This window comes from Mesocricetus auratus, unplaced genomic scaffold (assembly GCF_017639785.1).
Source record: "Mesocricetus auratus isolate SY011 unplaced genomic scaffold, BCM_Maur_2.0 Super-Scaffold_100011, whole genome shotgun sequence".
NCBI lineage: Eukaryota > Metazoa > Chordata > Mammalia > Rodentia > Cricetidae > Mesocricetus > Mesocricetus auratus.
The window spans coordinates 53,886,192-54,898,691 of NW_024429195.1; the positions used below are offsets into that span (position 1 = coordinate 53,886,192).

Consider the following 1,012,500-nt stretch of genomic DNA (forward strand, 5'->3'; position numbering starts at 1 on the left):
CCCGCGGCGCCGGCGATGTTGAAGAGTTCCCGGGTTTCGGCACCAGATGTCCCGCGCTACCATCTCGCCAGCAAGAACGACGCAGAACACTCGGATCCTTCTGCAGTAAAGCTTTAATGCATCTTGAGAGATAGATGATCAGCTTCTTAGAGGGAGACCCCAAGCTAAGAAACCCAGCCCCTTATATAAGCCTAGGAGCTCCGAGTGAGACGTGTAGAGCCGGGATTGGTGGTTTGCACATCACCCCAGATGACGCCACGGGAGAGGCACAGCTTAAACGGTTAACTCCAACTGACAGCAGATGTCAGCGCCATCTTCTAACGGTTAACTCCAACTGACAGCAGATGTCAGCGCCATCTTCTAACGGCAATAGCGATAGCGAGGGCGGCTCCTCACAAATACACAGATGAATAGAAAATATAAAATCTGAGATTGGGGAGAAGTGGGGAACTTGGGGAGAGGCCAGAGCCGTAGGATTCTTTGAATCCTTTGGCTTCTGGCTTCTCCTCCTTGGTCTTCTTCAGTGACTTCTTTTTTCTCTTCTGGATCTTTGTCTTTTTCATCCTCTGTTTTGACTCTTTTGGCTTTTTTGAAGTTAGAAGAGTTCTTGCGACCACCTTCTCCCTCCTCATCCGATTCGGAGAATTCTTCCTCACAGACAATTCGTTTGTCAGAAGAGCAGATGGAGATGCGTTTGTCAGGGTCTTCTTCGTCCTCATCACCACTCTCCTCTGGGATGGCATCCTCAGGTATTGCCTGCATTTGGACACCAGACGCATGGGGCAGCATTCTCAAGTTCTCAAAGAGCCTCTGCTTGATTTTCTCCAGGTATTCGTTAGTGTTCTGGTTGGTCATATTGAAAGGGCTGATGTGAAGCTTGAAGTCCGGTCCAAAGTATGCAAAGTAGTCATTGTATGGTAGCTTGTTAGGGATCTCTGTGTCCAGGGCCGCAGCTGTTTCATAAGTCCAGCACCGAGCAACAATACAGATTGTATATCCACCTCTTCCCAGCATTAGCATAGGCAAGTTGAAACTCTTGACAAACTCCACACACTTGGCATGCCCTTTGATGGTCAGATTGAAACAACCTAACCGGTCTCCAGATAGGGAATCTGAGCCATACTGTAAGACTACTGCACTAGGCTGGAACATCTCCATTACTTTGGACATGACTGGCTTGAAAATGGCTTCACAGGACTCGTCATCAATCCCATCTCAGAGAGGGTAGTTAACAGCATAGTACTTGCATTTGCCAGCCCCAATATCCCGTAGGTCCCCAGTTCCTGGGAAGTAATCTCCATATTTATGAAAGGACACAGTCATGGCCCGGTCTGTGGTATAGAAAGCCTCTTCCACACCATCGCCATGGTGAATATCAATGTCAACATACAGCACCCTCTGGTGATACTTTAGCAGTTCCAGGATGGCCAAGACGATATCACTGACGTAACAGAAACCGGATGCTTCGGATTTCTTTGCGTGATGTAGACCCCAGCCCAGTTCACAGCGATGCCTGTCTGCTGCTTTAAGTTTCACAGCACTTGCCACAGAGCCACCAGTAGACAGCTGACAGAACTCAAACAAGCCATCAAATACCGGACAGTCCTCACCAACGTTGAATCTCTGCATCTGCTTGCTGTACTCAGACATGTTATCTGGGCGAATGGAACACAAGAATTTAATGTCATCACTGTGGTACTTGGTCATCTCCTCAGCATTGGCTTTGTGAGGATGATAGATTCCCATTTTTCGGTAGAGACCATAGTTGAGCAGCAAATTGTGAGTCATGCGGATTCAGTGAGGCTTCATTGGGTGGCCTTGTCCATAATAGTAATTTCCAACATCACCGTCGTAGTAGTAACAGACTTTCCTCTTGGTGCCCTGAGTCTGTGCCATCTTGCTTACCACCTGGCCCTCCCGTCAGTCTGATTTGCATTTTTCTAATGGTTAAAGATGTTGAACATTTCCTTAAGTGTCTTTTGGCCATTTGAGATTCTTCTGTTGAGATTTCTCTTTTTAGATCTGTACCCCATTTTTTATTGGATTATTTAGTATTTTGATGTCTAGTTTCTTGATTTCTTTATATATTTTGGAGATAAGTCCTCTGTCTGATGTGGGGTTGGTGAAGATCTCTTCCCATTCTGTAGGCTGTCATTTTGTATAATTGACTGTGTCCTTTGCCTTACAGAAGCTTCTCAGTTTCAGAAGGTCCCACTTATTGATTGTAGCTCTCAATGTCTGTGATACTGGTGTTATATTTAGGAAACGGCCTCCTGTGCCAATGCATTCAAGGCTACTTCTCACTTTCTGTTCTATGAGGTTCAGTGTGGTTGGATTTATGCTGAGGTCTTTGATCCATTTGGACTTGAGTTTTGTGCATGTGATAGATATGGATCTATTTGCATTTTCTACCTGTTGACATCCAATTATGCCAGCACCATTTGTTAAAGATGTTTTCCTTTTTCCATATTTCCTATGTGAACCTTGCTTTAGCATCATCTTTGATGATTTTGCTTCCTCAAGTCTTTCATGTATAGCAGTTTTGGAGCTATGACCAACAGTCTATTACTTTATGTGTTCAAATAAGTCAGTCTCATTTCAAATATCTATTTGTTGCCAAATTTGAGTTTAAAGATAACTAAATAAAGCAAAGTACTCTGAAGCTAAAGAAAAATGGAATTCTAGTCATCTGTTCATGGCAGAAGTAGAACATGCTTATTAAACTTTTCACATTGACCAACATAAATCCTAAGGAATGGACATGAACTTAATATAGATAAAATATAATCCTTTAAATATTGCTAAGGCCTTTTAAATAATAATCTCAGTGTTATGAAGTCTTTTTTTCCTTTTTGTTTTTCAAGACAATGTTTCTCTGTGTAGCTCTGGCTGTCCTAGAATTAGTTCTGCAGACCAGGCTGGCCTCGAACTCACAGAAATATGCCTGCCTCTGCCTCCCGAGTACTGGGATTAATGGTGTGCACCACCACTGCCCAGACTGAAGTAATTTTCTGAGTAAGCATGTTGCTATGGTTCATATGGCCCCTACCCATTTTATATACTAATTATACTCACTTTTCCTTGATGGTTCTTAATATTTTCATTATTGTTAAAGTCTAGATACTTTTTTGCTACCAAGTATGAATACTTAACAAAAGCTGTACGCCAGTACCCAATTATTTCCTAGAAACTTCACTAGAGATTCCTTGTATTTCTTCAGTCCCAACTTGACCAAAATTAAACTCATGATTTCTTCCTAAAATCAGTTATCCCTGCTTAATAATTAAATCAATTATTCAAATTACTGACACTCTATCTGTTTCTCCCTTGTTACAGACTCTGCAACTTTTCTGTCCCTTATGTCTATACTCAGTCATCAAATTCTGTCAACATAAACTGTGGGACATTTTAGAAATCATTATCCTACGTGTATTACTTAAGTGCTACTTGAGTGCATGTTCCCATTCTCTCTTGACACAATGGTACCCTAAATGACCTCTCTGCTATCAATTTGTCACCTTATAATTGCCTCCTATGCTGCTATTGGATAATTCTGAAACACTTTCAGTATGTCCTAAAATACATAGCTACTTGTGACATTGATCTTTTTAAAGCTCTCAGTGATCACCCAGAGAGACGGGTGCATTACTTCCTCAGAATTGTTATTCCCAAAGATGATCTTTGATACGTGTTCTCTGGTCAGAAACTGTATAGAATATCCTTGATTGGAAAGGTATAATAAACATAGTATATTTAAGTTTCCAATAGATCGACAGACCATAAACATTGTCTTAATGTAAAATAAATAAATAATAATAACAATAATTAACTTCCATGCTAGAATAAAGTACTGCATAAAAATCTCTCGGGATGGTCATCTAACGCGCTGTATGAGGCTATACATGTCTGACTCTGCCTGCCATTTCCCCTGCAGCACACACCCTGGTGTCCTACCTACTACACTAATACTCCATCTCTTAGCTACTGCCCCCGCTGAAGCCATCTCTTTCTAATATCTTCTTCAAGACTTATTCCAGTGGCCACTTCCTAAAAAACAAACAAAAACAAAACAAAACAAAAAACATCTTTTCCAAACCCCTTGCCTGCTTCCTGTATCACTTCATACTTAACACTTTCATGACTGGCCACACTATTATTGAGTGATCACTATATAGTGTATCTTTTTCCTCTCAACCTCTTAAAAGAAGTGGTTATTATTTTTATTATTCATCTGTGGCTCCAGTATAAATATTCTTTGTTCTCAATAACTGTATCCTGAAAACTTGTATACTGAAACCTAATTGCCAATGTAATGGTACTAAGAAGTGAGCCTCTGAGAGGCAGTTAGGTCAACAGGGAGCTACCTGCAGGAATGTGACTAGTGCCCTTGTAAAATGTCTTGGGAGAGCCTGTTGGCTGCTATGCTATAAGGGGCCTCACTGAGAAGAGCTACACTGAACAAAGAGCTCAAGCCAGACACTAAATTTTCCAGTTCCTTGATGTGAGACTTTCCGGCCTCTAGAGCTGTGATAAATAAATTTCTGCTCTTTATAAATGTCTCATTCTATAATATTTTTGTTGTAGTAGCCCAGATAGACTAAGACTGAAATACACTGGGCTTTTAGTAAGGACTGAAATGAAGCAAATCGTGGTTGGTCACATGGCAGATGTCATAAATAAACCCCATAAATCCTAACTGAATCAGAAATGGGTTTCTCTCAAGCACAACCACTGTATGAAGGTCTTTAACTACAAAACCCACCCTGGTTGCGATGGCTGTGTATCTGCACTCAATGAAATCTTTGTAGTCCCACTGCTCTTGCGCTGACACTGTTCTCTTCCGGCACGTATGATCCTGTTGTCCTGTAAATCTCAACAGTGTGGTATTTCATTGAGTTTCCTTTTGAGTTATATCTTTCAGATGTACAGAATTCAGTAGGCAGCGGGGAAAGGATGTGGTTAAAGAGTCCCTGGTTTGGTTCATAAAAGGACAGAGTGACATAAATTAATGCTGACACAGTGCCCTCTGTCAAAACAGCCTGCTGGTCTACAAAAATTATCACAAGCAGCATATGTGTTGGTTAGAGAAGTGCAGAGGACTCCAGATGGCTGTGTCGCTTGATTTTTAAACAGTCAGACGTTTTAGAAGGGAGAAGGAGAACACTCCGTATCCAGGTCACTCCCAACACTTCTCCTGGGATGTGCTCTAAAGCTACTGCCCTTAAGCTCTTAGGAATTTGTCTGACAAGCACTGACTGCTTCATTGCAAGGCTGAGCATCCCTGAAAACTGGCAGCAAGCTGGATATTTACCAAGAATCATGCTGAAGTAGTTTTTTTACCTATCAGTTGTTTCCTTTTACTGAGCATACACTGTATATTCTATTATACTTTGCAAAGCAATTAACTGCTGATTATCTTTGATCTAGTTAGGGTTGGCATATTTGGATCTTTCAACATTAAATAGCCTTTAGTTTAAATGACTTGAAATTTTGGATGGATTACTATGAAATAGAGATACTTGCTGACAGGGAAAATCCCAATCCCGATATCCACTTGACCAGGGGGTTAGTCTCGTCCAGTGACTTGCAATCTCTGTCACATTTGCTAAATTCCATCATGTCATTACTTACACAGTGAAGAACAACCTCAAAATTGCTAGAAGATAAAAGGGAATTGAACTGGCTCTGGGGACTTGGTATACCAAGAGTGCTTACAGGAGTGCAAAGGGCATCTCAGTTGTCTGGCTGGCTGTGGGTGGTGGCCACAGCATGGACAGGTCTCTAAACTAGCACCTCAGATATTTATATCTTCAACATAACAACAGAGGTGGCAGATTTATGTAAATGTGTAAGTACATACTTGTAACTTTTTATTTGGGAGATTTTTATCCCATTCAGAATGATGATTTTAAAAATATTACAACTCCCTTCTTTTCTTTTGATGTAATATTACCATTTCTAGGATTTTTGAAACCCATTTCCATTTCAAGCTACCCTGTTGCTTTTGAGTGAACTCATGTTGCACCTTGCTGGGGTGAATGTCTACATTTCTGTACTTTTACTTCTGTTTCTAGTCACATTGGCAATGCATCACAATTTAGGTCAGCAGTTGACTTCATTTTCTTTCTTTCTTTCTTTCTTTTTTTTTGTTTTTACGAGACAGGGTTTCTCTGTATTGTTTTGGAGGCTATCGGTCCAGCCTGGCCTCGAACTCACAGAGATCCGCCTGCCTCTGCCTCCCGAGTGCTGGCATTAAAGGCGTGTGCCACCACCGCCCCGCGACTTCATTTTCTTATATCATCTTCTATGCATCTACATAATGAATAAAACATCTAATAAAGGAAACATGACATTATTCTAACTCCTATGGTCATAACCTAGGTATCTTTAGACAAACAGACATATTCTTTGTCTGTAGCTAAAAATATTGTACTAATCAGATGAGTTCAAATTTTAAATCTATTTATCATCTTACAAACAATAATTTCAGGATCCAAACACATACATATCCTTTCACTTTTTTAACAATTTTAGAAAGAAAAATTATTTGGTACAGCTGATGTAACCCATTTTTCTTCAATTATTGTTATATGAATACATATATAAATGCATAAATAAATACAACCTGCTTATTTACTGTTGCTCATATGTATATTTTGGGGCTGACCACTTGGTACTAGATAAACAATTGGGAGGTACATCCCTCTGAGAAATTTGATTCTCCCTTTCTCAACAGTCATTAATTGCTGGTAGTTCTTATACAGGGCAGGGCCTGGTGAGAATTCCCCCCATTCACACTGGCATGTTAAGTGCTATTATCACTGTTGAATTCTTGTTTATGGTACCACATTACCACGATTTCATGCATTCAGCTTCCCTTTGCTACACAGAAGACTGTCTCTCAGTACGTATTCTGGTAATCCTCTGTCACTTAAAATCTTCCTGCCCCCTCTTCCGACTGTGTTTCCAGAGTGCTAGGTGTGGAGACCATGCTGTAGATGTATCATTTGGGGCTGAGCACTGTGTTCCCAGAGTGTTAGGTGTAGGGATCACAGTGTAGATGTATCATTTGGGGCTGAGCACTGTACACTCAATCTTCTCTGCACTTTGGCCAGTTGCAGGTTTCCATAATAGTCTCCATCTCGAAAAGAGACTTCTTTGATGGAAGGCTGAGAGCTACCCTTTTTTGTGGGCAAAAGAATAAGTACTTAGAACACAGTTAGAAATTATACTGTTTTGTCAGGCCTTGGTGACACACACCTTTAATCCCAGCACTCCGGAGGCAGAGGCAGGTAAATCTCTGTGAGTTCAAGGCCAGCCTGGTCTACAGAATGAGTTCCAGGACAACTTCCAAAGCAATACAGAGAAACCCTGTCTTGAAAAACCAAAAGAAAAAAAAAACCACCAAACAAAAAAAAACAAAACCAATTATACTGTTTTAGGAAAGTGATGTCATGGGTAGTTAGCAAAGTTTCTAGCACCAGTAACGATTTTCCTCCTATTGAGCCTATTTCAACTAGGCTAGGCAGCTGTTGGTTTCTCTCCAGATATGCTACTATAGCACATTTGGGGATATTTTGTCCTCCTTGTCACTGTTTCATACATATCACAGCTGGGTAGGGTTATTGGTTGATTTTCGCCCTAGACAGCTTTCACATTGGCCTTGGTACTGAGAGTCAATCCTCAGCAGGAAGTTTCCAGGTCAGTTCCTCCAAGTCCTGTGTCTGAAGTGTGTGGTGTCTCCAGCAATGGGGACTTACCTTCAAATTCTGGGAAACAAGCAAGAGCATTAATATATATTGTTTTGGGGGAGTTCTTTTGAACTTCCCTGATCAATGTCTTTCTGTGGGGGTGGGTTTGAGACAGGGTTTCTCTGTGTACCCCTGACTGTCCTGGAACTCACTATGAAGACCAGGCTTGTCTCCAACTCAGATCCACCTGCCTCTGTCTTCCCAGTGCTGGGATTAAAGGTGTGAGCCACCACCACCTGGCTCTTATCAATGTCTTGAAAGGAAATTTCTCATTCTGATACCAGAGGTTTTTTAGTTAAATATGGCTTTTGCAGGGAGAATTATTACCCCCCCATGGCATAACTTCATTAAATAAAAATATGTACATAATGTTATTTATATAAACAAAGTAACACGATTCCCTCACATCTGTAGTGTTACATAGCCTCCCTCCCTCTCTTCCCTGTCTTGCCCCCCCTTTCCCATTTTCCCCTCCATAGCACTGGTGTCCTGCTAGTCCCCTCCCTAAAGCTCCTTCTGCCTGTCACCCCCAGTTCTTTCTGATTTTCCTAGCCTCTGCAGCTACTCCAGATGATATAACCCATACTTTATGAAAGACAACTGTACTGGCTGGTTTTGTGTATCACCCTGACACAAGCCAGAGTCATCAGAGAGGAAGGAGACTCAGCTGAGAAAATGTCTCCATGAGATCCAGCTCTGAGGCATTTTCTCAATCAGTGATCAATGGAGGAGGGCCCAGCCCACAGTGGGTGGTGCCATCCCTGGGCTGGTGCCATCCCTGGGCTGGTGGTCCTGAGTTCTATAAAAAAGCAGGCTAAGTAAGCTATGAGGAACAAGCCAGTAAGCAGCACCCCTCAATGGCTTCTTCACCAGTTCCCTGTCTCCAGGTTCCTGCCTGGCTTGAGTTTCTATTCTGACTTCCTTCAGTGATCTGGAAGTGTAAGCCAAATAAACCCTTTCCTCCCCAACTTGAGTTTTGGGGTTCTGATGTTTCATTGCAGCAATAAAAACCCTAACTAAGACAGCAATATAACCCACAATTTCATTCTCTCTATATTTCCTGTTGTTTGATGCCAATCTTGACAGGATCAAGCTTATTTGGTTGTTTGCTTTTTTCTTCATATTGAGAGAATACATAGTACTAAATAGTAGCTGGACTTGAACAAACTTACTATTTCCCCATGGAGCGATCTAGTTCTAATTCTAACTCTTCTATTAACTACTTACATTCTTGTTAAGTCTGTCAAATTGTCAAGACTTGAGATTTATCTGTATGACACAGGAGTAAGATTTAATTTATTTCACGTCTGTGAATTCTCACATATTTCCATGTGCCTTTAAGACTTCCTTTTGTACTTCCCCTAGGGAACAGAGGCTACCACCACAAACCAGCTTAAAAGCAACCTGGCTCTGGTCAAGTAACCTGTGCATATGTGTCAATGAGTGTCACTTTCCTAGATAAAATAAAGCACAGGAAGAGGGACAGAAGAGATTTAAATGATTTAAATAAAATGATTTTTTACAGGATTAATACAACCAATATATATGACACATCTTCACCACACATCCACCGACAAACGTATCTATTGATTTCATATATTGGTTTAATATAGATAATGCTGCAATGAACTTAGGAGTGAAAGATCCCTTGACACATGGATTCCATTTATTGTGGATGCATACTACTCTAAATACTTTCTACTGGTTTGATAAAGACCATGGCCAAAAGCAACTTGGAAAGAATGGGCTTAATTTGGCTTACACATCCCAATTGTGGTCCATCACTGAGGGAAGCCAAGGAAAGAAGTAAGCAGGGAAAAACCTGGGGGCAGGAACTAAAACAGAGGGCATGAAAGAATGCTGCTTGCTGACTTGCCCCTTGTGACTCTCTCAGATTGCCTTTTTTACAACTTTTTACTCACTCAGGTACGGAACCACCCAGACAATGTTCCACAGAATTACCTACAGTTCAATGTAATGGAGGCATTTTCTCAATTGAGGTGTATTCTTCCCAGATGACCCTATCTTAAGTCAGGTTGAAAACAACAACAACAACAACAAAAAACTAACCAATATAACAGGACCTTTAGCAATTTGGCTCACAAATATATAATACTTGAAACTATAAACTTTCCTATTGTTAATGCCGTAATATAAAACAGCCCCATAGTCTTTTTGTTAAAAGTGATTCATTTATTTTTATGTGCATTGGTGTTTTGACTGTATGTGTCTGTGTGAAGGTATAGGATCCCTTGGAACTGGGGTTACAGAAAGTTGTGAGCTGCCATGTGGGTGCTGGGAATTGAACCCAGATCTTTTGGAAGAGTAGCCAGTGCCTTAATCATTGGTCCATCACTCTGCCCCCTAAAGTCCCAAGGTCTTAAAAATTCAAACACTTTAAAAGTTTATTCTCTTTAAAATACACTAAGTCTTTTAACTGTGACCTCCTATAAAATAAAAATAAGTTACATAATCTCTTAATCCAAGAGGAAAGAACTAGGGCACACTTATAATTAGATCAAAGAAAAAAAATCTGACAGTACAAATAGCTCAGTGTCCAAAGTCTGGGACTCAATCTTCTGGGCTCCATAAGGCCTTGGCCAGCTCTATTTCTCTGCCTTTGCCATCCACAACAGCACATGTAGTTTGTCTTGTAGGCGTGGGCTGGCTCTACTCCATATCTGCTGCTTTCTTTGGTGATCATCACAAAGTAACCTGTGGGAGAGTCTCACACATTTACAAGTTCAGCTGTCAGCTTGAGGTGTACTTTGGACTCCACTGGACTTCTGTATGCTGGCCCTGAAGAAATACTTCCCAGAAGATTTAACCTTGATGTTGCTGATTTCTTTTTGATCACAGTTGATTTCTTAGCCCTAAGTAACCAATGCTGTTGTCTCAATATAGCAGAAGGGTCACTGCTTTGGTGTTGGTCTTGTTAATCACAGGAGATTCTTCAGCCCCGACTAGCCAGAAACCACAGATTCTTGGTAAAAGATTGCACATGAACAGCCCCAGTAGTCTCTGAGGGACTTTCAAACCTCATTCTGAAACTTTACAGGGTAGGCATCCATTGTCTCCTGTGCTCTAAGCTTTCTTAGTTTCCAAAATCTTGCGTGACAGCTACCCTCGGAGGACTGGTGGTGTTTCCAGCCCACAGTTCCAAACACTTCCACATCCTCTCCCCCAATACCTGGTTAGGTCTGTCAAAGCAACAGCCCACTCTCTAGTATCAATTTCTGTCACCATTTGCTTTTCCTGTCGCCATGATGAAGACCATGACCAAAAGCAATTTGGGGATGAGAGTTTAATTTGGCTCGCTGGTCTTGATCACAGTCCCTCACTGAGGAAAGCCAAGGAAGGAACTCAAGCAGTCAGAAACCTGGAGGCAAGAGTTCAAGTGGAGGGCATGGAGGAATGCTGCTTGTTAGCTGCTCCCCATGGCTTGCTCAGCCTGCATTTTTATACAACTCAGGACTACCTGTCCCAATGTGACACTCCCTACAGTGTGTTGGGCCCTCCAACATTAATCATTAATTAGGAAAATGTCCCACAGACTTGCCTACAGGCCAATGTAATGGAAGCATTTTCTCCGTTGAGGTTCATTCTTCCCAGATGACCCTAGCTGATATCAGGCTGACAAAAAAACTAGCCAGCACACATACCCAGAATTAAAATTGCTAAATAGTATATGTCTTAGGGTTTGTATTGCTGTGACAAAAGCAAGTTGGGGAGGAAAGGGTTTACTTGGCTTACACTTCCACATCACTGTTCATCACTGAACGAAGTCAGGACAGGAACCCAAACAGGGTAGGAACCTGGATTCAGGAACTGATATAGAGGACATAAAGGGGTGCTACTTACAGAACCCAGGACCCCCAGCCCAGGGATGGCACCACCCACAATAGGCTGGGCCCTCCTCCATCAATCACTAATTTAAAAAATGCCTTATAGCTGGACCTTATGAAGGCATTTTTCAAAAGAGGCTCCCTCCTGTCAGATAACTCTAGCTTGTGTCAAATTGGCATAAACTAGCCAGCACAGTATGGCAATTCTATTTTAAGTTTTCTCAGAGAACCTCTATGAGATGTTCCATAATGGCTATCCCAGTCTGAATCCTTCAACAGCTATGCACCAAAGTTTGTACTTTTCTTATTTTCTGGCCAAAAATTTTCTTTCTTCTTGTTGAAAACAGTAATTTTAATATGTGTGAGGAGTTAGCTTTAATTTGCATTTCCCTAACGATTAGTGTTATTTAGCTAGGTTATTTCTTCATATACCTACTGCCCATTTGTAGGTCTCCTTTGGAGAGAAATGTCTGTTTCATTTGTGTGTGTGTGTGTGTGTGTGTGTGTGTGTGTGTGTGTGTGTGTGTGTGTATTTTGGGGACACACAATAACAAACAAACAAAATAACTGATGATCTCTCAATAGACTGGAACCCATTAAGTAGCTGATCAGTTAGTTCGACTTTTAATACATGGGTTTTGGGGTCTTAACCTATGTCCTAAAGCTTGCATTGAAAGCACATGATCTGAGTCATCTTCGCAGCCTTGCTCATCTAAAAAAAATTGTGTGTGTGTATGTGTGTGTGTGTGTGATGCATATATGTGAGCATACACATTATGAAACATGTGTGAAGGTCAGAGGACAACTTTGTGGTTTTCTCCTTTCACATTTATGTAGGTTCTTTATATAGAACTTAGGTCACTGAGCTTGTGTGACAGGTGCCTTTGATCTGACCAGCCCTCATTTTAAAGTTATTATTATTGTTGTTATTGCTGTTGTTATTGAAGTGTTTGAGATTCTGATGTATACTGGATGTTAACCTTTTATCAGATGCATAGTTTGCAAATATTCTCTCTATTTGATAAATTGTCCTTTTATTTCCTTTTTTGTACACAAACTTTCCAATGTGGTTCTTTGGTTGTTTTTTTTTTTCCTCCTTTCCTGTTTTTATTGCCAGTAGTCTTATGATCACATTAAAAAAGAAAACACTGCTTAGGTCAATATTGTAAAAAGTTCTTACCCTTTTTCCTTGTAAATCTATAGTATCAGGGCATGCAAGTGAATCTTTAGTCCATTTTGAGTTAATTTCACATTCGTATGATTGAAAGGTCCAGTTTTATTTATCCACACACAGATGTGAAGTTCTGTATACCCCAAGAGAATTCATTTTTCCACTATGTGATTCTTGGTAACTTTGTCAAAGGAAATTGGCTATAAGTATACGATTTATCTCTGGAATTTCTCTTCTATTCTGTTGCTCTGTGTATATGTACTTGAACTGTGATTTTTTTTAAATGGTTACAGTTTTGTATTGTGAGACCAGTTAATATGATACTTCCAGTTTTGTTTTTGTTCAAGATTGCTTTGGTTGTCTGATGTCATTAGTGGTTCCTTATAAACTTTAGAATTTGTGTTTGTTTCTGCAAAAAAACAACATTGTAACTTGAACAGTGATTGTACTGAATGTGTGCTTTATTATGGGCAATTTAACACTATCAATTCTTTCAATCTTTGAACATGGAATATCTTTTCAGTTATTTGTGTCTTCTTCAGTTTCTTTCATTAATGTTTTTAGCATGCCAATCTTTTCCCTCCTGGTTAGATTTGTACTGGTGCCTTTTATTTTTTAGGCTATTATAAATGAGATTGTTTCCTTAAATCATTTTATCTGTTACTATGCAGAAATACAACTCACCTTTGTGTAACATGTAGTCTTCCCGCTAGGTGCCTGGGTCCCTCAGCACCCTCAGCCCCCAAATGACACATAAAACACTATATTAATTATGAAGCTGTTGGCCGTTCTCTTGGTTTCTTATTGGCTAGCTCTGAATTAATTATTAACCCATAACTGCTAATTTGAGTATTTCCACATGGTCTTCTCTTACCAGAGAAAGGGTCCAGACCTCTTACTCCTCTGGTGTCCTACATCATGACTGACTATGCTTCTGTTTCCCAGAATCCTCCTTGACTCCTAGTCCCACCTATCTTGCTTCTCTATTGGCCAACAGTGCTTTATTTAATCAACCAAATAAGACAACATATACACAGAACGCAGGTAAATGGATAGCACTGGAAGAAACCATCCTGAATGAGGTAACCCAGTCACAAAGCGACAAACATGGTATGTACTCACTCATATATGGATTTTAGACATGGATCAGGATAGTGCCAGTCTGCACTTCCACTGACAGAGAGTCTGGGAAACAGGAAAGAACCTAAGAGATATGCATGGTACCCAAGAAAAGAGGAATGAGGCAAGATCCTCTGAACAGATGGGGAACATGGCAAGGGGTCGGGGGGGAGTGGGAGCTAGGAAGAAGAGAAGGGGAGAAGAGGAAGAGAGAGTAGGTCATGGGGGAACAGGAAGGTTGAGTGGGGGGTAGAATAGGAGGAACAGGGAATCATAGGTTAGAAGACAGATCTGGCACCAATGAGACCTCTAGTGATCTAAAGGAATGACACCAATTGGCAAGCTAAGCAATAGTGGAGAGACCACCTCAAATGACCATTCCTGATAGTGAACTTGATGTCTATAACCATCCTGGAGCCTTCATCCAGTGACTGATGAAAGCAGAGGCAAACACCCACAGTTAAACACTGAACTGAACCCAAGGAACCCAGTGACAGAGAGAGAGGAGCGATGAGCAAACTGGCAAAGAATGGGCTGGCAAAACCAGCAGAGACAGCTGATCTGAACAGGGGAGAGCTCTTGGACCCCAGACCGACAGCTGGGAGGCCAGCATGGGACTGATCCTGACCCCCTGAGTATGAGAGTCAGTGAGGAGGCCTGGGCAACCTATGGGGCCCTGAGCAGTGGATCAGTGTTTATCCCTGGAATACAAACAGACATTGTGCGTCCATAACACAAAGAGGGATGCTCTCTCAGCCTGGACTCTTAGGGGAGTGCCTGGACCCTACCCTGAGTGAAATGACAGACTCTAGATATCCCCTATGTGGATGGAAATGGCAATAGGGTAGGAGGCTGGGGCAGATGGTGGGGGGGGGCGTGGGAGGAGGGGAGGGAGAGGGAACTGGGATTGACATGTAAAACAAGCTATTTAAAATTAAAATAATAAAAAATATTTTAAAAAGAAAAAAAATAAAATGCCACACATAAAAAAAAACACAGAAGGACTTCCTCAATCACCTTTGTATTGTGTGTTCTATTGAGTTTATTGGCTCTGATAGTCTGTTTGAGGGTTGTCATGGGTGTGGAATGTCCCCCACAGGTTTATGTTTTGTGTCCTTGTTGGTGTTATTTAGTAAGAGAGATATAGAGTCTTGGAAAATCTTTAGTCTGAAGGGCTAAAGTAGGAAATAGGGATCCACCTTTGAAGTTACAGCCTAGCCCTGTTCCAATTTAGCTAGTTTCTGCCTACACTATGTGAGCAACTGCTATCACTAACTCCTGTTCACCAGACTAAGCTGCTCCTGCAGCCACACTATCCATTCCATGATGGGCTGAAATCCCTGAAACCATAAGCCAGAATAAATCTTCCCTACCTTATCTTGTGCTGTCATTTTAAAAAAGCAGCTCTAGAGAGAAAGATGCCATGTGACAGTATTCAAGTGGGGCATGGGGCGGGGGAGGCAGGAAGGAACAGACAGAGGAAAAAGAGAGAGAGAGATGGGGGGTGGTCAGGGATCTTTTAAAAGGGAACATAGTGAATGGTGCTCTTAGTGACAGCAGCTTAGGGCATATCCTGTCAGAACTTCAACCTGCAGGCTAGTACAGATGCCTAAATACTAACACCTTGTTCTTTGGGTATTTTATTACAATGATGAGAAAATTAACTAATACAAGAATCTTTATGCATTTCAATAAATAAGGCCATGTCATCTATAATCAAAGTTGGTTTTACTTCATTCTTCCAGTTTGGGTTGTATTTATTTTTCTAGCTGGTCTACTCTGACTTTCAGTACTATGCTGGTTACAAGTTAGAAAAACTGACATTTCTCTTATTGCTGAGGATAAATGTTCATCTTCCCTCCTCTGAGTACATAGCTACCCGTGGACTTGTGACAAATGGCCCTGGTAATGCTGAGGTGTAGTCCTTCTACCTTATTATGTCAAAAGATTTTATCATGAGAGTGGTGGATTTTGTCAAATGTTTGTTCTGCATCTGCTGAGATGAGCATATGTTGTATCCCATTTATTGATTTTATAGTTGAAATAAATTGAGGAATGGAGGTTTAAAAAATTACATCCCTATGCAGAGGATGAAAATGACCCCTTGAACCACCTCATAAAAAAAATCAAGTCAAAATGCATTAAATACTTGAATGTAATTACTAGAAAAATATGGTGCAGCATTCCATAGACAAATCCTGCTGGACCATGGAGTTTGATCTTTTTAATGAACACTTGAATTAATGTTTGCATTGCTAAATATGTTTTAAGACCCCAAAGCTATGTTCATCATACGTATCTTCCTATCCAACAGTATACTCTTAGCCATTGGGTATTAATGACCTTATAAAACTAGCTTTTATGTAGTCTAATATTTTGGAATAGTTAAAAACAATTAGCATGAATTCTTCATTAAATATTGGGTAAAAATCACCTGGGGAATCATCAGATCTTAAATTTTCCTTTTTGGGGGGTGAAGTGGGTAGAGTTGTTATTGAGACTATTGGTCTGTTCAGATTTTCTATTAATTCCTAATTTAATCTTGGTAAATTTCATGTCTATTGGAATTTATTTCTTCTAGATTGTCCAACATCTGGCAAATAATTATAATAATCTCTTATTCTCCTTTGAATTTCTGTGGTATCATTTATAATGTCAGTTTTCACATTTTTTAGTCTTTTCCCCTTAGTTTAGCTAAATTTGTTCATTTTGTTTTTATTTTTGAAAACGAACTCTTACTTCTATTGATCTTTTCTATTTTTTTTCTATTTCACTCAGATTTTATTATTTTCCTGTTTCTGCCCATTTTGGGCTTGGTTCATTCATCCTGTCTCTAGTTCCTTGAGGTGTACAGGTTATTTTTTCTTTGAGATGCTATTTTGTTCTAATGTAGGCATTTTTGTTGTTGTTGTTTATTTGTTTGAAGACAGGGTTTCTCTGTGTAATGGTCCTGGCTGTCCTGGAACTCACTTTCTAGACTTGGTTGGCCTCAAACTCCCTGAGATCCTCCTGCCTTTGCCTCGAAAGTGCTGGGATTAAAGGTGTGCGCCACCACTACGCTTTGTCATGTTTTTCCTTGTTGTTTCTTCTTAGAACTACTGTTGCTGTATCCACTATGTGATTGTATTTTTATTTCCATTTGTCTATGATTTTTAGGTTAATTCCCACACATTTGTGAACTTTTGCAATTTCCCCAGTGTTGATTTCATAGCCTTTCAGAACACGGAATCATTTTGTAACAGTTCGGAGGACTGTGCCTGGAAGATACTCAGCATTGATGCAATGATTTTAAATTGCGTTTTGTTTTGTGACCTCACGTATGCTCCATTCTGGAGAATGTTCCATGTGCACTTGAACAAAATATGTATTCTTGTTGTCACTGAATGAAAATTTTCTTTACATATGTTAGCTCTGTTTGGTTTATATATTTTTTAAGTTCAATGTTTGCATGTCATTTCGTTTTTGTGATCTATCAGTTTTTAATGTGAGATACCAAGGCCCCTTAGTATTATTTTATTGATTTCGAATGTCTATTGAATTCTGTTAATGTTTCTATATTGATTTAGCTACTTCACTGTTGAGTCCTATCTGGTTACAATTATGGCATCCTCCTGATGACCCCTTTATTATAACACTAATATAATGTTTGTTTCTTGTGAGAATTTTTTACCTAAACTGTATTTTGCTGTGTGTTCAGTTACTCCTGCTCTCCTGGTTACTATTTACATGAAATCCTTTTTTCTGTCTTCATGCCAGCCCACATGTTCCCCCAAAGCTATGGTCTTACATTGGCAGCATGTAATTGAATTCTGTGGTTTTCTTTTAAAAATGTATTTAGCTCCTGCCTTTTTGAATTACGTTTACATTTAAAGTAATAATTGTTAGGAGGGATTTAGTGTTTCATTTTTTTGCTGTATTCTGTTTTATATTTCCTTCTTTCCTGCCTTATTAACTTTCTTTGTAGTTTAATGAGTTTTGTAGTAATGTACTTTGATTCCTTTATACTTGGTGCATACAACAAAGGTATTTCCACCTCCACCCTGTTGGAGATACCATGAGGCTTACCTAACCATATTACAGTCTTTATATTCTACTTTAAAATTATAATACTTAATTTTGACCAATACTTTAAAACTTGGAGTGCTAGAGAAATGATTCAGTGACTAAGAGTGCAGATTGTTCTTGCAGAGAACCCAAGTTCGGGTCCCAGCACCTACATCAGGTGGCTCACAACTGTCAGTAACTCTAGCTCCGGGGTATGTGAACATTTTTCTGAACTCCATGGTTACTTGCACTCATAGGCATATACACATATACACAAAATAATTGAAACTAAACAAACCTTCGGTGTGGTGGCACATCCTTTTAATTTCAGTACTCAAGAAGGCAGAGGCAAGTGGAGCTTGTCTCATGAGAATTTGAAGCTAATATGGTCTGTGTAGCTAGTTCCAGATCAGCTAGGGTTACATAATGAGCCCTCGTGTCTCTGTCTCTGCCTCTCTCTCTGTCTCTTCTCCCCGCCACACACCAAAAGAATGCAATCCAAACCTCTGTAGAGATAACAGACGTTATATTGTTAAATTATCATGTGCTGTTTGCACTTACTGAGAACCCATTCTGAGTCCAAGTGGCAGGTCCCCTTGTCTCAGATTCAAGACTCAAGTATGTTTATCTCAAGTGCCTTCCAAGACTCCCTCCCTGTGGCAGGCTGGACTACTCACCAGAGAGGAAGGAGAACAGCAAACAGCTAATGTATTTAAAGCATTGTGCCCTTGGGAATAACTAGACTGTAAATCATTTCCAAGAGGTTACTATTGTTGATCCCATGATATGAAAATACCTGTGGTGGGAATAGAAACCCAGAAGCTCCTCTATGGAAAGAAAGTTCTGTTTGGAACTCCCATTTAGAAAGTCCAGCTGGACTGTTTCCGCAGGGGAAGCCCAGTTTCTGCTGGATGGTATAAGAACCTCATTCCATGGTTTTACTATCTCTCTGCTGCTTGCTATTTGTTCTTATCCTTGAAAGCCTCACCCCAGGGGGAAATACTCTATTTAGATTGAGACTGTCAAACAGGAGTCCCAGCTCACTGACTTACCAGGGTTTCCCCAGTCATTTCTGCCTGATGTCTAAGCTTATAAGTTTATGCTTATCTTTCTGTTACTCTTTATTTGTTGTTTTATTTTGGCTTGCTACATGGTCAATAAGCTTTTATGCAAATCCCAAAGTGTAACTCCTATACATTTCTAGGTCATTTTCTGTATAGAACACTCGTTGGGCCTGGTTCTCAAGTCTGTAACCCCAGCTATTGGACTGAGGCTAGAGAATCATAAATTAAAGGCCTACGTGGCCTTTAGAGTATATTGAAGGTTAACTAGAGAAACTTAGCGAGTCCTGTCTCAAAAGTAAAAAAATAAAAGAAGGGCTGGGGGTATAGCTCAGTGCTAGAGCAGCAGCATAGCATGTTCAAGGCCCTAGGTCCAACCTGTAATACAGAGAAGAAAAAGAAGCCAAACAGAACACTATAATTTCCCTATCATTTTGCATTATTTGTATCATAGTTTATATCTTATATGTATATTTTGTATCTATCAATAAATTATAATTTTGGTTTCTTGTTTCTTTTTGAAGCAAGCTGTCACTATGTAGCATAGACTAGCCTTGCATTTATGGTCCCTCTCCCTCAACTCCTCAAGCACTGAGATAATAGATGTGCACTGATAATAGTTATTTTGACTTCTAAAATTTAAAAAATTATATTTTGCTTCTTTTTTAGACAAAGTCTATGATGTCCAAGATGGTCTTGAACTTGTCAGTTTAACTGGCCCTCTGCCTCAGCCTTCTGTGTAACTGGAACTACAGTCATGAATGAACGCTCCGTTTTAAGTTTTTTACTGAAGTTAAAAATAATTTATACACCACAATAATAGTCTCAGTGTCATGAATCTTATTTAGAAATGAAGATCAAAACTGGTGCCTTATGAATGATAGGCAAGCACTCTACTACTGACCTGTGTCTCCAACATCTGCATTGTATATATTCTTATTTTACAGTAAGTTTCATACTTCCAAATGTTTCCATGTTATTTTTGTCCTTTTGTTTCAACTTGAAGAACTTCCTTTATGGTTCATGTGAGGCAGCTCTAGCAGTGTGGGAACTTCCATGGCTTTTGAGCTTTTGTTTTTCTGAGAGTCTTTATCTCTTTATTTCTGAAAGACAGCTTTGCCAGGCACTGTATCCTTAACTGGCAGATTTTTATTTTCTATTTCAGTACTTGGAATACATCATCGAGCCTACATTTTTCCTGGGTCATCCACGGGTCATCTTTGTGGGTTCCACTGTACATAACAAGCCTTTTTATTGTTATAAAATCTATTTGACTTCTTAGACTTTGACTCTAAGACATTTTGTTGGGGATGTTTCTGCATTTGACTTAGAGATTTTTGGGCTTCCTTCATTGATGAGTGTTGGTTTTCTTCTACAGACTTGGGAATTTTTTGTCACTTGCTATTGGCATTCTTCACTCTTTGAATTTTGATTTTCCTTTGAATAATTTCATATGACTGGCCTTCAACCTCAATGATCCTTTGTGTTGCTTATCAAGTGTGCTATTGAAGCTATTTGTGGATTTTTTTCATGTGTCCTTCAGCGATAGAAAAAATATATAGTTTCTATCATATTGAGCTCATTTTGCTTATATACTGTTTTTCTGATACTGTTTAGTTTTATTTATTTATCTGTCTATCTATCTATTGTTTTTTTTTGAGACAGGGTTTCTGTGTGTAGCTTTGTAGACCAGGCTGACCTTGAACTCACAGACATCCTCCTGCCTCTGCCTCCTAAGTGCTGGGATTAAAAGGCATTTGCCACCACAATCTGGCACTTTTTAGTTTTCTATGTTCTCTTGTTGATCTCAAAGATGGTTGGTTTGGATGTTTTATCAGTAAGTTTATCAGTGTCCATTTTTGCATGGTTTGTTATTGATGATTTCCTTGATTCATGGTTCCATGATTATTAGTGATCTTTGTAACCTTATGTTGGTACCTATCTCATTTAACAGACCGACTCTGGGAGGGCAAATCTTTTACCAATTAGACTGGCCAGAGATTCCGAGGTTATCTTGAAAAATCTGCTTATGGTTTTAGAGTCCTCTGGAAGATTGCCCCAAGAGACTAGGCGTACTTGAATGGATCTGGCATGGGTCTGGTAATTGAGACTGCATGAGGATGCCTTGGGATTCTATCTGTAGGGACCAGTTTGAAGCCTCTGTCTCTTAAGACAAATCCAGCACCATGTTAGGACTATTGTTTAGTGTGTTAGTTCAGGTTACTATTGCTGTGATGAAACACCATGGCCAAAAGCAACCTAGGGAGGAAAGGGTTTATTTTCCTCACAGTTCCATGTAACCATCATCATCATCAAAAACAGTAAGGGCAGGAACTCAAACCTGGAGAGAGAAGCTGATGTGGAGATCATATAATGGTGCTGCTAACTGACTTGCTCAGCCTGTTTGTTTATAGAACCCAGGACCACCAGCCCAGGGATAGCACCACTCACAGAGGGCTGGGCCCACCCCCATCAGTACTTAAGAAAATGCCCTACAAGCTTGCCTACAGCTGGATCTTAAGGAGATACTTTTCTCAACTGGGGTTCCTTCTTTCTTGTGTCAAGTTGACATAAAACTAGCCAGCACATTTAGGTTCATTGGATGAATATTGACCTAATTGCATGAAAGCAGGGCTGTCTGAATCATCAGAGAAAGGTGTTGGTCTTGGGGATATGGGGTCTAACCTGAAGCCTAGATGTGTGTTAATTGGCTCAGTACGAGGTCTACTGGGGCAAGTATGTAGTCTAGGTTGCTGAATTCTAAGTTGGCTGCATTAGGGCAGGCCTGAAACTTGGAAAGGATAACAAAATGTCTGAGACTGAGTATTTTATAAAGAACAAACATTTATTTTCTCACACTTCTAGTGGTTGGCAAACCCACGGTCAAGGCAGAATCAAGCTCAGTTGTCTGGTAACGTTTAGTGTTGTTCTTTGCTTCCAAGGCAGCATGCTATTACTGAACTCACTGGAAACAAGAAAAGGTGTTCATCACATGGAAGAAAGCAGAAGGGCAAACAAGACGAGCATTACATGAGACCTCTAAGAGGCTTACTATCATTCATAAAGAGCTCTTGTGACCTAATCACTTTGTAAATGCCCTTGTGTGTCTATATATGTTCTTGTGTATACACCTATCTGTGGGTGCGCATGCATATGTGTATGCATGCATGTGAAAAGAGCAACCTTAAATGCCATTCTCAGGTTCCACCCACCTTTTGCTTGAGGCAGAGACTCTCACCGACTTGGAACTCACCAAGCAGTTTTGGCTGGCTGGCCAGTGATTTCCAGGTATCTAGCTATGTCTGCCTCCCCAGTGTTGGAATTACAACTGTTCACCACCACACTTGGTATTTTCACATGGGTTCTGGGGCTCAAATTTGGGTCTTCCTTCTTGTAAGAAAAGCATTTTGCTAACTAAGTTGTTGTTCTTTCTTATTTCAGATTCTACCTCTTACTACTATTACACTAGTCAATTAAATTCCAACACTCAACTTTTGTAGGGACATCCAAATCATAGTCCATGAGTGTCCTTCTTATCCTTTCGATACATTTCTTCTTCCTTCTGTGCTGTATTCATTCTTGAACTCTCAGACCTAGATTTTAATTTTGCCTTTGTGAAGGTAGTTTGAAATTCGGATAGTTGTTTAAACTGATGTTTTTTCAAGACAAGAACTATAAACTCAACAATTAGTCCTCAACAATTTAAATATTCTAATCTCTCTCAACATAATTTTTATTTCATTTGTTAAGTATTTGACTTAATTTACCAGTAGGTGACACTTTAAAGTAGAGTTAAGCATTTTATTAGTACCTGCCTTGAACCCCCTTCCACCAGGTTATAGGTTAGTAAGAAACGGTTCAGCTGTTTAGAGTACTTGCTGTTTTCTCAGAGGACCCATGTTTGATTCCCAGCACCCACATGGTGCTCACAACCATCTGTGACTGCAGTTACAGGAGACCCAACACCTTTTTCTGGTCTCAACTACATGAACCTTTATATAAAACACATAAATAACCTTGTTTGATATTTGATCTTGACACTAGCCATGCAAAGTTTTCATTTCTATATTAAGTTGATTCATAAAGCTTGGAGTAATTTGAGTGAAGCTTATTGGCTAACAGGTCTTTGAGACAGTAAATATCAATGCTCATTTTTTTCTCTATCATGCTGATCATTTAAAATTTCAGATTTCCTCTGCAGTATTTTAATTGCATTATATATACAATATTTATAGTATATAAATACTGCTTATGTTTGAATATTGTGTATACTCCAAATTCATGATGAAAATTCTTATTGCCACAGCTTTAACAGAGAAGTATAGAGATGAATAAGTCCCGAGGGGTCTGCCCTTATGAATGGGATTAACACTTGTGAGAGTTCTGTCACAAGTTTAGTTGGATTAAGTAACTCCTGAGGTTAGAAAGCACATCTATGAATGTGTTTGTGAGGATATTTCAAGAGACAATTGGATCATGAGGTCTCTGACCTAAGGAATGGATTAATCTCCTAATGGATGCAAGGTACGATGGTATTATCAAAAGGTAGGACAGGCAGGGAAATGTAGCTAGTTACAAGTATGTCACTAGTGGCATGAAATGAGGCTACACATAAAAAGGGAGATGTTTGGCTAGGGGGTGGTGTGGGGGGATAGAGGCAGTTGGATCTGTGAGTTCAATGCTATCCTGATCTACAGAGGGAATTCCTGAGCAGCTAGGACTACACAAAGAAACCCTGTCTCAAACCCTCTCCCCTAAAAAGGATGTGTGTGTGTTCCATTAATTTCCAAAGAAATCCAAAATATCATTATAAAATACTTGAGTTTTTATATAAAAAGATTGAGAGAATTTAGAAGAAAGGATAGTTTATAGATAGTAAAAAAGAAATAGAAATAGAAATGATACAAATAGGAAAGGAAGAAGTTAAATTATATTTATCTTCAGATGACATAATCCTGTATTTAAAAGGCCTTAATGGACTAGAGAGATGGTTCATCAGTTAAGAGCACTTGCTGCTCTTCCAGAGGACCCAGGTTTGATTTCTAGTCCCCAATGGTGCTTACAATTGTCAGCAACTCCAGTTCTAGAGGATTGACACCCTCTTCTGGCCTCTACGGACCCCAGGAATGCCCATGGTGCACAGACATACGTGCAGGCAAAATGTCTATACATAAGACAAAATATAAAAAAAATACATAGAAGACTTCAGTCTCCACTAGAAAACTTCTTAGAGCTGATAAACACTTTCATCAAAATAGCAAGACTCAAAGTAACATGTAATACACACAGCAGCTTTTTTTAAAATTACTAACCTTTTTTATTATTTTTAATCCTAAATAGCTTGTTTCACATGTCAATCCCAGTTCCCTTTCCCTCCCCTCCTCCCACACTCCCTCCGCCATTCCCCCCAGCCTCCCACCCTATCGCCATTTCCTTCCACATAGGGGATATCCAGAGTCTGTCATTTCACTCAGGGCAGGGTGCAGGCACTCCCCTAAGAGTCCAGACTGAGAGAGCATCCCTCTTTGTGTTATGGACACAAGATGTCTGTTTGTATTCCAGGGATAAACACTGATCCACTGCTCAGGCCCCCATAGGTTGCCCAGGCCTCCTCATTGACTCTCACATTCAGTGGGTCTGGATCAGACCTTTAAAAACTCCCCCATTTTCAATGTAGTTCAGCAGACACAATCAGATGGTTGTACAGTGATACTGCGAAGCTCCCTACTGTAGAAATGCAGCTGACATTACTAAAGTAGCTACACATTACAATGAAGAAGCTGCCCCATGATCATTTCCTGAATGAGTGACATTGGTTGTATATACAGCTGACCATTGGGAGAACTGGCCAAGTGAACTGTTGGTAGCTTTACACACAGCAGCTTTTTATATAACAATAATGAACTTGCTGAGAAAGAAATTAGGAAAAAATCCCACTCTGAACAGCCTAGAAATGAATAATAAAGCACCCAGGAATAAACCACACCAAAGAGGTGAACATTTACAATGAAAACTTTAAGTCACTGAAGAAATAAATGAAGACATTAAAAGATGGAAAGACACCTCATACTCATGTGTTAGCAGGATTAATAGCTAGAATGGCTATATTAGCCTGGTGAGATGCGAAGGTGCTTGACTCAGAAACCTGGCAACCAAGTGTGACCTTAAAGCCCTTGTAAAGATGGAAGGAGAGGAATGACTCCACTAAGTTCTCATCTGGCCTCCATACATGTATGGTGGCACACGTATCCCCCACCAAAAGCTACAGTCCATAAAAATAAAACTGTAAAAAGCAAATGGTGATTTTTTTACTAAAAGTGATCCATAGATTCTAGGCAATCTCCAATCAAAATTCCAATGGCATTATTCACAGAACTACATAATAAAATCCTAAAGATCATATGGAAGCAAAAAATCCCAAATAGACAAGGTAGTTCTAAGCAGAAAGAACAATGCTGGAGGTATCACTACATCTGATTTCAAACTACCACAGAGTCATAGTGACAAAGATAGTATGGTACTGGCACGGAATGAGACGCAATGCAATGGAATAGACAAAAGACCCCAAAATAAACACACGCTGCTACAGCCACCCAGTTTTTGAGAAAGGTACCCAAAAGAAGCATAGAAAACAGACATTTCAACAAATGGTGCAGGGAAAATTGGGTATTCACACATAGAAAAATGAAAATAGATCCATCTCTCTCAACCTGTACGAAAATCATTTGAAAATGAATCAAATACCATCTGAAACCTTGAGACTGGTAGAAGTCATACAGAAGAAAAGCCTGACTTCATAAGATAGACATACACAAGGGCTTCCAACAAAGAAATTTAATTGTGCATGGACTGACACTTAGAATTGATAAATAGAATTATATGATATCAAAGCCTCCTAAGGAAACAATCACCTGAGTGAAGAGAGCCCATAGAATGAAAATATGTCTTTGCCAACTATACACTGGGAAGTTAACATCTGGAATATAAAGAACTGCAAAAATAAATACTCACAGAAATACATCTCCCAATCAATAAGTAAACAGACATTTCTCAAAAGAAGCAACACAAATGACCAGTACTTGAAAAAGTGTTTAACATCCTTAGCCATTACTTTTAACGCAAATTAAAAGTAATCTTGAGATTCTATCTCACTGAAGTCAGAATGGCAAGAGGACGTCTGTGAGTTCAAGATCAGCCTGATCTACATAGGTTCCATCCACAGTGGCCTACGAATAAACCTAACCAACATATCATAGAAATACAATATCTAGTATTTATTCAGAGCAATGGTGGAAGAAAGAGTGGGTAACAGAATTCATGACAGTGACACAGAAAAGAAGATTATTTGGAGAGAGAAACAGAGGAATAAGGAGGAAGTTATTGGAGGGGAATGAATACAGACAAAATATTACTGATGTACTTATGAAAATACCATAAAGAAATTATTTTATGGCAACAAAAATTGAAAAAGGGAATAAAAATCATGTTTAACAATTTATTTTCCTTCCAAAAATAACTGAAGATACTAAAATCAAGGGGTCACCTATTTTTCTAGAGTTCATATAAACTATGAAATACGTTTTTGGGATAAAAAGACCATTTACACACTAATATTTTAGTAAAAATTAGTTTATTTGTATCAGCACAGTTATTTAGTAAAAGGTTGACAGAATAGGACTAAGAGCTTGGCAGTTCTGTTGGAAGAATTATAAGATCACTAATAGTGAGGGCTTTGAAAAGCAACAAAACACCAAGGATACACACTACATGATTCTGTTAGTTCAAAAGTAAGCAAAGACACCCATGGTAGGAGGTGCATGGGGAGGGGGAGTGGATTCCAGACTGGGAGGACATGAGAGAAAACTTTCCACATGAAAATGTTCTGGGTGATTATTACACAGGTGCAAAATGTTTCAGAATCTATTAATCTAGTGTTGTACACTTCACACGTGACTTCCTCATACCAGTACACTTGGGCTACAGAATGAGATTTGTCTCAACAAAACCAAGCCCTCCGCAACAAGAAACAGGAGAAGGTACAGTAGATTTAGAGTGCTGCCTGGAACCTGAGTGTGGATCCCTCCCACTCACTTAGAAAGCCAACTGCCTGTAACTCCAACACTAGGAAGGCTTTGGGGGTGGGGTGACTGGATGTAGTGCTTGCTGGCCTCCAGGAAGCTGGAAAAACTGAGCCCCAGGTTCAGGGAAAGAACATGTCTCAAGGGAACAAGTAAAGAGTGATGGAGTATACCTAACATCCCCTTCTGGTCTCTGCACCAGGAGGCATATGCATGTATGCATGCATGCATGCACGTGCGCGCGCGCGCACACACACACACACACACACACACACACACACACACACGGGAAAGAGAGTGGGAGGGAGAGAGAACTTCTTTAGAAAGTGAAAACTTTTCAAGTCAGACAGATGTGGTCAACTCCATTGCCAACACTTTTTAGTCTTATTATACACTGGAAACCAAATCTCTTCCATGGGGCTGCTGCTTAGATCAAGAGTCTGCACTTGTAGAGCTTGAAACCCAGCAGCAATTACATTATCCATGTTACTGTTGGCATAAAGGAGTGGACATCTAGAGATAAGAGCAATGAGTTATATTTTACACGTAGGACTGGCTTCAGCAGGCTATCAGTAGAGTCACACAGGAAGTCTGTGGGCACTATGAGCCTGTACTGTTCCTGGTCTGGTGGCTAAAAGTTCATGTTCCTAATTGGCATGGCAGCTCACACCCGTCAGCCCAGCACTGGAGAGGCTGAGATGGGAGGATGATGATTTGGAGATAGCCTGAACTTTCCAGTGGAACTGTCTTAAGATGAGAAAAAATTATAGGTTCTTGAAACTAGATTGTCTAAATTTGAATACAGGGTCTGACACTAGGCATGTGACCCTGCTCAATTTCTATAATTTCTGTTTAATATTTACTTCATATAAGATTTGCAAAGGGCTTGGAGAAAGTGAAAATATTGTGACCTTAGAACTAGAGCATTACTTTGCTCTTTCTGTGATGAAACTCCATGACCAAGGCAAAATATAGAAAATTTGTCTGGCTTATGGCTGCAGAGGGCTGGAGTCCTCAACGGCAGGGTGAAGACAGCAGGCAGGCATGTCAACTGGAGCAGGACGCTGAGATCTCATATCTTCTATTATTCTTATGTTTTTGAGACAGGGTCTCACTGTGTATCTGAATGGCCTGGAACCAGCAGAGATTCCCCGTCTTTGCCTCCTGAGTGCTGAGATCAAAGGCTCGCACCATAATGCCCAGAAAGAGTTCACATCTCTATACACAGCAGACCAAAGTGAAAGAGGCAGGAAAGTTTTATTCTCAAAACCCACCCCAGTGACACACACTTCCTCTAGCAAGGCCATACCTCCTAAGCCTCCCCAAACAGCACCAACAATTGGGGAACAAATGTTCAAATGTCCAAGACCCTGGGGATATTTCTAATTCAGATGACCACAACCAGGCAGTTAAAAAGTTTATATAGCATTTACCAAGGGGCTGACATGCCGCCAATGTGTTTGCTCTCTGATGAGATTTTCATCTTAGACAAGTCGTTTTTATTATTCATGTCTTGATTTTAAAGTATAACTAGGGGCAGGGATGAAGCTCAGTGAGAGTACACTCGCTTAGCCCCTACACAAAGCCCTGGGTTATATCCCAGCACTACAAATACAAGTGAGTAAATGAATGACTGAATGATCTGGGGCTGGATGTAGCTAAACTGGCAGGCGCTTGTCCAGCATGCACAATGCTCTGATTTACTCACCAGCACCACATAAGCCAGGCAGGGCATGGTGGTACATGCCTGTCATTTCAACACTAGGGAGTGGGGTGGCAGGAGGACTCCAAGTGCAAGATTCTTCTTGGCTACAAAGAGAATCCATGGGCATCATAAAAACATGAGACTGTCACAACAAACAAACAAACAAAAACCCACCACCTTGGATAGGGACACCTGTTCTTAACCTAAAAAGCAGAAGATCTGTTTCCTGGAGCTGTTGTGACAGTTAACACACCGGTGGTGGTTTAAATCAAATACTCTTTCACAGGTGTGTAGGCCACAACTCAAAAGCAACGTTAGCAGCGTGAGGTCCCTCCAGAAGCTCCAGAGAAGAGTCCTCTACCTCTTCTGGCTTCGGGTGGTTGCTGGCAATGCTTGCTGATCCATGGCTTAGGGGTCATCAATCTAGTTTATACCTCCATTTTCACAGTTCCTTCACTGTGGAACCATGGCTCTCCGTTTTCATAAGGGTACCCGTTACCAAATTAGGACTATATAGCCACTATAACCTGGACTTACTTTATTACACCTACAAAGAACTCCTTTTCAATAAGATGACATTGCAAGGTCTAGATGGACGTGATTTAGGAATAGGGAGGTGTGAGTTTGAGGTCAGTTACAGAAAACCCAAGGCTGTTACACATAGAAACCCCATCTCAAAAAATGGGGAAAAAGAAACTTTTGCCAGTATGTTTAAAGTATTCCTTAAACATGTAATCTTACAATTATTCTAATCAGATATTAAGAAAATAAGTTTTCTTGGTAACACATGGATAATTTTCATTTACTTGATTGTCCCTCCACAAAGGCAGGAAGCAACAGAATCTGCTGTCTACTTGAAGATGTAAAAATATATGAGAGAACCAATTCATTAATTTTGAATGGAAGAAATGTAAAGTGACAAAGGAGGTCAAGGCTCCAGAATGTCTTCCTCCATTTTTAAACCATGTTTTTATTATAACCAACACATGAGCAAAACAAAGCAATTATAATATTTAAACCTCATGTTTCTTTTCTGTTTTCTGATAACCTACTAAACCCAGTTAATGCTGCCCTTATGCACATGGGTGAGGGGCTTTCCACTACAGAATGGCAATCTTCTAGTTTTTGAAGTTTTAAATTTCTACAAACCACTGCATTCACTGTTACAAGTGCCCCAACTTGCCCTAGTGTTTGGATTCCAACTACTTATGTGGTATGGTAGTGTTAAAACAGCATGGGCTTCAAATAATGTTGGCCACTGTGTATATAAGGTACTGGTAAGTGACTTTTCTTATTATTTCTTAGCAAAGGATGGTACAAATTTTATACTACTGTGAGAATTACAAATACAAACTGTGTAAAAGCATTTCATTCTCAGTAGGTGCCAAATGCTACTTTCTCCCCCTCAAATAATGTATTAAATTATTTTCAAGGATGTCTTATGTATAGTATTTTTTTAATTTTAACAGCTTGTTGAACAAATTGACTGTCAGTAAACTTAAGGAGTTTACTAGTATTTTGCTTTCTATACACACTTAAAGAAGTTATTTTAAGTTAACAAAGGTCTTTCTACAAACATAATTCAAAGAAATTACAAAATATATTATTTATACCTCAAAGAATACATATTTCGCATTTTGATTTACATGTGACCTTTGAAATTGGCATAGATCAAAACAATGGGCAAAATGCCTGATGCACAGATGGGTATGAACACTCAGGTGCCCCATGGCCATGAGCGATGCAGAATGTTAAAATAGCAAGGTCTTGCTACTGGTCATCTGTTCCTACTAATACATCTATTAAGAACAGAAAACAAATTCTGAAATATATGATTATTCATTCCTCAACAGGGACTTGAAATGGTCTATGTTTATAGTCTGGGTATCTTTACATTCAATCACTACACACTGGATGCAGAGCATCCCTTTCTACAGTTACAGCTAAGAGGTGTGGACGTAGCTCAGCGACAGAACACTTGCCTAGCATGCACAGGGCCATGAGCATTATCCCTTTACCCCCAGCACTGAAAGAAGAAAAGCTACTGCTGAAAAGTCGCTTTAAGATGTTGGGTTACAGTGGTGGTTCTGTCTTCTAGTTTCTTCTCTCTAGCTCAAATTCAGCACTTAAAACAGGCAGGGATCCTCAAATAATGTCTGTGTGCCAGGTCCCAAGCACACAGGGCTGTTCTTGCATCTTGGAACAGGATACAGGAGTTTCAACAGCTACTCAATGACTCCCACTTCTTTTTCCTTAGGTTTCTAGTCAGTCGTCCTAGCAGAGAGGACTTTCCTCTCATTGTTTTGAAGTATTAAAGAGCATTCTATATTTATAATATAGAGATGTTTGCATTACCTATTTATTAATGAAATCCATTAGTTAATTACATAGCTGGACTAAATATTCAAACCATTAATTTGTCTGTGACTTTCTTCCTCCCCCACATTTTTAAGGTTTATCTGTGCTTTGAAATGTAAAGCCAACCACTGACTTCTCAGGAATCCACTGTGAGCAATGCTGCCTAGGTTCAGCACCCGCTTCTCCTTTGCCTGCTAACAGAGGCTATCTGGATCTTGTAACTGTATTCAGCTTCCTGAACTGTTACAGATTTTTTAAAGAAAGGGCTATTAGTCTGTTACAATAGATTGGATTGAAAGGTTTCTAGTCAAATTCCACTTTCCACATTATAAAAATATGTTAACTATACAAGCTTGGCTAAGCACATTGCAATTTAACTGCTGAACCTATTAGTTCTAAAGTTATAAGCTTGTATGACAAATGTAAATTGTAGTATTACTTTTTTTAGTCACCTAATGATTACTAAGGTTAATAAAGCAATTCTTTGCTATAACACTAGAGTTCCTTCATTAGAACATAATTTTTGTTAATGAGGCCAAAAAATGTTCAATCGAAACCATGACAAGTTCAAACTGATACCCGACTTACAGAAAATAAACCCTTACACCAGCTATTAAAATCTCATTCCTTAAATAGAACTGAAATGACTTTTTCTCCTCAGGAATCCTAAACTTGTATTTGTTGTTTATTAACAATTAGGACTTAACAGATGATGATTTCTGAATTTTTAGCATACCAATAAAAATTTAAGAATACAGGCTAGTAATTTTTGAATTCGAAACCTTAAAACCTCAGTAAGAACTGGAATAACACTTATAAGAGACAAAATGAGCAGCTCTGGAAGTTAAGGTCACAAACCTTTGGGATTATTGTAGCCTTACTCCTCTTAGACAGTGGATCCATCTCATGAACACACAAGCTGTGGAGTAGCATAGGTCTCTCTGTGCCTGCTCACATTGCAGTATCCATTCAACCTGGCGATCTTTTTAAACCAGTGATGATTGACTAGGAAGATCATGTACAGAACCAGTGAGTTTTCATGGAGAGTATACTGAGGGAGTGATAAGCAACACAGCGGCAGACCACTCAGGGAAGCTGGACATTGGTAGGAACGGCTCAATGTCTTCCCATCTACATCTGTAAACCAATGTTCAATGAAGCTTTAGCTCTGCCCAACACTCATGGTTTGATTATGGCTCTAACCAGAAGAGACAGAATGAACACTGTCTACTGCTCAGCAGCTTGACTCTGGTTAATTCTACTCTGACTTTATACAATACTTTGCAAATAGAATCCCCTGGCTTTAGTAACATGTGCAGTGCCCTATTTCTCTAAGATGACCTCTACCCCCCTCCCAACAGTTGGGATTTGTAGTACTATTGCAGGGTAATCATTAGGGATGTGGGGTCTAAGTGGGGAAGTCACCCAAGATTAACTCACAGGTTTATGACTTTTAAGGATATAACGGCTGTAGCTGAATCTTACATGTTTAGTGTCGTTTATGGATTGGGTAGAACCAAGGAAAGTTATGGCATTCAAAATTTAAATCTATCAAATAGTAGTGCTGTTATGGCTGATTTTAAAATACTATAGTAATATTTTAATGTTTCTACTGTTCACCTTACATTGTGTAGACTATAAGGGGAAACTAAGAGGAAGTCTATAAGCTTTTCTTTTGAATCACTAAACTTAGTAGGTATAAAAACAAAACAACTTGGCCTTGAACCTCATTCTTACCTGATCAACTTTGTATCTAAAAACTGGTAGCTGCCACTCAGGGTTCCAAGTAATAGAACCCTAACCACCACAGACAAAGAAAGAAAAATAAAAAGACACATGTTTTCTCCATCAAGAAGGCATACAAAATACAACTCAAACACAAAAATACTTCAGTTTGAGTAGAGCATATCTTTGTATGGTATACTGTGCGTACACACAGACACACACACACACACACACACACACAGAGAGAGAGAGAGAGAGAGAGAGAGAGAGAGAGAGAGAGAGAGAGAGAGAGAGAGAGAGAGAGAGAATTTTACCTATTCTACATGGATTTAAAACTTAGAAAGTCATTAGAAATGGAAAGGGAATAATAGCTATAATTTCTATGTATACAGTTGTGATTTTATGCGTTGTTATTTAAAAGTCATTCTTTTCAATGATTAGTATTTGGGGGGCTGGAGAGATGGCTCAGTGGTTAAGAATACAGGCTGCTCTTGAACAGTTCCTGGCACCCAAACGACAACTCACAACCATCACTCCAGTTCCAAGGTATGCAATGCCTTCTTCTGGCCCCCGTGGTACCCAAGAAGAGGATGCACATACAGATACCCAGGCACTTGCACACATATAAATAAAAATTAACATGTGAAAAATTTATAGAAATTAGAAGACTTTTACTTAACTCCCCAGAGCAACAAATGTGATATGTATATTAGTAAGAGTTGCCTGCATACAAATTTTGATAAAGTTAGCAATATGTGGAAGACATGGAATGAAGCCAAAAACAAGAGAATAACCCTAATTTTGTCAAACTTATAAAAGTTCATTTGAATCAATAAAACACATTTGTAAGCCTTGCAATTTATAACATGAAATAATGTGCTGCTTTCCCCCAACTAATCTCAATTTATTATTTAATGTAACTTTAAGAATAGCATTACTGCCGGGCATAGTGTCTCATGACTATAACTGAGCTCTTAGGGAGCTGAGGCAGAAGACTTGTGTTTTTGAGGAAGCCGGACACATGACCAGTTCCAGGCTAGCCTGAGCAAGAGTAGAGATCTTGACTTAAGCAACAATAATGATAACAATGAGTATCACTTAAAAACTATTTTTATGTGTCTCTGTGCCTGTACTTCCTGCATGCAGGAACCTGGAGGGGCCACACAAGAGTATTAGATCCCTTGAAACAGGTGTTCCAGGCACTTCTGAGCTGCCACATGGGTGCTGGAAACAGATCCCAGGTCCTCTACAGTAAGCAGTAAGCTTACTTAACCCTTGAGGAATCTCTCCAACTCCCATTACTTTATTTTTTAATAAGCATATGTTATGTTGACTGTGTGACTTAAACATTCAAGTATAGCAAACACTGCTCAACAATGTTAAATATGATGCCTTTTAAGATGCATTTATGGTCTCGTGGTAGAAATAATCACTTTAAATTATATATACACCCACTTTGACCTCTGTGGGCTCTTGTACACACATGGTGTATATACATGTACACTAGGGCATGCACGTGTGCACATACACAAATAAACATTTTAAAAATACACCTGTCCACATATCCAATATGCCCGTTTCCTTATGGGAAGCACTAACTTCCTTACTGTTCAGGTGAATGCTCTTAGTAGTAAAAATCTTTTTTGCCTGTGTGCTGGCTAGTTTTTATGTCAATTTGACATAAGCTAGAAGTGGGGACCACAACAGAGAAAATACCTCCATTTAACTGGACTGCAGGCAAGTCTGTAGGGCATTTTCTTGGTTGATATGTGTGGGGTGACATCCCACTGTGGATGATGCTACCCCTGGTCATTTGGTCCTGGATTGTATGAGAAAGCAGGTTGAGCATGCCATGAGCAAAAGCCAGTAAAAAGCATTTCGTGGTGTCCCCTTCTGTTCCTGCCTCCAGGTTCCTTGCCTTGACATACCTTCATGATGGACTACAATTGTAAGCTGAAATAAATCCTTTTTCTCCAAGTAACTTTTGGTTATGGTATTTATCACAGCAAAAGAAACCCAACTAGGACAGTTTTGAAGTTTACTTTTGCCTCTATAAAACAAGTTACAGCATAATACAGTATATATTTTATCATCTCTATTTCCTTGGACTGTAATCTCCTCATGGCCAAGGATTTGTGTATTTTATTCAGTGTTATATGGCAAGAGCCTAGAATAAAGCCTGCAATATAGGAATCTGTTGAATGAATGAGACTACAAATAACCAAAAAGCTTCTATGGAGATATTAATGCATATTATATTTGTGTTATTTTTGTAAAGTCAAAATTGGCTGTGTTAATATTAAGGGACACCAAATTACTCACCTGACATCTAAGCTTTATGTGTATCAGCATGCACTTGATTCTCTTAGATCTTTAGCTAAAATGCTACCTCCTCAGAATTATCCTTCCTGCTGTAATATCTACAAAAGCACCTCCTCGACACTCCCTCGCTCACTTCTCATTTCTTCTTTTTGCTGAATATTGTGTTAAATATTTGTTGATTGTTTATATTCTCCACAAACAAGACTCTTATTCACCTTCCATATAGCCTTATTTTCCTTTGTTTGCATAAGTGCCTGGTACATAGTACAAATTTGTGAGCATGAATGCACTGGGAATTTGTATGCACTCATGTTGTTCATCATACAAAAGAATGGTCCAATTGTTATATCCAGATCTGAAGTTGGAAAGCAATCGCTTGCTTTATTCATTAACCAATAAAACAAACAAAATAGTTCTTTATGCTCCACTTCATGGTAATGTAAGGTTGGTCTGACTTCATATGTGTTAGATATTATCGCACCAAGTCAAATAGAATACTCAGATTAAATCTTAAATTTAATAATTCTTAAATCATTTGTTGTGTCAGCCCCTGCATGTCAGAGGAGGACCTTGAGGAAGTTGACTCTCTCCTTCCACATGTGTTCAGGGGATCGTGTTCAGGTCACTAGGCTTGGTGGCAAGCACCTTTCCCAGCTGAGCCATCTTAGCAGCCCTTACATTACACTGTGACACACGGGATTTGGGCCAGCAAGTTGGCTCAGCTGGTAAATGCACCTCCTGCCACTACCAAGCCTGCTGACCTGAGTTTCATCTCCAGGACCCACAAGTTGCAAAGAGAGAACCAATTCCTAAATGCATACCATGGCACACACCCCTGCACACACACTATAAATCAATGCAATACAACAAAATATAAGTTTTATATTTACATTTCTGAATGAAAATGTATTACATTTTTAAACCCAAGTAAATGATATAAATTCTGTTAGATGCTTCAGCCAATGCTAAAATTATAAAGATAGCAGAGGAAAATTTCAAACTTCACAAATCTGTGTATGTGAACTAAAAACCTGAGCTTTGGAAGCATATTCCAAATGAAATATGCAGTTCTAGTATACATATTTTCTCTTTTTTTTGGGGGGGTGAGCATTAGTTATCTGACTTTTTCCCAGGAAACACTAAAAAAAAACACTTCATGTTACTATGGTGAATTGCTATTCTGTATTTATTATAGCTAATAAGTATTTATTATATATAAAACTGAGGCAGAGGAATATTAAAACATTTATAAGGATCATATAATTCCCACACTCTGACTTTCTCTTGAGAATTAAAATCTGGGATATGGATTTCTCTTTTTTTAATTTAAATTAGAAACAAGCTTGTTTTACACTTCAATTCCAGTTCCCTCTCCCTCTCCTTCCCCCTGCCTCCCATTGATGCCCTATCCCATCCCCTTTCTACTCCCCAGGGAGGGTGAGGCCTTCCATGGGAGATCTTCAAAGTCTGTTATATTATTTGAAGCAGGGCCTAGGACCTCCCCCATGTTGTCTAGGCTGAAAGAGTATCCCTCTGTGTGTAATGCGCTCCCATAGTCCATTCATGTCCAGAGACCCCATAGATTGCCTAGACCTCCAAACTGACATCCATGTTCAGGGGGCCTGGGTCAGTCTATGCTGGTTTCCCAGCTATCAGTGTGGGCTCCATGAGCTCCCCCTTGTTCAGGTCAGCTGTTTCTGTGGGTCTCTCCAGCCTGGTCTTGACCCCTTTGCTCATCACTCCTCCCTCTCTGCAACTGCATTCCAGAGTTCAGCTCAGTGGTTAGCTGTGGGTGTCTGTTTCTGCTTCCATCAGCTACTGAATGAAGGCTCTAGGATGGCATATAAGGTAGTCATCAATCTCATTATTGGAGAAGGGCATTTAAGGCAGCCTCTCCACTATTGCTTAGATTCTTAGTTGGGGTCATCCTTATAGATCTCTGGACATTTCCCTATTTCTCTTTAAACCTATAATGGCTTCTTCTATATGGTTTCTCTTTTCTTGATCTCCTCTGTTCTTCTCCTAACAGTATACATATTTTTAAGTATTTGTCTGTTTTACTAAAAATGTTTTGACCCGTTGAGAATGTAAACAAGAAAATTTTCCTTCCACTTTCCATAATACCAGGATATTATTATACCAAGTATCAATCAAATTGAATATTCACTTTTTCTCTATGACTCTTTTATGGATTTTTATATAGAACCTAAGATTTTCAGTAAATTAACTTCTTGGACACAAGGTCTGTTTTGTTAACTTTGAAGCTTCACTCACAGCTCAATTGGAAGGTCTCCTGACCCTCTACCTCCACCTACTCAGTACAAGAACTTGGAAGCTGTGTGGGAGAAATTTAGCTTTCAGATACCCAATTCTCTAAGCCTAGTGCTCTTTGTTTGTGGGAGAAGGGAGAGAAAACATTTACCCTTCACTAGGTGAGGATGCAGTATTTACTAACTAACTATATATATACTGATACTGAGTGTCAAAAGCTCTCTCTGTCTCTGAGGATGCCTCTTTGATGGAGGCAGCATGGGCTCTGATTAAGTAGTCTCATCCTATTGCTGGGATAATACACCCTGCTGAAAAGCAGCCTGGGGAGGAAGTCTTATTTGGCTTACATTTCCAGAGCTTACTCAGTCCACCACTGAGAAAGTCAGGGCAGGGTCTGAAGCAAAAACCATGACAGAATGTTGCTGGCAGGTGCATGCTTGGTTTTTTTATGCAGCCCAGAAGCACCTGTTTAGGGATAGTTGCCTACAGTGGGCTGGCCCCTCCTTGAAAATTGATAAGATAATCCTCTACAGATACGCACACAGGCCTGTTGGGTTTAGGCAATATTTCAATCAGAGCTTTTCTCTCAGAAGACTCCAGGTGATGTCAAGTTAAGTAGGACAGCTATCTTCCTAATGGTGGGCCTCTGGAAGAAGTTTACCGCTTGCATTCTTTTTGTTGCAACCAGGTTCATACTAACAAAATCATTCAACTTACCACCACCCACGGCACAGAATGACAGTCTCCATTATTGTCAGACTAAATGACGGATGGAGAGGGCACTTTCCTGTTGTCCTGGCCTCTCTAAAATTACTTCTCTTCTACTCAGCTTCAGTTGTGCAACAAGTCCCTTTCCAAGCCAATATCTAACAGAGAAATGTGTCTATGTCTTTCCTTCTTTTAGGAATCCTGATTTTCCAATTCCTTTCAAACACCCTCTCCCATGTCAATTGCATATTGGGAGACTGGCCACCAAGCAGCAATGCTTCTCTCTCCTCTCTATGGTCTGTCACTTTTCACGAAAGTCCATGCTTTCGTGCGGTGCTGTTAGCACCGGTTAACTCTACTTACTAAATTTAGAATGTTAACATGTTTGATACACTTTATACTTGGCATAATGGCACAATCACAACTTTAAGAAAAATTGGAAGCTTTCACAGCATCAATTATTCAGCTGCAACCATGCGAGTAACTCTGGCTTATTGTCTTTCTTGAGGTATTAGAAAAACCTACCCCTTCAAGAATTAGAGAAACATCTAATCCTGTTCAAAATGCCTTGTTATACATTTTGTACCCCATACTATTAATTAACCATAGAAAATCCTTAATCTCCATGTACAGGAACCCAGAATTAAACCTTTCCATATAGTGTCTTCGTCAAATACAGATAGTTTACCGTTTTGATTAACTGAAATTTCAATAAAAAGCTAATACACTAAGGAACACACTTATATATTAATATTAAACAGCTTTGCAAGACTAAACCAGTAACTTATGAACCAATGTACTGAGGGACTGAGGAACTCAGTTTGAGTCCTTTCTTTCCCTTCTCTAGTGTAAGCTGTTTCTAGAAGGAACCATATATTCCCAAGTTCTTCATGTTAGAGTGTAATATGCATGCTATTTGTCTACTGTAAAACAGAACCAATCTCTCCTCTGTACCACACTGTAGCTAAGGAGGCCCGTTTGTTCTTCAAGTTTTTGCTTTTAGCAGGAAGCAAGATTTCACCATGTGGCTGTCTATTAGGTCCTCAGGTTTGGTAGTCCTATGTCTTATGATCTCTACTATGGTTACCAGACATCAGAAACAGCTGCCAAGCTTGTGCTTGATGATCCCCCTGCAAGGGTTCATGTGCTGGAAAACTCATTCTCCATATGGTGTTGTTGGGAGTCAGTAGATCCCTTGGAAGTGGAGCATACTGGAAGGCTGTTGAGGTCACGGGAACGCTGCCCTCTACACTACCATGATGCGATCTGCAATGCTCTTGGACACAGAATTGTGAGCTGAATAAACTTCATTTAAACATTACTCACATCCAAGGCCTTTTTGTCACAGCAACAGAAAATAGACTAGCACATGTATGCTTACAAAGAACCATATCCCAGCTGTAGGCTGCTTTATTAAAAAGAAAATGTTTGAGGATGTTTCTTAAGGACCATCTTTGCCAGTCAACAGTGGTAGCTACAGCAAAATTTGTTAACACTGAAGTTAATAGAAACTACTCCTTTACCAGTATAGTGTTTTGTGAAATACACTGGTTAAAAGTTATTCTGTGAAATATAGTGATTAATTCTATTCTAGGCAGTGCTTTTAAAACACCTTAGTCATGGCTTCAGGTTTTACTTCATATGAAGCTATCATATTGAAGATATAAAGTTATTTGAGTATACTGAAAATACTCTGTAACTGCAGTGTCTTTCAAACTGGATAGGCGTTTTGGGGATGGGAAATGAGCTCAGTAAGAGTGCTTGTCGTGCAAGCTTGAGTAACTGAACTCCAATCCCCTACTGCCTTCCTACATAAAACCCTCTGGTGTGGCCAGATGTGAAAACCTGTAGTCCCTGTACTGGGGCTCACGACCAGAGAGCCTAGTTCAAAGATGGTGAGCTCCAGGTTCAGTGAGACCCTGCCTTAAAAGAATAAGGGAGAGGGTAGAGGCCATTTGACATCCTTGTCTGGCCTCTGAGCTTGCATACACACACACACACACAAAGCCCAAAGATGAAAGTGCACATACACCATTCACCACACAAGTACACCTTCCCCTCCATAATGATAGGTCTTTTAAAACCCTTTTAGTAACTGTGGATGAGATGCCATCTCATCTGAAGATTGGCTTAATACATATATTAAGATACTACAGTAGCAAAATAGCATGATTACTAGCTGACAGTCATTCAAGAATACACTTCACTTTCCTACTTGATTTTTATGTACCAATAGAAAATATAATGCTAGCAAATTTTCACTTAATGACTATTTTTAGGGGGTGTTACTTGTGTTGACCTTTCCGGATGTCTCATTAGTTATTGTTGTTTCTCTATTTAAATTTAAGATTATATGCAGTCTTTTACATTTTGCCGTTTTTACATATTGCCTTTTTAACTATTATTTGCTGAATATTAGATCATTTCCCAATCTATATATGCCATGGAACAACATTTTTACAACTCATAATCAGTCATATTTTTATGTCCCATTTTCACATAGCAAAATGTAAGGATGTTAGGCAATTTGCCCAGGAGTTATGGGTGAGCACATTACAACTCAGGCTTTTAATCTTTGCTTCTTGAATTTCTGGTGACATGCTAATGTATTCTTTAACATCCGGAATTTTCCATGAAACTTTAATTTCTTATCTTTACTTAAAAGCCATTAAAAAGTCAGTTATGGATCACAAGGAAAACAACTAGGTGAGTTAATTTCTCTTGATTGGATGCTCATAGTTCTGTGTTTTGGGTTGGGCAGAGCTGTATAATGAAAGTGATGGCGAGTGACTAGCAATGGGTAAGTACTGTCGCTCCTTGTGTCTGGAACAAAGGCTTAAAAATAGTAACACTGGTGGGAAAACTGAACAATCACAGTAATGTGGATACTCCAAAGTAAACTTTGCTGACTTAATCCCCCCCCTTTTTTTTTGTTTTTTGAGATGGAGATCTCTAGGGAGATCAGGCAGTCCTGGAACCCATAGATCCATATGCCTCTGCCATCTGCATGCTGAGATTAAAGGTGTGTACCACCATGCAGCTGTTGTCATTTTAATGACTAGGGTTCAGAAAATCATAAAAAATATTATGAACTTAAAACATCTTTCCTTCCACTTTGCCAATTCTGACTTAACCAAACGTAACATCGGCACGTGCAGGAAGGGGCTTCATGATGGCATTTTATGCCTCTTCATTGTCTTCTTTTCTGTGCAGCTTTTCATTTCCTGTCATTCAATTTCTCAATTCTTGCTGTTTCCCCGTGACACTGCAGTCCTTTTCAGAAAAACCTTGCCTCTACTTTCAAGTGTTTCCCCTAGGGGTTAAGGTCTTTGATCCATTTTGAAAGTAATTTTTATATTAGGTGAGACAAAGGGATCTTTAACACAAGAACATCCAGTTTTCAGCATTTTTTGAAGGAGTCATATCTTCTCCAATGTGTACTCTTGGTATCTGTTGAAAATCAGGTGGTAGTTTCATTAATATCAGAACCTCAGAAAAACACATTTTTATCTATGTAGCTTATAAACGACACAATGTCATTTATATCTCCATATGCAGCAGATGTAACGGGTACATGTATGTTGTTTGGTGTGGGTCTCTGACCATGGCACAGAGCTTCTTAATTCCTTACAATTTCCTGGGAGATAGGGCAATGCTTTGTTCTAAAGAGGCAACAATTGGTGGGTTTCTCAATAGCTTCAAAACAAATGCTGCTGTTTCCGGGAAGATTGGCTACAGGTTGTGTTGGTTAGTCATCAGTAATGTTATCAATTGTTCCTATTTTGAAGCTTCCACAAAACCCGAAAGGATGGGTTTGGATAGCTGAACACACTTCAGGTGTGCCCTAGAGGGTGGCGCACATGAGCAGAGTATAAACCTGGTCTTTTCTGCATCTCACCCTGTGTATCTCTTCCATCTGGCTATTCATCAACATCCGTTTTAGCATCTGCTTTAAGACATTTGTGAGCACAGGTAAAGAGCTTCCTTCAAGTCTGTGATCAAGTGGAGTAAATTAACTGAGCCTGAGGAAGGGGTTATGGAAACCTGACTTACAGCAGATCAATCAACTAGCCTCTGAAGTGAAGTCTTTGGAAGGAGTCCTGACCCACGGGATGTGACTATCTTCAGGTAAGAAATGTCCAAACTGAACTACAGTTCATCAAATGCAATGTCCTCACCACCCTTTTGGTGCTAACCATGGGAAAGTGGTGATTTATTTAAAACATTTACATTAACTCTTTTGCCTGGCATTTACAGCACTCCAAACTTTCACTGGCTCTGATTCTGGTCACTGGTTCATGGTCATTTCTGCCCTCTTGTGTGTTATGGGTTTAACTGTGCGTGCCGCCCCCCCTCTAATCTCCATTACCTCAGAATATGACTATTGAAAATCAGTTTGTAAAGATGTAATTAAGGTCAAATGAGGTCACATGGTGAACATAATCCCAAGCACCTGGTGTCTTTTTAAGCGTTAGTACACAGTTAAGCAGAGGGAAAACCATGTGTAGACACCAGAAGCATACAACTATTTACCAGCCAAGAGGATGGGTCAGCAGAAACCAACACTGTCAATATCATTTCTAATGGCTGAGTACTTACTGTTCATCATATGGCTGTTAATGCAATACTCTGGCAATTGTACTGTTATACTCACCCTTATTTCCTTATGATGCACTTTTAGAAGAGGAACAGAGCAAGGGTTCAAGGCTTTAATAGAAATGCGTAAGCTGCCCTGCTTATCTGAACTGTCCTTAGTTCTACCATGGGAGTGTTAACAGCTACAGACTGAAGTGCTGCACACTGTGTCACTGAGTTGGGCTTCCTCTTACCCAGTTGTAGTGACCACTCTGGGCTCACGATACTTTTGTATATTTGAGATGAATAAACTAAGTTCAGTAACACAGGAAAATCAAGCAGATAGTAGTTAGAATTTCCGCTTTAAACACACTATGATTTCACACCATTCATCCTGCTCCCCTTCCTTTCTGTAATACAGGTTTCCTGGAGATGGGGGTAGGGAGTCAGATGATCTACCTTCATTACCAAGGTCTGGAAATTCCAGATATCTCATTAGCTTAGTGCTATTTTTTCCTAGCTTGGATTTTACAAATTTGCAATTACTCCTGTCGAAAACAGTCACAGAGAATAAACATAGAGGGAGCTATTGTAGGGAGGGTTGACAGAGATAATGTAACTCAGGCTGCATTTTCTTCCAGTCTAGGTTACCCTCAAACCTGTTGTAATCCTTCTGACTCAATGTCTATCTCCAAATAGTGGTTTTAATAATAAAAGACATAAAGGTAACCAATTTTTCCCCACACCAAAAATTGAAAGGAACGTAGTGCAGATACCATGTTCTGACCCACAAATTCCTAAGGGATTGTAGTTTCTACTACTTTAAAGTTTTCCCAATTCTTAAAATGAAGGAACACATGTATGTCCTAAGCAGGCAAGGAGCGTTCCAGGTTATCAGTATTTCAGAGCACAAAACAGAGATAGGAGCAAAGGAATGATGGGTGTACTTGCTTTTAATTAAAGGGTTGTTCTGGACGAGCACAAGATGAGGGTAACAGATAGAGGAGAGTAACTAACTGGTCAGTGGTGCTATCATGTGGCTACAAAGTAGGCTAGAAAAAGTTTTCATGCCAGGAAGCCATGTGTCCACATTTATTACTCTGAAAACAGGAATTTGGGGGAACAATTAACAGTCTGTGCTGTGGACTGGAAAGAGTGTGGCATATGACAGAAAGAGGAGGCTAAGCAGGCAAAAACAAAATGCCAGAGGAGCTCGGTTACGGCAGTTTGAAAGGCCTTTCAGGTTTTATCCCACAAATATAGGGAAGCTCCAGAAGGTTTTAAAAAACTGAGAGCACAATTGAACAAAAAAGTAAAAATAATGGTTCAGGCTGGTGTACAAGGAAGGCTGACAGAGGGGAGCAGACAGAGTGGGTATTGCTACACTCTAGAAAGAGGCCATTGTAGCTCACAAGGGTGGGAGTGAGTTGATGAATAGTAGGGAAGTCAGAATATATTTGTAAAGAGTTCATGATACATACTGGTAAGGTGACATAGAGTGTGAAGGAATCACAGAGGATTTCTAATTTTCTGCCTAAGTAGATAAACTGTGTTACTATTTATGGAACTTAGGAACACTAAGTCATGAGCAAGCTGGGGGATGAGAGGGAGTCTCACCCATTCCTTTTCAGACAACTACATTTGAGATGTCCTTTTTATTCCTTGTCATAGCAAACATGCCACCATCATATCCACTGCTTTTTTGAAGGAAGGCTTTTCCCTTCTACAAATATATACAAACTTATTCTTTCTTTAATAAGGTATTTCCCCTTAAATCCAAATGAAAAAGTTTTCTGTGAGGTATACAAAAAAATCTACCATATATTTAAAAAACAAAAACATACTCATTAATATGACCTATTTTTCAAGTAAAACTAACAAAATTACTAACCCCCTTCACTACCAAAATTAAGGAAAAAAACAGCAAATGGGTAAATATGATCATTATCAGCAACTGCTATTAATCTTTTTTGTTGTTTTTGAGATAGGTCTTATGAGTATGTTGTCTAGGCTAGCTTCAAACTCAGGCTGACTCTCCTGCCTCAGTCTCCACGGTAACAGGATCGCAGACAAGTGCCATCATGTCTGGTTTTGAAGATGAAGTGGTTTTATTTTTGACAAGGACTCACTATATATGGCCTGGAACTAGTTATATAGACCAGATTGGCCTGGAACTCATTTAGAGATCAGCCTTTCTCTGTTTCTCAAGTGTTAGACATAAAGACCTGTAAAAACCATTCCCAGAGAAGTTTTTGATGCAACAGGATGATTTAAAATTTTTATTGAGTGCTTACATCATCATGTAGAGCCATCAACATAAGCTCTTAACAAATGCTATGGCATTCAATACCCATTAAATTGAGATCTTACCAACTTATCAGAGTCCAAACACGGTACAGAAGTTAAAAACTTGGGCATCAGTCCTAAGCAAATCATGTTCTTAAGAGTAATAGTAACACTGAAATTTTTTTCTAGTATCGCTACTCCTTGCACTTATTAATGCTTTCTTGCTCAGTGTAAAACCAAGCATAATAAAATTCTCAGACCTTCTACACTGGGGAAGGGCTTCCAATGCTGACAAAACTGTGTTTATAAAGTTAATATAGGTAAGAAGAGGAATGAATCAGAACATTTCATGTTACTCAATGTGACAATGATATTATATACATATTAAGGCCTCTAAATAATTAGTAGCCAAGGTGCTCTGTATTGCACGTATTCATACACACTCACTCCCTATACCTCTAGGTATAGTAGGGTCCTGTAACACACTACCTGTGGCAGATGTTAACTTGAGAGGAAGAGAAAGCAGAAGGGAAGGAAGGAACTGTTGGGGGAGGGGCCACATAGGACTGTGTCCATCCTTGAATTTTCCTGAAGTAAAAAACAAAACACAAAACGGTAAAAATGAGTATTTAATGAAATGAACAACCCAGCAAAATACCCCCCTTTCCTGGTAACATCAGTATCTGTTGGCAGTTAAGCAAATTTACTTATCTGCAGATATGCCAAAATACCTTACCTTCAAAACCCTGACAAAGTTAATAGCAACCCACATTCATAAAGTCTGTCACTCAAATAGGAATAACAATACATTATGAAACTAAGAACTTCGAATCACACAGAGGCGTTTAGCACGTTTCAGTAATTATATAAAACACAAAGTTTACGGATGTTCACAGGAGTAGGGTACTATATTGCAAAGAAAGTGAATTTCAGTTTCAGGGACAGAACTGTTTTGGAGAGCAAAACCTTCCTTCCCTGAAGTTTTCACCACAGCCATAGTATTTTCAAACGGTCTGGTGGATGGGCCAGCTGGTCACTGGGGTTTACAAAGGGCGCGCCGGGAGGAGACTAAATAAAGCATCGTAAACATTGTTCTGTTAGATTATGTGCTCCTGGCAGTGTTTTAAAAACACGCTCCCCTTACTTCCTCTCACCAGGTATGGACCAAAAAAAAAAAAAAAAAAAAAAAAAAAGCAAAAAGCAAAGAACAAAACAAAACAAACAAAAAGACACCAAAGGAGGAGGAGGAAAAAAAAACACCAAAAGAAAAAAAAAAAAGAAAACCAAATCAAACCAAAATAAAAAAAACCCCAAACAAAACCCCCAAGCAGCAGAAAAGGAGGGTGGGGGTGGGGGACGACGAGTAGACGTCCAGGTTTCGGCGGAGGGGAACTCACTTCTCGGGAGGTGACGGCGGCGTGCGGAGGGCGCCCCGCAGGTTGCGGGGCGGCGGCGGGCGCGGAGCACGGCAGTCACGGCGCAGGCAGGTAGTAGGGGCCGGGGGACAGACCGCAGGAGGTGCTCGGGGGCGGGGTGTCCGACGAAAACACAAACACAAACACGCCGCGCGTCCCCAGGTGGGCGGACCCACGCCGCCTCACCACTCCCCGCCCCTGCACCCGAGGCCGCGCTCGGACCCCAGGCCGCGGCTCCCGACGGCCAGGCTTCGGGAGACGGTCGAGGCCGCGGAGGCCCCCGCTCTCCGTAACCGCCACCAGGCAGCGCCGCACCCCGGCGGCAGCCGGCGGGACGCACGGCGGAACCCCGGGAAGGCTCCCGGGGAGCGCCGCGCTCCTCACCGTCGACCGGCGTGCCGGGAAGCGCACCGTCCGTCCGGCGAGCATTGCTCGCCGCCTTCTGCCGCCGCCGAGAGCGAAGTCGGAGCGACGGGGGTCACGGCGGGGGTCAGAGGGTAAAGGTCTTGCTCCCAGCAGCCTCCGCGGTGGATACGTCGCCATCTTGGATCCGCGGGACAAGAAAATTCATGCGGTGAGTTTTTGGCAAATTTTCGGAAGTCTGGCAGCGGGGCGCGCGGCGGGGGAGGCGGATTGAGGGCCCCCGCAAGGCGGGGGAATGCCTCGGGGCCAGTCCGGTCGCGCCCGGGGTCCGCGGGTAGCGTCCCGGCCCGCCGCTTCCCGTTGCTTTTGTCTCGGCTCCAATCGAGAGAGGGAGAGCGGAGCGGGCGGGGAGGGGGGTGGCGGCGCTGGAGGAGGGAGGGGGTGTGTGGCGGGGTGGACAGGACGTAAAGCGTCGCCGTGCTCGGGCCGCCGCCGCCGCAGCTCCGGAGCCTAGGCCCGGTCCCGGTGCCCGCGCCGGGGCTTTGCCCGCACTCGGCTCCCCCGGCTCCCGCCGGCGCGGGGCAGTCGCCGCCGGCCCGGCCGCCGTGCTGCTTCCTGGGGGAGACGAGGCAGCGGCGGCGGCGGCCCCCGAGCAGCCCCGGCCGCTTCCGACGGCGCTGCCACGTTCCCAGCAGCTGCCGGCCCCTGGCTCCTCACGCTCTCGCCTTACACGCGCATCATCCGCCGCTTGTGTGTTTTTGTTTGGCAACGATGGGGACCTGGGACTGCCTAACGGGCCCCGGGAGCCTCCAGGCCCTGAGATACTGGAGGCCCCTGCCAGGTGGGGGGAGGAGGAGGAGGAGGAGAGCCACTGCGATGCTGCTGCTTCTGCCACCGTAGTGCCGGGAGAGGGAAGCTTCCCCGGCGGTGTCGATACTCGAGTGTTCGGATGGTCCTGGGGCGGCGGAGGAACCCGAGACCAGCTTCTGTCCGCGAAGTTGCAAGCCCTGGTTTCTACTTCCGCCGGGGGGGCCTCTCTCTACCTTTTGCTGTCCTAGGTCTTAACTTCAAAGTTGCATAGAAGAAATATGTCAGCTTAAAAGAAGCCCGGTAGTTCTTAATTGGGGTGCTGTTTGTCCAGGAGAAAGTTTAGAACTCTTGTTATCTGTAGCCCCCGAGGGAAAGCTAATTGTAATTTTTTTTGTAAAATTATTTCGTCGGAGGTTTTTGTCTTTTGCATTTACTTTAGGCCCTACCAATACGTTATTACCTCCAAAAAAAAAAAAAAAACAACAAAACTTCCATAGTGGGAACCGCTTTCTTGGAAATTCTAGGCAACATCTGCTCTTTTCAACATCTGGAAAACCAAGTGTTAAGAGTGTTTTGCTTCATTTTCATAAAATTCTTGGTCAAGGAATTCTCTTTAATCATCTGGACAGTTCCTAATAAAATGCAGCAATATGATCCTTAGATTCTTGGCAAATAACACAAACTATTATACTGAGTTAACCAATCTGTTCACAAAGGAGGGCATATTTAATATTCAAAATTGAATACATTTTCTGTTATTCTCCATAGTAAGACATTTTAGAAATAAGGAATCATATCCCTAATGATTTCTCTTCCTAAACAAATAAGTGGGGATAATCTTTGTGGAATGGGGTAGAAGTTTAAAAGTGTATACTTTCATAACAAGTTTATGTTTGGGAATGTTTGGTATATTTGACAAGTCTCTTTCCAAACATCAATGGTTTCATCCTTTGCGATTTTGTAAGGTAATTTTACCCCAGGTTGGAAGTGTTCTTTAAAAACCCTGTACCCTGAAATGGCTGTCTGCATTCAAATATTTGCCAGTGTGCAGGTCTTGTGTCTTTGATGTGTTTCTTAATGGTTCAGATCATTATTAAGGACTGTATGCTGCTCTCTCCTATTTAGCTTTTGTTGTTGTTATCTTAAATCTAAAGGAGAAGTTCAAAATGCCCAGAAAGACAGTTTATTTCCACTTTTCACTTTGACTTTGGAAGATCCTTAATTTTAAAGTGGAACCTTTTCACTTTTTTTTTCAAAGTGGTTTTTTGTTTGTTGGTTTGGGTTGGTAAGTAGTTTTTAGTTCTAGATAGAAATAAAAATGTTTCACATTTTTTGTATTCCTGTTAATGTTTTATTAATGCACAGAATTTAGGGTAGTGAGTGTGTTGGCAGTGATAACAGTCTAGAGGTGTCTGTAACCTTATCAAATCCTAGAGACTGCGAGTCATGTGCACATTAACATAGGAGTAAACACAGTCTTTAAAAATCAGTTTCTCAAAATGAGTTTGTATGATGGAAAATGAAGTAAATTGTGCCTGTGTGAGCAGTTTATATAGAACTATCTGATTTTGAAAATGAAATAAAATTCCAAATGATATGCTCCCTAAAAGAGATAATTACCTCTATTTTCCCTATATAAAGGTGGGTGCTTAATTTACTTTTTGGTTTCTCAGAAGTGCCTTACTTTTGTTTAAAATTTCAAAAGTAAATATATCCTATTATTGGTAAATTAGAAATACTGGTAACCCTGTTCTGTATTTCTTAAGTGCTGATATTAGCAATACCTAAACTTTAATGGACCATTATAGATTTTTTTTTCACACTCCATGAGGTAGTACAGTTACTTCCTTTTTTTTTTCGAGACAGGGTTTCTCTGTATTGTTTTGGAGGCTGTCGGTCCAGCCCGGCCTCGAACTCACAGAGATCCACCTGCCTCTGCCTCCCGAGTGCTGGGACTAAAGGCGTGCGCCACCACCGCCCGGCCAGTTACTTCCTTTGTTATTGACAAATTTGCCTTTGCATGTAAATAAACACAGTATAAATAAGTTTATAATTCTGCACTCTTGAAGTGATGTTAAATAGTAGTTTTTTTCCCCTGAGACGGGTTTCTCTGGCTTTGGAAGCTGTCCTGGAACTAGCTTTTGTAGATCAGGCTGACCTCGAACTCAGAGATCCACCTGCCTCTGCCTCCTGAGTGCTGGGACTAAAGGCGTGCACCACCACCACCACCCAGCAAATTAAAAATTTAATCGATTAAAATTTTAATTGTGAAATGAATGATATAGCTCATTGGGTAAAGGCATTTGTCACCAAGTCTGATTACCTGACCTGAGTTTGATACCAGAAATCCACATAGTGGAACAAGAGTAACAACTACATATAATAAAAACCTTCATAAATTCACTGTGGAGAGTTCATCTTGAGAGCACACACTTAAAAGCAGACTAGGTAGGTTCATGTCTTGTTTGAGTAGATATTGAAGGAAAACTTACATGACTAGTGATAGTTTAGGAAGTGATACTCTTAAGTATGATTTTCTTATCTGGACTTCTGGTGTTACTCCAAAAATTGAATTATGAGCCGCTGTGTGAAGTTGCACGTGGACAGTATGTATGTGAGTGCACATGTCTTCGGAGGCTGGAGGCTCAGACCCCTGGAGCTAGTTAGTTATGAACCTCCTGCCATGGAGGCTTGGAACTGAACTCAGGTCCTCTCGAAGAGCAGCAAGTGCTCTTAACTGCTGAGCCGTGTCTCCAGCCCCTCTAGTGGATTTTTTAATACAAAGCACAGTAAGTCAAGGTACCAGGTTGGGCAGTTTTGGAGGCAGAATTAATCGGAGTTGTACTGTTAATTTGAGTGGGACTGCATATAGGAATGAATCAAAAGCTCTGTTGCTATGATGGAAGTAGTTGATTCAGGTGACTGTCCTTCCTGAGCAAGAATGAATTCTACTTTTGATATCTGAAGGAATTGGCTTTCATTGTAACATTTTCAGTATGGGGAAAAGCTGTGCTCAAGTTGATTATCTATTTAGAAAAATTTACATTTGAAAAGGTTTATGAGGAAAATGAGAGTTTAAAGTCATAAAAATATTTTACTTTTACCTTGGATCAGTTTGTTGAACTCTTCAATGGAAGTAGTATTTTTTTTCTTGTATTTCTAGTTATTCTGTGTAGTGTCCTTTGGTTTCTACTTAAAAATTTCAACACTTAGGACAAATCATGCTGATATAGCATATTCATCAATATCAGGGATGTTTGTTTTTGTTTTTTCAAAACAGGGTTTCTCTGTGTAGCCTTGACTGTCCAGGAACTAGCTCTGTAGTTCAGACTGGCCTTGAACTCACAGAGATCTGCATGCCTCACTCCCTATCTTAGAAACAGAATTTGTACTATGTTTTCTGATAGCTTTTTCTCTGAAATGAAGATGCAGATACCTTGGTGTATAACTCATAGGGGAGGAATTCTATATTATGAGTGATAAAATGGTTTATATTCTGTGAACTTTGATATGGGTACATGGCTAATACAATATGCAAATACAAAACTGAGCTCTCTAGAAAAAATAGAGTTTGCCTTTGCTAGACACAAAGTTGGCTATGATCAAATTCAGGGTCTAAGTCCATTTAGATTGTGTTAACTATTTTGAACATATTTGCCCCTTAACTCCAAAAGTTTTGCTTTTCATTCATAAACATGTGTTTGCATGTGTCTGTATGTGTGTTCAAAGAGTTAAGTGTCACTTCTCTGTTGCTTGGTAAACTTTTCAGAACTCAAGTCTGGTCTCATCTTCTTCATGAACTCTTTCTTGACTCCTCCAGTCCTTCTGCCTTACCGTTATTGAGTATGTCACAGTGGCTCTTCAATTTACCCAGCATCCCTCTCTTCCACCATAACCTCTATAGGTCTGAGCGCTAGCAGCATAGGACTTGTCTTGGTTATATTTACCTAGGTGGTACTTTCTGTATGTGGAGTATTTTGTAGATTCTCAAGAAAATATGCGGTTGTCAGTGATCTCTAAGAGCAACAACACATTTGGAAAGATGGTAGGTTCTTCTGTTTCCTCATTTCTTACATCTCTTTTAGAGTGCCCCCTCCCCCCTTAATTTGCTGCTTTACCTATTGGAAAGCGGGTAACTAGCTTCTTGAGAACTGTAGAGTTTGTGTGGAACTTTGGAAAGAATGTTAGTACAATATTGATACCATTTTGCTTCTAATCGGGGTATTTGGATCTTTGTTTCTAGCTATATACAGGCATTAGTGGAAGGTGACATGCAGTACTCAAGGTAATTGTATTTACAGTACTTTTAGCCTTGACCTACTAGATTTAATGGGATTTTTTTTTTTGTTTCCTCTTCACCCACCTTTTCCTCCCTAATACCTGGCCCAGAGTTGCCAACAGAGGCAGCATTTTTCAGTCTGTTTTGTTTTTGATATGCTGAGAATCAAACCCAGGGCCTTGGCACATACTGGACAAGTGTTCTGTTTCTGAACCACACTTGACTATCATTGTTCTTAGGAAAGTTAGGTAAGATGCTTTCATGTGTCTTTAAATCTGATTTTTAAAATACACTTAACAAATTTCAGCTGGAATTGTTCCTCTTGATCACATTACCCCTCATTTGAATTTTTAATATTTTGATGAAGAAATGTTAATATATGATGTATAGGTTATTTTACTTTTCTAAAATCTGTAAAAGTGTTTGTTTTGCATTTTTGATACTGGGTCTCACTATGTAACCCTGGGTGTCCTGGAACTTGCTATGGGATTACAGGTGATACCACTATGCCTTGCTGAGAGACTACAATTTTGAGAACTAATTTAACCTCAGGGTTTAAATGAGAGACCCTTAAAGCTGGGGGCCATCTTGTTTTTTGTTTGTTTGTTTTTGATCGGTTTTAGAGATACAGAAAACAGGCAGGATAAATGATTCCCAGGCTGCATATAGTGGAAATGCTCATGCTTGACTTAGAAATCTTTCTTACATTGTCCTTTCATATGTGACTTCAAGGGACTTGCATCACTTGATATCCAAAGGGTACATATCTGTAAAAGAATTTGATCTAGTGCTCAGGATACCCTCTCTTGTTTTTGCTAGATTGAAGCATATTAATTTGAAAATATTAGCTGGGTGTGGTGGTACATACCTTAAATCCCAGGAGAGGCAGGCAGATTTCTGTATGTTTGAGGCCAACCTGTTTTATGTAACAAGTTCCAGATCAGCCAGGGTTACTCATTAAGACCCTGTCGCGCCGGGCGGTGGTGGCGCACGCCTTTAATCCCAGCACTCGGAAGGCAGAGGCAGGCAGATCCCTGTGAGTTCAAGGCCAGGCTGGGCCGATAGCCTCCAAAACAATACAGAGAAACCCTGTCACGTAAAAACAAACAAACAAACAAACAAACAAAAGACCCTGTCGCAAAGAGGGAGCAGGGGAGTAAGTCTCCACTTAATAAATTTCACTGTGCCAGGGAATGATAAACAAGCTTAGTTGTGTATTTGGGTAGTTTGGATAGCATTAAATAGACTTGCCTATTTTCCTAACCAAACATACTGTTAAACCATTTTCCATTAATATATCAGATGTAGAAATATAACTTCATTGTGTATAAGCATCTGGACAAAAAATGTAATGACTGATTATGTAATAGTGTGTTAGGAAGAGGAACATTTGGTTTTGTGTCATAGCTGCCAGAAATGAGCTTTTATGTCTTTTTACATTGTAAATTATGATTTTCCTGCAAATAGAGTTTTAGTTTTTTACTTGTTTTTCATAGATCAGTGAACCAGTATAAAGTTTACCATGTCATTGAAAAGATCTAACTTGTTTGGCATTACTACCTTCTATGCAATACTTTCACAGTTTGCAGAGTGCTTCCACAGTATTTTAGTTTGGTATGGCTGTCACCTTGATGTTAAAGTTAAAAATGGCTAAAGTTTTAGAGACAAAAGAGTCAGGCTGCTTAGTATTAGAAATGGGGAATTATGATGGTCTTTCTCATTAGTATAGAGTGAGTCTAAGTTTTTCATTTATTTTTATTATTTTAGGAAATGGTCTATCAAATTAAGTAGGTATAAGTGAATGGTTTGTTTAGTTTTATCTGGTCATCTTGTAAATGTAGGGTATTCACTTGGATTGAGAGAGATGTTTAAGAGTGGCAGCAAATGTCTGTTTCAAGCTGGATGCCCTGACAGCGGCTACTCCTGTTCTTAAGAATTATAAACATGCTGTGTTGGTGGTGCACGCCTTTAATCCCAGCACTCAGGAGGCAGAGGCAGGAGGATCTCTGAGTTTGAGGCCAGCCTGGTCTACAGAGTGAGGTCCAGGACAGCCTCCAAAACAATACAGAGAAACCCTGTCTCAAAAAAACAAACAAAAAAAGAATTATAAACATGCGCTGAGAAACACTGAGGACTTATAAGTAATAATATTAAAATGAGAATAGGCAGTGATCAGTCTTTGATGCATTTTGTACATTTCCCTGGTGCATGATTCTGAGAGATGGTCTGCTGAGTAGATGAGCCTTGAGCTTTGCCTTCCTTTTGTAATCACAAGTAGTGCTTTGAGAATGTAGTTTGTATGATTTTTGTATGAGTAAGCATGTCTGGTGAGAAATTAAATAAGCTATAACCATTCTGATTTATTTTGTCTTAAGAGAAGTTCTAGGCATATTCTTAGGCATGCCAGGCAAAACTTTGAGGTCTACAGCAAAACAGGTTAAGCATGAAGTTAGCAGCCTCCAAAGTGTTCAAATTCAGCATGATTGTGTGTGTGTGTGTGTGTGTGTGTGTGTGTGTGTGTGTGTGTGTGTGGTCATCAAATAGATGCATGTATGTGAAGAATGATAATCTATGTTTCAGGGATTTTGTTGTGAAACACTTAGTGTTTGCGTAGTTGAAAACCATTGGACTTCATAATGTCCCGGTTTGCTTCCAATTCATAAATTTTGTTCTGAATGTGGGATTTTTCCTTTGCTTCTGTAAATGTAAAATTTGTAGAATTTCCTTAAAAAAAGTAATTTAGACAGAAATAGTTAAAATTTTATTTTTTTCTGTATTGGTATTCCAGATGTTTTCAACCAATTTTTTTTAAGTGATTTGAGTGTTTGCCTAGTGTTAGATATTATCAATGCTGTGTGTATGTTAGGGTTCTATGTAAGTGTATATCTGTAAGCTAATGTCTTGATTAGTATTAGAAGAAATTAAAGCAAGTCATTTCAGAATGTTAAAACTTGTGACTGGTGTTGGTTGAAATGATATTAAATAGTGTTGAGAGGGTCTGTGTTGTGTGGCGTATCATTTGAACAAAAAGTATAAAAGGAGAAAGCTATGCAGAAATACAGGTGAAAGATGTATAAAGAGGAAAGTAGAATACCTTGAGGTGGGATCAGGTTTTGCATGCTTTGAAGAGTTCAACAGATTTCATGAACAATTAATCCTTTTTGGATAAACGAGGTGCACTCTAACCAGGAAAGAGTGGCTAAGACATGATCCTGTCTCTTAATGTAGGCTTTAATAAGTTTCAGCAGGCCGTGTGGGGATTGGGCATTGTTTTTCATTAAGAGGCCTTGAAAATGTTTTCTAGATCTGACAGAATTGGAGTCTGTATTATAGAGGGTTATGCTGGAGAACAAATGTAAAATGACATGATTTGCATCTCCTTAGAATAAATGGAAGCATTTATAGGTTTTTGGTTTTGTGTTGTTATGTCATTGGCATTCCTTAGAACTTAGTGGTGCTTTCATGGTTAATAAGGCCCTCTTGTGTAGTAAGTAGTTCAGTAACTCTTACTGTGTGTTCCACACTATTATGCTTGCACTGAATAATTTCTCATGATTTAAGTTTTTGTGCTCCATACTATATACGAACATCGGAGGGTAGAGAGAGCAACCTTGTTAAAATTGTTTTCAGGGAAATGATGCTTGCCTAGGTTCGGAAGGGTGAATTGGCCTTCACAAAATGGGGGAGAATGACCAGGTGTCCTCCATAGTGCTTAATGGAATTCTGGGATTACATTCATGTTAGTTGAGGTGATGATGTAGCCACCATATAAGAGGCCTTTTCTTTTTTAAATCTTCAGCGTTGGAGCTTTGGGGTCACTAACCAATTTTTTAACCCTGCCCCAACACTCCGTTTCAGGTAATTTTAGATTCTACATTTGACAATTAAAATGTCAAAATCCATGGTATAATTGTCAGTTTTGAAGGATTATCTCTACTGGACAAATTAAGCATTTTGTGTTAATGTTTTATAAGAACTTTTAAAGTTGGTAGTTTTTATCTTTTGGAGAACTTGCTTGTGATATTTATAAGCCAAGGCCATAATTAAAAAAAATTTTTTTAATATAAATGGAGAGAACATGCTAATATTGGCCTCAAAATTTGAATATTATTATTTGACAACATCTTAAGTGGGTTTTCAGAAATCTCTAGGACTAGTTATCCTGAGCTAGGCACTCTTCTGACTCAACTGTGTGTGACTTACCCTCTCCAAATTTCATTTTTCTAATTTCTTAGGTGAGTAAAGCAACAGTAGTTACCTCTTATACTGAAGCAAGGACTAAAGTTCTTGTGTTGTCTGTTTTTGAAAGTACTTGTTACTTTGGAGATATTCCTGAAGCAGATAAGAACCAGTCACAATTTAGAAGGTAACTCTGTATCGAGTCCTTAAAGTGTAAACAAATAGAATACAGTCTGTCTTTTATGGTTTAGACATGTTTTCTTCCCCTACTGGGCATTTTGTTTAGAGGACACTAGACAAAGTGAGAGATGTAGTATTTGAGGAAACGTACTTTAATTTTAGCATTGCTCTCCCTGAAGCACTTTGCACAATGCAGAATACATAACAGACATGTAAAAATGCCTTTTTGAAGGAGTAATGGAATTGGGTGATAAGTAATACTGAAGGCAGAAGGAAAGGAACCAGGAAGAGCAATGGGGGGAGGCTCTGAATGAAAACAACACTTAGGTATGAAAAGTCCACAGTGAAATCCATTACTTAGTTTGCTAGTCTAAAGAAATAGCAAGAAGTACAACAAAAGAGTATTAGTACACTGAGAAAAAGGTTCCTTAATTATTGTTGATGGAGATAGATCTAATGGGTTAGGAGACAGAATATATACCCATTTTAAATGAAGAAGTAATGTTTGGAAAGATTCTACCCTTAGAATCAGAAGATGGGAATGTAGGTTGGGCCCTGTGAGTTGTTAGCTATGTGCTGGAGCAAATAAGTAGTTAGTATTGAGGAGCCTTAGTTTGTCAGTGGCATGTTGCCTCCTGTGTTGGTGAGAGGAAGGGAATCTTGTTAGCTTTTTTAAAGTAATGTGATAAGGATGAGTTGTACTGGAACTAGTTTTCTTTAAAGATGTGTGAGTGATGTGTCATCACTTATTCTGTGATGCTGGTGTATTCATGTGCAGCTTTGCTGTTTACGAACTTTGTTTATGTAACATCCAGCTGATGGACTTGGGGAGAGTGAATATGAAAACTTGGAGAGGCAAAGCTATTTAGCAGTGTCCATCTTAATAAAGCCACTTAACTATGGTGTGTGTTTTTGCATGCTAAAGTGCTGGTACCTTGTATTTAATGTCGTTGGACACAAGCCTTCTACTTGAGTACACATCCTGAGTATTCTTTGAGTTATTCTAATTCTTTTGTAACCTTATTTGTATACCTTAGTATTGTTGGCCACGAGTATTTTGTTGTGCTTGTTTTTCCTTTAAAAAAAAAAGCCTGTATTGTTTACAGATAGAGCATCTCTGCCGTGGTTTAAAACCATGGTGTACAGTCCTTGCAACTATAATATATCTGAATAAGTTACACTGCTTTTTATTCTTTCTTAAATCTTGAGGATTTCTTTTGGGTGCTGAGAGTTTTGAAGTATTAGAAATAAATACCATATAAGGAAAACAGAATAGTACCAAGTAGCTGTAGTAGCAGAGTGAATCAACAGAATCTGGAAACTGGTGGTTGTGAGTTGGAAGAAAAGGCCTTGCTTTTACGCCATCCTGGTGAAAATTTAGTTTCTTTACGTGCTTGTTAGGCTTTCTGATTTTTTCATATTACACTGTTATAAAAAGAAATATTCTTCAGAAACTGGAATCTCAATTTCTTTTTTTTTTGCTTAAGACAATTCAAAATAAAAGAGCAAATCTAAAAGTTATCTGTAAGATATATTTATAAAACTTAGGAAATCCTGGTCGAGATGGACCTTTTTATAATGTTGATAGTTTTGCTAAGGAGAATCAGGCACAACAGTGGACCCCAGCATCATGTATTTGTTTATGTCTGCCCAGTTTAGTCTAAGATGGTTGAACACATATTTTTTTTAAGTTGAAAAGACTTTTTGTTTAATTCACCAGTATTAACTAGAGAATTCTTCAGATAGTTTATGTCCACAGTATATTAGTAAGGCTTTATTTTTAATTGTATCTGCCAGCCTAGGATAAATAATGTCTATGTTAAAATATCAAGACAATATAAAAAATGTAGTGAATCTACTAGCATTTTTGCTTTTCTGGCAACTTTAAATGCTATTTTAAAAATTGTATCTTTTCTGATAAATTTATTAGATGATTCAGGAAAAGAATACATTTAATAATTTCTAGCTTTCAAGTTAATAATTTGAACCGTTTTTATATACTTGGCGAATGCCAATTTGGGGTTTGGCAGTTTACTTTTAAAGATAAATTTGTAATTTAAGCCAAGTGATTTAAGCTGGGAGGTGATGTTACAGCACTTGGGAGGCAGAGGCAGGAGGATCTCTGTGAGTTTGAGGCCAGCCAGATCTACAGAGCGAGTTCCAGGACAGCTAGAGCTACAGGAAACCCTGTCTTGGGGAAAGAAAATCTGTAATTTATCTCATAAGTTTAGATTTTTGTTGGCATATGTGTATTGTTGCAGCATTATCAATTGATACTATTATGATTTTTAGAATTTTTTACGTGATGTAAATTGAGGTTAATGCTAAAGAACATTGTAAAAAGGGAGTAATGGTAGTATTTCTTACAGAGAAGGCAGAAAGTAAGGACTAGGAAAAGAGGAAAATTAAAATCACTCCCAAGTGTTTGTAACTTACATTAGTGTGTGTTTAGTGGGGTGAGCATGGTTTGTCACCACGAAGTGTGTACAGGCATTTTAGTCTTATTTCTCTTGCCTGATTAAGTAATACAGGCTAATACAGGCAATTTGGAGGCTTAAGGCACATATTTCAAAAGGGGAAACACCATCTTCCAAAGATATCCAATGCTGCACTTTTATTAAAGATACATTTTTTGAAATGATGTTTGAAGTTGCCAGAAAGGTAAAAAAGTATCATTTTTGTAGAGAAATTTGGATGTTTGAAATCTTAATAAGACACAACAAAAACTTTAAGATCATGAGCATCTTCTAATAATGTTACAATAATACTTGTCCCCATCGCCATTCTTACAGCTGGTGAAAATTCAGTTTCACTTTTCCTTGCATATTGGAGCATTTCTTTAGAAAGTTCTGGAATATGTATAGGGACATGAACTGGAGAGTAGAGTAGCTCCAGTTCTCAAGTAAGTTAGTCTACTTACTTTTCAGTCTCTAAATATCCTCACAACTAGAGGAGTAAATCATGTATGTGCGGCATTTGGCTTGCCCTGCAGTGTGTGAGTGTGTGCATACCAGCTAACAGTTTCTTAAAGAAATCTCTTTCCCCCTTAGCACTTACCTGTTTAGTGTGTATCCCTTGTCCAAAGTGCTGGCGTTCCGGAGTGCTTGCTATTTTATATTATGGAATACATAGACTTGAGTAGTTGAACATCTTTTATTGGAAAAACTTAAAATCCAGATATTTCCTAAAATGAAATTTTGTGAGCGTTACACAAGCATTCAAAGATTTTTAGATTTTAGAGAATTTCAGGTTTTAGATTTCTTTTTATTAGAGATGTCTAACACACAAATAGTCAGTGTACCTGTGGATCCTGGGTTTAGGGACCGAGTCAGTCAGTTTGGCTTAGTGTGGGTATTTTCAGTGCTGAGGATCAAATCAAGGGCGTCCCATGTGGTAGGCAGGCAATGTTTGCTTCGGAGCCATACACCACAGCCCCAAATCAGTCTTGTGTACTAATGTATATTTGAAATCTCAGAAGGGCCCAAAGGTAATTTATGGACTGTGTGAAAAATATTTTGACAAAGCTTTTAATATCTTGCTGATGATTTTTCTTTGCATATTTTGTCAATTTATATTATACCAACTATGTATGAATTGTCTACTGAATATGGTTGTGTAAAATTATTCTAAATTTAAAAATAAATAATTTTTAAATTCATTTTTTAACCTTCTGTAAAATGTTTTAAATTTTATAATTTTTTAAGCAAACTATAGTCCCTTTTCTGTTTGTCATTCTCATCGATAAGAATAAAGTCAGAATTATATTAGGTTATAATCCTAGCCCTGGTACACTGCATGAACATCAGTCAGTGTTCCAGGAGAGGGAGTTAAATAATATCTAATAACACACAAATATGTAGTGAAGCAATATACAGAAATACTGTTCCAAAATTGATGTCAAGTGATTTTGGCTGGATAAACTTAACAGTGTAGAAGTTTCAAGAGAAGTTTTGGTAGTTTGCTATATCAACTATTAATGCAAAAATGTTGGGGAGATGCTAGATACTAAAACCAGAATTGGTTTAATTATTAAGTTCAGGTATTTGCAGGGCTTTAAAGTAATTTGGTATCTGGTTGTATTTGAAAAGTCTTGCTTTGTAGGGATAGGTCAAAGCAAGTGAGTTTTAACTGTATTGCGTAGTTTATGTTTCTAGTTCACAAATTCGTTTGATAATATGACTTGAATTCCTTTTAAGTGTTAGGTTCTAAGAGAATGTAACTGTGCATGGCAAGGTTATGAAAAAAAAGAATTTCAAAGGTATATGGAGGATGTATGGGTAACAGAAAGACCAGTTAGCATGTCTCTTTCCTTTGAGCCTGTGGTGAAGAAGTAGTCTTGTATTTGTCCAAAGAAAAGCCTTTTGGGAAGGGGCAGCAGCAGGAATATTGTAGATGTTTTATGATTTAAATAATCCCCAGACTGTTACTGGAGTGTAGTGGGAAAGGAAGACAGTGATTAGATAGTACTAGGAAAAATGGAGGCCTATCAAATGAGGAAAGGACTTGTAAGCCACCGTAAGGACCTTGGTCTCTGGGTAAAGTAATCTTACATTCCACTCTATAGTTGCTCTACCAAGTTAGTTGAATTCTTCTCGCTTTCACAAATAGCTAAAGATTCTACAGGAACCAGTCAGTATAAATGCTCCTCAACTTTAAATGGGGTTAGTTTCAGCAAATCTAAGTTATGCTAGTATATTTTGATTATATGCTACAAGCTTAAAAACAGGAAATGAAAATCTTCCAACTTCCAAATCAAGATTGATTTGATCAGTATATATCCCTTGAGTTTTCATTTGACTCTTAGAAGATTAGCCTGTCTAGTTTTGCCAAGAAGCCAGCTGGAATTTTAATAATGATTTTGTTAAATTTATAGATCATTGAGATATATTGCCACTTTTCTGTTCTTTGAACATGTAGTGACTCTCTGTTTATATAGTTCATTAATACTTTTTCCATAATTTTTTTGCAGCTTTCAGGCTATAACTTTTCTGCATTAAACTTCAGTACTTTAATCTCTTTGAGAAATGGAGTTCTTAATTTCTTTTGGTTTTTCATTGTTGCTGCATGGGAATGTGATTCTTACATATTGATTTATATACCTTGTTCCCTCACTGAACTTCCTCATTTAACCATTTGGTTGGACATGTTAAATTATTAAAATCCAAACTACTGTGAAACTGCTATAAATTCATTAGCCTAGTGACTACCTTAGGATTTTCTATAGATCCAGTAATGTGATGTGTAACTATAGGCAATTATCACCTCCTCTCCAGACTCAACATGTATTATTTCATTTTGTTGTCTAGCAATTCTGTCTAGGATCTTCACTATAGTGTCGAATAAAAATGGCAAGAATGGACGCCTTGTCTTTGTCCTGCTCTTAGGAGGAAACCATCGAGTATTTCACCATTCATTGCTTCTAACTATGTCCTTTTTCAAAACCATAACTTTAAAGACGAGCATTTTGTTTGTTTTTCTGCGTGGGTGCAAATCACCTTGTGGCTCACATGCATATTAGAGGACTGCTTTCAGGAGTCCATTCTTTTACCATGGAGTTCTTAGGGATCCAGTTTTGTATATTGCTGGATTTCATCTCCTGATATTATTAGTTTGTTTTCATGTAATAGTTACAGTTTCATTTCTTGTGATTTTATTTTTATTTTTGGTGGTCTTAACTGGTTAATACTGTCCTGGAATTTTTTCTTGTAAGTGTTTGAGGATTTTATCACTTAAGCCTTCTGATCATGGACCTTTTTTCCCTGTTGAAAATATTCTATTGTTATGGGTCTAGTTTGTATTTTTTATTTCCTCTGTCAATTTTTAGAAATTTGCCCATTTCTTCTCATTTCATAACTCATTAGCATGTACCTGCTATTTCTTTATCCTTCTGTTAATGTAATTATGTTATTACTATGTTCTTTTTGATTATGTCAGTTGTTTCTTGGTTAGTTTAGCTCAAAGTTTGTTAATTTTGGTCACTTTTCCCCATATCCAACCTTAAAATTTCTTTGTTTCTTAGTTCTCCTACCATATTTATTTTTCTCTGTATTTGGTATAATTTGGTCTTCTTTTCCTAATTGAGGTAGAAATTTAGGTAGGTAGTTGATTGGAGATCTATGCCTCCTCTTTTTCTCTCACCTTCCTCTTTCTTTCCCTCTTCCTCCTTTCTCCCTCCCTGTGTCCCCTACCTTTCCTTCCTCTTCCCATGCTCATGCTAGTCAAGTTCTGTACCACTGAACTATCTGTGTATAACCCCAGCCTTCAGATAATTATTAAAAACCAAAAAGTTTTCTGCAAGCACCACTTAATTTCATTTATATCATCTGAATTTTGGTATCCTGTGTTTTTTTGTTATTTCTTCAAAGATATTTTCTGTTTTGTTTTCTGCTATCTTGTCCTTTGTACTAGTTAATATGTTTAAGGGTGTTGTTTAACTTGCACAAACTTGTGAAATTGTTGCAAATTTCCTTTTTTATTTTAATTTCATTCCCTTATACTTGAGTATCCCACATTATGATTTTAGTCTTTTCAATTTAAAATTTATTTGTGATCTAGTCTGCAATTATCCTTAAGAATGCTTATTTTGCTGTTCGTGGCTATTTTATAGAGGTTTGTATTCTCTAGTTCCATATCATTCATTGTTGTTATTGACATGGTAATCTTGTTGTCTAAGTTATTGTAGCTATTCTTTGAAATGAATAATCAAATAGTGCTGTTGAGTTGGCTGTTTCTTGTTTTTCTTTTGGGGGTGTTTGGTCGTGTTTTATTTCATTTATTCTGCCATCTTACACACACACACAGATTATGTTTTTTGAGAGAGGGGTTCTCTGTGTAACTCCTGGCTATACTGGAACTTGCTTGTAAACAAGGTTGGCCTCAAACTCACAGAGATCCACCTGCCTTTACCTCCTGAGTGCTTGGATTAAAGGCGTGCGCCACCACACCTGACAATAATACATAATATTTTTAAAAGTTTGTTTTATCTGCCAGGCATTGGTGGCGCCTTTAATCCCAGCACTTGGGAGGCAGAGGCAGGTGGATCTCTGTGAGTTTGAGGTCAGCCTGGTCTACAAAGTGAGTTCCAGGACAGCCTCCAAAGCCACTGTCTGGGGGGGGGGGAAGCAAAAAGTTTGTTTTATCTGGTAATAAATAGTACAGTCCCATCAACTTTTGTGGTTGCCATTATTGTATGTATTTTTCTTTTCCTTTACTTAGGGTGTAGCATGATGGAATGGGATAGGGTCTTGTTATGTAGGTATACTGTGTCTGTACTGTCTGATTAAATTTTGGGTCCCTGGAGGGGCTTTTTGGCCCCCTTCTAGTCTTTGATTTTTTTTTTTTTGAACACAAGAAGGCTCTTCCTAGCTGCCTTTCCCCCCTTCTTCATTATTTCCCTTTTACTTGTGTTCCATTCATTTTACCCTCTTGGTAGTTGTGGTGGTTGTCTTTTTTTTTTTTTTTTTTTTTTGGTTTTTCGAGACAGTGGCTTTGGAGGCTGTCCTGGAACTCGCTCGGTAGACCAGGCTGGTCTCGAATTCACAGTGATCCGCCTGCCTCTGCCTCCCGAGTGCTGGGATTAAAGGCGTGTGCCACCAACGCCCGGCTAGTGGTTGTCTTGATCTTCTTTTAAATATTACCACTTAAAATTACACATTTCCACTAAGTACTAGTTTACCTGCATTTCACAATCTTTGTGTTTTTCATTCTTGATCTGTTTTTTTTTTCTGCCTTTCATTGTGATTTATTCTGTGTCCCTAAGTTAATTGAAAAGTTTATTTCTTTGGTCTTTGAGAGATTGCTTTAGGAGTGTACACTTCGCTTTTGGAAATGTGTTTGCTGAACTGTAGATTCATCAGAAGATATCCTTCATAGGAATTCAGTTCATTAAAATGTGTCATTTTAAAAAATGAAATATATAATATTTCTGTACCCCTCTCCTCCTGGTTTCCTGGTCCTTGTGACCACCATGGAAAGATTTACAGATGACACATACATACCCAGCCATTGAAAGGTTAAGAATGGACACTGACAAAAGGATCGCTGTCCCGTGTACATTTTAGGTAGCCCACGTACTGTTTCTCAAGTCTTTAGTACAAACAACTTTCCTCAGGAACTTTGTTCAGCCCATGTGATTGACAGGCCTATTTGGATTTGCTTTTATCAGGAAGCCTCCAGCTGTAAGTTATCTTAAAAGGTTTTGATAGATATCTGATGACCTTTAGGAAGTTCAGAATGTCACTTTTCCTCTGGTCAGAGACATGACTCAGTTTGCACTCTTGTGACTAGTCCCTGAGAGTTCGGCAGTTCAGTCCTTGCTTTAACCAGCTGCTACGTTGGAGGTGCAGCCTGTCTATCCCCAGTAGCCAACATCTAACTAGCCACCTGGCATCTGATAAGCTAGTTCTTTTTCTCTTGTAAAGAACGTGTGATCTTGGTAGTTGGTTTAGTTGAGTGGTAACACACACACACACACAAACACACACACACACATACATGGTTTTCTTTTTTGGTAATTATAGTATTCTCTGAATATTAATCTGTCTTGTTTATGGTGGTATTGGGTTTCTTTGTACTATTTCTGGTTTCTGTTCATGAGGCCTGTTGTAACTGAGAGGAGTATTGAAATGATCAGATGTAAAGTTGTATGTGTTAATTCCATTTTCAAGGTTACTGTTTTAGTTAGCTTAAAGCTCTCTTGTTAGTTACATATAAGACTGCATGTCTGTATGTTGGTGAGGTGCTTAAGAACCTGAATTTGGTTAAAACCCACAGTAAGAAATGCCAGGCGTTTTGACGAGGCTTGTAATCTCAGTACTTAGAAGTTGGAGACAGATGTGTTCCTGGGGCTAGTTGGTTAGTCTGCCTCCTGAGTTCTAGGCTCCAGACCCTGTCTGTCCCTCCTAAAGAGGGAGGTGTGTTATCTTGCTTTTTTATAGCCAGGTCACATCAAAGATGATTTAGTCTAGATTTTGAACCAAAACTCTTTGATTCTATTTTTTTACCTGACTGCCACTAATTAGCTGTTATGTGTAAGACTCACAAAGTTCTTTTTTTTTTTTTTTTAAGTCTTTCAAACAAGATGTTTACATGAAATGTGCTCTGAGGGCCTTTTCCCCAGCTCTCTTATTCTAGAGATTTTAAACCTTTTGGTTTCATGAATGTCTCCTGATTGAAACATGTACACTCTCTTTCCCAAAATAGTACTTAATACGTGCAAAATCAATATGCTTCTTTAAAGTGTTGATTGGTTAGAATATCAGTTTTTAAAACAGTGATTGCATATTCAGTGACATGCTTATTAACACAAAGTATAATGCCATGTATTAATGTTTCGACTGATAATGCTATAAATGATAGTTTGAGGCAAATGAAATGCTTGTAGAAATATCTAATAGTATTTATAATAAAAATTCAGTAGTGACAAAAATCATAGGTGTAGATATCTATTAGAACCATGGGCTTGTTACCTATATTATCAATTTAAATACTACATTTCAGTTAGTGGGTTAGTTAAAATGAAGGTATATTAATAAATCAGATACTGACAAGGAGTGTAGGATCACTCAATTACTCTTAAATGATATGGGGAAATTAGACGATGGGGACAACTGTAATATTCCTGAGGTCAAAGAATCTTTGGGGGGTCAACCAGGAAGGCGTGTTATGGTTAGACAACTGTTAGCAGACTCTTTCCAATTTTGTCAATATTCTACTTAATACCTTTAAGATCCTCCTCCTTCAATTGAATTGGATTTGGTGTGATTCATAGAAAGTCTAGTCATCTCCAAAGGTCTGATCGTACTTCAGAATGTTAAGGGGAATAAAAAGACTTGTATTTTAAAACTGTTTTCATCCCATTGAAGCCAGTAAGACATTCAGTGTACTTTGTGGTTCATTAATTCAGTATTTATGTGTCACTGTTTTAGGTACTTGGGATAAGAATGGCAAGCATACTAGATAAAGACCCTCTTTTTAAGGACTTAGATACTAAAGGTTGAGAGACAAATATGAACAAAATTCAGACAGTTGGGTGGTCAGTGAAGGCCTGTGTGAAGACAGACAGTTAAAGAGAAATGTCAGTGTTATGAAGGTGCTTGCCATTAAAACTGAGGCAAGGTCATTGGGAGACAGCAACAAATGCAGTGACCCTAAATTGAAAACTGACTTGAAGAAGGAAGGTCAGCACTAGGATGACCTGCCTGCCTCTGCCTCATCCTGCTCCTCCTCTTCCCTCACCCTTCTTCCCTTCTTCTCTCTGCTTTCTTCTTCCACTTATTATCACTTCTAACCTGTATTCTTAATCCTTTTCCTCTCATGCTCACTACACTCTGACTGTGGTTCAGTCCTGCTGCCTACACTCGCACTGTTCCTTCATGCTTGCAGCTGCCTGTGTCTGAAGGATAGCAGCCTTGGTGACACTTCTGTGTATTGTTTCCTCCTAGTTCTCACACTCAGAACTAGTTTATATCTTCCCTCCGCCTTAACCCTCTGACATCTCTTTCCTACCCATGCTTTGAGCTGATGGCTTTGTTTTGTATCTTAGTAGAAAAACAGAATGCCTGGAGATTTGAGTATACTTACAACAAATGTCTACTTACTTAAATCTACTCCTACTTAATAACTCTTGTAGCAGTATATCCTGTGTCTAAGTCCAGTCTCTTAGACATTCCATCCACATTTACTAAAATTCACCTGGAATCTATCCTCCTATTAGTTTTTTCCATGGTTACTGTTCTGTTGCTGTGATAAATACCATGACCAAGGGGTAAGAATCCATCATGGAGGGGCAGCACGACAAAAGATAGCAGGTGTGGTGGCTCGGGCGGGAAGCTCAAAACTCACATCCTTCATTGTAAGCACAAAGCGAGGTGAACTGAAGTGACACAAGCCTTTAAACTCTCAAAGCTTGGTTCCAGGGACATACTTCCTCCAACAAGGATATACCTCTGAAATTAGCACAAACAGTGAGTGCCATCAACTGGGGACCAAGTGATGACACATTTGAGCCTATGGGTGACCTTCTCATTCAGAATGCCAGTTCATCATTTTTTTGTGTGTCTTATAAACTCCATGTTAGATACTCTTTCAGCCATTCCTATTTTCTCTTGCTTTTATGACACAACTCTTTGTAAAAGATGTCTGTTTTATCTCTAGTTACTCTATTCCTATTACCTTGTGAAATTACTCCATAATCTATCTTATTTCTATTGCTCAGCCAAAGTTGTTGCTATAAAGTAACCTTCAAATGACATGTGTGCTGTTAGAGATTAATATTAATGTTACTTGTTTTTAAACAGTTTTCTTTGAACTGATCACGCCAATTGTAAGAATATCTACAGTTCTAATTCACTTTTGTCTAGGACTGGAGCACATGACTTTTATCTTCCTATATTAGGAGGCAATTGAATAACACCCTGGCTGTGCAGTTTCTTTAAACTTAGAAGCACAGAGGATCCTCACTCATTGCATTTGTAACCACGAGTTTCAGAAACTGTTGACGTTTGCCATTTAAGTTCAGTAGGACCATTTTGTTGTATTTCACTTTATTTGACCATTAGTCACAGACAGTTTGAGTATCTTGCATTGCTGAGTCTGTTAAACACAAATCTGGGTGTTGAGTGACCAAAATTCTTAAAATATTTGTGATAGAATTACGGATAGTCAGATTAAAAGAAGGGTATTGGGAAAACTACCACTACAGAGACACAGAAACTAAAGTTATGGAGCATTAAACATTATGATGACCAGAGAATAAATTGATTTAAAGGGAATATTGTTGGTTAACTGTCAACTGGCAGAAGGACCTCTGAGCACATTTGTGAAGCACCATGTGGGTGCTGGAATCAAACTAGAGTCCTCTGGAAGAGCAACTAATGCTCTTAACCACTGAGCCATCTCCCCACCCTCCTGGGCACACCCAGGACAGATTGTTTTATTATGTTCATTGAGGCAGGAGACCCACCCACTGTGGGTGGCACCCTTCCCTGGGCAGTGATCTTGGAGTGTATAGAGTGGAAAGCATCTGGGCAGTGGTAGCACTTGGGAGGCACAGGCTGGCAGATCTCTGTGCGTTCAGGACAGCCAGGGTTGTTACACAGAGAGGTCCTGTCCCAGGAAAACCCTGAACAACAAAAGCAAACAGTAGAGAAAGAGCTGAGCACTAACATGCCTGTCTTAGTTCTCTCTCAGCTCTTGATTGTGGATGTGATCTGACCAGTTCTCAAGCCTCAGCCACCGTGACTTCCCTGCAAAGATGAACTGCAACCTAGAGTTGTGAGCTAGACAACCCCTTCTCCATTAGGTTGCCTTTGTCAGGTTCTTATCACATAAGGGGATGAAAGCTGACCTTAGAACTCAGTTTGTTGTCCAGCATGGCCTTGGATTCTGTCTTGTCTCATCTTCCTGAGTGCTGGGGTTAGAGGCCTGTGTCACTATGCCTGGCACACAAACGTTTTTGTGCTTGTAGTTTAGTAATTTTGGGGTGTCTATTGAGGAAAAGAGTTATAGTATATAGTACTGTAATTTCACAAACTTTAGGTTTTTAATTGCCTTTATTTATCAATGGGTGGGACTCTGTGCAATTGTCCCCATCCCTGTTAGTATTGCAAGTCAACAGTGGTTCAGTCTTTAGGCAGCCTTATCTTTGAGATTTCAAGCCCAGTCCCTTTACAGTCATAGCTAGAAAATACAAACTTGCAGCTGAATTCCTAGTACTCTGGCTTTTAACAACCTTCTCCTTTCCTTTATGTTTTCCTAGCGTTAGGTGTAGGGGTTGCCCGTTGCCTCTGGGCATCCCACAGTCTGTTGTTTTCAGGTTTTGATCAGTTACAGCTCTCTGTAATGAGTTCTGTCTGGGAGGAAGGGCAACTTGGGTGAAGTATGAGCATTTAGAATACAGTTACCTATGATTTTTTCTTTTCTGGCTAAATGCATTTACTTGGACTTTTATTTGATTTCAGTGAAACTGGCCAGATCTTTTAGATGATTCTCATTAATAGTCAATCTGAAATATATCTTCCCTATATTAAATGAAAAGTGATAAAACCAACCTTAGCCAACTGGTTCAACTATTTAGCCTCGTTAAACGTATACTTTTAGCTTGTGAGTGTGTAGCAATGACTACATTACAGATATCTCTACTCTCAAACTTCAAGATATTTGGACATTATTAGAAATATCACTGAGCACTGTGGCTGGAGAAAAAGTAGTATTGGGAAAGTCATCTATAATTGTCTACGTTTCTGAGTCACTTTATTTAACAGTTTTGTGAATTAAGACCATAGAATAAAAATTGATTTAACTTTACATTTTTTGCTTTTCCTGAATATCATATTATTGGGATAATTGTCTTTTTCAGTTTTGCATCTGTGTTCAGAAGGGAAATTGATCTGTAATGCTCTTTATGTGATTTGGGTATTAGGGTGATTGTGGCCTTGTAAAATGAATTGGGCAGTGGTGCTTCTGTTTGAATTTTGTGGACTAATTTGAGGAGTATTGGTGTTAACACTTCTTAGAAAGTCTGGTTAGAATTCTGTGCCTTATAGTGCTTTTGGTTAGGAAACTTTTAATGCTTGCTTCTATTTGACTAGGAGTTAAAGGTCTGTTTATGTCACTTACCTGATTTTGATCTAACGTTGGTAAGGGCTATATATTGAGACAGTTATCCATTTCGTTTATATTTTCCAATTTGGTGGAGTGCACATTTTTAAAGTATGTTTTCGTGATTCTCTGGATTTCTTTGGTGTCTGATGTTAGGTCCCCCTTTTCATTTCTAATTTTGTTAATTTTGATATGCTTTTCCCCTTTTATTTAATTTGCTATTCTCAAAGAGCCAGCTATGTGTTTTCATTGATTTTTTTCTATATATTGATGCCACCCCCAAGTTTGACTAGTTCCTCCAACTATACCTTTCCAGTGTAATTTCTTCTTTTCTAGAGCTTTCAGGTGTGATATATAGTTAACTAGTATTCTAATAACTATTCTTCTTCCTTCAGTGTTATACATTTGCCCCTTAAAACTGCCTTCATACTGTTCCATAAGCTTGCGTATGCTTGTGTATTCATTTTCATACAATTCTAGAAAGTCTCTTAATTTCTTTCTTAATTTGAGTCAACTCATTGTTCATTTAGTAGTGAGTTGTTTAGTTTCCATGAGTCAGTAAGCTTTCTATTGTTTGTGTTGTTGATTTTTAGTTTTAATTTGTGGTGGCCAAATAGGATGCAGGGTGTTTCAATTTTCCATTATTTGTTGAAATGGTAAATTTTGGAGCCATTCCTCTTCAGCCTGGTGTCATATACTTGCTGTTGGATTATTTTATGCTACTTCATTGATTTGGCTTATGTATTGTTGGGATTGTTTAAAGGTGCAGTTGTGTTACTTAGAACTGGGCTAATCTTTTCTGAGCTTGATTCTAAGCTTTCTTAAAACGCCCTCCTGTCTTTTTCTAAAGCTTATTTGATTTGCTAGCTGAGTTCTACTCTGGTTTCATGACCATGAGCTTTGAGGATTGATTCCTCTTCTCACAAGTTTTCAGAAGACTTTTCTGTATAGTTTTTTTTTTTCAAATTCAGATACAACTCATTACTCAGTCTAAGCTGACATAGGAATTCTCTCTTCATGTCCTTGGAGTTCTTCATTTCTGTCGTCTTCTGTCTATTTACCCTGCAAAATCTGGTTACCTTGTTTCCTTTCTTGCTTGGTTCTTGTTTGTGCTTCTAAGAACCTTGAACTCTGATTGGCTTCCACTTTGCCTTTCCTATCAGCCTCAGAGCCCTCCTAGAGTGATCTGGGAATGCTATAGATAGAGCTCACTTCTCATGTTTGTTTCCTTATATCCTGAAATGACTGGTGCTTATATATTCCAGAGTACTGTTTTCTATATTTTGTCTGGTTTAAAGTGGATGAATAAAGCTAGTCTTTTTTTTTTTTTCCTTTCATGGAAAAAGAATATAAAAAGCGCCTTTATTTTTTTTCCTTTTGTTTTTTAAAAAGAGATGATTCTCCTTTAATATAGAATATTAGTTCCTATCCTGGTTAGAACCTTGAAATACAGAAGAAAGCAAAAAGTGAATAAAATTTCCTTTCATACTAAAAGCTGTCATCTTTCAAAGTAAATATATATATATATTTAATTTACTGGTGAAATGTTAATTTTATGATTAAAGTGTTACTTAGCACATAAAATTTTACTTTTTTGTAAAATTAGGTTGTGCTATTAAAGTTGTGGCATTAAGGTATTAAAAGTTACCTTCTTTTAGATTTTAAATGCTTCTTGATGAAATTTTTATGATGTGAAAGTGTACTATATTGGCACAAAATATATTCAAAGACGAAAGCATTCTTATTCTATAAAATATAGTCACTCAAATTTTAGACTGTTGTCCACTGGATTCAGTTAGCATGAATACATTAAGGTAGGATAGATCTTATCCTAAAACTTTATTAATGTTATTATAAGCTACTATTAAAACAAGATTACCATTTAGGAGCTTATGTAATGTGTTTCTTATTTATTTTGGTGACAGCCAAGTCAAATAAGTGTCACATTATTGTTATGGGACATCCAGTTGACTGGGTACTTTTTCCTTTAAAATACCCTAATTCCAGACTCAGGAATGTAGCATTGTGATAGAGTGCTTTTACCCAGCATTTGCAGGGTTCTGTGCTCAATCTCAAGCATGGCATGACTTAAATAATAAATTCAAAACAGTGTAAATGTTGACTACACTTAGAGCAGTAACTATGTAGTGACTTAAAAAAAACTTATTTCTGAGAGACATACTTTATTCTAAAAACACATAAAAAGTTTCTAATGAGCAGTTGCACATTTGCTTAGAGTTGGGCGTCTTGAAGTATTTCAGTCCAACATATACCATGTATGATGATCAAAACTGAGTAAAAACATAACTTCTGCAACCTTGTAATTTTTTAATGTATGTAGTAGGAGCTAGGTATAGATTTCATTGTATCGATTCTTTGTAGAGTGGTGTTCAATAACGTTAGTTTTTCATTTAAAAATTATTCTATTAACAAATTATGTTTAAGAAGTAATAGATACATTTTTGTATCTGTCCTTTTTAATAATACTGGTTGGGTTCTTTTTTGCTGTTTTTAAATTGTGGGACATGGGAAATGGCTCATTGGTTACAAGTATTACTGCTTTTTCAAAGGACTTAGATTTGCTTCCTAGCATCCATGCCACGTGGCTCCTAACTGCCTGTAACTAACTACAGCTCCTGGGAACCTGACACCCTCTTCTGGCTCTTGGGCACTGTTCCCATGACCACAAACCCTACACAGACATGTATATATGCATGTTTATAATTTACTACTGTATAAAAATTTAAAGAGTTGGTGTATGGTGCTAGTGTGTGTGATATATTTGGTGTGTGGCTATAGAAGCCACATGAAGCATCCTCAATTGGTATTGCTCTCTTACTGAACCTGAAATTCATTGATTGGGATATCCTGGTTGGCAGAACAATGAGTTTCCTCCACCCCAGGCTGCTACATGGGTTCTAAGGATGGAAACCTAGGTCCTCATGCTTGCAAAGCAGGCAGTTTATTCACTGAGCCTTCTCCCTAGTCCTCACCTTATTTATGAATTATAGATTAGATGTTTTTAGTATCTCATCCTAATGTACATTTTATACAATAGTAAATATAAGTTACTTTAAATTTGATCCAGAATTGTAATAGTGACATTAGTTCAGTAGTTATACTACTACTTTGTAAGTGAAAATGGTTTATACTAATAAAGCTATTTGTCCTGAAAAAGTATCATATACATTCTTTGTAGAACTACTTTTGAATCTTTGAACTTTCAGTATCTTTAAATCTGACCTGCAGAGTGTGTATTATTTTGTGCCTATTTACCCAGCTTAAGAAATGAGATTATTAACCCCCTATGCCACGCCAAAAAGTGAATTCTGTTGCAGTGTGCATGAAACTGGAGGGCTGAGAGGCAGGCATGTGTTCTTCATCATTGGAATTGATGTTGATAGAGCATTGGGTTTAATCTAATAATTATCTTAAAAATGTGTTTACAGCTTATAGTATAAAAATAAGTTTTGTGAGTGACATGGATCAATACATAGTTTACATTTCCTGGCATTGAAATATAGGCATTGGGTTAAATGAATCTGAGTTAATTGGGTATTCGGAGAATAACCAGAGAACATTTAAGATACCCCCACCCCCCAAAGTTAGGGGGTATTTTTTTAACGTGTTTATATCAACTTTGTTTTCATTCAGTTTTAAGTTTCTTCTTATATATATGTCTGATCACTGACATAATGGTGGGAGTAAGTGTAAGATGACGTTTTAATCTCTACTTGAGAGTTCCGTGCTCAGCTACTTCTTTGTTTCTCTTTAAATTTTGTGTGTCATGTTGAATATTTTGTAATGTTATGTATATTTACATGTTAGTAATTTTGATGGCTTTTGGATAATTCCACTCTAGAGGGAGAACTGGTGGGCGGTCCTTCCTGTGACACGACCCTTGAGTGACAGTTCTATTTGATTGCCTCCAGTACTGTGAGGAAAGGACACGACTCTATGGTGAGGACTGATGGACATACATTATCTGAGAAAAGAAACTACCAGGTAAGAATTTTTTCCTTCCCCTTTCTCTATTTGTCATATGACTACATCGAACTGTTTTAATGTAATATTTAATTGAAATTAGCACATTATAATGAGTATACCTGAAAATTTTGTTACAAGTTTAAAAATTACATAATGACATTAACAGCTGAAATAGTTGTAACATTTTTCAAAGTGGAATGTGTTTATAATATCTACTTAGTACCAGAACAAATTTTCTGAGACATATGCCAAGTTTAGGGATATTTGATATATAATATATGATTTTGGGGATGAATTCAAAGGCATAAAGTTATTTTTATGCCTATTCCTGGAAGAATGAAATGTAAGTTTGGGGTTATATTTTATATAATAGAGTGTTAGAGAAACATAGACAACATCGAATAAGTTATAGAAGAAATACAAATGAAATCCAGGAATGTATGATGACCCAGATTCTGGTTAATTTGTCACTAATTTGCTGTCCCTATTACATCAGATTCTTGTTTCCTTGGTTTTTTAACACTTCCATCCTTTATATAATTACATGGGGACGCTCAAACAATAGTGGAAATGTAACATTCCTATTTCTTCTTCGCTTTCAAAGAAGGTGAATTTTAAAGATAGGTGTTATTGAGCTGATTTATTAAAAAAAATAGTGTTTTAAGTTTTAAATGGAAACTTACTTGATTTCATTTAATAGTGAATCCAGTATGAAATGTGAGTAATGGTAAAATTCCTGTGGAAATGAGGCTTCCTGTACCAATAGGTATCCAGCTCTTTGATCCCTCTCACCTTAGGAGTTTCCGTCCCTTGAGGCCATAAGGCAGCCAGAAAACCAGCTTTGGGCAGCTCTTCACTCCCGCACTAGTCATTTATTTTAGTGTAATGAATTCTTTGTTTCCCTGCTTTGAGGCAAGTGAACACTGGAGAAAATGTAAAGTGAGTTTTTATAGTATGTGTCAGCAAAGAGTTTTTTATTAGAAGACTTGGGTTCTGGTTTGGAGCACTATCTCCAGTAAATTATGCTCTGTATCTTAACCTATGCCTTCACCTAACTTGAGAGATGAAGTTTTTGGCCAGGTTGTTATATGCAATAAGCAGAGTAAGCTGAGGCTACTCTGAGTTGGTTCTCCCCAGAACCTCTCTTTTCTGACTGGTTCTCATAGACTGGTCTAGCCTTTGTTCATTATTGTATTTGTATATATCTAGCTCTTCCTGTCTCGAAACCACTCCCAGCACCTGGAAGATGTTGACTGGTCACACGTCTTGGACTTTTGCATCTTTTGTTAGGTTTGATCAAATTACTTGAAGACTATTGTGATCCTCAGTTACGTGGCATTGAGGTACTCACAATCCTCTTTGCAAAGTGTGACAATATATAGAACTTTTGTTCGATTTATAGCTAATTTGTGTTATGGAACCATTATTTATATACAAATCCTGAATTTATACTTTTAAAAGGAATAAAGCAGTTATATTTTGCACATAATGAGAGTTCCTGGATTTCTGCTTATGCTACTCTAAAGGTACTTTATTCTACATGATATGTAAACAATACAAGTTTTTGAGCTTTCTGCCCATGTGCCTTTTATTGCTATACAGTTGTGTCCACTGTATATTGAAACGTCTTTGGATATAGAAGTTTAAATCTGAATTGTCAAACTGGTTTGTTTTTGAAGACCCCCTGGAAAGAACCTATGCGTGAAAGCATGGTCTCATATCTAGCATTAGGATGAGTTTATTAAGAGTGGATGGGGCAATCCTAGAATGCTGAATCACCAAGTAAACAATGTAGTTTTTAGTAGCTCTTCGGCATTTGTAGAGCCTAAGATGAAACCACATTAGAGTTTATAAATTTTTACTTTATAGGAATTTTGTTGTTTTCAGGGTTAAAGTAAACTTTTTGTGTCTGTATAACTTTTCATTTGTTTGAGAGCTTTTAGTTTTGGAATTTGAGTCTTTAAGCATCCTGATAATAGCCTAATATTTGAGATTAACAAGACTATTTCTCTAGTTCTCCTTTCCATACAGACCTTCTAATGATTTTCAGTTACACATGCGCTAAAGTACTGATTTTTATAGTAGTATCTACTTTGTATGTTTTGTCAATAAGCTCAGTTAGGTATTTGAATATAGTAGATGAGGTTTGTTTGCATAAATAAATTAGTTTAGGAAAGCAATTTATTTAAGTGGTTCATTGTTCATTCACTTTAGAAGGGTTATCAAATTTTTTATAAAAGGGTGGACATTGTGTCAGTTTTTACTTTTTTCTACAATTTTGCCTTCTGTAATTTACACTAATTTTACCATAGCTATGAACAGGTATAAATCTAAATCATCGTAATCATCACGTTGACAATCACTGTTCTCTCAGTCAGACTCTAAACACGACACCTCGTTGACTTTTCCGCATTTTCCTCCACATGATTTTATTCCCTCATACCTCTTCCCTAACTGCCTTTTGCTTAGTTTAGCTCTCCTGTACCTTGTGTCCCAGGCTTTAATTATTTGGATGTCTCATATATTGGTGGCCTTTATTCATGACTCAATAATTTGATTTACGTTTTTCTAGAACATGTCCCATAATGTTTTTCTATTGCTCTCAAATCTGACGTACTTGTAGATTAGTGTTCACTTTAGCACAGGAAAGTCGCCTGTTTTCCTTCTATTTCCTGTATACGTTTACCGTGGTTCTGTAGACAGTAGCCACAAATGACTGCTTAAAGTCATTTGAATTAAATGGCACTGCAGCCATGCAAGCCACATTTTAAACGTTCAGTGTAAACATCTGCTTAAAGTCATTTGAATTAAATGGCACTGCAGCCATGCAAGCCACATTTTAAACGTTCAGTGTAAACATCTGCTAGTGGCTACTGTACTGAATGCTGCACATTAGATTGTTTCTGTCATTGTATAAAACTGCAAGACAGTGTTTCTGTATATAATATGGTTGTTGAAAACTGGAACCTTATTTATTTTGATACTACTAGTACCTAGTACCTGCTGTATAGAGATGTTTAGTGCATATTGTTTGAGTAAAGTTACAATGAAAAAACTGAAAAGAACAACAGGGAAATATGCTAGATATCAACTAGTGGTATTTCCAAGATTTTTACTGTGAATGGAACCTTCTGTCATTTATCTTTTAGCAATAAAATAATTTGTTCCACATAAAAATGTTAAACCCAAAGTCCATTGTGAGAGCTCACCTTCCTGACTTTTCTCTCAGCGGTTTGCTGTGTGGTCTTTTCTCACAAGTAAAAGTGCAAATGTAAAGACTTGCTGCTTTGGGGTTTGTTGTTGTTTTTAGCAAATGTGTATTTTCAGTTTGCTTATTATACTTACGGAGATACTGCTATATCTTATTTTTTCCAGAAGTAATCATTAATTTGAGTTTGGTGTTTCATTCTTTTTTATATGTATTTCTTATTATGTATGTAGTTTTCCATATATTTTGTCAAATTATGCCTTAAATTGCATTATTTTGTATAGGAATTATGAACTTTCAGCCTACTTAAACCCAGACACTTTCCCAAGTCAACACTTAACAATGTAATATAAAGTGTAAATTACCCTAATTATTAGGTTAGTTCTATTTGGTAAGTGTTAGTTATTACTATATACAGATTAACATTTTATACTGCAACAAAATTTAATTATAAATAAGCAATGAAATACTCCTCTTCCTTTTTTTCCCCCTCCCCTCTTTTGGAATTTTGAGACAGTGTTTCTCTGTGTAGCCCTAGCTGTCCTGGAACTTGCCCTGTAGACCAGATTGTCCTCAGACTCACAGAGATTCACCTGCCTTTGCGTCTGGGATTAAAGGTGCAAGCCACCATGCCCAGTGGAAATACCCCTTTTCAATTTTTATAAGTTAGCATTGAAAAATTTATTTGCAGTCCAAATGCATCAACAGTTAGTTGATGATATCTTAGAGTCATAATTGTTGCTGTTAGCTTGTACGCAGTACCTTCTAATGTGTTTAGAAACATTACCTTCAAATATGTAAAATATGAAAATAGACATTGAGTATCAGAGAACACTTAGTAGCAGAAAGTCTGTTGGAATTGTTTTTAAATGAATACTTAATAGTTGAAATTTGTCAATAGTTATAGTGCCTAGTATAATGATGGAGTTATGTTTTAGTTCTTGTTGCTATTTGATACAGAATGAAGGTGAGCAACAGTAAGCAGATGAAAAAAGGTAATTTAAAAGAGACTAAATCTAGTGAACTATGTCACAGTATTTATTATTCTCTTTGCTCTTGAAAATCTTGACAACAAAGGCTCCTAACTATTGTCCCTAGACAGAGATACAAAGAAAGAGTGGGCTAAAACTCGAACTGATGCCTTTTTATGTTTGGTTCTTTGCCTATTACAGCTGCTAACTGGCGCTGCAGAATAGTAGTAATAATAGTAGTGTTGGTGCTGTTTGTGCCAGTTTCAGCAGTAGCCCTCTCGTGGAATGTTTTTAAAGTAAAGCTTGCTATTTTATTTAGCATTCTGTCTCCTCTTCCCTGTGTTTCCTTGGCCAACTAATATCAGGTTACATGACTTCTCAAGTTCCTCACAGTTTGGCTCACTGTTACATTATGCTAGCCTTCCTTTTTTTTTTTTTTTTTTTTGGTTTTTACAAGACAGGGTTTCTCTGTATTTTTTGGAGGCTGTCGGTCCAGCCTGGCCTCTAACTCACAGAGATCCGCCTGCCTCTGCCTCCTGAGTGCTGGGACTAAAGGCGTGCGCCACCACCGCCCAGCTGCTAGCCTTCCTTTCTGTTACATGCAAGCATATTCTTCTGAAATCATAAAATGACATCATGGTTATTTTTTCTAATTGTTCTTATTATGTTTGTTTCTGTGTGCTTGTTTCATGTGTGCACACACATAACACACGTGGTGTAGGTCAGAGGTCAACTTGCCAGAGTTGGTTCTCCTTCTAACATGTGGGTCCCGGTTATTGAACTTGGACTCTGTGGCAAGTATCTTTACCTACTGAGCCATCTCAACTGCCCCATGGCATTTGCTTTCTAGAAAGCTTGTTTACTTGTAATAAAACTCGGGGTTTACACATTCCCATTACTGTTTTGGGATGTTGTGTGTGTTTGGTTTCTACTAGTTCCCTAGAATCAAAGAATTCTGCTAAGTAAATCTGTTAGGCCAATGTCTTATAGTGGGATATCAGATACTTTCTGGTTTTCTGAAGATTTAAAAGTATCTGGTGGCACACTTTGTATTTATTTTGTGACTGTGGCCTCGTTTTGGGAATTTATGCCCTAGGCTCTACATGAAAAATACTGTTTTCTTCAGAAAAAAAAAAGCAACTGATTTGCCTCACTTGTGAATATGGAATGTATTCGTTATTCAATTTGAAATTACTCATAAAAATATTTCTGTGAGCCAGATAAAATATAGAAGCAAGCAAAGTTGTCTTTGCTGGTATCAATGATTGCAGCATCATTTGTCTTTGGATTTTTCTGAATTCCCATATTAAAATAAAAAATCCAAACCAAAACCCATTGATGTGTTTCTAGTAAAATTGGTGAAATGGTATCCTTGGGAACCTCAGAATGAAAGTAGATGAAAACAAAAAATCCTCTATCAATTTTTTGTAGTTAAAAAGTAGACATGGAAGCGATTGAGTGATGATCAAGTCATAGGAATAGAAACACTCAAGAATATTGAGCAGGTATCCTCTGGTTAGCATGATTAGCTAGTCTGAAATCAGAGTAGGGTTTTTGCCAGATTCATTAGATGACTATAAAAGATTCTGTTAACTACTGTGAGAGGAGTCTACAAGTGCTCCTATCTCTAAAGAATGCAGTCAAAACAGTGCACTGTGGGCCAGCAGACATTGCAAAGAGGGGCTTCCAGATGAAGATGTGAGGGAGAACAGCCAGGGATACCCCAGAAAACAAGCCATGGATTTTCAAATGTTGAATGAAAATAATAAAAGGGGACTGCATGAAGTTAGGGATAAACTAATACTCTAAATTTCTTGAATTGTCACCTTCCAAGTGGTATTTGAGGAGTGTTTTGAGAGTAAACCAATTTTGAGTTTCTTCCATAGGATTAGTATTTGTTGGACATTCAATAATGTCACAATCCATTGAGATAGTACTTGAGACATATTTCCCTATAAAGATCAAAGATATTTTCATATAGTCTTTTAAAGACTTAAAATTGTGCTTTTCTTTTTTATTTGACTTTACATCTATCTGAAATTGACTATATAAGGTATGAGTTACGAGTCCAATATCCTCTCTAACAGGCAGTCATGCCCTAACCAACCAGTGCTAGCCTTCTGTCTGTGTAAGCACTTGCTGTTTCTTCTCTGTACTCTGATAAGCTTGTCTATGGCCGTGCAGTGCTGCCTGTTTTCACACTGTCATAGCTTTATATCTGGTATTTATGTCTGTTAAACTTGGTCTTCATGAGTCTTCTGACACATTTTGAATATTTTCAAGACTCTCTTCCAACTGAGTGGAATTGTATTCACTTTGTTCTTGGTTAGAAAGGATGGTCCTTTTATAGTTTTCTTGCTATCTGTGAATTCGTGTGTTGGGATGTTCTGTAGACCTTTAAATCCACTCACCTTTACACCTGAAGTACTTTGATTTGTGGTTGTAAGTGGTTCATTAAAGGAGTATATTCTATAGGTGTTAACATTAATTCAAAATAACTAATTTCTTTCAAATTGAGTTTTGTCACTGTTGCACAACTTTTATTCTTGTAATTCATTAGTAGTTTGTGTGTTTTCATACCAATAGTCATTTGAAATGATAGTTTTATTTTGTGACTAGCATGTCTAAATTGACTGGTATTTCTGGTAAGGTTTTGAAAAGAAATTGTTGAGTAGTAATCTTTGACTTGTTACTTACCTTACGGGGCAAGCTTTTGGTTGTCGCCATTAAATAGAATGTTGACATGTGATTATTTTATACAGATACATGTTGATGGGGGTAAAGAAATTGCTCCAAAGATAATTCATTCTTTTCCTTACTCCCTTCCCACTCCTTTCTTGTGCAATTCTTTCAAAAGTTGTCTTTGAGTTTTTGATAGAGGTTATCACTATATAGCTCAGCTGACCTCAATTTGAATCAAGCTTTTCTTGTTACTTTCTGTTGATTTCTCCTGAAATCCCTCTGGGACTGCAGAATGTAGTTAGTATAATACGAATTCTTTGTTTATGTGCTCTAAATGTTTTAGGGTGCTGTATTTTCCTACTTCTCTTCCATGTTGAGCAGTACATTTAATTATGGAAACGTTTGTGCTTATCAATCTTTACTGTTTGTTCTTGTATTCCCACCTGAGCATACTGGACGTGTTAGTTAGAGTCTGGCTAGATGGATAGGTACTTCCTGCAGTGTTTCTGTGATTCAGTGGAACACTTTACTTTTTCAGTGATCTGCCATACTGTCATACAACATGTTTGTTTTCTAGGTCTGACTAAACTTTCATTTCCTAAGGAAGAATTTCCCATACATCTATCTCTGTTACATACTTCATTATATATTGCTTGGCGGGGTACTAATTGTGGTTTTTCTGTTTTTTAGTGTCATCCATACTTTGATGACTTTTTTCTTTTTCCATTTTCTACTCTTCCTTTTTTCCTTCCCTATTTTTCCTCCCCATTTCCTTTTCTCTTTTCATTTTCTTCATGTTTTTGTTTGGCTTATCATTTTCTTCTTACTAAAAGGTTTACCAAAGGGTTTTTCTTCTAAATGTGTTTCTGGTGGTGATGAATTCTATTAGGATTCCTGTGTGTGAAAATGTCTATTTTTTTTCTTCATTTTAAAAACTATTTTTGCTCAATAAGAAATTGAAAATTGGTAGTGTCTCTTTTAGAATTAAAAAAATAGTATGCTAGTCAGGTGGGCTGGCACAGACCTGTAATCCCAGTGCAGAACTGAAGCAGGTAGATGGAGAGTGTTGGGTGTGCCTGTGTGGGATGACCTAACCAGTCTGCTAATCAAACAGTATTTAAAGATGGTCCTCCACTGTCTTCTGTCTTGCATCTAGTGAACAATCAGCAGTTATCCTTGGTTGTCTATGTGTATCTTTCTCTCTTTGACTACTACTGAGGATTAAAACCTTTTGTTTTATTATGATAAATTTTTAGTGTGTGGTTTTGATTATGGTATAATTTTCTTCATGACTCTAGTGCTTAGAAGTTGTTGTGTTCATTTGTAGTTTTTATTAAATTGTCTTTTGTTTCTTTGGGGGAGTTTTGGTTCTTCGAATGATTTCTGTGCTTTCTTCCATGGGACTCAATTACATACATACAAAGCTGCCCTGAGGATCTCCCTCCATTTACTGATCACTACCCTGTTTGTTTTCCCTCTGCATATGTTGTTAAATGGATTTGACCCACTGTCCCCCTGTTCTGACTTAGCATGCTGGTTGCTTTTCTGCCTTCTTTTGAACATGGCATTTGATTTGCCATTGTTTACTAATTCTGCCATCTATGTCGTTTTTATTAATAGAACATTTCTGTTGATTATTGGAGTTTTTCCTACACGTTATATATACTCTTACTGCTCCTTTGCATAGTTGTTGTTTTTTTTTTTTGGCTCTTGGTAGTTTTGTTGTGTTGTCTTACATATAATAAATACTAAATAATAGTATTTATGTTCACATTCTTGAGGTTTCCTGGGAGTGGAATTAAATTACTTAGGAACTATGTGATCCTTGTGAGATCTTTCTCTTGTCTCTACCTCTGCCCTTTTTCCTCTAAATTTTTTTTCATTAAAGAGAAACAATAGCTTTTAGGTGGGGCAAGGTTTCTTCATCTACTAAGCTAGAGTTTTTCTGAGTACTTTATTCGTCCCTCTAATTACAGTGTTTTTCTGCTTTGGCTTCTGCAAACAGTAATGATGTGTATTTCAGTTGGAGCCTTTAGGATCGGTTTCTTGGTTCGCAGGTGGTTTTTTCCTGCTGCCCTTGATGGCTCCTTCTCATGCTTGCCGGTCAGTAAGTACTGCACTGAAGACTTGGGGCCCTTCTGCAGTTCTCCTGAGCTGTTTCCCTGTGCAGCCTCTTCCTGTCTAGCTGTCTAGTCTGCTTGCTCTGGGTCCAGTGGACTACCCACCAGGCTCCTTCTTCTGTTACAGCCAGAAAACTCACTTAGTCAGATAGTCAGTTACTGAGTTCCAAACCTGAGAACTGTTGTTAATGCATTTTCCCTCTCATTTTGAGACAGGTCTTCTTCTATGGCTCGAGCAGGCCTTGAACTACCGATCTGTTGCCTATGTATTTTATCCTTTTTAAGTTGTATTAGGAGAAGAAAGTGTGACTACTAGCCCATGTTGGTTGGACCAGAAGTTTTAAGGTGTCATTCTTTGAAATGTTAAGTTAGTTAGTTGAGGAGATAGATGGATCATTCTGAATAGTGAGAAGATTTTGTGTTACTACTTACGTGTGGTGTAGATGCTTTCTGTTGTAAGAGACACTATGTAATATGCAACACAAAGCTATCACACTAGATCTGACCACGTACAAAATATCATTTGGAAAGAACCATAATACAGATCAATAAATAAATTCCAAATTGTCATGCTCTGACCTGTAACCTAAAGCAAAAAATCAAACCATTTCCTTTGAATTCATTCACTCCATTTTTTTCTGGTATCTAATAGACCCATAAGTGGTTATTATTCATTCTTCTACTTGAAGTTATAATTTTTAATGAAAATCTGATATTTTCTCAAAAATGTAAAGGCCATATGTGGGACCAATATTTGGCACTTTAAGTTTTAAAACCTTTCTGCCAGGATAAAAGCACTGTGATAATTCTTTAAATATGCGGTGGGCGAAATAAGAGTCTTGAGTTTGAAGATCCTTAAGTTCTTGTCTTCTGATGTCCTGTTGGACTGATTATGCACAATCATTGACACTGCTCAAATTTAAGAGTGTGATTCTCTGAAGATTTACTTTTGTAGAAGCATCTAACAAATGTAGAAGGAACACAGGAACAGCAAATTACCATAGACCACCACAAGTAATAAGTGCTGCAGCAGTGTCTGAATGCATGCTGCCATTAGTTGCTAATCCTTCTCTACAGTGTCATTGTCATCATTATGTATGTTTTTAATATTTGAAGTTATAATTCAAAGGTAAAAGCTGAAAAACTATGTGAGAGTATCTCTCTTCCTGTCTGCCCCAAATAAAATTACAGTGTACTCTTTAATTACACTTCAAGGTTTGTCTGCTTTCAGTGTAAAGCAGCCATCATATACAAATAGAGCAGTTATTTATCAATGTAATAACTTCCCTGCCTCATCCAGCATGAAAACATCATTATTTTAAAAGGCAGAAGTAGTAATTTACAGTAGGGAAACTGGCAGATGTACCAACTTAAACAAGTTCAAGGCTAGCACCACCTGGAATAAATATAGCATCATACATGCTCATATATTGGAAATACATGAAGTACATGTAGTGAACTTTTTGAAAGGCTTTTGTGGTGATACAGCATTCAAATACATAATTTCAATCTGGTTATAAAAAGTATTCAAACCAAAATTGAGACATTCTCCAGTGTATATGACATTAATGTCATGAAAGACAGAGGATTAGATAAAGTCTGATTAAAAAGATTTAAGTGTAAGTAGGTAGAAATGATAAATTAAATGTAAAATTAAGTGGACAGGAATAATTAAACAACTGAAGTAGGCAAAGCTGGATATATCTAGAGGAGTGCTCTATCTGGAGAACCTAACACGAACCAAGACCTCTAAACTGGATGTCCCTGATGTGTGTGAGGAACAGCAGCAAAGAGACAGTGTCACAGGAACACAGTGTGTAAGAGAGGAGGAAAGCGGTCCCAGAGGAAGTAGAGATAATAAAGGACAGGCGGCAGAGGCAAGGAGCCTGAGTGGTGGTGCAGGAGAGCCTTTCCATTGCTGTTTGCACGTTCCTCTGCTCTCTAGAGAGACTTAGTAAACTGTAGAAAATCCTAGCAGAGTGTGCATCATATAGCACTTGGCATAGTAGACATTGAATAAACATTTGCTAAATTAATTTATGAGATCAAATATTTAGATGCATTTTAAACTGTCTTCCCCCATTGAAAGAATACTGTATGTTTTTAACTGCACTGTACCACATTCAGGATTCTGATATAGTAATATGTATTTTTAAATACGGGAATTTGAAAATATCATAGTCTTCAGTGATACCATTTTACTGAGTATTGTTTTGAAATAGCTTAAGTGTAATGGAGTGTATTTAGCTCTTAAATTATTAACTAAGTACTCACAGTTGTGAATATGAGTAGGGACTGGGAAGCGGGGTATAGTTCAGTGATAAAGCACTTGTCTAGCATGTGCAGGACCCTGAGGTCAGCCTCTAGCACTGCCTTTTCCCCAAAATGAGGAAATTTAATATTTTGACAGTTTCATCTCCCATCATCAGATTGTTTAAATACCTTTTTAAAGGCACATTCCCAGGCTGTTGTCAAACTCACAGTGATCCCCCTACCTAAGCCTCTCAAGTGCTGGAATTACAGGTGTGTGCCACCTCACCCACCCTAGAAAATCTTTAAAAATTCATCATTTGATTTGATTAAAATGAATCTCTGATGGACAGAGCCTTTTTTTCCTTCAAGTTTGCATAGAACACTTGAATTAATTTCTTCCCAAAACTTAAACCAAAAGTTCTCTCATTTTAAAAAGTTCACTGATCCATTTTTAGGAGTGATAGCTGTGTAATTCAGCTTCCCTCCTGTTGATGGATGGTGTCAACATGATGAGAGTGTAGAGTTAAGGTTTGAGTACCCAGGAGAACACAGTGTGTAAGGAGTGGCTAGGCAGCATATTTGAACATGCTTTCCTAACATGTTTTCATGAAGCCCAGGTAAGCCCTGTCTTCACATATTCTGGGAAAGTGTGCAAGATTCTTCAGAGCTTTGCCCTTTTCAATTGTTTTAATTAGTATTTTCAAGCAGTCTGAAAGATGATTCTGGGGTTGGGTAATATGAAGAGATAAACAGGGAGTCATAATGTTGAAACTGGACATTCAGATCTTTATAGCATGATTTCCTTATTTTTCAAAGAGCAGAAGAATCCCATCGTTTATCATGTTCTGGTTGGACTCCTTTCTTATCGTTTGCTGGAGTTTGAACTTCAGAGCTATGGTGTCAACCCTGCTGTAATATCTCAGGGGAGCTCCTAGTGTGGGGCTGGTGCCATGGCTCACCCTCCAACCTTTCCTTCTTCACTTCAGCCTCCAGCTCTGAGCTTTCCAATCCCCAGAGTAGCAAATGTTGAAAGAAGTTGCACAGGTAAGTATATGGTGGGGAAAGCTGGGGTTAACGATGGTATTATCATCAATATTTTGAGGGTGGATGGGGCCATCTTGCCAGTGAGTCATTTTGTTAGTTTAGAAATGTGTGTGTGTGTTTCTTCATAAAGCTTATTGTGTAAATTGTTAGGTAAAAGTTCAGTGTTCAGAAAAGAAAACATGTTCAGAAAAAGAAGCTAAGATAAAAGAAAGGCAGATTCATGGACCACATTTTAACCCTGTGAGTCTGAGGAGGTGGCAGGTTTTAAGCTTCCACTAGCTTTAAGTGTGCTTTCTTCTTTCTTGAGGTGTCAAGCAGGTAATGAGAGAAATTCAGACATGTTTGACAGGGGGGCTGGGACATTCTGCCCTCCCGCATTTGCCCTTAACAGAAACACGTAGGATGCAAAGGCATGTTATCTCCACATTGTTCAGCCAATGCTTTCGAAGACTATCTGTTCCCTGTAATCCATATCATGTGTTGTGTAGGTTATAGAGCCCACAGCAAGATGTTTGAAATTAAACACAGGAAAACATATTCTTGATATGACCTAGTGTAGCTAGCATTTTTCCAGTGTGTCTGTAAGTCTTAGATGACTGGAATACGAAGTATTTTGTTGGCATTACAGATCTTCAAAATGCAAAAATTTTCAGTGGTTTGTCTGTCTCTTCAGTTCTAAAGTTTTAATTTTCTGAGGGCCGTGTAGAAATGCATACCCCTCAATAAAGAATGCATGTAGAAATGCATTCCCCTGATCCTTTTGAGAAATGTCTTCAAATACTTCAGGACATTTCTTGGTTGCTTTGAGCCATGGTTTTGTATCCTGAATGAACTCAGGGGCTTTTCTGCAGTTACCTTGTCCTCCCATGGCTGTTTTCTGTGTTAGTGAGGAAGTGCTGCTCAAGCTTAGGTTCTCCTGTGTGTGCTCCCAATTGAGCTGCTTCCCGTGCTGACTATAGTTGATTTTGCAGTGCGTAGGTGATCCACTAACATACATCTGTCTTTAATAATAATAACTTACTTTGTGGTTTTTAAATTTTTTAAATTCAAAAATACATGTATCTTTAGTGGATACATACTTTCCTCCCATAGATTAGCATTATTAGATGATTAGAGCTTTGCTTTTTACACTGGTATATTTAAAGTGTTTTGTTTGATGAGTTGGATTTGAACCTATATAATGCTTACGGATAACTAGAAAAGAAAAAAATTTAAAACCACAAGATCAGTTTATTCACATGAGCAAGATCAAGATCAGAACCAAATCTGAGAAGGAGGTGCTCTTAGAAGGAGACCCTCAGATAAGTGCTTTCAGAGGCGGCGTGTGCTCGAGCGTGCGAGCACGCACGCGCGCACACACACACACACACACACACACACACACACACACAGTGGGAGGGGCACATTCGGGGCTGTGGCTGTGGCATCACTGCTTGGGAATGTTGCCCAGACAGATGCTTCAGGCCACCAGATTCAGAGTTTGGGACTTGGGACATTGTCTTTCACTTTTGCTTCCAGACTCTGGGCATTCTGTTTTCCTGTATTAATTATTCAAAAATACACAAACTCTTTCTGTAACCCTTGGAAAGAACTGTTAAGTCATGTGTTCCCCAAAGTGTTAAGGCCAGGTGTGTGTCCTGGCCCTGGGTTTTCAGTAGAGCCCATTCTCACCCAATTTCCTGTGCATCTCCCTTGCCATCTGTATTGTTCATTTAGCCCATTGTTGCTTCCTTACTGAACATTTCACATTTACTAAAGCTATGTATGGCATGTCTTGCTTTGATTTCTATGCATCAGAAATTCAAACTCATTTTTGGCTGATATTTGGGGGGGTTCTCAAGAATTAAATAATATTAGAACTATTTGTAATAATGGGGAATCAGAATAGCTGGTTGAGAATCTCAGCATATTACTGAAACAAAAACTCTTAGGTTACAGTATTCTAGCAATGGAATGTATAGAATAGGCAGGCCTGTAGTAAGACTTCATCTAGCAGGCTCCTCATGAATAGTTTCAGATGCTAATTGAGTACTTCTTGGTAAAGTTAGGTAGCCATCACTGACGGTTGTAGTTTCTATTCCTTTTCCCTGCTTTGGCAGGTGAGAGAACTTAAGTGTTTGTGGAGTATATTGAACTGAGAAGGCAACTTAAGGTAAATTCTGTATTAGCAATTGAATAACTTGTCAGCGTGCTCATTAAACACTAATAAAGGGACAGCTTTTACATTGTGTCTGGCGCTGTGTGACTTGCACTTAGCACCCCTTTCTTTGACTAGAGTGTCAGTGCCAATTGCATGGCTGGGAGTGAAACATTGAAACATGCTAATGCAAATCTGGGGTTTGTGTGGTGGTGGTCCTTTCTGTTTGTCTAGGTGTTTGTTTTCTGTTGTTGTTCGTTTTGAGAGAAAGCCTCTCTTTGTTGGTTAGGTGGCCCCAAGCTGTCCTTCCTCGGCCTCTCCTTGCTGGCACTGTAGGAACAAGCCACAGTAGCTGGCCCAGAATCCTTTAATTACTAATTGATTTTATGTTGGGTACCTGCATCAGCACGTTAGCAGGAAAACCCTATACGCCTGCCTGCCTGCCTGCCTGCCTGCCTGCCTGCCTGCCTGCCTGCCTATGTGTCTATCTGTCTGTCTATCAGTCAGATCCACAAGGAAAGGATGCCATAGTGGATTTACCCTACTTTCTGGGTGTGTGTTACAGAGTTGTCATACAGTGTTTGGATTATTAGCTTCATTACGAAATTTAGAGTTTGGCCACAGTAGAATTTACTCTAGAAAGTAGTTTAGTATTTTAGTTCATTTGGGATGTAGAAAATTGGTATATATTAAGTTTTGTATGTATTTCTACTTGAAGTTCTCCTTGGGTAATTTTTTTTCCAATTTCCTTTCCCTCTGCTTATCTCCCCTTTCCTCCTCTTCTTCCTCCCTTCCTCTCCTCAGTCCCAAGTGGTGGGTATCAGTCAGACCAGGGCCTTGCTAATCATCACTCCTACAACTGAATGGCTTTTTAGTCAAAAAAAGGGGGCTTCCTTCTTTTGCCTCCTGAAGTTGGGTGTACATCACTACACCCAGTAGCAGTTTAAAAAATCTCGTTAATGCAGTGATGTTTGTGCAAGAACTTTTATTCTAAAATTAATGTAGATTTCTTTAAAATAGATATGATCAGTGTTGTAGAGACTGTTGTCTCAGTGTATAATCAGCCTGTTGTCTTCTAAAGTTATTTTCTGAAATACTGGTATTTGGTTGTAGTGCACCGTACTTTCTATGTTTATCACAAAGTAACAACCTTCCTTTTTGTTGATGACGATGTTGACTCTTACACCCTTTGTGTTTTATGAAGAAAACACAGTAAAGTAGAAATATTTATGCTTGACTGTGGGTCTACCATGGTGTCTAAAAGCGAAACCTTACTTACTAGCTTAGGATCAGAGCCTGTATCTGTACTTAACAGTTGTATAGCCTTGAACAGGTGACCTGACTTCTGGTCCTGAGTTTTCCAGATACAAAATAGGGGATGCTAATTGTTAGCATCATAGCGGTATAATGATGGCATGGTGTTTGTTTGAGATGAGACCTCACTGTGTAGCCTCAGCTGTCCAGGAACTTGCCACATACACCAGTCTGGCCTCAGATTCAAGGCAAGCTTTGACTACATGAAGGTTGTCTCAAAAACAACAACTCTGGTTTTGTCCTGAGTGCTGGGATTAAAGGCATGGACTATCTGGCTTTGCCAGATACAGGGCTGATAAAAGTGTCATTTTTATAATTATGGTTACAATAAAGTGCTTTCTCTCACTGATTAAGAAGAGCAGGCAACCTAACTTGGCATTAAAATTTCAAAGAAGAGCAAGCAATGAGCATTGCAGAGACAGCAGCTGTATAAACGGCCCTAAACTAGGAATGTGAACACCTGAAGGTGTTTCAGGAGTTTGATGGTAGGAGGGAGGATCTTGTGAGGAGAGCTCAGGAGGATGGGTTACATAGGGTCTTTAAGCCTATTTATCTGGGCAGGCAGGTGAAGAAGTTTGCTCAGCAGATAGGTCCATGAACACAAACGTCACTTAAATTGCTTGGATGGAGGAAAGGAGATTTGAGGAGAGTGAAGAGAGCAGGTTGGTAATCCCCATTTGGATGTTGTTGGAGTGCCTATGCTGGTAATTGACAGTGGAGGTAGAAAGCTATTGATGACGTAGATAGTCTAGTAAGTATTCAGGGCTTAATTAGCTTGCAGTTGAGATCACGCAGGTTATTTACAGTACAGTGGCTTACTTTACACAGCCTGCAGGTTTATACTCTGTTCCTTTGTCTGTACTCTGCCTTGTTAACCTAGCACTTTCCTTCCATAGCCTGCTGTGTTGTTTGGTTAAGGGTTTGGGACTTTGCCGGTGATTTGTGGTGATTGTTGTATTGAGACATCCTTCATTTAGCCAAGGCTGGCCTTGAGGAGTTCCCTTCATTGTTTCTAGGTTTTTCTCACTGTTGAGCCTTTCGCACGCGTGCGTGCGTGCGTGCGTGCGTGCGTGCGTGTGTGTGTGTGTGTGTGTTGTCTTGATCCAAATTTGTTCTCTCACTTTTTTTGTTTGATCAAGGTTTTACCCAAACATTGCATTGATTCACTCTCCCCCCCCCCCCGCAGGATAAATGATCTTGTATTTGATTTTGCAAATTTGTCTTTAGTCAGATTGTCAGCTTGTTCAAAAGTAGAGCTTTTATTCAAGTTTTGTTATTACTCAGGATTCATGTATGTAGCAAAACTTTCTAGACCGCAAAGTAAGGTACATGTAAGAAGGAACAAAAACAGAAAGGCAGCGCTTGCTGGATGTATGGAGCAGATGGGAAAGAACATGAGTTAGCGCATCAGTGTTAAGTTTGTCTTCATTGATGAAATTACACTTTGAGAGTAGACATGCTTGGCAGTGCTTTAAATGTGTTGCTAGAACCTTTGATTATGATATGAGAAAGATTTTGAAATCATTGTGTATTTGTTACCAGGAAAGAATGTTTTAGGGATCAGCTCTACACCCAGTCCAGCATTTGCTAGCATTCTAGGTCTCAGAGAAGATTGGCATCCGGGGATCTTGAATATTACTATTACTATTTGGATATAGACATAGTCTGTCCTACTTTTCCTATTTTCCTGCCCTTGCTTATTGATCTGTGTAAAGCCACATGCATGCTTTCTAGTTAAAGTTACAAAGTATTCCAGTTTTATTTCCCTGATCAATTACAAAAACTTAAAGCCTTGCCCTATTTCTCCATCATAATCCTCCTTAGACATCGTCTATGAAATTGTTGGTTTGATCATCTAAACTGGAGAGTTTTGAAATTTGTTTTGTAATTATTCAGACTTAATGAACTTGGCTTTGAATTGGTGTACTTAAATGCCAAGAATGTTGCAGGATTCGTGTTGGGTATTGTGCTTTCATAATTCATAAACTAGTGCAGTTGGAAATTCAGATCAGATTAGCACTTCCATTCTTCCCCAAGCATAGTTCTCTGTACTACTTACAGAGACAAAATAACTCCTTTTGAAGAATGAGATTGGTAGAGAAGATTTAGTATAAGACAACCTATTTGTGTGCTTTAAAAAATATATAGCTTCTTGTAGAGTCAAAGGAATGATGAAAATGTTATAACTAAATGTTTCCCCATGAGAAATTCTCCTTTTGGTATAGAGCATTGTTCTAGGAGAATGTTTGTGCTTCTTGTTCTTATAATCTGGTATGAGAATCAAGAAGAGTCAGTCAGTTTGCAGCATAAGCCCCTGATCAAAGATTGTAACAGTCCTTGTTTCTAATTTAAAGAGGAAATTTTACTTAATTTAAACTTTAAAATTTTAAACTTTTAAAATTTATTTACAAGATTGACTTTCATTTATATGAGGTAGCCCGGAATTTTCAATATAATACTGGTATATGTACTTTCTTGTTGATAGAATGTGATTTCTAGATTCCCTTTATTCTTTGCAGGAAAAAAAAATGTAAATAGCTCTTTTAATGCCATACCCACCCGCCCATATCTGCTCTTGTTCAGAGTGTATCCTTTATCTGTCACTTTACTCACCAGATCTGCTGCCTTGTAGTCTTAAACCATCATCCTTTGTTGCCACCTTCCTAACTTTTTTCCCTGCTTCTAACCTTTTTTTATAGTATAACTTAGGATCATTTATAAACATACATGGTAAATTAATGTCACTCTCTGAACTTTCCCCAATACCACTAGCTCTTGATTTTTTCATCTCAAATGGATAACACTGAAAGGCTTGCATGCCTACCTACAAAGTTGTATTTGATATCTTTGGCTTAAATCCTCACACTCACCACTGAATGCAAACTATGATCCCTCAGTTATACCACTGAGGGATTTGTCTCTCTCTCAATTGAGGGCTCTTCCCGCAACTGTTAGCCAGTTACTTCTCTTATTTTCCTTCCTTGTTTTCTTTCCATTTTTACTATCCTTACTCATTTTATGCATCTTATTCTGGTCCCTCATTATTTATAGAACAAAGACCCATTGTTTAAAGTTAATCTAGCTTTAAGGAAAAGTAGTAACATCTTTCCCCTTTCTATTTTGCTGTGGATCAGAAATATGTTGTCTCTTACGTAACCCTGTCAGGGTTCACCATTGGGAACAGTGACTGTTATTATTTTTCTGTTACTGAAGTTATGTCAGAATGATTAGTATTCTCACTAATGTGTGATTTCCCGCCTCTTGCCTTCTCTCTTGCCTCACTTCTCTCTGGCTATGCCCAACCCCCACACTCAGTGAGGAAATACAGTAGAGGACAAGCATTTCTGTGTTTTATGAGAGGCATTTCATTTGCATGGTATTAAACAAGGTGATTTATTCCATATAATTAATTTCAATTTCTGAATTTTAGGAATCCAGAACTGGTTTCAATGATCTATTGTGTAAATATTTTTAAAGAAAAGTTTATTTTGTGTCATTTTGAGTTCATTCATGTGTGTTAAATGTAATGGGAGATGCCTGGATATTGAACTATGTATGGTACATGTTTTTACCCACGTTATTCTTTCTTAGAATTAGAACTCATTGCATAGGTCCTGTAAAGAAAATTAAGTATATTCTTAATGTTTGCAAGACAAAATTAAAATCTCAAATGTACTGGATCTAAATTTTTTTCTGTTTATTTTCTGAAATTAAACCCAGAAAAGGGTGTGGTTTTTTTTGTTTTGTTTTGTTTTTTTGCCCCTCCTATATTGGAGAGTACTTAAAAAGTACTTAGGAACCTGGTAGATAGACATGTGTGGTCCTTCTCTGAAATTACTTAGTTTTTTTTTTGAAGAGAATAACCTTAATTATAGTAAGATATTATATTTGATTTGAGTATACTCAGAAAAATGTAGTATGTCATTCAAGTCTCTATAATATAATCTCTGATGTCATTGGCATTTCAGCTTACTCTAAACTCCAGAGTATTGGCAGGATTGAGAAGACATAATGGCCTTAAATGACTCTTTGTCAGATTAAGTGATACCTTGTAATACCAGAGCTCTGAGGTAAAAAGATTGGGAATTCAAGGCCAGTCAGACTACATAGTAAGAGCCTATTTAAAAATGAAAAAACTTCATGTTGACTAGCTGGTAGTTTTGGAAACTTAAATGTTAGGATAGAGATTTTACTAATTTAGATGTAAGGTTATAAATGTTAAAGTTTTTATAAAAACTTTAGAAGCAAAAGAATAAGCAGTCAGCAAAATATCACAAATTTATACCAACATGATGTTTATCCTGTTATATATGTAGGTAGTTGTGACTTGACATAAAATTCCAGACTGCCTTTCCATAAAGAATAAAAAAATGCTGTGCCACCATAAGCCTTCCTGCTCTTAAACAGTTTTAAAAGTAGATATGTATTGACAGACACTAATGTTGCAATGTAAGTGAAGATTAAAACTTTAAAGAAACCTGTTTTTGGGATAGTTATATTTGGAGCTATAGTATTTTCAAGAATAAGTGATTTAGTTCCATAAAAGTTAGCATAATTCTTTCCTTCTTACTTTTGGGTGGGAAATGATACCATATAGTCAGATTTGTATCTCCATCATGAGTTCCATCACTCTTAGTTAAGCTGTTTCAGGATAATAGCAGTACTCATTTTGTTTCCATAGGGGTAAAATAAAGCCGGACTTTTCTAAAATACTATTCTTGATAAAAGTAATGTTTTTGTTTAGGTGACAAACAGCATGTTTGGTGCTTCAAGAAAGAAGTTTGTAGAGGGGGTGGACAGCGACTACCATGATGAAAATATGTACTACAGCCAGTCTTCTGTGTTCCCACATCGGTCAGAGAAAGATGTAAGTTTATCAGCTACACTGTGTTTCCTCAGCAGCGTGTGCCTGTGTCTAGATCCCTGAAGAGATGCACGTGAATGCCAGGGACTGTCTGTGCTAAGCATAGGTGTAGGCCCTGGGGACACAGATAAAAGACCTGCTTTGTAATGGGAAACATTAGTGTCCTGTGATGGTTACACTGAGATATGATAATGTTGTTATAGTAAATCTCAGGCATGGTGTAAATGATGCTACTTTGAGGAAATTTGGGGGTTTTGGTTCATGGGCAGTATTCTTTATAATAAAGCAAGTGGAACTACAAAGTTAAGCAAGCACATTTGTACAGATACGTAAACTAGCAAGTTTTGGTAAACTCTTTCCTTATTGTGTAGTTCTGACTGTAATGCTAGCCTGCAAGTACAGAACCCTCTCCTCTCCTCAACTTCAGACACTACAGTGGAAAGTCTTTGCTGCTGTGTAGACTATATAGTATAGAGAAGGCTAGTAGACCAGTAATCCCATTCCACAGGAAAGGCGACACATTGACAGGATATTTCAAAATAAGTTCATCTGTTCAGATCATTTTAATTTAGTTTATTATTCCTATTAGTCAAAGCAGTTATACTCTGATCCTGTGTGTCAATTCAGTTTCTTTTTTCCTTTCCCTAACTTCCTTAGCAGTACTCTCAGTTCTGTTTTGAGTATTTAAAAGTATATAAACATGTCTGTTTTTATTTAAAGCTGATTATTACCAGTCATTTCTGATTTTTAGGTCACAAATTCACTCAGCCTATGTTCACAATAGGATTTTGGTTATCCCATTTCCCCAGTCTCAGCCTTTCTCCATTATTTTTATTTGAAAATTTTGTTGTTTTAAAAATCAATCATCAACTTTCCCTCCAGGTTATGTGTGGTGGCTGTGTTTTTTGTCACTGTGCCCTTTAATACCCTATGGAATGTCACCTAGTTTTTAAAGTTTCTTGACTATCAAGCTATTTGCTATTCCATGTGAATTATATTGAATTACTATTCACACATGTGTCTGATTTAAATGTTGATTTTGTAGATTAAAAATTTAGGATTGTAATTCAGTGGTAAAGCAGTTGCCTAATATGAGCAAAGCCTTGGGTTCGGTCACTAGTATTGCAAAAGGTTTGGGTGTAACATTTAATGTTTTCATCACAGAAGCTTTAAAACTATGACTTGGCGATATGCAAAGCCAAGTTTGGTAGGAAAATGCTGAGGAAATGTGCTGATGAAGGATTTAATTGAGAACGTGTGAAGATTTAGACGGACATCTGAAATTGAGTTTATATAGACAGTGAATTAACAAAGAAATGTCTGCCGGGGCCAGAGAATTGCTTGAGTTAGTTAAAGCACAGAGAGAGGACTCCTAGCAGTCACATGCAGCTCACAACAGTCTTAACTCCTGTTCCAGGCAATCCAGTGCCCTCTTTTAACCTCCTTGGCACTGCATGCTGGAGGTGGGCAGACATATATGCAATCAAACTCCTATACCCATAAAAATAAGAATCTTTTCCTTCTTGAAACTTTGGGTGCTAAATTAAGAAGTAGTAAAATAGGCAGAGGAAGAACTTGAACTTTGAGGCAATGCAATATATACTTGTGCCCTGGCTGTTAACAAGAATGTCTCAAAGCCGTCGTTTCCTCACCTGTAAAGTGGTGATAACAGTGTAATAGGTGCCAAAGATTGCTATTACTGTTACTTTATTCTTATTGCACATAATACAGGCAGACTATGTAAATTCTAAAAGTATAGATGTACATCAGAAAAACTCAAATCTTGTTAGGACTAATTTACTGCTAGAACTTTAATTTTATACTTTAGATATTTTCATCAAAATTCTTGCAGTGATTTAAGTTTCTGAAGCATGGTGACATCTTCCATCAGACGTAAGAACTTTTAGTATCATTAGTGTTCCTCATGCCTTTAAGAATACCAGCTCTAGCCGGGCGGTGGTGACGCACGCCTTTAATCCCAGCACTCGGGAGGCAGAGGCAGGCGGATCTCTGTGAGCTCGAGGCCAGGCTGGACCGACAGCCTCCAAAACAATACAGAGAAACCCTGTCTCGTAAAACCAAAAAAAAAAAAAAAAAAGGAATACCAGCTCATAAGTCTTGGCAAATAGTCCAATGAAGTTTATTGTTTATTGTCACTGCTGTGACAGAAAAGCCCAAGGAGAAGTGATGTAAAGGAGGTTTTATTGTGAATCAAAGTTTAAGGGGATGCATTCTGTCTTGGCAGGGAGGGTATAGCAGCAGGAGCCAGTGGGGTGAGGGTAGGGGTTGGCAGCTGATCACAGCAATCCACAGTCAGGAAGTAAGCAGAGTGAACAGGAAGTGGGACTTGGCTATAAGACCTCAAGGCCTGCTCCCAGTGACTCACTTCCTCTAGCAAGGTTCCCACACAGTGCCATCAGTTGAGGACCAAGGGCTCAAATACATGGGCCTGTGGCAAAACAATGTACATATATTAAAGCGTCTCTAAATGTAAAACACATAGACTTAAACAAACTATTAACAGTTTGTGGTTTTGTATTACTTATGTTTGTGCTTTCTCATATAAAAGGATGCTACATAACTATAATGTAAAAATCACTTTAGTCATGCATCCTACAAAATAAGCAGTGTGCTGGATTTTGCTCATAGATGGTAATTTCCTTATCTCTGAGTTTTAGATTATTTACTAATGGCTTAGTGAACTGGTCCCCTTAGTGCACAAAAGTTTCCAACACTCTCGGGCGTGTTTTTAAAATCATACTGAGTCTCTCAAGACTACAGCAGTTTGAGTTGCTTTGGCTTTATAGAGCGTTTTAACTAGCATCTTGGGTAAAGTCTTCTGCATCCTTTCTCATAAACCATATGTCTTTATTTAGTGCACAGCAGTACTCATCCGAACACCAATATTGACTTCCTTTCAGAAGGATGGCTGGAAACTAGAATGTTGCTCATTTCAGGGTTCTGGGGCGTGTTCCGGTGGGAGTGTGTTTATGTGTTTACTTGTAGAGACCAGAGGTCAACCCCAGTTACTCTTCCTCGGGAGCCATTACCTTGTGTTTTGAGAAAGTGTCTCTCACTGGGACCTGGGTTACAGATTAGGCAGGGCTGGCTGGCCAGCAAGCCTCACGGATCCTCCCCTACCCACCAGAGCACTGGGATTACAAGGGTGCTCACCATACCCTGCTTTTCACATGTGTGCTGGGACGTTTGTGCAGCAAGCATTTTACCACCTGACTATCTCCAGTACTAAAGGGCTTTATCATTGACATTTTCCACACAGGTTTAAGTTACTCTTCACTGTTACATATATTGTGAGTTTGTTAATAATCACCTGCTTTTTATAAAGTGTTTTTAATCGCCTTGGTTACTGAATGTGAGCTGTAGAAACCCTAATAATGAGTTTAAACTTCAGCTACGTGGTTTACGAGCTGTGTCCTGGGGCAGAGTAAGCCATCTGTGTGCACCTGTTTCTCATCTGGAATATAGGAACAGTAATATGTAACTATTCCCACTGTCTCCTAAATTCTCTGGATTTTAAAACTCCATAGTATTTGGGCCATAGAAATGACTCAGCTGAGTTTGAACACACGTGGTGGACAGAGAAAATGGACTTCCCACAAATTGTCCCTAGGCCTCCATCTGGGAGCTGTGGGGTATATACAGATAGCCACACACATTACATGTACACATAAAATAAATAATAAAGACAAAATTTTAAAACTATTAGAAAAAATGCATAGCATTTATCACTGCCTGTAAGTACCTGGTTATTGTTTAATCCACTAGAATTTAAACTTAACAGGGGCAAGGATTTTATCTGTCTAGTTAGAGCCATGCTTAGACTCAGCAGTAGTTAGGAAATAGTATACTCTGTGTTCATTAAAGAGAAGGGGAGTAGATACTTTTGAAAATTACATTTATTGGCAAATAGAGTGTAAATCAGGTTTTTTTGGTTTCTTTGTTTTTAAAGATAGGGTCATTGTGTACCTCTAACTGGCTTAGAACTCAGTGTGTAAGTGTAAATAAAGCAGAATATATTCAAAAGTAGTTGGAATTAATTGTCATTTCTAAAATTAAAAAAATCATTAGCAGTTGCATTATCTTCAGTGTTTTAATGCTAAAATGTAAAATGGAGAGAAACTGATACATCTATGAAGCACCCAGTTTCATTATCTACAAAATAATTATAAATTGTTTCATCATCTAATTAGCATGTGGGCTAAGTATTTCTTAATCCCAAACACTCCAGACTAGAAGTACCTAAAGCCCCAAATACCCCACCCAGTTCTAAAACTTACACATCATGACTGTGGATTTTTCACATTTTCAAGTTTTGGGATTTGTGTGTGTGTGTGTGTGTGTGTGTGTGTGTGGTGGGGAGGAGCTTGGATTGGGAATTTTGCATTACTGAAAGATGGTTAATCTGTATGAACAAGGTTGGTGTGTGTATACACACACGTATGTATGTGGTTTTAAAAGTATGTTTGAGGTTAAAAAAAAAAAACAGTGTTTTGAGAGATTATTTAGGTGACTATGTGTAAGTGTCCTTGCTACAGACTGGTGCCTATGAAGAGCCCTTTGAGTGTAAACATTGCTAAAATCAGTCCCTGTCTTTCTGTAATTTTGCACATTAGCACTATTCAGGGATTCAGATATATATGGCATCCTTTTTTTCTTTTTAGTAAAAGCATTTTAATCTTAGGTGTGTAGTATTGAGATTCATTATTTTTGAAAGTTTTTTTAAAACTTATTTTGAAAGTTATTTTACATAAACTGTCGGGTGTTGTGATTTGTTAACAGTTTTATTTTTGTGTCTTCTACTTTATCCTGTTCTCTTCCTCTTTAATTCCTCATAGTCTTTGTTTATGCCCTTTGCTTCTATTCATTAGATTTCATTTGTATCAATTTTTTAAACCATTGATTTTTAATTTTTTCCCTTGAGTCTGTGTGTACACACGCATGAATATGCTTTCTTCCTTGGTCTCTCATTTTTGTGTAGATTAGACACAGTCAAAATCTAATAAATTTTTCCCAAAATAAATAAGTAGAGAAATTATCATCATCCATTTAATTAGATAAACTTTACAGGGTAATTTTTAACTTATTTCTTTTTCATATTTGTTAGAGATATTTTATTTTAGAAATTTAATTCCATCACCAAGCTGTGTTTAATATTTTGTAAGTTAGGTTTAATGATAGATGTATTTATTGGAAAAGGTAAGCACAAGAAGTCATCACCATTAGGAAGCATATAGGGAGATGGAAGAGTTAATGCTTTAGATTGTTACTGGTCACAAGTGTCACTTGTATCTGCTGTTAATGAAGATGACGTTTACGATTTAGTTCTGGAGCTTCCACTTTGGGAGATGTTGAAAGAAGAACTCGCGTCTGGGGTCAGCCTGGTTTGCATAGTGGCACCCTGTTTCAAACCAACAACCATGTTCTAATGTGTTGATGATATATCTATTAGGAAGAGGTAAAGGGGCCATTTGACAACTTTGGAAAATAAGTAACTAAGGCCACATTATTATTTCTTCTGGTTGCTTCTACAGCTTTATTGTGTCGTTTGGCTTCAGTGTAGAGTCCTTGAGAGATAAAGACATTGCATTGTATAATTTAAACTGGGAACACGATAAGCTACTTGGTAGTTTTATCATTCTACAGATAACACAACATTTTGTCTTTTTGCACCTTTCCCCCTCTTTGAGACTGAAACTCAAAGATTGCATTCTCCAGTGTAGTCTGTTTCTTGGGCTAAGATCTTAGTTTTTCTGAGAAATTCATTTTTTAAAAAGATTTATTTATTATGAATACAGTGTTTTCTGCTACCATGTGACTGTTGGGAATTGAACTAAGGACCTCTGAGCTATCTCTCCAGCCTGAGAAATTCATTTTTTAAGATTAACTTTTAGCACTTCAATGTATAAATTTCTTGTGGTCTTTTAGTGGTAGTTGATGCTTTGCCAAGGTCCATTTCTGATTTTTCGTAGGCTGTTAATGTTGTTGAGATGAGTGCAGAGAGTGAGAGTCACAGCATCTGTACCTTTGTTTTGTGATCTTCACACTTACTTCCTCCTCAGTGCTCAGGGCCCAGCACACATGGAAGTCAGTTGTGTGTTTCTGGCCTTTGTGAGAAAGCACTGAAATGTCTCTTCTTCCATATTCAGTTTTCAGGCATCACAAATTTTTAGAAGAATATTATTCTAAGGTGTACATTAAGTTGTGTAGTTATTGGTCAATGTCTTACATGGAAAACCTTCAAAAGTTCCTCTACTCTCCTTTGTATAGCTAATAATGGTAACAAAGTCATGATTTTTAACTATTTTGTCACCAACTACAGGTTTATTTAAAAAATTACACATCTCATTCAATTAATCTTTCATGCTGCTTAGAAATGAACGTTTAATAAATATTTATTATGTATATAAAATATTTATGGTTAATATGGTAACAGTGATGTCTATAGTCCCTAAGAAAAGAATTTGACCGTGTTTTAACCTATTTGATTGATTGATATAGGTTATATAGTTATAGTGTTAATATAATTGTCTAGAATATACACCTTGGATGTATGAAATAGTATGTCTACACACACACACACTCTCGAGTTGAAGCTTTAGGGAATAACTGGATGATTTTAGAGTGGTATACAATCCACCCCTCTCTCTGCAGGGCCTAGTATGCAGCAGTTTTATTAAAATACCCATCATATGTAGTTTGTAAACTTAGGAGTAAGTGTACCATGTCCCTGCCTAATTGTTGTTAAGTTTTCCTCCTGGATCCACAGAGCTTCTTTGTCTTCTGTGACTCTCCACTCAGCAAGCCCTTTTCTTTATGCTCCAGCTACACCAAGATACAAGAGTGGCTCCTGTAACTAGAATGCCTTGTTTATTCTACCTTGCCATCTTTCCAGTTCCATCCATTGCTTTAGTAATCACCTTCCTAAAGCACATACTTTATTCTTGCCGTTTCCTTGCTTAACACTCTTTTTTCTTATTGTTAGAGTTGGCAGCCATCTTTGTTTGACCCTAGAGAAGACGTTTTGGAATCTTGCTCCCAACACTATTTTATGTCTGTTTTTTATATTCTTAATAGGACTAAGCTTTATCTCTTTTCCTATTCATTATTATCTTGTCACCACTGTTTCTTACCATGCTTTTTGATTATGACATTAACTTTACATTAACTGAATATTGTGTACCTAAGAGATGCCTCTTGTGGCTTCCTTCGTGTTACACACTGCAGAAATGGACTGACTTCCTCATCTTTGGGCAGAGTGGTCTTTTCCCAGTGATGTTGTGCTTTTGCTATAGCATTTGCTGCACCACCTTGGAATGTAACTGCATGATTTTCTCTCATTTCCTACTAGGTTATACGCCTCTTGCTGCATGGCCCATGTTTTCTTTAAGTAAAATGCTCAGTGGTTGCATAAGATGGAATATTGAAACGAAGGCTTGCATGTCTTCATTTATTCACCTTAAATATCTGTCTTGTAAATGGCACTCCTGCATTTCTGTCTGTTAAGAAATACAAAAAGAAGCTGGGTGTTCTGTGACTGTAACATGCCTTTAAATTCATATTCTTTTGGACGTGGTGGAATGCGCCTTTAATCCCAGCACTTGGGAGGCAGAGATAGATGGATCTCTGTGAGTTTGAGGCCAGCCTGATCTACAAAGCAGGTGCCAGGACTGTCATACAGAGAAACCCTGTCTCAAAAAACCACACCACAAAAGAAAAAAGGAAAAAAGTTTACATTTTATTGGGAAAATAAGACGTTGCTTTAGTAAATTCAAAGGCATTGTACAGTATGGAATCTGCATCATTCACTCAGAAACCATAAATCAGTTATCATGTCTGTGGTTTTGTTTTTTACTTGTCTTTTCCTGATGTTTTCTCTACTTACATAGCTGTGTGAATATAAAAAAAAGAACACATATTTTTACAAAGTATATAACTTTTCTATTTTGTTTATAGGTTGAATTTAAAATTTGTTTAAATGTATAGTCTAAACTCAGTGTCACACAGAAATTTACAAAGTTGACTGAGATTTTAGTTTTGTGTTTTCATTAGTAGCCTAAATTTTTTTTGGATGAAGTAATGGTGGTGTTATGCGTTAGGTATAATTTAGAACCTCATAACATTAACTATTTCTATTTGCACAGTTTGGTTTCATCTGGTTATGGTAGTCTTTATAAGAAATGTGGCGCGTGGGTTGTCTTACATTTATGATATGAAGTATAGACTTGTAACTACAATGCTCTGTCTTCCTTTATGCTCTAATGTAATTAATTTGTTTCTAGATGCTGGCATCACCATCTACATCAGGTCAGCTGTCTCAATTTGGGGCAAGTTTATACGGGCAACAAAGTAAGACTTTTGTACTTATTTTGGGATACTTTAATTCTACCATTGTGGGTTTACTATAGGGCTTAACAGATAGTAAATTTTCAAAGTTATATTTTACTTGTAATCATCATTATGTTGGGCCTTACTAATTCTAAATCTGTTATTTCTTGAATACAGCATATGTTGTAATTTACTTTGACATCATGTATATCTATATGTTCTTTTGCAGTTTCTTGAAAATTTTCTAAACAAAGGTAGTCACTGTGTTTTCAGTTAGAGAAAGTTACAGGGTTTTTTCCCCTTTGGTTGTTTTGGTATAATTAATTTGTTTAGATTTGAACCTACTTATTACTGTAAGCTGATTTAGCAAGAATTTGTAAAATAGTTTTCATTTAATAGAAAGTAATTATTTACTTTGCTTTGGTTCTTCATGATTATAACACCTAAACTTTTACTCATTTTCAGGTTTTTTTCATTATTTAAGGTTTTGTTTTATAAAGTAGTATAATACTTTTAAAGCGCTTAGCACAGTGCCTGGCGCATAGTAAGCGCTCAATAAATGTTAGATATTACCATCACATAAAATTTTATAAAAGTAAAGTATAAAATATTTTTGTTTTTTTTTTCAAATTAAATTTTCAAAGTGATACATATTAATAAGATTTTATACCTGTTAGTATTTTAAAAATCTGATTTCTCATTGCTGTTATAAATGGGGGCTGGGATAAAGTGCTATAAGTTACCATGAAACAATAGAGGACAGTATCTATTCACTGTCTTGATCAGCTTCAAGTAAAATCAATTTGGTTTGGATCTGCCCTGTATGAGGAGAAACAAAGTCGCAATAAATGTCAGAGCAGTGTGTCTTTCCACTTCACCCTGGGCACCAATTCCAGAGTTTATGTGGGGAGTTGTTTTGTATAGAACAATATTCTTTCCATCTCTCTTATTGTTGTTGTTGTTTATGATTTTCCTCTTTTGCTATGAAACAGTTTGCAAACACAATTAGTAAATACTAATTTCATACTTAAACAACAACATATTTTAAAGCCTTTTATTAAGAACTGTTGTTGTTTATGATTTTCTTTTGTTATGAAACAGTTTGCAAACACGATTAGTAAATACTAATTTCATACTTAAACAACAACATATTTTAAAGCCTTTTATTAAAAATAGAGTTCCTTATTTATCTGCAGATGTCTACTCTACCTGTTGATGCAGTATTATAGCTAGTAATGTGTTCTTGTTAGCTTATGTATGTATGGTTTTGACCCTGTTGGGAAGCCTTCCTGGCTGTTTAAAGCTCTCTTCTATTTCATTACTTCATAGGGCTATTTGCTTTTTAAAACCCACAGTTTATCATAGCAGAAAGAAGATATAAAATGGATAAAATATGTTTGAGAAAGTGAAGTTAATTCGTGTTGATGATTAAAACCAGTTCTCTAGACTTAAGTTTTTAACCTGCAGATGTGACATTGCTTTGGGGATGGGCTGGTTTGGAAGGTGATAATGTCTTTGGCATGACAGATATTGACTGATTCCAGCTTTCTTTTAACTTGCTTTGTGTAGTGCGAAGGATATACAAAGATTGATGATTGAACAGATGTATTTTTCTTAGGAAAAATCTTTAAAGATACTAGTTTTTAAAGAAGCCATGTATGACAAACACATTTTGTTAAAATATCTATATTTCGTAAAGTTGGTGAAGCAGCATTTTGCATGCATGGCTTACTATTTTAAACTGATGTTTTAGAAAACAGCCTGCTGAAAAATGAATACTAGGATAACTGTTTCAGCTCAGCATGGAGCTGTTTTCCATGGTACACATTTGGAATTTACAGTTAGTGACAAAAGACAGCCTAGTTGCCAATTCCTTTTATGAGAGACCCCAATGGGCCAAATACATCATTTAAGTAGTGGGTAGTCTGAACAAACACAATATGAAACAAGAGAACACAAGCCACATTGTAAGACTTGAGGGGGGGGTCACAGTTTTATTTGTGTATGTTAATATGTGAGGAGTTGACTTCAGGGAAGGATAGATATATAAAGAATTAATAAAGGACTGGATTAGAAATACTAGTCTTATGGCATTTATTATAATTATACACTGAGACTGATAGAACTTAAAAGTTCTTTTACTATTCAAATGTAAGCTCTATCTGGGGTTTTGTTGTTTGTCTATGTATCTGTGGCTTTGAGACAATGTCTTATATAGCCATTTTTGTCAGGACCTCAGACCTGCCTCTGCCTTCCATGGGCTGTGATTTCTGAGGCTTGGTTTTAGCTTTTGGTGCTAGATACTGAGTCTAAGCCTTGTATATGCTAGACAAGCACTTTAACCTTGAGCTGTATACTCCCAACTTTTTGCTTATTCCTTTTTTTTTAAAGTTAGAGAAAGAGGAAATGAAGGAATATTTTCTGTCCCAGAGATAAAACTTGGTGAAATTAAACAGCGGGGTGAATGGAATGGACACAGGAGTGCCTGAAGATTTTGCCAATTTGGGGTAGAAGCAATTATGTGTTACACATATGAAGTATACAGAAAATACTGGATTAGAAGATTGTATGGTTTTGGGCCATAGAGTAATCTGATTATATCTAAATATATGACTTGATTCTGTTTCTGAAAGGTCTCAGGCACTAGTTGAGAAAAAAAATAAATCTTCCTAGGATTTAGACTCCTGGTTTGTGGGCTTGTGAGTGGTGGCGTATTCTATCAATTCTTCTAACTGATACTCATCTATGAACATAGTTTTCTTCATAGAACAAGAGAGCATAGTTGATAGGGTTTAAAAGGGATGATATTGACATTATTAAATACAGAATGGTTACTTACGGTTGCCTTAAGAATTGAGTTTACCATTCTAGATAGCAGGGGTGTGTGTGGATAAGACCATTCTCCTGCAGCAGCTCTGTATTGTGTTTAATTGTCTTTGTGTTATAAATTCTTCGTTTATGATAAGCACTCAGGAAATAGTTACTGAATTTATAACGAGGAATACATAAACTAATAGTATAAGATAGCTTTAGTAGGGAATGGGAAACTTTCTTGTTAATTGGTTTCAGCTAATAAGTATAATTTCCTCTTCAGTGTGGAATATGCCTCAAAAGTTCTTACAACTTTCCAAATTATAGATCAAAGTTGTATCACAAATTTTCCCCCATAAAATATCTGTTTTGTAGTGGAAACTGTCATTTCATTAGACTGCCTTCACTTTTTTCCGCCATTAAGATTGTTGGCTCCTTCAGTTGTCATGGGCACATTAAAAATATGGGGGAAAAAAGCTAGTATTTCATTACTATGCATGAATCTTCACAACTCCATTAGATGTTAAAGAATTTGTAAGGTCATGTAGATGACAAGTGATGGAGCCAGAATTAAGTTACTTTGTAAGAGTGGTGTTCTGAATATGAGCTAAGAACAGAGTTTCTGAAGCCTGAAAGCTGAAGTCATGACCCTAGTGAGTCATTTGCATAAAAATTACCAGTGTTGAATCTGCAGATGCCAAGAATCTACTGAGCTGTCTACTGAAGACATTGTCATAGGATTTATTCATTCATCATTTATTTATTGAGCACTACCTTGGATGTGGTTATATTCCAAGACTATAGCAAATAACTAAGTTCCTACCTTTCCCGGTGCTTGCTTTTAATGGGAGGAAACAGAATAAATATGCAGGTAAAGGAAATACTACAGTCCTAGTAACGAGTAGAAGAAAACTCAGGCAAGCTAATGAGATGAGTTGAAGAGTTCATGTTTTACATGATTGAAGCAAAAAGACTCCACTGTCTCTTGGGAATTTTAAGTTGGAAACCTGAATGTGAGGACGAAAATCCCTAGAATGATCTTGAGGGGAATTTTCGGGGGCCAGGAAGCATGGAAATCTAGTAAGTCACGTAGTGACAAAAAAGCACCAGGAAAGTCAGCAGTAAAAGAGCGAGTGTCTCTGTCATAGAAAATCCTATAAATTTCTTCTGAGAGTTCAAATAGGGCTGAGCCATGGCTCAGAGATGAAGAGTACCCTCCAGGCTTGCTTCCCAGGTCCCAGGTAGCACATTAAAACCATCTGTATCTGTGGTTCCAGAGGATCCCACATCTTCTGGCTTCCTTGGGAACCAGACACACACATGGTACACAGACATATGAGCAGCAAAACATCCATACGTATGAAAAATAAAGTAAAATTGAAGAAATGAAGAATTCAGCCCATGGGGCGGCAGCTGCTACCAAGCCTGATGACCGAGTGCTACCCTAGAGCTCACTTGTTCAAGAGGAAAGCATTACAAGTTGCCCTTTGACGTCTACATACATGTGTTTACACTTGCACACAAACCAAGTAAATGTGAGATACAAATAGTAATTTAGATATGTTCCAAACGTACTAGCAAAGGTTTTATGGTGCCATTTCATTTTTAACTAGGACTTTGCTTTGTAGAAAGTGAACTGAATGGGGAAGGAATAAGAGGCAAGACTTGCTAGTTTCAGCAAGAAAATCGGAATTGGGCCAGTGAATGAGAAGTTAGGCAGATTGGGGGTATTTTGGAAATACAGTTTATACAAGTTACTGTGTGCATTTTAGGAAGGAAAAATTACCATGTTTATAAGGTTGAGATCTGTATCTTTTTGTGAATGGGTACCAGTAATCACTGGGAATTTAGGTTGAGGAAGAATAACAGAGTTTACCTTGGGAAATGTATGGTGTTGCTCCAGGGGAAATGGTTGAGGAGTTCCTGCAGTCTGCTCTTCTTGGATTCATAACAGCTTCATGTAGCTAGTTTCTAAACCAGTTCGTTCCATCCATATTTCTCATCTGCTGTATCCTTGTCTTGGTAAGGCAAGTTTTCCTTCGGGTTTGGAGTGTTTCCTCTTTATTTTTCTCCCCTGTGTTTTGAGATCTTGTTTGCTAGGCATCCTAATATCAGAGATTACAGGAGCACTGTTTACCTTGCTCACCCGTCGTCATTTTTGTACAGCTTGTCTTCTCAGACGTCATTGTCATGCCATCTGTAGCTCCTGATGTTGCAACACTACTGCCATCATCTTGTCTACCTACTTAAATCATGATCATTGTTGCAGTCACATTCATACAGACTCCAGGGGACCTTCTCTAATTCCAAGCCTACTAAGTTATTGTGCATGACTTAATCCTTAGATTTGTATGTGTTACATATCCCTGTAGTGCAAGAGAAGGGAAGGCATCTTATGAGTAAGTGATATGAAGAGTGAACTCAGATTTGAAGACAGATTTGAAGACAAGAGGGGGGAACGAAGGAAGATTGTTAATCATACATAGAGTAAGCAATGAAATGTTATTGTTAACTTTCCACTTTGGGGTGCTGGCAGAATTCTAAAGACTAAGTTGTGGTTGTACTTAATACTGTAGAATAGTGGTTCCCAAAACCCTGACTATCCCTTCTAAAAACACTGGGATGGTTTAGGGTAGAAATTCTACCACCCCCAAATCCCCCAAAGTCAAAGTAAGTCACAGTTTCTAAAGAAGAAACAACCAAGTTAGTAACTACCTTAAAAAAACAAACAACAACAACAAAAAACAAGTAACACTAATTACAAGGGAACTTTGAAGTAGGAACCAGAAACTGGATTGATGTTTTCCTCATTTGTTGCTTGTTATTTTTTAAACATTTGTTTAGTTTTATTTATGTATATGTTTGTGTGTCTAAAAGTTTATGTGAACCCATATGTATGAGCCCATGGAGGCCAGAGAGCATCATACTTAGGAATTGGAGTTCCAGGTGGTTGTAAGCCTCCTGATTGTGGGTGCTAAGAACCCAGCTTAGGTCCTGCAACTGTGATGCTACAAAGTCAGTTTAATGGCTGGTTTTAGTTCTTAATGTATAACTTGGTTGATCTCAGAAGGGGTTTTTTTTTTTCCTGTAAATTCTTTGGATTTAATGGAGGAAATAGAATGAAATTATTTTATCTGGAAACTTAATTATCTGCAAAGTAGGTTGTCAGTAAAGAAGTCCTGGAGATCAAGCTCCTCCTGGGACTGGGACTGTCCATAGATTGGGCGTGGTACTGAACTTCTCCAGAAGTCTAAGAGTAAGCAGTCTGGGTATAGTGAAAGGGAACTGTTGAAGGTTTCACTCAGGTGCTGTAACTAAACTTTTCTCTAGATTATTAGTACTGTTTATCTCTAACAAAGAGGCTTCTGTAGATGGAACAACTTATTATAAACATTTAAGGTGCTGGTTGTGAAGCTGCTCTTTGAACAGAAATAATTCATGGAATACTTACATTTTTTATTAATTAAAAGTACTTTGTACATTTTTGTATTAGGGCACGTGTATGCCATGACACACATAGTGGGGGGCAACTTGCAAAAGTCAGTTCTCTCTTTTTTTTTTTTTTTTTAACCACTTGGATCCTAGAGATAGAACCTAGGTTCAGGCTTGGGGACACCTTTACCCAATGGGCCTGTCACCAATGCCGTGGGATGCTTAAATCACTTTTTCTTAGGATTTTCTGAAAAGGGATCCATGAAGAATTTAATTCATTATTTGTTTAGCATCTCTTGTCAAATAAGAGATAGGAATCTATTTAAAATATGTACATGGAGTTCTGAAAGAATGAGCTGATCCAGAACTATAACCTTTTAAATTGATTCTGGTCCTTTCATTCTTGGTATGTAAAAATTGGGATTGAAGAATAAAAAACAGTGATGCTTGTTAGATCATTGACTTGGTTGTCACCCTGACATCATTCACAAGCTCATGCACACTTAGTTGTGTTTTTACCTTGTGTAGCTCTTCTGGTCCACCACCAGCAGTCACTTGAGCTTTTCCGCTGTGTACTCTATTCTTGCCCTGATGTTTTGGAGATGACTTTGTTATTATTTATAATTAGAAGATTACATTTTCTTCCCTCCCCTTTGATTCAAAGACCTCAAATATAATAACGTAGTATATTTTGTTTCCTAAAAATAAATCTCTGTATGTTTTTACTCAGTGTTATTCTGCTTTAAAGAACCTCCATTTTTAAGATAAGCTTCAAATAATCCTTAAATATTTAAGAATTGGTAATTCAGCTTGTATTATGTATTCTTTTCTCTTCATCTTTCATAAATATTGCAACAAAATGGATGAAATGTGGTAGATTTATTGACTGTGTTTAGCCAACGTGAATGTGGAGGCTAAAATTCAAGTATGTTTTCTTCAGGTTGTCTTCCTCCACAACTCATAAATTAATTAGAATTGGCCAGTGTTTAATTGAATAAAAACCATTACCCATTCCTATTTTTCTTGGCCAGATTTTTGCCAATATTCAAATTACATATAATATAAAAAATAGTTTTGAAACTAGAAATTTTCTTATACAGAACAGACAGAAAAATATACACATGGAAAGTTACTGTAGAAAAAAGTCTTTTGTATCATTTGTAGAGCCTACTGATTTCTTTAAAGAGGCCAAAAAGATAGTAAATTTTCGAGGATGTGTAACTTCCAGTGAGTGGTGAGTGTAAGAAAATGGAAAGGAAAGGTGAAACTAAAGAGAAAATGGACAAGCATTAAAGAGTGAGAATAGGATGGTAGAGGTGGGAGGAGATAGAAAATTTAGGATGGATGGATGAGTGGATGCATAGATGATTGATAGATATCCACAGGTAGAAACACATCCAAAAGGAGGCTGGAAGGAAAATGGATGGAAGGTGTTATTGGGCACTCACATTGTGAACATGGTTGTTTCTGCCTTGCATAGTACTGCCATTCAAGAACACTAGGAGTTAAAGAGATCCAAATTCTAGCCCTGGTTCTTTGTGTTGCCTTGGAGAAGTCAGTTAACTTAACTGGGGATCAGATTTCTTATCTGTAAAATGTAGACAGAGCAGGTGGTCTTTAAGATCTAAAAGTATAACTTTGGAGATGAATAACTGGCAAATACACTCTTACTGGATATTTTCACCTAGAGCTGACTTTAAGACACTTTAGGCAGAGATTAAGAACCTGAGGTTAGGAGCCTTTCTGTCTTACCCACTGACGTTTCCCAAGCAGTTTATGTGCTATTTGACACACAGTAGGCACCCAGGCATTGTATGTTAGGAAAATTACCATTTTAATGGTTTATTATGGGAGCCACTCACAGGACCTGTAGGAAAACCATATGATTGAGGGAAGGGAAAAAAAAGTTTCTTCTGGAAGAATCTTGAGTAGGCTGGGTTTTAATCTCTGTTCTTCCTTATTTTGTCCTGGACTTAGAAAAAATAACAGGGTGTAGTATTATTAAGGTCACACAACATTGACTGTCTAGACACAAATAAAATAGAGTAAAGCCAATATGCCTTCTAGTTACTTCCCAATATCTTAGAGAAAGTCTGAGGTGGTCAGCTTTCAGGTAGCTGTTGGTGGAGTCTCTGTGAACACTTTGCTACAAAGGTGTTGGAGAGAGTACTGTATATGTAGTACTCTGTGTGAAAGGGACAGACTATGTAGTGCTCTATTTATGGGAAAGGCGTAGACTCACACTCTTCTTTGAAATGCTTAGACCCAAAACTGAGACAGTAAGGAAAAATATCTTAAAGCCCTAGCACTAAAGTCATTATTTTCTGATCAGTTATGCCCTTTTGCTTTTTTATTTAGCTTCCGGTTTAAAACATGTTGGATTGACCAGCATATCCATATTCACCAGACTGAAACAAAACATTAAATAAAACACATGGGTCAGAAAGGTGGAGGAAAGAGGAGGCATTCCTAGATAGGATAGCAACATAAACCATCCAGCACACCTTTGACAGACAAAAGGGAGGAAGATAGACATGTGTACACTCTTTAAGTCTCCATTCTGAATCTCAAAATAATTTATTTTATACCAGCTGAAAATAGTTAATGTGTCACACATTTAAAAATAAATGTGATTAGTAGTTTTGAATTTTATATCTGAATGGCAAACCTCAGTAGTCTTAAAAAAGTATACCTGTGTAACACGCCTATTCCTCTGTTGGGCCCCAGATGTGCTAGAGAAAAATAGGATCCATATACTCTGAATGATTTTTAAATCACTTCAGTTTTTTTAATCATACCTATATAACACTTGCAAAATATTGTGTTGGGTTTGTAAAATTGTAATGTTAAGAAATATGTATTAATACTAGACTTTCTCTAAAATGAATTTACAAAGAATACTGTAAAATATAAGATACTATGACAAAGTGGGAATGATTGTTTTTTCTGTATACATTAATTGTAAATTAAAACACACAAGATTGCACAATTTCTTAAAGGCATATTTGTATGTGCCAGTTTCACAAATATGCCCTTAATGAATTTGACAACAATTTGTATTATGGAACATCTCATTTGCTATAATTATTAATATAGTTTACTGTAAACTAGTAATATGAAAAAATACAAAAAGATAATCAAAATATTACATTTTAGACTAGAACTTTTGTTGAAAATCAGGAGTCCATTTGCAGTGAGTTGATTATTAGGTCATTTTAAAATGTTTTAGATTGCCAACTCCAGAAGATGGATACCAATGTCATTCCTGATGGCAATGAATTTCCTTCTTCTGAATTTTCTTATTAGGTGCACTAGGCCTTCCAATGAGGGGGATGAGCAACAATACCCCTCAGTTAAATCGCAGCTTATCACAAGGCACTCAGTTACCGAGCCACGTCACGCCAACAACAGGGGTACCAACAATGTCACTTCACACGCCTCCATCTCCAAGCAGGTATTTATTAATGGACCAGAATATTTTCAGAATGTATTTTTGTAGAGTAAGCGAGCTTTAATTTTTTAATATGGTAATTAATTACTTGATTTTTCTGGCTCAGTGCCTTGCACTAAGAAAACAGTTCCTATGCTCATTTTATTTATTCCATTGCCAAGTGATAGTATAGTGTAGTGTTTTGATCTTGAAGCTATGCACTAGTTGTCATCTGAATGGATCAAGGTTTAATCACCTCCTGGGGAGCTTTTACAAAAGATACATATATATCTTCCTCAATGATGTTCAATTAAAAATGACTCCCCAGATTACTGTATTCTTTGCTTGCTCCCTCACCACACATCTATTGCTTAGAGTAAAATAAAACAGATAACAAATTATATATATTATTAATATCAAGAGAATAGAATGGTATGAAATTATTTTAGATATATATGTAGAAAACATTTATATTTTAGATCATAGTTGTCCCAATAGTTCTCGTCTATGATGGCATCTTTTTAGTTTCACTATAAAATTAGGAATACAACTGAAATGTGTATTTGGAATTGTAGGGGTTAGAGCAACTGATTATTTATAGAGAATTTTAATGAGTGATTGTAGAGAGCTTATTTAGTATAATGGACTTCTTTTTCAGGGGTATTTTGCCTATGAATCCTAGGAATATGATGAACCACTCCCAGGTTGGTCAGGGCATTGGAATTCCTAGCAGGACAAATAGCATGAGCAGTTCAGGGTTAGGTAGCCCCAACAGAAGCTCGCCAAGCATAATATGTATGCCAAAGCAGCAGCCTTCTCGACAGCCTTTTACTGTGAACAGGTAAGATGTTTATTGATACTGCATATAATTGTCTTTGCGGGTATCCTCAGGTTTGCCTTTTCATATCCAACCCTCAGTTTCTGAGTTGTGACTTCTGTGTCACCTGTGTGTTTATCATATATTTGTGAGCTAAGATCATTACCCATCACAATCCTTAACCTCCCTGACTCAGAAAGATGTTGTTATTTTACAAAGCAGGTTAAATCTTTTGTTGATGGTAGTATCAGAAAGGGAATGTTCTTGGGTTGTCACCAGACAAAACTTTACTGTTTTGCCCTTCCATTCATTATTAAGTAAAGTGTATCTACTTGAGTGCTAAGAGTTTTGGGTTTATGAACATGACCAGAGGAAGGCATGCTTGATTGCTACTGCCGTGTTTGAGTTATACATTGCTTAGATTCCTTCTGAGCTGAAATACTTCGGGTATTTACTAAGGAAAAACTTCACAATTATATTTAGACTATTTCAAAACAGTACTCTTTTAAATTTTGTGTCTAGAGTTTCAAAACAAAACAAAAAGCTGATGTGTTTTTCCCCCTTCCATTTTGTGCTCTCCATTGCATATACTGTACAAATAAGAACAATGATTCATTTTACTAGTATATTGAAGTGGTTTGGGTAACATGAGAGTTATATCTGAAATGTAAGGCTTTCTTGTAAAACAGCATAGTAAGTTTGAGTCACATGTCATATTGTGTTTATACCTAATTTTTATGAAAAACTATACAGTTGTTGATCCCCCAGTCATCTTAATCAGTTTCTTCTCTCCATTGTCAATCTGTTCAACTGTTCAACCTTTATCCCATGAACTCCATTATTCTGTCTTTTTTTTTTTTCCCCCTTGAGACAGGGTTTCTCTGTGGCTTTGGAGGCTGTCCTAGAACTAGCTCTAACTCACAGATACCCACCTGCCTCTTCCATTATTCTACATAGGTTCTACATACCTAAGTTTTTAAGAAATTGTTTACAGTGTGTTGTTCTTACCTTTTTTTTTTTTTTAAATAGCTTCCTAACTGTATTACCTGGGCTTTATTGCTTCTTTCTACATTCTTGTCATTGAATATATTTTTAAATTTAAAGTTTTGCTTTTATTTTTCACATTTTAATTATTCAGAAAATACTTTTCCCAAAAAGTGTCACTATAATAAAACTTTTAATCCCTGCTTGTGTGTGCTGCTGGTATATGGCATGGCTTCATTTGAGTGCTGAATCCATGTTTGAGGTACCCATACAAGCAACAGCTCTAGTGTGATAGGAAAAAAGTTTACTTAAACTCACCTCATGTGCCCCGACATGTTGGTTCACTAGCTGCATAGCTTATCAAAAGATGGCTAGTTCTGTAGACTTAGACAGAGAGTTACGTCTTTCACCTTCAGATGCTTGGCCCTGCTCCCCACCGGCATGCTGACCTCTAAGGAGACTACTGAGTGATAGAGATGATGCATAGTTTCTTTGTAGAATCGTCATTAATAATCCTTATTTGCATCCTTAATTATTTGGCCTTTTCTAAGTGCAGTTTCTTTCTTTCTTTGTTTTGTCCTGATTAGGTTTGTACAAAAAGAAAAAAGGGGGTTAAATGTAATTATTTGCAGAAATTGAGTTGTACATTAATTCAAAATTAGGAGTACTATACAAAGATTTTTTTTTCTGTTAAGTAGATGAAAACTAAGCTCGCTCTGTCTGTCTCTCTATCTATCTTTCTGAAATGATATTTTAGAACACTGAATTCAGTTTTCTTTTTTAAAAATACCCGGTCAGTTTAACTCAGGCCAAATGCAGAGTGAATAAGACATGGATTCATGGGAACGAGTAGTTGGGAAAGTAAGAGGCTGTAAAGAGAAGACTTAACACTGGAAAGCAAGCTTGACCAGTCAGGGAAAAAGCAAGTGTTGGTGCAGCGGTGTGGGTAATCTTAAATCTGCCTGCATTCTGAAGGAGGTGCACTTACCCAGCAAGGTAGTAGCACATTGAGGACATAAAATGGTACCCTTCACCTCTGTTCTTCAACATTCATAAATTTGTTTCTTTTTTGTTTTTAAAATTAATTTATTTAAACTTTGGTACTTTCTTATTCATTGAAGAATTTTAGAGAAGTTTTAAAATAAAAATGAAGATTATACTCTCAAATTAGCATTGGTTTTGAAGCATACTGTTATTTTATGTGAGGAGACCAAAAGTATATACTTTTGTTTTTCTTCATCTCTAAGTTAGTGTTCTTACTGTATATCTAAAATTATTTTCTATGTACCCAGTATGTCTGGATTTGGAATGAACAGGAATCAGGCATTTGGAATGAATAACTCCTTATCAAGTAACATTTTTAATGGAACAGGTAAGCTAATTCTGGAGCTAGTACCCTACTAAAGTACAGTAGAGTTCTGAAATACAAGCAGTTTAACATACTGGTCTCTAAACATTAACAGGTTTGACTGTTTTAAATAGTAGAATTTAATATAGTGAAAAACTGCCAGGGATAGGACTAAGCTAAGCAGTAGAGAACAATTTAAATGTGCGCCCCCTACCCCCGTAATGTAGTATTTTGTGTTGTAACATTAATTACTTTCTTTTAATATCTAAAGAGATAAATACTAATTCAGTCTATTTCTGCCTCAGAATCTTGTTTGTTTTGTTTTGTTTTGTTTTGTTTTTTTCTTCAAAACTTTTCCTGTCCTTGGTCTTGTCACTGAGAACAAGAATATAGACTAAGTTGGTAACAAGACATTTCTGATTATAGAGACTCAGATTGAAGAGAATCTGCCATAGGGAGCACTTGCCATTTTCAAAATAGCTTTAAGAAAAGCTTTCACATTTAACCTGTACAAATTTTGATCCAGTATTATTTATTAGATTAAGCTACTGGAAACAAACTTGATTTTTGGCAAAAACTAAAGTCTGTTGATTTCTTTTCCCACCTGCTCAGACAGAAGCAAACAGGGAGTGGCGGTGTTGGTTGCTTTACCTCTGTCCTCTGGATTAAAAGAAGGGATGTTGTCATATTGAAGGGGCAGATCAGCAGGGCTATTGGGTGGCATATAGGTGAAGGTGGCAGGTGAAAGGACAGTCTGTGCAGTAGAACATGCATCAGACATGACAGGAAGCATTGGTAGCAATAGGCTTTTGACTTCTCAGTGTTGAGGCGGTTTGTATAGAACCATTGAAGTGGATCAGCCAAGACTAAAACACTGAAAGAAATCGAAGATTTCAAGCATTTAAATATTACAGTTTTCTGGGTGTGATTTTTTTTAAAAAAACATACCAACTTTGTAGTTTTTATAACAAAGTTGTATACTTCATTTCTTTTAAGGTACACTTTTTCATACTTAAAATGTAAAATCATTGTGACAGGCTACTCATATTTCAACTGAATGATGTTTTTATACTGGTGTGAAGTTTCAGAATTTTTAAATTCTTAGGCTTTATACTGGAGATATTATTTTCAAGACTCCTTAAGTTTATATTTGGGAAATTTAAATTACTGGTTAAATTATATTCTCACCTAATACATGAAAATTTTTTAAATTGGACATTGAAAGAATTAAGGATGAGTATTAAAAGTTAATTTTTACTTGGAGAAAATTATAATTAATAATCATAATTTGAGAGATTACTTTATAAATCAAAACAGTAAAAATTTTCATCTCTTTTACTTTATCTACATTGCTTTTTGATGGAAAAATTCACAAATGTTTTTAAAATAATGTGTATGAAATGGTTTACTTTTACCCCTGTAGTTTTAAATTATTACCTTCCTTGGTGTGTTAATAAAGTCTTTTTATTAGCCAAGTTAATATTAGGGTAGATAATAGTTGATATTCTTTTAATTGAAATTTTTTGAGAAAAATCAGAATTAATTGGAAAGTGACCCCAAAACTATAATGTTTATAAAACAAGGAGAAACATAGATTAAAGAAAAGCTATAGTATAGGGCAAATTTCAGGTAGACAAATTAAGTGATTCAAAATTAGAATTAAAGGTTAAGGACACTAAAAGTTGAGAGAAAAATGATTAAAATAGGCAAAATATGGAAGTTTAGGTTAAATGTTTGTTTCTAATGGTGGCAATCTAATTCAAAATGCATAAAATCTTTATTGAGCGCCTACTGTGTAACAGGTAATATAAACTTCTAGGTTTTGGTCATTCCTATATTCTCCACCTGCTCCAAACATAGGAGGAGTTTGTCCTTGCATATAGCTAACATACACATACATGTGTACACATTTTTATCTGAAACTAATAGTGTAAAAAAGACAGAAGTCCTCAAGGATTCTCTGTGCACTGTTTGCCTCAGAGTCTTTCTGGACATTTGTAAGAGTGATGTCATCATACCTTACTGTTGAAGCTCTAGGTAATTTAGATCTAGCCCCATCTATCCAGTTTTAATGAAAAAAAAAAGCAGTTATATCTAAACAGTCTACTTCTTGTTTCCTAGCAAATTGTAATTTTTTTATTTATTCCCTTCTATTGGGGGAAATAATGTATAGCGCATTCTTTATTCAGTATCTTAAATCTCTAGAATTGGGTATGTTAAGGTGCTGGCTGCATATTGCTTTCCTTAGTTATTAAGAAATTCCATGACACAAAATCAGTTCGTAGTATCTTACCACTGTCATATACCTATTACACCATTCTACATTATTAAGGAAGAAGACACTGTTGTTTTAAATTATAATTTAATTTTTGTAACCTCAATTTTAGTGTTTGTGGAATCAGTAATGATTATTATTTCTTATCGTTTAGATGGCAGTGAAAATGTGACAGGATTGGACCTTTCAGATTTCCCAGCGTTAGCAGACCGAAATAGAAGGGAAGGAAGTGGTAACCCAACCCCGTTAATAAACCCCTTGGCTGGAAGAGCACCTTACGGTAATTAAGATTTTTAGTGATGGCCAATTCAAGATTACAGTCATGTGTATACACCCATATGTTTCTCTGTGTGTGTTTATGTTGTCAAATCAGGGTAGTGTTTCTTTGTCAAGAATTCATATTTGAAAACTTTTCCGCCATATATTCGTGGTAACAAAGTTCAGTAGCGATATTTTGTATAAATACTTGACTTCATTGATATTCAGAAATTATTTCTTCTGTTCTCCATGCTTTCGTTTGCTATTTTTGTGGTTTGCCTTTTCTTAGTTGACCCCACATTTTTCAAGTGACTAGTGCATTGGGGTCTTTCTCTAACTGACAATTCACTAACTTTAGATTCACACCGCTGACAATGGACCTGGATAATTCTTTTCAGAAAGCATGTGGTGTGAAGATATCTTGTTCATAACAGAATATTTAGTACATTTCTAGCTTTAGCCTACTACATACTAGCACCATACATTGTGACACACATTTCTAGACATTAGCCAGTGTTCTCTTGTAAAGATTGTCCCTTTTGAGAACCAGTGCTTATGATTTTGTATTTTTATGGATTCTTGACCATCATTAATATCCCTAATTGTTTTTTTTTTTTTTTTTGTAGTCTCTAGTAAGCTATTTAACTAGTAGAACTGAATAAAAAGGCTAGGGGAGAACCATACACAGTAACAGTTTCGACATAAAAATTTAGATATACAAAATTTGTGCTATCACATCATTATTTCTTGGGGGTGAGATCTGATAGAAACCAGTATTAAGGTAGTAATTAGATGAGTTAATTCAGCCATTACTTTAAAATAGAACTTCCATTTTCCCCAATATCAATCAAGGGTTTTGACTTCTGTACTTCCTGGATCTGAATAAAAAAGAATGTGTGGAGGAAAACTTGATTGATCATATTTTAAAGCTTCTAAAATAACAAAATGTGACCTGCCCTGGAAGTTGAGTGCCTAGCTACTTGATTCTCAGTTCAGATGCTAATATTTTTAACCTTTCCTCATAGGTCCTTTTTTTCATCCCTTTAAACATTCCCGTTGCTCTTCTCCTTGGACCATCTCTAGTTTCTCCATTTCGTTCTTGAATTGTGGAGCCCCAAACTGGATTTTGTTCTCCAATAAGGGCCCGACTAATGACAAGTATAGTGGGAAGATTATTTCCCAGTTCTTGCATGTTTTACATCTGTAACATGGAGTCCAAGAAAATGAAAAATAAAGTGGAATTGTTTTATAATTGGTTGCAATTTGCTCACTCTGTAAGTCACTTTTAAGTAGAATACTGACATTTTAAAATTTTACTGTGTTCATTTTCATTTGACAGCTAATGTGTTTATGGCATCTAGTCTGATATTTAAAGTTAGCCTGTAAGCCAACATTTTGGATACTATTACCAATATCAAATCCTACTTTAAGCACTTATATAACATTAGATTAGAATTGCAGGATAACCACTTGTTTCCCTTGTATTGCTTTATATGTGTTTTTTTTTCAGGAGTAAATCAAAGTTTCATTCTTTATCATTTTCCTGAATATTAATTTTTGAATTATTGTTTTACGTGCTTTAAAAATCCTTGATATATTATCATGAGCAAAATTGTCTTTTTGTATAATGTGTACATCAATATTAAAGATCCAATTAATGTTTTCTGGATTATTTTCATTACATAGTTGGAATGGTAACAAAACCTGCAAATGAGCAATCCCAGGACTTCTCAATACACAATGAAGACTTTCCAGCATTACCTGGTTCCAGCTATAAAGACCCAACGTCAAGTAATGATGACAGCAAATCTGTAAGTAGCTGAGAATCATGTATTTGTGTAGTTTCCCCCCCTTTAGATTTGTCTCACATTAACAGTTACTTACTAGATACTACTACGGAGCTATTTATTTTGAACACTGTAATAATCTAACTTCTGAAGAATGTGGAAAGCTTTGTAACTAGAAGATAGTCTATTTTTTTCCTATTTCATATAGATTTGTAAATCTCTGTTGAACTTGTCAGTTAATTTAGACTTTTATTGTAGTCCCTGTCAGCTGGATCCCATGAAGGTTGATAATATAGACTTCTAAGGAGCTGTGTTTTTCTTGAGTAAGTTTTCTCCTTGAAGAATCTTTATACACATTTTTATACCTGTGTTGATTCAGCCAACTCAGCTTCTTCCTGATTTAACAAGGGTGTTGATTTCTTCTACCATTCACTGCAAGTAGCTTTTTTTTTGTACGTGTGATGGGGTATTAATAAGCGAAATAGTAAAGAAGATTGTTGGGTAAGAATGGAAATCTGTGACTTTTAAAAGTTCATACATTCCTAATTTATCTCTGAGGTTGTTTTGGTAATATTTAAAGTGTGGTAGTATATGTTGTTCCCCTTTTATATAGACGTGTTGAAGGTGTTAGCTGAAGTGTTGGTCCCCAAAGCATAAAAACCCTGAGAAAGAAAAAGATATTTTTTATGTTGCCTGCTCCCTGTGAGATTTAGAAAAAAAAGGACTCATTTTCTCTAGATTGCTTGTCCTTTAAATACTTGACACAGTATTTATTTGGTTACCATGAGGCAGTTGTGGGAACAGAATTTTTGAGTTGAAAACAGGTAATTTACTACCATTTTGATACAATAGTGAATGATCAGCATGATATTGATACATTTAAACTTAGGTATTTAACACATTTTAATGTCACGCTTTTCTTTTTTTCATGCTAGAATTTGAATACATCGGGGAAGACAACTTCAAGTACAGATGGGCCCAAATTCCCTGGAGATAAAAGTTCAACGACACAAAACAATAATCAGCAGAAAAAGGGGATCCAGGTGTTACCTGATGGTGGGACTCCATAAATATGTCAGAGATATTTTAAAGTACATTTTCTCTACTTTCCCTAATATAAAATAGAAGTAACTATGTTTTTCTTAACCAGGCCGAGTTACTAACATTCCTCAAGGGATGGTGACGGACCAATTTGGAATGATTGGACTGTTAACATTTATCAGGGCAGCAGAGACAGACCCAGGAATGGTACATCTCGCTTTAGGAAGTGACTTAACAACATTAGGCCTCAATCTGAACTCTCCTGAGTAAGTTTTTTCTTCCATGTTTGTATATAATAAACAACTAGCATTTAATAGATTGGCATACTGTTACTGTTCTTTTTGAAGACAGAATAATCCAGGCAGGCATTGTGGATATTATAATATATCCTTTGCCACTCTGCACAGCCTCAGACTTGTAGTTAATCTCACCATCACACGCTAATATCTGCTACCACTTACTGTTGCCTTCTTAACTCTTGGGTCATTCCTTCTATTATCAGCCCATAGATCACTATTCTATAAGGAATTTGCATCCATCCCTAAGCCACATGTTTATCCATCCCATTGATCTTCTCATTATTAGGAACTATTTCCTCTTCCTAAATTTAACTTTTTGCCCTTCTTTCTAGCCACACATACCCATTTTTTCTCTTGTACTACTGTGACTTCTATAATCACTTTACTCTATTAGGACTTTTCATCCATTAATTCTTCTACCTTGCTCCTTATTCTTATGTCTTCTACTTCTTTCCAGTAAAATTTATGGTCAGTCATAATTGCTAATTTATGTGACTTTGGCTATTGTCTCACTTCTCATCATACTTGTATCTTAAAGTCTGTATTCATGGTTATATCTGCTCATTTCATTCTTGGTCCGTCTGCTTGATGGACCGTGGAAAAGCACAGTATTACCATCTGGTCTTGCTTTATACTCCTGCTCAGGAAATTAAAAGTGAGTCCTTAATTTTGCAGGTATTCTCATACCTTATATGCACAGTGCATTTGCTTTTGAGTGTTTTGTTTGTTTGTTCTGGTTTTTGCAGCTGTTATCCTATGTGACTATATTGTGTTTCATCAAGCACCTATTATCTTAACTCTCAAATAATGACCTGGCTTTTATTTCTGCTTTACAAAGAAAAATGGAAACAAATAGAAGAGGACATCCACCCGGTCCTGCCACCAAATATAATGACCTGCCACTGATCTGAACCTGACATCTGTGCCAGAATATTTGATCCCTGCATCCTACTTAAAACTTTCTGAAAACTCAAGAGTGTAAATTTTAACTTTCTCCTCTCTCTGGCACTAGCATCCAAACTAGTGCTATACACATGTAAGGCAAGCACTTTACCCCTGAACTACATCCTCAGCCCCCAGGTCTTGGTGGTGTAACCCAGGGTAGCTCTTAGTAACTAAGTCCTCCTACTTCTGCCTAAGTGGTATCACAGGCATGTGTATTTCTATCCAATTTACAACACTTCAGTTTTGCCATTTCTAGTCACATGGAGATAAACTTATTTTTCCATTAGTATCAACATACTTTTATCTTGATTTAACCTCCTGAGTTACTGTCACATTTTTAATTCATTTTTTGAAACAAAACATTTCAAATGAATCATCGTAATTTCTCTAATTTGTCTTTTCTCATTCTATTATCCATTTTAATTAGGATTCTGCTCCTGCCACTCCACTAGCTAGGTTACCAAATGATCTAAATTGAGTGGACCACAATATGCTCTTTCTCCTGGTGCATATTCTTCACTTGCTCTTGACGATGTCATTCTTACTGATCACCTTGGCTCGTCCTTCTCAGTTTGCCTTGGTGTTTATTCCCTTGATGATCTTGTCTAGTCTCGTGTTTTGAAAGGACCATGTATATTGAAGATTCCAGACTTTTCTCCTGAACTTGAGATTTTGGATACCATTACCAATTAAATACCTCTTAAGTGATCTGATTCCAGTCTACACTGTCTGTGCTTTTTAGTCTCAGTTAATACTTTCACAAACTTAACACCCTTCTTACTTCTCTGTTTCCTTCTTCCTTAGATACAGAATCCAATCACATTTTCACTAAATTGCTGCCCCTTTGGTTTGTTGCCTGAATATTCTGTCAGCGGATCACTAAGCAGGAAATCTTGGTTTTCCTTCTCCCCTTTCTGTATAGCACTCAAGATAATTCTTTTTGAGTAGGTATTTCTATGTTCAATACCAAGTGCAGATTTGTTGTCCCATTCTAATTAAACCCTCGGATGTTCACACCCTTCTCTCTTTCTCCTAACTCAACCTCAGCAACTGTTTCCTTTGTTCCTTGTTGTGTTTACACTGGCCACCTTCTGCTTCTCATGTCAAGATGTCTCTGCCTTAGCTTTTCTAGTATTTCTCTCGACTATCACAGTGTTTTACCAGATAATTAACTGTGGTTATGTCTCTCATAGCCTTGAATATTTGTTGAAATCTAAACCTGTCAAATAGTTAAATTATGTCCCTGAGTATAGTTTAATTTGCTGTGCTATCTCTTCTATTGGTGGAATCCTGAAGGAAGCAGTTCTGTTTATGTTTCTCCTATAAAGTTGTGGTAAACTCATAGGGAACCAGGAATGGTGTTCTTTTTTTATTTGAAGTCTGTTTTTCCTTGTTTTCTTGAAATTAAGGTATGCATTTTACTTCTTTGTTCATTAAAGTTGCTTCTTTTTTTTTATTTAACCTCTTGTTCAGAAATCTCTATCCCAAATTTGCATCACCCTGGGCATCTTCACCTTGTCGACCTCAGGACATAGGTAGGAGAATCCATTTGTGTTTAGAATCTTTTAAAAACTGTTTTCTAAGAATCAGTTAATAAGAATTTTTTTTTAATTATGCAGACTTCCATGTTCCATCTGAATATTTAACGAACATTCACATTAGGGATAAGGTGAGTGTAGCATATACTATTCTTAGTCATCATGGACTTGTCTACTTTATTGGTGCTGTTTTCAGTTCAGACAGCAATGTGCTAGTAGCAATCTTTGGGATTGCTTTTGTTTGCCAATTCAGTTATGTGTCACAATTTTGTTTCTACTTTTGTTAAGAATATACATGTTTTGGGTCATGTTTTTAAACTCAACAATGTTAGTTTACAATATTTCCTGTAATTATTAATTGTAACCATAGTTAATGACAATAAATTGACTTGGGAAGTTTGGTCATTCTCCTGACATTCTCATTTTATGCCCTTACCCATAAGGAATCTTTGGCTTCTTTACAAACTTATCCAGGTAAAGTATTTCTAATGGGACAACACACAAACCCTTTTGAAATTAGCCTTGACACATTGTGATGCACAGTGCTGTAGACCTGAGGCTGCTGCCGCCTTAGTGTTCCAGACTCTTTTCTTAGAGCAGTTTGAGATGCTGGAGAATGTCTGCTTCCACAACTACCACCTGAACAGAAGATAATGGGGAGAGAACCTACACTGGGCTTATCAGAGAAGTCAAGTGACTAGGGGGATACTTTGTGTTCAGGTGTTTGATGTTAAATGTGAGTTTTAGCTTATGGGACTTTTATGTAGTTCACAGTTTTGTAAGGCTGTTTTCTACCTTGTGTAGGGAAATGTGGAAAAGTTCTCTTTTAGGCATCCACTTAAACAATAGACCATTGTCTCTGATTTTTTATACTTCTCATCTATGATGTGCTGGAAATCGCAGAATGACTTGTAAATCACTGTGCATATAGATTCAGCTAGCACTTACAAACCTGGGTAGCTGGCCATGGGATGGATACTTCTACTCTCATTCTTTTAATTTAGGATTAGGGTTCAATAAATAACCTTACTCATTTAGATGAAGAAGTGCTTGAAAACTCTTTCCTCCCTTATTACACAATTATGATTAGATGATGCTTGTTTGTGCTAAGTGAAGATTTCTGTTATTCTTCCACTTTTCCTTTTGTGGGAGCAATTGTGTTTTGAAAATTTCGCATGTTGTTTTACTATTCAGAACAATCTATTTGTCTTTCATAGCTGGCTGCAATCAAGCTTGGCCGATATGGAGAAGACCTCCTCTTCTATCTCTATTACATGAATGGAGGAGATGTATTACAACTCTTAGCTGCAGTAGAGCTGTATGTTCAGAATATCTTACCACTTTCTCTCCTAGCATACCTTGGATGTTCTGAAGTTTTCTTTAATGATGATGGTTATAGTCTTTTGTTTTTATTGCAAATTGTCCTTCCCACGAAATTTAAGTTGCTGAGTGGTGAAGTGCTTGCATAGCATTCCCTGACTTTAGTCATTTCACTGATCATCACAACAACAACCAAAGTATAAAGGAAAAATTGAGTTATTTTTATATTTAGTGAAATGAATTTCATTTATATTGGAAACTTATTAAAGCAGTATAATCACTGTAACATAGTAAGAATTTTAAACTTAGGCTAACTATGAAGTGACATGCTTGGTGGATTGGAATTTTTGAAAGTGTGATATTTGAGAACTACAGATGTTTATGATGAATAGACACAAAATCTCATTATTTAATATACATCAGTTAATTATTATATAGACAGGACCCTGCCTATTTGTGCCTTTATGTTGATACTGAATTGTCAGGTTTTAAAATTTCTCAATTGAGAGAATTTACTTTTTGCTTATTTTCCCTCTCATTTTTGTGAAATGAGAATTGATACCTTTTCCTTTTGCTCTAGTCATAAATAAATAGATGTGTCAAACCATTCATCCATCTGTAATTGGCTTTTGTGTCATGTGCCTTATGTCTGTGAACTACCAAACTGTAGCATGTATTTATGTGGACATCTGTTCCTTCGGATGTTGCTACCCCAGCTTATAAGTGCTGTAGATCATCTGCCTGGGTTCTCATGATATCCTCTTAGGGGTTTTGATGGCTTATGATTTAAATTTAAAATTATATTTTACCAAATAGATATTCTATTGTCACCATAGCTGTAAAATTTATGTGTGTGAATTTAAGTAGTCTATTCAGATTGGCTTTTTGCCTAGTAACTTACCTAGTAATACAAATCATGATTGTTGTTTTAGTGTGCTTCAGTTTGATTTTCTATCATTTGCTCCGTGTATTTTATCTTTCTTCAGTTTGCCCAAGTTTTATTATTTCACTCATGTAACTTTTTAAGTATTGTGTCTACATCAAGTTTATTTAACTTAATAAAAGCTTGTGTACTAAAGACTGTGCTTTTGGGACGAGAGAAATTATCTTACTGCATTTGAGTAAGCCTGTACTTAATAGCAGAGCCAGATAAAGATGCTTCCATTGTATATATTCTATATATAATTTTTCTGAGAAAAGGCTTACCACATGTCTAAAGTGTCTAGCATGGGTCATAGGAAAAATTAACTATCTCTCTCTTTTTCAAAAAGTTTTAACCGTGATTGGAGATACCACAAAGAAGAACGGGTGTGGATTACCAGAGCGCCAGGAATGGAGCCAACGATGAAAACCAACACATACGAGAGGGGAACATACTACTTCTTTGACTGTCTTAACTGGAGGAAAGTAGCTAAGGTATATTTTTTTCCATGTGCACAATGTATGAATATTTATAGTTGTTTAAAAAGTCCTTTGCGTATAATATATAACAATATGTCTGGTCCAGTAATGTGGCTATTGCCAAGCCTCCTAGAAGTGTCCAATAACAGTTCAATTCACTAATAGGAAATTTATTACATTTGGTAAGGGTTTTATGATATGGAGTAAGATTTGTTAACATTTGAAATATTTTCATGACTGCTAAATTACTAAAGTTACTTTTAGAATCCCAGTCACATATTTTCATATTCTTGTTACTTTACACAGGATGAGACATTTTTATCCAGAAGGAGTTTGAAGAGATTCTGTACACTTTTCAGAGTATTCTCTTGAGTATTTACAGGTCATCTAATGCAGGAGAATTGCAGATGCTCACCATTGCTTGTTCCTATGAGTACACATTGAGGGTGAATAGGCTGTAAGGAATGGTGAATTATTTTGTTCTATTTTGATTTTGTAACTTGGCTTTTCAAAATCATCTTGTCAAAGAACATGTCCCCTTGTGCATTGTGTCAGTTCCCTTGTCAATAGATATTTTACAGTGGTGTATAGTAGTAGTAGTTAGTGTTTTACTCAGTCAGCTTGATGCTAAATATAACCCACATTTATTTTCAGACAGCTCCAACTCCATTTCTCTGAATATAATTTCCATCGGTGATTCTTAGTACTACAAAAGCATGAGATAGTTTTTGCAATAAATTTAAGGAGATGAAAAGTATTTCAGACAAGTTTAGTTGTTAGGACAGATTTTAGTTGTTGCTTTCTGGTGATTTTTTTTTCCAATGTACTAAAATGTTTTACATTTTAAGATAGTATGAAGTGTTATCAGATATAAACCACAGAAAAGTTTGGCCTTCTAGAAATTCTTATAAAACTTAGAGAAATTGAAAGGGGTTAATCCAGTAGAAAATACAGAAGAGGTAAAAATTATTTGGTTTTGGTTTGTTTGTTTTTCAGTTTCTCTGTGGTAAATGTGATTAGTGGTTAGTCCTTAGACTGTGTCAGTCATTTCCACAGCTACAATTTATGGAACTGTTTTAATTTCAAAGACTATGTTCTTTATTTACCATTTTTGTTAAATAGAAGCAATTAAATTAATTTAGTTTTTTTCTTTTTGCTCCTTAGTTTAACAGAAACATAGAATTTGACTTCTGTTTCTGCATTGAATTTGTGCAAGTTTCCTTTCTATGTCTCTGTCCTTTTTTTCAAAATGGATATTATACCTCCTGCTGTGTGTGATGTAGTCAAATCTGTGGGTAGTATCTGAGAATTAGTACTTCTAACAAACTCCCAAGTTATTCTAGAGAGAGTGCTGTATGAGGTCCAAGGCCATTCTTGTAAATGAGATGATGCTGTGGGGGAGACAAGGGAGAACTGTAACTTTCTACATTTATATTGAAGCTTTATGCTCAATATTTGAATTCTAAATGCATATGCAAAAATGAATGCACTTAAGCAATACATAGCTATATAATTGTAGCTAAAATTTCTTTAGATTATGTGTTACGAAATAAATGTAAACAAAAAAAGATTTTTGAGAATTAGCTTCCCTCTATAATGTGAGATACTCAGAAACATTAATATTAGAGCTTTATACTTTCCTCAGAAACAATTCCTCATTCAGATCAATGTTTTTGTTTTTTTGGTTTGTTTTGTTTTGTTTGTTTTTGTTGTTTTGTTTTTCAAGATAGAGTTTCTCCGTATTGTTTTGGAGGTTGTCCTGGAACTAGCTGTGTAAACCAGGCTGGCCTCGAACTCACAGAGATCCACCTGCTTCTGCCTCCTGAGTGCTGGGATTAAAGGCAGGTGCCACCAACGCCCAGCTGTCAATGTTATTTTAAAGAAAATGTTCCTATATAAAAATAGGGCTATATATGGCATGGTGCTTATTAAATAATTTTGCTAAATTATACCTATCTCCTAATACAGTTGAGGACCAACTGTCTTCACTGCTTGAGAAAATTAGTGGTGAAGTAGGAAGATAACCTTGAGGAGTAGAATCTCCAAGGTATTCTCTAAGTGATGTCTCTAAACAATATGTAGCTGCTGTATTGATACTCTTAAAAAGTCTTCTATAGTGATGGAAACAATGGAATTGTTGGTTTCAGTCTATGAATTGGTTGTAGTGAAATACCGTTTTTATAATAGTTTGCAGAATAGTAAATACCAAGTAACTTCATCTTGTTTGTGATGTGAATAGTGTGATAAATAAGGATGTGGTGCAGTGTTTTTAATAGTGCTGAACAAATGGAAACTGTAAATCATAGTATGTTCTGTGAGCCTCCTCAGTCAGTTAACATTGTCAGAGAAGGGTAATAGAACAATTACTCAATAAGTTATTTAAATCAGAATCATTTATCCACTAAACACGTATGACCTTCAGTTCTAGGGTCCAGTCCATCATTTATTTTCAGAATTTCAGTTAACAATGTAGCTGGGCATGGTGGCACTTGACTATAATACCAGCACTGTTCAGAAACAGGCAGATTTCTGAGTTCAAGGCTCCTTGAGTCTACATTAAGTAAGACCCTGTCTCCAAAAAATAGCAATAATAATAATAATAGTAGTAATGTACATAAAATTGTGACATTTTATTTGCTCATTCTAAATAATTAGCAAGACATGGAATCCTCTCTAATTCTGTTATAGTATCATACGTCACTAACTAAAAAATTATAACAGATTGCATATATAATTTACTAAGTAAAATTTTTAGTTATTTCTTTTCCTGTTCATTTGAGATAATGAAGCTTCCTTATTATCTATAGCTTTCTGAAAGACTTCAACTGCAGGCTTCTTAGTGCTTAACTTAACCTTATAGATACTGCAGTGTATGTTTCATGCTTGATATAAATGATTGTTTCCATTAATTTTAGAAGTACATATCATTACATCTTTATTAACTATGCATTTCTTCACAAACTAGTTCTAGAAATCATCTTTAACATACTTTGTTGCTTCTAAACTTTAAATATTAGCTTACTATAGTTAGGAGAAAAACCAATACTTTCTGAAATTAGAACTATGATGGGCATTTCTGTTGTAATGCTTGTTTTGAGACCAGTGTGTAAATTCAGTTCTAGTTAAGTAATCTTGTGAGGAAAAAAAAAAAACAACTTCTATTTTTGTTCATAAGAAAAACTGAGTCATGAAAAAAGTTGTTTTCCAGTATCTAGAATTCTTTTTAGGATTTGAAAATCATTTTCCTGTAACAATATTTTCCACTAAAACAAATTCATGGACCCTTTGACTCTTTAATGTACAATGTTAAAGTAGAACTTGGAAATTAAGTATTCTATTTATAAAGTACATAAAGGTGGCTTAGTTGCTGCTCTATTGCTGTTCCGAGACACCATGACCAAGGCAATTCTTATAAAAGAAAGCATTTAATTGAGGCCATCCTTACGATTTCAGTGGCTTAGTCCACTACCGTCGTGGCAGGAGCATGGTGGCACACAGGCAGATGCAGTGCTGGAGAAGTAGCTCAGACTCCCCACATCCCGATCCCTAGGCAGCAGAGAGAGCGGGCTGACATGGGGCTTTGAAACCTCAGAGCTCCCTCCCAGCAACACACTTCCTCCAATAAGGCCATCTCTACTAATTCTTCTAATCCAACCAATAGTTCCACTCCTGATGACTGAACATTCAAATTTATGAGCCTGTGCCGGCCGTTCTTATTCAAGCCATCCCAGAATGCTTGTTGGCATTAGTTCATAAGCTGTAAATTGCACTTTCCCAAGGGCCTCACACTATTCCAAGCATTGAATGTGGTAGACAAAGCAGTTTCCTTCTCCATCCTTTTGAAGAGTATATGCATAGCATGCACATGTGCATGTAAGAGATGATGTAGGCAGTCAAGTCAGGTGCAGTTAGAGAGCAAAGAGTGGTGCAAGGTTCACGGACTGAAGAATAAAATATGTGGGAGACAGAAGACAGGAGTATCAGTGGAAGACAAGATTTCACCCATATGATTTCTGGGTATCTTTAATATTTTACATATTAAAGTATTTATGCTTCCTTGGTTTAGACTGGTTGCATTTTTATAAAATGTAGTGGGGAAATAACACTGGTGAGGTTAATCTATTTAAGCAGTGTATCTTGCCAGTGTGGATAAAATATAACTTAGAGCTTGTCATTTGTTAAAATTGCAGGTAAGCTTTTATACTATGTAGTTTTAGAAACCAAGATGCATTTTCATTTCAAAGAATGGGTTAGCTGGGAGAATTTTGCTAATGTGAGTACAGATACTCCGCTTCAGCCAGGGCCTGGGCAGGGGCAGCCCTGCCACTTGTCAGGGAGCTTAAGGATGGTGGCTGCCATTTGCTCCTCATCGCTGGTCAGCAAGCAGCCCTGTGCCTTTCTCAGTCATAGGGGCAGTATCTTTTGAAAGGGTAAAGTCACACAGTATACCTTTTAAACATTTGTGAAGGCACTTAATGTTTTCAAAGTTATTTGGGGTGTTTAATGAAATAAATTTGTTCTCTATCTTGGATTAAAAGTATTAAATAAAAGCACATAAAACCCTCATGTGTAGCACTAGCAAAAGCAGACCCTGCCAAGTTTGGATCCTAGTCTTCAGTATAATAAAATACCTACTTACCCCTGATGCATACAAATATTAGAAAAAAATTAGCTTTGTCTTTAGTTTTAGTTCATATTAGGCTGTCAAGTTACATGTTTGTTAATGTGGTGTCTTCCAAATTGGTGTCTAACACCTTGATTACTGTGGCCTAAGGTTTCATTTTAACTAAATAATAGGAATTTTCATTTAACAGTAGAAGCATCCATTATGGAGTCAGGTTTGATACCAGACATAGTAAAATAAGATGTTAACTACGGTTGTTAATGGTATTTGTTTAATCATAAATAGATAATGTGTGTCGAGGCTTAACTTGGGTGAGATTTTTAAGTAATGTGTGCCAGTTAGATTCAGGCTATAGAATGAATAATTTTAGTGCGTGTCTTACCCCGCACCCATTGTGATTACAGAGGTATTTGGATTTGCTTTCTTACGTATATACAGTTATATTTGCATCTCTGTGCTGGTCATAAAAACTAGCATTCTTAAATTTTAAACGTTTTGAAACTAGATGGTAGCACAAACTTGTAGCTCCAGTATTCAGGAGACTGGTATGGGATTGTGAGTATGTCGTTTGGGCTATGTAGGGAGTTTCAAAGCCATCCTGAACTATCTAGCAAGACCTTGTTTCAAAACAGAGTCGAGGGGTAACAAGATGGCTCTGTTGGTATAAATACTTGCCAACAAACCAGAGGACCTGAGTCGACCTACACAGTGGAAGCTGAAAATCAACTTCTGCACCTTGTCCTCTGTATGCACTATGGTCTGAGTTTACCCACAAATAAATCCTTAAAATATTTTTAATGGAATATATTTGTATTGTTTGATTAAAATCAGTAACCCAGTTAGCTTTTAGATAGTCATACACCAAAACTATCTGGTTTTATATGGCCATTAAATTATCTTTTATGTCACTTATGAAATGGGAGTTCTAGACATGTGTGTTTTCACCGCATTGTTTTCCTGAGATTTTAATGAGATTAAAGAATAGCTTTGCTTAAAGAAAAATTGTCATCAAGGTTAATTGGAAAGTGTCTCATTTTAAGCATGAACAAAATGTCAGGGTGTTTTGTTTTGTACTTCGTTGAAATAGGCTTTATGTAAACATCCTGTAATCTTTAGTCTTTTGCATTAGAATTGCACTAATTCCCCTTTTATTTTTAAGTAAAACCTTACACAGATTTTTTTTTTTGGTTTTTTTTTTTTTTTTTTTTTTTTGGTTTTTCGAGACAGGGTTTCTCTGTGGCTTTGGAGGCTGTCCTGGAACTCGCTCTGTAGACCAGGCTGGCCTCGAACTCACAGAGATCCGCCTGCCTCTGCCTCCCGAGTGCTGGGATTAAAGGCGTGCGCCACCAACGCCCGGCCCTTACACAGATTTTTATAAATCCACATTCCTGAGTCATTGATTTTTATATTCAGAAAGTCTGTACTTGTGTACTTACTAGATAGTAGGCACAACTATTCTTGTAGGCACAACTATTCTTGTTCAGGCTGTCTTAAGAGGGTAAAAGGCTAGTGTGTGTGTGCCTGTGTTTACTCTTAGGTGGAATTATGTTCATTGTTCTTATAGTAAATATAGTTTGAACAAATCCAAAAATGAAATAAAAGAGTCACTTAGACTAGTGAAATGGTTCAGCAAGTATAGGTTCTTGCCAAGGAGACTGGTGGCCTGCCCGAGTTGGATTCCCAGAGAAAGAGCTATGAAATAATAATTCTCAATTTTTGGTGTTCTTTTATAGGAGTTCCATCTGGAATATGACAAATTAGAAGAACGGCCTCACCTGCCATCCACCTTCAACTACAACCCTGCTCAGCAAGCCTTCTAAAAGACTTCCCTTTTCTTGGGGTATGGCTGTCTCAGCACAGTACTTGACAGATCCGCAGAACTGATGTGGCTCAGGCACCCTGGTTTTAATTCCTTGAGGATCTGGCAATTGGCTTACGTAAAGGGTCACCATTTGAGGTCCTGCCTTACCAATTATGTGCTGCCCAACAACTAAATTTGTAATTTGTTTTCTCTAGTTTGAGCAGGGTCTGGATTTTTTCATTTATTTTCTTTTTGCCAGCAGACAGACTTGGGTCTATAAAGACAAGCAAGTACACTGACAGAAGTTACCATTTAGTTTCTTAAATGTAAAAAAGAAAACCCACAAAAGACTCAACAAAATTAGACCACAAAATTTGCATTGTTCATTGTAGCACTATTGGTAATAAAATAACAAATGTTTGTGCATTTTTATGTGAAGATCCTTCTCGTATTTCATGTGGAAAGATGAGCAAGGTCTGCTTCTTTCATTTTACTTCCCCTTCTGTTTCTGAAAGGCAGTTTCGCCAGGCTTAATGCAAGAATCTGACTGTAGAAGACAGAGATTGCCACAGTCTCTGGATGGTTTCCAGGGCTGTGCTGTTACTGAGCTTCATCTTCCCAGAATGAGCAAAACACTGTCCAGTCTTTGTTACGATTTTGTAATAAATGTGTACATTTTTTTTAAATTTTGGACATCACATGAATAAAGGTATGTATGTACGAATGTGTATATATTATATATATGACATCTATTTTGGAAAATGTTTGCCCTGCTGTACCTCATTTTTAGGAGGTGTGCATGGATGCAATATATGAAAATGGGACATTCTGGAACTGCTGGTCAGGGGACTTTGTCGCCCTGTGCACTAAAGGGCCAGATTTTCAGCAGCCAAGGACATCCATACCCAAGTGAATGTGATGGGACTTCAAGACGTGAACTAAGACAATTCACTCTGGCTGTTTGAACAGCAGCGTTTCATAGGAAGAGAAAAAAGATCAATCTTGTATTTTCTGACCACATAAAGGCTTCTTCTCTTTGTAATAAAGTAGAAAAGCTCTCCTCACTGCAGTGTTGTTGACTTTGATTTGAAATTGTCAGATTTCTTCTTCAACATGAAAAACACAGATAAAAACCTGAAGCTTTACAAATACACTGAATGGTATGATGAAATTAAAAAAAAATTTTTTCCCAGCTGTCAACAAATAAGTTAATGGATCCACACAGGCCCTTTTACTTGTAGTTTAAAAATGCATCCTCAGGATTAACTATAGGAAAAAGTTAAATGGGTTGTAGCTACATTACAAGCAAATGGCCCCAGCACTCCTGGGACCCAACCAAATAGTTTGTTCTCTGAGAAATTGATGAGGGATCTGATGATGGAACTTTTAGATGTCTTTATGAAGTTTACCTTCAGCTTGCTGACCTGGATAGTTCTTGTGTGTAGGTTACTGAATTCTTTTTCCTTTTACATCTAAATGAAAATACGGTGTTTAAAGTATCTGAAGGCTGAAGCTGCCAGTGGAACTAGAGAGTAGAAAGAAGGCTCTGAGATTTAATTTTTTAGTTTTTATTTTTAACCTATTTTTCCATATGAATGAAAACATCTTGACATTTCATGTTTGAAAAGTAAATGTTTATAAAAATGCTGTGTTTGTGTTGATATACAAGAATGTACAAGAACATAAAATTCACCTTTCTCTACTTTGAGATAGTCAAAATGGGTAAAAATATCAGAATTTTTAATAATATTTCAGAATTCAACCAAAAAACTATGACACTTCATAATTAGTTTTGCGGTGTCCAAAACCTATCAGGCAGTACACTGTCATCTACCAGATTCAGATCCTTAATATCCGCTTCTTTCAACAATGAAGAATTCATCTTACAGTAATTTATAAAATAGGAATTTTCCGTCATAACCACCAGCAACTGGTGGACAAGAAAACAGTGGAAAGGGATCTTCAGCTGAAGCATGATTGTGTGACTGGCTAACGGATCGAGATAGGTAAATCAGGCTAGGGAGATGGCTCAGCAGTTAAGAGCACTGGCCACTCTTCCAAAGGACCTGGGTTCAATTCCCAGTACCCACATGGCAGTGACTGGCTAACGGATCGAGATAGGTAAATGAGGCTAGGGAGATGGCTCAGCAGTTAAGAGCACTGGCCACTCTTCCAAAGGACCTGGGTTCAATTCCCAGTACCCACATGGCAGTTCATAGCTGTGACTCCAGTTCTAGGGGATGTGGCATCCTCACACAGGCATACATGCAGGCAAAAACCCAAATGTACATTTTTTTAAAAAGATAGGTCATATCAAGTTTACATTGCTAGATCTAATTATTAAGAGCCATTGACAAGAATTTTAAGGAACACCAGTTTTCTGAGTTCTTATCCAGAATCATCAAAATTAAAGGAAGCAGACTTTTAACCAGCTTTTGGTTTTTATAATTTGGTGATGCTAGCTGTCAACTACAAATGCAAGTTAAAAAATTCAATTGAAATTCCGTCCTTCAAAGAAGATGACCTTAACTATAGATACATTTCCTGTTTTCCCCTTAGTTTTATTGCGGTCCCTTTCTCCCCGTGTAGCTATGTAGTTTATTCCCTCCTGGTGTAGCAGACAGGTACACTCTGGCACACAGACATCACTCATGGAACTGGCTTTGCGGAACAGAAGCTAGTCACTTGCAAAAGGGAGTCTTAACTAACTTGAATAAAAAGATCTGTACTGTAACACACATGATAAAACTTTCTGGAGTTTTTTGCCGACATTTTCCTTCAGTGTAACGTTAAGAACTGAAGGTTTAATTAAATCCTTACACTACCTACAAAAGCCAACCGTTTGTCCACAGATACAGATACTTACTAGTACTTGTTGATGAGTTGGTATATTTTATCTTTTTGGTTTGGAAATAAAATGTACAAATTAAATCATTTGCGCTTTGAAATAATTATCCTTTGCCATAAAATCCTATTTCATGGCGCATTTTCACACTTAGCTTTCAGAATTCAGTCGTGTCCCGTCCTGTCACCCCTGTCACCCCCGTCACCCCCCCCCCCGCCAACCATCTAGTTGATACCCTTGAGTCCTTCCATTCACAAACATAGATCTGATATGTTATGCCAGTTGCCCATAAACCATGAGACATCTGAGCATGGCCTTGAACTCACTTTTGCATTCATAGCATTTGTTTTGCACAGAGTTGCTGAAAACATGTACAAATGTGGAAACAGAAACGCCTACATGTTCTCAACTATAGTTTGTCTATGTAGTTTATAAAGACTTAGAAATACCTAGAGAATCCTTAAGACCTGGAGCTGTATAGCTTCATTGATAGGATGTTTGTAAGTTAGAATCCCTGACACTGTACACACTAAAGAGAAAAAAAACAGCCTAAGATAAAACAGACATTGAGATGCCTTTACTTTCAAAAAGTTAGATTTTACTGGCCTATCACTGGACTCCTTTTGCCAGTGGCATTTAACAATGATTCGGGTCTTACCATGAACAGATGGGGCAGTGAAGCACCTAAGTCCACTGAAAGATGACCCAGTAGTTTCACATGTTGGATCAAATTAAGTAGTGTAATTAGACCAGAATCATTAGTTTGCCGTTTAGATGGTAAAATTAAAAACAAATGCATATAGCATGGCTTAAGAGTGGTTTATATGTAGACCAATATAATATAATACATTATTATATATAATATATTGTTTTATTATTATATATAATATATATTTCGATTGTCAAAAATGCTAATGTAGCTACAGTAAAAAGTATGCTGTGCACAGGACACAGTAAGGATCACTCTTTGAAAGTCATTATACATCTGAGGTGTCAAGCCCTGTCTAAATGATCTTTTGCTACTGACTGCCATCTGACTGCCAAGCCACTTAGAGATTTTACATACATTATTGTTTTCTGTTTAAAAAATAGCATCATGGGATAGGTCCATTTTACAGGAATTTTCAGATGTCATCACTGCAAAAGGAAGTAAGGGTACAGCATTAGAGAAAAAGACGTTAGAAACATTTCCCTTCAAGAATCAAATTCTAGGGCTGTCAATGAGCAGTTTCGTGTGTGTGGCAAAAGAGCTAAACATGGGCAAAAATGAAAAAGGGGGGGGGGGGGGGGATAAGTGTGACACTAAGGAGCCAGAGAGACTGCATCTTGTTTTGTGGAGGTTGGCCTTGAGCGTGGGGCCTCAGTAAGGCTAGTAAGCGAGCATGCGGTACCTCTGAGCAGGAATTCAGAGCCTGAGACTGCTTGCTTCTGAAGGCTTCGCAGAACACAGTGGAAGAGGGTCCCGTTGGAGAGTGCTCTGGGCATAAGGTAAGGGACTGGATTGTTAATCTCCTGTCGTTAACTGAAAAGGTGGTAAAAAGAAATTGGGCTAACTAGTGTGTTTCTGAAAATCTGCCCCAAACTGTCACATCACAAGTCTCTGATGAAGACAGCCAATTACAAAGTGCCTCCCATTAAAAAAAAAAACAAAACAAAAACAGTGCTGGCTGTTTGATGGAGATCTAAAGTGCCTCTGTAGATGTGGTCAGGCAGAAACTGAGTGTATCAAAATCAACATTGACAACACTGCCTTTTTTTTTTTTTTTTTTTTTGGTAGTAAAATGATGGTCTTAATAGCTTCCAGGCCTCGTTTTGGCAATTTGAGGTGTCAATACCCTTGATCAAAAGTTAGGGATTGAAGTCATGTTAGCTGAAAAGTACAACCTTAAAGAATATACTGTCCTCTGACTAGGGACATGGTACTTAAACTAGTAGGGGTTACATCTGATTGCAAGATGCAAATTTTATTAAATTTACTATTTTTCTTTTCCTGCCTTTAGTTGACAGGAGCAGGCATATGAAACAGTGAAGGGTAACAAATATTAAAAATTTTAACTGGGTTATGTATTAATTTGATTTAGTTACATATTCGAGGGAAGGAGGAGTCAACAGTTTGTTTCTGTTTTGAAGTAAATATTTATACTGAAACTGATAGTACATGGCATTCATGTTCAAGTTCCTGTTTTCTACCATAGTAGAAACCACATGAATTAGAGTGAGTGATACTTCTATTATTTAAAAATAATTAATCATTCAGTTTGATGTATAAATGTCTTTGAATTGAGGTAACTATAGGGATATACTAAAGTCTAGCAATGGGGTTCTAAGCTAATAGACCTGAGGACAGCTTGTAGGTGTTTGTGTCCATGGGAGGAGATAGGGAATAGCTGCACATCACATCTGAAGTCGCTGCCATCAGCACACTTCAAGCTTCATTTAATGTATTAATATTAACTAGACTGAGGTGATGGTGAACTGTCACCAAGTGAACATTAGACACTAGAATAAGTCTTATTGCCAGAGGTACTCAAGTGGTTTGTTTCTATTTTTTCTCCCTGTAACATCCAGTGTCCTTGCTGGGAGATCTAATCTTTACTACTACTCATCAACAGAACAGGAAGCAAGCCAGCTAGTTTCCAAGCATAAAACAGCAATGTTCTTGCTAGATGTTAGTTTTATGCATTAAAAATGACTAAAAAAATTGCATACATCACCAATGTATTGATCAATAGAAAATGGAAAATCCAGTCATCCAGGTTTGACTTTCTCTTAATGCTGTATGCTTTTCACAACTTGGTATCCATGGACCCATGAAATAACTCCTGTGTATTTATCATAAGATTTTCTGCCACTCATATGCATTGTAATTGTAAAATTTGCATAACTTCGTATTTATTGCAAATCCAAATTCTTGCTTAAATAGTATACAGGCACTGGCTGACACATCTTAATTGTCTATACAAATCGATTTTGCATTCATTTTTCATTTCTGTAGCCTGGTAGGCACCTACCACATGGCTACATTCTGCCATCTTGCTGGTAAGAACCAGCATTAACTCCTTCAAGCACCATAGGGCACCAGCTGAGGAAGACGAGTCTTAATTTTCAGGGTTATGTGTATGAGTGTGTCATATACATGTATGCATGTGCACTGACCCTAGAATCCAACAGAGAGTTTTGGATTATGAATGTGAGCCACCCTGGCTGCTGGGAACCAAACCTAGGTCCTCCACAAGTGCTCTTTACTACTAAGCTAACTCTCCGGCCTTAGGAGGTAGCCTCTCAATTTGTATAAACGTCTCATGAAATGTTTTTATGATTTGCCTTGTCTTTGACCTAACGGTCATCTTGGCCACATATTTCCCTTAATTTATAGCAAAGGAAGTTGGTTTCTACTGCTTAATGGAGATAATCTGGATAATACTTGGGTTCTTCAAACATCTGGGGAGAAATGCCACAGATTTCCAGAGTGATACAATTTCCACAAGTGGGTTGATATGTTAAGACTCTGACCTCTTGCTAATTTATAATAGAAAAACTTAGGTGAAAGCTTCAAAATTATATACTTCAATAAGAAAACATTATAGGAGGGCATGACATAAATAGTTCCATCTTCTTATGTATAAAAATAAAGATTTGGGGCAGCCACAATGTTTCAAAGCTACCTTGAAATCTGTTACATACTGAACATTTATTTTAAGATGTAGCTTTAATTACCATATGTAGCAGCACATTCATTTGGTCTGCCTTTGAGTTGTTAAATATTTTCTCCTCCTAAGAGAAACATCATTTGAATGTTTCAGTGTCTTTGAACAATTAATATTCCTCAACTATACTATTACATAAAGCATACCTTTATTTAAATGCCATTTATGTTACTGTGCTCAAAAATTACTTCTACATGTACATTATCTAAAGCTTTGGGTTATTTTTGGTTCATTCTAAATGTAGGTCTGAAATTTGAATATTGAATTAGTTGACTTGCAAAATACTATTCAGAATATGACTTGTCTAATGAAGATGAACCAGTCATTTCTCTGGCTTCTCTGCATGAACAGTGACATTTCTCAACAAGGTCCATTCTCCTTGGAATGTTTGTAAATTACGTGGTGTGGAACAGGAAGGTGCAGACTCTTTCATAGAACATTAAAGTGGGGTTTCCTTTCCAGTTTTGAATAATTCTTCTTCTTAGCCTTTAAGGTAGGGCTGTAAAATGTTAGTGTGCTAAACCCCATCAAAAAAAAAATGGAAGTACCTAGAAAATGTGCACTGAAAAGAAACCCTTGGAGGGACAAAATGGCTTCACATCTGAATAGGAATTGTTTATTTCTGAGGCTTTATTCTTAACTATCTTTTCCCTAAGTAATACCAGCTAATATAATGTTATGGCAAGGCGCAAATATTAATTTATGGTAAGGAAGTTATTCATACTTCTTTAAATGGTCCAAAACAGTGGTAGGTAGATGGTAGAGGTCAATGTGTTTTCCATTAGTCGGTATATCCAGGCAAAGACAAGAAAAAATTACTGCAGTTATCAACTAATTTCCTGCATAAATGAGATAGGATTTCCTTTCACTCTAGAATAATTTAGTGACTTTTATCAACACTTGTTTATCCTGTGTGTGTGTGTGTGTGTGTGTGTGTGTGTGTGTGTGTGTGTGTATTTTGTAGTTTGAATCTAACCTAAATAGTAACAATCTCTCACATACAACAGTACTTTGATCTGGAATGTGTCTCAACAACAACACTGTTAAACATGAATGTGATTCAGAATAAATGGGAGCTAGAGTAAGTCATCAGCTGCAACATTCCTCTACAGATTGTCCCCTTCATAGGGTTCATAGTGGGTTGCTGAGCAACCATTGGATATAACATATTTGAAATTCATTTGCAATGTATCCCTGGAAAAAAGTAATCTTTGGATTTGTTTCTCCTCACAAGAATATTAATTTGGGGCATCTGTGAGTTGAGTAACCTAGTTCATACAGTTATTCAATAAATGTATGCCCATGATCTCTGGTATAAAGATTATTTGAAATACCTTTAGTAGATATTCCAAATAATATGCTTATAACATAGCAATACAAGTTTATTTTTAATTTGGAAACAACAAAATAAACTTATAATTTAATCCTAGAATGTTAAAACAATTGCAGTCCAACTATTTCATTTGAAGAGAAATAGTGTTGATTACATCAGATGATTTACTGCTAGAGCTGGGGCCAAAACATCTTGTTTTCTATCGCCCCCGTTCCAAAGTTGATACTTCCTTTTCTACATAGCTATGTATCTCACATAAAAGTTCATTGATGGTGAATGGTAAGAATGTAAAGAGTCTACTGCTCTTCATGAGGAGCTATGCCAGTTTATGGCTGGTGGATAGGGGAGATTGCTCTTCAGCTTCAAGACTTCAGACTTGAATTGATTGTTCATTTTCCAGTGGATGGCCTGAGCACACAGCAGTATTTAATAGACTCAGCATACGAAGTTGGGGGGGAGGGAATGGGGGGTTATGGGGAAAGGTAGAGGGAATCGGGGGGCATGGGCTTGATCAAAACATATGCATGTATGAAATTCTCAATTTTTAATTTAAAAAGTATTAGTACAGTGATTACATTTTCTACTTTTGGCATTTTGCTTATCTGTTCTTTGCTTTATGCAAACATAAGCCTGTGTACAAACTGGAACTTTTAAAAATAAGTTAGTTTTAAAGTATTTGCTATTTCAATGAAACGCAAAGTCACGTAGCACTTCTTGGTTAATTTTGAACTAATATGTTCTACAAATTAGAAGTGGTAGTGTTCTCAGTAATTAATGTGCTCAGTAAAATAGGTAACATTTATGCCTCTGTCGGTGCTGGGAACCAAACCCTGGTCCTCTGGTTCCCTGCAAACCTTTCTTAGAGATTTATTATTTTTAATGATATGTATGGGTGGGTGTGTTTGTAAGCATGGGAGAGCTGGTGCCTGCAGAGGACAGCCGTGTCAGATCACCTGGAGCTGGGATTGGAGGTGATTGTGCACTGCCACTGTGGATGCTGGGAAGAGAACTCGAGTGCCTGCTCTCAACTGCTGAGTCGTCTCTCCAGCCCCAAACTAAGTATTTTAAGTTAAGATTAAATAAAAGGAAAACTCACTTTTGTAGTCGTATCTGAATTGAGAAAATAAGATTTCTATATTTGGGGGGGTTGGATCTTTAGTTTCTTCTTAACTAATAACAGTCGCTTACAAAGGCTTAAGACTTATCCAGAAAGTGAATTTTATTGGGAAAAAGATCAATTATGACTTTTCTTATCGGTGTAGTTTAGCTATACAAGTGTTTAGTTTGTTATAGAAAGACTTCAATGTGCGGATTCTGTAATAACAAACGTTTCCCAAGAGGCTCCATTCTTACAATATTAATAGTCCTCCTTGCATGCACACCAGATTGAATATCTTTTTGTAGAGTGTTGCTCCCCCAAAGCAAACTGATTGTAGCAAAGCTTTAATGTTGTTCTTTAGGAAGGTCTTGTTTTCCCTCTAATTGAGAGCTCATTGTGCCTTACTCTGGCTATTATCGGAGAACTGTGGAAACAACAGTGCTCTATAAAGGACTGAAAATCGGAGGTTCTGAACATTGGACTGTTAGATTCTGTTAATGGGAATTATTCATAGGAAGGACTAGCCCCGTCCTGTGATGTTCCCCCTCTCTTCTGGGAGCAGAAGGTGCTAAACTACCCTTATGAGGTCCCTGGAGTTCTTGCTGCCTTTCTGACTTAGTCTGTGATTACTTGTTTTCTGGAACAAGTCTATCCAGCCTTTCTTGGGAATGCTACAAGGCTGCCCTGCCAGAAGTACAAGAAACGAACACAGATTTCTAGTGCATCCTTCAGAATAAAAAGAGAGTTGATTTAATTTGTGGAGCTTTAGATATGTTTCACTTAAGACAGAAGACAAGTCAACTTAGAAACAGGAAATTTAGAAAACTAAATATTTGAGTAACACGAAGTCAGAGGGCAACAGCTTCTTCTATCACCTTGAGAATAATAACCAGGAAGAAAGAAACTGAACAAGCGTTTGTGTTAAGACAGAACTCCTTGACATGGTTTCCTGGGTCTTAGGCAGTTGTGAGGAAGGCTTCATTCACAACACTTGAGCTGTAGAGGGATTGAAATGTGAAGTTTTCGTTAGGTTGCCCTGGGGCCTGTGTCCTGGGCTTTCTGAGCGCCGTATGAATTATTTTGCCTCAGGATTCAGTCCATCAGACTAAGTGGTCTTGTGACATGTTCATTCATCCCGTCTCTCATCCTAGAAGAGGCTGCCTTCTGGAAATGAGGATTGGAATCTGTCCTAGGAAAACACTCAGCGAAAATTTTCGATCTCAGGTTAAGACACTTCAACTGCTGAGCTCACTTTTCTTCTTTTTTTTTAAATTTTTAAATTTTTTTCATGTATTTTACATAGTGACCACAGTTCCCCCTCCCTCTCCTCCCATTCTCTCCGCTCACCTCCCATTTTACCCGCCCCCATCCACCCCTCCGTCTCCATTCGGAAAGGGTAAGGCCTCCCAGGAAGTTAACAAAGCACTGCACTTCAAGTCTGAGGCAGGACCAAGCTCCTCCCCCTGCATCAAGTCCCCAGATCACTTTTTTAATAGGCAGCCTGTCCCTAACAAATGTCTTTACACCAACAGATAGAAAAGAAAATCCCAGGCAGAAATATAAACTAAAATGAAGGGTCTGCCCCAGAATTTAGAAGGTATTGCATCAAAACATCTTTGTGATTTTTAAATTTTCCAAATCTTGCAGCCTTTTTATTAAGAAAACCAGATACTGAAGGCTCCTTTCCCATTACTTGGAAACACATGTCAGCATAATCTATCAGGACTCCATCGGGAGATGTTCAGTCAACACCAGCTAAGAATTTTATGTCTGGTAGAATGGGTTTGATATTTCCATGATTCTGCATTTGGTATTCATCAGAAACATGAGTTCATTCATCTGGGACTTGGCAAGCCAAGAAAAAGAGATTTATGTATTTTTAAAAATTTTATTCTTCCGAACATAGCTTGAAACAGTTCTCAAGTTTGATTTTTATGATTAAAAGAAACATTTTAGGTAAAAAAGTAGTTTTAACTTACAAAGTAAAGTTAGGAGAATAGAGGTTTACATCGACAGGGTAGACATGGAAGCAGCAAAGACAAAGTAAGTAGCGCAACTCTAGAAGCTGGACCAGTTGTTCTATGGTGTCTGAATGCCGCGGTCGCCTTGCACAGCGCTGCAGAAAAAGCTCACCTGCAAATAACCTGTGCGGGCTAAGAGTGGCAAGATTCCTAAAGAGGCCAACAGGCTCGGCTCTCTACAGCTCCAAAGCCAAGGAAAGAAAGTGGCGTGGCCTTCCCGGCTGCAAGCCTCGGCCACCTGTTTGCGTCCGACCCCTAGGGGTCGTTTCCGCTGCCTGAGACCTATGTTTTCCACCAATGCCCACGGAGGTTCGCGTCTCCGATCCAGTCGGCCTGCGTGGTCCCACGGTCTCCGCCAGGACTGGCCCGGCGGTCGGCCACGTGCATCCCCCTGCGTCCGCGCTGGTGCCCTCTGTCCCTCGCCGCCACCGGAGCTCGTTTTCCCGGTGCGCCTGCCGCCTGGCAGCTCCCGGTGGCTGCACAACCCGGATTCGGAGTTTAAGATTTCCCGCCTTGCACGCTCACGCCACGCTCCCCGACTTAATTTTTTTTTCTTTCCTCTTTTAACTTTCTCCCCAGCTGCGCTGTTGGTGCTAAGCGTTCGCCGCGGCCCTCTCCGCCATCAATCCAGGTTGCATCTGGCGAGGAACCCGCGAACAGCTCGCGGCGGCACCGGGGGTGCTCGCCCACGGGAGAGCTGCGGGGCGCGGCGCGGGGCGGGGCGGGGCTCGGGGCGGCGGCGCCCAGGGCGGGGAGGAGCAGCTTCCCGCACGGCGGAGCCCGGGCTCGGCAGCCCAGCCGCTCCCAGCGTCGGGGCGGCGGGCGAGCGGCCCAGGCGATGGCAGGCGGGCGGCGCGCGCTGGGGTACCGGCGCGGGGCGCGGGGGCGGGGGCCGGCTCGGGGAGCCCCGGGGTGCCGGACGATCTGAGGCGATCGTGGCACCCGGGAGCCGGGCCCCGGGCAGCGCCGCCGCCGGGGGCGTCGCCGGCCTCGGCCCCTTTGTTCTCTCGCGCGCCCCCTCGCCGCCCACTCCCCTGCTGTCGCGCGGCGGCGGCGGCGGCGGCGGCGGCGGCTCCTCCCGCCCGAGGCAGTCGAGCTCCGCGCCGGGGGCGGGAGGGGGCGGGGAGCGCGCCAGCCGCGGAGAGTGGGGGGCGATGGCGAAGCTCAGGGTGGCTTACGAGTACACGGAAGCCGAAGACAAGAGCATCCGGCTTGGCTTGTTCCTCATCATCTCCGGCGTCGTGTCGCTCTTCATCTTCGGCTTCTGCTGGCTCAGCCCCGCCTTGCAGGATCTGCAAGCCACGGCGGCCAACTGCACGGTGCTGTCGGTGCAGCAGATCGGCGAGGTGTTCGAGTGCACCTTCACCTGTGGCACCGACTGCAGGGGCACCTCGCAGTACCCCTGCGTCCAGGTATACGTGAACAACTCCGAGTCCAACTCCAGGGCGCTGCTACACAGCGACCAGCACCAGCTCCTGACCAACCCCAAGGTAAGGACTTGGGAGCTCCCGCCTAACGATGCAGGTTCGAGGCCGCCGTCCTGGTTAGACCCCAGGGGAAGATCCGGAATGTACTAATCTCTCTAGAAGGAGATAGGAGGCACCGGGTGCATGCACACATCTGTGGAGCTGCAGGGCTCCAGTCCTCAGGGTGTGTTTGCCCGCAGGGCGGTGGTACCCAGAGTCTCTCTGCAAACACTGATCTTTAGCTGGTCTCAGGTTTTTGAACTCCCTTCAATCCCAGGTGCAGCACCCACAGGACGGGTTTGCCTAAACTCAGGGGGTAAAGAAAGTTAACTTTTTTTTTTTTTTAACGTAGCCATGGGTTAGCGGGGACCCAGCTACTCCAGCATAAGGCCAACCAGCGCCTGAGCTTCAACTGACCTCAAGAACTCCCAATGACATGACATTTGAGAGGTTAAAGGGATCTCATCGCTCCTGGAAAATCCTTAGGCTTTTGCCTTTTAGTTCTAAACAGAGGTTTTTAACTTGAGGTCTAAAGATGGACTTTTGGGGGGTAGGAGTGGGGTTGGAAATCAACAGCAATCAGGAATCCAGCGAGAAATTAGGTTGAGTTTGTTTGTTCAGTGGGGGGCTTCGAGTGGTCCTCGCCACTCTCTGGGTGTTTGGGAACAATCTGGAGCAGTTGGAGAACAGTAAAAGTTACCAGAAATAGAAAGCCCTCAGTGAAATATACCAAGCAGCCCTTTCCTCACAACTTCTCTTGTTGTCACAGGCAGGGGGAAAAAAATGAAAAAAGGAGGAAAAAAAATAGATAAAACCTGGTTAGGACTTGCGAGCTTCTGGAGAGCAGAAAGGGAGACTCAGAAAAGTTCCCGGGGAGGGGGGGGCACTTTTAAAAAGCAGTGTCCTCTGTCCGTGAACTAATTGAGCTTTGTAGCGCGCCTGCTTCTGCAGGAGGGTAGGGTACTTTGATGCCTTTGGGCTTCTCTGACGCCAACTAAAGGTTTTGTGTGTGTGTGTGTGTGTGTGTGTGTGTGTGTGTGTGTGTGTGTGTGTGTTTATTTAAGGCACTGACTCTTTATTAGGTAAGGGCTACGCTCGAAGACGAGCAGGAAATCATGTTAAAAAAAATAGATCCTGTGCACCCAGGAACACGTTCTGTTAAATGTGACAAGATAAATTAATCTGAAACAGAATTAAGATTTCAAAGTAGCCCACCATTGCTCTGCGGAAAAACTCAAGAGTAACTCATTAATTTGGAAAGTTAGAAGTAATTACTCTTTAAAAAATATGATTGACTCCTCGTTGGAAGAGTCTCCTGGTAATGCATGAAGATTCATTTGCTTTAAATCTGAAGATAATACAGGAACAATTAATGTAGAAATAAACATTTCTAATACAGAATCTAATGTCCGGACAAGCTCCTGAACAAGTGGTATGGCCTCAGAGACAGATGTGAGTTAATCTGCTTAGTGCTTAGTAATCTAAAAAGAACTCTTGTGGTTTTAAAAAAAACTTTTTTTAAAAAAATCGAATTAAATAAAAATACCTAAGAAAGGTGTCAAGAAGTAATTTAATGATTTATAAGATACTCTGTAGTTTGTCATTTAGGAGTGGGCATAGTTGTTGAAACACCACTAATTATTCTTGAGATAGATTATTATTGGTAGCGTTAATCAATGAGTTATACATACATATATACCTACATATTAATCGATGGTTAATATCTAATTTTGACATAGACTAATTAGAATTTACCACAGAAGACAACTTCTCAATTCCCAGGCAGGAACTGGCAGCAGAAATACATTGGAATCATTAGGACATTAATTCTCAATTCACTTGGAAGTAATTACAATGTTTTATGTAATACTAAAGTTCTCTCTCTGTCTCTCTACTTGTAAATAATCTCATTTTTCCTTCAGTGCCAGTTAAGAACTTGGCAATAATTGCTTTGAAGAGGTACCAAACAAAATCATAAGGAAGACTATTCACAAAATTGTCAGAACAAGAAAAAACGACATACTTTATGGTTCAGAAAGTGATGAATGACCTCTCCATCATTTTAGGCAATGTTTCCTCTGCCAAATATACATCTTTGTCCAAATTATGATGTATTGTACTATTTATAAAACAAACATCACTTTTTTGTCAATTAAGTGTTCAATTTGGAAATTTTTGTAAGCATTGGGTAATGGAAAATTCAGTGTAACCAAAATATCATGTCAGAGTCAGGTGCATGATGAGATTTTGTTTCTATGGTCTCCTTGCAACTAGACAGTCCCCATTGCCTGTTCTCATTGCATATTGGCTACATAGAGCTGTGTCCTACCTACCTTTTAATCTTCCAACCTATTCCTTTAGTGTCCCATCCACTTCCCACATTCTCTACAAAGCCAACCATCACAAGAAACTGTTAGGACGCCCTGTCTCATGTAAATAGAGCAAGTACGTTTTCCTGGAGTCTCCTGAAAGTATTACAGCAAAGGACGGGGAGGGGACAGATATTACAGGTATATAACTTGTTGAGCTGTGGACCTCTGAGGAAATGCTGACCTTCCACTAACAGTTCTTTAGAGTGTCTTTATTTGTGCTTTTCATCAGATCCTTATTTTTCGAGGGAATTACCGTGTCTAGTCATGTAGTATTCAAGTCGGCTAAGGACTTGGTTAGGGACATGACCCACTATGTGGCTTAACCATAGCGCATCACTCCAGTTTTGGAGTTAGCTTCCCCTGGCTGCTGCTCCCAACCTTGCGCTGGCTCCTTGTGACTCACAGGTGTGTGTGCACGAAGCCCTCTGGTCCTCAGCCTGGGAACTTTAGAAATAAATTCTTGTGCTTGGGTCCAGGTTTCAGGAGCATGGATTCGGTGTTGGATGGGGCCTGAGTATTGTAGCTTCCAGAGTTGTGCAAGTGATGGTAATATGGATCCAAGAGATGAAAATCGTGTCTTGGGAAATGCACTCATCTGCTCTGCAGGAAAAGCACTGGACCTCAAAATGAATTCACTGTGATTCATGTTCGTGTTTTCAACATAAAAGATGTGGATTATCTATTTTGGACGGCAAAGAAAAGATGAGTTTAGGATTTACCCTCTGCTGTGTGGCATGAGAGTGGGTGATTGGAGACATGCTCTGTGTTTAAGTTTGTTTTGAAGGTCCCTCCCCTGCCTCCTTTAATAATAAAAAATGCTAAAAGCAAAGAAGTGAAGAGCAGAAAACCTTAACAGGGATGGAGAAAGGCTTTTGGCTTGAAGAGCATCCAGGAGATCAGAAGCACAGATCAAGGCACTGTGGTTGCCAGTCTCCTTAGCAAGGACCTTCATACCCACACTCGTGTGCCCCGTCTCTGCACATGGGAGGGTAGCACGGCTCCTGAGGGAGTTCCTGGGCATTGGCCTGTGTGTTCAGCTTGATGCGCTTATACTCTAAGGTGAAATCTGGCAGACCAGAGCTGCATAAAGACAAGAAAAGTGGCGTTGTGCCAATACCTGTAGTCTTTATTTGTCCAAAAAGAAATGACTTTCTTTGGATTTTTTACTTTGATGATATTGTTAAATAATATATTAATTATATGTAATTATATATCGGTAAATGACAGATACATCTAGAGAAAGAGAGACATAGAAAGAAAGAAGGAAAGATGGATGGATGATAAATAAATTGATAGACTGATTGATTCAATTGAACTTCTGGTCCCTCAAAATCTATTGTGGCCAAGGACAGTGCAAAAAAAAACCCTTCAAAATATAAAGATAAGCATTGTTCATTAACAGTTAGTCTGTGCTGTGTATACCGCCCAGTTCCAGACCAGAACAGAGATCAAAGTTCCTGCATTCACAGAACTTGCATTTTGGTGCAGGAAACAGGCGTAAGTAAATTTATAATGGAATTTCATGTAGTGATAGATTTTTAAAGGCTCTGACGGGACGAGAACATGGCTAGTGACAGAAATGACATGGAACTGGCCTTGTTATGTACAAGATGCTCATAGCAAATGTGTCTGATGACATGCCCATTGCAGAGGCCAGAAGCTTTCCAGGGTCCCCAGAGACTAGAAGGACAGAGAGAAACAAGGCCTACAGCTCTTTGGAGAAAGACATTTATTTCCACATGTGGAACAGACAGCAGATGCAGAGACCCTGGGACAAGTGGCCACTGGGTCTGTTTGATGAACAGTGGGTCCATCAATGGGTGGGACTGGGCTGCAGAGAGCCGGACACTGAGCAGAGGGAGGTGGTATGGAGTCCTGGAGAGCAAGAGCTTTGGTTTGTTATACACATGGTGGTAAAGTCATTACTTGACACTGAGCAAAGCTGGATATAATCTAATGACTTTTAAAGATCTGACCCATTCATCCCGCTGCTAGAAATAATGTGTGCATGTGCCTGCATGTGTGCACATGCACACACGTGCACACGCACGCTCACTTGTGCAGAGTGAAGCCAGTTTGGACACAGGGAGCTAGAGGAGCAAGAATGGGCAGGAGAGACTGGTGGCCTGGGTCAGTGGGCACCTGTGGTAAGATTTGTTGTTGAACTGAAAATGACTAATGAAGGCAGGACGTTGAAGATGGCCTCAAAGTGTTGGGCAAGCAGAGCTGGACCAATGGGGGGCCTTTGCCAAAGAGGGAGACTTCAGATAGGTGGGTGTAGGTGGGAATGAAGGGCTCCATTTCACACGTGCCTAACAGGCGAACAAACGAAAGAGGATCTTTGAGTTTCTGCCCCCAAGATGATGGCCTCAGACAATGGTTATCAACCTTCTTCATAATGCTGCGACCCTTTAATACAGTTCCTCAAGTTGTGGTGATTCCAAGTCATAATTTTGCTACTGTTAGGCTAATATGTTATGTAGATCATAGTGTAAGTATGCAATATTTTGCCTCAGAGGGGTTGAGACCCACAGGTTGAGAACCAGTGGCCTAGCAGAAGACCCATAGAACCATCAAGAAAGGCAAAATGTCAAGTTCTGTAGGGAGGTACAGATAGATGAGAGGGACATTCGCAGGGGAAAGTTCGGTAGAAAGCTTCACACAGAAGGGGACACTTGCCACGACAAGAGAGCTTTCTTCTTGGTGAGGAAAAGAAGAATGAAAAGATGATCATAGGAGAAAAAAAGTACTGCAAACAAAGCTTTGGACTGTGTGAGGGTGTGTGGGCCGGGGATGGAAGTAGGGGTGGAATGGGGATGAGGGGATCTTCAGGTTGGCTGTTATGGGGGGAAGGTGGGAAGGGACATTGTGGCCAATAGTGTAGTGACCTTGACTTCCAGGAAGTGCTGCATGGTCCCTGGGTAGGTCTCATCAGTCTTAACAATTTGTGTTTGTGTGTGTCTTTGTTTGCCAGCAGGGGGCAATTACAATAGGCAATCAACCCCTGTTCAACCAGGCAGTGTAGGGGTAGGAAAGATAGCCTGTCAGTTAACATTGTTGACTGCTCTTCCAAAGGACCTGGATTTGATTCCTAGCACCCTCGTGGCAGCTCACAATTATCTGTAACTCCAGTTCTAGGGGATTCAACACCCTCTTCTGGTCTGTCTGTACACCAGGCATAAATACAGGCAAGAGACCCATATACATAAAATAATAGTAACTTTAAGGGGAGATTATCTTGAAGTCCATATGTAGTCCTGGTGTAAATGCTAGGGTCTTTCAAAGTGGAACACAGGTTAAATCAGAGTAATGTAGTTTAAGAAAGACACAACTAGCATTCGCTAGTAGTTTTGAATCTGGCTGTGCCATGAGCTTTCTGAATGCAGATGATTTCCAAGGCAATGGAAAAAGGCGAGGGAATGGATTCTCCTGAACCCCAGAAAAGAATAAGGCTTGGCTATAGTGTAGATGTCATCCCAGTAGACCTTCCGATGTTCAGAGTCTTTTTCAAAACATTATTATTATTTTATGTGTATAGGTGCCTTTCCTGTATGCATGTCTGTGTGCCTTTATGTGTGCCTGGTGCCTACTGAGGCAGAGGAGGGCATCAGATCTCCTGGTACTGGAGTTACAGACAGTTGTGAGTCATTGTGTGTGTTCTGGGAACTGAACCCAGGTCCTCTGGAACAGTGGTCAAATTCTAGAATCTAGAACCTTAGTGTTGGTAAATGTATATATTGTTTTGTTGGTGTTGTTTTGTTTGTTTGTTTTAACACTAAGTTTGTGTCTCAGAAGCAAAACTCATTCAGAAACCGAGGGATGTTTCTGAGCAGGTGAGTAATATGGTCAGGCATTCCAGAATACACCAGACATGGTGGTGAGCCCTTGTGATTCTTTTTTTTTTTTTGGCTTTTCGAGACAGGGTTTCTCTGTGGCTTTGAAGGCTGTCCTGGAACTCGCTCTGTAGACCAGGCTGGCCTCGAACTCACAGAGATCCACCTGCCTCTGCCTCCCGAGTGCTGGGATTAAAGGCGTGCGCCACCAATGCCCGGCGAGCCCTTGTGATTCTAACACTGAGGTTACTGAGGCTGAGGCAGGAGGATGACAGGGTTGAGGCCAGCCTGGGAACCATAATAAGACATTGTCTCAGATGAAAGAATATATTGATTGCTCTCTTCAAGGTTTCAATCGTGTAACTCTGTCTGACTTAGAATGTGCTGTGCCAACCAAACTGGTTTCAAATTAGAGATCCTCCAGCTTCCACCTTCCAAGTGATAGATTAAAGGCATGCCATGCACCGCCACACACTTCTAATCTATGCATCCGAGATTTTTTTCCATCCACTTTCAGATACCATTTGTGGAAATCTCAATTTGTAAGGTTCTCCCAAAATCATACATTTAAAAAAAACACTAAAATCCAGGAAATTTGTGATGTTAAATTTTATTTGCAATTTGAAGGAAATGAATTTATTTATTTTTTGTTACAAACACCTCAGAACTGTAAAACTTTTTGTGAGATCTTGATTGACACATTTTTCTATTTCAAGTGGTTTTTTTGCTCTCATTTGTGAATGAAGATGTCAAGATTTGTTTCCCCAGGGTTTTAGGTTTTTCAGCCTTTAGCAGAATTGCATAACCAGCTGAGTTCCTAGATCAATATCACATTTATATTACAATTAACATAATTACTCACAGGAAAACCCTGAACAGAATGGTGTTTCCTGTTACGTATGTTTCCACCCGTTTCTCCTGCTGTGCTTTAGTTGTCATCTAGAACATGAACCAGTGTGCAAAAAAAATTGCAATTTTGATTTGTAGTAGTACCCTTCAATTCTTTAAAAATAACCTATGTTATAAATGTAAATCATTACATTTGTTGTTTTATTACTATTTTGTCAGTTAATGAATTCAAATTAGTTTATATGTTTGCAGAATCCAGCCCACATTAGGTCACCACAAATAGATCTGTTACCGAGTCGCATGCAAAGAGTGTCTGAATTCTTCTCACTACTGCAGTGGGGCGCATGGGCTGTGAAACCTTTATCCAGTATCCTCTGAGGAAACGGGGCTCTCTTAACGGCTGAGCTGTCTCCAGCCCCAGACACAGTTCTCTTTTGCTTCAGTTTTTGAATACCTCTTCACCAATCTCCACATGGACAGTCTGTTTCATCTTCCAAACTGCTGGTTTTCAAACTGTGATCAGCATTATAGAATGCAGCATCAGCGCCATCTGTGAACTTCATAGAAGTGCTCATTCTCTGGTCTCAGCCTAGAGTCCATCCAAGTGTTCAAGTTCAAGATTTGTATAGTAAAAAGATTTAAGACCTACTATCTAGCTCAGTGCTTGCTGCCTGCTCAGCATGAACGAGTCCCAGGATTCAACGTACTATAACACACACACACACACACACACACACACACACACACACACACACACACACACTGAGAGAGAGTCAATGTATAACAGATAGTTCAAACGAGAGAAAAAATGATGTAAATCTGTAGAACAGAAGTTCTAAATAGGTATTTAACTAACATTTGTGTGTGTGTGTGTGTGTGTGTGTGTGTGTGTGTGTGTAAGAACATCTATTAAATGTAAATGGACCATTTACCCCAATTAAAAGACAGGGATTGTTAGTCCAGAAGTGTTAAAATCAAATATAGTCAGGTTTTAAGAGCAACACATTAAAAAACAAACAAACAAACAAAACAGCACATGGATATTGAAAGGAAAATGGGGAACAGCAACTAAAAGCATAATTCATAACAGCAACAAAATAGGAACTACCAAATATTCATCCACTGATGAATGTGCTGTATTTATACAATGGGAAATGATATGACTATAAATAAGAATTAAGTGAACCACAAAAATATGACAAGTTTAAAAAACCAACCGAGCCAGGTGGTGGTGGCAATACCTTTAATCCCAGCACTTGGGAGGCTGAGGCAGGTGGATCTCTGTGAGTTCAAGGCCAGCCTGGTCTACAAGAGCTAGTTCCAGGACAGCCTCCAAAGCCACAGAAAAACCCTGTCTCGAATCGCCCCCCCCCAAAGAAGCTAACTGAAATTCTTTGCCACGATTTGCCCTCATCTCTGGCTTCAGCAGTGCTTGGACAGAGCCTGGCACTGGACCTACTACCCTAGCTTGCCACTCAAAACCAGCAGCTCGTTGCCACCTCCAAGCAGTGGCCTCAGACAACACCACAGCCTCTGCAGCATTTCTCTTAGCCTCTGCCATGGGCAGGCAGATCAGAGCTACCAACAGGACTGGGAGGATGCCACCACCCACCAGATTAGCTTGGAGCCCCCCCATCTCTATCTGTGTCTTACTAATTGTACCAGGATGGACTTTGCCAAATCCTTCCTTTCAGAAGCCACGAAGAGACAGAACTAATGAAGTTGCAGAACCATTGAGGCAGCCGTGTCTTCCTGCAGTGTACCAAGAAACCAGGCCATGACAACCATGAGGGTGACCTGAACACCAGGAAGTGTTTGTTACCCTTGGGGAAAGTATGAGCCAGTCACTACTGGAACTGCGGAACAGCCACAGACAGAAATGCTCCCACTTCTGAGACTTTACCTGAGTGAGAGGTGAAATCCATCAAAGAATTCAGTGGCCACAGAACCAATTTGTGCACAGTGGGAGCCCCCGAAGCTGGCATGGAATGAATATCTCCACGACAAGCTCACAGTGGGAGACAGTAATGAGGAGGGTCAAGCTTCAGGGTGTGGAGCGCCCTCTCTGGTCACCATGGCAACACATGCATATTGGAATCACATTTACCCTTTCTGTAAGTTGTATTGGAACATCCACTGAAATTCTTGAATTTGTATCATTTTTTAAAAAAGAAGTATTGTGCCTAAAACTAACAAAAACCCCAACAGACAAACAAACAACAACCACAAATAAATAAATAAATAATAAATAAATAAATAAAACCAACTACCAAACCACTAAAGGCTGTATATTAATGTTTCCAAAATTGAATTCTATGCTTTGAAGACTGAAGGTGAGTTAGCAGAGACATAAAAGATTTGATTATGATAGTTAATGGGTACAGGTATCTTTTTGATATAGTAAAAATGTTCCTAAATTGATTATGGTGAGATTATTGTGATAGTTGCCTCGCCAAAGCTACCAAAAGTCATTACGTTAAACACATTGAATGGGGGAATTAAATGTAAGGTGAGTTGCATTTTTAATGAAGCCATTACCCACAAAGGAATCACTGTTTTGTTTCACATAATTTGTGAGGATGTTTTATTCAGTAGATGATTTTAAAATTGTCCTATTGTTTTGGCATAAAAAGATTTAAAACAGCAAGTTTCTAACTAAAACTACTGGGGGCTTGTGAGATGGCTCAGTAGGTGAAAGGGCTTGCGTCACAAACCTGAGGACCCAAGTTCAGTCCTTGGGTCCTTCAGTAGAAGACAAAAACCGGCCCCCAGAAGCTGCCCTCTGGCCTCTGTATGTGCCCTCCAGCATGTACACGTCCCCACACACATCATAGATACACACAATGACAATAAGCTATAAAGCATAATTTACTTGGAAATTTTGTGTAAGTAAACCCAAACATTAAATTTAAATTACAGTCTTATTGGGATATAGTTTTAAAGTTACAGAATGACATAAGGAAATCATTAAGTAAATATAAACATTTAGATAACTTTGCAGGGGAGTGAAGCCTTTCTAAACTCAGAATCAGAGTCAGAAGTCCCAAAAGAATATGCTGTTGTTTTATGATTACGTAATAGGGAAAGACACACACTTTAAAAACAGGCTAAAGTTTAAAGAAAGATGACAACTTTCAGAGAATATTTGCACGACGGTAGGAAAATGATTCAAAAGTCAGTGAGAGCTCTTGGCAATGATCTTTTCAACAGAGATAGAATGTGGGCGTGGGCATAGATAATTCAATGAGGATTGCTTGTAGTCAGACAAGTGAAAATTCTGCATGATTGTCCGGAGGTGCTAATCAATACGTGGGGATCACGGAAGTATTTGGAGCTTTGGGCTGGAAGAATGTTTACTGTTTAAAGCTTAATGGACTGTTCTATTGAAGCATGGAAGACTAAGATCTAAGAGCCATGGAGGCAACGGAGGGCCAGCTTGTGAGGTCTCCTAGGGAAGTTTGAGAGTCCCTCCAAGACTCTGAGTTCTCTTAGGGAACATAACTGATAGAATGGATGTATAGAAAAGGTGGTTTATTAGCATGATTCACAGGCTGTGGTCCAGATAGTCCAACAGCGGCTGTCTCCTGACAGAAAGACCAAGGGTCCACTGGTTGTTCAGTCCACAAGGGTGGTTGTCTCCACAGTCCCAGTCTGGTGCTGGAATCTGGGAGGATTCCTGGATTGCTGCTGGGTTTTAGGCTACGTTGGAATCCGGCTGCAGTAACAGGAGAGATGAACTTGCCAGTGAAGAACGGAAAGAAAGCCAAGTCTCCTGTCTCCCATGTGCTTTTATGTGGGCTGTCATTAGAAGGTGTAGCCAACCTCAGAGTGGGCTTCCCCACCACGAGAGGTCTTAAGAAAACCACTTGCGGGGGCTGGAGAGATGGCTGAGGTTAAGAGCATCGATTGCTCTTCCAGGGGTCCTGAGTTCAATTCTCAGCAACCACATGGTGGCTGACAACCATCTACAACTCAATCTGGTGCCCTCTTCTGGCATGTAGGCAGAACACTGTATATGTAATAAGTAAATCTTTTTTTTTTTTTAAAGAAAACCCCTTGCAGCTCTGCCGAGCAGATTTGGATTTAGTGGATTCCAGATGCACTGTGTTGGCAACCAAGGGGGGCTGTCACCCATGATCCTGGAGAGATGGGTCAGTAGTGAAGAGCACTGGCTTCCCTTCCACATGACTTAGCATTAATATGGGAAGTCCAACTCCAGCAGACCCGATGTCTCTTTGGATGCCAAGCACACACACATGTGGTGCACATACATGCATGCAGGCAACATACCCCCACACATAAAACAAATATATATATGTATGTATGTATATAGTATGTATAGTATATATTTATATATACTATATATAATGCTATAGATATAAATGTACACATGCTTTAACAGACTCACACTTGTATGGTAAAATATTATGCATTGAATTTATTGGAGAAATGTTTTTCCACAAAATTATGTTTATGATAGAGTATTCCCAAAAGTAGGTTACAAAACAATATGTTTCCTACTTGTAAAATGTAACACGTAAGCTTGTGGTTTTGTATATTCATGCCTACACCACTAATCTTCTAGCTATTTAAAACTCCTTCCATTATACGTGGTTTTCATTGTACCTTGTTCTTTTAGCTATTAATGTACATTATTTGCTGATAAACAACGGGGGTGTAACTTCAGCTGAAAAAATATGCAAGAGGATATGAGACTTGACTTAGAGTGTTCATGTACATTTAAAGTAACATGGAGGAAGAATCTTTTTCATGCATCCAAACTGGCTATAGACTTCATGTAGCCCTGATAGGTTCTATATCTCAGTACTAGAAAACCAGGCTTAAATGAATTGCACTTTAAGATGAGTTGAGGAGGGTAGGAGTGCATGTGCACTGGGAGAAGGAACCATGTGGTTTTGAAACCTGCCTGCATGAGACACCTGCTTTAATTTTGTAAATTTCTGTTTTATGTATTAGTAAGCTAGCCTGCTTACTAACCAGCGGGTAACACTGTGTCTTAAAGACCCATATTGAAGCATATAAACCTTACTGAGACCCAGCAACAAACCAGTGGTATCTCAGAAGGAGACTGGTCATTTGCCAAAGGAAGAATGGTTCGCTGCATCCCACCAGAACCTATGGAGGCTGCGTATGCTTCTGATGCCACCTCTTCTACACTATTGGAGGTTCAGGACCATACAGGAAAGAGGAGGTCACTTCCTGCCCTGTGGCCTGGAGCAGGTTTTTCTGCTCTGCTGCCACTAAAGCTGGCAGGGTTGTGGGTTCCTCAGTAAACGGGTCAGAGTAGCAATCCAAAGTGCTTATACGGGTTTTATCATTCATTTAAAGGAGCTCAGTAAGCTTTATGCTTATGTCTTTGAGTGAACAGCATAGCAATTAGCCCTCATTTGGGAGACATACCCAGAAACTATTTAGTCCAGTAGAGCCCAGCTCACCACTGATGTGACAGGCCCGTGGATTTCTACTCTCGTGACACATTTTCACTTTCCTCAGGAATCTAGGACACTCGGTGCTTCCTGCTTTCTAAGGCCCAGGCAGCACAGCATCATGACCACACAGACAGTGTGAGGTTGTGTGGGCTTGAGAGGCTCAGGTTCCTGTAGACTAGATCATAGCAGAACGGATGCGCTCCTGATCAAGACAGTAAGATTTCCCTCTCCGTGGACTCTCAGTTCACAAAGATGGAGAAAGATTTGCCTGATAAACAGCCACAGAATAGTCAGAGGTAAGTTGATTTTGATCTAGTATGATTTGATCTAGTAGACTGTGTCCAAAGCAGCAGATGAAAGTAGAGTCACCTCAGGCTGACTTAACCATACAATGGTTCTCCAAAATTTGGCCTTCAGGAACCAGACAGACAAATTGAATATAGACACTCCAGAACATCCATCCACCCCTTTAGTTTCTGTAATTTCCTAAGGGATGCAGAAGTAGTTTGTTCTTTTCCTGTTTGGGCAAGAGCTGCCTTCTTAGAGAGCCATCGACCACAATGTCCTTAACGTCCATGGATAAGGAGATCAAAGACTGGAACAGGGCAGCAGTGGGCTGTGAGTCCTCATTCTGCACATCAACATGTGGGTAGCAACCATAGTTTCAAGGTGTTAGGAAACAAATATAGAAACATTCATGGACTCTCTGGCTTATCATGACACCAACCCACACTGTAACCATTCCTTCACTCGATGAACTCTCATGCTGAGTGTAGTCTTGGTTAAAGGATCAGCACAGAACCCGGTCCAGCAGTATTGTAAGAACTTCATTCCCTGCTGTGATGGTGGTTCTGGTCAATGTCTGCATGGGCCACTGGGGGAAAGTCAGCATATGTTCAGCTGGTGGTACTTGAAGTTCTTCTCAAAGATAAGCGTCCCACCCCCATCCATTCAAGCAGTTTTCTGTCTGGGATAATATGAGGGGGTGTGCCTTCCATTGCACTGGTGCATAAGGCTTCATTTTACCCAAACTTTGGGGATATAGATAAAAAATAAAGCAAAATAAAAAACACAACACCCCTCCCGAAATCTGACCATCTATTTTGCCTTTATTGAGTTCTGCAATCCATTAATTATCGTCGAACACCCCTGAAGTTGGTTTTACTTCGTTCACAAAATCTGTGGATCAGGAAATCAGACAGCCCAAGAAAATGGTGACCTGCTTTCCATAGGAAATTCTCCATGGAGAGACTCAAAGCCTGGATGTGGGAGCCCTCTGAAGTCTCATTTGTTCACCTGCCAGGCAGGCGCTGCTCAGTGTTGACTGGAGACCCCAGCCCCTCCCCCACGGGGACCTTGCAGTGGCCACTGTGCTGTGTTAATTTGAGTCTCTGTACAGACCGTGTTTTGATATCAAGGACAAGGGCTCTGAAGAGATGCAAGCAGAGAAAAGTCACACCTTAGCATTTCTGTCGTTGTCACCGTCACAGCCACAGTCTAGGAAGATGAGACAGGCACTCCACCCCTGTGTCTTTCAGTAGGGGAGTGCCAGCTGAACGCTTCAAATGTGTGGATGAGATGGGATATATAGAGAACATGCGTTCTGCCACAAATAGGAGCAAAACATGTTTCATCATCATCGCCATCTATCCTCATACTAGGGGACTGATCGAGGACTTGCTAGTCTCCTTGGTGCAGACGCAGTGGTCATAACGTTTCATGGAATAGGCACCCACCCATGCATGCCCTGAATCGGGTGCCTTTCAGTATTCAGTAATCCCCTCTGCCCTTGGTGAGACTGTCTGAATGTGTGCTTGAGCATTAGAAATTTTGTATTTCTTTTCCCTGTTCAATATAGTCATAAGACTGTTGGTTGTCTCCCAGAGAAACTTATTCCAGGGCTGAACCCAGGGACTTGTGCATGTTGAGTTCACCCTGTGCCACTGAGACACACCTGAGGCCTTCCTCAAGGAGTTGGCCTTGTGACCATAAGCCTCTGAACAATTATTACCTGTCCTAGCATGATTGCTAGTATTAAGACCTATTGAACACCACCCAGATTGAAGTCTCTTGTTCTGGTCTAGCTACCATTTAGATTCAGCGTCTATTTTTAGCAAAGACAGGGTGTTTTTATTTTCTAACACTAAGGCTAACTGAACTGTTTTCTCTTGAAGTGGAATGTCATTCTGAACTTTCCTGAATTTTAATAACCACCAGTGTTAGCAGTTTACACCAGTCTAAAAGTTAAATGGGTATTATTCCAAGTTCCCGAGAAGCATCCACAGTCACAGCATCCCAGGTGGGTGAATGGAAGTCTTCCCGGCAGGAGTGAGAGCCCTTCTTGGCATCTCCTTGGTAGATACCAGGAAAATGTGGGCATTTCCCGTGCCATCTCCCATGGCCCTCTCCATCAAGCCCATTAGGTGACTCATTCTTTCTGGAATATCCAGATGCAGTTTTGGCACATTGCGTTTCTTCTTGAAATGTCACCTTCCCAACCCATTTTTTGACAAGCAAATTCCCATTGAACCTTGGGAACACAAATCCAAAGTCACCTCTCTTGGGAAACCCTCTCCTACACCTCACCATGGCCCAAATGTTCCCATCCATTTTTGAAGTCATAAATGCTTTGGTGAATATTCTCTGGTCACTCTATACTGCCTGCTCCTGGGAGGAGGGGAGGAAGGGTCTCTGTATCCTATCCAGTACTCAGTGACCAGGGAAATCACTGAGTGTCAGTTTTGCAAATTACCTGTTTTAAAACTGTTATTCAAAAAAAAAAAAAAAAAACAGCCGGGCATTGGTGACGCACGCCTTAATCCCACTACTTGGCACTTGGGAGGCAGAGTCATTTGGATCTCTGTGAGTTCAAGGCCAGCCTGATTTATTTACAAAGTGAGTTCCAGGACAGTCTGTTACACAGAAAAATCCTGTGTCAGATAAAACAAAACACAAACAAACCCTCTGTCATTCCAACATGGAAGAACGGTTAAAGCTGATAATTCCTAGCCTTCCTGAGGCAGGCACAACAGGGGAGGCCGATCTTTTTGGTGGGCAATTCCAGTTTTCTGTTGAACACGCTTTGGCAAGTCCTAAGCTGAACACCACCCTTGCTTTTGCCCAGCCTGCAGTCACCTGAGTTCCATTACAGCTTCAGTTCTTATTCTGTCTTGTCCTGCACATTTTCTAGGCCATTTATTCAACCTCCAGAATCTTGCCCTAAAATTTAACTTTTAGCTGTCATATAATTTCATTTGTGTTTCTTCTATGAACCTACAGCCTTAAGGGTGGTGTGTGCACATGTGTGCATGCGCACAGCATTGGAAACATCGTGGAGTTTACAGGTTACTTGGTTTTGCTTTATGGTCCACAGATGTTTCCTAATTATATCAACTTACAGATCAGAGGGCCAGGATGATGGCTCAGTGAGTAAGGGATTTTCAAGTCTGATGACATAAGCTTCATTCTCAGGACCCACTGATGGAAGGAGAGAACTAATTCTAGCATGTTGCTCTCTGACGTTGATGTGTGTGCCTTGGCAGTTGCACACCTTTATATAAACGCACACCACACACACACACACACACACACACCTAATTTTTTTAAGTTGCAAATCAGAGTAGACATGTCTGGTGGTTTGAATGAGAATAGCCCTTATAGGCTCACATATTTGAATTTGTGGTTCCCAGGTGGTGGAACTGTTCAGGAAGGATCAGGAGGTGTGGCCTTGCAGGAGGAGGTGTGTCACTGGGGGTGGGCTCTGAGGTTTCCCCACCTCCTGCTTGTGGATTGTGAGCTCTCAGCTGCCACTCCACTCGTGCTTGTCTGCCTGCTGCCACACTTCACTAGGATCCACTCGTGCTTGTCTGCCTGCTGCCACACTTCACTAGGATGTCCGTAGATTAGCCCTCTGAAACTGAGCAAGCCTCTCATTAAAAGTTTCCTTTTGCAAGCTGCCTTTGTCACGGTGTCTTCACAGCAAGAAAAGTAATTAGGGCAACACACAATTTCAAAAAATAAGATGATGTACTAATAACTTGTTTTCTAGCCAAATGTATTTGGAAAATACTTAATCCTTGTATTGTCTTCCAGGGCTGATCAAGTGAAATCATGGAGGAAACTAGAGGAAAATTTTTTCTCTGCTTTTCTTATTTTAATATAGATATAAAATGCTTCACAGAGAACACAGTCCCTGATATTTGGCTAAATAGACTCCATGTTTTATGCAACAATTTTTTTAAATGACTCAGTGAAGAAAGACACTGAATTCTGCCTACTCTGCCTGTATGATTGAAATACACTCCTCAAGACTATGACAAAGAACCTACTCAAGAACGTTTCTATTAAAGTGCAGATTCTTTGTGGCAGGCTGAAAAAGAATGCTATTATAAACCTGGGTAAACCCTAAAATAGGACAATGGAATTTACGAAATAAGTACAAAATCAAACATTCTGTGTCAAAGGTGACAATTATGTCTTTTCTTAATAAATTCACTGGAAACCTTTGTGTTGTGTTTCTCATAATAGCTCCTTCAATCCATCAGCTTTGTTCATGAATGTAAAAGTCAAACCTATTTTTCTAAGCCACAGGCATTAGAGCCTAGGATGTGAATGGATGCTTATAATCTCAGCACTAGAAAGGTACCAGCCCAAGGATTACAAGTTCAAGGTCATCCTCAGCTACATAGAGTTTGAGGTCAGTCTAAGCTGCAGAAAACCAAAACATAAACATAAAGATGAACATTAAACACGTGCATTTACTGTATGCTTCATTTCTCCCCAGACTTCTGTTTTGCATCTTATAAGAACTCTTCTTTTCAAGTTAGCATACAGAGTGATGGGTTTCATTATGGCATTTTAATACGTGTGTGTCACTGTGTTCTCATTTCTTCCCCTCTGCACTGCCATTCCCCATCTCCCTCAACCCTCTTCCCGGCCCCCACCCCAAGTCAGCTCATGTTTTCATTTCACATTGTATGCTCTCTGTTACTCCCCCTTCAGCCCTTAAGACCTTTACTTCCCCTCTCACTGAACACACACACACACACACACACACACACTAAGAAAAATGTATGACATTCATCTTTCGCAGTGACTTATTTCACTTAACACAACGATCTTCAGTTCTAGCCATTGTCCTTCATAAAGATGAATACAGCTCTATTATTTGTATCTCCCACAATCACCCATCTTTTGATGGACATCCAAGCTTGCTTTCTGGCGTGCACACCGTGAGAAGTACAACAATAAGCAACCTTGAGTTATGGTAACTCGGGTGTACACCCAGGACTTGTGTAGCTGCATTATAAAGTGGTTCTATTTGGGATGGACATAATTTTTCCATGTATTTATTATTAATATGTGGGTGTGCATGCCACAGAGACTGTGGGAAGGTCAGAGGACAAGTTTGGGAAGTCAAGTCTCTCTTTCCTTCTTTCTGTGGGTTCTGGGGGTCAGAGTCGGGTCACTAGACTTGCCCAGTATCTTTCCTCACTGAGCTGCCACACTACATGTACTATTTTGAGAAAGCAGCACACACACACTTAGCAGCTGTAGTACTCCCCATTCCTACGGGCACTGGGTAAGTGCTATTGGAACCCTCTTTACTTCCCTATATCCTTGCCAGCATTTGTTTGTTTTCTTGGTAATAGCTATTCTGACTGGGGTGAGATGGAATCTCAAATAATTTTAACTTGCAATCTCCCTGATGGCTAAGGATGCTGAACATTTTTTTTCAAATATTTATTGGTCATTTATGTTTCCTCTTTTAGGATCTGCCCATTAAGTTCACTAGGCCAGTTTTCGACTTGGGAATTTGGTCTTTAGTGTTCAACATTTGCAGTTCTTTGTATTTTAGATATTAATCCCTTGGGGGAAGCATAGTTGGAAAATATTTTTCCCCATTCTGTAGGCTGTCGCTCTACTTTGGTGATTGCTTCCTTTGCTGTGAAGATGCATTTTGCATTGTGTTTTCTTCTAGTACTTTCAAGGTTTCAGATCTTGCATTCATGTCTTTGATCCTGGATGAGAGATGATGATCTAGTCTCACTCTTCTGCAGGTGCACAGCCAGTACTCTGCTGTCTTGCTGAAGGTACTTAGCAGGTGGAAGGGTTTCCTGGTGGAGGCGCTAGGTTCCTTTAAGTACAGGATCATATCATCTGCAGATGGGGACACCTGGATTTCTTCCTTTCTTGTCTGTCTGTCTGTCTGCTTTTTCTTTGTTATCTCATTGCTCTATTTCAAGCACTGTATTGAGGAAGAGTGAGGAAGACACACACTTTCTGTCACTGGACATAAATCAATCAAGCTAGAAGCATCTTCCTTGCTGGCTATTCTCTCAGAGTGCTGAAGGGAGCAATGCAGGCCAATGGGTGAGAAGTCATCATGGACTTTCCCAGCAACAGGCACCGCTCGATATGATACAGACCTGCCAGACACGATATGCTTATCGGTGAGGTAGTGAATGACTGTGTATGAGAGTTAGCAGTTGCTTTTTTTTAAATGGCAATCTGAAGCCCGATCCATAGGTGAGAATGATACAGTAAACCTGGTCAAAATCTAGGAAGGTCATATGCCCTAGGAAGGAGTCTGCTACTGATGTTTTGCTAAATGTACATGTTGTCGAACTGCCCCTTGAATGTTCATATTTACAACCATAGACTTAGTGTTATTTCCAATCTGGGTCAGAGAAACTTCAATTTGCCATTGGCAGAAATCAGTGCAGAGACACTCAGCTGGTCAGAGTGCTGAGAGTAAGTGACTGTCGAGTGCTCAGTCTTAAAGGATACATCTAACTCAGTTGACCAGATGGCTCAGTTCCTCAGCGGCTCAGAGAACTGTGGAAGAGGAGACAGAAATTATATAAAAGCTAGAAGATGGGGTGGGGTGCTGTGAAATGCCGTCTCCTGTGCATGAGGTCATTGCACTCAGGAACTCACAGTGGCTACGGTTATCTGCATAAGACAGGCACAAGATCAAACCAGTCATCATTCTCTTGTGGATGGGGGGGGGGGGCTTGTGGTGCTCCAACCCTAACTGAAGAGATATTGGTAATTGGTGGCTTCTGGGAGAAGATCATTTTTCTTTGGGAGTATGGCTACTGGTAGGTTGTCCATGGTCCTGTGGATGGCCCCGTAGCCATGTGTAATCAGGCAGCCCTAACTGGACTCAGTTGTTATTTAAATAAAGAGGAGAAGGTTATAGGTTCCCAGCACTAACTGGACTCGGTTGTTATTTAAATAAAGAGAAGGTTATTGGTTCCCAGCACTAACTGGACTCGGTTGTTATTTAAATAAAGAGGAGAAGGTTATTGGTCCTGTAGAGGACTAAGGTTTGGTTCCCAGCACACACATTGAGCAGCTCACAACCACCTGTAGTCCCAGCTCCAGCAGATCCAGTGCCCTCTTCTGGTTGCCATGGGCACCTGCACTCACATGGACATGCCCACATATAGACACACACTCAGAAAAGAACCTGAAGCTGGGAAGGGGAGGTGGGAAGGTTGGGAAGGGGGGTTGTGTTCCAAGATACACTGTATACAAGTATGAGATCTTCAGGGAGTAAGCTTTTAATTCTAAAATATTAAAACGTGGCATATTTTTAAAAACAAGCTAACAAAAATTACTTTAAAATATGGAGGAATGAGTGTGGAGTAAAAAGAGAATACCTTATAATGAAAAAATATGCAAAAATGTAAATGCTTGAAGGGGAATGAAAAAGGATATTTTAATATGAGGAAGTAAAAATACAAGTGAAACTATAATAAAAATAAAGATGGGGTGTAGCAAGTATGAAGCTGTTGGCCTTGCTTGTTTCTTCCTGGCTAGCTCTGACTTAAGTAATTACCCCATAATTGTTAATCTATGTATTTCTCTTACCGGAGACGTTTCCGGGCTTCCTACCCCATGGCATTACTTCTCAACTCTCCTGTGTTTCTCCTTCCCAGAGTCCTCCTGGACTCCTAGTCCCTCCTACCTTGGTTCCCTATTGGCTCAACAGTGCTTTACTGACATAGGACTTCCCCAACAGATCTACTCCTAAGATGGCAGAGCTGGGCTACCTTTCCCTAAGCACTTTACTATACCAGCCCAGCCAGCTTGATCTGTCCCCTCTCCCCACGGGTGCCCATTCTCCACGGCTACCTCCCAGGGATGTCTTCCACTGTGGAACTATAGTAGTCAGTTCAGGCTCCCTTCTTGTGGTTGTTACCACTCTTAAAGCCCCAAGGCAGCTCTTCAAGCATACAGTTTCTCTTTCAACGTACTGGCAGGCTGCTCACTGCCCTGCAAGTCACACAGAGTGAGTGACTTTCCCTCTGAGGAGGAAACCCAAGGCCTGTGAAGGTTGTAGACTTGTCCGGAAGATAGGGCTCCCTGTGCCTTCTGCACCGCACCCCATCAGCACATACTGGGAGCCCTGGGATGAGTTGTGTTCCGTTCATCTTGGCTTCTTTTGCAGGTGTCACTGTTTTCCTTACACTCTCTGGTTACAATATCTCTGCCTTTGGGAACTTCTGATGGCTCCCTCTCTTCCCCTCTTGGGAGTAGTTTTCCACCTTTTTTTAAAGAAAGGAGTCTTGTCCCATTTCAGGCACCAGGAACAAGGATCCGAGGGTGGGTTCCTTGGGTGGTAATGATATTAGAAGTTGGAAAATGCTGCCTTGGCAAAATGAGAAACCAAATAGGTGAAGACCACAGGGAGAAGTTTCTCTAAGGGAATACTTACTGTCTGCTGCGATGAAAGGCATTGTGTCTAACACATGGGAAAGTATAGCCCTGTCACCAAAAGTTAATCATGAGCCAAATGCGGCGGAGGCAGCAGCCTACCTCATCACTAGTTCAGAAATGCAGCATTGGTTTTCCAAAACATGGTGCATGAATCGGGGCATCTCCTTAGTCCCAAACCAGGAAGCTCTAAAGAGGGAGCTGGGAGGCTAAACAGGTAGGAAAAGGAGGAAGTGTGGAGTGGGGTTAATACACCGTAAACTAGGTGTAGTGACATACTCCTGTCATCCCAGCATTTGGGAGGCAGAGAGCAAAATGCAGGAGCATAGGAAGGTCAAGGGTATCTTCATTTCCATGGTAAGTTTGAGACTAGTCATAGCTACTTAGGAATCCAATCCAGAGGGAGACCTGATCTGAAAAACAAAACAACAAAATAACTACACTTTGTACACAAAATGCCCTGTTTGCCACTGTGACCTTGAACAAGCTATTTTAGATCTGTCTAACATTCCTGTCTTTCTCATATTTAAAACATTATTTATGTTGGGCTGGGTGGGAGTAGGCATGGGCATGCATGTGTGATGGCCTGTTTTGTGGTCAGAGGACAGCATTTGGAGTTGGTTCTTCTGTTCCACCTTTACGTGGGTTTTGGGGATCGAACTCTGGTCATCAGGCTTCACAGCAAGCCCTTTTATCTGCTGAGCCATTTCACTGTCCTTCCATTTGTATACTGGGGATGAGATGATCACACTTGCTCATTTGGGCTAATCAGATCCTGACATTTGCCAGTGGCATTATCTCTGATGATGACAATGGTAACTGTGGGTTTGTGTACTTACGGTCTCTCCCCAAAGAGATGTTCAAGTCTGAGCTCTGAAGTGTTGAGTGACTGAGAGAAGAAGTTTGTATGACATCTTTTCTCAAATCCTCGTTGAGAACACTGCTAAGACTTGGATTTTAATGGAGTTTAAAATTCTATCCATCTATAATTATCTTCACATAGAACTGAAAAGGACTCTGGGAATGATCCGAGATAGGATTCACAAAACATTTAGAGATAAATGACCTGGACAGTCGAAATTTAAGAAAATGGAAAAGTAATGACTATTAAGAACCTAGGTTTATCCTTTAGGCGTTTTCATTCCTTTCATAACGATATTGACTTCACGAAGTTGCTAGAACATTAAAGACTCATTATTTAACCTATGGAAAGAACGGAGTCCATGGGGAAGAATCTCGTGGTTATTTTTCCTGATATGAAAAGAAAGTAGTTTTCTTTCAGAATTCACCCCTGTGCTGAAAATTCCCCACAGCCAAGCACTTCTCTCATGTCAAGTGAGATCACAGTTTACCTAATGGGAAACTTGATGAATGTTTTCCTCTGATGTTTCCAGAAACATGGATGTGAATCCCCTGATCAAATCCCAGACTTGCCATCTGGTAGAAAGATATGTCTTTTAAACCCATTTTGCTCCAGAAACTGAATGGTAAAGAAGTCAAGCTCAGGGAAGTTAGAAATGTCTTCGGTACGTTTTGACCACATTTGGTTATTCCCTGAAAAGTTCAGTGTGGCTGTGTCAATGACGCCCATTGCAGAAAGGGTCCTGATGAGTTCTTAGATGTTCACACCTCACAGATTCTGCCTCCAAGACTGGAACTTTCTCCTTCCTTGAAAGAGCACAGTAAATTGGCATATCGTCCCGCTTTGACCATGGGTAGAAAGAAGATGTGTTAATGGAAGAGAAGGAAGTGTCTAACACATTGTATGAAATTGTCGCTGGTCATCCTGCAGATTTTTGCTAATGTAAAATAAGCGTCAGTCCCAGAGCTGTGCTCACCCACCCCTCTGGTACTCTTTGCCAGCAGCAATGGTAGCTCAACCAAGATTCCCCACCATCACCCCCATGGCAGGATCACTTCTGGGGGAAAATGCTGTGACAGTGTCTGTAGTCTGATTCTGGCTGGATTGTTTCTTGATGTGCCTCCAAGAAAAGAGTCAGAAGCAGAGCTAAAAATTATTTTGGAGGTTGTACAGACTAGAAAAAAAGTAGGAGCCCAGAAAAAGGTAATTTACCCAAGACCAAACGCCAAACAGATCATAAGACTGAAGCCCCACGTACTGTTCCTGTGGCTTCGCAGCTCAACTGAAGCTTTAGAAAAAGTCAGAATCCAGACTGTTCTATGAAACTGTACACATTCCCTTAGAAACAGCCGGGAAGCTATGTGTACATGGGGTCAGTACCCAGAGATTCAGCCATTAAAATCCTATTTATGTAACACGAATTTGTTATATATGATGAGGAATAATGAAATTTATCACAATTTGAAGTGTATTTGCATTCATATAACTTTAAAATGTCTAACTTAGGAAAGTGGCTTCATTATCTCGAGTAAAACATGTTATAGACTCATTTTGAAATCATTGTTGAGATCAGGGTGAACATACAGAAAAGACAAAACAAAAACAAAAATCACTTCTCACTCTCAACTCACCAGCCAGAGACAGAGCCTGGCCTCAGTAGACTAAGTGTGCTTCTGCGGGATTTTAGCTGTTGAGGTCATGGGTTTGATTCCTGGGTCAGCATAGGGAGGGACATTTGGTTTGGAACAAGAACAGGAAGATTCCTACAGATGGGGAACACTAGAGCTGACTCTCAAAATAAGGTGACTAAGGACAGAGAGCACTAACAGGAGGTGACAGTCTGTGCTGGGTAGATAATGTGACAGGATGTGGCAGATTTGAGGACCAAGTGCTTCTATTTGGCCATCTCCCAGGATTCCATGATGATGGGCAGGCAGGGTTAGACCGAGGAGCTGTGCACATCATGATCACAGTTTTGAATTTTAACAAAAGTGATGGGAAGGAAGACTTTCTCTTGTGAAATTGCATGCAGCAAACGAAGAGTCAAGCCAGGTTTGGTGGCACCTACCTGTCATCCTAGCTCTCAGCGAATTGGCGTGAGTTCAGTGCCAGCCTAATTTGTGGGATGAGTTCCATGCCAACCAGAGCTACATAATGAGATCCTGTCTCAGAAAGACAATGGGTGGGATAGTCTGGGAAGATGGTTCGTTCAGTAAAGTACCTGCCCTGCAAGTGTGAGGCCATGAGTTTGGATCTCCAGAGCCCATGTAAAAATCTGGATCTGGTGGTACAGTTTTGTAATTACAGTGGTAGTGAAGTAGGAGGTGGAGAGAGCTGGATCCCTGGGACTTACTGGCCAGCTGCTCTATTTTGCTAAGTTCCAAGCCAGAAAGAAATGCTCTCAAAAGTGGGTGCCCAATGAAGGACACTGGAGTTGTCCTCTGACTGTCACACACAAACACGTACATGAACAAAAACAATAAACAGATAAGAGAATGAATGAGTAGGTCAGTGCAAGTCACATCAGACTGTAAAACTTGAGTTCTGTTCTGCTGCTCCTTAATGCCAGAAACCTTAGTGAACACCTCATAGGAGACTGATGGGATCACTGGAGTCTAGTTGCAGAGCTGAGAGGAGTCTTAATGTTCTTATCTGTAAATAGAGATCATGAGACAGCTATAAGAAGCACGCAGGCTCACGCTTACTATTAACAGTGGGTAGAACCCGGCATATTCGTCATCATAAAGACCGGTGTGGAAGAAGGTGGCTCCGAATGCTCACAGTTCACTTTAACATCTGCAGCTAAGAGGAGTTTCTAGTGTTGGCTGAATCTGTATCTCTTCATCCAGTCTTCTCATGTGAACAACTTGGTCAGCAACTGGCTAGGAAAGCTATCAGTTAGCAAAGTACATTGATTGCATTCTCGAGAGGAATCTCTGCTGTCTAGGAGAATGCGGGAAGTGAAAACTTGAGTAGGCAAAGTGGCACCTCAAAAGTGGCCGTGAGCTATTGGTTAGTCCAAAGTAGAAGAAAATACAAAGACTCACAGATAAGAATTGGAAATACTAATTATTATCCCTCCCCCTTGCCTCCTTCTGTTGACTGACAGATCCCTGCAAAACCTGAGAAAGTATATTTCACTTTTAATTGCTTCACCATCATAATTCATCGCTCATAAAATTTCCTCATTTCTTAGTGATTGAAGGTATTTTGCCCTTGGATTTTTTTTTGCCATTGTGCCAAATCAGAAATTTGAAATGCAGTTAAGCAGTGTCAATTTGGTTGTATTTAAAGATTATGTCAAAATTAGATTTATCTCTAAAATTTCCATTTCTATAGAAAAAAATAACTGTGGGTCCCCATGGACCATCCTAGTCAAGGTGCTTCAGCCACTTTGAGATGGTTAGTGATCACTTGCTCATGAATGTGATGTCTTCATCACTGCTCAGCACCTTTTCCTGTCTTGAGATGAAAATGGTAGGTCAAGAATGATGGGGGGAGCCCAGCGGTGGTGGTGCACGCCTTTAAACCCAGCACTCTGGAGGCAGAGGCAGGCGGATCTCTGTGAGTTCGAGGCCAGGCTGAACCGACAGCCTCCAAAACAATACAGAGAAACCCTGTCTCGTAAAACCAAAAAAAAAAAAAAAAAAAGAATGCTGGGGGAAACCACGATGCTTAGTTGTGACACTGGCACATTCATGGCCACTGGGATGGGTATCCCATGCTAACCCAGGCAATGGCTGCCACTACATCTATACCTTCTCATCAGTCCCAAGCCATAGACTACAATAAAGCAAAGCATCTGAGAACCGAAAGGGCCCCGTTGAATACCCTGTAGACTAATAGGCTTACTCTCTGTGTTCTGTTCCTTTAGTGCTCCTATATTCCGCCCTGTAAGAGAGAAAACCAGAAGAACTTGGAAAGTGTCATGAACTGGCAACAGTATTGGAAAGATGAGATCGGTTCCCAGCCATTTACTTGCTATTTTAATCAACATCAAAGGTAAATCAGTGTTTGTGTGTGCCTGTTAAAGTTAGTTGCTCGTGTGATTAGTCACATGGGTCAATCGGAGTTTGTGCCCAACTGGAGATAACCTCAAGCCCTTTGTAGCCTGTGGTCTCCAGTCTCTCTACCATTAAGAGGTCACGTCCTGATCTGCTGGATGTGGGGGGGAGGGTGTAAAGAGCATACAGGGCAAAATAAAGAGAGGGGAGAGGAAGGCAGGGAAGGGGGAGAGGGTGGTGGGGACCTAGATATGTCCTGGATACACTACCAGTGGCAGTGACTTTGCTAAGGAACATTTTGCACTGTCAGTATGCTGTAAGACTTAACAACCAATTATGCGTATTGGGCAGTGTTTGGACTACAACAGTTCTTAATCCTTTTTGGTCCTTTCCATTCTGATGAAGTATCAAAATGGGTTCACACCATCCAAACTCTGCCTGCCTCGGAAGCTCTTGCTGTAACATACTTACTATGTCAAGATGACCCTTTGGATCAGAACACTTGCCTGCCCACCTAGAATGGTTATACTAATTGTCAACATAATCTCTTTCTTAGTGAATGGCACTTCATTCATTTGTTCACCTAGCCCAGAACCATCCAAATGGCCCTTCATTAGTTTCCTCCTTTCCTCTCCCTTCCTGCATTCATCATCCTGTGGATGTCCCTGTGTGGTGACTCTTAGATCAGATTTGGATTCTTTTTCTTAGCTCTATTGATGTGGTGGTCTGATATGTCCTGTAGCCTCTGCATTGTGCCACACCAAGCCATTCTCCATGATGCTGCCTAGGCCAGCTCTCTAGCACAGGAGTCTAATCAGGTCACAGGTAGTTCTCAGAATAAAGTCTTGCCTGTCTTGCATGGTCCCTATGTCAGGTACCTGTGGCTGCATAGCAGCATACCTTAAACCTCATGGCTCACTGCAGCAGTGGTGTCTTATGCTTAGGTGGGTTGGCAGGGCTCATGTGCTGCTAATTAGGTGCAGGCTAGGATAGGTGTGTGGTCCACAATGGATATTGGTTATTGATAAAGATCATCAGTTCTCCTTTACCTCAGTGTTCACAAAGCTACATTATCTTCCTTACAGCATGGCTGTATGGCAGCTGCATTCAAGGAAGGAAGACCTCAGCTCTAGAATTAGAAAACATATCACCTTTGACATGGTCTGTTGGTTAAAACAAGTAACAAAGCCAGCTCGCACCCCCCCCCACCGTAAGCACTCCAGAAGATTTGTGGCCATGTTTGTGGATAGGGTGTAGTTTCCACAGTTCCAAATGTTGAGGATCCGAGTGTCCACCTGCAGAGCGTGTCTTTCTAGGAATTAGCAAACATCACATGATCAGTTCCTTTTTCTAGACCTAAACAAAGCATATCAGAACATACCCTTGAGTTACAGTAAGGTAGTGTGTCACCCAAGTGACACGAGGATAAACATGTTGTCTGAGCACATTCAAGAAGGGAGACGCTACAGAACAAACAAAAGTGCCAGCTGCCATGTTTGTCCCACGTGGCCCATGGATAACTATACACAATGTTGTCCCAGAGACTTGAAACCCTTGCTTCACCTAACGTGCCAATGAGCTTTTAAAAATGCATCGTTGGGGCAGGAGAGATGGCTCGGTGGGCAGGAAAGAGAACCCTGGAATGAAGGTTGTATTTTTGAATGACTGTTATGTGCCAAGAAAGTGATATTTTATTGAGATCACCTAATTTCTTACAGTAGTTATGAGTTACAAGTCGCATGTAGCTCACAGGGAAGAAACTGAGTCTTAAAGATTTATCTAGTTAATAGCCAGGGCATATAGCCAGGCAATAAGTAAAAAGAACTTCAGTTAGTCTGCTTCCCGGAGCTCCTTCTCTTAGCCATCTGATAAAGGTCTTTGGGGGTCTAAATGGTGATAGTGGTGGTAATGATAATGGTGGTGGTGGTGGTTATGGTGTTGGGGCTGGTGGTTGTGAGCGTGATGGTGGTGGTGGTTGTGGTAGTGGTTGTGGTAGTGGTGGTGTGGTGGGGTGGGGGTGGGGGTGGGGAGTGATGTAGTAAACAGGGACACTATATCCAAAAGGTGTATTAGAGCGAGGACCAGCCAACCTTCATGGCAGTGTATGTGATGAGGGAAAGGAAGGTGTTAAATTTGATTGCATGCGAGACAACTGTGGTCTAGCTGTGACTGTGTTGAACAAGAGACACTTACTCCTAAGACATCCCTAGGGGGCTTCAAAAGAGTTAGAAGCTGGAACTAAAAGTCTAGGAACAGGAGATGGGGAGCAGTGTTAAGCAGACCCGGAACTCCTGGACACATAAGCTGTAGTTTCCACAAAGAGAAAGAATGTGTCCTGGGAACACAATGAGAAGAGAAATGATGATTGACTATATTTCAGTCATAAGCAAGGAGACAGAGGCCAAGAGGAAAGTCAAAAGAACAGCACCCTGAAAGGGAACACTGTCCTGAAAGGCCTCTTGGACGAGAAGGAGGCCAGCCAGAACTGTTCTCAGAAGCGTTAGACCAAGTTGACACTGTGAGGGCAATTAGTGAGTGTGCCCAACTGTAAAGCTCTCTGTGTTGGAGAAAACTCAGGCTGAAGAGGCACTCGAGAGTGAAGAGAAAATATTTGGCAATCACATATCTAGTAAAGAGGTCATCTCCCAAGTGTGAAAAGAGATCCCTCAACTTGAGAGCAAAAACAATAGTGATACAATTTAAAAATGGTCTAATGACTTGAAACGTTTCTCCAGGATACACAGAAAAACTGAAGGTTTGTAAACCACTATTTATATTGTTTATCATCTGAGAAATGCGGTTCAAAACCACAGTGAGTCACCTCTTTACCCTTCCAGGATAGCCATTCCTATTTAAAGAATAAAACTTGAAAAGCAGCTGTTGGTGATGGTGTGGAGGAATAGGAGGCCCAGTACTCCGAGTAGGGAATACAGTGGTGCAGCCATGGAGCAAGGCAGTGTGGCAATTCCTCCAAAACACTAAAAGTGCCACACCACCAAGTAATTCCACTTCTGAATATTAATTTCAGAAGCAATGCTTGAAGTTCGGAGATCAAAAGGTTCATAGTACTTTTGTGTCTGTTCCTATAACATTCACAATAGCCAAGATACAGAAACACTCTGAATATCCACGGGCAGATGATGAATGAAGAAAACATGGTACTGTGGCAAGTACCTGGGCACATGCCTGCAGTCTCAGCTACTTGGGAGGCCAAAGCAGGAGGATGGATGGAGTCCAAGAATCTAAGACCAACCTGCGCAACACAGTAAGACTGTCCGTCCCATGCCATCTTAAAACAAGAAATACAAAACGAAAGACAAAAGAAACTGTGGGTATATCCATGGAATGGACTACCTTTAGAGAGGATGGGATGGTTCAGCCGTGAATGTGTTTACTGCCTGGCCTGTTGGCTTGAGTTTAATGTCTGGAAATTTCGTGGCAGAGGGAGAGAAAATTGCCCTTTGACTTCCACTGGCGTGCCATGGTGAGCAAACCCACACACGTGCATGTGCGTGCACACACAATAAATAGTAACTGTTAAAACTTTGGGAGGAGGAAATTCTGAAATATAGCAGGATGGATGAATTGCGGGGATATTGTGCTGAGTGAAGTAAGCCAGTCACAGGAAAGCAAATACTCTGTGATACTAAGCATTTGAAACAGTCAAATTCAGAGATGAGACAGTGGAATGGTGGTGGTTACTAGTGACTGGGAAGAGAGAAAGGGGGCTTCCGAATCTATAGGTGTGACATTTCCCTCAGGTAGGGTGAAACCTCTCGAGAGCTGTGTATGACATTGTACCACTATTCAAACTCCAGGGTGGTTTATGTTTAGAAGTTTGTCGAGCTTCAGGATGGTTTATACTTAAAAGTTTGTCTATGAGTGCATGTGTGCACTCATAGAAGCTGTGACAGCATGCATGGGGTCCACACAGTTCAACCGCACAACACCCAGCACTGAGAAGGGGAGGTGGATCCTAAGTCCCAAGAAGCTATTTGCTCTTGATACCTACTGGGAAAGGGAGAATCTGTTTTCTTCAGTGGAGTGACAGTGCAGTGACACATTCCAAGGTAGTTTCCATGTTCAGGAGTCGTTGGCTGTATAAGCCACATTCCAGGGTAGTTGTTCAGGAGTAGTTGGATATATAACATACTCCAGGGTAGGTTCCATGTTCAGGGGTATGGATATATAAGCCCCACTCCAGGGTAGTTTCCACGTTCAGGAGTAGTTGGCCACCACAGAACACACTTCAGACTTCATCTATTTGTGTTTTTTTTTGACTTGCTGTTTTGTTTTAGAGACAGAGACACAGAGAGACAGAGACACATACAGAGAGAACATGAGCTTGGGTGGGTAGGGAAGTGGGCAGAATTTAGAAGTTGGGAGAGGGGACAGAATATGATCTAAGTATATTGTGTGAAAATATTTTTAAAGCCAATTAAAAAAAGTTTGTTGAGCAGTTGGCTCCCATGTTAAAATTCTCACCACAATGAACTGAAAGTTTGGGGAGGAGCAATTGGAAGGGGCAGCAAGAGTACAAGTAGAACAATGAGCCCACTACAGAGTTAAACTGACCAGAGAACGAAAAGAAAAGAAATGTATAAAGTGAATACAGTAAAATTGGAACACTGCCTGAGGAACATTAGACAGGAAGAAAGGAAGGATTTAATAAGTAGGAAGCCAGGCCAGGGAATAGGCCCCGGTGGTCAGCACACTTTTGTACTGAGCCATTCTTAGAATCAGGTTTCTCCTGAAGCACCTGCCGTGGGCCAGGCACTGAGTTCAGAATACAGGTGGAGACAAACCACCCTCCCCTGCTTGCTGCCCTGCCGCCCCAGCTGAGGACCATCCAGATGACGCTTCCCTGTTCTGTTTTGTAAAGGGTGGCCTCTCATGCAGGCTTGAGTCCTGAATCTCCCCAGCACCAGTCCAAAAGGACTGTCCCTCCACAGAAGTGACAGCTGTTGCATAGGAACGAGCCCTGTACCATATACTCAATGGAAAACACTGCTGGTCTACAGAGGGAGTTCCAGGACAGGCTCCAAAGCTACACAGAGAAACCCTGTCTTGAAAAAAACAAAACAAAACGACAACAAAACCCAAACACTGCTCTCACTATACTTCATGTATCAAATTTGCAGGGTTTGTAGCCTAAGCAGTGTCTTAGTTCACTTCCAGGACCATAGTGTCCTGCAGTTCAATCCAGTTGGGTGACTACCTACCTGGATTTAGCATCAAATCCCACATGTTAAAGCATGCTGTCCATCTCACCACACTCCTTCACTGCTGATACCAACCGGCTGTCCCAAGATGCCACCTTCACACTTGACCAATGTACACAAAGTTGGGGTTCCTCATAGTCCTCCATGAGCTCAGTTACGTGCTTGAAGGAACAGCTACCAGAAGTCAGGGAACACTCATTGTGCCAGGTTATTACAAAGGACCCAGCTCAGAAACTGCCATATGGAATGTAGATGGGACAATTAGACACTCTGTCCTGCATGCCACCCTTCAGGCACACGGTTGTGCTTCCTGGATCTCCCCTTTTGTAGGCATAACTGGTGACTAAGTCAACTTGTGGTCCCCATTCCTTCCTGGAGGTCAGAGGGCAGTGCTGAACTTTTGAGCTCTTTGATCACAATCTGGTTCCTCTGTAAACAATGTCCCCACACTCCCAGAGCTACCTCATTAGCATTAGCGGAAACTCCAGTATGATAGCAAGGGGCTTCTTGTGAACAAGGGGTGTTCCTGTCACCCCTACAATCAGGAGGAACTGTGCCCAGAATCCAGGACAGAGACCAAATAAGCATTTCTGATTACATCACATATGCCTTTTGTGTTAGCCTTCATTCAGTAGTTTAAGCCCATCATACCTCCGTCAGAATGGATGCACATCTCTACTCTTCGTGTCAAGTAGAGATAGAAGTGAGGGTGTTTATCACAGCCTGGCGACAAGACACTATTCTCCCGTGACTCTGGGAAAGCAGGGTTTCAGTTTGGTTCTTCCATCTGACATATGTGAGAGGAAACAGTGTTGCTGCGGTGTGACATGGCAGCTCCCTGGCGACACCTACTCTGGTGTGTTTCTTACTACTGCCACACAAGAAGTTAAAATAGACTCACAGAATCCTCTCCCAGATGCTCTTGATGAGGTGAACTTTAGATTTCAAGCAACCTTTAGATTTCACACAGTCGCGGGAAATTAAGAGGAAACGTTACCAGGAACCTCCGTTTTCAAGAAACGGGTGTTATTTTTAGAACTCTAAGATAGAGCATAGTGGAGGCCTGCTGTTTAGGACTTACTGAGGTGAGTCTGCAGGACCAGACAGCCACCAGCAGGGGAAGGTCAGTCCTCATGTCCTTTGGACACCTTCATGCCAGGGCCACAGCCATTCCTGGTCTCTGATTACCTCACAGCGGTTTGCTTCCCTCGCCCTTGGTGCCCACAATCTTTCTAACATGTAGATTTTGCATGTGTAGTTTTTGTTCAGGCAGGATGACTACATGTTTTCCTCATCATTCCTCAGGCTTTTCCTTTTTTGGTAAAATCCACCCTAGGCCCCTTAACAAGCATATTCTAATAGTAGAGTGGGGGTTCTACTGCCAGAACATCGTCTTAAGCAGGTGCATAGAGGCCCTCATCTTTGCCTTCCCTGGTTAGCACGGCACAGTGAGAATTTCCTTGGGAAGGGTTATTCATTCCTCTGTTATGCCTGAATAATTGGGAGTTCACAACTCACATCTCAGGCCTATGCTCCCAAAGCCTTGTCAAACGAATGAATGCAGCTCCAGCCCTTGTAGCATCGCTTGAATTCTACTTCTGCTGCTGCTTTGGTTCAGATGTCTACATGGTTGAAATGACCCTGGTTGGTCTTCTTAGCTTTGTTCTTTCTCTCTACTGTCTTCCCTTGATGGGGTTGGGTCTTGCTTTTAAGACTCTATTTGATGTTATCATCATCATCATCATCATCATCATCATCTTTGATTAATTTTTTTTCCTGCTTCCAATCCAGCTTCAAATTCTGTTACTGAGCTATGTGTCAGTCATGAGACCAATAAATAAATAAAGACAAAACAACAACAAAGCAGACATGTGCTCTGCCTTCCTGGAGCATATAGCCTACAGTGACAATGTTGGATAATTGAAACATCGGGTGACGCAACGAAGGAAGGACTTACAGGTGCTGCTCTGAGATGCCGTGATACAATGGGGGCTGCAGACTGGAGGGAATCATGTTGGCAGCAACAGATGTGGTTCGGGAACTCCTAACTAGGAAGGCAAAAGCAGGAAAGAGGAAGACTTTTAGAGCCAGGCACTGTAGAGTACCCAGGCGAGGAAGCTTTGTGGGGGTTGATAGCTGTAAAGCCAATGTGGTATGACTGCAGAGAGAGGGGGGGGGGGGGAAGGAGGGGGAGAGGGAGGGAGAGAGGGAGAGGGAGAGAGAGAGATGGGGAAGGAGGGGGAGAGGGAGGGAAAGGGAGGGAGCGAGGGAGGGAGAGGGAGAGAGGGAGAGAGAGCTCTTGACACTGGAGAAAAGTAGGGAGTGGGAGTGTTTCAGCTTTCTCACTGCCAGCCCTGGTCCACTCCAGTTACTCTTTCCCATAATGCCTTTGTTTCTTTCACCCCATTCCTTCCTCTGGGGACACCTTCATTTTTTTCACTACTAGATACTGGCACAGCACAGTGGTTCTAGGATGGACCTGGGCCCATCCGCGTCCTCATACTGCGATTCTGGGGGTATTATTTTATCTGTGACTCAGTTCTCTTTGTGTCACCTGGCACCTTGGCTGGTGTCATTACTTGCTTCTGTTCTGCATCCTTACATCTCCATGATTGCTTTTCTCATGCTTCCCACAGTTAAATAAGTATCCGAGCTCACCCTTTACAGATTAAGAATTGCTTACAAGCTTCAGCCATGTGATATCAAGTATCAGGGTTTACAATTCTCTACCCTGGATTTGCTGTATAACTAGGGTCGTTGACTCAACTCCGTCTTGGTTCTAACCTGTGAAATGAGAGTGATGTTGTCTGTCCTGAGGAGTCTTGCTTTATTTGGGTTAGGATAAAGAGTGCACATGCACACCAGTATATCCTAAGTGATTATATATTTTTGTCTCCTTTCATTTTATCCATTTGTAGCAAGTAAGGAACAGTAGCAAGTACCCTGGTTATTCTCTGATTAGAGGCTTGGGCATTGGTAGATTAAACAAATGGGGTTTTATTAATAGAGAAAGAGAGAGAGAGAGAGAGAGAGAGAGAGAGAGAGAGAGAGAGAGTCTATTGCTCAAAAAAGTAAATATGCTATACTTATGCCACTGAATGGATATATTCTAATTCTGGGATGTGTATTTTTACCCTTAGTATTTTAAAGACAGATGAACATAACAGCCTGAGTTCAAATGAGTAGAGAGCTCTGTAGAAAACAATTTGAAAGCCATTAAAATAGAGAATTAAAAGCAATTGGTCAGAAAAGTACTGCTCGCTTACATGGAGCTTGGGTTTCTCACCTATAAAATTTGATAGACTGACAACTTACTGATCTCCACAACTCCTGTGCACTCCCAAGCAAGCTGTGGGATTTTATGACTCTGATGCCGAGTCTTGTACATTCAGATGCTTAAGATGCTTTGTAAAATCCTAATGGTGCAAGAGAGAGAAAGTCAGGAGAGAACCAAATGGTCCACAGTTAGTGGAGGAGCAGGTAGTGCCACCGCTCACAGTAAGTAGGTTTTGTAAGGCTGACGCTATACGTAGGTATATGCTTCTGAGTGCATTTACAACCAACAGAGTAGAAATGCTTGGTCATTTGTAATTTGTTTTTTACCGTGTCTTTGCATTCCAGAAACAGATTTGTTCTAATAAACACCTTTATTTTAATATATTTATAGATTGAACTTAAGTATATAGTTGGCTATGAAAATTCCCTCCCTCCCTCTTTTCTTTCTTTCTATTATTTTCTGGGACAAATTTCTAAAGAAAAAGACTTCTCACTTGTGGACTTCTTAGGATTAATTTGCACACAAAAATGGGACTTGGGTTTTTAATCTATTTAGTTATTTTTATTGGCAGCAGGGTGGTGGTGGTGGTGGTGTAGGTTCATACCATGGCCCACATGGGAAGGTCAGAGGACATCTTTCAGGGACGTGTTTTCCTTCCTGCTTGTTGTGGCAGGACCACCTTGTTTCTGCTGCTGCACTGTGTACCCCAGGCTAGCTGGCCTGTGAGTTCCACCTCACCTTAGCAAAGGAGTCCTGGGATTACCGATCCAGCTTTCTCATGTAGGTTCTGGGGATGGAGCTCAGGTCCTCAGGCATGCACAGCTGGCCGCTCTACCTGCTGAGCCATCTCTCTGGCTCAGATCTGAATTTTGAATAAACCATCGAATTACTTAACTGCTGTGTTTTATGTTAAAATTTTCACTACTGATCTTGTTTTCTATTGTCGGTGAGAGATATTTCATTATCTTTGGTTGGAGAAGGACTTGATTCCATAGTTCTTTCTAAAAATTATTTGTTTTTTATCTCATATACATTGATGTTTTGACTACATTCATGGTCTATATTGACGGTGTCAGATCCCCTAGAGTTACAGACCGTTGTGAGCCGCCAATTGGTGCTGGGAATTGAACCTGGGTCCTTTTGAAGAGCAGTCAGTGCTCTCAACCACTGACCCATCTCTCCAGTGCCCCCTCCCCTGTTCCTTTTTCAAATGAGCATATTAGCTTTTGCTTTATACATTGAGTTCAGTGATAGATGAACTTAAAGAACAAAACAGAGAATCTGGAATCTTAACCAAAGTGAGTCTTTCCCATGTACATTTGTGTCTAGTTCCATATTGAGAGATTACATCAGAATTGAAGGCTCTGTTTAGTCTCCAAATCTGTACTTTTAAAAAAGTAGTGTTTGCTGTCTCCAGCAAGCTGTAGGATATGTATGGAATTCATTCCAGCATCCCTTCTCAGTCTGACATCTAAGCACCATGCATTATTTAAAATGTGAAATTGTGAGTCTATTTTCTGATGGTTAATCAGAATGTCTTTACACCGGGAGTTCGTCTCCTAACGGCTTTTATCATCACGGCAATAAAATCACAAATGTGATGTTATCAAATCACTTTTCATTTGAGATGTTTTATGCAGCCTTCAAAGAGAGCCCTGGGGGAATTTGGGAGGAAAAATACAAGTACCATAGGACAAGTAGGTCACAGAGTGCAGCATCATCGGCTGGTGGAATGCAGGGCAGGGCTGTGCGTCAGGAGACTTCAGTTCTATGCATAGCTCTGTTCTTGGCTCAGTGAGTGACCTTGGACCACTTACTGAAGAGCTGTTACCTCAGTTTCATATTAGATACAATGGGGCCAAAGGCGCTTGTGGCATACAGAGAGTGTATGTGAAACTCACAGACTCACAGAGTGACATCTGTCCAGTCCTTTACTCCAGTCCTTTGTTAAATTAAAAAAATGTCTGTGTGGTGGGGGTGCTGTTGAGCAGCAAGCATCTTAAGGGTTTATTCTGGTTTATAGTTTGAGGAGGTGCAATCTATCACACCAGGGAAGCCGTTGTCAGTTGGCCTGTCAGTCACGAATCAGAGACTGCTGGCTACTTGGATTCTTTTGGAAGTGCAGAAGCAGAAACAGACAGGAAGTGGGGTCAGACTGTGAGACCTCAAGGCCCTCCCGTAGTGACCTTCTTCCTTAACAAAACCTCTATAGCACTGCCAAAACAACCAGAAGGGCAGGTATGGTGGAGCACGCCTTTATTTCCAGCACTTGGGAGGCAGATGCAGAGTTTGAGGCCAGCCTGCTCTATGTAACATTCAAGCCATCCTTGGCTACATGGTGATACTCTGTCTTCCAAAAATGGAAAGAATGCCGGGCAGGCCGGGCAGTGGTGGAGCGCTTCTTTAATCCCAGCCCTTGGGAGGCAGAGGCAGGTGGATCTCTGTGAGTTTGAGGCCAGCCTGGTCTACAAGAGCTAGTTCCAGGACAGCCTCCAAAGCCACAGAGAAACCCTGTCTCCAAAAACAAAACAAAACAAAAGAAAAAAAAGGAAAGAAGTTTATACACCCCGATAAACCTCTCCACTGATGCAACAATTCAAATCAAACTGAATTAGGAGAAGCCCATATTTAATGGCCTTCCAGTCGGGAAAGGGAGACTGGAAAAACCATGAGTCTGTTCTCTGGGGGACAGTTTAAATACCCTGTAGGAGTGGTCTTGAGTATCTCTGGGGGAGGGGCCATCATTTGGCAGGCTTTCTGAGATGCAAGGGGGGGTGGGGAGTGGAGGGTGGGAGGGGTAGAGGGAGATGGGAGAGGGGGCTTGGGTGAAACCTCCACCATAACATCCCAGACTCTTCGGGGATATGGCTGCCAGGGGCCGGGGTGAAGCTTCCACTGTAACAGGCATCACCAGATGGCACCAGTTGTTCAAACACATGAGCCCATGGGGGACGGTTCATATTCAAAGCAAGACAAATCCCAAATAAACAAGTGCTGCCACATCATTTTCTGTATTGGAACAGCTCTGATGGCCATGGCCCTCTCCTCTTCCTTCTCCCTAGCACGCCTGTCCATCGTCAGGCATTGTTACTTATCAAGAACTTAGCTTTTGCTTTTTATTTCATTAGTTCTTTGAGAATTTCCATGTCTCCACTAAGCAAATGTGAGGTCACTGGGGACCAGGGAGGGGGCCATGGGGAGTCGCTGGCAGCAGAGTGTCTTTGTGGCAAAGCTTCTGGCATAAGCCCATGCTGGCACAGCACTGAGGCCCTCGTTGCCATCTTGAGAGCATGCACTTGAGCTGGCAAACTTTACATTGCCCTTCACCGCAGTCCTGGCTAGTGCTGTGGCCTCACTCTGGAGGCAGACTGTGTTGTCTGAGCTTTGTGGCAGACATCACACCTTTCATGTTCTAGGCCAGGGAGCAGCATGCTAGAGCAAACACCTCCCCCTTGTTCTGCTGCTTTGCCTTTGCTCCTCCTCCAGTCCTCCCCCAGCTCCCCTGCTCCTCCCCCAGCTCCCCTGCTCCTCCCCCAGCTCCCCTGCTCCTCCCCAGCTCCCCTGCTCCTCCCCCAGCTCCCCTGCTCCTCCCCCAGCTCCCCTGCTCCTCCCCCAGCTCCCCTGCTCCTCCCCTAGCTCCCCTGCTCCTCCCCCAGCTCCCCTGCTCCTCCTCCTGCTCCTCCTGCTCCTTTTGTTATTTCTCCTCCTTTCTCTCCTTCCTTCCTTCCTTCCTTCCTTCCTTCCTTCCTCCCTCCCTCCCACTTCCTTCCTTCCCCCTTCCTTCCTCCCTCCCTTCCCCTTCCTTCCTTCCTTCCTTCCTCCCTCCCTCCCTCCCTCTATCCTCCTTCCTCCCTCTCTTTCTTTCTGTTTTCTGAAACATACCCTTGCTATTTAGACCTGGCTGGTTTTAAACTATGGCAATTCTCCTGCCTCTGCCTCCTGAGTATTGGGATTGCAGGAATGCACCATGCCTGGCTACAATGCCCTTCTTTCTGCAACCTGAGTTGGCCTGTTCACCATGAATTAGAAACCATCACCACTGTTGAGTCTAGACACTAAAACGGAGTCCAGGACAGGGCACTTTGTAGGGCATTAGCTTTGAGTAGCTGTGACAAGTGTCAACCCACACACAGCTGGTAAGGAGGCCTCTTCCACTCACATCTGCATTATACATGCTGCCCTGCCCTTCACTCTCAGTGCTAAAGATGAAAGCGGGGACTCGGCATGTGAGAGGCATGCTCCCTCCACTCTTGAGCTGCATCCTAGCCCTAGTGCTTCTCTGAAAGCAACTTTCCTGCTTGTGAGTTTTTCTATAAATATTATTGATGTCAGTTGATCATTTTAGTCTCCTATGATTATTTTGAATCTTGATTCTACCGCCTGTTATTCTGGTTACTTCCTCGGAATAAACACGTGTTTGTGTGTGTGTGTGTGTGTGTGTGTGTGTGTGTGTGTGTGTGTGTCTGTCTGTGTGTGTGTGTGTGTGTGTGTGTCTGTGTGTCTGTGTTGGTATACTTGAATGCATGTGTGTTCATTCACGTGGAAGCCAGAGGACAGTCTTAGGTGTTGTTTCTCAGGTACCATTCATTGTTTTTGAAACGTGACCTCTCACTGGCTAGGAAACCCGGCGATCTCTCTGTCTCCACCTCCCCAAAACTGAGGTTACAAGTGAGTGCCACCACGTCTGTCTGTGTAAGTGTAGGTTTTGGGGATCAAACTCGTGTGTTTGTGCTTCCAAAGCACTTTACTGACTGAGCCCTTAGATACTCTCCACCCTTAAATACCACTGTTTAATTGTAAGTCAGAATAGCTTCTATGTTCTTACCCTAGTCATTGATAAAGATGCTAAAAACTGCTGGGACTTGGAGAGCTATTTTATACTGCCTCAGCCAGCAGTAGCTAACTTCTATCCATCCTGCTACGTCTGTGTCAAAAGTTGTTCATATATGTTAACTCCCTGATTCCGAGAAGTTGTGACACAGGTATTCCATCCATTCTACACATGGTAGAACTGAAACCCGGAGAGGTTAAGTACCTATCCAAACCAGTGTCTGGCAAATAGTAGCCAGGATCGGTGAATAATAAATGTCCACATCTAGAGGACAGTGGCACGATTCAACACATTCCTACAGAGGACACCAATCAAATCAAGCAATGCCAACCCCACCTCCTCAAACATTTATTGTTTCCTTAAAGCCTGTGAACTTCTCAGTTCTTCATACAATATAGTAGGTTATTGTAAGTTATACTTGTCCTATTGAGCTGTAGAATACACAACTCATTCCTTCTATCTAACTTTATTGTGGTAGCTGTCACCCATCTCCATCTTTTTTCCTTCCTTCCTTCCTTCCTTTCTTCCTTTCCTCCTTCCTTTGGTTTTTCGAGACAGGTTTTCTCTGTGAAGCTTTGTAGACCAGGCTGGCCTTGAACTCACAGAGATCAGCCTGCCTCTGCCTCCCGAGTGCTGGGATTAAAGGTGTGCGCTACCACTGCCCAGCCATTTATATTTCTTTATCAGCCTCTAGAACCCACTGTTCTTCTCTTCTCATCTGTGAGATCAGATCCAAACCTCTGTGCTCTGTTTCCTGAGTCTGTACTGTTAACCTCCCCGATGAAGAGTTACTAACAGTGACCAGGATGCTAGCCCACGTTGGAACATGACAACACAAGAGTCACTGTTAATTCCGACCAGTGAATCCTTACGGTAAACACTTTTTTCCTGGTTACTACTGATGGCAAAGTAACCGGAAATGCCAGCCTGATGTAGTTGAGCCTTTGCACGTGGGCGCCCTCTCCCAATAAATTCTTTGTGCATTTGTCCCCCAAAGCCTGTATTACTGTCATCTGCTCACAAGATATTTCCTCCCCCCATGCCCCACCTCTCACCCCCCCAGACACACTTAATCACTCCTTTTCTATTATGTCTGCACTGTGGGGAAATGTTCATTGCATCTCAAAATGGATCTTAGCCATATGGAACGGCGAGCATCCAAAGAACACCTCAGACATGCATGTGCCAGTGTCCTGTTGGGTGATGGGAGTGTGACAGAATTGTGTAGACAGAAGAGTGGTCCCACCCTCACGTCACCGCTCATGGGCTAGCCCTGATGCCTGCCAGTCGTAGGTGTGAAGGCAATGTCGAGCGGCTGAATGGAAGAGAACCAAATCCCAAGAGACTCTTTCTAGATGCCCAAGTGTATGTCTGGGAACTGTGCTTTAGATTAGAGGCCCATGGCAAGGAAAGGATAGATGTCTGGCTTGGCTATGTGCACCTTTAAGGCCTCATGCTGCTGTCATTGCACTACTATGGGCAAAGAAGTAGCCCCACCTGGAATGTTAATTAATGGTGGTCAGATGGCAAAAGAAAAGAAAACAGATCTCCCTAGGAATACACTCTGCTAACCATATAGAAGTTTTCCGTGATTTCAAACAGTTTTTTCAGATGACCAGTCTGCTGTTGATTATTCACACATTATTTTATTGAACATTGGATATCATAGGCTACAGGGATACAGTTAAGCAGCTAGCACACAGGTGCTTTATTCAGTCATTAGTCACTGCTTTAATTGTTGTGCATGTTTCTCAGTAGTGCGTTCTTTGTGGAAACTTATTAAAGAGAGACTTATCCTGTAGGAATAGAGCTCCAAATGAATTCTGCTAGTTTTATAGTTCAGGAGCAATTTAGTATCTACTTAATGCATTTTAACTAAGAGACACAATCACACAACAGACGATAACAAAACTGAGTGTAGAGCTATTATTTGTGTATCTTGTAGTATGTAATTTAGCAGTCCAGACGTGTGAGTCATTGGTAGCCTGGCTGGAAATGCTAGGTCTGTTTCTCTTTTCTTATATGCAGTAGCAAAGCATATATATATATATATATATATATATATATATATATATATATGTATATACACACACATACACATACTCTTCTAATTATTTAATTTAAAATAGCTGCTTGGGGTATTGTACACTGTAATGAAACAGATGTCTAGCAGTTGGGAACCTTGTAGAGTGACAGAGTTATAGTAGGAGGCAGGCCTTCCTTCAAACTTCCATGGTAAAAGATGCTCTGCTGGCCTTTTCCAACCCAAGGCACATTTTAAAGTCTTTTTTCCACAGCTGCCAGAATAATCGTGTGGTACCAATGTGCGAGGTGTATAAAAGTGAGGAAGTGGGCACATGAGTGGGTTTTCTTCACTGAGGAGCTAATCATGGGGAATTGGGCTTACCCTAGTCAGACAATAGTGGTGACCGACTGAGTAAATTATCCAGTAAGCTGCTATGTGGTGAGTCTGGATAGCCATGGGCCTGCTGGGATCCTTTCCCATGTGTCCCGCCCCATGCTGGATGCATTTCACAGCATGTGAGGCCAGAATGGGGATGTACCATGAAGAGCAGGTTTGGGGGTAGAGAATTTGGCAGGATGACCTCGGAAAACAGAAACCGTCACACAGAGGGAGAGGCTGGGCTAGACAGGCTCTGCTAAACAGGCAGAGAGGCGCAGAGGCAGATAGTGCAGAGGCAGATAGCTCAGTCAGTACCTTCTTTTGATTCCCAGGAGGCACTCCCGTCAGGGAGAGAAAGCCAGTGTGATGACAGATGCTTTTAGTGCTAGCACTAGGGGAGGCAGAGAAGACAGGGAGATCCCTGGCATCTCTAGCCAGCCACCCTCAGCTTCTTTACAAGTTCCATGCCAATGAGAGACCCAGTGTCTTAACTATATTAACTGGTGCTGTGATGAAGCACAATAACTGAAGCAACTTGGGGAGGAAAGGGTTTATTCAGCTCACACTTGCACATCACTGTTCAGCACTGAAGGAAGTCAGGACAGGAACCTAGAGGTAGGAGCTGATGCAGAGCTCATGGAAGGGGTCTGCTTAGTGGCTTGCTCAACCTGCTTTCTTATAGAACCCAGGACCACTAGCCCAGGGATGGACACTACCCACAGTGGGTTGTGCCTGCCTCATGAATCACAAATTAGGAAAATGCCCTACAGGCTTGCCCACAGCTTGAGCTTAGAGCATTTTCTTAATTGATGCTCCCTCCTCTCAGATGACTTTAGCTTATGTCAAGTTGACATAAAACTACCTAGCACACTCTGTCTCAAAAAATGTAGCTAGTATCTGAGTACCTGAGGGATGGCCCTTGAGGTTGACTTCTGGCTTACACACACACACACACACACACACGCACACGCACACGCATGCACACGCACACGCACACGCGCACACACACACACTCCTACATGTACCCCCACACACATGAACATACATACAAATACCCACTCATAAAAAAAACAAAAAAAAAGGCAGAGAGGAAGGCAGAAGAGTAAATATGATCACTTGTTTTGGAAATTATCTGAAAATAGTTGGCACAGTCTGTAAAAACACAAGTAAATACGCATGACTGTTTAGGCAAATACAGCTATGGCATTTGCAGTTCCAAACAAATAGATGTGGCCTTTGAAAAGATTCCCCTGGAAGTCTTGGCTCTTGCTTCCCCTCCAGATTTGCTCAGCTGCAGTTCAGTGGCATAGATTTTCACTCCATTCTTTGAAGCCCTTTGACATCCCAGTAACATTTGTTGAGCTCACATTTTGAGCTTAGCAAGGTGCACTGCTCTTCTAGATCCGGGAACCCCAGGGAGACCATTCAAGTGGAGTGGAGCAGATGCTGAATATGTTGCTTTGTGAGGACCCCCCAGCCCCCACCCGGGTGTGACTGAGCCTGCAGTCTTCTGCAGACATTTGGTTCTCACTACTTAAAAGCCCTTGCCATCTTGATTTTTCTCTCGGGAATCATGGGGAAGAAAGTGTTTCTTGACATCCTTTAAAATGGCACCTTTGACCTGTACGAGGTATGTCCAGTTGTATTCAGACAGGAGCGAGATACAGCAATGTTTGAGGGGATTCCTCGCTCTGCTCCTTTCCTTGAGAACCGAAATGCTGAAGCTCTTGCCAGCCTTCCAAGCACCCAATGGAATCCCAGCTCGTGTGCTTATTTTGGGTTCATCGGTGTGTTTGTCATCTTCTCCCTAGGAATGGTTTCTCACACCCACGTTGCAAGTGTGCAATCTGCGATTATTCTGTGTCCTCTTTGCCTGGAGCGAGGGCTGAGAACATGATTCAGTTTAGGGAAATGACACAAAATGTGGCTGGTAATGAGTGATCTTCAAAAAAAAAATGGTCTGGTTCTATGCATGCAGGTGAGCCCCTGGAAACAATGGGATTTGAACACCAAGCTCCTAGGATCACAGTGTCGGAGGGACCTAAAAGGAGTTGTTACTTTCTTGTTGCTATGAGAAAACACCTGACAAAAGCAGCTTAAAGGAGGAAGGGTTTATTTAGCTCACAGTTTGAGGGTTCATGCCATTATGGTGGGGAAGCTTCAGTGGCGACAGTGGCTGTGACTGTGTGACTGTGTGGCAGGAGCCAGAGGCAGCTGGCCACATTGCATCTGCAGTCAGGAAGCAGAGAGATGAAAGTTAGTGTTGTTTTGTTGCTGTTGTTTTGTTTTTTCCTTAAGTCAAAAGTTCATACTTCCTGCTTGCAAATCTTGACAGTGACGCCTGCTTTCAGGAGCCTTCACCGACAGGGCTCACACATAACAAGTGTCTGGTGCCAGAGCTTTAGGAGTCAGGTTGAGAAGACAGACAGGAAGTGTAAAAAACAGTGAGCCCTTAGCAGGAATGGAACCAGAAGATGCACGTTGCCATGGGAGCCCAGAGCCACAGCAGCTCCCTCAGGCTTCTCAGAAAACCTGTTGAGGCAGTCACTCATATGGGCCACATCTGTAGCTGCGGACGGTCCTTGGTGTAATCCAGTTCTGTTAAGTGTTTGTAGGATGTGTTTAGTGCATAACTTCTGTTTATGTTCCTAATGGGGGGTCTGACATTGCTAGGAGCTTTTTCCTTGCCTCTGCTGGACACATGTGTGATAGGATTGGAAGACATCGTTTGCTTATTGAGCCTGTCCTGCTTGTCATCTTTGCCCCTGTAAGCCCACCTTGTAGATTGAATGTTCACTGTTTGTGGCATAGGGGGTTGAGGAGCAACAGAGGCCTCTCTACCCAAAGGAATTTTAATGTGATCAAAGAGACGCCTGTGAAGACCTCCTTGCAATATTCAGGTGAAAAAGTTACCTGGAGAAGACACACTGCAACCACCATCCAGAACTGGTTTTTAACCGAGTGGTGACAATCATTATCACTACTACCTCTGCTGATGCGCTCCCCATCAGGAAGCTACTGAAGCGCTCCCCATCAGGAAGCTACTGAAGGCTCCCCATCAGGAAGCTACTGAAGGCTCCCCATCAGGAAGCTACTGAAGGCTCCCCATCAGGAAGCTACTGAAGGCTCCCCATCAGGAAGCTACTGAAGGCTCCCCATCAGGAAGCTACTGAAGGCTCCCCATCAGGAAGCTACTGAAGGCTCCCCATCAGGAAGCTACTGAAGCGCTCCCCATCAGGAAGCTACTGAAGGCTCCCCATCAGGAAGCTACTGAAGTGCTCCCCATCAGGAAGCTACTGAAGCGCTCCCCATCAGGAAGCTACTGAAGGCTCCCCATCAGGAAGCTACTGAAGGCTCCCCATCAGGAAGCTACTGAAGGCTCCCCATCAGGAAGCTACTGAAGCGCTCCCCATCAGGAAGCTACTGAAGGCTCCCCATCAGGAAGCTACTGAAGCGCTCCCCATCAGGAAGCTACTGAAGGCTCCCCATCAGGAAGCTACTGATGCGCTCCCCATCAGGAAGCTACTGAAGGCTCCCCATCAGGAAGCTACTGAAGGCTCCCCATCAGGAAGCTACTGAAGGCTCCCCATCAGGAAGCTACTGAAGCGCTCCCCATCAGGAAGCTACTGAAGGCTCCCCATCAGGAAGCTACTGAAGCGCTCCCCATCAGGAAGCTACTGAAGGCTCCCCATCAGGAAGCTACTGATGCGCTCCCCATCAGGAAGCTACTGAAGGCTCCCCATCAGGAAGCTACTGAAGCGCTCCCCATCAGGAAGCTACTGAAGCGCTCCCCATCAGGAAGCTACTGAAGCACCTCACTTCCATATCTCATTTAGTTCTTGGGAGTAAGGCAGATTTTTATCATCCCACTGTGGTTTGAATAGGAAATTCCTCCCCGCTGCATACAAACACACAAGCTCATGTGTTTGAACACTCCATTTCCAACTGATGTCACTGTTTTAGAAGGTTGAGGCTGTGGCATCTCAGTAGAAGAAGCGGGCTTCAGAGCCTGCCTCTACTTCCTGCCTGCACTCTGTTTCCTGTGTAGAACACAAAGTGATCAGCAGCCACCAGTCTTCCCCACCGTGACAAATTGTGTCGCTTCAACTATGAGGCAAAATAAATCCAGTCTTTCTTGTATTGATTTTTATCAGGTATTTTCTTATGAGAAAAGTAAGAACACATATTATACAGATGAGAAAACTAAGAGGTGAAGAACAGATTAAACATTTACCTCAAGCTAAGTCAAGTGCATGTTCTCAAATACTGTCCTGCACTTCCGGATTATTCAGGCCTTTCCTTCAACACGGACCTATTATACGCTTTCAGATTTATAATTAATTCAACTCTTTGTTGCTCCAAAATAACATGCCTGCTACTTTACTACATCTGCTGCCACAGTCAAGTGAAAATTTTTCTCTGCACACCATGTAGATTTGGATTTGACTTAACTTTTCCCACTGGGTAGGTAACCCCTGTGCAATTACATATCGCCACTCTTAGTCAGCCTGGGAAAGACAGCAGAGGATGACTAAGAGGGTGCGACTAACATTTATAGATGTGTGGTGAGCATGCTATCCATAGACAGGAACCCTCTGGAGCAAAACCACGCTCCTGAGATAACTGCCATGCAGGCTTTTTAAAGTCCCTACAATAACATCATTGCTAAGCCCGAGTGAGTCAAAAAGAGCTCATAATTGTATAGGGGAGGAAAAACCCTCTACTCCTCCAGATTTAATGGCTGGAGACTGAAATGAAATTGACAAATAATACATTAACAGGAGAAAGTGCAAACAAACTTGATATGTGCTATTAAATACGTTTTATGCACAGACCCTCAAATAAAAGAAGAAATGATTAGACTTGGGGCTTGCATACTTAGTGGGGGAGGGGCAAAGAACAGTGACAGACAAATTGGCTTCTAGGAGGAGAAGCTTGTGAGAATGTTTGCCTCTGCAAGCGTGAGTGATCTTCTGTGAAGACTGGAACTATCAGAAAAACATTTATGGTAGCCTCATGTCCCAGAAGTTGCGTGGTTATGCAGATGAGGGAAATTTCTAGAAGGAGTTTGCCTTGTCTGTTTAATCTTATATATCTTCAGCCTGAGCTAACTTTATACTACCCCAGGGTTCCAAGTGTGTCCCCACAGTAGAGAATCTTGATGCAAAGAGCTCTCACTGTAAAGCACCGTGTGGCTTGTCACTGTTGTAAAGTGAGCTGTGCAAGTGCCCTCCTGCAGCCATCATGGAAGACAAGTGTACTGTTTCTGTTTCTGCCTTCTTGGCAAGGTCTTATGATTGCTTCCCCAGCAACTGGACATATCGGCTAATTACTCTCAACAAGGATGGGTCGGTTATACCAAAATCAAATGCAACTTCTTTCTTATGTGCTAGAGAGCAAACCCATGGCCTTGTGCGTCTTAAGTATGCACTCTACAACTATGTACCTCTGGTTCCCAGCGTTTCTGTTGGCCAATCCTTAGTATCTTTAAGTAGAAAATGACTTCAATTTTTTAAATTGTTAATTAGTAGGCCAAATTTGGTATTTTCATATAGTACATTTTAGTCAGGTCTCGGGGCCACAGAATATGGTATTGCTAAAAGCCAAGTTATTCAATAACACTCTGTTATTGTTTGGGTTCTGAACAACTCAGGTGGCTCCTGTATCAAAAGGTATTATTTTTTGAAGAATGGAACATTATCGGGTAGTGTACCAGATGTTTTCTTTTATGCCACCAATCAGCTCCTTAATCACGACACAGAGACTTATTATTTTTGAATGCTCAGCCCTAGTTAGCTCTTATTTTAATCTGTTTCTCTTTATCTATGTTTTTGCCTTGGACTTTTTTACCAGTCTCTCTCTCTCTCTCTCTCTCTCTCTCTCTCTCTCTCTCTCTCTCTCTCTCTCTCTCTCTCTCTCTCCCCCCCTCTGTGTTTCTCTCTGTATATCTTAGTTTCCTGCTGTCTCCATGTCTGCCTGGCTTCTACTCCTGGGTATGTCTCTTTCTCCCTCATTCTCTTCTCCTTCTCTGTAACCTAGGTTTGTCCTCCTATTTATTCTCTCTGCCTGCCAGCCCTGCCAATCCCTCTCCTACCCATCTATTGACTGTTCGGCTTTTTATTAGACCAATCAGATAGCGTAGGCAGGCAAGGTGAAACAGCAGCACATCTTTACATAATTAAATAAAGGCAGCAGAAACAAATGTAACACATCTTTGCATAGTTAAACTAATATTCTACAACAAGGTGGTTTTGAGGTCACTGGGGCCATGGTGTAGAAGAGGATTGTGGGACCCTTGTCTGTCTTTCCCTTCATTTTCTGTTAGTGGAGAGGGCTTCCCCTGTCTCACGCTGCCAGGATGATGTGGCAGAAGAAGAAATCTTTCTTCTCCATAAATGACTTGTCTCAAGTGTTGTAATTTCAGAAAAGCAGCATGTGCAAGAGAAAGACGCCATGCAACAGGGTTTGAGCAGAGGGATTTTTTATTAGGGAAAGTGATCATAAAAAGGGAAAAGGTAGCAAGGAGACCAGGGACAGGAGCATAGAGAGAGAGAAAGAGAAAGGGAGGGAGGGTGAGAGAGAGGGGGAGGGAGAGAGAGAGAAGAAAGAGAGAGAGAGGGAGAGAGAGACGGAGAGGGAGAGAGAAAAAGAGAGAAGGAGGTGGGCAGGGCGCTTTAAAAGGGAGCACAGTGAATATGCACAGATGGTGCTCTTAGAGGCTTCAGTTGAGGGCTTTTGTCAAAACCCCAAGGGCAGGCCAGTACAGATGCCTGAATACTAACATCAGGTACTTTATTGTAGTTGTTAAATGTGTTTTATGCATAGGACCTCAAATAAATAAGGAAGTGGTTAGATTTGGGGCATGTGTACTTGGTGGTGGCAAAGAAAAGGCTCCAGGGACAGCCAAATTGACTTTTAGGAAGGAAAGTTTGTGATGATCTTCTGTGAAGACTGGAACTCTCAGAGAAGAGATGTATAGTAGTCTCATGTCCCAGAATTTTTGTGGCTATGCAGAGAAGGGAAATTTCTAGAAGGCATTCGTCTTGTCTGTTTGACCTCAAATGTCTTCAGCCTAAGCTAACGTTCTACCACCTCCAGAGTTCCAAGTTCCTCACACCCAACCACAGTAATGCTTTTTGCATATGTGTGCATGTTCTCATGTATGTATGTGTGGAGGTCAAAGGACAACCTCAGGCATCATTCTTCAGGAGCCATCAGTCCTTGAGACAGCTCTCTCATTGGCCTGGGCCTTAGCAATAGACTAGACTGGCTGACCAGCGAGCCCCAGGGATCTGCCTGTTTTTGCCTCCCCAGTGCTGGGATTCCAAGTGCAGGCCACCATGGCCAACATTTTTTTCACACAGATTCAGAGAATCAAACCCAGGTCATTAGGCCCACTGGTGGTATTTCATTTAAATTCTTGTTCACACGTTTAAGACTTAGGTAGCAAACTTTGTAAGACCGTCTAAAACCCACCTTCACACAGATTCAGTCAAGCTGTCAAAGAACACATAAGAAGCTTTCCTGGTGGATTTTTATTTTGTTACCTCCATGGCAAGAGCAGAGTCCATACTTCGGCTTCCTCGGGGTTTCAGTCTGGAGCAGCCCCTGTCAGAAGCCATGCTGATGCTGACCCAGTGTCGTGTAAGCATTGTTTGGCTCAGTTTGTTCTCAGGTGTGATGGATACACCATACACTGAAAATGCTGTTCCATCCTGCAGACCTGAGACTTTGGACTCAGTGTGGTAAGAAGTCCCACAGAGACTTCATCGTTAGCTTTGAGGAAACTGCTATCCTGGGCCTTCAGAATGCAACACATTAGCTCATTTAAGTAAATGTACACACAAAATAGTTTTTCTTCTAGGTTAGTCTTCATAAAATGCCAAATCTCTTGTTTCCTTTTCTTATGTAATAGCCATTAGGTAACTAGTGTTTCCTTCCCCACCACTGTTGAGTACCAGGGGGCTCAGAGATAAGTTTTATTTCACTAAGCATGGTGTAAAGCTTTTACCTTTTCCCCACTCTAATTACATTGCTCTTGGTTTCTACTGTCCAATTAAGGATTTTATTTTATTCAAATCTTCTGTTTATATTATTCATTTTGTGTTCCTTTTGAAACTAGGTCATGTCATAAATAATAAATAAGATTTGAAGCAGGCCTAGATGGCACCTGTTCTGAAAGGCTCAAGTGATGAAATCTTCACATTTTTTTGGTGTCCTTTGGCCGTGCAACCAAGTCACTGCCCTGGCATGTGGGGCTTATGTCATGCTTGTGGAATTATTTTGATCAAAGTAATGACGAAACATTTTAGGCTTTACAATTTCCCCCTAAAGTGTGAAAATGTTTCTAATGATACGGTATGCTATGAGTAAGGCTTGCTAGTAATATGTAATGTGTAAAATGTTGAACATCTCCACAGGACCCTGATTTAATTCCCAGCACCCACATCACACACACACACACACACACACACACACACACACACACACACACACACACACGAAACGTGTTTCTATAGTACCTGGCAGGCACCATATGATGGGGAATGTCCTTCTATATATATGTTGCTCTTATTAGTTGATGAATAAAACACTGTTGTTCAATAAGGCAGGAAGATAGGTGGGATTACAGGATGAGGAGAATTCTGGGAAAGGTAGGCAGAGAGAGGGCCCACTAGAACAGTCACCATGTGAGTCGCCAAAGGAGTTAAAGGTCCGGATCCTTCTCCAGTAACATAAGACCAGGAAGAAATAGATTAATGGAAATGGGTTAATGATTAAGACAGAGTTAGTGTGTTCATTTGGGGCTCAAGGGCTGCAGGACCATCTGGGAAAAGAGAAAAAGAACCTCTCATTACAACCATGTGCTTAGTAGCTTAGTGAACACCGAATGTAAGAAAACACTGAGCCAGCAAAGGTGTCCTCATCACTCCAGCTGTGCCCTTTCACAGCTGCAGGCCATCCTTTCCCACGGTTCCTCATTATGCTCATTCATCTTCCTCACTCGGTTTCCACTGCAGTTCCTACACCCTCCACAAGAACCCCAGGTAGAGAGTAACCATGTTTGGCTTTTATTGTCTATATTTAATGAAGCTCCTCTTCATTTTCATCACATAACCATGGGAAAAAGTGAATTCTAAGCCAAATGGTTTTTGGTCAACCAACCCAGAGGAAATAGGTAACTGAGGCAGGAAAGGCCTTCCAATGACGGTACTATAATCCCAGCTGAAACGAGAGAAACTTAGTCTGGAAGAAGTAATTTTAAGGTGATCTCATTTAACCGAGTGACTTGCAACCTGAGAAATGAGTTTTCCCTATCCAAGGAGAACGTGGGGCATCTTCAAGCTGTCTGAAGTAGAAACAGACATGCATGGTTTTTAAGGAAATGTGTATGATAATTTTTTTCTACCACTAAAGAAGGATTTGTTAAAGCAGTTGAAATTCAGCTCAAAGGAGTCATTTTATTTTGTCGCTCAGAGCTTTAAAATGTTAAGGTTGCCCAGGAACAAGGAGATAGAATTCTAGAAAGTTTCTAAGGCAGACAAGCTTCCGGGACCAGCCGTTTTTGTTTGCTTCCTTCTCTCTTGTCCTTTTCCTTCACATTTTCCCCATCATGTGCTCTTCAAACTGTGTTTCAATGGTCTGGATGGCATGTATGGCTGTTCCGGCGTCCCTTGTAGGAGCTGTTTCACTGGCTCATTTGTTTGATATTGTGATAAAGGAATTCACTAATATCCTGAATAATGAGTGGAGAAAGAATACCAAAGAGTATCTACACACAAGCATTTTACTGGAAAGTTAGTTACAAAATCACAATACTCTTGCAAATGACATATGTAGTTACTACAGAAATAAAAGTCCCAATCCCCTTCTTCTCATTTTCTTTGGTTTTCCTTGGTATCAAGTGTATGCATGTTCTATGTATCTGACCCCTTTGATGAAGAGTCTACAACTCCTCTTGGTATCAATAGTTTGGATCAATAGTTTTAAAGGCATAGGATAGTATGTTCCAGAAAGAGCATCCTGGGAGACAGGTTGGGCCTTCTCTTGCACACTTAGGTGTTGTGTGAAATGGTTTTCACTCTTTTGGCTTTTTGAGAATCCCACCACACATGGAGTTATGAATGCCATGCCTTAGCTTGCTTCTAACTGGCTTTTATTTTTTTCTTCTCTTTTTAAATTAATTTATTTTTTACATTCCAATCCCAGTTCCCCCTCCCTCCTCTCCTCCCACTCCCTCCATTTCCCGCTACCTCTTATCTGCTCCTCAGAGAGGGTAAGGCCTCCACTAGGAAGTCTAAGTCTGTCCCATCATCTTGTTGGGGCAGGACCAAGGCACCTCTCCACCCTCACCCCAGTGTCTAGGCTCTCATCAGCTTTTCTTAACTTTAATTAACCCATATACCTTTTCCCTCTGGGCTTTTTTTTTTTTTTTTTGGTTTTATGAGACAGGGTTTCTCTGTATTGTTTTGGAGGCTGTCGGTCCAGCCCGGCCTCTAACTCACAGAGATCCGCCTGCCTCTGCCTCCCAAGTGCTGGGATTAAAGGCGTGCGCCACCACCGCTCGGCGCCCCTCTGGGCTTTTTTATCTCTCTTCTGTACATCTTACTTTCCTCCTTACTGGTGGCTGGGTGGTTGGGTGGATGGCTCCTGACATCCTCTCTCCTTGTTTTCTTGCTCTCTTCTTTCCTCATTTCTCCTTCTGTTTATTCTCTCTGCCCTCCAATCCCACCTATCCTTGCTCCTGCTTTGCTATTGACCGTTCAGCTTTTTATTAGACCATCAGGTGTTTTAGACAGGCAAAGAATCACATCTTCACAGAGTTAAACAAATACAGCATAAACAAACGTCACACACCTTAAAATAATATTCTACCACACTGAGGTAGGGTTGTCTACCAGCTGTGGCACCCATAGCTGGGAAGAGAGCCAAAGGAGTGCTGGCAATGTAAGACTCCAAAGACTCTAAAAGTGACTCAGATTGCCTTGAACCTCGGCTGCTCTGGGGCCTTGGCCTCTCCTCCTTTAGATTCAGGCATACATTCTTTAATGTTTACATGGATAATAAGGCTGCAACACAGGCAGGCTCTTTGGTAGCAGCAAAAAGTTAATAACAAATGCCTATAGAATGACAGGATCCAAATTTAAATGAATGATAGCTCAGGCCTTGAAGACAGTGGGTTGCAATAGGAGTAACTGAAGTGATTTCTGCAAGCTGAGGGTTATTTGGGCCTCATTGCTACAATGATTATGCATTATTTGGTATAAATTGTTGTAGAAATGTCAACTAGAATCTCACTTTAGGCACAAAATTTTAAATTATGCACCAAAGAAGAAAGGCACAAGAATTCAATCAACTCAAAGCCAGCCTACACAGCTGTTTCTGCTGATGCTGGATGGCAACTTCACTATACAAAAAAGAACTACCCAGTGTCCTTTATTAACCTTCTGGGAAATAAGAGCTTGGAGTAATGGTAGCTCCCAGGGGTATATTTCCCCGTTAAAGGCACTGCCCTTGGGCTCTGAGGCCTTTGATGTTCTTGAGGATAGTGGGACAAATTACTTTGCAACTTTCTTCTGGAGGAAATATAGGTAAATATCCTACAGTAGTAGGATAATAGAGTAAACTTTCCTGTGGGTGGCATGCAAATATTTCATAAAATATATGCCACTTGTATGAAAACTCCCAGACATCTGTCTAATTGCCAAGGCGGTTGAACATGGCTTGTGGAGAGTGTCTCATCACAGATAGATGTAGACATTCACCCTGACAAGATAGAAATCTACTACTGCCACTTTGCAAGAGCTGCTAAGAAAGTAGGCAGTGGCACGAATAGATAAGTTTCATGCAGAATCATAGACTATGACTGTTCACTCATTGCCTGCTTTTTTGTTGTTGTTGTTTTCTTAATAAAGGTTTTTATTAAGAAAGTCTTTGATTCACATTGCAAAGCTCAGTTGACCTAAGAACTACTAGGGGTGCCCAATTTGATGCTATGATATGATGTATTGGTATTTCAGTGTGGTGGTCTGCACTCATGGTTGTCTTGGGATGCACGTGGCCAGCACTGCAGGTTAGACATGCCTTTGGGCTATATATCTTCTGTCACCCTAGCTTGAACAATGACATTAGTCCTCCCCTCCCAGTTAAAATCACTTGGGATCCATCCAAATGCCAAGATGGAGTTTAGGTTTTTTGAAGAAGGCCTGCCCATCAGTAACATTTCGCCTCATCCAAGCCCATTAGCCAGTGAGTTTAAAGGAGAGGAGGAAAAAGGAAACAATTTAGGGTGGAGGAAAAAAATAGCAAAATGATGTTATACCTTTGACATTTTGCAGCATGCAAATGATATAAGAAGTGATATGCAAATTTGCACCAATTGCTTGATTCAAGAGCTCACAGCTTTTGGAAATTGGTTTGAAGCAGAAAGTAAGGTGTCTGTAATCAGAGCCTTCACATTCAAGGGTGATTATCCCCTTGGGCTGGAACCAGAGCGTGTTTGCAGGTTGCAGAGTTTTTGGTGCTGTACAAGTCTGACTGCTCTTCCTTCCCTGTCCCCCACTCTCTTGCAGGCCGGAGGATGTTCTCCTGCATCGCACACATGATGAGATTGTCCTCCTGCACTGCTTCCTCTGGCCAGTGGTGACATTTGTGGTGGGCGTCCTCATTGTGGTCCTGACCATCTGTGCCAAGAGCCTGGCCGTCAAGGCAGAAGCCATGAAGAAGCGCAAGTTCTCGTAACAGGGAGGAGGATTGTGGGAAGCCAAGCACAGAGGCTGCCCTGTCAGTGCTCGCCTGCCCTGCAGAGCCCACATTTGGTGGCGCAGGAGATGGAAGGAGCCACAACAGGCCTCCAAGAGGCACCTGCTTCAGTGGCAGCAGAAACAGACACAGTTGGAAGACTCTGGGACTCATCACCTGTTTTCCACGTGCTGTAGCAATGGATAAAGGGTCAAGCTTTTAGCTATATGGAGCTGTTTGGAAAGCCCTCTAAGAAGTTGGTTTTCTTTGGAAAGCAACAGTATCTTATTTGTATAGTGTAGTATACAAAACATTATGATTTATGCTACTTACAAATATTAAAATACAGTGCTCTGTGTTCTTTTCTATTTTCTTTTTTTATGCTTGGATCACCAGGGTATTTAATAGGGGTCTAACGGTTTTTACTTGACTCCGCTAGATTAAACTTAACATTTGAATCTGCAGAACTGTTAACCTTACTGCATAACCACCATTTTCCATGAGTAAATAGTATCTTGACTACTACTTGAAAAAGGGATTCTACAGTGGTAACTCAGCCTCCAGCCACTCTGTTTTTTTCCCTTTGAAGCCTGAAAGCATCCTCCATTGGCTGATTAGTGTGGCCATTGTTTCTGGCCAGATGACTTTGTGAGAGAGGGACATGATTCTGAAGGTCTGTCCAAACTCTGGGCACACAGAGTTCTTATTTATCTGTTTATGCTATTTATTCATTTATTTGAAGTGCTAGGAATCAAAACAAGGGCATCCCACATGCTAGACAAGCTCTGGACCATTGAGCCATGTACCCAGACTCACTGTTCAGTTTTTTTTTTGTTTCTTTTTGGAAGGTTTTTTTTTTCTGTGCAGTAGGATATACATGACATGAAGAACACTCTTCACTTTATAGTTAAATGCTGTTTTCCTTTTTTTCTTTTAGAACTGAAAACAAAGTCTGTTCAAGCATTTCGTTTTCCCTGCCTTGATGTTCTGATGTTAAAACGGGGTGACTGGCGCACTTGATCAGTTTGCTCAGACAGGACTGCCCATGCAGCCTGGCTCACCGCACTGCCCCTGGGCTTTCTGTACCTTCAAAAGTGCATCGAAACCAGGCATGGTGGCACAGGTGGATCTCTCTCTATCCAAGGCCAGCCTGGTGTTCATAGTGACTTTCAGGACAGCCAGAGATACATGTTGACACCCTCTCTCATTAAAAAAAAAAAGCATCGGAAACAATCCCCTTTGCATCTGTTCATAGGCTCAAAGTCCAAACACCAACCATGAGTCCCAGCAGCTATGAGACCCACCCCGTTCACCACCCAGAATGGAGCCTTCATTCACATGAGATGGCACACATTTTCAGTGGAAGAGCAACTGACGGCATAGCGTTGACCTTGGCTTTCTTCTCGCTCTGCAGACATGCTGCCCTTAGAATAAAATTGGAATGGAAGGGCAGGCTTGCCTCAGTTGTTTCCACGGGGTTTTGAACACTAAGTGAAGTGATGGCTCCCTCCTTCACAGCCCATATGTCACTGTCCTCTTGCTGTCAGAGTGGAAGCTGTCAGAGTGCCCTGGTCCTCTGGAAGAGAATAGTCATTCTTTTTTCTAAATCAGGTGTTAACAGGTTTCACTGTGAATAAGGCCTGGCATACACTATTCATGACATCCTTTGAGGCTGCTTCCGTGCCTTGACTTCAATCCCAGTTTTCTGTTGCAAGTGTCCCTGTTGTCTTAGCAACACAGAACTATTCTGAAGCACCGGGTAACATGAAACCAAGAATCAGAGAAAATCATCGTCTTGGCATCACACGGAGGGAGATGAAGTCTGTTTTATCCTCATCCAATTATCTATGATTAACTGATTATAGCGAACACATAAACCTTAAGAGCCCATGGACATATGTCTGTGTTGGAATAAAAGAGAACATGTTAATCAACCTGAGTTTTCATTTGTCAATTCGATACTCATAATTTATATTAGCTACATGTATCCATTTAGGCCCAAAGAATATACATGCAACTGTATGCTGTAGGTTGGTTCTTGGAAGAGAGGGTAAGCACATTGAATCTGTGAAAGTCAAATGTAGTTTTTAGGTCTTGTTTATGCCAGTTCCATTTGAAGCTTCTTGGTTATACTTGTTAAAAGTAAAAGCCAAAGGTTCAGCAGGGAGGGGGTTCATAAAAGATATGCTTGAGTTCTTAATATTTTCATTCTCTTTGTTTTGTGTAAGTTGGAGAAAGGATCAGCTGCTATAACACAAGCCCCCAAATGGGATGGTTTATGTAAGATGCTAGTTATGTCTTCTGTAGCAATCCAGAAATAGCAGCTGATACAGAGGGTGTTAGGCAAGCTCTTTAAGCATTGTCTATCTGTGTTTCTCTTATGGCTGATGCTGTCTCGTGTCCATTCCAGCCTGGAAAAGAAAGGATGTTGGGATAAAGCTGTCTCCCTTATAGACATTTTACCATCACTTGTCCCCATAGTCAATCCCTCAGTATCGACTGCACAGCTTTCAGGACCCCTTCAGCCTGTTATCTGCATGCAGATAGACACAAACCCTGCAAAGGCTCTAGGGGGCGGGGCAGCTTCTATTTGTAAAATGAAGAGGGGAGATAGTATTAAAGGAAAAGTGAAAAGAGATGGACCAATGGACCTCTAGAGCAGGCCTGACTGGAGGCAAGGTCTTCCTGGTTACATCACGGATCCCTCTGGGAGATATGCTCTAGTTTATTGTTTCTGTGACCCCTATTTTGAACCCTAGGAAATTCTTGCCAGCAAACCATGCAACTCTGAAAATTTAAGGGACATACCAGTTTATCTTCCACCTGTCCTCTGGTACAGAACTATAAAATAGTTTGCCTTTGGAATTAAGGAGGCTTTTTATAGGCCAAGCATATAGTTCACCTCACTGTCACAACTCAAACTCAACTCCTGATGTGAAGTCACTAAGTCCCTTCAAGCTTCACTTTACCCTCGACTACATATTTGTGTAACAAGTTCTTGGAGGGCCAGTGGCTCTTCCTTTGGCCCCAGTAGGAAACGGAAATCACATATAATCCTGGTCTGCCTGTAATAATTCTCACCCAAGCCTAACTTCATGAACAATAAAAGCTAAGCCATTGAAACCATTTCTAAACCTATGTTGGTGTGTGTGTGTGTGTGTGTGTGTGTGATTATCAATACCTGAACTAAATTCACAGCACCTGTTGCATTTTGGGTAGTAGTGGTGGTGACATTTTGGGGTGATTACAGCATTAAAGACATGATTTCATTAAAACCATAGTAGAGCTGGAGATGGCTCAGCAGACTAAGGCACTTGCTGGCAAGCCCGACAGTCTGAGATTGATCCTTAGGGCCACGTGGTGAACAAGAGAATCTGCCACCATAAATTGCCTACCCTCCTCCACACACATACTGTAACACATGCATGACCCTCACTAAACGTATAAATGTGATAGATTTTTTAAAAGAATATAAGTACATATCCTTTCATTTGTTGCATTTGAAAGTAATTAAGGCATAGAGTGCTCTTAATTCTTCAGCTGACAGTCACGGTATGTGGCCTGTGTTTCTGAACTTCTGTTTAATGGCAGCCACCTTGAAAAATGAATTCAAGTTGGAATGCAGCACCCTTCCTGTGACTCCCATTGTCTGATCAATAATGCTGAATGAGGAGTTGGGGAAGACTGAATCATAGCCACATCTTGTGCCATTGGAATACAGAAGCAGTTGAACTTGAGGCATAGACAGAGACTCAACCAAAGCTGTGTCATCTGCAGCTATCTTTGTTTATTTTATTTTCTCTCATGCACCAGTTTTCATAGTGCCTGCTAGGGTTCAGATATGATTTGGCCATCAGAGGTTCTTTCCATTATTTCATTTTCCTAAAATTAAAGTTAATTAAACAACCTTGCTTGAGTTAATTTAGTGATTAAAATTGATTTAATCAGTATTTCTTAAAAGCTGAGTGGATGAAGGGGATAAAAAGAGAAACTTTACTCTTCTGGTAAAGTAAGATACTTAGGGTGAGGGATGAGGGTTCTCCTGGCAGATTGGCATTAGGGACAGCCAGAAGAGTTGGGGATACATAAAGAATGTATAGATGTGATCTATAGGGCATTAAAAAAGTGTCTATATCCAGAGTCCTCCATAACTTGTCACTTGCTACTATATTTATGAGCAAGAAAATGGTACTAACCTAGATGACCATCAACAGATGAGTGCATAATTAAAATATAGTGCATTTACACAGTGGAGTTTCACTCATCTGAAGAGAAAAAATGTAAATCATGAAGCATTCAGGAAAATGGATAGATCTGGAAAGCATAATATTCAGTGACATGAACCAAACTCAGAAAGACAAACTCATGTATGCTTTCCCATACGCAGACTCTGACCTGTAAGGTATATATTATATGTACGTGGGAGCACAGGTAGAGAAAGCCTAAAAACCTAGGAGATGAGGAGGGTAAAAATTGATGATAAGGAATAATGGGGTAGTGGTCAAAAGACATAAGGAAGACAAAGGAGGAAAGGAAAGAATTTAGTAGGGTAGGGGTGAGGCAAGAGGGGAAGAGGATCTACTAAACCACACTTTGATTCAAAATGTCACAGTGGTATCTAGTGTCTTCTATGCTAATTAAATGTACTGAAAAAATAATGCACAGACATAAAAACAAACAAATTGCCATCAGAATATATTCTAACTATAAGAAAATAACATGTATCCTAGAATGTGGGGCAATTCATTGGTTTGGGTTTGTATATTTGTTTAGTGTTGTTTTTTAATTTTGTTTTGATGTTGGGTATCTTGTGTAGCTCAGGCTAGCCTCATAATTGCTGTGTAGCTGAGACTGGCTTCAAAATTGTAATGCTCTTGGCCCTGCCTCCCGGGTGCTAGGATTACAGGCATGTACTGCCACACCCAACTTTGGGACATGGAGATTTATAGTATTTTAGGAAATAAGAAGGGACTCAGAAAGGTGCTGTTTCAGAAAAGAACAAGGGTCCAGTTGCTTATCAGGACAATGCCACCTCTTTGGAGTCATTCTCTAAGAGGCTAGCCAGGAGAGAGGATTCTGGAATTGGCATCTGGTTTCTTCCTGTTGCTGGTGTGTGCTCTTGGACAAGTTAGCCTGTTTCTACAGACATCTCAATTATGAAATGGTGCTGATGCTGAGGTACTGATACTGGGTCATTAGTGATGATTAAATGAGAGCATAAGATGTAGTACACAGCCTTGTGAATAAACACTAACAATAACGGTGATAATGGTTGCTGTTCATGGAGGGTGGTGGTACAGCATGATTTCAATAAAAATGAAAAAATGGTCTCAAAACAGATTTTTTTTTTGGTCATAAAATCCTGTGCTTTGGTTCTTTGATTCTACTTCCTTAGTCCCTACCAATGTAAAAGACCAGTACTGACTTTGGTTCTTTTTTGAAGTTCTATCATTAGCTTGTTTTATTTCTAGAACTCCAACTTTAAAAAATATCACCTCTGATATCTATTTTAAAAAGAGCAGATACTCTTGAATTCCCAACTTTGTTCAGTTATTAATCCATTGATGTTATTGAAAAGTTCTGCCTTACCACACTTAGCAATTTCCAGAATTATTAAGAGGTAAGATGTCTCTTTGATGAAGAGCAATTACTGAGATTCTTTCTTTTCTTAGAGTGCCATCCTCTTAGTTCATTCTTCATAGAACATTGCAAATGAAGAGGTTCTTTTGGGTGATCAATGCATCCTCTAAAAGAGGCAACATTTCTGCCTAAGTCCAAAATGTTTGGAATATGTAAGACTTATCTGTGTCTCATTAGCAAGTCTCCAAGCTAAGATAATTCTTACAAAGAATTTTTCCTCTATCTCCCAAATCACTGCCAATATGTTTGATGACTGCCATTCCCCAAGCACCACCTGACAGTTAGAAAAGATTCAATTAGGATCTGAACTTCTAAACCGCATTTAGACATGACAAATTCAAACAAGACCACCCCGAGTCTATGGGAGAACTGGAGGTGTTTGAAGTTTGAGAGAAATGGTTTTCTTCTCATAAAAGTCAATGGTAGTTAAAGGTCAGAAATATAATAGCGTCCCAGACTTCTAGCATTCATGGTCATTGAGAGGCATTGAGAGTTAATGAGATGAAGTCAAAGCAAGGAAGACACCTGTTGATGTCACAGAACGGGCCTGATTAAATGCCAGTTCTTGCTCATAGCAAGTCCAGGTATCCAGTGTTTCAAAGTCACTGCCTAGGGCATGACACACAATTCTCTGCATCTGAAGCCAAACATTGTTTCCATTTTGCCCAGGTCTACACAGTCTGAGTCACAGTACAGGACATGAGTCACCTATGGAATATGATGTCTGAGACTAGCATGGGGAGCTGAGTTTATTTGCAGTCTCACAGACTGAAGCACCCAAGCAGATTTCCTGTAGCAATAACACCTTGTGCTGGTTAATGTTGACTGTCAACTTCATAGGATTTACAGTCATCTAGGAGAGAAATCTCTGAATGTATCCGTGAAAGGATTTCTAGATTAGGTTGACTGAAATGGGAGTGTTGATCTTAAATGTGGTCAGTATCTTTCCAGGGGCCAGGGTCTCAGACCTAATAAAAGGGTTGAGTGAGTTGAACATCAGCATTCATCTCCCCCTACGTACTTCCTGACTGTTGCTGCAATGTGACCAGCTGCCCCAGGCGCCTTCTCCGCCACAGGGGACTGTATCCCCTAGAACTGTGAGCCAAAGTAAACCCACCCTTCCTCAAATTTCTTTGCCGAGTATTTTTTCTCAGAGAAATGAGAAAAGTAAGACACATATATAATTCCTCCATTTATAAGATCTGTGGCTGAAATAATACTTGAGTAACCATGACAGTACAGTGGGAGGAAGTCTAGGCCAGATGGACCATAAGAAAGTGAGAATCATGTCTATTATCAGGATGATTTGATAGGTTCTTGAGGAAGTTTTTTTGGACAAACTAACTTGTCCTTGTCATAGTGGGCTGTAGAGTATAACCAAACAAACATTTGATGACTTACTATAGGATGCATGTATACATAGACTATTAGATACATATTGTCTCTACAGTCTCTCTGGTCTTATCCTGGCTTTAGTTATGATCTCATCCATGATTTGCAGCCTACTATTTCTTGCTTTTACCTATTGCTGCTCTATGCTGTCTGGCCTTTACTTACTCCAAGATCTTCCTATATGGCAACATCTCTGATATATGCTGAGGTTTCTGTTTCTAGTTTTTATACAAAAAGACGTTGACAGAAAAAAAAGTGTGACAAACATTACCAGGCAAATTGAGGGACAATCATCTGTCTTGGATAATTTGTCCTGAACTATATCAGAGCACATTACAACCTTTTCCTGGTACCCCAACATTGTAGTGTATGCCCTAGAGTACAAGTACACCCTGTCTTCTCAGGGCCTGTGGTTCCATCCCATGATTTGGACCTGATTTCTCTTTGTATTTGTATATCTGCTTCTCCTCACCCATCAGTTATAGCTAAAATATTGACTCCTCCCGGAAGCATTTTGTAGCCATCCATGCAGGTAGGACTCTCCATCTGGCTTCCCTTTGTTCTGTATTCTTCCTTACAGTCGCTACTGGTGTTTATCTTTACTTACTATTTGTCTGTCTTGTTTTACCTCACCCAGTTGATTGTAGGATTAAAGAAAGTAGGATGGTGTTGGCGGATTTTCTTTTCATTCATTCTGTCCTTATGAATGGATGGATGAATGGGTGAATGCGTGACAACTCCCCAGACTCATTCTGTCCTTCATACATGTTGCTTTCTATGGTCTTCTCCAACTTGAGAATTTTAATTCTACCTTCAAGACATGCCTATTCCATTATCCTTGCTATCCAGAATTAACCACTTGTTCCTCCTAGATGCCATACAAATTTGTATACATTTCTTTTATTTTAAGAATTTATCATTTCGCTGGGCGGTGGTGGCGCATGCCTTTAATCCCAGCACTCGGGAGGCAGAGGCAGGCGGATCACTGTGAGTTCGAGGCTGGGCTGGACCGACAGCCTCGAAAACAATACAGAGAAACCCTGTCTCGTAAAAACCAAAAAAAAAAAAAAAAAAAAAAAAAGAATTTATCATTTCTCTGTGACTGTTAACTCACTTATTCTTCCTTACACCCTCGCCTCATCTTTTAAGACATAAAATGTATCTCACTGGTCTTCTGACCCATAATTACAATAATGAGAAGTAGCTCCCAGCTAACTCAATATTTTACTTACCTGAGATCTCTTTGTCAAACCCTGTGCTACATTCTTCAGAAGTTAGAGAATTAGTCTCTTAGCACAGCAGAGTCTGGGACAAAGCTAACCCTAGAAATGTAAATTAGTGAATCACAAATAGATACTGATGTTAGCTTTTAAGTGAAAAATTGTAGCCAACTGGCGTGGCACATGCCTTTAATCCCAGTAGAGGCAGGTGGAGCTCTTTGAGTTCCAGGCCAGCGTGGTCTACAGAGCGAGTCCCAGGGCAGCCAGGGCTACACAGAGAAACCCCATCTCAAAAAAACAAAACAAAACAAAACAAAAAAAAGAGAGAGAAAAAGAAAAGTTATAATAAAAAAATAAACAATTTTCTATTTAATATATAGCCCTCTTTAAACAAGGAACAGACAAAAAATAGCCACTATGTTCACCATCAAATTACCCCAGAATTTGGCGATTTAAAACAACACTGACATTTCTTGTCTTTTTCAGCTTCGGAATCAGGAAGGAGCTCAGCTGTAGTTCTAAATTACCCTAAATTGTCCAATCAGTGCATTGGATTACAATGGAATAAACATAGGAAGCAGGGCCTGAAGAAGCGCTCCGGTGGGGGGACTTGCTAAGGACACAGCCATTCATTTGACAGGCATCTCAGGGCAAAAGGCAGGCAAACCCCGGCTGCTGTCCGGCATAAAGAGCTTCGTAAGAGGTGTCACTGCAGACTTGGAGAAGGGGCTTTCTGTACCCCGAGGGCGCTTCTGAGAGCAGAACTGGAGCATGTGTGACCTCCGCTCTTACCTCACTTTCTGTGAACAGTCTGCAGCCAGAAGTAAGAAATCTAACGTGTAAGCGGAGATTGAAATTAGGGTTGGAAATAGCCCTGTTGCTGGATATTTAACACCTCCCTGAAATTTCTGAAAGCGCCCTCAGAATAAACTAACGCTTTTACAGACTGAACTGCCAGAAGCCTCCAAAGAAAGACACTCGGATAAAGGAGCCTGTAAATAATGTAACCGGGAGAGGCAGCAGGAAAAGAATCATGCCAGTTACACACTGCATGGAAAAGAAATGCAAGCGTGCGAAGTGAGTGAACAGCAGAGGTGTTGCGAGAGGCACCCGTGGACCTAGTCGTCCTTGACCCTTTGAATGAAAAAAAAAATAAAAGGAAGTAGAAAAGGAAAAGGCTTGATCCCTCCTAGGTATGGTGGAGAGAAAGTTTATTGTAGATAAAAGGGAGACTGAAAGTAGAGACAGGGACATCTGGGAGAGTCCAGAGTGGACGTGACCAAACCAGACTGAGCTGGACCATGTGAGAAGGGGAGGAAGAGCGAGAAAGAAGCCACCAACTGATAGCACAGGAAGTGAGGGGACAGACAAGGAGTTAAGTTCTCAGGATTGGTAAATTATGGACCTCTTTGGTTTGAGAGAGAATAGAGAGCTAGCTTGTTTGTTGTTCTTCAGTTATATTAAGCTCAAAATAATTCTTATGTCCAATTGGCGTCTCTGGGGGTGGTATGTGCTGATCCCCTTGATTACAAGGGTCATGGTTTAATCTATCTAGATTCATGTTGCCACAATCCCTATTCAATTTTTGCAATTACTTGGAAATGGCAGTAGGCAAAGGACACAAATCAGTAGCTGAAAGCCCAATTGCAAATCAAAAAGTCTCACAATCACATATACCTGTCCTTGTGGGACTTTCTCTTCTCAGTCAAGAAACTCAGTGGACGGAGAAACACAGTTATCACCAGCAAATTGGCCATTCTTTGATTCTGTATGACAGTGAGCTCTGGTGTTATTTCATCCGGGGTGGCATTTTCTACTTGTAAATCTGTGCCATGCTTGGTTTCATTTTTGCTTTCTTAAAAAAAAAAAGACCTTATGACCCTCCCCTCACAGCTTCATCAATTATTATACTATTATGTCATGATTTTTGTTCAGTTCCTACAAATTCTTTGCCTTAAAACACGTGTCTCTCAGCATTTCAGTTCCCATGAATACCTTCCCTCACATCCTTTTTGAAGTTATAAGAAGACTTGGTCAAGGATGTCTTCTTCAATGCCAAAAATAAATAAACTTTGTTTTGACTGGTATCATTTCCTCTGACCTTCAGCAAGATGAGTTGGTTGAAGCTGGGTGTGTTACTTACAGCCTATAATCTTAAAACTTGGAGGCTGAGTACGGGAGACCAGCCTGTGAGAGAGGGTGAGACTGTCTTAAAAAAATCGGTAGAAGTCATAAAGCAAAACTGGATTTTTTTTTTGTTAAAGCTCTTATGTGATTATTTACCAGATTGTCTAAATCTCATTCTTGGAAGTATGTAGAATACTTTGAGAATTCGAATCACTCATCTGGCCCATTTAGCTAGGATAATTGGTGAGATAATGTATGAAAAGATAATGTATGCAAAACACTTAGTGCTTAACATAGTTCCTGGCACAATACAGACATGCAGTGAATGTTAGCACTATTAAATACTTGTCTTCCTACAAACCTGAACTTCAAATTCAGATTCTTAGGCTTGTTGGCTCCATGTTTCACAGGAACCCTCTGTTCTTCCTCCTTTTCCCTTAGCCTGTTTGCGTGTGTGCACATGCATATGTGGTATGTGTACATGTGGTGTGTGTATGTACATGTGGTATGTTTGTACACATGTGTGGTTGTGGATGTAGAGACCAGAGATTGCCATGATGTATCTTCCTCAGTTGCTTTCCATGGTCTTTTTTGAGGCAGGGTCTCTCATTAAGCCTGGAGATCATCAATTTGGCTAGGCTAGCTGACCCATGAGTTTCAGGAACCTGCCCATACCCACTCCCCATCCCAGTGTTGGGGTTATAGAAGTATGGCATGGTGCCTAGCTTTTCCACATGGGATCTGAACTTAGGTCTTGATGCTTACACAGCTGAGCCATCTACCCAGCTTCTCCCCATATTTCCCCCTACATTCCCACCATCAAGCTGAAGAATTCAGCTCTTTATGTTGCCCTCTTTTCCAGCTTTGGACTCCTTTTGAGGCTGATGAACTCTGGAGACTCATTGGTCAGTATGATCTGGGTTTTTCTTAATTTGAGGGATTGGACTCCATGTCTCCCATCATTGGCATCCAATCTACTACTAACCTCCTAGTACAATCAATTCTAACAGTAGAAAACGAGAAACTACATAATTATTAATAATTGAATAAATTTCTCCCTCTACCATTTTACCTTTAAAAAGGAGCAAACCTACAATTTCTCAAAAATATTTTGAATGGGGTTGCTGTTAATCCTCAGAGTCTTGATTAAGTTATGAAGTTAATGAAATTGGGAGTCGAAGAGAAACCCCAGCATATCTTAATTTACAGATTCGAGTATCATGAACACACAAAGATAATTTAGGAAGAGGGCTATCCCAGGAGGTTTATCATACTCCACACATCAGAGGCCAAGACACACCGAAAAGCATCGCCATATTCCCATTAGTTCCTAAAATTCTACTTTCTGAGATAGCATATCCCAAATGCTAAGCCTGTGTTATTATAGAATTCAAATCGACTCTGAAATGAAGAGGGAACAGATGAGCTATAAATGTGTGAATACAGTCTTCCAAGCCCCACAAAAGAATGTTTAAAGAAGAGCTCCAGAAATGTTTACTTTGAGCTTCAGGGTTAGTGGATAAAATGAAGACATAGGTGACATAATTTCTCACCAGGGTAAGTGGGGTGCAGTTTTTGTGTGTGTTCAGGGGTGACAGTGGAAAGACTTTCTTCCCGGAAGTGGTGTGCTGGGAATTGTTTGACAATCAGCCAAGGATCAGAAAGGGATGCCCTCAATTACAGCATTAGCTGATCTCTTGGTATAAATATTCCCACTGGTACTGACATGAATCTATCAGAGTGATGACCCTGAGCTTGGAGTTTGAAAGAGAGATACGGTGATGGCATTCCATAATATTTTAGCCACATACAACAATCATAACCTCAAGAGTAGGGATAGTAGCGAATTTATTAGGAAGTGATGAGTTTGAGTTTTGACTTATCAGCATCTTCAAAGTAACTTAAGTTGTAGGCTTATAAGGTTTAGTTTTTAGGGATGGTTGTGTTTAATGACTGGTTTACTAAATGTAATGTCTGACTCCTGTGTGCTGAATACTATCATTTTTCCTGCCCACAGGGCTTATTTCACACCCAAAACCAAGGCTTCCACTCAGTTTTTACTACACTAATTTGCCGACAGTATTCATCCCTGTAAAAATCATCTCAAATAACTGCTTCTGGGTCTGGTTGGGCAAGGGTAGGCAGGTAAGTCTTCATTATTCCACACTTCCTGCAGGTCTGGGAAGTAGGGAGTGGAGGCAGGAAGGAATCAGAACTATCAGAGCTACATCCAAGCGCTGGGACCTTTTACAGATTATCTGTGTAGAGACTGAATGATGACACTTTTCTTATAGTGACGTCGACCCGGCTGTTCAAATAAATAAGTGTTCCAACTCAAGTGACTCATGTTGTACGAACATTAAGTTCACAGCCAATTTGTCAATAGAAGAAAACTATCACTTCATTTTTTAACTCAAAAGTGATGCTTAGATTTTGAGCTATAATTCTTAACTTTGGCAAAAAGACTGATGGAAGTCCCCCAAAATTATATCAGAGCCACACTGGCATTGCGTTCAGCTTGGGTGCCATATTTTGCAGGAAGCTAGGAGGCTGAAAGCTGTCATCTGAGGACTAGTTTAAGAAACTACTTTCTTGAGAACTCTAAAGGCAGCCATGATATGTGATTGAATTGCTGTCGTGTGGAAAGGGATTAGAGTTTGATTTTGCAAATTAGCATGGTAATAGAAACAGGGGAACTTTGTTTTAGGGGCCTGACTTCCAATTTTGGTTTCATCATTTACTAGTTAGATAAGTGATATAAACGCTCCAAATCTCAGATATCTTATCTGCAAAATGGGGGTGTATTCATTTACTGTTATTAATGTATCACATTACTGTACATTTAGTGACTGAAAGCAGCATAAATGTATTATCTTTTAATTGCAAAGGCTAAGCTCTAAAATAGGTCTCACTGGGATCAATCAAGAAGAAGTTTGAGGGGCTGTGTTCTTCTTGGGGGCTCTAGAAAGAATCCATTTCCTTGTTTTCTCCACCTTCTTCAGGCAGATTGCAGTTTTTGGTTGGTCACCCCTCCCCCAATCTTCAAAGCCATCAAAACTGGGCCAATGCTCACTGTCTTCTATGCCTATGTACAGGATTTCTGTTCTCTTGTGATATTTAGAATATTCTGGATTGTTGCTATGTTTCTCACTGATTGGCAACCCTAATCCCAACCACAAAGTTAATTCCCTCACACATCTACAAGTTGCAAAGATCAAACATCAGGATGTGGACATCTATGTAGGCCCATTACTCTCTCTACTACAGGGAGAGAATATGAGGATTAAAAACAGTACCACATCATACTCCACAAGTGTGCACTCCTCAGTACAGCATAAGAACATGGGAAATACGAGCACCTAACACTTTTGCCTTTAATAGCCTGTGTGAGTTTACAGGGTTTGTAGGGTTACCTCTACAAAGTACCATAAAGTAGGTGACTTATGCAACAGGAGTCTATTGTGTCAGAAGTCCTAAGTGTGAGGACTTGGAGATCAAGACACATTGAGAATGGCTTCTTCTGAGGCCACTGAGGGAAGGGATCTATTCTAGACCTTTCCTCTAGACATTTCCTGAAGTCCCTGGTAGCTTGTTGGCTTGTGGATTTACCAGTCAATTATTTCATTCATATTTCTGCATCTCCTGATTCATGGTTATGTACATTTTTTCTTTTTATAAAGATAACAGACATGATAAATTGGGGCCCTACCCTACTCAAGTGTGACTTTATCTTAACTAATTACAACTACAATAGCTCTGTTGACAAATAAGGTCACATTGTAAGGTGCTAGGGAACCAGGTTTTAATGTGTGAATTTTAGGGAAATAGAACTCTAACCCTAATAGACTTCAAACAGATATGGCTCAGCCAATGGATGGAAGTATGAGCAGACAGAATATTTTCCAGAATAAAAGGATATGTCTCTGTAAGATGTCTGATTATGGAAGGGGTATTGAGTTTCCCAATTGCTAGTCAATGAGGAGGAATTTAGTAGACTCAAGCTCTTGAAGACTAAACTTTTTCAGGAGACAAATGCTGTGCTCTGGATATAAAATGTTCTCTGCAGGCTTGATTACATACCAAAGGCCCAATCCCTAACTGTTGGCACTAATTTTCGAAGGTGGTAGATTGAGCAAGTGGCGCTTAGCTCCAGGAGGTGGGTCAGTGAGGCTGTGTCTTTGAGAGACATCCCTCCCTTGCCTGCTCCGCTTTGCTTCCTAGTATGGGATTAACAATCTTATTCCACAATGCCTTTCCTTTATGACATGTCTGCATAGCTAGGAAAGCCCACAGACAATAGGCTGACGCCTATTAAACTGTGAGCCAACCTCTTTCCCCCTTTTGTAAGCATAGTGTTTTGTCTGATACTGGTTAAAATGACAAGACATACAGAGTAATGGAGAAGATTGGCTTTAAGAAATGGGATTGTTAATGTCGTGGGTTCCTGATGACACTGGTTTGTGAGAGGACCTTGGAAAAGTTTAGAGACAATGGCTACAGGAACCCTAACATGATGCAAGCAGAGATAAATGGGTGGTTGTGGTTCAAGTTCAGAAGAAAGGAATTCTGGCCGGAGTCTGGATAGTTAAGAGTGTGCCCATGAGGCAGCATATGGAAATATAGAGTTCATTAGGATTTAGACTAGAAGTCGTTCATGTTAGAATCTGACAAGACCTTATCTACACTCTGTCCATGTCCTGAGACTCTTCAGCGGAGAGGTTTTTGTTTGCTTGTTTTTTTTGTTGTTGTTGTTGTTTTGTTTTCTTTTTCGTTTTCAAGACAGGGTTTCTCTGTGGCTTTGGAGGCTGTCTTGGAATTAGCTCTTGTAGACCAGCGTCTAAAGATGCTAATAGTAACTAACCAGGTGAAGGAAATGTCTAGACAGGTTACCATCATATGATTGTTTCCAGCTGCTTTTAGTCATTTGCATTGAGACCTGGGAACAAAGCACAGAGAGCAAAGGCCTGGAAACCTGTACTTTGATGAGAAAATCAAGTAGAGAGCCTGGCTTCTGAAGAGATTACCATCTTTAGACATAAGCCAAGGGCTGGGGAGATGGCTTCATTAAGAGCACGGGCTGCTCTTCCAGGATCAATTCCCAGCATCCACATGGAGCCTCTCAACTGCCTGTAACCTGGGTTCCAGGCAATCTGATGCCCTCACCTGACCTTTCCAGGCACCAGGCACGAATGTGGTCTTTGGGAACCAGGCAAAAATGTGATGCACAGACATACATGCTGGCAGAACACCCATATACATAGAAATAAGTAAAATAGTTTTTAATTGAGGAAAAAAGATACCTACTGAGCATTGAAACAATAGGAAAGATACTGTTGAGGGCAACACAGAGATTAGACACTATCCATCCCAGGCTCAGAGGAGGTGTCTTAGTTAGGGTTTCTATTGCTGGGACGAAACACCATGGCCAAAATGCGAGTTGGGGAGGAAAGGGTTTATTTGGCTTACACGTCAGCATTGCTGTTCATCCCTGAAGGAAATCTGGACAGGAGCATGGAGGCAGGAGATGATGCAGAGGCCATGGAGGGGAGCTGCTTATTGACTTGTTCCTTACGGCTTGCTCAGCCTGCTTTCTTTTTTTTTTCCTCAATATATGTTTTATTTAAATTAGAAACATGCATGCTTCACATGTCAATACCAGCTCCCTCTCCCACCCCTCCGCCCTTGTCACTCCACCAACCCCCCACCCAGCCCCCAACCCAGTCCCCACATCATTCCCCAGGGAGGGTGAGGCCCTCCTTGGGGGGATCTCCAGAGTCTGTCATTTCTTCCAGGGCAGGACCTAGGCCCTTCCCCATGTGTCCAGGCTGAGAGAGTATCCCTCCATGTGGAATGGGCTCCCAAAGTTCATTCGTATGCCATGGTCAACACTGATCTACTACCCAAAGGCCCCAGAGATTTCTGAGGCCTCCTCACTGACACTGCATTCATGGAGTCTGGATCAGTTCCCTGTTAGCTTCTCAGCCATCAGTCTGGGGTTCAAGAGCTCCCCCTTGTCCGGTCAGCTGTCTTTGTGGGTTTCACCGGCACGATCTTGACCCCTTTGCTCTTCACTTCTCCATCTTTGCTACAGTGCAGTTCAGTGTTTAGCTGTGGGTATCTGTCTCTGCTTCCATCACTCACTGGATGAAGGTTCTAGGATGGCACATAAGGTAGTCATCAACCTTATCATCAGGAAGGGGCTATTAATGTACTCTCTCTGCTATTGCTTAGTTTGCCAGTTGCTGTTATCCTTATAGATCTCTGGAGATCTCACTAGTGTCAGCTCTCTCCTCAAACCTATAATGACTCCACCTATTATGGTATCTCTCATCCTGCTCTCCTCTATTCTTACCTGGACTCAATCTTCCTGCTCCCTCTTGTTTTCTTCTCCCCTCCTCTTATCCCCTCTGTTTTTCCTGGTTCCCTCTCCCCTTCCCCCATGTTCCCAATCTGCCCAGGAGAGCTGCCTCATTCCACTTTTCTGGGGTATCATGCATATCTCTTGGGAACCTCCCTGTTTCCCAGAATCACTGGCACTGGGATTGTAGTCAGCCTGCTTTCTTATAGAACCCAGGACCATCAGCCCAGGGACAGCGCCATCCACCATGGACTGGGCCCTCCCCCACTGATCACAGAATGAGGAAATGCCTCACAGCTGGATCTCATGGAGGCATTTCCTCAGCTGAGACTCCTTCCTCTGATGACTCTAGCTTGTGTCACGTTGACACACAAAACCAGTCAGTAGAGTGTGAAAGAATAAATTTGATAGACACAGCCCTTAAGAAGAGCTACTCCAGGATTTCCTGCTTGTGCAGTGTTTCCTCAGAGAGGATTTTCCCTCTTTCCATGCCCTTAGGGGCCACTGTAGGCATGACCAAAGGGGATCCCAATACCGTTTAAGGTTCTGGTAGAGCTTGGTGTTGTCATGCAATGGTGAATTTTCAGATATACAGAAGGTAAGACTTATGGGAACAAGGCAACTTCCACTTATTTTTCAGAGAAAAGCTTGGGATGTCAGCCAGTGTGCAGCAGGGTCAGTTTCTGTGAGAACCTCTGTGAGGGCCATGCGAGTAGAGTTGAAGTCATAATGAGCTCTTTAGGAAGTTAAAGGTGCGGGGAATATGTGGCATCCTCCAAAGAAAGCTATGGGCAACGAGGGGAGGGACCTTGTGGCTGCCAATGGAAAGCCACAGGTCCAGAGCTGCCAAGACCTCTGGGACTCACATCTTGCCACGTGTTGGGATGCCAGACACACAGCTACAGGATTTGGTGTTTGGCCTGCTGAGTTTTGGTTTTGCTTTGGTCTCACCAGTCCTGTCTGTGCTCCCATCCCTCCCTTTTGGAATAGGGATATTTACTAGGTCTCATTATATGTTACCATCTGATTTGACTTTTTAAAGAACTTGTGGTAGTTTTCCTTGAGCCTCAGAGGGTTTCAAATTGGGCTTCTGAAGGATGCTGGAGATGTTGAGACCTAGGAGGCTCTGTGACATGGACAGAATGCATTTTTGCTTTATGAGTTGTTCTTGTGCCCTTGGGGACAGGGCAGAACAGGACATTTCAGCCACAGACCCACATGTGAAGCTTGGCCTCCATGGGAAGTACTATTGCTTGTGGAGGTGGTTGAAACTTTGGGAAATGGTGCCGAGTATCCTGTATGGGCCCTCCATTGCTGTCTCTCTCTTTCTTTGTTTTCATCACGATCTGAGATAGGCAGTTTTAACCTACCATCTCTTTCTCCATGCTGTTTCTGCCTTACCATGGGACTAAAGGCAATGGTACCAGCCAACAAAAGACTGGGATTCCTAACCTGAGATGCAAAATAAATCTTTAACCCTTTAAAATGTTTTTCTCTCAAGTATTCACCACAACAAAAAACAAGCTTTAAAAAAATTGGACAACATATAATCTTTAAAATGCTGCCTTAAAATTCTAAAAAAAAACCCTAAAAACAGAACTATCATGTCATCCAGCAGTCCCACGACTGTATATACATCCAGAGTAGGTGAAGTCATTATGGCAAAGAGATACTGACATTCCCATATTTATTGAGGCTACTTACAGTAGCTAAGACTTTGAGTCAAGCTAGGTGTCCATCAGTTTATGTATAGACTAGTTCCAACAAAAAAAATGAATGAGCAGAATGCTGTCATTTACAATAACACATGAACCCGGGGGGTCATTATGTTAAGTGAAATAAGCCAGAAACAAAGACAACGCCTATGCTCATTCATTTTTAGAAAGTGTAAAGCTGATCTTGTAGAACAATCTAGTGAATCAGTGGTCATTTGGGATGGGAAGGTTATTTGAGATTAGGTGGGGGAAGGAAAGAAGCTGGATGAAGGAAACCAAAACACATTTCAACAGGGAGAATGAATTCTGCTACTCTATAGTACGCTATGAGACTTACCAAGTACAACAGTGAATGATATATTTTAAAGTAGCTAAAAACTTCCAACATATAAAAACGACTAATATTTGAAGAAGTAGACGAGCTTATTACCATGATTTAATCACTTATTGTGTACATGTGTCAAATTATCATAGCATACTGTATAAAGACATCCAGTGTGTTTCAATTAAAAATTAATATTATACAACATAAAAGACAAGGTTTTAAAACATAGTCAATGCCAGGGAGCCACACCATTTCTCAGAGGTAGAAATGTCCCCCGGTCTTGTCTGTGCTTTCCTGAGGTTGGGTGCCATCCAGCAGATAGTTACTGAAGCCTTATCTGGAACCTGGGTAGGTAGACTACAGACATACCAGCTAGGTGATTCTTCTGACCAAACAGTTTGAATGCGTGCAGGAAGTTCACACTATTTTATGCATAGTGTAAAATTAAACCCAAGGTTTAATTGAACTATCTGAAAGACTATAAAGCTACAAGACCTTCCAGAAGTGACAGGTTGTTGGCAGAGTTTTATCCCCTTATTGGTTTCTGGTTAATTGTCTGAGGCCTCCCACTCTGTTACCCTCTTCTTCTCGCTCTCTCTAGCTATGTATTGGCCCCTATATGGATTGACTCACTCAGACTACCCAGTTGGCTGCACTGAATTGGATTTGGCAGCTTTGTTGGGGGGAGAGATAGGACCTTGAGGCCAAGCTATTGCCTCTGACTCCTTCTAGGTGCCACTAGCCCCAACCAAACTGTGATGCCCTTTCTGCCATTCAACTTTAGGCCAATGCTGCAACTACTTCTGGATGCTTCTCTGAGGCACTTAACAGTTAAGCCTCCAAGGGCTATATAACTTCATCCTGGCTTTTTATAGTAGAAATGGGTTATATGTATTTTTGATTTTAGTTCATCTCCTAGCTGATTTTAGGGTTACAACTTCAAAGTCAGGAATGTTGCAGTACCAGTGAAGGCCCATTAAGGGAAAGCTTTTTTTTCCTGGCCAAGACAATAGAATCTACCTAAGGTCTGGGTAGAGACCTAACATGCTAAGCTCTCCAAAATATAAGATCTAATCCAGTCAGGTGGTCAACTGGTTAAGGATAACCCATCTGGGAAGGTGAATTTACTCAAGCCATGCAAATGGATTGCCAACTCCTCCATTTCAAGGTCTTCTCTGTATTTGGACATCATCTCACCAAATCCAGAAGTCCCCCACATGTGTCCATTTCTCTGTCTGACACTCCTTACCAGGTTCCATTCTGTTACCAGATACATCACTGACTAAATTTGTTCCTGTATATCCATGGGAGGAATAATTATTCCTTAAATGAGATAATACATGATCCTTCCTATACATCACTGAGCAATAATTCATTCCTGTATATCCATGGGAGGAATAATTATTCCCTAAATGAGATAATACATGTTCCTTCCTAGAATCCCTGCTCTCCATGCAGTTGTTAAGGAGCCTACAGTCCTCGCTCAGAAAAGCATAATTTTTCCTCGGGTACTTTGAACTTTTTCACTGTTTCTCTGAAGTTACCTCCCTTTTGCCATGTGGCTCCCTCCCAAATCTCCATGCCTAGCTTAAATGGCATAATGTTTTTTCTCTTTTCCATCTCCTTTTTCTGGGCAGCTGCCAAGATTTACAGCTAGCCTGCCTTCTGGTTTTTCTTTTAAACTGTGATAAAATCCTCCTCAAACTTCCCTTGACGCTGTTCTTAAATGACTTTATTAATGAGACTAAGGACCCTGAAAGGGTTCTCTCAGTAACACATACACCCAAAGTGGGGTTTCCCAGAATTCCCACTTACAAGGAGAGTGGTTCTCAACCTGTGGGTCAGGACCCCTTTGGGGATTGCAAAATATAGGTATGTACATTACAATTCATCACAGTAGTGAAATTGCTGTTATGAAGTAGCAGTTAAAATAATGTTATGGTGGGGGCCAGCACAACATGGAGAACTTAAAGGATTGCAGCATTAGGAAGGCTGAGAACCACCAGGCCAGGGAAGCACTGGCTTTCCTTGTTTTGCTCCTCTTGACTCCTTTGCCTTCTGGTCTCTAAGATCCATTGAGTTTCCAGTGAGGCTTGTTTATCCGATTTATGGGTTTGTCATGATGGTCATTTCTTTCTCTTTACATCTTCTACTCTAAGTGAACATGCCACCCCACAAAGATGATCACTGCCCCTTTGCCTAAAGCATTTGCTATCCCTAAGAATTGTCCAATCACATTCTTGGACCTTAGAGGAAACAGAGGGGATTGAGTTTAGAGTAAGCAACTTACTCGGGGAGAGATATTATAGGAGAAAAGAAAGACTCTTGCTCCATGAAGACACTGGAGAAAAGGCAATGCACGTGTGTTAACTTGCATAAACATGGAGTCATATGCAATGTGTGAGACACCAGGAAAGGGCCAGACAGCTGAAGTCTAAATAACACCCAGGGGTGCAGAGGGGAACAGATGCTTGAAGGAGAGGGGCTTGGAGTATTCTGCATGGTAGTGATGACAAGTTATTGAAGGAGCAAGGGGAAAATATGATGTGAGTGCAGGCTGTCTCAACAATACTGTCAGCACAGTGATAGTTCCTTTAGGAAGAAACATACTGAAATTATAGATATCGAGCCTGACTTTGGGGTTTGCTAGCTTCTATTCTGAGGAACTAAGTACTTGCTAATTTCTCCAGGGCAGAGCCCCTGCATGGCTCTCTTGCTCTGGCAAAAATCCTGCCAGTTAATTTTCACCCATCTGTTACAAATAAAAATGCCTCCTTTTATAGGCTACGTGAAAACTTTCTTCTGGACTCAGGATGGCTTGATGTACTTAGCACTGATAAAATTTACAATGTATTATGTGTGTGTGTATGTGTGCGTGTATATGTGTATGTGTGTTGTGTATGTGTGGTGTGTGTGTGTGTGTGATGTATGTGGGTACATGTATGTGTGTACATGTATGTGTGTTGTGTGTGTATATATGGGTGTGTGTGCCTATGCATGTATTTGTTTTGGGGGTACACAGGAGTGTCATGGTGCACTCTTGGAGGTCAACTTATAGGAATCGTGTCTCTCCTCATATCACATGGGTTCTGTGGATCAAATGTTAGGTTATCAGCAAGCTCTTTTACTTGTCCAGGTGTCTCTTTGTCATGTCATTTGTTTTAAGAACAAATTAAGAACTAATTACCCTTTAGAGGGCAAAACAAATAATCCTGCTTCAGAAAACAAAGTGTTTCCTACAGTAATCATTACAACCTAGAAACTTCTTAGAAGGATTACTTTAATAGTCTTAAATGCGAATCTGTTGTTATACTTTTCAAAAACCAAAGGTTTTTAGAGTAGGTTGTTATAACCAAAACAAAACAGAAAATGCAACAACTGAATTCAGGACTTGTGAAGGGCACGCTGACCTTTCAACTGAAATGTGAAAGAGGCAAAGGGCAAACTCGTAACTCTAGAGTTCAACACAGCAACTCATTAGTAAATGTCACACTGTCCACTGGTGTACGTGTGGACTCTCCAAAGGACTCCCAGTCACCCCACCCCAGGCCAGCACTTCTGAGGATGCTCCAGCGCTGTTTGTCAAGAATGGTGTCTGTGCTTGCTAATGAACTACAGACGTGAAAACAAGCATTTGGGCAGAGATAGCCAAGCGCAGAGTCCATGTATGTGTTCACAGTGCCCCAGGGAAAGAGTCCCCAGTACAGCTGCAGGAACACAGGCTAAGACACCGCAGTCATCATGATAATGACCTGGAAGGATTTTCCAACTTAGAAACAGCCATTTCTGGGCTTTTTCTTGAGCAGAGGATGATACAAAGTGAGAAGCAAGAAGCAGTCAAGTATAAGACAGGACACTCACTTTCAACACGCAGCAGTTTTATTCCTACATTGGGGAGGGTGTGTGCAAGATTCCATATAGGCTCTTTTAACCACAATTACAAATCTGAAAATATATTAAGCACATACATTATTTAAATAGAAAGACCAGCGCGGTTCTTTGTTCAAACAACGTTGGTTACAAATGCAATAGTGTGGGTAGATGCTATGGTATTGAAAAAAATAGATTTATTGCCATTTTAACTATATTTGCAGAGAACATGTAAATGATTTTAAAACCATGAAAGTGCTCTATTATAGAACATAATAAGTTCAGCTGCTGGATTTATTTACAGTATATATATGTATGCTTCACACAGATGAAGGAGCAGCTAGCTTCACTTCTGTGGACTTTAGGGTTACTAGACATGATCTAACATCCTAAGCACACAGCCAGGAGCAGCTTCCACTCCAAACCATGCATGTACATGTGAACTGTGAACTATTCTCTAGAAGTGGAAGTTGAGAAGACAAACTTGCCCCTTTGTTCTTGGAGAATTTACAAGACCGAGAACTTTTAAGCCTCATAAACACTGGCCAAGATGAAGTGCTTTTTAAGTTGGGGCACTGGTGCCTTCTCTTGGAGTATGGCTGAGATCAGAAAGACTCTAAACTCTGGTTTAGACCTTCCCACTTAACCAGCAGATGGAGGCTGGTCATCTCTACTGGGCTTCTAAAATCAAAGTCACAGGTGTTCCTTTCTCCCTGTAAGGCATACTCACACACATAGCTATTAAAATACATCTCAGACATAATGGAAAAGCTTGCTCTTGGGGCAAGATAGTGTTTCTTAAAAGAAATTACTTGAGGCAGAAAACAGCCCAAACTAATCCTTCTTGTGACTATTCTAAGAAGGGACACATTACATTTGTCTGACAAGATTCACAGTTTTGAAAGACTTACTTTGGCATCTTATGTAAGACCAAGTGCATTGGCATATAGGTTAAAAACCAATCTTTGGTAAATCTTTTAATACATCTTTTATTTCCATGACATAAACTTCTACTTTGGGAGCTTTCACCAATAATTTCCTTATTTGATGAATGTTATCTATATAGATAATCCTTTAAAAAGTAAAATGCATACATTTATTCCAAGGAAGCCTCCATACAAGACAAGTGTTCTTTCAGCCAGAAATGTTTTCACTGCTAGACACATTTTTAGAAGAGAACAGATTTTTTTTTCTGTTATCATGGCAGAATCGAATGTCACCCTGAATCTCAACTGAAATGGCCAAAACACTCCCAAAGTTACCCTATACTGTAAGACACTAAGGTGCTGTGTCTGCAGTGACAGATGCTGTAAACTGAGTCATATATCTGGTTAGTTAAAAAACCAAATGAATCCAATTCAATTGTCCAATAAGCTAAATTGCAAATGGCATAGTCACAGTGAATCCCAGCCACAGTAATACGGGTTCAAGATTCCTTACCTGAAATGATTGTGATCAGAATCTGTTTGACTTTAAAAATAAGTTTGACATATTTGAACGACTATAATATGAATATTGAGGATGGATCCCATGTCTGAGCTTGAAATTCATTTCTGTCTCCCACATTCCCTGTACACAGAGCTGACGGTAAGTTCACTTGGCAGTTTTAATGGTCCTGTGTTCTGACTGACACATCACACAAGGAGGCTAGCTGTAGAACATACTACTGTGTCAGTATGTTCTGACACATTGGACTTTGGAGCATTTTGAGTTTCAGCTTTGGGGACTGGGGGTGGTCAATCCATCTGTCTTAGTAGAAATAAATAAATACTTACATGATGAGATTTTTAAAGAACCTCCCAAAGAAGGAAGACTCGCCCCTCTGTCATCATTTTCCTTCCTCCCTGCGGTCCTGGTCTAACAGTCCTGGTCTAAAGTTCCTTTTGCTAGGAAACATTCATTCAGCACTGGGTGCATTTCTGAGGCTCAGATTAAGAATCTTCCAGATGGGCATTTGAGCAGTTGTAGCATTTCTCTGTTGACACCTCAGAGATTAGGGCTTGCTCACTGGGGCTGCTCAAGCCTTCTTAACCACTCTTGTCTGGTCAATTATATTCATTTTTTTTTCAATGACCTTGTTTTCGAGTTCAACAAAGTTTCAACAGAACTCAGAAAACTTCTGAACTGTGTCTACAAACAAGCAGCTTATTGCTTATTCATCATTGCATGGTCAGATTTGGTCTGGGCAGCTTGTGTGAACAAAAATTCTAGAGGGTTCCATGGCTGGCACACTGAGGCAAATATACAGATCTAGTAGCTTCAAGGATTCAACCTTCCAAAATGCCTATAAACCAACTGAGCAAGAATTTAGTACATGGCAGATCATTTGTTTTTGGTCAAGGGAACAAAAAATGTTTAATAAAAAAGTTAGATCTTTAACACCAAGATAAGAGAAGCAGTATGAGAGCCCTATTTTTGTGTTGCTGGACATCTGTTAAACAATTTCGTATTATTTTTCTCGCATCATTTTTAGGATTTCTTCCAAGAGGTAATAACAAAATTAATTACAGAGCCTCCTAAATATAACTGACCCCAAATTGCTGCCTTGTTACCGTTTTTATGTTGAAAAAATTAAGTCTTGATGGCTCTGCTATAATCCTGAGGGTGTGGAATGTTAGCAATGAAGGAAAGGAGATGAGATGGACGGAAGATAAAATCACACCCCACTGGCACAGGAGCGACCCCATAGGAAATAGGAGCAAACAGTGGAAAAGGGGGCCCTGGGCCCTGAAGGGTGGGAAACTCCTCAGATGAACATCTGCAAGCCCGGAGAGGGAGACGCGTCTTTGAAAAGTCTGACCCAAGAGTGGAAAAGTTGGCAGCTTTCCAGGGAAAAGCAGAATGATAACGTAAAATTGACTTAATGTGAAGAGATTAAAGGAGTTAATTATAAGGAGCCTGGGCAAATGATTACTAAGATGCAAAACAGACTCTCTCAAGGCTGGATAGCCTTGAAGTGCTTTGAAGCCTCCCAGATTGAAGATCAGCGCTCAGGTGCTGACAGGATGCCCGCCAAGGCAGGAAGCGGGTGGGGTGTTTACTAGGCACAGGCACAGCCACAGGACACAGTAAGGCGAGATGCATCCAATGGGGTGGATGGCAGAGAAACCTTTGCTTTTCTCTCCTTGCTTATTTTGTGGTACCTGAGATGAAGCCCTGGGGCTCCCACATGACAGGCAAACACTACCAGTAGCTCCATTTCCAGCCTGGCTGTCTGCTAAATTCAACGTGGATAAACTAGATTTGTATTTCACCTTCCTGAGAGAGAGACTGCATAGCAAAACATTTATTGCTAAGGGGTTTAAAAACTAGCATAGAGAAGGAGAAATCAGTGCTTTCTGGAATAGGCGACAAGAACATATGATTTTCCCTGGTTGTGTGGCTGTGCCCGTCTCTGTGATTCCTTGATTCTCCCGCAGATGTTTTGAGGGTGTGCGAGTGCCATTTATGATGACAGACCTGCAGTATTTTGTGGTTGTAATTTCTGGTTCGTGCAATTTTATTCGCTTTCTCTTCTGTATGTAGTGGCTTGCTAGCAGGTACCTTCAAGAAGGTAACCACTGTGCCCTCATCCCCTGCCTGGGCCCTCTCTTAAGTTCTATTCAAAACAGTTACAATGCTAATTTCACGGTCATTATGCTTTCTCTTTGCCAACAAAGAAACAGGTTTTGGAACAGCGCCTGACAGGTTCCAGGCACTTGCTGCAACTTTTCTCAATGAGCTTCTCTTTCCGGATCACCAATGTGCTCTGCACAAGCAACATCTGTTTACACCCTGTTCTGTTCTCTTGCTTGAGCGCTGGGGGAGTGGGGGCGGGACCTCTGGAGCCAGCCACACAAGCATGCTATGTCACTGCAGCTCTCCCAGCCTAGTTTTCCTTATTCTTCTAAGAAAAATGATTCCTAACAGATACCATACCAAAACCATGTCTGACCATTTCCCCCTTAGTGATGCATCTCCAAGCTTATGCCTCTGCTCCTTCTTTTTCCTGTCCAAAAGGTCCGATGCATTTCTGGATACAGGATCAGAGACTAACAGTGTTGTTTTCACAAGGTCACAGAGCACAGTAAGGACTCTGAATCCTCACTTCTGTTCACTAGCACCCTTAGGAACTGTTCCTCTGTTTCACAAACTTCAAATACCCCATAAGACATTTCCAGGTTGGGTGTGGAGTTACATAATCATGAATATCACAATATATTTATAAACTAAAGTTGCAGTGATTTTAGGTACAGCTAACTATTTTCAATTGTTATGCCAATTATATCCATTTTTGTTACGGGAATTTACGATATGTACCAAAAACACATATGTTTAAGAGAAATGTGACATTTCTGCAAAAGAAGCCCTGAAATTAACAAATGCGACTTCTTTTTCTGGACCTTTCTCAGAAAAGATCTAGGCATTGGGCCTTGATTTGGTCAATGTCCACTTTCTAATGCACTGGCATGTTTATAGGCAACATAAGGCACAGATCTTAAAGATGAAATGGGTAGGGTGTGTGGTGCTAATTATATTAAATGAAGCTTCAGTTAGGTAGTCAACATTGTAACTGCATCAGCTTACTTAAAAAAGATCTTTTGAAAGATTTTAAGACTAAGCACAGCTGGTTTTATTTTTAATTCCTTGTATAATGTAGATATTTCTATAAACTTGTTTGTATATCATGCTTTCTTTGATCAGGGACATGATCTACCACAATAGCTCTTTCCAAAGGAAAACCAAGTCTGAATGTTGAAGAGATGTACCCTACTTTGTACAGGAGGTTACAGTCAGAATAACAGCTGGCATTATTGTCACTAGGGATTTGTCACATCTGTTAGCATTATTCTCCACCAGAACCTTCAACCCGGCAGTCACTGCAAGTCTCAAGGTCCTTAAGCTGACCATGGCTTGTAACCCTGGGAAGACTCAGAAAAAAAGCTTCTAGTTTAGACAAAACACCCAGCTCAGCCTTGGTGCTGTCTACCCTTCAGTTTTTTAATTTATGTTTTAATTTCTTGACATATGCTCTACCACCAAGGTGCAGCCACAACCCTAGTCTTTCTTTGATCATTATCGTCTTTAGATCCCAGGGTTCGTTAATAAAGCAGCAGCTATGCAAAACTAATCTTGTGGCATGCTCTCTCCAACTCTGTTCTTTGCACACCCAGTGGGTATCAAGCTAGGCAAGAAACAGCCCCAGAGAGTGTCCTTGCAACTTTCTCTACACACATTCACCAGTGGTCCTGTCATACAGGCTGACTCAGTTTATGTAGAACAAGCCATGAACACTTTAGTGTGGAAAAATAGTATTATATAAAGCTTAATATTAAACATTATGAAAAATACATATTTACAGGAGAAACTACAAAATACAAGTATATATACAATAATATCTGTTACCTTTAAATTACATAAATTCTTTAACATTCTCCAGATTAATAAATTATACATAGTATCAACAGAAATAGCTGGCACCTCCACAGGGCATGAAGCAAGATCTGGTTTTTAAAAGTCACACAGTGAAAAACTTTTATCCAGGGTATCTTCAGGGGCATCTTTAATGTCTCGAGTAGATGGCATCTGGAAGCAAAAAAATGGTGTGGTTAGAAACTGGAGAGCAGTGGCTCTCAACCTGTGGGTCACAACCCCCCTGGCAAACCTCTGCCACCAAAAATATTTACATTCCAATTCATAACTACAGTTATGCAGTGGCAATGAAAACCATTTTATGGTTGGGGTCACCACGACATGAGGTGTATGAAAGGGTCGCAGTTAGGATGTTGGGAGCCACTGTTCTAGAGGGACATAGCAGGAGTGTCTCTGCTGTTCTGCTTATGAAATTTATACATGAAACACACTGGTGAACATGACTAAACTCCATGTGATTTAGGATAGAACCTTGCTACGGAGCCATCCCACTCCGTTTAGAAGTGCAGATTCCTGAACTTAGAAGGGGATCCTGAAGCCTCCATCCTGCCTCTGAGGTTCAGGGGGAGCCACAAGCCCAGGGGCAGAGTAATTTTGCCAGTTACACAGCTTGTCCACACTAAGCAGTTCTGAATCCTAGTCTTTGGGATGGCGGTTATCTGTTTGGAACCCACAGTTAGCTTCTTTCAGGCACACCCAAGATTCAGTTTAAAACGATTCTCAGACAAGTTAACACAAGACAAAGGAACCCCCACGATCTTACCCCACCAACCTCCACCATCCTGGAGTTTCTTAAAGAAACTGACATGCAAAAGCCTTAATTTGTTTCACTGATAAATTAGGGGGTTATTATTTACAACACAAAAGATTATCTGATTTACAAAGCAGTCCTCTAAATAGCTCTGTGTTTGGTTCTTTTCAGCTCACTAAATAACATGCTGGCTGGGTGGGCAGGAATTGAAGACACTGGGGACAAGTAAACCTTAGGAGATGTCAGCCGAGCTACACTTAGAAACAGAGAAGGCAGGGCCCAAGGCATGTCTGTCAAAGAGACCGCATGAGTAGATCTCAGACCACGGCAAGGAACCAAGGCCTGTAGCATCCCTTCCCATTTAGAACCATACTGTGGTACCTTTGGTCGTTAACTTTGGGCCAGGGCAGGACTGAAAGTGTGCCCAATGAAGTTTGTAAGTTATTTTATTATTGAAGTTTTTATTTGAAAGATGTCACATTCTTGTTCTAGGTGATTTATAAAATAATAGAAAAACATCAGCTGGTTGTCTGTTCTTTAGAGATACTAATTGTTCCTGTTCGTTTTACATTCTGCATTTCTTAACTTGTGCCATGGTTGAGCTATATTTTGCCACTCAGTTTCGTCTCTGGTGTGATGATCCTGGAAAGTTGGGGGGAGACCTGTATGAAATGGAATGGGTGAGAGGAGACCAGAGATATTATAGTTGGTCTCAGAGTGGGTTAAGTTTCCCAGTTGTTATCAAAGAAGAAGCATGGCTTCTTCTTAGTTCCCTGCTTTCTCTCTCACCATATGTTCTCATCTGACACGTATGTGTGTGTGTGCATATGTGTATCATCTGATGTAATATAACTAGCTGATGGGCCCCATCAGAGAACAAATGCACAAAGTTAGTCTACTCACAGACTCCATTTCTTTCTTTGATGTATCTTTGTGGTTCTGCCTACTAAGTGTGAGCTCTATAATGGAGCTACAGCCCTACCCCAAGCCTCTTATCTTGATAAAGTATCTAGTTTCAAGCATTGTTTTTTAATAGCAACCAAGACAAACTTCTTCGTCAGGGTATCCTCACTATGACAATGCTGAAGCCAGGTGTGATGGTATCATGTGTGAAAGGTTCGGGCATTACGCTGGCCTGCTCTGTTACCTGGCTCCTTTCTGAGCCTTTGGCAGGACTCTGGGTCCTTTCTCAGGTAGTTTTTTCTGCCCTGGCTAGACTCAGGCTGATGAGTTCTGAAGAGTTGATCTCACCATTTCTTTTCCTTTAGACCTCGCTCATGGGTAACAAACCGACAAAGGAAATTGACTCATCCTCTCCACTGGGATGCCTCTTAATGCCTTAAGTCATCCAGACTCACTTATCTCAGTATATTTCATGGGACCTCTCTAGTCACTGCCAGCGATCTGGTCGATGGAAGGAGTTACCTTATGTTCAAGCTTTTCTCTATCTCTCTACTAAACATTCTCTTCAGCATTCTTTCTTCCTCTAAATCTCATTCTTCTAACTTTAAAAGCTAAACCTAAAAAAACTCCCGCCAGACACAGAGGCTTCCTGCCACTTCCCATCGTGGCTAAACCTGCCTCAGGGTGGGAACTGTCTTCCACCCGGGAGTGTCCTACTTTGTCTCTCCTGTTTATTCAGCTTGAAATGACAAATTCTTCTTTTCTATCCAGCTTTGCTCCTACCGTATTTCTTCTCCATACAGATGCCAGCAGCTTACAATGGCTTGGCTTGGGTTAGTGTCTGCTCGGGACACTCTAAGAGTTTTTCATTTTTTCCCCACGAATGAAGTTTGAGGTTTCCACACCTTTCTGCCTCACTCATGGAGAAAAAAGACACTTCTGCCAACAGATGGGAATGTGCTTATGGAGGCTGCCATCTCTGATGACATGGCCTAACCTGGGAGACAGACAGACACACCTCAAATGCTCAGTGATCTAGAGACCATGGCATTTAAATGTTTTATTTAAAAGCTTTTTATAACAGGGAGACAGGCCAGCGTAATGCCTGAACCTTTCAATGTGCCTCTAGTCAAAGTAGAAGGAATGCTTGAGCGTAGGACTCCAACGCCAATCTAGGTGGCATAGCCTTCATCTCACACAACAAAATAAAAGATCCCATTCTTAGTGACAGCCCTGTACTATTATAAGTGAATGTGCTCTGGTGTAACTAGTCCCTGTTATGACTTGGATATGACGTTTGTTTCAAGGGTTCATTACAGTCAAATGCTTGGTCTGCAGGGTGACAGTGTTAGAAAAATGACACGTCAAAACCTTTGGAAGATGGCGAGTCCTCAGAAGGAAGCTCTCCAGGGATTACTTGGTTGCACCTCTCCCAGCTCTCTCTTTCCCTGGCCTGGTGATGTGACCATTTGCCCCAGCTGCCCCTCCTGTCATTGCTATCCTCCATTCACCACGAGGTCCTCACCAGAACTGAGCTGACACAAGTGTCATGCCCTTGATCCTCCAAAGGTGTGAGCTAAATGAACTTTCTGCTGTGCATTGTCAGCCACCTCGTGTGTCTTGCTGTGATAATGCCAACCTCCTCAGTTGTATCACTGCTTTTCACCTGTAACTGAAAAGGCTCTGTGCGCAAACCATATTCTATATACTTAAGAAAACAGAAAAAATACCCAGTAGCAGACAGGAATGCGTGAAAGACACTGAAAATCTGACCAACACATTCTTCATTGCATCCATTTTGTTATCCCAGTTATGGTTTGAACAATGGGGGTGTAGCTCATTGTCAGCCCTGGGTATTATGCCAGCACAGAAAAAATTGTTAGGATATGAAGTTTCTGCTTAACTCTGGGACCCTTCCCTATTCTGCCTCTTCCCTCTGTTGCGGCTTTTGGGGGATTTGTTGGGTAGAAAAGGAAATGGGAGGTCCATGCTGGAGGAGCATTGAGATAGTACTAGTTTCCAGACTGAGTGTGTTTTTTGAAAACGGAACTTTAGGACGGGCGAACTGAAAGCCAGCGAGATTTGCTCTTACCTCTGTGATACTCTGGATTCACATTTTCGTAGATTGGAAACAGGGGGTTTTCTTGCTCATTGCGTAGTTTCCTGGCTCTGAGAACATCTCTCACACACTGATGCAGATATATGTACTGACACTGTGGAAAGTCAGAGAACGTGTCAGAGGAAGGTGGCCTCCAGCAGAAGAAAGGTAAGGGACCGTCATGAAATACCCACTGTTGCTAGATGATACAGGACTGTCATAAAATACCCACAGATCCTACTTGGCCTTATGCCATCTTGACCTTTTGAAAACTTACAGATTGTTTTTATGTGTGTGCATACCTGCTTGCATTTATGTGCACCATATATGTACAGGAGGCCTTGGAGGTTAAAAGATGGGGTTGGTTCCCTGGGACTGGAGTTACAGGGTGTTACCACCCATGTGGGGGCTGCGAACCAAACCCAGATCTTCTAAAAGAGCAGTAGGTACACCTAACGGCTGGGCTATCTCTCTCTCCAGATCGACACAACTCCTTTTTGTAATTATATTGCTTGTGGATGGAAGAGATAAGCTGTGAATGAACTCTGTTATACCGGGCCATGACTTAGTAATAAATTTTTTTGACAGTGATCCACCACGGGCTTGAAACTAATTACTCTCTATTAATTTGCCTTGTCTTAAATATCAACTTTTCTTTTCCCCATAGGATGTCCCTTCAAAAATTGATTACTTCTAGAATCATCAAGTACATTGTTACTGTACCCCCACTTAGTTCTTAATGAAAAATGAAAAAAAAGACTAATATAAGCTTCAAGTCACATAAGATTATTTTATCTAATTGGGGAAGCCCTGGCTGAGCACTGACATATTCCATTTCATTGAATTCCCCCAATCTTTGTAGAATTGTATAAGATTTATGATAGTACATGTATAGCCATTTGGTTCATGATTCCTGAGGGCAATGTTTACCAGAAGGGCAGACATGCATCCCTAGAAGACAATAAACTAGAGTTGTTTTATAAAAGGTTTGTGCAGGAGAAGAATCTCTTGAGATCATTTAGAGGAGAAAATATCAAATGAGTAAGAAAAAATGACCTTGAAAGAATCCGAATAAAGTATGACATTCCACATGATAACGATAACATGAAAGTGAGTTGGGTGTTCAGTGTGGCTAAAATACAGGTTGCCTGGGCATAGGAGACCCTCTCGATAGTCTCTTAAATGGGATGGAGACCTGATCCCACAATGAATGCCCCTGTGTTTATTATCATGAGAGCAGTCAGAATGCCCGACTTTTCTCCCTCAACAAGGTTTTGCTGCATCAAAATGTCCCACTGAGTTAGACTGCAAGTCTTCCCCAAGGCAGAAGGATAAACAGAGGAAGACATTCGCAAGCCCCTCTATGACCTCTTTATTTAGAAAGCCTCTCAGTTTGGTGTATTCATCAAAAAATTATCATTACCCGTGTTCCTTGGTATCCCAAGATCTCAAGGTGTATGAAATTTAGGATCACCTGTCCCTATGGTCTCAGACGAACTAAGTAAGGGCTCAGAAATTCCTTGCTCCTTTTCTGAAGTCATCACCCACAGCATTGAATGGTGAGTTATACCCTTCTATACCCATGCCCACACACATAGCCAAGCAAGTCAGGCAGGCCTTTGGTGAGCAAAGAAACAGCCCCCTGGCCTGGGCCAATGTGCGGACGCTGAGGAGACAGCTCAGTGCACCTGTATAGGTAGGAGGACATGGACTTGGGACTCCAGCACTGGAACCAAAAGCCAAATGTGGAAGTGCAGGGCTATAGTGCCAGCGCTGGGGAGGAAGAGACAGTTGCATCCCTGGGATTTACTGGTGAGTCACTTAGACGACCAGTGAGTGGTCAGTGAGAGACCTTGTCTCAAAAAGTAAGGGGAACAGCAACTGAGAAAGACATCCAGTGTTCGCTTCTGGCTTTCATGTGTACACACCCCAACACACATGCGTATGCGCACAGGAAGGAACATGTACACACACACACTATGTGGACACCTCTCAGAAGATAATGAGTTTGGTGTTAAGCATTTTGAGTTGGAGGTGAGTGGAATGTGTAGGCGGCACTGCACAGCAAAGCAGGTACTTAGATAAAAGTTAGGGAAGAAGAATCGGGTTTGGGAAACAGGTGTGTTCCTGGGAGTGGAGGGTGTACATGGACAAGAATGAAGATTCAAATAAATAAAGAAAAAACTTTATCTGGAACCCAGACACTGAAAATGTGAGTAGAGAAACATGGCCACGGAGCCTTCAGAAGAGTGGGAAGAGGAGAAAAGAGGAAACGGAGAGGATGCTCACGGAGGAGGAAGAGCTTTGGTTCATGGCAGCTGCCTCTGCTCTGGAAGCCAGGCAGTGATGGTTCCAACAGAGACCCTGCTTGGAGCCAATGTGCAGCCCAAGAGTTTGGACCAGTTTCTGGAAGTGATGCATAACCCAAGTTGTCTCTGAAACTAGCCAGGAGCCTGAACACACGCACACATGCACACACACACACTCAAGATTACTTACAATGTGTTAGGTACTTCTTCTCCAACTTACAGATCAAGTATAGTCTGAATTTGTGGAAGTGATACTTAAATGAAACACTGCCCTTGAGGAGGAACAGAGTTTGGTCTCCAGCACCCACAATGGTTGGTACACAGCCACCTGTAACCAGCCTCAGCTCCAGGGGAGCTCTCTCTCTCTCTCTCTCTCTCTCTCTCTCTCTCTCTCTCTCTCTCTCTCTCTCTCTCACACACACACACACACACACACAGATAAAGGAAAAAAGAAATGAAGGAAGAAGGAAAATACACACACACACTTCGGGGGGATGATACAACGGGGTAGCAGAACTGGTGAGTAGGTGCTGTCTGCAGGAGAGGCAAGGACACCAGGCTTTTGCCAAATCTGGTACAGAAGGTGAGATCCACAGGATATTAATACACGCTGCACCAGAAATAATAGGGGGCAGGGTAATTTTAGAATTCTGGTTTCAACAGAGCTCAAAGGGAAACTGTAGGATACTGGTTGTGGAACATAGCTGCTTGTGTGGTTTCCATGACTACTGTGGTTGTACATAGAACTTTTCATCCCCAGAAAATCTTTTAGATCTTGCCTTTCCTCTCTGAGTTATTTGAAGAAAAACTTGGGAAAGCCAATGAGAAGAGAATCTGAGCTTTGGAAAGTGTTAATGTAAAAAAAAAATGTCACACTTGGTATACATGAGGTGTATGCAGAGACCTGACTGTGGATCTGTAGGAGAATGACTTATAGTCAAAGGCTAGGATTTTCCAGAACAGGGTCCAAGCTTAGCCAATTCATGGCTATGGGTTTGTGACAACCTTCTAGCCTTAGCTTCCTAGCTTCGAAATGAAAGCAAATAACATGGGAGAGTATCTTCAAGCGATCTGCAAATGTCAAACATTGCCCAAAGGGAAACTTGTAACCTTCCCATTGAATATACAGTTCTTGGTGTATCCAGAGATGAGGATGTACATGGAAGGGGTGGAGCTAGGGGAGAGAAGTGATTAGAAATTTATGGAAGTATCTGTGCTTGTCTACCAGACTGCCTTAAAATGAGTTCTTAACTGGGATGGTCTAGCCAGCCCCCCACCTATAATGCTTTCCCAAAGTATACCTTCTTTCTTCCTACCTATCTAAATGAATTCTTCCCTGAGAAGATACTCAGTAAAGAACATATCATGCACTGAAGGTCATTGAAATTTGCTTCAAAATTTGAGATCCTAGAAAATATGTACGTTCACTTTTCTCTCTTGTTAAGGTGTCCTGGACAGTTTTGGGGCAGAGGTAATGAGTGAGGTGTGGGCAAGGGCACTGGTGTCCTTCAGCTTAGAGTTCTCACCTCAGTCTGGACCATGTGAACCCTGTGAAGTCTTAGGTCATGCACCGCTCCATAAATGTCCACGGAGTCCTTGGAGTCCAGCTGCTGGAGAATCCGGTCCAAGGCAACGAATGTCCCGGTTCTTCCCACACCAGCACTGGAGAGAAGCAAACAGAAGATGGGGTCTCTGATGTAATTTCCCTTCCATGACTACATCAGGAGACTCTGGTCATCTTTCTTCTGTTTCTCAAATTGTGGAAGAACACAGGAATCTTTCTTTCCACGGGCATGCTCTCACCAAAGAAAGATAACCCCATGGTCTACCCAGAGCCTCCATAGTCTACCTAGTGCCCCCATGGTCTACCTAGAGCCCCCATGGTCTACCTAGAGCCCCCATGGTCTACCTAGAGCCCCCATGGTCTACCTAGAGTCCCCATGGTATACCTAGAGTCCCCATGGTCTACCTAGAGTCCCCATGGTCTACCTGGAGCCCCCATGGTCTACCTGGAGCCCCCATGGTCTACCTGGAGCTCCCATGGTATACCTAGAGTCCCTATGGTCTACTTCTTCCCAACCTTCATCCTGCTGATGTAAGCACCACTATGACCTTGGTATATGTCAAGCCCATGCCTATTTTTATAATTTTCCTCTATACCTGTGAATCTATAAAGAACATTTTATACGTTGTGAACATTTACTAAAATGCTTAAGATACTACATTTTTTTGCCAAGTTCTCTACCCAGTACTCTAAGTATGGTTTTGAGATTTATCCATTTGTGATAGAGAACCAATTTCATCTCTTTCCTATATCTCTCATTTGCTCTTCTTTTTGTTCCTTCATTGTTTGCTTGCTTTTGTTTTATTTATTTATTTATTTATTTATTTATTTATTTATTTATTTATTTGAGGAAGAGTCTTGCTATATACTCATGGTCTTCCTGTCTTAGTCTTCCAAGTAGTGTTGGGCTCACAAGAACATGCAACTATGCTTGGCATAATTCCAACTTCTTTTAACTATTCTGAAGAAGCCATAAACAATTGCCAGTCCACTCCATACTGTAGACAATGGGATCATTTTCCGTTTTCTATTAAAAAACCATGCAGCAGTGAAATTCATTGTGCATCTATGTGGCAATTGCTCAGTAGTTGATAGCTAGAAGGGGCATGCTGGGTTGGCTTATAGGGTATGAACAATTTTTAGATGTTGTTAAATTGCTCCTTAACATGGGACTCTTGATGCTGTGCAAATTGCTGATACCTAGACCAGTTTGTTCTTATTCAACCCAGACAAAATTAGAGCCAGGAATACAGAAAAGGGAGAACTCATGCCTGCCTGCCCACTTCAATAAGTACTTTCATAAGGACTTTCTAGAGCCCTCAAGAAATTCCTTTTCATTCTCCATTCATACCGTGCATTGCATGCACTATACACATGCCAAGGTTTCTGCACCAATGTTGTCTTTAGCATTTAGCAATAGCAATCCACATAAAATGCTCACCATATAACACTTGCCAAGCAATGCTGCCTCCACCAGTAAGCAAACACCAACTCCTCCCTCAGGTTATTAAGACCAGTGAAACTTGTGACACAGTGGCATATGTAAATGTCCTCAACTTTGTCTTAAAAACTCAACTTTGAATACTTCCATTATTGACTATGGCACCCATCCCCACTGCACTGTTCTACTATTCATAAGTAAGTGCCAATATTATTTTTTGTTTGTTTTTGTTTTTTGAGACAGGGTTTCTCTGTATAGCCTTGATGTCCTAGAACTCACTCTGTAGACTAGGCTGACCTCAAAATCACAGAGATCTTCCTGCCTCTCCCTCCTGAGTACTGGGACTAAAGGTGTACACCATCACTGCCCAGCTCAATATTCTTTGTAGACACTCCCTCTGGTTATTTTGGCTGGCAATGAACACATTTATAAGCTGCAGAACAATTCTCCAGTGTTTCTGGAAGAAAGTGCCTGCTATTCTTCAGAAAGCAGGAGACCCCTGAGTGTTTCATATCTCATTAAAGCACTGAGGTCCAAAGACATATAAAAGCAGGACTCCAGGGGTGTGTGGCTGTTTGGGAGAAATTAACACACTTGACATTTCTTTTACTGTAGCAATTCTCTGCTCTTTATTTATTAGTGCCATTCAGTTAGGGCTATTAAAGTGTGCTGCAAACATTAATTAGCTAAACACCAGGCTGCCCAGAGAGAGAAAGATGACTTGTTAAACTGATTTTATGGACAGATGAACTGAAGCAAGGAAAAGTCAAGAGAGAAAAAGAAATTTAAGAGCAAAACTTGACTACAGACAGCTGGAAAGAGTTAGCTAAGTCCCGTTGCCTGTTCCCTGCCTTCTTTCCTGCATGTAAGGACATAGATTTCTCTTCTCTGGAGGGCATACACAGTTTCAGAGACAAGGTCCTTAACAGACACCAATCTGTCTGTGGCTCAATCTTGAAGCTTCCAGAATTGTGAAAGATAATTTTTTGTTTATAAATTGCCCAGTAAAGGATCACAAGTATGGAAAACATGATGCTAACAGGGTTTATCTTCCTTCCCCTCACTAAACCATTAGATTACATTCCTAAAGCTAGCCATCAAGGTTTATTCTTGAGGCTGATCACCAAGGTCCAACTGTCAAGACCCCAAGATCCAGGAATCAAAATTCATTATTAAAATACCCAATCAACATTTACCAAAGGCCAGGTATTGGTGGAACACACCTTTAATCCCAGCACTAGGGAGGTAGAGGCAGGGGCGGATCTCTGTGGACCGACAGCCTCCAAAACAATACAGAGAAACCCTATCTTGTAAAACCAAAAAAAAAAAAAAAAAGAAAGAAAGAAAGAAAAAACGAAACAAAACAAAATACAAACAACAACAAAACCACTAACCAATGCCTCCTAGCTCATTCTAACATGGAACTGCCCCTTTCTCTCTTAAAATGAACACTTGCAAAGCTATTTGCTGTCATTTCTGCCCAGTTCAGATTCAACCATCTTGTCTCTCTGCCTTGTTCAATAAAGTATCTCTTTGTGTAGGAAACTGGTGTTTGGGTGTGGTCTGTGCCTAATCTGGGCTCCAGAGGGGAGCACTCCACAGCACTTCATCCCCTCATCCAGCCTGCCGTATTTGGTTATAGCATCATCAGAGGATAAGAGCATGCTATTAGACCTGGAGGAGAGTCTAGGGCAGTGTACTCTGTAGGTGGATAAGGCTTCTTCAGCAAGAGAAGTAAGAAAGCTATCTCAAGGAGACAAAAGTAGCAGGAAACTACAGAGAAACCCTGTCTCGAAAAAAACAAAATATCAGGAATCAAGAATAAGTTTGTGCGCCAGACTCAGAAAGAAAAATCACGTTTTCTCTTTTATTCAGGACCTAAATGAAAAATTATACGAGGTGGTTTGAACGGGTGATATCTCCCACAATTTGGCATTTGAACACTTGGTCCACAGTTAGTGGTGCCCTTTGGGTAGGTTTAGAATGTGTGACCTTACGGGAGGAAGGATGTCACTGTGGGCAGGCTTTGAGTGTTTGTAGCCATGCCCCTCTTCCTGTCTGCTCTCTGCTTCTTGCTTCTAGTTGAGCACGTAAGCTCCCAGCTGCCTCTCCTACCTCCCGCCATGCTCTTGCTGGCTGCCCTGCTGTTCCTGCCATAATGGACTCGAAACCTCTGTGACTATGAGCCCAAAGGAACCCTTTATCCCATAAGGTGCCTTGTTCATGGTGCTTTATCACAGCAACAGAAAAGTAACTAATACATTGTGTGTGTGTGTGTGTGTCTGTGTGTGTGTCTGTGTGTCTGTGTGTGTCTGTGTGTGTGTGTGATAAAACTAGAAAGGGGGCCATGAGAGAGGAGACAGTGATCTCAAGAGGGAAGAAGGTAATGGAATACATGTGATATGAAGGCAGAGAGTAAGGATGGAACCCATGGGAGGAAGGCAGGCTATATGGGGGAGGGCTGTGGGGGAGGAAAACCCACAAAAATAAAGTATGATATAAGGACATACATGTATGAAAATGTGGTAGGGAAACCTAGTGGTCTGTACGATAATCTAAAAGTATTAACTTAAGAATTGAAGAAGCAAAAACAAAAGAATAAACTTATAAAGTCAACCCCTTGGCTGGAATGCAAGAGGAAATGAGGGGACAGACACTGGACCGAAGGTGAGATGGGAACCATGATGGAGGCCGCGGAGGTCACTTAAGGATTCTGTATTCCATGCCCTGGGGAAGACAGCAAGAAGAGAATGAGGGGGAGCACAAAGTGGGAGGTGAAGAAAATGGAAAGGGAGAGGCTGTGAGGAAGAAGAAGACGGAGAAGAGCGTGAGGCACTCCCCGGAGACGAGGCGGCCTGGTTGGCTTGGAGAAACCCAATGCACCATGCGCCTTTGTGTTGCTGCAGACTCTTACTAATGTCGCCTCCACCTTGGCGACTCAGGTTGCTCATACCTGCAGTGCACTATGGTGGGCCCGGCTCCCAGGCTTCTGTTGATGTAGTCCCTGACAGTCCTCACAAACTGGATCAGAGACTGGGTGGTCTCTGGGACTCCATGATCTGGCCATACGGTGTAGTGAAAGTGACGGATGAGTCTGTGTGCATCCAACTGTTCTTCCTGCAGGGATGGAGAACAGATGATAAGAGCAACGACTGAGGGAAAAACTCAAGAACTCTGACAACTGTGTCATTCTGGAGTTTTCGTGGTCTGAAACTACGTGCTATGAACCAGGAAAGACAGGATTCGCAGAGTCTCCTCTATGTAAGCTGGGTAGTTTCTTTTATTCCCTCCCTCCCTCCCTTCTCCCTCCTTTCCTCCCTCTTTTCTTCCTTCCCTCCCTCCCTCTCTCCTTCCTTCTTTCTTTCCTTCCTTCCTACTCTTTTCCTGAGATAGGGTCTTTTGTAGCCCAGGCTTGCCCCAAGTTCTCTATGTATGTGAGGATGACCTTGAACTTCTTTTGCCTCCACCTCCCAAATGCTGGGGTTCCAAATATGTAACCACAGTACCTGGCTTCTAAGTTGGGTTTTAAAATGAAGTCAAGCAAACCAACATACACTGCATATGTTAAATTCTCTGATGGTCCACTCAGGTAGTACTGACTCTGACACCATCTGCAGGATGAGGTCCCCATAGTAGAGTGAGTCCTGGTCTGCTGGCCAGTAATGGTCACACTTTACCTAGAAGAGAACAGACTGGAAAAATAAGCCTGTAAACCTGACAGTGAGTGAATCCCTCCCTCCTTAAAATCCCTTCCTGAGTTAGGGATCCAGGATCAGCTGCTAAAGAAGCTTAATCATCTACTTTCTATTAACCTGCTCATGGCCAGTGACACAGGTGGGCTGCTACTCCAAAGGATAGCAAGAAAATGCTTCCCTGCCCCCGAAGCAGCTCCCAATCCCAACTTTTAGCTTCATCTACTTTTGGGACAACTTAAGGTTTTTTTGGTTCTTCCTTAATGATTTCTTCAGTGTCCTGGTCCCACCAGCCAATATAAACAATGACTTAAAAATCTCTTGTTCTTGGCCTGGGGCCATACCTCAGTGGCAGAGAGGCCTTGCATAGCATGCACAAGTCCTAGGATTCCTTCCCAAGAACTTCAGAGAAAGGGGGAAAATGTTCTTTGTGAAGAAAAACCTAACCAAGCAGAGGAAGGCATTGTCTTCCTGGCCCTGTTTTGTTCCCATTTTTATCACTTTCCTTACTTGGACCACATGCCAAAGAGATCTATGAGAATCTAGAACTTTCAACTAAACTTGTGTTGACACGCACAAAGAGATGAAGATGGAGATTCAAGTATTTTTCTGATAAGTGCTGTGGAACACATTAATTAAAATTGATATATTTCATTAGATGCATATTTATTGACAGCCAATATATATTTGTATCTTTGCGTGTAGACATGAGTATCAAATACAATGAACATGGCTTTTATTTTACTGTGCATGGTGAGGCAAGCTATATAGCTATATATGTATATTGAAATTCTATTTGCATGGATATGTAATATGTTTACATGGATATGTATTCTAGCCATTTTATTGGTATTTATAGTTGCATATATCATATAAATATCATCTAATAAGACTAGTCTTGCAGAGAAAGATGTGGGTCCCATTCTAGCCAGGATGATGGAAGATTGTCTGGAAATCCAACATATAAATATGAAGCTCTTTACATTTAGTCTTTTAATCCTAAAAGTAGCTATATAATGTAAAAGATTATAACTGGGGATTATATATATATATATATGTGAGATAGTTCAGACAGATATCTTACTTCATGTCTGCCAGTACAGCCTAAAATACTTCTGAGAGGCCCCTCAACTCTGGTAGGATCTCTCGCTAGTGATGCTCTGTAGGACAGAGCATACATGGGATCAGGCCTTCTTCCTGCTCATGTTCACTTCCCACTGTCCCAGGCTTCACATGCAAATGTCTTTGGAAGAAATGTCTGACTGAGAATTTACAAAAGGATCCAGGATGTTTTATAATCAAGTGGCTTAATTCCCTAACAGCTTTCTCCCAGGGTCTCCTCTTGGCGTTTGTGGGTGTGGCTCTGGATGGAGGAGGAGGACAGAATCTCATCAGAACAACAGCAGAAAGCAAAGCCAGAGAGGCAGGAAGACTGTTTACTCACTCGGCCTTTCTCAACACACTGGGTCACCATGACGATGTTGTGAACGTTTTGTTCCCACGCCATTTTCCAGAAGTCATCCTTGGTGCCAGGAAGCGGTCCCTGAGTGGCGATATATTCTCTTCTGAAGTTGTTACCCTGTGATGAATTTACAATATGGAGAGTCAGAAACAATGGGCTCTTCAGAACTGTAAACAAAGGGTTGGTTTGCAGATTAGAAGGTATGGAGCTCTCTGCCAGGCCCTCGAGTGGAGAATAAGATACAAACACAAGTGTTGAGGCTTGGGAGTAGGAAGAATAAAGGCATTGGACCACTGTTCAAAGTCACATTGCCCTTTATCAGCTGGGACTGTTGTAAAGACAAATGGAGGATTCCAGTCGCAATATAGAAAACAATTTTACTCTTGTTTGTGTGTCCCTGTGTGCCTCTGTGTATGTTTGTGTGTGTCTATGTGTACCCATGTGTGTCTGTGTATGCCTGTGTGTGTACCTGTGTGTGTGTATATGTCTGTGTGCACCTCTGTGTGTGTTTAGTGTTTGTGTGTTTAAACTGTTCAAAGGACTGATTTTAGTCTTTTTGGATAATTGACATCACAATAATTCAGAAAGAGATATCATGCAAAGGAAGCTTAATGGGGAATGAACCACTGATGCCCTGAGCTTTTATCAGATACTGTGCAGTGGGTCTGGACATTTGCAGATCTGACTTAATCCTAACCATGGTGACCTAGATATTTCCACTAATTCATTCTTCACTTCAGCATTACAGAATTAGTTTCAAGTCTTAGTGGAAGCGCATTTCTCACTGCCTTTGTTCAAGATCTCTATATTACATCAGCTCTGCCATCCACAACCCAGCCACCCACACACTGCTTCTCAGCTGACTACTCTTTATTTATCCTTAGCCCCTTGTCACTTTTCATCTTCCTCTCTATCAGGTGACATTCTCCTCCTCTTCCTCCATGTTCTGTGGTAACCTCTGTTCTCTTCTACTACTCAGTGTGCTCCTCCGGCTGGTAGGGATGGGATTACACGGGGGCTGGTAAGAAATGCAAAATACCAGGATCTTCCTACCTTTGCTAGATAGAACGGATGGTATTCAAGAGTGAATGGTATCGTTTGTTCATTTAGGAGACTCTGCTCTGGCATGGTAAGCATGGCATTGCCCTGTGACTCTTCAAGGTCTTGACTGTTCAATAGTTCTCTTAGAGACATAATCCCTTTCTCAGTGTTTAGATTATAGCTATCACTTAATTGGTTAACATCTATTGAAGGCATAGGCAATAATTTCAGGTATTTTCCTAATTTTTTGGAAAAGGAATTAGGGCCTCAATGAGGTGACAGAACTTGCTGTGTCATGGAATCAGTCAGAGACAGAAGTGAAATGCAGATCTGGGTTTTTTTTTTTTTACCTTTAAAGCCTCTTTCCTTGTGGTGTATGTGGGAGGTTGGCAAGATGTAAGCCAGTATCAGGTCCCAGAAGTTAACACAACTTTGAAGTGTGTTTGTGTGGGGGGGGGGAGGTTTCCAGAAGTCCAAGTAACAAGGGGTTGGCCCTTTTGGCATGGCAGTCTTAGCCATGGGGGCCATCTCTTTTGTTCAACTCTAATCTTACTTATCTCAGGGCCACAGAAAGAAAATAATCTTTGAACATGCATCCTGGGTTCATGAGAATTGCACCTGACCATGGTCATTGTGAAAAACAGGGCTTAACAGTGATTGAAGAAAACAGCTTGTGTTTTATGGCAACCAGACACAGTCTTTTAAATATTGCAAGTGTTTCTAGACAGAACAGTGGGGCAGCTCCAAAGGAGTGACATGTCCTGCATAACTGTCATTCAAGCTTCCTGCTGGACACTGTAGCCTGGGAGTTCACTTACGGGGATGTAGCTGGCATTGATATAGTCAGAGCACGGGTCATCGTCTACGTTGGACAGCTTCACTCTTGATGTATCATCTGGAAGGAGATTTATTGAAAGGTTTGCTGCAGTGTCTACATGGAATGATATCCCCATGTAGGCAAGTGGTATTAGACTGCTTTATCTCTGATCCCCACAGCAGCTCCAAGAGAAGTGTTCCTATATCTGTTTAATAGTTGGGGCTCTGACAGGTAATTTGGGGTGTGTGACACTGGCAACGCATAAACAATAGGTGTAGGAGACAATGGGAAGCCCCATCTAGAGTTTCCTTTGCAGCATTATAACACTTGCTTAATGCAGCAGCCAGCTTTTTCTCTTCTGGAACGAATACTAGCCAGAAGAACCACCTTTGATGGCTTTACCAGACAGGGTAGGCTGCTTTTCCTAAAAATCGCTAACCAGAGACTGTGAGGTGAACCAAAGTGAGTCAATCATCAGAGCCCTGCTCTTCACTTTGGTCATGCTCTGAGCCTCCGAAGAGGAAAAGTAAGAACGGCAAAGGGAGCCGCCAACCAGTCCTCTCAGAACCAGAATGTAAAATGGCCATTATCCTTGTGAGAGAAGCGTGCGAGCATTTGAAACATTCCTTACTAAAGTCATTTAGAGCTAAGAGGGTACATATCCAGCTAATGCACACGCACACACACACACACAAGTGCACACTTACATTCATGCATACTCATGCTTGTGGTTTTTATGTTATAGTACAAGCTCCAACACAAAACTTACAGGGCAGTATGTTGTTGTATCGATTTTTCCCTCTATTCTCAGGCAAGAGAGCAATGTCATATGACTGGTTTCTACCCACATCTTTTAAGTCCTGTTAGGTTTAAAAAAAAGTTTGTAAGTGGAGATTATAAAATAAGGCAACTCATACACCCATGAGATACATAACACCATAAATACAGGTGTACATGAATTACAGTTTACAGAACACCTGGTAGTCCATATGCATGGGTTCTGACTCTTTCCACAGCCCTACACAGGAGATGCTTCTCACACCATCCTACAGAGGGACTTAAGGATGATAAATCCCATGCTCTAGGACACACATATGGCAAAATTGAGAAGCATGTTCAAAGCCTGGGTACTCTTTTCCAAACTATTTCCCAGACAAGTGAATGTCCAGGCTGAGTAACTGACAGCATTGCATCGAAATTTGTTTTCTCTTTCCCATAGGCATCCCAACCATGACTTCACAGTAACATTCAAGAGGGAATTCTACAGGTGGGGTACATAAGCTTCCCTGGGCCTGCATGGTACCTCATATTCCTTGGAGAGAAGGTAGTTGGAGTCAGCCTGCAGCTTCATGAAATGCCCTTCAAACAGATTTATCTTTATGGGGCTGTAATTAAAAACAAGACAAAAGGAAAAACGTTACTGAAGAAACAGGGAAAGTGCTATTACCAGTTTGAGTCGTATTTCAAAAACAGATTAATTAATACGTTTTCTCTTACCAAGAGGTTTTCCGGTTGCTGTGAGACAGACAAAAAGGAAAAGAAAAAAAGAAAAAAAAAAAAGAAAGCGGGGCCTTGTTAGCAAATCTCACAGAATACCATCGTTCAGTAAACAATGTGAAGGAAACTTTGGCACTTACCCTTTCTGGCCTAGATTCAAATGGACAGACAAAGGCCTATCCCTGTGGATGCTCAGGCGGGCAGAAGGCCTTTCCCGACCGTGGCTGAAACACAGGACACAGATTTCTCTATTCTAATTATGTTACAACTTCCCTGTTTATGCTAAGGCTGTGCACACTTGTGCAGATGTGAAACTTTCAGATTCCATGGAGGTCTGCCCTCAGCCGACATCTCTTTGGGGGAGGGAGAGGAGATGGACTGACATAAGGCTTCTTGCCCACTCAGGGACACATCTCTGGGATAACTGGAATGCTTGTCTCCTGATGTTTGGCTACAGGTCATAATCGCTTCTCACACTCAAGAAAACTTCCCTTAAGAAAGTTCCCTAAACCAGAAAACCTCAGTGCCAGGGAGAACACAAAATGAGCAAAATCAGTGACAGAAGAGGGTGTGGTCCTGGAAAGCACATGCTGGCTTTCTCATTCCCTTTAGTTCTTTCTGAAATTAGGGTGGCTGATAAATCCCTAGATGGGCATGCTGGCTGAACTTTCTATGGCATATCAGCGAAGCATGCTGGCACACAGGTTGGAAAAGTCTGTCTTCATGAGGATATGTACCAACTGTTTTGCCTATGCAAAAGGATTTTGTTTCATATTTAAACAGAGCTACTGATGGCCTCTCATTTGTTGGTGAGAGCCCAGGGCACCTGTGGTTTGGAGAAAACCTGGAGAGCTATGAGTCACGGATTCAGAGTTTGACTCTTGTTTTCACTAAGGAAACTCCGGTCATCTAACATGGAGAAATGAAATTATTTTCCCCTTTCAGGCTAATGGGCATTTTTAGTAGCATCTCTACATTTGTGAACCTGATCACTAACATGAACCTTATATTCATACTTACTTAGCTTTCTGTCTGCAGATGAAGAAGGCGACAAGGGCCACCAGCATGCCGATTAGAAACAGGCCAGCGCTCACTCCTTCAATAACTCCAAACAAGGGCTCTGTGACAACCCAGGTGAAAACAACAAACAAAAGGAGAGGAAGTTAGTGGTAAGAAACCAATTTGATAGCTATGAAAGTTGTCTTCTGAAGTAATGTTGTTATTTGTGCCATTCAAGATGAGGTATTGACTATCCTAAGGCCACGGCTAGCAGCTGAGGTGAAAGAGCTGCCTACATCCTGTTATAAGCAGGTTGGTTTCAGAGGAAAAGTTTATCAATTTTGGGAGCTGATGATGTATGTCTTTTTTTTTTAATTGATTCTTTGTGGCTCTCACATCTTGCATCCTGATCCTACTTATCTCTCCATCCCCTCACATCCTCTCTCTGCCCTTGCAACTTCCCCTCTCAAGATAAAACAAAACTTAAAAGAAAAACCAAAAGCAAACAAAGCAACTGAAGAAGGAAGGAGGAGGAAGAAGATGAGGAAGAAGAGGAAGAAGAAGAAGAAGAAGAAGAAGAAGAAGAAGAAGAAGAAGAAGAAGAAGAAGAAGAAGAAGAAGAAGAAGAAGGAGGAGAAAAAGAAGAAGATCTTATCATGGAAGCTATAGTGTGGCCCAGAATGTCACACAGTTTACTCTTTAGTCCACACATCTTTACTTGTAAGTATTCATTGCTGAGTCACTGGTCTGTTTTTTATTTGAAAAGCCTTCTTATTTTGTCTTTCTGGTTTAGTTTTGTGGAGTAGCCCATTTTGTGAGTTCCACTCTAAGACATTGGATCAGTTTATTCTATATTAACTTATATTAATCATCAAATCAACACAGTCATTTTCCTTTTAATGTGTTTATGATTCTGCTTTGAATACTTGCTTAGCATCTTTTTTTATTGAAATACATAAATTTTCTGTTGCATCATAATAGTTCAAATTGAAAAGAATCTTGTTTACAAAGTCTCTACTCAACAATAAGTTACAGTTGGGTACATCCAAATCCTTTTAGCTGGGGCTACCGATCCTTCTCGGACCTGAGATGAAGGAGGTTATCACCATATTTGCCAGAATCAGAGAGGAAGGTCTGTGAGGTTGGACCATCCTTTATCATGCATCAGGAGAGGCCAGCACAACGTCCCCAGACCAAACAAGGAAAGCTGGGATGTGGTGGTGTCAAGGGGTGAGGTGATGAGGGTCATGCAATAATCATCACAGTTGAGAAAATCAGAGTAGAGGCAATTCTGAGACAGCAGGTTTAGACAGAATATGCCTGAACAGTAGCTGAAACAGACTGGGCAAGTTACTTAACCTCAGGTTCTCCCATTTAAAATGGAGGGGACAGTAGCTGCAGAAGCTATTCTCTATAGAATGCAGAACTAGCTCCAAAGGGGTGACCAGCAAGTGTCACTTACCATGACCACCCATGGTATCCCTCAAACTTCTACACAGGCCTCCTCCAAACATTCAGGCAAAGCCTTTCAAATTTATATTTAAATTTAAAAATTATTACTGTTGTTTTGCAGTGCTGGGGATTGGATTTGGGGGTGGGGTGGGGGTGAGGTCCTCCTGTACCAGGCAAGAGCTCTACCACTGGATTACAGGTGAGTGATAGCACACTGTCCTCTACACCAACAGTTTTATTTACTTTTTAATACATTTACTTATGTGTGCGTGGGTGTGCCATGGTGAGAATGTGGAGGTCAGAGGACAACATGCTGGAGTTGGTTCTCTCCTTTCCTATGTAGATTCTTAGAGATCAAACTCTAGCAGTCGGGCTTGGAGGCAAGCAAGTGCCTTTAACCACTGAGCTGGTTCACCAGCCCCAGATTTTAACCAATGTAAAAGAAAACATAACAAACAAAAGGAAGGCAAAAAAGTCGCCTGTAACCTATTTTTGGATATCATAATTAATACTTAGTGTTTTTCCTCCCCTCTTCTTTGACATGTACACTTGTCCCTAGTGTTTAAGGGTGATGGCTTCCATGACCCCAATGCCTATGGCTTCCATGACCCCAATGCCTAAATAGTGGTGTGTCATTTGCATATAAACCCGACCACTCTCTGTTTGATGTAGAACACCTCCAGATTAACTGACAATGCCTACACAATGTAAATGTGGTGTCAGCAGTTGGTTGACTATATTGTTTAGAGAACAATGGCATGAAAAGAAAGTTTGTTCATAATTAGCACAAACATGTATTTGTTCTTGATTTTTTTAAATATATGCAGTATTGAACCCATGGATACACAGAACTAGCTCCAATGCATGGTTGGTGTTAGAGTCCATGAGAAGTCTCTGAAAGACCACAAGCCATGTATGCAGTCAGCAAGAGTGTTCATTAATATTACCAACAAGTTGGGGTCTAACCATCTGACAAAAGCTCACATGCTCCTTTTAAGTAGGGTTAGAGGAATTCCAGGGAGGAGAGATTAGTCTGGAGGCTGATTGGTGGGTCTAAAAAAAAAGTTCATAGGATTGGTAGGTGGCTGTAATGGTTAGGGAGTTTCCAGAGGCAGAGTAGGGAAAGCTACCTTTTGGAAGCGAGAGGCTGTGGCATGCCTGCTGGTTGGTTGCCGCTGAGTGTGATGCTCCTGAGAATTGCTTGCTCAGCTCCAACCACCTCCAGTAAATGGAAACTAAGGCCTGGTCCCTGGCAGGGGCTATCAGAGACCCTAAGTCACTGTCCCTCCTAGTTTTCTGTCCCATCTACAACAGAGAGCCCTTTGTGCCTACTTACATTTTGACCCCTGTAAATTCTTAATATTGGTGTTTTTCATTGACGTAAAATTTAAAGTTTTAGTGGGAAAACATTGTGTACTTCCATTCCACCTTCTTTTAAGAATATTCTCCCTCCAGTCTGTTCTGTAGAACTGGTATAATCCCTCTAATTCACATCAATCCATGACCACGTGGATATTAAAATCCAAGGAACAATAAACGTCCAGCCACCGTCAGGAAAGTTACCATCCCTCCCCACTAATGGTTCCTGTAGATGAAGTGGTGACTGGAGGAGACATGAATAGATGGAATGGAGCCTTACCTGACTCAGTGGTGATAGGCAAAGAGAAAAACGTATCCGAATAGAGGGGCTTTGTGAACTCTTTCAAGTCCTCGTCAAACAGCTGTGTAAAGGCCCGGATGCTGATTCTGCAAGAAAACAATTTATTTAAATGCAAGTCAGTGACTGATCTGAGTAGGATGGACTGGAAATTGAGTTCAAGGGGAGACAGGGTCCACAGATGGGTGAGATGGATTATGGAATTACAGACATAAGTTCAGATAATAAGTTGATGATTTGCTCATCGAATACTTATTGAGGTCCTGCAGTGTACACTTTTTTAGGAGCCAGGGATGATAATAGGAATAAGGCAAAACGCCTACCATCCCAGGAAACACAATCCCATGGAGGAAGTCAGTAAGTCTACGGATACAATGTGTCTGATGATAACGAGTATCACTGATAGGCCAAGAACATGGAATTCTTTTAAAAAAAAAGCAGAAACAGAAGCAGAAAGAGGAGAAGAGATTGAGGAAGAGGAAGAAGGAGGAGGGGGAAGAAGAAGAAGAAAAAGGAGATTGACAACTTCAACTGTCACTATGGTGATTGTCATTAAGACAGGCAGAGTTCTGACTACATAAAGATCCACGAGCTTTTTGAAGTAGAAATCCCTGGGTTTGTTCATGTTTACTCTGGAGGTCATAGTCTTGCCTGAGAGGTAATAGCAAGCTTGTGTGGGGTCCTGGTGGATACCTGGAGTTCTTGCCCAAAGTGAACTATCTGCTTGCTCTTGTGGATAGGTGGGTGGCAAAGAACTCTCTTAGGTGTGATAATACACCACAGTATCCTACTGGCAGAAAAAAATTCTACTTGGTCTCAGAAGTGAGACTCAAAATATGAAAGAGTCAGTGAGACCTTGCTTAACACTGATCAACCAGAATGCACCTGGCTCACAGGGAACCTGACTGGGGGACCATGTTGCCAGGGTTATCAGACTTGCCACAATACCCAGCAGAGGAGGTCCATTCCCGTGAGGAAATAATAAATTTGGATGTCTGTAGCCTTATCATCCAAGACAGGAGCTTAGGTTTCCTTTCTCTTGAGAATGCTGTTTGGGTGACTCTATTTGCTTTTGGAAACACAATGAAGAATAAGAATGCCACAAATTCCTAGGGCAGGAAGGCTCTGCTGGCTGCAGCTAAGCTTTCTGTGGACCAAGAGCAAACATCTGCTCCATTCATCTGTCACCTAGGAGTGAGGAACAGGTGTTTTCCACCCATTCAGGGCCCCCTTCAAGAGCTCTGCCTGGACGGTAGAGCACTTTCATGTTTACACACCTTGCAGAGTAAGTATAACTTCAGTCTCATTAAAAGTGTATAGCAGAGCTTCCTACTGTTTGGGTCTCCCTAAACTCAGTCTCTCTGAAGCTTTCCACAACAGCGAGCATTGTAGATGACTTGACAAATGCTAACGCAGTTGCAGGAGAGAGCATGACCTATTAAAATCCCTCAATGCTTCACACAATGCGTTGGAGTTTTTGCACGATGCTGAAGGCCCTCTTTGCACATTACCTGTGAATGGAGGCAGGAGCTCAACTCTTACAAATTACTCTCTATAATATAATATAGAGTTCTCTTGCGTGCAGGCCGTTAATCTATGGAGTTCATATGCACCGCACTTGTTCAGCTGCCTGAGCACCTTATAAATGTAGCATGCCTCTCTAGCAAATGACGGCAATGCATCTAACCTGTAGGCGGTGTGTGGCTTCAGAGGTCCATCACAGAACTTTTGCTGACTGGGATCACATTTGCCACCAAGGCTGTCCATCTCTGCTCCGAGCTTAATGTTAAAACTCTTAGAACTGCTGTCGGGACTTTCAGCACACTTGCTGGCAAAATAATTGGTCTGGTAGACTCTAACGGAGGCGTTGTGCCTGTATTCCAGGTAGGAAGGGAGAGGGTGTTGCTGTTCTGGCTTCAGCTCATCCGTGCCTGCAGGAGAAAACCCACAGTTAAAGACTTGTATGTGTGTGTATGAAAGAGAAAGAGAGAGAGAGAGAGAGAGAGAGAGAGAGAGAGAGAGAGAGAGAGAGAGAGAGAGAGAGAGAGGAGGGGGGAGTGTATGATAGAGGGGGATGTATGAGAGAGAGAGAGAGAGGGAGAGAGAGAGAGTGTGTTTAGTGTTGCATTTCTAAGGCTACATGTTTATCCATTATCTTTGGTTATCCCATAATACAGATTCAGCAATCTCAAAAGATGCTATTAAAAGATTGTTTCTAAAAGAAGTATAAATCATTTTATAGTTATGCAATACACAATTGGTTTTCTAGAACATCAAATCAATCAATTATATCAAACAATAACACAGCTCCAGATGCTTGGTAATGCCCCATCAAGAGAGAGAAGTCACCCAATGATCTCTCTACTTTGCCAAACTCACTGTAGTTGCAGAAACTCAAATGATCTGGGAGACAGGGAAGAGACAAGAAACATCATGTCTCAAGGCAGAACAGTTGTCCCCCTGAGGACAACATGTAGGTCCAGAGACCTCTTACTCTTCTGTTGTCTTGGGTACAATTTGGTCCTGGCCCAAATTTGTCTACTTACTCTGAATACTTCCCAGAATATTCTTCCTGTCCACCCGACCTGTTTGGACACTGTGAACTAGTTTTGATGTTGCTTGAGAAAAAAGAAAACACATAACTAATAAGGTAAGTATTATAGAGATGGGATTTTATCTCTGACAGCCTTCCAGAAGTGGATTTATCACAGCACCTAGGACTTTGTTTAATAAGATCTGCTCACCGGGAGCATATCTCAGAAATATTTTTTTCTGATTTATTGGTGTTTTATTTATTCTGTTTCTGGGGAAGCAGATTTGTGGTTAGAGAGGAATTGACCAGGAGAGATTAATTTCAGGAACTAAGGTCCTCCTGATATTATATTCTCAGCTCACATTTTAGAAAGGCCCCAGACAGAGACTTAGGGGTCCTTTATTTCTCTCTTCCTCTTCCCAAGGACCCAGCTGAGACCCTCAATCTAGCTTTCAAAAGGTTCTCTAGGTCCCTCCTTTTATACATCCCTTCTACCAGGCCCCCTAGTCAGGAGAGCCACCTTGGACCAGTGTACTTAAGTCCCAGATGAAAGATGACTTCTTGCATTTGACTGGTTGCTTTGTCATTAATTTACCTGTTCTGAAATGGAGATATTATTTTGTTGACAGTAGTTGAAGTAAAAAAGAATATTGCCTTCAGGATGAGTGTACATGGATGGGTTTTTCTCTTTGAGTACCAAGAGGCCATTGCTCAACTCTGTGGACACCAGTGATGGAAATCTACCTATCTGTGGAACAGAAGGTTGGCTGCCCTGCTGCTGGTAAGCTTTTGGTCACTGCCCTAGATTTGTGTGTTGCGGAAACACATTATCTTCATTGCTGCTAAATTAAAGTCTATTCACAGTTCACAAACTGTGAATATCTCCAACTACAGGGTGTGAGGAATTTGGGGATGTATCAGTGACCCTCGAAATTATTTATCAATTATGCATAACCAATTTCATATAAATAAATAGAATGCAAATCCACACAGAATGTTAAATACCCAGTGGAATTAAAATACCACTTAGTCTAGTTATTGTTCCAGTGCTTGTCCTGTTTTAAAACTCCCCCTTTACCATAAATGGCTCAAAGATTGTCAGAGGTGCTTAAGAAAATTCATGTATAATACCTTAAATAATTTTGAGAAAAATTAAAAGATAAAATAGACTAATGCACATTATACATTGGCATCTATTTGGGAAAACTAACACTTAGGCCCTGAACAGTAAATGAATACTTGTACCCCAACACAGCACCCCCACAGGTAATTTGACAGAATTTGTTATATTAAACTCTAAAGATTACAGTTCACTTTGTATCATGGTGTGACAAGTATTGCATAGCATTTGTATAGCCTGTGGAAACTGGGTAGTCCCTGAATATTCTACAAAACTAGATAATTAAATACTGTTAAAAATTAAAAGCTGGGAGTGGTAATAAATGTCTGTAATCCAAGCAGTGGGGAAACAGAGGCAAGAGACTCATGAGTCTGAGGCCAACTTGGACTACAGAGTAAGGGCAAAATCAGACTAGGCTACATTAAAAACAACAAAAAATAATTCTGTCACCAAAAAAGAAGCAACAGTAAGATCAAGCAAACAAAATTTAGTAAAGAAGGTGATACTTCAAGTGAACACCTCTACTCTCCAGCTTCTGGGAATTTTTGTGACTGGATGCATGGCTTGGGAGTTCATGGCTGTCAGAGGCATTTGAGACACACAGAGAGAGAACAAGTTGAGATGTACTGCTACACAATGGCAGAATTGAAAAAAATAGGACAAACAAGGGAATAGTCATGTGTTTCCAACAGTGCTTTGGAAATAGCAAGGCCTCTAAAAATTATCTTTACTGTTTTTGAGACAGGTCCTGTTGCACAGTATAGTATATGTTCCTGAACTCATAGTAGTCCTCCTGTCTCAGCTTCTTGAGGGCTGAGCTTGTAAGTGTAGGCAATTCTGTTTAGCTCAGTGGTTATTGTTATTGTTATCGTGATTGTTCTCCTCTCATTTAATCATTATGCCAAAAGATAGCAGGGTTCATTGACAAAGGAGACTCCCAGCAGCTTTATTTGGATCTCCCTGTATCCAGCAGAGACAGAAGTGAGTATTAAAACTTTAATTTTCTACATTCTTCCAACTTTGCCTTTGAAGGAGCCCTCACATGACCCCTAAGAAGGCACTTCTGTGTCTTTGGCTCATTAATTCATCACGACTTACCATCAGCCTCTCTCACCACCACTGCGAAATATTTTACAGCTCCGTTGGTGTCGCTGAACCAGCTGCAGTTGACAGTAAAGTTGATGGAAGATTTGCTGATCAGTACCTCCTTATCATTCACACGAATATGCGGAGGTGGCGGAGGGGGGCCTGGAAAAACAGGTTGGGGAAGGAGCTAAGAAGGGTCACGGGGCTGCGTTCACCTCCTGAACAGGTCTACAGTCACGTTCAGCCTCTGCACGCTTGAGAGTGTGCGATTACAGACACGTGAGGAAACTCTCCTCCTCTCCTGAACGAAGCAGCCAGAGAAAACAATTAGCCGTGGCGAATTAAGCGTAATGAAAGAGGCGGCTCCGCTGCAGGATTGCCTCCAGGTTGTAGCACCAAATTGCTTAAAAGCCCCACTAGTTACAGACTAACTAGACCAGGCAAGGCGATGCACTCAAATCCCAACTCATTCTGGCACTTTAATATTGACTTGCTTTCTACTGGAGAACTTTACCCAGACAGATGCCTCCATTTGATTCTCCTCTCAAGTAATAAAGACACAGGGCTGCAGGGAGAGGTCTAAGTAACCCCATAGCACTAACCACGCCCATTTGGGTGTGTTCACAGTACATAGAACACTTGGGGAATAAAAAGAGCTAGGGGGAGGAGCCTCTCTCTTTGGGTTCCGGTTTCAGCCTGGAGAGCAGCGTGGGGACCTTTGGTTCTTGGCTCTCTTGGCTTCTCATGTAAGGGACTTCTTCCTCAATAAAATATCATAGGACATCCCTATTTTGGGTATCATAATATTTCCGCATTACAGGGATGTGTACATGTGGACTGTGCGCAAGAGAATGGGAGTGATGGAAAGCCCTGCCCACTGTGTGACAGGAGGGCCCATGCAAGCATCTGGGGACACTTACGGTCTATCATAGTGATGGTGCTGTCTTCAACCACCTCACTGGTCACACCGGCTGACTGCACCTTGATGGACACCAGATACCTCTTATGAGGCACTAGCATCATGATGTTGAGTAGAGATCTCTCTTTCTCCAGCTTTCTGGAAAACTCAATTTCTTGGGTGTCCATCTTTCGGCACTCAACGCTATAACCATCAAAGTCGGAGTCAGGTGGTACCCAAGAACAGGCGATGGCCGTCGAGTTCTGGGGGCGGCAATGCAGGTTTTGTATCTTGTCTGGCTCTGTAGGAGCAAAGAGGAGAAGACACAGCTCAGGAGTGAGGGAGAGGCATTTCCTCAAGCGCCTTTGGAGAAAACTACCTCTGAGATGTATACAAACAGTCCTCATAATTTATTCAGTTGCTTTTTGGGGAGAAATATTTTTAAGGATCTTCAAGGAAAATTTCTGACTGCCAGACTGCACTTTGAAAAACAACATCTAAGCTGGGCGTTGGTGGCGCACGCCTTTAATTCCAGCACTCAGGAGGCAGAGGCAGGAGAATCTGTGAATTGGAGGCCAGCCCTTTCTACAGCCCAAGTTCCAAGACTTCCAGGACTACACAGAGAAACCATCTTAAAAAGCAACAAAATAAAACAAAACAAATGAACAAACAAACAAAAAACATTTAAAGTCAAAATGGGGCAAGTTAGATGGCTCAGCAGGTAAAGGGTATTCTCCTCATCGCTGCAAACCCAAATCGAATCAACACAATAATAAAAACCCCACGGAAAGGGAAAGAATCATCTCTTTAGAAAATCACTAATATGCTTGGGAAGACAAATGCAGTTGACCACATTGAAACTGGCTGGACAGAAGGTAAGGCAGGGTAGCTTGGAGATTAAAAGGGAAACTCCCAGCCTGGATGCAAAGTCTACTTATCAACACTTTTGGATCAATGGCTTTCCATCTCTTCTGCCCACCTATCTATGAGGAAATTAGGAATCTCTACTTCATATAGTTATTATGATGATTTAATGGTGGAAACGTACAGCCACCCAAAACACTGACTGGCAGAGTCATTACTCAATAAATGACTGAAGAGGAGGCTGGGAAATAACTATAGTGACTTGGATCCTCCATGTTCTGACTTCCATAGAACTTCTCTAATTTTACCTACAGAATCCTAGAAGAATTCTATTGATCTGTTCTCTACAGAACAGAAGATAATATGCACTCTCTCTCTGAATCCAAGTCTGGCCATCTCAAATAAGATTATGGATTCAACCCAAGCCCCGATGGAGAAAAATGATCTTCTCATCCCATCTGAAAGCCAAGAGAAGCAAAACAAGTCATACTTGTCCTCACAGATCCAGAAATTGGTTTGCTGTATGTTTTCCAGGAATCTCCACTGATAGTCCTGACACTGAATTGATAGGATCTCCCTGGGCGCAGCCCATATACAATGCGTCCTTCTGATTTTCTGTTGCTGTAGGGGTTGAAGACAGTAAGTGCATCTCTGGGGGACCATTGCAGCTCAAAGTCATTGTAGTCTGTCCAGTCTGGGGGTCCCTTCCAGGTGATGGCCAAGGAAGTGTTTGCAACATCAGCAAATGACAAGAGACTGGGGGGACTTGGGGCTACACATAAAATAAAATGGAAAACCACATAATCAAATTTGTGACATAACACAGATTCAGAGCATTGAGTGACATCAGATCTACTTTCATGTACAGAAAGGTAGCACGATAACAATAGATGCAGAAGCTTTATTTTATAGTGGCTACCATGCATAAGGCACTACTTAGCATTTTATATGTCTTTTCTTTAAATATTCATAACCATAGTTTACTTACCAGGGTGCTACAGGGTATGAATGTACCCTGAGTGGGTTATGTATGTAGGAAAGTGTTCCATCAGATTTGAAAGCAAAGGGTTGGGATTCAGAGACAACTGTGTCCAGTTTTAAATAGTCTTGTAGACTGACTGTGTGGTGGTTTGAAAGAAAGTGGCCTTCAAAGGGAGTGGCACTATCAGGAGATATGGCATTGTTGGAGTAGGTGTGGCCTTGTTGGAGGAAGTATGCCACTGTGGGGGTGGGCTTTGAGGTCTCTTTCACTCAAGCTTCCATTGATGTTACACTGAGACCATTTCCTGCTGCCTGCATGATGTAGAACTTTCAGTTATCTCTCCAGCACCATGTCTACCTGCATGCTGCCATGTCCTATCATGACGATAATGGATTGAACCTCTGCACTGTAAGCGAGCCACCCCAATTAAAAGTTATTTTTGTAAGAGCTGACAAGGTCATGGTGTCTCTTCACAGCAATAGAAACCCCAACTAAGACAGACTCAAAGGTGGGACACAGATATTATCTGTGTGCACCCAAGGCAGAAAAGCATATAGGAGACCATAGTGACACGATGAAGATGTGTATCATTATCCTCATTTTTCAGATTTGAAAACTGATGGCGAGATGCTCAGTGATCTACCTTGCTACATGCAGGTGAGTAACAGCACAATAAGAACCTAGTGCTTTTTAGACAAAGTGGAGATGGGTTTTATCTGCTCATTGTGTGTGTGTATGCCTATGGGTGTGTGTGTGTGTGTGTGTGAGAGAGAGAGAGAGAGAGAGAGAGAGAGAGAGAGAGAGAGAGAGAGAGAGAGAGAGAATGCATACATCCCATAGTGTATGTGTGACGGTCAGAGGACAATGTTGAGTGTTAATCTTTACCTCGATTGAGGCAGGGCATCTTTCTTGTCTGCTCCTGTGTATGCCGGGTGGTCTGGCACACACACTTCCTGTGTCCCCACCTCCCACCTTGCCTTAGGAGGTCCCTAGGGTTACAGACATATGTTTCCATGCTCCACTTGACTTCTGGGTATCCAAACTTCTCTCCTCCTGCATGAGCAGCAAGCGCTTTACTCCGTGTCCCTCCCAGTCATCTTATCATTGAAATCATAGTTAAAATACATCTTTAGAAGTCACTCCTCACCAGCACTTGATTGCGCTTCTTACCTGTCCTGCCCTCCCCTGTGACTTTATTGCTGAGGTCCCCACTGTGAGTCACCACATACAGTGTGTATTTCCTTCCAGGAATGAGGCCTTGAAAGCGCCACTCTGTCAGGCCCTTGTCTCTCCAGTTTTCCTTCTTTGTGCCGTTGGGATTGTACAGAATCAGCTCGTAGAAGTCGAAGTCCCCCAAGGCTGGACTCCAGCTGAACCAAAGGCTATCTGTCATGTTCCGATTGGATCCTTTGAGATGATTGACAGCAGCTGGGACTGAAAGGAGGAGAAACTCACACTGAGAAGAAACCACGGTGCAGAACCAGGTGGATCCTCGGGTGAGAATCTGGGCTGTGCCGGGCACATGGTTCAGTCCCGGGCACACGGTTCAGTCCCGGGCACACGGTTCAGTCCCGGGCACACGGTTCAGTCCCATGCACAGTGGGCTCAGTTCTCACTGATGGGTCAGACTGCTTACACTGAGGCTCGTGTGGGGTAGTAACGGGCACAAATTAAAATGAATCAGAGCAGGTGGCAATTCCTCATGCCACCCGTATAAACAGGTACAACGAAATACTCAGGACTGGTGACCTTCCAAAAGACCCAGGAAACGGTTTCAGTTTCTCCTAGCCCGGCCCACCTCTGTGGCATCTACCATACCATAACCACCCTCTTTACTGTGCCATCTGCATTTAGTTTCTCAGTTACAGTTGTTTTCCTTCTTGTCAAAATCTGTATGGACACACGTCAATTTAGGAAAAGCAGTCAGAGTCATTTCTTCTATTATATGTCTGAATGCTACCTACCTACACTATAGATCTTTTATGAAAGCTGATATTCTTTGGATAATGATGATTTGTTGGAGACACCCCCCCCATGTGGAATCTTATTATGTAGCTCAAATGCTTACACTCACAATGTCCCTCTGCAGCCTCCTGAGTGTTGGGATTGAAGGCATGCACCACTGTGTATATGCACATCTGCTTATTAACACTGCAGGTCCCCCTCACCAAGAATACTGATAACAATGGTAATATCTAGGCAATGCTTTTTGTGGTCTGAGCTAGTCTCTGCTCTCTTTTAGTCCTTTTGGTGGACAAACAGAAGATTTCCATTGAATGCCCTTAGGGTACTGTCTTCACATTTCTCCTCTCAACTGCAGACACAGCTGAAATCCCTGTGTTTAAAGTAGTGTCCTGTTCTACTAAGCCACGGTCTGCACATGCTCATTTCATGGAATTTTTCAAAGTCATCTCCCTTTAGATCTGCTATCTTGACCCTCTTCTCTCCTCTAACATGGGGCTATGTAAGGCCAGGAGCCTATCTTTCTCGGTCATTGTCATTTATTTTTTGGAGTTGGTCATATGCCTGGTACCGCAAAGCACTGAAAGACAGTTGTCAAATGAGGAGGAAGTTGAATAAGATTTAACTTATTTGTAACCCAGAGAGATTTTTGTCTCCCATTTTCCTGGAACTCTTGTTCATTTTAGCTAGGGATCTGTTTCCAGACACACAGTGTGGAAACACACAGTGTGTATGTGTGTATGCATAATTTGTGTGTGTGTATACATTTGTGTGTGTGTGTGTGTGTGTGTGTGTGTGTGTGTGTGACTTATAGTTGACCTTCTGCGGACCTGTTCTGTCTTCCATCTATTCCTTGTAGGAAGTTGCAGGGCATAGCTTGAGAGGGTCATGAGGGATTACAACCCTCCCTCGAAATAGTTTACTGGCAATAGAGGAGCTGGGTTAATTTTTCACAAACTCCATCAGACAAAGAAGAAGAGGCAAAAGAACAGAAGCTATTGGAATAAGTAGACACAATTCATGTCTAGTCTGAGTTAGGGCCAAAAATTTCAAGATCCCATATTCATATAAAGTTCTACTCTGGACAGAACAGGGAAGGAAGAAAGGATGAAGGCTGAGCCAGTGGATACTGTGATATCTCCCTCCCCGTCCATTACTGCTTGGTCTTACCTGTTCTGCCAAATATAAAGGCCTCATTGGACAGCTCCCCGCTGTGAGTAACAATCACCAACTTATACATCCGGCCTTGCAGCAAGTTCTGAAAGGAGAATTTCTGGACTAGCGGGTCAACTTGGGCTCTTTCCTGAAGTGTTTTGTCTGGGTTGTACAGAAAGATGTTATACCAGCTGAGCTCACCCTCCGAGGCCGTCCAGCTGAAGGACAGGTGTCTAGTGGAGTTCTCTGTGATCTTTAGATTGGTGACAGCTGCTGGCACTGGAAGAGTCGAGGAAAAAAGAATGAGTCTGCATTTTGGTATGTCCCTGACACAATCCAGGATCAACACCTTGGTGGACACATTCAACCCCAAACACATCATCTCTGCCTTTAAGATTTGTTGACTTCCATTGGGTGGTGGTGGCACACGCCTTTAATCCCAGAACTTCGGAGGCAGAGGCAGGCGGATGGATCCCTGTGAGTTTGAGGCCAGCCTGGTCTACAGTGTGAGTTCCAGGTACAGCCAAGGCTACAACAGAGAAACCTTGCCTCAAAAACAAACAAACAAACAAAAAACAAAACAGAATGTGTGTTGACTTCTAATAGGTGCAAACTGCAGCTTCCTAGTATGGGTTTCCCTGAGAGATCTTGGTAACAGCCCTTTCCAGCTGATATTTCTGTCTCTGAGTTTGACAGGTCTGTGCTCCACACAAACTCTGAGTTGGGCCACCCAAACATCTCTTCCATCTATGAGCTGCTAGAGAACATGGGGGGCACAGTCCTGCAGATACAAGGCTTCAGGGTCTCCACGACACATGACGATAGCAGGATATCCTCTCTATAGCTTTGTAGTATATTCTAAGGTCAGGCAGTATTATACTTCCATCTTTGTTTTTCCACCCAAGACTGTTGTACCTAGTTTTCTATCTTTTGTGCTTCTGGATTAGTTTTAGAATGTTTTTCTAGTTCTGTGAAACATGCCATTGGTGTTTTGATGGGCACTGAACTGAAGCTGTAAGTCGCATTAGGAGGGTGGAAATTCCAGCCATATTCTTCCTTATAATCCATGAGTGTGAGAGGTTTTTCCAATTTTGTGTTTGTATTTCTTTTTCAATTTCTTTCACCAGAGATTTGTAAGTACCATTGGAGAGATTTTTCACTCCCTTAGGCAAATTCCTTTCTAGGCATTTTGTTTTCTTTGTAACTGTTGTGAATGACATTCTGTCCTTTATTTTTTCTTTAGGAGTTTTTTTTTTTAATGATACCTACAGCCTTTTGATTTTTTCTTTTGTATGCTGACTTTGCATCCTGCAATTTTACTGATTTTTTAAAATCAGTTCTAACAGTCTTCTGTGGACTCCGTAGGGTTTTTTAAATAGATAAAATCATATCCACAAATAGTGATGATTTAACTCTCATACTACTTGTGTGGTTTTTCCTTTCATGTCTTTCTCTTGCTAACTAGTTCTGAGTAAGACTTCTGGTACTGTGTTGTATGAGGGCAGTGAAACTAGACATTTTTGTGTAGGTCTAGATCAGTAGTTCTCAACCTGTGGGTCTTGACCCCTTTTGAATATTGAACCGCCTTTTCACAGGGGTCACCCAAGACCATCAGAAAACACAGATATTTGTATTACAGTTCCTTATAGTAGCAAAATTACAGTTATGAGGTAGTAATGGCAATAATTTTATGGTTGGGGGGTCATCACAGTATGAAGAACTGTATTAAAGGGTTGCAACAGTAAGAAGGTTGAGAACCACTGTTCTAGATCTTCAGGGAAAGTTCAGCTTTCTTCTCATTAAGTATGATGCTGGCCAAATGCTCCTTATATTATGCTCCTAGATCCAATTTGTCTACTTTTTTTTAATCATGAGGGAGGTTGAATGGCACTTAATGCTTTTTCTGAATCACAGAGATCTAATACACAGATTTGCATGTGTTAGCTGTCCTAGCACCCGCAAGGTAAACCCTCTGGTCATGACGAATGGTCTTGTTGGGTTAGAATTGCTAGTGTTCTGCTGAGATGTTTTGTGTCTATGTTCATTAGAGACAGTAGTCTATAATCCTCCCCCTCTTTTGTTGTATCCTTGTCTGGCTTTGGTATCAAGGTCGTACTGCCCTTGTAAAATGCTTTTGGAAGAATTCTCTCTGCTTCTGGTTTTTGGGCTAGTTTGAGAAGAGCTGATTTTACTTCTTCCTGGCTGGTTGAAGGGGCTCCCAAGAGACTGGACACAGATGAGGAAACAGCAGAGAACCGCAGAGGCAGAGGACTTTACCCCTAGCTCCCATTAAGTTGAGGCAGGCCCTCATAGAGCTGGCTGAGGGATGAGGCAGTGGTAGGAATCATGGTCACTGCTCGGAGTGAGAGTCCTCAAAAGTTGGCGGGAGCAGAGGGGGAGAGAAATAGGGACAGGGGTTGATTTCTTCCTTCCTTCCTTCCTTCCTTCCTTCCTTCCTTCCTTCCTTCCTTCCTTCCTTCCTTTCTTTCTTTCCTTTTTCCCCCCCGAGACAGGATGTCTCTGTATTGTTTTGGAGGCTGTCCTGGAACTCGCTCTGTAGACCAGGCAGACCTGGAACTCACACAGATCTGCCTACCTCTGCCTCCTGAGTGCTGGGATTAAAGGCATGCGCCACCAGCATCCGGTCAGGTACAGAGGTTGAAAGGGAAGAATTTCTCTCCCTGAAGAATCTAAAATGTATGTTGTCACCACCTGCCATCTTATTTTAACTCCAGTTTCTGACTTTGAAGTCTATACAATAATACATGTGCACTGTTTTAAACCACCACATCTGTAGCAAAGTGGGCTTCAGCAATAATAAACTAAAAGCATAGGTTTTAATGACAAATCAGAATCCGAGTGTGGTGTGCCAATGCCTATGCGGACTGGCTGATGTGGAAGCGTGAAGTCGGGATGAACGCCAGTACCGTGTCAAGAGCCATGCATCTTCTCCCAGCATGGCCTTGCTCTCTCACCTGCAGCGTCTACACCACAGTAGACATCTACACCTAGGAGATAGCTGGTCCAAGACAGAGCGCTGTGTTAATTACCTGTTCGGCCTTCCGCCTGGGCTTCCTTGCTAAAGAGGCCTCCGCTAACAGTTAGGATATGCATCTTGTATTTCTTGCCTGGCGTTAGATCTTCGAATTTGTGCTGCTTGGCAGTAGCTGGCTCTGATGTGTTGCTGAGGAGAACCCCATTCTCATTTAGAAGCAGGATATCGTATCTCTCTGCCACGCCAATGGCCTTCTGCCAACTTAGTGTTAAAGAGCTACTGCTGTAGGCATTGTCTGCAACAACTCCCTGGACAGGTGCAGGAACTACAGAGAAAAACAGAGAAGCAAGAAAACTCAGACGTGACCACTTAGGGCAAAATACTCAATTGAGGAAAACTTCTCTAGAACCAAAGTGCACAACTCTGCGTTCCTTCCTTAAAAATAATTTTGAAAACAAAATGAAAATTTGAAAAGGGCATAGTTCTGAAGACTTCAATCTGTAAATACAATTTGAAACATCTTTTAGCAAGTGTACATTTTCCCCAATAATGTTTAATTAAAAAAAAAAACTCTGCCGGGCGGTGGTGGTGCACGCCTTAATCCCAGCACTTGGGAGGCAGAGACAGGCGGATCTCTGTGAGTTCGAGGCCAGGCTGGACCGACAGCCTACAAAACAATACAGAGAAACCCTGTCTCATAAAAAAAAAAAAAAAAGCAAAAAGCAAAAAAAAAAAAAAACCCAAAAAACTCTATTAAGACAAAAAATACAAAGTAAAGATAAGAAATGCTCATGAAACTGCCGTGAAATGTTGACACTTGGGTAGTTTTAAATTAGATTTAGTCAGTTTGCTAAGTCTGTTCATTCACTGGTCCACTGTGGAGAACCATGGAGCCCTAGCCTATCTGGGCCTTCACCAGCTATGGGCTCACCTGTCTGTCCGGGCGCGTCTAACTGGTTGCTCAGGGACCCACTGACAGAAGCAATGGAGATCCTGTATTTGGCCCCAGCCTCCAGCCTGTGGAAAGTGTACTCTGAGACATGCTTAGAGACAGTCTGTGACTGAACCTTCTCTTCCTGCCTGAATGCTGATACCACATAGGAGTCAACATCTCCACCACCAGGGGTCCAGGTTACCATCAATCTATCTGTGGCTCCATTGGCAGAAATGTGGATATTTTTGACAGCACTGGGAACTGAAAAAGAAAAGAAAATTTAAAACCATCACTTAAAAAGAAATGAATGGTGGGAGTATTCAACTAAAGTCTTCAAGGTAGACTGGGGATGTGGGTTAGTGCTGTAGTACTTGTTTATCACAAAAGGCCTAGTGCCTCTGCAGGTCACACTTTTCAATAGTTTTCATTTACTGAAAGGATGCACATGGAAAAAAATACTAATGTGACTTTCTCCTCAAGCCCCCTCTCTTCTGCCAGAATAGAAATTAAGGGGAGAAACTTAAGACAGAGATCAAGGCCAATGAAGAGAAATGAAAACACTGTATACTGAAGGATGATTGGACTGTCCCTATCCACGACTTGCTTTCTTATTTACTAGCTATGAGATAATAGGCAAGTTATTTAACCACTATAAATTTCTTCATAAGGAAAATGTCAATGGTGGTAATAGTGATGGGTCATAGGTTTATAAAGACTGGACAGAATATGTTTTTGCTGAGGGGCTATCCCCCAGTAATCTGCCAACTTACATTATTAAGTAAATATGATAGCTCCTAAAAGAATTCTGAATAACTGATACCCCAACAGAGAGTTATTTATTAAATATGTAATATAATCTGTGTGTCCCAGAAGCCCCAGCTATGCATACCCATTCAGTGTTATTTCTCTGAAAGGGTCCTTACCACCTCCACATTACAATGTATTTTTGCTAATCCTGCCTTGGCACTGTCATTACCATCATCAGGACAACTTTATGCTTCTTGCAACCCCTCATTTCTCCAAGTCTTAATCTAAACACTTGCATTATCTAGCATCTCAAATGCATCTCTGTGTCCACTTTGGCTCAAGAACAGTACTTCAAATTACCCGTGAGGCCCTCAATGATGGCTGACTGCTGAACATCGCCACTGATGGTCAGGACAAGGATTTTGTAATGGCGCCCTGGAGTGAGCGCGGTGAACTGATACTCAGTTGCAGTATTCACAAGGTGAATAGGGGGAAAGACCTTCAGATCGTTGAAGAGCAGCTGGACCTCATACTGGTCAACATCCCCATTGGCTAGTGACCAAGTCACATGGAGGTCCTCAGTGCTCCTGTTTCGAAGTGTGAGATCCTTCACAGGCTCTGGGACTGCGGAATGAAATGAGAAGATATTTCAGGAAGAGGGCTGATCAAGTTTACCTACACAATCTGTGAATCACACTCAAGGAACTGCCAAACATCTCTCTTCTACTGAAAAACCTTGAGTTACTTCATGCATAATTAAACAAGAAAAATTGAAAGCAACTACTTAAGTTGTGATTTTTCTCCCCCCTGACATAAATCTCATATGCTACATGTTGGGTAGAATATAATTATAAAATGAGTTATGATCTCAATCAGAAGATAAAACAAGGTGTCTAGAATTGTAATGCCTTGGTGCATGAAGACAGGGAAGAAAAATGAGGCACATGTTTTTCCTCTCCCTCACCGTGTTTTCATCTACCAATAAACATTCTGTAATGACAGACTGCTGCTTGGCTGAATGAGGTAAGCCCGAGGTGAGTTATTGGGACTATAGTTGAGAAGTCGGAGAGCAGAGAAAACTCGGGGTTTCCATGAAGTTACTCAGTGACCTCCTAGTCTGGTCACCCGTGCTTCTGATAACCCCCTCCACTTACTTGTTCTCCCATTCCCTTGTTCACTAGCTTCGTACTGCCCACTTTTGGTACTGACGGTGATGCTGTACAGGCGTCCAGGGATGAGCTGAACAAACACACACTCGTTTTCCGACTTGGGAATGCTTTTGGTTTGAATGAAGCTGTTTTTATTTTTGATGGTGACTTCATAGTGATCGAAGTCTCCAGTGGCATGTACCCAGGACACCTTTAAGTAGTCACTCCTGGCAGAGTTGCTAACACTGACTCCCCGGACCTTGTCAGGAACTGAAAGAGAGAACAAATAAAGTTTTAGGGGTTCTGGGAGAACAGTTGATTGTAGATAACAACCTGAGACAATAAAACAAAGAAGCTAGTTTTTACACGTGCATTTAAAAGAAAAATCTCCAGGTGGTGGTGGTAGTGGTGCAAGTCTTTAATTCCAGCACTCAGGAGGCAGAGGCAGGTGGATCTCTGTGAGTTCAAGGCCAGGCTGGTCTACAGGATGAGTTCCAGGACTGACTCCATAGCTACTGGAAAACCCCCTGTCTCACAAAACATAAACATAAACAAGAAAGACAGAAAGAAATAAATAAAGACAGAAATATCTCAGACCTATCCATCACAAAGGGAGAAATACAGTTATGTAACTTTAAATGATCTTTTAATGACCTGATGAGTGAATTTAATCTAATGACAAACATAATGTCTCTTATAAGATGGAACATTAAAATAATAACTAGTGTCTAATATGAAGGATGAAGCAGATACTGATGACCACGGCATACTTTAGTAAGTCAAGTTACCAAGGATGGAATAAAGGAATTCAACGGAAATATGGAAAAGGAGGAAGCACGTATGAGTATATATATAAAGAGATGTTCTGAGTCTCTAGTCATGAAAGAAACTCAAACCCAGGCTCCAGTGCAATGATATTCTGTATTTCTTTGGCAAATAGAAAACCGGACCCAGACAGCTATGGGAGAAGATGTCTTTCATGTCCTTCCACAGAGGTCACATAATGAACTATTGTGTGTATGAAGTAAGCTGTCATATAGTTCTCGTAATTGATTTCTTATTAATTTGAAACATAGACATTTGAGTCTTTTGCTTTTATTATTAAAATACAAACTGTGAGTGAATTTAAGCAACAAAACTTTGGGAATTCAAGTCCCTGAAAGATTACATACTTCCTATATACATAAAATGTCTTTTTATGTTAAAACAGCTAAGAAATTAAAGCCTTATTAAGCTGGAGCCATACATAAGCAAAGCTTTGCAAGGAAGAGATGAGCACGATGAGTCAATGTTGGCTATCATGGGATGGATTACTCAGGCATGAACCATGTGATTGGACAGAGATTACTGTCCTAGCTAGCTTTTATTTTAGGCAGCAGTTTCTCATGCCATTTTAAATTCATAAAAATTACTAGCTAGATGTCTAGAAAAAAATCAAAAGTGTCTATTGATGTGTGCTTTTTTGAAGCAGGAATTATGACTAATGCTATTTTGTAAACCTGAGGTCCTTTCCAATAGATATATAAACAAATGATTTCATGGGCTGATGTTTTCCTTCTCCATGAATAGGAAAATACATTTTACTAGGAACACTGCAAAATGAAGCAATTCTGATATTAAAGGGTGGTCTAGTTTTCAATTTAGGGCTGAATTTTGATTCAAAAAATAGATTACAAGTTCTCTCTCTCTCTCTGGTGTGTAGGATACATACATATATATATGTGTGTGTGTGTGTGTGTGTGTGAGAGCAGTGTGTGTTTAGTGTGTGTGTGAGCAGTATTGTGTGCAATGTGTAGGTGTGTGTGTGCAGCGTGTGTGTATGTTAGCAGTATGTGTGTGCAGTGTGTATGTGTGTGTTTGTGAGCAGTGTGTGTGTGAGCAGTATGTGTGTGTGCGTGTATGTGTGTGTGTGAGCAGTGTGTGTGTGCGCGCGCGCGTGTGTGTATGTGTGTGAGCAGTGTGTATGTGTGTGTTTGTGAGCAGTGTGTGTGCAGTGTGTGAGCAGTGTGTGTGTGAGCAGTATGTGCGTGTGCGTGTATGTGTGCGTGCAGTGTGTGTGAGCAGTGTGTGTGTGCGCGTGCGCGTGTGTGTATGTGTGTGAGCAGTGTGTGTGTGTGCGCGTGTGTGTATGTGTGTGAGCAGTGTGTATGTGTGTGTTTGTGAGCAGTGTGTGTGAGCAGTGTGTGTGTGTGTGTGTGTGTGTGTGTGTGTATGTGTATGATTGAGCAAATGCAGAGGGTAGAGACTGACATCTCCCTTGATTTCTCTCCACCTTTATTTTGAGAGAGGGTCACTCACTGAATCTGGAGCTTGTCAGTCTGGCTGGGCTGGCCGGCCAGTTAGCTCCTTTCTGCTTGTCTCTGCCTTCCCCAGTCCAGGCCCAAAGTTCTACTGACACAGATGTGTGGCACCGTGCCAGGTTTTTCTGCGGTGCTGGAGCTCCAAACTCAGGTCCTCATGCTCGTGTGGCAGCCATTTTGCTGACTGAGTTATCTCCTCAGCTCCTGTGTCTGCTCGTGTTTGAGCAGGACCAGACATGGATATTCATAGAAAGAGGCCTTGACAAGAGGCCTGTACTTGATCCAGAGCACTGAGTCTCTCTTCCAATTAGCTGTCTTTTTTAGCTCTTTTGAGCACCTCTAGGCCTGTAGGAGTTTGGTTTACGTCACAGGATGTCTGCTCTGGCATATGCCAAGCCCATGTCCTTTTCTTTTACTTTCTCCCAAATCATAAAACAGCCAGAAATTCCATCATTTTGGCACTCAAAGTCTATTTTTCATGATGCTTTTATACAGGCTGTATTGATATCTTCTGTTGGATCGCATTTACCGATAAGCTTTATATTGAAACATTGTACACTACAGGTCTGGAACAAAGACAGGGCTTTACCTGAGGCCAATTACAGTTCTGTCAGCCACAGCAGAGATGAGAGATCAGAGATGAGAGAGATGGATTGCTTAAGATTTGATTAGTATATCTGAACCCATGTTCCAGTAACTAAAGAGCACTTCCTAAACAGAAATATTTGTTGTCCTATTTAAATAGAATATGAATTCTACCTATGAAAGCTAGGGCAGTCTTCCTGTGAGTGTAACATCTGCTCACATATTGAGTTCTTTTCAGTTAAAATGGAAAGACTCCAGAGTAATTTTGTGATGCAAACTGCTTTTTATCCAGGACCACTGCAGGTTCATGATGCTCAGAGCCACACAACCGGCCTTCCTCTGTAGTGCCCTGTACCCTCACAATCCTTACCCGTCCGTTCTTCGACGAAGGAATGGCTTGCATAATTGCCACTCCTGGTGGTTATGGTCACGTTGTAGAGGCGGCCTGGGGTGAGAGAGCTGAAGGAACACTCGCTGACAGACTTGGCAATGATGAGGGACTGAACCACCCTGCCGTCGTGGGAGAGGGTCACCAGGTAGTTATCCATGTCTCCAGGCGCTGGCAGCCAGGAAACACTGAGGTAATCATTCCGGCCAGAATTGTTAACTGTTACTCCACTCACACTGGAAGGGACTGTGAGTTCAAACAAGGAGGAAGAATTGTTAAAGAAAACAGAATCAGAAGTTTGAGATTGTTGGGGAAGTCCTTTGTATATGTTAATAAATTACTGCTGGCCAATAGGAATCTAGATAGGTGGGGCTAGGAGTCCAGGAGGACTCTGGGTAGGAGAAACACGAGGAGTCGAGATGTAACCGCCATTGGGGTAGGAAGCCTGGAACTATTCTCCGGTAAGAGACATACTTAGATTAACAATTATGGGGTAATTACTTAAGGCAGAGCTAGCCAGTAAGAGACAAGCAAGGCCAACAACTTCATAATTAATATAGCCTCCTGTGTGTTTATTTGGGACTGATACGGCTCTAGAACCAGGCTGGCGCGGCAGAGCCCAGGCGACTGGCGAGGGATAAACCAAAGCGGCTAGCAAAAGAAAAAGCTTCTCTTAACATGAGATAACTATTGTGCTCAGTAAATATTGTGGACTGGGAGATCTGAGCTCATCATGAAAGAAGTCAAGGAGGTAACAGGCTCTCTAGGGGCTTTGGGAAGACAAACTGTCTTTCACCAAAAGGCTAATGAAAAACAAAACAAACACCACAAAGAGGCCTTTTAGGCGCATCATAACCCAAGCATGCCGCCACTGTGGCTTTATGGGGCTTCTATGCAGGGAGTGTTTTAGGGGATATTTTATGGGAATATGCCAGGAGGGTCTTGGTAGGAAAGGGAACACAGATTTTAAAAGTTCAAATGAACCACTTTGAACCTAACTCACTGAAAAACAAAACAAAAGCAAACAAACGAAAAACAAAAACCAAAGATGCTTGAGGGTAAAGGAGAAAAAAAATCGTCGTATTTTCTGAAGAACTTAGACTTTGGGTCGCCTCTGACTTTCATGTCAGCAGGGTTTTTATTCTTGGGGAGTTTCACAGAAAACACATCTGCTTTCTTTTGTAAAGCGTTTTCTGCCCTCTAGTGGCCAGAAGCCTAAACGCACACCGTGGAAGCTGGGCAGCGGAATCAAGGGCAGAGAAAAAGCATCTTTCTGAGGTCAGCCATAATTATTGTTCGCTTGTATCAGTTAGAGATCAACGCCACAAACATTTATCAAGAAACTTGCATTTCCCGGTGTGTAAACATGGAACAGACACAGATGCCTGAAGTTATGAGTTAAAAACGAGAGATCAGTAACTGGGTAGTGGATGTGAAGCTCATTCTATATTGGAGGTAAGTATCTACCACACAGTGCTGCCTTTGGTAGAGGCAGACTGAACTCTTACAGTGTGCATAGACTGCACTGATGTTCTCGTCGTGGGATGTTTGTCTTGTAAGTTGGCCATTTTCACATAATTGTCAGGGATACCGCATCGCACGTAAAAGACGGGATTCGACTCAGTGAAACCTGAGAGTCCTTGTTCTATTATGCCCTGATTTTTATTAATTAAGCCCAAAGTCCATCTTGTACGCAATTGAAGAGCTGTGAGGATGTTATTTAGAAAAGACAGACTTATCAGGAGTTTTCCAGAAAGTGTAACTCTCTTGATTAAGGTGAAATAGATACAAAAGTTATTTGATAATTTTCTAGAATGAACATTTCCTCAGGCTGGGATTAGATTGATCAAATATCTGATGCTTTCAATTTTAGTTTCTACCATTTTATATAGGCTGGGAAGGTTTGTTGAGATGTAAGAAGATTTTTCAAAGTTATTTGGATATTGAGAAATATATCAAGTATTTGAAAAAATGTTAATGATTATCATTATGGCTCTAGCCATTGAATTATTTTATTATAATGTGTTGTGTAAAAACTACTAATCTAGAGAGTTTTGAAATCCTTAGTCATTAGGTGTATACGGTAGTGTCCTGTTTTTCCTTTCTTAGGACAACGGTTGAATAACATACGTCTATTCAGAATTTTTGTTCTCAGAATTTTATAATCATCACTCATAGACTTTCTCGTCCACCTTATGAATACTTCTTTTATACAACATGGACTGAATATTGGTATTCTGATTGTACTTAAATACAGGAATAAAAATGATTTATAAAACAAAGTGCCATTTATCCCAAATATTCACCGATTTCAAGTGATATCAGATACTATACTACTTTAGTACGTTGTAATGGGTTGCATAGCCTTTGTGGTATATTTATTAAAATTGTGGTAATTTTTTCTTTTGGTGGCACTGGGATTGAAGCCAAGGTTTGTGTATGTAAAACAAATGCTGTGTGTATCTCGAGGTACCTCCCCAGCCCTTTGTGGTGTTTAAAATTAACCCAGGACCGAGTATGACTCGCTCATCAACTGCTTCCCTTTCCTCTTCAAACCCACCGAGACCGTATTTCTCAGCTTCCCCTAAAGTCAACTGTAACTAGCCAGAGCCATGCAACCGATCTGTCCAGTGGGATGTGGAAGCTACCTCTGCTTCCAGGCCATGTCCAACCTCCACCTTTATTCTCTGGAGAAGTGGAAAGAGCTGTGAGAATCCAGAGGAAGGAAACTCTCAGTTAGTAGGAGCCTGCGTCCCTGCTTTATGCTTGGGGGAGAATCAGTCATTAGAATTGTCTGCTCAGTTGTGTGTGTGACAGGACACAATTCGGTCTAAGCTGCATTCGGACTGATACGGGCTGCAACACATGGGAAGATGGGTGCAAAGCGCCCTCCCAGCTTTTCAGTCCTCACCCCAACTACATTCCACCGAATGGTGGTGCCAGTAACTCTTGCAAGAGAAGAAAGAGGGCATCAGGAAAAACACAGGTGCCTTTCTTATGTCTAGTGCCACAGAAAGGGAGCACTGGCATGCCTCAGTGAATTTCTACGGAGGCCCAGAGACGTGGGTTCAGTTTCTCAGCTACTCTCTGCTCAATAAGCTAACTAAGTAGGTGAGACCGCTGATTTTGGAAAGAGATTTTTACATTTACATGACACCACAGCTGATGCTTACTATCCGAGTGTTGGGTTTATAGATAGAGAACCCTGAATCCAACTTACAATAATTATGTAAAATTAAGAGGTCAAGGTTATTGACTTGATTCTGAGTTTAACTAAAGTTATCAAAGCTTCAACTGGGTTTGTGTATATTTTTCCCTAAGAAACTAGGACACAATGTCACTACTTTTATGGGCTTTCAACGGATTACATAGGAACACTCCACTTCCTTCTTTGGTGCTGAGCTTCTCTGGCACGGTAGCCACAATGATACTTATTTGTTTTCTTTGCTCACAGTTTTATTTGTGGCATTTGATGATGTTGCTTACAAAATACATATGTGACTTCCACAGGAGTGCAGCAATATATTCCTGTAGTGCCAGCTATTGGAGAGGCTGAGGCAGGAGGCTGGTATGAGCCAGAGGGTTCAGAGTCAGCCTGGGCAACATAGCAAGACTCTACACATGGCATTTGAGAATTACATCAGCTCAATTTTGACCATGTAATGTGGACATCATCTTGCTTTTATGTCTTGGAAATAAGAGTATATGCATGGATGATAGTTCACTACTTGTTTATTTGAACTGAAAAACAAAACGATTTTAAAGGAAAACAACCCAAGAATAGGATAAGTTCAGGTAGCATGACTTGAAATGTTTTTCTGGCTTTGATGTGGTTTTTGGAAATATAAAGAAAGTTGAGTATTCTCTCTTGTCCTTATGCATCAGTCAGTTTCCACCCCATGTACCTCTGGGTGGTACGGAAACCTGGCTTTTAGAAAGGAAACAGAGATGCCGGATTTTAGGATGTTTAAAACCTTTCTGTTGGAAGTGGCGTCACCCACTGATGTCTTTGGAAGTTGCAAACATATGTCTGCATTTCTTACCTGTTCTTCCTTCGGCCACCACCTGTCGGGAAGAAATCCCTCCGCTCACTGTGGTCACCACCACTGAGTAGAGGCTGCCGGATTTCAGAGCATGGAAGCTGTATTTGCTGGTCTCACTGGAGACGCTCTCATTTTTGATGACCACATTTTCATGGATCAGTAAAACTTGGTAGGACTCTACATCTCCTAAGGCCTTGGTCCAGTTGGTGAACAGACTACTGGCCATCCCTTGGTTGGTGACATGCAGGTCAGTCACTTGGGCAGGTACTAAAGGATAGTAGATAGAAGGTAAGAGACCATTATGTTTAGTCACCCCGAGGTAGTGTAAGAATGAGGGGTCAAAATGGAGACAGACTAAAGTGCTAATTAACTGTAAAAAACCTGTTTTGCTTGTTTTTGCCATGGGCTTTTCAGTCTGTTTCTTATGGCATATGGATACTTATTCCTCTGTAGGGTTCGAGCACTTTATGCAGCTGTTCATACAACAGTTTTCAATTAATCAAAGCTAGTTAAGGTTTAATACTGAGATGATGATGCTTATTATTGGACTTTGAAGTTTATATAACAAAGACTGCTACTTTAGAGAACCTTTTTATTCATATGATTTTATCCATCATTATTCCACAAGAACACAAAACCATGTAATCTACCAGCACCAATGACTGCTACAGGGTGGCAATGGGAAATTCCTTCAAGCTGGTGGGTAAGTTATAGCCTAGCAAGCTGGTCACTTCCTTATATGTATATTCTCCAAAGGGCTATGGTTTTGTTCACGAAAATGCTATAATAATATAGGCTATGTAACATATAAAATGATAGCAAAGGCAATTATAGTAAGTAGTGAATGCCTACGACCTTTCGGGTAGAGCCTATAGTCGCAGCTACTTAATGAGGTGGCTGAAACAGAAGAGTCTCTTGAACCCAGGAGTTTGAGGCTAGCCTGGGCACCAAAGAGAGACCTCCATCTCAAAACATAAGAAAAGAAACGTTTCAATTGCTGCAGAAGAGACCAACATCCCCTTGCAAAGTTAAACCGATACTATATTCCACTTACTGTATCACCCAACAATATGAGCAATAGGGGTGATGAGAATATTAGGCTATAAAACAAGGTCTTGGGCTTTCATTTCCAGCCGAATGCTAGACTATCACCATGAAAAATTATGCCAATAAATGTGTCCCACATACTGAATGGAAAATAAAAACAAATGAAACAATACGTAGTCAGGAATGTAAGGCATTCTCAAGGCTGATAAGTAACTGGTAGGTCATTAAAGTACAGAAGCAAACCATCGCCTTCCGCATGCATTCCAGACATGAGTTCACATTTTGAATTTACAGTGCTGTGAGATCCTGGAGATGGGAGGTAAAGTGTAAGACTCTCTAGGGCTGAGGAAGCGGATGGCTGAGCCTACATTGAATGGCATCCTGAGAGTCTATTCCTTCTCTACTTCCCGCGCTACTGCAGCCTTCTTAGTATCTAGGAGAAAACCATTTTCTTTGAGTTTTTTTTTTTTTTGTAGACTTTACAACTTTGTATGTGCTGGGAAATGTCTCTGCCACAAATCTAAAACCCAAGCCTTAGTGAGAATTCTCAACCTCCAGATAGTTCCCGTGTATTTACAACTGGAATTCCCCAATGTGGGTGTTCAAAACCCCCAGATCGACTAAGTACGTTAAACTAGGTCTGAATTGTCAGCTGTCCTGGGTACACGGAAGAATCAAGTGAAATTCTTCCTGAAATGTATTTCCAAACAAAGCCTTAGAGAATCCTCACAGAATAAGATTCCAAGGAACATAAGCTTACAAAAAAAAAAAAAGAGAGAGAGAGAGAGAAACATTTAGTGGAAATAAAGCAGCAGGGGAAAAAAGCAGCAAAAATCAAGACAGTCTTCAACTGCTGAAGAGTTTGTATTTCAGTATAATGACTGACAATGCAAGGAAGAGTTTGTATTTCAGTATAATGACTGACAATGCAAGACAAACATTTAAATCTATGTAGTTATGAAAGAGTACTGCTAAAACATATCTAAAGGGATATAGGTCAGTCATAGAACTCTTGTTCAGAGTGTGTGTGTGTGTGTGTGTGTGTGTGTCTGAGACAGAAAGAGGGAGAGACTGTGTGTGAATGTAGTATACATTTAACTAAAGAGCAAAATAACATATAGATAGGAGAAAACCAAAGAGAATTTTTAAAAGTGAAAAAATATAACAGAAATTAGTAGATTAGAGAGAGATGAAAAAAGCATTTGAGAGCTGAAACAAACAATTGAAGAAATCATGCGACCGCAGACCAAGGACATGGGTCTGCAGCTTGTGTGTCTCTGTGTTACAAATGGGGAATGGGAAGAAGGCAGGAGTCATACTGAGAGTCAATAGCTGACAATTTCCAGGATTGAGATAAGGCAGTAATCCGCAGGAACAGAAATCCCAACAAATCTCAGGTACACAAGCAAAAGTTTCTCTGTACCTAGATAGTTCTTCTGAAACAGCAGATCCGCGGAGGTAAACGTGTGTGTGTGTGTGTGTGTGTGTGTGTGTGTGTGTGTGTGTGTGTGTGTGTGTGTTTTAGAGCACTCACATTAAACATACTTCTCATGGGAAAGTAAGAATTAGACTGGAATCCGGCTTTTAACAGAGTCACTAAGTACCAGAGAAACTAGAAAAATACATCCAGTGTCCTGATAGAAAATACCATCCAGCAAAAGACAGGAGCATATGAAACTGCTTTGCAAGACTGAGAGCTACAAAAAGACACACCCAGAAAAAAAGAGTAAAAGTGGAGAGAGTTTGTCCCTAGGATTTTTCAATGAAGAATTTAAAGACCACCCTTCAGGATAAAGGACAACCCTCTGGCTTGGAACTTCTGAAACCCAGGAAAGAAGGGCAAACAGATGGTTGAGTTGGAAGAAAATCAAGTCAGAGCATGACTTTACAAAGTCATTCTTTGGGAGGTACAGTTTACAAGGAGAAATAAAGGGTCTGGGCAGAGGGCTTAGCAGTTAAGGACACTTCCTGTTCTCGGCGAGGACCTGGGTTTGTTCCCTTGCACCCACAGGCTGACTCACAACTCTCTGTACCGCTAGTTCCTGGGGACAGGACATTCTCTTCCAGCCTCTGAAGGTACCGAGCACACACACAGTAGTACCATACATACATGCAGGCAAACACTTATACATACTATAAAAAAGTTGAAGACAGAGGGAAGGGCAGTGCAGAGAACACAGAGCATATATACACACTACTAACACCAGTCTTGGTAAGGATGTTGCTTTCTGCATCACTGAGGAAGTGACAGTAATTCTCAGAGCAGGGCTCCTCATTGCATCTGCACCTGCTGTCATCAGTACTCAAGTCCTTTCTTTCCCCAGAGACACTGAAGTTAAACTATCCATTCTCCTTTCTAAAGCCAATTCTCTCATCATGCTATAGATTCCATATCCCTCACCAGATGGCAACCCTTTCCCCTATCCTGACAATGTCAACACCCCTTTTCCTTTAGCAATTAGAATCAATGTCAAGTGTCCTGCTTCTTTAAGAATTAAAAAGAATAGTTTCTACCATACTTCCTATCCTCAGCAGTGCCCATTTTGCTGTTGTCTTTTTCAACAAAACTTCATGGCAAGGTTATTCTCTTCTGTATTTCAATTAGTAAAACACACCCAAGCAAAAGAAGAAACTTGGTGAACTAGAAAGTACAATAAAAAGGATCTTTTATATCACGTCAAGTACATAACAGGCATAGCAGGCCCTTACTGGATATTTGCAAATTTCAGTGGACAGACCATCTTAAAATGTAGAAATTGTGAATATTATTACCTGTTCTTCCTTTTATTGAGGATGACTGTTTTAAATCTCCACTCATACTGGTGATGGTAGCCTTATAATTTCTTCCGGGGATCAGATCCATAAACGTGAATTCTTTGGCGTCTTTGGAGAGTGATTTGTGGATGACTAAGAGGTCTCTGTCAGTCAGTGAAATGATGTATTTCTCCCATTCGCCTAAGGGGGCCTGCCACGTGATGCCCAGTGATGTTTCATTAGCATGTTTGACACGAAGCTGGAGGACAGCCAGGGGGACTGAGGAAAAATCAATTGAGACTTGGGGTCATTGATCCAGTCCCAGTTGTTAGTAATTTTTTAGAGACCATCGGTCTGCTTGACTCTGTCCAGCCATCTCTCCAGCCCCAAGACCTCCTCTCTTCTTGTGGATCCTTGTTTTGAAAACCATTAAACAAAGTCCTGTGACCACAGAACACTAATGGATAGATTATCCTTGAGTATATAAGTGGAATGAGAAGTATTTGCTACTCTCAAACCTTAGAAAGACCAAGTGCACCTCCTTTTATTTCTGAGGGGACCCTGCTGTGTCATGAAGAAGAAGGCAACTGCAAAGTAATAATAATAATCTTAGCAGGGGTAGCCCTTATCTTAAGAGAATCTCAAGTCCTTCCACTTCTTGAAAAGATGTTATCACTATAATTTCTAGAAGACATCATTAATGACAAGATATTGGTCCCACAAAACAACAGGGAGGTCAAATTTTATAAGTCAATTGCATAAAACTACATACAGTTGGATTTGAAATTTTCTGTCATTTCGTGGTAATGGATCACCACTTCTTTCTTCACCAGTGTAAAGGAACCATTGACGGTTTGTGTCAAGGCCTACCTCAGGTTATTTTAATCATCTGGAAGTGTGGTTTTAAAAAGATCCCTCGACACTCTGTCTCTGTCTCTGTCTCTCTGTCTGTCTGTCTGTCTGTCTGTCTGTGTCTCTCTCTCTCTCTCTCTCTCTCTCTCTCTCTCTCTCTCTCTCTCTCTCTCTCTCTCTTTGTGGTCCAAAGTGGCCTGTGAGAAAGGCTTGCTGCTGTGTGATATTTGATTGCATTTTGGCAATAAAGTTTGCTTTGAATCAGCTATTAACTGACCAAAATTAACCATAGAGGTTTTGGAGGACTGAGGCATAGGCGACAGGAAGTAGTAAGGCGGGATTGAGAGAACATCTTCCATCTTGGATGGAAGAGCAGGAGAGATAGGTGGTCACTGGTGGCTTCCCCACAGCTTCTTTGATCATTCAGATTCATGCACTGATAGCTGACTCCTGATATTTTTTATTGATAAAGAATAATTAGATAAATGTTCCACCTGTTTGCTACTTTAATGAACCAGAAAAATCTTGGAAAAATCACATGAATCAAGGGGTTTAATGTTTTTACATTCACTCTAAGGACATCTGCAAAACTACTCAGGCCACCAAGAGCATGTGTTCCTGAAAAAAAGAAAATCATCAAGTATCTGAAAGATGTCACCTTAAGGAAGCAGTGTGAGCCATTGCAGCTGTATAAGTACATGGGGTCCAGCCAAACAACGGGGCAGGACATTGGGTCAGTGGCCCCAGAAAAGTGTTGAATTGCTTTGAAGCTCATGTTTAGAAATGCAGAGTGAGAGACAGGGGTTTTGCTGTCAATTTCAGCAAGCACTTAGGATGCTCTGCGGCATATGCAGTGCTCAGAGTGTGACTTCAGAGCCCCCCAGCTTCATGGACAGGAATGTTATCGGGAAATAACAAACTGTTTCTATACTAGAAGACACGGTTGCACAGAAGAAACGGAAGAAAGAATATTATAATCTGCAAGCAAGTTGAGCATGAAATAAATAAAGAAATCAAAGTGTGTGTGGGGGGCTCTCCAGAGAATTGTGCCAATGAGGCTGAACTCTACTGTTTATTCATCTTACAACATTTCCAGATTTGCTTGAAGTGATTGGCAAAATATTGAGGGATGACAAAGGCACCCGTCCTGTGAGTAGTTGGAATGTCTTGCTTATGCTGGCTATGTCTTTGATCATTATCTTCCACACATTGGCATTTGGAAAAGGAGAAGATCACTGAAAGATACAGTTGGTGAGTTAAGCGACTGTCACAGTCACCCTGTTTGGTATTCTTCTCATAAGAACACTGAACTGGTGTAGTTATTTCTTTAGCAGGCAAGACTAAGAGAGGGGAATTTTACTCTAAGTGTGGGGGCTCTACATCCCAAGGATCATCATAGGAATGTTGAACTTGGAAGGGTAATGTCACACTTGCAAGTTGGGAAGACAGGTTTTGGGGTGTTTATGATCTGCCAAAGAAACCACAACGTAATGGTGACAATGAAATGACCAAGATTCATGTGTCCTAACCCTCCCTTTCCTGTCATCCTGATGTATCCCTGTCCACGTCAGTCATTCTACCCAGGTGCCCGAAATCCTCGGATCAGTCAATATTACAGCAAAGCAATGGTAACTTAGGTCACAACCACATTTTGAAAGATCGGTCTTTATTCTCAGGTTGTGTCTTTTCTATTGTTTTGGCATTTAAAATGTTTTTTCTTGGGGCTGGAAAGCTGGCTCAGTAATAAGAATGCTTGCAGCTCTTGCACAGGACCTGGGTTCAGTTCCCAGCACTCAGGTTGGGCAGCTCACAAGTTCCTTTAACTCCAGCTCTTTGGGATCCTCTCCCCTCTACTGGGCTCAGGTGCACACACCAACCATCCCCCTCCCGGCTCTGTCTCTTCTGCCAGCACAAAGATCATAAAAACACACCTTTAATTCTTTCACGTAATAATGGAGTTGCCAGTGGAAAGGAGGCTGGATGTCCAAATTTGGCAAAATTACATGTTTTAATCTCTGTTAACCTTATAATACCTCACCATGAGGGAGTACAGAAATATAATGTCTGGTTATGTGAGACAGGGAACGGATTAAATTCTGCCAATCATGAACCCCTTCATGTTTGTTTACCTGCCCTGCCTTGGCAGCGCTCAGAATTCCTCAGGTTTCCACTCTCAACAACGACTTCTACCTCGTACTGTCTTCCTGGTATGAGTTTCACAGCATCCATGACATAGTGTGTTTCCTCCTTTCCCACAGTGGCGTTGAGCAGCACCAAGGATTCGTTAAAGAGCAGGATACGATAATGCTCCCAATCTCCAGCAGGGGGCGTCCAGTTCACTGCGAAGGACTTCATCCAAATCTCATTGTATGAAACCAGATTAATCACCTTTTCTGGAACTAAATGAAGATATGCCAAGAAAGTGTTGAAAACAAAAAAAAAAAATAAGAACATTCGTTTGCCTTTTTGGGAAGCAATATATAAAAAACACATTGTCTGCTGTTGTGCATATTTGTATCCCCTCCAGATATCTGTGTACCTCAGGTGAGTACTTTTTTTTTTTTCATTTGGAAGACATTTCACATTCAGGAAATGCATTCGAAAATCAATTCAGTAACATGGCAGATATGCACTCTCTTGCAACACTATCGGTCTGTCAGCCCTGGAGATCACACTGACGTTGCATCTCATGGTGGTGACCCTGACCAATGTGACATCTTTTGAAAGGATACTGGATGTTGTGGTCATGAAACATTCCTAAATTTTTTCATTCCAACCAGAAATAACAAATGTCTTGTGTTATGGCTGTAGGCATGTTTAGAGCACCAACACTCAGAGTCTCTTCAGAAAATAACCAAACAAAACCCTGGGTCCTTCATTAACACCCATGTCTCTTCAGTTCAGACTTGTTCTCCTCCTAGACCAACCCTTGACTTATCCCTGCAGCCACCCTCTCCCCTTGAGTGTGTTCAGGGGTGTGTGGTCTCCTGAGCTCTCCCACTTCTGAGCCTCTGTTCCTGTCATTCATTCTCACAGATATTCCTTCATTCCTCCTTTATTTACACTTTCTAGGTTCTACTGCAAGGCCCTTTCCACAAGTGTCTACTGTTCTTCTAAAGGGGAATGTAGTTCTTGGTCCCTTTTGTACATACAATTCTTACTTGAGACCTCTAATGGCACTGAGACAGAACTCAAATTGAACCACCTGGTTTAAAGCCAAGCTCCAGAACTTTCTGGGTAGATGACCATGAATGAGTTATTCAGTCATTCCAGTTTGTCTGTACAATGTCTATACTAACATCATAGCTCCTAGTTTACATTTTTCTTGCAATAAATAAATGAAATAGGTGTGAAGTGTTTATGTGAGGTCTGACTTGTGAAATTATTAATGTCATTAGCATTTCTAAAGGGTTCTATTCTTGGTGTGTGTGTGTTTGGTTAAAATGCAACATCTATTAAGCAAAGGTTGGTTTAAAAAACTTTATTGAACTACATAAACGACCCTAGAATGATCCTATTTTAATCTAGGGGAATACAAAACAAGCTACCAAGTGGGTTTATTCACAGGGTGTACTTCTCAGAACCTTGTCTTAAAGTCAATAGTACATCACAACCACCTTAAGAGTCTCTAAGGTTCATAATCCAGTAATTTATTAAAAAACAGAACAAGATAACTGTTCAGTAACATAAATTAATAAAATTATTTATGGGAAAATCATAGTGCTAACTTGGCCTTATTATAAGAATGAACCAGAAATGTTCTCTATACTGACATCAGTGCTCTTGGATTTGTGCTACTTAGGTAATGCTGAGGGAGAAAGCAGAGATCAGGGACAACGTGCAGATCACATGGGAACCCAAGCACATTTGTTTAACTGATGAAACGTATGCAATAACCTTCTAAATTACTTTGCACTGGGCTTCTATTCTATAGGCATTCTTGGCCATAAAGACCTTACTTCCCAAGTGGGAAAGGAAGTTCCCCTCTACATTATTTTGTCCTATTCTGAGATATATCTGAGGATGACTGAGGTAACCAAAGACTACTTTGGAGGCTGACTTACCTGTTCTGCCCACCACCATCTTCTGCACAGATAGTTCACCAGAGATGCAGCTGACGGTAACTTGGTAAAGCCGTCCAGGAACTAAGTCTTTAAATTGAGTTTCAGTAACACGAGGAGCTAATGTTTTGGATTCCTTAAATGTCCCTTGGTGAGACAGGGTAATGTTGTAGGAATCTACATCTCCAAGAGGTTTTTGCCACTTGACTTTTAGAGAGGTTGAACTGCCGTCATTTGTCACCTTCAGATTTGAGACTTCCATGGGAACTAATTAGTAACAAATGGAAAAGAGATATTATTCCTCAACTCTTGACCTCCCGGTGGCTGAATTTTGACCTAAACTCTAATGCCTGCAGGACATCAAGAGACAAAATGGTACTGGAAATCCAAGAAAGACCATGCTCTGGCAAGAGCACCATCTTGCAATCAGGAGCCTGGATTCTGGCTGGGACTTGGCAAGCTGACCACAAGAACACGGGTTAGAGAATTTTCTGGGATTCTTTAGATAGAATTCACAAAGAGGTCTGCCATCTACTTAATTTCTTTGTGAGTGTGTTTGTGTGTTTATATATTTAATAATATCAGGTACTCACTAAATATGTCGATTAGTTGGTAGCTGTAAAATTTTAAGTAGATGTTAAAATTACAGGCAGTTGTGAGCTTCCCAATGTGGGTGCTAGAAGCTGAACTCTGGAAGAGCAGCAAGCCCTCTTAATAGTTGAGCCATCTCTCAAACCCACTAAAATACATCTATGTTAAATCATGATAAAGAGCTGTGCTACTCTTTCATCAAAGGAAAACTCATGACTGGAAATAATCTTTGATGAATATTTTTCCTACATCCTACACATACTGTAACCATGCCTAATGGCATAATATAAATTAATCACTAAAAGAGTGATTATAGAACAGTGATTTTGCACAGTATGCTCAAAAGTATTATTTGTTTATTTTCTCTCTCAAACTGTCTTTGTCTCACTCTATCTCTGCCCCTCTCTCTGTCTGTCTGCCTGTCTCCCTGTCTCTCCTTATCTCTAGCCCAGGGTGGTCTAGAATTTGCTTTATAATCAAGGCAGTCCTCAAATTACTGATCCTTCTGTCTCAGCTTCTTGAGTGCTGGGATTGCAAATGTACATCTGGTTGTATTTTCTCTTGATATTCCAAATAACTCTTAATACATCTTGTGCATTTTTCTTAGGCACATCTACATATTTTTGGAGTGTGTTATAAAAGAATGCAGATATGTAGAAGGGCCCACAGTATCTTGTTCCTCAGTTTCCTATAGTTCTGAATACTCTCCCCACTAGAACAATTTCAAAGACATCCATTTTACAGTTTATTTTAAAATGAGATAATGAGATAATTCACAAAGAGAAGTTTACCAACACATTATACTAATTAGGGCCATTTGAATGTGAGTTTCATGAGAACTCTGACATTGTCTGCCTTGAATAGTACTAACCTGCAATGCTTGACGCATACCTAACACATAGTAAATATTGGCTAAATGAATCAGTGAATGAACACTTCATTAATAAGCAGCACCAATTAGTTTTTTCAGTGTAGGTTGGGGCTGTGTGATCAAGTCCCACATCATATTTTCTTGGGTAGAAGGTTTTGGAAATATGCCATACAAGGACATATCTCTATATGGCACTAGGAAAAGCACCCCCAACTCACTGTGGGTGATTACAAAGATAGCAGATGTTTATCTATGAGTCAGAAGTAGGGAGCCTTATGCATGTATTAAATGGAGAAATTTGAACCATATCAGCAAGTAACTTTGTCTGCTTCAAAATGCTGCCAAGGTATAGCTTCAATGTTAGCATAAAAGAGAATCATTTTTCTTCAATAAAATGGATATATGTTAAAATCTTTCTATAACTCATATGAATTTCATCTTTTCCTACATACCGTTATCTAAATAACAAGCCTGATTCAAACTCAATTTGAGCTTTACTCTTGTTTAGCTAAGAAAGTGACCTACCTGTCCTTGCTAGTTTCCACTTGTAATTTTGTAGTCCCGAGGCCATGGTGACAATAGTGAGATTGTAGAGGTGTCCAGGGGTTAGTCCATGGAAAGTATAAGAAGTGTCATGCTTGTCCGCGTTCCTATCTTGAACTAAAGTCCCTTTATCCATGAGCATCAGCCTGTATTGTTCCACATTCCCAGAGCCACGAGACCAGGAAATTAGGAGAGAATTAGGATTGGGGGAAATGCCAATATCTTTCACTGGAGATGGCACTAGTGGGATAAAACACATATCCACAAGGTCATTCATAATCCCCTTGTATAAAACATAGCCACAGTTCTTTAGTTTACACATTTATACTTCTCTTTATATTTTAACTTGTATCATTGCAATAATTAGTAATGGCCCTATTGAGAGTTTTCTGGAACCTTCAGTAACCACCTTTCTAAAGTCCACAGACTTTAAGGGCTAAAGGGGCATCATACATTGCCTGTTTTATCTCTTCTGCTTTATAGAGATTAAGGTAGGTGTGGCCAATCCAATAAACAGGGGAGATAAAGAAAAGAAACAAACTGTAGGAGATGAAAAATGGAAAGAGATCAAAATAGCCAGAGAAAGTGAGAGGAGAGCAAGTTATGGGAAAGTCATGCACTTTCTGGGAGTAATATCATGACACATGGGACACTAGATGAATTAATTTTCATCATATCTAGGAAACAAGAACATATTTTAAATGCAGGAGTATTTAGAAGACATCATAACTTGATGTTATGAGAATATACAAAAGAGGAAAACTGTGTTTTGTAACACAGTTTGGAAAATGAGGCAAAAAAATCTCATTTTCATGGATTTGAACTAGACATGTAGGGAGTGTCTATTTTAAATAAGAAAAAACTCTGTTTTCAGAGAAACCTCATGAACCTTGTTCAAAATTACCTAGCAGCATACTCACCCCCCCTATGCTCAGTCCAGTCTCCTCTCTGTATCATAACCTCCTTTTAAAAAGTTATTTATTCACTTATGATGGGTGGCATATTCCTGTTTCCTTTGATAACATATCATTCTGAAGGTGCCACACAGGGCTGGGGAGTGTTTGCGTAGCATGCCGGGGTTTTTGGGGTTTCATCCCCAGTGCCATCAAAAAGAAGAAAAGAAAAAACGAGATATCACAGACTATTAACCACAGACAATACAGGTCTTACCTGTTGACCCATTGGTATACACGGGAAATGAACGTTTTTCTCCAGAAACAGCTGTGATGGCGAATTTGTAATTATTGCCAGCAGTGAGATTCAAAAAAGTATATTGGTTCCATGTGGGACTTTCTTGAACTTGGACCTCTTGTATCTTTTGATTGTTATCATCAAACAGTTGCACCTCATACGAGGTGACTTTTCCAGAAGAAGGCAGCCACCTCACCTGCAGAGTGGTTGAAGATGTCTTCTCAGGGCTGACTTCGAACCTAGCAGGAGGCAAGGGATCTGCAAGACAAACACCATCAAAGAGAAGGCAGCATGAGGGCTTTGAAAATAACTGTTTATGCTGCAGTGGCCCAGGTTCATTTTCCGTAAAAATTTAAGGAATCTGCTCCCTGGGGCAGGGGATGGGGGGGGGGGAGGTGGAATCCAGCACGTTGCAATACTTGCAAACCTACTGTTCCATTTTTCAAAGACATGGCTCCCTTACCTATTAGAGACGTGAACTTCTATTTGATAAGACTTTTTGTTAAGGTAGGTCTGACCTTGACATCTCAATCAGTGTTTACTTTGACTTGCAAGTTCAGTATGGTTTTTAGACATTGACAAGCATCCAGCCTGTGCTTGACTGAACACCAATGATCCAACCAGAAAACACAAACTATTGAGAGATAATAGGAGTTGGGAATTCGTACTCAGCTTCTTCCTAGCTTGTGGATTCTTGGTGTCACTCACATACATAAGTTTGGGTAGCTTTTAGCTATTAGATAATCACAAAAGACACAGATTGATATTGATTGTAAAATAGATTTGCTTGGTAAAATCAATACTGCCAATATCTGGGATTACCAATACCCCTAGATTTTTAAAATCTTAGTTCTGAGGCATATTGGAACTTCCAGGAGCCCTAGAGCTAGTGGGATTGACAGTGTTTTGCACCCAACAATTCAGGGGCAGTTTGGGGAGCATGGCTCTGTCTGTGCTGAATCTTCAATGCTGAACTTGAGTCAGGATTGTATCACCAGGTTGGGATGTAGGTCAACAGCCTTTCATTGAGTACAGTGAGGAGTCAAACATATGAAAATAGGCTGTACCTACTTTGCACACAGAGACCAGAACTATTGGGAAGCATCTGCATGAGACAAATTAGCGATCCTGCATAGTTCTTGGCCCCAAAAGCCAGAAGGAGATATTGAAGAGCAATTTATAAACCATTTGTTTGAGTGGCATAGCTATGCAGACCTCAGTTTTACCCACCTCCTGATAGGCTGCAATTTTTTATGACATCAAGAATTATAATAAGATTGCAATTTGAAGAAGATGCCCGTTTGCTATTAGCACAACTCCAGCAAGTAAGCTAACCTCATTCTATACTCCAATGGCATTTGTGGGCTGACAGTTCATAAAGACTATCTATGGGCAAGCAAGATATCATATGTATAATACAGCTTACAAAATTCCATGCCTTCATGTTTTATGCTATTATTTATATGAGTTCAGCATTCAGCAAAAATTAAATATGCCACTAATATATCAGTAATTGTTAAAAAATACAAAGACTAGCTGACAAGAAAATTCAGGCAGTATCTTGGAGAGAGGGCCCAGAGCACAGATGAGCTTTGAAAGCAAGCATACTTCATACCGTGTTTTCAATACTTTTGCTCAGCCAAAGGGTCTATGTTTTAATACTTGGTGATTTTGAGTCTGGTTCTATGGCTGGGACAATTGGTGATACTCAAAGTTAACTGTAATTATGGTTCCTGTTACATGCTGACAATCTGCCACAGAACCAGTGACATAGAGTCATAGAGAACATGGACTTTGGAAGATAGAAATGCATTCAAATCTTGGCTCCATTGCATAGCATCTTTGTGACATAGAAGTAAATGTTTTCTTGCAAATCACTGATAACAAGGAGGCAAAAGTAAGGCAAAAAGTTTTGTGAACTAAACTGATAATATCTTCAATAGCTTCTGTTATTAAAAAAAGTCTTGGTAAGACCTTGGAACTAATTTTCTAACTCAAGTTAAAATAACTTCTCAAAATTATTTTTATTCATAGTTTTTTCATTGAAAACTAGAGTGTGTTTTTTTGGGGGGAAGATGGAGGTAATGTTATTTAAATTTTCTATCTTACACAGTAGTTGCCATATTAAAAGGAAAGAATATAATTTCCACTCAGACAAGGTTTATGGTTGCCTGACAAGAATAAGGTATCCAACATCATGAGATTCTAATAGCCAGAAAGTCTCAAGAACAGCACAGTAGGACCAAACAGAACAGCACAGTAGGTCAAACAGAAGTATTTTTGCTGAAGTGACATTTTAGGGACAAGAGTGAAAAGGACGATGTCACTCAGTGCCCGTTCTAAGGAGATCAATTTTGCCATCGATGCCTACTACCAAGCTAGATAAAGGTTAAACCAGATGCTATGACCAGTATAATCTAAATATACAAAATCTGCAAAGTATGAGCTGTAAAAAAATGAATTTTAAGGTTGCGTGCCTAGAGGTTGAACTTCAGAAATGCAGACTTCATCTAATCTCTGTGAGCCAGAAAACAAAACAGTCAATCCTTTTTACATCCGGCAGAACAAAGAAACAATGAAACTGGGAAGTGCCTGGGCTGCGAGGACCTGCCCTGGAAACAAACACTTAAAACCCCATTTACACTGTGATAAAGCCCAGTGCTGGCAATGGTCCATGGCTGCGCTGCACGCCTTAGAAGCTAGAGTTTGTGGACTTCTTTTTAATCCAAGCCAAATGAAAACTTCACTGTACTAAACACATTTCCATTTCACAGTAGATATAAATAATATGCTATTTGGGGTACAAGCTTCTTTGGTATACATCAGTATGTATGATATGCTCGTATGTGCGTGTGCTAGTGTGTGTGAGTACTGGTACATAGGTGTGCCATGGCATGTATGTGGAGGTCAGATCACAATCTTGGGTACTCTTGTATTCCACCTCAGTGGAGACAGGGTTTCTTTGTGGTTGACACTGTGTACATACACCAAGCTGACTGGCCCATGTGCTTCCTTGGATTATCCTTTCTCTATTTCCCTTCTTACTCTGGGAACATTGGGATTATGGATGAGCATTGCCATGCCCGTGTTCGTGTGGGTTCTGGGGAGTTCAACTCAGGTCCTCATATTTGCCCACTGAGCCATCTTCCAGCCCCAAATTTCACATGTATGTATGTTTGTATGCATGTTGTGTATGTGGGATTTTAACACAGTTTGGCAGTTCAGTTACATAACTGCCAACCTGGTTTTTCTGTTCTCAAAAGAAAAGACAAAGCTTGGCAAAAGTCCTAGGCCAAAATGAACTATGTTTTTCTTTAAAAAAAAAAGAAAAGAAAAAAGAAGCTGCTTATAAAGGAGAAAATTATATTTCTAATGCAAGTAGTATTTAATTCATATAATTCTTACCAGTGAGGTTATTAAAAACATTGGCGTTTATTGATACAAGGATTCCTAGGCTCAGAATTTGAAAGGATCAAATTTATTTTAGAAATGAAGTTAAACCAGAAGAGTGCAGCCAGCCTATGCACTGGTGTCAACAGCTATATGGGACCTAGGGTATATCTGCGTAGGACGTCATGATTTACAATGTGCCTTCTCTACTTACAGAATCGTAGACACAGCAAATTAGGTGCCAGGAAGCACAAACATGTGACACCCTGGTGAAAACTGTGTGTTCTTCCTAGCATGGGAAATGCTGCCCTGAAGTGCATACTTAGTGTGACCACAATCAACCAGACATTTGTGGACATGACAGGCATGTGTATAGAACTCCTCAGTTGATGACATACTCAACATGGGTAACAGCAATGGTGATACCTATGTTCAGTTCTAGGCACATGGAAGCTCCCTTAGCTATGGATTTATTTATCATTTTAACCACAGCGAAGTGGGAGTTTATTAAGAAGTGGTTGTAGCACAAGTTTATTAAGAAGTGGTTGAGCACGAGCTATCAGAGTATGGGAGAGAGACATAAAACAGCAGCTGGAGTCATGCCCTGGAGTGGATGTTGGTTCTCAAGGGAGTAACTCCATTGAGTTTTAAAGACTTTTCTTTATCTGCTCCTTTCCTTAGTCGGTTTAGTGCATCTACTGGAGGTCCTGTCACTTCGTGCTAGGTTACTGCAGAGACATTTAGGTATTTTCCTTATGTCATGTCTTTCCTCACTACTGCCAATTTTTCCTGTGTGTGCCTCTCCTCCCTTCCATCCTTACCCCACTGAAAGGGCAGGAACTTCATTAGCATTCCCTTCAAGGAAGAGTTTCTTCACAGGCACTCAAGTCTTTCCTGGCTCCAGACAGCATGCTTCTTTCTAACTGTATCTTTCTTTACTGTCGTACCCAAGCTCAGGGGACCTTTGTGTACCCACAGCCAAGTTCTGGTAGCTTTAAAGAAACTGGATAGTTATCATTCTTATTTAAAAGCAGGCAGGTAGCAAGATTGGCTGACTGCAAGCTACATTTACTTGCCATTTTATGTAAACTGGAAAATGAACATCAATGATTCAAATATGATTCAAAGAAAATAATCAAGGTTTTTTTTCATGGAAATTATGTGGGGGTGGAATAATAATCTCAAATAATTCCTGCTACATGCTCTTTAAAATGAGAAGAAAAATAGCACAGGAAAGGAATTTCCCAGTCTCCAGCACATTCAATACATTTCTTATGGAAAGAATTTCCTTTGTTGTTATTGCTCTTTGACTACAGTCCAGCAGTTCTCCACCTGTGGGTTACACCCCTTTAGGGGGGATGTTGAACAACCCTTTCACAGGGATCACCTAAGACCATCAGAAAACACAGATATTTACATCATGATTCCTAACAGTAGCAAATTGCAGTTATGAAGTAGCAATGAAATAGTTTTGTGGTTGGGGGAGGTCACCACAATGTGAAGAGCTATATTAAAGGGCCACAGCATTAGGAATGTTGAGAACCACTGCTATAGTCAGTTTTCTTGCTTACTTTAAGGGTGATGCAATATATTATGCTAATGTGGAATAATTATACCACTGAGTCAATACATCAGGATGTTGAACGTTAGATGTAAACTTCAGCCACAAGGTACCTCTAACAACCTTGAAGGAAGTCAGAGCAGTTTTGACAATCATTTGCCACGTCATTAACCACAGTGCAGACTGCCGTATTATTTTGCAGATCATATCAAACCGTACATATTCATTAAGTGTTGGTCAAGGCCTGAAATCTGTGAATCTGAGACATACATGAAAGGAATAAGCAGAAGTGATATCACACTTAGATGGGTGCACCTCAACACTGGCAATTATCACATTGTAAGCAAGGTACGTTGTCCCCTTGCTCCTCAGTTCCTCATCTTAACAGGAACTAGCAGCATGCATTTTTCAGAGTTGCAGTAAGAGGCAATGCAGACGAGGAGCTAAGGGAAGCCTTGGCACACAGGGGCACTTTGTAGAATGTGGTTGGTGTGAGTCTTGCTGTAAATATTGTGTTCCACACAAGGTGATTTTTCCTTACTTGAAATGTTTGCAGCAACGTCTCGTATTTGGGGTTTTTTAAATTTTGAAATATTTCCATATACATAGTAAGTATTGTGAGGATTGAACCCCACTTTAAGCACAATATTCTCATGTTTCATTACATCCTATGCACATAGCATAAAGGTAATTTTATATACTTAAAAACATTCATGCAGAAAACAGAGTTTCATGGTGTGGGATTTTCTGCTTGTGACATCATGTCAGTACTCAGAAAGTTTCAGATTCTGGAGGATTTCAGATTTTTTGGGGGGGCTGTAAAGATGCTTGATCTATGCAGTAATAGAGGAAATTTCAATGCTAAAATTGAAAAGCAATTTAACAAACAGAAATGTACACTTCATGAAGGAGACAGACTCCAGCAAATTTGGAAGGGTGTGTAGGACTTGCAAACCAGAATAAAGACAGCAACGGCAGAGTAAGAAAGTAGTTTAATCAAAAGCACTGAAGAGTTAATTCATGTCTACTGAACCACAGAAACTTGTCAGCCCTGAGAGCATTTCTATAGTCTACAGGGGATGCATTCCATTCCCCAGTGTCCGTCAGTACATAGTGTCCCCAATTCACTGTCACCAACATCATGGTCTCCTCAGTATTAACTAAAGTGCTGTATGAGTACAATATAAAGAGAAGTTCTCCAGCCACAGTTTGGGATGAGATTGTACTTCTTAAGTAGAAATGATTGCTCTAGCATGTGATGTATGCATCTACACCTGGACAGCTAAACAGTCAGGACTTTTTTTTTTTTGCTAATATTGGGTATGATAACTATATTGTTGTTATGTGGTTCTTTTTAATCATACTTATAAAGATGCAAATTGGAATGTTTATAAATTAAATGAGATCATAGTGATTTGTATTGTTCAAAGTGATAAGCTATGGGATCAGGATGTATATGAAACAAGGTTGGACATAAACTGGTAATTTATCAAAGGAGGTACATGTTATTTCATTATACTATTATTTTGACTTTCTTCTTTTTTTAAAAAATGAAATGCATTTAGTTTACACATATGAGCATTTTGCTCACACACACATCTTTGTACTGTGTGTGTGCTTAGTACTATAACGGTCAGAAGAGGGTGCTGGATGCCCTGGACAGTTGTGAGTCACCACATGGGTTCTGGGAATTGAACTCAGGTTCTCTGAAAGAACCTCAAGTGCTCTTAACTGTTGCACAATTTCTTTTATAGTTTATTATGTGTTTGACATGTCCAGTGCTTTCCTCCACATTGAAGGAGGAAAGCAACAAAATTCAAAACAGAAATCCCTGAAAACCAGTTGTGCTCATTTCAGTTTCACACTACATAATCGGGCAGAGCCGCACCCTAATTTCTATATATTCACATACCCGATGAGCTTGGTTTCTCCTACAGGATAAGAAACTTTTCTGTAGGAGTGCTAGCAAATTGCTGTATGAAAAGGAAAGGCAAAACTTTTCTTTCTGTCCTCTTCCATATATTGTTTTCTCCTTAAAAGTTGACTTGTGAGGTTCTAGAACATCATGCAGAAATTTGAAAGAATTAATATCAGCTTAAAAATAATATACATTCTGTAGAACAATGGTAAGAATATCTAGACAGATAAAGCAGAGATCAAGTTCCAGCTATGTCATGAACAAGCGAGGTGGATTTGTGAAAGTTATGTTAATTCCTAGGAAGATGAACACCATATCCAAGTTGGAAGTCATAGTAAATTTACTGGAGGAAGGATGTGACAAATTATCCTAATTTGACCATTAAAATCTCCTAAATAACCCTATGAAGTAGGCATTATCATTTTCCCATCCCCACTATATAGATTAATAAGTGACAAAAGGCAACTTTCTCTAAATACCCTGGCCAGTGAAGAGTGGAGCGGCACTGCCTTCTGAATTCATCTCTGAAGCATTATGGGAACTTTCCTTTGAAATACCCATTCAACAGAACATCCATGAGATAGAGTCAAAGAGTAGAAACCTGAGAGAATGAGGAAGAATTGTCATGAGTTTGAGTGTAGCATAGGAGGAACATAGGAAGCCCTTGCCTCAAAACACAAACAAAAACCAAAACCAAAAATATATAATAACTATATATATAGCAAATATCTATTAAGTTGATATAAATATATAATAATACATACCTTTTATAGTTTGTTATGTGTTTGACATAATATGTACCCTATGTATATTCAACATAATAGCTATTTTATGCCTTCATGTACTAAATATGGAAGGTTTTGTAGCATAAAAACACAAAAAAAATTCTTCCTGGAAATCACACTAAATGGTTCCAGGCATTATAGATTTAACCACACATAAGATGGCGTGGTCCCCAAATGTTACTGCTAATGGGTGACAGACATGCCAATGGCTCCCAGGCTGCGGTGTGCCCTGATGGACTTTGATCCCTTTTGATCTATTAATTCTCAGTTCAGGTTCATTTCACACAGCATTGAAACCAGGGGCGCTTTCACAATGATTTCTGTAAAATTTGTTGATAAGAGAACATTACAGACAGTTTTCAGAAATAATGGCTTTTACTTAAAGTTACAGTTAACTTGTAGGTTGAAGCTGCAAGCCCTCATAATCCCAGTATGAGGCTGCACTTGAGAGAGAGAGGGTCTTAAAGGGAGGGTAAGTTGAACTGGGGTCATTAGGTTGGGCCCTGATCTAATATGACTAGTGCCCTTTCAAGAAAAGGAGGGAAGGACACACAGCCTTGCTTGGATGGACAGATCTGTCATGCTGTGAAAATGATCATGTGACAGATAAGGAGAGAAGCCTATACAGACAGAAAAACTTCAGATTTTTGATCTTGGAATCCTAGCCTCAAGGACTCAGGGAAAATCAATTTTGTTTTTCAGACTATTGAGTTTTGGTATGGCATCCTTAGTCAGTCCAGTGAAATTAACAGTTGAAATGAAAATAATAGCTGACACAGTAACTTGATAATTAAAGTGCCTAAATAGATTTTCATATAGACTGAGAAATTTGGGGCTGGAGAGATGACTCAGTGGTTAAGAGCACTGTCTGTTTTTCGGGACAACCCGGGTTCAATTCTCAGCACCCACATGGCAGCTCACAGCTGTCTACAATTACAGCTCTAGGGGATCCAAACCTTCACACAGACATGCATGCAGGCAAAACACCAGCGCACATAAAAATAAAACACAAATAAAAAGAAATTCGCCATGTTAAGATAGTTACAATCTTCTGAAGTCGGGGATGTTCAAACATTTTTTTTCCCTAGGAAGATTAATAAGTGGCTGAGATTAACAGGAAGTCAAATTCACTCCCCAGGTAAGATTCCCACCTCGAGTTCACTGGGCTCAAGGAGATGAGACAATGAGTCAGAAACTGAACACTACCTCAGACAACTTTTCAGCACCACAAGTGACAGACAGGTCATGTTCACAAGAAGAGCCTCCGCATAGCTGGATGAGAATGGACGTGACCTGTGTGTGTGCGCGCATGCTCTTCCTTCCGAAACCCGAAATCTGGAGCCCTGCGCTAAACCTAAGAAAGGCTTCAGCCTTGGGCTACAGAGAAAGTCATGTGGGGTACTAAATAGTATCCTGGGATGGAGAAGGAAGATGGGTTTAAAAAGAAAAAAAACAAACAAAAACAAGGAAGTGTAAACCCATTATGGGTTAATCATGCTAAAACTGACTCACTCCTCACTCAGTTCAGCAAACATAGTAAGTTAGGGAAATCTGAGGTATCTGTATGCTAGGTCATAACTCTTCTGTAAATCTGAAACTGACCTAAAAACAGCTTTTCTTTTCTTTTTTATTTTATTTTTTAAAAGATAGTGTCTCCCTATGTATCTCTGGCTGGTCTGGAACTCAATATGTAGACCAGGCTGGCTTCAAACTCACAGAGACCCAGATGCCTCTGTTTCCTGAGTATTGGGATTAAAGATGCGCCCAGTGAATTTTGCATTTTTTTTTTTTTTTTTTTACGAGACAGGGTTTCTCTGTATTGTTTTGGAGGCTTTCGGTCCAGCCTAGCCTCGAACTTGAATTTTGCATTTTTAATGCTGCTGAAACGAACTAGAATTTTCACAAGTACTACAGACACCAAACAAGGTCTAGTTATTATTTAAACACCTAGGCATCCTGGAAGCTTCCACTTTGCAAACTCTGTTTTAGAGTCTGAGGTTCCTTACAATCTCTGAAGCATGCCCACTTGTTCTATATTTGGTATGGCTATTGTATTATTTCCTGGTAAACTCACAACCACACAACTTGACATTTACAGCATTCTTGTTGCATTCCAGTTAATGACCAGATAAACTTGAAAATAGCCCTGTGTCTTCTCTGTGATTATAGCAGCCTGGTATTCATGAGGCAGGACAAAGTCCTCATTCAGGAAAAGGGCTGTGTGGCCATTGTCAGCATAACCTCTCATGCCTACTCTAGACTACACATTGCAGAGACAACTTTTTTTTTTGTACTATAATTTTATAAACTCACCAATTTCTCTCTGGCATTGTTCCTTTTGCTATTCCACACAGTAAATATTTGCCAAACTAAATTTGAGTCCACATTTCCTGGAATATGGAATGGATGCTTACTGTTGCTAAAATACTACTAATTTAATTTTTAAAAGTCCCATGTCTACATAAAACAAAATAATTATTTTGTACTATCAGTAAAACCTATCACCAAAAATCACACCTGATCCTGCAAGCAACAGCCTGGTCTCCATTCATGAGTGAGTCTTGCTTTTGTTCTAATTCATCCTAGACCAGTAAGATTGGTGAAAGGCAGCAAAGAAAGAACTCACATTTTGAATGGCATCTTTGGTTTGTTTAAAGCTTTGTCTGAGTTGATATTGTATCAGTCGGCATTGCTTTAGTAGTAGTAAAATATGATTTATGGATCTCATCACTAAGGTTTAGCAATCAATACTGAGGAATAATAGTTGTTTTTCCTTAACAAAATGAAAACTTTACATATGCCTTTAAAATTTTGAAAGCACTACATGCAAATGAATGTATAAATAAACAACTTTAGAAAAACCCTTCCTAAAACAATATTTAAATTTAAATATTGCATTTAAATGGAATCTTCTTTTGACATGGAGAGTTCTGAGAAGGGTTACATCGTCATACCAACAAGGGTGGAAAGATTACCATTACGCCAACAGCATCTGCAATTTTCATCGTCTGTATTTATTCTGAGACTCAGGAAATGTATGGTGAAAACTACATCCTTAAAAAAAATAATGAGTCTGGGGTGTAGCCCAGTGGTACAGTGCTTGCCTAGTGTGGAGGAAATTCTATGGTAAAACAACACATAGAAGCCTTTTATTCAATATCATCCATATAATGTGAATATTTCTCATGTTTCACCAAACATCTCTGGACTTGAAGCATCTCCCTGTGTAACAACTCGAAGCTTGTTTTATGCTACCAACACCTACAGTCAACCTTTTCTCGTCATCCTTATTTTTTTCCACAAAAACTAAATCCTTGGGGTAAATAACTATCTCCAAGTTCCTTAAGGCTTATGTTTTCCTAAAAGTTTCTGAAAATACAGCTACTTAAAAAAATCTCTCTGCCCCACTGAACAAACACACTATTGGTGAGACCTTGAACACACACACTGTTGGTGAGACCCTGAACAAACACACTGTTGATGTGACCCTGAACACACACACTGTTGGTGAGACCCTGAACAAACACACTGTTGGTGTGACCCTGAACACACACACAGTTGATGTGACCCTGAACACACACACTGTTGGTGAGACCCTGAACACACACACTGTTGGTGTGACCCTGAACACACACACTGTTGGTGTGACCCTGAACACACACACTGTTGGTGTGACCCTGAACACACACACTGTTGATGTGACCCTGAACACACACACTGTTGGTGTGACCCTGAACACACACATTGTTGGTGTGACCCTGAACACACACACTGTTGGTGTGACCCTGAACACACACACTGTTGATGTGACCCTGAACACACACACTGTTGGTGTGACCCTGAACACACACACTGTTGGTGTGACCCTGAACACATACACTGTTGGTGTGACCCTGAACACATACACTGTTGGTGTGACCCTGAACACACACACTGTTGGTGTGACCCTGAACACACACACTGTTGGTGTGACCCTGAACACACACACTGTTGGTGAGACCCTGAACACACACACACAGTTGATGTGACCCTGAACACACACACTGTTGGTGTGACCCTGAACACACACACTGTTGGTGAGACCCTGAACACACACATAGTTGATGTGACCCTGAACACACACACTGTTGGTGTGACCCTGAACACACACACTGTTGGTGAGACCCTTTTTGGTGCAACCTGCACACGTAGGTGTTCTAGGTTCAACACTCTACAGCTGCAGTGATGTGAATAGTCACAGAACCATCTACAACTTCCAAGAAATAGTCAATATAATGACTGAAAATCCAGCTTCTTTCACTCCTGTAGTTGATTTTACTCTCTCTCTCTCTCTGATTCTATATAAATACAAGCATATTCTTAACAAGCAGTTTGTCTTTTCAAATTAAGGTTCCTTCAGCCCTCAAGAATCACCTCTATGTCCCATCTGTAGCAAGTGTCAAATGGTGTGAATATTGTGTCTTAAAAAGGAAGAAAAGATTAATATTTTAGGGGCTCAGTGAGATTTCCCAACTCTGCTTGCCCTTCCAGTCAAACTGGTGGCCTCCAAAGAGCTATGGCCAAAGAAATCATCTTTGTTCTGGTGGAAAAGCAAAAGAAACATAAAGGTAATCAACCCATTTCTCAATCTAACTTTCAGAATTTTTTTCCTTGATATAAAAAACTTCTGGTTGAAGGAAGCCTTCGCTGTTGTACGGAACAGAGATGGCAAAGACTCAGGAGTTGGGGGATTTGCAGCACCCTCAAGGCTGAGGCTCCAGTGAGTCAAACACCTGTGGTGGTCCCTGCAGGTGGGAAAAACTTGGGCCTGACAATCATCCAGCCTCTCATTTCACAGATGAGAGAACAGAGACAAGAGAGACAAATCTGGCAGTCACACATAGAAAGAGATACTGGGAAATCATCGGTTCGAAGTTCAGAGTGACCAAAGAACATTCTCTACTGTTAACATAACTCAAGAAACACAAAATCATCTTTGCACCCTCTTTTCAAGGGACTTTTCCAACTTTCCCTGTGAATAGTACTATTTTTTTTCTCTGAAGACAAGATGTTCTGATTCACGTCTTACAAACACAACCAAGTATTATCCTTAATCATCACAACTCCATTATTTATGATCAAAACATTTACTTAAAATGTATGACGATTTAATGTGATGGAAGCTCAAACCACATCGACTTAAAAAAAAAACAACAACTCCCTCTGCCTCCTTCCTCCCCTCACGCGGACTTTTAGTCATCTGCTCTCCTCACCTGCTGTTTTCAGCACCAAAGGGCTCTCTCTCTCTCTCTCTCTCTCTCTCTCTCTCTCTCTCTCTCTCTCTCTCTCTCTCTCTCTCTCTCTCTCTCTCTCTCTCCCTCTCCCTCTCTCTCTCTCTCTCTCCTCTCTCTCTCATGAAAGCCCCAGTATGAAAAGGCAAGGCTCAGTTTGGAGTGGCTTGGCGGTTTGGCCATCATCCCTTCTCTCGTTACCTGTCTGTAAGACCAGAGTTCTCTCTTCTCCATCCAGAGAAACAATCCTGAAGTTATAGGTGGTCCCTGCTTGTAAATCCTTGGGGCTACATCCATAGGTGATGTTGTCTATTCGAATGGGATGGCACCACATGGGCCGTGAGGTATCACTGCTGTAGATGAGGCTAAAGTTACAGGGTGACCCCAAAGTCCTCCACTGGATAGAGGCCGACAAGCTGGAGACCGTGGACTCCAGCAGCGTGAAGTTACATCTCGCTAGCTCTGCCAGTGCAGCCTGCAAAAGAACCAGAGAGCACAGGTTAAGTCCACACTCCGCACTGCCTAGAGACATAGCCACCTCCAGGAGTCATCTGTTCTCACCCCTGGAGCCCAGCCTCAGTTGTCCTCTCATCCTCCAACCCAGGAAAGGGCTCGCAGGGGGTGTGGATGTCATGCAACCTCCACCCGAGTTGCTCCCCCTTCCCCAGGAGCAGCTGGAGACAGAAGTTTGCTTTCTTGACAGCAGCAGGGTGAGCTGTCAGTTTGGTAGATGGCAGGGTTTCAGGAAAAGGATGATTCTCCCACCTAGGGGCCTGGAATTTCTGTTCCTTTGCACATGGCAGCACAGCACAGCCCCAGTGGCTGGGAAGAGGATGGACCTGGTTCTTAGCGGAGAGGGCAGCATCATCATCAACCCTTGCTCTGCCCGCTCACCTGCAGGAGGCTCAGCGCGATCCACAAGGCCAGTGTGACTCCATGGTTCCGCATCTCGCTGGGCGGACAGCCAGGCCACCTCGGGTACCACTTGTTGCGCGCTCAGCGCGCCCAGCGGGCGCAGCGCGCTTCCCTCTGAGCTGGCGATGCGCTAGGGTCGCGGCAGTCGCTGCTTCTGCTGCCGCCCAGGGCGGGCTGCGGACGCGACAGGCGGCGGGGATCCGCGGCGCACGGCCCTTCCCACGCTGCCATTCTGACCTGCACTGCCTCGCCCCCAAGCCCTGTCCGGGACTTCCGCAATCAAAAGGCAATTTCCTTGTCTCCCGGCAAAGGAACAATGCTCCGGAGAGGGAGGGAGCCCCGAGGAGCCAACGCCTGAGGCTGCCAAGGGGGGCCTGAGGCCAGCCAAGCTGTCCTCCCTCCCACCCCCCTCCCGCCTCCACTGCCACCTCCCCAGCCAAGGGTCCCTTCGGGGCTGCAGGGCTCTGCCTTCTCCTCCTCCTGGACTTTCACTTTTTACTTCTCAGTGGTCCTCAACTCTGTTGTCAGAGCACTAAACAGTGCTTGAGCCCTCTCACTTTTCAGCCCCCCCTCTCTCCACACCCAGCGTTCCCCTCCCTATCTTCCTTCCTATCTTTCTCATCTGGTTTCTCCAGGGCCTCTTTTCCCAGGCTTAAACTTGACCTGAGCACATTTCCCTGGGTCACCCACACTCCTTCCTGAAGCCCTTTTATTAGAGGGCTTTAGCCCTTCTCACCTCAAAACACCCATTTGTCACTGTCCACATCCTTTTGACATCAGCCAGAGAAAAGACCCTCAAAGAGCTCGCCCATTACCAACATGACCTTCACACCCCCTCCCCAGTTTCCCAATTCGCTTGCATAGGTCTGTGGGACCCCTAAATCTTAGGAAAATACTGTGAACTGACAACAAAATAATCACAAGCCTCAGCAAGCAATTTCACCACTGATCACGCAGTCGAAGGTTCCGTCATCCCCAACAGACAGAAGGAAGCAATATCAATTCAGTTCAGTGGAAAACACCCCCGCAACTCAAGTTCCTCACATCTTCCAAAGACGTGGGAGCAGTGTTTCCCACACCAGCTGTGAGCACCGTGAGCAACTGTCCTATAACCTGAAGACGTGTATGTCTCAAAGTAGTTCTGAGGAAAAACTCCATGCAAAGACAAAAGGACTTACTGGTACATAGGTGGCAATAGCAAAGCTTTGCAACCACTTTTATAGTTTCACGGTTTTGAGATCCTTAACAAAAGGTAAGACCCCACTGAAATGACTAAGGCAAGGCCAAATGCTGTCCTGATTCCATCTTGGGCTTACTTAAGATAGTTCTTAGCCCCCTACACGCCCTTCCTGCAACCATCAGGTCAGCCTTGGCAAACACATTTGAGATTTCCATACCTTGGCTGTGGTTGTAGATGTATTAGCCAAGATAATTGGCAAGTTACTGTTTAAAATGACTACTATGCTCTGGCAGGAATGAAGCTTTTAAGGTTTTCTGACCTCAATCTAACTTTGGTGTGTCTCTGTGGGTTTTACCTTTAAAAATGCTATATCCCTGAGCTAGGACACCATGAGACTGTCTCACATGAATCATTACACCACATTTCAAATCAGGGAGGGGGATAAGATACCCACTCCTGCACATATAATACAGAGTGGAGAAACTTATGTTCTTGGCTACATATGTCTTCGATACTCACTTTGAAGGAAAGTAGAAAACTTGAAGAAAGTGAAAATTACATCAGTTCTTTTAGAAAATATGCTTGTCAATATTTCTTAATGGACAACCTTAAGAAACTTCTGGGCTTAAATAGATACATAGAGTTCTAAAATCTCCCTTGCCAGTTAGCGCTCACCAAGCAGCGAGCACCTCTGTCCTGTTTCTTCACCCAGGATGCTTGTCTCCCTGCATGCATTTTCATTCTGTGTTTCCACCCAGTGCTCTCCACAGCCTGGCACACCTTTCTGTCATTGCCTCTACTCCTCTTCTCCCTCTGTTAGCTTCATTACAAGCACCAAGTACCTTGAGTCTTGATCAAAGTTGCTTTTCAGTTCATTCCTCCTTACCCCTTTCTTGCCTTCTGTATTCAGAGAACAAGGTTATCTCAGTGGAAGAACATTTTTCTAAAGGATTCCCAGAGAGAGCTGCGGTTCAATTACAGATGTGAAAGCAACTTGGCAAACCTTATTTGAACCAGTGTTAGTTTATCCTTTAAATTCATTCATTGCATAGGCCGAACTTACTAATTCCTGATGTTTATGCTTTGCCTTTTCATCTTCTCTGGGATTCAAAAATTTTTGCATTAATTTTCTTTACACTTAAATATACTAAATAGTCACTGTCCTCTGGAAATTGTCAATGAATCCTATCTTTCCCAATCTCTCTCTGTCTTTCTCTCTCCCTCCCCCCTCACACACACGGGAACACATGCACACTAGCATGCTGCATCTTTTTGACCAAGCTTTTAAACATATCTGATAATCCTTCCTTATGACTTAGATGAGTATACCTGAAGACATTTGAAAAGAAGCAAACAGGAGCTGTGAGAAAACACCTTCCCAATATTACTGCTTAGATGCTTCCCAAAATAATAGGAACCCAGCCAAGAGAGCTCCCAGTACTAAGAGTTGGAAAAATAAGAAGTCATGTTTTAAATCTATCTTTTAAATTTTGAGCTATCAAAGATGAACATGTATATTTAGAATAATTGATTTTAAATAATTTTAATATCCTCAACATAGTTGAAGAATCGTATCAGTGTATGTTGGAAAGGGCCAGTTGTTACAAACATTTCTTTTACAAAGGAATATTACTTCAGACTTTTAATTTATCATCATTATATCATTATCATCTCAAGGCTGACTATAGAGCTTCCAATACTTTGCGGGTTCAAAATAGCCCATAAAAATTAATATGTAATGAGAGACAACAGGTCCACCTTAGACTTGGACTTTTACTGACTTTCTTTTTCCTTTTGAAATAACAAATACAAGGGCTGCAGAGGTAGCTAAGCAGTTAAGAGGACTTGTGACTTTTATTAGAGGACCTGGTTCAGGTCCTGGAACCCACATGGTAATTCACAACTGTCCTTAACTGAAGTTCTGGGGGATCTGATGCTCTTCTGACCTCATGGGCACTAGGCAGGCATGCATGAGATACAGACGCATAACTGCAGACAAAACACCTACTCACATATAAAATAAACAAATAAAGGTCTAAAAACATAGAATCACAGCTGCAGCATTAATATGCAAATCTGCAAATGTGGGTTCAGGTTCCAGGAGCACAGGACACATGCCAGAGGTCATGTTTTGCATGGTGAGTCTATGAATCTCTGTACATAGTATAAATACATTGACTCGTTCCTTACTTGCTTTCATTGTTTGGAATTCCTCAACTGCTTTTGAGCCTATTTGTCCTATCATATGACCCTGCATTTACTTTTAGAAGTCATTGCATTCCAGGAATGGGGATCAGTCATCCTGCACCATTACAGTGGCTAACCTTTTCTCTTTGTCATCAGGAAACCTTTCCCAGACTCTACAGGAAGGGTGTGGCTGCTTCTGACTAGACAGTTGTCTTCTAAAAATGGTGACAAAAGCACGGTAACAATTGTGCTTGAGTTAACACAGTCATTACTTACAAATTCCCTGCTAAGGCATGGATCTTGTTACATTATGAACACAGATACTGATTTCATCACTCACGAGGGGTGACAACCACTGTTTGGGAATGGGGACTTATTTCTTTGTATATTTTTCATTATTTTATTTGCTTATTGCGAAGAGTGATTTAAAGATGTAAGCAAACAACTCTATAAGAGGTGTCCAGGGCCAGGAGTACAAGGTCCTGAGCAAGGGATTGTCCAACCCCTGGGGTCAGGAGTATGTCACCCTCGGGAGCAGGGCTCTGTTCCTTCTTTCCTTCCTGGAAGTTCTCAACCTTGGGCACTTGCTTTTTATAGATATTTCATGGGCTGATTGAATCATTGGCCACTGGTAATGAACTCAACCTTCAGCCCTTTCCTCCTCTTTGTGACCCCTTCCAAGCATCCATCAATTTCCCTAGTCTCCTCCCCGGTATTAAGTGTTTATCAGTGGTGCCTGTAAAAATCACATTCATAAACACTCAGGTGTGGTTGAAAAATACTGCTTTACCTTTATCTACTTGGAGCTGTTTCGGAGACGTAAGCCAAATATTCTAATAAAATATATTTTTATTAGTCCAGTGGCATAAGAAATTGCAAGACTATAGGAGCTGTGAACTGGGAGCTGTAGATTTAAAAAGCCAAAATGTAGCAAGCATGTTGCCCTGGACTTTTAAGTCCCAATAAGCCCATCTGCAGTCTAGTGTTCACTCTTCTACACCTATCTTTGCCACTGGTTGATAATGGCTGGGGTAGAGTTGGGATACATGTTTTGCACTCCCCAAATCTCAGTTGCCTCATAATGGAGTAAGCTGTGTTGTGGCTCCACCTACACATAATTTGGTTCCCACACCTTTCCTTATTTCAGAGTCAGGCTACTCCCCAGGGACATTCAGACCCAACAAGTGATACCCACTGCTTCAATTCCCCCTGGAACACGCTGCTTTCCCTCGTCTGCGTACTGGTTTTCCATCCACAAAACAAGGGTGGTGTGAGTCTGCGCACAGCTCACTGAGTGTACCTCCATTGTAATGTCTCCCATAGTCGGTCACTTTTCCTAAGCCTTCCACCATTGGGGTTTACACTCACATGAAATGTGCCTGCTGATGGTGCGTATGAAATCATTGGATGTCTCAATAGGAAGGAGGTGAGCGCCTGTAGACCAGGGTCTGAGACAGATTGCTCTGCGGTAGAGAGGAACTGGACTGGAAAAACTAATGCAAACAAACTTCCCGAGTGACTGAAAGGCCACAGACCCCACCCAGGATCTTGGTTACCCGGCTCTGCTTTGCTGTCTATCTCCTGCCGGCTTCCTGTCTTCAGGTGCATGCTTTCTTTTAGCAGGTGCTCAGTAGCCAGTCTCTGGTCCATTTTTGAAGACTCCTTCCTCCGTATCAGACATCATAAGGAGGAAGCATCTTTTCATGCTTCCCTGCTCACAACCCATTTGGTTAATTCAGGGAAACGATCTAATTATTTATGTGTCTGAGTACGGCCTGCATCGTTGGTCCTTTAAGAAAGTCCTTTAGGGTAGAGTTCTGCTTTCTGCACAGGATTCAGAATACAATAGGATCTCACTGAAAGTTTTCTGAGAGAATGACTGGGTCTTTGTAGCCGCTAAGTAAATGTTGTTATGTGAATAAATAATCTAACAAGCTCTTGCAGGTATGGTCTTGACGAATGCTTTAAATGCCGTCCTGAATGGGAAAAGGAGGGATGGGGGGAGAGAGAGAGAGAGAGAGAGAGAGAGAGAGAGAGAGAGAGAGAGAGAGAGAGAGAGAGAGAGAGAGAGAGAGAGAGAGAGAGAGAGAGAGAGAGAGAGAATATGGGATGGGGAGAAAGAGAAAGAATAAAATAGGAAGACAATGATTTTTGAAGGAAAGAAGGGAAAAATGGGAAGAGATAAGACAAAAAAAACCCAAACAAACAAAGGGAAGGAAGAGGAGGAATGTGATGAGGAGAAGGGAAAGGAAAGGGAATAGGAGAGATATGAAGGAAGAGGGAGAGGAAGAAGAGGAGGAGACATGTTCTTACAGGACAGTGTAGCATCAGCAGTTAGTTGAGACGTTGCTAGAAATTCACATTATAGGGCACTACCTATAGGAACCTATATTATAAGGATCTAAAGAATCAGTAACTCAGGGGGTGGAGCAAACAATTTGTGTTTTAACAAATCCTCAGAGCTAGTTGGTGAGGAAGAGCTATTCAAACGCCAATGACAGTTTGGAATGCTCCGCGATAAACCCTCAACCAGAATTTCATTATTAGGTAAGTTCATTTTAACTTGTCCTTCTTGATTCTTCTCAAATTCCACTGATTTCTCTGTTTCCAAGATGTGACATAGACTATTCAGAGAGTCTTGAGCAATTTTAGAATTCAATAATTAGTTATCCTTAAAATAAATATCATGCATGCATTGGATACTTATAATACTTCATAAAAACTCAGTGTGAATGATACAGGAAAAAGACTTGGAGATACAACTTAATGTAACATCAAATGTTAGACATAAGACCAGCCTGATAAAATTCCTTCTAGGAAGAATTTTTTTCTAGTATTGGGTATTAATTACAGTAGCTTGTTCATGCTTGACAAAGGCTCTGCTTTGGATTTTTACTCTAACCCTGTATTTACTCTTCTTATCCTCCTCCTCCTCCTCCTCCTCTCCCTCCTCCTCCTCCTCCTCCTTCTGCATCAGAGTCTTCCTAAGTTGCCCTCAAACTTGCTTTGTAGCTCAGGAAGGTTTTGAATTTACACCCTTTTATTCTGGCTTCTGAGTGGATTCAGCTCACCAAGTCTGTAGAAGTGTGTGTGTGTGTGTGTGTGTGTGTTTAAATTTATTCTTTAAGAATTTCATACATCTATACAATATATTTTGATCATCCTACCTTCCATCTCTTCCTGGATCCTCTCTAACACAGCCCCTCCTAAATTCATGCACTCTAACTTTAAAAAAAAAGAATCCAATTAGTGCTGTCCATATGTGCATGGTCGTGGAGCCACCTATAGGAGGGGCACATACAACCTATAAGCATGGCCATCCCCTAGGGAAAAATGACTCTCTTTTCCACCAACAGCCATCAGTTGCCAGCAATTCCTCATCTAGATGTGGGCCTTGTGAGCTCCTCTCTGACTCATGCTGGGATTTATTTTACATTTTAATTATTTACACACATTACATCCCAACCACTATTTCCTCTACCTCCTGTCCTCCAAGTTTCCCACCCCCTCCCCAGATTCACTCCTTCTCTGCTTGCCTTCAAGAAAAAAAAAAAGCAGGCCTCCTAGGGATATAAACCTAACATGGCATGAACAAATTAAAATAATACTAGGCACAAATCCTTATATCAAGGCTGGATGAGGTCTCACGTTAGGAGGAAAAGGGTCCCAAGAACAGGTCAAAGAGTCAGAGGCATCCACAACTCCTACTGTTAGGTGTCCCACAAGAACACCAACCATGCAACCATTAATGTTTATCATGCTGGGATTTTGATTGCTTTCATTTTGTACTCTCAACTACTTAAGAGTTTTTTTTGTTTTGTTATTCAAATCTCCTGCATGTAAACTAGGCTGGTCTTGATCTATCTATGTAGCTAAGGCTGGGTTTAAACTCCTGATCCTCCTGCCTATACTTTCTGAATGCTAGTGTCACAGGCATGCACACCACACCAAGTTAATGTGGTACTTAAAATATAAGCCAGGACCCCTCTCAGGCTAAACAAATGCTCTACCTCTGAAACTACAATAATTTTTAAAGGAGGCATAACAACCAATCAGATGCCTCAACTAAAGTCAATCACATGATAGCAAGTCCTTTTCTGTTTTTCTTTGTATTGCCTCAGTAGAAAATTGTGGTAAAAACACAATTTTAAACTGCACCCAAGTGTCATGAATTTCAATAGAGAAGTACTAAAATAGAAGAAAGCATAATTTTGATGAAACAGTTATTTTTAAAAACCTCATGACCATCCTGTTCTGTATTTAGAGATATAGTTTGGAGTACTTAAAGAAATCTTTCTAGATAAGCTTCCTAGATTATGAGTCTCCAGGAAATAACAAAAATATTTGGAGGGCAGTTTTAGGGGTTAAAAAAAGGCATGTACTATATACACAGTGCAATTCCCAGCCCAGGGTCAGAAATGTTAGGACGTGTAATTGTTAATAGCAAAATAATATTCTACAAGGAACATTAAGATAAACCAGGGGAATTGAGTACTTAGTAATAATAAAGAATAACAAAGTCCATGGATGAGAATATATTTCTGAGAACATCCAAATGACATTCACACTTCATTCTAGCTCGTATCCAAACAGAGCTGTTCAGTAGATCAGCACCAGAGGCATTTAACAGCTACCCAGACTGGGGGCCACACCACTATTTTTTTAAATCCTGCAAGGAAGGAGGGAAAGGGAATTGTTATCAGTAGGCTACACAATCACTCTTCAACACATCTTTATGGTTTCTTGGTGTCTTTATAAGGTTTCTATTGCTGCTAAGAAACACCATGACCAAAAAGCAAGCTGAGAAGGAAAAGGTTTATTTGGTTTATACTTCTACATTGCTGTTCATCACTGAAGGAAGTCAGGACAGGAACTCAGACAGGGCAGGATCCTGGAGACAGGAGCTCATGCAGAGGCCACGGAGGGGAGCTGCTCACTGACTTGCTTCTTCTAGCTTGCTCTGTTTGCTTTCTTATGGAACCCAGTTCATGGATGGCACCACCCACCATGGGCTGGGCCCTCCCCCATCAATCACCAATTAAGTAAAAGCCTTACATCTGGATCTCATGGAAGTATTTCCTCAACTGAGGCTCCTTTCTCTCTGATGAGTCTAGTCTGTGTCAAGTTGACACACAAAACCAGCCAGTACACTTGGTATTTATTTTCCACACTAATTTCTTACTTTTTCTTTCAGTCTTGGAGCAAATAGACATCGCGCAGCCTTCATCATAACAGGTAGTCAGTCATATCATTTATAGACAGCAGTGACTCTAAGGGAATCGATTCCTCAAGCTCCAAGGCTTCTCCTGCATCTTCACTAACACCACAACTGCCACTACCCAACCCAAGAGATGAATCTGCTCACAGATAAGGCAAGTCAGGGTAGCTAGTGATGCTTCCCACAGGGCAATCAGTGTGTGCATGGCTTCTAGGTAGACTGGTTTCAGGAGCTAGAGTGTGAGTCTCACAAAGTCTATTCACCCAATCCTTGACAGTAGATAAATAAAACATGGCATCAGATAAGATTGACTTTAAAAGGAAAAAGTAAAACGGGGCTGGAGAGATGACTCATCAATTAGAGTACCTGTTGCTCTTGCAGAGGACCTGGTGGTTCTGGTCATATCACCCATATGATGGGTTCACAACCATTGGTAACACTAGTTCCTGAAGATATGATGCCCTCTTCTGGCCTCTGGGTACCAGGCACAAATGTGCACATATACATATGCAAGCGAAATACTTACACATATAAAATAATTGTAAAACAATTAAAAAAGAAAAGCTAAACAAGCAAACAAAGCCTTTAGCTTCTTTAGAGACATAAGATTGTAAACCAACATATTTTTAATATTCTGTGGATCACATTTTCCCCCTCTGAGTTCTCTAGGTGTCACAAAGGAGAGGGTTAGGTTTTTTTTAATTAAAATTTTTTTCATTTTATTTTACATACCAACCACAGTTTCCCCTCCCTCCTCTCCTCTTCCCATCTACCCCCTCCTCATCTACTCCTCCTAAAGGAGAGGCTTTTGGTATTTACAACAAGATCTTAACATCACTTTAAAAATCAAAATAAAACGGCAATACTGAGACAAATCAGATCTTTTCCTTGCTAAAAAAAAATCTTGATTTTTGACTCAGAAAAAAAAATCAGAATATGGAACCGCAGTGGTCCTACATTCTGCCTGTTTCTTGGTTATCTCTAATTTAACAAAGCTTCCTGACCCCACCCTTCTCTACTGGGTGAGGCAGACTCAGGGAATCTCTCAGATCCCCAAGTGTTGGGCTGACAAAGATCAAAGCAGAAGATCAAAGGGCTTTATCATGTTTTCCACAAATGTAATGTAAAAACTCTCAGATTATAGAGCCGTTGGAGGAAGAAGCCCTTTTCTTCATTACTTGCTCCATATCCCCAGGTCATGGCGACTGGATCTCTGTCATACATTGACAGAATAAACCTTAACACTCTTCCGCTAAACAAGGGCTTGGCTAAGAAGTTTGCATAAATCTTTCACAAAATAGCATTCCCACTCATTCCAGTGCAGAATTAGAACTCTGAGCATCACAGACTCCTGTACCCAGCCCCCAAGCCTCAGAAGAAACTGTTATCCGTGAAGCTGTTGTTCTGGAGGGCTAAGACCCCTCAACCTGGTGTGAGGGCTAGTGCTTCTCAGTAATCAAGAGACATGCCTGAAATTGTTACTTGTGCGGAGATCAGAACACCGGCAAAGTACGCGCTTGCGGAATTCTGTTCATACCTCTGTTTTCTTCCTTCCCCCACTCCTAATCTCACCGGAAGAAGAGCACACAGGAAGCCCACAGGCATACCGCCCGGACAGCAGGCGACTAGCAAGGCTACATGAAAGCTTGCTCCTTGGCCTACATCTATGAGGGATCTAAAACAAAAGACACGATAGAAACATGGGTACCCCTGGCTCCCAAACAGAAGTTTCCGCAGCAGAAAGCTCTCATCTGGACCTGGTGATGCGATTGCGTTTTGCTACCAGGTCCAGATGAGAGCAGTTCTTCCCAGGGTATCTGTCTTGTCTTATCTTCGTACTCATTACAGTTCTGAGTTTTGACTTCACTGACTTTTTTTTTTTTGCAAATTCAGCTCACATGCACATACCGTGCCTCCCCCTACACACATAATAAAAATAAACATTAAAATAAGTTTATCAGTCTCATGGTCTGTGATACTTGATTCTATTAATAATAGACGGTCTAAGTTCCATGTAGGTGCTCGCAGGGAGGTTTGTATGGTTTCCTCTAGGCCAGGAGTTCTCAACTGGTGGGTTGAGACCTCTTTGGGAGTTGAATGATGCTTTCACAGGGGTCACCCGAGAGCAGCAGAAAACACAGATGTTTACATTGTGACTCACAACAGTAGCAAAGTTACAGTCATGAGGTAGCAATGGAAATAATGTTATGGTTGGGGGTCACCACAGCGTGAGGAACTGCATTAAAGGGCTGCAGTGTTAGGAAGGGTGAGCATCACTGTTCTAGGCAGTAGGGACACTGTCTTTAGTCTGCCTATGCAGCAGTGGTGACAGCAGTGTGTCTCTCTGCACACTCTGAGTGACCCAGGGAAGGAGGTTGCCTGGGCTTGTAGGTACGGTACTTTCAGCACTGTCCTCTTCACTCATCTGGAGACTCCCATCGGGCTATGATCTCTTTGAAGGCCAAATGGCAGGAAGCGCAGAACTGTGAAAGCTCAGCCCAGAACCACAATAGCTATTCACAAACCGAGGAAACTGCTGCTCCTCCCCAGGCCAGCACAAGGGTGGGGTGGGAGAGGAAGCAGGCAGTGAGCCTCTAGGCAAGATCTGCAGATAGTGGTATCAGAACCAGCCAGGAACCTTGTTTTTGTGCACAGTCAGCACTTTATCCCTTCTAGAGCATTTTCGCAGAATATGCTAACTCATCTGGGTTCCTCAAGCCTGGAGTCAGCCAGGGTAGGGATGATAAAACAAAGACTCCAAGAGCCAACATTACTAAATGCTCACTTACGTACTGCTAGAGTACCTACCAACCCGACTGCTTTATTCTTTATTCTCAAAACCTTGTGAGGCAAATGAATGCCCCTCATGATCTCCACTCCAAAGATGAAGTACCGCTTGAACTTAAACTGCCAGGACCTAGAAGAGTTTGACACTGAAGCCTTAACTCTTTATTTCTGCATCTACATCTGATTTATTAATTCCCTTACGGTCTTGAGCTGGAGGTTGAGGGTGGGGGAGAGAAAGTAGCCACAGAGCTTTGAAACCAAGTCCTGGTCCAAGTATTCAGCATTCCACAGCCAAGTGCATCCATCACATTGGCCCGGGAGGATGTGAGAAAAGGGGAAAGATAAGAAAAGAAACACTGCATCCTCAAAGAATGAGTTTAGGGTTATTATGTGTGTTTAATGAAGAGTGATAGCTGTAGTTCAAATATGTCTTCCCTGACCTTTGCCTTGATGAACAGGTGTTATATACCAGAGAATGTGGAGGCTGAGTATGTGCACATATGAATGTGTACGCTCTTGCTATTTTTCTCCAACGTTTGAGCGAGTCATTGGGTTTTAACCTTTGTGTGTTTCAGCTAGACATCTGCAAAATAAAGATGGTGATGGCGGCAATGGTGATGTTGATAAGATATGGTGTCTTGTTTAATGGTTATGGGTTCACCCCAAAAATAAGTAAATATAAATATATATACATATATATATATAATTGCATTATGATGTTTCTGATGGTCACATAAAGAAGCAGAGTCCATTGCCCTATTTCTTGAATCTGGGCTGGTTTATAGCTTGTTTTAACCTCCAAATGTGGCCCAAATGAGCACCGGGTGACTCTAGAGTCTATCCTTCTAGAATCCTGCAGCCTTTACCTTTGGCCTTTATGAAGCTGGACTAACTTCCCATCATGAAAGGGAAGCTGGTATTGTTCACTAGAGGATGAGGGGTCATGAGGTGAGCCTAGATGGCCAGCTTATAGCCAGTGCTGAATGCCAGTCATACAAATGAGCCGAGTGTTGATCTTAGTTCTGCTGACCGCCCATGCTGAACGCAGCTGCAACAGTGAGCCCCAGAAGAACCAGCAGAGGAACCAAGTACCGACCAACCCACTGCAGTCCACTCCAGACCAGCACACCAGTCTACACCACCAACCCACTGCAGTCCACTCCACACCAGCACACCAGTCTACACTACCAACCCACTGCAGTCCACTCCACACCAGCACACCAGTCTACACCACAAACCCCACTGCAGTTCACTCCACACCAGCGCATCACAGTCTACACCACCAACCCCCTGCAGACCAGCACACCAGTCTACACCACCAACCCCCTGCAGTCCACAGCACACCAGAACACCACAGTCTACACCACCAACCCCCTGCAGTCCACTCCAGACCAGAACACCACAGTCTACACCACCAACCCCCTGCAGTCCACTCCAGACCAGAACACACCAGTCTACACCACCAACCCCCTGCAGTCCATTCCACACCAGCGTACCACAGTCTACACCACCAACCCACTGCAGTCCACTCCACACCAGCGCACCCCAGCCCACCGTCTCCCACTTCATTCTGTGGCGTTACCCTCACCTCCATTCTATTTCGTTCCAGTCTATCCCACTCCCAACCTTCCCTTTCTTCCCCCCAAACTGGTGAACCTTTGTTCAGGTGATTTTGGTTGAATACATCCAGCCACAAAACTTAGTCTTCACTCAAAAACAGCTGCCCCAATACAACTCAGTTAAGAATCTCAGTCCAAAATCTTCACAAACAAGATGCTGTGTGACAAACAAAAACAGCTAAGAGAGACTTAGACACTATTTCCAACATCTGAACTATTTTACTCTTATATTCTTCTGATGCTCATTGTCAAAATTACTCTCAAGAGATACGAATTTTGAATTGTAAGTGACTTGTGTTACTTTTTGAAGTCTCAAACTCCAGCAGTTTATAATGAACGTGCGTAAAATAACCATTCCCGTAAGTTATTTGGTTAGAAGGGTGGCTAGATTAAAGTTCAGAATTCTGAAAGCTGCTCTCAGAGAAACTGCCTTTGGAGAAAGTGTGGTTTTTTTCACTCTCACTTTCCAGGGCAGAGTCAATGTTTTTGCCTGAACTTCAAGAAAGCCAGAGGTGAGATACTGGCCATGTTAAGTGCCTCATCTGGGAATGCATACAAATACCACAGCTGGTTTCATTCCAGAAATGAGACCCCCAACCAGCCAACCAGACAAACAAAAGCAAACTCCCAACTCAAAATAAAACAAACAACAACAAAAATCCTTACCATTGCATCTGCTATGATCTAAGGCTACAAATACTGTTGTGTGTGTGTGTGGGGGGGTTGAGCCTGTGAGCTCCGTCATATAGGGTTAGATCGACCCAACCAGTGGTATGTCTGCAACAGCTCAGTTGCTAATAGTTCTGAATATACTTTTGCAGAGCCTAGCCAACTCTTGCTTCATAATGTCAGACCTGGGAAGAATGAGAGACTATCCTTTTTTAATGCTAAAAGACCACCTTCTAGTATTCAAGTAGATAGGTTTCTGTGGTAATCTTTATTCAATGTGTCTTATTTGATACACTCATTTTTTCCTGTACTGTTATAGATAATTAAGTTCAAACATGAATGAAATGCTCTACTAAGTTAATAATAGGATATGAGTTTTTGCTGGGCATATGCAGTCAAAATGAGTATCATTTTCAAAAGTAAGTGGCAAATATCTCACTCACATTAGTGGGTGAAATGGCAGGAGTCAAGGTAGGAGTGAGCAGCCTTAACTGTGCCCCTCTTTCTCTGTCTTAAACCCTAAGTGGAGGGATGGGAGAGGCACAGCTGACCTTTAAAGGCAGATTTAGAGTTTGCGCTTCTTGGGATAGATTTTTATATTAATGGGTAGAAATCAAGGACCATGCTTGAAAGTGTTTCCAAAACAAAACAAAACAAAAACAAAAACAAAACCAAAAACCAACCGGGCCTTTTTATAGGCAAGGAAAGAAGTAGGTTAGAGGGAAGATTTATGGTAATGGAAAAGTGGAACCAAAAATAAAGTCCCAGGAGTTGTTCAATGTCCTCACTATATTTGTTTTGTAATCAATAATGATATATGTGCCCCGTGTCTGGAGACCATATGCAATATTAGGCTCAATACAATGCAAAAGCGATGAGAGATCCAATTGGGTGGATGTCATTGGGCTTTTGTATTCTTTGAATTATTTGGGTTGCCTATTAGGAAAGAGTGACACTCTCAAGCAAAGCGTAGACTTTTTCTTTGTTTTTGCTTTGGATTAATGCAGGGCTTCCCCCATCCATGCTCTCTGGTGCTCTACCATCAAGACATGCCTGTGTTCTCCAAACGAGCTCTTCTCACCTGCTCTAATTACACCATCATTATGGTTCAAACCACCGAGAGGAAAGCAAAGCCAAAGAAATGAACGCTCAAAACAGAGGGAGTGTTTGGGTAACACCCACAATCTGCCCCATACTGCTCTTCATTCACTTGATTCATTTGTCACCGTGGGGACTGCCAAGATCATAGGTAGGTGACACACAGGGGATGGTGATGAAGGTGTCATGACTTCCTCTTATCTTTTTTTTGTTTTGTTTTGTTTTTTTGGTTTTTTGAGACAGGGTTTCTCTGTGGCTTTGGAGGCTGTCTTGGAACTCACTTTGTAGACCAGGCTGGCCTCTAACTCACAGAGATCCACCTGCTTCTGCCTCCTGAGTGCTGGGATTAAAGGCATGCGCCACCAACGCCCGGCTAAGATATCTTTTCTTTTCTTTTTTTTTTTTATTTTCGAGGCAGGGTTTCTCCTCCTTTTATCTTTATCTACCAATCAATTACAGTGATTCTGGATTTGCCACTGCTCTGTGATTCTTGCCCCTTAGAGCACAAATGGCTTGGAACTGCAAAGTGCTGGCTTCGGCATCTACTTGTTTTCGGCTATGTTTAAGACCATGGATCCTGACTCTGGTTCATAAGATGCCAATCTACAAGAGTACTGGTACAGCATGGCAAGCCCGGTTATCTCTATCTCATCAAGATGCAGAGATTTCAAAGGTTTCCTCATCATGCCAAATCTGTTCATGCATAATTTGCAGTTTAGAAACAAACTGACTGATTTCTTAGTGCCCAGGGCACTTTGAACAGGAAAGGGATTCCTGTGACCATTCATGACCTTACCGCCCCCTCTCCTTTTACCTCTGTGGTGGTGCTGAGGAGAGGTGGAGTAGTCCAAGGACTCCAGGATGTGTCCGTAGTTCCAGCTGTGTGCATAGTTCCAGCTGTGTGCAGACTTGGGAGATCTCTCTTGCTGCTGCTTTGACTGTAGGTCCCTGCAGTGTTCCGGAGGAATGCCTCAGTGCTGTTCCTAATGTGTTCTGAGCTATATGGAATGGTATTAAAAGTAGTGGGGATCTGTGGAGCAGCCGAGTTTCTAGCAATCCGAACTGAGACTTCTGTCCCCAGGACAGCTGAGGGGAAGAAAGGACAGTGGAAAAAATCATTCTCACATTTTATGAATTTTATGTGAATTCTTCACATAAAGTGGTTTTGCTTTGAGATAGGCTATCATATGGTTCAGCTTGATCTTGAGCTTGCTATATAGCCAGAGGACTTTGAACTCCTCATCATCTTGCCTCTGCTTTCTAAGTGTGGATCTTTTCAATCATTATGGTGTAAATATTAGAATCTCATTCTAGTTCTTTGAAATATTCAGTGCTATTTACTACTGACTGTCAATCCGCACATCAGAATGTCTTGTTCCTGTGTCTAACCATAACATACTATCTCCTGATGCTATGTTATGTGAGTCTCTAATCACGAGACTGTTGTCTTTTCTTTTCCTTTCTTTTCTTTCTTTTTCCCCTTCTTTTTAAAGACACGTTTTCTGTGTAGCTCAGGCTGTCCTAGACTGACTCTGTAGACCAGGCTGGCCTCAAACTCAGAGATCTGCCTGCCTCTGTCTCTTGAGTACTGAAATTAAAGGCATGCACTGCCCAGCAAGGCTGTTGTATTTTTTAAGTTAGATATATTTTGAAAGAGCAGTTGGTGATTTAGGATATATGAGCAGGTGGGATGACTTTTCATATTGAAAAACAGACAAACATTGGTTCACCTCACCATAATAAAAACCTGCCTTTAACTTTTTTGACAAGCTCCCAGGTGATGCTGCTGATGGCCTTTGTGTAACAATACTCTAAGACAAAGTCACTCGAAATAAAGGGCTGGAAAATTCTGCAAATAACTGGTTGATATGTGTGTCTGGATGTTTCACCCCACAAAATCCTGTCAAAATCAGGTAACTAACTTTGAAGAGTGTGGGCTTTAAGACTCAGAGCTACTGCTTTACTTCTCATTATTTATTTAATTATATTTAGTAAAACAGCTGCGTTTTAGGCAACTGCTATATGCCAAGTATCCCCTCATAAAGAAGGAATTCATTACACTTTCCATTCAACTTTACTTATCCCTCTTTCGAGTCTCATTCCCTATCATTCTAATTTTACCCAACTAGCACATTTCTTATGGCAATGTATGTAAATAAGAGGGGCTACAGGACAAAAAAGTTCATGACAGAAAAGGTCCATTTATGGCTTAACACAATATAAATACATAATCTGGAAAAAGTTAAAAAAGTAACCATGGTGATTAGGCATTCTTTCCTTAAGATGCAAAGGGCAGTGCAGAGGATTTTGTACATAGATAGGTTTGGACAGATTCGGCAAACAGAAGTATCGACACCAGTTAAACTCGAAGTTCAGGTAATAATGTTTCAGTATAACTGAGTATGTTTATATAGTGCTAGTAAGCAACTGAAGAATTATATTACATACCATATACTTACTATTTATCTTAACATACTTCAAATCTATCTAGATTCAAATGTAAGTGGGTATTCATGTGTATTGTCTGTAACTTTCCTTACATATCTGCCCAATCTACACTTTGATAGTTTCATACTTTGATAGCTTTCTGGACGCTTCTTTCTCTATGTGTCATTGTTTTCCCTTTCACATCATTTAACACTGTCACTGCCTGTGTGCCACAGTTATACACTTTGCACACAGACGAGAGGTTTATCTCAAGGTTCTTTTTATCTCACACCAAACTCATCCATGATTCTACCAAAGACTTCTGCACATTTGTCTTAAGAAACAGCCTTAGTTTCTCAGTCTTGAGTCCAGAGTATAGAGTTTAGATATTTCCTTCAAAAAGCATCCATCAGTGTAGGGATGCAAAGCGTATGGAAGTCAGCATCTCTGTTGCTCTCAGCTTTGCCCAAAGCTGATTCTGTAAGTGAAGGACCACCTAATACAGTTTTAGCTCCCAGGCCCTTTTGAAAAAGTAATGATGGGGTTAGTGTCATAATTTAAGAAAAGTGGTGCACGAAAGAAAGATGCTATGCGACAGGGTTCAAGCAGAGGTTTATTATTATTATTATTATTATTATTATTATTTTTAGGGAAAGAATCATAAAAGGGGAAAGGGGGGACCAGTCTCTGGAGACAGGAGCAGCAGGAGAGAGGAGAAAGTAAAGAGGGGGAGAGAGTGAAAAGAAGGGGTGAGAGAAAGGGAGAGAGGGGAACAGACAGAGAGAGGGAGAGAAAGAAAGAGTGAGAAGGATGGGAGGTGGGCAGGGCCCTTTTAAAAGGGAACATAGTGAATGTGCACAGGTTGTGCTCTTAGTGGCTGAAGCTAAGGGTGTATCCTGTCAGAACCCCAAGGACAGGCCAGTACAGATGCCTGACTACTATGTTAGAACCCAAATCAATCTTAGTATGCATTTGCATTCTTTGTGTGCCAGGCTGTGCTTCCTTCACCAAAAAAAGGCTGGTAAGCTTTTATTATAAGAACTTAAATAAAAATTAGTCAACACATATAATCACTGGATGACACTGGACTCTCTAGATAAACGATCAAACATTCTGGAGATTTGTTCTGCAACCCACTGCAGATGTTACAGTCACATACAGCATTTGGTTGTGGGATATTAGTTGAAGATGTGTTACATTTGTATATGCTGTGGAACATTTGTTTAATGATGCAAAGCTGTGCCGCATTCTCTTTTATGTTGCATTTGTTTAATTCTGTAAAGCTGTGTTTCTTTGCCTGTCTAAAACACCTGATTGGTCTAAGAAAGAGTTGAATGGTCAATAGTGAGGCAGGAGAAAAGATGGGTAGGGTTGGCTGGCAGAAAGCATAGATAGGAGGAGAAACTTAGGCTCAAGAAAAAGAAGAATGAGAAGGAAGAGCAAAAAAAAAAAAAAAGAAAAAAGAAAAAAAAAAAAAAGGAGAGGAGGAAGCCAGGGGCCAGCCACACAGCCAAGCCAGGCTTGGAGTAAGAAGGAAAGAAAGATATATAGAATAAAGAAAGGTAAAAGCCAAGAGGCAAAACATAGTTAAGTAGAAACAGGATAATTTTAAAAAGCTGCCTAGAAACAAGCCAAGCTAAGCTAAGGCTGGAATAAGTCATGTATTTATCTGGGAGCTGAGTGGCAGGCCTCCAAAAGAGTAGAAAAAACAAACAAACAAACAACATAAAAAACCAACCCAACTACACTTTTGGCTTTTATATGGAGGAAAATCTCAACCTTCTGCTGCAATTGTCTTTAATCATCTCATGTATTTTTAAAATAACTCAAACATACACATTTTACATTTGAGGCTACCTCCCTTTTTTACTTTTTTTGTCAAAGAAATATTTATATCCAGTATCTCTTTAATTCATGTCCATATTTTTAACGTTTGCTATTTAAAAGCTAGAGAAATTTTAGCCTGAACATCCAATTTCCATGTTTTGTGAACTTTAAAGCATGCTAAGATAATTGCATTAGAGCCACCTCTGAAGTTTGCTTGTTGTAGCCTCTCTCCAGAAACTGCAGTTTGGTGGGTTTGGTGTGGGTTCCAGGACTCTGCATTTCTAAGGTTCCCTGGTGACTCTAGGCTATAGCCTTAGCCATATATACACTATGAACCAAATACAGTCCTGATATCAACCCCTCTCTTCTTCCCTCCCTCCCCATCTCCCTTCTCTGACAGGGTCTCATGTAGCTGAGGCTAGACATGGACTCCATTCCCTTCCCTCCACTTTTTTTATTATTAAAAATTTTTATTTTTAAATTTAAATTCAAATTAGAAACAAGGTTTCTTCACATGTCAATCTCACGTCCCTTTCCCTTTCCCTCCCCTCCTCCCACTCCCTCCCACCACCCACCTAATACCCCCTCCTTTCCCCAGGGAGGGTGAGTTCTTCCATGGGGGTGTCCATAGTCTGTCATTTCATCCAGGACTTCCCTCCACTTTCTAAGAATAAAGGCATTACAAACCAGCAATTGTGATAATTTTTCATGTGGATATTGGGAGTTTATAAAAATAGATGGGAAGAAAGTCCTTGTTGTAGATTTACAAGACTCTCAAAGTTAAGTTAGTTTATCTATTGATGAACTCTGTTGGAATAGACATGCAATTATTCTAAAAACAGTAGATCTTTAGATTTTTTGGTGTCCATATCTTCCAATTTTTTTGGAAGTATGCAGACATTTCACAATTAATGAAAAAGGAAGATGTTTTGGCAGTGGCAAGGAAAAGTTCTTACACAATGGAACAATATGTTAAAGCTATTTTTAACATTCTTATTGTGCCATTGATACTACATTGTTTTCACATTATAGGGAAATTCTTCCTAGGACATAATTCAAGACCAGTGGGGTATCCTGCATTCACTCTAAAACATTTTTGCATTGAAGTTGTTAGGTCAAGGTCACCTGTAAAATGATATGTGTTGATTTCATCAGGTCAAGACCATCTTTTGAATATGTTCCCACACTAATAATCAGACTCACAAATAATCATTAACTGAGATACAAGACCTTTGTATAACAATAAGAACAATAAACAAATTAGTTTCTCCTAATATCATTTTTGTGGTAAGAAACTTTAACTGTATTAGTATTTCTACCCTGCATTCTACTCTGGAGTGAGACATCAAATATAATAATCTATTAGAAGTGAGTGAGCTATGTGAGCGAGCTAACAATGAAACTGAATATAAGGGATGGTGTTTCACACAGATACACACTCCAGACAGTGTTGGACCCCATAAGGATGAAGGGAGAAAAGATGGGAATTACAGTAGAGTAGTAAGAAATGATCATTCAGAAAATGTAGTCAGTGAAATAAAGGGCACACTTACAAATACTTGCCTAAGTTACCATATAAATATCCAACTGGAAATAAAGTAAAATTAATAAATAAAAATTCATACCAACACACAGCACAGTAAAATACAAAAGCAGAACAGACCAGCTAATATGGAATGGAAAAAGAAGCATTAGTAGACTCAAAGAAATGCTTTTTCAGTAGCCAGATATTGACAAGTCCTGGGGCTGGCAGTGGTACCAGGACCTATCCCAGGTGCATGAGCTGGTTGTGTGGAGCCTATTTCCTATAGAGGGACACCTTGCTCAGCCTCTGATACATGGGAGACAGGCTTGGTCCTGCTTTAACTTGGTATGCCAGACTTTGTGGACTCCCCAAGGAAGGCCTTACTCCCTCTGAAGAGTGGATCAGGGATAGGGGTAGGGAAGGGGAGGGAGGAGGAACTGGGGTTAGTATGTAAAATGAAAACTAATTTTTTAAATAAGAAAGATATGATAAAATTCTTTCAAATAATGATAAAATAATTAATTTCATGCTGATTTAAGCTGGGTATTGCAGTGCACACCTGTAATCTCTGCACTTGGGAGGTGGGATCCTCTGTAGAAAGACCCACAATTTATGAGTTTTAGGCCAGTTTGGGCTACACAGTAAGAGTTGGTCTCAGAAGAACCAAGGCCTTGCAGGCAGCATGGAGGTAAGCTTGGCATGATTGAGGTCTCACTGTCCCTGGGTGGTAATGGCATATGCCTTTAATTCCAACACTTGGCAGGGACAGGCTGATTTCTGTGAGTTTGCAGCTAGCCTGATCTACAGAATGAGTTCCAGGGCCAGCCAGAGCTACATAGAGAGGCCCTGTCTCAGAAAATACAAAATAAAAAAGAGTACAACTTGTTATATTTACCGTGGTTCTGTGTCATTCAGGACAGACCTGGACAAATCAACCACAGGGAAGAAACTGTGCAGATTGTCTCTCTGTGCTGCATATTTTCTGATAGGGTTGAATTTTCTAATTGCCTACTGTATTTTAACCCTCTTCGCTCAGTCAGAACTGATAGAAGAATTGAGAGCATAAGCCTCCATGTTTATTGCAGAAGACCCTCCACTAGTATCTAATTAAGCACTCATTTAACATATGCCCGAGTGACAGAACACTGCTTAAAGATTAGCATGGTTGAAAAGTTCAAATCAGCCTCAGAGGGTCAATGGATGCTGACCCTCAAGAAGGACTATGGACCCATGTTAGCGTTAGTACAGGTGCATAGTGCCTGACTCTGGATCTTGAGGTAGTTGTGCAGAAAGAAAGGTGTGAAGGAATCTTGGAAATCTGGGTTTTTAGTAAGCTCTGTTTTTCTGCCATGGCCTTGTCATACAACCAGCTGGGAGAAAGCCAATGGATCAGTTCTGGGAGATACTGGGAAGAATCGGGGGTATATTGGGAAGTACTGAGAAGCACTGGGCAGATCAGCACTGGGAGGCACTAGGTCAACACTGGGAAGAACTGGGGAGTACTGGGAAGGACTGGGAAAGCACAGGGAAGGCATGGGAAGCCCTGGGCAGCATTCTTATAAGGGATGTACACTAGACATGAGGTTAACTTAGATTTAGGACAATGTGTTACACCCTGATGAACTTCAGTCTGTTCTCTATGGGGATTCCTTTCTAAGTGACACTCCCAGGGGTCTTTAAGGCTCTTTTAGGCTCAGTGCACTGTGATTCAGGGATTTTTATCTTTCATGACTTCCTGAACTAACCTTTTATGGAGGAGCAGATTCACTATGAAAACAGTTAATTTCAAGAGAAGATGAAACTGCATATGAGGATAATGAAGTTTTCTGTTGTTGGGTACCACTTAGTACACTTCTGTTAGTAAATGTATGTGTCCTCCAAAGGCGACAGATGGGAGCACATGACTCTCCCTGGGCTTTGCAAAGACCAGAGAGTTAGCAGAATGACTTCCAGAACTGATTCTGAAAGGCTTCACTCACCTTGCTTTGCACAGAGGCTTTCATTGACCAGCTTCCCCTCCTTGTTGGTGTCTAATTTCATCCAGCTATCGAGGTATTTACTGATCTTCCTGACCACCACCTTACGGTTTTGTTTCTTGAGAAAGAGAGAGGTATTTTCCACCTCAAGGAAGCCTTCCTGGTCATGGCAGGTCCATCGGGGTGCCTGGGCACAGGGAGTGGAGACTGCAGGTCGGAAAGGACCCCTGGAAGAGTTGGAGATGCCCAGGCACGATCCAGATTTAATATGAAGAAGCTTCCCATCCTCGGTCGACAGCCATTGCTGGTTCTGGCTGGTGCCATCGCATGAGCCCATAATCACTTTCTGATTTACAGAAAGACATTGCTGTTTACGGACATGGACTATCTGGAACCCCTCTGGAAGATGAGAGACTTATGAAGCACCATAGAAGGGCCATTGAATAGCAGAACCACCTGCCCACATGCCAGCCAAATTAAATATACCACATTTACTTATATTCTGGTCTTTCTAGCATTGCAATTGCATAATCTCAGACTTAGCCTATGAGACTTAAAATCCTAAGGCAACCAAACAGCAAATCACCCTACCCCCACGTAACCAACCAACCAATCAACCAAAAACATCCCCCAAACTCAACCAAGAAACCAAGAAATCAACCCTCCCTAGCCAACCAATCAAACCACCACAGAAAAGCAAAAAGCCAGAAACAACAAAAGAATGTCAGAACATTATACAGAGCACTCCACTGTTAAACTCTTGTATGGCTGAGTGAGAACATATTCCCACTGGAAAAATGAAAGAGATCTTGAAGAAGAAACAAAGTCATCCAAGGAATCTGGCTTTTCATTGGATGAGGAATGACAACACACAGAATGATGTATGTGTTATCCAAGTCAATTAAATACAGAACTTGGTACCCTGTAACCATTTGTTCCTCTTCATATCATAGCCCTGCTCCATTATATAAAAGAGAGAGACACCTCCTTCTCAGTCCTTACATGCCCAGAGTAAATAAATATTTGTTTATGAGTTGCATAATCTGAATACATACTTTAAAAACTGGACACATTTATTGCAAGAAAAAGATACAACGGAATTTCCCATCTTTTGAAGCACAATTTGTGGCTGGTAACAAACCATGGAAGTATTGATTACCAGAGGCTATGTTCCTGATGCACTGTGGGTCAGCATCGGTTTTGTGACAGTGCCTATAGTTTCCCACCAAATACCAACACATTAAAAAATCAACATTTCTTAAATACTAAATGCCCAGTTTTTAAAACAATCACATTAAGGAAGCAAAATACTCAGGCTCAGAAATGATTTTCAATGAGTTTTTAACCTCAACTACCTAGCTTTTCCATGGAAATATTCCATCCTTCTGAATGACAACTTCCAAAGAAAACATATTTCTTCACTCTGTTTAGTCATATTCCTTTTGTATATATTTTTTTCTTTAATAGAGAAGAAAGTAAAAGTATAACCTGATTGGAAAAAAATACAGCATAGAGAATGCTGTAAATTGTTACATATAAATGATGAAAGATGATTGCCAAGGCTCCTCACTCTGAGGGCCATCCTTTCAGGGACTGAGCTGTCCCAGGCGCTTGGTAAACACTTATTTTCTTCTGGAGAGAAATCTTAGCAGTGTGGCTGGAGCTGTCTCCTTCCATCCCCCCCTCCCCATCGTCTTTGGCTACACTGCCAAAGGAGATCTGCCTCCAATTCTGCCTTATTTCAGATGCCTCTCAAAAGGCACACAGTTTCCTGGGCTAACACTGAGAGAGACGATGCCTCCGGGAAACTGAGGCAGACCCACTCACCCAAGCTCCCGAGGATCAGGCAGGTTAGGATCGCCATGTAAACTTCAGCCTCCATTTTCCACTTAACAACGGTTCATGCTTCAGTTGGGGGAAAAAATCCTCCCAGATAAGAGAGGCAAAGAGTAGGAAGGAAGTGAGCTTCACGGAGAGGGGAAAAGTCCGTGACACACTTCCTCCAATTGAAATGTTTGGGGGAAGCTTTACACCAGTGTCCTTCTGTCTGTTTCCTTAGAAAGAAGCTATAATGATCATCTCTTTTTCAAATGTAGATCCAACCCCCAGGAGCCAGATTAAACCCCCCCAGAAAGCTTCCCCTGCCATCCCTTTGGCACATGACAAGTTAACTTCAAGATGGAGTAAGAGACTTGTAATGTCAGATAATTGAGTCTTCCTACGCCATGCCTTCTTTTCAGGTGATGTGACTCTGTCCAATATACAAAAGCCATGTGATTTATGGGGTCTGTGACAAGTGATAGAAAGACATAAACATGTCCTGGTTGTATAATGAGATGCTGGTGTCTATGAGGAAAACCACATAATGATGGCACTTTTAGTTCATTATCTCTCCAGTGATTATAAGATTCCCTTTGGAGAGAAGCATCAATACCCTGGAGAAGGAAACAACTAGAATTAACTCCATCACATTACCTACTTCAGTTTACCTACATGATGGCCTTTTTCCAAATGAGGGTAAGAAAAGAATATACTCCACTCAATATTTAGTGTTAAGAGGCATTTATTGGTAGTACGAAACAAATTCAACTTTGCTGCATCAAAAATTCATATATGAGCAGAACATCTCATTTTTGCTGGGTATAGTTATTTTGCCTTCATTTGTCTCTTGAGAAATTAAACCTTTTAGAAATGTAAGGATATGCATGACAGTATCCTTAGAAAGACTTCTGGGAATGAGACAGGTTGCAGCTGCCTCTTATTGGGAGAGAGATTCCAGGTAGACAGCATATTCAAAAATCCCTTCTTAGTAGAAGAGAGAAATGTATTTTAAATTATAGACACTTTATAGTTATTATAAATTTGTTTATCCTTTTTTTAAAGTAAAACAAGTCACACTGTAGAAATATAGTGGTTAGAGTTGTGGAACAGAAGCCACCTCTATGCCTAATAATAGAATATATATACACACACACACATATATGTATATATATATGTATCCAATGACAGCTATTGTGCTCTGTAATTGATCCATAGGAAGTACTATAAATACATATTTAATAGATGTTATCAAGACACATTTCCATATAAAATAGTTACTGCATTTGATTTTTTTTCAAAAACAAAAATGTATTTGTTAAAAATCTGTTATTAATCGCTTGCAACAATAGCAGCAAGATTCTGGTAACTGAGATAGGTAATAGCACTTAAACTGGAACAGTTGAACAGCTGACAGTCCATTCACAAGACAGACTTTATAAACATTAAAACACCTAAACACACGATAGTGACATCTTCAGCAGCTCTTCCTCTCATCACAATGACAGTCACTGAATATTACACACACAGATTCTGTGTGGCAGATAACCAACATGGACAAAACAAAATCCACCTTATGCTGTGTGAGAAATTATCATACCTCCATCAGCATAGGACCTTCAAAGTAATTTAGGGGATGCCTACAAACGCATTCCTATACACAAAGGGTTGGCAATCTCTTATGTTGCCAGATCTTCCACAGTCCATTCCTCGGGTTGGTGCTAAAGCTTCCTCATCCGCTGCAGGGAGCTCCTTCTAGGAGCCTTAAGTAGGTGATTTCATTAATCACCCATGAGATCAACGCTCTGATAAATCTTCATGGAATCACTGGACAGTTTCTGGTGAAAGTCTGCTCTCATACAGGCACAGGGCATGGTGCACAAATTCATACTGCTCGCTGGTTTGAACCATGCCACCCCTGCATGGAAGAGATCAAAAAATAACTCAGTTTTGCTGACACCTGATAACACTGTAACCTAGACATGACACTAGAACTAACGTGTTACACCAAACATGTAGACTAGCTGAATATATATATCACTACCCTTCTTACCTGTGTCTAAATATCCTGGCTGGTGAAGTTTAATATATCAATACAGTCATATACTATGCAGCAATGTCATATCATGATGTGTATTACTTATAGGTCAGTGATAATGATGACAGTGATTCCAACAAGCCCACCTGCTGATAGTTGTAATTACATTCATTCCCTAATAATGCATAATAATAACAAATGACTATTCACTATGCTTCTTAGTGTTATCAAGTTTGTACTTCAATTTTAAAAGTCACCTGGAAAACTGTACTCCATGTTAGGCCAGCAGCCGCTGCATGCATATCATAGCTACTGTACCTCTCAACTGCATTGCTTTTTTTCTTGTGCATTCTTTGGTTTCTGATGGCTTTGAGAGAAGCAGGAAATTCTGTACATATATTGTATCATCTAGGTGTGTGGTAGGCTGTGCTGTCTAGGTTTGTACACATATACTACATAGTGTCCATAACAACAAAGTTGTCTAATGAGACATTTTCCAGAACATCTATCTCTCCATCATTACGCAATACAGGGTATGCACTTTCTCTCTCACCACGCCTCTCTCTATATATGCACACACACACACACACACACACACACACACACACACACACACACACACACGCACACGCACACGGACATGCACAAGCACACGACTCAATATAGCACCATGCACTGTAGGCACCTGATTACTTATTTTAATGTTTTGAGACAGGGTCTCCTATAGCTGAGGCTGGTATTGAATTCACTCACTCTGTGGGTAGTAGAGGATGACCTTGAACCTTCATCCTCCTGCCTCCTGGGAGTGCTTTTACCTATGTACTGTTACCAGATCAGTGACAGAACCTTACAGTTGAGTAATCAGACTCTGGAATGAGTTAGTCCATCTAGATAAAACATCTCCTATGCTCATTTTCACCTGTGCGAAGATTTACACAACTTCCTTAAAAGCATTTGGTCTTAGTCCCCTCTTCTGTTAAAGCAAGACAGTGATAGGTTATGCAGTCATTATGAGCGTTCAACTCTGAGCAGCGGAGTGGGGTTTTCAGAGCCTCATCGTCCATCTTCTGTTAAAATGCATTATGCATTTGGGCTAAACAGGATGGAAGTGGGTTACCAAAGCACAGCTGAGCTGTGATCTATTGCTCTTCCTACAAGTGAAAGATCTACTGTAAAGTGGGTTGTTGAAGACTCTTAGGGCACCAACCAGTCTTTGGGTGGGCTGATCATCTAAACACAATAGTGGGTGGATCCTTCATCTGGCTGGAAACTGGGAATTGGCTCTTGCTTTTCCTCTTTGTTGGAGCCATCATCTTCGTCATCACCAGCTGTTCAGCATCACCCTGCCCCCCCCAATGCCGTAGATTGGTAGAAGGCAGCTGCTTTGTGAGAAAAATCACTACTTTTCATCATACTTTCATAGACACAATACTTTTATCTCATTTTCTCCTAGGGTGATGGTTCTTCAGCTTGCTAAGATTGTCATTTCACTGCATAAGAGTTATCACTATAGTAATTATCTGAACTTCTGTAATCTCCTGGTGACTCATCAGTCACACAACAAATCCTATTTTAGTTTCAGTCTTGGTTTTACCTACTCTTTTTTCTATTGGTAGTAGGCAGATAATTTTCAGATCATGTAGGCAGTTCCAACTTAAAAGCATGATACATTGTTCCCACTGTCATATGACTTCTGGTTACTGACAACTGAAACTAGCCTTGTATATATGTCTGTTAAACTAATATAGTAGTGAGACCACGCCCTCTGAGCTAGACAGTGATTCCTCAGACAGTTTTGATATGGTGCCAAAACCACATATGTGGCAAGAAAAGAGGAGGTGACTTTAGTTTCCAGTGTTAGCAACTTCCTTATCATAGTCTTTTCCAGTAGAACTGTACATTTTGTTTTCCAAGCATGGACTGGTCAGAAGGTGACAATAGAAATGGCAATTGAGGAGTCATTTTCATTTCTTAGTTGTAGTATGACATCTGGGAACATTTAGATAAACATAGCAGGTGTTCAAGAGATGCTAGTCTGAACTGCAAAGCTCAGGAGATGCAGCCACAGTAAACATCAGGGCAGCAGCTGGGCACCAAGAGACACCTCCCTTCCTTTGACATTTTCTCAGAGAATCAATACACTTATGTCAAGCACAGGCTATAAGTGGAAACTCTGAGCACCCTGGGCTCTGGTCTGAGAGCCTCCTGTTACTGTTTACCTCACCTTGAGGCAAGACCTCCACTTTCTTGACTACTCTGTTCAGCAACGACATTTGTGTGTCTGATTGATGGACCAATGGAGTCACAGTTCAGGTCTTACTTATCATTTTACCATTAAGTGGCTCAGCAGTATGTGATCACGGTTGGAACAGATTCGCTGTGAGTAGACTCTATCAAGTATAACAGATGGTGTTAACCAGGTCAAGGTTGCTGCAGCCACGGGAGATGGGGAAGATGGGAAAGATGGGACTATGCAGTGTGCTCTGGCAAAATTCCTGTAGATTTGAAAGCTTCAGGAAGACACAGGCAAAGTGTTGTTATTTCCCATTTCTTTAGGAAAATAAGAACAAAAGAAGTAGCATCAGAGGAGTCCTCAAAGATCAGTCATTGGAATTACTGGCAAAATCTTGTTTCTCTATAGGCCGGGCTGTCAGCCAGCTTCTGGAATGCTCATGGCCAGAGAAACCTTTAGAGGCAGGCTTCCGAAGACATCAAAATGAATTTCTCTCTCTCTCATGTTCTCATCCTATTGGCCAACTGAAATAACCCCAATAGGTCTCAAGATTCCTCTTGTAGTCACACAATAGTTGTCTAAATGATGAAAACAACCATCAAAGTCCCATAATCTTTCTTCTCTAGACTAAACATCCTGTGGTTACTCAACATTTCTGTGTAGCCTGGTTCCCTGCCACTCACAGACAGCCTCACTTCTACAAGCTGTTTTATGAAACAGGACCTTCCTAAGTGCGTTATCTATCCTCAATGGGAGTTTGTCAGCAAGCACCTTTTCTCCCTGAGCTATATACACTATAGACTATTGAGACTACATTTGCAGATACATCAGGAGGTGAGGTCCCTGGGCCTGCATGGTGTTTGATACTCAGCAAGCCTCTTGAACATGAACATTACAGGGTTTTTTTTTGTCCTATATTGAAGCTGTTGGAAGTTAAACACAGGAACTTACATTAGCTCCTGTTCACGACAATTTGTTAATTCTTCTGAGCACAATGTATACCAAATTATTATTTCTAACATTCACTATATTGCTCTTCCATTTCTGACTTCCAGGACTGAACCTTCCAGGCATCGAACAAGTGCATCTTGCATCTTATCTAAGTCATTTATGTAAAACAAAACAACAACACAAATAGAAAAAGACAGGACTAGCCGGGCATTGGTGGCACATGCCTTTAATCCCAGCACTTGGGAGGCAGAGGCAGGCGGATCTCTCTGAGTTCAAAACCAGCCTGGTCTACAGAGTGAGTTCCAGGACAGCCTCCAAAACAATACAGAGAAACCCTGTCTTGAAAAAAACCAAAAAAAAAAAAAAGAAAAGAAAAAAGAAAAAGATAGGACTAAAATAAGATGATGTCTTCACAATGAGTAATTTGATATGATATATATTGTTTAATCTTATCTTAATACTGTTTCCAGTTAAGTTGTAGGTTCTTAAGGTCAAGTATGACCTAGCAGTTCCTACAACAAATAGTTAACTAGTCCTAAGTCAAATAGGTAATGTATTAAATAAATAACCCAGGCCATGGCATTTTTATGTTATGTGAAAGTAGATAAAACATGGGCTAAAAGGAAGTAAAGACTTTCCCAGGTTACATTCATTAGATACCAGTTAAAATTTAAGAACTTGTCACAGTCGTCTTGGGAAATGTTTAATAAATACTTCATAGAACTTAAAACCTAGGATTACTCTTTAGTTTGCATTCAGTTCTAGGGGAATTTTTTTTCCTTTGTAACATGGTAATATGAAAAAAAACACAAAATAAACTCAGGAAGCTAGAACGGCATACAAAATATTTTTGTGGAAAAAAATGAATACAGTCATACAGATTATGGAGTCTTTGAGAGAGTTTTCTAGTAATTCACCCCCTACCCCAGTTTAGCAATAATTGATCCGAGGCAATTGATTCAATCTGATAGAGTCTATGGGTTTGCTAAAATTTAAATTTACACTACAGAAACAGTCAGTTCCTAATGTGAACTGGTTCTAGAAGGCAAGAGTTGGGGATTCTCTTATTTATTACTTCAAAAACAACCATAATCAAGCAGAAACAAACATAACTCCAAAGGCATCTTCCAACTGATGTTCAAAGAACAGACATTAGCAAAATCCATTACCTGTGGTAGGTCATAGTTCAAATTCAACCAAAGTTGAGGTTTTAATAGAGTCCTATAATTCCAAGTCTTAGGAGATTAGCCTGTACAGGCTCCAAAATTGTCACCATCAGTGGGACAGAAGGCTAGAAATTAACACTGTTGTTTAGCCATTACAGAACTCAAGAATTCTCTTTAGGTACAAATTCGGGTTTCACAAACTACCGTAGATTAAGTTATAATTTATGTCTATTATTTAGTATATATTCGCCAAAAAGAATAAAATTATCTGAGCCCAGAGGCCTATGATCTCAGCATTTGGTAGGTGGAGGGGGAGGATCAGGAGTCCAAGGCCAGCCATGACACCTATGACTATCTCAAAAGGCAAAAACGAAAACATGAAGAAATGAAAAGGTCTGGAATGCCAAGGTGTCAAGTTCATTAACAACAGGGATCAAAGTATGTTAAGATGCCAGAAGGAAATAAAAGCAAACCCAGCACACACTTTTGTCAAGATAGATTCTGTCACCATTACCAATTGGATGATTTACCTTATATTATCTTTGCATTGCTTGGTTATTTACACACACACACACACAGAGAGAGAGAGAGAGAGAGAGAGAGAGAGAGAGAGAGAGAGAGAGGGAGGGAGGGAGGGAGGGAGGGAGGAAAGGAGAGAGAGAGAGAGAGGGGAAGGGAGGGAGGGAAGGAGAGGGAGGGAGGGAGGGAGGGAGGGAGGGAGGGAGAGAGCAACACAGCAGTCGTACCTACTAAGCACTGTTGTGAGGAACAAATGGGACGATCCATCTCAAACGCTGTGGATGAAGCTAAGCTCCTATGGCTGACATATACATAGTACCCTCTGGTCAAACAGGACCAGTTAGAAAGCTATGCGGTGAATTGTCTGTCAGCTTTGGAGAGCTGAGAACGGGCCGGGCCAGCGATAAATTGGTCCAAGTTGGGAAAGTCTGGATGGAAACGGAATTGGTCCAAATATGTCCTATGCAAGGAGATACCTGTAGATGAGGCAGCTGGAACAATGGGGAGCAGTGGGTTTGGCGCCTGGCAGATTTTGGGTGTAAGGCCTTATTTTTAAACCAATTAGCTTTGTGATTTAATTAATTTTTATTGTTTCCATTTTGAGACGGGGTCTTGCTGAAAAACCCCAGGCTTGGCTCAAACTCCTGCAATCCTCTTGCCTCATCCTCCCAAGTGCTGAGATTACAGGAGAACATCACCACTCCAGAGAGCTCTGATCTTTTTTAACCACAGGTCACTTATCTCCTCCTCTACAACTTGGCTTTTTCCATTTATAAGATAATATGAATGATAGCTGTCACCTCATTGTAAGCATTAAATATGTCAGAACTCTTGGTTATTTAGCTACAGGACAGTCACAGAAACCCCAGGAGTCCCTGGTTCTCTGGTGGTATCAGGGAGGAGGAAGAGAAGGAAGAGGAGGAGGAGGAGGAGGAGGAGGAGGAGGAGGAGGAGGATGTGAGATGTCAGTCCCAGCTGTCACTAGGGTAGCTAGGCATGCTTTTAGTGGCTCTTCACATTGGTGCTCTGTGGAAGATTTTGCTTGCAAGAAATTTTCCATTGTCTACACCCACAAAAGAGCTTGCAAAGTGCTGGCCTGGCGAGTGAATGTGTCAGCTAATAAGGTTTCAGGTTTTGCAGGGCTTTGGAGATACTTCACAAGTGCTTAGTACAATGGCTGCTGGTGCTTAGGTACTAAATAAACGCTGCCTGTCTTTGTTCTTTGAACCACTATACCTGAGTTGATCACTATACCTGGTTGCTTGGCACAGTTGTAGTTTGCTCCCAAGTCATGGTGAGGCTCTGGTGATTCCCTCTTGAAAGGTCTGGGATTGTATTCTAGGTGATTAACTTACCCTATTTATGTCATACCCTAAGCCCTGGAAACAAAGTAGCCCCTCTCCTTTATTGTTAAGGTATTGTCAGCTCTGCTTTCCTTGTGGCCATGCAATAGGAAGACAGTTAACTAGACCAGAAAGGCTTCAGATATGCTACCCTTTCTAGACATGCCAGACATCTCGTCTCATTAGCTCTGCCAAGCCTGGTGTCAGCTCCCTCCCGTGCAGGGAAGCATGTAACTGTGTCAGCTGGGGCTCAGCTCAAGTTAGAAGAGGGAAAAATGTAGGACTCCCATGCCCATGCTTCGCAAATGAGACAGTGTTTTGGAAAAAAAAACAAAACAAGACAAAAAACTTCCAGAGCCTCCCAGGTGCCCAGGAGAGAGCTTTGGCTTTTAATATGTTAAAATGGTGACCTTTTGTGACTGTTATACACACACACACACACACACACACACACACACACACACACACACACGGCCATAGCCTTTCCTGCTGCACCACCCAGCCAGTATCCGGTCTAATCAGTAGCCAGAAGGAATTCTACAGTGGTGACTCACTTCTGGGCTAACAATGGAACTCTCAAGCCTTTGCTTTGCTTTTTATTATTTTTCAAATCTGGAATTCTTTTTGGTAAAGTTTGGTACAGTAAATTTAGAACAAAAGCTGTAGACATGAATGTGCCTCCTGGGTAAAGCGCCGATGGCTTTGGCTTGAGTCAAAGTGTGGGGGCCCAGCTGTGAGGTGTGCCAGCCCCTCCACCAAAAGTTTTCCCAGATCTTTAGCAGATGCCTTGCCAACACAGGAGAATTTAGAAGGGTGTGGTGGTGGAGTCTGTGATCTCAGTATATTCAAGGTAGAGGCAGGAGGATTAGGACTGGGCCACATGAGGCCCTGTTTGAAGAAAACAAAACAAAGCCAGGTGTGGTGGCTCCAGTCTTTAATCTCAGCACTCAAGAGACAGAGGCAGGTATATCTCCACGAGTTCAAGGCCAGTCTGGTCTACACAGGGAGTTTCAGAAAGACAGAGATACATCATAGAGAGGCCCTGTCTCAAGAGGAAAGCAAAACAAAAACAACAGAAAGCAAGGGAGAATTAAAACATAACCACAACTGATTTCTAACAGATAATCTGTAGTGTGTGTGTGTGTGTGTGTGTATGTGTGGTGAGTACATACACATGCATGTGCACATACACATGCATGTATACATATAGAAGGCAGAATAACTTCAAATGTCATTCCTCAGATACTAGCCTCTTTTTTTCTTTAAAACAGGGTCTCTCATTGGTTTGTACTTTTTAAAAAATAAGTTATTTGTGTTTTATTTATGTAGATGCTTTGCCTATATGCATGTCTGTATTCGGGAATCAGATCCCCTATAACTGGAGTTATAGACAGCTGTGAGCTGCCATGTGGGTGCTGAGAATTGAACCTGGGTCCTCTGGAAGAGCAGCCAGTGCTCTAAACCACTGAACCATTTCTCCAGCCTACTTTCAAAGTGGGTTAGGCCTGCTGGCCAGTGAGCCTCAGAAGTGTGCATGTCTCTGACTCTCTGGTTCTGCAGTATTGTCTAAACACAGGTTCTGAGTATTGAACTCAGGTCCTCATGTTTATCAAACCACAACAAAATCAAATCAAAATGAAACAAAAGGTAATGTTACCAAATGAGTGCCGCCTCCCTGCCCTAGACCAGGTGTTTGGAACAGTGACACTTTCTCTGAAATAGCATACTCTAAACCTAAAATATTTGTTGTTCATAAACAGCAGTACTGATGAAGTGATAATTCAATTATAGCTTATATATATATATGCATATGCCAGTTTGGATTTGAAATTTCTGTGTAGCTGAAAATGACCCCCAACTTCTGATCCACCTGACTCTATCTCCCTAGTGTTGGGTTTCTAAGCATGTCTACTATTCCTGTTTACGTAGTGTTGGGATTTGAGCCCAGGGCTTTGGCATGCTGGGCAAGCTCTCTACTAGTTAAGATACATCCCCAGGATTAGTACCAGTGTTGCTTTCAAGATTAATTTTTCCCTGAAAATTATCCACCTTCCCCACAACACACACACACAACACTGAAGAAGCAGGCTGGCATTCAATTAAGTCCTAGCTGGAATGAAGACAGACATTGTCCTGGAAATCCCTGGAAGGCTCCATTGTGAAACCTGTTTTACAGAGAGGGTCTTTCATTAGGATCTCAAAAACCAGAGTAGCAGGAAAACACACACCAACTTCTTTCTAAATGTCCTGAGAATAAGTGAGCCAAAATCCAGAATTCCTGATCTTCCAATGAGGCCTTTGGAGCTCACTAGATGTAGCCTCGTGGTTAGTTTAGAATACAGAAATGCAATAAAGGTCAGGCTGTGCTTGATTAAATTACAATAAGGAGCAGAAACTTTATATCTGAAATTATTTTAGCTAGGTTTTGGAGACAAGGATTATTTGAGGACAGATATTAGAATAAGATATTGGTGGCATGCATACTCCTTCTCTCAGATGGGTATGTTAAGAAAAAAAAGAAGCAATCTGCCAAACTGGAGTAATGAAAACATTTAAACAATGGTGTGACGCACACCGGAAGTGCTTTCCATCCACGCTGGGAGGCTGCAAGTGCGGCCACTGGCTGTCATTCCCCTTCGAAGGCCCCCAAGGTAAAGGCCCATGAGACAGCTACAGACTTCACTAACTCAAAACAAACAACAGGACTAGACAGATTGCTTCCTGCTCTGAGGAGGGCGTCAAGAAATGTGATGGAAACCTTCAATCCAGAGATTCCAATGTAGAGTTTGTTTCCCAGATTCTGTTTTCAAATTCTGCCAGTCCTCAGAGGTTTCAGGGAGTTGAGGGAGCTACAAGGGGGGACCATGTCTGCAGTCAATGTGAACTAGCACGCAATCCTCTCCTCCCTGCTAGATATCTTCAGACACTCACTGCTTTTTAATCATTTTTTGGCATGTCTCTGAGGCATGCTCTTAGGGTTCTTGGGCCATTTTATTGCTATAGGTCATTATTATGAGTCACGATTATCATTGTATCTATGATGCGTGTGTGCGTATGTGTTTTAGCTCTTGCCTTTCCATGTCATTGGAGTCAGGACATTTTTATTGTTTGCCTTTGTATTTGCAAGTCTAGCTGACCCATTAGCTTCTTCTATTCCCCTCCCCCTCCCGCCAAGCTAGATTTGGATGAAGTCCTTACTTGGCTTGTTGGTGCCCTCTCTATCTGGGCTCCACAGATGTGACAGCAATGTATCTGAATCACCACTTAGAACAATGAAGAAATATAATATCTCAGTACTGGCAGGAGGAAACAATTCCATTTCACCATTCACTTCCATCTCACTGTAGGAGAACTTAGATTACAGATGCCTTCTACTGGAATTTTAGTATGTTCTGGGGATTCAAACTCAGGTCCCACTTCCTTGGCAAACAGTTAACCCATGGGGTCATCTTCCCAGCCTTCATCATTACTTTCTACAAAAGAGACAAGTGCACATATTATATTCAGTGCATAACGACCTTGTGTCACCATCTCCCATCACACAGCTTTGGTGCTTTTGTGAGTTGATTGTACAGGGTATTACATGGTGAAGGGCTGCTGGTTGGTACAGCTCCATAGCAACTGAATCCTCAATTAGAAGTATTTGAGATTAGAAGACAAAGCAAAGTATAAAAGGGCTTTCTAAGCAAGACAAAAAGACTACACTGTGCTCACTTTGATATTAATGTTATGGGTCCTCTCTTTCATCTAGTTTTATTTTAAGTTGCCAGTTTATGCATGTATAGTAACCATCTCAACAGGAAAGTATGACTGACTCAAAAATCTCTTTCCATACCAGCCAACACAGAGTTCCCTGTACTTGTCAGGTCTGGTGTTTGTAACAAACAATCAAACCCGAAATGATCAGAAACAGGCAGTTTCTCCTGGTTTATATATCAAAAAGTTCAGGGTCATTGTGAAAATGATCAGAAACAGGCAGTTTCTCCTGGTTTATGTATCAAAAAGTTCAGGATCATTGTGAAAATGTTAGTACAGAACTTAAAACTTTGTGTTTAACCTACTCCAGAGAACAACAGCCTTTGCTAAACAAACAAAAATCCCAAATCTAACCATTAAAAAACTTGAGTAAAATTAGAAATTCAGCTTAGAGTGTTAGAAAGGAATCAAGTATGTCTGTTAGTATAAGCCTGTATTGCCAACTGCTTGAGAGGGTAATGCTGGAAGATCTCAAGCTGAGGCTCTATCTCCATCACAATGTGAGTTCAAAGCCATTCTGGGAAACTTAGGAAGGCTGTGCTTAAAAATAAAAAGCAAAAAGAGAGATGGGGATATTATTAATGGGACTCTATGTTCAGTCTCCAGTACTAACACACACAGAGACTCACGCACACACACCTACACACACACACACACACAAACTCACACACACAGACTCACACACACACACACACACAGACTCTCTTTCTCTCACACACACATGAATATTTAATATATGAATTGGTCTAGGGAATGTGACATCCATTGTGTCTTGGGTTCCCCTTTAAGAATGAATCCTGTAGTTACTATTCCTGAGGCCAGATATTTTTGCAGCATCCTTTTCTTACTAGATAGCAAGCAAATGTTATGGCTATTATTACCGTGTCATTGTTCTTCATGGAACCAAGGTTCTACAGCAATAGCTAAGAGAGATGCTAGAACACAAGGGATCACTCTCCAATCACTGCACCCAAGGGTTGAGAAGGCATCTTACTGGAAGGGGTCCTCACGTTCGTGGGAGTTCCCAACAGTATCAGATTACCAACTAAATATGGTACATGTGTCACTGACTTTCAAATGAATGGAGGCTCATTGTGAGTCATGCAATGAAAACTAATTTACAAACATGAGATTCAAAATGCAAGGTGGAAGTCTATGAAATAGTTTACTCTCCAAATGGGTCTTCCTACCAGAAGGGGTTGGACTCCACCCTTCTTTATTCTAATAGGCAGAGAGGCCTAGAGTAGACGAGTGGTCACAGAAAGTTGGGGTAGAGTAGGGTCTGCTTCAAGCATCTTGACATATGGTCTAGAGATGCCTGATTACACACAGCGCACGGTTGCCTGCATACTCTACTTTCAGATAGTTCTCGGTCCCAGTTGCCACAGCTCCTTCTTTGTGTTTTAATCAAAAACTAAAACCATGGGGAAGAAGGGATGAATCATTAATTTTCTACTGAAGAAAACATGAGTGGTTGTCTTGCACTGAATCTGAACTACTTATAAAAAAAGATACCCTGTTTTAGCTGCGAATACATTCCAAAGTATTATCAAAAGTAGAACGACAGACTTATGAACCTTCCACGAGAACTGTGGCATCTATTTATGGGAGTTGCATGAAAGCCAGTAATAACAATGCTTTGGCAGAAGAGTTAGGAGGCCACTGGAAGGCTGTGTTACTGTTTTGAACTGCAAACATCTATTCAGCCTACATGCTCTGCCTTGAACTGGACCACTTGAGTTTATTGCTAACATGTAGATTTGCGATTTGAATAAAAATGACCTTCTCTTGTCTGGTTTCATAACAACAAGCATGTATTGTAATATATTTTTTTCAATCAGGATTTTTTATTCTGACCAGTGCTCAAACTCATCCAAGTCACTGTCATGTTTTTTGCTTTTTTTTTGTCAACTCTTAGCCATCCTTAGCTTATCTGAGGAAACAGCTATGATAGATAGGTAGGTTATTTGTTTTTTATCCAAAGACAGGTTTTCATTCTATAGCCTGTGATGGCCTGAAACTCTCTGTGTAGTTAGGATGGCCCCAAATTCACTGTAATCCTTTGGCTGTGGTATCTCAAGTGCTGGAACTATAGGTGTGAGCCACCATGCCTAGAGTGAGGGGTAGATTAGAAGATGCCCTGTGCATAGTCTAGCAGCACCAGTGGGCAGAGGTCATTGCTAAAAGGAGAACAAAGCCTAGGCTGGGCCAGGTGGTACAGGCCTGGAGTTCCAGCTAGTTAGGAGTTTTGAGGCCTGACTGTGCTACAGTGAGTTCAAAGCCAGTTTGGGCAACTAAATTAAACTTTGTCTTAGCAACATGAAAACAAGAAATGGATGGGGATACAGCTCAGTGGTGGAATGAACTTACATACAGGGGTCTTAGGAAACCAGCTAGATATATTTGACAGGCATATTGGCAGTGACTCAAATCCAAGGACAAACTTCAGATCAGCAGGGAATTTGGATATGTTTTAAAGAGTCTATCGAGAATATTAAAAAAAAAAAGCCTAGCCTCGTGGGAAGGCCTTGGTGATAGAAGGCCAAGGCCAAAATTTCTGGCCATTGGCTGTAGGAAGGAAGAAGTAGATAGAGGAGGTATTTTGATAGGGATTTTTAAAAAATGTATCGTGATTCCTTTCAAAACTAGAGAACAGTTCAGTGGAGTCAGCAGGGGAACGGCTGGGAAGCAGAGACCAAGGCAGAGGTCAGGCTACAAAAGTGAGTGGTGGAGGTGGGAGATGGGTGCCAGTGAGATCAACACGATGGAAGCCAACACCATGTGCAGGCCAAGCGTCTTATTCAGTACGCTGTTTGAAATGGGGTCAGACAGGTGCTGATGGCTGCCACCTTGGCTCAGGGTCAGTTTCCCTCCATGCACTTTAGCTGGTGCTCATGGAATTCTGGAAGTGGAGTGGGAATGCCGCAGTCAGCTTGGAGCTATGGGTCAGAGAGCCTCAGGGACTTGGGGATCCCATTCTGGGGCTGGAGTCAGCAGGCTCATCTCCCTTAACCCGTGTTAGGACCCAAGAGGTGAAAATAGGTCTCCAAAACTAGAGAATATGTCAGATCTTCTTAAAAATGTTTGGTTTTAAGTCACATGCATTTATTTTGCATATGTGTAACTGTTGGGGAGTACATACTACAGCACATGTGGAGAGAGCAGAGGACAATTTGTAGGAGTCTGTTCTCTCATTTTACCATGTGGGTCCTGGGGATTGAACTCATGTCCTTGGGTTTGATCCCAAGTGCTTTAACCCGTTGAGAGTATGTATTGTACTGGATGTAGGCCAAAGGGTCTTTCAACTCAAAGATGGCAATTAAAAATAGAAGAGTGGAAATACTGTGATTGATTTTAGTATGCACAAAATGAAAATGCTCTTAAAGGTAGTGGCATTTGGAATATGCAAATCAGGAAATAGAGAAGGTGATGTTGGGCTAAGAAATGTAGGCTATTTAACCACATTATGGTCTGGTCTTCATCCCACTTACATGCAGGTTGCAAGCCTGTGAGGTGTTATCTGCGACTGTGTCACCTGCAGGTGCATAGTTAGTGTATTTACTTCCTATACTGATAGTCACTGTAGCTAAATTTGATCAAATGCTTATTATGTGTGGGAACCTCACATTTATAGCTTTTGCTGTCACAATGGGAAGTATACATTGTTATTAATTCAATTTTCCAGATGAGAAAGTTAAGGAATGGAGAACTCAAGGAAGCCAATTAAGACCACACAACTGGAAGCAGTGAAAGAGAAAATGGAGACATAGGGTTAGAACCCAGAGTCAGAACTGCATTGATGGACAGTCACTGCTAAACCAAGACAGAATAAGATGGACAGATATGTAGAATAATTCAGATACTAATAGCCAAGTGACACTTAGTAGAGGCTTCTATGTGCCATATACTATACCAAGTACCATATATATGGCACGCATGCACGCACGCACGCACACACACACACACACACACACACACAGACACACACACACACACACACACACAGAGACACACACACTTATTGCATTTCTGGAATAACCCTTTGTTCCTTTGTTTCCTTTATTGAAATCTCAGGACACAACACATAGAATGTGCTCAAAAATATTATTGAACAACTCTCTCTCTCTCTCTCTCTCTCTCTCTCTCTCTCTCTCTCTGTGTGTGTGTGTGTGTATGTGTTTTTAATTTTAGATAAGGTCCTTAGATAAGGATATACAGTTCTGGCTGCCCTTGTACTCACTAATTTATCCCAGGCTAGCACATTCTCAGCAGTCTTCTTGCCTCAGCCTCCAAAGTGCTGGGATCACAGGCATGCATCCCAGTGCCTGGCCACTGGACAAACCTTAAATGACTATAAATGCACAGTTTTACTTTTAGGGAGCCCTAGGTAACAGGGCTGAAGGGCAAGGAACCCGGCTCCCATGCCTTTTTCTTTGTCGTATCATTTCACAGCCCTGGCTTCTGACTCAGATCGACTTGCTCAAGTCTTTGCTTCTTCTTTCCCTCTCACAGGGCAAGAAGCCTCATTCACTGGTATAAAGCTATATTTGCATGTTGAATGTCTAGAACAACCCTGGCTATCTGAAAGGAGGGAGTCCTGTATTTCGCTTTCTTCCCTGTAGAACAGAGCCTAGTCCATTGGAGGCCTGCTACTCCCCCTCCTGCTGCTCCCCCTCCTGCTGGTCCCCCTCCTGCAGCTCCCCTCCCCCCCCCATGCCACTCTTAAGAGGCATCTACTCTTGGTCTCTATCACTGACTCCACTCTCCATTCACCACTCAGGCTTATCTGTGGGGCAAGACGTTTCTCCTCTGTTTTCAAATTTAGTGTTGATCATTATAAGGGTAACCCTCCTGCTTAGATACATTTGGATGGCTACTGCATTAAAAAAAAAGACAGGAAATAAAGTAGTAGGAATTCTTGTAGAAAACAAGAGATGTTTTGATTACTTGGGAATCAAATCCAGTAATACTCCATAGAATAGAAAACAGAGTCTAAAATTAACATGTAAATAGTCATGTTTGTAGCATCATTATTCATAATAGACAAAATATGGAACCAATATACACATTCATCAACAGATGAATAGATAGAGTGTTTTATAGACATAATGGAATATTGTTCAGGGCATTCTGACACATATCAGAATGTGGATAAACCTTGAAGATACCGTGTTACATGAAATGGAGCCAGGCACAAAAAGACGGATATAGCATGATTTTGCTAACGAAAGTTACCTAAGACTCAAGTATGGTGGTACACTGTACAGAGAAAATGAGGTTAGTCTGTGCTACATGAAACAAACAAAAAAACTGAAAAGAAGGATAGAGAGGCTGTGCTGAAGAAGGAGGTGAGAGAAGAGGATTAGAAGGACCAAGAATAGTCGGTGTATACAAAGACAGAATGATGGTTTCCGAGTGCTGGGTTGGTAGAGGGACCATTTAGTGGGCACAGAGTTTTGCAAAGTGAAGGCAATTCTGATCATTGTTTGTATAACAGTGTGAACACACTCATAGCATACTCTCCACTCAAAAACGCATAAGACGCTATGTGTATTTCACATTTTGAAAGTAGATTTCAAAAAAGACTCTTGATAATAGCAAATATGTTCGTGCTCCACTAAACTAAGTGGTCCTATTAAGTCAAAAGAGATTGCATAGTGTACATGAAGGAGTTTGGATTTAAGATATTATACACTTATTGGAGATTAGGAAGAATGAACCATGAGTTTCTGGTATTTGGGCCTCTGATGGTTGGTGTTACAAATAAGTTTCTTCAATGTCTTTTTGTTGTTGTTTTGTGGTAAGTTCTTGTTATGCAGCCCAGACAGGCCTGCAACTTGTGATCCCATGTGCCTGGATCTTCAGCTTCTTCTCTTCTTCCTCTCCCCCTTCCCTCCCAACTTTCCCTCCCCTCTCCTTTAGTTTTCCCCCACTCCTCTCTTGGTAATCTTTCGATAGCCTAGACTGTCTTGCTTAAATATATTTTTAATGTAATGAATGTTTCTCTCTCTTTTTTGTCTGCGTGTGTGTGCGTGTGCGCGCATGCATCTGTGTGTGTCAGTGTCTGTAGTCTATGTGTTTTGTGCATGTATATCTGGGCACACTGGATTACTGAATGCACATGTGTGAGTGTGTATATGCACCCATGGCAGTACAAGGTTAATGTTATGTGTGTTCCTCAATTATTCTTCTCCTTGCAAATGAGGCATTCTTGCACTGAACCTGGATCTTACTTTCTGACTAGTCTAGCTAGCCAATTTATTCTAGAAATCTCCTGCCTCCACTTCCTGCTTTCTGGGACTATGATCAGGTTGTTATGCTCACTGTCTTTTCTGTGTTTCCTGGGAGTCCATACTCTGATCTTTATGTGTGAGAAGTCAAAATGCTTTACCCACTGAGTCATCTTCTCTCCCTACAATGCATGTTCTGTAGAATGGAGATCTAGAACCTTAGAGCTGTTATGTTTATGAAGAGAGGTTGATTAGATGAGGCTGTGATGGATAGTGCTGCTCAGGACTGAGGTTCCTATGATGCCATCCTTGGTCCACGTACCTGTCTACACGAAGCTGGCAGACAATACTTAGTGCGTCCACAACTCCCTCTTCTTTCAACTGTTGACAGCCAATGGATGTAGCGATGAAACACCCCGTCCTCCCAATCCCTGCACTGAATGGGAAAGAAAAGGAAGGAGAGGATACAGAAAAACAACAAAGTTAAGTTGAATTCTTTCAAACGTATACTTTTAAACTTTGACACTGAAAACCAATAATAACAATAATAAAACTACCATTATTGACTATTGCACATCTAGCCTGTTCTGTGTTTAAAACAGATTCTTTTGTTTAATCACAAGTAGCAGAATGAGTATGGTGGAAGGAAGTGAGGGGTTGGGAGAATGATGAGCAGATATTGTAATTGTTCTAGAAAGAATAAGGAATAGGCAGTCAAAAAGAACTATTTACACACATCAGTGTCTGAATGTTAACAGTAGAAAAACAAAATGCCAAAGAGAGCTAGAGGACAAGAAGGATGGTATTGCCACAGGGACAAGGGGGATTCTGGGATGAGAGCTGAACAAGAGATGCGGTTAGATGCTGAAGTCTCATGAATAACCTAAGATTCACTTCTGCTTAGGAGAGAGGATGGGACTGGAGGCAATGTTTCCCTCCCACTTACATTGAGATGTTAACAATAGAAATACTACATGTTTTAGAGAATTTATATGTTTACCTGCCTTACATAGTAATCTATAGAATCATCTTTATGCTTTATTCTCATGAGTGATAATATTTCTCATATTTATTATGTTTTCTTTTTCAGCTGGATGTGACTAAAAATAAATTTAAAAGCAATAGGTCTCCTTTAATTGAGATGTCCATAAAGACTTTGTTTCTTTGAAGAAATAGGATTTCAACCACACCCTAGAAATGGTAGGTGTTTGCCTATCATGGATAACATATATCCCATGTGCAACAATGATGTGAAGGAAGAACTTTATGCAAAACAGAGCAGTGACTTGTGACAGGCAGTGCTAGCTGCAATGGAAAAGAAAGTTCCTTGAGTAGAAAAGCAGGAAACAAACTAGGCATGGAAACTAAGATCCTCCACAAGAAGCTAAGAAGTGAGCCACATCCTCTACACCTAAAAATATTTAAAAGACTTCAATGAGAATTCTCCAGAAAGAAGCTCACATATGCATTCAAACTGGTTCAAATCATGTCAAGGAATTCACTCATCTCTGTAGTGTATCTGCCGGGTCAAGGCTAAGCAACTTTGCTTCAGGTGGTGTGAACCCGTCCACCAGTTTTGAACAAGGACTATACACCATGAAAACGTTTGCAGGAACATCATCCCAGAGAAGCACACAGGCTAGGCCAGAGTGGTCCGAGGGAAGAGGGTATGTGTGTGCAATTAGTCAACTACTTCTGAACTACATGGATGAGGTCATAAGGGTCTGGACTAGGGTGGATGGACAGGAAGCATGATTGTGGGAGAAGCTTTGAAGGGAAAGCCAAGCTGGTCACTGATTAGATACTGAGGCTAGAGTTGAAAGAAGGACCGAAGATAACTGTCAACATTGGATGCAGAGGGAAGGGAACAAAGGAGGCCTCATTCTTAGAACCAACAATCAGAAGAGGCCTTAATTTTCTAGGGGAAGCACCTCTTTCAGTTTGGATATCCTTAGTGCTTAATGATTTTGGGTAGGGGCCCCAGTCCTACTCGATACCCAACTAGTTTTGTTCCCTTTTGACTCCAAGGGTTTAGGATAAATTCTCATGCTAGAAACTCGGTAATGCTGCCTTTGATAACTAGACACAGGCATAAGAACTTTTAATTAATCCACAACATTTGAAAACAGGAGAGTAAAATAAATCTAAAGTCATATAATTTAACAAACTTTTTAAAAGGCTACTTAGAAGGTTAAAAAAAATCAGCATCTTTTTTTTTTTGAAAAATATGGAGCACATGACCAGTCATGGAAATGAATGTAAATTACTTGCTTTGGGCACATGAAAAGTAAAAGAAGGGTGAAATGTCAGTTTGGGGAGGTGAACTTCAAGCTAGACATGAGGAAGAGAACCCCTGGAACACTGTCTACCTGGCCTCCATGCCCTGTGTGTGCCCCTTTTTCCTTAAAATAAATGACCACTTGTCCATTTCCAACTTCATAAATTATTTTCTGTCTGGTTTTCATGAGACACTCTGAAAATAGTTAACTATTCCACCAAACCCACCATAACAATAAGTGCTATCAAGACACAATCCAAATAGTATCTTAAAACAACAAAGCTCCATCAATAATTAAAGATATCTGCAGCTCTTAGTGTGTAAGTGACTAATGAGACAAAAATGAACCAAAAGGAGTTTTATGTCTAATGATGGAGGAAGGTCTCTTGCTCACTCGGCCATCTATTTAATGCTTTGCTGCCTGCTATAAATGTCCCAAAAGGTCTCATTAATTTCTGTGAGCATTGTTTTGATGAAGGCTCTAGTATTAGGATGTTAATCCATTTTTTAATAAATACTTAATTCACTACAAAGTTACATCCTGGAAGCTCAGTCCCACTTGTGCACATTCTATGATTAGATAAAAGCAGATAGCTTTTTGGCTGGAGGATCGGTTCATGCCTTACCTGCAGTGAACAACCACAGGCCCTCGGCCCTCAGAGGCAAGTCTGTCCTCTTCTACATCTAGCATGAGCTGCAGAAGGGGCTGAGCACTGTCTGGAGTCTTGTGATCAGGCCATGAAGTATACCAGTAATGTTTCACATGCTGGGTGTGACTTCCTTGCTGAAAATAGCAATAGCCACCAATTACTCACTCACTTGTGGAACTAAAAGGCACCCACACTACAATGCCAAGTGACTTCCCTGGCTCCCTTCTTAGTGCCAGCTAACTTCTAGGTAAGAAAGAAAAATCTAGAAGCTTTTCAAAATTTCCCTTTTACCTTGAGAAAGTTTTACTGTGCATATCCTGGCTTGAGCGGGAAGATTGAGTGCCTAGTCTCTAAGAATCGAGGTCTGTATCTGTATTCATCAAATATATCACATATGGACTATACATTAAGTTTATGTTTATAATATGCTTTAGTAGCTGGAAACATTGCTACTGTTTAGGACAGGGTCTCACTATATAGCCCTGGCTGTCCTGGAACTTGCTTGTCAACCAGGCTGGCCTCGAACTCATAGAGGTCTGCCTGCCTCTATGGTGGGATTAAAAGCCTGTGCCTCCATGGCCTGCTGAAGAGGTGAAAATATAACAGAAAGGGATGTGTTGTGTTTCCTAGTCTCTAAATCTTGACAGATCATATACAAAAATATGAGACAATATAAGAATATTTGTTTGATATTGGGTAAGAATCATTCTATACTCATCTCAAATGTTGGTATTTAATAACAGCAGGGAATCTTAGCAGGGAAGGAACTATGTGGAGTCCCCAACGTGGAAACACTTTGAGCAAGGGCTCACACACACCATCACAAAACCCAGAGCTCAGGTGGAGGGCCTGCTTCTGATCAGGCACGTGTTTATAGACAGGTGTCCACAAAGCCTCCCTCTGCTACAATTTGGAATGCCAAACACGCCTATGGCTCTGCCTTCACTGTCCTCCTCTCCATGACAGTTCTGTCCCAGCAGTAGGCTGTTGACAGATAGGATTGAGGTCTTAGGTTGAGGGTTCTTTAAAAGTGAGAATAATACCATGGAGATGCTGGTTAGCACCTGTTGCCCTATGAGTTAAGTAAGACCACATTTCTGCAATGGAAACTGGTCTAGGGATGTCCTTATGGAATGGCTGTTAACTACATGTCTTTGAAGTTATCATCAGCCCTGAAGGCTCTTTGTGCCTCCCACAGCCATGCATCAGTGCAGATTTTCTCTTCCACAGTTCTCAGGCCTCACCCAAAGCTACTTCTGCTACAATGACATAGACATCAAAGTCCTGGTAAGGTCACCTGCACAAGCATTAGTTAAGGACCTTCCAAAGGTTAAGTCAGAAGTGTTCTATAAATGAAATCTAGATGGTGCTAATGTCCTGCAGAATGAACTGCCTTAGTGCCTACTTACATTAATTTAATTATTCCATGTTTTAATAGGATCAGAGGGAATGAAGACGACGTGTCTTTGGTCTCGCTATTATCTAGCTTGTGTAAGTTGAATCTTCTAGTACATAGGATAAGTCATTTCAAAGTAGAAATGTACCTCTTATCCTCACCTACTTTGAAGACAGCAATAGCTGTATAATCTTACCTTCAAGACGAGGTTCCGAATGGTATAGTTGTCACATTCATTCACACCGATGACCAGAACCTCAACCTTGCCGTAAATCCCTCTCTTTTCTGGCCAGTAGAGCACACATTTCTGGTGGGGGGTGGGAGTGGGGAGAATATGACAAAGCTTTGTAGTGCTCCTCCTCCGAAAAAGTCTCATTTTTTTCTCATTTAATTAAAACATTCAAAAGTCCCTGGGATGCCTACTCTTTCTGAGGCAGAGCAGGGTGTATGGGGGGAGGGCTGGGGGAACAGAGGGAGGGTAATATGTGAGAGAAGAATGAAAATACACAAAAGTTAGATTTTATTATTCTGTGAATATACTAGGATGAGATGAACTGTATGATGTGTAGAGATATGAATTATATGATGTGTAGAGATGAATTGTATGATGTATAGAGAGATGAATTGTATGATGTGTAGAGAGATGAACTGTATTGTGTGTATAGAGATGAATTATATGATGTATAGAGATGAATTGTATGATGTATAGAGAGATGAATTGTATGATGTGTAGAGAGATGAATTGTATGATGTGTAGAGAGATGAACTGTATTGTGTGTATAGAGATGAATTATATGATGTATAGAGATGAATTGTATGATGTATAGAGAGATGAATTGTATGATGTGTAGAGAGATGAACTGTTATGATGTATAAATAGATGAATTGTGTGATGTGTAGTTATAATAAACCCCAATAAAGTTTGTGTTTTAAAAGTGTTTGTCACACTTTGCTCTTAACCCCACACCAATCATAACAACAAGGTTATCTTTCCCTAACCCCTAATGAGGATTTAAGAATTCCTTAACAACCAACAGGTATAAGGAATGCTGTCTCCCATGGCTAGGCACTTGTCCCTGCTTCATCAAACCAATGTGCCTAACAGGAATACCTGTAATGCGTTAGATGCCCATAGGATTCAATGTCCCCGGCATGCGAAGCATTTGTATTCCACACCCAATGATGTGTTTTTTTTTCACTTATGAGACCTACTGACATAAATGTAGAACAAAATTATGCTTGACATGCTTTTATAATGGATCCTCTGTGGCGAACTCAACAGGAGCAATACTAATGGTATTGTAGACAAGAGGATATAACAGTGCAGGCTTTGGACTCAGAGGACTTGGGTCCAGATCTTAGTTCTGGAGTAGCACATTTGACCTCTCTAGACTCAGTCTCCTCGTAACTTCTTACATGCCAAGTGCTCAGGACAGGACAAAGCCAGGCATACAGTAAGTACTTAAAGCATGTCACTGCTAACTATGCTTCTATTCTTTATTGCATGCTTCTTATTTATTTTGTATAAGCTTATGCATCTACATGCAGAGACCAGAAGAGGATGTCAGGTGTCCTGTACTATTACTCTCTGTCTTATGTTCTTGAGTCACTGGATCTGTAGGCAGGCTGGCCTCCAGAGAGTTCCACTAGTCCTCCTGTTTATGGCCCTGGGGTTACAGGATCACACAGCAGTGCCAAACATCCTGTGTGGTCTCTTGGTATTCAATCTCAAGTCTTCATGTCTGACCAGGAAGATCTCTTGTACAGCCCTGGATCCCATCCACTTATCCTAACCCATTTGATTAGTTTCTTTCAATGGAGCCTCAGTTATTTCCCAAGCTGTTGTGTATCCTAGTACTCACATCTCCCAGATGAGTCCATGGAGACTGGCAGAGTCTTGGTTAAAATTGAGCAAAGAAAGAGGTGTATTGTGGCTCTGCCTGTCACACATGTGTTCCATTGTTCATGAGCAGTCCTGAGCAGGAGGCCTTTCACAACCAATGAGAAAATGGGCCAGGCAGGAGCATGATGCTGGCACTGTTTCGAGTAGTGTACAACTTGAAATGCAGAAGCACAGTCCACGGCTCCCCTAAGCTTGCTTAGCCTTCTTGTGTTTTCCTTGATTCTTTACCAGAACAGCAGCTGGCAATGCAGTATGCCTTGCTCATCCAACAGCCTTTAATTAGCATACCATCTTTTTTTCCAAGTTACAATAGCTTATTTTTACACTGAGCCCCCACCCTCTTGCATTAGAGGAAAGCAGAAAAGGAGGTATGTGTGGATGCTATTGATTATCTGTCCAAGGTCCCAAGTTCATGTTTAAATTGCCACCCTGAACAGCATTATAGGGATTACTTATCATGGTGAGAACAATGACACAAAAGAGGTAGAAATGCTGTCTTGCAAATAATTTTGGGAACCTTCACTAAGTGTAAATAATTAAAGTAATCATCCTATCTAGGTGAATAGAGGCCCAAATAACCATTATTGTTCTGATAACTGGGCTCACCCTTTCAGCAAAATCATTTGTTAATCCCAAGATTAAGAGGGCCATATAGATCTTGTGCAAACAAAAAATTATCAAACTGCCTGAAAGTATTGTGGACATTGATTCTTGAAGTCAGTAGTTCATAGCAAGAGTGGAACACAGCGGGAGGCATAGTTAGGAATTTGATTGCCAAATAACATGCCTATTTCAAGGGTATATATTCATTTAAAATCAACAAAATGTTTGCTGTATGAGTTAAAGCTAAGTACCATCACATGAAAAATGGCTCTGGACTAAAGATTCAGTTTTAGGCTCTGTTAATATGTGAAAGGGATAGAATGGGAGCTTGTTGTCTACAATTACTTTAATAGGTTCTATTATTCCTAATGTATCAGCTAAATATCATTAACATATGCACAGTATGTTCACCATTCAATGTATCATTTGATCCCTTGCATAATCTTCTGAGGTTTGTAGTTGTGGTAGTTTGGATAGTAATGGCCCCCATAGGCTCATATGTTTGAATGCTTGGTTCCCAATCAGTGGGACTGTTTGGGAAGGAGTATGAGGTGTGACCTTGCTGGAGGAGGTTTCAAAAGCCCACACCATGCTGAGAGTCTCTCTGTCTCTGTCACTCTCTGTGTCTCCCTGTCACTCTCTGTGTCTCTGTCTGTCTCTGTCTCTGTCTCTGTCTGTCTGTCTGTCTGTCTGTCTGTCTGTCTGTCTGTCTGTCTCTCTCTCTCTCTCTCTCTCTCTCTCTCTCTCTCTCTCTCTCTCTCTCTCTCAATCTCTCTCTCTGCCCGATGCCTGCAGATCAGGATGTAAAGCTCTCAGCTACTGTTCCAGCACAATGCTTGTCTTCTTCCTGCCATGATGATCATGGACTAACCCTCTAAAACTCTAAGCAAGACCTCAAGTTAATACTTTCTTTTATGAGAATTGCCTTGGCCAAGGTGTCTCCTCACAGCAACAAAACCCTGACTAAGACAGTAGACAAGCTGAAGGTATCACTTGTTTTTAAGTCATTTTACAGGCAAGGACATAGAGAGCCTGGCGATTTATTAGGAATGACCTTTTCTCACTCTGAAGTTATTAAAATATACTGATTTATAAAAAAATAGATCTTAAAACAAGATCGTTGTTCCAAAGAGTTTTTCTCCATTTCTGGGTGGAAGAATAGTACAGCAGAGGACATGAAGTACCTCTGACATCCATTTGTTACCACTGGATTAACACTCTTGTCCAATCATGTCTGTAATGAGCTTCAATAATGAACATAACCACCATCATCACAGGGTATCAGTATAAATTCAACATGGTTGCTCATTTTTCACAGAATCTAAGTGGGAATTTTTTTCTTGGATTTGGGGCCTATATTTCTATTTCTGTGCTACACAAAACTTTTTGAGGGGTAAGGGGTTTGAGACAGGGTCTGGATATGTATCCTAGCCTACCTTTAAATTCAGGATCCATCAACTTTTGAAAAGGGTGTGCTATGCACTTAGCTAAACTATTGGTGAAAAACAAAACTAACGAAGAAAACTATAGTCAAATCAGGCCAATGAGACAAATACAAGGTTTCTATAAAGCTTAAAATCCTAAAGATGATTCACCACCAATACTATTTTACGAGCTTTTCTGTATGCTCTCCAACTTAAAAAATGAAATGGGGGATTTTGATAATGTGAATATACATTTTATAATCTGGAACACTAGTTGAAGAATAACACCCCCCAAAACAAAACAAATCAAACCAAACAAACCTCAGCCCTCTTATTAAAAGGTGAATTTTACATGTGTGTATTTGCGTGTATGACCAGGCATGTATGTGTGTGCACATGTGTGTGTAAACCATAGGGCAGTCTAGTGTGTTGTACTCTAGGAGAGAGGTTAGTGGTTCTGTGTGCCTGCGCTGGGGTTCCAGAGAATGATCCAAGTATGGTGCTGTGATGTGTCAAGTACCTTGAGCTGAAGTGGCAGCTTCAGAACCCAAGACTTACACTTCCTGCCCCAGCCTTTCAACCCTCAGAGCCCCAGGAAGTCCCAAGCTGACGCTCCCTCTGAAGTGCCCTTATCTGAATGAGGGAAGATCTTCCACACCCTCCCTAGAATCTCCAAAGGGAGAATCACCAGTGGAAAGAAATGAGAGCTGACACCACGCCCAGAGCCCAATGAACTTTGTATAAGACTCTTATCTGTTCTTCTGGCCCATTTATTTCCCCTTAAAGTAAAGCAATTTCTCAGAATGGTTATGGTGGCTTGCTTTGGTAATCCCAGTACTCAGAAGGTCAAGTGGAAGGGATGATGAGTTTGAGGTTAGTCTGGGCTACCTAGGAGTATCCTGACTCAAAACAACTAATACATATGAGTAAACAACACAAAACACACAGAAGACTGAAACCTAAACAAGAACCCTTTCCCCAAAAGCATTTCTAAACAGCTTACACCACCTACTTTATTCTCCCATAGGAAAACCGTATGTAAGGTTTTTTTTTTGTTTTTTTTTTGTTTTTTTTTTTTGTTTTTACGAGACAGGGTTTCTCTGTATGGTTTTGAAGGCTGTCGGTCCAGCCGGGCCTCGAACTCACAGAGATCCACCTGCCTCTGCCTCCCGAGTGCTGGGATTAAAGGCGTGTGCCACCAACGCCCGGCCGTATGTAAGTTTTTAAAACTTATTGGTTTATTGACTATTCACTTTTCATTCTTGCAATGTTCCAGAGTATCCACAATGTTTATATTCTTCTCCTTGTGACTGTATGTTAGTTTATTCCAGCAGACTCAGTTTCTGAAACTTCAGAGAGCAGAGGGGAAGATCCTTTCTTCCAAATTTCTAGTTTTGGGATCCCTAGGACCTACATAGTCTAAGCAAATACTCCAACACTGAGCCATATCTACAGTTTCAACCACTTGCCAGTTTTGATCCTACTATTACAGTTACCTTCTTTAGTAATAGAATAATTGATGCTAAAAGAATGTGAACACTGTTTTCTATATTACTTTTCTTCATAGGGAATTCCTTTCATGCTGAGTCTCATTTGAAAAATGAAAGAACTCAAAATTGCCTGCAACCAGGTCTCTTTTATTCTCAGAAACTCATTTTTCAGCTCTAGGGCTTCTTTTTTTTTTTTTACCTTTTCTTTACCCTCATTTTGTAAAAAGTACCTGAGATTATCGGCATTATTAAAAGGAAGATGGTGACTGTTCATTTCTTTATTTATTAGAAAGTGAACAGTTCATAAACATATAGAGCGTGGGAAACTTCTAAAGATATCTCCACCTCCGTATTCTTTGGAGGAAATGATTTTTGTCTATTTTAAACAATGACACTGAGAACAATTGAATGCTGGCTGGTGTTCAGTAGCCAGCATTTTCCTGGTGGTGTGAACCTACAGTGTATCCCCTTTAAAGCAAACTTGTCAGTATCATGTTGATCTGTAGAACATCAGAGTTTCCTATATGATATTACATATGTAATATGCCTGGGCATAACGGATTTTTATTTTAATTTGAAGGAGAAGGAGTGGTTAAAAAAGTTGTCTTGTACTGTTTTGGATTGTGACTGCTACAGGAAATAAACAAGCAGCAGATTACACAGCAAATATATGACATGCTTGACTTTCATATTCCTGGGAGTATATCTCAAACATTAGAAAAGATAAGAGGCCAAACGCTAAAAATGAAAAACAAACCAATAAAGCACACCTCTAACTTCTGAGTTATGCAGTCAAAGAGAAAAACAAAATCCTCAACAGCATTTTAATGTGAGAATAATAAAAAAGGTATTCTAGCTTTCGCCAGATCCACACGGCTCTCCTGTGGATGCATTGAAAACAAAATGGAAGCAAAAAATTAGTGAAAAGGAATTCTTCTCCCTTGTGGGTGCAGGGTAGAGAAAGCTTGCACACCCCCAGGGGTGTCCCTAAATGAAACAACTTCAATAAGAAAACAGTGGAAACAAATATCAGCTAAAGTTGACCATTAATTATTTCAGTAAGATGCCTAGCACACAAGCAGTGCCTGAGATGGTAGCCCCCAGGAACTGCTTGGTCTTGTTGTTATGGTGTAAAATACAGAGTAAGTCTTTCTTGCAAGTCAAATCCTTAGAAAAGATCGCCAGTGTGGAAATAAGTCTACATTTGTCTGTTTTGTGGGGATTTCTTACTAGAAGGCCATTGGAAAAGCTGTTTAGTTTTTTTAAATCACTTCTCTCCAATGTTTCTTTCAGTCTCGTTTTCCTATGCAGTCCCTCCTTGTCCTCTGTTTCATGTTGTCACCCATGCCTTCTCCCCATCATACTGCCCAGCCACTCCTTCCTCTTGCTCTGGTTTGTATCCAACACCATCTATCCCTTCTACTATGCTGTAATTAACAGATTCATTGCGTCTCCTACTAGGAAGTTAAAATTATCAGTGAAGGGATCTTGGTATATTTTATTTGCTAGCATTTATTATATATTTATTTCTTTATGTGTATATTTCAATACATACAACTGCCAACAAACAGAATGGCATCTCTTAATAAATAAAAAAATTACTTGCTTTTGAAATAATTTTTAATTCCCTTGCCCTTTATGTCTTTACTGAGATATATGTGTGCAAATGAGATACATGTATGCCGCATGTGCTAAGTTGCCTGAAGGAAGGTTGTCACTCATACAATACCCACTATCATTTGCTGGAGGTATAAAGTGACCTTATCATTTCACATCTATGTTCCATTTTACGGGGATATTTGGGAAGTCACAGTGACCTCAATTAGTCCAGATATTTCCTATAGCAGGAGTAGCATGTGTGACATTCAGAACTGGGCTAAACATCCTACCTCATTTTTCTCCTTGAGCTTTGTGATCATAACAATCACGGGGCTGTCTTCCTGCCAGACCATCTGCCAGAAGTCGTTCACAGTGTTGATCATGGGGCCCTGCGTGGCGATGAAAGCCTTCTCCCTCCCATTGTAGCCCTGTTTGGAGTAAAGAGACAAACACATTAGCTTTTTCGTTCAGGGATTGCAGAGGACATTTGTGTGTGTGTGGGTGATCTTCATAATAACAGAGTTGCCTTGTCATTAGCACCACCAGGCACATATGCAGTACTTCCCAGTAAATCCAGCTTGCTGTTTGGCAGTGAGGTTTGGAAAGTTCAGTTTTATAGAGTGTCCACATGGAGCCTGTACTCAGGGACTCATAGCCAAGGAGGACTCACTGTAAACTCACAGCCAAGGAGGATGCACTGTAAAACACCTATCACCGGAGTTGATGTGACTACAACATACATGCACGAAAAACACTAGTGACCAGATTAAAGAGAATTCTATTCTGGGGAGAGAAGAAAGAAACAAAGCTTGGGTAGGTATTTTTTTTTTAGGGAAAAAGGAAATAAAATAATAAGTCAATATGCCAACCAGAAAGAAATGCATAATTACTCACCCGAATGTAATTAGCGTTAATGTAAGTACTCAACGCATCAGTGATATTTTTTTGTCTTAAACACACTCTGCTAAGTGGATCTAAGGAGGGAACCAGAGAGAACACATTGAGTAGATTTACTTTCCAAAAAAATTCTCTAGAGCAACCCTAAGCAGCAAAGAGAAGTGTGTAAGTTCAAGGCCATTAACACAGTGTCAGTGTTTGTCTTGGATGCACGTGTGTGTCTATCTCTTGATCGATCTGTGGCTTTTGACTTTCCCCGTTGACCCCTGATTCTGACATAGGTCACGTCATGTTTCAAGGGAGTTCTGATTCTTGATTCCTCTCTCATTTGGACCCTTCTCTTTTTCTTTAGAGTTTGAATGTGCAGTCCTACTTTCCTTCCATTCCTTCAGAACAAATTGGACTGCCCAATTTTTTGTATTTTTCTTTCTTTCTTTCTTTCCTTCTTTCTTTCTTTCTTTCTTTCTTTCTTTCTTTCTTTCTTTCTTTCTGTCTTTCTTTTTTTCTTCTTCCTTCCTTTCTTTTTCTTTTTCTTTCTTTTTTTTCAAGACAGGATTTCCCTGTGTAGCTTTGGATGTTGTCCTGGAACTAGTTCTTGTAGAACAGAGCTCTGTCTGCCTCTGCCTTCCAAGTACTGGGATTAAAGGTGTGTGCCACCACCACCCGGCTGTATTTCACTACATCATCCAATCCATCTCTTCAGGACCTAACCATGCCTGGTTTTGATTTAGATAGACATTGTATTCAAAGAACGAGCAATAAGCCATTGACTATTGGTTATCCCATATACCCACAAAACTAGGTAGCCTTACCAGTATGTATACATACAGACAAACTTCAAACCCAAGGGCTTATTATGTGCTGTAGCAGTAAAGGCAATAATATTTAAAGTACTGATCATTTGCTAGTATAAATTCATGTGACATTTCAATTTTGTGTCACATTAAAGTCTAAAATGAGCCACAGAGAACAGCTATGTCTGTCATTGCAGTCCCTTCTGATAGTAGGAGCCAATGGTGTGGTGTGTCCAAACTATCTGTTCTGAGTTACAGTTTGTGAAACAAGAGTGGGAGACATTTTCAGGCTACAGATACTTTCCACTGAGAACACATCATCTGCAACATCATTGTCAGCAGAGGCATCCTGGACCAAGCGGTCCACCCAGTTCTAGAAGTGGAAAAGATGACACAGACTATGTAGCTCTTATCTGCTATCGCCCAGGACAGGAAACAGAGAAGGCTGAACTTTGAAGTAACCCGAACAAACTGAAAACTCTTTCGAAACCAGAGGACTTATAATCATTGCAGTGGGGACATTGGTCCTGATTACTTAATGCTTGGTATAATTTAGAGAAAATTGAGAGACAGAGAGAGAGAGAGAGAGAGAGAGAGAGAGAGAGAGAGAGAGAGAGAGAGAGAGAGAGAGAGAGAGGGGTGGCGATGCACACCTTTAATTCCAGCACTTGGGAGGAAGAGGCAGGTGTATCTGTAAGTTCAAGGATAGTCTGAGAGTGAGGGAGGAGAGATCCTTTTCACCCTCTTCTGGTATAGTCATAAATAAAATACCTTTTGATAATGAACTATACCTTAAGAAATAGAATTAACTATTTTGACTCATTGAAAATACACTCCAGCAGAGTTATTTTCTGCCAGTGGAGGAAACCCATATATAACATTGATAGTAATTATTTATTTGACTTTAGTGTGTTTCTATCACCACAAATATTAAAATGTATTGCATCTTTTTTTGTATTTTATATCTTAAGAGAAAACTAATAAAATACTATGCAAATGTCAGTGCATTTTCCTTTTTAAAAATGAACATGAATTAATTATAAGAATTGTTTTAGTGTGACATTTCCATATGTTTACATAACATTTTTTTGATCACAGTGCCCCCCATTAACCTCTCTTGTCCCTCCTTGTCTGTGTACTTCCTTCTCTTCTCAAAAGTTTCTTTTTTACTTCCATGTCCTTTAAAATATATCTTGATTCTGCATATGAAAAATATTTATCCTCTAGTTTGGCTTAGTTCTATCCATTCTCCTGTAATTGACCCACTTATGTTCTTCTTGATGCCTCACTAATACTCCATAGTGTGTGCATATCACGTTTTTCTTTGGCTATTCATGTGTTGATGGGCTCCTATGCTGACACTATAACTTGTCTATTATGAATAGTTTCACAATAAAAATGGCTAGTTTTTTTTAACAATGTATCTGTTGTATGCCTACTTAGATTGTCTAGAGGATATAAACATATGGACCATATGATAATTATGCTGTTTTTTTCTTAAAGTATCTCCCATATTGATTTCCATAGTGGAAGGAATTAATTCATTTCTTTCACCAATCATGTCGAAGGGAACTCTTACTCTGCCACTCACCAGCCAGCATTTATTATTACTTAGTTTTCCATTCTAACTTGGGTGAACTGGAATCTCAAGGTAGGCTTTGGTTGTTTGTTTTCCATATTTGTGTGTGTGTATGTGTGTGTGTGTGTGTGTGAGAGAGAGAGAGAGAGAGAGAGAGAGAGAGAGAGAGAGAGAGAGAGAGAGAGAGAGTCTCACCATGTAGGCTAGTCCCAAACTGTGGCACTCCTCTGGACTCAGCCTCCTCCTCAGTGCTGGAATTACCAGCATGTGTTACCACCCTACCTCAATGTCATTCTGATTTGCATTTCCCCTATAGCTAAGGATGGTGAACATTTTTCATGTATTAATTGGCCATTTGTAATTTTGGGAATTGTCAAACTCATGGCTCACTTATACCAACACATTGAAGGAATGTGTTTGTGGCTCATCTGTCTAGAGTTACTGCTACAAGATGTCTATGAATTTTGCCAAAGCCTGAACTGTATTCATTTGTTTATTGATGGGAAATGTTCCCTCTCTTCCATAATGTGTCACTTTCTTAAGATGACATTTGAAACATAAAAAAACTTTAGTATTTCAGTGAAGCTCATTCCACTTGTCTTTTGATGGCTGGTACTTTTGGTGTCATCGAAGAAACCATTGACTACTTTAAGCTTATGAGAATTTGTACCTTTTCTCTCTTTTGTTTTTAGCTCCTATCTACATGCAAGTACCTAATCGACTATGATGAAAATCAGTTTAGCCACGGTGTGTGATGCAATTGTGACGAATCTTCTGGAACTGTGAACTTATCATTGTGATGAAAGCAACATGAGATAAAGTTACTCTGCTTCAGATAACTTTAGCACTGACTAATATTTCTACGCCAAGTGTGGCATCTATAGAGTGTTACGAGGGTTGGAAAGGGTGAGGTGGAATTGAATGGGTGATGTGGTTTTACAAGGCAAGCTATCAGCTCAAGAAACTTACTTGGCAAAATGGTCTTATAACGATTTTTCGTTCCATGACGTGGAATATCAATTTCCTTGGGATCCACAAAGTTCATTGGTATTTCCTGCAAAAATAAATGATATCGAGTTGTGTATCTAATGCTGACACAAAAAAAATCTTCACAGGCGGTGTTGGCTCTGTGATCTACTGGACTTCAAAGTCATTTTACAAAACAACAGACCATCCTGCTGGCTGACCAACATCTTTCCTTTCATAAACAGGTAAGATGCAGCCTATAACCTGGCTACTAAGAAGTATCACTGTGTGTTTGGAAGTATCATTTTGTGTGTAGTCACCATAGAGACACAAAACACCCTGCTTCAATAGTAAGCATTGCTGTGACATCACCTAGGAAAACACATTAAACACACACACACACAAACTATATATATATATATATATATATATATATATATATATATATTCAACTTTCTCCAGAAAGTTTTCATAAGATCAGCAAAAATTTAATTCTTTTAATGTCAATTAGATTTTTAGAATCATTAAAAATCCCCCATGAAAGTGATAACTGTAGAAGGATTTTGTTGTTGCTACTGATCCACGTGCTGAAATGCTTTTTAATGAAGACCTCTTTATAATTGCACTGTTTCATTTGTGTTATAGATGGGATACCTTTGGGAAAAGGGGTCCACTTTTCTCCTACTTAAGAAGAAGACAATATTCTGATCCAGAAAGAACGTATATCACATGGCTCAAGCAAGCAAAGAGGGAAGAGTTGAGATAGAAGTGGCTCGACATCCCTCCATGAGACCTGAAACTCAGAGCATCCTCCATCCTTGTATGACTGAGCTCAAGTCATGAGAGAGAACTTTCCAAAGGACACGGGCAAGTACTTATACAAATACAGTATTTCTTAACATAAAATTCTTAAATGGACTGAACAAATCAGGGTGACATGGAATAAAATGACTTGTGTTGTTAGGTGATTAATGAGCATTAAGCTCTTCCATCTTATAAAATATCTTCCTCTTATAAAATAACAAATTCACCTTGTTGTTCTCATGAATACATATAATGTGCTTTGACTACACGGTCTTCCATTTTTACCAGTTCCCTTTATACCAGCTTTTGTTGGAAAAAAATAACAAGGAAACAAGGAAGCTCATGCAAAACTTCACCCAAGTTGTCTCCATAGTCTGCCCATCTGAAAGTTCGAGAAGAGCCAGGCTATAGCATGAACTGAAACCTTTGTTACAGAGAACAACTTTCTTTTAAAAGAGTCACTTCATTAATTTTTGACATTTTAGACATTTAAGATAGTCTCTACTCATTGAAACACTTAAGTTTCTTAGTTCCTAGTCATCAAAATAAAGTTGTCAAATACTCAAGGGAAAGCATTTAATTTGTTTGCTTGTTTGGGGCAAGGTCTCATGTAGCCTTGGCTTCCCTCAGACTGGCTATGGAGCTAAGGGTGACCCTCAACTTCTAATCCACCTTCCTCTACTTGGAGTGGCATGCGCCAAGATTTCAGGTGCATATTATGCTGAGGATCAAACACAGGGCTTCATGTATGCTAGGTAAGCACTCTGTCAACAAACCCAGCTCCCCAAAGCACATGTTCAGTTTTGATAATTTAAACAAGTCAGTCTGCTTTGACAATGCCAGAGGGAGGGTTAGATTTTTATATCTTCCTTTCTTTCACTTTGACCTGTTTACTGACACACATTGACAATCTGTCAGGATCTTTCATTGTTGCTCTCCTTGTTGGCCTCATCTTTCCTTCTGGGGAAGTATGCCATGTTAAAGGCTCTTTCATAAACGAAGACATAGTGACAGCCCCAGAACAGGTGCTAGGTGATTGTGCTGTGCAGTGTGACCATTGACTGCCTCTTTCATTCTGGGTTTCATTAGCTTCACATATAAAAACATGACACACTACGGCATCTCATTTTTAAAACTCCACATTGGTGTTTAGTTTGGAAGCTTGATAATAGCTGGTGTCACTAACAGGGAGTCTAACAGATCACTGATATTTCTCTACTAATCCAGTTCCAAATATCTGAATTGACCATAAAACCATCTGCTTATTATACTTGATCACTATAGATTGAGCTGTGTAACTGCTGTATGATGTAAAGCTATCAGGAAATACTTACAAAGTAGTCTCCCACCCCATTTTCTCTGTGTGTAATGTTTTACTGTGCATTAAGTTACCGGATGCAATGCTGAGTTTTTAAAAAGTGAACGTCATACAACACTCACCATCATCTTAAGCCCTTGGTTGGTCTCTCTTGAATTCTGTCATCCAAATTAAAAAACAATAAACAAAATAAAACAACCCTGAGTACTGCTCCTAACTTCTATTCTGTTGGCTACCTCATTTAATGAAACCAACATGCGGTGCCATGTTACAAATTCTCTCAATTCTGTGAACATATTTTTAGTGTCAACACCTTACGAGTTCTGGTTTCCATGGAATTACCTCTAGAGCCTCCACTCTGATTCCTTCCAGTGTCTGGGGATGGCTTTTCTCCCATGCAAGTACTAACCAGGTCTGACAAGATCAGAGATCTGGTGCGTTCAGGGTGGTATGATCATAGACAGCAGTGGCTTTTCTAAAGATCAGAGACCTGGTGCGTTCAGGGTGGTATGATCATAGACAGCAGTGGCTTTTCTAAAGCAAGGTTAAATCCTGTTCCTAAACACATTACAATTTGTGTTGTTTTCTTTTTTACCTTCTTTATCTTTTGAGGCTCAACTTTTGCCACTTCCCATTTTGATTTCAGTGCTCCAGTAAACCCGAACAATTCAGTTCCCCACAATCACAGAAAGGCTGTTTCCTAATCATGAAATGCTTTCCCGGCTCAGCTCTCCAGTGCCACTGCACCAGCCGCTGACTCTTACAGGCTCCCAGTCCGTTAAGAATTGTGTGAACAATCAGCAGGGGCTGAAACAGGGTGCCTCTAAAGCCATGACTCTTCACCTAATGCCTTGCAACCATTTGCCCACAGTGAGCCCCTTGGGAGAGGGCAGCCCCATTTCCAGCTCTTGTGCTGAGAATGCTGAGTGAGAAAGAGCAGGCTCACCATGAATTCACTTTGAAGTAAGTGGGAAGTTGCCACGACGTCTCTCAGCTGTGGCCTTGTAAGAACGCGGCTGGCTGACTGCAGGTATTCCATGGCTATCTTCTCCCGGGGGGTAGGGATGGCCACGAAGGGGTCCACATTCCCCAGGCTGCTCATGTCCAGGGTAAGAGATACATTGGACCCTCGTCTACATGGGGAGAGAATGTTATTACATTTAAATATTACATGTATCGTTCTGATCACACAGATTGTCTTTTTTTTTTTTTGCACAAGGGTTCGAGATGTATATCATAGTCATTAAATGCTTTGGCCATTTCACAATGTAGGTGTTCTTCAAAATAGCACATACTATACCATAAACGAACATACCTTTTATTGGTTAATTAAAACATAATAAAATTAAAATAGCAATCTCTATGGTATTTCTAATTATTGCATTAATATAGAATGTTAATATTTTAAAATGTATGTGCATACATAATTGTACAACTGTAACATCTCGATAAACCCTTTACAGCAAGTGTGGTGGTGCCTACTGGAAATCCTAGAGGTTGGGAGATCAGAGGAAGGGGCTCAGGAGTTCAAGTTCATTCTCAGTTACATAGGAGTTTGAGGCCAACTTGGGCTATACAAGACTACCTCAAAAACAAACTAATAAGAACCAAATCAAACAGAGAAAAAACTTTGTTTTTTTATAAATATATACGTACATTATGTATATGTTACTCATTTTATTTTGTGAAACCTGTAAGAGGCCATAGAGATTACAGACCTATAGGCTAAGTTTCAGTTTACCTTTTCTTTATAATTTTCTTTTCTAGTTTTGGGAAGTAAGTAACAGAAGTCCTTCCTGTTACGTGGACCCTGGTGTACTTTGTAGAAGATGTAAGTCCCTCTGAGCAGTTACAGTAGCTGTGTGAAGAGCAGCTATAAAAGAGCATTGGCAACCAATGTCTGCAGGCTGTTCCCATGAGACAGCATGTGAGAAAAGGAGGCTTAAAGCCAGAGACTGCTCATAGCGATTGTAAGTTAGAGTACAGAGGCGTGTGTTGGGATATTAATAGAGTGCCTGGTGTCTGGTGTCCCACTGAAGTGGAGTGCAGGGAGCAGCGGGTCAAAACACGAGAAGAAAGACAGTAAGAGGAAATTCTGAGCCTAGGCCAGCTCCTCTGAATGGTGGCGAAGACACCAGAAAGGAGTTAAGTGGCCTCGCGCCTCCATCTTAAACAGTGGAAAACACACAACCAGAGAAATCTACTAAACAATCATCTTCCATCAGTTCTGTATCTGCTGTGGATACAGCGGTGGTGCTTGTCTACAGTTTGATGGGCAATGTGGCTTCTCTACTCTCCAAATGGATGGCAACTGTAGTGCTGATTCATGGCTTTACTCAATGGATGCTTATTTTTTGTCACTGAATGATATACTTTTAAAAAACCAGCATTTTTGGATTGTTTGTTTTATCAGTCGCCTAGCTAACTGGAGTTCTAGAGCCAATTCAGAAGCAACTTTTCTGGAGCTGACACCAGATCTTCAGCAGAACTGCATGAGCTACATAACTTTAAGAATTAACTTGTTAGGCCAGCACACAAAACCAGGGGCTTCAACACTGCACGCACACACACACACACACACACACACACACACACACACACACACGTATGTGTGGCTGACTTTGCTTCATTTGTTCCTTCCCCATAGCACTCTCCCAGTGTGCTTTGGGCTAGTACCCCCAAACCCCCTTTCATAAAGGAGTCTAGAGCTGCTGTTTCAGGGCTGCTAGCTCAGGCCAGTTTAAAGCACAATTCCACTCAGTTTTCATTCCAACAGACCAAGTATCTACAGCCTGTCACTAGGGAAACACCCTGAGCTGCAGTGGGTTGATGGTGAGGTGTCTTCCACTTATTTTGGCAGGGCAGCTGTGCAGAGGAGGAATCATTTGAACTGGACCCTCATCATTTCAGAGACAGCCTCAGGAGAAATGGTATAGGAGAAGAACCTGTAAGGTGACTTTGGGAGAAACCGGGGCAGTGTGGGCTGGAGCTCAGTTGTGCAAAATGTACTTTGGAGTCAGGAGCCGGGTTTTGCTGGGAAGATGAGATGGGAGGCCAGAGCTGCAGAAACGACATGGCTATCAGAAGCTACCTAAGTTCAGCAGAGCTGGCCATGACATCGACATTGACGCATACCAGCTTTTGTTTGGCTTCTCTCAAACACCCTGCCCGCACCTGGAGATCCACAGCCTCTGAGATCCCATGGCCAAGTCCACTTGCTCTGATGAGTGAGTTTTCTGAGGGGACTGTGGTCATCTCAGAGCTGTGGGACCCACTCAGTAAGGGACACTGGCTTTGGCTTAGCAAGGGATGGAAGAAAGGAACCCAATATATTAAGTTTCTCTTGTTTGGTCAAGTACTGTTATATGGCGCTTTTGCTTTTGGAAGTATTGTTTTTCCTTATTTTACAGGTGAAAAAAAATACCCTTATTTGAAACACAGTTGTCAATCAAAGACTCAATTCAAGTTACAATATAAAGCGTAAGTACTTTTCGCCTTGCTCTCAGAGTGAGCGTGTAGGCAGACTATGTTAGACTGTGTGTGGAGCTCTAAGTCAAGCCCTCCGGAAGGGGGAGGAGTCAAGAACAGTATTCAACCACAGAGTTTTGTCTTCAAGGCATTTTTGTCTGTGCTCAAATCTTGTCTGTCCACATCCTTGATGTGCCCTTCCTAGGGTTGCTTAACTTCTCTGCATCTCAATTTTTTCCCTGACCTTTTTAAAGTGAATAAATAATCAAGTCAGTGTACTTAGTTACCATACCAGCAACATACAAAGAATGATGCCAGTGGCTTAAAGAAGTGATGCATGGGTACTACTAAATCTGGGTTACAATGAACAGAATCCTTTATAACTTACTTTTTGCATTTCTCTAAGGGATCTTTTAAGACCCTTCCATAAGAACTGCAACTTGTTTCTACTGAGATCAACTTTAATGCTTTGAAAATTGATGACTAAAATCTATGTGACACTAAAGAAGGAGACAGCTTGATCACCTGTTACCTTAAAACTTCCCTTTATTATGGCGAATCCATTTGCCCCGAACCCTAGACAATGGCACAGCACTTCACCTCGGACAATGTCTCAAAGTTAGTCTCTAGAACTGAATTTGCAGTGGCTGTTGACCTTACAAACACTTCCCACAGCACAGGCTTTTTTTTTTTTTAAGGCTAGAAACAAGCTTGTTTCACATGTCAATCCCAGCTCAATCTCCCTCTCCTCCTCCCCCGCCCTCCCCACCAGGTCCCCCAGCCCTCTACCCAGTCTCCACTCCGATCACCAAGGAGGGTGAGGCCCTCCATGGTGGATTTCCAATAACTGTCATTTCATCCAGGGCAGGGCCTAGGCCCTCCCCCCAAGAGTACCAGCTGAGAGAGCTTCCCATATTGTGGCATGGGCACTCAAAGTCTATTTGTACACCAGGGATAAATACTACCCAAGGCCCCATAGATTACCTAGGCCTCCTCACTGACACCCACATTCAGGGGGTCTTGATCAGCCCCATGCTTTCTATACAGCCATCAATCTGGAGTACAAGAGCTCCCCCCTTGTTCAGGTCAAATGTTTCTGTGGCTTAAACCAGCCCAGTCTTAACCCCTTTGCACATCAGTTCTCTCTTCAGACACTGGATTCCAGGAGTTCAGTTCAGTGTTTGTCTGTGGGTATCTGTCTCTGCTTTCATCAGTCGTTGGATGAAGGTTCCGACTCTCTGGCACTCTCCTGATTCATGTCTAAAATCCATAAATGAGTGGGTACATACCATGTTTTTCTTTTTGTGACTGGGTTACCTTACTCAGTATGGTTTCTTCTAGTGTCTTCCATTTGCCTGCAAATTTCAAGATTCCATTTTTTTTTCCCGCTGAATAGTACTCCGTTGTGTAAATGTACCACATTTTCTCTATCCACTCTTCAGTTGGTTGCTTCCAGGTTCTGGCTATTACAAATAATGCTGTTCTGAATGTAGTGGAACAGACATCCTTGTTGTATGACTGTACATCTTTTGGGTATATGACTAAGAGTGGAATTGCCGGGTCTTGTGGTAGATTGATTCCCATTTTCCTGAAGAATTTCCACACTGATTTCCAAAGTAGCTGTACAAGTTGGCACTCCCACCAGCAGTGTAGGAGTGTTCCCCTTTCTCCACAACCTCTCCAGCATAAACTGTCGTTGGAGTTTTTTATTTTAGCCATTCTGACAGGAGTGAGATGGTATCTCAGAGTTGTTTTGATTTGCATTTCCCGGATGGCTAGGGATATTGAACACTTTCTCAAATGTCTCTCAGCCATTTTAGTCTCCTCTATTGAGAATTCTCTACTTAGTTCTGTACCCCATTTTTTGATGGGATCCTTTGGTGTTTTGGAGACTTGCTTCATGAGTTCTTTGTAAATTTTGGAGATCAACCCTCTGTCAGATGTGGGGTTAGCAAATGTAACAACTCTTCCATGCTTGTCATAAAATACGAGAGTAGGATGTCATCAACTTGGGAAAAATCTCTGCTTTTGTTAATTCTTATTTTCAAATAGAAAACAGTATTTAGATTAATTGGAATACAGTGCCTTTAGGGATTTTGAGTGTCAAAGATCAACTTAAAGGAGGACCATGTTTGGAGGCTCAGGCATCTGGGGCAAAGAGCTTAAACAAATACTTGCACTTTAATTTTTCCTGATGAAAACAATGTGTTTACTGTGGAAATTTATAAAATTCAGACATCTAAAAATGGAAGTAAAGTAACTCAAATTCACACTTTCTACTTTTATTTAAATCAACTCTGAATACTTTCTAATTTATAGCAACCAGTGGCAGTGGCTAATTACTACAGTCTTGATTTCTTTACTTCTGGAAATGGATGAATTAATTAATCTCCATTCAATCTATGTGTGATTCAAATGGGGCTATGGTCAAAGATGAATTCCCAAGTTCTTTTGTTGTTGCTGCTATTCCTTCCAGAAAGCAAATCATCATATTTTAATACAACTTACAGAAAAATTTAGAAAAAAAGATATGTTTTAGTATGAGTTTTTTTTTGACTAGCTACCATAGACTATGTTCTGAAGAGGAAAATATGACTTTATTAAACAAAGGACATATGAGCTTGTTCTAGTAAACACCACAAACCAGAGTGAGTAAAAGTGAGGGCAAAATTCGATAATTTGAAAATAGAGAAAATTTTATATTTAGAAAAATTGAAATGAAGATAGGTTTTGAGAAAAAAATATCCATCAAAATTGCAGGAGGTTTGAACTTTTAACAACAGAATGTAGAAAAGTAAGAACTCGAACTCTTATTGAGAACTTTGACTCTGTTTTGCTGTACAAGTGTGGAAAATGCTTTAGACATTTTTATGCCTCTCAATCACTGGTGCACAAAAGGAAACACAATAAAAACTTTATCAAGTTCCCCTGTAGCACCAATTATTATTTATGCCAAAAAGTAAATAGGAGAGAGGAAATTCAAAAGATACCGATGCAAACAATTGAAGGAAAAAGCAAATTCTTAAGGCAAGGTAAGAGAAATGCAGCAAACAGCAGGCTAATTACAATTAAGGCAAAAGGAAAACACACATAAATATTATGAGCCAGGGCCACACTGAACTCAGCAAGGGAATATAAACAACCCTGCTGAAAATGTCCTTTTCGGCACTACTGCTCTTAAAAGCTACAACATGGGAAGAAGACACTGTAAAAACGCACAAGCACTTCACCTGAGTGCTGGGTTGACGCACAGGCCATACGTCTACTTTCCTGGAAGGAGAGGGTTGTCATACTTGGCCTTAGGAGCTGGATTTTGGCAGAAGGCGGAGTTTCCAGACCAGCTGCTTGCTCTCTTTGCATGGGAAACTTGGCCAAGAAGAACTGAGACTTCCAGGGCCTTCTCACTCCGTGTTCTCACAGAAGTGAAGTGAGGACAGAGAAAAATGAAACAAACGCTCACTTCGCCTAGATGAGGAAATGAGGGTTGAGTGAGAAACACTGGCAGCTGGTTATATCCGAGCCTCGGAGTAAGAATGGAAAAGTACCCAGCTCAAAGGTGTTAAGAAAGACTCCGTGGTAGACTGTCTCCCAGGCACCCAGGCCTGATCTCACAAGATGAGAAGTGAGAACTTAACTTGTCCTCCCTTCCCAGTGGGAAGCAGGAATCTGAGGCCCTCAGTTCTTAGGTCCGACTTTCACCCCCTGTGACCACATTAAATCTGGATTCAGTCGTTAAAGATGAGCTTCAAGCCTTCTCTCCCCAACTTGGTATTTTAACTCTTCTGATTCAAATTGCTCACATACCTAGTTTTCTATGAGAAACTTAATTACAAAGAAAAGAAGAAAGAGAAATCTTTGTCTATTTGAATAGCAAAGGCAAAACTAGGATAGACAGGTCCCTCATGCCGTGGACTGGCCTCTGCATCTCTTTACAACTCTGTTTTCTGCAGCAGTTTTGTTCCTTTGGGTGTTAAGTTTTAAGAATATTTAATGAACAGTTTCCCACCATTTCTTTACTTTCAAGTAAATTCTGGATAGTACTCTCTGTCTGAATCACTTGAGGGATGAGAGAGGGTGCAAATTTAAAACAGAAAAGGAGATAGGATTCTAAGAAAGTCAAATTGTGACGTCACTGAAGTGTATAGAAGTTGCTATAATATGAGTGGGCAATATGACTAATCATACTAAATTTCCCCAAAGGAAATTTCTCAGGGAAGATATAGATGAAAATAAATATAACGGTTACCAGGCATGGGCCCAGGAAGATGAGAAATGCACTTTACACTGGAAAGACAATCTTACAATGTGGAGAACATCTTTGGTGTAGGAAATGATACATTTTTCTACCTCCCACTGCCCTGGGAAGAATGTTGGCTTCCCTGCTGAGTGACAACATAAAATGTTTTCAAGTTCCTATAGTGATATCTAGTCCTCCTACCTCTGCCTCCTAAGTGCCCAGAGTAAAGGCATGCCTACCATTTAGCCAATCTTACATTTTATATAAGACCAGATAAATTTATAATTTAAAAAATGAAAATTAAAATCATCATTAGAATACCCAGGAAGCAGAAACTGGTGGATTTCTGTGCGTTCAAGACCAGCCTCATCTACATAGCAAGTTTTAGTTCAGCTAGGACTGTATAGTAAGATTTTAGAACAAATGATGAAAATAAAGAAACCCTCTCATACACAAGGAAAACCTATACATTCATACATATATGTGGGGAATATATAAAGAAAACTTGTTAACATTGTTTTCTGGGCCCTGAACTTTGAAACTGATTGAATCAATGCTTTACCACATGAGTTAAACTTAAACATATTTGGCCCCAGACTTTCTAGATTGCAACCAAAGATAATGACAACCATAGGGTTAATTCACATGATAAACAAGTTAGGAAATATAAACATGTCATTTTTTCCCAGCTTGGTATCATGTTCATGACACACCGGTATAAGTAACTGTAATAATAACTATATGGTAATTTCTTACTCTGTGTTGATGTAGCTACGTGAGAGCAATAGGTGCTTGAGTATTTGACAAAAGCAGAGTTGGGAGACTTGGTTATTGAGTCAATTTGTAGCAGTTAAGCTCGTAAGCAAGGCCAGTGGTCATCTAAGTGGGGATTGTCTTTTGTACCTCATATATTTAAAATTTATACCTGATACTCTGATGATGAACAGTGGTTTTTAAGTCTATATTGAAAATAAGACATGTTCGCTGGACAAAGACTAAAATGAAAATTCATTTAAAATGAAGAAAATATCTCCAATAATAAGTGGAGTAGCCTCTGACATGGCTGTGACTGTTCTTCAGATCTTTGTGACAATTGCTTGTATGTGTGATTTCAGAGCTGACCACTTGGTATAATGAACTGAGACTACTTCTCTGGGGGAGACTGTTTCTCCTGCGTTCAGCATTCCTTAGTTGCCCATAGTTCTTTGTCTAGGGTTGAGGCCCTGTAAGATTTCCTCCTCCAATGCTAGCACAAGTGTGTCTTCTTTGTCAGTGAGTTTTTAAAAAATCTAAATGGGTTATCAGAAACACAGAGTATGATTGAAACCTGAAGACAGACTCTTAGGGCTGGCGGCCACAGCTCAAACCCTCTTTGTACTTCATATAAATTCTAATAGCAGCTTCATGGTAAGTTTACAACCCTCCCAGCAGATCTCCATTAAGCCTTCTGACCTCTTAACTCTCCCAGTTCAGAGAATTTTCTTCCATATTGCACTACAATAATTTTCACTAGAAAGTAGCACTGGAAATACAATGATAAGGCCTGCCATTAGCTCTCTCTAACGTAAGGCTTCTAAATCCAGGCATAGCCTCTCCCTGTCTGGACCTGGGCAGGCAGTGAACTACAACTCCACTCAAGTCTGTCTCTTTTACATCCATACCCCCAAATGCAGGAGCTCTTTCCCAGGACAATTTTTCTAATATATTCATAATAAACACATATATTCAGCAGAAATGATGTTCTCTGTGGTGTCAACAAAGATATGAGCCTCAATTCTCCTTCTGTATCCACTAGCAATTGAAAATCTAGCTACATTTTCATTGCCCATGTGGATAAATGGTTACAAATAAATTGGAGAGGGTAATGCAATCTGATGATTTGTACAGTTCTTCCAAAAGTATGCAAGCCGAAGGATCACTTTAAATGAGAGTTTTAAAATTTAGGGTGAAAACCAGATGTGGTGGTACACACCCATAATCCCAGCAATTGGGAAACTGAAGCAGGAGCTTAATTTAAGCTACATTGTAAACACTAGGCCACCCAGGGCAGCATATTAAGAATGAACACATAAGATAAAATAAAATAAGTAAAACTAATGAAATTTAGATTGTTCAAGCACACAAAATGCTATTTTAAAGATATGGTGTAAAACCTGTAAAAATATCCATGAAGTTTTAGCCTTTATAGCCTTAAGACCTATGAAGATTTTATGCATACAAAGCAATAAAAAGCAGCGTACTGTTTCCAAACCAAGGATGATTAATTTTTATCTTTTTCTGGCACTTGGTATTGTTTTGGCTGTCACTCATGATGAGGAGGCTGTTTCCCTTTTAAAAACAGAACAAAATGTTGGTAGCTCTAATTTTAGTTCCTGGCTTAAGTTTTTCCTCATTCCTACAGTGATAATGAAGAGATATTTGACCTCAATGAAGAAAGCCATCTTTCTGAAATGAGAAATATGAATTTCAGTTGTTTGTATACAAGCATGGATATGGATATAACATTCATATATGCCCAATGTTTTGTAAGTAGCACATATGATTAATTTACCATTCGTTTATATGACTACCGAGGAACCCTCTCAGCACTGACCATCTCAATGAAGTAAATGTAATTACTTTCAAGAGTGGTGATACACACAGTTATAACCATCCTAACCCCTGAATCATCAGAGAGCATACATGTTTCATAACAGCTCTGAATGAACGGGGGAATGGCAGAGAAATGTGTCAACCTGATGAAGGTCACCCACAAAAAGCCCTGCAGCTAACATTTGCTTTACAACGCAAGATTCAGAACTTCCTAGGCAAAATAATCTTGAAAAAGAACTAAGGCGAAGGACTCACATTTTCTGAATCCAAATTTCTAACAAGTTATACTAACAGCAGCAGCAGCAGCAGCAACAACAACAAAAAGAGGTATTATCACAAAGATGGATAATACAATAGAAGAGAATTAAGAATTCTCTGCAAGGAGAAGTTGCCTCAAATGCGATGGGAAGCTGTGATGAGGGTGGAAGAGAGAGCTGGTGAGGCTTGTGGAGGCTGGAGCTCTCACCCATGGCTACTAGAGTGTGGAGTGGGGGAGCCATGGGGGAAAGCAACAGTGATTCAAAAGGCCAAGTCTGTGGGTCCATACTAGATCCATTGTACATATGTTATGGCAAATGTTCTGCCACTGAACTGTACCCTGAGTCCCATTTTATTTTTTATTGTGAGACAGGTTCTCACTAAATTATGCAGGCTGGCTTGAACTCTATAGCCCTCCTCAGCTTCCAGAACTTGTGAGATTATAAGCCTGTACCACCAGGCAGGCCATGGCATGCATTCTTTCAAATCTTTAGACCAGATTCCTAAACGTGTTTTTAGTTGTTGGAGAGAAACCTTTATGAAGTTATTTTTCACAAAGGAAAAAAATTGCCTTACGATAAAATTATTTGTGTTAAAAGAAAAAGTCGTATATTCAAATCATGTGTAGTGGTCCATGTCGTAACCCCAGTACTTGGGAGACAGAGGCAGGCAGGACTATCTTGAGTTCAAGGTCAGGATGGGGTACATAGCTAGACCTTACCTATTGACTGGTGGATTTAATTTTGAGCCCAGGGTGACTTTAAACTCTCTGTGTAGCTGAAGAAACCTTGAGCTTGTGATCTCTCCCGGTCTACTTCCTGAGGACTGGGGCCATAGGTTTGTGCCGCCATGCTTGATTGATGCGGTGTTGGAGACAGAGCCTAGGGCACTGTGAGGGCCAGGCAGGCAACCTAGCAGCTGACTGCAGGCTTACCCCCAGCCTGACTCTCATCTTACCTGGCATGTGGACACAGGCCTGTAACCCCAGCATTCAGAAGGTAAAGGCAAGAGAACCATTAATTCAAGGCCAGTCTTGCTAACTCTGGGAGTTTGAGACCAGTTTGGGTTTCATTAGACCATGATTTATTTAAAAAAAATAATGATTGCTTCTAATGTCTATCTTGTCAAATATTAATCACAAGTGTCTACAAGATCTCAGTTATTCTATATGAGAAAGAGATATCTGGGCTAGGGGGACGGCTCATTAGTTAGGAGCGTTGAACCTAGGTTTGATTGCCACAAGACAGCTAACAACTGCCTATAACTCCCATTCCAGGGGATCCTACACCCTCTTCCTGCCTCTGGTGACATCAGGCACATGTGGCACACAGACATACAAGCAGCCAAACTATCCAAACACACAGCATCAAATTAAATATAAAAAGAAGGAGATAGCTTCTGTCACTAACCCAGGCACTTCAAAATCCACCTTTGCCTAAAATGAACTCTCAGTAAGAATTATGAAAATCTACTGTTTCTAAAACCACCCCCTAAATGTTCAGCCAAGAACAACAATTTGCTTAAATACCCATTTCCATGTTTGTTCTGCGTTCTCTTAAAAGTGTACCACCCACAAATGCAATTGTGGGCTTTGGTCATCGAAGCACATTACAAATAAACCAGAGTGGCCATTGGGCTTAGGAGTCACAGCCTTTCACCTGGGGATTGCAGAGTGGGGAGTCGCTTCCTTTTGGCCAGTGAAGAGTCAGCAACCATATTTAATGCACCGCCATTCCTCAGGTGGAAGGAAGGAAGGGGGCAATTACCTGGAAGAGTTGTGCCCCTGATAAAATTTATGGTCTGGCCACCATAATTGCCTTCCTGCCAGTGTAAATACATAATCATGTTATCAGCGCCGTCTGAGATAAGGATAGAAGTTTAAATATAAATTATTGACTGGAGTTGCCAATAGTTAAAATAGGCTTCTCCCCCTCAAGGGAATGAGACTTGTCACCTAGATGCCATTTGTAATAACTCATTGTTATTTCTGGGTCTTTTCTTGCTCATTGACAAGTGGGATAATTGCAAGAAACCCGGAGGTTCAAGGGTCTTTCACCTCAGTACAGGCATCACAGGTGGGCAAAGTATAGACTCTAAGCTTTTACCATGCTTCATTGACTATAGTGTATCCAAGGAGCAGAGGGACTGAAAAAAACAAATGAATGCTTCAGAATTCAAAATATCATAAACATTTTAAGGACTGAACTGGTATATATTATATAAAGTACACTTGATACTTATGAGACAGAAGACACGGCCCTGTCTTTTCTAGAAATAAAAGTACATACTTCAACCAAATCAAACAGACTGAAAAAGTTACCTGGAAACACTTCTGATTAATGTTTTAGAAAAAGCTAATCTTTTTGGTATAAAATTAAAACCATGTAGTGACATCTTGTCTCGCCAGTGAACTTGTGGTGACGGCCACACCATTTGGGCATGGTTTCAGGGGCAGACATGACCCATTACAAAGCAGAAGAGGGGCTGGCTTGTGAGTTCTAAGGTTGTGGAAAGCATCTGAAGGGCAGAAATCACGTTCAAAAGGTGTGGCCACCACAAGCTCACTGGCAAGGGAAGACACCACTATAATACATGCACATGGACACATACAGTTTGTCTGACTCCTTTTACTTGGCATAATATCATTAAGGTTCTTCAACGTTGTGACACTTGGAAGTTTCCTGTTCCTTCCCATGGAAGAATTGATTCCATTAAATGAATATGTAAATTTTGCCCATCCAGGTTTCAGTTGATGGACACTTGGGTTGTTTCTTCTTTTTTTTTTTTTAACCTTAAAAACTGTTCTGCTATGTTTGGATGTAAGTTTTCATGGCATACATTTTATGTCTTCTGGATATGTCAGCAATGGAATTGCTGCAGCACCCAGTAACTCTATGGCTCTTCTTTTTTTCCTCTGGAGACAGAACCCAGGGCTTTGGGCAAGCTATCAGTGTTTTTCCCAAGTGGGTGGACTATTTACCATTTCTAGTGGCAACATATTAAGTTTCTAATTTCTCTACATTCTTGCCACTTTGCAATATATACTATTGATTTTCTTTTTTTAGTTACAGAAATCCTGGTGAAGAAGTAGAATTTCACTGCACTTTAATTGCATTTTCCTACAGTTAATGATACCAATGATTTTTTTTTTGCATTTATCAGCCCTTGGTTTATCTTCTGTGAGGAAATTCCTGTTTTGATTTTTGCTTAATTTGAACTGGTCTTGCCTTCTCTTTCAGATGTAAAGTTCTTTACATATAATGGATGATAGAACTTTATCATATATATGATTTATAATTATTTTACTTTATCTCAACTGTCATTTTAGTTTCCTGTGATAGCTAATAATTTTATGTCATCTTGGGGAGTATTTTGATGAAAGTGTTTGGATGAAATCAATATTAAATTAGTGTATCTAACAAAGCAAATTGTCCTTTATAATGTAGTAGGCCTCATTTGTCAGACTGAACAAAAGAAAAGGGCTTACCCCATCTTCTCCCCAAGTCAGAGTGGATAATTTGAGTTTGCTAGTCTTTGAACAAGACACTGTATTTTTCAGCTTTTCCTGTATTCCAAATCTGCTGGTCCTCAGACTAAAACCACGTCATTAACTTCCTTTGGTAGCCAGGTTACTGAATCACCCTGAAGCGACAGGGACTTCCAGCCTCCTCTGTGATGTGAGACAGTTCCTTTCAATGTGTCTTTATGCACATTCCCCCAATACTGTTTTGGCTTTTTGGAAACCTCTAGTATAAGGTCTATGATTGGTTGTTGTGCATTTGGTGTCTCTCCTGAGCAATCAGTAGGTAATTTAGAGTCACAAAGCCTTCAGACTGTCCAAGTGATGGTCTCCTAACTGTGTGAGGTGAAAGCTATCTTTGAATGCAGCGCAATGTAAAATCACAATTCATAAAGACATTATGAGACTTTGCTTTGTAGTTTGTTTTTGTAACTCAATTGTGTGGTTCTCAAGTATGAACTTCGTAGATGACACCATCATATTGCCATGGCAAAAAGGTGAACATGCAGGAGACATATTGTGTTCTATAGTTTTAATGCAACTAGATGGTAGAAGCATTGCTGTTCAATATAAAATTCTCCTTGTGTGTGAAGGGAAACATGATAAAAGGCACTAGCACAATACCAAGGATAACATGTGGGGTGTTAACATATAACTCTGTCTCTGCAGTGCAAATTATAGTTTATGGTACAGGGACTGGTTCCAAAATCTGCCGTGGATGCCTGAAATGATCCACATTCAGATACACTTTCCCCCTTAAATATATGTATCTGTGATAAAGTTTAGTTCACAAACTAGGCATAGTAAGAGATTAATACTAACTAACAAGTATCAGTGAACTGTAACCATAGTTATATATGACTGTAGTATCTCTCTCAAGACTCCCTATTGTACCGCGCTTGCCCTTCACATCTAGTAACATAAACTGATACAATGTTTATCGTACTGAGACAAAGTGAGCTGGGTGATGTTGGCATTGGGTTGTGACCTGGGGCTACAATGTAAGAGTTGGTTCCACACCAGCACAAGGATATTGCAATTAATAACTGAAACAGTTATCAAGCGACTAATAAGACAGGTAAATATACAACATGGAAACATTGAACCAAAGGTTGGTGTATATCCTTGGCAGGGGAGTGTGGGATAATAAGAGATTTAATCATATTATTCATAATGGATGAAATTTAATACTTATGAACTATTGATCTCAATAGTTGAAAAACATCTATTGATTATTTTTGTGCACATGTGCACTTGTGTGTGGCATGTATGGAGGTCAGAAGGAAACTTTATAGAATTGATTCTTTCCTTGTATGTAGGTTCTGGAAATTGAACTCAGTTTGGCAGGGCTTGGTCCCAAGCACCTTTACCTGAAGAGCCATCCAGCTTGCCTAGATTTCTTTCTGCTTTGAGACAAGATCTCACTATGTAGCCCAGGCTGGTTTTGCATTTGCAGCAAAACTCTTGCTACAACCTCCCAAGTTCTGGGACTTTTGGAGTTTCAGTTTAATATTTTTGGACCATAGTTAATCACCAGTACCTGAGATCATGGAAGGAGGCACTGCACATACGAGGGGCTATTGCAGTTCAGTCAGTGTGAAGTAGGTACCCAAAGACTGTGCCGCCTTATATTATCACCCATATAACATAGCTGATGATCCAGTACTTCACTGTCCCTTATGTAGACACCTATGACAGAAAATCTTTAATCGAAGGGAAACAAGGCTGTATTGGTTTTCATCTAGAAAATTTAAATTTAAATTCAGTACAAAATCAACACATTCTTACTGTAAGATCCGAAAGCATTTGTTCTTCAGGACTGGGGGCAAACCCAGGGTTCCACACTTGCTAAGCAGGTGTGATCTATTGGGCTACTCCCTTGGTTCTTTGTCAAGGGACCTCTCTGCTAACTGTGTTCTTGCAGCACATTGTCCTGGGGTCTTAGGAGCTTTCACTTCAGTTATGCACATCTACACAAAGATAATAGTTTTGCATCTTTTCCCTACTTTGCATTACGTATTGAAAAACTTCTTATTACAGCAGAATACAGATTTTATAGATATTTATTTATCTAGTGATAAGTGTCTATTTTTAGTTATCTATTTCTAGTTGCTTTCACTATTACAGTGCTATAGTTGGTTTTCTTACACTGTATGTTTCCTCAGTCACATAGACACATACCTAAGAATATAAGTTTTTCCTGTTTATACACTATGGTAAAATTAATTTTTTTATTACTTAAGACATATAAAATGTAACCTTTATCCCCCTTATTCCCTCTTTATCAATGTTTAATCATTATGACAGAAAACAGTTTTAAAATACTGGTGTTAGAGACATGACAAAAAAGACTGTGTAAACTGTCATATCTACATTCTAAATTTATCTTCAAGTTTCAGGTAAAATTGTTAATAATCTTCTTCCTTTATATTGTCTACCTAATAAGCAAAACTGAGAAAAAAATCAAGTATGTCTCCACTGAACTTCATCTAAATGTAAATTACAACATGGACTATTGTACTTAAATATTGTGAAAATCAAGACAGTTTTTACAAAATTTGAAATAAGAAAAGACAAGAAAAAGAAATAGAAATAATTTTCTTTTTTTTAACAACTATTTGTTCTGCATATCCCCAGGGGTCCAAGTGTTCCACTTGGAGATGACCTCACTTATCTAGGCATGTAGTAAAATAGAGACTTCTTACAATTGCCTTGGATGTTTATGACAGTAAGACTCTGCAATGCCGAGACAGTGTCTGACCACAACCCTGGTCCAGAGAGATCATTTAAAATAACATTATGTCTAATATAAAAGACATTTATTATTCTGCCCTCTGGATATGCAACTGGCATCCATTAAGTTTTGTCTTTCTGAGCTTCTTTTCTTATCTCTTCTTTTGCTTTTTTTTTTTAAAAACAGGCTCTCACTATATAGCTCTGGCTGTCCATGTAGACCAGGCTGGATTCAAACCTACTTGTCTGCCTCTTGAGTGCTGGGATTAGAGGTATGTGCCACCACACCAGCTTCCTTCTGAGCTTTTCAGTCACTGAGGTAACACTTTCTAGACCCTTCCACTTCCCTGAAAACTCGATTTTCTTTATAGCTGAGTAAAACTCCGTTGTGCATGCATGTCGCATTTTCATTATCCAGTCATCTGTTGATGGACATCTAGGCTGCTTCCATTTCCTTGCCATTATGTTTAGCATATCAATAAATATGATATGCAAATATCTCCATGGTAGGCTGTGTAGTCAAGATATGGAGACCTTGGCAATATGCCCAGGAGTAGTGTAACGGCCATACGGTAATTTCTATTTTTAATTTTTAAAGAAGCATCCACATTCTTTCCCAATGGCTGCACTAGGTACTCCCACCAGCAGTGAATAAGAGCAGGGTTACATCTCAATCGTTGGACATCCCCAAACACAAAGTAGTTTAAAATCTTAGTGATGAAGCTAGCACATTGAAGAAAGATTTTAAAACCTCCCTGGGGCTGGAGAAAGGGCTCAGTGGTTAAAAGCACATACTGTTCTTGTAGAGGACCCAGGTTCAGTTCCCAGCATGGGCATCAGGTGGCTCGAGCTCACAACTGCCTGAAGGTCTGGTTCCAGGGGGATCTAACAACTGCATTCGCTCTCTCTGTCTCTGTCTCTGTCTCTGTCTCTGTCTCTGTCTCTGTCTCTCTCTCTCTCTCTCTCTCTCTCTCACACACACACAATTAAAAAAATAAAACAAAAAACTATCTTCTACTGCTTTATATCCAAATATACCTTTGGAGTCTAATTATTCTGTGTTGACTATTTTATTATTTGGAGAAGTCGTGAGTTATTAATCTATTGTTTTATGTGAAGAAAATAATGTAAACACTTTAACAACAGTCTTTGGTGGCCTAAATACTTAGGGTTTTTCTATATTGTAAATGGGTGAAATGCTGACAAATCCCCAGAGTTTTGTAATAATAATATGAGGGATATATTTGCAGACAGAACATATTCATATCAGTCTGTATATATTTGAAATATGGCAGAAAATGTGACTTCTGAACTTTTTTTTTGCCTCCATGTGTCTGAATTATCAACACACACGTTTTCTACCTTTAATTCACTGTGTCAGATGAGGACACCCAGAGAAGTGTGAACTCGATTTAAAAAAAAAAAAAAGAGGTGCTTAGGACAATCTGTTCAAAGGGACAGATCTCATTAAGTGAATGCCACAGGCCAGTTCCTGGAGTTCAGGCCCACATCTAACAAATTCCAAAAGTTCTTCAGACCTAAGCAAGTCAAAATACGCTACGGAAATCATTTTTGACAAGAACTCTTGGGCTGAGCTTTTAGTATTCAGTATCTGGCTAGGACAGGAATCACCCAGTATCCTGTGCAGGAAAACAGCTGACGTGAAGCCCACGTAGCCTTCCCCCTCCTAATCAGGCTTTCTAATGTACTGCCAATTTACCCCAGGCTGTCCTCGATAAGGCAACCTCATTACTGGAATCCAGGGTTCCCTCATGTGAAGTCCTGGGGTGCGGGGCTGCATCTTTTCCTGACACCCCTTTCTCCAGTGCAATTGTGCTTCGTGGAGAAAGCTCTTTTCAGTTTGAGTTCTAATGGAACCTACAACTGCCAGCCGACCCCTCCCCACCCCACCCCCCCCCGACTAAGTTGCACGTCGTTCTGTCATGAGAGGAAGAGGGCAGAGGCTCTTTTATTAGATCAAGAAGCTCAAAGTCGTGCAAGCACTGCACTGAATACGCATCGTGACCAGCGCTAAGGAACAAGTAGAATCCCCACCACGGATGCCGAATGCGAGTCTTAGGGGCTGCAGACTTTAGTAGGAATCCCTGCTTTGTGCATTTGGGTCTAAACCAGGGCAGAGCCCCTTCTGGATGACAGTTAGGGACATCTGGGAGGACAGACTTTCAGGGGCTCTTTTCCAGCCTTAGGATCCTCACAGGGCCCTTGATCCTTGTTTATTTGATTTGGCTTTAAATCTTAGAGGGGCTACGAATGTCTTAGGTAGAACTTTTCAGGACAGATAAACAGCTGCTTTAATGTTCTTTAAAACAAAAGGGGTTGTGGGTGGAGCTGCCCCAGGTCTCCGGCAGTCTGTGTGGCTCGCCGGCGCCACCTGTAGGTGGAAGGCAGCACAGGCCGTTCTTGCCTGTCAAGCTCCATCAGTGTCTTGGGCTAAAAGCAGTATTATTTTATTTCAGATCGCTTCTGTTTCGCCACTGAAAGAATATGGAGAAGGGGAGACAGGGATTATGTGGTACTTTGGGCATTAGGGGAGGAGGAAAATAGGGAAGAGTTGTGAGTTTCGGTGTCACCCAACCTGGCATCTCTGCAGCTGATGCCTCCACAGTGGACATCAAATTAAAGGCTTGTGTCCCAGTTTCCTCATTGAAGATGAGAAGATAAAATTTGTCTGCTGGAGATGGATATACGGAGGGAATGATACACAGATCATGCACACAGACATGGGCACACAGGGCTTTTCTAGCTTTTTCCTCTGCACCCGGAGCCGTAGTTACTATTCTTTTGTAGTTTTGGAGGTATTCTCTGCATTATGCTAAGGCTAGGCCTTAAGATGCTCTTCTGCATTTGAATATGCTCAATAAACGATTGTATTTCCTTGTTCCCTTGACCCCCCAAACAACTTGACCTCTCTGAAGGTCAAAGATCAGATTTGGGAAGTCACTAGTCAGCATTAACATCTATAGAGATGCTGTCTAACAGCAGTACTTTCTATCCTAAGCACATCATGAGAAATTTAATTTTTTAAAAAAGAGTATATTTTGCATAAACTATATCATTAAAAAAACACCAGTCATATACATTTCCTGGAAGAAATCTATTGCACAATCTATTGTCTCTACAGCTTGGCTATCACACACAATCTTTTACTTATGTTTGGTAACCTCTGTCAAGACCCCTAAGAGTCTCACCTTTAGGGGTTAGAAAGGACACAAAGGGGACCAATGGAACAGTTTTGGTCTGCCAATTGGTCAATATTGCTGGCCAAGAGTGCATAACGCCCGTGAGGTGTGGCATCTCACTTGGGGCACTGTGGCTGTGAATCGCTTACTGGTACACCACTCTCTTGGGCGTCTGCCCCTCCCTGGCGGGTGGGAAAGCAGGTGCAAGCCGGTACCAGGCAGCTTGCTCCTGTTCAAATAGATTCTCATGCAAACGTGAGTGTGCTGCGAGGACATGCTAGGTTTCCAGCAGCCGTTGGGATTTCCTTCTTAGATGACCACAGCAAATGGCACGCAGTCTGATTGCTCGTAAGTACTTATCTCATGCCTCGGGCTACCTTCTGATTGGCTGTTGGCAAAACTGGGGTCACGGCTCTTCAAAGAACAACACATTGCAAAGTTTTCCCAGGCACTTTAACGGTCCTTTCACTTGTGTGAGGAGTATACTCCCCTACAGCGAGCAAACCAACAGCTCAGAGTCTTCCAGATTAACTGTATGAAGAGACTCAGTGGAGCATTGTCACATGACTGCTGCACATGGGCGTCCTCAAGACAGCATACTTCAGTGACGAGTCAGTATACCGATTCTCCAGTGGCTCCATAGTCTGAAAGAACCCCACCTTTAAGTGTCTCCTAATTCAGATGTGGAGAGTACTAAGAAATGGGAGCAAACTGGGTCTGTTCCTTTGCCTTTGAAAGTCTGCCCTGGGTAGGACCTACCAAGGGCATTTCCCTCCCTGCCCACTTTCCTGTCTTCTCACTGCCACTACCCAGGATACTTTGCAGTCTTGTGCCTAGGCCTGACACTGGCCTCGGGTGAATAAGAATACATTTCCTGTGTAAGAGCACAAGGCATTTTAGGGACAGGAAAGGCTCATCCGGTTCAACAAACCTGCCCTTTTTAGGTTTATCTTAATCTCACCTTCCTTCATCCTAGACAGACATTTCTCATAATCGCCATCGTAAAATCAGACCTGCCTTTTAGCATCGTTATCTTTAAAACCAATAAGTTTTGAATGCATGTTGCAAGGCTGTTGAGAGTTTGTAGTTTTGTATTTGGTAGAGTCATAACTCCCAAGTTTGAAAAAGGAAACTCCAGGAATCTTTGGCTTTTAGGGTTGGGAGGGTCAGCTCACTTGATTTTACACACACTTAAAAAATCGTGAGTTGTTTCATTTGCTATGTTCTGGGTACCGGCATATTCTGCCTGAGCTTTAGTGGTAAGCGGTATGTTTCCCTGGAGTGAGATTCACAGGAAAACCATCCGTAGGTGGCTAAGTTCATAAACACCAGAGACCTGTTTAAAAGCTTAGCATTCTTTGAGTTCTTTCCTGGCCCCTGGGTCATGTTTCATATCTGGAATTTACAGTAGGGTGAGGTAAGCTACTCACTGCCATAAAGAAGGTGGAATGTTTATTCCATAAATGAGTCGCTGCTCAGGAAGGCCCATACGTTCAATCAAAAAGCCACAAGAGGAGCCTCTTGTGCAGGACCTGTGAAGGGGGCCTTAGCAGCATTTAGGTCAGAGTCTGCAAATTTATGCACCTTTTTTTTTCACACTTTAACTCTGCAGGTCAACAACCCACCGAGACGACACTAAAGCTGTCTGCCAGATGTCGACCACTGATTAATTTGTCTTAAGTTCAGCCAAAAGGGAAGAAGGTATGACGGGTGGGGGCAGGAACAGCAAACCAGATCAACATCTGACCAACCAAGGTTTCCTGTCACCTTGGGAACAAAATTGATTGGCACTGGCTTCCTGTGTACAAGCTAAAAACCAGTAGCAACTGTGGTAGCAAGAATAAACTATAGATAAGAGACTTGGAAATGAAATCAAGTCACATCACCAAGACCTCAGCTCGAAGGCCTAAGCAGAAGACTCGGGAGATAACTTCTGAGACCAGTATTTCAAAACCTCCTTTACATGTAATGTAGATGTGTTTTCTTCTAGTTTTTCCTATTTGTGGCAGTGTGAGGTCTATAAAAAAAGCACACAAACTTATTTAATTTATGATAGGGTCATTCATTTTGAAAGAGACATGATTTCTTGTCTTAAAAACAAACAAACTTTACTGATGTCCCGCAGTGATTCCTTAGTTTTTGCTTCTGTTCTATGCCCTGAAAAATGAATTTTCCCTACAAATTAAATGCACAGTAAATATTGCTACTATGAGTAGTAAAATAAACTTTGGAATATATGTGATTATATGAGCTAAAAGAACCAAAGTATCAATATTTGCCTTTTTGTTTGTGATTTTTGATATCTCTTTATCTTCTATAACCATTTGCATTAAAAGATTTCAAAACTTACTTCTTTTAGTTAATGAACCAGACAATGCATTTCTTCATGACATTTTCTACATATGCATCATTATGCTGTATTTGTGTTCATCCTTCGTGACCCTCAGTGGTTCCCCCTCCCCTATCTGGCTGGCAGTTATCGTAAAACTGAACTGTGTGTATGAGAGAAAACATGTGATTAAAAATTGGTTTTACTAAAGTGGTATGTGCTGACCTAATCCAATTCCATTTGCTTTCAGGGTGGATTGGATTCTGAAATTTTATTTCCTGTTGCCTAATTTGCTCATTTAAAAATAGTTATTGCCCGTATAAATACATAAACATGTCTATTGATTGATTTGTACCCTATTTTTTAAAGAGTCACACAGAGTGGCACCCTAAAATTAGACAACTGTACAAAGAGACCCATTGTTATGGAGTCATTAAATAGGAAAGCAAAAAGGTTTGGAAAGTATCCTTTCCTGGAAAGTTTGAGACTAGCAAAAAAAAGTGATTATTTTTTGTGAGAGATGTTTTGAAAGTTATGTCATATATTTTTCTGTCTTCCCATCTCAGAGTCACTTTCCTTACCTTACAAGTTTACATAAATTACCAAATGTTCTTCATATTGTATTTCAGAATGCATATACTTGGTAACAACTGTGGGTAAAGACAGATTCTGGAATGTGACTTCCTGAAGTTCAAATTGGACTCCTGCATAGGGCTGCCATTCTGTATATCCATTAGTTTCCTCCTCTATAGATGGAGGAGATGGCTCTTTAGAGTGTAGCTGGCCCTCCGAATCCATGGAGACTGGTCCCAGTCTCTCCCACAGACATAAAAAGCTGCACCTGCCCAAGACTCTACTTCAAATGGTGTGAGAGTGTCACTCAACCTTCTCTGTCTTTAAATCCCAAGCAGATCGCTTATCACACCTAATATGGTGTAAGCTTTCTGTACATAGTTGTTATGTGGAACTACTAAAGAACGAACAAAAACAAAAACAAAAACAAAACAAAAAGCCCGCAAGTGTTTGTAAAGATGCTGTTAGAACAGTTGCATCTGCAGCTGTTGGAACCTGAAGATGCAGATGGAAGCAGGAGACGCAGATGAAGACGGAAGACACCGTGGAGTGGCAGCTGTGGTTCTTCAGACTGTTCTAGGGTTGACTGACACAACTAATGCAGCACTCTGCACTCTGGCTGTGGTGGTTGATATTTCCTCTTCTCAGTACTGCTGATTTACCACTGGTACTTAACTCTGCTCCTGCTGCTGCCAAGGCAACCGCCAAAGCAGTCAGCCACGACTATGGACATGATGTGTGGATATCTATGCAGAAGTCTGGAGAGTGCATACGAACTGGTTACAGGGGCAGGAGAGGCGTGAATCCCATGGTGAGGCTGGCTATGAAATAATTTGCTTCCTCAAATTGGAGACCAGGTCTCACCTTCTTGTTCAGGCTGGTTGTGAACTTCTGGGGTTGTAAGCTCCTCAGCCTCCAGAGTAGTTGAGACTACACATAAGAGGGTCTGTACCTGGCTGTATTTTAAGTTTTTGCTTAAATATACTTTTAATATTTTATACTGTCTCATGACCAAGATAAGAAGGGACATAGAAGGCATCCCCCAGTATAAGTAGGATATCTTCTACTCTGTGTTATCCCATTATAAATTAATCACAGAGAGACAGGGCCAAACGACATGATTGATTTGCCATCTAACTAGACACTGAAAACACACAAGGCCGCCACTGACTTATTTATTGTTAATTTTTTTATATTGTGTAAAACCTTTGCCCATTTATCGTTATGTTTAAGAACAAATACTTTTGATAAGACGAGAGCTCTTTTTGTATATTTGAGCCAAACTATTCCCAGGAGAGCATTCTTGGGTTGGTTCATAGCTCAATTCTGAACAATTACCCTGACATTATCCCGAAAACAATCCCCACAAGTTGTACTAAGAATAAAAACGCACAATGGAATAAAATTATCCTTCCAATCCAGCAATGGGAATGATATTTCAGTCAGGAAAGCTAACCTTTTCCCAATGCATTAAGATCTCAGACTGTGGAAAAAGTCAGATTGCTGAGTTACTGACTGGGGCTGATCACTGTGAAGACAAAATACTAATGACTTTGCATGTACCGTCAACTGCCCCTACTGTACTATGAACGGTGTTCATTCTTGTTGGAGTCCATCTGGATTAACCCAACTGTGGATGCATTGGCTTCTAAACTCTTTTTAAAGCCGGGACTTCTCAGTTACAAAAGGAAAGAAAAATTGATATGCTAACTAGCAGATCCTGTGCGAGCTCACAGCAATGGTGCGAGACCCCAAGCCTCAGCAGCCCACTTTCCTCTATGGCCCCTGGAAGCCGAGTTGCAGGCCATTGGATTAGAGCAAGATGTATTCCACAGTGAATGTTTCATCTGCTGTTAAATAACACATGCCAACAGCCCGTTCCCACAGGCGCCTTAGGGGTCTCTGTAAACAAGCCAGTTAACATCTTTGTCTTAGCTCTTTGTCTGTAAACAGTCAGCATCCTGAACTCATAATAATTTTAGTGATAGAACTGGTTATGGGAACTTAGAGCAACAGTGTAGATAAGGACTCCTGAGGTACTGTGGGGCATAGATCAGTCAGATCTGCAAAAATTACTTAAAAGATTTGAGGATGGCAACGTCTGAGTTGTCTGAGTTCAGAGCTATGCTGATGGTAGTGTCTCCACTACTGCCTAAACACCAGGGCTCTGTCACCACTGCATAGATATAGGACACTTTCTGTGACTTGAGCCAGGATCACTGAGACCACAGTTCCCAAAGAAATTGTTTAAATACAGAAAAACTATAAAAGTATAGTGGTCCCAATGTATACATACAGGCATTTAAACAAGTGTGCATTTAAATATTGGCTTTGATGTATGTTTAAATATTCTGTGTGTCTATGTACCCAGATGTATCATCATCCCTTAGTCTCCACAAGGAATTCGTTCCAGGGCTCCAAGTAGATGCCCAAACTGTCAGAAAACCAAGTACCTTTAGTGAAAAAGGTTCAATTATTTATGACACCAAGTGCGTGGCAGCTGTGGTTCTTCAGACTGTTCTAGGGTTGACTGACGTAACTAATGCAGCACTCTGCACTCTGGCTGTGGTGGTTGATATTTCCTCTTCTCAGTACTGCTGATTTACCACTTTCATCATGGTTCATTTATTTATGACACCTAGTGAGATGTCAATGCCGTGGAACTTGTTGAAATGTTTATGGGAGGGGGCAGGAAAAATGTCTGTGCATGTTTGGCATAGATGCAATTATTTCTTCCTTCACAGATGTCTATTTGTATCTGGTTGAATCCACACACGTGTGAGCCCTGATCCCGGAGGGCAGACTGCATAGAGATGTCTACATGAAATCGATCCCCCCCCCTTCTTCCCAGATATTCCTCTCGATCTACTGAGGCTAAGTATCTGGGTCAGATCCTCTAATATTTTTCTATAAATTCCATTTGGGCTTTAAGATTCTGTCTAGAATATGCAGAAAATTTACAAAGTTTCCCCAAGCTGCTGTGTTAGAATAGGCTTGGGAATGGCTGGTCTACAGGCCATCTCAACTCTCCAGTGCTCCATTTCCAAGAAACAACCAGGCCTTTGCTGTTGTTTTGTTTTGTTTTGTTTGAGGCAAGGTCTGTTACAGCCCAGCTGGCCTGCAACTCACCGTGGAGGCTAAGATTGGCCTTGAACTCCTGATCCTCCTGCCTCTGCCTTCCACCTTCTGAGGTTATAGGAGTGTGACACACACCTGGCAAAGCTCTGAGTTCTAAAATAAAGCCACCTGCTTCCATACTGCCGCCATACCTGCCGCACCAAGCAGCAGCAGCGGCAAGGGAGAGTGGGGAAAGGTGATGTATTCAGGGAGGCCCAGTGTGTGTCAGGCAACGAAAGACTAGGAAAGTGCACGGCCGTGACCAAACCGTGGACAGAAGGACCTTTGCCCCTAGGAAGCTCACCATCTAGTTTAATACATCATGCAGCTCAGTGTTTTGTGAGGAGTAATGACTTTGAAAAAATACATGAAAAATAAAGTCACATTTAAGCCATGTCGTCATTATTGGATTCATTGTTAGTATTTTGAAGCTCTTCTCACGGCAATACGATTTGGTTTTATGTGCAAACAGCCACCTGGAGGCTATGAACGTACTGTGTGGCCCCACAAATAAAACACGGTCATTCCAGAGAGGCTGGTGCTGACACAGTGTGTGAAGGGTTTCTAGAGGCAGCACTCCCCACACACTGCTGATATCACTCTAGAATCAGTGATTCTCAACCTGTGGGTCCTGACCCCTGTGACAAACCTCTGTCTCCAAAACACACTTACATATGATTCATAACAATAGCAAAACTATAGTTATGAAGTGACAACAGAAATAATATTATGGTTGGGAGTCACCACTCCATGAGGAACTGTATTGGAGTGTCACAGCATTAGGAAGGTTGGGAATCACTGTTCTAGGTGCTGTGTGAAACCAATCTTGGGAACACTGTGGCCAAAGGCCTTCTTTTCAATTCTAGGAGTACAGTTGTTTCCGTCTGCCACCTACAGGTCACACAGAAGAACACACTTAAACTAGAAAACTTGAGGCCACCCGTTCTTAAATAATATTTAGCAAAGATATCTTCACTCCTTCACTGCTCTCAAAGGTTTTACATTCATGACAGGGGGAGTCATGACTCTGAACATATCTCTGTGTACATGCTTCCAAATATCTATTAACCAATCTCCTAAGTTGAGTTTGCCCAAACCAAAAAACAAACAAAAAACCAACCAACTAAAACAAACAAAACAACCAATAAACAACAACAAAATTCTAACACCCTGCCTCCAAGAAAATCCAAACTAAAAACCTTAGATCTGCCTCCCTTCCCTTGTATATGCTCAGTGCCTTAAAGTGTACATACTTTTTAATTCTTACCAATTTACCCAAAAGCAAATTCCCTTTACCAGAAATGAATTAGCACAGAAAACTCCTTTCTGCAGCTTGGCTGGACTAGCAACTAGGTCTATCACTATGCCCCTCAGTAGCTTACCGAGGATGGAGTGGGTAATAGGATATTTCTAGAGGTGAAGGGGTGTACTCTAAAAGTCAGTTTGAAGGAGTTGATTTAGACTCTTCCACAGAACCTTCATAGTAGAAAAAGCCACCATCACCAGATCAAGACAATAAAGATCTCTTGCTTTAGAATTGGGTGAACACAGACAGACACTATACAGAGAGTGAGAGACCTTGGAACACTCAGATCTAAATGGAATGTCTCCATCTAATCCCTCCCCTGTGGGCTCAGGTGACCCTGTGGAAGAGGAGACAGGAAGAGTGTAAGAACCAGAGGGAATGGAGGACACCAGGGAAAGAAGTTCTGCTGAACACAGCAGGACCCAAACACATAAGGTTAGTTTTCTTCCTCTTGCTGAGGAAACAAGTCACTTTTACCGGTAGGCCTCACGCCCAACAAAAGATGGTCAACACAAAATGAATTCAAGGAGATCTTTTATGGTTCCCTCTCTCATAATGTCAGGCCAGGGATCTTTCATTTTTTTCTTTCTCTTCCTTCCTTCCTTTCTTTTTCTTTTTAATTAATTAATTATTATCCTACAGCTCCTTTGCAAGAGGCAGAAAGGGAATGGACCTGGATAGGAGAGAAGGTGGGGAGAAACTGGGAGGGGCAGAGGGAAGGAAAACCATAATCATGATATCTTGTATGGGAAAATCTATTTTCGATAATAGAAAAAAATAAGTAAAAAGTAAAATTAAAAAAGTTTTCTCTTATGCATGATTAGGTGGCACATTTGCTGTTTTCCACTAGAGGGCACTGTTTCCCTAGTCTGCAGTGAGATGAGTAGCTGAGTTTGGCATTAGCCAACAATAAACTGATCTGAGAACACAGCCCACACTGTACTCCCTAAACAGTGTTAGGAACCCCAGCCGTCTCCCTGCCCCCCTCTCCCCCAGGATTATGAAGCCTTGCTAAATGGGAGCAGCACTTTAATTTGTAATAGAGTCATAGGAAAAAAAACCATTCCTTTTAAAACTAACTTAATTTTGATCACTCTACCTGCCTTTGGCAATTTGTCATTTTTCAGGGACTGTTAACCAAAGGTCATGTACCCAAACCCTAAGAAATCTAATGATATCATGATGGTGCCTCCTTCCAAAGAAGAACAATATTCAGGCAGTTTGTGAGAGGCACACAATTGCCTTCTCAACTGTGTGACACATTTCAAACAGCACCTTGGGCGAGAGAGACCTTGCAAGGCAAAACCTGACACAGTATCTAAGACTCGGAGATGGTCTCTCAAAATAGGAAGGCAGGCTTTCCCTGGGAATTGTCTGTGCCTTCCCTGATTAAAATGAATCTTACAAAACAGGCTGTTTCTCTTAATTCTGTCAAGCTGGACATGGAGATCTGGAGTATGGTCCCCTAGCGAAGACAGGAGGCTCCTTTCCCAGAACACTCCCCAAAGCAAAGCTCTTAGTGGGTTGTGAGTAAAGCGATCAGTGAGCAGGAGCCTCAAAAGTGATACCATTGTGGTGTTTGTTCTTCAGGGTCAGGGTGACAAGAACATTCTAGAATGCCCGCCTTGGGCTGGAGAGGTGTCTCAGTGGTTCAGACATGTACTGTTCTTTCAGGGGACCAGAGTTCAGCTCCCAACTTGGGTGGCTTCTGTTGCCTGTAGCTGTAGCTCTATGGCACCCAGTACCTCTGGCTTCCTAGGACATGTACACACACATCCAAATGTGCCACCTCCCATAGGCATACATGGTTAAAATGAAAGAAACTCTTGAAGAAATGCCAGCCTTATGCAGCGTGTAGGAATCACGCATAATTCTCTCTCTAAAAAAATTGATCATATACTGAATTGCCAGAGAGTTTCCAGGGTGATGGGATTTGGCCCCTTCATAGTGGATCATGGATCCATCCATGAAATGGACCCATGAGACTCATCCCAAGACTCAGCGTTCAGGTTCAGGATCAGGCTGCAGAGCTCAGGTGTGGGGGAAGGGTGGGAAGTCCTTTCTTATCAGTCTCACAAGGCAGCCTGTATACTGGGTGGACCGGTAGAAATACAAGCAGGAATAGTGCTCACCACGGTTTCAGGGTGTCACCGGTGAGGAAAGGGAAGGTTACATGAGAAAGGGAGTAGTCATAGTGATATCTGATAGAGTCAAGTCCCAAACTGGTGGGTCACCCAGCCACAAAGGCTCAAGCGCTTCAGACATTGTGTTAAGAGAAGACCATGCTTGCCAATACGTGATGGACACGGCTATAAAAAAACTTCTTGCTTGTTAATTTGTATAAAACATGTGTTTGGGCTGGGTATGCAGCTAAGACATGTATGAGGCTATGAGGCACTGGGTTCGTTCCCCAGCCTCTTCTCCTAAATATACCTCTACTTCTCTAACCACCTGCACCTATAACCTTGGCTCCTTGTCCATTCTCCTGCGTTTGTGTCTGCTGCCACTGCTGTTTCTTGTGAATACAATTACATTTTGTTCGTGATTTTCCTGGACACAAAATCTCAGCATCTTTATCACTATTTTCTTAGTAAGTCCCCATAGTTTTTTAAAACATGTTACTAGGGAACACAGCAGCGCTCTTAAAAATTGTTTCCTAAACTTTCAGAGCCCACACTCACACATTGTGTGTATCGTACAAATAAAGTGGAAAATGGCTTGTTAATGAGAGTTTCTATGTGGTCCCAATGCTCCCCACACTTCTGTGTATCACCTTAAAATAACCTTTATAACATCATGATATGTAAAGCTACCAAAAGTTCAGGTATCTTCGTCACCTGTGTCATCTAGGAGGAAGCAGGATAAGCGGCAGCTTTGTAGTCAGAATCTCTAGAGGCAAATTTCTAGTCTATTTTTATTGCTTTGTGATGCTATGCATGCGACCCAGTCTCTCTAGGTCTCAGCTCACTTGCAAGACAGGGCAAGGGCATATTACTATGCCTCAGGGGATGCTGGGAAGCTCTTATGAGGTACTACATTAAGAGTGGCTGACCTGGGGCAGGCCAATGTCTTGCACGTTGGTCAGTTGCCAGTATTTGCCTATTCCAACAGCAATGACAGCTGCTGGATGGAGGGGCACAAACATACATTCCCTGGTGTCCTCCTCACCCCTCTGTACACAGCACACAAGCCTAGACAGTCTGGACAAAGCGGAGCCCTGCCCTGCCCTGCTCGAGTTCTGGACTTGAGTTTCCTTTATCGTCGCCTCAAATCACCTCTAACTGCAGCTTCTCTACAGTACTCAGAGTCCTCACCATCTGTCCTTCACATCAGATGAGCATTTGTTCTCTAGAGTGAGAAAGACCAGATAAGACAGGAAATCCGGGACAGGTTGGAAGCTTCCAGGCATGCAGTGGCTCCCTACCTTGAGCGGTTTGAGTCTGCTTCACAGAGTTGCACTTTCTTCATATAAGTATCTGAAGAAAGACTCTGAAAACTTAGTGGGAAATTTGATGAGAGAAATAACAGTGTGGCAATACGAAATGCTCCCGTTTTCCCACTATAGAGTTTCTAATTTACTTTCCGTGGATATAGGGTTAAGCTTGCCTTCTCCTCAGTGCTTTCCTGGAGACATGATGCTTGCTCTTCAATTACATCACGGCCCGGAAACTTATTATAAATTACTTTGCCAATAACCTAAGCACACAAAGCACTAGTTTCCTCTTCTGCAAGGATGAAATGAGATACTGTATAAAGAGCCTGTGGGCTTTTGTTCTCTGTGTGTTTGGGTCGGCGTTGTGCTAGCTCTGTGGTGTGCTAGGGTCCTTTATATTGTCAGCTGGAGGCAAATGAGTCAGGTTGACAGATTGTGTTCAATGGCGCATACAGTCCGATAAAACAAATGGTGTTTATTCGAAGGAGACCATGCAGAACATATGTAATGACCTGGAAAGATCAAAGAAATCTGGAGTATGAACTTAACTGTGCTATGAAGAATGGGGCAACCATTGGCAAACACAGCGATGCTGCTGGCGTCCCCTGCAGACCATGTCTGCTTGACTACTGCTCTTATCTTCCTGCTGCTGCAGTGACACTGGTTGTTAAAGATACCCGGTTGTCACTTTCTGGAGAATCACCCTCATATGACAGTGGGTGACTAGGAAATTATGTTCCCAGGCATCCTACAGCGGATGGTGGGCTGGTATGAGGGAATGGATGCCTCATTCATTTCCCTGAACGTGAGAGAAGTGTCCATGGGTGACCCAGAGCTCCATGTGTGGTCAGGGTGGGGGTATGAGCCTATCCTCCTTTGCTTGTCCTGGTTCCCACTCTGCTTCTCTGCCTTCCTCATAGGCTAAAAACAAAGCAATTCAGATTTCCTTTTTCCTTCTCAAAGTCACCATGCCATCTCTCTCTCTCTCTCTCTCTCTCTCTCTCTCTCTCTCTCTTTCTCTGTCTGTCTGTCTCTGTCTCTGTCTCTCTGCTTCTCTCACTCTCTCTATCTCTATCACACACACATGTTGTTAATTTTACAGTGTCCTTTGAAGGTAAGGTAGAACAGGTATTGTTTTGTAAATGGGGGAAGCTATACCACAGAAGATTTAATCTGTTAAGTTACTTATGTCATAAATGACAGAGACTTGGATGTGTACTATATCATTAGTCTACCTGTTCTTAGGGCAATTTCCTTAGAAGAGTGAACTTTCCAGATGCAAAGGGGAGATAATTAACTCTACAATTTTTCTGAGTGTCTACTATGTACTGGGACTACATGGGGACACTGGGTACCCAGAGCCATAGTAAGTGCTTAAGATCCTTACAGTCTGGCTATGGGGCAGAGTCCATCACTCCAGAACAAAGGCCAGTCTTTTTCTGAATGATTTCTTAAGTAAAAATCATTCCTAGGCAGTGGTCCCTATGTGAGTTCTCTGTGGTTACAAATCCCTGTGGGTATGCGTAGGCTCCATGGCCTAGAGGAGTAGGCAAGTTCTATATTGTGCTGTGGAGACTGGAGATGATGGAGAGGAAAAGCAAGAAATGAAGACTCAAATGCCAGCAGAAACACAGGGCATGGAAGAAGACAGGAATGGGAGGAGACTGGATAGGATAGTATATTTTGGGGCCAGCAGTGAACAAATTTGGAGAGACAAATTTGAATTAGATGGTCTAGGATTTCTCAGGCTCAGCAAGGATGTCTTGTTCTATAGGTGATTGGGAGATTTTTTTCACAGTAAGACAGTAAGTAGTAGCAGATATTGTTTTAGGATGGTAGGTCTAAAGAGAATACAATATGAATTTAAAAGGGAAAGACAGAGATACAGACAGAAGGAATGAAATAAAATAGTGTATATATGATACATAAAGTATATTAATTTTAATGGGATTTTTATAAACAGAAGATTCAGTTCAAAGATGAAGTAATGAAAGCCAGGCCCAGGGTGAGGAGTATATCAATAAAGAGAAAGTTATAGAACCAAGGATCAATAGGATTTGGGGGTGGGTAATTGGGACTAGAGAAAAAAGCAACCCCCACATTGTATAGATTTAAAATTTTTCAATATATCTTCATATTTATATAAGCATGCACATTTAGTCTCTATCTTATTTTATTTACATTTTAACTCAAATTATATTATTGATGAGAGATTTATATAGCATTATAGTTGATTAATAAGGCAACCCTTATGATCTCATAGCTCTATAGCCAGGCTTTTATGTAATAAACAAAATATAATTACTTTACATCAGGATCAAGATCTGGAAATAACAACATGAGGATTTTTAAATGGCACAATTAGAATACATGAGCATAAAATTTTAAAGATTGAAGATGAAATTACAGAAACCTTGTTTTTGGCTGCATAATGCACAATATAGGCTTTGTATTTATCACTCTTAAAGTTATATGCTATGCTGGCAGAGGCTTATGGAAGGAAGATGGGAGTGAAAATAGAAGAAGAAGGAGGGAAGGAAGGGCTGACAGGATAAGCAAAGTGTTTGCTGGGCGTTGACCTGAGAATTGCTCATGAAACCCATTGATTTCTAGGAGACTCTGCTAGAAATTATATTCTATATATAAAAGATAAGGCAACCATATATATTAATTATATGTCCTCCAGAAGTTCAGACTCTACTGGCTATTAAAGGTCTCTAAACTAAAACTGACAATACATTCAAGAGTCCTATAAGAATTCTGGGCACATAAGTTTTGGGATTAATGCAGAAGAGAAGTTCCCAGGTTAGTGTTGAGCTCCATAGGTGAGTCATACAGTCATTGTGAGGAATGACCCTGAGTCACTCCAGAGGAAGTGACAGGTGAAGCTTCTTCCCCCTTTCCCAATCCATCCCTCACCTTTGGACCTTCCTTGTCTTCGTGCTGTCAAGCTGTTTGGTGTTTTATTGTTTATAGGAAGAAATGTGAAAACAGAAGGCAAAGAAATATGGGTCCTATCTTTTGAGTTCCAAAGCTCAGGTGCTCAGTACAAGAACACATCTGAATGTGTGGATACCAGGTTGAGTGAAATATGAAAGAAATACGAGTAGAGAGTTTTATCCAGAAAGCCAGAAAGAGAGTCCATGGACTGAGGGGGGGGGGGGAGAAGCGTTAGTTGTAATGACTTGTGAGCACAAACACTGGCAAGACGCTGCCTTTCATGGCTGCGCCCTGACATCTTCAGCAGGGGGCCCGTGATCCTTCCCAGAACCACGAGAAAAAGTGGCTGGTGCTGTAGGAGTGGCATCTTGGCATAGAGTTTCCTGTATAGAAGCTAGCAGTGAGACTATATTGTGGTATCTCAGAGTGTGTTGGATAAAGTTCAGAGAGGGGAGGGAGGGGATGAGAAGACGTCACTATCAGAAACAGAGGGGCTTGTATGAACAGAAAGAAGAAATGAGTTGGCAGCAACAGTCATGAGTGAACTTCTGAGGATACAGGATGTAAGGGCCATTTTAGCAAACAGCAGTTTGGATGGATAGCATCAAGGCAGGTGGGACTCTCACATTTTATATTGAGAAGGTCCCTTCAACATCTAGATGAAATTCCCAAGCAAGGAGTGGGGGAGAGGCTTGATGTTGAGTCAACCAGAAAGGGGCTGAGATCAAGAGAGTTACAACAAAACTTTAGTATGGGTCACACAGAAATAGAACTCTGTTTTTCATTTCCTTGACTTGTAGACACAGATTCATTCTTACTGCAGTGGTGGTATTTTCTAACAGCAAATAGGAAAGAGAAGGAGAGAAGAGGCAAGTACTATTTCATGGACTTTAAAGATTTTGGGATGGTGCCTGGAGAAATACCACAGTAGCAGGATGGATGTGCGTGGGTGCTTAGCAGGAAATAAAGTTTGACAGAGGCTGGCAATAGTGAGGCTGGAGAAGGTGTCATATTCCATACAGAAGAATGACCAATTCTTCCAAAAACAAGTGTGGAAATACTGAGGAATTTAAAAAGTAAGACATTCAAGTGTATTGCAGAACACTACTGCTTGAGATGTCTGGGGATGGTTTGGAGGAAGAGAACCTGAGGCAGAGGGTCAATGTGACGCTGATTAAGAGAAATGGGAAATCTTGAGCTCTCAGGGTGATGGGGTTGGGAAGATGTTCCTAGGTGGCAGATCTTCACAATGCTTGGGTACATTGTGAGAGGGAAAGAAGTAGGACAATTGGGGATATTATCAGGTTCCTAGGATTCAGAATACACAAAGAAAAATGACTTGAAAGCTTTGATTTCTGTTTCTGAGCATCTTTTTTTCTTTTTTTTTTTGTTTGTTTCCAGACAGGGTTTCTCTGCATATCTTTGGAACCAATTCTGGCACACACACTGTAGACCAGGCTGGTCTTGAACTCACATAGATTTGCCTGTCTCTGCCTCTCAAGTGCTGGGATTAAAGGTGTGTGCCACTACCACCCAGCTCTGAGTATCTTTTTTTGCATTTAAGTAGTATCCCTGGAGAAGTGCATGTGTCAAGGTCTCTATAAGAATAAGAAGCAGTGTGAGAAATGGTTGTAGTTACATAACACAGGAAGCAGGGAAAGGTAGATATGGAATGAAACTCTGAGGTGGGCTTGGATAAAGGCATGAATGGAAAACAAAAGTGGTCACTAAGAGTCAGCTCAAATAATGTCTAGTAGACCAGAGTAGAGACACTAAGAAATGGGCAGCCCTTGGTGCTAAATAGGAAGAAAAATGAAGCATGTGTTTTATATTAAGTAGTTAGACCATTGAGCATCAACTGATTCAAAGACCATGAAAGACAAAGAGGAGAGAGGCTGAAAACTGATGAGGCAGGGAACATGTTATTCCTTTAGGATAAGGAAGGAAAGACAAGAGTTAGAGAAGCAATGACCTAAGAGAAGGCAAGATCTTTGATATAAAAGAAAACTAACTTTTAAAGTAAATGGATAGTTTATATTAGGGGAGGAAGTTTAGCTGAGAAGAGAGGAGAAAAATTGATGAAGTTACTAAGTCAGGTAGAACTTGAAGACTCTTGGCGAAAACAGATTTCTCTTGCTATGAGAAGGGAAGGCATTAGGAATAAGGGATGCAGGGGACATGGAAACCATTTAATACTGATTAGGCCTAGTTTTTTTATTTTAAATTAGCATTTCCATGTAGATCAAAAGGATAAATAAGTTACCACTTGAATATCCTCCTTCCTCAAACATGCACTTTAATTAAACGAATACGTGGATCTTTAACCTTATGTTCCTTGAATTTCAAACATGCTAAGGAGGTGGTGTTCAAGGACAGGATGCTGCCACAATGACTCTTCTCACCGACAATATTACACCGGCCTTACTTCAAATTAGTAGTGCATAGTAACAATTAAAATTAGCCTGATTCTTAAAACTGTTTATTACTATCTGTAAATCTTCTTGAGTGTACCTTCCCCTTATTGTCTATAATCAGGCAGACCCTTCCTGCTACTCTGCACTTGGCATTCAGATCTCTGCCTCAAGGCTTCCCTTTGAAGCTTCCTGAGACTGGAAACAGGCTGAGAATCCTACCTTATCCTTTCCTAGTGTAGAAGGAAGTGAAGGTAAAACGAATAACAGGTCTGTGGGTCAGGATCCCAGTTCTCCCAATACCAAGTTACCCTCAAGGGGAAAGGTCTGTCTCATGTTCATTTCCAGACCAAATCTGAGAATGTCATTTAGCTATACCCAAGTGCAAGAATGTCACTTGGGGGCCAGGGTGGAACTGTCAGGAAGGTGGCAGCCTTTGTGGGAAGGAGATAGGAGAAATGATCTGACTACTCTCTTCCCCTCTAGAGTGGTATCAGCTGTTTGTTTGTTCAGGGCCTTTAGAGCTAACCACAACAAATTTCTCTCTTGTCATATCATCCACTGGCAATACATTAAAAGAATTTCAGATTTCTCTTCTTCTTGTAGCACAGCCTCCTTCTACATGACTACAAACAACATGGGCATCTGTAGGAAACCCTCTTACCTTTATCACCAACCCCTTTATGGCATGTTTGATAATACATAAATAAGATAACTCTCTTTGGTTAGTGGACCTTGATAAGTACTTAATAAGTGGTGGTAGGACCCACTGCACTATTGAAGATGGACTTGCTTTGGGTCTACAAATGCTTCAGATGTTCCTGAAGTAGGTTTTCCCAAGCACAGAGACTCCACTGGGTGACAAGAAACCTACTTCTTGGTGCCTATTTGGTGGTGATTGATTTTACTCCATGGTCAGTCATTTCCAGTTTCACCCTTTGTAGTGGAAGGAGACTTTTCAGAACAACGTAAAACAAAGATAGCATGAAGGTGGCCTCTCGAAGCTCTTACCTCTCCTGAAGTCCTATGGGTTTCATTTTGAAGGGAGAAGGGCAGACGGAGGTGGAGGTGGTGCTTCTAATCTCAGGAGCACATTGGCCTTGAGGGTCCACGACAACGTTCAGCACCTTTGGCGCCTGCTCAGGCTGGACCATGCTGTGGCCTGTCTTGGCCTCTGACTGTGCTGGCTGTAACGCAATGGGTGATAGGTGGATCTCCTGGTTTTTCTCTTTATCTTGTCTCAAGGAAAGCTGAAACCGTTCTTTTAACCTATAAATAATCTACAAAAAGAGATATAAGAGCTTCTGTGAGAATTTTATGTCCTGGACAATGTACAAAACACGATCTCCCGCATCTTAGAAGACATAGAAATAAACATTATTGATAAAGTAAGCCTAGCCTCTGATACAATTTCTTGTTTTGTGTGTGTGTGTGTATTATTTGAGATTTTTCTCCTTTAAAGCAGATGCTTGCTACATAAATAACAACTGTATAAGGTCAAGCCACCAAGGTCCATCATGCTGGCAGAAATCACTAGCTGGACTCCGTGTAGGAATGGGACAGAGGTGGGGGTGTGGGGTGTGGGGTGTGGATAGGGTGGAGGGCAGGGGTAGGGCATAGACTGTGACTGGAATTTCCAGTTAGGCCATACATACACCTTGAGCGTTGTATACCCGTGTATGTTCCTCAAGGATATATTCAAAAGGAAATCTGGCAATAAGTCTACAAAGATGCCGGATGGCAGTTTGATCATAGCAGTTTCTTGAATTGGGAGACATTTCAAAGGAAGAACTATGAAACACGGGCCAATGATCTTTATAGAGACAGAGAACTGTATCTGTTTATAGCAGGAAATCAATGCTCATAGAATATTAATAAAATAAGAGTTATTCCATAAGCAATCCATTCTTATCTTGGTGAGGATGTCATTAGTTATACATACAACAGTTTGAACATCTGTTAAATACCTGTCCAAACTATATGTAGGGAATCCAGCAAGGAGTAATTTGGATAGCTTGAATTTTCTTGTTTTTCCAACAACATATATATATATATATATATATATATATATATATATATATAGAGAGAGAGAGAGAGAGAGAGAGAGAGAGAAGTATCTGTGTTTTGTGTATGAGGGTGTTTTGCCTGATTTTGTGTACGTGTGTGTGTGTGTGTGTGTGTGTGTGTGTGTGTGTGTGTGTTTGTGTGTGTACCACATGATGTGTGGCTGGTGCTGGAGGAGGTCAGAAAATGTACTGGAGCCCCTGGAACTGGAGTTACAGATGGTTGTGAACCATCACATGGGGACTGAGAATTAAACTCAGGTCTTCTGGAAGAGCAACCAGTGCCTTCAACTACTGAGCCATCTCTCTAACACAAGACATTTCAAGCTTTTCAATGAATGAGATAGAATGGTGGGACACCAACTAGCTTACAGAATATCCTGTTTCTATACAGTATCTTCATATTGGCCAATCTCTCCCACCTTTCCCTGCTGTGCCCTTGCTTCCTCCAGGATTCTCCCTCTGACTTTGTTCCATTGCATTTCCTATCCCATATCTAAAGCCACCCTCTTCCAGAATCACGAGTATCTCTTTCTTGTTTCCTTATTGCTACTCACATGTATTTGATGGTGGCCCCTTAATTCCTACAAAAACTAGAAGTCTAGTGTTTTGTCTGGTGTGTTCTCCGGGTGCGACTTGGTGAGCTGATTTGTGTGGAGGGACAGGTGACAAGCAGTTATCTGTAATTGCGAAGGTGTACAGCACCAAGGGTGTCAGCATGCAGAATGCCTCAGGACATCGAAATCCCTGGTTTAATTTCTAGGATCCATTAGCTGAGTAGACATGAAAAAGGATGATTTCTCAGCCCTTCCTAATCAGATTTCCTCTAGCTACTCATGAAATGTCTCCCCTGCCTTTTCAAAGCTCTTTCAAATTCTAGTCATTGCTATACTATAAATCTTCTTGATAATTTAAACTCTCTCTGTATGTGCATGTATGTGCACCTATATATGAATTCACCTAAAATTATTAAATAAATGCCTTCTGAAAATTTACTTGAAAACATCAAAAATATTTTTCAGGTTGCCCCAGAATATTAGTGAGGATGAGTCTGTTTAACAAAAATCTATTTATTAAGATGGATCAAAATTAAATTAAAACACACCAATCTAAAATGAATTATCAGAGTGAGAGCAATCTCCTCCAATATGGTCATATTTCATTGTATTTATGAAATTAAAAAAATAAATTTTAAGAGAGAGAGAGAATACCCTCCCCATTGAATGAACTGAATGGTTATTGGTAAGCTGTAATCTTTGTAAGCAATTAAGACTAGAAATGACAGTGCAGAGAGATCATTGGTGGCACATGTGACTAAGTTAGAGGCTGCTTGGCATGTTGAACAAAAGCGTTAGTCAAAACTGGCAGGAGAGGACCTGGGTTTAATTCCCAGCGCCAACATGGTGGCTAGCAACTGCTGACAAGTCTAGTTCCATGGCATTTGTCAACCCCTTCTGACCCCAGCTAGCTCCTACGTGCATGTGACGCATGTAAGCTCAATGCAGGCATACATATACATAAAATAACAAATAAATATTTAAATAAAGAGTTAGACACAATGAAAACAAGAAGAAGGTTTGAAAATCATCAGTGTGAAGGATGTACATTTATGGATTAAAAGATGATCTTAAGAAAAAATATTGTACATGTCAGGTATAGCTAGAAGTGCACATCATACATTGTACTACTGGGAATTAAAGCAAATCCTCTCTGATTTTTTAATACTCATTTTTTAAAATCTGGAATCAATGTGGAGGAATTCATCATCTCCCTCAAGGAAAAAAGAAATCTTAGATTTTTTTCAAAACAATGATATGTGCTTGTGATCTTAGCACTTGGAAGGCTACACACAACAAGAACCTGTCTTAAAATCCAAACAAACAAACAAGCACACTCACTCCAGTGGATTTAGAATAGTCCCATGACAAACATTACCAAACACAGGAAAAACATTGTCAATTATTAGAGTTGAGCTTCCTCCATGTAAAATGTTTACTTTCAGATAACTACTGTGCTTTCCTGGAGCTATAGGAGAGAGGGCAATGAAGGGGAGTGCCTTTATCTTGTGTGTAGAGCCCTAATATTGCTAACTTCCTGCTTATTTGAGGTTCCATAGATTTTAATCACCACTCAGAAATCAACACACAGTAGGGCAACACCAACCAGATGGCACACATATGGGAAGCTCATATGTTAAGCTAAATCTACAAAAACATGAGTTACTATAATATAAAGTGGGATAGCATTTTTTAAGTTGCAAACAAGACATTTTTCTGACGGAAGAAATAACTACAACTATATTGCTAGGTTCCACTTAATAGAAGGAGTAATGCACATACTTTATAGTTTAAGCTCTTACACACATTTATATCAATTGCTTATATTTTCCTTTTGGAGACATTCTACTGTAAAAACAAGAGCCAGGGTACAGTTACCCTCAATTGTTCTTGACAGGTCACTTCACAATTACATTAGTGTAAACAAGATCTGGTCTAAAGTTCAGCGGGGAGCCTTTGCCACATATTTTATAATCAGTGATCTACTTCACCCCTGGCTTTTAACCTCTCTCTGTGAGGTTTGCATGCAAACGGATTTCTACAGTGCTAATTTGGAAAAACCAGAATCTGGAAAATGCATAATGTAAATACGGCACTTAAAATATTCAAAATATTGGGCTAATTGATAAAAAAACAAAAATGTGGGAAAAAAGATGAGGTTGCCACCTGGAAATAAGGGCATCATCATGGCTTTTAGCTCTAAAGCACTCATTTTCAACAGCCGAGTAGGGATTTTGACCCTCAGAGGATATTTGACAATGTCTAGAGAAATTTTGGTGAGGGGATAAAGGGGGCCACGCTAGGAGTATAAGGTGACCATAGGTTAGGTTGTGGGTAAAACACTCTACAATACACAGCAATGGCCATCCTCACCACCCCCAACAGAACAGTCAGCCCTTGATTCTAGCAGTGATACTGTTGAGTAGCCCTGGAGGAAGGAATCTAAGACTCACCTGGTTTAGCCTCTTTGTTTAACAGTGAAGCTGAAAGCAGCCAAATCACTAACAGAACACTGGCTATAAAGTCTAGAACCCAGGTCTCCTTTATTCCAGGCATGGGGGCTTTCAATAATGGTTTCTTTCAAATCCACACATTCTCTTTCCTGACCCCTTTTCCAAAGCTTCTGGAAGTGTGTTAGAAGCTTCTCTGTACAGACTGAAACCTCAAATACAATATTTGCATATTTTTCTCTATGAGAATTCACTTTGTTTAAAAAAATCTCATTCTTAAAGCCTAGCAGAGCAATGACAAGTTAAAACTTTCCCTTCATTTTTTTTAGAGCTTCTGTTGGGCCTTTGGGATGCATTAAACTAATTTGATCATCTGAAGAAAGAAAAGAGAAGGGAATATTGAATAAGAGGGGCTATAGAAGCTGAATTACAGTATGGGGAATAGAAAACTGCAGTAGTGAGACCCAAGGAATGCAGAAGAGAGAGGAAGCTAACAAAGCCCTTTGAGAAATTTTGCCGTCATAATTTTCATATTTAAAATCTCACAAGTAACAGAAACACATTGTGTTTGGATTAAGATGTGCTCCAATTTTAAAATGATGGCCCAAATAGACAGTGTTCTGTATGACATTTTATAGTAAGTTACAAAAGTGTTTAGTCTTAACCTCTGAGCCATCTCTCCAGTCCAGTGTTTAGTCTTTCAATGGCATTAACATTCCTCATCCACCCTGGAAATGATGCAGACGTGGCCCATGACCGACTATGCTCCTTAGGAACGCAGAGGTTTCCAGGAGACAGATGTGTAAAATCAAGTCCGGTACAAGGTACTAAGTGCGAGTGGGTGTGCCCTTAGCACACAGGTATGGACTAGCAAACGCTTATTCAGTCTTGCATGGGTGGAGTCCATCTGATAAACACAGGCACACTCCTGTGCTCCAGGACCTACATGTGGCTAGAAATAGAAGTTCACAACATGAGCCAACAGGAACAAAGGAAACCACGGTTGACTCCTCTGTAGAATCAAGCAGAGTCATGGCAGTGAGCTTAGACTTTCAACCCAGATGGACCTGACTCTAATTCCAATCCTTCCTACCCTTCCACACCTCCCATGCACACCCACCCATTGTTTGCTGTGAATCAAGTCACTTTATCTTTTCTGAGTCCTGGCTTGCTCATCAGTGACCTTAGGGACTTAAAACATTACTTTGTGTCCTGCAGTATGTGTCCTTTGGGACCAGGAGGTATGTGATATACTATTGGTGATTACAGCTATGATTTTTACCACTGTGAGTAAGGGGAGACTGTAGACTACTTAATTCATGATAAGAATAGTTGGAGCTATGAGCCTACTTTGGAGATGGTGTCGCCGTCAATTGCATCACCCATGTATCTGGCTGTATCTCCCTTATCCCTCAAGATTATACATAACAGGTCAGAAGAACACAGCTGTTTATGTCCACTTCTGACATGAAATTAGGGAATGATGCTCAGAGCCTGATGGTCCAGTGCCCTATTTCCTGCCTCAGTTCCCAGACCCTGACTGGAAAACCCTTGACTTCATCCCTGGATGGCCCTTCTGTGGGTCTACCTTGTCAGCACTTTTACTGACACAGCTGTTCATAAATTCCAACATCTGGCCTCTAGATATCTCTATGTATATTTCATGAATACATTCACACTTTTGAACGAGCCTGTAAGTATATTTAAAGATCTAGTTAAGATGATAAGTGGTGTTCTTTCTATCATGTACTTAAGCTTAAGAATGGATTTTTCTCAGTAATAAATTTCCTCCATCGAAAACAGACTGAATGGAGTCAAAGTTGCCCACACATTTCTTTTTTCTTGGAAAATTCTATTTGCCTATTTGCCATCATGCCACCCACTCTGCATTCACATGTGAGAAGTGCTAAATAAGTCACACATTTGAAAATGTCATGCTTATCTAATTTTTATGCCTGGCAATATATACTCCTTTTTTTGTATTTTAAGGGAAGTAAACAATATGTTACATTTCAAAAACTTGGTGAGTTTTATGTTATTGTTGTAGAGCATATATAACCTTATAACCATCCATTACAACAATTTACCTATATAATGTCATAATAAAAAGTATCTGATTTTCATTTGAACACTTTGTAAGGAGGCTGAACACAAATAATAACACTTGATGCTTCATAAACATAATTAATGCCATAAGAAACATTATTAATGATAGTTTTTTCTTTGACATGGAATCGTCAGAAGTGTAGGGAATGGTTGAACAGTGCATTTGAGAATCAGAAAGCATATCTCAGTAAACTTCAGCACAAAATGTATGCTGTGTAACTATTACTAAGAGAGCCTGGCAAAAAAATTAATTTAAGATAAATATCAGAAGCATTTGGACTCAGGAAGATGAGTTGACTTTAGGTAATCATATTTGACATGTCTCTAAATGTGAAGTGTGGCAAATTGTATCAGATAAATTTGCTTTGCCTTAATCCTATTAGAGAGTATTATTTTTCAATGAATATCAATCCCTTCCTAAGCATTGCTGGTTCCTTTGTTCCTTTTTAAGTGACCATTTCACTGTAAAATGTAAGCTAGTGTTTGAAATCAATCAATCAATCAGTCAATCATTTCTGCCATTTATCTAATAATCACCTGCACACAAGTGAAGCGTTGTGTTTTTCCATATTTGTTCCCCACCCTTTAACATGTTTCTTCCCTAGAAAGGGAAGCCCACTACCCAGTAAACCAGGCAGATGACCCGGGGACATTCTTGGTACTTCCCTTCCTCCTGATCACCAGGACCCTGCAAGTCCTGCTCCTTCTACCATCACACAGCTCTCCATCTTTTGTACCTCTTCATCTCCATCCTCCCCCATTCCAGCTCACCGCCATCATCCTTGTCGTAAGAACCCTGGAAGGGTCTACCTGTCCCGTAGTTCACACTCCCTTCTTCCCTAACCACTAAGTAGGAATCAATCTTCTTAATACACTCATGTAACCTGCATGGATGCGTTTCCAGTTTCCCCTTGAACCTAATAGTTGTTTCCCCCCGACGCCATTCTGCAGCTGAGCTCTCTCCAGGACATGTTCACATTCATGCTTGTATCTTCCAAATGTCTGACTGTTCTGCCTCATTACTAACTATCATGCTGTCTTCTTTGTGGTCCTTATTACATTTTGATACTTAACAAAGAATTGATAAGACTTTTTATGCTTATGGAAAAATTGAGTAGAAAATACCAAGTTCTTATACATGTTTGTTTCATAAATATCTTTAGTTGGTGTAGTATATTTTGTTATATATTTTTATTTTTCAATTTTTTGAGACAGGATTTCTCTGTATAGCTCTGGATGTCCTATAACTCCCTTTGTAGACCAGGCTAGCCTTGAACTCATAGAGATCCAGCTGCCTCTGACTCCCTGAATGCTGGTATTAAAGGTGTGTGCCACCATGTCTGGCTAAAACATTTTAAAATGTTTATTTAATTTTATTGTTTTATATTTGCTATAATAGATGAACTAGTCTTGATATACTGTTACTATTCACTCATCGCCACGGTGTAGATGAAGTCACTCTTAGTGATACACATTTTACACTTTTGATGAACTCACAATGCCATGCTGTCATCAGAATACACAAGTTCATTGCCATAAAACCTATATCCTCCTTCCAACAACCCCTCCATCCATCATGTCTTGACATCCAGGGATCCTTTCAATATCTTTATACTTTTGTGTTTCTCAGGATGTCATATAGATGAAACCATAGAGTGTGTTCACTATTTGATATTTTAAAAATGTTGATCTTTGTCTGCATTTCTTTCCAGAGTTAAAGCTCCAGAGAACAGTGACTTTATGTACCTTGTCCTCTCCTTTCCCGCAGTAGACCCTCTACATGAGTATGTTACCTATGGATACATTGCTTGAATGAGTAGATGAATCTGCAACAAACCCAACAGCAGTCATCCATACTGTTGAAGCACTGCTTTCTTGATTTCTCCTAGTAACACTGTAACAGGCTTATTCAGGTTTGAGACATTTACATTGATGTTTTGCCAGTATTGGGAAAGGAAGAGTTGGCCTTGCACCCAAGAGGTTAAGGGTATGGCCACCATGGGCCCTTTACTCTGAGACCAGTGCATTGTTATGCCTAGGCATGTGGGATACCTGGACATTACTGAGTTACAGTCACTGAATCTGAAACATACCTTTCATGTCAACATAAACTCCATCCCTTTTCTGCTCTTTCCTCAAAGCCTGCCTGTGACCAGACTTTCCACAATCCTCCTTTCAATTTGTCTTTGTTCTTCTGAATCTTACTCATCAATAATCTGAAAATCCTCAGCTTTTATCATTTCTGCTCTTGTTTTCACTCTCCTTTAATTCTTCTGTTTTCTCACTACAGTGATGGGGATTGAACACAGGAACTCACAAGCTCTAAGCAAGTGTTCTTCTAAGCCACAGTTTCAGCTCTAAGCAAGTGTTCTACTGGGCCACAGTTCCAGCTCCTCCATTCCCTTGAATCTGTGAAACGGAGTAATTACAATTATGACTGACAAGACAGAGAACAGAACTTGTGATTTCTGGGATAAGGAAAAAAGAATCACATATGTTAAAGTGCAGTCATCCATGAGAAGGAACAACACCCTTCAAGCCAGTAGTCGGAAGTCTCTATAAAACTTTCCATCTTTTCCATCAAAACTCTTTTCCTTAATACCATTTAAGATATGAAATCTCTTTTAAACTTAGTTCTTAAATTATTGTTTTGATTACTGGGTCATAATTTTTGGAAGTTCAATTTCTGATCCAAAAGGTCATATCTTTGACTCTGTTATGATGGGTGTTTTATGTTGTTCTTGCTATGTCCTGTATTTTGAGATTTTTGGAACTGTGCCTGTCTTTAATCCATTTATGACCTTATTTATATCCCTCGATTTCAGGTCCACTGAGCCTCTCTTTCTTTCTAGACTGAGTCTCAATCTTTCTGAGATAAATCCATTTCCAGAAGCAGGAACACAAATGAATAAAATGTAACAAAAACTCTTGGCAACACTCTTGATTGTAGATAGAATCATTAACATTATGTCTTTGGGGGGGGGCGGGATGTGTAAAAAAAAAGAGGAAGCATTTCCTGAAATATGCAAAATAAAGAGAACATAACATACAAGAAAAGATATTAAACCCATTTGTAAACTCCAAACACTATGCTCCATCACAAAATATCAAAAGAGTAGTACAAAAAAAAAAAAAAACAAAACCAAAAACAAACCCAGCAACAACAACAACAACAAAAAACAAAACTCACTTCATTCTATTTGAAAAATAACTATTAACTCATTCCATATCAAATTCAATACCAAAGCCTGGTCTAATTTAGTGGGTTCAGTTTATTTTGGGTTTTACTTTTTAAAATCGGGACTGTGCTTTATTGGTTATAGATCATGACCTGTAGAACAATTGTAGTGTTTACTTTCATTCTTATATATTATTCATTCAACTGGAAATGAGGTAGCAGTGAGTGGGTTACCTTCAAGGCTATAATCACTTCCATTAATGCTTGATGTTTCTTAGAATAACTTCAAGGCCATTTAAAATAAGGAAATAAACCCTCCCCTTGGGAGAAAGCTTTTCGCCAAAGACATGTGTCTTTAAATTTTTTTTCTATGCTCCCTAAAGGGGACATAAGAGAAAAACTGGAGCCAGACCCAAGTGTGCACGTGAAACTTCCGTGATGTTAAGGGCTACATGACCTCAGTAAATCACCTTCTAAATCTTCACGTGGGGTTGGTCTGGATACTGAACACTTACTTCAGTGCAGCCTAGTCTCACTATAGAGGTCAGCATCCACACATCTCACAGTCTCAGCCATCAGTCAGTCACCTGCTGCCACAGAGCAGTCCCATGCTAACAAGATTATAGGCTGGCTGCTGCCCGGGGTCTTTTCAACATTCATTCAAGTGGCAAGATAGCTAATATTATTAAGCAGTGGGATTCGCAAAGGATAAGACACACAAAGAAGGAAACTTACCATCAAACAGGTTACTATAATAACAAAGATGCTGAGAAAAATGACAACAGCGTAAAATCCTTCTTTGCTCCAGATTCTGTCCGCTTCGTGCTGCCCTTGTAAAACATTTTTCTTTAAAAAGCAAAACAGAAAGCCCGGTGTTAAAGGAGAGCTTGAGGAAACCAGCGTTCTTGTCAGACCATCAACATATTTTAGCTTGATTTCACTCAGTGTAGTAAAACACACCTCCACCCCCCACTGCCGCAGCCGTTTCTCTATCTGTTCAGGCACAGGACAGCCATCCTCTGTATCCGAAGATCCTGTGAGGGAGGGGGTAGGCATGTGGGACAGACACCTGGGCGCTTGCCTTCCCCCACGTCCTGGTCCTGTACTGCCTCTCTTGGAAGCTACCTGGTTCACAGGTGAGCAAGCTCTGTGCTTTTCTGTGCCGAGGAATTGTTTTTGAAGCTCTCCGTCCTCCGAGTCCCCTCCCACGTGCACACTGCTCTTTCAAACACAAGTGAAACAGGTGCAAACAGAAAGCTCGTGATGGTTTAGTAAAGAAGCCCCGGCGACGGGACCATTCTGTTTTGTTTTCTTCTCCCTTTCAGCACATCGGTTTCCCCTTTAAATGGAGCTTACTTTGTCAAAACCTGACTCACGCAACCATCCCACATAGAAATTGCCAGGATATTATGTTTTATTTAAAGGAACAGGGAACACCCACCAGGTCAGAATTATTTAGTAATAAATGGTAAATAAATAGGATTATTTTAATTTTTATTGCTTCTCCTCCTTGCTTTGGGAGTGGAGCTAGAGAAGAAGTATCTCTTGGGTCTATGTTACTCATTCTTCAAAACAGGACAGTACATCAATAGATGCTCTAAACTTTTGTTTTCTGTCTTAGGCAGATTCTTTCCTTCTGTAGCACAGGCTGGCCTTGAACTCATGGCAATTCCCTAGGTGCTGGGGTCACAGGCATGGACCACCATGCCTAAATATGAGAATATTTTATAAGCTAATGACATTGTAGATGTAATTTTACCCTGAAAAAACTAGTTGGTATCTGAGTAGGAAAAACAGTAAGTCTGTATCAAGCAAAATGTCCCAGCTCACTTTTAAGGCTGTTTTACAATCCTTAGGAGAGCATGTGTCTATCCTTTACTATTAACTCCAAAGACAAAGGAAGCCTCAAATTAAACCTATATTCTAGATGCCTACATTTTGAGATAATTTCTAGTTAATTTTAAGGTTAAGAAAGCATATCTAACCTTAGGAAAATTAAATACAAGTATTAATCTTGAAAGTGACTTTATTGGAATTTTAATCTTTGTACTCAATTAAGTTTTTGTAGAATAATGAGCAAGAAAACTTTTGAGTTCATTTATGATGACACAAATCATTTGGAGAGAGACTTATTTGTGTACTCATGATACAATGTAACGTGATAAATAAAAAACCCCAGAGACTAATATAGTTGGGGGTTAAAGGTGTACACCACCACCACTTTGCTCTTCTGATCTTCAGAAAGCTTTAATAAATCATAAATAATATATCACCAGAATACAGCTTTTTACTTTTCTAGGGAGACGGGTACATAAAGGAAATGACTTAGGTATGTATTTTGATTAATAGAGAATCCGTTAGTACTTGATTTGGTGAGGTGATTAGTAACCCAAGACCCTGCTGGAAATTCTGGTTTCCAGTGACAATTTTCTTTCACTTCTTTGAAAACAGCTAGGCCATTTCTTTTTTTCTTTTTGCTCCAGTTTCTCTATAAACACAGCTAGAAGCTAATAGAAAAGAAAACTATTGTAGGAATAGAGAACAGAATTGAAGTTTTTTTTTCAGTCAACTAAATGGCATCCATTGTTTGCTATAAAAGCAAACTAGTTAAGGCTTCAAACAGGCAGCATGAATTTGTCAAATTTAAGTAAAAGGATTTGAGCTTAAAGTCATGTAAAACTTGAAAAAGGGGTGGTTAGAAGAGTGGGAAGTGTTCTTCTGTTCCCCTCTGGTTGGGTCCATTTTCCCTCGGTAGCTCCGCAGTTCTCAAGACTATAAACATGTTCCTGTCTTTGGAAGACAGACCTGTTTTGATTTTTTTTAAATCCAGTGATGATAATGGAAGAATTATCCTGCACCCTCCCGTACCCCACCCCCAGCTAAAATAAAAAAGGTTCTTGTTGTGAACTGGAACTTAGTCACTGTACATTCTTGGTAAATAGATTTCCTTCTGAGTCACACTGCCCCTGCTGAGCACTGCTGTATCTGTTCTGAGATCTAAACAGCTCAATAAGGGCCGGTAATAAAGGAAAAGTTTGCAGTCAAGAGCCCACACATCAAAAGATTGCAATCCACAATAATCTCCCATCTCAGCCTTTGCATAGGGTGAACCCAGTGGCCTTTAGATTTTGTCAGGGACCGAGGGTTCAATAATTCACAGACTCCCAGGTCAGGTCAAGTTAATGCCACTATAACATCTTTATGGCACATTTCATAGCTGTGTTGCCCTGCCCTTCAACTTAGGTGCAGGGAAAGAAGCTGGTGTTTTTCTTATTTAAAATCTGAGACGTTTCCTTTATCTATGACAATGCCCCCCCTAGCTGTTCGATAACCCTATGTCTTGTAGTTGGTTCTGCCCTCCATTCCACATCTCTCCTTTCCATTCTTTAATTCTCTCCTCCTTTTCCATTTTCTTTCCAGTTCCTGTTATCAGGGAAGGTGGTCCGATGCAGAGACTTCAGGAGGCATACCTTGCTGGAAGCAATGAGACCCCCAAAATGAAATGGAAATGTTAGAAATGGTCTGGTTCGTTTGTTGGGGGCAGATTAGTGAGATGCACCTCACAGCCATATGTCTGGGTTGAGTAAGTGCCAGACTTCAATTGCATTATACACAGTGCAAGCACTTGACCCTCATGATGTAGTATTTTAACACCATTGCTATATGCCCTCAGCCTTGTGTGCCTGGTGTGGAACTCTTTACACTTGCCGGCTGGCTAATGTTCCGAGTTTGAAGGAACAATCACCCAACTCACAAATAATGGTTATATTTTACATGGTATGAATTTTCTCTTTGTACATATCCCATCAAGTACCAGCCAATTCCTCAGCCTGTTGCTTAAAGAAGGGGACTTCCTCCTTTGAGACACAATAGTTAGGAAACTGGAGTAATATGCAAATGAATGAAAATAAAAACCTAAAAATTTGTTCAATATTAATATGGAACTTAATGTTTCAATGATTAGCTAACAATTCTTGGGGGGGGAATTGCCAATAAAAACTAGAAGAGTGAATTTAATTTTATTTCTCTGGAACTTACAGAACAAGAGGAAGGTTGTTTTTTTGTTTTTATGGGCATCTTATAATAAAAAAATATGTGCTTATAATGTTCCAGGTACCACATACCACATACATAGAGGAATAATGTGATGGCATCCATCTGTAGTCGCAGCACTGGGAAGCCTGAGGCAGGATTATCAAGAGTCCTAGGCTATCATAAGTTCCAGGACAGCTAGTTACAGAGTGATGCCCTGTGTTAGAGACCTTCACTCCAGAAAAGAAAGAAAAGATCTCTTTCCTTCAAGAAACCCAGATTGGAAATAGATGATGAGCAGAATTAATTCTCTGTTTGGTATTTTTCTTTAGTTTCTGAGTCATTTCTATCAAAACAAACAAACAAATCAGGAACATAATGAGTAGCAAAAACACATTGTTCCATGAAAATAATTAACCTAAATTTAGGAATAGATGCTTTGAAATAGTGAAATGCTACAAATGGATGTGTTGTGGTATCCCCTCTCCCCCGCCATTAATGGCTACTCTGCCATAGTAAGATATATTTTGAGGATTACAAGGTAAGACAGTGTTGAGACACCAGCTGTTATAAAACCGTAATTGCAGGAAGAAGAAAAAGACATGGGGGAACTTAGAGAAAAGCTGGGTAGCTTTGCACAACTGTCCTCCATCATATCTGCAGAGCTGCTCCTGCTGAACATGAAACAGCCTTGGGTATCTGCACACTATAGACACTGTCTTTCTTGGCTTTCTCCTTATTACAGTTAGAGTTTCAGGACTGGGCCTTCTAGAGCTAAACAAAAGGTTCAAACAGTCCCTTTACAGTCAATTCAAACACTTGATGAGCTCTTATGCTGAATATTTCACAGGTTATACAGTTCTTAGATTTTATTCGTGTTTTAGATTCCAACAAATTTATCAGAACATATCATATTTTGGTCACTAAATACACTTGCTAAATTCAGGAAGGCTTTGTTATCTACTGAGGCCCAATAGCTTTCTGATAGGTGGTTCATGTAGGCTACTTCTTCACTGTAGTTATATGTTGGGAGACCCCTCCGCTCAAGTACTTGAGTTTTCAAAAACCATATTCTTATCATGTGCTTATTTTAATGTTTATCTCATTGCTATGTGAGAACAGATGTTGTGAACTTTCTATTTTCTAAATTAAAATACAAACTTTAAATAGTTGTGTTAGAACTATTCTATTAAATAGAACGCATTCTTGCTGTGTTCTTTACAACCTAAAGTCATCAGTTTGTATTGATTTGCTATTTGTGAACACAGTTCAATTAATGTGAGAACCACTCTCCATATTTCTTGGCTTGTTTATTTGTTTTCCTAAATTTGGACAGGGCTCAGCACAGTGTTTGGCTACTCATTTACTCAGCTTCTATTATTCTGTCCATTACATTGCTGAATGAAATAAAGACAGTGACAGAATGTCATGGCATGTCCCACTGAGGAGCCTACAGTACAGAGACAGTCTTGAAGACACACAAAGCAGAAGGGGTCTCTGCTCTACGTTCTGTGGGGATGCAACAAACACCTGAGTTCTTAAAGGAACCATGAGAGGCTGTGCCATTAAACAGGCTGATGAAGCAGAAAGGTTTGCAGAAATGCCAGAGTGCAAGGAGTGGAATTGGGGGGGTCATGGTAGCTAAGAAATTTAGAATTGCTCTATAACATAACCTGAAGAGCCACTCGGGAGCTACAAAGTCCAGCATGTGGAGGACCATACACCATACCAAGAAATCTGGACCACATTGTATTGTAGTTTGAAGCCAAAGAATCACGAAATTAGGGGAGAAAGCCAGGTTCACATTAAAGAAGGTTACTCTGCTTGCAAAAACATAAGAATAAAAAAGAAGCAAGTTTTGTGCACGAGAGAGAGGGGCAGGGTAGGGAACAAGACCAAAAGCAGTAGGAAGGAGTGTAAGTAAAAGGGTGAGTGTCTTGGTTCAGCAGTGATATATAGTTTGTCCTCCTATCTATGGCTTCTATACCCACAAATTCAACCAACTGTGGATAGAAAATACTAGTGAAAAAAATTCATCTTCGGTTCATCTGTACAGTTTCTTGCTGCTAATTCCCAATCACCAAAGCAACCCTATGAGCTTCAGTTACATTATATTATGCATTATAAGTAACTAGTGAAGATTTGATGCCTATGGAAGCATGTTCATAAGGTACACACAGATATAACTTTACATTAGAAATTCAAATGTCTGATGATTTTGGTAAACATTGGTGCCCTGAACCCAATCTACTGAATACACCAAAGGACTGTATATTCTAAATTTTATGTTATCTACATTCAAATCACATTTGTTTGGTACACACAAAATTTGAGGGTTTTCACACATATTTAAAAACTTTAATCCTATGTCAAGTCCATTAGATAAGGACTGTATTCATTTTGAATGTGAAGTAACTTAGGCTTTGGGTGGTTGACACTATGCAAAGACTTGACACTAACCTCATAGAGCAAATTGTCCTAGCAAGATGCCAACGGTTGAGTACTAAGGTTTTTTTTTTATATAATCCCTATGGTATTAGCTGAAATAAAAGGCAATGAATGGGGCTTACCAGAAAGAGGAATAATAAAACAATCATAGAATAAGGATTTATTTTGTTTTGTTTGAAAAGGTGTTTCACGCTGTAGCTCAGGCTGGCCAGTAACTCTCTGTGTAGGCCGATCTGACTTTGAACTCAGGATTCTCTGGCTTCTGCCTCCCTGAGTGCTGGTATCTGGTATCTTGGTGGTATATTAACATGTCTTGTCTAGATATTCATAGTCTCTCTTTCTCTGTCTCCATGTCTCTCCCTTCCTCCCTCCCTGCCTCCCTGCCTCCTTATCCCCCTTCCTCTCTCCTCCTTCCCCTTTCTTTTTCTTCCTGTACTGGGGTTTGAACTCAGGACCTAGCACATGTGAGTGTTGGTTTATACTTCACTCTTGAATCACCCTGAGAGAGCTGCTTAATTTCTCTTTACCCCAAATTTCTGGGTGTACATGCTTTCTTTCCCTCAAAGCCAAATTCTATGGATTTGTGAATTGGATTTGCATCTATTTAGGGTGCTGGTCTTTCTGATGAATTTAATTTTGACAGGAGAGATGGAGCAATTATTCACTCTGTAGGGAAAATGGAAGGGATGGTAGAGAACTATTTTTAAGTGTCAAATTTAGAAAATACCATGAAGAAAATATCCAGAGTTCTTACATATAGGAAAAAAGCGTGTCTCACATAATTCCAAGCCATGGGGGGAAATGAAAATTTTGTGACTGTTTTGACAATAAAAGTTATGATGAAGGGTTCACCTGTTGAGGAAGGAAGACCAGAGTAGAGTTTGGGGGGAAGGGTTGTTTTGTTTGTTTGCTTGTTTGTTTTTTCACAAATCAGTTTCTCATGACCAACTTACAAAACTATCTAGCTGGTCTTTTTGTAGACAGTTTATTGAAAAATAAAATAAATAATTACATGGTCACAGCGATTTCAAGAATCAAGTGTCAAATAATGAAACTTTACCACCAAAGGTGAATTTGCCTAAGGAAAAACACACAAACTGTGAAGCATGCAGAATTTTGACCTTTAGAGAGAATGCTGGTTTAAAATCCACACACAACTAAAGGCTTTCATCTTAAAGTCTTGTGGGTTGGATTAGGAAATCAAGATAACCCAGTTTTTTTTTTAATGAACTGATCCATGCAACGCCATACCTCAGGGGAGATGTCTGTAATTCCAAACTGTGGTAAACTCTGATGTAAGACATCGACATTAAGCGAACGTAGCACTTCCTCAGCCTGCAGGGCCTGTGGCTCACTTGGTTTCCGGTTTACAGGGGACACAAACAACTCCACATGGTGCTTCTTCTCCTAGTGAAAGCATGCCATTGGGGTATGTTAAAGACAATTGGAAAAGATGAACAAAATGTTCACCTGTTATTACAGTACAGACATTAAAGTCAGGTTCCTGGAATCTTTGAAGTCATGCTAGCAAATGATGTGACTAGATTAATCACTCCCAGAATTACTGTCACCACTCTGAAGTACAAAATTGTTAAATGGCCTTACTTCAGATGGTTAGCACTCCAGAAAATGAAATTTTATATTTCACTCGATGATACTTCATTTTCGGTTTCATATTTTAATTAATTAATGTTTGCCATTGCTAATTTCAGAGTCTATCCAGAGGCAACAGAGGCTGACCCTGATCTCTGCAACCTCATGCCTCAGTCTCCTAAGTGCTAGAATTACAGGTGTGTGTTGACTTAATATATAATTCTCAGATGCTTCCTGAATACTTACACTTAAAGGCATATTTTGACGTCAAATGAGTTAGATAAAACCCGATATAAGCATCAACCATCAGGTACCATCTTGCTTCATCTTTCCTTATCAACTGACTGCGTGAATGTAGGCTGGACTGGCCAAGGAGAGGGCCAGATGAGCTTTGACATTCCTCTCCTCATTCTTTTGACCTTAACACTGACAAATTTTAAACTCTGTCCTTGGTAAATCTACATCTAGAACCAAGACATGTATAACACCCATGCACATGAGCTAGATGCCCTAAACGTAATAACTGACTTCAGTTTTAAATTGTTTTGAGACTACGTCTCTCTAGGTATCTCAGGCTAGCTTGGATACTCCTTTATGTATCCCAGCCAAAGTCCTCCTGCCTCTACCTTCTAGCTACCACAGTTATAGGTGACCATCATCATGCCCAACACAATCCTTACTCTTTTTTTTCCAACATAATATTTTTATTTCGTATTTGGGAATTTCACGAAATGCACTCCAATCACACCCATTTCCCATTCCTACCAAGTTCACCCTCCCACCTTTGTGCCCTCCCTCCAAAAAGAGAAAAAGAAAAAAGAAACCAAGTCCCATTTGTGTTGTCCATATACTCATCGGAACACGGTCAAACTGCCAGTGGCCAGCCTCTTAAAGATAACTGAGGTCTCCCCCACCCCCACCACCAGAGGTGTCAACAGTGAAGAGCTACACTTCAGCACCCCAATTTTTAAGGACACCCTTCAGTGGCTTCCTGTTTAGACTATTTCTTATGGATGAGGGGTGTCACAGAGGCCTTCAATGTCTCTCATTCTCTCACAATTGGCAACATTTACTCTTAAAGGACATTTAAAAATGTTGTGTTTTCTCTTCTGTGCTAAAAACTTTTAAAACACTTATTAAGACTCAGGAAATTGCTAAATTGATAACTCAGAATAATATTTTTGTGGGAACTGAAATAACTCAATGTTTACCCACAAAAATTAAAAAGAAACATAATTCTACCTTCAAAGCAAATTCTATCCAAACCTGAGTATACAGATGTAGATACCTAGATAGAGTAAAAAGCTGAATTTGAACAAGGCATGCAATTTAATGCAATGAAAGCATTTATTTAGTCCTTGGTTGGGTTCCCAATACAAGGAATAAAGAAATATTTTAAAGCAATATGAAAAATCCTGGTCTCTTAATATATATGTGTGTGTATGTACATATATGTGTATGTGTGCATGTGCATATGTGCCTTGTGTATGTGTGTGTAAGAGCTCATGGAGGTCAGAAGATCATACTGAAGACTCTAGAACTGGAGTTCTAGGTAGTTATGAGCTGCCATGTGTGGACTGGGAACCAAACCCAGGTCTTCTACAAGAGCAATAAGTGCTCTTAACTGGGGAGTCATCTCAATAGCAACCCACCAAAGACTCTGCCATTTAAGCCTTAGCCAGCTTTTTATAAAGAAAAAGAAAAACCATCTGATTTTAAACTGCCGATTTAATCCACATGGCTTAACCAATGTTCAAATGCAAGTGAGAATGAGTAGCTCATGACATCCATGTTTCCAGACACAGAGAAAATGGGGTTAAGAATGAATGTGAGTGATTGATAGGTCTAGAGTCATCCCTGCCCAGTGGGTCTTTTGGTCTCTTAGGTTTTCCTCACCCCTACCTCAGATGCCAATCTAAGTTTTTTCTTGGTATTCCATGTGAGTTACTACGGTGAAGATCAACTCTTTTTTGTTCATACTTAATCTTTTTTTTCTTCATTCAGCATCCATCCCATTGATAATCTTGAAGGGGCTTTAGCAAACAGGGTCTGGATCCTGATACACAAGGTTCCACTCTCCTGGACAATACTCTGGGAGTTGTGTCAGGTTGCTGGTCCTTTATTCACACCAGTCAGGGGAGCTACGATTGAACTGTGACAAGGTTGATAAACCATTTTCTGTAAAGGGCCAGACAGTCAACTGTTTAGGCTTTATGGGTCATTCTGTGTGTTATAACCACTTAGCTCTACCACTGTATGCATGAAAACAGTCACACATGACATGCCTCAATAAAACTTTATCTACAAAAATAGGTGATGTGGTACATTTGGCTCATCAGTCATGGAGCCTTTAGCGATGAAAAGTCAAATGGGATTCTGAGAATGTGAAAGATAGCGTCTTACAATGAGACGGTTGATGTGCACTTGTTGGGGTAAGAGTCCCAAAGCTGCAGCCACTCCTTGGCGGAAGATCCGAAGCAAGGTTATGTTCAGCTTGTTTATATCCATTTGCAGTGTCTGGAAAACAAAGACAGAAAAGAAATTCAGACAGCCAGTTTGTCACTGATAACTGGCTACGGCAGTTTGGGGGTTCTTGTAAGTTCACATTCCAGGTGCTAATTTTGATACAAATAAAATCATAGATATGCTTCATGTGAAATTTTAAGTGATATTAGTTAAAAAATGGCACGTCATGTAAAACAGCAATTCATCTAGTATTTAAAAACACAAGTAAAATGGCCATTTAAAAAAGAATTCCATTGCAACTTGGATTAACCGACTTTGTTCTCCTCCTTTTAGATGATAGAATGATGTCTGCGGCCAACCCTATTTAAGTTATTCAAGCCGAAGGGCATATTTAATTCATGTTCACACACAGTCATGGGGAAGGATGCTGTGTAAATTCCATAGGGCTTGAGCTGGCAGTGTGTCTGTATAGTGATCTGCTGCCAGTACCAGGCAAACAAATTGAGGTACAGTATGTATTTATTCTAGTGGAGAAGCTAGTTACACTAAAGACTTGATCTAAGGTAGACAGTGCTCATTCATTGTTGGGGAAAATACTCGTAACAAATCTAAACAGTAAAACGTGCCAGAATTACAAATCATACTGTGATAGTAGTACTACAACCTAAGGCAGCAGTGTTATTACTGTACTTAAAGCTGGGCGGAATTTACTGTTTTCCAAACTGGATCATAAGGTCAGAGAGTTGGCTCAGCAGATAAAAGCACTTTGGGCTTTTGCAGAGCACCTGACTTGGTTTCCAGCATCTGTATCAACAGCTCACAGCTACCTATAACTCTAGCTCCAGGGGATCCCACATTACATTCTGGCCTTCCTAGGAACCTACACAAAGTGGCACACACACACACACACACACACACACGCACGCACGCACGCATATATGCATTTCTATTTATTTATTTATCTATTTATTCATTAATTAATTCCAAGAAAAGGTTTCTCTGTGTAGTCCTGACTGTGCTGAGCTCACTATAGACCAGACTGACTTCGACCTTAGGGATATGCCTGTCTCTGCCTTCCAAATTCTGGGATTAAGGGTGGTGTGCTACCTCACCTGGCTATATACTATTTTTTTAAAGCGTGCACAATTATGCCCATTTTGAAGCATTCAGATACCTGATGTCATTTTGATTTGTAACTCTGGTTTCAAGGGATCCAGCACTCTCTTTGGACCTCTCTGGGCCCTCTGGCCTCCAGTACCAGGCATACAAGCAATGTGCATACATGTAGCCAACACACACATAAAATAAATATGAACAACTCCTTAGATGAAAATATTCAGTATGTATTATTTTGTGAATGTCAAGGCATTTATGTAACTAATAACTTAGAATTTTTAAAGTGAAAATTGGAAGAATCTGTCTGGCAGATGGCATTGTTTATTGATGTCTGATGTAAATAGGCTTATTCTTTGAGAAAGTCTCATTGGGTAGCCCTGGCTGTCCTAGAACTGTAGACCAGGCTAACATTGAACTCGTGGAGATCAGCCTGCCTCTGCCTCCCCAGTGCTGAGATTAATGTTATATATTTATTTATTTACTTTACAGAACACCCAAAATAAAATATTCAGTCTTACAAACTTAAAAAAAATTCGTTCATCCATGTTACCCATTATAAAACAACAGAGATGTGTTGTCTTGGGGTTGTAGAGATAAAATTTTGTATCAAAGTATCAGTAGAACCATGTTCCCTTACTTATCTCCAGGGGTAAATCTTACAAATGACTTTAGCTTCCATTGTTTGGGGCAATTTTTGGGATGGCTTGCCCTGCAGCTCGAGTCTTTGCCTGTAGTATCACATAGTTGTCTTCTATGTTCCCATTTCCCCCTTCTATAAGGTCTGATCATATTGAATCAGGAACCCTCCCTATTCTAGTATGACTTCAATGAATTATATCAGCATGACCCTACTTCTAAACAAAGTCAAATCGTTGGTATTAGCGAGCTAGAACTCCAACATAAGAATCTTGAGGAGACAAAAATAAACTACAAATAAGGGCCAAGTCAGAATCTTAGAAAAGAAATTACTAGGTTTTAGCCAGAGAATTAGCTAAGAATCTCAATGTTTTTACGTGATTCTCTCGTTTTAAGTCTATGCAAACCATATGGTCAGCTGAGTCCTGGATGTTCACCCCTGAGAAGAGATACTCTTGGAGAGCTCTTTGGACAGTCAGACAGGGCCACTAGTGAAATACTTTTATTTCAAGGTGGTGTGCAATCTTGGGTTCATTCTAGGTTAAGGTAATGTCAATGCCTGGGTAAACTTTAGTGACAGGTTGAAGAGCACAGACACAGTTAAAAAGGATTTTTCACTTGAGCATTCACTCCCCAACTTGTCACTACAGTTTTTTACTGGACTCTGGGTTCATGTCTTCTGTCTTAATAAGCAGTGGTCCTCTTCTTTCGGAAAGTAATTCTTTATGACATAAAAATTATCTAGGGGCAGATGGAGAGATGGCACAACAGTTAAAGGCATGCACTGCGTTTGCAAAAGACCCAAGGTAGGTTCCTAGCATCCAAGTCAAATCACCTGTGACTTTAGGGAGCTGGGTGCCCTCTTCTGGCCTCAGCATGCACTGCACTCGTGTTTATATACTCTTGACACAGATCCACACATATACACATAGCTTAAAAAATGAAATATGTAAAACTCATCTAATGATTTATAAGTGTTTGTACATCATTGCTGTGTTTTCAATAACTTAAAGCTTCTTCCTGTATGTCAGTAACAGTTTAATATAGAAAGTAAAACTTGAGCTAAGCCTTCAAGGACCTGTGGGATTTAGAAATCAGTGATGGCTTTCAGTTTATAGTTTTAAGCATAATTCCTTTATCTACCCACTAAAACCCAGTCTACCTGATAGTTCTCTATAACAGAGACTTCCTTTACTACTGAAACCTCCATCTACACTGCCAGCATATGGAAGCTGTTGCTAGATCTCAGAAACTATATCACAACTATCTACTTCTATCCTCTGCATGACTTAAGGTAGAAGACTCAGTTAACATTTCTGAAACACTGGTGAGGAGTCCCTGAGTTTTGGCTTGCCCACAGTGTTTGTCAGGCAGGCTGAGTAGGCAGGCACTGTCTCTTGTCCCCAAGGGTAGGATTTGAGCTGCAATCAACCCTGGGAACTGAGAGACAAGGGGGTTGTGTAAACCCTTGAGAGCTCAATTCCCAGGGCCATGATTAACAGAGGCTTGTCACTGTGGAAACAGTATTAAAGTCTCAAATGGGAAGTGAAATAGGAACTCAAGACTAAAATCACTCAACAAAACAACTTTGCAAGATGGTAAGAGCTGTGCCTTTGAACCAGAAATTTGAATGACCCAACAAAAAGCACAGAGGTAATCAGATGAAATTGAAATCCTCTGGCTTATTGCAGCAAACATTTGAATAATTTGCCTCTGATCTCTGCTTGTCTGGAAGATTCTGATTGATTCTACAGAGCATGCATGGACCATGGACCTCTGACTATGACTCCATAAGATCAGTGATGCTAAAATATAGATTAAATAGATACATCTATATTTGGGGGGTCCCAATATGTGCCAAACAAAATGTGAGCACAAATTTGAAAAAAAGGATTCTTAATCAAGTGACAATTTTATTTCAAATAGAAGAGGAGTAAGACTTCCTGCAGTTAGTGGATATATGTCGCCTATGTCTTTGTGAATCGGTGTTGGAAACATATAGCTCCTTCTATACTGTTACATGCAGGCTCAACTGAGATAAAACAGAAAATTCCCAGGCAACAATGAGGTTATGGTTTAGTCTTAAAGTTATCATAAAATAGTTTACAGTGTATTTTAGCCTGAATTCTAAGCCCACTTGATCGCTTCTATGATTAAAGATTTTCATTTCAAGGAGAAATGGAAATTCTAAATGAGAATGTTAAGACATTTTAAAGCATTCAGTCACTCAGTTACTATGTGCATGGGTTTGGATCTAGAATGTCCCCCAAAGGCCACATGCTAATGACTTAATAACTTAGTCCTGAGCCTTAAGAATGGTGCCTAGTGGGAGGAAGTTAGATCACAGCTGGGGTGCCCTCGGAGGAAATGCTCACGTTCTAGTCCATTCTCTTTCCTTGTTTACTGTCTCCATGCTTTGAATAATTTATTCTGTTACATGCCCCTAAAGCGACAGGCCAGTCAACCACGGACTGAAACTTGGAGAAGCTGATTATCTTTAGCATGTGTCATAGTAACAGAAACTGACATACTACATAAGGAAAAATTGGGTACCAAATCCCTAACATCCCCGAGAGAAATGCTCTCTCCCCACCACCACAAAGATTTCGACTTTGCTAAGGACCCTCCTCTTAGTCTTAAGGTGTCTCTGCTCCTGACTCCATTCTCACTCACGGAACCCCAATATTTGGATAGGATTTGTATCAGCAAGAGATTTCCAAAACAGCATTTCTGTCATGTCTTTGATCTGAGCAGAGAACTTCAATTCATTTGAAGCATTTTGTAGTGACATGCAATCCTGTGTCATCACTCTGTGTCATTTGCTACTGTTTACACACTCATTTCTTTATTCCATGTTTCTACTCTTCTTTGTTGTGTGTCTTTCTGCATGGATGTCTTTCTGCCTGTGCTTCTAAGACGACGTTACATAACTCAATCACTTTTTCCTCTCTCTACCCACAACTACAATTTCTTCTCTTTCCATGACTTATATGGTGAAGTTCCATATTAGGTAGTCATTTTGACTTCTTTCTTATACTTCACCATTATGATAGTGGATTGATAGTGTCTATTCTACTGTCTATCGTTAGATAATATCTCATCTTTCTGTTCTTCTTTCTCAATTTCTCCTGAATGACCAACCCATTTTACCTCTCTCTATATTTTAATCATCTCAATTCAGATCCCCATTATGGCTATCCAGACTATTTGAGTAGAGAACCAGTGGGTTGTCAGGTCTTTCATGAGTTTTAATTAACTTTTTCTTTTTCTTTTAGCATTTATCATTATCATCATTTGTGTCTGTCCGTGCACCCGCTTGAATGGAAGAGTGTATCGGCCAGAAGAAAACTTAGCAGCAGTTCTTTCTTCCTACAATTTGTGTATTCCAGGGAATTCAACTCAAGTCGTCAGGCTTGGTAGCAAGTGCCTTTACCCAGTGAACTTTCTTATTCCGACCATCTAATTAATTTTTCATTATGAACACCATAATGACATACCCAAAATGCTAGTCAAGTCAACTTTAATTATAGCCAAAATACTTAAAAGAGCTCTCAGTTTTTAAATGGGTTCTTTGGTTAACCGAACTCAAGTGCCCTTCTTGTCTTAACCTCACATACCTATCTACTACATACATTACCCTCTACGCACTCTAGTTGCACTTGAAGCTTGTAAACTTGGTACTTTCCATGCCCTCATTCCCACCCTTTGATGTCAATTCACATGTGCCTAGCTAGTAAGGGAATGGCGCCTCTTCCTGGGGACTGGGTTCCTTTCTTAAAGGATGCTGCATTCTTCATTTTGGTGTATCTCTTATTAGCTGGATTTTAGTATCTGTTACTTTCAAGTGATGCTCAGGAGTGCTATGCTTTTGGAGGCATTATATATTTGAAATTATGTTTATGATGTTTTTAGTAATAAATGACATCTCGGCTGCATATTAGATTTTTGATTTGGTGTCTATTTTTATTTTGTGTCTTTGAAACCTACTGCTATTATTCCAATGCCTTCTGGCAATAAAAGTTACTGTAAAAAATAATACCCTGGCCTGAGGCTAACCTTCTAGTAGATAAATTGTTTTTTTCTGCTTGTAATCTCATAGAATTCTTTATCTCTGAAGTGAAAACAAACAAACTAACAAACAAAAACCTTCCTCACAGTATTTCCTTGGTTGGATAGTTCCTATAATGCAGAATGCCTTCAAAATCTATAGATTCTAAACTTTATTTCATAAGTCTTCTTTCCTATGCTACATTTGGATGATTTGCTTGTAAATATTTTAGTCTCACATTCAGACACCAAGGGAACCATTATATACATATTTCTTTCTAGTCACACTATTTTATATATTCTCCTTGCTAGACACTTGTGTAGTTCTATTCAGTAGACATTTATTTCCCATCCTGCTCTCTTGTCCTTTCCATTTCTTTGGTTGTTAATTGTCTAAACAGGGCATGATGCATGTAATAATACTTATCTTTAATTTTTTGTCTTTTGCACATGCCTTAGTCTGCCTCTCCTTTCATCTCTCCTCTTTCTCTCTCTCTCTCTCTCTCTCTCTCTCTCTCTCTCAATCCTTCAGTGACTTTCTATCATACTTATAATAATTATATTCATTATATGGGTCTTCAGGTCTCTACTTTATCTGTCTCCTGTTGACTCTGAAATATTACTGTATTTTCTGATGGTATTTATCCTTAACTGGCATGCTGTACTACTCATTTTTATTCTCTCAATAGAGCTCTATTGCATGGAAACTTGTCTGTCTGATTCTCTGCTATCTCCCCCATGACCAGGCAAATAGTAGGCATTGAATAAATCTTTGTGCAACCAAAGAATACGAGCCATCATAATCAACACTGTGTGGCTACTATGCAGAAGAGTATAATTTACTTGGTAGGCTTAGGAAGGGTGATAGAAAACAGGGCTCTGTTCCAGGTGGGTTCTACTCAGTTGAGAAATATGCACTTAAATATGTAGAATTGATTTTGAATAATTCAAATTACATTTATTATATAGTTCTGATACTTTGACTATTACATATTTATGAGAAGCAGAAGATCACCCAAAGGTAATCTTTTTTTCTATTATTTAATTGAAAATAGATTTTTCCAATATGATATATTCTGATTATGTTTTTCCCTCCCTCAACTTCTCCTAGATCTTCCCCACCTCCCTTCTCACCCCAATCCACAATTGTTTGAAAACAATTTCCATGTAAACTTAATGTGATTTCTATATTCCTATTGTTTTGGTTATAGCTGTAAGATTTTTATTGTAGTTATGGGTCACAAAAATTAACTTATTTGGAGGCTTGGGAGATGGCTCAGTGGTGATGAGTATATACTCTTCTTGCTAAAGACGGGATTTGAGTTCCCAGAACCCACATCCAGTGACTCACAACTGCTTGTGGTGGCGGCTCCAGAAAATCCAGAAAATCTAGGTGGAAAAACAGCTAGAACTGGCAGATTACAGGTCCTCAGTAAACATAGCTTTTACCAATATGAATCCATTGAATATTAACATTGAAAACAATTCATTTGGTGAGTTACTTCTCTGGAAATTCAGAACAAAGAGAAACAGTGTAGTGACTTCGTTGATCAAATGGAAGCCCGAAGTGTATTTACTAGAATGATTAATAATATCAGGGCAGGAAGTGACCTGATCATGTTCGCAGTGTTTATATTGATTGATTTTTACATCTATCAAGGAGTTTCAGTGGAAAGTCAATGAGGCAATCCAAGAGGAGGAAAGCACAATAGTCAAATTTTTTCATTTATACAAAAATGATATATTTTGTTTTATATTTGAGTTACAGTATCAGGCTTGAAGAAGGTCCTCTGACTCCTGCCTCTCCACTCCCTTCATTCTCCATCTAATCAACTCCAGGGTATGGAAGATTCTTTATAGTCTTTCACTTAAATTTATACTCATCTTGCTTTTTTTTACCCGTGCAAATTAAATGCCAATAAAAAGCAGCCAAATTTAGCAACTTAGGTTAGAATCCCTTAGCTGATTCATTTGGAAAGCCCTTTATAACCTAGTTTCCTCTTTATTTCATTAATCTCTCTCCTCTGTTTCAATTTTACCTCTTAATTAGTGCCCTCTTTTACTCATCTCTTCCTGTCATAAGCCCTCTTTCGACTCCAAAGATTTCTTCAACTTATTAGTTAAACCTTTTGTACACATTTTTTGAAATCTTTAAATTTTATAAAATTTTAGTAGGCTTCATCATCATAACAAATTATTTTTTAAAAATCACGAAGTGATGACAACCTTGACCTTCTAAGTACATATTCACTGGAAGAGAAAAAGATTACATAAACTACAAAATTTATACTAGATTCTCTTATGATATGTCCATTCTTGTGCTTTTGCATTTATTTAAACTTGTAGAATATTAAAGTTACAAATATGTATATATACATAGAGACTGTTGAAGAAAATAGAAGCTTAATATAAAACTTAAGATGGAAGAAAAGCTGTGACTCAACTATGATTGAATTTGGCCTGGGTTCAGTAAGTGAATGTAACAGAAAGTCTCTTGCTTCAATAGACTTTTTAGTCTTATTCTTACAGGTTCCAGTCAACAGAAGTTTCTACTTTCATCTCCCAGATTATGTTTCCTCTTCTGCACTCTAATTTTCACCTATCGTTATTCCTTGTGTTCCTCTTCAGCCTCCCTTGGGTTATTCCTACCCCTCTCCTTCCTTCAGAATTTCTCACTCTGCAGGAAGAACACACCGGCCAAAGTGTGAGCTGAAAGTGGCGTCAAGTGGGTCCAGGCAGAAAACCAGTGCGCTGGCAAACTTTGTTGGACAAGCAGGTTTCTACGATGAGCCCCATCCAGACAATAAAACTTGACAGATGTGGTGGTTCATGGCTTTAATCCCAGTAAAAAAGTATCTCCATGAGTTCAAGCTAACCTGATCTACATAGCAAGTTTCAGGCCAGCTAGGGCCACATAGTGAGACTGTTTCAGCCAACCAACCAGCCAGCCAGCCAGCCAGCCACCAAAAACCCCAACAGTAATAAAAGAAGCAGCAGCAAACAGCTGAACAAACAAAAGATGATAAATCTCTGTCACTGCTACTGTGGCTGCTTCACTCCCAGAACACATCTGAAAGGACAGATGAGACTTCCCATTGCTACATCCAATATGAGTAAAGGCAAGACGTATCTCTAAATGGTGTCTAGAACTGCTTACCAGCAGATGTCCAAGGGCAAAATTATAACCCTTAAATCCTCCCAGAGTACTTGCTTTCTTGTCATAAACTGAGGTTTTAAGCCACCAAATATATAGATACCATATTTAAATGAAGAAATTATTAATCTGGCCACTGGTTTTAGATGAGGAAGAGTCAGATAGCTACCTTTCCTTTTTTCTTTTTAATGTTCCAGTATTCAGACAACAGGGGTATATTATTTCCAGACTTGCCATTGATCACATATAAAACCTTGAGCTATGAAAGGACAGGAGACCACCCAAGCTCTGAAACACTGTCTGAGTGGTTTGGAGTCTAACTCTGCACGGATGGATACCACACATTTCTTTTCTTTTGATTCCCACCACGGAGGAGTTTATGTTTCATTTCAGTGAATGTAATAGGACTCTGCTGTCTCTCATCTGGTGAGCTACACAATTTTACAGGAAACGTGATAAGTGTGGTTTTTAAGATGCAACTAAAAATGCTATGGTCGAACGTCCTTGGTAATCTTGATTATTTTTCTGTCACAGTGGGCATTAACAATTTTCTGCATAACTTAAAATGAATAAAGATGAGTGTGGAATAAGTTTTAGTGTGTCCATGGTTCTTTTACCTGCAGAAGGAGATGGCAACAGAATAATAACCATATAATTTTCTCACAATGTGTTATTGATTAGCACTTCCAGAGACATCTCATTTCTAGAAAAGCAAGATTCTGAGTGTTGTTGTCTGTGACAAAGCTTTTACACATAGCATGACTGCCAGTTCAATCATAGTACGTCTTGATTCTGACAGTGAGACTTTCCCCCCTTTTAGGAGGGCTGTGATGCTTATTGTGATTGCTCTATCTGTGATTTAATTATTAAATTGTCCCATAGAAGTAAATGAATTGATCAGAAGAACAAAGAGGCTATCTATGGCATATTCTTCCTTATTACAACTAAATATAGAAATGGTTAATTTTATAACATGCAATTCAGCATCAATTATTAACTGAGTGATTCATGGTGATCATTTAAAAAGTTAAAATGAAGATTGTGGAAGCTGTAGGGGAAGTTAGTTTGGTACAAGAAACTAAAAAGTCAGCCGGCAGTGGTGGCGCATGCCTTGAATTCCAGCACTCTGGAGGCAGAGGCAGGCAGATCTCTGTGAGTTTGAGGCCAGGCTGGACTGACAGCCTCCAAAACAATGCAGAGAAACCTTGTCTCATAAAACCAAAAACAAACAAACAAACAAAAAAACTAAAAAGTCACTTCTCCTTTGGAGCTTTACTATCTAATAAGCAAAAGTTTTAAATAGGTAATAAACCTTCATATATATATGTATATGTATAATATGTGTGTGGTGTGCATGTTTGTGTGTACATGTATGCTAGACACTAAAAGAAAATTATTGTAAACTCCCTTCTTTATCCTTAGTCTAAAATATGACTTCTAAACCTAACCCTCTTCATATTAAATATATTAATGTATTTAATATTATATAATATATTTAATATATATAATTTGTGTATATGTGTGTGTATGCTAGACATTAAAAGAAAAAATCATTGATAATCCCCTTCTTCCTCTTTAGTCTAAAATCTGACTGCTAAAGCTCAACTGCTACCTTGAAATTTTGACCTTTGTTTGACATTATTATCTGCTCATGTTTCATAGTAGAGATCTACTCAAAAGGAGAAAAAACATCTGGCAGTCCTGTATTTTATAGGAAATGGAACTTGATTTCTCCAGTCAAATGATTTATCTGGGCTATCCTGGGTGATTGTTCTCTGCAATATTGAATTAGGCAGGAAGTTAATCCAATTTTATTAAAACAATGGATGGAAATACCAACTACATTACTTTTGACATTGTTATTTATGCTTAAGGACCACAGATAAAATAAAAATGGTCCATAACTTTGTTCCAATACCAGAAACACTAAAACTAAATTCTCATTTTTCATATCCGTATGCCAAGAACACAGTGGCAATTCAATAAATATATTTTGAAATAAACCTCTGTGTAAACATTTTGTGAGGTCCTCTCTGTCTGAGAATATTGCTTTCTATGCAGATTAACATATGAATTCATAAATAATTTTTAATTAGGGCCAAAATGATTGTGAGAGCTACGAAACTCAAAAGTAAGCTTGGTCTAGTGAAGGAAAACAGGGAAGCTGCCATTCCAGCTGGGAACTAGGCTAGGGACATCTCATATCAAAACTTTCATTCATCAGTCTCTTTACCAGATCACAATAGAAGATATTGACTGGTATTTTAGTGAAGTCCACATATAAAGGTAGGGCCCCAGATGCTTCCATTGTACAAATGTCTAGATTTCCTGGCTCAACTCACTATAACACCTTGTTTCATTTTCTAATTATTATAAATGCGGTCATCTTTTCCCCAGTGTGGGTGTGGGGCATACACTAACAAAACAGAGAAAGCATCTGCCCCTCTTACTATCTTGCATGAAACTTTTGGGTTCTGTTCAAGGATGCACTTGTCATTCCATTCTTTGGAGGAGGTTGTCAGTTTCACTCCAGACTCCAGAGGATAGTGAGTCATTACTGTAAAGACACACTGGATAACCGCACAGGGTTTCTTCGTTTCAGACTTAGAGGCTAAATCTGTTTCCCTGGGAATAAAAGGGTTCTCTGCTGACTCACTGAAGTCAGCCACCGACAGATATCCCAGTGTTTATGATCCCGACTTCACGGCATCACCCCGACCCTCCTCACCCATCCCGATGGATTCTCTTACCGGATTGGCAACTGGCTGAATGTTGGGACGCATCTGACTTCCATTTGTATTCCTCTTGTTATTCCCTCACCATCGCAAGTTGGAAATAAAGGCTGTGAGCTGAGCTGAAGCCTCGTTTAGACACCTGGAGCTAACCCGCTGCTACTATTTCAAGAGACACTGCTGATCCCTGGTCTCCAACATCAGAGCCTGTGCTCTCCCAGGAGACCCTCCAGGTGCTCGCTGTTTCAAGTTTACTCGCACTGAAATTCAAGGTTTTTTTTTTCTTTTCCCGTGGTAGCTAGTGAAACTGTAAAATGAGACTTTTATGAACTGTGGACAGGGTGTGTTGCATGGGAAAAATGTTTCCTTTTTTCCCCTTTAAAAGAAAACAGTATGTTTACAAAATCTTTTCAGAAAAAAAAGTTCTTTTAAAAGTGACTCCATGTTCATGAATAATTTTCCCACTGGGTAACAGGGGTCTCACAGATATCTAATTTTGATTCTCTTTATGACTTAGGAAACAGATTAATATTCACATATGTATTGAAAAGGAAATTATAGTGACAGATAACAAACCCAAGTAATAAATTGGAGATTCAAATAAATGCTGGTTTGATTAAAAAACTAATTTGTTCCCTACCATACCATTTAGATTTAATGCATGATTCAAAATAAGTGACTATTATAATTATTACTGTTAGTGAGGTATTTAGTTTGAAAACAATTAAGAAACCACAAAGGAAAGGAAAACATTTTCTTTGTTTATAAGTGCTAATGTCATTCTTGTAGGGTAAGAGTATGTAAACACTTTGAGAATTCCACTAACTATGACATAACTTGAGTAAGACTTCGATTAAACTTACCTGTTTATACATTACAGGTAGAAAGGTAAATTAATTTTTTAAGAGCACCAGGACACTCCCAATAGTATTAAGATGTTCATGATCTTTGACCCAATAATTCTCTACCTGAAAATGTATCTTAATGAAATGAGTTCAGTGAATAAGTACTAAGATTTTATTGTCTAAATTTTATTTTAAAAATGAGATGAAATCTTAAGGATCATCAATAGTCAAAGCATAAATAAATTTGGGTATGACAACGGAGGTAATTACTGGGTAATTTTCTCTCTTCTATCATTAATTTACCCCTAGGAACTAGATCTTTCTGGTGTACATCTAATGTCCTGAGATGGTCTTCTTACTAAACAAAGCCTTTGGTGTCAGTGGTATACACCCGTAACAGAGTGTGGGAGGCAGAGGCAGGAGGATCTGTGACTGAAATGAAAGACACAAACATATAGTGAGCTGTAGGCCAGCCTGGACTACAGTGTGGAGACTGATCGAAAAACATAAACAAAGCCTATCTATAGCTACATAAACCAAAAGGTTTTCTCACCCAGCTACCACTCCTCATGTTACCCCTTTATAAGAGAAATTGTTGCATCATTTATTGATTTTCATTTCTTTTCCTGTCTGCCAGAGTCCTAGGCCGGGGGCCTGATTCTGGAGTTTCCTACATGTCTGGCTCAGCCATCTGCTGCAAGAAAAACCAGAAAAAGTAAAATGAAAATGGCAGGAAAGGATTTTAATCAAAATGGCCACTTTGTGAAGACAAAAATTAAATATCCCAGTCTACCTGTGAGGTATTGACATGAGATTTACAGAAGAAGGCTTGGGGAAGTGAGGTGGGAGGGTCTCCTAATAATAAGCATCTGTGGTCTGGTTGTTCATAGATAGTCTCAGTTTCAGCTCTGCAAGCTAGCCCCGGGGACCAGTGCTGTTTTACTGATATGATTGCATCTGCTGCATCTGCCTGGGAGATAGTCTCCTGGGCTGACCTGTCTGTCAGGCTCTGCTGCTCCTGGAGTCCAAAGTGATTGCAGGCTCAAGATAATGACTACAGACTTCCAGACACCCATTTCCAGCTCTGGAATGTGACGTTATAAAAGCTGAGAATAAGATCTCTCGGTTACTTGAATCTTTGTACCTTTAGGATTGAGTGTGATGAGATAATCTGGGTGTCAGCCATATTTAGGCTCTCCCTTTGAATGATTAGCATACCATGTCCAGAACTGAGTAGGCTACTACTGCACAGGAAAGGTGACAGGTACAAACTAAGGGGAGAGAGGCAGGCTTTCATCATGTGTTTTTAAATTTTTTATCATGTCCCTGAAAGTGAGGAATTGGAGGGTCCCAAGTGAGGACTCTGCTTTGGAGCAGTTTCTGAGAACTGGTTATAACTCTAACTACCAGGAAATCAAATGTGAGTTTCTACCTCCAGTGTTTGGTCCTCAGTTCCCATCCTATTGGCCCAGCATCAGCATTAGCACCAGCACTAGCATCATCATCACCATCACCATCATCATCATCATCACCATCATCATCATCAGCAGCAGCAGCAGCAGCAGCAGCAGCAGCATTCTGCCTCACAGATGAGTCCCTCATTCCCTTGATGGTCTTTCCCAACTAGGACTCACGACCTGACACTCTTTCTGCATTGCTTCTCTTTCGACACTCCTTCAAGCCTTCTTTATTTCCCCTCTTCACCTTCCCAGCTCTTATATGCTCAAGAGCCCAGTGCTCAGTCCTCAGCCTCTTCTTTTTCTCCAAACCACAGTCTCAAACTAACTAGAACTGCTCCCTGAAAACTCAAGGCTTGCCCATCCAATGGGGGACTGACACACCCATTTAGATGTCAGCCTTAATCTTCTGACTCCTGCACTACCCACTTTCACACAGGATTGGCTCCTTCCTCTTTTCTCTTCTTCATTCTAACTGGCACCTTGAGACGTCCAGTGCTTCTAAGTAAAAAAAAAATCACCAAATAAAACAAAAACACTGCATCATTCTTTCTTTTTCTTATGTCCTACTATTGGTAGCTAAAGTCTGCCCTGCCTATGAACAACAGTCACAGCAAAATCACTTCCAACAACCCTCACCACTACTACCCCAATTCCATCATTACGGATGATAGTGGCAGGCTTCTAATTGGTCTCTCTGTTCCCAGCTTCCTTTTGCCTCTGCTCAAAGCCAGAGTGACTTTTTTTTTAAATCACAAATTAGATCATGTCAGTGCTATCTTAAAACTCTCTGGGGGCATTCCAACTTATTTAAAGCAAAATTAGAATCTAACATGGCCTTATTTGGGCCCTGTCTTCACATCTCCCTGCCCCCATCTTTGCCATTTCCTCTGAATTTCCAGTATGTATATTTGTGTAGTATGAGAACATTCATGTGTGTAGACGTGTGTATGTGTTTTTACATGTAGAGGTGTGCATGCATGTTGAGTGCATGTTGGTATGTGGGCATGTGAAGGTCAGAGGTTGCTGTTAGAAATCTTCCTCACCATGCAGTTTAAGAGATAGTATATCAGTCAAACACAGAGCAACCTGTGAAGGCTAGTCTAGCTAGTGAGTTTGCTCTAGGGATATGCCTTCTAAAACTTGGGTTATAAGTTGGCTACCACACCCAGTCAGCATTTATACAGATTCTCGGGATCTGAACTCTGGTTCTCGTGATTGTGTAGCAAGGGCATTGACTGAAGATCCATCCCTCTACCCCTTATTCCACTCTTCCTTTCCAGCACACTTAGCTCCTTCTAGCTACAGGCCTTTGCACGGGTGGCCTCACTGTTATAAACTTACTCTAAGATACTGTGGGTCCCAGGGTCTCACTCAATTCAGATTTCCACTAAAGCACAACTTTTGCAGAAGTCTTCCTTACAAGATGATTTTAAAATATTGTCTTATCTGTTACCTCCTCCTCGAATGTTTTTTCTTGGCACTTCCTATCCAGGATGTATTATCTACTGTACCTACTTGAAGGTTATGAGCCTGTACCTGGTATGGATGCTGGGAATGGAACGCAGGTCCTCTGCTAGAGCAGCAAGCTCTCTTAACCACTGAGACATTTCTCCAGCTACATTTTCCAACATATAGGACTGATATGCTACGTTTATCCCTTGAAATAATTGTCTGTCCATGTGCAGGTTCAGAATGATCTGCGGAGAACCAAAGACTTGTGAGCTAGAAAAACAAATAGCTCCAGCCGGGCGTTGGTGGCGCACGCCTTTAATCCCAGCACTAGGGAGGCAGAGGCAGGCAGATCTCTGTGAGTTCGAGGCCAGCCTGGTCTACCGAGCGAGTTCCAGAACAGCCTCCAAAACAATACAGAGAAACCCTGTCTCGAAAAACCAAAAAAAAAAAAAAAAAAAAAAAAAAAGAAAAAAAAAGAAAAACAAATAGCTCCATGTCTATGAATGCTTAAGGAGTTTCTCATGAAAGAACCTGCCCTAGGGGAAGTGAGGGCTAGGTCTCTAAAGGGGGATTGACGAACAAAGGCCTAGACGGAAATAGAAAAAAAAAACAAGGAAGCAAGTCAAAACTTGTGGCAGGACTCCATGAAATGAAACTAAAGTGTGTGCACACACATCCTCTATACACTCCAAACTGCCGCGCTATTTCGCTGTTTTGTGCATACACAAAGACACATTAATGTCACAGGGGAAGCAGGAGAAGAACAATCACCTCCCATTGGTGCTCAAGGATGCAGCTTTACCCAGTGATGCACCACAGGTCTGGGGCCTCAGCAGCATCATTGGTGCAGGTGTCAAGAGCACCACAACCAGCTCTGGAAGCTACACAGCCACAGGATGCCATCACCACTCTTAACAGCTATGGTGATTTCCCGAGCACCAGAGGCTCTGCAGTGGGTGGTCCCGAGGAAAGGGAGCAGAAAACCTCTCCTCTGCCATGTGAAACTAAAGCAATTGTTGGTGTTGTTGAGAGATTCCCTAGAAATATCAGAGTGGGAAGATATCAGATGCTGAAGATGACCAGGGGTCTGGTAAGAATGGGCATACAGGGGCCCTGTGGAGGCAGGTACAAAGAGGCAAGTCTTATGGCCATACTGTAATGGGTAGGACAACATGAGTTTGACTTTGGAGATATTACACTCTAAAATGCTGTTCTCTTAGTCACTTTTTAACTGATTTGCTTTTTCTCATCATTAGGATTGTAGTTTAAATTATTTTCACTCAGAGTCCCCCCCTTGCTATGCTCTTAAGTCTCCTATTCTCTAACCAAAACCCTCCCTTCATTCTTTCCTTTCTCCCTGCCTCCCTCCACCTTCCTTCCTCACCCTTCCTCCCTTCCCTCTCTCCCTTCCTTCTTTTCTCTTTCTTTTTCGTTCTTTCTGTATGTAGTGTGTGCGCATGTCTTTGCAGGTGCATGTACTTGTTTGTGCCTATGTAAATGGAGGCCCTAAAGATGACTTGGAAGCCCTTTTTAATCTCTCTCCACCTTATTCCAGTTAGCTCAGCTAGCCTGTGGTCCTCTGCCTCCGACCTCCTGAGGATCTGAATTCTGGTTCGCATGCTTCCATGACAAAAGCTTTATTCACTGAGCCATCTTCCCAGTCCAGACAAATCTTTTAAAGTAGAACTATGATCAAATATTTTTTGAAGTCTAAAGAAAGTTCAAGTGAATCGTTAGAATATTGGAATAGCTTCAGATCATAAGAAGAAATGAGATCAACTAAAGATGACTTTCTAACAAGACATGAATGAAAACTTTACAATAACACTAGAATAAATGAGATCATTTCTTATCCTGCAAATGTGTGAGGGTAAATTTATGTTTGTTATTAACTCATAAAAATTCCTCTAGTGCATTGTTTTCAACTTTTATTACTGTCTAATAAAATATGGCTTCATCATTCATTATTTATGCTCTCCATTAGAATGTATATAAACATCTTTTATGTTTGCATTTGAAATATATATATATATATATATATATATATATGAGAACTTTAAAATTTATTATTCTGTTTATTCCAAAGGCAGAAGCAAAGTCACAGGATTTGCCACCACCAGGAAAATCATCACCCCTTCTAAAACACTCTTGGTTTTCAAAAACCTCTTATTTGATGTATATTCTGTACAGAATTTAATTTTTTATACTTCTTGGTGTCAGAGATTCTGATGCAGTTAAGTACCAAGTAATAAATTTTCATGACTCTTGTGATTTATATATGTTCAAAACCTATTTTGTAGATTTTTAATAACAGATAATCTGTCATCTATTCTCCTTGGCCCCCTGCCAAGTATAATAGAAGTATGTATATACAGACCTCAACAGAGTAGACAATATTTTTGGTTAATTTATAATTTTGTAAACTTGTCACCACACATTGGCTATATAACTATGAATTATATCTTACCAAGTGCCAATTAGCACCTTTGCCTTTAAGGTGAAATAGATAGATAGATATAGATAGATAGATAGACAGATAGATAGATATAGATATGTGATCTGTAAATCTGTCATCAGACTTAATATAATCAGTAATTTTATCAGTGCTAAAAATAATCCTGGAATCTAAGGAAAATTACAGGCATAGATAAACGAATTAGATTCCTTCCATACAACTGAAAATACATTAGTAATGTTGGAAACATTATTTTCATTTGAGCCTTACATTATTAAAGGAACACAATAGGTATCAAATAAACCCAAAACCAAATTAACTAGATGCCATGTAGGCTATGCTGTCATATTAAAAGTTACAGTTGGAGTAAAAACAAAACAACAACAACAACAAAACAGCCAGGCTGTGGTAGCGCACGCCTTTAATCCCAGCACTTGGGAGGCAGAGGCAGGCGGATCTCTGTGAGTTTGAGGCCGGGCTGGACCGACAGCCTCCAAACAATACAAAGAAACCCTGTCTCGTAAAACAAAACAAAACAAAAAAACAAAACAAAAACAAAAACAAAACAAAACAAGATGTCTGATTAGGACCATAAACCACAAAGAACACACTATGGAACAAGCAACAACTAATCAAGGGGCATTGGTAAGTCATACCACTCTCCAATTTTTCTTGCCTATCCATGCTTTCCTTGTCTTTTTTCATATTGTTTCCTTGGTTTGGAATGGATATCTACTAGATTCACTCAGCAAATATTTCACGAGTTTCCAATGTATGCCAAGCACTGTATTTATTATCTGGGAATATGAAGTTGTGATGGCCTCTCGGTCCCATGAGAGACACATTTCTTATTTTATCACAAACAAATCCTGTCACTTATGCTCCCATCCCATGTTCCATTCTCAATAACTTCTTTTGCTTGTTTTCTGCATCATTTCCTCCATCACTAATGCATTATTCCTGCCAGCATATAAATATTTGTAAGCTTTCTAGAAAATAAAACCATACGGTTTGCTTCTTTCTTTTAGCTGTTGCTCCTTAACTTTGTTGAGAAATAATTGTTTATTCCTGAGAACTATTCAGACAGATATTCTCAAGCAGATTGGCCATAACCTGAACCTTAACGTTATCTGCATTTCAGTCATCACCCATCTGACAGTGTCCCAAGAATGAAAAGGAGCCAGTCCTGTTACAGTCACTAGTGGCCTTCACAGAGCCTCACACACTGGACCTCTAGACATCCCTGTCTTTCTCAGCAGCCGTTTGATGCAGTGGATTGCTCTTTCCTTCTAGAAGCTTGGTCCTCTTAGCTTTCCTGGCATTGTCCAATCCTGCTCTTCTCCAACTTCATCAGCATCCTCGCGTTGTTACTCTAGTCATGTAATTGAAAGCGGGTCCTTTCTCACCTCACTTTCTTAGGATTTGATACCCATCTGCTACACACCTTACCTCAACATCTAATAATCTCTTTGTGTATGGGTGAATGATATTGGAGTCACTTGCCCTTGCTTGTTCCTGTACCTATTGTGACTCTTGTTGAATAGATACTCAAGAAGTTTTACAAGTTGTTGTCATTTGTCACTCCCCATGAGAAGAAGTTCAATCATCACAGATGAAGCCATTACAGAATTCTTACTCCTGATTTTTGTCAGTGCTAAAACTTGCTTTCGCAGTTCCTATGATTTTAAAGTTTTTATTCTGAGAAGGCTGACCTCACACACTAAGGAAGAACTATACCACTGTGCTGTATCTTCAGCCATTTTTTAATTTCTTTCTCTCTCTCTCTCTCTCTCTCTCTCTCTCTCTCTCTCTCTCTCTCTCTGCTCAAAATGTTTTTGGTGGACAAATGGGTATAAGGAAACAAAATAACAAAGAATGGAAATAAGTGGAAAAAGCAAAATGGAAGAGTTAAGAAAAAGCAGTCCCAGGGTTCCAGCTGAGCAATACATGGGTTCCATGAGCAATCACTCCCTTGATAAGAGGAGATGGAAGTCTAAGGTCCGCCTGCCTTCCTGACTGTACCCATATACATCAATCTTTATCTTCAAAGTAAAGTCCAATGTACTCAATATATCAAACAAACCATTAGTCACATGGGAAATGTAGCTCTATGTTAGAAACATGCATCTATGTGTCATATGAACGTTACACATACTTACTTTAAATAAGACACACCTAATTCCTGACTTATGGTGAGCCATGTGTTACTTTATAGTTATGTACACATATTGTTATCAATTTCCCTAGAGTGGAAATTTCACACGAGGTCCAAGAACCACACACTTATTTCCTCTGAAATACAGTTTTATCTTCAGAGACTGCACTTCATCAGGATAATATCTCAAAGCAGTTGGTAACTTCAAGAGAAGCTAATATGTGACCCTATAAACATTACCTATTACATTCGAGGGTCAATACCACTTATTTGCTAATATGTGCCCCTGTAAAAATTACCTATTATATTTGAGGGTTAATAGCACTGATTTTTTTTACCCTATAGCTATATATGTTCAGATGACATGTATATGCTGTATTATAAGAATTTCATTTAGTAACCTATTCCACTTCTTCTGGGAAATAATATCAGAAAATACCCTTGATGATGATAAAAATGAACATCCCAGGTGTTTAATGTATCATTTGTCTCAAAGTGAAGGTAGATTTTGGTTTAAACCCAGTCTAAACTCTGCTTTGTAAATGACTGGAACCCTAAATAACCCAAGTTACAGTGATTTGTCACACAGCAGGGATGGTCTTGGGGCAAAACCGTAAGGAACAGTGGTGTTATTTCATTGCTCAGTCAGTTCTTTTAACCACAGCTCAGCAGACACATCATGACAGGTGATGCAGAAGCAATAGACAGTCACAGAAATGTAATTAAAATGTGTGATGGCCCACAGATTCTGTTCTGATGTCTAGGCTGTCAATCTACTTGGAGGTGCAGCAAGTGCCTGGAAACATGGTGGCCATGTTGAGTGTGCTGAAGGACTACAGTAAACATGGGCATTTACATTAATTTCAATACCAATAGAAGGAAGAGCAACAATAAAACACACAAGGCCTATGAGCCAATCATATGTGTCCATGTCTGAACCACCTTCTCTTTCCCCTCTAGAGGGGAGACACATGGTTATCTTTTCTATGCTGTGGTTTAAGGACCCGATATGGAATTTCCCAAGTGCTATAGAGTAAGAAACAGAATCAGAGAGAGATCAGAGCCAGCAGCCACATTGGGCCATAGATTAGAATAGGAGAAAAAAAGGACTAAGGAGAAACATGGACACATAAGATTTTACAAGATGAATAATGATGAGCAAATATTTCAATTGTATCTGTTATGTCCTGGTCACTCTAAGTGCTTACACTTAAAAACTTGGCTACTGGGGGTGGGAGAGATGGCTCAGAAGTTAAGAGATAGACTGAGGTCCTGAGTTCAATTCCCAGCAACCACATGACGGCTCACAACCATCTGTAATGATATCTGTTGCCCTTTTCTGGCATGCAGGCATATATGCTGGTAGAACACTGTATACATAATAAATTTTTTTAAAAATCTGAAAAATTTTTGACTATTTAATCTTTAAAATCAATATGCTGGGTGCGATGTTATATAGTTATATAAGTGTATATTCTTATATAACTATCCCCTCAGGTGGCAGATGCGGGAAGATTTCATTCTTTCTTTCTTTTTTGTTTTTTGTTTTTTGCTTTTTGAGACAGGGTTTCTCTGTGTAGCTTTGTAGACCAGGCTGGTCTTGAACTCACAGACATCTACCTGCCTCTGCCTCCTGAGTGCTGGGATTAAAGGCATACGCCACCACTGCCTGGATTCATTTGAGGTTTTTCTAAGCTACATAGGGAGATCCTATATCAAAACAAACAACAAAACAAACCTGTGAAGTGGGTATAGTTATTATCATTTACTAATGAGCTATCAGTCTCAAGAGTATTAACAAGCTCCCTATGGCCATGTGTCTACTAACCCAGGTACATTTTTCTCTCCCTTGACACACAAAATGAGATTTATTAATACATTGACGATATACTTAAATTCATAATAATAATAATAATAATTTTAATAAGAGCTGTGAAGTATTAGAATTAGAGTTAGATGGAAATATAGTAATAACAACCACATAGAAGATAACCATAAACTAAATCTTGTATAAATTGCAAAAGCCGGGTAGTAACTTCATATCTCTGGGATCAATTTTCTTAGTTCAGAGTGTATGAAGATGGATTCCACAATAATGAAACTCAGTTATGTGTCAACCTGGATGGACAACAGGGTACTCAGATACTTCATTGAGCATTGTTCTTATTTCATTAAATGCTGTTCTTGTTCTTAAGAGTACATTTCTGGATGAGATTGAGAACTGGATCAGGAACTTCAGATAATTATTGTTCTTGGTGGAGGAGGGTCTTCTCCAAACTATGAAAGGAAGAGAGTTCACTCTCCCTGATTGGTTGTCTTTGAGTTGGTCTTCCAGAACGGGACTCAAGCTACAGTTCACACTATAACCTCTTTTGGTTCTCAGACCTTTGAACTCATATTGGAAACATTTCATTGAGTCTCCTGCATCTCCACCTTGAAGACCAAAGACCTTAGGATTCTTACCCTGTACCAATGAGTAGAATTCTTAGAAACAATCTCATTATTTGTGGCCATCCCCATAAGCTGTTGGTTCTGTTTCTCTAAAGAGCCCAGGTAAACCTATCCATTTGGTAATACCAACAACTTGTAGAAAATGTTGGCTTTCATCCCTTAAGCTCCGAGGAGAAAGCAGATGGTGTGGAGGTGCAGCAGAGTGGATTGTGGCTATCGAGGAGAGCACTTCACGGGAACCTGTGAAGGTTTGTCTTTAGTCCACAGTACTGAAGAAGAGAACGCCTGTGCAACGTAAAGTGTCATCACCCATGACTTTAGCTCCTGCTAGCAAAGAAAGATTATATTGTAGAGTTCAAACTGAAGTGAAACCAATGATAGTTCTAAAAGAATTATCTAATTACACGAAACTCAGCAGCACCAACTTAAAGCAGTTGTCTGTGCAAACAAAACTTTAAGTTAAAACAACTTTATTAAGGGGCATCCTTTCCTGATTCACAAAAACACTATCCAGTTTACTCTGCTACACAGTGATGAGTATAATGAGAAGAGTTGTGTAGAAGTAAAATCTTGCACAAAATTTGAAAACTAGCTATACATAAGGCAGTTAAAGTGGTTTAGAACATTGCTGACAATAAGAAAGCAATGAAGGCAATTGGTTTCTTGTGTAATTCTAAATGCAGTTCTATTTTTTAAATTATATTAAAGTATTTTTGCATGTATTACTTATCTATGTGGGAACATGAATGTGTATGAGAAGGTCAGAGGATATTTGTAGAGGTTGGTTTTCTCCTTTACCACATTGTTCTGAGGATTGAATTCAAGTCATTAGGCATGATGACCAACATCTTGACCCACTGAGGCATTACCCCATCCCTGATATATTTTTAAAATTATATGCTAGATAATAAGCAAATAAACAAAGAGCAATTAGCATAAATCATGTGGAGCATGGAGCATGGAGCATCCAGGCTTATAGTAAGATGAGTGAAAGATTCATCACTGAATAGGTGTGCATGTAGGCTTTTATATGCTATCTTTGTTTGTATTACAGGATGACGTGAAGCAAAAGACAGTAATAATGTTCAATGAAGCAGAATGAGGTCATGCAGAAATTCTACACTGTAGTTTATCATCCATTAGAAGTCAGTGCAGTTCCTTTATTCTGAGTATGATTAGGTCACTTCTGCATATTTGATGAGGAAACAGAATTGATTTTCATTCTGAGGAACCACATACCATCTATCTTCCTGACAGTTACTAAGGTGTGTGTGTGTTTGCACACACAAGCATGGATGTGTTTGTATGCATACAGAGACTAGGGTGAAAATGTCAAGGAAGAACATGCTTTCAAGGCAGTGCAAGTTTTGGCATTTTGGGAGAATCAGTAGAAGGCTACGTGTACAGCTCAGTGGCAGCATGTGCAAGGCCCCAAGTTCTGTATACAGCGGTGTAGGTATTAACAAACAAAGGGAGTAGGAAGGAAGGAAGGAAGAGATAAAGGATAAAGGGTAAAGGGGGATGGAGGAAAGGGAAGGGAAGAGAAAAGATAAGAATCATTTGTTGTGTGACTCTGAGTGTGTGCTTTCTCACACTTTGGATTTTGAATTTTGTGATGTCATGCTTTTCCTTGTCAGGTGTGTGTGTGTGTGTGTGTGTGTGTGTGTGAGAGAGAGAGAGAGAGAGAGAGAGAGACAGAGACAGAGACAGAGACAGAGACAGAGAGACAGAGACAGAGAGACAGAGAAATACAAATCTAATTAAGTTGTGCATTGTCTTTGCATAAATCTGCTCAGTTGGCTATGTTGTTTCAGTGGCTGAAGATACCTGATGCTAGGTAATTAAGAAATAAATTCATCTAACCCTCCAGAGCAACACTGTACAAGGACTCATATGACTCAGTGAAATTTAAGAAAGTTAGTTCAAAGTCAGGCAAATGTTAGTGATAGAAATGAGGTTAGAATCAGGCTGCTGTATGGTTTCTGGCATCCATCACAGCACCCAGTGTCTTTACATCCAAAGACAGTCTGCCAGAAGCTTGAGCCAATGCACAAACAGACTGCAGTCCATGAGTTGTAGCAGTGATATTTGTAAGAACTCAAGTTTCATAGTCAACTACACACACACACACACACACACACACACACACACCACTATTTTTCAGATTGTTTACTGTCAAAGAAAGCATGGCATGATGAAAAAGTAAAAATTATATTAATTTACATCACAAGTTGGTAATTAATATTTTATGTATCACTCGCTGGGCTCATTCCATCATACATAAATAAGAGTATTTTTTACATAAATATCCTTATGCCCTTATAATGTCATCTCTTTGGTTTCATTTAAAAGATACCAACATTTTCTAAATTTAAAACTATGGGCTTATCTTATTGTATAAATATTCCAAAATTTTTCTAATTAATCCTTGTTGATAGGTACCTTGTTTCCATTTTATCCTGCAACATTCTTTGTTCATCTCTTCATTTTCTTAAGCAGTTATAAAAATCACAATTACTTCTATGAAGAACTTTTGTCAATTTTGCATTCACTCCAGCAGTTTATTGCTATGGTATTTCCTACCCTGCTTTCTTCTTTTCTCTTTCCCTATTTGGTTCTTGAGAGTCAACACAGAGCCTGGTTCATGCTTTGTCACTGAGCTACTCCTGGACCCTGGCTGCATCTCAATGGGGTCAATGGCTTTCTGTGCTTGAGATAAGCCTGGTTCTACTATCATCATTGGCCAGTGGTTGCTTTTCTTTCTAAACCATGAACTACTAAAATCAATTAATTTTGACATACATTCATTTCCAAACAGCAAACAGGTAATGTTGGAAGTTACAAGTGTGAGTGAAGGTTCTCTTCCCTGAGATAATTGTCCAGATTTGACAAGTAAGGTCAATTAATGAGACACTGGCTTAAATCATATCCATGGACTATCTCATTCAATCCTCACAATTCAGTGCCACTACTGTTACGCTTTTTATTGCATAGATGAGGATATTGAGGTATACTGTTTGAAATTATATACCTTGTAATTTAAGATTTGAATTGTGACAGGTTGATTCTAGGACCTATGCTCTTAACTGCCAAGCTACCATTTAAAAACGTACACAAATTACATTAATATGAAGTTGGTGTACATTGAATATAATTGGGCTAATGCAAAAGTTCTTATATGGTAACAGAGAGATTATGAAGTGCTAATGTGGTCCCTTCCATGGTTAAGAGGAGAAACAGGGATTGGAGCTATAGATATGACCTTCTTAGACTTGGTAGGCACCATATTCTCATAGGCCTGAGGTAAATAACCAACTACAGAATTATTTTAGGGGGACACAGAAAGAAGCTGGGGAGCTGCACCCTGCCATTTGCACCTGAATGCAGTTCAGACCATCTGGGATCATCTGAAATGACCTTTGAACTGGGGCTGAGTCATTATTGCTGACATGTGAATCCAGAGTAGGAGTTTGGATCTGTCCTACCTCACTCATTCCAGCAAAGAACTATAGCAAGTCCATTAAACTCTACTAACAGTACAATACAGAGTGACTAGATGTGGCCCAGTGACCACATGGGTTCCTATAGTATCTTGGATGGGTCTTGAATAAGGGTAGCCCTTCAGTTTAGACAGAGAAGGGGAATCTAGCAGTAGAATTCATGGCAAGAGGCACTATGCGAATGTAGAATGGGGGTGCCGTTTGGGGGATGGTGATGGAGGCAAGACGTTCTATGAGTATGGGTGTGGGATGTAGTGATGGGGAGGAATGAACAGGCAGTGAAGATTGGTGGATCTAAGTCATCAAATCTCATTAGTGGGTCATGAAATTTTATTGTATTTTGTTTTTATTTTTTAAATGGTTTCTCTATATTGCTTCTGGAACTCACTCTGTAGACCATTGGCCTCAAACTCAAAGATCCACCTGCCTGTGACTCCTGAGTGCTGGGATTAAAGGGGTGTGTCACCAATACCCAGCAAAAAATTTTTTTTAAGTTCTGGAAAACAATAAGAGTTAAATCATTGGGCATAGTGGTAAAAATCTTTCATAAATGGATCTAGAAGTATTCTTGTAAATTGTCAGTATGTAATTTTGCTATTAACACATACCATAATTTCATCTGTCTGTTATTTAAATACATTGTGTCATTTATACACCCTTTGCTTATTTGGCTGAATGGTAGCTTACAACTTCTTTACCAAGTCTCATTTATCCTAAAAGCCCCAGCTTAACTGTTACTTCCAATAAAATTCTTACCACAAACCAGAAATTTATTTTTCCTGTTTCTATAGCATACTTATTCCTGCCCTACTTAATTTGTGTATATGGACATATTTTCTTTTAATGCAACAACTTACTTATTCATCTATCTTTCAAGAAAAACAAAACTTCTCTTTGTTTGCTTTATATGTTATTGTTAAGAAAATCAGACTTAATAGAATTGAAAGTTTTATTGAATAATGAAAACTTGTTTTTACAACCTGCCTGCATAGCTGTGCATGACCACATTTTTGACACTTGCAGGGACGTTAATGTCCTCTTATAAAAGGACAGGTACCAGAGGGGATTATGCCTCTTCCTTTCTCCCTGAAAACTGATACATAGTCAGAGCTGTGGTTGTTACTCTGTAGCCATAAAAGGGAAGCACAAAGACAAGATATGTGGCAATGAAGGTAGACTGAAAAAAATGGGGCATTGTTAAGTACTGGGCTTAGTCAGGTGGCTTAACCACAGTGTTCTTCCCTGCGGAAAAACTAAACCTTATTGCATGGCCTTTGTTACTTTAATTTTCTGTCTCTTCTTATGAAGTATTTTTCTAATGGATACGCTCTTTCTGCCCATTTTATAAATTGTTCCTAAGTATAGCCACTGTTGTAGACTAGATCTCTTAAACTACTTCTTCTATCTAGGTAGAACTGAATTCTTCAGCCAACATTTCCCCCTCCCTTATGCAACAAACTTACTCATCTTTAACACTAGAAAATAAATTTTTATTCAGTATGTTTTTGGTTCCTTTATGGAAAGTAGTTAGCAATTGGTGATTGGGTGAGATGGTTCAAAGTACATTCAGTTCTTAGAATTTGGTTTGCAAGAGACATTTAGTCCATGTCTACTCTGGTAGAACTGCTTGATAAATTTCTAACATTAAGTTAGAAATGCAAACATTGGGAACTGGAGAGATGGCTCAGAAGGTAAGAGCACTCATTCTGCAGAGACCCTGGTTGGTTTCCCAGCATCCACATGGTGGCTCATAATCATCTGTCACTACAGATCCAGGGTTCTGATGCCTCCTCCTGACTTCAGTGGGCACTAGGCATGCCCACATAGTGTTCATACACACATTCAGGCAACAAACACATATAAATAAACAGCTCTTTAAAAATTAAAAAATTAAATTTTATACTTTCAGTGGAATCTTTTCCCTTAATTTTTATGTATATGCCAAAATGAATGGCAAAAGATTAGCATATATTAAGTTTTTACAGAATGACCATATAACTTTTAAACAATAACTTTAGAATCAATTCTAAAATACCATTTTCTCAATATTAAATTGATGAGCAATGCTGTTTTATGTATAATAAATAGTAAATTTATACTAAAAACGTAGGTTGCCTAGAAACACCCACTGATAAAACATTTCTCTGATAAATGTACTAGAACACAGATAGCTTTGAAAGAAGAGAACATCATGATAAGAAGTGTACCAAGCATCTAAAGGATAATGGGAATCTTAGTGCCATGAATATTTCTTTTCTCTCAAGAAAAATAACATAATTATGTGTCTGTCTTTCACAGAAAGATAAAGGATCTCATCCAGTTATTTCTAAGATTCATAGGTAAGAAAAATCAAACCTAACTGAATGCATTGTGGCAATCCCATAACTGCATATCTTGTCAGCACTTACCAGGATTTGATTTGACTGATTATAATACCAAAGGTTAACACATATTAGCAAATTTGCAGGGAGGCATCTGAAAAAGTCAGTGTGCATCCAGGTGTCATTGTGGTTTCTCAGCAGGATATAGATTCACCATAATAAAACCTCCTGTCAACTAAAAACAAAACAAAACAAAAAGCATCTTCAGCTTCAGTGTTAGATGTTCATGTTTGATGGACTCAACTATATTTTCTCAACCAACTGACAAGGAGAAATAATAAAAACAATTTCATGGGGCGTTATCATCAACAGACAGATGCCTACAAAATATGACACTTTTCAATTCTACTTTGTGTTGATTTTATATGAGATGTTCAATAAACATGTTCCCAAATCTGAAACTCCCCAGACAGGTTTAAAAATCAAAACTAAGATGGGTAATATTCAATAGTCTGCTGAATGAATATGGTAAAGTATGTAGTTACAATATATTTTTGTTTGTTGAGCTTTCTAGAGTTATCAAAAGTCAACGTTATAGTAATTAAATAAACGATTTTAATGAATACCGCCTTAGGTGCAGATTGACTTCCATGTATAACACAGCAGGTATCTTGGCCAATTCTGTTCCTAAAACATTCTCATCACATTTCCCTAGACACTCAAAGCAAATTTAGGTCAGGGTGGATATTCATGGTTATTACTAACAATATTAGAATTTCCTAAGCTCTTTGCATGTACTAAGTCACATGAATTATTCTCTTACTAGGTCCTCTCTTTGTTGACATGCTCAAGGTCACAAATGTGAACAGAGAGGTATCCTTACAGCTAGAACATTCTCTGATGCCTGGTACAGACCTCATGACTCCAAATAATGTAGAACTCCAATGGTTTTATTTAACATTGACTGATACTTATAAGGTTGTATTTGTTTAAGAAAGTGTGTCAGTTCTCAGCATTCTACACTCCAGTCAGAAACCCCTTAGCAGTTATTGTTCAATGGGTGTTGTCAATATGACCTATGTCTCTCTACTGTGTTCTAAGACAGTTACATTTTTTATTTTCTCTCCACCAGCTAACCTTTATTGGTCAATTTTCTTCTGTTCTTCTCCTCACTTAAGGAAGCCACAAAGTCTCAGAGGTGTAAGATTAGAAGTCAGTACACAGTAATGTAAAATAATGTTCTAAACCCTTGTATAATGGCACAAGAGACACCAACAGTAGAGTGGATAAAAGACACAATCCAATAATGTGTGAAATGGTAACAGGCACCCGTGCTACACTCCAAAAGACCTGCTTCTGAAACACACAAGTGCACAATGTTCCAGCACACAGGAGCTTTCATGAAGCATTAACACTGATTTACTATCCCACGTGGACCACTTAGAAAAGTGCTTGAGAGAGGGGAAAAGGAAAAATCTACATGCCTACTCCCTTTATTCCCCCAAGGAATACATTTATTTTCTGCCATGTGATCACCTCTAATAATATTGCAGCACTTTTTACAAAGGATGGCTATCATTTCCCTAGCCTGCATCTCCCGTCTGAGAGTCTGCAATAACAATTAACTATTAATGACAAGAAGCAAATAAGCCGTCTTTTTTTCACACTGAACTCAGCTGGTAGCTTGAGATCGATATGTGCATCTGTCGAAGAGGCTATTACTTTAGGCTTAAGAAAAACATGTTCCTCAGAAAAGTGTTCTAGGCATGGAATAAAATTAGTTTACGATTTTTACATTATGATTGCAGATATATTTTCATTTCAGTTTTACCAGTCACAGGCAACTTAAAATCTTCACGAAATAAAGTCAACAATGGGAAAAGGGCACCTTGTGCTTTCTGGAACTGTTAAATCAACTTTAATGGTTTTGTAATTTAGCTTGGATTGTGTGCATGAGTGTGCTTGCATGTGTGAGTGTTGGTTGCCTGTGTTCATGGGGGTGTGTATACTTGTCTATGTAGGTGCTCATGCATGTGAATGGCAGAGGTTGACCTTGGGTATCCACCTTAGTTTTTGAGACAGGGATTTTTAGCAAATCCGAGGCTCATCCATTTGGCTGGGTTGGCTGGGTCTGACTGTCTCTGTCCCCCAGCACTAGGATTAAAGATACACACTGCAGTGCCTGGCTCTTGAACAACTGTTGAGTATATTTAAGATCTTATGATTATGCCAGTGAGCACTTTAACAGCTAAGCCACATCTCCAACCCCTTATTTAGCTATTATTTTCTTCCCTAAATCAGTATACAGGTATAAAATTAATTGTAAGTTTTAGAATCTGAGGGAAAGAATTTTAAGACATTCTTTGATACAATGTGTTATAGTTTGAATGTGTCAAGATCAAGATTGGAACCCATGATAGGCTCCAAGATCTCTTTTGCCTCAACTTTTAAAACAGATGCAGCATCAACTTTTAAAAAATTAATTATAAATTTGATTTTTAAAATTAATTATAAATTTAATAAACCTTTTATTTTTCTCAGAGCCTATACATTCATAATCACAATTGCGTATACGCATATAATAGATTCTGATGATTCTCAACCCACCTCCTATCATTTTCCCTCCACTGTCCACTCCTTCCTTTCTATTAATATGTTTCCCAAATTCTGCATTTTTGTTTGTTTGTGAGCCACTGTCTTTGACCAGGGTCATCTTTGTGACTACAGGATTGGAACTGGGTGGGATCGGCAGTAGGTACACACCTGAAGACTATGGCTGGCTGTCTCCCAGAGACTATGAGTAACCAAAGAGCACCCTATATTGCTCTGTAACCCATGACTAAGTGATGACAAGGTCTACCTTGTGGGGGCGCATTGTAAGTAACTGAAACTACTGCAATTTCATGATCTCAACTATTATATTGTGTGTAGAGGGCATTTCACGTGTTTTCTCTATCTTCCAGAACTTATATTCTTTCCCCCCCCCCTCTTCCGAAATGCTCTCTGGTTCTTAGAGGGGTAACATAATTGTCTTGCTTATGGCTAAACTCTCAGTTGTCACTTATTCTCATATCTTGGGCTGCTACCAGTCTCTGCATTCACCACTACTCGCTGCAAAATGGAGCATCTCTGATTAGTGTTGAGAAAAGTAGTTGTGTAGCTATACAGACATAGGTATTTAGAAGGCAGTTTGACAATGTGTTTATTTAGCTAAATGCCAGCATTATCTTCTCCCCTAAGACTCATGATTGCTCTAGGCATGGGCTTCTGACTGGGTTTACAGTACCAGGCATGTGCTACCTCATGACGAGTGGGCCTCTCATCTAATCTGATAGCAGTTAGTTAGCTCTCAGGACTCAAGACTTAGAATCTACTTCTCCATTACCATGAAGAGTATGCATATGAAACTTCTTGATGTTGAGCATCATGAAAATTGAGACTCTAAAGAAAATGTAGAATTTCTAGTAGCTTAAATGTGTTAAATGTTCAGGTTTAGTTCTGATTGAAATTACCTTCATGGAAGCTGGAAAATGGGTATTCCACTCTTTAGAACTCCCTGCAGCTGTAGTTGTCTGCACATGATCCAGCTAGTAGACATTTGAGCATGGATGGAGAGGGGCACAGAAACCTCTACTTGTCAAAGAGGAGCTATTGACAATTGATGGGGAGGTAGTTGTAGTTAAATATACACACATACATACATACATACACACATATAAGTATATATTGAAGTTAGAAGGAGAACATGGAGGGTGCATAGGAGGAATTGGAGTGGGGTAGGGCAAAAATTATCAAAATACATTGTTTCCATGTATGAAATTATCAAAGACTAAAATATTAAAAACACTTAAAAATCTATCCACTAGAGAGGTGGCTCAGTGGATAAGAGTTCTTGCTGTGTAAGCAGAAAGACCTGAGTTTAAATTCCCAGCATCTATGTAAAAAGCCAGACACTGGCTGCACCTGCCTGTAAATTTGAACATTAGGTAAGAGGGCAAAGGCAGGCAGACCCTGGGAACTCACTGGTCACCCAACCTCAACAGGAACTTCCAGGTCATGAAAGAGTCTGTCTGAAAAATACAGCAATACCATCTTAGAGAAATCTCTTTCTTTGGCGTTTGTGTTCTTTCTGTCCCTTCTTCTGCAATGATCCCTGAGTCTCAGGTGCAGGGTTTTGTTGCAGATGTGTCAGTTGGGACTGAACTCCACAATCTCTGCATTTGATTAGTTGTGGTTTTCTGTAATGGTCTCTTTTTGCTGCAAAGAAAAATCTCATTGATGAGGGGGCGAGAACCACATTTATCTGTGGGAATAAGGATAAATATTTAGAATGCAATTAGGCATTGTGCTGGTTTAGTAAAGTGGCTGTGGTAGGTTCTCCTCCAGCTCAGGACTTCACTAGTTCTGGGTACTTGCGTAAGTTTCTGGTTTCAGGCATGCTTTCCCTCTTGTTGAGCAGGTATTAACCCCAACTTGTGAGCTTTTGGTTACCATCAAGGTATGTGTGCCCCTTCTGCACCCTTAGGGCTATTGTGTGAGATTGTGTCTCCTAGGAAGATCAGAAACTATACCCATAAAGTCTCACCAACACAGTTGCCTAAGCATGACCTGAACAAGGATGACACCCATAGACATGCTACTGTGGAAGGAGGGAAGTTCATGGGGCTTCATGCCTGAGCAAAAACCTACAGGCAATTAAGGAATGTTGAGCATGGGACAATCTTCTTCCCCAGGGAGGAGTACATTGATTGGTCATCCAATACTATGTGGTCAGCCCTGAGAACATACATACAAACAATATGAACAGGTTGTACTTATATGTTTAGGAACACATACACACACACACACACACACACACACACATACACACACACACCACCACCACCAACAACAACAACAATTAAAACGAGAGAGAGAGACCATGAATTTGAAAGAGGTCAAGCAGGGTGGTACATGGGAAGGTTTGGATGGAGGAAAGGGAACAGGAAGATGGAAACAATGCAATTGCAATCACAAAAACTAAATAATATACACTTTTTAAAAAGGTGGCAGGTGGATGAGATGGCTCAGCTGGTAAAAGCATTTACAATCAAGCCTGCTGATCTCAGTGTACTATCCCTGAGACCCACATACGGCGCCTCTGACTTCCATATGCATGCATAGTACACTCAGACAGATGCACATCCACAGACACATTGAATAAACAAATGTAAAGAAACAGAAAAAATAAGGCAGAGAATGATAGAGGAAGACACGTAATTTCTTCCTCTAGCATCTGTATACACACACTTGAGCATGCATGTAACACACACACACACACACACACTCAAAAAGAAAAAATATCCCTGTTCATTAATCTACCAACATTTGTTCCAAATATAGCAAAAGTACATAAGCTCTGCCTTCAAGCAGTGAATACTGTGGCTATCTTCTATGTGTTATCACTGAAGTAATTTTATAACTGCATGACAGGTGCATACATAGATTTTAGCTGGTTCTTTCCTGTTTCTTTATCACATTGCATTGAACGTGAAATTACGACTCATTTAGAAGGATGCTCTTTCCTGAATTATCTCTATCTTTTTAGCGTGTGAAATCCTCCTCTCAAGAAGGACTGGGTGGGTGGTATTGCCTGTGGTAAAAATAGTTTTCCACTTAGCCACTTCTTTAACACACCATTCTTTATCTGTAACACAGATGTATCTGGAAGCATCTTGTCTAGAGTTTCATTACAAATGATAAAACTCACTGCTGTGCAGTGGCAGACAAATATTCACAAACAAATATGAAATGGATAATGCAACCCAAGAAAATGACCTTTACTGAGGTGTATACACAAATACGAAAATGAAGGCACATTCCTGGAGAAAGACAAACTGTAAATAAGTCTGTTACTATAGTAGTAGTCACCACCAAAAATACCAGTAGGCTAGAATAAATAATAAAGCACGAGACAGTTCCGTCTTGAAGGCAAGTACTGGCCTGACGACAGAACAGTACAATGAACATATAATAGGATCCATTAAAGTGAGGAAAAAGATCAGTAGAAATGTTATTTATGACTATTCTCATTTGACTTTTTAGAATTTTCTTTTTGGGTAAATTTTATATCTGTTTAAAAACTAATGTTATTTGTTACATTAAAAAATCTTGGTCACTGCTCTATTGTTGTAAAGAGACACCATAACCAAGGAAACTCTTATGGAAGAAAGCATTTAACTGGAGGCTTGCTTCCTGTTTCAGAAGTTTGGTCCATTATCTTGATGGTGGGAAGCATCATGGCAAGAAAGCCGGCACTGGAGCAGCATCAGGACATGTCTCACGTACTTCCAACACACAATAGTATAGAATATACATTACTGTTCCAAAAAAGGGGGCAAAGGGATTGTAATGAGGAACTGCCAGAGCCAGGCTGAAAACTCCAAACTCTGCATCACCATGTTTTGTGTTAAAGCACTCTTCAGAACTCCAACTCCTCCCAACTTTGCTGACTGAAACACACTTCTTTCTCTGGGTCTGGTCCCACATTCTGAGTGCAGCTCTCTTTGGTAGGTATCACATGACTGGCATCTTTAAAATCTTGGGGTCTCCTAAGCACTACTGGCTTTATTTCACAGCTTCACCAAGAGCCTCTCTAGACCTCCATGCAGGGACACTCCTGACACATGCCTGACCTTAGCAGCTTTCCTTAGTCATGGAGGGAGATTCCACACCCATTTCTTGTATCCTTTACTCTAGGTGATCAACATTGCTAAGTTCTGTTGTTTGATGGTGTTGGGCCTTGGACCTTTCTTTTGATTACATTTGGGTCATCTTTCTGTTGTTGATATATATACATATACATGTATGTATGCATGTATGTATGTATGTATATATATTTACACAGATAATACACTTTAAATAAATCTGACTTGTGACCAAAACTTTATATAGTAGCAATTTCTTATATATATATATATATGAGTGATATCTATTTCCAATAATGCTTAGCAACCAGAGAAATCATATTTAGTAACTGCATATTTGTAATCTCAGCACTGGGAGGTTATCCTTAGCTACTACTTGTTTGTTTTGAGGCTAGCCTGGGCTACATGAGATCCTCTCCTCCTCATCACCATTTAAAATAATTTATTTTCATTTCCTCAGTTGTGGTTTGAGTTTTACAAACTCAATAATAAAGGTGATCCAGATTTTTTAAAATTAAGGATTATAGATAATTCTATTTTATCAACTTCAACTTCTTGATTTAATTTTCATGTTTTATGGTACTCATAAATAGGTAGCTATCAATGACCAAAGTTTATCCATACCTTATTTTATGAAGAACAGGGCTGTAGCAAGCCTTCAAAATTATTTCTGCTGTTAGGTAGGTGAGCAAAATTAATAGACGGCTATACTGTTTTTTTATTTAAGATAGCAGAAAGGTGTTTAAAATTCCATTCAGCAGTAGCACACAATGCATTTGTGTGTCTTGTTGGCATTTATAAAATGTACTTGTCCCTAAATTTAAATTTTATTTAAAGGGTCAGGGTATATGAAAAGTGAAAAGTTGTGTATTTGTAGATTGTCCTTGTTTTCCAAGGAAAACAACAGCAGCAATAACCTCACTGGATGATAGATTCATGCTCGTTCTCGCTCTCCCTCTCATTTCTCTTTTGCTCTAAAGGCTTGTGTAGAAACAAGTATACAGGGATTTTAGGTTGGACATTTGTATACCCCCAGTGCGGTTTTCCAGAGTTTAGTGGTTGTTTTTTGACGACAAAACAGAGTACTGTATCCTCGTTTCTGTAACCCAACACTAGGCTGTTTGGGGGTAAAACGTCACTGTGCCATGTCTACAAGCCATGTTACAAGCAAAGAGCTCCCAGCTTTAAATACAATTTTTAGGTTGACATCTATATCGCATACTAGGAGGAAACACTTGTTTAGGAAAGGTCCGCACCCCCATCCCACGTTTGTGGCTTTGGGACTGGGTCAGGCTGAGCAGGGGGCGATTTCTGTGGACATGGCCAAGAGTCTTGCAGCGCAGGCGCAGTCCTGGCCGAGGACTCGCTACGGGCCCAGGGAGCCAGCGACCATGCCGCAGCAGTGGTGGACAGCGGGAAACAGAAGGCTGGGCACACACCCAAAAGAAAAGCACCGGAAGCAACCCGCGGCCCGGAAGCGCGCCCCCTCCCCAGGGGGAAGCTTCGGGTTTTCCTCAAGGGGGCTCCTGGCCGGAAGTGCCTCGTGCACGCGCGCCCAGCTGCCCACCTGGGGACCCTTTTCGAAGTAAAGTTCCGGTCACGTGCGGGCGCCTGTGCTGCCTCGAGGCCCGCGGCTGTCGGTTGAGCAGCCAACGGAGGCGTGTGGAGGTGAGGAACGACTTCGGGCGATTGTGGGGGCCGTGGGGGGGACTACGGAGGCACAGACGTACGCGTGACATGCCGTGCAGGCACCCACAGGCCGTGCAGGCCGGCAGAGGTGCGAGGCAGCCGTTGGAGGCCCGCGGCCTGTGCGTGTGAGTGTGTGTGTGCGTGTGAGTGTGTGTGTGCGTGAGTGTGTGTGCGTGTGTGCGCGTGTGAGTGTGTGTGCGTGTGTGTGCGTGTGAGTGTGTGCGTGTGTGAGTGTGTGTGCGTGTGAGTGTGTGCGTGTGAGTGTGTGCGTGTGTGTGCGTGTGAGTGTGCGTGTGCGTGCGTGTGCGTGCGTGTGTGTGAGTGCGTGCGTGTGCGTGTGTGTGCGTGTGAGTGTGAGTGTGTGCGTGTGAGTGTGCGTGTGTGTGAGTGTGTGTGCGTGTGAGTGTGTGCGTGTGTGTGCGTGTGAGTGTGTGTGCGTGCGCGTGTGTGTGTGCATGTGAGTGTGTGAGTGTGTGTGTGTGAGAGAGAGAGAGAGAGAGAGAGAACACGAAGGTGCCAGGGCAGACCCCCCCCAGGCCTCCTCGCCCTCAGTGCTCGCTCGCTGACACCAACGGCCCCCAGCGAGCGAGCGAGCGAGCACAAACCCTGCCTTGTCCTTTCCAGGACCCCCAGGGCCGAGGGTCGAGCCCAGGCCCCACGGCCTCGTCAGCCCTGGCGCGAGTAGGCCAGAGAGCCGGGATGAGCAGAAAGCAAGACGACCGCCCTCACGAGCTCGAGAGCCAGTTCATACTGCGCCTGCCCGCGGAGCAGGCCTCGACCGTCAGGGAAATCATTCGTTCCCGAGACCCCGCCACGAGGGATAAACTGAAGATCGACCTGTCCCCCGATGCGCGGCGCGCCGTCGTTCAGGTGGATAACGTTAACCTGGCGGCCAAGGTGGTCGACTTGCCCTGTGTCATCGGGAGCCTGAAAACCCACGATAGGAAAACCTTCTATAAAACAGCAGACGTGTCCCAGATGCTTCTGTGCAGCGCCGAGGGCGGCCTCCGCTCCGCCCCGGAAGGGCCGGCCGCTTCTGCCCGCGCCACCGCCACGGGGGGCCGGGAAGGGGAAACAGAGGAAAACTACATCTGGAAGCACGGCGTCACGCCACCACTCAAGAACGTCCGGAAGAAACGGTTTCGGGTACCCACAAGAAAGCTGCCCGACACGAAGCAGGGCGAAGACAGCGGCAGCGGCTGCATTGATTCTAAAGCGGTGGAAAAGGAGGTGAAGAGACTCCTGCGGTCAGACGCCGAAGCCATCAGCACCCGATGGGAAGTCGTTGTCGACGGTGCCACCAAGGCCGTCCAGGGGCAAACCTGTATCCCAGGGCCGCCGGTATCCACCGAAATGAGTGGCCCTCGCTCATTCGAATGTGCTGTGCCTCAGAGCACGTTCTGTGATTCCAGCTGTCTCGATGACGAGCAAGATGAAGATGAGGAGGATGAAGACGAAGAGGATGATGAAGACGAGGATGATGATGATGAAGACGAGGATGATGATGATGAAGACGAGGATGATGAGGATGAAGACGAGGATGATGATGATGAAGACAAGGATGGTGAAGACGAGGAAGATGATGAAGATGAGGAGAAGGAAAGTGAGTCTGAAGAAGATATGGAAAGGGAGCTGCAAGCCAAGTTTATTGAGTTTAACTTGTGCGAAGCTAAGGAAGGTTGTAGTTCAGTGATCTTGGGAATTCAGAAGCTGATTCATCACAAGGAGAAAAGGCTCCAGCAGATCCAGGCCAAAGCACGACGCCAGAAAAATCTCCTCAGAAAATTGGAAAACGCGACCCTAAAGAGTCATTTCCAATCTGTGCTAGAACAGCTCAAGTTGCAGGAGAAGCAGAAGTATGAGCAGATTATTTTCTTACAGCAACAACTGCAATATTTTTTGAAGAAGTAAGAAGACCCTGACTCTATCATTCCGACTGAACTTGGTGAAACTGTATGTTTCCCCCTAATTATCTTGAATTAATTTTTTCTTCGAACGATTTGCTAATTGTAGTGTTTCAAGAACACAGTCACGTAGGAAAGGGCAGTATAAAAACATGATAGCTTAAAGGGTTCTGATTGATTATGGGGCTTGGCTTCTCTCCCTTAATTTGAGAGCTCATGTATTGCTTCTCTGTTATGATTCTATCAGATCATTTACTTGTGTTTAACAAAGGGAGACAGTCTAGCTTACAAGGCCCTACAGCTAGTTTGCATATGTTTAAACTGTTCAAGTATTTGCTACAACATAGAAAAACTTTTCTAGGTGTGGTGGTCCACACCTGTAATCTCAGCACTTGAGAAGTTGAGGCAGAATGATAACTTCAAGGCCAGCCTGGGCTACCTAGCGGTTTCCAGGACACTTTGGTTTACATAGACCAGCCTCAAAACAAAGAATAAATACTGGAATCTGTTGAGGTAAAGATTGCTTTCCTGCTCAGGAATTTTTGTGTGTGTATGCAACTGATTTTGTACTAATGTTGGCAGTTGCAGCATAGGTGTTATCCTTACTTGAAATTTCTTTATCCTAATTTTACTAGAAAAGATTAGGAAAAGTCAGATGCCTATAATGCCTATGAAAGCTTCCCTACCAACCCTGGGCTGCTTTGGCAGTGTTGTTTTAAAGCTTAGTTTGTATTCTTTAAGCAAAAAATAAATTCTCTTGAATGGAAATAATCTCTAGATTGTTGTGTTGTTTTTGTACATAGTGATGATCAGCAGGCTGAGAAAACACAGAGTGACTCCCAAGAAAATGTCGGTTCAAAATGCTCATTTCAAGAGTCAGCAGTGTTTCATACAGTACTATACCCTGTAAGAAATGGAATGGGTATATTTCAGAAAATGCACTTGTCAGCAGTACTGAATCCAGTTTGTGAGGTCCCCATACTCATGGGTGTGGAGCCTTTCCCAGGAGCATAGTTGACCTGCCAGGGACCACACCATTAAAGAAAACTGACGTTCCCTCCTCCAGAATGCATCAACTGTCATTGGCCCCTTAGCTTGTGTTAGGGGCTTATAAACCCTTACTTATAAGCTGAAATTTTGACTGGAGTCTTATGCAGGCAACTCCATCTGAATTCATGAGGGCCAGTGGTCCTGTCATGCCCAGAAGGCTTTGTTTCACTTTGATTCCCCCCATTGTGGGTTCTTATATTCTTTCTGTGATGGTACCTGAGATTTTTGGAGAGAGGTTGTAATAGATAACCAGTAAGTAAGATTTATGGTAAGGAATTCATTCACAGACACTTATTCTCTGTGCTTTGGTCAGTTGTGAGAAACTTCTCTGATGAAGTTTGAGAGCTGTGCTAATTGTGAGTATAGAAATATTGATTTAGAAGGTAGTTGGTACTGTGTCCCTTTAGCAAAATAGTAATAGTAGTAGTAGGTTTACTTTGGGGCCTCTGAACTCTGAAATCATCGATCTTCGCCAGATTCATAGTATTATGTGTTTTCCTTGTGGAACAGGTCTGAAATCCCATCAGAAAGCTATTGGTTACCCGTATAACATTTGTGGTTTCACTTCTGGACAGAGCTTGTCATGCCTAACAGAAATCTTTTCTTCTTTTTGTTTTATATAAAAGGGGAAATGCTGTATGATATTTTGATAGTGTTCTGACAGATAAAGCTTGCTTGGAGTCAGAGGATGGAGTTAGCCACCAGCAGACCAAAATTAACTACAGAGGTTTTGGAAGACTGAGAGCAGATAGGAGAGAAAGTAGTAAGGAGGGGAAAAGTGATCACGTGCTCTGTTTGGAGGAGGGGCCAGAGCAGGCAGGGAAGACTGATGGCTTCTCTGCTTCTCTGGGTTGGGAGGTAGCAGAAGAGTGAGTGAACTACTAGGCCTGCCTTAAGCTCCTGAGACCTCGTGCTCCTGAGTTCACCCCCAGGGACATGTGCTTCCTCCAAGGCCACACCTCCTAGTAGTGCCACTCCTGTGAGCCAGTGGGGGCCATTTGCATTCAAACACCACAGTCAGCCTTCAAAAGAATTCTGAAAAGTCAGTGCAGCAATACTACCACAGACAGTCATTCTTGATGTCTCTTTTCGTCACTTTATATCCCAACACTCTGCTTGTTTCAATAAATTCTGTTGTCCTTAGTTTGAGCTTCATCTGTCAGTAGTCCTGACACCTATGTGGTTGTGGTAAATAAAGTCCTCACAGTTCCTACACGTGTCACAAGTTTCTCTACTTAACCTTCCAAAGTAAATGTCAGTGGATGGGGAAAACTACCAGGCAATTGTCCATGCAGGATGGAGTCCTTCAAGAAAGGAATATATATTTAAGAGATACATTTGTCAATATTGCTCAAATAAATGCAAAATATTTTTGAAAATGGTTATTACGTCTAAAAACTTGGTGTGAAACTATAAGTTTAGCATACTGAGAGCTAGCAGCAAGGTAGTATGTTTGGAGCTTACTCCAAGAGGAAAAGGAGTAAGAGGTGAGGCAAGCAGATATTGGATAATGAATTCTAACAGAAGAAAACAACCCTAGAGTTTTAGGGAAGCTACTTGAAATACAAGTATTATTGAGCACCAATGTCTACAAAGCCATGGTGTCCAAGAAATACAAGAAAAACAAGAAAGGCTGCATCTAACAACTGATTTTTTTTTAGCATAACCCCAAAATAGAGACCACAGAAAATGACTGAAAACATAAGCTGCCTGGAATTATCAATTGGAATCCACACAAATGCATGGTAAAGACAGCAAGGGTTTCTATTTACAAAAAGGGAGTTAGGTTTGCAAAACATGAAGAAAGAGTTAATGCTTCTCTGTGACAGGAATAAACAACCCACTCTGCCAAGAGGAAGACAAGTGGAAATTAATGTCAGAACCCAGGCTTAATTCTCTCTCAAATTCAAAAAAACTGAATTGTAATGTTCATGAAAAACATGTGTCCTGCACTGTAGAAGCTGGGACAATTATTGGTTTATTCATAATTTTATGTCTCTTGTACCAGACACCATGTGGGGAAGCAGCCAAGGGCCAAGCAAAAGGTGCCAGAATTCTGCGTGCAGTTAGATGGCAAGCTGTGGAGGCCTCCTTTCTTCCAGTTCACACATATATAAATAACCCCTCCCACCTTCCAGACAGGAACTGAATGAATAGAAAGGAAGGAAACTAATTGGATCCATCTGTGCCTGGGAAGGCAGGATTTTCAATAAATGTTCCCTCAAAGAAAGCATTTTCAAATGCTCTTTTGACCATTTTCAAAAGGCACAGGCTTTATAGGCCTATGATTGACATGACTTGTCATCTTACAACCCATCAGCCCTGCGGAGTTTTGTGTCAATACACTTAATGCCCTGGGGCCTGCCTGGCATAGTGGCATATGTCTGGAATCTAAGCACTGGGAAGGCTGATAAGGAATGTAAATTTGATACTTCAGCATTAAGAGTTTGTGTGTGTGTGTATTTTATCTTTGGATATTTCCCCAAAACTCAATTCTAAAAACAACATTTGTAGACTTAAACATTCCTTTCTCTTAAACTTTTCCTTTGTTCTTTGCTCTAGCAACAAAAAGCAAACATGAAAGTACACCTGAGCACACACTCATACAAAGTTTTCCTTCATGAAAACATAGAAAATACTATGTAATTCTTTAGAGGTTCCTCATGTCCACTTTAATTCTAGGACAAGGCCTCATGTAGTTCACAATGACTTCAAACTCGCTACACAGCAAAGGATGGCCCCAGACTCCTGATGACTCTGCTTCTGTCTCCTGGGTTCTGGGATTCTAGGGGTGCAAACGTGAAACATGTTCAGGCCGAGGGAGGTGTCTAGGGTGCAGATAGAACACCCAACGGTCTGAGACCAGAAGGCAAGCCTGCTGTAAAACAGCTGCCCTTTCTGCCTGGTCATGAGCCAGTTGAGGTCTTCCATGTGTGAGTTTAGCTGTGAAATGACCACTTGGTAGCTGGCAGGGCTCTGGGGAGGGGAAAGCAGCAGGCAGAGGAATCAGTAACAGGTAAGGGGAAGGTGGTACCCAGACACTCCTTCCTCAGCTAGCACTCACAGGATGCCTGGGGTGATTTCCTAACCCAGTGCTAGAGAGCAAGGGCTTGTTCGCAAATATTTGGCAGTGACTTGACCAGTATAAGACCAAAGATTAAAAGCAACATTTTATTAGGACCAAAGATGATTGTTATTTGTTTTTCTGACCATTGTAGAATTAGTGATGGCTGCCATCATTTGGTGTTGGGAGGTTCTCCTGAAATATTCAACATACTTTTCTATATTTATCCCTCCTAATAGGCCCCAGTTAGGTGGGCAATATTTTTATTCTAGTTTATAGTGAAGTAAATAAACTTTGTAAAAAGGTAAAGTAATTGTCCAAATTCTCCTCGACAGTGATGGAAGTAGGATTTCAACCCAGAAAGCTTGAGGGCATTGCACATGTAAGTTGCACCATTTCAAATGCCCACCAGGAAACAACACAGTACAAAAACCATGTGGGGTTAGTGCTAAGGGAGAAAAGAGGCAGAAGTTGGCCTTAGAGCTTTTAGAGATTGTGACATGTAGTCTGGCCTAAAGTCCTGTTAGGCCTTCCCAAAGCTGTGTTGACACTACCCTTCCATTCATCCATGTATCCTACTGAGGAAAAGCATCACCATGCAAAGGTTCCTGATGCACAGTATCTCTGGTGCTCTGCTCCCATCGGATGCTTTCTTCTAGAGGGCAGGACCCTGTCCTTACCAGTTTTTACATCCCTTGACATATAGCACTGTGACTAGCATAGAAAAATTCCTCCACAAATAGTAGAGGAAACAGAATATAAAATAACCAAGCAAAATTTTGGCTGCTGGCGTCACAATGGAGTTTTATTATTCTCATTGCTTTTGGAGTGGGAAACATTTGAATATTCTTTATTTTGATGTTTTAAAGTTCTTTTAAGATTGTATCTCTTGGCCTGGCATGGACCTCCTGGTTGCATGGTAGTGCATACCTCTGATCCCAGCACTAAGGCAGCAGAGGCAGAGGTAGAGGCAGGCAGTTCTCTGAATTCAGGGATAGTTTGATTTACATAGGGAGACATTATCTCAGAAAAAAAAACTTGTAAAAAAAGGAAGAAAGAAAAAGAATATATTACCTTATCTAAATACATTAACATTCTTATTTTATAGAAACCATTTATCATTAGGGAGTTAAAAATTTCATCAGCACTGAGGAGAGAAGGAGAGGGCTGGGGGAGGAGGGAGGGAAAAGAAGGAGGAATTGTAGTAGAGTGAGAGATTGTTGGTAACACCTCTCCTTCAATTGATCTTGAAATGGAACTGTGCTAATGAGGTGAGAGAGAAGGAGTGAGGTGCAAATGGATGGTGATAATGGGGAAGGTGAGAAGGAGGTGGGAAGGCAGGGCATTCACACTCAGCTCTCACTCCAGTACAGGAGTTGATGTAATCCCACCTGGGCTAATGAGCCCTACTCTACCTCCTGCTTCTAGCTCCTCTGCTTGAGGCTCCTTTAGATGTCTACTAACTCTTAGGAGATGCTATCTGCAAACCATATCCAGCTAAGCTGGGTGCAGTGAGAAGCAGAGCAAACATTTACCCCAAGTTTCCCTAGAAATAGTTTTCTTTATAATATCTGTTCCACTCATCCTTCTAAGTGCACTCGGACCTGTCAGCCACATGATTTGGGGTGGAAAATACAAATTGATGTCAGAAATAGGAATAGGAGTGATTGCAAAATACTGAATCTACTGGCTCTTTGCAACAGGTCATTTTGATCTCTTGCCTAATGCACTTCACTGACTCATCTGGTCCAGGAGGAAATCTCAAAACCTTGCCATCATCCACAAGGCTCTGTGGTCTCCGAAACCTACATCCTCTACACTGGAATCCTGCCTTCCAGTGATACTATCCTTCCTTCTTTTCTGGATCCTCCAGACTTGTTCCTGCCTTGGGACTTTTGCCACTCCCTGAGCCCTGACTATAAAATGTTCTACTTGAAGCTTTCCATGATAAGCTTCTCATGACTCTGACTTCCATTCAAACTCCTTAGGATGCCTTTCTTTGTCCTTTTCTTCTTCCTAAACTAGCATTCTCCCATATATACTCCCTCTAATACCATCTTTGAGACACTTATAATAATCTGTCATTATCTTATTCAAGTATTTAGTTGCAGGTTGTATATCTTCTGCATCAGAATGCAAGGTGCAGAAGGACAAGGTCCATGTCTATCCAGCTTCCAAAATATATTTTGATGCAAGGTACATAAGAACCTAATAAAGAGAAGGCATCTGTCTTTGCTGCTGAGGCTGTTACAGCAAATTACCATCCTACTTCCTAGGTCACAGAGAGTTGGCTTCTAACTGTAACCTTGGCATAGCAGAAAGTGCAAGGGAACTCTGGGAATCTTTCTTACAAGGCCACTTACTCCAGGCACAGTGACTCTGCTCTGTTGTCCTAGCTGTGGAAATCCCCCATCTGCATACCATCACAATGAGGATTGGGTTTGAACTCATGAATGGGCGTGGGTATGCTAACTAAATAAAGGTGCGACTTATCTCTTGTGGTAATCACACACAACATCGATACACAAGAAGCCTGTGCAGTCAAGAGGCAACTGCATCTCAGCACGAGAGTGCCACTATTAAGCCCTCTTTTCTACTTCCCTATCTTTGCTCCCCATGATTGGCCCCTTTCTCCTTTGAGAGCCTCCATTTTTTGATTATATTTTTAGCCCTTCAACCTTCAAACTGATTTAATGTTACTTTATCAGAAAAACACTTTTCTGTTTTTACATGGTTTTTATATGAACTCTTATAATTCAAAGATACTGTATAAGTAACCATTTCCCTTTTCTTTCCATTTACTTATTTTTCACTTACTTAGAATGGGATAAGCACACAAAGACAAAATTCTCAAATGGAAAGAGTTACACACTGACCACTGGATAGATATCTATTTCCACAGTGTGTAGGCTAAGTGATGGCAGGAAGCTGGTCTAAAGGGCCACCTTCCAAGGCTTATTTTTGCCCAAGTCAGGCTTGTTTCTCAGTGTGTATCATTTTTCACAATCCTATGAGCAAAGTACTTCATGCAATGTATAGTATAGCTACATGTAAGGCAACTTGTCCTTTTGCTTGTCTTAACAAAATGAACCAATTAGTGGTTCTTGATAACATGATGCTACTAAATATTTTTCTGGGGAACGGAATTGAATGAACATGGAAGCTAGTTTTCTGCATCCTGATATTTTTTCCACTTTGAAATTTATCAGAATCCTCTATGTTCTCTATACCAAGACTGATGCCACAAACACAAAATCTAACAAACTGTCTTTTTTTTCATATCCTAAAGGTCTTTGTAGTGTGAATAAAATGAGTATGTTCTCCAAGACTGTTAACACAGACACGTATAAGGAACTATAGGTGTGCAAACACAGCTTCCTTCAGACATGTCTAGAAAGTGACACACACACACACACACACACACATACACGGCAATCAGTACACATTTGTTAAATGAATCTAAATTAGATCACACTGTCAAGTAAGATTTCCTGGAAGGAAGAATAATGATGAATTCTACTTGAGAGAGAATGATAGTGAAGGACAAATGACCTGACACCACTTTCTCCTAACCCTAGCCCTAACCCTAACCCTAACGCTAACCCCCTGAGTTTCCCAAAGCTTGAGGAATCTTGAGGCTATTGCAAGTCACTATGTATGTATGGCGTGGAAACATCCATGAGTGTAACTTGGGGTTAAATAGATCTGCTTATAGATTTTAGCAATCAGCATTCTGTATGTTTTAGATCTAAGCTTGTTTCCCTCAGGCATTTCAAAGATCATTGTTCTATACAGTTGGGCAGAAGCAAATGGTTCCCTTGAAAAAGAGTTGTCACGTCTCTCCTTTGGACTGAGTAGTGCAAACTGAGTCACAGCAGAAGACCAGGGGTTCTACTCACAGGTCAAGCTTCCAACAAGCCCATATTTTTTCAAGTGTATCTGTTAGTCAGCTGGGGTCCAGGCTAAATATGTCATGGGATCAGGTAGTTTAGCCTATATATGAGGTTTTAAGAACTCCAGTGGTTTTCTTTTTGGGGGTATGTTTAATACACACTTGAATATTATCTCTCCTCCTTAAGTAAATAGAGGCTCAGATATTAATTGATCTGTCTAAGGTCACAAAACTAAGGAGTTGGTGAGCTGGACCTTAACTCCAGGGTTTGACTCTATGCTCATTGCACATTTTCCTGTTCTGATTCTCTCCCTAGGGCACAGCAAGTCTGGATTTACCCCTAGTGTCACAGAGGACTCAAAAACAAGAAAAAAGAAAGGAAGAAAGGACAGCCAGGCAGGCAGACAGGGACAGCAGCATCAGATCTGAAAAAGGTTGATGTGGGAGGTACAGTTTTACCTGTGTGTGATATATAGTTAGGACAGTTATATTGCATAACAAATGATTCTAAAGCTTGAATAGTTTAAAATAAATAATACTTTTTCACTCAGGAACTCCATGTCTGAAGGGGTTCTGCTCACTGCAGTATCAGAAACCTAGTCTGAGGAAGACCTTCTTCTGAGATGGTTTCCATTTCAGGACAGGGAAAATAGCACAATTAGCTCATACTGACTCCCAAAGTTTTGGCTTAGGAGTGGCCAATGTTACCCCACAGCCATAATTTAGAGACTAAAGGAAACCTCAAAGTTTGTCATCAATATACTACAGAGGACAAAGAATATTTTTGACCAGTGTCAGGCACCCCAGATCTTTTCATTATTTCCTAAGCTGTAAAACTGTGGATACCTCTGAACCTCAGGACCACCACTGGTACCTTAATTGATGAAGCTATCAGCACTTATGCTTCTGCTAGAGGATGTCCTCAGGCAGAAATATAGTCATTGCTAGAGACAGAATGGAGGTTGCCCATAGGTGATATTAGTTTGCTCTGCGCATTTAAATGACATATCTGGAACAGTGAAAGCAAAATTTGTTATGAAATACTGATAGCTGAAAACCAGGCCCTGTATCCGGACCTGCATTTCAGTGCTTGGGGACTGCCAGAGAGCCTCCCCTCCTGACAGGAGCCATGCACCCCAGATTCCTGGTCTTCTCTTCCACCAACAGGACCAGGGGACCAGGTAAACTGGACCCTGTATCCGGGCCTGCATTCCAGTGCCTGGGGACTGTAACAGAGCCTCCCCTACCAGCGGGAGCCAAGCACCCCAGATTCCTGGTATTCTCTTCAACCAACGTGACCAGGGGACCAGGTAAACCAGGCCATGTATCTGGGTCTGCCTTCCAGTGCCTGGGGACTGCCAGAGAGCCTTCTCTGCTGGCTGGAACATATGCACCCCAGTTTCCCTGTCTTCTTCTCCACCCACGGGACCAGAACTAGGACCAGGAAGAGGAGAAACCAAAGTATTGGACTTGCTTGCACCCACAGAAAGGGAACTCTGATATCCTAACCACCAGACCAGTAAGGGGCTCTTTCTGCACCCACTAGAAGAAGGGATGGGAAAGAGACAATACAAAAACAAACTCAGCAACAGAAAAACAAATATGACACTGCTAGATTCTAGAGACTCCACACCAGCAAGACTCCAACATTCCAATGCAAATGAAGCAGAAGAGAATGACCTTAAAAACAACTTCATGAAAATGATAGAGGCCCTAAAAGAGGTTATAGAAAAATGCCTCAAAGAAATGAAAGAAAAAGCAAACCAAAAAATACAAGAAATGGGAGAAAAAAACAAATCAAAAAATTCAAAAAATGCAACAAATGGACAAAAGATAAAGCAAAAAATACAAGAAACAATTCAAACAGTGCAAGGGTTGAAAAGTGAAATAGAGACAATAAAAAAACCACAATCTGAAGGAAAGCTGGAAATAGAAAAGCTGGGCAAACAGTCAGGTACTACAGATACAAGCATAACCATCAGAGTACAAGAGATGGAAGAGAGACTCTCAGGTGTTGAAGATAACACTAGCAGAAATTGATTCATCAACCAAAGAAAATACCAAGTCTAACAAATCCCTAACACAAAATATCCAGGAATATTGGGACACCATGAAAAGACCAAACCTAAGAATAATAGGTATAGAAAAAGGTTAAGAAAACCACCTCAAAGAGGCAGAAAATATATTCAACAAAATAATACAAGAAAACTTTCCCAACCTAAAGAAAGACATGCCAATGAAGGTACAAGAAGCTTACAAAACACCAAATAGAGTGGACCACAAAAAAAAGTTCCCTCGCCACATAATACTTAAGACCCCAATATAAAGAATAAAGAAAGAATATTAAGAGCAGCTAAGGAAAAAGGTCAAGTAACATATAAAGGCAAACCTATCAGAATTACACCTTGACTTCTCCATGGAAACTGAAAGCCAGAAGGTCCTGGATAGATATTCTACTAACACTAAGAGACCATGGATGCCAGCCCAGACTAGTATAACCACCAAAGCTTTCAATCACTGTAGATGGAGAAAACAAGATATTCCATGACAAAACTAGATTCAAGCAATACGTATCCCCTAACCCAACCCTACAGAAAGTTCTGGAAGTAAAACTCCAACCCAAGGAAGTTAACTACAACCAGAAAAACATAGACATTAGATAATCCTACCTTACCATCAGCCAAAAGAAAAAAAGGGGTGGAATTCCACACATAATTCCACCACCAACAACCATTCCAAATCAAGAATGAGCAATCAGTGGTCATAAATATCCCTCAATATTAATGGTCTTAACTCCCATAAAAAGACACAGGCTAACAGAATGGATTTGAAGACAGAACCCATCCTTCTGCTGCATACAAGAAACAGACCTCAGCCTCAAAGACAGACATTACATCAGAGTTGAAGGCTGGGAAAAATTTTCCAGTCAAATGGACCCAAGAAACAAGCAGGAGTAGCAACTCTAATATCTAACAAATTAGATTTTAAAATAAAATCAATCAAAAGAGGTGAAGGAGGTCATTACATACTAATCACAGGAGAAATCCACCAAGAAAAGTTTTAATTCTGAACATCTATGCCCCAAATACAAAGGCATCCACGTTCATAAAAGAAACATTACTAAAACTCAAATCACATATAAAGCCCCACACACTTATAGTGGGAGACTTCCAACACCCGACTCTCACCACTAGACAGGAATACCAGACAGAAACTCAACAAAGAAGTAAAGGGGCTAATAGAAGTTATGACCCAATTGGGATTAACAGACATCTATAGAACATTCCATCCAAATAAAAAAGAATATACCTTCTTCTCAGCATCACATGGAACCTTCTCAAAAATTGACCACATACTTGGCAACATATCAAACCTCAACAGGTACAAAAAAATTGGGGTAACTCCATGCATCTTACCAGACTACCATGTGTTAAAATTAGAATTCAACAACAACATGAATTGCAGAAAGCCTACAAACTCATGGAAATTTAATAATGCACAATTGCACCATTCCTGGGTCTAAGAAGAAATAAAAAAAGAAATTAAAGACTTCCTAGAATTCAATGAGAATGAAGACACAACATACCCAAACCTATGGGACACTTTGAAAACAGTGCTACGAGGGAACTTCATAGCACTAAGTGTCCACATGAAGAAACTGGAGAATAGATACACTAGAGAATTAACGGCACAGCTGAAAGCTCTAGAACACAAGAAGCAAACTCACCCAGGAGGAGTAGATGTCAGGAAATAATCAAACTGAGGGCTGAAATCAATAAAGTAGAAACTAGGAAAACAATACAAAGAATCAATGTAACGAAGAGTTGGTTCTTTAAGAAAATCAACAAGATAGACAAACATTTGCCCAAACTTACCAAATGGCAGAGTGTGAACATGCAAATTAACAAAATCAGAAACGAAAAGGGTAATATAACAACGGACTCTGATGAAATTCAGAGAATCATCAGGTCATACTTTGAAAAACTGTACTCCTCAAAATTGAAAAATTTAAAGGAAATGGACAATTTTCTGGATAAATATCACTTGCCAAAATTAAATCAAGAACAGATAAGCAAGTTAAATAGACCTATAGCCCCTATGCAAATAGAAGCAGTCATCAAAAGACTCCCAACCAAAAAAAGCCCAGGGCCAGATGGCATCAGTGTAGAATTCTACCAGAAATTCAAAGAACAGCTTATACCAATTCTCAAAGCATTCCACGCAATAAAATCAGAAGGGTCTTTGCCAAACTCTTTCTACGAGGCTTCAATAATCTTCATACCCAAGCCACACAAAGACAAAACTAAGAGAACTTCAGACCATTATGCCGCATGCACATTGATGCAAAAATACTCAATAAAATACTGGCAAATTGGGTCCAAGAACACATCAAAACAATCATTTACCATGATCAAGTAGGTTTCATCCCAGGGATACAGGGATGGTTCAACATACAAAAATCCATCAATGTGATCCGCCATATAAACAAGCTGAGAAACAAAAATCAGATGATCATCTCACTAGATGCAGAAAAAGCCTTTGACAAAATCCAAAACTCCTTCATGATAAAGGTCTTGGAGAGATCTGGGATAACAGGAACATACCTAAACATAATAAAAGCTATATACAACAAACCAACAGTCAACATCAAACTAAATGGACAGAAACTCAACACGATTCTGCTAAAATCAGGAACAAGACAAGGCTGTCCACTCTCTCCATACCTTTTCAATATTGTACTTGAAGTTTTAGGTAGAGCAATACCACAATGAAAGGAGATCAAGGGGATACAAATTGGAAAGGAAGAGGTCAAACTTTCACTATTTGCAGATGATATGATAGTTTACATCAGTGATCCAAAAAACTCTACCAATGAACTCTTACAGCTGATAAATACTTTCAGCAAAGTGGCAGGCTACAAGATCAACTCAAGAAAATCAGTAGCCCTACTATGTACAGATGATAAAATGGTTGAGAAAGAAATCAGAGAAACATCACCCTTTACAATTGCCACAAACAACATAAAAAACCTTGGGGTAACACTAACTAAACAAGGGAAAGACCTGTATCACAAGAACTTTGAGTCTCTAAAGAAAGAAATTAAAAAGATATCAGAAAATGGAAATATCTCCCATGCTCTTGAATAGGTAGGATCAATGTAGTAAAAATGGCAATCTTGCCAAAAGCAATCTACAGATTCAATGCAATCCCCATTATCTGGGAAATGCAAATCAAAACAACTCTGAGATACCATCTTACTCCTGTCAGAATGGCTAAAATAAAAACCAAGGACAGTTTATGCTGGAGAGGTTGTGGAGAAAGGGGAATACTCCTCCACTGCTTGTGGGAGTGCCAACTTTGGAAATCAGAATGGAGTTTCCTTATAAAAATGGAATAAGCCTACCACAAGACCTAGCAATTCCTCTCTTAGGCATATATCCAAATATGCACATTCATACAACAAGGACATCTGCTCCACTATGTTCATAGCAGCATTATTTGTAATAGCCAGAACTTCGAAACAACCTAGATGCCCCTCAACTGAAGAGCGGATAGAGAAAATATTGTACATTTACACAATGGAGTATTATGCAGCAGAAAAAAAACCAATGGAATCCTGAAATTTACAGGCAAATGGATGGCATTAGAAGAAACCATCCTGAGTGAGGTAACCCAGTCACAAAAAGACAAACATGGTATTTACTCTCTCATATATGGATTTTAGATATAGATCTGGGGAGTGCCAGCCTACAGTCCCATGGCCAGATAGTCTGGGGAACAGAACCTTCATCCAATGACTGATGGAAGCAGAGGCAGATTCCTACAGCTAAACACTGAGCTGAACTCAAGGAACCCAGTGACAGAGAGGGAGGACTGATGAGCAAAGGGGTTAAGACTGGGATGGTTTAACCCCCAGAAACAGCTGACCTGACAAGGGTTAGTTATTGAATCCCAGACTTATGGCTGATCAAGACCCCCTGAATGTAGGTGTCAGTGAGGAGGCCTAGGCAATCTATTGGGCCTTGGGTAGTAGATCAGTATTTATCCCTGGCATACAAATGGACTTTGGGTGCCCATCCAACAATGAGAGAGGCACTCTCACCCTGGACTCTTGGGGGAGGGTCTAGGCCCTGCCCTGGATGAAATGACAGACTATGGACAACCCCATCGAGGGCCTCACCCTCCCTGGGGAAATGAGAGGGTATTGGGGGGGAGTTGGTTTGAGGGCATGGGAGGAGGGGAAAGAAAGGGAGAGGGACCTAGGATTGACATGTGAAGAAACCTTGTTTCTAATTTAAATTTAAATTTAAAAAATAAAAAAGTAGAAAGAAATACCTATAGCTATATACCAGTTCAGGCTCTATGAAGGTAGAGACCTTATCCACATTGTTCACTATTAGATGATAAGTGCCTAGCAGGGCTTGGCACAGTGGCCTATCTATTGTTGAGAGTGAATGATCTGCTGCTAGTCACTTCTAAAGACTTATTTTATTAGCTCTTTAAATCATCATAGCAGTACAAAAGGAAAAATAAGTTACTGCTAATTAAAAAGCTGAACTAGAGAGGTTACATAACTTTGTCGAATTCATGAATGACTTCAGTGAGTAGAGACCTGTACCAAGAAACCCACGCTTTTAACCTCATCTAAGCAATGACTAGTGACTGTTAAGTGCTCATTTTCATTTGTGAGTGTGGTGGTAGGAGCAAGGTCAAAAGCGCTTTATTGCCAATTCATCAGAAGATATCGTCTTGCTCTTTTGAACCAATATTCTTAATTTACTGATAGTCATAGTCATCAGGGACCAATTAAGCTCTTCAGATACCCATTTTTGTCACTTTCAATATACAAGGACCAGGACAGCCAAGGAAAGAGGGGATTTGCTGAGCCTGCAGGTGGAGAAGACATAATCAGAGGCAATCAAGGCTCCAGTGTCTCTCACCAGCTGTGAAATGCCTGGCTTCATTCGGCGTCAAGTGTTCTGTTATTGCAAGAGAAGCTACAAAACAGACCAGCCTGCACATACATGGGCTACCATTTTTTCTTTGGCTAATATTCTAAAAGAGCCAGCCCAGGAGGACAGAAGGCAAGCTGTCATTTTAGGGCTGCCTTTTGGCTTACCTGCATGCTGTCACATGATGCTTTCTCCTTTCCTAAGAATGCCTTCCTCATCTCCAGGCATATTTATAGCCACTGACTCACCCTCATTGCTCCTGGATAGCTTAGTCTTAGTCTTTCTTAAGGTCAGGAAACCTGCCAGTGTGGAGCTTACCGCTTAAACGGAGGCTTCTTCTTGGAACACCCTAATTATGTTAAAGCCCAGGGCTGACTACACTTAATACTGTGTTCAGTTTCAATGTTAACATTCTGGAACAAAATCTCTTTCCAAAATTTAGATTTCTCCTCTAAGATCTACATAAATATGACTGCATCCTACTGAATCTGTTCCTCCTAATACCTGGGATAGTTCAAAAGAAAGGAGCAGGATTTCTTGTTCACTACGTATCACCAGTTCAGGCTCTCTCCTACTTGCTGGGCATTTTACTGATGGGGCTTTTCTTATGCTGCACTTCTGTACATCAGGAGCTGCAAGTTCAGATGTCAACAGTAAGATGCAAGTGAGGTAGGCAAGTAAAACGGGAGGGGCTTGTGACTAGTGTGATGTGGAAGGGCAGGATCCTGTCTATGGGGTGTATTGCCCTGAAGCTGTGCTGAGTGCTGCTGTGTGGAAATGCAGGCCTGAAGCTGCCAAGACCTGGCTTTGCAAGGGGAGTTCCCCCAGGAAGCTCTGTCTTGAAGATTCTGCAGACCAATGGACTACAACTTTGTTATTGTGTTGACTTGGAATGTCACTTACTAGAACTTAGTTATTGTATTGAGTTGGAATGTCAAAGATCAACAGTCAAAACTATCTTGGAGTCTGAGGTAGGAAGGTGGCAAGTTTAAGGTATGCCTGGGCTATAGAGTTAAAAGACAACCTGGCAACTTAGTGGGTTCTTGAGCCCAGATTTTAAAAGTAAAATGGGAGCTAGGAATGATGCCACAGAACCTTAATACATGCTTGTTTTTATTTGTTTTCTGTTGCTGTGATACACAGCATGATCAAAGCCAACTTGGGGGAGGGGGTTCATTTTATTTTACATATTACAGTCCATTGCAGAGAGAAGACAAGGTAGGACTTGAGGCAGAAACCATGAAGGAATGCTACTTACCAGATTGCTTCCTCTGACTTGCTTAGCCTGTTTTGTTAGTATAGCCCAGGTCCAGCTACTCATGATATACTGCCCACTGTAGACTGGCTCTCCTGTAGCAATGCCCCATAGACATGCCCACACGCTAATATAATGGAGGCGATTCGTCAGCTGAGAACTCCTCTTCCAGGATGTGTCAAGTTGGTTGATAGCCAATATTAGCCATCACAACACAGTTTTCCTAGATAGCCAAGATCAGTCTTTACAATGCTGTCTTCCCAACTTGAAACATTACCCATTTCCATTACCTACCTGGCTAACTCCTATTCATTTTTCAGATTCTAAATCATCAATTATTTCATCAGGTGGATTTATCTTGACCTCTTAGTCCAGTTTGCGTTTCTCAGTTGTATACTTAGGATGCATGCATTTTCAATTATGTACGGTTCTGATCTCAAGTATGGCACATATCTGAAAGTTTTTAATTGAATGAATAATGAATGTTTACTTAAAAACTTATCCAGCTGAATATATATATATGTATGTACATATATGATACCTATTGCGTATTCTCAATAGACTCTTCTCTAAAGAATAAAGGCCGACTTTAAAAATATTTAATTTGAAACCCCTAAAGCAAACAAAGCATAGGTTTCTGAATACCAGGTTCGATGGGGATGGCGGTGCTAGAACACAACTGTGAGGAAGAGACAAAAAGGAAGGGGGATGAAGGGAAAATGGCTATAGATGGAGTGCCATATTGGACACTCAGGCTTGGGTCCAGATGTGGCTTCCCATCAGACAATTCTCCCATTCTTCTGGATGTAGCTTTCAGTCTGCAAAGCAAAGATGCTAGGCTGTGTAATCTCTAAACATTTCTCTGTTTCTTATAATTTATTCTGCTAAAGCTACTTAGCTGCCTTCATAAGCATTAAACAGCTAGCTTGACAGGAAATAAATGCCCCTCATGTTGGCTGAATAGCATGATGACTTTCCAGTCACAAATCAACCTTTTTTGGTGGGGTCGTTTCAGAGAAAGCGATTGACTTTGTACTGCTTCTTTATCAACTGTGTACTGCTTTTTGTGTGGATCCTGGGGGCTGGACCTCATGTTTTCAGTACTCATTTATAAAACCAAAATTTCCAAGAGCCAATAACACCTTTTAACATCATCAGGGATGGTAATTCATGAAGCTGGCATCCTGCAAGACCAGCCCACATCACTACATTAGATTGATGTTTTCACGAGGGTGCATATCAGCTAACATGGATTTGCTCCCAAAGTCATCTAATTTATTTAATTCCAGCCACTAGCTACTTACCATAAGCTTTATCTACTCTAAAATGGAGTAACCTGGAAACATAAAACGTAAGGACATCATTCTTCCATACTGTGTTTTGTCAAGAAATAAAAGCTTCTGGCAGCTGTAAGCATGAAGATAATTCAAGTCACAAATCATTGGATAATACTACTTGAGAGTAGAAGATAAAAACCTGGAAGAGTATGTGAAAGTCCAGATCACAGGGCTGGGTAGGAATATGACCACTTAAAGGCAGGATATGCAACAGACAGACAGCTGGGAACTAACTTGAGTAAGCATGGCATTACAGGGACACAGCATAGAAATACATAGACACATGAGAATTCAAAGGCAGGAAATAGCTAGAAATGGAACAGAATCAGGTAGATTATAGCAAGACTGAGAAGCAACACAAATATGAAGGCCTGGGATAAATCTGACTTGTCTAGTGGAATTGCTCTAGTTCTTTATGTATGTGACACTAATTATTCCCTGTGTCCAGCCTCACCACTTTCCCTAAAGCTAATAATCTTGAATAGACAACGTTCCCACAATAATTCTAATTTTTGCGAAGTGATTAGCCATCATATCACGCATGATCTAGACCATAGATTCACCATGCATTCATGTCCACGTGAGTTATGTTCAGAAGTATTATGGAACATAAGTGAGTATAAGGCTCTGAATGAACTAACAGGTCTGAACTACCCATATCGTTTGCCTATCAGGCCATCTTTTGTAGGAAAAGGAAATAAAGCCACGAGCTAATATCCCAACCTACTCACCATTTGTCCTCTTCATTCCTTGTGTCTTTATTCATACATGTCATAAAGGTTTCCAACACACCATTAATAATTTAAGCCAAGTGCACTCAACCTTTGGCCTACAGACTGCATGTGTCCCTGGGTAGTTATGAATGCAGCCAAATACACACACACACACACACACACACACACACACACACACACAGTTGGCAATGTTATGTGGTGGTGTGGAAAAGTTGTATTTCTGCAGTCAGTTGAGTTAAACTACTTAAAATATGAAGGAAAATCCAAGAAACAGGCACTTGCATGTTCTTCTATAATGGCAGCATGTGCTTTTTTGCAAAGTTATAGTATATGAAAACTATTATGTATAATTGTGTCAGATTTGATTTGGGGAAATGAGGTAGGAGGATGAAATGTCTCATGAGACATCAGCATTAGGTTTCAAATCTCTCTTCCTTTTAACAGTATCAGAGTACCCATAGACTAGATCCACAAGGAAAGAAATGTAGTACATGCCCATGAGCTCAGCACTTGGAAAGCTGAGGCAGGAGGATCATGATTTTGTGGCCAGTTTCAGTTATCTTGGCTTTTTAAAAATGAAGCTCAACAAACAAGTAGCCACCCAGTGAGGTAATTATCTTCTGACAAACACAGTTGACCCAGGCTCTACTGCAGTTCTATGCTCATCTTTTGATTATATATGACTGACAAGTACAGAGTATGGCTTCACCTAACCTAACTGCAGCAATGGGTGATGCTGTCAGTATGGTTAGCATTCCTTTCCCAGAAGCAGGCTGTATCAATCTGTTTTGTGTTACCACGATAAGACTCCTAGATCTGGCTAACTTTATGAAGAAAAGTATTTGTTCTGGATCACAGTTCTGGAGTTCCATGACTAAGCATCCCCATCTGGATCCATCTCATTATGTATCCCAAGACACTATAGGAGTCACCACAGCCAAAGACAAGGAGCGTGTGTGTTCATGTGTTTGCTCTAGCCTTTCTGTTTCTTTCTATAAATCTGTGTATGTCAATCATCAATCTACCCTAGATGATTTTAGCAAATGCTAATCTGAACCTCCCAAGCCACACTTCTAGACATCACTGTCAGATTAAATTTCCATCCCCAGATTAAATTCCAACACACGAACCCTTGAGGATACATTTAAGCCATAGCCAGCATGTTTTCCCACACCCACAGCCTATACTTTGTCAAAATATTATTATGATCTAGTCTCTTGACTGTTCGTCATAAATGTGGCTATGGTACAGACATCTTAAACACTAAGTTAATTTTAATGAATAAAACAGAGCTCACTGAATGATGAATCCATGCATACTCTTTCCAGCATAGTTCTGTATTTTATTTCTATGATTGCTTTAACAAATTATACAGCTTAGCTGCTTAATAAACACAAATTGCCTCATAGTTCTGTTTGTCAGAATTTTGGGTTTCACTCATCTAAAATCATGGTATCATCCACTTTACATTCTTTTCCATATATTTTAGGGAGAATCTGCTTCTTGAGCTTTTCCAGCTTCTGGAAGTATCTGCATTCCTTGTTTTGTGGTCTCATTCTTCCCTTGTATCATTCTGACTTCCTCTGCATTCTCCCTTCCCCACTTCCAAGGTTTGCTAAAAACACACCAAGTCCAGAAGCCCAAAAAGGTCTCTGCAGCTCAGGGCCAGCTGATAAGGAATGTGCGCTTCACCTGTAGCCTTATTTTTCCTTTTCAATTACAGGTGACATTTTCCCAGGTTCCAAACAATTAAACATAGATATCTCTCAGGGTGCATCATTATCCTATCACAGGCAGTCATGTTTGAATTAAGTGTATTGATCCCACATTAAACTCTACTCATGATGAATGTGAAGACCTAATATGATAATAGGAACATAGTAGGAGCACAGTTCTTAAAGCTCTATAATTACCTTCTCTTTATTGAACACCATTGTTGTTCTATAGAACATATGCAGGGAAACTCAAAGCTTATTCAGTGGAGGGAGATCTTGGTTTGTGTGATCCTGCAATAATGCTATGTCTCTTTACTAAAAGTCAGTGGGATATATTTCCAAATCTGTTTATGCTAAATATCTTTATTACTATTATTGATGTAATTTAAGAACGTTTATATAGGATGACTAATGGGAACATTCAAACCTAGATCATTGCTATTTCTTTGTTAAGTGTTTTAGACTTAAATTCTGCCTCCCAAATCTTTCAAATTATTGTAATAGACTAGAAAACATATAAAATGTAGAAGTAAGAAGTAAGCCAGGCATTGGTGGTGCATGCCTTTAATCCCAGCACTTGGGGGGCAAAGGCAGGCAGAACTCTGTGAGTTCGAGACTGCCTGGTCTACAAGAGCTAGTTCCAGGACAGCCTCCAAAGTCACAGAGAAACCCTGTCTTGAAAAACAAGCAAACAAAAATTGTAGAAGTATTCTGTACTTATATTGGATGTTTTTGTTCTCACGCCACTTAAAAGCATGAAAAGTAGAGATTAAAAGTAGTGAATTTTGAGTGTGGTTTATACACACACACACATACACACACACTCCAAAACCCCACTGAACTCTAAGTAATTACATCCATATGCAGAAAATAGTTACAGTTATGTATTTGACACTAAAGCAAAACTCAAAAGTGTGTCTTTTCTGTTTTACCTTGCTATAATTGAATTGTACTGTCCAACTGATGATCAGTTTTCATTGCATCCACATGAAATTTACACTGTTTTTGGATTATATTTCTATGATTGTTTTGGTTGATTTTCTGTTTCTTCACTTAAAATCATTGCAATATATTTTAATTGATCATTGAGGAAAGAGTTATCAGTAGGCAAATGTTTATAGACAATAAAAGGCCAATAAACTGTGTATGTAGTAAAGGCCCAGCACTGAACTAGATGTGGTATGTAAATCAAACAAAGTATATAGACTATATTTTATGAGTAGAAAAATATAAAAGGAGCATAGTTGGCCTATCAGGGTCTGGGAAGAGTTATGGAGCAAAGGGGGGCAGGATGAATATGATCAAAATACAATGTATGAAATTCTCTTCTTTGTGGTGATCACTCCTCACTCCTGGGGCTGAGGCTGAGGCCTCCCTCTGACACTGCTTCTGGTTCTGAGGCAAGTACAGGGAACACATTTCTATAAAGTGACAGTTTTCCAGTATTCAAGCTGACCAGAAATAGATTCATTGCCTTGGAGGAGACTCTTGCCCAGTGACTGGAGTTATTAACAAGCCAATCAGCCACATAGTGAATAAGTATCCTGGCCCAAGTCTGGAGGGCACTTAGATGTAGCTGTTGAGATATTGTCACTTTCTGTTGCCAAAATGAAAGTTGGGGTTGTCTAGAGTTTTTTCAACTCATCTACCAGGTCCCCCCCCCTCCCAGTAACACAACAGCATGGCACTTGTTTGTGTGTTTAACACATCACCAAGTTTGAGAAGGGGGACATCTGGTGGACAAAAGAAGAAAAAGGAAATGGGGCATTGATTGCATATTCTAATTTTAAATATGTTGCAGCATTTCCAATGGTTTTTCTAGGGGGAAAAATCTACCAGTATATGAAGCTGTATAGCTGAAAATGAGAAGATATTATTCATGATCATGGGATCTGATAGGATAATTGTTCCATCTGGCCTCTTCTCACATAATTAATGAGTGCTTTAATCTCTGAAGATCAATCTGCTTTTTCTTGGAGAGCATAGGCATATGTCTTTCTCTGCTACGAATTAGTGCATGTTCTCTTTAGTTAAACCATGCCCCCAGAGGGCTCAGGAATCAGTCACCTGAACTGCAATGGTTTTATTTGTGTCTTTACCAAAATACTCATTTTTTCTGTTCTTATTTGAATCTAATTCACACTCACATATTTAAAAGTAGTAACATGGGAAAAAAGTCACTGTGTATTTATTTCCAGAATGAACAATGTAGCAACCATTTTAGATGCAGCTTGCCTGAAATAAGTTGAATTCAACTTTACTAAGATAATGATCTAATTCAAAAGTGATTGATTGGTGCTTCCACAGAATCAATATCCATATTGAAACCACAGATAACTACTAGAAGCAGCAGCTCGAGAGCATTGCCAGTATTTCATTCTTTGTCTCCTCTACACAGCATATTGTAGGCATTTAAGGACTTGGCAATTGAAACCCTTCAAACCCATCTTCTCTGGGAGTAATCTCCTTCTCCTTTGTTAACTGAGACCTGTATCTGTGCTCTTCCACTTTTTTGTTAATTTATCCTCCTCTCCCATGTGTGACCCAGGTTCCTACCATACACAGGTCATCCTTATCTCCACCAGACATTAACAATTCAGATGTTGTTTCAATAGGACTCTTCTCAAAGTACAACCTTAACACAAATCCTGTTGATGCGTGAACAAGCTAAAAATTAACAAGTTTTTCTGATTGCTTTCTTTTATAGTTTTACTTCATTTCAATTCCTTTTACTTGAATCTTATTTATAATTTATAGTGTAATTATGAAATGTATAGCACAAATTTCATATATTTTATGAAGTTCATGAAGTTCAAATAATTTGTTCAATTTATATTTTCATATCATTTATGAATTTATAATTTTGTAAATAACAGGCACTGTTGGTGGGATAATTAATACTGGTAGCCACATTGACTAGATCTCAGATCACTTCTGGGTGGGTCTGTAAGCGTGTTCTTTGGAGGGATTACCTGAGAGGGGATAGTTCTCCCAGACGGGTGGTACCTTCCAGTGGTTGCACACATGTGAAGAGGGCCACGGAAAAAGCTGCTGCCTTTTGACTGCTTGCCTTTGCCCCTGCTGGTGAGTGTGTCCACTACTTTTGCTCAGTTGCAGCTATCATTTGTTGACATCAGAGACCAGGTTTCTTCACCTTCCACTGAGACCAGTGGCTCTCCAGAAACCTTCCAGGCCCCCAGGGCCAGCCTGGGACTTCTGGGGAGTCCAACCTCACAGACTGAGCAACGGCCTAGTTCTCAGACTCTCCATTATGAAGGAAGCCATTGCAGGACTCCCCAGACCATATGATGTAAGCCAATATATAAGTCCCCTTTTATTAGATATTCATTCTATTGTTCCTCTAGGGAAGCCTGAGTAATACAGGTGGGGATCCTATATTAAAATATTATTCTACCTTAGATTCTTCCCTGTTTCCCAGACTCTCTGTCAGTGGAATTGCAGACTGGCCCTCCCCTGATCCATATCTAAAAATCTATATATGAGTGAGTACATACCATGTTTGTCTTTTTGTGACTGGGTTACCTCACTCAGGATGGTTTCTTCTAGTGCCATCCATTTGACTGCAAATTTCAAGATTCCATTGTTTTTTTTTCCCATTGTGTAAATGTACCACATTTTCTCTATCCACTCTTCATTGAGGGGCATCTAGGTTGCTTCCAGGTTCTGGCTATTATAAAAAATGCTGCTATGAACATAGTGGAATAAACATCCTTGTTGTATGAATTTGCATCTTCTGGATATATGCCTAAGAGTGCAATTGCTGGGTCTTGTGGTAGACTGATTCCCATTTTCCTGAGGAATCTCCATACTGATTTCCAAAGTGGGTGTATTTGTTGGCACTCCCATCAGCAGTGGAGGAGTGTTCCCCTCTCTCCACATCCCCTATGTGGAAGGGAATGGGGATAGGGTAGGAGTCTGGGGGATGGTGGTGGAGGAATGTGGGAAGAGAGGACGGAGAGGGAGCTAGGATTGACATGTGAAGAAAGCTCTTTTCTATAAAAAGTAATAAAAATAATGAAAAAATTAAAAATGTAATTATAAGAATATGAGAACGAATGTGACAGGAAAACTAGTGTCTTTATTTCATTTTCTATCTAAGTTAATTGAAATATATTGCCATTTTATTAGAAGCATTTATCTGAGAAGTATAAAACAAACTAAACTAGAAAAAATATTATTCTAAATAATTTATAAATAAGTCATTTGGATGATTATCGTGATCTTCCCATGAGGTGAGATTTTGAGGGGAAAAATAATCTATGGTTTAAAGGAAGGGAAGTGAGTTAGGTAATTCATACAACATGACAGGGCTGGTTAAAGGCTAAGGCAGTATTTGAACTCAACTAGTTTCTGTTTCCAGAGATTGCTTCTCAACTACCGCATTTATCTTGATTGTAATAAAGAGCCTCTGATAAAGCATCCAGATACACAAGTAATAGTGTGAATTAAGATGGATATCCAGGTGGCTTAGCAAAAGATGAGGAAATAGTCTACATGACAAACCAGGAGGGGTCTACCAGGAAAGGGCCAAAATCATGCGCAGAAAGACAGAGCTGCCTTAGCGGAAGGTCGAGTGCAGCCATGGAAGCAGCCAGTCTTTTCCCCACCTTATTACTTAATATATAAGCTTGGACAATATGTTTAACTGTACATTAATCCACTTGGCACTTTTTCTTTCTTTGTGCATACACGTGTGTGTGTACATGCACTTCTATGAGGGCTTCATAGCCACAATGTATGCACAAACATGTAGAGGTCAGAGGTTAACATTGGGGTCTTCCTTGACTGGTCTTCACTTTAGTTTTTGAGGCAGCACTCTCATTGAATCTGGAGTTCACTGAGCTTGACTGGGTGGCCTGCCAGCCACCAGGGCTCTACCTGGCTCTGCCCATTAAGCATTGTGATTACAGGTGCACACTGCCATGTCTGGCTTTTACTTTGATGCTGACGGTCCAGATTTAGACTCATAGGTTTGTGTGGTAACCCCTTTATTGAATGGGGCATCTCCCCAGTTCATTTCCTTTGCATCCTAAATCTGAAGATTTAAATCATTAATATGTATAAGTTATTTTGGGAAAACAAACTAGTCCACAATACTCTCCAATATTGCTGTTTAATACTAATATTTCATTGGATTAAAGACACTTGAATTGTAAAATGATCTGATATTTTCTGCTTTTTTGAAAGGTGAAAACATGCCTATTATGATTACAAAGGACATTAATTTTAAGTTTTGAGATGCATCTTTATATCAGGGATGTTGAAATGCAAAAATGTACATCTATCATGTTCCTTTAGTCTAGTGAGTCTTGTTAACATAAGTGTCCACTTGGGGATGTACACTCGCAGTCACATGTTTTAACAGTTGGACCAGTTATGAGTGTGTGTGCATTAATGATTTCCCAGTTCAAAAGGAAAGTTCTTTGGCCAAGGTTGAGTGCAGTCCTGATCCATAGGCATAAGCATAAATATAGAAAGCAATTTCACAACATGGCAGTTGAGCAAAATAGCTATTATTGGTTCCTCAAGATGGCCTATTGTCTCCTAAGGCAAAGGTTTTTGATGAAATTAACAGTGCCACACATGAATTCCATCCTGTAGAAGAAGCTGTAGATGGGGAGGAAAGAATGTAAGAGCCGGAGGAATGGGAAGAATGTTCTGGAATGCCATCTTCTAGGCACTGAATGGCTGGTGTACTCATGAACTCATAGAAGCTATGGCTATTTGCATATGACCTGCACAAAATTAAATCTGTCAAAATTTCAGCATGAATCAGGGAGGAGCTCAGGAAGTCCTCCCCCTAGCCAAGGAGCTATTGGCAATTGATGGTGGCAGGGGAAGGGATACTCATTTTGGGTTGAAATTGTGGCCACCGGTAGGTTGACCATGTTCTACTAGATGAACCTATGCATATGTGGATAACAGTAGTGCCAATTGGATACAGAGGAGAGGGGGGGGAGGGAGAAGGAGAGGGAGAGGGAGAGGGAGAGGGAGAGGGAGAGGGAGAGGGAGAGGGAGAGGGAGAGGGAGAGGGAGAGGGAGAGGGAGAGGGAGAGACATGCAGGAGAAAAATGTTAGGAATGTCTTAGAGGCATTGGATGAAGATGGAAATAATCATATGTATTTTGTATGTATTGTAGACTTGTCTGAATTTCTCAAAGGATAAATAAAAACGTTTTAGAAAGCACATCAAGGAATTAATAAAATCAATTAAATAATTATGTGCAGAACAGAGGACAAGAAAGTCAGTTGAATCAGTGCATTGATGCTTTGACTTTTCAGTTTTACTCTTCATTTTCTCTGCATCAGGTTTTTTAATATTTTGCTTGTAATGGTCAACTTTCAGTGTTATTGTACTGAGAAGGCTTAAAAATTTGCTGCTGTAACTAAGTCGTGTGATAGAAAAACAATGTGTCCAAGGTTGGACAAGCAATGTATGTGTGGGGTCTGATGAGGAGAAGAGAGAAGGGTAGGCTGGAAGTGGAATTCACCTCGTTTGACTAGATGCCTTAAAAATTCTTCAAGCCCAAGTCCCAAGTCACTGGAAAATGGGAAGAGTAGGACACAGTAAGGGGCTTAAAAAATGAATCAGGCATCAGAATGAGTTGCCAGACTTAGGACAAAATCAATCATCCAGACTCTTCATTCAGCAAAAGTTAAATTAAGAACCAATATGAATTCAGCGTTCTATAAATGGTAAGTGAAGAACAGGAAAAATAAGGAGAGAATCCTGAAGAAAGTTTACAAAAGTAAAACTACATGGGAGATATGGACATTAAAAGTATTATATTAAGGTTGGGGGAGTAGCTCTGCTGATAGAGCATTTGCCTAGCATGCACAAGGCCTTGGACTCGATCCCTGGTGCTATTAAAAGTATATTTAAAAAGTGGCATCATTTTCTGTGACCCACCATCTTCATTATAAGTACTGGATACTCAGCAAGTGGCAGCAGGGCCACCTCTCAAGGGAGACTGAAATTAAGGCTTAGGGTCCTCTCTGAAGTGTAAATCAGTCCCAGAGGAGGCAGGAGTTTACGGGGATACAGAAGTAGCAGTTTTAGCATGGTTCTGTGGAATACACAGAGGGTTGGGAAGACAAGGGTTTATAACAACATGCAAATTGCCTAGGCTGTCTGGACCACTGGGCTGTTTTCACACAAAGCCCAGATGGAATTTAGGGCTCTTCACTTCCTCCCACTGCCTGCTCTTTAGTTTTCTGACATTTTGTGCAACATAAGCGATTCAGGGTAGTGCTACCATCAATGCCTGGCTTTTGTATATACACTCTGTGATAAATGGACGGCATCTTGGTGCATTCCAAAGAAGTCTGTCATCATGATAAATTATCTTAGTTTTCTTCTCTGCATGTACCTGATAACACTCATGGCGACCACTCAGGTGCTAAAGGCTTTTTCTAGTTATTCCTTTCTGTAACCCTCGGAGGTGACTGTTATGACTTTCCTTTTATAGAGAAGGGACACGGCAGAGATGATTAATAATGAGAGTAATAAGTGTCTGTGCCACTTGCCACAATTACTGTGCTAATGTTTTTCATATATTAACTCCCTCGACCCTCACACTCACCCTATGAGAGAGCTTCTACTATAATTGCCAGACTCACAGCTGAGACATTGGATGATTAAAGGCTTCTGTTGTCACATGGTGAGAGTGGAAATCAAAGCTCAACCATAAGCAAGGCAACCACAGCATCTAACTCTTAAGCCACTGGACATTGTAGTTAAGCATACGGACAAGGGTTTGCATCTGAACAGATGGAAAAAAGAAACTACACTTGACTCCAAAGCACTGGCTTTCAGGCATGGATCAGAAGTGCCTTGGCTGCTTGCCTGGCCACATGTCCTGGCTGGCCTGCGGCCCTGTCTGTCCTACTGCTTTCACTCAACTTGATGTGAAACAGTATCCTGGATTTAAATCAGATTCACTTTGTCTTTGAGAGACAAAGTCTCACACTGTAACCTGGGCTGCTCTGAAAACTACTATGTGGTCCCCAAACTCAAGACAGTGCCCTTGCCTCTGCTTCCCATGTGCAGGATAACAGGCATGAGACACTGCACTGGCCTTTGACGTTCTTTCTGCTCACCCCTGTACCTGGCAGCTTTATATTTGACCTCACTCTTTCTAAACTTTCATGGGCACCTTAGACCAAAACTAGCTAGCTGACCCATGTTAGCCAGTCACACACCATTAAGAAATGGAAAAATTACTCAAATGCATTTCTGAATTTTTTTCTATACATCAGCATATGAGAAAGATAAAAGACATAAAGTCAAGTGATGGGGATATTTCTGACCTTTACTCTCTAAATGTCATAAAGTTACATATTTTAGATATATAGTTCTTTGGTACCCATGGAGATTGGTTCCAGTGTCTCCTATGATCATCAGCATCTGAAATGCTCCAACTGTTAACATGAAAGTAGGTCACATTGTCATGTGACAGTTACATCTCCTGCCATCTACATTAAATGATGGATATTTTACAATAATTGATAAAAAAAACATCTTGTAAACAGCTGTAAAGTGGTATTTCTTTGGGAATAATGACAAGAAAAAGAATCTGTACATGTACAGTATAGACATAAATTCAATTTTTGTGAGTCTTTTTTATTGAATGGTTGCTTGAAAACATGAATGCAGAAATCATGAGTATAAATGGATGATTATATGTAATCTATGTAACTACAGATAAGGTCTGCTTTAACATACCTCAGTAAACCTCTAGGAATTCAGTAGTTAAAACTTGACAATTTTTACTATCAAAGTTAGAACAGTGCTCTGCGGAACTTGGGCTTGGCCATCTGAATCTTCTCTCTTTCTACAGTGTCACACGTTAAAAGTAACTTCATTTCAAAGCCAACAGGAACAGAATCATTCCTTCCCTTCCAGTCCCAGGATCACATGGTTATATGCAGGCTGACATTTAATGTTCTTTGGAGGAATTTACATTCAATTCCTGTGTGGCACTGAGTGATGATAAGGACAGCACAAAGGAGATACGTTGCCAGTAAGATGGTTGCAGAGCAATGTCCTGTCAACATCACCTGTCAACATCACATGTGGACATCACATGTCAACATTACTAGTCCATGTATTGACAAAGTTCAAATACCATGGAGATATTACTCATTCAGTATGTATAAGGTAGTCACCCCATGCAATGGTCCCTTTTCACCTTTGTATCTGGAATCAGACACACCTACATTAGATTCTCACAGTGGTCAGTGTCTATAGACATGCAGGTTCAGTGCCGTAGAAACGGACGTTGCATTCCAACCAAAGGCTCTCTAGCTCTCTTTTTATTTAGAATTATTCTTTGACTTACTCTGGTACCTGTTCGCCAATGATTTATGTTCTGTTTCCTTGTATGGGCCACATAAAAGCTGACATTGTACTTAGTCACCAGAGAGCTTGGTTCTGGATCCATTGTGTCTTCACCGAGTTCCTGCTTTGTCCCTTTAGTAATCTCATCCAACTGGTCACATTGCTTAACATTTATCCCCTCAGTTTCCTCATTATATTATTATAAAATGAGGGTGATGAGATGGTCCCCATAAGGGTTGTTTATGAGCCACATGGTAAGGATTGGATGAGTCTGTATTTATAACATTTTAAACATAGTGTTTGTTACATAGGCAGGGCTTCCTTCGAGTTCCCAGTGATTGCAAACTGGAATATCTCCCCAAACTAGTAACAGAAAATAAAAGATATGTTGAGGCTCTGCTCAAACTGAACAGTGCATTTTCTGCCTGAAAAGCTTCAATTTCCACTGCCTTTTAAGAGCTCTGTGAAATCAAAGCAACACCCAGCTGCTACCCAATTGACCCAGTGGCGGAGGGAAATAAGACCTAAGAGGATTCTTCTGTGAATTGTACAATAAATATTCTAGCTCCCTTTGAAAAATTAAAGAAAAACAAGTTTAATGTTTTTTGTTTGTTTGTTTTAACTATCGAAAGGTAGAACCATAAAAGCACTAAACTTCCAGGGTGGAAGTTCATATACTAACAATAATCATTACTTAAGTCAGAGAGTTATCTGGTGCCAGTAGCTAGAACCAACAGCTCTAACATCAGCTGGGGGATTCAGGAGAGCTACTGTGGACAAGCACTTTGGAAACTGGGAAACTCCTCCGGCATCCACAGGCTTCATAGTCACTGGCCTGTGAACTGGCCTTTGGGAGTGACAAGCCTCCCATAGCTCTCATGTTGTGTGTGTAGAAATAGGGCGAGAGCAAGGGATAGCAAATGTGAATTACAGACATCTTCCTACATTCCAGCTTTCTCTCTAGTGCCACGCTCTGGCAAGCCTTTGAGAATAAGTTCAAGGTATACACAGACTGTTTTTTTGTGGGCTACTTCATTTTAATGACTTGAGTCCTGAATAAAGAACAATGTGAAAACTACTTAGAAACTTTGAAGTCCCATAGGGGAAAAGGTGTTAATTTTAGTGTTTTCAGACCAAATCTGACTTAAGGGGAAACAAAGCTTGTTGAAAATTTGGGACAAAGACTCCCACACGATGGTTTGAGTCTCAGCACAACATACGTGTGCTTCTTCCAAACTCTACTAATGCCAGAGCTGCTGGCTTCCTTTCTCTCTCATGCAGCTGAAATCACTACAGGTAGCTGTAGACAATCTCCTGCAGCTCCTTTGATAGAGTGAAATTCATGCACTTTAGTAAACAGGAAAGACTTCATTCATAGTCAACAGCGTATTTTACTGCCTGATCTTTTATTCTCTTTTCAAGCAACACTTTCTAAGAGAGTACACATATTTTTAAATAAAAAAATGTTTAAACGTGGTTTTATTGAAATAGAATTGTATCACTTTCCCCTCCTTTTCTTCCCTTCAGCACCTTCCACTACTCTTCCTTAAACCCCTCCTATAGGTTGATGGCCTCTTTTTCTTTATTGTTACTATGTGTATATGTGTGCACATGCATGTGTGAGTATGTATGCACAAAATATGTAAGTACAACCCACTGAGTCCATTTTTGTTGTTTGTGGGTATGTGGTTTCAGGACTGACCACTCTGCATTGGGCAACCAATAGAGGCTAACCCCAGGGAGAGGATAACTCTCCTTTCCCAGAAGTCATTAGTTTCCTGTAGTTCTTTGTCTAGGGTAGGGCCCCATGAAAAGTCCCTACTTCCATATTATGTAATCAGCTTTCTTGGGGCTACTGAGGTCATGGACCTTAGAAAAAAGTTTACCACTAGCATTTTGCTACACCAGCATAAGTCTTTACTTCATTCTAAATCTTATCCTTCTATCCACAGATAAGCTACCATCCCTCATCAGGTCTACTTCTCCTTACAGGAAATGGAAACCATCATAAAAAACCACAACTGAACACCATGCAGAGATCAGAGGATTATGGGAAGCCCAGCTCCGGTGGCTACATCTCCATCACAGCTCCTGTGGCTCAGGGAAGTTTGCTTAGGAAGGGATGAAAGATAGCAAGAGTCAGAATACTAGGGTATCTGCCATGAAGCAGTCTTTCCTAGAAATAGCCATATAAACAAGACCAAAACAATGGCAACATCAGATGACAGACACTTCTTTTTCAGTCTTCAGGATTCAGATCTTTGAAGTCATTCATGTTTACTGGCACTCAAATATTATCAGGCCCTTAAGTGTTGCTTATTGTACCAAGATCTGGAAACAAACTAATTAAAAGATATATCATCCACCCTCATCTAATTAATGTCATCGGTGGTGATAGCCAGGATGCCAACAATTGCTGGACAACCCTCATGGCTAATGAGAGTGATGAAGGCATGTGAAAACATTGCAAAAACTGAGTGTGGGCATATCTGGTCTACGTGGAATATGAGGAATGAACAGGTATGTTACCAGTGCAGCAGTAGAGAGCAAGAGAATATTTGCACAGTATATTTTCTCAAGGAAATCATTCAGATAAAAAAGAATACAGGAAACAAAAACAAGACTGGGTGACAGTAAGGTTGAACATGTGTTCAGGGGTGAGACATTTTCAGGGTAAGCAGTGCCTGATGATGAACTATGGAAGAGTTGCCAGTGATAAGAATAGTTTGCTTGCAAGAATAATACTTCAGTGATAAAACAAAAAAAGTGGCTAGAGATGTGGCTCAGTAGTAGAGTGATTGCCTAACATGTATAAGACCTTGGAACCAACCCCCCCCACACACACACATACAGTCAGCAAACAGATCACACTGAGAGTTATAGAGGTCACTTTGAAGGTTATTGCTTCAAGCAAAACAGGAAATCATTGTCCCTAATGGGTGCACTTGCAGTTGGTGTGGCTAAGGGGCCACTGATTAGGATTAAGGTATTGCTTGACCTAACTCAGAAAATAAGAAGAGAGAGGGAAGGAGGAAGGGAGGTCAACAGAAAGGAAAGAAGAAAGACAGAGGGGTGTGTGGGTGGGTGGGGAGTAGAGTCACATAAGATCACACAAGAGGTGAGCAATTACAGTATTTTCATTTATGTTTTTGTGTCCTTCATAAGACTTCTCATTTGGGAAGACAGAAGTGGATCCATTTGCAGTGGTTAACAGGAACTGAGAAAGTATAGCAATATATCCAGAGTATAGACTTCCATTTCAAGACACCTGACTTTGAAGGTCTATGACAGAATTTAGCCTATTTGATGGCCAGTGTTGGTTAACAGTAAAATACTTCATAAAATAGGAAAGTCAGTGAAACTTTTGAAGCTTCTATTCAATGAATATGACAGGAGACTTTTGAAATTGTCTGGGAAAGTGTGATACACCCAGTTAAAATAGTGAGGTTTACTCCAAGAAGACAGGAGAAGAAAGTATGGGTAACTTAGAAGGCTAGGTCATAACCCAGTTAAACTGTTTCTTGATAGTAAAGTTTAAAATGGAAAGGTGGTAAGAAGAGGAGCAAGTAAAAACTAGAATCTGGGGCATTTCTCATGGTGTGGGGGCATTTTTCAAGGTGCGGGGCATTTCTCAAGGTGTAGGGGCGTTTCTCAAGGTTTGGGTGGTATTTCTCAAGATGTGGTGGGCATTTCTCAAGGTGTTGGGTGTTTGTCAATATGTGGGGACATTTCTCAAGATGTGTGGTCGCTCCTTGCTAGTCCTGCCAATGAATAGCACAGTAATGAATGAATGAATGACCAGAAATCATGCTGAGAGGGATGTCAGTTTTTAGGTTACTGTTCTAAGCCAAGTCTCCAATAAATAGCATCGTGGGGGCACAGAGCTGAGAATCCCTGTCCAGTGTGGGCTCCACACATGGACAGTCTTTATTTTTGCTTCCCCACCCACCTACCTGCTCTTCAGGATGGGCTCTCCCTTATGACTTTTCCTTCCTTTCCTCTTCCCTATCATAAGTGTCCAATAAGCACCAAGGTCCAATGGTTATTCCCACTTACTCTGGCCCTCTTCCTTTTCTTTAGTTGAAGCTTCCTCCAATACATCTATCTACAGTTAGTCATGTCTGGGAGACATCATCTATCCGTACAACCACCTATCTTTCTAGATATATACTTTATATATAAATGAGCCTACTTAAACTTCACTAATGTTCTTTTCCTTGTAGTATTCAGTATCACCTTGTGGTACTCATTATGTCAATAGATGCTATAGACCGGTAAAGGTGGCAGTCTTTGTGCTGTTATTTAATCATCTAAAAGTCTCACCTCTTCACTGGAGGTTTACAGAGTCTTTCAGATTTAACGGAAGGAACTGGGTGCATGGGAAATAGTAAGAATGAGATGGAGGATTGTACAAACTCTAGTTGTGGGTTGTAATCGGCAGAGGAGTTTTGCCCGAATATTGATATTCTCTTCAGAGAGACCCCAGGGAGATGTTAGTACGCACTCAGGGTTGATGATCACTGACATAAGCCTGAAGGAGAGGTTTTGCTTTTGATGTTGTAATGGGGGCACAATTTTATTACTGAGAGAAAATTATCAATCAGATTTAGGAAATGGATTCCTAAGTAGTGAACATGCTCCCTGAGCATATATTAATGATTTTATGACAATGACAACCTTGCATGAATACATTTACTCAGAGATACTTCTAAAGTGAAATTTTGCAGAACTTGATTACTTAGTACAGACCAATTCACGATTTCAGAGACCCTGTCAAGTAAGGATAAGCTGAAAGGCTGCTAAAAACTTCAGAAGATGAGTATGTCACAGAAGGACAGTTTTAATGAATAGATGTTTACTTCCATGTGGCTGGTACAGTGATAGTATGATAGTATGAACGAAACTTCCGTTTGGTGCTCCATGAACTATACTAACCTCAGTATGTAGCTTCCTTAGCTATATATGCTCACAATTACATAGGAAGAACTTGCAAACCATGCTTGAATCTATTGACCAGATGCCGTAAGATGAGCTCAATGAATGTTTCAGAGAAATGAGTAAATAAATGTAAGATTCAGTTTTTTTTTGTAAGGAATATATAATGAAGTCCAGTCAACAAAGATAAAACAGATAGGACAAAGCAGCTAATCATTCTTGCTTAGTGAAGTGGATATTGTGCCCCTACTGTGTGCTGTGTGTGAGCATGATCAACAGAAGCCTCTCCCCTGTCAGTTTGTGTAGGTCAGGTGTACACACATTCCTCTATTCCTTTGTTATAATTTTATTCTTGCCATTTTAGTTGCTTCCTAGAAATATGTACTTAGAGTAGCTTTTATGTATTTGTTTACAGGCCAGTTTTCTCCCCTAGAAAAAGAGAGAGCAAGGATACTTTGTTTGGAGTCTCTAGAATTAAGGCCGTGATTGGCAAGCAAAAGGCTCAATGAATACTGGCTGCATGAGTGAAGGGTGCTTGTGTATCAGACTTCCATCAAGGCAAGGCTAGTGTAAACCTGTGGTAGTGAAGAACTTGTATAGAAGCCACTGCCCTTAGTCTGACAGGCTGAGACATGAGTCACCCACAGGGCAAGCGAATGCTGATAAAGGAGAGATGGAGAGTCTCGGAAGGCATTTGTTAATGTCATGCATGAACCACTTCCTTGCTATGGTCTTTTTTTTTTTTAAATTCATTTCACATGTGGCTCTTTCCATCCCTAGAATTGATACATATTTAATGGTCACATTCCCAAGTGTTCCGAATATGGCAGGTATGAAACTGTGCTTGAGAAACTGCCTGACATGTGAAAAACAGGATAAGCCTGTCCAGAGGTCCCTAGTCGTGTTGTGAAATCTATAAATCCCTAAAAAGGTTGAGCTTTTCGGTTCCAAGTATCCTTATGGATATTTAATTCCACTGGCATCCATGCAAATTTCCCAAAGCCTTGGGAATGATTGGGGTTGATCCCAGTCATGGCTGTGTTCTTGGTTGCCATGAGGGCAACAGGCACACAGAGAGACCTTTGAATAGTACTAGGCTTAGGTAAGCATGTGCATCCTTTCTTCCTATACAAATTATAGCCACCTGCCTCTAAGAGTTGTGAGTTTGTTAAAGGGCCATCAATCTTTATGCTGTTGTTCTATGCAATTTCTAGCAATAGCACCACAGACCCAAACAGGTGGTCATAATTGGCTACTGCTCCTCTAATCTAGTTCTTAGGGAACAAAATTTGGATTTCAAAAATCAGACCACAGATGTGAATCCAGGGTGGAGTGAACCTCAGATGGTCATGCTCACTTAGGAAGGAATTTTAAACAGAAGGACATCTGGCTAAAGGGGAGGGGAATAAGGCACATATGTCAGAGTTGCTCATAACCAGACCTTTCTTTCCCACACAAAACCACAAGCAGCTTGACAAAAATCTATGACTAGTGACAGAGAAAGTAAAACAATTGTTCTTGGTCCAGAGAAAAGTGAATTAATATGCAAAAACAGGCACAGGTTTAGGCAAATTCTCCCAGAATTCCTGTGTGTGTGTGTGTGTTGTGTTTGTTCAGTGTTCATGTGTGTGTGTGATAGTGAATGAGTAGTGTATGTGTTCATGTGCCTTTGCATGTGTATGTATGGTTTATGCACATGTATGTACTAGTGTGTGTATATGTGTGTGTGTGTGTGTGTGTGCACAAAGGCTAAAGGTTGACATTAGTTGTCTTTCTTAATGACTTTCTACTTTACTTTTTGTAAGGTCTCTACTGAACTTGGAGCTTACTAATCCTGACCAGCAAGGCTAACTAGTCATCAAGCCTACGGATCCACCTCCCTAGTGCTAAGATTATAGGCGCTTGTTCCTATGCCTGCTTTTCACATAAGGGCTAGGGATATGAACTTGATTTTCATGATTGTGAGACAAGTACTTTACCTACAGTCATCTCTCTAAATCTCTCATAGCATCTAAAAGAAATTACAAACTCCTCCCATGTTCCTCTGTTCCAAATTCATGGTCTCTTTATTGTTTTTAATTTTTTTTAATTTAAATTAGAAACAAGCTTGCATCACATGTCAATCCCAGATCCCTCTCCCTCCCCTCCTCCCCTGCCCCCAGCCTCCCCAACTCCCTCCCCTGCCCAGTCCCCAGTCTTTTCCCCAGGGAGCATCCCTGCATGTGGAATGGGCACCCAAAGCCTATGTGTATGCCAGAGATAAATACTGATCTACTACCCAAGGCCCCATAGATTGCCTAGGCCTCCTCACTGACACCCACACCAGGGGGTCTGGATCAGTCCCATGCTTGCCTCTCAGCCATCAGTCTGGGGTCCATGAGCTCCCCCTTGTTCAGGTCAGCTGTTTCTGTGGGTTTCACCAGCCCAGTATTGACCCCTTTGCTCATCACTCCTCCCTCTCTGTCACTGGGTTCCAGGAGTTCAGTTCAGTGTTTAGCTGTGAGTGTCTGCCTCTGCTTCCATCAGTCACTGGATGAAGGTTCTAGGATTACATATAAGGTAGCCATCCAACTCATTATCAGGGATGGGCATTTAAGGTAGTCTCTCTACTATTGTTTAATTTGCCAGTTGGTGTCATCCTTTTAGATCTCTGGAAATCTCACTAGTGCCAGATCTCTCCACAAACCTACAACGGCTCCTTCTATTATGGTATCTCTCATCCTGCTTTCTATTCTTCCCCCAACTCAAGCTTCCTGCTCCCCCATATCCTCCTCTCCCCTCCCATTCTCCCCCTCTCTTTTTTTATTGTTTTATGTGTGTGTATGTATTCAGTGATTACATACATACTACATACGTACATACATACATACACACATACATACATACATACATACATGAGAGGAGCTATGCAAGCTACCAAGGGAGAAGGGCAATTGGTAATCCTACCCATCTGTAAACCCTGGGCACCCTGACAATGAGCAGACCAGCAAAATTTCCCGAATGGTGATGCAATCGTGGCACTTTTACCTTGGGGTAACAATAACATTTGTCTAACTGGACTTTCAGTTCCACTCGGTGGGAGAGAACTCATGCTTGGTACTATAAGCCCAGCTAACCACCCATGGCTGAAGCGATCATAGACCTGAAAGGAGGCCCTGCCACTTTCCTAAACCAATATAACTTCTAACTGTGCAAACTGGCAGTGATGCTGCATCACTACAGGGTTGTACATTAAAGGGAAGATTGTAGGCTTGCTCACTTTTATTGAAGTAAAGAACTAAGATGTTTAGTAAGCTCAAAGGGTAAAATTTTAAGGAATAAGGAATAACAACAAATGTATTGGCCATTCCATCGATTGCTTAGTTTATCAATACAAGAAAAAGATAATTTGTATTTTGTACAAACCTCTCATCTCTGATGTACAAAATTTCCAAATTTCTCAGGGCACTGATGCATCAATAAACATACAACAAAGCTTAAGGCAGACAGAAGGCAGATTGAGCTGATGTTGAAGATGGGATAGAGTATGCCTTGTTATTCAGATTGACCTATTCCCTACTAGAGGTTTAACCCTTGCTTTATAGTAGTCAACAACAGCTATACTGTATCTAAATAATGTGGATCAAAATTAAAAATACGCAATATGTGTTGACCAGAAGATTGTAACTAAATAAGGTCCCAGTACTAAACATGATGGAGTAAGTATGTTTAGTATGAGACTCTCAGTCTCCTAAAATTAATTAGCTCCCTAATGAAAGTTGTCTGCTGTCAGAATAACCAATTTACTTTTTTCAACAATCTAACCATACTGGTTTTCAATTAAGATTCAAAAGCCGAGTCCCGATGAACAAGGAAATCATAAATCATTTATGACTGTCCTACTTTTATGTAATGTTCCATCTATTATTTTGCTTTAATATTCTAGTATGCTTTTTAATTTGTGAAAAATTAATGCTGAGGTTATTTTATAAAGATTATAACCACTTCGAAGGCAGCTATTCTGGGAAGCACATTCTGAAACTGAGCATTCCTTCCTTCAAATATAGGAAGCTGGTTCCTAGAATACTCAATTAAACTTTAATCGTTTACTTTTGTTTAAATGGCATCCATCGTAGTCCAGGGATTTCAGTGAACCAAGAGTATCATGTTGCCTCAATTCATAACTGGCTAAAATATTTTCATTGGTGTTTTTCTGTTCAGAAGTTAAGGGCGCAGGGACCTGTACATTTTGAAAATTGAGTCAAATTCTGTTCAGAATAACTTGCTGGGAATGTGCAATGCCAATGCTCAGCCCTTGTTCGGCTCCCTTTGAAGATCTCTCACAACACTGCTGCCCCACAAACTTCCCTCCATTAAATTTCACAGCCATACTATAATCTTGAGTTAAAGCCATGTTCCAGGCAAATATTATATATATATATATATATATGTGTGTGTGTGTGTATGCATATATATATACATATATATATATCAACAAATAGCTAGCTTGCCAAAGGCAGAGGAGGAAAGATTTTACATGCATACAGAAAAGGTCATTTCATTGGCATCAAAATGGCCATGCCTCATCTAAGTTGCAACTTGGAAATGGAAATTCTCCTCCAACTCTTAGGCTACACTAGTCCTCACTTTTCTTCTAGTATGTGACCAGAATGGCAGCTAGTTCCTAAGGCCTGGCATAACCAATCAGTTCAAGCATCCACTACCATCTTGACATGTACCATTTCTCTTGGTTTAGGTCAAAGGGAAGAGCCCCAAGGGGGCTAAGCTTGTGGGAGCTCTCTTTGCAACAGGCCATACTATACAGTCCCATTCAGCAAGGTCTAAGGTGTCTGGCTCAGGATTATTTTTTTGGACCCATCGGCTGTGGTCAAGAGCACAGGGTCACAATCACAATTAACCATATAGTTAGCATGGTTGTTTCTCTAGCGTGTAGGGAAAGATGGACATCCATGCTGAAATTGTTTTCATTAAGATTATTCTTGCTAAGTATATCAAAGATGCAAGGTTCATTTATAGCTAAGTTCTCATAAATGTTGAAAGTCATTATAAATTCAACCGTCATTGCCATCATTTATTCATCCATGGAATATTTATCAATCTCCAGCTGTGACAGTGGTGTCTGGTTGCAGTCATAAGGGTTAAGAAAGGTCTTTATTTGGAATAAGACAGATCCTGATCTTTAAGTGACTGATGTCAGACAGTTCTGAGAAGGGTGAAAATATTGCCTGAAAGAAAATAGAAGGAAGAAAGAAATGATGATTAAGGGTGCCTGACCTACATGTTGGTGGAGGAAAGGCTGGGAGTTGGGCTGAAAAGAGAATACCCATCAGGGAGCTAACCTATAAGCATCAGAATGTACTGAGTGACATACTGCGTCTTCGGCTTTGCCAGGATATCTAAGGACTAACACAAAGTTTTCTGATACCCAAACGTTTTTCTTCCTGATGAAATTATCTGTTATACATGTTAATGATGTGTCTTTGAATCCTTATTGTAATCTCAGCCATTTAAAGAACAACAAAGTAGACCAGGTCAAGCACACTCTTATTTGCTGAGAGCAGCAACAACTAATGGGAGTGAATGGGAGAACACACACACCTAGGAGATGTAGCTGTGTACCCACATGAGTACCAGGCACAAGGATGCCAGCTCTCACAATCAAAAACATATACTTGAAATGAAAAAAATTAATAAGAAAATTTCAACATATGTAAATATCAGTTTCTTCAAAATATCCCTGGGCTGCATCTATTCAGGTTGAAATCCACTGGGTTGCAAACTGCCTTTAATGGTAACAAAGTATAGCATGGTTTTGTTACACCCTAACTTGGAGAAGACTCACATGAGAACTCTAGTTCCTTTGTTCCGAGAGTTGATAGGGCAGTGGTAAGCTGTCCAAAGAAGTGAATCATTATCAATAGTCAGTGATAACAGGTGTGTAGATTGAGATAGAGACTCAACCAAAGATGTCTGCCTTAAATCTTGGAACCTTTAAATTTCACTACATATGTTGAAATATGCTTAGTCAATGAAAACAAGTGAAGTATCTTGAAAAGTTATCCTGTGTGTGTCCCATGAAATCACAAAAAAGGTGCATCAACATCATACACAGAAAGTTTGGTAGCCAATGGAGAGGCTGGGAGGATCCCATTTCTAGAAGATGACTATGAGCGAAGGTACAAACATGACTTTGACAAGTTGGGAAAGGAAACAGTTTCCTCCCTACAACATCCAGAAAGTAAAAGCTCCATAGAAACCCTAACTTTGGTCTGTGACTCTTGTACATATGCCCTCCAAAAGGATAAAATTATGTGTTTTTAAAGCTAATATATCTCTGGTTTTTGCTTATCTTACAGCCACTAATAGGAAGCCAATATGATAATACTTAGGCATCCTCATTTGATCCAGAGAGAAGGCTGCAGAAGAATCAGTGAAGGGACTTTGTCATCAGGCTCAGACTATACATTAGAGAACTCCTTGTCACCAAGGGAAACTATCATTCATTAAAAGGGCCTTGACCACCTCACAAGGAAAAAAAAATCTCCCACTGGAAGCTCAGGAAAGTAGCTCCCAATCACCTCTATCCTTGATCAGATATATCCTTATACCTCTATAAGATAGGAGATGCTGCACAACATGGTAGAAAGAACAGCAACTTCAAAATCAAATGAAAATGCTTTCTGCATGACAAATTACCTGAGATGTGGTATCATCAGCCACAGAGTCGTGTTTTAATCTGTGGTTTTGCTTTTCAACTTCTCTTAACTGTGGCTAATCTCATCTCAAGACGCAGGGGTATTTGTGGAAGATGGGATGGAAAGTGGGTAAGAAGGTGGTGGATGACTTCAAGGAAACTGTTTCCCAGACACAATAGAGCAGATGAACTCAAAGCAATTGTAACAGAATGTACAAGATCTGCATGGACTCCTGTCAGACAAACCCCCCAGCATATAGAGCAGGAGGGTACATATGTAATCCTACCAGAAGCTGAGGTGATATTAGCAGTTGATGGCTGCTGTGAGATGGAGATTCAGGTTTTTCTGTTTTAATAAGTGACCCCTGTAGGCTGACCACATACCAGAGCAGGCTCTAAGCCCAAGACTATGTAGGCAACACAAACTAGATTTTATAGGGAAAGGGGAAAAAAAAGAACAAAGTATGAGCAACATTTTATAGACCAAGAAGGCTATATTTAGGAATATATGTATATGCATATATGCATGTAATAACAATTAGTGAAAAGAGGAGCCATGAAGAGAAACAAGAGAACAAGGGGAGTATCTGGGAGGGTTTGTGGGGAGAAATGTTATAACTATATTATAACCTCAAAAATTAAAATAAGAACAAACTCAAATAGAAGTAATCTCAAAATGGAGTAAGAAAGGATGGGAATGTTGAGAGAATGATAAGAGGGATAGAGTTGAAGGGCATAAATATGTTCAAAATTCATTGCAAGACATTCTCCAAGAAATAATAAAATTATTTAAAATACTAAATGGAAATTTCAGAAATAAACAGTTCAAAGATTTTAAAGTGTGCTGCTCTTAGCAGTATGATAAAATATGGTACCATCCTTTCCCATTCTGAGACCTGACTCAAACATTTTCAGCAAAGTCTGCGTTCTGCATACTGTTTCCCTATCAGCTGCTTTTCAATGTCATTACACTGACTACCACAGAATCATAGCGCTCATGTTTAAGTAATTCATATTAGGTAGTCTGTTGCTGTGTCATGATGTCTATTTCATCTTATTGTGTAGGCATTGTATCATCATCTCATCTTATTGTGTAGGCATTGTATCATCACAATATAATAAAATTGTGTATGTGTGTGTGAGAGAGAACAAGACATAATTTCAATATAGTACATTGTTCCAATTCTTTTACTTTATTACCAATCCCTTGCTGTTCTTAATTTAGTTTTTCATAGATAGATGTATGTAAGTGTACTTAAGGGCCAGTATCACCTGAGTTTTGGGGTATCTATTAGCATTCTTGAAATGTATTCTTAGCAGAGAAGGAGGAAAGAGTGTAATAGTAGAGCTTGAAGATTATGGATTAAAACTTTTATATTAGTAACTGATGCATGGTAGGGGCTCAATAAATAAAATTGTTTTTCTTATTCCTCTATTGTTCCCCCTTTATTTTATAGAGTCATAGTTATCACATGATCATTCCCTACAAAGCTGTACAAATTAGCAGCCCAATGGGAACAAGCAACAAAAATCTTCAAGCCTCAACTCCACGCTCTATTTCCTCAAAGACAGCGAGAGAGCCGTGCAGCAGCTGATGATGCTGTTGCAATGCTAGGCTTATAGTACAGCCTTCTGTTGCCCGAAGGCATCCCGACAACCAATATGTCCACTGCTGAGAATGTTTGTTAAAGAAGGTTGTTGACTGTGTGCCTGTGGTATGCAGTAGCCCCTAGGGGTGGGGAGGGGGCACTGTGCAAAGCCCAGCAGTTAACATTTTTACTGGGATATTCATGGTGGCATTACATCACTTGAGCCTAGAAACTCTAAAGTGGCATAGATTCAGAGAATTCACCCTTAAAACAACAAACAAGCAAACAAAAGCTCAAACAACAATAGACATAAACATATCTTGGAATGAGCCAAAAATGCAACCAAGACTCAGAATGCAGATGTTTAGTCAAATCTAGAATCTCAAACTGACCTGACAGTTAATGATTTCAGGTTCTGGACATGACACTCAAGAGAATCAAGAGTTGCTAGTGGTAAGACCTGCAGCATGCTTCCAGGCTGTGCTTTGAGGGTAAACATACCGCCCCCATGGTCAGCCACACCCAGCTCTAGCTCCAAGAGTGAGGATGTAACTCCTTGAAAAAATGGTACGAAACACAACAGCAGCAGACTCACCCTCAATGTAGAAGCTGAAGCTCATCGTCATGAGTTTCAGTGCAAGCAACTGCTGTCGCTTCTCGCAGTCCTGCCTCTGAAGAGTCCCTGTCTTATTTTTATTGTTGAGATTATAATTATAACATCCCTCTTCCCTGCTCCCTAAAAACCTTCCTATATACTCAACCCCACTGTCCTTCAAATTCATGGCTTCTTTTGTCATTGTGTATATGTAAGCATATACATATACATTACTAAATATAGCATGCTGACTCTATATAACGCTACTTGTATGCATGTTTTCAGGGATGACCATTTGTCAAAGTGCAATCAGTTGATGTACTCTTCCCTAGGGAGAATCACCTCTCTAGCTTCCAGTTTTCTTCAGATGCCTAATGTCCTCTGTGTAGGGTTAAGGCCTTGTGGGCTTTTTCCTGTCTACTTTAGCATGTCCATTGGTGTCATCCTCCATGCCATCTTTATATTACAGAAACTAGAGTCTTCCTGGCCCCTGAAGCAACTTGGGGTGCTTAGATAATTCTCCAGGCCTAATTCACTCTTTATCTTCATTGGAAAAAGGAGACAACGTCATGTTTGCTTTCTTAGAACAAGGTTCAGAATCTCTGGTTCCTCCAGTGTAGCAATGTGTACCCTAGACCAGTATCAAAAGAGCGTGCTGCAAAAGCAAATGGCTTTCTCATAAGCTAGAAAAGTGGCCACCTCCTGCGATGAGGCAAGACTACCAGTGGAGGAATTGGAACACCAACCCAGGCATACAACCTTCGACTTTCCTGCCTATGGAATGTGCTGGGGTAAAGGTGGCACAGAGATTGTGGGAATGGCCAACTAATGACTGGTGTAGCCTGAGATCTATGCCACAAGAGTGAGCCTATCACTGGCACTGCCTAGAGCACCAGGACCCAGAAGCTGAATGGTCCAGAGACCTGATATAGAGCCAAACATGCCCAGAAAAAAAAGTCAATGTAATGATGCCTAATGATACTCTGCTATACTCATAGATTGGTGCCTAGCCCAATAGTCATCAGGGAGGCTTCATCCAGAAACTGGTGGAAACAGATGCAGAGACCCACAGACAAACATTAGGCCAAGCTCTTGGAATCCTGCTGAAGAGAGAAAGGAAGGATTATAGGAGCCAAATGGCTCAAGGACATCAGAAGAAAATCCACAGAATCAACTAACCTGGGCTCGTAGGGGCTCACAGAGACTGAACCAACAATTGGGAGCCTGCATGGAAGTGACCTAGGCTCTCTGAATATGTTATAGTTGTGTAACTTGGTCCTCTTGTGGGGGGGACTCCTAACAGTAGGGGCAGGGGCTGTCTCTGACTCTTTTGCTGACTTCGGGTACCCTACTCCTCATACTGGGCTGCTTGTCCAATCTTAATACAAGGGGAGGTGCTTGGTCTTACTTTAATTGGATATGCCATGTTTTATTGATATTCATGGGAGGCCTGCCCTTTCTGAATAGAAATGGAGAAGTAGATGCTGGGAGAGACTGAGGGGAACATGAAGAGAGAGACTGGGAGGAGAAGAGGGAGGGTAAATTGATGTTGAGATGTAAAATAAATCAATAAATATTAAAAATTTCATTGCTGGGAAATCTTGGCACATATCTTTAATTCCAGCACTTGGGAGGCTGAGGCAGGCAGATCTCTGAGTTTGAGGCCAGCCTTGTCTATGGAGCAAGTTCCAAGATAGACAGGGATACACAGGGAAACCTTGTTTCAACAAAACAAAACAAAAACAAAAAATAAAGAAATAAAAAGAAAAGAAATTTCAGGATTGCTCTGGATGGCAAGCTCCACAATATATAAAATCATAATGTACTCCATACATACATGCAATTATTAGACAACAAAAGTTAATATATATCCAGATTTGAAGAAATTTAGTGCCATTATTAGAACAAATCATGCACTAATGGTGGAATTTTGTTTTGGGTAAGGTTTTAGGAAAAACATATGTGGTTGGGCTGGGAATTGATAAAAGAGACACATGCAGGCTAAGCAAACACTTTCCCACTTGGTTATACTCCCAACCCTAGAGTGTGCAGTACATGCACACACACACACGCGCGCGCACACACACACACACACACACACACACACACACACACTTGAGCAGAGGATCTCTTATGACCTCAAATCATAAAGGAATGACACTCATCCTCAAAAAGGAATGCCATTGTAGCAAGCTAGCAGAATTTGGAAAAGGTAACAATAGTGGTTTCCAGAGTGATTTTGATCTTAATATTAAAAAGATAGACTTCATTTTTCTGGACAAAATAATGATGAAACTAAATTTAGTAGGTTATTTTTATCTATGCACTGATTATTTTTATATAAAGCAAACATACAGATGGTCCATAAAAATCAGGAATAGTGTGAACTGGAGTGATAGATGTTAAAGACCATTGGCTTTTTTGAGGTCACAAGGAGTATGGATATAAGTGGGACTTCTGTTTAGATATAGATTTTATTTCATACATATAGACTTGTTCTTAAATCCTCAAGATATGGTGGCGAGATGTAGGAAGAGAGAATGTCAATATGGAGCATGAGAGTCCATCAGTATGCTATAATGGAGACTGCCATCTTTTCTAATTAGGTTAAAAGGTTTCCCTCTTTGTGGTAAATTGTGGTTCTAAGACTATTAATGTTCTAGGTGGTTTGATAATAGTGTTTAGAAGCCAAATCTTTTAACTGACCCTTATTAAGGATACCATAGGAAAGCAAATCTCTTTTAAGAACTGAATGACCTCCAAAATATCAAGCTACCATAATAAATTATATGCTTTAGGCTTTTCATTAAAAGTCACATTGACTAACATTTAAATATTTTGTACAGATATCCTTTATATTCTAAGTTTTAACTTCATATACATATCATAAGTAACTAACTAGGTAATGAAAAGGTGTAAAGGAACATATAATTGGAGTCTAGCACATAACCAATGACATTGAGGTATCTAGAAAGCAGTTAGTAAACTTACAAAGACAGCAGACCATATCACAATGATCTAGAATTCTCTAGAACGGGGTAAGTTATTCTTAAAAGCTTCTTCAAGAAACTAGGAAATCTAATCTAAATGTAGACCTATCAGATACACACACACACACACACACACACACACACACACACACACGTATATATACACACAAACATAAAAATGCTACTGCTGCTACATGTAAATATTGGGTACTCTGGCTACTACTTATTGGTAGAAATGCAAATTACTGTTAGTTTTTGGGGAAAAAACCTTAGCTATATGTTACTCCAACTCAGTAACCTCATTTTTGAGAGTCTTTTACATAGAAATGGAAACACTTCAGTATAGCAGTATAGGCTCAAAGACGTTTACAGCATCCTTGCTAGGGCTCAAAACAAAGGTGGAGATTATTTGAATTATGAATTATAGATGATCATTTAAATAAATAATGTTATACCCATGGTGTAAAAGACACACACCATTTAAAACATCAATTGTATGGCTGAGGAGTTTGCTGGAGACAGAATGCTTGCCCAGCACACACAAGGCCTTACCCAATTCTTAGCACCTTATAGACACACAGGAATAAAATCACATAGAATCATAATCATTAGTTAGGAAAAGTTTTAAAGAAGAAATCACTGAGACATAAAGGAAAAAGGTACAGAGAATAGCCCATCATATTTTGTCACTTTTGTAGGTATACAAACTGATGAAAACCTCTTCATAAGTCTATGCATACATACATGTACTATATTTTATTTTTATTGTGACATGTGCATATGTTTCTGGGATTAGCTCACCTGTAAAATTATAAAGCAGAGAACACATATTAGCTTCTTAGTGTCCAGGAGATAAGATAATGAAGCTCAACAGGAGAGGGTGATACGGTGATGACATGAGGGAGAAGGAATGTAAGGACACCATATAGCACATGCTTTTTTTTTTTTTTTGGTTTTACGAGACAGGGTTTCTCTGTTTTGGAGGCTGTCGGTCCAGCCTGGCCTCGAACTCACAGAGATCCGCCTGCCTCTGCCTCCCGAGTGCTGGGATTAAAGGCGTGCACCACCACCGCCCGGCTAGCACATGCTTTTAACCCCAGCATGTAGGTGTGTATCTATGAATTCAAGGCTAATGTGGTCGACATGCAGAGTTCCAGACTGGCCGAGGTAACATACTGAGATCTTGTTTCAAACAAAAACAAACAAACAAAGAAAGAAACAAGACTGCAATGAAGTGAAAGAAGTTCTTGCTTAGAACAATATGTGCATAAGGTTGTACACGTTTAAAGAAACTGACAGTAAATAAGAGGAACAGGTAGGTCAGCCTTAACAATGGCTTTGTCAAAAGGAGGCAGACAGAGCAACTTTTGAAAGAAGACAAATAAAAACAATCTAAGCATAGGACAATTAAAATTCTGCATGGCAAAAGGAAACATGAGCACAGCAGATGCAAGGTTTATGCTGTAATAAATAAAGAGCTGCCACAAAGCATCAAGAAAAGCATAGTCGACCCAGTAGAAAGCTGAATAGCTGATGCATTTGAATGGAGCTTGTTTTTTTGTTTTTACTTTTCTCCTATAGCTAGAGGAGAGCAGGTATAAGCTACAGGCAGATTTTTATTTCCATGATCAATGAAAAATTATTTAAAGAGACCATAATTCAAGAACCCTTGCTTTTAGTAGAAAATGGAATTACTTCAACTTTTCAGAAATATGAACTTGGTAACATATTAAAGAAATATTCTGCCTTTTAAAAATATATCATATATATCATACACACAAATGCCCAGAATTTCTATTGTCTTTTAGCTAACAGCTGTAGGATGTCCTGGCCTAAATGGAGAATGACTCCTATCTAAATAACAATAGACTTGGGCCAGGGCTAGTTTATACCCACCCTGAAGGCTAGTAATGTGTGCTAGGGTGAAATGCCTGAAGGCCTGAGTATGTGCTGCAAAAGAGTGTCTCTAGGATTAAGGGAAACAGTTGCTATCTGACCTTTATACATGATAACAGATGTCTTCTGCCATTGCCCCCGACTTTGGATGGTTACTTAAGATGATGCATCAATAAACTGGGCTCTTTTTCATTATTAACTGATTGCCCTTCTGTTGTGATCAGATGTCTCTGTCTTTTCTTTAATGCCGTTGGATAGCCAGCCTTCCCTCATCCACACTCCCCCACTCAGGAATGGACCTAGGGCCATTAGGCTGGTTGAGATGGCAGCCCCAAAGACATCAGTTAGCAACACCCAAGCAATATATGTAAAGTTGATTAATGTAGCAATTTTCTGACCTAAACACACAAACATGAAATGCATGCAGAATACTTCAAATAATGTGGAATCCATCAACTATGAAGATACACAGTCATAGGAAACAACATATCTACAGACCGAAATGATAAAGCTAGTTGTGATGTCAAAGACAAAACTATCATAAAGAGAAGTGTTCAGCCTCAGAGAAACTGTGGTGACAACTGGGTCAACAAACCAGGGGTGTGTAATCAGGGGAGATGAGGCAATCAGAAATGAATATGAACCAGTCTTGGGTCAGGCCACCACATGTATGGGGATGAGAATTCCTCAAACTATAGTGTATCTTACTGATCTGAACAACAAAGTGTTCTCAACTATTTTGTTCCCATCGCAGAACTGAATTTTAACCTACATGTCTTTCAAGAATTCCACTGATTAGCTGTCCATCACTTGTCAGCCTGTAAATTGTGACCCCTTTGGGGCTGCAGGATCAGGAAGGTTGAGAATCACTGGAATAATATCATTGCCAATATCACAACTGTGACAGCTGGCGTTGTCCCAATGTGTTATGCATTGCAGAATACACTGATCCCAGAAAGACTCAAATGAGGCACCCAGGGCAGACACTATAATATTCCCAGTGAAAAGGAAGAACAGATATTTAGAATTGTTTCTTGTTCTTTCTTTTTTTATTGAGCTACACATTTTCCCCATTCCCCTTTCATGCTCTTTTCTCCCCTTCTCCCTCCCCCGCTGCCCTCCATGCCCCCAATTTACTCAGGAGATCTTGTTTTTTTCCCCTTCCTAGGCAGATCCATATATGTCTCTCTTTGGGTTCTCTTTGTTACCTAGGTTCTCTGGAGTTGTGAACTGTAAACTGATCATTCATTAATTGCTCTTCCTCCCAAAGGTAAAACGTGGCAGAATGTGCATGCATACTCAGAATCTGTTATAAACTTAGTCTGATCCCACGATTTCAAGATGTTTACACTGGCAACCAAGATCCATCCTGGCTTTGGAACTGGGTTGAAGGTGGAGCCTGCTGAGCCATTAGCCAAACATATTACTATCTATGTGAGTTCTCTGATATTTTCTTTTCCTTTTCCCAGTGAGTAAACAAATTCTCCTTGTGAAAGTTTCTCTGCAGGTGACATTCACCCTCAACTCGTCCATCTCGATTTTTGTCTTGTAGTAGTGACTTTTTGTTTAGACAGAACATGTCACAAATGATTCATAAACATATGTAATACAAAACGAAATTGAATACAAAGCCAGGAAATGGGGAAATTGAGTTAGAAGTCAAATGATTGAAGAGAAGAAAACATCCAGCTGAGGAGGAGGCTGGGTCACAGAATAAATCAGACACCCCGTAAAGTTTTCTACATTTGTTAGTGGTTGACCACAGACTTGGCTCTCAGCTCCTTGGCAGTGGAGTGAAAGAGCAAAGCATGGATCCAAAGCTTTCTAAAGACATAATTATAAGGTAACCAATGGCTCAAGGGAACCACAAGTAGTCTTTGAATCGAGATGAGGAAGATCTATTTTTCCATCATGGCATATAATACTGGCAAGAACAGCCAGTTTTCATAAGGCTCTCACTAAATGATAGGCGCAGTGCTTAACAGTTCCACAGGATGACTTTTGTTAGTGTCATTTTTTTTCCTTTTCACAAATAGAGAAAGTAAAATAAGAGATGTTAAGTAAGTCAGTGAAAGAAATAATTAGTGAGGCCCGACTTGGGGGTTTGGGGTTCTAACCGTTCTGCTGACTCCAAAGATAGCCTCACATGGCTTCTGTTGAGGAGTCTCACCTGGATTCAAATCCCCAAACGTCCTTGAATATTCAACAGAAGCTCTCATCACCCAGCATAACACAGTCCCCACCATTCTCTCTTGGCTTGTCACTTCGCCTTGTTTTTTTTTTTTCATAGCACTAGCAGAGATTTTTCATACTCATTTTCTTGTGTTTGATTGCTATCCTGTCACCCTCAGGGAGCATATCTGTGTGAACACACCGATACCAGGTCTCATGTTTTCATGTAGAAAAGAAAAAAAGTACTGAATAGTGCATCTTCTTTAGGTTGGAAATTGGGCACAACACAGTTAGAGGATTTCTTGAACTAGAGGTATCCAAATATATTCAGATCCCTAATCAATTCTGGATAATAGACTGCTTGGTTATCTCTAATACACACAGTCCAGTAAAGCCTAGCCATACAATGTTGACATATAAGCCTGGAGTTCTGGAATTCTCATCAGATGACTGTGAAATTCTTTGTCCAGAGTGGATTTTTGCAATCACGGAATCCATCCACAAACATTTGACCTATCCCTCCAAGGGGAACTCTTTATTCCTTCCGTCTTTCTGTCTTTGAAGTCATTCTTTAGTGTCTCACTGTAGCAGTTCAAAGACTGAATTGTGAAATGTCGGCTAGACTGAAAGGTATGGAGACAGCCTGTCCTTTCCTTTTGCTGATTCTAAGAGGTCCAATTATGGCAGCCCTATAAGGAAAGAAACAACATGGGACAGCAACACTGACTGAATTAGAGTTTCATCTTTCAAAAAGCAAACATGTGGAAAATATCTAAAGTTTAAGATTCCGCCAATCTCTTCTTTATGAAAATACAAAAAGACATAATTTTCTTTTTCTGAAGTCATTCTGACCCAAAGGGTTGATTCAGTAGTGAAATGAACCAAATGTATTTGAAAGTATTTTATATAAAGAATCTGAGGAAAGAATTTTTCTTCTTTGCCTTAGAAAGAGGGTAAATAAACATTTCTGTGTTTACTTTCTTTTCCTACTATTTTTCTTCCTTCTTGTTTCTTCTCTCCTTCCATTCTTCCCTTTTTGCCTCTGTCTTCTTAGAGCTGGGATTTGCAAAGTATGTGCCCATGCCTGCCTTCTCTTCCGAAGGACTGGGCAATTATCATGGCATCGTTGTGACAGCCTTTGTGTTAGGGCACTGGACCCGGGGTTCGGTTTATCTAGATGATTCTGTCATCAATATTCCTTAACTTGGCCCTATGGCTTTGCTCTGCCACTTGATTACTGACATCAACATCTTTCTTTACAAACTCCAAGAACTAAATTGAAGTCTGATTTTTTTTCCCCTAGGAGAAAGAGAACCCATGAAGAAGCTTTCTCATTCATTTTATACATTGGTCTGGTCCTCCTGGCAGGTATTTCCTTTAGAGTTAGTGCCTGCATTTATTATCACTTGACTCCAGATTCCCTGAACTGCATCCATTGTTATAGTACATAATAATAAAATATACTAGGTAATGATTAGAATCCATGCCTTAAATCCTTATTGTGACTGCAGACCTTCTATCATCTAGGTTCTCATAGTTCCCAGAACACCAAGGTAAAACACCACCAGAATATCCACCCTCATTCTGTTAAACACTTGGGAGGTAAGAGATGCTTAAGAAGGTCAAGAAGCCATTCTTGCCTATGTAAAGAGAGATGGCCTCTGGATAACACCCCCACTCTTCCATAGTGACTAGGAGTGGTTGAAAAATATCCCTCATGATTTTCCAAAATCTTCTCCTGTATCCCTGGTCCAGAGAGGTTTTATGTCTCCCAGTGACTATAAGCTCCAGATCCTAGATTAATTTGCTGCTAGTTTGAATCTCAATTGTATTATCTAGTATTTACCTGTTTTGCATTCGAGAATGTAGGTACGTTGCTATGGTGTTATTATTGATTGTATCTTGACCACCTTCTACACATTGCATACTTTTTAAGTGTTTGGATGTTCTCTTCCTCATATAAGCTCTGCACCAGTCTGAGGTGAGTACTTTTACCTCATTTTAAAACAAACCAAGCAGAATGAGTCACAGGGAAAGTACAGGACTCAGAGTTAGGGACCAGACCCATGCATTACCACATTAATGTTTTATACATTAATCTCAACAGAATGTTAATATTTTTTGCCCTGCTAACTACATTGGTAGCCTTAAGTACTTCCCTTGCAGGGCTAGGGAAGATAGAAGAAAGTTACAAGGATGGGCAAGTACAAAAAGATGTATCCATGAAAATGTCACAGCTAAAACCATTACTTTGTAGACCAACTAAAATTAATTTTAAAAAATCTATAAAATATGCAGTCTCATCAAAGGAAAAATGTACCATAGCACAACATAGAAGGAACAAAAGCTTCATAAAGAAATACCCTCCCCTGAGATAGTCACTGTAAGAGCTAAGCAGTTGCTACGTAGAGAACACTATATTAATGTATTTTATTTCTATTTTTTCTTTAGGGGATTATCCAACTAAAGTCAAAGAATGTGCTGTGAATATGTCAATACATTAAACTCAACTACAAAACACTGATGATTAATCTTTACTGCCAATTTCACTAGATTTAAAATTACCATGGAAACATACTTTTGGGCTACCTTCTCCTTAAAAGTGTAACTAAAATGGAAGACACTCCTTGAATGTGAGCAGCATCATCCCATGGGCTGGGCTTGTAGACTGAATCAAAAGGAGAAAGAATGTTGACCACCAGCATTCATCACTCTCTGCCTCCTGCTGTGTGTGGAATGTGACCAGTTGCTAACATTCTTGTCCCCATGACTTCCCCATCATAATCAACTAATCAGCCCCACTGTGAGACTAAGTAAAATTTTCCTTCCTTAAGTTGCTTTTGCCATGTGTTTTGTACACATGTACAATAATGGATTTTTTTCACCAGCTGTTAGAAATGATGACTTAGAAAGGTTAAACCCCCAAATTTTGTGTATCAGATGCCATGCATGTATTAAAATAATTTATAGATTTATACATACATGAGAATACATATATATCCATCCCTATTTCTTACATGCAACATTAATTTCAAATCTTATTTTATTCCTTTTTTTCCCAAATATTCTACAGCTTTATGAACACACACACACACACACACACATACACACACACTTTTGTAACTGGGGCAACATATTGCTAATTTATTCTTTGTCCACAAGAGAATTCGGCATACTTAGAGAACAAGGTTTCTCTTTAGTATGATATTCTATTACACCAGTTCTCCCAAGACTTCAGTCATTCTAATATTGAGTTTGTATGATCCAAAACAAGCAGATGAAATGAGGGGTCCAGTGTGGTGATATGCATTGACATTGCCGAAGCTTAGCATTGAACACTTTCCAAATTTGTTTCAGATCCTCCTTGCTGCTTTAGTGGTTAGAAACAGAGAAAAGCAACAGATGGTGACAGTGTGACTGTCGGGATGCCAAGCTCAAGAATGGAACTTTCTCCTTTGAGATTATTCTGTAAGGGTATAGCAGGGGTGTATCTGTGGATATGAGCATACAGCTTTACAAAATGTAGAGATTTGGGATCAAAATGGAAGTGGTTATATAAGAGCTTAAAATTTAATAGAAAGCATTTACATTTGACTAAGAGCAAATGTTTCACCATATTTCTGAAGTATATTACAAAATTTCTGTTTCTAGACCTTTTCAAAGCTAAACTCTGGCACTGTTTTGTTTTTCATCATCTGAGGATTAAGACCAGTAGCTGCAAATTCTGGGAATGAACTAAGCAACTCATCAAACACTTATTTTGCATTCGTTTTTTCAAATGTTACAGGTATTTTTTTAAAGGTGGGGTTTTGATGGAATTAGCTCCTACTCAAAGTGGGGAGAAATTATGTAAAAGACGACCACACATTGGAGGAGCCAGTGAGGTGTCTCAGTGGAGAAAGCTCTCGCTGTGTGTGTCTGGTCACCTGATCTTGATCTCTGAGACCCATATAATGTTGGAAGGAGAGAACCACATCCACAAGGTTGTCTTATAACCTCCAAAAGCATGCTGTGGCATGCTTGTTCCGATACATGCACGTATATGCAGTAAAATATTTAGAAAGACTTACGATAGCCTACAATTAAGTACTACAATGTTATTTTCTTGATAAAATAAACAACCTTTTCAATTGTTCACTTTTTGTTATCAGTTCATTTTTCATCCGGTAGTCAATGCTTAAGCCCCTACTATGGGCCAGTTACTTTAATAGACCCTGGAGATACAACAGGAATGACAGAACTACAATATCAAAAAATAAAAAATAATAAAAATAGAAATCTGTATTATCTGTGTTATCACCCACTGAAGTTATTGGTAGTATACATTTTCCACCTTTTCTGGTTTAATAGTGTCCATGTTTTATTAATAGTATCATCATTTCCAATATGTGGTCTATAGGCTTTTAGGGAAAGCCCTGGGAGAAAACTCTATGTGTGGGTTGAGTTGATGTGATAAGTTCAGTATAATTATCTGGGGTCAAATCTTCAGGCACAGAAGCCCATGATGTTATTGGAAGCTGTGGACAGTCCAGCTTCCTGAGTATGTGCCTGCAAGGACACAGCTTATGACATTCAAGAGAAAGAAGACCATCATACTGGGAATGAGCCACTCCAGGGAAAGGTGAGCTGGGAGTTCATGCCCATCCCTTCAGCCCTAGATTCACACATACCTAAGGTGTAATTTCCTGCAAAGGTGTTTGTACTTGAGTTGTTACGGTATATTAGTTTGTGTTGAATTTTTGGTCAATTGAGACAAAATATTCATAAGCACTATGTCTTCCTTGACATGGAAGAATTTCAGCTGGTACATAAACCAAACCTCTCTTCTGGAATGTTCACTGCACAAATGTAAAATTGTGATTAAGCCAACTTGCCTATTGACAAATATAAAATGATTTTCCATATCAAGCAACATGGCAAATGTTATGAAGTTTCTTTCCTGTGGTAAATCCATAACCATAGTTTCAAAGCATGCATCATGTCTAGGGTTTAGTAACTTATTTCCCAGATGAACCTCACAAGCTGATCTGACTCAGAACAAAAGAGGTAAGGTCCAAATGCCAGGGTTCAGATGCTGGTGAAATCCAGTTACCTAAACTTCCCAGTAGTTCTGAAACTTATATTTCTTAAAAGAGTATTCACAAGAATGGTCACAAAGCACCTAAAGACACAACAAAAAAGAAAGCCACAATTTCCTTGGTGAATTTAAGAGCAAAATTTTTCAACAAAATTCTTGCAAACCAAATTCAGAAACATATCATAAAGGCCATTCACCATAGTCATGATAAGCTAGAGATGTGGGATGGTTCAATATATGTTAATCAGTAATTGTTGTAACCTATGTAAATGGATCAAGGGCAGAAATCATCTCAATAGAAGGAAAAGGCCTTTGACAAAATGGTACTTCCTTTCATGAAAGACCTAAGGAAACCTGGAAAAGGAGGAACATATTTCAACATAACAAAGGCTTCAAATACCATGTGTAAAGCCAAGATTATATTAAATGGGGGGAAATCTCCTTGTAAGTCAACAAAAAAATCTTTTAACTTTTCAAAGTGTGGAGAATAAGAGACTGATGGTGTTCAGCCACAGATATCAACCTTTTACCTTCCACCAAGCCTCAGGGAACAGAAAGAGAAACATTGAGAAATTTCATCTTTTGGATTTGGCATGGCTGTTGCACACTCGAACCCACAACAGCTGAAGTTACTTGTACAAGACCTGCACTGCATCAGGCCAGTTAAAAATTCAACCAAACATGGTGGGTGGCAGCTCCAGGGACCTCAGTTCTAGAGCTATTGGTGGTTGATGGGAGGGAGAATCACTTTTCTTTGGGGGAATGGCCACTGGTAGGTTGCCTGTGCCCTAGTGGATGTCCTCATAGCCACGTGCATGGGAGCATCCTTAATTGGACTCAAAGGGCTAAAACTTGAATTAAAATACAAAAAAAAAAAAAGACAAGGATTGTCAGGAGGATGTTTGGGGGTAGGTGTCCAGAGAGGGGGTGGAGAAAAAGTATGGGGTGGAAAAAGTCAAGATACACTGTACATATATGTACATGTGTGTGTGTGTGTGTGTGAAATTTCCAAAGAAAAATTAAAACATATTTCAAAACAACAGTAGAAACTCTACCTGAATAAGTAATATCTGAGAAAGAAACCACAACATTCTAGGAATCTCACAGAGATCGTTTTGGTTTCCAGTGATTTACCACTGTCTTGTATGTTTATGGAAAATCTTCCAACCTACATTTTGTTGTCTTTTTCACTTCCATTGTTTCTTCAACTTCTTTTTCTTTCCTTACACCATGTCCACCCTGTGAAGTAGGCTGTAATCTCCCTACCCATAACTCTTTACACTGATGCTATAGTAGCCCATCTTCCACATATTCCAAAATTACTTGCTCCCAATTTTCTCAGGCTTTTGGTCAGTTTAAACTGTTTTTCACTGAATAACACATGCCTAGCTGGAAAAGCCTAGACCTAACTCTATCCCACCACCTGCACTCGTGCTTCTGGGGTTCCTTCTTCCTAATGTGATGGGCATCCTGGGGATCTAGTGAAACAAGTCATGGAATTTCTAGTGCACATTTGGCGAAAGTCTATGTGTTACATCAGCAGTGACACAGGGTCATTCATTTTCCCTCTACAACGTATTTGCACAGAGAACAGCATCTTCACTGAGTTTTTGGAGAACAATTAGCATTTTTGGGATAAACACATTGTGTTATCCTTTCCATGAAACAAACTGTAGATTTTCTCAATTATAGAACCAAGAGGAAATAGGAAAAAATCATTTGTGGGCAAATATCTGAAGGAATTCTTTGTGGTACTAATTAGAAATCAGGAAGAGGGAATGTCCAGGCTTAAATTCCTCAATCTAAACATCATTGTGAATCACATCAGAAATATGAGCACTCAGTAAATATTGGAAGATAAAATATGAATTCTTGTCATCTGATTGGGAACTCTTAGAAGTTACATATAAATTTTAGAGGTTTAGTATAGCTTTTAACATTTCAATATAAAGATTTTTCTATTTTTCACTCAGTGAAAGGGACTGCTACTTATTAATAATGCTCAATTTATACTTAATCAAACCATACAATAGCATCACTGTCACGGAAATACTCCCTAAGGAAGTCCAGATAAGTATATGCATGTAGTATATCTATGTCAATTTAGTTGTGTGCTAAACATATACACATATATGTAACTCTTATACACACAGCACACCAATTATCCCATCAAGATCCTTAAAATGTTGAAGATTTTTCTTCTCTTTTTTTGGATTGTTCATGCTCTGTTCTTGAACTGCTTTTGTGGAATGTCCCTCAGTCTTGTTGATCTGTACGTGCATGTCATGCTCTGTTTTTGAAGAAGCTGAACATCATTGATTTATATGAAAAAATAACCCCATCTCTCCAATTTTCCCAGGAAATCAACATGTGCATTATTAGTGTAAGTAGTTTTATATAAATGGCTCTGGCTGTCACTGTTGCTAGGGCTCACTCTGTGTCATCATCACACAAGAGACAAAGCCAGATTCTTTCTAAATCCTTAAAAGTGAATGGACCTGCCAGAATTTCTAATTTATGCCTTTTGTTGTATATAATATTAGATTAGCTAGATAGTACATGACATTAAAACAGAGACCAAAGCTCTAGAACTGTAATTCATAATAACTTAAATGTTGATGAATTTGAGAATATGATAATCAGGAGGAATAGAAGGGCATTTCTAGATACTGTGACACCATTAATATCACTCATCTGCACCAGACAGGGTATGTAACTCTTACCCTCTAAACATCTGTTAGTCATAAAATGAAAAGTTCAAGTCTTACAGGAGACAAAACAACCACATGAAGACTTCTTATGTGATCTCTATCATTTGTCATTTTAATCACTGGCATCTTTACCCAAGACATTTCTCAAGCAAGACCAAAGACATCGCATTTGTCTCTTTTTTATATATATTATGAATGACAATTGGGTTAAATAAATACTCAATACACATTGAAAACATCAATGAACAGATCTTTGATTATTATTAACACTGAAAAAGTATACTATGTATTATGTAAAGAAATAAGAGCATATTAAATTTAATCATGTTATGAATGGGAGTTGTCACAATGCAGACAGTTTCACTGACTTATGTTGGCTCCAAAAATCAAATTACTTGAAATTTAATAACATTTAGTTTCAGATTTGAAGGAGTTTTGCTTTTGCTATAGTTTTAAAATTAGGATTTAAATTAGTTCCAAATACAATGTGACATTTCAATTCATGTCTGCAGTGTATAAGCATCAACTATTTTGAAGGATTTTTTTGGTTATGTGGCCCTGATTGACTTTGAACTCATTGCAATCCTCTTGCTTCTACTTCTAAGTGTTACAGTTTTAATATAGACAAAACCAGTATGAGAGAGTGTATAGTATAAAAGGAGATTTAACCACAGAATGAATTTTCATATAATACTTCCACAAACTGAAAAGCTCTGGCTGGATTATCTACTCTACTAGAATCATTGAATCATGTAAACATTGATGCTTGTCCAGTGATATTAGGAATATTATCATAGGTCTCTTCCTTCCAAGCAATCTCCCCAGCAGCTACTCTCTCTTTCTTCTTTTGTTATAACTTAAGTCAAGTGACAAGAGAATCTGTGGTAAGTGCTTTTTATTTAAATGAGCTGATAATAGGCCTATCTTTTAAGAACATATTACACAGAAGGCAGAAAGTTCTGGATAGGATATGATCTGCTGTAACTGTAGCCTTCCTAATGTGGTCTTTAGTTCTCAGCAAGTATCTGTTGTGCACTATACACTGGGACCTAGGACAAACAGACATTTTCTAACTTCATGGGGAAAGGAAATAATAAGCAGCAAAGAATAAATATTTTCTTCTGTCAGCCATAGAAAGGAACACCAGCTCTAGTGTTAACATCAACCTCAACATCATTATCAGCATCCAGATCAGCATCAGTGTGACATTGGCTAACTTGGTACTTACCACTACAATTACATTTGCTGCCGGAATTGGGAGATTTTCTATTTCAAGCTCTTGACCAGACGCAGCCAACAGATTAAGAGACGGGTCATATGCAGGTCTAGGGAATGCTGAGTTGACAATTTGGTGACGTTTGCTTATTTGAACTTCAGTAGGAGAATGATAGTTATGCTTATATGCATCTTGATCTATGTCGAGGCTCTTCTCAATATCTTGTGAATGGCGATAAATGAACACTGGCTTCCAACTCTTCTTTTGACGAATACCCAAGAAGTGATCATTATTTCCCAAAGAGCAGCCTACAAGACAGAAGAGTCAGAAAAAAAATAAAAGATCCTATCCAGAAAACATGAAGAATATCTACATTTTGTGGGTATGCATGTATATATATTTTCATGTGTTTGTGTGTGTGTGTGTGTCTGTCTGTCTGTCTGTCTGTTTGTATGTGCATATGCATTTGTGTGCCTGTACATGTGGATGTCAGAGGTTAGCATTGGGTATCTTCCTCAGTACCTCCCCACCTTATCTTTTGAGAGAGGACCTCTCATTGAACCTAAACTCATAAGGTGAGACTGGTAGACCAGCAAACAGCAGGGGTCTTCCTGCTTTTGTCTCCATAGAGCTGTGATTATAGGTATACTTTGCACCCCTGACTCTTTAGGGGCCTGTTGGGGATCTAAATTCAGCTCCTCATTCCTGAGCAACAAGTATTTTACCAACCAAGACATCTCCCCAGTGTCCCTTCTTTTAGCTAATCTCACAACATCGTGTTAGATTTGTATACATGGATGTCCTGTCTGCTTATCAAATGTTAAACATTTATATTGTTCTTAAGGTTTCTCTGCTTTTTTGATAACCATATATACACAATCAATTATGTTACATATAAATTACTAATACACAAATTTTTATCCCATGTTTATAGCTTTTTTTCCTAGCAGATTAGGTTTAGGCAACCAAAAGCAGAAATATGAGTATACACATGACAGCAATTATTTTCTTGGGCATTTTAAAATTTAAATTAGAAACAATCTTATTTTATAAATTAATCCCAATTACTTCTCCCTTCCATCATCACATGCTCCCCACCAACCCCCATCCCATCCCTCTTCTACCCATAGAAGGGTGAGGCCTTCCATGGGGGAATCATCAAAGTCTGTCACATCATTTGGGGCAGGGCCTAGGCCCTCCCCCATGTGTCTAGGCTGAGAGAGTATCCCTCTATGGGAAACAGGTTCCCAATGTCCATTTGTACTCTAGGTGTAAATGCTGTTCCATTACCAGGGAACCCATAGACTGCCTAGGCCTCCTGTCTGACACCCAAATGTGGGGGACCTGGTTCTGTCCTATGCTGATTACCAAGCTGTCAGTCTGGGATCCATGAGCTTCCCATTGTTCAGGTCAGCTCTTTCTGTGGATTTCTCCAGCCTGGTCTTGACCCCTTTGTTCATCACTCCTCCCTCTCTACAACTGGATTCCAGGAATTCGGCTCAGCACTTAGCTGTGGGTCTCTGCTTCTGCTTCCATCAACTACTGGATGAAGGCTCTAGGATGGCGTATAAGGTAGCCATCAATCTCATTATAGGGGAAGGGAAATTAAGATAACCTCTACCCTATTGTTTAGGTTCTTAGTTGGGGTCATCCTAGTATATCTCTGGATATTTCCCTAGTGTCAGATTTCTCTTTAACCTATAATGGCTCCCTCTATTAAGGTATCTTTTTTCTTGCTCTCCTCTATTCTTCCCCTGACTCAATCTCCCTGGTCCCTCATGTCTTCCTCCCCCATCCTCTTCTCCCCTCCCCCATGGTCCAAATTTGCTCAGGATATCTTGTCCCTTTCCTCTTCTCTGGGGGACCATGTATGTCTCTCTTAGGGTCCTCTTTGTTTCCTAGGTTCTCTGTAAATGTAGATTGTAGGCTAGTAAACCTTCACTCTATGTCTAATATCCATATATGAGTGAAGTATATACCATGTTTGACTTTTTGTGACTGGGTTACCTCACTCAGGATAGTTTCTTCTAGTTCCATCCATTTGCCATGACAACAATTTTTAATTGTGTAATAGCACCATTATTCACCATACTGTAAAATTATACACATTTCTCAGCCTTTGTCTTGGCTAAGTATGATTTGAAAATTTATTTCCATTGGTAGGTGATTAAATATTAATGTGAAGAGAAGTTTCTATAACTTCAGTTTTCAGTCTTGGTAATGACTTAGATATGAGTTTGGTGAGGTGGGAACATGATATAGAAACCAAGTGTCTTCTACTGAGACTTCATGTAGTAGAGAAGCAATTTTCTACCTTTTTATAGCTGTTGTTATTTTAAATGTTTTAGTTATAGCAACTGAACCTAAATGCTAGCAAGTACATCCATTATTTCTCCTGTTAGACAAATATTCTTTGAATTTAATAACTGTTGGTCTTGTTAGTCAATGACCATAGTAATATATAGATATAATATCTAATTTTAAAAGTATCATCTGGTTAATAAACACACACCCTTTGGAAAGTTTATTCATGACCAGAACCAGAACTGCTAATCAACACATACCCTTTGGAAAATTTATTCATGACAAGGACCAGAACTTATGAGGGTGAAACATGAGAGTCTGCAAGCACCTGGACAGTCTGAGCTACACAGTGAAATCTTGTCTCAAAAAGCTACCAAAAAAAACCCAATAACTTACAAAGCAAGGGTATTTCTATGAGGGCATTGCCTAGTGTCTGTCTTGGTTTGCTTTTTAATGCTGTTATAAACACCATGACTTTACATATCCTTTTTTGTTCTTTCATTAAAAAAAAACAGGCATCTAGAAAAGATAATAAGACAAAAATAAAAACAAACCAGAATAGGACAAAACCACCAAACAGAAAGGAAGAGTCAGAGAAAAAGCACAAAAACACAAATAGATGTAGATATACAGATACAAACATTTGCATGCAAAACTCCCATAAAACAAAAAAAACCAGAAAATATAATATATAAGACCTGTAAAGAAATAAACATAAAGTATTGTGACAAAAGCAATAATAATACTAACAACAACAACAAAACCTCCTAAAATATCTTTGAGTTCATTTTGTGTTGATCATCTACTGCTGGTCATGGGGCCTGGCTTTAAATGTGGTTAGACTAGAACCATGAGTGAATTTGACCTGTTTTGATTAGCATAATAACACCCATTTCTATCTGAACTCCTGAAACCAATGTAACTTTGCTCACTTTTTTGTGGCTGAATAAAATTTCATTTTGAGTGTGTGTGTGTGTTTGTGTGTGCGTGCGAGTGTGTGCACGTGTGTGTGTATGAGTGTGCCCACAGGAGTCACATTTCCTTCATTCATTCATCTATCAATGGAGATCAAGGTAGGTTACATACCTTGGTTTTGTTTATCATGGGTGTTCAGGTTATCACTACTGTATACCAACTCCTAGGCACATGCCCAAGTATATTATAACTAGATTATATGAAATATCAAACATCAAATAACCTTGAAGAATTTAAAATGGCGTGGAAAGCTCCAAGTCTGAGTAGGATGTATCTAATACACTGTATCTTGTTCATACTAACTAGAAATGTAAAAGATATGGGGGACAATGTGCAGGACGGTCTAACTGATTTATATGAAAAGTGAGTAGAACCAAGGAGCAAGAGGAAAAGAACTCCCAGTACATAAGGAAGTTGATCCTCTATGTACATCTCACGTCTAGTTTTATTCATCTCTAGATAACCCATAGAGGGTACCAGGACACAGAGAGATCTTGAAGAAAGACATTCCAGCTCTAAATCTTAGTTGTGTAAAAAGAAAAAAAAATCTCACAAATCTAAGACAGCACTGTACTGCCTTCCATCTTCCTCCTCTCTCCACCATGTCCTGCCTCGAGCAAGACTCTAAATCATGAGTTATTCCATAGTGAGGGGTGACAGAGATGCGGGGGGGAGGCTCATGTGGTTCATTTCTGAGATAACAGCATTCATGCATTTATCGTGGTAGACTTGTCATGACATAGTCAACTCTTATAGGTCCCACCTTTTATCCCTGTTGCAATGGATTTAGGTTTCTAACAAAGGAACTTTGAGGACACATTCTGACCATTGGAAGAGTTAGCATCCAAAATAAACAAGAAGCTCTAACAACTTGAAGGTAAGAAAACAATCCCCTAAAAAAAATAAGCCAAGAACATCAATAGCTATTTCTCTAAAGGAGGCAAACAGATGAGCAGCAGGGAGATGCAGTTTCAGCACCAGTAATCATTAGAGAAAAGCAAATTGAAATGATGTATTGCACTATACCTGCTTCGGATTGCTTTTATCAGTGTCGAGAGGATGTGGAGAAGAGGAAACCATCAAACATTATGGATAGAAATGTCCAGCTACGAGGGCACAGGTTTTCCGCTAATCATTTAAGCAAGAACGTTACTATGACCTGTCAATGTCACTTCTGAGAAGGCAACTGAACAACTGAATTTAGTATATTGAGGAGATATCAGCATTGTTATAATCATCTTAGGGCTAAGTTCTACATCTAAGACATAGAATCAACCCAAGTGAGCAGATAAAGAAAAGGTTCAGTATTTACACACTATGTAATTATTTATCCTTTGTATTGAGGTCTGGAGAGATGGCTCAGTGGTTAAGAGCTCTGGCTGCTTTTCAAGAGGTCCTGAGTTCAAGTCTTAGCAACCACTGGATGGCTTACCACCATCTGTAATGAGATCTGGCGCCCTCTGCTGGTACACAAGCATACATGCAGGCAGAACAGTACATAATAAATAAATCTTTTAAAAAGAAGGAAATCTGTTTATTTGTAACATCATGGTAGAGGCTTGAGGACATTGTAATGTAGTAAAATAATCAGGGCATGTGTGATGCATGATCTCTTTTCTGGAATCTAAATAGCTAAGCTCATAGGCATAGAAAGTAGAGTTATGGCTGCCAGAGGCTGGGGTGAGACTACACCGATATACTATATACTTTTTCCTAAACTTCACATCTTATGCAAAATTTGACTCATAAATCTCAGACATGAAGGCATATGGTCACTCAACTTTTAGAAGAAGGCAGAAAATAACTGTATATAAGTTTAGGCAAAAAGTTTTGATAGATTAAATTCACATACAATAAAAGAAAACTCTGTATGAGTTCTATTCCTGGAACCCACATGGAGGAAGGATAGAATTGACTCCCACAAATTATCCTTTGACCCACATGTATGCACCTACACACACACACACACACACACACACACACACAGAGAGAGAGAGAGAGAGAGAGAGAGAGAGAGAGAGAGAGAGAGAGAGAGGGAGAGATGGGGGAGACAAAAAAGTTAATATAATAAAAGCGATACGGCCGTAGAGAGGGCTCTGAAGTAAGTGTGGACTCCTTTGCAGAGGAACTGAGTTGTTCAGCAGCCAACACTCATCCAGGACGACTTACAACCACCTGCAATTCCACCCCCCAGGGAAATCTGTTGTCTTTGAGTTTCAGGAAACTGCTTGCACAGACATACACACAGTTTGAAATAAGACACATATTAAACATTGACAAATTTGACATTAAGCTTTTTTGTTATGAGAAAGACACTGCTAGGAAGGTGGAGATTGGGAGGAAGTGGTTCTTACCCACACAACTGACAAAGAACTCGTCATCAGACCATATAAAGAACCTCTTAAAATTCATTAATTTAAAAATGGGAAAAAGACTTGGAACACATTAAGGAGATGCCCAATTGGGCAAACAAATAAATGAAAATATGTTCAAACGTAATAATCATTAATGAATGCATGTTTAAAACTATGATGTGAAATGTGAATTTCTAAAATGATAATTGCTAATAATATTCAGTACTGGAAAGAACCTAGGGGAAAAAGAAAGCTTCAGACCTTCCTGGTGGAAATTAAAAAAAAAAAAAAGACAAAGGCACTCAGGGAAGGATTTTGGCAGTTTTTATAAAATTCAGAATGCACTTACATATGACACAGCAAGTTCATTTCTCTTCACACTCACCCTAAAGAAATCTGGAGAAATCAAATCTTATATTCACACACAAATATTTTTAAATTATTTGTCACAACTCTGTGATTATTCTCAACTGAAATAACTCAAATATCCTTCAAGAAGTTAATAAATATATATGGTAATCTATACAATGAAGTATTCCTCATCCATAAAAATGAACGAACAATTGATCCACATGACTTGAATAAATCTGGAAGGCTTTACACTGAAAGAAGACAGTGCCAAAACATCATTGTGCCTTCCATTTAATTAACATCCCGGAGGGGAAAGACTCTGTAGTGATGAAGAGCAAATCAATGATTGTTAGCATGTGGGGTATGGGGAAGGGGAGAGAGAATGAGAGGCTGAGTTCCCCTGGGAGGTAGGAGGAGGTACAACCCTGACCCAATGTATGGGCGTGGAGTGAGCTTTTGCTCAGAATAATTCATTCTCCTTTTTATAAGGTGTGTTAGGTATAGACAAGTTCACAGACCTTTTTGTTTTGTGGTGAAGGTCGAGGAATTATCTGATGGTGCTCCTCTTTTCTGGGTGCAAAGTGGGAAGAGGCCACTTCATAAATGAGTAAACACAGGAAAAAGGTTAGAGGCTTAGCAGACCTTTAAAGACTGAGACATTTCATTCCAGATATGTGCTAATTTTTTTCCTGTTTTGATGGCTCAGTGACAGTTTTCCCTACCTGTGAAGGATACAGTGCTTCTTACAGTTTAAAGCCACACACCTGCATTTAAAATGAGAGTACTTTTTTATTATAAAAGCAACATTTGCATGAGAATAACCAGTGAATTTTGACAGTCATAAAATTACAGGACTTAAATTATCTTCTGAATGTGACCTTAATAATATGTGAAGAGATCTTTCACAAATGAAAGACAGAAATGTGTGAGATTACACTGGGAAGACTGAGTACATTGTGATGTGATTTCAAATTTAATGTAGTTTATTCCTAGACATGGAAAGTAGAGTGGCCTTTTGAACACTCCTCAGAATAAGTTTTGGCACTGTAAGTTTATGTTGCTGACTTACAACAGGAAGAAAAGTATGAAGCAGAACGCTCAAAGCACCCTAAAAGGAACAATCAAAATGGGTCACTGGGCTATCTAACAATTGTGTTTTAAGTATCGGTAACCCTTTCTTCTCTAAAGAGGAGAGACAAATGAATAGCTATCAGAAGTTTTTCTTGGGAATGTCTACATAAAAATGTATATCCATAAGTAGAATAGAAATGAATTTAAGTAAAAGAAAAGTTGGAATTCATTTGGACAGATTCTGCTTACTCTTGATTTTTCTCTGAAAATGCTTTTCTATGCACACAAAAAAAATGACTTCTTGGCACTTATGGAAGCAAGAAGTTCAAAAAGTGATAGTCTTGAATTCAAGAAGGAAAATACTAGAAAAAAATCTTCTGTTGTTCTGCAATTATATTGGTAATGATTTTCATAAACATCACTTCAGTCAGAAGCATATTAACAGCACTGAAACTTACATGTTGCAGCTTCCCAAGACACAATGATCAAGGTCTGTTAAGACCTCTCAGAGCGAAAGTCATGTTCACTCTAATTGATCATAATGGGAGACCATATGGACACTTTGTAAGAGTCCATGCTGATTTTAGACATAGAGAAGGGGATTGCCAGCCTACAATCCCACTGCCAGAGTCTGGGAAACAGGAAGGACCCTAAGAGAGACATTCATGGTACCCCAGAGAAAGGAAATGGGACAGGATCTCCTGAGGGAATTGGGAGCATGGGGGAAGGGAGGGGAGAAGAGGAGGGGAGAGGGGGACATGGGGGAGCAGAAAAGTTGAATCAGGGAAAGAATGGAGGAAAGCAGGATGAGAGATACCATAATAGAGGGAGCCACTATAGATATGAGAAGAGATCTGGCACTAGTGAGATTTTCAGAGATCTACAAGGATGATACCAACTGGCAGTCTAAGCAATAGTGGAGAGGCTACCTTAAAATGCCCTTCCCCGATAATGACATTGATGATATCCTTATATGGGCAGATACCCACAGCTAAACACTGAACTGAACTCCTAGAACCCAGTTGCAGAGAGGGAGCAGTGATGAGCAAAGGAGTCAAGACATGGCTGGTGAAACCCACAGAGGCAGCTGACCTAAACAAGAGGGAGCTCATGGACCCCAGACTGATGGCTGAGAGGCCAGCATCGGACTGATCCAGACCCCCTAAATTTGGGTGTCAGTGAGGAGGCCTCGGAAATCTATGGGGCCTTAGGTAGTAGTAAATCAGTATTTAGCCCTGGCATACAAATGGACTCTGGGAGCCCATTCCATATGGAGGGATGCTCTCTCAGCCTGGACACATGGGGGAGGGCCAGGATGATATGACTTACTTTGAAGATTTCCCCATGGAAGAACTCATCCTCCCGGGGGGGGGGGAGCAGAGGGGAGGTGGGGTGGGGTGGGACAGGGGAAGAGGGGAGGGAAAGAGAGCTGGGATTGACATGTTTTTTATTTTAAAAAAAGAAAATAAAAATATATAAAAAGAGTCCATACAGACTGTGCATGCATGTCAAACTAGTTTTGATAAATTGTTTGCATGCCATTTTATGCTCTAATAACATATTTATACATATGTATATAATTCCTCATGTGTAAACATTTGTTCTGTATCCTTACACCAGACAATCAATTTGACAACAGTGTTGACTCTTAAAGACCAACTCTATTGCTACAAAAGTAAAAATAACATCAGGATTTCTGTACGATGATAAAAATTGTATTTATTAAAATTGCAAACCCACAAGGAATCCAAAAGGTTTAAAAAATAAAGAAACGCTCATTCAGGACTACTTCCCAGCAATCTAGTCTATAGGCACTTACTACTACAATGTAAAAACACAGTCTCACTAGGAGGTGCTGGGTTGCTAAACATTCCGTGTGCTTAACTAGTGACTAGCGATGATTCCAATTTATCTTCATTAAAAGTTTAAAAACAACAACAGCAGAGTAATGTCTACTTGAGCAGAGATGGATCTATTCTTCTCTGTTTAGATAAGGGCCCAAGTCCTACAATAAGGGGTGTGTCAGTTAAAGCAACTGTAAACTTTTCCTATGTGTCCCTTGACATAATCACTTCCACATTTCCTAAGTATTCCATAAGGAAAAAAGTAGTTCCTATTCCCACTTCCATCCCAATATAAAGACACTGAGTGGCCTAGTGAACATTTCTCCTAATGTTCTCATCTATTGATAGTTGGTGTGTACAGTGACAAACTCTGATACTCATGGCAGGAAAAATTTAGTGTGTGCTATGTGCTGATGGTAAAATTATAAAAAAAGGTTCCTCACATGTTTCTTGTTTATTGCTCAGTTTTCACAGAGTTATTTTTCATTGAGTAAGTATCTGTTACAGAGTGCAACACAATATAATAAAAACAGCACACATTGTGGCAACAGCAATTGGAGGTAAGTCAATTGGAGTAAGCCATGAAGACTGAGAAACATCAGATTTTGCTAGAAGAGGGACAATTTATATTAGATAATATAGGGAGAGTCAGATATCTCCTAGTTCCTAAAGAACTGACTTCATTGCTTGGAGTGGAGGTTAACAGAAATGTATGTTAAATTCTAAATAAGTGGTACACAAAGACTAAGATCTGCCCTCTTGGAGGAAGTCAGAGTACAGAAAACTATCCATCTGGCTAGAATGCTGAGAAATGGAAAACTTTTCCTATTTCTGAAAGAAATTCCTGAAGAAACTATAGGAATTAAGTTCTATGTGTACATACTTAATAATGAAATAGATTTAGAAAGTCTAAATTTTATATATGTTGATTGTCATACAAAAAATTAAAGGCAATAGTTAATAAATAGTTACATTGATTAGAATCTGTCATCCTTGGCTTTAAAAATATTTTCTTTAGACTCGCATACAAAGCAACCCATTGTTTCTACAGCAGAATCTTCTAGTTGCCTGGGAAGCTGGGCTCCAATTTTAAAACATAGTATCTGCTTTAAGAACAGTGTTCACATCAGGTGAAGAGTTATTTTTACAGGGATGGAGCAATGGTTTAGTGGGTAAGAGCACTTGCAACCAAGCCTGGAAGACCTGAGTTCTACCCATCAGAGCCACATGCAGAAGTAGGGGCTCAAGTCACACAAGTTGTTCTCTGATGTCCATATGTGCACTGCACACACACACACACACACACACACACACACACACACACACACACACCAAACAACAATGAAACAAAAAAATCAGAAAACATAGAAATTAAAATCTTGTATTAATGAGATTACAGGTATAAACACCTACTAAGAGAGGAGGGGATGAAAGAAGTCCTTAGTTGGTCTCTTGAAGAGATCCCTGCCTACTCTTCTTTGCCCACAGACAGAAACTAGAGGGCTAACACTTATGGTCCACCATATCCTAGGCCCATCCCTTTGTCACCTGAAATGAATGCCAATAAGAGATCCAGCTGCCAATGCCTCCCGAGTGCTGGCACCACCACGGCCCAGTCAACTTGACACACAAACACATCACTATTAAGCCATAACACTTACTTTCTTATTCATTCCTAAGATCTCACATTAAATTTATAATGTTAAAAGTCCCATAGTCTTTTTTGTTTTGTTTTGTTTTGTTTTGTTTTTTTGTTTTTGTTTTTTCAAGGCAGGGTTTCTCGGTGGCTTTGGAGACTGTCCTGGAACTAGCTCTTGTAGACCAGGCTGGTCTCGAACTCACAGAGATCCATCTGCCTTTGCCTCCCAAGTGCTGGGATAAAAAGGCGTGCACCACCACCTCCCGGCAGAAGTCCCATAGTCTTTAAAAGTTCAAACCCACTGAAATTTTAGTCTCTTTAAAATACTGTCTCTTTTAAAATTTCAAGTCTTTCACCTGGATGGTGCTGCTCTTGGTAGTCTTCTCATGGTACTGGCATTTCCAAAATGCCAGGCCTTGTGCTGCAACTAGGCTGTGTTTTCCCCAGTGCCTCATAGGCTCTCCTCATGGTGCTAAGGCTCAGCTGCCCTCCATGACCCTTTCTTGCTTTCAAAACCAGTGTCACCTGGTGAAGCTCACACATTATTACCAAGTCCTGTTGCCAGCACGAGGTACAAAGACGGTTGCCTCTGAAACCTAGAGTCTCTGTGCTCTCAGGAAACACTTCCCAGAAGATTTCATCAGGGATGCTGGTTTCTTCTCAATCACTGCTAATTTCTTAGCTCCAGCTAATTAGCACCAACTGTTCCACTAACATAGAGGTAGTTCTGGTATCTTGTTAATCACAGCTGATTCTTCAGCCCAGCCAATCAGAACAACAGAATCTTAAATCAAAATAGCAAATGGTCCCAACAGAGTCTTTAAACTTCTCTCTGAAATGTAACAAGCTAAGCCTCCATCTTCTGCACTGCTCTCAACACTCTTATCTTCCAAGCTCTCACAGAGCTCTTAACACTCAATGGCTTTTCTAGCCCAAAGTTCCAAAGTCCTCCCACAATCCTCCCCAAAACATGGCCAGGCCTGTCACAGCAACACCCCACAACACTGGTATCAATCTGCTTTTCTTAGGGTTTCTGTTGCTGTGACAAAACACCATGACCATAAAGCAACTTGGGGAGGAAAAAATTTATTTGACTTACACTTCTAGCTCATAAGACCATCACTGGAGGAAGCCAGAACAGGAACTCAAGTAGGGCTGGAACCTGGAGACAGGAGCTGATGCAGAGACCATGGAGGGTGCTGCTTATTGGCTTGCTCAGTCTGCTTTCTCATGGCAACCAGGACCACCAGCCCCGGGATAGCACCACCTACCGTGGTCTGAGCAGTCCTCCATTGATCACTAATTGAGAAAACGTCTTACAGCTGGATCTCAGGGAGGCATTTTCTCAACTGAGGCTCCTTCCTCTCTGATGACTCTAGTTTGTGTCCAGTTTACGCACAAAACCAGCCAGTACAACGAGCGACAGAGAGAAAGTATTAGGAGAAAGATTTTGGGATCAAGAGATGTTTTAAACTTGGTACTTTACTTCATATCTGCATCTATTCACCCATGTAACAGATGAAAAACTGCAGAAACCACCCAAAATACACAACCTATACTAGAATTTTCATTCTCCTCAAACATAGGCTCAAGCACAGAACAGAAAGATTGCTTGATGTCAGTTAATTATTATGTGTCTTCTCTCCTTCCCTGATCAAATAATGCACATCATTTACATATCTCTTATTAAAACAGTACAGGTTTGTGTGTATTATCCCATTTTATTCTTAAATACCACCCTGCAATAAGTTATTCGTGCTATCATTTTCCCCCAGAGAGAACTGAAAACACAAGAAGAAAACCTACCTGTGATCAAGAACACAGTGTAAATTGCTCATCATTTAAAAAATGTACTTTAAAATTAATGGGCCAATGATCTATCAACTGAATTTACTGTGGTATTGTATTTGGCACACCCCATAATATGCCTAATATGCATCTTTATCAGATAAAAGTCACCCAATGATGGAAGCTGACTACTTAGATATACAGCATCCTACTCTGTTCCATTTCTTTCAAGAATTGGATCATTAGCTTGGCAAAATAGCCACTGGGTCTTTTACGTTATGATTTTAGGTCACTGAGTCATTCTGGGTTGTTCCCAAAGAACTTCAGTGCTTTAAACCTGTCTTAAACCATTTTCCTTTATTTAAGACAGAAAATGGGTGTTGCTTTAGAGTTGAACTGTGGAAAACATAACTCATATCCAATTGAACTGGTCATTTGCTTCAGTGCAACTAGACATATTGATCTAGGGTTGTTTAGTGTAAACGATTAGTTTTGCTTTGCTGCTGGCCCATGCAGCTGCATTTTAATGACTATCACTATCTGCATATATCAAAAGGAAATGAGATTTGATTTGAGGAAAGTCTAAATAGTCATTATGAGTAAAAATTATTTAGATGAAAAGTGCTAATGTTCATAATATAAATTAGATAATTGCCTTTCTGTGGCAAATATCATTACTATAATAGGCACTTACAGTAACATTATATGGTACATAAGCATTAAGAAGTTTGATTTTAAAATGGCTTATGATTAATTTTTTCTTTTGCAAAGATATTGGGAAACATCAGTAAAGTTCTTATATTTATAAGAAGTTGGATCTTTCCAAATTCCCATTTGAAGGAAAATGGAGCCCTCTCTCTCTCTCTCTCTCTCTCTCTCTCTCTCTCTCTCTCTCTCTCTCTCTCTCTCTCTCTCTGTCTCAGTTTCTCTCTCTCTCTCAGACTCTCTCTCTCACTTGACTTCACAAAATAGCTTTCAATAGATGTAACAATGAACTTACCCAAAACTATATCATCTGTGTTACAATGACTAGTAATGATGATACAAATGAAACTTTGATATATGATCATGTGTTCTTTTAAAAGTGACTTATTATAATTCACAAGGACATCTTCACTCTGGGTATATGTATGTTCTTCATAAAAATGTGATTGAACCAGATTTTATAAAACTGTTTATACATAAGATGAGAGGAGGAAAAATTCATACAACCACCAAACCATTCAGATATTTCATGCCCATGGTTAAGTTCTTATTTGGGGGCAGGAAAAGAGGGCTGAATCATTTTTTAGTTTTATCATGATTTTGAATGTGAATGATATCCTTGCTTCCTCTTACAAAACAGATGATGGTCAATTGATAGCCAGAATTAGTAATATCAGTACTATACAATTATTGTCCAATGCTGGTTATCATATGCCTTGGTTTTTTAGACAAAAATTAACCTATCATAAACTTGTACAAAAATTGTAGAAGACTGTCTATTCATCTAGGAGGAGTCCATCATATAACTGCTGTATAAGTCATATTATGCATTTAGAAATCAAACTTATAATCTATTTGTAAATCAAAACTCTTCTTTATACACTTCTCTATAGCAAGTAAATATAAATTCAGTGAAGGGAACAGTAAATGCTCCTATGTTCATTAAGATAATGTATAATCTATTAGTGTCAGTTTATCATCATTTATTTCTCAAATATACTCCAACTATATTTATTTATTCATTGAAAATTATTGATAGCATAATGAATGACCAAGAAATTTATTGGAAGTAGGTATGCAAAAGTAACAATTACAATTCTAGTTTCCTTTGAAAGTATTAAAACATTGATTTACTGCATTGATAGAGGAATGCACTTGCCTTTGTGGAAAATGTAGGCAAGTTGTTTGAATAAGGTAAGATGTAAGGAAGGATTCAAAGTAGGGAATATCTAATTAAAAATTGAAGTTACAGTAAGAGGTATCTTGAAAACAAATATAATGAGAAGTTAAGAAAAAAGATAACATGAAGGAGGCAAAATATGTCGATAACAGAATTTGGTCATTAGTCTTACAACAGTGTGGAATGAAGAGAACAAGACTAGATTTAGGGAAAATCTGATTGAGAAAGACTTTGTCATGACTGTGCATTTGGATTTTACAGCAGGTAAAGGAAAAAGTAACAGCTTTGTTAGATAATTATATAAAGGGACTCATGTATGTTTTTAGAATGTACTTAGGCTATTATTATGAAAGGCAGATTTGATATGAGACTGACAAGGAGAAACAAGGATCCAGATCTCAAGGGAATGGTATGGCCATGGAGGGGAGAAGATTGATTTCAAGAATTAAGAATCTTAAGATAAAGGCAGCATAGGAAGGCTGTTGTGAGTTGAGCATGAAATGCCTCTGTAGCCTCATGTGTTTGAATGCTTGGTGTCCAGTGGTTGGAGCTACTAGGGATAGTCCTGAAATCTTTAGGAAGTGGAGCCTTACAGAAGGAAGTAAGTTACTGGGCAGGCCTTGAGGTGTTATAGCTTGGCTCCACTTGTTCACTGTCTGTTTCCTGATGGGGGATATAATGTAATCAGCCTTTCTTTCTGCTCATGCTCTCATGCCTTCCCAACCATGATAGAGTGTATCTTCTAAATCTATAAGCCAGTAAATAACTATTTAATTCCTTAAGTTGTTTCTTGTCATGCATTTTATTACAACAATGATCAAATTAGTACCAAGGTTCTAGGATGAGTTATTGGTGTCAGGCTTAAGTGATGTTGGGGATCTTGGCTTTATCTCTGCGACAAGGAAGAATTATGTGTGAACTATAAAGAGTTGGATATTACAATTTTTTGGAATATCCAATGGGTCTATGTAGTAGTAAACACAGTACTAGAGTTCAGGGGGCAGTTGAGGTAGAAATATGGATTTGGGGATCTCTGGCATGTAGCTCTGAATATAATTATACAATGAGATTTAAGTAGATTAAGTAGAAAGTAACAAAAAGAATCTCTTGAAACACCAACATTTAAATAATACTCAGAAAGTAGAAACATTAAACAAGCACCACCTTGTGTAGCCGTTTCCTCAGTGATTGAAACATTCTACCCTGCAAAGAAGATCCTTAAACCAGAAAGTAAACAGTTCAAGATAGCTTCAGGAAGTGCCTGAAACTGACCAGATTTACTAGGCCCCCTCTATCCCAAGAGTAAAGACTGCTAAGAATAACTTTCAGACAAGTGGAGCTACAAAGAAGACTCTGAGACCAGATCAGCTGCCTGGAAGAGGTTTAAACCAACAAAGTCACTTTGAAATGACCCTCTCCCTCCTGTTGTAGTTCAGGGTGCAGTATATGCCCCAGGTTTCCTTTTTTGAGCTTTCATTCATCCCAGAGTGGTCTTTGGTGATATAACTATCTTTGAGTCATTTTTTTCCTCCTGCAAGTAAACCTTCACACACATTCCTGTAAGTGACTGCCCCCACCAAAACAAAGCAAAAAAACAACAAAAAACCCTCATTGTTTCACCAAATTGGAATTTGGTGGTATTCACACATTGGTCTCTCACTGGATCTCTATCTGAGGTGAGTATACGTGTGTATGTTTCATCTCCCCAGGAAAAGTCTTGACACACAACACTTCAGGAACTAGACAGGACATGATCACTGATAGATACAGTCAGTCAAAACAAAATAGACAATAGCCCTCAAGAGCTTATATTTTCACGTAGAGAAGGGGAACACAATAAACAAAATAAACAAGAAAAGCATATTTTTGTTAAATGGTATGACGTCTAGGAAGAAGGTTGAGGAGGGAATGATATCAGTCTGAGAGAGGAGCATATAAAGGAAGCTAACACGAGAAATCGCCACTAAAAAGGTGACATTTAAGTAAAATCTAAAATCATCGACAGGTTAAGCCTTGAAATGGCTTTCCTTGGCAAAAAAAAAGCAAAATATGCAAGATACATACATGCCTGGTATTTTCTAGGAACAAAGAGATCAATGTGGCCAGAGATCAATATAAAGAAGTAGGGGTATACCTGACAGACAATGGAGTAGGAAAACCCAGATCTGGGGCATTGTAAGGACTGTGTTGGGTTTGGGTACTCTGATTTTGGACTACCAAGGACTACTATAAAATCAGAAACCTCTTACATTATTTCCTCAGTAGTCTGCTCCTTTTCTTGAGCATAGAACTTCTGAATATGACTTCCTAAATTCTTACGGTCCCATGACAGGAACCCTGTCCTCCTGCAAGACTAGACCATTTTGCTAAGCAATTCTCTGGAAGGAGAGGGCACCTTTTAGATATGTCATTCAGGAAGTCCAAGGTGGAAAGCTGAAGTCTCATTTTCCAATGCTGAGGACAGTATCATGGGTTGAAGTCAGTCTTCTTATCGTAACATTCAGTTGGAAAGGAAAGCTTTTAGATGACAATTTTAAGGATATCAGAAGAAATTTACCCCTTGGCATTGAAAATACTACCAGATTAACATAGTCTCTTCAATTGGAATATGACTCATTGGGCAAAGAATGAGAGGGAGGACTGAAGTAAATACACTGTCTGTGGATCTTCCACACAATTATTCTTCAAGCAATCTTATCATTGGCATGGCTTTTAGGTGTCTCTTGGATGTATATGATGTGTGCTTTTAAACTGGGATGTATTTGTGACACTGGCTCCCAGAAGGTGTGAAGATTGAAGACAGCTAAAGGAAAAGGATTTGTTACCACTAACTCAATAGTGTCCTGTTCCATTAGATCTGGTTTTGCCGAAGTTTTCTAGCAACTACTTTATGATGACAGAAATGATGGCATCTTTGAGTGCTCCATAAATGGGAGAAATTGGCTGATGAGATAGGATCTAAGTGTTCTTAGCTGTACTGGGGGCTTTATTTTTATGTAGTGATACACCCGGAAAGCTGGTCCCCCCCCCTTCAGACTATATTGTCAGTTGACACTACTGAATCTTGTTATTCCTGCCTGTAAGATGAGCAACTGGATGGACAATAAGTACAACTATTTCTTAAGATCTGTAGAAATTAGCTGTCATATGACATTCAATTTCTCTATCAAGCTATGAACTTAGCAGCTTCGTTGGCTTACTCTTACCCAGGAATGACAATTGCATTGCACACTGTAATCCCTTCACACAGACATTACAAATAGATCAGTTTTCCCCTGTATTGAGACTGTCAAGAGTCAGGGTCACTGTGCCATAGGCAGCCATACCAAGTAATTGGAGATGGCACTCATGTTGAAAGTAATTTGCAGCCTTATTATTCGAGTCATGGCTATGCCTCAGGCAACAATTCTGAATACAGCTGAGAACACTTACATCCCATCCCATTATTTAATTTATCCCATTTCTGGGGCATTCTAAGATACCATCATCTATGCCAGCATAAAGTAGTTGCTGCTAACGTGGGCATAACTGATAGGGATCAATTAGCTTTTCAGCCTGGAGGCTAAGATGTACAAATGTCACTGTCTTTCTTTGCAAATCCAGCCTCATCTTTGGGAGTGTAGCTTTCCAAACAAGAGATAAGCTCAGACACTCAACAAGTAAAAGACCTAGAGGGTCCTTGATCTTTGTTTTCCTAGCCACTTATTTTCTTATTACCTAATTCTGTGGGGGCATAGATCAAGAAATCTGGGTTTATCTGAGTTCTGATGAAAAGCCCAAACAGTGTTATTAGGTAACTGTGATTCATTTTAATCTGATGACAGCTTGTGACCCACAAATTGCTGTTTAAAATGGAAATGAATCCAAAATGAAACTAGCAAGGCAACTACAATACCACACTTGCAATCTGCTTTGACAAAACACCCTTCCAAGGCACTGTATTAACTACAAATATAATTAATGTATAGGTAGAATATTGCCACTGAAATCTATAGCAACTCACCTGTTGCCTTATGAAACTAAAATTGTTTGAATGGTCTTATTTTTAATCTTTTTACAAATTAAGACAACAAAATACAGAGAATTCTGTTTTGATTTTGGTAATAGACCTCTAGGCAAAGCTCCAGGTATCATTTAGGCATACAGGCTTCTAGGTTTCACCTCTGAGGAAGCCAAGTCCTCTATTTTCCTTATCCTCAGGGTTCATCTATAATAAATTAGTAATGTTTTCTACATATTTAATATCAAGTCTACTTATAACTTTAAGCTTATAACTACCTAAGATGCATAAACTGCAATCATTAACATTTGTTTATGTGCAATTATCAAAAATAACTACACTCTTGAATCCCAGGCATTAGCCTGGGAAGCCAGCATGGGACTGATCAAGACCCCCTGAATCTGGGTGTCAGTGAAGAGGCCTAGGGAATCTATTGAGCCTTGGGCAGCAGATCAGTACCCATCCCAAGTATACACACGGACTTTGGACTCCAATAGAACAATGTGAGGAGCACTCTCACCCAGAACTCTTGGGAAAGGGTCTAGGCCCTGCCCTATATGAAATGACACACTATGGACACCCCCATGGAGGGCCTCACCCTCCCTGGAGAAATGAGAGGATAACGGGGGGGGAGGGGAGGGCACGGGAGGAAGGGAGGGAATGGGAGAGGGACCTGGAACTGACTTGTGAAGCAACCTTGATTCTTAACTAAATTTAAACTGGAAAATAAAATTAAAAAAAATAACTACACTGAAGTTTTATAAGATAATTAATGGCTTATCTTGGCATCAATGAAAACTTTTTTCTTGGTAATGGTTATTTCTGTCAGTGATGCAATTAAATAGTGTGGGATATAAAACAAGATCAGTGTGTATGTTTTCCATCCCATATTCTAACATTAAATAATTGTATATGGTAATGAAATGTTTCATTATAGTTGTTTCAAAATAATTTAATAACCAAGTCATAGTTTTCTCCCACTGATTTTCAAGACACCCAAGAACCACTGAAAAGCCCACAATGTAATGTTGTAATTATAATAATTAACATGCATACTTAATTATAACCTTATTGTTCCTATACATCGTTTGTTTCTAAATTCACAATGCATTAAGCAATAGCTAGGATAAAAAGTACTATATTTTGCTCCCATTATTGCATACATGGAAAAACAGCACCCACTCTTTTAAAGAACTACCACAAGGATTACAGTTTCACGGCCATTTTTCTTGAGCTTATGGTCACAGTAACATAATACAATCCCACCCAGTGGGCTCAGTGAAATAAATGCATGTGAACAGATGAGAACCAAACTCAAAGAAAAGCTACATGGCTACTGATTGGACAACTGCTGTCCCAGAGGATTCCTAAAACCTGTCTGCCATGTTTCATTTAGGCGTGTGTGTGTGTGTGTGTGTGTGTGTGTGTGTGTGTGTGTGTGTGTGTGTGTAAATAATACGGGTGCAGTCCAGCACGTCTGTCCACTGTTTTAGAGGTGCCAGGTGACACTAAACATAAAATTCCGAGGCGCTTTATCTACTTTGCATCCCTAGACCAGATACTGTTTCCTGTATCTAATCTATTTTTATTTGGTTGCATTCTCTCGTGGTCTCTCTTCAAATCAATCTTGGGGAGACAGCGATAACCCCTAGGTGTAGTTGGTTTCTCTTTACTGACTGCGGATACTGACCATGGTGCTGAAAGAGAGAAGAAGCTCCCGTTTGAAACCATTCTTGACTCTTATTGGTTCAGCAAATTCGAGTGACAAGAGCAGGGGCCAAAGCAGCCTGGAGCAGCATTGTTAATAAACCATGCATTTGGCTGTTAGGGGCGGAGATGTGGTCCATCTGGCTACAGCCAGGGCATCCCTGTGAGCGCTCCCTCGCTAACCAGGGAGACCTTATGGATGTAACTGCTGCAGTAGAGAGGGCTCCATCCAGCAGGATGTCTCCTCTCTCTTGCAAACTGCAACCAAGTGCAAAGCTTAGAAGCACAAGCGGGGAATCTGGATGGAGGGGGAAACATACCTATGTTCAAATGTAAAATGTTCGTTCTTAGTCGTGCAAGGTAAAAAGGAGGAACTGATTTTAGCATAAGTTTTCAGCCCTAGCCTTCCAACAGGTGCATACTTTCCTCCCCTCGGATGCTATCCCAAACCTTCTTCTGCTAGGCAAGCTTTTTCGGGAGTCCTTAAGCATGCTTCCCATCTCATCCTCAGCTCCAGATCTCAGTCCCGCAAGCCCTTACCTGCAGCGTGAAGATTAAGAAGCAGGCACAGTGCCGGGAAGCCGACTGCTCTCCTCATAGTGTGTGCATTGAGGGGCGGAGGAGAAACTCCGCCGCGACCCCACTCAAAGCAAAGTGCTATTTGAGAGAACCACTGCCAAGAGTCCTCTTATCCCAGGCATCCGACGACGGGGTCCTCTACTGGGCTTCGCAGAACGGTGTGAGGCGCCTACAGAGCCAAGCACTGGTTTCGCCTCCCTAAGGGGTGGGGAGATGGAGAGGATGCTGCGGGTGATGGGGAGGCGGGCAGTGGGCAAGGCACTCAGAGGAGGCGACAGCTTGGCCTTCTGGAAGCCCGCAGCCGGCGATGACAGCGGCGTGGACTCCAGCGCCAGCCTCGGAGCCAGGCAGCACTTCTGCTACCAGCGCAGTTAGCAGCCCAACGCGCCGCGGCACTGAGCATGCCCAGCGCCGGCCCTGGCTTGGGAGTTTCAAATCGAAATTCCACCTCTCCGGGTTTTAGCTGAGGCTGGAGGGGTAGCAAGCTCCACGGGGGAAGGGGAAGGGAAGGGGGGAAGGGATGGGCTCTAGCGATTAGGACCTGGGTCCCTCCAAAATCTGGGCGTGGGGAGGAGTGGAGTGGGGCGGGAAGAGGCGGAGCCAAGACTACTGAAACAGAGGAGGGAGCTAAAGGGAGCCACCCATCTGGGTCCTTCCTCCGAGCTAGATTTAAGCGTGGACTCAGCTCACAGCTGGGACTGTTTGCAGGCTGACCAGCTTCGCAATTGGCTCCCACCCTACAGGAGCATAGGCGAGCAGTGAGTTCTGGCCTGCTTGGGCAAACCTGCTGTTTGCAGGTTAACTGGGTATTCTGAGAGCGCCCCCTTCCTGCCCACTAGCTTTTCCCTTGCTTCTTTCCCGCAAACCTTGTGCTTCCACTAGATTCAATCCTTAACTCTATGACTATAGTCTATGACTGAAAGCAGGGATGTCGTACTTACCCAGTAAGGAAGCATGCCCATGTAAATTGAAAGAAAGGAATGCTCTTTGTTGATTGTGGAAATAATTGACTTAATCCATTATAATATATATAATATATTATATATTTTGTATGTGATAGGAAATGTATAATATATGCAATATGATGGAACCTGTTAATTATATACATACATATGAGTACACACATACATATGTATGTGTGTGTGTACGTGTGTATACTTTGCATGTATGCAAGTCTGCTCACCACACCTGTGCCTCATGCCCTTGGAAATCAGAAGAGGTTGTCAGAAACCTAGACTTGGAATTACGGATGGTTGCGAGCTGCCATGTGGATACAGGGAACAGGGCCTCTCTCCTCCAGAGGAGCAAGCCACTCCAGCCTTTTCATCTGAACTAGACATAATCTGGTCCAACTCTGTGTCTTTAGTGAGGCCACCACAAGAGTGTGTGTGCTTTTAATCTCTTTATCTACATCAGTAGGTTGGAGAGCTAGTGGCTAACTACTCTAAGCCAAAACATCCTTCAGCCAGGCTCCTGCCCTCCATGACTTCAGGACTGTTCACCCTTCTGCTTCAGTCCATGGGTTGGGCTGCTGACTCATGGCAATGGACCTCAGCTGGGCAACAACCACAGCAGAGCTTACAGAAGTCTAAACTTGCTGCTATTCTCGCATTTTGTCAGAAAGCTCTGGGCTAACCTGAGATTACAGTGTTCTTCCTCTTCCCTGTTTATTGAGCACTGTCATTGTTTTTCAGAGAGTGTATTTATATAATCTGGCACACATTTCATGAACTGCAGGCTCCTTAAGAACCTCTGAATTTTTGCATTAACTTAAATCGAATGAAGTCCTGCTTGCAAAATAAGAGGTAGTAATGAGTGCTCACTGAATTTAGCTGTGTATCTCATTCAGTGCTTTCTTCCCCCATCCCCAAGGATTTGTATGAATTAATGTGAAATAAGAAGACCAAGAGAACCCAAATTAGGACCTGAGTGCTCAGGTGGTACCATCTATTTCTTTTATAATTTATTTTACCCCCCCCCCCCCAGCTTTGGTAGACAAGGCCAGGAATTACACTCCAACAGGTAGAGTGAAAGCAAGATGACATGTATTTTTAATATCTTACCAGGCTTTCTCTCCTAAAAATAGAGACAAAGGAAGCATTGCTCTCGAAGCTGATCCAGTTGCTCCTGTGGGTATGGTGGGCTCTACTTCTGTGGAGTAGACTGTCACTCAAACTGTCTTAAGCTGCAACTTCCCCCCTTACTCCAGAGTCACTTTCTCTAAGTTTCCCTTTACTGTAGAACTTTCTGATATATCCAGAGACTTACTTATATTCTGTAGCATACATTCTCTTATCCACACTTCTTCTTTGACCCTAGGATGTAACTTCTACAATGACAGGGACAATTGACAGATTTTTCTGTATCCCCACGGCCCAGAATAATGCCCCACACAGTGACTCATGAACATGCATTCATGTTAAAAAAAATGAAATCCATCTGAATGAGAAGCTTCAAAATTGGCTGGTAGCATGACTGGAATTCCTATTGAACTTATCTGTCTCTTAGACACACTATACACTTGTTCTCAGAGGCGATAGGAATAAAGTCCTCCTTAGATATGACTCCTGGTATCAGAGATGTTGCATGGATGGTGTCAGGTGGGAAATAACTTTGGCATATTTACAGAAGATGTGTCTTCCTATTTTTCCACTCTAAAATAATTTTCAAACTTATATAAGTCTCCAGGAAGACAGCATTGCTATAGTAATGAAACACTGCTGTATGCCCAGAATACTTTGCTTTTTCATAGATAATTCCAACCTTTATTTTGGGGGAATTTAAATTTTCAATCAATGTAATTGGTCATGACTTTGCCAGCAAGCATCCTGCTAGCTATGTACTTTGCCTAGGGCTACAGGTAGCTGAATGAAAAACCACATGAAAATCCCTTTAACAGGAAAAAAATCTCCAATTTGACTAGAGTAGCTCAGTGTGGTAAAAATAACCTTGACTGAGCTGTTATTCTGGTGCCTGAATACTCATACTACTTTACTCAAAAAGAAAAAAGTACCGATGACCCATCAGTCCAGAGTGTCCCATCCTAGCACCCACATTAGGTGGCTCACAACCACCAGTAATCTCTGCTTCAGGAGTCTAATGTCCTCTTCTCTTCTGTCAGGCATGCATACAAATAAAGTAAACCTATCTTTAATTTAAAATAATTCTTTCCTGCAATATATGGATCATGGTTTCCCCTTCCTCATCTCCTCCCCACCCCCCAATCCATCGAACTCCACATCTTCTCCCTGTCTCTCTCTAGAAAACTAACAGAAAAATAAAAAGGGACAAACCAAAAAGGGGAAAACCTCAGGGAAAATCACATACTTTGTAAGCAGACTTCCTCCCAGCTCCATCCCTGTTACTTGTCCAATTCATTTCTCACTGTTTTACTTCACACCCATGTGTTCAGATCATTGGAAGCATATTGTTAATACATCCATTTATCTAGTAATATAAAAATGTTAACATTTATTTGTCTCTGACCTGGTACCACTGAGTTGGTTTCATATTTTAATGAAGAAGCCTGGTAAACATCCTGAGTGAGGTAACCCAGTCAAAAAAAGACAAACATGGTATGTACTCACTCATATATGGATTTTAGACATGGATCAGGATATTTCCAGACTGCACTTCCACTGACAGAGAGTCTGGGAAACAGAAAAGAACCTAAGAGAGATATGCATGGTACCCCAGAGAAGAGGCAAGAGGCAAGATCTTCTGAACAGATTGGGAACACAGCAAGGGGTGGGGGTGGGAGCTGGGAAGAAGAGGGAGGAGAAGAGGAAGAGAGAATAGGTCATGGGGGAACAGGAAGGTTGAGTGGGGGGTAGAATAGGGAGAAGAGGGAATCATAGGTTAGGAGACAGATCTGGCACCAGTGAGACCTCTAGTGATCTAGAGGGATGACACCAACTGGCAAGCTAAGCAATAGTGGAGAGACCACCTTAAATGCCCATTCCTGATAATGAACTTGATGTCTATAACCATCCTAGAACCTTCATCCAGTGACTGATGGAAGCAGAGGCAAACACCCACAGTTAAACACTGAACTGAACCCATGGAACCCAGTGACAGAGAGAGAAGAGCGATGAGCAATTGGCAAAGAATGAGCTGGCAAAACCATCAGAGACAGCTGATCTGAACAAGAGAGAGCTCTTGGACCCCAGACCGACAGCTGGGAGGCCAGCATGGGACTGATCCAGACCCCCTGAGTATGAGAGTCAGTGAGGAGGCCTGGGCTACCTATGTGGCCCTGGGCAGTGGATCAGTGTTTATCCCTGGCATACAAATGGACTCGTGTGTCCATAACACAAAGAGGGAGGTTCTCTCAGCCTGGACTCTTAGGGGAGTGCCTGGACCCTACCCTGAGTGAAATGACAGACTCTTGATATCCTCTATGTGGAAGGAAGTGGCGATAGGGTGGGAGGCTGGGGGGTGGGGATGGTGGTGGGGTGCGGAAGGAGGGAAGAGAAGAGGGACCTTGGATTGACATGTGAAGCAAGCTATTTAAAATTAAAATAATAAAATAAAAAATAAAAAAGAAGCCTGGTAAACACTACTTGGTGTTTTTAAAAGGTAGCTCCAATTTAAAACATCTTGAAGATTATTGTGACTGAACCATACAACCAGTACTGCCCTATAGAGTTGTGTCCTAAACAGAATAATTTATACTACAAAAGATAAGCAGAAAATGAATAGTCCTTTGTGAGTAAGTCTTGGGGAGACTTGTAAAGGAGAAACACTTCAGAGACATCCCTCAAAACAGATTTCACCTGGGCTGGAGAGACAGCCCAGTGATTAAGAGCACTGGCTGCTCTTCCAAAGGTCCTGAGTTTAAATCCAAATACCCACATGGTATCTCACAACCATATATAGTACGATTTGATGCTTTCTCTGGCATAAAGACATACATGTATATAGATAACTCGTATACATAAAATAAACTTTAAAATATTTGACATGGCGAGCTTCTGCATTATATGGTTGAAACCATCCACTAAAGCTGTCTTCCTTACAAGTTGGAAATGGATAAATCTGATTTATTGACTAGGTTTCCTGTTATTTAGTCTTCCATTATTTAAATGTAATGATGGCTAACATTCATTAAAGGCTTCCTACATGCCAAGCTCTGTTCTAAGCTAATGAGTTTCCAATTTAAGCTTTCACAGTAATCAACTCAAAAGTAAACTGTTACAGCTAGCAAAAATCCAGTAACTTATACCAGTCTAGGCATTGTTTATTGTCATGTACTGCCATGGAAACTGGTGTGTTTCTGTCTCCCTGCCTTGGCAATATATGCCTTTACACTAGTCACATTCAGAAAATTTGATTCCAGACTACTGTGATAAACTATCTCACAGGATACACACGAACACACATATTCCAATTCACACTCATGTGTTCAGTGGTATGCAACTCATTAGAGTTAGGGAATGATCAATGATAGGGCAAGAGATGCCTTCCCTAAACATCATTAAACTCTACTTTTAGACCATTCCATGGGAAATTGTCTCCAGGAGAGTGAACCACAGCTTGTGGTAGCCAACCCTTGCCCCAGTAATACCCTGAAGAACAAAGGCTGACTACAAGTAAAGTCGTGCTCATAAGAGCATGTCAGCAGGCGCTTATAGTAGAATGGAATAAATGATTTCTTCTGTAGAGGGTGGGGAAAGATGAGAAAGTGTCAGTAAAAAACAAGAAATAGAAATGAACTGAGTTCAGGTAGCACATTAGCTACACCTCTGTTCTACAGGAAGAGAAACACTAAGGGATTGTGGTTACCAGCAGAAGGAACATGAAATAGCTGAAGAGATGCAAGGGGCTTCCTACCAAGCATGAAATCTGTAGCCAATAGAGACCAGTTCCTCAATGAGACTTCCACTGGGTCTGTCTCACCCTGTCCTTCACAAAATTTCCATGTCAGTCTCAAAGTTCATCTTTTGTTCAAGAGACATCTTTCGTGAGAGGCAAAAGGAATAGTTTTCAAAGTAGAGAACTGAAGTGAATTAACCTGTGTTCAGAGGAACAGCTCAGAATGAAAAGGAAGGACCCAGAAACTCATAGTAGAAGATTATATGTTTAAATGTGTCGATTTGCCATTAATTAAGAAAATATTTCTCCAACTGTAGCAAGGAAGAGCCATCTACCCTCTGCATGGAGAATAAGTGAAGAAAAGCACTAAAATTTCAGAAAACCCAAGTTACTACATTGAGTTCTCACATGAACTCTGTGAGTATTAATTTATATTCAGAATGGAGGTGACAACTTAAACCCATCTAGGTTAATGGTTTCATCTATTCAGCCAATGGCAAAGCTGGCTTTTGAGCTCAGGTCTTGTGAATCCACGGTTAGCTGGTACTAACTGTGCTTTCTTGCCTCTCTGTTTAATGACAGCTTACTTTGTTACTCAGCCAAAAAGAATGAAGTCTATCATCTGCAGCAAATTCATGGAACTAGAATACATCAAGTTAAATAATCCAGACATCAAAACCATATCCCCCATGCTCGCTCTCATAATGTGCAAGTTTAAAAACTTGAACCCAACTAATGAATACTGATTATGGGAGACTGAGAACGACATGGGGAAGGGGATTAAATTGGGAATCAGGGAGTTTGGCCAGGGCACATTGTCTGAATGTGCTGAAACACTGCACAGAACTCATTAATATTTACAATTAATAAGCCCCCATCAAAACTAAGAGTAAAATTGTTGGGGTCATCTTAATTTCATAAAATAAGAGTTACCTAAAAAGTACACAACACTTTCCAAACTATAAGCTAGAAAGGAGTTAGATTAAAACTGTTTTATTTCCTCTTCCAAGAAATAGAATTCAATACAGAAAAATCACAATACAATGTAGCTTAGCCCTGGTTTTGTTGAGATTTAGATATTTGAGGCATTGTATATATACAAAGTATGTATTCTAAGAAACAAAGTTACTAAAATAAGGCCACTATATTTACTATAAATGTATATATGAATAATTCTGTTTAGTAAGATATAAACTATTACAGGAAATAGATGTGTATAGACTTTTTTATTAGTTCATCATTGAAATTTTATTTCAAAGTTTCCCTTGGTTCTAGCTCTTGGTACCAACGCATTGTCCTGTCACTGCAAAGGTCAGATTCATCTGAGATGTCAGTAAAAGATTTATTTACAACCACTGATTCTCCTGTGTTAGCTCTCTGTCCATCCCAAGACATTAATCAGACTGCACTTAGGCCATCCATCATCCTGACCAGCAAAGAGCCTTCTGATATTGCTTAGACTAGCTACTTGGAAAGATCTAAGCATATATACTACACTACTCTTTTAAACCTCCTTTAATTAGTCCACTTTGTAGCTACTGGGACTATAAGAATATCCAGGGGATATAAAAGGATAAAGCTGTGAGCAGTCAACCCTTCAATCATGCCCCTTCCAATTGCATTTTCTCCACATAACTATAAGAGGACCTGAAAAGTGGCCCCTGGGTGCCAGCCTCTGTGCTTCTCTTACTAACTGCATCCCTGTGCAACTAAGATGTAGCTCTGTTCTCTTTGTCATATTTCTTCCTTTTCTTGATTCTTACAGATAGACCCATGTCTAAGGTAGTGAGTGATGTTGCTTGTTAGTCTATAGGACTGAGTAAAGAGACATTTTCAAGACCAAAACATTACCTTTAAAACATCTATATCTCTATGACATGGAATGATGAGTTAGAAAAAGAAAATCTTATTAAAATGCCCACTGACTGTAATATGACCTCTAACACACTTAAACAATTAACCAGTATCCTCCGTGTGGGCATAATTTTTGATTTATTGGCCAGAAACTAAGGGTTCTGTCTGGGCATGGTGGCCCATGCCTACTACCCTAGCACTTGAAAATCTGAGACTAGAGGATTGGTGTGAATGTAGTCTCAATAAGAAAAGTGTAATAGGGGTAAAAGAAACACTATGTTCTGGGGTACTATTAGTATTCAGCAAATAGATTAGGAAATATGTTTTTTAGCTGCAGTAGGATATGATGCATAACCTATATTGTAAAACAGCAGGATTACCTGCTGCCATTCCATTTGTACATCATTTTATTTTAAATTATAATACTAATCTACACACTGAGCACTTATAATAAGTCAGAAAGTCTTTTAATCACTTGGGAATGTTTATCAACAACATGGACAAAGATTCTGTTCTTCATGGAGCGCTTATACTCTAAGTAGGATAAATAGCTACTGAACAGCAAATACAGAAAATAGAGGAATCTCTTCAGTGTAGAGGTTATTAGTAACCATTGTGGAAGAAGGTAAAAATGTAGGTTAAATCAAAAGGAGTTAGGGGTCAGAGTTTGGGGAAGAGAAAGCCTGTTAATATGAAGAATTAAGCAGATGCTTTACATGGAGCCACGGGAAATGTATGTATGTATGTATCTATCCATCTATCTGAAATGTAGAGAAATCCAGCTGCAAAATTGCCAAGTCAAACTAAATGGACATTATCCCATCAAAACTTTCCATTAATTCAAACTCCACTGATTTCAAATTATAAAAACATAAATGCAGGAATAAAAAATGGGTTAACAAGAGATGGTAACTACCTCAGGCCAACTAATATACTGACTAAGGATTCTACTCCTCATTCATATTTTTGGTATAAAATACTTTTAATTTTATACTTTGTTCATCTCAAGAAACTTAGTGGTGGGGTAGGGGATGAAGAAGATGCCTCTGTTGGTAGGTAGTGCTTGCTGTGCAAATGTGAAGATCCATCGTTGGTCCCCAGAACCCATGCAAGAATTCAGGTATGGTGGCATGCATACTTGTAATACCAGCGCTAGAAAGGTAGAGAACATGGAGATATAGGCAAGCTTCAGGCCAATGAGAAATTATATCTCAAAGATTATTGGCATTCCCAAGAAATAACACTTGAAGTGTCCACACACTTGCTCAAATGCACACAAGCACCAGAACACACACATATTTTTTAATGGAGAAGAAGACTTTGTAGCTAAGTGGCAGAGCACTTACAAGCACATGGAAGGCTGTAGGGTCAATCCCCACTACTGGGGGGAGAGGAGAAAAAGAAAGTTACATGAGCTGCCTCCAATGTATTGTGAATGAGGAACCTAAGCAGGATATGAAAGTCAAATTGTATAGCAAGCATATGTGTGTGTGTGTGTGTGTGTGTGTGTGTGTGTGTATGTGTGTGTGTGTGTGTGTGTGTGTGTGTGGCTGCCTGCTTGGCAAACCACATTACAGTATTTAGATTAGGTATTGTCCAAACACTGGAGAGTGATGAGTTCAAAGGTTCCTGGCTGTTTTTGTTGTTGTAACATAGTTCAAACCTAACTTTGGGTTTATTCTTCAGTATTTAGGGAAATGATCGGTGGTAGTTTCAGTTTACTTTTTAGTCAAGTCTTTCTGCATTCAATTCCATTAGTACAAGTGGAGAGAAAATATAAACCATCTCTCTTGCAAAATAGTCATCTGGAACCTCTAATCTTAGACATACACTGCTTTAGAAAAGAAAGTAAGCAATGTAGTCTCTATTTGACTTCAGAATTTAAATGAAAATTATATTTTACATTAGGTCTGTGACAAAAGTGATGATCACAGAGATGAGAAAATGAACTTCTTTCAAAACCAAATTCTGTCACAAATATAACAATAAAATCAAATTCAACTATGTTTGAATCAGCTGAAAATAAAATATATAGAAGTCAAACTTTACCTCTCTGTTTCTAGGAATTAAGCCTGGCATGCTGTTTCTGAATTTTATTCATCTAAATGAATTCTCTTCACTCTCAAATTGATCATTCTGCATTTCAAAAGAAATTTACATCTTCATTATTTGAACAATGGGGGAACAAAATAAAACAGGCCTATGGATTCTATCAACTTGTGATAAACACAGTTCACATTTTGGTACACTTCCTTTCTCTTAATCCAAACTCTTGTTTGTATATTAGTCTTTGCACACATGTGCATATAATTAACAGTATTTGAAATGTTTAGCATTGTATTATGAATTTGAAAGCTATATTTTCACCCAGTAGTTGTGTGGGAACATATTTTCATGTCATTTCAGGTTTCTCACATATCTTAAATTGTTACCTAACACTCTGTATGTATTATAGTGTTAGCCAATGAAGTTTTATAGAGATGATTAATTCTTATTTTCTAGAGTTATTCCTTAATTAAGATGATCTACTTTAGGAGAACAAGGAAATACATAGAAGCAATATCCACTTAAACCTTTAAGGCACTTAAACACATATATAGAAGATAGAAATTAGATATTTCCAACGTAGCAATCTTAGTGCTAGTGAAATCATCCTGCCATTAAAATGAAACATGCTCAAGTGACAAACCAGACAGATAGGACATTGGCGACTCTGGGTCTTCTCCCACCTGCTGTCAAATCAAGTTACCTGAATGTATATGTTTCAATAAGCCACTGCCTACTTTAAGAATAATGGCTCAGTAGATGGACAAGGAGCCCTTGTTCTGTTTCTATCATCCCTGGACAACTCAGTTGGCAAACACTGAAATCATTTGAAAAATACCTTTGAGTAATAAGAATTGTAAAGTGGATTGTAGATATATGAGTTATAAGCAGTTGTGTAATTTTTGTTTGTTTGCTTTGAGATAGGGGCTCCTGTAGCCTAGGCTAACTTTGAACTCCCTGTGTAGTCAAGAATAACCTTGGAATTCTTTTTTACACAACTTTTACTGAAACTCTTCTTTGGTAGTTCCATGCACAGGAAGTCCATTTTTAAATCGATAATGCTACATTCTTTAACTTCCCTACTATCTCCCCTCCCTTACAAGTCCCCTTTCATGTCTTTTTTCTGCATACTCATCCATTGAAGCCAGATGGAAACGTAATTGAAGTCAATGACTGCCTCTCTCTCAGAATTCATCAGTAGCCAGTAGTTCAACACGGACGATGAACCTCTCCCCAATCCATGACTGACCATTGATTGGTCCAATCTTGTATTGGCCAGTTGCAGAAGCCACAACTACTGTGAGGTTATGCGTGTACTGGCCACTTTTAAAGAGTCACTCAGAAGCTTGATATTAATTACAAAGTTTTTGGCCTATAGCTCAGGTGTCGCGTCTGCTGCGCGGCCTGTGTCTGAGAACGTGCGGAGGGTGTCGGGGATTGATAACACAGAGACAGCTGATTATGCGACTTGAGTCAAAGTCTCCTTTTTGTCACATTAGGACAAGTTGCATCTCTCCAGAAAAATACACTGGCCTAGTCGTGATTCCAGAAACAGGAACCACCAAGTCTGATATTTCAAGTGACCATGTCCTGTTCAATTACTGAAAAGAGGCTTTTGCCCCTCATCACAGTCCATACGAATGTCCAAATGATTTAAATGGGTCCTTTTTTCTCTATTGGCTTCACGATGAAAACTCATGGGTCCGGAAGGTTGATGCAGCAGGTCTGTTGAGAAACTGGAAATCTCGAACCGACTGTTTTCTTTTTTTCTTGGGCTCTAGATTCGATGACATCAAGGGTCAGGAACACTGATTTAAGAGATCTCACTCAAACTGGATTAGGTAGGCTCCCATGGTCTCAGGTCCAGTTTTTCTCTGCTCCATGCCGAAGCTTTTATTCTTTTCCTACAAGAAAACACAAACATGCCCTCGACCCCAAATTAGGGTCTTCTCCACTGTCTAGTGCATGGATGTCTCCATTTGACCTGAGCAATGGTTGCTCAAGTTCCATCATGCCAGAATCTGTCTGAAGCTCACTGGCATTCACATTATAAAATTTTTAAATGAGGAGTGTATTATTTGATGAGTCATATGGGGACTGGGGACATTATTCCTCCTTTTTTATTTTCTAAAAAAATTTTTTTTGAACTGTTGAAGCTGGACCATAATAGTAGAAGGATTTGTCTACACTCCTTGGTAAACTATCTAGGTAAATTAGGATTACTACTTAGATTATTTGTAGATGCCCATTAAAAAGGACATATCCATTAAATATTTCCCAAAAACTTCTGAAAATCACTCAAAGATTGTAAACTATACTGTGTCCAAGTAACTTTTTAAAATTATTTGAAGTCTGTGAGCAGTCTTTCCCAATCTAACCTGTAGAGCTCTCACTAGCTGACAAGGCCTCATTTGCATCTTAAATTTTTCTGTTAAAACATTAACAGACTGGCTGGATGTTCCTTTTGGCTATATTTAAAGCAATCGAGGTAGCTTTTTAACTATTTTTGAAGGGATTTAAGTATCCTTTTAATCACATAAGCAGTTCATACTCACGCATTCACAATCACATTTCATACATACCGGTGTGGCCACACCATACATTCAGAACATACATGCATCTTTCAGTCATCCTTTTTCCCTAGGTCATGATTAGTCTGTTGCAATGAAGCTTCCTTAATTGAAATCTATGTAAAAGAATAACTCCAGCCAATCCTTGAACTAAATTGTCCTGTATGTTCTCTATCATTCCTCCATTTGAGCTACAGTCATGGGGTACAGCTGTACTTACTCCTTGTAACTCTGTAGATGTGAGGTGGAGAGGCCAAGCTTTGGGCCATAAGTTTTTAGAGATGACTCACAAAATAGAACTTAAAGGTAAACAAAATTTTCCATTCTATATACCTTTGTCTTTTTCTTTACTTAATACCAGTACCTTTTTACTGTTACAAATTTTTTGTTTCACCCATTTTTTTTTTAAATCAGGGTTTCTCTGTATTGTTTGAGGCTGCCAGTCCAGCCTGGCCTCTAACTCACAGAGATCCGCCTGCCTCTGCCTCCCAAGAGCTGGGATTAAAGGCGTGTGCCACCACTGCCCAGCTTGTTACCAATTTTTTTTTTTTTGAGACAGGGTTCCTCTGTATTATTTGGAGGCTGTCCTGGAACTTGCCCTGTAGACCAGGCTGGCCTTGAACTCAAGAGATCTGCCTGCCTGTGTCTCCCGAGTACTGGGATTAAAGGCGTGTGCCGCCAAGGCCTGGCTGTTCCCCCATTTTCAATCCAACTTTCAACCCAGGATGTTCCCTCATAAAGGCATGTTGGGATTAAAGGCATATGCCGCTGGGATTAAAGGCATATGCCGCTGGCAATCTCTTGGGTTCCCCTCTTTCCTGACCTTGTTCAGGTGAAGGCCTCGAGATTTAATGTAATCTACCCTCCAACTGAGGGCAACCTCTCAATTTTTCTTTCTTACTGGAGATTTAATCCAGTCCACCCTCCAATTGAGGGCAATCTCTCAGGGTCCCCTTACTTTCCTGACCTTTGTCAGTCGAAGGCCTGGAGATTTAATCCGGTACCCCTAGCTTGGTACCCCTTTTTAACACATCCGCATAGCCTTACTTACTGGCCAGACTTTTAGATCTCTCAGTTCCCCTTTACTTTCCTGACCTCAGTGGATCAGGCGAAATACTGGAGATTTTTTATTTTATTTCTTATTTTACCCCACCCCCTCTTTTTTTTTTTTTGACTGGGTTTCTCTCTATCCTTTTGGAGGCTGTCCTGGAACTGGCTCTATAGACCAGGATGGCCTCCATCCTACCTACTTCTACCTCTGGAGTGTTGGGATTAAAGGCATGTGCCACCAACACCTGGCTCTCTGAAAATCATGGCGAACATCCTCCCAATCTGGGACACTTAAGCCTCCCCCAATAATGAACCATGGACTCGCACGTTCAATCCATTTTAGAAAGCCTTCCATGGTTGTAGTCCCCTGTTCTTCAAGTAACTTTTTTATGTGATACTGTAATTTAAACTTCCGGGGACTATTTCCCATCGTTTCTTTTCCTATTTTCCTCCATCTGTCCCTGGCTGGCAAAAGGGATGACCCTGTCCACTTACCTCACTTTCACGATCTCAGTGGGACCTCCAATTGTCGCGTCTGCTGCGCGGCCTGTGTCTGAGAACGTGCGGAGGGTGTCGGGGATTGACAACACAGAGACTCGTTCAACGATGTAAAGAAAACTTTAAGCAGGCTCCAAAAAGGTTCAAGAAAACTTCCCAAGAAAGGCTCCCACCAGAGAAGCTTCTGCTCTCTCTTCTCTCCTGGCTGGTTCTGCCCTGACCCCAGAAACTGATCTGGGCGTGGCAGAAGGGGCGGTTAGTCTTTGGACAAGGTCGAGGTCAGGATGGTTTCTGTGGGTAGGCCTTTTCCAGGAACTTAATGCCCCCAGGCATTGTATTGTTTTTAGTAAACATGTCTTACAGCTGCCTACTCCCAGGCAGAAGGGGAAGTGGGTCTCTGCTCAAGGTCTGGTGTTCCCACACTCAGGCTTATTGATAACTAGCTCTTACATTTAAATTAACCCATTTCTATTAATCTATGTACTGTCATGTGATTTCGTAGCCTTTCCTGTTTTCTAGCACATCTTGCTTCCCCAGTGACTGGCATCTCCCTTGACTCTGCCCTTTTTTCTTCCTGAATCTCCATTTGGCTTTCCCACTTAGTTTCATTCTGTCTGGCTATAGGCCAATGTAGTTTTTATTAACAACCAATGAGAGTAATCATTATGCATACGGAAGGATCATTCCATAGCATTTTAACCTGTAAAAGCCATCTGAATGCTATTCCACAAGCTTTTAGAGGAAAATTGAGTTCTCTTAGAGGAAACTAAGAGAGTTTCAGAATGCCAGGTGGGTTGTTCATGTTCCTTATGAACAACATGAGGTGTTGTTCACATTCCTTAGGAACTTTTTTATCTGCATGTTCTGGTTACTAAGGGACGAGATCAGAATTCTCTATCTGTGTATACAAAGCTACTCTCACTCTCAAGCAATTTTGACCTTATGTATTGTGAAGATTTATTATCAGGTACATCTCCAATTAATGCTTCCTGCTGAATAGTTCTTGTTATAAAATCAACTTAGTTAATATTAGTTAGCTACTGTATAAAAATGTAAGGTATAAGATGCAAATGAATGCAGTCACTGCAGTTTAGAATGGTGGACATGCATTAGCTATGGGACGGAGTTACCCAAGGCTAGTGCATAATCAGACACATGCTAGTCAGAACCAGGGTGTTGAAACCTGAATGTGTTTTCCTGGATCATCCTCAGAAGCACCTTAAACACATCAAAGGGATCTTGGAAGTGAATAATATTGCTTCTACTTGCTTAACAGGCTCTTAAACTGCTTCTAAAACTCAGTTATGATTGGGATCATTCATACTTATGTCTGGTTGGCTGGAAAAAAGCCAAAAGCCTTTCAAAGCCCAGATTAGATAACCCTAAAGATTTTTTTGGGCAATACATCGTTCCTCTGTAATTTTGTCATTTTTACTTTGCTTTATAAAAAGAGACCATGAAACTCCAAGCTTTAAAAACATACCAGAATCTCTCTTTTGGTCAATGAGAACACTATTCAAGGATGCCCTGCACTCAGTGTCTGCTATGACCACCACAAAACCACCATTTACCTTGATCACAAGCATGTGTGACACTTGTCTCTTTAGAGAAGAAAAAGGCTTATCAGAGAGTCCTGTGACCTGCTTTCAGAGGGTTTTACCTAACCACTGGGAATCACTGACACTGTGATCAGGTTGGATGTAGGCAATACTTTATTCTGTAGGTTATTCGGGAATGTTTCACAAGCAGGCATTTTTTATCCATTGGGTGAAGATGATCTTTCCCTGCTGAAAGTATGCTGTCGTACTTTTGTTAAATAATTTACTAAATGAGGACAGAGATGATAGTTCATTTGGGTATTTAAGCTACTGAGCTTTGAAATATGGTTGGTTGCACGGAGATCCAAAGGATATTGTTATTGATAAAGGGAAAGCGTCTAAAAAGACCTGATGCACTTGGTTTATAGAGATTCTTCTGGTGTCAGGTTTTACCAAGTTCTAGAAAATCACATCCTAGTAACAACCCAGTGTCAGTAGAAACATGCGATACAGCTGCTATATGAGTGACAATGTGCTGGAGGCTAGCACCAGTGTGCCAAATTTATGAAACCCAACTCCTAGCAAAAGGAAATAATTGTTGCCATAACTAGAGCATAACAAAATTGTTTGTCCTTCGGGATAACTGGGAAGAGATGGAAAATCCACTGTAATGCAGTTACAATTACATACTACCTAATCAGAGTAATTATTGATTTTATCTAGTGTCAAATCACAGCCCTTTAGCCTAATTCTCAATGTCAAGCATACCCTGAATGGAATACTTCCAGCTTCTCGACTCATGCATATTGCCTCCTTTCCCACTATTTTGGATGGGATTGCATGCAACGTTCATCATTACTATTGTATGAGTTTTTCAAAGGAAGGTGCATCCTTTCATCCATATTCATTGTGGTGCCTTGCACAGTGCCTGGCACTCACAGATCCTTTGTGTAAATTACTGATTCCTGTCGCACCTGCTGTGCGGCCTGCATCCGAGAATGTAGCGAGGTGGTCGGGATAGATGACACGACCGGTCGGTTGCTTTAAGAAAACTTTATGCTTCCCCAGTCAGTTTAGGAGGAGAACTCAAGTCCGCTTAGGAGAGAGAAGTCTCCTCAAGAAAAAAACGCTTCCCCTTTTTAAGGACTTCTGCCATCCATCTACATACAATTCTTTCCAGACTTCTCACCCTCCTGGCTGGTGGTTTAATCTCCGGCCCCAGAATGGGGGGGGGGGGAGGGACAGCAGGGGAACAGGAAGAGGCATCTAGCCGTAGGGGGGTGTGAAAGTCATGGTATCTTAGTGAGTGAGCCCTTATCTGAGCCCTATCAAGAACTTTATAGCACTGAATTGTTTTCAGTAAACATTACACAGCTGCTTGCTCCCAGGCTGAAGGGGAAGTGGGTTTCTTCTCAAGGTCTGGTGTCCCCACAGATTCCTTTTCTATTCCTTCCATTCTTGTCTGCCAACTCCTTGGATAAAGGATTGTATCCTGTTGTTTGTCAAAAATCTTCAACATCTGTCATAATGTCTGATACACCTTAGGTACTGATAAGTATCTTCCAATTATGTATTACATGGAGTGCCAATGCCTGAAATATAATATATATGTATATGAAGATTGAGAGTTTAGAGGTGGACTGTCAGAACATCATATGCCACCATAAGGAACTTAATTACCATCTCATATTTAATGGAGACTACCTAAGTGTTTTAAGGATTACAGATATTATCTTATATATGCTATAGGAGATAATCTTGCTGGAGAATTTATTGGGCCATTAAAGTAAGAGGGAAGAGTTAGTAGGCTACTAGAATTGTACAGTATAAGTATGATCAGTATACATAAAAATGGAAAGTAGGCGTGAACATAGTCTAGAAACAACTAGAAGATAAAGTTGGCATGATTAGGTGATGGGTTTGATGAGGAATGCATTCTAACTAAGTAAGTCAACAATGATTTTCATGTTCTTGGAGAAATGTAGACAGTCAACTAAAGGAAACATTATGGAAGGCATGGACACACTAACCTGTTTTTATATATTGATCTTGAGATACTGCTCAGTGAGTTGTCCAATATATAGGTTTATGTGTGAATCACAAAACAAAAGATAAAGTGTAAACCATGATGTATAGATAGAAGATAAGACATCCAAATGAATCAGCCCATTAGCAATGTGTGAAGAATAAAGAGAAATGGTTTAGATACTGAAAGCTGAATAACAATATTTTAAAAGCAGGGGCTGATAAGAGAGGGGATGGGGAAATGGCTCAGTGGGGAAAATGCTTGTTGTGCAATCATGAAGACCTAACTTTGGATCTCCAGCACCCTTGTAAAATTCAGGTTGTGTTCTGCCCACACACATGCATACCCCATACAGAAAAGAAAAGTGATAAAGAAACCACCCTCATAAGCAACATCAAAACCTCACTCTAACAAAAGGCAGGAGTGGTGAAAAATGTCTAGCACCATTACACACATACCACTTTGCTCCTTGATATTACTATTTAGCAATGCTCTTCTGTATTCTCTCTTGCCTTCTGTTGGAACCCACTTCTCACAGAGACCTGGTAACTTTTTGTGTAAGCCAGTTCTTAAACAACAAAGGATGCTATTAATCACCGTCCACTGTAGGACAGAGAAGAGGTAGGAGTATTTGTTCACAATGGTGATTTTTCCACTCATGCTGGGATAACAGAGAGCAGGCGTGTGGAGGCACACTTACCAAAGGGGCCCTGCTGGCTGAGTGCTAATGGAAAGCCACAGATGGCGAGCTGTATGTGGCAGGTGCACTCTCCGAGACACATTTTAAGCAAATCGATGCTCTTGTGTACGGCCATTTGGACAACACTTGTGAGTACCTGGATACGCATTTTGATGTTATTTGATGTTGGTTTTTAATGTGTTTTAGAGTGAACTCCCCACACTGCTTTGTTTTTTCCCTGTGCCCCAAAGGGATGTTATTTGGAAATCTTATTAAAAATTAACGTGAATCTACTTCCCATACTCTGTCTGTCATAGATGAAGAACAGTCTATGTTGATATGCATCATCCATTCATTGATTGCCAGGCCTGGTTGTGCTGAACAGCATCTCAAACCATGTGACAGATCTGTGAAGAATTTGATGATTTATCTAAATGGTATTCAGAAGCCCACTCATCAATAAAGCTCTCTCTGGTGACTGTAAATTCAGAAAACTTCATTTCTTCCTCTCAGGAACACCATATCATATTTCATGAATTGGGTTCTAATCAATAACTTCTACAAACCAGCCTTTCTCTCAAGCCTCATATGTGGAAACAAAACCCCTCATGTCAGTAGTCCATTAGTAATGGATCTAGAACACGAAATATGACCACACAGAAGTAACTCAGAAGACCTTGCTTTCACTGCAGAATCCTTGTCACAACAAGATGTTGCTAGAGATATTCCAGTTTAATTTTTCAGAAGAAATTTATTTTATTTTATATATATAAATGTTTTCTCTTCACCCATGTATGTGCAGTACATGTACCGTGTGTGTGTGTAGTACGTGTGTGTAGTATGTGTACCGTGTGTATGCTATACATGTACCATGTGTGTGCGGTGCATGTACTGTGTGTATGTAGTGCGTGTACCGTGTGTTTGCGGTACGTGTACTGTGTGTGTGCCGCGCATATACCAAGTGTGTGCGATGCATGTACCATGTATGTGCCTGGTGCCCATACAGGTGATATGGGGGCACAGGGTACTCTGCAACTGGAGTTGCAGACTTCTGAAGCCACACATGGTGCTGGGAACTTAGCTCTGGTCCCAGGCAAGAAGAGTTGGTGCTCTTAACTACTAGACACCTCTCCACCCCCTTCACTTTCATTTTCAACTGCAAATACTGAACACTCAGTCCCCATCAAAGACAGGAACACAGCTGAAAGCTTTTTGCATCATAGCCTAACACAGTTTGAGTTAATCTTCATCATAGAAACATTATAAAGAGTTCTCATAATAATGCCATACTTTGTCTAATCCAGTACTCTCATTGGAGAATAATTGGAAACTAATAATTGAGAGATTAACAAAAGGAAAACAGACACTTTAAGAGGAATGAATTAAGATATTTATCTTCTGTAGCCTCACTTTCCTTCCTGTAAAGTGGAAACATCTTTTAGTTTTATTGAAGGAAATGTGTAAGGTACAAAATCTCTTACCAGTGCTTGCTGTATTTGGACTGATGGTTGTCATTGTGATTATCGTTAGGGTATTAGATTAACATGCATTCACCATGTTATGAATTAGTCTTGCCCTCTACTAACAGATATTATGGAAATCATTAGTGAGGAAAAGTCATTATTGAAAAAACACAAGATCCATTAATGATATTCATAACTTTATTTATAAATACAAAATTATTGTTGCTCTTCAGCTTGTCAAACACACACAAAATCTACAAAAATCAATTTGAAAAATCAATTCACATATTTAACATAATCATAAACTCTGTAATATGCAAGCTACCTTTCACCAGGAAATAAACCATGGTTCCCAAGAATGATACTCCAGATTGTTGTAAAAATTGTAATTCCAGTCCAGTTTTCCACAACCAACAGTTTCCATTATTATGTCTTCTTTTCCAAGGATATGAACATTCAGCATTACAGTTGCCTAAACCGGCAGGCTGTCTGTCCATCAGTAAGCCCGCTTCTTCTTTATAAACAGTTTTTTATAGATTCAAGTGTGTGTGCATGTATGAGTGCATACCTGTGTGTGCATGTGTGAATGCATGCGTGCATGCTTGCATGTCTGCATGCATATGTGTGTGTGCACACTCATGTGCATCTGGAGTCTATGGAGGACAGAAAAGAGCACAGGATTCTCTGAAGATGGAGTACTATAGCAACAGAGTTCTGGGGACCAAACTCTGATCCTCTGCAAAACAGGAAGCATTTCTAGTCATGGAACGCTCACTTCACTTCAGCTCTTGCTTCTCCTTTAAGTAAGAATGAGCAATACATCCATATATACTATCTTCCCAAAGTTGACACATGACAAAACCAGAAAAACTGCAAGTAAGTATAAATATCACTTATTTCAGGAATAGGCTATAAATCCCTAGCTGTGATGGATTCTGCTGAATTGAAAGAATTCTAATAAAAACATGAAGAGATATCCAAAGAGGCTAGAGAGAGAACTCAGCAGTCAAGAACATGTAGGGCTCTTGTGGAGAACTTGACTTTGGTTCCCTGCACTCAGCATAGCCTGTAACTCCAGTTCCAGGAGATCTGATGCCCTCTTTTGGCCTCCATAGACATGTGCACTCATATGCATATATCCATACATAGATACTAAGCATACACATAATTTAAAATGTGAGAATAAATCTAAAAAATGTAATGAGCTGAGTCAGAAAGAATGCATGTTTACAACAAGTCGGAAGTTACATGGTTAAGATGCAGTGCTGGGATTCTTTGCACATGACTACCCATATCTACATATGTGTTAAATGAATCCTTGTTTCCTCTTAGGACAGACAAATACTTATAACAAAGGAAAATTCCAAGCACCACAAGGGGAAATTTAAAGTATTTAATTTAACAAATGTCCAAGAAAAGCAAGTAGTATCAGGAAAAAATTATATTATGAGTGGGAAAGATGAAATTATTTCAGACCCAACATGCACCCTAGAACAATTCTAAGAATGTGACCTTTAACAGTCAAATAGCCATCATTACAAATGTATTCACAGACTCAGGCTGCACCTAATTAGGCATGCACTGTATCCCAGACTCTGTCCTTAGAACAAAAGAGTAAGAGATGGTTGATGCTGCCCAAGAACCTATTGGAATACTATCAACACCTGAGAAACAGACGAAAGATGTAAAGTGAATTGAAGGGTGAATTGACACATACAGGGCCACAGACAGGGGTCAGCATGTGCTATGCACTTGAAATGTGTGAATGTTTGTGAAAGAAAACACTGGAGCTGACTTTGAAGGTCACTTGGGAAGTCTGTGGAATCAGAGGAAAAGTGTAGAAAATACTACAACACACAAAGGTTCAGAAGTAGAAAAATGCTAAGGTATTTGGGAGATTTTAGAGGTGCTTCATCACATTGTAGCAGGTAGGAATGTGAAAACTGCTTACCCTGGAATCAATGCAATTAAGATATTCCTGGTGTCGGAGCTCCAGAAATCCTTACTTCTGTTGCTTTTGTCCTCTTTGAAGCCTTTGTGAAAATGTCACTCTCCAGATGGGACACCCATGACAAGGAAGAGTTTGATAAAGAGGAAATAATTTTAATGCTGGTCCCAGCTACTGAGGAGGAGATCACCACACAACTACCAACAGAATCAGTTGTTTCTTCAACCATAGACCACAGGCCACCAGTTCCCCCTATGGCACCTTCTGAGGATATCAAACCTCCCACCTGTCCCTGCCAGACATCCTTTCTCCTATTACTTAGGAGTCCTGGACCACTCTTCAGGATTGGTGTTGCTTTTGTAACTTGAGTACCCATGGCAAGAAAGTTGAAGTCTACTTGAGACTCCAACAGAATACATATTCAAAAAATAATTCCATATTCCACAAAAATTCCTTGAGGCAAAAATGAAGTCAAAACCCAAGATGGCCCAAAAAGAACCTACCAGGATGACCATCAAAGAACCCATGCCTCAAAATTTAAAGAGTGAGAGAGAGAAGGATAACAGCATTGTTGAGGTTATAATGTCAGAAAGGGAGTCTGTGTTTGCTGCCTGGGAAAGAATTGCCACAAGAGCTGGTCTGCCTATGGCTGCGAATCACCAACCTCTTCCTTCCAATGTAAAGACCTTTCTGCCACCAGCCCCTGGATGCAGGGGGTGTGTTGTCCATGGCAGACTACTCCCTCCAGATGAGACAGGCTGGGCTTGCCTGCAGATGAACATTGGTTATACCTGGATATACAGTCCCCAAAGAATGATCCCTCTCTTCCTATTACTAGCCTGTGTTTTCCCAAACCCAGGAGTAGAGATAACTTGCTGTGCCCTGAATGTGTCCAAAGAAATAAGAGGACGATGAGGAATTTTACAAGAGAGAAGCGTTCTACAAGGGAATACAAAATGCTACCTCCAAATTTGCCACCTTAGACCAATGTCAAGGTTTTGGAATGGAACATCCATCCCTGCATTGAGCTTGCTTAATGCTATCTTGTTCACGAGGTCCAGTGAACAATTTGGAGGCAAAGATGTCTTATACCAAAAATCCCTGTGTTCAATCAACTCAGTCTCCTAATTTGCAGAAAGTGCCTAACTGAACTTTAGAGAACCAGAAAGAAATTCCTCACAGTGACGGTTCAGAAACCAAGGAGTGTTTTTCTCATATAAGAAACAGCATAATTTAAAGCATAAATTAAAGACAGTCTGTTGTGAACTACACCACTGGCCCTCTGTACTGACTTAAATTTCTGGGTTCTAATCTGTATTAAAGGTATGCAGATGTAAAAAGAAAAAGATATTCCTGGTGTCTAGTTTGTTTTGGATTATCACCAGGAGACTGGATTAACATTCATTCACCACTTGTAAATTAGTTTTGCCATCTACTGTGTATTTCAGGTGACATTTATCCATAATTTGTGTCCTCAGAGCAAACTCCAGAGTATCTCTGAAGGGAAACAACCAGGGAATTTTGAGCCAAGAATTTTCATCTACAACCAGCTAGAGATTCTTGAGCCAAGCACTAGAAGCCAAGATAGACAGCCAAAGGGGAATATGAGAACTAGACAGACGTGCCAAAAAGAGCAGAGCACACACAACAGGCATGTTGGTATGTATCTGGACAGCAGGAAAGCCATGATGGAGAGATTCAGCATGCTGGCAGTTTTTAACAGCAAGTGGTTGGCAACGAACCCACAGTAGGGCCCTTATCTGGCACACAGTAGGTTCTATTCGTCTCTTTACATATGTGCCTATATGGTATGATTCCTCTGACACAGATAATCTTTTAGGATTGTGCATTATGCAGTAAGTATAACAAAATCACAACCTTAAAAAATACCTATCTTGGTGCTGGAGAATGGTTCAGTGGTTAAAAGCATGTGTTGCTCTTACATAGGACCTGGGTTTGGTTCCCAGCACTCTGTAGTGGTTCACAATCACCTGTCACTCAAGTTCCAGGGGATCCAATGTTCTCTTCTTGTCTCCACAGGCGTTGTGCACATGTGGTGAAAATGCATGTCTGGTACACATAAAATAAATGATTTTTTTTGAAATAGCAATAAATTTATAGGGCCATGATCTTTTTTTTTTTCCAGTTTAAATTTAGATAAGAAACGAGGTTGCTTCACAAGTCTGTTCCAGGTCCCTCTCCCTTTCCCTCTCCTCCTCCCGTGCCCTTCCCCCAATCCCCCCCCCCCGTTATCCCCCTCATTCCCCCAGGGAGGGTGAGACCCTCCATGGGGGTGTCCATAGTCTGTCATTTCATATAGGGCAGGGCTTAGACCCTTCCCCAAGAGTTCAGGGTGAGAGTGCACCTCACATTGTTCTATGGGAGTCCAAAGTCCGTGTGTATACTTGGGATGGGTACTGATCTGCTGCCCAAGGCTCAATAGATTCCCTAGGCCTCCTCACTGACACCCAGATTCAGGGGGTCTTGATCAGTCCCATGCTGGATTCCCAGGCTGATGCCTGGGATTCAAGAGTTAACCTTTGTCTGGTCAGCTGTTTCTGGGGGTTAAACCAGCCCAGTCTTAATCCCTTTGATCATCAGTCCTCCCTCTCTGTTACTGGCTTTCTTGAGTTCAGCTCAGTACTTAACCAAGGGAGTCTGCCTCTTCTTCCATCAGCCACTAAATGAAGTTTCTGTTTCCCAGACTCTCTGGCCATAGGATTGTAGGCTGGCACTCCCCCAGATCTATGTCTAAAATCCATATATGAGAGCGTACATGCCATGTTTCTCTTTTTGTGCCTGGGTTACCTCACTCAGGATGGTTTCTTCTAGTGTCATCCATTTGCCTGCGAATCTCATGATTCCATTATTTTTTTCTGCTGAATAGTACTCCATTGTGTAGATGTACCACATTTTCTCTATCCACTCTTCGGTTGAGGGACATCTAGGTTGCTTCCAAGTTCTGGCTATTACAAATAAAGCTGCTATGAACATAGTGGAGCAGACATCTTTGTTGTATGAATGGGCATCTTTTGGATATATGCCTAAGAGTGGAGTTGCTGGGTCTTGTGGTAGGTTTATTCCCATTTTTCTGAGGAATCTCCATACTGATTTCCAAAGCGGCTGAACCAGTTGGCACTCCCACCAGCAGTGGAGGAGTGTCCCCCTTTCACCACATCCTCTCCAGCATAAATTGTCATTGGTGTTTTTGATTTTAGCCATTCTGACAGGAGTGAGATGGTATCTCAGAGTTGTTTTGATTTGCATTTCCTGGATGGCTAAGGATGTTGAGCCCTTTCTCAAGTGCCTCTTAGCCATTTTAGACTCCTCTATTGAAAACTCTCTATTTAGTTCTGCAGCCCACTTTTTAATAGGGTCCTTTGGTGTTTTGGAGACTTGCTTCTTGAGTTCTTTGTAAATTTTGGAGATCAACCCTCTGTCAGATGTGGGATTAGTGAATATTTTTTACCATTCTGTGGGCTGCCTTTTTGTCTTGCTGACTGTGTCCTTTGCCTTACAGAAGCTTCTCAGTTTCAGTAGGTCCCATTTATTAATTGTTGATCTCACTGTCTGTGCTACTGGTGTTATGTTCAGGAAGCTGTCTCCTGTACCAATTCGTTCAAGGGTACCACCCACTTTCTCTTCTAAGAGTTTCAGTGTGGCTGGATTTATGTTGAGGTCTTTGATCCAATACCTTGGGGTAACGCTAACCAAACAAGTGAAAGACCTGTATCGTAAGAACTTTGAATCTTTAAAGAAAGAAATTAAAGAAGCCCTCAGAAAATGGAAAGACCTCCCATGCTCTTGGATAGGTAGGATCAATGTAGTAAAAATGGCAATCCTGCCAAAAGCAATCTACAGATTCAATGCAATCCCCATTAAAATACCAGCACAATTCTTCACAGACCTTGAAAGAACAATAATCAATTTTGTATGGAAAAACAAAAGACCCAGGATAGCCAAAACAACCCTGTTCAACAAGGCAACGTCCGGAGGCATCACCATCCCTGACCTCAAGCTCTATTACAGGGCTATAGTCCTGAAAACAGCTTGGTATTGGCACAAAAATAGACAGGTAGACCAATGGAATCGAATTGAAAACCCGGGTATTAACCCACACACGTACGAACATCTGATCTTTGACAAAGAAGCTAAAAATATACAATGGAATAAAGAAAGCATCTTCAACAAATGGTGCTGCCATAATTGGAGACTGGCATGTAGAGTAAATGATTTAAAAGTCTTACGTTTTTGTATGTTGCTATATAACAAAGCCACGGTGGAGCCCAGAGTGAAGTGCAATCTGAAGCAGAAAGAACAGAAACCTTTGTAGTGAAGCTCCCCACCCTACCTCGAAAGAAAAGAAATCTTTGTAGTGAAGCTCCCCACCCTCACCCCGAAAGAACAGAAATCTTTGTAGTGAAGCTCCCCACCCTCACCTTGAAAGAACAGAAATCTTTGTAGTGAAGCTCCCCACCCTCACCTCGAAAGTCACATCAGCTGCGCCAGACCCACAATCTCATACCTTTCTTATTTTTAATTCACAACCATTGGATAACTTTTAAAGTAATCATAACATAAGCATCAGATTAGAACAGAAAGGCACCTTAAAAAACGTGGGGAGAGCCGGGCGGTGGTGGCGCACGCCTTTAATCCCAGCACTCGGGAGGCAGAGGCAGGCGGATCTCTGTGAGTTCGAGGCCAGGCTGGACCGATGGCCTCCAAAACAATACAGAGAAACCCTGTCTCGTAAAAACCAAAACAAAACAAAACAAAACAAAACAAAACAAAACAAAAAAAAAACGTGGGGAAAGTGCGAGGGGTTTGGTGACTCAACCACTGGAACAAATCATCTGTTCGGTTTAGAGTGGCCTTTCAGGACATTTAAAGGTCAGGTGTAGATGTCTAACCATAAAAGTGGAACACTGAAGGGAGAAGGAGAAGATGGAGATCATCCAGTGTAACCCTCTCCTGTTGTGAATGGAGACCTACAAAATGACTTAATCCAAAGACTTTATATGAGATCATGTCATACGGCTTTTCCCTATGATTGGGATGCTATGCTATTATGTGGCATGTCAGAGTTTCCATTGCCACTACATATATGTCCTTAGCTTTAAGTACTGTGTAAAGGTGAAAATCCTGGGGCGAATATTATACAGTAGATCCAGGTGTATTGCAAGAAGTCAATTAATACGTGTTGAATGCAAGAGTAAAAATGAATGGGTGTATGTTAAAAGTCTCCCCAGATGAAGGCAAAGTAGGTTTTACCTAGAATTCATATCTCCTCCATTAATGAGAATATATTCTCCTCACTTTCATTCTAGACTTCATCCTAGAACACTTTTCTTCTCAGATCTGCCATCCATTTGTAATGGAGAATGTGAACACCAGAAGAAACAAACTGTGCAACTTAGGGAAACATCCTGAAAGCTTTTAACTGTATCACAGCTAGGTCATGCATAAACAGTCATTTCATCCTCTTTAAATTTCAACAATCATTGTTCAAATGATGCAGTGGAGGCAGAGGACAGAGTCCTAACTGGAATCAGGGTGACTCATGAACCTTGACTGATAAGTAACTCCTAAGAAAGAAGGGTGTGTTTACCTACAGTCATACTGACCTTTGCTTTCTGTTTCTCCCAAGGAGGAAATAAGCTAAGTTCTTACCTGAGGTGAATGAGGTCTCAGGCTGTTCCATGAAAAACCCTCTCTGCTAGGCTCTCCAGACACTGGCATCGGCATCTCTTGTTCCTCTGGAAACAGCATCTTTTCCAGTCTCTCACATCTCTGTCTCAATTGAGAAGCCTCCCTGACCTGCCTCTCGAAAGCATGAACCCTGGTCTAGCAACCCTGAGCCTTTAAAACTTAGTTTTTCAATTGACTACATTAAGTATATGTAGTAATGGGTTACATAGTGGCATTTTAATATATGTGTCATATATTGCAATAGTGTTCCCCTCCCCTTACTCTTTTTTCCTGTTTCCATTGACCCTCTTCTTCTCCAAATCTCCTTCCTACAGTCATGTCTTTTTCTCCCAGGAAGGGCAATCTGAAATACGTAGGAGAACCAGTCTTGACGCCTACAGTTCCTTCACTGCTTATGTTTCCCTCATAGCCCCTAACTTTTCCAGTAGCTGACTTTTTGTTCTTAACAGCTGCCTTTTGTTTCTGTGAATATTCTCTTGCTCCCAGAGTCTTTTCATGTCTTGATTTTCCTTTAGCAGCTCAAATATATCAGGCTCATCATCCTCGATTCACACCCCCCCCCCCCGCTGTTTACAGTCTGCAGAGCACTATCTTTCTCTCCCAAGTCCTTGTTATTTTCTCCTAGGTCCATACATCAGACTTGAAGGCCTCCAGCTTAGAATCTTCAGAACTATCATTTATAGGTCGTGACTACACACCTTCTAATCTGCAGGTGACTACTTTCCCCCGGGACCTGCCCACTGTCACACTCATATTACTCTCCAGTGACACGAGTTTCCTCAAAGGTGGGCTGAACTTCCGATGTTACTGAAACATTGGTTGAAATAACATTTCTCAGGTTATCTGTAGACTTGGTAGGAGTCTTTATTCATTGATCATCTGTTCTATTGTGGATCTGTTTTTTTATCCAAAGATTTTGTTTTCCTTTGTAAAACCGCTGATCCTTTCCGAAGTCCGCTTTCATAAAGCATTCTATCCGGGAGCCCAGAGCTACTACCTAGAGGTTCGCTTTCCCGTGTGCTTCTGGGATTGCATTCCATCAAGGCAGGAAACAGGAACTGGGTCGCAGAACTCCACTGTTTAAAGCATACCGGCACCTGATTTTGTTCACTAGTGAGTTTAGATCTCTTAGGATTCCTGAGCCCATTAGGCCCCTCATTTCATTTTCTGCCTGTATTATGAGGACTGAGAGCCCTGTGGGATCGCTGTTTTAGGGAGTCATCTTGCTTATTAAGAAGCCAGTAGCTGTAGCGATAACACTGGAGATGCTTAATCAAGGGGCAGCAAGTTACTGCCACCCATTCTGTAGAAGCCACTGTGATGTTTTGACAGTGCTATTGAACAAATAGTGTATTCTGTCTACAGACGTAAGATAACAACAGCAACCTTTTTCAACATTGCCGTAGTTTGGTCTAACATTCAATATATTAAGGAATGATGAACACTACATACAGTAGTACCACTTACTCAAAATTTGAGTTTCTTCTCTTTCAGCCAAACAAATTTCTGTTCCAAATGATTATTCATTTTATCAGGGTGATTACAGAAAATGTCTGCCTGATTTTACATAATACTTTAGGTAAAGAAAACTAAAAAGCTGCGTAGTGGTGGTGGTGGTGCACAACTTTAATCCCGGCATTAGTGAGGCAGAGACAAGTGGATCTCTGTGAGGTCGAGGACAGCCTGGTCTACAGAGCCTGGTCTATAGCCAGGACCACCAGAGATAAACAGAGAAACCCTGTCTTGAAAAAGCAAAAAGAAAAGAAAAAGAAAACTCTTTTAATAGCATAATAAATACCTGAAGTGTATATAAAATTGACCCCCATATGTATGCCATGAAGGCCCATGTCCTTCCTATACAATAAATAAATACAATTATGTTGGATGCTCTGGTGAAATATTCCTGATCTAGTCGACTGTCCTCAACAATTCCATATTTATTCTCACCTTCTGGAAAACATTCTTTTATAATATTTCAGCTAAATTCCATAACTGTCCTAACTGTTGTTAGAGTAGCCTCCTTTCAGTGTGCAGGACTCAAGAATGTTTGCTCAGTGGTTTATATTCCTCTAACACTCCTTGTGGACTAGTTGTGAGAGGGTCACTCTGCATAGCCTGTCCTCTGACAGAACAGTCTAAAGTGAATAGTCTCATTGAGTTTCATTCAAGCTCTTTGTATAATTTGTACAACAATCAGCAAGTAAGCTTAGCGGCCTAGTTCTGGAGGAACTTCCTAGAAAACAGTGGGGGAAAAAACAAACAGTATCAGGAAAGGATTTTTTATTACTTGTCCTACATTATAGCTATTGTTAAAAGAAAGTGCTTGTAAGAAAAATGATGTAATTATACTATAATCTCAATATGTTAAGCAACAAAAAATATTAATATAAAAAAGAAAGCAGTTGTGATGTCTTTTAACTATGTGGCTTGCTGACCTGCCCTGAAGACTAAAGTTAAAACTCACTACCCCACCCAGCCACTGCAGCCTAATGGATTCTTTTTCAGTTTTCTGGACATGTGATTGGACCAGTTTCCCATCCCCAATCTTTATACAGACCAGTAAGTCAGCAATATTGTCAATGTTATTCTTCATTTGCCTTAGCCACGAAATCAAAATTTATAAGCTACACAGATTAGTGCAAGACCACTGGTGATTTAGGTTTTTTGTTTGTTTTCAGGTTTTTTGTTTGTTTGTTTGTTTTGTTTTTAGCAGAAGAGGATTGAAATGCTTTGTGTGATGTTCATTCCATACCTGCATGTTCTATGTTTTGAGACATTGATTCTTCTTCTGGAAATGCCCTTCATTCTGTCTTATTTGCATTTGACTTTTACAACAGTAGCAACTGTTTGATATTCATTATCTTATCATTAGTGTGTTCCTCCACTTTAAGAACTAAATAGCAACTTTATTATTAATACTAGTAGTGACATTAGCCTTTTAAATGAGCATATGAAGTAATAGGAGTCATTGTAACATTCTCATACATACATTGTAGATCTTTCTCCTCCCATTCTCCTCCCCATCTCCCAACCAAGTCATGCTGGTCTGTTCCTCCCTCCAAACAGCCCCCTTCTGTTCCCATCACCTATACTGTGTTACCATTTTTCTTTTTTGTCTCCACACTTTTATTCTGTTGGTGAATGGTGAGTCTAGAAAACCCTATTATACTCTATTGCTGTTGTATGCCTTTTCATTATTCACTAAATACTCCCTCACCTGTTTTAGGGTTACCAGGGTAACCTCCCAGGGTCTAACACTTTTCTTTTTGAAGCCTCACATAGTTTGCCTTCCAGAATTCTCTTGATCTAGTTTTTCTTTCCTTTTGCTAATGTATTCATTTCCATGCAAATGTTTAACTTGACTTACATGTACTTTGATAGCCTTTCCCAGGCTCCTCAGGATTTGACAAATTTTCTTTAAATAGAATTTAATAGTAAATTTTATTTTACTTGGAGTTCATAAAAAATATGAACTAACAAGCATAATAAACATTCATGGAGCCAGGTGGTGGTGGCGCATGCCTTCAATCCCAGTACTCTGGAGGCAGAGGCAGGCCAGCCTCAAGCTACACAGGGAAAAATAAAAAAATGAAACCTTCCTAGTTATCTTTCAAGGAGTGTATGGTTTGAGTGTGCAAAGATTGGAATCCCCTCGGGAAGTCTAGTTGTAAAGGAAAATGACCAATCATTTCAGTATGAGGAGAATGGTTCCCCAAATTAAAAATCCAGGTTAACTAAAATTCCTATTACCCCCAATAAATTTTCCAGATCAGTTGACCAAAATAAAACCCTTAGGTTCTTGCCTACTCATCTGAATCTTGCTTCATTTTGACCCATCTGAATAGCTGTCCTTCAAGAAGACAGATACTGAGATTAATAACACAAGACATCATCAAAGCCCATGGTGGTTATATATAGAGCTTCCCACATAGAAGATTTTGAAAATGCTGATCAAAAGAAAGAGACATTGGTTAAATCATTTATGTTTTTATTGGCCTATGACCATTTGCCAAAAATTCCCATTTGAATGGAACATTCTGCTTTATCCAAATAAGGAATATCCTCCACTATATAGAGATGTAATAAAAAGCACATGGATTATATTTTCACATGGATATGAGCAACTGAGGAACATTGTAATTATGGAGAATTTCTAGCTGAATTTGAGAACTTCTGTTGCAACACATAACATAATACGACTCCACCTGTGTCTTCTTTCATCTGCTCTGTGAAATCAGAAGCACAGAATGTTGACAGTGGCATTACCAGTCACACTGCAACCCAAACTCCCCCACCTTATGACTTGCTTAACTGTGCAATCAATCTTTATTCATTCATTAGCACTTATTTAAAAAATTATTCAAAGGTCTCTTGTTACTATGGATTCTTATTGTAAGTCTGGCCACAACAAATTGAGCCACCATTTAACTTGGTGAAATGAAGACCCAGTGGTATAAGACCAAGTAATAATTAAAGTGACATGTGCTTTAGAACAAAGAGCAACTTATAGACACCACACAGGAAATATGCTTTGGACTATTATAATTACTTCCATTGAATATTACCCAATAAAATGGGTAGCATATTGTATATATATCCACTGTACTGGATAGAAGTGCGTTGCTTTGATTTTTGTTAGTTTGACACAAACTAGAGTTATCTGGGAAGAAGAACCTAAGATGAGATAATGTACCCACCATATTAGATTGTTGGCAAGTCTGTGTGGCATTGTCTTGACTAACAATAGACCAATAGACGTGGTAGGCCTCAGACCACACAACTTACCTTTAAAATAGTTGTTATCTATACTTTCAATTTTATAGTTTATAGCTATTATTAATTAATCAGTTCAATATCCCTTGAATGCATGGATTTTTAAAATGGAAAAACATCTTATAGCTTAAAAATAACTTATTATTAGTTATATAATGCCCACTTTCGTCAGTCATCAAAACAAAGATGATGAGGTCAGTTGATTTTCTATTTGGGGAATATGAGCTCTTGAAAACTTTGGGAATATTTTTGGAGTATATAGAAGATGTATGATAATAGGGGGCATCAAGCAGAAAGCTTGAAGTGCTACCAAGGTTGCGTGCTACAAATGAAAAAAAACCAACAACTTCTTCATGGTGACCACACCAACATTCGCAATGCAAGTACTAACAGAATAGAGCTACCAGCAACCAGGCCTTGGCAACCATTTTCTCTTACCAAAACACCTTAAAACAATCTCTCAGGATAGAAAGGTCATTAAGATTGAGGGTAAAATAATCATGAAAGAAAATGGACTCTGTATTAACATACTTAGAGTGATCTCAAGGGTTTATTTATTGTGTAAACCATGCCTCTGAGAGAGTTGTCTCTGTGACTCCAGCCCAGGATTTGAGTTCTGAGTTTATGCTAGAACTGTTGTCTTGCAGGATATTGAGTTGTGATACAGGGCATGTTGTGTAGATAATAAGGTCATTATCTTGGGGGCAAGAGACACCTTGAGAGGCTTAGTTTTCGTTAGCTGAAGAGAAATCATAGCATAGGCAGAGAGGATGACTGTCATCCCAGAGTGCACTGGAGTAGAGTGTAGATACATGGTTGGCAACAGAGCTAATGTCTCCCTCCCATCAGATACTATGAAAGCAGTGCCTCTGCTGGTAGCTCTAGAAACCCACTCATTCCTCTTTACAAAAGTCCATTTCTAAGAATAAGAGGCTTTGACATAGGATTCTAGGATGCTCAATGAGAAGCTTCTCCCTGTGAATAACTGTTCTAATCACTCAACTCAGTGTTCAAAATAACACTGTAAAATTAAACTGCAGAGGACAGTTTCAGTCTATTCACATATGGCCTTTTTGGACTGGCATGGGAATGGATGTCATATGACTTGCATTTGCATAACAGCGTTTCATATTCTCTTCAACTGTTTCTTATTATTCTCATGACAATTCTATTTAGACTGCACAGCTACTCCTCTCTTCATTATGCAAGTTATGAAATCAAGCAAAGGTTACTCTGAGAAGCCAATCAGCAGAGAAAATGCAATCATTTATTGATGGTCCCAGCACACTCAAGAGTTCAGTTTGTTTCCCCCTCAAAACCAGAAAACCTTAATTCTCTCAATGCCATGTGTTTGGCATCTGCAGTGCAAACTGTCTTAAGGTTCATTGAAATATATTCAGACTTCTCTGGTTTTCTTCTCCTTTCCTTTTTCAAGGCATTTCATCAAATTGGAAAGAGAATACTGGCTTCAAAAATGCCTGGCTTGAATCACATATAACAGAAAAAGCTTTTGTTGGTCATTAACTATAATGTGAGGCATTTCCTAGAGTGTGTTTGGCTACTACTGTCTGTAACATTCTTTCCTATTTTTAGCAGCCATTGTTGCCCTTTAATTGTTGAACTGTATCATAAAGTTTTCTAGAGAAGAAATGCCAATTTATACTTGTGTTCTTAATACTGGCCCTTAAACTTAAACATAGTTGGTCACTAAAAATAAGTGCATGCTGGCGACATTTACATAGAAGAGTATTTTATATATGCATATAACAGGGAGTCAACAGCTTGTAAATGAATAAAAATTGCTGAAAGCATAATTTCTTTCAGGCTAATAAATGTACCATGCAAGGTAAGCATAGCTTACCATCTGCTACATTGGGGCTTTTTATATCATGTTTCCTACAGGAAATGTCACTGTAATACTAACTTTCTGGTGTTTTCCTCCATCACAGTGTGTATATTTTGATCTATGTGAAGTTCATTCATCCAGTAAACACTAATCTCCTTTTATATGCCCAACACTGGTACTGAGTACAGCACAGAGAGCTATGCATAAAATTGGCCTAGACATTAAGAAACTGTGTTTCATAGTTAATTTAAAACACATGCATTCCTATGTTTCTGACTCTTCTCACTTCTGATTTAGCTTCACCATTTCTTGTACATTTTTAACCTAGTTTAGTAGCACTGGTTATAATAAGAGGTTTCTGTTATTGTGTACTCACTGAGTAGACAGGGAAAAATGCTATGTTTTCTCCGTAAAATGCCTTGCTGAACTTCATTAAGCCAGGGAGCAGATCAATATGTAGTTTTTATTTTAAGGTTCATTTTCTATTCAGAAAATAATGGTGTAGAGTGGTGGGATGGTTCACGTATTACCCGGTGACCCAGCCTTAACTTCTCCCATTCTATTTTAGTCTACATTATATCAGTGTTGTCAAGTATATAAATTATTTTTGACTGAGGAATCTTTCATGCCATTCATTTCCTCTGCCCCTAGCCTGTATATATGAACCAGCAGTAACATATACAGAATAAAGGAAGGGTGTTGAGGGAGGGTCTGACATGTTCAGGTGGCTAGAGGAAGGGGAGGCATTTATTAGAAAGAGAAAACTCAATGAAAGGATGCTACATCTATCTGCCCACATGACTATCACACAGGGACAGTACTACTTGTGTATGACTCCGTGGATAAAGCCAAGAGCAAGCTACAAGCTCAAAGGAAACAAATCAAGCTTGGGAGAGGAAGCAGTTTCTAATAGGATGATTGTAGAAGAAAGAGAGTAACTAAGAAAGAGAAGGCTCCAGTTTGCAGAGAAGTTCCCAGGTGTCAGGACGAGGAGCCTCTGCATGAGAGGAGGTAGATGAGACCAACAGCAAAGAAAGCTTCTGGCTTAAGAGCCCCTAGGACTAGCTACACTGAGCAGCAGATGTCACTGTTTCATAGAGAGAGGAAAGGGGATGTTTCAGGATTCAGGTCTAGACCATGTCACAGGGAAAGAAGTTTCTGAAAATGGTTGAGAGTTACTATCATGTGTAAGGAGCACACAATAAGTGACCCCATATTTTGTGTCACTTATTTTGGGTCAAGTATTTTGTTATAGAACTCATAGACCTATTGCTATGCCAGGGTGTAGTCCCACACTGAAGTAGAAGATACCACTAGTAGCAAATGGAGCCCCATGGATTAGGTTTAGATTGTAAGGAAGGCTGAAAAATCTGTTCCCAGAAGTAGTTAGTTGTATGGAGGTGAAAATACACACTTAGACACCCAGATATGCCCAGCTACAGATGCACATGGGTGTCATAAACTGGTGTTCATTTTACCCTGGCTTCTGACGCCACCTCGCCCAACCCCATGTGCTGTAACTCAAGCTCTGTTTTGCAAAGAACATGAATGCATATTGGTGATTGGTAAATTACCAATCACTGTGAAAATCTGCCTAACCTGCAGGTTAATACTGAAGTGACTGTTTACTTCGGAAAAGTCACAGGGCCATGACATCATTTAGCAACAGGAGAAGGCAAGCTTTATAGATTTCCCTTTAAGTATACTATTGTCCCTCTGCTGTCTTGAGAGTTCAGGGAATCCTGCTGGAGCACACAGGGCCCGCCCCTCTCTGACCTGTCTCTCTGGGGATCTTTTCTCTGCCTAGAGGTGTCTTTCACTTCAAAGAAACTTCAAAGACAGAGAAAAGGGCAGATAGGGCCCTCCAAACCTGCCCTGGTCTTTGGTGATGAACTCTATCAACAATGGCTTCCTAAGGATCTATAAACGTGTAACTCCTGCTTGTGTTCTCTTAAGGAGCCCATGCCCTCTGAGGAAGTAAAAATGCAGACAAATGACTTAATAAAACATAGAATTCATACTAAATATAAAGCAGAGAGCCATGTTTTGAAAGAAAAGTGGGGTGGAATAATCATAGAAAGCTGTTTGGAGACTACAGAATTTTAAACAGGCTACCGAAGGATGGGTAGGATTTGGGAACATAGAAAAGATCAGAGAATGACATTCTGAAACCCCAAAGAGATGACATTCTAAAACCCAGAAGAGTTCATAGAGTGTGTGCATGTGTGGAACAGGCATTTTGGCTTCTTATTCCGGTTAGTTGAAATGTTAAGTATCATAAAGGAGCAAGACCAAAGCAAAGTCACAGTCAAGACCTTGTTTTGTGTATGATTTTTCAGGAGAGAAAGGGATGGTGACCTTTGTTATAGGAAGATGGTTCATCTGTTGCCAGTGAGGAAGAAGGACCGCCGGCCTTGGGCTTCCTTAATCCTATGGAAATCTTGAGTAGCTATTATGGAGATTTCAGCCTAGAAGGAGGATAAAATACTGCAGTGAGAACACAGCAGGCTGAGGTCAGAGAGCACAGATTATGGAGTGGCTGCCAGCATAATACTGTAATTAGCAGTATTGGAATGGAAACACAGAGAGCAGAAGGTGGTATTCATTGGGTATTAGGAATGCATGTAGTGAAGGATGCAGAATACAGGAGGCTGGGGCTCTTGGGTAGAGAGAGGGTGGGACTGAAAATGGTTAAATATTAGCTTTTATTGAGGTGGGGAAAATGAATGATATTTATATGTTCATTTTTGAACATTGGCCATTTTCCGAGCATCAGTGCTTGCTGGTAACATGCCAGACAGTCAATTTTATAGACTCTGAATTAGATGCTCATGCAATACATTTATGAACAAGGACCTTGGTAGTTGGAATGAGATGGATGTGACTGGATGAGTCAAGGGTAGGATTCTAATCCAGGCCCACTTGTTTGAGAGAGTAGAGTTCTTGGTTATTTCCTTTTGAGTGGCAGGATGAAAATAGTAAGGAAATCCTTGATCTCTTTGGTGGAAATCTTGTTAAGGCATACCTGGTGGTTATTAAGCTTTATACCCCAAAGGTTCCCATGTTGGAAGCTTGGTCCTAGGGTGAGGATGCTTAGGGGCATTGAACCATGAGAGTATGGAGCCTAGTGGGAGTTGAACAGGTCATGGGAGGCAGCACCCCTGGAGGAGACTGAGGTGAACTTTGTGGGATTATAAATTAATTTCTAGTATAAGGTTGCTATGAAAAAACAAGCCTGACCGCTTTCTTCCCTCTGGCTTTCCATCCACCATGTGATTTTCCTTCCAGCTTTCAAAATTCCCTCTGAACCGAGGCTTTCAGCAAAGTCACGCTGTTGTTGGCACAGGCTCTTCAGCGCCCACAAACATAAGGAAAGCAAACCCTCCTTAAATATAAAGAAAGAGAACTGCGTAGTCAGAGAAAACATACAAACACAGAAAGGACAAAGAGTGTAATGTAATGACAGCCAAGGGATCTCAATGATTTTTTTTCAGGAATTCCCACTTCATATTTTAATTGCCTTAATAATAGGTTCCTCCAAAAAAATGTCACATGAAATTATCAATCCTAAAACCAGAATGGCTTTCTGAGAAACACAAGCTAGTATCCAGAATGACTTTTAGCATTTGTGATCCTCTGAAATAAATGTCATTCTGGCCAGCAGAGGTGCTCCTGGAGTCCATCTAAGAGAGCCCATCCCAGAAACAACCTCCTAGTGAGAGCACAGCAGCAATTCCGGGCATCAGGTTGTGAAGCCTCATGGGGTGGAGGGTGAGGGGGTGGAGAGGTAGAGGTTGGGATTAAAGCAGATGTAGACTATCTAGACTGGTACGATCTTTGTGATACTACCCGATAGGCCAATCACACCCACTATGGAAAGGTTCATACATGGGGTCAAGGGTGTGATGGACAGGTGTGGGTCTGACGTCTGATGAGATCATGATGTTTGACAGAATATTATTAGGAAGTCACGTAATTCAAGCCTGTTTTGGCCTCCACCAATGAATTACCCTCTGAAGGTTGGGTCCTGCTTATAACAGACATGCTGGTGTTGGATGAAGAGCATGCTGCCTGAATTTTAATCTCCCAGGCTGCCACCTATGCCAGCTATGCAATTTTCAGTAAATTGCCCCCTGAGTCTCAGCTTCCACACTACTATAAAATTGGACTAGATACTTTTCCTATCTACTGCATGGCATTTGCCCTACAAGAAATAGTGCAAGGGGTGGGGGGGGACTAAAAAAACAAAACAAACAAAAAAATTGGTTGTGACTGCTGGTCAAACCATGGGTCATAGAGAAAGGAAAGAATCCAACAAAAGGGGTTTGCTTAAAAAATCAGATTACTTTGAATGAAGCTACCATGGTCATCATAGCAGTAGCTTTTCTTTTGTAAACTAGAGAGAGAGAATAAAAGAAAGGTTATATAATAAATATGAAAGATACATCAAGTGAAATAAAAATCAAAGAAAATATCAAGTAGAAGACTGTAGGGAAAGAAACAATTATTGCTCTTTTTTTTCTTTTATATGTGTATCATCTCCAATCTATACATGTTGCTTTTAACAAACAACGTCAAGGATCCTGGTTGGAGAGATCATACTGAGAAATGGAGATGCAGTTTCAAGGACTGTTGTTAGGTTTGTTTCCTGCCCTTCTCCAAGTTTCAAATTGAAAATGCTCATAGGTCTAGAATAAAGTATTTGTATCCCTTTAGTGTTGTAACCATACATTTATAACTCTGAGTGCTGGCATGAACATTCTCCTGTTTCTATTGTTTCCTGCTGCTCTACAGTCTCACATCCACAAATGAACACATACCACATATTGTCATCGTAGCGCATGGAGATATTTTCTGTTTTCATTTCGTATTTTTTACATCACTGTCTAGTCTCCACGTGTGTGATTTTCATGGCTCCCTAGTAATAGCATACCAAGTACTGTGATCTTATTTGTCTATTTACCAACAGTGAACATTACAGACCCTCCCATGTTTTTATAAGTGTGGGCCAAGCTCAGTGCTATACACTCCTTTTGCAAGTAGAATCCTTTTCTCCTTTGAACTCTTTGCTTAGCAGAAAATATTTCAGAGATAATGCTGTCTGGTTTCAGTAAGTATTGCCAAGATAAGTATTGCCACTTCTTCAAAGTGGCTCTACAGATTTTCTGTGCTGCTCTTCTAGTTATTTGGATGGTTTCTTGAATCTCTTGTCCTAATTCTGAAGATCCCTATTACTTGGTTGATTTGTAATTCCCTGATGATTTTCAGGTCAGAACATTCCAATCTAGATACTTATTTTCATGACTTTTCCTGGAGCTCTGATATTAGTAAATGTATGCAACCTTTCAAAATGCAGAATGGAGCTTACAAAATTTCTTTTGTCATTGAGTGCTCTTCACAAGTTTTGAATCTAAAACAACTATTGACTTTTGAAACATCTGCCTGAATGCCAAATATTATGGTTGCAGATGAGAAACAGAAAATAAGTCTACTTATCTTTTCGCTTCTGTCCCTTCTCATTCATAGGAAATGAGCTTTGGAGATTTGGACAGCTTAGTCCAAGTGTTCTGAGACCCTATGGCACCAATGCAAGATTCTGCTGGTGGCATTATGTCATTGGGATCATGACAGAGTCATTCTTTGGACAACAGATTGCATTACTGATCAGAATCAAATCTTGAATGGGCCAGTTCATTTGCTTGTTATACCAACAAAACCTAATCTAACATTCAGTTACTCAGTCACTCATTTAGCAAATAACATGCAAACAGTCCACTCTGTTGAGCTGAATGCTACATAACCCTCACTGAGAAACCTTATGCCTATATATATATATATATGAATGATTTTAGTACTTATAGTTTCAAGAGTAAAATAATTCTCCCTATCTCAGTCCAGAAAAGGGATGTTACCACTATTCCATCTGGATATGTGTTACTACCTTAAATTAAACATGCATGCGTGTGTGTGTGTGTGTGTGTGTGTGTGTGTGTGTGTGTGTGTGTGTGAGAAAATAGAATGTCATGTCTGTCATTTGATATGAAGCTTGGGGAGAGAAAGGGGATTTTAATCCAGTTCATAGAAGAACAAGAGAAAATGGCTGCCCTGAAGGATTAAAGCTTTCTGCCCTGACACTCCGTGAGTTCTGTCCTGTCCTACATTAATCATTCTGAATGTGACGCTTCCACATGGTTCATTGAGCTATGGATCAATCACACTGTCTTCAAAGTGCTGTAATTTCATACATATCTCAACACCGACCTAAGAGTTCCCATATACTTTGGCCATCTCAGGAAAATACTTCATAGACTAGTAACCTAATATGTTTAGTAACCCCTGTGGGGCAGTATTTCACTGCAACGTTAGGGGTAAAACTGTACCAAACTATACCTGTGTCTGCTTTGTTGTTGGTTTCTTTTTGTCTTTTGCTGAACACCGCTTATACAATTATATAAAAAGCCTATCTTTTTTAATCTAAGAATCTATTTTTGAATCTTAAGTTAAAACTGTATAGTTTGCACTGAAGACGCCTTGGAGCTAAAAAAAAATAAGAATTGGGCAAGAATTGCTTGATTAAAGTCAACTTCTACAGTCTCACCACCAATAGAGAGCTATAAATATTATCTCCTATTGCTCATGTTTCAACATTCAGAAATGTTTTGAACTGAGCATAACACTCACTTCCTGTGAGTTCATTCACAAGCTTCGATGCACACAATCTGAATGGATACTTGCTTAGGATAACAATACGGTCAACTTTTCACTTCAACTTCTGGGAGTTTCATAGTTTTTTTAAATAATATTTTACATGAAGACAAGGCTGCTAAGCAACCATTAATCAAAACAGGGTATATATTTTCAGAGAATCACTTTTCTTTTTCAGTAGTAAGGATGGATTTGAATTTTTGCGTATTTTATACTTTCTGTCTTGAAAAAAAAATACATGGTAGAAATAGCCAGTACAAGAATGCTAAGTGACCTAACAAATTATTGAACCCAGAACAAGGTCGGATGGGCTTGCCAAGTCCGTTTTCCATTACATGGTGGCATCTTAAATAAGGAACATGTCAAGCTGGTTAGTCCAATTCATTTCTGTACATCAAGGAAGAACCAACAGTTTCTTGTAAGGAATTTCCCCCACTTCTACTTTCTTTGATATTGACTACATGCCTGAATAATTTAGGACATTTATCACAGTAGTTTATGAAAGGAACTTTTCTCCAACATGTCACAATATCAAAAAGCTTCAAGTTCCGGTGATAGTTTTTGACTGTGTTTTGATAAAAGTATTATGCTGTTAAATATTTAGGCAAGCACTTTGTAGTTTGTTTCAAATCAGAATACCTAGTATTGGAAAATTATCAGTCAAGAGACATTTCCTGGACATATGTTCCTCTGTCTTCTGAGCACTCTCCAAATACTCCAAGTAAAGTACTTCCAAATACAGGTCATAGATAGGGATTCCACAGTCAAGGCCATCTTATTTAATTTTTGATGTTGACAAATTCCACAGAGATATTGATATCTATTTTCGTCACACTTGCCCATTTCCTCTAACATTCTGGGATGCTGAAACGGTTTTTAGCATCACATGTTTTCTTTTGGCTGTTCTTGCTGCACTTGGAATGAAGCTAACTGCACTGGCCTTAGGAACTCTCTATAGGGATTAACACAGAGGGTGGAAACTTTCTCAAACAGAATGATGACAGCTCCCTCAAGACTACTAACTATAAGGCAGGGTCTCCTGGCATCCACTTTCCAAACTCAACGTGTAAAGTGCTGACCTCTAGTCAATGGCTGATTCTTGAAGTATTACCTGTTCCTGACCATTTCATTTTGCTTGCCAAGGTAGCGGATAAAATTTCACTCTTTTTTTAAACGCTCTCTTAGGAATTCTTTTATATTCTCCATCCTTTCATGCATCCCATCTTTGGCTCTGGGCCACCCCAAAAAGAGAATGGTGCCAGGCAATTGGATATGCATAGTTTACATCCCCGCCATGTACTAACCATGCCATTCAGCTACTTGTTAGCTGTTAGTCTTTTCAGTTTAGTAGTTACTAAAACTCTCAGAACCTGTGTAGCCTCAGTTTCAGCAGACACGAAGAGATGATTTGGCCAGACAGGAAACTCAGTGCTCAGATAAAAAGATATCAGAGCTGAACAAGCATGACTTGCTTATAAATGCAGATCCTTCTGATAAAGTTATGTCATCATCAGGTTAAAAATATCCTGTCAAGTGTCTTTAATAAACAACCTATTGAATAACAGAGCTTAGGAATAACACGCCGTGGAGAGTTGATGGCTTCCCTGTGAGAACTCATGGTCGAGTGGAAATTGTGGTTCTCTGTGGACGCTCAGCATCCTGAGAACATGTCTCACTGCATGTCATTAGCCTGGAAAAAGATTAAACTCCAAAGCTGGAAGCTGTGTCTCGACTCAAGTGTGTGATTTCCTCCTCATCATAAAGCCAAAAAGTCTTAATCTAACCACTTTAAGTCAAAGTCCATCTGGGCCTTATCTATTAGGAATTTCCAGTGGATTATAGGGTGATCCCAGGAGCCTACTGACAATAACACAATGAGGGCTATCGTTAATAATTTTTTTGAAACAGGGCTTCATTAGATATCTCTGGTCAGCCTGGAACTTTCTATGTTGACCAGGCTAGCCTTGAGTCCACAGAGACCTGCTTCCTGGTTGCTAGGATTAATGGCATGTGCCACCATGTCCAGCCTAGAGCTAGCATTTTGTTGGTTGATTTTATAACGGAATCTCCTTGTGCAGCCATCTAACTTGAGATCCTCCTGCTTGCACACCCCCATGGGCACTGGCAACACCGACATGCATCACCACACCCAGCCTAGGGTTGTCACCTTTTAAAACAAACTCATAAAGATAACCCAGGATCAATAATGAAACATTCCCTATTCTTGGTATCTTATCACACAGTCAAAAAAAATAAAAGAAAGGAAGGGGTCACTTTTGAAGGAACTTCACTTGTCTTCATAGTGGTACTCTTCCCGAGAGAAAAATACACCCACTTATTGAGATTTGGATTTTAATCCTAAATTTGCTCTCCATGTATGACTCTGAACAAGTCACAATCAGTATGCATCTCCCAAATTACATACTCCAATTATATATATATATATATGTATATATATATATACATATATTCTTTGTAGTTTAAAAATTTGGAGAGATGGCTCAGCAGCTAAGAACATTGGTTGCTCTTCTAGAGGACCAGGTTCAATTCCCAGCATTCCCAGGTAGTGGCTAACAACCGTCTGTAATATCACTGCAAAGGGATCTGAGGCACTCTCCTGGCATCTGAGGGCAACTGCATGCATGTGTCACACAGACATAAGTAGGCAACACAATCTTACACATAAATAAATCTTTTTCAAAAGTTTGTAGCTATATACAGTTGTAGTTACAATACCAAGAATCCACCAATGTAGAGGCAAAGCTATCTTAACTTTTAATTATGTTTTGTGAGTGTCCTGGTGTTAAGTAGAGGACCCTGGTCTGAGAAAACTTGGCCAGGACTAAGGGTTAGATGTGCACTCCTTTGACCCCTGAGAACTCATTGAATACTGCTTTTCCATAAAAGCACCTCCCAAAAGTGTTTCTCAGTATGATTTCCTCATGAACCTGTAAGCAAGCCTAAGATCCCCAGATAACAACGCCCACATGATTGCAACTTTTTGTATATCTTAACTGTAAAAAATAACATTAGCAAGAAATTAAAGATACTGAACATAAGATACCATTTGGATCAATGTGTGATATCCATAGCCCTACATTTTTAAAGGCCAAACTTAGGTATTGGAAATAATGCAAACTATAGAGCGTATATTCTTTATTGGCAAAGAAAAAAATTTTAACATGGGAAATTTTGAGTCAGATTGTTTTTTTTAAAATTGAGTTCTCCATGAAACTGCTGGTGTTTTCATATTGTTTAAAAAGGAATTAGGAAATGTTTCTCTTCAAGAGGATGCTACTCGAATGAAACCTACATAATTTTCCAATGACATAGTGAAGCAAGGGTGTTAAACAGTTGGGAATAAATGATACTAATTTTGAGCCTCACCTCCCTTTAAGCCAAATGAAATTACCAGTAGATTAGCTGTAATAGAGAAGAAATGACAGCTTGAGGAATTTCTTCTCGAATTTCTTCCAATTGTCAGCGAGTCAAAACCACAGAGAGGCCCTGACCCAACAGCAGAAGTGGAAAGAGAGCTGACAAACTTCCAATAGCTGTCAGAAAGACCTTCAGCCTTTCTGAGATTTTAAATTAAGTTTTACTCATGTCAACCCCATCAGCACAATGGAATAAATGAAGATTGTGTTTATAAGTCGCCACAACAAACAGTCAATTATGGGGAGTGGACATAAATCCTTTGATCGACTCAACCTTTTACTTTCAGTTTGCTATTTTAGTCTATTTGATTGGTCACAGTTGTGACATGGGTATAGTCATTCAATGACATCCATGTGGCATTTGATCACCATGAACAGCTTTCCAACCAAATCAATCCTGAAGAGTCTAAGAATACATAACACAAAGACTTTTTAGCCTATAAAAGCACTTGTTAATTTTTGAGAAGTATTTTTGCTTTGAGCTGTCACTGAGAAATAGTACAGATGAAACCAACGTGAAGATGGTGATAAAAAATGGGATGCAGGCAAATGCAATCCAGTTTAAGTTAAACGTTGTCAGTAGAAAGAATGAATCTTACCCAGATGTTACATGAGGCTGAAAGTACAGACATTTACATGGAGCATGGTGAATATAGCATATAATACTGTTATTATAAAATTGTTCTTTGGGGTGTTGCAGTGTCTAAAATAATAAAGCACACTTCGCCAATGACACCCCTTTGATGGTGTGTGATTTATATGTACATTCTCAATATACTGAGTGTGTTTGGTTAAATATAAGACAATTAACAAGTATGTATTTGTTAAAAATAAAATTAATAGGGAAATAATTTTAGATATGTAGTCAAAATATTTGAGCTTCCTTCCATGTCGTTTGCCTTCTGCGTACTTGAATCTATCTGTTAACAACCTGCTCAACATTAGTCTTTTAACCTGGAAGATAATAAAAATAATGCTTCATAGGTTGGATGAAAATAAAAGCCATTACATGTAAATAAATTGTGTTAGAAGTTATAAAGTGATATATACTGAGATGGTAAAATATAGTGTAAAGTTGTAAAGATTCAACAAAAATAATTGTTTAAAAAGCTTATAATGTGATGGGCTAACTTCAGCCATTAATCTTTACAATGACTTGTGAAATGGGTATCATTATATATGCTATGTTGAAGATACTGAGAATCATCAAAGGTTAGTGTGCAATCCAAGAACATTTACTAGAAAAGGAAGGCAAAAGTCTTCTAACTTCAATGTCAAATGCTACCTTGTGGCATTTAATTAACAATGGCCTCTCTGAGAGTGGGTTTTCAGGACACCTGGGAATTTTTAGCTTTCTATCAATATCGAAATTCATCACTATAGATAGCTAATCAAGTAGCTTTCAGTTTCTATTAAATATAGACTGAAATACTTCACAAGGCAAACTAAGTTTAAGGTTTGGGATCTGAAAATGTAGGGACTTCCCTAGTTGATGCTTCAGTTTGTGGGTGTAGCTGATGGTTGGTGGTAGACCCAGTGAACTCGGCAAAGTAGTTGATAGACATGTTCATTTCTCAGACTTGGAAATCATCAGAGAGCTAGAGTGCTAGTGTTTGGCTTCACTTGCTTGATTCACCAGCATCTTTCTTTCACTAGGTCATGTACCTGAAACAATTGATTTACAAAGAGTAAAGGGTTGTTTGGCCTCATCATTTTGAGATTTTCAGTCCAGGATGAATTAGTACCACTGCTCTGGGGTCTGGGTACATGAGGTTACAGGAGTACACAGTGGATCAAAGCTGCTCACCTCATAGCCAAAGAGGAGAGAAGAAGAGAGGTTGAGAGCTCATGATCTATCTCCTCTCAAGGTGGGGCACAACTCCAATGACCCAAAGACATCCTACTAGGATTCACCTTCTAATAGTACCAATCTGGGGAGGCATTTAGCACATGGGCCTGTATAGGACTTTTCAGTTCTGAGCTAAAAGCATATTTAGCCGAAACTTTAGAACTGTACAAATGCCAAGATCTCTTCCTATGCAAATAACACTCCATTTTGTCCTCATCAGTGCAAAATCCTCTAGCTTTCAGCTGTCCTTCTGTTAGAACACCATCCCTTCAGAGAGCTTATGCAGCCGAATCATGGTTGACCAATTCTGTGGAATAGGTACAAGGTGCCACAAAGCTGCCCGGTGTGGTGGCACACAACATCAATCTCAACACTCAGGAGGCATAGGCAGGCAGATTACTGTGTGTTCAAGGCCAGCCTGGTCTACATAGCAAGTTCCAGGCTAGCCCCAGATACATACTGATAGCCTGTCTCAAAAACAACAACAACAACAACAAAACCAAAAACAAAACAACAACAAAACAAGTAACCAAAACAGCATTCAAGGAAAGCAGATGAAAGGGAGATGCAAAGGTGTTCCTGCCATGCTAATAGTTTGGACTGACTGCCATCTTCCTTATACTTAGTCACAGAGTTGTAAACATCAATTGCAGACTGGTCAAATTTGACCAGCCCCATCTGGTCAAAATCTTGGCATATAGTCTAGACTTTCCACAAACTCAAAGAGGTCTGCTTGGTTCTATCTCCAGAGTGCTGAGATTAAAGGCATGGACCACCATGCCTGGATAAAGTATAAAACTTAAAATGGTAGGATATTCTTGACTTTAGAGATAGTAAGAAGTCAATGTAAAACATAAACGAAGGGCAGAGGAAGTAGCTCAGTGATAGACATCTTGCCCAGCCAGCCTACCTAAGGCACTGAGTTTAATTCCCAGGACTGAAAAAAATGGCAACCAAATCAAACCAAAAATCCCCACAAAATAACAACAACAAAAACCCCTCATTAATTTGTTTACAACACTTCTGGTTGTTTGTTTGTTCCTTTTGGGTTTTTTGTTTTGTTTTGTTTTGTAAATTAGGTACAAACCATGATTTTCTGGGAGATGGGATTTTAAAGTGAGACAATGCCCCTATAGGATTGACCTGTGGGCAAATCTATAAGGCATTTTCTTGGCCACTGAGTGATGTGGTAGGGTCCAGCCTGTGTAAGAAAGCAGGCTGAGTAATCCATGATGAACAAGCCAGTAAGCAACACTCCTCTATGGCCTCTGAATCAGTTCTTGCCTCCAAGCTCCTGCTTTGAGTTCCTGCCCAGACTTCTTTGAATGATGGGCTACAGAGTGTAAGATGAAATAAACCCTTTTATCTGCAAGTTGCTTTTAGTCATGGTGTTTCATCTCAGCAACAGAAATGCTGATGAAGACACTATATGACCCATGACACATTCAAATCTTACTCCACCCCCATCACAGTTCCATCAGTTTCAATAATAATCATGCCAGGGGTGACTTTCCAACTTTATTCTTCTTAGCCTTGCATGCAGGTCTATCAGACAACTTGCAGACTGGAAAGAAACACACGCAATAAAGACATTGAGACAAAGAGACCTCTGAGCACCAGCATGTGAAAAGGAGAAGGGAGTAAAGAGGGGAGAATTGAAAGAAATGTCCATCAGGCCCTCAGCGTGTCTCAGTAATGGAGGAACGAGTCTGCACATTCTAGCCAATCTGAATATCAACTACAATGTTCTTTATTATTCCTTATTCAATACTCTTCATTATTTCCACAGGAAGTGGTGCAAAGCTACATTTCATCTTAAATATCTTTGTTAGTCATGTGAATACAAATACTACTATGAGATCCAAGGAGCTCATGATCTCTGTTGTAAATTACTTGTGTGGTCTTCTACTAAGCCAAGAATAGCCTAAGGTTGCTTATTCTTTTGATTGTTTACATCAATGATCAGAACATGCACCCTGCTCTACTGAAACAACTGTTATCCAACCTTAATCTGGTTAGTCACTGCTGGGGAAGGAGCTTGTGAATCAGGGACAAGTGCAAGGAAAACCAATTGTTTAGCCAGCCAGTAAGACTGCAAAGAGAGTGGAAACCCATTTCACACAGCACCAATTTCAAGTTCCTGTTATCTTGAGGCAAAGTGGGAAATGGCTATAGAGCAGTGGTTCTCAGCATGTGGGTCACTACCTCTTTGGGGGGGCGTCAAACGACCCTTTCACAGGGTTCACCTGAGATCATCAGAAAGCACATGTTTACATTATGATTCATAACAGTAGCAAAATTACAGTTATGACCCAGCACTCGGGAGGCAGAGGCAGGTGGATCTTTGTGCGTTCGAGGCCAGGCTGGACCGATAGCCTCCGAAACAATACAGAGAAACCCTGTCTCGTAAAACCCAAAAAACCAAAAAATAAAAAATAAAAAAATTACAGTTATGAAGTAGCAATGAAAATAATTTTATGGTCGAGGGTCAACACATGAGGAATTGTGTTAAAGGGTTGCAGCTTTAGAAAGGTTGAGAACCACTGCTGAAGAAAAAATTTAGAAAAGGATTGATGACAGGAAACTTGTAGATGCCACTCCAGTGACTAAACTGGGAAATCCGGTATTCAGTTCAGGTACTCACAACGTCATATTGACCCTGAAAGAAATCTTAATTTTTTTAGTTACTTTCACTTTGATATCATTGGAAAGGAGAGAAAAGATATCAATGAACAGATATTCCTTAAGTAACTAATATGCCTGTGAGAAGCACTGAGAGGCCATATTCTCACTCAGAGGTTCAAGTAGTAGCAGAAACATACAATGTTAATACAGACACGTAATCTGTTTCACCCTGTCCTAATTATTCATCAAACACTTAACACAAACCCGGCTGACGGGCTAGAGCTTTCAACAAAATCAGTTGGTAATCTTTAAGGCCATGAGTGTTCTCATCTAGGCAATGGCTATATCCTAACCACACAGCATAAGTATCTATTCAATCAAATTTAGTGGGAGTCTAACAATATATGGCTCAGTAGATTTTTTTAAAATGTTTTTAATTGAAATAAAATTAAATCACTTCTCTCCCTTCCCTCCTTCCAACCCCTCCCAGCCACATTCTCTTGAATTTCTCCCATGCCCTCTATGCATAAGCCAATATCCTCTTTTACTTTGATTATATTTGTTACATATGTGCATATGTGTGTTCATGCATGCATATATTATATATAATATATTATATATTATAACCCAGTGAGTCTGATTTTGTTGTTTGTGTGTATGTTTTCAAGGCTGACCACTCTGTTTTGGACAAACACTAAGGATGCTCATCTCCAGGAGAGCAATTATCATTCTCCCAGCAATCATGTTCTTTTTCTAGTGATGGGATCCTGTGAAATTTCCCCTCTTCAATAACATGTCTATTGCCATTGCTATTGCTTTGGTCTTGGTTATGTAGTCATTTCTAGAAGAGACAGTTTCAAATAGTGACTTTTTAAAAGTGTTGATTATAAAAGCAAAAAGCTAAAAGAAAGTAAAATTAGAGGCTTTATTTAGTAGTTCTTTTCTATTAATCTCCTCACCTTACAGAGAATGAGAAAAAATAAGATCAAGTGTGGAGTACTTAAGGATCAATGAAAAAGTTTTAGAAAAATACTACAGAAATGTAATCCCCTGGATAATTGTTAGGGTAATAAAAAGTTAATTAATTAGGAAATAGCAGAAAGGGATTTGAAATGCTCTTTAAAATGTAAATTGCATTTCCCCCCAATGTTAATAATCTATTTAGGTCATGAATACAACTGATAATTCAGCTGAATCAGTAACAGAAAAGAATTTAAACCAGGAAATAAAGTAAAATAGCTACTTTTCAGGGGACTACATTATTCCTATTACTTAATGTGAGTCCTGGTTTATTAAGCACTTGAGACACATCTTGATTTTCTAGACCAATACTTAGAGAAATACCATTTCATGCAGTCAAAGCACCACACCAACCTGAGGGCAGCTTTCAATACCTCAATCATAACCATCAATAAATAATAACTTTCTTGATACTAGACACTGTAAACCCAACGACTTTAGGGACAGCAAATGTCCCTCCCTTGCACAGATTTATGAAGCAAAGTTGATGTGGGAAAGATATAAAAAGGGAAACAGGAAGAATTCCTTCAATTTAATTAATCTGACCACATTTCATTTCCTTTTCCCTTATCAGTGACAAAAATTCTACCATAGATACAGTACTCATGATAAGTATAATGTCCCCATGACTCTCATTCACAGAAACAGCCATAGAATGACCTAAAATTGAATACAACAGCATCTCCCAGTAATGAAAGAAGAGGATGTCAGCAATAGGATAGAGCACCTAAAATACTACCAAGCATTTTAGAGTGTTATATTAGTTTGAGGATACTCTCTTTAATTAAAGCTGAACTCTTGGTTCTCTATTAAAAATGGGCTTCACAATGTGTTTGATAACAATGTTACAGGGAAATGATTCCAGATGTTCCCTGAGAAGTCTTGAAGGCCCTTTTGATAAATTCAGTAATGCATGTGTATGTATAAATTAAACCTACGTGTATACATACACTTCTGCATATCGTACAGACATACATACACACACACCCTCATATACAATGACAAGAAAATAAACCGGGGTAAATGTGGAGATTTGGGGGAAAAATCTATAACTCTCCATAAACAATTCACTGAAGTAAATCACCGAACTGAATGGTCCAAGTAAAACACGAGGGAGCAATTAGTAGAGCACTACAAAGGCAAATAAATGCACCAAGCTTCCAGCCAACAGAGCAGGTCTCCAATGCTGCTGATAAGTTTCAAGGAAACTCAGCCTGACTAGTTAAATCTCAGGAAAGAGCAGTACTATGGGCAGCTTCAGCATCCAGATGAGGCTACAGCCACGCGTGTCCAAACAAAAGCAGATGCAATTAGCAGAAACCTTTATAAGGCATCATCAGGAAGACCTTTAGAGCAAATGATGAGATGAGGTGTTTTCCAAAAGAGTTAACTGGCAAATAAATAAGCAGGATGATGAATGTTTGGTAAGGTAGAAGAAAAAAGTGAGTTAATTTCAAGTTAAATATTTATTTTCTCCAATGTTGGAGATACTTAAGGTAAATGAAAGACAGCTAAAGAATAGTACTTTAAATATAATACTGATATTTTTGTTTCTGATTACAGAGCAATCAAAGTGTAGAATAGAAAGAAAATTTTATTTAGTCCTTTGTATGTGGAAATACCTAAACCAATACCAAATCATATATTGTTACCATAAAAATAATTAGGTATAGAATTAAAATGGAGCACATAATGCCTTTAATATACGTGTGTGTGTGTGTGTGTGTGTGTGTGTGTGTGTGTGTAAGCAGAGCACAGCTCACAGTTATCAGTGCTCTACTGCACAGGCCAAGACAGATTAGATGAATATTTTAAAAAGATTCCATTTGCAAAAGTTGTAACACTTTTGTAAGTTGGAAATAAATAATTAAGTAGCAGAGAATGTTATAAAATTTCACTGAGAACCAAAATCAGAATAGGAGTAGAAAATGTAGCGTTTGTAGATGTGAATGATCAACACTGGGAGCCATTGGGGCCTGAACCCAGGACCTTGTGTATGCTATACAAACTCTCTGCTATTGACATACATAAACTCTTTTCTTGTCATTTTGTTTTCAGATGGGGGTCTATCTAAGTTTCCCAGGTTGGCCTTGAACTTGTGATCCTCTCATCTCAGTTTGTATCTTTTGTCTCAGAGAATCTTTTGTCTCCAGATCCAGCTCATTGTAGTTAATATTTTAACAATCTAAATATGCCTATCAATTAAATGAGACCTTAATAAAAATTTTATGGCGTATTTTAAAAGATTCCACGAAGTCACTTTAAAATTCTTGTAGATATAAATATTTAAGGATAATTAGCACAGCGAGAGTCGATGGCTCAAACCTAAACTGTTAGCATGGACAAACCAACTAACAAATTAACAGAACAATAACCAAGACTCTTGAAATGGAAGAAATCCTAGACGTCAAGAGGCTTACTTCTCTAGACCTCAAAACCAGAGTATAAAGCTCTGCTTAGTGGCAGAGCAAAACAGCGTGGCACAGGGCAAAAAGGATTCATCCGATAAACCTGAGTGAAGTTCTGAATGTCACACTGTGGAAGAGTGGAGAATCTTTATTCAGAAATGCATCACAATTTAATGTAGAGAAGTCGAAAGCATTTCAAAGCAGTGAAAAGTGAGAAATGGAGAGATGAAGTGTAGAAATGAAATCTTGCTTTAAATCTTTAAATGAGATATAGTTTAACCGAGTTAAACACCTAAAGGAGGACTGGAAAAATGATTCAGAGGTTAAGAGCACTGGCTGCTCCACTAGAGGACCTGAGTTTAACTCCCAGCAACCATATGGTGGCTTACAAGCATCTGTAATGGGATCTGGTGCCCTCTGCTGGCCTGAAGGCATATATGCAGACAGAACACTATAATAACTAGATGAATAGATAGATAAATAAATAAATAATCTCATAAAGAAATATATCAAATTACTAATAGCAAATGTGACAGAGTATATTTATGGTTTTGAAGATAAAAAGGTCTCAATTACCATTGTCAGGACACCCTGAGAATGCAATTTTTCTAAATTGAATTTAAAAGTAGAGAGGTGAAAAAAAACAATCTTTACCTTGGGAGTTATTCCCTCCAACATGTACACAGATAATAAATACCCAGTAAAATGGGAAATAATTATGTATTTTATAATCTAGGTCTTTCAAAATCAACAAAGTAAAGATAGTGTATCGGCAGAAGAATGGGCAAAGGATATACATTGACCAATCAAAATTAAAATACACCCTACCTCAAAAACAGAAAAGTGGAAATTAGAATAAAGTAATTTACTGTTCTTCAGCTTCAAAGAGGCCAAATGCAAAGTGTAATGATATCAACTGTCAACAGGGTGTCAAGAAACATTCATTCTTTGCACAGCAAGCAGGAATGAAAATTGGCACAATCATTTCATTAGACAATTTGGCAAGCTCTGTTAAAATTGGAGATGTGTACACTCTAGACTTGCTGATAGAATGGAAAACTTCAATCCAGTCAAACATCTATTATTTCAGGAAGCAGAAATATGGAGTAAGATAGATTGCTATATATTAGCATGATAAATTCAAGTTCATGGTTAGGCAAAAACAAAAAAGACAAAGTATCCAAACAAATGAAGATTGTAAATCAATACAATATGATATTGGGGGGAAATACAATGAAAAACAAAACTATAATCTTACAAATGTAAACACAGAAGAAAAGTTCTGGCTGGAAGCATGTGAACTTCATAACAATTATACTCCTATGAAGTCAAACATGGGATCAGGCATGGAATAGGGCCAGGCACAGGAAGTCTGGATTCTGGCTACCTGATCCCTTTCCTACTCATTCTTGTAATCACTGATTGCTATGCCTGAACCCAAACTGCTCTTCTTTTCGCACAGCTAGTCTCATATTTTTAGAACAATAGTAATGGTAATTTGCATTTATTAAGTTGTGTCAGGCTTTCATTCTATCAACTGTCCCTGATCAATTTGTGGACTTCTTTCTATGTGAAGACTGTATTTTTAAAACAGACCTTTGATTCTTTTCTTAGAGTGATGCTTGTGCAACTATACATCTCACTGAGAAGTGGAATCCAAGTTGCCTTCCTTTGAATCTGAATGAGTTTAAGATTCATTTTTAATCATGAGCATGCATGCATGTGGGGTGGGTGTCTTTATGAGGATACGCCTAATTGTGGAGAACCCTGGAGGCCAGATGTGTCAGATTCCAAGGAGCTGGAGTTACAGGCAGTTGTGAGCTGCCTGACTTTGATGCTGGGAATTGAACTTAGGACCTCTGGAAGAGCAATATGTGCTCTTGAATGCTGAGCCATCTCTCTAGCCTCCAGTCCACAGCTTTTGTGGAAGTAGCATAATGCAACTTTTACGTCTAGGTCATACAATGCGATAGGGCTTCTACCCAGCATTGCTGGGTATATGATTTTAAACTCAAGTCATCATTCTAGCTGGAAAGTCTGGGCTAGAAGAAACCATCTATTCATTCTAACCAATCACTTTCCAAGATGACACAAGGCTTTAATTTATTTATCTATTGATTCATTATAACTCATCCTAACATTTAGTGTGTCTAAAACAACAATCTCTTTATTATTTTCTCTCATGGTTTGGGGGTTAAGGTGACTCAGCTAAGCAGCTCTTACTCAGAATAGCACGTGTGGTTGGAGCTGACACTCCTGGTTCAAGTCATCACAAAGGCTACTCACACCATGTCTAGCACCACACAGTGCCGACAGGTTGTACACTGTCTTTTGCTGTCTCTAGAAGGTTCTTTGTGGAGGACGTAAGAACACATAAATGAGTATATCAAGAGTGTAGGAAATGTAAACAACTGTGCTGTGTTGTCTGTTAAAGGGCACACTACAAACCATTTGGTAAAAATTCTAATTCCTTTAGGGTCAGCACTTCTGGAAACCAAAATATATGCTCAGTTTCAGTTCTCCCAAGAAACTGCATTTACGGAGGAAGGATGTGAGACCAGTCTCTAGGGAGACACAGTAAGACACAGGACCCAGTGCATTAGGAATTAAACCCCAGAGGAATTAATGCTGGATGTTCTGACTTGCTTGATTTAGCAAGGATATTGGACCTTTTTGCAAAAGCCAACATTTTTGCCCTGTGGAAATACTTTGAATTGTGTGCTCATCTTCTTGGGATCCTAGACTTGTATCCTACAAGGGACATCTATGAATAAGCTCTATAGCTTTGTATGTCCTCATGTTGGAGGAGGTATGGATTCGCCTCCATCATACCTCATCCAGTCACAGTTTTCAGGATCAGGGGAAGGGTCATAGTTTGCAACTACTGGGGGGAGGCAAAAAATACAGTGTTGAAAAAATGTGGGATAGGATATGTTCTTTTAGCCTTCTTTGGAAAGTAGACTTTTCATAGCCCACAGCAACTTTGCATCTATCACCTGCACTTTGCAAATGAGAAGGCAGAGGTGTGTGAAGAGAAAATGAAAGAGATTCATTTCTCATGGGAAGTCTTCAATCTGGTGAGGTTCTTCTGCTGTTGCATCGCCCCATGGTAGAAAGCAGAAGGGCGAAGGAATGTGCACACGTCCATGACAGAGACAAAGGGTGCTCTGAACGTCTTTTTATCAGGTCCCTCTTCTTACAGCAACAGCATGAACCCTTTAGGTCCCCCTCTCACTGTGACTGCTCTCAGTGTTGTGTACAACACACAGATTTGTGGCCCACGTTGAAACCGCAGAACACAGGAACAAGCTACATTCTTTTTTGTAATTAGTATTTATCCAAGGCGTGATTATTTAAGAACATTTGAGCCAGGTGTGGTGACACAGGCCTCTGAGCGTAGTTCTTGGAGGTGGAGGAGGGATCACGAAAAGCTGAAGGCAAGAACCGGTCTCAAAAATCACTCATCCAGTCAATTGACCAAATTTAGAATGTAAGAAAGCAAGCTTGAATCTCAGGTTAGACACTGTCTGGCAGGATGACACACCCTGCACTACCAGATGTCCCAGAATGTCATTTGTAAATAATTTAATCCTTTAGTCCTTGAACATATTTTATTCATATTTGCTATTGTTTTTCTGGGAATTTTTACATATATGTTGCTAAGATCCATAGTTCTTTTTAATACCATGTTGTTAAATTTTAGCATTTAGGCCATGCTGAGCTCATTAAAAGACTTCAGCTAAATTTTTTCAAAAGTCAATAATTTGTAGTTTTCAAAAGACACAGGGTAGGAAATATTAAAAAATGCCACAGAATGGCAGATAATATGCTTATATGTGAGTAGAAATTTGTATGCTGGTTACAGAACATTCACAAATCAAGAAAAAGAAAAAAACTGGATAGAGTAGGGAAAAATACTGAGAAAGTAGTAAACAAAATAGAAATTCTAAATTAAATGACTAATAAGCATAGATAAAATATTAAACCCTCACTTTCTGGAAAACAGTAAGTGAACACTAAAATGTGATACAAACTACTACAAATATTTCACAAATTGAAAACAATAAAATCCCTGAAAATACAACTTCTAACGACTTGGAGTAATGGGTAATGGGATTTTTCATTTACTCTTCGTGGACATAGAAATTAACATTGCTATTTTGAAATATATATATATATATATTATCATCTATTAAATGTAAACATATACATACTCTACAACTTAAGATCCTAGTTCAGGCTGCCCACCATAAAGAAATGACACTATATATGAGACATGAGAATGTACAAAAATATTTGTGCCAGCATGAATGTATAATAGTAACAAAGTGGAAATAATCCGAATAGCCATCCAAACATAGTAGAATGCATAAATAAACTTATGACAAAATTTTAAACAAATGAATAGTATGAAGTGGTAGAAATTCACAAAGTAGAGCAATAATAGAGATCATGTTAACTGATGTAATATTAATGAAAGGCAAAATTCTCAAAATAAATAATGGAGATACAGTGTGGAGCTTGCTTATTTCCCAACTTTTTTGATCACTGTTCAAATGTTCTCCTCATAATTGCCCATTATAGTGTTTAGTTAAATGTATTTTCAGTGTATATTCTATATTTTACATATGTTAAAATATTTAGAAACTTTTTATAAGAAATAACACACATGTTTCTTTTTAGAATTAAAAAAGGGATTTTTAAGACAGTTTCATGTAGTCCAGTCTCAGTCTGATAAATCTCCTGATCCTTCTTCCACCTTCTGAATATTTGGTTACCAGTATTTACCCCATACCTAGTTTCTCATATGCATACTTATAAAAGGCTTGCTAACGATATCAACATTAAACACCCAAATATAATAAAAGAGTAAATATCAATCATTATAATACAGTAATGTCTGAGAATCTAACTTCAGTCATTTATAATAATTTTCAATATTTTGAACAGCGAACTTCCTGCTTATGACTTGAATGAAAAGTAAATAAAATACATGGTACTGGCTGGATTTGGATTTATTTAGAATACTTTCACATTCACGTATTCACTGTGAAAGTATTAGGACCCAAATTCAGATCCCCTAGCACCAATATAAAAGTTGTGTGTGATGGCATATACCTCTAATCTTAGTGCTTGTGGTCAAGACTGGAGGATTCCTGGGTTTCCCTGGCCAGCCAGTCTAGTCAAAACTGCTAAGTCCAGGTTAAATAAGAGAACCTTGGGGGAAAAGAGTGAAATAGAGAACAATGAAGCAAGATATCTGAAGTTCACCTCTGGTATACACACACACTTACATACACACACACACACACACACACACACAAATGCACACAATCCCAGCATACACAAGTACACTCATACACACACAACTCTATTATGTGACATTATTATTTGGGAGACATGAACAAATGTCTACTCACCCCAGATAGGAAACCAACAATAGATCAAAGGTCAGATACCTTGAAAGTCTACCTCGATGACCTAAGGAGTTTTATAAGAGTTACCTACAGGAATATAGGTAAGTGGTTATTTGTAAAAGTATAAATGGTTTAAAGGCAGCTGTGTCACCAAAATTAACTTTGCTAACATAGCATCTGATCAGTTTCAGGGAATTACTGAGGCTGGTGAGATGATTACTTCCTGAGTTTAATGAGTGTCCCTACAGGATGGAATATTTCACTCTCCCTTAGGATTTCATGTTCCTTAACAGACTTTGGTTTATCTCAAAGGAAATTGCTACACACCACTAAACACACATACACAATTAAGTAACAAATAATAAAACCAAAAGACTTGATAAAACTTCAAATACATGAAAAATATTTTTGATTTCTGTGTCAGATTTCTATTCCAAACAATTCTGCTTGTTTATTAAGATCAGAGTAGTCACCAGTTAGTATTTCATGAGTACATGTAATTTAGGACAATTATGATATCTTTGCAACTCAGTTTAGAAAAAAGTTTTTTTCTAAGTATGGCATTTCTTTTTTTTTTTTTCTTTTTTCTTTTTTCTTTTCCAGTTTAAATTTAGATAAGAAACAAGGTTGCTTCACAAGTCAGTTCCAGGTCCCTCTCCCATTCCCTCCCCTCCTCCCGTGCCCTCTCCCCCAACCCCCCCGTTATCCCCTCATTCCCCCAGGGAGGGTGAGGCCCTCCATGGGGGTGTCCATAGTCTGTCATTTCATATAGGGCAGGGCCTAGATCCTTCCCCAAGAGTTCAGGGTGAGAGTGTACCTCACATTGTTCTATGGGAGTCCAAAGTCCGTGTGTATACTTGGGATGGGTACTGATCTGCTGCCCAAGGCTCAATAGATTCCCTAGGCCTCCTCACTGACACCCAGATTCAGGGGGTCTTGATCAGTCCCATGCTGGCTTCCCAGGCTGATGCCTGGGATTCAAGAGTTAACCTCTGTCTGGTCAGCTATTTCTGGGGGTTAAACCAGCCCAGTCTTAATCCCTTTGATCATCAGTCCTCCCTCTCTGTTACTGGCTTTCTTGAGTTCAGCTCAGTACTTAACCAAGGGAGTCTGCCTCTTCTTCGACCAGCCACTAAATGAAGTTTCTGTTTCCCAGACTCTTTGGCCATAGGATTGTAGGCTGGCACTCCCCAGATCTATGTCTAAAATCCATATATGAGAGAGTACATGCCATGTTTCTCTTTTTGTGACTGGGTTACCTCACTCAGGATGGTTTCTTCTAGTGTCATCCATTTGCCTGCGAATCTCATGATTCCATTATTTTTTTCTGCTGAATAGTACTCCATTGTGTAGATGCACCACATTTTCTCTATCCACTCTTCGGGTGAGGGACATCTAGGTTGCTTCCAAGTTCTGGCTATTACAAATAAAGCTGCTATGAACATAGTGGAGCAGACATCTTTGTTGTATGAATGGGCATCTTTTGGATATATGCCTAAGAGTGGAGTTGCTGGGTCTTGTGGTAGGTTTATTCCCATTTTTCTGAGGAATCTCCATACTGATTTCCAAAGTGGCTGAACCAGTTGGCACTCCCACCAGCAGTGGAGGAGTGTCCCCCTTTCACCACATCCTCTCCAGCATAAATTGTCATTGGTGTTTTTGATTTTAGCCATTCTGACAGGAGTGAGATGTTATCTCAGAGTTGTTTTGATTTGCATTTCCCGGATGGCTAAGGATGTTGAGCACTTTCTCAAGTGCCTCTTAGCCATTTTAGACTCCTCTATTGAAAACTCTCTATTTAGTTCTGCAGCCCACTTTTTAATAGGGTCCTTTGGTGTTTTGGAGACTTGCTTCTTGAGTTCTTTGTAAATTTTGGAGATCAACCCTCTGTCAGATGTGAGATTAGTGAATATATTTTCCCATTCTGTGGGCTGCCTTTTTGTCTTGCTGACTGTGTCCTTTGCCTTACAGAAGCTTCTCAGTTTCAGTAGGTCCCATTTATTAATTGTTGATCTCACTGTCTGTGTTACTGGTGTTATGTTCAGGAAGCTGTCTCCTGTACCAATTCGTTCAAGGGTACCACCCACTTTCTCTTCTAAGAGTTTCAGTGTGGCTGGATTTATGTTGAGGTCTTTGATCCATTTGGACTTAAGTTTTGTGCATGGCGATAAACATGGATCGATCCGCATTCTTCTACATGCCAGTCTCCAATTATGCCAGCACCATTTGTTGAAGATGCTTTCTTTATTCCATTGTATATTTTTAGCTTCTTTGTCAAAGATCAGATGTACGTGTGTGGGTTAATACCCGGGTTTTCAATTCGATTCCATTGGTCTACCTGTCTATTTTTGTGCCAATACCAAGCTGTTTTCAGGACTATAGCCCTGTAATAGAGCTTGAGGTCAGGGATGGTGATGCCTCCGGACGTTGCCTTATTGAAGAGGGTTGTTTTGGCTATCCAGGGTCTTTTGTTTTTCCAAAGTATGGCATTTCTTAACATTGAAATGGACCCAGAATTATCATTTTTCCATAAGATACTTATGAATATCTAGTGAAAAAAGAATGAAAATAGTACATGAATAACAAAATAAAAACTTTGGATCTTTAAAAAAAGAGTCTATGTTTACATTACATGTTGAATCAATAACTTTCATTATTCTGAAAGACATGAAAGGTAAAATATTTTTCTCCTAAAAGGAGAACACTGGAAAATAAGCCACCATAATGTTTAGAGTTGGGTTTGCTGTCACCATTTTCTTTCTGAGACTTTTATCGTCTCCCACTTATAATCAGGACGACACACTGACGGAATAATAGGAAACATTCCCCATGCAGGGCAGAAAACAAAATGCTTTACTTCTTTATTTCCTTTTGAACTAAGGTTCATCTGCAAAACAAGTAGGTTAAAACACAATGTCTCCAAAGATCTCTCCAAAACGAATTGCCTGTGATTTCATCTGAAGGATTTTAATAATTGGAAAACGATCATCATTTTACATCAGCATAACAAAATCTCTCTGTAAAAGCAAAAGGTAGTAGGATAAAGTAAGTGAGGGAAATAGAACCTGAGAGGTTAGATTGGGTCTGAATTAGCAATTTTAATGGTTACAGATGCATAAAACATCTTGCACAAGGTTTCTAAGTGAAACAATTTATGGGGAAGCATTCTGGAACCCGTAAGATGCACTACAAATTGAAGCATTATGAACAGCATCATGTTTTTATATGAGCCCTTAGACTCAGCATAACTAGCCCACACATGTCAGCTGTGTCCAGTCTCCCTGGGTGGGCAAGGTGGGGAGGGAGAGTGGTTGGAAAGAGAAACTGGTTTGCTTTTCCTGTTTCCTTATGCCTTGAGTCCATTTGGTGTATTTGTTAAACATTAAGGCCACTACTACCTGTTAGTGCTAATAAATAAGTAATTAATAGATGTTTCTGTGTGTTTACATTAAAGAAGCAATCACTCAATTCTCATGATTTGATTTAGACATGTTCAAACAAAGCTCCTGGTATGGTCTATATTTTACCACTTTTTTGTTCAATATTTTCCATATGCAAGTTTCTTTTCTTTCCCAAAATAAACTGCGATTTCTATAAAACCCCTAGAAGTTGGTAATTACTTTAAACTAGGAATTGCTAGTCATGAGTCATTGCAATGATGTTAGGCAGTCTTGGAATACTATCTGCATTTGAGCATGAGATAAACCGTGAGACTGACACAAAGGAGAGAAGAGCAGGACCTCCCAGGCTGTGTGCAGAATGCCAAGTCTCTGGAAAGGAACAACGGTAGATTTGCAACTTGGAAGAGGCTTGGAGATTTAAGAAGGCCTTTACACAGCACCCACTCTTTAGCACACGAGTTGGTTCTGTCTCTATCATCCAAGCTGGCTTAATAGCTCAGTGTGCTATTAGTGGAACTTGTTCACTTAAATCGAACACCAATTTGCAAGAACCTTTTGGGAACTCATTACAACCAATTATGAAGTAGCTTATTAAGAAGGAAAGCTGTGTGTAATACATCCTTAAAGATACATTTTCTTCAGAACTCATCTCTGCCAAAAGAGGATAATTATACAACAGTTCATCTTGTCCTGGAGACTAGAATGAATTTGAAGGATTGAAGAAAAAAGATGTATTTTACTTTTTTTCCCTCCAATTTTTGGCTTCAGCTAATCTACTAGTCAAACTCTAATAATAAAGGAAGGGTAATGTCAATGGTAAAAACCCTCCAGATCAAATAAAGTCATATTGAAAAGGCACCTCAGAATTAACTGCCCATCTCAGTTTGGGACAGAGGACTTGCCACTTGAAATATAAGTCTTCCTCCAACTTGACTCAATAGGTGAGTATCTCCCATCCATTTTCTGATAATTATGAAATGAAGTAAATTGGTACCACTGGAGTCACATGATGTCATCCATGAGATGGTTAAACAGTGATGGTCATCGCTTAAGTGATTCAGAGGGTTTTTAATTGCATTGCTCGGCAACTGGCCTTTTGCTACCCACGTCTGGGGAAGAAGACGGGCATTGCTAAAAGGGGGAGGCAGAGAATTGTTTTCAGTTTGAATAATAAGCTAGAAAAATCTTTTAAAAATCTATAAGAACTTCAGTTTTTGACAGGAATATGAATACTCAGTGGTCAAGGCTTTGAAGTAAGAGGCAGACATTTGGAGCAAACAGGTCTTCCAAAGAGGACCCAAAAGAAAACAACACAATGCTGTCAGAACTCATTATATTTATGAGACTATTTATTATGTACAACCTTATGAGTACAGCAGGGTTAAAAATACTGTTCAACTGTAAACGGGGGTAAACGTCTTTCTCCTCAAAAATTATGGCAACTCACTTTAGGTATAGCAGATGAGGTCTTGGTAACTGGAAGCAGGCAGCAAGCTACAGAATTTGTGGCCTTTGGAATGGCCAGCCATTCAGTAAAAGCAAGGATCTTAGGGACTGAGATGGCCATGTGACTCGGTGGGGAACTGGTGCAGGAGAATCCTTTGAGGTTCAATGCCCAAAGCTGATTGCCCAAGACCTCGAAAGGCAGAGATTCTGATAACCAACTCTAAGTCATTTAAGCTTCTCTGGGCCCTATTATCTGAACTCATTATATGGCTTGCTAAGTTTCTGGGAAATCTCTTGAGGCCACAAGGACTGCTCTTAATGTTTAGTAGCCCAGTTTCTTTTCTGCACATTAGCTTTCTGTATTGAAAAATTAAGATCCTGGGGTGGCTCTCAGCCAGTGATGGTGCTAATGTTGAAGTAGATGGATAAATGCTACAAAAATGCTGAAGTGTGTTTCTTGCCATTTCTCAAAGGTCCCTAGTGAACTGAGCTGTATTTTCTTACAGGGATAAATGCTTATTAATGGATTAGCTTGTTTACCCTTTCCTGATCACATTCTTTACTGATGACCTTGTGTGTATATCTTCCATATTATTTACACTCACTTTCTTAATTCAAGACCTGCTTTTGGGGAAAAGCACTATCCATCATACTATTCTAATCCCATGGAAAATCATTTCTTCTAGTTTCTTGACTTCCGACCATTTACCTATGTACACATACACATTTCTTAGTGATCTAAATTAGAGGTTGCAAAATCCGTACTCCAGACAACAGTCCAGGATAACTAATTCTTTTTATCAAAAGATGTGTCCATACTTAAAGAACAAATCTTATACCACTAACCATATTTTAAAAACCATGCATAATGCATGCCATTTAGTCTCAATTGTGCTGTCAAGGGTGATTTGAGGACTCACAACTCATTAGTGGCTTTTCATTTACTGTACTTAGCTTACATCAGAATCTCCATCATTTCTTTGCATAAACTTGAAGCCAAAGAGCATAATATTTCCTAGAAAATTAATGATTACACTTGAAGTCATGATGTTAAGCATCAAAATTAAGTCAGTTCCTTGTAGTCTACTATTCCTTTAGTTGGATAGCTGATTTTCAGCATCATATGGATGCCATTTTTCATATTGAACTTCATGTTTCATGTTAGAGTTTAAGGGACTGATTTCTTGTGATGGTAACTTGATTTTTACTACTATTACCTAGAGCTGAACATTGTTCTACAGTTTTATACTATAATTAATGTGCAGTGATGATACAGGAATATGTACCCACACACAAGTGTATGTGTGTGTGTGCGTATGCAAACATACTGTTTCATATATATACATATATATATATATATATATATGAGACTTCAAACTAGATTGAGTAATAGTTGGATTAACAATCCAAGAGCAATAATTCATATTTATCTTTCATCATTAGTTTTATAACCTGCCTATAAAACTTAATTTAGGAAATAATCATAGGAACTAACTTTTTAAATTTCACAACAGGTCAATTTATTTTTAAAAGTAATTTATAAAATCAGCTATGTTATTGTGGTTAACTTTCTGAGTTCTTTTACAATGATTCGTTATTTCATATGATATATCTTAACATTATTTTTAAAATGTTGAGAGTACTATGACATTACAGCTGTCATCACAAATGCTAGGACCTTTGTTGCATATCAGGTGAACATATCAACCTATGTATAACTTTTCCATCCTGATAAACTTGTTTTATTTTCCTTAGTCATTTTGATTTCAGTCTTTCTTTACAATTCCACTGCTTTCATGCTACCATTCTTTATTCTTACATGATCTTAGGAAATATATGTGAATCTAATTCATGATAATATATGACTGAAGGATATTATGTGTTTTCTGTAAATCTAAGTTATGGGGGATCTGTTTTAAACATTTTCCAATTGGAATCCAAGGAAATCTTTAAATATCTGTGTGTTGGTTTATTGAGCAGTTCAAATGGGCTATATTTCTCCTATTACTATTTTCAAGCATGTTCTGTCAAATGGTCAGTGGGCTGCCTCTTGTTGGTGGGGAAGTGGCCTAGAATTAATAAGGTCACATTGATCCCATTTGCCTTTCATATATAGAAGAAAGCCTTACTCTTCAGTCAGAAGTAAATGACATGATGAATTCTCTCTGGAGACGAAAAGCAACTCTCTCCCTGGCTGAGCCCCTACCCCAGCGATGAGAACGCAGTACGTACAGCCAGTAAGTAATTTTTCAGGGCTGCTTCACACATCAGCAGGGTCAGAGCTCTCTTTTTATCATTGGTAGGCTTTGAGAGATTTACAAATACATGAAAATTGAATATCTGCGTGGGAAACAAGCAAAAGAAACAGGTATCACAGAATTACAAGGCTACCCACTTTCATAGAGTAACTAAAATGAAAAGCAGGTCTCCTAACACAGACCTCACACAGTACAGCCAAGTTCAGCTTCCAACCTCTCATTAAATTTTAGAAACTTTGCTCATGCCCAATTCCCAAGACAAGTATTTACCTTTTCACGTTTCTTTGCTAATTTGACATATATATGTGTGTGTGTGTGTGTGTGTGTATAATGTGTATGTATGTATGTAATCTATATAAACATATACATGTAAAATATGTATATGTGTATACAAAATATACGTAAATATATTTTTCTTAGATAAATAAAAAATTTGAAAAAGAGTTATCTGATTCTAAGAGAAATTTAGTCTGTTCAAGTGTGTGTGTTAGATTTGCAACACATCTGCAGTGTCTAACTGCATTGTCAGCTAAGTCTAGAGGTAAACGTTCCATGCATATGAAAGTAAGTGTATTACTGGGACTCTTTCTAAGGCATTCTTGGTTTCCAGCCTGTGTGCTATAATGGTTCTATCACTAATGGTTGTTTTGCTTTAGATTTCAATTATTGCTTTGAAAATTACATCTTCTAATACTACTATAATGGAAATGTTTGAAACCTCAACTTACTTCTTTTGGTCTTACAAATTCTTCATTCTTTTTTTTTACATTTTTTTGAGAATTTGATACATGGTTTGATACCCAACTCTTCCCATTTCACCCCTACTTCTTCTTAACTCCATTACCTTTTCTTTATTATCTTTAGTGTCTTTCATTGCTTTTATACATATATGCAAATGGACACATATAAAATATGTTCATAAGTATCTCATGAAATAATCTAATATTACATATATCTCTTTATTAAACTATCCATTGCACAAAATATTAAACTTCACTAGATGCAAAGACTGAGAAGCTAAAGTATTCAATTTATCATTTGTAAACTATTATAATTACATAATAATAAAATTATAAAATGTTGATAATCAAATAAATTATATAGTATAATTACAAAAAGTTGTACAGCATTATGTAAGTTGCTATATACTACATTTGCACAAACTTTAATACTAAATAATTACATGTCAAGTCTCAAAGTGTTCTGAATCTATACTAATTATCAACCTTTTCGTAGATGTTTTTCAGTTACTAGCAATCAGAGCTTCATAATAAAGTTAAATATGGCATTTGAAGTATGAAACAATTTTCAGTGAATTAGCCTCCTGCAATGTTTTCATTCAAGCCCCACTCTACTCTGTGATTAAACTCTACTCTGGGATTAAACTACTATGCCGACAAATAAGTTTGTTAAGTGATTGTACTGTGTGTTTGCTGCTCCCTGACAGAAGAGAAATTATATAACCCTTAACTATTTCACATGCATTGGAATAAAGATCCAAAATTAGCATTTATAGCTGGCAGCTCAGAAATGTCTAGTAGCTGTCTAACCAAAGTTTTAGACTCATGGCTCACTTCACAAGTCCAAAACCTGTCAAGTTTTCAAAATTGGTTGAAAGGAAAATATGACTCACTCTTTTCCTCACCATTTAATGCTAGAACTGTAACAATGATAGTCTGTAATACCAACATTGCCCCCATTCGCATAGTTTAGTCATCCTTTTGGGTATTCACTGATCCTAGTTCAATGCTATTTCTGACTGTGATATCTTCCCATACCTTAATATGAATATGGTTTTCCTTCCCACCTTTCTAACCTGAGTAGTGCAATATTGGTGAAATAGTAATCTAACTTACACAGTTTATATAGTACTTTCTATTGGCTAAGGAATCTCTCATTTGTGGAATTAAATATAATAGGAAAGTAAGTTTCCGGAAGAAAAGAAATTTCTACCTTTTTGTTCTCTAAAATGTAAGACAGACTTAAATTACAGAGTCAGTTAACTGGATTTGGTAGGATTTCAGGAATCACAGTCTCCTGATATCTCATAAGATTTCTTGGAATTCTCTTGTCTGGTGTAAAAGGTCATTAATGTGTTCAGCTATAGTGTCTAGAAGCACTTATTTGATGGAAGTAATGACCAAAAAAGCTGAAAGGTCTGGCATTTCAGAACCACTGTGACACTGATAACACATACAACACATCCACACAGTTCAAGACAAGGGGCAGGTGTTCAAAAACAGATCCTGAGTAATGAAACCTTAGGTAAAACATGAAGGCAGAAGTGTCTCATAATAAACCAGTTACCATTGGGACAAGATCATGAGAGTCTTGTTACTTTATCATAGGAAGATGAGCAGTTTGATGAAATTTAACACTGACCACGGTTAAGATAGTCAACAAATCTGTTATCTCAGAACTGTTCTCGTGGCCTTCAGTATTTGTTCCCTTCCTGCCTTGTAGCAGGAGCTCCAGTTGGTCTTAATTTTAAAAACCCACAGTCAGATATTAGGGGGTGAAAACTAAAAGATCAGAGAAGCAGAGTAGCCAGCCACTAGAGTTCCTACCTCTACAAAATCCTCAGACTGAAAATCATTGAGCTCCTGGCTTTGTGAATCCTGTCTCTATTCACTTTATATTCCTATTTCTACTTCCCTAGTGCTGGGACTAAGGGCAAGTGCTTCCCAAGCACTGGGACCAAGGGCATGAGATCCTTGCTGGGATCAAAGGTGTGTGCCACCAGTGCCTGACCTCTGTGGTTAGCTCCATGCTCTGATCTACAGGCAAGCTGTATTTGTTAGACTACAAACAAGATATCACCACACTGCCTGTTTCTGTCCTGACTGAATGCACTCATCCACTTTCTGTCACCATGAAGGCTTTTATATGATTGACAGCTAGAAGCTGGGCCTGTATTCTGCAGTTGCAGGAACTGAATCCTACCAACAGCCATGGGAAGTTGAAAGATGACACCAAGCCACAGATGAAATGGTAGACCCAGTCAACACCTTGCTTGCAACTTGTTAACCATGAAATAAAGCATGGTTCTCAACCTGTGGGTCTCAACCCCTTTCACAGGAATCACATATCAGATATTCTGCATATCAGATATTTGCTTTCTGATTCATAACAGTAGCAAAATTACAGCTATGAAGTAGTAATGAAATAATTCTATGGCTGGGGGTCACCACAACACTAAGAACCAATTAAATGGTTGTAGCATCAGGATGGCTGAGAACTGCTGGGATGGAGGTTCCATCTATTCTGTGCTCAGATGTATGACCTGCAGAACCTTTGAGATAATTGTGTGCTGCATGAAGTTACTAAGTTTCCAGCTAGTTGTGCTTTGATAGAAAAATAACCATGAGCCTTCCTGAGATATCATTTTTGAATGTTTCAAACACCTGTGTGATATTCTAATGAGAAGCTTTCCTCTAATGGGCCTAATATTTTACTATCGCTTTCCTAACTGTAACTAAAATCACATCATACGGCCTCCTTTATAATAGCACTGGTGTGCGGAGTTGGCCTGGCTCTCTTTTCATTAGACATGGGACCCCTATAGTGCATTGAGTGCATTGATCGTCTTTTATATATACTAGTCAGAAAATGAACAGAGAGCAGTGGCTCTGGAGCAAATCACTGGGAATGAAAGAATAATCAGTAGCAGAACTCTCCTTTCTCTCTCCTTCTCTCTCTCTCTTCACCTCATTTCTCTCTTTTGTTGCCTTCCTCTTCAGAACTGGATGAAACTGAAAATATAAGGAGAAGCCAAAAATAAAGCCTCAGAAAGACACATTTGACAGCTTGGATTGATAGTTCCCATTGCAGGTGTGTTTTACATGTTTCCACATGCATGTGTGAGGGACCTTCACAGACTCCTGCTCTTATCCTGACCTAGAGAATAATATCCCTAACCTTAGGATACCATGTCATGATTTAAATGCTGCTATTGCATGGTCATTTTCTTTCTCGATTTCCGTGCCACTGTTTGCCTACAAGAATTGACTTCTGAATCCACTGCCCAATGGCCAGTGTTCCCCCGGCATTGTTTTCCTGAAAGCATGAGTGGATGGGTCAGTAAAGAACAACCACTGAAGGTAAGATGATATCTTCCATCACTGAGATAACAGGCACATGCTTAGAATGGCATCAATATTAGCACATTAATATGTAAACATTTAATAATGACAAGTTTTAAAATGACAAGTTTTAAAATGGACTTACTGAAAAACTAATGGTTGTATATTCATGTTAGTAAACTCAAACAAAGAGAAAGCATTTATTAGCTACCTATTTTATGCGAAACTTTATACAAGAAAACTCCAAGATTCTAGGCTAGAAAGATAAATATTTCTTAATAATGGGCTCCTATTAAAGTGAAATGTTCTAGTGTATCTATGCTAACTTGAACATTTTTTATATACACAAAACCTTAGTTAGTACCATGTATCAGGCATGTACTACATGTGAGAGAATTTTTTACCTCATTCATTCCACATGAACACAATAGCAATATCTACCTTTAACTATTATTCATTTTATGTGTCATTTCATTTAACCACCCAACAGCCTTGGTAAGTTTAATTATTACTATTAATTCTTCAAATGACCAGAAATGTGAGAAGACAAGACCAGAAATAGAGATGCATGTGAAAAAGCGACATATGGAGATAGGATCATAAGCGTGGTATTTAAAGAAAACAAACAAAAACCGCCTGATATTTTCCACTGAGACAAGCCTGGCAGGAACCAGTTTGAGCCACAGTCTGCCTGGTTCAAGGGTCAAACTCTTGTCAATGCACAGATTTGAGTTGGCAGGCAGGCCGTTTGTTGCTATTTTTTTTAAAGTAAATTCTAAGTAAGGTGAAATTTATTTGTAATAAAAAAAATGAAAATGAGACCTAAACAGATGATTCAGCACTTTCACTTCCTTCTCTCCCAGAGGGCCCTGCTTCTGCTCTCAGTACCCACGTGGCAGCTCACACCGCCTGTAGTGGCTGTTCCAGGAGGTCTGAAACCATCTTTTGGCCTCTGTGGACTCTTGCACACAGGTGGTAGATACTGCTGTGGGAGTTCTATCCGTTTAGCCAATGACTATTGGGACAACAAGACCTTGGGTGTGGTCTTGTCTGCTATGTGGCTGGCAACTTAGAAGCTGAGGGAGAGCTCCTTTTCCCCACTTGCCCATGTTCTCTCTTGGATGGTCAGAGCAGGGCAGGTGGCTTCTTGCCAGTGCTCTTCACCCCTGGACAGAACAACTGGACAAAGACAGCTGGGTCAACAGCGGCATCTAGCCTGTTCTGAGTGTTTACCCCTATTTTATACCTAAGTAAATTCTTGGGAACTTTTATCAGACTCTTGTGAATCCACACAGATGTATACAAATACATATAAAAGGAAAAAAAGAAAGGAAGGAAGGAAGGAAAGAAGAAATAGAATTTTAAAATTTTGAAGGTGAGAAATGAGATACTGGAAAAACACACACCTTACTTACAGAAAAAACTGATTTGGTTGGGTGTGATAATAAGTCAAATGAAATTGTAAAAATCCCTTTAAGTCACATTACTAAAACAGATGAAAACATATCAATAATGGAGAGGTTTGAATTCACCTAGAAAGCATAGCAGAGCAGTTTCAAGCTTTTTTCCTCCCTGCATCTTTAAAATAAAGTAACCAATAGAATTAAAAGCAAAATAAGGGAAACTGTAGCTTCAATGTGGTTCCCCCATTTTCCCTCATAAATCAGTAAGCTCTATCCATGGGAATTGTGTGAAGAAGCTTCTGTGATCCTTCTTCTTCGTATGATCTTACCCAACATGACAGGTTGTGGTGATTTAAGTACGCCTACCCCCAATTCATGGGTTGAAAACTTAATTCCAAAATTTATGTATGACTACAAGGAGAGGTTGTGAGAAGGAAGCTTTTGTGACAACAGTAGTGGCTTTGAAGGGAAAAGAGGAGAGACCATGTGGGCATTGCTTTTCTATCTCCATGTGACACCTTCTGCCATATTTTATGCAGCAAGAAAGTCCTCAGTAGATGCTGGTACCATGACCTTCAACTTATTAACTTAAGATAAATAATCATGCATCTTTACATATTAGCTGGTTTATAGTTTCAGTTATAGTAACCAAAAATTAACTAAGACACATTTCTAGGGGAAAATTGGCACTGGGTGTTGACTACAGCCAAGGAGCTTTGAATCAAATTTAGGTTATGTGTATGCACACTTTGAAAGACCATTAGAGAAAAACTAAAAAGGGGAAGGGTTACTAGAAAGCAAATAAAGAAGGCAGATTAAAATAAATGCTTATTTGGAACACACACTTTTGGCTTGTGTCATTTCCAATATTCTGTTCATAGCTGTCCTACTAGGTTAGTGGACTAGTGAAATGTTGTAAAATGTTCAAGACAAAGAAACACACACTGCTAATTTCAGTGGGTCAATTATCTTTGCCAAGCTAAATACAAATTCTCCCAAAGTGTCTTACCACTTTGGAGTCTATGAGCATCATGTAAATTCAAGCTTGGCTACTCAGTTCTGGAGAAAAAAAGAATGCTATTAGGTGAACACCAGTCATCCAATGTCTGTAAAGATTAGCATCACACTTCATCTTTCTCCCCATCCATACAGCAGGGTCCTGGGCATCCCACTAATGACTATTTTCCAGATTGTAAGGCATTGTCTCATGATTAAGCTCTAATTAATGAAAAATGAGCAGAAATGATGCTCAACTTCTAACTCATATTTTTAAGAGGAAGAGATGTGTCCTTCATTGGTCTTCTTTTCAGTGGTTACAACACAAGTAGGATGAATAGAGCTGAAGAAATTTTCAACCAAAAAGTAGAGATTGTCTACAAACTTTTGCTTCTTACTTTGGACTACTTTCACCTGAAGTTTTAGGGGAGACAGAAATAAGACACTTTGTTTAGATCATTGCTGTTGTGGAACTACAACAGCTTTGGAAGCCTGGTTCATTTTGACTTAAAAACTCAGACTGCCACAGCAGGACCTAACATAAATGACATTGGCTTAATAATTGGGAAGTATTGGTTTTAGAAGCTGTAAAAGTTGGTGACTTCTGACACTGTGAAAGCAAGTCCATGAAGTGTTACCCCTAATGTCTTGGAAGGCAGAACATGTATGGATATAATCTGTAACTATAGGAGTCTTGTTGAAAAACCTCAGATGCTAGTGTGAATTGGCTTCTCTCGGGGACTGTTAGCAAATATTAAAAAGTTAAACAACTCAGGCTTGAATGAGAACATGTGGAAGCACAAACTGCCCAGAATACAGCGTTTCAGAAAGCTCTTCTTTGTGTGTAACAGCCAATCTCAAAGGATACTGTTACAGTAGAAATGAGTAGTTTTTATAAGTTAATTATTTCTTCCAAAACTGGAACAGATTTAAGAAGTAGCTGTAAGCATTCATGGGCCCCCAGAACTATGTCCCTAGGCTTCTATGCAGTGTGTCTTCTGAAGTGCTGCTTGGGAGTCAGTACAGGCCAGAAGCAATCCTTATGTCACTCTCTTCCCCGTCAACCCTATTGATTTGGAAGGCCTATGATAGGACCCTGGAGGTGTGGGAATGGAAAAAAGGTCAAGTCAAATAAAAAATAAAATAAAAATTTCTGACTAGGTGCCAATTTTTGCTTACGTATGAAACTTATGTATGAAGGCTTTATATAAGTTCTGTGGATATGAACTCAGGCCCTCATGCTTGCACAGCAAGTAATTTACTCTTTTAAGTCATCTTTTCAGCCCACTTTTTATTATAGTAGCTCTAGACCATAGCAGGCTACATCCAGCTAATAGAGAGAAGCACAGATCATTCAAGACCCTGGACTTTGAGGGAGAATCTGTAATAGTTATAGAATATGTAGTATATATGTATATTATATGTTATATACTGTGTAATAAATATAACAATACTATAATTATATAACATATAATACTTATATATAATAAAGTACAATTATATAATAAAATATATGATTTTTTCTCTCCTTTATCCCTTTCTGTTGACCAACGTGCTTGATATGGGGGGGAGGGGGCAGGGTGGATCTAAAGGACCTGCTTTACTCTGTAAATTAAAGGTAGAGGCCAAAGCTGGAATTACATTTAAAACGGGGGCCCTAATACCATGAGCACACATATCTTTAAAATATATGTCAGCTAAAATACTAACAATTAGAATATGTCCTGCCTTGTCAAATGCAACATTAAATAACCTTAGAGGCCAAGTCCAAGTGTAAAATCCTTGGACTTCTTTAAATAAAATAACTCTTACAGCTGATTAACACCTTCAGCAAAGTGGCAGGCTACAAGATCAACTCAAGAAAATCAGTAGCCCTACTATAAACAGATGATAAAAGGGCTGAAAAAGAAATCAGAGAAACATCACCCTTTACAATTGCCACAAACAACATAAAATACCTTGGGGTAACGCTAACCAAACAAGTGAAAGACCTGTATCGTAAGAACTTTGAATCTTTAAAGAAAGAAATTAAAGAAGCCCTCAGAAAATGGAAAGATCTCCCATGCTCTTGGATAAGTAGGATCAATGTAGTAAAAATGGCAATCCTGCCAAAAGCAATCTACAGATTCAATGCAATCCCCATTAAAATCCCAGCACAATTCTTCACAGACCTTGAAAGAACAATAATCAATTTTGTATGGAAAAACAAAAGACCCAGGATAGCCAAAACAACCCTGTTCAACAAGGCAATGTCCGGAGGCATCACCATCCCTGACCTCAAGCTCTATTTTAGAGCTATAGTCCTGAAAACAGCTTGGTATTGGCACAAAAATAGACAGGTAGACCAATGGAATCGAATTGAAAATCCGGATATTAACCCACACACGTACGAACATCTGATCTTTGACAAAGAAGCTAAAAATATACAATGGAATAAAGAAAGCATCTTCAACAAATGGTGCTGGCATAGCTGGAGACTGGCATGTAGAAGAATGCGGATCGATCCATGTTTATCGCCATGCACAAAACTTAAGTCCAAATGGATCAAAGACCTCAACATAAATCCAGCCAACTGAACCTCTTAGAAGAGAAAGTGGGTGGTACCCTTGAACGAATTGGTATAGGAGACAGCTTCCTGAACATAACACCACTAGCACAGAGAGTAAGATCAACAATTAATAAATGGGACCTCCTGAAACTGAGAAGCTTCTGTAAGGCAAAGGACACAGTCAGCAAGACAAAAAGGCAGCACACAGAATGGGAAAATATATTCACTAATCCCACATCTGACAGAGGGTTGATCTCCAAAATTTACAAAGAACTCAAGAAGCAAGTCTCCAAAACATCAAAGGACCCAATTAAAAAGTGGGCTGCAGAACTAAATAGAGAGTTTTCAATAGAGGAGTCTAAAATGGCCGAGAGGCACTTGAGAAAGTGCTCAACATCCTTAGCCATCCGGGAAATGCAAATCAAAACAACTCTGAGATATCATCTCACTCCTGTCAGAATGGCTAAAATCAAAAACACCAATGATAATTTATGCTGGAGAGGATGTGGTGAAAGGGGGACACTCCTCCACTGCTGGTGGGAGTGCCAACTGGTTCAGCCACTTTGGAAATCAGTATGGAGATTCCTCAGAAAAATGGGAATAAACCTACCACAAGACCCAGCAACTCCACTCTTAGGCATATATCCAAAAGATGCCCATTCATACAACAAAGATGTCTGCTCCACTATGTTCATAGCACCTTTATTTGTAATAGCCAGAACTTGGAAGCAACCTAGATGTCCCTCAACCGAAGAGTGGATAGAGAAAATGTGGTACATCTATACAATGGAGTACTATTCAGCAGAAAAAAATAATGGAATCATGAGATTCGCAGGCAAATGGATGACACTAGAAGAAACCATCCTGAGTGAGGTAACCCAGGCACAAAAAGAGAAACATGGCATGTACGCTCTCATATATGGATTTTAGACATAGATCTGGGGGAGTGCCAGCCTACAATCCTATGGCCAGAGAGTCTGGGAAACAGACACTTCATTTAGTGGCTGATCGAAGAAGAGGCAGACTCCCTTGGTTAAGTACTGAGCTGAACTCAAGAAAGCCAGTAACAGAGAGGGAGGACTGATGATCAAAGGGATTAAGACTGGGCTGGTTTAACCCCCAGAAACAGCTGACCAGACAAAGGTTAACTCTTGAATCCCAGGCATTAGCCTGGGAAGCCAGCATGGGACTGATCAAGACCCCCTGAATGTGGGTGTCAGTGAGGAGGCCTAGGGAATCTATTGAGCCTTGGGCTGCAGATCAGTACCCATCCCAAGTATACACACGGACTTTGGACTCCCATAGAACAATGTGAGGTGCACTCTCACCCTGAACTCTTGGGGAAGGGTCTAGGCCCTGCCCTATATGAAATGACAGACTATGGACACCCCCATGGAGGGCCTCACCCTCCCTGGGGGAATGAGGGGATAACGGGGGGGGGGGCTTGGGGGGAGGGCACGGGAGGAGGGGAGGGAAAGGGAGAGGGACCTGGAACTGACTTGTGAAGCAACCCTGTTTCTTATCTAAATTTAAACTGGAAAATAATAAAAAAAATTTCAGAATATGTTGAGATCATGAATACATAACTGTGTGGCTCTGACTTGCAAGTCACATTACTCCCCACCCTAACACTGTTCTCTATAAAGTTCAAGGGTGTTCATGCATATCTAGCCTAGCTCACTTGTCTAAGCACCCACAAACAATTCCACTTTAATATCCATAACCTTAAGCCTAGGGAAATTCAAATAAGCAACCCAGACCATCCTGGGTGAGAGATATGTTCAAGCCCTAGAAATAATTTTGGGACCACTTAAACCAGATATTCTGAATTTGAAGCACATGAATTGAAGGACATGCCTGTTCATAGCAGACACATGCTCACAGGCCTGAGTTCTGTTTTTGTGGAGACTATGCACCAGATGAAGGTGAGACCAGGACTCTCAGAGGTTAAAGCCAGTTATTTTCTTCTTGGCCTTTGCTTGCAAAGATCTCTTCCAACTGGTAAAACCTGGATCTTGATGTAGAAGCGACATAATCCCATTTCACTTTGATCTACCCAATAGACAAATCAACGTTTTGCCTGTGCCTTAAAACAGGGTAAAAGACCACAATCCTGGGCATTTCCTGTGGTTAGAATGCTTTGCCCACTTTTCAAACAGTTTAAACACTTGGTTCTAAATATGTATTTTCAGTATTTTTGTTTAGTCTGTTTATGGATGAATAGACTGGTGTGTACACCTATATTTATGGGCCTCTCAGCATCCATATGTTTTCAATCTCAAGTATAGATTGTTCTTCATAGATGATATGGATACTTCAGTCTCCAAGAATGTCATATGACTTAATGCAGTTATCCTTTAGGGGAAATAAGTTGCATTTGTTCACTTGTACTTCCTCGTCTAATGTGACCACATCCTGAAAGCTTCAGCTACTCACCTAGTAAAGTTGGCTAATCCTAAAAGACATAAAACCCATAGCCTTGGTTTCTCTGGATTTCAACAAGTTCAGTAAAGGGTCATATATTGAACTCTTTCTAACGTTCATATGTTATACCATGTTTCCTGAATAAATTAACCTACTTAATGACACAAACTACTCTGAGAGGTAAATACAGAAATAGGAAGCCCTGACTACAAACAAAACAACATAGGCACTATAAATTTCTAATTTCTTCATAACTACACTCACTTTCTACATTATCCTCCTATTATGTGAATTGAAGGAAACTCAGTCTTACCTGTATTAAAGATAGCAACCTTTATTTTGTCTTAATTTTTACTAATTTTTTCCCAAATTGACATCTAAATGCTGGAGGACTTCATGAGTGCCAGAGAAAGACACTGAGATCATAGCTCTCCCTTTTCCATCTTACAGCCATGTGATGTTATTCCAGACAGTCACTCTTCATGCTACCATCTGCTGCACCCAGTAGCTCATGTGCCTACTTAGTACTAGAGTCATTGCTAGCCAGTCAAAAGCATGCAACACACTGAATCCCATGGATTTAATACCAATGAAGCCCTCACTTTTATTTAACTGACTATATGTTGACATATGCTTGTGGTATGTTTGATTAAATAAAATACATTGTTAAAATAATTTTCCATGTTTATTTTCAGTGTCTTAAGCTTAGAAACATTAAGATCACATTTCCAGTTTACAATGTTTTCACTGTAAATCTCTAGAGATTTACTTCCTCCCAATGTCAAGGTTGCCAAGTTTAGGCAAAGTCATCCCACTCCTTACTGTCACATTTTTTGTAGAAATTAGAACTATAGTTATGATAACCTGAACTGGTTTTCTCTGGTTCAGTTGTACCATATTACTAATTCTAAGACATGATATTTTCCAAGTAGAAATAATTCTATTTCATTTTGTCTGAGATCACTATTTGTATTTGAAGATCTTCTAGGAAGAAAACCAGACTCATGAACTCATTCAATCAGTGTACAGAACAGAAAATTCATGTACCATTCCTTACCACCAAGAAAACAACAATTTTTGTCACAAATGAGCAAAGACAGTCTATGAACTTACAAAAAGAAATGGGAGCACTTTGGGAGTGAAATGGGAGCACTTGGGAGGCTCACCAGAGATGACTAGGTTCTATTTGTTTTTTGTAGGATTTGATGGTATTTTAGCCATTTGATTTTCAAAAGAAAAATCATTTAAAGTCTAGAGTTTTGTAAAATGCTATAAATTCCCAGGAGTACCTTTCTCATCAGGAAGCCCAAATTGAGGTTAATTAATACATTCTCCAATAGAACAGAGAGAGGAGGAGAAAATAGAACCAAGAGAAGAAGTTGATTCTTGGGAGGAAAATATTAGGGGCTTGGAAGGGATTTGGGGAAACGGGTTGGTCTCTACTATTGTTTGTGTTAGAACTTGGAAACAGGAGAAAAAAAAACCAAAACAAACAAAAAATAAAGGGAAGCTAGGGGACATTGATAACACATTTAGCAAGTAGCCAGATGCCAGATTAACACTTAAAATCAGTAACCTTTCTATATACCAACAAACATACCAAAAAAGAAATTGGGAAAATCTCATCCACAATCTTCGGATACATCTTGCAATAAATCTAACCATCTATCTGAAAAACGTATACAATGAAACCTTTAAAAACACACTCAAGAAATTTAAGAAGATATCAAAAGAGGGAAAGACCTCCATGCTCATGGATTGGTGAGAATAATATTGTGAAAATGGCTATATTACCAGAAGCAAACTAGAGCATCAGTGGAATTCCCATCAAATTACCAATACTTTTCTTCACAGAAATTGAAAAAAATAATTTCAGAATTCATATGGAAACTAGAAGACTCAGGTAGTCAAAACAATTATGAACAATGATAATACCCCAACTTCAAATTATACCACAGAGCTATAGTAATAAAAACAGCATGGTATTGGCATAAGCACACACACATAGTTACTAATGGGATAGATTTAAAGACCCAGGTATAAAAAAGCTCACCTTCCTACTTGTTTTTGAAAAAAGAGGACAAAAGTGCATGTTAGAGAAAAGATAGGATTGTCAAACTGGATAGTGACATGGAGAAGAATGAAACCAAATCTTTATCTCTCACCCTAAAGGCAACCCTAAATGGATCAAGGACCTCAACATAAGAGCATATGACTTGAATCTGTTGTGGAAGAAATTGGAATATGCTTCGAATTGTAGGCATGGAGAAGAAGATTCTGACCAGGCATCAAGACCCCAAACCACAAAGGGACCAAATGAAACCAGAAAGCTTCCATATGGCAAACCACCATTCTCTGAGTGAAGATTTGGCCTATAAGATGGGAAAACAGTATTTACCATCTGTACATTTAACAGAGGATTAGTATTAGAATGCACAAATAATTTTTCAAAATAACTAAACATCAAGAAAACCACACAATTTTAAAAATGGGGCATAGAACTAAACAGGGAGTTCTTAAAAGGATAAATACAAGAATGGATGAGATATATTTTCTTCACTCTATTTTTTAATGTTTTAACTGAAACAGAATTACATCATATTTTCTCTCCCTTTCCTCCCTCCACCCTCTCCCAGCTTCGCTACCTCAAACCTTTCCCACACCGCCATTCTCAAGTTGATAGTCTCTTTTCTTTTATTATATTTATTATTCTATATCTGCACAAATATATATAAATGGAGCATTCTGAGTTCATATATATATATACATATATATATATATATATACACATATATATATATATATATATATATATATCTGAGATCACTATTTGAAGATCTTCTCGGAAGAAAACCAGACTCATAAACTCATTCAATCAGTATACAGAACAGAAAATTCACGTACCATTCCTTAGTACCAAGAAAACAACAATTTTTGTCACAAATGAGCAAAGACAGTCTATGAACTTGCAAAAAGAAATGGAAGCACTTTGGGGGTGAAATGTAAGCACTTTGAGGGTTCATCAGAGATGACTAGATTATATGGTTTCAGAGCTGACCATTCTGCATTTGGACAACCAATACAGGGGCTCATTCCTGGGAGATGCTAACTTTCCTTCTTCCAGCAGTCAATGGTTGCCTGGAGTTCTTTTCTAGGAGTGGGACCCCATGAAAATTCCCCCCTCCACTTAACAAGCCTATTGTTGTTGTTTGTTCCAATCTTGTTTAAGCAGCCATTTCCAGGAGAGACTGTTTCCCAGCAGCTTTCTTGGTGTTCTGGCTCTTATGATCTCTGGAACCCCTCTTCAACAATGTTCTCTGTGCCATAGATGCAGGAGCTGTGATGTAGATATATCCACTGTGGCTGGGCTCCCCACAATTCATTGATTTCTGCATTGTGTTCAGTTGTATTTCCTATGGTGACCTCCATTTCTTTATATATATATATATATATATATATATATATATATGTGTGTGTGTGTGTGTGTGTGTGTGTGTGTGTGTGTGTATTATTTTTAAATTTAAATTAGAAACAAGGTTGCTTCACATATCAATTCCAGGTCCCTCTCCATTTCCCTTCCCTCCTCCCATGCCCTCCCACCTACCTCCCCCAGTATCCCCTCATTTCCCCAGGGAGGGTGAGGCCCTCCATGGGGGTGTTTATAGTCTGTCATTTCATCCAGGGCCTAGACCCTCCCCCAAGAGTTCAGGGTGAGAGTGCATCTTGCATTGTTGGATGGGAGTCCAAAGTCCATTTGTATACCTGGGATAAATACTGATCTACTACCCAAGGCTCAATAGATTACCTAGGCTTCCTCCTCACTGACACCCACATTCAGGGGGTCTTGATCAGTCCCATGCTGGATTCCCAGGCATCAGTCTGGAATTCAAGAGCTAATCCTTGTCAGGTCAGCTGTTTCTGAGGGTTAAAGCAGCCCAGTCTTAACCCCTTTGGGGTGACCTCCATTTCTTACAAAGAGAAACCTCTTTGATGAGAATTAGTTGCCACAATTATCAGTGGGTATGAGGGTGAGATTTAGAATAGAGTAAGGAACTCTGCTGGTCTTAGGACAGGAGTCTCTTCTAAGATCCATGACCTCACTAGCATCAGAAATCTGTCCAGGTTTCCAGTTCCAGGCATGATTTTCTTCCTGTTGAGTCAGTCTTTGTCTTGGAATAATAGTTTAAGATGTACTATATTTATTTATGGTATAGAATATTTGTTTAATGATGCAAAGGTATGCTGCACTCTTTCATGTTGAATTTGTATAACTCTGTAGAGCTGTGTTACTTTGCCTGTCTGAAACACCTTATTGGTCTTATAAAGCACTGAATGGCCACCAGCAAGGCAGGAGAGAGAATCAGGTAGTCCTGTCAGTCAGGAGAATTCCAAGCTCCAGAGAGAAAAGAGAAGGGCTAGAAGTGAGAAAAGGAGGAGAGGACACCAGGGGCCAGCCACCCAGCCACACAACCAGTCATTGGGGAAGAAGGAAAAAAGATATATAGAATAAAAAAGGTAAAAAGCCCAGAGCAAAACAGAAGAAGAGAAAGAGGTTAATTTAAGTTAGAAAAGCTGGCAAGAAACAAGCTAAGGCTTGGCATTTACAAATAAGAATGAGTCTCCATGTATTTATTTGAGATCTGGGTGTCAGGCCCCCAAAGAGAGAAAAACAACAACTACAGGCTTAATTAAAATTAGACAACTGCTTCTTGCTGCCAGCATGTGAGTACCAACCATCAAGATATCATGAGTATCTTGCCATGCCGGTAATTGGTGAGATTGTGGGTAGAATTGTTCAATTGCTTCTTTCCCTTGGCAACTTGTATGAAATTTCTGGCATCATGAAAGCTAGACTGCAGGAAAGAGTCTTTCATGCCAGATCCAGCTGGAGTCATCCAAATCTGTGTCCAGTGGTGTGTGTGTGTGTGTGTGTGTGTGTGTGTGTGTGTGTGTGTGTGTGGTGTCTTTAGCAATAGGGACCCACCATCAAGCTCTGAAAGGAAACTAAGGGATACATCAATAGTCTATATTATTTTGGGAGTCACTTAGACTACCCCAATCAACCCATCAAAAGGTTTCTTGGGTCCAGATTTGAGGTTTTGGTTACTCTGTGGTTCTTGCAGGTATTATTGTCAGCCTAAGTGTCTTAACTTCCTTTAAGATATACATTTCAAGTGTTCTCAATGGAAGAAATAAAAGTGGATAAGAAATACCTCAGTAAATGTTTGTTATTTTTAGCAATTAGAGAATTGCGAATTAAAAACCAAAACTTTGAGATTTCATCTCATCCTAGCTAGAATGTTCAACATCAACAAAACAAATGACAACAGATGCTAGTGAAATTGTACAGAAAGAGGACCTCTTGGTCACTGTTGGTGGGAGTGCAAATCGGTACAGTCACTGTAGAAATCAGTATGGATAATCCTCAAATATTTACAATAAATTTACCACATGGCTCAGATATACCACTCCTCGGTATGTACCCAAAGGAATCACAAGGACAGATTCTTGCTCAGCAATGCTTATTCACAGTATCTGGGAAATACAATCAATTTAAATGTCCTTCAACAGATGAATGAATAATGAAAATGTGGTACAGATGCACAATGGGATACTATTCAACTATAAATATAAATGAAATCATGAAATTTTCAGGTAAATATACAGAAGTCATTGAAAGTCTCTCAACCAATAAAACCTCAGGGCCAGATGGTTTCAGTGCAGAATTCTACCTGAAATTCAAAGAAGAGCTAATACCAATACTCCTCGAATTGTTCCACAGAATAGAAGCAGAAGGGTCATTGTCAAACTCTTTTTACGAGGCTACAATTATCTCATACAATTGTCACATTGGATAGCTCACAACCATCCCTAAATCTAGGTCCAGGGCACATGGATGCCTGCGGACACCTATACACACACATACCATCCTCACAGGATTAAAATTAATATGAAAAATGAAAAGTGATTAAGGAAGACATCCAGCATTGACCTCAGTCCTACATCCTCATATGCACACATATGCACACACACACACACATAAATATGTGCACACCTATACTAATACGGGCATACACATACAAAGAGATGAACATGAATGTGTATATGCTAAGCAAAATATCAGGTGCTGAAGAAGCAATAAGGAGCAATGCATGATTGGTTCTTGTCTTTAGGGATCTGGTAGTTTGTGTGGAAGACAATAAATAAAAGTCTGTTAGACACAGAATGGTGTGTCTTATAGGAGCATCCTACCAGGGTCACTAACTCCGGTTTTAGAGATATTTACAAAATGTATATTGTCTAGATAGTCTCAAGGATGTTTTTAAAATTTCAGGTGAGACAGTCAGCCAGAAAAGAAAGAAGGCAATGAAGAAAGCAGAGGACAGGATAAATCTAGCACAGGCATCCTAGTTAAAGAAGGATACCAAGAAATGCAAAGAAACTGTTACATGCTGAGTGGATCTCAGTAAAAGCACAGACATTTACACCATGCTGAGGAACTTGGGTTTATTCTGAGGGGCAAATGGAGCATGTGACAAATGTGCTCTTTAGCAGTACATTTAATACACTGTGCTGTACGCAGTCCTCTTCTGGAACGTTGAGACTGAGGCCAGGGTACTGATGGGACACAGCTCTAAGGTGCATAAACAAGAGATGGTGGTGACCTGTACTAGGCAAAGTGGCTGGAGAAAAGCCAGTGTTGTCTGACACTGGAGTCAAAATTAAAAGGACTTGCTGATCTAGCTAGGTTTCAAGAACTGTTAGGGTTGGGAGTTGGACAAGAAACTGAAGTTCTAGTACTTTTATGAACAGGGGGAAACTAACCTTCATTCTACACCCTAAAGATCCTGTGGGTCAATTACCACATAAAGGCAAAGGCCATAAGGACTCCTAGTTCTCAGAAAACAGTAGCCCTATGTGTGGAGAGACTATCAGTCAGTGAAGGTCTGGGTTTCTCTGCTCTGTGTAACAATAACCCTTGAGAGGGAGATGAAAAAGACACATCACAAATATAGCCTCATTAAAGGCAAACTAGATCATGGCCCAGCTGGAGGTAGAACTACATAGAAACCGTGTCTCTTTAAAAGGAACACTGCCAAACCATTGTGTAACATAAAAGCCATTTGCCAATTTTGGGGCTATTTATCATATTAAGACTCTAAAATATAACAAAAACAGGGAAGACAAAGCTGAGTCTGAATGGGTCCCACTGTATTTTATGAATAGACATGAAGCAGCTATCTTGAAAGATGCTAGTTTACCGGTAGCTTCCTTACCTTCTATAATATTGTCCTGCCAAAATTTCCAAACTGGGATATGATTTTATCATTTATTATCTAAGAAGAAAATTTGAAGTTTTTTGTTCCCTGATGATAATTGTAAATTAAATATTTTGTTTACTAAAATAATTATGGATTTCTTTCTAATGATGAAATATCACAAGCAACCTGTGCTCAGGATCACATCCCAAGCTTTTGGCTTTATATGCTACATATAAATATAGCAAAGAATGTTGGAATGGAATAACTTTGCAGATTTTGGAAAGCACAAATGGAAAATACAGTCGGTTTTAAGAGCTATTTGGCAGTACTCTGCAACACTAATAAACCACATAAAATTGAGAAGCTGATGTTAATAGTATTTTTTAATTTGAAAATTACATTTTGATATTTGATATATTTAAAATAAATGAATTTGTTCTCACAGAGTACTTTTGGCAAGTAATTCAATCCATCCTTCTGTATAATATTATTTCTACCACCCTTAGAGACTTGCACTTCCAGAAAAAGCACAGTTTTTTTTTTTACATTTTCTACTCTTCAGAGCAACACAAATGATGCACATGCAAGTCTAATATATGAGTATTAAAATCCAGGTTATTTTCCCCATTGTGCAAATTTTGAACTGTTTGTAAGATAGAATCTATATGATAGACATATATATATATATTCCTAAAGTTATAATTAATCTCAGTAGACCTTCCATTATTTAAAGCATAGGAAGTTTTCTATGCTTTGTGCTTTCATATGTTAAAAACATTACACATAAATCACAATTTTCAATGTTCTCTTTAGGCTTATTATGGTCATACAATCAAGTCTCTAAATTTACCTTAAACTCTTAGTGGAGAACATTTTTCTAAGGCCTTGAAATAGTACCTTGAAACAACAGCAACTTCATTATGACTGCCCCACCGCCACCATCCAAGGCTCAGGGAAATTTCTGAACATGGTATAACTGTTGTGTCCATCATCTCACAGCCCCTGGGCCTTATCTGTATAAGACCTGAACAAGATGAAGCCAGGCAGAACTCCAGCTTGGGAGAAGAGGGCCTCTGAGGGCCATTGGCAGTTGATAGCTGCAGGGGGGAGTAAAGCAGCTCTCTTTCATTGGAGTGGCTGCTGCTGGACTGCCCATACTGCAGTGGATGTCACATACCCCTATGAATTTAGGCATCATTAACTGACATTGTTTACATCCAAAAATGAAGAGTGCATGAAACTTGGAGGTACATAGGATGGAGGAGAGGTTGGGTGAGATAGTGGTGGATGGATAAGATCAACAGACATTGAACAAATGTATGAAACTCTCATGGAATAAAGAATACTAAGCTAACAAATTCTCTAATGCAATAAAGGAGGATTGGTTTGTCTAAAATGATTATTCATGTATCCAGCTGCTTAAATTAGAAGGTTATAATGCTAAGAAAAAATACAGGAACAGTTTTTGGAGACAATTTTTTGGAGACATAGTCCAGTTAAGACGAAATTGAGAATGGGCACAAAGTGAAGCAGAGGAAAAGAGGTTGGCAACGAGTTTGCTATTGCAGGAACCATCAAACAGTTAAATGTGCAACGCCAAATGACTTAGTAAGGCCACAAGTGATACAAACAAATGCCAGGGGCAAGACAAAAGAACGTAATGGAAAGACATAGTGATGAGGTCTAAGTGGCAACCTCCCTAAAATAAAATTAGGCAGAGGGCAATGAAATGACTTTAGAGTCTCAATTGCAATTGGTGACTCCATAAACAGATTCTAACCTTCCTAGAAAAGGAACTAAAGAACGAGTAGCCGAACAGACCAATGTTTTAGAAAAGATTCTACTAATAAGGAAAATTAGTCAAAAAGTAAGAGTCAGAAAAATTGGGATATAGTGAATGTTTTATAAAATGGAAAATGGGGAGACTCTTAAATGCATAAACATGCAATACATGCCTTAACTCACCAACACCCACAGGCAGCGCCAGGTGATGAAGATGAGATCAACACTGTCGGCCAACACTTTCTCATCTGTTTTGAATTGCTCCCTCCTCATCATGTTCTCCATGCAACTGCCAATCCCTACAAAGTTTACCCCTAAAGAGTCTTTAAGAGCATCTATTTCCCAGGCCTCACTATTAGAATCTTGACTATCTTTCATAATTTCTCTTCAGCCGTAGAACATTCTCCACTCAATCCAGTTTTCCATCATAACCTTAATGTTCCTTTTCTAAACCACATATCTGACTCTATACTGCATTCCCCCTGAAAAAAGCCTTAAACAATTTCCCATTTTGTACTTTTCAACACTGTTTCCTAGCCAACTGACATGATAAATTTAAAAAGGCATAACAAAAAAAATTCTATGAGGACACTCTGAGAATTAAAATCCACTAAATATTTTTGTAGGAAGCCAGATGAACTTTTATAGCATGTTGTTACTTTGAATTCTATCACACAGGCATATCCTTCTAAAATGTCATGGGAGGATTGATGATAGCATATCAGATATGGCTGAAGAAAGAGTTGGTGGACGGAAAGGCAGTTCGGGGGTAAAACAAAACAGACACATATTGTGACAAAAGAAGTTGAAAATGAAGAAGTACTGGAAATTTCATTGTAGTAAAACAAGAATTCTAGAAAGAAAGGATGACAACATTTAAAAAAAAACCCCAAATCTTTGAAGAGACAGGACTATTGTTTCCTCCAGATAAGGGAAGGTACTAGTCCACAGAATCAAGAAACTGATGCAGAATAAACTAGTGAAAATCCATGTCTAGAAGACAAAGTGAACAATAGACTGTTAAAGCCACAAATTATTCTGTTTTCTTTTTATTTAAGTTTTTCATATACTATGTATGCATAAATATATATGTACACACATACACATACACACACACACACACACACACACATATATATATATATATATATATATATATATATATATATATATATGTATATTACATTCTTTCCTCTACCCATCTCCTGCCAAATCTTCCCTCCTACCTACCCACCCAATTTCATGTTTGTCCCCCACCTCTAGTTTACCATCAAAATAGTAATGTGAATTGAATCTACATTTCCCCTTCAAATAATGGAAGTCTGAAAGCAGTGGAATAAGAGGGGAGTGCTGATAAATACACAACTGGCAAACCAGATTCCTGTGCCCAGAACATGAGGTGAAATAAAAAAAAATACTTCTTGACTAATAAAAAGTCAGATGTTTTCTCACGAGAATAAAATTTACCACAAGAAATCCTAAAGCAAGCATTTCAAGAAGAAAGTGATCCCAGGCAAAGCTTGAACTCCAAGAAAGTGTGTGGAATACGTAAAAAACTAAATTCGTAGGTAAATATAAGTGAATGCCAAATGCTTTCTTCCAACTGGAAACAAAATAAATAAGATAAGCGTAAAAACATGGCCAGCGAGGGATGGAGTTCAAGTTTTTTAAAATAATTGTTACAGAAAAGAGTAACGTCAACTAAATTTAGATTTTTAAACAACTTTAGTTTTGGGAGTAGCCACTACATAGCAAAAATACAATACTCTGGTTGAGAGTAAAGATTAAAAGCGAAACAAAGAACTAATTAGGTGCAAAGAAAGCAGGTAGGGAAGGTGGGCACAGAAACAGCAGGAAGATAGAACATATTAGATACTAGATGTAAGTTCAGATGAGCCATTAAACAGCTGCAGTTCACTAAATGATGCAGGCATAAACGTCATCATATATAAAAGAATCTTCTAAAACTCGTGGACATAGACAACTTGAAAACAATGAGGAAATGTACCTCCTTTGTAGGAAGTGTACCCCCATGTCAATAAAGGCGCTAAGGCACTTGAGGAAACAGTGGTATGAAATGGTCACTGTGAAGAAACAGGCAATTAACTGATCCAAGAAATGAAGACAAAACCTTAAAGGAAAAACTGACTGCAATAGCTGTGAATGTATGAAAATATGACTGTGACAGCTTTGGCTTTTATCACTTTTTTTGTTTTCTGAGAATATAATTACATCATTTCTCCTTTTCTTTTCTCCCTTCAAATTCTCTCATATGCCCTTCCCTTCTTGCTTTCAAATTCGTGGCTTCTTTTTTCACTAATTGTTGTTACATTCATATATGTACATGAATATATCTGTGTGCATGTATATGTATATATAAACACATATAAAATATACATATATGTTGTACATATATTGTATGTATATATAAAATATATATTCCTAAATACAGTCTGCTCCGTCTATAGAATGTTATTTGTATGTCTGTTTTCAGGGCTGACCATGTGGTACTGGATTACCAATTAATGTACTCTTCCCTGAGGAAGACCATAAATACAATTAGATGTAGCTAATTTAAATTTGAAATTTTAGACTTTGACATCAAATCTTATTCATGATTTCCTCCCTCAAACTTTGCCTCCTGAGGTAGTATGAGTATACCTTATAGAAATAACCCTGAACCACACTCGTTGTAATGTCCTGAATCTTTGTGTTTTGAAATGTGCTTGCTTTCTCCATAGGGCGTCTACTCCTTCTTTGGGTCTTCCTTTTTAGATACACATGCAACCACCTTCTCTGAGAAGTCTAAAGAATGGTTTTGAGAATTACCAGTTACGATTATCTGCTCTGCCAACAGCCCACGGCTTCCAAGTGTGGCAAGATGGACATAGAACCTGTAAGAAGTTGGTAGTACTGAATGAGTTCATATGGCCCAAGTCCTATGCCAAGTGCTGGTATCATAACAACATGAGGAGATATCAGAGCATACTCTCCTTTGGCCGGGTGATGACACCAAGAAAAGGAGGCTGCTTCAACATCAGGAGGTATCTCACCAGATGCCCCATCAGTGGGTCAATCATGGGATTGCAATCTCCTTATCTATAAAAAATAAGTTTATGGACTAAGGTCTTTGGTCTGCTTTTCCTACCTGAACAGACTAAGGCAATTCTTCCATGAAGGAGCCAATTCTTCCCCAGTCAACTACTTATTAACTGATATGAATGTCTTTCTGGTGCTAAATGTACTACTTGTTTCTCTAGCTGCATAAACTGCTTGACACTCCTACAATTCCAGCCTATAGTTATTCTTACAAGGCACTATTCTAATGTCAGATTCTCCAAGAGGTAGTGGGCTCTCATGGGTTAATGGTTATATTCAAGTCCCAACTCTCTGGGACCAGTGAATATGATCTTATTTGAAAATAAACTGTAGTTGTAATTGAGTTAGGATGTATTAGAGTGGGCCCTAATTCAATGCCTGGTGCTTGTGCAGGGAAGAAATTTTCGATGCAGAAATAGATATACATGGGAAATGTCATGTTAAAATGTAGGTACAGATTGGAGCTGTTTCCCAAAATCCAGGGCCACTAAGTATTGGCAACAAACACAAGAAATAAGGAGAGAGATGTCTGTTTCTGCTATGAGCCCCACAAAAGCATTCCACCCCCACAGAAATCTCAATTTTATAATTTAATGCTCTAGAACAATAAAATGATAAATTTCTGTTATTTTAAGATATTCTGTTTTGCTAGGTTTTTTTTGACAGCAGCTCTAGGGAGGTAATACAAATAGCCAGCATTTCTTCTTTCTCTAATATCAACAAAATAAAATTAATCGTTCCCCCATAGAGCCTTGTATTTTTTTTCTTTTTACTCTTTGTATGTGTAAATGTGTGTGGTACACATACATGCATATGTGCATGTCCACATGTGTGGGGTATATATGTACAGGGGTGCATGAGTACATATGTGAGTATGGAGGTCAGAGGTCAGTGTTGGGTGCATTCTTGGATCACTTTCCACCTGTTGTACGTTGAAACAAAGTCTCCTGTTTGAGCCCGATGCTTGATGACTCTGCTGGTTTACATAGCCAGTCTCTACTCCCAAGTGCTAGGATTAAAGGCCACCACACTTGCCTGGCATTCACTTTACCTAGGCCCTGGGGATCTGAAGGGCAGTCCTCATACTTGATGCTTGTGCAGAAAGACCTTTCTCTGTTGAGTCATTTCCCTACCTCCTAGACCTTGTGACTTCTTAAGTCAGGGGATAAATGTTTGTTCATGGTCTGTTTGGCATGCCAAGCACTAACTAGATGAGAGAAGGGGCAAACAGTAAAGATGATGATTTCATGACATCCCCTGGGATGATGAGGGAAAAAATCAAAATAACAGCAACAACAACGAAAGAAACATGACAAAGTAAGTGTATTATTATTATTATTAATCAAAGAGGAACCAAGAGTTTCAAGTGGAGAATTTAGAAGGGACAGCTCCATTGTCAGGAATTCACAATTCCTAGGAAAGTTTCCCTGCAGAGGCGTCCCCAGGAGACAGGGGTCTGAGCCAGGCCTTTAGGAACTGACTGAAGATCATGCATAGAGGACCAGTACGAGGAAATGAGGCTGGGGAGAAACGATGACAGAGCTTTATTAATGTTTGATGACTGCTTTTGTTGCTATGAATTAGAGGAGATTGTGGTGAAAGGAATGGGAACACAAGGAGGAGGTAGACAATGGAAGCAATGGTCCAAGAAGCATGCAGTGTCTGTAATGGGGGATACTGCAGTGAGAAGTGTGGTAGGGATCGTCTAGAAACACTTTGAAGAAGATATGCAAAAGTGAGTTAGGGACCCGTACAGCTCATTACCATAGCACACAGTGCCTTATTTTTAGTGGAAGAGATTGTCAGAGTCATCTTTTCACACTTAGAACAAATCTCACTTGTTTATTCACATTCAGACACACGTACTCATCCTTTCTGAGATGCTTTTCTCTCCCATAGTCTACATTAGTTCCATTCTCATTGAATGGTCTTTCCAGAAAGGTTCTTCTTAATTAATCTGTCACCACACTGTCCCTTCCTTAAAGCACGGGAAAGTGTCTCAGGGCTGACATGGTAGAACCTGGGGTGAAATTTTAGCCAAGAAGCACAAAACCACACCAACTGATCATTGCTTGTCTCCTGTTTCACAGATGATTCGAATGAGCAAGAATGGTCCGTGACCTTGACACCACAGCTCTTTTTCACACTCTACATAAATCTTCTGGGTAAATAATACCCAAGGTTTTGCTGGGGTTTCTAGTAAGCCAAAGAAATGATAAGCCTTGTGGTGCTGAAGAAAGAATCAACTGAGTACCAGGGTGAACTGCAATGTCTCTTCCAGGGCTTAATTACATCCTTTAAGGCAGAACTCACAAAAGTTACCTACAGTCCAAACACTGCTGTACTTCCCACGTGTTCCCCACAATAGACCTTTGAAAGTGGCAATCAAGTGTTTTAAAACCACAGCATCCTTGGTTTTGTATATTTTGCAAATTAAAAATAGGACTCTAACAATGCTGGGCATTTGCTCCCTGACTGAGAGCTGGGTAGACCCCTCTCCTTGTTCAAGGCCTGTGCTGGCTATCTAGTTAAGCCCTATAGGCTCACTTGCCTCATTTCTAGATCTTGCTTGGAGTCTGTGTGCTTTAGAGTTGGTAAACCCTGAGCCAAGGTCACTGCAAATATCAGATAAGTACTCTCAGCACCCCAGGGTAGCGGGCAGCAGGCTAGGGGAGGTGCTGAAGATACTTTGAACCAGCACACAGCACTCCAAAGGTTCAAAGCTCCAAAGACTGTTCTTATTATTATTCTGGTTGTTTCAAGTTGACAACCCGACCTCCCTGCCTCCAGAGATGCTACTTAAAAAGCCAGACCCTGTAGCCGGGCGGTGGTGGCGCACGCCTTTAATCCCACCACTCAGGAGGCAGAGGCAGGCAGATCTCTGTGAGTTCGAGGCTGGGCTGGACCGATAGCCTCCAAAACAATACAGAGAAACCCTGTCTGGAAAAACCAAAAAAAAAAAAAAACCAAACAAACAAAAAACAAAAAAAAACAAAAACAAACAAACAAAACAAAAACAAAAACAAAAACAAGACCCTGTGCAGCAGTCACAGTACATAGGGTTTTTTTTCAAACTCACTTCCAGCTTCCGGCTGACAATGTGTTTACGAAGGCAAAATGGTTCCGTAACACATGACAAAATAAAAAATCATTCAGAAACATGAAACAAAAAAAAAACTGTTGTTTCTCCATCTTCTGTACACCTTGAACTTTTAATAGTCTGTTTGCTGAATAGGCACACTACTCACATCAAAATAAGACTCTTGAGGACTGTAGATATGTCTTATCAGTTGAGAGAGCTTGCTGCATTATCTTGAAGATCAGAATTCAAATCCCAGCCACCACATAGTGAGTGGGGCTTCAAACATGTAACTGTAACCCAATCTCTTAGTGGAAGAGACAGGAGGATCACTGAGGCTTGCTGGCTTCCAGTCTAGCCAAGAAAGTGAAAACTCAAGTTCAAGGGAAGACCCTTTCTCAAAGGATTAGGTGGGAAATGATGAAATAGGACACTTGATGCCCTCTTCTAGCCTCTGCATACAAGCACACACAGCTGTGTGTGTGCAAGATCCGCAAATACATAAATGGGTGAGGGGCTGAAACATAGGTCAGCCATTAAGGGCACCAGATGACCTGGGTTCAATTCCCACCAACCATATGGAAGTTCACAACCATCTGTAACTCCAGTTCCATGGATGCCCTCTTCTGGCCTCTGTGGGTACCAAATACATTTGTGATCCATAGACACACATGCTGAGAGGCACTGATACACATAAAATAAGAAAACAAAATTTAAAGGGTAAGCATATAAATAAATAAATCAACTAGAATGATAACAAGAAAACCAGCAATTTTGATGAGAAAATTTCATTTAGGAAACCTTCAGCATCTTTCCTATAAATAAGATGTTTCTATGACTTCAACATTGGACAGCTTAGTGGAAAGTATTCTAGAACCAATACAAGAAGGATTTCACTTAATTGTGCAAGATTATCATCCTTCAATTCAACTGAAATCTCCTCTGAATTCAAACTGGCTCATAAATTACATCTCACTTTCAATTTTAACAAAATTAAATGATATCTAACTTATGTCTTCTTAAGGTGAAGTGGAAGAATCATCCCCGCTGTTGCTTTGAAGGCATTACTTTTTAAGGCTAAAACTATGTCCATAATAATTTAAGGAATATTTTTGGCTTAAGGATTATTTTGACTAGAGGATGGCCAGTGTTTATATCTCACCTTTGCCAAAATTTATTTAAAATATAATTTCTTAGTATGGAAAATAGGGAAAACAGGCAAAATGGCAAGAGTACAGATGGACAGAGAACAAGTGACAGTGAACAGCAGATAATTGGACAGAAAGACAGACAAACTGATCTCTGGAAATATGAGTAACAAAGATGGGAAGGTGAGTTGGTAAAGAGTCGCGGGAGTACCAGTTAGAATTAGTGTTTTTCGCTACATCTTCCAAAACCCAGATGAGGACTAGGAAATACACGCTAACAACTCCTTCCCTTCATCATGATACCTGTTTTCTGGGTCTCTTAGTCTGAGTTCTACTCAACTGACAAGGCAGAGGATCACATAGACAACTTCAGAACACTAAACACCCCTACAGACACTAAATACCCAAAGTCAATTGACTACAGACCAGAATTAACTAACCTTAATTTCACTCTCATTCAGTATAGCTTCTGTCTGAGCCAATTAATGCTAGATTGGAAGACATTTTATGTGGGGCTTGTTCTTCATTGGGGGAAGGGTATATAAATAACCTGGATTTTAGGGAGAAGTTCGATTTATCCAAATGACCTTTCCTCTTATTAATTTCTTCTTTAAGGTCCTCTATCGTCTTCATAAAGGCAGATTTGAGGTTCTTTACTTGTGCTTCAGCTATGTTAGGATACCCAGGACCTTCTGTGGTTGGATAGCTGAACTCTAGTGGAGACATATTGCCCTGGCTGGTACTAATTGTGTGTGTTTTTTTTATTTTTGCACTGGTATCTAGATATCTGGGAATTGGGTGATTATAGGTCTAGGTGCTGATGTCTGGCTTTGACTTTGTTTCATAGGTGTTTTGTTCCTTGGTCTGTTTCTTTTCTTGGTTTTTAGAAAGTGTAATACTGACGTGTTGCCTGTCTTCCTGGCCCTGCTCAGCTGGTGTGTGACCAGGAGATGCTAGCTGGTATTGGAGGCTGGGTTACTAGAATGAGTTGGATGAAGGAAGGATGGAGGAGGAGAACTTTGTGATCAGTTGATGATGGGGTCCAGGTTTTCTGCTATAGAGTTGGGAATGAGATTGGAGGATTGGATCTGAGGGAGAAGATAGGTTTAGATCATCGGTCAGTTTGTCTGCATTCATATGGTCAAAGGACAACCTCGGGTTTCATACCTCAGATGTCACCTGCCTCTTTTGAAAGATCGGGCCTCTCATTGGCATGGAACTCTCCTAGTAGATTAGGCTGGGTAACAAGCCACCACAGGAATCTGTCTCTGACTCCAAACTGCTGGGATTATAAGTAAAAACTGCAACATTTGGCCTTTTGGTTTTCTTTTTGTCATTAATATCATTTACAGAGATCAAACTCAGGCCATGGTACTTGCAACTATTAAAGGCAAGTACTTTAGCAAAATGAGCTATCCCCCAGTCTCCAAACAGTACCACATTTTAGAGATAGTTCTACTGACTAGAATATCTTCATATTTTAAATTTTATGTTAAGCAATTTTGTCTAGAAGTCAAAACATTTTAAATTTTTCACTGAAAAATTCTTCTGTCTATTCAATATTTTAAATATTGCTGATTATGCAATTCTAGCTCATGAGAAGCAGAGGAGTACTTTTAATGTTCTGATAGTCTTTCTAAATATACCCATACACCATATCTAAGATATATGAAAAACATGCAGTGGAATAATCCTTGCTAAAAAAAAAAAACATGGTCAGGTGTGGACCTCTACTTCCTGCTTACAGAATATAACAGTTTTCAAATTTAGCAGCCTTGGGGACTGGAGTGATGGCTTGGCAGTTAAGAACATTTATAGCTCTTCCAGAGGCCCTAGGTTCAATTCACAGCACCCACATGGTGGCTCACAACTGTCTGTAACTTCAGTTCTAGGGGTTAACAACCTCACACAGACATGCATGTAGGAAAAACACCAATGCATGTAACATTATTTTTAAAAATTAGCAACCTTATAGAAAAACAGTATTTTATTTAAAATAACAGCAGAACACATGATTTTTTACTTCAGAATAAGAAAAACTATGTACCTAGCAATAAATTCTTTTTAAATATTTATTTATTTTTAAATTTCATTTTACATTACAACCTAAATTCTTCCTCCCATCCCTACTTCCTCTCCTCACCCCAGTCCATCCCCATCCATTCCTCCCAATGGGTAAGGGCTCCTATGGGGAGTCAACACAGTTTGGCACATTAAGTTGGGGCAGGACCAAGCCCCTCCCCTATGAGTGGCATCCCCTCATAGAGAATGGGCTCCAACAAGCTAGCTCATGCACCAGAGAGAGATTCATTTTTTTAAAGCTTCCCTAAGTTTTAGAATACATTGTGAATAGGAAAACAAAACAATGGAAATCTTACTTCAGTCCTAGAACAAACCAGTCTTTGCTAGAAGCAAAATATGATAAAAATTCATTTTCCATCCTTGGGCCATTGTTTTTGCTTCTAAGATGAGTAATGTCCTTGGGCATAGACCAAAAAGTCCAGGTAATTTTCTTACTAAAGATATGCTTTCCCACCCAATCATTTTTGAAATGGGTATATGTTTGCAAAGTAGACAGGAGAAATGAAGTAGAATTGGAACTCTATTTTTTTTGATTTCCCAAAACACCTTATTTTTACCAGCAGAATTACCAGAATTATTTATAGAAAGAGCTGTGGTTTCATTTCTGTATAAATCAGACACAGAAGAGCCACAGTGGGAAACAGAAATCAGGCTTTGAGCATAGAGGTTCAATACTGCTACTGTTGGTGCTGTCTGCCATCGCTTTGCCTGCATCTGATACACCATTGGGGCAGAGCTCTTCCTATCAACATTGCCCTCTCTCTAACCTCCTTTATGACTGTTCTTCCTGGCATAGCTTGTTAGTGCACACCCAATTATAATGTCTAAACTGCATTTCCTTGAGCAGTATTGACATCCAGTGGAGACTTAGAATAATTACAGGTGTGTCAAAATTCCTATGGACTGGAGCCCAGAATGGATGGCTGATTTGAGCTATCACACCTTTTTTTTAGTTGCATGCAACTTAGATATAAGCCACAGATGACATAATGTACCCTTTCCACCCAAATATGTCAAGGTGATTTTATATTTTTTTGTGTGACAAACGTTTCACATGAGTGCTTTGTAATTTTTATTTTTTGTGTTTTTAGAATGTAATATAATTACATCATTTTTCCTTTCCCTCTCCTCTCTTCAAGCCCTTCCACATCCTTTCTCTGTTTCTAACTCATGGCCATGTTTTTCATTCATTGTTGCTAACACATATACAAACATATTCTACAATCTGCTTAGTTTGCATAATATTCCTGTATGTATGTTTCCAGTACATACGATTTTTTATTGGATATTCAGTGTTGTGCTCTTCCATGGGTAAGACAGTTTCTCTCACTGTCAACATTTCTAAGTTGCCTATTGTTCTTTATGTAGGACCGAGGCCTCCTGGGTTTTACACTGTCATTTAGTTTTGCTTTTTACTATATCTATAAGTAATTACCCACAGAAGAACATATTAAGTAGTTAAGAATAATAGGGCCATGGAAAGAGGGAAGGCAGGATCAATAAACATGTACCAGGAGAATATTTTTCAAAGGGCAAGAGATAAGAATTGTGAATGAAATGAAGGAAATGTTCCTTCGTGGTTGGGAAAGTTAGTTGGTATATACTGGCAGTTTCTCATTGGTCTGTGAGTTGTTTTTGTGGTCTAAGTGGCTACCCATCTCATTCTGTGTACTATGTCTGCTGATATGGATTTAATATGCAGGGGGAAAGGATGTAAGAGGGATGTTTGGATGGAGCCCTGCTGGTTTGGGAAGTCCAGGAGGTGCTGTAGTTCAGTGTTGTTTGTCTGTCTTACAAATTTCTGAGCTGGACCCCTCCACTCACTAAAGGTGGAGCCTGGGATCATTTTTGGTTCAGTAAAGCACACTTTGTTGCAAGTTTGCCAGGTTTCAATCTTAGTGCTACTTCTCAGGTACATCAGCTTTTCTTTTAAAGTTCCTGAACTTTTATAAATCCTTCAAATGACAACTTCAGATGGCACTGGTGTCAGAAATTCAACTTCCCAGATCTCCCTATGAGATTATCGGCTTAAAGCTTTGAAAAATCCAACATGATTTAATAATTTCATTCTACATTCTCTTGGGTATGCTTGCATCTCACATAAGCTTGGATAACTGATTCTTTTGCTAACCATCCTATGTGAACACTCTAGATTTGAGAAGGCTAGATGTCTAAAAGTAAATTCTAATTTATTCTGGGTGTAGGTGTGGAGGAAGCATTTTTGTAGGATATTAAGCAGAATGTTGAAATTTACATTTTCTATTAATAATATTATCTTTGGCTTATAAAGATGTGTATCTTCAAAGAAAAATTAGGAAATTGAATTTTTAAAGTAGTTGAATAAATTAAAACTCCCAAGAATTTTTCCATGTTTTTATTGAAGTATTTGCAGAATTATCCAAAAGAAGAAATTAGGGTAGTAGTAGCCTAAACAAATGGGTATGTGTAATTTCATACTTGTCACTGATGGCCAGCCTGAGATAAATATTGTCTCGGGAAGGACTTCTGTCAGAAGCCATGTGACTCCATCCCAGGTCTGCCAGCTAAGCTTGAGCCACAGGGACGAGACAAGTTTCCTGTTGGATCAGTTTTACCCTTTAGTCTAAATGACCTAGTATATTTATTAGCTTCATGCTTCAGCCCTTCTCTCCCATCCCAAAGGCACTGGCCTTGCTTTCTGTCACAGAGTTTCATTGAGAACTAGCCTTCTTCCTGTTGCTATGTTTGCATTTGTTTTAACATTTGAATCCTGTTTTACTACATCGCCTGTCAATTCTTGTTTTTGTCTGCTCAACTTTTAACCCACTGTTTAGTCAGGTCAGTGTTGACCCATCTTTGTGATGATCCTCAAACCCTGTTCTAACATAGACACCTCAGATGTATGAAGTTATGTAAAGGGACCATTACTATTTTTATTTTTATTTTTTATTTTTTGGTTTTACGAGACAGGGTTTCTCTGTATTGTTTTGGAGGCTGTCGGTCCAGCCCGGCCTCGAACTCACAAAGATCTGCCTGCCTCTGCCTCCCGAGTGCTGGGATTAGAGGCGTGTGCCACCACCGCCCGGCCATTACTATTTTTAAAAAGCAAAAATAAACAAAACACAATGCAGAGAGGTTTAAGTGAGAAATACTGGGTAGCCTCACCATGGTGACAAAAGGAATGGCATGGATAAGCAAAGCTGAAATCTAGAACCATCCCAGTCTTTACCAGGGCCAATAAAAGCAATGGATTGCTGTGGAGAATCACGCCAGTGAAGCAATAGGCAGATTAAGGAAATACACCAGAAAGCATAAAAAGAGAGATTAGTACAAGGGAAGGTGTCTGATGTGCAAAGTGGAACATGAATCTAACTGAAAATCAACACTGATTTCCAAAGAGAGTTTATAACAAAGGCCAGGAAGGAAGGCAAAGATTATAAATCAGAAGTTTCTAGCATTAAAATCAAAATAAAAGCAGGAAACAGAATAGTGAGGTTTGCTACAGCATTGTTAAAAATTGATTGCTATAGCAATCAAACTTCGTAAAACCTTCACACTTGAATAAATTTGAGAATTTTTGAGACTTCTAGGTACAAAAGTAAACGTTATCCAAAGGATGCTCGAATCAGGAAGTTTGGGGACTCCTCTCTGAGCAGGAAGACATGGGAGCCACCTCCTTAGTCTGACAGCAGGGCTCCTGACTCTCTGGTCCTCTTGTCATTGCACCTGAGTGTCAGGAATCTCTTTGCATTGCACTGGGTTCCTCAGACTTCAGACTGCACATTGGGGAATTCACTAGAACTCCCAGGCTCGGATATAAATTCTTGAGTAGGAAGAAAAATACAATCATTAGAAAAATTATATGTAGGAGTAAGTGAAGGAGGAAAGTGAGGTATGGATTCATTGATGGGCCAGAGACGAAAAGTCACACTTTTCATAAGGATTTCCTAAAGAAAATCCAAAATGATTAAAATACTTCAGGAAATTGAAGCTAATAGTTATTGCCTTATTAACAGTACTAGTAATTGGTTCAGTGATTTTTAAATTCATGGTAGTAATGCCGATAGTATTTGTGAGTGCTAGCGATCATGTGAACTATTGAAAATGTGATATGTACCCTCAATATCTTCCCCAAATGTCTATCTTTCACATCTTAGTTCAGCTCAACAAGGATAGGTACAATGCCTGGCTTCTGGAACTTACTCGTTGGTTCAAGGCCATGCATACCCAGAATTAGGTAAAGCTTGTTGGGTAAGGAGTCAAAGCCAAGGGTAAGAAGACTGTTTTAATTTTGTATTGCTTTGTTGTTTTCCATAAAGGTTGAAGTTTTGACCTCACATTTCCACAAAGGTAGATGGAAATTTGTCGAAATGTTTAACTAATGACAAAATCTCAAGTTTTACAGCATGCATTAGCAAATTGAATAACTAGGAGCCAAGTTTCCTTTGTCTTGGTTAATTTAGCATTCACAAGCAAAACAGGTTAGAAAATAAATTATTATCTTAAATATCCAATCCATATAGGGTGAACTTAACTTCAGGAATGACCGATCAGGGTCTAGAATACTGATAGAACTAGATTATTTCTGAATTCTAGCCTCATTCTTAAAAAAAACAGACAAACAACAAAACAAACTTTTTCCACATGACAATCCAGGATTAAAACTTTGTTCTAGAAATACTAATAAAAAATGTTCTATAAGTCTACTTGGACCAATTCTAGAGGTAACCTCTGGGCAGAAGTTTATCACATATTCATCAGATATACATGTTTGAAGATGGGAAATTATTTCCCCCAAAGAAAGAAAATGTATGAGAATTGAGGCAATATGAGAAAACATCAATTATACAGAATAAAAAGTATAATATGACTTTATACAAAATTCGGAGTATTTAAGATTTTTGTCTCATATTATTGAATCTCAGATCCCTAAACGGTTAAAAAACTATGAGAATATGCATAAAAGTTTGTCCTGTATATAGTATTCTTAAAGTATTGTAGCTCTAAAAGCTGTCAGAAGTAGGATGAGTTTCAGTGTGGTAGATTGATAATACACATTTCTTTGGACACACATCTAGGATATAGGGTCTTCCTAATCTGGAGCCTTACTATCACCTAAACCTACCAGAAGCTTCTTAGGACATACATCACTGACCATTCTGGAGACTGCTTGACTTGGCCTTGGATAGATTCCAAGAATATGAACTTTGAACGGGTTCCCAGGTTAACACTGATGCTATTGTTCTCGGGACCACATTTTAAGAGCCGTTGCTCCAAACACCTGTTGTAATATCTCATCATTCACCTAATGGGTGGGAAACAAGACAACCTAGAGGAGGCTCACATGCTCTCAGCCACACAGCTCAGAGGTAACCGTCATCACCTCATGAAAGAATCGAACAGCCAGCCTTCCTAGATACTGGAACTGTGAGAAATGCAGTCTAGCACTATGTCCAAGGAGGGAATTAGGTTAAGACAATTTGGGATCATTAATAGTTAATGTCACAGAGGTCTCCAAACTGAAAGCTTAAAATAAAACACAAAAACTCCTTCATGAGCATAAAGGGGTGATTTGCTCACTGAACTATAACTAGATTGAAAAAATGCTGTTTTTAGTGTTAGTCATAGAACATTTTGCTGTTGTGATTGAGTTATTTTGTTTTCTCTTTTAAGAAAATACAAAGATTTGAAACAGTTCAGGGTAAAATTATTAGGTAGCTTGCATACACAATGCAAACTTTCTTTGGCTTGTTTGAAGCAAAGTTAGTTGGCATAAGAACTTTTGGAAGTAGGGAGATGGTTATGAAAGGAAAGTACTCATAGAGTTCATTAAGAATTATCTTCTGAGGACTGGAAAGATGGCTCAGAGATTCAGAACACTTGAGGGCAGGGTTTGGTTGCCCACTCCCACACGGTGGCTTACAACCATCTGTAACTCCAGTTACACGGAATAGGACGCTCTCTTCTGGCCATAAAGGGCACTGCATTCAAACCATGCACATAAGTAAATCACATAAAAACACCTAAAAGTAATTAATCTTGGAATAAATAGAAGTAATCTTCCATTAGAAAGTATTAATAACCTTTGTCTAGTTTGGGAAGCCACAGTTCACTTAATTTTTTGTTAAAACTTCCTTGCTTTTCACTAATATGATAAAAGCTGGGGGATCAAATTTTCCTCCTGTTACTTATTATATGAATATAATCTTATTCACATAATCATGTATACAATCATGTATATGCAAGTCATGCATACCATGATGTTACTCATCTGGTGCCTGATTCATAACACCAGAAGTCATGTGGTAATTACCTCCCAAGTTGTTAGCTTCCTTCGCCTGTTTAATTCTTCCAGCTGCCATTTGCAGGCTTCATTTGCTTTCAATAGAAAAGGGTTATACTTCAGTCCTATTCTTAGTGATGCGTCCACTCACTAAGAAGAAAAGCCTCAGATTATTCCCATGCAGAAAGAAACATTGGTCCCTCATTCTGGACTGCAATTTTTTTCCGTCACTCCACTTGAATGTTTCACTTCTATGTATTTCATTTCTAAGTGGTTGGGTTTTGGACTTGAGTTACAATTCCTTTCTATGCAAATCCAGGATTGTAAGATGTGCAAGCTATAGACACAATGTCCTTTGTAGACTTTGTCAGAAGCCACAAATCACGGGGTTTGTAAAATTTTATTAATGCACAGAAAAAAAAAAGAAAATGACAAAAGAAAAAAAACTGAGAAACTTGGGTCAATTTTCAGACTACCCAAATATATTTAACTTCCACCAGTAATTTAACATTACAATATATTAAATTGGTATGAGCTCATTATTTGGAACATGCTCTTGAGGGTTCGATTTACTTCCAACCCACGCTTAAAAGTGGGAAGTAACTGAGACCATTCCCAGGAGAGATTTATAAACCAACAAAACCAAAGGATGGTGTGGGATTCACTATTTACATACGTGTGTAGTTCTGCTGGTCCCTTTCGCAATACGTACTAATCAGTAAATGACCTTCCAGAGGTAGCCAAGCCTTTGCTATCACAAGACACCAGGCTCAAATATGGTCTTAGCTTTACTTGGCTGTGGGCATGTGTTGCTGAGTCTTTCCAAACACCAACCTCATCAAGGGCAAATTTACCAATAGTCTTTATGACATAGACAAGGGAATGCTAGTTGCAGTAGAAAAACACCAATCTCAGAAAGAAAAAAAAAAGCATTTATGTCTTGTTGCAGTACCCTGAATTTTAGGTTCCAGATCCTCATGTCAGTACTCTGAGCTGTCAGAACATGGAGGACTCCCCTCTATACTGTCTCCAGGCCCGGATGCCTGGCCTTATTTGGAGGATGATGTTGCATTAAAGTTCCCTGCAAAGGTTGTATGACTCAGCACATTAGCTCCCACTTTCTTCTCCAGCCTCTGGTGTTTGTCAGTCCTCAATCAGGTAAATTTGTTTGTTTGTCCATCCTCCCTACCCAGCTGTCCTGGGCCATCCAGATCAGCTTTGGGGTTGAGTAAGCTGAGCTGTGTCACTGAAGCTAGGTTAGTTCCATCTTACTCAGGGCCATACAAGTTCTGCTTGCCACTTCTACTCCCTTTTGTCCTTGAAACCTGGTGGCCAAAGAGCCAAGATAAAGAGAGACCCCACACTATTTGAGCCCTGCTTTGCATATCTCTAATTATATGATCATTGTTCCCAGGTTGTTTCCTCATAAGGACGGCAAGAATGCTCGGGTCTGACTTTCAAAGCTATTTGAGAAATCAAGGAGTTACTAGAATGCCATACCTACTTACCAGCCCCCAGCCTCTTGGGTTGGTTTTTACAACAGTTTTACTCTCTCTATACCAGAATCCGAAGTACTCATGGAGAAATAAGGGCCTCTGGGTGTTTGTATGGGGGGGGGTGTGTGGCGGGGCAGGTATTAAACCCAGCCACCAACACACGCCAGACATATCTACCACCAAGCTATGCCGAGCTAGCTTTCTGTTTACTTTTTGAAATGGAGTTTCAATAAATTGTGCAGTTTGGCCTTGAACTTGTGAATTATTTTGCCTCTGCTTCCTGAATGGCCCAGATGACAGGCCTAGGCTATAAGGTCAACCTCATATTAAAACTTGACTATGCTTGTATTCCTTCATTCCTTTTTGAAATGCATGGAGACAGCTGATCTGAAACATTGTCTTCTTGGTAGTGGAAGTTTTTAGTTCTGTCAGTCATGTGATGGTCTACACTGAGTGAGGGCTGAAGGAACTTCCTCAGTGTACTGGAGAATACAAATCAAGCAGGTCACTCTCAAAGCCGAAGGGCACAATGACCTGACCAACACTGTCTGCCCAACAGTGAGGGCTTTTTAAAAATGAATCGAACTGAAGAGGGTCAGATGTTCTCAAATTAAATGCCCACTAGCCTCCCTTACTTTGTAAAGTTTGGGAGAAAGTTCGCTTTGCTCAAAAGTGTTTAGGTGAAAGCCCCACCTCTCGCTCTCCAGACCCCACCCCTGTGAAAACATTCCAAACAGTGGCTCCTCCCCCTGAGATGCTCAAGATGAATCACCCTGGAGTTTCTTTGTTGGGATTAAACCTAGTCTTATTAATTCAGCTGGATTTGGTTTATTCCATCAGCTGAGAAACCCACAAAATACTTATCAAAAAGAACCACCCACAAAGGATATGTATAGTGCGTTTACTCACTCTATTCTGTACTTGAAGATGAAAAAGAAAAAGAAACCTTAGAATTTGGTGTCAAAGAGGAAAATAACAAATCCCTTTAAATCTTAACCCTGCAGTCAATTTTAACCCACCCCAAACCTCTGAAGTGCTTAAATATGCTGTACATCAACTATTCTTAATGAGTAAAATTTATCAAGGTTGTAACTAATCTATGCCAGAGACCCACAGTGAAAACAGCAGTTGAAGATTCCTACCTGCAACATAGTCCAGGGAACTTTGATTTCCATCAAAACCTAACTGGTGTGCAAACGGCGGCAGAGAAAATGGCCTCTTGGAAGGATCTACACGGTAGTATTTAGACAGCTTCTGCAGAATCAACTGATGGGCAGTGAGGTGTTAGAGGAGGATTTGAGTGGCATGTGAATGTTTCCCACACCAAGTGATTCTCTGAACACTAGACAGACTCACACTTGCTTGGGAGACGGTGTGTAGGAAAGTGTGTACCCTAGGCATCAATGTCTCCCACATGCTTCTATGACTTAGCAGTCTTGGTAAAACATGTGACACTACAGACCATGACATGTCAAGGTCTGTATCAGTGTGAGACAGATCCCTGTGTTGTGTACTGGGCTGAGTGTGTCCAAGAGATATCAAAGAGACCTTAATGGAAGTGAAGAGAACACAGCAAATGCTTTGTGGCTAGCAAGCTATGTAATTTACTTTTATGTAGCTTTCATGTAACTATCATGTAAAGAGGGTCACTTGGGCCCACCCACAGAGAACAAATGGGATTCCAGAAAGCCTGTGTCAAGTATTTAACAGGAACTAAATTGATGTTTGACAAAAAAGTATCCTCTCCCTTCCCTTCTCCCATTTTTCTTCCTTCACTCTCTCTTTTTTGTTCTACTTTGACAAATAATAATAAAATTTGAAAATAACCTTGATGGTAAAGTTCAAATTTGGAATTCTTAAATTTCTCAAAGTTCTATTCTTGGGCCTGGCCAGTTTCCTGAGAGACTATACTTGCATGTATTTATATATCCTGATAGATATAGTCAACTCTATCCAAGCCCTAAATTCGTCACATTTTGGGCAAATCTCAGCCTAGATCAGTGTAAGTTGGCAGCATTGGCCATCTTTAGGAGAACAAGTAGACCAGGTCTACACTTACATGTGGATACTGTCTGGGGACTTTGTGAGCAGGTAGTGATGGGGTCTGCTTCATATTAGTCTAGAAAGGCTGAGGAACATTATCTCTGAGTGACTTATTCACTTGACTGCTCAGGAATGAAGAAGACACAGGCAGAGGGATCAAAGAAAGACCTTCTAATTTGGATGGCCCACCCTCTTTTGCTTATTGGCCCCTTCTGCCTTGCTCTAATGGAAGAGCTATCTATTTTAAACAGAGTTATAGTGTTCTGTTTTTACTTTCATTTTCAGCATACATGTTGAGAATGACAGGAACTGGGGCATGCCAAAATCCAGGTTCATCCAGAGAACGTATGGAAGCTTGTATCATTTTGAGCCCCTCTAAAACACTAATTTCATCTGAAACCTACTTTTCATGGCACATACTTTCATGCATGATCCTAGGCTATGCTAGTGAGAAATGTCCCAATAGCTGGCTGTCTTGGATAAGCCCTTCAACCTTTATTCTAGTTTGCCTTTGCCAGCAGATAAGAATATGTGAGTATAATCTTTGTGTATGTGTGCCCTTTTGTGATATGCACAGACTTTTAAATAGAGGCCAGACAAGCATGACTCTAAAATCTAAGATGACGCATAATACAGTTAGCATTCCAACACTTAGAATCCTGTCTAAAAGACATATGCTGTTGTTAGGCAGTAGAAGAAATCACTGGGCAAGTGTTCAATACAGAACAAAAACTCTGGTACACACATGGACGGCATGAGCCAGGAATTCTCAAGAGCCCCCGCAAATGATGTCATTATGACTGAAACAATCACAAGGGAGAAAGCTGGAGAGTCACAGATTCATAAATAATGAGGTTAACGGGAACTCCTTGGATTATAATTCAATTTTTTTGTCTCCTCAAAGGACAGCGTCACATGACATAATTTCTTTTATACAATTAGGAAAAGAATGTTCTCCTTTTCCTCTCTAGAGCCATTACCCTCCAAGTCACAGTCAACTGAACACAATTAGGGAAGAAAACGAAGCATCTATCATTGGCTAAAGTGAAAGCAGAGGTAGGACAATGTGGGATGAGCGCTGGAGAGGGAAAAGAACAGTGTGACTGCATTTCAGTCTCTGTGTGCCAAGGGGAGGCACATGAGACACAGGGCAATGTAGTAGAGCTGAAGTAGCAGGGAATGTGGTATGACAGAGATTTGGAGTTACAGCCCAGGAGTTACATTTTCCTACTATAGCTAATTTAGTCATTAGGTGTTTCAAAGCAATGTTTTAGTGATAGTTCATAAATTGACCATAGTTAACACAAATATTAGTCTTTAATAATTCTAAAAGATAAAGTACTGAACTAGATACTACTAGTAGTTGAACATACTAAACCACTGTGTTGGCTCTTCAAATTGCGTCATGTAGATGAGCTAAGAACACACATATTCAGATTATAAGCAATGGAGTTTTGCATTTCATGAAGGAGTTAAAGATGATAGATAGATGATAGCTAGATAGCTAGATAGATAGCTAGCTAGATAGATAGATAGATAGAAAGATAGATTACTGATAGATGATGAATGGCAAATAGATAAGATATGGTAAATAGATGATAGATATATGAGAGTTGGTTGATAGATGATAGGGAGATAGATAAGAGAGAGAGAGAGATGGTACGTAAATGATAGATAGATAGATAGATAGATAGATAGATAGATAGAGATAGATAGATAGATAGATAACAGAGACCATGTGTTACTTAGAGGAAATTTCCAAATCCAATCAATCAAATCCCATGTGGCCAGTCACAGAAAATAGTACTTGATTTTCTCAACAGTAGATGACATGAAGCCCACGAAAGAAGACCCTGTTCTGATTAACCAGCTATCTCTGCCTTTGCATCTGACAGCATCATTGTCTGAAGAACAAAGGCATAATGAGGACAGCCAGCTGTACTACAGAGTTAAGATGTTTGGTCAACCATGAGCTATAAAGAACCAATACAAGAGAGGAGATGGGGAGAGGTGGGACAAAGGAGGAAAGAAAGCATCTCTTTCCCAGGTTACTTTTGTTTCTGGTGTTTCCCCAAGCTTGCATAGTTCCACATATCCTAGTTGCTTGAACTTAGGTTTGATGAGCATATTGACCAAAATAAGATTCCATTGATTATTATTTAAAACATGCTGTTTTAAGTAGCATTGTGAAATAAAGAAAAATAACTTCTACTAACTAAACTACAATGCTATGTATGTTGATTATAAGGTATGTATTTTCTAGAGATGCTAAAATGAAGGCAAAATGTACCTTAAAATCAACATGAATTCTGTAGAGTAGAATAACTTAGAGAATGTATATATATATATATATACATATATGTGTGTGTATGCATATATGAATATATACATGAATGCATATGGGATTTATTAGACTCACTCACAGGCTACTGTTCAACTAATCCAACAATGGTGAGCTATGAGTCCAGGAGTTGCTCAGTCAATAACACTGGCTGTCTCAGCTGGTCTTCAGTAGAAATGAGAATCCTGAAAATGTAGGCTCTATTGCTAGTGAAGGAATGGACTTGCTAACAAGGCAAGAACAAACAGGTCAAGAGCGAACAGATCAAGAACAAAAGCTCCCTTCTTCATGTCCTTATCTAGGCTTTCAGCAGAAGCTGTGGCCCGGATTAAAGTTGTGTTTTCCTGCAACAAAATCCAGATCAAAGGCCCATGTCTTCCTACCTCAGAGATCTGGACTAGAAGTGGATTCACCCACTTTAAACCAAGCAAAAAATAATCTCTCACAGGTGTGCCCTCCAATTCTGCATCATAATCCATTCCATATGTAATCAAGTCGACAACCAAGAACAGTTGTCATAATCAGTAAAAGCCTCCCCACCCCCCCCAAAAAGAGGAGGTGACAGCAAATCTGCACACATTTTTTTTCTTTTTGGTTTTTCGAGACAGGGTTTCTCTGTGGCTTTGGAGGCTGTCCTGGAACTAGCTCTTGTAGACCAGGCTGGCCTCGAACTCACAGAGATCCGCCTGCCTCTGCCTCCCAAGTGCTGGGATTAAAGGCGTGTGCTGTGTTCTGCAACATTTTCTGCCTAGCTTTGTTTGTGCCTGCATTTCAACAATAAGATAGTGGTAAGAAACTGATGGACAGAAGGTGGGAGAGGTTGGGGCTGTTTGCTTCCTTGTATCACTATGAGGCAGGGTAGTAGCTACTTTCTTTTCGCCTGGGCAGAGCTTTGGCCTAGTAGCTTATCCTCTGTCCTCTCTGTTAGCCCCAGGTTTCAGTAACAGACTGGGGGAGGAGGTGGTGGGCCATGGGCTGGCTTCTCATGTTACTATTCACGTCATTTCTCACTTGGTTTAACCATCCCTGTATCTTGTAAATGGCAGGTCATTGAGTCACCTGTTTCCTGCTGGAACACTGACTGACACAAATACCAGCTTCTCACAGTGGCAGTGTGTGTGACTAAAATAATGGAGACAATGATATCAATTAGAACCTGGCACACAGGTGTCACTCAAACTCGTGTTTCTTAAGCATGTTAACCTCATCCTCCTCTTCAGGTTTTGCACTTGGAGTCTTCTCTTCCTTCAGTATGCTTGTCTCAAATCTTTGCAAAGCTCCTGCTTTGTTATTCAGATTACGAGTCATGATTTCTCAGAGGATTCAGTCTTAACCACCTAGCCTTTGAATTGAACTATCACCAGTCTTGTCTTATCTCTTTCCTTTCCTTAGTGGACATTCTTTCTCTGTAACATTTCCTTGATACATACCCTCCTACGTCCTATCTCTGACTGGATCTTAATCTTATTTCCTTCTCTGCTTCTTTGGTATCTCTTGAATCCTAAGTCCAGAATGCAACTAGCACTTAATAGAGTCACATAGTAAGCTCTCTGGGAAGAGCTTTCTAGGGTACATTTGAAATGTGAAGGGCTTCTTCCAAAGTAGCACCTACTGATGACAGAAGAAAGCGAGCTTGGCAGGGAGAGTCACCAGACCACAGCACTCCCTCAAACAAAGTCTCAGGAAAGGGTTTTGTACCAGTAGAGACCCGCACTAGACACAAATGGCCAGACCTTTGAACCACTATTTTATTTAATCATTAGATGGGGAGTAGTCCTCAGCTTCCAGAACTGTCTTCTCTTGATGACCAGAACACTCCAAAGAGAGCATGGCAGTAGCTGAAGAACTGAGAAAGACTTCAAAAAGCTGAAGTGTGAAGGGAAATTTGACTTAGAGTGCATCCTTTCTCAGTAGGGGGAGTTCCCAGGGACACATATTTATTTCTGTCAAGTTATTTTCTGGTAAGATGCGATGAATATTTGTGTGAATATCATTGTCATAACATTATAGTCCAACTTATGTAAGTGAAAAATGGAGGGGTGTTAATAACCGCTGAGTTAAGGCAAAGGCAAGAATATACTTGGCATCTTCAAAAAACACTAAAATATAGCTAGTAGGGCCACACTATAAGAAACTACGGGGATCCTCCTGCCTCTGCCTCCTTCAACAAATCCTACCTTCGTGTGCCATCCGACTCCCATCCAACAATATGAAGTGCAATCTCACCCTGAACTCTTGGGGGAGGGTCTAGGCCCTGCCCTATATGAAATGACAGACTATGGACACCCCCATGGAGGGCCTCACCCTCCCTGGGGAAGTGAGGGGATAATGGGAGGATTGGGGGGAGGGCACGGGAGGAGGGGAAGGGAAAGGGAGAGGGACCTGGAACTGACTTGTGAAGCAACCTTGTTTCTTATCTAAATTTAAACTGAAAAATTAAAAAAAAAAAAGAATCACAAAGGACACTGTGTTGTCAATGTAAAAAAAAAAAAGAAACTAAGGGGAAAGTAGAAAGAGACATCAGAGAGGTAGACATTGTAAACTTGTAAATGAAATATCACAATATCTGATTTACATTTGGAAAAAGTCATTCCAGTTGGAGTGATTAAAGGTAAGAGTAAAAAGCAGGTTAGCCATTTAGGAAGCTAGGGTGAGATCCCAGGTAGGAGATGAGAACAGCCATGACAGTTTGACCCTACAGTGATGGAGAGAGATGGACAAGTGTGGGTTATTTTTGGAAGTAACAACAGAGGAACATTAATACATACCCTGCGGGAGGTGAAAAGAAAAAAGAGACACCTTGCTTTATGCTACACAGCTGTATCACTTATTAGAATATGGGGAAGAAAATGAAAAGATACTTTGGAAGGAAAAGTCTTCACTTGACTATGGAATGCCATATTAAACATCCAGGTGAATCTGTCAAGTAGGATCCTGACTTCTAGATTGCACAGTTTGATGACAATGTCAAGAGTCTCTGGTCAAATCCGATGTCATCGGGATAAAGATGGGAAGGCCATGGAGAAATACATGGGATTCACATGTGTGTGCTGACACTCCTTAGAATGCAGTGTGCCTTTATTCCTGGGAACTTGAGGCCATTTGCATGACTTAGGCTTCACATTCTAAGTAAAGAAAGAAAATAAATCAATGCTCTGTTAGTTCAACAAAATTTCAAACAAAGCAAACGAAGCAGACTAGATTTGAAAATCTCTTCTTGTAAACTACAGCTCACTGAGCTCAACAAAGCATCGAGTAAACAGAGACTCAGTGCCATGCAATAGGAGAAACCCATATTTAAGTGCCCGGAAAGTCTGGACTAAAGGCCTGGTGGAGCCCCTTTCTTCCCACTAACAAATTGCCTTTGTAAATGTTCCACTCTGAGTTCCGTTTTCTTCCAGAAGAAAATGAGAGTGGTTACATCAACCCTTTGCTATTTACATGCAGATTCAACATGGTATTTATCCACTTACTGCAACAACCCAGCAAGGTCTCAGTACATTTTAACTGTGCAAAGACTCTTTGTGAATTAGTAAACAAGTTCAACAAGCCATCACAAATTGTCAGAACAAATTCCCTAAAGTTGCCGGGTCCTCAAGCAGGTAGGACTGGGGAAGGGCGGTTCAGCCAGTCTCTTCCCGGGGCTGAGGGGGATGATGAGTGTTAATGACTCAGAGCATCTCCCCATCCCCAGTTACTGGGGAGAAATATACTGAGTAAGGAGACTTGTCCAAGCAGGATCTCTCATTTTACTCCAGCAGGCAGAAACTTATATAGAGTTGAGGTAGGTAGGAGATGGGAATCTTAAGATGGGGTAAGGTGATATGAGGAGTAAGGGCCAATAATATTCCACCAAGTCGGCAGGTAGTTAGGCTGGGGCAGTCTTACACCAAGCCTTGCTGAGTCACCCCCATGTGGAGGTTACAGGCCAGAGACAGGTCGCAAAACTCTAGGCAGGCTCAGGAGGTTACTCTGGGCCTCATGTCAGAGCCTTTTTAGGCACAATATAAAGTGACCAGGCTAAAAACTATACCCTTAGTGGAATCGCATAAGGATTTAGTCACTTAGTGGAAAGGGATGGGGATGAACTATGAAGAGCTGGTGGGTGCCTCCTTTAAACTCCACAGAGACTTGTAATGTAATAGAAAGGATTGTTTATGCATTTCTAAAGGTAACAGAATAATTTCTTTTCTTGCCTACTATATCTCAATAAATGTCTGTAAAAATGGAAACAAATTTATTCCGTCAAGGAAATGTTCCAGCTTGAAACTGATATGAGTCTAATCTCTCTAATCTTTTTTAGAGATGTATTTATTTATGCTTTATATGTATGGATGTTTTGCCCGCATGTACGTCTGTGTACGGTGTGCTTCTCTAGTGCCCACTGAGACCAGAAGAGGGCCTCATATTCCCTGGAGTTACAGATTGCTGGGAGCCTCTGTGTGAGTGCTGGGAATTGAGGGAGGGCCCACTGGAAGAGCAGCCAGTGCCCTTAACTGTTGAGGATCTCTCCCAATTGCACTTTTCTTAAAGCAACATTCTTTTGGTGGAGTGTGTGCGTGGGGGGGAGTTGATATGTAAAATTAAGGTGTAAGAGACACACAGTTTTACAGATATGCTTTCGGCTGCTGTGAAGCCACAGGGAAGCTCTTCAATGATATTTAATTTTGCTGAAGAATTAGTGTGTCTCATAGGTTGGAAACCTGCAAAGCCAGGGTGTGTGATAGGTTGTGGGCCCATCACCACTCTTTCGCTGCTCTCTTGTAGCAATCATTTCCAGCTCAGGCTCTCTCTCCTACTCCCTTGCCACCTTGCTTTAGAGAAAAGTGTTCTATAAGCCTTCACAGGGATGGCTTTCTGTGAAACATGACAAAGCTGAACTCAACCGTTCACAAATTCTCTGAAATTAATCAGGCGTCTGATATATTTTGTTTGACCTATATAGCATTTAAAAATTCAGGCAGTTTAAACATGAGAGAGGTCACCTGTGTAATTTTTAAAAGATACAAGAATACTTATAGCTCACACACACACACACACACACACACACACACACACACACAAGGGGCTCCTATGTAGGAAGAATTAGCTGGATATGCTCTTTTCACAGAGTTTGCCTTATGCCTTTCCCAGTCACTACTATTTCTCAGATGAAGCTTGAATTAGTTGTCATTTATTCTCATACTTGTCCCATTAAGTTCATTATAGTAGATCTTCTATGCTTTGACAATGTCCTATATCCTTCAACAAGGTTGCTCAGATCAGCAAGTTCAACAGCACCCAGGTAGAAGCATATACAGTCTCAAGCTCAACACCACACACACACACATACACACACACACACACACACACACACACACCCTTCATATGCAAAATCATTTCACTTATTCTCAAACTTCAGCTAAGCATTATGATGGAAGTACCCCAGTTCTAACAACGATGCCTCCCACTTATGGAAAATTTGGCAGCATGCAGAAGACTTCCACACTGTAAAGAGTCAACTGACTTTTCTAATTCTTAAAGGAATCAATGATGAGTAACATCAACAATGTTGTATGTGTAAAATCTGAATGTTTCCTGTGACCTCTGTGTGTAGCCAGTGTCACTCCTGGCTTCCTAGTCAGTGGTAAAAGTGGAAAGAATATATATTTGCTGTAGACCTGAAACTTAAAACAACTGATGTATTTATGTACCACCAGGATTCGTTCTATGAAATGCCATAAATACCCAGACGTGTGACAGGTGCCTGGATCACTTAACTTCCCCAGGTTGAGTCTAGTATAGGAGCCTGGCAACATAATCTACCTGAATGAGTGAAAATAAAAATGTGAGATTCTGTTTTAAAAGAAATGGTACAAAGTACAGTTAAATGCACAAAACCACAAAATTCACTGGTAAAATATAGAAATGCTTTTACAAGGGTAAAATAGTACAAATAGTAACATAAAGCTAAAACTGATAATGATCTTTGTGTCATGGTTTTACAATATATAATACAATTAATATTGTGTTAGTGTGATGCCTTGATTGACTGAAATTGCCTTGTTTTTATAGACTGTGGTAACACGGAGGCAAATGTCAGATGAAATAACTTTAAAAAATAAATTTTAATACAACCACAGCCAAATACACTTGTGAACAATTTTCTATGAAGACTTAAATTTTCAGCTATTTATGGGTTCATTTTTTAATTTTTTTATTATTTATTTTTAAGTTTAAATTTAGATAAGAAACAAGGTTGCTTCACAAGTCAGTTCCAGGTCCCTCTCCCTTTCCCTACCCTCCTCCCGTGCCCTCCCCCCAATCCCCCCATTATCCCCTCATTTCCTCAGGGAGGGTGAGGCCCTCCATGGGGGTGTCCATAGACTGTCATTTCATCCAGGGCAGGGCCTAGACCCTCCCCCAAGAGTTCAGGGTGAGAGTGCATCTCACATTGTTGGATGGGAGTCCAAAGTCCATGTGTATACTCGGGATGAATACTGATCTACTGCCCAAGGCTCAATAGATTACCTAGGCCTCCTCACTGACACCCACATTCAGGGGGTCTTGATCAGTCCCATGCTGGATTCCCAGACTGATGCCTGGGATTCAAGAGTTAACCTTTGTCTGGTCAGCTGTTTCTGGGGGTTAAACCAGCCCAGTCTTAATCCCTTTGGTCATCAGTCCTCCCTCTCTGTTACTGGCTTTCTTGAGGTCAGCTCAGTGCTTAGCCGTGGGAGTCTGCCTCTTCTTCCATCAGTCACTGAATGAAGTTTCTGTTTCCCAGACTCTCTGGCCATGGGATTGTAGGCTGGCACTCCCCAGATCTATGTCTAAAATCCATATATGAGAGAGTACATACCATGTTTCTCTTTTTGTGACTGTGTTACCTCACTCAGGATGGTTTCTTCTAGTGTCATCCATTTGCCTGCAAATCTCAGGATTCCATTGTTTTTTTTCTGCTGAATAGTACTCCATTGTGTAAATATACCACATTGTCTCTATCCACTCTTTGGTTGAGGGGCATCTAGGTTGCTTCCAAGTTCTGGCTATTACAAATAATGCTGCTATGAACATAGTGGAACAGGCATCCTTGTTGTATGAATGGGCATCTTTTGGATATATGCCTAAGAGTGGAGTTGCTGGGTCTTGTGGTAGGTTTATTCCCATTTTTCTGAGGAATCTCCATACTGATTTACAAAGTGGCTGAACAAGTTGGCACTCCCACCAGCAATGTAGGAGTGTTCCCCTTTCACCACATCCTCTCCAATATAAATTGTCATTGGTGTTTTTGATTTTAGCCATTCTGACAGGAGTGAGATGGTATCTCAGAGTTGTTTGATTTGCATTTCCTAGATGGCTAAGGATGTCGAGCACTTTCTCAAGAGCCTCTTAGCCATTTTAGACTCCTCTATTGAAAATTCTCTATTTCTGAATCCCATTAGAGGGATTCTCTAATGATTATGTTTTTCTGGTTGTAGTTAACTTCCTTGGGTTGGAGTTTTCCTTCCAAAACTTTCTGTAGGGCTGGGTTAGTGGATATGTATTGCTTGAATATAGTTTTGTCATGGAATATCTTGTTTTCTCCATCTATAGTGATTGAGATCTTTGCCGGGTATAATAGTCTGGGCTGGCATCCAAGGTCTCTTTGTGTTGGTAGAATATCTATCCAGGACCTTCTGGCATTCAGAGTTTCCATGGAGAAGTCAGGTGAGATTCTGATAGGTCTGCCTTTATATGTTACTTGGCCTTTTTCCTTAGCTGCTCTTAATATTCTTTCTTTATTCTGTATATTTGGTGTCTTGATTATTATGTGGCGAGGGAACTTTTTTTGTGGTCCACTCTATTTGGTGTTCTGTAAGCTTCTTGTACCTTCATTGGCATGTCTTTCTTAAGGTTGGGAAAGTTTTCTTCTATGATTTTGTTGAATATGTTTTCTGTCCCTTTGAGGTGATTTTCTTTTCCTTCTTCTATACTTATTATTCTTAGGTTTGGTCTTTTCATGGTGTCCCATATTTCCTGGATGTTTTGTGTTAAGGATTTGTTGGACTTAAGGTTTTCTTTGGTTGATGAATCTATTTCTCCTAGTGTATCTTCAACACTTGAAATTCTCTCTTCCATCTCTTCTATTCTGTTGGTAATGCTTGTGTCGGTAGTACCTGACCATTTGCCCAGCTTTTCCATTTCCTGCCTTTCTTCAGATTGTGTTTTTTTATTGTCTCTATTTCAGTTTTCAACTCTTGCAGTGTTTGCATTGTTTCTTGCAATTTTTGGTTTATCTTTTCGTCCATTTGTTCCCTTTTATGAATTTTTTTGGTTTGTTCTTTCTTCCATTTCTTGCATTTTCTGGTTTGCTTTTTCTTCCATTTCTTGCATTTTTGCTTTGTTTCTTCTTCCATTTCCTGCATTTTTTGGTTTGTTTTTTCTTCCATTTCTTGCATTTTTTGGTTTGTTTTTTTCTTCCATTTCTTGCATTTTTTGGATTGTTTTTTTCTTCCATTTCTTTGAGGGATTTTCTTATATCCTCTTTTAGGGCCTCTATCATTTTCATGAAAGTGGTTTTAAGGTCACTCTCTTCTGCTTCGTTTGCATTGGAATGTTGGAGTCTTGCTGGTGTGGAGTCTCTAGAATCTGGTGGTGTCATATTTGTTTTTCTGTTGCTGAGTGTGTTTTTGTATTGTCTCTTTCCCATCACTTCTTCTAGTGGGTGCAGAAAGAGCCCCTTACTGGTCTGGGGACCAGAGTTCCCTTTTGGTGGGTGCTAGCAAGTCCAATAATCTGATAGTTCTTCTATTCCTTGTCCTCGTTCTGGTTCCATGGGTGGAGAAGAACAGGAATCTGGGGTGCTTAGCCTCCCACCTGGTCCCCTGGACCCTTTGCTGGATCCTGTTGTACCTAATCCTGCTGGAACAGCTGCTCCCCTGGTCTCCCTGGCTCCTCTGGTTTCCTGGTCTCGTTGGTGGGAGAGAAGTCCTGGAGTCTGGGGTGTTTGGCTCCTGCTGGGATTGGAAGCTCTGTGCAGTTCCTAGGCAATCCCTGGCACTGGAACACAGGCCCAGAAGCAGGGCCTGTTGTACCTGATTCTACTGGAACAGCTGTTCTCCTGGTCTCCCTGGCTCCTCTGGTTCCTGGACCCTCTGGAACAGCTGGTCCCCAGGTCTCCCTGGATCAGCTAGTTTCCTGGTCTCGTTGGTGGGAGAGAAAACCTGGAATCTGGGGTGCTTGGCTTCCGCTGGGATTGGAATCTCTGTGCAGTTCCCAGGCGATCCCCAGGCACTGGAACACAGGCCCAAAAGCAGGGCCTGTTGTACCTGATCCCACCACCGGAACAGCTGCTCCCCTGGTCTCCCTGGCTCCTCTCTATTTATGGGTTTATAAACAGCTAAGTTTACTTATAGATATCAGTGTGTGTGTATGATGGTGTCCTATTGTTTGCCCTTACACTTCTTGAAACTGGCAGAGTTTGTAAACAAGTTCAGGATGGACTCACTGTTTGCATGTAATTCAAAGTGTCTTTATGGACTCCATAAATGTCTTCAATAATAAGAAATCAAAAGTTTTCCATTCTTGTAATAATTTGGAGAATTCCAAGAAATATGCAAAAAAACAGTGCTCTTTTCTAAAAACTGCTAATCTTTAAGTTTCTATTTCTGAGCCAATACTAATTTATTATTTGCTCTGTAATGTTGCAACAATTGTAACTACAGAGTCTAAAATCTGAAGAGCTCCATCTCCTACAACGTTTCACTGGACTATTCTGGATATGCTTTGTGTGTGTGTATACATGCATATGTGGTTCTGAGAATCAACCCAGGATCTCACAGGTGCCAGGCAAATGCTCTACCACAAAGCTACATCCTAATACCCACTTTTATTTGGTAATAATTTCTTAAGTAAGTTTATTGCCTGAGCTCCAGAAATCACAGGCTCAACACTGAGAGCTAAAAGATGCGAAAAAGATCAGCCACCAGCAGAAACCATTAGCAAAATGACCTTTCACTTCAGGAACGTGTGTCTGTCTCCAGCAGAGGCCATGTCATGCCACTGATGTATTTGTAGATGCCACCAATGTGGATCTAGGTCCAGCCACAGCTTCTATCTTGTACTTACATAGTGATCTGACTGGGCTAGTTCTCGGATGCTGGGAAGACCAAGCAGCTAATGAATGCACACATTGGCCTGGGCCCTCTTGGGTGCTTGTTGTTGCTCAGTCTGAATCCTGAGCTCCTGTGCTTGTGCCACAGATCCAGACAATTTCGCTAACAAAATACAAGCTGGTGACAGCAGAGCCATCAAGCCTAACTCGGGAATCCTCCTAAGCATCATGGACCACAGACATTCACAGCCATGAGACCAGCCCTGCTAGGATTCGGTGAGCTACAGTTCATTGTGTGCCCCAATTCATCCACGATTCCTAAACCACGTTCTGCTGTGTGGGAAAAAGAAGTGGGATGCATTGCATTTGGTGCCTCTCCTGGGATTCACAACATTCTCTAGCAAATTAAAGGCTCCAGAAATCCATTATTTCATTTGATCTGTCCTTTGGAGGCTTGACTAGCCTTGGAATTTCATAAAACACTGCTGAATGTTTTTGGAAGCTTAGAATAAAAATTGAAAAATGTTATGCCAAGCTGTGACCCAGACTCTATCTTTTTATTCCAATTCCTTTTTATACTCTGTTATAATAGACATTCTATTTGAATCACAAATTTTATAAGGACATAAATAAACAAAGCCTTTTAAGGCTTAATATATAAAGTATAAAAGTATATGTTTTGACAATAATAAAAATTTAATCTTTTTTTTTTTTGGTTTTTCGAGACAGGGTTTCTCTGTATTGCTTTGGAGGTTGTCCTGGAACTCACTCTGTAGACCAGGCTAGCCTCGAACTCACAGAGATCAGCCTGTCTCTGTCTCCTGAGTGCTGGGATTAAAGGCATGTGCCACCAACACCCGGCTAAAATTTTAATTATTTTAAAATTATGTTTTATCCTAAAGATTAGGTGCCACATGATCATTTTTTTAAAAATTATACAGTATCTGGTTCAATCAGGAGCACCATTCTTAATTTTACAAGTGAATTTCCAAATGGATACCCAAACAATTAAAATGGATTCATAACTGGAAGGCCCAGTGAACTTATTTCTGAGGTCAAGAAAACTTTCATGTTTGTGTTTTATTGGAAAATTTAGAAATAGAAACCAAATTTTATTTCAGCTCCCTCTTAAATCATTCACATCTTCTTAGGGGGAACTGTTTTAGTCAGCTTCCTGTTACTGTAGTAAAATGTCCCAGACAATTAACGTAGAAACAATAAGGCTTGTTTTGACAGCTTTGGAGCTTTCTGTCCAAGGCTGGGTAGCCTGGCACTCCGGTGTCTGGGGTGAGTAAGCATATCCCATCAGGGACTGTGTGAAGCAACTTTCTTACTTCCTGGCAGCTGGGATAGAGAACAAAGAAGTGTCTGGGGCTTCTGTCTCCCCCCCCAAGAGCCAGCCCACTTGGCATTACTTCCTCACATTAGTTCCCACCTTGTAACGGTGCCCCAGCCTCCCAAGCACACTATCACAGTGCAGTGACTAAATACAGGAGCCTTTAGGGACTTGAACTACATAGCGATGTCCAAAACCCTTCAGATGATCCACAAAAGCCTGCCCATTTGAAAACTTCTAATTCCCCAACCTCGTGTCGTACCGCTCCTTCTTTACCTCCGTGATGGCTTATTTTACTCATTCCACTGGTATTCGTTGAGTATCTGCCATGGCTCGCAAACTTTCCAGGTGTTGGACAGGTATGCAAACAGGATACAAACCATGTTCTCAATAAGACCAACGAACATGGAATATATAGTACTAAGAACAGTGAAGCAAACTAAGAACAATGAAGGAAAATAGAAGAGATGAGAGAAGGTGTTATCGGCGAGGAGCTCCATTGGCTACTATTCTGTTGCTGTGACAAAGTACCACAGTCACAGGTGATGCGCAGCAGGAAGGCCTTACTTGGATTTATGGTTTGGAGCATTGCCCCAGAAGTCCAGCGCAGGAGGCTGAGAGGTCACATCTCCATCCACGTACAGGAAGCAGGAAGGGCGAACTGGAAGTGTTACAACTTCTCAGATCCTGCCCCCAGCAACATGCTTCTTCTGTCGAGGCTGCACAGCCAACCTTGGAACTCTAGTTTACAGAGGGATGTGTTCCACCGTGTGGGTGCTGGGAATGCCGGTCCTCTGCCAAAGCAACTCTTGACCCAATGAACCATCTCTCCAGCCCGCCTCACATTTTTTTTTTTAAGAGGAGAAGCAAATTTTAATGTCTGTGAGTCTGAGTAACTAAGTAAATGGTGCTGCCGGACTGGCAATGTTGAACAAGGAGCTCAAGGTTTTAGGGGGGAAAGAAATGACAAAGCATTATTTTGCACATGGGGAGTTAGACACATCACTAGGTTGACAACTAGATGCACAAGAATGGGGTCCTGCAACTTAAGTCCTAAGAGTCTGCTCCATTTTAGTCTCTGGTCTCTTTAACTCTCATAAGCCCCAAGTTCTGCCTCTGACCCTTTGCACACACTGTCCCATCTGAAATTCTCCTGTGTCCTTTTTGACTTCCATTAATCTTTCAGGATTTAGGTTTGAATAGTTATTTCTCATGAAGTCTTCCTGGATCTCCCAGACCAGATTAGGCCTGTCTGTTCTATGTTGTAATACTCAGTAACTTTTCAGAATATTTTCAGAGGGTCACACAGTTAACAAATAACCGTCTATGGGAATAATATTTTAATAGATGCCAATTTAGTGGCACTTACTAGGGCATCTACATGTAACATGCATTGAAGAAGTGTTTGTGGCTTATGAATGAATGAAGAAATGGCTTCCATGGAAACCTACTTCTCATTGCTACTTTATTGCCCCTCCATCCTTTCTTATTCTTCAAACACATAAAGGCATGTATGCTTACTACCCAATCATACTTGAAGACTACTCTCCTTCTTTTAGGAAATTCTATGAAGATATAATTTATTGGGAGAAGAGAATCCAGATGTGCAAAAGTATTCTTAGTCCCAGAATTACATTAGGACCTAGTTGGTTTTTTTTTAAGAGACCGATTGGATTGTTTTTGAGAAAATAAAAGTCTCCACTGCTGCCAGGAAATAATCAGGGAGACAAATCATCGTGGTATGACTTTTCACCAAGAGGTACATTGTGAAATTGGACTGATAACCATACAAAGTCTTCTGACCAACAAAGCATGGATCTGTTTTTCTCTGCTTCATCTCAGTGAGTTATACATTTAGGTAGTTCAAAGACCTGCCAAGACTCGTGTAATTTATGGCCCTGCCTTTGTTATGTGGCAGGGGAGAACTGTTCGTTGGTGTAGAACAAAGTCATTTTAAAGTTGGCATGGCTCCTTAGCAATCATCTTCACCCCTGTGTCAGACTAGGTATAAAATCAGAAAATGCATAGCCCTCCCCTCCACCTTACCCAGTCTTCTGAGATATAAGCCTGTTTTAATGACGAGTGTTTCACTAACTCCTCCTTACCCAGTCTTCTCAGATATAACCCTGTTTTAATGACAAGTGTTTCACTAACTCCCCCTGTTGTCCCACCTCACTGCCCTGCTCTTTTACCCGAACAAAACTTTTATGGCCTTGAAATTCAAAGGGAAGCTCTGAAGAGATCTGGATGTATTTTTATCATGATGTTTATATGTGTCTCCTAGAGTGATGCTTCATAATCACCTTTTCCTCCCAATAAAGAAATCTACTCCAGACATTTTTCTCTTAGGGATGTTTGTGCTTGCTTGCTTGCTTGTTTTTCTGCTTTTTCTCTGCCTTTTTCTAGGAATAAGGCCAACTCTCTTCAAGATTTTAACATTTATAATATCAAACACCGTGTCATAAGGAACTAGCATATCACAAAATGCTACAATTATATTGTGTTAGGACAAAGGACACTGCTAAGCACACAATGTCAATGATCTGACTCTCCTTGCTGTCCTATAGTGTGAAGGGGCAGTGCTAACACATTGGTGAACAACTTCCCAGACCCTGCTGTATTCAGGTATGTTTTTGCTTGGACCACGCCTTTGTAGCATGAAAGTGAACACAGGGATACCTTACTGCCCATCTCCTCTGTCTTACAACACTTACCACCAGGCTACCCCCTCCATTGGGAATGAATCCATATTTTTATATTAAACGAATCTCTCATTGTGTTGAGATCTGATAACTACTCACCAAAATGTAGTCTCTTCTGTGCTGTGCTGGTGGCATAGTTAAGGTCTCAACTCTCTGTTGCAATTAGGTATGCCCAATTGTGGAAGTTGTATGTGGAACAGATGCTTGTCCCTTAGTCCTCATCTTTCATCTCTGAAACCCAGCATCCCTCTGGATTTACAAATGTCCCTCCATACATTCCTACCAACCATTTGAGGCTGCTCCTTTCTGTACCTATAATCCATACTGCCATATTCCTATAATCCTGATTTTCATTGGGAAAATGCTGCATTTCACTGCTAATGTTCCTCAGATGGTCTCCTACAAACCTGCAGTTATAGATGGTTATCTTTGCCAAAACGTGGGCACACACGCGCGCGCGCACACACACACACACACACACACATACACAAACAGAGAGAGAGAGAGAGAGAGAGAGAGAGAGAGAGAGAGAGAGAGAGAGAGAAGACAGAGAGACAGGGACAGAAACAGAGAGAGAGACAGAGAGAGATCTTAGAGGAGTTAAGGGGGAAGTAGGGGCTTATATGATCAAGACATATTATATGAAACACACAAAGGATTAATAAAATACTTTTAAAAATAATAGTTTAAAGAAGAGGAAGGTAGAAGACAGACCAAAAAATTATGGAGAGAAATTCCTGGTAGGCTATTCAGTTTGCATCTAGTAATGTTATTTCCTTTGCAGCCAAGAGAGTCAATGAACTCCCATTTGTATTTAATTCTGTTTGAACAAAGTCCTTGGGAGTGCTCATTGGCCTCTGTCTTCCACTAATACAGCCCTCTATCTCTGGGTTTATCTGATTCGGTACAGATATCACATTTTACCTTGCTTTACCTTTTTCCCCAAAGTTTAAGTTCCATGCTGTGTGTGTGTGTGTGTGTGTGTGTGTGTGTGTGTGTGTGTGTTTGTTGTGTGTCTTTTCAGGTACCTTAGCTGAGTGTCTAGTACTTAATAAATACTGACAGCCTCGATGGATGAAGCATATCCTATGGTGCCCAGGGGATTGGCTAAGAAAGGTGAAGACATCGTTCTTTCCCATGAGGAGTTTATAAATTATTCTTAATTATTCCCAGATGGGGGTGTATCCATCCCCATTCATCAGCTCCAGCTATGAATCTGAAGACTCATTAATTATGTGCTTCTATTAGAGGGTTCTGCAGATTGCTCCATCCACTCTTAGGCAACCCCCCCATCTCTTTATCTTTGGAGGCTGGCCTGCCTCCTTGGCTGAATTGTCTCCACACAGCCTTCCGTTGCATGATATTAACCCATCAGCATAGACCCGTGCGTGGGGGGAAAAGGAGAGCAAGAGGGCAGGGGGAAGAAAATGGAGGAAAGTGAAACCACATGAAATAGGCACAATCCCAAAAACATTTCTGAAGTCTCTGGTGGATTCTTTTTTCTGGCATCACTACATAACAATAGCACATCATTCTCATTCACTTGAACAAACAAAACCAAACAGAGATTAAAAACCAGTACAGATGTGATATAATTTTCCACTCCTAGACTCAGCAGCGGTGTTGAGCCACCTCCCTTAAGTAGGGAGGGCATGTTCTTTCAGTCTGTCCCAGGACAAACAGCTCATGGCACTGACCACCAAGGCTCGGCTCTGGACAGCATCACTTACTCTCTTTCTGCTGTCTCCCCTCTCCTCTTTCCTGAAGACTGATGGGATCCTCACTCGTGACTGATCCTCTCCTTCACTTTCCACCTTGTCATTGATTTTCTTGCTGCCCCCTCCTGATGCACCTTATACCTGGAAGTATCCTTGGTGATTTGGTGCCTACTGACAGGGCTCCCTTCCTCTCAGAAGAAGGCTTCTCTGCCCTGAGCCGTCCAAGGCTGATCTCATTACAGAGCACGCTTGCACAACCCGAGGAACTTTACCATTATCTCATGAGTCACGGCCATCTGAATTCCATTTCCATTTCCTTGGAGGGAGGCCCGGTCTGCTGTGTGCTCTGCACAGCCCCACCCAAAGAGATGGCACTCAATAAATAATAAATTGTGATGATGACAACACTGTGAATATATACTCCAGAAATACTTCCCAAAGAATGGATGACTGTTACTTGTCTGGCCACCATGGAGTTTCTCTGAGGGTGTCTCACATACCCTACATCAGTGGTTTCCCAGTTGTGAGAAGTAGCATAAAGCCCTCACTGTATTTGAAACTAAAGTGTAAGCACTGTAACAAAAAAAATGCTTCAAGGGACCTTAGAAATTTCCCTGGTGAGATCCAGTAAGACTTTGTTATCCCACACTTGAGCGCCAAATGATCTTCCAAAAGATGTGGGTTATGACATCAAGCAGGCAGGGCCCATGAACTTGGAGGGTGATCTTGAAGTTTTAAGATCTGTTTCTTTAATACAAAATGAGAATAACCTGTTCTTCCGATTTATGTGGATGGATGATATTCAAATAATGGAAGAGCTGTAGCAGCAAGCATCTCACACATGACTGTGCAATCATCACTTTCCAGGACACACATGACTGTGTAATCATCACCTTCCAGGCAACAGTCCTAAAGATAGATTCTCTCTCTCTCTCTCTCTCTCTCTCTCTCTCTCTCTCTCTCTCTCTCTCTCTCTCTCTCTCTCTCTCTCTCCCTCCCTCCATCCCTCTCTGACTCTCTCAACCTCTGTGTGTGTGTGTGTGTGTGTGTGTGTGTGTGTGTGGGGAGGGTACACATGTTGTATGTGTGAAAATACACATGTGTACACGTGCTAAGGTAAGAACTTAACTTCAGATGTCCCTTGATAGTCACCACCTTGAGTTATTGTTGTTGTTGTTGTTGGTGGTGGTGGTGGTGGTGTGTGTGTGTCTGTGTGTGTGTGTGTGTGTGTGTGTTTCTATTCCCTTTTTAAATAGCAGGAACAGTGTCTCTCACAGTGAGTTCAGCATTCCAATTGCGTAAGCCCTAGAAGATAGCTGCTTTGAAGGGGTTACTATGGACAACACATTCACTTGCTGACACAGCTGGCATGATCCGTGATCCATACTTATCTGTCTGCTCATTTCTTCACTATACCCCTTCTTTCCTCACATTAACCTTTGAGAATGGGCAATGCCTGTGTATATGCACTAGCTTTGGGATCCTTTTCCCAGATGTCAGAAAGTTTTAGCTAACTTATGTGAGGTGATTAGAAAGTTACCCCTGGAAAGAATATTTTCCACATTTAGTGATGGTAAGATTAGCAACAAGGGGTTGTTGCTACCCCTTGGAGTGGGCTGAAGAACCTTTTCACATGGTGAGTCACATATCAGATATCCTGCATATCCAATGTTTACATTACAGTTTATAACAGCGTCAAAATTAGAGTTATGAAGTATAATGAAAATGATTGTACAGTTGGGGGTCATTACAGCCTGAGGAACAATATAGGGAAGTTTGAGAGGTGCTGCTCTAGATGATCTTCAGAACACAGAGATTGAGCATGGGTTCTTTTTGTGTGTGAAGACTTCAAACCACCTTCCCTCATATTTTAAAACTGAATTTGTTAAGTGGTAAACACTTGGTTTCTCCTTTCTCTATCCTCTGTGAATTTTTACTCCAAGGAGTTTACTTGCATATTCTCCCATCCAATAGATATTTATTTTTTATTTTCAGTTTAAAATAAAGTTATAAAAGAAAGGCCATAAAGGAATACTGTAAAATTAGTGGAAATAAATTTGAAATATCTTCAGAAACAACATTTATCTTTATTGTTTTGTGGGAAGAAAGTAAGCCAAGGATTGATGCAGAGATAACAGAACAGACCAAACACTCATAAGCAAAAATTGTCATTGTGAGAGCAAATACATTTTTTTCAGAAACTTGTAAAGACAGAGTTTCCAAGGGTTGTAAAAGGTCATTGCCAACTTGGTTCAAGTATCTACAACCTGTCCTGAGCAGGTGTTCGTGCACTTGTTAATTACTGCTAATTCCAGCTGGGTAAAGATTCCTGGTTCATAGAGGGACTCCCACCCCTTAGAGCATGTTTTATTTCAAACCTTCCTTTTTCCTTCCTTCTGCTTTAGCACATCTAGACAGACCCAAAAACATCTGAGAAGTGTATGAATGCAGCCTATCTCTTCTCTCCTGGACTAGATATTAGACTGGTTCTACATAAACCCAGGAAAGATCCTTAGACACTCAAGAAAATCTAAGCATCAGGAGTTCTGAGTTAACCTAGAACTCAAGATGGAGTTGGGGACAATTCTATTAAAAATTTTAAAGACAATTTTTATAATATTTCAGTACATCATTAGCCCACTGAAACGTTAATTTATAAATTCTTATTTGAGTTCTTTCTTATAAAAATGAGGACATCACTATCATGAAGTACTGGAGTCTGAAGTTCAATGCCTGGGAAGGGTACCATTCACCAAACCATTTTCTCCACATAGGCCTTAAAAGGGAGCAGAGTAAAGAACACAATTTACCTGAAATTTCACAGGTAGGGAAAGCAGTCCCATACTGTACTCATAACCACCATCTCTGTGCTTTGGGGCTCAGGTTTTTACTGTGTAGTGAAAACATTATTTCCCAGCTGTCTTTACATTTTTATTCAGTAGTATCTACCTCTGAGATGTTTCAAAGGAGATGATAGGATTGAGTTGAGTCTTGACCAATGACTAGAAGAGAAACTAGATATCACTTGAAGAATATTTTTATGCTCCATCCAGAATCCAAAGACTAAAGCACATTAAAAAAGAGTGTTGGACACAGCAGAGTGCCCATCCCAGCTCAGAAAGTTAACCTTTCAGAGAGAATCTCTGCCTCTATTTAGAGATCTGAGTTTTATTTTTGATAGAGTATCCAGTTTCAATCTGATATAAATTAATTTAAAAGCCTTGCTTCAAGAAGAGTAATTAATAATAAAAAGAAACTAGGAGCTCAGGTATGGTGGTGTACTCATTTGATCTTAGCACTTGGGAGGTAGAAGCAAGCAGATCTCTGTGAGTTCGAGGCCAAACTGGTCTACAGAGCGATTGCCAGAACAGGACCCAAAGCTACACAAAGGAACCCTGTCTTGAAAAACCATAAAAGAAAAGAAGAAAGAAAGAAAGCAAGAAAGAAGAAAGTAAGGAAAGAAGGAAGGGTGGAAGGAAGGAAGGAAGGAAGGAAGGAAGGAAGGAAGGAAGGAAGGGAAGACTAGAATGAAAATGTAGATTATAGAGTCTTTTTGTTTGTTTGTTTGTTTGTTTGTTTGTGTATAACAGTTCTAACTGTCTTGGAATTAGCTCTGTAGACCAGGCTGGCTTCAAACTCACTGAGGTTCACCTGCCTGTTTCCCAAGTATTGGGATTAAAAGCATGTACCACTACCATCTGGCTAGTTTACAGAAGCTCTTGAATGGCAGACTGAGGCATGCCAAGCTGGCCTCAAAAGTAAATTAAAACCAGCTAAATGTCTTTGAGTTCACAGTGAGAAGAGTCAGTTGTTCCATTTTAAATGTGGGCTCTTGGACTTTACTTTTATGCTTCAGGAGATAATATCATCTAAATATTGGTTAAAACCTTCTAGACACAAAAAAGGTCTGAAGTTAACATTTTCACAGAACTATGATCAAATGTAGCTTCAACAGATGTGAGTAACTTTAAATTTTTGTCTATTTAGTGCCACAAATTTCATTTTATATTGTCTGACTGCTGTGTCCATGTGTTCATACGGAGGCATGATTCCCCAGATAAATTTTAAGTAAGATATTCACTCATAAGTTTGCATGTGTTATATTCATTTTTATTCTGTGTGAAGAGAGAGTGCTTAAGTGTATGTCTCTGGATCTGGTCTTGTAGATAGAGGAGTGGGTTCTGATTAGAATTGATACTTAAGCCTGAGGCACTATTAGCAGTAATCATGAAAGCTGCTTAAGTGTATCAGTGTACTACCTTAGAGAATCACCCTATAGAGTGTCTAGAAAATTCAGTCAAGAAGAATATTTGTTTTTGAACACCTACAGGGAAAATAATTCTCATACTTCTACATGTCCCCTTTTTTAATGCAACTTTATAGCGACGTTGTTTCAGATCTACCTAGCGGTTGAGTTGTTTGCCTCTTTAGTCATTTTACTGCTAGTTAGGTCACATGAAGCACCTACCCACCCCTTCTCTGTGCAAAACTTTTGTTCCTGTGGACCTTGCTTTTCATTGCCTGATTTATTTTCTTTCTCTAATAAATCCCAGATCAGTGATGATAGGTCATGTGCCTTGATCCTAAATTGATGATCAGCAAAGGTCAAGAGTCCACAAAAAGAAAGAAACACCGTGTTTGCTGATGAAGTCACTTGATTTGATGAAGCCCATAAAGAACAGCTGTTGGGATTAAGTCACCCCAAATCTCTTTCCAAGTGACCCCTGTGTTTACCGCATGGTGCTGTTGATGATGGCTTGAGTCTTGTGTTCTTTTGTGTCCATTTATAAAATTTCTTATAAAAACTAAGATCTTTGGAAACCAAATATAATAAGGTATCATATCGATTGTGTGTGGGGGGGAAATATAAATGTTTTGTAAGGAAATTCTTGACTGGAAAGGAAACGTTTGTTCCTTAATTGCTTGCATTTATTTCCTCTTATTTGCCTTTTATTATCAAGTTAAAATATCTTTCTCCCTTTTTTTCTTTTTGGATGTCCCACAAACTAGTAAAAATTGCTTTGCTATGCAGTAAAGAAAAAGAGACCTAGGGTAAAATCAGATACACAAGAGAGTGCATGCTGAAAGTGTTCTTTCCTATGCAGAAGAGAGTCTTTTAAATGTCTCAAAGTTGCATGATGCTGCCACATGGGGACATTGTCCTCAATATATAACATGCTTCTTTGACATTGACAAGTTGACAGAACCTTCAACAGTATTTTGTCCAATCCTCAACGAATGGGAACTGTGTAGTTTATAGTTTAAAGATACTTGGGAAGAATGCCTAACTGGATTGTTGAGAGTTCATCCTGCTGAACTTGTCCCCATAAGCAATGCCAGAAAAGAAAATTCAAAATCAGAAAATGTTCTTTATTTTCTTTGAGAAGATAAGTGTTATGAACTTTAAGCCCACCTAATTTTAGAATACCAAGTTTGTCAATATATAGTATCTAGAAAAATTTAAAAAATGGACCATGTTATGTTTTCTTCTCATTATTTCCCTAAAAATAATTTAAACTAGTATCCAGTATACAATTACATCTACTCCATTGCTGATCTATTTTTAAATTAGATATTCTTTTTTAAAAAACAATCAAGAAAATATTTCAAATGAAAAGAGCTGTTTTGTGGTGACATAATAAATAATAATAATAATTTCAACTTGTGGATGCATCTGCCTGGGAATGCTTTTCTCACTAATAGTCCTGGAAAGACTATGAAGTTGATATTTTTGGTTTGCTGACAGACCTAGAACAGAATTTGCATTTTGCACATAATATGAGCCTTTCCTTAATTCGAAGTCCCCAGGCAGAAATGGGGAGAGGGCAGCATGTGTGCTGTATAGTCCTGCACACATCATCACTACAGTGCCACTGAGAAGACAAGATTTGCATATTGTGGTTGGGCAGAAAATATTAATGTCACATCACAAAGCAGTCTGGAAGTTCTCTAAAGCCAGCATATTCATTGTTCACAACCTAACGACATCTTACCTAGACATATGACTAGCAAAAATGTCACCTATGCTCTCCAAAAGACAGGTACTAGAATGCTTTTTAAATGCACTAATTGTAACAACCCAAAACCAGAAATTACTCTAACACTCTCTCAGAGTAAATTTCACAAGCTGTGCCTTGGTTGTCCATTAGGATTCTATCAGAAATGGAATAGACAATTTTCAACTGCATGCCATGAAATTATGAACCTTGAGAGCAACACTATTTGATGCCATTTGTGTTAAAGCACAGAATTTGGCAAGATGATTCCTTAAATAAGAAGTCAATATGGTGGCTATTTTGGGGGTGTCACAGCTAACAGAGAATACAGGCTTCCAGCAATGTGCTATGTCTTCTTCTAGGTGCAGTGTCCATCACCCAAATTCTTATAGCTGTACAGTTCTCATGTGCTACATGCTAATAAAAAGATTGAGTTCTCAGAATACTTTTGCCAAGTCTTCTATAGGAGTTTATAATAAAATTCATATAACTATAAAGATGTGCATCATAACATTAATTTTTAAAAATAGGAAAAGAAAGTAAGAACTCAAAAATTTAATATATTCAAAGATGAAATTATGCTTAGCTGTTTTGAAATATTTTACATAGGTATTTATTTCATGTAATGTGTACCTACTTCTTTTGAGATATTAATAAATTAAAAAAGACTATAAAATGCATTTGATATGTCTTAATTATGAGTGTCAAGCCACTGCCTTGACTATTTTGGGGTTTCTCCCATTTTTATTCTGTATAAAACTCCAAGGAACTATGAAATATGGAGCCTGTTTAATTATTCTCAAATGTCCTTCCTGGAATTAAATAATCTTTATTTCCAGCAGTGGGATTACAGTGATAGTTATTTTCGTCTTTGTAAATTTTCTTACCTTTTCAAAAGTTTTGTAATGAAAACACCATTGCTTTTAAAATGTGAGGATGTGCACCTCAGTTGTTATATAAGAAAACTATAAATTACATCTTCATCCTCAACAACTTGTTTATTAAGGTGAACTTGATGTTTTGCCAAAAAGCAGGAAAGAAAATTGATTGTTAACTTCCATCAACCTCTGTAGGAAAAGTCTACAGCAGTTTACTAAATAAAAGTCTACCTACAGGATACAACAGACACACAGATTCAAAGTGGAAACAGGAAAATGGACACTGTAACTAAACACTTCCAACACACTTGCAAATGTCTTCTTGTTGAAACGTTCCTCATTTTTTATCTACTTTTAGTTCCAAGTTTCTTTATAGATTTCTAGACCATGCCAGCCAAACGAGCTGTCCTCCCTTCCCCAGATCTTGGTGTCACTTCTAATCAGCACAATGTATTCAGTTGTTAACATAGTATACCTAGGCCATCTTCCCAATTAGGCACCAAGCTTTCCAAACACAGAAAGAGCAAAAGCACATTTCCAAGTATCTGTCCTGTTGCTTCCCCCACTTGTTTTGTCTTGCAAATAAAATATTTGCTGGTTGTCAGTAAACATTTAGTTCATTGGTGAATCACAGCATGGGTCTCTGTGAATGCTTGACACTTAAGGACAGTGCTAACTCCAACTGTAAGGAAAAGATGTAACAAGGTTATCAGTACCAGCTCTCTCCACCTCTAAAACGGTGTTTAAATATAAGAGGATCAAGAATAGAGTTTATCCATTTTAATTAATTTGAAGAATCCAGTTCCTCACATGGACAAAGGGGGTCATATATTGTGAGAAGAACTTAAGAGATTCTAAAAGTGTGTGAGATACAAGACCATAAGCCCCACTATGCAGTCTACAAGTGGCAGAGGTAAACGGTGGCTTCAAAGTCATGGTAAATGTATCAGGACTCTTCTTTCTGAGGCGGTCTATCCAGATTAATCACTGAGACACAGCCTTGAAGATCAAAGCTAAAGCATCACGTAAAACATGCATTTGCAAACTGTGGACATTGTGTTTGGGGGGAGTGGAAGTAAAAGACCAAGTTAGAGTACAGGGTAGGGGACCTTCACCATAGGAAATCCAAGAGAGAGAGGAGCTTCAGAAAATACATGACCATTTGGTGTTCACCTGCCTGAAAAACTATATACACCAAGGAAGCAGCTTTTCATTTCCCAGGGCTAAAAGCCACCGAGGAGCAGTGGGCATGGAGCAGGATACTGGCCTTTGGTTATAAAGTGCTCACGTGGTGAAGGCTTGGTGGTTGACTCGTGAGGATGCCACTTCATTGATGAGCATTATGCTGTATGGGCTATTACAGAACAGGGCCAGATTGGAGGAGGGAAGACCCTGGATGTGGTGATATATAATTTATGACTTATTAAAGCTTGCCTGAGGGTACAGAAAGCAAATCTAGCCACAAGCCATAGGGTCAGGCAGTGGTGGTACATGTTTTTAACCATAGGACTCAGGAGATAGGCAGAAGGACCTCTGTTAATTCAAGGCCACACTGAACCACACGAAATTGATCCAGTCCTGAAGAGAAACAGCTCACACAAAGGTGATCTCAGCACTTGGGATCACATGCCTTTAATCCAAAGGATTTGAGAGGCATAAGAGGAAGAAGCAAAGTCAGCCTTAAAGATTTAGTCTCCAGCCACTCTGAGAGCAGGGCAGCCCTTTCAGCCTGAGGTAGAGGTAAGGACTAGTGGCTAGCTGCTTTGCTTCTCTGATCTTCAGCTTGAAGTTTGAACCCCAATATCAATCTCTGAGTCTTTTATTGATCATGTTACATCTAGAGGCATGCCTTGAAGGGTGTATCCCATCTCTGGTGCCTTCCTATTGCTCTGCTCCTGACACGGGTGAGGCAAGCGGTTCTGCTCCACTATTCACTCTCTACTAGGATGCTCTACTTGAGCATGGGCCTGTAGCAATGGAGTCATCCAAGCATTGAATGACTCCAAATGAGCCAAAATATAACTCCCACCTTTTTTTACCCATTTTCTTCTATGTTTGTCACAGCAGCTAAAACTCTGACCGACAGGGAAGGTAAAGATGGAGTGCAGAGTATGGAACAGGTAAAGTGTGAGACCAAACCAACAGAGCAGTCCTTTGCCCTTAACTGTGTACATCTGCCAGTAAATTTTTACCTGACACAAAGCCACCTGCTGTGTTTCTTTCAACAGTTGCTGATACACATGTATGGACTCGCCTCAAAAGGGTCTCAAGAACACAAGAGGAAAACATTTCTCATGTTCATGGACTAAGAAAATATCCCTCTGTCACAATTAGGGTTTCTATTGCTGTGATGAAACACCATGGCCAACGCAAGTTGGAAGGGAAAGGGTTTATTTGGATTATACTTCCATATTACTGTTCATTTTTTGAAAGAAGTCAAGACAGATACTCAAACAAGGCAGGATCCTAGAGGCAGGAGCTGATGCAGAGGCCATGGAGGGTGCTGTTTACTGGCTTGCTTCTCCTGGCTTTCTCAGCCTGCTTTATCATAGACCCCAAGACCACCAGTCCAGAGATGGCCCCACCTGCTATGGGCTGGGAATGCCCCCACTGATCACTAATTGAGGAAATGCCTTATAGCTGAATTTCATGGAGGCATTTCCTCAGCTGAGGCTCCTTCCTCTCTGATGACTCTAGCTTTTGACAAGTTGTCACACAAAACCAGCCAGTACAACTGACCCTTTGTTAACTTGACACACAAACCTATCACTACTAAGCCATAACCTTTCCTTTCTTATTCATCCCCAAGGTCTTACATTAAAATCATAATTTTAATTCTAAAGTCCCATGGTCTTTAAAAATTCAAACAAATTAAAATTTCAATCTCTTTAAGATATTCCATCTTGTTTAAAAGTTCAAGTCTTTCAACCATGGGCTCCTTTAAAAATGAAAATTCAATACCTTCTTCAAGAGGGAAGAACTAGGGAACCATCACAATCTGAACCAAGCAAAACAAAACTCCAACAGCATAAATAACTTAATGCCCAATTTTCTGGGATTCACTCACCATCATCTGGACTTCTCGGAAGGACTTGGGTCACTTTTCCAGCTCTACCCTCTGCACCATACACAGCATGTCTTCTAGGCTCCAGCTGGCTCCACTCCACGGGCTGTTCTTGGTGGTCATCCCACTGTTACTGACATCTCCAAAATGCTGAGGCCTTCTGCTGAAACTGGGCTACGCTTTCATCAATTGCCTCTCCTAGGCTCTCTTTGGGGTGGCAGACCTCAACTTCTTTGCACGATCCCTTCAGTCCCGGGTTTTCAACTGCCACTGAGACAGCATCTTCACCAATGGCCTCTCCTGACCTCTGGCAGTGCCAAGCCTCATCTGCTCTCCATGACCCCTTCATTCCTTTAAAACCAGTAGCACCTGGTGACACTTACACTTTACCAAATTCTTCAGCCAGCACGAGGTACAAACATGGCTGCCTCTTTAACACAGCTTCCCTGTGCTTTCAGCAAAAACTTCCCAGATTTCACCTCAATGATGCTGGCCTCTTTTTAATCACCTCTAATTTCTTAGCTGGCCAGCATCAATTGTCTCAGGAATGTAAAGGTTTTTCTTCAGTAGTTCTGGTATCTTGTTAGTCACAGTGTGATGTTTATGAATAATCTAGAGAAGATTCAAAGTATTTGGGAAAATTATGCATCAGCTATATAAAAAACTACTCATTATATATTAAAGACTAGAAAAATCTGGAAATGTGGATATCTAGATAGATAAAGATTCTAGATGAATCCCTGTGGATACTGAGGGATAACTGCACATTTAAAAGTCAGTTTTTAAATGTACACAAATACAAACATTTATAAAATTTCATAATAGTTAAGTAAAATTGGAATAGTACATATATTCAAACTTTATTATTACATACATTTAAATATACATACATAATTTATATGAACTAAAAGTCAATGTCAGGATAAAATATAAAAATCCTTTATATAGGAAAAATAATATAGATTCAACTAAAGTTGAAAAACTCATGGATTTTTCAGGTAATCACTTTGTCTTAAAATAAAAGTAGAGACAGGACAGGACTGCTATATTTTTGTATGAATAGAACAGTAAGCAAAGTCAGCATCCAACCAATTTGAATTAGGACACTCTATTACCCAGCTCACTTCAATTCAATGTTTGACACCCAAAAGGACTGAAAAGTAAAATGGGAGATCACAAAGGTCAGATGATGTCCAAGTACACAGATAGACTAGAACAGCAGTATCTTTATGAAGTACAATCACTGTATACAACCTGGAAATAAATAATGGAGTAGTACAGAGATCGTGAGATTTAGAAATGAGACAATCAAATTTAAGCCCGAGCTCTCAGTTTTATGGAACCACTGTTTCTTCTTCAGCACAGTGTGTCCATCAGAAAGACTTGGAAAAGTTCTCAAAAGGTCCTGCAAATGAAAGCATTTGACAAGATACAGTGAACACTGTCCTGCAAGGAAGGTGTTCTAGAGTCTCTGAAAATGATAAAATTAGAAACTGCAAACTTAAAAAACCTAAAGTGTTCTAGAGACCGACGTGGTTTTAGGAAACTTTACAGTAATGGGTATATTTACTGAATGGCTAAGTCTTTTTCCTCCATGACTCCTAAAAAAAGTTTTCTATATTCCTTCCAAGTAGATTGGAAGAATTCAGAATTAATAGTAAATTCATTTTCCCCCTGGGGACAGACATTGCCCTCTCTGTACATAATAGACAGAGGGGGAAAAAAGATTCCACTTTCTCAACTGCAGTTGAGGCACACCAAAAGAAATCTGTGTTGCTTGTAAGATCGCTTCAATTTTAACATGTCACATGGAAAACAATCCAATGTATTAATTATGGTGCATCCTTGCTGTAACCTTAGGAGATACCAAATCCGGTGGTTTTTGCCTATAACTGAAACCTTCCATTTCCTGTTAAGATTCTTAGGAATTTGTTAAACACAGTGATCAGTGGCCATCTTCCAATAATCCAAGCAAGCAATAAGCCACAATTAAAAATGTTCAAAATTGTTACTGTCTTGGAGATCATAATTGAACTCAATACAGTAAATCCCCCATCAGATGTTATACAGTGCAACAATAAACAGAGATGAGCAAGGGAACATCTCTCCCGTGTATACTTTTCAGGTGAATAACCAGGAGTGACATAGTTAAATCACACCTTAGTTCTGTTTTTAGCTTTTAGGAAACATCCACGTTGATTTCTGTAGTAGCTGCACCAGTCTGCACTCCCGAAAGCAGTGTATAGGGGCTACTGAAGGCTTCTTTTCTTCCTTCTCCACATCTTCAGCAATATTTGTGCTATCTCTCTTCTTTGTAGTCATTCTGATTGCTTTGAGGTGGAACCCCCAAATAAGTTTCAGTTTATATTCCCCTGGTAGTTAAACCTGTCAGATACTTTGAAATATTCCTTGGCCACTTATGTTTCTTCCTTTGAAAATGGTATTCTTTTCATGGTAGGGACAGATTGATTGAGCTTGGATCATGAAACTAGAAAAGAGACCTTGAGAGTGGAAATCGATCTTAAGGAGGCCTGGAGCAAGGAAGATAATGGAACTTTTGAACATGAAGGCAGATGGAAGGTACTGTGGGAGAGAAAGGAGGCCGCAGGGGACTGAGAAGGGCAATGGTACAGGATGAGTAAGAACAAAAGTTGTATGAAAATGACATCTATGACTTGGTATGCCAAAAATAAAACAATGAAACTCCCCATTCGCATAAATGTGTATATGTGTGGGTTTCGGTTGTTGTTGTTTTCATAACAGGCCTGCATGGAACTGAAAATAAACCTCATTGTTTTCAGGCATATAAAATTTCCCAACTCCAAATAGACAAAATCAAAGCAATCAACTTCTTTTTTTCTTCAACTTGACCACTTCATAAGAAAGGAACTTATAAATCCAGTCCAAATAAATCTGTTCCTTATCAGCCCAGAATTATTCCCCAAGTACAGCTCGAACCCCATCCAACTGACCCCAACTGGCCAATTCTTTTTATCTCTGTGATGTTTACATAAATCTTATCTTAATCATCCTTCGGAGTTTGGTTTGTGGGCTACAAAAAAGAATAACAACTATTTTAAAAGAACATATTTATGTTAAACTCACTTTTACTAGCCATGTGTTAAAAACCACAACTAGATGGCATTATTTTCTGTTTGTGAATTAAGAATCAAATTATATGCAAAAGTCTTCCTATATTGCTTTTTCAGAGTTCATTACCCCGAAGATAGTCAAAGCTTCTGCCTACCTTGGATATAACTGAAAGAGTTGATCTTGCACCTCCAAGCCACCATTTAAAATTTTTATTATTTTTACTGTGTGTACATAGTGTGCATTCATATGTGTTTGCGTGTTTACTTGTGCATGTATACACATGTGAATATGCATGTATATTCCCAAAGTGAATGTGAGGGTCTTCCTTGGCTGCACACTACTTCATGGAGGCAGGTTTTCTCGCTGAACTCACAACATTATGATTCCAGCCAGACCACCCAACTATCTTCCCCTGGGATACCCTGTCTCTGCCATTCTAGTGCTGAGGTTAAAGAGAGGCATCACTCCTGCCTAACTTTATGTGGGTTCTGGAGATCTGAAGTGTGGTCCCCAAGCTTGTGTGTCAAAAGCTTTAGCCCATAAGCTATCTCCCCAACCTCTTAGGAGTTTTTATTGGAGTGAACTGACAAGTTAGAGGAAGCATATTCCCAATCTAAGTGAGATATAGCTGGAAATCAATTCTTTCAGAATTTTTTGAAAGGTAGTGGGATTGTAAGGAAGAAAGCAACCCATTAGATACATGATTATTGTTCCATAGATACATGAATATTCTCCACAAGAGATAAATATAAAGCTTATTAATAGTTCCTATTGATCCAGGACAAGTTTTTCCCTTCAAATAAACTATGGGGAAAATCTCCTTCAAGAACTTGGATTTTGGAGTTTTGGTTAATGTATAGTGGTCCTAGAAGGAACTAGTTATTGAGCCTAAGAAGGAGACAGGGAAGGAAGTCCACTTCACTGAATGGTTCCCCCATCAAGAGGAGAAACTGTTTCTCCATTGTCAATAGTTACAAACCTCCTATGAGGTTTGATCCTCTCTGATTGAGATGTCAGTATCCAACCTTCAAAAGGACCCTGCTAACTACACCAACACATGGATATGCTTCCACTGTAATTTATTGCTTCCAAATTGCAACTATTTTCTTTTATAATGTTCACAGATTTAGATGACAATCCTACACATGACAGAAATAACAGCCCACCTGGCTCCATTTAACCCTCTTTCATAGTAAGGACAACGTAACCCAAAACCTTTATCGTCAAGCCTTAAACAGCTCACACAGCCCATTAGGAAATTTATTGTCATCTTAAAAAGACTTGTCTTTTTCATTCAGTGTACCCCTCTACAAAACACAGCTCAGTACCTGGTGGCCATCTGGTCTCTACACGCATATACCAGGCCAAAATTTCCAGATTTTCTCCTTGGAATTTCCTCTCTAAGGATAAATCCGACTAGGTGAAAAATAGTTCTGGAAGAGTTACAAGTTATTATTCTGAACACAAATGACATTTTCTTTAATAAGGGTTCCCAGACTAAATAAGCTTTGAACTTCAGACCTGCCTGAGTGCCCAGCTTTGTTTGCAGTGGTCACGTAGCCAACATGACGATACCTTTGGCCGTTACCCAGGTATTTTTAATCAGCAAGACACAGTGTACAAAATAAACTCAAATGGCCCTTGCTCCCTGTGTTTTAAATGTCTGGGAACCACTTTTGGTGTTTACTAACACAAAAGAAACAGAATTCAATAAGACATTTCTGTTGTCCTAAGTGCGAGTGCCCATGAAAAAGTCGCTAGGGGAAGAATGACTCGTTGAGAAGCCATCAGTGGTAGGCTAGTGACAGCATATGATGTGGAGGGTCTGTAAGGTGAACCATGTCTCTTTGATAGCTTACTAACAATTGTCTTGTCCTTCAAGTCACTGTGTCTCAAGTCTGCCTGCACATCAGAAACATGGGAGGGGAGGCCGGGGCAATGCCGTGAAAACTACAACAGCAACTCCACAGATGTGTTTCAAGTGTTTATACCTTGAAAGATCACTACATGAGTCCAATGTGCAGGCAGGTTTGGTAACAGCTGTTCTGAGCATTCACTCAGTCATTTAACATACTGAGTACAAACTACACCCTCAGATTTTTCCACTAGATACTTGGAAAAATTAGCATGAGTGGCTGGAAAAATAATTATTAAGGCCATACAGACAATGCTATAAGGAGAGAGGGAGACAGGTCACACATGCAGAACTTTAAGGAACTTTGGATTATTTATTTACTTACTTATTGATCTATGGGGATCAAACACAGGACCTTACATATGCTAAGCAAGTTCTCTAACACTGAGAAATATCTCCAGCCCCACTTCAGATTTTACTATAAGTTAAATGGAAAGTCATGGGGTAAGGGTTTAATTAGGCATGCCATAACCTGATTTTACAAGGACATTTTTGCTGCTCTTCAGGAAATGGAATCAACACAATAGATATCACAAACCAAAAGTTTGGGATAAGACAATGGAAACTATGGGTAATTTGCTCTATCATTAATTACCCTTGTCTGGGATCAAGGCAGCGGTTTACTTGATGACTCAAAAGGTCAGGATTCACAGGGCTATATTTGGATACATTTCTCAAGTATCAATTGAATGACCCCTGATGCTTGGAGATGTGTACGACTCCCTCTGACTCTATAGTCAAGCTATTTTCAGAGCACGGTACACGTCCCTCAATTTAATCAGGCGGGAACTGACTGCTTCCTACCTTAGACACTCACTTAAGAATACAATAAAAAGAATCTAAGCAGTTACTCTTCCCAGCTGAGACACACATGCACTGTGTGGACTTGGTCACTTCTATGGGCTGTCAAAAAGTTGGTTCTATCCACCATCAGTGAAAAAGCTATCATCTCTAGTGAAAATCATGTCCAGGTGATAACTAAAATAGCATCTTGTGTTTTCATCATAAATTGTAAAGCAAGCATTTTTCCTAAAGTTTAGACTTATGTGTGAGTCACAAGGCCATAAGGTAAGCTAAGGAACTCAGGCGGTATTGCACTGGTAGCCAGACTTCAGCGGAGAGCTGGAAGAGCAGGCATGCAGCAGGCGAGAAGAACAAAGTGCAGCATGCATCCCGCTTTGCCAGCACCTTCTGTTTTCTGTTTCCTGCCATGAAGGCTGTTCAGAGATGTCCTACCAGAAATGGTGAGGTCAAAGCCACAAGTGTGAGAGAAGCATCTATACTGCACTAACAGACAGAAATGCCTGTAGGGCAGCATCTACATCGGGTGTTCTTCATGTGGATCAACCGACTCACTAATTTTAGCTAAATTTAGTTTAAATGTTTTATAATGTTACTGAAGTACGTGCGCAAAATCAATTTAATCATTGGATTGACATGTAAAACAAGCTATTTAAAATGAAAATAATAATAATAATAAAATACAATGGCTGCTAGAAATTTTTGTTTATATTTTGTAGACATGTCTTGCTGGAACAAATTTTAGTAAAGTAACTAATTTCTATTATAAAGATAAATAGAAAATCATTTGAGTTGAGGCAAACCCTGTTACAAATTTCTACTAAATTCCATCATATTCCTTTGAGAAAATTTGTACGTTGTCATCTCATGACTTTGTTAACTAATGTACTTCTGTTTAAAACAATAACCTAGCCACTAAATTATTCAATAAAGATTCACTGGGTACCTCTTATACACTGAGATTTATAGTGAATGGCATTGTTCTTTTTTATTTCCGGCTTGCTTAGCTGGGGCACAAGGCTTTAATTTCTGCCCTTTTCCACATCCCATGACACTTGTCAGTAGCACAATCATGCATTTATTTGTGTATAGTTGATTTTCTCTATGAGATTCAAAGAGAAACTGTCTTATGAAAACTCTTCCATCAGCACCAAATGGTGCCAGGCTCATCTTCTGTCCTACACACACAGGCACATAAACGGATGAATAAATACATCCAAGGCTACAGACGACAGATACATACACATTTTACAGTTCAATTGGGCATTGGGTTTGTTTCACCTGATGTTCCTATTTGTTCCTTTTTGAATAAATTTGTCACAATTGACCTGCAATGTGGGAATAACCTTGTTTCATCCTTGAGTAGTCCATGTGTGAAAACTAACCTTTGGTGAAGCTTTGAATACCCAAATACTTTCCAAAACTTTTGTTTTAAAGAAAAAACAAAAAAGGTGTGAAGTGGCCTTTTAAGTTTATTTCTAGGAACCAATCAGCAAGTTTCTGATTCAAAAAGGCAAATAGGTTATACATATACATATATATATACATGCATATATATATACATGTATATATATATATCCTCATCAATATGGTTTTCCACAAAACTGGTCAATCCAGTTAATCAAATATGTCTGCATTTTTGCTATAATAAATATTTGGGGGAAAATTTAAAGTCAAACATACTGTAACTCATTCTAAGAGGGGATTTTTAAAAAATCTCATGACATTTTGCTTGAAGTAAAAAGGAAGCCTGTCATCTGTAGTCTTGTCTACAAGAAAAGATGTTTTTTTGTTTGTTCATCAACCTTGTTATTAAAGTCAACACTTGCTGCTCCCCACGCAGTTGCAATTGTCAACTTTTTGCAAATTCTAAAGTGTCCGGATCCTTCGTGTTCAATGTGAAAGAACTCAGTTCATTTCACTAAGAAGCCAGAACTTTGATGCATATGCCACAAGCTTGTCCACACAGCAGAAAATAGCCTTTGCCCTCCTAGTTCCATCCAGAATCCCACCTTTCCTTTCCAGCTCTGCCTGAGGAACAACGACTGGCATTCAGCCAATCACAGAAGTGGACAGAATTCCACCCCTAACTATCTAAAACTGATGCCCGAAACACAACAGGAGTTACATGGTCAGGAGGATTGTGTTAGCACTCTGCTGGAAAGTCGGCCCAGGACAGGGAGAGCAGGAGAAAGGATGGTTGGACCTCAGAATCCAATGAGCCCATGGGTGTGTGAGCAGGTACAAAGCATACTACCAAAGGCAAGCAGTAGGAAAGCAAAACTATTGACAAGGACTGCTTATAGAAGGACCTAGAAATTCATACAGGACTTTGGAAATTACAAAAGCAACAAACTCAACACTTAAAGAAAGGAGGTGATATGTGACCATGAGTTAGTTAATTCTAAACCCAAGAGAAAGACAGATTTGAGAGCAGGAAAATCTATATAGATATATTTTTGAAATATATTAGGAGAAACTTACTAACAAATTACTAACAGTTGTTTATATAACTGCTTTCCCCACCTGTCAGCAACTCACAGGCAGCACCAGTAACTTCCCTTCAGTGGGATAGCCCTCATCTGTCCCTTAGGCCATTAAAATAATGAGAGAATCATTCATGAAATGATCAGATGATTTCATTAAGTTTGGTATGATGGTATAAGAGAGCACTGTGACTACTGCTTCTGAAAACTGACACGAAGTCATCCCTTGTAGATTTGGTTTGAAAACCAAAACTACTGAGAGCTGAAATTGATTGCTCTGGGTTCAGTCTGAGATGCTGAGAGCTGAAATCGATTGCTCTGCAGCCTCATAGAAACAAGCTTTGCCAGACAGAGGCTTATCTTCAGAAAGAGTGTTCCAAATTTGGTAGTTTTTTGCTCTAGTTTATTTTCCCCAACTCATGCCTTACGCTGAGCTTTTCTGTCAAGGACCAGGAAGTGAATGTTTCCATTGTTTAGGACAAAGAGCCTGTGTTGTAGCCACTTAGCTCTGCCATTGTAGGGCAAAGGCAGCCCAAGAGGATTGGTTCATAAGCATGAGTGTTCCAATTCATGGCATGAGTGTTCCAATAAGACTTTTCTCGTGGGCACTGAAATGTGAATTTCATACAATGTCATGTGTCACAAATAGTTGTTTTCTTTGTTCTTTTGCCAGCCATTTAAAACATACAAAGCATTTTTAGCTCACAGGTCACAGAAAGACAGGATGACAATGGGCCAGATCCAATCAGCAGACCACATTGACTACTACTCCTTCTTCATAATTAATAAGGAAACCAATTGTGCTCAAATGAGCGCCACAAACAAGTACGTTATGTACCTATACTGCACTCATGGCTTACTGTTTTGCCTTTGCCAACTTTTATTCAATCAAATTATATTTTTTTAAAAAATCACAATACCATTTTTTTTACATTTTGGGAACACAGTTAAATATTCACCCCATTACAATTTATAAATTGTAAATTAAAGTGATTTAAATGTTATGTATTTTTAAAAATAAATTAAAGATGTATTCTATTGTGATTATAAGCCAAGATTTCAGGCACTCTTTTAATCATAATCAAATTCATCATGTTTTATTATAATGAACACGACGTTCTTAAAGTCTAATTATAGTTGCCTGCTCAGTGACTATGCATGTTTTTGTATGTATTTGCTGTGTCTATTAGTCATCAAGTTATGATTTCTCTTCTGAGTAAGTAGGTATGAAGCTAATGTGATTTAGCAACGTGGAAAAGGCTTCCTTGTCCCAGATACATTCCTCTACTCTACCATGGTGCAAGAAATAGAAATCCATTTGTTTGAATCTTGTCTCAATTAGTTTTCTATTGCCATGACAAAATACCATGGCTAAAAGCAACTTAGAAAAGAAAATGTTTAATTTAGGATTCATGGTTCAGGTCCAGAGTGTAAGAAAGTCCATGAAGATCATGGCAAAGAGCATGGCAGCCATGATACTGCAACAGTAGCTGAGAGCTTATATGTGAAACTGAGAGAGAGAGAGAGAGAGAGAGAGAGAGAGAGAGAGAGAGAGAGAGAGAGAGAGAGAGAGAGAGATCTAGCTAGGAAGGGCATGGGCTTTATATACCTGAAAGACCAATTCCAACAAGGCCATGCCTCCTTATTCTTCTCAAATAGTTCCCCCAGTTAGGGTCTAAGCAGTCAAATACATGAACCTATGGGGTCATCCTCATTCAAACCACCGTGGATTTCCATTAAGCGAGTATTCATTTCTCTTTGTAGAGCCCCTTGTTTCATTCCTTTTTAATCCTTAATTTAAAAAAAAAGTGATCAACTGAAAGCAAAAAGACTCATAAGATGGAGACACTATTTAGGCTCCAGCTGTGTGTCTGCAGGGTAGGAAGCAGGTGGGGGTGGGGAAGCAGTGAGGCAAAGGGCATCAGGAAAACAGTATTGAAGGGGAAGGTAAGACACAGAGAAAAGATATTTCTGAGTCTGCAATTATGTTTGAGATGATTTCCTTGTGTGAGTCAGAGCATAATGTTTCAATTCTTAAAAATATTAGCTTCCTTTCATCTGACGCCACCCATTGATAAGATTGCTAAGAGAATAAATGGAGTTACTCTTATTTCCTGAGCCTTTTATCCCCCTTTCAAAGAGTCAAGTTTCTGCACAATGGTAATAAATGAACCGTGGTGGGGCAGTTTATGGAAAGTTTTAGTTGACCTGTAACCTAGCTTTATAAATAATTCTAAACAGTCATAAAGTCACGATGCTCAAAAGATAATTGCTCATGGAGGTAGCATGTAAACTCTGTTTAGGAAGCAGAGCAAGAACATGATACCCACAAAGAAAGCTCTCTTCCAAGATTATGCCCTCTGGCTCCAACCTAAATGCACAATTTTACTTATTTACTAATTTATTTATTGGTTCACTTACAAAGGAAATGTTACATTTTCATACATATCAGTCATTGCATTGTGTTCTTATTCACCCTTATCCTCCCTTTCCTTCTTGTTCATCTCCCCCACCAAAAAATAGCACTTCCCTGTGCTTTCATGATTCATGTTTCTCATTACCCTCTCTTGATTCCACTCCTCTCTCCCTTTAGCCTTCTCCTTCCCAACTCGTAGTCACCTTTCTGTTTTCATGCCTCACATATATATCTATAACAGATACATTAGCTGCAAAGTCTTATATAGGAATTTTTCACATATTGGTATAATTTTGTAACTATAAACTTTATAAAGCAATTATTTTATATGCTTACAAGAAAAGGAAGAATTCCTTAGTATTATAGAACTTTTCAACTTTATTGTTTGTTAGGGCAATGGAGAGAAGGCATAGGAAAGAAATAAGGTCAGAAACAGGAAGCCAAACTGCAAGGGAGGAAAAGATAAGTGCTACAATGCCAGAGTGGCTGAAGAATAGTGATGTGTGTTAACCAAAGGAAGCAATAAAAGTCACAGGACACTATAGCAAATCAAGGTTTTCTGCCCTTGGTTTCCAGTGAGATCACCTTTCTGGTGTCTGTATTCCATTGCTGCACTTCAAAAACCATTATTGACGTCTCCCGCACCCAAGACTCTGAGGTTATTGAGTTGGGGTGGAAAGATTCTAAGAGCCAAGTGATCAGGGGATTTGCTTTGAGAATATGTTCCCTATAATCCGCAATGGCTTACATGAACTTCCTACTTTTAACTATAGCTTGGAAGTCATTGATCAATGTTTCCTCATCTCTCTGTTCTCTGTATTAGGTTAACAACATTTATTTTCTCAACTTTACATAGCAATTGTCTGTGTTGGGCTTACTTCACTTAACTTAGGTCTTTACAGTGATTATCACAAAAGCATAATAATCACTTTGTTCATAGTCACATATTCTTGGTGGTGTCTTTTTCTAATGGTGTGTCATCAGTATTCTATAGGGATATATTTGTCATTATATTATGTACATATGTCATAAGATTATATGTTATGTCTTTTAACTTCTTAATGTGCTGAGTTTTTGTTTTGTATTGTTTTACTCTTTCCCATTTATTGTCCTCATGTTCTTGGGCTTTGATTTGTCTGAAGATTGCTGCTCAACCATTGTTTTACACTTCCGAGTTTAGCAAGGGCAGGGCATTTTTGTTTCTTCTGTGAACGTCTCTATGTATTTCAGTCATGGGTGTTCTCCATGAGTAGTATTGACCAGGAACAAATTCTCATATTAATGTTGAAATTTTTATGCTTTCAGGTGATTCTTATGACAAAGTTTCACGTGAAAGCATTCCTTTCTGAGTACAATTTCAAAATCTCAAGGGGAGGGTTTATGCTTTTGCGTGTGTGTGTGTGTGTGTGTGTGTGTGTGTGTGTGTGCGCACGCCTCACCTGCATGCCACTGCAGTCATGATAAAGTCAGAAGACAATTACAGGTGTTAGTTCTCCTTTTCTATCATGTGGATGCTGGGGATTAAACTCAGATCACCAAGCGTAATAGCAAGTAACTTCACCTGTTGAGTTATCTCACTGGCCTTAATGTTTCTCTTCTTAACCCCTAAGTGGAAGCACCAAGCTCTTCTGCTATATATCTAGACGGGCTTCCTTCTCCCTGATTACTTGTTTGACATTTCCCTTCCCCTGGGGTTTTCTATGAGTGATAATTTCTGTAGGTGACACTGGAGCAGTTTTCTCCCTGGAGACCTAGGACCTGTACCACAAGTCTTCTCTTCCAGGACCGTAACTGTAAGCCCCAACTCAACACTGGCCCCAGAAGCCTTTTTCTCACTTTCCCAGCTTTACTCTTTGATCACTCAGCCAGAGGGGCGGTAACTGCTTCCTGCGCTTGCTACACCCTACAGTTCTCTGTTTCCTCTTTTTAGTAGCTAATAACATTTTATTCTGTGTGCAGTGATTTATATTAAATTCCCTGTTCACTTTACAGTGCGGTTTCCATCTCCTGACACCATCTGTCTACCCACTGAGCTGTGGTTGGAATAGCCCTGTAAACAAGGTGACTTCATATAAATGGGTATGTTTCTGGCCTCTATTCCATGTCATGGGGCTGATAGTCTATTCTCATTCCGGTACACTCTGTCTTAATTATGCTGTTATTGCACTAAGTGTCAGTATCTGTGAGTCAAGGCTTACAGCTTCTTTTGCCATAGACCATTGTTTTGGCTCTTCTAGACATGGAAATTTCATCAAAATTATAGAATTAACTCACTGGTTTTCATTACAAAATATGTGGAGGCTTTAATTGGTTTGCTGTGAATCTACAAAACAGTTTGAAAGGAATGCATGTCATAATACTGACTTTTTTCATAAAAACAAGGGATACATTCATGAGTATAACATGTCTCTCTTATATAAGATTCTCATAATTCATCTCAATAATATATCATAATTTCATCATAGTTTTTCCAGGTATGTCATTAACTTAGATTGCAGATATATGATTATTATGATCCTGCTATGAAAGGGTGATTTACCCATGTCCCACTTATCTGTTACTGGCATGTACAGAATTATTGGTATTATATATCCATTGAACTGATTGTTTTTATTAATTCTAACAGTTGTTCTGTTTCCATTTTGTAAATTTGAAAAGCTGTAATTTGAAAGGAATTTGTTCTTTTAAACTAGATTATCAAATGTTTCTCACAAAGTCAATAGTATCTTCTTATTTGTTCTCTTGATAGCTGGATGATGAGTAATTCTGTCTACTTTCTCACTCCTTCTATTAAAATAGAGCTGTAGCTATGACTCAGCTACAGCTAAGAGCTGTGCTGCTTTTTCAGAAGACCTGAGTTTGAAACCCAGCATCCATGTCTGGAGGCTCACAAATGCCTCTAAACCTAGCATCCATGTCTGGAGATCACAGGTACTTCTAAACCCAGCATCCATGTCTAGAGGCTCACAGGTACCTCTAAACCCGGCTTCCATGTCTGGAGGCTCACAGGTACCTCTAAACCCAGCATCCATGTCTAGAGGCTCACAGGTACCTCTAAACCCAGCATCCATGACTAGAGGCTCACAGGTACCTCTAAACCCAGCATCCATGTCTAGAGGCTCACAGGTAACTCTAAACCCAGCTTCATTGGGATCTGATGCCTCTGCCCTCCACAAGCACCTACATTCACATGCACACACCACCAAATATATACATGAAATTAAAATATAAAAATAAGATATTTTTAAAATGTTACTTTCTTGATTTTTTTCCATTAGTAAATTTTTTCTCTGTATTTCTTTACCATTGGTTTTTTTCCTTTCCAATCTTTTAAAAATGGGTTTAATTTTTCAGTGGAAGCATTCTTAAAGCAATTCTGTCCACTGAAAAATTAAACCTTCTAAAAAAGAATAATGGAAGATTCTTTCAAAGCACTGGTTTAGATACATCTAGTCAACTTCCATACACCATGTCTTCATGTACATGTAGTTCAAAGTGTTTTTTAGCCAGTATAGCTTACTTGGCAAGTTCTAGAATAATAGGAGATCCTGTTTCAAAAGCCATTTTTCATAGTCATTACCTTCTTAGTATACATTATACTTCCATTAGAAATTAAAGCTATAATGATTTAGAAATATTTCTTCTGAAGAGAATGATTAAAACAAACAGTTTCTTCTCCATGCCAGGAACTGTTCTGCCCTGGGATTTTCAGTTTAACTCTTTAGAACTCTCAGAATACAGTCCCATCCAACACTGCCCTCCCAACTCCAAGGGTTGTAAGGGACCATAAATGGTCAGAGGAGAAGAATAGCCCATGCCTGCTGGGTTTAGTTCCTCCTTTTCCCACATGGAGATCATTCTATCTCTTGGATTTTTTGTATCATGGCAAGATCAGGCAGTTATGTTTTGAATATTGAGAAATAAACAGAACAAAAGAAAGGCACAGATCTCAGATTATATTCATGTATCGGGACTTCTTTTTATTACACTTTTTTTATTATATATTTAAATTAGGAACAAGCTTGCTTCCCATGTTAGGCCCAGCTCCCTCTCCCTCCCCTCCACACCCACTCCTCCCCACCAGCACCCCCAGCCTCCCACCCAGTCCCCACTCCATTCCCTAGGGAGGATAAGGTCCTCCATGGGTGATCTCTAGAGTCTGCCGTTTCGTTCCTGAGAGGGCCCAGGCCCTCCCCAAAGTGTCCAGATTGAGAAAGCATCCCTCATTGTGGGATGGGTCCCCGAAGTCCATTTGTGTGCCAGGGATAAATACTGATCTACCACCCAAAAACTCCATACATAGATTGCCTGCATCTCCTCATTGACACCCACATTCAGGGGGTCTGGATCAGTTCCATGCTGGCCTCTCAGCCATCAGTCTCTTTGTTGAAGATCAACTGTTTCTCTGGGTTTCACCAGCCCAGGCTTGACCCCTTTGCTTATCACTCCTCCCTTTCTGTCACTGGGTTCTAGGAGTTCAGTTCAGTGTTTAGCTGTGGGTGTCTGCCTCTGCTTCCTTCTGTCACTGGATGGAGGTTATAGGATGGTATTAAGGCAATCGTCAAGAGCCCCTCCAAGACCCCAACCCCAGCGAGTCCAGCTTCAGATGAGATTGGGTCTCCTGCGGGGACCGCCCACCCATCACCCATCCCCCTTGATCTTCCAGGCCGCTCCTGGCATCCAGAAGACCCGCCCACACAGGAAAGACATCAGCCCCTCCAAGACCCCAACCCCAGCGAGTCCAGCTTCAGGCCGCTCCTGGCATCCAGAAGACCCGCCCACACAGGAAAGACATCAGCCCCTCCAAGACCCCAACCCCAGCGAGTCCAGCTTCAGCATCCCCAGCTTCAGCTGCAGGAAGGAAGGAGACCCGTGGAGACGGAAAGACCCCACCAGCACCCACTGGAAGAAGAGATGGGAAGAAGACAGAATAAGAGATCACTCAGCAATAGAAACACCAACATGACCCCACCAGAATCCAGGGATCCAACACCAGCAAGACCCAAAAAGCACTACATAGACGAAGAAGAGGAGACAGACCTTAAAAATTATTTCATGAAGATGATGGAGATCCTCAAAGAAGAAACGAGGAAATCCCTTAAAGAAATAGAAGGAAGAAAAAAACAAAAAAATCCATGAAATGGGGGGAAAATTCAAGAAATAAACAAATCTCTCAAAGAATCTAAAGAGCACCAAGAAAAAACAACCAAAAAAATTAAGGAAACAACTCAAACAGTTGAAGGATTGAAAGCTGAAATAGAAACGATAAAGAAAACACAGAATGAAGGGATGCTGGAAATAGAAAAGCTGGGTAAATGATCAGGAACTACAGATGCAAGTATCACCAATAGAATACAAGAGATAGAAGAGAGAATCTCAGGTGTTGAAGACTCGTTAGAGGATATAGAGTCGTCAACCAAAGAAAATCTCAAAACCAACAAATCCTTAACACAAAATATCCAGGAAATATGGGACACCGTGAAGAAGCCAAACCTGAGAATAATAGGTATAGAAGAAGGTGAAGAAATTCAACTTAAAGGTACAGAAAACATATTCAACAAAATCATAGAAGAAAACTTCCCTAACCTAAAGAAAGATATGCCTATGAAAGTACAAGAATCTTACAGAACACCAAATAGGCTCGACCAGAAAAAGAAGTCACCTCGCCATATAATAATCAAAACATCAAACCTACAGAGTAAAGAGAAAATATTAAGAGCAGCTAAAGAAAAAGGCCAAGTAACATACAAAGGCAGACCTATCTGAATTACACCTGACTTCTCAATGGAAACGATGAAAGCCAGAAGATCCTGGACAGATGTCCTACAAACGCTAAGGGAACAAGGATGCCAGCCCAGACTACTATATCCAGCAAAGCTCTCAATTACCATAGATGGAGAAAACAAAATATTCCATGACAAAGCCAGATTTAAACAATACGTATCCATGAATCCAGCGCTACAGAAAATGCTAGAAGGAAAACCTAGAGCCAAGGAAGATAACTACATTCACAAAGACACAGGCAATATATAATCACACTTTACAAAACACCAAAAGAAAAAGGGAGGAGAAACTACACAAAATAACTTCACTAACAATAAATCAAGCACAAACAAGGATCACCAATCAATGGTCATTAATATCCCAAGTCAACGGCCTCAACTTGCCTATAAAAAGACACAGACTAGCAGAATGGATACGAAGACAGAACCCTTCCTTCTGCTGCATACAAGAAACACATCTCAACATCAAAGACAGACGTTATCTCAGAGTAAAGGGTTGGGAAAAGATCTTCCAATCAAACGGTCCCAAGAAACAAGCAGGTGTAGCAATCCTAATATCTAACAAATTAGACTTCAAATTAAAATCAATCAAAAGAGATGAAGAAGGACATTTCATATTCATCAAAGGAAAAATACATCAAGACGAAGTCTCAATTTTAAACATCTACGCCCCAAATACAAAGGCACCTACATTCGTGAAAGAAACATTACTAAAGCTCAAAATGCACATAAAATCTCACACACTAATAGTAGGAGACTTCAACACTCCGCTCTCACCACTAGACAGGACCTCCAGACAGAAACTTAACAAAGAAACAAAAGAACTAATAGAAGTTATGACCCAACTGGGTTTAACAGACATCTATAGAACGTTCCACCCAAATACAAAGGGATATACCTTCTTCTCAGCACCACATGGAACCTTCTCTAAAATTGACCACATAATAGGAAACATAGCAAATCTCCACAGATACAAAAAAATTGGAATAACCCCCTGCATCTTATCAGACCACCATGCATTAACATTAGAATTCAACAATAACACAAATCACAGAAACCCTACAAACTCATGGAGACTGAACAATGCACAATTGCACCATCCCTGGGTAAAGGAACAAATAAAAAAAGAAATTAAAAACTTCCTCGATTTCAATGAGAATGAAGACACAACATACACAAACTTATGGGACACTTTGAAAGCAGTGCTGAGAGGAAAGTTTATAGCACTAAGTGCCCACATGAAAAAACTGGAGAACAGTCATACTAGAGAATTAATAGCACAGCTGAATGTTCTAGAACAAAAAGAAGCAAACTCCCCCAGGAGGAGCAGACGCCAGGAAATAATCAAATTGAGGGCTGAAATCAATCAAGTAGAAACCAGAAAAACACTGAGAAGAATCAATGAAACAAAGAGTTGGTTCTTTGAGAAAATCAACAAAATAGATAAACCTCTGTCAAAGCTAACCAAAAGACAGAGGGAGAGCATGCTAATTAACAAAATCAGGGATGAAAAAGGGGACATAACAACAGACTCTGAGGAAATCCAGAGAATCATCAGGGCATACTTTGAAAATCTGTACTCCACAAAATTTGAAAATTTAAAGGAAATGGACAATTTCCTGAATAGATATCACTTGCCAAAACTAAATCAAGAACAGTTAAACAATCTAAACAGACCTATAACCCCTAATGAAATAGAAGCAGTCATCAAAAGTCTCCCAAAGACAAAAAGCCCAGGCCCAGATGGCTTCAGTGCAGAATTCTACCAGAAATTCAAAGAAGAGCTAATTCCAATACTCCTCAAAGTATTCCACACAATAGAAGCAGGAGGCTCACTGCCAAACTCTTTCTACGAGGCTACAATTACCTTGATACCCAAGCCACACAAGGACACAACTAAGAAAGAGAACTATAGACCAATTTCCCTCATGAACATTGATGCAAAAATACTCAATAAAATACTTGCAAACCGGATTCAAGAACACATCAGAAAAATCATCCACCATGATCAAGTAGGCTTCATCCCAGGAATGCAGGGATGGTTAGACATTAGAAAATCTATCAATGTAATCCACCATATTAACAATCTGCGAAAGAAAAACCACATGATCATCTCACTAGATGCTGAAAAAGCCTTTGACAAAATCCAGCACCCCTTTATGATAAAGGTCCTAGAGAGATCAGGGATAACAAGAACGTACCTGAATATAATAAAAGCAATATACAGTAAACCAACAGCTAACATCAAACTAAATGGAGAGAAACTCAAAGCAATTCCTCTAAAATCAGGAACAAGACAAGGCTGTCCACTCTCTCCATATCTCTTCAATATTGTACTTGAAGTTCTAGCTACAGCAATAAGACAACAAAAGGAGATAAAGGGGATACAAATAGAAAAAGAAGAAGTCAAACTTTCACTATTTGCAGATGATATGATAGTTTACATAAGTGACCCAAAAAACTCTGCAAGGTTACTCCTAGAGCTGATAAACACCTTCAGCAATGTGGCAGGATACAAGGTAAACTCAAAAAAATCATTGGCCCTATTATATACAGATGATGAAGTGACTGAGAAAGAAATCAGAGAAACATCATCCTTTACAATAGCCAAAAACAGCATCAAATATCTGGGGATAATGTTAACCAAGGAAGTGAAAGACCTGTATATCAAGAACTTTGTGTCTTTAAAGAAAGAAATCAAAGAAGATACCAGAAAATGGAAAGATCTCCCATGCTCTTGGATTGGTAGGATCAACATAATAAAAATGGCAATCTTGCCAAAAGCAGTCTACAGATTCAATGCAATCCCTATCAAAATTCCATCACAATTCTTCAAGGACCTGGAAAGAACATTAGTCAACTTTATATGGAAAAACAAAAGGCCCAGGATAGCCAAAACATCCCTATACAATAAAGGAACTTCAGGAGGCATCACCATACCTGACTTCAAGCTCTATTATAGAGCTATAGTCCTGAAAACAGCTTGGTATTGGCACAAAAATAGGCAGGTAGACCAATGGAACCGAATCGAAAGCTCTAATTTTAACCCACACACCTATGAACACTTGATTTTTGACAAAGAAGCTAAAACTGTACAATGGAAAAAAGAAAGCATCTTCAACAAATGGTGCTGGCATAACTGGGTACTGGTATGCAGAAGACCGCAAATAGATCCATGTTTATCGCCTTGTACAAAACTTAAGTCCAAATGGATCAAAGATCTCAACATAAATCCAGCCACACTAAAACTTTTAGAAGAGAAAGTGGGAGATACTCTTCAACGAGTTGGTACAGGAGACCACTTCCTAAACATAACACCAGTGGCACAGGCACTGAGATCGACAATTAACAAATGGGACCTTCTGAAACTAAAAAGCTTCTGTAAGGCAAAGGACACAGTCAAAAAGACAAAAAGGCAGGCCACAGAATGGGAAAAGATATTCACTAACCCTATATCTGACAGAGGGATAATCTCCAAAATTTACAAAGAACTCAAGAAACAAGTCTCCAAAACACCAAAGGATCCGATTAAAAGGTGGGGTACAGAGCTAAATAGAGAATTCTCAGTACTGGAGGCTAAAATGGCCAAGAGACACTTAAGAAAGTGCTCAACATCCTTAGCCATCAGGGAAATGCAAATCAAAACAACTCTGAGATACCATCTTACACCTGTCAGAATGGCTAAAATCAAAAACACCGAAGACAATTTATGCTGGAGAGGATGTGGAGAGGGAGGAACACTCCACTGCTGGTGGGAGTGCCGACTCATACAGCCTCTTTGGAAATCAGTTTGGAGATTCCTCAGGAAAATGGGAATTAATCTACCACTAGACCCAGCAATTCCACTCTTAGGCATATATCCAAATGAGGCAAGTTCATACAACAAGGGCATCTGCTCCACTATGTTCATAGCAGCATTATTTGTAATAGCCAGAACCTGGAAGCAACCTAGATGCCCCTCAACTGAAGAGTGGATAGACAAAATGTGGTACATTTACACAATGGAGTATTACTCAGCAGAAAAAAAAACAATGGAATCTTGAAATTCGCAGGGAAATGGATAGCACTGGAAGAAACCATCCTGAGTGAGGTAAACCAGTCGCAAAAAGACAAACATGGTATGTACTCACTCATATATGGATTTTAGACATGGATCAGGATAATGCCAGTCTGCACTTCCACTGATAGAGAGTCTGGGAAACAGGAAAGAACCTAAAAGATATGCATATATGCATAGTACCCAAGAGAAGAGGATTGAGACAAGACCCTCTGAATGGATGGGGAACACGACGAGGGGTGGGGGGGAGTGGGACCTGGGAAGAAGAGAGGGGATGAAGAGGAAGAGAGTTGGTCATGGGGGAACAGGAAGTTGAGGGGGTGGGGGTAGAATAGGGGGAAGAGGGAGTCATAGGATCGAATACAGATCAGGCACCAGAGTGACCTCGAGTGATCTAAAGGGATAACACCAATTGGCAAGCTAAGCAATAGTGGAGAGACCACCTGGAATGCCCATTCCTGATAATGAACTTGATGTCTATAACCATCCGGGAGCCTTCATCCTGTGACTGATGGAAGCAGAGGCAAACACACAATTAATCACTGAACTGAACCCAAGGAACCCAGTGACAGAGAGAGAGGAGTGATGAGCAAATTGGCAAAGAATGGGCTGGCAAAACCAGCAGAGACAGCTGATCTGAACAGGGGAGAGCTCTTGGACCCCAGACTGACAGTGGGGAGGCCAGCATGGGACTGATCTGGACCCCCCCAAATGTGAGTGTCAGTGAGAAGGCCTGGGCAACCTATGGGGCCCTGAGCTGTGGATCAGTGTCTATCCCTGGTATACAAACAGTCTTCGTGTGCTTATAGCACAAAGAGGGATGCTCTCTCAGCCTGGACTCTTAGGGGAGTGCCTGGACCCTACCCAGAGTAAAATGACAGACTCTAGATATCCCCTATGTGGAAGGATTTGGCAATAGGGTGGGAGGGTGGGGGGGAAGGGGAGTGCGGGAGACGGGGAGGGAGAGGGAACTGGGATTGACGTGTAAAACAAGCTATTTAAAATTAAAATAAAAAATGATTAAAAAAAGAAAAAAGATATTAAAAAATAAATAAATAAAAATTAAGAAGGAACAAATACAGATTTATAATGGAAGCATCTCCCCAAATGAAGACAGAAATCTATTGAAGCTAACACAGGCAATCAGAAAAGATTTTGTATACATATTCTATACAATTATTTTGTGTATATATTCTTTACAATTATCCATTTAACATTTTTCATTTTATTTACATATCATTATCATTTTGTTTGTCCTCCCTCCTTTCTTCTCATTCCATCTACCAAACTTAAGATTCCTCTTCTAATCCACTTTTCCTCTTTTTGGAAAAGATTAGACCTTTCTTTGTAGTCAACAAAGCTGATAATCTGTCAAGTTGAGTTTAGGAACTTGGGTTAAGCATTAAGACTTGGGTGAATTGAAGCATGGGGAATAGGTTCCAAAATGTCAGCACATATGGCAATGACAGGCCTGATCACACTGTCAGAGGCTTCCAAGCACGGAAAGCCACACAACTCTAACCAGCCTTCAGAGGGCATAGGTTGACCAGTTAAGTAAGACCCACTGTTAAGTCATAATTGCTGCCTGGGAACTGTAGGCCCAGGTGAGACTCAAGAAGCTGGCACTTTATCACGGGCCAAAGAAGAAGGTAGCAGCTGAGAGTCAATTTTATAATTGTATATTTTTGTATCCTGAGGCATGTGCCTTGGTACATCAATGATTGCCAGCATGCACTACAGGTAAGTTTCCCAATCATCTATGGCCAAAGACTTGGATACTTGCCAAGAAACTGGAATAATTATCCAAGATATAAGTACCTAATATCACTGAAAATAGTGTGTGCACAATGTTATCTATTAGTTTTCTTGGTTGATGCCCTCTCCCATAAAAAGTAAAACTCTTGACTAAGAAACTTAAGGACTAAAACTTGTCCAGCCCCATGTTAGATTTCCTTCTTACATGTGTTCAGAAATATTTTATGACAATTATTAGCTTAGACTGAAGTTGATGTAGAACAGGTAATTTTCTCTAATTTGACAACTTCTGAACTTAGTCTATCTGAAGGCATTTAAGAGCTTTGATACAGGGTATCAGCACCACATGGGAAATTTGAGTTTATTTAGTGTCACATTGAGCCTTCTTTATTCTGGTCTCTATCCTTGGAGTTGAGAACACATTGTTATTTTCACAAAATTTCATTTGTATGTTTTTGGGTTTATTATGTGTAATTCTTCAAAAATGTTAATAATTCTTGCTTTTTATATAAAATGATAAAATGAAATATTGTCCCCACATGTGTCAAAAAAACTCAATACATTCTTTTACTACCATATTAAAAAAAAGACAGTCGTCAAAATCATTATTAAGGAGGGGCATTTAATGTAGTCTCTCCACTACTGCTTAGTTTGACAGTTGGTGTCATCCTAGTAGATCTCTGGAGATCTCACTAGTGCCAGATCTCCCCTCAAACCTAGAATGGCTCCCTTTATTATGGTATCTCCTTTCCTGCTCTCCTCTATTCTTCCCTCAACTCAACCTTCCTGCTCCCCCATGTCCTCCTCTCCCTTCCTCTTCTCTCCCTCTCTTCTTCCTTGCTCCGTTTCCCCTCCCCGACCCTGTGCTACCAACCTGCTCAGGAGATGTTGCTTCATTCCACTCTCTCTGGGGTATTTCCTGTTTCCCTGCCTCTGGCAGTTGGGACTGAAGACTGGCATTCCCTTGATTCATGTCTAAAATCCATATATGAGTGAGCGCACACCATGCTTGTCTTTTTGTGACTGGGTAACCTCACTCAATATGGTTTCATCTAGTGCCATCCATTTGCCTGCAAATTTCAAGATTCCATTGTTTTTTTCAGTTGAGGGGCATCGAGGTTGCTTCCAGGATCTGGCTATTACAAATAATGCTGCTATGAACATAGTAGAACAGACATCTTTGTTGTATGAATTTGCACCTTTTGGATATATGCCTAAGAGTGGAATTGCTGGGTCTTGTGGTAGATTGATTCCCATTTTCCTGAGGAATCTCCATACTGATTTCCATAGTGGGTGCATGATTTGGTACTCCAACCAGCAGTGGAGGAGTGTTCCCCTTCATCCACATCCTCTCCAGCATAAACTGTCATTGGTGTTTTTGATTTTAGCGATTCTGACAGGAGTAAGATGTATCTCATAGTTGTTTTGATTTGCATTTCCCTGATTGCTAGGGATGTTGAGCACTTTCTTAAGTGTCTCTTGGCCATTGTTATCTGCTCTGTTGAGAATTCTCTATTTAGTGTTGTAACCCACTTTTTAATTGGATCCTTTGGTGCTTTGGAGACTTCCTTCTTGAGCTCTTTGTAGATTTTGGAGATCAGCCCTCTGTCAGATGTGGGGTTAATGAATATCTTTTCCCATTCTGTGGGCTGCCTTTTTGTCTTGTTGACTGTGTCCTTTGCCTTGAAGAAGCGTCTCAGCTTTAGCAGGTCCCATTTGTTAATTGTCGATCTCAGTGTCTGTGGTCTCCTGTACCAATTTGTTCAAGGGTACCTCCCACTTTCTCTTCTAACAGGTTCAATGAGACTGGATTTATGTTGAGGTCTTTAATCAATTTGGACTTATGTTTTGTGCATGGCAATACACATGGGTCTATCTGCAGTCTTCTACATGCCAGCATCCATTTATGCCAGCACCATTTGTTGAAGATGCTTTCTTTTTTCCATTGTATAATTTTAGCTTCTTTGTTAAAAACCAAGTGATCATATGTGTGTGTGTTAATATCAGGGTTTTCTATTCAATTCCATTAGTGTACCTTCCTATTTTTGTGCCAATTCCAAGCTGTTTTCAGGAGTATAGCTTTATAATAGGGCTTGAAGTCAGGGATGGTGATGCCGCTGGATGTTGCCTTGTTGGACAAGGGTTATTTTGGCTATCCTGGGTCTTTTGTTTTTCCATATATAGTTGAGAATTGTTCTTTCAAGCTCTGTGAAGAATTGTGCTGGGATTTCAATGGGCATAGCATTGAATCTGTAGATTGCTTTTGGCAAGATTGCCATGTTTACTATGTTGATCCTACCTATCCAAGAGCATGGGAGATCTCTCCCTTTTCTGGTGTCTTTTTTAATTTCTTTTTTTAAAGACTCAAAGTTCTTGTGATACAGGTCTTTCACTTGTTTGGTTAGCATTGCCCCCAAGATATTTTATGTTGTTTGTGGCAATTGTAAAGGGTGATGTTTCTCTGATTTCTTGCTCAGACCTTTTATCATCTGTATATAGTAGGGCTACTGATTTTCTTGAGTTGATCTTGAATCCTGCCACTTCGCTGAAGGTATTTATTAGCTGTAGGACTTCCCTGGTAGAGTTTTTGGGTCATTTATGTAAACTATCATATCATCTGCAAATAGTGAAAGTTTGACCTCTTCCTTTCCAATTTGTATTCCCTTTATCTCCTTTTGTTGTCTTATTGCTCTGGCTAGAACTTCAAGTCAATATTGAAGAGGTATGGAGAAAGTGGGCAGCCTTGTCTTGTTCCTGATTTTAGAGGAATTGCTCTGAGTTTCTCTCTATTTAGTTTGATGTTGGCTGTCAGTTTGCTGTGTATAGGTTTTATTATGTTTAGGTATGTTCCTGTTAACCCGGATCTCTCCAAGACCTTTATCATGAAGGGGTGTTGGATTTTGTCAAAGGCTTTCTCAGCATCTAGTGAGATGATCATGTGGTTTTTGTTCCTCAATTTGTTTATATGGTGGATTACATTGATGGATTTTCATATGTTGAACCATCCCTGCATCCCTGGGATGAAACCTACTTGATCATGGTGGATGAGTTTTCTGATGTGTTCTTGGAGCCGATTCACCAGTATTTTATTGAGTATATTTACATCAATGTTCATGAGGGATATTGGTCTGAAGTTTTCTTTCTTAGTTGTGTAGTTGTGTCTTTGTGTGGCTTGGGTATCAAGGTTATTGAAGCCTTGTAAAAAGAGTTTGGCAAAGACCCTTCTGCTTCTATTGCATGGAATACTTTGAGGAGAATTGGTTTAAGCTGACCTTTGAATTTCTGGTAGAATTCTGCACTGAGGATATCTGGCCCTGGGCTTTTTTTAGTTGGGACACTTTTGATGACTGTATTTCCATAGGGGTTATAGGTCTATTTAAATACTTTATCTATTCTTGATTGAATTTCGGCAGGTGATAGCTATCCAGAAAGTTGTCCATTTCCTTTAAATTTTCAAATTTTGTGGAGTACAGGTTTTCAAAGTATGACCTGATGATTCTCTGGATTTCCTCAGTGTCTGTTGTTATGTCCCCCTTTTCATTTCTGATTTTGTTAATTTGCATGTTCACATTCTGCCGTCTGGTGAGTTTGGATAAAGGTTTGTCTATCTTGTTGATTTTCTCAATGAACCAACTCTTCGTTACATTGATTCTTTGTATCATTTTTCCTAGTTTCTACTTTATTGAGTTCAGCCCTCAATTTGATTATTTCCTGGCGTCTACTCCTCCTGGGGGAGTTTGCTTCTTTGTGTTCTAGAGCTTTCAGTTGTGTTGTTAATTCTCTAGTGAGATTTGCCAGTTTCTTCATGTGGGCACTTAGTGCTATGAACTTTTCTCTTAGCACTGCTTTCAAAGTATCCCATAAATTTGGGTATGTTGTGTCTTCATTCTCATTGAAGTCTAGGAAATCTTTAATTTCTTTTTTTATTTCTTCTGTGACCCAGGAGTGGTGCAATTGCACATTATTCAATTTCCATGAGTTTGTAGGTTTTCTGCAATTTGTGTTGTTGTTGAATTCTAATTTTAATGCATGGTGGTCTGATAAGACACATGGAGTTATTCCAGTTTTTTTTGTACCTGTTGAGGTTTGATATGTTGCCAAGTATGTGGTCGATTTTTGAGAACTTTCCATGTGGCACTGAGAAAAAGGTATATTCTTTTGTGTTTGGATGGAATGTTCTATAGATGTCAGTCAAAACCAATTGGGTCATAACTTCTATTAGTTCTTCTGTTTCTTTGTTAAGTTTCTATCTGGTAGTCCTGTCCAGTGGTGACAGTGGGGTGTTGAAGTCTCCCACTATAAGTGTGTGAGGTTTTATGTGTGGTTTGAGTTTTAGTAATGTCTCTTTTATGAATGTGGATACCTTTGTTTTGGGGGCATAGATGTTCAGAATCAAGACTTCATCTTGGTGGATATCTCCTGTGATGAGTATGAAATGACCTTCTTCCTCTCTTTTGATTGATTTCAGTTTAAAGTCTAGTTTGTTAGATATTAGGATTGCTACCCTTGCTTGTTTCTTGGGTCCATTTGATTGGAAAATCTTAACTCTGAGGTAGCATCTGTCTTTGCAGCTGAGGTGTGTTTCTTGTATGTAGCAGAAGGATGGATTATGTCTTCAAATCTATTCTGTTAACCTGTGCCTTTTTATGGGCAAGTTAAGACCATTAATATTGAGGGATATCAATGACCATTGATTGTTCATTCTTGTTTGTTTTGGAATGGTTGATGGTGGTGGAACTGTGTATGGATTTCCACCCCTTTTCTCTTTTGGCTGTTGGTAAAGTGGTATTATCTATTGCCTATGTTTGTCTGGTTTAGTTAACTTCCTTGGATTGGAGTTTTCCTTCTAGAACTTTCTGTAGGGCTGGGTTAGTGGATATGTATTGTTTAAATCTGGTTTTGTCATGGAATATCTTGTTTTCTCCATCTATATTGATTGAAAGCTTTGCTGGGTATAGTAGTCTGGGCTAGCATCTGTGGTCCCTTCGTGTTTATAGAATATCTATCCAGGACCTTCTGACTTTCAGAGTTTCCATGGAGAAGTTAGGTGTAATTCTGATAGGTTTACCTTTATATGTTATTTGTCCTTTTTCCTTAGCTGCTCTAAGTATTCTTTTTTTATTCTGTATGCTTGGGGTCTTGATTATTATGTGGCAAGGGGACTGTTTTTGTGGTCCACTCTATTTGGTGTTCTGTAAGCTTCTTGTACCTTCATTGGCATGTCTTTCTTTAGGTTGGGAAAGTTTTCTTCTATGATTTTGTTGAATATGTTTTCTGCCCCTTTGAGTTGGATTTCTTCCCCTTCTTCTATACCTATTGTTCTTAGATTTGGTCTTTTCATGGTGTCCCATATTTCCTGGATGTTTTGTGTTAGGGATTTGTTGGACTTAAGATTTTCTTTGGTCGACGAATCTATTTCTCCTAGTGTGTCTTCAACACCTGAGATTCTCTCTTCCATCTCTTGTATTCTGTTGGTTATGCTTGCATCTATAGTACCTGATGGTTTCCACAGTTTTTTCTATTTCCAGCATTCCTTCAGATTGTGTTGTTTTTATTGTCTCCATGTCAGCTTTCAACCTTTGCACTGTTTGAATTGTTTCTTGTAATTTTTGCCTCTTGTTTTCCTCCCTTTCTTTCATTTGTTGGATTTTTTTGGTTTGTTTTTTCTTTCATTTCTTTAAGAGATTTTCTTCATATCCTCTTTGAGGGCCTCTATCATTTTCATGAAGGTATTTTTAAGTTCATTCCCTTCTGTTTCATCTGCACTGGAGTGTTCAGATCTTCCTGGTGTAGAATCTCTAGACTCTGGTGGTGTCATATTTGTTTTTTGGTTGCTGAGTGTTTTCTTATATTGCCTCTTTCCCATCTCTTCTTCCAGTGGGTGTAGAAAGAGCTTCTTCCTCTCTTGGTTGTTAGGTGACCAGGGTTCCCTTTCTGTGGGTGCAAGCTAATCCAATACTCTCTGTCCTCTGCTCTCTGCCCTCTGTCCTCTGTCCTCTATCCTGAGTGCCAGCAGAAGTGGACCCTCTCTCTGTGTGGGCTCCTGGCTGCTTGGTCATCTCTCCTGGGCGAGTCGACCTGTCTGAGCTCCCCAGGTCAGGGAATCCGAGAGGGAGTGAGCAGGAGAAATTCGGGTCTAAGATGGGGACCCAGAGCTCGCCTCTGCCCTCTGCCCTGAGTGTGGGCAGAAGTGGACTAGCTCTCTCTGCCGGCTCCTGGTCGCTTTGTCCTTGCTTGTCTCTCTGGGTCTTTTGGACGAGTTGACCTGGCTGCGTTCCCCTGGTCAGGGGATCCAAGAGAATGTACCAGGACTTCTTTTGGGCTACCAACCAGCTCCCAAATGATGACATGGAGATTTTTTAATAGTTATGAATTCTCACCTTTATCTTATGCTTGTCCTACTAGCTCTTATAACTTAACCTGTGTCTCTTCATCTACATTTTGCCTGAGAGCTTTTTACCTTTCACTCCTTCTGTATACTTTAACTTCACTGTTTCTCATATCTGGCTATCTGGCTTCTGGACCTGGGCGTGCCCCTATCTTTCTCACTCATTTTCTTATCCTTATTATCTCTAGAGCCTAGATTTCTCCTCCTACTTATTCTCTCTCCCTGCCAGTCCTGCCCACTCCCTTAACTGGTATTGGCCGTTCATCTTTTTATTAGATCAATCAGGTACCTTAAGCAGGCAAGGTGATACAAATGCAAGACATCTTTGCATAATTAAACAAAGGCAGCATAAACAAATGTAACAACCTTCACATGGTTAAAGTAATATTCCACAACAGATTCATTTCACATGAACTTGAATGTACAGGCATGGTTCATTTGCCAGTTGCTAAAAACTTACACTGTGTCAAGAGGTTTTCTATCATTACCCAAAATCCTACATTTGACTATGACAAGTAAATGGTGTTTATGGCCATTTTATCCACAGATAAGAGATATTTCATAGAAGCAAGCATATACTGTTGGTAGTGTGTTAGATTTCTAGCACTGTAGCAGAATACTTAATCTACTTACAAAAGTGCAAAGATTTATGCTTGCTCAGAGTTTTGGAGGCTGGGGCCACAATCAGGCTTCAGGACTTGTAGCAAGGTAGATCATCATGGTAGGATTGTATGACAGCTGTGGGCCGGATTACTTTGTGGTAGAGAATGAGAAAGGGGGGAAAAAAAGACATTGGGGTCTTATATGTCCCTAATGATCAGAAGATCTCCCATGAGGCCCCACTTCTTTTTTTGTTTGTTTGTTTGTTTTGTTTTGCTTTTTATTTTTTTACTATTTTAATTTTAAATAGCTTGTTTTACATGTCAATCCCAGGTCCCTCTCCCTCCCCTCCTCCTGCACCTTCCCACCATCCCCCCCCCCCAGCCTCCCACCCTATCGCCATTTCCTTCCACATAGGGGATATCTAGAGTCTGTCATTTCACTCAGGGCAGGGGCCAGGCACTCCCCTAAGAGTCCAGGCTGAGAGAGCATCCCTCTTTGTGTTATGGACACACGATGTCTGTTTGTATTCCAGGGATAAACACTGGTCCACTGCTCAGGACCCCATAGGTTTGCCCAGGCCTCCTCACTGACTCTCACATTCAGGAGGTCTGGATCAGTCCCATTCTGGCCTCCCAGCTGTCGGTCTGGGGTCCAAGAGCTCTCCCCTGTTCAGATCAGCTGTCTCTGATGGTTTTGCCAGCCCATTCTTTGCCAATTTGCTCATAGCTCCTCTCTCTCTGTCACTGGGTTCCTTGGGTTCAGTTCAGTGTTTAACTGTGGGTGTTTGCCTCTGCTTCCATCAGTCACTGGATGAAGGCTCCAGGATGGTTATGGACATCAAGTTCATTATCAGGAATGGGCATTCGAGGTGGTCTCTCCATTATTACTTAGCTTGCCAGTTGGTAACATCCCTTTAGATCACTAGAGGTCTCACTGGTGCCAGATCTGTCTTCTAACCTATGACTCCCTCTTCCCCCTATTCTACGCCCCCCCACTCAACCTTCCTGTTCCCCCATGACCTACTCTCTCTTCTTCTTCTCCCCCTCTTTTCTGCCCAGTTCCCACTCCCCCCCACCCCTCACCATGTTCCCAATCTGTTTAGAAGATCTTGCCTCATTCCTCTTCTCTGGGGTACCATACATATCTCTTAGGTACTTTCCTGATTCCCAGACTCTCTGTCAGTGGAAGTGCACACTGGCACTATCCTGATCCATGTCTAAAATCCATATATGGGTGAGTACATACCATGTTTGTCTTTATGTGACTGGGTTACCTCACTCAGGATGTTTTCTTCCAGTGCCATCCATTTACTTGCGAATTTCAAGATTCCATTGTTTTTTGCTGCTGAGTAATACTCCATTGTGTAAATGTACCACATTTTGTCTATCCACTCTTCAGTTGAGGGGCATCTAGGTTGCTTCCAGGTTCTGGCTATTACAAATAATGCTGCTATGAACATAGTGGAGCAGATGCCCTTGTTGTATGAATTTGCCTCTTTTGGATATATGCCTAAGAGTGGAATTGCTGTGTCTTGTGGTAGACTGATTCCCATTTTCCTGAGGAATCTCCAAACTGATTTCCAAAGTGGCTGTATGAGTTGGCACTCCCACCAGCAGTGGAGGAGTGTTCTCCTCTCTCCACATCCTCTCCAGCATAAATTGTCTTCGGTGTTTTTGATTTTGGCCATTCTGGCAGGAGTAAGATGGTATCACAAAGTTGTTTTGATTTGCATTTCCCAGATGGCTAAGGATGTTGAGCACTTTCTTAAGTGTCTCTCAGCCATTTTAGCCTCCTCTATTGAGAATTCTCTATTTAGTTCTGTACCCGACCTTTTAATTGGATCCTTTGGTCCACGGAATGGGAAAAGATATTCACTAACCCCACATCTGACAGAGGGATAATCTCCAAAATTTACAAAGAACTCAAGAGGCCCCACTTCTTAAGGGTTCAACTACCTCCACCAGGCTGGAGAATAACTCTTTAACATATGGGCCATGAGGGATCAATTACCCTAAACATAGCAGGTGGCTTTATACAGATTATCTTTGGATTGTGAGGGCTTCAGTTGGTATGACAGAGGAAGGACTAGGATGCAGGAAATGGATACAATTCAAATCTCAGGAAAGATGAGTACCACTTCACATCCAGAAATACTGGAGACTTTGTAAGGTAGGCTGCTGCATTTTCTTCCCCAGGCACATTGGAGGCAAAGATTCAAGTTGGAGACAGATGATCATTCTGAATTAGACAGAACAATGGCAGGAGGATGTTGTTAGAGGCTGTGTAGCAAAGAAACACTCAGTTGCCCCAAATTCCACTCTGAAGTCAGCACAAGGAGGACACCATGGAATTTGCCAGGTTATAAAGATGTTTCAAGAGTAAGAAAATATTTAAGAATAAACAGGGGCGTTTCATGCTAATTGGGTTATTGTAGGTGGAATTCCTACACTGCACTGCTATGACCCTGGCTGAAAGAATATATGGAATTCAGCTGCAAAAGGAAGCAAATATCTGAAGAGCAGAAACCCTTTATCAGTTTCCAGGGGTTCCCTGATGTGAGTTGTTCTTCATTCAGCTTCACACTGTCACCACGAGTTATATTAACAGCTCAAGAGACAGGACCTAGATGCTGGTACATTTCCTGTAGAGTACCTAGAGCTAAGACTGACAAAGAGCAGATATCTATTATAGAATGTCCCCTCTTGTCCCCATCCTCTCTCCTGGACCTTTTGTTTTCTTAAGATGATTAAATAAGTTGTTCAAGGACTATGTCTTGTTTTGTTTTTTGTTTTTAGAGACAGGATTCCTTTGTGTAACAGCCCTGACTGTCCTGGAAATCACTTTGTAGACCAGGCTGGCCTCAAAGTCATAGAGATCTGCCTGCCTCTGCCTCTTTAGTGCTGGGATTAAAGGTGTGCACCACCCCGTCTGGCTGTACTTGGAATTTTGATTGTCTTACCAATATTTTAATCTACAGCAACAAGCAATGCAAAATTAAAATATAATCTGCAAACCTGACAGAAGAAAAATATGAACAGCCATTTTCTGTTGCTGACTTAGAGGTCTCTTAATCATACATATCTTTCCTTCATTTATTTCTCTTTCCCCAACTGGATATAACATTTCTTCATCTTTAACCAGCAACATGAGTACCATTTAGTCATGAAGATAATTACATGTCAGAGTAAACTAGGTGGTAAGAAAAATAAGAGTTCTGATTCATAGTTCTCTTAATATATGGTGTTTCCAGGATATTTTTAGATTTATTTTTGTGGCTGGATATGTTTCAGAAAAGAAAGTTGGCTTTTCTCTTGGAAACTTGTTTATTCTATCTAAGAATTTGTATGATCTTTGGATCTTTTGAAAGTACTTTCCAAAGTGAAGATTTTTGAGCCACTGAGGAATAATTATCTAAGATTTAAAAAAATATAGGTATTGGAGATTTAATAGCATCACACAGAGCCAGCTGAGGCCCAATTTACAGAGCACAGTTCCAGCCTGTAGATCCATGAGACACACTCATCCCTAATTTAGCAAGAACTGGCTAAATTCTAATGCTTGTATTTCCATCATTACACACTTATTGGTACTTAGTTTATTTCAGTAGCAGACATGTTTGTTTGATTCAGCATGTGCTTATTTTTTAACTAAAAAGTTCAGTTGTCAATTATTATGCCCTTTGTTTATGAACTAATTAATACTTTCTGCATTGTTTACAACATTCCCAGCAGTTTTCATCTTCAGTTTTGCCGAGAACCCTAACCTGTTTTCCAGAAACCACAATGTCTGTGGAGAACAACATGTTCTATTAGAATCTCTTGAAATCGTGTCACAGATTTACTCTTCGAGACCCCGTAAGCCAGGTGTGGTGCTGTGCTCGCCTCAGCTAGTTATCGCTCTTGGCTTTGCCACAATCGATGCTGTGTTAAGCATGTGACTTATTTAGGTCTCTGCTTCCAAGCAGAGCCCATCATGCCCTCTCTCTGTTCCTCCTGACACACGCTGCTGAGCCTCACAAGATGACCAGCCCGATTCCTTTTTACTTACTGCCTTTCCTGGCTGAGGTTCTGCTCTCGGCCCCGCCTCTTCTTTGTCTGTTAGGCTCTACTACCTAACACACTATCTGAAGGGCAGCCTTGGAATGAAATTCCCTGAGCAGAGGATTTAGCTTTTCCTGGGGGAGTTGTTGTCAAAATCCATTTTAAATGACATGGCTTTGAAAATGAAGTTTTTTGATGGCTCCAAACTTTCTTTGAAGTCTAAAGGAGCTTCCTAATCAAAAATGAAATGCACATGCCTTTTAAGTTATTTAATTGTAGTAATTTATATAATCATGATGTTGCAGATACTGCCATGAATGGAGTGCTAACCATACTATATGTGCTGAACAACTTGTATGTGTTATCTTAGTTAATATCACGGCCACTCTGCAGAGACTTCTTTTCATTCTCAGTTCTTGGATGAGTCACAGAAATATGAACATGTCCAGTATCGCTGGCTACTGGATGATGAAGCCATGATTGGAATCTGCTTACAGATTCTGTAGCCTATCATCACCATTCATTGTAACAGAAGATGTAAGTGGTAACTAAACAAACTCTTCTCATGGAAAATAACACTATATGCTCATCTTCTTTTGGGGGTCAAATTAATAGACTGTAAGTGACATACCTTATTAACTGTCATTTGTGAGTGTGGTCATTTTAATGTCTTTTTAAAATACAAAATCTACTTCTTATTCATTCAAAAGACATTGTTTGGTTAAGCATCTACTACTTGCCAAGCTATAATTGGGTAGAGCATATAGGTAAGAAAGAATGCATTTCTTTTATCAAATTAGTCCTCCTCAGATAAAAGATATGACCTGGGAAACAAAAGTGTGGAAAATATCATGATGGGACATACATGTAGTCAAAGGGTGGGGAGAGGGGAAGACACTTCATTGCATGTATGGCACTCTGTCAATATAACCAGATGTTCATACACTATCCCTAGCAATTTGGCCTCTCTGGAAAGAACCTAAAGATCAAATTTTAATCAAATCAGCTTTTTCTCCAGGATATGTATTGAAACTTAATAATGTAAGGTGGACCCACGGTACCTGAGTTTGCATCTTGGCCTTAGTAAATTTGTATGGAATGCTTAGCTTCCCTGTATTTCAGTTTCCTCCTCTGAACACTAAGAATAGCTTTAATGAGAGAATTGTTATGAAGAATATTTTATATACATAGTAGAGAATATGTAATATTAACATAATATATATGTTACCTTGTACACTAGCTGTATGTATGTGTATAAATATGTATATGTATACACATTGTAAGTAAACACTGATCTTCAATGAACCATCTTCAAATTCAGCATAACTATGTTCTTTGGAATGAACCAGGTGATAACAATTACTGCATATATTGACTGAGCTGTTAATGTGTTCTAGTTACCATGCTAGGATCTGTTACACAAGTTCAATTCAGGTTCCCAGGTGTCATAAAAATCTAATAATTAAATACATACTAAAAGTAGCTAAGACATATGAGGACTTATGTATTTAAATGGAAAACTTAACTCAGTCTTGACTGGACCCAGAAATGCACCACAAGGAAGCTGACACTCCAGTTAGACCTCATGATATACAGCTAAATGATATGATGGTGGCCAACAGTGTGGGGACCAGGCAAAGATGGGAAGGCTTGCAGGGTATACACAGAAAAGAGCCTGGAGAAGACCAGGGAGGATGGACTTGGCTCTGATGAAGAACTTTATAAATTGCAGGTGACCATAAACATATCCTAGAACTTGAGCACACAATATAACATAGTACCACTTGTATTCCAGGCAGATAGCTCCAGTGCAACCCAAGTCAATAAATATGAGGGATGTAAAGTAACTGTGGAAAAGCCTATTGAGAGATTATTGCAATGAGGCTGGAATGAGGGCTGAGTAGTTAAGAGTGCTTGTTGCGCTTGCAGAAGAACAGAGTTCAGTTTCCAACACTCATACCAAGCAGCTCATAACTACCTGGAACTCCATCTCCAGGGAACCCAATGCCCATGTTAGTCCTCCATGGACACACCTGAACAGATGCACACACATATGCACAAATGAAAAATCAATGAAGTATTTTAAGAGGTGACTATTACAGTAATTTTATGTCAGGAGAGATCATGAAAATAGGATGGTAGTGAAGGGAAACAGAGAAGTGAGTAGGTTGGAGAAACATGTCCAAGCGTTCATTTGAATTTCATGTATCCAAATTAGCACCACGTATAATCTTAAACATATTCAAAAATACCTATACTCTGAATTGGGGAAACATTTCCATTTTCATTGAATTAATAGTTTAGTGGAGGAAATTCTTTTTATTTTGTTCTTGACATGATTCTTAGTGATTAAAACATTTCATATATTTTATAATATTCTGATTTGATCACTGAGGCAAGAAATAAGAGATGAATTTATTCTTAAATCAGAATTTAACATCATTTGGGGAAGTAAAAGCTTCCCCTGTAATCACATCCAGAGTGGGGGAAAAATGAAAGAAAGAAAAAAGAAAAAGAAAAACAAAAAAAAAAACCAAACATAAAAAGCAAGCAGATTAGCAAAAGAAAATAAATGTTTTAAAACAGCCAAAGCAGAAGCCTGGACATGTTTCAGAAGCTGAAACAGAGTAATGTCTGGAAATCTTAATGTCTTCCTGATAAAAGCTGTCACTTAAAGAAGAGGAAATTCAGGAGACTCATGAAGGTCACAAGCTAACAAGCTGTCAGAGCTCTTGCCCGGATCCAGTAAGGTGTGCTTTGGAGACTGTCTCCAGGTAAGGCTCCATGAAGGTCACAAGCTAACAAGCTGTCAGAGCTCCTGCCCGGATCCAGTAAGGCATGCATTGGGAGACTGTCTCCAGGTAAGGCTCCATGCTGCGCTCTGCCCGGATCTAGTTTCCTGTAAGGCATGCATTGGAGACTGTCTCCAGGTAAGGCTCCATGCTGCTGCTGCTGCTGCTATCTGTCACAGATGGTTGTCAACTCAGCCTCTCTCCACCCTGCACGACATGACTGACATTTTGCTCTGGATGGTTTTAGCTGTTGGACAAGCTCGAGTGCACTGTAGAGAGTGACAGTGTTCCTAGCTTCTGCTCACCAGATGCCAGTAACACCCTCCTCCACCCACAATGCTGAAAACCAAAACTGTCTCCAGACATTGACAGATATCCCCTATGACCCCAATTGAGAGCATTGCCTCAAGTCTTCTCTGTCCTTTAAATACCATCAACTTTAACCAACCAAAAAAAAATATGGGAGAAACTGCATAACTTCTCCCACAGATTCTAAAATCTCTTCGTTATTATTTTCATCGTGTCTGTGCCCTTTTCTCAAAGAGTTGAGCCCCTGTGTGCCTTTTCCTGAAATCTGACTTTGTTATGATCATCTTTCCCATTTCTGCCCGAACATTGGTTGCCCTATTCCCAGCTCTCTTGTCTGGCTTGCAGGTGGATTCAGCGGGTGGAGAGACGGCAAAAGAATGGGGTTGCTGGGATGGAAGCAAGTTCATGGTGCTGTGTCTTAATCCTGTTAGTCAAATGCATGCTCTGTGGCCCCTCTCTGGGTTCCATCTTCTACCACACAACCCTGGATCTCAGCGCTATCCCCATCTTTTGCTCCTACATAAGCTGGCAGTGTCTTCTTCCTGCTGATCTCTTGATTACCTCACATTTCCATGTGACTGTGTGTACTTTCCCCACGTCACATACCGGACCACATGCTCTCCACCCCTTTTTATCCCCCTTCCCAACATGAGGACAGCAAGAAGGAGTTGTCTGCAGGGCAGAGAGGAGCCCTCACCAGAGACTGGATTCACCAGCAGCTTGGTCTTAAGAATTCTCAGCTTCCAGAAATCTAAGAAATTCTGCCATTTAAAACACTCAGTCGGTCTCTTCAGTTACGGCAGCACACAGTGCCCAATACATCAGTTTCTTGCTCTATCCCTTATTGTTCGAAGGGGCTGGAGGGCTTTTGTTTTCCTACGGAGTCTGGCTGATTTTTGTATCATCAAGACAATGTAATATTTATCGATTTCCTATTATGTGCCTGAAATTATGCAGAATAAATGTCAATATTCATTTTCTTGACTCTTTTCTTCAATATAAAAATATAAAAATCATTGTAAGATGGGTTTTTTGTAAGTAACTGCCTTCCTTCGTTCCCCTCATGCTCAGAAAAGAATGAATCTATCATATTTATCTCGTATGAGAATAAATGATCGCAAGTACTTTAGATGCTATGACATAAAAAGCAGATTCTGGGTCATTTGGAACCAGTCACAATTCCTTTGCTTACCACCTGTGTGCCCTAAATTAGTCTCCCTAGGCCATGGTTTCCTTGTTTGAAAATGGGCCTATGAACAGCAACAACATAAGAGAGTTGTTCTATGTAAAGTGTTTGGGCCATATTTCAAGACTGAATAAATGCTCAGTAAATCTATAACTTTTAGCTATAATTTATTCTGTTCCAGTTCAGTGCTAACCACTGCTTAATAAGAACACAAATACAAACACAAATAAGAAATGAAGTCTTCAAAGAGTTTCAGTATACAACAGAAACAAACAAAACAGTGACTATAAAAATAGTCAAATCTGTAGATAGTATATTATCGGGAGGCCAACTTGATGAGTAGAGTTTGGGAGGCCACAGTCAAAGCTTGGATCTCATTTCTGCCGATTACTAATCATTTGAGTCATGGGCAAGGTACACAACTTCTCTAAGCCTTCATTGTCTCACCTGAAAATGGGGGTACTCATGGGGGTCTACTTCATAGAGATGTGTGGGAAGAATTGAGATAATAAATGCAGAGTTTAAATGTAAAGGTCTTGGCAGATGACACAGCTCCACAGAAGAACTGTGACTTTTATCATTGATGAGGGAAGCACAGAATAGAGGTGTTCAATCCAGCAGGGATACACCAAGTTTTCTATTTGTTTACTGTCACTTTGAGCAGTTGAACAATAATTGCCTTCTGTGGTTTTCTTCCCACACAAAGGTGCAGGATGAGTTCGCCATATTTTTCTTGTATGAGAACAAATAATCACAGCTGCTTTAGAAAATGTCTTGACAAAATTAATTAGTTCTTAATACATGTGTACAAAGAAATTCCAAACATGCATATATATATATATATATATATATATATATATATATATATGCGTGTGTGTGTGTGTGTGTGTGTGTGTATGTGATAGTAGTAGTAGTAGTCATAGTGGTAGCTCAGGACATGTAAAAGAATGTTTTTATCAGCTTTATTGTAGAAGTATAGCTGGATGCCCATCAACAGAAGAATGGATCAATTCATTGTAGTATGTCCATATACAACAGACTATTACGTAGCAATGAGATTAAGCTACACTTATCTGAAACAATATAGATCCACAGACAAAAAGCCAAGAAAAAAAAGCCAGAATGAACAGCTTCTGATTCTGCCGAGAGGAAGTTGAAGAGCAGGAAAATTGATCTATGGTCACAAGAGTCAGAACAATCGTTATTGTTCTATGTAAATCACCATCTCTTTATCTTTATGGTGTCTGGATCTAAGTGAGTCAGTGTACTGATACATGCTTCTATAACTATTCAAATCTGAAGCCCTGACATGGCAGTTTCCAATGTCCAGGAGCAAATACTCCGACCATGATGAATTGTAAGCTCCAGCAGACCCTAGTGAATAAACATGCAAAGAAATACAAACATGAATTCTCTACTGTAACTGCCACGATTGGGAGATGGCATCAGGGAGCAACTTGGTGTGCAAAGAAATTTCAGTTTTATCTGTTGTGTTCCATAAGAAAATCCAGAGGGATGCCATGGACCTTAGTGAGATATGGGCACTCCTATTTATTTATGTGTTTGTTTGTTTGTTTGTTGGCACTTATAGTACTCTGAAGCAAAACACAGATACCATAAAAATAAAAAAAGACGGTGATTTACACAGCTGGATCATTCTCCAGCATTTCAACTTGAAAAAATATCATCAGTCATCGATACACCTGATGAAACGAACTTTTGAAAAATCACAGATTCACTGTCCTACTATTCTCTTGTCACTTAGAAAGGAAGTTATTCCACTGTGTAGATTCAGGTCCACCTGAACACAATGACCAGACACCAAAGAAGCATCAATGTAAACACTGTTTTTATTTTGAGAAAAAAAATACACATTCATGTTTTCTTAAGCCCATTAGATTTAAATATGCTGAACTCGTGTGAGGATATCTGCAGTCTACCTAGGCAAGACATTGGAACAAGACATTTTTTACTGATATTTACAGTACTCACTTATTTAAAGTTACAAAGCCAAAGCAAAAACTTAAATGGTGTTTATAATAACTTGGTAAATCCTCAGATTCATTTGCTCCCAATCTGGCAGTACAGCACCATAGAAAACACCAAACCAAGAATCTAGAAATAAAACACAGGATTAGTGTGTGGAATTCAAAGACTTATGGGGGGAGGGGGCACACATGACAGAAACTCTCTACTGATTCTCTCATGAGAAATTATACTCCTGAGGAACAGAACAATACTGAAGACAGAGCACAGATTTCTATTTCTGTCTCTGTCTCTCTCTGTCTCTGTCTCTCTGTCTCCATCTCTCTGTCTCTGTCTCTCTCTGTCTCTCTCTGTCTTTCTCTGTCTCTCTGTCTCTCTGTCTCTATGTCTCTCTCTGTCTGTCTGTCTGTCTGTCTGTCTCTCTCTGTGTGTGTGTGTGTGTGTTCCTGCTTCATTGTGTAGTATTGGCTATTACAGGATGCTCTCCCCTTGTGGTATGCACACATCTTTCTGGAAAGCATTTGCCTTTGAGCTCTGGGTACCACCAGCCTTCAGGAGCTAAATATACTTCTTGATTCCACTGCAAGACCATGGTCATCTGGTTTGGATCATCTGCATAGAAATCAAGGAGTCTAGAATTTCTCCTACTGAAGTTTTAGGCAATGCTTAGAAGTGAAAAAAAATTATGTACATTTTTTGAAGAAGAAGAAAAAAAAGCACTTGTAAACTATGGGGAATAGCTTAACTCAGGAATTTTCTTTTGAAGTCACAAAATACAATTGAAAATCTAGGGCGTGAATTCCATCTCATTAGTTCTTCCGCGAGTAAAGAGCCTCCAAACTGACTCTAATTGACTCTGCAGTTGGTGACTTGAATGCTCTGGTTTTGATGTAGGAATGATAGAGTAGGAGTGTTTAAGATGACTCAGCAAATGGCACCTTTCTCTGCCCCAGCCCCTTTTCAGAGGACACATAGAATGGGGAGGGGGAGTGGGGATTGGCAATTTCCATCTGTACTGAGCACAGATTGAAGAATTTAATGAAACACTTTCAAATGGTAGTTATATCACCGTTTTATCACTAGCCTCACCCTTCTTTCATTTCTTTATGTCTGTCAAGAGCATTTATGATTGGAAAAGCACAAAGGAGAGTCAACATTTTATGATGTGTGGACAAAGACTCACAACGAACGTCTTGCTGGGTGTTTAATCCTAGACTCCCACATGCCAGAGCTGTTTTTTAAAATGTGGTGAAATGACCATTTCTCTGAATTGCTTTGTTCCTAGGACTTCCTGTGAGGTTAGCTTTTGTCCTTTTGACAACTATTCCATGTCATTCAATAACATTTGTTTAGTGAAAGTAAAACCACGAAGTACTGACCACTTTTTAATAATAATAAGAATCTGCCTATTTAAGTCTAAATAAGGATTCCAAACTTCCACGGATGATTTTTCACAGAATTAAGTATGAGCATCTTATATGAGTTTCTAATACACCAGGATACAAAACCTCCACCTAATGTCTAAATATGGAACGTGATTTTTTTTCTGAGAAGACTGTCTACATATATTTTCTGCATTAGGTCTGTAGAGAATTGCTTCTATTTCCTTAGAAATATTTATAAGAAGAGATTTTTCTTTCTGTCCATCTTTGTGTTTCCTTGAATTTGGAAGTCAGAAAGATTTAAGTGCTGAGAGATTTATGTAATGACTCTATAAGACTAAAGCCTATTTGGAGGCACATTTCTACTGATTGGGTAACAAAGGGCCATTTGCAAAACTCTTGAAAAAATTAAAATAAGGCACCAAATACTTTTTTTTACACCAAACTCTAAACTGAAAAATCAAAGAAAAATATCCAACAATTTTGCCAATCAATTATTAACTATATCTACATATAGTTGAGACATCACAATTTCACTGGGCTCGCTAATGATTACACATTATGACAATACCATACCAACTCCTCAGTGGTAAATTACTGTACATAAAGTATTTTATTCACATATTTCACTGGAAAGTCATATAGGAGAATTAACAATGTCCCTAAATGTATGACAAGTATATGGAGTATACCAAATTCATAAAATATTGATATGTGTTATTTCTCTAGATCTATCTAGATTCTTGGCAATAACTTTAGCAATGATATGTAAGACACCAATCTTTCTAATCAATCACGTCCTTATTACTTTTGGCTCAGCTTCAACAAGCCTCTTGAAAGTATGTGTGAGCTGTATTCAGTCATTGGCAACTCTCTGAATTTGAGTCTAACATGAAATTTAATACTTAACCTCATTTAAAACCTGCTTTCCCAGTTTTAATTAGTTAGTTAGTGATTAAACCCAGGTCTCTGAGCGTATTAACCTCATGCTCTACCACCAAGCTACATATTCTTTTAAAATCAACTCTGTCAAAACGTAACTGTGCGTGTGCCATATGTTTATATGACCATGAGTATATATGTGATTCTTTACTCATCTTTGCAGCTATTGTCTGTTATTTCTAAAGTAGTGTGAAGCCAGAATACAAAGTAAATAATCAAAGGACACAGAGCAAATGGCAGAATCAAGAGGAAACAGACCTAATGCAAGTAACGTGTGACTTTGACTCATTTAGGCTATAAGAAGAGTGATTTTTTTTATGCTGGTAGTATCCAGGCTTTTCTGATATGTGACTGAGAAATTCCACAAGTAATAACTTAGACCATTAAATTACTATAATCTCAATCAAAATTTCGACCTAGCAGTTATGTGACAGGAGGCTGCAAAGCTACCAGAGGGCCTAAGGGGACACTGCCCAGCATTCCATGAGAATGAAGCAAATGTCCTTAGCTGCAATCACTGGGGAAATACCACACAGTGCTTGCATTCTTGCTACTGTATTAACATTCACTCCTGAGTGATTCTGACTCATTTGATATCTACATTTCTCAAGATCTGAGATAATTCCATAAATGCCCCTTTGAAAATGTTTCATTCCATCTTCTTTACAAATATTTGGAAACCACATAAAAGTTATCCATCAGGTTGTAAAACAAAATGCCCAAGAAAGTTCAAGGTAGAAATCCCATGAAGGATATATTTTTCAACATCAATAATTAAATTGATGCAACGTTTCACAAGTCCACCTGAGAGCTTTCCTGGAAACATCACCAAGTCCATTTATAATATCTGAGTGAAGAGAATCCAAGGAAACCAAAACATTTCCCCACTCTTTTGAGTTTGGCTTCTATTTTCTGTTTCAAGATTCTGGCTACAAAAATGGTTGCTCTTTTTTTTACTTTTGTTTTTGCTTTTGTTTCCTGCTCTTTTCCTTACTTCAGAAAAATTTTTAACACTTGTACTAGTTTTGATGCCAAAGGGAATATACCTACAAATAAGAATTATATAGATCTTATTTCTTTCTTAAGCAAACAAGAAGACAGTAATGAAGTAGGAGCCTCAGTCCTTCTTGGTTTATAGGACTATAATACTATACTACCTGTTCCAGAATCAAGACTGATTCAGAGAGATGCTGCACCCTGTGTGTACCCTGTAGTTCTTAAGCACCCTCCTTTGGCTTACCATAACATTTGTTACAACCAGTGAGAAGTAGAATGAACGCAGAGACAATGAACTATTATACTGTACCTCAATAACCGCCAGTCCGAAAGCAAGTCCAATAACTATAATAATGTTCTTTTCAACCAGATCTTTTATCGAAGTAAGACAGGTCTACAGAAACAAGCAAACAAACAAATGTCTTTAGTAAATTTTGATCTCATATTTATTCTTCTACTTGACTTCTTATATTGTTACAAGGTCAACAAAAAGGCTGAACTACTTATTCTACTCCTACCTTTACTCTTACTCTATGTGTTAATTTTTTTTTTACTTTAGCTGCATAGATCCTGAATGTTGGGACTGATAATCAATAGGGTGACACTGGGTATATCATCCAATCCAGGACAGGCCTCATGCTCAGAAGTACTTGACCAACATATAATCAACTCCACAGTTTTTTTGTGGGGGCTTTTGTTTGGTGGGGTTTTTCTTGGTGGGGGTACTTTGTTTTCTTTTACTGGGTTAGTTTTTTTTAAGAACTTAAAATTGAGAGGGTAGGTTTGTGGAAAGAATCTGGAAAGACTTGGGAGAGGGGAAGAATATAATCAAAATAGATTTAAATTCAAAATTATTTTAAATAACAAAAATATAATAAAAAGAAAATGAAAAACTAAAATCATTTTGTGAAAATTTAAAAATAAATCCACACTAATATATCTCTGAACTATAATCTTTATACTCAAAAGAATATAAATAATTGTATCTTCCCTTAGGATTATTTATTTAAGAACTGGTGTTCCTCTAACTATGGATTTTTATGGGAGCTTGTGAGGTGCAGCAGGGGAAATCTACTGTTGAGGTTACAGATAAATATAGTACAGATGTTCCTCTTAAAACCAAAAAGTTCAAATACTTTAATAATAAATATGAGTGCTATTTTTTACCTTAAACACATGATGTATACTTTTGTGCTATTTAAGTAAAAAAGAAAATTTGGAAAGCTATTTAGCCAATACATTGTTTTGAAATATATTCAAGTCAGGCTGGAAATCAAATTTTAAAGCATTTCAGGCAAATCCAAACATTCCAGTAACTGGAAAAACACTACACAGCATAATCTGTATTTCCATGAAATGTCATCCCTCATGTGCATGTGAAGACTGAACAAATCATGCTACTTTCTAGAAACAGTGAAAAATCTCCCCAATGCTGGAAAGGTTTCTCCCCCCCACTCCATTCCTTAATGTGATGGACTTTTCCATTCACTTCTAATCCAAAGCAGCAAACATCTGAGGTCATCATGTCAGTTAGGGTCAAGAGAGAGATGGATGACTGCATCTATTGATTCACATTCATTATATCTGTCTCTTCCTGTGCCCAAGACAATAAGGTTATCTTGGCAAAAGAGAGGGAAGAAAATAAAAGGAAAATTGAATAGTGGCCATTATAGATTTTCTATTTTTCCAGGCTTGCAAATGACATACAGCAGATGGACATATTCAAAGAATTTATGACTTTCCTTTTAGGGTACTAGGACAGCTGTTGGCTTATACTCATCTTAATTATGTGTGAGCTTTCAGAAAATATCTTTTTAATAAGGGATTTTCAGAATATATCTTAGGGGAAAACATCTTTCCACCGAGCCTTTCATAGGAAGCAGACATCCATGTCAACAGAGCCTCTAAATTCCCTCCTCATCCTAAGTGGAAGTTTCCTAGATTCATCTGTACCAGACAATGATTTCCATTCTACCTTGGAAACAGTGTGTTGCTAAATTTAAGTAGGCAGAAGGAAATCAGAGAAGGCTATAAAAAGTAAGAATAAAAAAATTAATTGTTATTATTTTTGACAATGAAATGACACACTAATATTGCAATCTAGTGGCTTGTTCACCCATGGATCACTATAAATGTGAGCTCCACCAATGCCACTTCAGAGAAGAGCCTCATGAGCTCTGGAGACAATGGTCAGTAGTCCAGAGGAGAGAATCTTTTCCCAGTGATTAGGTATTTTCTTCCATTTACTAATGACATCAACAATTGGTAAACAAAAACAATATTAAATTGGGAATAACCTTCAGCCATCGTGGACACTGATTTATTGTGAGTGGCAGTAGCATTTGTGGATCTCTCGTGACTACATATTAATTTAAAGGATGCTGAAGTCTTTTGATGCTACAATGGTAGAACTGATATAGAGTAGTCTTCAAACAATAGCAGTTAAAAAAGTAAACATTAATGCCAATTGTCATGTGTGTACTAAGCCTTTCCAGGCAGAAGGAAGAGCATAGTAAAAGCCTTGTGGTGAGGGGTACATGTCAGGAACTCCACGAACTTAAATGGGGGCCACAACAATTGTGTTGTCTCATACTCAAGCATTTTAGTTATCTTTTCCAACTACCTAGTTACTTGGCAATCAAGTCTGTGAGTATAAGTTTTATATCCTATGCACATACTGATCTCCAGGAACTAAATGACAGGGGAACTGTCCTGAGTGTTCACTACTTTGGTTCCTGTGTAAATTGACTGCGTCCAGTGGGCCTGGCTTACAGGAGGTAAATAGTCATAAACAGTCACAATTTTTTTTCAAGAAAAAAAAATTACATTTTTTAGAAAAGAGCTTGCTTCACATCTCAATCCCAGCTGCCTCTCCCTCCCCTCCTCCTGCATCCCCCATCATCCTCCCCAGCCTCCCAACCTATTACCACCTCCCTCCACACAGGGGATATCCAGAGTCTGTCACTTCTCAATTTTTCATTTTAAAAAATGCAGGAAAAATAGAAGGACATACCCACAAGTCAGACAGTTAAGAAGTATATAACACATAGAAGATAGAAACTCACATTTTAAATTTATTTCAAACATCCAAAGCAATTTCCCAATGGCAACAATAAGTAGAGTAAGTTAGCAAGTTAACATCTGGAAACTAAACTCCTAAATGTTTCGTCCTTAATTTATAATTACATGGGTTCTTTGGAAAAGCTATTATGACTAGTAAAAAAAAAGACTGAATTTTGAAAATTAAAGAGAAGATATTAATTTTCCAGAAATTTTATTAAGATAGAAACAATAGAGGTTAGTAATTATAGTTACTAAAGACAGAATAAAATAAACTTATGTTAGTTTATACTTGACCTATCATTGATCCATGAAAGTTGGATATAAATGATGCTAAACTGCGCAACAAAAAATGCTTTCATTTTAAAATATCTTATTTTATGTTTAATGAAGATTGGTTTATATTTGGATAATTGCTGTATTTTCACATCAGAGTTCCCCTGGTACTCAATGTATTTTAAGTTTTTACAGAGACTGTCATTGTGAAAAGAATATAGCAGAACTACTTAATGTGCCATATTGGATCTTATTCTCACCTGTGAATTAACTGAATTTCCTTGATAAGTAGTACACTGAGTTCTTGTTGCATCTGTACATTTACATGAGTCTTTAGCCTCTTGAAAATTATTTCCCCAATCTTCAGCTCCCTTGACCAAGCCACAGCATTGAAACTGTGAAAAGAGAAATAGTAGGAAACACAGTCCTTAACATAATCAAAACCATGCCATACAATGTTCTTTTCAATGTCATTACAAAGATATATCTTATGCTACAATATAGATTTTATTACACACACACACACACACACACACACGTGTGTGCGCATGCATGCAAGGTATGCCAGTCACATGCTCAGGGAAGCCAGAAGGGGGCATAGGATCCAATGGAGCTGCATTAAGGAAGGTGTGACATGGACCCTGAGAACTGAACTCTGACCTGACCTCAGGCACTCTGAGCAGCAAGTACTCTTAACCACTAAGCCATCTCTGCAGTACTCCTTATGCTAAAATATGACATGTCACCTTACCTGCACAGAGCACACATACACATAATAAAAAGAAAAATCAACTCTATTTTGAGAAAGGAAGGAAAGAGACCTTTCAAAGAACTTCCCTAGGATTGAATTTTCACAGAGACCTTTATAATATGAAAGCAAACACAGATTAAGGATCAGCCTTTTGGAAGAATAGAGATGAAAGTCCAGACTACGGTCCCTAAAGCAGGAGAGGTTGTGGTCCTGCTCCAGGTGGGCAAGGAAGCAAGCATGACTCTGGACAGGACACTATCAGCAAAGAAGAGAAAGCAATAATCTCCACCCCCTCCTAACTCATCTACCTGAAAGAACACTTCATGGAGAGACTATTAGGAAAATTGGTAAACAACAACAACAAACACTGGCTTATCTTTCAGGCCTGAACTTAATCTCAGCACTTGGAATCAGGCAGGTGTCCGTGAGTTCATGGCCAATCTGATTTACATGGTGAGTTCCAGGACAGTTGAGACTACATTATGAGACAGGAACTCAGAAATTATTTAATTACTCAGTCAATCAATAATTCATTAGTAAAAATATCTGAGCAAACACCTTTAATCTCAGCACTTGGAGGCAGAGGCAAGCAGATCTTTGAATTTGAGACCAGCCTGGTCTACAGAGTGAGTTCCAGAACAGCCAGGGCTATAGAGAGAAACCCTGTATTGAAAAAACAAACAATGTCTGCTTTAATTTGAGGCCCACACCAAGAGAGGGAGTCCAAACCTTATACTGCCTGGATCAAACCGAAGATAGAACCAAATACAAATAAAAACATCAATGAAATGATTCTTAATGATATTCTGCTACACTCATAGACCTGTACCTTGTCCAGTTATCATCAGAGAGGCTCCCTGGTGGGAGGGGAGATTGGGATGTACCCAAGCTAAACATTATGCAGAGAGAGAGAGAGAGTCTAAACTGGAGGTCTCCATCAGGTCCCTCTCCTCAGAAACTGGAGAACCCCTAGGAAGAGGGGAAGGAAAGATTATAGGGGTCAGAGAGCACTGAGGACACCAGGAGAACATGGCCTACTGAAGCTACTAAGGAGTGCTCACATGGCTCACAGAGACTGAAGCAGAAAGCAGGGGTTCTGCAGGGATTTGCACCAGGTCCTTAGAATGTATATTATGGCTGTTAGCTTGGCATTTTTGTGGGACTCCTAATAGTGGGAACAACTATGCTTCTGAGTCTTTTGCCTGCTCTCAGGACCCTTTTCTTCCTGTTGGGTTGCCTTGTCCACCTTGATATGAGGCCTTTTTCCTTGTGCCTTGGTTTGTCCTATTTGCTTGTTATCCCTTGAAGACCTGCTCTTTTCTGAAGAGAAGACAGAGGGGGAGTGCCCATAGTCAACTAGAATTAGTCTGTGCTCTAGAAGGGAAATTGAGAGGGTTGGGAAAGCAAAGGATGCAGCTGTGGGAAGTTAGGAAAAACAGCGCCTCACACAGGAATTTAGGTGGATGAAGCTCACATAAGATTTCTGTTCTTGAAAACAATTGTTTTAAGCAGAATTTTTATGAGCTGAAATCTCTCCAAATAGAAACTGGTAAAAGATCATGGAAAACCATGCCATCTGATAAATAGTTAGAAATCAAGGATGTTTCAGCTTGAAAAGCAAACTTTGGGAATCAAACAACATCTACTTTCAAAGAAAAATCCACTGTGTTTACAGACATTCATAGACTTTTTTTTTTTTTAGTTTTAGGAGACAGGGTTTCTCTGTATTGTTTTGGAGGCTGTCAGTCCAGCCCAACCTCGAACTCACAGAGATCCACCTGCCTCTGCCTCCCGAGTGCTGGGATTAAAAGTATGTGCCACCACCACCCGGCTCATAGACTTCTTTTTCATGTTGGTTTCAGAAATATGACTAAATGATAGAATTCTAGGGAGATAGTTGGGGTTTTTTCCAAATTGAGGAAGAACACACTGATTGTCAGCTAGTATAGAAGTGAGATGAGTAAAAATGAGCAGACTTTCAACTCAATAATTAAATGGTAGATGGCAAATGTAAAATATTTCAATCAATGAAAAGGTAGAATGGATTAAAAATCCAGCCCTCCTTCAGTCTTCTAAGAATTTCTATGCTAAGCCACACCTACAGTGAACACTACATGTAGATAATATGGTGAGATTTCTAAAATCTAAAGGTGTAGCTAGGAAGCCTCAGACAAAATAAAATTCTGTCATTCTTTAAAGTCCATGTAGCCGGGCGGTGGTGGTGCATGCCTTTAATCCCAGCACTCGGGAGGCAGAGGCAGGCGGATCTCTGTGCGTTCGAGGCCAGGCTGGACCGATAGCCTCCGAAACAATACAGAGAAACCCTGTCTCGTAAAAACCAAAAAGAAAAAGAAAAACAAAAAAAAGTCCATGTATTCACAAAGGGGAAGAAAGGCAGGAAGTGCACTCCAAGGATGTGGGATGATATAAAGTCAAGAAGACAGAGTTTCTCAACAGACCTTGACCTCACAAACCCACAGCTTCCTTCGGAAATAATACTCAGTAAAGATTGGGAGGAACCAGATGTCAAATAGCTTTAATGCTTCCATTTAATTTTACCTTAAAGATGAGAGGTGGGGGAGGGAGGGAGAGAGAGAGAGAGAGAGAGAGAGAGAGAGAGAGAGAGAGAGAGAGAGAGAGAGAGAGAGAGAGAGAGAGGGGAAAGGGCTAGCAGCCCCAACTGAAAAATAAAAATTAGCTCCCATGGATCTGGACTCAAATTCTAACCCCTTGCTATTTGTCAGTCCCCCCTCTGCAATGACATGCATCAACATGTCACCATCTGCTTCTCTGTCATATTCTGGAATCTTGTGTTGTAGCATTAGAGAACTTTTATGAGGTGGGACTCACTCTCATGAACGGATTGCTGCTGGCTGTGAAGAGTGGCTGGGTGGGTTTGCAGGATGGAGTTAGCTCCTAAGAGGATGGGTTACCATGGAGGGGGTCAGTTTTAAGCAAGGGTGGGGGGTGATAGGATACATGTGACATGCAACTTGAAAGGACTGCTAGGACCAGAAGGGTACAAGTGGTACAAGTGGTAAGAGTGAGCATCAAGGGGTGCGGTGTGGAGGAGGAGGGGAGTCAAGCAAAACAAAGTATGCACGAAACTGACATAATGAAATCCACCGTTAATACTTTGCAATGTGTGCTGATTATAGAGCAAAATTTCAGAACAAATTTTAAAAATCTGAACACCCAGATACATGAACAAAACCCAACAAAGAAAAAGCAGGACCTCCTCCTCTCCAGACTTGCTTCTTGTCTGGAGTGGTCTCTACGATATTTACTCCCACCATTGTGATGTCCTCTTCTGTGAGGACCTGATGGACCTGAGCAGATGACGTCATGCCTTTCAACCTCCAGAACTGTGAGTAAAGCATATCTCTTTCTTTTTTTTGCCTGGCATGGTGGTGCACGCCTTTAATCCCAGAATTCTGGAGACAGATCTATGTGAGTTTGAGGCCAGCAACTTCTACAGGGGAAGTTCCAGTCAAAGCTATATAGTGAGACACAGCGTAAAACCAACAAGCAGACAAATGAAAACCCCAATAAACAAATAAATATCTTTTATGTTTAAAAGACTTAGACTCAGGCATTTAGTCTTAGCAAAACAAACAAATAATTCACTGGTTCATAGGGCTGCAAGGAATGTAAAGTGTTAGTTTTAAGTGGTGGGAGGGAGAAGAGGCTGACTCCTCAGCACACTATTCTTTCAGACTGTAAATGTTAAAATAATTACTGTTTGTCCCACAAAAGCTTCATTTGTTGTAGACATATCTTCTTAATCTATCCCCTAAATTGCTTCAAATCCTAATGTATTAGAAACCATTACAGATACCTTTTTTCTTATCAAATTGTGAAATAATAATCAGTCAAGCTCTGCAAAATGGAGGATTTATCTTCACAGAATACACCAATTTAAAAATTAAATAGTGGGCTGAAGAGATGGCTCTGTGGTCAAGAGCACTGGCTGCTGCTCCAGAGGCCCTGGGTTTGATTACCAGCAACCACAGGGCAGCTCACTATCACCCATAACTCCAGCTCTAGGGGATCCAATGCCATCTTCTGGCTTCTGCAGGCAGCAGGAATGTATTTGGTGCACAGACATACAGGCAGCACAACATCATACATATATTTTTAAAAATGATAGTAATAACTTTTTGTTAAGTCCCAAACCCTGGGGCAAATGGCGGAGGTCCTGTTTAACACATCTAAACAGACCTGGCCACCTGCTTCCCCGAGCAACCCTCAGTCAGTCCCTACCTGCTATAGGGTATGGATCACAATATAACCGCACCCTCTGCCCTGAACTCTCCAGCCCAGGGGCTGGCCTGCCCTTCCCCCAGAGGCTCTTCCCTCTATAAGTGAGACATTTTGGGTACCTGCCCCTTCTGGACCTTTGCCTTCTCTTGACTGCTACACTTGGTCCCCCTGTCTCCCCCCTCCCTGTCCCTCCATCTCTCCCCACATGCCAGCTCAGTCTGGTCTTGTCACGTCCACTCTGTCCTTGTCTCTGCCTACAGTCTCCCTTTTATCTACAATAAAGTTTCTCCTCCACCATACCTAGGAGCAGTCATGCCCTTTCCTTTCCTTTCTATTTCTTTTTTTCACTCACTTTTTTTAATTTGAAAGTTAAACAGTGAGAAATCACATTCAAATTTCCAAGTGACCAAGTAATTCTAATTACCTCTTCTTGAAACGAAATCATGGCCTTCTGGAATTCTTTTGCCTCATCAGTCGTTTGAGTCAAAAATTTTGCATTTTCACTGAGAGTTTCATTCAGAAGGCGGCTAGACTGAAAATTGAAAATATATGTATGTAGTTAAATTATTTATACCGGAGTGTAGAATTCCAATGTCTTAAGCCTTTCCAACAGTTGTCAAACATCAGCTGTGAACATACCTCAGATTTGAAAGTAGCCCCCAGGATGCCTGCTGCCACTTGCAAAAGCAGAATCAGGAGCAAACCGATGAAAAACTGAAAGACAAGACAGGGATGGGTTGTTCTCAGAGCAGCCAGTAACTGCCAACAGCATTTCGGTGTCATGTGACCCCTGGCAGCCAGAACAACCTCAGAGGTGGAGTACCAGCCTCAGCCTCCCTTTACTACACCATTGTGTTGAAGCTACAGATTTACTGTATTACTACCCAGAAGCACCTGCTTCAAAAAGAAAAATGACCAAGGAAAGTGGTGGCAATTAAATCTCATTAGAAAGACTATTGTCGATTCTGTCTTGTTAAAGGGAAGCAGGTTGGAAAGCCTAGAGGATCTGAACATTGCTTCTCCATTCCTGATTAAGTCAAGGTGAACACACATGCAAGCACTCATACTCATACTCATGCCACTCACACACACTCATACGCACACACACACACATGTACATGAGTATGAGTGTGCATGAGTATGAATGTGCAGGAGTATGTGTGTACATGTGTGTATGTGTGTGTATGGGTGTGTATGTGTGCATGTGTGCATGAGTATGAGTATGAGTGTGCATGAGTGCATGGAAGATGGAACCCACATACCAGTCTGTTTTTAAAACAAGTTCCTCGCCGGGCGTTGGTGGCACACGCCTTTAATCCCAGCACTTGGGAGGCAGAGGCAGGTGGATCTCTGTGAGTTCGAGGCCATCCTGGTCTACAGAGCAAGTTCCAGGACGGCCTCCAAAACAATACAGAGAAACCCTGTCTCAAAAAACCAAAAAAAACAAGTTCCTCAGGTAATTAAATGGCAAGAGAAGCCTCAATATTCAAAAACTCTATCAGGAGATGTTCCTGGAGTCCCTCACAGCCAACAGCTAAAGCACCATTACTCTCAGACATGCACAGTGCTTCTTTAATCATAGAAACAATTTAGGTTCATTCACATTTATACCTGACAAATACTCCCTTTTTCTAACAGTCTGCCAAGAACTGTTCATTGCTTTCTAGTATAAGTTAAACAGTGAATGCCTCTGGGCTATCCCAGTTTAAACCATCCTTCTGGAAAATCCTAAATCACACATCTGGTTATCTCCCTTGCAATTTCTTTAGCACAGCATGTACTTTACAGCCCACAGAAATACACCTCTTATCGTTCCTAGAGATCATAGCCATTGCATTCTCTCCAGTCACACCCAAGATACTCCCATTCCTCACACACAGCAGCCCTGGATCCCAGGCTCCCTTCCGGGTAACCACATGCTCCTGCATCTAGGCAGACGGATTAGACATTTCTACCTCTGTTTTGATAGCTCCCTCTCCCATCTTCACCTTTCTCCTCTGTGGCCATTTTCACTGTAGTCTATTTTCACTTACTATTCTCCCCCCATGGGTCTTGTTTTAAGATGATCCTCCGTAACAACTTAACACAGCGTCTGACACACAGAAACATGGTCACGTTGCTTGAATGAATGACTGAACGAGTGAAGGCGTGAGTAATTAAAATGTGTCTATCTGCTTTTAGACTCTAAAGTTTAACCTCAAATTTAATCCGAGGTAATCCAAAACCCAAGGCATAGTATCTTCCAGATTCAAATTCTCTAAAATAAGTCAGGGCTTCATCAAGCTTGACCGATCGCGGGGACAGAGAACCCTTGGGGTCTGGAACCCACCAAGAGAAGCATGCAACGGCTTTCTTTCACTGCACCGCAGCATCCCAGGAAGCCCAGAACCATAATGATGGCCCCCACCGCAATCAAGATGTTCACAGCAACGAAGGGGTTCGTGCCAGCGTCTCCGGAAGTGATGATCTAGAAACAGAAGAGATCCGCAGTGTGAATTCCTCGTCTTGGTGTTTACTTTTCTCATTGTCCAAATATCCCTCGAGTGCCCTCTGGGTGCCAGGCCCAGTTCTGAGAACCCGAGAAGATTTGTGACCTAAACCATTGAAAGTCTCTGCCCTGGCAGAGTTCAAGGTCTACTGAAATTCCTCCACCTTCCTGAGTCGTGTGATTCTAGGATAATTCTCCTAGAATGAAACGAAAGATGTTGAATGTAGGAACTTTTTAAAGTTGTTTCTAAAAGTTGAAAAAGAAAAGTGCTTTTCGTCCTTTTAATGGAATCTTTGGGTCACACATTGTCTATCTGACACATAGAGTGGTGTGCCAAAGTGTTGTGTTTTATAACAATCTAATTATTTTGACTTAAAAACACCCTAAGGTCCTCAAGTCACTGCTTGTTACCACATCTATGAGTGTCAGAATCACGCTGACCTGAAGAAGCCATACATAAAGGAGCAAGATCCTGTAAGATCCGTTTACGTGGAGTTGAAGAACAGGCAAAGCTGTAGTGATCAAAATTAAAGCAGCTTGCCTTTGAGCAAAATAGGCAAGAAGGCAGGAACTGGCTGCAAAGGCACACTGAGAAATGGTTCTGGGTTAATAGACACGCTCTTGCACTTGGTAAGGATACAATAAGCCCAGTTCCTGGCAGTCCATGTCAAATCTTATCCTCTCATTCCCAGAAGGACTTAACCCAGAGACTAGTTTTGCCAGACTGTCAAATCATGGGATGTTGAGAAAAAAAATATCTTAGGTCTGTTTATGGTGGGTGAGCCACTCATCCGGTTTAACTCAGGTTTTCCACATTCGACACAAGTATCTGCCTGTATATTAACCTCACAGCACCCAAGGTCACACAGCATCTGTCCTCCTCCATGCACGTGCAGTAGTCAGTTACAGCTAAAGATGGAGGTCTTACGTCTTTGCTACTCATGATGCTGCCTACTGTGCATGCCACCTAAAACCTCTAGGTACCGGGCTGTCTCCAAGGAAAGATACTTAAGATTCTGTATTTTGCTATCTTCCAGACCACCCACAGGTCACCTCCTTTACCAAATCAATGCAAAAATAACATGCCATTAGTGATCCTTCTGTTTTGAAAGCTTTTTAAACCCATTCATGACCTATAGGAATTTTTTATTCAATAGTCAATATGAAAGAATGTGCTGAAATTATAAAAGCCTAGATTCATATTCTACTTGGGGTCCTAATATGTAACAAGTGTGTAACTCCAGGACAGTAAGCTAACCTCAGGGCCAATTTGCAGTTTAGAAAAGAGAAATAGGCCAGTTCTATGGTTTGTAATGCCTCCTTTGTCTATAAAAATATTTGCTTACACATATCGCTTAGATTTACAAATTTAAAACCTGAGTATGTCATAAATTTTTAAATTTATTTTGAGGAGAGATTTTTGTTTGTATGTGTGCTTGTTTGTTTGTTTTGCTGTTAGGATTGGAGCCAGACTTCTTGGGAGGGAGAATTAGTTTTCTTTAAGGTTGTTGGTCCTGGTAGATAGACCATTCTGCTCTGGTGGACAGTCCCACATGTGGGCAGCACAAATTGGGCATGGTAGGTTATTACAACAACAACAAAAGTAAAGACACAAATTCTAGAAGAGGATGAGTGGGGGAGGAATATAATCAAATACCTTGTATTGAATGTATGGAATTCACAACAAATTGATAGAAATACTATGTAAAAGGATCAGAAATTTTTTTGGTTTTTGAGACAGGGTTTCTCTCAAAAGCAGCTATGGCTGTCCTAGAACTTGCTCTGTAGCCTAGGCTGGCCTCGAACTCACAGAGATGGACCTACCACTGCCTACCAAGTGCTGGGATTAAAGATGTGCACCACCATCATGACCGGCTGGATTAGAAAATTATTAAAGTCAGAGAAATCATTGTTGTTAAAAAGCAGACATGAGGTCAGAGACCAAAAAAAAAAAAAAAGTATGTCAACACCGGGACATGCTTTGATATCTAAACAGGTAGCAAGGTTACTAGAACTCAGGGCAGACCAAGAGATAATAGATGGACTATACAGGGAGCTTGAGTAGTATGGCTGACACCTACACAGGCAGTAATTAAGGACTGTGGTGAGGCCACCCACTGCCAGGGACCAAGCAGAAAGAAAGCTGCTTGCTGACCCATTACCAGTCACCGTTGAAAGTTCAGCCCAACAAATGCCTATTCTTCCTGAAGAATGAGCTAGAAATCTGAGCCGGATGTTTGTTCCAGCAGAAACCCAGCAGAGTTTCCAAAGCTGTCCCATATAAACAGAGTCTGTGTGTTTCTTAAGAAAAGGGGAACATTCTAAAGAGGGGCTGCTGAGTCTGAAAGATGAGGCTGATGGGATCTTCTTTAGATTAGAAGAGATGCCCTAAACAAGGGTCGTGCCCAAGATTTTGGCCTTGGAAGCTATGGAGTTTATCCTTAGAACATATCCTTCCAAGGCACATTAGCAGAGAGAGATGTCACCTCCCTGTCATTCTTTTATGTGTTTGTTCTCATGCTGGCCCTTGTAAAACTACTAGTCCTGTTTCCCCAGGAATGAAACTCAGCTCTCCACGCAGTCTCGATTCTTTGCCACTAACTGCAGACAAACACGCATAAAGCTAACTTCTCGTAAGCCTGGACGGTTGCCCTGGTACTGACTTTAGTTCTGGGTAGAAGGCTGGCAGCACAGGACTCTAAATGTAACTAACAGTGTTGTCTATCCCTTGTGCTCCATTCCATTCCCAGATGTGGAGTCAGAGTCACATTCTCTCAAGGACAATGGCTCTCATTTAATGTGTTCAATGTGTGTCATTTCTTAACAGACTAAACACCGAATTTGCTTAACAGAAACACTGGGAAGAAAGAAAACACAGGCCAGAAATCAAATAATAGTATAAAATTCAGGCTGTGCACACATCTTCAAAAGTCTAAAGTACCCAGAGTGGTGGTTGTTAGTCTGTTTTTTTGTTTTGTTTTTTGTTTTTTAAATTATGAGCCTCAAACCCAGACAGATTACATACACCTTCAAAACCTCTTTCTCTTCCTCTCAAATGCCAGATCCTGGGACCATGGGCAATTTAGTGCCACATTTATCAGAATAAATAATGAGTGGAATTCTGATGAACTAGGAAGCAAGGCGACCTGCCTCACCCAGCCCCTCCCAGTTTAATCATCTGGTGAAGCTCAGAATGAGGAAGTAACTAACAGCCTCGGGATTCTCTGGACTCTCTTGGGATAGAAAAGAAGTCATAAGAGAAGGAGCTAGAGAGAGGGAAAGAAGGGAGGAGGGAGGAGGGACGGAGGGAGGGGGGATGAACATATGAACATTTCTGGTAAAGCTGTCCATATTAGAAAAGGAGACAAACCAGCTGCCAGTTTGTTTTTAATCCTTCTTTCCACTAAACCGTGCCCCAAGGTGGTTAGTTGCACCATGATATAATAATAATAATTTAAATAATTTTAGGGGATTGTCTCTACCAATGGCTTAATATAATCTTTATAAAATTCAACAGGAACTGGAATTCTTAAGTGAGGAAAACTATATCCCTAGTACACAAATGGACTTTGGGAGCCCATTCCCTATGGAGGGATACTATTTCAACCCAAATACACGAAAGAGGGCCTAGGCCCTCCCCCAAATTATGTGACAGGCTTTGAAGATCCCCCCTGGAAGGCCTCAACTATCCTTGGGGAGTGGGTGGGAGGTGGGTTGGGGAGGGTCAGTGGAGGGCATGGGAGGATGGGAGAGTGACGGAATGGGGGGCATTGATATATAAAATAAGATTATTTCTAAAATAAAAATTAAATTTAAAAAAGAGAGGAAAACTATTGGTACAAAACCTTTGAAAAGGCCCTAATAGACATGACCCAGCCCCTGCCAAGAGCCTGCCTTCATAACCAAGGGTCTGTAAGGAACAGAAGCTAAGAGTAGTCTGAAAATAATGTTACTAAAATTTGGGGGAGACCTCCACCTGGGGTGACACATGTTACCAGGGAAGTTGGGGTCACCACTCAGGGTTCTTAGTCTCGCTGATAAAATAATTTAAGAATGGGTTCAGAAGAAAGCTCAAAGATAATTTTATTTGAGCTTAAATGAAAACTCCAAGGGCAGAAGAGCCATAAATCTTGGCAGCTTCTTGAAGGAGGAAAATGGCTAAGAGGAAGAGAGGAAGCTGTGGAGGTCAGACAAATAGCCATATGGCAAAAGCAGGCTGGGGGTGGCAATGTAGTGGGCATCCTGCCGAATGCCTGTTCTTCATTATCAATTACATAGAGTGATGGGACTCTGGGAAGGAAAAATACATTATCTCATTAAGGATATAATTCCTCCTGTATTTTTAACATGGCTTATGGTAAATCAGTCTTCCTGAGGGCTGGTCCCTTGACCAAGTGACTGACTAGCCCAACTGAATTGACTAACTCTTACATTTTTGAGCAACTTTGAACGATAGATCTCTACCCATTCCAGAGAAATAGCCTTCCCTTCACAAACATAGATACTTCCATAGCAATAACACACCCTACTCAGCTCTCCAGAGGGACTGCTCCATGCAACAGTCCTGGCTGTCCTGGAACATGATTTGTAGACCAGGCTGGCCTGGATCTCACAAGTGCTGGCATTAAAGGCATGCACCACCATCACCAGATCATAATAAGCGATTCTGATGGCTTAAATTGTAAACCCATAAAACATCCCAAGCGGTAAGTGAGGCACTTAAGAAACATGGTTTAGAACATTTACTATTTGTCATTATTACTGCCATTGCTATTCATTATGGAGATAGAGTTGCTTGGTGTATCTGTATTTACCTCTTTGCCATCTTTGCTTACTCTCACCCATATTGCTAGTGCCAGGATCAACGTTCCGCATACCTGCAAAAATGGGGGGAAGAATGTTAGAGTACAAAGATAAAATGAAATGCTAATTTCATAAACTCCATTTATCTGGCTGCAATAGTTTATTGATAACCAGACCATTACAGTCTGAAGTACTCCACAGCAGTCTATTCATAAGACTCATAAGATAAGAGTCACAGTCAATTCATAGTGTTAAGACAAGAAGCCACCTCTGCTAGGTGGGAAAAGACAATTCACATGATTTAATCCCAATCATGTGAGGTCTCCCTCCTATGGTTTAAAGATAAGATACCCCTAAAATACTCCTGCATTTGACTCTTGAATTCTGTTTTGGACCAAGAAAGGAAGGCATAACTCATTAATCATAAAATATGTATTCAGGATTCCTGAGGAAGACTGAAGTTTGCAAAGATAAACAATAGAGAACTTGACAAAATGTGAAATTTAGCAATGGTAGCATATATTGATCAGTATTTTTAAAATTAAACCTTTAAAAAATAGATTTTTAGGTAGTAAGGCTTACACAGAGGAAAGGAACAATGGTGAACAGTTTTTAAAGTCTTAAATTCCTTTAATGACTTTACCATATTATTTAATTTGGATCACGGCCAGCACATAAAATGTAAAACACATTTTACTTTAGTGTTAGGAAAACTCTTGTCTCTCAAGGTTGAAAAAGAAAGAGATATACATACATGCCTCAAACAATCCAAGATGTATTATTAGATAGATATGCTAGGGACAACCCTGGTGACATACCAGCATAGTAGGCTGTAGAGGACTTTCTAGATGTTTCTGACCTTTCTGACACTATCAAAAAATGTCTGAGTTCTCCAAAACCCAGTGACCTTTGACCATTGCTTTTATGCATGCATGGTTGAACTACATGCCTGCAACTTTCCGCAGAACTTTTAGTGCTACTCATTAAGTTTGCAGTAGAAATGAGGCCAAGGGGCTTGCTAAAGGAATAGGGAGTGCACAGCAGCTGAGGAGACATGGAGTCTTGCTGCCTAAAAGACCTCAAAAGCCATCAAAGTCCCAACTGTTAAGATAAAGTAACAGAATCCTGATAGATTGCAGTCACGAGGTTGAAATCCAGGCCAACTCCTAACCATCTGCCCTTCTTTCATGCTTTAACTCCTATAAGAATTGCCCCAATTATCCTAATGCAATTTAAGAAAAGAACAAAATTATTTGTTCAGTAGACAATAACCTATGCAACTGACTCCCTTACATGCAGGCGTGTATATATACAGAAACTATACAACATAAATTAATAAAAGTTTAGAGTTGTAAGCCTCATTACCCTTCTTCCCAATAAACCTAATATTTACAAGTGAAGATAAGGACCCATGTTAACAGGTGCCAGTTAGCAAGTCAGAGAGTGAGAATAAGTGTCCAGTGATAACTAAGGAGACCTTCTAATAGCGATTTTGTAGTAACTGCATTTTTCTTATTCCTTAATTGATTTACTTGCTGGTATTTTCGGTCTTTTTCTTCTCCCTTTACACGTACATTTATTTTTACATTTATTCTTGGAGAATTTCATACAGTATTTTTTATCATATTCTTTTCCATCCCCCTGCTCCCAGGCCATCCTGCCTCCCTTCCTACCCCATTTCACGTTCTTTCTTTTAAAAACAAAAGAAGAGAAGAGTCCACTAACAAGCACGAAGTCAGATGTGCTGGCCAGCTGCCCATGAGCATGGAGTCTGCCTGAAGAGTGGTTGATACACCCAGTATCACTCCATTAAAGAAAACTGATTTTCCTTCTGCCTGCTGCTATAATTTGTAAACAGCTTCTTGCCTAGGGCTGGGAGTTTATGCCCACTTCCCCTCCTTTGTGCTGGGATTTCATCTCTCCTGAACATGTCCTGTGTATGCTTTCACTGTCTCTGGGGATTCATATTTGTATCTGCCCTTTTATATCTGTTTACTTAAAATCACCCATCACCTCTGACTCTTACAATCTTTCTACCCCCTCTTCTGCATAGATCCATGAGCCTACAGGGGAGAAATGTGATAAAAACAAAACAAACAAAAAGATTCTACTCAGGGCTGAGCACCCCAAAGTCTTTCAATCTGCACACTGTCCAGTTGTGGGTCTCTGTGTTAATTCCCATCTATTGCAAGAAGAAGCTTCTCTGATGAGGGCTGAGGGAAGCACTGATATATGGGTATAGCAAAATGCTATTAGGAGTCATTTTATTGCTATGTTCATTTAGCAGAGTAATAGTAATGGGTTTTGCTTTGGGTACCATAACCTATCGAGTCTCAGGTTCTTGACCTCTTTAACAGTATCAGGACTACGTTCCATGTCAGGAAATCAATTTTTAAAAAAGCTGTTGGTTCCTCCTATAACATTCATGCCATCTTGCATTAGTGGGCAGATATGTTTAATTGTAAGACTGTGACATAAAAGGCATTAATGTGTTGGCTTAAGCCTGGCATTAGCAGACACTGTAGAAATAACTGGCCCATCTTTATTCTGGTTTCGCTTTCAGGGTAATCACTGTAGGTTTTACCAAGTTCTAATGTGATGTCTTTGATTTTTACAATTAGGATGTGGTTGGTCAGAATCAGCGTTCTGAAAAGGTAGGCAATTTTGATATTTGCATATGGGCAAGTCATGGTCTGGTTAGCATCTCCCTAGACTCTTACATAAAACACTGCTCCAATGACTATATTTAGAAGTAGGACTTTAGGAGATAATTAATGTAAAAAGAACTCATTGAGGTAGAATCCTAATCCAGTAAGATTGTGGACTTTATGAGAGAGACCTCTCTCTCTCCACTAACTTAATCCCTGGGAAGAACCACGTGAGAACATAGTAAGATGCAGGAGGAAACTCATCAGACACCCAAATGGATGTCACCTCAATCTTAGAATTCCCAGTCTTCATAACTGTAGAAAATGAATTTCTGTTGTTTCAACTGCCAATCACAGTAATATCTTACGGAGGCCTAAGCAGACTGAGACAGAAAATATGCTGAAGTCAACAAAATCTTCCAACGAGAGTGGGAAGACATTCTGAACTAACTTCCTCTGATATGAACTCTGTAGGACTTAACAGGAATTCATGTGGGTTCCTGGAAATCCAAATTCAACTTACAACTTCTCCCAGGGCTCATTAGTGGAGGAGAATCTGTGTTATCCACAACAATGGCTTGAAGCCACTTTCATGGGGACATTTGGGGTCTGTCTCTATCTAGAGTAGTGGCCAGCATCATTGAGGGTAAATTCCCTTCATTCTCACAGACTCCTTGTCTTGTCAGAAAAGAGAAGGGTCAAGTAGGACTAAAATTATGCTTATGTTTTAAAAGACTTCCATGCATAAGATATGGTCATCATTTGAGGGGCAAATTTTTACATTAAAAAGAAATATGACCCATCATAGGAATAAAAAATCAATTAAACTACTGGATACCAAACCTTGCTTATAAGTTTTTGTAAAATTTCTTAACTATCTTAACAATTAACTTTCCAGGTGAAAGCGCCACTCTCTTTATGAATGCAGAAAGATGCCTAGCATGGCCAGCGAACATATGTTAGCACACAAAGCAACAGGATGCTTTAAGGAACTGAATCAAAATTGTAGTTGGATGCTTTCTCTGTCTCCCCTGGTTCCGCTGACTGAACCAGTTTCTCTCCAACTTGCTGGGTCCCTCTAGCCACTTATGAAATAATCACTCAGAGGCTAATATATCCAATATAATTATTTGGTCAATGGCTCAGGCTTTTTATTGGCTAGCTCTCTCTTATAAGTTGCCAAATTTCTATTAATCTGTGTATTGCCATGAGTCCCTGACTTATCAGTGATGCTCTGGCATGTTTCTCTTTCAGAGGATACAAGGTGTCTCCCTGAGACTGCCTTCCTTCTCTCTACATCTTTGTTTGGAATTCAGTATTTTGCCTACCCATTGGTCGAAACAGTTTTATTCATCAACCAATGAAAACAATGCATATTTGCAGCATAAGGGTATCCCACATGACATTTTTTCTCGTTTCTTTAACTGCGGTGGGAGAAATCTTGCTTTATCATAAATTCTTTCAGTCTTAGTTCCTTCTCTGGTCCAAACTCCAACATGGAAAATTATCCATCATATTATGAAATCGTTTCATATCTTTTTTATTAAAATGCCTATAAAATGCTGGTCAAAATGCCATTTTTGGTAAGAGCTTATTGTTATGCATATTAACTCATTCAATCATCACAACGATCTAAGGAGGTTCAGAGAGCTACGGTTTGGGGAGACAAGCTGCAAAGTACAGAGAAGCTATTTCCTCCGAGGAAGTATAGCTAGTAAAGAGACCATGTCTTGTTGACCTAAGATCACTACAACTGGCCTCTTACATCCTTGCTGTTGCAGTGGTTCAACTGAAAAGCATTAATTGTACAATGACAAGCAGCCACTGTATTTACTGTTGGTCACAGGGCTTTCCATCCGCCAGTGGGATAAAACATAATTGCGTCCTAATATTTGTGATGTACCCTTATCTCAGAGATATGTCTGCTTTGCCTCAAAGCTCTTAATTCTACATCCAGTGTAGAAAAGACAATGACCATAACCCTGAATCACTGGTTCCTAGATTTGGTCCATGTTCAGACTACCTTCTTAACACTTCAAACTCCATTATTCATTGCTCCCTTTGGGTGTGGATGCCTTCAGCTTTGGGGATTAGTCCCCTTTCTTCACTGTGCTCATTTGAAGACTGGTAATGTGTCACCGCTCTTTTCTTCATGAAATGTGATCTCTGCACAGTGCTCTGTGTCTGGTTTTTATTATCCTGCATCTTCCCATAAAAGGCCCCCTACGTGCCCAGATGCCCAGGAAGCCCTAAGCTCCTTTGACACTCCCAGGCCTGCCCTACCTAAGAAGGGCGTGAGAAAATTTGGGCATTTCCTGTGCTTCACATATGACTCGGGGAAATAGGTTTTCTATTATCGATAACACCTCCGATTCTCTCCCTTGCAGCAATCTCCAACATGATTAGGTTTCAGTTCACATGTTTTTCTTCCATTAACAATTCTATCACATGTAAAGCACCACATATTTGTGTGGCTCATCAAGCTCTCCCTGAAGAGAAGCCAATATGTTTAGATCAAATGACCATATGCATATCTCAGAGATATTTCCACATCTGGCCCCACTTTACAAAAGCCAAGTTTCACAAGTTAGAACCAGAAAGAATGCATTTGAAAACACAAGGCCATGGACATCTACAAGAAAACCACATCAATAGGAACATTAAAATTTATGTTCATGTAAACATTAAGAATGTGACAAATTGCTAATTTCCTATGAAGGATCATAACTTTCCAACTGAGAACTCTGGGCTGAGGGGAAACATGAGAGTAGAAACAGGAATGTCCCTCCCCCTCTCGCCTCAGAAACAGCTCCAGATGCCTGCATTTTGATTTAAAATTTCGATGTCACATGTGGCTCAGAAGTTATCATTGGTCTTCCCAGCTATTGTCCTCACTGAGAGTCACTGTCTCTTACCTACAGGTTACAGGTCCCACCGCACATGGGAAGGAGAAAAATCTGTGAAGCAAGGTAGAATTATCTAACAGAAATCTACAGTATCGGTAAGATTCCATGTGTGAACTCAGAGAAAGAGCAGACTATAACCATAAAGTAATTTGAGTTCCCCCAGGAAAGCTGTGACCGTGTCTGGAAAGTAATGGTACACAGATAGCAGAGCCGCAACTGACCCTGAATCTCTTATCTTAAACTTATTACATGTCCCTTTCCGGGATTGTCCTTATATAGCGTTTCAGTTGAAAAATTGGATCTACTCCAAATTCTTGTTTGTGAATTAGACAGTGAATTCACTACTTCCATCAGAACATCACATTCTCTGTTTATAAAATACTGAAATATTTTAACTTTTTCCTAATCTGAAGATAGTTTCTGGTGTTGGTATTTTCAGACAGATTTTTTTAACATCTTAAAAACTGTGTTTATCAGTATGTTAATATTTGGTTGTTTAAATGGGATATATATATATATATTAGAAATATAAACAATGGTTATAGTTCTGTAAAAAGTAAAGAGATCAGGGATTCTTTTCTGTCCTGGAAGTTGCTCTGGAGACCAGGCTGGCTTTGAACTCACAGAGATCCACCTGCCTCTGCCTCCTGAGTGCTGGGATTAAAGGCATGCACCACCAATGTCCGACTGAGATCAGGACTTCTTAAAGAAATAGATAGTTCTAACTCTGGCAGGAAATGGGCAGATGAGCCCAGATACTTTGTCCCACTTAACAATAAAGAGGTTATAAAGGTTATTATAATCATGTCAAGAAGACTCAGAAACCAAAGCAAAGAGCCTTTTATTAAAAAGCCAGAATAGCCGGGCGTTGGTGGCGCACGCCTTTAATCCCAGCACTCAGGAGGCAGAGGCAGGCGGATCACTGTGAGTTCGAGACCAGCCTGGTCTACCAAGTGAGTTCCAGGACAGCCTCCAAAGCCACAGGGAAACCCTGTCTCAAAAAACCAAAAAAAAAAAAAAAGCCAGAATAAATTGCGCATCAATAAGGATAAGAACTGTATCTGACTATATTTTCATTTCATAAGGAAAATATTAGCTCATTGTTGAATAGTAAGAAAAGCTAACTCACTTTGAAATATGGTTAGAAATTAAGAAATAAATATTTATACTACATTTGTGTACACATTCATGATATATAAAATATGTGATAAACACATGCACACTCACATATGTACATATACACATATATGTATGCATGGACATACATACACACACATATGTACATGCACACATGTATGTAGGCATGGGCATACATACACACACACACACACACACACACACACACACACAAACACAAACACTGAATGCCCTGGCAACTAAACAATAAATTTCTCCTTAACTAACATGTGAAGAAATATTGATAGCACTAGATTATCATCCATTTCAGTATTTTAAGGAACCAAAAATCAACTTGAGCATCATCACAGAGACATACCACATATACTTCTGATGAAAGAATATAGTACTACTTATGAAGTAGCAGTTTCTCCCTGACAAAAAGCTAAGTTTTACCAAGTGGCCTGCTGTCATCGCTAGCTTACAGAAATACAGAAGATGAAGAGTATATGGAAAGGTGCATCTTGAGTGTGCAAACAGCAAAATTCAAGCCACAGAAAATCCAAAAAGACCAATAGAAATAACTATATAATATTTCAAAAAGGAGAAAAATGATGAGGTTGGTGGGGGGAATCTACAGATTTTAATTGCAGCACACACTATGTCAACCGACCACAGTGCGGACCTTTTCTGGATCCCAGTTCAAATAACACTTTTGGTGCAATTAGAAATTTAAACCCTGATTAAGAAATTCATATTAAATTTTTAAAGAATAAGGATGATATTGTAGATACATTAGTAAATGTAATTTCCTTTCAAGATACAGGCTAACATATTGATAGATGAATGATAACCCTAGTAGTTTCTTCCTAATTGCCTGGGCAAGTGAATGCGAATGTGCATGTAAGATTGACTGTGGTTTCATGGTTTGAGAGTCCCGGTAATGGAGCTAATTTTCCAAATTTGCTTTTTGTTTGTGAATGTTGGAAAGTTTGAAAGAAAGCCAAAGAACACATTTATATTCTACTCTCAGTGACTTTAATAATTCAAGAGAAGCAATCTATCAAATGAATTTTTAAAATTTGTCATAAATTCTTGAGTTTCAAAGTATTTTTCTAGTTTCTAGTGTTTTCAAAGCAGCCCATTTTTTTCTAGCAGAAAAACAAGATATAAAGAACAAAATTTTTTACTGTCCTATTGTTATAAATAAATACTTATTTAATTAATTTAAGTAACAAATATGTCATCTATATTCGCTAGGGCTACTGACCCTCGAGTGGAAGGTCATTTCATACTGTGAAATTATATTAGTTTATTTAAATTCATCATTATTTTTAATAATGCATAAGCTACTTTTCAATCCAGAATATAAAGTGATTTTTTTCTATTTGAGCACTCTGGGATCTCTGTATTGATTTACCTGTGAACAAATAGACCACCCCTTCATACCTTGATATTCATTTTTCCTTGTTAAATGCTATTTCCAATATATTTGTTTTAGCTACATCAGTGGTCCTCAGCCTGTGAGCTGCAACCCCACTGGGGTGGAACAACCCTTTCACAGCCTACGTATCAGATATTTATATTACGATTCATAGCAATAGCAAAGTTGCCATTATGAAGTATCAGCATGCCATGAGGAACTGTATTAAGGGGTCGCAGCATTAGGAAGGCTGAGAACCATTGGTTTACATCAGCAGACATTCAAGCAAAACATACTCTGCTAGACACAAAGCCTGTTGTTTGAAAGGGTGGGTTGATGACACATCAAAATACTTATACACAGTCATTGGCTTAGCTAAATCCTATGATTAAATACTTGCTGTTTCTCCGAAGGTTTCAAGACCCGTTCTTTTTTCCTGGGGGCTCTGAAAATAGCCCTCTCGTGTACTTATCATCCCACCGCCCACTAGTTAGTCAGTCACCTGCTTCAAACCCAGATGTCAAGGGAGGGAACCAGAAGCCAGGCTGAAGCAAACTGTTTTCCTTGGAGTCCTTAAACCAGAGATTGCTGATTGACATATAACTAAGAATAATCACCCTTTAATTAAGGGATATTTTCCCCTGTGTTTAGTCTTGCAACAATATGAAAACATTTGGGAAATGTTTATCTTCAAAGAACTTGAGTACACTTTTTTTTTGAGTCATTGGCTTATTTTCAGTTCCCGAAACAACCAAAGAGAGACAAACAGATCCAAACAGTTAAATGGAAAATGTCTTTTCCTCCTCATCCTCTAGCTCTATGTAAGTCTGTTCTTGGTTATGATATTTATCTCAAGTTCCTCTTTCTTGTACAAAATTGATAATTAAAAGAAAAATACTTACCCAGAACAAGAAGTTGAAGAAAAACATAGAATATTTTAAACAGCCACTCACACCTGCCATTTCAGAGAAGGAGCAGCCGCCCAAGGACTGTGGAATGGAGCAGTCTTTACAGGGCTATCCCGCAGTAGGCTCTGGGGGATTTTGCCTGCAGAGTTTCTTGTGCCTGCAGCTTCAGGGCAGAAACAGACAGCAAAGAAGTAGGAAGTAGACTGAAGGGGAAAAAATCCAGTTATTAGAGTGGATAAAAATTTAACCCACACATTTAAATATCCCAAACGTTATCTTCAGGCGAGTATGCTCTTTTCGCTTGTTATGGCTGCTAGGGCATTGGGCCAGCGTATTTATGATCTCTTCTCAAAACCCGCTCCCTCCCGAGTAAACAGATATCAAGTTAAGGGTGTGACTGGAGCAGAGGTGGAGAGTGGCGCAGCCAGATAGCAGGTGGGAGGTAGGTAGGTTTCTGAAGGCACAGCCTGGCACTGCTGACCTCTGTTTTAAACACTGGGATATAGGCTCTTAGGCTCCCAAGAAAACGGACCTGTGTCTCGTTTCACTTTGCATTATATTTTGATAAGAGCTCGAAGTTTCTTTCAAAGGCAGCAATGGGTGTTTAGAAACCTGCAAAGCCTCCAGGCTTAGTTACAGCAACCTTTCTTATCGTTCGTTTCAAATGAACAGTGAAGCAACCATCAGTCAGCTCTTTCTTTCCAACTCTGTGTGTCCTAAGTTAGTCTGTTAGTTAATTTGTTAGTTGCTTTCCTTCCAAACAAATCAGGAGGAGAAGCTCTCTTAAGTAGCTGTCACTTTCAAGAATTAAAGGAGAGGTGGCTTTGCTTGTTAGGGTAAGACCATTCAGGGTTTATCTTGACTGCTTTGTGTGAAAAGGAAAAAGAAAAAAAAAAAAAAGAAGAAGGAAGAAACTCTGGGGAGTTGCTCCTGACTGCCCCTATTGTATTCAGTCATGACACAGTTACCAGGTTTGATAGCCTGGTTTGTTTTTAAGGTGAACTCTGTGGTTCCATTCTTCTGAGAAATGAGCTAGAGCAACAATTCCACTCTAAGTCAGTTTCTGGGTTCTGGGCAGTTGACAAAGAAAATCCCACAGGGGCCTGCTTGTGAAAGCAGCACATTCCACTGTCTCTGGGACTAACAAATGGAGCCTTCCCCAGGTATTAAATCAGGGTTCTGGGATCTATTGAGGTAGGTTGCTCTGAGGAAACAATCTGGGTCTTGGGTCTTTCCTGCCTCTTCTTTGACCCCTAAATAAAACAGTCCCAAGTTTATTAGAAAGATAATTCCTTAAAAATCTTTATTAAATGCAATGTAATAAGTGACCAGGACCTTATCCCACTAAAATATCTTTCTGATTTTCACTAACATATGAATTTACTCTATAACTATATAAACATTAATTTTGGTGCATTGTTAACGCCAATATCTAGTGTAGCAGATCAAATTTAGGATTAGTTCCCCAAATAATACCGAACCGGAAGCTCATTGGTTACTAGGACAAGGCACTTCGTAACTCTGTCTCTACCCACCCCAGTACAGGAGCTACGCAGGGAGGTGTTCTGCTTCACTGCATTTATACTTAGGAGCTGGAGAACCAATGTCAAGGTCTCCACACTTCCGCTACAGACACTTTATCAGTTGAGCCTCTGTCTCCCCAGCCCTGAGACCATTTTGATCTGAACAAACCTCTACACCCTCCTATATTCATTTATTCATGGCTCTTTTCTATTTGGCCCTTCATGCCAGAAAAGAAGGGACCCTGCCCCCATTGCCCTTTGTAGTCATAGCATATAATATTAGGGATAAAGGGGAATGGACTTGCGTTCCACACCCCCAGAAAGTTCAATTAGTGACTCCTTCACTTAGCTCCCTAGGGAACTCTGAGTGTTATCCAAAACATCAAGTGCATTTCTACATTTTAAACCTTCCTGGGACCTTTAACTTTCAAATATTCATGCTTTCTAATATTCATGCAGCAATGCACAGATGAATACAGCCATAGAATACCATTCCAGAAAAATATCTGGAACCACAGTCACAGATGTAGATATATTGTCAGAAACTTGGATCTACACAAAAGCTCAAACTTGATACTTCAAGGAAATGTCGCTCTGTTGACAAAACTGGCTTGTGACAGAGTCCCTTCTAGAAACAAAGCCAGGCTGGGCATTGATGGCACATGCCTTTAATCCCAGCACTTGGGAGGTAGAGGCAAGCAGATCTCTCTGAGTTCGAGGCCAGCCTGGTCTACAGAGTGAGTTCCAGGACAACCGCCAAAACAATACAGAGAAACCCTGTCTCAAAAAAAAATCAAAAAAAAAAAAAAAAAGAAAGAAAAGAAAAGAAACAAAGCCGTGTGATGATTGGCAGATTTGAAGTCCCAGTCATTTATCACCTTAGTTTCTAGATTGCATAGCAGGAGTAGGGTGGAGTGGGGTGGGTGAGGTGAGGTGCGGTTGGGAGTGTCAGTCATAAATCTTAACCATTACAGAAGATCAAACCAAGCAAGAGAAACAACGGCAAGTGGGATATTGTAAGGGCAGATGACAACTGGGGGAAGGGCAGGAAGTCCAGATAAACTTAGATTATCATTTCCCCAATATTGCCATCATGCCAGTTCCTGTTACTCATAGTGAAACACATAGGGTAAATAAAGGCGGAGAGAATTTGTATGTGACTAATCATGAAAACCTTCCATGGCACAGTCACTACTGAGTCAAGTTTGCTGACACTGTAGGAATCCTGGCAGGAGAGAAAGGAAGATTTCTTATGCTCAGGGTAGTGGGAAGGGGATGAGTAAGACCATTGGGGCCCTTATACTTAATACAGCACTTCTGCAGCTATCAGATTTCCTTCTGGAAACTACTGAGACGTGAATGTGTCCACAAAGGCTCACATGGTAGAAACTTAATCTCCAATGCAACAGTGTTTAGAGGTGGAACCTGTCATAGGTGATCAGGTTATGAGGGACTTACGGTGTTTAGTGAAAGTGGGTTCCTTTTTTAAAATATTTATTTATTTATTATATATACAGTGTTCTGTCTGCATGCCAGTAGAGGGCACCAGGTCTCATTACAGATAGTTGTGAGCCATCATGTGCTTGATGGGATTTGAACTTGGGACCTCTGGAATACTAGCTAGTGTTGTTTTGTTTTGTTTTTTGGTAAAGGTGTGGTCTGCCTTTCTCATGCCCTTTCCTGCATAGCATAATCTCCCCCAACCCCTGCTGCTTCTCCTCCTCCTCCTTCTCCTCTCTCTCTCTCTCTCTCTCTCTCTCTCTCTCTCTCTCTCTCTCTCTCTCTCTCTCTCTCTATCTCTCTGTCTCTCTCTCTCTGCTCTCTCTCTCTCTCTCTCTCTCTCTCTCTCTCTCTCTCTCTCTCTCTCTCTCTCTCTCTCTCTCTCTCTCTCTCTCTCTCTCACACACACACACACACACATGCCCCCCTGAATTTCTACCATCTGCCTTGGAGTATTGCAAAGTGAAGGCATTCATCTTTACAGCCTCTTGGACTTGAATTTCCTAAACTGCAAAACTGCAAGACAGAAGTCTCTCTTCCTTAAGACTTACTCATTCTGATACTTTCTGTTTTAGCAGCATAAGACATATGAAGATAGAACTTCCTGAGAAAGTAGTCATAACAATTACATCATCGTGATAGTCTCTTCTCTACAGGACACACTCAAAACTCCATCCCCCAAACTATATCCCTAGTGCCCTACTAATTTTGGAGCATAGCAGTTTACAAACTAAGATTCAAAATATCCATTTTCAAAGGATTTATAGGAAGAAGACGACTTCCTCTTTATATTTATGCTTTCAAAATCCAGGAATCCAAAACGTAATTGTCAATGGAGTAGCTATTAAAAACCCAAATGACACTGGACGATGGTCGCACACACCTTTAATCCCAGCACTCGGGAGGCAGGCAGATCTCTGTGAGTTCGAAGCCAGGCTGGTCTACAAAGTGAGTTCCAGGACAGCCAGGACTACCCCATGAAATCCTGTCTCAAACAAAAACAAACAAACAAAAAGAACAAAAACAACCCCAAATACTATTTTGCCTGGCAGTGATGGTGCATGCCTTTAATCCCAGCAGTTGGGAGGCAGAGGCAGGTAGATCTCTGTGAGTGTGAGGTCAGCCTAGTCTACAGAGGGAGTTCCAGGACAGCCAGGACTGCTACACAGAGAAACCCTGTCTCGAAAAACCAAACCCAAACAAAACAAAACAAAACAAAAAGCCAAATGTCGTATTTGGGGAGTGGGGGAGGATCTTTTCCCTATTATCATCCATATTCTCATGTAACTGGCACTCTGATATGTACATATCGCATTGTGAATAATGAATTCATTTTCTCAAAGATTGATAACAGTGGTGAGAAAATGCTGTTGCAAGGTCGTGATGACTGCACTTAGAAGTGGGTGTATATAGGCATCGGATCACTTATCTTAAATAACTCAAGTGAAAAGAACGTTCTCTATTCTCATTTAGAATCTCTATCCCTGTCCTTTGGGGAAAGCTAAAGGGTAGGGATTCCACCTTTTTGTCCTCTAATCCAGCTCCTGCCTGCCTGAGTCCTTCAGCTCCTGCTTGCTTCCATGGATGCTCACACAGCCAGCCAGCCCATTGAAACCCCATTGTGTTCCCACTGGGCAGTATCTGATATGAGGACCCCTCACTCCTTTGTAGGACATTTTAAACAGCAAACTGTACTTGGATCAGTTACAACTCAGAATTAAATGTAGGTTACAATTATAAATGTCAATATCCTCTATAAATATTTTTATTTTAAAACACTCACGCTTTGTTCCTGGACATAAGAGATTTAAGCATATACATAACATTAAGGGGAAACATGAAGTGTGACAAAAATAGAATTCAGATCACTAAAATCTGTTGGTAAATGATTATAAATAAAACTTGAGGCACAACGGTGTCATGACTGAAAGTGAAACCAGAACATGGTGGACTTGAGATGCCTGTAGATTCTTCCCTGGTGTCTCTACCACTATAAACAGCTGCATATTCCTTTCATGCAAGTTGAGAAAAAAGTCAGATGCTGGTTGGGAGCCCCTTTGGCAGCCCTTAAAGATCAACTTTGCCAACCTTTTCGGCAGTGAACTAATTCTTAAGAGATCCACTGTAAAAGACTGAAGTGCCATTTTCTTTAGTTTATAATGAGAAATGTATCTATCATCTGTCTATAAGCAAGACAGTAGCTGTTCCAAAAATCTTCTCCCTGTAAAACAAAGTACAAGACTCAAAGCATAGACAATGTCTTGGGGTGGATTCAGTAAAATAATCAGTATATGTGTTGCCAAAGCTGGCTAGGATCCTGAGCCTAGAACTCCTGGGATCCAATCAACAAGCCATACCCTCCAGAGGGGGCTTTCAGTTTTCTCTGCATCCTCGCGGTGAATGTTACTACGACCTGTCATCAGCTTTTTCTTCTCAAATATTCCTTTTCTCTCTGTTCTGTCTAGATTGCCAGCAACCGCCAGACCAGGAACAGGATTCTTTATTAGGTTTGTCTCTCCCAGATTGTCATTACAACTCTGTCTTCCTTCTAAGATTGCACTCTTCCAAAATCCTTCACTTACATATCACTGATATATTTGTTCAGTCCTAAAGAATATACTACCGGATCTCTTGGAAGTTAATCTTGTTTTTTTCCCTTCAAATTAGGATTCATAACCATGCTCAGACTGTAATGCTCATTAAGAGAATACAAACAGGATTTTGAAATAACCAGGTCAGCTTCACTGGACAGCCCATTTTCTTCTACCAAATATATGACTGGTTGCTTTTCTCTTAAGTTTAAATGACAGCCCAGTTTTCCATGAACTCTTTGAATAAGTCCTCTGTTTGGTGCATTCACAAGGTTTACATTAGCTGTTGAGCATGATTATGTTCTGAGTTAATGGTGATTAAACATTAGGAAGTGAGCAAAGGTCACCAACGAAAATTTATAAGTAAAGTAATAGGAACAGCAGAGTTAGGCAGAGGTACTTAACGCTTTGGTTAGACACCAGCCTCTAAAACTGAGAAAGCCAATGGAACACACACTGAATTCCACACAGGCTTGCCCTGTGACTGATCATAAATAAACAGACATTTATTCATAATACAAATTAGAATGTCACAAGTGACTAATTCCAAGTCAGAAAGGTTTGTTCAACAGAGTAGGAAGGTGATGCATGGCCCTTCTGATTCCTAGAGGACAACAAAATAATAGGAATTCATGGGGAAAGCTCATTTATGAGGAAATCCTATAACCTTCATTTCATATCTTCCTAAGAAGAAGAAGAAAAAATTCCAAAAACACATATCCCAAATAAATTCATGTAGGCAAAAAAACCACCTGTTTAATTAGTTCTTAAACCACCAAGAGTCCTCTTTTAAGTTTTTCTATGAGACTTGATTCTTTTCTTAGTATAAAGGGAAGACATGAAGAGAGAGATATAGGAAAATAAGGGAGTATTCCAAGAAACCTGTAGATAAATAACTAGATCATTGTCCCAAAAATGAGAAGGCAGTAGTCCACCTGTGTGATCCTCACCCCATTCCATATTAATGGACCACCCAATTCCAATCAACTAAAGTAGACGGGGAATACACTATGTCCAGACATTTGTAGTTTTAAAGTAGTTACTTCACAATGGAGCAATGCTTTTCCCATCAACCACAGACTATTGAACACAAACCAAACACTAGGACAGAGAACCTCCCTTTGAATTGTTAGTCAAAGGGCTCCAGAAGACCCCTAAAACAATATAGACTATTGCCGTTGCTCTTGGTTTCCTACCATAATATAAAGAGAAGAGTCCATTACTGAAGACACCACACACTTTGGCCATAGGACTTAGATAAATCAAGATGATACTGACCTGAAAACCGCCTCTCTGAGAATTAGCTCCATAGGAATCATACAAGCTGCCAAGAGATAAAAGTTATCAATAGTTGCGCCCAACTTGAAAAAAGTAACAAAATGAACTGGTGAGATATCCCCAAAGGCATAATAGTAGCACTTGTATCTTGGGGTCACACAATCCCTGTTGGATTAGACCAAGAGCTTGGTCATTTGGAAAGAACCTATACCTGGCATTGTAAACCTAGCCAAGAACTATTGGCTGGAGAGGTCACAGGCCTTAGAGAACCTACTACCTCCATTTTGCTAAAATAACATAGTCTCCAACCCCCTCTTATAGACTCACCTATATACTCATAGAAAAGAGCAACCCTTACACCTCATTATTATTTTTGTAGCAGATGGAGACTAGTTTAGACTGGTTAAAATTCAGAGAAATAAGTGAGCCCAGGCTCAACTGAGATTTCTGTAACATGACCTCTACTCTAAAGTTTAGAGAACAGTGGAAGAAAGTATTGAAAGAGTCTTTGGAACAAGATGTCTGTTGCATGGTGGTTCCTTCTGGCAAGAATAGGATGCTGTTCCCGTGAACTATCAACACTATGGGTCCCTGAACAGACCCACGAAGACCATACCAGTCAACACGCCCTTATAGATGAAGGGAAATTTTCCAGACCTCCATCCCTAAATGAATAGTTATAGATATGATCCCCAGTCCTAGGGGGCTGGCCCTAAACAATTGGGAAATGACGATTAAACTCAGTAGATTGAAGTGTGTGTGTGAGTGTGTGTGTGTGCACAAACTCGCGTGTGTATCTGTGTCTCTGGGTGTATGTGTGTGTCTGTGTGTGACTGTATGCGTCTGTGTGTATGTCTGTGTGTGTGTGTGTCTCTGTGTGTCTGTGTGCTCATTTGACAGGGTGTGTTTGGGGGGATATAGGAGAGTTTGAGAAGAAAGGAGGGGTAAAAAGGCTACAAACACAGTGTACTCATGTATGAGATCCTCAAAAAAAAAAAACTTAAAAAAGAGACTACATCATAAAGAAACACGGTCTCTCTAGAAACCAGGAAGTGAATACGTGGAATCTCTCAGAACATGCTTTGGCTTCCTTTTTCCTGTATGGCCAGATCTTACTGTCCTTTCCCAATCTGCTCAGTAAGGCTCTTACTTATGAACATCACGGGTGACACAGAAATGTCTCTCCATGGACCAACCATGTGAGAAAGCCGAACTGTGTTTTAAAAAACATTAGTCTTAGGGGTCATCCAAATGCCTGTGGGTCAAACAAATCCCAGGGATTGTTTTGTTTTACACAGTCCATTGACCTCTATGTTCGCCTACATTAATCATTAAACCTTAAGAAAATATTCCGGAGGAAATGTTCCTGGGTTTAGGTCTTTTTTGGTTTGTTTTTTACTTGTGGAAAGAACCCAAACTATGCTTACTCTTTATTTGCAATATGCCCGGCCTTGAAGCTGCAGGCAGCTAGGACGTTTCTGTGCTCACCCTGCAGTCCGTCCTCTCGCCTTACACTTCTTGTGTTTTTAGAACACATGAGTGTGAAGAGATATTGTTAAGCCAGAAGCACTGACCAAGCCAAGGCCCTTAAAAAATGTACAAATATGGGAACACATTCCAGAATTTCTAGCTACCATCATAGGGTGTGTGAGGACCAGCCAGGAATGTCAAGAGTCCTAGGAACTGTATTCTCAGCCAGTCCCCTCAGGAACTCTATGAGCAAGAAATCGTTCCTAAAGCAAATCTCTGCTGCAAAAGATTATGTCACACGAAGCTTTGAACCCTAATGGATTCCCGGCACTGTTAAAATAAAATTCAAAGCCATAGAAGATGGGTTCCCAGCTGTCTGGCCAGCCTCCCGCCCCCCCACCTCCTTCTCTCTCTAAACACCTCTGCATTCTTTGCCATTTCTGAGATGTGCCAAGTACATTCTTCATGGAGAGCTTTCTTATCCTTCCCACTTCAGAACAGGACTCTGGCACGTTTAGACATTTCGTCTTGTTCTTCTGTGGTATTATATATTTGTCTACCTGTTGTTTTCTTTTCAGGATCCTTTGTTGAACTCAGGAAGCAAGAGGATTCCCACCCCCACCCCCATATTTTTAAGTAACATAATCTCCGGGTGCTGGGATATAGAAAACACACAATACCTCTTTCTTATGCCAATGCCCGAATAGCAAGCTGCCTAGATGATCTAATTGATTGTTAATGATAATGAGCAGCATCTGCTTTTGTTCTATGGTTGCATTCCTATTGTCTGGCAAACCATGCTGGCGAGTTCCATGTCAACCCGACACAAGCTAGGATCATTTTGGAAGAGGGAACCACAACTGAGAAAAAGTATATTCACCGGGTTGGCCTGTGACAAACCTGTGATGAATTTTAATTGCTGAGGGATGTGGGAAGACCCAGATCACTGCCAGAGGTGCTGCCTCTGGACCTGTGATCTAGGATGCTATTAAAAAAAAAAAGCAGTCAGGGCAGACCATGAGAGTAGCCAGTAGCCAGTGAGCACTGATCTTCCATGGTTTCTCCTCCAGTTCTTGTCTCCAGGTTCCTGTCCCAAGCCCTGGTTTCCCGCAGTGATGGACTTACTAGTTGTAAGGTGAAATAAATCTTTTCCCCCAAGTCAGTTTTGATTATTTTTTATTACAGCAATAGAAACCCTAACTAAGACAAACAGTCTCTGCAGATTATAGTCAGCTACATGTGTTGCGATACAGCCCTGTAAATAAAATAATGAAGCCTGGATTGCTCTAGTAGGTCATACAATATACCAATTTTAGACAGTGCACAAAGCACAACTATTCAAATAACCACTGGGAAGTGTTAGGGTACTGAGTTAGTAAGTATATGGGGAAGTTGGCAGTTAAGCTGGAGCCTTCCAGATAAGAAAGTCACAAGCCATGCCAAGACCTGGGGTAAGAGCATTCCAGACAGCTAGAAGTAATAATACAAAGGCTCTAAAATGAACACAAGCTTGGCAAAACAAAACAAAACAAATCTATCAGGTGTATGTAAAGAATCAAGAACAACACTGGAGCTGGAGGAGCGGTGTAGCAGTTGAAACCCTTGCCAAGGACCTATGTTTGTTCCCAGTCTCGGGTGGTTCACAAGCACCTATAGCTCCAGTTCTAGGAGGATCTGATGCCTCCGGCTTCCGAAGGTACCTGTACTCCAATGCCCATGTCCCCATACAGGCATACACACATATACATAGTAAAAAATACAATCATTCTTTAAAAAAGAGATGTAGGACACGTATTGTGTGAGATGAGTTCAGAAAGCAAGCTCTCCAGGCCCGATCCTGTAGAGAGCTGTGACTCAGGAAAATGACAGTGGAGTCTGCTCACTGGTTAGCTGAGGGATCTGCAGAGCTGTCTCAGTAATTAAGAGTGTTTGCTGGAAAATTGTTAGGATCCCAACAACCAAGTAACAAGCTGGTCTTCTTGCACACACTTATAACACCAGGACAGAGGATGGTGGGGGCTCAAAAATTGAGTTTGCTGTCTTCTTGTCTAGCTAAGAAAAATGTGATTCTCGAGTTTAGGAAGAGACTCTTTCTTAAAAGGAATAGGCAGGGAGGGATAGAGATGAACACCAGATACCCTCTTCTGGCTTGTGAACATACACAGACGTGTAAACTCATATACACCAATATGCATCTATAATCACAGAGGCAATACACACAAATAAAATAGTTAAATTAAAAATTTGTTTAAAAGAAGAAGTTTGATGAAATAAAGTGATGCACAGTGCTCTACACAGGAAAAGATTTTGTGTGTGTGTGCGTGTGTGTGTGTGTGTGTGTGTGCGTGCGTGTGAATGTCTGTCTGTCTGTGTTGAACATAGATTTTTTATTAATATAAATAAGAGGCATGAGTGTATTTTAAGAATCCCATGAGGTGACCCGATAGAGTTGCCAAATGGGTTGTTCAAAATATGAATGTAGGATTCAGGGAGAACTTCATGGTTGAAGACATCCAAGTGACATGGATGATATTTAGAAGTAAGGAACTAGGTAAAGCTACCCATGCAGATTAAATTAATGCTAACAGAACTCTGGCCCATTGCCTTTTACAGAACAGTATTTAGAATGACAAGAAGGAGACAAGAACACAGAGACTCAAAGGCAGTTAACAAGGAGTTAAGAGAAAAGCAGCAATGTGGTGTCCAAGAAGGAAGTGAGAAAAAAAATAGTGACTTAAGGAGAGAGATGGGGAACTGCCAAGAACTGTAAAGAGAGAGGTCCAGTAAGATGAGAACTCCTGTGCTGGTCTGAGCAGGATGGCCATCACACGGCGCTTGAGAGAAAACCAGTTTTAGTTACATAACCGGAACCCAGCTCCAGTGGGAAGGACTGAAGAAAGGATGAGAAGTATTCAAATCAAATTATGACTTAAATGATCACTTCAAGTTTCACCACAAAAGGAAGCACTCAATGTATGGACATTCCACAGTCCTCTGGAAATTTCAGAGAGATGGGAAAATGCATTCCTGTAATGTGTTTCTGACCATGTATACAAGTAATATTGTGTCACATGGCTTTAAACTCTTCAATGACTCTATGAAAACCTGTAGGATGTCTTAAATGCAGCAAATGGAATACAATAGTACAATGTAATAGAAAATAGAAATACAGGTCTCCTTGGATAATAGCTTCCTATGTAGTCACTCAAATGAATCTCTTTCAAATGCCACAGTAGCTAAGACTCATAGTGAGGAACAGAATCCAACATTCCATGAGGCCAAAGAAAAGGTAGAAATACCCCTGGATGACCCACAGTGTGTACAGATATAGGTATGTTCTGCGAACATCCATTCTAGGGTGAGAGTTTTTACTCCTGGTTTTCACTTGAATTTTTCCTGAATATAAAGACTAAAGGGTTTATGTCATGATATTCTTTGTGGGGCAAGGCTAGAGAAACAGGACAACTGGAGTTCCTTCGGAAGTTGGAAACTAATGATGATAGTGAGGGGAAAGTGATATGTCCTTGTTAACAGCCTTTGGGGCTGAAGTTCCAGGTCCGTTACTTGTCTACAGAGGTAGATCAGCCACACATACAAGCAATATTTTGAATTAGGTTCGTCTTGAGCATCTCACTAGCTTTAATTACACTTCTCAATATTGAGTCTTTTGTATACAGCCTTTTTCCCTCTTGATGTCACTTTGTTTCCTGATTATTAAATCTCTTTGTATGTCTTCTAATATCTTAACAACTCTCAGAACCTCAAACTCAATACTGTCAAATTAATGATTTATTCTTTCAGATAACTAAGACCTGTTATTTTTGCTTTGTTTTAAGTTAATACATGAACGTTTTGTAATAGCTACAGGTTTAAAAAGAAACGAAGCAAAAAATAAGAACTTCCCACAAACTCCAATCCCCAGATCCACTACAATTTCCCAAATTGTTAACATCTTGCCTTGGTGTAGAATACATACATTTTAATGTTGATGAGCTGCTGTTGATATATTATGACTAAACAAAGTTTGTAGGGTCATGTATTTGACTGTGGGCAACCCACCAAGAGCCACACCCATGAGGAAAATTGATTCTCCCTTCTTCACCAGCCATTGGCTGCCATATCTCCTTCCCTGTGGACACAGCTTCATGAATTCCTTCCCCTGTCCATGCTGGGATGTTAGTGCGCTTGATACTGTGTAGGTCCTGTGCAGGAAACCACAGCTCCTCTGAGTGTGTGAAAGCAACTCTGCTTTGTGCAACCGGCTCTGACTTTTGTCTCTTGGAATCATTCTCCTCTGTTTTCTGTGATGTTTCCTAAGCCTCGAATGGAAGAGGCATGATAGAGAGGTCCCAGTATGGCAGAGTCTCTTAATCTCTGCGTTTTTATCAGCTGTTCAATCTCTGCATTAACCAAAACCCACTGCAAAAAGAAGCTTTTCTGATGAGGCGTGAGAATTGCACTAATTTCTGGGAATAAGGATAGGCATTTAAAAGGCAGTTTGATGCTATGTACACCTAGTAATGTTAGTAATGGTTTATCCCCTAGGGGTTATCCCCTAGGGGTTATCCCCAGGCTTAGGTTCTTAGTCCAGTTAATTGGTATGAGGCACGTGTTCCTCTCTGTGGGGTAAGCCTCAAATCCAATCAGAAAACTGCACAATACTCTAGTAACATTCATCCCACTGTTGCACCTATTAGGAAATCTTGCCGCAGTCATCATTCTTGCAGATTATAGGATCGACAATCGAGTAAATCTTTCCATTATTCTTCCCCAGAAGTTTGCATAGCACCTTCCAGCACTATAAAAACTAGCTTCGCTGGCATCCAGAGGAAAGGCATCAGCCCTTCCAGGCCCCAACCTCAGGCAACCCCAGCTTCAGGAAAGGCATCAGCCTTTCCAGGCCCCAACCTCTGGCAACACCAGCTTCAGCTCCTGGCATTTAGAGGACCCACCTACACAGGAAAGACATCAGTCCTTTTAGACCCCAACCTCCAGCGACCCCATCTTCAGGTGAGCTTGGGTCTCCCTGGGGCCACTCCCCATCCCCCACCCATCACCCATCCCTTCAATCTTCCGGGGGCCTGCTCCTGGCATCCAGAGGACCTGCCCATACAGGAAAGGCATCAGCCCTCCCAGGCCCCAACCTCCAGCGACTCCAGCTTCAGCTTCAGGGTCCCCAGCCTCAGCTTCAGCGTCCCCAACTTCAGCTTCAAGAAAGAAGGAGACCATAGAGACAGAACGACCCCACCTGCACCCACTGGAAGAAGAGATGGGAAGAAGACAGAATAAGAGCTCACTCAGCAATAGAAAGACCAATATGACTCCACCAGAATCTAGAGAACCAACGCCAGCATGACCTGAAAAGTACTACATAGATGAAGCAGAGGAGACAAACCTTAAAATTTATTTTATGAAGATGACAGAGACCATCCTCAACAAGGAAACGAGGAAATCCCTTAAAGAAATAGAAGAAAAAACAAAAAAATCCATGAAATGGGGGAAAAGGCAAACCAAAAAACTCAAGAAATAAACAAATCTCAAAGAATCTAAAGAGTACCAAGAAAAAACAACCAAACAAATGAAGGAAACAACTCAAACAGTTGAAGGATTGAAAACTGAAATAGAAACAATAAAGAAAACACAGAATGAGGGGATGCTGGAAATAGAAAAGCTGGGTAAATGATCAGGAACTACAGATGCAAGAATCGCCACTAGAATACAAGAGATAGAAGAGAGAATCTCAGGTGTTGAAGACTCATTAGAGGATATACAGTCATCAACCAAAGAAAATCTCAAAACCAACAAATCCCTAACACAATATATCCAGGAAATATGGGACACCGTGAAGAAGCCGAACCTGAGAATAATAGGTATAGGAGAAGGCAAAGAAATACAGCTCAAACGTACAGAAAACATATTCAACAAAATCATAGAAGAAAACTTCCCTAACCTAGAGAAGGATATGCCTATGAAAATACAAGAATCTTACAGAACACCAAATAGGCTGGACCAGAAAAAGAAGTCACCTCGCCATACAATAATCAAAACATCAAACCTACAGAATAAAGAGAAAATATTAAGAGCAGCTAAAGAAAAAGGCCAAGTAACATATAAAGGCAGACCTATCCAAATGACACCTGACTTCTCAATGGAAACTATGAAATCCAGAAGATCCTGGACAGATGTCCTACAAACACTAAGGCAACAAGGATGCCAGCCCAGACTACTATATCCAGCAAAGCTTTCAATTACCATAAATGGAGAAAACAAAATATTCCATGACAAAGCCAGATTTAAACAATATGTATCCATGAATCCAGCTCTACAGAAAGTGCTGGAAGGAAAACCTAGACCCAATGAAGATAACTACACTCACAAAGACACAGGCAATAGATAATCCCACTTTACCAAACACCAAAAGAAAAATGGAGTAGAACCTACACACAATAACTCCACTACCAATAAATCAAGCACAAACAAGAATCATCAATCAATGGTCATTAATATCCCCAATGTCAATGGTCTCAACTTGCCTATAAAAAGACACAGACTAGTGGAATGGATACAAAGACAGAACCCATCCTTCTGCTGCATACAAGAAACACATCTCAATGTCAAAGACAGACGTTACCTCAGAGTAAAGGGTTGGGAAAAGATTTTCCAATCAAACAGACCCAAGAAACAAGCGGGTGTAGCAATCCTAATATCTAACAAACTAGGCTTCAAATTAAAATCAATCAAAAGAGATGAAGAAGGACATTTGATATGCATCAAAGGAAAAGTCCATCAAGATGAAGTCTTAATTTTGAACATCTATGCCCCAAATACAAAGGCTCCCACATTCGTGAAAGAAACATTACTAAAGCTCAAATCGCATATAAAATCTCACACACTAGCAGTAGAAGACTTCAACACTCTGCTGTCACCGCTAGACAAGACCTCCAGACAGAAACTTAACAAAGAAACAAAAGAACTAATAGAAGTTATGACCCAACTAGGTTTAACAGACATCTATAGAACATCCACCCAAGCACAAAGGGATACACCTTCTTCTCGGTGCCACATGGAACATTTTCTAAATTTGACCACATAATAGGAAACATAGCAAACCTCCACAGATACGAAAAAAATTGGAATAACCCCCTGTGTCTTATCAGACCACCATGCATTAAAATTAGAATTCAACAATAACACAAATTGCAGAAGCCCTACAAACTCATGGAAATTGAACAATGCACAATTGCACCATCTCTGGGTAAAGGAAGAAATAAAAAAAGAAATTAAAGACACAATAAGAATGAAGACACAATATACCCAAACTTATGGGACACTCTGAAATCAGTGTTGAGAGGAAAGTTCATAGCACTAAGTGCCCACATGAAGAAACTGGAGAACAGTCACACTAGAGAATTAATAGCACAGCTGAATGCTCTAGAACAAAAAGAAACAAACTCACCCAGGAGGTGCAGATGCCAGGAAATAATCAAATTGAGGGCTGAAATCAATCAAGTAGAAACCAGGAAAACATTGAGAAGAATCAATGAAACAAAGAGTTGGTTCTTTGAGAAAATCAATAAAATAGACAAACCTCTGTCCAAACTAACCAAAAGACAGAGAGAGAGCATGCTAATAAACAAAATCAGAAATTAAAAGGGCGACATAACAACGGACATGAGGAAATCCAGAGAATCATCAGGGCATACTTTGAAAATCTATAATCCACAAAATTTGAAAATTTAAAGGAAATGGACAATTTCCTGGATAGATATCACTTGCTAAAACTAAGACAATTTATTCTGGAGAGGATGTGGAGAGAGGGGAACACTCCTCCACTGCTGGTGGGAGTGCCAACTTGTACACCCACTTTGGAAATCAGTATGGAGATTCCTCAGGAAAATGGGAATCAATCTACCACAAGACCCAGCAATTCCACTCTTAGACATATATCCAAAAGGTGCAAATTCATACAACAAGGATGTCTGTTCCACTATGTTCATGACAGCATTATTTGTAATAGCCAGAACCTGGAAGCAACCTAGATGCCCCTCAACTGAAGAGTCGATAGAGAAAATGTGGTACATTTACACAATGGAGTACTACTCAGCAGAAAAAAGCAATGGAATCTTGAAATACACAGGTAAATGGATGGCACTAGAAGAAACCATCCTGAGTGAGGTAACCCAGTCACAAAAAGACAAACATGGTATGTACTTACTCATGTATGGATTTTAGACATGGATCAGGATAGTGCCAGTGTGCACTTCCACTGACAGAGAGTCTGGGAAACAGGAAAGAACCTAAGAGAGATATTCATGGTACCCTGGAGAAGAGGAATGAGGCAAGATCTTCTAAACAGATTGGGAACACGGTGAGGGGTGGGGGGGGAATGGAAACTGGGAAGAAAAGAGGGGGGAGAAGAGGAAGAGAGAGTAGGTCATGGGGGAGCAGGAAGGTTGAGTGGGGAGGATAGAATAGGGAGAAGAGGGAGTCATAGGTTAGAAGACAGATCAGGCACCAATATGACCTCTAGTGATCTAAAGGGATGACACCAACTAGCAAGCTAAGCAATAGTGGAGAGACCACCTCGGATGCCCATTCCTGATAATGAACTTGATGTCTATAGCCATCCTAGAACCTTCATCCAGTGATTGATGGAAGCAGAGGCAAACACCCACAGTTAAACACTGAACTGAATCCAAGGAACCCAGTGACAGAGAGAGAGGAGCGATGAGCAAATTGGCAAAGAATGAGCTGGCCAAACCATCAGAGACAGCTGATCTGAACAAGGGAGAGCTCTTGGACCCCAGACCGACAGCTGGGAGGCCAGTATGGAACTGATCCAGACCCCCTGAGTGTGGGAGTCAGTGAGGAGGCCTGGGCAACCTATAGGGCCCTGGGCAGTGAATTAGTCCTTATCCCTGGCACACAAACAGACTTCGTATGTCCATAAAACAAACAGGGATGCTCTTTCAGCCTGGACTCTTAGGGGAGTTCCTGGACTCTGCCCTGTGTGAAATGACAAACTCTAGATATCCCCTATGTGGAAGGAAGTGGGGATAGGGTGGGAGGCTGGGGGGATAGTTGGGGGGGTGCGGGAGGAGGGGAGGGAGAGGGAACTGGGATTGACATGTGAAGCAAGCTATTTAAAATTAAAGTAATAAAAAAGAATGATTAAAAAAACTAGCTTCAAAACAAAGATGGACATGATTTCCCCGACTCTGTGACAAAAGTATGTGGTATCTTCAAAAATAAGGTCCTATCATCAAGTTCTGGTGGGCAACAAAGAGCAATAGTATAGCCTGTATAGTTTTGGGAGGTTCTCTGAGACCCCCTAATAAAAAATTGAAGCAGGTTCCCTAATTACCTGGTGGTGAGCTTTTTAATTGCCAGGAAGCACAATATGTGGTAAAGGATATCTAGATTTATGAGCAGCCTTCAGAAAATGTTGCATAATGAACTATGTTATACTCTTGCAGGCAATAAATAAGAATTTTTATTTCTTTACGTCTTTATCAGGATTTTATGTCATTGCTTTGGATTTTAACCATTCTAATAGATTACACAGTGAATCTCATCATTGACTTAATTTGCTATTCTCTAAAGACATGATATTGCGCACATTTCTACATGTTTATTTGCTATCCGTATAGCTTCTTTTGTGAGTTCTTCAGATCTTTTGCCCCATTTTTAACCTTACAAATAAAAACTAGCAGTAAAGAACTTGTTCCTCAACACTGTCTCTTTTGAAGTGTGTTGAAGAAGAAAGCCCGAGTGGAAGAAGAGGAACTTCTCGTAGGCTGTCTTAGTGCCCTCCATGATGCCCTCAGTGCACTGAGCGATGGTCTTCAGAGCATGCTGATGAGGAAGTAGCTTTCCCTGGGGATTTTACTCTCAGCATGAAAGACTTTATTACAAATGATTTGCTTTGGGTATTCCTCAAGGGATACAGACATTGAGTAGATGTCCTTGACAAGCAGCCACTTAACTCTTCCTAGAACCCCGAACACCAAGAAGAGACTTGGGCATGAGACTGACTGGCAATGCCACTCCTTGTCATCAGAGAGCATCTGAGGTACACCGGAAAGGCTCTAAGAGAGAGACGTCTTGTGGAGGACAGTCTACTGTACCTCGGTCTCCCATGTAGGCCTTGAATGAGTTGATGTTTGATTACCTTGGTTCAGTTCTTCCCCATGTGGACTGGGCTTTTGAGTGAACACCCAAGTCAGCCACAACCCCACAAGATGATACCTGAGGACTGGAATTCTAAGTAGGAATTTCTGTATTCTTTGCTCTGGTTACCATCATCTGTGCTGCAACAAACAGGTAGCCTGATTTACTATAGCAACTCACCTGGAAGAAATACGGCAGCCCACAGCCTCAGAAACAATACAGAGAAACCTTGTCTCGTAAAACCAAAAGAAAAAGAAAAAAAAGAAATATGGCAGCCCATTATTATTTGTTCATCATTGCCATTATTAGAGGTTTATTTTGTTCAGACTTTTGAGCACTGTAGCGCTAAACTCAAATGTTTTCTTTTCTTAAACTTGCTATAATGTTGCAGCTTAACGTGAAAGTAGCAGAGCAAATCCAGCTTGTCAACATCGCTCTTTTTTATCCCTTTCATCTCCACCAAAATCCTTCTCCAGTTTTCCTATCCGATTAACATCCTTTGAATGCTTTCATGTCAGCATTGATTGTCATGAAGTTACCTTGAGCAACCCCGCCCTCCCAAGAGGAGAACAGGTTCCAATTAAGCTGACAGACAGCAGGGTGAAGACAATGTCCACTGAGATCAGAATAACAGTATTTTCAAGAATGGAAGGATCACAATCCCCCATCCACCCACTCCTGGAAGCAGTGACATATAAGACAGCTTGGCTTACAGGGACGATAGTTTGGCTTCTGACACTGAGGCGGTGAGGAGAAGGGGGAAATCCAAGCAGACAGTGAGCTAACAAGACAAATAAAATCAAAGGCTCTTGATGAAAGTGTGAGTTTTTTCTTTACAAAGTCTAGGTTGTAAATAAGATGCTGACTCCTACCAGCTTAGAGAACGCCTTTGTTCATCCAACAATTCATTTTAGGTGCATGAAAATTGCTGAATTGATAAAGCAATGTCATCTCTGCCTTGATAGATTTTACATTCTAGTAAAGCATAGAGGAAAAGCAGATAAACCAGCCAACTAATTTATACTGATTAGTTACCATAAATGTTAATTTATGTTAATGATTAGTTACCAAAAATGCTAATTTATAGTGATTAGTTACCATAAGTGTCACAAAGAAAAAACACAAGGCATCATGAAGGACGAGTTCTAAAAGTCTGTACTGTTGCTTGGGCTAGACTTAGAGAAATTATTTGAGTTGATACAAAGCACATCCAGGGGTCTGAGGGGATAGCTCAGTCAAGTGCTTGCTGCGCACACCTGAGGACATGAATTCAGTTCCCAGAGCCCACATCAAAAGTCTAGGCACGTGGTACAGAATCCTAGAGCTGTGGGGCCACACACTGGAAGCCTGCTAGCCACCCTGACCAGATTGTTGAGCCTCAGACCAAGACAGACCCTGTCTCAAAAAACAAGGTGGACAAATCCTAAGACATGACACCAGGTTGTCTGTCCTCTGGTCTCTACATGAATGCATGTCTCTGCTCCCAAACACATACGTGCTCGCACTAGCACACACAGACACTGGACACACAGACACACATACATGGACACACACACATACATACATGCAAACACATACACACTTTAAGGCACTAGCCACATAGAGTGTCAGGGAAATAATTGAGCCAGGAAATTTAAGGATACTTCAGCCCATCTACAAAATGAATATTCTTATGGAAGTTTACATATAAAGAATTTAGCACTGACAGACACTTTGTAAATTTTTTTATTTTAAAAAATTTATTTTTTATTTTACATGCCAACCCAAGTTCCCTGTCCCTCCCCTTATTTGTCCCCTCACCTCCTCCCTTCCCACCCCATCCACTCCTCAGTGGGAGTAAGCTCTTCCTTAGGGAGTCAATGAAGTCTGGTACACCAAGCTGAGGCAGGATCAAGCCCCTCCCCCCGTATAAAGGCTGAGCATCTTAGCAAGTGGTTGTTGACCGTGCACATTTTGTAACCAGCCTAGAAAACCATAGAATTATCAAACAATCTTTTAAACCCCAAAAGACAAATACACCTTGCACATATACAGTTACATGTTTTATGTAGACAGAAGTATATAAGGAATTTCATTAAATATAGAAAAAATCTTATAAGAGTCTAAGTCTCTTTCTTTTTCTTGATTAGTTTCTCAGTTGAATTTTTGCAATATGACAAAATCTTGCTAATCTGTGCTGATAATTAGGGATTTTACATTTGTTCTTGGAAGAAAATGAGTAATGTAATCAAAATTGAAGAGGGCAGAATATTTAACCAGAAACCTGTTGTTTCTGAGGGCTGTAACCACAACATTTGCATATAATCAATGTGTTGATTACAAATGACTTGGATTTTCTCATTACTGAGAGTAGGCATTTCCTGGGAGGCATGACCTTGGTAAATGTATGTTTCTTCACTAAGTTTGCCCTCAGTCAGTTCTGCAGCTCATTTCGACTGTGGTTTGTATTTTTTTTCTTCACTTACTCCAAATTAGAATTTTCTGTGTGTCTGGTCCTAAGCTGACCTTTTCCTCTTAGAAGCTTTTGATAATTTACACTTTGTCATTTCCCAGAAGACAGCGGATTTAGTTAAGGTAGATTCTTTACGCTTAAATGATCTTGGTAATATTTATAATTTGATAAAAAATGAAGGGGCACTCAAAGATGCAATTTTCCTTTCTTTATTTTTCTGCCAGATCATTCTTTCTGTGATCCACAAGACTATTCTCACGTCTGTGATTCCATATGCCCAGAACTCCATAAGGGTCCCATATGACTCTGAATGCTTAAAAATTGCCTTTGTTCTCTGTCTCATGGACAGACATGAGTTGTTAGAAGAATTGGGCAAGTTTTATCTCAAACACCCAGAAATTAGGCCTCATCTTGACAAAGCATCCCAAACTTGGCCTGGAATAATCAATGTGACTCATGAAGTTTGAACCATTACCTTGGCGTCCCATTTGAGATTTTTTTTTTATTATTCCAAGAGCATATCTGTTGTTTTTTTTTTCCTGTTCATTTTTCTGCAGTTACCTCCCTCCTCTTCTCCCAGTCACTCCTCTTCACCTTCCCTCTGCCTTCCCCCCCTTATCCACTCTGCCTCCATTTCTATTCAGAAAATGGCAGGCCTCCTGTGGATATCAACAAAACATGGCATAGTAATAGTTATAGTAAGACTAAGCACCTAGACTTGTGTTAAGATTGGGCAAGGCCTTTCTCTACATCCTCTCCAGCATAGACTGTCAGTGGTGTTTTTGATTTTAGCCATTCTGGCCAGTGTAAGATGGTATCTCGGAGTTGTTTTGAATTGCATTTCCCTGATGGCTACGGATGTTGAGCACTTTCTTGAGTGTCTTTCAGCCATTTTAGATTCCTTATTGAGAATTCTGTATTAAGTTCTGCGCTCCACTTTTTAATTGGATTGTTTGGTGTTTTGGTGGCTAGCTTCTTGAGTTCATTTTATGTTTTGGAAATCAGCCCTCTCTCAGATATGGGATTGTTGAATATCTTTTCCCATTCTGTGGGCTGCTGTTTTGTCTTGTTGACTGTGTCCTTTGCCTTGCAGAAGCTTCTCAGTTTCAGGAGGTCCCATTTATTAATTATCTATCTCAAGCCTGTGCTACTGGTGTTACTGTTGGTGAGAGTGCAAACCCGTACAGCCACTTTGGAAATCACTATGGCAGTTTCTTAGGAAAATGGGAATCAGTCTACCTCAAGATCCAGCAATTCCTCTCTTGAACATATACCCAAAGAATGCACATTCATACAACAAGGACATATGTCCAACTATGTTCACAGCAGCATTGTTTGTAATAGCTAGAACCTGAAGACAGCTTAGACGACCCTCGACTGAAGAATAAATGGAGAAAATGTGGTACATTTACACAATGGAGTATTACTCAGCAGAAAAACAAAAACAAACAAACAACCAACCAATGAAATCTTGAAATTCACAGGCAAATGGATGGAACTGAAGAAAACATCCTAAGTGAGGTAACCCAATCACAGAAAGACAAGCAGGGTATGTACTCACTCATATATGGATATTAGACATAGAGCAAAGGACTACCAGCCTACAATCCACACCACCATATAAACTAGGAAACAAGGAGTACCCCAAGAGAAGAATGCATGATCCCCAAAGAAGAGGAGGGGGAAGAACCCCTAAGCAAATTGGAGGAGGTATGGGGAGAGGAAGGAGGTGGGAAGGGGAGAGGAGAAGAAGGGGAGGGGGAGGAGAACAGGAGGACTGAGACAGGGAGGAAATAGGGGAGGGCAAGAAAGGAGATGACTTGATAGAGGGACCCAGTATAGGTTTAGAGAGAGGTCTGGAACAGGGGAAATGTTCAGGTTTCCACAGGGATGACCCTAACTAAGAATCTAGGCAGTGGTGGAGAGATGCCCTTCCCCTATAATGAGATTGATGACTACCTTGGTTGTCATTCCTAGAGCCTTCATCTAGTAGCTGATCGAAGCGGAAACAGGCACCCACAGCTAAATACTGAGCCATACTCCTGGAATCCAGTTGTGGAAAGGGAGGAGGGATGAGCAAAGGAGTTAAGATGATGCTGGAGAAACCCGCAGAAACAGTTGACCTGATCTAGTAAGAACATGGAAACCCTGGTCATAAAGCTGGGGAACCAGCATTGGACCAAACCAAGCCCTCTGAATGTGGGTGCCAGTTAGGAAGCCAGGGCAGTCTATTGGACCTCTAACAGTGGAGCCAGTGTTTATCCCTAGAGCACAATGGACTTTGGGAGCCCATTCCCTATGGAGGGATACTATTGCAGCCCAGATACAGGAAGGAAGGCCTGGGCCCTCACCCAAATGATGTGACAGATTTTGATGGTCCCCTGTGGAGGGCCTCACTATCCCTGGGGAGTGAGTGGGGGTGTGGGCTGGGGAGTCAGTGGGGGGCATGAAAGGATGGGAGGGCAAGGGAATGGGGAGACTGATATGTAAAAAGGAGTGCTTCTAAAAATAAAATAAAAAAGAAGTTGTTCTATTGACACAGACCAGTTACACTTGCAGAAAACAGAATTAATGTGAATGCAACCATTTCTGTTACTTTCATGCTTAGTGTCATTCTCTTTACTTGATTATGATTTTAATATTGCAGTTGCATTAAAGTCACAATACACATTTGTGATGTGCTTAAAGTTTATTAGGTCATCTTCCAAAGCAATAAGACTTTCAATCATGAAAAAAAAAAAGACTGGGCAAAGCAGCCCAGTATGAGGAATAGGGTCCCAAAAGCCAGCAAGAGTCAGAGACAGCCCCTGCTCCCACTGTTAGGAGTCCCACTAGAAAACCAAGCTACACAACTGTCACATATATGAAGCGGGCCTAGGTCACTTCCATGCAGGCTCCCTGGTTGTTCATTCAGTCTCTGTAAGCTCCTATGAGCCCAGGTTAGTTGATCCTGTGGGTTTTCTTGTGATGTCCTTGACCCCTCTGGTTCCTGCAATCCTTACTCTCCCTCTTCTGCAGGCTTCCCCAAATTCAGCCTAATGTTTGGCACCAATCTATGAGAATAGCAGAGTATTGAGTATTATTAGGCATCATTACATTGGCTTTTTTTTTTCTTTCAATTATGTTTGATTCTATCCTAGGTTTCTGAGTCATCCGCCCACTTGGTTCTGGTGCTCCAGGCAGTGTCAGAGGTAGGCTCACTCTTGTGACACGGGTCTCAGGCTGGACCAGTCATTGGTTGGCCACTTCCACAACCTGTATGACACCCTTACCCCAGCACTTCCCAGAGTCAAGACAGGCTGTAGGTCGAAGGTTATGTGTCTGGGTTGGTGTCTCAGTCTTTCCGCTAGAAGTCTTGTCTGGTCATAAGAGATGACCAGTTCAGGGTACATATCCAAAGTAGCTAGGAGTCTTAGCTGGGATTGTCCTTGTAGATTCCTGGGAGTTTGCCTCGACCAGCTTTCTACCTGACCCTAAAACAGGCCCCCCTTTCTAGTCAGCTTTCTCAGTATTCTTCCCCACAACCCATCCCCACCTGCTCCCTCATGTTTCAAGAGCATCTTATTCAAGTGTCAGTATCATCAATGTTAAAGGGATAGCCATCTTTAAAAGTATAATTATATGATTTCACACAGATGACAATGAATAACTTTAAATTCACTCTTTTTAAAGATTTATTTTTTATTATGTGTACAATGATCTGCCTACATGGCTACCTGCAGACCAGAAGAGCCAGAAAAGGGCACCAGATCTCATTACAGATGATTGTGAGCCAAAAAATTGAGATATTCTACTACCAGTGATGAATGATTTTAATATGGCATAATGATGTTTACAGGTTAATTTACTGGGAAGTTGTGATAAGCAGGAAAACAATGAGAAGAAAAGAAATCTAGAAGAACGGGTATTTTAGTTGTAGATGTGTTGAGTTTGAAACGAAAACATCCTAAATAAAATATGCATTTTCTTTTTGCAGGCAGGAAAAATGGGCGGAGTTACATAGATAAAAGCAAAACCACTCCTCCCAAACATTACAAGAAATTCAATGTCCAACATCTGAGACTCATTAGTGATTTTCTAGGCTCCAATGAGTTTGGGTAGCTCTGCCTTTCTGACTCTGCCATCCCCAGTAAATGCATTCTGTTTTGTAAGCTCAGGCCTTTTCCACTCAATACCTTCTACTGTCTTTAGTGGTCATTTCAAGATCCTAGAATCTCCAGTATTTTGGTTCTCAACTGCAACTGAGGTCACACCTTAACCAATGGTGTTTTGGTTTGGTTTTGGTTGGTTTTTTTGTTTTGTTTTGTTTTGTTTTCTGCTGTTTGTTTTGTTTTGTTTTGAGACAGGGTTTCTCTGTGTAATAGCCCTGGTTATCCTGGAACTCAACTCTGTAGACCAGGTTGAACTTGAACACAGATATCTGCCTGCCTCTGCCTCCTAAGTGTTGGGATCAAAGGTGTGTGCCTCCACCATCCTTCCCTCACCAATGGTTTTTTATGATCTTCTGGGGGACTCTGCCCCTGACACATGGTGTCAGTCCTCAACTTCTTCCACAACTTCTTCAGTCCTGCAGCTTCATTTCTAGCAACACCAGTAGCATGTGGGAGACTCTTCAACATTACCAAGTTTGACTTCCAGATTAAGATTTAGCCTGAGCTCTCTCTGGATCACAGCTTCTGGGTGCTGACCCTGAGGAAACAATCACAGATTTTTACCTCAATGGTGCTGGTTTCATATTAATACCAACAAAATATTTCAACCCCAGATAACCAGTATCGGTTGTCCCCATAGAGCAATGGTTTCATTCCACATATTCTTAATACAAAATATGGTATGAACATCCCTGAGAGTCTTTGCTTCCCTCTGAAATTTCACAGGACAGGCTTCCACCATTAACATTTCGCTCAGCATTCTCATCTTCCACGCTGCCACAGAACAATCCATTAAGTTTTGCATTCTCAAAGGTGTTTTCAGCCCCAAGTTGTAAACACTTTCATAATCGTTCCCTGAAACAACATGGTCAGATCTTCCACAGAAACTGTTTTCTCTCGTACCAATTTCTGTCTTGGTTTACATTTGATGGCTGTGGTAAAGCACTAAGCAAAAGCGTTTAGGGAAAAGAAAGAATTTATTTGGCTTATGGGTTATAGTCCATCACTGAGGGAAATATGGCATACATATGGCCAGTGACATATTTTAAGTTCTGCTTAAAGTCTTTTATGATGCAGGAACATCCCCAAATATCTTAGTCACATGTAAGTACAGGATCATTCAACAGCTATTCCTATATAACGCTTATTTTGAACAACTTGAGGCTTAGCAGTTCATGTAGGTGGTACAAAGAGATGTCCTGGTCCTTCTAGAAAATGACTGCATTCCCCTGGATAGCTTCAATTATTTCCTGGTAGAACAGTCTTGCTAGGCATTAAGTTCTGTTGCCTCACAGTAATCAAAGGGCAGCACCTTCTTATGATGAGAAACAGCAGCCTGTCTTCTATGGAACATTTACCTCTCAAAAACTATCCTGGCTCTGAGATAGCTTTAAAAAGGGGGATAGATGAGAAAACTACCCTTAGACATTATGTTCCCGAGGTTTATTGGGAAATTTGGACTATCTGAGGTGTTTAATATTTCCTCCCATCTTTTTATTTGACGACTGAGAGGATGTTTATGTTTATTTCAGTTGGAATGCACAGAAAACCTGAGCAGCATAGTCCCCTTGTCATAAAAAACAAAAGTGTCCTCAGAAACTAGAAATGATTAGTTGGGTTCCTTTCTCAAGAATTTATATCTTATAGTAGTTTTAGTGTCACAACCATGCTGAGCAGAAAGTAGAGTGCAAAGCACGTCTCTGTTATCACATTTCCCACCAGAGATGTGCATTTGTGACAGATGATGAGTTTACAGTGACCACCAATGCTACTCAAAGGCTGTAGTTTATGAGGTCACTCTTGTACAGTAAATTCACTGGGTTTGGATACAATGTAGATGACATGGATTAGACTACAGCTCAGGCTATTTTAACTGTCTCTAAAAGTCATAGTCATCTCTATTCGTTTCTTTTTAAAGTTGCACAAACTTCTGCTTTTCTTCTAAGGAACCCAGATATATTAAGGACATCAAAAATAGCATGGTGTGTATGTCCTGTGCCCCATCTTCAGAGAGCTCTGCCTATTTCAACAGACTTTGTTCTTTCCATGAGGAATATTCTGGAGAGCAAGCTTACTTTGTTGGAAAAGAGGCATGGATTTGCACACAGATGCCATCCGTACCCACAGCAGACTTCAGCACACAAAAGAGTTTCACATTTGTAACTATGCAAAGCATTCCAAACATGAAGCTGCCTCACCCAAGGGAGAGACACAAATTTGAAAATCTCATCACTTCTCTGACTTGTTGGGCACTTACACTCTTCTCCCGTTTCACGCTACGTCACGTGTTGCTGTCTCTTCAAAGCCAACAGTTTGTTTCATTTATGATCACTTCAGGAGCTTTAGTGACAACAGCTGCAGTGCAGGTCCTTTCTCATTGATACAGCTGAACGTTCTCTTTTTTAAAAATTCCGATTCCAGTCTAAGGATGATTAGCCATATTTTCAAAAGGTTTGTACAGGCACCTGGCTCCAAGTCCATAGTGAATTATTGTTTTCTCCAAGTGAATAGAAGAATCAATGAATAGCCTTAGTGTAAATTTAGAGGGAAGAGAAATGTGCTATTAATTTGGGTGGAGGGAGGGAAGAAAATATTTTATAAGGTTTTTGCGGTCCTTTTTGTTTTGTTTTGGTGGTGGTTGTGTTGTTTTGGCAAGACTTATCAATACCATGGCTGTATTGTTATTAGAATAAATCAGTTATTCCTGCAGAGGCAGGAAGTATCCTTTCCCTTTGGTCTCTGACTTTAGCTCAGAAAATGTAAGGGTGAATCTTACACATGCTTTCTATCATGAGCTCATTTGGCCTGTAACTTTCTATTCCCCAAGTTGGAAGAGATAAACCGGTCTTTTTTATTATTATTTAAATTAGAAACAAGCTTGTTTTACATGTCTATCCCAGTTCCCTCTCCCATCCCCCTCCTCCCCTGCCCCCCACCAACTCACTATCCCATCCCCTTTATGTTCCCCAGGGAGGTTGAGTCCTTCCATGGAAGATCTTCAAAATTTGTCACATCATTTGGAGCACAGCCTAGGCCCTCCCCAGTATGTCTATGCTGATAGAGTATCCCTCTACGTGGATGGGCTCCAAAATCCATTGGTATACTAGGGATAAATGCTGATCCACTACCAGAGGCCCTATAGATTGCCCAGGCCTCCTAACTGACACCCACATTCAGGGGGTCTGGATTGGTCCTATGCTGGTTTCCCAGCTATCAGTCTAGGCTCCATGAGCTCTCTCCCTTGCTCAGGTCAGCTGTTTCTGTGGTTTCTCCAGCCTGGTCTTGACCCCTTTTCTCATCACTCCTCCCTCTTTGCAACTGGATTCCAGGAGTTCGATTCAGTGTTTAGCTGTGGGTGTCTGCTTCTGCTTCCATCAGCTACTGGATGAAGGCTCTAGGATGGCATATAAGGTGGTCATCAATCTCATTATCAGAGAAGGGCATTTAAGGTAGCCTCTCCACTATTGTTTAGATTCTAAGTTGATGTCATCCTTTTAGATCTCTGGACATTTCCCTAGTGCCAGATTTCTCTTTAAACCTATAATGGCTCCCTCTATTATGGTATCTTTTTTCTTGCTCTCCTCTATTCTTTGCCTGACTCAATCTTCCTGCTCCCTCAAGTCCTCCTCTCTCCTCCTCTTCTCCCCTTCTCTTTCTCCTAACTCCTTCCCCCCTCTCCCCTCCCTCCATGCTCCCAATTAGCTCAGGAGATCTTTTCTCTTTCCCCTTCTCCAGGGAACTATGTATGTCTCTCTTAGGGTCCTCCTTGGATAAACTGGTCTTGTAGCCATTATTTTAATAATTTACCTTTGTGCCCTGTACTGCAAATTGGTTTCAGTTCAACAAACTTGTCTAGGCAGGAAGGAAAAAGTATAAACAAAAGTCAATGAGCAAAGAAGTAAGACACTTGAAGTGTTAAAGGACCATTCATGTGTTCTGCTTTAACAAAGCAATTGGACACTCTTCTATGCATTGTATACAGAGAGACCATGAATAAAGTTGAAATGCAAAGGCTCAGTCCTGGAGGCCAACTGAGGAAATTCTGGTGCTAAACTTACACGAGTTCTGAGTGTATAGCATTAATCCTCCAGTTCTCTTTAATTTTACACATATGGTGTTCTTTCCTGTAAATTTCCATACACAAAGACATAACAAAAGCGTAGGCTCTATGTTGTTCTGTAAAGCAATATGGTTCCTTTTGGAACTGCCTAAAATGCAACTTTGCAAATACAGGCCTCTTCGTTGAGACAAAATATTCAGAAGACTTGGAATTTACGTAATGTCCTTGGGAGATAGGATTATAAAAACCTGACAATGCAAAAAATAGTGTCAAAAGCCATGAATGCTAACCCAATACCACAAGTCACTTACAGCAGAGACTATGTCAATGGCAACCACCATCATAGATATATGATCAGCTAGACTACCTTATGTGGAATATAGCCTTGTCTGGGATTAACTTTCCCTACAGAATATGGTGTGTATAGAATAGATGCATTAAAAAGTAATCCCAGGTTGCATCTAATTACAACTCTTCCCTCTCAACTGAAGGAAATGGAAAAGTCCCTCCAACATCCAAGTAATTCCTTGACTCACTAAAGAAGAAAGTGAGTAGATCAGAACTAATTGGCTAAATGCTCTTTTAGCCTTTCCAGGGAGCTCAGCATAATGAAGAGGCTCTGCTGGGATCTCGGGGAGGGGGGGTTCTCTGAAGCTGGGGTATAACCATTTTATGGGTTTCTTGTTTCATAATTATTTCATGTTAGGAAGGATTTTAATTTCTCTGGGCTTTCATTTGCTCTCATTTTCCTAATGGCTAAGCAAACTATGTCTGTTTGCCTTGCCTCTTCTGTCATGTCTTATTCATAATGTTTTTATACCCAATTATTGAGATGTCTAAAGCGTAGAAAATTATATTACAAAGTTGATAATGTTACCAACCCTCAGTTACATCTTCTATATCTACTTTTTTATTTCCACAGGGGAACTGCTGACACAGTCCCATTGCTAGGAAATGTGGACGGATTAGCAGAACCACAGGCAAATGTGGGCATGGTTGTCTAGTTTTAATACTCACCGAGGCAATTAATCAAGCTAACGGGGCTTCCTCGGAAAGCAAATGGCTACATGGGGAAATAGCAATGATTTCCAGGCAGCTCTCACATGAGCCGGGTGAACAACTAAGCTTAGGGTCAACAAACTGTCTGAAAACGGAGCTCAGTAACAACATTTCAAGTTTTACAGGTCTCTGCTGGAACCAAACAACTCTTTCATTGCCATACAAAAGCAATCATAGGCAGTATATAAATTAATGAACATGATTGTGTTCCATTGCAACATTAATTATGACCGATGGTATTTTAATTTTATAAACTTTTCTTACGTCATGAAATATGTTGTCATGAAATATTTTCACTTTTTAGTTATTAAAATATAAAAACATTTTTTCCTTCTAACATTTATTCTTTTAGAATTTCCTACATGTACACAATGTATTTTGGTCATATCCACCAATCGCTTTCCCCCAACCTCTTATAGACCCCCTGAGGCATCCTCTTTCAAACTTTATCTTCTTTGCATGACCCATTGAGTTCAATAGGTGCTATCAATATGTGCATGAATGTAGGGCTATCCGATGGAACATGTGAAACCTACCATGGGCCACTCCATGAAGAAAACAGACTCTTCCTGTCCCAGTAGCCTTCATGGTCATGGCTCCCCAGCTAAAGGTGAGCCCCTCCTCATTCAATGCTGGGATTTATTTAGTGTTGACTTGATGTAGTGCAGATCTTGTGCAGGTTCTCAGGCTAAATCCAACAATGGCTAGGGTTTAGCCCAGGCCTCAGTTTGCCTGGCCTTAGTTTGTGTTGGGAGAATTATAAGGGCTATTTATTTCAGAAGTTCTGAGGTTCTTTGGTTGGAGTTACATTCTAAGAATACTAATTGTTCCCAACACTGACATCCTTTTGTAATGTATGGTGAGTGTGTGTTGATTTATATGAAGCAAATGTACTGTTAATAGTCCATCGTGGCACTGAGAAGGACTGGCTGTGCTTTGAGTCCCCATTCTGGGTCTTTGATCTTCCCTTAGCATAGAACCTCTGGAAAGCTAGAAGACAGATCGGTTTAACAACTCAGACACAACAAATCAATGTCATGCCATCTGGAATGATATCCCAGCATCCTCCCATCTTTCTGTCACCCTCATGTATGTGACTCCACAGGCCTTGGAAGCCCCTGAGCACTGCTGATTGTGAACTTCCAATATAAATTCTCTATCTTGTTTCCAATGCCCTTTGGGAAGTCCTAGGTCTTCTCAAAGAAATAACTTGGCAATCCACCAATTTTAGTTTTGATCAGATTTTTTTCTCACTCAGTGCTCGAAAAGAACAGAAATTGTAGAGGGGGGGTTGAAGATGGCTGGGTGTTCAAAAACAGGATCTTTAAAGCCAAAAAACGGATCTCAGGGGGCTCAACCGAGCCCCAAAAAGAGAGATTATTCGGTCATTCCCAGTGACAGTGGAGGACAGCCTCTCCCAGGACAATTAGAAGATCCACTGCCCATTGTAAATTATACGGCACTGGACGATACATTAGCTCCAGAGAATGAATCAATTACATCAGGAGGAGATACAAACCATATATTTTGGCAAACTTCTATACAATATCATAGACCCAAGCTGGCAGTTAAGGTAAAAAATAGGGTAATTTACGGGCTACTGGACACAGGCAGTGATGTCACTATCCTTAATCAGCAGTCCTGGCCACACGACTGGGCTTTAAAAGAGGCTAATGTTCAATTCTTAGGGATTGGAACCCTATCTGAAGTTAAACAGAGCGTTAGATGGATTGACTTTATTGGGCCAGAAGGACAGAGAGGAAGGTTAAAGCCATACGTTGCAGATATTGCTATAAACCTCTGGGGTCGTGATCTACTCCAGCAATGGAATACACAGATTAACATTCCTCCTGTATCAGCTAGGAATCATAGACAAGCTTCTAGTGGTACAAAGAATAAAGTAAGGCAGTACAGAAAACAGATGCCAAATGTACAGGCTGTACAGATGCAAGATGCTAGTGCCAAACCAACAGAGCAACCAAAAGCTCTACCCTTAAAATGGCTGACAGATGAACCTGTCTGGGTGGGTCAATGGCCTATGACATCTGAGAAGTTAGAGGCTTTGGAGAAGTTAGTTCAGGAACAGTTAGATGCTGGACATATTGAGGAATCAACTAGTGCATGGAATTCACCTGTTTTTGTTGTCAAGAAGAAGTCTGGTAAGTGGAGAATGGTTACTGATCTTAGAGCCATCAACAAGGTAATTCAGCCTATGGGGTCTCTACAACCTGGGATGCCGTTACCTTCTCTAATTCCTAAGGATTGGCCAATTATAGTTATAGACTTAAAAGATTGTTTCTTCACCATACCGTTACAAGAAAACGACAGAGAAAAGTTCGCCTTCACGGTACCTACCTATAATAATTCCCGTCCGGTACAGAGATTCCAGTGGAAGGTACTACCTCAAGGTATGTTAAACAGTCCAACTTTGTGTCAATATTTTGTGAATAAACCTCTAGAAATAATTCGTAAAAAATTTCCACATTCGATAATATATCATTATATGGATGACATATTATTGTCTGATTCAAATAAGGATACATTGGAAAAGATGTTTGAGGCAGTAAAAGAAACTTTGCCTCGCTGGGGATTACAAATTTCCCCAGAAAAAATACAAAGAGGAGATTCTATTAACTATTTAGGTTATAAAATAGATGCTCAGAAAATTAGACCACAGAAAGTACAGATTAGAAGAGATCGTTACCGGACTCTTAATGATCTTCAAAAACTATTAGGTGAAATCTCTCAATTACAGACAATTATCGGTGTAGAAGGGCATGATTTGAAACATTTGAAAATGGCTTTAAAAGGAGATAAAGATCTAAACAGCCCACGAGTACTATCAGCTGAGGCTGAAAAAGAATTAGAATGGGTAGAAAAGAGAATATTAGAAGCACATGTGGACCGTGTGGATCCAAACCTGGATTGTATTCTAGTTATTTTACCATCTAGAGAATACCCCTCAGGAATATTAATGCAGAGGGAAGACATCATACTAGAATGGGTATTTCTGCCACATAAACAGAATAAAAAATTGAAAACATATATAGAAAAGATCTCTGATTTGATATTAAAAGGTAAGTTAAGGCTTCGTCAATTGACTGGGAAAGATCCAGCTGAAATTATTGTACCTTTAACAAATGATGAAATTTCCTCCTTATGGAAAGATAATGAGTATTGGCAAATAGCTTGCAGTGACTTTTTGGGAACTATTAGTAATAACTATCCCAAAACAGAGAGGATAAAATTCATAAAGAAAACAATTTGGATTCTTCCACGTATCGTGAGACAAACACCTATTTCTGGAGTTCTCACCTTCTACACGGATGCAAACAAATCAGGTAAGGCAGGGTATAAATCAGGAAATATAAGTAAAGTAGTTCAAAGCCCTTACAACTCCGTACAAAAGGCAGAGCTATATGCCATTCTCATGGTACTTAAAGACTTTACAGAACCTCTCAATATAGTCACGGACTCTCAGTATGCGGAAAGAGTTGTCTTGCATATTGAGACTGCAGAATTTGTTCCTGATAGTACAGAATTAACCTCATTATTTTTACAATTACAGGAAACCATCAGAAACAGGACTCATCCTATATATATAACACACATCAGGTCCCATACAGGTTTGCCAGGTCCTCTGGCACAAGGCAATGATGAAATTGATCGTTTGTTAGTAGGTAATGTGTTGGAAGCTTCAGAATTTCATAAGAAACACCATGTCAACAGCAAAGGTTTAAAGAAGGATTTTTCTATCACCTGGCAACAAGCCAAAGAAATAGTAAAAAATTGCCCCAGTTGCTCCTTCTACAATCAAACTCCATTACCAGCAGGTTGTAATCCTAAAGGTATTCATAGAAATGAACTTTGGCAAATGGATGTATTTCACTTCCCAGAATTTGGCAGTTTAAAATATGTACACCATACCATAGACACGTTCTCAGGATTCCAATGGGCTACTGCCCTCAGCTCTGAAAAGGCTGATTCTGTTATTACACACCTCTTAGAGGTGATGGCTGTTATGGGTATACCTAAAACGATAAAAACTGACAATGCTCCAGCATATGTCTCCAGTAAATTGGAACAATTCTTCAAATATTATAATATAAAACATGTAACTGGTATACCTTACAATCCCACAGGACAAGCAGTGATTGAAAGATCTAACCGAACCTTAAAAGAGATGCTCCATAAACAGCCAGGGGGAACAAAGACCCCTAAACACAGGTTACATAATGCTTTACTAACATTGAATTTTCTTAATGCTGATGAAAAAGGACAAACTGCAGCAGAAAGACACTGGACTACAGAGAAGACTTCTGAATTGAACCAACCAGTGTATTTTAAGGATGTTATGACCTCAGTCTGGAAACCAGGATATGTGTTACGTTGGGGAAGGGGTTATGCTTTTGTTTCCACAGGAGAAGAAAAGCTTTGGATCCCATCTAAATTAATTAAGATTCGATCAGAACAGAAAACGTCTCAGGAGGAGGAAGGATGACAGCTCATCTACAAGGTCTGCTAAGCATAAGGAGACCTCATAAAAGGAAAGAGAAGTATTCTGTTTGTGTCTTTACAGGACAATTAGAAAACCCTAGGTATATGGATACCTAAAGAAGAAAGGATAGCTATTCAGAGGACCACCAAACATGAAATAATGTAATGTGTTATCAATGTCTACATCTCTGTATTGTGTTATTATAATTTCTATTTCTTCCACTTCTTAATATGCCTGAGTCCCAATTCATTTAATTATTGCTGGCTTTGGAGTTGGATTGGCTCTCCTACTTTAAACCCAAGCATATTGTTAAAATGTAATTCAGACTTTCTGTATTATATCAAAGAGCCATTGATATAAGACAGAAACAACATCAAAAAAAGACATACATATATGGGGACTGTCATCTGTGTATATTTGATTTTCTAAAACTCTAATCTCCTTCATGTGTATTATCTTCCTCAGGGTTGCCTTTTCCAGTATTCATACACATAGAAGTTAAGAATTTCTGTGCTAACATTAATATTTCAGTTTTCTAGAGACAAAGGGATTTCTTGACAGTGATCTTCAACTGCTTCAGAAAGACAATGTGGATTCACTTTCCCAACTCTGCCTGATTCGACTGGATACATCTAAACTGCCCCACATCATCGACCCCACCTGACAGGCACCATCCTGAAACCAGCTTGGAGCTACATCACCCGACACATCGTCAGGCCAAGAAACTGATACAGTGCATCTTCTACAATCTGATCAGAGCTTCAGACAAGAGCTTCAATCAAAATCAGAAATCTAATCCGGAACTTCAGTCAAGCCTCTCCTGCAAAACGACCTATTTAAGACTCTTGTTATACTAACAATTTTTTCCCACAGGTCCCCATGATTGTCATCGTCCCAATTCAGCAGGAAGTAACTTTGAGAATTCCACGTCCCCTCTCCCTACTATTGACATAAAAGGATAGTTTACCCCTGTTAGTGTAATTTGCAATTATTTAGGGTTGGAATCGGAAGGAGGTGTTCAGACTTAGGCATCCCTTTCGGATAAGTTTAGAATTTAGGTGGAATGGATATGTTTAGTTTAGGATAAGTAGATTATAACTTAATTATCACCCTCTATGTATATATGTTGTATATGTTTGAGTTTGTATCAAATTTAAATCTTCTATTTAGACTAAAAGGGGAATTGTAGGAGTGAACCCCACAAAGCTACCCGCCCAACAGGGCGGGGTCAAGGTAGAGATAAAAGGTAGTGAAAGGAAAAGGGGCCTCCCTCTTTTTCTCCTGGAAGCCAGCCACGCTTCTAACTCCTGGTATGTGCGACTCTCTCTCTCCCTGATAAATAAATATATTGTTTTTCCCTATATAGCCTCGATTATCGCTTATAGAGGTCAACAAGAAGGAAGACCCCAAACAGCCAGTATTGGAGTTCTAGCTGTGTGGACACCTGCCATTCTTTCCACAGAATTTATTGGGCTCTGTTGAATTCAGTGTTTGACAGTCTGCCTTTGCCTTCACAGTGAGAACACAGACACGTGAGTAAGCCATTCTTTCTTTGTTACTATAACTAATGCCAGAGAAGACTAGCAGCACTCAGGCAAGAAAGTCACAACTAACTCATCACTCCCCAAATGTCAATTCTCGGGTGGAATTACCCATCATGGCATCTCTAACACAATGATATACTCATCTGATTGCCTGGCAGATTCTTCTGCATGTATTTTTTTTTCACATTTGTAAGCCGATCACATTAGTCATTCAGTACTAGTGCAATAGTTATAATAATTAATCACCCACATGCAAGGAAAATACATAAGGAGAACTCCCAAATGAGTTTGGCAACCAAAACAATTCCCACTATTTGCTTCACTAGTGTTCTGTATTAAGAACAAAGCAGAAGAAATTCTCTGTAGAACATTCAGCTCATTAAAAACCACACCCATTACCACGTTGCCACTTAACAACATTGGGAAAACGGATCAATCAGAAATGCCTCAGAAATTAGGGGCAATACCAGAGCTGAAATAAACTGAAATCAGATGGGCTCACTTCAAGTCCTGGCCTCAGGCATACAATGTTCACTCCCCTATCTCAGTTTCTTCACCTGCAAACAAAGGTTTCTGAGCATTCGCTGCAGCCTGTGAAATGGATCAGGACAGTGCCTTTTTAGGAAGTCCTTAGGAGAGACCACACCATTGGGAATTTGTATATGAAAGTCTTGTGAAGTAGTAATAGAATTAATCGTCGCTGGATTTCTGTTTAACTGAGGCTGTCCAGCCACACCATTTCCTCTTGCTTCAGATGAACAGGCTGGCAGTAACCGAGTTAAGGATTTCCAAGGCAGGGGTGGAGAATCTTAATGTTAATCCTCTTTTCTTCTAGCTCAGTGGTTCTCAACCTTCCTAATGCTGTGACCCTTTAATACAGTTCCTCACATTTTGATGACCTCAAACTACAATTATTTCCGTTGCCGCTTCATAACTGCAATTTTGCTACTGCTATGAATTGTAGTGTAAATGTTTTTGGATAGAGAGGTTTGCCAAAGGGGTCATGGTCCACAGGTTGAGAAGCACTGTAATTAAGTTCTTTCTATAGCTTGGGATGATGGCTTAATTGTCAAGTGCTTGACATAAAAGATGACATCCTGAGATCCGAGTTCTGTTACCCACAGAAGAAGTCAATGATGGCAGTGCACACCTGTAATCCCAGCCCCGGAGACACAGAGACTGTAGGACCCCTAGGAATGATTGTGCGTCTAATCTATGGTGCTATGAATGAGAAATGTCTCCCATAGACTCCTGTATTTGAACACCTGGTCCCCGGTTGGTGGTTATATTGGCTATTTTTTTGTGTCAACTTGACACAAGCTGGAGTCATCAGAGAGGAATGAACCTCAGGTGAGGAAATACCTTCAAGACATCCATCTGTAAGGCATTTACTCAATTAGTTATCAATGGGGGGAGGAGAGCCCAGCCCATGGTGGGTGGGGCCATCACTGATCTGGTGGTCCTGGGTTCTATAACAAAGTGGACTGAGCAAAACCATGGGCAGCAATCTAGTATGCAGCACCCCTCCGTGGCCTCTGCATCAGCTCCTGCCTTCAGATTCCTGCCCTGTTTGAGTTCCTGTCCTGACTTCCTTCAGTGATGAACAGCAATGCTGAAGTGTAAGCCGAATAAACCCTTTTCTCCCAACTTGCTTTTTGGTCATGGTGTTTCATGTCAGCAGTAGAAACCCTAAGACAGTGGTACTATTTGCTTAGGTTCTGGAGCCTTCAGGAGGCGAAGCTTGGATGGAAGAAATACATCACAGGGGTTGGGCTCTGAGGGCTTATAACCTCACTTCACTTCCTGCTCCCTTTCTCTGCTTCTTGTCCACAGATGAAATGTGGCCAACAAGCTCTTGCTCCTGCTGCCACACCTTCCTCATTAAGGACTCTACCTTTAATGAAAGAAGAAAGATCCTAGTGCTTGCTTTCAAGGCTTAATGTTCTCACACTCTGAAACAGCTTCCCAGCAGTCCTAGGGGCTTGTTGCTATCTTTCTTAGACTCTGCCAGCCATCTACAGAGCATGATTCTTTCTCATAGACATTTTCACATCTGACTCTGGCCCTCTGGAACCATAAGTCAAAATAGCTCTTTCTCCCTTAAGTTGTTTTTTTTTTTTATCACATCAACATAAAACTAGCTAATACAAATGACTACCTTGTGAGCTCTGGCTTCATTGAGAGACCCTGTGTAAAAAAAAAAAAAAAGATAAAGTGTCACTGAGAAAGAGACTAGCATTTACCTCCAGCCTTCACACACACACACACACACACATGCACACAAAAACTAAAATATACTCGTATAGATTTTAATAACCTGTTCTACACTGAAGTCTTACCTTTACTCTTAAACTCTTGGGGCTATTGTATAGAATTATTTCTACAACTAAATATTGTTATTTCCAGCTTACTAACAGTAACTTCTGTCCCAGTTCAGATACTGGTTGTTGTTGCATTATACCCTTCTAGGTCAGAAGAAGTTATTTGCCATGTGTTTTTCTATCCTAAAATTAGAAAGCTGAGAAAAATATTTTAGCCCACTGAGAGTTTTCTCAGCTATGGTCCCACCGTAAATAATTCCCCTTGATTTAGTTCTTTCAGTTTGGTTCCTGATGACATTGTACCATTCTTACTATGTCATATGAGATGGAGATTTCAAAGAACCCTGAAAACCAAGTTTAATTGTACTTTCTATGAAGGATAAGAGTTCTGTTTGAGGCTAGGGGCACCAGGAAGCTGAGAGTTAAATCCCAAAATCTAACAGCAACACGCTGGGCGCATGAACCAGTTCACATGAACAAATTGTTTTAAACAAGCTCACTGTGGCAATTGCTTTTCAGAGTTAGGGAGACATGGAAATTGATGGCGCCTGTGACCTAAGTACTGAAGCCCTGAACAACTCTTTTTGCCGCATATACCTAATGAAAAGTAAGATGAAACAAGTATTGTGGGGCCAAGATAGCTGTTAATTCCCTAATAATAGAATCACTAGATTCACGTGGCTGTAGATGTTTGGTCTTGGGGATTCAGCAGCTACCCACCCCTGAGGTTCTGTTGTTGAGGATCCTTTTCACCCAAACCTGCTGTGTGGTAGCAGCCAAGGCAGATCACCTCATCTCCCTCAGGTAACAGGCTCTCTCCTTCACCATGTGAAGCATCCACAGCACACTGCCCAACACCACTTTGTCCCTAAGGTTAGAGGAGGCATTCTTGATTTACGGTTTGAATCTGTTGATGCATGGAAGAACTCCTTACATCCTTCACCCAGGAAAATAATTCGTGCTTTCTGATACCTATGTAGCTGAGGTTCACTAACACAGTTGAGTAATCCTATAGAATAGGGAAGTTTATTTGCATTTTTTGCTGTCTTCAAATAAAACCAAATTCTCTGAGGAAAAAAAAAAGGATTTCTGATGAAGTCCCCTCTGGTTGATCATTAGCTTAAAATAATAAAAAGGGCCCCTGGTGATCAGAATTTAACTTAGAAAAACTACTAATTCAGATACTAACAATAAAAAGCTCACCTAACATCCTGTTTTAAAACCTAAACCAGCAAGGCATGATGGTGCATACCTTTAATCACAGCTCTTGGGAGGCAGAGGCAGGAGGATCTCTGAGTTCAAGGCCAGCCTGGTCTACAGGACAGCCAAGGTTACACAGAGAAACCCTGTCTCAAACAACAAAAGTAAAGGACACAATGTTTCTTATTTCCTTTAAAATCCTGTGTTAACAGGGTTACTTAATGTATCTAGCATCCTAATAACTGAGAAACTGAAATGCAGGAGATGTCTTTTGGGACATTCACTTGTATACAAGGGATTTCATCTGGCTCAAGGACAGCTGCATAGACATTTTAAATAAGGGATGCCTAGATTTCATGAATTTTACCATGACAACTAGTCAAAATTGGCAGAGGCAGGTCTACAGAGGTGATGCAAAGCCAGAAATTCATGGGCTGTTTTAGTTTATCGTGTTTTGTTCTGGGACAGAAAGTATCTAAGCTGATCCAAGAGATATTCCAGAACAGATGGAGCAGCTGTCATTCTAACACAGGACACAAAAGAGAGCAAAGAGACAAGCAGAGGACAAAAACTTCACGACGCTGTTACCCAGGCCCGGAACAGGGAGAGACAAGGACCACTGGCCTCTGAGAGTACATATAGTCTCCAGAAGCAGCTCACATTCGGTGGTGATTGATCTGTGATCAGAGAGAGAGAGAGAGAGAGAGAGAGAGAGAGAGAGAGAGAGAGAGAGAGAGAGAGAGAGAGAGAGAGAGAGAGAGAGAAGTCCAGATGGAGAAGGTGGTTAGGGCATTAATTACCTCCTTTTCAGGGTTTGAGCCTTTGTCACGAAAGCATCAGTCCTTTTCTAGCTAGCCAGCTCTGAGCTGATATTCATTGTGACCCAAGTCTATACAGGCTATCAAAACCATAAGAATTTCCAACAGTAACAAACAATTCTCACCCATGGTCATGTGCTTCTGAAGGAGAAAAGGCAGAAAACCCCAGTTCAGTAACAGAGAACAAAATGGATAGAAAAGGTGTTTGAAGGAGAGACACCAACAAGAAAGCACTCAGCTGCAAACTGACACTATTACTGCCTTGACTCTGTGAGACAATGGGTTTGGGATGCGCCCCTTCAGCGTGGCTTTCCAGTATACTGAATTGACGGCAAGGAGCCAGTCTATTAAATATTTACATCATCACTAAGACATCTTTCAACTTCAGAAACACTTTAAAATGTCCATCAACTAAAAAAATTAAAGAAATTGCATAAATAAAATATGTGACACGTTGTTACAGATGCTGAGGTGTCCTTTGCTCACCGGCTCATTTTGTCACTTGTTCAATCTTCCTATATGCCAGGTACTTACTGCATCCTGGAATTACAAGGTGAACCAAGCCTGGAGGCAGAGCCAGACATATAAACACACTTATGAGGGGGAATCATCTGAGTGATGGTGTAAATCAGTCCTTCACAACATGACTGGCTTAGTTCAAGTTCTGGCTGGGCCACTTATTAACTAGGTTTTAGGGCAGTTTAACCTTTCTGTTCTTGTTCTGGGGTTTATAAAATGGAGTAGCAATAACTGCTTTCCATATAAGGTAGTAGTCAGTTAATGTGTACCCAGAAAGCTAATCGTTTTGGGCACGTTGTAAAGGTTGGCTCCTAGCATTAGGATGCCCAGGATGCAGTAGGATTAGTGGAATTCTTATAGCTGTGTGCAACCAAGTCAGGAAACACTTCACCAGAAGTGATAAAGCAAGTGTTGAAGTAATAAAAAAGTTCACTGGGCAGACGTACAAGAAAGATGTCCTGCCAAGAGAGGTCATGAACAAGCATGTCACATTTTAAGAATCTGAGTGAGAAAGTGGGATCTATCAGACTAGATGTAGGATCTGATGGGGGCAGAGGGAGTCCTACAAGAGCTCTTATTTGCAGACAAGAGAAGCAGATTCTCCCATCGCTTAAGTGGAAGGAAAGAGAGCCGTTCTTGGGAAGGATATGAACTGCAAAAGCAAATAAAACATTGCTTGTGTATACCTTTGAAGTTACCCAGGGCAGCTAAAGGAATCTGGGTCACAGAAGGAAACAGATAATCCTTTTCAGGGTACTGGAATCTTCACAGGATCTGTAACACATGCCCTAAACACATCATCTCTGAGTATCTTCAGTCTTTCTAAAGAGAAGCCCTTCAGGAGAAGATCTTTCCCCTAACTTTGTGGGGAGAGAGAGGAAAGCACGAAGAATGGCAGAGTACCAGGCCTTCAGGCTTTAAGGCCTGGGCCGTTCTGCCAAAGGAACATCAGTTAGAGATGTTCTAAGTCTTCACAGGGATGCTCGAGGATGGATATTGCACAGACGAATGACACCAAAAAGCAGGATGCTCTGCCAGGGAGTTTAAGCTTCATCCAGCAAGGAGAGAAGCCAGTGGAGGATTTGAAGATGGAGATGGTCCACATTCATGTGTTCTCTCTCACGAAACAAGAGGCTCTGGAAGCTGTAACAAATACGATTATGAAACGACTGCCTTGTGGTTGCATGTCTAGGTTGTAATATATAAATAATATATAAAGCTCTCATGTTTATTAATAAGCAACTTTGCAGATATTGAAACTCTTTAGAAATCATATTGGGTGCTAAATCCTCTTAGCAGAAATAGAGGCTCAGAGTCTGTGGCTTTCTCTAGGTTAAACATCTCCTCGCTGGCATTCAGGATGTGAGACTTATTTTCTGTAATCACTATATAGTACCACTGAGTCAAGCCATCACAACAAGAGATCTTTGGGCTTTTATTTTAAATTTCATTTTGGATTTTTGAGATGAAGTCTCATCTTGTGGCCCAGACTGATCTGGTGCTTATGATCTCTTTCTCAGCTGCATATCAAGATTACAAGCATGTACTTGGCCAACAGCCCATTTTAAGTTCCCTTTCTTCAGTAGAGTACTCTAATATATTGTGTTGTGAACTTATTTGCATTTTACCTATATAGGCCCGTTACTTAGATTCTGAGGCAATAATAATTTCCACTTTCTCATTTACTCTGAAAGTGGTGATTTTCAGACACCGTATTGACTGACAGCATAAAAATAACAGCAACAATGTTGATAAAAAAACATAACATTACTGTCATGATTGACAGCATTTATATGGCATTTACTGGGTATTGGGTGGTATTATGAATGGTTTTTACATATAAATGTATTTAGTTCATGTTTTAAAAATTGAACAGGTGTAGTGAGTGATGGTTGGTCACTTCAGGGTGAATTGGGGTTTGAGAATAATAAAAATTCTCTAAAATTAGAATTAGAGATAGTTATACAAATCTGTAAACATACTAAGAATAGTGCCTAGTGGGTGGATAATCTTGTGGTTTGTGAATTTTTATCTCAAGTAATCTGTTTTAAAGAAGAAGGAAAAGAAGGAGGAGAAGGAGAAGGAGGAGGAGAAGAAGAAGGAGGAGAAGAAGAAGGAGAAGGAGAAGGAGAAGGAGAAGGAGAAGGAGAAGGAGAAGGAGAAGGAGAAGGAGAAGGAGAAGGAGAAGGAGAAGGAGAAGGAGAAGAAGAAGAAGAAGAAGAAGAAGAAGAAGAAGAAGAAGAAGAAGAAGAAGAAGAAGAAGAAGAAGAAGAAGAAGAAGAAGAAGAAGAAGAAGAAGAAGAAGAAGAAGAAGAGGCCACTGTCAGGAGACATGATGCTGCACACCTTTAATCCCAGCACTCAGGGAGACGAGAGGCAGGCAATGTCTGTGAGTTTGAGGCCAGTGTGGTCTATAGCGTTAGTTCCAGGACAGCCTGGACTGTTACACAGAGAACTCTGTCTCAAACAAACAAACAAAAACCCTAAAACCCTGGAAATGGAGTACAGCCCCATACTGCAGATAAGTAACCCAAAACACAGAGAAGTCACCCATTCTGTCCAAAGTAACAAAACTGGCAAATGACAGAGTAGGGACTCAAATTCAGCCTTATAAAGTATTTTAAATAATATGTATTCCCTAAGTTGGGAAAAATAACTGAGAAGTCTCGGGATCTTACACACATCAAGCATAATACTTGTTCTTGTATCTCAGTTATGCAAAGCTACTAAACACACATTTAGAGAAAAGGAACAAACATTTTAAAGAGAGTAGATTTGGATATCTGCCTACATGTTTGAAGCCCAAATGCTCCTTCTGATGACGCTGGTATAAGGAGTGAAAGTTTTTTTCTTTTAATATATTTTATTTTTATGTGCATATGTGTTTTTGCCAAGGGTGTTGGTGTCCCCAGGTCCCTGGAAACTGGAGATACAGCCAGGTGTGATTTGCTGTGTGGGTACTGGGAATTGAATTTGGGTCCTCTGGCAGAGCAGTCAGTGCTCTTAATCCCTGAACCATCTTGGGAAAAGTTTCATAAAATAAACCATGCTGGAAAAGAAAGTAACAGAGACAGTTTATTCACTGCACATAAACACAAGTTGGTCTCTCTCTCTCATTCTCTCTCTCTCTCTCTCTCTCTCTCTCTCTCTCTGTGTGTGTCTGTGTGTATCTGTGTGTGTGTGTCTGTGTGTGTATCTGTGTGACTGTGTGTATCTGTGTGTCTGTGTGTATCTGTGTGTGTGTCTCTGTGTGTCTCTGTGTGTGTATCTGTGTGTGTGTGTGTGTGTGTGTCTGTGTGTGTCTGTGTGTGTGTGTCCTCACTGGAAAACCCCTCCAGGATATCCTGTCCGTCTATCCATTCTTCATTGTGTACCCAGCACTTGGCAGAATACCCAGGTGATAAAATGGATGGTGCTGAATGAGTGACTCAGTTAAAGAGTAGCTTCAGCTAAATGCCAGCTTCCTGTGCTTTAGAGTGGTTCAAGTCTAGTCCACCAGAGAAGGTGTAGGAGCAGTGACCAGTGTCAATGATGCACCAGCTCCAAACCTACAGTATTCAATTCACATTGCTTTCCAGAGACACAGACTATGGCTATCTCAAAAGTAACTGTTAGCAGCTATAGAGAAGACTTGGTAGGTAAAGGAGTGTGTGGGTGAGCTCCAGTTCTCTGCTACCACAGGGATAATTCAGTACATTCCTAATAGGGAGCTAAGGGGAAGCATGGCTTTAAATAGTACAGAGTCAGCCAGGTTACCACCAAATGCAGCAAGCAGAAACAGAATATGCTTAACCCTGAAAACATTGCCTTGAAGACCAGTTATATAAACTTGGAGAAAACACTCTAAATTTTGCTCAACAGTACTTATGTACTAATTAAGACACTGACCAGGGATAAATGGGACACACTCTTTGGTATAGAAAAAGCTTGCGGTGTATGTGTTGGTACCTGCGCAAAGTGTTTAGAACTGTCACGTCCATTTCCTTGAACATTCTTCCATTTGTTGATGAGTTATAAGTGTAGTATTCATGTCGTACCTGGAACTCTATTCTATGAGGAACTAAAATGTAAAATCTTTAAAAAAATACATATATTCATTTCCTGGAACTCAAAAAAATCAATTTAAATGACAAAGAAAATAAATTTTAAATGAAATGATGAATTTAAACAATCTGTATTTAATGTTTGATCGTTTTAAAAGACACATTTATTCTCTCTCTGTCTCTCTCTGTCTCTCTGTCTCTCTCTCTGTCTCTGTCTCTCTCCCTCTCTCTCTCTCTTGAGTTCCTTACCCGGGTCAAATTCCTCCACCCACCAAAAAATGTGGCACATTTTTCTTTTAGCTTATTTGTTGTATGCATCAGGAGAAGGAGAAGCGCGTGGATAAGAGGTCTATGTACCCATGTAATGCACTCTCAAAATCCGAGTACTTTAAATGGGAGAAAAGCCACAGTGGTGCTGCTGGGCCAACACGTGTAAACGGGAACACTCCTGGGAAATTTGGAGTCCTGGTCACCCGCTCCAAGCTGTTGCAATGAAATTAGATGCTGCTGAGGGTGCAAAGAAACAACTGGACACTCTTAAGTGGTGTTAATAAATGACAAGAGCTTCAGGAAATTGAGTACAGAAGTGGGTGTGGCCGAATGGAAGCAGAGAGAGGATGTGTTTAGCCCTTGAGTGTTTACTGCAAAAGAAAGCATGGGCCAGGTTAGGAAAATGGCAACAAGGAGGTAAGGTATACTGACCTATGAGACAGCATAGAGATACAAGGTTGTAAGGACCCATTCCAGGGAGTTAGAACGATTTTACACATTCCAAGGCCTGGAAGGTAAAGGACAGGCACAGTAGAGCACCTGCCCAAACCAGGCACCAATAAGAATTCGAGTTCCAGAGCAAAAGCCCCTTGCTCTCTGTCCCATTTTTTTGTACTTCCTATTCATGTAAGAGCCCGGGTCATACACATGCATTCTGTTCTTGAAACAACTGGAACTTTCCACACTCTACTGGTTACATTGGAAGGCACAACAAAGCTAAGCCAAGAGATTGTATTACTGGTGGGGCAATAAAATGCTAACAGTTGCTTCAGGTGCCACTTGGTGGCACCAGCACCCTGGTGGCCTGCTCCTGAGGACACCCGGGGAGTACACATAGCTAACCTCAAGTCTTGTTCTTTCCTTCCACAGTGCTCACACCATCCCTGATCACCATCCTCAAAAGCCCCGAAAACTAGGCGAGATCACCTAGATAACAAATTATTATAACAATTCTTGCAAACATAGATGCAGTTTTGCCTTGCTGTGGCTGTATGAGCTTGTTCCTAGTGGATTCCTCCCTCCTTCCCTGGGGGCAGGGGAGGGACACAGACATTTTGGTCTGGTGTATATTCCTCTTATCTTTTAAGTGAAATAATGGTAGATGATAGATGATCGATGACAGAAATAAATGAATACACACAAAGGCCAGCTTTGTCATTGATTTATAAAATGAGCTCCGGTGTTCATCCATTTATCTTATCTGGATCAACAGTATCAGGTGGCAATAGTTCTATATCAACTGCCATTGTTACATCTCACTCTCTTGAGAGAAAGTGTCATGTCCCATGCAGACAAGCCTTAGTTTATTCAGCAGTAATTCCCACCACAATATATAGTATTGTGGCTATATATTTGCAGATTGGTGTTTCTACGGTGAGATTCTGGGGAGGGAAATACTGACATGAACTGTAAACACACAGGAGCATGCGCGCGTGCATGCACACACACACACACACACACACACACACACACGTGTGCTTTTTCCCAACCCAAGGATTGCTTCTCAGGATTGTTAAGATAAAGCCAGAGGAACACTACTGTCATGTATTATGTGTGGGTGAGTCCATGTGACACAGCAGACCACAAGGAGGTCAGAAGAGAGTTTTATAGAGTTGGTTCTCATGTCTCCTTCCACCTTTACCATAGCCACCAGGGACTGAACCAGAGTCGCAAGTATGTACACTTCTAAGTTTTTAAAAATACGCTGCCAGACTTACTTCCAAAACTCTATTTTCAAATCCCCATCTCCCCACTAATGTACGAGAGTGCCCTTTTCTCTGTGTCTGTATTAACAGTGCATGGCTTTATGTTTTGCCATTTGTCAATATTTCATTCTTTTGTTTTCCTCACCAGTTGTGATATCTGAGCAGTTTTTTGGGGGGAAGGGGGCATTGAGGTGTATTAGGTTGATTTTTCCACAAGCCAAGGATTTCTGGAGAGGATTAAAAGAAATCGAGAAGAACAGTGCCAAAGTGTAGAGAGTGGAATCTCTTATGCTCCTTAGCTTCTACCTGTGACAACTTCACATCAGCTGCCACAGTAGCAAAGGTGCCAGAAAACAACCTTTCATGTCACCATTCAAAACTGTCTGTTCTGAAGGCACACCACAATTACTCTTTTCTCAGGAAGTTTTCTCTCTTGGAGCTTTGCTGCATACGCTGAAGTGGATTTATGCTTTTAATAGAACCAGACCCATTTACTTGAGTGCCATTCAAAGTAGTTTTTTTTTTCAAAATAGGACAAAAATCAGTAGGGAAAAAGATTGTATTTTTAAGCTTCTAAGAAGATTTTGTAAACAATGGAGCCCAGAGAACAAAAAAAGTCATAAAATGACTTGACAGTGTCCTTTCAAGTGAACATATGGGAATTTATGCATGCATTTGTGTTCACATATGTCCCACATATGCACAGCCAGCTGCTAGCCAACCAGATTGTTCAATGTGTATGTTTACTGTAAAACAAGCCGAAAGTGTTTGGTCTCTTTGTTAGAGAGGCAGCTCATAATTTCAAGTATACAAATGTCAGTTGTTTCTCATTTCTTTTCCTCCCAAGCCAAATGAGCTGTCGATGTTCAGTTTGGCAGGATCTTAAGTGAGGTTGACTCTTGGCCAGCCTCAGAAACCCTGTCCTGAAAGTTTGGGAAATCTTTACAAGAATAAGGAGCTTTTTTAAAATAGCTCCCTAGCCATTGAAAGTTTTCTTAGAGCCTCAGCCAGTTCCTTCCCACTGAGTGTTGCACAGGATCAACACTCCCATGGTTTGGATGCTAATGGATGGAGTTAGGGTGTGAAGTGAGGTTATCAAGCCTTCCCATGCTTTGGTCAATACCCTTTCAAAGTCTTTTGCTGAGAAGAAAAAAATTCTGAGGGCAATGCAGAGATTTAACTGGTGAATACAACTATAACATGAGCATTCGGTGGTCTGTTTTTTTTTATTCTATCCTTTATAACATTTTATGGCAGTGTCCTATAGTTTAAAATGATGAGGTGAAGCTCGGGTGAATTTCTATTGAAGATGAAGCTGTTGGACTGATTATCCATCTGCTTTTGTAATCCCAGTATTGTTTCATTCCATCGCCACTGCTCCTCCACTTTCTGAAGAGTGAAAAGGAAAGAAAGGAAGGAGGGAATCAGAGTGAGAGGAGCCTGCACTTGGCTTCTGCTCATGCTCTTCAACACTGTCACTTTTACAAACACAGGTAGCTTTTCTTACAGTTTATTTCATTGTTATCTGGGGACGTTTAGACATATGCAATCCGGCAGCAAAGTCATTTCTCTTGGTTCATCATGGTGTGTCTTTCAGACTGAGGGCTTGGGATGCTGTAAGTTGGAGTGGAGATTTCCAACTGTGGGACCCATGTAGCCAGCTGCTCATCACCCCTTCACATCTCCACATCAACTAAGTGGGAGCAGAAATACCCATTTCCTAAGTTTCTGATGAAAATCACACAAATAAGCAAATTTCTAAAAAATGTACAGTAGTGAAGACACAACAAATACTAAATAAGTATAAACTCCCCTCGTCCGTTTCCAACTTCTCTATGGTCCCTATTTTTTTTAAAAAAAAGAGTTAAAGGTCAGAACTAGAAATATTTCTTGGTAGAGAAAATTCACTTAGGGCCCAGGGAGGTGATCTAGTTGGTCAAATACTTACTGTACAAGCTTGAGGACTTGAATTCAGGTCCACAAGACCGACTTAAAATACAGTGTGGTGGGTCAGAATCCCAGAGCTGGGGAAGCAGAGACATGTGACCCCTAGCGTTCACTGGTCACCAAGTCTAGTTAAATCAGTGAGTCTGGGCTCAGTGAGAGACCCTGTCTCAAAAGGATATTGAAAACAACTCTGGAAAATACCCAACTTTGACCTCTGGCCTCCAAATACACATGCAGTTCCCAGAACTCACACACTTATATACACTGCCGCGGCATATACATCAATGAGAAAATTAATTTGAAGTCTTACCTTTTGACATTAATAAATTAGCAGGCTGATAATAATGCATGTAGAGGTGTATAAATATATCCACTGAAGCATAGTTGTTTGTGTAGCATCTATTACATGGCCAGAAGAGTATGGGATATTATGTGTTCCTGTAAACATTTCTAAAATGCAGAAACAAAAACCAGATCCACAGAGCACCACCACAGTGTCCTCCTAGGTGGTCAGTTTCCTGGGTTTGTTGGTGATGTCTCCTTGCTTTCTGAAGTCAATGTCTCGGTAAGGGCAAAGCCATGGTGTCTGTATTACAGATTGATGTAGCCCCAGAGGACTAAGTGTTGCTATCTCCTCCCCCTTTCAGCTTGCCAACACAGGCTCTTTATGTATCTAGGCATTTCTTACTTCTATTTCCCCTCACCCATTTCAACCTTCCTGAAGCCTTTCAATATTTCCTTAGGACTGAAAAATGAAATTGGTGCCCATGTGTTTGGGGCAAGCAAATAAGCCCCTGCTGACAATTGTGAAGAATGAGAGGACAGCTGTCTGCATCTGGATTTGGGAGTCAGAAAGATGAACAGCTGCTGGTAGCTGTGGCAGACAGGAAAGTGAGGGAGTGAGCAGCTGCTGCTAATTCGAGCCCAGTAGGCCGCCCAGAGCCCTGAAATCCAGATGCAGCACCGGGGGCTCCATCTAACTGCGTTGCTGCATCCTGCACTTCATTAGCTTCTGCTTGTCTTGCATTAGAGACAATCCCATGATGGCTACATGGAGAATTCTAGCAGGAACAACAACCGCTGCTTCTTCACCCTTTAAAGAGGCAAACCAAGATGGATAGCAGGGCATACCTTTTCTCCGAGTAAGTCCATTACATGAGGGAAGAAAGGTCTATTGATCAGGAAGGAATGACATAGGAGTCAACCAGGTTTACTCTGTTGCCTGTAGTTCTTTGTGTGATGGGCTTTTCCCCATCTAGTTTGGCTCATGTTTGTTGGTGTCATCCCTGTTCAGCTCATGTGTGGGTCTATTGATGAGACTCTATAGGTATAGCTTCTGATGACACCAGCAAGAGGTGGCCCTGAGCACACCAATTGGTTGTGTAACATTATAGAGAATGAACAGGTTATATTTAGAAATATATACTGTAATATAACATAAGTCAACGCTTATATTTAACTATACACATTTGTATATATGTAAATGCATATTTGCATGCAGTAACAATTAATGAAAATGGTCATGAATTTGAAGGAAAGTAGGAAGTTATATGGCAAGGTTTGGAGGTAGAAAAGGGAAAGGAGAAATATTTTAATTAAATAACAGTCTCAAAAATAAACTAGGCAGAGAGAAAATCTCCAAGCCAGCCCAGACAGATTGCCATGTCCCGTGCAGTGCATTATTACCTCTTTTTATTTTAAATTTTCTGTTCACTTTATATACCAACCACAGTTTCTGCCACCCTCCATCCACTCCTTAGAAAGGGCAAGGCCTCCCATAGGGAGTCAACAAAACCTGGCACACTGAATGAGGCAGAACAAGTCTCCTCCCCACCCTACATCAAGGTGGAGCAAGGTATCCCACCATAGGGAATGGGCTCCAAAAGCCAGTTCATGCACTAGGATACTTACAAACAGAACAAGTGCCAGTTGTCAAATAGGCCCCCCCAAAAAATCCTCAGGCCAAAGCTACCACAGCTATTATTTTATTTTATTTTATTTTTTTGGTTTTTCGAGACAGGGTTTCTCTGTGGCTTTGGAGGCTGTCCTGGAACTAGCTCTTGTAGACCAGGCTGGCCTCGAACTCACAGAGATCCGCCTGCCTCTGCCTCCCAAGTGCTGGGATTAAAGGAGTGCGCCACCAACGCCCGGCTACAGCTATTATTTTAATTCCTGTCATAATACAATGTTTATATTTTATATCTTTATAGAATTTGTCTATATGTCCAAATCCTGGCATTCTTTTTTTCCTTGGTCATATGATACCACAATGACTCTGCAAAAGCTAACTTTTCTAAGAAAGGGAGGTCCTAACACATCAGTCTTTTATCATCTTTTTACACCATTCTTCGTCCATCAATATAAGACCCTGTGTAGGGCAGAGGTAACTTTAGCTATTTTTGTTGGTATGTATCCGTGTAATCGCCTGCCTGAGTGTGTAGTGGGAAGGGGCTTGTCATCTGACCTGTTGCCAACTTCTCACCAAGTCTTGTTGACCTGTTAAGTTTATTTTGTTCTGATTATCTTTTTCTTGAGTAAGTGCAGGAGCAGATGCTTCAAGAAAATCAGAGTCTCATAAAGAGATCTGAAGATGGAAGCTTCTGCCCCACCTGGTTCCGCAGTCGTTTATCCCCAAATAAACACACGGATGCTATATTAATCATTAAACTGCTTGGCTGATGGCTTAGGCTTTTATTGGCTAGCTCTCTCTTAATTATTAACCCATTTTTATTAATCTATGTATTGCCATGATCCAACATGTTTCTCCTTCGGCAGCATGGCATCTCTTGGCAGCCTGTCTCCCCCCACCCCCACCCCTGACATTCTCCTCTTCTGGTAGCCCCGCCTATACTTTCTGCCTGCCTACTGGCCAATCAGTGTTTTCTTCATCAACCAATAAGGGAAACATACATGCAGAAAAGACAGTTCTTTATGTGAACCACAACCCCTAAAGCCTTAGAAGACCTTCAAGTAGTAAAGGTATCTCTCCCTAAAGCAGTTGGAATGGTATGGTCAGGACTAACCTGAGGAAGCTTAGAAGCAATACTCCTGGGAGAAGGCATAAATGATTCATAAGAGAATTTCTATCAATTCAATATCAGCAGTTATTGATATTGAATATTGATATTGAATATTTAATAGTTGTAGAACTATTAAAAGACGCACCCCCCCCAGCATGCAACACTCGGAGATCAAAAACAAAAGTGGTACAGCAGCCACCATGCATCTCAGCTTTGCTGGATGTCTGTCAAGCAGCTGTGCTGCCTTATGACCTTTACTGTTCCCATCAGATATGCCCACATAATAAAATATACAAGTTATAAATAGAAAATGTATTATGAAAAAATACTAATGAAATCACTAAACCGCAAGCTCCATGAAGACATGTGTCCTAAGCTGTATTCCAATATAACATTTTATTTCCAGGGTCTGTCACAATACTCAAACACCAGATAGAAAACACAGTATTAAATAAAGGAGTAAATGAGACAAGTGAGTGTGTATTCTACACTTTTAATATGCTGTTGTAAAGGAAAAGTGAAAACACTTCTACCCGCAGCATATGTATGGGTGACAAAGGACCTGTTCCTGTAACAGTAGACTCCAGAGCTTAAAGTCAACTGTGTCAAATGCTACTTGTGAGCTAGCTTTAACTTCTAATTTATTTTCTAGGACTGGATAGATCAATCATTCTGCACAGCACATAGTTACCATTATATAAAGTCTGTTTTCCAGATATTTTGAAACTTGCCCAGAACTTGCTTGTATAAAGGATGAATGCTCCATGTTAACATAAGATATTCCTGCATTCTGAGTGTGGTGTAACCCAAGACCCTGACAAACTTGTCTGTTATCCAAAATATGTTTGCAGATATTTCCCCGTTGCCTATAAAATAACATTAAAGGAACTATCTCGCTCCATAAATACAACTGTGGAGTGTTTAAGTGACTTACACTTCATTATCATCATCACCAAAACCGTAAAGTGCCCTTTCTCTCCAAGGTCAGGATAGTAATGTACTCAAGTGTATTTGGTAGACAGTTGAAGAACACACTGAGAGAATGTAGCCACTAGGCTTTTATCAACCTGTGCCACAGAGACCACAATGCCATTATATGCAAACATGGTTTGTAACATAAATATAGTGGTCAGGTTCATTTTCTGCACTGATGTAACTGAGCCATGCAGTACCTGGAATGTTTGGTATTTCTGAGGGCATTTTGAGAAGGAAACAAGTTAATGGGGGTGGGGAGGGAGAGCAAAGTGGCTTCTTTAAGACGCATGCGCTTCATCAAATCAGCTGTAGATCCAAGTAGAATAAGGAAACTGCCCTTCCAAGCAGGGGTTGGGAGAACAGGTGGTGATGGCCTTTGACCTATGGCACTGGCTTTTTCCCCACCTTGAATTCAAACTGAAGCACTAAGTCTTCCTGAGTCTCAAGCCTCCTCATCATTAAACTGAGCTTGCTGCTCTCTGTCCTTAGGTTTAATACAAATCTAATGTCTTGAATGCCCTGGGCTTCTAGTTTCCAGATGTGTACTGGAATCCTCCATACTCTTGTAAATCAAACCCCTAGGATTTACACACACACACACACACACACACACACACACACACACGCGCGCGCGCGTGCGCGCACACACACACATATGCATACGCATACACGTGCATGTCCTATTTCTCTCTAGAATCTTGATATTTCAATACGTACAACTTAATTCACTAAGGTCCCCCAGTAAATGCTTTCATGGTTACTATCTTTCATAGTAAGGGAAAAGTAGGACTCAAACTCTGTGAAAAGTAAGATTTAAAAGGACATAGTATAGTGGAAAGTAACTGCAGTAGCAATACTGTCCACCAAAAGAATTTCAGTGGGCTGGAGAGATGGCTCAACAGTTGAGAGCACTTGTTGCTCATGTAGAGAACTAGATTTGATTCCCAGCACCCACATGCTGGTTCACCACCATCCATATCTCTAGTTCCAGGGTTTCCACTGCCTTCTAACCTCTATGGACACCAGGCATACACATGGTATGCATACAAGCATTCAGGCAAAATGCTAAACATATAAAATAAATAAAAAAATTAAGAATTGTAGAAATAAAAAGCTGTAGCATTCAATAGCTTCTGATACATTATAAACTTATTTGATAAGTATGGTTTGATCCCCTTTTCTTATATATTCAATAATTAATTTGGGGTGAATAATAACCTAGATATATATATATATATATATCTTTAGATCACTACTAATCCTTCTCATTTGTAGATGTCAATGAGTATTTTCTGAGTACAAGACTAAATGAAGGCGATAAAGTTACAGCTACTACCCTTTCTCCTCAGTGCAGAACCAGCCATGTGAAATCAATCCACACCATGCCTTCTGATAACATCCCACAAAGTCCCAGATTCATTTAGGATGTTTTGACTCTGTAAGCTTAATATTTAGATATTCAAATGTATACAAGTCTAGTTCCCACCGGAGCAATCTGGATTAGATATTTAGGGATGGGAGTCATTGCCACCTAATTGAAATAACGAGAAGGTAAGTGTGGAGAGAGAGAAAGCCAAACGGCCCAAATTGGGTTCCTAAGAGGAATTCATGGTGAAGCCCATCTCCAAAAGATTATCCAAAGACCAAAGGAAGCAAGACTGGTGCCACAGAAGTTAAGTGATGCAAATGTTCCGAAACAGGAACTAAATGTTGCTTAGAAGCTTGGAAAAAATAAAGGGAGAAAGAATGGGGCTGGTGGTCCAAAGTTGTGCCCACAAAGGTCCCCTGTGACTGGCCCTTCTCCAGCCCCGTTTAGTCTACCCTCCTTTCAAGAATTAGTTACCCACAGCACCTACTTGATTCTGTTGTTGGCACTGTCTGGAAGCCATGGCTTGTTTCCTTGTTGACATGGCATCTTGGTTTCATTGGTGACTTTCCTGTGATTCCCTTCCTGGCTCTCTTATTTAAAACCGAGCGCCATTGCTCAATTTCTTGTTTATGTACTCACATGGCACTTTTCACCACCCAGTATATTGCACACTTTATATATTGAGGATGTTTGTTTATTTTTCTGTCTATCTTTTTCACTGTAGGCTTGCTATACAGAGAATAGAACTTTAAAAAAATTGTACAGATGGCCCAGAATTGATACGGTTTGTGTATCATGAGCTTGAGATTCAACAAAACACACCAGTATCTAAAGCAATATCAAGCTATGAATATGTAGAACAAACAATAAGATTTTAAATAGGAGAGCCAGCTGTCTGCCCTCATTCAGCCATGACCTCTACCTTTTGGTTTCTATATTTTGTTGTTTCCCAATCTCTACTGTATTTTATTTCAAAATCACAAAAATGACAACAAATGACAAGGATGCCTTTTGTTGTTTTGTTATGGTCAAAAGTGTATTTGTTATTGAAACTTCTGTTTAGTGAGCCTAACATAATCTGCTTATCTCTCACTGAGAAGATCAGTCCAGTGTAGCATACCCAGTGGCAGCTGGGGTTTTCCCACATGGGATTTAAGGACTCAGGAATTTTCCAACTTAATACCCCATTCCTCTTGTTGATTGTTTAGAATCTGTTGGGTAAGGGAAGAAAGAACAGACATAAATAGATGCTTCATCACCTTGACCACACACATACAACATTTTCTCATGTGCCACATTTCAAAATTATAAAATGGCACAGTTGAATGAGAGGAACCATGAGAAACATAGACCCTGTCTGAGTTTCTGTTTCACTGCAACAGTTCCAACCCATGGAAGTAAACAGAGAAGTAAAAGTAGTAGACACTAATCTGCTTTGTCTTCATATATGTCCCTTCTTGGTTCATTTGTATGAATGGGGTTTGATCACACTATGGTCATTTATTATTGGATTCTTTCCCTTGGCATGCTTTCAAAGATGATCCATGTACCTGCCTGTATTCATTATTTGTTTCTTACTGTGAGCCTGTATTCAATATCTCAGCCACCCATTTATTCACCCTCAGTTATACTCTTCCCAATATCTCTTATTATGAATGATGTTACTAGAAGCATTTGTGAACAAAGAGACTTCACCATTTTACAATCCCACCAGCTGATATGAAGACCTATTCCTTCCACATCCTTGTCAGCATTCCTTTTATCTGTCTTTTTTATTGCGCTGTATGTTTCATTTTGAAAAATAGCCATTTCTGAGTAGTTCAAGATTTGGAATTACAGTTCAGCTACCCCAGTCCAGAACCAGATGAAGAGCTGGAGCTGAAGAAGAAGTAAATGAGTGGGGACGGGTGTTTGTGATCTTTCTCTGGTCTGCACAAGTGACATGAGAGGACCCCAAGCCCCTGGGATCACAGAGCTGCATAGCACTGTTCAAGCTCCTCAGTTCATCCAGACTTGACTACTCTTTCCTTTTCTTTTTTAATTTAACTTGATTTTCTTTATCGATTCATTGAGAGTTTCATATCATACACCCCAATTCTGCTTACCTCCTAGTCCGCCATATCTGCCCCTCACCCCTGCAGTGTCCCCCAAAAGAAAATTTAAAAATCAAACCAAAACAAGCAAACACACAAAAATCCTCATCGCTCCTCTGCCTTTCTGCCTCTCCCACACCTCTTAAGTCATCCCCGCGGCATTGGTAGCTACGATGTGTCACACAGTATACTCTTTTGTCCAATCTGTTTTAATTTGCAAATGTTCATTGCGATGAGTCATTGGTCTGGTTCAAGGCCTCTGGACTCTGGTACACTATCATCGCTGTATCCTCACGGAACCTCCTTTCGGATATCCTGCAGGTGCCCAGGGTCATGGTGATCCTGTGGATTTTGTTCCACAGGACCTGTCACTTCACTAGCTCCAGTAGTTCCTAAATGGGTGGATGTTAGTGGGGGCCAACCCAAAGTCAGGCTGTGGGCTTGGGTGGAAGTTGAGTTTGTCAGGCCAGGCCACTGAAGCTGAGGGCCATATCTGAGTCCATGGCCCTACTGCAGCCTGGATCTGTGTTGATGTCCAAGGTTCCTGTTACCATTGAAGGCCACACAGATGCCAGACAGAGATCTGAGCCACCACCTGGGCCCGTGTTGGTGTCTGAGGCCCAGCTGCTGTTGAAGCCTTGCCAACCTAGGTGACCTGCACTGCTGCCTTGGATAGTCGTCCTACCGCATCCAGGATTTGTGTCGAAGTCTGAGGCCCATGTTGCCACCAGGTTCTATGCTGCAACCTGTGACCTTGTTGGTGTCCATGGGCCATGCTGCAGCCAGAGCCATCCTGATCTGAATGGCCTGTGCTGCCACCTGGAGCTATGATGTCCTCCAGGCCCTAGCTGTGACCAAGGGCTATGTCTGATGGGTCTGTAGTCCTGCTGTAGCTGGGGGGCCTTAGGAGCCATGCACAATGAAATCGGAGGGTCATGCTCTGCTGGCCCTGCCCTTTCTGGACCCAGGGAAGCTGGCCCTGCCCCTCAGTGGATTCTACAGCTAGAGATCCGGCTCCAACCTTCAGAGAGAGCTGCTCCCTCACCTCCGCACTCAGGGGAGATGGCCACACTGTCCCTCACCACTGGCCCTGAAGGCACGGCATATGAGAGCTGACTCGGTCCCTCACTTGACTCTTCTTCTATCACACTACCCAACAAATCATTAAGTAAAAGAAGCCATGAGCCTTTTCGCCCAACCACTTCATTTTGTGCCCATCCTGAACCAAGGATGTTTTGATTCCTGAGTTATTAACCAAGAATATTTTGATTCCTGCATTAAGGAACAGAAAGAAACTCCTACATCAGAATTTAATTTGCATGGATAATTATAGAATATTTTTAAATATTCATTTTAAAAGTATTTTTAGTTCTAATTTCTGTTAAGATACTTTAATTATTGGATAAAATTTGTAGTCTAAAACACTAACATATTTCCAATTTTCTTCAATTTCAGTTTTAATTTACTGAAATTCTTTTCACTGGACTTAATTATTTTCCACATAAGGTTTAAATGATTACATTATTTAATATAGGGATAATTTTGTTGCTATTCATATCAAAATTTAATGATTATGGGTTCTGTAATTGCAATTTTCTTTTATGGTTATTATTTGTACTAAATCCTATTGTCATGGGTCAAATTATTCATACTAAACAGAAAAAAACAAATCGGACTCTTCTGTCAAATTTTAGGGAATAATAAATTTTTACATGTGCCAATTCAGCCGTTGGCAGTTTTATTTGGTGTTAATTATGTCTGACAACTCTAAGTTTCCCTTATTATTCAGCATTTAAATGTAAAAGTGTGGACATCAAGATATAGAAATTCAATCACATTTTCATCTCTGTGAGTTCCCCTGTGTGCAACTTTAATTATTGCAATTTTATTTTGTGCTGGTCATTAGTATCAATAATATTTAGTATGAAATGGTTATGGAATGAAAAGTTTGTATTGTTTTAATGTTTTACTTAGTTCATAACAAAACTATAAGAAGAGCTTTTCCTCTTGATCAAAGTGGTTCTTTTATACGACATTCTGGTATTTCTTTGGGTTAATGACCATATTCCTCAACATTCCAACCTTACCCCATTTCACAGATGAGGAAAGGAAGACACAGGGATATATTCTGTGCTAACTAGCTACACTGTCAGCAGAGCAAGTAGCAAACAGTGGGATCAGGGTATCACTATGATTGAGATACTGTTGGTATTAAAATAAGTCAGTATCAAAATCGGTATGTCTGTTGTAATTCTCCATCTTACTATCCGTTGGGATCTACGGGGGAAACTTATTTTTAGCATAATTTCCTAACTTCACAAAATCAATTAGCATCTCATCTGCTCTTTTGTATTTAATAATAATTACTACTAATACATTTGTGAATTGATGGCAAAGTACCTTGCATGCATACTCTGCTCAGTCTTGACTACAATTTTATAAGATAATAGTATGATCATATTTTATAGAGAAGGACATTAGCTGCTTCTAGATAGGAAGAGTATGAGCCAGGATTCTAGCTCAGGTACTCTGGTGTCAGAGTCTGGGCTCTGCCCGATGCATTGTATCCCTCTTTCTGAAATGTCTAGTAGTCCTTTACTCTTCTGTTCCCTTGTGCAAGCGAGCTTCTTCTATGCACGCCAAGTTCTGTCTCTATTTCTGAGACTTACCAGGCAATTTAGGGATATTTCCTAAAGATGCCATTAGCAAAACTGTGAGCAGAGTCTAACAACACTAACAAGGAGTGAAGTGATGAGTCATCACCACCCTAGGACCCACCCAGTATAGACAGAAGAAGGAGGTGGCCATGGCAATCTAGAAAGTGGGTTGTGTAGAGTATGGCATCTCAAAGAGCTGTGGCCTTTAGTTAAGGAGCAGCTGAGAAAGCCTAGGAATAAACCCTGATCATACCTCCCTCTTTCTCCCCAGATCCCTTGCCAATGCCTTCTACTTGCCAAACCCAACAGACGGGTGGAGGGCAAGTAATTCTTGATACATTCCACATGGAGAAGTCCTCTGGGAGTCTACACTGGGTGAAAAAATGGGAAATAGAACCTAGAAGGAAATAGAAAATGTCTGCTGTGGACTAATCAATGCTTCTGTCCTTCTTCCCCACTCTTATCCTCTTATCTTCACAGCCCAGACACATACACACACACACACACACACACACACACACACACACACACACACACTTACCAGGAATACAAGCTGGAATCTCTTTCCCTCCCTCCCTCCCTCCCTCTTCCTCCCTCCCTTCCTCTCTCCCTTTTCTCTCATTCAAGTGCAAATATTCATAGAGCTATTAATAGAGTCTTACATTTTGAACAGGGCTTTAATGCATCCCTCAGTGATTCATCTGTTATAAATTGTGGGGTATGCGGTCTTTAAAGAATGTATGTCTTCCTTTCTTCTTGGTGAATTCTGCTTTTACATTTTTAATCATTTGTCAATTGAATAATAATAGAAAAGCATTTGAAGGGAGGGAATGAAGTTATGATGACAGGGACAAATATTGACATGATAATAACCAGAATACCATAAACAGTGACTCGTTACAAAGACCTTGTTTCATTTCTATGACAGGAAAAAAAAATCCAGTATCTATCTTCAGTCTGTAGGGAATAGAGTTTTGATGTCAGGGAGAAATAATGTCAAGGGACTTTATAGGCTACAACAATGAATGGAAATGCATCCTGACCTCACCCTTACTTTTACACTTTAGTAGGAAACTGATTTGATAGATATCTTTGTATATGGCTTTCTCAAAGCCCTGTTGTAAAAAAGTACTGTAATACAGTATAGCATATGCAGGTTAGAAGAATGATATTTCACAGTTTAGTTTAGACACAGAAAAACATGAACTACTTTCAACCAAGAAAACGTGGGAGCAGCATGGGTCACAAAGGTAAGTGGGATCTTGAGTCAGCTGGCACCTCGGGTAACTTTGCTGTTGCCACTGCACACAAAGAGGATGGCTCTTGCTATGGGCAAAGATGGGGTGCTACTCAAAGTGCTGAAACCCTGTCTTCCCCAAAGCTTCTCCAGATCTTCCAAATAAGTATAGGAGAAAATGCCTATTAATTGGAAGTCTAATCCCAGGATCTTTAGCTAAGTATTTTCTAAGTATAAAAGGGTCTATTGAGCACCCCAATTGGAAAAGTCAGTTACTACCAACTTCAAATAATTCTATTCAGAGGCATTCCAGAAGAAAACCTCTTCTGCCCACATTTAGAAGTCACACCCAATTTACAAAGTAGATCTCTTGCCCCAGATGCACCAGAGTTGAATCACTGTGTGGAAAGTATGTTGACTAATGAGAGAAATACTCAAAATTCTCACCACTGGAATGTTTTGGTTAGCCAAAGGAAGCATGGTGGAAAGGTCACTTGCTTTATGGTTGAGTATTGTAGTCCTGGTACCAACTGATGGGGCACCCTAGGGTTTTTGTTTTGTTTTTTTGCTTGAACAGTGTCTCCCTTTTGTTTGAAAAGTAACTGTGGACAAATAGCTTATTCAGGGGATTTATTCTGTCACATGGCATTCAGCCTTTATTTTTTTGGATTCTGCATTTCAATTTAAGAAGAAAGGTTTTCCCTGTGTTCCCTTTCTTGGTAATACTCATAAGTATTTATTTCTGGATTGGCCATGTCATATTTTTGTTCTTGAATTTTTCTAATGGCTTAATGTGAAAAGCTATTAATTTAGCCAGTAATTATATTTTCTGAACCAAAATATCTTCAGAGTACCCATAAAGCTCTTATAATTAGGAAAAGTATCCCAGTTAGCGTTCTGGTTTCCAAGGCTACTTGTCCCCTCAAGCCTAAGAAAACCAACAATTGCTCAATCCTCACTCCTACTGAGGATGGAGTATTTCAGAGGAGGACTGGAACCTTCAGGAAAACTAGGAAGGATCATTTTCTCCTTCTACATAATTGGATTTTTTTAACCAATAAATTTCAATGGGGGAAGACCTGAGAAATAACTACTAGAAGATCTTATTTTCAGTTACTTTATATCCATATTTGCCTAGTTTTTACAACAATCTCTGAGGTGCTTTCCAAAGATGGAGGAAATACAGAATGGGTAGTAGAGTAGAGGAAGCTAGTTATAAATGCCAGGAAAGACCATATGACCAGTTGCAGAAGAAGGGATTATAATTGACCTGGGTGCTTTTGTTGTATTTTGTTAAGAATGCATTTGTGCAGATATTTGTGTTTTCTGTCCTCAATTTCTTTATCAAGTGATGCAGCATCAGTTAAGAGAATATCAATGGTATAACCATGATATTTAAGTTTGAAATACTAAAAGAATGTCCTTCCAGGGACATTGCCACCTATTCTAAATTTATAATGTTTTGTGGTTTATGAAGGATAATTACACTATGTTAGGCATAATTATGACCTGGTTAAATATATAACACATTTTTAGATTATACATGGAATGGCACCGTACATTTAGGTCTCATTATGACCTGCTTACTGTTTTCATTTGGAAATTAATCACAATATAAGGAGAAAATTGTGTGTCAAGTTGACAAAGGGTGGGCTTGTGTTGGCTATTCTTGGTTGTCAACTTGACTACATCTGGAATTAACTAAAACCCAAAAATAGAGGGCACACCTGTTAATTTGAAGTAGTACAATCTACTTCTAATCTGGACCTTTGAGGTAGGAAGACACACTTTTAATACAAATCTAATTTGAGCAACATCTTTTTCTGGAAGCCTATGTAAGGACAAGAAAGAAGGAAGCTTCCTTCTTTGCCTGCTTTCTCTCACCTCACTGGGAAGTCCATCCTCACTGGCAAACACTGAAGACCAGCCAAGACCTCCAGCCTTGTGGACTGAAGAACTACGGGATTCTTCAACTTTTTGTTTATATGTAGCCATTGTTGGACTAGTTAGACCAACACTGTAAGTCATTCTAACAAATTGCCTTTATATAGAAGATAGATAGATAGGTAGATAGATAGATAGATAGATAGATAGATAGATAGATACAGACAGACAGACAGACAGACAGACAGACAGACAGATGGGTAGATTTGCTCTGTAAGTTTTGTTCTTCAAGAGAACCCTGACTAAACCATAATCTTTTGAAAACTTTCTTTTTCATTATCTCAGTAAACATGTAGTGAAAAATCTTCATGAACCCAGATTCTAAAAATAGGAATTTCAATAATTGATGCCACTCCAGATATCATTAAAGTTTTCATGATGAAATAACAAGGCAGAAATAATTCTCATATTTGGTAAAGTATTAGCATCCCAGCTTCTAATATGCAAGACACAAAGGAGCCTCTGCTGTCTTCCTGCCCAGCATCATTTCTCAGAATGGTAGAGCGTGGCCTCCTTCCACACAAGGACATTCTTACTCAGTAGCAATTTAAAAAATGTAACTAAAATCATCTCCAATTTTCCTGCATGTCAGTCTCTGGCTCGAATTTGTGGTTGGATGGGGGAGAGGCAGACAAGTGGTGGAGGCCTTGGGGGCAGTTGGGGAGTTAGTTTCTAAAGTTACCTACAAAGTAAGGTTTTCATGCAGCATATTGTCCCACACTTGGTTCTTATTTGCTTCCTTTCCACACCCCTCTCTCATGGTCCTCATTCCCAGGCACTAATCCCCTTCTTCCTCATCCCAAATCCCTTCTTCTACTCTCATGTCACATGCATTCCTTTATCGTCTGTTTTATTTCTTCCCTCCTTTCCCCCCTCCTTTCTAGTTCATAATCCATTCCCATATACACACATATTTATAAACACACGTCTGTACAAATCAAAATACAAGCTCATCATATGACAGAAAACGTGGCAGTTGTGTGAATCCAGGCTTGTCAACTATTCTTCGGAGTTAGGATTCAGAGAAGAAGGTAAATCCCATGGCTCGATTCTCTCACTTCACGGCATATCCAGATACATGCAAAAACAGTTCAGAACTTAGCAATGTTCTTTTATTCCTTTGGGATCCCAGGGTAATGAAGCATGATTCTAAAGAAGGAAATCCAAAGTACTTGGATGTTGGCTTATTTTGATGGAGCGGATGCTGGCACCCTGAAAGTCCCAGCCCAGAAGTACGCAACACTGGGATGCAAGTCAAGGAGAAAAATCCTAGGCTCTCCTGGGTAAACTCCAGTTGAGTGCATTTTTGCACCCACAAATGCCTTTTCTTTTGCTTCCCATGTTAGATAGAAGTGAGTCGAAAGATAAAGCCAAAGGGACAGATCCTGAGAAAAAGACAGTTTTCCCTGATGCTCAAAAACCCTGGGAAGTATTCAATTCATGCTCAGCCTGGGGTATAAATTAGTGCATTTTTCCCTCTCTAAGTCACCCAGCTGGTTCCTGACCTAAATGTTCATTTGTTCTCTGTGCTTTTCCACTGCCCTTAGAGGTGAAATTATTGGAAAGACTTCCACAAATTTGAACCACTGAAGAGCAATCACGTTACTTTTCTCCTATTTACGATTGAAAAAAAAGCCAATAGGAGCATTGTTTTGCTGCGAATTCAAAGTGGATTGTAACATTTGTGAATCTTGGCAAAAGGGTGCTGTTTAAGTAACTCCTTATTCCAGCTCTCAGGCAGATGTAGGGTAACATGCTGTAGGTGTTACTTGCCCATACCTAAGAGTCTCATAAAACATAATACCCTCACATTCTTAAGTTGAAGTCTTATTTGGGGTTTATTTGAACTTGCTTTTCAATGTGCATAGGCCTACAAAATTGGCTTTATTCGAAACATCCGTTGACTACTCAGTGAGTGTATGAGGCACAGCGGTGTTTTGTGTTAACACTGTAGTTTTGAAACAGCACAGAAATCGCTGTCACAGTATGACACAGAATCCGATGAAATCAGGGACACTGGTGTTCATGATTTCAATCACCTTGAAGAGGCTTTTGATCAGCCGCATCTTTGCAGCAGTTGATTCTTTTCAAAATACTTTTTTATCTTCTCTCTACTATATGCTCAGTGACTACATTTTCACTAGGGTGATATTCATAATATTGTCCATTGTTTAAACTATATAATTTCTGTCAATTTTGATATTTGAAAAAAACATGCAGAAACGGGTGGTGGTTATTTTTTTCACTAGGCCTTAAAGTGTGTTTGTGGGGGGGGCAGGCTGTATTAAGAGAACTCAACAAGTCTCAAGTAAGTTACTTGCATTGAACCATGTTATAGATGTACCTTTTGGGGGATAAAGGTAAGATTAGTTTATTGATCTATATTTACCAATATAGGAAAGTTGTTGTAGATACAAGAGAAAGTAGAAAACAAATTAGGGCTTTATTAAGTTGTTCCTGTCCACTGAATAACCCCCGCACCCATGCTTCGGCAAGAAACTGTAATTAAATTGAGTGGGCCATATACAAAGAGAAGAGATGAAAAGTAGGAAGCAGTTTCGTGAGAAGAAGGGTGGAGAACATGGGGAATGGGAGATGGCAATGACTAAAATGACATACCTATGAAACTGTCAGATTAAAAAAGTAGGGAAAATGATACGAAAAGCCTCACTTGGAAGGTTTGGGTCTTTGACTAAAAATGTTACATAGATAAACTTTATTTTCTTCTGCTCACCTCGTCACTTTTCATGTCATTTTCTCCCTGCCGCGATCACACTTGCATCAGCTTGTATTAATCCATTTATGTGAAGATTCCCTCGGGTGTCACCATTGAGAATTTGTTGACAATCTCCCCAGTACACAATATTGTGCTTGGGGTAGTAGCTTGCTTCCTTTGATCTTTAGACTGTCTTTAAAACATTGCTGTTGCCTATAAACTAGTGGAAAGTGAATAGTCTCACACCAACTAACCTGGCATCTTCCCTAAGCATAAACGTGGAGGGAACCATAAACACGTTGCAGTTTGAAGCACAACAGTGTAGAACAGAGGTCCTCAAACCTTAGCCAACTCAGATTAATTTGGGGGATACCTTGCTATGGATCAACACAAAGAAACTTCCATCTAGTGACTATAAAAGAAGCCAGACCTAGCCCTTGTCTTTCCAATTTGTATCCCAGTGATCTCCTTTATGTTGTCTTGTTGCTCTAGCTAGAATTTCAAGAACAATATTGAAGAGATATGGAGAGAGTGTATACTTTTGTCTTGTTCCTGATTTTAGAGGAATTGCGCTGAGTTTCTCTCCATTTAGTTTGATGTTAGCTGTTGGTTTACTGTATATTTTATTATGTTCAGGTATGGTCTTGTTATCCCTGAGATATCTCTCCAGGACCTTTATCATGAAGGGGTGTTAGATTTTGTCAAAGGCTTTTTCAGCATCAAGTGAGATGATCATGTCGTTTTTCTTTTGCAGTTTGTTTATATGGTAAATTACATTGATAGATTTTCATATTTTGAACCATCCCTGCATTCCTGGGATGAAGCCTACTTGAGCATGTTGGATGATTTTTCTGATGTGTTCTTGGATTCAATTTGCTAGTATTTTATTGAGGATTTTTGCATCGATGTTCATGAGTGATATTGCTCTGTAGTTTTCTTCCTTGTGTCTTCGTGTGACTTGGGTACCAAGGTAACTATAGCCTCATAAAAATAGTTTGGCAATAAACTATTGTGAGGAACACTTTGAGGAGTATTGGAATTGGAATTATCTCTTCTTTGAATTTTTGATAGAATTCTGCACTGAAGTCATCTGGCCCTGGGCTTTTTTTGTATGGGAGACTTCTCATGACTGCTTCTATTTCATTAGGGGTTATAGGTCTGTTTAGGATGCTTATCTGTTCTTAATTTAATTTTGGTAAGTGATATCTATTCAGAAAATTATCCATTTCCTTTAAATTTTCAAATTTTGGGTAGTACAGGTTTTCAAAGTATGACCTGAAGATTCTCTGGGTTTCCTCAGTGCCCGTTGTTATGTCCCCTTTTTCATTCCTGATTTTGTTAATTTGCATGTTCTCTCTGCCTTTTGGTTAGTTTGGATAGAGGTTTGTCTATCTTGTTGATTTTCTCAAAGAACCAACTCTTTGCTTCATTGATTCTTTGTATTGTTTTCTTTGTTTCAACTTTATTGATTTCAGCCCTCAGTTTGATTATTTCCTAGTATCTACTCCCCCAGGGTGAGTTTGCTTCTTTTTGTTCTAGAGCTTTCAGTTGTACAGTTAATTCTCTAGTGTGACTATTCTCCAGTTTCTTCATATGAGCACTTAGTGCTATGAACTTTCCTCATAGCACTGCTTTCAACATGTTCTATAATTTTGGGTATGTTGCATCTTCATTGTCATTGAATTCTAGAAGATTTTAGTTTCTTTCTTTATTTTTTCCTTGACCCCGGAATGGTGCAATTGTACATTGCTTAATTTCCATGAGTTTGTAGGGTTTCTGTAATTTGTGTTGTTGTTGAATTCTAACTTTAAAGCATGGTGGTCTGATAAGATACATGGAGTTATTTCAATTTTTTGTACCTGTTGAGGTTTGATATGTTGCCAAGTATGTGGTAGATTTTTGAGAAAGTTCCATGTGGCGCTGAGAAGAAGGTATATTCTTTTGTGTTTGGATGGAATGTTCTATAGATGTCAGTCAAACCCAATTGGGTCATAACTTCTGTTAGTTCCTCTGTTTCTTTGTTAAGTTTCTGTCTGGTGGTCCTGTCTGGTGGTGAGAGTAGAGTGTTGAATTCTCCTACTATAACTGTGTGAGGTCTTATGTGTGATTTGAGTTTTAGTAATATTTCTTTTACGAACATGGATGCCTTTGTATTTGGGGCACAGATGTTCAGAATTGAGACTTCATTGTGATGGATTTTTCCTGTGATGAATATAAAATCACCTTCTTCATCTCTTTTGATTGATTTTAGTTTGAAGTCTAATTTGTTAGATACTAGGATAACTACACCAGCTCGTTTCCTGGGTCCATTTAATTGGAAAATCTTACCCCAACCCTTTGCTCTAGGGTAATGCCTGACTTTGAAGTTGAGGTGTGTTTCTTGTATGCAACAGAAGCATGGATTCTGTCTTTGTATCAATTCTATTAGCCTGTGTCCTTTTATAGGCAAAGTAAGATCATTAATATTGAGGGAGATTAAGGACCATTGAGTGTTAATTCTTGTTTATTTTTGATTTATTGTTAGTGGTGTTATTGTTTTTTAATTTACCTTGCTTTTTCTTTTGGTTTTTGGTAAAGTTGGACTATCTATTGTCTATGTTTTTCTGAGTGTAGTTACCTTCCTTACGTTGAAGTTTTCCTTCCAGTACTTTATGTAGGGCTGGATTAGTGGATATGTATTGTTTAAATCTGGTTTTGTCGTGGAATATCTTGTTTTTTCCATCTATAGTGATTGAAAGCTTTGCTGGGTATATTAGTCTGGGCTGGCGTCTGTGGTCTCTTAGTTTTGGTAGAATATCTATCCAGGACTTTCTGGCTTTCAGAGTTTCCATGGAGAAGTCAAGTGTGATTCTGATAGGTTTGCCTTTATATGTTACTTGCCTTTTTTCTTTGCTGCTCTTAATATTCTTTCTTTATTATGTATGTTGGGGTTTTTATTATTATGTGACAAGGGAAATGTTTTGTGGTCCACTCTATTTGGTGTTCTGTAGGCTTCTTGTACTTTCATTGGCATGTCCTTCTTTAGGTTGGGAAAGTTTTCCTCTAAGATTTTGTTGAATATGTTTTCTGCACCTTTGAGCTGGGTTTCTTCACCTTTTCCCATACCTATTATTCTTAGATTTGGCCTTTTCATAGTGTCCCATATTTCCTGGATATTTTCTGTTTGGGATTTGTTGGACTTAAGATTTTCTTTGGTCGATGAATCTATTTCTCCTAGTGAATCTTCCACGCTTGAGATTCTCTCTTCTAACTCCTATATTCTGTTATCTTTGCATCTGTAGTTCCTGATTGCTTATTCACCTTTTCTAATTTGAAGATTCCTTCAGACTGTGTTTTTTTATTGTCTCTATTTCAGCTTTCAAACCTTGCACTGTTTGAATTGTTTCTTGTAATTTTTGGTTTGTCTTTTCTTCCATTTCTTTAAAGGATTTTCTCATTTCTTCTTTTAGGGTCTCTATCATCTTCATGAAGTTGTTTTTAAGGTCATTCTCTTCTGCTTCATCTGTGTTGTGATGTTCAGATCTTACTGTTGTACAGTTCCTAGACTCTGATATCACATTGGCTTTTCTGTCATTGAGTGTGTTCTTCTATTGTCATCTTCCCATCCCTTCTTTCAGTGGGTACACATGGGTTCTCTTCCTTTCCTGGTGGGTATGGGTCCAAAATTTTCTTCCAGTGGGTGCAAGCAGGTCCTATACTCTGATTGGGCTCACCATGGATGCAGAAGGGTGTGAGGCACTCCTTCTCCCTGTGAGTGGGAGCTCTGCCCTCTGCCCTCTGCCCTCTGCCCTCTGCCCTCTGCCCTGAGTGGGGGTGGGAATAGACCAGCTTTCTCAGCAGGCTCCTGGTTGCTTGGTCCTCCAGGGCAAGTAGACTTGGCTGCTGTCCCCAAGTCAGGAGATCCAAGAGAGGGCAAGTGGAAGGAAGTCAGAACCAAGATGGGGACCCAGAGTTCACCTCTGCCCTCTGCTCTGAGTGGGGGCAGGAGTAGATCAGCTCTCTCAGCAGGCTCCTGGTTGCTTGGTCCTTTGGAGTCCACAATCTTATTTTATATATCAATCCTAGTTCCTTCTCCCTCCCTTCCTCCCATGCCCCCCACGGACCCCACCATCCTACCCCCATCCACTCCCCAGGGAGAGTGAGGCCCTTCCATGAGGAATCATCAAAGTCTGTCGAGTCATTTTTATGTATATAATGCATTCTGGGACTCTTCAAATACATAGTTAATAAAAAAATGATACAAATGATCCTGAGAAAAAAGTTTGAAGAACATGAAAATTTTGTCAAATTATGCATTGGTGTTGTTTGGGCTTATGAGCACGAGAGTTTTTGTTTTCTGACAATAGGTAATGGGCCTTTGCTTTAGTATTGCCAAGCACGAAGGAGCCATGGTGAGCTAACGCCAGTGTTGAACTAGTATATACCATTGCGTATTAGACTGATCATTTTTTCTCTCATTTTTTGTGATGTTGGCAATTCAACCCAGGACCTCGAACATGTTACCCTGGGCTGTATCTTCATCCCTAATCTTTTGATTTTGAGGGATCATTTGTTGACTTGAGGATCTGATGTGATGTGCTGGTGTATCTGGGTGAGGAAAAATTAAATAAATAAAAGTAGAGATTCCATCTTCTCTTCTTATTGACACCAAACAACTTCAAATCGTTCTATATCTGAACTCTGTTCATCCAAATTGCATTATACACAATATGTGAGCATGCAGGAGTGTTCAAACAACCTGTGTAAAATCCAGTGAACTTAAAGCTGGGTTGGGGGAGTTCTGATGGGTAAACAAACCTTCCTCACTGCTCTTCTGTAATCACACTGTTCATACCAGCAAATGTCTACCACACAATCTACCCACATGTAAAATGTGAAAGTGACTCTGGCACCTGGTTCCTCTCCTATCAGCTGGACCCCACCCCCAACTCCTATTGCTCTGAGAGCCAGTATAAAAAAGATAAGGGCCCTTAATTGCCTTATAAATGAAAAATGGAGTTTTAAAAAAAAGTGTCTGGTGGAAAATAAAACTAGCTTAGTGCAACTGGTTTTCACTGTTTTTCTCATCCGGATGACATTAAATCTGAGATTTATTTATGGATGAAAAACATCTGCTTTGTAAAAAGAATGCAAATACCACTTTGGAGGTAATGTGGCTAATTACTTGTTAGCACGCCTTGTTCAGCTCAGTTGCTTCCTTGTAGTGATGGATGGGGAGACTCCTGCTTGGAACTGGAAGTTTTGACTAGATGAGGGAGGCAGGTAACCACAGGACATATGGTCACTGAGGCCATGAAGAAAACGCTGGATGCCTGACCATTGAAGATAGACGGGAGGAGAAAGCACACACTAGATGAACCAGTAAAACCAAGTTCTGTGAGCTTGAAAGTCGTTTTTTTATTCAAAAACAAGAAAAGATCTGTTGTTGTTGTTGTTGCTGTTGCTGTTGTTGTTGTTTTCCGCACACCAGGGTCTTTTCTCTTGGGATCCTGAATTCTGGTTGATAGTCACACAAAAGACTGTTGTCTTTAGCGTACACATTTTTAAGTGATTCATCAGCTTGAACCTGTTTCTCGGCAGCATGCCCATTCCCTTTCTACAGCCCCTCAAGTTACCAGAGCATCCTTTCCATGGGATTTATAGTTCACTGAATTATGCAACCACACATGGAGGCTGGCAACACTAATTGTTTAGATGCACATACTTAGAAACGCCAAGCCTTAGGGGTAACAATCAGGGCTCTACTAATAAACATCCAATTATGAAGTCGGTGAGACTGGGCTCTGTCAGGACTTTTCTGTCACTTGCCAAAAGGTTACCAAAACAGTGTGACATTTTGGGTTTAAACTCTGAAGTAGTATAACATTGCAAAGTTCCAAAAGTAAAATAAAATCAGTTGCTTCTGTCAGAGCATTTCGTCACAGCCAGATAAGGTAACTAAGGTATCTACAGTTGCTGTATGAGATGTGTGCCAACTGATTTTCTGAGCTCAGGACTGTGAACTATAAGACTCCTGTTTCTAATTTCCTATTAACTCCTTCCTTCCTCCCCTCCTCCATCCCTTCTTCATCCTTTCTCCTTCCTTCCTTCTTTCTCCCTTCCTTCCTTCTTTCCTCCTTCCTTTCTTCTTTCCTTCCTTCCTCTTCTTCCTCCTTCCTTCTTCCTTATTCATCCTTCCTTCCCTCCTCTTTCCTTCCTTCCTTCTTCCCTTCTTCCTTCCCTCTTTCTTCCCTTCTCCTTCCATCCTTCCTTCATCCCTCCCTCCTCCTCTCTTCATCTTTCCTTCCTTCCTCTTTATTTCATCCTTTCTTCCTCCTTCCTTCCTTCTTTCTTTCTTCTCTTCCTTCCTTTCTTCTTCCTTCCCTTTTATGCTGTACTGGAAATTGAAGTGAGGCACCCAAAATGTCAAACAATCACTCTATCACAGAGTGGCCCCTTCTAACTTTTTAAATTCTGAGAAAGATAGCTCAGAAGTTCACAGGCTGGCCTTGAACTCCTCTCTGGAGCTCGGGCAGTCACTTAACTTTTAGACTTCCTCCCACAGCCTCCTCAGTAGCTCAGATTTTAGGCCTGCACAGGGCCCAACATTCTCTCAAAGCCATCAACAGTGGTTTCTCAATTTTTCAATATATATGGATACACATGGCATTAGATATGAAACACAAGTAAGTACGAAGATCTGACTAGCAAAGACAATGCCTATTTTCATGGTGTGACTTCTAGTAGAACAAGGAACCATCAAGCTGGGTGTGTAAGCCATGTAGAGGGTCCTTATATGTGAAATATATGCTCTTTGTGTGAGTTTCTTCTGGTTTTAACACAATATCCCAATTTTTCTTTTGTTGTTGTTGTTCTTGTGATACAAGAGAAGGGAGATCTAGCTAAGCAATCAGATCCCATCATGCATCTACATTCATTAGTATGATTATTTCAAAGATATTTCATTGCTTGTATAACTCACAGAATTAGTATTAAACTCAAGTACTAGGATACTATTTTGGGTATTATGATTAAATTATTAAAATAATATAATATTGAAGTTTGAGAAACACAAAATTAAACCATATCAGAATACTGTAAGAGCATGTGATTATATATTCCAGTCTTGTTTATTCTCTCTCTCTCTCTCTCTCTCTCTCTCTCACACACACACACACACACACACACACACACACACACACACACACACACCACACACGAGTGAGAGAGAGAGATAATTATTTCAATGTGTTTTGGGTTTAAAACTACTGTACCCTCTTTCAAAGGCATACATCATGTTCTTGTTCTTAATGCCTGAGAGTATGATACTCCAAAGAGGTTTGTTTACCCTTCAAATGATCTGACAACAGGCTAGTACGATGTCTTTGTGGGTCAAGTGCTTCCCAGGCAAACTGGAGATTGAATTTGATCACTGGAACCCATTTATAAATGGAAGGAGAGAATCAGCTCCACATAGCTATTGTCTGATCTCCACCCAAGGGCCGTGACGTATGGGTGCCCCACATACATCATGCACACAACAATTAATGAATCAAATAATATTTTAAAATGGTCCACCAAGATAGTTATAAAGAACTATCTATTGTTTAGAAAACAAAAATTTTAGCACTCATAGGCTAGCCCAAACAACACCAATGTATAAATTTGATAAAATTTTTGTGTTCCCAAAACTTTTCAAAGGGCCTTTTGCATCATTTTCTATTAACTTTGTTTGAAAAGTCCCAGGTTCTTTTTTACGTATTCATTTCTCCCACACCAGAAGAAACTAACATGTATCTGTTTATTTCCTTTGTCTCAACTCTAAGGGTGTGAAAGGAAATACATAAACATAAAAAAGGTAAACTTGCTGGGAGCCATTGTGAGAAATTATATAGTAACACAGTTCCACAAGGTAAAATTCAACATCATTTCTGAAGTACTTCTATATGTCAGTTCTCTGGAGGTCATAAGTAATTGTCTATTCTTTTAAAAATATCTTTGTCTTTAATATCAACAGAACCTTGGCCATGACTTCTGGATTATTAGAATTTGGTAATTTGACCCAATGTTTGATCCTCAGCCTGGGAAAACCTAGCAGATGAGCTGTTTCTTGTCATTTAGAAACTGGAAATTCCCTTCCAAACAAGATCACAAATTTTTATTTAACTGAAGCCAAGGGAATTTCAAAATTACTTAAAATAAAGATAACAGAAAATTTTGTTCATCTTTCGAATTAACAAACTGCCAAGAACATGGTTACATTCAAAATAGTTTTTTTTTAATCTTCAGATGACACCTTCCTGCTTACCTTTCCATTTCCTGTCTCAGGATACAGCTTCCTCCAACCGCACATGAGTCAGAAGCCTGTGTAGTCACAACCTGCTGCCAAGTCCATGGATGCTAATGTGCCCACTAGAACAATGCCCATGGTAGCCACTGACTTTCAACTGAGCCCCTTGAGTAATTCACTCATTTAATTGGCAAGACACCCTTGCTTTTTTCTTCTCAGTCATTCTTCGAATAACAATGAGATTCATTTTCCCAAAGTAAATCCCATTGTATTCCTCTCCTGCTAAGCAACCATTAAGTGGTCCCCTAAAATCCTGTGATAAAAGCCAAGTCCTTAATGTTTTAAATCCCTCCAGCCCCAATTCCTACCACCACTCCCCCTTGGCTGTTTCTCCCATTTCTACTTTTTCATTCAATCAAACTTTATTAACCATTTCAGTTTGGTTTAGTTCATGAATAATGATATATTGCCAACAGAATAGCAGAATAGGGAGCCCAGAGAGTCCTGCTTTTCCTACTAACAGCTTAGTAACAACTCATAGAAAATTCCTTATATAAGGAATTCAGAAAGCAATTGAAAGGCTCCCAGGGGAAAAAAAACACAAAAACAAACATATTAAAGCCAAAAGAGGGACCTGAGATTCAAGGTAAAGAGAGAGTACAAAAGGGAATAGAAAGCTTGTCCAAAGAAATGATAGCTGCCTCAAACCTTTGATCTCATCACTCTGAAGGGAGGCTAAGTCAAGTGGCTCTCTGTGAGTTCTGGGCCAGCCTGGTTTACATAATGATTTCCAGGACAGTCAGAGCTACATAGTGAGACCCTGTCTCAAAAAGGAAAGAGAGAGAGAGAGAGAGAGAGAGAGAGAGAGAGAGAGAGAGAGAGAGAGAGAGAGAGAGATCCTCAAAATTATGGAAAATTGGACATCTAGATGTAAGAAACCAAAAGTATTATTTAGTAACTGATTTGAGTCCAACAATAATCACAACAGTATATTAGAGGGAAAAAATGGAGAATTTTTGAAGCAGCAAGAAAAAAAATGGTTCATCATTTACAAAGTATGTCACACAAAAGTAACAGCAGAATTTTAGCATAAGCCTTGAAGGTCATAGCGAGTAGGCCGGTACAACTCCAAATGTTGAAACAAAACAAAAAACTGCAGACCAATAATTTTGTACCCAGAAAAAAAATATCAAGGAGATTCAGAAAGGTGAGATTTCCCAATAAGGGCACCAGCATTTGCCTGACTACCCATGAAACTGAACCAAAACAGTGGGCATGTAGCGATGTTAAAGTGATCGCTGAAGTTCAGCGGTAGAAACACAGAGAGTTAATGAAAATGAGAGCCTTGGGATGATAGAGAAGCAGAATCAACCTTACCCAGCACCGTAGCAACCTGGCCAGAAGACGGAGCATCTCCCAGTCAGAGATGCAGGTAAAAGACAGGACCCAGTAAGCTCAAACCTGTCCCGTGAAGATAGCACTCTAACTAGATAGGCCATCTGGCAAGCTGGCTTTAGAAGTTGCTGCCTCCCTCACTGAACAGTCAGCAACCATCTTGAGAAGAGAACTGTACGGAAGCTTTGGAAGCCAGAAACCCCGCCTTTTCCTATCACCGGAACTGTGCGTCCATGCTGCTGTACTGCCTCAGCCGGTAGCTGTGTAGTTACTCTTGGATCAGAAGAATGACTCTAACCCAAACCCCAAGAGCTCTCTGCCTGAGAGGTGCTGATGGAGACACAGAATGAAGCTAATGGAGACACAGAATGAAGCAGATATGATGGTGCTGTCCTTTAAAATCAGTGGGTTGAGGAACCTGTTCCCTGAGCCCTGGAGAGAGAAGAGCCGTATGCTGTTTCACATAGGAACCCAGTCGTTTGCAGGCACCAGGACTGAGAGCAGCATATCCCAGCATCCCGACCCTACCCAACACTGAACTTTGTGTTGGCCCCATCATCCCCTCTTGCCCTCAGAGGTATCTACATACAAACAGCACAGTCCCAGCCTTTACCCACCCAAGAGCTGACAGAGACAGGCTTTGCCTGCCGGTTCTGCACTCCCACCAGCTCGTTTCAGTGTGAAAAGCAGATGAGAGCAACTTCAACAAACTTCAGTCGCAAGCCATGCTGTTGGTCATCTGGTAGACACCACAAGTGAAAGGAGGGGACTAGTGAAAACCTTAGTCATCACCCTGTCTCGGGCACACAGCCTAGGAAGACCTTTCGGTTGGGTTGTAATTAATCAACGAACCACTTCATTCAAGCATCTGGGAGTGGGAAGAGTTTGTGCCTGGTTTTGTTCCAATTCTGGGTTTTGCTGCTGCCTTTGTCTGCTTTCTCTGTAGTTTTCTCGTTTTTTACTTTTCACAGTTTTTTTTCTTCTCTTGATATTTTTGACCTGACATTTTTATTTTTATTTTTTTTATTTTCTGTTGTCTTAACATTTAGCCTTGAGGAAAAATGGTACAGTTCTGGAGACAGTGCCCAGGATCCTCGGCACATAGAGTGGGTGTTTTGCCACTGACATAAATTACCAGAACAGCTGAGATGTGTTCTAGCAGTTCTAGGGAGAAGTCATTCCTACTCCAACTTTAGCCAGCATGGAAATGCATGTCATGACTGCAAGAAGACATGATCTCACTCCATTTATCTTGGATACTAGCAATGACCTAAGCTGAGTTAGGTGTAGAAGGATCCTGTTTAAACATAGTAAAGAATGTATGTGGCAAACCCATTTTAAAAACCCCACAACGAATGGAGATCAAGAGCAAAACAGAAGTGTCTGCTCTTTCTACCCCTTTCCAACAATATGTTAGATATTTTAGCCAATACAATCAGGCACCGAAAAGGAACTTTTACATGCAACTCTATAGGAAATAATGAGGTCAAATTATTCCCATCTGCAGACAATGTGGTTCTGTATGTACAACATCCTAAAGACTCTGCCAGGGGGCTATTAGGACTGATAAGTTCAGCAAAGTAGAGGATACAAAATCGACAAACAAAAACACAGTGGCTTCTCTAGTCACCTATAATGAACTTACCAAGAAAGAAATCGGTAAAGTAAAACTATTCACAATGGATGCAAGAAGTAAACAAAACCCCTAAAAATAATAAGCCTATGATTCTGAAAAACTCTATGATGAAAGTTACTAAAAATTGAGAAATCAGCCGGGCGGTAGTGGCGCATGCTTTTAATCCCAGCACTCGGGAGGCAGAGGCAGACGGATCTCTGTGAGTTCGAGGCTGGGCTGGACCGACAGCCTCCAAAACAGTACAGAGAAACCCTGTCTCGTAAAACCAAAAAAAAAAAAAATTGAGAAATCAGGGAAGACATCAATAGGCAAAAGTAGAGTAAGAAGTCAAGATACAGAAGAAGCAACAAACAGAAAGGAAGACACAACAAGACAAGAGAAATACACAAAAAACTAAAGGATGGATGGAAAACAGCTAAGAAAATTTCTGTAGCAAAGATTTCTCCATCAACTGTAAACATAAATGGATTAAACTTTCCAATTAAAGGTGTGCAGTAGCTGAGTGAAAATTTTAACTACAATGAATTTATATAAACAAACAAAAACTCAGTGGAAGTACTGTTCTATACCTAATAGCCTACTCCCCCTGGAGACTGAAACAGCAGGGCTGTCACTAGCTCAAGGCTACCTTTAGGTATATGATGAGCTCTAGGCCAGCCAGGCCTGTGTGGCAAGACCCAGATTTCTCAGAGAAGAAAAACAAACAAAAGCTTTCATTTTAGTTTACGGAGTAAAAAAGCAAGTCTTCCACATGGAGACAAAAAAATGACTGTATTATACTAAACAGAATTAACTTGAATTAAAAAATTAGACAAGGTCATTGTATAATGATAAATGAGCAAATTAACAAAATGAAATATTACTATAGATATGCATCCAAATAAAAGCACAAAGGGATACAAAGCAAGTGTTGAGAGAACTGTAGAGAGATAAAGAAGCAATATTAAAATGGCAGGAGACTTCAGCATTTCACTTTAACTAACAGACATAACACCTAGCCAGTGGTTCTCAACCTTCCTAATGCTTCGACAATTAGTACAGTTCCTCAAGTTGTGTGACTCTACCATAAAGCTATTTCATTGCTATTTCCTAACTGCAATTCTGCTACTGTTATGAATAGTAATGCAAATATTTGATATACAGATGGTCTCTTTGACCCCCAAAAGAATCATGACCCCCCAGGTTGAGAACTTCTGATCTAGATAGATTAGCCATGTGGAAACAGAGGGCCTATTATATAGACCAAATAAGCCTAACATAGTATGTAAGTGCCCAATATAAGCAGAATACACATACTTTTTAAGCATACACAAGTATTTCTCCATGACAGATAATGTAGTTGGTCACAAGACTGAATAAATATCAGAAAATAAAAATACAGCATATCAAATCCTAAACATTGCAATTTTTATTCTTTATTTTTTAAGCTTCATTTTCATTTTGTGTAGTGTTCTGTCTGAATGTATTTCCCTGCAGGCCAGAAAAGAGCACCACATGTCATTACAGATGGTTGTGAACCACCATGTGGGTGCTGGGAATTGAACTCCAGACCTCTGGAAGAACAGTCAGTACTCTTAACTACTGAGCCATCTCTTCAGCCCCTTGAACACTGTAATTTATCACCTCTTTAAGCTACAAATTAAGAAGACACTAAACTCAAAATTAGTAGAAAGAGAAAATACTTAAAGACTAGAACAGAAATAAAGCTAAGAATAGGAAAAAACACAAAACTGAGTTTGTTATTTTAAAAAGTTACCAATTGGCAAACAACTAGAAAAATATGAAAAATTAGTATATGTAAATAAATAAAATCAAGTGAAAGCTATAGCACAATAAAAGCTGGATTATGAAAATGATGCCAATAAACTGGAGGATCTAGAAGAAACGGATAAAATTCCTAACAGCATACAACATGCCAACACTAAATCATGAAGAAATAGAAAGTCAGACCTATAACCAACATGGAAATTCAATCAGTAATTAAAAACCTCCCAGCAAAGAAAACCCAAGACCAGATGGTTTCACTGCTGAATTCCACAAACATTCAAGGAATTAATGCCAAATTCTTCTCAAATTCTTCCAAAGGCTGGAAGATGAGGGAACACTCCCAAACTCATTTTCTTAGGCCAGTGTTACACTGACACTAAATCCAGGGAAAGAAAGGCCAACAGCAACAGAAATAATAGTCCTTTATTTCTGGTGGATATTAATATGAAGTATCTCTACAAAACACCAACTCCAACAATATACTGAAAACAACCTGCATCCTAACAAAATGGGACTTGTCAATGAAGTTTGCAGATGTGTCAGTATTAAATTACCCACTCATGCATTATGTCACGTTTAACATATAAAGAACAATAAGAATTGTCTCACCTGCTTAAGAAAAACATTTGACGATATTGAAAGATCCTTAACAATAAAGACATTCTTTCATTGTTAAAGGAAGAGGGAACTTACTTAACTGTGACAAAGGCGATGAATGAAAACACCAGAGCTAACATCATGTCCAAGCATAAAATATTTAAAGCTTTTTCTTTAAGATTGAGAGCAAGATAAGGATGTCTGCTCTCAGCAGTACAACTCACTCTAGTACTGGAAATCCTAGCCAGAGCAATTAAGCAGGAAAAGGAAAAAAAAGCAGCATTCAAACTGAAAAGAAGGGAATAAAATTATCCCTATTAACAGAGAGTGCAGATTTTGCCTTAGACCATGAAGCTGCTAAAACAAAACACCAGAAACTTATAGTCAAAATAAATTTGTTCCTCACAGGTATGAAGTTGTGTCACATCAATCTTGGTGACACAAAAGCTACTGTCTGGTACAGACCTGTTCTCTTATTAATGGCACTTGCTCTATCTTCTGACATGGTAGAAGAGCAGAAAAGTCCCTTCCATCTTTCTTAGAAAGAGATTTGTCCCATTCTTCTTCACGACCTACTTGCCTCTCAAGGTGCCTCTTCTTTTCATATAATCGCCTTCAGGTCTGAAACATCAACCTATGGATTTTAAAGAAGCCCAAGGCTCAAACTATATCAGTTTTATATATAGAAAACACTAAGTGACCCATTTAAAATAAACTATCAAAAATCACAAAACATCATTTGTGTTTCTATATACTGAAGTAAACTGTCTGGAAAGGAAGTGATCAAAACAATTTCACTTGCAAAGACACCACAAATAATAAAGTATTTAGGAATAACCAAACAAGTAGGCAAAAGGCATATATTCCATAATATGTAAACTACTGGTGAAAGACATTAAATGCCATACAAACAGAAAGGTTCCCTGTGTTCCTGTCATTGAAAAATTCACCCTCAGACCTGGGAAGACAGCTCGGGTGGTAAAATGCTTATTGCACAAACATGAGGACCAGACTTCAGATCCATAGCACCCATGTGATGCCTGGAGTAGTGGCTTGAAACCCTAGCACAGAGGAGGTGGATGGAGACAAAAGAACCCCTGCGCTTGCTGGCCAGACAGTCTAGACAATCAGTGACCTTCAGGCTCTGTGAGAGACCCTGTCTCAAGCTACAACATGGAGATGTGATGGAAGATGACACCTAGCATAGGTTTCTGGCCTCCACATGCATGTATACTCACACACATGAATACATGTTCATGCACATATTCTTTCTTTCTTCTCTCTCTCTTACACACACACACATACACACACACACACACACACCTCAGAATAACTTATAGAGTCTATGGAATTCCTCTCAAATCACTGGAGAATTTTTAATAGAAATGAATAAAAATCCACAAAGGACTACAAATAGAAGAACCAGTTTTTGAAATAGTAATAAAAGCTGCAATCAACACCACATTCCATTATTTCAAGATATGCTGAAAATTCATGGTAACTAACTGATGCTGCAACATTAAGCGGCATACTTACTGAAAGTAAAACTAAGTATTTTTTGTAGAAATTTCTCACAAAATACCAAACAAGTAACCCAGATGAGCCCTGTAGTTTTCCACCTCCGAACTGGAAGCCGAAAGTTGGAAAAAAAGAGCAAGACTTCCGTTGTTCAGTCTTTTATACCTTCCCCCATAACGCCCCTAGCCATGCCCAAAAGTGGGCCTGGCTAGTGAGGTAGTTCACCGCCTAAGTACGCATACGTCTTTAGTCATGTCTAAAGTGGGTGTGGTTAACGGTGTGGTAAACCGCTCTTTTATTACCTCATCTGTATGCGCCTCTAGTAAGTCATATGGCTAATGGTAGCACACAGCTTCCTCCTACAGCTAACATTAATGGGTTGGCATAGAAACAGATCAATGGAACAAATACAGAGTCCAAAAATACATCCAAGTATCAATGGGCAAATGATCTTCCACAAGGATACCATGACTATAAATAGGGAAAGGATAATCTTTTCAACAAATGATCTTAGGGAAAACTGGCATCTTAGTCTATTTTTTTGTTACTATAACATAATACCTAAGACAATGGCTTTTAAAGAAAGGGGGGTTATTTTGTCTTCTATTTCAGAAATCCAAGATCATAGCAATGGTAACTGCTTAGCTCATGATGAGATCTTCATGGATGAAGTGAAAAAAGGTCACAGACAAAGAGACATCAGTCAAGGAAGATGATTAAGGTCGGTGTTCTAGTATTCAGAACAGTGCCTATAGTAGGATAATTCATTGGGCACTTAAAAGTTTATTGAGTAGTTATGTCTCATATTAAGTCTCCTTATTACAATATATTTAAAAATGACAAATACAAATAGCTTCCTATTCCTAGTTTCCTAACTCAGCATGTATCAGATGTTTTTGACAACTTCTTGTTTGGTGTTTAATTTCACTAATATAGTAGAGAAGCTATAAGAGAAATAACATTGTGTCTGTCTTTGTTCAAGACTTCACACCTCCCCTGTCTTGTGCTTGACAGAACTCAGTGTTTAGCAGATGGTGGTTGAATGAATGAATGTGACAAAGAAACAAAAAAGAGGATAGAACTAAGTGTGCGTGGGGGCGAGGAGACAAAGTATTTGGTGATTTGATGTCATACAGTAGACCAGGAATTATTTCTTAGCTACATAAAAACTCACATAATAATAAATAAGGAAAACTTACTATAGATAAATATATAAAACAGAAAGAAAATGGTTCACAAAGGCAGTGATGATACTCACTAATAAATATACAAAGACCACCTCAATCAGATGTCTTCTTCAGGAAAAATAACTTAGAGCATCTAATTCATTTCCTAAAATAGGGTCTGGAGAGATGACTCAGAAGTTAAGAGGACTTCCTGCTCTTCCAGAGGTCCTGAGTTCAATTCCCAGCACCCACATAGTGGCTCACAACCATCTGAAATGAGATCTGATGCCCTCTTCTTGTGTAAAGGTGTACATGAAGATAGAGCACTCATATATACATAAAATTTATTTTTTTAAAAAAACATACAGTTTTATCTTCTAAAACAGGACAATGATAACTGATCAAGAGTGAACTAAAAGGTGCAACCTTGTGATTTCTGTGGGAAATGCAAATCAATATAAACACAGAAAATTCATTAAACTTGCACAAAGAGGCATCATTTTCATCAACAGAAGTAATAAACAATCTAAATACGCAACACATAAGACATAATGTATTTTATAGTTAAAGTATTATGCAAATATACAGTACTGACTTACAGATAATAAAAGTATGTTTCTATGTGGAAACGTAACATAGGCTTTTAAGTATAGTGTGATTAAATATAAGAAAACTATAAATAATAAAAAGTCTAAAAATACTTTTACTATTAGGAATCACTATTATTCAGTTAGTGTAATCAAAACAGAGCTAACACTTGAATTATTCCTAAATGTCCCATTTATTTTGTTATGTGGGCTGCTCTAATCATTATACATCTGTTATAAAGGAATAAAAATACTTTCCATTAACCTTGGTTTTGATATTTTGATAGGTGTTTGGGGAGGATTCAGAAGAAAGAGTAGTTACGGTAACTCAAAACATGCTGTGTAAGCAGGATGACTTGTTTGCGTATTATTATTCTTAAGAGGGTACTAACTCACATTCTTTTGGAACAGACAGTATCATAAAACAGCATCAAATGTGTTTCTTAGAAACCATTCCTATTATTCATAAGGAAAAAGTTTAATAGGTGGAAGTGCCTGTGTTGTTACATGGTTTAAAACAAGCTATTGTTCAGCATCAAGTTAATGAATGTTACAGGTTGATAGGAAACTCAGCTACCAAATTACAAAACCATAGAAAAATCTTACAGTGCAATTTCAAGGGGACCAACTACATAAAGTCAGACAACAATATGGGGTTGATGGGGAATGAGATTTAATGGGGGAAACACCTGTGAGAAAAAAGTGGTGGAGCCAGAGAAGCTGGAGGGCCATCAGTCGACAGTGCAGGTCTAAGCAGCATGGGGGAAAGGGAGGACTGGAAGGCTTTGGGAAGAGTTTAGATGATGGTGAGGTGGTCTGACAAGACTGTCCAAGTCCTTGGCCAATGTCTACCACCAAGAGTCCATCCACTCAAGAAGTATCTTGCAGTAGTATTTTTTCGATGCTCTGACGAGGTGGAGTGGTCCATGAAAGTATTTAAATGCATGCTGAGATTCAGGCTGCAGCAACCGGGACCATCACTTCACTCCATCCTCTACAACACAAGTTCTAAGAGCTTCTCATAGCTGCTACAGGCACACATAGTTACTACAATACATTTTATTTTATATGAGAAAACCCTTTTAAAAATTTGCTCAAAGTACTGACTGTCCTTTGGAGGAATTTTTACTTGCTTTTAAAAGCTTGAGAGGTATTTGCCACAACCCTAATATCTCATTAAAGTATTCCTGGGTGGCGTGATATTTCTGTGACTTGGGTAGAAAAATGGAAATATTAAAAAAGCTAAAAGAGGCTGGCCGGTGGTGGCACATGCCTTTAATCCCAGCACTCAGGAGGTGGAGGCAGGCAAATCTCTATGAGTTCGAGGCCAGTCTGGTCTACAAAGCAAGTTCCAGGTAGGCTCGAGAGCTACACACAAAAAAAACCTGTCTCAAAAAACAAACAAGAACAAAATAAAAAGCTAAAAGAATTGCTAAAGCCACTGCTGAAGAACAAAACAAGATCATTGTTTCACTATAAGAAGGCTCCTCTCCTTATAGTCATGAGTGTAGAAACATAATGTAAATTCCTTCAATATAAGAAGGCTCCTCTCCTTATAGTCATGAGTGTAGAAACATAATGTAAATTCCTTCAATATAAGAAGGCTCCTCTCCTTATAGTCATGAGTGTAGAAACATAATGTAAATTCCTTCAATATAAGAAGGTTCCTCTCCTTATAGTCATGAGTGTAGAAACATAATGTAAATTCCTTCAATATAAGAAGGCTCCTCTCCTTATAGTCATGAGTGTAGAAACATAATGTAAATTCCTTCAATATAAGAAGGCTCCTCTCCTTATAGTCATGAGTGTAGAAACATAATGTAAATTCCTTCAATATAAGAAGGCTCCTCTCCTTATAGTCATGAGTGTAGAAACATAATGTAAATTCCTTCAATATAAGAAGGTTCCTCTCCTTATAGTCATGAGTGTAGAAACATAATGTAAATTCCTTCAATATAAGAAGGTTCCTCTCCTTATAGTCATGAGTGTAGAAACATAATGTAAATTCCTTCAATATAAGAAGGTTCCTCTCCTTATAGTCATGAGTGTAGAAACATAATGTAAATTCCTTCAATATAAGAAGGCTCCTCTCCTTATAGTCATGAGTGTAGAAACATAATGTAAATTCCTTCAATATAAGAAGGTTCCTCTCCTTATAGTCATGAGTGTAGAAACATAATGTAAATTCCTTCAATATAAGAAGGTTCCTCTCCTTATAGTCATGAGTGTAGAAACATAATGTAAATTCCTTCAATATAAGGTTCCTCTCCTTATAGTCATGAGTGTAGAAACATAATGTAAATTCCTTCAATATAAGAAGGTTCCCCTCCTTATAGTCATGAGTGTAGAAACATAATGTAAATTCCTTCAATATAAGAAGGTTCCTCTCCTTATAGTCATGAGTGTAGAAACATAATGTAAATTCCTTCAATATAAGAAGGCTCCTCTCCTTATAGTCATGAGTGTAGAAACATAATGTAAATTCCTTCAATATAAGAAGGTTCCTCTCCTTATAGTCATGAGTGTAGAAACATAATGTAAATTCCTTCAATATAAGAAGGTTCCCCTCCTTATAGTCATGAGTGTAGAAACATAATGTAAATTCCTTCAATATAAGAAGGTTCCTCTCCTTATAGTCATGAGTGTAGAAACATAATGTAAATTCCTTCAATATAAGAAGGTTCCTCTCTTTATAGTCATGAGTGTAGAAACATAATGTAAATTCCTTCAATATAAGAAGGTTCCTCTCTTTATAGTCATGAGTGTAGAAACATAATGTAAATTCCAGGAGGTTACCTAAGGTTAAATGCAAATTTCCAGGACCTAGAGGTAAAGCACTTTCGCATATTCAAAGCATGAAACTTCAAAAATAAAAGCATTTATTTCAGAATGAGACCTACAGACCAGGCCGACCCACTTTCCTGTAAGACACTAAATTTTTCAACATGTATTTCACTTACTGACCCTGCAAATTAAAAATATTAAGGGCTCTCTCTCTTTCTCCAGTCTTGAGAATAAAACAATTCAATTCTGAGATTCAAGCAAAAGCTGGAACCTTAACATTTATCTATGCCAGAAGACACAAAGATGATCAATGTCTTTAAAATGACCCATAACTCAATTATCCTGCTCTGACCTACATAGAAAACAGTTTCCTGTTTTGTTATACAAAATATTACATAAAATATATACAAGATGTAATAATATGCATTTGAATATTTTATATTTTCAGGATAAATTTTTGTTGCAGCTAGCCATTATGAGAATAGCTTCATGTGTTCTGTTAAGTCTATTTTATTTTATTTGAAGAAGATATTTTATTTTAACTTTTGTTTTATGTGTATAGGTGTTTTGCCTGCTTATATGTCTGTGTTCTATGAGTGTGCATTGCCCACAGAGGCCAGAAGAGAGCATCAGATGCCTTGCAACTGGAGTTACAGATGACCAAGTTACCACGTAGGTTCTGCAAGAGCACCCATTAGTCTTAACTTCTGAGCCATCTCTCCAGTCTCTGTACATCATTCTAAAGTGAGAACTTTGGTGACATTTCTGGAATGGCTATCATCGAGAAAGGAGACTCCACAAATGCTGGTGAGGATGTGGGGAACCCATATTCACTACTGGTGACAAAGTAAACTAGTACATGGGGGGAGGGCACAGGAGGAGGGGAGGGAAAGGGAGAGGGATCTGGAACTGACTTGTGAAGCAACCTTGTTTCTAATCTAAATTTAAACTGAAAAATAAAAAAATTTAAAAAAGAACAAAAAAAAAGTAAACTAGTACAGCCACCAAGATCAGTATAGGGGTATCTCAAAAACATAAAAATAGAATTTCAGTGTGACTCAGATACACCACTCCTGACCATCCTCCCAAAGGATTCCATATCTTACTACAGAGGTAGAAAAATATCCATATTTACTGCAAGGAAATGGAACCAAACTACATGTCCATCAACAGAAGAACAGATAATGAAAATGTGTCATTTGTAAATACAGAATTCTACCAACTATTAAAAAAATTAAATTTGGACAGAATTGCATGCATTTGAAAGGTATTATATTAAACAAGATGCACCCAAATTAGGAAAAGCAAAATTTATATATTCTCTCTCATATGTAAATCCTAGCTTATAATATTTCAATGTATTGTATCAGAGGGGTGAGTTGGGGCATAGGCTATGAAACCAGGAAAGACGCCACAAGAGTGGGAAAGTGAGGGAGGCCAATGGGACACTTGTAATATGAAAGCAAGAAGGAAGCTACACAGGAATGAAAAGGAAAAAAATACTGCTACAGGGGGAGCATGGGCAAGATGAGGGAGAAGAACTACAAAAGACTTACTTTTATTTGAAAATGTCATAATGAAACCTAATACTCTATATGATGATTTTTATTATTATTATTGTTTTAGAATTTGTGAGTATACTGTATTTATAACACTTCTATCCCTTCCCCTCCAACTTCTCCCATTGTCCCCCACAATAACCTGCTTCAAATTCATGACCCTTCTTCTATAATTATTATTGTCTTCTATATATAATACTCATGTAAAACAATAATATATATATATATCCACATATGCTGAGTCCAATTAGTGTTGCCCACATGTGTTTAGGGCTGACCACTTAGGATTGAGAAACCTAACAGAGAACTTGACCCTGAAGAAAGCAGAATCTCCCTCTCCCAGCAGCCATTGACAGCTTGTCATTCTTCATCTAGGGATGGAGGCTTATGAAGTTTTCTCCCGTCCAGATTGGCATGTCAGCTGACCTGGTCTTGTGTGGGTCTATACAGTCAACTGTATTCTTGAGAGTTCATGCCTGCAATGCTCATGTCATGTGCAGAAAACACTATCTGGCAGCAGTTGCCCCAATCTTTCTCTTACAACCTTTCTGCTCTGCCTTCCAAGACATTCCCTGGACCTTAAGTGTTAAGAGTTGTGTCATAGATGTACCAGCTGGGAGTGAGAACTCCAGTCACTTTCTGCATTTTGATCAGTTGTAGGCATCTCTACTAGGATCTATCAGCTGCCAAAATGGCTGCATTGATGGAGGGAGAGAGCTGCACTTACTTGTTGGCCTAAGGATTAGTACTTAGAAAGCAGTTTGGAACTATATTAATTAAGCAAAATGGTTTCAGTAGGTTCTCCTCTAGTGTCCATTGTCACTCCAGCATGGATTCTTGGCTAGCTTTACAGTGTTAGGCATCAGTTTCCTCCTGCCAAGTGGAACTTGTCATCCAATCAGATAGATGTTGGCTACCCCCAAGACAGAAGTGCCACTATTGCACCATTGGGGGTATCTTGCTGGGCTGGTTGTTGTGGGTACCAAGTCTGCAGTTGGATAGGGCAACTGATTGCTTTTATACCTTGGCTGCTTGTTTACCACCCTCTGACTGTGAAAACTAGTTCTCAAGAAGTCTTCTAGGTCAGCAACTTTCTTATTTCTCCAAGTCCTGTAACCAACATGTGTGGTGTCTTCACCAACAAGATATTTTCTTCAAGTTTGGGCAAGCAGCCAAGGTCAATGGCGACAGTCTGTATTGTCTGGGGTGCTTTTTGATGCCCCTGACCAACACCTTGAAAGGAGGTATCTCTTTTCTGGCACTGGGGTTTTTCTTAATGACTATGGCTCCCAGAGGGAGAATCATCCACTTAAAATATATCTATATCTGCATATCAACATCTGTGTAATGTTTAATTTATTCTATTTTATGCATAAAAATAATTGGTAATGTTTGAAAACTAAATTAGCTTATTACACCATACCTATAACTTCATAATACTCCATTGGGATAAAATAATTTGCTTCTGCTCCATAAATATTTTATCATAGTGAGATACACATATCGCTTCAAATACATTCCATAACACAACAGGAAGAAAGAATTTTGTTTCCCAATGATTGCACATGACTGACCCAATGTGTGAATGATATTAGTCTCAACAGAGCCAGCTGTAACCTTGTCAACTCTCCTCTTAGTTTCAAACTTTAGGGTTTGAAATTTTCCCAGGAACTCATAAAGTGAATATTGTATGAAAAGTTTTGAGGGGGTAGCTATTAAAATCACTAAACATTCTAAGGCATTTTTGAATGCTGTCCAAGATTGGTTTGTCTTGAGTTTCTTTTATTATATTGACTAATCCCCAATTTCTGTCAGTTATCTGGGAGAATTCAAACTGGTGCATTATAATAATAATCCTCTCTTAGGTACTTTAATTTTTAAGAAAAATGAGATACATTGCTATTAAAAGTTGCTCTTTTCTCAGACTTCAAATATGGAATCCTGTATTTATTTATAACATTTTTGCAATCCAATCCTTGGGGACCATCATCATCACATTCTAAATTGAGCCTGAAATAGTCTACCTTAAAGACCTCTCTTGGGTGGCTCAGTCAGTAACTTTATCTTTTCCCACTCAAACCATCTCCATAGCTCAAACAGGATAAACTCACATCCTTTCTTTTGCACATTTGACTCCACTCTGGGGGGCATGGTGCAAATTCACTCTACGAATGAAATGGAACTGAAATGGGTACTTGTGATGCTTGATTTAAAGGGAAACAGAACACACACTCCCAGTTCAATGTATGCTAGCTTGCTGACATTTCTGCATAATGACTCCATAAAAATACAAGCACATGGATAACTGAACACAAAGTGAAGCTCCACACAGAAAATAAAATTTTAAAATAAAATTTTAAAAAATTTTAAAGCATTGAATGAAGTTATTCCCAAAGTTTTAAACACAGATTTGTCTTTTTAGAAGTTATTTTTAAATGGTCAGTGAATTTTAGATGGGAAAGGAGCTAAATAGCTGTCACAATTCAGATAGTCTTTTTTTTTTACAAGACAGGGTTTCTCTGTATTGTTTTAGAGGCTATCAGTCCAGCCCAGCCTCGAACTCACAGAGATCCGCCTGCCTCTGCCTCCCGAATGCTGGGATTAAAGGCGTGCGCCACCACCGCCCGGCCTCAGATAGTCTTACATGTGTATAATAATTATGATCCATATTAATATTAGTTTAAGAAAATTGAAAGCTAAATTTTCTATAAAGTATAGAAGTAGTTGCATTACTAATAGGAATCTCTGCATATGGGATTGCTGCTTTGCCATCATTGGTATGATATATTTTTCAGCCATTCATCCCCAAGTCAAGCACATCCTAAAGGCACACCCATCACTTCTGTGTAAGACTGTACCAAGAAACACAGGAGGATCGAGGCCATTGTTTGCTTTTAACATCATTGCCTGGTTAAAATTCAGTTGATCTGGGGCTGGAGAGACAGCTCATTGGTTAAGGACACTTGCTGTTCTGACAGAGGACCCAGGCCTGGTGCCCAGAACCCACATGCCTCCCAACCCTTGTAACTCCATTTATGGGGGATCTGATGGCATCTTCTGAACTCCATGGGAAGCAGGTATGTATGCAATACACATACACACATGCAAGAAACACACTTATAAACAGACACTAAAAGTGAAATTCTGTTGCTCTGCAAGAGTCTTTAGACTTTAGAGGAAAACTGAAAGCTGGTGTCCCACATACCATTGTGGATTCTGTCAAAGCAACTGGACTCTGAAGAAGTTCTAGAACACTGTAAATCACAATTAGAAAACACTGCTTTAGACTGAGGGTGAGAAATTAAGATACCTAAAAGGGCTAGGTAGGCAAGGTAAATAAATTGCCAGTTTTGCACAATCTGGGCCCTATTGGACACTTTTCAAGAGAATCTACAAATCTATATTTTAGTGAACTCTGCTTTTTCAAGTGGGTTACTAGTTAACATGTTTCGTAATGTTACAAATGGCCAAAACACAGCTACAAGTCAGATTTCCTTAATTTAATCTGTCATCTTCTAGAGTACGCATTTCAATATCTAGATAAGGAGACTCTTGGTCACAATAGCTGGTCACATCTCAGATTTTTTTTGTCTTTTTTTTCTCTATACTACTTATAGTGCAGTCATAAATGAAAAGCAACAACAGTTGGCCAAAAAGTCATGCCTATAGGGGGTCAAACTCAGAAAACGATAGTTAAGGGAATGGTTTGGGAAGGCTGTGAAAATTTAAATTTTTCCCATTATGTATTTCAGACTCAACTCATCCTATTTTATTAATAGACTAAATTAGAGTGCCTGGAGCAATGCCAGCCTCACTGATAGGAAGCCACAGGTACTAAGTCCACTCTCTGACCTTGGCAGCCTTTTCTCTTCATTCCCCAATTCCTCTCTTTCCTCTGTATTTACACCATGATTCTTCATGTGAGTCTATAGTCCATGTGTTGTGTGTGCATCTGTTTATTTACTTGGGTGTGTGTATGTGTGTGTGTGTGTGTGTGTGTGTGTGTGTGTGCACAAGTGTGCAATGTATGGAGTCCAGAGGTTGATGTCATCAGGTATCGTCTTGCACAACTTTTCACTTTGTTTATATATTTCTTAATCTTTGTAGGGTATTTTGAGATTTATTTTTATTTATGTTTATGTGTCTGCATGACATTTGTGTGGGACAGCTTCTGTTCCTTATGGATTGGAGTTACAGATGGCTATGACATGAGCACTGGGCATCAAGCCCAGATCCCCTGGAGGAACAGCCTGTGCTTTTAACTCCATCCCAACAAATCACATGTTTTTACTGAGGTTGAGTTCCTGTATCTAGCACCTGAATTGCAGTGATGGAACAGGTTTCAAATTTACTAATATTTTCAGGAGGAAATTTTTCCTCAGGGCTTCACCAAATCATTCACACTTTCTCTCCTTCAGTTTTTATCTATAAAGGGAGATGAAATAATTCCAAAGCTAAAATAAAAGTCATTTTATAAAATTTTCTGTCTGAAAACATGATTTTGTACCGTTGTCTGAGAACACAGTTAAGGTTTTTGTTTGTTTGTTTGTTGCTTCTTGGGTTTTTTTTTTTTTTAGTATTTTCTCTCCCCTGCCAAACCAAAAACCACACACAAAATCAAATAACTGCTAAATATGCATATTCAGGTGGGAGAAAACATAGGTTAAGACCAGGATTGAACCAATTTTAAAAAGGCCCCGAGATGAGGATCAGGACAACAACAGAGCAAAGGGAAAGAGGGCTGGACAAGAAGATAAAGTAAGGAAGGCAGCAGAGAATCAGTCAAATGGAGTTGTATGAAAACTCCATATGGAAACCTAAAACCTGGTAGGCCATCTTAAAAATTAAAACTATGTATAGATATAGATACAAAATTCTAATGGTGTTTTTTATAGCTGCCTTCATATTTACAAAAAGTAATAAAGCATGTCATGTCCACTATACTTTTGTCACTTCCCCCCTCTGCTATTGGGGATAATCTGGCAGGGATACAGGTGACAACTTTGTTTATGGTCAATGGAGAGCAATGGTAATAGCAAGATAAACCCGTAAATCCTAAGAATCAGAAAAGGAAGCTCACCTAGGAATGCGGCAAAAGGAAAATGATTGAAGTGTAGTGAAGGACAAAATCCTCACGAGCCACTTCATACACATGAGGTTGAATCATGCTGTAAATTATTGAGACCCAAAGTCATCTGAGAGGACGGAACTGCAGAATTGCCCATGGGAATGTCTGTAAGACACTTTCTAAATTAATAATTGATGTAGCAGAGCACCCTCCACTGTGGGCTGTACTCTTGGAAAGTGGATTGGAGCTGCAGAAGACAGCAGGCTGAGCAAGTCCGTAAACAGCACTCCTCCAAGGTCTCTGCTTTAGTTCCTGCCTCCAAGTCCCTGCTTGAGCTCCTGCCATGACTTCCCTCAATGGTGGACTGTGATGTGGAGGCATAAGCCAACTAAACCCTGTCCTCAATACGTTTCTTTTGGTCATGGTGTTTATCAGAGCAACAGAAAGCCAACTAGAACAGGGAGGGGCCACTTGAAAGGAGAAGGGGGTTGTCAGGAGTGTGGGGGTATTAAGTGTTAAGAGGGTAACTATGCTCACAATTCATTATATGCATAATGTTTGAAATTGTCAAAAAATAATTAAATAAAAATAAATTATACATTTACACTTAAATGGAGTAGGTCTTCAGCACACTTATCACTTTGCTTTGTAACAAAATAGATTCCGGTACTGAAGTTTAAAGGACACAAAGTAGCTATCCACAAGTCCACAGATCAGTGAAGAATGGCTCACCGTTAGGTTTGATCATCTTATTTTACTAATCTCATAGATAAATTGTGGTATTTTGTTTACAAATTACATGAAAATTGAATATATGAAGGCAGCCATGGAAAAAGCTTTGAGAATAATTACATGGTGCACAGAGTTAAACAAGAGAAAGAAATGAAGAAGGTGTAACTAAGCAATAGAGATATGCCTACCAACCCCTTCCCCCCAATCTATTTCCCTCCTATCTCTCTCCTGCTTTTTTCCCCTCCGTCTTTTCCTCTGCCTTACATTCTTCTACTTTTCCTCCTTCTTCCCTACTTTTGGGAACTGTATTATATAGATGTTACAACGCTATCATGTGACTTGAGGGGGTTGTATCTTTCATAAGAGATATGAGACTGCATGACACTTGCTCGTCTACCCAAAGATGTGTCCTTTCAGATCCAAAGTCACAAGTTGAGTGGACATGACCACATGCCATGGCAAGATGTAAATGGTAGATACAGTCATCAGGTACAGAATGACAAGAACCACAGCAACTATCTACCCTTCTGCCTCCACCACAGTCTTGGTTAGGAGTTTTATTGCTGTGAAGAGACACCATGACCACAGCAACTCATAAGGAAAACATTTAATTGGAGTGGTCCACTTACAGCTTCAGAGGTTCAGTCCATTATCATTATGTTGGGGAGCATGGTGGCATGCAGAAGACATGGTGCTGGCTACATCTTGGCTTGCAGGCAACAGGAAGTTGACTGACTCCCTGAGTGGTATCCTGAGCATAGGAAGCCTCAAAGCCACCCCTACAGTAACACACTTCCTCCAGCAAGCCATAACCACTCTAACAAAGCCACATTCTCTGTGAGATTATGGGAGCCAATTACATTCAAACTACCACAACCACTATCATACCAACATTCCCTTAACTTACTCATACAGATCTAGAAGGAGTCCATTATGATTACTCAATGTAGGAGTAAAATGCCTAAGCTTGGTTGTCACAATGCTATATCACTATTTAAATATAAATCAAGACTTAATGGTTGAAACTCAATGGGTCAACATGAGATGATCTTGAAAGGCAATGGTAAGGGAAATCCTCCAAGGGGACAGAGCATCAGATAATCCATGTGCTACCTACTTTTTTGTGGAGAAAGAGCTTGGGGTAAAAATAAGTATGATATAATGAGTAAATAAAACAATATATGATATATTATTTCCTTGCTAAGGAGGCTAGGAAGAATCATGTGGTTAGGACAACAGGAGTGAGCACAGATATTGCATATTACCCACAAGGAGCATCTACCAATTATGGCGAAAGTGAAAAGTGGACGTCATCAGCTTTTGATTTCAGTCGCCCACTTAGGCACAAGTGCATACAGGTATGCAGCAGTGGTGGCGTAAAGCACACAGGAGTGTGAAGCATATATTTCTATTTATCAAGGCCCACCTAGAGACAGTTTCTGTCTAAGGACCAAACCTATGATAACAGAAAGCTACAACAAAAACCTATCTCATGCCATCTCTTGAAGGGACCACACCAGTGACTAGTTGACTACATTGCAGTCCCTCTACCCTTGAACTAGAGCCAGAATGCAATTCTAATACCTTTCCTGACTGTGGGACCTTAGTCAGCCATGCTTCCAAATGTTTGCAGAATGTTTGATCCACTGACATCAGATCCCACGTGGTATCCTAGAGAGGAACCCATTTAAAAACAAAAGGAGTTAGGCAGTGGGCACGTGACCATAGATCCTTTAATCTTATCACATATCAGAGCCACCAGCCTGATGGATAAGTGCAAGAATCTTTTGCAAGAAAGTATGACAATGATGCCATAAAAAGATGAAGCAGCCAAAGATAAGAAGGAAATCTTATCTGAAAAACTCAAAATATTACTATCTGACCCTTACAGAACTGACTAGAGGACCTGGTTTGAAAAATGGAGATGCTTTCACCAGGAGATCTAGCATTGCTTCCAATAATTCTGAGCTGTGGCTATATCTGTATATGCAGCAACTTGTAAAAAAGAAACCAGTATATAATGAGAATAACCATCCCATTACACCAAGGGAACATGGCGGTGGGGGACCAATAATCTTCCAAGTATTTTAGTAATTTGTCATTTGGGAATCTGCATCTTTTTATGGACAGGATGCTGTATGTAAAGACCTAAACAGATCATTGTGACCAGGGCTCAAAAATCCCTTTAGGATAAGGACCAAGGTATGTCACACACACCAACAACTAAACAAGAAATTCCAGGCAGAGTCCAGAATGGAAAATAGGGAAAATAAATGATGAACATTATCATGAATTATAGACCGACTTCAAGAGCAAAGGCTGGGACACATGCTGCTAATATCCCTCTTATAAGTCTATCTTAGGTCAGATGTGGTGGCACGAACCTTTAATACCATCACTTGGGAGGCAAGAAGATCTCTCTGAGTTCGAGGTCAGCCTGGTCTATAATAGTGAGTTCCAGGCTCATCACACTGATACACAGTGAAACCCTGTCTCAAAAAAAAAGAAAAGAAAAGAAAAGAAAAAAGAAAAAGAAAGTCTATTCTGGAAATGGCATTGCCCAGAACCATAGAAGAGCTATTTGCTCATTGAATATATTCATATCACAAAACACATACAAAACACACAAAGACACGAGAGGACATTGCTTTATACTGCTTCTACATCAGGATCAATGTTGTTACAGACTTTCAAAATGTACATTATCTAGATTTCCACAATGACCCCATGGCTATTCCTTTCTAATTTGTTTTCTTTTTATTTCATGACTGATGACTGAGCTCAGGTCCTCCTGAGTGCCAGACAGATGCCCCAACACTGAGCTGTGTTCCCAGGCCTAATTTTCCAAAAACAAAAAGAAAAAAAAAACAACTTCATGGATTTCTACATATTTTTATTCAGTGTAATTACATGCAACAAAATGCACCAATTTTGAATGTACAGTTGACAAACTTGTTTTGACAAATTTCTAGAGCCCTGTAAGATATGGGCTATATATAATCTATCCCAGAATGCCCTGCTGTAAATAAAACTTAGGTTTGAGTGTTCCTTTAGGCTAGTAAGTGCTTCGGGACTTCGTGTTTGGTTTAATTTAGGGTTTAATTAATCTATCAAATTATATAATGCTGAGCATATTTTTTTCTTTTCCTCGTGATCTATTTCTACTTAAACAGAAAGACATAAAACGTTAATCCAAGAGGAGATCTTTTGATCATCTGTGCCTAATACAGTAGACTTCTTTGTTATCAGAAAAAAAGAGTTTCTTGGGCAGTCAATACATAACAGATATTTCTCTTTTTTATGTTACGGTGTGTGTGTATGTGTGTGTGTGTGTGTGTGTGTGTGTGTACAACTATATGTGGGTGCACATACCTGTGCATGAGAGAGATGCTGTCAGACCACCAGAGCTGGGGTTATAGGCATTTGTGATATTCCTGAACTGTTACATGGGTCCGTATGATTGTGCAACACACGCTTTATCCCCTGGGTCATCTCTGCAGCTCCAAGACTGATATTTCAAAAAACAAAGATAATATGGTTTAAGTGCGAATGCCAAAAACTCTAACTGAAACTCCATGGGTCTAAATCTCAAACTCATCACCCACTTACTACCTGAGCAACTGGAGAAAGTGTTGCAGCTCCTCTCTTACAATTTTCTCATATAAAGCAGTAAGTGATAAGGTACCACACTTCGACAGAGAAACAGTGAGGAGCACATGACCTGATAAACATATATGTTTACTGGAGTTTACAGAGGATAATCAATGACAAGTTTTAATACAGAAATTGACAATGTCAAAAGCAGCCGGGCGGTGGTGGCGCACGCCTTTAATCCCAGCACATGGGAGGCAGAGGCAGGCGGATCTCTTTGTGTTCAAGACCAGCCGGGTCGACAGAGCGAGTTCCAGAACATCCTCCAAAGCCACAGAGAAGCCCTGTCTCGAACCCCCCCACCCCAGCCCCCGGAGAAAGAATGTCAAAACCATATTTTTCTAATGGCATTATACAAAAGTTTGTGTGTCCATGAGACAAGAAAACATACTGAGTCCATAAGGAAAAGTAATGGAAAACTTACTCTGAGTAGTTGTTTCATCTTAACTCAGCTCCAGAAAAAAAGATGATTTTCTACTGTTAAGAATAGAAATGCCTGTAAATAAAGATGCTTACATATTTTGTCAGGCATTGAACTGAAATGTGTCAGGATATCAGATAGAGTTTTTCTCCAACATTTTCTCCCATTCTTCCAGTTTTGTAAATCTAATCTTTGAGTGTTTTCACCTGAGACTTTCATTCTCCTTTTTAAACAGTTATCACGTCTATTTTCGTTAGTTATTTCTCCTTTCTCGATCTGAGTTTCACAAAACTTTTGTCTCATTATATAAACAATAGTTTTCAGAATCCATGTCTCGGCATGATGATGGCTGCTGAATTTAGTAGAGGCATTGTCTCTTGGGGCTATGATGATAGCTAGACGTTTCAAAGAATCAAAAGCTTGTTAAGAGAGATAGCTCCTAGCAAGTAGGCTGTTTCAAAGCAAAGCAGGTTGATAATACTTGAGATTCTCCACCTTGTATTGCGTAATTCCCTCAACAACTTTTCTCCTCTATTTAAAAAACTTCTTTTAAGAGATCTATATCTATTTTGGCAAAATATTGACAAGATCCAATTTGGTTACATTTGATTGTATTTTTCCCATCTTTCACTTATTCATTTTCTATCTGTGTGTTAAAAGTCTAGAACAAATATATGTCTTCCAAAAGAGTAAAATTTTATCCCTGCATTAAATATGATTTTCCTAATATTGTAACCATGTGAACCTGAGTCAACCAGTAACTTGGTATTCCCAAATTCACTTATAAGGGCAGGTTCACGGTGCTTTCTCCTATCAGTGTTGACTCGTCTCTGCTCTGAAGAAAGAATCCTCCCCATCTGGTTTCTTCTAGAGCCCTCTTCTATGCCTTTTATGCATGTTTCCATTGCCATAATCTATTTTATTCAGCCAGCTTAAGAGATCACAGTGCCTCCTTCTCCTGACCCTTTGTCTTCTCATTTCTGTAACACACACTTTTTTCTGTTAATAAAATCTTGGCCTGTTTCACCGTATCCCTGTAACATCAAGCCAGAAGTTCTTGTTATTTTTTTCCACTGATTTCTTCCAAAAAATATCACATATTACTTTATTCTTGAAGCTTACATCATCTTCTTTTATCTCTAGCAAGGAATGACTGCAAATATGCCTCTTGGACTAATTCTTGGTTATTTAATAATCAAAATTCCCACAGCATAATTCCCAGGAGCCCGTACTGATTTATCTTTTTAATCTTTTCTGACAATAGAACATTACTGAAACCATTCTATGATGTCTGTATTTCATGGCTTCAAATAGAATTTCCCTTCCTTCCTTTAGACTTCTAGTCTTTACTTAGATCTCAGGTCTAAGGGAGGATTTGAAAGAACATAATACTTCATATCCCAATAGCAGAAAAACCATAAACTGCTCTTTATCCATTCTTGGCCTTATTTTTTCCTTTGTTCTCTTTGTCCAAGCCTCATTTTCTCTTTTCCTGGGTTGTTTCAGCTGAAGTGAAGTCTTCCCTAACTAATGAGATCTCCCCGTGTTTTTATGTTTTCCCCGTTTACATCTAAAACATGAAGAATTTTACTGCTGGTTGTTATAACAATATTGTTAAATTTCTCTCTCCCAGTATCTCTCTGTCTATGTGTGTCTCTCTGTCTCTCTGTCTCTGTGTGTGTGTGTGCGCACGCGCACACGTGCACGTATGAGACAGAGAGACAAAGACAGAAACAGAAAGAGAAGGGAGACAGACAGACAGACAACACTAGAGGGTCAGTAACTCCTTTGAATCTCACTCGATGTGCAACCAAATACTGGGAACATGACTATCATCAAATAAATGTTTGAGACATTATTAAGTTGACCATTTATCCATACAGTAGTCCTTTATCAAGCACCTATTCAGTGTCACTAACTGTCATGGTTTGTTGTTTTATTTTGACAACTAGACTTACCTGGGAAGAGGAACTTCAGTTGAGAAACTGTCTCTATTAGGTTACCTAGGTGAGTCTGTGGAACATTTTCTTGATTAATGATTGATGTGAGGGGGCAATATCACAGTGGGTAATGCCACATCAGGGCAGGTGGTTCTGAATTATATACGAAAGCAAACCGAGCAAGCCATAAGGAGCAAGCCGGTAAGTGGCATTCCTCCAGGAATTCTGCTTTGGTTCCTACCTTGGGTTCCCACCTGGGGTTCCTGCCCTGGCTTCCCTTGATATGGACTGTGATGTGGAAGTAAAAGCTAAATAAACCCTTTCTTCCCTAACTTGACTTTGGTTGTTCTATCACAGCAACAGAAAGGTAACTGCTAGACTAACTATGCTACCTGTTAGATATACAGAGATCAACCAAGTACCCCAAAGTGTCTACAATCTTCAGTTCAAAGAGTGAACAGATGAATTGAGAAAGTAGATAGTTACAATATGAAATACACTGCCTTCCAGGTGTAGTGGCTCAAACCTTTAATTCCAGCACTCAAAAAATAGAGGTGGGTGGATCTCTGCGAATTATGGCCAGCCTTGTCTACATAGTGAGGTCTGCACAGCCAGGACTATATAGTGAGGCTCTGCCTCAAAATAAATGCATAAAATCCATAAGAGGGTATGCAATTATAAAAGAGAGGGCCTAAATTCTTTTTTTTAAAGGTGATGGGAAGGAGAACACGGAAAGAGAAAGATCTGCAGAGGTTAACAAAGCGGAAGACAGGGAAGATAAAGTACCCTGGCAGGACACCAAGGGAAGAACAAGTGGCAGGGGTACTGAGGTTTGATAGAAATGATGGATGGATGGATGGATGGATGGATGGATGGATGGATTGATGGGTGGATGGATGGGTGGATGGATGGATGGATGGGTGGATGGATGGATGGGTGGATGGATGGATGAGTGGGTGGATGGATGGGTGGGTGGATGGATGGATGGATGGATGGATGGATGGATGGATGGATGGGTGGATGGGTGGATAGGTGGGTGGATGGATGGATGGGTGGATGGATGGATGGATGGATGGATGGATGGATGGATGGGTGGATGGATGGGTGGATGGATGGGTGGATGGATGGGTGGACGGATAGATGGATGGCATTCCACAAACCCAAAAGAAGAGTATGGAGAAAGGGTGAAGCTTAAAGTCAAGGAGATGGCAAGGAACACACGCATACACACACACACACACACACACACACACACACACACGAAATCATTTATCAACTGTTGAAAGTGTGCCCCTCATCCTGCCTCACCATCAGTCATCGGCTTGAGTCACTCACTAGACCTATGAGTAGCTCTGGAAAAACAGTAATGACCTCTGTGCGTGCATCAGGCTTCTACTGTCCTCTGAGTTCAGAATGTACCCTCAGCCTCACAACCACCTCTTAAAATCATCCCGATCACCACTGCCAGATGCATCAAATTCTAGTGTTTTCCCTCACACATCTGTGCTTTTACCTATTAAACCCAGAGGGAATTTGCACAGACTAACCTCAATGAATCATGGCTGCTTTTCCCATTTCTCCCTTAGGCTACTGCTTTGGTCCTTTGGCCTTTCCCTGTCCTTGCTTCAGTGATTCTTTTCACAATGCTCTAATCATTTCCCATCTGTCCCCATTCTTCCAGACATGCCGGGAATGTTAAGGAAACTTCTTAGGGCCAGTGATGTATTCTGTTTCTGTTGTCTTTCCACCTTAAGTGTTCTCAGCTCAGTGATTTTAATATTTATTGCATTCAGCTGACAAAGAAATGCTTGCTTCCCAATGCTCAGAATTGTGTCCTGACCAATTGCAGAAGCTGCACAGACACACTAAAACAGACACACTAAAGTCATGGCTATTAAAACTGGAACCCAAACAGTCAACTCTTAGTTTCCTGAATTATCATAGAACATTCTTATCCATTTGAAGCTGCTATGCAGCATTACTTTCCAAGAAGGCAAAGGTTGATCACTTATTTATATTTTACAGGTATAGGTGGTTGAATATTAAGTTCGGGGATAAACTTTCAGTATTAGAGGATTTTATCTATGGTATTGATAACAATTAAGTGCTTTTTAAACTGTGCTAAAATCTAATCACCTTTTCTTTAAAGAGAATAGCAAGAGCTTAAAGATATATCTTAAAAATTATATTTTGTACTATTATCAATACCTGTTAAATGTCAATAAAGGTTTTGTGATTTTAAACTTTATAATTCAGAGACAGAAAGAAGACACTTGGGTATTGAAAGTGGGCATGACTGGCTTAGTCTTCTTTGCATTCCCGTTTCTTGAAATTAACTTCTTAAATGCAATTTACATAAAAAATACCCTCCCACTCACCCATCCACCCACCCCCAAAAAATCATCTAAAATATCACAAGGATATGCTCCATTCTGATCCCATGCAACTTGAGAGAGTTTTTCCTCTTCAAAGGTAGAAACTGGGAAAGAAAACATATATTATCCCTCCAAATCCAATCAGTTTTGGGGGGTAGTTTTCATATAAAATAAACTTGGCTCTACAAGAGATTTTTGTGGTTGATATTGCATACTTTCAGTAAGAATTTTAATCATTTTAACCAGTTGTTCTTCATTGTGTAAGAACCCAAAGCTCAGCCAGAAACCAGAGCTTTTTAAGCTATATGCCAGGGCTTTTGGCCATCGTACTGTTTCTGATATCCTTACAGATATGGTGACCCTCAGATGACCTGCTTTCTCTGACCAGAAGGAAGGAATTGTCTTACCATGGCTGGTGTTGAACTTCTTCTCTGATGCCAGAGGCCCTGAACCACCCAAAAGTTTCCACCTGCATGTGTCATTGACTATCAGTCAAGACCAGTCTCCATTCTGATCTAGCCTTATTCTGTTCTCTGGAACTTGTGCTTATTAAATGTCTAGATTTTCAAACCTTGTAAACTGTAGTCTACTGGAATTCTAAAACAAAAGTTAAATGGAAACAAGAGAGATTTTGTGATGCCCATCACCATTCCCTAGTTTCTAGTACTTTACCTGACCAAGTCAACCCCAATCTCAATGGTGTATGTGGACAAAAGTCACTTCATTAATGTGCACTGTTGGGGCTGAGAACCAACTCAATGGTAGAGTGCTTGCTGGCTTGCATGAGGCCATAGGCTCAAAAACCACAAAATAACAAGCAATACTATGAAAGCAATGATTTTGTATGGGTTTTTATTTCTGCTAATTATTAATATTATAACATTCTTTTTAAGCCTTGGAGAATACAGTCTAGACCTTATATATAATATTAGCTTTTAAATTTTCATTGTGACTTTTTTCATTCATGGTGGTGTCAGGGAAAACAAATTTACTTGAATATGTGTTTTGGTACAGGTCTGGGCTTTCTGTTCCCTCCAAAGACTGTGAAATTCACGTGGAAACTCAAGCAGCTGTTGTGAACATGAGTGTAAGAAAAGCACTTTGGGCTGCCTTCCAACTAAGCATCTTTGGGATGGCTTGAAGAGTCAGCCCACACCACCCCCTAGAGGTTCCCTGTGTGTGCTGAATGATCTAAGTTTCTTGACATGAAATGACCTGAGGCCCTGACCTTTGTGGGGCTCTATGGGAAAAAAAAAGTCAAACTTTGACAGTAATTGAGATTCAGAACTATACAGATTCTGTAGACTTGGGGCTCCCTAAACGAGATCAGACTAGAGGAAGAGACAGTTTATCATTGAAAGAAAACACGCCTAAATGGAGGCAGACCCTGGTGATGTAGACACAGTGAGTGTGTGCCCCATCATTGGGACAGAGCCTGTCTATGTGCCTAGATGGAGGGGATCAGAAGTTCCAAGCACTGACATAAAACGTGTAGTAAGGTTAGCAGCTCATCAATAACCCTCACTGAGGCAAGGTGCATGTAGCAAAGAATACAAGAAGAGATCATCAGTTGGAGAGGCAGCAGCTCTAGTTACAAAGGACACCCCTCCTATGCGCTCTATAAATTCAAGTAGGTGTAAGAGAACAATATTCAGCACACCGATCATCGCTCCCATCCCCTCCCTTATCCCCTAGACACAATACAAGTCGCAAGAGTAAGAAACAGTGGGCTGATAAATAGGAAGTCATGCTTTAATATGTTTGCTGATTTTTTTTGAACTTTTAAAATTGATGTATAGTAATTGTAGCTATTCATAGGATGTAATGGGGTATTTTGACATGTGTCGAAAAAAAAGGATCAAATCTTAAAATAGTCAACCATCAATCCAGCTAATAACAGCTTTTTCACTTAAAGCATACACTCAAGTAAAAATAAAACAACATATCTATGAAAGTCTCTATATCTTTATGCTTGGGAAGGACCATGAAAATATGTAGATGTTCTACCAAGATGAAATAGAAGTGTCATATGACTTAAGCTATGCTGCATAGCCATATTTGGTGATCATAATAACTTAGGCTATTAGCATGAATGCATTGAAGTGGAGTATGAGCAAGAGGGGGTGTATCTGCTGTCTATAACCTAGACATGAAGTGGTTTCTCTGAGTTCCAAGATAACAAGAAGGGCAGACTCTGGAAGTCTGAGGCATGGAGCAGTGGGAACAAGGAATGTAAAATTACAACAATTATTGGATTGGAATATTCTGCATATTTTTGCATTTGCTCATTACAAATTTGTTCTTCACAATAGCCCTATGGTTTATATTTCACTCCATTTAATAGATGAGAGAAATGAGGCACAAAATAAGCACAATAATTTGCCTCAAGATGTATAAGTCAGAAGAAGCAGAGCAGAGATGCAACCCCAATGGATGGACTTTGTCCTCACCCCTCTGAGATGATGCTTCCCCAGTTCTTCTCAGTCCATGTGTCTTTACAAGACCTTTCCAACATGTACAAAGTTGAAAGTTGAAATAAGAACAGAAAATAAACTTTGCCTAAGCTTTTCCTCTGTCGTTATGAAATTAAATTAAAAAATAATTGAGACTTACTAATCTCTAATCCTGTTCAGTGAACTTGGTGAGGAAATCAACCAGCATAAAAATGCCATGACTGCAATAAAGAATGCAGTTTTTCTAAATCAAAGGTTGTAATGCTGAAACAGTGAGTGGGCTTGTATCATTAAGCCATGGAACACTTTATAGATGAAAAAGAAATAGAGCAAGATCGACCTGAGAATATCTAGTAAATGAAACTGAATACCAAAAGGAGAAAGCAGCAAAAAATTATGAAACAATGATATCTGAAAAATTCCTCTAAATTAATTTCTTACACCAAACCATAGTTCTTGTGTGCTCAATGGGTACTGAGAGAAATAAATATCAAGATAAAATAAACTGCACTACATCTGCACACATCTGTCAATCACATCATATTTAAGGCTCAGAATCAACATAACAAATTTGAAAGATTAGGATTAGATATCAATGTCCATTACCACTCCACAATGAAATCAAACTAAAAATCAACAAAAGACAATCTGAAATTTCAAAATACTGTTTCTTCAATTTTTAATTTTTTAACATTTTTAATTTTCCAACAATCTTAATCTATGCAACATCAGACTGTCCTTGAACTTGCTATGTAGTCAAAGATGGCCTTCAACTCCTGGCTCTCCTGCATCTGCCTCTCAAGTGTTGGAATTATGGGTATTATGCCATCATGTCCAATTTCAAAATACTTATAGGTTAAACAATAAACTTCTAAATACCACATAGATCAGAGAAAAAAGTCTTGATGAAATTTTAAAATGATAAATACAATAAAAACAAATATAAATGAAAAAGTGCAGCTAATCAAACTGTGATAAATACAGGAAAAGCAGCATATATAGAAAATTTTTGTCACTGCAACTATATACTAAAAATGAAGTGATATGTGAAATAAATCACCAAAGATTCTACCTCAGGGAACACATTTTTATCTCAACAGCCAAATCCAAAAGACCTGTTGGCCAACAGTAACACCCTCTAATTCATCACTTAACGTTCATTAACCTTGTTCTTGGTGTCTATCAGCCATGTATCATTCTCCATGAGATGAAACCTACTTCAAGGCTAACAGCCATAGAGAAAGATATTTAGGCCTATATGCTGGGCCTATATCAGTGCTGACTGGAATCTGTATTTCCAAATGTGGTGAAATAATTGATTAGAAAGCATTAGTTTTAAAAGAAAAATCACACCAACCTGTTACAATTTACCAAAATCAGTCAGTTCACCAGGAAGTCAGGCAAGGTGTAGAAAACCCCAATACCCAATATTGATTTCTCTTAGACAAGATAGTTACCAAAAAACAATATTTACTCACCTCCATTTTTGGCGATAAAAGGTCATTCTTTGTTTCTAGAGGATTATTTTAAAAAGTCAAACTAATAAGACAACAGTCAAACATGGTTGATAATATAGTGTAGAAGCAGGTGAATAATTATATCAAAACATAGACTTGGGCTGGAGAGATGGCTCAGAGGTTAAGAGCACTGACTGCTCTTCCAGAGGTCCTGGGTTCAATTCCCAGCAACCACATGGTGGCTCACAGCCATCTACAATATCTACAATTCAATCTGGTGCCCTCTTCTGGCATGTAGGCAGAACAGTGTATATGTAATAAATAAATAAACCTTAAAAATTTAAAAAAAATCCATAGACTTATCGCAAAATGATGTTGGAGTTGATTTCCAATTCCATTGTATTGCTGCAAAGTTTCTATGATTGATATTCTAAATATTGGGCATATAAATTTTGTTTTTATCTTAAAAGTCAAAATCTAGACTACCTTCCAGTGAACAGCACCTGTCTAGTGCAAGGGTTCTCAACCCTTTAATACAGTTCTTCATGTTGTGCTGACCCCCTACCATAAAATTATTTTTGTTGCTACTTCAGAACTGCGATTTTGCTACTGTTATGAATCACAATATAAATATCTGTTTTTTCTGATGGTCTTAGGCTACACCCCTGTGAAGGGGTCATTTGAACCTCAAAGGGGTTGTGACCCACAGGTTGAGAACTGTTGGTCTAGTACATTGTAAGTTCCTCACATTAGGTACTCATGCTCTCACTTCTTTTCACAGATGAAATTAACAATTACATCAATCAATGATTAATGGTGTCATTCAAATTTAAAGTACGTGGACTGCTCGCTGCAATGCAAGTCTGTGGTAGAATGGTAGCCACCGCCACTTATGAGCACTCCTCCTCCAGCTGCTTAGAGGCAGACAAGTGTCTGCTTCTATGTGTACATCTAAGGGATGACTTCAACTAAAGTTGGACAGGAGATGAGCAAATCATCCTCCAAAGTGAAGTTTTCTTTTTTCGAGAATAAAGTTCCTAATATATAACTCACGGAAGAAATAATTTTTGTCTCCGTGGTCACCATTAAGCTTTGTTCCTTTTGGTCCCAGTGGGTGTCCGGCTTGTCTTTCTGTACGTGTTTAAGGGACAAAGTTGTAAAACTAAAACGAAATAACAGCAAGAGCAAAATAAAGGAAAGGGGGGAAAACTTTTGCCAGAAAGCGGAAAGAGCAAGAAAGTCATCAATTTAAAATGTCAAAACTGGGAAATCAAAGGAACAGCAGTACTGCTGAATATAATCCAGACCTGAATGAGCATTGCAGGAAGGAGGCAAAAGATAAACCCACAGGCAGGCTCAGAGCATGTGTTAGCCCTTACCTCAGGCTGATGTGTTTACAAGAAACGCACGAGTCTGCGTTAGTTCCTAATTAGGTTAGGATGGCTGCCAAAGCAAGTAGTCGTTTTTAAAATGCAAGGTTATGGTTACAAATGGATATCAAAGCCTTGACACTTAAGTGGCCATAGCAATAGCTGCCAAACGAAGCTACATAATTGGTCCCCTAAGATTGAGGCAGTGACTCGAGTTTCATGTCTCTGGGGTTTCTTCCTTCCCTTCGCCATGGCCTGTAGACAGTGGTACAATGTCAACTCAAGGAATTGGCTAACCTGTTCATGTGGATTGGAATGAAGGCTAAGCATAATGCTTTAAAGAACTGTGGTTGTTATTATGCTATTAGCTTCTAGCACTTGTCTACCAAGAGTACCCTTTGATATCAGTTTCTTTGCAAATCTCTGTTGTCCACCTAGCAGGAAACGCAATTAACTATAATTGTACAAAGTGTGAACCATTCTTCCCCACACAAGCTATTCTGGAAAAGAAAATTATGAATTCAGTTCTCCATATCAAATTGTTCTTTCCATATTGTTTGTTTTTATCAACTGGGTGAGTAAATAACTAGAGCATTTGGTATTGTCATTAGTGGCACTGTCCCCAGTGAGTGGTACAGATGGAATTCTTACAGGTCACAAATCTAAAATCAATGTGTTCTGGATTCCAACAACATGTCATCAAAAGACTCAAAGAGTCCATTTTTACACCATACTGCCAAGGGGAAAACAAGGAAGATTCTAAGGGTCTGGAAAAGAGAAAACTCCACTAAAAACCCTCTGGCCAATTAGCACATTAATTTTATGTGAGTATCATTTTTCTACCATTTAATTTTCCTAGCACTGTGCTTTTTATTTAATGATCTCTAAGAATATTTGCTGAAAATGCCGTTTATTATCCATGAAAATGCCTTCTCGGCTGCAGAACTCTGTGCTGGGCCACACTTAGCAAGCGGAACAGCACACAAATGGAGCACTCTGCTCTCTGTACCCTGGAGTTCTCTCTCAAGGAGTCACCTCCGTCTGTATAAAAACATTAACCCTGTGTCTAAGGAACACATCTGTTTAAATTTTATAAAGATCCAGCCAGAGCCAAGGGTATTTCTCTGAATTCAATTTCACAATTCCCAGGGAAGAGATAAAGGGAACTATGTAGTATTGGGACTGAAGAAAATTACTTGTGATCATTTCTCAGCCTTAGAATAATGGTTGCCAGTGAGGGGTTATTGCGCCTCCAAGAAACATTTGTCAGTCTCCAAAGACACAATTGGTTGTCACAACTGGGGGAAGAGGTGCCATTGGCTCTTTGAATGTTGATGAACTGTGTGTAGCCCAGCCCACCATCGCCTCAAAGGAAAACGCAAAAACAAAAATAAAAATAATTTGGTCCAATACGTGAGTGACAGACATAGGCAAGAAGAGAAATATCGTAGAGCTGAGGCTGCAGAATAGGAGAATCCAGTGGTTTCTGTGTCATACACATCTCTGCTGTCATCCAAATATCTGAAGCATTAACCTGGCACTCATGATAAAGTGGGTCACATATGCCAAGAAGGTCTTTATATGGCATCTTGCTCTGAGCATTTCCTATACACGCCTTCAGCTCCCAACACTCCAGGAAGAAACTGTCGTCCCTTCAGAGTTTAGAACACAGCTGTGCAGAAAGTGGGGTGGAAACCTGATTCATCTAACTTTAGAATTAAACCTGTAGTATACCTTTTCTCCAAATTTGTGACACTAAGAGAAAAACTGAGGAGAAAATCTAGATGCTTAAAGAGGACATGATTTTTCAATGAGCTATAAGGAGCTCATTTTCCCCACAGTTATTCCTAGTTGAATTGGCCTTTATGGGGTCAGACCTAGTCTCAGGCCTCAGAAACCAACCCGCCTCTTTTGTCCTGAGCACACTCTGTGACTAGCACCAACCCAAGCTGTATGCAGCGAACTAGCCCAGTTTCTAGCTCTAAATAGTTCTCTACATTTCTCTAGCTTCATTTTACAGCCCAAAAAATCTATTTTTAAATTAATTCAGAATTCACTTTTGTCTACAAAAATAGCTAGTATTTTCCATACTATCCTGAAACAAGGGCTTTGGGGTGTGATTAATGTCCAACGGGTGGGGCAAGCAGAGATTAACCTGTTTCTCCAATCACATTGCTTAGTGCAAGGGACCAGATTAGAAGGATTCTAAATGAGCTTTGGCATTGTAACCAGCATAGGCTGGACAGGACATTAGAGTTGGGTGACAGCACCACTGGCATTTAAGGAATACACACAAATATGACTGTGATTTGAAATGAACACAGAGCTAATTGTTGCCATCTGTGGCTGGGCTACCTCTAGACAGGGTTCTGAGACAGAATAAGGGAGGCAGTAACTGTAGACAATACATGAAAAAGAAGAGTCAGGGCTGGAGAAACAGCTCTTGCAGAGGACCTGAGTTCAGGACCTGCACCAGGCAACTTAAAATCACTTGTCACTTCAGCTCCAGCGGATCTGACACCTTCTTCTAGCTTCTACGGGCGCTCATGCTCATGCACACATACCCACACACAAACAAATAATTAAAATGAAGTCATCCTTTTGAAAAGATAAAACACATTTTTCATGGAGAAGAAGTTCCACAAGTTCCTGGGCAGTCTGGTAAAGAGCATCCACAGGAGATAAAGGATAAGCAGTCCAATACCACAGCATGCACAAAACACAATGGTGGTAAATTTTGGTGTTTCATAAGCATGATGGAAAAAAAAACAGATGGAATTACATGAGAGAAGTGTTTCTAAAGAATGAAGGTCTGCCTGTGTCCAAATGGACTCATGTCTATCCGTGGTCATTTCACGACGTTGTGACCCCTCCACTGTCCCTCGTGTATTCTTCCAGGACAGCCTATACCACACAGCAGCACATTTGTCTCTTAATTTGTTAGTCTTCTTCATTAGTGTTTGAATCCCTTGACGGCACGCTTGACCATGCTCACATTTTCGTCCCCAGGGCACCATGTGGCATTTATACATAGCAGATGCCCCAGGGCATCCAACAAGCAAATGGCACGGTGTAACAAATGGCGTGATGTCCTGGTGGAAGGATGGTCAAAGAGAAACACACCTGTTACTTTCACTATTACTATTTAGCAATGGCTTAAGTGAGGGTTTATAAGGCTTAGCAATATTTTTAAATGTCACAAAGATGAAAAAGTTAACCAAATATGTTGAGTAACAACTGAAAATTTAAAAACATATCTCTGGCGGGCCAAAACTAACAAGATTCAATTCGTCAGAAGTAAATATAAAATGCTTCACTTCAGTTCAAATATTCAGTTGCCTAAAAATAGGCTTAGTTTATCTTAGTTTGGTAGTATTTTATGTGATTAAAACTTCAGAGCTTTTATTGACTGAAAATTTAATATGAGCCAAGGGCATGATTTGGCTGCTAGAAAAGCTAACGTGGTTTTAAGTTACCTTAGCTGGAGTGAGTTTCTGATTAGAAAATGACGTGGGGGACAAATACATAAAGCAAGGTGGAGGACCTGACACGGTCTATGCAATGCCGTACCTGGTGCACATCTCTGGATAGATACTGTGTTTTAGGATGCATATTGGCAAGTTGGAGCATCTACACAAGGTGTCTGCCAACTGGAAAAGGCTCCAGAAACTAAATATTGTGTTCCTCTGCTGAGCAGAGGAAAATATTAGGAATGGAGACTGGGGAAGAAGAAAAAGGGCTCTCCTAGAATATTTTGATAACTGGGCTGGAGAGATGGCTCAGCCATTAAAGGCTAGGCTCACAACCAAAAATACAAGAATATTTTGATAACTGAATGAGGAAATGTTCACATCTGTCTCGAAATACCCAAGCCTAGGACCACTGGCCACTATTTTTATTTCATTGCCAAATATTTCTATGAATCCCATCCCCCAACTAAGAGAAAGGACCCTGGTTTGGTAACTCAGTTGTATTGGTATTCAGTGAGTTGCTGGTGACCTCACACCGGTGTCGAGTACAGATGATCCTGGGACCGCCCACTCCCTGTTTCACCATGCTGTGTTCCTCTCCTTCATGATGTTATCATCTACCTGTCCTCTGAACTAGATTCCTGTGTGTGAGCCCTTTGTAGATTCCTTGTCACTCTACCCCAAGACAGACATCACCTCGAGGGCCTCCTCCACAGGTCACTCACTGTTCACCCTACAGACTGTGTTCCAACTTGCTGTTTCTAATTTCTAAGCCCTCATGCACCCTTGATGCATTTCTCATTGTCTTCCTACACTGGATATTGTGTGGTTCAGAAAGCTTGAGAGAACGCACAGTTAGCAAAAAGATTGTCACAAAAGCATGAAGACTTGAATTTGATCCACAGCACTCATGTCAAAACTATATAGATATATAGAAATGCCTACAATTCCAGAACTGGGGAGGTTAAGACAGGCTAATCCCTGGTGCTAGCCAAACTGGTAACCTCCAGGTTTAGGAGAGAGAAGGGGTGGAGAAAAGAAAAGAAAAGAATCTTGAAAAATCCTGTAAAGAAGCAATGTAGGAAAACACCACATCAGCCTCAGGGTTCCACACCCACACAACCCTGCATTAACATGCACACACCCACACATGCTTGCATACACGTAATTAGTTAAAGATCGTTTTGTCACTCAGTTACAGGGACGATGTTTAATCTAAATTTTTAAAATAAGCAAAAGCTGCCCTGTGATAAGGGACTTTGACCATCACCATTAACTCACATGGAGCCTGGAAAAATAAAAACAAAACTGTTCTGAAATTATGTGGGAGCAAAAACCTTCTGTGGTCTTAGTGAACTAGACTCAAATGACTCTAAGGTAGTTTGGGGAGACTAGAAGTTGGACAGAGACCATGACAAGGTAATAAGATGGCCAGCTTCTTCCTCACCCTTCTGACCTGGAATGAGCCTGGCCTTTCTTCTCCTGCCAGCAGGCTCCCTGCTGACAGACTGGCTCAGCAAGTTCAAGGCTGGATGAGGACATGTTACACAACAGTTGTGGGCAATCAACCTCTTCTTTCTCTGTCTTCAAACTGACCAACCCTAAGCTAAGGGACAAAGCAGCTTCCTGCGGGCCCCCCTGTGTTTTGCAGAGCGTCTTTTTCTCTGTGTGTCTGCTGTATGTGTGTGCTTCCTTACCCCAATAAATATCTTTTAATTCTTTAACTGGCAGAGAAAACAAAACTAACCCGAGGTCCCTAGACTGTATCGTTTGCAATGTGCCGGTATTCAGCCAGGATATATGTGGAACTGGGAAAGTATAGTGGCATTAACAGAGGTCCACACCCAGAAGATGGGAGGGTCAAATGTGAGCACAGGCTCCTTCTTGCCATTACTCCACAGTATCTACCCTGTGGCTAAAACCTAGAATGACTCACTGACCACATGGAAAATTTTCCTTATTCAAGTAAACACACATGATTTAGAAACAAAGGTAAATCAAGAATGGAATGCAAGATGGAATCGTTCTTGTATGAAGACACTGCCACCCACAAAGATGGAAAAAGTCTAGCTCTTACTAAATATTTATTTGCTTCCACAGAGCCACAGTCTAAGAGACTTATTTTCCAAATGACATCTCAAGAAAATCCAAAACAAAAACAACAACAAAAAACTGGAAAAGCAACAGTGTGGTGAGAAAAACGACTTAAATACAAGGCCAAAAGAAATCACTAAATTGGCACAGAGGGCTTCAGAAACAGGCAGCCTTATGTGAGACCTGCCCTCACTACTTCATGTCGGTTCTGTTGACATCTCTGAACATCCCACCCCTGTTTTTCAGTGATAAATCGGGGAAGGCAGTATGTGTGAAGATCAAAGTAATGCCACTTCAGCCCTAGCCCCGTGAGCTTCACCTGAACACTTTCAGGGACAGTGACTGAACCTCCAAAAGTGGCCAAACAGGAAAACACCAGGTTCCTCTCAAGTGAGCAGGGAATTCGTAAAGTCGGGTACACTGGGGGAGGAAGTTCAGGATGCTGGTATAGAATAAAGAGAAAAGGTGATGGTGGCATGTTTGCACAAACTATACAACAGCACTCTTCTTAGGAAGGAATTTGCATAACTTATTATGGTTACCTGTCAAATAAGGAGATACCTTCATAACAAGTCCTTAGGATTGCTGTCTTAACATCATTTAGTCTTTTCATATAATATCCTATAGAACAAAGAACTTGTATACAACTCTATCCCTAATACTGGGTCAGTGTCATCAAGTAAGAATGGCTTTATTGAATACATCACTACACAGATAAATAAATGAACCAATTAATGTCAAGAAGTGCATCATGAAAAATAACACTTATACAATTCTTCATTGAAAATATACTAAAAGACCTCTCTAGTACAAGGGTCAGGGAACACTTTCTGTAAAGCAAGAGTAAATATTTTAGGTTTGGAGAGGTAGTAGTTCTTGTATCTAAAACATTCTTCCCACAAAATGGAAACAGCATATTTCCTAATAAATATTTATTGGCTGTGGCATAGTCATAACTTAAGAGACTTATCTAAAAATTGACATCTTAGGAATAAAGAAAACACAGCACTGTGAGGAGGAGTTTGGCTTTAAAGCAAGAACAAGACTATACACACATACTATTTAATGTATATGTATATACATGCATGTGAACTCAACTTGGTCAACCTTGCAAAAAAAAGCAGCCCTGAACAACAAGCACATATATGCACATACACATGAGACTAGTAAATCATTGTGATCTGTGAGTGACAAAATTCAAATTTCCTATCATTTCAGTGTCATTCTGTTTTTGTATTTTTTCAACTATTTAAAAAGCGTGAAAGCTCTTCTCAGATCATAATTCATACAAACAGATAGGCTATAGTTTAGAAACAACTAAATTCCAGGTCACACTGGTAGCCTCAACAAGTATTGATACAAAGCCACTTCGAAATGCCTTTTCCCCCCAAATCTCCTTTTATATGGGGCTAATTTTAATATGTGTGGGAAGGGTAACTTATTTTCAACTATCCTAATAGGCCTGCAACATGACGTAAGCACAAAACACATCATTGCCACTATGTTTAGGAAAATGCACTCTGCTTATGTATCTATTTCCTTACACATCGCATTTATTCCTCTAAGTTGTCTTTTACTTGAAAAATCTAGGTTTATTCTATAAATATGATTCATCATGTACAAGATAGAACTGATCTGAGTCATCCTGTGCATGCTGGCACTTTCTTAAGAAAGACTGAAGTTTAGAATATGTCGACACAAGTTGACTTTATATTTTTCAGAGCTCAGATAAGCATATTAGTTGTTACTTATATTTATATCCTTTTATCTCTGGCTTGGTTCATATGCAACTTAAGGGCAGGAATAAACAGCATAGGTTTTTTGTGAGATATAAATCTCCTTCATCTAGTCAGTTTATCCAAACTGAAAACAAAACTGTAAGCATAAGAAAAATATTTAAGCATCTTTTTTAAAGCAAAGAAGCAAAATCTTATCGAATGTTGGTTTAAATTTGAAAACAGCGTTGTTTCTACTTGTTTCAGGGAAAGGCACACTCACAGGGGCTAACCTCAGTGCCTAAGATAAAGAAGAAGCACATGGAGAATCCCAGAAACAGAGGTTGTGTGGGACCCATCTCAGCTTCACCACTGACTGACCTGAACTTTGGCAAGTTAGAACTTCCTTCTCCCGTGAAATGTCCCTAATGTCCCGTGAAAACTCCTCTTGCTCATGGACTTGTGACTCAGAAAAGACTTCATTATCGCATCTTTACAAGGACAGCATGCTAGATGAAAGCCAAGAAGAAGAAAAAAATAGTCTCAGTGATCAGAAAGTGTGTTGTTGTGCTCTTGGATTGGTAGGATCAACATAATAAAAATGGCAATCTTGCCAAAAGCAGTCTACAGATTCAATGCAATCCCTATCAAAATTCCATCACAATTCTTCAAGGACCTGGAAAGAACAATAATCAACTTTATATGGAAAAACAAAAGGCCCAGGATAGACAAAACAACCCTATACAATAAAGGAACTTCAGGAGGCATCACCATACCTGACTTCAAGCTCTATTATAGAGCTATAGTCCTGAAAACAGCTTGGTATTGGCACAAAAATAGGCAGGTAGACCAATAGAACTGAATTGAAAACCCTGATTTTAACCCATACACCTATGAACACTTGATTTTTGACAAAGAAGCTAAAACTATACAATGGAAAAAAGAAAGCATCTTCAACAAATGGTGCTGGCATAACTGGGTACTGGTATGCAGAAGACTGCAGATAGATCCATGTTTATCGCCTTGTACAAAACTTAAGTCCAAATGGATCAAAGATCTCAACATAAATGCAGCCACACTGAAACTTTTAGAAGAGAAAGTGGGAGATACTCTTCAATGAGTTGGTACAGGAGACCACTTCCTGAACATAACACCAGTGGCACAAACACTGAGATCGACAATTAACAAATGGGACCTCCTGAAACTAAAAAGCTTCTGTAAGGCAAAGGACACAGTCAACAAGACAAAAAGGCAGTCCACAGAATGGGAAAAGATATTCACTAACCCCACATCTGACAGAGGGCTAATCTCCAAAATTTACAAAGAACTCAAGAAGCAAGTCTCCAAAACACCAGAGGATCCAATTAAAAGGTGGGTTGCAGAACTAAATAGAGAATTCTCAATAGAGGAGGCTAAAATGGCCAAGAGACACATACAAAAGTGCTCAACATCCTTAGCCATCAGGGAAATGCAAATCAAAACAACTCTGAGATACCATCTTACTCCTGTCAGAATGGCTAAAATCAAAAACACTGAAGACAATTTATGCTGGAGAGGATGTGGAGAGAGGGAACATTCATCCACTGCTGGTGGGAGTGCCAACTCATACAGACACTTTGGAAAACAGTATGGAGATTCCTCAGGAAAATGGGAATCAATCTACCACAAGACCCAGCAATTCCACTCTTAGGCATATATCCAAATGAGGCAAATTCATACGACAAGGGTATCTGCTCCACTATGTTAATAGCAGCAGTATTTGTAATAGCCAGAACCTGGAAGCAACCTAGATGCCCCTCAACTGAAGAGTGGATAGAGAAAATGTGGTACATTTACACAATGAAATATTACTCAGCAGAAAAAAACAATGGAATCTTGAAATTCGCAGGTAAATGGATAGCCTGGAAGAAACCATCCTGAGTGAGGTAACCCAGTCACAAAAAGACAAACATGGTATGTACTCACTCATATATGGATTTTAGACATGGATCAGGATAGTGCCAGTCTGCACTTCCACTGATAGAGAGTCTGGGAAACAGGAAAGAATCTAAAAGATATGCATAGTACCCAAGAGAAGAGGAATGAGGCAAGATCCTCTGAACAGATGGGGAACACGGCGAGGGGTGGGGGGAGTGGGAGCTGGGAAGAAAAGAGGGGGAGAAGAGGAAGAGAGAGTAGGTCATGGGAGAACAGGAAGGTTGAGTGGGGGGGTAGAATAGGGGGAAGAGGGAGTCATAGGTTAGAAGACAGATCAGACACCAGTGTGAACTCTAGTGATCTAAAGGGATGACACCAACTGGCAAGCTAAGCAATAATGCCCATTCCTGATAATGAACTTGATGTCTATAACCATCCGGGAGCCTTCATCCAGTGACTGATGGAAGCAGAGACAAACACCCACAGTTAAATACTGAACAGAACCCTAGGAACCCAGTGACAGAGAGAGAGGAGCGGTGAGCAGAGCAAAGTGGCAAAGAATAGGCTGGCAAAACCAGCAGAGACCGCTGATCTGAACAGGCAAGAGCTCTTGGACCCCAGACCGACAGCTGGGAGGCCAGCATGGGACCGATCCAGACCCCCTGAATGTGAGAGTCAGTGAGGAGGCCTGGGCTACCTATGGGGTCCTGAGCAGTGGATCAGTGTTTATCCCTCGAATACTGACAGACATCGTGTGTCCATAACACAAAGAGGGATGCTCTCTCTGCCTGAACTCTTAGGGAAGCGCCTGGACCCTACCCTGAGTGAAATGACAGACTCTAGATATCCCCTATGTGGAAGGAATTGGCAATAGGGTGGGAGGATGGGGGGGATGGGGGGTGCTGGAGGAGGGGAGGGAGATGGAACTGGGATTGACATGTAAAACAAGGTATTTAAAATTAAAATAAAAAATTAAAAAAAAAGAATGTGTTGTTGAACTGGCTTGATGCTTAAAATTGAGCCAAGGTCGATGAAGAACCATAAAGATTAGATTTATGGGGCAGACACAGTATTGAAGATCTATTGTTATTTATGGGGTATCTGTTTTTCCAACACTACATTTCTAATTAAAATTCTAGGAAAAGCAGCAACAGAAAAAAAATACAATAAAGACCTTTATCAGAAGTGTCAGAGCCTGGGGAGTTGGCTGAGGAATGACCCATATTTGATTCCTAGTACCCACGTTAAAGCCTGGATGAACGTCTGTGTTCTTGTACTCCTATGTGGAGATGGAATGTGAAGACAGGAGAACAGCCTGGAAGATTGAGAATCAACTAACCTGGAGCAGGCACTACAGTCGTGGAAACAACGGAGCCTGGTTCAAAAACAAAGGCGAGAAGGAATTTTGAGTTATCCTCAGGTCCCCCAGTGTGTTATGGTGTGTTCAAGTACACATGAATAGGCACACAATGTTTTCTTTTGTATTGTTCTGTTTTGTTTTTGCTTTTTGATGAGATTACATGCATTCAAGGTGGTATGGCTGTAGGCAAATTTTTATTTTTATTGAATATAAAATTTCCTCTTCATACACTATATTCTGATTACAGTTCCCCTCCTCCCAGATTCTCTGTATCACTCCACCCTTCCAACTCTATGCCCCCCTCTCTTAAAAAAAAACAAACAAGTAAATAAAAGGACTAACAAAGACATAAAAAAATGAAAAAGCTAACCAAAAAAGAAGAAAATAAAGTAAGAAAGAGTACAAAAAATGTATACAAAGACAAACAAAATCCAAAAACACTAAAAATCAGAAACCAGGATACACAAGAAAAAGGCCAGTGAAGTAAATAAGAAAATAAAATGCCAAAGCAAATACAAGACCAAAACTCTCCAAAAATACCTTTGAGTTCATTTTGTATTGACCATCTTCTATCTGGTATGGTACCTGCCCTGAAGTGTGGTCTGTACAGTCAGTGAGACTCCCTTGGAGAAAGCAGTAATTTTCATCTCTGGGTAGTTGTTAATTGGAGATAGCTTCTTTGTTGAGGGTGGGAGCTCTTGTCTACTTCCTCCTCTCAGCTATGAAACTTTTTTCTCATTTGCGTCTATGCAGGTCTTATGCATGCTGTCATGGTCTCTTCGAGTTCATATGTGTGTAGGTCCTGCTGCAGACACACGATTTTTAAAAAGTTTTCAATGGCATGTTTCATAGTAGACAATAAAATATTGAAATTACCCACACTAAAAATAAAACTAAGGACAAAATATTCAGTTATTCCATCAATAGATAATGCTCTTAAATTTATTTATAAAACATAATAAACTAAAAGTAGTATAAATATTAAAAGAAATAAATATCTTGACATATAACACAAGTGATTCAACTAAAAGTATTAGAGTTTAGCAAGTAATATCTATCAGTATTAAAAAATTGTTATTCTTTTCATTAGCAATCAGAATAGAAGTAATATGCTTTAAAAATTTCAGAATATTTAAAGACAAAGTTACGGAGTCTACTGAGTATTCCAAATAAATTAAGAGGCATACTCTGTTCCCAAGCTGAGAATATTACTTTATGAGAGCATCAGTAATTCAAACATGATTGTATAATTAGTATACAATTATATACTATTTTTATATATAGCATATCTATACTATATTTATAATTAATAAGCATATAATTATACACAACATATAATATTATATCAGAAATTTAATCTTCATTATGTTTGTGTATATAGAAATTCACATGTATGTTATATATGTATTCACTTGTTAGCACATTTTCATTGATTTCAAATGAAATAACTTCATTATAAAGACAATCCAAGCCAGACATTGTCATCCCACCATGCAGACAAGCCATGGACTTAACTACTTTTTCCAGGAGGAATCAGCTTGCAGCTCTTTTGGAGAATTCATCAATCCATTGTTCTTCCCTGTGGTGATGTCTTGCTTACACAAATAAAACATGTCTGAAGGTCAGAGAAATGGAGCTTGCTACTAGCTAACCATAGAGGTCTAGAGGTCTGTTCAACAGACAGGAGGTAAGGTAGCTAGAAGGAAACAGGAAGTGAGATGGTTGGGCAGAGAGAGGATATACCTGGGCAGAGAGAGGATATACGTGGGCAGAAACAGGAACTCACTCTCTTGCCTGCTGAGAAACTAAGGAGGTAAATGTGGCAGTGGCTTGCTCCTTCTCTCTGATCTCTCAGAATTTTCCTTTATATATGACTCTGGCTTTCATTACTTAGACCAATTAAGAACTCCATTTACACTTTCCTGCTGCCTGCTGTCTGACTTTAGGCAGTCTTTGAAGATGCTTCATTTTCTCAGTCTCTTGAATGGAGATAATAATTTCTCTCCACAGAGTGCGATTATTAAAATCAAGTGGAATCAAACAGAACAATATATGCAAAATTGCTTTATAAACTGTTGAAAGATATTTTTAAACACATTCTTTTCTAGAACACAGTATGCTTAAAACTAAGAACAAAAAAAATCAACAAAAGGTACAGTTAGGTTTGCTCTGAAACAACCTACAAAATAAAATGCATAGTCACTCCATGTTAAAAGTGGAATAGAATTAGCAGCATCGGTTCAAGAACTCTGAGACAATTCACGTTGGGTCAATTTGTTTCCCTAGAGAGGCAGGAAATATAAACTATGTCCCTATATTTTCAACTTCATTGTATTTTTACCTCATTTTATAAATCCCCCCAACCAGGATGTTGGATGCTGTTGTTTTCAGTTTTTGTGCAAATGTGTGTGCGTGTGTGTTTATTTTGTTTCATTTTGTTTTTCCATGTTTTTACTTCATTTCATCCTATTCAAACTTATTATCATCAAATACATCATTATCTAACCCACTCTGCCAAATTCCATGATGCTTGTCTCGGCTTCCCCTGCATGTTTTTGTAGTTAGGTTTGTGTCTACATCAGCACTTCTTTATACATTTGTATTTTAAGAGTTTAAAGCTCATCCATAAAAATTAACTAAGGCTGAGACTTGGCAGGCAGCTTACAAGCACATTTTGTTTTTACCAACCTTCAAGAAATTCCATATGGCTATTTCTAAATCCCTGTATACCAAGCTTAAGTAAGAAAAATTCTGGCCAACATAAGACACTTATTTAATCTAATTCCATTCAAACACAGGGACTTTGTTTAAGTTCGGTGTCATTATTCCATGACCAGCCCTCACCCCTCCTCCAAGTCCCTCAGCCACCTTTGGGTGGGTGCCTAGTCACTCTGATGACTGGCCTGGCTGTCACCTACAGCCTGATGTTTCTGGCATGAGATGCATACCTAACAGTTGGTGCTGTCACTGGACTGTGGATGCTCTGAGAGCTGTCGATGGAATGTTCACACTGGAGACCTCCAAGACTCAGCCATGCTCTTCCTCTGCCGCATCTGATGACAGGCCCTTCTCACTTTGGTGGTCAGGTCCCTAAAGACCAGAGAGGGTCAGGTAGCAGTCTCCACTCCAAAGTCTCAGGCTACGGCCTCAAACTGTTGGAAATGAATGTTCCACAGGTGGTTGATATTTCTACACATCTCACACTTGAAGCAATAACTGCTCCCCTCTCCAACCTTCCTTTTGTATAGTCAACAGCCTTAGAAGACAAAGATGGGGGCTCCTCCTGACACAAGCAGGTGCCTGGGTCAGGCATGATAAAGATCACATCTCCCTTCCAAACAAAGGATGGGGTATTTACTGTGTATGTTAAAGACGGGCTCCTAATGGCTAAGTTCCCATCCATATATATGGATTCATCATCTGGCCTCTTCACACTCAACACAGCAGGGATTTGTGCCACACTACAACTGTCATTCTTGTGAATAAACTGCCCTTCATCTCTCATCTAGGGCCCTTGGATCCCATAGCAGCAATCACAACACCGTGACAGGCTGGGCAAGAAGGTGAAATGCCCACCTTCACAGCTCCTGTCCTGACTGCAGGGTGAATGTCAACTCCTTGAAAGTCCATACTCTCTACTTTGTCATTTTTCTACTTTATTCAACACTTGATCCCACAGTCCCCAGCACAGAGATCACTGTCCACTAAAGAATGCCCAATAAACATTCTTAAAGCAGCGTGGCGCACAAGCATAAATTCAGGGCAGGAAAAGACAGCTAGTTTCAGAGGGTTCCCTGAGGATAAGGATAAAGGAAGGAAGTGAGATGTAAGCCGAACTCATATTCCCCTGCATCCAGTCTGCCCTCCGCCTTGCTGTGGGAATTTGAAAATATCATTTACAGACAAAGCCTCTCCAAAGAGGGCTAGTGGGGCCCCACTGCGTGTTTTTACTGCTTTCCGTAAAAGTATGGAGAGAGGAAGGATGTGGCCGCAGAGAGCCTGTGGCCTCTAAATTGGGATGAGTGTGGGGTTTTTCTTTTTCTGAGAATCCTCACTTCATAAATGTGTCTTCTCTCCCCAGTTGGCAGAACTGAATCCGAACAGGGATTAAAAGAAGGACTGATCATTGACACCTCACCTGAAAAACCTGTCTGACATGTGCTACTATTTAACATACCGAAAAATAGGCTTTCTGAGCTACTCCCCCATTTAACCTGAGTCTGTGGCCTGCTTTCATGACAATGGACAATGTGTGACCTAGCACAATACTTCAGAGAAGACTTAAAACTCCTCCAGAGATTTTAGGAGGTTTACGGCTAATTTGAAGGCCCTTTTAAGACGAAATGAACCATGTGCTGTGTTCAAGAACTGTGGCCAAATTGGTCAGCAGCACGAGAGAACCGGGGAACTGACGGTAGCCAAGTGAGAGAGGCCCAGCCTGGGCTTGAGCAGGGCTCCCTGGTACCCTACAGCAGTAGCTAAGCCCATGTGGAAACTATCTGCTCCAGATCTCCAACAGCGCTGGATCCAGGAGTCTCGAAGCATTAATGATGTAGAAAGATCAGAACTTGTCAACATGTCTCAAGCGTTCCTTCCACTCTCATGCGGAAACTCTTAAACGCTCGCACCTCACTTCAAGCTTACAACAAAGATGACACGAAATATGCAAGCAGTTGTGGTCCCGTGAATACCCTCGTGAGATGAAAACAACGTTTTTCACTAACAGGCCCCATCCCAGTCCCTAGTTGTACGTACCAGTGATGCTCATGCTTAAACCTTTCGCAGATTTTTGGAGTTTTTTTGTTTGTTTTGTTTTGTTCTCGTGTTTTTTATTTTATTATTTTATTATTTTAATTTTAAATAGCTTGCTTCACATGTCAATCCCAGTTCCCTCTCCCTCCCCTCCTCCCGCACCCCCCCCACCATCTTCCCCAGCCTCCCACCCTATGGTCACTTTTTAATGCAGATTTTAACCTTTGAAGAGAAAATATCTCCTGAGTTGGTGCTAGGTCAAAACAGAGAAGGCTTGAGGGCTTAGGGTTCCTGACAGAAGAATTAATAGTACTTGACTTCAAGGAAACAAAGCCAGGCAGGTGGTGGGCACACTGGTTCCAGCAGAACCAACACACCTCAGCTAGTCCTGCTGGAAGAAACTAAGCTAAATGGAGTGATGATGTTTCTAATGAGGCTAAGTGGGAATAAGAATGAATTAACTCATTTTTCCCCTTGGGGATAAAGAAAATCTAAGTTGTAAAGCCGGGCCTCCAGAGGCAAATGGTTATGTGCTTACCAGCTGCTGCCTCTCTGACCTTCACAGGGCCTCACGGTGTGGCTGTGCACGAAGTACTGATGCCAGGAGTCCCCTTGAAATGGCTTTTCATTCTGGCAGTGGAGCAGTCTCTGGGTATGAAGTCATATCTGAGACTTCACAAGCTGTGGCTGACGTAAAGGGAGCACAGCTTTTGTTCTGTCTCTTTTAGTGTCCTGCAGCTCCTTGAATGCTTCCTAAAAATGTCATTTGGCACACGTTCATGTTTTCCTCATGAAGGTTTATTTACATCATTAAGAGCATCAATACGAATGACTCCTCTTAAGAGCACATGCATTCATCACGTGGAATTATTTCCTTGTCAATAATATGAGGAAGCCTATCCCTCTGCCCAAAAGCACAGTAATGTCCTGAAGAGATACCTCTATAGTTTTCAATGCCTTTAGGTGAGGCTATACCTCTCTCACACCGAGCCAGGGTTGCAGATTTGTGTGTTAGGTTCCCTAAGGACTGTGTTTGAAACACCTTCAGTGGGATGCTTCACCAATTAACTTCTCAGTTAAAAACAAACATTAATGCGCATGACAACGCTCTTGTGGGGAGTCAGGAAATTCAAATATTATCTTCTCAGGGTGTGGGTAGAGGTCAAGGATGATGGAACTGAGTAATCAAATCAATGTGGTGCTTAACTGAGGCCAAAACTTTGCTGTAGAACATTCATAGTTGTAATTCCCAAGACATCAGTAGAGGCTGACATGGTTCCTTATCAAGTTCTTTTTCCAGAGCCGTCTCAACCTCCGGCAAGAGATAAAGAAAGAACAAAAGAATTACAGAATGCTAGAGAAAGAGGGACACCAAACCAAGCAGTGCTGAGAACCAGTTTCAGAATGCCTGCAGGGTCCAACCCATGTAACAGACACACATATGAAAGCAGAAAACCATGCTGTAAAGAAACCTGCTAATGACTAGATTTGCTCCCTAATCCTTTTGGTATTTACTTGCTACTTTAATGGTATTAAGTGGGACATTTGAGAAGTCACTGGGCTGAGCCTTCCTGGGCCAGGTCACTGCTGTCACAAAGAGCAAGTATTGTCTCTACTACTTCTTTGTCTTCCAGCCCCTGACACATAAAGTCAAGTCAGTGTCTCTGCATGGTACAGCATTCAAGGCATCAGCAGAGCTGCCATGACCTTAGTATTGGTATCACACACCACCAATGACTAGGTGAGAGATAACATTGGAACAACAGAAATATGCTGAACCTGGTACAGTCTCACCACAGACACAACCATTCTCAGGAAAAGGCTGTGGGGATCTGAGGGATGCAGCAGGAATCCATGGATCTGGGCGGGAAGAGAGCACCCAGTATAGGTATGAATGCAGAAAGACCTTCCATCCTCCACACTTAGCTAGCACCTCAAAGGCAGAAAATACAACCCTGGCACACCAGACAGAAGGCTGTAGATTCCATGGAAAACTGTGTCTCATTTGGAATCTCCTCTCAATCAGAGAGGACAGACTGATCTCACAAATATTTCTGGAAGCAGAAGACCTCTCTCTATCTGCAAAACAACCACAGAGAGAGGAGAGAGAGAGAGAGAGAGAGAGAGAGAGAGAGAGAGAGAGAGAGAGAGAGAGAGAGAACACTCATCCAAAGTAGGAAGAAATAGCAAGCCATGTAATTTGTTCATTTCCTATTTTATTTACACTTTTCTGTTTCTGTTGTTCAGTACTAGTTTTATTTTAGCCCACATCTCACTGACTAGATGGTTTTGACCTCTCTTTTTCTGGAACAGCATCTATGAAAGTCATCGAGGAGGACTCTAGATCAAAACATCATGGAGATAGGCACACACCTGTTTATTGGTGGCCTATTCACAAAGGCTAAGAAAGGAAACTAGCCTAGATGTCCACTAGCCTGTGACTAGATAAAGAAAATGCAGTCCTGCAGTCCTTGTGCACTGTAGAATTCCATTCAGATGAGAAGAAAAAAATGAACTCGACACCATTACCATCACATGGAATAAATAATGCTCAGAAATAAATACTTTAATTGGAGGTGGGTAGGGTGTTTTGAGACAGGGTTTCTCTATGTAGTCCTGGCTGCCCTAGAACTCGCTCTGTAGACCAGGCTGGCCACAAACTCAGAGATCTACCTGTCTCTGCCTCCTGAATGTTGAGAGAAAGAGAACATAAGAAGAAAATGAAAGGGGCATAATGGAATATGTAGCAATGAAAGCCAAAAGAAAACTGTGCAGGGGGGAGGAGGGAAGGCCAGTAGGAAGATGTCCCATGACTGTGTAGAAGGGCAGGGGGCAAGGAGACCAATTAGAACTAAGTGCAATGATGCAGGCACAAATATTTCATAATGAAACATATTATCCTGCATGCTAACTTGAAAATGCTGAATTAAAGATGTAGTGCACACACACACACACACACACACACACACACACACAACAATTTTTAAAGAAGAATGAAATTGTGGATTTTCAAAAATGAATGGATAAAACTGGAAATCAGTATGTTATGCAAACTAAGGCGGACCCGGAAGCATAAACACTACATTTTTCTCTCAAATGCAGAATCTTTTCTCCTAAGTAGTTTCGAGCACGGATCAGGAGGCAACGTAAGAATGTGTGTGAGGCTGTAAAGATAATCAGTGAGAGGGATGAAGACTAGAAAAAGAGAAGAGGAAATATATGAGAAACAGAACAAAGCATAATAAACACAAATTAATTACAAAGCAACAACTAGGCGAAGAAGCGTATTGTTTGACACCGAGTAGGTAACAAACACACAGCCAAACCCAGGAATGGCCCAGTGAATTTTTAGTTGGTGCAGAAAGACTTCAAATATGATGCAAGACCCCATACAAGGTCTCAATTATTTTCATAATATTTTCTCTTTTTTCCTCAATATATGTTTTTATTTAAATTAGAAACGTGAATGCTTCACATATCAATCCCAGCTCCCTCTCCCACCCCTCCTCCCTTGTCCCTCCACCAGCCCTCCTCTAGCCCCAACCCAATCCCCATATCACTCCCCCCGGGGGGGTGAGGCCCTCCTTGGGGAGGATCTCCAGAGTCTGTCATTTCATCCAGGGCAGGACCTAGGCCCTTCCCCATGTGTCCAGGATAAGAGAGAATCCATCTATTTAGAATGGGCTCCCAAAGATCATTCATACACTATGGTAAACACTGATCTACTACACAAGGCCCCAGTGATTTCTGTGACCTCCTCACTGACACTACATTCATGGAGTCTGGATCAGTCCCCTGTTGGCCTCTCAGCCATCAGTCTGGGATTCAAGAGCTCCCCCTTATCCGGTCAGCTGTCTTCGTGGGTTTCACCATCCTGATCTTGACCCCTTTGCTCATCACTCCTCCATCTCTGTCACTGGGTTCCAAGAGTTCAGTTCAGTGTTGAGCTGTGGGTATCTGTCTCTGCTTCCATCAGTCACTGGATGGAAGTTCTAGGATGGTATATAAGGTAGTCATCAACCTTATCATAAAGCAGGGGCTATTAATGTAGTCTCTCCACTATTGCTTAGTTTGACAGTTGGTGTTATCCTTGTAGATCTCTGGAGATCTCACTAGTGTCAGCTCTCTTTTCAAGCCTATAATGACTCCATATATTACGGTATATGTCATCCTGCTCCCCTCTATTCTTACCTCGACTCAACATTCCTGCTCCCCCATGCCTTCTTCCCTCCTCTTATCCCCCTCTCTTTTTCCTGGTTCCCTCTCCCCTCCCCCGATATTCCCAATCTGCTCAGGAGATCTTGCGTCATTCCACTTCCCTGGGGTATCATGCATCTCTCTTGGGAACCTCCCTGTTTCCCAGATTCACTGGCAATGGGACTGTAGGTTGACACTCCCCTGATCCATATCTAAAATCCATATATGAGTGAGTACATGCCATGTTTGTCTTTTTGTGTCTTGGTTACCTCACACAGGATGGTTTACTCTAGTGCCATCCATTTGCCTGCAAATTTCAAGATTCCATTGTTTTTTCCCACTGAGTAGTACTCCATTGTGTAAATGTACCACATTTTTTCTATCCACTCTTCAGTTGTGGGGCATCTAGGTTGCCTCCAGGATCTAGCTATTATATATAATGCTGCTATGAACATAGTGGAACAGACATCCTTCTTGTGTGAATTGCGTGAATGGGCATCTTTGGGTATATGCCTAAGGGTGGAATTGCTGGGTCTTGTGGTAGACTGAGTCCCATTTTCCTGAGGAATCTCCAACTGATTTCCATAGTGGCTGTAGGAGTTGGCACTCCCACCAGCAGTGGAAGAGTGTTCCCCTTTCTCCACAGCCTCTCCAGCACAAACTGTCATTTTCCTAGTTTCTACTTTATTGATTTCAGTCCTTGATTTAATTATTTCTTGGTGTCTGCTCCTCTGGGGTGAGTTTGCTTCCTTTTGTTCTAGAGCTTTCAGTTGTGCTGTTAATTCTATAGTGTGACTATTTTCCAGTTTCTTCATGTGGGCACTTAGTGCTATGAACTTTCCTCTTAGCACTGCTTTTAAAGTATCCCATAAGTTTGGGTATGCTGTGTTTTCATTCTCATTGAATTCTAGGAAGTCTTTAATGTCTTTTTTATTTCTTCTTTGACCCAGGAGTTGTGCAATTGTGTATTATTCAATTTCCATGAGTTTGCAGGGTTTCTGCAATTTGTGTTATTGTTGAATTCTAACTTTAAGGCATGATGGTCGGATAAGATACACGGAGTTATTCCATTTTTTGTACCTATTGACTTTTGCTATGTTGCCAAGTATGTGGTCGATTTTTGAGAAGGTTCTGTGTGGAGCTGAGAAGGTATATTCTTTTGTGTTTGGATGGAGTGTTCTATAGATGTCTGTTAAACCCAGTTGGGTCATTACTTCTATTAGGTCCTTCATATCCTTGTTAAGTTTCTGTCTTGTGGTCCTGTCTAGTGGTGAGAGTGACTTTATATGTGGATTTGATTTTTAGAAATGTTTCTTTTACGAACGTGGATGCCTTTGTATTTGGGGCATAGATGTTCAGAATTGAGACTTCCTTTTGGTTGATTTCTCCTGTGATGAGTATGAAGTAACCTCCTTCATCTCTTTTGATTGATTTTAGTTTAAAGTCTAATTTGTTAGATATTAGGATTGCTACCCTCGCTTCTTTCTTAGGTCCATTTGATTGGAAAATCTTTTCCCAACCCTTAACTCTGAAATAACATCTGTCTTTGAAGCTGAGGTGTGTTTCTTGTGTGCAGCAGAAGGATGGATTCTATCTTGGAATCCATTCTGTTCACCTGTGTCTTTTTATGGGCGAATTAAGACCATTAATATTTAGGGAAATTAATGACCATTGATAGCTCATTCTTGTTTGTTTTGGAATGGTTGTTGTGGTGAAACTGTATGGGGATTTCCACCACTTTTTCTTTTGCCTGTTGGTAAAGTGGGATTATCTAATGCCTATGTTTTTCTGGTTGTAGTTAACTTCCTTGGGTTGGAGTTTTCCTTCCAGAGTTTTCTGTAGGGCTGGGTTAGTGGATATGTATTGTTTAAATCTGGTTTTGTCATGAAATATCTTGTTTTCTCCATCTATTTTGCTTGAAAGCTTTGCTGGGTGTAGTAATCTGGACTGCATCCGTGGTCCCTTAGTGTTGATAGAATATCTATCCAGGACCTTCTGGCTTTCAGAGTTTCCATGGAGAAGTCAGGTGTAATTCTGATAGGTTTGCCTTTATAGGTTATTTGGCCTTTTTCCTTAGCCACTCTAAGTATTCTTTCTTGATTCTGTATGCTTGGGGTCTTGATTGTTATGTGGCTAGGGGGCTTTTTTGTGGTCCACTCTATTTGGTGTTCTGTAAGCTTCTTGTACCTTCATTGGCATGTCTTTCTTTAGGTTGGGAAAGTTTTCTTCTATTATTTTGTTGAATATGTATTCTGCCCCTTTGAGGTGAGTTTCTTCACCTTCTTCTATACCTATTATTCTTAAGTTTGGTCTTTTCACAGTGTCCCATACTTCCTGGATATTTTGTGTTAGGGATTTGCTGGACTTAAAATTTTCTTTGGTGGGTGAATCTAATTCTCCTAGTGTACTTCAACACCTGAGATTCTCTCTTCCATCTCTTATATTCTGTTGGTTATGCTTGCATCTGTAGTTCCTAACCATTTTCCCAGCCTTTCTATTTCCATCATTCCTTCAGACTGTTTTTTTTTATTGTTTCTATTTCAGATTTCAGCCCTTGCACTGTTTGAATTGTTTCTTGCAATTTTTGCTTTGTCTTTTGCTCCATTTCTTGCATTTTTGGATTTTTTTCCATCTCTTTAAGGGATTTTTTTCATATCCTCTTTGAGGGTCTCTATCATTTCCATGATGTTGTTTATTTATGTCATTTTCTTCTGGTTCATTTGTGTTGGGATATTCCTTTCTTGCTGATGTAGGGTCTCTGGACTCTGGCGGTGTGATATTGGTTTTTCTATTGCTCCTTGTGTTTTTATAATGTCTCCAATTGATAGACACTTGCAAATGAAAGTTTAGCTTGCTGCAAGGGAGTCTCAATGGGGAAACAAACCACTATTAAGGGTAGGCCCTATGCCAAGCTGTAGATACTAACACATAATGAACTCAACAGCATCTTTGGAGATTCTTTGTCTCATAATGTTAAAAGTCAGGGCAGATTCTTTTTTTCTACCTTACAGGTCTTCTGCATACATATATATATATATATATATATATATATATATATATATATAACTTCTGGCTTGGGGTTTTAATGGGATTCCTGAGTTTGGCAACATGTGTTTCCATGTCTATATGGGTTTCTCGTGCTTTTTCTTTGGCTCTTTTTCTTTTTTGTATTTTTTTCCTCTTTGGATTTTTTTGTTTCTTTTATCATCATTATTATTATTCCTTTGCTTTTTAAGGAGAAAAAGGGGATAGATCTGGATGGGGGGACAAGTGGAAAGGGACTGGGAAGAGTTGGGAGAGGGGAACACACAATCATAATATATTGTATGAAAAAATCTATTAAAAAAAAAGCTGGGACTCACTGAGCCAAACTCCTGGAATCCAGATACGGAGAAGGAAGAGTGATGAGCAAAGGGGTCAAGACCTTGCTGGGGAAACCCACAGAAACAGCTGACCTGACCAAGTGGGAACTCACAGACCCCAGTCTGACAGCTGGGAAACCAGTATAGGACCAAACCAGGTCCCCTGAATGTGGTTGTCAGTTAGGAGGCCTGGGCAGTCTATGGAGCCTCTGGTAGTGGAACCAATAATTATCCCTAGTGCATGGATGGGCTTTGGGACCCCATTCCCTTTGGAGGGATACTCTTTCTGCCTAGATACAGGAGAAGGGGCTAGGCCCTGACCCAAATGATGTAACAGACTTTAATGATTCCCCCATGGGAGGCCTCACCTCCCTGGGGAGTGGATGGGGGTGGGATGGGAGTTGGGGAGCATGGGAAGAAGGGAGGGAGAGGAAACTGGGATTGGTATGTAAAGTAAGATTGTTTGTAATTTAAATAAAAATTAATTTAAAAAAAAACTGGGACTCAACTGGTGAATGGGGTTTGTTACTAGGAAGACTCAAAAAAATCGCATGCACAGAGAGCAGAGCCTGATTCCATGAACAGGAAGGAGATGTGTGTAGAGAATCCATTCAGGAGAGAAGGTCTAATGGGGCTAGGATAGAGAGGCATCAACTAAAGAGAGAAAGAACAGAGTCCACTGAGAGAAAAGGGTAGTCACGCTCTGGGCATTGAGACGCAGACGCAGGCGCAAACGCAGACGCAGACGCAGGCGCAGATGCAGACCACAGACGCAGACGCAGACACAGACACAGGAAAGAGAAATACAGAAAGATTCCATTCGGAGAAAAAAGTTGGATGCTACTGAGGGTAGAAAGAAAGGGGCAATGAGCTACCAAGATGCTTGGGGGTCAGATTTCAGAGCTCTTATAACTTCAAAGGAAATTAGAAATTTCTTCAGGTGAAAAAAAGATAAGGTATTTTCGGTGAACAGAAGTGAATCAGTAAGACCATGAGAAGAAGCCACTCCAGCTAGTGTGGAAAATGATGGAAGTCTGAATTAGCAGTGATTGAAAGGACGGAGAGCAGGCAGAAAGCAGCCTGTAACGTGGAGAACACAAAGCAAATGACAACTCTTTAGATGGCTAGAAACCAAAGGGTTAAGACGTTAGAGCAAACGATAGAATTGGCTTAGTTTCATATGGGACATTTTGGAGATGCTGACAGAAGATGTATGCTAAAAAGCCTAGTAACACTTATGAACTCAGGACTAGAAGTTGAGAAACAGGTCAGTGTTGAAATTATGTGCTAAAACATTATCATAAATGCAAAGACAAATTGGGCTGCAATGTAGAAGATGAGTAAGAACAAGGCAGAGAGTAAAATTCTAAGCAATGTTTAATTTCTGAGGATGTGGCCAAGAAAGAGAAGTCAGCAAGGGAAACAGAGTAAATGAGCAAATGGTGGCTGATGGAAACAGAAGCAGAGACCCACAGCTAAGTACTGAGCTGAATTCCTGGAATCCAATGGTAGAGAGGGAGGAGTGATGAGCAAAGGGGTCAAGACCAGGCCGGGAAAACCAACAGAAACAGCTGACCTGAGCAAGTTGGAACTTATGGACCCCAGACTGACAGCTTGGAAACCAGCATAGGACAGAACCAGGCCCCACGCACGTGGGTGTCAGTTAGGAGGCCTGGGCAGTATATGGGGCCTCTGGTAATGAAACAGCATTTATACCTAGTGTACGAATGGACATTGGGAACCTGTTCCCATAGAGCAATACTCTCTCAGCCTAGACACAGGGGGAGGGCCTACCCCAAATGATGTGATAGACTTCGATGATCCCCCATGGAAGGCTTCACACTTTCTATGGAGCAGAAGAGGAATGAGATGGGGTTTAGTGGGGGGCATGGGAAGATGGGAGGGAGAGGGAGCTGGGACTGATATATACCAAATAAGATTGCTTCTAATTTAAATTTTAAAAAGTAAAAAAGACAGATGAATTTGAAGAACAAAATGGCGGGGATATTTTCAAGAATTATCGAGTTGGTTGAGACATGTGCTTTTAAAAATTAAAATGGGATTCAAAAGAGACTTTTTAAGCATGATATCCTCACAACTTTTACGTATTTTCTCATTCCCACTTTCACCTGTAGAGACTACCTCATGTTTCGTTGTCGCTTGCGTGTATCCTCAAAAGAGAGTGGAGTTTCACTGCACAGTTCACTTGTATGCACGAGGTGATGAGGCTAAAGTTGATTCATGAAAGGAAAGCACCAGCCTGTTTGTGACTGAACCCTTAGATCAGGATGGGCCTTGCTTTGTTCCCATACAATTCACCATCAAACGTCTCTTGTAAACAATTTGCAGTTTTTCATTTGACACTGGCATATATTCAAATCAGAAGTAGATTTCTTGGGGGTGGAGAGCTTTTCACTTAAATAACAAATAACACCATATAACACAAGTCCTATATGATAGCCTGTCTGGCTTGACTCTGGTTTCTGTTTTTTATTCACCACCAGACATGTGTCAAATACCTGATGTGTATGAAACTGGAGTGCTAGCATAAACAGAGAAGATTTCCCTACATGGAATTACATTCGAGAGATGAGGGAAAATAAAATATTAATGAATAAAAGCCTGTGTTGGATCTCAGACCTATGTGGTAAGCGCTCTACTGTGAACACCTAAGCAGATAGTGTGATCTGTATTAATAATATTTTCTTTAAAGTCTCTCAGAAAAAGACATCTGAGCTGGGGCTAGAATGAAGGAAGGAAACAAACCAGTCTGGGACTTGGGAAAGGAATATTTCTGGCAGAAGGAACTGCAAATGCAAACCCGAGCAACTTAGCATGGGATCTTGGCACTTTCAAAGAACAGCGAGTTCTCCCTTCACTTCAAAGATAACTCAGGAAGTCGTGAAGACGTCAGGACACAGTCACAGAGCGCAGCAACACAACCACCACTTCCCCCATTAGTGCTGTGGGCTTCACAGGGAGGTCCAATTTCTCAGATTCTCTTCCTCACAAGAAACTCTGAAAACTCAAGATGCTTAAGAGCCTCATATTTGATCATCCGCTGAATAAAGTATAATAAAAGACTTAGGGTTCTCCTCTGGGAGCCATGGGGACCACATATTTTCTTTGCTTCAGTATTAAAACCTAGTATAAAACTGATTCTGTTCCCATCTCCTTTCAAACAGTATGCCAGAGAAAATGCCATCAATAAGAGAGGCAATATTTATGCATTGCCTCTTGAGAGTCTCAGCCTACGTTTACCTGTCTCTGAGATCTGATGTCTCTGGCACTGAACATTTGGTCATGGACACTTAACTACACCCATTTTATATTCACGGCTGTCTAAACACCAGCTAGCCATTGACAATCGGACTTCCTGGGTGGTTCCATTTGAAAAGCCGCAGACAGATGGGAATGAATACTTTAGCACATGTGACTGAGACAGAATTTGATAGAAATAAACTCAGAAGATGTCCTATTTCTGAATGAAGATAACATGTGATTTCCATTGCTTAGAGTGCAGACAATGTGCTATTCATTGCTTAGGGCTATACAGAAGGCTAGTAAACCATTTTAAAAATAAAATGACTGAGAAGCAAAAATCTTAAGAACAATGGTTAGGAATTAAAATTCCTTTTTCCTGATCTCCCTGTCACCATCTGAAAAGAAAACCCATAAATTTACTCTTTCAAAGTTAAAAATGTTTCTTGTATAGCCTTCAGCTATTAGATTTAAAGAATAAGTGAAATATTTGGGTAGAAAAACAGGGCTTACCCACTTTAGTCCTGTTGCATGAAACTAATTCTTTGGAACTGTAAAAGATGGGCAACTCCACCAGTGTTTAGGAACTTGGGTCTGTCCAAGCTCAGAGTCTCCAGGAATCCAATAGGTGTTCTTGTTGCATGTAATATATTCTGCTAGAACAAATGCTAGGACATGCAATGTTTGGATAGTCCAAGCTCTTGGGGCTTTGGATTACAGCATCTCATGAGAGGAAGCAAGTCATTTCCAAGAGAAAGCCAATACACATCATGCCTGTTTTACAAGCTACAGCCCTGGGAAAATAAAAGGGAGTAAGAAGTGTTGACAAGATATTTATTTTTCAAAGCATGTAAAACCTGGGCTTTGGATCCTCAGCAAAAGTTTGCATAGGGAACTTCAAAATCACTCTCCTCGAATTCACAGAAAAGTGGAAACATGTTTACTGACCCCTAGAAGTAAACATCACAACACATAAAGCAAACAAATGGAAAATAAACCATTTAAAATACATTTGTCCTGTGCTATTTGCAAGGGATTGAATCCAGAACCCTTCAGAGATACTTACTCCTATGGATGCTTATGTTCCATCACAGTATCTATAGATAGACAACACACATTCTCTTGCATGCTTTAAGTCTCCTCTATATTATTTATAATACCTAATACAATGGGAGTATTATGTAAATAGTTATTATGATATCCTGCTTAGGAAATGAAAACTCTATATGCTCATTACCAACATAAAATTTTATTTTATTTTCTATATTTTCTCTCCAAAACTGATTACTCAGACACAGACACAGAACCCTGGGTCTGAAAGGCCAAGTGTATCCCTTTATGAGATTTTTGGTATTTAGTGTCTTCAATCTTACTGAACCAAGACTGGAGGTTACAATAAATTCTATGGTTTGGATATAGTATAATCTACTATTATCCTAAATAATTGGGTAGTCTTTAAAGTCATTATCTTTTTAAGGAAAGATCAATAACTAATCAATCTTTCAATCAACAAACACAGTTCCAACTGCTAGAGCCATTAAGTTCTTCTAGATACATGCATTTAATAAATTATTATGATGCTGGGATAGGCATTCTCCATGAAATTTTAGTATGTCTTACTGAGCCAGGAGTATGATCAATTGTTCCAAACCCTTAATACTAGGTAAATGTGGTGGTTGTTCACCTACAGCTAAAAATCAATATTGTAGGCTCCCTATATGATCTATGCAATAACTTCTATTGGACTCTATAGGACCCAGCTAATGCCTACAGTATTCTCTTGGCAAGTAAGTAGTCTAGAGGTATGACTGAATACCAAAACTAATATAGGTTGACAATAGTTCAAGGAAAACTTGGCGATCATGAAGATAGAGAATGAACACAAAGGAAAACAAATGCCCATGACAGCATTCCTTCTATCAGCATTTATAAGCTATATTTTAAACTAAAAGAACGTTAGCCCCTGATTCTCTAGTTCAAAGAATAATGAAAGCATGGAAATTTCCACAGAAATATCAGTTTTCCTGCATTGTATTGATTTATTGAGATGCTTAACAATGGACTTCTAAAATCTATTCTAACCACAGGGTAGTCCCTGAAGGGAATTACTTAGAGATCAAGGCTATCCACTTTAAGTGAATTTGACAATAATAAACTGTTTAGTAGTTTTATGGTTAACATAGAAGATAATTTCCAGAGAATTTTTGGACCCTATGCTAACAAGCATAGCCAATTTTTTTGAGAAATCTAAATAATGAACAGCCCCTTCAGTACCTGATGCCAGCAAATCTATTATTTTTCAGTTTAAAGTCTTTTCAGTATCTGCTTTTCATTTAAGTTCAGGCGAAAACATTTTGTTTCTGGAATAGTTTCTTGGAAAAGGAAATCAGTCCTTTGAACATTTAGCGGATGACCAAAATCAGAGGACATCCTTCCCTCTTAGCTGCTGCACCATGCACTGCTACCTGGAAATTCACAGATACATCTGTGATGAAAGACAAATGTTTGAAAGAAAGCCATCTATTTGATTTTACCACTAATACTTAAAGAGAGACCAAACAAGCTGAAAAATGTACCATATATATGTATAATATTATATAAATCCTACATAATATTGTTATATATTACAACATTATATAATACCTATAAACAAATATATAAGTATATATTGCATTATGTGAAGAATATATATAGTGTGGAGAACATTCGGTACACTGGACACATTCCATTCAAGTACTTTTCTATATGAGAATGTTGTAGCATAGTCTTCTATCGGAGAAGACTAAACAGGTACAGGTTAAATCCAATATGAAGTCTTTATTATCTGGCCAGAAACTACACTGGATATTTGGGATCCCAGTGTAACCCCAAGCCTTTCTTGAGGGTGGAGTTTTAAGCACAAAAACCATACCCTGGGTTGACATACTTCAGTTAGCAAGAAAAGTTAGCCAGAAGCCAAAAAGCAAGGTTAGTACTTTTAGAGACTTTCTCAGAACTATGCTACCAGATTCAGTCTTAGGCCAGAATTCCCCGGCTACCATAAAAAGATTTTAGAAAATCATAAATAAATAATATTATAGACTAATTTTCCTAATGAACAGAGATGTAAATCTCAACAAAGTGTTTGCTAAAAAGAGATATCAGGCCTGAATTAGAAAAATCAATTCGACTTCAATCCTCAGATGCAAGAATGGTTTAATATTCATAAAGCCATAAATGTAATACAGCACATAAATAGGTTCAGGGACATCAATCACATGAGCATCAGAGGAGATTCAAAAAAGCGTTTTCACAAGTTCAACATCCCTTCACGAAAAAAGTCCTCAAGAAACTAGGAAGAGCAGGAACATACTCAACATAATAAACATTATATATGTCAATACTGTAGCCAACATCATGGGAAATGGGGGAAATGCTGAAGGTATTTCTATAAAATCATGAATGAAAAGGGTGATGACTCCCTCTGCTCAATTAATGCAGTGCTTGAAGTCTTAACCCAAGCAATCCGAGAGAGAGAGAGAGAAAGAACTCAGACAGAAAAGAAGAAATCAAAGTATCTCTATTTGTGGATAATGTGATCCTAGACTTGAAATACCCAAATATTCCAGAAAGAAAATTTTCAGCCTGATGAATTAGTTTAACAAAGAGGTAGAATTTTAAAAAATTACCATACAGAGGTCACACTAACAATGAGCATATTGAGAGGGAAAAAAAGTCAAGAAAATAATCTCATTCACAATAGCCTCAAAAAAATTAATGCCTAAAAATATACCAAGCCAAGGAGGTAAAAGATGTCTACAGTGACAATTTTAAAGCACTGAAGAAATTCCTAAAGATGGTATGTGTTTTGGTAGACTTAATATTGTGAAAACGACTATATTACCAAAAATGATCTACAATATAATCTGTTTCAAAATAACTATGGCATTCTTTATAGAAAAAAATCACAGCCAAGCAACGTCTTAGTTATTGTTTCTATTTCTGTGATAAAATAAGTTGAGGAAGCAGGTTGTTGGTCTTACACTTCCAGATGACAGCAAATCATGTAAGGAGAGCTCAGGGCAGAAACCTAGAGTCAAAAACTGAAGCCAAAACCATGAAGAAGTGATGCTCATTAGCTTGCTCCCCATAGCTTGCTCCTCCTGATTTCTTGTTCCATCCAGGACCCTGGGACTAGGATAGCACCACCCACAATGGGCTGGACCCTCCCATAGCAATCATTGATCAAAAAATCCCTACAGGTCAATCTGGTGGTGGCATTTCTCAACTGAGTTCCCTCATCTCAAATGATTCTAGAGTGTGTTAAGTTGATATAAAACTAGCCAGCAGAAAAATCTTGAACAAAAAGAGCCAAATTGGAAGTATCTTCATAGCTGATTTCAAATTATGCTACAGAGCCATAGGAACAAAATGGGGGGAGTGGGGAGTAGCACAAAAGTAAATATAAAATCAAATGGAACAGAATACAGAAAACTCCCCACCCCAAAAAATCTTATGCAAGTACAATCTATTTTTGACAAAAGTGACAAAAACATATATTAAAAAAGACAGCATCAGCCGGGCGTTGGTGGCGCACGCCTTTAATCCCAGCACTCGGGAGGCAGAGGCAGGCGGATCACTGTGAGTTCGAGACCAGCCTGGTCTACCGAGCGAGTTCCAGAACAGCCTCCAAAGCCACAGGGAAACCCTGTCTCGAAAAAAAAAAAAAAAAAAAAAGACAGCATCTTCATTGAGAAAAAATAGGTATTCACATGTAGACAATTAGAACTAAAGCCTTACTTCTCATACTGTGTGAACATCAATTCAAAATGGACCAAATGTAACATAAAGCTTAGAAACTTCTGGACTCTGAGAAAACATGGAAATAACACTATAATATACAGTTATAGCCAATGGCTTTCTTGGTAAGACTCCAATAGTCCAGGAAATAATTGCAAGAGTTAATAAATGAGAAACATAAAATTCAAAAATTTTAGTTCAGCTAAAGAAACAATTAACAGAGTCAGTAGACAGCCTACAGATTGGGGAAAAAAATCTTTGCCAGGTACCAATAGGAAATTAATATCTAGACACAAAGAACATAAACTTAAGTACCAACATATACAACCAATAAATGCACAAGTAAGTTGGGAAGAGAGTTCTAGAAAGAAATACAGGTGATTGGTAAATACATGAAAAGTGCTTAGCATACTTATCGTTAAAGGAAATTCAAGCCAAATTTTTGTTGAATGTTTGTCTCATAGCCGTCATAATGACTGTCATCAAGGAAACCCCAACAAATACTGGCAACAATGCAGGAGAGGATATATATATATATATTCCCAGGAAGGAAATCCAAATCAGAATTTAACACAGACACCTGTATACCCTGCATTACAATTGCATTAATGGAACCAACCCAGATGCCTGTCAGCAGCAGATGGATAAAGAAAATGTGTACACTTAGCAGTTTCATCAGTCATAAAGAAGAATGAAATCATGTAATTTGCAAGAAAATGGCTAGAACTAGAGGTAATCATGTTAAACAGAATAAGCCAGATGCAGAAAGACAAAAACGTATTTTCTGTCATGCAGAATATAAGGATTTTTAAAGATATGAACATGGAAAGAGTACTAGAGGAAAAGAAAGAAACCAATAGAACGGGAATGATGAAGAGAGCAACACGACTGAACATAATCAGAGAGTAAAAAAATGGTATACATATTTAGAAACGTCAAAGTGATTCCCATTGTCTTTCAAAATGAATATATATTAATAAGAAAACAATAAGAAAACTTATATAAAGTGTGACATCTTAACATAGAAAGTATGAAAAAACATAGAAAGTATGCAATGTATTTCAAAGTGTCATTGAGAGCTATCAAAACCATAGATGACAGTTTCATGGAATTCATAGTGAATACTAGTTGTAGCTTTGTCATATATCAAGACATTTGCTCAACTATTTACCAAATTTCTTCCACAATAAATACTTTCATTCATTATAACCCTGTTAATGTTAAGAAATACTAGTTTAAAAGACAGATTTTAGAATTATGATGATAAAGTTTAAGTCTCATTTCTTCCAGTATATTAAAGATAACAGAAAGTATGTACAATACCCTAGTTCCAAATTTTCAATATGCTTGTCTCTCATAAACAGTCAACTAATAGACTAGAAAATGTCAAGGATAAAGGGCAAGTCCATTTTACACTGTTGTTTGTGCATTTAATTTCAGGTCAGTCACCTCCATCATGAAGTTCCCAAGGTTTTCCTGTGTATTGGTATCCAGATGGCACACTTGGGAAAATAAAAGTAGAAAAAATTCAGGGGTTTTCATGGGTCTAGTGACCCATTTGAATTGATTTTCTCACAAATTAACCATCAAATGTCATAGCCAGTCTTTAGAAACAAGCTAAACTCCACAGTTGGCCTGCAGAAAATTGAAATGTTATCTTCCATTGCATCAAAAAACCAGTTTTTACACTGTGCTATTATTTCAGGCACCACTAAGAAAAGAAACAGTGCAGTCAATTAAATTTAATGCAATACAACATCAATTGCAAGAGATGTGCTAGTTTGGCAATGTTAAGATATCTATTGGGAGAAGGGTATGACTTTGATTTTTATGAATGATAGTGTTATCTGCCCCCTCATATTTAAGACTAAATAAAGTAATGTGCTAAATAATAGATCACACTGCAGCACCCCCCAAACAGACAACAAAATAGTCACATACCAGCAGAAAGTATGACACCCCACCACACACACATGGGGGGTGGTGGGGAGAGGGAGGGAGGGAGGGAGGGAGAAAATCTTGGTTTGGAAATGCAAAGCAGGTATTGAGACATTTCTGTATCTTTCAAGCAAATGACTACATCAGACAGCAACATCAGACAGCAATTTTTCCTAATGATAGCTGCAGAGAGACTCCCTGGCACTGGCATGGATCTTCCAAGGTCCTGCTCGGATGCTGGCCAACAACTCTGACTGCTAATGCAACACTGGTACTATTGAATGTAGAACAAATATTTGAGGAAGTATCTTGTGAAGCTGTTACCCAAACTGAATTGAAGGTCTTCCAAATTATTTGACTTCCTGGATTCCCATCCTTGTTTGTGGAACAAAGATGGTGGTGGTACTCATCTCTGGGTGTTGTTATAAAGGTTAAATGAGACAATGCATAAGAGAGCTTGATGACTGCAACCGTTATTAGGATCATTGCTTTCCACCCTTTTGGTTCTGTGCCTTTTGGTTCTGTGATTTGTGTCACATGACAGCAGGAATCACATAGGCTTGCCACAAGAAACAAAGCCTTCTCAGAAACTTCCCTTTCGCCATCTCTTGGAACCACGCAAATGTAACCCAGTCACCTGGTGGTCAGATCAACCACAGCCTTTTCCTTAGACTTTTAGAAAAGAGATTACCTTAGTCAGAGTTCCATTGTTGTGAAGAAACACCATGACCATGGACTCTTATAAAGAAAGCATTTAATTGGGACAGGCTTACAGTTTCAGAGGTTTGGTCCATTGTCATCATGGCAGTAAGCATGGCAGCATTCAGGCAGACGTGATGCTGGAGAAGTAGTTTGAAAGTTCACCATCTGCACCCACAGGCAGCAGGAAGAAGGAGACATATCATACAAGGACACCACAGAATTGGAAGTCATCACTCACCCTAAAAATACCATCATCCACCAATTAAAACCATGCACATATGTTCAGATTCTAGATATACAGATAAATAGGAATTTACTGATCAGCAGGTAGAATCTGGGAGGGAGGAATTCATAGAAATCTTAGTTCTGTTGACCAATATTGTTAAACACATAACCTCACAGAATACAAATAGTTCCTGTATGAACTCCCTGAGTAGACAAATCCTACACCACAAGACACAAACTATTTTTTTTACTGACTAATCTATCAGTGTCTTCTTTGTAATTAGACTCACAAATAATGTCATCCTCTTCTTAATCCATTAAAGGTGTGAATCTCTCTTCAGGTAAGGAGAAACACCACCAAAAATCCATTGATTGGTGATAAGTCATATTCATTTGGTTACTGTTCAGTAGACCAAAGTTTGACCTTATTTTACACAACCAACATAATGCTACAAAGGTATTCTCATCTGAAATGGACCACCTGGGCATCTTCTCTCTACATAAACAAATTTACAAAAAGCAGCCGGTAGTTCATTAGTATTGAACCTACCACCAAAGAAGTATTTCTTCAAAGCATAGTAGTGTTCTATTACAAGCATTCTATCTCAATTTTTCTGATGATTAAAGGGGATTTTAATTATACGATCAATGAGAAAATAGATAGAAACCATCTGGACATTCCACAGCTTTCTGCCAAAGAATTTTCTTTTGTTTTACATATCAATGACTTAAGCTAACAAAGGAATCTCAGTGCCAGTCATTTGTCCTTGGCAGAACTTGAGCCTTTTATGTTATGAAAGATCTTTTAAATTTACTGATTGAGAGTCAAATTATCCCACATGGTCAGAGAATTAACCTCAACATTTTCCTACACATAAAAGTAAGAACAAAGAGTATTTTTAATTACTTGATCTTTAAAGCATACAAAATTTAAGTCCTTTTGTGCTGTAATGTTTTTACTAATCAGGGTGGTCAAAACTCAAAAACACTTTCTCTTTTTGATGCATTGATGGAAAATGCCTAACCAGTGAGATACTAAAAAGAAACCAAGAAAGGTTTCTAGGTGTTAGAAGTCAGATTGCTACATCTTGGGAAGCTAGTCTGTTTGAATTAAGCTTTTAGAAACCTCCCACAGAGAAAGGTTCCTAAAAATGACTGCCCTGAGTGGAGAGCATGGTGATTTGTTCTAGAAAGAAAATTCAATGTTAAGACCCAAACCAATGGCAAGAAACAAATCTCTAGTTCTATTAATTACCTACAATGGAAGAAACATTAGTCCTAGACTCTGTCTAGATTGATGCCACACTTCTCTGCTGAGCATCAGAAGTTAGACTTTAAAGAGTGGGTTTATTTCTCATGCCCTGCTTTATAAGGGATATGAACTATAGAAAGTGGCTCTTCCCAGGAAAGTGAAGATGCAACAAGGTTCTTCAACATTCCATAGAAAGTTCCATGGAGTCAGCAGGATTCATTGACTTAACAGACGAATTGAGAAATGTATGGACCAAAGAATATTAATGAAAAATGAGATTATCTTTTACCATATAGAAAAATCTCATTTGGTGTTTTAAAAGTTTGATTAAAAGCAATGTTTTTTACTTTTTGATTAACCTCCAAACTGATTTCCATATTGGCTGGATGAATTTATGGATTCTTATAGTACTAAATAAGTTTTCCTCCCCAATCCCATCCTTCCAGGATTTGTTACCTGTTTTCTTGATGGTGGCCATTCTGACTGGGGAAAGACACAACTCGTTCAACTTTTGGTTAGGGAAGGGGGTTGTTGGTTTATTTTTCTTGTTTTTGAGATAGGCTCTCACATAACCCATACAGGCTTCAAACACATTATGTAGACAAAGATGACCTTACATTCTTGGTCCTCCTGTCTTCACCTGGTATTTCAGGTTTGGGTTATCATGCCCAGTTCCTCAATATTAGCTCTGGTGTTTATTTTAATGCTTAAAGATAGTGAACACTTTTTCACGGATTTATTAACACTTTGTTTTTCTTCACTTGAAAAGTGTCCTTTCATTATTGATATCATTATCAACAGATGAATTGATAAAGAAAATGAATTGCTTATGTACAATGCAGTTTTTTATACATAAATAAGAATGAAATGATATGGTTCACAGGAAAATGGATGGAACTGGAGAGCATTAGGCTAAGTGAAATAGGCCAGTCACACAAAGACAAGTAGTGCGCATTTTCTGTCGTGTGTCGAAGCTATAAGAGAGAAAGGAGGAAGAGTGGGAAAGAATGAAGTGGGGATGCATGAAACTAAGCAGGGAGCAAAAGCACTGAGCTAGAGGTGTGGAAGGGGGAGGGGCAAGGAAGGGAAGGGAGATGAGTAACAGAGAGGATAAAAATGATTAAGGCACATTACATGCATGTATAGAAATGTTGTCATGAAACCCCATATTCTATGAGAAGTGTGTGTGTGTGTGTGTGTGTGCACGCACGTAACTTATGAGACGAAGCCACAAAAGTTTTCAAAGTTAGTAGAGGTTAACCACCAACTCTATAGGAAGCGGAAAAAGATTTTGGTCAAGAAACAATATTTTTCTTTGGCACCAAAATACATAAGTATATAAATAAAAATTTTTTTAAAATCTGTGTTCCTTCTTAGGATCTACTGAAATCACACAGGAATTAAAGACCAAGGAAAGAAAACTACTTTCTGTCACTAAGTTGAGATGACCTTATTAGCCTTAAAGAAAACAAGTCCCAATGTGCTATAATCATGAAATTTATTATTGTATTTTTGCTTTGAAAAAGCCTTAAGTTAATATTAAAAGTACAAAAAGAGAACTAAACTTAACTCTTTATGTGAGGTCCGAAGAAACTGGCCCCCCGCTCAAGGATATATTTTTATTATATTACAAAGAGTTTTGATGAAGAGATTCTAAATTAAATTAAGGGCTCCCTTATGTGCATGATGAAGTGATTTTGTCTTCACCTTAATATACAGATCCTTGATGATTGCCAGATTTATTTGTACAGCTCTGTACAAATTGAACAACAAATATTAAGGAGTTTTTAAGATAAAATAAACACATGACCAAAAAGCTGGATGATGAGTCATATTTTACAAATCCATACTAAAAGAGCACTATAAATGGTAATGTTGTTAGAAACTAAAGAGAAAAGATTAGATGGGGCAGAGGGGGATGGAGGACCGCAGTCTTAGACATACATTGCTTTACTCAAAACACCTGCCTGACCAGGCCATCTGAAAATTGTTCCTCAGTCTCCTTTTCTTAAACCTATTGTGAGGACTGAATGGGATCATACAGGTGATATACCTGCCAACGTGCCAAGTACGTAACTGATGCTTGGTGGACTCAAGTCCTCAATGCCCTGTCTTATAGCTTCAAGCAGGAGGAATGAAGGAAATGAGTGGTGGAGATGCAAGTGGATTGGACGTTTAACTCTACCTAATGCTGTGCGGTTTCTTCACCCAGAGCCACTTCACTCCCATCGAGACCAACAGCTGCCTGCTAACAGTCCAGAGATGAATGGCTCTTGGAAACCGCTCCTGGCAAAGTAAACATCTCTCCCAAAATGAACGTGTCTCCCTCAAAATCATATTTCCTCCCCAAAGGTTCTGTGATTCCCAATCTTACACACATCACAGTCATAAGCTCAGAAAGACTTATGGGACCAACTGAGACTTAGCCTGTGAGTCCCTAGCAAGTCATTTTCTCCTACTGTGTAGACGGCTTCCTTTATACTTCACGGGTGTTAAAAATTCCCCCAGAGCCAGCACAAGGTAAAAAGCATGTAATCCCAACACTTGGGGAGTGGAGGAAGATAATCAGCTCAAGGCCATCCTGGGCTATATAGTGATTTTGAGGTCAGCCCAAGCTACACGGGTCTCTATCAAAAGAAAAAGAAAAAAGAAAAGAGAAAAATGGACTAGTTCCCAAGAGCAGGGTATTACAGCTCTTGTTTGTGATTCTACTGTTCAGAGACTTGGTGGTGGTGACACTTACTTTTAATCCCTGCAATGTGGGGGGGGAGGGGGCAGAGGCAGGCAGATCTCCAGATCTCCATGAGTTTGAGGCCAGTTTTGGTCTACAGAGTGAATTGTTCTAGGACAGCCAAAGCTACACAGAAAGAGCTTGTCTAAAAAACAAACAAACCTAACAAACAAAAACAGAATCACCATGAGTTCAGGTCCTGCCTAGATTACATTGTGGGTCCCAGGAGGGCCTGTCCTATGAAAATAGAATCTGTCTAAAACAACAACAACAACAAAACCCTATTCAGAAAACTACTTAGATGATGCAATTTCTATCTCATGATCTATTGTGCCCGGAGCCCAAGGATGGGAAAAAAGCAGAAGCATCGAGGGAGAAATTGCAAACCTATAAATAATATTACAGGTACACTAAATTATTTGCATAATTTGGCCCTTTTTTCATGTGAGGTTATCTCCACTAGCAAGATGAAAAAAACTAAGTGATTTCTTTACTCTTACAGAGTCTGCAATTGCAAAGCTAAGATTTCCACCCAAATCACTCATCACCAAAGTCTGAGGTTCTCAACAACTCAGTGCTTCATCTTGACTTTGGAGGAACACCATGTCAGACAACAGTGAGAAAGGTAAAGAGTACGGGGTTGGGGGGAAGGGGGTCCGGCTGTCCTCCTAGCCTCCTATTTTAACTCTGTTTAATGAGACTAAGCCTGTACTTCCTCACGCCCTGGGCTTTGGGGATTTTAAACCATAATACCATTCTGTGGAATTGCCTCTATATGCTCCTTTCCATTTATGCAAATACTGTGGATCAGAAGAAAATATCCAGTTATTTAAAAAATAGAATAACTTGGGTGTAGCACATATGTCAATAATCCCAGCCACTTGGGAGGCTGGGGCAGGAGGATTTGCAAGTTTGAGACCAGTCTTCACAAGTTGGCAAGACCCTGATACTAAAGGGCTGAAGATGTAGTTGAGTGACAGTGCAATTTAATGCTGTCTGTAAAGCTCTGGGCTCAATATAATGATGCTGATGGTGATGGTGATGATGATGATGATGATGATAAAAAAGACCTGCCATTTCCTGCTTTGTGGTCTCTTACAGACTTCTGAACTTCTTGTAGACTCTATTTAACCCTCTGACCTGCAGTAACAGCAGCCATCTCACCCAGTTGTTGTGAAGTTCATTCAGGGAAACCTACTTATAAAGCACACAGAATACTAGGCAGTCACACTATGCTCAACTATGTCCTCATTCTTTATAGGAAGCTCTATGGGGGTACTTCTCCATTGTCATCAAGTCAAATTGTAATACTACACAAATAATTTACCTTCCCTGTCCCCCATCAGGATCCCCTTTAACATTCCCACTCCAAGTCGCAAGACACATGTGCACATAGCAAGCCGCTGCTTCTCCAGGTCTTATCTTCGTGCCTCTTAACTGGGTCCTGGGTTACATAGCATTATATCATCTACACCACACTCTGCTTTCATAAGGACAAAGTGACCCATTATACCCAGGGCACCTCTCACCCAGGAAACAGGCTAGATCAGGAATTAAATATTCAGAATCTCATACTGAGATTTAAGCTCGTGAGTGTCGTTTTCAGCAGGAAACCATCATCACTTTACTACATGTGGGATTTTGAATTCTGGTGCTCAGTGTTTGCTTACTACTGAACAGGAATGCTCTGCTAAGTTCTTTACCTGAATGACACTGTTCAAGCCTCATAAGAAACCTAGTTAAGTATGATAATAATCTGGGGGGGGTGTACAAGTGTGCATGCATGTGAGTGTTTATGGGAAATACTTCCAGATCCTACACCTGATTCTGGGATAGAAAATCAGGACTGTGCCAGCTGTCTACTCAATCAAGTTAAATGACATTGAGTTGATGGGTGGCAGAAATAGAAGGAACCAATAGGGTAAGTTTCTAAGAGGGGGAAATGGTCGTTCCATGTCTACCTGCAGCCTACATCTGTACTTCACAGCTCTTATGTAGACATGGTATTATCATTGAGTAGTTGTCAAAGAACGCAAGTAAATTTCTCCAAATCCCGGTTGCTTTTTCAAGTGGAAAAAAAATCTAACAATGTATTAGCAAATCGGAATGCTTGTCTTTTCTTAAAAAGACAAAAAGCTGTAAAATGAAGGCAAACATTTCTTGAGATGAAGTCAAGGTCCCAGAGAGCTGAGCAATGCAGCCGAAATGCGCAGACAGAAGGTCACAGTACTGAAACCAGAGACTCGCCTAATCCACTCAAGCCTCTCATTTTCTAATAAATTCACTGTGCTGGGATGTTATTTCTCTCGTCGGAGTATTGACTTTATTTTCCCTGGATCAAATGAAGTTATTTGCCCGAATTGGTCACCCCTATTCCAGACAATTTATGTTTCACCAAGTTCGATAACATAAATCCTACTATGAACAAGTGAAACTGATTTAATTAAAGAAATGAGGTCACGCATCTTTTAAGGATTTAATAAAATTAAAGTTGTTCATTTTCTCATTTTTTTCTTCCAACACAAAGTAGTTTCAGTGAAGACATTTTCTCCAAGAGCTTAAAAACTAGTTGAAAGATACCTTTCACACACAATTAGCTTAGCACCTTCTATGACGGGAAGTGTAGACCCATGTCTTTGTAGGTACTTGAACATGATTTCGAAAAGCTAGCCACCCACTTGGTGCCCTTCCAGGAAGGTGACCTTCCACAAACACAGTCAGGGAAGGTGATAGCATGGGAAATGTGGGCATTGATCTATTATAACTAAGCAGACTGTAAATTCACCTGAAGCCCCACATCATCCCCAGTGACCCTTTACTTTACAGCTCAAAAGTCAAGACCTGCCCAAGTAACTCAAAGTTACAAAGGCAATGCTAGAGTTGGAAATTTGCCTTCTGCCACTGAATCCTATCTCATAAGATTAAAAAGAAAAATCTCCATTTCTCCCAGCTAACTAGTTTCCAAGGGGATAACAGTCTGGCTGTGATGTCCATCAAATTCCTTGAACAGAAAAAAAAAATTTCTGCCGGGTTGGCTATAGTCTTTCTCTTATCTGTGATTCTTCTTTTCCAACTCTGACTTCTTTGTATAACCGCCCCCCAAAAGATGCTTTGGTCCCATCATTAAAAGGTGGTATACCTTATTATTTATTCTGTCATGTTGATTAGGACATGATTAAGACACTCAGCCTGCCCTGGATGAAATGACAGACTTTAGAGATCCCTCCAAGGAGGGCCTCACCCTCCCTGGGGAATGATGTGGGAATTGGATAGGGGAAGTGGGGAACTGGTGGGGGGACAAGGGAGGAGGGGTGGGAGAGGGAGCTGGGACTGACATGTGAAACATTCACGTTTCTAATTTAAATAAAAACATATATTGAGGGGGAAAAAAAGAAGCAGCCGAGACATCCATCAAATAGTAAATGGATAATAAAAAAAAGACATTCAACCTGTTCCTCAAATAAACACTTTAAATTGTCTTTTATCAAGCACATATCCTTAGAAGAACTAAGATGGTTTATAATGATTGGAACAGGCACTGAATTTTGTTAGTGTCTGAGTCAGCTATTTGGGTGTTTCTGTCTTATACCCATCTTAGATTTACTGCTTCAGAAAGAAACTAGACCAAAGCAGGTTGTCTTGGTTAGGGTTTCTGTGCTGCAAAGGGACACCATGACCATGGCAACTCTTATAAAGGAAAACATTTCATTGAGGTGGCAGCTCTCAGTTCAGAGGGTCAGTCAGTCCATTACCATCATGGTGGGACATGGAGGCGTGCATGCAGACATGGTGCTGGAGAAAGGAGATGAGAGATCTTCATCTTACATAGACAACAGAGAGCTAGTCTGACTCACCGGGCATGGCTTGAGCATACTTAAGACATGAAAACCGGCCTCCGCAGTGACACACTTCCTGCAGTAAGACCATACTTCCTAGTAGAGTCACTCCCTTTGGGGGCCATTTTCTTTCAAACTACCACACCCGTGGTTTTATTTCTGCAGAAGATAAAATAAGTGTTTTTAAGCTTTCAGAATGTGCTGGCTACTCTTCAGTGTCCACCTGAGACGATTTAGAATCACTAGGACACACAGCTCACCTGGCTGTGAAGATTTTTCAGAGGGTGTCAACACCCACCCTGAATGTATGTGGCAGTATCTCGAAGGCTCTGGGCTTGAACTGAATTAAAGGAACAGGGGAGAGAGAGCCAGGTGAGTTCATCTCTCTCCACTTCCTGACCCGTCAAGAGTAAGCAAGCTGGCTCCTGCTTTTACCATCGCAGAGCTGGCTGCTCCCATGCATTTTCCACCATAATGGACTGTATCCCCTCAAACCATGAGCTGTGAATGCTTCCTCGTCTCAGTTACTTCCTTCACGTGTTTCTCATAAGCCATGAGAAAAGTCAGCACACGGAGTCTTTGTCACAACTCTGCCATTGTTCTGAAGACCCATGAATGAACACTGACCTCTGTGAAAAGGCGAATAAAGTCAGGAAAATATCTTTTCTAGTGACCCATCTGGCACACAGTGGATCTTCAAATATGTTGAGTGAGTGAACAGAGATAAATTTTCAAAGAGCTGAGACACTATCACTACACCAGCCATACAGTAAATGAATAATGACCCACACCTGTCGGGTGTGGTGTGACACGGCTTCTCAATGCAGATGCATCTTTGGGCTAACTGGAGCTGAAATTTATTTCATACACAAAGTTCAATATCTTTAATTCATGATTTATCTCTAGATGATCTTTGGGGACTTTATTATAGCTACAAAACCTCACTAACATGTTCAGCTGTAGAAAATGCTACAGGTGGGAGCAAGCACATGGAGGAGTTGTCTTTTCGAGTGCTCACACGTGCGTCTTGTTTAAATCTTTCATTTTCATCAAGGAAGCTAGGTGCCATCTGGGTTAGTCTTGACAGCTCTTGTTGGTTTTAGCTAAGACTTTGGCAGTAGATTTTTTCAGAAACTTCCCTATTCTCCTCTTTCAGTGAATTGCCACAGCTGATAGCTACTAGCAAAAAGGGTTTTGTTTTTTAACTTTCCATATAAAATAAACAGCTCAGCCTTGCAAACAAGCCTCCTGAAGCAATAAGCATATCATTTTGAAAGACATTTTCATTGCAAATCACATTCATAAAAAGATACACTGTTGATAAGGTAAAGGAAACCAAAAACTGTAATCACCCAAGATTGCCTTTCCTCTAGTTAAAAAGAAAAAAAGTTGGTTTTTAAAAGATTGTTGCCAAAATGTGTCCTAATGAGACCAAAAGTGACCATTAGAAACTATAGTCTCATCTGGAAGGACTTGGGGGAGGAGAAGAATGTAATCAAGAGATATTTAAATTTAAAATTTGTCTTGGATAATAAAAATGGATTTAAAAGAGACTATAATCTCTTAACCATACAAAAGATCAGAAAAGAATATGTACCTGCATTAAACTCTTTTCTCTAACACATGTTTTCAATATTATTTCCTGTGAGATCTATAACAATGGTTCTCAACCTTCCTAATGCTGGGACCCTTTTATACAGTTCCTCACAGTGTGGCAACCCGCAACCATAAAATTATTTTCATTGCTACTTCATAACTCTAATTTTGCTGCTGTCATGATTTGGTAATGTAAATATCTAATACAAGACCCTAAGGGTCAAGACCCACAGGTTGAGAACCATTGATCTAGACTCACTGGGAAACAAACCTCCAACCATGTCTATGAGGGGTTTTCTAGATTACATTCATTGTATGGGAAGGCTCACTCTAGATGGAGAGTACCATCCCATGGGCGGGGGTACTGGGAGTTTACAGAAACAAGATGGCAAGCTAAGCACCAGTAGTTAACACACACTTTTCTGAGTGTGGACCAAGTTTGACCGATGGCCTCACTAGCCTGCCCTCAGCCCCACAATAGAAAGCACACCCTTGAACTATGGGGCAAAATTAACCTTATTCCCTCAAGTTGGTTTTCTCAGGTATTTTGTTACAATATAACTAATACATTACTATAAACGTGTTTGCTTTAAAGGTATTTTATCCGTTGGAGGTTTCAAAAGGAAAATCATTGCTATCCTGAAAATAGGAGACTTTTCTACCTTATCCTGCCTTTGAACTTTGATGGGCTATTGGAATCACCCCCATCCACCTAAAGGCTATACATGGCTAAGCCAGTTAACAGGGACAGGCTAGAACTCTGTGCGACTGGAGAGAGGACGCTCTCTGGTGTCTCTGTGGCATTTCAGGTTTAGAACCCTTGAACTAGATTGCCCTTTCCTCAGAAAAACATCCTAACACTTTAACGACAATCACACAGACTCCAAATTCCTTTTCTGGGTAGTACAGAGTCTTTCCATCCTTTTGATCGTCATCAGAAAATGAGGTGCCAGCCCCAGCATCGTATTTTCTCCTGCCATAAGCCCAGCAGCTGTCTGGGAACCACGGGCATTCCCAAGCTTTGAAAACAGGGTCTGATGTTCACACACAGGCGTGTACTTCTCACAAAGCCACAAAATAAAGCGACTGTTTCTGGTTTTGAAGTAACGAAAAACCATGTGTCAGTTAGGCATCGCATGCCTCATTACACACATCAGAATGTGAAAGCATTTCTAGACTGTGAGTGACATTCGCCGTAGCCATGTGTGGTTCCGCGGCACCGCCAACATCCTGCTGGACAAGCGCTACTGATTAAAGTGAGGCGGCACAACAACCCGTGTTTACCCAGCGTCTGTGTTCGCCAGGCACAGAGGAGCTAAACAAAATCTTGTATTTCTTAAAGAGAATTTTCATAAGTAATTTCGGTGTCCTTTGCACATCCAACTTCCTAACAAGTAGGCAGGTTCTCCCAAGGAAGAAATGTTAAGCAAAAGATTTCTTTTTTCATTCTTGCAGATTCAACAACACTGTGTTGTGTTTTACTGTACATAAAGGATCTAATAAGCTTTGGATAGTTAAACTGAGTCTCTAACAAGACATCTTGTCCTCTCTGGAGGTTTAAGAACATGTGCTCTGCTTTCCCCAGGGATTTCCAGGCTCAGGGTATGGAAATGTTTCCATCCAGAGAGATCAGACCATGAATGCAGCTTTCCTGGAGCGGGAGACTGAGGCAGCAAGGATGGCTGCAGCATCTACAGAGGGGTAGGGAGTTGATAAAGAAAAGCAGGAGGGGACTTTCTGAAATCTCTCCCAGTTGGCAATCGGGAGAGTTTGTGATGCTCCATCTATAGGAAATGTGTAAGAACAGCTTGTGTTAACAGACACAGGAAGAAATGATAACTCCCACCATAGGCACTACACTAGGCCTCGGATGCAGTGCCTGGACATGAAGAAGAAAGTGACACTCGTAGTTGAAGTCTCAGAAGCCAAGTCCACAAATACAGTAGTTACTGACAACTTCTTTTGTATTTATTTTTCTTTTGAGAGTGTCATGCATGAGTGCCGTATTTACAGCACTACCATTCTACACTCTCCTTCTGTAATTACGTGTCCCCCCAACTCCTCTCGGCTTCGTGCCCTCTCCTTCTGTAATTACGTGTCCCCCCAACTCCTCTCGGCTTCGTGCCCTCTCCTTCTGTAATTACGTGTCCCCCCAACTCCTCTCAGCTTCGTGCCCTCTCCTTCTGTAATTACGTGTCCCCCCAACTCCTCTCGGCTTCGTGCCCTCTCCTTCTGTAATTACGTGTCCCCCCAACTCCTCTCAGCTTCGTGCCCTCTCCTTCTGTAATTATGTTGTTACACGCATGTTATGCACATATGAATACATAGTGACAACCTGCTGAGTCCATTTGGTATTGCTCGTATGTATATGTGTTTGGGGCTGACCACTTAATGATTTTTCAAGAGTAAAGGTAAATGCAATGTTCCTAACAGATACCAACCTGTGTATTCACCAGTTATGCTCCAGAACAAACAACTAGATGGCCCGGTAACTGTAAATGAAATGATAGGCTTTGTTTTTGTCATGGTTGTATGTCTGGCTTGCTTGGAGGTTCTTGTTTTGTTGGTTTGGTTTGGAACAGTGTCTCCCTATTGTAGTCCTGGCTTATTTGGAACTTGCTATGTAGACCAGAATGATTTTGACCTTGTAACGCTCCCTCTGCATCTGCTTCCCGATGGTTGGAACTACCTGTATGCACTACCATGCCTCTATAGGCATTTCTATAATTCAAGTTCAAGGTTCTGCAAGTGACTGAATATTTCCTTTGTTCTCAGCGAGGTATATTCATGTTTCTGGACTCAGGAGGGGGCCTGGTCTTGTTGGCTTTGCTGATCTCAGTGAAGAACTGGTTTGCAACAACCATTGTGCAGACTCAGTAAGTACTTCTTGTTTCTCAGTCTCCCACGGGTTCTTTCTGGGCAGTGGCAAAGTTGAGTGAGAGAGCATGAAAGTTCCAACTATCTTTTGAGGCTGGGCACAGCTTCACATTGAGCTGAATAGGACATTAGTGGCTATGTTCTCACATTCTTCACATTCTGTCACTCAACAGAACCTAGGGCAGAAAAGACAATAGATAAAAACAGTTTTCTCCAAGCTGGACACGGTGGTGCACACCTTTAATCCTAGCACTTGGGAGATTGAGGCTGACTCCAAACTCAGAGAAATATATCTGCCTGAAGACAGCGGGTTGATAAAATTCTTCTGTTATGAACAGTCATCAGAAACCTGGAAACCTTCCAGCAGCTAACCCACCTCCTCCTTGAACAGTAGAAATAGTTGTTATGTGTCTTTAGTTCTCTAGAAACATTATGGCTGTTCCTAACACTTCACTGCTACAGCACCCAGGAACATAGAGTGGCACCTAATAGCTACAGTTGCATGTCTTCAGCAAAGCAACTAACATACTTGAAAGAGAGCTCCTCGGGCTGTACCCACCTTAGTGCTGTGGCTTCTTCCCACACTCTCAGCAGGCTTGGGAAACAAGACTGGCTGAAGCTCTAGTCACCTCCCAAGGATGACCTGGGGAACCTGCCCAGTACACAGGATGCAAACCTAAGTGTAACCAGCAGAGGTTCCTGGTGCTCCAAAAAGGAAAACTGCCCCTGGGCATATAGCAAGGATGAACACAGGACCCTTGTCCAGTACAGACTTGTCAGCATGTAAACCATGGGGAAGACGAGTGCACGAGGCAGCTGACGCCCTCCTCTGCTCATACCTGGCTTTCTGTTTCCAAAGGCCCCCAAAGAGTATGCTCCTTTCAGTTTCCTTCCTTGCCGCCCCACCACATGTCTATACAGGCTTTGGAGTTTATTCCATTTTTAAATCTTATTTAATTTTAGAAACACTCTTATTTACATATCCACCCCCACCATTCCCTTGCCCGCCTATCCTCCCATGTTTCCCACCGATCCCCGCCACCCACCCACTTCCCAGGGATAGTGAGGCCCTCCAGGGTGGATCATCAAAGTCCATCACATCATTTGGGGGAGGGCCCAGGCCCTCTTTTCCATATCTGGGCTACAATAGTATCCTTCCATAGGGAAAGGGCTCTCAAAGTCCATTTGTGACCTAGGTTTATTCCATTTTTTTATTCCTTTTGTTTTGTTGTTTCACTTGTTATTCCCTTCGCAAATTTATCTAATTCCATTTATTCATTCTTCCAAATTTAGGGATAGTGTTTTTTTCCTTTTTCTTTGTTTTTATCTTTTACTCATTGTTTGTTGAATTCTGTGTTTCTTCCTTGCCCTACTTCTATAATTGATAGTATTTTTACTTTAACATTTTTTCTTCAACACTCTGACTTTTTACATTGTATTTCTTTCCTTACATTCATGTAACTTTGGTTTTTGACTTTTTCATTATTTGGAAATGGTGGGGATTTTTTCCTACTCTCTCTCTCTTTTCCCCTTTCCTCTGTAGCACCCATCTTCACTCCATGGCTCTTTCTCCTCCCACTCATTTAACCTTCATTCTTCACTAGCCCTGGCCCCTTTCCTATCTCCTTCATCTCTCTCATTCATCTACCTACTTCTACACCTGCCTAAATAATGTCTATCTTCATGGCACCTTCTCCAGTAACTTTGCAGTTTTTAGTCTTAAGGTCATATGTCAATGCATTAGTGGATTGTAATTGACTTTAAGTACATTCATTTGGGGTGGTTGATATTGCTGCTGCTACAGCAATTCATTTTCTCCTGGACAAGTGGTCCTTAGAATGGGAATTGAGCCTTCAAGTACAATGCTAAATAAGAAACCAAATCCCCCCAAAGAAAAACAGATTGGTGATAACTAACAGCCAACACAGGGACAGAACCTCAGAATTTAACTGCAGCATCCATCAGTGGGCATAGCATATATCTACAGAATGTTCCATTCAACAGATACTGATTCTCCACTCTTCTTAGAAGTCTATGGAACTACCTCCAAAGTAGATCATATTCTAGGACACAAATACAGTCTTATCAACTATAAGATTTGAAGCAATCTTTTGTATCTTGGCAGATTATAGGCCAATAAAACTAGAAGACAATGGGAAGAAAAACTACATACACAATGCAAATACATAGAGAATAAGTTGCAGGTAAAGAAAGACCAGATGTCCAGCTGTTTGTACTAAGAAGTGTCTTTATTTGCAAGTGGTAAGAGGTCTCTCTCTTGTAGGAGGGAGCAGTCTTTTATATAGTCTTACAATACAGTAGAAAAACCCCAGGTGGAAGAGAGCATGTTTTCCTCCTACTAGATGTTAATGTCAGTGGGGCAATATGGGGGCAGTAAGTCAGGACTAGAAAACAGGATGTACCTGTGGCTATCAGTTGACAAACAACTCAGAGACCCTGTGGTGGCTAGGCCCCAACAATGTCATACACTATAGATACTGAAGAAATCAAGGAGGAAATTTATGATTCCCTAGATTCAAATAAAAATGGAAGCAATACTTAGCAAAACATTTGGAATACAATTAAGGAAGTTCTAAGAGGAAAGTTTATGTCTATGAGTGCTTACACTAAAAGTATGAAAATCTCAATCAAATGATACACCTCAAGGTCCTAGAAAAGCAAGAAGAGTCTAGTTTACAAAGAATTAGACAGCAAGAAATACAAAGTGTCAGGGAAATTCCATTAATGAAATGGAAACAAAAAGACAATAAACAAAAGTGATCAAAGAGTTTGTTCCTTGGGAACAATAAGCAAGAAAGACAAATCTCTAACCACACTAACCAAAGAAAGAGAAAACCCAAATTAATAAAGTTAGAGATTACATATTACATTATTACATATCCCAATGAAATCTGGAGAATCATTACAGCAGAGTTTGAAAACTTTTATCCAAAAAATAAGAAGAAGAAAGAAAATCCAGAAGAGACAGATAATTCCTAGGCACATCTGACCTACCAAAATTAAATCAAAGAGATATAAACAATTTAAGCTTATTCATAACAATCAGAGAGATTAAGGCATCAATGAACGTCTGCCAGCAACAAACAGAACCAGATGAGTTCACTGCCAAATCCCACCAAGCCCAGAAAGGGCCAAGGCCAACACTACTCAAACTGTTCAGTAAAATAGAAGGGGATGGAGCACTGCCACACTGGTTATGTGAGGCAAGCACCACCCTAATGTAGAACCAGATAAAAAACACAACAAACTCTAGATCGATTTCCCTGAAGAACACAGATGCGAAAGTTTTCATTAAGAATTTCTTTTTTAAAAAAGTCTTCTAAAATCTAGAATGAAGCAAGAGAGCCATTTCCTGCTCTTATCCAGTATAGTACTCAAAACCTTATCTAGAATTGGTACAGAAGATAGCTTCCTGAACATAACACCAGTAGCACAGACACTGAGATCAACAATTAGTAAATGGGACCTCCTGAAACTGAGAAGCTTCTGTAAGGCAAAGGACACAGTCAGCAAGACAAAAGGGCAACCCACAGATTGGGAAAAGATATTCACTAACCCCACATCTGAGGAGATCAGAGGGCTGATCTCCAAAATTTGCAAAGAACTCAAGAAGCAAGTTTCCAAAATACCAAAGGATCCAATTAAAAAATGGGGTACAAAACTAAATAGAGAATTCTCAGTAGAGGAGTCTAAAATGGCTGAAAGACACTTGAGAAAGTGTTCAACATCCCTAGCCATCCGGGAAATGCAAATCAAAGTAACTCTGAGATACTATCTCATTCCTGTCAGAATGACTAAAATAAAAAACACCAATGACAGTTTATGCTGGAGAGGATATGGAGAAAGGGGAACACTCCTTACACTGTTGGTGGGAGTGCCGACTTGTACAGCCACTATGAAAATCAGTATGGAGATTCCTCAGGAAAATGGGAATCAGTCTACCACAAGACCCAGCAACTCCACTCTTAGGCATATACCCAAAAGATGCCCATTCACACAACAAGCATGTCTGTTCCACTATGTTCATAGCAGCATTATTTCCAGAACCTGGAAGCAAACTCGATGTCCCTCAGCTGAAGAGTGGATGGAGAAAATGTGGTACATTTACACAATGGAGTCTTATTCAGGGGAAAAAAACAATGGAATCTTGAAATCTGCAGGCAAATGGATGGCACTAGAAGAAACCATCCTGAGTGAGGTAACCCAGTCACATAAAAAGAAACATGGTATGTACTCACTCATTTATGGATTTTAGACATGAATCAGGGGAGTGCCAGCATACAATCCCACTTCCAGAGAGTCTAGAAAACAGAACCTTCATCCAGCGACTGATGAAAGCAGAGGCAGATACCCACAGAAAAACACTGAACTGAACTCCTGGAATCCAGTGTCAGAAAGGGAGAACTGATGGGCCAATGAGTTAAGACTGGTCTGGTTTAACTCACAGAAACAGTTGACCTGAACAAGGGGGAGCTCTTGGACTCCAGATTGATGGCTGTGTGGAAAGCATGAAACTGACCCAGACACTCTGAATGTGGGTGTCAGTGAGGAGGCCTAGGTAATCTATGGGGCCTTGGCGTACAAACAGAACTTGAGTGCCCATGCCACAATATAGGAGGCTCTCTCAGCTGGAACTCTTGGGGGATGAAATGACAGTCACTGGAGATCCACCATGGAGGGCCTCACCCTCCCTGTGGACCAGAGTAGAGATTGGGTGGGGGTCTGGGGGGCCTGGTGGGGAGGGCGGGGGAGCTGGGACTGACAAGTGAAACAATATTGTTTCTAACCTAAATAAAAAGAACATCTGATCTTTGACAAAGAAGCTAAAAATATACAATGTAATAAAGAAAGCATCTTCAACAAATGGTGCTGGCATAACTGGAGACTGGCATGTAGAAGAATGCAGATCGATCCATGTTTATCGCCATGCACAAAACTTAAATCCAAATGGATCAAAGACCTCAACATAAATCCAGCCACACTGAACCTCTTAGAAGAGAAAGTGGGTGGTACCCTTGAACGAATTGGTACAGGAGACAGCTTCCTGAACATAACACCAGTAGCACAGACACTGAGATCAACAATTAATAAATGGGACCTACTGAAACTGAGAAGCTTCTGTAAGGCAAAGGACACAGTCAGCAAGACAAAAAGGCAGCCCACAGAATGGGAAAAGATATTCACTAATCCCACATCTGACAGAGGGATGATCTCCAAAATTTACAAAGAACTCAAGAAGCAAGTCTCCAAAACATCAAAGGACCCAATTAAAAAGTGGGCTGCAGAACTAAATAGAGAGTTTTCAATAGAGGAGTCTAAAATGGCTGAGAGGCACTTGAGAAAGTGCTCAACATCCTTAGCCATCTGGGAAATGCAAATCAAAGTAACTCTGAGATACTATCTCACTCCTGTCAGAATGACTAAAATCAAAAACCCCAATGACAATTTATGCTGGAGAGGATGTGGTGAAAAGGGGACACTCCTCCATTGCTGGTGGGAGTGCCAACTGGTTCAGCCACTTTGGAAATCAGTATGGAGATTCCTCAGAAAAATGGGAATAAACCTACCACAAGACCCAGCAACTCCACTCTTAGGCATATATCCAAAAGATGCCCATTCATACAACAAAGATATCTGTTCCACTATGTTCATAGCAGCTTTATTTGTAATAGCCAGAACTTGGAAGCAACCTAGATGTCCCTCAACCGAAGAGTGGATAGAGAAAATGTGGTACATCTACACAATGGAGTACTATTCAGCAGAAAAAAAAATGGAATCATGAGATTCGCAGGCAAATGGATGACACTAGAAGAAACCATCCTGAGTGAGGTAACCCAGGCACAAAAAGAGAAACATGGCATGTACTCTCTCATATATGGATTTTAGACATAGATCTGGGGAGTGCCAGCCTACAATCCTATGGCCAGAGAGTCTGGGAAACAGAAACTTCATTTAGTGGCTGATCGAAGAAGAGGCAGACTCCCTTGGTTAAGTACTGAGCTGAACTCAAGAAAGCCAGTAACAGAGAGGGAGGACTGATGATCAAAGAGATTAAGACTGGGCTGGTTTAACCCCCAGAAACAGCTGACCAGACAAAGGTTAACTCTTGAATCCCAGGCATCAGCCTGGGAATCCAGCATGGGACTGATCAAGACCCTCTGAATCTGGGTGTCAGTGAGGAGGCCTAGGTAATCTATTGAGCCTTGGGCAGCAGACCAGTACCCATCCCAAGTATACACATGGACTTTGGACTCCCATAGAACAATCTGAGGTGCACTCTCACCCTGAACTCTTGGGGAAGGGTCTAGGCCCTGCCCTATATGAAATGACAGACTATGGACACCCCCATGGAGGGCCTCACCCTCCCTGGGGGAATGAGGGGATAACGGGGGTTGGGGGGGTGGGGGGAGGGCACAGGAGGAGGGGAGGGAAAGGGAGAGGGACCTGGAACTGACTTGTGAAGCAACCTTGTTTCTTATCTAAATTTAAACTGGAAAATAAAAAAATAGTAATAACTATTTTAGAAAAAGAAAGTAAGAAAACTAGTTCTAGCTTTTAAAAAAAGAGAGATAAAGTGGGTGACTTCATACTGACTAAGGGAACAATCCATCGAGGGGGATGTTTTCATTCTAAATATATACACACCAAGCATAGGCTTACACAATTTCATAAAAACAAACACGACTGGACAGAAAGTCCCAGATTAATTACAACAAAGTAATAACTGACATCTCCAATAAACACTTTCATCGAGCAAACAAAATAAAAACAGAGAAACACTGAAATTAAATGACTCCGAGATCAAACAAATCTAACAAACATCTACAGAACACTTCCCCCAAACGCTTTAAGACCCACATTCTTCTTGGAAGCCCACAAAACTGTCTCTGACGTAGATTATTTATCAGGAGACAAAGCAAGGCTCAAGAAATACAGGTAAATTGAGATATTTGCCTATGTCATATCTGACCACAACAGAATAAATCAATAGCAAGAGAAATTAGAAAACATACAAACTTATTATATTAGTCCATCTACCTTTGAATGAGCTAATGACTAATTCACGGAGGATTTTTTTAAAATACTAGAATTTAATTAAAATGAAGATGCAACACACCAAAGCCTATGGGATGAAATGAAGGCAGTCCTAAAAGAGAAATGTATAGCTGTGAGTGATACATTAAAAAAAACCTATCTCAAAAGAGCAGCATAACCATTCATGTTGAAGCCTTATGATATCAACAGATGGGAATAAATAAATATGATCAGGGCAAAAATCAATAAAATGCAAATAAAAATACAAAGAATCAATGAAACAAATAAAATATATAAGTAATATTGTAGTGACAAACCCTTAACCAAGTTAATCAAAAGAAAGACAAATTGAGAAAATTAGAGATGAAAAGGGGAAGATTAAAATAGATACCAATAAAATGGAGAGGGACCTGGGATTGACATGTGAAGCAGCCTTGTTTCTAATTTAAATTTAAATTTAAAAATAAAAAATGGATACCAATAAAATCCAAAAAATTATGTGGATATACCTTAAAATCTTATACTTCATTAAACTGGAAAATACAAAAAAAATGCACGAATTTTGAGATTCATATGATCTGCCAAAGTTAAAACAGGATTAAATAAATAATTTAAGCAGTCCTATAAAGATTAAAAGAGTAGTTACAAAACACACCAAATAAATAATTCCCTGTGATCAAGGTGGCTTCATTACAGATATGCAGAGATGGTTAAGCAGATGTAAATTAGTAAATATAATTCATCACATGAATGGTCTCAAAGGCAGAGGTCACAGTCATCTCAAGAAATGCAGAAGGCTTTTGACAAAATCCGTCAGACCTTCATCATAAAAGCCTGAGAGACTAATCGTGGGATGACTAAATCTCAGTTTAACAAAGACTAGGACTGGCTCATTCCCACTAAGATCAGGAACAAGACAATCATGTCCATTCTCGCCACTCCTAGTCAATACAGTGCTTGAGGTCTTATCTAGAACAATATGACAAGAGAAGGAAATAAAAGGAATGCAAATTGAAAAAGAAAAAAATCAAAGTATCCCTATTTACAGATATACAAGAGAACCTAATGACTCCATCAGAAAACTCCTAGACCTTGTAGACACTTCGAGGAAAGCAGCAGGTTAAAAATCAACACAAAAATTAGCAACCTTCCTACACATCAGTGACAAACTACTTAAAAATAGGTCAGAAACAATTCCATTCACAATAGTCTCAAATGAAAACACACACACACACACACACACACACACACACACACACACACACACACACGACCCTATTGAAGAACCCTAGTAACGGGGGATACATAGCCTGAACCGGCCATTTTCTGTAACCAGGAAAGATTTCAAATGGAGGGACTGGGACCTCCACTGAGCCACAAACCTTCGACCTACAATTTGTCCTGCTTACAAGATGTGCTAGGTTAAAAGTGGCACAGAACTTGTGGAAGTAGCCAACCAGAGACTAGTCCAAATTGAAACCCATGCCATGAGAGAGAGCTCATCCCTGACACTGCCTGGAGGGCCAAGACGCAGAGGCTGGACAGCCCAGAGACCTAGAATACAACCAAATATGACTGGCAAAAAGAAAGGGAGGGAGAGAGGGAGGCAGGGAGGACAGGGCAGGGCAGGGTAGGGCAGGGCAGGGCAGTGCAGCACAGCACAGGAAAGGTCAATGAAAAGATTCCTAATGATACTCTGCCATAATCATAGACTGGAGCCTAGCATAAACATCATCAGAGTGTTTTATCCAGCAACTGATGGGAGCAGATGCAGAGTCAGAATTCAGGGAATCCTGTGGAAGAAGGCAAGAAAGGATTGTAAGAACCAGAGGGACCAAGAATACCACAAGTAAATGGCCATAGAGTCAACTAATCTGGGATCACAGGGACTCACAGAGACTGAACCAACAACCGGGGTGCCTGCATGGGTCTGACCTAGGTTCCCCCATATATGTTACGATTGTGTAGCTTGGTTTTCTTATGGGACTCCTAACAGTGGAAACAGGGGCTGTCTCTGATTCCTTTACTTGATCTTGGAACCCTTTTCCTCCTACCAGGTTGCCTCTTCCAGCCTTGATAATGAGGATCAGTCTTAATGGAATTGGTTGATATCCCTAGGAGGCCTGCTCTTTCCTGAAGGAGGAGGAGTGGATCTGGGGGAGAGGAGTTTGGGAACAAGGGACTGAGAGGAGTGGAGGGCAGGGAAACTAAGAGAAGAATAAAGAAAAAGAAAATAGACTCACCAAGGAAATGAAAGAACTCTGCAGTGAACAAAGAAATTGATGAAGTTGCTAGGAGACAGAAAGACCTCCCATGCTCATGGATTAGTAGGATTACTATTGTGAAAGTGGCCATCCTACCATAAACAATCCACAAATTCAACACAATCCCAACCAAAAATGCCAACTTAACCATCCAGAGAACTAAAACCCATGATCAAATTCACATGAAAGCACAAAAGACCTCAGCCCGAGCTGTCTTCTGGCCTCTGTATACATGCACATACATATGTACATATTCAAAAACACATGACCCTGAGCACACATATACACACATCTGCAATTTACAACAAACGGAAAGCAGAACGTAGATTAACTAGGTGGAAACAGAGCCATCAAAAGGAGAGAAGACCATGAGTGAGCACATAGGGGAGGGAAATGAACAAGGATTAAACATAATAACGGCTCGGGTACACAAAGCTGCCACAGTGAACCCCATTACTTAATGTGCTAGCCTAATTTTTTAAATTTAAACCTACACTCAGATCACAATGAGCAGCTGTAGAATTTTAGATTTGATACTGCAGACATGAAAGTGTTTAAACTACCCAGCAATGGCCAAGCATGAACTGCATAGAAGCAAACAGGTGGCAGAGGGTGGGTGGGGTTGAGCAAACTGGGAATGAATGAGACAGGTATCACAGCCATTCTAGATGTGGATATGACGATATCTTGTGATCTAGGGAGCTAGATAGGTGATGGTGGCTTCAGTGGGACAAGAGGTGTCTAGGAAACGATGGAGGATGTAGAGAAAGTGAAAGTTTTATTTCTCATGTTTTGAACTTGATATAACTAAATTTAATAGAAAATTAAATTGATCTATATGTAATAGACATTTTAATCACAGGCAATTAAATGTAGTTAAAATGCAGGTTTACTCATTTTTCAAGTCTGTTTTCTTACGTGATTGTTCAAGACAAAAAGGGAAGGCATAAAAGCAATAGAAAATGATAACTAATGGTGTCAGCTTTTTGTGATACAAGATTTTAGAAGAGTTATTCCTTTTCAGAGTTGATAACTGCACAGTGCAAATTAGAACAATTTTTAATAATAAAGTCACCTGACTTGGTCTTAGTGCTAGCTTTGAAGCTGCAACAGACATTTTAAACAGTTATTGAAAGGCATGCTCTCATTTTGGAACTTTGTGTTCTTTAAAGCCAAAACAAACAAAATAAAGGCATTGAGCTAAAGCATACCTGGCTTGGTTTTAGTTGAAGACCACTAAGGTAGTGTCTCTGTCCTACTTAATCTCCTGGTGTTCACACTCCAGTTGAATCAGATATGATAGAGACTAGTAGAGACACTACCTCATAGCTCTTTCCTTTTTCCTTTCCAAGAGCCCCAAGGAGTTAATGGCTGTCTTTCAAAGAGAAGTAGAGAAGGGTGGAGGAGCTAAGTGGTCACCATGCTGGCAGTTTCACACTAGAGCTATGCAGTTGTCTTCAATTTATGGAGAGATTCTAATTCAAACTAATTTGCCTAAGATAATGGGATCAGAGTTGAAACCCAGCTCTGTGAATATACCCAGGTTATATACTCACAAGAGAAGAACACATCTCTAACATTTATCTGTGCATCTCATGAAATAAAGTCACCTTTCTGGAAGTGATATGAGAGGTTTCCTATGATGTCTTCTAGTTGACAACATATTGAGAAGTGACTTTCAGAAATAACGGTGAAGCAACTATCATATAGTTTATTCACTGCCTATATTGGCCCAGAATTCATTTTGAGTATATCTCAATGAGAATGTAAGTACTTGATTGACATGTATTTCATATTGAATATATTCAATTAAAATATTCATGTAACTTCAGATATTACGAATTTCATTATCCCTGGGTTAATATGTAATGAGAAACAGAAGAAATATTCTTAGGATAAAATAGATCGCAAATCAAAAATACTGAAATTTATCAAAACAGGTCTTCATTTGGTTATAGTGAAAATAAATAGATAGTATGCTAAGAGTCATTAATACAGTGCCTGGCAGCTTACAGATGACCAAAGAATAGCAAAGACTTCATCATAAAAAAACTCCCATAAAATTCAAACATTAAGAAAATTAAAAAGTCACCACTGGCACACTGCTATTGAAAGTGTTTTCATAATATTGTAAACAACTTAAAATATAAGTTCTAACTATTTTGTAATAATAGCAGTGTGATACTTTTGCAAGTTACATTTACAAGGAATCTTTTACATTTTATTACCTATATCAATAAATGTTTATCAGTGATTAAGCAGATTCTAAAAAGTAATTGGCAATAATTGTTACTGATCTTGACAAAATAATATGACATATTTTTTCTGTGAAAAATATACATACTTTCCAGAACTTGAAAAAAACATCTTTGTACTGTCTTTTTGTCCTTGGAGTTTCTGAATCTACAGAAGATGCTAGTTGAAAAATTGAAGTTGTAGACATGTTTGTAAGCAAACAGTCTTGCAATGCAATCATTCAAATCCTACGATCTTCAGTGACCACACACATCCATCAAAACCATAGTGGTTTGTGGGTTGTTTAAGCCATTGTTGAAGAGAACAGAAGAAAACAAGATTCTGTTGCATTTGTGACCTCTAGAGGCCAACACGAATGTGATATATTTTCCTCTTTCAACACTGCCTCCAAATGCAGTCTTTGGGGGGTTAGAATTTATAGACTTTTTTTTTAGAAATGAGCAAATTTAACAGAATAAAAAAAGAGTTTCCATTCCAGATGGATATCTTGCCTTTACTAGCAACCACAAACCACAAATTGAAGTTTTAAATAATTATTTGAAAAACCATCATGGAAAATGAAGACCTTGCCTGCTTCACAGTGGGGATGTCCAGACTAATTATTTTTGGTGAGAATTCTTCAGATTGAAGAGAAACTTAGTGAAATGCATGTTAGACCTTGAAGTCAAAAGCCACTTCTAATTATTTCTAGTTATGTGTATTCTGAAGTAAAAGTACCCATCAATTTTAGCTACTATATATCTGTGCATCTATAAGATTAGTAGGCATGAGAAAATCTATCTTGCCATATTGATGAGATTAAAAGAGATAAAAACATGTGAATGAGACAAATTTCACTGTGACTGCATTTGTTCAGACATTTCCTTTTATATATAAATTATATTCTTTTCCACCACAGTGATAAAACCAAAACAAATGTTGACATCACAAAGGCTTCTTTAAGCTAAAAGGAATTTTGAGGCAGGGTTTGTTACATTTTCCTTATTCTTTGAGTTAGATTTGATGCTCTTTGTCTTAATGACTAGAATTGTGATATAGTCTTTGAAATATCAGAGAATTTCTTCTGTCCTCAACATGTCCATCAGTGATATCCATCCACCTCCGCACACACACAGCCATCTTCCAAAGTGACCTTCTTTTGCAGTAGAAGCTTAGTCTGTGTTGTTTCAAATTGCACATTCATACAACTCATCTATTGTCTGATAGATGTCTAATAGAAAGTAGTTAAATTGTTGCTTCAAAGCTCCTTTTTATTTCTCTACTCTCCCAAAGCAACAGTCTACTCAGGCATGCCTCTGATGTGCACCACAGAATATATTTGACTGCTATAATTATGTTGTCTGCAACCTCAATGCCACTTGAAATCCGTGATTTCAGCTCCTTCTCAATCCACACAATAACATGTTTGTTAAATCTTTGCTATTCACCTCAAACCTTTTCTGTTATTCTCAACCTCTAATTCTACTCTAATTTTACAAGAAAAATCAACACCTTACAAAAGGAACTCTAAAACATTCTATTTGCCAGAACATCTGTGTCTACAACCATTATTTCATTATTCTCTCCTGTCACAATGGATTAGATTGTCTTTTGCATGAATTGAATCTAAATTCCAGACTATGTCATATGTCCCAACATCTACCTGTTTCAGACTAAATTAAATTTAGATAAAGTGAAAGAAAACACAAAATGATAGTGTCCAAAACAGAGTAGAAATTATTTCTCATTTGTAAAAATTCAGAGCATGTATGAGTAAGTAGACAAATTTAATTAATCCACAGTGCTAGGATACATATCTTCTTCTCCACTGTTATTAACATGGGCTTCTAGTCCAAAATAACTAGTGATACTACAGCAAGCATGTATGCATTCATGTCAACACACTATCTACCTGCTTTCCTTACACTAATCAGAATCTAACAACATGGCTCACCTAGATTCAAAGAAAACATGCAGCTGTGTCTTTACTGTGAAAAATCACAAGACCAGTTAAATATCAAGAGGAGGGGTGAGTGGAGGAGTGGAAACTGAGGAGTAAGTAACTACCTCACTATAACCCTCTCACATCTTCTCGTTATGTCTCTGTATTTTCTTTTTCCTGTATTTTCTAAGTCTAATTCTCTATGGAATTAGAACTTCCCAGTTTATTTGGCATCTTTCCAAACTCCACATCTCCAATTACTACTTTCTTCCCTGCAGAGGTTTTTGGATGATGTTACTTTGTCATCATCTCTGACCATCATTTGCTTTTCAAATCATTGTAATTTGACTTAGCTTTTGCTGTGGGTTCAATTGCATTCTCTCAGAAATACATATTGAAGGCTTAACTGCCATATCTGTGAATGTGGCCTTCTTCAGAAATAATGTCTTTGCCAATGTGATCAAATGAAGAAGGGGTCATACTGGACTGCCCTAAATTTGGTGACTACATTCTTCACAAGACTGTGTGAAGAGACAGAGAAACAAAAAACATACAGATATGGTCCTATATGACAATGAAAGATGGATGGATGGATGGATGGATGGATGGATGGATGGATGGATGGATGGATGGTTTCACAAGTTAAAGAGAATCAGACAGCAAACGCCAGAATGATAGAAAGAGACAGAGCTGTCTCCTCCTTTAGAGTCTTTGCTGAAAGCACATCCTGGTACCTTATTCTTGTACTTCTACCTCTAGGACTGACTGCAAGAAAGTAAATCCCTTTCTTTACATTTTGTTTTTGAACCATTGAGTTTGTAGCTCTTTTTTATTGTGACTTTAAGGAATTAATACAGCCCCTGCCACTGCACTGAAGCAGTGCTTTCTCATGCTGTGTGGTTTCTTCATGGTTATCTGGAGGACGCTAGGAGAATTTTGTACCCTTTACAGTGTTGAACAAAATCGTTCACTCTCTGCCCTTGGCTCTAGAACACCAATTGGATGGTTTCCTAGCTCTTGGTTGAATCCATCTCCTTTAGCTTAGAACCTAAATATTCTTGTTCCTGCCTTCCAAGCTAACATGTTAACTGAAGTAAGATAAGCCAATCTGTGTCCTCAGTGGAGTACAAGAAATGTCACTCAGTTTATGGAAAGACAACAATTTCGAAGAGTGACGAGGATCAGTCTGAAGCAGTGAATCAACATTCCACTTAATCTAGAGCTATTGAAAGAAATGGAGGGAAAAAAACAGAATACCTTATCTGAGTTCTAAGAAAGAACTGAAAATACATTTACCCTGTGAAAGAACAATAATCTAAATTATAGGTGGCTCCTTGGGTAACAGCAAACTGAAGGATCTGAACCTTCAGGTCCCCAGAACCCATGCAAAATCTGGTTCTGTAACCCGAGATGGTCGGAGGCAAGAAGACACCCAGAGCTCACTGGTCAGCCAGCATTAATGAACTCCCAGATTCAGCAACAGACACTATTTCAAAAACTGAAGAACAATAAAGACATACACTATTGACCACTGATATATATTTTTTTCACACAGACACAAAGAAAGAACTTCTTATTATTATAAAAAGCATAATATTTTATCACAGGCTGTAAAAAACTAAATGGTTTTTCAAGACAGGGTTTCTGTGTGGCTTTGGAGGCTGTCCTGGAACTAGCTCTTGTAGACCAAGCTGGTCTGAAACTCACAGAGATCTGCCTGCCTTTGCCACCCGAGTGCTGGGATTAAAGGTGTGTGCCACCACCACCTGGCTAAAAAACTAAATTCTTATATTTGCTTTTTAAATGATACAAAAATTGGGTATGATGAATAAATCAAGAAATAGAGCAGAAATTTTATAGAAATAGAACATATAAAAATAAAGCAACAATCATTAGAAATTTAAAAAACACATCTTCATTAATGTCTTGTCACAAGCTGTACCCATGAGACAGACACAGAGAAAAATACTGGATTTAAAACTTTAGGGAAAACATTATGTATGCCTAAACTGGAAAGAGGAATGGGAACAGGCAGGATGGAGAAAGACAAATGGTGCTCAGAGAGACAAATGTTCAAAGCAAAACCGTCTCTGAGGCATCAAATGCTCCTAAGGTCCAAGACGGCAGTATTAGGAACCTGAGTTCATCTGAATTATCATTCATGCAAGGGCATGTTTAAAAATCGCTAAAAATGCCCAAGGTAGACATTTGTATAACATCATTATCCTAAGTACTCTAACCAACAGATCTGAACTGCCAATTGAAAAATCAAATAAAAGGAAGAGGAAGGAGACAGCAGGAGGAAGAAGAAAAGGAAGAGAAAAGGGAGGAAGAAAAGGGGGAAGAAGAGAAGGAGGGAGAGAAGGAAGGAGAAGACGAGGAGGAAGAGGGACAGTGAAAACCTGCAACAGGTTCTGACTGTGGCTGTGCCTAAGTAGCCCTTCTCACAAGTTCTTCAGCTCGATGGACTTGCCACTTGCCAACAGAAAGCCCATTTCTCCATCCTCTTGGATTGGATGAGACCTACGATTTCTATAACCAACTGAATCCTGCAGAAGTGACATGCTCATGTCAGACATAGCCCTCCCTCACCCCGGCCACTGTCCAGCTAACTGCTGTTCCCCTTCTCTTGGAGCTCCGAGCTTAATTGTTTTACATTTCATTCTATTTATACCCCATTGGAATACCTGCTTGTTATTTTCAGTGCCTGTACCACACTTAGTCTCATAGCTTGGTAATATATTGACAGACAAGGTAAACACCGAGCTATCCAGGAAGATGTTGCCCCATTTGGTCGTCACTTAAAGAACTGTATTAGCTGTTTATGGATTCACCTGTTCCAGTGCAATTCTCCTGGACTTTTTGCTTTAAGTACATTGAATTTGTTTTTAAAACTTATGAATTGCACACCTTTATAATGTCGAATCTCCTCTCCACACGTTGAAATGTCTGATCCATTCTTCTTTTGTGACTTTAATAACATTTTTGAAATGGTCTTCACAGTACCTTTTGTGAATCCTATATACTGTATATGTTTCTGCTCATTTTGTTATGGCCTATTATATATTTTTATTAGGTACTGGTTTAAAATAACTCTATTGACTCATTTATGTATTGATTTGTTCTCAGCAAGCAGACCAAACTCTTTTCAGCTTTACTAGTTTGTCTGTTGATTCTCTTGCGTTTTATATGCAATAATTTAGACCCTTTGGACACACTGACAATTGTTTCTTCCCAAGATTCTTATCCTCATTTCCTTTACTTCTCAAATGCCAATCACTTCACCATTTTGTCACCTGTCAATCAAAAGAGATTATTATAGGCATTCTTGTTTGTTACTGACCTTACATAGAAGCTTCTAGAGTTTCTCCACTCAAGATGATGTCTGAACAGTTTTACCAGATCCACCTCTTGGACAGTTCAATGTCAAACATTGTGTTTATTAATAAATGAAACTGAAAACCTCAGTTGAGAGTCAGAATTGCTTGCCAATATAGCACTGAGTTCCAAACTAAACTAAAACTCTGAACACATTTTCCTGACTTAAAATATTTCTAGTATTTTACCTCCTGGGTTGTCTCATTTCCTCTTGTAGGATTTTTGACCCGGGGAGTAGAATGTAACTGTACTGGTAGCCATCTGCAAAGAGAATTGCATGAATTTACAGGTCCAGCTGCAGATACACATATTCTACTACACAAGGTACAAGGGGGAAGAAAGAGTGTTAGCATAATTAGCTTTTGGTGTTACATTCTACTTTAACATTGCTTTCTTAAGAAAAGGTTGGTTTTTGAATCCTATCTACACTCAGTAACTCACTAATTGTGTGATTTAGTCAGACCTTGCTTAGTCCGTGTTCTCTGCAGTATATGTTGTCGACTCATGAGGTTGCGGCAATGGGTGTTATGGTAGCTTGAATGTGATTAACCCCATAAACTCATAGGGAGCAGCACTATTAGGAGGTGTGGTTTTGTTGGATTAAGTATGGCCTTGTTGGAAGAAGTGTGTCACTGTGTAGAGGTGGGCTCATAGATACTCAAGCTATGCCCAGTGTCTCAATTCACTTCCTGTTGCCTTTGGATCAAAATGTAGAATTCTCAGCTCCTTCTCTAACACAGTGTCTGCCTGCACTCTTCCACGTCCCACCAGGATGATACTGAACTAAACCTCTAAAACTGTAAACCAACCAATTACCTGTTTTCCTTTATAGTAGTTGCCGTGGTTATGTTATCTCTTCACAGTAACAGAAACCCTAACTAAGACAGGTGTTATATCCATACTAACCTTCGATGGTTTGTGAGGATTATAAGATCTAGTAGTCACAACAGTTACAATAACACCTAACAAAAGCTGTTGTGTTAGTATTTTACAAAGTTTTTGGTGCTTTCTTTCATTAATTTTGTTAATTGACAATTTAATGGAAGTAGTCTGTTTGCCCCACCACCACCTTCTGTTGTCTTCCTCCGATTCCTGTCAATCCACAGTCCCTGTCACTGCTAGTCCCTTTCCCATAACCATGGATGCATTCTTTGATTTATGATCCATTAGTTTAACCAGGATTATTGGAGCCTGCTGTGGTCATCAGTGGGTGCACAAATAGAAGCAATTTCTTCTCTTCATGACTGTGTCACCAGCAAACAGTGCAGCAGTAATGGGTATGGCCCTTGAGTCTTTCCTCTATCCACACCTGAGGGGAAACATGCCCATCCTTGGGCAGAACACGAAACAACAGCCACTATGAATTCATGGAGCCTGTAATGAGTCTGTGTCCACCCCACCAGCCAACTTCCAAATAATGACACAGAGACTTGTTATTCATGAAAATCTGGCCTATGACTTAGACTTGTTCCTAGCTCTTATAACTTAAATTAACCCATTTCTACTAATCTATGTATTACCATATGGCTTTTTACCTTTATTTCATACTGTGTGTCCAACTCCCTCCATGTCTCATTGGCATCTCCTCCATGCCTCGATTAGCTCCTCCTACTTCCTCTCTCTACCCAGAAGTCTCACCTGTGTATCTTCACACAGTGTATAAATATCCCACAACAGAATCCTTTTTGCAGCACTTTCCCTGGTCTTCTGGCTCTTACATTCTTTCTGCCTCCACTTCCCAAAGGTCTCCTGAGCCTTAGAATGTATAGTGTAAATCTTTTGTTTAGGACTAGGCACTCATTAATCCCTTATTCCCAGTGTCTTATATAGATGTGAATCTCTGTGATTCACTGTAATTCTCTGGAAAGAGAGACTTCCTACGAATTCACTGTCCCCAACAGTTACCAATGTTCCTCTTGAGCTGGCCATAAGAAATGACTGTGCCATCTGCTCCAAGTTGACATTCAGTCACATCACTCCAGCTGCCTAAATCCAGCCCTGGTGATGTACTAACACCATGGAAATTGAAAACACCTGACTTTTCTCTGGAGCGCCAATTATTAAATTTCTATCAGTACAAAACTTTTAAAAAATCCAAGCTTATTTAAAGTATCTGATCTTACCTTTAAAACTCTGTGTGTCTTAAAGGCAGTCTAGAGAACATTTAATTTGGGGGTGGGGATTTGGGGCTTACTATGTGAGAGTCCAGGCTGACCTTGAACTCAAGGCAATCCTGCATCTTCCTCTTGAGTGCTGAGATTATAGGTATGCATCACCACGACTGACTAACACCACTCTTAAATTTTCCCAGGATGTTTTTAGGTTTGTTTGTTTGGTTTTTTTTTTCAATGTGTGTGTGAGTACATGCCAGGTGTGTCAGGGTGCCCATGGAGGCCAGAAGAGGGAGTCAGAGTTCATGGAGTTACAAGAGGTTGTGAGCTGCCCCATGTGAGTGCTGGGAACTAAACTGAGATCATCTTAGAGAGCATCTAGCATCCCTAGTCACTCTACAGCCTCATCACATTCAACAGCATCACCATCACAGAGACAGCCCAGCATCACCACCAGAAGTCTAGGTAGTTTCCTTCCCACTCAAGGGCCTCCAGCCATATCAAGCTGAATCTCAGGACAAACCAGAGAGAAGCACAGTTGGTGATTTCATTAGGACTCAGAGCTGTCTAGAGGAAAGGCAGCACATACCCAAACCAGTAAAGAGTCACATTTAAGTGTCTTAACAATGACTATAATGCAATTCTGTGGCTTTCTGGGTTGTTTCCTTCAAAAAAAAAAACAGACTATATATAGCAGAGAGGGCCTTAGTCCTGCCTCAAGTGATCTGATAGATGTTGATTCCCCATGGGAGGTCTCACCATCTCTGAGGAGTGGATTGGGGATGGGTTGAGAAGAAGGTGGGGGGATCAGGAAGACTGGCAGGAGAGGAAACTGTGGTCGGTTGATATGTAAGATAAGATTGTTTTAAAAATAAAAAAATAGTAAAAAGAAAAACACTTAATTAACAACAAGGTATAAAGATTAAGCAACACTTAAATGAAATTTGAAAGTTAAAACAAAGGAAGGACTTCTCTGATTAAGGCTGGGAATAGCATCTGCCTCTGCTTGTAAGCATAAATGTTTAGAAGGTAACTTGATACTATGTCAATTTACTAACTCACTGTATTCAATCCCCTCCCCCTAAGCTTATGATTTCCCTCTCCGTGGGTTGTTGGCCAGATTTACTGTGCCGGGTACAGAGTTTCTAGTGTGGAGAGGACTGAAGATCCATCAGAGAGCTCTTGCCCACCCCCACCATAGCAGTAGTCCTGATATTGCACGGGGGCACTTCTTGCCTGGAGGGTTGACCTCCTAGCTCTGAAGATTAACAGCTGCCTCCCCCTTTCAAGACTATGCAAGCTACCAACAGGGAAGAAACTTCCAGATCAGTTAGTTCCAGCTCCATTTCTCTACATTGTACATTCAAGCTGTGTGATGTCTTCTGAAAGAGGGTCTTACTATGTGGTTCTGTTGGGCAGCCAAGATGAATAGCAAGGGTCTGTATTGTTTGTGGGGAGGAGGTGCCTCTGGACCTTCCCTAACTAACATTCATAGGGGAGTATCCCACCCCTGACACAGCAGAGGACTTCTCTTTAATAACTCTGGCTTATTGAAGAAAATTTTCTGAGGCATGCAAGGTATAACGCTTGAAGTGCTTTTTAAATAAATTATATATTTTTTAATTTGCTTGCAAATAGGACAATTCCGAATGATGTTTTCATGTCACCTGAGTTTTGATTAACGCCCTCTCCCCAGTCCTCCCCATCTCCCCTTTCATCTTACCCACCCACTCTCTCGAGGGTTCCCTCCCAGTGGTCTCTTTCTGCTTTCCTGTCCAACCGGTACTCCAAGTTGAACACACAAAATTAGAGATTCCAGGCAAGCTAGGATCCGCAGGGAGGGAGAAAGTGCAGCATTCGTCATTCTGTGCCTGTGTTGTCTCACTCAGTGTATTTTTTTCAGTTTTTCCTACAAACTTAATATTTCTTCACTGCAGAGTTTTAAAAAAATCTATTGAATGGACCGCAAGCTTTTTGAGTCTCTGTGAGTCAGGTAGAGCCTATATGAACATGTACTTTTTATGCAGTTGAGGAAGAGGAATTAAATCCAGAGATAGTATCCAGTGGGTAAGTAATAGAACATGCTTTGTTTCTTTTAAAAATACACTTACTTATTTATATTCATGGGGGAGTCAGGAGGGCACTGGACACAGTATGCATATGGATATCAGAAGACAATTTACAGAAGTCAATTTTCTCTCACCATGTGGGTTCCAGGGACCGAACTCAGCTTGTAAAGATTGGTGGCGAGCACCTTTACCCACTGAAGATGCTGGCCCTAGTAGTACATTCTTAAAGTGTTAAAATTGTTCTACTACATACAGCAAATAGCCACTGCCTAAGCAGCCTCAGTACCACTTATTCACCTTCCCTGGAACCCTCCATGATACCACTAAAGACTAACTCCCTACTAGCAAAGGCTAGAGACAGCCTGGATGGTGAGCATGGGTTCCAGGTTCCTGAGTGTGTTGGGTATGACTTTAGCTCATCCTTTCATTCTCCTATCTGTCCACTGTGATTTGAGGGTCCTCTCCTTCTACATGCTCCCACTGCTATAGAGCTCTGCACCGTGGAGTCAAGGGCCATGAACGGACTCTCCGAAACCATGAGCCCAAACTAGCAATTCCTTCACTTCGATTGTCTTCTCAGTGTTTTGGTCACAGATGTACAATATATACTCATACAAACATTTAAATATTATGATATATTTTTCAAATAATTAATTGGTAAATATTCAAAACAAAGATAATTACTCCAAGGTGACCTTAACTTTGGAGTTCAAACATCTATAAAATCTGAACTAGGAACATCAATAGTTTATCTTGTAATATTTCCCCTACTTTATTTCACAGTTTCTTGTATTCACATCACCTTTTAGTCCACATACTTTAAAGTCAAGCTGTGAGTCATATTCTTTACATTTCCTCAAAAGACCTAGCATGATGCATGGTAGACATCAACTACAAAATAACTGGATAGATGGATTAATTGACAACTTAGTAAAAAGAAGTAGAATAATGATGATAACATTTGTAGGCCAGCCCAATTCAGTTCCCCAATCGAATCCAATAAATATTCAATAAACTCAGCCAAGTAATTTGACTTTCTGAAGTTGCAAATCTTACACTGTAACAATCATAGTCTGGTCAGAATTTGTCTTTTTTCAGATGTGTTTTTAGTACTCAGATGGAGGGTATGACAAGGTGTATTGTTTCCAATTGGCAAGATGAGTTTTGCACTATCAGATGAGTCCAGGAGGCCACATGGCTTTCTCATCATTAACATCAAAAGTTCCAGCAACGAATCATGAGTAATCAAAGGGTATACAGTCACATCAGAGAGAAATTCCATAATATCTGTGGAGTTCCAGAAGCCAGTTTTTCTCATTAAAAAGCCAAAGCCAGCAGATAAATGCAGAGTTGAACAGGGCTGACAATCACTGTTCAGGAGGAACAGCATCAGAGTGTTACTGCTGGCCTAATTACTAATTGCTGAACTAGGAAAATTCATCTTGCCCTGACCCATCCAATTCATTCAGTGGAACACAGTCCTACTAAAGTGTCATTCTTAGTTGACATTTAAAGATGAACCCACTGCTCCCTTTAAAAGTTGAAGGATGTCTGCACATTTGAATTACTGCCTCATGTAGAATTACAAGACTTCCTTGAGACTTCCATTGGATGCTGTATGGGTTAGAAATGTTTTTCTTGGGTCTCGAGTCCTGTAATCTGTTTCCTGAGAAACTCACCCCTGGCTCTTGTCCTTATGAGAAAAGCTCAGCTTCAGGGATTTACAAAGCCCAAAACATCAACTTCAAATCCAAAGTAAGCAGCCGTCCTGGAAGAGTGCTGATTAATAGATTCTCTGTCATTTTGAAATTTTCAGGGATAGAATTTGTTGACCAGTTTTAGAAGCGATACTGGTTCACTCCATGTAATACTGTAAAGTATCATCAGGGCAGCTGATAGGAACCTGTAGAAGTCACAATTATTTTTCATGTTACACTGATTTGAATGCATGATAAATACTTATAATCAACATGATGATAACTAGAATTTCAAGATATTCTCCTGGTTCTAGTTCACCAATTGTTCTGTCTCTTTTCGTCAGTTTTGCTGGTTCTACTTCAATTTCCTTATGAATACTAGCAGGTATTACAGGGCTCTATCTTTAAACTTTCTCTATATACACTGATCATTTGTTTTTTCTTTTCATTTGAGACAGGGTCTCATGAATCTCAGGTTGGCTTTGAACTCATTATATAGCCAAGAATGATCTGGTCTTCCCGCCCCCATCTCCAGAGTGCTGGGATTACAGATATTAACCAGCAGGCCCAGTAATGCAGGGCAGGAATAAAACATGAGGCATTATAAATGCCAGGCAAGCATGCTGCTAACTGAGCTATTACCCAGGCCTGTATTCACTATCATTGATTCTTGGATGACATTATATACCATTAGCTAAGTAACTCTCCTAAACTTCAAATTCATGTGTCCAATTGTTACTCAACATGTCCACTTCAGATAAAACAGCATCTTGATGTTACTATGTCCAAAATTAAGATCCTGTCTCATAGACTTACCTTTTCCCTATAGCTTGTTCCTCTCCTAGTCTTCAAACCAAAAACCTTAAAGATATCTTTATTCTTTTGTTTCTCTCCACCAACATACAATGTACTGAAATGCCTACTGGTTTCACTTTCAAAATACATTGTGATATTCCTTGGCAATAAAAAAGGGACATATACATCCAAAAGAATACCATCTTGTTTCATCAAGCAAACCAGGCACGAAAGAGTTCATACACCTTCATGAAATGACAGACTCTGGAGATCCCCCCATGGAGGGCCTCAACCTCCCTGGGGAATGATGTGGGGATTGGGTGGGGGTCTGGGGGTTTGGTGGAGGGACAAGGGAGGAGGGTGGGAGAGGGAGATGGGATTGATATGTGAAACATGCATGTTTCTAAATAAAACAAATATTGAAAAAAGAGTTCATACAGTGTAATTCCACTTACATGAAGTTCAGAAACCAACCAATGCAATTTGTGCTGACAGATATCTGAAAAGTCATTGCCTCCAGCTTGTAAATAGGTTCAGGCTTTTCAGGAAAAAAAATGGTGTTAAGAATTAAGGCTTAATACTGTCCTGTTGAACATTGAGATTAAAGTAATATGTAAAGACCTGCATGTTTGTCTGTGCACCACATCCATGCAGTGCCCACAGAGGCAAGAAGAGGATGTTGACTCATCAAGAACTAGAGTTACAGGTGGGTGTAAGCCATCTTTGTGAGTGCTAGGAATTGAACCCAGGTCCTCTGGAAGAGTATCAAGTGCTCCTAACCATTGGCTCATCTCCAACCCCTACAATGTGGTTTTTTATAGATTTCATAAATTATGATTATATGGAAATCATAGTACCATCATCCACACAGCATCCCAGTTATTGATTTCACAAATATTATGCCATTATGAACTTTAGATAAAAAGAATAAAAAATTTAGAGCCACCTTTAAGTGGATCATCTTATTCTAAGAGTGTAAGCACTAGCATATGTACTTGAGAATTCTCTTCCTCCAGACTGGCCCAGGCTCAAGACTAAGCAAAGCATAACTCTTATCCGCCCCCCACTCTGGGGAACATCACATCTTAACTCTCTGGGTGTATACTTCCAGGAGATGTACAGTCCCCCTGTCTCCTTCTACCCTATGAGTAAACACAGAGATTAGGGCTAAATGTCATCAACTCTGATACTCAAATGTACCTGACTTACAATTTGCTTTGTTTAATGTGATCAACTTTATCAAGTGGAACTTCATGTTTATTTACTCATTCAACCCTAAGTATTGGAATCTTTGATTAAAATCGATCTGCCTTTAGAGACTGACATCAGCATGAGCAAAGTTGGATTTAATAGAGCAACAACACAGGGCAATACTGAAATTTTCCCCCACCATTACATGCTAGTGATACCTCACAAGGAAGATAAGAGACATGAGTCAAAATAAAATCTAGGAATGGCAAAGATGGGTCAGAGGTAAAGTGCTTGTATCATGTGAGTCATGAGAACCTGAGTCTGAAACCGTAGCACTCATGAAAATCCCAGCATGATGGTGTGTATCTGTAACTCAAGCACTTGGGAATGGAGACAGGAATATCTATAGTGCTCACTGGGAAGACTGTCTCAAGAGATAGATGAAGAGTAATAGAGGAAGACATCAACATTAACCTCTGGTATCTACATACACTACAGTTGCTTGCACACACACACACACACACACACACACACACACACACACACACGCACACACAAACCAAAACCTAAATAAAAGTCTTAGTGTTCTATTGCTGTGAAGACACAGCATGACCAAAAGAAAACATTTATTTGGAGGCTTGCTTATAGCTTTTAAAGAGTTAGTCCATAAACATCATTGGGGGTGGGGAGGGCACGTACTGAAGCATTAGCTGAGAGTTTTACATCCTGACTCACAGGCAGCAGACAGAAAGTCAGACACTGGACCTAGTGTGGACTTTTGAAACCTTACAGCCTATCCCTAGTCTCCCCCTTTCTCCAACAAGGCCACACCTACTCCAACAAGGTCACACCTCCCAATCCTTCTCAAACAATTCAAACAATTCCACTCCCTGGTAACTAAACATTCAAATATATGAGCCTATGGGGACCATTCTCATTCAAATCACCATAATAAACGCAATTCAATTTAACTAAATTTAGATGAGGCATTCGCCTGAAACAGATGTGCCCAATGGAGAATGGGGTACATTCAGCATCAACCAAGAGCATAATCTTTGGGAAATTATTCACAGGATAGACCTCTTGGGTAGAAAGAGGAAACCCTAGGGGGCTGAGGAACCCACACTGAGATAAGAAAACAGCTCCAACAGGAGAGGTACCCTGACACAGAAGCACCAACAATGGCCACTAGAATCTAAGGTACAGTGCTTTAGTAGCAGTTTAGCGAACCTGTTCTCTAAGGTCATAAAACATGATACTGCTGTTTGTCATGAGGCTATTGTCCTCATGGTATCCTCTAGTGGCCAAAAGTCTACCCCTGCATTCTAAAAACAGAACCCCCTTCCCTTTCTAGAATCAAATCTCTAGGCCAGGTGTGGCAGCAACTTATTTATGCCTGTAAGCTCAGGAGTTTGAGAGCAAGCTGACTAATAAGTAAAATTCCGGGATGTCTAGGACTACACAGAGAGGCCCTGACTATAAATAAATAAATAAACAAATAAACAAACAAATTGGGTCTTTGATGGTAGTATGATTTTGTTTTTCGTGTTTCTGTCCTATTTCTCACTCCACTTAATCACAGTTCACAAAGCAATGTGGCCCCTGGAAGCACACAGACTTAGTGCTTAAAAGGAGTGGTGGGCCCAGCCAGCCATGACAAGCAAGTTCTGGGTCAGAGACCCTGGGAGAGCAAAACCTAGCTGCACCATTTACTGGGATGAATTAGCATGCCCACTTCTCAGCTGACACATCCTAAAGTGCAGATCCTAATTTTATTACTTCATAGGCTAAGCCTCATAGCAATAAAAAATGTCAACCATATTTGGAACCACTTAATTCAGAATCTTCAGTTAAAGCCATTTGGGGTGTGTGTTTTCTACTATTCCTTGCAGCAACTGTCATTCTACTGTTTCACTAACTACTATAAATGGTTGGGTTTTTGTTTTTCAATTACACTGATGGTCCTACTGTAGGCTGGATTTTAGTTAACTAGAAGTTCTTCTGTTACAGAGATGGTCCCAGTCAGTAATTACTCATCTAAGAAAACTAAAGCCCATGGGTGTTAAGCATCTTACATAAGGTCACACAGTTGGCAAAGCTGGGACTGCCTAAATGCATTATGCTTGCTCGACTGAGACCTTTGATCATGTACTTGTTGCTCTTCTTAATCCAGAAAATCACTACAAAGCACACTCCAACCCAGAGTAACAGAGCAACAATCTGCTTCTTCTATATAGTTCCAGATAAAAACAACAATTAACCATTTGGGGGAACAGAGTTTCATAGAGTTCAGGATGGTCTTGAACCTGGTGTCTAGTTGAAGGTGACCTTGAACTTCTAATCCTGTTGCATCTACTTCCTAGGTACTGGAGTACAACTGTGTACCATTACACCCAGTTTTCACAGGTTAGGGATCAAATCTGGGATCTTATGTGTACCTTCTGGCCTTGGATGCTTGTCCATGCAGTTCCTCGGTGTATCCCAATATAGCAGGCTTCCTTCGAGTCTCTGCTAGTGTCAGAGAAGCATCCCTGGTTTGCATAAGACAGAACACCTATCACTCTATCCCCTCACCTTGCTTTATTTTTCTCAACTATTTATCATGACCTTAAATTACATTATACACATATTAATGTTTTTATTGTTTGTGTAATATATAAAGGTTTTATGGTGTCAGTGACTAGTTTGGTTTATTGATGTCTGTAATGAGAGGTTCTTTGTCCTGGCTGATCCTGCCACCCTTCAGCCCCAAATGAACACACGGATGTTATATTAGTCCTAGAAATGTTGGCCAATGACAAGGGCTTCTTATTGGCTAGCTCTGTTGTAATTATTAACTCATTTCTATTAATCTAGGTATTTCCACGTGGTCTTATCTTACCGGAGAAGGGTCTAGGCCTCTGACTCCTTTGGCGACTCACATGGCAATTGTTCTGACGGGCCCTCTCTGCCTGCCTTTCCCAGAATTCTCCTTGTTTCCTAGTCCCACCTATCTTCCTGCCTCATTGGCTGAACAGTGTTTTATTCATTAACCAATAAGAGAAACATATATACATATATGGACAACTCCCATCAGATTTCTCTCCAGTCTATCAAATAGTTAATAAATAGTAGAAAAAGGCCTACATATATAATTCTTAAGTTCTATGTGATGCATCCTGTGTTCTCCAGGTTAAAAACAGAATCCACACAAAGTTCAACTGTTTCTAGAAATCATTAACATTGTCTGTGATTTTTTTCCCTTTTACTTCAAGGATGGAAGGTTGCAGCTCAGCTGCAGGATACTAAATTGATCTCATGGTAGATACATGCCTCCTGACATGTGATGTCCTGTGACAGCTAGCGACAATCCTAGCAAGAAGACCATCACTAGATGTGGCCTCTCAGCTGTGGACCCCCAGATCTGTGACCTTAGTAAGCTTTGTTTTTCATGAAGTTGCTCAGCTTCAAGTGAATACTCAGTAAACACTGGCTGAAGACTGCCTATGCTTGGTTCCAGCACCAAAATTAGAATACAGGGTTTCTTCTACTTCCCACTCCACTCTGACTTCCTTGTGATTTATATTTTGGGGTATTATAAGTTGTAAAAGTTAGTTTTTCACTCTGTGTGTGTGTGTGTGTTGATATTTGCATATAACACTTAAATTGAAATTGTCCTTTATTTTGAAATTTCATTTTGATTGCAAAATTATGTTTTTGTTCATATTTCCAATCAAATTTAATTACTCATATCTGCTAGCATATATCTCTGTTGTATTTCCTTTTTAATTTTTTTATTGTATTTTACGTGTAGGAGTATTTTGCTTGAATGTGTGTATGCACACAATGTATGTGCTTGCAGTGCTTATAAAGGCCAGAAGAGGGAATCTGGTACCCTAGAATTGGAATTATGAATGGTTGTAAGCCAACATGTAGGTACTGGGAACCTAACACAGGTCCTGCACATGAGTAGCAAGTGCTCTTAAGTGCTGAGCTGTGTTTCCAGCCAACACGTCCCTGTATTTCATTTTTAAAATAAGCTTACTTTGTGTTTCTTTTAATCTCCACCTAGTTCATCAACTGTTTGAAGACATTAGTCATGTATGACTTCTGTCATTTTGCACAGGGTCCATCATATTGCTCAGAACATGGAAGTTGTTGAACAAATTCCTTTGAATTCAATTATATTCTTTTGTACAACAATGGTTGTGTTGATTTCCAGATATAGAGGGCTGTCACGGTGGAATACAAATCTCTCAAGAAAGCAAAATTATTATTATTTATAATAATAATACTACCAGGCAATTTATTAGGATGACTAAAGTTCAAGGCACTACTCCACACATTCTAGAATAAATTCCGTAGAGGAAAAATTGCATATCACTGACTCAGAACCTATAAATATTTTTCAAGTAATATTGACACAGAATGTTGGATTCCAAAAACTTTTGAAAACCACTAATCATATACATTCCTTCCAAAATGTCACACAGTGTAAAACTGATGGATCTTTTGTGACCTGATGACATCTGTCTCCATTCCTGAAAGTATTATAATGGAAATGCGGTCTTCTGTCATCCTTCTACAGTTGGTATAAATCCACTGGATAGTTTCAAAATATATTTTGGGAACACATAGTCATGCAAACCAATGTCTGGCTGTCCCAGCAGGGGATAGTAAAAGGCTTTACAAAGACCAGATGGGATTTAACAGTGTTCCTAAAACATGAAGTACTCCAAGAGTGCTAAGTCACATACTTTTCTCTCTTTAAAAAAAATCCTAAAATTTTCCAACAAATGTTTTAGCACAGACCTTTGACATTATTTCTCTTAAAATTAAACTATTAATTATTTTGTTTTAGATACTAGTCATTATCATTTGTGACTGTGTTAAAAAGAAAAAATCCTTTTGCCAATACCACAAGCCTAGAACCTACCAAATTCTAAAGAAACATTAACTATAATTTCAGTGTTAAGTGCCTGCTCCACTAGAAAGCCTAAGTAGCCATATTTCTTCCAATTGATTCTGTTTTATGTGGTTAACTTTAATCTTATAATTAGGCAGATGTTGGCATCACAATGAACACTTTATAAAATAATAATTGATACTCAATAAAATATTGTCTAAAGCACATTATTATCTAATTTCATGTTAAAAGATGGTTTTCTTGAACTCTTCTGGGAATATAGATGATGGTCATGAGATCAGGCTTCTATTCAATGTCAGCAGCAGGACAGACAAACCAATCCTGAAAGAACAGATCACATGCACAGTTGGATTTAATGCATGTTTTTACTCAACTACCATGCTACTAGAGTACTCAACTAACATGTTACTAGAGTAAAGCATAATAAAGTGACTACATATATTCATCACTACTGTTTTACTGAGATTAACATTAGAAAATGATTCTCTTTGCTTCATTACTACACACATGAGCTCACAATAAATGCTTGCAATTCAGAAGAAGCAGTTGAAAGTCAACCTCAGATTGTATTTTAGTTGCATTTAATATGTTGTCTTAATATCCTCTCCAGTTGTTATGATTTTTTAAAAATCCCTCACAAAATCAACTTAGGCTAAAAAGGGTTTGTTTTAGCTTGCTATTCCAGGTTATGTCCATCACTGCAGGGAAACTAAGGCTGAAGGAAACAAATGGTCACACCCACACTCAAGAGTTCATAACCTGCACTCAGAAAATGGTACCACACACTTTTAGACTGGGTCTTCCCACATCAATTGGCATAATAAAGATGAATCCCTCCAGACATACCCACTACCCAATCTACACCTCATTGAGACCGTGTCTTCTCTGGTGATTATAGATTTATGTCAAGTTGACAATTAAAACCAAGGACTACATATGTGAAGTATACAATCCACAAACAAAAATAAAGCAACTGACAGAAAAGAGAGAGTCCATTTGTCTCAGTCATGCCTGTGAGTAGAGAGGTCACCTCTCTGTCCACTGAACCACACCAATTACCTCACATAAAAAGACGGTTCACGTAAAGATAAGGTAACAACAGAAATCAGAATCAAATATCTCTTCTATCACTGGATAACAGTCCTCGAGCCAAAGCATTCAAGCTCTTGGGTTTGCTTGCACATGGGATCAAGAAAGAGTTAAGGATACTGTCAGTGTTTCTATAATCTACAGAGTAACCATCACATAAAAACAAGTTACACCATTCCCCTACATACATTTTTGAATGGTTCCCTCTATCAGCAGGAAGAAGTTGCTGCTCTCTGTGAATGGAGTTCTTAATTGGCCTAAATGATAAAAAACCTGGAGTCAGATATAGAGAAAAATGCTGAAAGATCAGAGAGAAGGAGAAGCAAGTCACAGCCACAACTTACCCCCTTAGCTTCATAACAGACAAGAGAGTAAGTTCCTGTTTCTGCATGCTTATATCCTCTCTTCGCCAGCCATCTCCTTTCTGTCTGTACAGACCTCAAGACATCTATGGTTAGCTAGTGGCGAGCTCCATTCTCTGACCATCAAACAGGCTTCATTTGTACAAACAAGATATCACCACAGCTCTCTAGAGTGCTTGCCAAAACCTTTTTATGAGCTGGACTGACTTAGAACTCCAGCTTCATCTCTTACCCTGGCTTCTGGCCCTCTATACCATGCAATGACATGCAACGCTGTAGGAACATGCATCTCCTTCAGACCTCAACAGCACTCACTTACTTCCTCCTAGCTTATATTAATCCACAACTAAAGCTGCCACTTACAGAAGTTCTTCCAGAAAATCCTCTATGTTCAGAGTCTGTAAAGAGAGGCTTTTTCCTTGAGAGAAGCCTTCCCACCAGCCTGGTTCTAGAGCTGCATCAGTCCCAAATAAACACACAGGAGGCTATATTCATTATGAAGCTGTTGGCCTTGCTTGTTTCTTACTGGCTAGCTCTGACTTAAGTAATTACCCCATAATTGTTAATCTAAGTATTTCTCTTACCGGAGAATAGTTCCAGGCTTCCTACCCCATGGCGGTACATTTCAACTCTCTTGTGTTTCTCCTACCCAGAGTCCTTCTGGACTCCTAGTCCCTCCTATCTAGATTCCCTATTGGCCAGACAGTGCTTTATTGACAAATTCACAGGACTTCCCCAACAAGAGTCCAAGTGGAACAAAGTCCTCCTGCAAGCTGCCCCTAGCACCCTGAACTAAATCTCCCTAAACCCAGGAGTGGGAGTCATTTTCATTGATACTGGCCTGGATTTCTCCAAAAACCCAATGACTTAGACCTTATGACATTTTTCTCATTAAGGAATTAGGAATCCAAGAAAAGGTCACTTGAGGATGCTTAGTTCGTTAGTGGCTGTTGTGTAAGGTTGGTGGCTGTTGTGAAACAGTGTCCTCTGAGATAGAAATGTCTGGGAGGGAAGCTCCTTAAGTAGGAAGATAAACAACTCAAAATAGGAAGTTCCTGAAACTGACCAGATTCTCTAGAAACATCCTTGCTAGAGAAAACAAGAAAGGTGAGAGTTCCTCTCAGATGGAAGACTTAGCTGCAATGAAAGCTCTGAGGCCAGACCAGCTGCTTAGAAGAAGCAGAAACAAGTTGGAAGAGGTTTAGACCAACAGTCACTTAGAAAGGACATTCTCCAACCTGTGAGCTGCCGGCATCCTGTGGGCAGTGTGTTCCAGGTTCCCAGCTTGTGCAAGCTGTTACCTGTGCTGGAGTGGACTTTGTCTTTGAGTCATTCTGATCCTCTAAGTAGCCCCTTACCCATACCCCTGTAAAGAATCCTAGTAAAACTCACTGGTTCAAAAGCTGGTCCTGGTGTTATCTGTCCCTTGGACTGTCATGGGCTCCCTATGTAGGGTGAGTACTCATGTGTGTTGCATCTCCCCAGGAAAAGTTTGTCACACAGCAGTGGCATAAGAAAATATGCAACCTCATACCTTTGTTTCTATCAAAATATATTAACATCTGGAGTAAAGCATTAATCCAAACCACTATGAACTTTTATTAAATTGTTTTATGTGCATGGTATCTCATATATGTTCATGTATGTGCATACACATTTATTTAATACTTAGCTTAAGTCTTAGAAGACACACTTTGTGCTCAGTAAATATTAGTCACAATAAGCATCATTATTAGCATTAGCATCACCTCAGCTTGGTCAGAGTCCATGTCTTTCAAGAGAAAGCTCCAGGAATCTGGTCAAAGCCAGGACCTTTCTAAATGAGGACATTAATTAGACATTATAGCTCTTTCAAACTATTTCCCCTCTTTTCTTTTCCCCAGAAATCTTTAATACTAATCTGTATTGTGTTTCTGAAACAGACAAAACGAGATTTCTCTCAAAGGAAATACCTTTTCTCTCCCATTCACCAGCAAATAATCCTTGGTTACTGAGGACTTCATTGAAGTCTAAAGAGCACATGTGTTTGGTGTCGTTATTCTGTCACTGATTTAGTGTGATACTCATCTCAACCCATTTGGCTAGACTTAGGCCTATTATATGTGAGGCCAAGGTAGAGTGAATTCGTACAAAACTATTTCTTTAGGGATGTGAAACTGAATCTTCTCCCAATAGCAGCAGCATCTATTTAAATCTGATTTTGCGGGAACTTAAATGGGAAACAATGAAAACAGGAACTATCTGCTATTAAATATGCTTCCTGTAACCTAAGCTCCGTAGATTAAGTCTCGTGGTTTTGCTCTTGTTCCACCTTGGGGACCGTGTTTAAGTCAACAGGGTTTTGTGAGTGCAGGTCAATGGCAGGTTTGTGGATTTCACAAAGAAAAAAAAGATTTCCTGCAGAAGACCAAGTCAGTGCACAGCACATACACAAGTCTCTATTTCAAATACACTTAGCACTCAAAGAACCATGTCAGCACTATGAGTCTGGGATCCATCCCTCCATGCTGAAAACTTAAGTGCTGAGTTTAACATACATGGCCTCTTCTTTTCAAAGGCAGCCCTAACTTTGAAATGCTGCTTATAATGCAGATCCAAAGAGCCTTCATCAAAAAGTAAAATAAAACCTTCAGTTATCATCTTCTTTGCATTAGCAGACTTAAGTTGTAATTTATAATTTTATTTAGAGCTAGCTGGGCACGGTTGTACATTACTCTAGTCTCAACACTTGGAGGCCGAGGCAGGAGGATTGTGAGAGTCTCAGGCCAGTCTGGGTTACACAGTAAGTTCAAGGCCAGCTTGGGTTACAGTGTGAGGCCCTGTCTCATAAAACAAAGATAATAATAGCAGCTATTATAAATTCATATGTTCATATATACTCAAGAACTAGAACTTGGCAATATCTGTAAAGTGTGACATGAAATATTGAACCCCATTAGCACTGTTATAAATAACAATATTCCTCATCATTACAAGGCTAGAAGACAAACAGGAAGGAACTGAACAGATACTGGAATTGGGATGCTTTCTGAAAAAAGGAAGTAAAAAAATTTAGGTGAAAACAATATCAGAGTTTATAAAGAGGAAACTACATAGAGAAACTTCCAGTCTAACACATGGATTTTTAGCATGGTTCAATGGACTCCCATGATCAAAAATGTGTCAGTATATGTCTACACTAGGAGTTTATGGAAACTTGGGGCTTATACATGTGAGATTTTATGTATATGGCATTGTTTTTATATGATTTTAAGTATATAAAGTATTCCTTAGAAAGTTTTAGGATGCTTAGGCTAATATGAAGGTTTTTTATTTCAATCTATTTAAAGTTCTTTAAAGTCACCAAATTTTTGGCAATCTTCAGTGCCTTGCTTCTGAAGATAAACATATAGATGTGATATTCTGCACGTGTAGACATAGAGATGGTAGTAGTCATTTTAATTGCCTTCAAATTATATATGGTGATATATAAATCACAAGAACATATATGTGAGACATACATAGATATAGATACTACATAAATTATGGATAAATAAGGAAATAAGATGCTATCAAAAGAACAAAATACAGTTAGCTAAACTTAAAGCAGTAGAATTCTCAAAGTTGTCCAACAAAGAATTCAAAACCATCATCTAAAAGAAGTTCTATGACTACAGCATAGCCAGGTAGAAAACATAATGAAATCCGAACAATAAATGTACAAAATGAGAAATTCAATTATACAGAAAGATTTTAAAAGAACCAAACAAATTCCAGAGCAAAGAAGATAAGGAATTGTAAAAAAAAAAAAAGTCCACAAAGTTGCAGTAGTGAACTTAATCAAGGAAGAGAGTCACTGAGTTCAAAAAGTTTCATGAATTTCAAATCACTCAATCAGAGTAACAGAAAAGAGAAAAATGGAATGAGAAAACCCTAGAGGATTTATGAGACACCGCTAGACTTTTAAAAGAAATAATGGAGCCCTTTATGTTTAAATGAAAAGACACTGATTAACAACATCAAAATATTCTGATGGGTAAGTTCACTAAATAGGTGGGCATACAGTCAGCACTAAATGTGCACGAACAAAATATCCAGCTCTGCAGTGGTGGTTTGTAAGTCATCTCTTCCTCTATCATAAAACTTAAAAGACAAAAAAAGTTTAAAAAGTTTTAAAGACAAAAAAGATACAGATATACAGTATTTACAATAACTGCATGCACCAAGAATTTTAAATAAATACACAATAGATACAATTCAATAATGTAAATTATGACATCAGTAGTACAAAAATTTGAAGGAAAAGTGGTTAATTTTTAAAGCACATAATTTGTTACCAACTTAAAATACGCTGTCATAACTATGATATATTTTATGTAAGCTTTGTGTTAACTACAAAGAGGGGAAATGTGTAGCAGGAAGAAAAAAAGATAAAGTAAGGGACAAAAAGATGTCTTACTGGGTAGAAGTACTTGTTCTACAACCACAGGAAGCTGAGTTTTAATAAAAAAAACTGTGCCAAGAGAAAAATAAACCCATTGTACAATTTATTAAGGTGATATAGCAATTATAGAGACATCTAAACATTAAAGGTAAATATTAATAGAGTTGGATAGAGAAGTAGAAAACAAAAAAGTGATAGTTAGGAATGTAAGGCTCCCTGTCAACGATGGAGCACAGAGACTAAAGAAATAGAAAACTTTCACAATTGTACAGGCCAAATACACCTAACAGATGTATAGAATATTCTAACCAGCAACAATAAAAATGCTCGTCCCCAAGTGCAAACAGGACATTTCCAGGGCAGACATAGCTTGGGCCATGACTCAACAATTTTAAAGAGATGGCAGAGATATCAAATAGCACTTCCAACCATAATGATAGGAACCTAGAATTCAATAACAGGAGGGAAATTGGATTTTCACAAATATGTAGAAATTAAACAGCGTGGTCCTGAATGAGTAATGGGTCATTAAAAAAGAAACATTGAAAGTAAAGTTAAAAATATCATGAGACGAATGAAAATAGAAACATAACCTACCAAAACAGAGGATGTAGCAAAGGTAGGTGTAAGAAGACATGCCTACAATAAGGAAGAAAGGATGACCTCAAATAGAGTGTAACTTTATAATTCACAGAACTAGAGAAAGAACATGCTAAACCCAAAGTTACCAGAAGAAAATAAATAGGAACAATCAATGTGTTGTACAAATAAAATGAAGACGGGGAAAACAATAGGAAATAACAGTAAATTGTAAAGAGAAGCTTTTTCCTTGAGAGAAGCCTTCCCGCCAGTCCCAAATAAACACACAGGAAGCTATATTCATTATGAAGCTGTTGGCCTTGCTTGTTTCTTACTGGCTAGCTCTGACTTAAGTAATTACCCCATAATTGTTAATCTAAGTATTTCTCTTACCGGAGAATAGTTCCGGGCTTCCTACCCCATGGCGTTACATCTCGACTCTCCTGTGTTTCTCCTTCTCAGAGTTCTCCTGGACTCCTAGTCCCACCTATCTAGATTCCTATTGGCTCAACAGTGCTTTATTGACATAATCACAGGACTTCCCCAACAATAAACAGTATTTGTTTTTTTGAAAAAATAAAATTAATAAACCTTTAACTACAATAACTAAATTTAGAAAGGTCCTAAATAGTTAAACTTACAAATGAAAGAGCCAATACTAGTGCTTAAAACTACAAAAAGTATCATGAAAAGACAATCATGAAAATTAAATAGCAACCAAATGACCTAAAGCAAACATGCTAAAAATAAAAAAAACATACAAGCCACTAAGGTGAAATATAAAGAAACAATAAGGCTACATATACCTATTGCCAGTAATGAGACTGAGTCAATAGTTAAAAACCTTGGAACAAAGAAAGTTCAGGACATGATTCTACCAAACATTTAGGGAATTAATATCATTCTTTCTCAAACTGCTCAAAAGTACAAAATGAGAAAAGGATGAAAGACAGACAAACTCATTTATGAAAGCACCATTGCCCTGATCCCAAAGCCAAAGAAAAGTACTAAAAGCAGAGAAACTATACCCTGATAGTGTGATAAACATAGATACAAAAATCCTCCAAAAGGGGCTGGAGAGATGGCTCAGTACAGGCTGCAGTACTCTTAATCACATAAATACTATGCCCAAAAGCAACTTAATAGAGGAAAGAGTTTATTTGACACCTACAAGTTCTAGTTCATCATCAAGGAAAGCCAAAGTAGGGATTCAAGGTTGGAACGTAGGGCCAGGATGTGAAGCAGGTGGACTGTCATCTAGAAGTGGACACCAAATAAAACCCTTTTGGTCACCGTGTTTGTCACAGTGACTGAGTGGTTAAGAGTACTGCAGGTACTATCAACAAGTTATTGATTTTTTTAATTTGTGAAGATATGGGGGGAAAGAGAAACCCTATATCACTATTGGGAATGAAATTCCATGCAAAAATTATGAAAAACAATGCTGGGGGAACCGGGGATAGAAAAACACACCTGTTGTGAAAGTAGAGGAGAGAAATACTGGGCATAGAAAGGTTTAAACAGTGATGGGGCAGGTGGGTAGCCAGGGAAACAAAGAGTAAGGGGTGGGCTAGCTACAACTAAGGATATATGAAAAAGATACATAGGAATCTACCACTATACACTCTACAAAACATAACTTTTCAAGTGTATTTTGAACGCATTTGACCCCCAATACCCTGTATGCTTGAGCAAAGCTCTTTCCAGGAAACCCTAGGTCTTTAAACAAAAATCCCAGAGACAAGTGTGAGATCGCTCCCTATGAGTTATTGGCCAGGGAGGCTCCCAAAATGACACAGGCTACTGACACTACGCTTGGTTGTGCACTAGAACTAGATGTTATAGGGTCCTATTGCTAAAAACAGGATGCTTGTTAGGACCAGGAGGCAGAGAAGCCAAGCTGGAACTAAGCTAGAAGGTTCCTCTGTGCTGCTAGCTTTCATAGTGACAGAAGGTGTTGGTCTGCAGCTAGAGGAGGCAGAACATGAGTGGTCCTACCCATCTTTAAACACTGCATTCCACAATTCTGACCTTCTAAACAAGATGTGCCCACTGTTAAAATAGTGGCATGACTGGTTAAGAGTAACCAACCACTTTCTGCTGCATGCCTGGTACGGTGAACTTGGTCATAAACTTACTCTTGCTTTACTAAATGGGCATTTAGTCCAATAGCCACAGACTAGTGCTGTTCTCAATCTTGGACAAGAAAGCATCATTTGCAGTAGTGGCGGATGAGGCATAGATTGATTGAGTTGTTCATCTGAGTGTTAAGAACAAGAGACTGTTGAGTGCTTAGCCCTAAATGCAATGTTTACATCATTCCCTCCAAGGCCAAGAGAAATCAGGGAGGAGGGGCAAGAAAGAAGACAAGAGCTGAGGATTGAAAGGATTGCTATGAAACACACTGTCTTCTAGATACGGCACAGGCGTTGTAGTCACGGTTACACTTTAGCTGTGACTCTGCACGAGTCCTGTACCAAAAATAAGACCGAAAAAAGAAAAAGACAGGGATTAGGAGGGAGAGTGAGTGGAAGAAGGTAATCAGGAATGAAGAAGGAATAAGAAAAGGAATAGAAAGTCAAGATGATCACAATGCATTTGCATACATGCATGAAATTGTCAAAAATAAGAAGATGGAAAGATTCTGCCTTTAATGGATGGATGGATAAATGGATGGATGGATGGATGATAACTCTATTAAAAACAAAACAGGAAGAGATTGGTGACTTTCGGGAGCTGGTGGCAAGAGAAAAATAATGATGTGGTGATACTTCATACTCTATAAATATAGTAAGGGCCACTATATATTGAACACTTGAAGGGAATGAACTTTATGGTGTGTGAGTTGTATATTAATGAAGCTCTTTAAAATACCTTAAGAAGTTCATATATTCTCTTCACTTGGCCCCAAGGGAGTGCAGAAAAAAACAAAAAACAAAAACCACAAATGAATTTCATCTTTATCCTTCCAGCCTCCTGCAAACACATCATTTATGACCAGCAGAGGGAGCTAAAATGATAGTGTTAGCCCATGTCTGCGCCTCTGACAGGGCAGTGACAGAATGCCAAATTTAGAGATAACAGAGTTAGCTGAGTTTTATCATCACTTATTCTTATCAAAAGTACTGAAAGTTGATATAAATATTCTTCTTCCTTGAAAACTCACAAGTTTACACGTCTTGGTTTCTTTTTTCTTTATTGAAAATAGTTTTTTAGCATGTAATATATTCTGATAAGTTTCCCTTCCCTCTATGCCTCCCAGTTCCTCCCAACCCTCCCCTTCCATCCCAATCCAGTCCCTTTCTGTCTCTCATTAGAAAATTAAAGGACTTTGGAGAGATAACGAAATAATATGTAATAAGGTAAGACAAAAGCTTACATATCAGAATAGGACAAAACTAACAGAGGGAAAGGAGCCCAAGAATGACACAAGGAATATATAAATGAGAGATTCACTTTTGCACACTCAGGAATCCCATAAAAAACACAAAACTGGAAGCCATAATATATACATAAAGGGCCTCTAGACTGATGGGAGGAGAATAAATAAATAAAAAAAAGATGAAATGTAAATTTTTAAAGAAAAGAAAAAAGCCTTGACATGACATTATGACACAAGAAATCTCCAAAGATATCATTGCATTCATTTTCTCTTGGCCATCTATTGCTGGGCATGTGGTCTACCCTTAAGAGTAATTTGTTTCCTAGTAAGACTCCCTTGGGGAAAACATTTGCAAGTGGTTATCAACTGGAGATGGCTTATGGGGTAGGGATGTGGACATGTGTCTACTCTCCTTTCAGCTCAAGGACCCCATCTGGTGCAGACCCACGCAGGCCCTGTGCACGCTGCCTCAGTCTCTCTGGGTTCGTGTGTGCGCCAGCCCTGTTGTGTTTAGCAGACCTTGTTTCCTTGGTGTCCTCTCTTCCCTCTGACTCTTACACTCTTTCCATCTCTTCTACAGAGTTCCCTGAGGCCTGAGGGGAGGGATTTGATAGAGACATCCTGTTTAGGATTGAATGTCCCAAGATCTCTCCCTCTCCGCACATTGTCTGGCCATGGGTCCCTGTATTTGTTCCCATCAGCTGCAGGAGGAAGCTTCTCTGATGATGGCTGAGCAAAGCACTGATATATGAGCATAGCAAAATGTCACTAAGAGTAATTTTATTGCTGTGTTCCTTTAGCAAAACAGTAGTATTTGGTTTTCCCCTAGGTCCCTGGGCTATCTAGTCTCAAGTTCTTGATTACCTGAAGCAGCTTCAGGTATGGGTTCCATCTCATGCAGTGGGCTTTAAGTCAAATCAGATATTGGTTGGTTACTCCTATAATCTTTCTGCCATCATTGCCTTATCTGTCAGGCAAGACACAGTTGTAGATAAAAAGATTTGCATCATGGCTAGTGTTTACATTTCTCCTTTGGTAGCATATAAAATACTTCATTCTACCAAGAATGCTAGCCTGTGGGGTGAGGGCTCTAGGTGGGTACCAGCTCAACTTCTCTGTGTTCAGAGTTGTGTAGATGTCTTTAGCAATAGGGCCTTGCCTTCAGTTTGTGGAAAGCAATCTATAGGCACCCTGTATTGTTTGGGGGTTCCCATGGGATCCTTTTGGCCACTCAATTAGATGTAACCTATTCCTGGTACTAGAAGCTCCATTTTATGACAGGAGATGTCTGGGTGGGGCTCTGTCTCCACTGTTATTTGGTATATATTTGAGGAAACTTCTACTGTATTGGATGTTGTGGAATATTTGTTTAACCAGGCAAAGATGTGTTAGTTTTTTTTCATGCTGCTTTTGTTAATCATAAAGATGTATTGCATTTGCATTAAATAAAATTAACCTGGTCTCAGAGAGGCGGGGTCAGCAACTGGTTGACCAGAAATAGCAAGGAGAAGCTTAGCATGTTTTTTGTTTGTTTGTTTGTTTGTTTAGTTGGGACAGTGTAGAAGGGAATGGCTTCCAGGACTCTAGCAAAGAAAGTTAGCCAGTTGCTACTCTTACCCTAGCCTTTGAATCTTGAGTTTTATTAGAACTGTAGAGATTTAGCTAGAACTACCCTTAGAAGGAGCAATAGAGCCATTGTCTGGGGGAACAGAAAGCTCAGTCACTGCAACAAAGGTAAAACAATTGGGTTTCCATATTACCACTCAAATGGCCTTTATTTTAGCTGCCTCTTCCCATAGCCCTTCCTTTGTCCCCTCTCCCTGATATTTAATCCTCCCATTCCAGCCCCCTCCTCCTCCATTCATAACTGTCTATTCTATTTCCCTTTCCTAGGGAGACCTGTCTGCCCCCTCTAGTCTCTTACTTTATACATAACCCCTTGGTTCTACAGACTGTAGCTTGGCTATCATTGACTTAAGAGCTAATATACATATGTAAGTGAATACATACTATATTTGTCTTCTTATGTCTGGTATACCTCATCCAGGATGATTTTTTTCTCTTTCCATCCATTTACTTATGAATTTCATAATTTTAATTTTTAAAAAGCTGAGTATATCCTATTAGGTAAATGTACCACATTTTCTTTATCCATTCATCTGTTGAGGGACATCTAAGTTGGTTCCAATTTCTGACTATTATGAATAGAATAGCAATGACCATGGTTGAGGAAATGTCCTTTTGGCAGGATGTAGCATTCTTTAGGTATGTGCCCAAGAGTGGTATAGCTAGTCTTGAGGTAGATCAATTCCCATCTTCCTGAGGAACCACCACACTGATTTCCATTAGTGGCTATTCAAGTTTGTACTCCCACAGCAATGGATGAGTGAACCCCTTACTCCTCACCAGCATGAGCTGTTGCTTGTTTTATTGATCTTAGCCAGGTATAAGATGAAACCTCAAAGGAGCTTTGATTTGTATTTCCCTGAGGACTAAGGATGTTGAACATTTTCTTAAGTGTTTCTCAACCATTTGAGTTTCCTCTATTAAGAATTCTGTTTAGATCTGTACCCCATTTTTAACTGGGTTATTTGTTTTCTTCATACCCAGTTTTTTGGGTTCTTTATATATTTTTTATATTATCCCTTTAATAGGTATATGGTTGGTAAATATCTTTTCCCATTCTTCAGGGTGCCGAATGACCCTGTCCTTTGCATTGCAGAAGCTTTTCAGTTTCATGAGGTCCCATTGTTGACCTTCGTGACCATGCTAATGGTGATCAGAAAGTCTCCTGTGCCTGTGAGTTCAAGGCTATTTCCCACTTTCTGTTCTATCAGGTTCAGTGTGTTTAGTTTTAAGTTGAGGTCTTTAATCTGTTTGGAGCTGTGTTTTGTTCAGGGTCATAAACATGGTTTTATTTAGATTCTTCTACACACAGTCATCCAGTTTGACTAACATGGTTTATTGAAGATGCTGACTTTTTTCTGGTGTGTATTTCTGCCTTTTTTTAAATCAGAAATCAGGTGTCCATGGTTGTATAGATTTACGTCTAGACCTTTGGTTTAATTTCATTGATCAACAGGTCTGTTTTTGTGCCAATACCATGTTTTTATTACTAAAGCTCTATAACACAATTATCAACTTGTATCAACAAGTATCAGGGATGGTGATACCTCCTACAGTTCTTTTGTTATCAGGACTGTTTTAGCTACCCTGGTGTGTGTGTGTGTGTGTGTGTGTGTGTGTGTGTGTGTGTGTGTGTGTGTGTGTGTCTGTTTCCATATGGAGCTGAAATTGTCCTTTCAAGGTCTGTGAAGAATTGTGTTGGAATTTTGGTAGTGATTTTGGTGAATCTGTAGATTGCTTTGGGTAGGATGGCCATTTTTACTATGGTAATCCTTTGATCCATGATCATGAGAGGTCTTTCCCTTCAACTTCTTTCTTTGGTGTCTTAAAGTTTTTATCATACAAGTCCTTCACTTGCTTAGTTAGAGTTACCCCAATATTTTATATATTTTTTGAAACTACTGTGAAAGGTGTTCGGTCCCTGAATTCTTTTTCAATTCATTTGTTATTTGTATATAGGAGGGAGCTGTGGAATATTATTTTAACTGTGTAAAGATGTGTTACATTTGTTTCTGTTGCCTTTGTTAATGATACAAAGATGTGTTACAATTGTTTGATTAAATAAAATTAACCTGTGGTCAGGAGGCTGAGTCAGCAAGTAGCTGACAGGAAGTTTTAGGGAGGAGCCAGGTGTAGCTAAGGGTTCTTAAGTGGGGGCTGAGCAGAAGGACATCCCCCTTTTTCAGGAGATGTGAGCAAGGACTGAAGGTTACCTATTTACTATTCAGCCTCTCTGAGCTAGCAGGGTTTCAGCTCAACCTTTGAATCCTGAGTTCTATAGAAGGATAGAGATTTAGATAAAGTTTCCTTTAGTGGCTGTGATAGAGCAAGTGCCTGGGGGAACAAAATTCCTGCCTGGCTCCAACTTGTGCAGCCTAACTGCTGCTGGTAGCTACAGAGTTGGCCTTTGAGAGTTGGGACAGCAATTGTTTAAGGTGCAGCCATTGTGTTGAATGCAAAGCAACAGGAGGGCTACTGATTTTACTGAGTTAATTTTGTATCCAGCTACTTTGTTGAAAGTGTTTATCAGCTGTAGGAGTTTCCTGGCAGAATTTTTAGGGTTATTCATGTATACAATCATATCACCTGTAAACAAAGATACTTTGACTTCTTCCTTTCCAATTTGCATCCCCTTATTCCCCTTCAGTTTTCTTATTGCTCCAGCTAAAACTTCCAGTGCTATATTCAATAGGTATGGAGAGGGTGGACAACCTTGTCTAGTTCTGATTTTAGTGGAATTTCTTTGGGTTTCTTTTCATTTAAGTTTATGTTGGCTAAGGGATTGCTGTAAACTGTTGTTATTATGCTGAGGTATGTTTCTTGTATCCCTAATCCTCCTTGATTTTTATAATAAAGGGGTGTTAGATTTTTACCAAAGATCTTTTATACATCTAATGAGATGACCATGTGTTTTTTTTTTTTGTCTTTCAGTTTATACAGTGGATTGTCTTTATCAATTTACTTACATTGAACCATCCCTGCTTCTCTGTGTTGGTTGATTTTTACTCTTTTACTCTTTTTGGGGGTCTGCACCCAAATCCCAAATAAATCACACAGAGGATTATTCTCCCTCTAGAGTGCTGGCATTAAAGGTGTGCACCACCACCACCCAGCAATTTTGTGGAATAAATTGAGGAATATCGACATTAACTCCTCTAGGATTTTCATTACTGTTTCTATTTCACTAGGGCTTATTGGTCTGTTTAAATTGCTTATCTTGTCTTGATTTAGCTTTAGTGGGTGGTATGTATTGAGAATATTATCCATTTCTTTTGAATTTTCCAATTTAGTATAGTAAAAATTTTTAAAGGATGCCTTTATGAATCTCATTCCCTCAGTGTTTGTTGTTATGTCCCCTTTTTTCATTTCTTTTTTTTTTTTTTGATCTTCTCTCTCAGCCTTTTAGTTAATCTCACTAAGGGTTTGTCAATCTTACTGATTTTCCCCAAGCACCAACTGTCTGTTTCATTGACTCTTTATATTTTTATATTTGTTTGTTTCTTTCTTTCTATTTTACTAATTTCAGCCCAGAGTTTGATGATTTCTGGGTTTGGATGTTTCTTGCTGCCTACTCCTTTTCAGTGTGATTTCTTCTTTCTGTTATAGAACTTTCAGATACTCTGTTAAATTACAAATATGAGATCTCTCCATTTTTTATGTAGGCAATTTGCCTCTTAGAACCATCTTCATTGTATCCCATAAGTTTGGATATGTTGTGTGTTCCTTTTTATTCAATTCTAAAAGGTCTCTACTTTCTGTCATGACTGCTTTTCATTCAGTAGTGAGTTGCTCAGTTTCCATGAGTTTGTAAGCTTGCTATTGTTTCTGTTTTTGTTTTTATACAGTTTTGGTCTGTAGTGGTCAAATAGGATACAGGGTGTTGTCTTAGTTTTCTTGTATTTGTTGAGACTTGTTTTGTGTCCAAGTATGTGTTTAACTTTGGAGAAAGTTCCATGAAGTGCTAAAAAGAAGATAGATTCTTTTGTGTTTGGGTGAAATATTCTGTAAATGTCTGTTAGGTTCATTTGGTTTATAACATTTCTTCAGGTTTTTGGGACCCTACCCCTCATGCTGGGTTGCCTTGCCCAGCTCTGCTGCATGGGAAGCTGCTTGGTCTTGCTGCAATTTGGTATGCCATTTTGTTGATACTCATGGGAGACTTGCCCCTTCCTGGGCAGAGACAGAGGACAAGTAAGCATATGTTTGTGTGCGTACAAGAACAAGTGTTGGCATAGATGCATGACTATATGTATAGAAGCTAATGAAAGCCAAAGGAAAAGCTTAGATATCATTCCTTGGCAGCCATCCTGCCCTTTTTCCTTAAAACTAGAACTCACCAAGTGGGCTAAATGAGCTGGTCAGAGAGCCCTAGGGATCTACTGTCTCCAACTCCCCAGTGCTAGGACTATAAGCATGCTCGCCTTTAATCCCAGTACACCGGAGGCAGTACTGGGAGTTCAAGGCCAGCCTGGTCTACAGAATAAGTTCCAGGACAGCCGAGGCTACATAGAGAAATTCCATCTCAAAATAAAAATATTAATAATCTGAGGACTTTGTGTAATGCAGGCTGGTCACATGTTCTCACCCCTCCCAGTTCCTCCCCGACCCCCGTGCCCACCCAACTTCATGTTCTACATCTGGCTTCTTTTCTGAGGGTCAAACACATGTGCTCTGCTTTCAAGGCAAGCACTTTACAGATTTAGCTGTCTCTCAGCCCCTAGCCATAGAGCTTGTCCAAAAGTAAAAATGGCAAGCACATACTGGTGTAAAGAAATCAAGAAATGTGTTGTGGACCAAATCTGACATCAAGATCCAATAGAAAGCTTAAAAGTCATTCTTGAAAAACAATGATAATTCCCGAGCCCAACTCTCAGCAAACTCCAAAAATTTCCATCCCGATCTGTGTTCACTCCAGTTCTCCACCAACAGCATGATCCTAGCTGTGTCCCCAGAAGAGTTGGAACAATGAAAAGCATAACCAACCACACAGCAATTCTGCCTTTTCTTCTGCTGTGTTACATAAAATCTTAATAAAGAAAAGAAAGTCACTAATGTGGCTTTTCCAGAGAAAACAAGTCTAATTAAAACATGCATACGTGCTTCCTAAAATCGTGGCCCCCGTGGCTCCAGCTGTCAGAGTTATAACGGTGCATCAAATGAGAGTAATCAATTTTACACAGATGAGTAAAGCTATAATATTTCAAGCTGAGCCTGGGAATTAACTAAATTTACATGCGTGTTGTAGTGGAAAAAGCATGGAATGTAATTTCAGAGGACATGGGGTCAATTCTTAGAACCCCTGTAACTTCAAGCAGTTTACTCAACCTCTCTAAGCCCAACTCTAGCATCCATATGTAAAATTTGAATAAAAGTAGCATCTTTACAGGGATGTCGTGAACATGAATATGTTAAGGCCACTAGCTTTTCAGTGTTGTTATTTTTAAGAACAGACTTCAAAAGAATGTACGTGAGTTTCTGCAAATAAACTTCAATTGCAACCACAAACAGAGGCTGAGGAGGTGTCTCAATAGGCAGAGTACGTGCTGTTGGAACATAAGAACCTGAGCTTTGGGACATTGTAGTGAGTGCTTGCTATTCTTGTACTAGAGTGGTGGACACAGCCTAATCCCTGGGCCTGCTGGCCTCCTGGTCTAACCCCAGGCAATAGGGAGATCCTATCTCAAAAAACAAAGAGCCAACAGTGGCCAAGGTTGACCTCTGGCCTCCATACGCAACGCATCTGCACATGCAGGCATAAACACATGAACAGGCATAGATACCAAAACAAAAACATCATTCTAGAAAATTACACTTTTAATTTCCAATGAATCAGAGTATTTCCAAAAAGCAACTAATATAGCTTGGAAACAAAATGGCTAGTCTGATTAAAAGTTTAGGAAATGCTCCTCAAGTCCTCAGTTCTATCACTTTATCCACAGGGTCATTTTCTTAAAGATCATAAAATCTGTACACTTGCATTTTCTCCCTTATAAAACTGAGATCACGTTGTAATCATTCACGTTCGTGATGTGAAGAGTCAAACAAAATCATACATGTAAAGTGCTTTAGCACTTGCCTGGTACAAGTAGGGGCTGAATAAATATCAGCATGAGCAATGCTGTTCTGTCTCAATAGCCTAAGTGGTTTTTTTTATGTCTTTTGCTTAGGGAATGTGTGTAGGGTCTATCCCAAACATTTTCAAACAGACTATATGAATCCAAGCCTAGTAAAATCTAATCCTATGATTAGAATTGTTCATATTTGAGGTCACCAATGACCTGCCCAATGGTAAACCCCATAGACAGTCCTCATGTTGAAACTATGGGGAAAACATGTGTCATTATTGATCACTCTTTTCTACTTGAAAAAGTTTCTTCCCATGGATTCCAGGCAGTGATTTCTCTTCATTGTCCTCCTTCACTGGACACTGCCTCCTAATCCACGTTGCTAAATTCTCTTCCTTCCATCTCTGCTTACCATATGACTGACCTCAAGGGTACTCCTTGTTTTTAATACATCTTCCATTCTGACAGTCGCCAAATCTTTGTTTACAGCCTGCAGTTTTCAGAAGGCAAGCTGCCTATACCCAAGTACATATCTAATGTTTCCAATTGGAAATATAATATGCTTCCAAATCAACTTGCCCCATTTCATCCTTGTTTTCTCCCAAGCCCATTTCTTCCCACAGTCTTCCCCATCTCAGTTCATGACACTGTTATCCTTCCAGTTGCTCAGGTCAAAAACCTTGGATTGTTCTTTCTTGATTTCTCCCACCCTCCCTCTCACAAAGCCCAGATCCAATCCATCAGCAAATTCTGTCGGCTCTGCTTTCAGAAAATATCCAGAATTTGATCCCTTGTCCAGCCACTGGCTGTGCCCACTGAGAATGCCTCAGCTTAAGCTATGACCTGATCATAAGAACCATGTCTTTCTCTTGCCTCTGTTCACCCACCATCCACCCCTACCCGACACTGTTATTTATCCACCTGCATGGAGTCCATGAGGCGCTCCCACTCAATGCTTTCCCTGGATTGCCACCTGACTGAAAGTAAAAGGTGGCAGCATCTTGAAGCCTTTCTCCTCTTCTCTAGCCTCTCCAGCCACCCTGACTTTCTCTGGTCTCCAGACACTGGTAGCTGTACCTGCCTCCCCAGGGGCTTGTGTCTGCTGGGTCTTCCACCTGGGAAATGCCCCCACCCCGCCTTGATGGCTATAAGGCACTGTATTAGTCACCTTTACCAGTGCCATGATGAAATAGCTGACAAAACGAATCTAAGAAAGGAAGAGTTCGTTGTTGTTCATAGTTTTTAAGGGTACAGGCAATACTGGCCATGTTGGAATAGAAGGCATGGCAGGAGAATATTGGCGTGCCTGATCACATTGCATCTGCAGTCGGGTAGCAGAGAGAAATGAATTCTTGAGATGTTCTCAGCCCACTTTCTCCTTTTCACTCAGTTCAGGCCCTGCCCACCGAATGGTACTTCCAATATTTAGGGAGAGTATTTATGCCTCAATTAGTCTAATCTGCATAGTCCCTCACAGGCATGTCCAGAGGCTTGTCTCTTCACTGAGTCTCCCTGTCAAGTTGATGATCAATGTTCAGCCTCACATCCCCCTCTCCTGTGTCTTTTGGGGTTTTACACTGACGTCACCCACACCGCTTCTTGAGCCCTTCCCAGCCATTCCACTTAAACTGGCAACCCTCCCTACCTGGTTTTAGTGGCATGCTTGTTTTAGCTGATTGCCATTTAGTCTGTATATTTTAGTTAAACTTGGTTTTTTTATTATTATTATCAGCCTTTAGAATGTAATATAAAGATCATGGAGTTTGCTGTTGTTGTTTTGGGTTTTGTTTTGGTTTTTGGTTTGTTTGGTTTTTCTTTTTTCTTTCTTTTTTTTTTTTTTTTGCCTTGTTGCATTTGCTTGTTAAGTCTCCAGAACCAAGAATAGTAGACACTCAATAAATACTTGTCAATTAAGTGGAAATAATGGCAGAATAGTTCCTTATGCAAGGAATGGATGTTGACTTTACAATGAAAACATTAAGAGTTATGGCAAAAGTAAAGCAATTCTGAATTTTAAATATGAATTATGAAATATGAAACAAGGTCTTTTGCAATACACATGATGGTTAGTCAAATGTACACATGGATACATGCAACCCAGTGGCAAACACATTCTTCATATAATGCCTCATTTGGCTTTATTTATGCTTCACTTGAGCTTAAATTCCAGCAACAGGCTTCTCTTCCCATTCTACACTGACCACCTAAGGGACTATTCTCCTCTGGCACTCTATCTCTTTAACTATTATTATTATTATTATTAGTGTTATGATGATGATGATGATGATGTCCTCAATAAAAGTAACAACCAGGCCTGACCCTACTCTGCTTCTGAGGTCAGATGAATATTACTACTATTTTCTTTGTCTTATTCGTATCATATAAAATAAAAATTTTATCTCTTAAATAGTTTTAGCTGACTATCTCTATAGCTGCTAAAGATTAATACCAATTTTAGTTGTTTTGCTATATGTATTTTCCATTTATACCTGAGAATAAACTAAGTTTATGCTTTTTATTTCTAAAATGACATCTTTCTTTAGAGGTCTTTTTTCTCCAAAAATTTTGTGCAATCACTTTCTTTCTTATCACAGAGATACTTGTGTACTCTTCCATAAAGGGCCTGCCATCATCTCTCTAAGCCATGAGTTCATTGCTGAGCCATGAGCACAGCTGTCTGAATGAAAATCATTTGCATATGGAAATAAAATAAAAAGCACATGGTCGAACATTGTGAATTTCATGGAAAAATACAATCTCTTTTGACATTTCATGCATAGATAAATCAAAAGTATGAAGTCAATGTCCCGCTGGAGTGGCCACTCATATGATTGTGGGTTTTTTGTTTTGTTTTTGGATTTCTGTTTTGTTTTGTTTTTTGTTTAATTGTTTGCTTGTTTTTCTTACTGTGTAGAAGACACTGATGTAGCTCTCGGGCATTGGTGGCACACGCCTTTAATCCCAGCTTGGGAGGCAGAGGCAGGCAGATCTCTGTGAGTTAGAAACCAGCCTCTACAGAGCAAGTTCCAAGACAGGCTCCAAAACAATACAGAGAAACCCTGTCTCGAACCCCCCAACCAAAAAAAAAAAAAGAGATTCTAACAATATCTAAGAGAAATCAGACACCCAATATACACTGCTGGTCCCTGCAGGAGTAACACATACCTACAATAATCATAGCAGAACTAAAAGTGCACTGCTAAAATTCTGTGTGGGGGTTTCAATGAGAACGACCCCCCTCCTTAGGCTCACATATCTGAAGGCTTTGTTTCTAGCTGGTGGAACTGTTTGGGAAGGAGTAAGAGGTGTGGCCTTGCTAGGCAGTGGTAGTGCATGCCTGGTCTACAGAGTGAGTTCCAGGACAGGTGCCAAAGCTGCACAGAGAAAACCCTGTATGTATCGGTGACAGCGGCCAGTTGCGGTAACTGGAGAGAACTTTCCATCGACAGCCATCTGGGCCTCAGCGCACCGCCAAGATGGGTCAGCAGCTAACCTGCTCCAGGGCAGGCACTATGTTGCATTCATCTTTACACCCCAGCATCTAGTAGTGTTGGCATGTAGTCGGCACTCAAGAAATGTAGGTTGAATGAACAATGCCTGTGACAAGCAATTGGACTTTATTCTTTCCTGACCCTTGTTCCTATGACATACCTCCTGACTGCCACTGTCACCCCTTCAAAGCAGAACTTCTCTAGGGAGCCTGGAAGGGAAACAGCTATGGCCAAGGACATCTTGGGGGAAGCAGGGCTGCACTCTGATGAGCTGAACAAGCTTCGGGTGTTGGACCCAGAGGTTACACAGCAAACCATAGAGCTCAAGGAAGAGTGTAAGGATTCTGTGGACAAAATTGGCCAGTTTCAGAAAATAGTTGGTGGTCTAATTGAGCTTGTTTATCAGATTGCAAAAGAAGCAGGCAATGAGAAGATGAAGGCCACCGGTGCTCAGAACTTGCTCAAATCCATAGCAAAGCAGAGAGAAGCCCAACAGCAGCCACTGCAAGCGCTAACAGCAGAAAAGAAAATGCAGTTGGAAAGGTATCAAGTTGAATATGAAGCTTTGTGTAAAGCAGAAGCAGAACAAAATGAATTTATTGACCAATTTATTTTTCAGAAATGAACTGAAATTTTCATATTTATAGTGGGAAGGTAAAAAAACACCACAAACAAACAAAACCTCTGTACCATTCCAGTGACTTGACTGATGATCAGGTATGTAATGGCAGTGTGTAAGGAGGCAGTATTCCCATCTGGGGTACCTCTGGGGCAGCTGTAAACAGTGCCCAGCCACTACTAGTAGAAGGACAGCACAGGGCCTCACCTCTTACATTCTCAGCACAAACTAAGCAGCCTGTAAACTTTGACCCACTGTGTGTGTGTGTGTGTGTGTGTGTGTGTGTGTGTGTGTGTGTGTGTGTAAATTCAAAAAGCTCTCGATGAAAAGCAATAAATACCATTTGCAAAAAAAAAAAAAAGAAAGAAAGAAAGAAAAAGAAAACCCAGTCTGGGAGGTGTGGCCTTACTGGAAGGGGTGTGGCCATTCTGGTGGAGGTGTGGCCTGTCACTAGGGGTGGGCTTTGAGATTTCAAAAGTCTACTCTCTCCATCTCTCCCTTTTGCTTCCAGCTTGCCAATAAGACGTGAGCTCTCAGCTACTGCTCCAGCATCATACCTGCCTGCCTGATGCCACACTCCCTGCCATGATGGTCATGGACTGTAACCCTCTAAAACTGTAAGCAAGCCTCTAATAAACTCTTCTATAATCTGCCTTGGTCCTGGTGTTTTGTCACAGCAACACAAAAATAACCAAGGCACAGTGCTTTGGGCAGCTAGCTGTCACTTACTCATAGATTCCAAGATTCTTTTCCTTTACCAGTTTACCACTAAAATGGACCTATACCCAACAAGGTATCACTACAGTTAAAGAGACTCACACACAAAGGGAAATTAGAGAAATTCCTGAAGGAAACACTGAAAGAAAAAGTAAAATCACATCTACGGCCTAGCAAGGATAACAGTCTGGAATAATATTACTTGGCCTATCTCTGGAATAAAAGATTATTAAACAAACTGGTCTGATGCCAGTCCTCTTAAGAAATTTGGCTTTTTATAGGTTATGTCATTTTTATTTCCTGATGGGTAGGTGTTGGAGCTCCACAGTTTACAAGTGTGTATCTCTGTGTGCATGCATACTTATTCAATGTTTGATGTGCTCAGCAGACCATGCATGTCAAGAAGTCCAGGACCATCTGTTCTGTTCATTAGTGTGTTGTTAGTGCCAAACACAGTGTCTAGACCAGAGTAAGCGCTCAAGAAATACCAATTGCATGGGGGGTTACTAACAACAAGTGGTGGTTCCAGGATTTCCAAGTTTGCTCATATGCTTATTCCTAGTCAGCTCTGCAGAGATGGATCTAATAAATGAGAAAGTATACATGAATACACTTTAGACAAACAAAACTTCCATTAAAGTATAGAAATAAGAAATAACCAATGGATAAATTAATATCCACTACAGACATAGAGTTTAGTATAGCTCAACTCAATATAGTAGTTGCTAGCAAATCCTTGTTGAATTGTTTAAGATGACTGTATTGAGGAAGGTGGCTAGGAATTGTTTATTAAGTACTATTAAAATAGTGTAAAGTAGGTTAGTGGTGGTGCATGCCTTTAATCCCAGCACTCGTGAGGCAGAGGCAGGCGGATCTCTGTGAGTTCGAGGCCAGCCTGGTCTACAAAAGCTGGTTCCAGGACAGCCTCCAAAGCCACAGAGAAACCCTGTCTCGAAAAAAATTAAATAAAATAGTGCTAAGTCATTTGTAATTAGTCCTTAACTATGATTAATTTGAAACTATTTCAGTAAGCCCTGATTTAAACAACAGGAATGTACTTTTCGCCTAGCAGATGACTCTAATGTTTGAAATGAGGCTGCTCCTCCTAGCACACCTCTCTAGTGCCCTTTTCTAACTCTTCCCTTTAGCTGACGTCTAAGTATAAAGTTAGTAGCATGCTAATTTCTCTTCCTAATCTCTCCCTTAAGTTTTCTTATTGCTCTGGTTTCTCTCCCAACCCTAGAAGCTGCATAGAACTGCATGTGGCATATCAGGGCAGACTTCACAGCATGAGTTTGAAATTAGCCTGTTTGTTGCCAAATCCCAGATGTAAAATACTCTGAATCTATGATGCTGGGCCTTTGCTTCTTCATGTATACAATGAGTTATCTACAAACTGGGAATGTTGCTAGTAACTACCTCAAAAGTTTTTTTTGAAGATTAAATAAAATGGTGACTATAAAGTTCCTTAAATAGTAAATGGTATGTAGTTGGTGTTCAAGAAATGTTATTGATCCTGGAGACTGCACATAGAGGAACCTGGTGGACCAGCCCATCCAGAGTCTGCCAAAGTAGTCATACTAGTCCCACATCTACCCACGGAAGGAGGCAAGCATGGGTGCTGTTTATGGTCTATCTTTCCATGCCATGTTCTGAACCTCCTGAGGCCTGGGGACTGAACCCTGGGGAACTGATCCTGGGGGACCAGCCCATCCAGAGTCTGCTAGCTTCAAGGTTCTAGTCCCACTTCCACCCATGGGAAGAGAAAAGCCATTGGAGTTTTGAACCTGCTAACACCCACCAGAAGACAACCTTGGTCCCGTACCCACGAGGAGAGGGAGAGACACCAAGGTAACCACTGGAAGAAGGGATGGGAAGAGAATGCAGTCAACAACAGAAAGATCAATATGATGCCACCAGAGTCTAGGGACTCCAAACCAGCAAGACCTGAACATCCCAACACAGAAGAAGCAGAAGAAAACGACCATTAAAAACAACTTTATGAAGATTATAGAGACCCTAAAAGAGGAAATGAGAAAATCCCTTAAAGAAATGGAAGAAAAAACAAATAAAAAATTCAAGAAATGAAAGAAAAGAGAAAACAAAAATTGCAAGAAACAATTCAAACGGTGCAATGTTTAAAAGCTGAAACAGAGACAATTAAAAAATAAATAAAACCACAGCCTGAGGGAATGCTGAAAATAGAAAAGTGGGGTAACTGATCAGGAACTACAGATGCGAGCATAACCAACAGAATACAAGAGATGGAAGAGAGAATCTCAGGCATTGAAAATACACCTGGAGAAACAGACTCATCAACCAAAGAAAATCTTAAGTCCAACAAATCCCTAACACAAAATATCCAGGAAATATGGGATACTGTGAAAAGGCAAAACCTAAGAATAATAGGTATAGAAGAAACCCAATTCAAAGATGTAGAAAACATATTCAACAAAGTCATAGAAGAAAACTCCCAACCTAAAGAAAGACATGCCAATGAAAGTACAAGAAGCCTACATACAGAACACCAAATAGAATGAACCACAAAAAAATTCCTCTCGCCACATAATAATCAAAATACCAAACATACAGAATAAAGAAAGAATATTAAGAGCAGAAAAGGAAAAAGGCCAAGTAACGTATAAAGGTAAACCTATCACAATTTCACCTGACTTCTTTATGGAAACTCTGAAAGCCAGAAGGTCCAGGATAGATATTCTACCAGCACTAAGAAAATACGGGTGCCAGCCCAGACTACTATACCCAGCAAAGCCTTCAATCACTACAGATTCATCATATTCCATGATGAAATCAGATATAAATAATACATATCCACTAATTCAGCCCTACAAAAAGTATTGGAAGGAAAACTCCAATCCAAGGAAGTTAACTACACCCACAAAAGCACAGGCAATAGATAATCCCACTTTGCCAACAGCCAAAAGAAAAAAGAGGGAATCCACACACAATACCACCACCAACAACAAATACAAAACAAACAAGAATTAACAATCAATGGTCATTAATATTTATCAATATTAATGGTCTTAACTCGCCTATGAAAAGACACAGGCTAACAGAATAGTACGAAGACAGAATCCACCCTTCTGCAGCCTACAAGAAACATACCTCAACTTCAAAGGCAGACAGTACCTCAGATTTAAGGATTGGGAAAAGATTTCCCAATCAAATGGACCCAAGAAACAAGCAGGTGTAGTTATCCTAATATCTAACAAATTAGACTTCAAACTAAAATCTGTCAAAAGAGATGAAGAAGGTGATTTCATATTCATCACAGGAGAAATCCATCAAGATGAAGTCTCAATTCTGAACATCTATGTCCCAAATACAAAAGTGTTCACATTCATAAAAGAAATGTTACTAAAACTCAAATAACACATAAAATCTCACAAACTTATAGTGGAGACTTTAACACCCCACTGTCACCACTAGACAGAACTACCAGACAGAAACTTAACAAAGAAACAAAGGAACTAATGGAAGTTACGGCCCAATTGGAATTAACAGACATCTATAGAACATTCCATCCAAACAAAAAAGAATATACCTTCTTCTCAGAGCCACATGAAACCTCTAAAATCAACCACATACTCAGCAATATAACAAACCTCAATAGTTACAAAAAAATGGAATAATCCCCTGTATCTTATCAGACCACCATGCTTTAAAGATAGAATTCAACAACAACACAAACTGCAGAAACCCTACAAACTCATGGAAATTGAACAATGAGCAATTGTACCATTCCTGGGTCAAGAAAGAAATACAAAAAGAAATTAAAGATTTCCTAGAATTCAATGAGAATGAAGACACAACATATCCAAACTTATGGGACACCTTGAAAGCACTGCTAAGAGGAAAGTTCATGACACTAAGTGCCCACATGAAGAAACTGGAGGACAGCCACACTAGAGAATTAACAGCACAACTGAAAGCTCTAGAACAAAAAAGAAGCAAACTGATCCAGGAGGAGTAGAACCCAGGAAATAATCAAACTGACGGCTGAAATCAATAAAGTAGAAACTAGGAAAACATACAAAGAATCAATGTAACCAACAGTTAGTTCTTTGAGAAAATCAACAAGATAGACAAGCCTTTATCCAAAAGGGCAGAGAGAGAACATGTGAATTAACAAAATCAGAAATGAAAAGGAGGAGACAACAACTGACTTCAAGGAAATCAAGAATCATCAGGACATACTTTGAAAACCTGTACTCCACAAAACACAAAAACTTAAAGGAAATAGACAATTTTCTGGATAGATATCACTTACCAAAATTAAATTAAGAACAGATAAGCAATTTAAACAGGCCTATAACCCCTAAAGAAATAGAAGCAGTCATCAAAAGTCTATCAACCAAGAAAAACCCAGGGCTAGATGGTTTCACTGAAGAATTCTACCAGAAATTCAAGGAACAGCTAATACCAATTCTCCTCAAAGTGTTCTACACAACAGAAGCAAAAGGGTGATGGTCAAACTCTTTTTACCATGCTACAATTACCTTAGTACCCAAACCACACAAAGACACAACTCAGAAAGAGAACTACAGACCAATCTCCCTCATGAACACTGATGCAAAAATGCTCAATAATATACTAGCAAATCAGATCCAAGAACACATCAGAAAATCATATACCATGATCAAGTAGGCTTCATCCCAGGGATGCAGGGATTGTTCAACATATGAAAATACATCAATGTAATCCACCATATAAACAAATGGAAAAAGAAAACCACATGATCATCCCACTAGATGCTGAAAAAAACTTTGACAAAATCCAACACTCCTTCATGTTAAAGATCTTGAAGAGATCAGGGATAACGGGAACATACTAAACATATTAAAAGTAGTATACAGCAAATCAACAACCAACATCAAAGTAAATGGACAGAAACTCAATCAGGAGCAAGACAAGGCTGTCCACTCTCTCCATATCTCTTCAATATTGTACTTGAAGTTCTAGCTAGAGCAATAAGACAACGGAAGGAGATCAAGGGGATACAAATTGGAAAAGAAGTCAAACTTTCACTATTTGCAGATGATATGATAGTTTACATAAGTGACCCAAAAAAACTCTACCAGGGAACTCCTACAGCTGATAAACACAGGAGAAGGGAAAAGGGACAAGATCTCCTGAGCTAACTGCGAGCATGGGGGAGGGGAGAGAGTTAGGAGAAAGAGAAGGGGAGAAGAGGGGGAGAGGAGGACATGAGAGAGCATAAAGATTGAGTCAGGGGAGAGGAGAACAAGAAAAGAGATACCATAATAGAGGGAGCCATTATAGGTTTAAAGAGAAATCTGGCACTAGGAAAATGTCCAGAGATCTACAAGGATGACTCCTATTAACAATCTAAGCAATAGTGGAGAAGCTACCTTAAATGCCCTTCTCCAATAATGAGATTGATGACTACTGTATATGCCATCCTAGAGCCTTCATCTGGTAGCTGATGGAAGCAGAAGCAGACACCCACAGCTCGAATCCAGTTGCAGAGAGGGAGGAGTGATGAGCAAAGGGGTCAAGACCAGGTTGGAGAAATCCACAGAAACAGCTAACCTGAACAAGGGGGAGCTCATGGACCCCAGACTGATAGCTGGGAAACTAGCATAGGACTGATCTAGACCCCCTGAGCGTGGGTGTCAGTTAGGAGGAATGGGCAATCTATGGGGCCTCCGGTAGTGGATCAGCATTATCCCTAGTATAAGAATGGACTTTGGGAGTAGACTCTACATAGAGGGATACTTTCTCAGCCTAGACACAGAGGGGAGGGCCTAGTCCCTGCTCCAAATGATATGACAGACTTTGAAGATCCCACATGGAAGGCCTCACCCTTCCTGGGGAGCAGGAAGGGAATGGGATAGGGGATTGGGGGCAGGGGAGGAGGGAAGAGAGAGGAAACTGGGATTTACAAGTAAAACAAGCTTGTTTCTAGTTTAAATTTAAAAAAAAAAAGAAAAATGACAGGAAAAAAGAAAGAGAAATTTTATCGAGTTAGGGAGATAACAAGCATGAGGACCTGAATTCAGATTCCCAGAACTAGTGTAAAAGCTGTGCATGGTGATACATGTCCTTAACCTCAGAATTATGCAGTGAGGGCTGGAGGATCTCGGGCTTGCTGGCTAGCTACTGTAGCTGAAACAGCAAGCTTTGGACTCAGTAAGAGATCCTATCTCTTGATTAAAAAAATAATAATACGGTAGAAAAGTGATTGGGGAAAATATCTCAACATCAACCTCTGACCTCCACATGCACATACATATGCAGGTGTGCAAACAAGTACACACATATGCACACACGCATATGCACACACACATTCACACACATATGCACACATACACATTCCCACACATATGCACACGCACATTCACACACATATGCACACACACATTCACACACATATGCACACGCACATTCACACACATGTGCACACACATTCACACACACATACACACATATGCACACATTCACACACATACGCACACACACATATGCATACACATGCACATAGGCATGTACACATAGGCACATGTCCATGTACACACATGTATGCACACATATGGAGACAGTCTACAAATAGATGCACACACATCAAAAAGGAAAATAAGAAACATTACCTATGTATATACAATCAATTCCATGAATTCTCCCACTACATCTATCCTACCAACTGTAGAATATCCACACCAACTATGACCATTTCATCAGTCCTATCTAGGTAAGTCTTTCAAGTTCTCTGAGCCTCAAGGCCCTCAGGTCTACAATATGGAGAATAAATACACAAAGACAGAGAAGCCCATGTTTATGAAGATGTTTAATGATAAGAGAATTTGTTTTCCCATTTTGAGTAGAGTATTACCACAGTTGGATAGAAACGTGTTAATACCAAAAGGCTGAAAGGAGTTAGATAAAAATCTTACCTGCAATTAAAGCAAAGTGGTGGGCCTGTACACGATCCTTATTTTGTTCAGCACTTGTTTATTTTTCCAAAGTTTCTATAATAAGCTTGTACTCGTTCGTCAAGTTACTGACTCATCAAGCAAACATTGGTAGAATGCCTTCAGAAACTATACTGTGGTCTGATGACCCAAAAAGATTAAGACTAAGACAGTGTATAAAAAAGAACAAGTTCTTAAAATCAGAAGGGTAATGTGTGTCACTAGCCACCAAAAACAAAAGAAAGAAGGAAGGAAGGAAGGAAGAAGGAAGGAAGGAAGGAAGGAAGGAAGGAAGGAAGGAAGGAAGGAAGGAAGGAAGGAAAGAAGCATTGGGCATAAATAAGGACACAAGACACAAGTAAAAATGGTACCTGCCACAATGAATAATCACTGTGTGCTCAATCTCCCAGGCTAGAGCAACAGAGACCTTATGTGCACCCTGGCCCCTGTAGGTACCTCAGTCACCAGGTTCTACCACTTCTGATCCTGAATTATCTTGAGACCTGACCCCTCCTGTGACTTTTCCTTCAGACTGATTGTAGTGCCCCCTTGCTTCTTGCTGGCTTCAGTAATACCTCCTACCCCTCCTCCTCCCACCCATCTCCAATATCTCTTCCAACTGAGAATTTTCTCCTCAAAGAGATAAAATACAGCTATATCACTACCTTACTTAGATCCCTTTAAAAGCTCTCTTTCCCGCTTTACAGAATGCCGACCTTCCAGACTGCACACATTCCCTAGTCTGAAGCCTAGCTAATGCCTCAAATAGTGCCTTGTTTGCCTCCAGTCCCTGCATCCCTCTTCACTTAGCAAATTCTTCTTGGGAGTTCAGGAACCTGCTCCAAGTGCTCCCTTTCCTATGAAGCTGCTCAGTCTCTCCTGCTTTTTACTCTAAGATAATATTTTGCATCCCTGATATTATGCCCCATCTTCACTTTCTGATTTTCATGTTTCTTCTCAACTCGGTGGTAAACAATACCTGAAAGGATTTATTTTTATCCCTGCTTCCTAGTACTTGTCATCTAGGAGATCACCACAGTTTTCCCTTCCTACAGTCTTGGCACAGTTAGCCTCCTATGGCAGGTGAGGAATTGTGTGTCCTTCATGAACTCACAGCCAGATCAGACTAGTTAAAGATAGCAGTCCTATTCCTAGTTGAGGAGCTGTTGGTAGTTTACAGCTGATGGGAAAGGGAACATAACCATTGTAGCATTCCCACTCCCCAGAGGATAACCACGTGCATGTGCATATGTGCATATGGGAAGCACTTTCTCAAACTCAATGGATAGACAGATATAGATAGATAGGTAGATAGATAGATAGATAGATAGATAGATAGATAGATAGATAGACAGACACCTTGGGAATTAACAAATGGGACAGAGTGAAATTGATAGTTTCTACACAACAAAGGAAACTACCAGCAGAATGAACAAACAGCCTACAGAATTGGGGAAAACCTTGCCCAACTATATTTCAGATGGGGGGTATTATGTAAAGTATTTTATAACTGCAAAAAATTACACACACACAAATTACAAATAAACAGATGAGATAATGCAATAAACACAAAGCTCTCAGAAAAAAATGGCTAGAGTTAACATTTTAAAGTGTTCACATTGTTAACCATTAGAGAAATACAAATTTAAACTACTTTGAGACTCTAACTCTCTCCAATTGGGAAATAAACAACAACAAATGGCCAGGGAAGATTGAGAAAAGGGGAACCCTTATTCACTGATGGTAGAAAAAGTAAATACAGCCACTATGGAAATCAGTCTGGAGGTTTCACAAAAAATTAAACTAGAAATATCTTGTGACCTAGCAGCACCACTCCTGGGACTAAAGACTCAACATCCTATCACAGAGATAGTTGCACATATGTGGTTGATTGCTACATCATTCACAGTATCAAGGAAACGGGACCAGTCTCAATGACCATCCACTGATGAATGAATAGTGAAAATGTGTGTATGCACAGTGGAACTTCAGCTGTAAAGGAGAATGAAATTGTAAAATTTTCGGGAATATGAATGGTTCTGGAAAGTACTGCAGTAAGTAAACTACTCAGAAAGACATGTTCTCTCTCTTGCAGAATCTAGCTTCCTGTTAACTTTGTATGTGTAGAGGTGGGGAGAGTTTAGTAACTGGAAATGAGATCACAAAGTGGGGGAGGGGGTGGCACACAACTTTGATCCCAGCACTCTGGAGGCAAAGGCAGGTGAGTTCGAAGTCAGCCTGGTCTACAGACTGAGTTCCAGGACAGCCAAAGCTACACAGAGAAACCGTGACTCAAAACCAAAAACAAAACCAAAAAGCAGGCAGTGATGGCACTGGAGAGGCAGAGGCAGGGGAATCTCCGAATGCAAAGCCAGTCTGGTCTATCGGGTGAGTTCCAGGACAGCCAGGGCTACACAGAGAAACCCTGTGTCAAAAAACAAACGAGTGAATAAAAATTTGTTTGAAAATGAACAGTAAGGTCTAATGCCATATGGGCTAATTACAATTTTTAAATTAACAAATCAGAATTTGTAATGGGTCACCAAAGAACTATTTCAATTCACACAGCTTGTCAATGACTAATCAGTACTCTGGTCCGTGGGAAGCCAAGATTTGTACTGGGGTGCTATGACATGCAGTGACTGAGTCAGTGACCCTTATGCCGTTTACCCATGCTCAGTAAGCCTGACGGGAAGGTGGAGAGGACACACAAGGGTGGGACAAGCAGAGATGGTGTGACAAAAGAAAGGAAGGGAGATTAAGGAAGTGGGGAGCAGGTATCATGTAGAAAAAGGATTTGGGAATTTTTAAAGCTACAATGAGATTTCTTTCAACAAAATTCCTATCTCAAATCTATGCATAAAAAACTAATCAATGAAACTCAAAAATCAAAATGATGCCCGTTGTTAAAGACAGGCAAAAACAAACAGGCTGGTTTTATTAAGCCACAAACCTAATAATGGTCAACAAAAGGTTCCTGTAAATTTTAATAGCTGTAATCTGGACCGTGTTTCACCCTGACGCACGGGCTTCAGCTACAATGTTTGTGCAATATGTTTTTCCCAGCTTTATGAGATTGCAGCTGCAGAAAAATGCTACTGTGCTCACTGAATTAAAATGCACCGGACTCATCCAGATAGGATACTTGGGGAAGCAGGGTGTTCCATGCTGTTTGCTTTACTTTATAAATCATGCACATCTGTGGAATCAAATCTTGAGGTCGACACTCACATTCCTTCTCATTGTCACAATTTCAGGCCCCTAGCTCTGTCTTTTCCTTTGCTTACTACCTGGTATTTCTTCTCTAGCTTTTGAGAGAGTTGACTTCTAACATACAGAATGTTTTCTACTATCTTTTCATAAAAATCTGTCAAGAAGCTGAGTAAAGGAGGATGTTCTCTGCAAAGGGGACCTTGTCCACCAATGGTCACACGTCACCTAAGCTAACCACTGACTCACTGTTCTCATCTCCCAGGCTTTGTTCTTTCTCTGAGTGTGTATCTGTATTTCTATTCATGTCCATGTTCATGTGTGTACACATGCATGGAGCTCAGAAGTTGGCACTGGATGCCTTCCTTAGTCATTCTCTACCTTGTCTCTTTTGAGGCAGTCACTCACAGCCTTGGGTTGACCGGTTGACCACTGGGTCTCCCAAGCCCTGAAATTACAGGAATGCGCCTACGTGGGTGCTGGGGAGCAAATTCGGATCCTCATGCAGGAGAGGCACCTCATGCAGGAGAAGCACATCACTGAAGAGATCTGTCTCCCTTGTTCCAGGGTTTGCTCTTGATTAGATCTCCCACTCTTTCCTCATCCAAGAAAATGTTTTCTGCCTTGATCTTTTTCTTCTGAAAATAGATATTCCTCGTTGTGCTGATGTTGACGTGTTCACAGTCCTTTAGCCAAAAAAAAAGTCAAAATCATAGATGTTATAAAAATGCAGAATTTTGGAGAGTTTTAAAATAACACATTATGCTTAGAAGATTGTGTCCTTTGTTTTATAAAATCCTCTGTAGCTGTTCTCCGGCAGAATTGAAATATTTACATGAGGTAAAGGCTACAAAGAGACTTACGGTAGCCCAGTTCAAAATCTGCCACTGCATATTTCTCATGGAGGTTTTATATTTTCAGATGAAGGATTAAGACACTATAGAATGTTGCCCTAGGGCATGTCAGGGAAGCAGTTGTAAAGGGGCGGCCCTTGGTGCTTCATCATTTTTGGAGCACAGCCCAAGCTTTGCCCAAGCCCTGCCATTTAAGGGCGAGCATGTGAACCGAGGGCATACGGAACAGTTTGTCTAGCTCCTAGGGCAGTATGTGGAAGAATTAAATAAATCACATGGATGGGCAGGGAGATCATTTAATTTCAAGTGTTTGCTATTTTTTTCTCATTAGTTTTATTCTTAGTTTGAAAAGGAAATCTCTCTCTGGTTTCCATGTGCGCTTGATTGGACACACGTTCTCAGGAAGCAGGCGGCATGGCAGTGGGGGTGCGTTCATTATCAGACAGCATTAGACAGGAAGGTCAAAACGAGCTAAAGACTTGATAGTATCAGTCACCATTGTCACCATTGTCCTTTCCTTCAGAACACATGGAGACAGTTAAAGGTTGCCTTTATGTTTGATAAAATCAAAGACAGATCCAATTGATTTTACATAATGGGCTATTTCAAAGTAGTGAATTAACTGAACTAATGTTTTCTCACAAAATAAATAACTCCCAAAGAAAATAGATCTTTATTCTTAAGCCCTCTTCCTCCCTTCTCAATTAATTAGACGTTGTTGGTAAAAGGAAGTTAAGAAATTCAGCATTAGCCTGATTATATCATGGATATAAAATGAGGAGGGCAAATAATGGGCTCTATACTCTTTCGAACAAGTTAAAAAAGGCCATAATAGCCCACCAGTTGTGTAAACACTGTTTCACTATTCTTGTAAAAGAAATATTGACTTACCTGTTAGCTAAAATTATCCCAGCATGCTTCAGCCAAGCTTGTTAGTAATTCTCATGGCACATGTGAGTGTTCTGAGTTGTGGGTTACATTAAAGTTAAGGATTGTGGAAACATCCATTTAACAAACCCAGAAAGCAGGACATGTTCCAGACTCTAACTCAACGGCTTCAAGAACCTTAAAGGGTCTAGGAAAAAAAAGTGATTTACATTCAAGCATGAGATGTTCCATTACTCATTAGCTCATTAATACTGACATACTTTCCAAAATCATAAAAAATTTTTAAAAAATCAAAGAAAAATTATCAAATGAGTCTAGCTTCACCCTGCCAACCTTATTATCATATGAAAGGGGGTGTCTTTCTCTGACTCCAATATGTATTTCTGACTCAAATATGTAATTAGGCATTGAGAGAAATCAGAAAAGAAAAAAATGTATGAAAACATCACAATAAAATTGTAATAAAGTTACAAGGAAAAGGGCACAGGACTTAACAGCAGAGGACAAAGATTCAGGTTAGAGTTTCAGCTCCCTTCTTCCCCCCCCAACATACTGGCCACCATTGGGGAAAATGCTCACATTCACCACCCTTAAATGTCAGGTGAGAATGGCAACATCTCTTCCCACAGCCTAGTAAGTGCCTGTCACTATTAGGGCTGAGTCATTATCAGACAATATGAAAAATCTTATAAATTGCATGGTAATTTCTAGAAAACAGAGATCATTGCTCACAAGTTGTATTGAAACTTTATTGGCGAGCAAGACATTTAGTTTGCTGTATTTTCATCTTTATTGGCGAAGTTTAAGTAGTTAACATACATCCATCCATTGGAGAAACAAAATCCCCATCAGCTGTAGCATTCTTATCTTCAAGCCACATGACCCTTTTTTCTAGCATTGTCAAGAGTTTGAAGAATCATCAGGCCCTTGGTGGTCCTTGTGTTTCAAGTTTTCCACTGAACTGAACTGTAACTTGGCCTTGGATGGATTCTCACTCACTGGATCAAGCAATTAAACAGAACTGTGTGGATGGTGGGGAGCAGATGACTTTAGATCCAGGTCTAAATCTTGGGAACTTACTTCTCTACTTGCAGGTTGTAAAGCTCTGTTTATTACCCATGAGATTTCTCCCTAAGGCAGAAGAAGCCCCTCCCTGAACTTAGGGGTTCTTGTCCTAGTGCTTATGATGTTGGAAGGAGGATGCTCAGATTCCAGGAACCATAAGAATCCTCCAGACAGACCCATGTCATTCTCCTGAGATCACATTCCCCCCCCCCCAGGACAGGAAGGTGGAGCCATAAGGCTGGCCAACTTACCCTTTGGGAGGCAGCTCCCATGGGAGAATTATGGAATAGTCTTGCCAAAGGAAGATAAATGTTGAGTATGCAATGGCAAGGAAGGGGGGAAAGGGAGAGAGGGAGGAAGAGAAAGGGAGGGGTGAAGAAGAGAAAAGAAAGATAAAAGGAAGAGGTAGTCAATGTTTATTCCCCTTGGCTTCATTTGACATATCTGTCTTCCCTGTTTTATCAAATCGGAAACCTTCCTGCTCCACCTACATTTGTTAACAAGTTTTCATTCCCTTCACACACACACAGAGAAGAAGAAGAAAAATCACTGCTTGCTTGAAAATTTGGTATCGGCCAAGTTCCAGACACTGTAACATGCATAACAACTAAGGTAAATAACACCTCCACCCCTTTGCTGGGAAGGTAACTGAGAGTTGGCTCACTTGGGTCTGTGATAAAGCAAGTGAAACTGGAAGAATCTAGATTCACAGGCAGTTCTACCTGATTCATTCCACAACAATCACGCTCTGCTCCTTTGGGTAGCATTGAAATCATCAAAAGTGATGGTGTTTTTTAGTGGACAGTGGGCACAACCATTTCTGCATGCCTGTGTTGATGAATCAATAGCCCTTTCCTTACAAAAGGTGGTTAAACAAGACATTTGGTCATTCAAGATAACCCTGAGGAAAATACGCTGACATCACTGTTGGGATTCCTCTCCAGAATATGTTAGCAGTTTAGACGCATGATGCGTGAGCAAGGGTAACTTAGCTCCAGGATGCCCTGCAGGATCTGTGGACAGTCCTCAGAAAGAATAAGTCTCAGGTTCCATTCATGAAACAATCGGGAGCTAAATTTTTTTAATGGAAGGAAGATAGTCGATGAGTGTGCATTCTCCATGTTTGGAGGGAATGACTAAAAAGAGACAAACAAACAAACAAAAAACAACCTGAGACAGGGCAGAGGACAGAAGTGGTGGATATACTATGAGTTGGGAGGAAGGTGCAGGAAAAGAACAAAATAGGGAAATGCATTGATTTTCCAGAAGCCAAAACTAACTCATGGCATGGTTCTCATTGGTACTATTAGTTCTTCCCAAATCCTGGGCCAAAATTGCTTTATTTGACAAATGAGAAAGGTGAGAAAGAACATGCCTTCTCTCTCTCTCTCTCTCTCTCTCTCTCTCTCTCTCTCTCTCTCTCTCTCTCTCTCTCTCCCTTTCCCTCTCCCTCTTTCTCCTTTTATCTCTCTCTCTTGTGTGTGCCTGCCACCCCCCGAAAAGTTCATGCTCAGACTACAGGTTCAAATTGTGTATATATCGCGTGAAAGAGTAGGCAACTTTGGGAATCACTCTAAAACTAAACGATGATAAACGTTGCCACAAACACACACAAAGTCTTTCTGCTTAGGAGATTCAGTTTGTGAAATAAATCCCAGTGGATAGGCTAAGAAGAAAATGTAGATGGACTTGGAAGTGAAAAGGGCTCCCAGGAAGTCGTGGTCCAGCATGAAAACTGCATTGTTGAGAGTTGACATGGCAGGCTTGGCTTGGCATCTACGGCTGTTCACTCAGGTGTGGAAGAGGTCAACGTTTACCTCACTGAGGTCTAGTTCAGAAAAAAACGAAAAGAAAAGAAAGAACGGAAAGGGGGTAAGGGGGAGGGGAAGAACCTGGAATCTTCCACGAAGTTAACAGCAGTGTGGGTCTGTCTATTCATCATCACTCCATTAAAGGGCACTGCTGTGAAAATATCAGCCCCCCTCCCCCAGGCCGCTGCCTTTTAAAAAGTCACTTTGGCCTCCCTATTCCGGGATGAATTGGGAAGACGCTGGAGTGCCAGCTTACTAGTTTTATTTGTTTAACGATTTCTTCAAGGCTTTGATTTTGAAGCAAGAGCGAGCCAGACAGCGCCTTGACGGAAGGATCAAAAAGGCCACCCATCTTCCCCGGGGGGAGTCCTGCTCCCGTTCCTTGATGACTATCTTTCTGATTAGATTTTGGTCTTTTTTGAAAAGCACTGCATGCATCCCTTCGGTTATCTGACATGGACTTGAAGGAAGCCTGCGTTATCTATCTTTAGGTCCCTAAATGTCCGCGTGTGTTGTTCTGAAGCAGGTCCCCCTCGCCTCTCACATCTCGGTTGCTGGTACCCAAGAACTGTAGAGGGTGGGTGGGTGAGTGGGGGTCCCCTGCTGGGTCCGTGACCCTGAGTGCTGGAACCCTAAGCGCCTTTGGAGCTCCCAGCGCTGGCCAAGACTTCACATTGCCAGCCGAGGCGCAGCCGGGTTCAGGGGAAGGAGGGGGGAGGGAGGAGGGAAAGCGAGGCCGGGCTGGGGGGTGCCTGGAAAGCAGGGCTGCGCTGACGTCACTGGGCGCGCAATTTGGCTGGAGCGCTTTAAAAAAGGAGCGTGCGAGCGGAGATGCTGCTGCACACAGCTCAGACCGCCTGCAGCAGCAGCAACGCTCACCGCCACTGCGGCTACTGCAGCGAGGGGGGGCTCCCGAGGCCGGCGTGGTCACAGCGCGCGGGCGCGGTCCCCACGGAGCTACCACCTGGCAGACGCCCGCCTGGCTGCAGACGCCCGGTGAGCTGCAGAAGCCACTGGGGTTGCAGACGCCCGGTGAGCTGCAAAAGCCTGTGGAGAGGGGCCCGGAGCGTCTGGGTGTGCATCAGTCCCTGCTCTGCCTTCTACAGGCTTCCGGCTCGCAGCTCCCAGCCTCGGGCACCATGGACACCTCCCGCGTCCGCAGCATGCTCCTGTCCTTGCCCGCGCTGCTGCAGTTGGTAGCCACCAGCAGCCCGCCGAGGCCGGACACGCTGCTGCGGGGCTGCCCGTCACACTGTCAGTGTGACCTGGATGGCAGGATGCTGCTCAGGGTGGACTGTTCCGACCTGGGACTCTCGGAACTGCCCTCCAACCTCAGCGTCTTCACGTCCTACCTGTAAGTGTACCCCGCCGCGCTGGGGGCAGAGGACTAAAGGGGGAGGAGGGCCTGGTGGGAGCCAAGGCTGGGGTCCCCGGGCGCACGCTTGTTCTGAAGCGACCGGGATGAGTTTGCCAAGGGCATCCTGACCAGACCTGTTTCGGTCTCAGAGAAAGGCACGTGTTTCTGACAGAGCCTCTCCTGGCTTTTTGTACCCTGGGAGAAGCCGCTTGAAGCGCACCCGGATCAAGAGCTGGTGCGCAAGCAGCTTCCCAGTGCAGCACCTGGCAGGTCGCAGGACCAGTCCCTCCTAATGTGGGCATTTGTGTGCAGAGTGGGGGTTTGTGCTCAGGAACCTGGAACCCAAGGGCAGGCTGCCCTACTGCTCACAGCCGCGACCTCTGCGTCAGGGCTGTAAAACTTTCCCTGCCAGAGAAACCCAACTTCTCCATCCCCCCCCCGGGGGGGTCTGCTCTGCATCCCGGGGCCCTGGAGTGTGATGTAACCTTTCTCTTTTCTTCTTTCTTCTTTTCTTTTCTTTTCTTTTTTTAAACAAAGTGATTAAAATGTAGCAACCACAAACCCCGATTAGAGCTGCCAGAACGTTATCTTTACCTTTGGCTGGCCGAACCGCCCTTTGAAGTGCCGGCGGCCACATTGTAATCTTTAACCATCTCCTCCCCCGCGGCAGCAAAGGGAAGTGGGCTGAAGGCAGCCGGGCGGGTAAACAGGGGCGCCGCAGACATCCAAAGGGGGGACCTGGGGCTTTCTATCAGCCCCTGAGCGTCCTCCTAGTCTTTCCGCCCCTGCTACTGCGTCCAAATCCATGAGCATGGAAACCGGGCTTCAGCCCCTTTTTAACGTGGTCTCTGAGCAGCCAGGCAGGAGGGTAACAGGTGGTGGGGGAGATGAGGTGACTCAGAAGCAGCCCAGCTCTGTGGGACCAAGATAAGTACTCCTCCCAACTCTCCCCTCCTAATCAGAAGCTCGGTTCCTTGGGGCCCAGAGACCAGGGTCGAGGCCACCATGGGGTAACCCGATCTCCTACCAGGTGAAAAGTGTGGGCTTTAAATTTTCTTAAATCAAGACATTTCGCTGAGCCCATCCCAAATCTTGTATTCCCAGTTTCGGCTTTCTCTGATGTACCTTGGCAGGGCCTGGCTGAAATGTTTGTGAGTTCTTTTTTTTCCCCTCTGGTTAGTAGTTTTGAGGAAAGAAACACTAGGCTTGCACAATGTTCCCCTGCTAGGCACCCAGTGCTTTTCTGGAGACAATGAGCAACAGAAAATATTGTCCAACCTGTTTTAGTATTGAGTCTCAAGAAAAAAGACAGCCTCCCAGGTTTCCGTTTTGGTGGATAGCAGTTACCTCCGTGTTTCATGAAGCTGTTAGGAGCACTTTTCTTTACCTGGGTAAGACATAAATTCCCCCACCTCCCCGACCGGTTTCCCTTCAGTTGAGCTCACTACATGTAGTGATAATTCTTTTAAGGGATGGAATTCTGCTCTGGGAAACAATCCTTCTCTCAGAATTTACATTTCCTTCCAAACAGCTGTCTTAGCACAGAGTTCAGCACATTTCCCTTCCCGCAGCTTCCCTAGTTTAACCACTACTCTCAGTGATTCGAGGATAATGTGTTCTCCAGTATAGTTCGTGTCTGAGGTTAATTTGGAGTTTGTTCTTTAGAGTCTAGACTAGGAAATTTGACTATGGGTATGTGCAACGAGCAACCGCTCATACACATTGCAAGTATATACCTACTGAAAAACAAGCATCCTTTATAAAATAGGCAAGCAAGTTGATGAAGTGTTCAGTTGCTTTTTTTCTCCCCCTTGAAGGAATGAACTTTGTCGGGCTTATGTTACTAAAAACCTAGAAATCGTTTTTTAATGCTATTTCCCATATACCTCCAATGTATTTAATTGCATCCTTCTCAGAAGTTACAGCCACCTACTACTTTCTGCCTTCTGTCCCTCACTATAGACAACCTCTGGGAGTTAAGATGCTATTAGGAAGAGCATTGTCATTGTATTCCCGTGCTATTTGATGACATTCTGTGCCCTGATCTATGGGAAGGGGCGGTCTGTGTCTTCTGAAACATTCCACAAGTGTCTGTAAAAAGTGATAGACCTGTCTCTCAGCTCATGTTTCTGGAGACCCGAGACCTGAATGTAACGAGCTGTCCTAAATGTGAAGAGCCTGGCTGTTCCTCACAATGTGTAATTTCCTGATTTCTCTTTTTCTCCTTCTGGGTACAAAATGCCAGCAGCAGCCGCATGCCCTATGCCCTGGACTGAAGATTTGGGTTTTCTGTTTGACAACTCAAGGGTCTTCTGGAGAGACTCAGGAGTAAATGATGCCCTCTTTTGGTTCCCCCTAGTATTACCTGAACATTTCTGCCTTGGCTGTGGAGGCCTCATCCAGTGGCTCTCAGCCTTCCTAGTGTTGGCGACCCTTTAACACAGTTCCTCATGCTGTGGAGGCCCCCAGCCATACAATTATTTTCATTGCTACTTCATAACTGTAATTTTGCTACCGTTAGGAACTGTAGTGCAAGTACATTTGGAGACAGAGGTTTGTTAAGGGGACCGCAACCCACAGGTTGAGAACCACTATAAACGGGCATTTTTTATTTATTTGTATTCAAGCACATAAATGTGTGGTTTCTTGATTTTTCTTGTTTTGAAAACTAAGATTTTGAAACATTTGAAAGGAAGCCTTAAAATCGTGATCTCGCTGCCCTGCTGCACAGTAGTAATTAAGTGTGCCGTGACATGTAGGTGGTGTAGAAGACTGTCTTTTCCTGTTTGCAGTACGGTATCACCATTTATTTAGTCAAAATGTTATCTCCCAATAAAGAACAAGTGCTTTGTTTCCATCAAACAGATTGGATGGCAAGTTCCAGCTGTAAACACTTGCCAGATAGACTTGCCACAATCTGATAGCTGGCTAAAGATCCTTACAGGATTTTTCCTTAGCCCTCTTTATACAAGGCACAAGCAGTTTATGCACCACTTGCTAATCTCTCTTTCCCAGGGAACATGAATTTGAGGGCAACCTGTATCGTCACATTAGGTCTGCATTCTTCCCCGGTAGCTGGACCACTGAGCGTCACTGGCACCAAAACGTTCCTCCTCTGTTTCTTTTCTCTCTCTCCCTCTTCTCCACCAATCTAGTCACCCCTCACCCATTCCCATTTGCTTATGGACTCATAAGGGTCACTCTGCAGAAAATAAGGCACACGGACAAATCAAAACATCAAGCAGACAATAAGTGTATGTCTTGTGTATGATGCTTAGTTCATCTCATCAGTGATCTGTCAGAAGCAAAGTCGGTCTAGCATCTCACCTTGTGCCGAGTCATTTTAGAGCATCAAATGGGGCAGTTTTTTTTAAACAGGGTCATGAAAGCAAACCTCCGCGTGCTAGTTTTTGTGTCCCGCATCTAGTCAGCGTGGCACCCAGGTAGAAAACTAAGGCCCAATAAGCGGCTTAGTACAGTTAGTTACTTTTCCTCACTAAGTCTGCAGCAGCTCTTTTACTTTGAAATGAAAACTCTGCCTTCTCTTAGTTGGTGTTTAACAGCGTGAACATGTCACCCACGGTATGCTGTAGGAGCAAAGTGAGTCAAAAGATCATTTATATTTTATACAGTTTGGTTGCTTCTATGTGTAATTAATAAAACTGGTGTTACTAAGAACTTATCAGAAAATCTCTGCTATGTCATGTATGGCACTAGGCTTTTACATGGCTAAGCACTTAAGATACTGTTTCAGAATTAAAGAGAAAAAATTTAGAATCTTCCTCAAAAAATTGTGTAATAGATTTCTGGTTCTCAAACAAAGACAAAGATTTTTAATCGAAAGAAAATGTTTGTCCTTTAGAAATGGTTCCAAAAAAGAAAGAAAGAAAAAGAAAGAAATGGTTCAAAAGGCTTAATAGGTATGTCTTCCAATTTAGATCAATTGCAAAATGTATTCTGTTTGTTTTGGCACATGCAGCTATGGACATTTTGTTTGAAGTAGAATAGTCATAACTTTCCGCATTGTAATGAAGTTTTCTCTGTCCCAGGATTGGAGGTTAGGGGTCCAGTAGAGATTTTGTTATGGGAGCAACTATTGATGCTAATTGACTAAATGAGTCTAAATAATTTTTAAATGATGAGTTAAGATGCAGACAATTTTATAACACAAATTCACAACCATTTATGTGTCTAATATGTATATGTCAGAGTTTGTGGAGTTCAGTGAATGTGTATATAGAATAACATGGTCTTTGGGTTCTTTCCTTCAGCCTGCGTTTTCTTCTAAGGAAAGGGTTACTAAAGGTGGAGCCACCATCATGTTAGGAGATATGAATGAAGAAATAAAATCCCAATGGCAGCATTAACCCTTGAATATGACCAAGGAAGTTCAGAAACACAAAATTTGTCTATGACTTCTCATAACTCAGTTTTTAACTTGAACTAATTGATCCCTTTTAAATTTCCTAAGCATAGACCTGCAAAAAGCATAAAGATAACACTGAGTAAGCAACCTATAAAACCATCAAAATTAAATATGTCACAGAATATTCAGTTTCAAGCTGATGCCTAATTATGATTTACCTTAAAATACTTAATATTCTGTCAAGTTGAAGTATCTAAGTAATTTTAACAATAAATTTGAATGTTTCCAGTTAGCCTAAAGCACACGCCATAGTACATAAGTGAAAAACAATAGTAAACTCTACCTCAAACAATCTTATTACATTTTATTTTGTTCAAATATTCACATAAATTTAGAATAAAGCTAAGTGGCATGTTTCCGTGTAAATATCTCCTCCAGTTGATATTTCTGGAAAACTGAAGTCACTGCAATGTTTTCCTTGTAGCACTTTGTTTTGTAGCAGGGAGATGGTGGCGGGCAAGCACTAAGGCGGCACTGGTGAATTTCAGGCAGAAAGGAACAAGCCATGGCCTCATGCTCTCACTGTTTGGTGAACCTAGTGGGATTTCACTGGGACTCGCATTTGCCTGTGAGTTCATGTCTCACACCACTCTTTCATTCCCGGGGCAATCAGCTTAAATTCACTATCTTATTTAGAGTTATTTCACTAACTGGATGCCCAGTCTTACCCATGGAACTCAGTAGCTGTGGAAAAAGGGAGTCCGTAAGTTATAATGTAAAACTAGCTAAGTTTTAATAATTCAGTATTCATTTTGTTTTACATAAGCTATATGGTGAGAAGTGGGTCCTGTCTTAAACATGTATTTTCTCCCATCGCTCCCAGTTAAACTTTTCTGTTACAGTGGTTGAGCCCAGTGGGGATGCCTTATTTGAAAGTAGAAGAAAGAACAAGAATTGTTTGATTTCTGAAATGGGATAACATTATCTACTGAGGACACTTAAAGACTCTCAACAGGGTTAACGTTAGTGGAGGGATTGTTTAAAAGATGCTTCATCTGCAGGGATATTTCTTCATACTCTGTATATTCTATCCTCAATGTATATACCTTCAATGGAAGACACTGGATGCCCTCTGAAATACACAAAGGAACCAATCCATGATTGAGAAAACATAGCCCTTAGACTAAGGGGAATACTCCAGAATGCAATTGCATGACTTCTCCCCTTTGGTATATACTCCTTATTTGGCTACAGGTTCTTGCATGGAAGAAAGTTTTCTACTTCGCATCCAAGGCTCACCTCAGTGCTTGGCTTTTAATCAATACTCAACAAATATTTGTAATTTTGAACTTAACATAATCAGTTGCATTAGCTTCTCAGTGGCAAGAAAACAAAAGGATCATAAAAAGAGTAATATACAAGCATGGGTGACAATTGACAAGTCCCAACTGAAATACAATTAGAGACAGTTTACATGATACAACAAATTATTTATTTTAGCACATACAAGAATTAACATATTCAAATAACTTTGTCGATTTAGTAAAAATAATTGAAATGTGTCCTGAATGCTAACACACTGTGACTAATACCTGACTTATATACCCCATAACAGCTTTATGATATAAGTACTATTCACCACATGAAGGCATGTTTATTCCTAGGATATTTCCATTGTTCAAAACAGATTTGTGTTTCTTGGAAATTATGATCGAGGCCAGTTTCTCAACAATACAAAAAAAGACAACTTCTAATTTCTAGTTATGACTCATGATGGCTGTGCACACTTTACTTTCCAGGAGGGCAATCAATGAAGGTCTATTATCAGAAGTGTCCCTTTGAGGACTGCCAATACAGTTTGTCATTTCACCTAACATGAGTGTTCGGCTGTGGAGCGCTGGGCCAGTGTTATAAATTTAGTAGGTACATGGCCATTTTCTCACAACTTGAGAGGAATTTTTCTTGTCTCCTAAGCTGCAATAGTTGGAGACTATAGTAAGGATTGACAGCTTGATGAGTAAACTTCCAGGCAAATCAGATTCAGATGTTTGTTTGTTTATGTGGCTGAATCCGTGAATCAAGTAGCTGCCTTCTTTGCAATTATTTCTCAGGTGAGCATTATCCCTTCTTAACAGGCAAATCTTTTACCCTCAAAATAAATAAGATGAATGGGTGTCAAAGAAGTGCCATGATGGCTTCGTATGATTCAGAATAGAGAGCTGTTTCTCTAACATACATGGCAAAAGGGTAATCACACAGTTAAACACAAAGATCAGTGTGGTGTGGACTTGCCAACTAGCTAGAATCCCATCACATTAGAGACAGTCTTCTCCTTAAGACAAAGAGCCTGGCCTGAAGTTTGTGTTTAACTTCCTAAGGCTTCCAACTCATTTGCTGTTGCAAACCTGACATATATTAGTGATTTGTGGCTATAACAACACGAAAAACCCATGAGTGGAAATTTCGCTATGAATTATATTCAGTATTAAAGTCCCCCCCACTAAATAAGTGCTTGTGTTTCTGGAAAATGTAGGAGACATTGGGGCACACAGTCTCTAGGATCCTTAGAATGCTACTCTCGTGACCTAAATTTGTAATTAATTTAACATTAAACATTATTTGAAATTATGTAACAATTACTAATTTTCAAGTATTTCACTTCTTGTTTATGCATATCTGTTTGCCTGCAGAAGGACTTTTGCTCCATCAGTAGACAAGGACTGTCACCACAAGGAAGGAAAGTGATCTCATGTGCACACCACACACCCCCTCACATACCAGTAAGAAGCACCTCCCTTTGTGCTACTTGCTTGGCGGAAATGATACATACGACTGTTGACAGGGCATGGCAGTGGAGGGACAACCCTTTTAGAGGAGAGCCAGGAGTGCTGCCTGTTTGAAGGGACCTGCAGTTTAGTTCAGAAGCTGAAAGGCAGGAGACGGTTGTCTTGGCAAAGGGAGCCTAACTCCAGCTGAGAAGGCGTGCTCCGAGCTGACCTCCCAGTCAGCCTGCCAGCCCAGATTAAGCTTCCCTCAAGTGGGTCCTTGTTAGCCCAGCCTTTCCCCCACTGTTGCTCATCTTTCACAACTGGAAGCCAAGTATTGCAAACTATTACTCAATTTTGCAGCCAAATTCCTTTGTTTCCTCTCCCCCCTTTCCATCCTTCCCTCCATCCCTCCCAACACACACACACACAACTCTTGTGGTGACCAACATTATGAACACATCTTTCTAAAGTCTACATTGAACAGAGACTCATAGCAATTTTTACATTAAAAAAAAACTGTACATACATTTGTCTCCCCCCCCCAAAAAAACCTTAGTTAAATAGGACAGGGATGTCTGTTTGCTTTGATGAAAAAGCCACAAAAGTGTATTTCTCAGGAAAGTAGAAAACCACTCATGATCTCAAGTGGAAAAAATATAAAGAATTTGCTGAATTTTTAACCTTAGAACATAACAAAGATATTATTTTAAAGTTGGTTGGTTAATGTGGGCTGTGTTAGAACTTTCATTGTGTTGTGTTTGGGTTTACTAGATGTTATTTTAATGAGTTTATTGGTTCAACACACAAAACACCACATGGTGCTTGAAATTTTTAGGTAATAAATTTTCTTATGAGGCGCTTGATGGAATTCTGTTATATAATCAATCGATCTTTAATTCTACAGACACAAAAGTAACTGTCCTATTTCTGTATACATGGATAGTAAAGAACATTTGATTATGAAAGCCAAAATAAAAGTTTCTGTGGAAAGAACCACACTATTTAGTCATCGTTTATGTATAGACATCACAGTAAACATCTACTTCACAGTGTCTGATTAAATTTTCACAATAAACCTGAAGTCATCTAGTAAAGTCTGAGACAAGAAATCTTCATTTTCTCTTTATATTTTCTGTCACAAGGGGTACTTAAACAGCATGCCTGCAGTCAGCAATAGGCCTCTTCTACATTTGTTATGCTGTCAACTGCCCCATAGAATAAACTAAGTAAAAGTTGATAAGAGAGGAGAGAAGGCCAGCTAAGGAAATGGGCTGAAAGCTGACAGAACTGAGAGATTCCGTGAATGGGTTCCATCAGACAACTGTCCTTGGGTGACGCATCCCTTTATCCTTCCCCAGCCCTTACTTAGTATGATTGGTGACAGAGGAGCATGAGTAGGCTGCATCCTCCTTATCTGTGACATCTGTCCCCCACCTCTGGCCTTCAGATGCTAAGTGCAGAAAGAAAACTCCTTAGGATTAAAATATCAACTCCAAGTGCACCAAACTTAGGGTCTTTGATTCTACCCTGGCAACACTACGTCTATCACCCTCCCTGGAGTGATCTCACATCTTCCACAGCCCCTGTGCCCAGCAGCTGTTATTCTCTGGGACGCTGTACAACAGAACACAGGGACAAGTTCAAGTTCTTTTTTCAGTCTTCAAGCTCAGATAGCAAAAGGAAATCCCAGTTAAGCCCGATTCTCCTAGGATGTAAGCATATCTCACTTGGAGAACTTAAAACGTTTAGCAGTACGATTAACTAACAGCAAGTATCCCACTTCCCCTTACAGCTGCTGGCCTTCTAGCAAAACATCCATTTCCCCAGGGTCTTCCCACTGTGAGAAGGGCTAGGTGGAGATGGTCTGGCCCCAAATAATGATGATGTAGTAATTTGAAGCCGTTTGCCTTAGCTGTGGAAATATCCCAGGACAAAAATATTGGGACGGAGCAGCTCGCATTGGTAGAGTTGTGTTAATTATTAAGAAAACCAATGCAGAACTCAAAGTAACAGCCAACTACACTTATGAAAAATTCTATAAAGAACTAAAAAGGGGAGATGGGTAGCAAGATGGTTCATTTGCCATGAAGCCTGACTACCTGAGTTTCATCCCTAGGCCTCATATGGTGGAAGGAGGGAATTGACTCTCCATGGGTGTACTGCACAGCCCCTCCCCCAAATAAATAAATAGAAACATTGTAAAGTACTGAAAAAATTTTTATCCACAAATCACCAGGCTAGCAAAGCTTTGGTCAAACCATAGAGTACCATAATATGATCATTATGGTAGAAGGTCACCCTCTCTACCCAAGTAGACTGAATTAAAATCACTGTAATGGTTGTAGAACATTTCAGTGAGACACAAGCCATGTTGACCCCTGGAATTTAGAATAGGAAGGATATAGAGATCCAGAGAGTCCAACAGTGTCATTTCACAAGTAACAAAATCTGTGTTCAGAAGAAGTAAATTGTGTCCCTCAAAGTATACAGCTGGCAGAAATGGACCCAGAACCCAGGTATCCTGGAAACCTCACGCCAGTGTTCCCTTTCTTGGTCTCTTTGCTTCAATTTTCAAATGAGATCGAACTGTTAGTTTCCTAGATGATGCCAAGTGTCGTGTTGCTTACATCCTATGATGTGTTTGTGTCAAAGCATGTGCCTGAATTTTAACATCCTCTTATCGCAGTTATAAAATATCCCTACATGATGTTGTTAGAAATCGTATAGAGGAAAACAAAACAAGCCACGAAAAATCACTCAGATTTTGTCCGAAGATCATGTCTCTCCAAATTTTCAGTTCACAATAGTTAAATGGGTTTGTTGTGATTCCCATTTGTGACCATAACTTGACCAGATGCTTCCTGTCATCCGTTCTCTTTCTCCTTGAGTGCTGACATTGCAGGCCTTTCCAGTCTTCTCACTCACTGACATTTTCCCCATCCATCCTGAGCCATTTCACTTTGCCTTCTCAGTGGGAACCACAATCAATGATCTCATGGACCCATCATTTTTTGCTGTTCCCTCTGCCTTTTACCAACCTTTATGTTGTCTGCCTGGCCATGTGTAGCCTTGGAAGCTATTAGATACTGTCTTTCCTGTAGCAGATGTCCCCTGCCTTGGTAGCCTCATCATACCTGCATAGTAGTAGACACTACATTTGAAAAACACTCCCTTGCTCACGTGTGTCTGTTTCTGGGTTACTCCAAGAGAGGACATGACTTAGTTACACAAAGGTAGAGACAGCACTGTTTTCTTTCCGGAGGCCAGGTCCTGTTCCCCTACACCAGTAGTTCATCCTGACGCTGCCACCCTTGAATACAGTTCCTCACGTGTGGTGACCCCCAACCATAAAATTATTTTTATTGCTACTTTGGAACTGTAATTTTGCTACTGTGAGGAATCATAATGTTAATATCTGTGTTTTCTGATAGTCTTAGAGGACTCCTGTGAAAGGGTCATTTAACCCCCAAGGGGTCTCAACCTGTGGGCTGAGAACCACTGACCTAAACTCTATACAAGACTTACGCTTTGTCCATACTTAGATATAAGATGCCTTTTTTTTTCTGGCCACAAAATAAATGTATAACAGAGAATGGACTTTTGATATAATGTCTGATGCAACCTTAGGCTGGACTGGCAAAGAGGTTCTTTCCTCAAAACTTTGTCAACTGCCTTGTTGGTAAACTACCAAAACAGAGAGGAAAAGACACTGAGAAGGTGTTCATACACATATTCCTAGCTTCTCGCTTGACTTTCCAATAACAGTAAAGTAATTATTATTGTTCCCACCCAGAGGTAAGACAATTTCTTTTTACCAGATGTGAATATATATTTTAAAAGATTTTTATTAATTTATTTTTTGCATTCCAATCCCAGTTGCCCCTCCCTCCTCTCCCCCTGCATCCCCCATCTACCCTTCCTCCCATCTGCTCCATGGAGAGGGTAAGGCCTCCCCTAGGAAGTCTAAGTCTGTCCCATCTTCTAGTTGGGGCAGGACCGAGGCACCTTTCCACCCCTATGCCCCTGTGTCTAGGCTGAGCAAGCTATCTCTCCATCTAGAAAGGGTTCCAATAAGTCAGTTTGTGTATTAGTGTTAGGTCTTGGACCCACTGACAGTGACCTCATATATCGTCCAAGACAGTCTCTTGAGCATGATCACAGGCCTAGGTTAAGCAACTTCCGCAAGTGACTTTGTATCTCAACCTTTCACCTGAAAACTGAGCAAAATAATATCTGCCTTACGGCCTCACTTCGAAGATTGGCAAAATAGTTCACACCTCACACTGAAGCTGCCTTTAGACCAATGGTTTCTCAATCTGTGGATTGTGACCTGCCCCCACCCCCAGGGGTCACATGTCAGATATTTACATTATGGTTCACAACGGTAGCAAGATTATAGTTATGAAGTAGTAATGAAAGAATTTTATGGCTGGGATCACCACAGCATGAGGAGCTGTATTAAGGGGTTGCAGCGTTAGGAAGGCTGAGAATCACTGATTGAGATGCTAGATGCTATTGTTTTTGTTGCTGATATGACAGCGATCATACCACGCTGCCTCTTCTTTTTTTCTCTCTTTTTTTTTACTTTAGAACCAATCTTATTTTACATATCAGCCCCCCATTCCCTCACCCTCCCATCCTCCCATGTCCCCCAACCCCCCAACCCACTCCTGCCCACTCTCCAAGGATAGGGAGGCCTTTGCCTCTTCTTCCTACTCCCTAAAACAGTTACCTAACTTGACCTGAAACTTTTCTATGCAAATGCAACTTTCATAAAATAGAAACTTACAGTGTTAAAAGGGAGAGAAGAGCAGAGTCCCCAGCAGGTAAAGAAGTGCAGGGGAAAGAAACAAAAAGGGGACAACTTCAAATGTTTTGGATATCGCCAGCATCCGTTAGAAACAAACAAACAAACAAAAAACAGTTAATCTCTTATCCTTTGGATCAGATAAAGCCTCTAGTTTTGAATGGTGTTTTATTTTTGCAGGTAGCTCTAGAGATGTTGCAAAAGTCTCCAGGATAATTGACAGGTCAGTGAGCGTTTTACCTCAGAGAGTGGATGATGGTCCTAAGTATTGCAGATTCTCCTACATGTGATGTAATGAATGCCTTCCCAGCAGAATCCTAGAGTCCTCTGCAGAAGGCATGAGTTCTTACCATTTGCTCTTGTTGCTTCACTGGCAATAGGTCTTATGTGTGAGTTCTTACATTTCCTTCTCCTAGAGCATACTTGATACTTGCTATCTTTGTATATAGTTTTATATCAAGTCTACATATTTTTCTTTAGACTAAAAGGGGAATTGTAGTGAGATATCCAACCCGCATGCACCTGTAGCGCTGGCCACGCCCACTTGGGCGTGGTCACAGGTGAGGACATGACAGAGAGTGGGTTTAGGTCTGAGGTCAGAGCACAGGTGGGCACTCTCTTGCTTCTGGTAGGGTCACCGAGGGCAGCCTGTGTGGATACTGGGAGTGGGGCCTTGCGGCAACCATCTGCTTTTCTTGTGTAAGTGACTTCTCCCCGAATAAAATTAGATTAACCTATATTGAGCCAAGTCCCATGAATCTTGATTCATGGGTGCACAGGCATGAGCCTCTGTAGGCCAGCATCATCCAGGCAGCAGATCTAAAATGAAGAAGGGCAATTGTATATCTTCCCACATATAAAAAGACAATTCTTAATTCCCACATATCTGAAGAAGTAAGTTGTATAGCAGGAGGCTCATTTATTTTTATAATTTCAAAGTTAAACGAGAGAACATTCAGTCACACCTCTATTGCTCCAGAAGCACCAACTAGAGAAGGGGATTCTGTCACCCTAGCTTTTTTTAAAAAGTGGCTTAAATAGTCACCAAAGCAAAAAGCAGAAGATAGCAGAACCCAACCGATTTCAAGTGAAGGCTTGGAAGACTGGCTACCAGACCAAAGACAATTTCCAGGTGAAGAGGGCGGGTAAGAAGAAAGTGATAGCCAGAGAAAGTGGTGACAGACCTAAAGAGTGAACAGAATTCCAAGGTATGGTGAAGTTCAAGACAGGAAGAATGACAAATGACACTGGAGACTGAACTGGCTGCAGAACTTAAACCCAAGCAACTCCTCTTCCATGGGGCTGCTTCACTCAAGGGGGAGAGCCAGTCCTTCTTGGGATCCCTAGGCACCAGTCAAAACCAGTCTCTTTCTCTCTCTCTCTGTCTCTCTCTCTGTCTCTCTCTCTCTCTCTGTCTCTCTCTCTGTCTCTCTCTCTGTCTCTCTCTCCCTGTCTCTCTCTCTCCCTGTCTCTTTCTCTGTCTCTCTGTCTCTCTCTCTCTGTGTTTGTGTGTGTGTGTGTGTGTGTGACAGACAGACAGAGACACAAAGAGAGATTCAACTGAATCTAATGCTCAAACACATGGAACAAAAAATCAGAGAAATGTTCATTTAGGAAGAGAAAAAAATCTCAAAATAAATGAAATTGGCCGGGCGTTGGTGGCGCATGCCTTTAATCCCAGCACTCGGGAGGCAGAGGCAGGCGGATCTCTGTGAGTTCGAGGCCAGCCTGGTCTACAGAGCGAGTTCCAGGACAGCCTCCAAAGCCACAGAGAAACCCTGTCTTGAAAAACCAAAAAATAAAAAAAAATAAATGAAATTGTTCTGTGTACAGGATGCTAAAGCAACCAGCATGCTCCAAGGTGCTGGCAAATAACACCATGGTGCATTGAAACTACAAACAAATGTGGAGAGCAGGGTATATTAAATACCCTGGTCTGTGGGTCTTAGCTTCTTAGCTCTAGAAACTAATATGGTGATCTCTAAGCTCAGACCACACAATAACTAAATCATAATCTTGGGGAAGGCAAGGAGAAGGAGTGACATAGCAAAATGTCTTTTAGCTCCCAAGACAAATTCAACTTGTCAGCCAAGTTTAAAATCTCTGGTCTAGCCTGGGTGTGGTTACTCACATCTGTAATCTTAGCACTTGGTGCGGTGGAGCTAAAGACGAAGGATTCCAAGTTCAAGTCCATCTTGGTTCTGAAACCAGAAAGGCTTCATAAACAGAAGAAAACAAAAATCAAAAATAACCAAGTGTGCACAGTTCACCCAAGTTACTCTGTGAGTTTGTTTCAGCCCAATGAGGTTCTGGGTACTCAATTTAGAAAACAAACTTCATGGGGAAACCTACAGAATCAGCTGACCCGATATCACTGAGTCAGGTCTGACATGTGGGGAACTTATAAGACCAAACTAGACTCCCTTAATATAGGTGACAATGGTGTGACTGGGACAATATATGAGGCCACTGGCATTGGGTCCAAGACCTAATACTAATGCACAAACTGACTTAGTGGAGCCTATTCTATATGGAAAGATAACGTGCCCAGCCTAGACACAGGAGTGTGGGGTGGAGAGCTGCCTTGGTCCTGCCTTATAGAGATGATGGGACAGACTTGGTAAACTTCCTAGGGAGGCCTTACCCTCTCCAAGGAACAGATGGGAGGACAGGGGAGTGGAGGGAGCGGGAAGAAAGAAGAGAGAGGGAAATGGGATTGGAATTTAAAAAAAGTTAACAAAAAAGAAAAATAAAAGGTTTATATCAAATAATAAACTTAAAATATTGAACATAAAAAAAAGAAAGCAAACCAGTCAGTATATCTTTTAAAAGGCATTTTCCTTGGGAATCTCGATACACAAAACCAAAAAGACAGTATTTATTTTCTAAAAACAAGGGCCAGAGTTTAAAAGAAAAACGAACCACGGCTCCACTAGCCGACCTCAGAACCTCTAGCTCAGACTAGATCCCCACTTTTGCTCTCTGAAGGTTCCAGGAGTCTGTCAGCCCTGGCGTTTGTGGGGCAGGTGTAGCCGATTACAGAAAACCGAGGTTTCTGCACACTCACAGGCCTCCTGTTCCTCCAGCTCAGCCAGAAGCAGGGGCTCCTCTCCCACAATGAACACTACTTAAAATGACTTTATTTGTTTTACAGTTTCGAGGCCCCCCCATAGGTGGCCTCGGGAGCCCCTTCATTTCATTAACATTAAATCAACAAGCTGACTTGCTTTCTGCTCCTCTCTGGCGGGATTAATGGATTTGGGGATGATTTGTGCATCTAGGAGCTAAAAGCTCTTGCTGAGAAAGCTAGCAGGCTTGACTGATTCCCAGAAGTGCTAACTTCATAAACTCACTTTAAGCTTTTAACTTTGACCTGAAGAGTCAAGATAATGGCGTCACGCCGCTATGTGTGACAGCATGCTGTTCATGATGCATCAAAAAAATTACATAAGAAATGACAAACTATTTTGTAAATAATATTATAGTTTGTATATGAATTTTTTAAGCTTGGGAAAATACTCAGTTCTGTGCATGTTAAAATGGACCTTAAAATCTGAGAGGGAATTATATCTATAAAATAACACTGACAGGTGTATATATATTTTTAAGCAGGAAAAAGTATGGTTAGATTACCATAAATATGCTAATAGGAGGTGCATAGCATGAAGCTATGACATGATGGAATGCTGAATGTATTTTTTTTCCTAAGAAGCAAATCTATGTACTCTATGAAACCAGATACTGTCTCTAAAGAATTCCCTCATGACTGTTCATACTTTTTAGATTCCAGGCAGCCTTAAATTGAATTCAGAGAACACTGAATGAAGGAGAAAAGGAAAAAAATACAATATTTCCAGACCATCTGACAAGACTACATGAAAAGCTTTTGATCAAAGAGTCTTAAGTACACTCTACTGGTGTGACAAACAACATTTTTATCCCTTTATTAGATTTATTTTTTCTTCTGAAAACGGCAGTGACCAGGGTACGGCTTGTGAAAGAAGGCTGGCAGGGTTGTGTTCTTTGATTCCTAATTAACACCTTCAGTCTCCAAAGAGAACCAACAGAAATACCATAAAATGTTGCAGCTGCATTGTGATTCCGCTTGGTTGGTTTGTTAAAAGTCGGCTGGGCATTTGCAGCTGCAATAAAGGGAAAGCTCAATGGATGTTTTGTATTGTGCCCACTGAAGTGAAAGAAGGCAACCATTTTATTTTTCAAATGGGCAGCTGCAGAGGGAGGTTTAAATGGAGCTAAGTGCAAGATTTACTGTTAATTTATAGTAAATAAATAATGAAAATTAAACTAACTTTCCCGTCTTTGCAGTCACATAGCAGAAAGGTGGGGAAGAAATTATTATGGACGATAACTTTGAAGCTTCTTAGCAACTTATTGGAGAATTCATCAACAAGGAATAGCATTCATTTTTTTTTAAATCAACATAGCTTTTTTTTTTTTAAGGGGCAAGCAAGCCTTAGAAACTAGCCATTCTGCTTTAAAGATACATCTTTCCTGTCCTTGATAATGTAACTCCCTTGTCCCACTTTGCGGAATCCCTAAAATTTGTTCAGGTGGGAACTGAATAAGATTCCATACACCCCCATCTCACTTCTTTTAGAGAGCATGGAGTTGAATTTTGCCTTGGGTAGGGGAATAAAGGAAGCATTTAACTTCAGTCAGATAAATCTCACTCACATTCAAAAATGCAATTAAGGAAATATGTAAATCTAGATGTTTCATCAAATGCTAGCTAAGGGGTTGCTAGTTCTTTCTTAACACAGTGACTGAACCAAAGGACTTCAGTGTCTCTGTAAGAACCATTGTCCAAGCCACAGACCCTGTTGGAAACGGAGTCTGGTCTGGCCGTGGGAAATACCTACGTATTTGACACAGGCCCAATTTTGGAGAGAAACGGGCTGTAAGAGAAAGTATGGAAATTTTACTGTTACACCCTAATCAAACATGATCTGCCTAATTTGCTTTGATCGAGAAGATAGACTAATTTTTCTGTGGACTAAATAAAAACAGCTAGTGAGGTACGACTTTCACGCTGTTTCAAAAGGGTTAAAGGGGATCGGAAACTAATGGTGGGATCCACACTCATCTTTTCGTCTCATCTGAGAGCATTGTTCATTCAAAATAGGATACTAACACAGAAGAGGAACCCCCAGTTACAAACAGCTTCGCCAGCAGCGAAACGGTCAGGCCCAGGGATCTGCCATGCTCTATAACAAGGCGAAAGTATTGAAGGGGATTGATAATTGGTGTCTGTGTCATGTAGCCCTTTTCTTTCTTGGAGACATGTTTACCTTTGTGTGAAAAGGTACAGCTTGCTGCTAGTCGGAAAACCGTCTTGGTTGTTCCTGCAGCACAAGCCTTTTCTCCACTGGAGTGGCTCGAATGGTTGGCTGCGTTGATTTGAACCCTAAGCGGTCGTGTCTCTAAATCCCACAGATGTAGCCAGTTCGCGTTTGCGCAGTCGTGGGTACGCTAGCATAGGATCCGAGATCAAACTGTTGCGCTAATCAGGAACCTGACTCCACGGATGCTTCTTCCATTTCACGGCTTGGCTGACTGTGTCTGCACCAGGGTGCGACTCGGCCATCCTGATTCCTCCTTTCTGGCTTCTGAGAACCCAAACACGAGTAGATATGAGATAAGAAAGGATTCCAGAGTATGGGATTCTGTTCTGTTTCTTTCAGAGAAATCTAGCATTTAGCGTTACTTCTTTTCTTGTTGATATGACCTCTGTGTTACTTCCTTAACCAAACTGTTGTACTAGATATGGTATCTGTAATCCCGCTGTAAATTTAATTGCACCCCCCTCCTGCTAATCTTCTTTGCTAAGGTTCTTAAACACCAAAGAGTGCATTTCAGGTTTCGGTGTAATATGTCCAATAAACTGAGAGGATCTTTTTTAAAAAGTTGGAATTCACTAAGTTGCAATGCTGTTTTGTCTTGTCTTGTCTCCTCTAATAAAAATATATCTACAGAGACCACTACTTCAGAAGGATTCCAAAGGAAGCTATAAGATGCAGGGTCAAGACCACTATCCTACCTTGTATTTTTGTTTTGTTCAATTATTACAATTTAGTTAACATTTACTAGTATATTTCTCCTTTTAAAAAAGAAATCTGTAGCCAATAAATATTTTAACTCCTTTATCATTGTTTTAAAAGTTCTTAATAATAGTTATTTTTAAAAAATGAAAATAAGACTATTTTTACTTTCTTGCCAGCATTCCTAGTTCTAAAATGATGGCAACCAGCACAAATAAAAAGTTAACACAAAGCTTTGAAAGAATCCTTTAATGTTGTTGACCTCATCATGTTCCTGCACCTTCATTCACTCATTCATTCACAAAATGATACTTTATTATTGCCTATTGAGTACTGGATGCTAAGAGGGAACACCAATGTTAAACAACATCCTTAAAATTTTAAGACTATGAAAGGGTTCTTATGGTAAACTGGAGGACAATTAAAAAAAAAAAAACTTGGCCTGGTCCTGGTGGCTGAAGAAGAGTTCCCTCGGAAAGTGATGTTTCATCTATAGCCTGGAGCATAAATGGGAGAGAAAGTTGAAAGAAGGGCAAGCATTGTGAGCCGAGGTTCCTAATGGAGTCATCCTGGCTCAGTTTGCATCTATGCATTCAGTCACTGCGGTACAGCATGGGGGTCAGAACCAGCAGGTGCCCTGCACTAGGGAGGTCTTAAACACAGCTAGCCCTGAGACAGGATCCTCCTATAAAACCCGGCCTATTATCACTACAAGTCCTACCACATAAAATTTTTGAATGAGTTTTATAGCAAAGGGCTCTGCAGTTATGTCTTAATCTCATAAATGTGCCTTCTGCCTTCCTGGATTGCAGTTTTACTAAGCACGCCTCAGTTTTTCTCAGTACTTCTGAAACATAATTACGAATTCATGTCTTTGTACCTGTACTACAAAGGAAAGGTGATCACGTTGTCTGAGCCCATATACATTTTTGTTACCTTAGGTAGGAACATAAAACACAGGGAGCTAGAACCCTTCTTTCTACTATGAGTAGCTGGCAAGATTTGACCTCTGTAAATGTATCAGCATTCTGGTCTTCTACACTCCGACTACAATTGTAGATAGAAATGTAGATGGTGAAGATGGCATCAGGTTCCATCACCTCCTGGCAGTGCCATCAGGTTAAGAATTCATCAAGGGATTAATCTATTGATTCCATTCACATCCTCAGTATCCTGTCACTTCCCAGAAGCCATTTACCTGTCAATCAAGCCTGTAACACAAGAGACTGGGAGGAACATTCAAATCACACACCCTGCTACAGGAGAGATAGCATACAGAGGGGCGTGTTGTCCTGCAGGCTGGATCTACATCAGCAAAGATATAGGGAGGACACTTCTCTTTGGGGAAATGTTTTCAGATTTGCTGAATGAAGCAAAAATGATTTGAAATGAAGCATGCCAATGCCCCCTTCTACAGACAACACACACACACACACACACACACACACACACACACACACACACCACCTCCTGCTCCTGAAAAGAAAAACTCTTCAAGCTGAGAGGATAATTTGGCTAAATATAATAATGCTAAGTACCAGCCACAACTTCTCCCTGCTAAAGAGAGTTTCCAGGTCTTTATTCAACTTTTTCTTCAAATGATGGGGTCCCTCACAGCTCTCCAAGAGTAAGGCTACACCCATGTACCCCTATCTTCAGTAGCCATTTACACTTTTGGGTAAATGAGATGCATCCAATGCCCATTTTCATGCAAACGTTGACCCAGATTAACTAATAAGGCAATTTAACCTGTGCATGACTGCCCAGCCATATTTAATGCACAGATACTGCATGCCCTGAGCCAGTACAAAGGGGAAACCGCAACTGGCTTCCTTACCTGGACTCACCCACCTTCAATTCTTCCATCTCCTTTGCACGGTAACTATTTTCAGTCATCCTTACACCCCCTTCCATTCCCTACAAAAGCGGAGTTGATTTCCTGAGTCTATGGATCGCTTCTGTCTACATCTCTGGGCTTCCAATGACCTCTGAACCTACCCTCCCTCTTCTGTCATGTCTCAAAAGTGGCATGTCCTACCTCTTTCCAAATCCTATCTTAAATTTGTCATCCCATTCCCCTTTAGCTTCTGGGACCCATAGCTTATTCCTTCTGCAAACTTTTAGTGAGCATTCGCCATACAAGATGCCATGGGAGGACACAAATGAAGATATTACCAATCCTCTTCTACAAGTTTGAGATGAAAAATGTCGGTGTCATTCCAACGGTATTAGACTTGATAACTTGCCATCCGGCCACCAGGGACAATATCACTATGTTCCTGTAGTTCCTTGTCATCAGCTATTCACCATCCTGTCTCTCAGTGCCAAGCATAGTATCTGACACATTCCGGTATCATATAAACACCTATAAAATGGAATGGCAGACTCCTCAGTTCAAAAATCAAATGCTGTCACTCTGCTCTGTGATTTCCTCAAGCTGTTTCCCTTTTTTGTTCTTTCTTCCTGTCTCCGCCAACATCCTTGAAAGAGAGGCTAGCTCCAGAGCCGCCATTTCATTACTGCCCCCTCGCTCTTCCACCCTTTCTGAAACCAGCCTGCCACCCCCAGCAGCCATTCAACTGAAATCACCCTCCTTAAAGGCCACCAGTGATTTCCCATTGCCAAATCCAGATGGCCATTTTTCTGCCCTCAATTTCCCAGGCTGGCTGTTGAACCATCGGACCCTGCTGCCCGTCCCTCCTTCCCAATCCTGAGTAGAGTGCGTGGAGGGTTCCAGTTTCAGATAGTACACATTTTGGAATGTGTCAGGTCTGGGTATGGCCAGAGTCCAAAGTTCAGGTTCCTTATCTGTAAAATGGGGTTAATAAAGTATGTCATCTGGGTCTGGCACACGACTGGTTGGCCTTCTGATCCTCTCTTTACTCCCTCTCATTCCACACACACCCTGCTGCCAAGCTCATCTTTCTAGAGTCGATGAGGTTGCATCACTTACTCAGGGACTAGAAGCAACACATGCAGAGCCCCGCTTTCCAGGCCTCGGTTCAGAGAGCGCACAGCTACAACCCAACAGCAGACACCTTCGAGCCTGAGAGTCTGACAGCCCCCCCCCCATGCCCCTTGGTAGGGCAGCCGTCATTTAGTAACTGTTCAGCCATGGTCTTAGTATATCTTCTTCATCAGAGTGATGTATTGACTTCCTCTAAAGCTAACGGGCTTAGCTCTAAAACCGTAATGATTGTCACCTTTCTAACCTAGTTTTCCCACTTTTTTTCATTCAAGTTTCCTACATTGTTCATGGAAAGTGGACTGAGCCCCATTTCCATTAATGGGGAGTCCTCCTCCCTCTTGTCCTCTGGCTGAAATGACTCCATTCCCACCTCTAGGTAGGAAACTGTGCCGGACTCCTCTCAAGCGCCATCCCTTTCCATAGCTGGGGTGCTTGTCCTATCACTGATGCCAAATATTCTCTTTGGGACCACTAAGATTTTCTCCTCTCTCTTCCCTGCCCCGCCAGCTGGACCTTTGCACACTGGCCAGGTTGTCTTCCTCTGGCCAGCCTTGGCCATGCTGTACCTTATGAAAGATATGCCATGCCCAAACATGGTTCATTTCCTCAAACCCAGCATCCTTATCCAGGGCTTCCCAGAGCTTCATCCAAATGTTCCGGATAATGTCAGATCTCCCACCAGTCAACCAGTCAGCAAGACAAATTCCTGCCAAAGATGCTGAAGCTGTGTGGGGTTTGAACTCCCTAATGCTAATGATATTATTAACTAGATTAGTGACTTTATATGTTAACCTTAAGTGAGAAAAAATCTCTACTGTTACTAGAGATAACACTTTTCATCACTTAACAATAGATGAAGCAACTTTCCATAAAAGTTTGAATACATTTGCATATTGCACTCCAGCCCAATGGTTCATAATGGTATCAACAAAGCAGGAGGACTGGGGTATGTTTAGAGTCACACTCCTGGGAACTACCTGCAGAGATGCTGATCTGGTAGCTCTGGACATAAACTGGAGCACCTGTTCTTGGATGGTGACACAGGTGCCCAGGATTGCTGACCGCACAGTCCTTTTGTTTGTTTGCCTTTGTTTTTAAGCAACACATAAGCTGTTAGGTTTTTTAAATGAAGTTAATACGTGTATTGAATGCATTGTCTTTACCATCTCTTCCCCACCTCCTCCTTATCTCCTCTCTCTCCTCCTATTAATTAACCACATACCTGTTCCTTTCTCAGATTCATGACTTTTGGTTTTGCTCTGTGACTCAGGGTTAGGGTTAGGGTTAGTACACACAGATATTTACACATAAATAAATTAAAATTCTTAGAAATCTAACAAAAGCATATGCAAAGTGACTGCACACACATATGGAAACACATTATTTGTGTTTTGAGACAGGGCCTTAACTGACCTGGAACTCACTATGTAGACCAGGCTGGCGTTTAGTTGTAAAGATCCACTGCTTCTGACTTCCAAGTGCTGGGACTATGGGCATGTGCCACCATGCCCAGATGGGCCATCCGTGTGACCATCATGGGGGGATTATCCTGTGGAGCTAGGTGGAACCACTAATGTGCACACAGCTGAAGGCAATGACTCCCCTTTCATTAAATCTACGCTCCCACCGTAGTTCTGCAGTGAGAGGTAGTGGCCTCTGAGGCCTTCCTTCTTTGCTTGGCTGCTGATGGGACCATGATGCAGCTAGACAGGTAGCTGTAGGAAGACACCCAGTAGATTCTGATGGTGCATTTCCTTACCTAGGTTTTAGCATCACTTTGAAACATTTGGGTGGGAGAAGGACAGAAAGAGAGAAAAATCACAAAGACGTGAAGAAAATCAGGAGTATACCACATATACTGCAATTATGAGTCTAGAACATACAGAACTGGAGTAAGTCCCAAGTCCAAAGTAAACTGATTTTAATAGGCTAGAGGGTGGGAGGACATTTGCATTGTTTGAACAAGTACACCCAATGTTATATCATTTCAATTAATTTCAGCAAGATTTAATGAATTTAATGAAAATTCTTTGAATTTAGTTTTTAGTTTCCACTGGATTTTTATGTTTGAAATATGAAAGTTGAGCTGGGCGTTGGTGGCGCACGCCTTTAATCCCAGCACTCAGGAGGCAGAGGCAGGCGGATCTCTGTGAGTTCGAGGCCAGCCTGGTCTACAGAGCGAGTTCCAGGACAGCCTCCAAAGCCACAGAGAAACCCTGTCTCGAAAAAAAAAAAAGAAAGAAAGAAATATGAAAGTTGGATGTGTAGCTCAGTTGGTGGCATGTTTGTTTAGCATAGACAAGGCCCTGAGTCCCACCACAGCACCACATAAACACAGTAGTATTCTGGAAGTAGAGGGAGGAGGATTAGGACTTCTGGTAATCCTACAGTACATAGCAAGTGTAAGGCCAGTCTGCAATCCATGAGACCCAGTCTTTAAAAAAAATTAAGCAAGTAAGAAAATAAGTAAGACAAGGATGTAAACCTGTTTCCCAGAAACAGATTTAGATTTGGAGATTTGAGAACAGAAATTTTTTTCCTGTGTAGGAAGATTGGCATGGAGGCAGGATTGGGTAGGAGGCACCATTGAACTGAGATGAGGTCACATCCAGTCCTACAGGGAATACTGAGGTAGAGGTGGCCCTCAAAAGTATCCCTCCATAATCCCATACTGACCGTGAATCTCTCTCTCTCTCTCTCCTCAGAGTTGACCTTGAGCAAAGAAACAGCAGCAACCAGGACAGTCTCTGGGAGCTCTAGGTGTAGAATGAGAAAGTCAGTCCTGAAAGGACACAGCTGGGCAGCATAGCATAACTTCTCCTACCCCTGGTCTAGAAACACTTGGTCTACAAGAGAGAGGGGACAGGCGTAGGAGTTCACATCTCACAGGGAGTCAACGCTACTCTAAAATTCTCTACCATCAGTATGATTTCACATCTTACTGCATTTCACAATGTAATCCTTCTCCTCCGCTATCTATCTAATAGGCTCTTTAAACCCCATAAACTTCACAGCCAATACCCTCCCATCTTCATGACTGTATACATCTGTGCCTCTTCAGTCTCCCAACGGATGAGTTTGTTCCTTGGCTTCCTTCCTATGCTTTTTAAAAACAAAATACTATATCCTAGTCCCTCGGCAGGTCACAGTATACAGCCCCAGAATGCTACCACAGTAGCTCACCCCCAGCTCCCATTCAGCTGCGTAAACTTCCTCTCTCCCTGCATTTATAGTTTCTTTGTCCACCAGGTAAGCTCCTGTGATTTAATACCTGGAAAAGCACGCTTCTTAATTCCTCTATTAGAAACTCAGAATACCCTCTTCAGGTAACACAAACTGATTAACTGGAAACGGGAAAACAAACAGGCTGTAGTAACCCACAGTGAAGAGGTTATCAAATGGCCACTTCCTGACAAGCAAAAAAGCCTGTGTAAAAATAATTCTGTGGGGCAGCAGCAGCATGGATGTTTTGTTGGGCTTCGGTTATGAAGTCTTAAAAAGCAGGAGTTGCACCTGTCCTGTACTGCTTTCCATTGCACAATGTCTAGCACAGTTAGAACTCAATAGAATGAGATAATTTTTTTAGCCAGCACTGCACCTGGGAAGGCTGGCGGGCTGCCACCAACTTGAAGGCTGGTCTTCGTCAGTGATTCCTGTGCCTTTATATAGAAGTAGAAAGTCAAGAACTACAGCATCCAGACAGACTGCTATAAGGATTATCCATTGAATAGAACAGTTTTCCTGTTTGTATTTTTTTAATGAGGATAAAATATATCACCAGTGTAATCCTACTTTACCATTCAACAAGAGAATTGAAGGAGCAAGGAGGACCAGGAAACTGTGTTACTTCTGTATCGTGTACCCTGAAGGAGCTTAAAATTCCCTTGTTTCATATTAGCAAAGTTTTTTTCTTACTAAATGGAGTTCAAAAACACTTTACTAAACTTGAAGTAATTTCTGACTCCTTGTAAATACTGGATGATGCAGAGTTGAAGGTATTGGGGGAGGGGAGCCATCTTGTGTCCACACTTTTATATTAGATGGGAACAAGATGGAGAAATGGATGTTGAATTAAACTTAAAAACCATCAGCTTGTTCAGAGACTGAGAAGGTAATAAAAAAAGATGTTCTGCATCTGTGAGTCTTTTCGAGCACACTATTTTGTAGTTGGTGGGGGGGATTCTCTGCAAAATGAGGAAATAGGTTATACATTTGATTTATAATCTCCCCTGTCTGCCGTGGGTTTTTATGAGTTGTATATAAAAGAAGTCTGGAAAATTATAATGAATTGAAAAATTGAGACGCTTCCCTTCATTTTGGAGATCTGGTTGTCATTCTTAGGTATTCCAAATTGAAAGAAACTTGAGTTAGGAAATAGCTTTGGCTCTTTGGAGAGCTATTTATTTAGTGAAACCGGTACCGTGCCGTCCTTGGAAGTAAGAAAATTGCTGCTGGCTTTAAAGTGTATCTTGAGTGATAATGAAGGTCACCAAGATATTTATTTGAGGTAGGGACTGAATACTTGGAAGATGGTGAAGGCCAAAAAGAAAATAATGTGTCTTTAGCTTTGAAAATGAAAATAGCCATTTATGATGTGCCAGACTTCACATATGTTAACTTATTTATTCCTGACAGCAAACCAGTGGGGTTTGCTTCTAGTCCATAAGTAATGAAATCAGAGAGTTGAGGAATTTTCCAGGGTTTCCAACATAATGAATAGTGAAGACGTAACTGAATAGAAAACTGTCTAATTCTAAAGCCAATGCCCAATATTCCATGAGGACTTTCCAAATTGTCAACTTGATCTTAATATCAACTATGATGGCCATTTTTAGTCTTGTGGAAATTTTAAAGTTATATTAAATGCAGTAAGGGCAATTATACATTTGAAAAGTCTTGTTCAACATTATACTGCTGTGTAAGTACATTTTGCAATAACTTTAACATGAAGAACTGGGGGAACAATAAATGCCATAGGACTTACTCAATCCCAGCACGTGGGAGGCAGAGGCAGGCAGATCTCTGCGAGTTCTAGGCCAGACTGGTCTACAGAGTGAGTTCCAGGACAGCCAAGCCTACACAGAGAAACCTGTCTCGGAAGAAAAAAAAGGGGGGGGGGACTTAGTCCTAAAGATAAAAACTTGCTAGCTATTGTTTGTCAAAGATGCATGCAGGCTTGCATCATGCAAGCCTGCGGGTGTGTCCATGAAATGTGTCTTCATGTTGGAGTGGGTGAGTGCGCATACAGGAAGCTGACAAAATTCCTCAGGCACCATACACCTTGTATTTGGAAACAGGGTCTCTCAGTAGTCTGATGCTCACCTAATAGGTTAGTCTAGCTAACCACTAAGCTCCAGGGGTTCTCCTTTCTCAACTTTGTCAACACTGACATTACAAATATAAGCCACCACGTTTGGCTTTCTACGTGGGCTCTGGTGATACAACTCAGGTCCCCATGCTTACAAAGCAAGCACTCTACTATCCTCCAAACTCTTTGATGTCATTTGTAACATCTGCACCAGGGATGGCTGGTTGTCTTTTCATCATGTCTCTGTTTATCAAGACCTTTCTGTGCAAGTGAAAGTGGTCTGGTTTGTCTGTGCAGTGCTGTTTGTTAGTCGCATGTAATCTCAAAGATAATTGGTGACTTTCAAAAATATCTTGAAATTATATCTTTATGATATGATTAAAGCTGGTTTTTAAATTGATGGTACTTTAGCAGGTCACATGACAATGGCATGGACAGGAATTTTGGTTGCCACAATCCTAAATATTGTACCCAGAAACTGCTTTTTCTTTCATGAGACTCCTGTCTTGCCCTCTAGCGGGTACACCTTAATTCCTGAGGCTCCAGAGGGTTGTGTTGTGAACCAATTCACGTCAAAGATTTCACAGCACTTAACCAGAATTCTTATTAATTCTCTTAGGATTTCTGTAAAATGGAGATAGATGCTTTTTAAACATGTTACATTCAACAAATGACATTAGGTAATATTAATATATGATAGTTTAAACACTGAGGAAAGTTTAAAATTATTCATTCAATGTTTTTAACATCTTTATCTTCACCTATTTTAATTTGTTTCTGTATTGGTTGACAGAAACTGTACTATAAATAAAAAACTAGTAAATAAGACAATACCCAGACAGGTACATGTACTTTAGCAAAAGTATGGAAGCACTTAGAAAAACATAATAAGACATATGTTTTAAATGTTAACAGTTGCACAGTTGTCAACCTAAGGCTTCAACCTGAACTGATTATATCTGATAGGAAAAATAACAAGCTGTGAAAAAATAGAAAGGCAAGATTTGAGTAATTCACTAAAGAATGCCTCTACTGTAAGCTTTGTAGCAAAAAAAAAAAAAAAGTCTTGTTTGGTACCTAATTGCAAAATTGAAATAACAGCCTGTGAACACAATGGAGAAAGGACTCTATACCCAAAGTGAATGCTGAAGTCTCAGTCTCCTCTCTTAAATGAGCCTTCATATATATATATTAGTTAGTTAAATTAGAAACAATCATATTTTACATATCAACTCCAGTTGCCTCTCCCTCCCACCCTCCCAAGGCCCCCACTGAACCCCCATCCCATACCTCTTCCACTCCCCAGGGAGGGTGAGGCCATCTATGAGGGATCATCAAAATCTGTCAAGTCATTTGGGGCAGGGCCTAGGCACTCCCCTGTGTATCTAGGCTAAGATTGTATCCCTCCATGGGAAATGGCCTCCCAAAGTTCGTTCGTGCACTAGGGATACATCCTGGTTCCACTGCCAGAGGCCCCATAGACTGCCCAGTGATCCCAGCTGGCACCCACGTTCAGGGGGCCTGGTTTGGTCCTATGTTGGATCCCCAGCTGTCAGGCAGGGGTCCATGAGTTCCCATTTGCTCAGGTCAGCTGATTCTATGGGTTTTCCCAGCCTGGTCTTGATCCCTTTGTTCATCACTCCTCCGTCTCTGAAACTGGATTCCAGGAGTTAGGCTCAGTGCTTAGCTCTGGATCTCTGCTTCTTCCATCAGCTATCGGATGAAGGCTCTAGGATGGCATTTAAAGTAGTCATCAATCTCATTATAGGGAAGGCATTTTAGGCAGCCTCTCCACTATTGCTTAGATTCCTAGTTGGGGTCATCCTTGCTGATCTCTGTACAATTCCCTCCCTAGTGCCAGATTTCTCTTTAAACCTATAGTGGCTCCCTCTATTGATATGTCTATTTTCTTGCTCTCCTCTATTCCTCTCCCCACTCAATCTTCCTGATCCCTCATGTTCCCCTTCCCCTCTCCTCTTCTCCCCTCCTCTTTCTCCTACCTCCCTCCCCCTTCCCCCCTTGAATGAGCCTTCTAATGAAGGCATTGTCTAAGCTCTGGAACAGTCTTCAGTGGACCTCCCCAAAGATGAATGGGAAAAGCTGAATCTCCGAGTTGGCCTTTTTGCAGAGACAATTTTCAAGATTTACTGATGGTTGACAAATGCCACTTAAGCTTTCAGAGGCAGCCACATGCTTTTGAAGGGACTTAAAGAAAGTCCTCTCACTATAGAAAATGCTGGCCTTGCGTTGTGAGGTCATGCATGTGGTCTTTCCTGGTGTCTGTCTGTTTCTTTATTTATTGCAATTTCTTCTCTGAGTTCCAAAAGTGGAAGGGAACAGTGAGCCCCCCCTTAATACACCCCTATGTTATAATTTTTCAGTTAGGAGTACAAAGACTCTTGCCAGACAATTACTACAAACAGGATGTTTTTTCCAGTATCTTGCTGTTAATGTAGGAGTTGTAATATTCCCCCTCCCCCGCACAGCATTGAAGCTATGATATAAAATTGTCCACATAAGGAATCTGAGCCTTCTAATGGTGGTTTTTCCTTTTTCCAGCTTTGATATTTTAGTTTGGTGTTAATTTTGGTTTAGTTTTGGCATATAGATTATTTTAGAGGTCTACAATATCATTGCCGATACATTTGTGTTACTGATCCCATTTTTGTTTGGTTGGATTTCTTGTTGGTTTCTTTATTTCGTTTTGATGTAGTGGTAGGAGTCGAGCCGAGGCTCAGGTCCAGGGTAGCCACGCTCCCTACCACTGATCAACATCCCTGCCCTGTGAATCAGATGTTAGTTAGTAAAGGCAGCGTTTTTCTTTCCGCTTTCATTGTTATGTGTATTTTGTATTTGGGCTTGGGGGTGTGTAACAGTCTCCCAGAGATTCGATCAAACTCCTCTTCATAGAGTAAAAGTCTAAATGCAGCTGTAGAACGTCATCCAGTTGTAAAAGTGGGTTAAAATTACTCCCACTTCATCCTCTGTCATCGCCTTGCTCTCACCAGTGAAATCTGGAGGTGATTTCATGAACAGGGAGCCTGTACCTCCTTCCGTTGATCTCAAAAGAGGTGTAAGATGAGTCACTTTGTGCTGGGCGGGCCTGTCATTCCCCACTGCCCTGTCACGGCCCCAGGTCCTACGGGAATTGTGGGGTTCTAGAGCCCTGGCCTTGATTGCCCGTTTCTCAAGGCTGCTGACAGTACTCTGACAGGAAGCTGCCCTGGCACAAAGGAGCCAGGAGAGGCGAGGGATGGGAGTGAGGCTAGAGCAGAGAAACTGAGTAAGTGGCATGGAAACTGAAAGGATAAACGTACAAAGGGCTTAGAGCGGCTTCTTAGTCACGTCTCTCAGCCACTCCTCCCCCAAGCCCTGGAAGGATTGCGCCCCTTAGCTGTCTTGGTAACAATTAAAGACCCAGTGCCACACAAGAAGGCAGGGCATCACAAGTCCCAACACATCAGCCCTTCTTTCCTCCTCCTTTCTCACCCGGGCTATTGGCAAGGCTCCCTGTGTGTGGCATAATCTCCAGCTCATCCCCCAGGCCACCCCAGGGGTGATGTCAAAACCTTAGCTGATTCTCTGTTGTGCCCAAAATACTAGTAACATCCACAGAGATCTTAGTACTGGATTGCGGAATTGAACACCACAGTACAGTACAGTTCCGATTCCCTTTCAGCCCTTCTGGCTTCATCAATGAGGAAAGTCTCCATGAGGCAAATTCGGCCTACTTTGCCTCTCTTAGACACACCAGCATCTCTCTATCACAGGGGGAACCAGCACAGGCTTGATTTGGCATCTCTACCTAGAAATCTGAGGAGAACTTAATTACAATTTTATCTCACTGCTGTAGATAATTCTGCTTCCATCTGTTTATGGCAGGTAACATTGGTGTGTCGTTCATAAATAATGACAGAAGTTTCTTGTTTTATTCAGCCTCACTGGGTGCTCTGAATTATTAGATATCTATACACCACAATGTATGGGGAAGATTTTGTTGAACCGAGGGGACAGTGATTTAGCTTGGCTCACAGCTTGAGAGGTCCCTATCCATGGTCACTGGGCTCTGTTGCTTTTGGGAGGCAAAATATCATGGTTCAGAGTATGTGACAGAAGAAACACCAAGCAGAAAGCAAGTTCAGAGGGGGCTGGAGAACAAGGTCTCTCTTTGTGTCCACTTCCTCCAATTAGGCCCCACCACCCAGTTATCTATCACCTCCCAGTGATGTCATCATATGATAAATCCATCAGGAGATTAAGCTATTAGTTGAAGGCACAGCATTCATGATCAAATCATCACTTAGCAGCTGGAGATTAAGCCTTTGGGGTCATTTTATTTCTCAACAATAGCATACATGTATGCCTACATGCCTGTACACTCTTACATGTGCAGTGTGTGTGTGTGTGTGTGTGTGTGTGTGTGTGTGTGTGTGTGTGTTCCCACCTTGTCTTGAGCTCAGAGCCTTGGGCCTGCTAAGCAAGCATCCTATCACTGAACTGCATCCCCACACTTTGTTTTACTAAGACAGGGTTTCTCAATATAGCCCAGGTTGTCCTTCTACCAATTCTCCTGCAGCCACTTCTAAACACTGGGATTACACACAAAATAATCAAATACCACTCTTCCATTGGAAAATAAGGAGTTGAAAGGCACTAAACAATGAACAAAAATCCACTCTCCTTAAACAGTGTATAAATCATGACATAATCTTGCTCCCACTCCAATGCGCAGGTCAGCTTAATTCCCTGCTCTGTGATCCCCAGCACATGCTAGGCTCCCCAGTGAAGACAATGGACTCTCCAACAATGTTCTCTCTGCTGCAAGGCTGTCTTTCATGCTGTTGTCCACCTAAGTTATTCCTCTTCACCCAGTAAGAGCCAACACAAGGCCACCCCATTACAGGGCCAGCCTGTCCCATAGATTTACCAATCTTATCCGCTGTGCTTAGTTGAAGTAGAGCCCTCACCATTCACTGAGTTCACACAGCATCTTAGCTGTGTCTTGGTTAGAGTTCTTCCCTCTTCTGTGACTTTTAAGTTACATTTTTCTTGCTAGCCTGTAAACTCTACAGGGGCAGGAAACTTGTTCAGATCTCTAACACACCTGCCTGGCATGCAGTTTTCAGTAAATGATGGGTTAACAAGTTTGTTTTTTTTTTAATCATGGAGAAAAATGGTCAAAGATGTCAAAGTACAAAAATTCAGCCTTGATAAATGAATTAGGAAGAATCAGTTTCCCTTCATTGATAAGAATGAGGACTCTGTCAAAAAATGAGAACAATGAGCTCAAATGTCCACAGGTTGATGAATGGGTGACTGCAGTGTAATATAACCATGCAATGGGATACTATTCTGCAACAAAAAGGACTTAAACTCATAGGGCTTTGTTCCAGACTTTTTTTTGAGCCACCAACCAGTTCCTAAATGAAGACACAGGTAGTTATAATAATAAGTTATGAATGCTCGGCCTAGCTTAGGCTCATTTCTGGCTAGCTCTTTTAACTTAAATTATCCTGTTTCTCTTCATCCACCCTGTGCCTTGGGGACTTTTTAACCTTTCTTTTCTTCTGTACATCTTACTTTCACTGCTTCCTCTGTCTGACTGGCTGGCAGCTGCTTGGCTGGCCCCAGGCGTCACCCTCTCTTTCTCCTCATCCTTTCCTCCTACCTTCTTCCTCTCATTCTTCTTTTCGGGCCTAGATTTCTCCACCTATCTATTCTCTCTTCCCGCCAGTGCCACCTAAACATCTCCTGCCTAGCCATTGGCTGTTCAGCTTTTTATTAGATCAATCAGATGCCTTAGGCAGGCAAGGTGAAACAGATGCAACCCATCTTTACATAGTTAAACACACATCATTAAACAAACGTGACACACCTTTACACAGTTAAAAGTAATATTCTGCAGCATAAAAAAATGTAACATGTCTTTAAATAATTAAAATAATACTCCACAACAGGGCATCCCACATAAGTGAGTGATATGTGTGATTCTAGTTATACAAGATGTGAGAACAGACAAATGTGTGGATCAGGAACTAGATTCCTTCCTAAGATTGGGGCTTGGAGGTGGGAGAGTATTAGTTAGTGATACAATGGACACTGAGGTCAATTTTCAGATGAAGATTTTGTATTAATGTTAGATTTTTATGTTGACCAAACAACTCTGTACCTATGAAAAAATGAATGATTTATATATTTAAATAGGTAGATCAGTCATGTCTGTGCACAATTGCTCAGTAAGACCTATTCCTGTTGAAGAGTAAAGCCTCTAAGCCACATTGCTTGGTTCTGAATTCTCTAAAATTTACTATTTCGTGATCATGAATAAGATAATTAATTTCTTTGTGATTCAGTTTCCCTTCTGTTTAAGAGAGAGAGAGACAGAGAGACAGAGAGAGAGAGAGAGAGATGAGGCTAGTCCCAGCATAATGGGATATTATGAAAACTGACTGTGTCTGGCATATTGTTGGTGAAATACTCAAGAAAGATTATGTTGTGTATTCTGCATCACAAAATATGCATATCCTAATATATTTGCAACATTACGTCTGAGTTCTTCCAAAAAATGGTGGCATGCTAAGCATTCTGGCACACACCTATAATCTCACTACTCAAGAGGTTAAGGCTGGAAGATTGTGAATTTAAAGCCAACCTAATCTACAGGGCAAGACCCTGTCTCAAGAAAGTAAATGAATGAAAATGGCTGATGGGGCATATCCTTCTGTATGCTGTGAATGTATGTTTCTCTTATTGGTTGATGAATAAGTCTGTTTCAGCCGATGGACAGGCAGCATGTAGCCAGGCAGGAAGTATAGGTGGGGCTACTAGACTAGGAGAAGACTGGGAAGAGAAATGCAGAGAGACAGCATGTAGCTCTCAAAGGAGTAACATGCTGGAGCATTATGGGTAAGCCACAGTCTCATGAAAATGCATAGTTTTAAAAAAGTGGGTTAATATGTACTATTATTAAGGCTTTACAAGGGAGGAAATCTTATGAAATCTTATGATATAGAACATCATGATTGAACTACATAGAAGCTGTAGAAGAGTAAATGCTTCAAAGAATCATGCAAGGAGATTATCAGGGGCTGTGGGAAAGGGAAGAAAGGAGGATTAACAATCAGTGGGCATACAATTCCAAGGTGTTATCTACATACCCACTATATAACATTGTGCCAATAGATACTATAATGTGATATTTGAACGTGTAAAAGTCTGTCTAGAGTTAAGAACCACTCCAAGTGTTCTTAGTATAATAAAATAAAATTTAGTAGAAGTTTGGATTCCACTATGCAATAAACAACAAAACAATGTATAAAAATTGGTTAATAATTAAGAGAGAGCTAGCCAATAAGAAGCCTGACAGTTTATAATTAATATAAGCTTCTGGTGTTAATTTGGGACCAAATGACTACGTAACCTTGCAAAACAGAAACCTCCATCTTCAAATGGCAATCTACCTGTAACATATATATAACATTCTTAGCTATGAGCTATCCTTTACATAGTATATAAAACACATACATACACACAAGGCAATGATGCCACTAATCCTCAGCATCAACTTATGAGTACATTATATTAAATCTATCTCAACAAACCTCTGGGAGTGGCATTAGCATTACTTTATAGAAAATAACTTGCTCAAGTTTCCATGTTTAATGCATGGCAGAACTGGGGCCATTCGATTCCCCAGGTCAGTTCCCTCTTCTGTTCACTGGGCTGTCTCTGTGTACGTGTACCCACATACATGCTCAACAAATACAGACACGCGCACACACACACACAGCCAGATAACTACCTGAGGCTATGATGGGCTCCACAATGGTCCCCTTATTAAAACACATTTCCTATATCCCTTGGCCCTCCTGTCTTGTCTGAGATTTTACAAGAAATAGTCTTTTGAAATGGAAAATAGCAGAGCCTTTGTGTGAAGAAAGCTCTTAAACAAAAACAACTGAGAAAGGATAATCCTGGGAGGTCTATACCACAAGGTGTGATCCTTGTCTCTCAACACTAGCATTACAGCATTAAAAAAAAAAAAAGAGCGTATTGCATCTGACTTCAATCATTTCAGTCAGTAGGGGAAAAAATACGGTGCACATGGCACATGCATACCACAGCACAAGCTGATTATGTGAGGCACATCTTACGATCAAAAAGGACAATGCGGTGTAATCCTCGGTGGACAGCTGAGTTCGCTTGGAACATCTGGGTGCCCGCTTTACAGCTTCCTGTGCAAGTATCTCACGAGTATCTCGTGAGTTGCAGATCAGCCACATCTCGTGTGTCGTAAATAATTCATAGATGGTTACAGCCATAGTTTAGCGTTTAATTCTCACTAAGTCTCCCCTCTCAAAGAGATTATCATCTAGCTTGAAGGAATTTGACAAGAACGTGTTTTTGATTGTCCCTTGTTTTCCCAGTATTTGTCATGTCTGACGTATGAGCAGTTCCCAATAATGTTAAGTGAAAGTAAATGGATGAGTGAGGTAATACTGAAGTCACAAAACACGGTTACACACTTTCCAACTGCATAAAAATGTTCATTATTAATTTGCTGAGTGGGTAGTAAATAGACCTACAAAGCATGGCAACCTAAGTTTTCAGAAAGAGGCTGGAAAATGAATAGAGGGTTTTTTTCATTAATTCCCACTCTTATTTCTGAATAATTCGTTTTAGCATGTGGTTGAGATTTAGTTAGGAAGAAAGGACAAGGGCTGGTGAGATGGTTGAGTGTGTAAGGGAAGCCCCCAACAGCCTGACACCCTGAGTTTGAGCACCAGGACCTTCATGGGGAGAAAAAGAAAACCAACCCCTGCAAGTTGTCCTTTGGCCTTCGCATGCAACTTTGGCATGTGCACGTGTGTGTGGCGCCCACAAAACACACACACACACTCACAATAAACGTAATTTTTTAATGAACAAATTTGGAGTGATACCTTAATTCGTACTTAATTATAAAATGTGACAATTCTGCTAACCAGGTGATTTGTCCTGTTATTATATATGAAATAACTGAATTATAAAACAGATGTCCATGTGTCATTAGTCCGTGAAGTAATATATCCTATATTGATTTGCAATCATTAAAAAGTGAGCGTCAGTTTGCTGACGCACAGGTCAGTCAAATACAGATCATATACAAAGAAAAAAAATCTTTCACTTTTCACTGGTAGTTGCGAAACCAGCCATGTAGAAGCCCAAACAATATCAGCAGAGAAAGAATTTCAAATAGTCATCAAAACATCACATGAAACTACCTGGAGGTGCGAACAAAGAATCCCACAGACATCACTTGGTCGCTTTGGATGGTCCAGAGAGGGTACTGATGTCTGTGTGATGATGACCACGAATGAGCAAGAGAATTTAAATTCTTATTTTTTTAGAAGATAATAAATACTAGAATAAAATTTAAAACTGTTTCAATGCGAAATTTTAATTTTGAAAATATTTAGACATTTTGAAAGGTAAACTTCAATTCAAGTGGAAACTCAATATCTACAGAAGGACATCTGTCTTAAGCCCAGTGAATAAATAACATAATTGTTTGCATTGCTGGTAAAGGTTTATCAATGGACAGTTAGGAAAATCTTTTAAAATATTATCATGAATTAAAAATAATACAAAGAAACAGGCTGATATACTCTAGCTTGTACAATTTCACAAGACAAAATAAGGGAAACTCAGTTTACTTAACTTTAAGCTGTAGGGCTTTGTTCTGGTTTTTTCCGAAGGATGTTAAAAAAGTATTAGCAACATGACAACTGGTCATCTGTAGGAACTGAGCTGATAAAACATGAATTGTGTAATGCTTGATCTTGAAAAATGAGAAAAAGTTTATTCTAGCACAGAGTTGCTTTAAATCTTGAGCGTTGTCCAGAGAAGACTGAATTGCCTTTGGATTGTTCAGATGCAAAAGACCCTGTTGATGTTGCAAAGCAGAGACAGGAGGTATTAGGAAAGAGGGTGTTGGGGCTCCTGTTTTAATTTTCCACATCAATATTCTGGTCTATGACTAATTGAACTTGAAAGTATGGTTAAGAAGTTTCTTATAGATTCTCTAAGGATATACATTTAACTCTCCTAAGAATGCATCTAGAAAGATTGCTCAACCACAAAAAAAAAAAAAGGAAAGATGTGTGAAGAATTGCTCTCTTTGAAGCCTGCCGGTATGTTCAATGCTAATGTTCAGTGTGCACAAAAAAATGACTAAAAATCCCAAAGAAAATCACCTAAAATACACATAATCTCCAAAATCAAAGCATCCCTCCTTTTATTAAGAAAGAAGGGAAGATAGGAGGAAGAAGGAAGGAAGGAAGAAAAAAAAGAAAGAGTAAAGCTTCTAAGGTGTTTACGAAATCCAAAGATGATGTCATTTCTCTACTTAATGTCCCAGAGAGGCTCCAGAACCCTCCAGGAGAGCCTGAGCACTGCACCATGACGAGGAAGGCCAGCTTGGACTAGCAGTAACCCTTGAAGATTTTTTGGGGGGTGGGGGGCTCACAATGGGTCATGTTGCAACAAAGGCTCTTCCACTCAAGTGTGCCAGCTGATCCACAGTTTCTGGAAAGCAGCCTGTTCTCCCATGCTTCAGTGCCCTCGTGCATGCTGCTCTCCTAACAGAAGTGCTCCTCCCTTTATCCCCGCCAGCGCAGCTCATCAAGAGCAGCTCAAGTGTCGGTGCCTCTCAGAACTCTAACGGTAGGAAAGTGGGGGCGATGAATTGTTTAATACAAGTGGAAAGAAACTTGTTAGCAAGTTTGATGGAAGAAGAGATTAATTCCGAACCAGCTAAGACCTGTGAGACACTTTATGAGATGTTTTATGGGATGACCGGCAGTGCAGGACTAAAGGCATTTTTTGACGGCATTACCTGACTTAGAAAATTGAAGAGCTTTATTCTGTACATCTCATTATCCCTGAAATGCTGTATAGATTCTAATAGGATAGAAAATTTGCCATTGTGTCACAGAACAATATCCAGGATTTCTCTAATGAGGAAGGTTTTACTCCTTTTAAACTTTGTTGTTGTCATGTATGCTTGTGCATGGTGTGGTGGGCACATGTGCATGGCACTCGCGTGGCAGTCAGAAAACAACTTTATGGAGTTGGTTCTCTTTATCTTTACATGGGTTCTGGGGATCAAATTCAGGTTAGGATGATTAGACATTATCAAGACAGCTGGGACAGTCTGGGCTGGTGGAGGGGGCTGCAGAGTTGCCAAGCCCCCTCTAAAACCCCGTCTTCTCTTACTACTCTTCTTGTGAAGCTACTAAAATGCCATCTCTTCCAAGAAACCTCTCTCCAACTGATGGCAATGAGTTGAGAGTTTTATGGCTGAGTTAAAGACGTGTTCTTCAGTTAACTCATGTGTGAGATCATCCTGGATACATTCCTTAACATCCCTGCCCCCTCCTCCGGTTGTGTCTCCTGTGTAACTCAAGCCAGACCTAAGAAGAGCTCATCTACATAGAGATGAGTAGTCTGCAGTCTACTGAGTGGTTTCTAAAAGCAAGGGTGCTTTACTGAAGAAGTTATGGTCAAGAGTAGTAGTTCTGGCATTGACCATGGAGATACCAATAGATTCTTCTTGGCTACCTGGATTCTTCTTGGTCTCAAGTGTCTGTAATGGTTGGCTGAAGGATGGGTCATTAATAGCATCACAAGTAAGGGCAGGGAGAGGATACAGAACAGACAGCACTTTGGTCAAAGGAACTAGTTCTCTACATGTAAATGAGTCCTCCCAACAAAGGCTGGATCTTGCAGAGTGGTTTGGGAAAGGAATTTTGTTGGAAATTGAAGTTCCTGTGCATAAATAAGGGCAAAGTCATGGGATAAATATACTGTGTCTATTTTTAATCAAGCTGGCATGAATTGGGCAAATAAAACATTATACCTAAAACAAGGAGATATTTGAATGACTGGAATGTAGCCCCAGCTTAAGTAATATATCAGAAAAAAAATAGCAGATGTGTCTCAAATGGCAGAAAAAAAAGCTAAGAGCATAAACCAACACAAACAAAGAATGGAAACAAAAATTAGAATAGACAGGATGTGTTAACAAATTTGTAAAATGGCTTAGCAGAGAAAAATTGCCTGGAATAAATCAACAAACAGTCCAGTTCCTGCTGTGAAACCCTTAAAAATGTCCTTTCAGGGACCAGGGTACCATTAGGAAGATCATTGGAAGTAAGCAGACAAATACATCCTTCAGCTCACACAGCCAGGCAACCATCTATCTCCTCACTACCCACATGTCCTGCACAAGAGTCATCCTGATATGAGACTGAAGCAGAGGGACTCCCTAAGGGCAAAGGGGTAAAAATGGTCCCGCCTCACAGCAATCAGGGGAAGACTTTAATTCTTGGTTTTTTTATTATAAGCCTTGTAATTCCTTTTTGATATTAATTTATCAGTTTATATACGTACTATCATCTGCACTATAATACACATTTTATATGTATAATGATGTAAGTATATTTATATATGTATTTGTAACACTTTAAGCTAAAATAAAGTTTTAATTTAAAGAAATAAAAGGGTCCAGTGAGATGGCTCAGTGGGTCAAGGAACTTGGAATATAAGCCTGACGACCTGAGTTCAATACCAACACCCCACAACCTGGCAGGAGAGAAAGGACTCCCCAGGAGAGTTGTCCTCTGTCCTCTTACCTCCGCAAGCCCATGTGGCACCTGTGCACATATGTGCAAACACACACATTCATTTTTAAATTAATTTTTAAAACAAGAAATAAAAGAACAAGAGTTTCATATTATTAGATTGCACATTTGAAATTACAGGCTGTTATATTAGCGGCTAACAATCTTATCAGCCTCGATAATGTATTCTCCTAACTACCCTGTGAGTGACACAGACAGCCACACAGCTGTGCACACCCCAACTCTAGAGCATCAAGTTGACAAATAAACAGCCATTAGTGGTGCATTTTCATGAGTTGGCACAGCTTCCTGCTTCTTACCTTTTCATCTGTAACAAGCTCGTGACCCTGACTTCTCGTCATGCATTCAACGCCTTGTCTTTTCAGGAGTTTTAGCTCAGTAATGAGTATGTATTACTCACCACACATCAGTCCCTTTAGTTAAATTTACTCTAAAGATATGAGTGTTCCTTTCTTCCCCGCCTTGAACTTCTCTCGGCAAACAATTAATTATACAGTTGATGTAGCGCACATTGACACTTTTAAGTTCTGATTATATATCTAGTCAGAATTTCCTAAAAGAGTTTAAATATTGTAATTTACATTGTCTTAAGACTAGTAATTTATTGAACCAATAACAACAAATAGTATCTTTGGATTGTTTTCCTTAGACGCATCAGTGTCTTCCTAGTTCTTGAGACAACTGCCAGTATAAAAATGAACATAGCAGATGTTAAGTAAGGGAGGTGATTGCTCTTATGACAGCAATGCTTTGTAAAGTGTGAGTAAGCCACATTATTGGTGGCTAACATGGAGTCTCATATGCCTCTCCAATGAACTTACTCATTTGATCTTTTCACTGCATAGCTGAGTTTTAGAAATCTCTCTTCTCTACATGCTGATTCTGCTCCCTTTGCTGGAATCTCAGTTAAACAAAACAGAAGAAATGGCTTTCTGAAGTAAAATAGCCAAAACTGTCCAGTCAGTCTCAGATTGAAAGGAGGACAAGCATTAGCCTGGAACTTATTCCCATGGCACTCCTGCCACGATGGCAGGAGAAAGTTTTCTCTTTCCTCTTTTGAGTTGATAACAGTGTCTACAGGTTCTTTCAGCTCCAAGCAAAGGAATGCTTAACTCCAAAGCTTGGGTAGTTAAATATAATCCAAGGCTAATCTTGCAGGATTTTGTTCTCTTGAAGAACTACAGCTCTGGGTTCCCACTTGGTTGGAGTGTAAAACTCTTGAAACACTGTAGAAATACACTCATTAAGTATATCCTGGACACTTCCAAAGTGCCCAGACTGTGTGCTATGAATATAGCACTCACATTTCTCATACCACTGAGACAAGACTATTAAAGATTTTTCCATTTATTAGAAAAAAATCCCTTGTTGGGGAAATGGTTGCCTACCATTGCAGGCTGACATACTATTCGACAGCAAAACTAAGACTGGACTCTATGTCCTGTCAGCTTAAAGCACAGCTTCATTTTCACATCTTCTATATCCAGTAGGAAATTAACTCAAAAAAATAGTCGGCGAACTTTATTGTGTCCCCTTTTATCAGATTTATTCATAGCATTTTTGATTAAACAGATCAGCATGTATAATAAATGCAAAATAAAAAGTGTCTTTTAGCCAATATGTAAAGAAAGCACAGGACAGTACCAATATTCTCTAATATATCTGCTGCACTACCCTTCAAGACTCACAAAACACTGTGGTTCAAAATAATCTTCCTAGACATAGAAAAAGGGGGAGAATAAGAAAGGAGGGTGCAGCATTCATTTCACCATCAGTCACTCAAGAGCATTAGCCATATGCTAGAAGCTATGCTAAAAGGGGGTGGTTTGGTGCCACCACACTCTCCTGACAGTTAAGAAAGGAATACAGGAAGTAAAGAAAGGTGTGTCCACAAACTATTATAAATGAAAATAATCAGGGAGAGGGTGTGAAGGCAAACAGAGGCAGGAAGCAGAACCTGGAATGGGGGAAAAAGCAACCTATTATAGAAAAAAGGACTCATCTTGGATAATAAAATTTAGGAAAGGGGATGTCTTGGTCACAGTTCTGTTGCTGTGAAGAGACGCCATGACCAAAGCAACTCTTAGAAAACATTTAATTGGGGCTTACTCACAGTTTCAGAGGTTAAATCTATTATCATCATGGTGGGGAGAATGGCGGTATGCAAGCAGATGCTGAGAACTACAACCTGATATGTAGACAGACAGACTCACACACTCACACACACACACACACAGAGAGAGAGAGAGAGAGAGAGAGAGAGAGAGAGAGAGAGAGAGAGAGAGAGACTATGGGTTTGGTATGGGCTTTTAAAACCTCAAAGCCCACCCCCAACAAGGTCATATCTCCTAATCCTTTCAAATAGTGCTACTCCCTGGTGACCAAGCTTTCAAATCTATGGGAGCCATTCTCATTCAAGCCACCATAGGAGAGGGCCAAGAACTACAAGAGGGAGTAGGCATAGATGAGTGCTATGGATGGAGGTAAATGTGTGGTGAGAGTCCTTAGGGAGGAAAGGATCTGATGTTTAGGACCCGTGTGGTGCTGGGAATAACTCAAAGGGAACACACCAGATGAGAGTGGAGAGTTAAGCAGGGATCAGTTACTCCTGCAAGGCTTTCTGGGACATGCCCAGACATCTGAATTTCATCCAAGAGCAAATGGCAATATCGTGGAGGATTTTAGGCAGTGCAGGGATTGTCTGTCTCTGTCTTAGAATTTCAAATGGCTCCTCTGTGCACAACTCTATGGGGGAGATGGGAGCGGGTGCAGGCAGTGGAAGACAACACAGCAACAAGGAACAAGTGGGTTTACGCTGACAGGTGTGACCAGAGGGCGATGGTCTTGTGTCTACACCTACAGTCTCACAGCATTTAACCTTCAGTGTCTAAAATCTGCATAAGAGCCCATCCTGGACACAGAAAACCACAGAACAAGTTTCTACATAACCCTCGGGGAAAGGATTCAAAAAGTATGCTTTTTGTTTTGACTTCATGACTTCATAGGACAATAAAAGGCAGTCTTCTGGGACTGGAATATAAGTTCAGAAGGAGAAAATCTAACCCAGAGACCAGGACTGGACCATGGAGGAGACTCCAACCTACAGCTGAGAAGAGTCCTTCAAGCATAAGGCACTGTGCTAAGTGTTCCCACACAACCTCATTTAATCCCGACCACACCACCTTAAAGGAAGAAATTCAGACACAGAGGCACAAAAGTGGCTAGGGTCTAACAATGGCTTGGTGTCTGTACTGTCATTGGAGACCCTGATCTACTTCTCAGATCTGTTCTCCATTTTCTTCCCATCATAAAATAGCTGGATTTCAGCACCCAAGCCCCAGTAGAAACCCTGGGAGGAAGTAGGATGATATAGATCAAATCCACTTTTTTGAAAAAGTCATGGTTCTGTTTTTATACATGTATAAAATTATACAAACAATCCTGCCATTTGTGCATTTTAATGTAGCCTTTTCCTGTTCTTTTTAAGATTGAATTTCTCTCCTCTTAGAAGCTCTACCCCTATTACATGTATGTATACACTCACCAGCTATTACTCTCCCACCACAAACTCATGTCATATTTATGACAGAGATCAGTAATTCATAATTATTCTGTATAAATTATCTCTTCTACTTTGGGGTGGTAAAAATACTTACCATTTGGGCATATTTGACCAGAATGAAATCTACATATTCCAAGATCCTATACAGTCAAATATGCTAGATAAATTAAGTTTAGACAAGAGACAAGAGGATATAGGTAGAGGTAACATGTAGTTGGTTTTATTTTTTCCTCTTTGGGGGCTTTCCACCCAGCTCCCAAATAAATACATGTTGACTTTATTCTTACTTAGGAATGTGCGGCCTTAGCTTGGCTTGCTTCTACCCAGTTTTTCTATCTTTAATTACCCCATTTCTCTTTAACTACATTTTGCCCCTGGGCTTTTTATCTTTCTTTGTTCCATACATTTTTCTTTCCTTCTTACTCTGTGACTGGCTGTGTGGCTTTGTGAATGACCCCTGGTGGCCTCCTTTCCTTCTCCTTTTCTCTGCCCTCCCCCTTCTCTTTTCTCTAGATTTCTCTCCTATTTTTTTCTCTCTACCCACCAGTCCTGCCTATGCCTCTCCCCTTCCCAGCTATTGCCCTTTCAGCTCTTTATTAGACCAATCAGGTGTTTGGGACAGGCAAAGAAGCACAGCTTCACAGAGTTAAACAAAAGCAACATAAAAGAATGCCACCCATCTTTGCATCATTAAACAATTATTCCACAGCATAAACAAATGTAACACATCTTAAACTAATATTCCACAACAGTAATGTGTTACTTCCTTTTCTCTGAAGCATATAACTCTTTGGCTGTGACTTCTTTGTCCTTGACTGTTGACTGGAGAGTGCCAGCAAATGGCTTAACCCTGAAGATAATGGCAACTGAAGACCTCAAAGGTCTTCATTCAGAGCAAGGAAGACTAGTCCACGCGCTTTTCCACTCCTTGTGAACGTGGGACTATCATCAGTCCACTCACTGGTCTATTCCTTGTGAGCATGGACTATCAAGTGAAAGGAAATCCACTCACTGGCCTACTCCTTATGAACATGGGACCATTGAGTGAAAGGAAAGCAAGCTACCTTCATTAAGCTACAGTGTTTGGGGATATCTTCAATACAGAAACTTGACCTAATGTTCACTCTTTCTAAATTTTTTTTTTTTTTTTGGTTTTACGAGACAGGGTTTCTCTGTTTTGGAGGCTGTCGGTCCAGCCTGGCCTCGAACTCACAGAGATCCGCCTGCCTCTGCCTCCCGAGTGCTGGGATTAAAGGTGTGTGCCACCAACACCCGGCTCACTCTTTCTAAATTTTTATGCGATAATATTTTCAGGGTTGTAGGTCAAATGTAGACACTAACACTTGCTGTGTAGGAGGCTCACTCTTTATAATAATGACAAATAAGAGTCTTATGTGTGTTTCAGAGTGTCAGATGGACTGTGGAGTAAACAAAAAGACATGTCCCATAGTCCTGGAAGGGCCCCATAGTTGTGTTTTGAGGCCTGGGAGGTATTTCCGTTCAGGATAGGAAATACAATGAGAACTTCTGTTTGAGTGAAATTAAGTGGGATTTCCAATGAACACTGACACTTTTGGAAGATTTTCTTCAAAGCGCTTCTAGGGAAGTAATTTCTGTTCAAATGTCATAGTCATTAGGCATAACCATAAGCTGGGAATTACCCAACAGAGACTCAGTGGCACAGCCCCAGAGTCACTCCAAGATAAATGTATACATCATATCTTTATAGCCTTATCTATATCTTTATAGCCTTTTGGAGTGCTTTTTTTTACTTTTGTTATCTAATTATAAAGTGATGAAATTATCTTCAGAAAGGATTTTATGGTGTGAAAAAGAAATAGAGAAGATCCTCCTGTATCAGAAAAAAAATACTATTTAGAAACTTAGATTTTCTATCCTGGAAAAGGCAAAATTAATAGCTCTCCACGTGTGGTTCGTGCGTTCCAGTTCAGTGATTCTTAGCTAATGATGACTAAACCCCTGGGGACACTTACCTGGCAATGTCTGTCTGTTGTTCCTCTGAGGCTGCTGTCATAAAGTGCATGGGCTTTGTGGTTCATGAAACAAGTTGATTGCATCACACTTCTGGAAGCTAGATGTTCAAGATCCATCCATGTCCACAGAGTTGCTTTCTCCTGAAGGCCTGTCCTTGCATTGTCAGCTTCTGTGATGTAACGCAATCCTCTTCCAAATGATGGTTACAATGGGTTAGAGCCCAATAACTTCTTTTTAACCTAATTGTGTTTTTAAGATCCTGACTGCAATTATGGTCACATTCTGAGTTACTCAGAGCTATAATTTAAATATTCAAATTATGGTTTTCATAATTGGAAAGGGTGCCACAGTTCTATACAGCCAGCAATGTCACTAGCCACTTTACAATGCAAAAGATACCTGGCTCACAACAAAGAAACTTCCAGCTTAATATGTCAATAATGTAATTATACTAAAGGTTGAAAATCCTTTAAGTTCCAAAGTTGATTACTTGATCATTTTTCTAAGGCTAAAGAACATATTCCATCTAAAGTGAGCATGCGAATTATGAACTACAGCACAATCCTTGTCAGGATTCAGATATCCATTTTCAAGCACCACACAAACAAGCTATCTTTCACAATAAGTTCCAAAGATGCTTCTTGGGCACATAAGACCAACTATGTCCTGACTTTCACCCTAAAGTCAAATTTGCAATAATCTATAAACATGATACAAGTACATTGTGTACCTTAAAGTTCTAGGCAAATAAATTTTATATATATAAAAAAAGGAAGCCTATTGTGTATCCTGCAGGAGAAACAATTAAACTAAGTTCAGATAGACCAGGGAGAGGGTGAAAATGACAGTAAAGATGTGGTGCGAGCCTTTGTATTTGCTTTTTGTCTCAAACAACCAGGTAGCTCAGGATTCCAATTACAGTTCCAGAATCTGGAATTTACATGGACTATGGAGAAGCTAATTGTGTTGTGGCGGCCTTTTTTTTTTTTTTTTTTTTTTTTTGCCACCAACCAGCTCCCAAATCATGACGCAGAGACTTATTATTAGTTTTGAATGTTCATCCTAGCTGAGACTTGTTTTGGCTAGTTCTTATAGTTTAACCTATTTCTCTTCATTTACATTTTGCCTCGGGGCTTTTTACTTTTCTTTCGTTCTGTATATCCTACTTTCACTGCTTTTTGTGGTCTAGCTAGCTGGCCACTTCTGGCCCTAGGTGTCCCTCTCTTTCTCCCTCGTTCTTTCTCGAGCCTAGATTTCTCCTACTTATTCTCTCTGCCTGCCAGCTCTGCCTATCCATCTCCTGTCTAACTTATTGGCTGTTCATCTTTTTTATTAGACCAATCAGGTGCCTTAGGCAGGCAAGGTGAAACAGTAACACATCTTTACATAATAAAACAAAGGCAGCATAAACAAAGGTAGCACATGTTTATATGGTTAAAAAGGCAATAGAAATAAAGGTAATGCATCTCTACAAACAAATGTAACATCTTTACATTGTTAACAAAGGCAGCAGAAACAAAATGTAACACATCTTTGCCTAGTTAAATATTCCACAACAGCCAATATAGTCAAGTCAGTGAACTTTTGATTCAATGAGACATCTTGTCTCAAAATCGTGTGGAAAATACCTGGCTTCAACCTTTGACCTCCATATGCTTGCAGATGATACACACACATACACACACACGCACACACACACACACACACACACACACACACACACACACAGGCACACATATATTAACCAGCCACAGAATGACAGAGAGGGAGATGATACTGGGTAGAGTGTTCACTAAGGATAAAAACTCCAGAGAATATCAACATTTACACAATAGGTAGAAGAAAATTCCGCACATGAGTCTACAGGCACATTGGGAAAATACTAAGAGAATTCTGACTTCAAAACTAATAGAGCTTCCATTAAGGGCAAGAGATTCAATGAGCCATGTGCTCAGGAAATTTGATATGGAGATGGCTGGTCCTTGGCAAGAATGAATAGTTTCACTCACTATGTGGGAGGGATGGGTCCCTGCATACTGCCGACTAGAGATGGAATAAGAGAGCCAGACTGCCAACACAGACCAGAAACAGAATAAGAGTGGTTACATGAGGCTAAAAGACCTCATTTTTCTTTCATTTTAACAGTGGCAGAGACCTGCCCTTGCTCATATAGTGAAAGGGAAGATGCTGCAAACACATACAATAGAAGTGTTCACGGGGGGTTCTTAATTCTAAATTATATACCAATTTGTGATAGAATAGATGGATTTACCAACAGATGTTTATTTTCCCCTACTCTAGAGGATAGAAAACCCAAGATCAAGGACTTGTTGAGTCAGATTTCCTCAGTTCTGAGATGGCCATTGTAACCTCACACCGCCCTGAGGGATGTTCTCATCTAGGCATCAACCCCATGAGGAGCATACCACCTTCATGGCCTGAGTACCTCTAAAATGCCCCATCTATAAGTACCCTCCTTGAAGATTAGGGGTTTAACAGCCTTGGATGTAGGGTTACAAGAATTTCACCTACAGCATAGAGTAGTGTGTCACTGTGTGCAACACACTAAAGTACACAAGACCCCTGAGGAAGACTACGCAAGGAGGGAAGTATGGCTGCAGTAGGCAGGAGACAAAAGAGAATTAGAATTTGGCCTATCTCATCTTTGGTGGTCCAAAGAATTCTAGTTATTTCCATTAAGTAAGAGGGAAGGTATCCCCAGGGCATGATGAGAGAGGTTGTTGATTAAGAGGTGGGCAGCAACTCGTAAAGGGGGAAACAGTTCCCAGAGGAGCAAGTTGGGCAATAACAAAAAACAGGATTGTGTAGCACAGTTGGAAACCCACAAAGGCCAGGAATTTATAGACACTGCTCTGTACAGTTGCACGTTTATCATTCCTAGCAGCACTCAGTACCCTGGACTAATCACAAAGAAAACAAATTCTGATATTTTTCCAGAGCTGGCATTTTGCCAGGAGACCGGAGCAAAGCATGAGAACTAAGGAATTCACAGCATCCTATATAGACAGTTACCCAGGTGATCTGAGCTAACCTGTTCAGCAGGAGCAGGGATTTGCCACCCCAACCATCCAAAGACCAGCCGAGAAATATGGAATTCACTTGGAAAGACAGACATTTGTGTCAGAAATGTAGGGGTCTGTTGAGCGGTGTCATGAGTGGTGAAAGACAACACAGGAGAGAACTAATTGAGAAAAGGAGATGAGAACATTTGTTAAAACATGAAGACCTTAAGCCTCACAGAGTTCAGGCGCCAACAGAAACTCTTAGCCTCAGGAGGCAGAGCCATCCCACACATCCTATTTTGCTGTTGACACAGGCTGGGTCCTGCTTAGATAGGCTCCTCCTCAGGCCCTCAGCTCTGGGCCAAACCACATTTGTCAAGCCATTCATCCACAACTACTACAGGGGAAGATCTCTTTGTTGTTTTTTTTTTTTTAAGTCAGCATGCAAAGGAACATATTCATTCTGGCATTTTCATATGTGTATGCCATTTTGTATTGTTCCTATTGACTCCCTCCCCCACCAACCTCCCCCATCCTCTGCAACCCCCTCTTATTGATCACCTGCCCCCCCACCTGCTTTTATATCCCATGTATTCCATTACCCCCACCCACCTTTAAATCTCTTCCTCCCCGCTCATGACGGCCTTTCTACTTCCTTGGCCTATGCCTGCATATGCACATGTACACATATATACATGCATGCATATTTCTAAGCTTAAATCCAGTGCACACAGGAGAGAAAACTTGTGGTAATTATTTTTCCTCAACTGGTTATCTTGCTGAATGTAATGATCTCCAGCAAATGTAATGATTTCTCCTTTCTTTATGGCTGAGTAAAATTCCATTGCATGTCCACACCACATTTCCTTTATTCATCTGATGAGCATCTAAGCTAATTCCATTTCTTACTGCATACAGATCTTCAGGGATCTCTGTGGTTTGTTGATCTGTAGTCCTTTAGGTGTACACTTGGAAGTGGTTGTGCTGGGTCTTATGGAGGAGACCGTGTGAGGCGCTTCCGTGCTAACTTCCATAGTGTCTACACCAGTTTACACTGCTACCCACAGTACACGAAGGTCCCTCTTTCTTCACACAGACTCTTGTTTTCTTGATGCCCATTTTGACTAGGGTGAGGTAGAACCTTCCATCAGTTTTCTTAGTAGAATACCTTTTTTTTACTCTTTGACAACATCATTCATGCAAGCCATGTGTTTTGATTAAATCTACCTCACCTTCCTGCTCTCATTCTCCCAAGTGCCACCCCCAAAACAAATCTTTTTCTATGTCTCACGTCCTCTCCACTTTTTTCTTTTAAATAACGAACTGAGTATAATGAGTACTGCCTGTTGGTATGTTGCTGGTTTTGTTGGACTGATGTCATGTAGATCTTACGCCAGCATAGCTGCAGTGACTTTATGAGCACACTGGCCATGTCAAGGCTCAAAGACAGCATTTCACAGCCTTCCTCCCCACACTCCAGTTCTTATTCTGTCTTCTCCTCTGAGTTAACGCAGTATTAATTTGCTTTTCCTTGATAGCTAAGAATATTGAATACTTTTTCAAATATTCATTTGTTATTTGCATTTCTTCTTTTGGAAACTGTCTTTTCAGTTCATTTACCCATTGATTGGTTGACTCAGATAGTGGTGTTTTAATTTTCATGGTTTTTTGTATACTTTAGACATTAACCCAGATACGTACAAGCACACACACACACACACCAAAGAATGTTTCCCATTCTGTAGGTTATCTCTTTAATTCTGTTTCCTTTGCTATGCCAAAGCTTTTTAATTTCATGTAATCCCATTGTCAAGTTTTGGTTTTGGAAAAGTCCTTTCCTGTGCCTATGTTCTGAAGTGTTTTCCTTTGTCAGTTTGAAAGTTTCAGTCCCTGCATTCAAAACTTTGAGACATTCTGAATTGACTTTTATGAGAGCAAAAGACAGAGATCGAGTTTCATTCTTTCACCAGTGAGGATCTGGTTTTCCCAGCACCATTTGTTGACAAAACTGTCTTTTTTTTCTTCCAATTTATATTTTTCAACTTAGTCAAAAATTAGAAGGCTATAATTGAGTTTATTTCTGTGGTCCTTTTTTGTTGTTATTCATAAGTACAGTTTTTTTCTTCTCTCTTAATAACTTCACTAGTGCTGTGAAAAAGGGCTGTTCCTTTCCGTATGTTGGTTTTGTATCTGGCTGCACTGTTACAATTGTTGATAAGCTATAAAGGATTTCTTAAAGGTCTCTTAAGAACAAGATTCTATTACCTGCAAATGGGATTACTTTGACTTCTTCCTTTCTTATGTTTAACGCTTTCCTTTCTCTTGTGTTGTTCTAGATGAGACTTCAAATACTGTTGAATATGAGCAGTAAGAGTGGGCACCCTTGTCTCCCATAGCAAATTTGGAAAGATGTTTTTAGTTTCTTCTCACTTAATGTAACATTGGCTTTAGGTTAACTGTACATAGACCTTCATGATGCTCACCTGTGTTCTCTGTTGCTAGTTTCTTCAAGGCTTATCAGGAAGAGATGCTGAATTTTGCTGATGATCTTTTCTGCTGTGAAATGACCATATGATTTCTGTCCTCAGCCTGTGTGCTGAACTAACTTATTGGCTTATATATTGTAAACCAACCTTTCATCCCTGGAATGAAACCAACTTAGTCATAGTGTAGGATCTTGTAATGTTCTGGAAAACATAATTTGCAAGCATTTTATTGCATATCTTATAGGTATATTCATCATGTAATTCGGTCTATGGTTTCTTTTTGTTACATCCTTATCTGGTGTGGGGTCAGGGTAACACTGGCCATCTAGAATAAGTATTCCACCCATTCCTATTTTGTAGAACAGCAGAAAAAGTATTTGATATAATTTGACAGTGAATACATCTGGTCCTGGGTTTCTCATTGTGAAGATAAATTTTATTACTACCTCAATTTCACTGTTTATTATGGATCTATTAAAATTAGTTATATCTTCTTAATTAGATAAGTCAAATGTGTCTAGGAATTTATCCATTTTTTTCTATGTTTTCCATTCTTGCTACTCTCTTCTTAATCACCTCTAAATTCTCAGCTCCAGCCAACCAGCAAGTATCATTTGTCCCAGTAAAGCAAAGGTTTCACTTTAATAGTTCTGGTATCTTGTGAATCACAGCTGATTCTTCAGCTCCAGCTAACCAGAATGTCAAACTCATAAATCAAAATAGAAAGTGGCCCTGATAGAGTCTTTAATCTTCCCTCTGAAGCTTTACAAGGCAGGCCTCCATCCTTTGCACTGCTCTCAACATGCTCATCTTCCAAGCTCCCACACAACCACCCACAGAGCTCTCAACACTCAAAGGCTTTTCTAGCCTAGAGTTCCAAAGTTCTTCCCCAGTCCTCTCAAAAACATGGTCAAGCCCGTCATCACAACATCCAACTCCTGATTTGTCTCTAGTTAGGATTTTTATTGCTGCAACAAAACACCATGACCAAAAAGCTAGTTGAGGAGGAAACGGTTTATGCAGCTTATACTTCCACATCGCTATTCATCACTGAAGGAAGTCAGGACAGGAACTCAAACAGGGCAGGAACCTGGAGGCAGGAGTTGACGCAGAGGCCATGGAGAGGAGCTGATAACTGCCTTACTCAACATGGCTTGCTCAGACTGCTTTTTTTATGGAACCCAGGCACCAACCTAGGGATAGCACCACCCTCCATGGGTGGTGGCTTGGTGGAATCTGAATTATATCAATATCTGCTAGGTCTGTTTGAAATATGGTATAGTTTGAAACCGATGTTTCTTTATTTATTTTCCATTGGGTTTGCCTACCTATATATGAGAGTGCTATATTTCTTACCTTTTTTGCTTGTATAGGTGTGCATGCATGTGTATGCATATTTACATGTGGGACATATGTTTGTGCACAAGCAACTGTGTATGCATGTGCACATGTGTGCTCATATATATGGAGGCCTGGGGGATGACATTGGGTATCTTTCTCAATCACTCTTCACTCTACTGAGGCAGGGTATATTGGCAAACCATGAGATCACTGATTCCAACTTATCTAACTAGCCTGTGTACTCCCAAGTATCCCTTGTCTCTATGCCCCCAGAGTTCTAGAAGTGACCGCCATACCTGCCTGGCTTCATGGGTACTAGGGATCCGAACTCTGAGCCTCATGCTTGCATGACAAATGCTTCATCCACTGAGTTATCTCCTCAGCCCCATGTTGGCTTATTTAAAAATAACTCTTCATAGCATCACTGAGTTAACGCTACATTTGACAAAACTCCATGGTCAATATCTACTCCACTGAGTATTTGCAATGGGTGTGTGCACTTTAACAACAGGGATAATTCAGGTTGTAAAGAAACCTGGAATCTTCAGATGAACTTTAAGTACGGAATCCTCTCATGTTATAATGGCATTCATTCTCAGGATAGCACAACGACTATACGATGTCTGAGTTGGTCTTGGTTAAGGTCTTCCCAGCTGTCAGTCTTTGGGCTTCTGAGATACAGATAGAAAAAACAGTGGTTCTGAACGGTGATGCTGATGTGACAGACAGTAAAGAAATAGAGAAATAAAATACAGAATAAAGTCTAATTACACGGACTTTCACTTAAAACAAAATTGATTGAGTTCTGCCCAAAGTGGCTTCTTGTTTCCTGTGCCAGGAACTACTGTGCAGGCCCAGCAGGAAGTGTGCAACAGAACAGGATCACCTTACACCCTCGTTTTATGGTTCATTTCACTTATTTAATGCAATCTGAGAAGCTGCAAAAAAGAGCAAGTTCGAAGAGGGCATAGGCTTTTTGTCTTGTTTTGTTTTAAGTTTCTTTGAATCCAAACATTTGTTTTTACAAGGTGCTTAAAATCCCAGAGAAACTGGGCTTCTAGAGTAGCCAGGTGAAGATATTTTTCTTTGTCACACAGCTGAAAGCAAGACACAAAGTTGAGTTACATCTGTTTCCTTTTCTGTCCTACTCAACATCATTTTAAACATGAAGAATGACAACTATGCCAGTGAGTGGGCTAAATAATCTTGAATTCCATGAAGGCTCTTCACAGAGTGTTTAATTCAAGAAGGGAGATCTGACATTGATGGGTTATATATATACTTAAGATTGAAAATGACCATTCACTTGTCAAGCAGAGGAATGAGTTTGTTTCACTGTCTCTCTTGGAAATGTGTGAACCAAACGGCTGCATTTCCTTGCTGTGGCATACCCTGCTCCTCACATGCTGTCTGTCTTTCCCCTCCAGGGACCTCAGTATGAACAACATCAGTCAGCTGCCCCCAAGCCTCCTCCACAGCCTCCGCTTCCTAGAAGAGCTGTAAGTACCCACTGCTGTCTGGATGCACCCAGGCAGTGCTGACCACATTCCTGCATTTGTCTCTCATACTTGCTGTGGGAACCAGATAAAACAAGTTGGGGAAGCCATCAGCACCACAGCTTTGACACATGAGGAAACACTTAGGAGGTGGGGCAGGGGGAGAATTGCTATGATTCTGGAAATCAACTTATAAAAGAGTTTACCATGAGGCTACAACTTTCTAAGGTGAGACTGAGCCAAACAAATTAAAATTTTAAAGCAAAGGCTCTTTAAAAAAGAGCTGGATGGCTCTCTGGAAACAGTTAAACAGCAGGGTATTAAAAGTTTGAATACTGGTTCATGTTTATTAAAATAGCAAGTAAAGCTATAATGAAAACCAAAACTGTTGCTTGGTTAGGCTTATAACTGGGAGAATTGAGTCCACATTGCATAGCACCAAAACTCTTTGTCCTAATCACTTTTAATTACTATTTCCCTACTTTTGAATTTAGCTTCCCTCAAGGCTTCAACAGAGAGAATGTGAAATCCAGAGGACTTAAGAATGGGGTCTTCTAAACTCACTATTTAAAAAAAATCTTTAAGGATAAAGATAAAATTAGTTAATGATACACAGAGGAACCGTGATTAAGTCTAATGATCACTTTCCAGAAGATGAAAAGGAACTGTATAAACCAAAAATCTGCATTTACAAATTCATTTGATCCCCTTACCCTGTTGAGTGATGGAAGATCTGCACCATCATGGTCCCTGTGAAGGAGGCTTGGCACCATCCATTGGATAAATCCTCTGACTGTTGATTAAAGGAATTGTTTCAACAATGACCTCTTTTGAAAATTCGTCCTTTATAAACCCTAAAGTCGGGGTCCAATTTGAGGAGTAATTTGAATCGTTGGTGCATCACGTGACCCACCATGGGAGGTGGAATGTTCTGTCCTAACCAAATTGCAAGACATTGATCATTTCTTCAAGAGGATAACATTCCCAACTTTTCCGTGCTAGACCTTTATCTATTTCTTTTTGATGGTGTTACAATTTAAAGAACACTATTGGACTTATTGCTAGAAAGAGTTGAATGTAACCAATTGGTTGTCAAGTGGTGTGGTGAGAAATCCAAATACTAATTTATATAGCAAGTCTTTTGTCATTTAGAGACTATATTCAGTCTATATATAGACTCCTCTTTCAGTCTATGCTCTATCAAGTTCACTTCCATGGCTGCAACTTAGCCTTCAAAACAAAAAACTAGGAGCATGACTGTCTTAGTCATAGCCTGTACATGGCCTGTAAACGATAAAGTTCTGAAAAATAAAAAGTGAAACACTTAGGAGGAGCTTCTTGTGCATATTAGCACTATCTGTTATGATATATGTATATGTATATGTTATTTTAAGTAAATTTCAAACATTAGAACTGTGCTTAACTACAATCCTTTTATTCTTCCCCTGCACAGTTAAGTTGCAAAATTTAACTCTCTGTACCATCATATTCCTAAGATAAGAATTGTGTATTGTTTCCTCTTTTAAATATCACAAGCTACAATGCTTCCTTTCTTCCCCAACACATACCTCAACCTTAGACCACAAACTGAATCAATAAATAATTCACTTCCCTAAGGACTTTTAATAGAGTTTCCCCCGGGTGACTTAGCTCATTCAAAGTAACTCTTCTTTCTTCTTGAGGTAAATGTTAATTCTGTTTCAAGGTCAGTTTGTCAAAAGATAATTGATGGGGAGAAAACCAGACTAGGGGGAGAGGGAGGAAAAAGAACCATTCTAAAATGCTGCTTTTTATAGATAATCTCCTATTTAGCTCTCTGGAAGCTCAGTCAAATACCTTGGTCTTAGAACCACAGAATTCCACAATTAAAGATGACTCTTTAAAACTATTCCACTCTCTTTTGTGTCTTCTGGAATTTCATCTTCTGAGCTAACTGAATGGCAGAATTTAGGGTTAAGACTTGGTTCAGTGGGAAAAAACATTTGCCACCAATTCAAACCCCAGACCCTACACGATGGAAGAAGACAACCAACTCCTCCAAAATGTCCTCTGAGCTCCACATACAAGCATGTGATCACACACACACACACACACACACACACACACACACACACACACACACGGGTGGGGTATACAAAGATGGGTAGGTAGGTAGGAGGAGTTGGGAGAGGGTTAAACATTATTAAAATGTATTGTATGAAAAAATTTCATTAAAAATTTAATTAAAACAAAAGAAGAAGCAACAGAGACTGTTGATAACTCAGACAATAACAATTCATTCTGCTGTTGCAGAAGACCCAAGTCTGACTCCCAACACCCACATCAGTACCCACCTATAGCTCCAGTTCCAAGCCACCCAATACCTTCCTCTGGTCTCCACAGGCACCTGAGCCTACATGCACACATCCCAACACAGACACATACGTGCCCACAATTGAAATAAATTAATAAACTATTTATTATGAAAATAGAAATTTTAAATAATAAACCTTTAATAATAAAACATCTTAATAATAAAAATCAACATATGAAAAATAAAAGGGGAAAGAATGCAGCAGCAAACGCTGATGGGGATGTAGACAAAAGGGAACGCTTATACACTGCTGATAGCAAGGTGAACTGGTCTGTTTCTCAAAACACTAACCCAGATTTGGCAGATGACCCAGCTCTACCACGTCTGGGTACTTACCCACAGATTCCAAGTCAACACAGCACAGACATAGTTGCACATCAGTACTTTTTGCAATGTTTTTCACAATTACCGCATAACTGAACCAATGCAGGTGCCCAACAACTGAGAGTCTAGCAAGGAAAATGTGGTAAATATACACGATGGGATTTTTTTCGCCACCAAGAAAAAATGAAGTTATGTCATTTGCAAGAAAATGGACACAACTGTAGATAATCACGTTAAGAAAATTAAGCCAGTCTTAGAGAGACCTAAATGTGTTCTCTCCTTTGGGGGTCCTAGATTTTATATAGTCACATAAAACCATGTATGTATATACAGTATGTATATATAAAATGACATCAGACATGAAATTGTTCACAGGAACAAAATGGACAAACAGGAACAGAAGAGTGATTCTGGGGTGGAGCACATGCTCAACATAAAATGTATGCCTGTATGAAAATAAAGCAATAAATTTAAATTTAAAATAATAGTCTTAAAGTGAACACATCAGCTTTCTATAGGTCAATGTGCTTGTAATAAATGATTCTTCGCCATCCTCTTAACTCATAAAGGTAGAAAATATTGCCTGGTGTTTGTGGAACACCACTCTGTGAGTTCGAGGCCATCCTGGCCTGAAAAGTGAGCTCCAGGACAGGCTCCAAAACTACAGAGAGAAACCCTGTCTCAAAAAGAAAAAAAGGCAGAAAGTATCGATCCTGGCTAGAAAATGAGAGAAAAGAAGGAGAACGGTATAGAAGTTGGGGCTGACATTAGAGCTAAGACCTTGGCTCAGGTCACAGCTGAGATTCGTAGTGACTTTTCAGAGCTGTGCTTGGAAGGGAGATGAAGACTAAGGAGATACATGTGCGTGAATCCCCCATGCTCTCCATCTCCTGAAGTGCCAAGTACAGGACTTTTCACAATCGAACACCTTGAACGCAGTGAAGAGACTGAGACAGTCAACAGTGGGTGTGCATCCGTGTATCTGCCCCCATGTCTGTCTACAAATGAAAAGGAATGAACAGGAAGGCAAGAGCTGTAGATCCAGGAGCTAGGGACTATTAATCCCACATTCTTTGCCTCTGAGGAGGACATCATCACAGTCTGCAAGTGTAAAGTCTGGCATTGTTCGCCAGGCCCAGAAGTTTTGTTAGTAGCATTACATATACAAATACGTACTTAACGCCATGTTTTATAAAGTGTTCTTGAGCAAATAAACAGTCATCTATGCACGCTGACATGGGTGGTTAGAAATCAGTAGGTGTGTAGCTTCATGACAGTAAAGGTATCATTGACAAGGCAATAGTCTTCCTCTCAGCTTGCTGAGATCAGTGCTGTCTCTTTACAGCCAAATAGATTGCTGTGGATAGCATCAACAAGAAAATCCCAGGGTAAATGTCTTTATAAGTCACTGCTAATGAAGCCATGTCACCATCCTTCCCCTTTGCTCTAACTACCCAACACATCATTTTCCTAGAAAGAGTCATCATAGAAAGTTAGCTATGCAATCAGCTGTGGTTTACCCCTCATCCATCGCTAACAAAGCTGCCATAGTTGAAAATCTAATGAAGACATGTAACCATAGAGGTACTTACGGAGTTAATATTTTTTAAGTGTACCTCTAGGTAAAGTGTCTCTCTATGGCAAATAGTTCAGAAAAAAAATACATGCTATCATGGGAAACAATGTCCCTCTCTCATTCTTGATACCCAGGGATGCTGATGATGCCACAAGCTTTGGCATCTGTTCTTCTTCATCTGTTCATTTATTCTAGTGACTTGCTATGTACAGGGCCAATCATTCTGCTCAGGGTAGTATGCCAGCATTGAAAAGAGGGGGAGAAATGGATGGATGGAGTCAATTTCCTGGAGAGAGGAGTACAGGACCTATGTTCAGAAACCAAGGCCATCCTGACCCGGCTATACCAGTTGCTAGCATTGAATGTCACTGGATCCTTGGGTGGTAGTGCTGAAAACCACTCCACTCATCTTCCAGGATATTTCTGAGAACCAGATGACACCATGTTGAAAGGGACTGGGTGATTTACAGCTTACATTTTGAGTTGTCGTGAAATGCAAACACCATTGTGGCTCTTCCTTTCCTGTTTCATGAGCCCAATTTTGAAGGAAACCCAGGAACATGGGATCGGCCAAGGAAAGACTGTTTCCTGCTTTAATAGATACAGGCGGTGATGGGAGATTGCTCTTAACACATTTTAACAGCCTGAGCCATCACTGCATTTGGCACCAATATTCCTTCCTCCAGCTCCGCTCACTCCGTCCTGCTAAGGACTTCATGTTCTTCATTTGTGGGCAAACAAAAGATTCAGCTGCCTTTGGCCTTCAAAGTGTG

General features: G+C 40.1%; 8 protein-coding genes, 3 long non-coding RNA genes and 1 pseudogene across 23 annotated transcripts in view; 7 read left to right on the forward strand and 5 right to left on the reverse strand.

Annotated features, from left to right (window-relative positions):
- Positions 1-413: 413 nt before the first annotated feature.
- Positions 414-1,896, reverse strand: LOC101822459 (annotated as a pseudogene).
- A 24,708-nt stretch (positions 1,897-26,604) lies between these two features.
- LOC121143279 lies at positions 26,605-36,861 on the reverse strand. Its single transcript, XR_005880480.1, has 2 exons — positions 31,991-36,861; positions 26,605-28,878 (listed from the first exon to the last, which is right to left on the reverse strand). It is a non-coding gene; the product is annotated as an uncharacterized LOC121143279 (long non-coding RNA).
- A 10,024-nt stretch (positions 36,862-46,885) lies between these two features.
- Positions 46,886-133,945, forward strand: Cnot2 (CCR4-NOT transcription complex subunit 2). Of its 7 annotated transcripts, none has more exons than XM_040754839.1 (16): positions 46,886-47,008; positions 73,707-73,849; positions 94,305-94,427; positions 102,725-102,791; positions 112,320-112,467; positions 113,102-113,284; positions 115,537-115,616; positions 118,022-118,147; positions 119,812-119,936; positions 120,848-120,968; positions 121,063-121,219; positions 123,671-123,732; positions 123,817-123,866; positions 124,953-125,053; positions 126,327-126,471; positions 132,814-133,945. In XM_040754839.1, the coding sequence occupies exons 2-16, from the start codon at positions 73,802-73,804 to the stop codon at positions 132,898-132,900; spliced, it is 1,623 nt and encodes a 540-aa protein (XP_040610773.1). In that variant the 5' UTR covers positions 46,886-47,008; positions 73,707-73,801; the 3' UTR covers positions 132,901-133,945. The 7 variants fall into 7 exon arrangements, with proteins under 7 accessions (XP_040610773.1, XP_040610772.1, XP_040610775.1 ...); XM_040754838.1 differs by having other exon boundaries at positions 46,893-47,008; positions 73,777-73,849; XM_013121547.3 differs by lacking the exon at positions 46,886-47,008 and adding an exon at positions 86,052-86,109 and having other exon boundaries at positions 73,715-73,849.
- An 11,039-nt stretch (positions 133,946-144,984) lies between these two features.
- Kcnmb4 (potassium calcium-activated channel subfamily M regulatory beta subunit 4) lies at positions 144,985-201,855 on the forward strand. Its single transcript, XM_005081480.3, has 3 exons — positions 144,985-145,376; positions 171,317-171,444; positions 199,753-201,855. Exons 1-3 carry the CDS (start codon positions 145,041-145,043, stop codon positions 199,919-199,921), a joined length of 633 nt encoding a protein of 210 aa, XP_005081537.1. The 5' UTR covers positions 144,985-145,040; the 3' UTR covers positions 199,922-201,855.
- A 20,704-nt stretch (positions 201,856-222,559) lies between these two features.
- Positions 222,560-323,605, reverse strand: Ptprb (protein tyrosine phosphatase receptor type B). 3 transcript variants are annotated; one of them, XM_013121544.3, is made up of 34 exons: positions 323,493-323,604; positions 321,669-322,064; positions 314,725-314,996; positions 298,439-298,712; positions 285,293-285,571; positions 284,105-284,362; positions 282,121-282,384; positions 280,186-280,455; positions 277,223-277,483; positions 273,404-273,670; positions 269,343-269,606; positions 266,094-266,357; positions 265,300-265,563; positions 264,190-264,453; positions 263,314-263,583; positions 260,279-260,542; positions 258,317-258,580; positions 256,655-256,936; positions 255,323-255,601; positions 254,415-254,564; positions 251,351-251,594; positions 249,646-249,752; positions 246,576-246,675; positions 245,696-245,779; positions 245,556-245,573; positions 245,362-245,443; positions 244,828-244,918; positions 244,060-244,136; positions 242,183-242,317; positions 240,601-240,723; positions 240,000-240,163; positions 235,568-235,703; positions 231,727-231,847; positions 222,560-228,133 (listed from the first exon to the last, which is right to left on the reverse strand). In XM_013121544.3, exons 1-34 carry the CDS (start codon positions 323,545-323,547, stop codon positions 228,111-228,113), a joined length of 6,666 nt encoding a protein of 2,221 aa, XP_012976998.1. In that variant the 5' UTR covers positions 323,548-323,604; the 3' UTR covers positions 222,560-228,110. The 3 variants fall into 3 exon arrangements, with proteins under 3 accessions (XP_012976998.1, XP_021089411.1, XP_005081536.1); XM_021233752.2 differs by lacking the exon at positions 245,556-245,573 and having other exon boundaries at positions 323,493-323,605; XM_005081479.4 differs by lacking the exons at positions 314,725-314,996; positions 321,669-322,064; positions 323,493-323,604 and adding an exon at positions 299,132-299,392.
- On the forward strand, positions 269,781-281,696 carry LOC110342983. The gene is made up of 5 exons (XR_005880482.1): positions 269,781-269,821; positions 270,548-270,815; positions 279,153-279,307; positions 280,315-280,600; positions 281,129-281,696. It is a non-coding gene; the product is annotated as an uncharacterized LOC110342983 (long non-coding RNA).
- Positions 323,606-324,210: 605 nt separating the features above from the next.
- Positions 324,211-535,364, reverse strand: Ptprr (protein tyrosine phosphatase receptor type R). Of its 5 annotated transcripts, XM_040754843.1 has the most exons (14): positions 534,728-535,359; positions 514,282-514,577; positions 416,368-416,481; positions 413,623-413,778; positions 406,627-406,737; positions 396,549-396,817; positions 360,367-360,553; positions 357,302-357,386; positions 353,957-354,036; positions 353,353-353,490; positions 346,240-346,350; positions 344,624-344,781; positions 342,042-342,155; positions 324,211-325,401 (listed from the first exon to the last, which is right to left on the reverse strand). In XM_040754843.1, exons 1-14 carry the CDS (start codon positions 534,783-534,785, stop codon positions 325,308-325,310), a joined length of 1,971 nt encoding a protein of 656 aa, XP_040610777.1. In that variant the 5' UTR covers positions 534,786-535,359; the 3' UTR covers positions 324,211-325,307. The 5 variants fall into 5 exon arrangements, with proteins under 5 accessions (XP_040610777.1, XP_040610778.1, XP_040610779.1 ...); XM_040754844.1 differs by lacking the exon at positions 406,627-406,737 and having other exon boundaries at positions 534,728-535,364; XM_040754845.1 differs by lacking the exons at positions 514,282-514,577; positions 534,728-535,359 and adding an exon at positions 428,134-428,284.
- Positions 453,003-455,804, forward strand: LOC101840950 (transcription initiation factor TFIID subunit 7-like). Its single transcript, XM_040754849.1, has 2 exons — positions 453,003-453,108; positions 453,754-455,804. The coding sequence occupies exon 2, from the start codon at positions 453,829-453,831 to the stop codon at positions 455,038-455,040; it is 1,212 nt and encodes a 403-aa protein (XP_040610783.1). The 5' UTR covers positions 453,003-453,108; positions 453,754-453,828; the 3' UTR covers positions 455,041-455,804.
- Positions 506,812-508,117, forward strand: LOC121143280. The gene is made up of 3 exons (XR_005880483.1): positions 506,812-506,867; positions 507,128-507,246; positions 507,717-508,117. It is a non-coding gene; the product is annotated as an uncharacterized LOC121143280 (long non-coding RNA).
- A 171,054-nt stretch (positions 535,365-706,418) lies between the features above and the next one.
- Tspan8 (tetraspanin 8) lies at positions 706,419-734,854 on the reverse strand. The gene is made up of 8 exons (XM_040754850.1): positions 734,529-734,854; positions 725,545-725,607; positions 720,572-720,709; positions 718,882-718,956; positions 718,667-718,774; positions 713,489-713,623; positions 710,203-710,286; positions 706,419-706,701 (listed from the first exon to the last, which is right to left on the reverse strand). The coding sequence occupies exons 1-8, from the start codon at positions 734,586-734,588 to the stop codon at positions 706,648-706,650; spliced, it is 717 nt and encodes a 238-aa protein (XP_040610784.1). The 5' UTR covers positions 734,589-734,854; the 3' UTR covers positions 706,419-706,647.
- A 202,365-nt stretch (positions 734,855-937,219) lies between these two features.
- LOC101840683 (intraflagellar transport protein 20 homolog) lies at positions 937,220-937,784 on the forward strand. Its single transcript, XM_040754302.1, has one exon. It carries the CDS (start codon positions 937,287-937,289, stop codon positions 937,758-937,760), a length of 474 nt encoding a protein of 157 aa, XP_040610236.1. The 5' UTR covers positions 937,220-937,286; the 3' UTR covers positions 937,761-937,784.
- A 16,316-nt stretch (positions 937,785-954,100) lies between these two features.
- Positions 954,101-1,012,500, forward strand: part of Lgr5 (leucine rich repeat containing G protein-coupled receptor 5) — a 113,867-nt gene continuing 55,467 nt past the window's right edge. Inside the window, exons 1-2 of the mRNA XM_005081473.4 lie at positions 954,101-954,609; positions 1,007,406-1,007,477. Of these exons, the coding sequence (XP_005081530.1) occupies positions 954,395-954,609; positions 1,007,406-1,007,477 (287 nt within the window). The 5' untranslated portion in view covers positions 954,101-954,394. The remainder of the gene's footprint in view (positions 954,610-1,007,405; positions 1,007,478-1,012,500) is intronic.

Coding starts and splice junctions, on each gene's coding strand:
- Cnot2 (XM_040754838.1), top strand. Junction 73,850..94,304: donor CTGAGAAAAGAAACTACCAG/GTAAGAATTTTT, acceptor GTTTTTGTTTAG/GTGACAAACAGCATGTTTGG. Junction 119,937..120,847: donor GTAATGATGACAGCAAATCT/GTAAGTAGCTGA, acceptor TTTTCATGCTAG/AATTTGAATACATCGGGGAA.
- Ptprr (XM_040754843.1), bottom strand. CDS start 534,785: ATGAGGAGAGCAGTCGGCTTCCCGGCACTGTGCCTGCTTCTTAATCTT. Junction 360,554..396,548: donor CCCATAGGACTTCAGGAGAG/GTAAGAGCTTCG, acceptor CTCCCCATGTAG/ACGAGGGTCCAATGTATCTC. Junction 344,782..346,239: donor TTCGGAACCTCGTCTTGAAG/GTAAGATTATAC, acceptor TGCTATTTTCAG/CAAGGAAGTCACACCCAGCA.
- LOC101840683 (XM_040754302.1), top strand. CDS start 937,287: ATGACATACCTCCTGACTGCCACTGTCACCCCTTCAAAGCAGAACTTC.
- Tspan8 (XM_040754850.1), bottom strand. CDS start 734,588: ATGGCAGGTGTGAGTGGCTGTTTAAAATATTCTATGTTTTTCTTCAAC. Junction 720,710..725,544: donor TAAGCAAAGATGGCAAAGAG/GTAAATACAGAT, acceptor TTCTGTTTCTAG/ATCATCACTTCCGGAGACGC. Junction 718,957..720,571: donor GCCGTTGCATGCTTCTCTTG/GTGGGTTCCAGA, acceptor CTTGTCTTTCAG/TTTTTCATCGGTTTGCTCCT.
- Kcnmb4 (XM_005081480.3), top strand. CDS start 145,041: ATGGCGAAGCTCAGGGTGGCTTACGAGTACACGGAAGCCGAAGACAAG. Junction 145,377..171,316: donor AGCTCCTGACCAACCCCAAG/GTAAGGACTTGG, acceptor CTGTTCCTTTAG/TGCTCCTATATTCCGCCCTG. Junction 171,445..199,752: donor TATTTTAATCAACATCAAAG/GTAAATCAGTGT, acceptor ACTCTCTTGCAG/GCCGGAGGATGTTCTCCTGC.
- Ptprb (XM_013121544.3), bottom strand. CDS start 323,547: ATGGAGGCTGAAGTTTACATGGCGATCCTAACCTGCCTGATCCTCGGG. Junction 246,676..249,645: donor GCCTATCACCACTGAGTCAG/GTAAGGCTCCAT, acceptor GGGTTGTCACAG/AGCCCTTGTTTGGAGTTATT. Junction 235,704..239,999: donor CCCACCATAGTGCACTGCAG/GTATGAGCAACC, acceptor GCTTCTCTCCAG/TGCTGGTGTGGGAAGAACCG.
- LOC101840950 (XM_040754849.1), top strand. CDS start 453,829: ATGAGCAGAAAGCAAGACGACCGCCCTCACGAGCTCGAGAGCCAGTTC.